The following is a 1,153,433-nucleotide window of genomic DNA, read 5'->3' on the forward strand; positions in this document are numbered from 1 at the left end:
CCCAAATGGAATAGATGATTTAATTTAAAGCCTCTGTTTTCCTTTTATAACTTTTAGTTTTTTCACAGACTTTCTATTTTAGAACAGTTTTAGGTTTAGAGAAAAATTGAGCAGATAGCACAGAGAGCTCCCATGTACTCTTCACCACACATGGTTTCCCCACTTATTAACGTCTGGCATCAGTGTGCCACATTTGATACAACTGATGAACCCATATTGACACGTTACTATTAACTCAAGTCCATAGCTCATATGAGAGCTCACGCTTTGTGCTGTACATGCTATGGGTTTTGACCAATGCCCAGTGTCATGTATCCACCATCACAGTGTCATACAGAACAGTTACACTGCCCTTCCATCCCCTGTGCCACCTCCTCATCCCTCCCTCTCACTGCCCCTGCAGCTCCTGGCAATCACTGATCATCTTTTTACTGTCTTTGTAGTTTTGCCTGTTCCAGAATGTCATATCCTTTCAGTTTTCAGTAAGTAACCCTCTCACACATTTCAAAAGGTAAAACAGTACAGAAAGGTACCGCTGAGAATTCTTTCTCCCACCCTGTCCCAGTCCCACTGTTCCCCATTAACCTACTACCCCAGGGAAACCACTTGATTAGTTTCTTAGCCTTTGTCTAGCTTTTATTTATGCAAATATGTCTTCTAATTTCCTTTCTTTTTTACACAATTAACAGCATACTATTAGTAGTATACTATATGCACTAATCTGTATCTTGTTTCTTTTCAAATTATAATTATTCTTTTAAAAAAATGCTTCACTGAGAGCAGGGAAGCCACCTTAGTTTTCCAAAAGTCACACAATACATGGTAGTATCAAAGAAATATCTGCTGAGAGGCCGGGCGCGGTGGCTCACGCCTGTAATCCCAGCACTTTGGGAGGCCGAGACGGGCGGATCACGAAGTCAGGAGATAGAGACCATCCTGGCTAACATGGTGAAACCCCGTCTCTACTAAAAAATACAAAAAACTAGCCCGGAGAGGTGGCGTGCGCTTGTAGTCCCAGCTACTCGGGAGGCTGAGGCAGGAGAATGGCGTAAACCCGGGAGGCGGAGCTTGCAGTGAGCTGAGATCCGGCCATTGCACTCCAGCCCAGGCGACAGAGCAAGACTCCGTCTCAAAAAAAAAAAAAAAAAACTAAAATTTGCTGGGTGTGATGGCACGCGCCTGTAATCCCAGCTACTCGGGAGGCTGAGGCACAAGAATCGTTTCAACCCAGGAGGCGGAGGTTGAGGTGAGCTGAGATCTCGCCGTTGTACTCCTGCCTGGGTGAGAGAGCAAGACTCTGTCTCAAAAAACAAAACAAAACAATTTTCACCCTTAAAGTGTAACTCAGAAAGATTTACAGTAAGAGCATATATTTAGCTCACAACATATATGTTAGGAAACAAAAGAATGCTGATTAAATATAACTTAGTGGTAGGTAAAGTTGTCTATTTTTTTCCCTATCATGTCTCATAAGGTAATAGATCACAAATATATTTTAGAATTTTTCTTAAGTTTCAAGAATCCAAAGATGGCCAGGCTCCATGGCTCACACCTGTAATCCCAGCACTTTGGAAGGCCAAGGCAGATGGGTCATCTGAGGTCAGGAGTTCAAGACCAGCCTCACCAATGTGGTGAAATCCGTCTACTAAGAATACAAAAATTAGCCAGGCATGATGGCATGTGCCTGTAATCCTAGCTACTCCGGAGGCTGAGGCAGGAGAATTGCTTGAATCCAAGAGAAGGAGATTGCAGTGAGCCAAGATCAAGCCACTGCACTCCAGACAGGGCAACAAGAGCAAAACTCTGTTTCTTTTTTTTTTTTTTTTTTGAGACAGGGTCTCACTCTGTCGCCCAGGCTGGAGTGCAGTGGCACGATCTCGGCTCACTGCAAGCTCTGCCTCCCAGGTTCACGCCATTCTCCTGCCTCACCCTCCCAAATAGCTGGAACTACAGGTGCCCGCCACCACGCCCAGCTAATTTTTTGTATTTTTAGTAGAGACGGGGGTTTCACCATGTTAGCCAGGATGGTCTCAATCTCCTGACCTCATGATCCGCCCGCCTTCCCAAAATGCTGGGATTACAGGTGTGAGCCACGGCACCCAGCCGAGCGAAACTCTGTTTCAAAAAAAAAACTACATCACCTGCAAAAGATTAAGAGAGAAAAGGAAGCTTTTTCTCTAAAAGCATCTCTTGACAAGTAGTGCAGATATCCTCTGAACCAATTTCTTTCTGTTTAATGTACCTGTATCTTGGGGTTTTTTTTTCCATTTAATTTATCCTGGAGCTCTTTCCATAACAACAACATCCTTTTACTGCTGAACAAAATTCCATTGTGTGGATGGAACATATTCTATTTCACCAGTCCCCTGTAGCCAGTCACTTGGTTTGTTTCCAATCTTTTGCTTTTTCAAAGTAATAACCTTGTATGCTGTCATTTTGTATGTACACAGGTTTATATGTAGGACACATTCCTAGGACTAGGATTGCTGGACCAATGGATAAAAGTATATTGTGGACGGATAATGCCAAATTACCTTTCAGAGACAGTGGCCCTGTGCACTCCATCAGGCATGTGTGACCACCAAAGCCCCTGTCAGCTGTTTTATTCTATCTCCTTTCCAGTCTCAGGCTCAGTGCAGAACTTTGAGGTAAGCTTTTCTCAAATGTGGGCTCCTAAACTGGCCACAGCCAGCTCTGCCACATGAAAGAGAGCTCAAATGAGACAGAAACAGCCTCTGGGCAGGATTTCTATCCTGCGCAGATATATTTTCCACATTCTAGGAAACCGTGAAGCTTCCAGAGCCACATTTCCCCAGAAACACATCCCCCTGCTGGTGTAGCCAAGCCCCACAAGCTGTGCTTGCCTGGCACCTCAAAGCCAAGCACCACGGATGCCACTTGCCATGGGTGCCTACAATTTCAAATAATGAGAAATAAGAAATTTCAGCTTCTCAGTCCCTCTAGCCAACATTTCAGGTGCATGACAGCCTCAGGTGGCAAGCGGCTGCTCTCCCGGACAGGGCAGAAGATGGAACGCCCCATCCCTGGGGAAGATCACGAGGTCAGGAGATCGAGACCATCCTGGCTAACACAGTGAAACCCCATCTCTACTAAAAATACAAAAAAATTAGCCGGGCGTGGTGGCGGGCACCTGTAGTCCCAGCTACTTGGGAGGCTGAGGCAGAAGAATGGCGTGAACCTGGGAGGCGGGGGTTGCAGTGAGCCAAGATCGCACCACTGCACTCCAGCCTGGCGACAGAGTGAGACTCTGTCTCAAAAGAAAAAAAAAAAGAAGAAGAAGAAAGTGTGCCAAGAACTCCAAGAGCTCCAAAGGACCATACCCGTGGGACGGGATTACCCACAAAACCTGAAACAGGCCCTTGGACCCATCCTCATGAAAAAGATCACTGTACAAACATTTGCCTGCTGGGCTCTGCATGACTGTGCATTACAGTAGAATCAGCTGGAGGTCCATTAACAGTGATTTTTTAAAAAGCCCTCAAATGATGGTCATCTTCTCTTCAGGTGGCTCCACACGCTGAGGTCCCATATGCCTGAAGGTCTGGCCTCCCCGGTTACATGGCTGTGCACCTCCTGGGGGCACTTGGGGCTGCGTTTGCTTTCTTCCTGATGTTTTCTGTTAAAAACAAGAATCTTATTTCCTCTGTTGCCTAAGCTCTGCCTCACAGGACTGGTTTTATGTTTTAATTGCCTGCCAGAGTTTGTGTTAAAAGAAGATGCAACAACTATATTTAAGAACATTTTGGGGAAAGAAAGGTAGCATCCCTAATCCCTCTACCCTGAAATGACTCTTAGCTTTTCCACCTGGCCTATAGCAGCTGTGGGGGGAGATCCTTTCCTTTTTTCCCTCAATAATATGCTAGAAATATTTCCCTCAGCAATATGCTAGAAATATGTCGGCATTGGTTTTCTTTGTTGCCTCATAACTAATGGAGCCTTCACAACTGTCAGTGACGGCCTAGTGCCCCATTCTGTGGTTGCCCCATCATGTACCACGTCAGTGGGTATCACAGCGTTTAAGGCTTTTCATCATGAGCTGATTTTGTTTTTAACGAGGGGTTAGTACTAGAACCTTCTATCCTGCTTGTCTGATGATTCCACAGAACACTCTGAATCCCAAATCAGGCTTTTGAAATTGGCATACTCAAATAAGTTGTGATGACCTCAGAAGGTTTATTTGACCTGATTTAACTGGTTCAACTCATATTAAGTCAGTTTTGGCTCCTATGTCTTAATGTTTGTGAAAAAGAAGTCTGAAGGTGGCTTATTCCAAAATGGAAAAAAAATATCAAGGTATAGAAGGCTGGTAAGCAAGAGATTCTGGACAGCATCACTGGCTCCGGGGCTGTGAAGGTCACAGTTTGGGCCAACACCAGGGCCAGGAGGCACTGTAGTTTGCCCAAGGGAAAAGGGGGCAGGGCTCGGGGTAGGAATCTGGAAGGCCCAAAGCCAGCATCACAGCATTCTTGTCTGAGCAGCCCTTGGAGGGCCCTGCTGCATTCCAGTGGGGGCCACCCAGCTCCTGAGAAGAAGGCCAGCAGAGTACGCTCTTACCAGCCAGGTCCCTCCTGCCAATGGCCACAAGGCCCTCGAACAGTGCTTTGCTGGGGTTCTCACCAGCCGTGGACACGCCATGCAGCCAAATGAGCAGCATTCGGTGGCCATGCTCCTGATAGCTTCTGGTGCCTGAGGACAGTGAGGGAGGAGAGAGGGAGAAGGAGCCAATGGGGCCACTTGACCAGAGCGCCTGTCTATGCCACCCTGCACCACCTCCTGAACATGCCCAGGTGGGAAGGAGGCCAAAAGCCTCCAAGGCCCTTCTCCCTGCTCCAGCCAAGCTCAGCCTGGAGATGGGTAAGGGGAGTGGAGGAGCAGCCTCTCAGAGAGGGGGGGAAAGGGTTTGTGTCTTGGTCTCTAGAACCTCCCCAGCCCCAGGCCTTCTCCTGAACACCCACTATACACTCTGTTGGTGTCACTCTGAATGGAGAAAGAATTGACATTCATTGTTGTGGTACCGTGATGCACAAACTGTACACTTCACCTCTCTGGCTGCTCAAAATAATCTGTGTCTTGCATGATAGTGGTCCTAATTTACAGATGAGAATACAGCTTAGTCAGAGACGGAGCTGGCCATGCTCTTTCCCCTGCACTGGTGGTTCTCGGACTCAGCTGCTCCTGGGAAACACCTAGGGCCCATGTCACCCCCAGAGAGTCTCATGTACCTGGGTCTGGGTGCAGCCTAGGCATTTAATGGTTTTAAAGTTTCCTAGGTGGTTCCAACATACAACCATGTTTGGAAAATAATTGCCCACACGGCATGGGGTTAACATGCTATTCGGCTGGCTGTGATTCAGCTGGCTCTCCTGTGTTGGGGAAACAGATAGATGCTGGGCCAGGTCCATCAGGTCCAGGTCACTCCATTTGCCCCTCTGACCTTCCATGTCCCTTTTGGGGCCCTCAGCAGGCATGTCCTCACGGTGCTGCCCTTGGTGTGGTGGCACTTCCGCTTGACCCAGTGGTCTCAACACCATTTGTTAAATATCTCTGCCCCCACCACTGTAATGTACAAGTGCTTCTTTATCATATATGAAAGTTCTTATCTGCAGCAGCGTTTACTTTTGAACTCTGCTCTATTCCACTGATCAATTTGCATATTTTTGTGTTAGGAATCTCTCTCTTTTTTTTTCTTTGGGAGACAGAGTCTCACTCTATCCCTCAGGCTGGAGTGTAGTGGTGTGATTTCGGCTTACTGCAAACTCTGCCTCCCGGGTTCAAGCGATTCTCACAGCCTCAGCCTCTCGAGTAGCTGGGATTACAGGAGCCCACTACCATGCCCGGCTAATTTCTGTATTTTTAGTAGAGACGGGACTTCACCATTTTGGCCAGGCTGGTCTCGAACTCCTAACTTTAGGTGATCCCCCACCTAGGCCTCCCAAAGTGCTGGGATTACAGGCGTGAGCCACCATGCTTGATCCAGGTATCTCTTTATGTAATTTTAATTTGGCTTTATAAAACGCTGAGTCTGCTTGGCTTAGATCCCCTTTATTGTTTTCCCCCAGAATGTTCACTTTTATATCCCTGTTTATTCTTTCAAATTGTAGAATACTTCAATCAAGTTTCAAAAATCTCCTATTTTGATTAAAATTAGATCAAATTTTTAATCGAATTGGGGAAAAACTGATATCTGTATGATACTTTTTCTTGCCACAAATACAGAATGTCATTCCATTTACACAAATCATCTTTTAGAGTTGAACCATTATTGTTTTATTCGTATGTGTCATCTGTATTTGTCTTTTAGGTTTTCCAGGTGAAACACACACACCATTGTAAATGGAGTCTCTTTTAAAAGATTCTCTATATATACTTTTTGCCCATTTAACAATGGTTCATAGGAGTTCTGTGGTGTTAGTATATTTTCTATATTTAGCCATCTCCTTGAATTATTTAATTCTAAGATTTTTTTTTAGTTGATTCCTCTGGATGTCCTATCTATATTAAATATGCCATCTGAAATTAATAAGTCTCTCTCTTCCTTTACAATATTTCCACTCCTTATTTCTATTTCCTTTTCATATCTTAGTGCCAGGGCCCAAATTTTCCATATAGATGTTGAATAATAGTGACAACAGCAGGCCCTCTTCTTTTTACCAAGAATGGTTTAGTTTAGGCGTAAACAGTGGGTATCAGTTTGGGCTGATTGGTGAAGAATGTGAAATTCACAATCAATGGAGAGGGAGAGGCAGAGTGTGCACCCTGGGCGGATGCCTGGAGGAGGGACAGAGCACCAGGTGTGTTGGGACCAGGCTGTGGGTTGCACAGGCTCTTTCCTAGAAGCACAGAAAACTGAACACATTTCAGGTGCCCCACCCCTCCGCCCACTGGTTGCTTGGAGGGAGGAGAGGCAAGGTGCTACCTGTCCACTGTTGTTCGATGGCGTAGACATGCGCCTCTGTGAAATCCCAGGAATATGCCAGCTTCTTCCACTCACGGGGCTGCAGATGCCTGGAGGCCAGCCGCCACAGCACAGAACGGAGCTGCTGTGTTTCCTGCCGATGGTCCTGCTTAAAGGACAAGCTCTTCCCAGAGGGGTCACTGAGGTCCCTGCATGAAAGGTGGTCCTGTGGGGCAGATCCCAAAAGTGCAGAAGCTCTCCCTCATGATCCCAGACAGGGGCAATGCCGAGCCAAGGGCCCTATGACCCTCCTACCACCACTGCTGGGGAGCCTGGGAGCTGGAGTCAGCAAGGGCCAGGGGCTTAACGTCCTCTCTTCTGGTTTCTCACTCCATGCCTTGCCTTGACCTCTGGAACCCAAGTTGCTCCCACTGTGCTTCCACCCGGAATTCCTCTGCTCACCTTCCTGCCCCTCAACCTCATTGTCAGAGTCAAAAGACCACCCATGTGCCACTTCCAGGGAGCCTTTCCAAATTCCTCCGGTCACCTGCCTCTTTCCTGTGTTCTTAGAGCATGGGTATCGACAGAAGTACTCCGAAGCTTTGGCCAAAACCAGGCAGGGCAGGTATCAGATTTGCTGAATCACAACAGGTAGTAAAGGGTAGGATTAAAAAATCCTTTCTAGCAAAGCAGGCAATGAAATTAGAGGTTACGAAAGAATTCTTTTTTTTTTTTTTTGAGACGGAGTCTCGCTCTGTCGCCCAGGCTGGAGTGCAGTGGCCGGATCTCAGCTCACTGCAAGCTCCGCCTCCCAGGTTCACGCCATTCTCCTGCCTCAGCCTCCCGAGTAGCTGGGACTACAGGCACCCGCCACCTCGCCCTGCTAATTTTTTTTGTATTTTTTAGTAGAGACGGGGTTTCACCATGTTAGCCAGGATGGTCTTGATCTTGTGACCTCGTGATCTGCCCGTCTCGGCCTCCCAAAGTGCTGGGATTACAGGCTTGAGCCACCGCGCCCGGCCGGTTACGAAAGAATTCTATCATAGCATACATGAAGCCCACAGAAGCCTAAGGCCCTCTAAAGGGAATGGATGCAGAGTTCTGGTTGTTAAGTTCAGGGTGAAAAAAATCACCCTGGTTTCTGCAATTCCAAAGCTTACATCATAGTCAACAGTCTCTGGCAATCACTGTGAGGTGAAGCTTGGTTCTCACCTGGGGTATTAAAAACTGGTCCCCTGGGGCAGTGTTTTCAGCCCCATCTGCACACTGAGACCATCTGGGAACTTTAAGAACCACTGATGTGTGGCCCCCACCTCAGAGATTCTACCTGAATTGGCCTGAGGGTCCAGGGGGGATTTGTGATTCTGACATGCAGCCACTGCCTTAGTGGTGAGGACCTGTAAAGCCTGAAGTGGCTTAGTACTCAGCACAGAGATGAATCAGTTAGTCTAACCCACAGTATTCACATTTTGGGATTATATTTAGGAATAATCTGTTGTATGTAAAGGGGTCATGTTTAAGGGAATCTAGCATATCAGTGGGAGAACATCTTATGATTCCTACTGAAATTTATCTACCAATTGATTTTGAAACAGTGATTTTTATTTAAAAGGGATAAGAGTTTACTAAGTTTGTAAACCACACTGGAATGTTTAAGATATTTGAGATTCTTTGTAGTTTTAGTTAATAGTCTTATTAGGATAATTTAAGAATTTAAGAAGCATTTGAAGTGCTTAAAAAGAAAATCTGGCTGGGCACGGTAGTTCAAGCCTGTAATCCCAGCACTTTGGGAGGCCGAGACGGGCGGATCATGAGGTCAGGAGATTGAGACCATCCTGGCTAATACGGTGAAACCCCGTCTCTACAAAAAAATACAAAAAACTAGCTAGGTGAGGTGGCGGGCGCCTGTAGTCCCAGCTACTCAGGAGGCTGAGGCAGGAGAATGGCATAAACCTGGGAGGCGGAGCTTGCAGTGAGCTGAGATAAAGCCACTGCACTCCAGCCTGAGCGACAGAGCGAGACTCCGTCTCAAAAAAAAAAATAAATAAATAAGAAAATCTGTTATATTAAGTTTATTTATTCAGTTTCAGTGTTTAAGGTAGTTTGACTAAGTTTAAACACAGGACCCAACATTACTCAAAAGATTTCCCTGAAACTGACTGGAAAAATTTACTAGTTGTATAGATAGAATAATAAGATTTATCAAATGAATTTTAAAGTTTAAGAAAAAACTAGGGGCCGGGCGCGGTGGCTCAAGCCTGTAATCCCAGCACACTGTGGGAGGCCAAGACGGGCGGATCACGAGGTCAGGAGATAGAGACCATCCTGGCTAATCCAGTGAAACCCCGTCTCTACTAAAAAATACAAAAAACTAGCTGGGCGAGGTGGCGGGCGCCTGTAGTCCCAGCTACTCAGGAGGCTGAGGCAGGAGAATGGCGTAAACCTGGGAGGCTGGAGCTTGCAGTGAGCTGAGATCCGGCCACTGCACTCCAGCCTGGGCGACAGAGCGAGACTCCGTCTCAACAAAAAAAAAAAAGAAAAAACTAGGTTTTTAAATGTATAAGTTAGCAGATTCAATACAGATGCCTCTCAACTTATGATGGCATTATGTCTTGATAAAAATATCATAAATTGGCCAGGCGCGGTGGCTCACGCCTGTAAACCCAGCACTTTGGGAGGCTGAGGTGGGTGGATCACAAGGTCAGGAGATCGAGACCATCCTGGCCAACATAGTGAAACCCTGTCTCTACCAAAAATACAAAAAAAATTAGCCGGGCATGGTGGCACGTGCCTGTAGTCCCAGCTACTTGGGAGGGTGAGGCAGGAGAGTCGCTTGAACCCGGGAGGTGGAGGTTACAGCGAGCAGAGATTGCACCACTGCACTCCAGCCTGGGTGACAGAGTGAGACTCTGTCTCGATAAATAAATAAAATATATATATATCATAAAAGTTGAAAATGCATTTAATCTACCTAACCTACAGACCATCATAGTTTAGCTTAGCCTACCTTACATGTGCTCAGTACACTTACATTAGCTTATAGTGGAGCAAATCATCTAACACAAAGCCAATTTTGTAATAAAGCACTGAATATCTCATGTCATTTATTGAATATTATATTGAAGTGAAAAACAGCATGGCTGTACGGGTACTGAAAGTACGGTTTCTACTTAATGTGTATCGCTTTTGTGCCATCATAAAGTAGAAAAGTCATAAGCTGAACCATTGTAATTGGGGACCGATTGTATTAACTTTGAAAGCTGAAGTAAATGCAAAATTATTTTCTGTATATAAAAACAACCCCCAAGGACACCAGAAAACTCCCTACCTCCATTTGCTAACTGGAATAGCAAACATTCTGCCACTCCTCTGTCCCAAGTCCACAGGAGACATTGCTAATCAATCCCAGCACACTTACTTCTGGCTCAGAAAGTTGCCTGAGCATGACATCCCAAGCAGCAGTTCAATCACCTGGAGATGGCATGAGATGGAACCACCTGCCATCTCTTTTTCACACATGTCCATATGCATTCATGCATGCATGCAATTCGTCAGCTGGAAGCTACAGCAGTGTCCAGCAGTATCTCCACGCTGGCATGGACCTCAGTCTGCCTTGTTTCAGCATGTTTGGACACTTGCCCATCACCAGATCCTCACAAACAACTGTGGTAGCATACAAGGTAGTGATTATCACCCACCTGGAGCCTGAGGGACCCAGAATTGGTCAGGGCTGGAATTCAAAGCCAGCTCCATCCGGAGCCAAAATCACTCCCTTTTCAATGAGGAAAAGATCAAGCGTGAGGCCTCCATACCTTCTTCCATCTGTAGAAACGATCAGCTTTTATGATCATGTCCACCAGGCTGACATGGTTGCTGCGGGCGGCCACTGCCAGGGCAGTTTTTCCCTGCTGCAATTAAGAGGCAAGAAGAGAAGCCACAGTTTCTACAGAAGGGGTACAAAAGGGCCTCTAGCACTGAGCACAAACCCTCCTGCCCACAAGAAGTGCTTTCCAGGCCGGGCGTGGTGGCTCAAGCCTGTAATCCCAGCACTTTGGGGGGCTGAGACAGGCGGATCACGAGGTCAGGAGATCGAGACCATTCTGGCTAACACGGTGAAACCCCAACTCTACTAAAAAATACAAAACAAAACTAGCCGGGCAAGGTGGCGGGCGCCCATTGTCCCAGCTACTCAGGAGGCTGAGGCAGGATAATGGCGTAAACCCGGGAGACGGAGCTTGCAGTGAGCTGAGATCCGGCCACGGCACTCCAGCTTGGGCGAGAGAGCGAGACTCCGTCTCAAAAAAAAAAAAAAAAAAAAAAAAAAAAAAAAAACGGAAGTGCTTTCCAGCAGTCTACACTGAGAGCAGAATGATCTTCTGGTTTTCTGGGCATGATGGGGATATGGAAAAGTCACAAATAGAATAAAGCAATAGCAATACATAATTCCAATGACCATCTCTTATGTTTCTTTAGAAATTAGGAAGCTTTAGAGCTTATGAAACTCAGCCCTCATTAACTCTTCAACATCCCCTGTGAAATAGGGGTTCCTACCCACTTTTCAGGTGAAGAAACCAGAGCCCAGAGATGGTGGCTTGGTGGGTTTTGTTTGTTTGTTTGTTTGTTTGTTTTTTGTTTTGTTTTTTTGATACAGAGTCTTGCTCTGTCGCCTGGGCTGGAGTGCAGTGGTGCAATCTTGGCTCACGGCAAGCTCCACCTCTCGGTTCACGCCATTCTCCTGCCTCAGCCTCCCGAGTAGCTGGAACTACAGGCGCCCCACCACACCCAGCTAATTTTTTTGTATTTTTAGTAGAGATGGGGTTTCACCGTGTTAGCCAGAATGGTCTCGATCTCCTGAAGTCGTGATCCACCCGCCTCCGCCTCCCAAAGTGCTGGGATTACAGGCATAAGCCACCGCGCCCGGCCTGAAGGCTTGGGTTTATTATGTCACTTTTGCCCACCTCCCATCGCGCCTCCTTTTCTCCAGGCCTCCCAGACAGTTACCTCCACAGACCTGCAGTGAGATGGGAAGCTCCCCTTCACATCTGGCCAGCTGCCCTGGTGCCTAGCTCAAAGCAGGGAGCCCCCTCCTAGGTCCAGCTTCAGGATCTGATCCTGGCCCCCAGCTCTACCCCACACCATCCCAGGCTGGCCTCGCTGAGTCACATGTGCAGGTGCCCCTCTCCCCATACACCTGTGACCTCCCAGCCTCATACCAAGTCTTCGGCTCTTCTGAGACCACTAGCACCTGTGGAAATAGCTGTCACAGTGAGCTAGGAAGCTTCCCCACACCCGGTCCCACATGTAGGGGTTGTTGGGCAGTACTGTGGGCAGTACTTCTACTCCCCAACCCTACCAGGTGACTCAGGAGGTCACAGTCTGATGGGGGCCATAAAGGAGAAAGCAATCATTTCACAGGCCTATACCAGAAAGGGGTGGGCCAAGGCTGAGGGACCTTAGTAGAGAGAGGGGAAGGTGGTCAGGAAGGCTTCCTGGAGGAGATTGCATTTGAGCTGGTATAGAAAGGATGGCAGTCCTTGAACACCCTGAGAGGGAGGAGGGAGGGGGCATTCAAAGCAGGGTCTCTGGCAAAGGGGGAGCCATGAAAGCCTGAAGCAAGGTAGGTTGTAAGCAGAGGTACCTTATCTCTCAGGTTTAAGTCAACCCCAGCAATGAGGAGCATCTCTGCTATGTCCTGCCAGGCGTGCTCTGCAGCCAGGTGAAGGGGTGTCTGCTGCCTCTAGGGGAGAAGCCAAGGGAACAGGTAAGTGAAAAGCACATGGGGTGGCCCGCCGCCCTAAGTCAAGCTCCACAATCATCCTAGTATATTTCTTCTAGTCTTTTCTTTAATACAGAATGTTTTTAGTTTGTTGGTTTTACATACATGAGATCATCCTATATGTACATTTTACATCTTTTTTTACCCCAACATGACACTTTTTGTGTACTATAAACTCTGATAAACACCATTTTTGATAACTCCATAATAGCCTATTTGTGTCTGTGCCATAATTTACCTAACCACTTCCCTATTATTAAATATTGAGGCCATTTTCAAAGTGAAGACTGATAAATAATACTGCAGTGAATATCTCTGTGCATGAGCTTTTAATATGTTTCTCAAGGCTCAGTTTCCAGCAGTGCTCATACGTATCATTTAAAGGTATATGATATATTCTGCCAAACTGCTTTCGACTCCCAGTGGCTCTGTAAGCCATGCCCTTGCTGGTACTGAGAATTATGTGGTTGGTGGGTAGATTGTGGGGACAGGATTTAAAAGGGCTCTTTACTGATCACAGCTTCAGGAATCAGAGGCCTCTTTTTTTTTTTTTTTGAGACGGAGTCTTGCCCTGTCACCCAGGCTGGAGTGCAGTGGCCAGATCTCAGCTCACTGCAAGCTCCGCCTTCCGGGTTCACGCCATTCTCCTGCCTCAGCCTCCCGAGTAGCTGGGACTACAAGCGCCCGCCACCGCGCCCGGCTAATTTTTCGTTTTTTTTTAGTAGAGACAGGGTTTCACCATGTTAGCCAGGATGGTCTCGATCTCCTGACCTCGTGATCCACCCGTCTCGGCCTCCCAAAGTGCTGGGATTACAGGCATGAGCCACCGCACCTGGCCCAGAGGCCTCTTTTTACACAAGACTGCCTCAGTCACCCCTGCCCTGGGAATTTTCCCTAAGGAAAAAAAGCAATGAAAGGAAAAGGTTGAATGTAAAAAGATATTCACTGCAATGTTATAGATCATGGCCAAAACTTGGGAACACCCAAAATGTTCAAAAGAGGAGAATGATGAACAAAACGATATTCCCTTCAACAACTATTTAAATTACCTTTTAAAAGCTAAAAAAAAAAAAAAAAAAAAAAAAAAGCAATTCCTCAACTCTGGGCCATGCTAGGAGACCACATGGAGACCTCCCAGCCTGGGAGGGTTTCCAGAAGCTCCCTGGGGCCCGGAAGGTCTCTGTAGCCACTTACATTGTCCATGGCATTCAAGTCACTGTGAGAGTTGATGAGGAGCTGGACCAAGGCAGGGAAGTTGTGCCTCACAGCGAGGTGCAGAGGAGAGGCACCCTGCTGTGGGAGGAGATACATGGATCAATCGATGAGTCCCTCCCAGGACTGCCCAGCTCCAGGCTGGTGCTGGGGACAGGAGGAGGGAAGGGTATAGTGCTTCTGGGTTTGGCCCTTTTAGCTTCTTGGCTGACATGGATGGCCTTAGGCAATTAAGGTCCCAAAGCTTGAATTCCTGGAGCTCCAAACTGATCCTCTAGATGGGTGAGAGTCTGAAGACCCAAGGGTGAGACCCTGCTATGTCAGGAACTCACCATGTGACCTCGGGCAAGTCATTTCCCTTCTCTGCTACTCTTCATCTGGCAAGTGAGGTTTGCCATGGTCCCTCCTAGCAACAATACCTGAAGATTCTCTGACATCTCATTTAATCCACACATCAACCTAGGAAGTATATAGGGATGGTGTTCTTATTAGTATCTTCATCTTACAAACAGAAACACTGAAGTTCAGAAAACTTAAGTGACCAAGGATACATAGCTAATAGGAACTATGTCTTATTGGACTTTCTACTCCCACTGCGTCCACACCCCCAATACCTAGGTACCTAGTACCTGATAACTGTTTGTGTAGAAAATGAATGAATGAGAGAGCCAGCTGGGACCAGAAAAGATACCTCACTCCAAGTTCAATTCTCCTTCAACAGTGGAAGACACCATCCTCAATAGTCTCCTGTGGCCCCCTGAGTAAATGACAAAGAGGGGATACTCCCTCCTCTCTAGGTGATAGAGTGACACACATACTGTGGAATAGTACAAGGCCAATAAAATTGATGTTAGAAACTAATACTTATTATGGAAAACATCCTCATGTATTGAGCTATAAAAGGGTTACAGAACAGAATACACACACACATAAAACAAAAATGCCCATTATTGCCATTACTAATTTAGGCCAGTGGGTATGGAGTCTTATCAATATTAGAAAAGAAGATTTGAACAAAAAATTATTTGAGACATGTAATTGTATATTTACAAAGAGCTCGCACAGTTGCTCTGTCTTACCATGTGATGCCTCCCATCATGTCACAACACAGCAGGAAGCCCCTTACAAGAGGCTAGTACCATGTTCTAGGACTTTCCAGCCTCTAGAACCATGAGCTAAATAAATCTCTATTCTTTATAAGTCACCCAGTCTACGGTATTCAGTTATAGCAACACAAAATGGACTAGGACACCTTTCCCTGCCAAAAATCCTAGTAGAATGAAGTCATATAGAAGACAAAAATACTCTTCAGTAGCATTCTTGTATTGAATGCTTATGAGAAATGACATATAATTTTAAAAAAGATATTCTAGTCACAATGACAGCCAAAAAATATAAACTAATTATGAAGGATATAATTAGAAATGAATAAGACAAAGGTAAACCAAAGCTATATAACATCACTTAGGGATATAAAAGAAGACATAAAGAAATGGCAAGGCCAGGTGTGGTAGCTCACACCCGTAATCCCAGTACTTTGGGAGACTAAGGTGGGAGGACCACTTGAGCCCAGGAGTTCGAGATCAGCCTGGATAACATAGTGGGACCCCGTCTCTACAAGAAATTTAAAACAAAATTAGCTGAGCATACTGGTGCACACCTGTAGTCCCAGCTACCTAGGAGGCTGAGGCAGGAGGATTGCTTGAGCCCAAGAGGACGAGGCTGCAGCGAGCCATGATCCTACCACTTCACTCCAACCTGGGCAACAGCATGAGACCTTGTCTCTAAAAAAATCTATCTATCTAGGCTGGGTGCAGTGGCTTACGCCTGTAATCCCAGCACTTTGGGAGGCGGAGGCGGGCGGATCACGAGGTCAGGAGATCGAGACCATCCTGGCTAACACGGTGAAACCCCATCTCTACTAAAAAAAAAATTACAAAAAATTAGCCGGGATTGGTGGCGGGCGCCTATAGTCCCAGCTAGTCAGGAGGCTGAGGCAGGAAAATGGCATGAACCCGGGAGGCGGAGCTTGCAGTAATCTGAGATCACGCCACTGCACTCCAGCCTGGGCGACAGAGCGAGATTATGTCTAAAAAAAAAAAAAATCTATCTATCTATCTATCTATCTATCTATCTATCTATCTATCTATCATATCAATCATTCTATCCCCACCATGCACTGTGGAGACAATCCTCTTACCTAAAGCTCTCTCCCATCTGTCAAATATTTTTGTCATAATTTGTTAATTTTAACCATTCTGAAAAGTAGTATATCATAATGTATTTCTCAAAATGCAGTATATCTCAAAAAGTAGTATATCATAGTATATCATATTACACTTCCCTAATAGCTAATGCTGTTAAACATCTTTTCATGTGCTTATTTGCCATCTGCATATCCTCTTCAGTGAAATGTCTATTCATGTCTTTTGCCCATTTTTTTTTTTTACCTTGAGTTTTGAGAGCTCTTTATATACTCTACACATTAGCCTTTATAAGACATGTGATTTGCAAATCTTCTCTCTTGGTCCGTAGCTTGTTTTTTCATCCTCTTAACAGATCCTTTGCGGAGCAAAATTTTTAAATTTTGATGAGGTCCAATTAATCAAATTTTTGCTCCTATGGATCATGTTTTTGGTGTCAAGTCTAAGAACTCTTTGGGCTAACCCTAGATCCAAAAATTTTCCTCCTTATATTTTTTCTTTTTTTTTTTTTTTTTTTTTTTTTTTTTTTTTTGAGACGGAGTCTTGCTCTGCCACCCAGGCTGGAGTGCAGTGGCCGGATCTCAGCTCACTGCAAGCTCCGCCTCCCGGGTTCACGCCATTCTCCTGTCTCAGCCTCCCGAGTAGCTGGGGACTACAGGCGCCCGCCTCGTCGCCCGGCTAGTTTTTTGTATTTTTTAGTAGAGACGGGGTTTCACCGTATTAGCCAGGATGGTCTCGATCTCCTGACCTCGTGATCCGCCCGTCTCGGCCTCCCAAAGTGCTGGGGATTACAGGCTTGAGCCACCGCGCCCGGCCTATTTTTATTTATTTTTTGAGACGGAGTCTTACTCTGTCACCCAGGCTGGAGTACAGTGGCACAATCTCGGCTCACTGCAACCTCTGCTTCCCGGGTTCAAGCAATTCTTCTGCCTCAGCCTCCTGAGTAGCTGGGACTACAGGTGTGCGCCACCACGCCCGGCTAATTTTTTGCATTTAGTAGAGATGGGGTTTCACCATGTTGGCCAGGCTGGTCTCGAACTCATGACCTCATGATCCTCCTGCCTCGGCCTCCCAAAGTGCTGGGATTACAGGCGTGAGCCACCTCGCTGCCCGGCAGTCCTCATACTTTTTTATAGTTACACAGTATTCCATTGCAGGGATGGGCCATAATTTATTACATTGTCTCCTAAACATGGGTTTCAATCTTTTGCTATTACAAATGATACTGCAGCAAAAACCTTGTACATAGTATCATTCCATACATGTGGAAGTATGTCTGTAGAATAAATTCCTAGATTTGTTGAGTCAAAGGGCACATGTGTTTGTATGTTTTATACATATTGATAAATTGCCCTCTGAACAGATTGTACCAATTTCTACCCCTTCCAGTAATATATGAAGGTGCCTATTTCCCTACAGCTTTGTCAACCCACTTGGCAAAACTTTTGGATTTTTGCCAACCTAATGAGTGAAGAATTGTATCTCCATGTAGTATTAATTTGCATTTCTCTTTTTTTTTTTTGAGACGAAGTCTCACTCTGTCGCCCAGGCTGGAGTGCGGTAGTGCGATCTCCACTCACCTGCAAGCTCTGCCTCCCAGGTTCACGCCATTCTCCTGCCTCAGCCTCCCGAGTAGCTGGGACTACAGGTACCCATCACCACACCCGGCTAATTTTTGATTTTTTTTTTTTTTTTTTTTTTTTTGAGATGGAGTCTCGCTCTGTCGCCCAGGCTGGAGTGCAGTGGCCGGATCTCGGCTCACTGCAAGCTCTGCCTCCCGGGTTTACGCCATTCTCCTGCCTCAGCCTCCCGAGTAGCTGGGACTACAGGCGCCCGCCACCTCGCCCGGCGAGTTTTTTTGTATTTTTTAGTAGAGACGGGGTTTCACCGTGTTAGCCAGGATGGTCTCGATCTCCTGACCTCGTAATCCGCCCGCCTCGGCCTCCCAAAGTGCTGGGATTACAGGCGTGAGCCACCGCGCCCGGCCTGCATTTCTCTTAGTAATCCTCTGTGTTTCCTTTTCTACCAAATTTCTCTTCATAACCTTTGGGCATTTTTCTCTTGTGTTGTTTTTTTTTTTTTTTTTTTTTTTGAGGCGGAGTCTCGCTCTGTCAGCCCGGACTGGAGTGCAGTGGCCGGATCTCAGCTCACTACAAGCTCCGCCTCCCGGGTTTGCGCCATTCTCCCGCCTCAGCCTCCCGAGTAGCTGGGACTACAGGCGCCCGCCACCTCACCCGGCTAGTTTTTGTATTTTTAGTAGAGACGGGGTTTCACTGTATTAGCCAGGATGGTCTCGATCTCCTGACCTCGTGATCCTCCCGTCTCGGCCTCCCAAAGTGCTGGGATTACAGGCTTGAGCCACCGCGCCCGGCTGTGTTGTTTGTTTTTTAACTTTGTAATGATTTGTGGGACTTTTTTTTTAATTTTAATTTTTTTTAGAGATAAGGTCTCACTCTGTTACCCAGGGTGGAGTGCAGTGGTGTGATCACAACTCACTGCAGCCTCAACCTCCTCGGCTCAAGTGATCCTTAAACTTCAGCCCCCAGAGGATCTGGGACTATAAGTAGGTATCCACCACCACACCCGGCTGATTTTTAAATGTTTTGTAGATATGGGGGTCTTACTATGCTGCCCAGGCTGGTCTCGAACTCCTGGACTCAAGCAATCCTCCCACCTCAGCCTTCCAAAGTGTTGGGATTACAGGTGTGAGCCACTACACCTGGCAACACCTTCACTTGTTATGAATGTGTCTTTTGACAGTGTTACTACCAGCAAGTTACTTTTGGTATTAAAAACAACGCAAATACAACAAATAAAAGTGACACAATTAAATAAATAAATAGGCAGCGAAAACTGCTGAAATGAAAAGGAAAACAACATACTCAATGTGGGTAACAGGAAAACTTCATAGTTTGACCACTGGGCTGGCATCAGGATTCTGGTGTCTTGATGGGCAGAAACAAGTAAGCATTTAGCCTGAATTCTTTCTAGCTGGAGGTGATACTCTTTACATGGGAAACACTGGGAGGGCATTAAAAAAAAGTGCTTGCTTTACTAGGGCTTTGGAGTCAAGGATGCCTTTCTTCTCTATATTCCAATGAATTGCGTAATACTGTTTCTGTAATAAGTTTAAATATAGTACTTGTTTTAGTTATAAGAAATGACCCCTTTCTGATATAAACCATAGATGTTTCTTTGTTTATATAATAGGAATAATAATAGTACTTATAGGTAAGGAAACGGGCCCAAAAAGGTCAAAGTAGCTTGCCCAAGGTTATTCAGTTTGGAGTGCCAGCATACAAAGCCAGGTCTAACACCAAAGCCTGTTTTATTTTATTTTTTATTTTTTATTTTTTTGAGACGGAGTCTCGCTCTGTCGCCCAGGCTGGAGTGCAGTGGCCGGATCTCAGCTCACTGCAAGCTCTGCCTCCCAGGTTTACGCCATTCTCCTGCCTCAGCCTCCTGAGTAGCTGGGACTACAGGCGCCCGCCACCTCGCCCGGCTAGCTTTTTTTTGTATTTTTTTTTTTTTAGTAGAGACGGGTTTTCACCATGTTAGCCAGGATGGTCTCGATCTCCTGACCTCGTGATCCGCCCGTCTCGGCCTCCCAAAGTGCTGGGATTACAGGCTTGAGCCACCGCGCCCGGCCAGCCTGTTGTTTTTAAATTTTAATTATTTAATTCAGCTTGATAGTTATTGTCAACTTGCCTTCTAGAAAGGTAGTTACCATTTGAAACTCCCACTACTTTTTTTTTTTTTTTTTTTTTTTGAGACAGTCTCACTCTGTTGCCCAGGCTGGAGTACAGTGGAGCGATCTCAGCTCACTGCAACTTCTGCCTCCCAGGTTCAAGTGATTCTCGTGCCTCAGCCTCCCAAGTAGCTGGGATTACAGGGATATATCACTATGCCTGACTAATTTTCTTTCTTTTCTTTCTTTTCTTTCCTTTCCTTTCTTCTTTCTTCTTTCTTTCTTGCTTTCTTTCTTGCTTTCTTTCTTTTCTTCTCTCTTTCTCTCTCTCTCTTTCTTTTTTTTTTTTTTTGAGGCAGAGTCGTGCTCTGTTGCCCAGGCTGGAGTACAGCAGCGCAATCTCGGCTCACTGCAAGCTCTGCTTCCTGGGTTTACGCCATTCTCCTGCCTTAGCCTCCCAAGTAGCTGGGACTACTGGCGCCCACCACCACACCCGGCTAATTTTTTTATATTTTTAGTAGAGACGGGGTTTCACTGTGTTAGCCAGGATGGTCTTGATCTACTTACCTCATGATCCGCCAGTCTTGGCCTCCAAAAGTGCTGGGATTACAGGTGTGAGCCACCACACCCAGACACACCTGGCTAATTTTCTATATTTTTTGTAGAGATGGGGTTTCGCCATGTTGTCCAGGCTGGTCTCGAACTCCCAGCCTCAAGCAATCTGCTCACCTTGGCCTCCCAAAGTGCTGGGATTACAGGCTCATGCCACCATGCCCAGCCAATTTTTTTTTTTTTTTTTTTGAGACGGCTCTGTCGCCGGGGCTGGAGTGCAGTGGCCGGATCTCAGCTCACTGCAAGCTCCGCCTCCCGGGATCAGGCCATTCTCCTGCCTCAGCCTCCCGAGTAGCTGGGACTGCAGGTGCCTGCCACCTCGCCCGGCTAGTTTTTTGTATTTTTTAGTAGAGATGGGGTTTCACAGTGTTAGCCAGGATGGTCTCGATCTCCGGACCTCGTGATCCGCCCATCTCGGCCTCCCAAAGTGCTGGGATTACAGGCTTGAGCCACTGCGCCTGGCCTTTTTTTTTTTTTTTTTTTTAAGACAGAATCTCACTCTGTTCCCCAGGCTGGAGTGGTGGTGTGATCATGGCCCACTGTGGCCTCAACCTCCTGGGCTCAAGCAGTCCTCTTGCCTCAGCCTCCCGAGTAGCTAGGACTACATGTGTACACCACCACGACCAGCCAGTTTTTCAAAAAAAATTTTGTAGAGATGGGATCTCCCTAGATTACCCAGGCTGGTCTTGAAGTCCTGAGCTCAAGCAATACTCTAGCCTCAGCCTCCCATAGTGCTGGGATTACAGGTGTGAAGCACTGCACTCCCAAAGTCTGTGTTTTAACCAACAGATTATATGGTTCCTGTGTGTGGACCAAATGTATAACAGGAAAAAGATTAACAAGTAAGTGGACAGATAGGCAACATAAAAGATTAATAGTAAAACCCAATGCCTAGGTTTGGCACAGTGACTCATGCCTGTAATCCCAGCACTTTGGGAGGCTGAGGCAGGCGAATCACTTGAGTCAGGAGTTCATGACCAGCCTGGCCAACATGGTGAAACCCCATGTATTTTTCTACCAAAAATACAAAAAAAATTAGCCAGGCATGGTGGTGTGTGCCTCTAGTTCCAGCTGCTATTCAGGAGGCTGAGGCAGGAGAATTGCTTGAACCTGGGAGGCAGAGGCTGCAATGAGCCGAGATTGCACCACTGCACTCCAGCCAGGGCAACAGAGCAAGACTCCGTTAAAAAAAAAAAAAAAAAAAAAAAAAAGCCCCAATGCATAAATGAGCAGAGAACAGGAGCTGATAGTTCAGTTCAGAGGAATTGCAAGCTTGGTTTCTAATCCTGTTACAGCTACAACAGTATTTCACTCTCCTAAGTGCTGCCGGCTCCCCTACTCCTGGTCTGCACCCCAACCCCAAGGGTCTGATGTTCCCGTTTCTCCTTGTGCTTCATCAGTGTGCTCATGGAAGGCTTTGCAATGGAGACCCCCTTCAACCCTCGCACCCACGCTTACATGATCAGCCACGTTGGTGCAGCCTCCTGCGTGGATGAGGACCCGAGACACATCCTCCGAGCCACTGAGAGCTGCATAGTGAAGGCAGCTCAGGTTTTTCTGGAAGGAAACAGGCATCAATGCAATATCACAAGGACCCCTCCTACTGAGGTCTGCAAAGCTCTTAGATTCATTTTTCCATCTGAGTGTCACAACACCACTGGGAGTATTATCCCCATTAAACTGAGGCTGGAAAAATCAATGACTTTCCCAGGCCTGGTGACCAGTAAAAGGAACTCACTATGGTCTCAGTCTTTTCCTCACCTTCTATCACAAATGCAAGAATGTAGACCAAAGCCTGCCCAAGTCTATGGCTGGTAAACACATGCAGTCGATTGACTCTAAGGAGGTGGTTTTCTTTTTTTTTCCTGAGACAGAGTCTCACTCTGTCACCCAGGCTGGAATACAGTGGCACAATCTCGGCTCACTGCAACCTCTGCTTCCCGGGTTCAAGCGATTCTTCTGCCTCAGCCTCCTGAGTAGCTGGGATTACAGGCACCCGCCACCATGCCCAGCTAATTTTTGTATTTTTAGTGAAGACGGGGTTTCACCATGTTAGCCAGGCTGGTCTTGAACTCCTGATCTTGTGATTCACCGGTCTCGGCCTCCCAAAGTGCTGGGATTATAGGCGTGAGCCACCATGCCTGGCCAGGAGGTGGTTTTTAAAGAGGAAGACAAGTAAGATTTGCCAACTCAGAGCAAATTCCACCCAGCATGCACTGCCCAACACAAGCTGGTCTTGGCGCATCCAAACAGGATCCTGGCAGGGCCAGAATGGAGGCTTGGTCTCGGTGGGCCTCAAAGTGCTCTCTTTCAGTCAGAGCCCAGCCCAGCCCAGCCCAATGATTACCTTGCACAAGGCACACACCAGACAGGCCCCACTAGGGTGACCCACTGTCTCAGTTTGCCCAGGATTGAGGAGTTCTTGAGATGTGGGACTTTCCACTTTAAAATCAGGACAGTATGGGGCAAACCAGGACTAGCTAGCCACCTTGCTAAAGTCCCAACTGAGTGAGTACCTGGGGTGTGTGGGATTCAGTCCATCTCCCAATGGGAAATGCAGTCACCATGGGCTTGGCACCTCCTCCGAGACCCTACAGCATGACATTCTGGGAGGGGTGGGAGTGTTGAAATGGAATGTGGCCTCTGCCAGAAACCACAAGCTGAGGCTGAAGCCCGAGTCCTGACATGATGAGCAGCTCCAGCCCCCCACCCAATGGCTACCCAGCTGGGTGCAACCTTCCCAGTCTCTCTCTCTCTTTTTTTTTTTTTTCTTGAGACAGGGTCTCACTCTGTCGCCCAGGTTGGAGTACAGTGGTGCAATCATAGCTCACTGCAGCCTCAAACTCCCAGGCTCAAGCAATCTTCCAGCTTTGGCCTCCCAGAGTGCTGCGTTACAAGCATCAGTCACCTTGCCCAGCCTTTTTTTTTTTCAAAGCCACTCAAATTAAGCAGTGGGGAAATAAATATTTTTTAGCATAACATTTTAATTATCTGTTTTTGAACTGCCTGTGTATTTTTGCTATTATTTATGTTGTATTATTTATTATTAATATTTTTGCTATACTATTGACATTTAGAACAAAGCAAGAATTCCAGAACCTGAAGCCATTCAACCAGACAAAAAGGTTATTTGTCACTGATACAAAAATAAAAAGCAAAGCAAAAACACCAACTCACTACCTAAAGAAAGGTCACAACCCCGCTTTCCAGGTCATAGAGGAGAATTTCTACTGGCAGAATTGATGAGTACAATGGGGAGAAAGAGAAGAGGTTCATCCAGGGCCACACCCCAAGCCCCAGCTCTGTCAGGGGAAAGCTTCGTCAGTGGGTGGGAGCTCTGGAGTCAGGGGAACAGGCTTTTGAGACTCAACTTTGCCTCGTACTAGCTTGTGACCCTGCAAAAGTGCCCTCAAAGCTCCAGTTTTCTCATCTGCAAAATGGGTGGAATTTTTCTGAGGTAACAGTTATGAAGGGGCTTTGTGAACTATCAAGAGCTCAACAAACAGAAGACACTAACAGGGCCAGGTACAATGGCTCCCGCCTATAATCCCAGCACTTTGGAAGGCTGAGGTGGGTGGATCACTTGAGGTCAGGAGTCTAAGACCAGCCTGGCCAACATGGTGAAACTCCGTCTCTACCAAAAAAATACAAAAATTAGCCGGGCGTGGTGGTACACACCTGTAGTCCCAGCTACTTGGGAGGCTGAGGCAGGAAAACTGCTTGAACCCAGGAGGCGGAGGTTGTAGTGAGCCACGATCGCACCATTGCACTCCAGCCTGGGTGACAGAGTAAGACCCATCTCAAAAGTAAAACCAAAAAACACTAACAGGTGTTGAGGTGTTGGGCGCTATTATGTCCTAGGCACTGTGTTAGATATTTAATCCTCACAATAATGTAAAAAAGTAAATGTCATCCCACTTTACAATTGGGAAACAAGGCTCAGAGAGGTTAAGTAACTTGCTCCGGGTCACAGGGCTCAGCAGTGGAGAACCCAAGATCAGAACCTGGCCTGCTGCCTCGAAGCCTCTATTCATTCAGGGTTCAGGAATCATTGTGGCCATTACTGCCGACACGGCTATGGCTCAGCAGACAAGAGCAGACCGCAGTCTTGGGAGGGCCTGGCTACCTGGGTGAGGGCATTCACGGTGCTCCCAGCCCTGAGGAGGAGCCGCACACAGTCAGGGTGGGTCCCTCCAGCAGCCGCATGCAGGGCAGTCAGACCTTCCTGCAACACACAAGGAGAGCAATGAGGATGGTGGGGAGGCCCACCCAAGTGACCCCCAATCCCACCGTGAGAGGACGCCCCATGTGCCTTGGCCCCAGGGACCCTTGAGCTCTGCACTGCCCTGCCCCTGGGAAAAATGAGCTTTCTTGTTTGTGATCCCATGAGCCCCACCCCTGAAGTCCTCACTTTGTGGAGCACACACATGGTATAGTCACTCCTGGCTCCGTATCTCTGCTCACGTTCTGCCCCTCCCCCTCTGTCTGTTTCCTCCTACTCCAGCAAGCCCTCCCTCACCATCCTGTCCATGGCGACGTCTCCCTTCTTTGAACACACACTCTGTGTCTCACTTATTTGGTGATCCATCATGCCAAGTGCTACCATTAAGCCTGGAGTTCAGTGCTGCTGCTTGTCTTTCCCTGGCGGGCTTTCAGTTTGAGATCATGCCCTCAGCCTCCTGGCTTTAGACTGCACCATGGATTGGTGGGGGTTCCTCGAAGGCAGACAGCAAGCGTCATGCATCTCACCATCCTCCAGGTGGTGACTCACCGCATTCTGCTCCTCCAGGTCCAGCCCAATGTCCACAAGTCGCTGCACCACAGCCATATGGCCCCGACCAGCAGCCAGATGAAGGGCTGTGTTCCCCTCCTACAGGAAAAAGGGCTCCTGAGATGCCAGCAGACCAGAGCCCCAGAATCACAGACCTGTGATGAGCTGCAGCCATGCACACTGGGTCAGTGCCACCCTGCTCCTGACAACTGTGCCAAAAACTACAACCAGGGGCAGATTGCAGGGCCAAGCCCTGGTCTTTCTTTCCTTATACTTCAAGGCAGGCACACTGCTTAAAAATTAAACAAAACCAATTCTACTTTCCACGTGCCCATCTGAAGCCAGTCCCTCCTCGGGTCCCCCAAATCCATCTCCTCTCACTGCTCAAGGCCCCAGCAACTCTCCCCTGAGCTCAGGCTGTTCCAGGCAGCTGCTTCGTTCAGTCACCTGCCTCCCTCAAGTCTCTGCGTGAGACGTTAGTTTCTCATTGAGTAGCGTGGCCTGCGCGGGCCACACTCTGAAACTGCAAACCCCACCTCTGTCGTCCTCAGCCTATTTTCCTGCCCTGCTTTTCCTCTCCCCACTGCACAGATTGCTTTGCCAACACACTCTGTCAGTGGCTGTGTGCTTAGTGTTTATCGTCTGACTCTTTTTTTCTTTATTATTTTACTTTAAGTTCTGGGATACATGTGCAGAATGTGCAGATTTGTTACATAGGTAAATGTGTGCCATGGTGGTTTGCTGCACCTGTCAACCCGTCACCTCGATATTAAGCCCCGCATGCATTAGCTATGTATCCTGATGCTCTTCCTCCCCTCGCCCCCACAAACCAGGCCCCGGTGTGCGTTGTCCCCCTCCCTGTGTCCATGTGGTTCTCATCGTTCAGCCCCCACTTATGGTAGCTACCACTAGTGGTAGAAGATTTGGGCCAGAGTCTAGGATGAATATTTGTTGAAAGTCTCATGAGTTGTAATGAAGGAGAAATCATGTTATGGCTAGAACGAAGCCGATATCACCAATACGGTTATACAAGATTGCTTGAGCGGCTGCTGTGTTGGCGTCTGTTCAAGCATGTCATCAGCTAATTAGTAGAAAGGATATAATTCCCACACCTTCTCATCCAATGAAAGTTGGAAGAGGTTGTTGGCGGTAATTAAAATTAATATAGTGATGAGGAAAATGAGGAGATACTTGAAGAATTGGTCGATGTTTGGGTCTGAGCTTATGTATCATAATGAAAATTCTGTAATGCACCAGGTAATAAATAGTGCAATTGGAATAAATATTATGGAAAAATAGTCTAGTTTGAAGCTCAGTGCTAGTTCTAGTGATTGAATAGTCATTCAATGTCAGTTTGAGATAATTGTGTCTTGGTCTAGGAGGATATATAGGGCTATAGGAAGGAGACTAATAATAAAGGTAAATATTATAGTCGTTTTTACATAATTAGGATATAAATGGTTTTTACTGGGTTTAATAAGGGTTATAATAACTGGGAAGATTAGGGAAGTTAGGGTTAATATGACAATGGAGGCGTGCATTGTTATTACTTTTATTTGGAGTTGCACCAATGTTTTTGGTTCCTAAGACCAATGGATAACTGTTATCCTTTAAAAGTTGAGATAGCCATTTTGTTAAGTACGGGGGCATGGGTTAGCAGTCCTTGCAAGCTTTCTCGGTAAATAAGAAGTGGTGGGCTTCTATGTTTAGATTCACAATCTAATGTTTTAGTTAAACTATATTTACAAGGGGTGAAGCCTATAATAATACTGGGGTTGAGGGATAGAATAATAATAGGGGAGATATGTATAAATATTAGTATGTTTTCCCATGTGAAGGAAGGTTTTATGTTAATGATGTGGGAGGTGAGTATTCCTCGTTGCGTTGTAATGAATATGAGTGAGAACATGCAGTGTTTGGTTTTCTGCTCCTGTGATAGTTTGCTGAGAATGATGGTTTCCAGCTTCATCCATGTCCCTGCAAAGGACATGATCTCATTCCTTTTTATGGCTGCATAGTATTCCATGGTGTACATGTGCCACATGTTCTTTATCCAGTCTATCACTGATGGGCATTTGGATTGGTTCCATGTGTCTGACCCTTGTTGCTGGAACATAAGCACCACAGGGGCATCTATTTTGTTTTCTGAAGTTTCCTTACGTGCTTAGAATAGGGCCTGGGGCACATGGCCAACACTCAGTAGATGTTTGTTCAATGAGTCAATGATATAAGAGGGTCTTCAGGGGATCATGTGGAGAGCCTGACATGTGTCCCTGGAACTTGAAGGCCAGAGGACTGGTAGTTGCTTTGCAGTTGGAAAGTCTAAAGGTGACAGTGACATAGCCAAGAGAAGCAGCTGCACTGGGCAGGGCAGAGGGTGCAACGTACTTTGTATTAGAAGTGGCCCCTGCTGAGGTCTGCCTGCTTGGGGTTGTCCTTTGAAGGGATCTCGCTGCCGGGCATGGTGCCTCACACCTGTAATCCCAGCACTTTGGGAGGCTGAGGTGGGCAGAGAGCTTGAGCCCAGGAATTCCAGTCTGGGCAATATAGTGAGACTCCATCTCTATAAAAAATACAAAAATTAGCCAGATGTGGTGGTGCGTGCCTGTAGTCCCAGATACTGGAGAGACTGAGGCAGGAGGATTGCTTGAGCCTGGGAAGTTGAGGCTGCAATGAGCTATGATTATGCCACTACACTCCAGCCTGGGCAACAGAGTAAGATATTGTCTCAAAAAAAAAAAAAAAAAAAAAAAAAAAAAAAAAAAAAAGAATTCAGCTAAAAATAATAAATTTTTAAAGTAATTTTAAAAAGCCCTCAACAAGCCGGGCGCGGTGGCTCAAGCCTGTAATCCCAGCACTTTGGGAGGCCGAGACGGGCGGATCACGAGGTCAGGAGATCGAGACCATCCTGGCTAACACGGTGAAACCCCGTCCCTACTAAAAATACAAAAAACTAGCCGGGCGAGGTGGCGGGCGCCTGTAGTCCCAGCTACTCGGGAGGCTGAGGCAGGAGAATGGCGTGAACCCGGGAGGCGGAGCTTGCAGTGAGCTGAGATCCAGCCACCGCACTCCAGCCTGGGTGACAGAGCAAGACTCCGTCTCAAAAAAAAAAAAAAAAAAAAAAGCCCTCAACAGCTTTGTTTTTCTCTCCTTGCCAGCTTCTCTACAGCCTGTAGCCTGTCGGCTGGCTGCTGCAAGCCAGGACAAGCAGTGGGAAATGCAGTCATAGTGTGAAATCTCTGTGTTCAGAGACATGCAGGAAGTAGGTGAACCATGAAAGGCCAACATATGCCCCCAGTTAACAGGGTGTAGAGGCAATGGTGGGGCTTTCTTCTTCCTTCTGGGTTATATCCATGTTCTGGCATTTGAAGCTGCAGGTGGCACACATGGATGACTGACAGGTGCTCACACTTCCCTGGGCAGGGCAGGGGCCCAGAGGCAGGAGAGCTGGGCAGAAGGCAGCCTTGGCGTGGGCCCGGGGTCCTCTCCCCTCCACGTGGGGACGTCCAGCATCTCCGCCTCTGTGAGGCCTTGACAGCAACACCTCACCCTTCCAAGTGGAGTCAGTCGCTCTCTCTGGGCTCTCAAAGCCTCCCTAGCATTCTAGAGCACATGTGGAGTGACCTGTGTTGTCATTGACTCTAAGAGGTCTATCCCCTTAGCAGGCATTGAAAAACTTACCATGGCCGGGCGCGGTGGCTCACGCCTGTAATCCCAGCACTTTGGGAGGCTGAGGCGGGCGGATCACAAGGTCAGGAGATCGAGACCACGGTGAAACCCCGTCTCTACTAAAAATACAAAAAATTAGCCGGGCGCGGTGGCGGGCACCTGTAGTCCCAGCTACACGGGAGGCGGAGGCAGGAGAATGGCCTGAACCCGGGAGGCGGAGCTTGCAGTGAGCCGAGATCGCGCCACTGCACTCCAGCCTGGGCGACAGAGCGAGACTCCCTCTCAAAAAAAAAAAAGAAAAAAAAGAAAAACTTACCATGCCCTCTCCCAAGATGAAACTGAAAATGAAAACACTCCTATTCTGAAAACACAAAACTTAACAGGGGTATGCAATTTTAAAAGCTTCTTTGCAGAATTTCTGATTGCAAGATTCTGGAGAAGTTCATCAAAGCTGTATTTTCTCTTTCTCTGTTCTTGATGCTCATGCTCTCCTGGGGCCCTGAGGTGTGATCATTTTGCCTCTTGGGTTAGCCAGTCCTGGCAGGTGCTGCCCTCCCCATTCTCTGTATGCCCAGTTCCTGGCCCAGTGTCTTGCTCAACCACCTGCTCAGCCCAAAAGGATGAGTGTGGATGGACTCAGTGCAGAACCCAAGGGGGTCCAACCCTGGAGGCAGCCTGGTAAGGGGAGGAGCACAGCTTTATGCATTAGGATGCTGCTTCCAAATCCAGCTCTACCTGTGTCTCGCTGTGTGACCTTGGCTAAGGCATCTCCCTCTCTGGGCGTCAGTTTCCACAGCTGTAAAACGAGAAGGCTGAATTCAGATGCCTTCCAGTTACAAGACCCGGCAGCAGATTTGTGTGTGAGCTCGCTATCACTTCGGTATACACAGAACTCCCTCTATCCTGGCCAAGCACATTAACCAGAAGATTAATAATGGAGTTCATCTCTTTGTTGGAGGCATCATTTAGAGTTTGCTGTAACAGGCCGGGCGTGGTGGCTCACGCCTGTAATCCCAGCACTTTGGGAGGCCAAGGTGGGCGGGTCATGAGGTCAGGAGATCAAGACCATCCTGGCCAACACGGTGAAACCCCATCTCTACTGAAAATACAAAAAAGTTAGCTGGACATGGTGGCGGACGCCTATAGTCCCAGCTACTAGGGAGGTTGAGGTAGGAGAATGGCGTGAACCCGGGAGGCGGAAGTTGCAGTGAGCCGAGATTCACCACTGCACTCTAGCCTGGGTGACAGAGTGAGACTCCGTCTCAAAAAAAAAAAAAAAAAAGAATTTGCTGTAACATGTTTTCCCTAATTATTCGCAAGGGTCCAATGATAAGAGTCATTTATAGGGTAGACCCTCCGGTCCCCATCACTTGCCCCTTCTCAGATTGGTGAAATCCTGCTCATAAGCCCTGAATGATATGCTCCCTCCTCTATGCTCCCATCCTATTCCTGCCATAACCATAGCAGAGCAGTTGTGTGGCTACCACCCCCTAACACTTTCCCACGTCTGCCAACAGCAGACAACCCCAGTAGATTACAGCCCTACTGAATGCACTCCAGGCAGCACTACCAACCACCCAGATCTGCCACCCTGGCCAGCCACGTCAGATCAGAAATCCTTACTATGACTGTGGCACTGAGTTCCTTGAGTAAGAAACGGTGTCTTGGGCATCTTTCTGCCACCAACCTGTAGCATAGGGCTGGCCCATAACGCATGCTAGTGAAGGGCCTGCTGGATGGACACTAAATACGCTCTCGTCTTTGGGCCACATGGCCCTCCAGCACAATGGGAGTCAGACGTGGACACAGGTGAGGAGCCAGAGCCTGGAAGCTGGCAAGTTTTGCACCCTGGTCAGGATCCCAGAGCCTCACGGACACAGTACCTTGTCTTTGACACTGTGGTCACAGCCAGAGCCCACGAGGAAATCCAGAGCATCCAGCTGCCCGTGCTCAGCTGCCCTGTGAAACGCCGTCCTCCCCAGCTGGCCAGGAGGAGAAGTGGTGTGAGCCTTCCTCACTCTGTCATTGGGCATACCTGCCTCTGCCCACCTGGCCTCTGTTCCCCAACCACTCTGGCTTTGCAGTGGCCTCTCCTGCCCCAGACACTGTCCTCTCCCCTTGCCTCCCCCCACCCTGCCTGGAAAGCCCAGACCCAACTTCCCAACAAGAGCCACTTGCTGGGGTCCCTCCCTGGCTGAAGTCCTTAGGTGGCTCCTTGCTGCCTAATGAATAAATAGATTCTTGAGGATGGGAGTTGAGATCTCCAGAGGGACTTCCAACCACCCATCGGAACTTCCCTCTTAAGATTCCAGTCCCTCAGAACTCACACTAGAGCCCTTTCCTGTCCCTAAAGCTCCCACAAGCCTCGCGCTTCCATTTGGTGCCCCTTCCAACCCCTGATTTCCAATCTTACCCACAAATCCAGTTTATTTACCAAATGCCACCTCCTCCAGGAAGCAGAAGCAATGGCTTGCTTTTCTAACCTACCTAGTCCTTGATCAGGGCCTCTCTGTGGCAACTGACTGTGTTCTGCTTGCATTTTGCTCGTTTGTGCCCCAACACCTCTTCCCAACCAGCGGCTCCCCAGGCCAGGTGTAATATGCCCACAGATCAAAGGATGCATCCAAGGAATGTGGTAAGCTCAGTGGGCAAGAGTGGCCCCAGGAGCCCCCCGCCCAATGGGAATGATGAGTAGCCCTGAGGCACTCTCACCTTGTCTACGTGGTCCAGGGCCACATCCTCCAGGTCCTCCATTATGAACGCCAGCACAGGCACGTGGCCTTTTTGGGCTGCGCAGTGCAGTAAGGTCAGGCCATCCTGGAAACAAGTGCAGGAAGGTCCCTGCAGTCTGCGAAGGGAGGCCCTTTTCACATGCTGCCAGTCTCCCAAACAGCAAGTGTTTGGGACCCAGAACACAGCCTCCCCATGGACACAACACTGTAAATGATGAATGGACCCCAGGGATAATCCACTCTGCTGCCCACTCAGCCTCAGAGGGGTTGGCAGGAGTAAGGATGCCAAAGTTCAAATCCCAGCTCCAGCACCCCTCAGCTCCAGAGTCTTGGGCCAGTTACCTCCACCTCTCTGAGCCTCCATTTTCACATAGGACAAACTAGCATCATAATCCCTGACCACCTCAGTGGGTGGTTGAGAGGACTGGACCTACAGGAAAAGTATTTTATCAACTAAAAATTAATTCAAACATGTATGATGAGGTCGTATAGCACTAGTAGCCTCCAGAATAATTAAGAAGGTTCTAGGCATCTGCCTTCCTTGATACAGCTGCTATTGAAGATGCAGGTGACCAAGTGACTAGTGTATGTCACTAGGAAGTGACCTCCTCACTTTCTAGGGCAGATTAAGAGCAGATGTGGTCTGCAGGGAGTAGAGGGAAGTGGCCTGGGTTGAGGGTGGACAGGAAGAAGGTCTCTGGGGCCTAGAAGCAAAAGGAGGGAGGCTTGCAAATACTATGTTTATGCCCCAGGGCTTCTACTTCTGCCTTGCATTAAGGTCAGATTATTTGAAGTCCTGTTTGCAACCATCAGTGAGTCATAAAAATCAGTAGAACAGTGTTTTACATCTTGACAGTGGTCAAATCTCAGTGAGTATAAACTTGCAATGTGTGTATTTCTTTTTTTTTTTTTTTTTTTTGAGTCAGAGTCTCGCCCTGTCTCCCAGGTTAGAGTGCAGTGGCACAATCTTGGCTCACTGCCTCCTGGGTTCAAGCAATTCTCCTGCCTCAGCCTCCTGAGGAGCTGGGATTACAGGCACCCTCCAGCACGTCCGGCTAATTTTTTGTATTTTTAGTAGATATGGGGTTTCGCCATGTTGCCTAGGCTGGTTTCGAACTCCTGAACTCAGGCAATCCGCCCACCTCGGCCTCCCAAAGTGCTGGGATTACAGGCGTGAGCCACCATGCCCGGCCCAGTGTGTGTATTTCATGTTGGTATCATGGACCCCTGGATATGAAGGGATGAGAAGGGCACTTCCCTCTTGTGTTCTTCCCAAATTCCATAGCCCTGGACTGATGATTTTCATAAGAAAAACGTGAGACAAACCCAAATTGAAGGGCATTCCACAAAATACTTGACTACTACTCTCCAAAAGGGTTAAGGTCATGGAAAACAAGGAAAAACTAAGAAATCATCACAAGATTCGAAGAGACTAAGAAGACAAAATGACTAAAGTATTGTAGAATATTAATGGAAAAACTGCTGAAATCTTATTATAGTCTATAGCTTAGTAAAACTGTAACTATTGGGCTGGGCGCGGTGGCTCAAGCCTGTAATCCCAGCACTTTGGGAGGCCGAGATGGGCGGATCACGAGGTCAGGAGATCGAGACCATCCTGGCTAACACGGTGAAACCCTGTCTCTACTAAAAAATACAAAAAAACTAGCCGGGCGAGGTGGCGGACGCCTGTAGTCCCCAGCTACTCAGGAGGCTGAGGCAGGAGAATGGCGTAAACCCGGGAGGCGGAGCTTGCAGTGAGCTGAGATCCGGCCACTGCACTCCAGCCCGGGCGACAGAGCGAGACTCCGTCTCAAAAAAAAAAAAAAAACTGTAACTATCACCAGCAGAGCTACGTAAACAGCAGGGAAAGGAGAAAGCTTCAGGGCAGAAGCAGGACTGGGCCTGTGGCATCTACAGGTGGGATGAATCCCTTTGGGGAAGACCTTGAACGAGAGATTGAAAGGAATAGTGGGGTCTATCATTTGCAAAGCTGGCTGCATCTATTCCCCCTGCCCTTGGAAGCACACCCCAGGATCGTGCCACTCTTCTCACCGAGAATCTACACTGGTCCTGTGACGGGCTTTTGAATGCAATGGAGGTGATACCACATGGCTTTCCAGCCTTAGCCTCTAGAGCCCTTGCCAATTCTGCTCTGGATCTTTTGCTGCCCTGAGGCAGACGCGTAAGGAAGTCTATGCTGGACTCCCCAAGGATCAGTGTCCACCTGGAGAAACTAGCCGCACCATCCCAGACGTTCCAACCCTTCCTGCAGAGGCTCCAGACATGTGAGTGAGACCCTCCAGGGCCAGCCAGCCCCCAGCCCACCCACCTGCTGACTGCAGCCTTGTAGGTGAGCCCAGGCAAAGCCACAGGAACTGCCTGCCAACCACAGAATTGTGGAAAATAATATATCATTACTTTCAGATTCATTACTTTTAAATTTTAGAGTGATTTGTTGCCAAAAACAGAAAATGAATATAGAGGGGATCTGCTTAACTAGAAGAGTCCATGACTCAGAACCTCACCCTCCATATACACCCAAGACCCTGCCTTCCTCATTCTAGAACATGGAGGTTCATTCACAACCCTGTTTACAGTATACTACATCAAGACAACACTGGATTCCCCAGGGCCACTGAGCCCTTCCAAGGCCAAGCCAGGCCAGGCCAGCAGGACCAGACAGCAGAACCCTGAGCTTGAACCTGGGTGTATTCACAGGGTACCCTCCTGCTGGCCCCTCCCTCCCACACTCCGGCTCAGATCTTGTGACCCACCACATAGCGACATGGTTCTCTGGGATGGATTTTCCAACCCAAATGCTTTCAGGCACTCCCACCACTGCCAAGAGGATCCTAACAATGGCATGACACAGACCTCTTACGTGCCATGACCCTTTTACATCTGGTGAAGCCTATAGACCCCTTCTCAGAATAACATTTACTTAAATGCAAAAAAATAAATTATACAGGAAAAAAATTTAATCAAATAAACAGGCTTACAATGGCGTATTCATTTTCTATTGCTGCTATAACAAATTACCATAGCTTCATGGCGTAAAACAGCACAAATTTATTATTTTACAGTACTGAAGGTCAGAAGTCTAAATTAGGTTGGCAATGCTGTGTTTCTTCTGGAAGCTCTAGGGGAAAACTCATTTCCTGTCCTTTTCCAGCTTCTAGAAGCTGACCAAATTCCTTGGCTAGTGGCTCGCATCGCTCCACCCCTGCCTCCTTCATCACACCTCACACACATCACATCACACCCAACAAATTCCTATTGGTGTGTTAGGTTCCGGGAGTTCAGAGGTTCTAGGAATTAGGGTATGGACATCTGTGAAGTGACATTATTCTGCCTACCATAAAAGGAAACCAATTATATTGAAATTAAGTTATCAAAATATTACAAACCAAGTTTTCAATCTAGTAACACATGTGCTTCCTTACTGACCTGTTAAACAACAAGATCTACTGAAGGGTCTAACCACTGCCATAATTTCAATGTAATGATAAATGTAAGGAGTATTTTAAGATAACTGCAAAAACTTTCATGTGATACGAAAACAGCTACATTTTCTATTAGTGACAAAGTCACAAGTACTAATATTACCTACATTCATCGTTGAAAAAAATGCTAATTAGTCGGGCGTGGTGGCACGTGCCTATAGTCCCAGCTACTCTGGAGGCTGAGGCAGGAGAATTGCTTGAACCCAGGAGACAGAGGTTGCAATGAGCTGAGATCGCACCACTGCACTCCAGCTTGGGTGACCCAGCAAGACTCCATCTCCAAAAAAAAAAAGAAAGAAAGAAAAAAATGCTAAATTTTCAAGAAGTTAGCCAAAATAAATACGCACTTTTTTCCAATCCAAGTTCATAGGTCCTCTGAATTTTCTCCAAGAACCCATGTGAGAACTCCTGGCTGAGGGATTTGGCCCAGAAATGTTTGCATTTTCCTATGGGCGACTGACACCCTAAAAGGTGAGCCACCAGCGGAGGGATTCCAGGCACTCTCACTTGCTGAGGCCCTGCTCCCTCAAACCACAGTGCAGGCTGATAGAGTAACTCACCCACCATACCACACTTGGTAAATGATGCTTTGCTCCTTTCACCCCACCACACTGAGCACAAGGGGTACGGGGCCTGGCAGGAGGGTGGAGGAGACCTCACCTCCTTCTCATTTAATTTTCCTAACTACCCTCTGAGGGAGTTACTTTGATTTCTCTCCTACAAACACGGAGGCCAGCCAGAGGGCTGGGGACTGTCCCAGCTCACCGAATAGGACAGAGAGGTGGGGGAGATCAGAAGAAAGAGGGACAGACAAAGGCAGGTGGGGGACTGGAGGGGCAAGCGGGGGTGGGGGGCAGAGGTTGGGGGAGACCTTTGCATACAGGGCCAGGGGAGCTGAGGGGACAGAGGGCTACCAGCTGAGGCCTTACCTTGCTCTTACAGTGGATCTTGGCCCCCGAGTTTACCAGGATCTGGAGGATTCGTAAGTGGCCGAACCAGGCGGACAGGAGAAGCGCGTTCATCCCAAACTGGGGGAGAGGACATAGAGGAGGTGAGAAGAATGTGGGAAGGCGTGGCCGTGCCAGTCAGGCCCTGTGCCTTATGATTAAACCAAACAACCAGAAGGAACTATAAGTGCCACTCAGTCCAGGGAGCTCCAAGCTTTAGGAATTTAAATACCAAGATTTTTTGGTTTTTAAATAGAGGCTGATGTACTGTTGCAAACTTTTTAAATTTATTTTTTGCTAAATGAAACTTAAAAATAAAACAGCTGCTGGCCAGGCTCGGTGGCTCATGCCTGTTATCCCGGCACTTTGGGAGGCTAAGACGGGAGGATCACATGAGGTCAGGAGTTCAAGACCAGCCTGGCCAACATGGTGGAACCCCGTCTCTAGCAAAAATACACAAATTAGCCGGGCGTGGTGGTGGGCACTTGTGATCTCAGCTACTTGGGAGGTTGAGGCAGGAGAATCACTTGAACCCAGGAGGTGGAGGTTGCAGTGAGCTGAGACCCGCCACTGCACTCCAGCCTGAGCGCCAGAGTGAGACTTCGTCTCAAAACAAACAAACAAACAAAAAGGCTGCCATTTACTCTCATCATCATTTCATAAAGAAAGACCATTTTAGAAGAAAAAAATTGTAAGGAACCAATCTTAGAATATATTCTTGGCAAATAAAGCTTCATAACTGGGCATGGTGGTTCACGCCTGTAATCCCAACACTGTGAGATGAGGATCACTTGAGCCCAGGAGTTTGAAACCAGACTGGGCAAAATAGGGGGACCCCCATCTCTACAGACATTTTTAAAAAATAAGCCAGGCGTGGAGGCACATTCCTGTGGTCCCAGCTACTTGGGAGGCTGAGGTGGGAGGATCACTTGAGCTCAGCAGATAGAGGCTGCAATGAGCTGTGATCACACCACTGCACTCCAGCCTTGGTGACAGAGCGAAACCCTGTCTCAAAAACCAACAAACAAAGACAAAAAACAAATGTAGCTTCATGAAAAATACATTGTCCCTGTTTTCTGATTTGCTATGACTGGTGAAGACCTTATCCTGGACCGGTGTTTAAGAATGGACTGTTTAAATCTCCCATAGAGGCTGGGCATGGTGGCTCATGCCTGTAACCTTAACATTTTGAGAGGGACCAAGGTGGGAGGATCACTTGAGCCAGGAGTTCAAGACCAGCCTGGGCAACATAGTGAGACCTGTCTCTACAAAAAAATTAATTAGCTGGACATGGTGGTGCGTGCCTGTAGTCCCAGCTACCTGAGAGACTGAGGTGAGAGGATCATTTGAACCCAGGAGGCAAAGGTTACGGTGAGCCAAAATTGCACTGCTGCTCTCCAGCCTGGGTGACGGAGTGAGAGCCTGTCTCAAAAATAAATAAAAAAAATAAATATCCCACAGAATATCTTCAAAGCAGATAGCTTCAGTCTGTAGCACCACACCACCTCACGAGACATCCTTGCACAGTCAAACACTGGCTTCTCTTAGAAATGTCGGCGGAGCTTGGAGGGTGACAGAGCAAGACTCCATCTCAAAAAAAAAAAAAAATGAAAAAAGAAAAGGAAGAAATGCCTCCTCGAGCTGTTGAAATCTGCACTCCTGCAATTTCCATCTCACCAACTCTCTGGAGCAACTGAAAATATGTCTGTGGCTCCACTCAGGGCAGCCCCGGACCTGTTTGCAGGGTGCTCTTCCTCCACATCTGCACCGTGCTCCAGGGTCCCCAGAGCCCCTTCAGTGATCTCCACTGCAGTAGGGTTCTGCACTTCCCCCACCTCCCTGGAGTCTTTTCTTCTCTGTGAAGAGCAACCCCAGGCCTCCAAACTCAGCTCTGGGGATACATCAAGAGCCAGCCAGATCCTGGGAATGGTTTTTTGCAGTGCTTTCTTGGGTGTGGCTCCACCAGGAGCCTTTGTGAGGGGTACCAAAAAAAGGGGTCTTAGCGGCTGGCGCCAGAATTCCTCTTAGGGAGGGAACTGTGTTTGAGTAAAAGCCTTGACAAAGGGTTGAGGCAAAAGATGAAACTCAGAGGGAACTCACTAATCAGTAGGCTCCCGAACATCCAAAGAGAGTTGCTCTGCTCTGCTTTAGAAACAGGCGGGAATTTGGAGGCAGGAAGGGGGCGGTGCAGACAAGGACAGCACTGGAGAGAGGGAGGGGAGCAGAGGCTGGGCCCAAGGCAAGGAAAGAACCAAGGGCCTTTAAAGAACAGAATGTCAAAGAGGGGGTTTTAGGATTTTTACATTGTTTTGTGTGTGATATAGGTCCCCTCTATATCCCAGTTTGGAAAGCCATCCCACACTACTAGCCTTCTGTGAATGGAGTCCCAGGGAGAGGCACCATGTTTGGGATGACGCCAGGGTGGAATCAAAGGACTATTTGCAAAATTTCAAGAGGATGCCAAAAGTTGACCAAAAGTAAGAGACAGCAGGGACCACAAGCATTTAAATTCTTCCTCCTGAAATCCTAGGGAAGGTGCTGGACCCAGCAAAGAGCCTCAAATGAGGGTCTATCATCCAAGATTGGGGCATATTTTTTAAAATTTAAAATACAAAAAAAAAAAAAAAAAAAAAAAACAAATGAGGGTTTACATCTGGCCTTAACTAGAGCTGAAGAGGCCAGGAGACCCGGCACTGGCTCAGAGCTCAGTGCCTGATAGAATATCAGCAACTGTGGGCTGGCTGCAGGAGGGAGGAAAAAGAACAAGCACCAGCAGAGTCCAGAGGAAGAAGTCCACAGGCGCTCAGGAATAAAAAGGGTAAAGGCTCAGGACTGGGGGAGCGAGAGCCATGGGAGCCAGAGCCTCCTGACAGTGGGGACCCCCGGGATATGTCACAGTCCTAAACCAGCTTTCCCCACATACATAGTTCCTAGGAACTATCCAGGCCAGAGTCCTGTGGCATATCACTAGAGATCTTCCTCCAGCAACAGGATTTCCTTTCTCCAGTATCTCCTGAACCCCATTACTACAGCAGGCAAGTCCACCATGCTGTCTTATTTTTCAAAATGTTATGTATTGCCATTTGCAAAAGAAACAGAGAGGTTTTTGTTTGTTTGTTTGTTTGTGACGGAGTCTCACTCTGTCACCCAGGTTGGAGTGCAGTGCTGTAATCTAGGTTTACGGCAACCTCCGTCTCCCAGGTTCAAGCGATTCTCCTGCCTCAGCCTCACCAGTAGCTGGGATCACAGGCGTGAACTACCATACCTGGCTAATTTTTGTACTTTTAGTAGAGACAGGGTTTCACCATGTTGGCCAGGCTGGTCTCGAACTTCTGATCTCAGGTGATCCTCCCGCCTTGGCCTCCCAAAGTGCTGGGATTACTGGTGTGAGCCACCGCGCCCAGCCAACAGGGAGGATTTCTAAAAGGGCCCCCTCTTACTGTTCTCCCTCATAGCTTCTTTTTTCACTGAACCTCCAAAGGAAGAAGTAACAGCATAGTGGTGACAGTGGGGGTCTTTGTGAGTAGAAAGAGTTGATGCAAGAGGCTCTAGTGTTTCACCAGGGAGCTCAGACTAAGGATCCTAGACGTTCTGCTCCTAAAGGCATCCCTAAATGAGGCCTAAGCAGGTACAGGGAAGAGACAGGATTGGGGAATGGGGAGGTAAGGGTTGCTGCCTCACTTCAACCCCAACTAGTAATCAACCCCCACACAGCGCGGCCTGGGAGCAGAGAGAAGCCGGAACAAAGAAAATTGTTTTCATGGACAACTAAGTCGCTGCAGGGAAGTTTATGGTTTTATTTTTTATTTTAAAATTTTTACCTATTTATTTATTTAGACACCAGTTTATAAGACTGGCTAATTTTTGTATTTTTTGGTAGAGATGGAGTTTCGCCATGTTGCCCAGGCTCGTCTCAAACTCCTGGGCTCAAGTGATCTACCCACTTGGCCTCCCAAAGTACCGAGATTACAGGCGTGAGCCATTGTGCCCAGGCACTTTTTAAAATTTAAATGTAGACAAAGCCATAAGTGTATCCCTTTCAAATGTCATTATTAGATTCAGCCTTTTCCCCAAACCTTGTAGAGATAATTTTACAGACCCCGTTACTCATCAGTGCTCTCTCTCAGCAACACACTGCCTGCCAATTGTTTAACTAAGACTGTTAGTCTTTATCCAAGACTTTGAAGTGTTAGCCAGGGCAGAGCCCTGTGGCATGTCATGAGAGACCTTCCTCCTGGTGCTTTTGCTAATCAGGCCTCTATCAATCCACCCAATTATCTGTTCTACAGCCCTCTCCCTGTTCACGTGCTTTCATGAGGGACTGAAAAGGCTCTCTGAGAACTGAAAGACCCTTGAAAGTGGAGAGCTCTTCATTACTGTATAGGAGGAACATGGAACCAGTGCAGTGTCCCTGGCACCTGAAGCCTTTGACTCCCTGCCACTCTGCACCTGAATGTCTGCATATTAGCAGCAATCTCAGCAACCGGCTCATAGACCCAGAGAGATCTCCAGTGCCCCCCACCACCCTGAGACAGACAGACAGACAGACACGCACACACAGACGTGCCTCTGTGAGGGCCCCTACCGCATCCTCCTCGTCCACAGCAGCCTCGTGCTCCAGAAGCAGACGCACAGCCTGCTCATGCCCTGCACCTGCAGCCCAGTGCAGGGCCACCCTGCCCACCTGCCCGGAGGGAGATGACACTTGTCAGGTGCTGCTGCCACCTGGCTGCCTGGACCACCTCCCACACCCTCCCCCAGGACAGCTGGTCTGCAGGCTGGAAGGGTGTTTGCTGGCTCTGGTCCCCAGCTGGCTGGGCACCCAGCCCCATTCTGCCGCATGCTCCTCTCCTGCATGGCAACCAAAGCCAACATAGTAAAATGACTGGACCCATCTGTCCCCATCTGTCCCCATCTAAAACTCTTCAGTTTCCCATGGCTCTCAGAATAAACTCCTAACCCTGGAGATGATGAGGCGCTGCATGGTCTGGCGTTGCCCACCCCTGCTTCTCAGAAATGCCAAGCAACTTCCCACCTCTAGGCCTTTTCCTGCTGTTGCCCCTGCTGGAAAGCCCATGTGGTCAAGGATTACCCTCCAAGTCCCTGAGAGGCACTGGAGTCCCTGGGTTCTGTCCCCTTCCTTCTCTCAGAATGGGGCTGAAGGGGCCTGATGTACCATCTCATTCTCAGACCACCCTGGCAGTTCAAAATGCCATCCAAGCAGGCCTGGGGGAAGTTGGCCTGTGGCCCCTGTGCCCACTTCTTCCCTCTGTAGTTTTCAGCTTATGAGGGGACAATGAAAGGAAGCACTGGTTTTCTGCGTGGTCTCAGGCAAGCCACATCCCCTCTCTGGAGCCCAGCTGCTCCTTCCTTCCTCAGAGTTTCTGCCCATACTGTTCTCTCTGCCTAGAATACTGTCCTTCACCTAGCTCCTCAAAAATGCCACTGCCGGGAGGGTGAGGCGGCCCACGCCTGTAATCCCAGCACTTTGGGAGGCTGAGGTGGGAGGATAGCTTGAGTCCAGGAGTTTGAGACCAGCCTGGGCAACATAGCAAGACCCCTATCTCTAGAAAAAATACAAAATCAGCCTGGCATGGTGGTGCGTGCCTGTAGTCTCAGCTACTCAGGAGGCTGATGTGGGAGGATCAACTGAGCCCAGGAAGGTCAAGGCTGCAGGGAGCTGTGATTGTTCCACTGCGCTCCAGCCTGGGTGATGTGAGGTCCTGTCTCAAAGAAAAAATTTAAAAAGCCACCTCCTTGGGAGGCTTTTCCCGACCCTCCTGCACATGCTGTTATGACAACTTATCACAGAGAGAATGAATTGTTTGTGGGATGCTTTGTGTAATGTCTGTCCTCTTTTGCCCATCTCCCAGCTTCTGGCTGCTGACCTTTGAGCCTAGCCCTCCTGGCTCTAACTTCTCAGATGGGTCCCAGAAGTTAAGTTTGACCTCTGGAATTGCCAAGCCTGGCTTGGAATCCTGACCCTGACCTTGGGTGGGGGTCCAACCACTCTAAGCCTTAGATTCCTTAGATTCCTGGAGACAATGCAGGCCATGAGGACAGAGCCTGAGCCTCCCTCCAAGTTAACACATGCAAATGTACCTGCCTCTAGCTCAGATGAACTGTTCCCCCTGTGTACTGGCATTATCATGATACTATCCCAGGTGCCCTGATTCAGAGAAGCCAATTACGCACGTGGTTTCTGGCCCTGGTGTTAACCCTCCTCCCAATCAGCTCCTGCATCCTGCTGACGTTGTTCTGGCGGGCGGCCTCGTGGAGCTGCCTCTCCAGAGGAAGCACTATGGGGACAAAATGGGGTGCAGGATGAGGGGGAGGATCCCCCACACTGCAGACAGCAGAGGTAAACAGCCTGTTCCCACTCCTGGACATTGCTGGGGCAGGGGTCTTTCAGCTAGGAATGGGGGCAGAGCGGCACAGCCCTCCTCCCTCTCAAGGTCCGGGTCCTCCCCAGACAGGCTGCTCTTCTTCATTAACTCATCCCACAGCCACGCAACCAGGACGTGGTGAAACCCCGAAGACGGAAGAGCAGGGCAAAGCCATTTGCAGCAGCCTAAATGTGTGCCCCATTATCCAAGTTTCACGTACCCTCCCAAGAGCTGCTCTTGGGGAAGGAAATGAAATTAACTCCCTCTGGAGTCAGTAACCACCTTTTCAGTCTAGTGTAGAAAACAGCCAGGATTTACTGAGCCACCTATTTCGTGCCAGTGCCGGGTGAGGCCAGAAGCACGTTTACCCTACTTCTGTACCTTCCATCTCCTTGCTCCTCCACCCCTTATTCCAACCCCTCTGTTGCCCAGACTGAAGTGCAGTGGCATGATCTTGTCTCACTGCAACCTCCGCCTCCCAGGTTCAAGCGATTCTCCCACCTCAGCCTCCTCAGTAGCTGAGATTACAAGTGTGTGCTACCACACCTGGTTAATTTTTGTATATTTGGTAGAGACAGGGTTTCAACAGGTTGGCCAGGCTGGTCCCCAACTCCTGACCTCAAGTGATCCGCCTGCCTCGGCCTCCCAAAGTGCTGGGATTACGGGTGTGAGCCACAGCACCCAGCCTCTTCCAACACCTCTTGCCCATATCCTTTTTTTTCTTTTTTTTTTTTTTTTTTTTTTTTTTTTTTTTTTTTTTTTTTTGAGACGGAGTCTCGCTCTGTCACCCAGGCTGGAGTGCAGTGGCCGGATCTCAGCTCACTGCAAGCTCTGCCTCCCGGGTTCACGCCATTCTCCTGCCTCAGCCTCCCGAGGAGCTGGGACCACAGGCGCCGCCACCTCGCCCGGCTAGTTTTTTGTATTTTTTTAGTAGAGACGGGGTTTCACCATGTTAGCCAGGATGGTCTCGATCTCCTGACCTCGTGATCCACCCGTCTCGGCCTCCCAAAGTGCTGGGATTACAGGCTTGAGCCACCGCGCCCGGCCTTGCCCATATCCTAACCAGCTTTCACCTGCCCATGCTGAGGCCACCTCAATTTTCCTTCTATGTGGTCTCTCTCTTCTCTCTGCTCCTCTCACCCTCATCGCTGCACCTTTAGCACAGAGTCTCAGATTAAAGGGAACCTCAGAGCTCCCCCTGCCCACCCCTGTCACACACAGCTGTGGGCTCAGGGTCAGACTGCAGGTTAGTGTCTGAGCCAGGAGGACTCAGGGCCAGATGATCCCTACCGGAGCCCCATGCTGCCGTCAACCTGACGGCTCTTGATTGTGAGGATGTCTAGTCTCCATGGCTAGACTCCAAGCATTTTGGAGGCTCTGGACACACTTGACCCTTCCTGATCCACCCACAGCTCACAGCAGGCCCAAAGGTGGGCACAGGAGGAACCCACAAAACTCTGCCTCTGAGCCAGGCATGGTGGCTCATGCATGCAATCCCAGCAGTTTGGGAGGTCAAGGCAGGAGGATGGCTTGAAGCCAGGAGTTCGAGACCAGCCTGGGCTACAAAGCAAAACCCCCATCTCTACAAAAAAGTTTTTTAAAAAATTAGCCAGGTGTGGCGGCACATGCCTATAGTCCCAGCTATTCAGGAGGCTAAGGCAAGAGGATTGCTTGAGCCCGGGAGTTTGAGGCTGCCAATGAACTATAATTGCACCTCTGCACTCTAGCCTGGGCAACAGAGTGAGACCCTGTCTCTAAAAAGAAAACAAAAACAGGCCGGGCGTGGTGGCTCACACCTGTAATCCCAGCTCTTTGGGAGGCTGAGGTGGATGGATCATGAGGTCAGCAGATCAAGACCATCCTGGCCAACATGGTGAAACCCAGTCTCTACTAAAAATACAAAAATTAGTTGGGCATGGTGGCACACACCTGTAGTCCCAGCTACTCGGGAGGCTGAGGCAGGAGAATTGCTTCAACCTGGGAGGTTGAGGTTGCAGTGAGCTGAGATCATGCCACTGCACTCCAGCCTGGTGACAGAGCAAGACTCCGTCTCAAAAAAAAAAAAAAAGAAAACAGAGGTCGGGTGCAGTGGCTCACGCCTGTAATCCCAGCACTTTAGGAGGCTGAGGGGGGCGGATCACGAGGTCAGGAGATGGAGACCATCCTGGCTAATACAGTGAAACCCCGTCTCTACTTAAAAACACAAAAAAATTAGCCAGGAGTGGTGGCGGGTGCCTGTAGTCCCAGCTACTCGGGAGGCTGAGGCAGGAGAATGGCGTGAACCCGGCAGGCGGAGCTTGCAGTAAGCAGCGATCACGCCACTGCACTCCAGCCTGGGCCACAGAGCGAGACTCTGTCTCAGAAAAAACAAAAAAGAAAAAAGAAAACAGAAACAAAAAAAAATATCTGCTTGTATGAGTGATACCAACAATCCCCATACGAATAGATGCCTGTCCCCTCTCCCAAAGTGCTCACACATACTAACACAGACAAATATTTGCTGGCCCTTTGCATAGTTACTGCAGGGCAAGTGACCCCACAGCCTTCATGTTTGGTCCAGTATGAATGTCTGAACCCAGCCCCTTTGTGTATCCAGGGACAGGTGATGAGTGTCTTGGTAGGGAAGGCTAAGATTCACTGAGGTGAGAGACAGGCCTGCCATGCAGTTTGCTTTTCTAGATAAATTCCACACAGACTTCTCCAGATGTGAGAGGATCTTGAGCTTTCTGGGGCCTCATGGATACAACCTGTGGACCTCAGAGTCGCTACCCCAGGAGGCAATCACACAGTCCTGGGTTCAACTCTGGGTGAACCACTTCCTAGCTGTGTTAGGCAGTTTCCTCATCTGCAAAATGGTAGTGTGAGCTTCCTTACAAGATTAATATAATGATTAGAATCGAGATATGAAAGCCCCTGGCACAGTATCTGGCATATAATGACCATACCACCGCCACCATCACTATCATCACTATTATTCCTCCAAGGTGAAGGGTCAAATTCTGGTAGCCAAAGAGAGCTGCCTCTTCAGGTGTGAGCTTACAGCGGCCTGGGTTCTAGTACCTGCCCTGCCACTTTCTAGCAGCAGGATCCTGGGCTAGCCATATCCCCCTTGTAGGTCTGTTTCTTCCATTGTAAAATTGGGGGAGGGTGAAGAAAGAGATCTGTATAGTTCCCTTCCTGTCTGGCACCCTGTGTCTTATCTGCAGCTTAGGGGGATTGGCCTGGTTTGTATTTGCAAACAGCCAGGATCCCAGTGGGAAGCCAGCAGACACTACCTAGAGCCAGGCCAGAGAACGTTAAGTTAGAATGAAATCAAGTTCAGTCTCATCTCTTCCATCCACCTCCCACATCCAATACCCACTGAGCTGTCTGAGCCTTTGCCCATGCTGGGTCCTCTGTCCAGAATTCTCTGCCACACACACCAATGCTCCATTGCTACACATTCTTCGCAGGCCCCCTCAAGTGATCCTCCACCCCAGACAGAATCATGTACCTACTCTGAAATAATTAGCATCTTGATTGAGCATTCCCACCCCCAACACATCCCTCAGCTGAATAGATGCAGTGTGCCAGCATTTTGGACACTATAGGTCTCAAAGGAATCCAGTGAGCTGCACTATGCGCATTTGAGGGAGAGCCCCGGGATTCAGCTGTCGGGGTTCGGCCAGGGCTGCAGGATCAAGGACTCACAGTGCAGACACCGACACAATCCTTCTCTCCCCTCTCCCAGACAGTGCAGCCAAAGCTGCCCCAGGCCAGCTGATGCCCACACAGACGCTGCTGCCCGGCCTAGAGGCCCTGGCACTGGGTGCACTCCCTGAGGGAGGCTTAGAGTTGCCCTTATCCCACCTGTGGCCAGTCAGGCTCCTCCCCTCTGAGTGCGTGCCCCATCCGATGCGGTCTCCACTCGCTATCCAGTCCCAGCATTCCGGGGGAGCTGGGGCTTTCAGCACTTCTACCACCCAATGGCTGCGTGACCTTGAACAACTCATTTGAACACCCTGTGCCTCAGGTTTCTCATCTGCCAAATGAAGATAACGTAATGTCCTACCCAAATGGCCGAAGCGAAGATCAAATGACGTGCCTCTCCTGGGTCAAGGCCTGGCACACAAAGTACAGCACGCAGTCAAGTATCGCTATTACCTTTATTATTTGTAGCTAACCTCTCAGCCGCTGCTCCCCGCTCACCTGGCGGGTGGCGCCCCCGAGTCCCAGACGCACCGGCAAGGTCCCCTTGGCCCGGTGCGCTGACCGGTAACCATTGCGCTCGGAGCCACACAGACACCCAAGTCAGAGGTGGCCGTTCGGAGGGCAACAACGTCACCCCTGACACTCCCCAAACGGATGCGGGGGTCCTCTCGGCCTCGGCCCCCGCCCCCCGTCCCCCAGCCAGGCAAACTCACGGCCGTCGGTCTCCCACGCCAGCTCCTCCTGCATCCCGCCGTTCCGCAGCCCCTGCGCGCGCCGGCGCCCGGGTGCGAGGTGTGCGTCCGCTGGGGCGGGGCCCGGAGAGCCGAGAGGAGGGGGCGGTCGCTCCTCCAGATCCCACGCCCCGCCTTCTAGGAGCGCAGATGCAGCGGCCACCCCAGTCCTGGACCAGGATGCAAGGTCCCTCCTCCTGCTCTCTTAACCTGCCCACCGCTCCGCGCCCGAAGCCGGCGGGTCGGGGCCACGCCGAGTTCCGCAGGTGCCCCTGACCCAGTCTCCTCCCCAGGAGTTCGCCCAGCCTCCCCGGCCCTGGAGATAGATGCGCACAAGGCATCTAGCAGGTTCACCTTCCTCGCGCCTCAGGGCGGAGGGATGAGCCTTGGGCCCGCCGCCTCAGGCGCAGAAAGTCAAACCCCAAGGATGTGAGCTGGCGTTTAAGGAACCACAACCTCAGCAGCTCTGCAAGCATATGAAGAGATGGTCGGATTTTTCAGTGTTCAGAAAGATGACAATGAGATACCACTTACATCCATTAAGACTGGCAAAAATTAGAAAGCTGAATAATGCCAAATGTCAGCGGAGAATATGGAGCTGTCGAGCTGGCGTGAGTAGCCTGTGGCTGTCAATCTGGAAAACAGTCTGGCAGTAATGAGGGAAATTATGGGAGAACCCTAAAATCCAGCTCCTTGATCTAGATCTCTGAAATTCTCTTGCAGGCCCATAAAGGGACATGTAGGAGGATGTTGGTTGCTGTGTTGCTGTGGTTGCTAAGAGTTGGAGACAATCTAAGCGCCCTTTCTTATGAGAGCGGGTGGATAAAATGTGACGCTGTGCAGCACTCAAAGCAAGGGACCCGGTGTATTCGTGGCAACATGGATTTAAACACCTAGTGCTAGGCAGAAAAAGTAAACCAAACCAAATAAAAACTAGAAGACAATATCAATAAAAATATTACAAATGCATTTACATCAAACAACACAGACTTGCAAAGACACATAGAAACAAAAAGATACCCATTAAATACACGAGAATGGGTTGCACTTCAGACCCTTGGGGGATGTCCATGTCCTTTTTGCCTTAAAGGCATTTACAGCTTCTTTGAATTTAGGGATAATGGGGTCTCAGGCATCTCTATCCCAAGGCAAGAAGCCAGAAAAGCCATGATAGGTGTAGTTGCTACTTTGGGGATCAAAGGAGGAAGAGCATCTTTCAGTCATTAGTCCTTAAGATATCGTTCAGGAAGCCTTCCTAAAGAAGGAAGTATTTGGAATGGCCTTTGAAAAATAACATGATGATAACAGCTAGCAATTAATGAGCCCTGAGCCAACCCCTCAAAACGGTCTCAAAATAACAATTCCAATATAATAATCAAAGATATGATTCCTTTTTTTTTTTTTCCTGAGACAGTCTCACTCTTTCTTCCAGGCTGGAGTGCAGTGGCATGATCTCGGCTCACTGCAACCTCCGCCTCCCAGGTTCAAGCAGTTCTTCTGCCTCAGCCTCCCCAGTAGCTGGGATTACAGGTGCTCGCCCCCACACCTGGCTAATTTTGTATTTTTAGTAGAGATGGGGTTTCACCATGTTGGTCAGGCTGGTATTGAACTCCTGACCTTGGGTCATCCACCCACCTCAGCCTCCCAAAGTGTTGGGGTTACAGGTGTGAGCCACTGCGCCACCCCCTCCCCCCCCCTTTTTTTTCTTTCTTTTTTTTTTTTAAGACAGAGTCTCACTGTGTTGCCCAAGCTGGAGTGCAGTAGCGTAATCTCGGCTCACTGCAAACGCTGCCTCCCAGGTTCAAGCGATTTTTATGCCTCAGCCTCCCAAGTAGCTGGGACTACAGGTGTGCACATGCGGCTAAGTTTTGTATTTTTAGTAGAGACGGGGTTTCACCGTGTTGGCCAGGCTGTCCTTGAACTCCTGACCTCAAGTGATCCATCCACCTAAGTCTCCCAAAGTGCTGGATTACAGCTGTGAGCCACCACGCCTAGCCAAAGATAATATTCCTGAAAACAGTTTAAATGTTTTTTGTAAAGCTTTTGTCATGTGTACATCCCTCTAGGGGCACAGTGTCACGTTACGGTTTTAGTCACTTGGAATAGTTCTCTATGTGGTTATGCCACCAACTCAACATGAATGGTTTATTTTGTTTTGCTTTTGTTTTTTAGGTATTTTTAAATGTTAATTTTACTTTACAATTATGTAAAATATTTACATGTTTCAAAGTTAAGTGTCTGAAGGTTGTCATAGTCAGCTGTGGTGATGGATGAAGAGGGGACCACTGGCTTCCAGCCTGCTCTCACTCTCCTTCACTCCATATCCAGTTTTTCTTCCCAGCTGCTGAGGCTGCTGACCAACAGTGGCCCCAGGCCATCACAGACTTGGCTGCAGACCCAGGGTGTTAGTATCACCCATAGACCTCCCCAGGAGCATATCCTTGTGGTTCCTTTTCAGCAGCTGGACACACTTGGTTTCTCAGATGACTGGCTAAGGACTCCTCTGATCCCCAGCTCCCCTTCTGGTCCTTCCACAACTGTGTAAGGCAAATTACTATCACAGATCCCCTATCCCAGGGGTCCCCAACCCCCAGGCTTCCGACCAGCACTGGTCCGTGGCCTGTTAGGAACTGGACCACACAGCAGGAGAGTGAGCATTACCACCTGAGCTCCGCATCCTGAAAGATCAGTGGTGACATTAGATTCTCACAGAAGGTCAAACCCTATTGTGAACTGTGCATGTGAAGGATCTAGGTTGCACACTTTTTTTTTTTTTTTGAGATGGAGTTTCGCTCTTGTTGCCCAGGCTGGAGTTCAATGGCACACTGCAATTTCTGCCTCCCAGGTTCAAGCAATTCTCCTGCCTCAGCCTCCCATGTAGCTAGGATTATAGGTGTGTGCCACCATACCTGGCTAATTTTGTATTTTTTTAGTAAAGATGGGGTTTCACCATGTTAGTCAGGCTGGTCTCAAACTCCTGACCTCAAGTGATCCTCCCGCCTCAGCCTCCCAAAGTCCTGGGATTACAGGCATGAGCCACCATGCCTGACCTAGGTTGCATGCTTCTTATGAGAATCTAACTAATGCCTGATCATCTGAGGGGGAACAGTTTTATCCCAAACCATCCCCCCACCTCCCAGTCCTGTAGAAAAATTGTCTGCCACAAAACTGGACCCTAGTGCCAAAATGTTGGGGACCAATGCCCTAAACCATAACTTCAACATGATTCTGCTTCCCTCACTGCATCCTGACTAACAAAATAACATTTGTGTTGTTGATGCTTACCCTTATATTGTTTAATTTAATCATATGTTCTCTCTTTACTGCAGTAGCATACTATATACCATCTTCTCACTTTGCCCTCTCCCTTAAAATTCACCTATTTAAGTGTATAATTCAATAGGTTTTAGTACAGTATTGTTCAGAGTTGTATAACTATCACCACTAAATTTTAATATTTTCTTTTTTTTTTTTTTTTTTTTTTTTGAGGCGGAGTCTCGCTCTGTCGCCCGGACTGGAGTGCAGTGGCCAGATCTCAGCTCACTGCAAGCTCCGCCTCCCGAGTTTACGCCATTCTCCTGCCTCAGCCTCCCGAGTAGCTGGGACTACAGGCGCCCGCCACTTCGCCCGGCTAGTTTTTTGTATTTTTAGTAGAGACGGGGTTTCACCGTGTTAGCCAGGATGGTCTCGATCTCCTGACCTCGTGATCCGCCCGTCTCGGCCTCCCAAAGTGCTGGGATTACAGGCTTGAGCCACCGCGCCCGGCCAATTTTAATATTTTCATCACCCCAGAAAAGAAAGCCCAACCCTTTAGCTATCACCCCCCATGCAGTTTCCCCTCCCCAACCCTCCACACACAGCCCTAGGCAACCACAAATCTACTTTCTTTCTCCATAGATTTGCCTGTTCTGAACATTCTTCTGGCTTTCATTCTGGGAACAATCTGCTACAGAGATCTCTCCGCAGTAGACTGTCAAGATCTTCCTGCATCCTTTGTACAGCCTCAGAGTCCTCCATTGGGTGGCTTATTCAACCACTCCCTGTTGATGGACATTGGCCCTGTTTCCAGACTTTTATTATTACAATAGAATTACAATGACCAACCTTATGCATGCATCAATTGGTATTTTTACCAGTGCATTTATGGGATCTATTCTTATAAATGGGATTGCTTGGTCAAAGGGTAAATGCACATGTAACTTTGCTAGCTGTTGCCAAATTCTCCTCCATAAGGTCCAGAAATATTTTGCATTTCCATTACCAATGTATGAGGGTGCCTGTTTCCAAGGAGAACATGCTGTAAAACTTGGATTTTTCCCAATCTGATAAGAAATAGTAATTCATTATAATCTTAGTTTGCATTTCTATCATTACAAGCAAAGTTAGTTATCTGTTTCTAGGTTTAAGAGTCATTTTATTTTATTTTTTTTTCCTGAGAACAATCTGTTCTTATCCCGCTCATTTTTAAAATGATTGTTGGCCTTTTGCTTAAGAGAAATTTTAAAACAGCTTTTTATTTCTTGTCTTATTAATGTTTGTTCATTACTAAAGAAATTTTAAAATATAAAGAAGGGGCCAGGCCCAGTGGTTCACGCCTGTAATCCCAGCACTTTGGGAGGCCAAGGCGGGTGGATCACGAGGTCAGGAGATCGAGACCATCCTGGCTAACATGGTGAAACCCCGTCTCTACTAAAAAATATATATATATAAAATTAGCCGGGTGTGGTGGAGGGAGCCTGTAGTCCCAGCTACTCAGTAGGCTGAGGCAGGAGAATGGCGTGAATCCGGGAGGCGGAGCTTGCAGTGAGCCAAGATGGGGCCATTGCATTCCAGCCTGGGTGACAGAGCGAGACTCCGGCTCAAAAATAAATAAATAAATAAACACAAAGAAGGAACAAAATACAATCAATCTACTGGAAGACGCCACCATGAATCACTTGTTATATACTGCGCTAGCCCTTTTCTAACAAAAGAAAAAAATATACACACACACACCACACACACACAAGAGTGGTAAATATTTGCTGGTCTTGCATCAGCACTTGGGAGCCAGAATGGCACTGGTTTCCTCTCTGCTTAGACCAATCAGCTGCTTGAGAGGAGGGAGGGGGTAGCAGAAGTCCCCAGCCAAGTGGGGTCAGGGGTAGCCAGTGGGCAGCTCCTGGAAAGGTGCTCCAAATGAGTGGGCAGTTTGATTGTGGATAGGAGTGGCAGCCCCCTGCAGAACTGCTTACCCAGTGGGGGAAGGAGCAGCAGGAGCACAGGACTAGGAGACCTGAGCTCCAATCCAGATCTGTGCTGCCCAGCTGTGGAAGTGGACAAGTCCCTTCCCTCTCTCCATAAGGAAATAGGCCTGGATGTTCTTTTAGGTCCCTGGCCCCTCAAGCATTGGATTGAGAGGTGATGAATAATCCATTAGAGGAAGAAAGCATTAACCAAAGGGAGACAGGGCCAGGTTATTTTTCAGGCCCCTGGGTACCCTCTAAACCAGCGGTTTCCAATCTTTTTAGCACCATGGACCGGTTTCCTGGAAGACAATTCTTCCATGGGTTGGAGTGGGGCCACTGGAATGGTTTCAGGATGAGACTGTTCCACCTCAGTTCATCAGGCATTAGATTCTCATAAGGAGTGCAGCAATCTATTGCATGTGGGGACAATAGGGTTCACGCTCCTATGAGAATCTAATGCCTCTGCTGATCTGACAAGAGGCAGAGCTCAGACGGTAATGCCTGCTGCTCACCTCCTGCTGTGCAGCCCCATTCCTAACAGGCCACAAACCCGCACTGGTCCCACAACTGGGTTGGGGACCCCTGCTGTAAACTCACAGACCTTAGATTCCACCCACATCTCCCAGCACTTGTGTATCCATGTCTTTCTGAGTCCAGTCCTAGCTCTGCTGTGTGACCCCATGCAATCACTAAATCTCTCTGACCTTCAATTTATTTATCTGTGGATGATCCTTTATTTATTTATTTATTTATTTATTTATTTATTTATTTATTTATTTTGAGACGGAGTCTCGCTCTGTGGCCCAGGCTGGAGTGCAGTGGTGCAATCTTGGCTCTCTGCAAGCTCTGCTGCCTCCCGGGTTCATGCCATTCTCCTGCCTCAGCCTCCCAAGAAGCTGGGACTACAGGTGCCCGCCACCACACCTGGCCAATTTTTTTGTATTTTTAGTAGAGACGGGGTTTTACCATGTTAGCCAGGGTGGTCTCAATCTCCTGACCTCGTGATCCGCCCGCCTCGGCCTCCCAAAGTGCTGGGATTACAGGCATGAGCCAACGCACCTGGCCGAATGATCCTTTTTTAATAGGCTTATTTCAAAATGCCTAGGCCTAGGCACACAGTGAGTGCCCTAGTGTGGTGGTGGTGATTATCCTCCAGCTCTCCACCGGCAACCTGTACTAGCCCATGTAATCATACTGACAACTCTATGAGGCAAATGCTAGAATATGGAAGCTCCACTTTACAGAGGAGGCACGTGAGGTTCAGAGAGGTTAATACTTCACTCAGGGACACACAGCAAGCTGTGGAGAGTTGAGAATGGCCTCTCCAAGTGTGACTGTCTCCAAAGGAGAAACGGGTGATTCCCATGGCATTGAACCACGTGCTGGGTCCCCAGCCAGGCGATGGCTGAAGGTGAGGTTGAAGGACATCCTTCAGTCCAACCACCCGGCCAGTCCGCTGGGACACCCCAATTCTAGAGGGTGACTTTCTCGCCAGGAAAGAAAGCAATTTGGCGGAAAGCCTCAGAAAACAGCGCAAACAGGCTGGGCGTGGTGGCTCACTCCTGTAGTCCCAGCACTTGGGAAGGCCAAGGCAGGTGGATCGCTTGAGCCCAGGAGTTCGAGACCAGCCTGGGCAAAATGGTGAGCCCCACCCTCCACCCCTCCCCCCCCACACACACACCCACTGTCTCTACAAAAAAAAATTAAAGAAACAAAAGAAAAACTAGCGCAAGCATGTAACCTGACGCAGAAGATCCAGGTGAGAGGGACTAGGAGCGTATGGGCGCCCGGTTTCCCTGAGCCTGGCTTGTCGCCCTTAGCGTTCTCCCGGAACTCCGAGGGGGGTGGGCAGAGGACTCTGGGCCTCGCTGCAGTTTCGCTTATCGACACGCGGGGGAGCAAGAGCCGGCGAAGAGCAGCCGTAAGTACCGTAATTCCCTCCCATCTGTCCCCACGACGGGCACGACAGTGATGGAGGCCAGAGGGGCGCGAGGAGTTAGAGGCTAGGGGTTACAGAATGTAGTCTAACCTGAGATGGGCTGGATCCGCCGATGACAGGGGAGGCTCCGCGCAGACAAGCAGAGTACCCACATGCTGAGTTTCCCAAGTGGCTCCTCCACGCTGGGCTTTCTGCTATACTATTTTCTGAGGCTTCCCCGAAGATTGCCAGTAAGGGTACGTGAATGCCAGGCTAAAGACTTGGGCCATGGGGACGGGGTGAGAGAGGAAGAGACGCGGTGGTAAAGATGTAAGTAAATGTGGGGTTAAGTGGCAGTTTAATTCCCAGACAGCCTCGGGCCTTTCTAAAGAGGGAAAAGATGCAACAACCTTCGCAAAGAAAGTAGGGAATTACTATGGATTCCCGTTAGAGGAATGCGCATTTTAAAAAGCTGCAGGAAGGGGGCAATATTTAACCCAAATGAACTTGAAAAGGTCTTTTTTTTTTTTTTTTTTTTTTTTTTAGACGGAGTCTTGCTGTGTCGCCCAGGCTGGAGTGCAGTGGCGCGATCTTGGCTCACTGCAAGCTCCGCCTCCCGGGTTCACGCCATTCTCCTGCCTCAGCCTCCCGAGTAGCTGGGACTACTACAGGATGTCTACAGGCGCCCGCCACCACGCCCGGCTAATTTCTTTTTGTATTTTTAGTAGAGATGGGGTTTCACCATGTTAGCCAGGATGGTCTCAATCTCCTGACCTCATGATCCGCCCACCTTGGCCTCCCAGCACTTATTTTTTTAACTTTTGTTTTAAGTTCAGGGCTATATGTGCAGGTTTGTTACACAGGTAAACTTGTGTCATGGGGGTTTGTTGTACAGATTATTTCGTCACCCAGGTACTAAGCCAAATACCCAGTACTGATATTTCCTGATTCTCTCCCTCCTCCCACCCTCCACCCTCTAGTAGGCCCCAGTGTCTATTGTTCCCTTCTTTGTGTCCGTAAGTTATCATCATTTAGCTTCCACTTATAAGTGAGAACATGCAGTATTTGGTTTTCTGGTCCCGTGATTTTTTTAGGTTAACAGGCAGAAGGGAGAGAGGTGTTTGCTTGGAGAAAGGATGAGATGACCTGGCGTTGTTGGGTTGAGGGGTGAGGCAGCTTCTGTGATCTGGGTCCCAGAGCAGGGACAGGGTCCAGCCTGTTGTGAAAGCCCAATGCACTGGATGTGTGTCCTCTGTAAGAAGGCAGCACAGCCATGTGCAGTGTCCTTGAGCATGCCCTCTGCCCAGGGCTCTGCCAGCCCAGCCAGTGAAGCTCAGGTTGGGGGACAGGAGGTTGGGGGTCAGGGAGAGATGCTTGGGAAGCAAGGAAGAGAGAAAAGGAAAAGGCACCTAAGAGCTGGGAGGCTGGAGTCGGGCAAGACCTTCATCCTCCAGACTTGTTTCTTCATCTGGAAGGTGGAGATAATAACACTACCTAAATGCAAAGGGTTATTGTGAGAATTCGATCAGTTGTTATTCCAGAAAGTGCTCTGTAACCATTACAAAGGCTAGGCATGAAACCTCCTCTGTAGAGGGCTCCCGGATTGCTCCAAACTCAAAATGCCCCTTTCTTGAGGGTTCCCAGAACCCATGGTCAAGTCTTCCATGGTATCCCTGGCCTGGATGCAAGTAACTGTTTTGCAGCTGTCACCCCCTCCTCCAGCTCCCACTAAAGCACCCTCCCGACCCCAATCCCTCCCAGACTGGGAACTTATTTATTTATTTATTTATTTATTTTTGAGACAAGGTCTCACTGTGTCACCCAGGCTGGAATGCAGTACAGTGGCAAGATCATGGCTTATCACAGCCTTGTCTCCAGGGCTCAAGCGATCCTCCCACCTCAGGCTCCCAGGTAGCTGGAACCACAGGCATGTGCCAACACACACAGCTAATTTTTTTTTTTTTTTTTTTCCAGAAATGAGGTTTCCCTATGTTGCCCAGGCTGGTCTTGAACTCCTGGGCTCAAACAATCCTCTCACCTCAGCCTCCCAAAGTGTTGGGGTTACAGGCGTGAGTCACAGCACCTGGCCAACTGTGAACTTTCCAAGGCAGATGTGGTAGCTAATTAATCCTTGTACTCATTCAAAACTACAACCTGATAAGACTTGGCAAAATGATACTAAAGTTTATCTTAAAACAACAACAGTAAAAATAGACAGCAATGTTATGAAAACAAAGAGCAGTGGAGGGAAAGATGGGACCAGATATTGAAACAATTTGACAATGGCTATCAGAATTTTTTAAATGTACATACCTTTCATGCCAACAACTCAATTTCTAAGAATCTACACCATAGAAATAATTGCAGTAATTATAAAGATGCAAGGATGTCTACTGCGATCTGTTTCATAACTATAGCAAACAACTGGAAACAACCCAAGGGCCCATCAATAGGGGATGACAAAATAAATTTTGATGCATGATTATAAAATCATACAATGCAATGTTGAGCAGCTGTTAAAAAGAAATGAGTGGGTCTGTATTTGCTGAGGTAGGAAGAATCTCTAAGAGACAGCAACAGTCAGAACAGGAAGTATAGTGTGAGTCCATTTCTTTAAAAACATTCTCCTGCCACTATTGTCACCTTTTTTTTTTTTTTTTTTTTTTTTTTTTGAGCTGGATTTTCGCTCTTGTTGCCCAGGCTGGAGTGGAATGGCATGATCTTGGCTCACCGCAACCTCCACCTCCCAGGTTCAAGCTATTCTCCTGCCTCAGTCTCCTAAGTACCTGGGATTATAGACATGTGCCAGCACACCCAGATAATTTTGTATTTTTAGTAGAGATGGGGTTTCTCCACTTTGGTTAGGCTAGTCTCAAACTCCCGACCTCAAGTGATCCGCCTGCCTTGGCCTCCCAAAGTGCTGGAATTACATGCGTGAGCCACTGCACATGGCCTTTCTTCACATCTTTATCAGTCAAATTTCCCTTCCTGTCCCCAGATGACAATCTGGCAGATACTGTGCTTTACAATCATTTTAGGATATTAAAAGTCTGGTCCAGCTCAATTTAAAATTCCAATCTACAAATTCAAATCTGCAAAATGCGGCCAGACGCGGTGGCTCACACCTGTAATCCCAGCATTTTGGGAGGCCAAGGTGGGTGGATCACGAGGTCAGGAGTTCGAGACCAGCCTGGCCAACATGGTGAAACCCCATCTCTACTAAAAACACAAAAATTAGCTGGGCGTGGTGGTGTGTGCTTGTAATCTCAGCTACTGGGGAGGCTGATGCAGGAGAATGGCTTGAACCCAGGAAGAGGAGGTTGCAGTGAGCCAAGATCGCACCACTGCTCTCCAGCCTGACAAAGCAAGACTCCATCACAGCCCTCTGAAGTAGGTACTATGATTATCCTCCACATCTTACAGATGAGGAGATTGTGGTATAGACAGGTGATTTTCCCAAAGTCACACAGATAGTAAATGGCAAAGCCAGGTTCTCTCCCTGTAACCACTGTGTTATATCACCCTAGGCTCACAGGACCTCAAACGAGACTTTTCCTTATCTCAGAATTTCAGCTGGCATACTGTGTATCATTAGCTAAATATGCGAGAATTCATTTAGCCATCACCCTAATGATAGACATAGAGATTATTTCCAGTCTTGTGCTATTATAAACAGTGCTGCAATGAACTTTGTGTGTGTGTTTTTGTGCACCCGTACAACTATTTCAGTAATTTAGATTCATAAGAGTGCAATTGCTGGATCAATGGGTAAATTTAAATTTGAATAGGTGCTCCAGATATCTATTGCTATATAACTAACTATCTCAAAATGTAGTGCTCAAAAACAACCATTTTGGCCATGTATGGTGGCTCAAGCCTGTAATCCCAGCACTTCAGGAGGCCAAGGCGGGCAGAACACGAGGTCAGGAGATCAAGACCATCCTGGCCAACATGGTGAAACCCCATATCTACTAAAAATACAAAAATTAGCTGGGTGTGGTGGTGTACACCTGTAATCCCAGCTACTCAGAAGGCTGAGGCAGGAGAATTGCTTGAACCAGGGAGCTGTAGGTTGCAGTGAGCAGAGACTGCACCACTGCACTCCAGCTTGGGCAACAGAGTGAGACTCGGTCTCAAAAAAAAAAACATTTTATATTGTTCATGATTTTGTGGGTCAGGGATTTGGGAAAGGCTCAGCCGATGGTTCATCTGTGATTCTCTTCCAAGGTGGCTTCATCGCTCACATCACTGGGGCCTCAGTGCTCCTTGACTGCTCTTTAAACATGTAGTGTTATATCCTGTAGGGATTCCTCACATGGTTTGGGCTTTTCACAGCATGTGAACATCAGATAATGCAGGTCAGGTAACCAGGCAGTTGGCTTCCGAGAGAGGATATGGAACCTGCTGGACAATCTAAGGGATACACTTGCAACTGGGACAGTATCACTTGCTGTATTTTATTGACCAGGGAATTCACAGTCCAACCGAAATTCAAGAAAAGGGGACACAGACCCCAACTCTCCATGGAAGGCACATCAGAGAACTTGTGACCACTTTCACTCTACCATAATAGTTATTTCCAAATTGCCCTCCAAAATATTGGTCAATTTACATTCCCACCAATGATGCACTAGATTGTCTTTCCCCACACCCTCACCAACACCATACATTGTAAAACACTTCAATTCATGCTGATCTAGCAGCTGAAAATGGTACTGTATTTCATTGCTATTTTTTCATGCATTTCTTTAATTATGAGTGAAGGTAAGTATCTTTTCATGTATTTGCTGTTCATTAAATTTTATTTTTTCTTGTGAATTATCTGTCTATATATTTTACCCATTTTGAAATTTGGTTGGACTTTTTATATTGATTTATAAAATGTACATATTAAAAAGAGTAGGCTGTTTTTTTTTTTTTTTTTTTTTGGTGACAGGGTCTTGCTCTGTTGCCAGGCTGGAGTGCAGTGGCGCGATCTCGGCTCACCGTAACCTCTGCCTCCCGGGTTCAAGCAATTCCCCTGCCTTAGCCTCCTGAGTAGCTTTTATCTGATATTATGTTACAAATAGTTTTCCACAGTGTGTGGCCTTTTGACTTTGTTTTTTGACAGTTTTCTCAGTTTAGGTTTTAAATTTTTACAGGTTCAAATTATCAACCTTTTACTTTAAGATTTCTGGATTTTGTCTGGGCACAGTGGCTCACGCCTGTAATCAAAGCACTTTGGGAGGCCAAGGCGGGTGGATCACGAGGTAAGGAGATCGAGACCATTCTGGCCAACATGGTGAAACCCCGTCTCTACTAAAAATACAAAATTTAGCTGGGTGTGGTGGCGCATGCCTGTAATCCCAGCTACTCAGGAGGCTGAGGCACGAGAATCGCTTAGACCCAGGAGGTGGATGTTGCAGTGAGTGGAGATCACACCACTGTACTCCAACCTGGCGACAGAGTGAGACTCCAGATTTTATGTAGTGTGTTCCCGTTGTTTTTCAGAATTTTCCTGCTAGTCTCGAATGTTTATTTTTCCAGATTAAAATTAATATTATTTTCCAAGGCACCCTCCTCAAATTCTATTGTTTTTATTTAAATCACTTTCAGTTTATAGATCCATTAAAGAAAATGCACAACCTTACAATTGGAGTACAAGGCTGGGCCTTGCATTGTTTTGAGTCTTCACTCCCATAGGACATCAAGTCTTAGTGAGGGGATGATGGTGCCATCTCAGGAAGTCCCCAGCATTCCTGGGCACCTTTGAGGGAAGGAGCCCAAGAGTAAACCAAGGGCAGCCCTGGGGCCAGACAAGCCCCACAATGCTCTGTACCTGGGAACCCAAGGCCTTGTCAGGGAGACTCAGAACACAGCCCCCAACACTACAACTCCTGGACTTTCCATTGCAGGGTGAGTCCAGGACTCCTTGAAGAAAACATTCCTTAGAGGCCCAGGAAAGGCACCAGATGTGCCTTCAAAGAGCTAATTCATGTGGTAGGAGATTTCACATAGTGGTGCCTTGTTGGAGAGACCGAGCAGAGTGATGCATTTGCCAAGGAAAATCCTACTGGTCTCAAAGTCACAGCCTTGGAGCAGGGATCTGCTGTGGGAGCCACAGGAATGGCAGGCTGCTGTGGGCACAGCTCTGCAGGCTCTCTTTCCTTCCCAGCTGGGGCTCTGCTGGCTTCTCTCCAATCCTGGAACCCCAGTCTACAGCATCAACCCACTCCTTCCCCAGGCAGGGGCCCAGTTGGGCACCAAAGGCTTTCCCCAAAGTGCCCAGAGAGATTGAGTAAGCATTTGTTTATTCAATAATTATTGATTGTTAACAATGTGCCAGTCAGTGTTCTAGAAACTTGGGGTACAACAAAAAATAAAAGAGACTGAAATTCTTACCCTCCTGGAGCTAACAGACAATAAAAATAATCATAATAATATGTAAATGTTAGAAGAAAAGTGCCATGGGGAAGAAAAATAGGGCAAGGTAAGAGGACTTGGGAGTTGGGTGTTGGGAGCAGTCACATTTCCCAAGAAAGCAACTGTGCTAGGGAACTTCCATTTGCCCTCCACATCCCCAGGAAAAGCTGACCTGAAGGACTGCATCCTGGCTCTGGCTGGATTCAGCCAATGAGCCTCGCAGGAGAGCTGAGACAGGCAGGGGAGGTGTTTATCCCACTGGCTCCCTCCTTGTGGGTCACAGCTCTGGTCAGGTGGCCCTCTCCCACAGTTTTGTCCTTCCTTCCACCAACCATGTCTTTCCCTCCCCCTCGCCCTTCTGCCAGGCCTGGGAGTAGCAAAGATGCCCCATGCTACTAGACCTGGGCACTGCACTCTCCCTTAGAGATTCCTTACAGCCTGTCCACACCTTTGAAAATAGTCCTGAAATAATGCTAATTTGAGTGCTGAGAAATACAGTGATATTTGAGCAGGCTGGAAGGCAGTAAGGTGGTATGCCATGCAAATGTCTAAGAGAAGAGTGTTCAGGGCAGAGGGAACTGCCAGTGCAAAGGCCTGGAGGTGGGAGGGTGTGCCTGAGCTATTTGAAGAAAAGCAAGAAAGCCAGAGTGGCTGATGCAGAGTGAGGAATGGGGAGAGGAGTAGGAAATAGTATCTAAGAGGTATGTTTTGGGAGGTGGGGGCTTGGCATTTGCTCTTGGTGAAGTTGGGATGGATGAGGGTGCACTGGAAGGCTTTGAACCCAGAAGATCTTTAACACTATCACTCTGGCTGCAGTGTTGAGCACAGACTATGGATCAAGGGTAGAAGCAGGAAGGCTGGTAAGGGGGAGGCTCAAAAGACAGTGGGAAAGGAACCAGAAGAGGCTAGTGCTGTGGAGCTGGAGCCAACAGGGTTGACTGAGGACTTTAGGTGTAGGGGAGAAGAGCAAGGGTGGCTTCAAGTCTTCCCTGCATCTGCCCAGCCTGGCCCTCACATCCTGTCCCTCTGGGTGCTATGTGTACACGTGTCCAGTCCCTGGGGCTGTGCACTCTAGGCCCATCTCCTCTGGCTGGCCTAGAAGTCTGCCAGCTTCTGCCAAGAGGAGTCTTTGACCAAATCAGTTTTCTCTACTTGGGCTCATCTGCCTGAGGTCACTGGTAGGGGTGGGGAAGTGGATTCACCCCCTGGGGTGTAGGGAAAGGAGGCTACGCCTACTCCCCAGAGGCAGTGCAGTAAATTAGGACTGTTCCCATATCAGTGAGATATTTTCTGGGGCACTCCCAGACCTATGTCCTTCAGCCTAGATCCCGTGAGTCAGACAGACCTGAATGTGACCAGCTTCCTCCTCCACCGCTCACTTGGCTGGCTTCCTCTCAGGCTCCAGCCTTCTGTAGGGGCAGCTAAGGCCACAAGTGAAGGGCCTGCTCGGGTGTAGCCCACGCCCCTTCCTCAAGGCCCTCGGCAGCCCTTGCCCCTCCTATTGGATGTGTTCTTTCAGAATCCCAGTTTGAAGGGCCGCCTCCCATGGCATCCTGTGTGGGGCTGGACTCTCACTGCTCCACAACCTGAATTCAGGCTTCTAGCTCCTTCCAGGACAGCTGGGCCTGGCCTCCACTGAGAAAACAGGACCACACCACACAGCAGTCTCCCCCAGCTGACTCCGTGCTGAGCTCTCCACTGGCCTGTCCTCTCGGGTCTGCTGGGGCCGTCCAATACAGAGGGCTCGTTATAAGAGTGGGCTCTGGGGTACAAGTTCTGCCACTCCTTCACTTGCATCTGACCTTGGCCAGTCACCTATCTTCTTCAAGCCTCTCCTTCTGACACTGCGGTGTTCCTTACACATTGGAGGCCCTCATAAATGTTTTCTGAATAAGTCTGCATGCAATATGCTTAACGCAGTGCCTGACCCAGAGAACGTGCTCAGTAAAAGTCAACTATTTAAATTATTCCCATTTACAGATGAAGAAACCGAGACTCAGAAATGTAACTTGTCCAAGGCCTCGGGGCTGGGAAATGGTGGAGCCAGGTTCCCCTGTGCCCTGATCCATCAGTCCACCTCCCCCTGCATACTCCCCATTCTTCTCTGCCTCTGTGAGGCCAGCACAGGTATGTCAGCCTCAGAGGGATGAATGGAGAAGCCAGAAACTTACACTCTGAGAACCCCTGAGGAGACAGGAGGCTCCTACCATCATGGGAGATACAAAGATGAATTAAACAGTTTCAGCCACTCAAAGGGCTGCCAGTCTGGAACTGGGAGCCACGGCGCTGGGAACAGAGTCTATCCCTACAAAGAGGACCCAGCAAGCCTCAAGGGAGGGGCAGCATCTGGATTCCCAGTACACAATTGGCTCGTTGAATCAAAAAGTTCACAAGAAATAGTGACCACACAATATGAATTTTAAAAGACAAGTCCAGGTTGCAAATATTTTGTCCCATTGTTATAAGAGTATGAAGTGCCCCCAAAGAATCCATTATTGTGGCACCTAAATGACCTCTCACAGCCAGGTGGATCACAAAAATCTATGTTATACCAAACATCCTAAGCTTGACTTGGGGAAAGAGGATCCCCATTATGCTAGACACACAGATGTCAGCTGCCCCCAGCCTCAGCCTCATGGACATGACACGTCCACACAGACTAATGTCAGCCAAGACAAAGGGTTACCCACTCTTGGGCTACTAGATTACTTGGTGACTTGAGTTAGTGCCCCCCTCCCCTTTACAGCAATGATCCTAACATCAGTGCTGGGCACTGTAAGGTCTGGAGGGGCCTCTGGTATCCCCGGAGAAAAGAGACTGTTTTTGCATGCTTCTTGTCAGCATGAGAGGCAAGGCCTGGTCTAAGTGACGCCGAGGTTGCAGCCAGGACGTCTCTGACAGGGCTGCTGTCCTCAGATGTGAAGGCTTTGCTTCTCAGCCTCTTGCTACAGACCTCCCTCTCACATTAACTCCTGCCAGGACTTTTGGTTTCGGTTTCTGAGAGCAGAAATAAGTTCTACCCTCCCCCTCCTCCTACCCTACTTCCTTCACCCTTCTTTCTCCCACCCTGGTAGGAAATCCACCCCCCTCGTCCCTACCCCCAGTCCCCACCCCCAGTCCCAGTCTGAGAGGGACAAAGAAGAAGAAGAGAGGGATAGAGAAGGGAGGGAGAAAGGGAGTTGCCAGAGACCTCACTCCATCTTTGGGGCTGGGTGATCACTCACAAATCTGCAAATTGTGCCCTGTGCAACTCTAGAGGACCCTCAAGTCACCAAAATTTGCATATTTATTAGCACACTTTTCAGACAGATGGCAGTAAAGTGTCTTCAGAAGGAGCAGTCTGAAGCTCTGGAGTGGGATTAAAGGGCTGAATGCCTTTCCGCTCTGATCTAGAAGCCCCAAAGCACCCCCAGTACTTGAGCTGTAACCCACTTATTCCTCTTTGCTCAACTTCCCAGCTGGGCTAGAACCCCAGCTCAAAAGAGGCTCACCAGTCACCTCTAGGTCCATTTGTGGGGCCCCAAGCAAGTCTCCTCCTTTCTAGGCCTCAGTTTCCCCATCTGTAATATGTAAAGAGAACAAAAGGATCTCTAAGGGGCCATCTATATTTAACAGCTGAGTCTGTGCAGAGGGTACTTGAAGGCAGATGATTACATTTGGGTTGCAGTCTCAGGGTCCTTCTGAAGGAAGGAGGTTGTTGGTTGTTCCCTTGACTGACAGCAGGGCTCAGAGAGGATTCTTTTGTTGAAGAATATCAAGAGGGGCTGTGTGACCTGGGGCGGCTCGTCTAACCTCTCTAAACCTGTTACCTCCCCCATGAAATGGAGGTGGTAATATTCACCTTGCAGGTGGCTGTGACGACTGAAGGGAGTACTGTATGCAAAAGTGCTGGCGTGAAGGAGGCGGCAGAGGAGAGTGGCGGCGGGGCACAGCAGCCACTGCCTGAGCTCAGGCTCCAGGGCAGGAAACCCACCTGGCAGGCCACTCCTTCCGCTTGCCTCCCGCAGTGGGCTTCCTCCCCTCTCTCTGCAGGGCCACACCTCTGGGAGGATGCCCAGGGCCTGCAAAGCGCTGAGGGAACCCCAAGGAGCCCACACCCCTTAGCCTGTCATGCCAGGCCCTCCCCTACCTACGCCCCCCGGCCACTCCCAACCCAGCCCCCCGACCTGCTCAACACCCCCAAACAAGCCATGCAGACTTCCCTGCCTTTGCCCAGGCTGCGTCCTTTCCGGGTCACATGCCCTTCCCTCTCCCGCTCCTCAAGACAGCTAAATCCTGCTCATTGTTTAGGGCCCAGCTCAGATGTCACCTTCTGAGGGAAACCTTTCCCTGCCCTTCCAGTAAAGAAAATACTCATTCTTCCTGTTCCCTCCTTCAGTCCCGCACTCACTCCCGTCAGGAGTGCAGCGAGACTCCAGTCCGCCACATCCCCTCGCGGAGCCCCCGGTGCCTTATCTAGAAAATAGAGGTAAATCGTCCCTATTTAGGGGGCAGGACGAGTTCAATGGGACACGTCGGGCATCTAAACACAGCGTGGGGCGCACAGTAGAGCCGGGCGAGTCCAGCCACTCAGCCCCACTGAGAGGGAAGCACGCGCCAGGCCCCTTTTCCAGCCTCCTCTAGTTCCTCCCGGAGGAGCAGCTCACAGGTCATTGGAAGATCAACCAGGATTGACAGGTTCCCAGCCCAGTGGCTGGCCGAGCCCGAGAATGGCTCGGGAGCAGGTGGTCGGCCCCTTCCCCTCTCTGGGGCCTCTACCTGCGGAAGGCAGGGCCGGGGCCCTGGTTTCCACACGCTCCCTGTGTCAGCCTGTGGGGCCGACCGCCCCACTGATGACTCAGGTCTCCTCCCCACCCTTCCCCTTCAGGAAGAGGCCCTGTCATAATCGCAGTTGTACTACATAAAAATAGCTTCGTTTCACAGCGACATGAGCACAGCCTTTTCCACTGAAGGAAGAGGAAGGCAGTTTCCCCCTACGCATCCCCTGGGACCCTCTTCAAAAGCGGATCCTCTGGGGTGGGGTCTTCACACTTCTCAGCAATAGCTTCATCAGCGGCTTCCTCCCCGGCTACGGCGCTGAAGGCTTTTTTTACTGCTTTGCGACCAGCTTCTCACCTTTTCTCATTTGGCCCTCGCCTCAGAGATGCCAGGCAGCTGAGGTTGCTGTACCCATTGTACAGGTGTGGAAACCCAGGCCAGGAGAGGGGAGGTGACAGGTCTGAGGTCACACAGCAAGCTCGCGAGAGCCGAGTTGACGGTTCCTGACTCCTTCACCGAGTTCCTTCCGCGCCAGCATCGGCCTCCTCCTAGGAAAGTACTGTGGCCACAGCCAGGGCAGCAAGAAAAAGGAGAGGCGAGGAAGGTTGAACGGAGCACAGATGTGAGGGCCAAGACGTTCATGCAACCAACATTTGTCTGGCCGGGTGAGGTGGCTCAGGGCTGTAATCCCAGCACTTTGGGAGACCAAGGCGGGCAGATCACCTGAGGTCAGGAGTTCGAGACCAGTCTGGCCAACATGGTGAAACCCCATCTCTACTAAAAATACAAAACAAATTAGCCGGGCGTGGTGGTGCACGCCTGTAATCCCAGCTACTCGGGATTGGAGCCCAATGACAAATGGTTTCCCTGTCAGGCCTGCTAGACCGAGAGCAGCCTCTCCAGGCCTGAGACTGATGAGTCTCAGCCATGAAGCCCAGCCTAGGGTGTGGGGGCCCTTGCTTCCCACTGAATCCCTGCAGTGAAGTCACTGAGGAGACACCTGCCTGGTCTTGTGGTCTCTGCTCTTCCCCCTCAAACCCACTCTCTGTCATCAAAATGTAAGGCAGGTCAGAGGGCACAAGCTGGAAGCCTCCAAATGGGTATCTCATGGCACTAGGAAGAAAGGCACACTGTGTTCCCAGCTGGGTGCCTGAATGCGTAGGAGTACGGGCAGGTGACTGTGTGTGTGCACATGGTTGTGTACAAATTTGGGGTGTGTGTATCTTAGTCTGCTTTCTGTTATTTGTAACAGAATACCTGAAACTGGGTAATTTATAAAGAAAAGGAATTCTTTCTTACAGTGGTGGAGGCTGAGAAGTCCAAGGCTGAAGGGCCGCACCCTGTGAGGTCCTTCTTGGTGATGGGGACTCTGCAGAGTCCTGAGGCCCTGCAGGGCATCACATGATGAGGGGGTTGAGCATCTTAGCTCAGATCTCTCTTCCTCTTATTATAAAGCCAACAGTCCCATTCCCGTGATAACCCATTAATCCATGAACCCATTAATCCATTAATCCATGAATGAATGAATCTGTTCATGAGGGCAGAGTCCTCTGGCCCAATCACCTCTTGAAGGTCCCGATTTTCACTACTGCCATATTGGGGATTAAGTTTCAACATGAGTTTCAGAGGGGACAGATATTTAAACCTTAACTGTATGTGTGTGTGTGTGTGTGTGTGTGTGTGTGTGTGTGTGTGTGTGTGTGTGTAGCTGCTGTGGTTGTCAATTCAGAGTGAAAAAGCCCTCACTTCCTGTTAAGAATCAATTAGAGCATTTTTTATAGAAGCTCTAGCTCTCCCTGTGAGGATCACAGGAGCCTGGGAGGAGAGGTGGGAAGGCAGAGCAGGAAGAATGTCTTTCCTGAGCAGTGTTGAGAGCAAGGTCAGGACTGCACATCCGAGACTCCAAGTTCATGTCCCACTGTGCTGTCAAATGAACTTCTAAAGGTCTTTTTTTTTTTTTTTTTTTTTTTTTGAGATGGAATCTTGCTCTGTCGCCCAGGCTGAAGTGCAGTGACGCGATCTCGGCTCACTGCAACTTCCGCCCCTGCAGGTTTTTAAGCAATTCTCTGCCTCAGCCTCCGGAGTAGCTGGGATTACAGGTGCGTGCCACCATGCCCGGCTAATTTTTTTGTATTTTTAAGTAGAGACGGGGTTTCACCATCTTGGCCAGGCTGTTCTTGAACTCCTGACCTCATGATCCACCCACCTCAGCCTCCCAAAGTGCTGGGATTACAGGCGTGAGCCACCGCGCCCGGCTGCAAAAGTATCTTAAAAATTAGCCAGGTGTGGTGGGGCATGCCTGTAGTTCCAGCTACTTGGGAGGCTGAGGTGAGAGGATTGCTTGAGCCCAGGAGTTCAAGGCTGTAGTGAGCTATGATTGCGCCACTGCACACCAGCCCAGGCAACAGAGAGATCCTGTCTCTAAAATAAATAAATACATAAAATTTAAAAAATAAAATTATTATCATTACTTCGACAATATATTGATCCAAATATAAGTCAGGACAAAATAAACTAACTCATCAAATTCATGATTTCACAGAAATTATGCCCTGTGACTAGGCTAAGTTTTTTGTTTGTTTTTTATTTATATTATTTTTATTTTTTGAGACAGAGACTTGCTTTGTCACCCAGGCTGAAGTGCAGTGGCATGATCTTGGCTCACGGCAACCTCTGGGTTCAAGCAATTCTCCTGCCTCAACCTCCTAACTAGCTGGAATTACAGGCGCCTGCCACCATGCCTGGCTAATTTTTGTATTTTTAGTAGAGCTGGGGTTTTGCCATGCTAGCCAGGCAGGTCTCGAACTCCTGACCTCAAGTGATCCACCCGCCTTGGCCTCCCAAAGTACTGAGATTATGGGCATGAGACACCACACCTGGCCTGGGTTTTTTTTTTCTTTTTTTTTTTTTTTTTTTGAGATGGAGTCTCGTTCTGTCGCCCAGGCTGGAGTGCAGTGGCTGGATCTCAGCTCACTGCAAGCTCCGCCTCCCAGGTTTATGCCATTCTCTTGCCTCAGCCTCCAGAGTAGCTGGGACTACAGGCGCCCGCCACCTCGCCCGGCTAGTTTTTTTTGTATTTTTTAGTAGAGACGGGGTTTCACCGTGTTAGCCAGGATGGTCTCGATCTCCTGACCTCGTGATTTGCCCGTCTCCACCTCCCAAAGTGCCGGGATTACAGGCTTGAGCCACCGCACCCGGCCCTGTTTGTTTTTTAATTTTTTAATTTTTTTTTTTTTTTTTTGAGACAGGGTCTTGTTCTGTTACTTAAGCTGGAGTGTAATGGTGCAGTCACAGCTCATGGCAGCCTCAACTTCCCAGGCTCCAGTGATCCTCCTACTTCAGCCTCCCAAGTAGCTAGGACCACAGGTATGCACCACCACACCCAGTTAGTTTTTGTATTTTTGGTAGAGACCAGGTTTTGCCATGTTGCCCAGGTTGGTCTCAAACTCCTGAACTCGAGCAATCCACCCACCTTGGCCTCCCAAAGTGCTGGGATTACAGATGTCAGCTACCATGTCTGGATGCGACTAGGCTAAGTTTTAAAAGGACTTGATTTAAAGGAAAATATTAAATGGATAATAGTTTAAATAGCAAAAATCTGGAAAGTGATGCATGAATGGCTGAAACTTTAGAAACAGTACTGGAAGACCCTTGATCAGCGGCAGTAAATAGTGGCCTCTGGCCACGTTGGTTTGCAAACACAAGGTGATTCCTGAGGTGGCCCCTTCTATCTGGTCCCCCTAGGGCAGAGGTTCCCAAACCCTAGGTCGCAGGGCAGGAGGTGAGAGTCCAGCTAGCGATCACTGTCGCCTGAGCTCCACCTCCTCTCAAATCAGCAACTGCCTTAGATAATCATAGGAGAGAGAACCCTATTGTGAACTCTGCTTGTGAGGGATCTAGGTTGTGCACTCCTTATGAGAATCGAACACCTGATGAAACTGTCCCCCACCCCCGATCCCCAGGTCCATGGAAAAGTGTTTTCCACAAACCTGGTCCCTGGTGCCAAAAAGGTTGGGGACCACTGGCTCTAGGGGTCTTGCAGCTCTGGGCCCTGGTGTGTGTGGTGTGTGTGTGTGTGTGTGTGTGTGTGTGTGTGTGTGTGAAGGAGGAAAGGCAGGCCTCAGAAGTGTGAGCTGCAGCCCCTGGAGTCAGCTCTGAGGAGGTCTTGAAGCTCCCCCACTTGACCTGTGTGGGTGCCCTTCCTCTCTCAGTTTTCACTCCTTGTTTTAGGTCCCGGCTCCTATTCTCCTCTCTCCGGCTCAGTTTCAGCCTTGCTCATTGTCTCAGGAGCCATTTGACAGGAGGGAGACTCTGGGGCTCTCTGAGGAGGCAGCTGTACTCTGGGGCCCTCCCTCCTGGGCCTCCAGGCCTGGCCAAGGGGGCCAGTTCCATGCAGCTGAGCATCAGGCCTGGCAGTCGGCGAGCTTCTTGGGCCCAAGGGACTGAAAGAGGTCACAAATCCCTGCCAAGGCTCTTGCCAGCTGACCCTGCGGTCTGGGGTCAGCTCCAGAAGAGGAGGCCATCATAGAGGTCGAGTACACACACTCTAAGGCCTGACTCAAAAGGGCCTGTGCGGCAGTGTCTTCCCTCTCAGGAGGAAGCCCTGTGGTGGGGGAAGGGTTTGGAAGGGGTTCCATCTACCTGCAGCCCCCTTACTACAGTAGCCCTTGGCGCAGCCCAGCCCACCTTAATTACTCATGGTCCATTCACTCACTCAGTAGGATTTGGATCCTGAATAATCATGATCATATATATAGATAAGCTTTTTTGCTGTTTTGAGACAGGGTCTTGCTCTGTCACCCAGGCTGGGGTGTAGTTGGTGCAATCACAGGTCACTGTGGCCTCAACCTCCTGGGCTCAAGCAATCCTCCTACCTCAACCTCCTGAGTAGCTGGGACTATAGGCATGCACCACCGCACCTGGCTAATTTTTTTACTTTTTGTAGAGATGGAGTTGCCTAGGCCAGTTTCAAACTCCCGGGCTCAAGCAATCCTCCCGCCTTGGCCTCTCAAACTGTTGGGATTACAGGTGTGAACCACCACATGTGGCCTAATAAACATTTTTGAGGTGTTTGTTCCCATACCTCTGTGCTGAGTGCTCTTCACAGAGGATTTTATCTAATCTTCACAATAGCACTGGGGGTGCGTCCTATTATTATCCCCACTTAACAGATGATAAAGTGAGTCTCAAAGAAGTGGAACCATCTTGCTTAAGGCCAGATGTAGGGCATGGGGGAGCCAGAATTTAATCCCAGCAGTGTTTGATTCTGAACCTGTGCTATTTCTCCCATCCACGTGAAGGGAAGGGGGAGTTCACCACTGGAAAAGAAAGTCGGTCATTTGACCTAGACTTGATCCCCAATTTACATAGAAATAGTTATTTCTGGCTGGGCGTGATGGCTCTTGCCTGTAATCCCAACACTTTGGGAGGCCAAGGCGGGCGGATCACGAGGTCAGGAGATTGAGACCATCCTGGCCAACATGGTGAAGCCAGGCATGGTGGCGCACACCTGTAGTCCCAGCTACTGGGGAGGCTGAGGCAGGGGAATTGCTTGAAACTGGGGGGTGGAGGTTGCAGTGAGCTGAGATCACACCACTGCACTCCAGCCTGGCAACAGAGCAAGACTCTGTCTCAAAAAAAAAAAAAGAAAAGAAAAAGAAAAAAAGAAATAGTTATTTATATTTACACGGCTTAGCCTACTCCGAAAAGCTATACTTGAAGGATTATCAGTCACCTATACCTGAGTGTGAGTGAGTTTTTGATCCTTGTGACCTTGTACCACAAATACTTTCCCATTTACCATCTCATTTAGTGCCTGCCAACTAAGAGCAACTATCATTGTCCCCATTTTACAGCTGGGGAGACTGAGACTCAGGCAGGTGTGGCGATGGGTCCTCAGCCACACCGGTGGGCAGTGCCCTGGCCAGCATCCTGACCAGCTCCACTTTGGGTCGGCCACTCTGTCCTTAACACCAGCTTCTTTCTCATGGCCTTTCTCCCAGAGCACATCTCCATAGGAGGGAGGGGAGCCAGCAGGAGGACCCAAGGTCCCGGGAGAAGTGGCTGAAAGAGAGAAGAGAGGCTATATGGACATACCGCCTGGAGTCCTGATTTCAAACCATGAGTCCTTGTCGGACTTCCAGATCTGCACACAGGAATGTAGGGTCCACCCTTCGTAAGAACAAGACAGCTGTCTTGTGTCCTCTCCCCCAGCCCTCTACCGCCAGCCTTTTTTCTGGCCAAAAGACCCTTGGCCAGAATAGTCCTTTAACCATTCCTCTTACGACATTGTCTAATTATGATGATTAGACATAAGTATGAAGAAAAACATGCAGTTTTTTTTTTTTTTTTTTGAGACGAAGTCTTGTTCTTGCCCCCAGGCTAGAGTGCAATGGCACAATCTCAGCTCACTGCAACCTCCGCCTCCTGGGTTCAAGCGATTCTCCTGCCTCAGCTTCCCGAGTAGCTGGGATTACAGGCGCCTGCCACCATGCCCAACTAATTTTTGTATTTTTAGTAGAGAAAGGGTTTCACCATGTTGGCCCAGCTGGTCTCAAACTCCTGACCTCGTGATCCACCCACCTCAGCCTCCCAAAGTGCTGGGATTACAGGAGTGAGGCACCGCGCCCAGCCAACATGCAGCTTTTAAGTTAAACAATGTATATGCCTTTTGTGGGGGAAGACTTTTCAACTGAGGAGCTGTGGATTGCTCACTGTCCAGGGATGTCACTGAGTTGAATTTTATGCAATTAAGTGAAATAATCAGATCGGCACTCAACTTTCTGATGTGACTGGAAAATGGTCTCTGAAAAATCAGAATCTTTTTTTTTATTATTTTTGAGACAGAGCCTTGCTCTGTCACACCCAGGCTGAAGTCCAGTGGCGCAATCTTGGCTCACTGCAACCTCCACCTCCCAGGTTCAAGAAATTCTTCTGCCTCAGCCTCCCGAGTAGTTGGGACTACAGGTACGTGCACCACAATGCTCGGCTAATTTTTGTATTTTTAGTAGAAACGGGGTTTCACCATGTTGGCCAGGTTGGTCTCGAACTCCGACCTCAGGTGATCCACCCACCTTAGCCTCCCAAAGTGCTGGGATTACAGGCGTGAGCCACTGTGCCCAGCCTTTTTCCTTTGAGGCAGGGTCTCACTCTGTCACCCAGCAGGCTGGAGTGCAGTGGCACAATCATGGCCCACTGCAGCCTCAACCTCTTGGGCTCAAGGCAATCCTCTAACCCCAGTCTCCTGAGTAGCTGGGACTACAAGTGCATACCACTATGCCTGGCTAATTTTTTATAATTTTTGGAGAGATGAGGTTTTGCTATGTTGCCCAGGCTGGTCTCAAACTCCTGGGCTAAAGTGATCCACCTGCCTTGGCATCCCAAAGTGCCGGGATTATAGGAGTGAGCCACAGGACCCAGCCAGAATCCATTTTTTAAACGTGGGTATGTCCCAAAATACTGCAGGGAAGACCTGGATCAGGGGTTCTTAACCTCTTTTGTGTGTGCCATGGCCTCCTTTGTCATTTGGTAAAAACTTGCAGACCCCCTTCTCAGAATAATGTTCTGAAATGCACAAAATAAGCTAGCATAGGCTTACAAAGAAAACCAGTTGTATTAAAATGTAGTCATCAAACAATTTTAAAAATATATTTTGACATAGTACTAGATAGTGCTTCCTAATTAATGCATGAAAGATCAAGAGCTAACAATAGGTCCAAGAACTGCTATAATTTTGAAATAGTGATGAGTGTAAACCATATTTTGAAATATCTTCAAAAACCATTATATGATTTGAAAATATCTGTAATTGCTAGTGACATCATCACGAGTCCTGCTAATATGGCTGTGGTTTGTTGCCTACATTCATCATTGAAGAGAATGCTAAAATTCAGGTAGAAATTAGTGAAAATAAAGATATATTTTTTTCTCTTCGAAATTTTTAGACTCCTTGAACTCTATCCTTTGATCTTTAGGGTTCCCTTAGATGCCAGATTAAGAACCCTTGGTCTAGTTCTATCTTTTATTTTATAGCATGTATATGTAACTATATCCAACAATTACAACAAATACAACAATCCAAATGTATCCAGATTTTGTGGTTTTCAAAATCTGATTAAATTTACCAACAAATAAAGTACCTGGCAGGTAGTAGGTCTCGATAAAGGGGTGTCTCTGTGCCCAGGGCCTGGGACTCCTGCTTGTAGTTATGTTGCTCATTCTTCTAGGGATGCCCACAGCCTGCTTGGCACTGGGCCAGGCCTTTCCCCACTGTTAACAGCTTTTATGCCCTGATGCCACACTGCTGCCACTTGGCAGGTGAGAAATAACATTAGGTTTGAGGATATTTTGACTGCCCTCAATCCTGGGAGGAAGGTGGCTTCACAGCCCAGCCTTGAAGAGCCTCAGGCTCTTTCCCCTAGGGCCCCAAGCTGCCTGCATCCTGGGAATCCCCTGGAAGCCCTTTGCGCCTGCTTCCCCTCTTGACTCATCTGAGGTCGCATGAGGAGCAGTCATGAGCCGCGTAACAAGGTCAGTGCTGACAGGCTCACAAGATAACCTGAGCGCCTCCCAGGAGAGCTGGCAGGTCCTCAGAGAGGAAAGAGCAGATAGATCCTAGAGGAGAAGTCCACTCCAGCCCCTCAGGCTTCAGGACAGGGCCCCAACAGAACTCAGGCCCTGGCTCCAGGAGTTCATCCTCCACCTCTCCCTGCTGCCAGGCTACCCTTTCCCCTGCCCAGATCCTCGATTCCCTGGGGACTCCTGCTCCCCTCTAGCCAAGCTCTGCCATCCACCTCCTTCTTTAGAACCTTTTCCCCTCATCCGTCTGCCTTCCTATCAAAGTCTGCCTGTTCTGTGTCCCATCAGCATCTGCTCCCAAGGCAACCCCCAGTTATCAGGGGTGCATGCAATGTGGAGCAGAAAGACCTGTATTCAAGTGTGGGCTCTGATTGGCTATGGAATTCCTCTGCCTCTCAGGGCCTCACTCAGTGTCCTCATCTATTCCATGGACACATTTAAATTGCTGCCCTAACTTTCACAGCTGTTATGAGGAGCAAACCCATTTCTCGCTGTGAAATCACTTTATAAACTGTAAAGCACTTTCATAGCTGTGATTTGGGACTCACGGCTGGCCAAGTTGTTTGGTGTTTCACAATTATCAAGATCCCTCTGGGGAAATGATACAAAGAAATGGTTTTAGTGGTGGGGTTTCCGGCAGATAGAGAGATCCGTATAGCCAGAGGGCCCTGCCACATATTCCTACCTCCTCCCCTGAACCACATCCCAAGATGTGGCCTTACAGGCAGAGTTTTGTCTTGAATATGCTGAGAGTTTGAAGTGACCCCTCTGAACCCAACACAGGAAATTGACTGGGGAAGTGTTGGGGTTCATGCAGACTTGCTTCTGCTTTAGATGTGATTCACCCAGTTTGTCTTCGCAACAATTGTGGAGCCAGTCAAGAGAACGGTAGGAGGATGAAACATCTGTTTCTGAGGAAGAAAGCCAGGAAGATACCCCACTGCAAGGCAGAGCCTGTGGCCCACAGGGGGGCATTTTCTTTTTTTTGTTGTTTTTTTTTTTTGAGACAGGGTCTCACTCTGTCACCCAGGCTGGAGTGCAGTGGCATGATCTCAGCTCACTGCAACCTCCGCCTCCTGGGTTCAAGCAACTCTCGTGCCTGAGCCTCCTGAGTAACTGGGATTACAGTCATGTGCCACCACGCCCAGCTCATATTTTTTGTATTTTTAGTAGAGATGGGGTTTCACCATGTTGGCCAGGCTGTTCTCAAATTCCTGACCTCAAGTAATCCACCCATCTCGGCCTCCCAAAGTGCTGGGATTACAGGCGTGAGCCACCGCGCCCGGACACGGGAAGGCATTTTTAAATGGTTGCTTGGCTTGGGAGCCTGGAGTGTGACCTGCTACAATCCTGCAGGGTTTAGCACCAGAAGGCTTGGAGTCCACACCCTGTTCTGCCCATGGGAGGTGTGCCCATGGGAGGTCACTGGCCGTCTGTGGGCCTAGGTTTTCTGTCTGTTACAGCTCTGCAGTAATTCCCAACTCAACAGGGTCTTATGAGGATTCACGGGCTTACAAGACACAGAAATGCCTACATTTATGTTGGGGAGTAAAGTGCCCAGCTGTGGCACTGCCACCCAGCCCAGCACGTATCTAGGTCTCCGGGGTGTCTGTCTCCCCACTGGGCTGACTCTTGCAGAAGAGAGTCACATGTTGAGACCTGTGGGTGTTCACTCTGCACAGTGGCTAAACGAAGGGAGGGAGGGCAGTGCACCCGCAATCATCATTCCAGAACTCACGCTGTGTCAGGGCCAGATGCCTGGTAAGTTCCCTTTCTTCCTGTGAGGCTATGATAGTGTGTCTACGTTTGTGATGTTTTCAGATATTTCACTTAGTTTTCCCCTGTGGGTGTCACAGAACATTCCGGCCCTGGCCAGCAGTTGCCCCAATGTCTGGGAGGGTTTCATCAGTGTCCTTTGTCCTTCTTTGGTGCCAATTTGGTTCAAATCCCAGCTCCGAAATGCACTAGCTATAAGCTTGGGCAAGTCACTCAACCACTCTAGTTAGATGTATGTTCAGCTTGACATGAACATGTCAAATTGTTTTTTAAAGTAGTTGTGCCAATTTTTACTCCCAACAACTGAGCAAAAGAGAGTTCATGGTCCATATCCTTTGTCCCCTTTGTACTGTCAAAGTGTTTAACTTTTTTTTTTTTTGAGACAGATTTTTGCTCTTCTCACCCAGGCTAGAGTGCAATAGCACGATGTCAACCCACTGCAACCTCTCCCTCCCGGCTTCAAGCAATTCTCCCACCTCAGCCTCCTGAGTAGCTGGGATTACAGGTGCACACCACCACACCCGGCTAATTTTTGTATTTTTAGTAGAGACGGGGTTTCACCATGTTGGCCAGGCTGGTCTCAAACTCCTGACCTGAGATGACCCACCTGCCTCGGCCTCCCCAAGTGCTGGGATTACAGGCATGAGCCACCGCACCCAGTCCAAAGTGTTTAACTTTTGCCAACCAAATGGATGTAAAATGATATTCACTATGGGGCTTATTTGTATTTCTCTTAATGTTAAGGAGGTTGAACATGTCTTCATGTTTATTAGCCAGACATGTTTTCTGTTCAGTGAAATGCCTATTCATATCTTTTGTTAATTTTCCTATTGTATTTTTTATCTTTTTGTTAATTGATTTGTAAAGAGTTTGCTCTGGGCCGGGCACGGTGGCTCAAGCCTGTAATCCCAGCACTTTGGGAGGCCGAGACGGGCGGATCACGAGGTCAGGAGATCGAGACCATCCTGGCTAATACGGTGAAACCCCGTCTCTACTAAAAACTACAAAAAAAAAACTAGCTGGGCGATGAAGCGGGCGCCTGTAGTCCAAGCTACTCGGGAGGCTGAGACAGGAGAATGGCGTGAACCCGGGAGGCGGAGCTTGCAGTGAGCTGAGAGCCGGCCACTGCACTCCAGCCCGGGCGGCAGAGCAAGACTCCGTCTCAAAAAAAAAAAAAAAAAAAAAAAAGAGTTTGCTCTGTCACATAGGCAGGAGTACAGTGGTGAGATCATAGCTCACTGTAGCCTCCAACTCTCAGACTCAAGTGATCCTCCTGCCTTAGCTTTTCAAGTAGCTAGGACTGCAAGCTCAAACCACCAGGCCTGGGTTTTGGGTTTTTTTTTTTTTGAGACAGGGACTCTTTGTGGAGTACAATGGTACAATCATGGTTCAGTGCAGCCTCGACTTCCTGGGCTCAAGTGATCCTCCCTCAGCCTCCTGAGTAGCTGGAACCATAAGCACATGCCATCACGCCCAGCTAATTTTTGTATTTATTGTAGAGATGAGGTTTTGCTGTGTTACCCAGGCTGGTCTTGAACTCCTGGCTTCAAATGATCCTCCTACTTCGGCCTCCCAAAGTTCTGGGATTACAGGCATAGGCCACTGTGCCTGACCTAAAGGTTTTAACCTTTAACTTTTTGAGTTATTGATCCAGCTGGAGTTGATTTTTTGTGTATAGTGGGAGGTAAATATTTCTTTTTCTTTTTCATATGGATAACCAAATTTCTAGCTCCATTTATTGAATAGTCTAGGGCCACTTTTTAAAAATTTTCTGGAGCCAATTTTTTTTTTTTTTTTTTTTTGAGACGGAGTCTTGCTCTGCCGCCCAGGCTGGAGTGCAGTGGCCGGCTCTCAGCTCACTGCAAGCTCCGCCTCCCGGGTTGACGCCATTCTCCTGCCTCAGCCTCCCGAGTAGCTGGGACTACAGGCACCCGCCTCGTCGCCCGGCTGGTTTTTTGTATTTTTTAGGAGAGACGGGGTTTCACCGTATTAGCCAGGATGGTCTCGATCTCCTGACCTCGTGATCCGCCCGTCTCGGCCTCCCAAAGTGCTGGGATTACAGGCTTGAGCCACCGCGCCCGGCCTTTTTTTTTTTTTTTTGAGGCAGAGTCTCGCTCTGTCACCCAGGCTGGAGTGCAGTGGTGCGATCTCGGCTCACTGCAAGCTCCGCCTCCCAGGTTCACGCCATTCTGCTGCCTCAGCCTCCCAAGTAGCTGGGACTACAGGCGCCCGCCACCACACCCGGCTAATTTTTTCGTATGTCTAGTAGAGACGGGGTTTCACCGTGTTAGCCAGAATGATCTTGATCTCCTGACCTCATGATCCACCCACCTCAGCCTCCCAAAGTGTTGAGATTACAGGCGTGAGCCACTGCGCCCAGCCCATGGAGCCAATCTTAACTGGGTCTTGAGGGGACAGGAGAAGGGTCTAGCTGAAATTTGACTGACACAGAATTCCCTATTAGTTTGACCGAGGACTACCTGGGAGGGTCACATTCAACAAGGCTAGAGACAAAAGTAGCCCCTGCCTGCCTCCAAGCTCAGCACTATTTTTATTTATTTGTTGATTTATTTATTTGAGACGGAGTTTCGGTCTTGTTGCCCAGGCTGGAGTGCAATGGCGCGATCTTGGCTCACCGCAACCTCCGCCTCCCGGGTTCAAGCAGTTCTCCTGCCTCAGCCTCCCAAGTAGCTTACAGGCGTAAGCCACCATGCCTGGCCTATTTTATTAATAGATGTAACATGTGTATGGCAAATAATAATAATTCAAATAGTACTGAAAAGTATCCAATTGTTGGTTGGGTGAAGTCACTCACACCTGTAATCTCTGCACTTTGGGAGGCCAAGGCAGGTAGATTGCTTGAGCTCAGGAGTTTAAGACCAGCCTGGGCAACATGGCGAGATTCTATCTATACAAAAAATACAATAAATTAGATGGATGTGGTGGCATTTGCCTATTGTCCCAGCTACTCAGGAGGTTGAGGTGGGAGGATCGATTGAGCCCGGGAAGTCAAGGCTGCAGTGAGCCGTGATGGTGCACTGTACTCCAGCCTGGGCAACAGAGACCTTGTCTCAAAGAAAAAAGAAAAAAAGAAAGAAAAGTATCCAATTAAAAAGTAAATTATCCTACCTCTAGAACCACTACCCAGAAGTAACTATGTTAATAGTGAATGATTTTTACATCCATGTAGTGTAGGAAACTAAAAAAAAAAAAAAAAAAGGAATAATTTCTCTCCCTGACTGCAAATAACACATTCATGCTCTATTTCTTTATTTATCATTTCCAGAGTAACTCTAGTCATTCTCTGCTGGAAAACTTCATTTCCTTACATCTACCCCATCTCTCCTCCTCCTCACCTTATTCCCAATACTAGATCTTTTAAAAAATAATGTTAGGCCAGGCGCGGTGGCTCACGCCTGTAATCCCAGCACTTTGGGAGGCGGAGGCAGGCGAATCACCTGAGGTCAGGAGTTCAAGACCAGCCTAGCCAACATGGCAAAATCCAGTCTCTATTAAAAACACAAAAATTAGCCAGGAGTGGTGGCACGCACCTGTAATCCCAGCTACTTGGGAGCCTGAGGCAGGAGACTCACTTGAACCTGGGAGGGGGAGGTTGCAGTGAGCCGAGATCGCACCACTGCACTCCAGCCTGGGCAACACAGTGAGACTCTGTCTCAAAAATAATAATAATAATGTTAAATGTTCTGCCAAATTCTGAAGCTGCTGCCACAGCTGTATTTCAGGAAGCCCAGTCCTGTGAGGATGCTGTCCCCCCCTCCGCAGGAAGACGTCAGACAGGACACTTTCCATCACCCTGCTTCCTGATTCCAGGCATCGATGCTGAGCTGGACAGAAGGAAAACAGCCTTTTGGTGTCTGAGACAACAGCACAAATGACAGGACTGGCCTTGTTTCCTGAATGGGAAGAGGGTGGGGAGAAGAATGCTGCAGTGATCCAGGCTTGTTGATGCCCTGCCATAGGCACCATGTGTGGCCTTGGGCAAGTCCCTTCTCTTGCCTCTCCACCTGTAAAGTGTAGGTTACTGGGGTTCCTCCATCTTAGACTTTCTTTGGTCAGAATTACAGAAAAAGGCTTTCCGAAAAAAGAGTAGAAACGCCTCTCCTTACTCGGGAGGCTGAGGCAGGAGAATTGCTTGAACCTGGGAGGCGGAGGTTGCAGTGAGCCAAGATCACACCATTGTGCTCCAGCCTGGGCAACAAGAGCAAAACTCTATAAAAAAAAAAAAAAAAAAAAAGAAAAAGAAAGAAAGAAAGAGAGAAAAGAAAAGGAAGGAAAGGGCTCTTCTGAGAGATAGAGTGATGATACAATGATAGTAACAGCGGCAGCTTCCTGAGGGCCTCCCGTGGGCACTGTGTGGGCGTCGTCCAGGTGCCACGCATGTGCGATCCTATTTAATCCTCCAAGCTCTCAGGTGGGCACAATTCTCCTCATTTAACTGATGAGGTAACTGAGGAGCAGAGGTTAGGCGACTTGTCAAAGCTCACAGAGCCGAAAGGTCTGTGCCACCAATCCAGTCCAATCTGCTGCCTAGTCTTGTTGAATATCGTGGATATTTCAAAATGCTAAAAAATTCCAGGGTCCCTCTGGCCCTCCAGAAACAGATTGGAAGACACTTCCTGAGTTCATGGAACCCTGCTTCCCAGACCCACTGTAGAGACTGAGCTTGGCCCAAGCCTGAGGGGTGATTTTGAGACAAATTCCTCTCCAGGGGAACCTTTTCACAGACAGAGAAAAGGGGGCTGTTTAGTCTGGGGAGACTTTTGCTCACCCATAGCAGGGACCCCAAATGTTCAGAATGGCTTGGCAGCTGTTCCTGTCGCCTAGCCTTCCCCAGAGACAGAGCTGTTTGCACCCTCCTCATCCCACAGACCAGCATACTCTCACCCACACCACACCCTGGGCACTCTGGGGACCCACAGGCCTCAGCCTCAGCATGGCGTGGCGCTGGCCACAGCTGGGGCAGGGCTGCTTCCCTTCAGACCCAAGGCCACAGGCTGGAAGGAAATGGAGGTGGGAGGGGCCCAGAAAAGCTGACTAGGCTGGAAGGCTGGTTGGTGGGGAGGAAGCACAGAAAGGCCAGCCCAGCAATTTGGGCAAAGCTGGCAAAGCTGCCTTGGCATCTCTGCGGATTCAAGGCCACAAGGGCCTCACCTTGGCCACCCAGCCCCAGCTTGTGGCCAGGCAGCTGAGGGGAAGTCCTGATTGGGTCACACTGTGAGAGACTGAATCAGAACTTGGCCCTGACTACGAAGACTACTGGACTCTTTCCCCTACCTGCAGCTCAGGGGTGTGGCTAGTGGGCAAAGAAATGCATATATATATATATATATATATATATATATATGTTTGTTTGTTTGTTTTGAGACACAGTCTCACTTTGTTGCCCACGTTGGAATGCATTGGCATGATCATAGCCCACTGTAACCTGGGACTCATGGGCTCAAAGGATACTCTCACTTCAGCGTCCTGAGCGGTTAGAACTACAAGCGCATGCCACTGCACCTGGCTAATTATTTTGTAATATTTTGTAGTGACAGGGTCTTGCCACATTGCCCAGGCTGCTCTCAAACTCCTGGCCTCAGGTGCTCCTCCTGCCTCGGCCTCCTGAAGTGCTGGGATTCGCCACTGAGCTCAGCCAGCCTATATCTTAAACCTCTTCCTTGAGGCTCCAACCTGGGTCTCTGCTTTAGAGTTCAACATCAAGAAATGAATAAAACAAGGGCCCAGCCTAGGCAAAATAGTGAGACCCCATTCCTACAAAAAATAAAAATAGGCCGGGCGCGGTGGCTCAAGCCTGTAATCCCAGCACTTTGGGAGGCCGAGACGGGCGGATCACGAGGTCAGGAGATCGAGACCATCCTGGCTAACATGGTGAAACCCCGTCTCTACTAAAAAAAAAATGCAAAAAACTAGCCAGGCAAGGTGGCGGGCGCCTGTAGTCCCAGCTACTTGGGAGGCTGAGGCAGGAGAATGGCGTAAACCCAGGAGGCGGAGCTTGCAGTGAGCTGAGATCCGGCCACTGCACTCCAGCCTGGGTGACAGAGCGAGACTCCGTCTCAACAAAAAAAAATAATAATAATAAAATAAAATAAAAATAATTTTTACAACAGAGATGAATCAAACAAAGAGACACGAACAAAACAAAGCCTCTTTGAGGGCAAGAGCCCCACCAAGCTGGGACAAATCTGATAAAACCAGAGCCTAGGTCTGGGCTGTTGCTGAACTCTCCTGACATTATGGTCTGCCAGGGACAGGTGTCTTTGCACATCTATGGTGACTAGTCCACTCACTCTATACCCCGTCCTGGTTGTGGCAAAGAGACTACACGTTGTCCACCCTAGGTCAGGGTTTCTCAACCTCAGCACTACTGATATTTTGGATGAGTAGCCCCCAAGATGTTGTGGGGGTGGGGGGCTGTCCTGTGCATTGCAGGGTGTTCAACAGCATCTCTGGCCTCCACCCACTAAATGCCAGTAGCAATGTCCCCATTTGTGACAAAGATATCTCCAGACATTGACAAATATCCTCTGAAGGCAACATCATCCCCAGTTGAAAAACACTGCTCTAGCTACATTCCCTCCCTTCTTTTTTAGTAACAAGACTTGATTTTCAGCTGGCACACAGTCAACAGGAAAAAAACACTAGGCAGCTAGCTGCAAGACCACCCTTGCAATGAGGCAGAAGTACAACTTCCAGAAAGTGTCTCTAAAGGGAAGGTGTGCATCCTAAACCCCCTCTTGCTTCCCAAGGATGAGAACACTTATGCGGGGGCTGCAGCTGTATCGCCTCATGGGTCCAGAAATCAAACTCAAAGGGTAAGATGGCAGAGCAGTATGAGGGAAGGAGCCTGGGTCCCAGATGACCATGGAGTGCCGTGATAGAAATGGCCTCTACCACCAGACTTAAGTCATGCAAGAGAAATGAATTTGTGTCACTGCTATCTTGGCCTAACTTCCCCGGAGCTGCGATTTAGCCTCTGATGAACTCTTCTGACACCATGGCCTCTTGTCAGTCATAGTTAAATCTAATCTTAAGTAACATATGAGATATAACTCAGCAGTGTTTGTGGCTTTAATTACCCACCGTCCGGATGCCCGTGACTGTCAATTTTTTGCCTCAGCTCAATTCTAGTAGATCACCAGACCCCTCCACATGGCCACCATCCTCTCTCCATCCCACCCTTCCCCTGGGGCTTCCTATCTCAAGAAAAGGTACTCCCACTTCCTTAGAACTCTGTGAGTCATCTCTGAATTCCCTCTCTCCCATTCCATCTCTCCCACATCTACAATGCCCCAAAGTCCCCAGTTCTCCTCCACTCTAACCCTAATGCCACCGTTGCAGCTCAGGCCCTCACCACTCCTCCCCTGGTTCACTGTCACTACCTCCTAACTACCCTCCCTGCCTCCAGTCTCCACCCCATGGCCCACATCTGCCACCCCCCACCTCCTGAAACGACCCCCTCCCCAGACTCCCTTGGTCTCTAGAGCAAAGTCCAACCTTTCTGGGTGACCAGCATGCCCCCTGCCCTCTCCCACCACATCTCCCAGTCCCCCACGTCTTATAGCCAACAGGAGACAATGCAAAGAGCTGACCACTGCTCCAGTAACCCAGCAACCCGCTGTGACTCTGTTCCCTCTGTCTCCAATGTCCTTCCCTGCTGCCTCTGTTCTGTAAACTATAACTCCTCCTTCCTTCAAGGCCCAGGCAAAAACACCTCCTCCTCAGGTTTCGATTGATTCCCTCAGCAAACACAGCCTGTTGATGTCTGCTGTCTGCTGCCACAGAATTTGCCTGTGGGTCTAACACAGAGCTTGTCCCATTGCATTTACTGGGTTGGAGTGTCTGTCTCCGACTGGCAGTGAGCAACCTAAGGAAAGATCCCATTTTATTGTACTTGGAATCCACGGCACTTAATGTAATGTTGGCATGGAGTAGGTGCCCAATACACAATATGATTACCCATTTACTAAGCCCTTGCTATGTAGCGGGCCCTGAGCAAATGCTTTATCTAAATTATCTTATTTCATCCTCAGAATCTCCTTGCCAGAAGTGATTGTTTCCCCTAAGAGATGAGACTACAATTCCAAGAGGCTGAGCAGCCACTCCAGGTGCCACCGCTTATGCACAGCAGTGTCAGAGACAGATTCTCCGTCTGCCACATCCATCTCTCCCTTGGGATCTTGCCTCCCCTGCTGCCAACTCCAGACATGGTCTTCAGGGAAACACTGACCCCCAGAACTAACCAGAACTGGGTGTAGAAAAAGCTCTTTATCCTGTTATTCAGTTAACTTGGGATTTCTTTTTTTTTTTTTTTTTTTTTTTTGAGAAGGAGTCTCGCTCTGTCACCCAGGCTGGAGTGCAGTGGCCAGATCTCAGCTCACTGCAAACTCCGCCTCCCGGGTTTACGTCATTCTCCTGCCTCAGCCTCCCAAGTAGCTGGGACTACAGGCACCCGCCACCTCGCCCGGCTAGTTTTTTGTATTTTTTTAGTAGAGACGGGGTTTCACTGTGTTAGCCAGGATGGTCTCGATCTCCTGACCTCGTGATCCGCCCGCCTCATCCTCCCAAAGTGCTGGGATTACAGGCTTGAGCCACCGCGCCCGGCCGGGATTTCTTAAAAAGGAATTTTTAGTGAGAAACCAAAAGAAAGCCAAACACACACACACACACACACACACATTTTAACAAAACAAATGGACAATACCAGGTTTTTTTTTCTTTTCTGAGACGGGAGTGGCATGATCTTAGCTGACTGCAACCTCCGCCTCCCAGGTTTAAGTGATCCTCCCACTTCAGCCTACACCATGCCCTGCTAATTTTTGTATTTTTTTGTAGAGACAGGATTTTGCCATGTTGCTCAGGCTACTCTCAAGCCTTGAAGATTGGCTTCAAGACATCCGCCCACCTCAGCCTCCCAAAGTGCTGGAATTACACATATGAGCCACCACCTCTCCTGGCTCCTCTGAGCTGTTATTTCCTCCTCTCTAAAACCAGCAGGTGAGACTAGACGTCTCAAAGATCCTTATCAGCCCTAATATCCTGTGATTCCATGGATGGAATAGTTTCTCAGACTGGATGGTGGGCTGATGAATTGCGTTGGGGAGGGCAGTCCCATAGGGACACAGGCTTCACAGGGAGGAAGGTCGGGTGGTGCTGAAAGCTGACCAGCCCCACCCACCCTGCTCTTTAGGACTCCACCTTAGAGGTCCAAAGGGAGAAAGGGGCCAGGCGTGGTGGCTTACGCCTGTAATCCTAGCACTTTGGGAGGCTGAAGCAGGTGGATCACCTGAGGTCAGGAGTTCGAAACCAACATGGCCAACATGGTGAAACCCCGTCTCTACTAAAAATACAAAATTACCTGGGCGTGGTGGTGGGCGCCTGTAGTCCCAGCTACTCGGGAGGCTGAGGCAGGAGAATCGCTTGAACCCAGGAGGCAGAGGTTGCAGTGAGCCAAGATCGCACCACTGCACTCCAGCCTGGCTCCAGCCTGTGCCACAGAGCAAGACTCAGTCTCCAATAAATAAATAAATACATAAATAAATAAATAAAGGAGGCCAGGCGTGGTGGCTCACGCCTGTAATCCCAGCACTTTGGGAGGCCGAGGCGGGCGGATCACGAGGTCAGGAGATCTAGACCATCCTGGGGCAGGCGCCCGTAGTCCCAGCTACTTGGGAGGCTGAGGCAGGAGAATGGCATGAACCCGGGAGGTGGAGCTTGCAATGAGCCAAGATTGTGCCACTGCACTCCAGCCTGGGCGACAGAGCGAGACTCCATCTCAAAAAAAAAAAAAAAAAACCAAAGAGAGAAAGGGATGGCTGGCCTAATAGCCTTCTGGACCCTCTGATAGTCCTCCCCAGGGTGAGTGTGAGTTTGAAACCAGATATGCCTACGGCTTGGAGTCCAGATCTGCAAGCTTCCTGCTGGATGTTGAAGGGTCCTGTCTCCTCCCTAGGCCTTAGTGTAGGCATCTTCCCTTCTGTGGACTACCCCCTCTGGTCCCAAGCCCTGCCTGGCCCCTCTTCCCATAAAATTATGACAACAGAGAGTGGAGGCTTGTGGGCAAGTTCCTGAGGAGGCTCAAACTCAGCTGTAGCCCTTGAAGCCACAGTCATTTCCCCTCCCCCACCTCCCCAGCTAGGAGGCTGAGAAGTTTCATCATAGCTGAGCTGTTGTCCTTATAAGGGAAAGTCCTCCGGAGCCTCTCCTTTGGGCTGTAGCCAGCTGGTGGAGAACCTGGCCAGGCCTTGGGGTATCCTCCCAGTGCCAGGAAAGGTGGGGGTGACCCAAGGACTCTGGGGTGAGCCTCCATCTGAAATCACAGACCCTCCAGACAAATAGCAGAAAACAGCCAGTGGCCCCAGGCCAAAACCCCAGGAGGGTCAAATCTCAGGTCCTGACACTAACTTTGGTCCCCTATGTAAGTTGCTTAAGCCTCAGTTTCTAAACCTGTAAAATGGAGTGAAATTACATCTTCCTTGTGAGGCCACTGTGGTGACTGTGAGAGGATAACAGGCCTGGCAAACAGGTGCTCTGTGAGGCCAGGCTGCTGGAGTTTATTAAGCATTTTATTTTTTATTTATTTGTTTATTTATTTTTTTGAGACTGAGTCTCACTCTGTTGCCCAGGCTGGAGTCCCGAGGCGCGATCTCAGCTCTCTGGAACCTCTGCTTCCCAAGTTCAAGCAATTCTCTTGCCTCAGTCTCCCAAGTAGCTGGGACTACAAGCGCCCGCCACCACGCCCACCATATATATATATATTTTCTTTTCTTCTTCTTTTTTTTTTTTGAGACGGAGTCTCGCTCTGCTGCCCAGGCTGGAGTGCAGTGGCCGGATCTCAGCTTACTGCAAGCTCCGCCTCCCGGGTTTAATGCCATTCTCCTGCCTCAGCCTCCCAAGTAGCTGGGACTGCAGGCACCCACCACCTCGCCCGGCTAGGTTTTTTTTTTTGTGTGTGTATTTTTTAGTAGAGACGGAGTTTCACCGGGTTAGCCAGAATGGTCTCGATCTCCTGACCTCGTGATCCGCCCGTCTCGGCCTCCCAAAGTGCTGGGATTACAGGCTTGAGCCACCACGCCCGGCCATATATATATTTTCTTTTTTTTTTTTTTTTTAATTTTTTTTAGCCGAGACAGGGTTTCACTGTGTTAGCCAGGATGGTCTTGATCTCCTGAGCTCGTGATCCGCCCACCTCAGCCTCCCAAAGTGCTGGGATTACAGGTGTGAGTCACCATGCCTGGCCTTTTTTTTTTTTTTGAGACTGCACTCCGACTCTGTCTCAAAAAAGAAAAAAAAAATCCTGCACTGTAACAACCCACAGGACTATGGGACTTCAGTTCACTGAGATATGGCAGCTTGTCTTCAAAAGGAGGGCTCCCCATCTCTGCACAGGCCTTCAGCCCCAAGACCAGAGGGAAAGGCCCTTCTTTTTTTTTTCTTGAGATGAAGTCTTGCTCTATAGCCAGGCTGGAGTGCAGTGGCGTAATAGCTCACTGCAACCTCCGCCTTCCAATTTCAAGCGATTCTCCTGCCTCAGCCTCCCCAGTAGCTGGGACTACAGGCACGCGCCACCATGCCCAACTAATTTTTGTATTTTTGGTAGAGATGGGGTTTCACCGTGCTGGCCAGGATGGTCTCGATCTCTTGACCTTGTGATCTGCCCAGCTCGGCCTCCCAAAGTGCTGGGATTACAGGCATGAGCCACCACGCCCAGCCAGAAAGGTGCTTCTTACCACATCCCTCCCCATGGCTGGCCAACACCATCCCAGCAGCCACTCTCTTCAAGGTGGCCTTACAGAGGGGGACTCTGCCATCAAAAAGACTCCTCTATGATGAAGGGGCCTGGGAAGATGGAGTGATTCACCTGAGGTCCCTCAGCTTCTGCAGGCCACTCACTCAGTATAGCTGTCACACACCAGGCCAGTGGCAGGGGAATTCAGGAGTGACATGAGGGTCATTGCCACAATTGATAGGCCCCGGTTCAGGTGTTTCCTGTTGTGTTGGCCCCGGGGTCTGTCCATGGTTCTCACAGAGGAGAAGGAAGGGAGCCAGCCTTTGGTGAGCACCGTGGTGCTTTCCCACATGGGGGATGGGGGGCGGGGGGAGGGTGTGGCTGTAATCCCCTTTTGTGGGTGAGGAAACTGAGGTCTCCTGAAACTGAGACACACCCAAGGTCCTTGGGTGAGATTTGGACCTTGGCAGCCTGGTTTGGAGCTGTCCACTGGTGTAAGGGTTTCCCAAGAGTGTTCAGGGAAGCCCTGGAATTCTGCTGAATTTTGTTTGTGTCGGGAGGTCAGGAGCCAAAGACAGGACCCAGGCTCACCCTTAACAAGGACCAGGCTATGAGGGTAAAATAATGGCTGGAATCATCATTTTGGAACCACTTTAGGAAACATCTGTTCAGCAAGAATCATCAATGGATACTAAATCTGGGGAAATTTGTGGTGAGGTGCAACATATTTAGATGATCTTAAGTTGTCTCCCAGATTATTAACTGCAAGAGGAAAAACGCAAAAACATTAACACTAGGAAAATCAGACACCTGGCCCCAGTAATCAAAATGAACATCACCCATGAGGGCCAGATGCAGGTAGTCCATCTCCAGAGTAATGCCCTGAGAAGGACCCAATTGCCTGTGCAGTTTCCAGCTGAGAATCCATAACCTCAATTAACTATCATAACTAAGCAGGCAGAAACCTCAGACAAACCGCAAAGGAGGAATCAGAAAGGGGAGGACTGTATTCTTCAAACATGTCAATGTTGTCAGGGACAAAGAAAGGCTGGGGAAATGTTTCAGATTGAAGGAGATGAAAGAGAGATGACAGTTGTATGCCTAACCTGACCCTAACCAGAGGAAAAATATAATAAAGGATATTGGGTCAAATGACAAAATGGGAATATGAACAATAAACTATTGTTATCAATGTTAAATGTACTGATAAATGTACTACAGTTACATAAGAGAATATACTTAATTTTAAGAAATACACAGTGAAGTATTAAATATTTAGGTATAAGAAGCCATGATAACCGGCTGGGCGCAGTGGCTCATGCCTGTAATCCCAGTACTTTGGGACACCAAGGCAGGTGGATCATAAGGTCAAGAGATTGAGACCATCCTGGCTAACACAGTGAAACCCCGTCTCTACTAAATATAGAAAAAATTAGCCGGGAGTGGTGGCGGGCGCCTGTAGTCCCAGCTAGCTACTCATGAGGCTGAGGCAGGGGAATGGCATGAACCCGGGAGGTGGAGCTCACAGTGAGCCGAGATCGCACCACTGCACTCCAGCCTGGGCGACAGAGCAAGACTCCGTCTCAAAGAAAAAAAAAAAAAGCAGCAGCAGCAGCCATGATAACCAACTATCCAATGATTCAGAAAAAAGTATGGGCCAGGTGTGGTGGCTCACGCCTGTGATCCCAGCACTTTGGGAGGCCAAGGCGGGTGGATCACAAGGTTAGGAGTTTGAGACCAACCTGGTCAACATAGTGAAACCCCGTCTCTACTAAAAATACAAAAATTATCGGGGAATGGTGGTATGCGCCTGTAGTCCCAGCTACTCAGGAGGCTGAGGTAGGAGAACCACTTGAACCTGGGAGGCAGAGGTTGTGGTGAGCTATTGGGCCACTGTACTCCAGCCTGGGCAACAGAGCAAGACTCCATGGCAAAGAAAAAAAAAACTATATGTATATGTGAAAAAGAGAAAGTGCTCAAAAGAGAAAACAGGTCAATCTTGCTAGAGTAAATGGGTGTTCTTTGCACTGTTCTTTTTTTTTTTTTTTTTTTTTGAGACAGTCTTGCTCTGTTGCCCAGGCTGGAGTACAGAAGCATGATCTCGGCTCACTGCAACCTTCACCTCCCAGGTTCAAGCGATTCTCATGCTTCAGCCTCCAGAGCAGCTGGGATTACAAGCACGCACCACCACGCCCGGCTAATTTTTGTATTTTTAGTAGAGATGGGGTTTCACCATGTTGGCCAGGCTAGTCTCGAACTCATGACCTCAGGTGATCTGCCCACCTTGGCCTCCCAAAGTGCTGGGATTACAGGTATGAGCTACCATGCCATGGCCTTTGTACTATTCTTATTCCTGCATTTTTTCTCTAGGTTTAAAAGTATTTCCAAATGAAAAGTTTAGTTTTTGAAAAGCATTGTTCCTTGTGACACTTAGCCCCCAGCCGTAGAAACACTGGAGGTGGCCGTATATATCAGAAGGGCCTGAGTTTAGCAAGAACAGAATGCTGGACAAGGTGGCTCATGCCTGTAATCCCCTTTAGGAGGCTGAGGTGGGAGGATGGCTTAAGGCCAGCAGTTTGAGACCAGCCTGAGCAACACAGCAGGACCACATCTCTAATAATAATAATAATAATAATAGGGGCCGGCAGTGGTGGCTCATGCCTGTAATCCTAGCACTTTGGGAGGCCGAGGTGGGTGGATCATGAGGTCAGCAGTTCGAGACCAGCCTCACCCACATGGTGAAACCCCATCTCTACTAAAAATATAAAAAATTAGCTGGGTGTGGTGGCAGGCGCCTATAATCCCAGCGACTTGGGAGGCCAAGGCAGGAGACTCGCTTGAAACCGGAAGGTGGAGATTGTAGTGAGCTAAGATTGCGCCACTGCACTCTAGCCTGGGCATTAAGAGCAAAACTCCATCTCAAAATAATAATAATAATAATAATAAGCAATAATGGAGCACCAGGAGCAGGCAGTGTCCTAGCCCAGCTTATGGAATGGGGGCCCTAGTACCGAGTTTGGGGGACTGGTGATGCCAATCACCAACTGCTGTCTTGGAGAAGGGCAGCCCTGGAGCTGGCACCCACAACAACAAACGGGCTTGAGGCAGTGAAGTTCCATAAAAATGGATTTATTGCCAAACTTTAAGAAAGGCGCTTCATAAGCAGAAGACACAGAATGCCACCCTCTTCAAGGAGGCAAGCACGGAATGCCACCTTCCTCAAGGAGGCAAGCTAGGCAGGCCCTGCATGTTCTCACTCCTCTCCCGGAAGCCAGCTTCCTGCCTAGGGCCCAGGCTGCTAAGGGATGGAAATTCATAGCATTTGGTCACTTGAGGCGGCCTCAGGGAGAGTGGCTGGGCCTGGGAGCTGGGCCTAAACCTGTGACCTACATGCAGGGTCTCTGCACCCACAGACTCTGCCCTCAGTCCAGCTGCTGCAGTTAGCTACTTGACAGAGGAGGGAACTGAGGCTCCAATTCCTGGCAGTAGTTGGCTTGGTTAAAGCCCCAGCCAGCCATGGTTGCTGGTGGGGGAAGGGAAGATGGCAGGGGCACCTGATGACTGGGCACCTGATGCCCTTCTTGCTCTTGTCCTGGAGCAGACGGAGGGAAAGGCAGACTGTGGCATGGGGGCCCAGTTTGTGCAAGGAGGCCGATGGGGGCTCCCAAGCCAGCGCACTGCTGCTCACCTCTGCTCCTGCCCCATGCAGCCACAGAGGACATCTGCCCCTCCTGATCCTTGACTACTACCTCAAAAACAAAGTGACAGTACAATAACGAAGGCATTGACCTGTGCAGCAAGCCTCAGTGGGCTCGGCAAAGGGGGCAGAAAGGCCAGGGCATGTTGCTGTGACCCTCCCTTTCTCTCTTTCAGTAAACAAAAGTGCACATGCAGAAATCTGGGCAGGTCCTATCAGAAGCTGCTCCCACCCCACAGGCCCCAGGGAGAGTGGCTGGACCTCGGGAGCCAGGGCATCTGCACCTACAGGCTCTGCCCTCAGTCCAGCTGCTGCAGCACGATGGAGACTGGATGTGCCCCTCGAGTCAGGGACAATGTGGGGGACAGGCTGGGAGAGGACCAGGGTGCAGGAATGGACCAGGAAAGGAAAAGAAGAAAATGTCTCTTCTAGAAAGTTACAGGAGAGCAGCCCATCTGGGGCTTGAAGGCAGGGAAGTGACTTCAGATTCCAACATACCCCTATCAGCATTTGAAGAAATGACTGGGATACTGGACCTGTTTCGGCTGAGAAGGACCTACAGAGACCCAGATAAATCCCCAGAAGTTGGTGCGGATTCTCTTCTGAAGGCTGACATGATCATTACAAGTAAGGTTTTCTAATGTGGACATCAGGGCCACTCTGGGATTCACCTCTTCAGAAATATACAAGGCTGGACACTATCTAGGGGCAGAGACTAGACTAGAGGACCCTTTAAGTTCCTCTTCTACTCTTGAATCCTCCAGACCTAAGCCCTCCAATCACAGCTCACCTGAGAGGAAGGGGCTGCAGAAAATGTCCTTGTTTTGCAAAAAAGGAAACAGGGCCAAAGAGAGAGAGGTCACACAGCTAATGTCCTCCTCACAAAGAGGCCTCTCCAGCTCCAGCTGGGTCCTACGTTCCCCGCAACTGAGGGATGAACCTAGAGCCTGGACCCAAGGCCTCTGCAGCTACTCAGAATAGGTGGGAGGGGGCCAGCTTTGAGGCTGCCTTAGCCATGAGGCTCTTTGCCTGGAAATAGTTGGAGATGGGAGCTGCAGGGGGCTCAGCTGCAGGGGGCTCAGCTGTGCTCTATTCAGAAGTTAGGAATGTAAACTACTGGGGATGGGGAACAGAGATGATGTCATTCCCAGAAACCCCAAGTGCCGCCCCCAAAGCCCTGGGGCAGTTTGGAACGACCACACAAACACATAGGTCCCAGCGTGTGTGCTCCCAGCCCCAGCCCAGAGGTCAGGCCAGCTAGCCAGGTGGTAGCCCTGGATGGCACCTGGCACCACTGGCCAGAGCAGAGTAGGAAGGACACCAGGAGTCTCTTCAGGTCATGGCCAAACCCTGACATGCCCAATGGCCCTCCTGCAGCCATTGCTGTAGAAGCAGAAGCACATTTCTCAGCAGGGTTGGGCCTTGATGGACTTGATGGATGGCCAGGAGGGATGGTGCCTCTGGCCCAGCAGGCCCTAGGGTGCGCTTCTCCTGTAGAGGGTCACCAGCTCCTTCCGCTTCTCCCTTAGCCCAGGTGCTTCCTGGCTCCGCTCTCCCGAATCTCTCATTTCCTGCAGGACCTGGGTGGCCTGCCTCAGCTGCTCCACAGCCTGGCTGAGCAATGTTTCGGCGCTAACAGGGACCGGCTCACTGCCCAGCACCTTGTTCAACAGTTTCTCTGTCTGTTCCGAGGCCACCTTCACCTCCAGCTGGGCCCGATATAGCCGTTCCCTGGGCTGCAAGGGACGCCGCGGGCCTTCCCCAAGCAAGTCCCCAAGGGAGGAACAGCGGGGATGGAACTGAGGTTGCAGGTCCCAGGGGGGCAGTGCTGTGGATGTTGTTGCATCCTTTGGGGGAGTTCCTGGGGTGCCCTCAGCCTGGGAGGGCTTGGCAGGTTCAGGACTGTCATCCATGCCATTCACTGAGACTTGTGCTGTGCCTGGAGCAGGTGGCCCAGAAGCCTGCATCTCACCCATGCAGGCTTTCAGTTTCTCCGATAAGATCTTGGGAGGGGGTGTAGGGGGCTTCCCACCCTCCCTGGGGGCAGCCTCAGAAGTCGCAGAACAGGGTGCCTGGGATGGTTCTGCACTCTCTGCAGCAGGGGGCTCCTGGGAGCTGGGGTTCTCCCAGCTCACCTTCAGTTTGTCAGGCAGGATGCTGTTGGGAGGCTGCTCAGAGCCACTGTCCTCCTCTGCTGGGGTCTCTGAGTCCTCTTGGCTCTCAGGGGAGACCTCAGAGCTTGCTGAGACAGGGGTTGGGGCTCTCTCCCCTACAGGGGTATCCACCCTGTCACCAGGGCTGGTGGTCTCAGGTGCTAGGAAAGGCTTGGTAGGAGGCATGAGGGGCCGGGGTGTCTCCCGAGGTTGGGCTTCACTGACATCATTGCTGGGGGCAAACACCTGTGGCCCACTGTCCGGAACATCAAGATCCAGGCGCAGAAGGCCATCAGAAGCTGCGCTGGCCACCTGGTGGGGGGATGGTATACGGGTGTCATCTTGGCTGATGAGCCATTGGGTCAGGTGTGCCCACTGACATGAGTTCTTACCCTCTCCCATCCAGGTTGTCCAGGCCCCCAGCCCCGCAACCTCCCTCTGTCCTGGCTTCTGTGGCTACTTGATTAGAAGCAAAAGTGATTTCTTGATGAATCTTCCTCTCCTTTCCCTCACCACCAAGAATTCCCTGTTTTGGAATCACAGGCCAGGAAAGTCACAGCCAGGGTCCTCTTGGAGCCCCAGGCTAGTTTCTGGGATACTGGACCTGGACTGGACTATACTAGCCTGGGTGTCAGGGGACAGAGTTCCAGCCCTGTATCTAACCCCTACCTAGCTGTATGGCCTTCAGAGGTTCCCTTCTCTGTAACCCACCTACCCATCATCATACCCAGGTTCCCCACAACCAGTTGGTCAGTCAGAGACAGGACCAGGACTCAAACATCTTCCAGTTCGTCTCAAGCTCACTGACTTCTGCTTGCCCTTCCTGGAGACCTCTGTTCCGTCTGCCAGCTTCTCTCCAGACTTTGCCTGTCCAGCTGCTCGGCAGCCTGTGCCCACTCTCCTCGTGTCATCAGATGGGGTCCCAGACCACAGCTAACCGCCAGAGAACAGCTGCACCAGAAAGCAGCTACCCACCCCCACCAGGCACCCGGGACCAATAGGGATATCCTGCTAGCCCCACAGTCATGAGACCCTCCCAGAGAGCCTCAGAGGTCCCAGCAGGGCTAGGCAGGAGGCCTTTCCCAAGGTCCCTCAGATGGTGGGGGTCCTGGCTGGGATCCTCACTCTCCCCCTGCCACCTTATTTTTCTTAAGAGATGGGGTCAGCTGGGTGCAATGGCTCACGCCTGTAATCCCAGCACTTTGGGAGGCTGAGGCGGGCTGATCACCTGAGGTCGGGAGTTTGAGACCAGTCTGACAAACATGGAGAAACCCTGTCTCTACTAAAAATACAAAATTAGCCGGGCATGGTGGCACCTGTTATCCCAGCTACTTGGGAGGCTGAGGCAGGAGAATCGCTTGAACCCGGGAGGCAGAGGTTGCGGTGAGCCAAGATCATGCCATTGCACTCCAGCCTGGGCAACAAGAGCGAAACTCCGTCTCAGAAAAAAAAAAAGGGGGGGGTCTCATTCTGTCACCCAAGCTGGAGTGCAGTAGCATTATCACAGCTTACTACAGCCTCAGCCTCCAGAGTAGCTGGGACCACAGGCATGTGCCACCATGCCCAGCTAATTTTTTGTTAGTAGAGATGGGGTCTCCCTTTGTTGCTGTCACTCCCTTTTACACATACACAGGATCTGGCTGACACATGCTATCAGGCACTGAGGACCACCAGAAAGTCACTTCACCACACACACACACACACACACACACACATACACACACACACACACACATACATACACACATACACACACATACACATACATACATACACACACACAGATACACACATACACACACATACACACACACACACATACATACACACATATACATACATACACACACACAGAGATACACACATACACACACATACATACACACACACACACATACATACACACACACATACATACATACACACAGCTGCTTCCCTGAACTCTTCTGTGCAGAGGGCCCCCTCCCTCCAAGGTTAGCCCTCCCCATACCCGTCCCCGGCCCCCCTCAGGCATTCCTTTTCTCTGTGGCCACCTCAGTGCTCCCTCTGCAGGATCCTATCCCTTAGCTGACAGACAGGCACAGGCTGCTGCAACTCAAAAACAAACCTCCCATGACCTTGGGTCCCTCCCTCCGGCAAACCCAGCCCTGCACCCCAGGACAGCCCTAAATCGACTCCTTTTAGAAAATATGCTGTAAGGTTGGGCACAGGGGCTCACGCCTGTAATCCCAGCACTTTGGGAGGCCGAGGCAGGCAGAACACGAGGTCAGGAGTTCAAGACCAGCCTGGCCAAGATGGTGAAACCTTGTCTCTACTAAAAATACAAAACTTAGCCGTGGGTGGTAGAGGGCGCCTGTAATCCCAGCTACTCGGGAGGCTGAGGCAGAGAAATTCTTGAACCCGGAAGGCGGAGGTTGCAATGAGCTGAGATTGCGCCACTGTACTCCAGCCTGAGCGACAGAGCGAGACTCAATCTCAAAAAAAAAAGAAAAAGAAAATATGTTGTAAATGGCACCGCCTTTCTTGTCCTTGGTCCTGCCCTTGTGACTTGCAGCTGCCAACCTAGCTGATGCCCACCAGGTTTTGTGCCCATCTGTCTCCAGATGTGCCACTTGTCTCTGGCTTCCTCTTTCTTGGCTCCCTGCTGGCTGACCTCCCTCCAATCCCTAAATGTAGCACTTGCTGAGGTTCTTTCCTGGCCTCCAAAATCCTCCCCTGCAGCATTAGCTCCACTGGTCTAAAAGAGGCTCCTCCCTTCCCCCCTCCCCCTTGCCCATACCCTCTCCAAATTCCCTGTGCCCAGGGCCTCCATACTCCCAGTCTCCAGGCTTGGGAAACCTCAGACAACCTTCCCTTGGTCCAATCCCTGGATTCAATCATAAGCCCAGGTGGCTCTTGCTTCCTAATGTCCTCCCATCAACCCCTCCCTCTTCATCCCCTCCAGGGGCCTGGAAAGTCACCTCTCCCACCTACTTCCTGGCCCCTGCCTTTCTCTCTCTCAACCCAACCCATCCTACCCAGAGCCTCAAACTGACCTCTGGAACGCACCCTCCCTTCCTGTCCCCAGCTTCTTCATCCAAGGCCTCCACAATTTCCTCCCTATAACCCCCTTCTCAGACCAATCTCCCAGGCAAATGGAGCTGCTCTGCATACCTCAGACCCTCCCGCTGTGCCTCAGCTCACAGCACTCCCTCCACAGAGAATCCCCTGACTCCAAGTCCACCAAGTGAACCCCTCCCATCCTTCAAGGGTCAGCTAAAATGCCAGTGGCTCCTTGTGGTCTCTCCTGCCCTGACCTCCTAGAGCCTTCCTCCACACAAAAATCAGACACAGCTCTGCTTGGAGCAGTCTGTGGGACAGGCCTATTTTTCAGCTGGAAGCTGAGCTCTGAGGGGCAGGGACTGGCTTCAAGGGCTTCAGTTTCCCCCTGGCACCAACTCTGGCTAAGGACAGATTCAACATTTGTGTGTGGATTGAACAAATGGAAAAGGCCACAAGCTCAGGGACGTCCACACCCTAAGCACATGTAACACAGGTGCCCCGTCACTTCCTGTCTACTCCTCAGGAAGCCCCAGCTCCAGGTGTCCTCAGGAAAAATGTGGCCCCAAGCCTGGCTGCCTCCCAGAGGAACTGAGGTCCTAGGCTGAACTAACCCCCCGATCCACACTGGGCAAGGCCCTACCTCCTTCAGGTGGACTCTCGTTGGTGGCCGGCGCCGCTGGCCCCCTCGCACCCGGTCCCGTGTCACATGCTCCAGGGCACAGCTCTTGTCCACCTTTACCTGGAGGGAGGGGGAACCAGATCAGCCCCTGCCAAGCCTTGGGAGTGCGGGAAGTACCCAGGCTGGACCTGGCTCAGTGGCAGGGTCAGTGCCCCACCGCTGTCTCTCTGGTCATCTCCCTACCCTGGCCTCTGCTTCTCTGACTCTGCAATGCCCCTGGGGTCTCTTGCAAAGTCTGAGGCTCTCCCTCTCTGCAGCTGCCATTTTCCTCAGTCTTCCTGCCCAAATATGAGCCATCGGCCCTTGCCCCTGAGTATATCACAAATATATAAGCAGCCCTGAGGTGGCTTTGGGGCTTAGGAAGGAGAGAAGGTAGAAATAGCCCATGCTCCCCTGGTACCTGGTTTCTGGAAAAGGTTGCCCTGGCCTCTGCCACTCTCCCAGGACCCCTGGGGAGCGCCCAGGAGAGAGCAGGGCCTCTGCCCCTTGAGCCTGGAAGCCTGGAGGGCAGCATCTTCTCGCTGAGGGTAACAGAAGGGGTCAGGATTGGGTGGGAAGCCTCAGAGTAAGAGTCACATGGGAGGTCCAGACTCAGAACCCTGGAGCAGCCTGACCCTATGATGGGGAGGGGGAGCTCAGGCCCACGTGTGACTCCACCTGTCTCTGTCCCTCAGTGGAGGAGCAGACTGTGGGTTGAGGCCCAGCCCATGGCTCCTTTGGCCTCCGCCAATATCTATGATATGTCCCATCATCTCTCTCCCACGGAATGGGGACAGTTTTCCCCCAGGCAGTGAAGGGCTGAGCATGACATGTAACACAGGACACGACATAGGAGTTACAGGCTGGGAGTCGGGGGACCTGGGTATTAAGAGGGGACTTGCTTGGAAAGATTTGCTCCTTAACATAATCCAAGGCATCACTGTAGGTGGCCCCCAGGTCCATTTTAGCCCAAATAACCAAAGATTTATGATGTCAAAGACAAATCTCCCTAGGAGATCCTGGCCCCATGGGATGCTCTGCCTGCCTCAAGCCAGATTGTGGCTACTGCTGCCACAGTCCCAGTACAGCACAGGGGGCTGAGGTCTGCAGGGCTCAATCGTCATTGTAGACAGAGAGGGAGGCCCAGAGCTGAGAGCCAGTCTGCCCTGGACCTCATGGGCAAACTGAAAAGGGAGCTTTCGGGTCACTCTGCAGCGCTGTCTGGCCTGGGCCCACCTGCTGCTTCCAGCTGAGGCCAGGCTTAGAAAGGATGCATGCTGGCCGGGCGCGGTGGCTCAAGCCTGTAATCCCAGCACTTTGGGAGGCCGAGACGGGCGGATCACGAGGTCAGGAGATCGAGACCATCCTGGCTAATACGGTGAAACCCCGTCTCTACTAAAAAAATACAAAAAACTAGCCGGGCGAGGTGGCGGGCGCCTGTAGTCCCAGCTACTCCAGAGGCTGAGGCAGGAGAATGGCGTGAACCCGGGAGGCAGAGCTTGCAGTGAGCTGAGATCTGGCCACTGCACTCCAGCCTGGGCGGCAGAGCGAGACTCCATCTCAAAAAAAAAAAGAAAGGATGCATGCTGCCACCAGTCCAGCCCACCACTTACATGCTTTCCAGTTTAAGACAAGTTACTTAATTTCCTTAAGCCTCCATTTCATCTGTAAAATAAGGACAGCACCACCTACTATGAGGGCCTATAGTGAGGACTACAGAAGGTAACAACAATGCCCTATAGCAGTGACATAATCAAGGGGTGGTCTGGGGTGAGGAGGGGCAGGGTCCTCTCCTAGATCACACACAGTGGGAAAGGAGACACACAGCTGTCCACAGACTGCATCGCACCTCATCGAAAGCCTTGTTTTTGCCTCGGTTAATCCCTTCATTGAGGGCTTTGATCCAGGATTCCTTCTCCTCCCCGGTGGGTGCCTGGAATTTGATGTCGCTGACCTGCGGGCAAGATAGATGGAGTAGATGGCAGATGTTTAACAAAGCTCACATTTGGCATGTTAAGGAGGCTTTCCAACCTAGATCCCAAAGTCAAACCAAAATAACCCCACAGTAAGTATGACACTGGGGCTTTGGGCAAGGAAAGGGAAAGATCTCACAGAGAAGCCCTCCCTACTGCCCACCAGCATGCAGCTGGGTCTGAATTCGAATCAGCCTGGCCTTGTGGAAACAGCCAGGATCTGGTCCAGCTCCATGGGACTCCCCCAGGCCAGCTGCCTGGGCTCTGAGCTTCTGTTTACTCTGTAAAGTAGGAATAGCCCCAGTCTACATTCAAACCCACCCCACACCACCCCTGAGTCCTTTCCTAATTCAGGTAGGAGCTCTGAGCTCTTGTTAGGATCAGAGGGTGGCTCAGAGAACCCTGACCCTGCCAGGCCCAATGACCAGACAGGAAGTGAGAGGAAGGAGTGACGCCATGGAAACTGAGGGGCTGCCTCATGCAGTGGATATGGCAGTAGGGCCTCTGAGCGAGACAGTCCACCACTTACAGGTGTCTGACCTCAGGCCTCAGTTTCTTCACCTGTGAAAGAGAATACCACCAGAACCTGCCTCACGGAGCCATGGAGATCATTTTTTAAATGATGTATCCGATTTGTACACCCATGCTCACAGCATTGTTCGCAACAGCCAACAGGTGGAAGCAACCTCAGTGTCCACTGACAGATGAATGGATAAGCAAAATGTGGTTCATATGTACAATGGATTATCAGCCAGCCTTAAAAAGGAAGAAAAATCTGACACATGCTACAACAGGGATGAACCTTGAAAATGTGGTGCTCAGTCAAATAAGCTGGACACAAAAAGACAAAAACTGCCCAATTCCACCTATATGAGGTACCTAAAGTTGTCAAAATCATAGAGACAGAAAAGAGAGTGGTGGTTGCCAGGGGCTGGGGAGAAGGGCAATGGAGCATTATTATTTTTTTTTTTTTTTTTTATTTTTTTTTTTTTTTTTTTTTTTGATGGCGAGTAGTTGCATGTGGGTTACTGTGCCGGTTCGCTACCAAGCTCCGCTCCCGGTTACGCCTTCTCTGCTCAGTTAGTGGAGGCCCCGCCAGGTTCGCACGGCTAGTTTTTGTTTTTTGGGCGGGTTTCACCATTAGCCAGGATGGTCTTGATCTGCTCGTGATGCCGCGTGCCTCCCAAAGTGCGGGATTACAGGCTGAACCCGCATCTGAGATATATTTAAGGGGCATAGAGTTTATTTTACGCTGAGAGTTATTGCATAGATGTGTGAGGCTTACAAAACATGATGTATGATGAAGATGTGCAATTTCAAACTGGTTAAGATGGTAATTTTTTTTTTGACCACAGTTTTTTTTTTTTTTAATTGGGGAAAAAAAGATATATCTAAAGTACTAAATCTGGAGCTGGGCAGAGTGAATACTCGGTAATAGGAATTAGCACCATTGCCTTCCCTCTGGACGAAACAGTTCCAGTTTCCTCATCTATAAGATGGGATAACACTGCCTACTACCAAGCAATGCTGAGGAAATTTTTTTTTTTTTTTTTTTTTTTTTTTTTTTGAGACGGAGTCTTGCTCTGTCGCCCAGGCTGGAGTGCAGTGGCCAGATCTCAGCTCACTGCAAGCTCTGCCTCCCGGGTTTACGCCATTCTCCTGCCTCAGCCTCCCGAGTAGCTGGGACTACAGGCACGCACCACCTCGCCTGGTTAGTTTTTTGTATTTTTTAGTAGAGACGCGGTTTCACCGTGTTAGCAGCCAGGATGGTCTCCATCTCCTGACCTCGTGATCCGCCCGCCTCGGCCTCCCAAAGTGCTGGGATTACAGGCTTGAGCCACCGCGCCCGGCCAATGCTGAGGAAATTAAACATAGTAGGTGCTCAGTAAATAGTTCTTGAATGAATGAGCCAACAAATTAATGAATTGGCCCAAGTTTCCTTCCCTCACCGTTTTTGGACCACTGCCTACTCTCTGACCGCAAGATGCCCTAGTCCTTTGTTGGCAGTCACCAGCTTGCCCATCCTCCGCCTTGGTGTTAGATAGTACCTCCCCTCCCTCCACTCTCCAGTTATGTAACACTGAGGTCGGCCTGGCCCCCTCAGCATCCTCATTATATAATTTCCTCCTGGCTGCCACTGCCACCTCCTCATACAGGGCCCTGGGTCCCACCCCCACCACGCCAGGCACAGCCAAATGCTCATTTGCATGACCAGGGTAAATTCGATCCTGAAAGCAGATCTTCAGTTAAGTCAGAAACCCCAGGGCACCTTGGCAACTGCCTCAGCTCAGCCATCAGGGCTGCTGGGGGCTCAGGGCTGCTGGGGGCTCAGGGGCAGACCACACTGCATCCGGGGTCGCAAAGGCTACCCAACTCTGTGATGGGACCTGCTATAAAGGAAGTCTGGGGCCAGCCCTTCTACCCAGCTGCTGCTCCTATTCACAGGCTGTGACCCCTGCATGGTGCAGGATTTAGCATCCAGGGAGCTTGAGAAGTCTACAATTGAACTCAGGAGCCAATGGAACAAGAGGAGGCCAGAGAAGAGCCTAGAAGTCCTAGAAGGCCTAGAAGTCTGATTACCAAGTTCTACTCGCTTCACTACTCTGGACCTCAAAGGGACAAGAATAGAACCACTGGACCCAGCCCAAACTGCAGCTCCTTCCCCAGTGGCCCAGCCCACCTGAGTCAGGCTGCCTCAGCTCTCTTCTGCTCCCTTGTGAGAAGCAGAAATGGCCTCAGAGAAGACCTATTGTGCAAGCCAAAAGGTTCCCACAGGAGAAGGAAAACAAGGTTAAACAGGACCCAGCTCCACCCTCCTAAGGAACCCTGTATCTGGCTGAACAAGCCAGGCATTCCACAAGGATGACCAGAATAGAGACAATTAGAATACCAAGAAGTTACCAGCCTGGGCAACATAGTGAGACCCCATCTCTACAAAAAATATGAAAATTAGCCGGGCATGATGGTATGTGCCTGTAGTTCTGGCTACTCAGAAGCTGAGTTGGGAGGATCACCCGAACCTAGGAGGCAGAGGTTGCAGCAAGCTGAGAAAAGGCCACTACACTCCAGCCTGGGTGACAAGAGTGAGATCCTGTCTCAAAAAATAAGAATATCAAGAAGCTGTGCCTCTCCCCCAAAGTCATCCTGAAGGGCCACAGGCTGTACAGGTCCCTGTCCTGAGAACTTTCAAGAAGCCCCAGGGACACAGGCACTTCTAGGAGCTTAGATGCTAACAGGACTAGCCACAGACTAGGCCCACAAGGCCTGGGAAAAGGGGAAGGATAAAATGGCAGAGAGGAAAAAAGTGGGAGGGGAAGAGAGGAGGCAGGAAAGAGGAAAGGGCCAAGCTGGCTGAGACCAGCAGGGCAGCAAGGCCCAGCAGTGGCCACCCTGCTTCCTGGCAGCGTCTGCCTGTGACCTCATGGGCCGGGGTGTGGGGCTGGAAAAGCGGGGGAGAGGGGCATGTAAGACATTGGAGTCTTTGTTTATTTGATTAGAGGGGAAAAAAGGCGGCCTCAGGACCAGACAGCCAGGGTCATGTGACCTCCTGGCCGGCTGGAGGCCTCACTGAGGATGGGGAACACCCAGGCCGCTGAGAAAGGAGGGTGAAAGGATGTGGGAATGCGGTGCCCTGGGCCAGGTCCACCAACTGACCTCTGGAGAGCCCCAATCTGTGTGAGCTCCTGGGGTGGGGAGGGTCAGGGGCCCTTGAGCTGGAACCAGGATGCACTGTTTCATCCACAGCACCCACCACTTGCTCCACAGCCCCATCTCCCAGTTGATTGTCCTGTTCTCAGAGCCAGCCTAAATTCTTGCAGGGTTGGGGGCTGGGAAGGAGGGTGTTAGCTGAAGCAGCTGAGAACACAGCTGTACAAACAGGCTTCTCTGAAGGTGATGTTCCACCCTGAGCTGAGCCCAGCCCACCTAGTCTACTACCAGCTGATTCTTGGAGCTGGGGAAAAGAGATGGCCCACAGAACAGCACAGGCAGAGGCCAGAGAGGCTAGGTCTCCCTCCACCCCACATCCACATAGCACACTAAGACACACACCCAGACAGACACACGGCCAGATGAGTACTCAACTACATAAAAAAAAGGTATATGCACAAGGGCCAGACACACCGGTGGCAGATCTTCACACGGAACATAGTTTGCATCTCATCTCTCTCAAACACACATCCACATATACAGCGCCCACTCAGGAAGGAAGTGGGTCTCCAGGACAGGGGAGGGGCTCCAGGGCTTGAAAAGATTAAAATGTGACTCCTTTTGTCCTCAAAGAGCCCTAAGCAGCAGATGGTCAAGTGAAATCTGGGCCCAGTCCCATGAGCCCTCAGAACACTATAATTACACCAGCCCCTACCCTTGGACACACTTCCAGCTCCCAGTATCACAGCTCCACAGCCCCCTCCACTGCTATCTTGGTTGCTTCTGTGCCCCCACCCCCTGCAGAGTAGGACAAAGGGTCAATGAGTAAAGCATCTTGGTATTCAGGGTCTGCAGAGGACTGGGCTCCCATTCCCTAAAGCTGAGGAAGAAACAGAATGGCCTCCAGCAGGCCCAGACCAGACTTGCTCCCCAACCCCCAACCTCTGTGACTCAGCCCTATTCTGCGAGGCTCCACATGACATGCAGAGGACAAGGCAAGGAATGGCCCAGCCGCAGATGGGTGCAAGCTGGCGAGAGGCACTGTGCACGCCAGCCTCAAATCTGAACTCTCTCCTGACATCTGTGAAGCTACACCATGTGTCAACACCCACCAGACTCCCTGCCAGAGAAATGTGGTGCAAACAGCAAACTTCATCTGCACACACAGCATGTCCCAAGGAAAGACTCTCTCAAACCAGGGATCTTTCCCAGCTACAGCCACGAAAGGAAAGTACAAGGGGAGGAAAGCTGGAGGGCTGCAGGCCTCCCAGTCCTGAGTCCAGGATGGGCCCACCCAGAAAGGCCTGGGATAAAGGGAGGCCCCACCCTCCCGCTCTGCCCCAGGCTACATCAAGGTGTTGAGGCCTGGCAGGGTGGAGGCCTCATCCACAGCTCTCCTGCCTCAGCCCTGGGCCTCCCCCAGGGTCTGGGGTAAAGTCAAGTGCCCCACCTCCCAAACGCTACTTTCCAACTACAGCCTGGGATGGAGGGCCTGGGCCTGCAAGGGGAAGACAGGAGCAGAGCTCTCTCAACAGAGCCCTAAGTGCATCTCTTATCAACTAGGGGCTTGGAAGACTCCGAGACAAAATGAGTAAAGGTCTGACCTATGGTGGCTGCTAGGGCTGAGCCTCAGCCACATGCAACAGAAAACAGGCTTTTTAAAGGGGCCAGGCCTGCTAAACCTGCTTAGGCCTCCCAAGGCGACTCTGGCCTAGAGGGAAATGGGGCAGCAGCAGGCATCTTCCTACCTTGTTCCCTGGGGATCGCAGCAGGATAAAGCGGTGTTTCCGCTTGAGGAGGGCACGAAGGTCCTGGCACTTCTCATAGCTGCCCAGCTCCACGGTCTCCACACACTTCTGATCATCCTGGGGAGGGAAACAGAAGGGACATGAGCTGGTGACAGTCAGATCCACCACCACCCTCAGCCACTCACGCCCCAGACCCTGATCCCACTCAGTGAGGACATCACTTGGTCAGAGTGAGGACCTCAGGCTGCTAGTCAGTCACCAAGATGTGGTGTCCAGACCCTGGCAAGTGCATGCTGGCTGGAGGGATGCCTGTGAGGCTCCCCATCCAGATGGGAGACGGGCACATAGCCCAGAGGCAGGTATGTGCCTAAGGCCAGAGGAGGAAACAGGGGAAGCTACAGAGGCTAAGAAAAGGCTGTCTGGGGTCCAGCCATGCCCAGAGGCCAAGCAGAGATCTGTGGAAGAGACAGCCAGAGGAAGAATGCAGGATGCCACAAAACGGCAGGCAGGGAGTGGGATGGGGACCAGGGACAACAAAGACTTTCCAGGAAGAGCCAGAGGGAAGTGTGAACAAGGCACATTTGGGGCTACGTGCCCTGTCTTCAGCACAGCCATCCTGAATTGTGTTCCTCACTCAGCATCACCCCCTGCTGAGCCTTGGCTTGGGAGAGCAGCACTTCGTCCAAGGCTGCAGGCTACATACAAGCAAGAGGCAAGGGCTCCTTCAAGCGCATCCCATCCCCATCCCACCACTTGGAGGCCTCATCATTAGGAGGGCCAGTGGCCAGGACAGTGTCCAGCCTCTTCCTGGCCATCTCTAGACACTAGCCAGGCTGTCTTCCTGCCCACCACCCCTGACATTTGAGTGCTTTCTCTACAGACTCCACCCATCAGGTGCCTGTCCAGCAAGCTCCCTCAATGGTGGTCAACAGGTCCTCTTCCAGGGAAGACCCAACTGGAACAACTTCCTGGGTGTGGCACTCTCATCCAGGAGAGTCTAGGGAAGTAGAAGCAGATCCTTTGGCGGGGGAGGGTACGCCACCCTGGGACTGGCCAAAAAGTTAAGGAAACCCTTGCTGATGTTTAACAGAAGGAACCTGACACTCATGAGCACTTCTGCATCCCTGAGTCTCTGAACCTCACAATAACCCTGAAAGCCTACAGCCCCGTATCTACCTCATTTTAGAGAAGGAAAGAATGAGGCCTGGAGGTGAAGGGATTTGCCCTAGGCACACAGACCCAAATATAAGGGGCAGGGCCCCAACTCAAACCATAGCCTCTGACTCCCAGGTCAGGGCCCTTTCCAGCACAGCACACTCCCTCCAGTCACAGGCAGTAGGTTGCTCTGCACAAGGGGTCCTCCAAGGGTGGGACCTAGGCCAGTAGCATCAGCACCACCTGAGAGCTTGTTAGAAATGCAAACTCCTGGCCAGGCACGGTGGCTCACACCTGTAATCCCAGCACTTTGGGAGGCCGAGGCGGGCGGATCACGAGATCAGGAGATCGAGGCCATCCTGGCCAATGTGGCAAAACCATGTCTCTACTAAAAAAAAAAAAAAATACAAAAAAAAAATACACACAAAAAAATTAGCCAGGCGTAGTCCCAGCTACTCGGGAGGCTGAGGCAGGAGAATGGCGTGAACCCGGAAGGCGAAGCTTGCAGTGAGCCAAGATCGTGCCACTGCACTCCAGCCTGGGCAATAGAGCAAGACTCTGTCTCAAAAAAAAAAAAAAAAAGGAAATGCAAACTCCTAGGCCTCATCCCCACTCAATCATAAACCTAGGGGAGTGGGCCTGGCAATCTGTCTTCTAACCAGCCTTCAGGGATTTTGATGGATGCAAATTTTGTTTGTTTTTTGCTTTTTTGAAACAGAATCTCGCTCTGTCGCTCAGGCTGCAGTGCAGTGGCATGATATCGGCTCACTGCAACCTCTGCCTCTTGGGTTCAAGCAATTCTCTGGCCTCAGCCTCCCGAGTAGCTGGGATTACAGGTGCCCACCACCACACCCAGCTAATTTTTATAGAGATGGGGTTTCACCATGTTGGCCAGGCTGGTCTCGAACTCTTGACCTCAAGTGATCCTCCTGCCTCAGCATCCCATAGAGTTGGGATTACAAGCTTGAGCCACTACTCCTGGCCTGGATGTGAATGGTTAAGAACCACTGCTACCAGCCTGGCCAACATAATGAAACCCTGTCTCTATTAAAAATACAAAAATTAGCTGGGCATGGTGGTGTGCGCCTGTGGTCCCAACTACTCAAAAGGCTGAGGCAGGAGAATCGCTTGAACCCAGGAGGCAGAGGCTGCAGTGAGCCAAGAGAGCACCACTGCACTCCAGCTTGGGTGACAGAGTGCAACTCCATCTCAAAGAGAAAGAACCACCGCTCTACATCAGAAGTTCTCAGTCTTGGTGGCACCTGGGAGTTTTTAAAAACCCCAATGCCCAGGCGACATCCCAGACCAATTATACCAGGATCTCTTGGGGGGCAAGGCCCCAAACCTCATGATTTTTTAAAGCAGATGACTGTACATCTAATGTGGATAACCACTAATCGACTCTCTCGTCAGCCCCTCGGAGAAAGGGGAAGAGATGGCCAAGGTGGCCTTACCTCTCCCACCCTGGTTCAATCAAGTATCTTTTCTTTTTTGCTTCCATCCATACATCCCTTTCCAATCTCTAGCCTCCAATACCTTCCAGATTCCTCAGCTAAACACATGGACCAGAAAAATCCTCCTGCTCTGAGAAGCTCCCCTGCCCCCAATCATGAACCCCTGAACTTAAGTGCTCTCCATCCCATCACTTACTGCTGGGGGGATGCAAACATCTACAAAGCACCTGTAAGGTGCAGACACCCTACAAGGTGCTAGAAGCAGAGTCCTGCCATGGGAAGACACAGTCCTGACTCCCCCCTTGGCCATCTTTCTCTACCCCATTCTCTGTTTATCTATCTGCTCATCCTTCTGTTCCCCCAGCTGCACCCTACAAGCAGCAGCCCTCAAGCAGAACATATAAAGGACAAGTTTTCTGAGTGCCTGGTTCAGATTGAGAACTCAGGAAGTCTCCTCCCCAGGAATCTGGAGCAGGGAAACTGCCCAGGGAAGAATCCTTGCTTGAGAGAGAGAGCAGCTTACTTGCCCCGTGTCCACAGGCCTCCACTAACTGGACCACCACGGGCCTGAATACACCCTCCTTTGCCTGGGAACAAAAGTCCATCCACCTCCACCACTGAGCTCCCAACAACTGCCCGTCCTGGGTCTCCTCTCCACCCCACCCAAGACGCTGAATCATCCCAGCTCTTCTGCAGCTCAGAAAAACGGATAAACCAGCAGGCAATGGGTGAAGGAAGCATCTTTGGAATGTCAGCCTCTCTGACAGCAAAGAAACAGCCAAGAGCCATTCGCGTTCGTTCCTTCGCCTAGTTCCTTACATCAGAAAGAGGAACTGAGCTAATAAGCATTTCTCAATTCCTACTCCCAGGCCAAGCTCCCCCACCCCCGAGTGCTAAGTTCTTGAAATTACATTTACATTTTTAATAGTAATCTTTTTCAAAAAAGGAAAAAAAGTGTGATTTAGATTTTTCATGTTTGGGAGATGTGAAATCCTTCCTGCTTCCCAGCTGTGGCCAGATGTACAGAGGCAGTTTAGGACAAGTGACAGTACCTGACAGGCTGACAGCTGAAAGCCTGTCACTTAACTCTCATGGCAGCTGGCACTGGAAGAAGCTGTGACAACCCCCTTTATTGGTAAAAATATCCCCCTGCTGCCTCATTCCCAACTGTGGCACATCCTATTTTGGTGGGAGCAGCAGTAGAGAACATCTGGGGGTGCTGTCTATGCACCCTCATTCCCTTGCCCTCTTCCCACCTCTTCTTTGACACCCTAACTCCATGAGCCAGCAACTCAGGCAGGTCAGACAGGGTGCTTCTCCGGGTTGCCTAACCTTTCTTGTCCTGGGACAATTGTGAATTTGCCAAGATAGCCTGAGGCAGGCTGGGAGAGGCCGATGAGGAAGAGGCAGGCTACCTCTTCTTCTGCCCCCAGGCCAATTCCCAGGTATTTCACCTGTCAAAGGCATATTGTGCTACCCTGTTTTCAGTGGATGGGCTCTCCGATAGCCTCAACCACAGCACACAAACAGCATCTACAAGGAAAAAACCACTTTTCTTTCTCAAGTCTTCACCTACATCTTAATTGACTCTTATTTAACACGCAAGCTTAGCATCCTTGGTTGTCCAAATCTCAAGCCTGCTGAAATCAGAAGGGGAACAAGCATCTGAAGTGTGAAGAAGTGAGGGCTATTAGAGGCACAAAGACAGCAGAAGTTGAAACCAGCAACTTGATGTTAAAGGAGAAAGAAAAGCTGAGAAGTACAGCCTCCTGCCAGTTCAAAACAGAGAGGCAATGTGCCTCTCTACCCCTATGCATCTAGGGAACCCACTCTGCAGGTGGGTCTGACAGGTGATGACACTGAGCCTCCAGGGAAAGATTTTATTTAGGCCAGCATCTTCTCTTGAAGAAAGCAGAGAATATTTAACATATTTTAGAGATTTTCTTGGAAAAATAAGTTTTGGGGTTTACTCGCTGGTGTCTCTTGGTAGAAAGCATGCTGGATTTGCTTCTAGCCCTAACTCCTCCACTCACTGGGAGATGCTGAACAGTCATCTTGTCACCCTGAGCCTCAGTATCCTCTTCTGTAAAATATAATATGATGACCACTCTCATGGGACTATTGAGATTTGTCACAGGGAGATATGTAAGACCATATCTCCAAACAAGTACAAGTGCTACTTATTATTTCTTTTTTGTTTTTTTGAGATGGAGTTTTGCTCTTGTTGCCCAGGCTGGAGTGCAATGGCATGATCTCAGCTCACCGCAACCTCCAACTCCCAGGTTCAAGTGATTCTCCTGCCTCAGCCTCCCGAGTAGCTGGCATTACGGACATGTGCCACCACACCCGGCTAATTTTGTATTTTTAGTAGAGAATGGGGTTTCTCGCCGGGCGCGGTGGCTCAAGCCTGTAATCCCAGCACTTTGGGAGGCCGAGACGGGCGGATCACGAGGTCAGGAGATCGAGACCATCCTGGCTAACACGGTGAAACCCCGTCTCTACTAAAAAATACAAAAAAAACTAGCCGGGCAAGGTGGCGGGTGCCTGTAGTCCCAGCTATTGGGAGGCTGAGGCAGGAGAATGGCGTAAACCCGGGAGGCGGAGCGTGCAGTGAGCTGAGATCCGGCCACTGCACTCCAGCCCGGGCAACAGAGCGAGACTCCATCTCAAAAAAAAAAGAGAATGGGGTTTCTCCATGTTGGTCAGGCTGGTCTCGAACTCCCGACCTCAGGTGATCCGCCTGCCTCGGCCTCCCAAAGTGCTGAGATTATAGGTGTAAGCCACCATGCCCAGCCTGCTAATTATTATTTCTACTACTACTGCTGAATGGAGCAGGCTTTAGCTTTCTACAACATTCACTCACATGGAACCTTGCTCAGGGACAGGAAAAGACTTGCACACTAGATGCACATACAGTTCAAAGAACTCTCGGCCGGGCGCGGTGGCTCACGCCTGTAATCCCAGCACTCTGGGAGGCGGAGGCAGGTGGATCACCTGAGGTCAGGAGTTCCAGACCAGCCTGGCCAACAGGGTGAAACCCTGTCTCTACTAAAAATACAAAATTAGCCGGGTGTGGTGCCTGATGCATTGATCCCAGCTACTTGGGAGGCTGAGGCAGGAGAACTGCTTGAACCTGGGAGGCGGCAGCAGCAGTGAGCTGAGACAGTGCCATTGCACTCCAGCCTGGGCAACAAGAGCAAAACTCCATCTCAAAAAATAATAATAATAAAAAAATAAGAGAAAATAAGAGGGCTAGGCATGGTGGCTCACACCTGTAATCCCAACACTTTAGGAGGCTGAGGTGGGTGGATTACGAGGTCAGGAGATTGAGACCCTCCTGGCCAACATGGTGAAACCCCGTCTCCCTGCAGCCAATTAAGCCGACTGAGTTCCTTTCCTCATGGGGGCCCAGTGTGCAATGGCTGCAAACAGCAGCTTCCCTGGTAGTGATGCAACCTGTTTGTTGTATGGGTTGCTCTAAGGGACCTTGGAGACAGTCCTTTCAGATGGATGTTCACGTTTCTGACCTTGCACTACCCCAGTGTAGGCTCCAAACAGGCATGCGAGGTGCCATTGGAAAGCCCCAGGGCACTGTGGCCAGGGTTCACATTGACCAAGTTATGTCCATCTGCACCAAGCTGCAGAACAAGGAGCATGTGATGGAGGACCTGTGCAGGGCCAAGTTCAAGCTCCCCAGCTGCCAGAAGATCCACATCTCAAAGAAGTGGGGCTTCACCAAGTTCAATGCCAATGAATTTGAAGACATGGTGGCTGAGAAGTGGCTTATCCCAGATGGGTCAAGTACGTTCCCAATCGTGGCGCTCTGGACAAGTGGCAGGCCCTGCATTCATGAGGGCTTCCACTGTGCTGCCCCCTCTTAATACTCACCAATAAATTCTACTTCCTGTCCACCTAAAAAAAAAAAATGCCTTCACTTCAATTACCCCTCTTTCTTACGTACTTTGTCTGTTATTTTAGTTTTATCCTGATTCCCTCAATAAACATTATTAGTATATTAAAAAAAAAAAAAAAAGAAAAAAAGAAACCCCGTCTCTACTAAAATACAAAAAATTAGCTGAGCATGGTGGCGTGTGCCTGTAATCCCGGCTACTCCGGAGGCTGAGGCAGGAGACTTGCTTGAACCAGGACCCAGGAGACGGAGGTTGTGGTGAGCCGAGATCGCGCCACTGCACTCTAGCCTGGGCTACAAAGCGAGACTCTGTCTCAAAAAAAAAAAAAGCTGGGCATGGTGGCGTGCATGCCTGTAGTCCCAGCTACTTGGGAAGCTGAGACGGGAATCACTTGAACCAGGAGGCAGAGGTTGCAGTGAACCGAGATCCCGCCACTGCACTCCAGCCTGGTGACAGAGCAAGACTCCATCTCCAGAAAAAAAAAAGTCTCATCTCATCTAGAAACCCTAGAATTGCCATCGGATGTATTGTCCCCATATACAGAGACCCAGAGAGGATTAGGTACTTGCTCAAGGTTGCACAGCATGGCAAAAGTGGAGCAGGTCTTCTGGCCCCAAACCCAGGGTCCTCCTACGAACTTGACTGCCCTCACTTTGCCCCGTCCCAGAACCTCCAACCTCAGCGCCAAGCAGGTCCTCACCTCATTCTCATAGACCAGCAGCTGGGCCTGGCAGAGGAGCAGATATCGGTCTTTCCAGAAACCCAGGAGGCCCCCACTGCTCTTCTTGATCCAGCCAGCCTTGTCCACCGTCTGTGCTCCCCGAGGCTTCTCACCGGCTTCCTTCACACCCTGTAACACAGCACCAGGACATACCATGAGGGCTGCTACCATGGGGTCACAGGTCGCAGGTTCACAGGTCACACAAGGGCACAAGGGATGTATCCCTATGCTAAGTACCTAGTGACATCACCCTATGTGAGCTTTCCCGCAACCCCCAAGGCAGATATTCCTAACCCAGGATCAGAGCTAATAACAGCAATAATAGCAGCAGCCACTTTACTCTGAGCCACTGTATAACATTTGATACACATAGTGTCATTTAACTCTTTTTTTTTTTTTGAGACTGAGTCTCGCTCTGTCACCCAGGCTGGAGTGCAGTGGCCAGATCTCGGCTCACTGCAAGCTCTGCCTCCCAGGTTCCCGCCATTCTCCTGACTCAGCCTCCCGAGTAGCTGGGACTACAGGCGCCCGCCACCTCGCCCAGCTAGTTTTTTGTATTTTTAGTAGAGACGGGGTTTCACCGTGTTAGCCAGGATGGTCTCGATCTCCTGACCTCGTGATCCGCCCGTCTCGGCCTCCCAAAGTGCTGGGATTACAGGCTTGAGCCACCGCGCCCGGCCGTGTCATTTAACTCTCACAACTCCCCTCCAAGATGGTAGCCTCATTATCCACATGTCATAGCAAACTAAAGCTCAGAACGTAGAGATGACTCAACAGAGGTGCAAACCACAACTAGAGGACAGAGCCAGAATTCTAAGCGGTCTCTCTGACCCCACGTTTTTCCCACTCCACCATTCTGCCTCCATGTGTTCATTCAGTCAACATATGTACTGAGTGCTTACAACATCACAGGAGAATAAAAGTAAGGCAGTCTCTGTCCTCAGAGCTCACAGTGCGGGAAAATAGGAGTTGAACAAATAAATACCCAGGCATACCCATTAACCTGTGTGAAATGCTATATAGGAAATACACAAGGGGCAGCGAGAGGACAGTGGGGGGGACCCAGTTCAGGTTGGGGTGGCCCAGGAAGGCCACCCAGAACAAAGATTGGAAGGACAGGCAGGCTGAGTGGAAATCTGCCTCTCTACTGCTATGCTTCTAGAGAACCCACTCTGCAGCCCCTCCCGCTTCCCACCCAAAGCAGGAGGCTCCTCTCCCCTCCTGCCTGCTCCAGGCAAGGACCTTAGGGTGGCCACCACATCTAGTGAGGGTTCCAAGTACTCTGTCTTTGACCAGAGGCTGGCATAGGAGTTAAATTCAAACCCTTCTCCTGGACTTGGGTAGACACCCTGGAGCCTTGGGGCCAGTGACATCTTGTGCCTCACCAATTGCCTGCTTGGGTGGCTGGGTGCCAGGTACATGCCTACCAGATGAGGTTGGGGTCAGATCCACTTCTGGGTCCCCAGCACCCAGCCCTGTTCTTTTACACATAATGGGTGCTCAAGAGGTACCTGTGAAATGAAAATAAAAATACACCCTCTTTGCTAACCACTTTGCTTCAATGATAGGTATCCAGAGTCTTGAGTGTGAAGCGGGGGGTGAAGGAGAGGGGATCAAGAATGTGTCAGAATCTAGAGCCTGCTAGAAGGAAATTAGCACTGACTAATTTTGACTACATTATCATTTACATAAAATTCAAAAAAGGGACCCCAGTTAAAAGAGGTGTGCCTCTCCCCAGGGATATCCTGTGGCCACAGCTGCCTTTGGAAGAACAAGTCCAAACAGATGTAAGCGTGGTGCACTGTCAGGAGCTGGGCAGACCTGGCTTCCCTGGTCTCTGTCATGACAGGGGAGCCCCAGCCTTGTTCTCACTGTGGGCCCCCGCCCCCTTTTGAATTGCACATTCTAGTAGTGGGGAATCTAGGCTTAGAAGCTGCAGTCATGCAGACTGAGGCAAACCACTTAACCTCTCTGAGCCTCAGTTTCTTCATGTGTGAAATGCAGCTACTAACAGCAGAAGTTGTAAGGAATCCAACTCCATGAGGGCAGGATTTTTGTTTTGTTCACTCCTGTACCCTCATTACCTAGACAGTGACTGGCACATAGTAAGTGCTCAATAAACATCTGTTGCTGAATAAAGACAAAGCATACGGCCGGGCGTGGTGGCTCAAGCCTGTAATCCCAGCACTTTGGGAGGCCGAGCCGGGCAGATCACAAGGTCAGGAGATCGAGACCATCCTGGCTAATACGGTGAAACCCTGTCTCTACTAAAGAATACAAAAAACTAGCCGGGCAACGAGGCAGGCGCCTGTAGTCCCAGCTACTTGGGAGGCGGAGGCAGGAGAATGGCGTGAACCTGGGAGGCGGAGCTTGCAGTGAGCTGAGATCCGGCCACCGCACTCCAGCCTGGGCGACAGAGCCAGACTCCGTCTCAAAAAAAAAAAAAAAAAAGACAAAGCATATAGAGCAGTTCCCAGGATGCCCTAAACCTAGTAAATGGCAGCTGTCATTATTGTTACTATTGTCACTGCCGTCCCCTCTGGCTTTCAGGGACCCTCTCCCTGGGCCCAGTTCCCAAGTCAGGACAAGCACTTTCTGGTCTATAGCTGCTGGCCTCAGATCTTCAGGAGCTCCAGGAATGTGGGGTTCCCCCTTGGGGTCTCCCTAACTTGTAGATGGCAAGAGAAATGGGGAAGTGAGGTGGTCCAAATGGTCTTCCCGGGGCCAGGCATGGTGGCTCATGCCTGTAATCCCAGCACTTTGGGCCGAGATGGGCAGATCATTTGAGGTCAGGAGTTAGAGATCAGCCTGGCCAACATGGTGAAACCCTGTCCCTACTAAAAATACAAAAAATAGCCGGGTGGTGATGGTGCACACCTGTAATCCCAGCTACTCAGGAGGCTGAGGCAGGAGAATCGCTTGAGCCAGGAAAACAGAGGTTGTTGTGAGCCAAGATTGCACCAATGGACTCCTGTATGGGTAACAGGATGAGACCCTGTCTCAAAAAAAAAAAAAAAAAAAGGTCTTCCTGGATATAAGAACAAGGAAGCAGGAGGCTGGCTGATTATGAGCCACCCTGTCCAGGAGAAGAGGGATTTCAACACCCTTTGACAAGGAGAAGGCTCTCCCATTCTATCATGCACTGGACTCCCATTCCCCACATCACCACTGACACCCCCAGGGCCCTAACACCTTCAGCAAGCCCTGCAGGCTGTCACAGGCCCAGGACTAGAAGGGAAGAACAGGGAAATGGGAAACCCCACCCCCACATTTCACACTAACATCCCTCTGACTGTAACAGCAACAGCAAGCACAGCACCACCAGCCCCTCCCAGGCCTTCCACCTGATGGGCAGACTCTTGGTTTCTCTTAAACAAGGCAGTGAGGTCTGTGGAGTGTGAAGCTGTTGCCCAGCCACCCATCTCTGAGCGCCAAGCCTCTTGCTTTCAGGGGACCCACCCACCACCCTATGGGATCTCACACCCCTGTCTAAACTCTCCCCACTTGTGACCTCTCCTGAAAACTTTCTACCCTCTGGAAGCTCCCTAGGGCCACAGCTGGTACCTGTGCCTAGATCACTGTCACTTCTGGGCTGGTGTAGCCCAGAGAATACCGTGACAGGATTACCTACAGAAGCAAGTCCAGGTCCTTAAAGGATGAATGGGACCAGGGCAGGACTAGGCAAAACAGCACTTTGGGATGGAGGAGGGAACAACTGACGGGCTGCAGATGGTATGACCCACAGCCCAGCCACAGAAACAGCCACCCAGGGGAGGCCTGGCTGGAGGCCAGAGTCCTACTTGCCTCCACCCAGCCCCCTTCCATGCCCCTCAGAACCCCTCCCTCCAGGGGGCCTGGCTATGCCCCAGTAAGTTTTAATAAGGGGCCCCTCCTCTTGGCAGGGCTCACAGGGGAGGTTTTGTCCTGCTCAGCCCAGTTTCTCGGCCTCCTCTCCTCACTGAGCAGCTGACCACTGTTCTTCCTGTTTTGCCCTCTCCCCTCCCATCCCTCCTCACCCAGGCCCTTTCCTGCCCACCATGAGCAGCTCCTGAGGCACCCCGAGGCACCAGCCTGCCTCCTTTGGGTCACTCATTAAAAAAAAAAAAAAAGCCAGGTCACCTCAACTCTACACAGAACGGGACAGATGGAACCACAACACAGGTTATGAGAGACAGAGACTAGAAGAAACCTGATTGGCACCTCACATCCCAGGAAGCTTATGACAACCTTTGCTCTTTGACTAAACCCAGTGATGTTCTGACCCAACTCTACTAAGAATCCACCATGTCATAGTCCCGTGCCGGGGCATTCAGAGAGAGGAAGCACAGGCTCTGCCCCAAGGCAACTTCCAGTCTGAGGTGGGTAACAGAGACCCTGCATAAGATAAGTCCCCTGTCTGGTGGGGAGCGGGCAATCTCCTGCTTGAGAGGCTCCAGCCTATTGGCAGAGACATAGCACTTACCCAGAGGGACGTACTGGTCCTAGTTCTCTGATGAGGTAAGGGCTTGGGGTTCATTTGGGAGACCCCTGCAGAAGGTAGGGTTTGGGGAGGGCTCTGAGGAGGGGAAGAGACACACGCCTTGGCCCAGAGAAGGCAAGGCACGAAAGGTTATTAAAGCCCCTGCACCCTCAACCCCTTTTCTTTTTCTTTTTTTTTGGGGGGGACGGAGTCTAGCTCTGTCGCCCAGGCTGGAGTGCAGTGGCGCGATCTCGGCTCACTGCAAGCTCCGCCTCCCGGGTTTACGCCATTCTCCTGCCTTAGCCTCCCGAGTCGCTGGGACTACAGGTGCCCGCCACCTCGCCCGGCTAGTTTTTTGTATTTTTTAGTAGAGACGGGGTTTCACTGTGTAGACCAGGATGGTCTCTATCTCCTGACCTCGTGATCCACCCGCCTCGGCCTCCCAAAGTGCTGGGATTACAGGCTTGAGCCACTGCGCCCGGCCCCTCAACCCCTTTTCTATAGAAAGAGAAAGTACAGCCCAGAAAGGGCAAGAGATTACTCCGTGGGACAGAAACAGTACTGGGACAGGACACTGCCCTGCTTGTCTCTAGATGGTGAGGGCAAGTGGACAGCCTAGAAGCCAGGAAAAGGCATGACTGCTGGCAGAGGACAGAGCCCCAGAGCAGAGAAGAGAAAGCCTAGGTCCATGATTTCTACCCTTACTCCAATGGCAGCAATAATACCCCCACAGATACTCGCAGTTTTCCCAGCTTTTGCATATACATCATCACATTGCTCAATCACCCACCCTTTTCCTTTTACAAACGAGGAACCGAGGCCAGGAGCATACAGGTGGGCAGATGTCCAGTGCCCAGACCAGCACCTCCTCCCCAAGCCTCAGCCTGACAAGAGCTACCAGCCCATTACATAGAGGACGTCACTGAGGCTGAGGGACCTTAGTCCAGGGTGGCTGGGCACAGGGAGGAAGCTGAAAGCTAGCAGGAGGGCTGAAAGCAGCCATGTGAAAGTGAGATGATGAAGATGGCCTGGGATCATGGGGCAGAGCATGTGGCTATGACCTAAGAGGTGTTTTAGAGAAACAAAGATGGGCACTGAGGCCTAGTGCAACAAGCAGAAGCTACTGGGAGAAGTGGGAGGAAAGCAGATTAGGGATGCCAAAGGGGAGTAGCGATAGGAAGCCCCTGCTGTGGGGGTGAGGCTTGCAGGGGCTTGGGTAAAGTGGACAAGACCTTAGACAGCCCAGATATTTAGATAGCTTTGAGCATCTGGGAGTCAGAAAGTGGCAACATAGGCTGGACGCAATGGCTCATTCCTGTAACCCCAGCACTTTGGGAGGCCGAGGTAGGTGTATCACCTGAGGTCAGGAGTTCGAGACCAGCCTGACCAACATGGAGAAACCTCGTGTCAACTAAAAATACAAAATTAGCCAGGCATGGTGGTGCATGCCTGTAATCCCAGCTACTTGGGAGGCTGAGGCAGGAGAATCACTTGAACCAGGGAGGCGGAGGTTGCGGTGGGAGGTTGCAGTGAGCCATTATCTCACCACTGCACTCCAGCCTGGGCAACAAGAGCGAAACGCCGTCTCAAAAAAAAAAAAAAAAAAAGATAAAAAAAGAAAAGAAACTGGCAATGTGAGAGATTCAGGACCAAGGGGAGTACAGAGCTGAGCTGGGCCCAGGAGGTGTCCGGAGAACTTCCCTTAATTAGGGGCCAGAGCAGATCAGGAGATGGAGTAATCCTGACCCACATCCTCTGGGAGCAGGGGAGGGGCCCTGGCCAGAGAGCCTAGCCCTTGCAACAGGGGCCTGGGGAGGGCAGATGGCAGCCCCACCCAACAGCAGGAAAAAAACCGCAGCAAATCACAGAGGCCTGACTTTGCCCCCTATCTTCACCTACTGAGAGAAGGGGCCACTGTCAGGCCAGGAGTAGGAGGAGGACTGGCACTATATTTTGCAGAAGAGGAAATGAAGGCCGAGAGGGGAAGTGACTTATCTACCACCCCACAGAAAGGCAGGGCCTGGCCTAGAGGGAGCCCTGACGGACCACTAGCTGCTCCTATCCATGGCCCCGGGAAAGTGAGAAGTGGGCACTGAAGGCACACGGGCAGCCTGGTCCACTCTGTGCTTCCCAGCTGGCCAGGGTTCCCCCAAGGCAGAGAGCTTCATCTTTCCTTCCCATCCAAGGAGGCAAAGACATGCCCCTTCCCTTGGGCTGGGAGGGGCTGAAGCTGGGACCCCCTCAGGGGATAAGAAACAAATTCACCTTCCTCTAGACCCAACAGGCCCCTCCTTTTAACTTAATCATTCCACAGGCACATATTAAGTGCTTGCTGCGTGCTGGACCCTCCGATAATGGGGCTGCTAGGAGAACTGAGTTTGCAAGTAAAGGGCAGGGGCGGGGCAAGACCCGATCCCAGGCCAAGAGTGTTCCGAGTGGTTAGAAGGAGGCTCCAGGGACACAGCTGGTCCAGCCCTCGGGTGGGGAAGGCAGGGACCAAGATCAGACCCTAGGTGGGCCTGACTCCCGATTCCTTTCCTACAGCTGCTCAGATGGATGTGGGGCGGGAAGAGAGTGGGGGGAAAGGAGATACAGAGACTTATACAAGGGAGAAAAAAACAACTTCTCCATTCCTCCTGTCACCAAGGCATGGTCACATACTTGAGACAGGAATCCCCCAACACACACACACACACACACACACACACACACAGAGTCAGGATCCGACCTAGCCGGTACAGGGAGTCAACGGTAATCGGGGTTCGAGCCCAGTCACCCAGGCCACTTTCAGCAAGTCATCAAACTCGCTGGAGCCTCAGTCTCCTGGTCAATCCAATGGGAACAGTAACAACCACGACGCCCCACAACTGGTGAGAAAGTCAGAGAGAATGAAGGAGGACGCAGACTGCGAAGTCCCGATATGGATCCCGCCCCCCGCCCCTGCCCCATTTGCCCAGGCTCTTCCTGAGGTGAGACTGGCGGGAGTGGGGCGGGCAGGAACGAGGGCCTGAGCCCAGGACCGCAATCCCCGTGAGGGGCTCGAGGACCCCAGCCCAACGCCCTGCCGGGCCCCGCCCTCACCTCCTCCTCCATGGCGAGTCCGCCGGGATCCCACCGCTCCGCCGCTCGCTCCCGGCGCCGCGCGGACTCTGCCACTGCGTCCACGCCCGGCCGGGAAGCGACTCTCCGCGTTCTGTCCCGCCGGCTGCCGGGGGCCCAAGAAACTTCGGGGGGGCGGGGCCGGGGGCGGGGAGAGGCTTCCGGGGGCCGGGGCGGGGCCGGGGAGGGGGCGGCTGGGTCGGGGACCAGGCCCAGGGCGGGAAATGGGTGGGGCGAGGGCGGGGCGGGGCGGGGGTTGGAGACTGGACGGAGGAGCCGGGCGGAGCTGGAACTGGAGGAAGAGGGCGGGACGGGGCGGAGAAGCTTTCCTGCACCCGCCGAGGGAGAAGGACTAGGAGGGGGCTGCGGCACGGGAGGGGAGGGGGCTTCCGGCCCAGAGACTGAGGCGAGGGTGGCGGGAGCGGCGCGCCTGCAGGGCTGGGGTGGGGCGCACAGAGTGAGCGCTGGGGGCGCTAGCGGTGGAGCCTTTGAGGTCTCCTGAACCAGTGGGCTGGGGTTGCGAGACCGAGCCGAGCTGCCCTGGACGGCCAGAGATGTGGGCACACAGAGGCTCCTCCTCTTTCCTCCCCGACGCCAGGCAGTGGGCGATGGCCTGGTCTTCTCTCTGGAACCTCTGAACGGGGACGGGCCTGTAGCTTGGGTCTCTGTTCGGAGGGTGGTGTTACAGGAAGAGCTGGAGCTGAGAGTAGGGACTCCGGGGTCCCTTTACGGGGCGGCCTGCCCCTGGCTCTCAGGGGTCTCCAAGCGCAGTGTTTTCCTGCCCTCCTTGGGCATCGCTCAATCCCTCCCGTATCTGAGGGTCGACCATCCCCCCGATCCCGCGGTGATCTTGCAGCCCTGACAGCCTTGCTGGAGAGTGGAAGTGTGGGGACCAGCAGAGAGTAATGATTTTAGTTATACCATGAGCCCTCATTTTACATTGGAGAAACTGAGGCCCAGAGAGAGAAAGTAACTGGCTGCATCGCAGCCTGCAGCACCGCTCCCCACCACACACACATACTCCCCCTTAGCTCTCCTGGTCAATCCTGTCCCATGCCAAAGAAGGGAAAATTAAGTGCATGTGAGATCAGTGGTGACCTTCTTCGGCTCAGGCTGCCATAGCAGCGGCTGTGCCAGCGACCAAGCTCTCCTTTCACGGCCTTCTGCCAGCCCTCAGGCTCCCAGGCCACTTTCAGCCCTGTATGGAAAACGGCAGCCTGGGGCTCCCAGGACAAGGGGGAAGGAGCTGCAGGTACACTTCTCCCTCATGCCTGGGCCTGGGTTCCTTTATCTAAAGGAATGAAGAAAATTGAGGCTGATATTATCACACTGGTCAAGAAAAAGAAAGAATAGAAAAGAAAGATGAAGGAAGGAGAAAGAGAGGAAGGAGGGAGGGAAGGAAGGAAGGAAAAAAGGAAAGAAAAAAAGAAAATGAAAAGGAAGGAAGGAGAGAGAAAGGAAGGAAGGAGGGAGGGAAGGAAGGAAAGGAAAGAGCTGGGCGCAGTGGCTCACCCCTGTAATCCCAGCACTTTGGGAGGCCGAGGCGGGCAGATCACCTGAGGTCAGGAGTTCGAGACCAACCTGACCAACGTGGAGAAACCCTGTCTCTACTAAAAATACAAAATTAGCCGGAGAGGTGGTGCATCCCTGTAATCCCAGCTACTCGGGAGGCTGAAGCAGGAGAATCTCCCGAAAGGCGGAGTTTGCAGTGAGCTGAGATCACACCATTGCACTCTAGCCTGGGCAATAAGAGCGAAACTCCGTCAAAAAAAAAAAAAAGAGAGAGAGAGAGAGAAGGAAGGAAGAAAGGAAGGGAGGGAGGGACAGAGGGAGGGAAAAGAAAGAAAGTGGGGGAGGGAGAGAGGAAGGAAGGAAGAAGGAAAATTGAGGCTGAGGATCTGAGATAGTCTCTGTATGTAGCAACCTCTTTCAGCCACCATATGGTTTTATTCCCTCAATCTGCAGAGCTGTGCTGCATTGTACTCCAATGCCCGAGGACTTGGAAGATCTTGTTTCTGGAAACTCATGCTCTACCTGCAACAGAGCGGAGACCCTGGGGAAATTCATGTTGTTATGCAGAAGCAGCCCTTTGTAGGGAGAGAGCGGTGAGGTCAGGTTGGTTTTGACATCCAAATAGTTCTGTCATTTTGGGGAATGAGCCATTGAGAACTACTCTGGCCTCAGTTTCCCCGTCTAGCTCATGCTAGCCCTCTGGGTTTGCCTCTATACGGTGTGCATTCATTCAACACAAGTATTTTATTTTCTTTGTCTGTCAGGCCCTATGATAGTGGCTAGAAGATAATGGCAGAGCTCAGGATCCCTGTCCTCTATTGGGGAGAAAGGCATGTAAGCAGATGAGAATGCCAAGTGTCAAATGAGAGGGTGAATGCACAGAGGAGGGGCACCAGAACCAGGACAAAGGGGTAGGACAGGCATTCTAGGGAGAGGGGACAGGGTGTAAGCAATGGCATGGAGGCATGAACAGCACAGCATGTGTGTATAGGGCGGCCAGTCTGGAAAAGCAGACAGCTTTGTGCAGAGAGGGCCTTGTAGGTTGCGTGGAGGAGACCACATTTTAACCTCAGGGCAATGGGAAGTCATTGAAGGTTTTGGGGTGTGGGGGTCTGTTTTGCATGTGTACCATTTAATCATTCTGCAGTGTACTGAGTGCCCCTTAAGTGGGGGTGCTTTCTAAGGCATCATCCTACAATTATGCACTCAAAAGAATGTAAGGACCCCCTGTTATCTACTCACTATTCTAAACTCTCCCTGTATATCATTTAATCCTCACAAAAGTATCCATGAAATAGATACAATTGTTATCCCTATTGAACAGATCAGGAACCTGAGGCTTGAAGAAGTTAGATGACCCAGTTAAGGCCCCTTGACTGGATTCAAACCCTGCTTGACTCCACAGTCCATGCTCCCTACTAAATGACTCCTTTGGGCAGCATCGTGTGACCACGCCATGCAAGATCTGGGTCCTGCCTTGGAGAGCTGATGAACCAAACCAGTAGGAAGGTAGACAAGTCCTGATAAGGGCACTTAAAAAAATAATAAGACGGGTCTTGCTCCGTCAGTCAGGCTGGAGCACAGTGGTGCAATCATGGCTCAGTGCAGTCTCAACCTCCCAGACTCAAGTAATCCTCCCACCTTGGCCTCCCAAAGTGCTGGGATTACAGGCCGCAGACATGGTACCCAGTCCTGATAAGGACTTTGATGAAAAAGTACATGGTGCATGGTGAGAGTGGCTCCCAGAGGAGGGGCTGAGTTGTATTCCAGCAGGGTTAGTTGAATGGGGGCAGAGGGAAAGTTCAGGACAAGAAAACATCTCACAAAAATGAGAACTTGTAGAATATCCTGACTTGTTGGGTGAATTGTAGGCAGTCTTTATGTGGTCATATGTGTGGGGGGCAGAATGGGGAAGGTGAATTCGGTCAGATGCCACTAAGGAGGCAGCAGGAGCCAGAGTGCTAAAGGCCTTGAGTGCTGACCTATGGTATTGAAATACCTCCTGCAAGTAGCAGGGGGCTACTGAAGCTTGAAGCGAGGTATGACACAATTTCATTTTCATCTTACAAGCTCATTTTCATGACTGCAATATGGGCAAGAAAGACAGGGTAGTCCATTGAATAGGAGATTATTCCAGAAATCCAAGTTGGAGGTAATGCAACTTGCTGAACCACTGAACCAGAGCAGTGGTTACGAAGATGTGGAAGATAGATTCAAGAGCTAGAAAAGAGATAGAGGGATTGGGACTTGGAGTGGTTTCTTTACTCATTGATTCATCCATTCAAAAAATACCTGTTGTGGCTGGGCGTGGTGGCTCATGCCTATAATCCCAACAATTTGGGAGGCCTTGGCAGGTGGATCACCTGAGGTCAGGAGGTCAAGACCAGCCTGGCCAACATGACAAAAACCCTGTCCCTACTAAAAATACAAAAATTAGCCAGGCATGATGGCGTGCACCTGTAATCTCAGCTACTCGGGAGGCTGAGGAAGGAGAATCGCTTGAACCCAGGAGGCAGAGGTTGCAGTGAACCTTCATCACGCCACTGCACTCCAGCCTGGGCGACAGAGGAAGAGTCTGTCTCTCAAAAAAAGTAACAAAAAAAAATACCCGTTGAGTTTCCCATGTATCAGGGACAAAGCCATAAACATGACAGGCATGATCCCTGTCCTCATGAGGCTGAAAGAGAGGGACCACAGGCAAGTAAACAAATAAACATGTTAACAACTCAATGTGTTAAGTTCTGTAAAGGACATAAATAGGGTAATAAAATAGAAACTGGGCAGCCAGGTGTGGTGGCTTACACCTGTAATCCCAGCACTTTGGGAGGCTGAGGCAAGCGGATCACGAGGTCAGGAGTTCAAGACCAGCCTGGCCAAGATGGTGAAACCCTGTCTCTACTAAAAATACAAAACTTAGCCAGGCATGTTGGTGGGCACCTATAATCCCAGCTACTCGGGAGGCTGAGGTGGAGAATTGCTTGAACCCGGGAGGTGGAGGCTGCAATGAGCCGAGATCACGCCACTGCACTCCAGCCTGGACAACAGAGTGAGACTCCCTCTAAAAAAAAAAAAAAAAATAGAAACTAGGGGAGCCCATTTTTAGATATGGTATGTGTGGTGGGGGAAGCCTTTCAGAAGAGCGGATATTTCAGCTGAGACCTAAACGATGACTAAAAAGACAGCCACACAAAGAGGTGGGGAGGAAGGGGGAGGGTGTTTCCTACAAAGGAAAGAGCAAGAGCAAAGACTCTGGCATAAGAAAGGGCTTTGGGTATTAAGAAACATCAAGGAGGCCAATGTGACAGAAGCTTAGTGAGCAAGGGAGAGCAGTAGGCTTGAGGTCACATTGCACGGAAGGGGGAATTGACTTCAGGCTACGGTAAGTACTGTGGGTTTTATTCTAAGATGAATAGTCTTAGGGAGGCATTGAGGGCTTTTAACTACACCAGCTGCAAAATCTGATTTATACGTCTTGAAAGACCCTACCCTCCAACTTGGGCAACATAGTGAGACTCTATCTCTACAAAAAAATTGTAAAAATAAATTAGCCAGGCATGGTGCTGCACACCTGTTAGTCCCAGCTATTTATGAGGCTGAGGCAGAAGGATTGCTGAAGGCCAGGAATTGGAGACTGCAGTGAGCTACAACAATTGCCAGCCTGGGTGACAGGGCAAGACCTTGTTAAAAAAAAAAAAAAAAAAAAAGTCGGGCCCAGTGACTCACACCTGTAATCCCAGCACTTTGGGAGGCCGAGGCGGACGGATCACCTGAGGTCGGGAGTTCAAGGCTAGCCTGACCAACATGGAGAAACCCCATCTCTACTAAAAATACAAAATTAGCCAGGCGTGGTGGCACATGCTTGTAATCCCAGCTACTCAGGAGGCTGAGGCAGGAGAATTGCTTGAACCCGGGAGGCGGAGGTTGCCGTAAGCTGAGATCGTGCCATTGCACTCCAGCCTAAGCAACAAGAGCAAAACTCGGTCTTAAAAAAAGAAAAGAAAGAAAGAAAAGAAAAAAGACAAGAAACATCAAGTTTCAATGGTTGGTTGGATGTGACAGTTGAAGAAACAAATCAGGGATATGGTGTGGGTTTTTTAATTGAGTCCAAAATGGTGGTGCCACTTACTGAAATGATAAAGACAGGAGGAAAACTGGGGAAGGAGATTAAAACCTCTGTTTTGGAGAAAGTGAGTCTGACATGCCTATTGGCATCCATGTGGAAATATCAGGAAGACAAATGAAGATATTGTTTGGTGTTTCGGGAAGAAGGGCAGGCTGGAGATAGAATGTTGGGAATCATCATGTAGTTGATAATTGAGTCACCGAAAAAGAAAGGAAAGAGGGAGGGAGGGAGAGATGGAGGGAGGGAGGGAAGGAAGGAAGGAAGGGAGGGAAGGAAGGAAGGAAGGAAGGGAGGGAGGGAGGGAGGGGAGGAGAGGAAAGGGGAGGGGAGGATCAGTGAGAGGTCTAATGAGGAAGAGGTGTTAGCAAAGGAGATTAACATGGAGCAGCCAGTAGATAGGAAGAAACGAGGCGAGCGTGAAGTCGTGGAAGTTAAGAGAGGATCAGCTGTATGAAAGGTTCAACAAAATGAGTGTCCGCTGCCCGGTGATGACAGTGCAAGGTGCCGTCCTGCTCTGGAAGCTGGAAGAAAGTAAAATAAATACCGTTTCCCGTTCAGCTCCTCTACAGGCTGTCTTTTTAAGCTTCGGGCTGCGAAAGCGGGAGGGCAAAAAGGTTGGAGAGAAAGGATCCTAAGGTGAAGGGGACGGGGCCTTTTGAGTATCACAAGAGATAATGCCAAAAATGCATTTTGTAACCCCCTCTGTGCTAATGTCACTGTAGCTGTTATTAATGAGCCAGGGACTGAACCGAGACTTCTCAATGAGAGCGAGCAGATACGACGTGTGGAAGCATATTCCGAGGAGTAAATTTCAAAATGAAGAAAACCCTTTCCTCTTGAGATCTTGCCTCCGAACCAGGCTTTGGGTTGGGCGAGGAGATCCGAGAGCAGCGTTGCACCGCAATCCAGACTGACCTTACGGCGGCACCAGTGAGCAGAGCGCCTGGCGGATGCCGAGAACTGCCCGAAGCCGAAGGGGAGGAAGTACAGCCCCAGGAATGAGGGCTCCCTCTGGCCCCGCCTCCCTTTGCCGCCAGCCAATCAGGATGCAGCTGGTAGGACCACGGCGCGGGCAGCGGGGAGGAGCGAAGACCCGAGGACCATTAGTCCACCACCAGGCGGTGTCTAGTTGCACGTTCGATACCTTTTTGTTCAGGGACTTTGTTGCTCAGACAAAAACCTGTGCGGGGAGTACAACCACTTTGGAGAAAGATCTCGCAGTTTCATATAAAACTAAATATACAACTATTCTATGACCCAGAATTTCTCACCTAGGTATTTATTCAAAATAAATTAAAACATAAATCCAGGCCAGGCGCAGTGGCTCACGACTGTAATTCCAGCACTTGGGAAGGCCGAGGTGGGTGGATCACTTGTAAGGAATTCGAGACCAGCCAGGGCAACATGGCGAAACCCAGTTTCTACTAAAAATACAAAAAGCCGGGCATGGTGGCAGGCGCCTGTAGTCCCAGCTACTCGGGAGGCTGAGGCACCAGAATGGCATGAACCCAGGAGGTGAAGGTTGCAGTGGGCCGAGGTCGCACTCCAGCCTGGGTGACAGAGCGAGACTCCGTCTCAAAAAAAAAAATAATAAAAATAAAAAATAAATAAAAAATAAAAGCATAAATCCAGCCGGGCGCGGTAGCTCACACCTGTAAACCCAGAACTTTGGGAGGCCGAGGCGGGCGGATCACCTGAGGTTGGGACTTCAAGGCCAGCCAGACCAACACGGTGGAATCCCGTCTCTACTAAAAATACAAAAAATTAGCCGGGTGTAGTGGCACGTGCCTGTAGTCCCAGCTACTCGGGAGGCTGAGGCAGGTGAATCGCTTGAACCCGGAAGGCGGAGGTTGCAGTGGGCCAAGATCACGTCACTGCACTCCAGCCTGGGCTACAGAGCGAGACTCTGTCTCAAAAAAAAAAAAAAAAAAAAAAAAAAAAAAAGGCCGGGCGCGGTGGCTCAAGCCTGTAATCCCAGCACTTTGGGAGGCCGAGACGGGCGAATCACGAGGTCAGGAGATCGAAACCATCCTGGCTAACACGGTGAAACTCCGTCTCTACTAAAAATACAAAAAAATTAGCTGGGCGAGGTGGCGGGCGCCTGTAGTCCCAGCTACTCGGGAGGCTGAGGCAGGAGAATGGCATGAACCCGGGAGGCGGAGCTTGCAGTGAGCTGAGATCCGGCCACTGCACTCCAGCCTGGGGACAGAGCGAGACTCTGTCTCAAAAAAAAAAAAAAAAAAGCTAGAACAAGCTAAACTAATCCATGGTTGAAAATAAAATCACAACAGAGGTTGTCTGAGGACTGAGGGTGGGGATTGTCTGAGAAGGGGCACAAAGGAAGTTTCTAGGTGATAATAATATTCTTACAATTTCATGCAGTGAAGGAAATTGTTCCCTATCTGTGCTATCCAAAAGTAATAGCCACTAACCACATGTAGCAATTGAGCACTGGATTTGAGTTTCACTTAATTTTAATTGATTTAAGTTTAAATTAAAATAGCCACATGTGGCTAGTGGCCACTGTATTGGACAGCACGTTTGTAGATCCTGATAGGGGTTTGGGCTACACAGGTATATTAATTTGCAAAGGTCCTCTAATGATACCCCTAAGATTTGTGTGTTTCACTGTATGTGAAGTTTACATTAAACATGTAAACATGGTCAGGCGGGCGTGGTGGCTCACGCCTATAATCCTAGCACTTTGGAAGGCCAAGGCGGGCAGATTGGTTGAACACAGGAGTTTGAGACCAGCCTGGGCAGCATAGTGAGACCTCGTCTCTACAAAAAATACAAAAGTTAGTTGGGCATAGTGATGTGTGCCTGTAACCCCAGCTACTTGGGAGGCTGAGGTGGGAGGTTGGCTTGAGCTCAGGAGGCAGAAGCTGCAGTGAGTGAAGATCTTGCACTCCAGCCTGTGCGACAGAGCCAGACCCTGTCTCAGAAAAAAGAAAAAGAAAAAAGTCCGGCACAGAGGCACACACCTGTAATCCCAGCACTTTGGGAAATTGAGGCAGGTGGATCACCTGAGGTCAGGAGTTGGAGACCAGCCTAGCCAATATGGCTAGCAAGCAGGTTTCTTACTAGAAACCCTGTCTCTAGTAAGAATACAAAAATTAGCCAGGTGTGGTGGTGCACACCTGTAGTCTCAGCTACTCAGGAGGCTAAGGCACGAAAATCACTTGAACTCAGGAGGTGGAGGTTGCTGTAGGCTGAGATCAGGCCGCTACACTCCAGCCTGGGCAACAGAGCGAGACTCTGTCTCAAAAAAAAAAAAAAAAATGTAAACATAAGGCTGTGTGCAGTGGCTCATGCCTATAATCCCAGTACTTTGGGAGGTCCAGGCTAGAGGGTTGCTTGAGCCCAGGAGTTCCAGACCAGCTTGGGCAACATAGTGAGACCCTGTCTCTGCCTGGGACATGGAGGTTGCAGTGATCTGTGATTACACCACTGCACTCCAGCCTGGGAGACAGAGTAAGACTCTGCCTCAAAAAAAAAAAAAAAAGGGGGGGCCGGGCGCGGTGGCTCAAGCCTGTAATCCCAGCACTTTGGGAGGCCAAGACGGGCGGATCACGAGGTCAGGAGATCGAGACCATCCTGGCTAACACGGTGAAACCCCGTCTCTACTAAAAAATACAAAAAAAACTAGCCTGGCGAGGTGGCGGGCGCCTGTAGTCCCAGCTACTCGGGAGGCTGAGGCAGAATGGCGTAAACCCGGGAGGCGCAGCTTGCAGTGAGCTGAGATCCGGCCACTGCACCCCAGCCCGGGCGACAGAGCGAGACTCTGTCTCAAAAAAAAAAAAAAAAGGGGCAGGGCTGGGCACAGCGGTTCACACCTGTAATCCCAGCACTTTGGGAGGGTGAGACAGGTGGATCACTTAAAGTCAGGAGTTCAAGACCAGCCTAGCCAACATAGTGAAACCCTGACTCTACTAAAAATACAAAAAATTAGCCAGGTATGGTGGCGCACGCCTATAATCCCAGCTACTTGAGAGGCTGAGGCACAAGAAAGGCTTAAAGAACCTGGGAGGCGGAGGCTGCAGTGAGCCAGTTGCAGTGAGCTACGATCGCAGCACTGCACTCCAGCTTGGGTGACAGAGCAAGATTCTGTTACACACACACAAAAGAAGTAGGCTGGCACAGTGGCTCACTCCTGTAATCCCAGTACTTTGGAAGGCTGAGGCGGGCAGATCACCTAAGGTCAGGAGTTCAAGACCAGCTTGTCAACATGGCAAACCCCATGTCTACTAAAAACACAAAAATTAGCTGGGCATGGGGGTGCACGCCTGTAGTCCTAGCTGCTCCGGAGGCTGAGGCAGGAGAATCAGTTGAACCTAGGAGGTGAACGTTGCAGTGAGCCAAGATCACCTACTGCACTCCAGCCTGGGTGAAAGAGCAAGACTCCATCTCAAAAAAAAAAAAAAAAAAAAAAAAAAAAATGGCCGTGAGCGGTGGCTCGTGCCTGTAATCCCAGCACTTTGAGAGGCCGAGGAGGGCGGATCATGAGGTCAGGAGTTCGAGACCAGCCTGGTCAACACGGTGAAACCCCATCTCTACTAAAAATACAAAAATTAGCTGGGTGTGGTGGTGGGCGCCTGTAATCCCAGCAACTTGGGAGCTTGAGGCAGGAGAATGGTTTGAACACGGGAGATGAAGGTTGTAGTGAGCCAAGATCGCGCCATTGCACTCCAGCCTGGGTGACAGGGCAAGACTCCGTCTCAAAAAAAAAAAGTAAACATAGCCAGGCATGCACCTGTTGTCCCAGCTACTAGACAGGCTGAGTCCAGAGGATCACTTGAGCCCAAGTATTTGAGTCCAGCCTGGCGAACAGAGTGAGACTGTCTCTAAAAAGATTTTTAAATGTAATTCATTAGTTTTTTTTATGAGACAGAGTCTTGCTCTGTTGCCCAGGCTGGAGTGCAATGGTGTGATCACAGCTCACTGTAGCATTGACCATCTCAGTTCAAGTCATCCTCTAGCCTCAGCCTCCCAAGTAGCTGGGACCATAGGCATGTGCCACCACGTCTAGCTATTTTTTTTTCTTTTTTTTTTTTTTTTTTTTTTTTTTTTTTTTTTTTTTTTTTTTTTTTTTTTTTTTGAGACGGAGTCTCGCTCTGCCACCCAGGCTGGAGTGCTGTGGCCAGATCTCAGCTCACTGCAAGCTCTGCCTCCCGGGTTAACGCCATTCTCCTGCCTCAGCCTCCCGAGTAGCTGGGACTACAGGCGCCCGCCACCTCACCCGGCTAATTTTTTTTGTATTTTTTAGTGGAGACGGGGTTTCACCGTGTTAGCCAGGATGGTCTCGATCTCCTGACCTCGTGATCCGCCCGTCTCGGCCTCCCAAAGTGCTGGGATTACAGGCTTGAGCCACCGCGCCCGGCCTAGCTATTTTTTTTAAATTATTTTTGTAGAGATGGGGGTTTCACCTGGATGCCCAGGCTGGTCAGGAACTCCTGGGCTCAAGTGCTCCTCCTGCCTTGACCTCCCAAAGTGATGGGATTATAGGCATGAGCTACAACACCTGGACTTTTTAATTTTAGAAAAAAAAAAAAGGCTGAGCACGGTGGCTCATGCCTGTAATCTCAGCCCTTTGGGAGGTCGAGGTGGCAAGATCACCTGAGGTCAGGAGTTCAAGACCAGCCTAGCCAACAGGGTGAAACCTGGTCTCTACCAAAAATACAAGGGCCAGGCGTGGTGGCTCACACCTGTAATCCCAGCACTTTGGGAGGCCAAGGCAGGTGGATCACGAGGTCAGGAGATCGAGACCATCTTGGCTGACACAGTGAAACTCCGTCTCTATTAAAAATACAAAAAATAAAAATACAAAAAATTAGCCGAGCATGGTGGCGGGCGCCTGTAGCCCTAGCTACTCAGGAGACTGAAGCAGGAGAATGGCATGAACCTGGGAGGCGGAGTTTGCAGTGAGCTGAGATTGTGCCACTGCACTCCAGCTTGGGCAACAGAGCAAGACTCCATCTCCAAAAAAAAAAAAAAAAAAAAAAAAAAGAGCAAAACTCTGTCTCAAACAAACAAAAAAACATTTTTTTTTTGAGATGAAGTCTGCTTTGGTTCTGTCACCCAAGCTGGAGTGTGGTGGCGAGATCTCGGCTCACTGCATCCTCCACCTCCCGAATTCAAGCGATTCTTCTGCCTCAGCCTCCCAACTACCTGGGATTACAGACGCATGCCACCATGCCCGGCTAATTTTTGTATTTATAGTACAGACAGGATTTCACCATATTGGCCAGGCTGGTCTTGAACTCCTGATCTCGTGATCTGTCCACCTCAGCCTCCCAAAGTGCTGGGATTACATGTGTGAGCCGCCACACAGGGCACAAACAAAAAATTTGTTTGAAAAGGTAAACATAAATTCTGGTTAATGCTATGCATGCTAAAGTGTTAGAAGTGAAATGTACTCATCTCTATAACTTTGAAGTACATAACAAAGAGATGGATAGATATATGGATGTGATAAAACAAATACCGCAAAATATTGTAGATTTGTGATGAATATATCAGTGTTCACTGTACAATTAGTTTGATCTTTCTGTATATGCTTGGTTTTTTTTTTTTTTTTTTTTTTTTTTGAGACAGAGTCTCGCTTTGTCACCAGGCTGGAGGGCAGTGTTGTGATCTCAACTCACTGCAACCTCCACTTCCCAGGTTCAAGCAATTCTCCTGCCTCAGCCTCTCGAGTAGCTGGGACTACAGGCGTGCACCACCACACCCAGTTAATTTTTGTATTTTTAGTAGAGACGGGGTTTCACCATGCTGGCCAGGATGGTCTCGATCTCTTCACCTCACAATCTGCCCGCCTTAGCCTCCCAAAGTGCTGGGATTACAGGCGTGAGCCACCGTGACTGGCCTGGATATTTTCGTGATAAAACAAGAGAACTAAGGTGTGAGAGGAGGTAGGAAATGATGAATTACTGCCTAATGGATGAAGTTTCATTTTTCTTTTCTTTGAGATGGAGTCTTGCTCTGTTGCCCAGGCTGGAGTGCAGTGGTGTGATCTCGGCTCACCGCAACCTCCACCTCCCGGGTTCAAGCGATTCACCTGTCTCAGACTCCCGAGTAGTTGGGATTATAGGCGCCTGCTACTATGCCCGGCTAATTTTTGTATTTTTAATAGAGATGGGGTTTCACTTTGTTGGTCAGGCTGGCCTTGAACTCCTGACCTCAGGTAATCCACCCACCTTGGCCTCCCCAAGTGCTGGGATTATAGGTGTGAGCCACCACCATGCCTGAACTGGATGAAGTTTCTATGTGAAATAATGAAAACATTGAAAAATAAATTGTGGGGGGAAGTGAAAAAATTAAATAAATTGTGGCCAGGTGCAGTGGCTCATGCCTATAATCCCAGTACTTTTGGAGGCTGAGGCGGGTGGATCGCCTGAGGTCAGGAGTTTGAGACTAGCCTGGCCAGTATAGTGAAACCCCGTCTCTACTAAAAATACAAAAATTAGCCGGGCATGGTGGCAGGTGCCTGTAGTCCCAGCTGCTCAGGAAGCTGAGGCAGGAAAATCACTTGAACCTGGGAGGCGGAGGTTGCAATGAGCCAAGATTGTGCCGTTGCACTCCAGCCTGGACAGCAGAGCGAGACTCTATCTCAAAATAAATAAATTAAATAAATAAATTAATAAATAAATTGTGGTGATGGTTATATATTTGGAAGGTACTTAATGTCATGAATTATACACTTAAAAATAATTAAAATGATAAATATCATGTATATTTTTCCACAATTTTTTAAAAAAAGTTTGAAAGCCAAAGCAAAAAAACATATTAAGAGAAAATCTGTTGGGACATTCTGTTGCCTTTCCTTGAAGCAGTCTGGGGTATTGCACACAGAAACAGGGCAAGGGATTTGGCTTCCCCTGTATGTAAGTGCACTAGGCCCATTGTAAGCAGAGGGCAGTGGAAAGAGAACACAGGCTTTGGAAACACACCCGGGTTCATAATCCCAGCTCTTTCATTTTCTCTCCATGTGACTGTATTTGTTTCTTATTGCTATGGCTGCTATAACAAATTATCATACATTTAGTGACTTAAAACAACACAAATTTATTATCCTGTCATTCTGGAAGCCAAGAGTCTGAAACGTGTCCTACTGTGCTGAAATCAAAAGCTGTTTTCCTTCTGGAGACTCCAGGAGAGAATCCATTTCCCTGCCCTTTCCAGCTTCTAGAGGCCTCCTGCCTTCCTTGTTTTAGTCTGTGGCCCTTGCCTCCATCCTCAAAGCCAGCAGTAACATCTTCTCTGCTGGCTTTGAGGATGTCTCTCTCTCTCAACTCTACTTCCTTTGTCATATCTTCTCTGATTCCTGTTTCCTTCTTTCCCCTGTGATTACATTGGCCCACTCACATAATCCAGAATAACGTCTTCATCTCAAAAAACTTAATCATGACCGGGCATGGTGGCTCATGCCTATAATCCCAGCACTTTGGGAGGCTGGGGCGGGAGGATCACCTGAGGTAGGGAGTTCAAGACCAGCCTGACCAAACATGGAGAAACCCCGTCTCTACAGAAAATACAAAATTAGCCGGGTGTGGTGGCACATGCCTGTAATCCCAGCTACTAGGGAGGCTGAGGCAGGAGAACCGCTTGAACCCGGGAGGTGGAGGTTGCGAGATCGTGCCATTGCAGTCCAGCGTGGGCAACAAGAGCGAAACTCCATCTCAAAAAAAAAAAGAAAAAAAAAAAAAACTTATTCATACCTGCAAAGTCCCTTTTGCCAACGTAAGATAATATTCACAAATTCTGGGGATTTGAACATGGACATTTTTGGGAAGGGGGTCATTATTCTGCCTTCTATAATGACCTTGAAAATTTTTCTCTCTTTTTTTTTTTTTTTTTGAGATGGAGTCTTGCTGTCGCCCAGGCTGGAGGGCAGTGGTGCGATCTCGGCTCACTGCAACCTCTCTCTCCTGGGTTCAAGTGATTCTCCTGCCTCAGACTCCCGAGTAGCTGGGATTACAGGCATCTGCCACCACACCCGGCTAATTTTTGTATTTTTAGTAAAGATGGGGTTTCACTATCTTGGCCAGGATGGTCCTGAACTCCTGACCTCGTGATCCACCTGCCTCAGCTTCCCAATGTGGTGGGATTACAGGCGTGAGCCACCACACCCAGCCAAAAATTTTTCTAAACCTGCTCATTTACTCATGTACAATGATGCATGCCACTGATAATCAATGTATGTCAAGACAATACGGAAGAAGAAAAATATCTCCCAAGATTTCTTTCCAGCCAGGTATGCTGGCACACGCCTGTAATCCCAGCACTCTGGGAGGCTGAGGCTGGCAGATCTCTTGAGCCCAGGAGTTTGAGACCAGCCTGGGCAATATGGCAAGACCCTAGTCTCTATAAAATATACAAAAATTTGCTAGGCATGGTGGCAGTCACCTGTAGTTCCAACTACTTGGGAGGCTGAGATGGGATCACTTGAGCAGGAAGGTCAAGGCTGCCATGAGCTGTGACTGTGCCACTGTACTCCAACCTAGGTGGCAGAGTGACAACCTGTCTCAAAAAAAAAAAAAAAAAAGATTTCTAAAAGATTTATGGAGATATAATTCACATACCATACAATCTAAGCATCCAAAGCATTTGATTCAATGGTTTTTAGTATAGTCACAGGGTTGTGCAACTATTACCAATCAATTTTAGAATATTTTTATGTTTCTCCCATTTTGAGAAAACAGAGGCTTGAGACATGGAAACTTCCTTAGGGTAGCATCCACTGGAAAGGCATTGCAGTGGCTGTTATTAGCTGACATTCCAGTCCAGGTTATAGCTTTCATGAAGCTAGGGCAGTCACCTTGAGGCAGAAGAATAGGGTCTGGAGGCAGGGAACCCAAGGCTGTTTCACGCTGACTTCCTAGAACTAAATTAAAAGGAAAACCCGGCTGGGCACAGTGGCTCACGCCTGTAATCCCATCACTTTGGGAGGCCTAGGCGGGCAGATCACGAGGTCAAGAGATCGAGACCATCCAGGCCAACATGGTGAAACCCCATCTCTATTAAATATACAAAAATTAGTTGGTTATGGTGGTATGCACCTGTAGTCCTAGCTACTTGGGAGGCTGAGGCAGGAGAATCACTTGAATGGGGGAGGCAGAGGTTGCAGTGAGCCAAGATAGTGACACTGCACTCCAGCCTGGTGACAGATGGAGACTGCATCTCAAAAAAAAAAAAAAAAAAAAAAAAAGGAAAGAAAAGAAAAAGAATATCCTGGCCAGACATGGTGGCTCATGCCTATAATTCTAGCACTTTGGGAGGCCAAGGCAGGCGGATCACGAGGTTAGGAGTTCGAGAGAACAGCCTGGCCAATATGGTGAAACCCCATATCTACTAAATATACAAAAATTAAATGGGCTGGTGGCACACACCTGTAGTCCCAGCTACTTGGAAAGTTAAGGCAGAAGAATTGCTTGAATCCAGGAGGCAGAGGTTGCAGTAAGCCAAGATCCCGCCACTGCACTCCGGCCTGGGTGACAGAGCACAGAGTGAGACTCCATCTCTCAAAAAAAAAAAAAAAAAAAAGGAAAACCCTAACTTTCTATGCCTAAGTAACAAAAGGACCAAAGGCTACTCCCTTTGACCTTTCCTGCATAGCAGATGGGAGATTGGCTGTCTGCAACAAATCATACTGAGTGTGGGTCCAGTCTTCATTTGCAACTTTGTGACTTCACTCTGGCCTCTGAATGGTTGCTGTCTGCAACCAATCAGACTGATTGTGGCTACCACTTCAGTTACATGAAGTAAGCATAAAGTTGCCAATGGGAAACTTCTAGCCCGTATTTGTTTTTTTTTTTTTTTTTTGTTTTGTTTTTTTTTTTTTTTTTTGAGATGGAGTCTCGCTCTGTCACCCAAGCTGGAGTGCACTGGCCAGATCTCAGCTCACTGCAAGCTCCGTCTCCTGGGTTCACGCCATTCTCCTGCCTCAGCCTGCCGAGTAGCTGGGACTATAGGCGCCCGCCACCTCGCCCGGCTAGTTTTTTGTATTTTTTAGTAGAGACGGGGTTTCACCATGTTAGCCACGATGGTCTCGATCTCCTGACCTCGTGATCCGCCCGCCTCGGCCTCCCAAAGTGCTGGGATTACAGGCTTGAGCCACCGCGCCCGGCCATCTAGCCGGTATTTGAACCCAAGAAAATTCTGTATCTCAGATCCCCTCCCACACTGTGGAGTGTAATTTCGTGTTTGATTTTTTGTTGTTGTTTGTTTGTTTTTTGTTTTTTTTTTTTTTTTGAGACGGAGTCTTGCTCTGTCGCCCAGGCTGGAGTGCAGTGGCCGGATCTCAGCTCACTGCAAGCTCCGCCTCCCGGGTTTACGCCATTCTCCTGCCTCAGCCTCCTGAGTAGCTGGGACTACAGGCGCCCGCCACCTCGCCCGGCTAGTTTTTTGTATTTTTAGTAGAGACGGGGTTTCACCGTGTTAGCCAGGATGGTCTCGATCTCCTGACCTCGTGATCCGCCCGTCTGGGCCTCCCAAAGTGCTGGGATTACAGGCTTGAGCCACCGCGCCCGGCCTGTTGTTGTTTGTTTTGAGACAAGTTCTCGCTCTGTCGCCCAGACCGGAATGCCGTGGCACGATCGAGGCTCACTGCAACTTCTGCCTCCTGGGTTCAAGTGATTCTCATGTCTCAGCCTTCCAAGCATCTGGGATTATAGGTGCCCACCACGACACCCAGCAATTTTTGTATTTTTAGTAGAGACAGGGTTTCACCATGTTGGTGAGGGTGGTCTGGAACTGCTGACCTCAAGTGATCCCCCCATCTCGGCCTCCCAAAGTGCTGGGATTACAGGCTTGAGCCACCGCGCCTGGTGGTACTTTGTTTTTCAAAAAATCCCTGCTTTTGTTATTTTGTTGCTTCATTCTCTCTTTGCTTTGATGGGCATTTTGTCCAATTCTTTGTTCAAAACGCCAAAAACCTAGACAACTTTCAGTCACCACCCTCTACCGCTAACAGCCTGGGAGCAGTGTAAGTGTTATAGTAGCTAAGCCCCATGGAGTGATTAAGCCAGCAAGTAATCTGGGTTCAATGTTTGGTTTTACTCTCTATATCAGCTATGTGACCTTCAGTAAAATCTCTGGGAGTCTTGCTTTTTCCTTATTTGAAAAATGAAGGCCTGGCGCGGTGGCTCAAGCCTGTAATCCCAGCACTTTGGGAGGCTGAGACGGGTGGATCACGAGGTCAGGAGATCGAGACCATCCTGGCTAACACGGTGAAACCCCGTCTCTAGTAAAAAATACAAAAAACAAAAAAACAAAAAAAAAAAAAACAAAAAACTAGCCTGGCGAGGTGGCGGGCGCCTGTAGTCCCAGCTACTCAGGAGGCTGAGGCAGGAGAATGGCGTGAACCCGGGAGGCGGAGCTTGCAGTGAGCTGAGATCCGGCCACTGCACTCCAGCCTGGGCGACAGAGTAAGACTCCGTCTCAAAAAAAAAAAAAAAAAAAAAAGAAAAAGAAAAATGAAGTCCGGGCGCGGTGGCTCATGCCTGTAATCCTAGGGCTTTGGGAGGCCAAGGTGGGTGGATCGTTTGACCTCCGGAGTTCGAGACCAGCCTGGGAAACATGGTGACATCCCATCTCTACCAAAAAAAAAAAAAAAAATATATATATATATATATATATATATATATATATATAAAGTAGCCGGGTGTGCGTCTGTAGTTCTAGCTACCCGGGGGGGCTGAGGCGGGAGGATCACCAGAGCCCAGGAGGCAGAGGGCAGTGAGTCACGACCGCGCCACGGCAGAGGTTGCAGTAAACCGAGATTGCGCCACTGTACTCCACTACAGCCTGGGTGACAGACTGAGCCCTAGGAAGGAAAAACGAAAGGAAAAAGGAAAGGAGAGAGCAATTTAATCCTTGGTAGCTGTCATTATCTGTAAAATGAGGTAGCCAGACTCACCTGTAAGATCCTTTCCAGCTATGTAATTCCAAGCTTCAATGACATAATAAAGATAATTAAAAGTAAATTCTTTCAACATCCTGTGCAAGAAGAGGGATAAAATTTCCCTGAAGACAGACTCTACTCGCTTCCGCTGTACCCTCTAGTACGTGGCACAGGTCTCAGAGTTTCTCACTCATGGGCTTCAGCTGGGTGGGAAAGCCAAAGCGTAAAATGCCCTTTAAAAAGGCAGAGAAGAATGTAGAGTTGGGGGCGGCGGAGGGACTGGGCAGGCCTTGGGGTGTTCTGCCCAGAACTGAACAATGGTACTGTGAGTGTAAACAGGGGTGTGAGGGACCACAGGCAGGTCCTCCCCAAGGCCAAGCCCAGCCTCTGTGTGCCGGCTAGAGGGGAAAGGCAGTGTGCTGGAAGGATGGTTCTGAAAATAATTCTTCGGAGTCGTGTAGGGTTTTCAGACCCGACACTACGCGCGGCCCAGTGGCTGCAGCCGCCGCGGCCTCCTCGCACCACGCCCAGCCGTCCACTGGATTTGGTACGCTGCCACAGCCATAAACCTCCTTCCTCTGGCAGGCGATTGGTACAGCCCAAGCTCCGGGAGTAGAAACGCAGACACACCCATTGTCACGCCCCTACCTCTGATTGGCTGGAGAATTTAAAGATCCAGTCGGTGATTGGGTGATTTTCTGCCTCTAGCATTTGAAAAATTTCTAGTTTCGGAGCTTCGCCATAGATCTGCTTGTTCATCTGAGTGTCGGCGCAAGTGAGTGTCTGCCCGAACCCAGAGGTGGGGAGCAAAGAGCCTGATTCATCTAGGGGTTCCCGCCGGGAGGGTGCAGACAAGTGGGTCAGGCGGAGGGAGCATGGATTCTACGGTCCCAGGGTCCCCTGCGATTTCCCTACCCGAATATTTTCCACCTCGTCTCCACTTTGCTGATGGGAAGCGTGAGGGCATGGGAATCACACTGACTTTGACTACCAGCCGCTGTGGCTTATGAAGGGCAAGTGAGTTTCCCTCTCCCAGCCTGTTTCCACGTCTGTATACGGGGAATAGTGAGACCTGCCCGCTACATATAAGCCAGTGAATGTTACCTGCAAGGCAGAAGGCGCTTATTACACGGCAGCCCTCTTTGCATCTCCCCACGGGCGATTCTGCTTCTTCCTGGGGAGAGGACTCTGAGGATTCCTGTGCTCGCCCTGGGTCTCAGGGAAGGAGGATTCTTTCTGCGCAGGGACCCCCTTCTAGTGAGGTCCTTGCAGGACACCTGAGGCTCCCTAATCCTGGGTGCCCATCCGCCGCTCTGGAAATTGTTGTGTAGCAGGGTGCGTGTGTGTGTGTATATATAAATTGTATATATTGTGTGTGTTTATATAGAAATTGTGTGTGTATATATATTGTATATATAGAAATAGAAATTGTGTAGCAGGGTGCGTGTATATATATACACACACATATGTATGCATATATATGTATTTATATGTATGTATGTTTTTTTTTTTTTTTTTTTTTGAGACGGAGTCTGGCTCTGTCGCCCACGCTGGAGTGCGGTGGCCGGATATCAGCTCACTGCAAGCTCCGCCTCCCAGGTTCACGCCATTCTCCTGCCTCTGCCTCCCAAGTAGCTGGGACTACAGGCGCCTGCCTCGTCGCCCGGCTAGTTTTTTGTATTCTTTAGTAGAGACGGGGTTTCACCGTATTAGCCAGGATGGTCTCGATCTCCTGACCTTGTGATCCGCCCGTCTCGGCCTCCCAAAGTGCTGGGATTACAGGCTTGAGCCACCGCGCCCGGCGTATGTATGTTTTTTAATTAGAGGGTATCACTCTTGCCCAGGATGGTCTCCAGCTCCTGGGCTCAAGCTATCTTCCTCAGCCTCCCAAAGTGCTGGAATTACAAGCGCCCGCCACCACGCCCGGCTAATTTTTGTATTTTTAGTAGAGACGAGGTTTCACCGTGTTGGCCAAGCTGGTCTCAGAGCTCCTAACCTCAAGTGATCCGCCCACTTTAGCCTCCCAAAGTGCTGGGATTACAAGCGTGAGCCACCACGCCCGGCCCAGCGTACATTCTAAGAGTGGATTTTCGGTTAGCCCAAAGCCCTTTCTCCGTCTCTGTGACCTCCTCGTGTTACCAGTGACAGTCCTCGTGATCCTGTACGGCCTTGACCTTGCTCCCTGTCGCGTCCTTTATAGCACCCATTACGTCCCCTATAGCATCCATTACGTCCCTGAATCCTCAGGACCACTGTGCTCCGGTGTCTTCGCAGACCTGCAGAGGCGGTGGCAATGCTGTCGGGCATGGAGACGGCGGCAGGGGAATACGAGGACTCGGAGCTGCGGTGCCGCGTGGCTGTGGAGGAGCTGAGCCCGGGCGGGCAGCCGCGAAGGCGCCAGGCGCTGCGCACCGCGAAGCTGAGCCTGGGTCGCAACGAGCGCCGCGAGTTGATGCTGCGGCTACAAGCGCCAGGGCCCGCGGGGCGGCCGCGCTGCTTCCCTCTGCGCGCCGCGCGCCTCTTCACGCGTTTCGCCGGGGCAGGGCGCAGCACCCTGCGGCTCCCCGCCCACGGCGTCCCCGGGGCCGGCGCAGTGCAGCTGCTGCTCTCGGACTGCCCCCCAGACCGCCTGCGCCGCTTCCTGCGCACATTGCGCCTCAAACTGGCTGCGGCCCCGGGTCCCGGGCCGGCCTCCGCCAGAGCACAGCTGCTGGGCCCAAGGCCCCGCGACTTCGTCACCATCAGCCCTGTGCAGCCCGAGGAGCGGCGGCTCGGGGCGGCCACCCGGGTTCCGGACACTACGCTGGTGAAGCGGCCTGCGGAGCCCCAGACTGGGACCGAGCCTAGCACAGTGAGGACGGGAAAGAGGGGACACCTTTAGGAGTGGATGTGCCATTCTTTTAAGATGGAAGAGACCTAGAGACCCAAGTTTGGGGGAAAACCTGTGTGGGTATTTGAGGGCGCTGCTGGTTATCTCAGATACGCATCTGACATCTGAGTATGACAGGGGTGTGGAAATTGTGCCTGTGGTCGTTATAGTGTAACCCCTGAGATGGTGTAAGTCAAAACAGGAAATGGGACCTGGCTACATTAGAAGAGAAAGCAGAGGCCAGGCATGGTGGCTCACGCCTGTAATCCCAGCACTTTGGGAGGCTAAAGTGGGCGGATCACCTAAGGTTAGGAGTTCTGCGGCCAGCCTGGCCAACATGGTGAAACCTCGTCTCTACTAAAAATACAAAAATTAGCCAGGCTTGGTGGCGGGCGCCTGTAATCCCAGCTACTTGGGAGGCTGAGGCAGGAGAATAGCTTGAACCCGGGAGGCAGAGCTTGCAATGAGCCTAGATCGCGCTACTGCACTCCAGCCTGGGCGACAGAGCAAGACTCTTCCTCAAAAAAAAAAAAAAAAAAAAAAAAAAAAAAGAAGAAGAAGCTGGGTGCAGTGGCTCAAGCCTGTAATCCCAGCACTTTGGGAGGCCAAGACGGGCGGATCACGAGGTCAGGAGATCGAGACCATCCTGGCTAACACGGTGAAACCCCGTCTCTACTAAAAAATACAAAAAACTAGCCGGGCGAGGTGGCAGGCGCCTGTAGTCCCAGCTACTCGGGAGGCTGAGGCAGGAGAATGGCGTAAACCCGGGAGGCGGAGCTTGCAGTGAGCTGAGATCCGGCCACTGCACTCCAGCCTGGGCAACAGAGCCAGACTCTATCTCAAAAAAAAAAAAAAAAAAAAAAAAAAAAAAAGAGCCGGGCGCGGTGGCTCACGCCTGTAATCCCAGCACTTTGGGAGGCTGAGGCGGGCGGATCACAAGGTCAGGAGATCGAGACCATGGTGAAACCCCGTCTCTACTAAAAATACAAAACAATTAGCCAGGCGCGGTGTCGGGCGCCTGTAGTCCCAGCTACTCAGCAGGCTGAGGCAGGAGAATGGCGTGAACCCGGGAGGCGGAGCTTGCAGTGAGCCGAGATCGCGCCACTGCACTCCAGCCTGGGCGGCAGAGGGAGACTCCGCCTCAAAAAAAAAAAAAAAAAAAAAAAAGAGAAAAAAAACAGAGAAGGCTTGGAAAGGAGACTCCAGAAGGAATGCTGGGAGAGGATAGTAGGCCCAGAGGAGAGGAGCTTATGGAGACAGTGAAGTGGTCATTCGTGTCCTGGGCAGCCAACAGTTGAAGCAGATGAGGGGAGCAGTCTGGTGGGTTTGACAATTTTTGTGGGCTGGGGCGGGTGAATCATAGACCACCAGGGTTTGACACTAAGCTGGTGAGAGGACAGAGATAGGACAAGAAGGGGCCCTGGCTAGGCAGGGTTTTGCTTGGGTGTTTTGATGTGAGAAACAGGTTTGTGGTAGGAAGAGAAACTTAGGTGACAGGACAAGAAGGATTAGGGAACCCAGGGGAAGGAGCTGAGGGAGGGTCTGGACCCCACTGGGATGTTCTGTCCAGGACTAGACAATGGGGGTCTTCAGGGCACAGGGAGAGATAGAGACTCCAATAGTTGCTGGCAAGCTCTCCAGGTGAACCCAAGAGCTCCAGGAATGAAGGCAGCAGAGGACAAAGGGTTACCAGGCCCAGCACTGAACGTGGGCCAAGAAGGGTGGGGGCAATGGCTAGCCGGTGGGAGGATGTTCTGAGATAGCTCTATTCCTCCCAGGAAGCCCCAAGGTGGCCCCTGCCTGTGAAGAGGCTGAGCTTGCCCTCCACCAAGCCACAGCTTTCTGAAGAACAAGCTGCTGTGCTGAGGGCCGTCCTGAAAGGCCAGAGCATCTTTTTCACTGGGAGTGCAGGTAGTGGGAGCAGAAAGGAGGTAGGGGGACAGTGGTGGGGTGGGATAGAGGAACAGGGAGACCTGTCTAACTTTGTCCCTGTCCAGGAACAGGGAAGTCATATCTCCTGAAGCGAATCCTGGGCTCACTGCCCCCCACAGGCACTGTGGCCACTGCCAGCACTGGGGTGGCAGCCTGCCACATCGGGGGCACCACCCTCCATGCCTTTGCAGGTAAGTGGAAACCACTAGGGCTTGAGCTAAGAGCAAGCCCAGCTTCTGGGAAGGGAGAGAGGGGACGTCTGCATTAAGAGGGGGTTTTGGGGGGCTGGGCGCGGTGGCTCATGCCTGTAATCCCAGAACTTCAGGAGGCCAAGGTGGGAGGATCGCTTGAGCCCAGGAGTTTGAGACCAGCCTGGCCAACACAGTGAGACCCCGTCTCCACAAAATTTAAAAATTAGCGGCCGGGCGCAGTGGCTCACACCTGTAATCCCAACACTTTGGGAGGCCGAGGCGGGTGGATCACAAGGTCAGGAGATCGAGACCATCCTGGCTAACATGGTGAAACCCCATCTCTACTAAAAATACAAAAAAATTAGCCAGGCATGGTGGCAAGTGTCTGTAGTCCCAGCTACTCCGGAGGCTGAGGCGAGAGAATAGCATGAACCCGGGAGGCAGAGCTTGCAGTGAGCCAAGATTGCGTCACTGCACTCGAGCCTGGGTGACAGAGCTACACTCTGTCTCAAAAAAAAAATTAGCTGAGCATGGTGGTGTGTGCCTGTAGCCCCAGCTACTATGGAGGTTGAGGTGGGAGGATTGCTTGAGCCCATGAGGCCAAGGTTATAGTGAGCCAAGATCATGCCACTGCACTTCAGCCTGGGCGACAGAGAGAGACCTTCTCTCAAAAAAAAAAAAAAAAAAAAAAAAAAAAAGAGGGAGAGAGCGAGAGGGTTTGGGTATTAGCTCAGGCTAAACAGTGTCACTCACAGGCATCGGCTCAGGCCAGGCTCCTCTAGCCCAGTGTGTGGCCCTGGCCCAAAGGCCAGGCGTGCGGCAGGGCTGGCTGAACTGCCAGCGGTTGGTCATTGACGAGATCTCAATGGTGGAGGCAGACCTGTTTGACAAACTGGAGGCCGTGGCCAGGTCAGTATGTTCAGAGGGCAGCAGGTGAAAACTGGGACCTGGTGGTCTTCCGTGTGCCCCTAAAGCACCCCACGCTCCTCTCCAGAGCTGTCCGGCAGCAGAACAAGCCATTTGGAGGGATCCAGCTCATCATCTGTGGGGACTTTCTACAGCTGCCACCTGTGACCAAGGGCCCCCAGCCCCCACGGTTCTGCTTCCAGGTACTACTCACCTCCTAGCTCTGCTCTCCTTAGGGGTCTGCTCTGCTCCTTGACCCACCCCCACCCTGCTCCCATCAGGCCAAGAGCTGGAAGAGGTGTGTGCCAGTGACCCTGGAGCTGACCAAGGTGTGGAGGCAGGCAGATCAGACCTTCATCTCTCTACTGCAGGCTGTGAGGCTGGGCAGGTGAGCTCTGTTGGATGGGGAAGGGGCTATGGGATGAGGATCCAAGCATGGGCCACAGTGGAACACAGGGAGGGACCCAGGGAAAGGGGAGAATGGTTACCCTGAGGAGCAAGCACTCCATGCAGGAAAAGGAGCCTTGGGCATGGCACTGAGCAACTCAGGATGGACTGTAGTCAGGACCTTCATGGCCCCATAGGAGATGGTCGCCCTGTGAGTGTCGGGACCCAGCCTCCCTCAGGGTTGGGTCTCCATCACCTAGCACAAGGCCTGGCATTAAGTAGGTGTCAGGGGGTGGGCGCAGTGGCTCACACCTGTAATCCTAGCACTTTGGGAGGCTGTGGCAGGTGGATCACGAGGTCAGGAGTTTGAGACCGGCCTGGCCAACCTGGTGAAACCCAGTATCTACTAAAAATACAAAAATTAGCTGGGTGTGGTGGCACGCGCCTGTAGTCCCAGCTACTTGGGAGGCTGAGGCAGGAGAATCACTTAAACCCAGGAAGCAGAGGTTGCAGTGAGCTGAGATCATGCCACTGCACTGCAGTCTGGTGACAGAGCGAGACTCGTCTCAAAAAAAAAAAAAAAAAGAAGAAAGAAACATAAGCTAGATTTTTCACCCAAGGTAGCAGGCAAGTAGACAGAAGATTGTACCCTGGAGGCCAATCTGGGTCCTGCAAATCTCCTGCCTGTGCTCATTCATCACAGCCAACTTCCTCCGGAGCATTTTGGGGTGGGAGGGTGGCCAGTTCTGACCTGGGGCAGCACAGGGAAGGGTGCCCACCTGTGATCAAAGCTCAGTACCCTGCCCCTCCTTATTCCCCATGTTTGGGGTCCAAGTTTGGAGGGGACAGGTTGGCCAGCTTGAGGGGGCAGAAACTATTCCCTGGTGCCCTCTTCCAGTCCCAAGGCCTGACCCATGGCCTGCTGCTTGAACCATCCTGCCCATGTTCCCACCTTCCCTGCTGCACAGGTGGGCTCTGCCCTGACAGTCCAGCCCCCACAGGTGTTCAGATGAGGTGACCCACCAGCTCCAGGCCACAGCTTCCCACAAGGTGGGAAGAGATGGGATTGTGGCCACGAGGCTCTGCACCCACCAGGATGACGTGGCCCTCACCAACGAGAGGCGGCTTCAGGAGCTGCCAGGTGAGCAGGGAGCCTGGGCTGGGCAAGACCAGCTAGGAAGGGTTATAAGCAGATGTGGCCCCCAGGCAACCTGGGCCTCTGGGTCCTAGGCCCCCAACCTCTGTAGTCATAAAGATCCTTATATTTGCAAATGCAACTGTGACTTTGAGAGGTATGATGAACTAAATTCCACAGCCCCTCAGGCCTGCGCTGCCTCTACTCCCTACCCCTATGCTCTGGTCTAACAGTTTTTTTTTGGAGGCTGGGCACAGTGGCTCACTGTAATCCCAGCACTTTGGGAAGCCAAGGCAGGCAGATGACCTGAAGTCAGGCATTCAAGACCAGCCTGCCCAACATGGAAAAACCCCGTCTCTACTAAAAATACAAAAACATTAGCTAGGTGTGTTAGTGGGCGCCTGTAATCCCAGCTACTCGGGAGGCTGAGGCAGGAGAATTGCTTGAACCCAAGAGGCAGAGGTTGCAGTGAGCCGAGATCGTGCGATTATACTCCAGCCTGGGTGACAGAGCGAAACTCCATCTCAAAAAATAAAAAATTAAAAAAATTTAAAAAAAAGTCTTTTTTGGGATACTGAGTTACAAGTCAGTGATTTGTGATCTGCTTGCTCAACTCTTTTTCTCCAGGTAAGGTACACAGATTTGAGGCTATGGACAGCAACCCTGAGCTGGCCAGTATCCTGGATGCCCAGTGTCCCGTTAGCCAGCTCCTTCAACTAAAGCTGGGGGCCCAGGTGAGTGGGACGCAGGGCCTAGCCCCTGGGAGCTTCGGCTGTCCCGCATGGGCCTTGCTAATCCCTATCCCTCTGCCTACGCCACTCTACAGCCAGTGGGTCCAGCTTTGACCACACTGAAAACCTCCCTGCCTCCTGTTCCTACCCACCTTCCCATCTTCAGCTTTCTACTGTTTTTCTCTACCTACACCAGGAGGTCCTCTAAACAGTGTTGTTTTGGGCAAGTTTCTTTCCCTTGCTGAAGCTCTGTCCCCTCATCCCTAAAAATGGGGAATGAAATACCTACCCCACACAAGCTGTCTTCTGTAGTATACTTTATAAATGGGAGAGTCCTGATTCCTCCCCCGATGTTAGGGGTGGGCAGAAGATTTTCCTTAGGTCACCCAAGGGGAAAATACATGCACAGTGTATCTGAGAGGGTGGCAGGACCTAGAGCCCATCCCTCAAGATTTGTGGTCCATACATGTACCTATAACAGAGCCGATATTTTCAAAGCCCTGTGATAGAGGTTGCCTTATTGATCCCTTACCACCTCCTTCTGGGGCAAATGGAGCAAATATTATTCCTCTTGGACATAAAGGAAAACTGGGACTGCGGAAGATAAGGCAACTTGCCACAGGGGTCACAGGCAGCCAGTGGCAGAGCTAAGGACTGGGATTCAGTGTCCCTGTGACAACTCCCTGCCCTCAGCCTCTGAGAACAGCGATGGCTAAGCTAAGACCAGGCATGGGTAGGGGGGCTGCTGTCCATTCCTCTCTCTTCCTTGCAGGTGATGCTGGTCAAAAACCTATCGGTGTCTCGGGGCCTGGTGAATGGCGCCCGAGGGGTGGTAGTCGGGTTCGAGGCAGAAGGGAGAGGTAAGTGTTGGGAGGAGATGGCAGTCCTACTACAGGGTTTGCAGCATGGCCCCCGGAATGGTGGGGGGAGAAAAACACTAGGAAGGAAAGCTCCGAAGGCTCCTTGCTCCTCACATCAGAGCCCTGAAGCAGAGCTAAAGTTGGACTGCTCCATGCCCTCCTTAGGGCTACCCCAGGTGCGGTTCCTGTGTGGAGTCACTGAGATCATCCGCGCTGACCGCTGGACGGTGCAGGCCACCAGGAACCAGCTCCTCAGCCGGCAGCAGCTGCCCCTCCAGCTGGCCTGGGCGATGTCTATCCACAAGAGCCAAGTGAGCACCGGTGTTGGGGGTGGGGACAGGGCAGGCAGAAGGAGGTCAGGCATGTTGGGGTCTATGTGTCTTTTTTTTTTTTTTTTTTTGAGACAGTCTTGCTCTGTTGCCCAGGTTGGAGTGCAGTGGCGTGATCTTGGCTCACTGCAACCTCCGCCTCCCGAGTTCAAGCTATTCTCCTGCCTCAGCCTCCTGAGTAGCTGGGACTACAGGCACATGCCACCATGCCTAATTTTTGTATTTTTAGTAAAGATGAGGTTTCACCTTGTTGGGCAGGATGGCCTCAATCTCCTGACCTTATGATTCACCCACCTCAGCCTCCCAAAGTGCTGGGATTACAGGTGTGAGCCACCATGCCCAGCCTATGTATCTTTTTTTTTTTTTTGAGACTTGCTCTGTCCCCCAGGCTGGAGTGCAGTGACGTGATCTCCGCTCACTGCAAGCTCTGCCTCCCGGGTTCATGCCATTCTCCTGCCTCAGCCTCCCGAGTACCTGGGACTACAGACGCCCACCACCACACCCGGCTAATTTTTTGTATTTTCAGCAGAGACGGGGTTTCACCGTGTTAGCCAGGATGGTCTCGATCTCCTGACCTCGTGATCCGCCCGCCTCGGCCTCCCAAAGTGCTGGGATTACAGGCGTAAGCCACTGTACCCGCCTGTAAAAAAACAAATGCACTTTTTTTTTCCCCACCATTTTCTAAGCCACTACTAGATACGTTAAATTGTATAAATTGTATACAACCATTGTATAAAGTGTAGATATAATGAATAATCAATACTGTTTTGCACAGAAAAAAACCAGAGCTCAGAGAGGTTAAGGAACATGTCCCATGTCACACAGTTAGTGAGTGGCAGCCTGGATTCAGCTCCACGCCTGTCTGACCCAGAGCCTGAGCTCTTCTTTCACTCCATCCCTCAACTCTTACCTGGATCTGTGTCCCCCAGTCCCCTTCCTACTCAGACAGCCACCTGCTGTCATGCTCTCCCTCTGTCTAGAGACTCTCTGGACTGGACAAGGAGATCCAGGGGCAGTAGCAGGGCTGGTAAAGGGTCAGGCCCTTCAGGGCAAGGGACTTCAGGCTGAGCTGGCTCCATCTCTGTCCCTGCATCCCCCAGGGCATGACCCTGGATTGTGTGGAGATTTCTCTGGGCCGTGTGTTTGCCAGTGGCCAGGCCTACGTGGCCCTTTCCCGGGCCCGCAGCCTGCAGGGCCTACGTGTGCTGGACTTTGACCCTATGGCAGTTCGCTGTGACCCCCGTGTGCTGCACTTCTATGCCACCCTGCAGAGGGGCAGGGGCCTCAGTCTGGTGAGAGGGAGTCATCTAATGGTGGGCTATGGCCATAGGTGGGGTGGGAGCTAGGACAGAGGGAGGGCCCAGTGGGACCTGAGGTGGGGGCAGGAGAGCCCTCTACTGGCTTCTTTGGGGGTGAGGGCAAGAGGAAAGAGATGCTGGCCCCCAGGTTAAGGCCCTGGGGAACAGCACAAGCCCATGACTGGGCTTCTCTGGCTCTGATCCAGGAGTCCCCAGATGATGATGAGGCAGCCTCAGACCAGGAGAACGTGGACCCAAACCTCTGAGCCTCACCTGCAAAGAGAAGACAAAGGGTGGCCTCCCTGTCCTCCTGCTCCCTAGTGGGCCAGGGCCCCAGGGAATAACTGGAGGAGGCGGGCAGTGTCCCCTTCTGTATTTTTTAGGGGCTCTCAGCCTCCTGGCAGGGTTAAAGGGAGAGTGCTTTAAACCCGTGTACCAGCTGTGCTTCACTTTGCCCTGGGTGAGTTGCTTCAGGGTCAGAAGTAACCCTTTCTATGCCAGTTAAGAAAGAGCCTGTGTGGTAGCTGGTGTCAGAGGACAAAGCTCTCTGCAAGGGCTGGACACAGAGCTGCAGAGTCCTGAACATCCCTCCTTTCGGGCTGCAGAAGGGAGAGGCAATGAAGACAGGTGCTCCGGAAGCAGCATCAGGGCTCTCGGGGGTGACCTGGGGGGGACTCAGGCTGGGTACAGCCTCCAAACAGAGAACGGAACTTAGGTATATCTCCACGGCTAGGCCCAGCCTAGCCCAGCCCAGAACAAACACCCTTCAGAGCCTAACTGAAGAACATAAGCTGCAAAATGTGCACCTATATTTTAAGCTGCTTTTTCAGGGAATAAATAGTGTTTGGGGACATTGAAATGGATGTTCTCAGGTTGTATTTATTTTGGACAAATAGAGAATTGTGTAAAAACTGTGCCTCTTGCCTCCTCTGTCTCCCTCTCACTTGTGCACGTGCACACAGGCATTTGCTTAGGCCACAGTGGCTGAAATCACAACCTTCTGTGGGGTGGTCTTAGTATCACTGGTCATTTGAAAAGCTGAGTTATCTTTTTTTTTTTTTTTTTTTTTTTGAGACGGAGTCTTGCTCTGCCACCCAGGTTGGAGTGCAGTGGCCGGATCTCAGCTCACTGCAAGCTCCACCTCCCGGGTTTACGCCATTCTCCTGCCTCAGCCTCCCGAGTAGCTGGGACTACAGGCGCCCACCACCTCGCCCAGCTAGGTTTAAAAGCTGAGTTATCTGATGTTGGTGCCTAGCAATAAAATGACATTGTCACCGGGCATGGTGGCTCACGCCTGTAATCCCAGCACTCTGGGAGGCTGAGGAGGGTGGATCACCTGAGATCGGGAGTTCGAGACCAGCCTAACATGGAGAAACCCCGTCTCTACTAAAAATACAAAATTAGCCAGGCATGGTGGTGCATGCCTGTAATCTCAGCTACTCAGGAGGCTGAGGCAGGAGACTCGCTTGAATCCAGGAGGCAGAGGTTGCGGTGAGCCGAGATTATGCCATTGCACTCCAGCCTGGGCAACAAGAGCGAAACTCTGTCTCAAAAATAAAAGAAATGACATTGTCATTTGGTGAAGGTGAGTTACCATCACCCAGTAGTCAGACAAGGACATACTAGAGAATTCACGTGGTGGGAAACAAACAGGCCTATGTGTTGCTGCATTTGCTAGGAGCCTCGGTTGAAATTTCTGTTTGAGCTTTGCTGATCTCCCCAGCTTGAACCTGATCATCAACAAACTAACTTCAGTTTTTCAAAAAGCCTGATGGAAATTGCCCAGGGATCCTCATAGGTTAGCTAAAACTAAGATTCTCTGCTTGTGAGCAAAAAGGTATCAGTTCTGGGTGGTAAACACGGGTTATGGTGGAGGCATGCATTGGCAGCTACAAGTGTCAAATTCATAAAAAAGATGGTCGGGGCTGGGCGCGGTGGCTCAAGCCTGTAATCCCAGCACTTTGGGAGGCTGAGACGGGCGGATCACGAGGTCAGGAGATCGAGACCATCCTGGCTAACATGGTGAAACCCCGTCTCTACTAAAAATACAAAAAACTAGCCGGGCGAGGTGGCGGGCGCCTGTAGTCCCAGCTACTCGGGAGGCTGAGGCAGGAGAATGGCGTGAACCCGGGAGGCGGAGCTTACAGTGAGCCGAGATTGCACCACTGCACTCCAGTCTGGGCGACAGAGCGAGACTCCTCAAAAAAAAAAAAAAAAAAAAAAGATGGTCGGGGCCGGGCGCAGTGGCTCACGCCTGTAATCCCAGCACTTTGGGAGGCTGAGGTGGGCAGATCACGAGGTCAGAGATCGAGACCATCCTGGATAACACATGAAACCCTGTCTCTACTAAAAATACAAAAAAATTAGCCAGGCATGGTGGCGGGCACGTGTAGTCCCTGCTACCCTGGAGGCTGAGGCAGGAGAGTGGTGTGAACCCGGGAGGTGGAGCTTGCAGTGAGCTGAGATGGCGCCACTGCACTCCAGCCTGGGCAACAGAGAGAGACTCCGTCTCAAAAAAAAAAAAAAAAAAAAAAAGATGGTCAGATACGGTGGCTCATGCCTATAAGCCCAGCATATTGGGAGGCCAAGGCAGGTGGATTGCTTGAGCCCAGGAGTTCAAGACCAGACTGGGCAACATCATGAAGCCCTCGTCTCTACCCCAAAAACAAAAATTTGCCAGGCACAGTGGTACACCTGTAGTCCCTGTCCAGGAGGGACTCCAGAGGCTTGAGGTCAGGAGTTCAAGACCAGCCTGGCCAACACGGTGAAACCCTGTCTCTACAAAAATTAGCCAGGCATGGTGGTGGTACCCTCCCTGACCTTGAGTCATTTCTTTTTTTTTTTTGAGATGGAGTCTCGCGGGGGGGAGAGGGGAGGGATTGCATTGGGAGTTATACCTGATATAAATGACGAATTGATGGGTGCTGACGAGTTGATGGGTGCAGCACACCAACATGGCACAAGTATACATATGTAACAAACCTGCATGTTATGCACATGTACCCTAGAACTTAATGTATAAAAAAAAAAAAAAAAAAAGAGATGGAGTCTCGCTCTGTTGCCAGGCTGGAGTGCTGGAGTGCAGTGGCGTGATCTCAGCTCACCACAACCTCTGCCTCCCTGGTTCAAGCGATTCTCCTGCCTCAGCCTCCCGAGTAGCTGGGATTACAGGCACATGCCACCACACCCAGCTAATTTTTGTATTTTTAGTAGAGACGGGGTTTCACCATGTTGGTCAGGATGGTCTCGATCTCTTGATCTTGTGATCCGCCCACCTCGGCCTCCCAACGCACCCGGCTGAGTCAATTGTTTTTCTGTGGCACAATCTCTTTTCTCTGTTCCAAATAGAAGACACTCTTAGGAGCAGAAAACAAGCACACCAGAGTGACACCTCCTTCCCCTACCCCACAACAAGTGGGCAACCATGGGGGTCTTTAAATGCCATTTATATTTCAGATGTTCCCAATTTCCCCATACAACACATCCCTTCTCCCAAGTCCATCTGTGAGCAGGTCACACTAAGGCCCTGCCCTCAGGGCAGTTATAATCTGGTTGCACTTTCTTCTTTCACTCTTTCCTTCACTGAACACGCGGTTTGGGGACCACCCAGTTCAGCCCGGATAGCACTATCTCATATTCTCTAACAGCTCTGCCTCTTCGGAGTTCTTGGACAGAAAGAGGAGAAACCGACTCAGGATAATTGAAGCAGGAAAGGAAGATAATGACTGGCTATCTCAAAGAACTGATACGAAGCCCAGAAAACTAGGCTTGGAAACAAACAGAAATCAGAAAGGCTAGAGCCACTGGCAGTAGAGCTGGGAGCAGTCAGCCCAGGAAGACCTTTGCAGCCACCACCAGACACCAAGCATAGCTGCCAGGGGCAGGAGCTCTGCATTCTGCTACCTCCTCCCCCGACTCAGTCCAGACCTAAAGGTGGGCATGGGGCTTGTTGACCTTGGTCTCCCACGCAAGTCCTGTGGCCACTGGCAAGACGCCGAATGTTTCATCAGGCTGCAAGAGGGCCTTGTGATTCTGCCCAGGATGACTCTCCCATCATCCCCCAAGGTGGGGTTGCTGGGGATGTCTGAGGGTCCGGTGATGCAGTTATCTTCTGCATCCTCACCTGGGACTCCTCTCTCTGACCCCACCCTCCACACATGACTGAGGCATCCCACTCACCCAGCCCCTTCCCCTTCCCCAGGAGCTGATCACAGCTTTTCCTGGTCTCATATGCATCTGTTCTGCTATATAAGATGTCTTTCTCATGAGACTACCTGGGTGCCAGGAAGTCCTCTCCTTAGTAATCCCTTCTAATTGTGAAGATGCTCTCTAGAAGGGCCCCAGAAGACAGGTGAGTTCCATATGGTAGGGGAGCTCCAGACATTCCTGACCTGCACACCAGCATCACAATAGTGGATTATTTCATGAGGTGTACAAGAAACCTGGTGGTTCTTTATTTTCTTGACACCTAATTTAACTTAACTTTGAGCCTGTACCCCAAGGGGTGTAGGGAAACCCTATCTCAGTCAGACAGGGGGCTCCTCAATCCCCGGGGTCCCATGAGAGTGAGGCTTATAGGAGCCACCCTCATCTTCAGGGCCTGCCCTGATCACCATCCGCAGGCAGTAACTCAGCCTGGGCCCTGGGATGGGGTGGGAGGCTTTCTGAGATTCTCCAGGTACCTCATGCCAGGCTCTGCGGGCCCCTGCCACCTCCCTGCGGTGCTCCCAGGGGACCCTTTGATCACTTGCCCCTCCCCAGTCTACGGAACCCTCCTTCTCTCTGCCTCTCCTTCCCCTCAGCATCAGCCTCTCAAGGAATTGGACCTGGCCGGGCGCGGTGGCTCAAGCCTGTAATCCCAGCACTTTGGGAGGCCGAGACGGGCGGATCACGAGGTCAGGAGATCGAGACCATCCTGGCTAACCCGGTGAAACCCCGTCTCTACAAAAAAATACAAAAAACTAGCCGGGCGAGGTGGCAGGTGCCTGTAGTCCCAGCTACTCGGGAGGCTGAGCCAGGAGAATGGCGGGAACCCAGGAGGCGGAGCTTGCAGTGAGCTGAGATCTGGCCACTGCACTCCAGCCTGGGTGACAGAGCGAGCCTCTGTCTCAAAAAAAAAAAAAAAGGAATTGGACCTGAAAAGCAAAGGCCAGGAAAGACTCTGTCCTTAGGTAGCTTCAGGATTTGAGGCAAAGAAGCACAGGGAGGGCCATATACGGTGGTTCGCACCTGTAATCCTGGCACTTTGGGAGGCTGAGGTGGGCAAATCACTTGAAATCAGGAGTTCGAAACCAGCCTGGGCAACAAGGTGAGACCCATTTCTACCAAAAATACAAAAAATTAACCAGGCATGGTGGTGCGTGTCTGTGGTCCCAGGTACTCGGGAGGCTGAAGTGGGAGGATTACTTGAGGCCGGGAGGCAGAGGTTGCAGTGCGCGGAGATAGTGAGCAGAGAGCGTGCAGTGAGCGGAGAGCGTGAGTTTCAATCATGCCGTTGAAACCCAGGCTGGGTAACAGGGTGAGACTCCAGCTCAAAACAAAACAAAACAGAAAAAACAACACACACACACACACACACACACAGAAAGAGAAAGAGAGAGAGAGAGAGAGAGAGAGAAACCTAGCACATGGAAAGGGGCAAGGGAATGAAGAAATGAGAAAAGTAGAGAGGTTACCCTTCGGCGACCAGGACTTGCTACCTGCCCAAGAAAGCTGCCCTCATGTAGCAGGGTGTGGGTGGAAAAACTCCAACTGCTTTTTTCTGTTCTCTAAACAGCAACAATTAACACAGAGAGAAGACTTCTGTGACCAAATGCAGGGATTTCTCCCCGTCAACAAACAAGCAATCAATTCTATAGCGGACACTAGCTGGGTGTCCTCTAATTTAATTCTGAAGCTATCTACCTGGAGGCAGCCTCAGATCCCACAGGTTGAGGGCTCAGTCCCAAAACTGACAACCCCTTCAGACAGTCACAAGTATCGGCCTCCGGAACTTCTGACCGACTGGCTTTAAGTTGGGGTTCCCAAGACCACCCTCTCTGGGTTTAATTTACTAAAGTGAGTTACAGAACTCAGGGAAACATGTTTATCACTTCATTAGAAAACGATACGTGGGGGAAGGGACGTGGAGCTTCCCTCTCCAGGCAAGCGTTCCTCCAGTAATCTCCACGTGCTCAGCTATCCGGAAGCTCTTAGAACCCTCTGCTTTTGGGCCTTTTATGGAGAATTCATTATGTAGGCATGATTGATTAACCATTGGCCATCAACTTAACTTTCAGCTCCCTCCCCTCCCCCGAGATCATAGGGTGGGGCTGAAAGTCCCAACCCTCTAATCCCGCCCTGGTCTTTCTGTTGACCAGCCCAATCCTGAAGCTGCCTAGGGGCAGACGGCCATCAGGCAATCATCAGCATACAAAAAGACACTTATCACTTTGGAGATTCCAAGGATTTTAGGAGTTGCATGCCAGGAAATGAGGATGAAGACCAAATGTATATTTCACATTCTCACAGGCTGTGCCACTGCTGATGGGGGCGGGGGGCACCCCTTGACTTCTGTTTCCTTCCTAGTTGTGGGGATTTCCCACTCTCCTCTCCACTCTCCCACAGGAAGGCTGGAGTTGAGTTTGCCAGGTGAACGAGTTGGAGAAAGGCGTTTGGACAGAGGAGCTATACAGTGCAAATGCACAGCGGTGTGAACTACCCCTGATGGACCTATGGTCCACTTTAAAGGCCTCAACGCAAGACAAGGTGGTAGTGTGGGGAGGCTGGCCTGGTCCTGAGGGGGCTGAGCCCGGAGTAGGGGGCTCAGCCCAGGGCAATCCAGCCCCCAGCTGGCAGGCAGGCAGGGGGCCAGGCAGGACGGGTCAGGCGATGGCCCTCAGAAAGATAATCCTATGACCTGACTTGTCACAGTTCCTGCCCCTTCTCAAAGACATTCACCCTTGGAGGGGGAGTCCCACTTCCTGCTGTCCCTCCACTTGCCTCCCATGCTTCATGCTCCCTCCTCAGTGTCCCCTGGGATCTGCATCTGAGGGTAGTGAGCAATTTACAGGTCAGCCTCCCTGCTAGGATGAAGCAGATCCCTTGATCCCGAGAGACCCAGCTGAGACGGCTTTGTGTCCTCACAACCCTCAGCAGGATGACTTTTGAAAGCAGATGCTTTGTTAAATGTTTCATAAGTGAACAAAGGCTTGGACTGTGACCTGAGAGGTAGGGAATGTTTTACTCCCATTCTGCAGAGGAGGTAGCTGAGGCCTGGAGAGGTTCTTAGTGGCAGAACTGGAACTAGAATAGAACCCTGTGCCCTGTGCACACCTTCACCCTGTCTTCAGTGGGGTGCCAGCTAGGCCTGACCTCATCCTTTCTGAGGTCCTAGTATATTTTTCCCAACCGCACTGGGCGGATGATCTTACTTGACCCCCAATCCCAGAGCAGCTGGGCCCGCCTGCTCCCCACACACCATAGACCACTAGGTGGCGCCAATTGGTCATTTAGTCCCTTCCCAGGGACCCGCAGAGCCTTTGTCTCCCAATCTCTGGGCTTAGATGGGGGGTGCATGGACACTTCAGGAGGTGGGGGCTGAGTTAGTGTAGAGCAGGGAAGTTTTAAATCGTCTTCCATCAGATTATCTGCTTTGTGCTCATTAACCCTCTTGGTTTGTTTTTGTTTTTGAGATAGGGTCTAGCTCTGTCACCCAGGTTGGAGTGCAGCAACGCAGTCAGAGCTTGCTGCAGCCTCGAACTCCTGAGCTCAAGCAATCCTCCTGCCTCAGCCTCCCAAAGCATTGGGATTATAGGGGCGAGCCGCCATGCCCGGCCTCATTAACCCTCTAGTTTGTTTTTCACAATAACCCTGGAAGGTTGGGACAATTGTCCCCATTTTATAAAGAGAGAAACCTAATTTATTTTTATTTTCTTTCTCTTTTTTTTTTTTTTTTTGAGACAGAGTCTTGCTCTGTCACTCAGGTTGCAGTGCAGTGGTGTGATCTCAGCTCACTGCAACCTCTGCCTCACGGGTTCAAGCGATTATCCTTCCTCAACCTCCCAAGTAGCTGGGATTACAGCCGGCCAATTTTTGTATTTTTAGTAGAGATGGGGTTTCACTATGTTGACCAGGCTGGTCTCGAACTCCCGGCCTCAAGTGATCTGCCCGCCTTGTTCTCCCAAAGTGCTGGGATTGCAGGCAGTGAACTACTGCGCCTGGCTGAGAAACCTAACTTCTGAGAGGTTAGGTGACTTGGCCATGGACACACTGCAAGCTGTATCTGGAACCCAAGCCCCAGATACAGGGTCCTGGAATTTTTGCAAAGTCAGCAGAGAGCCCTGAAGCCAGATTCCTGTGTTTAAACACTGGCTCCATCACTTCCCAACTGTGTGACCATGGTTATTCTGCTTAAATGTGAGCTCTGGTTTCATCGTTGGTGAAATGGGGATAAAGCCAATCAACTATGGATGGAGTTAGGAAGACAGAAGAGCTGGAGTCAGGCCAGGGATGCAGCAAACCCTCAAGGTTAGCTCTTATTTATTTGTCTTGATTATTGTCACCTGAAGGGGCCACCCCTTCAACCGCCCCGTCAACCCCCTCTTGAGCAGCCTCTGAGGAATAACAAAGAAAATTCACAGCAGCCCAGAGTAAATGAATGCCTTCTTTCACAAAGCCTTCCTTCCTGTCTGGCCTCCAGGATGACCTGGGCTGTGCCCACCCACCATGGGGAAGGGGAGGATGAAATCTCCCCTCTCTGCCTCCCACAACACACATGAGGTCCGGGTCCTAGTCAGTTAGTGCACTTGGGCATAATCACCCCTCTTCTCTCTTCTGCCCATCTTCTCATGAAATTGACTTCAACAACTCTACAGTGGAATTTTTTTTTTTTTTTTTTTTGAGACAGAGTTTCGCTCTTGTTGCCCAGGCTGGAGTGCAATGGTGCGATCTCGGCTCACTGCAACCTCCCCCTCCTGGGTTCAAGCAATTCTCCTGCCTCAGCCTCCTGAGTACCTGGGATTACAGGCATGCACCACCACGCCCGGCTAATTTTGTATTTTTAGTAGAGACGGGGTTTCTCCATGTTGGTCAGGCTGGTCTTGAATTCCCAGCCTCAGGTGATCTGCCTACCTCAGCCTCCCAAAGTGCTGGGATTACAGGTGTGGGCCACTGCACCAGGTCTACAGTGGAATCTTTAGACCTAGTTTACAGAGGAAGTCAAGGCTACAGAAGGTGGGTGGCTCTAGGTCATGTGGCTGTAAATGGCAGATCCAGGATGGGCATCCAGGTATCTGAGGCCTCACCCTGGTGTTCAGGGCCTTTGAAAAAAGGACCAAACATGGGATGCTTCCTTTCCCCCTAGCTCTGTCCCCAAAACGCCACAGGCCAGACTCCATTTCTTTAAGATTTCAAAAGCATCACCTGCCGGGACATAAACGGCAGGAAGGGGCCCCTGAGTCCTTGGCCCTGGCAGACCAAGATGGGAGGGGTGGGGCTTGAAGGCTTCGAAGATGACCCTGAATAGGGAATTGGAACCCCAAGTTCCTGAGGAGTCCTGGGGCGGGGGCTGTGAATGAGACAGCCAGCCCATCTCCCACTCTTCCCCCGCAGCTCCAGCTCCCGCCTTCAGCCTCAGCCTCCAGGCAGATGCCTGCCCCAGGGGTGCCCCCTCGATCCCCGCCCCCAGCGGGTGTTGGGTTCGGTAAGCAGAGCCCCAGCTCACCTGGGAAGGTGCAGAGTGAGGAGGGCGTCCAGTTACAAGCTGGGGCTGGGAGGACAGGCAGGGGCAGCCAGGGGGCAGGGGCCAAAGGTCTGGAAACTGATGGTGGGGGCAGGTGTCAGGAGAGGTCTCAAGACAGCCCCCCTCACTGCAGACCTTATTCCCTTGCCTCCCAGAAAACCGTCTCCCCACTCCTGGCATCTGAAGACCTGGGCATCTCCCCACAGACTGGGCCTGTGCTTGGTAAACTGTGAAGGGCTCTGCACACTTCTGGGAGGTTGATCTCTCTTTCATCTCCACTCCTTTCTCCCCTCCACCCAGATGGCCTCCTCTCCCGCCCCTCAACCGGGCCCTGGCACAGCACTCCATGCCTATTTAAGGCAAATCTCCTGATCTCCTTTTAAATAACATTCGCTCCTTGTTGCGGAGAAAGCAAGCAGGGCTTGAGCTCAAGGAAAGGGGAGGAGACTCAAATATCCCATGGGGTAGGTCATGGGGGAGCATGGGTGGGGGAAGCAGGTATGTACTCCCCCTCCCAAAGTGAGCCTTGAGAAGGTCCTTTCCCCCATCCCCCCAATCCTGCTGGTCCCTCATTGCATAGGCCCTGGATTGGCTCAAACCCCTTCAGAGGGGCTGGGGCACTCCCAGAAGGCTAGGACAGGGCAGCTTTTGTAGGAGTTGGGGGAGGGGCATGGGGGGATATATGCTTTGGCTAAAGGAGGGGCATACCCAGGAAGACCGGCAAGGGCCTTGGAGGGTCTGGGATTGGATGGACATCTGACCTCACAGCCCACCCAGTGTGAATGATGCACCAAAACTTCTCTTTGTTAGAACATGAGGCTCAGAGAGGCCAAAAAACCTGCCCAGGGTCACACAGCCCCAGTAGAAGGGTCTGAAATCCAAGTTGGCAGGCTCTAGATTTAACACTTTCTCCTCTTCTCTGCCAGGTCTCCTTGTGCCAGGGACTGTACGTGACACATGACTTCTAGGCCCTTTTCAGGCATCATTTAAAGCCCTGAGCACACACCCTTCCTCCGCCTGCCTCCCTCTCTTCTGCCTCCTCTCCAGACCCACCAGAGCTGCCTTTCCCAAGTCTTGGATCCCTGACTCAGGCCTGCCCCACTCTACTTCCTTCTCTCCCCCTTCCCCTCTTCCTAGTCTTTCCCCCAGGTGGCTGCCTCCCTGGCCTCCATTCTAAGCATCACTAATCCCCCTGTGGTCCTCACATGACTGAAATGCCCTCTCCAGGGTTCAAAAAGATGATCAGGGATCTTTTACAGATCATGTTGCCTGCTCGGGACCAGGCGCTCACTCCTCAGGCATGTGAGCCCCAGCAGGCTGGCCCCACCCCTGTCAGGCTGGACTGGGGGCTGGGGGACCAGAGAGAGGAAGAAGCCCTAGCCTGGCCTTCCACTGCTCACTGAGAGCTGAAAAAGCCATAGTGGTCAGTTGGTCCAGTGGCCTTACATCACAGATGAGCAAACTGTAGCCCAGGGAATGGGAAGGAAGGCCCCGGGGTCCCTACAGTGAAACAGAAGCTGAGCTGGGTCTGACTGGAGCCCCTAATAACTTAAGGTGGGGGCTTCATCCTGGGAAAAGAGAGTCTATTATAGGAGGAAATTCAGCCACTGTCACTGTCGCAGTGTTAGCGTGCTTGTTGGGTGGGGCGGGGGTGGGGGTGCCTGGAGGTGGGAGTATGTGGGGGTGAACTTTGGGTTTAATGGGGGTGTACTTGATCTTCTCAGGGTCTTACTAGCCTGGCTCTACCATTAACCTCTTATGTGCCATTGTGGCAAGCCCCTTTCCCTCTTTGGGTCCAGTTTCCTCCTGTAAAATGAGTTGGAGAGATCTTTGAGATCCCTTCCAGCCCAGACCTCATGCATCTCCCATCAGCCCAGCCTCATCTGCCCACCTGCTTCCAGGCTCCTGCCCTGGCTGAGGCTTGTCTCATAGCCTACTGAGGCTCCCATAACCTCTCTCAGAATTGTCTCTTTCAGCTGGGCGCAGCAGCTTACGCCTGTAATCCCAACAATTTTGGGAGTTCAAGTCCAGCCCGGACAACATGGTGAGACCTTGTCTCTACAAAAAAATAAAAAAAAAAAACATTAGTTGGGTGTGGTGATGCATACCTGTAGTCCCAACTACTCAGGAGGCTGAAGCAGGAGGATTGCTTGAGCGCAAGAGGTCAAGGCTGCAGTGAGCTGATCGTGCCACTGCACTCCAGCCTGAAGGACAGAGCAAGATCCTGTCTCAAAAAAAAAAAAAAAAAAAAAAAAGGAAAAGAAAGGACTGGGCAGTGGCTCACACCTGTAATCCCAGCATTTTGGTAGGCCGAGGCAGATGGATCACTTGAGGTCAGGAGTTCAAGACCAGCCTGGCCAACATGGTGAAACCCTGTCTCTACTAAAAATACAAAAATTAGCCAGGCGTGGTGGTGCAAGCCTGTAGAGGTTGCAGTGAGCCAAGATTGCACCACTGTACTCTAGTCTGGGTGACAGTGAGACTCCATCTCGAAAAAAAAAGAAAAGAAAAGAAAAGAAAAATTAGCCCAGTGTGGTAGCACACTGGTAGCACACACCTGTGGTCCCAGCTACTTGGGAGGCTGAGGTGGGAGGATTGCTTGAGCCTGGGAGGTCAAGCCTGCAGTGAGCCGACATTGCGCCACTGCACTCCAGTTTGGCGACAGAGCAAGACTCTGTCTCAAGGAAAAAATGTAAAAAAAACCCAGAGTTGGGCACCAGGGCATACATTCTGCTGGAGGTTTTAGACCCCATCTTACCCTGTTTCAGTGATTGACCAAATGAATGTTCAGGAACAAATGACCTTCCCCAAAGGCACAGGAAGGTATACCTGGCAGGAAATACAAGTTGTTAGAAGATACCACTAAGGGAAGAGAAGCCAGAACCTACAAACTTGGTAACTTCCTACTCTGGGGTCTGAACTCCATCAGCCACTTACTTCAAGCCTCAGTTTTCTCATCAGTAAAATGGGAATAATGATACCAATATCATCCTACATGACAATTAAATGACATATGCAAAGTGCTTTGCTTTGCATATATCAGATAGAGCCCCTGTTTCAATAAGAACTGTAGCTACTATTTTTTGTTCTTTTTATTTTTATTTTTATTTATTTTTTGAGACTGAGTCTTGCTCTGTCATCCAGGCTGGAGTGCAATGGCGTGATCCCGGCTCACTGCAACCTCCGCCTCCCGGGTTCACACCATTCTCCTGCCTCAGCCTCCAGAGTTGCTGGGACTACAGGCACCTGCCATCATGCCCCGGATAATTTTTTGTATTTTTAGTAGAGACGGGGGTTTCACCATGTTAGCCAGGATGGTCTCGATCTCCTGACCTCGTGATCTGCCTGCCTTGGCCTCCCAAAGTGCTGGGATTACAGGCATGAGTCACCGTGCCTGGCCTGTTCTTTTTTTTTTTTTTTTGAGACAGAGTCTTGCTCTGTCACCCAGGCAAGAGTATGGTTGGCACGATCTCAGCTCACTGCAACCTCCTTCCCCCGGGTTCAAGTGATTCTTCTGCCTCACTGCCTCAGCCTCCAAGTAGTTGGGACTACAGGCACATGCCACCATGCCTAATTTTTTTTTTTTGAGGCAGAGTTTCACTCTTGTCGTCCAGGCTGGAGTACAATGGCGCAATCTCAGCTCACCTCAACCTCTGCCTCCCGGGTTTAAGCGATTCTTCTGCCTCAGCCTCCCGAGTAGTTGGGATTACAGGCGCCTGCCACTGCACCCGGCTAATTTTTGTATTTTTAGTAGAGATGGGGTTACATCATATTGATCAGGCTGGTCTCGAACTCCTGACCTCAAGTGATCCACCTGCCTCAGCCTCCCAAAGTGCTGGGATTATAGGCGTCAGCTACCGTGCCCAGCCTTGGCCTAATTTTTTGTATTTTTAGTAGAGTCAGAGGTTTCACCATGTTGGCCAGGCTGGTCTCAAACTCCTGACCTCAGGTGATCCACCTGCCTCGGCCTCCCAAAATGCTGGGATTACAGATGTGAGCCACTGCACCCACCCTGCCCATTTTTCGTTCATTTATGAAATGCCAGGCCTTGAGCTAAGCACTTTGCATATATTATTATGAAATGACATAAATGAACAAAAAATTCATTGACAAGGTGGGAGGGGAGTGTGTCGAAGTAGAGAGGCACAAAGGCAGAGGTTGCTTAGCCAGAGGCGGGCAGGCAGTAAATAGCTAGAGTAAAATCACAACGTCCCAAGTATGGTGTTAAGCTGTCGACATACATTATTTCATTTATTTGTTTATTTTTATTTATTTGTTTATTTATTTATTTATTTTGAGACTGAGTCTTGCTCTCTTGCCCGGGCTGAAGTACAGTGGCATGATTTCGGCTCATTGCAACCTCTGCCTCCCAGGTTCAAGTGGTTCTTCTGCCTCAGCCTCCCCAGTAGCTGGGACTACAGGCATGTGGCACCACACCTGTCTCATTTTTGTATTTTTAGTAGAGACAGGTTTTGCCACGTTGCTCAGGCTAGTATCGAACTCATGAACTCTCAAGTGATCCGCCCACCTGGGCATCCCAAAGTGTTGGTATTACAGGCGTGAGCCACTGCACCCAGCCCATTATTTCATTTAAATCTCAGCTTCTTCCTCTGTCAAAAGTAGCGGTTTTGAACAGAAGCTTCCCAAGTCCTTTCTAGTTTAGTGAGTACTTACAGAATGTTTTAAATCTACAAAGTATTTTTCACTTTGTAGAGCCGACCACTATTTAGTTCTGTATTCTAATAGTTGTCAGTGGCCGCACAAATACATGTGGAACTGGAACAAGCAAGGATGGCTCGGTTTTTCCCCAGAGCCCAGTGGAAGGCGGCTCAGAGCCGGGTGGGCAAGAGTTGAAGGCCCACAGGGGCTAGAGAGGGCACGCCCCTTGAAGGCAACGACGTCATGGAAGCTTGGCTCTGGCTTCCAGCCAACATCCGGTTCTATCTGGTTGTGCTGGGGCCCAGAGGACTGGGCCTGGAACTCATCAGCCCCACCTGTCAGCCCTCCCCTGGCCGGCAACCAGGGGCCTTTGGTTATCACTAAGGAGAGTAAGGCTGAGGGTGAGCTGAACATAGCCGCAATCCAGAGGCCCAATATCCCATCCCTGCTGGGCACCTCAGGGGAGGGAGTTGTGTTCCTCAGCCAGGCACCCGCAATTTGACTGAGCTCTGTTATGTGACAGACACCATGAAATATGCAAAGACCTCATTCATTCATTCAGTAAATATTTATTGAACACTTAACAGTGTGCCTGGCCCGGAGCTACTTGCAGGGAATCACAAAAATTCCTGCCTGGCCAGGCATGGTGGCTCATGCCTGTAATCCCAACACTTTGGGAGGCCTAGATGGGAGGATCCCTTGAGCCTAAGACTTTGAGCCCAGCCTAGACAACAAAGTGAGATCCCATCTCTAAATTTTTTTTTTTTTTGTTTGAGACACAGTCTCGCTCTGTCTCCAGGTTGGAGTGCAGTGGTGCTTAGTAGAGACGGGGTTTCACCATGTTGGCCTGGATGGTCTCGATCTCTTGACCTCATGATCCACCCACCTCGGCCTCCCAAAGTGCGTGGGAAAAAAATTTTTTTTAAGGTTAAAAAAGTAAAAAAAAAAAAAAAAAAAAAAAAAAAAATCGGGCTCTATTCTAGTAGAAGACGCTATAAAGTAAAGCAGAAATGTGATGGAAAATTAAAAAGAGCGTGAGTCACTTCACATAGAGTAGTCAGAGAAGGTCCCTTTGAGCTGACGGAGGAAAGTAGAACTAGAAAGACCATTCTAGACAAAGGAAAAATTGTGCAAAGGCCCCAAGGCAGGAAAATTTGGAGTGTTTGGAGAGTTGCAAGACCAGCGGTGGGCACACACACACACTAAGCTCTTCCTCAATAACTGCCCGCTAAAGAAATTACGAATGATTGTAAGGATTTCTGCTTCTAGGCAAGATAATTTACATTCCCATCTAAAAACAATTAAAATACTCCCCAAAGTATGTGAAACATGGTTCTCAAAGCATTAAAGCCCAGAAGATGAAAAATAGTGATTACAGAGAGTCGGCAAACAAATGAGGAGAACCCTACAAATGCCCCACCTGGCTGCCTAAAGAAAATTTCCGGCTGGGCGCGGTGGCTCAAGCCTGTAATCACAGCACTTTGGGAGGCCCAGACGGGCGGATCACGAGGTCAGGAGATCGAGACCATCCTGGCTAACACGGTGAAACCCCGTCTCTACTAAAAAATACAAAAAACTAGCCGGGCAAGGTGGCGGGCACCTGTAGTCCCAGCTACTCCGGAGGCTGAGGCAGGAGAATGGCGTGAACCCGGGAGGCGGAGCTTGCAGTGAGCTGAGATCCGGCCACTGCACTCCAGCCCCGGCGACAGAGTGAGACTCCGTCTCAAAAAAAAAAAAAAAAAAAAAGAAAGAAAATTTCCAGGGCCTGGCACTGTGATTCATACCTGTAATCCCAGCACTTTCAGAGGCCAGGGTGAAAGGATCATATGAGACCAGCCTGGGCAGCATAGTGAGACCCTGTCTCTGCAAAAACAAACAGCCAGGCATGGTGGCAAGTGCCTGAAGTCCCAGCTATTTAGGAGGCTGAGGCAGAAGGATCACTTGAGCCCAGGAGGTCAAGGCTACAGTGAGCTATGATAATGCCACTGCACTCTAGCCTGGGTAACAGAGCAAGACCCTGTCTCCAAAACATGATGTTAATAATTAATTTGGCCAGGCATGGTGGCTCACACCTGTAATTCCAGCACTTTGGGAGGCCAAGGGAGGAAGATCACAAGGTCAGGAGTTTGAGACTAGCCTAGCCAATATGGTGAAACCCTGTCGCTGCTAAAAATTTTAAAAAAGTAGCTGGGTGTGTGGCGGTGCGCACCTGTAGTCCCAGCTACTGGGGAGGCTGAGGCAGGAGAATTGCTTGAACTCAAGAGGCGGAGGTTGGCCGGGCGCGGTGGCTCAAGCCTGTAATCCCAGCACTTTGGGAGGCCGAGACGGGCGGATCACGAGGTCAGGAGATCGAGACCATCCTGGCTAACACAGTGAAACCCCGTCTCTACTAAAATACAAAAACTAGCCGGGCGAGGTGGCGGGCGCCTGTAGTCCCAGCTACCTCGGAGGCTGAGCGGGAGAATGGTGCAAACCCGGGAGGCGGAGCTTGCAGTGAGCTGAGATCGGGCCACTGCACTCCGTCAGAGGCGGAGGTTGCAGTGAGTCAAGATCTTGCCACTGCACTCCAGCGTAGGTGACAGAGTGAGAACTTTGTCTAAAAAAAAAAAAAAAAAAAAGGCCCTGTGCAGTGGCTCACACCTGTAATCCCAGCACTTTGGGAGGACGACGTGGGCAAATTACGAGGTCAGGAGTTCAAGACTGGCCTGGCCAAGATGGTGAAACCCAATGTCTACTAAAACTACAAAAATTAGCCAGGCCCTATGGCAAGCACCTGTAATCACAGCTACCCAGGAGGCTGAGGCAGAAGAATCACTTGAACCCAGGCAGCGGAGTTTGCAGTGAGCTGAGATCGTGCCACTGTATTCCAGCCTGGATGACAGAGTGAGACTCCATCTCAAAATAAGAAAAGAAAAGAATGGCCGGGCATGGTGGCTTATGCCAGTCTTTCCAGCACTTTGGGAGTTCAAGGCGGGTGGATCACTTGAGGTTGGGAGTTCAAGAGAGCCTGACCAATGTGGAGAAACCATGTCTCTACCAAAAATACAAAAAAATTAGCCAGGCGTGGTGGCAGGCAGGCACCTATAATCCCAGCTACTCAGGAGGCTGAGGCAGGAAAATCGCTTGAACTCAGGAGGTGGAGCTTGCAGTGAACCGAGATAGCACCTGGGCGACAAAGCAAGACTCCGTCTAAAAAAGTTAAAAAGGGGCCGGGCGCGGTGGCTCAAGCCTGTAATTCCAGCACGTTGGGAGGCCGAGACGGGCGGATCACGAGGTCGGGAGATCGAGACCATCCTGGCTAACACGGTGAAACCCCGTCTCTACTAAAAAATACAAAAAACTAGCCAGGCGAGGTGGCGGCCGCCTGTAGTCCCAGCTACTCAGTAGGCTGAGGCAGGAGAATGGCGTGAACCCGGGAGGTGGAGCTTGCAGTGAGCCGAGATCGCGCCACTGCACTCCAGCCTGGGCGACAGAGCCAGACTCCGTCTCAAAAAAAAAAAAAAAAAAAGTTAAAAAGGGCCAGGCGCGGTGGCTCAAGTCTGTAATTCCAGCACTTTGGGAGGCCGAGACGGGCGGATCACGAGGTCAGGAGATCGAGACCATCTGGCTAACACGGTGAAACCCCATCTCTACTAAAAAATACAAAAAACTAGCCGGGCGAGGTGACTGGCGCCTGTAGTCCCAGCTACTCGGGAGGCTGAGGCAGGAGAATGGCGTAAACCCGGGAGGCGGAGCTTGCAGTGAGCTGAGATCCGGCCACTGCACTCCAGCCTGGGCGACAGAGCGAGACTCCGTCTCAAAAAAAAAAAAAAAAAAAAAAACAAAACCAAACAAACCAACCAAACAAACAAAGGCCGGGTGCGAGTGGCTCATGCTTGTAATCCCAGCACTTTGGGAGGCCGAAGTGGGCGGATCACCTGAGGTTGGGAGTTTGAGACCAGCCTGACCAACATGGAGAAACCCCGTCTCTACTAAAAATACAAAACTAGCCGGGCATGGTTGGCACATGCCTGTAATCCTAGCTACTAGGGAGGCTGAGGCGGGATAATCTCTTGAACCTGGGAGGTGGAGGTTGAGGTGAGCCGAGATCACGCCATTGCACTCCAGCCTGGGCAACAAGAGTGAAACTCTGTCTCAAAACAAAACAAAACAAAACAAAACAAAACAAAACAAAAAACAAAAAACAAAAAAACAGAAAAAATCACAATTCCATTTACAATAGCATCAAAAAGGATAAAATACTTAGGAATAAATTTAGCAGTAGAAGTATAAAACTTATACTCTGAAAACAACATTAAAATAAATTTTAGGCCGGGCGCAGTGGCTCAAGCCTGTAATCCCAGCACTTTGGGAGGCCAAGACGGGCGGATCACAAGGTCAGGAGATCGAGACCATCCTGGCTAACATGGTGAAACCCCGTCTCTACTGAAAAAAAATACAAAAAACTAGCCCTGCGAGGTGGCGGGCGCCTGTAGTCCCAGCTACTCGGGAGGCTGAGACAGGAGAATAGCATGAACCCAGGAGGCAGAGCTTGCAGTGAGCTGAGGTCTGGCCACTGCACTCCAGCCTGGGCAACAGAGCGAGAATCTGTCTCAAAATAAATAAATAAATAAATAAAATAAAATAAAATAAATTTTAAAAGACATAAATAAATAGAAAAAAATGCCATGTTAATGGATTCAGATACTTTTTTTCTTTTCTTTTTTTAATGAAATCTTGCTCTGTTGCCCAGGCTGGAGTGCACTGGTATAACCTTGGCTTGTTGCAACCTCCACTTCCCAGGTTCAAACGATTCTCCTGTCTCAGCCTCCTGAGTGGCTGGGAAGACAGGCTCACGCCACCATGCCTGGCTAATGTTTGTATTTTTAGTAGAGACAAGGTTTCACCATGTTCACCAGGTCAGGCTGGTCTCGAACTCCTGACCTTAGGTGATCCACCCACCTTGGCTTTCCAAAATGCTGGGATTACAGGCATGAGCCACCATGCCCGACCAGGATTCAGAGACTATTTGTTAGGATAGTAATAGTCCCCAGATTGATCTACAGATTCAATGCAATCTCTTATACAATCCTAGCTGACTTCCTTATAGAAATGGACAAGCTAATATTGAAATTTATATGGAATTGCAAAGGACTCAGGATAGCCAAAACAACATTGAAAGGGAAGAAAAAATTGGGCAACCTTCACTTCTGATTTCAAAACTTATTACAAAACAATAGTAATCAAGATTGTTTAATACTGGCATAAGGATAGACATATAACTCAATGGAATAGAGTTGAGGCAGGAGAATCTCTCAAACCCAGGAGGTGGAGGTTGCAATGAGCCAAGACTGTTCCACTGCACTCCAGCCTGGGCGACAGAGGCTAGAAACAAATTCATGTCAATTGATTTTCTTTTTAATATTTTAATATTATTTTTAATATTTATTAATTTAATTAAGATGGGATCTCGCTTATGTTGTCCAGGTTGGTCTCCACCTCCTGGCCTCAAGTGATCCTCCTCCCTTGGCCTCCCAAAGTGCTGAGATTACAAGTGTGAGCCATGTGCCAGCCAACTCAATTGATTTTCTTTTTTTTTTTTTTTTTTTTTTTTTTTTTTTTTTTTTTTTTTTTTTTTTTTTTGAGACGGAGTCTCGCTCTGTCGCCCAGGCTGGAGTGCAGTGGCCGGATCTCAGCTCACTGCGCTCGCCTCCCGGGTTTACGCCATTCTCCTGCCTCAGCCTCCCAAGTAGCTGGGACTACAGGCACCCGCCAACTCGCCCGGCTAGTTTTTTGTATTTTTTAGTAGAGACGGGGTTTCGCCGTGTTAGCCAGGATGGTCTCGATCTCCTGACCTCGCGATCCACCCATCTCGGCCTCCCAAAGTGCTGGGATTACAGGCTTGAGCCACCGCGCCCGGCCTCAATTGATTTCTTTTTTTTTTTTTTTTTTTTTTTTTTTGAGACGGAGTCTCGCTCTGTTGCCCGGGCTGGAGTGCAGTGGCCGGTTCTCAGCTCACTGCAAGCTCCGCCTCCCGGGTTTATGCCATTCTCCTGCCTCAGCCTCCGAGTAGCTGGGACTACAGGCGCCCACCACCTCGCCCGGCTAGTTTTTTGTGTTTTTTAGTAGAGACGGGGTTTCACCGTGTTAGCCAGGATGGTCTCGATCTCCTGACCTCGTGATCCGCCCGTCTCGGCCTCCCAAAGTGCTGGGATTACAGGCTTGAGCCACCGCGCCCGGCCAATTGATTTTCAATAATGGTGCTCAGGTCAGGCGCAGTGGCTCATGGCTATAATCCCAGCACTTTAGGAGGCAGAGGTGGACAGATCACTTGAAGTCAGGTGTTTGAGACCAGCCTGGCCAACATGGCATAACCTTATCTCTATTAAAATTGAAAATTTTTAGCTGGGCATGGTGGTGTATGTCTGTAATCCCAGCTACTCGGGAGTCTCAGGCAGGAGAATTGCTTGAACCGGGAGTCAGAGGTTGCAGGGAACCAAGGTCACGGCACTGCACTCCAGCCTGGGTGACAGAGTGAGACTCTGTCTCAAAAAATTAATTAATTAATTAATTAAAAGTGTAAGTGCCCTATATATGTGTACCATTTATTATCTTGTATAAGTGCCCTACATAGGTTTACCATTTATTATCTTGTATGCTGTTTGTATTTTTTTCTTCTTCTGTTTTTTGAGATGGAGTCTCGTTCTGTCACCTAGGCTGGAGTGCAGTGGCATAATCTCAGTTCAGTGCAACCTCCACCTCCTGGGTTTGAGAGATTCTCCTGCCTCAGCCTCCTGAGTAGCTGGGACTACAGGCATACAGGCATGTGCCACCATGCCCAGCTAAGTTTTGTATTTTTAGTAGAGACAGGGTTTCACCATGTTGTTCAGGTTGGTCTTGAACTCCTGACCTCAGGTGATCTGCCTGCCTCGGCCTCCCAAAATGCTGGGATTATAGGCATGAGCCACAGTGCCGAGCCTGTATGCTGTATTTTATTTTATTTTATTTTTTTGAGATGGAGTCTCACTCTGTCACCCAGGCTGGAGTGCAGTGGCACAGTCTCGGCTCACTGCAACTTCCACCTCCTGGGTTTGAGCAATTCTCCTGCCTCAGCCTCCTGAGTAGCTGGGACTACAGGCACACACCACCACACGTGGCTAATTTTTTGTATTTTTAGTAGAGATGGGGCTTCACCATGTTGTCCAGGCTGGTCTTGAACTCCTCACCTTAGGTGATCCGCCTGCCTCAGCCTCCCAAAATGCTGGGATTATAGGCCTGAGCCATAGTGCCGAGGCCTGTATGCTGTATTTTATTTTATTATTTATTTATTTATTTATTTTTTGAGCTGGAGTCTCGCTCTGTTGCCCAGGCTGGAGTGCAGTGGCATGATCTGAGCTCACTGCAACCTCCACCTCCCAAGTTCAAGCTATTCTTCTGCCTCAGCCTCCTGAGTAGCTGGGACTACAGGCATGCACCACAACACCCAGCTAATTTTTTGTATTTTTAGTACAGATGGGGTTTCACAATATTGGCCAGGCTGGTTTTGAACTCCTGACCTTGTGATCCGCCTGCCTCACCTCCTAAAGTGCTAGGATTACAGGCATGAGCCACCGTGCCTTGCCCTGTATGCTGTATTTTTACGGTATTTTTTTCTATGTTTAGATACACAAATACTTACTATTGTGTTACAATTGCCTACAGTATATGGTAACATTGTTTGTAGGCTATGGTTTGTAGCCTAGAAGCAACAGGCTATTTCATATAGCCTAGATGTGTAGTAGTCAGCTATACTAACTACACTGTGGTCAGGGAGTGGACCACATACTATGAACCTGGCTGGTCATGCATCCTACAGATGGAGGACAAGTGCTAGGAAAGTACTGAGTGGACAGGCCATAAGGTGACCACCACACAGCAGGATGTCAGGAGATACTACAAAGATGCTGGCTGGAATTCAGGTCACCTGTCCTGTGTGGTACTCAAACTTGTGCCTTTTTTTTTTTTTTTTTTTTTTTTTTTAGACACTCACTGTTTCCCAGGCTGGAGTGCAGTGGCACAATCATGGCTCACTGTAGCCTCAAACTCCTGGACTCAAGGGATCCTCCTGCCTCAGCCTCCTGAGGAGTTGGGACTAAAAGTGTGCACCACCACACCTAGCTAATTTTTTTTTTTTCCATTTTTTTGTAGAGACAGGGGTTTCACTGTACTGTCCAGGTTGTATTGAACCCTTGGGCTCAAGCGATCTGCCTCAGCCTCCCAAAGTGCTGGGATTACAGGCATGAGACACTACACCTAGCCTTCTTGTGCCTCTTGATTGGGGCAGCAGGTATATATAAGGTTCAGGTGAGCAGCAGTGGGAGATCAGTGGGAGAAGAAATCACCTCCGGTGGAGCAGTCTGGGAAGGCTTCATGGAAGAGATGCTTTTTGTATCCAGCCTGTGAGGAAAGTTATGTCCTGTATTTACATGGCCTGTAAAGTTTACTAAATGCTTTTCATCCTGTCAACTTCTCTGTAATTAGCATAAGGATACCCTCCTTTGCACTCGTGGGGAAACTGCAGAGTAGAGACACTGCATGACTTGACCACATTCATGTAGCTTGGCAAGGCAAGATGTGAACTCCAGTGTTTTGACTCTGGAGCCCTGACTTGTTTCCTATCCAAGTCTGACACCAAGAGGGGAAGCCTCATTGGTGAGTGCTGAGCAGGATTGAAAGGGAAGGGAAGGAGCTTAGGTGGCATCTCTGGGCCCCTCTGCATTCCATGTCCCCCAGAAGATGTCCACTCTCCAGCCTGATTCCAGATACCCAGAGATCACCTGTGAGCTGTGCCACAGACCTCTCTCCTGACCTCCAGTCCTGCAGATCCATCAGCGGGCAGGATCTCAGACTCAAACTGTGAATTTACCAGAGTCCTGCAGAATGTGGAAGAAACCTCAGGATCCACCTCAACAACCTAAAGATAACAACATTAACCATAAAAACCACGATCACATATATGGGCCGGCCGTGGTGGCTCATGTCTGTAATCCCAGCACTTTGGGAGGCCAAGGTGGGCAGATCACCTGAGGTCAGGAGTTTGAGACCAGCCTGGACAACATGGTGAAACCCCGTCTCTATAAAAATAGAAAAATTAGCTGGGCATGATGGTGGGTGCCTGTAGTTCCAGCTATTCGGGAGGCTGAAGGAGGAGAATCTCTTGAACCCAGGAGGCGGAGGTTGCAGTGAGCTGAGATTGCACCACTTCTCTCCAGCCTGACTTCTCTCCAGCCTGGGTGACAGAGCGAGACTTCGTCTCAAAAAAAAAAAAAAAAAAAAAATCACGTATATGGCTGCTATATCATACACAGTACTAAGGCCTCGAGTTTTGTGGAATACGTAGCACAGCATTTCCTCTTCACACACACTGTAAGGTGTAGATACTATTACATCCCTACTTTACAATTTGGGGAAACTGAGGCTCGGATGTTTACTTATTGTCCAAGTCACATAGCTGTTTTTTTGTTTTGTTTGTTTTTTTTTTTTTTTTTTTTTTTTTTTTTTTTTTTTTTTTTTTTTTTTTTTTGAGACGGAGTCTTGCTCTGCCGCCCAGGCTGGAGTGCAGTGGCCGGCTCTCAGCTCACTGCAAGCTCCGCCTCCCGGGTTCACGCCATTCTCCTGTCTCAGCCTCCCGAGTAGCTGGGACTACAGGCGCCTGCCTCGTCGCCCGGCTAGTTTTTTGTATTTTTTAGTAGAGACGGGGTTTCACCGTATTAGCCAGGATGGTCTCGATCTCCTGACCTCATGATCCGCCCGTCTCGGCCTCCCAAAGTGCTGGGATTACAGGCTTGAGCCACCGTGCCCGGCCTTGTTTGTTTGTTTTAAAGAGACAGAGTAGTTCTCTGTTGCCCAGGCTGGAGTGCAATGGCATGATCAAAGGTCACTGCAACCTCGAATTCCTGTGCTCAAGTGGTCCACCTGACTCAGCCTCCCAAGTAGCTGGAACTAGAAGGGCATGCCACTACACCCAGCTAACTTTTTATTTTATTCTTCTATAGAGACAGAATCTCACTATGTTGTCCAGGCTGGTCTTGAACTCCTAGCCTCAAGTGATCCTCTTGCCTCGGCCTCCCAAACCACTGGGGTTACAGGCATGAGCCACCATTCCCAGCTTCCACTTTGGGCAGTCTTCTCTGCCCTAATCTCTCTACTGCACTAGGTTCCTATTTCCATCTGCCTGAGAGAGATTTCCTACCACATCCGGACAACTAGCTGGTCCCAAGTGACTGCCTCCACATTCCTCTGGGTCCTGTCCCCAGGGCCCTCTGTCCAGGCCCCTCCCACTTCCCTCCTGCAAAGCTCTCCGAGACCCAGTGCTTCCTCCTCCTTCCACCTTTATGGCCCTGCAGTTGTTATGCCCTGATGACTCTTGGTCTAGCTCCCACCCAGGCCTCCATCCAATTCTTGCCTTGTTCATGAGAACGCCTCTCTGTTTACCTGACACTCCAACTACACCAGGCCCTGTGTACCCAGACTTTTCTTACTCATGTCCTTCCCTCTGTCCAGAATGCCCCCTACTACCCATCTTCAGGTTCCATCCCAAGCAGTGGTCTTCCAGGATCCTTCCCAGCTGGCTAGCTGAAAGCTGCAAGTGGGCCGGGCGCGGTGGCTCAAGCCTGTAATCCCAGCACTTTGGGAGGCCGAGACGGGCGGATCACGAGGTCAGGAGATCGAGACCATCCTGGCTAACACGGTGAAACCCTGTCTCTACTAAAAAAATAAAAATTAGCCGGGCGAGGTGGCGGGCGCCTGTAGTCCCAGCTACTCGGGAGGCTGAGGCAGGAGAATGGCGTGAACCCGGGAGGCGGAGCTTGCAGTGAGCTGAGCCAGGCTGCAGTGAGTGAGCCACTGCACTCCAGCCTGGGCGACAGAGCGAGACTCCGTCTCAATAAAAAAAAAAAAAAAAAAAGAAAAGAAAGCTGCAAATGGTCTCTCCTTCCCCTTGGGTGTAGTTCTTTGTGCTCAAGGCAGGTTCATCAGTGGCGGGGTCTGATGTAGTCCTTGGTGCACAGCAGATGTCCCTTAAATATGTGTAGTTGGAAAGAGTGAGTCTAATCCAACTCCCCCATCTTACAGTGGAGACACAGAGTGGAAGGCATGCGCTTGTTCTACTATCACCAGCAAGGAGACAGGGCCTAGGATGGGATTCCCCCATAGGGCTCCTCCCCAAGCTAGGCTTTTTCTGCCACTCACTTTGAGAAGGAATTCCTCCAGGGAGAAAAGAGGTCAGGTGGTGGCCTTCTGCCAGCCAGCCCTCAGTCACTATCCCAGACTGCACCCATCTACTCCAGGAAGTTGCTGGTTCCTGCCGTATCTCTCAGAGCCTTCCTACTGGCCATCCCACAGTTCCCAGCATCTCTAGCATCTGGTCACTGTCGAGGCAGAAAGGCCCTTGGGGATTATCCATCCATAGGGTTCACAAAGTCCTCAGGTTTTCAAACTCTGCCCTCTCTAGCTGTGCTCAAAACTCTTTTTTTTTTTTTTTTAATTTTTTAAGGCAGAGTTTCGCTCTTATTGCCCAGGCTGTGGTGCAATCTCAGCTCACTGCAACCTCCGCCTCCCAGGTTCAAGCAATTCTCCTGCCTCAGCATCCTGAGTGGCTGGGATTACAGGCGCCCGCTGCCACGTCCGGCTAGTTTTTTTGTATTTTTTTTTTTGTATTTTTTTTTTTTTTTTTTTTTTGCATCTCACAGATCCATTTATTCATGCCATGAAGTAAATGGTACTTATACAAGTGTACAGGGACGTTCCACGCTCCCCATCTAACACGGCTTGCTTAAATTTACAGGCGGACTGATGTTTTCTTTCACATGTACTCCAAGTAAATCTGGTTAGTGATGACCAGGAGCAGGCGCCGAAGCTTTCAAAGCCTTACTTCTTTTATCAGCGGCCCGGATTTTATAAACGATGAAGCCCATCAGCCCCATTCCTATCCAAATCTCCTGGTAAACTTGGATGTAGTAGGGCTTCATGGGGATCTACACATTTTTAATAATATTTTGAAGCATCTTGATGCAAGACAGACGCCTCAGAGATCACCACAAACCTGCAGCCAACTCAGAAAGGTCACCGAGCGAGCACACGCGCGCCGTTTTTTTGTATTTTTAGTAGAGACGGGGTTTTGCCATGTTGGCCAGGCTGGTCTCGAACTTCTGACCTCAGGTGATCGCCCATCTCAGCCTCCCAAAGTGCTGGGATTACAGGCGTGAGCCACCACGCTGGGCTGCTCACAACTTGTGTGTGTGTGTGTAGATTTTGGGAGCAGGCATGCAGATGATGCAGGGCAGATGAGTCCCAAATTGGGGCTTAGCATGGGAGGGTTCTAGACTTTGCCCAGAAAAGAATTCAAGGTGGGCCAGTAGTAGAAGAAAACAGCTTTATTGAGCAGCATGTTACAGCTCTGGCAGTGTTATAGCTCCGTGCCTGCTCCCGCAGAGCAGGGCTACCCCATAGGCAGTGTGCTGACAGTAGCAGCTCAGGGCAGTTTTGTGGTCATATTTATATCCACTTTTTTTTTTTTTTAAAGACGGAGTCTCTCATTGTCACTTGGGCTGGAGTGCAGTGGCACAATCTCGGTTCACTGCAACCTTTGCCTCCCAGGTTCAAGAGATTCTCCTGCCTCAGCCACCCAAGTAGCTGGGATTACAGGCGCCCACCACCATGCCAGGCTAGTTTTTTGTATTTTTAGTAGAGACGGGGTTTCACCATGTTAGCCAGGATGGTCTTGATCTCCTGACCTCGTGATCCGCCCGTCTCGGCCTCCCAAAGTGCTGGGATTACAGGCTTGAGCCACCGCGCCCGGCCACCCACTTCTTTTTGTATCATCTGAGTGCTTTCCTACAATACAGCTACGAGGGCAGTGTTGAAGACTTGCAACACAGCTCCAACTGTGGGGCTCGCAGAATTCTCTAACTGTTGGCTGCCATTAAAATGATGACCATTCACAGAATTCTGTTCACAGAATTTTTTTTTTTTTTTGAGACAAGAGTCTCGCTCTGTCGCCTAGGCTGGAATGCAGTGGCATGATCTTGGCTCACTGAAATTATGTGCCTTCTGGGTTCAAGCAAGCACATCTGGCTAATTTTTGTATTTTTAGTAGAGACTGGGGTTTCACAATGTTGGGCAGGCTGGTCTCAAACTCCTGACCTCAAGTGATCTGCCTTCCTCAGCCTCCCAAAGTGCTGGGATTACAGGTGTAAGCCACCATGCCCGGCCTGTTCAAGGATTTTGTAATGTCCCTCTGCCTCTCTTTTTTATTCCTTTTTTGAATCCTTTTATATTTTAAATTATTACTTTTCAGACAGAGCCTCAATTTGTTATCCACGCTGGAATGCAGTGGTGCAATCACAGCTCACTGCAGCCTCCATTTCCCTGGCTCAAGCAATCGCTCTGCCTCTGCCTCCCGGGTAGTTCAAAGTACATGTGTGCACCACCATCCCTGGCTAATTAAAAAAAAATTTTTTTTTAAATTTGAGACGGAGTTTCACTTTAATGCCCAGGCTGGAGTGCAATGGCACGATCTTCGCCCACTGCAACCTCTGCCTCCTGGGTTCACCCAATTCTCCTGCCTCAGCCTCCCAAGTAGCTGGGATTACAGGCATGCGACATCACACCCAGCTAATTTTGTATTTTTAGTAGAGATAGGGTTTCACTATGTTGGTCAGGCTGGTCTTGAACTCCTGACCGACCTCAGGTGATCCACCCACCTCGGCCTCCCAAAGTGCTAGGATTATACTGCGCCCGGGGAAAAAATGTTTTTTGAGACAGAGTCTCATTCTGTCACCCAGGCTGGAGTGCAGGGACACAATCTCAGCTCAGTGCAGTCTCTGCTTCCCAGGCTCAAGATTCTCCTGCCTCAGCCTCTCAAGTAGCTGGGATTACGGGCACCTGCCACAACGTCCAGCTAATTAATTAATTAATTAATTTTTTTTTTTTAGGAGAGCCGGGGTTTCACCATGTTAGCCAGACTGGTCTCGAATTCCAGACCTCAAGTGATCTGCCTATCTCGGCCTCCCAAAGTGCTGGGATTACAGGGGTTAGCCACTGCGCCGGGCCAAATTTTTTTTTTTTTTTGTAGAGATGAGGTCTCACTACGTTGCCCAGGCTGGTATGAAACTTCTGGGCTCAAGAGATTCTCCCACCTCAGTCTCCAAAAGTCCTGGGATTATAAGTGTGAGCCACTGTGCCTGGCTACTTTTTTTTTTTTTTTTTTTTTTGAGATGAAGTCTCGCTCTTGTCCCCCAGGCTGGAGTGCAATGGCACATTCTCAGCTCACTGCAACCTCTGCCTCCTGGGTTCAAGTGATTCTTCTGCCTCAGCCTCCCAAGTAGCTGGGATTACAGCTGCCTGCCCCCACGCCTGGCTTAATTTTTGTATTTTTAGTAAAGATGGGGTTTCACCATGTTGGCCAGGCTGAGTCTCGAACTCCTGACCTCAAGTGATCCGCACACCTTGGCCTCCCAAAGTGTTGGGATTACAGGCGTGAGCCACCGCGCCTGGCCTGTGACTGGCTATTTGTTTATATTTATTTTATCATTATTATTGAGACAGAGTCTTGCTCTGTTGCCCAGGCTGGAGCGCCTGCCACCAGGCCTGGCTAATTTTTTGTATTTTTAGTAGAGACAGGGTTTCACCCTGTTAGCCAGGATGGTCTCGATCTCCTGACCTCGTGATCTGCCCGTGTCGGCCTCCCAAAGTGCTGGGATTACAGGCGTGAGCCACCACGCCCAGCCTATTTTTTTTTTTTTTTCAAGAGACAGGGTCTTGCTCTGCTGCCCTCATTGGAGTGCAGTGGTCTAATCATAGTTCACTGGAGCCTCAAACTCCTGGGCTCAATTGATCCTCTGGTCTCAGCCTCCCAAGCAGCTGAAACTACAGGTGTGCACCACAGTGTAGAAATGTTAAAAAAGAACATAGCAGGCCGGGCGCGGTGGCTCAAGCCTGTAATCCCAGCACTTTGGGAGGCCGAGACGGGCGGATCACGAGGTCAGGAGATCGAGACCATCCTGGCTAATACGGTGAAACCCCGTCTCTACTAAAAAAATACAAAAACTAGCCTGGCGACGAGGCGGGCGCCTGTAGTCCCAGCTACTCGGGAGGCTGAGACAGGAGAATGGCGTGAACCCGGGAGGCGGAGCTTGCAGTGAGCTGAGAGCCGGCCACTGCACTCCAGCCTGGGCGGCAGAGCAAGACTCCGTCTCAAAAAAAAAAAAAAAAAAAAAAGAACATAGCAGACTGATCACGGGCTAATTTTTTTATTTTTGTAGAGAGAAGGTCTTGCTATGTTGCTCAGGCTGGTTTTGAATTCCTGCCCTTATGTAACCCTCTTGTCTTGGATTCTTAAAGCACTAGGATTACAGGCATGAGCCACTGCCGTGGCAGGCTGACTTTATGGCTTTGCAGCACAGTATCACCCTGCCTCCAGGGCCTTAAATGATCAGCTTTGTGTACCTTTGTTGCCGCATCTCCCTCATTTGCTCCAGTTCTTCTTTTGCCTGTCAAATAAAAATTTTCTTCCTACCTCAGGACCTTTGCATATGCTGGTTTAGCTGGTTCTTTCTAGTCATGCAAGTCCCAGCTCAGATATCCAACACCCATTAAGATTATTGGACCTGGCTAGGCACAGTGGCTCATGCCTGTAATCCCAGCACTTTGGGACGTCAGGGTGTGAGGACTGCTTGAGTCCAAGAGTTCAAGATCATCTTGGGCCACGAAGCAAGACCCTATCTCTCTTTTTTTTTTTTTTTTTTGAGACAGAGTCTCGCTCTGTCGCTCAGATTGGAGTGTAGTGGCACGATCTCAGCTCATTGCAAGCTCCGCCTCCCAGGTTCACACCATTCTCCTGCTTCAGCCTCCCGACTAGTTGGGACTACAGGCGCCCGCCACCGCGCCCAGCTAATTTCTTCTTTTTTTTTTTTTTTGAGACGGAGTCTCGTTGTGTCGCCCAGGCTGGAGTGCAGTGGTCGGATCTCGGCTCACTGCAAGCTCCGCCTCCCGGGTTCCCGCCATTCTCCCGCCTCAGCCTCCGAGTAGCTGGGACTACAGGCACCCGCCACCGCGCCCGGCTAGTTTTTTGTATTTTTAGTACAGACGGGGTTTCACCGTGTTAGCCAGGAGGGTCTCGATCTCCTGACCTCGTGATCCGCCCGCCTCGGCCTCCCAAAGTGCTGGGATTACAGGCTTGAGCCACCGCGCCCGGCCTACGCCCGGCTAATTTCTTGTATTTTTAGTGGAGATGGGGTTTCACTGTGTTAGCCAGGATGGTCTCGATCTCCCGACCTCATGATCCGCCCACCTCGGCCTCCTAAAATGCTGAGATTACAGACGCGAGCCACGACACCTGGCCGTAAGACTCTATCTCTTTAAAAAAATGAAAAAATTAGCCAGGCATGATGGTGGGCACTTGTAGTCACAGCTAATTGGGAGACTGAGGTGGGAGGATAGCTTGAGACTGGGAGGCAGAGGTTGCAGTGAGCTAAAATCACACTGCTGTGTGATTTTACAGCCTGGGAAACAGCGAGACCCTGTCTCAAAAGAAGAAAAAAAAAATAGGCCAGACGTAGCTAGCTCATGCCTGTAATCCCAGCATTCTGGGAGGCTGAGGCGGGTGGATTACCAGAGGTCAGGAATTCGAGACTAGCCTGACCAACATGAAGAAACCCCGTCTCTACTAAAAATACATTAGCTGGCTGTGATGGAGCATGCCTGTAATCCCAGCTACTCAGGAGGCTGAGGCAGAATTGCTTGAACCCAGGAGACAGAGGTTGTGGTGAGCCAAGATCGTGCCACTGGACTCCAGCCTGGGCTATGAGCAAAACTCCATCTCAAAAAAAAAAAAAAAAAGATTGCTGAGCCCAAGTTACTCCTGGGCCTAACCCCGCTTCACATAGTACTTACTATTAATATAATGTGAAATATTTTGTTTGCTTTCTTTTTTTTTTTTTTTTTTTTTTTTGAGACGGAGTCTTGCTCTGTCGCCTGGGCTGGAGTGCAGTGCAGTGGCCGGATCTCAGCTCACTGCAAGCTCCGCCTCCCGGGTTTACGCCATTCTCCTGCCTCAGCCTCCCGAGTAGCTGGGACTACAGGCGCCCGCCACCTCGCCCGGCTAGTTTTTTGTATTTTTAGTAGAGACGGGATTTCACCGTGTTAGCCAGGATGGTCTCGATCTCCTGACCTCGTGATCCGCCCGTCTCAGCCTCCCAAAGTGCTGGGATTACAGGCTTGAGCCACCGCGCCCGGCTTGCTTTCTTTTTTTTTTGAGACGGAGTCTTGCTCTGTTGCCCAGGCTGGAGTGCAGTGGCGTGATCTCAGCTCACTGCAACCCCCACCTCCCGGATTCAAGTGATTCTCCTACTTCAGCCTCCAGAGTAGCTGGGACTGCAGGCGCCTGCCACCATACCCAGCTAATTTTTTGCATTTTTAGTAGAGATGGGGTTTCACTGTATTGGCCAGGGTAGTCTCGATCTCCTGACCTTGTGGTCAGCCTGCCTCAGCTTCCCAAAGTGCTGGGATTACAGGCATGAGCCACTGCGCCCGGGCTGTGTTTGATTTTTTTTTTTTTTTTTTGAGACGGAGTCTCGCTCTGTCACCCAGGCTGGAGTGCAGTGGCCGGATCTCAGCTCACTGCAAGCTCCGCCTCCTGGGTTTACGCCATTCTCCTGCCTCAGCCTCCCGAGTAGCTGGGACTACAGGCACCAGCCACCTCGCCCGGCTAGCTTTTTGTATTTTTTAGTAGAGACGGGGTTTCACCGTGTTAGCCAGGATGGTCTCGAACTCCTGACCTCGTGATCTGCCCGTCTCGGCCTCCCAAAGTGCTGGGATTACAGGCTTGAGCCACCGCGCCCGGCCTGTGTTTGCTTTTTTGTTGTTGGTCTCTCTGAATATAATGTGGGCTCCAGGAAGACAAGCGTTTCTGTCTCATTCACTGCTGGAGCCCAGTGCCTATACCAGTGTCTGGTGTAGTAGGCAGTCATGGCACCCCACCCAATAACCTTTTTTTTTTTGAGACAAATTCTTGCTCCATTGCCCAGACTGGAGTGCAATGGTGTCATCAATGGTTCACTGCAGCCTCGAATTCCTGCGCTCAAGGGATACTCCTACCTCAGCCTCCCAAGTAGCTGGGACTACAAGTGCCTACCATCATTCCCGGCTAATTTTTCAATTTTTTGTAGCAATGGGGTCTCACTATGTTGCCCATGCTAATCTCAAACTCTGGGGCTCAAGGAATCCTCCTGCCTCAGCTTCCCCAAGTGCTGGGATTACAGGTGTGAGCCACTGCATGGCCCCAGTAACCATTTATTAAATGAATGAAATGATCCCTGATCAGGGTGTCGAGAGATGTGGCTTCTCTTTCTGGCTCTGTTAACCCACTCACTGAGCCACATTTCTCTTCTGTGGGCCTCAGTTGCCTTCTATGTAAATTGGAGCTTGAGAATTGGATGAGATGCCCCTAACCTTTTTGTTTGAACATTCTGTTTTGGAAGCACTTGCTGGGGATCTGCCATTGCTAGGTCTGGTGGTAATAGTTTATATTTGACTGTGGGCCTCAGGCCCAGTGCAGGCCCTGGGGATAGGCGAGAATGTTTCTACTGAGGGATGAGGGAAGAAATGGGTGGTGAAGTAGGACGAGAGACTCAGAATCAGGCTGCAGGGCCAGGCAGAGCTGGGCAGGTAGGAAAGGCTCCTGCAGATGTGAGAGCTGTAGGCCAGGGGCCAAGGAGGAAGAGAGGAAACTCTGCTGTTGAGGATAGGATTAGGGTGGTGGGGAGGGCTCTTTTACTTTTAGCCTATAAGCTTCAGAGTTGTTTGAAATTTGTGTAAAAAGCGTGTATTATATTTGCAAGTGGAAAAATAAAACAGCACTTTTTTTTTTTTTTTTTTTTTTTTTTGAGACAGAGTCTTGTTCTGTCACCCAGACTAGAGTGCAATGGTGCGATCTCGGCTCACCACAACCTCCACCTCCCTGCAACCTCCACCTCCCAGGTTCAAGCAATTCTCCTGCCTCAGCCTCCTGAGTATCTGGGATTACAGGCATGTACCACCATCCCCAGCTAATTTTGTATTTTTAGTAGAGACAGGGTTTCTCCGTGATGGTCAGGCTGGTCTCGAACTCCTCAGCTCAGGTGATCCTCCCGTCTCAGCCTCCCAAAGTACTGGGATTACAGGCATGAGCCACCTCACCCAGCCTTGCACATACTCTTTGACCCAGCAATTACACTTCTAGAAATTTCCTCATAGATAGAAGCATGAGTGAAGTGATCTGCATACAAAGCTATTCACAGCAGCCTTGTTTAAAATAGCAAAAGAGGTTGGGTGTGGTGATTCATGCCTGTAAACCCAGCACTTTGGGAGGCCAAGGCAGGTGGATCACTTGAGCTCAGGAGTTCGAGATCAGCCTTAGCAACATGTCGAAACCCCACCTCTACAAAAATAAATTTAAAACATGGCTGGGTGCAGTGGCTCACAACTGTAATCCCAGCACTTTGGGAGGCGGAGTCAGGTGGATCACCTGAGGTCAGGAGTTCAAGACCAGCCTGGCCAACATGGGGAATCCCTGTCTCTACTAAAAAAATACAAAAATTAGCCGGGCATGGTGGCACACGCCTGTAATCCCAGCTACTCGGGAGGCTGAGGCAGTAAAATCGCATGAACCCAGGAGGCGGAGGTTGCAGTAAGCCAAGATTGTGCCACTGCACTCCAGCTTGGGTAACAGAGCAAGACTCTGTCTCAAAATAATAATAATAAATAAAATTTAAAAATAAATTAGCCGGCCGGGCGCGGTGGCTCAAGCCTGTAATCCCAGCACTTTGGGAGGCCGAGACGGGCGGATCACGAGGTCAGGAGATCAAGACCATCCTGGCTAACACGGTGAAACCCCGTCTCTACTAAAAAATACAAAAAACTAGCCGGGTGAGGTGGCGGGCGCCTGTGGTCCCAGCTACTGGGAGGCTGAGGCAGGAGAATGGCGTGAACCCGGGAGGCGGAGCTTGCAGTGAGCTGAGAACCGGCCACTGCACTCCAGCCCGGGCCACAGAGCGAGACTCCGTCTCAAAAAAAAAAAAAAAAAAAAAAAAAAATAAATTAGCCAGGTGTGGTGGCACATGCCCGTAATTCCAGGTACCAGAGAAGCTGAGGTGGGAGGACTGCTTGAGCCCGGGATGTTGAGGCTGCAGTGAGCCAAGGTCGCACCACTGCACTCCAGCCTAAGAGACAGAATAAGACTTTGTCTCGCCGGGCGCGGTGGCTCACGCCTGTAATCCCAGCACTTTGGGAGGCCGAAGCGGGCGGATCACAAGGTCAGGAGATCGAGACCACAGTGAAACCCCGTCTCTACTAAAAATACAAAAAATTAGCCGGGCGCGGTGGCGGGCGCCTGTAGTCCCAGCTACTCAGGAGGCTGAGGCAAGAGAATGGCATGAACACGGGAGGCGGAGCTTGCAGTGAGCTGAGATCCGGCCACTGCACTCCAGCCTGGGCGACAGAGCGAGACTCTATCTCAAAAAAAAAAAAAAAAAGACTTTGTCTCAAAAATAAAAATAAAATATCAAAATAGTAGAAACAATCTAAATGTCCATCAGTAGGTGCAAGCTGGATAAACCAGACATCTTCACGAAATGGACCAATGTGGGGATGTTAAAGAGAACATAGGCCGGAGGCAGTGGCTCACACCTGTAATCCCGGCACTTTGGAAGGCCAAGGCAAGCAGATCACCTGAGGTCAGGAGTTCGAGACCAGCCTGACCGACAGGAAGAAACCTTGTCTCTACTAAAAATACAAAATTAGCTGCGCATGGTGGTGCATACCTGTAATCCCAGCTACTTGGGAAGCTGAGGCAGAAGAATCGCTTGAACCCGGGAGGCGGAGGTTGTGGTGAGCCGAGATTGCACCATTGCACTCTAGCCTGGGCAACAAGAGTGAAACTCCGTCTCAAAAAAAAAAAAAAAAAAAAGAGAGAGAGAGAGAGAGAACATAGCAGACTGGGTGCAGTGGCTCGTACTTGTAATCCCAGCACTTTTGGCGGCCAAGACAGGAGGATCCCTTAAACCCAGGAATTCAAGATCAGCCTGGGCAACGTAGTGAGATCTTGTCTCTAAAACAAAGAAAGAAGAAAGAACATAGCAAATCTATAAGCATAGATGTAGAAACATCTCCAAGATCTTTACTAAGTAAAAGAAACAATGTACGCAGGATGTTACCATTTATATGAAAAATGACACACACGGGTCAGGCATGGTGGCTCATACCTTTATGTAATCCCAGCACTTTGGGAGGCCTAGGCAGGAGAATCACTTGAGCCCAGGAGTTCAAGACTAGCCTGGGCAATATAGGGAGACCCCATCTCTACAAATAACAAAAACAATTAGCCAGGTATGGGGGCATACACCTGTAGTCCCAGCTACTCAGGAGACTGAAGTGGGAGGATTGTTCCAGTAGGGGAGATCAAGGCTGCAGTGAGCTGAGCTCATACTACTGCACTCCAGCCTGGGGAACAGAGTGAGACTCTGTCTCAATAAATAAATAAATGAATAAAAAAAAATGTTTATCTTGATGATTCTTGGAAGAAAGCTGCATTTTATTTTGTTTTTCATTTTTCTTAAAAAATAAAAAAATAGGCCGGGCGCGGTGGCTCAAGCCTGTAATCCCAGCACTTTGGGAGGCCGAGACGGGCGGATCACGAGGTCAGGAGATCGAGACCATCCTGGCTAACACGGTGAAACCCCGTCTCTACTAAAAAATACAAAAAACTAGCCGGGCGACGAGGCGGGCGCCTGTAGTCCCAACTACTCCGGAGGCTGAGACAGGAGAATGGCGTGAACCCGGGAGGCGGAGCTTGCAGTGAGCTGAGAGCCGGCCACTGCACTCCAGCCTTGGTGGCAGAGCAAGACTCCGTCTCAAAAAAAAATAAATAAAAAAATAAAAAAAAAATAATAAATAAATAAATAAATAGCCGGGCGCGGTGGCTCAAGCCTGTAATCCCAGCACTTTGGGAGGCCGAGACGGGCGGATCACGAGGTCAGGAGATCAAGACCATCCTGGCTAACACGGTGAAACCCCGTCTCTACTAAAAACTACAAAAAACTAGCCGGGCGACGTAGCGGCGCCTGTAGTCCCAGCTACCCGGGAGGCTGAGGCGGGAGAATGGCGTGAACCCGGGAGGCGGAGCTTGCAGTGAGCTGAGATCCGGCCACAGCACTCCAGCCTGGGTGACAGAGCGAGACTCCGTCTCAAAAATAAATAAATAAATAAATAAATAAATAAATAAATAAATAAATAAATAAAAAATAAAAAAATAGGCCGGGCGCAGTGGCTCCAGCCTGTAATCCCAGCACTTTGGGAGGCCGAGACGGGCGGATCACGAGGTCAGGAGATTGAGACCATCCTGGCTAACACAGTGAAACCCCATCTCTACAAAAAAAAATACAAAAAACTAGCCGGGGGCCGGGCGCGGTGGCTCAAGCCTGTAATCCCAGCACTTTGGGAGGCCGAGACGGGCGGATCACAAGGTCAGGAGATCGAGACCATCCTGGCTAACCCGGTGAAACCCCGTCTCTACTAAAAAAATATAAAAAATTAGCCGGGCGAGGTGGCGGGCGCTTGTAGTCCCAGCTACTCGGGAGGCTGAGGCAGGAGAATGGCATAAACCCGGCAGGCGGAGCTTGCAGTGAGCTGAGATCCGGCCACTGCACTCCAGCCTGGGCGACAGAGCCAGACTCCGTCTCAAAAAAAAAAAAAAAAAACTAGCCGGGCATGGTGACGGGCGCCTGTAGTCCCAGCTACTCGGGAGGCTGAGGCAGGAGAATAGCGGGAACCCGGGAGGTGGAGCTTGCAGTGAGCTGAGATCCGGCCACTGCACTCTAGCCTGGGCGACAGAGCGAGACTCTGTCTCAAAAAAAAAAAAAATACAAAAAATACAAAAAACTAGCCGGGGGCCGGGCGCGGTGGCTCAAGCCTGTAATCCCAGCACTTTGGGAGGCCGAGACGGGCGGATCACAAGGTCAGGAGATCGAGACCATCCTGGCTAATACGGTGAAACCCTGTCTCTACTTAAAAATACAAAAAACTAGCCGGGCGACGAGGCGGGCGCCTGTAGTCCCAGCTACTCGGGAGGCTGAGGCAGGAGAATGGCGTAAACCCAGGAGGCGGAGCTTGTAGTGAGCTGAGATCCGGCCACTGCACTCCAGCCTGGGTGGCAGAGCAAGACTCCGTCTCAAAAAAAAAAAAAAAAAAAAAAAAAAAAAAACTAGCCGGGCGAGGTGGCAGGCGCCTGTAGTCCCAGCTACTCGGGAGGCTGAGGCAGGAGAATGGCGTGAATCCGGGAGGTGGAGCTTGCAGTGAGCTGAGATCTGGCCACTGCACTCCAGCCTGGGCAACAGAGTGAGACTCCGTCTGAAAATAAATAAATAAATAAATAAATAAAATAAGAATAAAAAAAATAAGGCCAGGTGTGGTGGCTCATGCCTGTAATCCCAGTACTTCGGGAGGCCGAGGTGAGCGGATCACCTGAGGTTGGGAATTCAAGGCCAGCCTGACCAACATGGAGAAATCCTGTCTCTACTAAAAATACAAAATTAGCCGGGTGTGGTGGTGCATGCCTGTAATCCCAGCTACTTGGGAGGCTGAGGCAGGAGAATCACTTGAACTCTGGAGGCAGAGGTTGCGGTGAGCCGAGATCACGCCATTGCACTCCAGTCTGGGCAACAAGAGCAAAGAAAGACATAAAAATAAAAAACAAAATAAAATGCACATATAAAATATATGACATATAACATATATATTACGTATATATTAATAATAAATATACATTAATAATATATCTATTTTTAGCCATGGGGGTCTATGTTAGACCAGGCTGGTCTTGAACTCCAGGTTTCTAGCAATCCTCCTGCTTCGGGCTCCCAAAGTGCTGGAACTAAAGGTGTGAGCCACTATGCCTAGCCTAAAACTGCATTTTAGACTCTAGACCTCAATTCTAACTTAACTCCTTTGTTATGTTCTTGTACCAGAAGTTGGGAGAGTCCTGGCTTCCAATTCCAATTCTGTCAGTTATAGCTGTACATCACAGTCCAGGTTACTTAACCTCTGTGCACTGGAAATATAAAATAAGGAAAAATCACTTCATGGAGCAGCCAGGAGAGATAAATGAACTCAGGATGAGATACGCCTAACTTTGTGCCCAGCACATAGATGGCCTTAGCGGCCTAACATCATCAGGGTGCAGGGGCCATCATCCTCTTCTCTACTGAGATCACCAATCTCTACAGCCTTTCCATATAAGTTGTTGGTTTCCTACATCTTCAAGGTACTCCTAGAGGCCTGGCCTTCTGGGCAGAATTCCCTTCCCAAAATATTTCACCACCCTCATTGCCAAACAGTCTGGAAGAGGGCTCAACCAAGGTTTGAGGTGACAGGAATCAGAGTCTGGTGCTAGGAATGGGTTGGCTGTCTGCCAAGGCTGCTCTAGGACAGGGAACATGGGTTTGCTCTATGGGATTGTAGAACCCAGGGCTATTATATATAGAGGAGCTGGGTGGAGGCACAGGGAGAGAGATTTGGGTTTAACTAATTTTTTTTTTTTTGAGACACAGTCTTGCTCTGTCATCCAGGCTGGAGTGCAGTGGCACTATCTCGGCTCATTGCAACCTCTGCCTCCTGGGTTCAAGTGAGCACGCTCGACTAATTTTTGCTTTTTTTTGTTTTTTTTGAGATGGAGTTTCACTTGTTGCCCAAGCTGGAGTGCAACGGTGCAATCTTGGCTCACTCCAACATCCGCCTCCCAGGTTCAAGCGATTCTCCTGCCTCAGCCTCCCGAGTAGCTGGGATTACAAGCATGTTGGCACATGCCTGGCTAATTTTGTATTTTTAGTAGAGATGGGGTTTCTCCATGTTGGTCAGGCTGGTCTCAAACTCCCAAACTCAGGTGATCTGCCTTGGCTTCCCAAAGTGCTAGGATTACAGGCGTGAGCTACCGTGCCCAGCCTAACTTCTTTTATTTTTAGTAGAGATGGGGTTTCACCATGTTGGCCAGGCTGGTCTCAAACTCCTGACATTAAGTGATCTGTCACCTCGGCCTCCCAAAGTGCTGGGATTACAGGTGTGAGCCGCCACACCTGGCTGGTTTAACTGAATTGTGTGTATACACATATACACACATATATACAAACATACATATGTATACACATATATATACATACATATATATATATTTTTTATTTATTTTTTGAGATGGAGTTTTGCTCTTGTTGCCCAGGTTGGAGTGCAATGGCGCGATCTCGGCTCACCGCAACCTCCACCTCCCGGGTTCAAGCAATTCTTCTGCCTCAGCCTCCCAAGAAGCTGGGACTACAGGCATATGCCACCACACCCAGCTAATTTTTGTATTTTTTTTTTTTTTTTTTGAGAAGGAGTCTCGCTCTGTCACCCAGGCTGGAGTGCAGTGGCCAGATCTCAGCTCACTGCAAGCTCCGCCTCCCGGGTTTATGCCATTCTCCTGCCTCAGCCTCCCAAGTAGCTGGGACTACAGGCGCCCGCCACCTCGCCCTGTTAGTTTTTTGTATTTTTTTAGTAGAGACGGGGTTTCACCGTGTTAGCCAGGATGGTCTCGATCTCCTGACCTCGTGATCCGCCCGGCTCGGCCTCCCAAAGTGCTGGGATTACAGGCTTGAGCCACTGCGCCCGGCCAATTTTTGTATTTTTAGTAGAGATGGGGTTTCACCATTTGGCCAGGATGGTTTCAATCTCTTGACCTTGTGATTCGCCCACCCTGGCCTCCCAAAGTGCTGGGATTACAGGTGTGAGCCACCACACCAAGGCTTTTTTTTTTTTTTTTTCAGACAGAGTCTCGCTCTGTTGCCCAGGCTGGAGTGCAGTGGTGCAATCTCGGTTCCCTGCAACCTCTGCCTCCTGGGTTCAAGTGATTCTTCTGCCTCACCCTCCCAAGTAGCTGGGATTACAGGCGTGCACCACCACACCTGACCTGAATTATATATTTGAGAGGACATCATGCCAGGCACTATGCCAAGGACTTCCTATATGTCATCTCATTTGATTGCACACAAACCTTATGAGATAGGTACTATCCCCATTTTACAGATAAAGAAACCAAGGCTCAGAGTCCCTCATCACTTGTCCAAAGTTACAGAAACAAATATGAAATGTACCAAAGTTTGAATCCAGGCCTACCTTAGTGCAAAACTTGGAAGCTTAAACACTGTGTTAAGAAGTCAGGCCAGGCGCAGTGGCTCATGCCTGTAATCCCAGCACTTTGGGAGGCCAAGGCTGGCAGATTACGAGGTCAGGAGTTCAAGACCAGCCTGGCCAATATGGTGAAACCTTGTCTCTATTAAAAATACAAAAATTAGCCAGGAGTGGTGGTGCACGCCTGTAGTCCCAGCTGCTCGGGAGGCTGAGGCAGAATTGCTTAAACCCAGGAGGCAGAGGTTGCAGTGAGCCAAGATCACGCCACTGCACTCCAGCTTGGGTGACAGAGTGGGACTCTGTCTCAAAAAAAAAAGAAAGAAGTCAAAGGCTGGCCAGGCGCAGCGGCTCATACCTGTAATCCCAGCACTTTGGAAGGCTGAGGCGGGTGGATCTCCTGAGCTCAGGAGTTTGACACCAACCTGGGCAACATGGTGAAACCCCATCTCTACTAAAAATATAAAAAATTAGCTGAGCATGGTGGCATGTGCCTGTAGTCCCAGCTACTTGGGAGTCTGAGGCAGGAGAACTGCTTGAACCTGGGAGGTAGAGGTTATAGCGAGCCAAGATCACACCACTGCACTCCAGCCTGGGTAGCTGGGTGAGACTCCGTCTCAAAAAAAAAAAAAAAAAAAGTCACTGTGCGCCATGACTCACACCTGTAATCCTAGCATTTTGGAAGGTGGAGGCTGGGGGATTACCTGAGGTCAGGAGTTCAATACACACCTGGCCAACATGGTGAAACTCCGTCTCTACTAAAATACAAAAATTAGCCGGGCATGATGGTGGGTGCCTGTAATCCCAGCTATTTGGGAGGCTGAGACAGGAGAATCACTTGAACCCAGGAGACAAAGGTTGCAGTGAGCCAAGATCGCGCCACTGCACTCCAGCCTGGGCAGCTGGGCGAGACTCCGTCTCAAAAAAAAAAAAAAGAAGTCAAAGGCCAAGTATTGAACAAATGTTAATTATCACTAAATTGTTATCATTATCTGACAACAATTCTACTTTAATGAGAGCTAGAGGTTTGGCAGTGGAATGAGCAATTTGGGGTGGGGGATGGGAGTTGCTTCTCCTCCAGTTCAGGCAAAGGTTGGATTAGCTTCTGATAGAGATTCAAGTATTTAGCACAGACATTTGGATTGGGGCCCTAAGGTTCTAGTTGTGGGGGTACAAGATTTCCAAGGCCTGTTCCCAGCAATCTTTTTTCCAGGGGAAGGGTTTCACTCTGTCAGTCAGGCTGGAGGGTGATAGTGCCATTATAGCTCACTGTAGCCTGGAACTCCCAGGCTTGGGTGATCCTTCTACCTCAGCTTTCCGAGTAGCTAGGACTACAGGTGCAAGTTCCCAAGCCTGGCTAATTTTTTCGTATATTTTGTAGCGATGGGGTTTAGAGGTGGGGTTTCACCATGTTGCCCAGGCGGGTCTCAAACTCCTGAACTCATGCAATCTGCCTGCCTCAGCCTCACAAAGTGCTAGGATTATAGGCATGAGCCACCGCACCTGGCCCTGAAATCTGTCTTTTTCTTTTTTTTTTTTTTTTTTTTTTTGAGACGGAGTCTTGCTCTGTCGCCCGGGCTGGAGTGCAGTGGCCGGATCTCAGCTCACTGCAAGCTCCGCCTCCCGGGTTCACACCATTCTCCTGCCTCAGCCTCCGGAGTAGCTGGGACTACAGGCGCCCGCCACCTCGCCCGGCTAGTTTTTTGTATTTTTAGTAGAGACGGGGTTTCACTGTGTTAGCCAGGATGGTCTCGATCTCCTGACCTCGTGATCCGCCCGTCTCGGCCTCCCAAAGTGCTGGGATTACAGGCTTGAGCCACCGCGCCCGGCCAGTTCCTTTTTTTTCTTTTTGAGACGGAGTCTCGCTCTGTTGCCCAGGCTGGAGTGCAGTGGCACGATCTCGGCTCCCTGCAAGCTCTGCCTCCCGGGTTCATGCCATTCTCCTGCCTCAGCCTCCCGAGTAGCTGGACTACAGGCGCCCGCCACCACGCCCGGCTCATTTTTCATATTTTTAGTAGAGACGGGGTTTCACTGTGTTAGCCAGAATGATCTCGATCTCCTGACCTCGTGATCCACCCGTCTAGGCCTCCTAAAGTGCTGGGATTACAGGTGTGAGCCACCGCGCCCAGCCAAAATCTGTCTTTTTCAAAAGGCAAATCTGAGGCTCACGCCTGTAATCCCAGCACTTTGGGAGGCCGAGGTGGGCGGATCATGAGGTCAGGAGATCGAGACCGTCCTGGCTAACACGCCGGAACCCCGTCTCTACTAAAAATACAAAAAAAATTAGCTGGGTGTGGTTGTGGGTGCCTGTAGTCCCAGCTACTCGGGAGGCTGAGGCAGGAGGATAGCATGAACCCAGGAGGCAGAGCTTGCAGTGAGCCGAGATCACACCACTGCACTCCAGCCTGGGTGATAGAGCGAGACTCGGTCTCAAAAAAAAAAAAAAAAAAAAGGCAATTCTGGACTGCAGCCAAGTGTGGGTTCCACTGGCTTGGCTGACCTCCAGAGATCTTTTATGTTACACAGGCTGAAGTGCAGTGGTAGTATCACAGCTCTCTATAGCCTCTACCTTCAGGACTAAAGCAATTCTACCGCAGCCTCCTGAGTAGCTGGGACCACTGGCACACACCACCATGGCCGGCTAGTTTTTGTGTTTTTTTTTGAGACATTGTCTTGCCCTGTCGCCAGGCTGGATTGCAGTGGCTCCCTGCAAGATCTTGGCTCACTGGAAGCTCTGCCTCCTGGGTTCAAGCGATTCTCGTGCCTCAGCCTCCTGAGTAGCTGGGATTACAGGCACACACCACATACCCAGCTAATTTTGTATTTTTAGTAGAGACGGGATTTCACCATGTTGGCCAGGATAGTCTCGATCTCCTGACCTCATGAACCACGTGCCTCAGCCTCCCAAAGTACTGGGATTATAGGTGTGAGTCATGGTGCCCAGCCTAGTTGTTGTTGTTACTGTTTTTCTTTACAGAGATAGGGTTTTGCTATGTTGCCTAGGTTGGTCTCAATCATTTAGCCTCGAGGGATCCTCCAGCCTTAGCCTCCCAAAGTGCTGGGATTACAGGTGTGAGTCACCATGTCTGGCCCTAAACCCCTTCTGCATAGGTTCTATGACCTGTGGTGCCCTAACACACCATTGGGAAGTATTCCTTTGGGTTAGGCATTGCCCTCTCCTCCTACTGCCTCCTTAAATTTCTAAGGCCTTAGAGAGGATGAGTGCACCCTTCCCCTCATGGGCAATAGACTCTTCTGGATGGTAAAAAAGGCAGTAAAGGAGGGCATAGGCTCACACTGCCACCTTCAGTGGTGAGGGTAGAGACAGCTCATCTTCCCTCCTCACCCTATCCCACCTCATTCCATGTGGAGCCCCTGTCCCTGAGACTGTCAGTTGCCCCACCGGACTTTAGTCAAGTGTAACAATTCCTACTTTAAATCCCTTAGAAAAGTAGCCCGGTAGAGCCAGCCTCCCGAGAATGCTGGGCAATTCTGTAGTTGGTTTGGCCCAGAAGGCCCTCTCCCAGGCTCTGGGCGGCCAGGGACTCAGGCAGGGAAGCAGGCCAGAGAGGCTTTCAGTGACCTTTGGTTCCCTGGGAAGGACTCAAAACCAGTAAAAGTTTAGCAAGTGTCATTAAATTGTTGCCAGAACTTAAAACTCATTTTAGCCGGGCGCGGTGGCTCAAGCCTGTAATCCCAGCACTTTGGGAGGCTGAGGCGGGTGGATCACGAGGTCAGGAGATCGAGACCATCCTGGCTAACATGGTAAAAATACAAAAAACTAGCCGGGCGTGGTGGCGGGCGCCTGTAGTCCAGCTACTCGGAGGCTGAGGTGGGAGAATGGCGTGAACCCGGGAGGCGGAGCTTGCAGTGAGCCGAGATCGCGCCACTGCACTCCAGCCTGGGCGACACAGCCTGGGCGACACAGCCTGGGCGACACTGCACTCCCGCCTGGGCAACTCCGTCTCAAAACAAAAAACAAAAAACAAACAAACAAACAAACAAACAAAAAAACTCATTTTAAAAAATGCACACACACACACACACACTTTCTAGAGGATAAAAGATCATTTGGGGGGTATGAAAATATCTTTGATTAGGTTTGATTTTCTTTTTCTTAGAAAGAAAGCTTTTAAGCTACCTGCTTTTGAAATTAAACAAAGTATTAAATGAATTCAGTACTTTGCTGTGTAACTTCAAGCTAGTTGATTTTGGCCGCTGAACCTCAGTTTCCCCATCAGCAAAGGCTGTGGTTTCTTTTTTTTTTTTTTTGAGACGGAGTCTCGCTCTGTCGCCCAGGCTGGAGTGCAGTGGCCGGATCTCAGCTCACTGCAAGCTCCGCCTCCCGGGTTTATGCCATTCTCCTGCCTCAGCCTCCCGAGTAGCTGGGACTACAGGCGCCCGCCACCTCGCCCTGTTAGTTTTTTGTATTTTTTTAGTAGAGACGGGGTTTCACCATGTTAGCCAGGATGGTCTCGATCTCCTGACCTCGTGATCCGCCCGTCTCAGCCTCCCAAAGTGCTGGGATTACAGGCTTGAGCCACCGCGCCAGGCCAAGGCTGTGGTTTCATAGGAACTGGCAGTGAAGCAGGGCATGGGCCCTGTGGTTTCACAGGCCCTGGGTGCTGAGAAGGAGGTATGAGTAGGGAGCTCAGGGTTCAGACAGAAACCTTTGGCCTGCCCAGACATCCCTTTGGGGCTTCTCTTTGTTTTTCAATCCTGGGTCCTCTCCCCATTCAGGTTCCTGGCATCTCACTTTCCCTCCCATCTTGGAAGAGAGGAAAAGCAGCCATTGACATGTTAGTGTAAAAATACTGTAGGGTAGGGCGTGGTGGCTCACGCCTGTAATCCCAGCACTTTGGGAGCCCGAGGCAGGCGGATCACAAGGTCAGGAGTTTGAGACCAGCTTGATGAACATGGTGAAACCCCGTCTCTACTAAAAATACAAAAATTAGCCGGGCATGGTGGCGAATGCCTGTAATACCAGCTACTCTGGAGGATGAGACAAAGAAAATTGCTTGAACCCAGGAGGAGGAGGTTGCAGTGGGCCAAGCTTGCACCACTGCACTCCAGCCTGGGCAACAAAGCAAGACTCCGTCTCAAAACAAAACAAAAAACAAAAAAACTGCTGTCAGAGATATTTCCTTAGCAACCCTAGCCTTTCAATCATTCAATATTCATTACTGAAGCCCCTCTGCCAGGACCTGAGCTGGGCTTCCAGGATTTGATTCAAAGATGAAGAAATGCTATCCCTGTCCTCAGGTGGTCCCCCGCTAATTTTCAGCTATGTGGTGGGGACAGAAGAAATAATGTCTTTGGGAGAGGGTGTGCAGGGAGGAGACACCACCTCTCAGGAAGGCTGGATCTGAAGTGAAGTTTTTGTGTTGTTCCTTCGCTGACTTTACAATTGCCCCTCCTGTTGTCTGTCCTAGGGCTTTGAGGACTTCAAAGAACTTTCAGCATCAGGATCTCATTTAATTCTTACAGAAGCCTGGGGAACACTCATGAGAGCCTGAAAGGTGTCTCTAGTTCTACCTTGAGAAAACAAAGCCTTGGAGAGATTAAACTATCTGCCTATGGTCACATGGGTTGCCATGGTGACCTGGACGCAGATCCAGGTCTTCTGGCACAGCTACTTTGGAAATACTGTTTGTCTTAGATTGGAACCTGGGATCCAGGTTCACAATGTGGCCCAGAAGAAGGCAAGGAGAGAAAGGGAGAGCTCAGGGATTTGGGGCTGAAATTAACCAGCTGCCTGGGCTCGGTGGCTCATGCTTGTAATCCCAGTACTTTGGAAGGCCGAGGTTGGGCAGATCACCTGAGGTCAGGAGTTCGAGACCAGCCTGGCCAACATGGTGAAATCCTGTCTCTACAAAAATACAAAAATTAACCAGGCATGATGGTAGGTGCCTGTAATCCCAGCTACTGGGAAGTCTGAGGCGGGAGAATCACTTGAACCTGGGAGGCAGAGATTGCAGTGAGCCAAGATCGCACCATTGCACTCCAGCCTGGGGGACAGAGCGAGACTCCATCTCAAAGGAAAAAAAAAAAAGAAATTACTCAGTCTATGACCTTGACGTGTAAACTAGCAGTGGACCCAGGGCAATAATCACAACCTCCAAGAGCTTACCATGAGCTCTTACCTTACTTAACACATCCCTGCAATTGTGTGCTAGTATTCCCATTTTACAGATGAACTGACTGATACTAACTGGCGACTTGCCCAAGGTTATAGAATCAGAATCCTATCACAGGGCTATGTCATGCTTTTCCCACCAACCATTCCATCTACTAGTGGCTAGTGAAGGTCCCCTAATCCTATAACTAGGGATAGCAGGAACAATAGAAAGATTATATTAACTGCTTGGGGCAGCAGCCTGTCCCCTTTCCTTCCAGACACCAGTTACACTCACGTGGAGCTTAAACCTATAAACACTGGGCGGGTGTGGTGGCTCACACCTATAATTTCAGCGCTTTGAGAGGCTGAGGCAGGCGGATCACTTGAGGTCAGGAGTTCGTGACCAGCCTGGACCCATCTCTACTAAAAATACAAAAATTAGCTGGACATGGTGGTGCACACCTGTAATCTCAGCTACTCAGGAGGCTGAGGCAGGCAGAAGAATCGATTGAACCCGGGAGATAGAGGTTGTGGTGAGTTGAGATCGCACCACTGCATTCCAGCCTGGACAACAGAATGAGACTGTCTCAAAATGAATAAACAAAAATCTAGGAGCACCAAGAAAATATACCTCAGATGGCTGGGTGTGGTGGCTTACGCATATAATCTCAGCACTTTGGGGGGCCAAGGCAGGTGGATCACTTGAGGCCAGGAGTTTGAGACCAGCCTGGGCAATGTGGCAAAACCCATCTCTACCAAAATACAAAAATTATGGCCAGGCACGGTGGCTAACGCCTGTAATCTTAGCACTTTGGGAGGCTGAAGCAGGCGGATCACTTGAGGTCAGGAGTTCGAAACCAGCCTGGCCAACATGGTGAAACCCTGTCTGTACTAGGGAAAGTTAGCCGGACGTGGTGGTGGGATCCTGTATTTCCAGCTACTTGGGAGGCTGAGGTGGGAGAATCACTCGAACCAGAAGGTGAAGGTTTCAGTGAGCCAAGATCATGCTACTACATTCCAGCCTGGGTGACAGGGCAAGGCCCTGACCCCCACTCCCCCAAAAAACTGAAGATAAAGAAAATATAACTTAGACACATCTCAGCCTTTAAGCTTCAAGGTCATCCTTTCTACCTGCCTTTCTTCTTTTTCTTTTAAATAAAGAGGGGATCTTGCTATGTTGCTCCGTCTAGACTTGAGTCTGGCCTCAATTAATCCTCCCAGCTCAGCCTCCCAAGTGGCAGGGACTACAGGCACACACCACCACGCCCAGCTTCTACCTGCCTTCTTATTGCCTAGGCTTTCCTGGTGGTGGGAAAGTTGGGGTCAGAATGGGGGCCTGCCCTAAAGTAGTCAGGCACACTCTCAGGAGTTGAGTTCCAAGGCAGTGCTTCCCAGGAGTGAGGCCATCTCTTTTCCCTACCCTAAGGATGAAATATTGAAGGGTGATGTATGTACAGTACATCAAAGAGAAAGGGCCATTGGCTTCAGATAGCCCAGAAGCTCCAGGAATAGCCCAGTATTGGTTCAGCAAAGGTTTATTAAACACCTACTACTGAAAATGCCCATCATCATCTGCTCCTTGCTGGAGGCTAGGGGGCTGCAGAGGTTAAGGAGTTCTACTTACTTAGTAGCGTTTACAGCCACTCCTTGGAGTCAGAAAGCTTCCCATGTGGTAGGTGAGACTTCAAGACAAGGTATTCCCAGGCTCAACAGGACACAGAGAAGGAACTCTGAGAGCACAGGGGAAGGAGAATGGGTACTGGGAAAGGTCTGGAAGCTGGGGGTGGAGAGTGAGGATGGGAGGATTCCAGATAAAAGGAATAGAAATTCCAGAAGCTCAGAGGTGATATGGAGCACAGCAGTGGGGGAGGCCTGGAGCACTGAAGAGATTACTAGAGGCTGCACTACTAGGTCATAGCTGGGGACACAGAGATATAAGTTCCTACCCATCAGATGTCTGGAAGAGCTGTACACCCCAAACTCCTCTCTCCAGACTCCTTCTTCAGATCAGCTTCCGGGTCAGCACCGATGGGTACGCATGATTACTCACGCTTTGTGTTTATATAATCTCCAAATCCATGTGGGATTTGGATTTTGATTCTGCCATTTCAGGGTCTGTAGGGGTCCACAGAGGGAAAAGACAGTTGTTGCTTCCAAAGGGCTTAAGGGCTGGTCACATACAGGAAACTTTCTGAGGCATTAAGAATGCTCATATAAGAGGCCAGGCTCATGCCTGTAATCTCAGCACTTTGAGAGGCTGAGGTGGGCAGATCACTTGAGGCCAGGAGTTCAAGACCAGCCTGACCAACATGGTGAAATCTTGTCCCTACTAAAAATACAAAAATTAGGTGTGATAGTAGGTGTGGTGGCAGGCACCTATAATCCCAGCTACTCAGGAGGCTGAGGCATGAGAAATGCTTGAACCTGGGAGATGGCGGATGTACTGCACTCAAGCCTGGGTGACACAGCGAGACTTCGTCTCAAAGAAAAAGAAAAAAAAAATCCTCATATAAAGTTTGCCTATGAAGGCAAAAGAGAAAAAAAACTAGAAATAATACAAATATCTAACAAGACACAGGTTAAATAAGTAATAGCAATCTAATAAGGGTTAAGCAATTATTACAAATTATGAAGAACTTAAGAAATGCAGGCTGGGTGTGGTGGCTCACGCCTATAATACCAGTACTTTAGGAGGCCAAGGCGGGAGGATCACTTGAGCCTGGGAGTTCCAGACCAGCTTGGGACAACATAATGAGAGGCCAGTCTGGAAAAAAAAAAAAAAAAAATTAGCTGGGCGTGGTGTTGCACCTGTAATCACAGCTACTTGGGAGGCTGAGGTAGAAGGATCACTTGAGCCCAGGAGTTCAAGGCTAGAGTGAACTGTGATTGTGCCACTGCACTCCAGCTTGGGTGACAGAGCAAGGTCTTGTCTCTAAAACAAGAAAAGAAGGCTGGGCGCGGTGGCTCACACCTGTAATCTCAGCACTTTGGGAGGCCGAGGTGGGCGGATTACAAGGTCAAGAGATCAAGATCATCCTGGCCAACATGGTGAAACCGTCTCTACTAAAAATACAAAAGTTAGCTGGGCATGGTGGCGCGTTCCTGTAGTCCCAGCTACTCAGGAGGCTGAGGCAGGAGAATCGCTTGAAACCAGGAAATGGAGGTTGCAGTGAGCCGAGATCACGCCACTGCACTCTAGCCTGGAGACAGAGCAAGACTGCATCTCAAGAAAAGCCCCGGCCGGGCGCAGTGGCTCAAGCCTGTAATCCCAGCACTTTGGGAGGCCGAGACGGGCGGATCACGAGGTCAGGAGATCGAGACCATCCTGGCTAACACGGTGAAACCCCGTCTCTACTAAAAAATACAAAAAACTAGCCGGGCGAGGTGGCGGCGCCTGTAGTCCCAGCTACTTGGGAGGCTGAGGCAGGAGAATGGCGTGAACCCGGGAGGCGGAGCTTGCAGTGAGCTGAGATCTGGCCACTGCACTCCAGTCTGGGTGACAGAGCGAGACTCCGTATCAAAAAAAAAAAAAAAAAAAAAAAAAAGAAAAGCCCCAAAAGCCAAAAAAAAAAAGAAGAAAAGAAATGTAGTGATACGGGTCAGTTGTGGCCCCTGTGTCATTTGTCACCTTTTTGGGCCTTAGCTCTCCTATCTATGGAGAAAATGGAGACCAGAATGGAGAAGAATGGTGACCAGAATTACAAGATGAGATGTTCTTCTTTGAAAAATTCAAATTAACCATATAATGGCTGAGTTCAGAAATCTGGCCAGGCTCCTTCTCCTGGAAAAAGCATGGGAAAAGCAGGATCTTGAGGGAAGGGAAGATTTGGATTGATTAGGGGGAGCAGGGGAGGAAGGGGAGGAGGAAGAGTATTCCTGGGCCAAAGTTGGAGATAAACCTGATAGGAAGACCTATTCTGGGGGGAGGGGGGGTGATCAAGCCTACAGCCAGATTGGACTGAGGCCTGTGGAGGATGGTAGGGGTATCTGAGGATTCCCAAGGTTGGTTCTACCTGGAGATGCCAAAGGCTGGAAGCACCTTAAAAACTCTGGGTAAAGGTCTGGCTCCTGCAGGCAGCAGTTCCCCCTTCCCAGGGCCTGAGCCAAGTGTTGGCAACAGGGCTGATGGGAAACCAGGGTGTTCCTGGCCTTGCCACCAGCAGAAAGTGGTCCCAGGCCCACAGTAGGTGCTCAATAATTATTTACTAAAGAAATGAGTATGTCATTGGAAAGACATTGCCCATCTCTAGACCTCAATTTATCTGTGAGATGGCAGGTCAGGATGGAGATTATAATTTACTGGGGAGACTAAACCACAGCACAGTGATCCTGTGGTGCTAGCCCTAATTCAGGAGGTCTACACACAAGAGGTTCTGGGGGTTCAGGCACTTGTCCACGGTCTGGGATCCTAACCAGTCCGTGACTGCAAATCCAGCTTTTCTTTTTTTTCTTTCTTTCCTTTATTTTTTGGGACGGAGTTTTGCTCTTGTTGCCCTGGCTGGAGTGCAATGGCACAATCACGGGTCACCCCAACCTCCGCTTCCCGGGTTCAAGCAATTCTCCTGCCTCAACCTCCCGAGTAACTGGGATTACAGGCATGTGCCACCATGCCCGGCTAATTTTTTGTATTTTTAATAGAGATGGGGTTTCACCATGTTGGCCAGGACGGTCTCTGTCTCCCGACCTCAGGTAATCTCCCCACCTCAGCCTTACAAAGTGTTGGGATTACAGGAGTGAGCCACTCGCCCGGCCCAAATCCAGCTTTTCTGAGTACACAGACTTCCATACTAAAACCTAGCTGCTAAGACCTAGCTTGGCTGGTTAGGCCAGGACAGAAACTAGGCGTCGGGTGTAGATTACTCTAGGTGATGCCCGACCCGGGCCAGGGTTCCGCAGGACTCCCCTCACTTCTCGCCAGTGGCTTCTAAGGCCGGATGGCGCCCCTGGCAGGGACCCCTGGGATGGCAGCACGAGTCCAGGAGAAGGGGCACTGAGGCGGGACCCAGTTCTTCCGCGGCTCAGCCGGATTCGGGCTGCGGCGCTTCCAGCGCTCCCCGAGGTGGGTGCGGGTTTCTAGTGTGGCGGCAGGGCCGGCCCCTATCGGCTGGGTTTTTAAATACAAAAGAAAATCGACCCAGAGGCCGCGCCGTGACCTGCGCGGGGGTGGGGTGGCGAGTCACGATGACCCCGCCCGAGCCTCCAGGCTGTTACATCCGTCCTTAGCCTTTGGGCTCGCAATAGGAGGTAGGGAAAGGTGTGAGGGGCACTGAGGTCAGGGGACTAGCGAGAAGACCCGAAAGCCAGGCGTGTTCTTGGTCATTCAAGGCACCCCTATCTAATGACCATTAGGGTCCCAACACTCGACTCCCCACCTAAGTCCTATTCAGATAGTGACTGGGAGGGGAAGAGAGTTTGAGATACTAAGTCCCTGGGCTGGGAGCCTGAGGCCAGAGAGGGGAAGTGATTTCCTCAAGGTCACTCAGCAAAACAGCGCCCAGCCCGGGCCAAAGCCCAGGTGTCTCCCAACCCCCTCTCCCCGGCCATCATCCCCAGAACCCGGCTCCCCGGAGCTGAGGTCTCGGCGACTGGATTTGAGGGCAAAATGAGTGCGTCGGCCACCCCAAAACCGCAGGTCAAGATACAAGGGGAGTAGACGGCCCGGAAACCTCGCTGCGGGGGCCCCAAGCGCGAGGCAGCCAGGGCAGGGCCGTCCAGGGACGGGGGCGCTGTGTGCCGGGCACTGGGCTCCACCTCCTGCGGGCTGGGGCGCGCAGCGCGCGGCCCCTTTAAGAAAGTTCGCTGGGCGAGTTTATCAAAGTTTAAAAACTTGCCGTGGAGAAGGGAGCGGGGGAAGAAGAGAGAGGGAGAGCGCTGACCCAGGCAAGAGAGAGTGGAAAGGCCCGGCCGGAGGCCGGCGCGCCGCGGCCGGGACCGGGGCGAGCCCGCGGTGGGCGGTGGGGATTGGCTGCGCGTTCCCCCGGAGACCGTGCGGCAGGCGGGGGAGGGGGCTGGCCGGGCCCCAGCTGAGGCCGGTTCCGGCCCCCGCCCCCCGCCACCGCCCGGCGCCCGCCCCCTCCCCCGGCGCCCGCCCCCCGCCGCCGCCGCCGCCGCCGCCGCCGCGGGCGCACTCGCCGGTCGCAGTGAAAAGGCGGAGGCGGCGGCCGCTCCGGCTCCCACTGCCTCCCCCGCCGCACCCCCTCCTCACCTCTCGCACCCGCCAAACTTGATGTGACCCTGGCCCGACGCGGCTGCTGCCCCTCTCACCGCCCCGCGGGTCCCCCGCCACCCGCTCCGCCCCCGCGAGCGCACTGCTCCCCGCGCCCCTTCCCACTCCCCGCGGGGCCGGCGCCGCGCTCGCCCTCGCGTTCCTTCCCGCCGCCCCCTCCCCCGCACCATGAGCAACCTGAAGCCGGACGGCGAGCACGGCGGCAGCACCGGCACCGGCTCCAGCGCGGGCTCCGGCGGCGCCCTGGAGGAGGAGGTGGGTCTGTGGCCCCGGGACTTGCCGGGTGAAGCGCACGCGAGGCGGGCGCTGGAGAGGGCGAGCGGGGCCTGCCGCGCCGCGCGGGGCCGGGGTGGCCATCGTTCCCAACGCCTTCCCGCCGCTGCTTCTCGGCCGGAGAGGAGCGGCCCGTGTCCGCGGGTGGGGGCGTGCGGCCTGGACTGCCCCGCCGGACAGGCATTGTCTCCCCGCCCTCTCGGGCTCGAGGCGGGCCGCGCGCGCCTGCCGCCGTCCGGGCGTCCCGCAGTGGGCGAGAGGCGCCGCGTCCGTTCCACGCCTGCCCCCGCGCGCCCTTGGCTCCCCACACCGGACCTGCTTGCCGCCCTCCTCCGAGGGCGCACCTCCCGCGTGGCCAGGACCGCGCCTCGGCGGCACGGAGCTGAGCGGGATTAGCACGGCCCGAGGGCAGCACCCTCACTCCACTGCCTTTTCCACCCTGACCCCCTCCCCGTGACCTTGGAGGCCTGGGCCGGCCGACTGGCCGGCTTCTCGGTTCACGCGAGCTGTTGTCATGGGGGTGGGCGGGCTTTCTTCACAGCCCCAGAACCTGGGCTTTAGCAGAGGTGAGCCCACAATTTAATTAGTTTGGAAGGAGATGACTGAAGATACTCAGTTCTTCCCTCTCTTCTCTCTGGGTTTGTCCTGGCAGCCAAGCCAGGACCCCAAAGCTGGCCTGGGTGGGATCCTGCCAGGAGGGGCGAGATCATTTCGTCCACTGGCCATGTGCGAGAGGGAGGGAGTGTGAGGCGGCTCCGTGGAACTGCTAGCAGCTGGGTGGTTAATGGATGGTAGGGAGGATGTGTGTGCGGGGTGGGGCGCTGGATAAAAGCCTCAAAGCTATCAGTGAATAGGGACGAGGAGCTACGCTGGCGGAGACAAGAACTGGAGTGAAAGGGGACAGGCTTCGCAGGGCCTCTGGCCTCTGCTGCGTCATTCCAGGGTGAGAGACCCTTCCTGCCCCTGCCCTGGCATGTTCTCGCCCAGGAAACCAAGGGCTGGTTATCCACCTTGGGCGTCCTTCCCCTTGGCCTGGGGGAGAAACCGCAGAGCCCCTGGTGTGGACTGGTGTTGCCTCCTCCCCTTGTGCTGGGGGGTTGGTGCAGAATGGCGCCGGTGGCCCTCGGCTGGGCTGGGCTAAGCGCCGCCAGCTCCCACTCGGCAATTCAGAGACCTTCAGCTAGCCCCAGTCGATGAGAATCTAGGTCTGGATCCCCACTTTTTGGCGGAAGGGGAAGGGAAGAATATACAGCTGTGACATCTGTCCGCTAATGGTTTGAGTGTGGTGGGTTTGTTTGGGCTCCGCCTTGCCCTCCTTGTACCTTGATGCCAACAGGCCCTTGGCTTTGGGGATCTTGCCCCCATCCTGACTCTACCTGGCTGTTCAGAATCTCCCTTGACAGTTGAGGAGGGTGACAGGGTTGCCAGCATACTTGGAGTCTCTGCTTGGCCCCCTGCTGTGGGCTGAAACTGGGGGAGAGCATGTCTCCTATGAAGCTGGGTGGGGACCCAGAACCCCACTTCTGCTAAAGGGTCGACTTCAGTGGGGACTTCACACTGCCCAAGAGGCAGTGACTGGGCAAACTCTCAGACCCACTGCTGTTGGGTGAGAAGGGTGACCCATGTGGCCATTCTAAAGTCTTGAAAAAAGCATTTGAGGTTTTAGCCACTCCTTTCTAAGTACCTTTTCTGGAAAGAGGGCAGGATCTTCAAAAAGTGGAATCCCTACTATTCCTCCTTGGGGATTGAGATGGCCTGCGGCCCTATGGTGGTTTACAGTCAATGCACTTGCAAAAGGACATGGTGGGCTCGCATTTAGCAGAGGTCCAAAACTAAGGGTTCTGAGGGTCTCCTGGAGCCCGGTGTCTGTCTGGTCTGGTAAGGGAAAGGGTTGTCGCCCAAGCCCTGGTCTAGTCTTCTGAATAGTGGGCCCTGAGCTCCTCTGCTGGTGGCTCCATCTTGGATTGGTGGTGTAGGCTGGAACTGGAATCCTCCCTGTAGTTTAGATGCTCCCTAGGCAGTCAGTTCTGCAACCCCTAAGAGCCACCATCTGGAGAATCAGCGTTAGCAGTGGTGGTTTACTCCCATGGCTGACTCAGGCAGGCTCTTCCCAGTCAACTCTTGGAGACTAGTGAGAGCAAGCCCAGAAAACCAAGGAATGCTGCTGCACACCGTAAGACCTCAATTCCTAGAGGCACTGGGTCACTGCAGAAGGGAGTGTATTTTCATGGTTCTGGGAGTTATCAATGGGGCTGCTTGTCCTGAACTGCTTTGGATAGCCTTGACTCTGCCTGCTTGCCTGCCCTACCTATAGGCTTTATCCATGTCATACCCATTAAGTTCTCTTTCTGGACCCAGGGGTTAAGGATACAAGGAATAATTCTCAGCCTAGGAGGTGAGAAGGACTTGCCAGGAAGTGGTGGTATGTGAAATGCAATGGTAGATAAAATAAAGGCATATCAGCACATGGTACCATGGTGCTCCTGAGAGATTAGAGGTCAGCCTTCCCTGAGCTGTGAGTGAGTAGGAGGAGCCAGGTTAGATCTGTGGGGGTGGAAAAGGCATTCCAAGAGGAGGGAGTCGCATGTATAAGCAAGGGGGTGGGTTTGTGTAACCACATGGCTTGTTTGGGTAACTACCTGGAGTTTGCTATATTGCAGCAATATCAGGCAATGCAGCCATAATGAGAGTTTGGGTTTAGGGCAGTAATGACTGTGGGATTTTGGGAAAATTAGCATTTTTCTGCCACTTGGGAAGATGTGTTCAGAGCTTTGATACCCTTTGAAAGCTAAGGAGGGCAGTTGGGAATTAAGGGGAGGAGCTGAATGTCCCTCCCAATCCAGAGGCTCCGCTGTCCTGCAGGTAAATCTTGGCTGGAGCTACAGACCACGTGAGGTAATACAGTACATGAACCTGCCCAGGGCAGGCTGTGTCAGTGCTGCCAAACTTCCAACCTAAACATGTCCTGTCTTAGTGATTCTCAAGGGATAACTGGGTAGTTACTGTGTCTCTGAGGAGGGGTAATTGTGATTTTTATTTTGAAAATGGAGACCTTGCTTCCTGTTGGCCTTCCGTATCTATGAGTTTCCCATCCACGAATCCAGTTGTAGATAAAAAATACAACAATCAAAAATAATACAAATAAAAACAACTATTTACATAGCATTCACATTGTATTAGGTATTGTGAGTAATCTAGAGATGAGTTAAAGTATCCAGAAAATGTGCATAGATTTTTCTTTTTTTTAATTTTTTTGAAGGGGAGTTTCACTCTTGTCACCCACGCTGGAGTGCAATGGCGCGATCTCAGCTCACTGCAACCTCCGCCTCCCAGGTTCAAGAAATTCTCCTGCCTCGGCCTCCCTAGTAGCTGGGATTCCGGGCGCCCGCCACCATACCTGGCTAATTTTTGTTTTTTTAGTAGAGACGAAATTTCACCATGTTGGCCAGGCTGGTCTTGAACTCCTGACCTCAGGTGATCTGCCCACCTCAGTCTCCCAAAGTTCTGGGATTACAGGCCTGAGCCACCATGCCCATCCTTGTTTTGTTTTTGAGACAGAGACTCTGTTGCCCAGGATGGAGTGCAGTGGTATGATCTCGGCTCACTGCAACTTCCTCCTCCCCCCAGGTTCAAGTGATTCTCCTGCCTCAGCCTCTAGGATTGCAGGTGCACACCACCATGCCTGGCTAATTTTTGTATTTTTAGTAGAGATAGGGTTTTACCATGTTGGCCAGGCTGGTCTTCAACTCCTGACCTCAAGTGGTCTACCCAGCTTGGCCTCCCAAAGTGCTGAGATTACAGACATGAGCCACTGCGCCCGGCCTGTGCACAGGTTATATACACGTTTTATATAAGGGACTTGAACATTGGGAGATTTTGATATCCAAGGGGGAACCCTGGAACCAATCTCCCTCAGATATCAAGGGACAACTAACAGTACAAGGTGATATTAAGTATAGGAATTTTTTTTTTTTTTTTTTGAGACGGAGTCTCGCTCTGTTGCCCAGGCTAGAGTACAGTGGTGCGATCTCCGCACACTGCAAGCTCCGCCGCCTCCCAGGTTCACGCCATTCTCCTGCCTCAGCCTTCCGAGATGCTGGGACTATAGGTGCCCGTCACCATGCCCGGCTAATTTTTTTATATTTTTAGTAGAGACGGGGTTTCATCGTGTTCGCCAGGATGATCTCCATCTCCTGACCTCATGATCCGCCCGCCTCAGCCTCCCAAAGTGCTGGGGTTACAGGTGTGAGCCACCGCGCCCAGCCAAGTTATAGTAATTTTTAAAAACCACTTTTTTGAGGTATGATTGGCATATATAAGGCTGTATGTTTAGTGTATACAACTTGATGAGTTTGGAGATTGTTAGAGTAATTTTTAACTGGGAGGCACCCTGGAAGAGGGAGAGTGGTGTTGATACTATTGGGTTGAGGGAGGATATAAGTTTCTAAGAGTTAAAACAGTTTTTGCCAGCTTAACGGTAAGCTATAGAAAGGCAGGGGTTAATGGCAGCTAAGGGGACTACAGTTTGACCTGAGGGGCTTGGCCCTTCCCTCCACCTCATCCCAGTGTGTCTGGGACAGGCCTGCTTCTTACAGGCCTGGTACCCTAGAGCCCATCATGTGTCCTCAGAGGGGTGTCAGGCAGTAGCCAGGACCCTGGGACCACTGGGTGGCTTGAGGTCAGCCCTCCCTGAGATGTGGTTGAACAGGTGCTTAGACTTGTGTAGATGGAACAGGGAGGGGGGCGTGGGAGGTGGGGGATAAGGCACTCTAGATGATTGCGAGGTAATTCCTAGATCCAGTGTGCTATTTGGGCACCTCCCTTTTCTTTTTTTTTTTTTTTTTTTTTTTGAGACGGAGTCTCGCTCTGTCACCCAGGCTGGAGTGCTGTGGCCGGATCTCAGCTCACTGCAAGCTCCGCCTCCCGGGTTCACGCCATTCTCCCGCCTCAGCCTCCCGAGTAGCTGGGACTACAGGCGCCGCCACGTCGCCCGGCTAGTTTTTTGTAGTTTTTAGTAGAGATGGGGTTTCACCGTGTTAGCCAGGATGGTCTCGATCTCCTGACCTCGTGATCCGCCCGTCTCCGCCTCCCAAAGTGCTGGGATTACAGGCTTGAGCCACCGCGCCCCGGCCTCACCTCCCTTTTCTTTAACATCAATAGCATTTGAAAGCATCTGGGTCATCTTGGTCTGCGGCTTTTTTTGAGTATGAGGGAAGGGAGGCTTCTCTGTTTCTGGGCACTCACCTAGAAGAAGGGCCAGGCAGATAGCAGTAGGAGGTCAGATTCCCCTCCTTCCTGGGAGTTATCATGGATGTGTCCCCTCTACCTAAGTAATCTAAGGGAGAGGCTGTACTAATAATAGTGAACCTGTATATTGTATTTATGCCAGGCATTGTTATATGTACTGCACCATTTTAACTCTTTTTTTTTTTCCCCCTTTTTGTGGAGAACGGGGTCTCGCTATATTACCCAGGCAGGTCTCGAACTCCTGGGCTCAAGCTATCCTCCCGCCTCTGCCTCCCTGAGAGCTGGGATTACAGGCATGAGCCACCGTGCCGGTCTTTATTTATTTATTTTTTTGTCTTTTTTTTTTTCTTTTAACTCTTAATTTAATCTTTGTAAGAGCATTATGAAGTACTTACGTTATTACCACCATTTCATAAATGAGGAAAGTGAGGCACAGAGAGATTAAATAACTTTCTTGTAGCTATTAAGTGGGGAGGTTGGGATTTGAACCCAGAGTTTACTCTTAACCACCCAGTATACCTGCTATTGTGTTTTATATTAGGGATTTTGGTGAGACTTGAAGGCAGGGGAGAAAAGGTATCTGCAATTTTCTTTTTTTTTTGAGATGGAGTCTTGCCCTGTCACCCAGGCTGGAATGCAGTGGTGCGATCTGGGCTCACTGTAACCTCCGCCTCCCTGCTTCAAGCAATTCTTCTGCCCCAGCCTCCCAAGTAGCTGGGATTATAGGCATGCACCACTACGCCCAGCTAATTTTTGTATTTTTAGAGTAGAGACAGGGTTTCACTGTGTTGATCAGGCTGGTCTCGAACTCTTGACCTCGTGATCGGTCCACGTCGGCCTCACAAAGTGCTGGGATTACAGGTGTGAGCCACCACGCCCAGCCAGGTATCTGCAACTAAAATTTCTAACGGCTGAGTTTTGGGTGATGCCAACCAGAAACCCAGAGACTGACTCGGGACTAGTTTCCTTTGGGTTGGTGGCATCCCAAGACGGGTGATGGGGGCTGTCAGCCCCTGCTAGGAGGAGCCTTTTATCACAGGTACTCTTTAGAGTTGTCATTGCATGAAGATAATAAACCAAACCAGTTTTATTTTACTTTTTATTTTTATTGTTTATTTATTTATTTTTTGAGATGGAGTCTCGCTCTCTCTCCCAGGCTGGAGTGCAGTGGTGCGATCTCAGCTCACTGCAAGCTCCGCCTCCCAGGTTCATGCCATTCTCCTGCCTCAGCCTCCCTAGTAGCTGGGACTATAGGTGCCCGCTGCCATGCCCGGCTAATTTTTTGTATTTTTTAGTAGAGACGCGGTTTCACCGTGTTAGCCAGGATGGGTATTTTTTTTTTTGAGCAGAGGCAGGGTTTCACCACATTGGTCAGGCTGGTCTCAAACTCCTGACCTCGTGATCTACCGTCCTCAGTCTCCCAAAGTGCTGGAATTACAGACATGATCCACGGCGCCCAGCCTTAAATTTTTTTTTAATAATGGGGTCTCGGCCGGTCGCAGTGTCTCACGCCTGTAATCCCAGCACTTTGGGAGGCCAAGGCGGGTGGATCACGAAGTCAGGAGATAGAGACCATCCTGGCTAGCACGGTGAAACCCCGTCTCTACTAAAAATACAAAAAAAAGAAATTAGCCGGGCGTGGTGGGGGGTGCCTGTAGTCCCAGCTACTCTGGAGGCTGAGGCGGGAGAATGGCGTGAACCCGGAAAGCGGAGCTTGCAGTGAGCCGAGATTGTGCCACTGCACTCCATCCTGGGCGACACAGCGAGACTCCATCTCAAAAGAAAAAAAAAAATAATAATAAAATAAATGGGGTCTCATTGTCGCCCAGGCTGGAGTGCAGTGGCATGATCATAGCTCACTGCAGCCTCGATCTCCTGGGCTCAAATGATCTTCCCACCTCATCCTCCCTAGTAGGTGGGACTACAAGCACCACGCCCGGCTAATTTTTTTTTCCCCCCGAGACAGAGTCTTGCTTTGTTGCCCAGGCTGGAGTGCAGTGGCACGATCTTGACTCACTGCAATCTCCGCCTTTCAGGTTCAAGTGATTCTCCTGCCTCATCTTCCCGAGTAGCTGGGATTATAGACACCTGCCACCATACCCGGCTAAGTTTTGTATTTTTAGTAGAGATGAGGTTTCACCATGTTGGCAGGCTGGTCTCGAACTCCTGACTGTAGGTGGTCTGTCTGCCTTGGCCTTCTAAAGTGCTGTGTTACAGGTGTGAGTCACTACACCTGGCCCCATCTAATTTTTTATAGAGACAGTGTCTGCTTTTCTGCCCAGGCTGGTCTCGAACTTGTGGCCTCAAGCGATTGTCCTGCCTTGCCTCCCAAACTGCTGGAATTACGGATGTGAGTTGCCATGCTCAAGCAGTTTTATTTTAAATTCTCTACAAATGGCACGCTTCCTTATTTCCTGTACCTGGGGGTGACTACTTTCACATAGTCCTCCACTACCCTTTACTTTGGGCATTTTAACTAAAGAAATGATTCTTGCTCTAAAGAGCCATTTAGCTGATATTCTGGGGGCATTCTTTTGTGTCTCCTTGCTCCCTTCCTTTTCCACATATGGGCAGTCCTGTTTAGTCTGCCCCAGAAAGAACCAGCTTGTAAATCCCACTCACGGAGGCCAGCCAGGTACGTTGACTCATTCCTGTAATCCCCTGCATTTTAAGAGGCCAAGGCAGGAGGATCACTCGAGCCCAGGAGTTCAAGACCAGCCTGGGCAACGTGATTAAACTCCGTCCTTACAAAAACAAAAAATTAGCTGGGTGTGGTGGTGCATGCCTGTAGTCCCAGCTACTCAGGAGGCTGAGATGGGAGAATGGCTTGAACCTGGGAGGCAGGGGTTGCAGTGAGCTGAGATTATGCCACACTGCACTCCAGCCTGGGTGACAGAGTGAGACTTTGTCTCAAAAGAAAAAAAAAGTCCCACTCAAGGCTGGGACATGCTGACTTCCTCTCCTCCCCATGTCCAGGGTGGGACAGGCAAGTGCTGTAAGTAGAGGAAGCCATGGCTTGTGGATGCTGAGCCTTTGCTTGGCTCTCATGCTCTCAACCCTTTTATCCCACGGGTCCTCAGGACAATCCTGAGAACTGGAGGCAGAGTGAGTCCCACCTGCCCTGAGTGCTGAGCTCCTGGTCCAAGATTACCTAGAACCGAACTGCAGAGCTGGGTACTGGATCTACTCTGGCATTGGTTATGGGCAGCAGCATCTGGTGTCATGTCACTTCCTCTGTCGTCCGCCCATGGCTGCCCCAGAAGGATCCACATGCCTCTGGCAAAATAATGAGGCAGTGGGGCAGAACCTGTCCCCTACACTTCAAAAACGATGCTGGCTAGCTGGGCATGTTGGCACACGCCTGTAGTCTCAGCTTCTCAGGAGGCTGAGGTGGGAGGATTGCTTGAGCCCAGGAAGTCGAGGCTGCAATGAGCCACTATCCCACCACTGCACTTGAGCCTGAGCGATAGAGCTAGAGACCCTGTCTCAAACAAACAAACAAAAAAGTAAAAAACCAAAAAAACACGGTGTCTCACGCCTGTAATTCCAGCACTTTAGGAGACTGAGATGGGTGGATGATCACTTGAGCCCAGGAGTTTGAGACCAGCCTGGGCAACGTGGTGAAACCCTGTCTCTATTAAAAATACAAAAATTAACCGAGTGTGGCGGTGCACACCTGTAATCCCAGCTACTCAGGAGACCGAGGCAGGAGAATTGCTTAAACTTGGGAGGCGGAGGTTACAATGAGCTAAGAGGCGACAGAATGAGACTTGGTCTCAAAAAACAAAAACAGGCCAGGCGCAGTGGCTCACACCTGTAATCCCAGCACTTTGGGAGGCCGAGGTGGGTGGATCACGAGGTCAGGAGATCGAGATCATCTTGGCTACCATGGTGAAACTTCGTCTCTACTAAAAATACAAAAAAAAAGGAAAAAAAAAAAAAAAAGCTGGGCATGGTGACAGGCGCCTGTAGTCCCAGCTACTTGGGAGGCTGAGGCAGGAGAATGGAGGGAACCCAGGAGGCAGAGCTTGCAGTGAGCTGAGATTGTGCCACTGCACTCCAGCCTGGGCAACAGAGCGAGACTCCATCTCAAAAAAAAAAAAAAAGGCCACCATTAAGTGGGAACTGTGGGCAACCCATGAGGCTTCATATGCCAGAACCCGTCCACTGCCTGCCCAGGCACTGGCATGGCCTCCTTGTATTCTGCTTCTTCCCACATTCCACCCTTTGATGGAGAGAGTATGGTTACCTTTGATACGTGCCAACACTAGACAGGTGGCAGGATTGTTGGGCCTTCCCTTCCTGAAGAGTCCACTGGTGGCTGTATCAGCGTTGGAGGCCTCTGGAGTGCAGCAGAGCCTGGGCGTGGTGGGAGCGTTTGCCTAGGCCCATCTGCGTTGGCTGTCAGTCACTCACGGCCAACTGAGCAGAGGCTCTTGACTGTCACAAGCTATCAAGGCTGCCTCCAACCTCCAGGGAGGACGAGAAGGCCCTGACTTGGACCAGGCCATGGCAGAAGTCTGGAGTACTTAGCCCTTCTTTGTAGTTAACTAATCTCCCCCTCTCCAACTATCTTATGCTTTTAGTGCAGGTGGGGGCGGGGAGTTAGGAGAGGATACTGGCATAGGAGCTGAGACCATTTCTTTTTTTTTTTTTTTTTTTGAGACGGAGTCTTGCTCTGTTGCCAGGCTGGAGTGCAGTGGCTCAGTCTTAGCTCACTGCAACCTCTGCCTCCCAGGTTCAAGTGATTCTCCTGCCTCAGCCTCCTGAGTAGCTAGGATTACAGGCACCTACCACCACGCCCAGCTAATTTTTCACACTTGATCTTAGCCAAAAGGCAGAGAAGTGATCTGGCTAATTTTTTGTATTTTTAGTAGAGATAGGGTTTGGCCATGTTGGCTAGGCTGGTCTCGAACTCCTGACCTAGTAATCCGCCCACCTCGGCCTCCCAGAGCACTGGGATTACAAGCGTGAGCCCCTGCGCCTAGCCCATTTTTGAAGAACTGTTGATGAAAAGGCTCTGCACGTTCCAGCTTTTGCCCAGACTGGTTCTTTTTTTTCTTTTTCCTGATACAGGATCTTGCTTCATTGTCCAGGCTGGAGTGTAGTGGCATGATTATGACTCAATGTAGCCTCGAGCTCCTGGGCTCAAGCAGTCCCCTAGCTTCGGCATGTGCACCCCTAGCTTCGGCATCCTGAGTAGCTGAGATCACTGGTACACGCCACCATGCCTGGCTAATTTTTTTTTTTTTTTTGAGACGGTGTCTTTTTTTTTTTTTTTTTTTTTGAGACGGAGTCTCACTCTATCACCCAGGCTGGAGTGCAGTGGCTGGATCTCAGCTCACTGCAAACTCCGCCTCCCAGGTTTACGCCATTCTCCTGCCTCAGCCTCCCAAGTAGCTGGGACTACAGGCACCCGCCACCACGCCCGACTAATTTTTTGTATTTTTTAGTAGAGACGGGGTTTCACTGTGTTAGCCAGGATGGTCTCGATCTTCTGACCTTGTGATCCACCCGTCTCGGCCTCCCAAAGTGCTGGGATTACAGGCTTGAGCCACCGCGCCCGGCCTGAGATGGAGTCTTGCTCTGTCGCCAGGCTGGAGTGCAGTGGTGTGATCTCGTCTCACTACAACTTCCACCTCCTGGGTTCAAGGGATTTTAGAGTAGCTGGGACTACAGGTGCACACCAACACACCTGGCTAATTTTTGTATTTTTCTTTTTTTTTTTTTTTGAGATGGAATCTCACTCTGTTGCTTAGGTTGGAGTGCAGTGGCGCAATCTCGGCTCACTGCAACCTCCCCCTTTGTGGGTTCATGCCATTCTCCTGCCTCAGCCTCCCGAGTAGCTGGGACTACAGGCGCCCGCCACCACGCCCAGCTAATTTTTTTGTGTTTTTAATAGAGATGGGGTTTCACCATGTTAACCGGGATGATCTCGATTTCCTGACCTCGTGATCCTCACATCTTGGCCTCCCAAAGTGCTGGGATTACAGGCGTGAGCCACTGCCCCTGGCCAATTTTTGTATTTTTAGTAGAGATGAGGTTTCCCCATGTTGACCAGGATGGTTTTGATTTCCTGACCTCCTGATCTGCCCGCCTCGGCCTCCCGAAGTGCTGGGATTACAGGAGTGAGCCACCATGCCCGGCCTCTGGCTAATGTTTTGACTTTTTATAGAGACGAGGTCTCACTGTGTTGCCCATGCTGATCTTGAACTCCTAGGCTCAAGTGATCCTTCCCACCTCAGCCTCCCAAGGTGCTAGGCCTATATGCGTGAGCCACTGCTCCCAGCCTGGTTCTTGTTCTTTTTTTTTTTTTTTTTGAGATGAAGTCTCGCTCTGTCGCCCGATCTCGGCTCACTGCAACCTCCACCTCCCTGCTTCAAGCAGTTCTCCTGCCTCAGCCTCCCGAGTATCTGCGATTACAGGCGCACGCCACCATGCCTGGCTAATTTTTTTTTTATTTTTAGTAGAGACGGGGTTTCACCATGTTGGCCAGGCTGGTCTCGAACTCCTGTCCTCAGGCGATCACCCACATCGACCTCCCAAAGTGCCGGGATTACAGTCGTGAGCCACCGCACCTGGCCAGTTCTTGTTTGTTTTTGTTTTTGTTTTTGTTTTTTGAGATGGAGTCTCGCTTTGTCACCCAGGCTGGAGTGCAGTGGCACTGTCTTGGCTTACTGTCAGTTGCACCTCCCGGGTTCACAGCCATTCTCCTGCCTCAGCCTCCCAAGTAGCTGGGACTACAGGTGCCCGCCACCGCGCCCGGCTAATTTTTTATATTTTTTTAGTAGAGACGGGGTTTCACTGTGTTAGCCAGGATGGTCTCGAGCTCTTGACCTCGTGATCCGCCCGCCTCGGCCTCCCAAAGTGCTGGGATTACAGGCATGAGCCACTGCGCCCGGCCTCTTGTTCTTGATGTACAGTCATGGCCATATCCAGGCACAGCTTGCGATGGAGGGTCCTACTATGTTTGTGGCAGGGAGCTGCAAACCAGAATGCAGGTTGCAGAAGCAGCTTCTACCTCTGAACAGAAACATTCTCCTGACAGGAGCATCATGTTAGGAAACATCTCTCCTGTCAGGTTTCATTTGCCTTTGTCAAGTGATGGGCTAGGTGTGGTGGGCTCGGGGCCGTGTGTTCATGCCAGCATAGCATCATGTGGTTTAAGTGTTAGAGGTATTGATTTAGGAGCTGGCAATGAGGGGTGTAGGGGTCCTCTGGCCCAATGCCTTGAATCTAGTCCCTTCTGTGAGGTATTGTATGGCAGTGGTGGCAACTGCAACTCTTGCCAGGCACACAGGCAGGCAGTAGATCCGTGTTAGCTGGCCACACAACACCAAGAAGGCTGCAGGAGATGGGTGGGCCTGGGAGGCTTCCATGCCAGGGTGCCCAGTGAACTTTGCCTCCGAAAGCCAAGTCCTGGCCCTGGCTCTGTCTGGAGCCTGATGGAAAGCTTGCTTCAGCCAGCCTGCCCTGACACCAAGTTTGCAAGCACAGCTCATTCTCTGTTTGGTCTAGCTCCCTAAATGAGGTGTAGGTGAAGTGTACACGACAGGCTTTGACCAGGTGTGTTCCTGCGACATTAAGCCTTCTCTTCCTGGGGCTGGAAGTGGGTTGGAGAATGAGCTCTGAAGCCGCCTTGTAGATGCCCAGCCCTGTCCCTCCTTTTAGAGAACTTTTCACCCTGGCTCAGTTCCCCCTAGTCTGTTTCCCCAACCCCTACACACACACACAGTTGGAAGTCTAGGACACATCACACATTATGGGGAAGAGCCCCAAACTTTTCGGGCAACTTGGACTTGAGCCTCAGCTCTGCCACTGGCCAGCCAGGCACCTGATCCGTAAACTAATCTCTGCATCTGTAAAATGGGGACCCCATACCTGTTCTACCTGTTGCTCAAAGGACTGTGAGCTTTGCTTGCCAATGGTTTGTGTAAAGGAATGAAACTACACGGTGCAGCCCAGAATGGGGCCTTATAGGCAAGCCCTGATAACATGGGATTTGGGGCAAGAGTTAGGATAGCAGGGGCAGGCAGAACACCAGATCCCACCTGAACCTGGCACTTGTCCTTACTATACTAGGCCAGGCTGTGATGACACTGGTAAACTCCGGGGCCAAGTATCCTCTAGATGGGGGCTTCTTGGAAGGGGATCTGGGCATCGTCCTTGCCTGGGTAGCTGAGCAGCCCCAGAGCTCCTTACAGGAAGCATGGGAAACATGTTGTGAAGTGTGTGGATCTAGGTTCACATCCACTGTCTGGCTGTGTGCTGCTTGCTGTCTTCCCGTGTCGTTATTCAGAGCCTTATAAGTCCTGGGTCTGCGGGCCATGTCGCCACATTCCATCCACCTCACGTCAAGTGGCCATACTCAGAGGGCCTTCTTTCCTGTGGGAGGCGTAAGAGCAACCTGCTGGTGCCAAACCTAAGCGTGGGACCCAGGCAGGACCCAATTCCCCAAAACACTCCCACCCCCACCCCACACCCACCACGGCGACCAAGACCACACCAAGGGTGTGACTGCCCTGAGGTTTCTGTTCAGCAGCCCTAACATTGGCTCTGCAGAGACCCCCCTCAAGCTCCCAGGCCCAGCTTGGTCTAGGGCCCAGAGCTGGCTCCTGACTTCCAGCTCTGTCCCCTTCTGTTTTCTGTTCATACCACTTTTTTGCCTTCTTGTGGGCAGAAGGAGTCACTGAAGCTCTGAGCAGATGGAGGACAGTGACTGAGTCTTATCCCAGACTCAGTCACATTCTTCTACTGCCCTTTAAAATGCCTGGTGTCATGGAGTGTCTGTGTGACAGGACCTGAGGCAAGTCTACTCTCCTATAGCTGAGGCTGACTAGAGAAGGCCACAGAGCCACCTGCCATGGCCGGTGACAGGGCTGGGTCTTCAACCTGGGTTTCCTGATGCTGTTTTGAGGTTCTTTGTCTTTTGTTTGAACTCTCATCAGCGGGTATCTTCTGAGCTGGACCCTGAGTGCAGTGTCCTGGTTCTCAATGGGGTCTCTTTCCCTTGGGGGAGCCAGATCGCATCTGGGTGTGATGATGATGGCAGCAAATTCTAAAAACCTGTTCAGTGTCTTTATAACAGGAAAGCCGTAAACTTAGAAATGTAGGCTGCAGCTCATGTGCTCTGTGGTCTGGGCTGGTAGGGATGGCTGGGCCTGCTCCATCCACCCACCCCCAACCTCCCCGCAGCTAGTGGGACACGAGGCCACTCACACTCAGCTGTGGGAGTTGGCAGTCTGTCATTCAGTTTTGTCGTTGGCCTGTAACCATGAAGGACTCACCATGGCATCATCCAGTGGGACCACCCCCCACCCCCCTGCCACCGCCACCATCATACCTACCGCAACCTTTTGCAAGATACTGTGTGTGTCCTCTGTGCTCATGAGCCGAAGACCAGGCCAGGTGCAGTGACTCACGCCTGTAATCCCAGCACTTTGGGACTATAGGCGTGAATCACTTTGGGATTGCAGGAGGATCGCTTGAGCCCAGGAATTCGAGATCAGCTTGGGCAACATGGTGAGACCCCAACTCTACATGAACTTAAAAAATTAGCCGGGGGCTGGGCACAGAGGCTCATGCTTATAATCCCAGCACTTTTGGAGGCTGAGGCAGATGGATCACTTGAGGTCAGCAGTTTGAGACCAGCTTGGCCAACATGGTGGAACCCCATCTCTACTAAAACTACAAAAATTAGTTGGGCATGGTGGTGGGTGCCTGTAATCCGAGCTATTTGGGAGGCTGAGGCAGGAGAATCACTTGAACCCAGGAGGCGGAGGCGGAGGTTGCAGTGAGCCAAGATCATGCCATTGCACTGCAGCCTGGGCGACAGAGTGAGACTCTGTCTCAAAAAAAAAAAAATTAGCTGGGCTTTGTGGTATGTACCTGTGGTCCCAGTTACTCAGGAGATTGAGGCAAGAGGATCGCTTGAGTCCAGGAGATCAAGGCTGCAGTGAGCCATGTTTGTGCCATTGCACTCCAGCCTGAACAACAGAGCAAGACCCTGTTTCAAAAAAAAGCTGAAGGTCACTTGTTCCTGGGTAGCTTGGGCTGGCCCCACTGGGTCTGAGTGGGTTGGTGTGAGATCAAGGTCTGCAAAAGAGCATTGACTCGTGAGCTGGTTACTTGGGGACACAGGCTGTTTCTGACATGCTCGGTAACTGCAAGCAACTCGCTCGACCCCTAGGCCCTGGTTTCCTTGTCTAAAAATAAAGTTTCTTCCAGCTCAGATGTTCTGTATTTGGGTTGCTGCTGAGGGCTGGGAGTTGGGGAAGGATGTGGGAGGGGCTTATAAGAGGCTCATTTTTCCCTTTTTGGATTTCCCTCCTCTTCTGACCCCCTTCCCAAAGTAGTGTTTTCCATCCAGATGACACCAGGAGAGCTCACTCAAAGCAGTGGGTAGGGGACTTCTGAAGCACGCACATTCGTTACTTGAACATTGTGAGTGGGCAGTTGAAACAATTCTTCCTTTCCAGATTGAATTCTAACTTTTAGAGATGCTAAAGGGTTGCTGCAAAAGTCATTTTTTTTTTTTTTTGTAGGATATTTCTATTGCCTGCAGTGAGATTTTCCTGGGGTGTCTTCTATCCAAGTCCCAATACTGTGAGGCAGGAAATTACAGAAGGCCAGAGTTGGCCTCGAGGGGTGACAGTTCCTGGTGGGTTGGTGGGTTGTCTGTGGGTGGGGAAGAGTGGGGAGTGGTTCCAATGGTTTCTTTTTTTTTTTTTGAGACGGAGTCTCGCTCTGTCGCCCAGGCTGGAGTGCAGTGGCCGGACCTCAGCTCACTGCAAGCTCCGCCTCCCGGGTTCATGCCATTCTCCTGCCTCAGCCTCCCGAGCAGCTGGGACTACAGGCGCCCACCACCACGCCCGGCTAGTTTTTTTTTTTTTTTTGTATTTTTTTTTAGTAGAGACGGGGTTTCACCGTGTTAGCCAGGATGGTCTCGATCCCCTGACCTCGTGATCCGCCCGTCTCGGCCTCCCAAAGTGCTGGGATTACAGGCTTGAGCCACCGCGCCCGGCCTCCAATGGTTTCTTGCCTCAGTGTCCTTGGTGGAGAAGGGTCTGTTTTCTTTCTTTTGTTTTTGAGATGGAGTTTCACTCTTTTTGCCCAAGCTGGAGGGCAGTGGTGTGGTCTCGGCTCACTGCAACCTCCGTCTCCTGGGTTCAAGTGATTCTCCTGCCTCAACTTCCCGAGTAGCTGGGATTACAGGCATGCGTTACCATGCCCGGCTGATTTTTGTATTTTTAGTGGAAATGGGGTTTCACCATGTTAGCCATGCTCGTCTAGAACTCCTGACCTCAGGTGATCCGGAGAAGGATCTGTATTTTAGGTGGTGGTTCCTGGAGTTTATGGTCCTTTCGTGGCTATTCTAAGGCTAGGATTTGTCCCCTAGACTTAAAGCATAAGAGACTTTAATATCCCTGAGCCTACCACTGTTTTTGAAAGCAGTGTTTACCTTTTCCTTTTCCATTGCTTATAAAAGCCAGCACTTATGGAGCTTGTCCTCATGGTCACAGTATCTGAGAAGCTGGATCCCTCAGCATCGGGCTTGTCCTTCCCCTTGCAGAGGGAGACGTGCTTCTGGTGAGCGGCCAGGCCGCAGCCACTTCTGACCAAATGTGGGGTCCCCATGGTCGTGGCTCCTGGCCAACCCGGCGTCCCAGTCCTGCTCTTCATGGAGGCTTTACTCAGCTGCTTTGGCCCCTCCTTCTCCCCCACCAACCTGTTCCCTATTCCTGCAGGACCCCCGTGTGAGCTGGGCCCTGTGTGTGCCCTGGGAGGACGGACCCTAAGCATCTACTGTCTGGGTCACTGGCCTTTTGTGGCAGCAGCTTGAATGCCAGGTCTGCCTATGGCAGTGTCCAGGGCCAAGAGAGACGACTACCTGAGCTGATAGAAACAGGCCAAGTAGGCCAGGCGCGGTGGCTCACGCCTGTAATCCCAGCACTTTGGGAGGCCAAGGTGGGTGGATGGATCACTTGAGGTCAGGAGTTCAAGACCATCCTGGCCAACATGGCGAAAACCCATCTCTACTAAAAATGCAAAAATTGGCCAGGCGTGGTGGCACAATCCTGTAGTCATAGCTACTTGGGAGGCTGAGGCAGGAGAATCGCTTGAACACGGGAAGTAGAGGTTGCAGTGAGCTGAGATGGTGCCACTGCACTCCAGCCTGGGTGACAGCAAGACTCCATCTCAAAATAATTAAAAAATAATTAAAGGCCGGGTGCGGTGGCTCAAGCCTGTAATCCCAGCACTTTGGGAGGCCGAGACGGGCGGATCACGAGGTCAGGAGATCAAGACCATCCTGGCTAACACGGTGAAACCCTGTCTCTACTAAAAACTACAAAAAACTAACCGGGCGAGGTGGCAGGCGCCTGTAGTCCCAGCTACTCGGGAGGCTGAGGCAGGAGAATGGCGTGAGCCCGGGAAGCGGAGCTTGCAGTGAGCTGAGATCTGGCCACTGCACTCCAGCCTGGGTGACAGAGCGAGACTCCGTCTCAAAAAAAAAAAAAAAAAAAAAAAAATAATAATAATAATAATAATTAAAAAAAGAAAAAAGAAACAGGCTGAGTCCCTTTCCACACAAGCCTGGATTTGTGCTGGTGTCTTGGGTGCTTCTGATACTTTGCTCCTGAAGGGTTGTTTAATTTGTTTTTTTCTGAAGATACTGAAATAAATGTCAGTTTGTCTGAAGGAAAAACATCACTGACACGTAGATGGGAATGGGTTTGTTGGAGCCCCGTCTTCCTACTTCTCTTCTCTAAAAAATGACCCCTTAACCTCTCGGCTGGAGAGGGCTGTGGAGGAAGAACATTTGGATGTCAGTTTGCAGCTCACACCTTCCTGAAGGAGAGGGCTGGGTGACCTGCGCAGCCTGGGCAGGCTCCTCCATCGTGGTGGGATTAGACAGCATGGTCCAGAAGCTCCTTCTAGACCTATTTCTACTGGGAGGGGATTCCCCATTCCAGAGGCCTCCAGAAACAAGGCTGAGGATGGGGAGCTCTACTTCTTGTGCCACCCAGGTGCTGCTCTCCCCTTCCCCAGGACCCAGGACTGAGTTACGATGCTGGAGCTGGGAGTGAGACTGAGGGGCCTCCCAGGGAGGTGGGGAGAGGTCAAGAGGTGGCTCAGGATGGGTGAGGTGGCTCACACCTATAATTTCAGCGCTTTGGGAGGCTGGGGCGGGAGGATCACTTGAGCCCAGGAGTTCGAGACCAGCCCAGGCCACACAGTGATGCCCTATCTCAAAAAAAAAAAAAAAAAAAAATTAAAAATAAAAATAAACGTTTGATTTTTATTTAAAAATAAATATAGGTAGTCCCAGGCACCCTAGGTCTAGTACTGGCTGGAGAGAAAGAGCTCAAGAACACACAGGCCCTTCTTCCCAAAGGAGTCAGGCTTATAAACAATTGGCAACAAAGGGCTGGGCGCGGTGGCTCAAGCCTGTAATCCCAGCACTTTGGGAGGCCGAGACGGGCGGATCACGAGGTCAGGAGATCGAGACCATCCTGGCTAATACGGTGAAACCCTGTCTCTACTTAAAAATACAAAAAACGGCCGGGCGTGGTGGCTCAAGCCTGTAATCCCAGCACTTTGGGAGGCCGAGACGGGTGGATCATGAGGTCAGGAGATCGAGACCATCCTGGCTAACACCGTGAAACCCCGTCTCTACTAAAAAATACAAAAAACTAGCTGGGCGAGGTGGCGGGCGCCTGTAGTCCCAGCTACTCGGGAGGCTGAGGCAGGAGAATGGCGTAAACCCGAGAGGCGGAGCTTGCAGTGAGCTGAGATCCGGCCACTGCACTCCAGCCTGGGCGATAGAGCGAGACTCCGTCTCAAAAAAAAAACAAAAACAAAACAAAAAAAAACAAACAATTGGCAACAAAGACCTAGAGGACTCCAGGAAGTGCCCGTGAGTGATAGCCCATGGGGTCCATGGACCCCTCTCCCACCCACCCACTCCCTGTGACTCTAGAGGGAAGACAAGCAGCAAGACTTGCTTCAGAAAAGAGCAACTCTGGGTGCCCCCAAAGCTTTGCTGGGTAGATACACAGTTGTGCCAAAAGTTGGTCAGTTCCCCTAGGTAGGCCTGGCACTGACTGGGACCTCCAGCAGGGCTGGGTCTGCTCCTGTGGGTCATGAGAACCGCACAGCCATGTCTGTGGTATTCTGTATGGTTACTCAACCCTGGCCACGTTCCTTGCCTATATTGTTGCTTGCAGCAGGTTCCACCAGAAGGGTTGTTCCTCAACAAGTATCTTTGACTGAATTCTCAGGATCATCCTCCATCTGTTCCCCAGGTCTCCCCCATACCTGCTGCATCTGACTACAGGCGTACCTTCCAGCTGTGCTGAGGACCTGACTGTGCTCCCAGCATTTCTGCTCTTACTTCCCATAAGGGTGATTTTTTGGAAGGGCCATGGTTGCTCTTCACATTTTGGGTTGCTAGATGCTTCTGCAGAAGGGATGAGAGTATGGAAGGAGACGGGCCCACATGAATGTGTTTGGTCCCTTCCAGCAGCCTGAGATTGTGAGAACCACCCCATGCACTCTTCAAATGCTTTACAACATTTTGCGTATGTGCTGAATTCTTGTAATAAACCCATGAGTTTATTCTGAGTTAAACCCAATAGGCAGGACATGAGTTCTTTGGTTGAGCTTTCCTTCTTGTCATCAACTAGCTGTTGGTACCTGAATCCTTGGCTGCATCTACCCTTTATTTTATTTTTATTTTTATTTTTTAGAGGTAGGGTCTTGCTCTGTTGCCTAGGCTGGAATGCAAGTGTTGCGATCATGACTCACTGCAGCCGCGAATTCCTGGGCTCAAGCAATGCTCCCACCTCAGCCTCCCGAGTTGCTCAGACTTCAGATGCCTTCCAGCATGCCTGGCTGATTTTTTGCGGGGGGATAGGGCCTTACTATATTGCCCAGGTTGGAACATCCAGCCTGTTTCCTGAATGTCAGGCCCTGTTACCCTGACATAGGTACTATGGTGGTCCCCAGTACTGGCCTGAGACACAAGACTAGTTGGCTGGACCTTGGAGAAGTAACTGCATGTCTCTGTTCCTGCCATTGCTGAAGGATCCTGGCTGTGTCATCAGCTTGCCTTGTCACCTTGTTCTTGGCTTCAGTTTCCGCATCTATAAAATGAAGGGGTTGAACTAGCTGATCTCCGTGATGTGTCTTCTATTTCGGACATTACCTCCCCTGGGGAAGAGAAAAACTAGACTCTAGTGACCACCTTAGGACATCTCACCCACATTCCCAGCTTCAGTCTGACCTGGACCCAATCCAGCTTCAGTAGACAACCTTAATAAGTGGCTCATGGCACTTGATGAGGGAGGTCCTTGTGCGGGTAAATGCAGGAGCCCTAAATGAAGCCAGCATTTTATTGCTCTCACAAGTAATGGAGAGAGTAAGGTGAGCTCTCAGTCTTGGAGGTAGATGGTGTTTGTGTTGTAAAGATAAAGAAACTGAGGCCAGGCATGGTGGCTCATACCTGTAATCCCAACACTTTTGGTGAGGCTGGGGCAGAAGGATTCCCTGAGCCCAGGAGTTAAAAACCAGCCCAGGCAACATAGTGAGACCTCCTCTCTACAAAAATGGAAAAGCTAGCCAGGCATTATGGTGCACACCTATAGTCCCAGATACTCTGGAGGTGGAGGCAGGAAGATCTCTTAAGCCTAGGAGTTTGATGCTGCAATGAGCTATGGTAGCACCACTGCACTCTAAGCTGGGGGACAGACTGAGACTCTATTTCCAAAAAAAAAAAATGAGGCCAGACATGGTGCCTCACACCTATAATCCCAGTACTTTGGGAGGTCAAGGTCAGGAGTTCCTGACCTCAGGGAACTTCTTGAGATGAGGAGGTGAGGTGAGACCAGCCTGACCTTAAGGAACTCCTTGAGGTGAGGAGACCAGCCTGGCCAACATGGTGAAACCCTGTCTCTACTAAAAAAAAAACAGAAATAGCTGGGCATGGTGACAGGCGCCTGTAATCCCAGTTACTTGGGAGGCTGAGGCAGGAGAATCACTTGAACCCAGAGGGCGGAGGTTGCAGTGAGCAGAGTTTGTGCCACTGCACTCCAGCCTGGGCAACAGAGTGAGACTCCATCTCAAAAAAAAAAAAAAAGAAATAAAAATAAAAAACTGAGATTCGGAAAGATGAAGTGGCTTCCTCAGGCAAGCATGAAGCTAGGAAGCAAACTCCAGTGTAACTGAGGTCTGTCTTTGCCTTTTTTTTTTTTTTTTTTTTTTTTTGAGACAGGGTCTCGCTCTGCTGCCCAGGCTGGAGTACAATGGCATGATCTTGGCTTACTGCAACCTCCACCTCCCGGGTTCAAGGGATTCTCGTGCCTCAGCCTCCCAAGTAGCTGGGATTACAGGTGTGTGCCACCACACCCAGCTAACCATATTTTTAGTAGAGATGGGGTTTCATCATGTTGGCCAGGCTGGTCTCAAGCTCCTGACCACAAGTGATCTGCCCTCCTCGGCCTCCCAGAGAGCTGGGATTACAGGCGTGAGCCACCATGCCGGGCCCTCTCTGCCATTTATGGTATCGTTCTGCTATGCTGGATCACATCGGGTCTCTGGCTGTGAGTTTCTTCTCTGCAGGAACTGAGGTGTGTAGAGATGGGGGAGATCTCCAGTGCTTAGACCTGACTCTAGGGACATTGGGAGATGGAAATGTTTTGAGGCTTGGTTCCTGCCCTAGCTTTCTGTAGTCAAGGTGAGTGGTACCTCAGACTGCTGGGAACTGTAAGGCAAGGGGTCCTAACGGCCACTGTGGGACTTCAGAGGAAGGAAAGGGGAGCTGAAGACACCAGAAAGACCTGAAGGCTGGATACCTTTAGTTAAGGAGTGAGGAAGGGGTGAGCCAAGGGGCCAGTGCAGGCAGCTTTGTGGACGCTTGTCAGGAGTCCTGGAGTGGATGGGCTGGGTAGGCTTGATGGAAGCAGTTGTTGGGCGGCTTTGGAACGTCTTGTCCTCCCCACGTGTGGCTGGTCAGCCTGCAGAGCCCACGCTTCCCCTGCTCCTGGTTTGCCAGTTTCCCCTTTTTCTGCCCTCCTCACTCTGGTGTGGCCGTCATCCTAAACAAGTGTCATACAGAGTGGATGGATGGCAGCACTTACCCACCCATGAGGCTGATTGAGGCTGCCCTGTGCCGCTCCCCGTGTCCTCACAAACAGCAGAGTCAGGGTGCCTGGTCTCAGGAGCCCTGCTCCTCCGTGAACTCAGCTGTGTGCCATTGACAAATTACTGAGTCTTTCTGGGTCTCAGTAAGGGGGTGGGCTTTGAGATGTCATCTGCTGGGGTGGCTGGAATTGAGTAGGAACCAAGGCAGGTGTTTGGGCGTCACACTTGCTGTGACTTAGCCTCCCAGACTGCTCCCCACAGAGCATCTGTGCTCAGGCAGACAGGGGCCCACCAGCTCATCCGTGACTGCCTTGATCACCTGAGAGGTGACCAGGGACAGGATGGGAGCTGTGGGGTAGCCTTTTGGACTCCATAGAACCCGAAAGATGGAACCCCGAGGAAAAGGGTTATCGGGCCCAGAGGGAATCCTGGAAACGAGTCTTGAGCCGGGATGAGGAAACAGCCCCTGCACTCACCCCACCCCACCTCAAGCAGGAAACTCTGTGCTGAGAACTTGCTATTTAAGAGGCCTCTGGGGAGGTCTGGCCAGAAAGGAGGCATTTGAGGGAGGGTTTAAAATTAGCCCGGGTAAAATGTGTGACCCCTGGGGAGAGCTGAAGCACAGGTTTCTGTGGGTCTGCTCTGGTCTGGGTCTTTGACTCAAATCATGTCCTGCTTTCCTGGGGAGGAAGGGAAGGAGAGAAGGGAGTGGTACTGATCTAGGTCCCTCCGTCAGGGCACTGGCGACTGCACTCTTGGCCCATCCTCTGGGGGTGAGGTGTTGCGGGCCGACCCTGAGCCACCCAGAGGGCTTGGTGCTCAGGTCCTGTCGTCCTTTCCCCGCACCCATCACCTCTGCTAGGCTGGGCATGTAGTAGGAAGACTTGGGTTTTGGTTTTTTTTTTTTTTTTTTTTTTTTTTTTGAGACGGAATTTTGCTCTTGTTGCCCAGGCTGGAGAGCAGCCGTGCGATCTCGGCTCACTGTAACCTCGCCTTCTGGGTTCAAGGAATTCTCCTACCTCAGCCTCCCTTGTAGCTGGGATTATAGGCATGTGCCACCACATCCGGCTAATTTTGTAGTTTTAATAGGGATGGGGTTTCTCCATGTTGATCAGGCTGGTCTCGAACTCTCGATCTCAGGTGATCCGCCCTCCTCGGCCTCCCAAAGTGCTGGGATTACAGGTGTAAGCCACCGTGCCCGGCCTTTTATTTTTATTTTTATTTTTTTTGAGATGGAATCTCACTGTTTCCCAGGCTGGAGTGCAGTGGCGTGATCTTGGCTCACTGCAAACTCTGCCTCCTGGGTTCTAGTGATTCTCTTGCCTCAGCCTCCCAAGTAGCTGGGACTGCAGGGATGGGCCACCATACCTGGCTAATTTTTTGTATTTTTAGTAGAGATGGGATTTTACCATGTCAGCCAGGCTGGTCTCAAACTCTTCACCTCAAGTGATCCGCCCGCCCCAGCCTCCCAAAGTGCTAGGATTACAGGCATCAGCCACTGCACCTGGCCGAGGCCTGGGTTTTGAGTTCCAGGTCTGCTGCCTTTAAAGAATAAGCCATGTCACTTCCGCTTCAGGATTCACACACACAACTCAAGGCTCTTACGTCAAATGGCAGAGAGGCCTACTGGGCTCAGATCAGGAGCTCGGTTTGGCCCATCCTGGAGCCTCAGCTGTCTGGACCTCCAAATACTGCTAACAACAAGACAGGATAATAGTGGTGTCTCCGTGGAACATGAGCTGCCAGGGCTGTGAGGTGTGAGGTGCCGTCACCCCAAGCCTGGGCACAGAGGCTGGTATAGTGGCGCCTCTGCTGAGGGAAAGACGTGTCCCAAGGGAGAAGATGCATCCCAAGTGGCCCGAGATTCTGCTGGATGGGCTTGGCAAAAGCTCACATGAGGGAAGAAGTTTCTCTTCACCATGGCTGAGAGTCATTCTTGTGTGGGTGGGAGTGGTGACACCAGTAACCAGTAGCTATCCTGGCTGGTTTCCTTTGACATTCTTGGCTCTATTGAGTTCTCTGGGTGCATTGGGTGCAGTTTTGCCTAACACTGCTCCAGCTCTCTGATACAAGTCACTGATAAAAGCCATTGTCTCAGAAAGGCTGCTGTCTGGAGTCAGCGAGCCATCACTAGAGCGTGGAGCAAGTTCTTTGGTACCTCTCAAGAAGGAGATGTGACCCACTGTAGGGCAACTAAATGCTTTCAAGAATGGCTGCATGATGGGGTGAGACGTGAACTTCTAAAATCTGCAGTGGTCAATTCAGAAGACCTGTGCTTGGCTTCGCAGGAGGAGATGTGGCCCAGAGCAGAAGTCAAGCATGTAGGGATGCTCTGCTTGTTCACATTTTTCATTATTCAGGAAGCCACAGTTTCAAAAAATGTTTTTAATGGATCTAAGCTATGGAAAATCTCCCCTCCCCCATCACAATTTTTGGTTGATCAGGGCTTGCTAGTTTAGCATCCAGTGCAAGCAGCATTTAAATAGCAGCAGTGGCTACAGCTACAGGATGGACACCTGGTATTTAGACCTGGCTTGTAACTATGTTGGGGGCAGTGCTCAAAACTCACAGCATCTGCTGGGCGTGGTGGCTCACTCCTGTCATCTCAGCACTTTGGGAGGTCGAGGTGGGTGGATCACTTGAGGTCAGGAGTTCGAGACCAGCATGGCCAACGTGGTGAAACCCTGTCTCTACTAAAAATACAAAGAATTAGCTGGGCATGGTGGTTCATGCGTGTAGTCCCAGGTACATGGGAGGCTGAGGCAGGAGAATTGCTTGAACCCAGGAGGCAGAGGTTGCAGTGAGCCGTGATGGCGCCACTGCACTCCAGTCCGGGTGACAGAGTGAAACGCCATCTCAAAAAAAAAAAAAAAAAAAAAAACCTCACAGCATCAAATGCTCCACCTGAAGCTGGCAAGATCTTGGCATGTTCTTCAAAACTCAACGTAATGGTTTTGACTCTTTACCCATTACCCTGTTCGGTCAACATTTAGTACCATCACCATGCTAAGAGCAGGGAGAGAGACAGGAGTATAAAGTGTTTCTTGACATTGAAGGCCCCACATCTTGTGTAGGAGCAGGAGATGGATGAGAAAGTGCCAGGACCTCTGCCGAAATCACTACAGGGCATAGTGGGCATGGGACTCTGTTTCCTTTACATCTTCGCTCCTCCCCTTGACTAGACTGGAGCCTCTCTACCAGAAGGCCATGGGTATCATCTAGAAAATAGATACTTTTTTGTCTGAGGGGCCAGTGGTGCAATGGATTAAAAAAAATATAGATTTTTACATGTGCATTTTTTGGGGGTCAGGCACTGCAGCTTTCTTCAGATTCTTTTTTTTTTTTTTTGAGACGGAGTCTTGCTGTGTCGCCCAGGCTGGAGTGCAGTGGCGCGATCTCGGCTCACTGCAAGTTCCGCCTCCCGGGTTCACACCATTCTCCTGGCTCAGCCTCCTGAGTAGCTGGGACTACAGGCGCCCACCACCGCGCCCGGCTTATTTTTTTTTGTATTTTTAGTAGAGATAGGGTTTCACTGTGGTCTTGATCTCCTGACCTTGTGATCCGCCCGCCTCGGCCTCACAAAGTGCTGGGATTACAGGCTTGAGCCACCGCGCCCGGACTTTTTTTTTTTTTTTTGGAGACGGAGTCTGACTCTGTCGCCCAGGCTGGAGTGCAGTGGCCGGATCTCAGCTCACTGCAAGCTCCGCCTCCCAGGTTCACGCCATTCTCCTGCCTCAGCCTCCCGTGTAGCTGGGACTACAGGCGCCCGCCACCGTACCTGGCTAATTTTTTGTATTTTTAGTAGAGATGGGGTTTCACCGTGTTAGCCAGGATGGTATTGATCTCCTGACCCCGTGATCCACCCGTCTCGGCCTCCCAAAGTGCTGGGTCTTCAGATTCTTAGAGGAGGCTTTGGTTTGAAAAGGCATACTGATTAGCATGGTGTGGTGGTTACCCCTGTAATCCCAGCTACTCAGGAGACTGAGGCAGGAGAATCTCTTGAACCCAGGAGGTGGAGGTTGCAGTGGCTGAGATCGTGCCACTGCAGTTTAGCCTGGGTGACAGAGTAAGATTCCGTCTCAAAAAAGAAAAAAGGGCATGCTGGGCTGGATTTGTACCCTTGTCGAACAGGGCTTTCTTTTTGCCTCTGTTCACCAGCAGACTCAGTCTGTGTGCAGAGGCATTGGGCAGACTCTGCATGATGCCTCTGGGATGTACCCAGAGAAAGAAAAGGGCTTTGGGAAATTCAGTGCTGTGAAATAGTGTTAATTTACCTTGGGTGTCCAAAGAGGCCCAGGAAAGGCTGAATTCCTCTAAACTCTAGAAGGATTCCAGTGGCCTGCCTGAAGGAAGAGCTGTTGTCATCCCTGTCCGTCTTGGGCAGCCTGGCCCTGATCACTGGTCTCTGTCCCCAGGTCCGGACACTGTTTGTCAGCGGCCTCCCTGTGGACATTAAACCCAGAGAACTCTACTTGCTCTTCCGGCCGTTCAAGGTGAGTCAGGACCTGGCCACCCCCGGGTGGAGGCTGGGACCCTGGAGAAGCAGCCGGGTCGGGCCGGGCAGCAGGGTGATGCGGGAAGGTGTGGCAGAAGCTGTGGGGGCAGGTCCAGCCCTCTGTCCTGGTTGTGCGAATTCACATGCTGCCTTCTGAGCCTGTTTCCTCGCCAGTTAAATGGAGACAGTAAGAATCTTTTTTTTTCCCCTTGAGACAGAGTCTTGCTGTGTTGCCCAGGCTAGGGTGCAGTGGCGTGATCTTGGCTCACTGCAACCTCCGCCTCCTGGGTTCAAGCAATTCTCCTGCCTCAGCCTCCTGAGTAGCTGGGATTACAGGCACGCACCATTATGCCTGGCTAATATTTGTGTTTTTAGTAGAGATGGGGTTTCACCATGTTGGTCAGGCTGGTCTTGAACTCCTGACCTCGTGATCCACCCGCCTCAGCCTACCAAAGTGCTGGGATTACAGGCGTGAGCCACGGTGCTTGGCGCTTTTTTTTGGTTTGTTTTGTTTTGAGACAGAGTCTCGCTCTGTCGCCCAAGCTGGAGTGCAGTGACGTGATCTTGGCTCACTGCAACCTCCGCCTCCCGGGTTCAAGCGATTCTCCTGCCTCTGCCTCCTGAGTACCTGGGACTACAGGCACCCTCCACCATGCCTAGCTAGTTTTTGTATGTTTAGTAGAGATGAGGTTTCACCATGTTGGCCATGATGGTCTGGATCTCTTGACCTTGTGAGCTGCCCGCCTTGACCTCCCAAAGTGCTGGGATTACAGGCGTGAGCCATGGTGCTCAGCTAACAGTAAGAATCTTTAAATAGGCCGGGCGCGGTGGCTCAAGCCTGTAATCCCAGCACTTTGGGAGGCCGAGACGGGCGGATCATGAGGTCAGAAGATCGAGACCACCCTGGCTAACACGGTGAAACACCGTCTCTACTAAAAAAAATACAAAAAACTAGCCGGGCGAGGTGGCGGCGCCTGTAGTCCCAGCTACTACGGAGGCTGAGGCAGGAGAATGGCGTGAACCCGGGAGGCGGAGCTTGCAGTGAGCTGAGATCTGGCCACTGCACTCCAGCCTGGGTGACAGAGCGAGACTCCGTCTCAAAAAAAAAAAAAAAAAGAATCTTTAAATATATGTGGTTATATAAAGAATCTTTGGCCGGGCGCGGTGGCTCAAGCCTGTAATCCCAGCACTTTGGGAGGCCGAGATGGGTGGATCACGAGGTCAGGAGATCAAGACCATCCTGGCTAACACGGTGAAACCCCATCTCTACTAAAAATACAAAAAATTAGCCAGGCGAGGTGGCAGGCGCCTGTGGTCCCAGCTACTCGGGAGGCTGAGGCAGGAGAATGGCATGAACCCGGGAGGCGGAGCTTGCAGTGAGCTGAGATCTGGCCACTGCACTCCAGCCTGGGCGACAGAGCAAGACTCCGTCTCAAAAAAAAAAAAAAAAAAAAAAAGAATCTTTGAGATTCAATGTAGCCTTTTCAGTTTGCAGATGAGAAAACTTAAAAGGTAAGGTCTGTGCTCTCGGGTTACTAGTTAGTGGAGCAAATGGAAATTTCTGCCTGAAGTGATGAGTGCTGCCGCCTTATGCCCACCCCACGTGCCAGACCGTGTGATTCAGAACGCAAGGCGGTGAGCGCTTGGCAGTGGTGGAGGTCAGGGTGGGTTGATGTTGACAGGGAGAAGGCTGTGAGAATGATTCAGGGGAGCCCTGGGGAAAGCGGGGGCTGATGAGGTGGCAGCGCTGGGTTAGCACAACACATGCTTCTGACCTTCCGCGGTAACAGCCGCCTCTCTCCGCAGGGGTATGAAGGGTCCCTGATCAAGCTCACCGCGAGACAGGTAATTTCTCTCCTAGGGTTTTCTTCCTCCCAGCCCAGACTGATTGCTGAGCTTCGAACAGGGGCCTGTTAACCTTTCCCTAATCTAGAGGCATCTGGCGGTAGAGACTTGCTCCCTGTTGTCCCGTTTCTCACAGAGCAGCCTCTGTAGGTCCCACTGTCCCTTTACTGGCTGTCTGAGCCCAGCCAGCTCCTGGTCCTCCCTGTCTGTTTCTTGGGAATCTGGGAGCCTGGCTGGCTGAGGATAGTAGAGCAGTTAGCTGAGCTCTGGTTTTTTTTTTTGTTTTGAGATGGAGTTTTGCTCTTGTTGCCCAGGCTGGAGTGCAATGGCGTGATTGAGCTCTTGCTTTTGATACAAGGAGGCCAGGGCCTGCTTGCCGTCGGGGGTTGTTTGGGGTCTAGACTGATTCTTGGGAAAATGAAGTTGGAGCAGTTTTCAACCTATTGCTCCTCGATAGAACCGGAGTCTTCCCATGCCCTTGATACATTGGTGTCTCCTTTCTTGCTGGGGAAAACACTGGGACTGACTTTTAGTTATCTGCATGCATTAAAAACAATACTTTTACTAAAAGGGCAATGTTTAATTCGGTGGAATTAAGCTCCGTTGACATCATTTCCCACAGGGTATTCCTGGGGAAGGAGACTTGACTTTTGGTGCACATTAAGCTGCTGTTCCGGTGAACTATAGGGAGGACATGGGCTGGAGTTCTGGGGGGCTTTTTTTCCTTTTGTATTCTCATCAGCAGGGCAAATACTGTTTCCACATAGGTGATACTCTTTTTTGTTGTTATTTTGGAGGGAGAGGTGGAATGCTGGGAGAGATATAAGGGTGTTCTCTCTTTTTCCTACTAGCCTGTTGGTTTTGTGATCTTTGACAGCCGGGCAGGAGCAGAAGCAGCCAAGAATGCACTGAACGTGAGTAGGTGGAGAATGGGTCTTCTCTGACCCACAGCCCTCTTAGGCAGTGGGTGTGCAGATGTATCTTATTTCCCAGCCATTCCTGGGCAGAGTCCTTGGCGAAACTGTCTGTGCCAAAGGCCTGAGCTGCCTTTCCTCTGCCTCAGCCACTGTGTGGGCAAGTCTTCCAGGCGAGCTTGTTTACGGGGCTCTTCTCTACTCTCTGCCATTAACACTCTGGGTCCTCCAGAGTAAGCCTTTCTCTTCTTTTCTCTACCCATGTAGGGTATTCGTTTTGATCCCGAGAATCCACAGACCCTGAGGCTAGAGTTTGCCAAAGCCAACACCAAGATGGCCAAGAGCAAGCTAATGGCAACCCCAAATCCCAGCAACGTGCACCCCGCCCTAGGAGCACACTTCGTCGCACGGGACCCCTGTGAGTGGCACTCTGAGCTGACAGGCCCTCATGGAGTTGCATTCGGGGCAGACTTACAGACTCTTGCAGAGGGGAGCCCCTTTCCCAGGAGGCTTTTTGTGTCCATGGCCACCCATTTTTGAAACACCTGGTTTTCCTCCCTCCCCTGCAGCCTTCTTAGAGCTTCTGAGCTGCCAGGGCTTCCAGCTTCCCTGAAACCTTCTTTGATTTTTCATTTGAGACGGGCTGAGGCCTACCTGAAAGCAGGCAGGATGCACACCATGCCAGGCCAATTTAATGTGACTTCCTTGCCTGGTCTCGGGGTCCTTGGTGGTTGGGGGTGGTCTGGCCTCAGTGTGGGGCATATGGCTCAACCATAGTGCTAGGTCGCCTTCTCTCTTTGGAAGGGGAGGCGAGTGTTCTAATGGTGGAGGCCGTTGTCTCCTGTTGTAGATGACCTGATGGGGGCTGCTCTGATCCCTGCATCTCCAGAGGCCTGGGCCCCCTACCCTTTGTACACCACAGAGCTGGCCCCAGCCATCTCCCATGCTGCGTTCACCTATCCAGCTGCCACTGCCGCTGCCGCCGCCCTCCATGCTCAGGTAAGCCCCTTCAGGTTGGGGAGGGCGAAGAACGAGGGCTCTTAGCTGGCCAGACTTTGCATGTGCGCCTGGCCACTTGGCTGCTGCTGTCCCAGAGCTGCAGCAGAACTCTTGTCTTCCTTGATGGTTTGAAAGCCCAGACACCAGGGACCTATTTGTCCCTGCCCTTGGGTTTAGGATCTGACGGGGAGGGAGAAGATAACCCACGAGTTCCCGTGGAGGATGCCAGGCAGCCCAGCTGCGGTTCCCCAGCCCCGAGCACTCCTGCCCAGCCACCGACTGTGTTCTCCCATGGTGATGGGACTATGACTCCAGTCCTAACCTGGGTATGATCTCTGGAGCCAGACCATCTGCCTCTGCCCCTTCCTATCTCTTTCATCAAGCTCTTACAGATTGCTGTGCCTCAATTTTTTTTTTGTTTTCTTTTTTTTTAGTCATGTGAAAAATGGGAATGCTCGGATAATCTGCCTTCGGGTTGTTATGAAAGTTAGATGTCAAGACAAAGTGACTAGTGAGTGCTAGGATGTAACCTGGAGCACCCTGAGAGCTCACTGAGTGTTAGCTCTCGTTTCCATGAAGGCTGGACACTGTTCACTGTGAACCTGTGCTGGGCAGGAAACAGGGAGTGAATGCTTCTGGGGAGAGTCGGGGCTATTAGAACAGGGCCAGGAAAGCTCTGTGTGGGGTGCTGGGCTGGGTGCCCAATGGGCAGGCAGGGGGTCAGTCTCTCCCCTGGCCATGCAGGCACTTCCTCTCGTCTGATTCGGTCACAAGTGCAGGTCACTGGAGCACACTGCAGGGGAGGTCTCTTCCCACTGTGTGTGTCGGGGAGCAGGGGGGTGCCTCACAGTGGCAATGACAGGATGTGGCCAGGCAGCCACAGGAAGGGGCTGGGGGGCACTTTTGAGCCCACTTCAACCTCTGACCAGCCAGGTGATGAGCGCTGATCCCCAGGAAGAGCTGCTTGGCCAGGGTGTGCTGTGCTGCTGCGAAGGAGAGAATCCAGGTTGCTGGGACCTGGCTGGGGAGCAGGAGGGGATGGGGAAGGAAAGTAGGAGAAGCCAGAAAGGAGGGTTCACAGGAGCCAGAGCTGAGGCGGGAAGAGTTGGGTGCTCTGCCCGAGAGCTGTGTGCACATCCATTTTCAGGCTCTTCCAGGGGCTTAGTGACACCTGGGTTTGTCCAGTTCCAAAGCAGAAAGGGGCCACTACCCTAGCCAACTGTTTTCCCCAGCAGGGGAGTGCTCCCTGGCTCCACAACATTCAGTTGTACTGAGGGCAGAATTGTGGTTAACCTTGGCACTCTTCCCCAGCTGAGCACCACAAATAGCTCAAAAGTTGATCAGAGAATAAGGAAGGTGGTAAAGACCTTCCCCTGGAGGGAATTGTTGGGTATTTACTGCAAACTGGGTTCTGTGGCTGGAAGAGAGCGGCCAGCAGGGAAGCCCATCCTGTCTACCCTGACCTGGGCAGTGACTTGATGCTTCAGGTCAAGAGGATGTTTAACTGTAAGGCCCTGGGAGTCACTGAAAGGAATCACAGGCTCCCACCTCACTGGGCTCCTCACCTCTGATCCCAGCTTTGACACCAGTTAGCTACATGATCCTCACCTCTGGGCCTCTGTGTCCCCATCTGTAAAATGAGAGGGATAGACTAGATCAGGTGGAGAGGTTCTGCCCCATCCTCTGAGTTGCTAGGCTGTGACAGAGGTTGGGAGCCAGGGACAATGAGTTTGTCAAATGAATCAGAGAGGGCACCTCTTCCCAGCCAGCTGGGGGTGGCAGTGCTCTCTCGCCCTGAGCTCCACGCCATAGGGCTTCCTTCCTCCTGTTGGCTTCCCTCCCAGTTTTCTCCCACCCCGTCCACACTCTGCAGCTGTCCAACTCTGGCCTAAATCCTGGTTCTCAACAGCTGTGGGACTTTGGGCACGTTACCCACTGTCTCTGTTTCTGTAAAATGGTGATGATAATGCCTACTTGATAGGTGTGTTGTTCACATGATGGCGTGGAGTCACATGATGGCGTGGAGGGAGTGCTGTGCAAGTGCAGATGGTCGTGATTGTTACTTAATATCATTATTGTCTGGGTCCCCTTGGGTCCTCTCTGAGGCTGGAGGCCTCTTCGTGCCTGAGTTCCTGCCTTCTGGCCTTCCTTGGACGGGGACTGGGATACAGGCCACCCACCCCAAAGGATAGTGGCATTTTTGGGGAGGCGGGCTAATGGGAAGAGATTAGACCAGGGAGTCATTAGTTCTGTCCTTGCTACTCAGACTCTCTGGGCACCCATTTCCTCAATAGTAAAACGGGTTGTTTTACTGTTCGCCGACTAAGAACATTTTATTATTTTCCTTCCAATAGCCCCACTGCTTGCCCCCTGACAGTGCTGCCCCAGAGATGGGGGATAATAGTGTCTAAATAAAGGAAATATGGGCCGGGCGCGGTGGCTCAAGCCTGTAATCCCAGCGCTTTGGGAGGCCGAGGAGGGCAGATCACGAGGTCAGGAGATCGAGACCATCCTGGCTAACATGGTGATACCCTGTCTCTACTAAAAATACAAAAAATTAGATGGATGTGGTGGCAGGCACCTATAATCCCAGCTACTCGGGAGGCTGAGGCAGGAGAATGGCGTGAACCTGGGAGGTGGAGCTTGCAGTGAGCCGAGATCATGCCACTGCACTCCAGCCTGGGCGGCAGAGTGAGACTCCATCTCAAAAAAATGAATAAATAAAATAAAAATAAAAATAAATAAAGGAAGTATGGACACTGTTGAGCTTGAGTGGATTGTTCTGAACCCAAAGGACCAATAGGACTGAGTTTTTCTGTGCCTGGGGGCAAGGAGGTGACTTCAGGAGAAGGTAGCAGCTAAAAGACAAGGGGATGAGAACAAGTACCTCTACCCCAGCTGCATGCCCTTTGCCAGTAGCCCAGCCTGAGCCCACAGCTACGTGGCTACGGAGACCAGACCTGCAGGAGGGGTCCTGGAGGTTGTTCGGTCCTGCTCTGTCTTGGCAGGAGGCCACCTTGTCTGGCCTTCTGACCCTCTTGACGGAATCCTCCCTTTTAAGAGGGTGAGGCACAAAAGCAACTGTGGATGGCAGGCCCAATGGGGTTCAGCATAGAAAGATGGTGGCCTAAAAAAGCAGGGGTTCTCAGTGTCCTATTGCATCCCAGGGTCCTCCCAGACTGGATTTCATTTGCCATTCCAAACTGAGGATATGTGGGTCTTCTATGGCTTTTTCTCCCCCTTAAACTGGTTCAGCCATTTACCAGTGACCTTAAGGTTACATAAACTACCTTGCCTCTATTTTCTTATCTGTATAATGGAGATGATAATAGCATCTACTTCATAGGGTTTTTATGAGGATTAAATGAACTTAGTATATGTTATCTACCTAGAACAGCATTGGTCACAGTGGAAGTGCTTCATGAGCAGTAGCTATTATTGTATTAGCATATCTGCATTTATGGAAAAAAATAGGCAGTTTTGTTCTCTTCCCTTTGGCTTATCATCCAATCCCCAGAAAACCTGTACTTTTAATTCTTCAGTTTGGTAGGTAGTTTGGAGCAGGTGTGTAAGTAAATCTATAGGTATGAATCTTAGAAAAACTATAATACATAATCTTTTAAAAACTTAAATATTAGGGCCAGGCGCAGTGGCTCACACCTGTAATCCCAGTACTTTGGGAGGCTGAGGTGGGCAGATCATGTGAGGTCAGGAGGTCAAGACCAGCCCGGCCAACAAGGTGAAACCCCGTCTCTACAAAAATACAAAAATTAGCTGGGCGTGGTGGCGGGCACCTGTAATCCCAGCTACTCGGGAGGCTGAGGCAGAAGAATTGCTTGAACCCAGGAGGCAGCGGTTGCAGTGAGCCAAGATAGTGCCACTTGCACTACAGCCTGGGTGACAGAGCAAGACTCTATCTCAAAAAAAAAAACAAAACTTAAATATGAGGACTTAAAAAAATATTAGTAAGTGTAGCTCTGCATTTTGGGCGCCTGGCTAGTACACCATTGTAAGAATGTGTCCAGTTCCCTGTAGATGGTAAGTTGGTTTGTTTGTACAGTTTTTGCTTAGTGATAGCTATACAACAATGGATATCCTTGTGCGTACTTCTCTGGGCACCTCTTCTGTTTTGTTTTGTTTTTTTCCTTTTTCTTTTTTTTTTTTTTTGAGACAGAGTTTCACTCTTGTTGCCCAGGTTAGAGTGCAGTGGCACTATCTTGACTCACCGCAACCTTTGCCTCCCAGGTTCAAGCAATTCTCCTGCCTCAGCCTCCCTAGTAGCTGGGATTACAGGCATGTGCCACCACACCTGGCTAATTTTGTAGTTTTAGTAGGGACGGAGTTTCTCCATGTTGATCAGGCTGGTCTCAAACTCCCGATCTCAGGTGATCTGCCCTCCTCAGCCTCCCAAAGTGCTGGGATTACAGGCATGAGCCACCGTGCCCGGCCATTGTTTTGCTTTCTTTATGATAAATTCCTAGAACTATGACAAGGTCAAAGTGTAGACTTACCAATCTGGGTTAAATATTGTTTTAATTTCAGATGAGTGAGGCTTCCATAGTTTTGGTTGTTTGTATCTTTTTTTTGTTTTTCTTTTTTCAGTTACTTTTTTTTTTTGAGACAGTCTCACTCCATTGCCCAGGCTAGAGTGCAGTGGCATGATCTTCGCTCTTTGCAACCTCTGCCTCCTGGGCTCAAGCACAATCCTCCTGCCTCAGTCTCCTGAATTGCTGGGATTGCAGGTGTGTGCTACCAAGCCCAGCTAATTCTTGTATTTTTTGCAGAGACAGGGTTTCGTCATATTGGCCATGCTGGTCTCAAGGCTCAAGAGATCCGCCCACCTCTGCCTCCTAGAGTGCTGGGATTACAGGCGTGAGCTGGCGCACCTGGCCTTATATTTATTCTTATGTAGGTTCATCCCGTTTCTTGCTTTCTGGTGCATCTTTTCAACTGGTCGGTCCCAGGATCTGAGAGAGGGCTGAGTTTGCATCCTCCGCTCTTTGTTTTGAAGCAGCCCTCTCGGAGCCTGTAGGGTGGACTCTCAGGAGCCGCCTCTCCCCCTGGGCACAACTGGAGGCCCTGAAAGGACACTGTGGGTGCCCTGTCTTGCTGGCCTGGTCCCCTGGCAGTTCTCCTGTTCGGAGCTGGAGCAGAAAGAAGAGCTCTAGGAAGGGACTGTGTGGCTTCTAGAGGACCCAGGCCACTGGTCTATGCCAGGCAACCAAAGGAAGTAGAAAAGCAGCCCTTCTAAATGCATTCTGTCTGCTTCAGTGGCACAGCTGTCCCAGGCCCAAATATGGGAGCTTTCCTCTACTTTCTCCCCAAGGAGTCCCTCAAGCTGGAGGGAAAGTCGCTGCTTGAGAAGCAGGAGTCTGAGCACATTGTAGCAAGAGTGTAGGGCAGGATCCAGCAGATTTGCTGAGGGCGGCCTTAAGCAGTCATTCAAGGCCTCCGCTGCCCAGTGGTGAAAGCAGGTGGGTTGCAGGCCTCCTGAGCTCTTTTCACTCTGTCATCCATGTTGTCCCCTTGTCCAGCCCTGTGGGACACCCAGCCTGTCAGGGACTTCCCTTGCTGTGGGGTTGCGCCAGCTGGAGGCTACATGAAGGGCAGTGGTCAGGGCCCACTAAGGGGCTCCCTGAGCTGGTGCCAGCCGCCGGCTTCTCTGGTAGCAGCATTGCTGGTTTCCTTGTGTGTCCTTCTCTTGTGGAATAAGTGCTAGTGTCCAGCCAGGTGTCTAACTTCCTGCTGAGCTCCTGGGAGGATGTGGTGGCTGGAATTCTGCGGTGTACAAAACAGCACCTAGAATTTGGCGGGGATAGGAACAGGTTCTTAGGAAGCTTCCATCAGCCCCCAGATGGCCTGGCATGGCTTACCCAGGAAGCAGGAGTTTCCAGCAGCCAAGTGGGTAACTGGGTCTGCCTGCTTCAACCTCAAGGGAGCTGCCTGCAGACCCAGCTTCTACTCCTTTCCTACCACATGCTCATGTGCTGCCCCTTCCCTTCCTGAGGGGACTCCAGCTCCCCTCCCTGGATGCTCATCCCCCAACCCCAACTCAAGGTCCTGTGTTGTCCTGTCCCCCCACCCCCACCCCCTTCTCCCTGTCCTGGGTCAGGCTGGGACAGACATGCTTCACCGTGCATAACTGGGGCAGGCGGCCTTCCCTGCGGTCTTGGCAGTCAGCATACTTGCCTTCCAGATGACTGGCCCACGGGAGGAGGGAATGTGTCATTTTCTTGACCAGTCTCTGGGAACCCAGCTTTGGGGCTACTGCTCTGTGGGGCCTTCTGGCAAGTGCCAGGGTTTAGGCAGCTTCCAGGCACTGGTGAGGATGAGCTCAGATAGCTGCCACCCCCCTGACGTTATAGACTTCTAGCTTGTGATGGAGGGCATGGCACAGCGGGGAGGGAAGGTCAAAATAGGGGAGCCTCAGCTGGGTCTCATCCATGGCTTCTCAGAAGAATCAGGACAGATGGACAGATGTTAGAGAGTCCTTACCCCTTAGGGTCCACATGGACGTTGGTTTATTTATTTATTTATTTATTTATTTATTTATTTATTTATTTATTTTTTGAGACGGAGTCTCGCTCTGTCGCCCAGGCTGGAGTGCAGTGGCCAGATCTCAGCTCACTGCAAGCTCCGCCTCCCGGGTTTACGCCATTCTCTCGCCTCAGCCTCCCGAGTAGCTGGGACTACAGGCGCCCACCATCTCGCCCGGCTAATTTTTTTTTTTTTTTTTTTTTTGTTTTTTGTTTAATTGATAAAGGAAAAAGGTTTAATTGACTCACAGTTCTAAAGGGCTGGGGAGGTCTCAGAAAACTTACAATCATGATGGAAGGCAAAGGAGAAGCAGGCCCTTCAGGAAGGAGTGAGTGCCCCGGCTAATTTTTTGTATTTTTTTTAGTAGAGACGGGGTTTCACCGTGTTAGCCAGGATGGTCTCGATCTCCTGACCTCGCGATCTGCCCGTCTCGGCCTCCCAAAGTGCTGGGATTACAGGCTTGAGCCACCGTGCCCAGCCGTTTTTTTTTTTTTTTTTTTTTTTGAGACGGAGTTTTGCCCTTATTGCCCAGGCAGGAGTGCAATGGTGTGATCTTGGCTCGCCGCAACCTCTGCCTCCCGGGTTCAAGCGATTGTCCTGCCTCAGCCTCCCGAGTAGCTGGGATTACAGGCATGCACCACCATGCCCGGCCAATTTTGTATTGTTGTTGTTGTTGTTGTTTTCTTTTTGAGACGGAGTCTTACTCTGTCGCCCAGGCTGGAGTGCAGTGGTGCAATCTCAGCTTGTTACAACCTCCATGTCCCGGGTTCACGCCATTCTCCTGCCTCAGCCTCCCGAATAGCTGGGACTTCAGGCGCCTGCCACCTCGCCCGGCTAATTTTTTTGTATTTTTAGTAGAGACGGGGTTTCACTGTGTTATCCAGGATGGTCTCGATCTCCTGACCTTGTGATCCACCTGCCTCGGCCTCCCAAAGTGCTGGGATTACAGGCGTGAGCCACCGAGCCTGGCCTAATTTTGTATTTTTAGTAGAGACTGGGTTTCTCCATATTGGTCAGGCTGGTCTTGAACTCCTGACCTCAGGTGGTCCGCCTCCCTCGACCTCCCAATGTGCTGGGATTACAGGCATGAGCCACCATGCCTGGCCTTGTTTTAATAGAGACAGTGTCTCACTACGTTGCCCATGCTGGTCTTGAACTCTTGATCCCATGTGATTCTCCCACCTCAGCTTCCCAAAGTGTTGGGATTACAGGTGTGTGCCACTGCACCTGGCCTTACTGTATCTTTGCATCCTGTCTTACCTGATCCTCACAACCACTCATGTCTTCATCATTTCTGACCTATAGCTAGATGAGGACACTGAGACCCAAAGAAGTTAAACACAAATGTACGAGGCTCATTCTCTTCCTCCTCCTCTGTGGAATTAGTAATTCCATGCTGTGTCAGTAAAGGGGAAGGGCAGGTTGCTGACACCACTGCCCTCAGCTGCCAGGGCTCCTGCCAGTATAGTGGCCCATTTGGATTGGGCTTATTGGGGTATGAGATGCCTGTGTGACCTTCTTTCGCTAGAACCTGTGTCCTGCAGAGGAGGCACATCAGGCAATGCACTGCCACTTTCCGGATAGAGAAACTGATGCTTAAAGGTAAGTAACTGGCCCGATGTCTGCCAGCCAGTCAGTGACAGAACCAGGACTCCAATGGAGATACCGACAGCCATGGTTACTGAGCTTCTTGTTGAGGGAAGGGATGCACAGCTGGCTCCTGACACTGGCTTCTCTTGCAGGTGCGCTGGTACCCTTCCTCTGACACCACCCAGCAAGGATGGAAGTACCGTCAGTTCTGTTAGTTCTTCAGTAAGTGTTGGCCCCAGAGGCCCAGGACAAGTGTCCTGCTCCCTGCAGGGCCGTGGTTCCTCCCTCTGCCCGGGTCTCAAGAGCTTAGCCGAGCCCAGAGCAGGCCTGGCTTTAGCTCTAGTCCCACGCCTCTGCTCACGGCCGCCTCTCTCCCTCCCTCCAGGTCTGGTCACCAGGGAGGTGGTTCTGGGAATCTATGGTGGTGCCGGGACAGGCACCCTGAGTTCCCACTGCCCCCGGGCGGCCTGTACAGAGCTGCTGCTGCCCTCCAGAGACTGTGAATCCTAAGCCTGACTCAGTGGACTGCTTCCTCTTCCCCTCCCTCCTTTTTCTCATCTTGTTCTGCACCCTCAAGCCTTTCTCCAATGCCTCCCAGGAGGATTTGGGGACCTTCTCGCTGGGGCACCCAGATCCAGCTCGGAGACCTCACTGGGACCTGGCCAGGCCTGACCTCCCGCCCAAACTTGCTTCTGTAGCTCCCCCTTGAGGAAGCGAGGCATTTAATTTTGCATGTTTTCTGGCATGAATTAAGACACTTACACTTGTGTATATGTGAGTGTACAGTTTATTCTCACACTGTCACCATAGTGACAGGTCCTGGCTCCCAGTGGTTCATCCTGCCTGGCCCCTCTCCTCGCCCCACCCCTACACCCACCCTGCTTCAGGGAGGCCCAAGCCCCGTGGCCCCACACGCTTCCGGGCTTGGCTCCCACCTCCACCCAACAGATAGATGGGGTTTGCTTTTTCATTTCACACCGGACTCCTCCGCTCCTGTCTTCTTCTCGGATGGGCCAACAGTTGTAAGAAAGCCCTCTCTGCCCGTTCTGTTCACCTCTCCACAGCGCACCCCGCCTGCCACTGCTCCTCATTCTTTCTAAACCTCAAAACCAACCAAAACGTGAGAAGTATTTTTGTACCCTGTGTAACAAAATATTTATGCATCATAAAGGATTTTTCATGTGTGTACCATTAATTATTAAAGCGACCTCGTTCGCCCTGTCAGATAAGTTTAATGTTTAATGTTTAGTTTGAGGCATGAAGAAGAAAAGCGTTTCCATTCTTCAGCAGTACGCCTTTGCGTCAGGCATTTGTTTAAGAAAATGAAATGAAGGAAACACTGTGCAATGTTTTTTGTTTTGAGCATATCAGTGCTTTACCGTCAGCCGCAGCTGTGACTCTCTGGCCATTTCAGACTTGGGAGATGAGGCGGCTGTTGTCATTGCTGATCCTGTGAGAATGTGAAACTGGATAATATATGAAATGCAAAATAAAACAAAATCAAAATGACTGCTCTCTGGCCTTTGCTTCCCCCTTCCGTGGACGCAGACTGCCATTGGGAAGGCAGAGCCAGAGAGACGTGGAGTCGGGGGAAGGAAGTGAAGTGGGCCTGGCCTGCTGGCAGCTGGCTTGTGACTGTAAAGGTGGCAGGGGAGGACCTTGGAGCTCGCTTAGCCTCTCTGGCCTCCCTGTTTGTTTTTTTTTTTTTTTGGAGACGGAGTCTCGCTCTGTCGCCCGGGCTGGAGTGCAGTGGCCGGATCTCAGCTCATCGCAAGCTCCGCCTCCCGGGTTTATATGCCATTCTCCTGCCTCAGCCTCCCGAGTAGCTGGGACTACAGGCGCCTGCCACCACGCCCGGCTAGTTTTTTGTATTTTTTAGTAGAGACGGGGTTTCACCATGTTAGCCAGGATGGTCTCGATCTCCTGACCTCGTGATCCGCCCGTCTCGGCCTCCCAAAGTGCTGGGATTAAAGGCTTGAGCCACCGCGCCTGGCCTGGCCTCCCTGTTTGTAAGCTGGAGAAACAAAGTCCTAGGGAAAGTGACTTGCCTAAGGACCCGGCAGCTGTGGCTTCACTTCCTCAGTTTCCAGGCTGTCAGGGTAGGGAGAGACTCCCTGCACCCAGAGCAGGCTCCCAGGTGGGACCTTCCTTTTCTGGGGCGCAGTAATCTACTTGGCTTAACCATTTACGGCCTGTGGTCTTTTCGAGCCTTGCTCTAATAGAAGAGGACTGAGGTTTGGGCTGTTGGGCTCTGCCAGGTGGTATCTGCCCTTGGCTTGCCTCTTGTGAGGCTGTGCTGGAGGGAAGGCTAGGACCTGGAATCTTCGCCAGAAGGGATTAACCTTATCCACCCTGTAGTCTACGGGCTGCAACTCTGATTCCTGGAGCAGGAGCAAATGGGTGTGAGGCTCAGGGAAACTGTGCAGTGCTAAGAGCCCAGGCTGGCCTGGGCCAGGTGTCAGGAATGCCTGCCGTGGCCCTCAGGCTTCCCTTTTGTGACTTAGGGTCTTTGGTTCCTTGTCTGTGAAGAGGTGGCTTGAAATACTTTCCAGCTCTTACTGGAGGGCTGGTGCGCTGAACTCAGGGTTTAACTGTTTGTTTTTTCATCCACTCCTGGAAGAGCTGCCCTGCACCCCACCCCACCTCAGACCCAAAGCTGTGCCTGGAAAGGGAGGACAGCAGGGGCCCTGGAACGCCCCCTCCCAAAACAGGTGTTGCTCCAGCCTTGCTCTGAGCAAAACTAAAGTGGCTGTGGCTGGCTGTGGTCACTTCCTCACTTGCTGCTCAGGTGACCGCTCCCCGCCTTACCCCCATCTCCTGAATCCCAGTCCTGCACCACGGGTTGGCTTGGGTCTAAGCTGTCACTGCTGGCGACCCAGGTGCTGTGAGGGAGGAGGAGGAGGAGCCTGGCCAGGACCAGGCCCTGCAGGTAACCCTGGGTGGCTGTGGGTGAGTTACCTGGACCTCAGAGGGTGGCTGTGTTCATGCCTGGAGGAGTCTGGGGTTACTCGTCTGCCACACTGTGCCCCTTGCCTTGCTGCAGTATCGGACCAGCTGGCAAGGCCGCCCAGCCTTCAGCCCCTGCCTGTGCCAGTGGGGAAGCTGCTCTGAGCCCTGCGGCCCCCACCCAGGGCCACCCAGGGCTGACCTACTTCATCTGTGTCAAGAACCAGTGGGTCTTCCTGAGGTGGTGAATTATTTAGTGTAGGTGCCTGGGCCTTTCTGAGAGGGGCTAAGAAAGCTGCTCTATAATTTATAGGCCCCTGTGCCTGCGGCTTCCCTGGGGGGCCTCCTTCACGCTTTAGCCAGCAGGGCCCAGGCCTGGGTCTGAGAGGAGGAGGAGCCAGGGAAGGAGGAGCCCTGCAGCCATTCCAGAGGGCGCGCTCAGCCGGACTGGGGGCTTTTCTCAGCGTAGGGCCTCTGCAGAAAGGCCTAGTGGACAGTCACGTTTAGACTGAACTTGGGTTGGGGAGCCTTCAGTAGATCAGGGCTTCCTGGCTGAGGTCAGAAGCATCTGTGTCCTGATTCCCTGTCCTACTCTTTCCAGAAAGCAGCTCGTTCCCCCCAGAGTTGTTGAGTCCTGATGACAGTTGAAAGTGTTCCTTCCCTTCTGAAAGGCAGTTAGGCATCTGGGAACCACCAGGTTTCTTCCCCCCACCTCTCCCACCCATGGATGATGGAGTCTCACTGTCGCCCAGGCTGGAGTGCAGTGGGGCGATCTCGGCTCACCGCAACCTCTGCTTCCCGGGTTCAAGCCATGCTTCTGCCTCAGCCTCCTGAGTAGCTGGGATTACAGGCATGCACCACCACACTCAGCTAATTTTTGTATTTTTGGTAGAGATGGGGTTTCACCATGTTGGCCTGGCTGGTCTTGAACTCCTGACCTCATGATCTGCCTGCCTTGGCCTCCCAAAGTGCTAGGATTACAGGCGTGAGCCACTGTGCCCAGCCCCCACCAGGGTTCTTTTGGTGTGGGGTCCCTTCCCAGCAGTGATGAAATCCCCCCATCATTGGCAGGAGAGGCTGTCTTTCCATGTAACCCCCACCCCCTCCCTGTAAGCACACAAGTGAGGCCAGTACTAAACAGATGCTTGTGAGCCACTGGGAAGCCCCTGTTGCCCCCGTGCCCTGGCCAGAGCCAGCTCTCCTTGCAACAGAGATGGTGCTTGTCATCCTGACGACCATCCTTGGGTGCTGCTACCTAGCCAGCATTTTTCTTTTTTCTTTTTCTTTTTTTTTTTTTGGAGACAGGGTCTCTCTGTCACCCACGCTGGAGTGTGGTGGTGTGATCATGGTTCACTGCAACCTCTGCCTCCTGGGCTCAGTTAAACCTCCCACCTTAGCCTCCAGAGTAGTAGCTGGGACCACAGGCACACACCACCGTGCCTGGTTAATTTTTGTATTTTTTGTATTGACCCAGGGGTTTCACCATGTTGATCAGGCTGGTCTCAAACTTCTGGGCTCAAGTGATCCACCTGCCTCAGCCTCCCAAAGTGCTGGGATTACAGACATGAGCCACTATGCCCAGCCCTGGCCAGTGTTTTTAAGGGATGTGACTTATCTTGGAGCTTTCCCAGGCAGGTTCCTAGGTTCCAGGCTGTGTGGCCTGACATGATGTCCCTGGGGATCAGTGCAAGGTAAGAGTGCAGGCCGCGTGGGGTCCAGAGTTCTGGGTCAGGGGCGGGGGTGGGGGGTTGCCTCCCTCGTGCCCACCGTTCCGCCCCACCCTGCCCTACCCCCACATGCCCCGCAGAGCTCCATTTCCCGAGCTCTGGAATAAAGCCTTTGGATCTTGAGTTCTTTGTCAGAGGGCGGATATCCTTGAGAAACCGGGCTAAGTCCGTCAGAGGAGGGAAGTAGGGAAAGTGCCAGAAGGGACCAACCAAAGGGAAAGGTGGAAAATGGGAGGATAAAGACTCCTGCAAAGGTATCAGGAGGAGGGAGCAGAGCCGCCCCACTCAGCTGCAGGCCTGCCCTGCCTCACATCCTCTGCCAGCCTCCACCCAGGTGGAGCTGCAGGAGTGCAGGCCCCACCCCAACACCTGCTCTCAGGCAGAGGAGGGGCTCCAGGAGCAAGGGGAGCAAGGCTGGATGGGATCACTGCCCTGACAACTTTCCAGCACAGCCAGGAGAGGGACATGTGCTCCTGGTCCATTCTATACCCCCTCCCCCACCTCCTTGACCATCATCCCCCAGCTCCCTGGCCTCTGGTTGGGGTGAGGGAGTGAGAGCCTCTGCAAGAGTTTGGAGGGAGGTCAGGTGCCCTTGGCCATTGTCTTCATGACCTTCCAGCCATCCCCTTAATCTATTCTTCTGAGGGGCCCTTCAAGTGACCCCAGGAAACCAGGATCGGACATTAGCATTGAGGATTGAGTCCACCCAACTCTCCCATTCACGATGGAGAATGTGAAGCACAGAGGTGAGTGGTTTGCCCTAAAGCAAGCCCTTTGTTGTTATGGAGACAGTGGCCAATGCACGCTCCACTGGTGTCTCCTGTCTTCCAGCCAGTCTAGCACCCCACAGGGCAGGCAGGCAGCAGACACCTCACCCCACAGGCTTGGAAGCCTCTCCCTGCAGTGCTAGAGCCGTGGTTACAGCTCAGGGATGCTGGCTGCAGACCTCTTCTTGGCATGCCATACTTTCTTGTCTTCTGTCTTGATCTAAATATGACCCCATCTTTCCCTAGGGCACTGGGTCTTACTCCCTGAGTAAGGGACAAAGAGAAGCCCTCAGTGACCCATCTAGCCTCAGCCTAGCCTTGTGTAGTCTCTGGCCTTTAACCCAGTGATTAGGGTTGTTGGACATGCAGGATCCATTTGGCTATCAGCTTGTGTAAGAACCAAGACAGTGGTTCCAGAAATGGAACCATCTCCATTTCTGCCTGTAGTAGAGAAAATGCAGCGGTTTAGTAGGAGGAGCCTAAGAGATAGGAATGGCTGTCTCATCCCAGAAAAGCCTGTGCCTTCTCTTGGAGTGTGTGTTTCTCTGTGACTCTGTTTCCTTCCCTCACAAGGTTATGAGTTTTAATGATGACACAAGAATGTGCCTAACACATAGTAGGTACTCCCTAAATGTTTCCTATGCTTATCTTTCTTTTTTTTTTGAGATGGAGTCTTGCTTTGTCACCCAGGCTGGGGTACAGTGGTGCAATCTTGGCTCACTGCAACCTCCACCTCCCAGGTTCAAGCGATTCTCCCTGATTTTTAGTAGAGATGGGGTTCGCCATGTTGGCCAGGCTGGTCTCGAACTCCTGGACTCAAGTGATCCGCCTGCCTCGGCCTTCCAAAGTGCTGGGATTACAGGTGTGAACCACCACACCTGGCCTGCGGTTATGTTAAAAAGATAATATTTCTTTCATCCTTAACAAGTACTGAAATTGAATCGATTCCAATTGACGTACTCCTTGACTGTTTTTTCAGTGGATCAGTAGTCATTGAAAGATTTTTAACCCCATGTTCTACCTGGGAGGGAGGTTAAATAAGGACAGGGTGGGGCCCAGGAATCTAGAACACACATAAAACCCTGGAGCTAGTAGTTTTTGGCACTGACTCTAACTGTAGCTTTTTTTTTTTTTTTTTTTTTTGAGACAGTCTTACTCTGTTCCCCAGGCTGGAGTGCAGGGCATCATCTCAGCTCACTGCAAGCTCCACCTCAGCCGGGTATGGTGGTACATGTCTGTAGTCCCAGCTACTTGGGAGGCGGAGGCAGGAGAATCACTTGAAACTGGGAGGCAGAGGTTGCAGTGAGCCTGAGTAGCTACAATTATAGGTGTGTGCCACCATGCCTGGCTGATTTTTGTATTTTCAGTAGAGACAGGGTTTCGCCATCTTGGCTGGGCTGATCTTGAACTCCTAACCTCAAGTGACCAACCAGCCTCAGCCTCCCAAGTGCTGGAATTATAGGTGGACTTCTAGCCTTTTTATCAAGCCATTTAGGGCTTCAGAGTTCTGACAGTAGTTGTATTCATATACTGCTTCAGAGTTTATGATACATACATTCGCTATCTCCCATGATTGCCATAAAAAGCCTGCTGACATACATAAGAAAGGTGTTTACGGCCGGGCGCGGTGGCTCAAGCCTGTAATCCCAGCACTTTGGGAGGCCGAGACGGGCGGATCACGAGGTCAGGAGATCGAGACCATCCTGGCTAACACCGTGAAACCCCATCTCTACTAAAAAATACAAAAAACTAGCCGGGCGAGGTGGCGGGCGCCTGTAGTCCCAGCTACTCCGGAGGCTGAGGCAGGAGAATGGCGTAAACCCGGGAGGCGGAGCTTGCAGTGAGCTGAGATCCGGCCACTGCACTCCAGCCTGGGTGACAGAGCAAGACTCCGTCTCAAAAAAAAAAAAAAGGTGTTTACCAGGGCGGTGGCTCACGCCTGTAATACCAGCACTTTGGGAGGCCAAGGTGGGCGGATCACCTGAGGTCAGGAGTTCACAATCAGCCTGGCCAACATGGTGAAACCTCGTCTCTACTAAAAATACAAGAAGTAGCCAGGCGTGGTAGCATGTGCCTGTAATCCCAGATATTTAGGGAGGCTGAGGCAGGATAATCACTTGAACCTGGGAGGCGGAGGTTGCAGTGAGCCGAGACCATGCCACTGCACTCCAGCCTGGGCAACAGAGCAAGACTCAGTCTCAAAAAAAAGGAAAGTTTGGCCAGGCGCGGTGGCTCAAGCCTGTAATCCCAGCACTTTGGGAGGCCGAGACGGGCGGATCATGAGGTCAGGAGATCGAGACCATCCTGGCTAACACGGTGAAACCTCGTCTCTACTAAAAATACAAAAGACTAGCCGGGCGAGGTGGTGGCGGGCACCTGTAGTCCCAGCTACTCGGGAGGCTGAGGCAGGAGAATGGCGTAAATCTGGGAGGTGGAGCTTGCAGTGAGCTGAGATCCGGCCACTGCACTCCAGCCTGGGCGACAGAGCGAGACTCCGCCTCAAAAAAAAAAAAAAAAAGGAAAGTTTACTCCACCCTGCCGCCCAGGCTGGAGTGCAGTGACCCGATCTCAGCCCACTGTACCCTCAGCCTCCCAAGTAGCTGGGACTACAGGCGTGCACCACCACACCTGGCTAATTTTTGTATATTTTGTGGAGCTGGGGTTTCTCCATATTGCCCAAGCTGGTCTTGAACAAGCTCAAACAATCTGTCCTCCTTAACCTACCAAAATGCTGGGAATATAGGTGTGAGCCACCATGCCCATCAATCATCTACTTTTATAGCTGTGGAAACTAGAGTAAAAAAGGCTTCACCATGGCTGGGTACAGTGGCTTACCCCTGTAATCCCAGTACTTAGGGAGGCCGGGTGGAGGATCACCTGAGGTCAGAGTTCAAGACCAACCTGGCCAACATGATGAAACACCATCTCTACTAAAAATACAAAAATTAGCTGGGTGTGGTGGCACATGTCTGTAGTCCCAGCTACTTGGGAGGCAGGAGAATCGCTTGAAACTGGGAGGCAGAGGTTGCAGTGAGCCGAGATCATGCCACTGCACTCCAGCCTGAGTGAGAGAGACACTCCTTCTCAAACATAGATAGATAAATAAATAATAAAAACCATCAAATAGTAGCCTGGTTAAGAAATAGGCCAAAAACGGCCAGGCGTGGTGGCTCACGCCTGTAATCGCACCACTTTGGGAGGTCGAGGCAGGTGGATCATGAGGTCAGGAGACCAGCCTGGCCAAGATGGTGAAACCTCGTCTCTACTAAAAAATACAAAAATTAGCCAGGTGTGGTGGTGGGCACCTATAATTCCAGCTACTCAGGAGGCTGAGGCAGGAGAATCGCTTGAACCCAGGAGGCGGAGTTTGCAGTGAGCCGAGATCATGCCACGGCACTCCAGCCTGGGTGACAGAGCAAGACTCCGTCTCACAAGAAAAAAAAAGGAAAGAAAAGAAATAGGCTGAAAACAAAAATAAAAACCATTAAACAGAAAAACCCTCCAACCACTTGAATATGTGAGGGAAAAAAGCTTTTAATAACCCAGACAAGGGTGGGCAGAGCCTAGACATCTCTCAAGGTAAACTTGCTTCCTAATTTGGCCAAACTAGATTGTACATGTGTCAGTATCAGCTACCTATATCTGAATTTGTTTATCACTTCAGAGTTTGTGAGCAACTATGTCTTCACAATGCCGCCTGAATGAGTAGTTTTTATTCATCAAGGTGAACTGAGTTTGTTCTCCATCACTTAACATTACCAAGTGGGATAAGAGAGAAGGGAAGAGCTAAGTCCATAGGCTGCTACAAGGTAGTCCTGCCCTGATCCTCGAAGCTGTCCTGGGAAGGCTGTTTGGGAAGGATCACCTCCATCCCATGGACAGGAAGTTCAAGTTCAGAAAGGTGCCAAGGTCATGTTTGATCATGATGAGCTGAGCCAGAGCCCTGAGCTCTGGGCTCCTGCCCTCAAGGGGGAAGGACCACGCTGACTGACCTTTGCATCCTCCCTCGTCCAGTCATTCCTTCCAGCAAACATTTGTCGTGCACCTGCCCTTCGCTGAGCTTGTGTTTGGTGCTGAGGTGGAGGGTAAGGCACAGTTTCTGTTCTCAGGTGAGGCACAGCCTGCAGTGTGGGAGTCTGGGCTGTGGAGCTACTCAAGCAGGGAAAGCTGGGGGTTATTGGTTCTAAACCTCTGCTTCCCTCTTTCCCTGGAGGCTGGGCTGCTGCCCGCCTTACCCCACAGGTCCAGAGTACTGCTCTGGGCCCCATGGTATCATGGTTCTGTGCTTGGCCTCTCAGAACTGCATGGGTGGTGTAAGAGCTGTGCACAGAGGTACATACCCCATCTCCCACCTCAGGGTGACTGCAGCTTCCACAGTAGGATACCCTCAGACTCTGTCCCCTGCTGAAGGTGGTCTTAGATTAGAGGCTTCTCAGATGGGCCTGTGTCTCTCTCAGACCCAGGTTCTCATTCCTGAAAGCAGGAGTGTGTTTCCTAAAAGCTAGCTTGTGTCTCCAGAAAGACATGGAGGGAGAGGGGCCGGGGGGTGGGGGTGGGGGTGGGAGGAGCAAAAGTCACCCCCTTTTGGAACAGTGGCCTCTGCCAGGGTTCTCCCCAAAGGCCACACTCCTGAGTATCCATTCATGTGTGCTTCCCCAGGGCCTACGTTCTGAAATTTCTCCTGTCTGTGGCTGCCAGGTGAATCATGCCAAGACGCCACTTTCACAGGTTAGAAGAACTTCATTCCATGGTTCTCTACCGTATATGGGCTGATGGCCAGTGTTTGGACGTTCTTTCAGGGCATAGGTCATGCCATTGTCACTCACCAGCACAGTCCAGGGCCTTTGGTGATACCTAACACATGACTGAGAAAGGCTACTTCACTTTTTTTTTTTTGAGACAGGGTCTTGCTCTGTCACCCAGGCTGGAGTGCAGCAGCACAGTCAGCTCATTGCAGCCTCCATCCTGGGCTCAGGTGATCCTCTGGCCTCAGTCTCCCAAGTAGCTGGGACTACAGGTGTGCACCACCATGCCTGGCTAATTTTTTTTTTCTTTTTTCTTGAGACGGAGTTTTGCTTTTGTTGCTCAGGCTGGAGTTCAATGGTGCTATCTTGGCTCAACGCAACCTCCGCCTCTCGGGTTCAAGTGATTCTCCTGCCTCAGCCTCCCGAGTAGCTGGGATCACAGGCGCCTGCCATCACACCCGGCTGATTTTTGTATTTTTAGTAGAGATAGGGTTTCTCCATGTTGGTCAGGCTGGTCTCGAACTCCTGGTCTCAGATGATCCTCCCGCTTCGGCCTCCCAAAGTGCTGGGATTACAGGCTTGAACCACCATGCCTGGCCACACCTGTCTAATATTTTTTTTTTTTTTTTTTTTTTTTTTTTTTTTTTTTTTTTTTTTTTTTTTTTGAGACAGAGTCTCGCTCTGTCACCCAGGCTGGAGTGCAGTGGCCAGATCTCAGCTCACTGCAAGCTCTGCCTCCCGGGCTCACGCCATTCTCCTGCCTCAGCCTCCCGAGTAGCTGGGACTACAGGCGCCGCCACCTCGCCCGGCTAGTTTTTTGTATTTTTAGTAGAGACGGGGTTTCACCGTGTTAGCCAGGATGGTCTCGATCTCCTGACCTCGTGATCCGCCCGTCTCGGCCTCCCAAAGTGCTGGGATTACAGGCTTGAGCCACCGCGCCCGGCCTGTCTAATATTTTTAAACATTTTTTGTAGAGACAGGGTCTCACTATGGTGCCCAGGCTGGTCTCAAACTCCTGGGCTCAAGTGATCTGCCTCCCTCATCCTCCCACAGTGCTGGGATTACAGACAGGCAGTGACTTTCCTGTCCCTGCAGGTCTTTGAGTATATGCTGGCGATGCTTAGTGGTGGTACAAGTGCATGCCACCATGCCTGACAGATTTTTGTATCAGTAGAGACGGGGTTTCACCATGTTGGCCAGGCTGGTCTTGAACTCCTGACCTCAGGTGATCCGCCCAACTTGGCTTCCCAAAGTGCTGGGATTACAGGCATGAGCCACTGCGCTGGGTGCTGTCCTGGTATTTTTTGACCCTGCTGTCCATCATGAAGTGCTGGACTTAGTCAAGAGTTGGAAACTCGCACTCTGCAGGAAGTGAGGAGTCTGAGGGAAGCGTGCAGAAACTGGACATTCAGATTTTATTTTATTTTATTTATTTTATATTTTATTTTATTTATTGTTTTTGAGACAGAGTCTCGCTCTCTCGCCCAGGCTGGAGTGCAGTGGCCGGATCTCGGCTCACTGCAAGCTCCGCCTCCCGGGTTCACGCCATTCTCCTGCCTCAGCCTCCCGAGTAGCTGGGACTACAGGCGCCCGTCACCTCACCCGGCTAGTTTTTTGTATTTTTTTTTTTAGTAGAGACGGGGTTTCACCGTGTTAGCCAGGATGGTCTCGATCTCCTGACCTCGTGATCTGCCCGTCTCGGCCTCCCACCCAAAGTGCTGGGATTACAGGCTTGAGCCACCATGCCCGGCCTTTTTTTTTTTTTTTTTTTTTACGCCATCAAAGAGCTGGGCTACCTGAGCACCTTGCCCTTACCCACATCCATCCCATCTGCCCTGAGGAAGAACCAGCGCTGGGCTTCCTTAGAACGCTGTATCTGCAATGCTTCCAGAGGCCACCAGAGGGCAAGGTGGAATGCCGAAAACTATCGGTTTGGGCTAGTGGAGCTGGGGAGTTATGATCTCAATCTGGCATCCAGGTTTGAGGGTTCAGGAAGGCATCTAGGGTTGCTTCCTGAGGGTGCAGTGTGGCTTACCATTCCCAGACACACCTCCCAGTGGATGCCCAAAATCACCTCGTTTCTGGACCATAGGAGCAACTTTCTTTCTTAAAAAAAAAAAAAAGAAAAAAAAGCCACCCAGGCTGGAGTGCAATAGCACTAGCCACCACCACCAGCTAATTAAAATGAAATTTTGTAGAGATGGCGGTCTCACTGTGTTGCCCAGGCTGGTCCCAAACTCCTGGGTTCAAGCAATCCTCCTGCCCTCAGCCTTTGAAAGTACTGGATTAGAGGCATGAGCCACTGTGCCTGGCCCATAGGAGTAACTTTCTATCGGTACTTTCTGTCCTTAGCTGTTTTCCCCTAACACGCACTGTCTCTCATGCCCCCCAACCACCCAGCAGTCACTGATATCAGCTTGGTCTGCCCCAGACCCACTCGCTACAGACCTTGTCAAGAGCCTTTGCCGGGCGCGGTGGCTCAAGCCTGTAATCCCAGCACTTTGGGAGGCCGAGACGGGTGGATCACGAGGTCAGGAGATCGAGACCATCCTGGCTAACACCGTGAAACCCCGTCTCTACTAAAAAATACAAAAAACTAGCCGGGCATGGTGGCGGGCGCCTGTAGTCCCAGCTACTCGGGAGGCTGAGGCAGGAGAATGGCGTAAACCCGGGAGGCAGAGCTTGCAGTGAGCTGAGATCCCGCCACTGCACTCCAGCCTGGGCGATAGAGTGAGACTCCGTCTCAAAAAAAAAAAAAAAAAAAAAAAAAAAAAGCCTTCAATAGCTCCTTGTTACATAAAGCTGGACCATCCAGTTTCTCAGAAATGGAGCATCAAGATGCTGATCCCAGTTAGGTGAGTGAGAGTGAGCTGGAGAGGCTCTTATTTCCTTCATCTCAATGTAATTGTAAGGGCAGGCCTTGCTGTTCCAACTTCATACATGAGAAGATGAAGCACGTGGAGAAAAGTGTCTGTCATCAAACTGAACGCAAATATTTTCTGAGTATCCGTGCTTGATGGTATAGGGGATACAAAAAACCTGAAGATAGGGTTCCCATCCTCAAAGAGACTATACAACCTGTTAGGAAAACATGGTACTCATCTAAAAATATAACCAGCTCCCAGCAGCTTTCAAGTAGATGGTACAATAGCAACAGTGGGAACGTCAGAGAGAGGTCCCCGGATGTAAGGGTCAGGGAAGGCTTCACAAAGGAAGTAATCGTCTTCAAACAAAGGCATGTGCACCCCAAGAGGTACAAAAAGAATTTTCACTCTTTTTATTTTTATTTGTTTAATTTTTAAATTTTTATTTATTTACTTACTTTTTGAGATGGAGTCTTGCTTCGTAGCCCAGGCTAGAGTGCAGTGGTGCAATCTCGGCTCACTGCAACCTCTGCCTCCTAGGTTTAAGAGATTCTCCTCAGCCTCTCGAGTAGCTGGGATTACAGGCATACACCTCCATGTCCAGCTAATTTTTGTATTTTTATTTTTATTTTATTTATGTGTTTTTGAGGCGGAGTTTTTGCTCTGTCACCTGGGCTGGAGTGCATTGGCACAATCTTGGCTCACTGCAAACTCCACCTCCCGGGTTCAAGCAATTCTCCTGTCTCAGCCTCCTGAGTAGCTGGGATTACAGGTGCATACCACCATGCCTGGCTTTTTTTTTTTTTTTTTGAGACGGAGTTTCACTCTTGTTGGCCAGGCTGGAGTGCAGTGGTGCGATCTCAGCTCACTGCAGCCTTCACCTCCTGGGTTAAAGCAATTCTCTGCCTCAGCCTCCCAAGTAGCCGAGATTACAGACATGTGCCACCATGCCTGGCTAATTTTGTATTTTTAGTAGAGACAGGGCTTCACCATGTTGGTCAGGCTGGTCTCGAACTCCTGACCTCAGGTGATCCACCCTCGTTGGCCTCCCAAAGTGCTGGGATTACAGGCATGAGCCACCTCGCCCAGCCTTAATTTTTGTATTTTTAGTAGAGACGGGGTTTCACCATGTTGACCAGACTGGTCTTGAACTCTGGGTCTCAAGTGATCCTCTCTCCTTGGCCTGCCAAAGTGTTAGGATTACAGGTGTGAGCCACTGTGCCTGGCTACAAAAAGAATTTTCTAAGGGCAGGTAGGGTTATGTTTAAGGGAATCAATTTCCAAAAAGTCTTTTTTTTTTCTTTTCTTTCCTTTTTTTTTTTTTTTTTTTTTTGAGACGGAGTGTCGCTCTGTTGCCCAGGCTGGAGTGCAGTGGCCAGATCTCAGCTCACTGCAAGCTCCGCCTCCCGGGTTCACGGCATTCTCCTGCCTCAGCCTCCCGAGTAGCTGGGACTACAGGCGCCTGCCACCTCGCCCGGCTAGTTTTTTGTATTTTTTTAGTAGAGACGGGGTTTCACCGTGTTAGCCAGGATGGTCTCAATCTCCTGACCTCGTGATCCGCCCGTCTTGGCCTTCCGAAGTGCTGGGATTACAGGCTTGAGCCACCGCGCCCGGCCTTCTTTCCTTTTTGTTTTTTAGAGATGGAGTCTTGCTCTGTTGCCCAGGCTGGAGTGCAGTGGCACAATCTCAGCTCACTGCAAGCTCCGCCTTCCAGGTTCACGCCATTCTCCTGCCTCAACCTCCTGAGTAGCTGGGACTGCAGGCGCCCGCCACCACGTCAGGCTAATTTTTTAATATTTTTAGTAGAGACGGGGTTTCACCGTGTTAGCCAGAATGGTCTTGATCTCCTGACCTTGTGATCCGCCCGCCTTGGCCTCCCAAAGTACTGGGATTACAGGCATGAGCCACTGCACCCGGCTTTTTTTTTTTTTCTTTTTTTTTTGACAGAGTCTCACTCTGTCACCCAGGCTGAAGTACAGTGGCTCGATATTGGTTCACTGCGGCCTTGACTTCCCTGGCTCAGGCACTTCCACCTCAGCCTTCCAAGTAGCTGGGACCATAGGCACATGCCACCACACCTGGCTAATTTTGTTTATTTTTTGCAGAGGCAGGGTCTCACTATGTTGCCCAGGCTGGTCTCAAACCCCTGGACTCGTGATCCTCCCGCCTCAGCCTCCCAAGGCTGATGTGACTTGTTTTGGCCAGTGAACTATGAGCAAAAGTGTCTCTTCTGGGTAGAAGCATTTAAGAGCCAGGGTATGATTCTCCTTCTTACCTTCTCTCTGCCATTGGTGACTGATGACATTTTAGCTGATAGAGTCTGGATCCCTGAGTGATGATGGCATGTATCAGAACCCCAACCAGCTTGTGATGAACATAGAGTTTTGGTGGGGAAGATGGGGAGGAATCTTTGTTGGTTTAAGCAACATAGATTTTGATGTTGGTTGTTATTACAGCATAATTTAGTGGATACGCTACAGAGGACAAATATATCTCACTCTACGCTACAGAGGACAAATATATCTCACCCATCCTAAATGTTTTTTTATTTGAGACAGAGTCTTGCTCTGTCACCCAGGCTGGAGTGCAATGGCGCGATCTTGGCTCACTGTAACCTCTGCCTCCCAGGTTCAAGCGATTCTCCTGCCTCAGCCTCCTGAGTAGCTACAATTACAGGCGTGTGCCACCATGCCTGGCTAATTTTTGCATTTTTAGTAGAGATGGAGTTCCGACATGTTGGCCAGGCTGGTCTTGAACTCCTGACCTCAGGTGATCCACCCACCTTGGCCTCCCAAAGTGCTGGGATTACAGGCTTTGTTTTGTTTTGTTTTGTTTTTTGAGACAAGGTCTCACCCTGTTACCCAGACTGGAGTGCAGTGGTGAGATCACGGCTCACTGAAGCCTCAACCTTTCAGGCCCAAGTGATCCTCCCACCTCAACCACCTGAACAGCTGGGATTACAGGCATGTGCCATCACATTTGCCTCATTTTTGTGTTTGTATTTTTATTTATTTGTTTATTTTTTTGAGAGAGTCACACTCTGTCACCCAGGCTGAAGTGCAGTGGCATGATCTCGGCTCACTGCAACCCCTGCCTCCTGGGTTCCAGCGATTCTCCTGCTTCACTCTCCCGAGTAGCTGGGATTACAGGTTCACGCCACCACACCTGGCTAATACTTTCTTTTTTTTTTTGAGACGGAGTCTTGCTCTGTTGCCCAGGCTGGAGTGCAGTGGCTTGATTTTGGCTCACGGCAACCTCCGCCTCCTGGGTTCAAGTGATTCTCCTGCCTTGTCCTCCTGAGTAGCTGGGACTACAGGCCCATGCCACCATGCCCAGATAATTTTTGTATTTTCAGTAGAGATGGGGTTTCACCATGTTGGTCAGGCTGTTCTCGAACTCCTGACCTTGTGATCCACCCACCTTGGCCTCCCAAAGTGCTGGGATTACAGGCGTGAACCACTGCCCCCGGCCTAATTTTTTGTATTTTTATAGAGATGGGGTTTCGCTATGTTGGCCAGGCTGGTCTTGGACCCCTTGCCTCAAGTGATCCTCCTGCCTCAGCCTCCCAAAGTGCTGGGATTACAGGCGTGAGCCACTGCATCTGGCTAATTTTTGTATTTTTAGTAGAGATGGGGTTTTGCCATGTTGCCCAGTTAGTCTTAAACTCCTGGGCTTAAGTGATACACCTACCTCAGGCTCCCAAAGTGCTAGGATTATAGGCATGAGCCATCATGCCTGGACCTTCATCCTAGATCTTAGGAGATCTAGTAAGTTGTTGATCTGGTATTTGGTTGGGAGATCTGGTATTTGGTATGTTGGAGATCTGGTGTTTGGTATGTTGGTGATCTGGTTTTGGTATGTTGGTCTGCTATTTGGTATGTTGGGAGATCTGGTATGTGGTATGTTGGAGATCTGGTATTTGGCATGTTGTTGATCTGGCATTTGGTATGTTGGTGATCTGGTTTTGGCATGTTGGAGATCTGGTATTTGGTATGTTGGGAGATCTGATATTTGGTATGTTGGGAGATCTGATATTTGGTATATTGTCTTGATGTGTAAAAATCTCTGGGGCTTGAAACAAAGAAACAATTTGAAATATTGATTTCAATATTCAGAAAGTGAATGACTCAAATGACTGCATTATAGATCCCTTCTGCAAACTAAAGCTTTCCCAATGTTTTGCTTTCAAATGGAAGGAGCTGAAACAAATTTTGTTGTCATCTGCTTGATGATTTGGTGGTACTGAGTGACTCTGCTAGAACTTCTTCCTTTCCCAGGTACTTATGTGAATAAGATACCTCAGCATTACCATGTATAAGATTGAAACATTGAGCCGGGTGCGGTGGCTCAAGCCTGTAATCCCAGCACTTTGGGAGGCCGAGGCCGGCGGATCACTAAGTCAGGAGATCGAGACCATTGTGGCTAACATGGCAAAACCCCATCTCTACTAAAAATACAGAAAATTAGCCGGACGTGGTGGTGGGCGCCTGTAGTCCCAGCTACTCGGGAGGCTGAGGCAGGAGAATGGCGTGAACCTGGGAGGTGGAGCTTGCAGTGAGCCGAGATCACGCCACTGCACTCCAGCCTGGGTGACAGAGTGAGACTCTGTCTCAAAACAAAAACAAAAACAAAACAAAACGAAAAAAAAAACAGATTGAAACGTTGAAATAAAATTGAGGCTAGCCAGGTGCGGTGGTGTGCACTTGTAGTCCCAGCTACTCAGGAGACTGAGGCAGGAGGATCACTTGAGCCTAGAAGTTCAAGGCTGCAGTGAACTATGATCATGCCTGTGAACAGCTACTGTACTCCAGGCTGGGCAACATAGCCAGACTCTGTCTCTAAAAAAACAAAAAAAGACAACAGCAACAACAATGAAAAAACAGACTAAGCATGATGACTCACACCTGTAATCCCAGCACTTCAAGAGGCCAAGGCTTGAGCCTGGGAGACCAGCCTGGGCAACAAAGTGAGTCCCTTCGCTCTACAAAAAATTAGCTGAGCATGGTCATGCACACCTGTATTCCTATCTACATAGGAGGCTGAGGCAGGAGATTGCCTGAGCCCAAGAGGTTGAGGCTGCAGTGAACCATGTTTGTACCACTGCACTCCAGCGTAGGCAACAGAGCCAGACTCTGTCTCAGCAAAACAACCAATGAGCCAACAAAAACATTGACGCTTATCGTTGTCTCACTCTAGCATGAGAACATCTATCTCAATATAAGTTGTATTTCCTATACAATTTTATGTCTTATATTTAAGAATTCTTGGCCAGGCGCGGTTGCTCACGCCTGTAATCCTAGCTAGCACTTTGGGAGGCCAAGGCGGGCGGATCACCTGAGGTCAGGAGTTCGAGACTAGCTTGACCAACATGGAGAAACCCCATCTCTACTAAAGATACAAAAAGTGGCCGGGCGCGGTGGCTCACGCCTGTGATCCCAGCACTTTGGGAGGCCGAGGCGGGCGGATCACGAGGTCAGGAGATTGAGACCATCCTGGCTAACATGGTGAAACCCCATCTCTACTAAAAATACAAAAAAATTAGCTGGGCGTGGTGGCGGGCACCTGTAGTCCCAGCTACTTGGGAGGCTGAGGCAGGAGAATGGCGTGAACCCAGGAGGCAGAGCTTGCAGTGAGACGAAATTACACCACTGCACTCCAGCCTGGGAGACAGGGCGAGACTCCGTCTCAAAAATAAAAAATAAAAAAAATAAAAAATAGAAAAAGTAAGCCAGGTGTGGTGGTGCATGTCTGTAATCCCAACTACTCGGGAGCCTGAGGCAGGCAAATCGCTGCAACCTGGGAGGCGGAGGTTGCAGTGAGCTGATATCATTGCACTCCATCCTGGGCAACAAAAGCGAAACTCCATCTCGGGGCGGCGGGGGAGTGGGGAGGCGGGAGTGCTGGGCACAGTGACTCACACCTATAATCCCAGCACTTTGGGAGGCTGAGGTGGGTGGATCACCTGAGGTCAGGTGTTCGAGACCTGCCTGGCCAACATGGTGAAACCCTGTCTCTGCTCAAAATACAAAAATTAACTGGGCGCGGTGGCAGGTGCCTGTAATCGCAGCTACTCAGGAGGCTGAGGCAGGAGAATTATCTGAACCCAGGAGGGGAAATTGCTGTAAGCAATTTAAGTGCAGCGCCACTGCACTTAAGCCTGGTGACAGAGCGAGACTCTGTCTCAAAAAAAAAAAAAAAAAATTTTTTTTAAGACACAAAAAGTAACCTGGGCTTGGTGGTGCATGCCTGTAATCCCAGTTACTTGGGGAGGCTGAGGCAGGCAAATCGCTGGAACCTGGGAGGTGGAGCTTGCAGTGAACTGATATCTCGCCTTTACACTCCTGCCTTGGCGACAGGCGTGAAACTCCATCTCGCGGTGGGGGGTGGGGGGGAAGTGCTGGGCATGGTGGCTCATGCCTGAAATCCTAGCACTTTGGGAGGCTGAGGTGGGTGGGTCACCTGAGGTCAGGTGTTCAAGACACTCCCAGCCAACGTGGTGAAACCCTGTCTCTGCTCAAAATACAAAAATTAGCTGGGCATGGTGGCAGGCACCTGTAATCCCAGCTACTCGGGAGGCTGAGGCAGGAGAATCATCTGAATCCAGGAGGTGGGGATTGCTGTAAACCGAGATTGCACCACTGCACTCCAGCCTGGGCTGGGCAACAGAGCAAGACTCCATATCAAAAAAAAAAAAAAGAATAAAGTACATATTACATTAGGAAAGCATTATGTGAGAGACGTAAAAAGAAAATACAAGTTTAAGGAGAAAAAGGAGTGATGTAGAATTTCCTGTGCTAAAGAACAGCTTTCCTTTTCTTTTTCTTTATTTTTTTAAATTTTTTTTTTTTTGAAGCGGAGAACCAGAAGTTTCTCACGCTGTTCTCCCAGGCTGGACTAGAGTGGCAGTGTGGCGCGGGTCATCCACTCACTGCAAGCTCCGCCTCCCGGGTTCACGCCATTCTCCTGCCTCAGCCTCTCACAAGGTAGCTGGACTACAGGCGCCCACCACTGATCTCCTGGCCTTGATCCGCCCGCCTCGGCCTCCCAAAGTGCTGGGATTACAGGCTTGAGCCACCGCGCCCGGCTTTTTTTTTTTTTTTTTTTTTTTTTTTTTTTTTTTTTTTTTTTTTTTGAGACGGGGTCTCGCTCTGTCGCCCAGGCTGGAGTGCAGTGGCGCGATCTTGGCTCACTGCAAGCTCCGCCTCCCGGGTTCCCGCCATTCTCCCGCCTCAGCCTCCGAGTAGCTGGGACTACAGGCGCCCGCCACCGCGCCCGGCTAGTTTTTTGTATTTTTAGTAGAGACGGGGTTTCACAGTGTTAGCCAGGAGGGTCTCGATCTCCTGACCTCGTGATCCGCCCGCCTCGGCCTCCCAAAGTGCTGGGATTACAGGCTTGAGCCACCGCGCCCGGCTGCTAATTTTTTTATTTTTAGTAGAGACGGGGTTTCACCGTGTTGGCCAGGATGGCCTCGATCGCCTGACCTCATGATCCGCCCGTCTCAGCCTCCCAAAGTGCTGGGATTACAGGCGTGAGCCACCACGCCCAGCCTTCTTTCTTTCTTTTTTTTTTTTTTGAGAGAGAGTCTCACACTGTCGCCCACGCTAGAGTGCAGTGGCACGATCTTGGCTCACTGCAACCTCCGCCACCTGGGTTCAAGCAATTCTCCTACCTCAGCCTCCCGAGCAGCTGGGATTACATGCACGCACCACCATGCCCGGCTATTTTTTGTATTTTTAGTAGAGGCAGGGTTTCACCATGTTGGCCAGGCTGGTCTCAAACTCTTGACCTCAAGTGATCTGCCCGCCTCTGCCTCCCAAAGTGCTGGGATTACAGGCGTGAGCCACCGCACTTAGCCTCTTTTTCTTTTCTTTTTCTTTTTTGAGACAGAATCTCACTCTGTTACCCAGGCTGGAGTGCACTGGGGTGATCTCAACTCACTGCAACCTCTGCCTCCTGGGTTCAAGCACTTCTAATGCTTCAGCCCTCCCGAGTTGTTGGGATTACAGGTACACATCACCGTGCCCAGCTAATTTTTGTACTTTTAGTAGAGATGGGGTTTTGCTTTGTTGGCCAGGCTGGACTTGAACTACTGGCCTCAAGCAATCTGCCCGCCACCTCGGCCTCCCAAAGTGCTGGGATTACAGGCGTGAGCCACTGCGTCCAGTTTTAATATTTCTAATACAAAAAAATAGTTGCAAAGAAATCACATCCTTTGGAACTATTTTTATATTTTTGTGTGGAGACAGAGTCTCAGTCTACTCAGGCTGGAATGCAGTGGTATGATCATTACTGACTGTAATTTGAATACCTGGCCTCAAGCTATCCTCCTACCATAGCCTCCCAAAGTGCTGGGATTACAGATATGTCCCACTGTGCCCAGCCTTTTGCAACTATTTAAACATGGTTAAACTTTTTAAAAATCAAATTTAAAAATTTCTTTTTTTTTTTGAGACAGAGTTTTGCTCTTGTCTCCCAGGCTGGAGTGTAATGATGTGACCTCGGCTTACTGCAACCTCCACCCCCCAGGTTCAAGCGATTCTTCTGCCTCACCCTCCCGAGTAGCTGGGATTACAGGCACCCGCCACCATGCCCAGCTAATTTTTGGATTTTTAGTAGAGACAGGGTTTTGCCATGTTGTCCAGGCTCATCTTGAACTCCTGACCTCAGGTAATTCACCCACCTCGGCCTCCCAAAGTGTTGGGATTACAGGTGTGAGCCACCACGCCTGGCCTAAAAATTTCACTTTTAAAACAAGCTTTATTGAAGGGGTACATAATTTTTAAAAATGTTTAGGGCATGCATGAGCTAAATTATTGAAAGACTACAGTCTTGAGAGATGACCTACAGGTTGCTTGGCAAAGGAAGAGGAGAAAGAGATTCTTTGTAGGAGAAAGAGAGGGTTCTGCGAGTTGACTTCTTCACGGAAGGGAGTAATCTGAGATAAACTGGAAATGTATCCATCCTGGGCAACAGAGAGATACCCTATCTCTACAAAAAATACAAAAAGTAGCTGGGCATGGTGGCATGTACCTGTAGTCCCAGCTACTTGGGAGGCTAAGGCATGGGTTATCGCCTGAGCCCAGGAGGTGGAGGTTGCAGTGAGCTGAGATCACGCTATTGCACTCTAGCCTGGGCACTGTAGTGAGACCATGTCTTAAAAAAAAAAAAAAAAAAGCTGGAAATGTACGTTGGGGTCAGACTAACAGGAAGTAGGCTGAGGCATTTCTGTTTATTATTAATTTTAATTATGCAAGTTATGCATGATTACAATCTCCTTGTAAAAACCCGAAGCTTTATGAATAGCCTAGGACTGTCACTTCCATTTCTGGTCTCCAGAGGTGACCTTGGTTTTCAGTTGGTGTAAGTTCATCTGGCACATGCCGCAGGTCTGTACGTGGCAGAATGTCCAAGCCAAGGAGTTTTAGCTTCGTTACAGGGTCATTGGCAACTGGGGGCTGGGATGGAGCTGGGAATTTCTACAGGACTTATTACTCCTTTGTGTTTTGCAACTGGGGTTTGGTCGCTTAGATAATAAGAGTTGTGATTTGGGAGTGAGGGAAGGAGTTGGGGGTAATCTTGGCGCAAGGCCTGTGACACTGTATTGTCAGCAGCTGTCATTAAGCACTGTGCCACTGGAAGGTAGAAGGTAGGGTGCAGAAAAGCAGATGGGAGGACATGAAATCCCATCTTTATTTGCTTATGGATAGGCCTGACTGGGTAGAAATGTGCTCTCTACAAACAGGTGGCCCTGTTAGTTTCTTTTGTGTCCCCACTTTTTTTTTTTGAAACACGGTGTTACTCTGTTGCCCAGGCCTGGAGTGCAGCGCTGCAATCTTGGCTCACTACAACCTCCAACTCCTGGGCTCAAGCGATCCTCCCACCTCAGCCTCCCGAGTAGCTGAGACCACATGTGCACGCCACTGCACGCGGCTAATTTTTTGTATTTTTAGTAGAGAAGGGGTTTCTCCATGTTGCCCAGTTTGGTCTTGAACTCCTGGGCTCAAGTGATCCACCTGCCTCGGCCTCCTGAAGTGCTGGGATTATAGGCGTGAGCCACCACACCTGGCCATGTCTCCACTTTTGAATGAGGGTACAGAAAACTGTGGAATAACCATTCAAGTGTGATGAGCAACAGCAACTGATACTCGGCCTCAGTGCTGGAGACAATGCAGAGTGGTGTGGACAGTGGCAAAATGGACAGCCCAAGGTCTTTCTAAAGGGTGGTCATTATTCAGCCCCATCAACTGTGGTCCTGGGGCCGTATGCATCAATGTTAGCCGCATCATCTGATTTTTCAAGAGACTGTAGAAATTGGGATTTTTTTTTTTTTTTTTTTTGAGATGGATTCTCACTCTGTCACCCAGGCTGGAGTGCAGTGGTGCGATCTCAGCTCACAGTAAAAGCGATTCAAGCGATTCTCCTGCCCCAGGTTCATGCGATTCTCCTGCCTCAGCCTCCCAAGTAGCTGGGATTGCAGGCATGGGTCACCACACCCAGCTAATTCTTGTATTTTTAGTAGAGGCGGGGTTTTGTCATGTTGGCCAGGTTGGTCTCGAACTCCTGACCTCAGGTGATCCACCTGCCTTAGCCTACCAAAGTGCTAGGATTACAGGCGTAAGCCACCTCACCCAGCCTTGGCTCCAACATTTCTTAAATGCTATGTTGGCCAAATAAGCCATGTGCCTGCGGGCTGCATTTGGCTTCTGGGCTGTTAGTTTGTGTTCTCTGTTTCAGAGTTTCTTGTCTTTGTATATCGTCCCCAGCATGCCACTGGCTCTATGATCTACATGGCTGTGGAGGATCCTGGCCTTCTTAGGTAGATGCTGTGAGAATGGTTGGCTTCACTCTCCATGTCTAGTTTGCACCCATATTCTGATATGCAGCTAGTAATAGAGCTCTGCCAAGAAGCTGGGGGCCTAGCAGAAGGTTCCAGAAACATCCCAGGAAGTCAGGAATCTAGTCCGCCCGTCTAGATTCATTAGACGCCAAGACCCCTCCAGGGAGTTGGTCCTGAGGCCTTCAGAGTCTTTCTCTCAGGCATCAGGGCAGGTTCTTGTGCCTCTCCCAGGACAGAGCCCAGTGGGAACACAGGCTGGTGACTGTTTCTCAAAGGGCTTTGTCCTGTGACTGAAGCCAAGCCAGGGAGTCAGATACATGAAAACACACACACACACACACACACACACACACACACACCATCCCCCACACTTCCCAGACCTTTTCCCACACAGTCCCAGGACGGCCAGAAGGGCAGCTGGTCGTGGGAATGGACCGCAGCCTCCTCCCCCAGTGGCAGCTCCACCCTGCTCCATCTACTCCTGGCCATGCTGTCCCACCCCCAACCCCCTTATTACTTCCAGAGAAGGAAGTAACAGAACAATGTGGCACATCAGAGAATGGGCACAGAGCCCAGAGCCCCGTGCCCCGGATGGGTCCTCAGCAGGCCGTGGGCTCTGACCCCTGGCTGCCCTGCTCCCACTCAGGCAGCTTCCCCAAGGTGACTTCCTAGACCTTCTCTCCATCCCTGGAAGCTCGGCATGGCAGCCACTCTTCTGCCTTTCCAAGGTTGGCCTCTTCCCCGTTGTGCGGTGGCTAGCATGTGACCTAATTCCTTCCGTCCTTCCTCACCCGCACTCCCACACTCCATTTGGGTAGAGTTCCCAGTCTGAAGGGCTGAAGCCAGGCTTTGATGGAGATTTTGGCCAGTGGGAGCAGGTGGGAAGAAAGCGTGATTTTTTTCTTTTTCTTTCTTTTTTTTTTTTTTTTTTGAGACGGAGTCTTGCTCTGTCGCCCAGGCTGGAGTGCAGTGGCCGGATCTCAGCTCACTGCAAGCTCCGCCTCCCGGGTTTACGCCATTCTCCCGCCTCAGCCTCCCGAGTAGCTGGGACTACAGGCGCCCGCCACCACGCCCGGCTAGGTTTTTGTATTTTTTTAATAGAGACGGGGTTTCACCGTGTTGGCCAGGATGGTCTCGATCTCCTGACCTCGTGATCCGCCCGTCTCGGCCTCCCAAAGTGCTGGGATTACAGGCTTGAGCCACCGCGCCCTGCCAGCGTGATTTTTTTCTAAAGTTTTTCTCCAGAGGTCGGGCAAGGCAAGTTGTGAGAACAGAGAGGGGGTTGGCGCCAGGGCGCCAGGGCCCCGAGGTCTCATTCTCGCTTCTGGATGGGGCCGTCTCTGCCTTGGCAGACAAGTGGAAGTGCTCACAGGCCAGAGGAACAGAAAAAAAAATCACTAGTCATGCCCAGCTTCCTGGAGCTGGGAAGTTGGTGGGAACCACTACTTTTGTTTTTCCTGTTGGTCTAAAATAATGTTTTGCCTGGGACCGGAACCCTATACCCCAGGCAGGACTACCCCTTGCTCACTCCCAACTCTAGTGCTTTCAACTGCTTCACCTTCCGCCAGGCGCTTCCTGCCCTGTGAGCCAAGGGGCAGGGTTCCTCACAAGTATTTTGCTGCCTCTAGAAGCCAGTTCCTCCCCCCGCCCCCAACCACGATCCTGACTCAAGGGTTGGTAGCGGGATCCAAGCTAGACCCTATGAGGTGGCTCAAGTGACCACTTGGAAAAGTCTTTATTGTGGAAAAGAACCCTAAGAGTCTACTCCCAACCTCAAATTTTAGCTGAGAAACAGAGGTACAAAGAGCACGTGTGCCTTGCCAGGATCAGCAGCCAGGAAAAGGGGGAGAACCAGGACTCTCGGGTTTTCTGACTCTTTGGTGATGTCTTTCAGGAACACCGTGCAATGTTGAAAGGCAGCTTTGGGAGGGAGCAGAAGAAAAATGCCAGGCTCTTGACATCCTGATCTTGCTTGGGCCTCAGAGAACCTTTATTTTTAATCTCCTTTTTGACCTTGAAAAAGTGGCATTTGAATTGTCTTTGTTCTCCGCAGAGAGCTAACACCCATTCATCTCAGCGCCTCCTGCACTCGCGGGCTGAGCGGCCCACTTCTGCACTGATGCTGCCGTCTTCTCGTGCTTCTGCCTTGTTTCAGATATGTAAGTTACATCTCTCCAACTCTGCTGTAAGCTTTCATGCTTTAAATTTCTTCACTGAATTTTACCATACACAAAAGTATTCACTGAGCACCTAATGTGGCCCAGGCTTTTCACTTCTCACCCACATGGAGCTTTCAGTCCAACACGAGTGTCACACAGTGAACACAGAAGCAGCAGATGCAGCAGATGAATGCATTACAGATATGGCCATTGCCATGAGGGAATGCACAGGGAACAGGGATGCTGCCAAAGGCTGTCTGAGGATGGGGAGCCAGCCCTGCCTCAGGAGCATCTGGGGAAGGGTGGTCCAGGTCAGGGGATAGTAAGAGGCTGGTCCTGTTTGAGGTCCTGAGAAGAAGCCAGGGTTGCTCTACTAAAGAGAAGAGCACAGGATGAGGCTGGAGGGGCAGTTAGATCCTCTACAACTTTTTGTTTTGTTTTGTTTTTAGGGACAGGGTCTCCCTCTGCTGCCCAGAGGTCTCACTCTGCTAGAGTACAGTGGTGCAGTCATACATAGCTCAATTGCAGCCTCAAATTCCTGGGCTTATGTGATCCTCCCACTTCAGCCTCCTGAGACTGAGGACTACAGGTGTGTACCACCATGCCTGGCTAATTATTAACTTTTTTTGTAGAGACAGGCTTTCCCTATGTTGCCCAGGCTGGTCTCAAACTCCTGGGCTCAAATGATCCACCTCAGCCTCCGGAATAGCTAGGACTACATGTATGCACCACAACACTTGGCCAGCTTTTTTTTTTTCCTTGAGACTGAGCCTCAGTCCGTTGCCCAGGCTGGAGTACAGTGGCGCGATTGCAGCTCACTGCAACCTCCCGGGTTCAAGAGAGTCTCCTGCCTCAGTCTCCCAAGTAGCTGGGACCACAGATGCGCACCACCACACCTGGCTAATTTTTGTATTTTTAGGAGAGATGGAGGTCTCAAACTCCTGGCCTCAAGTGATCCGCCCACCTCAGCCTCCCAAAGTGCTGGGATTATAGGTGTGAGCCACTGTGGCTGGCCTAATTTTATTTTATTTTATTTATTTATTTATTTATTTATTTATTTTTTTTTGAGACGGAGTCTCGCTCTTTCTCCCGGGCTGGAGTGCAGTGGCCGGATCTCAGCTCACTGCAAGCTCCGCCTCCCGGGTTCACGCCATTCTCCTGCCTCAGCCTTCGGAGTAGCTGGGACTACAGGCGCCCGCCACCTCGCCCGGCTAGTTTTTTTTTTGTATTTTTAGTAGAGACAGGGTTTCACCGTGTTAGCCAAGATGGTCTCGATCTCCTGACCTTGTGATCCGCCCATCTCGGCCTCCCAAAGTGCTGGGATTACAGGCTTGAGCCACCGCGCCCGGCCGATTTTTTGTAGAAACAAAGTCTCACTATGTTGCCCAGGCTACTCTTGAACTCCTGGGCTGAAGTGATCCTCCTGCCTTGACCTCCCAAAGTGTTAGGATTACAGAAGTAAGCCTCTGGGCTCAGGTCACATTTTTGAATACATTTTATTACATTTACATGTATGGTTTTACCTACATGCAAACTTAGCACATTTTAGCACTATCTATATATATATATAATTTTTTTTTTTTTTGAGTCTTGCTCTGTCACCCAGGCTGGAGTACAGTGGTGTTGATCTCAGCTCACTGCAACCTCCATCTTCCAGGGTCAAGTGATTTTCCCACCTCAGTCTCTCAAGTAGCTGGGACTACAGGTGCATGCCACCATGCCTGGCTAATTTTTGGTGGACTCAGCGTTTCACCATGTTGGCCAGGCTGGTCTCAAACTCCTGGCCTCAAGTGATCTGCCCACCTTGGCCTCCCAAAGTGCTGAGATTACAGGTGTGAGCCACCATGCCCCACCAATAAAATGCTTAATTTAAAAAACTGAGAGTTCGGGCGCAGTGGCTCACGCCTGTAATCCTAGCACTTTGGGAGGCCAAGGCGGGCGGATCACAAGGTCAGGAGATCAAGACCATCCTGGCTAACACGGTGAAACCCCGTCTCTACTAAAAATACAAAAAATTAGCCGGGCATGGTGGCGGACGCCTGTAGTCCCAGCTACTCGGGAGGCTGAGGCAGGAGAATGGCGTAAACCCGGGAGGTAAAGCTTGCAGTGAGCCGAGATCGCGCCACTGCAGTCCAGCCTGGGTGACAGAGCGAGACTCTATCTCAAAAAAAACAAAAAACAAAAAACAAAAAAACCAAAAAACTGGCTGGGCGTGGTGGCTCACGCCTGTAATCCCAGCACTTTGGGAGGCTGAGGCGGGTGGATCATGAGGTCAGAAGATTGAGACCATCCTGGCTAACACAGTGAAACCCTGTGTATACTAAAAATACAAAAAATTAGCTGGGCATGGTGGCAGGCACCTGTAGTCCCAGCTACTCGGGAGGCTGAGACAGGAGAATGGCATGAACCTGGGAGGTGGAGCTTGTAGTGAGCCGAGACTGCACCACTGCACTCCAGCCTGGGCGACAGAGAGACACTCCATCTCAAAAAAACAAAAAAACCCCAAAACCTATATAGCCCGGCCATCGTGGCAAAACCCCATCTCTACTAAAAATACAAAAATTAGCAGGGCGCAGTGGCTCACGCCTGTAATCCCAGTATTTTGGGAGGCTGAGGTGGGCGAATCACCTGAAGTTCAGAGTTTGAGACCAGCCTGGCCAACGTGGTAAAACCCCGTCTCTACTATTAATGTAAAAATTAGCCGGGAGTGATGGTGCATGCCTGTAATCACAGCTACTTGGGAGGCTGAGGCAAGATAATCGCTTGAACCTGGGGGGCGGAGGTTGCAGTGAGCCGAGATTGCGCCATTGCACTCTAGCCTGGGCAGCAAGAGCAAAACTGTCTCAAAAAAAAAAAAAATAGTTGAGCGTAGTGGCACACACCTGTAATCCCAGCTACCCAGGAGGCTAAGGCACAAGAATTGCTTGAACCCGGGAGGCAGAGGTTGCAGTGAGCTGAGATGGTGCCACTGCACTCCAGCATGGGCAACACAGCAAGGCTCTGTCTGAAAAAAAAGAAAAAAAGGCTGGGCGCGGTGGTTCACGCCTATAATCTCAGCACTTTGGGAGGCTGAGGCGGGCAGATCACGAGGTCAGGAGATTGAGACCATCTCTACTAAAAATACAAAAAAATTAGCTGGGCGTGGTGGTGGACACCTGTAGTCCCAGCTACTTGGAAGGCTGAGGCAGGAGAATGGTGTGAACCTGGAAGGCGGAGCTCGCAGCGAGCCAAGATTGCGCCACTGCATTCCAGCCTGGGTGACAGAGTGAGACTCCATCTCAAAAAGAAAAAGAAAAAAGCTTTATTGAGGTAATTGTAGACTTACATGCAATAAGAAATAATAGTGAGAGATCCCTTACACACTTTTCCCAGTTACCCCAGTGGTAACATTATGCAAAACTATGGTACACTATCATAACCAGGATATTGACATTGATAAAATCCACCAAACTTATTCAGATGTCCCCAGTTTTATTTGTACTTGTGTGTGTGAGTGTGTGTGTATGTGCATGGGTGTGTAGTTCAGTACAGTTTCATCACACATGTAGGTTCGTATATCCTCCACTGCTGAACAGTTCCAATACCACAAAGATCCCTCAGGGTTGCCCTTTGATATCCACACCTATTTCCCTCCTGACTCCTCCCAGCCCCCATTCCAAACTCCTGGCAACCTTCATTTTGAAAATGTTGTCATCTTTTTTGGGGGGAGGACAGAATTTCGCTTTTGTTGCCCAGGCTGGAAGCAATGGAGCAATCTCAGTTCACTGCAACCTCCACCTCCCAGGTTCAAGAGATTCTCCTGCCTCAGCCTTCCAAGTAACTGGGATTACAGGTGCCCACCACCACAGTGACTAATTTTTTTTGTATTTTTAGTAGCAATGGGGTTTTGGCATATTGGCCAGGCTGGTCTCGAACTCCTGGCCTCAGGTGATCTGCCCATCTCGGCCTTCCACAGTGCTGGGATTATAGGCGTGAGCTACCGTGCCCGGCCGAAAATTTTGTCATTTCAAAAACTGTTATGTAAGGCCAGGTGCGGTGGCTCACACATGTAATCCCAGCACTTTGGGAGGCCGAGGCGGGCCAGTCACCTGAGGCCAGGAGTTTGAGACCAGCCTGGCCAACATGGTGAAACCCCATCTCTCCTAAAAATAAAAAAATTAGCCAGGCATGGTGCTGCACACCTGTAATCCCAGCTACTCAGGAGGCTGAGGCAGGAGAATTGCTTGAACCCACGAGGCGAAGGCTGCAGTGGATGAGATTGCACCACTGCACTCCAACCTGGGTGACAGAGTGAGACCCTGTCTCAAAAAACAAAAAAAACAGGCCATCGCGGTGACTCACGCTTGTAATCCCAGCACTTTGGGAGGCCGAGGCAGGCGGATCACAAGGTCAGGAGATCAAGACCATCCTGGCTAACATGGTAAAACCTGGTCTCTACTAAAAATACAAAAAATTAGCCGGGTGTGGTGGCGGGTGCCTGTAGTCCCAGCTACTCGGCAGGGAGGCTGAGGTAGGAGAATGGCATGAACCTGGAAGGCGGAGCTTACAGTGAGCCGAGATTGCGCTACTGCTCTCCAGCCTGGGCTACAGAGCGAGACTCTGTCTCAAAAAAACAAACCAAAAAAAAAAAAAAAAAAAAAAAACCCAACACCAAAACTATTGTATAAATAGAATCATACAGTATGTAACCTTTCTAAAATCAGGGCCAGGCTCATTGGCTCGTGTCTGTAATCCCAGCACTTTGGGAGGCTGAGGCAGGAGGATTGCTTGATTCTGGGAGTTTGAGACCAGCCTGGGCAACATAGTGAGATCCCATCTCTACAAAAAATTTAAAAATTAGCCTCATGTGGTGGTGCACACTTACAGTCCCAGCTACTTGGGAGGCTGAGGTGGGAGGATCACTTGAGATTGGAAGTTCAAGGCAAGGCTTCAGTGAACTGTGATCATGCCACTGCATGCCAGTCTGGGTGACAGAGTGAGACCCTGTCTCAAAACAACAACAACAAATAACCAGCATAATTCCTTGGAGAGTCATCCAAGTTGCTGTGTGTTGATAGTTCATTCCTGTTTGTTGCTGAGCAATATTCCATGGTGTGGATGTACCATGGTTTCTTTAACCATTCACCTACTGAAGGATACCTGAGCTAATTTTAAGTTTTTGCTATTATAATGAATAAAGCTGCTATGAACATATGTGTACCGGTTTTTGTGTGAACATAAGTCTTCATTTCTCTGGGATAAATGCCCAGGCATGCAATTTCTGGGTCATGTGGTAGCTGCACGTTTAGTTTTCGAAGAAAATGCCAAACTCTTTTTCCAGAGTGACTGTGTTACTATTTTTTTTTTTTTTTTTTTTTGAGATGGAGTCTCACTTTGTTGCCCAGGCTGGAGTGCAGTGGAGCGATCTTGGCTCACTGCAACCTCCACCTCCTGGGTTCAAGCGATTCTCTTGCCTCAGCCTCCTAAGTAGCTGGGACTACAGGTGTGTGCCACCACGCTGGCTAATTTTTGTATTTTTAGCAGAGACAGAGTTCACCATATTGGTCAGGCTGGTCTTGAACTCCTGACCTTGTGATCTGTCCGCCTTGGCCTCCCAAAGTGCTGGGATTACAGGCGTGAGCCACTGCACCCAGCCTGTGTTACTATTTTTTAAAGACTAGAGAGCATGTTTGTGTGCTGAAGGGGAAGATTTAGATTTTAGGAACCAGGTCCTTGAAGATGGGAGAGAGGAAATTTCTATAGGTTTTGCAGAGGGATTGGCTAGTTTTTTTTTTTTTTTTTTTTTTTTTGCTTTTGCTTTTTTTTTTTTTTTTGAGACGGAGTCTCGCTCTGTCGCCCAAGCTGGAGTGCAGTGGCGCGATCTCGGCTCACTGCAAGCTCCGCCTCCCGGGTTCACGCCATTCTCCTGCCTCAGCCTCCTGAGCAGCTGGGACTACAGGCGCCCGCCACCGCGCCCGGCTAATTTTTTGTATTTTTAGTAGAGACGGGGTTTCACCATGGTCTCGATCTCCTGACCTTGTGATCCGCCCGTCTCGGCCTCCCAAAGTGCTGGGATTACAGGCGTGAGCCACCACGCCCGGCCTGCTTTTGCTTTTTTAGACAGGGTCATTTGGGCTGGAGTGCAGTGGCATGATCACAGCTCACTGTAGCCTCGACCTCCTGGGCCCAAGCTATCCTCCTACCTCAGCCTCCCAAGTAACTGGGACTGCAGGGGTGTATCAGCATGGCTGGCTAATTTTTTATTACTAGCCAATGTAGAGATGGGGTCTCTCTACATTGCCCAGGCTGGTCTCAAACTCCTGGCCTCAAGCAATCTGTCTGCCTTGGCCTCCCAAACTGCTGGGATTATAGGTGTGAGCCACCATGCCTGGCCAGGATTGGCGAGTCTTTAGTAAAGGGACATCCATTGGGCGACAGAGTGACACTCCATCTCAAAATAAAAAACAAAAAACAACAAAAACATTAAGAATAGAACTACTGTATTATCCAGGAATCCTACTACTGGGTATATATCCAAAGGAACTGAAATCAGCATGTCAAAGAGATTTGTATTCCTGTGTTCATTGCAGCATTATTCACAACAGCCAACACATGGGAACAACCACAGTGCCCAACAACACACGAATGGATAAAGAAAAATGTGCATATGGACAATGGGGTACTATTCAGCCTTAAAAAAAGAAGAAAACTATCATTTGCGACAACATGGATGAACCTGGGAGATGTTATGTTATGTGATACAAACCAGGCACAAAACAAGAAATACTGCATGATTTCACTTATATGTATGTGAAAAAATCAAACTCAGACCAAGAATGGTGGCTCAGACCTGTAATCCCATCCATTGCTTTGGGAGGCTAAGACAGGAGGATCCCTTGAGACTAGGAGTTTGAGACCAACCTGGGCAACACAGGGAAACAAAAGAGTAAAAAACAATTAGCTAGGCATGGTGGCGTGTGCCTGTGGTCCTAGCTACTGGGGAGACTGAGGCAGGAGGATCCTTTTGGGCCAGGAATTTGAGGCTCCAGTGAGCTATACTGGTTCCACGGCACTCCAGCCTAGGCAAAAGAATGAAACCCTGTGTCAAAAAAAACAAAAACCCAAAAAGTCAAACTCATAGAAATAGAGAGTAAAATGATGGTCAGCAGAGGCCAGGGGCGGGTAGAGGAATTGGAAAAGTGTTGGTCAAAGGACACAAATTTTCAGTTAGACAAGAGGAGTAAGTTCAAGAGATCTATGTTACATTATGATAGCTAGAGTTAATAACAACATAGTGTATATTTGCAAAAAAATGATAAGGATGTAAGATAATAAATATGTTAAAAAGCTTGATTTGGCTGGGTGCAGTGACTTACGCCTGTAATCCCAGCACTTTGGGAGGCTGAGGCATGTGGATCACTTGAGGTTAGGAGTTAGAGACCAGCCTGGCCAACTTGGTAAAAGCCCGTCTCTACTAAAAATACGAAAATTAGCCTGGCATGGTGGTGCATGCCTGTAATCCCAGCTACTTAGGAGGCTGAGGCAGGAGTATCGCTTGAACCCGGGAGGTGGAGGTTGCAGTGAGCCGAGATTACGCCACTGCATTCCAGCCTGGGCAACAGAGCGAGACTCCATCTCAAAAAAAAACAAAAACAAAAACAAACAAACAAAAAAACGCTTTATTTAACCATTGATTAACTCTTCTACAATGTATACATATATGAAAACATGATGTATACCATAAATATATACAATCTTTGTTAAAATTTTAAAAATATGCATAAAGACATAATGATTTTTGTGGGAAATATTTTAACATAATTTTACACCTATGGTGCACGACTACTTTTATAAAAAACTATTATCTCTCTTTGCCAAGAGAAACTGAGAAAAAAAATATCATTAGCTGGCAGTGGACTCAAATAGGAGAGTTTCAGTTATTCCAAATTTTTATGGCTTACCATATAATTCAGTCCTATGTAAAAATCTGTAATTGGTAACAATGACTACTGAGTTTGGGCCCGAGTATTTGCACTAAAGCTTTGACACATTAGGCAGTAGTGCAATCACAGCTCACTGCAGCCTTGACCTCCCACGCTCAAGTGATCCTCCTGCCACAGCCTCCTGAGTAGCTGGAACCACAGGTGTGTGTCACCATGCTGGCTATTTTTTTTTTTTTTTTTTTTAATTTTTATAGGGTCTCCTCATTACCCACAGCTAGTCTTAAACTTCTGGGCTCAAGTGATCCTCCCACCTGGACCTCTCAAAGTGTTGACATTGTAGGAATGAGCTGCCACGCTCAGTCATAGATGGATTACTTTCTAATCTCTCTCTTTTTTTTTTTTTTTTTTTTTTTTGAGACGGAGTCTCGCTCTGTCACCCAGGCTGGAGTGCAGTGGCCGGATCTCAGCTCACTGCAAGCTCCGCCTCCTGGGTTTACGCCATTCTCCTGCCTCAGCCTCCCGAGTAGCTGGGACTACAGGCACCAGCCACCTCGCCCGGCTAGCTTTTTGTATTTTTTAGTAGAGATGGGGTTTCACCGTGTTAGCCAGGATGGTCTCGATCTCCTGACCTCGTGATCCGCCCGTCTCGGACTCCCAAAGTGCTGGGATTACAGGCTTGAGCCACCGCGCCCGGCCCTAATCTCTCTTAACAAGTTTCTTCCTCTTAAAAAACAAAAAAGCAAAGCAAAACAAAACAAAACAAAAAAAACTTAGGGCTAATGAATAGTGAGAAATTAGTGAGGTCAAGCGTTAAGCTCCTGATACAGGTCAAAGACTTATTGAGGGGTTTAATTAAGGCAAAGGTTATGGTTGGAGAGTCAACATTTTGGACGTGAAATGATTTTTGGTGAAAACAAAGTTGAGGGTGTGACTACAGGAGTGAGCAGCTGCTGTGGAGTGCTGAAAATCTCACTGGAGATGAGAAAGTCAAGGAAGTGAGAGGAGCATGGCTGAGAGGCCATCACGTGGACCTTGAGCTCACCGAATATGACAACATTTGGGGCGAAGAGAGAGGCAGAAAGCCATGAGCCAAATAAGGGGCATCAACCAGGAGGCTGGCTGATGACATTAACCAAGATAGTATATCTAGAGGGTGAAGCCCCAATGGAACAGGGATTTTGTGGGAGGGAGGGGAAGCTAAACACTGGTCTAGAAATGGCATTGGGGTGGCATTACCCCAATGCCAGAAATGGCATTACCCACTTCTGACGCTGAGACACATGAGAATGCGAAACAGAATTCACCTAATAGAGCTGCTGGAGAAGCAGCGGTTAGTGGATAGCCAAATTTCAGATAAAGCAAGGATGCTGAGAAAAGACTGAGGATGTGGAAGAGTCTGCTGATCACACGTTGCAGAAGGCACAGTGGGAGGTTATGGCTAGGGGCAGGAAGCAGAGTGTGATAGATTGCCAGTGTGAGGGCAAGGATGCAGATGACAATGGATGAGAAGGAACTTGAACCTGTGGTGGTGACAGGGGTAGACAGGGATAGAGGGGTAATGGGATATAGTGCTGTTGTAGAAGTTTCTGTGATGATAGACATGTTCCATATGTATACTCTGTAATACTGTGGCTGCCAGCCACATGTGGCTATTAAGCATATGAAATGTGACTAGTGGACTGGGCGAGGTGGCTCACGCCTGTAATCCCAGCACTTTGGGAAGCCGAGGCCGGTGGGTCACCTGAGGTCAGGAGTTCAAGACCAACCTGGCCAACATGATGAAACCCCGTCTCTACTAAAAATATAAAAATTAGGCCGGGCATGGTGGCTCACGCCTGTAATCCCAGCACTTTGGGAGGCTGAGGCGGGTGGATCACAAGGTCAAGAGATTGAGACCATCCTGGCTAACACCGTGAAACCCCGTCTCTACTAAAAATACAAAAAGTTAGCCAGGCGTGGTCGTGGGCGCCTATAGTCCCAGCTACTTGGGAGGCTGAGGCAGGAGAATGGCGTGAACCCAGGAGACGGAGCTTGCAGTGAACCGAGATCACGCCACTGTACTCCAACCTGGGAGACAGACTCCGTCTCAAAATAAATAAATAATAAATAAATAAAAATTAGCCAGGTGTTGGGGTGGGCGCCTGTAATCCCAGCTACTCGGGAGGCTGAGGCAGAAAAATTGCTTGAACCTGGGAGGCAGAGGTTGCAGTGAGCTGAGATCATCCCACTGCACTCCAGCTTAGGCGACAGAGTGAGACTTGGTTTCAAAAAAAGAAAAAGAAATGTGGCTAGTGGGACTGAGGAATTGAACTTTTAACTTTATTTCATTTTAATTAATTTAGATTTAAAGACCTTAGTTTTTGTGAATTTTTCACTTGCCAGGTGGCTATCAGGGTGGCCACTCCTTCAAACAGAAAGCTGTCCAGAGAGGTTCCGACTCTTCCACCATGCAGATCCAGACAAAGCACAGGATCAGGCAACTTGGGATCCAAATTCTAACTACACCACTTAATCACTTTGAATTAAAGCTAGCATGTTAACATGTCTGGTATAGACAGACCCTCATTAAATATTGGATGACAGAATAAATCTCCCTGAGGTTTAATTCTCTTCATCCTTAAAATGAGGGTGGAGAGCTGTTTTCAAATGTAGTACTTTACCCATGATGCTCAATAAATGGTCGCTATTATTGACATAGTGAGTTCTCAATATTTGTTGATTCATGGGTCAAAAACTGCCCTTCAGGTCAAAGGGTTACTTGTCCAGGAGCGGGCTGGCAGAAGTGAGACATTCCAGCTCCCTTTGAGGGCCAAGAGGATTGCGCAAGTCTCTGGGACTATGCGATGGGGTAGATCAGGGCTGGGTTTAAGTGTTCAATTTTGCTAAGTACTAATGAAAGAACGTACCTGACTTGAACCTGGAGGAGTAGGTAGGGATAGCTGAGGGACAAAGTGGAGGATCTTAAAATGAACCAGAGTATAAGACCAGCCTTGCCTGAATATCTCGTGATAATCTGGGCAGTTTGGGTATCATTTACCACTTTACTTTGTGCTGAAAAAGCCTTAGCTTGGCAGCTCCAACCTTTCTTCTGTACCTCCATCCCCATCATCCAAAACCCAAAAGCATGCTGTATGTGAAGTAGAGTAACCATATCCTGGGATGACTCTGATGTGAGACATTTGTGAACTGAAAGTCATAGTGACCACCGATCTGGAGTATCACCCTTTCTCCAAATTAGCACCCTTTCTGCAAAGCTGTCCTTAATTCCCTAAATTACTTTCTCTGTGGCATTCCTCAGATTGAGCACTTACTTACCTGGTATTGTGATGGCCTGTGTCTCTTCCCTTGACCAGATTGTGACATCCAAGGCAGGAACCTTGCCTGGTTGATTACGGAGTATTCTTGGACTTAGCACATGCCTGGAGCACACAGTAAGTAGCTATTCAATAATTATTTGTTGGCTGGGCACGGTGGGTCATGTCTATAATCCCAGTACTTTGGGAGGCCAAGGAGGGTGGATCACCTAAAGTCAGGACTTCAAGACCAGCTTGGCCAACATAGTGAAACCTTGTCTCTACTAAAAATACAAAAATTAGCCGGGCATGGTGGTACACATCTGTAATCCCAGCTACTCAGGAGGCTGAGGCAGGAGAATCGCTTGAACCCAGGAGGTGGAGGTTGCAGTGAGCTGAGATCGTGCCCCTGCACTCCAGCCTGGGCCACAGAGTGAGACTCCATCTCAAAAATAAATAAATAAAATAATTATTTGTTGAATAACTGAATGGATGTAATCTGAGGTGACAGTGACCCACCGTGATCTGAGATAATGTGACCTCTCTTGATTGCAATCTAGGTTGACTGTGAACGAAGTCGGGGCTTTTGATGATTATGTTGAAGTGCCTGTGATTGTAACCTGCAAGGACTGTGATCTGAGGGGTCTGCGCACCAGTGACTGTGGCCTTCAGGCACTAATCTGTGATAAGGACCAGTAGGGATAATGAATAGAGGTGACTGAACTAGTAACCTTGCATGATCGGTTGAAGTAACTTGCACTGATTGTGATCTTAAGTCACTGTGAACAAGTTAGTGACAACGCTTTCCACGACTATCTTGCTGTAACTGTGCTCATGATCTACAGAGTTCTGGCTTCAGATGACCGATCCTAAGCCAGTGCTTGGAGCAGCCTTGACGATTGACATGAGATGTGTGCCAGATGCTGAGATTGTTGATCTACGCTGACAGCTGAGGTTCTGCATTATGAGTTGAGATAACAGATCTGTGGGCCTGGACTCAGACTGGGAATGGTGCTAATATGTGTGTAGTTCTCTTAGATTTCTGATTTTGTTTTAATATCCTCCCAAATGGCACAGCCCTGTTCGGCCCCACGCAAAAGAGGAATAGGGATGAGGACCAGGTTGAGTCAATCCTCACAGAAAACTCTACAGGAAACACAACGCATCTTCCGGGCCGCGCTGCCGCAGCCGCGGGCAAAGCCACCGCCTTGGCCATGGCCTCCATCACAGCCTGCCCTTCATTCGGACCCCCTACCCCCACCCCCACCCCCACCCCCACGATTGGTCCCTGGTGCGCCTGCTCGGAGGCGGGGCGGAGCTTTGCCCTTTGTTGTGGGCCCCAGTTTCCCAGGACACCGCGCGGCGCTGGGGTGGGGCTATGCAGATGAGACACTCGGGGGCGGGGCGGCTGCGGCGGCGTCGGCGGCGGCCGGGGAGGGTCAGTTGGAGGCAGGCGCTCGCTGAGGCAGGAGGAGGCGCTCGGCCCGCGGCCTGACAGGGACTTAGCCCGCAGAGATCGACCCCGCGCGCGCGACCCCACACCCACCCACTCATCCACCTATCCACTCCCTGCGCCGCCTCCTCCCACCCTGAGCAGAGCCGCCGAGGATGATAAACACCCAGGACAGGTAACGGCCCGGCCCAGGCTCCCCGCCCCCATCCTCCCTCATCTGCTCCAGAGGGCCTCTCCCATACCCCCAGCCGGCCCCCGACCCCCGCAACGGGGCCATCCGCCCCCAGCCAGCTCCCTTCACCACTTTAGCCACCCTAGTCCGGTCCTCAGCCCTGCAGCTGGGCCTTCTTATGTCCTTTAGCCCCCTCTCTTCAGCCGGGCCCATCCCCCTCATCCGGGCCTCCTCCTCCCCTAAAGCCCCCAAAAGCCGGAACCCAACCTTCCAACCAGGTCCCCTTTTTTTCCTCAGCCCCACCGAACTGTTCCCCATTCCCCAAACTGGGCTTTCCCCCGCATCCAGATTCCCCAAATTGTTTCCTGTCTTCCTCAGATCTTTCTTACTCCCCTTAGAAGTCACTTAACCCTTCGCTTTGAATCCCCTCCCTGATGAGAACTGCACCCCCCACCCAGACTCTTCTCGTATCACTGCCCCCCGCCCAAAGTCAACCTCCATCCCTCAGTTCTCAGTTACCCTCACTCATCACCCTCCCCCCATTCTCTTCAGGCCTAGCAGTCCTTACACGTATGTCCAGCCTTCCTCCTGGTCCCATACTTCAGCTTTATCTTTCCCCCACTTTCCTCCCTCCACACCCCTCTCCCAGTTAGGCCCCATTTTCCCAGTCTCCTAACGCCATTCCTTTTATTGATCAAACACTGGGTTTGATTCTGTGCTCCATCCTATTGCCCCAATGGTATACCCCCAACACTCTTGGAAACATTCTTACCCTGTAAACATCTTCTCTCAGCTGGAACTCATCCTTCTCCCTCCCCTCTTACCTGAACCCCATCTTTGGATCATTAGATCACAGGACTCAGCCATCCCGCTTCCAGTGAACCTTCCCCCTGTACCTCCAGTGCCTTCAAACCAAGCTATATATTCTGGACGCTAGGCCTTTGCAATTTCCTCCCTCAAAACCCAACCCTAGTCTTCCCCCATTAATTAGAGAAGGTGCACGTCTTTCTCAGACCGAGCACCCTGGTTTTCCAAACTTGCATGGTATACCCTTCCCCCTGCAGATAGCTGCTCAATTTTCCTTTCTCTGCATGCCTCTCTTTCTCCAAGGCAATCCTTCTTACCTGTCTTCCCTCAAATTTTAATATATTCCATATTTCTGCCTCTGTTCTCTGAAACTGTTCCACAATTTCCTAATTCCCCAGAATTTTTAATTCCAGTTGCTCCTTATACATCAGAATGGCTTTCATTTACAATTTGGACCTAATTCTCTTCCTCATTTTTTTCCCAGACTTGTTGCTGTCCTGTCCAAACCGTGTCTGAAGCTCATTAGTTCCCCACACCAGACCTTTTGTCCCCAGATTTGGCCTTATGGCCTCTGCCTCTCACTTGGGCCTCATTATTTTGCAAGCAGATCCATTCCCTGTAAATGTTTCTTAAATTGGGCCATGTTCTATTCAGAATTAGACCAGTTCCTCTTGAAAGCATTGCCTTCTTTATTGCTTTTCTTTGCATAGAGCCCTCTAACTGCCACTCAGGGTTCCTCTCAAACTTGGGTACTCTTCTTACTGAAATAGTCTACCAACTTTCCTTTCCCACTTGTTAACAGCACCAGCCTTAAATATTCCAACTGGGTTTTCAGCTTTTCTTGTATTTCAGTGTTTCTTACCCTGGCTTCACATTTGAGAAAGCAGTCACTTGGGCCCCACCTTCAAAGATTGGTCTTACTGGCCTAGAGTGTCCTGATTATTAGCATACAGGTTTAAAGCTCCCCAGGTAATTATAATGGGAAGCCAGGGTTAAAAACCACTGCTTTCTTCCCGCAGCTTTTCCCATCCTATTCCTGTAGTGGGTGTCAGCTCTTTTTCTACTGACAAGGGCCTAAATTTCTTGGAGGATTTTTTTTTTTTTTTTTTAGACAGGGTCTCACTCTGTGGCAAAAGCTGGAGTGCAGTGGTGCGATCTGGGCTCACTGCAACCTCTGCCTCCTGGACTCCATTTCTTCAGGGATTTCTTAGTCTTTCTCTCTCAGGTACTGTCCAGAAGTACCCAAGATACAATACCTGCAACAGCCTCTGAAGTTCCTGTCTCTAGTTAACTTATTTCTCAGCTATTGGCCATTTTCTTCCCCCAAGTCTCAGACTCTTACCCAGTGCCCCCACCCCCATTTCTTCTTTACATGTAGAAAGAAAATTCATTCCCCATTTGATAATTTGTTATGGTCTTATTTGACCTGTTATCCCTGCCTCCCAAGTTCTCTTTACCCTATAGCCCATCAGCTGTTAGAGTTTCCTTTTCCAAGAGTCTCCATGTCCATTCCCTATGCATTCCCCTCTTTCACTCCATCTTCTGTAACCCAGCCCCTCTGGAGCTGAGGAGGTGGTGGCGGATGTAGACTCGGAGAGTGCTGGATGCAAAGGTGTTACTTGTGGCAAAGGCGCCGTGTGTGCTGAGGATAGATGGCAGGTATGAGAGAGGGCAGGATGAAGCACGGGTGGAGGGAAGCAGAGGGACCTACAACAAAACCCACTCAAGGGGGTATGTGAGATGGACTTTTTTTCTACTTCTTTTTGTGTGTCTGTAGTGGGGGTTGGAAGGTGGGGTGGTCTCAGCAGTCATTCTCTGGAGTCCTCTGGACTGAGCTGGTCGAAGTGCCGAGTCTTTTGCAGGCTGAGCCCTGAGAGTTGAGCAACTTGGAACCAACACGTAAGAGTCTTCACCAACTGTGAGGTTGAAAGACCTGAGTTCTGGCTGAGCCAGTGTGCTTACATGTGTAAAGAAGAGGGGGTTGGGTTAACTTGACTCAAAAATTCTTTCCAGCTTCCTAAGTGGCAAAACAGGCTTGCTTGTCTCCAGGGCCCTTGCTTAGCGTGTTGGTAATTTGAGGGGCCTGGCTGTATGAGAGGCAGGTGGAGAGAGGAGCCAACTGGCCTGCCAGGGCCTGGGTAGGAGCTAGGCCTTGGATCAGGCTTCTCCACTTGGCCTGGGGGTGGGGTGTTGTGTGCAGGGTGTCTGATTTCTTTGAGTGATGGCAATCCCGTTTCCATAGCATGTTTCCTAGCTTCCTCAGGCCTGCCCCTAACTTTCTAAAAGGAATCCTGGTAGAGTCCTAACTAGGGATTCCGATAAGAGCTGGATGTTCTTCCCAGTCAGTGTTCTCGGGTGTTTCATATCCATAGAGCGGGGAGCTGGCTGGGTTTAGTTCCCACTGGGTGGGGGATGGGATTTTCAGCTTCCCTGGCTCCAGTGAAAAACTCAGGAGGTGGAGGCTTGGTTTCCTGGAAGAAATAGTTGCAGAGGCGCTGGCACCATGTTTTGAAAACAAGGCTCTTCCTTTCCAGTGTTGTTCTGATTGGTACTTCCAAAATGTCAGAATTCCTGATGGTGGGGGAGGGAAGAAGATACAAGTACAAGCACCTTTATTACCCTTTTTGAACATGAGGTTTAAATCCAAGGACATCAAGCTTCCTGGCCTTTTTGTCCCTGGATTTGCGGGGGCAGGGAGACAGTATCTGTCTAGGGCTTGCTTTGTACCTGTGACAGTACAGTATGTAGAGAAGCACTAGCCCTGGCTTGATAGTGATATTATCAATCTGTGCTGATGGGCTTTGAAGAGACACATTTGGTTCTACAGGTGGTTTTTGTGGGGAAGGGGGCAGGGCACAAGAACATATCAGAACTATTGGCATCTTCACTGAGTGGTTTCCTGGGTAATGGAATTTCTGTCTCTTCCTAAAGAGTCTGGTTTCAGTTATTCCTTATTTGTTGGCACTATGGCTTGTTGGGTGTGGAGTGGTAGGGAGAGCCAGTTTTCCTATGATGTGCCTGCAAGGTCACCCTATAGGTAGGAGGGTTGGGGGAGAGGAGAGAGGGGAGAGAGAGAGGAGAGAGTGAAAGAGGAGAGAGAGAGAGAGAGAGGCACTCTCCTAGTATAGTCAGGAATCCCCCCAAATCAGAGCTAAGCTTCAGAAAGCAGTGTGGGCTAATAATAGCAATTCCTCACTCTGCCAAGAAATCCAAATTTAGTCTCAGAGCTGCTCAAAAATATAAAAAACGGGACTGAGGAGTGGGATAGAGAGATGTTACAAATGTGCATTTCTAGAAAAACAAAATGAGTAATTCTTCCCTTTTTGAAAGAATATACAGTGTTGATTCAAGTTGATGCCATGATTTAGAACGTTATGCAGCCAGCCTAACTGAAAGTTACAGACCAGGCCAGGCATGGTGGCTCACACCTGTAATCCCAGCACTTTGGAAGGCTGAGACGATTGCTTGAGCCCAGGAGTTTGAGACCAGCCTGGGCAACACAGTGAGAGCCCATCTCTTAAAAAAAAAAAAAAAAAAAAAAAAAAGTTATAGACCAGAAATGGAGAAGTAGGCAGGCAAGAATTTTGTCACTTAAAGTGAACAAAACGGGTAATGTCTGGTTAGCAGCAGTAGCGTAAATGCTTTGTATTAGATAAACCTTAAGAAAATTTCTTAGGCCTTTGATACTATATAAACAATGATGTAATTCTATCCTGGGAAGAGGCTGGCACTGTGTGATGACCTTACTCTACAAACTAGATTGAGGTACTAATATGTAAAAGTAAAGTCTTATTTTAAAGCTTGATTACCTAGCTATCCACTCACCTCTGGTAGCATATGTGATTGTGCCTACCTTTGGCATATGTACCAATATTAGCTGTGTGATAAGCAAACCTCAAAGGCACAGATATTCTAGCTACCACTGTAACTGTTTCTTGTGGAGAATCAACCAAAACCCAATTTTGCTTTCAGCCTGTGATTCAGAGTGGTGATGTCATTTTCTTTATAATTGTGCTTAGCAAGAAGACTCCCTGTGGAATGCAGAGCAGCCCTAGTGAAATGACTTACGCCTGGCATCTGCCAGGGGCCCTTTCTCAGATGGAAGGGGCATTGACAGCTGGAAATCAGCCTCTAGGGCCACACTAGACTGGAGGTGGTCATCACCTCCCACCTTTCTTACTTTCTGTTTTGCTAAGTGATGGCATGTCTTTTTGCGTAGGGATTAGTCATCAAAGACATTCCTAGTCTCAGAGTAAAAGCAACCTGTATGAGGGAAGTGAGGGCACCTTTGGGTGTTCTGTGAGACAGGGCCTGAGAAAGAATGGGTCAGAAGAGGTTGAGAGGGGGAAATGAATGTAGAACTGTGTTGGGAATGTGGTTTTCCTATCTTCATTTGATACCAAAAGGTAGCTAATATCAAGGCCATCTGACTTTCTCCGGCAGGTAATAGAAACCAGAGAGAAAGGGTGCAGAATTGAATGAGCGAAGGAGGCCACTGATTCAAGTGAAACATGATCAGAAGTATATTAAGGAGAATTTGAATTCAAATATATTTTAGATGTAGCTAAGTGGAAGTTACTCCCAGAATTACTTTTATATGGAATCTCTTCTCTTTGTACTCTGTACTCTTTCGGTAGCCATCTGTGGGGGATTGGTTTCAGGACCTCCCCCTTATTAGGATCCAAGGGTGGTCAATTCCATTATATAAAATGGTGTAGTATTTACATATAAGCTACATATATCTTCCCATATACTTTAAATTATCTCGATTACTTATAATACATACATAACACAATGTAAATGCTATGTAAATAGTTTTAGTGCTTTTTTATTTGTACTATTTTTTATCTGAGTATTTTTGACCCATGGTTGGTTGAATCCATGAATGTGGAACCTGTGGATATAGAGGACCAACTGTGTGTAAATCAAAACTGACTTAAAGACAGCCGGAAGTGATTTTTTTTTTTTTTGAGACGGAGTTTTGCTCTGTTGCCAGGCTGGAGTACTGTGGCGCGGTCTCGGCTCACTGCAACCTCTGCCTCCCGTGTTCAAGCGATTCTGCTGCCTCAGCCTCCCAAGTAGCTGGGACTACAGGTGTGCACCACCACGCCCAGCTAATTTTTGTATTTTTAGTAGAGATGGGGTTTCACTGTGTTGACCAGGATGGTCTTGATCTCCTGACTTTGTGATCTGCCCGCCTCTGCCTCCCAAAGTGCTGGAATTACAGGCGTGAGCTACTGCGCCCAGCTGGAAGTGATTCTTTAACAGATGATCCTTTACTTTTATCAAGAGACTTAAGGGTTAATTCTAAATGGTAAGTACCCTAGAGATTTAGAAATAGCATTTGAATTATAAAAATTGTATTTACCATTGTCATTGCCCAGCTATACATCTGCTGCATACACTGCCAATCTGTAGTCAGTGTGTGAAATTGTAACCTGCTAAGGGCATTTCATACAACAGTTTCACAGACACTTTAGAGACAGCAGGATGTGATATGTTAGTAGCACTCATATGTATTCTGAGGAGTGTTTTCAAGGGCATGTCCTATCACTGAGAAAATAAAAGGCACTAACAGATTGACTCTAATGTTCCATCTCTCTTCCGAATTGCCTTGTATGCTGGATACCTGACACGATAGTTTCCAGCATGGTGTATTTTTCTTTTATCTCCTGCAAAGCAGGACCAGCCCAGCTGGATGTTTGGGTTCAGTCTGATACATTTGATTCTCCTTAATCAGCCTGATCTTTTCAGCTTCTGAAAAGGACTTAGCTTTTTTTTTTTTTTTTTTTGAGACAGAGTCTCACTCTGTCACCCAGGCTGGAGTGCAGTGGTGCGATCTCAGCTCACTGCAGCCTCCGCCTCCCTGGTTCAAGCATTTCTCCTACCTCAGCCTCCCAAAGTGCTGGGATGACAGGCATGAGCCACCATGCCCAGCCTGTTTCTTAAATCATCCTTTCGGTGGCTGAGATTAAAGCATGCCTGTCCTCAAGTGGTGTGACCAGGAGATGAGGAAGGATTGGAAAAAGCTGGGGATAGGAGCCAGTTAGAAACAAGACTAGGCCGGGCGCGGTGGCTCAAGCCTGTAATCCCAGCACTTGGGAGGCCGAGACGGGCGAATCACGAGGTCAGGAGTTCGAGACCATCCTGGCTAACATGGTGAAACCCCGTCTCTACTAAAAAAAAATACAAAAAGCTAGCCGGGCGAGGTGGCTGGCGCCTGTAGTCCCAGCTACTCGGGAGGCTGAGGCAGGAGAATGGTGTAAACCCGGGAGGCGGAGCTTGCAGTGAGCTGAGATCCGGCCACTGCACTCCAGGCCGGGCGACAGAGCAAGACTCCGTCTCAAAAAAAAAAAAAAAAAAAGAAAGAAGACTAAACTGAATATGAAACCCAACCTGGTTTGGATCTTAGGATAGGAATACTTGTGTTTAGAAGTCACTGTCTGTTGTGCTTAAATTCTTCCAGGATTCACTATTCCTAATGAGCTTGGTGGCGGATCTTTAATACCATTTGAACACTAAAGCGATTATTAGAAGAGAAGGCCATTACTGGGTAATTTCATGCCCCTTAATGTCTTTAACTACCACATACGTACCCATCCGCCTTCCTTTCTCAATTCAGAAATGACAGTCAGGTTTTTTGGAAGAGAAGCAATTTGCCATTCACAGCAAGTAACTAATAACAGATGCTTTATGTGGACGATGAAGATAATTATTGTCATCTACTGTCTACTAAGCTTATCCCAAACCCCAGCTGTTTCTTTTGGGGAACTGGAACTAGTTCCCAGAGCGGGGGCTTGAAACACCCCTTCACCCCCACTCACACACACACTCGCTTTCCCGCACAGATTTATGGGGGAGGAGCAGAGCCTCCAGGATCCTTGTATGTGAGAGTGGGGAAGTAAATGACATGTTACCATGGCGTAGATATCTTGCATTTATTTGAAGAGGAGAGAGATCAGGAAACCAGAAATATCACAAGCCCCACTGCTAAATATGAGTAGCTTAAAAAAAGAAATATCACAAGCTCATAGATTAGTGCTGGACACAGGGCAGGCCGGCTCCAGGGATTATTTCTAGGAAGACAAAGGGGATTATAGTCTAAAAACAATATCCTCACTTTATTCTCATCGTTTCAGTGAGTTGGCCCCATTGCTTCTGCTGTTTGCAAGTAAAAATTAGCTAAGAATCAAGATGGTAGCTGGAATGCAGGGCAGAGGTTGAATGTAGCTTGCTCATCTAAAGACCATTTGAGGAATAATTCCTTTGGAAGTAGGAGCCTGGCACCAGAATTCTAGAATTGCAAGGGCCTTGGTGATTGATAGGGTTATTTTGTGAACCTAATTAATTCTCCTCGTATACAAGATGATAATCTGTCTATCTCAGAGGGGTTTGCCCCATCTTTGGCTAACTCCACTGACCAATAGAAGCAAATCAGCTTTCTCCAGTGGCCCAGCCCTCCTCATGCCCCTGCAGGAACCTCAGCACAGGCCAGAAGTAGTCATTGGAGAATGAGAAGGGAATCATATGATGTGGTGCATGTGTGTGCATTTGTTTGGGGAAACTCCCCCCCTGCCTCCAACCCTTGTCTTATTTTTTCTAGTCTGGACACTTAACACATTGGAAGGTGGAATCACAATAGCTCATTGTCCCCAGCAGAAAATAACTCCTGTCCTTGAAAACAGTAGCATAGTCCTCTGTTAAACCCTTTCTGTTTTTTTGTTTGTTTGTTTTTGTTTTTTTTGAGACAGAGTTTTGCTTTTGTTGCCCAGGCTGGAGTGCAGTGGTGTGATCTTTGCTCACTGCAACCTCCACCTCCCAGGTTCAAGGGATTCTCCTGCCTCAGCCTCCTTAGTAGCTTGGATTACAGGCACACACCACCACGCCCAGCTAATTTTTGTATTTTCAGTAGAGATGGGGTTTCACCATGTTGGCCAGGCTGGTCTCGAACTCCTGACCTCAGGTGATCCACCCACCTCAGCCTCCCAAACTGCTGAGATTACAGGTGTGAGCCACCACGCCTGGCCATTTTTGTTTTGAGCTGAAGTTTCACTCCATCACCCAGGCTGGAGTGCAGTGGCACAATCTTAGCTCACTGCAGCCTCCGCCTCCCAGGGTCAAGCGATTCTCCTGCGTCAGCCTCCTGAGTAGCTGGGTCTACAGGTGCACACCACCACACCCGGCTAAATTTTTTTTGTGTGTTTTTAGTAGAGATGGGGTTTCACCATATTGGCCAGGCTGCTCTCAAACTCCTGACCTCAAGTGATCCACCCGTCTCAGTCTCCCAAAGTGTTGGGATTACAGGCGTGAGCCACCGCGGCCAGTTCAGCCCTTTCTGTTAACAGCTGTTGGTGAGGCCAAGAGTGGAGGAGGTGAGGATGACCGGAGGTTTTCCAGAGGAGGGAAGAGGTGGATATGTGGTTACAGCCCTAGATTTTTTTTTTTTTTGGAGGAGTCTGGCTCTGTCACCCAGGCTAGAGTGCAGTGGCGCAATCTCGGCTAACTGCAGCCTCCACCTCCTGGGTTCAATAAATTCTTCTGCCTCAGCCTTTTGAATACCTGGGATTACAGGTGCCTGCCACCACACCCAGCTAATTTTTGTAATTTTAGTAGAGATGGGGTTTTGCCATGTTGGCCAGGCTGGTCTTGAACTCCTGAGCTCAAGTGATCCTCCCTCTTTGGCCTCCCAAAGTGCACCCCTAGATAATGACGCTGCTCCTCACCCATGGACACTTTTGTGGGAAATCCATTTCTCAAAGAAATTTCCAAGTATACTTGTAGGCCTCCATTTGAAATCTTTGAGAGAACAGATCCTAGGAGCTGAGCAGTGATGGATTTGGACTTCCATTTTCAGCTGGAGTGCGGATACAGTTCTGCTAATAGGACTGCCCCTTCGGTTACTGTACCATTGCCATGTTAGGTGTGAGTTCAGTTTTGTTGTTCTTCATTTAGGAGAGTCCAAAATTGGCATGCCATGCTATATAAAACAAAGGACAGTGTGAAGAATAGTTACCGCACACCATTTTACAATGGCTTTCAGGGGGAAAAAAGCCCTGATTTACAGCATTTGGAGACTTTTGCAGTGTAAATACTCCTCCTCTGGCCAATTCAAGCTACCAACATGACATCATTAAACACATATTTGGGAAGAGATGTGCACGATTGTGTGAGCTGGCCCCAGCACACCACTGCAGTACCCCCATACGTGTCCACTGCATTCCAGCTGCTCTGAGGCTGATGTGTGGTGGCTGGGGAACAGGCCTGTTGCTGAGTCGTGGTGTGTACACGCACACACAATTTACCTCTTTCTCTGCTTCACTTGGCCCTTGGCCTAGGGAATGAACTACATCTCAGCCTAAGGAACCACTAAATTGGATTCAAAGACCGTTGAGCCCTATTGGGTCCATCTGAAAATCAAGGTGGCCAGTAAGGTGACAGGGAGCTCCTTTAGGAGCCTTTTACCTGCTACAATCTGTCTGATTATTGGATTCTTTACTCAGGTCATAGCATGTATCCTCTCCCAGCACATACCCTGCACCCAGCACATCTGAGTGTCTGTTCTGACCATATCACTATTACCTGACCTCCCACGCTCAGGTCACAAAAGGATGAGCAAAGAAGGGCAAGAAGGCCCCGCATTTGGTGGCATACCAGGGGCAAATCAGATATCACAGTATTCTGTGTACTATTGTGTACCTCTGCTCTGGGAGCTAAATCCCTGGATTTAGTTTTATTCTTAACCGTTAAGGAATTTAGTTAAATGATTTCTCACTCTAGCCGGGTGTGGTGGCTCATGCTTGTAATCCCAGCACTTTGGGAGGTTGAGGCCGGCGGATGACTGGAGGTCAGCAGTTCGAGACCAGCCTGACCAACATGGTGAAACCCCGTCTCTACTAAAAAATACAAAATCAGCCAGGTGTGGTGGCCCATGCCTGTAATCCCAGCTACTTGGGAGGCTGAGGCAGGAGAATCACTTGAGCCTGGGAGGCGGAGGTCGCCGTGAGCCAGGTTTGCGCCAGCTTGGCCCTTTTGAGACTCCTTCCCCATGCCTCTGCAACACGGTGGGTTCCCCCTAAGACAGCAGCATAGTTCAGGAAGCTGAAGCCCACAGGACTGGGGCAGTTGGGGAGCCTTCATAAGCCTTCCCTTGTTTAGAGAGAGCCGGGATGGGTGGGGGTGGGATTTGAGTTATACCTTTACATCTTTGCCGGGCGCCGTGGTTTACTCCTATAGTCCTAGCACTTTGGGAGGCTGAGGTGGCTGGATCACGAGGTCAGGAGTTCGAGACCAGCCTGGCCAACATGGTGAAACCCCATCTCTACTAAAAATACAAAAATTAGCTGGGTGTGGTGGCATGCGCCTGTAGTCCCAGCTCCTCGGGAGGCTGAGGCAGAAGAATTGCTTGAGCTTGGGAGGTAGAGGTTGCAGTGAGCCGAGATCATGCCATTGCACTCCAGTCTGGGCGACAGAGTGAGACTCCGCCTCAAAAAAAAAAAAAAAAAAAAAATCTTCAAGTCTTGGTGTTTACTCTCTCACTCTCTCTGTCTCTTACAGTAGTATTTTGCCTTTGAGTAACTGTCCCCAGCTCCAGTGCTGCAGGCACATTGTTCCAGGGCCTCTGTGGTGCTCCTGATGCCCCTCACCCACTGTCGAAGATCCCCGGTGGGCGAGGGGGCGGCAGGGATCCTTCTCTCTCAGCTCTAATATATAAGGTAAGGAGGACCCTGGGATGGAAGGCTGGGGATGGAGCCTTCTCAGACTCCACTGAGCTGCTGCTCAAGGGCGGTAATCATTTTTTGTAGTCCTCTGGCTCTTAGCCTAGGCCAGTGGGGGTACTGTGAAGGACTCTTTCAGCTGAGGCTGTTGCATGGCTTATTGGGAATACTAGAGGAAAGATAACAGCACCATTTGTTGCCTTTTAATCTGCTGTAATTGAGGCCCAGAAGTTAGTTTAGCTTCTCACTAACACTGGGATGGAAGGTTAGCAGGGTAGCTGAATTCTGGGCTTTAGAGATTGTGCCCAAGGGAGGTAACACGGAAGATAACACGGACCCTACAGTCCACTTGGAATCAGACTTTGGCTGACTGGGGCTCTAGCCAAACCCTCACACATATCCTCATTTGTTTTTGATGTTTCCCTTTCTGACAGGCAAGGAAAAGAACATGGTGTTGGGGGAAAGTGTGGGCTTTCGAGTCAGGGAGACCTGGGTTTGAATCTCATCTCTGCCATTCACTGTCTTTGGAGCCTCGGGTCAGTTGCTTCATTATTCTCAGACTTAAAGTGGAGTTGTTAATTACCATCTGAAGTGCTTGTCATGGTGATAAAGGTAATATATGGGACAGCACTTTGTACTTGGCACCTAGTGGACAATTGGTAAATATTTCCCTTCCTACCTTGCTAGCTTTTACTACCATCAACTGGTCCTAGTGCCTGGTAAGTGACAGCTCCTTTTAGCCATCATGACACTCTGCATTTTCAGCATGGCCTCTATCCCACGCTACCCTGAGACTGGCCTAAGGGGACTCCCGGCATTGCCTAGATTAGGGAGTGGATGATATGGCCAGAAGCAGTAGTGACCTGGTCCTCTGCCCTGCTTTCCTTCCCAGGACGAGAAGCTCACTGTGACCCAGGACCTCCCTGTGAATGATGGAAAACCTCACATCGTCCACTTCCAGTATGAGGTCACCGAGGTGAAGGTCTCTTCTTGGGATGCAGTCCTGTCCAGCCAGAGCCTGTTTGTAGAAATCCCAGATGGATTATTAGCTGATGGGAGCAAAGAAGGGTAAAGAGCCAAATGCTGGGGAAGGGAAAGGAGTTCCCATTCCAGAGAAGAGTTTATGTTTACTGCGGGTAACAGAATTGTAGGGGAGTCTATGCCTTCTCCCTTAGCTCTAGACTCCCCAAGCAGATACCGTTTTGTAACAGGTTATTTTTAGCCAGTAAGACAGGCCTGCTCTAGGTTATAATTAAAGCAAATTGTTGGCCGGGCGCGGTGGCTCAAGCCTGTAATCCCAGCACTTTGGGAGGCCGAGACGGGCGGATCACGAGGTCAGGAGATCGAGACCATCCTGGCTAACATGGTGAAACCCCGTCTCTACTAAAAAAATACAAAAAAAAAAAAAAAAAACTAGCCGGGCGACGTGGTGGGCGCCTGTAGTCCCAGCTACTCGGGAGGCTGAGGCAGGAGAATGGCGTAAACCCGGGAGGCGGAGCTTGCAGTGAGCTGAGATCCGGCCACTGCACTCCAGCCCGGGTGACAGAGCGAGACTCCGTCTCAAAAAAAAAAAAAAAAAAGAAACAGATTGTTATCACATTAACCAAATGCCTGCCGGTTAATCGGTTAATCGCCCCATGGTTCACTCTTCCCAGCAGACACTAAATCCCCCTTTAGCTACACAGTGGTGTAGTTTAAAAGGCCAGGAAACAAAGAGGAGTACTTAGGCCCATTACCACCTTCCTAGACTTCCCCCCTCCCATTCACACCCCACCCAGGAAGCTCAGAGGTAAGTGGGATTTCATTGGATCGGGCAGACTCTCCAAGAGGCCAAGATGTGTAAGAAATGTCCTGGGGACAGAGTTCCTGAGTGGTCCCAGCCTCTTTAGAAAATCCTTTTAGGCTGTGTTAGAGCCCAGAGTGTCCCTGTCAGTGGCAGGTGATCATATCGAACTTGGCAATCTGGCGGACACCTGAAGAACTGGGTTTTCTTTCTAGGCCCCAAACTCTGTCTTGTGAACAACATTACTTAAGATGGGTAGTGTTACTTTCAGATGAAGACCTCCCATTACAGGAAAAGTCAATAACATTTTTCTCAGGTGCTGTGGCTTTTTTTCTGAATTCAAGGCTCTTGAGGTCTTGACATAGGAATCTTCCTCCTGGAGCTTCTGCATTTTTTTTTTTTTTTTTTTTGAGACAGTCTCGCTTTGTTGCCCAGGCTGGAGTGCAGTGGCACAATCTCTGCTCACTGCAAGCTCCGCGTCCTGGGTTCACGCCATTCTCCTGCCTCAGCCTCCAGAGTAGCTGGGACTACAGGCGCCCGCCACCACGCCCAGCTAATTTTTTGTATTTTTAGTCGAGGTGGGGTTTCACTGTGTTAGCCAGGATGGTCTTGATCTCCTGACCTTGTGAGCCGCTCACCTCGGCCTCCCAAAGTGCTGAGATTACAGGCGTGAGCCCCGCCCGGAGCTTCTGCATTTATACTGCTGGTTGTAGGCCTCAGAAAAGCCTTTGGGTTGGTGGGGGTGGGGTGTGAATGGGAGGGAGGTCTAGGAAGGTGGCGATGGGCCTCAGTACTTCTCTTTGCTTCCTGCAGATTGTTAGCACTGCTAGAGTTTGCTGAAGAGAAGATGAAAGTGAACTATGTCTTCATCTGCTTCAGGAAGGGCCGAGAAGACAGAGGTGAGGAGTCAGAGCAGCCTGAGCCTTATAGCCCAGACAGTGGGGCCTGGGGGAGAGAAGGGAGCACCTCCATGATGAGGTGGGACTCTTGAATTTGCCTTTCAAACCCTGGGAAATCATGGCGGGAGGGCAAGTGCCCGAAGGGTTAGTAAAAGCCTAGTGCTTATTTGTTCCATCTTTGGGGTTTTGATTTCAGCCTACCTTCAGCCTACCCTGTGTTTCTCATCAGACTTTTTAACACTCTGTCTTCTGCAGCTCCACTCCTGAAGACCTTCAGCTTCTTGGGCTTTGAGATTGTACGTCCAGGCCATCCCTGTGTCCCCTCTCGGCCAGATGTGATGTTCATGGTTTATCCCCTGGACCAGAACTTGTCCGATGAGGACTAATAGTCATAGAGGATGCTTTGCCCAAGACCAACAGTGGGGGAAGAGGGGAAGTTAGGCAGCCCTGGGACAGACGAGAGGGCTCCTCGCTGTCTAGGGAAGGACACTGAGGGGCTCAGGATGAGGGTTGCCTGTTGTGTTCTCGGAGTTGACTCGTTGAAATTGTTTTCCATAAAGAACAGTATAAACATATTATTCATATGTAATCACCAATAGTAAATGAAGATGTTTATGAACTGGCATTAGAAGCTTTTTAAACTGCGCTGTGTGATGTGTTCTATCTAGCCTAGGGGAGGACATTGCCTAGAGGGGGAGGGACTGTCTGGGTTCAGGGGCATGGCCTGGAGGGCTGGTGGGCAGCACTGTCAGGCTCAGGTTTCCCTGCTGTTGGCTTTCTGTTTTGGTTATTAAGACTGTGTATTTTCTTTCTTTGCTTCCTGTCACCCCAGGGGCTCCTGAGTATAGGCTTTTCAGTCCCTGGGCAGTGTCCTTGAGTTGTTTTTTGACACTCTTACCTGGGCTTCTCTGTGTGCATTTGTGTCTGGCCTGGAGTAAGCAGGTCAGACCCCTCCTTCTTTACAGCTTAGTGTTATTCTGGCATTTGGTTAAGCTGGCTTAATCTGTTTAATGTTATCAGTACATTTTAAGTAGGGGCATTGAAATTTATTCCCACCACCAGGGCTTTTTAGGGGGATGCCTGGGCCATAAAAACACTAGCCAAACTCTAATTCTCAAATCACTGCCAGGAGTTATTGCTCCTGGCTGCAGGCCCAGGCCCCAAGGTCTCCTTCCTGGGGTCACAAAGAGCAGAGAGGAAGAGGAATATATAGCAACTCAGGGCCTGGGAATTGTGGGGGAATCTGTTCTTAGGGACTGGATGCCTCTGGCTGGCTGAGTATAGCACTAGCTGCCTCCCCACCAGGTTCTGAGTAGTGCCTGAGACCCTGCTCTGCAGGGCCTAGGGTAGCGCTGGGAGTGTAGAAGTGGTCTGCCCTTAACTGTTTTCACTAAACAGATTTTTCTAAGGGGAGAGGAAGTGGGAAGAGATCTAGATTTGGTGAGGGGGACAGGGATGTCAGGGAGGCAAGTGTGTTGTGTTACTGTGTCAATAAACTGATTTAAAGTTGTGGTTGGTCTATTCTTTATTTCTGAACTAGGACCAACTCCCTACCAAACTGTTTTGAGTCCAGAGCCTAATAGAGGTGTGGTGCGTGCTCCTTGGGAAAAAAAGCTGCAGTGTAGGAGGACAGATAAACTGGCCCAGGTCTCTGGGGCCATATTACACTGTGAAATGCAGGGTTGCTAGGAGTCTGAGACTCACTGCCAGAGCCTCCTGGAGAGACAGATGTGTACACATCAGCTTCATCTAGGAGAGGCTATACCCAAGATCTAATCTGCTCTTAGCGCTTCCTTTTCTATAAAAGGGGGGGAGGTTGGGTCCTGAAACTGGGTTTTGGCGCATGGAGCTCCTGACATTCCCATTCCTGAGGTCTTTGAAGGGTGCAGCACACACCTTCCCTATTCTAGTTTTCTCCTTTTGGAGCTCAGTGTCCTAAGGTGTGGTTTCCAGTCCCCCACACAACAGCCTGATGAATAAGCTCTCAGTGGCACCTGGGGGGATGGAATCCTCCTCAGCACAGTTTTTTAAATTTCACAAGGATTTACTAGGACTTTTTTTCTGTTGCTTCTGTTTTGCCAAGTGAAGGGCATGTTCTTCCACCTCCTACATTTTTGCAACTGTCTACTGTTCAGCTGTGGCTCTCACATGGCTCTTTATGGAGCCTGCTTGTGTTTTCACTGTGGGCCAAGTAATTAATCTTGGACTCTTTAACTTGTATTCATTAAAAGTAATGAGCTCCACTCCCAAGTTTTTTTTTTTTTTTTTTTTTTTTGAGGCGGAGTCTCGCTCGGTCGCCCGGACTGGAGTGCAGTGGCCGGATCTCAGCTCACTGCAAGCTCCGCCTCCCGGGTTTGCGCCATTCTCCCGCCTCAGCCTCCCGAGTAGCTGGGACTACAGGCGCCCACCACGTCGCCCGGCTAGTTTTTGTATTTTTAGTAGAGACGGGGTTTCACTGTGTTCGCCAGGATGGTCTCGATCTCCTGACCTCGTGATCCGCCCGTCTCGGCCTCCCAAAGTGCTGGAATTACAGGCTTGAGCCACCGCGCCCGGCCTTTTTTTTTTTTAAAAGATGGAATCTCACTCTGTTGCCCAGGCTGGAGTACAGTGGTGTAATCTCGGCTCACTGCAACCTCTGCCTCCTGGGTTCAAGTGATTCTCCTGCCTCAGGCTCCTGACTAGCTGGGATTACAGGTGCCCACCACCACACCCAGCTAACTTTTTTGTATTTTCAGTAGAGATGGGGTTTTGCCATGTTGCCCAGGCTGGTCTCAAACTCCTGGCCTCAAGTGATTCACACGCCTCAGCCTCCCAGAGTGTTGGGATTATAGGCGTGAGCCACTGTGCCTGGCAGGTGTTACTAGAGCAAGTCTGGGACTACAGACATTCAGTGGAAATCAGATGTCCCCCACTGGGCAGGTAATTCCTAAAGGCAGCTGGCAGTTTAGGATGCAGATACTAAACTCAAAACACAAGGAATTTACAAGACAGATGAAAAAGAACCAATACAAAACTCAGTCCCTTACTTTTTCCCAAGAAACCTGCTTGAGATTCTGCTGCCACCTATTGGTGGTTCCTCTTCAATACAGCTAGAGTCAGAAAGGCTAAATTGGAAACCCAGGCACCCAGTGGAAGATTTTCGTTTTCAAAAAAAACTTTTGTTATTGAAGACCACTGACAGGAAAGAAATATGGTACCCAAAAGGCTGCACTACAGTTTAAAAAGCAACTTACAAGGTAGAATATTTTGGGGGTGGGGTGGGAGTGGAGTGTGAAAGGCAAACTAAGTCTAAATTTAAGAACAGGGACATTAAAAACTTTATTCAATAAATACAACAAATAATTTAAAAATATACTTCAATTTCAAAGCCAATTAAGAAGAGGAAGTAGAGAGGGGAAAAAGGGGGGAGGAGGAAGGTAGAGGAAAAGAGAGGCCAAACAATGGTTTGGTTGGGCTGTGTTTCAGAGTGTACCACCCTTTAAAATTCTGATCAAATACTTTTGACCCATAAACCCTTAGCCCTTGTTCTGATGGGGTAGCCACAGAGTCCACCAGCTGGGAATCATCCACTGAGCTCTGGATCAGAGCATTCTAGAGGCTGGAATGTAGGGAGAGTTTTAGGGGTAGTTTCCTGGTCATTCCTAAAACCATCCGTCCTAACTCCCAGGCAGGTTTAAATAGTGCAAACTCTTAGGCAGAGAGCTCCCAGCTGCATAGTTTCACAGGTGAGTTTCCCAAGCCAGGGCCTCCAGGAAACAGGTCCCAGAGTACCCAGGGGTCCAAAGTCACTTCGGTGAATGGAATCTAAAGGTGAAGAGAGGGGAGGCCAGGGCACAGAGTAAAGCTCCTGGGCTAAGCCACTGGCCAAGCCAGAAAACAATGCTGGGCAGAAAAGGGTTACAAGGCAGGTAGTCTGGACACTGGATTCAACAACTTGCCATCAGCCAGGGAAAGTGAAGCTGAGGATGCATATGGAGCAGGGCCAGGAAGATCAGGAAAGCTGAGGGAGAACAGGAAAGTTGGGAGGAAGGAAGAGGCAGCTCAGCAGCAAACTCCAGGAGAAATAACCAGCAGCCCTCACAGATTTGTGATTGTCTCTTAAAAAGATTTATTTTCTCTTCTTGCCTGAATGTACAAAGGCAAAAAGAGTACAGTTTGTATATATATATATTTATATATATATATAAAAAAACAAGGAACTTGGTAATGTACACTTTACAGAAGGGAAGAATCAGGAAGACTGAAATTAAATCCAACAGAGCAACGCCAATGGAACAAAATCTATGAACAGCAACACTGCCCCTCCAGCCCGGGCCTCCAGCTCGCCCCAACCTGCTCCCAGTGGGAGGGCTGAGCACCAAGGCAAGCGGGTGGGCTGGGGCAGGAGGGGCTGGGGACAGGGCCTGGGAGGGGCTTGATCCCAGGAGGGCCCCATGGTAGGAGATCACTGGAAAGCTTCCTGGGATTTCCAAATAATAAAACAAATAACAAAGGCCCAGAATTACGGGGCCAACTAGCTGCCCAGTTGCATCTTGGGGGCATCAGAGTAGACAAGGGGATGGTAGAGGGTATACGGGATAAGTGACATGGGTGGCCTCAAAACCTGTATACAATACTTTCCTAGCCCTCTGCAGTCTTCACTCGCAACTCTCTAAGTCCTCCCATGGCCCCTTGAAACCTGGAAAGAAGAGACTCAAGAAATCACCATTTCATTTCATAGGGTTCCCTCTTACCCTTCTAAGCGTGTGGTTCTTTGACCTTGTGATGTGTGGAGAGAGTTGGGTAAGAGAAGGAAATTTCATACATGTACATGTACAAGGCAGGAAAAGGGGATGAAGGGAACTGCCATACCTTAAAATGAGGAAGTAGTTGATGTGGATCCCAAACAGCAGCTCTTCAAGCCTTGCCTGATCTATCTGGGGATGAGACCCCCTCTCTCTTCAGCTTCTCCTCGATGGGAAGCCCAGTGAGCAATGTCTGTGAGGGCCTGGGCAGGGGTGGCTCAGAGACAGGCTTGGTCTGGTGGTCTTGGCCCTTGGTAGCAAGTTTTTCCAGCCTTTCTTTGTGGGGTGGGATAGGATGGGGATCCCTGCTGAGCATCTCATCCCTCTGACTAGATCATGGATGCCACAGGTAGCTCCCACCTGTGTTTCTCCTCCCCATGTAGAGGTGGACAGCAAATCTTTCACTTAGCACTTGTCAAGAATCTCCACAGCTGCTGCTTCATGTTATTTTGGAGGGAAGACTAGGCCTGGCAAGCATCAGGATCTGCCATTGTGGCTTTCACCTGCTCTTCTGAGCAGCTCCTACTCTTCAGGGGAGACTTGGATATGAGGATCAAAGAGCCAAATGTTTAAGAAGAAAATTTAAAAAGGAAAAGAAAAACCTGTTCTCTTCTGGAGAACCCAAGGCTGCCCAGCTAATACAGAAGTTCATCCTCTGTTACAGAACGAGTGGAAAGGGCAGGAATGCAGGGCCACACCTGCCCAATGCAAAAGAAAATTACTCCAAACGGTTTCTTTACAATATGTACAGAGTATGCTGCAGGCCAGTGCCACAGATACAAAACACACAACAATATTTTGAAACAAACAGGAACAGAGAGGGGCCCTTGGCTCCACCTCACAGGAGCTCCAGGAGGGCATAATCAGGCCGAAATTCAGTCACCCTCTTGGTTGAGGTGACTCAGGTGAGGTGGGGTGAAGGTGTCTGCACTAGCTACTTCCATGGAGGAAAGGGAGGTCACTGCTCAGAGCACTGCCCACGAGGGCAGCAGGAGGCAGAGGGAATATGATGGGTATGAGGGAGGTTGTTTTGGGGCCCTGCCAAGAGGTCTAAAACAATGGTTTTGGCGGAGGGCTCAGAACCCAACTTGAACAAAAACGAGGACGTAGACACCTAGGGGAAAGGCCTGTAGATCAGAGGGGATCCTCTTGAGCAGATGGTGACCCTAAGCCTCTCATGTGTAGGGTTCCAGGGTCCTTGGAAATCAAGTACTACTGGGCATTGTGCTTACTGTCCCGTTTCCCATTCTCCAAACTGAGTTGGAGCAGTTCCTGCTCCTAGTCATTTTTGGCACTCTGGTCACACACTCCCTTTTCCAGCCTACGCTGGTGTCTGTCAGTCTTTACCTCTCTCAATCCAGAGGGTCATGGAAAGATAGGAGGGGAGAATAGAGGGATGATACCTCAAAAGCCACGTAAGCTAAAGCTCCCCACACCTTGGGGAAGACATGACCCCAATAAAGCTACCAAATCATCCTCACTTTCCCAGTACAAAGAGCATAAAGCTTCCATTGGGAGACTGCAATTCTAAGGAGAGCAGAGAAATGTTGGCTACCTCAAAGCACAGCTCCACTGAGTACATTCTGAGACTCTAATAAGTAATGGCTTGGATGTGTTATCCCAGGGTCTAAGGAACAAATAACCTCCCACGGCCAGTGGCCCCTCAAACAAAATACGTGTTACCAAGAAACACAGCTTATATTGGCCCACATGGAAGTTATAGATTGAGCTATATAAAATCATGTACTTGTAGACAGAGGAATTGGGCTGTATACATTTGTGGCCCCAAATGAGGAAGATATCAGATGGCTAGATGACAGTACATCTCCAAGAACTGCTGGGTGCTCCCAGGGGCTGCCTTCTGGGCCTTGCCCTAAGGTGACCTGGCAGACTCCAAGGTTCCCCATGCTGGGGAGAATACTAGTTTATCTGCCTGAGGCTTAAGAGCCAAGCAGTGGAAAAGAAGAGGCAAGACCAGTGTGGGGATCCCCCTGGGAAAGGCACCAAGGGGTTAGGAGGGAAGGGAAAAGGGCAAGGAGTTGGGGAATAAGAAGCAGCAGGACTTAGTGGGGACGCAGGTTCTACTTCACAGATGCCATTCATGCTCCAGCACCAGCTTGCTCCCAGTGTCCCTGGGGAGCCCTGTGCTGGTGGTGGAACCCTTGCCCCCTGCCTCACAGGCAGCTCAAGGCCATATTGGGGCAGATGCCTTGGTCTTCCTTTCCAGGCTAGGTTGTGAGCGTTTACATGTGCTCATGTAAATGGGGAGAAGTCTCCACATTTGAAGACCTTGTTTTCACAATTACGTAGAAAACAACCCCCAATTTCTTTCCTGAGATTCTAGTTCCTCCACATGCTGCCAATTCCCAGGGTGCAAAGCACTAGGGAGATGCAGAATCTGGTGATGGTGGTAATGATGGTGAGGGGTATGGCTGCTGTGCTGTCTTCAGACCTTACCCAGTGCTTGGGGGTGGGGGTCCCTCCCTGGTGGGCAGGGGGGCTGGTACTGCTCTGGCAGCAGACCAAGGGCTTGGGGAACAGAGCGGTGGCTTCTCTGGGCTGAGGCCATGTTCCCCTGGTTGCTTTCCGTGCCTTCATCTCCACAGAGGCCACAACAGTCATGACTGTGGCTGAGAGAATAAATATTTTTGCTAAGTACCAGCTCTCCAGCTCCTGAGGAAGATGGAGGGTCAGGTAGTCCGGAGGTCTGGTGGAGGTGAGATAGCCAAGGGTCTGCCTTCAGTCATGGAGGAAACGGCAAACAGGGTGATCAACACCATTTAACTGATGTCTAAATGGCACCTTCAGCACCTCCTTGGGTGAGCCAGTCCGGGCCCATGAAGCTGATTTTATCCGGGCACTTGATGTCTGCAAGGGAAACATGGACAGATAACCAGGCACTCAGCCTGTTGGTAAAACAACCACAAGGTGGCACTCCAAGAAAATGAACTGCAGGAGTGGCCAGTACTGGTCCCTAGGGGACACTGTGTTCCACAGGTCCTCTCAGAGGCACATGGCTTCATGGGAGACTCTTGTACAAGAGGCTTGGCCAGTGTTCTATGGATTCCAGACCGCTGACCCCTCATAGCTATTCCTCACCTAGGGATTCTGTGATCCAGGTAGCAACTATCCCAGCTTTACGTGTTGCCCCAAATTAACAAAAGTTACTTACCATTCTCACCTCCTGGGGGGTGGGTAGAGTGAGGGAGTTGAGCCTTGTTGGCTGGCAACAATGGCTGTAGAAGAAAGCCCTGAGTGAGCAGGAGAACATGTTAGTGCAGCACTCATAGAAACCTTCCATTAACCATTTTCCCTGAGTTTTGGGGTGCTGACAGAAAAAAAAATCTGATACTCAGCCAGATATATTTGCTGAAGATAGATAATAAGGCTGTATTTCTCAGCTGATTGTTTCTCTTTGCCTTTGGGGAACACCTGTGCCATATTCTTCTGAATATCAAGGCTAGTATTCTGGAGGAATTTAAGAGTCCCCAAACTCCAAGGGAGGAATAAATATCATATGCTTTAATGACAGCAGGAGGTTAGGACTGTGCACAGATTAGAAGCTCAAAAAAAAAAAAAATTGAAAAAGGATTCTTATGAGGCAGGGAGGAGGGTCCTAGCTGTGGACATACTACTGGGATGAAGATGTAGACATACTACTGGGATGAAGATAAACAAAACAAGACAAAATAACAGGTGGTAGGGAAAAGAGGCTTACCTGCTGCATAGGGTAAGTTGTACTGTGCTGGGAGCAACGAGTACCCCAAGTGGTGGTGGTGGTGGTGTGTGGACATCAGGCGCTGGGAAGGAGAGGTGCGGGGCCGGTCAACACTCCGTTCACCCCCACCTGCTCCCCCAACGCTGCTACAGCTGCCACCACCCCCAACCACCCCACAGCCTCCTCGATCTCTCTCCTGAGAAGTTTTATCACTTATCTGGAAAGGAAACCAGAGACACAAAAGCACTATAGTGAGACACACATATATACAACCACACACACACACAAACACCCACACCTGAGTGAGATGCCCAGGGTGCCACCTTATGACCCCTAAAAGCGCAAGACATGTAAGAATCAAGAAGATGCCCTGGGGGCTGCCAATGTCAAGTCAGCCAAGCTGCACTGTGGTCAGGACCTGAACTTGCCCACCTTCTCCCAGACCCTGGATCTGGCCTTACTGGTTTTGGGTAACAGCCAGCATCACTGTACTTCTCTTACCGTGGGAGACTTGCTCTTGTAGTGACTGGCATGCTGCTGCAAGATGTCCAGGGCTTTGGACTCTGAGCTGGATTTACAACTGACACTGGGGCTCGCTCGTGCCTTGTCAGCATCTTCACCACCTGAGACCTTGCTGCCATATGGAGAAAAAGAGTAGCTGGAAGGCAGGTATGAACCTGTGGAAGGAGAAATCAAACATTCAAAGAGATGGGAGAGGTAGAGGAAGCTCTGCTTTAGTGAGCTTGATTAGGCGGGCATCAGCTTTCCAAGGCACAGGCTGAGGTATTTTCTAACATAGTGTCTTTGCTGAGACTGTTGGCTTGACCTTTCCTTACTGAGCTCTACAGGAAAAATTAGCTAAGGGATACTAGGAACACAGCCCTGTTTCCTGCAGCCAACTTCCATAGATCCGATACTGTTCTTTGAACTGGTCTCAGATTCATCTTGGAGAAGTGATATGATAAAGTGGAAAGATCACAGGATCTGGAGTCAGAGCCTTGGGCTCAAAACCTTATTCTGAGACTTACCAGCTTGGTAACCTTGAACAAATAAATAACTGTTTTGAGCTTCAATTTCTTCATCATCAAAAATGAAGATACCAATACTTACTACTTAAGGTGATGGGGAGGATTAAAAAAGATAATATGCATAAATCTCAGAGGACAGCGCCTGGCTCTGGGGGAGCACTCAACAAATGCAACTATGATTTTTATACTGACAGGTGTGAGTGACAGGGAGAAAGGAACGCCTCAAGGGTAAGAAATTTCCTATTTCTCTTTGAAACGCTTACTTCTATTTAGAGTGTGCTTTATAACAATGTCGGCCGGGCGCGGTGGCTCAAGCCTGTAATCCCAGCACTTTGGGAGGCCGAGACGGGCGGATCACGAGGTCAGAAGATCAAGACCATCCTGGCTAACATGGTGAAACCCCGTCTCTACTAAAAATACAAAAAACTAGCCGGGCGACCTGGCGGGCGCCTGTAGTCCCAGCTACTCGGGAGGCTGAGGCAGGAGAATGGCGCGAACCCGGGAGGTGGAGCTTGCAGTGAGCTGAGATCCGGCCACTGCACTCCAGCCTGGGCGACAGAGCGAGACTCCGTCTCAAAAAAAAAAAAAAAAAAAAAACAAAACAACAAAACAATGTCACCAGAATGTTCAGACTATTTAGGCTGCTGTAGGAAGCTGGAAGCTCTAAGGAGTGAGGCTAAAGAGGCTAAAGACTATCATTATGGGTCATTCAAGGAACTATGGGTTAGGGTGGCTACCTCATAGAACGACTCAGTGAAAAAAGGGCTGTCATCTAGGTGAGCCTCAATATGCCTTGGGGCTGAGCAAGAAAACTCTGGATGTGAAATCTGTGCTTCATTCCCCCTTCCAGTGAATGGAATAGCGGCTGGCACTTGGTGCTATACCTGGGTAGTTCTGCATCATCACAGCAGGCATGCTCCGGTAGCTGGGGTGGTTGGGGTCATAGGACTGACTGTAGGAATAGCCGTGCATGTAGGGGATGTAGGACTGGTGCTGGGTGAGTGGGGAGGACACAGGCACATGGACACTTGGTCGGGGCTCCTTGCTCCCAAGGCGAGACTCCTCCGACGTGGGCAGCTTGCAGTCACTACTTGTGCTTTCCTTCCCATCTTCCTTGGGGACAGAGTCCTTACTCCGACTCCTTTCCTCCTTCAATTTGCGGTCCCGCTCCTCCTTCCACCGCTCATCCTCCGACTTGATGTCTGAGTACTTGGCAGGATAAACGTATGTCCACATCCGGGGCTCTGCCTCCTACAAAAATCACAGAACAACGACTGGGTGTTGTACAGATAAGACAGATATATTTCAAGCCCAAGGTCCCAGTAGAACCACCAGAGCAGATAATTACTAGACACCTGGGGCAGAGTAGGATCTTGGCCTCTTACTGATCTTGTTTATAATCCCACTCTGCTCCCTTTTGGTTAAAAAGCCCCCACCCCCACCGCTGCACCCACCCACAGGGAACAAGATGGGGCAGGGGGAGAAAAGGAAAATCCGTCCGTGCATCAGTGGATGTTTTCTAGGTAAGAACAAACATTCTGGGGAAATGACTGAAATAGGAGAGGCTGCCCCTTCCAAGATGTTTAGGTTGTTTCACTATTTCAGAGCACGCTCAGGGGGGTGGAAAGCTTGTAAGTGACACTCAGATCAGAGGAGGGAGGGAGGCATAACTATTGTACTAAGAGGGAAGGGAAGACATTCTAAGTCTCATGAGCAGATCAAGATATGAGATTCCAAGTTCCTAGTTCTAACTCAACCTATAAAATCCTTGTTAAAGAAACTCAGTAAATGAGTATACTTTGTACCTACTCTAAAAAACAGAGAGACCATCAATAACTCATTTCACAGGAACCAAACAGTGGAAGAAACACAGACAAGGAATCGAGATACCTCAGTTCTAATCCTGGCTTGGCTAGTGAGGTCTTAAGAAACCCTAGACAAATCAAGCTAACTTGTCTGGGCCTTTCTTGTCAAATGGAAAAAACACCTGCTATGGATATAAAAGTGCTTTTTAAAAAACATTAATATGAATCCCAGTGCTTTGGGAGGCTGAGGCAGGAAGACTACTTGAGGCCAGGAGTTCAAGACCAGCCTGGGCAACATAGTGAGACCTCTCTCTACAAAAAATTAAAACATCTGGGTGTGGTGGCATGCATCTGTAGTCCTGGTTAATTGGGAGGCTGAGGCAGGAAGATTGCTTGGGCCTAGGAGTTGGAAATTGCTGTGAGCTATTACTATGTCATTGCATTCCAGCCTGGGCAATAGAGAGGGACTCTGGTCTCTATAAAAACATAAAAATAGGCCGGGCGCGGTGGCTCAAGCCTGTAATCCCAGCACTTTGGGAGGCCGAGACAGGCAGATCACAAGGTCAGGAGATCGAGACCATCCTGGCTAACACGGTGAAACCCCGTCTCTACTAAAAAATACAGAAAACTAGCCAGGCGAGGTGGCGGGCGCCTGTAGTTCCAGCTACTCGGGAGGCTGAGGCAGGAGAATGGCGTGAACCTGGGAGGCGGAGCTTGCAGTGAGCTGAGATCCGGCCACTGCACTCCAGCCTGGGTGACAGAGCGAGACTCCGTCTCAAAAAAAAACAAACAAACAACAACAACAACAACAACAACAACAAAAAAACATAAAAATAAAAAAATTGGCTGGGTGCAGTGGCTCATGTCTGTAATCCCAGCACTTTGGGAGGCTGAGGCAGGTGGATTACTTGAGGTCAGGAGTTTGAGACCAGCCTGACCAACATGGTGAAGCCCCATCTCTACTAAAAATACAAAAAAAATTAGCTGGGTGTGGTGAATGTTGCAGTGAGCCAAGATAGCACCACTGCACTCTAGCCTGGGCAACAGAGTGAGACTCCATCTCGAAAAAATAACATTAAAATAAAATAAAAAACATTAAAATGGTTTATAAAGGTAAAGAATCCTTAAAATTACACATCTCTCCTGCTAATCGCAATTCCGTTGAACCCCTATACAAGGACAGCCCTTATTTGTGAGGAAGACAGATGATTATCATACGGTATTTCCACTTCCTCCCAGAGCAACAGTTACCTGTCGGTACCAGAGTATTGGATCCACCTCTGCCTGTCGACCACACTCAGCGCCTGTCTTGGCCTCAGAGGCCTCCTTGCTTAGGTGGCTGGCATCACTCAGCTTCACTTTAAGGCCTTCAGGGGCCTGGCCCGGGAGTTTTGAAGAGTCATCTAACTTGGGAATGATGACTGATTTGGCTGAGTCAGCCCCTGGCTCCTTGGCCTTGCCAGGTCCTGACTTCACAAGGTCTGTCAGGCTGGGGGCCTTGGTGAGAGTTGGTGGAATTGACGGCTTTTGCTTCCACTCTTCCTTGAGTGCTGCCTCACGCTCCTTCAGGCCCATCTCTGCCTTCTTGTCCACTCCCCGCTGCTGCTGCTCTAAGCTCTGGCGTTTCTGCTGTTCTTCGTACTGCTGCCGGTAAGCCGTGTTAGTGCTCAGAAGGTGGGTGTGATAACTCTGGTCGCTGTAGCCATAGGGGGGCACATAGGCATACTGGTTATAGTACAGGGACTGCATATACATGTTGGGACGCTGCTGGATGACTGAGGGCTGCTGACTGGAACTGCTCAGCTCGGGCTTCTTTTCCTCACAGACATCGTTCTTCACTTTTCCTTCTATGCTCTCAGGTTCCTCATCCTTTTTTGTCTTCAGGGCCTGGCTCTCCACTCCTGCCTGGCTGCTGGGGTTGAGAGCCCCAGGGCTGGACTGTGCGTAACTTGGAGAATAGTAACTCTCAAAGCCTTGGTAATATGGTGAGTCTTTGCTCTGAGGCTGAGCGGGAAAAAGAGTTTTCTTAGCCCCTTCTTTAACCAACTGTTCAGCATCCTTTGATTTGACACTGTCTACTTTGCCCTCCCCATCCTCCCCAGCATCAGAGATGTCAGAGTATGCAGGGCTGTTGGTTTTGACTGAGCTGGCTTCAGCTCCATTCTGTGTCACTACATGTAAGGGAGTCAGGGGCTGAGTAGGGGTAGTGTTTTCAAGGCGGCTACTGCCTCCAATGGAAGGGCTGGGGGCATTATCTGTGAAACTGTAGATCTTGTCGGCTTCAGCCTTGATGCTAGCCAGTCGGCTTTGGTGGGGGTCTGATGAACCATTTAGGAGTCCCTCCATTTTCATCCCATCTCCTGAAGATTCCCTGAATGGGCTTTTGCCTTCCTCTACTCGACACACCTTCCCAGGGGTCAGAGGACTTTCAAGTTCCTTTGAAGATTCCTTCTTTTTTTTGTCTTTCTTTTTCTTGTCCTTGGCTGTAGTCAAGGCAGGGTTGACTGTGAAAGGTTCTCCCATAACAGTGGGCTTGGGCTGAATGGGCTTGAGCTGGGGACTGTTGGGCATGGCTTGTGCCACTGTGGCGGTCAAGCCTGAGGAAGAGCCTGGGCTCGCTGCTGTGAAGGTGGCTGTCTGGAAGGTGTAGATTTGCTGTGGGGGGATGGCAGGGGCAATGGGACGGGCTGACTTTAAGCTCTTGGAAGGAATCTTTTCAGGTTTTAAACTAGAGGGTTTTTTACATTTTTCTTTTTCCATACACTTCCTTTCTAAAGAATCAAAGGCATCATTGCTTGTTTCATCCATCACTGAGGGTCCATCATCAGAGCCATCATTGGATAAGGCCCCAAGGTCTGTGTCCCCTTCCCCACTCAACTTTTTCTTACAGAGGCCTTTTGTGCTGAATTTGCTTGAAGGAGAAGGGCTGTGGGGCTCTACAAGTCGAACTTTGGGGGTAGCTGAGCGGGCAGGGGACAAGGAACCTTTTTGTGAGACAGATGCACCATTGCAGCTCCCGAGATCTGCATGGAGAATAGGTTCCTCTCCGTACTCACTGTCCCCATCCGCTTCCGGCTTGCTGTCATCATCTGTATGGGCATGAGCTTGGTGGTACTTAAGTCCATTGATGTGCTTGTACTTCTTGTTGCAGTTTGGGTGGGGACAGTCAATCAGGACTGGGGAGGGACAGTTTCTGTCCAGAACAGTGGGTTCTACCTTGGTCCCAGGAAGGGGGCCAGTGGCTGAGCCCATGGAATTAGTACGGACACGCTTGCTCCCTTTGGAGTCCTCTGAGCTAGAGTTTAGCTCCATGTCTGAAAGGGGTTTGTTTTTCCGCTTATTAGCTGAGGAAGGGCTGGCCTTGACATCCTCAGAAGTGCTGGTGGCAGGTGGGCGATGCTCTGAAGAATTCTGGCTGCCCCGTCGGCCTTTGCTATTGGCTCCTGCCCGGGTTTTGCTGCTGCTACTGGTCCCTTTGCTGTCAGAGGCTGTGGCTGTCTCATTGACAGGAGTGTTACTGTTGGGACGCATGCGTTTGCCTCTACCCCGACCATTGCGCATTTCCAGGTCACTGGTCGGGGAGTCACAGAACCTTGGCAAAGGATAAACACAACAGGATATTATTAAGAAGAGAAAACATCTTCAAACCAGTTTAGCTGTAGGCTCCAGAACTGTCCAGATGGTGACTATCATTTTCAATGAATATGATTTGTTAAAAGAAATTCTGATTGGGAACTGCACTAAATGGTGAACTCCTGGGATGCACGTTAGCTGCAAATTATTCTCCAACATTTACCTCTAAAGCCATGCAGTCTGTTCCATAAGACAGTCACGTCTACATTTCCTATATACAGCCATAGTCATGGTTTCAGAAAAGATGTTAGAGATCATCCAGGAAATTGAGGCCACGCATGCTAAGTGACTTGTCCAAGGTAACATCATTGATTAATGGCAACATATGACAAGACTCTAGCTCTACCTGTAGCCCAATGCCTTTTTCTTACATACCTCACTATGAAGACATAGAAAGGTAGAACAAAGCACCTATCCATTTAAGAGTTCCCTAAACATCAGATATAGCCAAGAGTACATGAGTTCTTTGAATGTCCGGAGATCTGCACCTAGGGGTCATTCCTCATAGGCCCTAAAGTAGCTTTTCATGGAGCTTAAAACACTGACTAGAATTAAACCTTTAGCTAAGATTGGTTCCCTTGTAGATCTAAAGATGGTTTTGACTCTCTTGTCCCAGGGGGCAACGGGAGTAAGTGGTTTCTAAGACAGTAGGAACCAAAGCTATTGCAGAAAAAAGGCAAATTTTGTCAAATATCTCCTTTGGGTTCTCAGAACAGTCCTACTGTAAAGCTACTTATTGCTTCCCTGTTATCAACCTACTCACTCAGCTCCTATCTCTCTGGATTCTTGCATGCCCAAAGCAGAAATAAGTCCTTCCAATAGGTTTCTCAGAAATGCAAAGGGAGGGTATAAAGAACTTTACTAACTTGTTTTAGCTCATCTGCTTCTGATTCTTATCAGGGCAACTATTATGGTCTGAATATAGTCTTTTTTTTTTTTTTTTGAGACGGAGTGTTGCTCTGTTGCCCAGGCTGGAGTGCAGTGGAGCGATCTAGGCTCAATGCAACTTCCGCCTCCTGCGTTCAAGCAATTCTCCTGCCTCAGCCTCCCCAGTAGCTGGGATTATAGGCATCCGCCACCACGCCCGGCTAATTTTTGTATTTTTAGTAGAGACAGGGTTTCACCATGTTGACCGGGCTGGTTTCAACCTGCCTGACCTCAGGTGATCCACCTGCCTCAGCCTCCCAAAGTGCTGGGATTACAGGCGTGAGCCACCACGCCCAGCCTGAATATAGACTTATAAAAGTCTAAGCCTCTAGAAACCTGGCCCAGCATCTCTGAAAATTAGGAGGCATAAATAGCCCTCAGTAGAGCATAATCACATCTGAGAAAAGGAAAGTGGTTTGGAATCAAGAACTTTAAAATACTTTTCCTTGGGACATTTCTGCCCATCTCAGTTTCATTGGAACAATGGGCAGATGAAGGTTTTTTTTTTTTTTTTTTTTTTTTTTTGAGGCGGAGTCTCGCTCTGTTGCCGCCCGGACTAGAGTGCAGTGGCCGGATCTCAGCTCACTGCAAGCTCTGCCTCCTGGGTTTACGCCGTTCTCCTGTCTCAGCCTCCCGAGTAGCTGGGACTACAGGCGCCCGCCACCTCGCCCGGCTAGTTTTTGTATTTTTAGTAGAGACAGGGTTTCACCGTGTTAGCCAGGATGGTCTCGATCTCCTGACCTCGTGTTCCGCCCATCTCGGCCTCCCAAAGTGCTGGGATTACAGGCTTGAGCCACCGTGCCCGGCCCAGATGAAGGTTTAAGATACTTTTCCTAAAAGAACTGTCCAGATAGTAACTACCATTTTCAATGAATATGATTCAATAAAGGAACTTGTGACTGGATGGGAATGGCATTAATTGGTAAGCTCCTAGGATGTTACGTGTATGTTAGTTGTAAATTACCCCCAACGCCTGGGTTCCCCAAACCCTGACAAACTGGGTACTAGTATTAGGAACAAGCTATTAGGTGCCATTGATTGAAATATCCATCTAAAGGTCAAATTGCAACATGAAAAGGTCCTTGTGAAACCCGTATGTTCTAGCAGAGTTTATAAAACTAAGCATGTTCTTAAGTTCAAATTTGTGAGAAATAGCTACTATCAATGAATGTTTGCACCTTGAGATGGTCTCAAGGTGACTTTAATAATTCCAGTCAAAGGCTTAAATAGGATTTTCTCCCCATTCCCCCAATGCATCCCCTCAACACTTTTTTTTTGCTAATTTTAAAAATATGGAACACTTCACAATTTGCATGTCACCCTTGTGCAGGGGCCACGTTAATCTTTTCTGTATTGTTCCAATTTTAGTATATGTACCTCTGAAGTGAGCACCCCCTGCACACTTTCATACACAATTCATCTTCTTTTTTTTTTTTTTTTTGAGATGGGGTTTCACTTTTTGTTGCCCAGGCTGGAGTGCAATGGCGCGATCTTGGCTCACCGCAATCTCCGCCTCCTGGCTTCAAGTGATTCTCCTGCCTCAGCCTCTCGAGTAGCTGGGATTACAGGCATGCACCACCACACCTGGCTAATTTTGTATTTTTAGTAGAGATGGGGTTTCTCCATGTTGGTTAGGCTAGTCTTCAACTCCCGATCTCAGGTGATCCGCCCGCCTCAGCTTCCCAAAGTGCAGGGATTACAGGCGTGAGCCACTGCGCCCAGCCATTCAGTCTTCTTGAATGTCAGATAAATACAATGCTTTCCCTGGTATCTACACCATCGTGTCCCTTAAGATCTGGGTGTACAATTCTAGCAGGATAAAAGTATAAGAGATCACCAATTAGAGTGGTTCAGACTTAATATAAACTAAATAGCTGTAAGTGCTTACCTTGGGGGTGCCCAATCATGTCGTGTGCAGTCAAGGAGTGTACCTACATATGTCTTGTTCCTCCATGTTACATTTACCACCAACATCCCTGGAAAATAAGAGCACATAGATATAGACGAGACACACCCCATTTGCCACTGAGAAGAGTATACTTTCGATCAGCACTGTGACTTCTATAAGAGGGTTTAGGAGGTGCTCTGGGTACCAACGGGACAAATAGGAATGGGCCAGAATAGTTCCATAGGAATTGCCTACAATGCTACTGAGGCCCCTTAGGATGGTTAATGGTTGTAAAGACTTCATGGTTTTGTCAAGATACATTTTATTTTTATTTTTGGAGATGGGGTCTTGCTCTGCTGCCCAGGCTGGAGTGCAGCCTCAAGCAATTGTCCCACCTCAGTCTCCCAAGTAGCTGAGACCACAGGAGCATGTCACCACACCTCGATAATTTAAAAAAAATTTTTTGGCCAGGAGTGGTGGCTCATGCCTGTAATCTCAGTACTTTGGGAGGCTAAGGTAGACAGATCACTTGTGGCCAGGAGCTCAAGATCAGCCTGGCCAATATGGGGAAAACCTATCTCTACTAAAATTACAAAAATTAGCCAGGCATGCTGGCGCGTGCCTGTAATCCCAGCTACTCAGGAGGCTGAGGCAGGAGAATCGCTTGAACCCAGGAGGCGGAGTTTGCAGTGAGCCGAGATTGTGCCATTGCACCCCAGCCTGGGTGACAGAGTGAGACTCCGTTTCAAAAAAGAAAAAAAAAAAAAAAAAAAAAAAGCTTTTGATTAGGTAATGTAGCCTTACTCCAAAATTCAAAAGGTAGCCCCCACTCGCCCCTGCAAAAAAAAAAAAAAATCCCCAACAAACTCTAATATAAAATGAAGTGTCCAGTGGGCCGGGCGCGGTGGCGCAAGCCTATAATCCCAGCACTTTGGGAGGCCGAGATGGGCGGATCACGAGGTCAGGAGATCGAGACCATCCTGGCTAACACGGTGAAACCCCGTCTCTACTAAAAAAAGTCAAAAAACTAGCCGGGCGAGGTGGCGGGCGCCTGTAGTCCCAGCTACTCGGAAGGCTGAGGCAGGAGAATGGCGTAAACCCAGGAGGCGGAGCTTGCAGTGAGCTGAGATCCGGCCACTGCACCCCAGCCTGGGCGACAGAGCGAGACTCCATCTCAAAAAAAAAAAAAAAAGTGTCCTTTCCATAACTGTTCTTCAGTCTTCCAGCTCCCCTACTTGGAAACATCCAAAAGTATTCCACAGATATTTTATATGTATATATGCAAATATGTTCAAACATTCTTCCTTAAATGATAGCAATATACATACAATGTTCTGCACACTGCTTTTTTCATGTACTCAAATATTTTGGATCATTCCGTATGTGTAGACAGAGAGCTACTTCATTCTTTTCAATGGCAGCATTTGAATGGACATTTAGGTTGTTTCAATCTTCTGCTATTACAAATAAACTGCAATGAATAATCTTGTACAAATGCTTCATTTTACCTACATGAATACGTCTGTAAGATGAATTCCTGTAAGTAAAACTGTTAATCACAGTGCACTTGTATTTGGAGTTCTGATAAATATGGCCAAACCACCTCCAAACTGCCTCAAAGAAGATGTACTCATTCATATACCCATTTATAGAAGCCCATGAATACCTCTTGCCCTTTTCCTTTGGCAACATGGTGTTCTCATTTTGTTCTTTGTCAATCTTATAAAAGAAAAATTGTTTTATATGTTTTTTTTTGGCATTTTAATTCCTTTTTTTTTAAATGGAGTTTTGCTCTTGTTGCCCAAGCTGGAGTGCAATAGTGCGATCTCTGCTCACTGCAACTTCCGCCTCCTGGGTTCAAGCAATTCTCCGCTTCAGCCTCCCGAGTAGCTGGGATTATAGGCATGCACCACCACCCCCAGCTAATTTTGTATTTTTAGCAGAAACAGAGTTTCTCCATGTTGGTCAGGCTGGTCTCAATCTCCCAACCTCAGGTAATTCGCCTGCCTCGGCCTCCCAAAGTGCTGGGATTACAGGCATGAGCCACCTCGCCTGGCCGGCAATTTTAATTCTTTTAGAGACAATGTCTTGTTAATGTTGCCCAGATTCGGCTCAAACTCTTGGCCTCAAGCAATCCTCCTGTCAAGACCATTTTGCCCAGGCTGGTCTTGAACTCCTGAGCTCAAGCAATCCATCTGCCTTGGCCTTCCAGGGTGCTGGGATTATAGGCATGAGCCAGCACACTTGGCTCCATTCAGTCTTTTTTTTTTTGAGACGGAGTCTTGCTCTGTCGCCCAGGCTGCAGTGCAGTGGCGATCTCGGCTCACTGCAAGCTCCGCCTCCCGGGTTCACGCCATTCTCCTGTCTCAGCCTCCCGAGTAGCTGGGACTACAGGCGCCCACCACCACGCCCAGCTAATTTTTTGTATTTTTAGTAGAGACAGGGTTTCACCGTGGTCTTGATCTCCTCACCTGGTGATCCGCCCGCCTCATCCTCCCAAAGTGCTGGGATTACAGGCGTGAGCCACCGCGTCTGGCGGCTCCATTCAGTCTTTTACCATTAAATATAATATTCAGTTTTAGCAACATGTTTGGGATATTAGAGACAAAAAGAAGACCCAGGGAACTCATCACCATGTTGTTTCTAAGGTCTTGCGACCCTTAGAGCTGGTGTGCCTTCTTTCTTCCACCTTTCACAGTCCTGTTATATTTGTTTTATAAATAATTTCCAGAGCTTTTAGTTGTATTTAGTGGGAGTGGGAGATCTTGGCTCACTGCAGCCTCTGCCTCCCGGGTTCACACCATTCTCCTGCCTCAGCCTCCTGAGTAGCTGGGACTACAGGCGTCCGCCATCACGCCTGGCTAATTTTTTTTTGTATTTTGTATTTTTGGTAGAGACGGGGTTTCACTGTGTTAGCCAGGATGGTCTCGATCTCCTGACCTCATGATCCGCCCCCCTCGGCCTCCCAAAGTGTTGGGATTACACGCAAGAGCCACCACACCTGGCTTCAGCCTCCTTTCATAAGGCTGGTTGGGCGGATGCAGTCCCAGCTACTCGGAAGGTTGAGGCAGGAGAATGGCATAAATCCGGGAGGCGGAGCTTACAGTGAGCAGAGATCATGCCACTGCACTCCAGCCTGGGCTACAGAGCAAGACTCCATCTCAAAAAAAAAAAAAAAAGTAAAAAAATAAATCAGACAACTAACTCACAGTAGGTTTTCAATAAATAAATACAAAGGGAGTGCTTTATACAAAACTATGGAGTATCAGGACTTGAGTTGGTCATGGCTTTAAATAAGACCTTATTCAGACTTTTTTTTTTTTTTTTCTGAGATGGAGTCTTGCTCTGTTGCCTAGGCTGGAGTGCAGTGGCACGATCTTGGCTCACTGCAACCTCTGCCTCCCAGGTTCAAGCAATTCTCCTGCCTCAGCCTCCTGAGTAGCTGGGATTACAGGCATGCACTACACCCAGCTAATTTTTGTATTTTTAGTAGAGACGGGATTTCACCATGTTGGTCAGGCTGGTCTCGAACCCCTGACCTTGTGATCCACCCACCTTGGCCTCCCAAAGTGCTGGATTACAGGCATGAGCCACCGCGCCCGGCCCTTAGCCCTTGTTTTCTTTGAAATTGAAATTTCAGGTGCTTTATCACAAAACCAAATCAGACAAGGGAGAGGGAGAAAAAGAATTATCCTACCCAGGAAGTCTCATTCTAGTAAAATTAGGGCAGGAAAGAACTTTGGTTTAGTAAGTTGGATTCTTTTTCAGTCTTACCAAGTGAAGCAGAACAATCCATTGGATTGTGATTCAAACATTCATCAAACATATATTATGGGTGTGGCACAGTGGCTCATGCCTGGAACCCCAGAGCTCTGGGAGGCTGAGGCAGGAGGATCGTTCAAGGCCAGGTGTTCAAGACCAGCCTGGGCAACACAGTGAAACCTGTCTCTACAAAAAAATTTAAAAACTAGCCAGTTGTGGTGGTGCCCACCTGAAGTCCCAACTACCTGAGAGGCTAAGGTGGGAGGATCACTTGAGTCCAGTAGTTCAAGGCTGCAGTGAAGCTATGCCTGTGCCACTGTACTCCAGCCTGGGTGACAGGGTGAGACTACATCTCTAAAAAAAAAAAAAAATTGGCCAGACGCAGTGTCTCACGCCTGTAATCCCAGAACTTTGGGAGGCTGAGATGGGTGGACCACCTGAGGTCAGGAGTTCGAGACCAGCCTGACCAACATGGTGAAACACCATCACTACTAAAATACAAAAATTAGCTGGGCATAGTGGCGGGTGCCTGTAATCTCAGCTACTTGGGAGGCTGAGGCAGGAGAATCACTTGAACCCAGGAGTCGGAGGTTGTAGTGAGCTGAGATCGTGCCATTGCACTCCAGCTTGGGTAGCAAGGGCGAAACTGTCTCAAAAAAAAAAAAAAAAGAAAAAACTTTCGGCCAGGTGCAGTGGCTCATGCCTGTAATCCCAGCACTTTGGGAGGCGGGTGATCACTTAAGGTCAGGAGTCCAGGACCAGCGAGGCTGGCCAAGATGGTGAAACCCCATCTCTATTAAAAATAAAAGAATTAGCCAGGCATGGTGGCAGGTGCCTGTAGTCCCAGCTACTCAGGAGGCTGTGGCAAGAGAATTGCTTGAACCCAGGAGGTGGAGGTTGCAGTGAGCTGAGATTGTGCTACTGCACCCCAGCCTCGGTGACAGAGCAAGGTTTCATCTCAAAAAATAAATACAATAAAGTAAAAAAGAAAAAACTATTGTGTGCTAGATGTTTTCATATTATCTTATTGAATATTTACAGCCTTAAATCACTTTTATTTTTTTTTATTTATTTTTATTTCAGACAGAGTCTCGCTCTGTTGTCCAGGCTAGAGTGCAGTGGTGCAACTTTCGCTCACTGCAACCTCCGCTTCCCAGGTTCAAGCAATTTTTGTGCCTCAGCCTCCCAAGTAGCTGGGATTACAGACTGTGCACCACCACGCATGGCTGATTTTTGTATTTTTAGTAAAGACAGGGTTACACCATGTTGGCCAGGCTGGTTTTGAACTCCTGGCCTCAAGTGATCCACCCAACTTGGCCTCCCAAAGTGCCGAGATTACAGTAGTCACTGTACTTGGCCAATCACTTTTACTTGTATTTATTTGTGTGTGTGTGTGTGTGTTTGAGATGAAGTCTTGCTTTGTTGCCCAGGGTGGAGTGCAGTGGCACGATCTCTACTCACTGCAATCTCTGCATCCTGGGTTCAAGTGATTCTCCTGCCTCAGCCTCTTGAGTAGCTGGTATTTGTTAATTTTTTTTTTTTTTTTTGAGAGAGAGTCTCGCTCTGTTGCCCAGGCTGGAGTGTAGTGACCAGATGTCAGCTCACTGCAAGCTCCGCCTCCCGGGTTTACGCCATTCTCCTGCCTCAGCCTCCCGAGTAGCTGGCAATACAGGCGCCCGCCACCTCGCCCGGCTAGTTTTTATTTTTGTAGTTTTTAGTAGACACGGGGTTTCACCATGTTAGCCAGGATGGTCTCGATCTCCTGACCTCGTGATCCGCCCGCCTCGGCCTCCCAAAGTGCTGGGATTACAGGCTTGAGTGACCGCGCCCGGCCTTGTTAATTTTTAAAAATTTTTTGTTTGTTTAAAAAATAGAGACGGAGTCTCACTATGTTGCCCAGGCTGGTTTCGAACTCCTGGTCTCAAGTGATCCTCCTGCCTTGGTTTCCTAAAGAGCTGGGATTACCGGCATGAGCCATGACACCTGGTCTTAAATCACTTTTTGAGGAAGGCAGGCCGTAAATGGGTGCCAAAAATCCTGTCATATAAGGATTGTTAAGGCTACTTTGCAAGGGAGGAAATGAAACACCAGAAGGATAAATCATTTACTCAAGGGTTCACTATTAGCGGTCAGATCTTTCAGACTCTAAGGCCTGACACAGCTATCTCTAATGGATTCTGATTCTTTTCACACAATTTTCTTAGAATATTCTGTTACCTTCACCTTAGATAAAAGACATACACACATACAGGATTGTAGGGGGTCATCCAGAGGGGAAAAGGATAGGAATCCTACCCCTTTTCAGTGCCCTGGGATCTTAAGGGAAACGGCATATCTCCTAAAGAAGTAATTAGACTAAATTCTCTCTAGCTATTAGCAAAGTGATTTCAAGTGAATGTCTCCCCCAAAAGATGGCCTGCTCTGATTACTGCATAATCAATTTAATAGGAACAGAGTCCATTTATTTCTAGACAAGGTAAGACTTAGAGATAGGCATCTCATTTACAAGGGCAGATGAGCACAGCTGTACACAGAGAACAGGCACACAAGTAGAAGATGACTGTCATTACTATTCTTGAAACAGCTGGGTGGGAACACATGTTTATAAATCTGGCTTCTTCCTTTGGTATAATCTGCAAACTTTAGCAATAATGAATGAGCTGAAGAGAAGACAGGTCAAACAAGGCGCTGGAGATGGCAGAAGGGAAGAGAAAAAATTCTAATATGGAAAGACAAAATGGAGGCTTGTTTAAATGTCAAAGGAAACACACACTGATGAGGTGTGATACTCTTCCTACAAGGTTCCGAGTTGAGACAGCTGGGAGAATAGGATGATAGGAAAGAAAAGCAGCAAATAACACTTAACAGACCTAGTTTCCCTATTAGGGGCTAGCTTTAGGGAAGCAAGTAGGCTGAAGAGAAAGAAAAACTGGTCTTCATCTTGGAAAACTTACTATTTTTCATAAGTGTTCACAAAATAAGGCTCAGCATGTTTGAGGATAATACTGCTAAAAAATAGCAGTAATAAAGAGTGCTCCATGTTTCTCTAGAATCTTACTTTCAGATTTACCAAGAGTCTTATGGAAATAATCTAATTACCCATTATTAGGATTTAGAGTACTCACTATTCTCCCCCCCCTTTTTTTTTTTTTTTTGAGACGGAGTCTCGCACTGCTACCCAGGCTGGAGTGCTGTGGCCGGATCTCAGCTCACTGCAAGCTCCGCCTCCCGGGTTCATGCCATTCTCCTGCCTCAGCCTTCCGAGTAGCTGGGACTACAGGTGACCGCCACCTCGCCCGGCTAATTTTTTTGTACTTTTTAGTAGAGACGGGGTTTCACCGTGTTAGCCAGGATGGTCTCAATCTCCTGACCTCGTGATCCACCCGTCTCGGCCTCCCAAAGTGCTGGGATTACAGGCTTGAGCCACCGCGCCCGGCCTATTCTCCCTTCTTAAAGGTGATCAATATTGGAGCAGAGTAAAGGGGAAATGATGACATGTATGAGGCACTAGTCAGGTTCCCCTAGTTATTATTATTATTTTTGAGATGGAGACTCACTCTGTCACCTAGGCTGGGGTGCAGTGGTGCAATCTCAGCTCACTCCAGCCTCCACCTCCCAGGTTCAAGCGAAACTCCTGCCTCAGCCTCCTGAGCAGCTGGGACTACAGATGTGCACCACACCTTGCTAATTTTTGTAGTATTAGTCAAGATACGGTTTCACCATGTTGGCCAGGCTGGTCTCGAACTCCTGACCTCAGGTGATCCACCTGCCTCGGGCTCCCAAAGTGCTGGGATTATAGGCGTGAGCCACCACGCCTGGCCAGGTTCCCACAGTTCTTAGGAGTGAAATGCTGAGACAAACCCAATCCCAAAGCAGCACTGCTTTGTTTCAGATAAGAATTCAAAACCTCAAAACATTTATGTAGTCAAGGCTGATCCAAGTATAATAGTGGAAAGAGAGAGAGAGAGATTTTTTCTAGGTCCCTCATTTTTACTATTTCCATTAGTACACACTTTCTCTCAGGGATCTGGTACCCTCATGCTCAGCTCTTTCATGCTCAGATCAATTCCCTTCTTGAAACACTTCCTTCACTTGGCTTCCAGAACACCATACTCTCCTGGTCTTCCTCCTATCTCTCTGGCCATTCCTCAGCATCTTTTGCTGGTACTTCATGTGTAGCTGATGACTCAAACTTCTATCCCTAGCCCCACCCTCTCCCCTAAATTTCAGATTCATGTATCTAATCACAAACTTGACATTTCCATTGGATGTCTAAATGTAGATCGCAAACTTAACATGTTCCAAACTGAGCTCCTGATAGCCATCCTCTCCTTAACACCAAGAATAATAAAAATAACTTGATCTGAGTTCTCCCTATCTGAGGTAATGGCATGTATAATCCTTCTAGGTGTTCAGGTGAAAACCCTTAGAGTTTTACTTGATTCCTCTCCTACTATCACGTCCCCACATCTGACCATCAGCAAATCTTTTTGGCTCAACCTTCAAAATATATCCAGATTTTGATCATTTCTCATTAGCTTTGCTTCTACTGCTCCAAGCACTCCTTAAATTATTTCAATAGCTTCCTAACTTGCTTCCATCCTTATCACTTTCTGACCTGTTCTCAACACAGAGGCCAGAGAGATCCCGCTAAATAAAACCTCTCATATCCTATCATTTCTCTGTATAAAACCTTTTAGCTTTTGAACTGGTACATACAGGTATAGGTAATAACATACATCTGTATACAATAGGTAATACATCTGTATGTATTACCTATTCAAACAAATAAACATAAAAATAGTTATTAGTTGGCCAGGTGCGGTGGCTCATGCCTGTAATCTCAGCAATCTGGGAGGCCAAGGCAGGTGGACCATCTGAGGTCTGGAGTTTGAGACCAGCCTGGTCAACATGGTAAAACCCCATCTTTACTAAACATATAAAAATTAGCCGGGCGGTAGTGGCCTGTAACCCCAGCTCCTGAGGAGGCTGAGGAAAGAGAATCACTTGAGCCTGTAGAATCACTACAATCACTCGGTTGTAGTGAGCCGAGATCGTGTCACTGCACTCCTGTCTAGGCAACAGAATGAGACCCTGTCTCAAGAAAAAAAAAAAAAAAAAAAAAAAAAAATTAGTTTTAGTAGAAATATCTCAATGTTTTAAAAATACTTCATGGCCAAGCATGGTGGCTCATGCCTGTAATCTCAGCACTTTGGGAGGCCAAGGCAGGAAGATTGCTTGAGCACAGGAGTTCAAAATTAGCCTGGGCAATGCAGTGAGACCCTGTCTCTAAAAAAAATTTAAAAATTATCTGGGCTTGATGGCATGTGCCTGTAGTCCCAGCTACTACGGAGGCTGACGTGGGGGGATCACTTGAGCCCGGGAGATCTAGGCTGTAATGAGTCGAGATGTTGCCCCTGCACTCCAGTCTAAGTCACAGAGGAAAAAAAAAAAGGTGGGGCCTAATTGTCATCCCCTGGAGTGTGAGCTGCCTTTAGCAACTTGCAGAAATGATGGTGAATGACTTTTGAGACAAGGTGATTAAAGGTATTATTGTGGGTTCCTCCTTGCTTTCTCTCTGGGATTTCTTCCCTTAGGGATGACAGCAGCCATTTTGTGAGAAAACTTAAGCAGCCCTATGGAGAAGTCCATGAGGCCAGCAACTGAGGCTCCCTGCCAATAGTCACGTAGTAAAGCAACTTGGAAGAGGATCCTCCAGCCCCAGATATGCTTTCAGATGATGGCAGCCCCAGTCAACAACCTCATGAGAGACCCTGAGTCAGACCACCCAGTTAAGCTACTCCTGAATTCCTGAGCCACAGAAACTCTGTGAGATAATATTTATTGTTTTAGACAGCTATGCTTTAGGTTAATTTGTTACATAACAGATAACCTGGAATAATGTCTATCCTATGTAGACAAATAATTCATTCCTACCTGGAACAAATATTTACTGAGCATCTATTATTTGCCAAGCATTCTGTAAAGTACTGAAGTTACAAAACACAGTGAAGAAATGCTGAGGTCCACTCCTGGGTTGGGAGCAAATGTTTATTAAGAGCCAACTTTATGGAATGTGCTGGACTAGGTACTAGAGAACACGGATAAATAAGGCCAGATGCTTGCCCTCAACATAAGAGACTAAAAAAGAAAAAAGGGAAGAGATTAAGTGTACCTGAATATTCCAGTAGCATTGAGTTTCCAAATGGAAACATCAGCATTTGCCTATATGCTGTTTTTAATTCTTATTTTAATCCCAATTTTCAATCCTGGTTGATGTTGACAACTACACCCTAACTGGATACAGATACACCCTAACTAACTTGGGTAAAGTGCAGGTTAGCACACATACATGCTTTCATTCATTCTATTATTCAACAAACGAGCATCTACTCTTGGGCCAGACACTGTTCTAAAGTACCAGGACATGGCAACACACAAAACTGACCAAGTCTCTGCTCTCACATTCAGATAAGAGGAGAAAGACAATAAATAAAGGAACATGTAAGCATATGTCAGATAGTGATACGTGGCCAGGCACGGTGGCTCACACCTGTAATCCCAGCACTTTGGAAGGCTGAGGCAGGAGGACTGCTTGAGCCTAGGAGTTTGAGACCAGCCTGGCCAACATGGTGAAATCCTGTCTCTACAAAAAATACTAAAATTAGCCAGATATGGTGGCACACACCTGTAGTCCCAGCTACTTGGGAGACTGAGGCAGAATTGCTTGAGCCCAGGAGGTGGAGGTTGCAGTGAGTCCACATCACGCCACTGCACTCCAGCCCGGGTGATGTGGGTGAAACCCTGTCTCAACGAACAAACAAACAAACAACAACAAAACCCCAGATAGTGATAAGCTATGGAGAAAAACAAAGCAGAAGAGGAACAGAGAATGTGAAGGATGGTGATGCTGCTATTTTATAAAGGGCAATTTTTTTTTTATTTTTTTGAGGCAGAGTCTCACTCTGTCGCCAGGGCTGGAGTGCAGTGACCGGATCTCAGCTCACTGCAAGCTCCGCCTCCCGGGTTTATGCCATTCTCCTGCCTCAGCCTCCCGAGTAGCTGGGACTACAGGCGCCCGCCACTTCGCCCGGCTAGTTTTTGTATTTTTAGTAGAGACGGGGTTTCACCGTGTTAGCCAGGATGGTCTCGATCTCATGACCTCGTGATCCGCCCGTCTCGGCCTCCCAAAGTGCTGGGATTACAGGCTTGAGCCACCGCGCCCGGCCATAAAGGGCAATTTTAAAAAGCCTTCTCAAGAAGATGACATTCAAGCAGAGAAATCTGTAAGAGGTGAGACAGCGAGCCCTATGGAAATTAGAACATTTTAGGTAGAGGAAAAAGCAAGTACAAAGGCCCTGTGGTGGGAACGCGCATGGCACGTTTGGAAGAGCAAAGAGGATAGTGTGGCTGTAGTGGAATAAGTGAGAGGAAGAGTGAGAACACATGAGGTCGGAGAGACAGCATATTAGTGACAATGGTGGACCAAATCACGGAGACTGGGGATTGGCAGGCTTTTAAAGTAAGGGACAGACAGCACATATTTAAAGCTTTGCAGGCCACACAGTCTCTGTCATAAATTCTCAACTCTTACAGTAGAAAAAGAGCCCCAGACAATATGTAAACAAATAGGTATAGTTGTGTTCCAATAAAACTGTATTACAAAAACAGGAAGTGGGACTGGATTTGGTAACTGAGCCCTAACTTGCTAATCCATGATATAGACTGTCTGCACCTTGCGGAACAGATGATGAGGCCAGAGGGGAACTGTATTTATGTTCAGGCTCTGGCCTCAGAATGCACTCACACTGAAACAAAGCTATAAATGAGAGCCAGATATAAAAGAAATACTTTTATTAATATTAGGCATTCAAAGGTTGTTTATTGGACTGATAAAATGAAAAAGCAGCTTGTCTAAGGCCAAAATAATTATTTCATTATTTCTATAGAAAAATGTTTTGAGGCCAGTTGCGGCGGCTCATGCCTGTAATCCCAGCACTTTGGGAGGTCGAGGTGGGCGGATCACCTGAGGTCAGGAGTTCAAGACCAGCCTGGTCAACATGGTGAAACCCCATCTCTACTAAAAATACAAAAATTAGCCAGGCATGGTGGCGCGCACCTTAATCCCAGCTACTCAGGAGGCTGAGGCAGGAGAATCGCTTGAACCTGGGGGGCAGAGGTTGCAGTGAGCTGAGATCACGCCACTGCACTCCAGCCTGGGCAACAGAGCAAGATTCAGTCTCAAAAAATAAATAAATAAATAAATAAAATAAAATAAATAAAATAAAGAAAAGTGTTTTGAGTTCCAAAAAATATTTTGGAAATTAACTTTGGACCACAAACCATTCATAAGTTGGGGACTTCCCCTATACAGAGTGTGTTTTAAAATTTTCTTGATGACTCAGGGACATTATTCTAGATACGATTATTCTGTGGTGTGGTAAAGAGATGTCCCTTTAAAGGTTCCTGAGATATTAGGGGTTAATGGCCCTCTTTAACTGAGACCAAACTACACTGCTGAGTTTCTGTGTTTTGCTTCTCAGTCTCCTCTCTGGCTGTCAGCAGTTACTTTTTCTTGTCATTAATATGTCTGCCTTCTGCAGTATTCTCTCCCTTATCACCAACCTCTCTATTACATCCAACTTCCTTCTTCCAATCTACTCCAGGCTAGGAAATCAGGGAGTAAATACTAACGTAGCTCTATCATCCACTAATTACATGATTCTCTTAAGGGTCTGCTATTTGGAACTCTAAGTCCATGGGGAAAAACTCTATAGCTACTAACCAAAGGAATCAGTCTGAAAACGATTTTTGGTAACTCCCTACAACTATAGTTTGCCAGCAAGCTTTGAATGCAGTGTGTGAGTGTGTGTGGTAAATGTCCAACAAAAAACTTTTAAAAAATTAAAACCGTGTTTTATTCCTCTTTTGAACATGTTATTTTTAACAACAATGGGTAATGAGGATCTCAGTTCAGGTGCCAAGAATTCCTAGAAATGTCTATAAAGGAAACATAGATCCTTAAGGCTCTCCTAGACAGAGAAACAAAAAAGCACAACTTAGGGCAGTGGTTCTCAAAGTGTGGTTCAGGGACCCCCGGAAGTCCCAAAGGCACTTTCAAGGAGTCTGCAAAGTCAAAATTATTTTCACAATAATACTAAGACAAATTTGTCTTTTCACTCTCATTCTCTCATGTGTATATACAAGTTTTCCAGAGGCTATGTGACACGTGATATTTCTTTTTTTCTTTTGAGATGGAGTCTTGCTCTGTAGCCCAGGCTGGAGAGCAGTGGCGCAATCTCGACTCACTGCAAGCTCCGCTTCCTCCCGGGTTCATGCCATACTTCTGCCTCAGCCTCCGGAATAGCGGGGACTACAGGCACGCGCCACCACGCCCAGCTAATTTTTGTATTTTTAGTAGAGATGGGGTTTCACCATGTTGGCCAGGATGGTCTTGATCTCTTGACCTCGTAATCTGCCCATCTCGGCCTCCCAAAATGCTGGGATTACAGGCATGAGCCACCACGCTCGGCCTATATTTCTTCTTTTTGAGACAGAATCTCGCTCTGTTGTCCAGGCTGGAGTGAAATGGCATGATCTTGGCTCACTGCAACCTCCGTCTCCTGGGTTCAAGCGATTCTCCTGCCTCAGCCTTCTCAGTAGCTTGGATCATAGGCATGTGCCAACAGGCCCAGCTAATTTTCCTGGTTTAATTTTTATTTTTAGAAACATTGTCTTGCTCTGTTGCCCAGGCCGTAGCGCAGTGGTACAATCTAAGTTCACTGCAACCTCTGCGTTCCAGGTCCAAGTGATTCTTGTGCCTCAGCCTCCCAAGCAGCTGGGATTACAGGTATGTGTCACCATACCTAGCTAATTTTTTTTTTTTTTTTTTTTTTTGCGAGACAGGGTTTTACCATGTTGCCTAGGCTGGTCTCAAACTCCTGACCTCAAGTGATCTGCCCACCTCCCAAAGTTCTGGGATTATGGGCTAATTTTTGTTTTTTATTTTGAGATGGAGTTTTCACTCTTGTGCCCAGTCTGGAGTGCAATGGTGCAATCTTGGCTCACTGCAACCTCTGCCTCTCGGGTTCAAGTTATTCTCCTGCCTCAGCCTCCCAAGTAACTGAGATAACATGCGCGCACCACCACACCTGGTTAATTTTTTTCATTTAATAGAGACGGGGTTTCGCCATGTTGGTCGGGCTGGTCTTGAACTCCTGACCTCAAGTGATCCACCTGTCCTGGTCCCCCAAAGTACTGGGATTACACGCCTGAGCCATCGTGCCCTGCCATTTTAGTATTTTTTAGTAGAGATAGGGTTTCACCATGTGGCCAGGCTTGTCTTGTAATCCTGGCCTCATGTTGATATGGGAGAGGGGCAAGAGAGAGTTGGGTAGAGAAAGGTGGGGTCCCTAGCAAGGGCTCCACCCTTGGGCCTGTGCCTGCAGACCTAAGTGAGAACAGGCACTCCTGTTTTCACACCCGAATGTTGCATTTTCTAAGACCCCTCTGGCCTGCTACACCCTCCATCCTGTGCCCATGTAAACCTGAGGTCTTAGTGGGCACCCACACAAGTGGCTGAACGTCAAGACAAGCAGACAAGCAGACCAATGATGGCAGAATGACATGGCAGAGAAAGAGAGAAGAGGAGGGAAGTCTGGATGCCAAGGGGAATTCGGGCCGGGGGTGGCCAGAGAAGTGTCCGGCTGCTGGGCAGCCCGACTCCAAGGGCCTTGAAGACCACCTTCTCACTCCATCCCCACTTCCAGCTCTCCATACATCTCACTGACAGCCACCTCCACCACTCAATAAAACCTTGCCCTCATTCTTCGAGCCCGTGTGTGATCCGATTCTTTCGGGACACTGGACAAGAGCTCAGGATACAGAAGGCTGTTACACTGGCCCTCTGCCCTTGTAATAAGGCAGAGAGTCCATTAAGCTGATTAACACACAAGTCATCCACAAATGGCAAATCTGAAAGAGCCTTGTAACACATCCTCACTTGGGCTTCGGGAGTTGCAGACATCCACCACCAGATGCTGCCATGGCGCCAGAGCCCAAAAGCGCTTGCCCTGGCCTCTGCACCTGCTGGTCTGAATGTTCCCCCTAGGGGTGTGAGCAGGTGAGCCACACCCCTGTCACATGTCCTGCAAGGGGAATCAGGGAACTCTCCTATTTCAATGTGATCTGCCGGCCTCAGCCTCCCAACATGTTAGGTTTACAAGCGTGAGACACCGTGCCCAGCTGACACATGATATTTCAAAAAATTAATGTGGAAGCATAAATGAGAAACCAGCTTGTCATATATTAAGCCAGACATTAAGCAGATTTGTATAAATGTAAAACAAGCCAGGCACGGTGGCTCACACCTATAATATCAGCACTTTGGGAGGCAAGGTGGGTGGATCACTTGAGATTAGGAGTTTGAGACTAGCCTGGCCATCATGGTGAAACCCTGTATCTACTAAAAATACAAAAAATTAGCCAGGTGTGGTGGCATGCACTTGTAATCCCAGTTATTACAGTGACTAAGGCAGGATGATTGCTTGAACCCGGGAAGGGTAAGTTGCAGTGTGCCGAGATGGTTCCACTGCACTTCCAGCCTGGGTGACAGAGCAAGACCCTGTCTCAAAAACAAAACAAAACGAAACAAAAAAAACAAAAACAAAAAAACAAGCCACTTTTCTCATTAAGTATTTTTTTGTTTTATAAAATAGTTATTTACCAGTTGGGTGCAGTGGTTCACACCTGTAATCCCAGCACTTTGGGAGGCTGAGGTGAGCGGATCACTTGAGGCCAGTTGGACACTAGCCTGGCCAACATGGTGAAACCCCGTCTCTACTAAAAATATGAAAATAGTTATTTTCTATTAAAAATACTATTTATATTAAACATGTAACAGGTTCATTATGAATAATATACACTTTGAATTTCTAAATTTTAATTCCTAAATGGTAAATATCCATAGATATAATCTATAAAAACAAAAGTTCATTGAGGTCCTCAATACCTTTTTTTTTTTTTGAGACAGGATCTTTGTCATCCAGGCTGGAGTGTAGTGGTATGATTACGGCTCACCAAAGCCTCAACCTCCAAAGCTCAAGTGATCCTCCTCTCTCAGTTTTCTAAGTATCTAGGACCATAGGCGTGTACCACCACACCCAACATATATACATATATATTATATATATATATATATATATATAATATATATGTATATATATATCTTCCAAAGTGCTGGGATTATAGGTGTGAGCCATGGTACCTGGCCCTTCAGTAATTTTTATGGTAAATGAAAAGGGTCCTGAGACCAAAAAGTATAAGAACTGCTACACATAAGGCATAAAAGCCAAGCATTGTTTTCCTCCTGCCTCTTTATAGAGAAGTTAACTAAGCTGCTGCTATCTTCATGCCAGGAGACAGAAAGTTGGGGATCAGCCAGTTCTACCAGTGCTGTCAGTTTTGCCTTTCAGGGATTTGCTTGCCCAGCTGGAATTCTTGAAAGTTGTGAGAATTCTGGATCCTGAGGAGAGGCAACTGATGATCTGTAAAGGAAGCAGGAAACTTTGGGCATAACCAGGAGGGATCAAGGGTTAAAAAAAAGAAGTAAATAGAGTTGACTTTCTGGCATTTGGACAAGTCAGCCACCATGACCTGCCCATTCTGCCTTTGAAATCTCTGAATAATGTCTTCCTCTCCACATCCCCACAACCACTAGCGTCTAAGTCCTCATTAACTTACCTGTAGACTATCCCAACAGCCTTTGAATTGTGCTCCCTAACTCCACTCTTTAGCTCTGTCAATCCAGGTGGTAAACTATTGTCAGACAAATCTACCTCAGACGCTGCTTTGAGCCACCACACATGGCCTTACGCTGCTTTTATGCAAGTAGTCAGCAAATACATACTACCTATTATTATTATTTTTTATAATGTTTTATTTTTTTTTGAGACACAGTCTTGCTCTGTCACTGAGGCTGGAGCGCAGTGGCGCATCGTGGATCACTGCAACCCTCCGCCTCCTGGGTTCAAGCGATTCTCCTGCCTCAGCCTCCCAAGTACCTGGGACTACAGGCACGCATCACCACACCCGGCTAATTTTTTGTATTTTCAGTAGAGACAGGTTTTGCCGTTGTTGTCCAGGCAGGTCTTGAACTCCTGGCCTTAAGTGATCTGCCTGCCTTGGCCTCCCAAAGTGCTGGGATTACAGGCGTGAGCCACTGTGCCTGGCCCATACTACTTACCATACTCCGTCATTGCACCAAGTGCTACTGAAGATTCAAAACAGAATAGAGATATGGCTACTGAATGGAAAGTTGTGTTCTAATCTTGGAGGTGTGTGTGTAGGGGGGTGGTGTCGGAGAATGGATATATTCAAAACCATTAGTTGGGATGCTGGATCTAAAGAAAGAGGAAGGGAGGAAGGGAGGGGAGAGGAGGGGAAGGAGGGAGGGAGGAAACAGGGAGGGAGGGATAAAAGAGGGAGGGACGGAGGAAAGAGGGAGGGAGCGAGGGAGGAAAGAAAAAAGAAAACAGAAAGACAGAGAAAGAGAAATAAAAAAAAGAAAAAGGAGAAAACCCATTAGTTAAAAACCCAAAACCACATGCTGCACTACAAACTATGGTAAAGCCATGGAGTGTTAGGTCAGAGAAAGAATAGGGATAATTTTATAATCCTAAAGGGATTTGGGATAAGCATGACACACACGAAGAAGAGTGAGAGCAAACCACCAGTGAAGAACTGAGGCATGTGTCAGAGAGCAGGAAGGAGACATGGAAAAAGCTGACCTAATACTTGACACTAAATAAGTATTTGTCAATTGTTACTGATTGGTGGGCTAATATATTAAATTAAGTTATAGAAAATAAGATAGCTGAGCATGGTGGCCCATGCCTATAATCTCAGCACTTTGGGAGGCCGAGGCAGGCTGATCACTTGAGGTCAGGAGTTCGAGACTACCCTGGGCAACATGGTAAAACCCCGTATCTACTAAAAATACAAAAATTGGAGGCCTAGGCGTGGTGGCTCACGCCTGTAATCCCAGCACTTTGGGAGGCCGAGGCGGGTGGATCACGAGGTCAGGAGATCGAGACCATCCTGGCTAACACGGTGAAACCCTGTCTCTACTAAAAATACAAAAAATTAGCCGGGCGTGGTGGCGGGCGCCTGTAGTCCCAGCTACTCGGGAGGCTGAGGCAGGAGAATGGTGTGAACCCGGGAGGTGGAGCTTGCAGTGAGCCGAGATCGCGCCACTGCACTCCAGTCTGGGAGACACAGCGAGACTCCGTCTCAAAAAAAAAAAAAAAAAAAAAAAAATTGGCTGGGCGTGGTGGTGGGTGCCTGCAATCCCAGCTACTTGGGAGACTGAGGCAGGAGAATTGCCTGCACATGGGAGGCAGAGGTTGCAGTGGGCTGAGATTGGGCCATTGCACTCCAGCCCGGGTGACAGAGTGAGACTCAGTCTCCAAAAGGGAAAAAAAGAAAAGGGAAAAACTTTTGAGCACTGAGTTGCTTAATTCATCCTTTGCCAACAGCTGCTACTTATCCATGCTGTTTCCTAAATCTGGTAAAGTTGTTGTTTTCAGCTTCCCCTTGTTAGTTAATTATTCCATTTTACACAATTTCCATGCCCCTGCCCCCCACAGCCATTCTTTATGTTTAATGTACACATTTTTGTTTGTGTATGTTCTTTTTATTTTATTTATTTTTCTTGAGTTTCTCTCTTGTCGCCCAGGCTGGAATACAATGGTGTGATCTCGGCTCGCTGCAACCTCCACCCACCGGGTTCAAATAGTTCTCCTGCCTCAGCCTCCCATGTAGCTGGGATTACAGCCACCCGCCACCACGCCCGGCTAATTTATTTTTTGTATTTTTTTTTTTTTTTTTTTTTTGAGACGGAGTCTTGCTCTGCCACCCAGGCTGAAGTGCAGTGGCCGGCTCTCAGCTCACTGCAAGCTCCGCCTCCCGGGTTCACGCCATTCTCCTGTCTCAGCCTCCCGAGTATCTGGGATTACAGGCGCCCGCCTCGTCGCCCGGCTAGTTTTTTGTATTTTTTAGTAGAGACGGGGTTTCACTGTATTAGCCAGGATGGTCTCGATCTCCTGACCTCGTGATCCGCCCGTCTCGGCCTCCCAAAGTGCTGGGATTACAGGCTTGAGCCACCGTGCCCGGCCAATTTTTTGTATTTTTAGTAGAGATGAGGTTTCACCATGTTGGCCAGGCTGGTCTCCAACTCCTGACCTTAGGTGATCCACCTGCCTCGGCCTCCCAAAGTGTTGGGCTTATAGGCGTGAGCCACCACGCCCAGCTGGCATATGTTCTTATAAATGTATATTATATATATTATTGTTTTGTTTTCATATATTTTATTTTGCTTATTTAGTATTATGTTATAGATATCATTCTGGTGTTTTTGGGGGGAATGGAGTTTTGCTCTTGTTGTCCCAGCTGGAGTGCAATAGCACAATCTCGGCTTACCACAACCTCCGCTTCCCAGGTTCAAGCGATTCTCCTGCCTCCCAAGTAGCTGGGATTACAGGTATGTGCCACCACACTAGCTAATTTTGTATTTTTAGCAGAGACGGGGGTTTCTCCATGCTGGTCAGGCTGGTCTCGAACTCCTGACCTCAGGTGATCCAACAGGCATGAGCCACCATGCCTGGCCTATTCTGTTTTTTTCTCCTCAACATGGTGCTATACTTTTAAGAATCTTCCATATTGCTACATTATATCTAGCCTATAAGGCTGTAATACCTATACCTATCATTTAATAATCAATCTTTAATGACTTCCTATCAGCAGTAAGGGGCTATGGAGATACATATTATAGAAATAGAAGACATGATCTCAATCTATTCTCACACACTTTACAATCCAGTTGAGATAAACACACACAGAAATAACATGCTATCAGGCAGTAGATGAGAACAGAGTACTTTGGGAGGACGAGATGGGAGGATTGCTTGAGGTCAGGAGTTCAAGACCAGCCTGGTCAACATCACAAGGCTCTCATCTCTATAAAAAATAAAATATATATGTAAAATAAATAAAGAACAGAGTAAAGTTTGGTTGAATGGCCAAGTGAACTATATCTTACCATATCATGACATATGTAATAAAAAGGATAGGAAGGATGTGATACCTACATTTAACTGAACTGATGGCAGGGCGTGACCTAGTGATGAAGTGCCTGTAATCCCAGCACTTTGGGAGGCCGAGGCGGGTGGATCACCTGTCAGGAGTTTGAGACCAGCCTGGCCAACATGGAGAAACCCCATCTCCACAAAAAATACAAAAATTAGCCGGGCATGGTGGTGCACACCGCAATCCCAGCTACTTGGGAGGCTGAAGCAGGAGAATTGCTTGAACCCAGGAGGCAGAGGTTGCAGTGAGCCCAGGTCACACCACTGCACTCCAGCCTGGGCGGCAGAGTGAGACTCTGTCTCTAAAAAAATAAACAAACTGATATAGTGAAGTTGTAAAATACCATTTTAAATATTTCTAGACTGTCCTCTAGATGGTGCTGGAGTAACCATATTGTCTTTTATAACTCAAATTTCCTTCAGCCTTTAAGAGTAAGGGGTAATTTACTACTCTTAGCAAGTTGGTGGCTCTGCTACCAATTTTTTATAGCTCTTTGGCTCCCAGTCTAGGAGAGTGATATCTTGGACACTGCTAAGAAATTAAAATAACAAGATAGGTGCGGTGGCTCACGCCTGTAATCCCAGCACTTTGGGAGGCTGAGGTGGGTGGATCACAAGGTCAGGAGTTCAAGATCAGCCTGGCCAACATGGTGAAACCCCGTCTCTACTAAAAATACAAAAAAATTAGCCAGGCATGGTGGCGGGCGCCTGTAATCCCAGCTACTCAGAGGCTGAGGCAGAGAATTGCTTGAACCCGGGAGGTGGAGGTTGCAGTGAGCCGAGATCGTGCCACTGCACTCTAGCCTGGGCGACAGAGAGAGACTCTCTCTCAAAAAAAAAAAAAAAAAAAAAGAAAAAAAGAAACTAAAATAACAGATAATGCAACCTCTAGTAGTTTCTCATTCAATCTGCAAGGAGCTACTATTCAAAGCTATATTCTACTTGTGTGTTTGTTTAGGGGTTGGGGGAGTGGGGCTGAATAAATGTGTCTTTGCTTCTAGGAAGTTTATTTTTTATTTATTTAATTTTTTTGGAGACGGAGTCTCTCTCTGTCATCCAGGGTGGAGTGCAGTGGCACGATCTTGGCTCACTGCAACCTCCGCCTCCCCGGTTCAAGCAATTCTCCTGCCTCAGCCTCCTGAGTAGCTGGGACTACAGGTGCACGCCGCCACGCCTAGTTAATTTTTTGTATTTTTAGTAGAGAGGGGGTTTCACTGTGTTGCCCAGTGTGTTCTCAAACTCCTGAACTCAGGCAATCCACCCGCCTCGGCCTCCCAAAGTGCTAGGAGTACAGGTGTGAGCCACTGCGCCCGGTGCTTCCAGGAAGGTTATAATCCAGAATGAGGGGGACAAAACTCTAATGTAAAACAGAAGACATTATCACCGCAAGGCTTACCTCTAACAATCCAAAAGATCACAAAGTTGCATAGGGTAATGAATATCCTAATCTGCCTAAGGAAATAAGGGGTTCTTTAAAGACAAGTAACAAGTCTCCAGAGATGGTTTTAAAATAAAATTACTGTTGAACATATTTTATAGTAGCTATCTTCAGCTCTGTCCTATCAGGCATCCGGAGCCAGATGGAAGCAATGGTTTCCAAATAGGGCACAGAGCTGGATGCCCTGTCCAGGAAGAGCCACAGTGCACATTCTGTACACACTTGCAGTATCTTTTTATTTATTTTTAAAGGTTAGTCAAGTGAAGCAATGGGATTAGAGAAGGAACAAAGACATCTGTAACTGGTTGTGATCAATGAGTTGTAAACACCACTGCACTCAGACCAGCCCAGACTTGCAGTATCTTAGGTAATATGTCCTAATGATAGAAACATGTAAACTGAACTAGGTGTGGGAGCTCGCACCTGTAGTCCCAACTACTTAGGGAGGCTGAAGCAGGAGGACTGCTTGAGTCCAGGAGTTGAAGATGAGCCTGGGAAACGCAGTAAGGCTCCATCTCTAAAATTTTTTTTTTTTTTGAGACGGAGTCTCACTCTGTCGCCGGGGCTGGAGTGCAGTGGCCGATCTCAGCTCACTGCAAGCTCCGCCTCCCGGGTTCACGCCATTCTCCTGCCTCAGCCTCCCGAGTAGCTGGGACTACAGGCGCCCGCCACCTCGCCCGGCTAGTTTTTTGTATTTTTTAGTAGAGACGGGGTTTCACCGTGTTAGCCAGGATGGTCTCGATCTCCTGACCTCGTGATCCGCCCGTCTTGGCCTCCCAAAGTGCTGGGATTACAGGCTTGAGCCACCGCGCCCGACCTAAAATTTTTTAAACATTAGTCAGGTGTTGGCCAGGCACAGTGATTCACACCTGTAGTCTCAGCACTTTGAGAGGGCAAGGTGGGAGGATTGTTTGAGCCTAGGAGTTTGAGATCAGCCTAGGTAACATGGCGAAACCCCTGTATCTACAAAAAATACAAAAAGTAGCCAGGTGTGGTGGTACGTGCCTGTAGTCCCAGCTACTTGGAAGGCTGAAGTGAACTGCACTCCAGCCCGGGTGACACAGTGAGACCCAGAATGATATCTATAACATAATACTAAATAAGCAAAATAAAATATATGAAAACAAAACAATAATATATATAATATACATTTATAAGAACATATGCCAGCTGGGCGTGGTGGCTCACGCCTGTAAGCGCAACACTTTGGGAGGCCGAGGCAGGCGGATCACCTAAGGTCAGGAGTTGGAGACCAGCCTGGCCAACATGGTGAAACCTCGTCTCTACTAAAAATACAAAAAACAAAAAACAGTGAGACCCTGTTTGAAAAAAAAAAAATTAGCCAGGCATGGTGGTGTGTGCCTGTAGTCCCAGCTAAAAAAAATTACATAAAATAAAAATAAGGCTGGGCATGGTGGCTCATGACTGCAATTTGAGCACTTTTGGGAGGCCGAGGTGGGCGGATCACTTGAGGCCAGGAATTGGAGACCAGCCTGGGCAACATGGTGAAACCCCATCTCCACCAAAAATACAAAATTTAGTCAGGTGTGTTGGCTTGCCTGTAATTCCAGCTACTTAGGATGCCGAGGCATGAGAATAGGCGGAGGTTGCAGTGAGCTGCGATCACACCACTGCACTCCAGCGTGGGTGACAGAGAGAGACCTGGTCTCCAAGTAAATAAATAAATAAATAAAAGAAAAATGTAAACTGGGCTCTCCGATTTCATGTTTTAAATTTTTTTTAAATTTCTGAACAACAAAATTTAGTACACAGAGTTGGGGATGGTGGTGACAATATTGGTTAATGAGATAGTGAGAGAGATAATACATAACACGTGAATAGAAACAAAACCGTGCTTCCTTCCCAAGAGGGGAGCAATCTATATAAAACTGTGTTTGGGTCTGGAGAATACCTGTGAGAAATCTCTAACCAGACCTGCTCCCTCAGCTGTAGCTGCCAGAGTGGCTTACAAACCTCTAGGTCACCTCATGTCTTTGCTGTGTCAAGAATGCTTTCTCACGGGGGAGGGATAGCATTAGGAGATATACCTAATGTAAATGACGAGTTAATGGGTGCAGCACACCAACATGGCACATGTATACATATGTAACAAACCTGCACATTGTGCACATGTACCCTAGAACTTAAAGTATAATAATAATAATAAAAAAGAATGCTTTCTCTTTGTATAGTCCTCCTGACAGCTCCTGTCACAGTGTTTGCCCTCTGATACCCATGATTAACTGGCTGGGGAACCCCCACACTGAACAGGAGTTGAGCAATGGGCTCACTGCTCCTATCTAATCCCTCATAATAGCAGGCATCTACTACAGTTACCTGGTTTCCTAGTTTAAAATAACCAAGATGAACAAGAGCTGTTGTGGTCTGCTCAGCTGACTTTTACCTAGAGTCACCTTTTCAGGAAAAGCTGAAAATGAACTAAGCTTTATAATTTAGCCAGAAGTGATCTCTTTCAGTTCACAATTATATGGCATCTGCTGACTGTATCATTAGTAGGGCTCTTATGACATGCTATTTTGTGGTATTATTTGCATATATGTATTTGAAGATATTTCGGTTATACAACTTCCTGAAAATGAGCTCTCATATACAAAGCAAATATGAAGAAACCACCCCACAAATCTTAGGAAGCAAAGCTGCCTACTTGGGACTACATGACAAAAAATGCAACAAGGTATAATTTCTTTTCATACCAGTCCATTTGAAAGTAAATAGGACCGGGCTTACATAAAGTTAAGATGTTCATGTGTATATATGTATATACATGTTTACAGATAGTTTGAGATGGGTCTGTAAATCAACTTATTCCCTCCTTACGAGTTTCCTTAAAACTATTACTAAAAAAATCTTCCCATCTCCATTGGTGTGCTTATAAATCCAGACTTCTTCTGGACTGCCAAATCGGTTCTCCCGGGCCAGTACCAAACAGTATTTTTATAATTTTATATTACTTTTAAATAAATGACAAAGGATCCTGCCCCCCACCCAGCAACACAAAACTTATACACTAAATAAATATTCTATTTCACAATCACATTAGCTATTCTAGTCTTAGGTGAAGATGTACACTCGGCAAGGTTTTTCTCAAAGTTCTACAGACTCCTTTTTGAATATTCTGTGCAAAGGGATGGTCTGGTCTCTCCTCTAGCTACCTCTAACTCCTCAGCTTCTTACTTTCAGGAGGTTGAGATGCTAAAGACACAGTTATTGGATCTAAAGAGAGGACCTCTTTCCCTTTAACACATTTCTGATTCACTGGCTGCCCTGCTAAAGTATAGGTACTGTTTTGTCTACAGATTTTCCATACCTTCTTTTAATGTTAATCTAACTTTTTATTTTTATTTTTATTTTTTTTGAGACGGAGTCTTGCTCTGTCGCCTGGGCTGGAGTGCAGTGGCCGGATCTCAGCTCTCCGCCTCCCAGGTTTACGCCATTCTCCTGCCTCAGCCTCCCGTGTAGCTGGGACTACAGGCGTCCGCCACCTCGCCCAGCTATTTTTTTTTTTTGTATCTTTTAGTAGAGACGGGTTTCACAGTGTTAGCCAGGATGGTCTCGATCTCCTGACCTCGTGATCCGCCTGTCTTGGCCTCCCAAAATGCTGGGATTACAGGCTTGAGCCACCGCGCCCGGCCCTAACTTTTATCCTCTCTTAAGCCCCAAGACTTCCACATACAAATTTTATGTTGTCTGTCATGACTGAATTTATTTGATTTAGAAATTAATGACTTACTTTACCTATTTTCTTTTTTTTACATTTTTTTTTTTTTTTTTTTTGGAGTTGGAACGTCACTCTGTTGCCCAGGCTGCAGTGCAGCAGTGAGATCTTGGCTCACTGCAACCTCCACCTCCTGTCTCAGCCTCCCGAGTAGCTGGGACTACAGGTGCATGCCGCGGCGCCTGGCTAATTTTCTTTTTTTTTTTCCCTTTTGTATTTTAGTAGAGATGGGGTTTCACTGTGTTGCCCAGGCTGGTCCTGAACTACTGAGCTCAGGCAAACTGCCCACTTTTGGGCCTCCCAAAGTGCTAGGATTACACACGTGGGCTACACTTTTTTTTTTTTTTTTTTTTTTTGAGATGGGTTCTCACCATGTTGCCTAGGCTGGACTTGAACTTTTGGAATCAAGTGAGCCTCCTGCCTCAGTTTACCAAGTAGTTGGTACATGCCACAATATACCTGGCTCTTTACCTAATTTCTTATGTGATGTGTCAAAGTGTGTCCCTATGCCTGATATATTATTCTATTCCTAGATAAATGTTCTGATTTTTAAAATATTAAAATATTTAAAAAATATTAAAAATTATACTTTGAAATTATAACTGTAGTTGCCTCAAGGTAGAGGAACTAGGTGGGCTAGGGACAGGGAAAGAAGACTTACTTTTTACTGCCTATCCTTTTCATCTCTTTTGAATGTTGTGCCACTTCATGTATTCATGTACAAAATAAAAAGCAACCCCTCTCCCATAAAAATGATGCTTTATTAGAAGATGTAACATCTATCTATACATTTGTCTTTTCTCTATCTAAATACTTAGCAGGCACTCAGTAAGTACTGAACAGAATAAATAACCCTAATACTGGTTTAACCCAGGCAGGGTTTGGAGAGGCACCAGATCTCATCTCTGGCTGATGAGCTGACAGAAGAATAGGAACTCCTCAGCTGCTTACTTACCTTTCCTTCCAAAGATAAGAATCTCAGTTACTTTCTGATTCTCAACCCAGTGTGGTTCCCCAAATTTCCAGCAGTATGGGTGTGTGCATGTGTGTGTGTGAGAGAGTGTGAGTTTGTGTGAGACAGAGTTCTGATTTAAATCAGATATATGATTTGTGTGTGTTGGGGGGTGGAGAAGAAGCGTTAGTAAGCCTAACTGACAATATCCTACACAGTGATAATGAGTTTATGGCATTAAAATACAATGTAAAGATTTTGAACTTTTTAAAAACCACCAATATGACTAAATTGAGTCCTATCTTTCTGAAGCTTCATTTAATTTACAACAATTTTATTTTATTTTTCCTCAAAATTCATCTAGGGGATAAGTCACTATAAAGACCAAACTCACTATAGATATTTGACTTCAGGGGGCTTACATTTAAAAGTAATTGTCGGCCGGGCGCGGTGGCTCAAGCCTGTAATCCCAGCACTTTGGGAGGCCGAGACGGGCGGATCACGAGGTCAGGAGATCAAGACCATCCTGGCTAACATGGTGAAACCCCGTCTCTACTAAAAATACAAAAAACTAGCCGGGCGACCTGGCGGGCGCCTGTAGTCCCAGCTACTCGGGAGGCTGAGGCAGGAGAATGGCGTGAACCCGGGAGGCGGAGCTTGCAGTGAGCAGAGATCCGGCCACTGCACTCCAGCCTGGGCGACAGAGCGAGACTCCGTCTCAAAAAAAAAAAAAAAAAAAAAAAAAAAAGTAATTGTCAGAATTTGCCCAATGAAAGCTGTAGTCATTTCAAATTCTTTCTCTTATTTATGTCTTGCTGCCAGACAAAATTTGCTGTATACTTTGCAGTAAGTATCCATCTTCCTCCTCCACCTATGAAATGAACAATTAGAAGCATCCTAGACCTTAACTGTTACTACACACTGAATCTGGCCACTCAAGTAAGATTCAGACTCCAACATAATCCCACTAAAATTGTGGAAGAGGTTTCTCAAGTCCTAATGATACAAAAAGGATGCTTAGTCCCAGATACAATGGGTTAGATATTTGGTTGCTTTCCCTAATTTTTTTTTTTTTTTTTGGTATGTGGTGGTGGTCAGACAGTATTTCCAATAATGCATACAACTTATTGTGCTTTAGCATCTTCTATATATTATCTCCTATTTAATTCTCTCAGCAACCTCTAAAGTATAATTATGACCATTTTACAGACGAGGAACTGGAAACTCAGAGCAATCTGTTCCAATGTTATATAGCTAAATAAGATGCAAAAGCTAGAATCTAAATCCCAAACAATATGACTCTAAACTAAAGCCTGTATGGTTTGTTTTGTTTGAGGTTAAGTCTCATTCTGTTGCTCAGGCTGGAGTGCAGTGATCATAGCTCACTGCAACCTCAAACTTCTGGCCTCAAGCAGTCCTCCCATCTCAGCCTCCCAAATAGCTGGGACTACAGGTATATGACACCATGCCTGGCTAATTTTTATGTTTTAGTTTTCAGTAGGGACAAGGTTTTGCTATGTTGCCCAGTCTGGTCTTAAACTTATGGGCTCAAGCGATCCTCCTGTCTGGCCTCCCAAAGTGTTGAGATTACAGGTGTAAGCCATACTGTAAGCCTTACACATATTTTTAACTATGCTGCCTCACAAGATAAGATTACACTTTCTTGGTTCTCAGGAGCTAGTATTTTCTTTTTTTTTTTTTTTTTTTTTTTTGAGGCAGAGTCTCGCTCTGTAGCCCGGACTGGAGTGCAGTGGCCAGATCTCAGCTCACTGCAAGCTCCGCCTCCCGGGTTTTTACGCCATTCTCCTGCCTCAGCCTCCCGAGTAGCTGGGACTACAGGCGCCCGCCACCTCGCCCGGCTAGTTTTTGTATTTTTAGTAGAGACGGGGTTTCACCGTGTTAGCCAGGATGGTCTCGATCTCCTGACCTCGTGATCCGCCCGTCTCAGCCTCCCAAAGTGCTGGGATTACAGGCGTGAGCCACCGCGCCCGGCCAGGAGCTCGTATTTTCAGTATAAAACACTAAATGGTCTATGCACTGCACTTGAGAATAAAATTGTGGACTAAAGCAAAAGACATCAACACCTGTAGGTTTATTTTGGGCTGAGAAGCAGATTATTGATTTTACTTTTGACCTGTCTCTACCAGAAAAGAAACAGATGCAGCAATAAAGCTACATACTAGTGGTAAAGTGAAAGACACATAGAACAGGCGGAAGAAGCAAAGAGAAAATGTCCAAGTAGGCAAAATGCAACAAGAGGATAAAAAGAGAAAAGGGAGTTGGGACAAACACCGAAAAGTCCAAAGCTGCAAGGTTATTATGAAACACACAATGTGTCTCCTTTGTATGTGATGTACTTTATTGATGATGTAAAAAATAAAGCTCAGCTCTTGAAGAAGTATTTAAGGAAAATTTAAGAAGTATCTTTTTTTAAACCATAAAAAAGATATAGTGACTAAATCCATTATGATACATCCTTAACATGGAATACGACGTAGTTATTTAAAATATTACAGGAGGAGGCCGGGCGCGGTGGCTCAAGCCTGTAATCCCAGCACTTTGGGAGGCCGAGACGGGTAGATCACGAGGTCAGGAGATCAAGACCATCCTGGCTAACATGGTGAAACCCCGTCTCTACTAAAAATACAAAAAACTAGCCGGGCGACGTGGCGGGCGCCTGTGGTCCCAGCTACTCGGGAGGCTGAGGCAGGAGAATGGCGTAAACCCGGGAGGCGGAGCTTGCAGTGAGCTGAGATCAGGCCACTGCACTCCAGCCTGGGCGACTGAGCGAGACTCCGTCTCAAAAAAAAAAAAAAAAAAAAAAAATTACAGGAGGTTAATTATATGGGAATATGTTACAGGAATATATTTCTCTAAACAAAGAAGATTATGAAATATATAAAGGAGAGTCTCAATTTGTTAAAAATATAAAAATATAAAATATAAGCAACAAAAATATATGTATAATATAAAAATTCAAACAGTGATTATCTCTGGGTAATTTATTCTTTTCCTCTTGGTGAATTTTGACTTTGCTTTGTCTCCTAAATTTTCAACAATAAAAATTATTACTTTTTTCTTTTGAACCATCACAATATCTGAAACTTTTTCATCACCTGAAATAGAAACTCTGTAGCCATTAAGCAGTAATTTTCCATTCCCTATGCTCCCCACCACCCTTAATAGTCACCCTTAATATTCTTCGTCTATATAAATGTATCCATTCTAGGTACCTAAGTGGAAAAATACATCATTTGTCCTTTCGTGACTGGCTTATTTCATTTAACATGTATTTTCAAGGTTCATCCACATTGTAGCATATATCAGAACTTCACTCTTTGTGTTTTTAGAGACAGGGTCTCACTTTGTCCTCCAGGCTGGATGGCAGTGGTGTGATCATAGCTCAAGCAATCCACCTGCCTCAGCCTCCTGAGTAGCTGGGAGTACTGAGTAAACCTAACTGACAACATCCTATACAGTGATAATGAGTTTATCACTGCATGTGTCACCATACCTCATTGATTTTTTTTTTTTTTTTTGACAGAGTCTCCCTCTGTCATCCAGGCTGGAGCGCCATGGCACGCTCTCGACTCACTGCAACCTCCGCCTCCCAGGTTCAAGCGATTCTCCTGCCTCAGCCTCCCGAGTAGCTGGGACTACAGGCGTGTGTCAGCATGCCCAGCTAATTTTTTGTATTTTTAGTAGAGATGAGGTTTCATCATGTTGGCCAGGCTGGTCTTGAATTCCAGACCTCAAGTGATCCACCTGTCTCGGCCTCCCAAAGTGCTAGGATTACAGGCATGAGCCACTGTGCCCAGTTTTTTTTTTTTTTTTTGAGATGGAGTCTCGTTTCCATTGTGCAGACGTTTCCATTGTGCGTTGGCACGATCTTGGCTCACTGCAACCTCCACCCCTCTGAGGTTCAAGCGATTCTTCTTCCTCAGCCTCCCATGTAGCTGGGGTTACAGGCATGCACCACCACGCCTGGCTAATTTTTTTTGTATTTTTAGCAAAGATGGGGTCTCGCCATGTCGGCCAGGCTGCTCTCAAACTCCTGACCTCAGCTGAGCCATCCGCGTCAGCCTCCTGAAGTGCTATGATTACAGGCGTAAGCCACCATGCCTGGCCCATTTTTTCTATGTTTTTCTAGAGATGCAGTCTCACTATGTTGCCCAGGCTGGTCTTGAATTCCTGGGCTCAAGTGATCCTCCCATCTCAGCCACCCAAAGTGCTGGGATTAGAGGCATGAATCACTGTGCCAACTTTCATTACTTTTTTATTGCTGAATAATATTCAATTGTATGACTATACCACATTTTGTTTATCCATTCATCTGTTGATGGACACTTGGGTTATTTCCACCTCCTGAATATTGTGAATAATATTGCCATATATTCACATACAAGTTTTTGTGTGAACATCTGTTTTCCATTTTTTTAAGTATATACCTAGGAGTAAAATTGCTGGATCATATGTTAATTCTGTTTAGCTTTTTGGAGGATCCACCAAACTGTTTTCCACAATGGCTTGTACCCATTTTATGTTCCAACCAACAATTCACAAGGGTTCCAATTTCTCCAAATCCTCTTGAACACTTTTTATTTTCCATATTTTTGATAACAGCCATCCTAGTAGGTGTGAAGTGGTAACTCATCATGATTTTTGTGTTCATTTCCCTTATAACTAATGATTCTGAGCATCTTTTCATGACCTATTGGTCATTTAGATATCTTCTTTGGCAAAATGTCTATTCCAGTCTTATGCCCGTTTTTGAATTCGGTTGTTTGGGTTTTTATTGTCGATCTGTAGGAGTTCTTTATTCTAGATATTAATCACTTATCAGATATATGATTTGCAAATATTTTATCTCATTCTGTCTTTATTCTCTTGGTAGTATCTTTTGATAAACAAAAGTTATTAATTTTGATGAAATACAATTTATCTAATTTTTCTTTGTTGCCCTACGCTTTTGGTGTCATAGCTAAAAAATCAGGCATTACTTTTTAAATCATAAAATAATTTCAAAAATTGAAAAAAAAATCAGAGGAAAAAACAGTTGCTAGTTGTGGGGCAGAAGATGTAGGAGGCTGAGCGCAATGGCTCACGTCTGTAATCCCAGCACTTTGGGAGGCTGTGACAGGCAGATCACTTGAGCCCAGGAGTTCAGCACCAGCCTATGTAACATGGTGAGACCCCATCTCTACAAAAAATAGAAAAGTTAGCTGAGCATGGTGGCACATGCCTGTAGTCTCAGCTACTTAGAGGGCTGAGGTAGGAGGATATGTTGAGCTCAGGAGATGGAGGTTGCCATGGAGCCAAGACTGCACCACTGCACTCCAGCCTGGGTAACAGAGCAAGACCCTGACAAAAAAAAAAAAAAAAAAAAAAAAAAAAAAAAAAGAAGGAACGAAGGAAGGAAAGAAGGAAAGAAAGATAAAATTTAGGAGAAGATATAGCTCATTCTCTCTGAAATTATGCTTTGAATTCAAAGCACAGTAAGGGTAGCTAAAAAGTGTTTTAAGCATTCGTATTCCTCCTCTTATTATAATGTGACTTAGTAGATGATTGCCTGGTCCAAAGACATGTATAATAAAAACAAAGCTACCCACTGGATCAAGAGCTCATCCATCAATTTTGCCCACCATCTATGGATGGCACTGCAGGTCATTTGCATAGCATCCACTTTGGACTTACATACAAGACTCAGCAACGGTCCTTTGGTACCAAACCATTTTATGCATTTTCTGCAATTTACAGTTGAACCCTCAGACTCACATATCAAGGCAGAAGCTCTGGTAAAGGCATAACTAGGTATGTAGACACCAGATTCATCATCTGTTATATTTTAAAGACCCCTGATTCTTTTTATTATTTTTCTTTTATTTGTTTTTTATTGACACAGGGTCTCGCTCTGTCACCTAGACTGGAGTGCAGTGATGCGATCATAGCTCACTGTAACCTCACACTCCTTGGCTCAAGTGATCCTCCCTCCTCCTCAGCTTCCTGAGTAGCAAGCACTAGAGGCGCACACCACCATGCCCAGATACTTTTAAAAAAACTTTTTTGTAGAGATGAGGTCTTGCTATATGTTGCCCAGGCTGGTCTTGAATTTGGCTTAAAGCAGTCTTCCCACCTAGGCCTCCCAAAGTGCTGGGATTATAGGTGTGAGCCACTGGCCCTGTCCTTCTTTTTCTTTATACTTTTCCTCTTTTTAAAAAAATTTGTCTTAGATAAGATGTTGTTGTTTAAAACAAATAAATAATACAAATAAAAAGCTTGTCCCCACATGTATTTTGAGACAGGGTCTTGCTCTGTTGCCCAGGTTAGAGTATACTGGCAAGATCATGGCTCACTGTAGCCATGACCTCCTGGGCTCAGGTGATCCTCCCATCTAAGTTTCCTGAGTAGCTGGGATTACAGGTACATACTACCATGTCCATCTAATTAAAAAAATTTTTTTTTGATAGAGAAAGAGTCTTGCTATGTTGCCCAGTTTGGACTAAAACTCCTGGGTTCAAGTGATCCTCTTGCCTCAGCCTTTCAAAGTTCAGGGATTATAGGCATGAGCCACCACACCTGACCTACTTTGTTACCTTGTTCCCTCCCTTGAAAATTGTATTTCCTTAGCTTGGTCAGAAAAACAGTACGTGTTAAGCCTAATGTCCAGTGCTAGTAGAAATAGTTAACAATAAACATTAATAATTGTTGCTGACACACTGGTGCCAAATTATTGTTCAATTTGGTCCTATTCTCTAGAAGTTGAATATGCCTTCAGTTATGGTCTTCTCTTTGCTTTCCTAGTAAAGTCCTCTTTAATCTCTCTAGACCTCTTATAACAGCCAAAGGTCCTTTTAACCACCACTAAATGATCAAAAACCTGTTAATGGTGTCTATGTAGTTTCTATTTTTATTTCTAAAGGAGAATGACAGACATATTTGTTTACTGATGTTCGGCGTAAGGGCAAGGAGGAGGACGCAGCTACAACAAATACCTCACCTCCCAGTCAATACTAGTAGTTTTCTAAAGTTTTCCCACTCCAGTTTTCTAGTTCTCTTAGAGGTTGAGGTGGAGAAACAGATCATATGAAAGTAAATAAATTACAGTTTCTGGAAACCCATAAGCAGAGCTGCATCTTGCCTGCAGCAAGGAATGTTGCAGGAAATTGGTAGGACTGAGAGCTGAGGGACAGTTGCAAGAGGATGCCCGTGAGGAAGGCCGGTATGGAACTCTACATGCTACTACCTCTGCAGAAGCCTCAGCTGGGAGAATGTAGAAATTGTTTCCTTCCACAGCTGATCTCTGGTATGTTACTGTCTAATAATTAACTTTGACATGTGATTAGAGATTATGTGCATTTATGAGCACTATTTCCTCCAGGATGAAAGTTCAAACCAGAGATGTAGGGAAAGGGTAAATATATTCGGAAACTTCCAAGAGTGAGTTGCCTCCAGAAATGAAGAAACTAGAAAAAATTAGAACCATCTGTGGTTACGTACTAGCTAAGATTTTCTTCTTAGATTGGTGAACAGCTGTTATCTGAAAACCACTTAAAAAAATTTAGATTTACAGAAAATGAAAACCATTCTTAATAATAATAATTTTTTGAGACAGGGTCTTGTTCTGTCACCCAGGCTAGAGTGCAGTGGCACAATCAGAGCTCACTGCAGCCTCGATCTCCTGGACTCTAGAGAGCCTCCCGCTTCAGCCTCCTACGTAGCTGGGACTGTGGGACTGTGCCACTTGCCTGGCTAATTTTTTTGAGTTTTGGTAGAGAAGAGGTCTCATAATGTTGCACAGGCTGGTCTTGACCTCCTGGGCTCAAGTAATCCTCCCACCTTGGCCTCCCAAGGTGCTAGGATGACAAATGTGAGTCACTGTGTCTGGCCAAACTGTTTTTTTTTTTTTTTTTTTGAGATGGAGTCTTGCTCTGTCACCCAGGCTGGAGTGCAGTGGCGCAACCTGGGCTCACTGCAAGCTCCGCCTCCCGGGTTCACGCCATTCTCCTGCCTCAGCTTCCCGAGTAGCTGGGACTACAGGCGCCCGCCACCTCGCCTGGCTAGTTTTTTGTATTTTTTTTAGTAGAGACGGGGTTTCACCGTGTTAGCCAGGATGGTCTCTATCTCCTGACCTCGTGATCCGCCCGTCTCGGCCCTCCAAAGTGCTGGGATTATAGGCTTGAGCCACCGCACCCAGCCCTATTTTTTTTTTTTTAACTATCATACTGGCTGGGCGTGATGGCTCACGCCTGTAATCCCAGCACTTTGGGAGACTGAGGCAGGAAGATCACTTGAGGCCAGGAGTTCGAAACCAGTCTGGTCAACATAGCAAGACCCAGTCTCTACAAAAGAAAAAAAAAGTTAGCCAGACATGGTGGTACACGCCTGTGGTTCCAGCTACTTGAGAAGTTGAAGTGAGAGGGTTGCTTGAGCCCAGGAGTTGGAGGCTGCAGTGAACCATGACTGCACCACTACACTCCAACCTGGGTGACAGAATGAGACTCTGTTTCAAAAAAATAAAAACAAAAACCCAAAACCTGTATTTTAGCTCCAAATTTGTTGCTGCAATGCAAATTATTAGACAGAATGCTTTTGCCATGCTATAAATACTTATGCCCTACCAAATGTCATGTAGGCAGAACCTCCAATCAGATTAACAGCAACATCTCCAGGTTTTTATCCTACTTCTCCTGGCAAACTATTCATCCTCCATTCATGGATCTGACTATAAGGAAGGGTCAAATCATGTACGAGTCTTCCAAAACCAGAAACCTAAAGGCAGAAATTTGGTTACTGTTCCTTTAGAGAGGATACTTCCAAAGAGAATGTATACGTTATCCAGGAGTTCTTTTATTAGTAGTCTAAGTATAAATCTCTCAGGTGATCCAATAAGCAATTTGGGATAGTTTGTAAAAATGTTCAAAGCCTCTGGAGACCCTTAAAAAAATACTGACACCTAGCTGCCACCCACAGTTATTCTGATCCAATCTAATTGGGTGAGGTGTGGGGATTGGGATTTTAAAAAGTCCTACTCCCACACTCTAATGGGCAGCAAAATATGGAAACTCCTGCTAAAGAAAATGGTGTCTTCAAATTTGTCCACCTTCAAGTCTGGGATGGAGGGAAAACAAAAACCCTAAACCCTTAATTCTGAGATCTTCTGGGATTCGAGGACCCAAAGAAAGCACAAGTGCAGGCCGGGTGTAGTGGCTCACGCCTGTAATCCCAGCACTTTGGGAGGCCGAGGCGGGTGGATCACCTGAGGTCAGGAGTTCGAGACCAGCCTCAACATGGAGAAACCCCGTCTCTACTAAAAATATAAAACTAGCCAGGTGCGGTGGTGCATGCCTGTAATCCCAGCTACTCGGGAGGCTGAGGCAAGAGAATTGCTTGAACCAGCTAGGGCAACAGAGTGAGACCAGCCAGGGCAGCACAGTGAGATTCCAGCTCTACAAAAAGTAAAATAAATAAATAGATTAAAAAAAGACAGAGGAGGCCGGGTGCGGTGGCTCATGAGGTCAGGAGATCAACACCATCCTGGCCAACATGGTGAAACCCTGTTTCTATTAAAAAAAAAATGACAGCCGGGCGCGGTGGCTCAAGCCTGTAATCCCAGCACTTTGGGAGGCCAAGACGGGCGGATCACGAGGTCAGGAGATCAAGACCATCCTGGCTAACACGGTGAAACCCCGTCTCTACTAAAATATACAAAAAACTAGCCGGGCGAGGTGGTGGGCACCTGTAGTCCCAGCTACTCGGGAGGCTGAGGCAGGAGAATGGCGTAAACCCGGGAGGCGGAGCTTGCAGTGAGCAGAGATCCGGCCACTGCACTCCAGCCTGGGTGACAGAGCAAGACTCCATCTCAAAAAAAAAAAAACAAAACAAAAAAAAAAAACAAAAAAAAAACAAAAAAAAAAACCCACAAAAATTTGCTGGGTGTGGTGGTGGGCACCTGTAGTCGCAGCTACTCAGGAGGCTGAGACAAAAGAATCGCTTGAACCCAGGAGGCAGAGGTTACAGTGAGTGAAGATCGCGCCACTGCACTCCAGCCTGGGCGACAGAGCAAGACTCAAAAACAAAAAAAAAAAAAAAAAAAGAGGAACTCAACCCAGTAATAGTTGGGGTCAGAGGGTGGATGATCTACTCAGATTGAATTTGGGAAGCAATGTCTGTCATTATAATGCACATTTCTAGAAAATCTCTCTCCAACTTGTGACAATAATTATTCTGAAATTTGCATTTGCCCCTTTTATGAGTTGAACTGTGTCCTGTCCCACCCTTCCCCTGCCAAAAAAAGGTATATTGAAGTTCTAACCCCTAGTACCTCAGCAATGACCTTATTTGGAAATAGGGTCTTTTTTTTTTTTTTGAGATGGAGTCTCGCTCTGCTGCCCAGGCTGGAGTGCAGTGGCCGGGTCTCAGCTCACTGCAAGCTCCGCCTCCTGGGTTTACGCCATTCTCCTGCCTCAGCCTCCTGAGTAGCTGGGACTACAGGCGCCCGCCACGTTGCCCGGCTAGTTTTTTTGTATTTTTTAGTAGAGACGGGGTTTCACCGGGTTAGCCAGGATGGTCTTGATCTCCTGACCTCGTGATCCGCCCGTCTTGGCCTCCCAAAGTGCTGGGATTACAGGCTTGTGCCACTGCGCCTGGCCTTGGAAATAGGGTCTTTACAGAGGCAATCAAGATATCAAGATAAGGTCATCAGGGTCTGCCCTAATCCAGTGACTGGTGTCCTTATAAAATGGAGCAATTTGGACACAGATATGCACAGAGGGAAGACAGCCATGTGACTGGAATGATGCAGCTACAAGGCCAAGGAACACCACAGATTGCCAGCAAAGAGCAGACAGAAGAAAAGAAGGATTCTTCCCTAGAGCTTCAGGAGACAGATGGTCCTGCCAACACCTTGATCTCAGACGCCTAGCCTCAGGAACTGTGAAATAATAACTTTCTGTTGTTTTAAGGTACTCAGTTTTTGGTACATTGTTACAGCTGCCTAGGAAACTAATACAGCCCCAAAGGCAGATGTGGTGGTGATTAAATCAGTCAGATTTTACCTTAACTAGCCTTACTGAATTGCTGCTAGACTGCAGTCTAAGTGGTTCGCAGATAGGGTTGGTGGAGAACAGTGGTGATGGCAGCAAACCATAATTTCTTGGGGAGCATTTTTTACAATAAGCATGTCCAAGCTCCATCTTGTTTATTTAATTTTTAAATAAAGACAGGTCTCACTATGTTGGCCAAGCTGGTTACAAACTCCTGGGCTCAAATGATCCTTCCGCCTTGGCCTCCTAAAGTGCTGAGATTACAGGTGTGAGCCACTGCACCTGGTTCCAAGCTCCATCTTGAACTTGCTGATTCAGAATAGGAGCAGGAGACAGCTAATATTTTATTTTATGTTTTTTATTTTATTTTGAGACAGGGCCTCACTGTTGCCTAGGCTGGAATGCAGTGGTGCAATCACAGTTCACTGCAGCCTCAGCCTTCCTGGACTCAGGTGATCCTCCCACCTCGGTCTTCCTAGTAGCTGAGATAACAGGCGCTTGCAACCAAGGCTGGCTAATTTTCTACTTTTTGTAGAGATAGAGTTTCCCCATGTTGCCCAGGCTGGTCTTGAACTCCCGGGCTCAAGCAATCTGTCCACTTCAGCCTCCCAAAGTGCAGGGATTACAGGTGTGAGCCACGGTGCCCGGCCAGTTAACATACATTTTAAACAAGATCCCCAAATGATATCAGTGACTTGCTCTGATCCCCCCTCCCCTCAATTCTCCCACAGTAACTGCTGGGTTTACTAGCTTAAGTAAAAGGATAAAACTTTGGGTCTTCTCTAAATTCATCTGTAGATCCTAATCAAAATTTCAGCACTTTTTTTTTCTATAAAAATTCACAAAGATGATCCTAAAATTTACATGGAAATGCAAAAGGCCAAGTAAAGCCAAGGCAATCTTGAAGAAGTACAACAAAACTGAAAGACTTATACTACTAGGTAACAAGATTTACAAAGCTGTAGTTATCAAGATAATGTAGTATTGACACAAGAACAGGTAAATGTATAAATGGAACAGAAAATAACCCATAAATAAACCCACACATGTTAACTGGTTTATGACAAATGTGACACTGCTGTGCAACGGGGGAAAGGATGGTCTTTTTAGTAAGGTGCTGGGTCAATTAGATATCCATATAAAAAAATAAGAATCTTGACTCCCAACTTACACCCTAAACAAAAATAAATTCCAGATACATTGTGGATGTAAATATGTGTATATATATATATATATATACATACACACACAAGGTTCTCAGAAAAAACATAGAAGAATGTATTATCTTGGGATGGGCAAAACTTTGTTAAACAGGGCACAGAAAGCACTAACAATAAAAGGAAAAAACAAGAATTTTAAAAATATAAAATAGACTACATAAAAATGAAGACAAAGACACCATTAACAGAAAAGTCAAGACACAGAATATATTTATATCACGTAAATCTCATGAAGGACTCATAACCAGAATATTCCTATAAATCAATAAGAAAAAGACATACAACCTAATCCAAAAATGGGCAAAAGACTTGAACAGACACTTTGTAAAAGAGATTTCCAAATGGCCAATGAACACATGAAAAGATGCTCAATTTCATTACTCACCAGGGAAATGCAAATTAATACCACAATGAGATACCACTACACACCACCAGAATGGCTAAAATGAAAAAGACAAATAAGGTCAAGTGTTGGCTAGAACGTAGAGCAATCAGGATTCTAATACATTGGAAGTAGGAATGTAAATTGGTTTAGACATTTCCGGAAACTTGTGATATCTATTCAAGTTGATCATACACATACCTTGTGATTCAAGAATTCCATTTCTAAGTATAGATAGATAGGAATATGTATATATGTATATATAGTCCCAAAAAGACATGTACAAGAATTTTCACAGCAGTGCTTTTTATAACAGCCTCAAACTGCAAATAACCCAAATGCCCATCAACAACTGAATAACTAGCAGTATACTCACATAATGGAATACTATAATAAAAATAAACAAAGTTCAACAACATGCAACAATATGGATGAATCTCACTGGCATAATGTTGAACAGCTCAACATAAAAAAGCTCATACTGTAATGATTCTATTTACATGAAGTTCAAAATGGGTAATACTAATCTATGATATTAATGGTGAGATTGGTTACCTGGGGTGGGGAGAAGGGCTAGCTATTAGAAGGGAGGCATGAAAGAGGTTTTGGGGTTCTGGCAATACTGTGTTTCCTCATCTAGGTGCTGGTACCACATGGTGTGTTCACTTTGAAAATGCAAACTTGCACACTTAGGATTTGGGTACATGTTTATATTACTTTCAGTAAGACCTATTAATAAAAACAAAAACAAAACCTTTGGGTTTGTGACTCCTGTAGACAAGTGACTGGGAAGATAACAAAGGATAACAGATTAGGCTACGCCAGGATTAGCCAAGATGCAGGTCAGTTCTATACTTTAGGCAGCTTGCCCAATCTCTAGGGCAGCAGACTAGTCTAGTATCTAAGGCAACAGCACATGGCAGAAAAGGGGAGGGTTCCGCCTTCTTCATCTACTCTTTCTCCATACTTCACTCCAGGAGATTTTCTGCATAATTCTAAGGAATACACTGAAAGCTAAAAAGCAAAAGGGAGCTTCATAAATGAGAAGATGCACGGTATTTCAAGTATATTGAATGATCTAGAAAATTTTCAAAAGGTGGGGATAATCAGAGTCAAATAAGGAGAATGCAGGTTGTTCACCAAATTAGTTCAGGGTTAAAAGTTTCATTTGAATATGAGTTCAATGGGGGTAGAAAATTATTTGACAGCAGTCTTTTGGGCTGCTTTTAGATACCCTAAGGAGAAAACAGAGTACAATCTGGGGGAGGGGTGACTGCTCAATTTCTCACCATAGCCTTTTTGTCATATAGCTTGTTGCTATGGAGAAGGCCGTGAAGGCAGCAACTAAAGGAAATAAAGGATCTGGCAGGAGTAAGCACAGGGATAGTAGATTAAACAAAAATTTCTTGAGCAATTAGCGAGTAGCAGGGCCTATAAATGACATACTTTTCTTGTTTTTCCTAACCCTTACCCCTCTGAAAGTACACGGGCTTGGTTTACCACTATAATTTAACAGAAACACAGAGAAGCCTGAATGGGCCTAACAAAGCATAAGCCTGGCAGACAAAACACAAGGCCATTTAGCAATGCGGCCTAATGCCAGGAGGAATCAGCTACCTACCCACCCTATCCTGGGGAAATTATCTCCAGCTGCCTAAATTATAAAGTTGGTGCCCTGTGATTTCTTTGTTCTGTAAAGCCTGAGGGAGATGGAATAATGAGGTATCAGAAGAGGTGGAGAACAGCCCCTTGTTTCATAGAGTAGTCAGAGAGAGAGAGAGAGAGAGAGAGAGAGAGAGAGAGAGAGAGAGAGAGAGAGAGAGAGAGTTAAAGAGAGAAATCGAGTTAGTTCTCACCGGTATCATTAAGAGGCAGCAGCAGCCTCAGTAGCAATAGCTTGGGAGCAAAGCTCTGCTTGAACTAGTCTGAAACTACTGCCATGGGAGAAAAGGCTAGTTGCCAACTTTGTTAATAGCTTCTGCCTATCATTGTTACAGCAGCTTTATCAAATAGGGCAGGGCCAGGACCTGTTTTTAGCAGTGTAAGCACTAAGACCAGAGGGCTCAACATCTTCCAGCAGATCTCATCACAACCAATGACTAACAGACAATTCCCTCTTCTGTTCCACATAAATGATTACAGAATTGTAAATATCAGAGCTAGAAGGACCATATAGATCATGTAGTCCAACCTCCTCATTTTACAAATAAGAAAATTAAGGCCCAGACTAGTCAAACGACCTTATTAACAGAGAAAGAAAACACCAAGACTCTCAAATAGGACTTTTTCCCCTTTGAATCATAATTCAAAGTTAAGTTAGTTAGGGCTAGTGATAAATCCCAGGCAATACCAGTAAGAAATTTATTGCCTAGTTATCACTCACCTGAATTCATAAGTATCAGGATGATTTTGATAACAATAGGTCTGGGTTTTGTTACTGAACTATAAAAAGAATCTCATTTGCAAATGACCTTACCTATCTGGCAAGCTCACAGCCTAGTCACCTACATATACTGCCTGACTATGCTTTGTTTGGGGGGAGGGAGGAGATGGGTGAGCGTGCACAAAGGGGAGAATATCTCTCTCCCCTGGAGATTAGTCTATTTTGCCATTTGCAAAATGGAACTCAAAAAGCCCGTGACTGAAATTTTTCCCAAGGTCTTCCGGATTTAAATGTATGACAGTGGACATATAACACAATCCACAAAGGTATATAAACACACCACTGCTCTAAAGTATCCTCTGGGAGTAAGCTGCTTGGTGGGAATCTGTTGGCTGTTGTTTTTGGTGGGGGAGGGGTGGGAGAAAGTAGGTACTGATTTCCCTAATGAAAATTTCCTTTGTGTGGCTGCTGTTGCCATGTGATGGTCTGTTGCTATGAAGATTTGTGGTGCCAGACAATGGCTGCTAGGCTCTTTATGACTGTGCTATTGGTAGAGCTATTTCTTCCAGATTCAAGCTGGTATGCAATTGGCTAAACAGTGGAGAAAGCTTGGTTGTTATTGTGCCCCATCTCTCCTCTAGGTAAGTATTGCCTGGGGCAAGACTGAAGGTGAAGGGGCATTAATTATAGCATATGAGAAAGAAAAACCAATAGCTGAATGCCACCTTGCTTTTCCAGTGCAAATATCTAAAATTAGATATTTCACAGTTCACACACATACTTTTCTACATCAAAATTACACAGGAAAAACCAAGGGTAACTACGAAGGTTACCATTTCCATGAAAGAAGATTAATGGAGAGCCCCTTTCCTTTAGTGAAAAGGATAATGACCCACAGCTGGGATCTGCAATCAGATGAGGATCAAGAATAGCTGGGGCAGGTTCTCAGCGGAGCTACCACAGGCAGACTAACTTCCTGCTAAGCAAAACCATAGCCTATTACTCTGATAATGAGAAAACTGCAGCCCACAGACCAAAGTAAAGGGCTCAACCACAGAGTCTGAGGTAGGGCCGCATGTTCTCCTGGATAACAGGGGCCAGAGTACACAGAAGTCACCATGGGTCTGTTTAGATGTCAGATACTTACCCATCCTCTTCATACTCCCACACAATTACTCTTCTTTCCATCTCAGAGTATATACAGACACACACACACAATATATATATGCATGTCTGTGTATATATATTTTAAAGATCTAGCCCCTATGCTGTCAATACCATAAGCCAGTAGTTAACATATGGCTATTTAAATTTAAATTTCATAAAATTAAACATTCAGACTCTTGGCCAGGCGCGGTGGCTATATGAGGCATGAGATTGGTAAACTTTTTTTTTTTTTTTTTTTTTGAGACGGAGTCTCGCTCTGTCGCCCAGGCTGGAGTGCAGTGGCCGGATCTCAGCTCACTGCCAGCTCCGCCTCCCGGGTTTACGCCATTCTCCTGCCTCAGCCTCCCGAGTAGCTGGGACTACAGGCACCCGCCACCTCGCCCGGCTAGTTTTTTGTATTTTTTAGTAGAGATGGGGTTTCACCGTGTTAGCCAGGATGGTCTCGATCTCCTGACCTCGTGATCCGCCCATCTCGGCCTCCCAAAGTGCTGGGATTACAGGCTTGAGCCACCGCGCCCGGCCAAAACACGTCACTTCTAATAGAAGGTTACAGAAAAACAAAACAAAACAAAAACAAAAACCAATACTTTATTTATGGACCAGGTATGGTGGCTCACACTTGTAATCCCAGAACTTTGTGAGGCTGAGGCAGGACGATTGCTAGAGCCTAGGAGTTTGAAACCAGCCTGAAAAACAAAGTGAGACCCCATCTCTACAAAAAAAATTTAAAACAAAAAAAATTAGTTGGGCATGGTGGTGTGTGCCTGTAGTCCCAGCTACCTGGGAGGCTGAGGTGAGAGGATCACTTGAGCCTGCAGTGAACCATGATCACACCACTGCACTCCAGCCTGGGAAACAAAGCAAGATTCTATCTCAAAAAAAAAAAAAACAAAATAAAACAACAACAGCCAGGCATGGTGGCTCATGGCTGTAATTCCAGTACTTTGGGAGGCCAAGGCAGGTGGACCTGAGGTCAAGAGTTCCAGATTAGCCTGGCCAACACGGCGAAACCGCATCTCTACTAAAAATACAAAAAAAAAAAAAAAAAAAATCAGCCAGGCGTGTGATTCCAGCTACTCGGGAGGCTGAGGCAGGAGAATCATTTGAACCCAGGAGGCACAGGTTGCAGTGAGCCAAGATTGTACCACGGCACTCCAGCCTGGGTGACAGAGTAAGACTCTGTCTCAAAAAAAAAAAAATAAAATAAAATAAAAACAACAAACAAACAAAAAAACCCTTTATTTATAGACATTGAAATTTGAATTCCATGTAATTTTCATGCCTCACAAATATTGTTGGGTTTTGCGTTTTTTTCAACCATTAAAAAATATAGGCTGGGTGTGGTTGCTCATGCGTGTAATACCAGTACTTTGGGAGGTGAGGCGGGAGGATTGCTTGAGCCCAGGAATTCAAGATCAGCCTGTGCAACGTAGTAAGACACTGTCTCTACCAAAAAAAATTTTAACTACCCGGGCATAGTGGCATGCTCTGGTGGTCCTACTTACTTGGGAGGCTGAGGTGGGAGGATTACTTGAGCCTGGTAGGCTGAGGCCGCAGTGAGCCATGATTGTGCCACTGCACTCCCGTCTTGAAAGAGCAAGACTGTCTCAAAAAAATATATATATATACACACACACACACACTATTCTTAGCTCATAGGCCATACAAAAGCAGGCAATGTGCTACTGTAAGACAACTACTACATAAAGAATGGAGAGCTTTTCGATCGGAACCGCCATCTTCCAGTAATTCAACAAACACAAAGGTTAAGAAGAGAGGCACCCAATATATGTTCTCTAGGCCTTTTAGAAAATATGGAGTTGTGGCCGGGTGCAGTGGCTCATGCCTGTAATCCCAGCACTTTGAGAGGCTGAAGTGGGGTATCACCTGAGGTCGGGAATTGGAGACCAGCCTGACCAACATGGAGAAACCCCGTCTCTACTTAAAAAATTACAAAATTAGCCGGGCATGGTGGCATATGCCTGTAATCCCAGATACTCGGGAGGCTGAGGTAGGAAAATCGCTTGAACCTGGGAGGCAGAGGTTGCGGTGAGCTGAGATCGCGCCATTGCACTCCAGCCTGGGCAACAAGAGCAAAACTCTGTCTAAAGAAAAAAAAAAAAAAAAAAAAAAAAAAGAAAAGAAAAGAAAACATGAAGTTGTTTCTTTGGCCATACATATGCGAATCTATAAGAAAGGTGATATTGTAGACATCAAGGGAATGGGTACTGTTCAAAAAGGAATGCCCCACAAGTGTTACCATGGCAAAACTGAAGATCTACAGTGTCCCCCAGCATGCTGTTGGCATTGTTGTAAACAAACAAGTTAAGGGCAAGATTCTTGCCAAGAGAATTAACGTGTGTACTGAGCACATTAAGTACTCTAAGAGCCGAGATAGCTTCCTGAAACGTGAAGGAAAATGATCAGAAAAAGAAAGCCAAAGAGAAAGGCACCTGGGTTCACCTGAAGCAGCAGCCTGTACCCAGAGAAGCACACTTTGTGAGAACCAATAGGAAGGAGCCTGAGCTGTTGGAACCTCTTCCCTACAAATTCACAGAATAATGGGTGTTAAAAAAAAAATGACCTCAGGACTGTAAAAATGTTTCCCTTCATTGAGTAGAAGTGTTGTGTCCTCTCCCCTAAAAAAATATTTAAAGCAGGCCGGGCGCAGTGGCTTAAGCCTGTAATCCCAGCACTTTGGGAGGCCGAGATGGGCGGATCACGAGGTCAGGAGATCGAGACCATCCTGGCTAACACGGTGAAACCCCGTCTCTACTAAAAAAAAATACAAAAAAAAATAGCCGGGCGAGGTGGCGGGCGCCTGTAGTCCCAGCTACTTGGGAGGCTGAGGCAGGAGAATGGCGTAAGCCTGGGAGGCGGAGCTTGCAGTGAGCTGAGATCCGGCCACTGCACTCCAGCCCGGGCGACAGAGCAAGACTCCCTCTCAAAAAAAAAAAAAAAAAAAATTGTGTCCTAATTCATTATGTAATGTTTTTATTTTCAAATTTACTGTATTTCTTGCTGAAAGATGTGAGGTAGCTTATTGTGCAACAAATTACTCAACTGGTTAGAAAACAGCCAAATATTATTTATGAAATATTTGTATTGATTTGAAGACAGTGCCTCTAAATCATCATGGAAGAAATAAAATAATTTACAAAGCTAAAAAAAAAAAAAAAAAAAGAAAACAAAAGAATGGAGAGTAAGGCCTGGTGCAGTGGCTCTTGCCTGTAATCCTAGCACTTTGGAGGCTGAGGCAGGCAGATTATTTGAGGCTAGGAGTCTGAGATAAGCCTGGCTAACATGGTGAAACTCCATCTCTTCTTGGAGGTTTCAGTGAGTCAAGGTCACACCATTGCACTCCAGCCTGGGTGACACAGTGAAACTCCATCTCAAAAAAAAAAAAAAGCAACAAGAATGGAGAGTAACGGAACTTACTTATATGGTAGTAAGATTTCTACATTCCACTTGAGATATTAATTTTAATTACACTGTGAAAAGTTAAATCTATATATTGTAATTCCTAGAGAAACCACTAAACAATTATACAGAGATGAAGAGTGAAGAGTCAAGAGATGACTAGGGAGGTTTGAGCCTAGAAAATTAGGAGGATGGTGCTGGGCGCGGTGGCTCATGCCTGTAATCCCAGCATTTTGGGAGGCTGAGGCGGGTGGATCACCTGAGGTCAGGAGTTCGAGACCAGCCTGGCCAATATGGTGAAAACCCATCTCTACTCAAAATACAAAAATTAGCTGGGCGTGGTGGTGGGCACCTGTAATCCGAGCAACTTGGGAGGCTGAGGCAGACGAATTGCTTGAACCCCGTAGGTGGAGGTTGCGGTGAGCTGAGATCGCGCCATTGCACTCTAGGCAACAGAGCGAGACTTTGTCTCAAACAAAAAAAACGAAAAAGAAAAAGAAAAAAAAGAAAATTAGGAGGATGGTAATGTAGGTGTAATGAAGAGAAATAGAGAAGAGAAAGAAATTTTTGGTAAAAAATGGTGAATACTCCTTTTTAGACATTTGAATTTAATAAATCAGTTTCTGGTGATGTTCATCAGTGAAACTATTAGGCAAAAGGTCAAGTATAGAGATAAAGTTCTGGGTATTGTTCATACAAGGTAGACAGCTAAAGACATGGATATATAGGAGAGGACTTACAATAGAAAGCTGCTAAAGTAATAGCTTTTGGAAGTTATGATATATGAAGGCTATGCAGAGCAGAAGAGTGGCAGATTCTGCTAATTTCTTCCCCTTTCCCTTAGTAAGAGTCCCTATTTTGTGTGGGGAAGTAATGTATCCAGCTAAAAGGCTACATTTCTTTGCCTTCCTTGCACACAGGGTAGCCAACAAGATGTAAGCAGAAGTCTTATGGTGTGGCTTCTGGGAAACCTCTCCAAAGGTAACAGACTAAGATGGGAGGCAGGTGCTTTTTCTCTTCTACCTTCCTTTTCTTTCAAGACTGGAAAGTAAATGTGATGGCTGGAGCTACAGAAGCAATTTTGCAATAAAGAAGTAACTTTAAGGAGCCTGAAACAGTGATTCCATTGTGACATCATCATACCAGCCCTAGACTACTTGCCTACCTACCTCCAAATTCTCTTATATTAAATCATTATTATAGTTTCATTTCTTCTCCAAGCAGCTAAATGCCATTCCTAACTCAATGTTTCCTCAACTTTCCCCAGTATGGCACACACAATAAATGAAAAAATATATTGTGGATAAGTCTGTTTGCCTGTGGGAAAGACAGCAGGGCACCAGCTGCTACAGACCCTATCTAGAGGCTGATAGGACTGAATTGACCAATATTTCAGCATCCTGAATCTCAACAGGAATTTCTGATTAAATGAATACAAGGAGGATGAGAGACTGGCACAAAATAGAGAGAATAACCAGTTATAAAGATAAATGAGATTTATGACCAAGGCAAGAGAGGAGAGTTTCAAGAATAAAGAAATAAGAGAGCTAATAGAAGTCTAGGAAGGACTGAGAGAAGACCTCTGGAAAACTGGTATGAGAAATGTTTCAGTCAAATGGTGGTAGAAGAAATCTGATGACAGGATGTTATTACAATAGCAAGCAGGGGCTGGGCATGGTGGCTTACACCTATAATCCCAGCACTTTGGAAGGCTGAGGCGGGCGGATCACCTGAGATCAGGAGTTCGAGACCAGCCTGACCAACATGGAAAAACCCCATCACTACTAAAAATAAAAAATTAGCCGGGCGTGGTGGCGTATGCCTGTAATCCCAGCTACTCGGGAGGCTGAGGCAGGAGAATCACTTGAACCCAGAAGGTGGAGGTTGCAGTGAGCCCAGATCATGCCATTGTACTCCAGCCTGGGCAAGAAGAGAGTAACTCTGTCTCAAAAAAAGTCTCTGCTCCTCCTGTCTGACAGAGAGCCACATATTCTCTGACATCCTAGCTCACTGCAACCTCCGCCTCCTGGGTTCATGGGATTCTCCTGCCTCAGCCTCTGGAGTAGATGGGATTACAGGCATGTGTCACCACACCTGGCTAATTTTTGTGGTAGAGACAGGGTTTCACCATGTTGGCCAGGCTGGTCTCAAACTCCTGGCCTCAAGTGATCTACCTGCTTCAGCTTCCCAGTGTTGGGATTACAGGTGTGAGCCACCATGCCAGTCCACTTGTTCGTTTTCAAGTTGCCATAGTCAACCAGTGTTGGATCCATGCTGATTCCATGTTTCTTTTCTTTTTTGAGATGGGGTCTCACTCTGTCACCCAGCCTGGAATGCAGTGGCACAATTATAGTTCACTGTTGCCTCGAACTCCTGGACTAAGTGATCCTCCTGCCTTGGCCTCCTGAGTAGCTGGGACTACAGGCACAAGCCACTGTGCCTGGCCCTGATTCCATGGTTTAAGGCATAGATTAAAAAAAATGTTTTTTTGTAGAGATAGGGTCTTGCTATGTTACCCAGGCTGGTCTCAAACTCCTGAGCTCAAGTGATCCATCTGCATCAGCCTACCAAAGTGCTGGGATTACAGGCATGAGCCACCACACCTGCCCTGCATAGATTTTTATAACTTAAGAGCTGACACGTTGGGCATGGTGGTTCATGCCTGTAATCCCAGGACTTTGGGAGGCTGAGGCAGGATGGTCACTTGAGGCCAGGAGTTTGAGACCAGTCTGAACAATGTAGCAAGACTCTGTCTCTATAAAAAATTAGCTGAGTACGGAGGCACATGCCTGTAGTTTTAGCTACTCAGGAGGCCAAGGTAGGAGGATCACTTCAGCTCAAGAGTTTGAGGCTGCAGTGAGACATAATGTTGTTGCTACATTCCAGTCTGGGTGACACAGCTTGACCCTGTTTCAAAAAAAAAAAAAAGAAAAGAAAAAGAAAAAAGAACTGACAGGTCCTAATTGGTCACCTAGTTCAACTTAAGAGGTAACTAAGGCCCAGAAAATTAAGGGATTTTTCCAAGGTCATAATGATAGTGGCAGAGATATAGAAGTCTTCAGATTTTTACTCTAGTGCTCCTTCCACTATACCATAAATTCTTCCATAAAGCACATTTGCCAAAGTAAACTACATCACTGGTATTGGCCTTTGGGTTAGTGCTACTATCCAAAAAGGAGAACCTATAGCATCTCCTAGAACTCTAACCTAAAGTCAGCCTTGCCTTTCTTTAAAATACCGCACAAGCCAGTAAGCAATTTTGTGTCCCTAAAAGTACATAGTCTGCTTTAAGGCTTCTTATACATTTTTTCAGGATCCTAGATTAGAGTTAAGCCTTGCGAACCCAGAATAGACTTGGTAGTTTTTTTTTTTTCTTTTTTTGTGAGATGAAGTCTCACTCTGTTGCCCAGGCTGGAGTGCAGTGGCACAATCTCGGCTCAGTGCAACCTCCACCTCCTGGGTCCAAGAGACTCCCCTCCCTCAGCCTCCCAAGTAGCTGGGATTACAGGCTAATTTTTGCATTTTTAGTAGAGACGGGGTTTTGCCATGTTGGCCAGGCTGGTCTCAAACTCCTGATCTCAAGTGATCCACTTGCCTCGGAGGTATTCAGTATTTTGATTTGAAGTGAGGTGAGATAAAGCAAAATCCAGTGGAACCAGCCCTTATGTAGTGCTGAGAATGTCTCAAAAACAAACAAACAAAAAAATTCTACGTTACACTTGGGTCTTCTTAACAGTTCCATGGTTTAATCTAGTCAAGTAGGATCTTCGCAGTGCTTACTGAATTATGAACAGCCTAAAAAGATTCATGGAATCTGCAGGAATTTGAAAATGCATCCAAGGTTTAAAGTGAGTGACAGGGAGAGAAGAGGAAAGAAAGAAGTAACACTGTAGGACAAGTAGGCAAAGAAACTAGGAATAATTGAGGCCATGACTCCTACACCTGTTCTCAGCAAGGTGGCTCAGTTCTATAGGGACCTCAGTGTCCTCCATTCCCCTCAGAGGCCAAGCATTCACAGCTTCTCTCTGAGCTGTAAGGACTTTTCTGTTTGAAGACAGTGTAGTTTGCTGGACAAAGAGACAGACAGAAGTACAAAATGTTGAGAGGCAGACAAAAAACCTAGAAGTCTGGAAGAATTTTTTAAAAAGTATCTGTATATAGTTCTTAGGATTAACTTGAGAACTGACTCGGTATACTGGATCTTACAGATCTTCAGAGAATGATCTTTGCAGGAAATCTCTGTTACCTGAAGATGAAAAGGAATGTGAACCAACTGTGATCCCAATTCAGACCTTCGTCAACTGACAGTTCAGGTGAAGGCCCTCTGGGGTGACCAGAAAGCAAAGAAAAGATGAGTATATTATTGCAGACAGTTCTCTTTCCCTTGGGATGAAAGAAAAAATAAAGAAGAGAGCTAAGCCTTGAAATACAGTAAGTGGGAGAAAACCTGGTATTAAAAGTAGGATTAAAAATCTTACAGATTTAGACAACGAGACGGATCTCAAACCTGGTGAAAGCAGTATTTATTCTGAGTTTCAGAGAAGATTTAGATTTTTGGGAAGTATTTTGACACCATTCCTAAGTTCAAGCAATATTTTAATATCCTCTAGATATATATTAAGATAGATCCAGAAACGACAATAACATAGATGCAAGCATTCCTTCATTCAAACAAATATATTTTTCTTTCTTTTTTTTTTTTCTCTGTCGCCCAGGCCGGAGTGCAATGGTGCGATCTCGGCTCACTGCAACCTCCACCTCCAGGGTTCAAGCGATTCTCCTGCCTCAGCCTCCCAAGTAGCTGGGATTACAGGGGCATGCCACCACAGCCAGCTATTTTTTTGTATTTTTAGTAGAGATGGGGTTTCGCCATGTGGGCCAGGCTGGTCTTGAACTCCTGACATCAGGTGATAAACTGCACCTGGCCTTAAACAAGTATTTTCGACAGTCTACTACCATAGGTGTCAGTTGCCACCTATGTTAAGTACCTTGAATACAATGGTGAGCAAAACAGACTGCCTGATCTCAGAACTTCGAACACAGTAGAAGAGATTCACATTAAGAGAAAAATAATAAAATGATAAAGTTGCAAACTGTGATGTGTGCTATGAAATAAAGTACAGAGTACCTTAAGAGTACATACTGGACTGGGCGTGGTAGCTCACACCTGTAATCCCAGCACTTTGGGAGGCTGAGGCAGGTGGATTACAAGGTCAGGAGATCAAGACCAGCCTGGCCAGCATGGTGAAACCCCGTCTCTACCAAAATTACAAAAATGGGCTAGGCATGGTGGTGCACGCCTGTAGTCCCAGCTACTCAAGAAGCTGAGAGAGCAGAATCGCTTGAACCCGGGAGGCAGAGGTTGCAGTGAGCCAAGATCGCGCCACTGCACTACAGCCTGGGTGACAGAGTGAGACTCTGTCTCAAAAAAAAAAAAAAAAAGTACGTAACAGGGGAACTTGGTAATAATAGGCTGCCTGTGACAACCTGACAAACCTGAGAGCCTTTCAGAGCAAATGATTTACAAAAAAAAAAAAAAAAAAAAAAAAAAATTATGTGTTAATTTTGCCCTGGCAGGAAGGGATCCTCAGATAAAAAGGTATTCATTGTCCTTATGAGAGTGAAAGCACTAGCCTCACTCTCTCAAAGTTTTTGTTAGGTTCACATAAAAAAAAGCATCTTGTTCTTGGAAAAGAGTCACCATCATAAAGACAAGCAGAACAAATAGGAAGGAAATTGATTTATTCTATCTTCAATATACTGAAGCAAGAGGCCTTGAAGGTTGCTTGGTGGCACAGAGATATGGTCTGGATATGTCTGTCATTTCAACAGACTCTGACTATTCAGACATTTGTCCATAAGCAGACGACATTTTAAAAATCAGATAGCCACTTTGTGATTTTCAGATTGTATATTTTATACACATATCCAGAGTTAACCTCTAGAGTTAAACTATCTCTCTACCTTCTCTGCATCAGCATCTACCACTCAGGCACACAATAAAACCCATTAGCAATGTTATTCTGAAAGCTGAAGATGTATTATATCCCTAATGATGAGACAGACAAGAACACAGAGTTCTTAACCTGTAACATCAGCACCTATTGCATGGTAAACTTTAAATAAATACTGAATGACAACAAAATATTCAGGGGAACAGACTTTTGTTAGAATGAAATGCCTGAATTTCCAGGGGCAGACTGACAAAATAGCTCTGTGATAATCAGAGATGATTAGCTGTGCTCCTCTGGGTCTCTAAACTCCTCAGAGTGAGGATAGTTTGAAAGTCTGGTTACTGATGCAGAAACATGATGGGACTCTGAGGCCCAGGCTCTCTAACCACATATACTCTGACAAGGACTTGGATTCTTTATAAAAAGAATACGCAAAAATCAAAGTGCCACCAGATGTTACCAAAAGATCTGAAATACCCCATTAAGTCCCTTTACACTTCCTTCCATTTTTTCAGGTTCATGAATTTCCAAAACAGAAGACATTCCATTCTCAGGGGCAAATGGAACATGCAAGAAGTCTGGATGCCTTGGGCAGCAGCAACCTACAGTGAGTCAACTGCTTAGTGGATGCCTGAAAATAAGACCATCTAAACATCTCCCCGTTGCCTCAGCCTATAAAATCTGTACCAAGTGACAGATACATGAAGTGGTGTGGGTGGCTGGGCAATGAGGCAATCAGTGGGAAGAGTGAGCTGGCTGTACCTATCTATAGGTGTTAAAAAAGGCAAGAGCTGCATATGCAATGAGCCAACATTAAGTCAATTTAAGAGTGACTATTCTTCATCCCCTTGACTCCCTCAGCTGCCCTTTTGTTACTTTTTCTCTTCAGGCCTGACCTCAAATTTAATTTATAATTTAACTCTCCCATATAAAATAATAGAAAGGATATGGAGAATACAGATACAGTTTGAATTACCTCCCCAACACCTATCACATGACTGCTTAAGTACCAGGATCAACACTGTTCAATAGCTATGAAGGGAAGATAATTAATCTAAAAAACTGGTATTGGCAATCTCTAGAAGCTGGGAAATTTTCCTAAGTCTGCTAAAATCCTCTGTGTGGGTATATCCCACAGACTGTGGACACTTGAGACTCTAATAACCACTTGGCAATATTTACAACAATAAGCCCCTGGTGGCTCCCCTGCAGAAGCAGGTTGAGAAGGGATGGGAAAGTCACATATCACACTTACCATCTTCTGTTTCCTGCCACACGATGCCTTCAAGGTTGACGCTAGTTCCAGGTTCACAGGGGCCCAAGCACTCAGGCTCTGTGGCTAGAGCCACATCACATGTGTTGACCCCAACTGATCGGGTACGAACCATGATCTGCTCACAAGGAGATGAGATGTCATTATTGACCACTGGCACCAAAAGGTGTATTGGCAGCACTGCTGGTGTGGAAACAGGGGACTCCATCTGTGGGGGGGGAAGAAAAAGTAGTAGCTGAGTTGCAGGGAGAACATTTAGAGGAAATACCTTTTCTGTATTTAATCTAGTCCTATATCTATTCCTGTCAGAGTGCAGACGGCTATAAGTAAAACTTTGGTTCTTCCTTTCAAGTTCTGGCTTATGATACCACTACAAATCTAGTGGTTTAGATGAGAGCATCCTGTGCTAAAAGAAACTCTTATTAATGAGCATATAATGATCTTATTAATGATTCTTATTAATATGATCTTCCTCATAAACTACACTTGGCTAAAATTGTTTTTTAAAAAGTTCTATTTTTTCTCATCTCATTTAAAAGTCTGTAATGAAAGAGAATCAGGGCCAGATTTCAATAGTAACAGAGCACACAGACTGATGAGAAAGACAAGGCCCAGCATCTGAGCTAGGTTCTGCTACCACCACACTATGCTTCCTACCAATCTATCATTCAGCAAACAGTACATTAGTCTGGCATAAAATCCATGAATTTGGGTGGGGATAAAGAGAGGAAGAAATAGCTAAATCCTAGGCATGCCATGATTCCTAATGATTGTAGGTGCTTTAATACATCTTTGGCTAGAAGGAATCTACTTAAAAGTTATAGCAGGGCTGGGATTAACCTGGTGGGAATTTCTAACCCTTAGAGACTGTAACAGTGGTTGTTTAATGAGAATGGCATCTTGGAATATAATTCTAACATCAAATTTATCTATAAGAAACAGGAGGTGCGCTGGGTGCACCAGCTCACGCCTGTAATCCCAGCACTTTGGGAGGCTGAGATGGGCGGATCACGAGGTCAGGAGATTGAGACCATCCTGGCTAACACCGTGAAACCCTGTCTCTACTAAAAATACAAAAAATTAGCTGGGCGTGGTGGTGGGCGCCTGTAGTTCCAGCTACTTGGGAGGCTGAGGCAGGACAATGGCGTGAACCCGGGAGGCGGAGCTTGCAGTGAGCCGAAATTGCTCCACTGCACTCCAGCCTGGGCGATGAGCGAGATTCCGTCTTAAAAAAACAAAACAAAAAAACAGTAGGTGCTGTTGCCACCCAGAAGCCAATCAATAGCAATCTGAAGATGTAGTTGATTATGTACACAAAGATAGAAATAGTCAAACACGGCCGGGCGCGGTGGCTCACACTTATAATCCTAGCACTTTGGGAGGCCAAGGTGGGCAGATCACCTGAGGTCAAGAGTTCGAGACCAGCCTGACTAACATGGTGAAACCATGTCTCTACTAAAAATACAAAAATTAGCCAGGCGTAGTGGCGGGCGTCTGTAATCTGAGCTATTCAGGAGCCCGAGGCAGGAGAATCGCTTGAACCTGGGAGGCGGAGGTTGCAGTGAGCCGAGATCGCACCATTGCATTCCAGCCTGGGTGACAGAGCAAGACTCCTTCCCCCCCCAAAAAAACAGGAAATAAATAAATAAGCAATCTGCCTCCAAAACCAGAAACCAGAATCTCTCACAAGAATGTAATTAGTTGGGCCGGGTGCGGTGGCTCACGCCTGCAATCCCAGCACTTTGGGAGGCCGAGGCAGACGGATCACGAGGTCAGGAGGTCGAGACCATCCTGCCTAACAAGCTGAAACCCCATCTCTACTAAAAATAAAAAATTATCCGGGTGTGGTGGCAGGTGCCTGTAGTCCCAGCTACGTGGGAGGCTGAGGCAGGAGAATCGCTTGAACCCGGGAGGCGGAGGTTGCAGTGAACCGAGATCATGCCACTGCACTCCAGCCTGGTGACAGAGCAAGACTCCGTACTCAAAATAAAAAAAAAAAAATAAAAAAAAAAAAATAAAATAAAAAAAAAGAAAAGGAAAGAAAGGAAAAGAAAAGAAAAAAAAAACAATGTAATTAGTTAGGTTCCAACACATCTAGAGACAATATAAAAGTTGTGATGGGTCAGGTGCAGTGGTTCATGCCTGTAGTCCCAATGTTTTGGGAGGCCTAGGGAGGAAGATCATGTGTAGCCACGAGTTCAAGACTAGCCTGGGTAACATAGCAAGACCCCACCTCTATAAAAAATAAAAATAAAAAAAGTATCTGTGTGTGGTGGCACATGCCTGTATTCTCAGCTACTCCGGAGGCTGAGGTGGGAGGACCACTTAAGCCCAGGAGGCTGAGGCTACAATGACCTATGATTGTACCACTGTACTCCAGTCTGGGTGACAGAGTGAAACCCTATCTCAAAAAAAAAAAAAAAAAAAAAAAAAAAAAAAAAAAAAAAAGAATGAAGTGGGCAGTGATCCTTTAACTCTTTAAATTCCAGAATTTATGAGGCTGACAAAGTCTATTATGCTCCAGTGATTGATGCCCCAATCCTGAATAAGCATAATATCTTGCATATGCAAAGACACTTAATGCACACACCAGCTTATTTCCTCCGAAGATTAAGTATGATATTAATTAGCAGACCTAGAAAATGAGAGTCTAAGATTGGAACTTTCCCAATCCTTGGGACTCTTCCCTTTGTGAGGACTTCTTAGTCTAGGTTAAATGTAGTCCTTCAGTAGAGACATTCAGAGAAAATCATACATGAATCCATAATCCAAGCTTCTAAATAGTTCTGCAACAAAACTCTGATTCTGGAATAATTTACTACATGACTATCATTCTATCTATAATCCATTTCCCTCTCACAACACACACAGAGACAAACATCTTCCTGGCCTTGACAACTAGCCTACAAGCTGAGGTCTGGGTACCAGATCCATTCTCCACAGTTGGCTCTGACTTCTTGGCTTAGTAAGTCATCACTATTTGCAGATCATCACTGTGAGTCCACAGAATGTTCACACACTGATTCTGATTAATTCTGGTCCCTGAAGAGCTGCCAAGACATCCTTATCCTGCTTGTCTCACACACACACCCCTTGTACTTCCCTAACTCCACCTTTTTCATGAAATGAAATGGAAGTGGAAGCCTGTATAATGAATCATTGACATTTATGATAAATGCCAAAAGGCATATTTGCTCTCTTGAAAATGGACATTTATAATTTAATTTGCCAACCTTCTTGGGGTGTGGTAGATCCTGGAAAGATCCTTTAAAATTTCCATGCACAGAAGTGAAGGTAAAAACAACACAGAAAAAGTAAACTGGAGCCTCCCTACTCACTCCTCTGCAGTGCTGGAAGAAACTCTTGAGAGTCACTAGAGAGGGAAAGTTAGAGACAGAGTATACAGATTATCTTTATTCTTGGCCTCACCTCTGTTTATCTATTCTTTCTCTTGGGGAAGAACCGTGACAGAAGCAGTTTCACAGCCTATATGTGTACTTCGTTTGCTTAGGGTTTGTTCCCTTTTCTATACTTTCTTCTACTCGCAAGAGAAATTCCTGCAAGGTTCTACTGGACATAGACATTGGCCTAAACCTTCCAGGTCACTCCTGTGAACTTTCTGATTGCCTTGCTTGCACATGTCCTATTGCCAACCTGTTCCACAGCTCAGGCAGCAACCCTAGGCACCGAAGGAAGTTTACCCCATGGAGACACCTATACACCCTTTCTCTTAGCCACTGAGGACAGCTCTTTTCTGGAAGTAGTTTCATTTCCTGCTAGGTTATTCAGTGCTCCTGGCAGGCTAGGAGAAAGATATGCTAATACATTCTAGATAAAATGAAGTCCCCAGTTTTGCACCGAGAAATCCAGAAAACAACACCTAAAATGTAGATTGGAAACATCACTGTTGCATTCAAGCAGTTTGCCAAATTATACCCGCTATAGAATAACTGAGGAGAAGAAACTTTAGCCGAACTGATCACTAAGAATAACAGAACAGACTCATATACATGAGGAACTCATTAACAAGTATGCATCAAACTACCCTTACTGATTAGTTACTAGGCAGAGTTTGGCATCTCTGTTGTATGAAGATGACTTTATTTAATTACTTAGTTAATTAAAAGAGATGTTTGGGGATGGAGAGAAGTGACAAAATCCACCTATGGGTTTGAACTCTTCATTTTCCGTTTACTTTGCAACAGAAATCTAAGGAGAGATCACAGAGCAGCATAATAGTATTTAATTACAGCTCCAGCTCTGTTAATTACCATTTGGTCACATCTATAATCTAACATTAAGCCATAGTGCATAATAAGCTCTGTGATATTCATCTAATAACTTATGTGGCTTTACAGGATTTCATATTCTATTATTCACTGAAACAAACATAGCTTCATTTATCACTTTCCAGGAGAAGATAACAATCAGAAAAAGGGGGCTGGGTGCAATGGCTCAAGCCTGTAGTCCCAGCACTTTGGGACGCCAAGGTGGGCGGAGTGCTTGAGTCCAGGAGTTTGAGACCAGCCAGGGCAACACTGTGAGACAAAATTAAAACAAAAAATTTTTACAAAAAATTAAAACCAAAACCAAAAAAAAAAAAAAAAACTAGCTGGGTGTGTTGGCACACATCTACAGTCCTAGCTACTTGGGAGGCGGAGGTAGGAGTGATAGGGATGTGTTGGGTAGAGAAGAACATAGTCCCTTTAAATGATACAGAAGGGGTAAGGGAAGTGCTGGGTAGAGGAGGGCATGGTCCCTGGCTAAGGCTCCATCTGGGGCCTGTGTCCACGGACCTAGGTGAAGATTGGCATTTTTGTTTTCCCGCCCAAATGCTGGATTTCCCAAGACCACCCTGGTCTGCCGCGGCGCCTCCCTGTGCCTATAAAAACTCCCCAGACCCTAGCAGACAGACACACAGCGGTTGGACTTTTAGAGGAACACATTGGCAGAAGAAGACACAGCGGCTGGACCTCGAGAGGGCGTTGAGAGGAGCATGCCAGCAGGAAAGCACACGACGGTGGAAGAGCACACGACAGATGCTGGCAGGCCGTGGAACGAAGCAGAGTTTGGCTGGGGCAGTGGGAGAAGAGCCTGGGCCACTAAGTAGCCGAACTCCAGGGGAAAACCATCTCCCTTTTGGCTCCCCAATCTACTGAGCGTTACTTCCACTCAATAAAACTTTACACTCATTCTCCAAGCCCACATGTGATCTGATTCTTCCAGTACACCAAGACAAGAACCTTGGGATAGAGAAAGCCCTCTGTTCTTGGGATAAGGCAGGGGTCTAACTGAGCTAACACAAAACACCTAAGGACAGCTAAACTAAAAGAGCACCCTGTAACACACACCCACTGGGGCTTCAGCTGTAAGCATTCACCCCTAGACACTGCCAGGGTTGGAGCCCCACAGCCTGCTCGTCTCTATGCTACCCTAGAGGTTTGAGCAGGGAGGCAGTGAAGAAGTGAGCCACACTCCCATCGCACGCCCTGTGAGGGGGACAAGGGAACTTTTCCCATTTCAGGAGGAAATTTTAGCTCCGGGGGTGAAGGCTGCAGTGCACTGTGATCGCACCACTGTACTCTAGCCTGTGCAACAGAGCAAGACGCTGTCTCAAAAAAGGGGAAAAAAAAAAATCAGAAAAGGACTCATTTTGCCATCTTTCTCATATACCTAAAATATAAGCAGGGATTGTCAGGAGATTGGGGCCAAGAGGGAAAATAAGGAATAGGAATATTAAAAAGTTAAGGTAATTAGATGCCTTAATAACTACACCAACAAAAGTTAGGCTAATTCTCAGTCTTTGAAATGCGAAGAAGTGCCATCATGGCTCCTAGGGCTCAGCTTACTGGGGAGGTAAATAACAAAACAATCAAAAGCTTGAAAACAGACTTATAGAGAATTTAAAGAGGAGATCTCTGGAGTTTCCCAACACTTTATGTCCTTTATCTTTTAACGATAATTTTTGTTTGTTTGTTTTTTGAGATGGAGTTTCACTCCTGTTGTCCAGGCTGGAGTGCAATGGTGTGATCTCAGCTCGCTACAATCTCCGCCTCCCAGGTTCAGGCGATTCTCCTGCCTCAGTCTCCCAAGTAGCTGGGATTATGGGCTCCCACCACCATGCCTGGCTATTTTTTGTATTTTTAGTAGACACTAGGTTTCATCAAGTTGGCCAGGCTGGTCTCGAACTCCTGACCTCAGGTGATCCAACCGCCACAACCTCCCAAAATGCTGGGATTACAGATGTGCCTGGCGATAATTCTCTTTTCTTTGAGACAGGGTATCGCAATGTCGTCCAGGCTGGAGTGCAGTGCAGTGATCATGGCTCACTGTAGCTTCAACCTCTCTGGCTCAAGCAATCCTCCCACCGAAGCCTCCCAAGTAGCTGGGACTACATGTGCACCACCATGCTAGGCTATTTTTTTTTTTTTTTTGGCCAGGAATGGTAGCTCATGCCTGTAATCCTAGCACTTGGGGAAGCTGAAGTGGGAGGACTGTTTGAGTCCAGGAGTTTGAGACTAGCCTGGGCAATACAGTGAAATTTTGTCTCCAAAAAAATTAAAAAAAAAAAAAAATAATAAATAAATAAAATAAAAAAAATAAAAACAAAAAGTTTGTAGAGAAAGAGTCTCCCTATGTTGCCCATCCTAAAATGATACTTCTCAATTGACCTTTAGAGAGCAGTTTAAGGCCAGGCGCAGTGGCTCACGCCTGTAATCCCAGCACTTTGGGAGGCCGAGGCAGGTGGATCACCTGAGGCCAGGAGTTCAAGACCAGCCTGGCCAACATAGTGAAACCCCATCTCTACTAAAAATAAAAAATTAGCTGGGCATGGTGGCATGCACCTGTAATCCCAACTACTTCGAACACTGAGGCATGAGAATCGCTTGAACCTGGGAGGCGGAGGTTACAGTGAGCCGAGACTGCGCAATTGTACTCCATCCTGGGCGACAGAGTGCAAAAATTAAATAAATAAATAAATAAATAAATAAAAAAGAAGACCGGGCGCGGTGGCTTACACCTGTAATCCCAGCACTTTGGGAGGTCAAGCCGGGCGGATCACAAGGTCAGGAGATCGAGACAATCCTGGCTAACATGGTGAAACCCCGTCTCTACCAGAAACACAAAAAATTAGCTGGGCGTGGTGGCAAGCTCATGTAATCCCAGCTACTCGGGAGGCTAAAGCAGGAGAATGGAGTGAATCCGGGAGGCAGAGCTTGCAGTGAGCAGAGATTGCGCCACTCTATTCTAGCCTGGGTGACAGAGTGAGACTCCGTCTCAAAAAAAAAAAAAAAAAGAGATTAGTTTAGTAACATATAAGGATCTGAATGCTGATAGGCAGATGACACAGAAATGGGGACTTGAGAGAATAGGGAAAGGCCAGCGTCATTCATCTCCCCACAAGGAGTAATTATAATAATATACCTACTTCAACTGCCTCTCACAGATGAGAGGTACTGATGAAGAAAAATCTTCATGGCTGCAATATAACTTTACGGGTAGAAAATGCACTGAAGGCCAAATGTGATGGCTTATACCTGTAAACCCAGCATTCTGGGAGGCCAAGGCGGGAGGACTGCTTGAGCTCAGGAGCTCTAGACCAGCCTGGGCAACATGGCAGAAGCCTATCTTTTTTTTTTTTTTTTCTTTTTTGAGACAGAATCTCGCTCTGTCATCCAGGCTGGAGTGCAGTGGCTTGATCTCGGCTCACTGCAAGCTCCGCCTCCCGGGTTCATGCCATTCTCCTGCCTCAGCCTCCCAAGTAGCTGGGACTACAGGCACCCACCACCACGCCCAGCTAATTTTTTTGCATTTTTAGTAGAGACGGGGTTTCACTGTGTTAGCCAGGATGGTCTCGATCTCCTGACCTCGTGATCCGCCCGTCTCGGCCTCCCGAACTGCTGGGATTAGAGGTGTGAGCCACTGTGCCTGGCCAGCAAAAGCCTACCTTTACAAAAAATAAAAAATTAGCTGGGTATTGTGGCACATCTCTGTAGTCCCAGCTACTCGGGAGACTGAGAGGCAGGAGGACGAGGCAGCAGTTAGCTATGACTGCACCACTGTGCTCCAGCCTGAGCGACAAAATGGGAGACCTTATCTGAAAAAAAAAAGAAAGAAAATTCACTGAAGAGATATTTGAGATAGACCTTTCCTTCTCCCCTTCACAATGAGTCTTTATCTTCACCTTCACAGACAAAAACGCAGGAAGGAAGTTAGTTCTACTGATAACAGTAGTTCTAAGAAACTTTCTTTTATCCAAAAATAAAAAGGTAGTTGGGGATGATGGTTACATGAATGTTCAGATTTATTCAGAATTATCAGATAAGACTGTAGAAAGTAAGATGTCACTGGCTGGGCACAGTGGCTCACACCTGTAATCCCAGCACTTTAAGAGGCTGAGGCAGGTGGATCACCTGATGTCAGGAGTTCGAGACCAGCCTGACCAACATGGGAAAACCCCATCTCTACGATAAACACAAAAATTAGCCAGTCGTGGCGGTGCATGCCTGTAATCCCAGCTACTCGGGAGGCTGAGGCAGGAGAATCGTTTGAACCCAGGAGGCGGAGGTTGCAGTGAGCCGAGATTGTACTATTGCACTACAGCAAGGGCAACACGAGTGAACCTCCATCTCGGAAAAAAAAAAACCCCCCAAAAAAAACCAAAAAAAAAAAAAAAACAACAAAGTAGGATGTCATCAAATACACTAAACATTATGTTGATAAGACGTTATCAAGACAGAGGCAGTGGCTCACACCTGTAATCCCAGCACTTTGGGAGGCCAAGGACAGAGGATCACTTGAGCTCAGGAGTTTGAGACCAGCCTGGGCAACATACAGAGACCTTGTCTCTACAAAAAAATTCAAAAACTAGCTAGGCATGGTGGTGTGCACCTGTAGTCTTAGCTGCTGAGGAGGCTGAGATGAAAGAACTGCTTGAGAGGATGGGAGGATTGCAACCAGAAGGTTGAAGCTGCAGTGAGCTAAGGTAGTACCACTGTACTCTAGCCTGGGCAACAGAATGAGATACTGTCTTAAAACAAACAAAAACAAACAAAAAACAGGCCAGGCGTGGTGGCTCACGCCTGTAATCTCAGCACTTTGGGAGACCAAGGTGGGCAGATCATGAGGTCAGGAGTTTGAGACCAGCCTGGCCAACAAGGTGAAAACCCGTCACTACTAAAAATACAAAAATTAGCCAGGTGTGGTGATGGGTGCCTGCAATCCCAGCTACTCAGGAGGCTGAGGCAGGAGAATCCCTTGAACCCAGGAGACAGAGGTTGCAGAGAGTCGAGATTGTGCCACTACGCTCCAACCTGGCTGACAGAACAAGACTCTGTCTTAAAAAAAAAAAAAAAAAGCGAGATGTTATCTTTACCAATAATCCCAAAAGTGCTTTGAGATTTTACAGTGACTCAACATCAGCAATATTAACAGTAATAAAGGTGCACAGGGCAGAGGGATTAAAATGAATACTCACTGATTAATGGATAAACATATAAATAATCCACCAAGGTATTACATAAAACTTAATTTGCTCACCAAATTCTTATTGTGGGTTATTTAAAAGAATGGCAAATAAAACCCCATTTATGTACTTATTACCTATTTTTGTCTCTTGAAATACAGAAAAGGCCGGGTGCAGTGGCTCACATCTGTAATGCCAGCATTTTGGGAGGTCAAGGTGGGCGGATCACAAGGTCAGGATGTCAAGACCATCCTGGCTAACATGGTGAAACCCCGTCTCTACTAAAAATATGAGGAAAAAAAAAAAAACAACAACTAGCTGGGCGTGATGGCAGGTGCCTGTATTCCCAGCTACTCGGGAGGCTGAAGAAGGGGAATGGCATGAACCTAGGAGGCAGAGCTTGTAGTGAGCCAAGATCACGCCACTCCAGCCTGGGTGACAGAGAGAGATTCCATCTCAAAAAAAAAAAATTCTATGTATGTATGTATATATGTACGTATATATGTATGTATGTATGTATGTATGTATGTATGTATGTATGTATCTATCTATCTATCTATCTATCTATCTATCTATCTAGAAAAAAGACTGGGCATATGGCTCACGCCTGTAATCCCAGCACTTTGGGAGTCTGAGGTGGGCAGATCACTTGAGGACAGGAGTTCAAGACTAGCCTGGCCAACATGGTGAAACCCCGTCTCTACTAAAAATACAAAAAGAATTAGTCAGGCATGGTGGTGGGTGCCTGTAATGCCAGCTACTTCGGAGGCTGACGCACAAGAATCGCTTGAACCCAGGAGGCAGAAGTTGCAGTGAGCTGAGATCGCACTCTTGTATTTCAGCCCCCATGGGTGATGGAGCATGACTGTCTCAAAACAAAAATCAGGAGAAAAAAAAAAAACCTCAATTATGTGAGCCACCTTCTGTTGACTGGAATTCTGAGACAAAATTACATTCAATGAACAAGTTTAGGCTGGGCGCGGTAGCTCACGCCTGTAATCCCAGCACTTTGGGAGGCCGAGGCGGGCGGATCACGAGGTCAGGAGTTAGACCAGCCTGGCCAACATGATGAAACCTTGTCTCTACTACAAATACAAAAAATTAGCCTGGCATGGCAGCGCATCCCTGTAGTCCCAGCTACTCAGGAGGCTGAGGCAGGAGAATCACTTGAACCCTGCAGGCGGAGCTTGCAGTGAGCTGAGATCGCACCACTGCACTCCAGCCTGTGCGACAGTGCAAGATTCCGTCTCAAAAAATAAGTAAGTTTAAATAAGGATGATTTTTGCTTATTCTGAAAAATCAGCAATTCCTTGTAATGAGAGGCTGGCAGGTTGATATCATGGGATAATTAAGGATGGAAGGAGAAATTTGAATGCCTCCTTTCCACAAAGCTCTTGTCAGAATTCAACAGAATATCCTGAGTAAATGCCAAAACAATACAACATTTAACTATAAGTAGAGGAAATTCAAGTCCTTTTCTTTCTTCTTCTTCGTTTTTTCTGAGACAGGGTCTCACTCTGTCTTCCAGGCTCGTGTGATTATGGCTCACTGCAGCCTTGACCTCTCAGGCTCAAGCAATCCTCCCACTTCAGCCTCTCAAGTAGCTGGGACTATAGGTGCATGCCACCACGACCAGCTAACTTTTGTATTTTTTGTAGAGACAAGGTTTTGCCATGTTTCCGAGGCTGGTCTTTTTTTTTTTTTTCTTTCTTTTTTTTTTTGAGATGGAGTCTCGCTCTGTTACCCAGGCTGGAGTGAAGTGGCGCGATCTCGGCTCACTGCAAGCTCTGCCTCCTGGGTTCACACCATTCTCCTGCCTCAGCCTCCCAAGTAGCTGGGACGACAGGTGCCTGCTAACGCGCCCGGCTAATTTTTCGTATTTTTAGTAGAGACGGGGTTGCACCGTGGTCTTGATCTCCTGACCTTGTGATCCACCTGCCGTGGCCTCCCAAAGTGCTGGGATTACAGGTGTGAGCCACTGTGCCTGGCCTCAGGTCCTTTTCTTTTCTGTGTTTTAGACAGAGTCTGACTCTGTTGCCCAGGCTGGAGTGCAGTGGCGTGATCTCGGCTCACTGCAACCTCTGCTTCCACAGTTCAAGCCATTCTCCTGCCTCAGCCTCCCGAGTAGCTGGGATTACAGGTACATGCCACCACACCTGGCTAATTTCTGTAATTTTAGTAGAGATGGGGTTTCAGCATGTTGGCCAGGCTGGTCTTGAACTCCTGACCTCAAGCGATCCGCCCGCCTCAGCCTCCCAAAGTGCTGGGATTACAGGCATGAGCCACCATGCCTGGTGGGTCCTTTTCAAACAGTAAGTACACTTGGACCTTGCCTCTCCCGTGCCTTTGGAAAAAAAAAACAAAAAACAAAAGAAAGAGGCTCCTGGACTGCTGAGCTTCCAGATTTCACTTAGGCTGTCCTGAAAAACAATTTTGATTATAAATCTGGTTAATTTCCAAAATATCTTATAGCAGGAGGCAAGGAAGAAAAAGAGAAAAGGACAGAGTAGTTGGCAACATAACCAGTCTTCAAACAGTTCTTAGAAGCGATATATAGGCCGGGCACGGTGGCTCCCACCTGTAATCCCAGCACTTTGGGAGGCCGAGGTGGGTGGATCACAAGGTCAGGAGATCAAGAACATCCTGGCTAACTCAGTAAAACCACATCTCTACTAAAAATACAAAAAAAAAAAAAAAATAGCTGGGCGTGGTGGCGGGCACCTGTAGTCCCAGCTACTTGGAAGACTGAGGCAGAAGAATCTGTTGAACCTGGGAGGCAGAGGTTGCAGTTTGCAAAGAGCATGCCACTGCGCTCCAGCCTGGGCAACAGAGGGAGACTCCATCTCAAAAAAAAAAAAAAAAAAAAAGAAAAGAAAAAAAGCTGCCGGGCGCGGTGGCTCAAGCCTGTAATCCCAGCACTTTGGGAGGCCGAGACAGGCGGATCACAAGGTCAGGAGATCGAGACCATCCTGGCTAACACTGTGAAACCCCGTCTCTACTAAAAAAACACAAAAAACTAGCCGGGTGAGGTGGCAGGCGCCTGTAGTCCCAGGTACTCGGAAGGCTGAGGCAGGAGAATGGCGTAAACCCGGGAGGCAGAGCTTGCAGTGAGCTGGGATCTGGCCACTGCACTCCAGCCTGGGCGACAGAGCGAGACTCCGTCTCAAAAAAAAAAAGAAAAAAAAAAAGAAAAAAAGCTATATATTCTATTATTCACAGAAGACTTAATGTAGTACTTAATTTTAACCAATCAGTACCTAGTCAAGGTCAGCAGTGAAGGCTGTCCCATTGTGCACTAGAAAATGCAAGTATAGGCCCAGCGTGGTGGCTCACGCCTGTAATTCCAGCACTTTGGGAGGCTGAGGTGGGCGGATCATGAGGTCAGGAGTTCAAGACCAGCCTGGCCAACATGGTGAAACCCCATCTCTACAAAAAATACAAAAAAAAAAAAAAAAAAAGCCAGGCATGGTGACTGGTGCCTATAATCTCAGCTACTCAGGAGGCTGAGACAGAGGACTGCTTGAACCTGGGAGGCAGAGGTTGCAGTGAGCCAAGATCGTACCACTGCATTCCAGCCTCGACATCAGAGCAAGACTCTGCCTCAAAAAAAAAGAAAAAGAAAATGCAAGTACAGTGAACATTAAATTTTGTTTTTGTTTTTCTTTCTCTTGATTTTGGTTTGTTTTTGCTTTTGAACATATAATTTGAAGACTACAGACTTGTAGTCTATAGTCTGTTCTGCAGTGATCCCTATACATTCTTGGGCTCAGACCCTAAAGCCTTTTCTGCTAAAGAGGAGACAGCAGATCAAACAATCCTGATATTCAAGACTGTCTAGAAATTCCCAGTGTGTGGGAACAGAAAAATTATGCTTGAAATTTAACAAAGGAAAAAAATCTCATAAGCAAAATCAATGTGCAACACAAATCACATGGCCGTGTCCACTACTGTGGCAAAGGTTTTTGCTGAATGAAGCATCTCCATTTCTCTTCCCTAAGTCTTCTCACTCTACAATCTCCTGCCTGCTTGACATTCACATTTTCCTTCAGCAAAGCTTATTAACTTTGCAGCTGATGAATGATGATAGCGACCTAAGTCTTCCTCTGAAGCTGACTGTATGTTTACCATAGAAGGCTAATGATTCCTCCCATTCCTGTATGGTTACAAGGTAAGCATTAGGATTTGCTTCCTAAGAATAAAGAACTTCTGCAATTACTTCCTTTCCTCAACACACTTCTTTTTTTTTTGAGACGGAGTCTAGCTCTGTCGCCCAGGCTGGAGTGCAGTGGCCGGATCTCAGCTCACTGCAAGCTCCGCCTCCCGGGTTCACGCCATTCTCCTGTCTCAGCCTCCCGAGTAGCTGGGACTACAGGCGCCCGCCACCCTGCCCGGCTAGTTTTTTGTATTTTTTAGTAGAGACGGGGTTTCACCGTGTTAGCCCGGATGGTCTTGATCTCCTGACCTCGTGATCCGCCCGTCTCGGCCTCCCAAAGTGCTGGGATTACAGGCTTGAGCCACCGCGCCCGGCCTCTTTTACCTCCTTTCACATATGCATTTCCTAAAAAGTCAGGACTTAAGTGTGTCATCTTTACTCCACCTTTGAGAATATAAAAACAAATAAGCAAACAAAATGCAAAATTAAAAAACCCCACAAACCAAATAAACACAACAGAAAGTTGAAGCCATTTTCTGAAACATTAATAATCACAGATGTCAGATGTCTTAAGCAATGATTCCTAGGCCAGCCCACCCAAGCCTATGTAACCTATAACGTGGCTGGACCAAACTGTACTAAAGAACTAATGAATCATCATTCATATTGTCAATCCTGTGAGAAAACATGAGTTCTAAATTGAGACATCACAAATCACATTTTGCTCTGCTGTGGCTTAGGAAGGAGGAATAGGATGATTCTCCCTGCTATAAGTTAGCTATTCTAAAACTTTCTGGTCATGGAAATTCTTAAAAAAAAATTATTATTTTAGAGACAGGGTCTTGCTCTATCACCCAGGCCAGAGTACAGTGGCTCAATCATTGCCCACTATGGCCTGGAACTCCTGGACTCAATGATCCTCTGGCCTCAGCCTCCTGAGTAGCTTGGGACTACAGGCACACACCACTGTACTTGGCTATTTATTTTTTTTTTAACTTTTATTTTAAGTTCAGGGGTACATATGCAAGTTTGTTACACAGGTAAACTTCTGTCACGAGGGTTTGTTGTACAGATTATTTCATCACCCAGGTATTAGGCCTAGTAAATTTTTCCTAGTCCTCTCTCTCCTCCCACCCTCTACTTTTTGACTCCACTCTGAGTAGGCCCATGTCTATTTGTTCCCCTCTAAGTGTCCATGTGTTCTCATCATTTAGCTCTCACTTATAAGTGAGAACAAATGGTATTTGGTTTTCTGTTTCTGCATTGGTTCGCTCAATTTTTAATTTTTAAATTTGTAAAGATGTAGGTCTCCTTATGTTGCCTAAACTGCTCTTGAACTCCTGGGCTCAAGAGATCCTTGCGCCTTGGCCTCCCAGAGTGCTAGGATTACAGGTGTGTGCCACTGCACCTTGCAGGAAATTCTTAAAAACTGAAAACCTTATTATTACTATTTTTTGAGACAGCATCTCATGCTGTCACCCAGGCTGGAATGCAGTGGCTTGCTCCCTGCCTCCTGGGTTCAAGCAATTCTCGTGCCTCAGTCTCCTGAGCAGCTGGGATTACAGGTGCATGCCACCACACCGGGCTAATTTTTGTATTTTTAGTAGAGACAGGGTTTTACCATGTTAGCCAGATTGGTCTTGAACTCCTAACCTCAAGCGATCCACCTGCCTTGGCCTCCCAAAGTGCTAGGATTACAGGTGTGAGCCACCATGCCCGGCCTTATTTTTTTCATTTACTTAACATCTTTTCCCCCTCTCATACCTAGTCTCACAAAAAAACTGAGAACCTTAAAGAGCTTTGGTTTATGTAGGCTATATCCCTTGATATTTAATATATTAGAAATTAAAATGAGGCCAGGCACAGTGGCTTATGCCTGTAATCCCAGCACTTTGGGAGCCCGAGGCAGGTGGATCACCTGAGGTCAGGAGTTCAAGACCAGCCTGGCCAACATGCTGAAACCCCATCTCTACAAATAAATACAAAAATTAGCCTCCCAGATACTTCGGAGGCTGAGGCACAACAATTGCTTGAATCGGGAAGCAGAGGTTGCAGTGAGCTGAGACTGTGCCACTGCACACCAGCCTGGGCGACAAAGTGATACCCTGTCTCAAAAAAAAAAAAAAAAAAAGAAGAAGAAAAAGAAAATAAAACTAAAACATGCAACTAACAAGGCTGGGTGTGGTAGCTCACACCTATCATCTCAGCACTTTGGGAGGCTGAGGTGGGTAGAATGCTTTAGCTGAGGATTTCCAGACCTGCAGGGGCAACATAAAAAGACCCCATCTTTATTTATTTTTTTTATTTTTTAGTTTTTTGAGACGGACTCTCACTCTGTCGCCGGGGATGGAGTGCAGTGGCCGATCTCAGCTCACTGCAAGCTCCGCCTCCCGGGTTCACGCCATTCTCCTGTCTCAGCCTCCCGAGTAGCTGGGACTACAGGCGCCGGCCACCTCGCCCGGCTAGTTTTTTGTATTTTTTAGTAGAGACGGGGTTTCACAGTGTTAGCCAGGATGGTCTCGATCTCCTGACCTCGTGATCCACCCGTCTCAGCCTCCCAAAGTGCTGGGATTACAGGCTTGAGCCACCGCGCCCGGCGGACCCCATCTTTAAAAAATAAAAACAAATTAGCAGGGCATGGTGGCACACGCCTGTAGTCCCAGCTACTTAGAAGGCTGAGGTGGGAGGATCACTTGGGCCCAGGAGGCTGAGGCTGCAGTGAGCCCTGATCATGCCACTGCTTTCCAGCTTGGGGGACAAAGTGAGATGCTGTATCAAAAAGATAAACACACACACACACATGCACACACACACACACACACACACATAACAATTTTGAAATAAAATAAGAGACAAAGAGAACAGATTGGCAGCTGCCAGGAATTAGGGGTGGGCAGGGGAAGGTGGAAGAAAGGTAAATGTGGTTGTAAATAGTCAACACAAGAGATCCTTATGGTGATGTAACTGTTCTGTATCTTGACTGGGTGGTGGATACATGAACGTATACATGGGACTAAACTGTATGGAACTACACACACCCAGAAAAATACACAAATGAGTACAAGTAAAATGGGGGAAATCTGAACAAAATAGGTGAAAGAATCAATATTACCACCCCAGTTGCAATATTGTACTACAGTTCTGCAAGATATTATCATTGGGGAAACGTAGGAAAAGGGTACATGGTACCTGAGATTACTGTAGTATTTACTACAAATACAATTATATTAAAATAAAAAGATTTTTAAAAAAGTTAAGAACCCCAAAGAACTTTTATTTATGTGGGATAAGTTGACTGATGTTTACCAGACTAGAATTAAAATAAAAAATAATTTGCCCTGGTGTGGTGACTCAGGCTTGTAATCCTAGCACTTTGGGAGGCCAAGGCGGGCAGATCGCCTGAGGTCAGGAGTTTGAGACTACCCTGACCAACATGGTGAACCCGTCTCTTCTAAAAATACAAAAATTAGCTGGGCATGGCGGCGCATGCCTGTAATCCCTGCTACTTGGGAAGCTGGGGCAGGAGAATCACTTGAACCCAGAAGGAGGGGGTTGCAGTGAGCCGAGATCCCGCCACCTCACTGCAGTCTGGGTAACAGAATAAGACTCTGTCTCAAAAAAAAAAAAGAAAAAAAGAAAAAAGAAAACATTTAAGGCCAGGCGCAGTGGCTCATGCCTGTAATCCCAGCACTTTGGGGGGCCAAGGAGGGTTGATCACCTAAATTCAGGAGTTCAAGACCAGCCCGGCCAACATGTTGAAACCCTGTCAGTACTAAAAATACAAAAATTAGCCAGGCGTGTTGGCAGATGCCTGTAATTCCAGCTACTCGGGAGGCTGGGGCAAGAGAATCACTTGAACCTGGGAGGCAGAGGTTGCAGTGGACCGAGATCGTGCCACTGCACTCCAGCCTGGGCAACAGAGTGAGATTCTGTCACAAACAAACAAACAAACAAACAAACAAACAAGTACACATTAAGTTAGTTAAAATAACATAAAAAATCTGTTAAATATTAACATGTTATCTTCAAAGTCTGGTTTAATATAAGACAGCTGGATTCTCCATTCAATCTGTTGGTGAAATGTTTTGATTGAAGTATATAAAGAAAATCAGCCTTAAATAGAATATATATATGGTACAGATATATGTATATGTGCGTGTTGTTTTATCAATAATATATATAACGTTTGTATTTAATAGCCTTTTCAGATAATTGTGGATATTATTCCTTGATGTGACACCAAAATTCAGCAAATGATAGTTCTATTATATATTTATTTATTTTGACGGAGTTTCACTCTTATTTGCCCAGGCTGGAGTGCAATGGCGTGATCTCAGCTCACCGCAACCTCCACCTCCCGAGTTCAAGCGATTCTCCTGCCTCAGCCTCCCGAGTAGCTGGGATTATAGGCATGTGCCACCACGCCTGGCTAATTTTGTATTTTTTAATAGAGACGGGGTTTCTCCATGTTGATCAGGCTGGTCTCAAACTCCTAACCTCAGGTTATGTGCCAGCATGGGCCTCCCAAAGTGCTGGGATTACAGGTGTGAACCACCACGCCTAGTCCATGCCTGGCTGATTTTTATATTTTTAGTAGAGACAGGGTTTCACCATGTTGGCCAGACTGACCTCGAACTCCTGACCTCAGGTGACCCTACTGCCTCGGCCTCCCAAAGTGTTGGTATTACTGATGTGACCATTTTAAACTTTAAATGCTAATCTTGGCAGAAGTGGTAGCTCATGCCTATAATCCTAGCTCTTTGGTAGGCCAAGATGGGAGGGTTGCTTGAACTCAGGAATTTGAGACTAGCTTGGGGAACATAGTGAGATCCTGTCTCTATAAAAAGTTTTTTTTTTTTTTTTTTTTTTTCTGAGATGGAGTCTTGCCCTGTTGCCCAGGCTGGAGTGCAGTGGCGTGGTCTCAGCTCACTGCAACCTCTGCCTTCTGGTTCAAGCAATTCTCCTGCCTCAGCCTCCCAAGTAGCTGGGATTACAGGCGCCTGCTACTATGCCTGGCTAAATTTTTGTATTTTTAGTAGAGACAGGGTTTCACCATGTTGGCCAAGTTGATCTCGAACTCCTGCGCTTGCCTCAGCCTCCCAAAGTGCTGAGATTACAGGCGTGAGCCACCGCGCCCAGACTACAAAAAGTTTTAACATTAGCCAGGCATGGTGGCGGGTCCTTGTAGACCCATAAGGCTGAGGCAGGAGGATTGCTTGAGCCCAGGAGGTTGAGGCTGCAGTGAGCCATGACTGTGCCGCTGCACTGCAGCCTGGGTGACAGAGTGAGACTCTATCCCTAAAATAAATATATAAATAAATAAATTTTATATACAGTAAAAGTTCAAAAAATATTAGACAATAATAATGGTAATGGTAATGGTAGTATCTTGTTAACTTAACTCCACCTTTCTAGTGTCTTGCAACACTGTTAATCTCTATTCAGACTTCCAGGCTTGCGATATCCACCTGTAGTGGTTCATGGTGGTACAGTTGTGGCTTTTTATCATGCTTTCCCTCCCTTCTTCTAACAGGGGAATCTCTATTACCTTTGGGAAATACATTCCTTCACCTCACTGCACTATAGGAGTGGGCAGATCTACCAAAACTACATGAAATAGGTTCTATACAGGTTATACTGTTTCTTCCTTTGGTACGTTAAGCTAGAAGGACTAATAAAATCTGAAGCTGCCAGAGGCCATTTTGCCAGACTCACAAAGAAAACTTCCCTAAGAATAAAGCCAAATTAGGGGAAAGTAGAATGGAGGTAAGCAAAGACAGAATCCTGATGGGATTATTTGAGACTCTGCCTAAACTAATAAACTCAATTCCTGGGAATCTATAAATTCTTTGTTTGCTTAAACTAGCTTGAGCCAGATTTCTGTCACAACTGGAAAAGTCCTGACCACTACATTACCCACAAATTTATACACGTACATTTTATTTAGTTACTGGTGTTACAATACAAATGTTGAACAAGAATGGACCAAAGGCAATAGTCTTGTGGTATACCACCTCTATCCTAGCTGACAAACATCTAGTCACCTATAATCTTTAAATATAGCTCTTCAGTCAGCTATAAAATCACCCAACTGTATCACCAGCCAGTCCACATTTCATCAACATGTCATCAAGAATATCATAAAAGGCTTTTAAAAATACCTTGAAGAAATCAAGGCACTCTAATCTACCCACCTAACAACTCTATTGGGGGGAAAAGTGGAGAGAAAGAAAGTAGTTTAGCAAGCCTTGCTTTAGAACTTAATTTGGTTTCTAGTAAGCATTCTTTTTCTGGATTCTTTTCAATGACATTAAATACTTACTATGGTGTAACCATTATACTATACCAAGTGAAAAACATAGTATGATCCCTATCCCAAGGTTGGGTGAGTTAAACAAATGTGAACAAGTAATTAATGTCATAAAGAAGGTAATAGAGGTAAGTACAAAAGGAGCAGAATCATTTGTGTCTACCTGAGGGAGAGGCAGGTGACATTTTAGCCTTTTTTTTTTTTTTTTTTTTTTTGAGACAGAGTCTCACTCTGTTGCCCAGACTGGAGTGCAGTGGCGCAATCTCGGCTCACTGCAACCTCCATCTCCTGGGTTCAAGCAGTTCTCTTGCCTCAGCCTCCCGAGTAGCTGGGATTACAGGTGACCACCAGGACGCCTGGCTATTTTTTTTTAATGTTTAGTAAAGATGGGTTTCACCACCTTAGCCAGGCTGATCTCGAACTCCTGACCTCGTGATCCACCTGCCTTGGCCTCCCAAAGTGCTGGGATTACAGGCGTGAGCCACCACGCCCGGCCTCAGCTGAATCTTAAGGGATAAATTCAACAGAGGAAAAAGAAAAGAGTTGGTTATTTTAGTCAGGTACAACAGAGGCCACAATAGTTTGGCATAAAGGGGTTAGAGGGTGTTCGAGTTGCAGAAAAAAGTAGGGCCCAAAAGCTAAACTGTACTGGGTAAAGGAAAGCATGATGAGGTGAAGGGAAGATAATTAGAATTTATTGTATGCCTACTGTGTGCCAGGAGTTCTACATGTTATCTTATTAAATCTCATAACACTCCTTTTAAATAAATGATAGCTTTCTTGATAGAAAATAAATAGAGTTGCAGGAAGGTTAACTGACTTGCCTGCAATTACTCAGTTATTAAGTGACAGGGTCAGGATTTGAACCAATATATGTCTGACTTTGAAGGTTATGCTCTTTTCCACTATACTGTGCTACTGCAAAGAAGCTTAGAAGGCCAAGGAAGGACAGAACAAGTAGTTCACAAGTGATCTGTTTATATTCTGTTCTAAGATTTTGCTGAAGATCACTGTTAAGCACCATGTATGGTCTGCAATTTTGAAAATTTGAACATTTGCCTATCTAGTCTTCTGGTATGCTTTCATTTAGCAGAATATTCTACACAATAGGATCACTGTATGAAAATTCTTCTCAAATATTATTAATTTGGACTTAGATGTTTGAGCTCAATAAAACTCAAGGTGCTTTGTCAGACCCTCTTTTCTTTCCTTGTTTTTTTTGAGACGGAGTCTCGTTCTGTCGCCCAGGCTGGAGTGCAGTGGCCGATCTCAGCTCACTGCAAGCTCCGCCTCCCAGGTTTACGCGATTCTCCTGCCTCAGCCTCCCGAGTAGCTGGGACTACAGGCGCCCGCCACCTCACCCGGCTAGATTTTTGCATTTTTTTAGTAGAGACAGGGTTTCACCGTGTTAGCCAGGATGGTCTCAATCTCCTGACCTCGTGATCCGCCGGTCTTGGCCTCCCAAAGTGCTGGGATTACAGGCTTGAGCCACCGCACCCGGCCAGAGACCCTCTTTTCTAAGACGGTACTTGTTATTTAGTAGTCGTCTGCTTAAGCACATTCATCTTTTGTAAAAAGGACAGTGAAAGATTGTTCAATAATTTTATTTATTTTTAGATCTTCATTTGCACATTAATTTTGGTAAGTCCTTACGTATGAGTCTCAGTTCTATCCTCACTAGCTCTATTACCTTCCTCAAGTGATTTAAACTTTCCACACGAGTGTGTCATCATCTGTAAGATGGGGATTTAACTATCTCACATGGCCGTTGGGAATAGAAGAGATGAGGCCCCTAGACCATTTAGCACACTGTCCACTTCAGTTCATGTTCCATAAATGCGATAACGATTTATTTGTCTCCTTCCTCAGCCTCATCATCCATTACTGCTCTCCTCCCACTTTATGCTCTAGGTTTCATGGGAAGAAAGGGCTTTACTGTAAAATAATATTGTTTTACATAAAAAATTTACGGCAAGGTTCAACTAGAGTGGTGGCATCAGGAACAAGAGGGCCAAATCACAGGACCTGACAACCTGTTGGGTAAGGAAGAGGCACAACACAGAGGACACAGAGATTTGAAGTGTGGGGAACAAATGGGAGAAAGTGATGGCTGAACTGCATGGACTTACCAGACCAAGTGGGTGGTGGAAGAATGTGGAATGGGCAAGGGCACACAAAATATTGATATTTGCTTAATTTTGCATCATAAAATGGCTCTGATTTTTCAGTACAAATATACTCTGAAGTCGAACTGAAATAATAAAGCAGTCAAGCCTTGATAAACTAAATTTCACTCTACAACGACGCCTTAGAGCAAACCTCTTCTAAAACAGACCAACAAAACCCAAAATATCAAATAACAAAGACTATATAAATTTAGAATTTTGTAGAACATACTTAACATATAGGGTTTATAAAAATTAAGAGAGGCAATTAATTTTTCTTTTTTTTCTTTCCCTTCCTTTCTTCCTTCTTCCCTCCCTCTTCTCCCACCCCTACCCCCCATCCCTGCTTTCTTTCTTTCTTTCTTTCAGAGATGGGATCTTGCTCTGTTACCCAAGCTGGAGTACAGTGGCACAATCTTGGCTCACTGCAAACTCTGTCTCCCAGGTTTAAGTGATTCTTGTGCCTCAGCCTCCCGAGTAGCTGGGACTACAGGCATGCCGCCACCACACCTGGCTAATTTTTCTTTCTCTTTTTTTTTTTTTTTGAGACAGTCTTGCACTGTCGCCCAGGCTGGAGTGCAGTGGCGCAATCTCTGCTCAGGGCAACCTCCGCCTCCTGCCTCCGCCAACCTCATGCCATTCTCCTGCCTCAGCCTCCCAAGTAGCTGGGACTACAGGTGCCCGCCACCACGTCTGGCTAATTTTTTGTATTTTTAGTAGGGACGGGGTTTCACCATGTTAGCCAGCATGGTCTCAATCTCCTGACCTCAAGATCCGCCCGCCTCGGCCTCCCAAAGTGCTGGGATTACAGGCATGAGCCACCACATTTGGCTAATTTTTCTATTTTTAGAGACGGAGTTTCACTGTGTTGGCCCGGTTTGTCTGGAACTCCTGGCCTTATCTGCCCGCCTTGGTCTCCCAAAGTGTTGGGACCACAGGCGTGAGCCACCACGCCCGGCCACAAAGTTTCATTTTAGATGAGATTAATTGGCAAACAAATAATCATAACAGAAGTGACCAAAGGACTGCAAGTATCCTGCCCAGGGAATAACTGCCAGAGGGAATAGGGATGACTTCATGCTGGAGTAGACCTGAAGAACAAGTAGTAGTTTCCCAAGAAAAGAAGAGAGCATATTCCAGGCAGAAGGAACAGCCTCTTCAAAGGCACACAGGCATGAACAAACACAATGAATTTAAAGAACCACAACCTGTTTGGTTTGGTTAAAGAGTACAGAGAGAGTTAAATTGGGGCTTAACCTTGCAGGTATTAAGCAGCCACTGAAGAATGAAAGAAAGGAGATGATGTTATTGTATTTGTATATCCAAAGGTAAAATTAGTAGAAGGAGGGGAGTAAACTAGAGAGATTGAAAAGGAGGGCTCCTGGGAATAAAAACATAAGTAAGAATGATCAGAAGTAGGGGGATAAAGGGAAGAACTCAAGAAACATTCAGGACCTATAAGCAATTTGACTTTGCAAGGCGTCAGACATGTACGTAATCAGTAAAGGAGTTAGGTATGATTAGAATTTCTGATTAAGATGGCTGAGAGATGATTTATTCCACAAATATTTACTGAGCACCTAATACATGCCAGGCACTAGTCTAGGCATTGAGAATACAGCTATGAATACAGCTATGAACAAACAGACAAACATCGCAGTCTCTGGAGCTTAAATCTGAGTGAATGATAGTCCATCACTGAAAGAAAAAGAAAAAAACAGGTTTGGTTTTGGTTTGGGGGGAGGTTGCAGAGATAAATGTTATTAGGTGTTTTTAAATTTTTTTTTTTTTTTTTTTTTTTTGAGACGGAGTCTCGCTCTGTCACCCAGGCTGGAGTGCTGTGGCCGGATCTCAGCTCACTGCAAGCTCCTGCCTCCCTGGGTTCACGCCATTCTCCTGCCTCAGCCTCCCGAGTAGCTGGGACTACAGGCGCCGCCACCTCGCCCGGCTAGTTTTTTGTAGTTTTTGGTAGAGGCGGGGTTTCACTGTGTTAGCCAGGATGGTCTCGATCTCCTGACCTCGTGATCCGCCCGTCTCGGCCTCCCAAAGTGCTGGGATTACAGGCTTGAGCCACCGCGCCCGACCGTTTTTAATTTTTTTACTTTTTTTGATATCTTCTCAAAAACTAAGAAAAAAAAAACACCACAAAATAATTTTTTTTTTTACTTAGTTGCCAGCACTATAGGAAAGAGAACCCTGGAAGTACATTATGGGGAAAGAAGTAGATAGGTCTTCAGCGTAAAATCTGAAGGAGTCATGTGAGTATTTTTAAGGATTCAATAATATACATAAACACAAATAAAAACACAGTATAATTTCCCATCTATTTGGCAAAGATGAGAGAGTTGAACATATCCCAGTTGGTAAGAGTATATAAAAACAACAGGGACTCTTATGCAGTATTAGTTGGTGCCCTCTCTAAAGGGCAGTTTGGCAATATGTATCAAAATAAAAATGCACATGTTCTTTTGTCCCAAAATTCAATTTCTAGAATTTGTATCAGGAAGATAACAGGATATATATACAAAGATGTAAGATGGACGGTTTTCTTCAATGTTGTTTTTTAATAGCCAAACCAAAAAATAAAAACCACAAAACCAGAAACAATCTATATGTCCATCATAGCATAGATCTCTATCTACATCAATGACATACCTACAACATATATTTTAGTGAATAAAAGGAAAAAGGAGTACAATGCAGCATGTACTATATTGGCCCATTCATGTTAAATTTAACTCTACTTTGTTTTTGAGAAGTGTTAAAAAGTTAAAAAATTAAAGATAAATAAATAAAAATAAATTGATCTATACATAAGTATATACAACTCATAAAACGCGTAGATCAGCAGATAGAGGCTGGATGTGGTGGCTCATGCCTGTAGTCCCAGCACTTTGGGAGGTTGAAGCAGGGGATCACTTGAGGCCAGGAGTCTGAGACCAGCATGGACAACATGGCAAAACCCCATCTCTATTAAAAATACAAAAATTAGCCAGGCATGATGGTGCATACCTGTAATCCCAGGTACTTGGGTGGCTAAGGCACAAGAATCGCTTGAACCTGGAGGCAGAGTTTGCAGTGAGCTGAGACTGTGCCACTGCACTCCAGCCTGGGGGATGGAGCGAGACTGTTTCAAAACAAAACAAAGCAGATAGAATCAGAGGTTTAGATCTGGAAGGATGTTCTAGCCATCATGTCTATAGTAAGATTCTAGATGATTTTTAGTTTCTCTTATGTTTTTTGGCATTTACTTTTTCATTACACTGATAATTTATTTTTCTAGTTTAAAATGCTCTTTTTATTTTGAAAGAAAAGGAAGGAATATTTATATACATAGTGAAGGGTTACCGTAAGGATAGGGTAGGTAAAGGAAGAGACTGAGAATAGTGTGATATATAAGTAGATGGGGGAGGCAGAAGAGTAAGGACATTATGTCAGAAGATCCACTGCACAGGTCACTGGGTGGTCCTATGAGCTGAGGATGGGGGCAGTATCTCTGTGACCTTCCTAGGGCAGATATTCATAACCGAAAGATAGCCTGTATTCATTTGATTCTGGTTGTCTAGAACCAAGCAGCATCTTCCACATTTATGCAAATATGCAAGATCTTTGTTGAGAAATAAACAATATCAAACGCCTCTCTGTGGCAACCAGAATCCTATCTGGAACAGGGCCAGAAAAAGCCATGTTTTCAGCACTTCAGAGAAAACTGCCACTGCTGCTTATCAAATTAAAATGCAAAGCAGCTCACTTCAGTGTCATTGGGAACTGTCAGAAAGGGATTACGGTTCCCACCCCAAGGATGCAGGTCAGCTAAACAATACCCATCTTCCTGTGCTGAGAAGCAGGGAGAAGGAGGAGAAAGATTAGGCCTGTTTCCAAATAGCAGTCCCTCCTGCTTGTTACCGTGGTAACCTCCTTTCCCTGAGCTGCTCTCATTTGTCTCTCTCTGCCTGACCTTCATGTTGCTTTGACAGTAACTGAGGAGGAAAAGGTGCCCGCCTGCCAGCTAAGCACTCAAGCTGAGGGCACTGAGCAAGAAAAAGAGGCACTCAAAAAGTCCCTCTCATTCTAGACTCTAAACTGTGACCTTAGAGTGATTAGAGTCCTGAAAGAGGTTTCTGGTGGCCCTTGTCATTCCATCCTTCCTCCCCTGTGCTCAGGGCCATCGCATTTCTCTGATATACCCTTTAAGTGTCAGGAATCTGAGTCAGAGTCAAGTGGGTAGGTGAGAAGTCACAGAGAAGAGAAAAAACAAGGCACGACAAGCTGAAGAATAGAGATAATAAAATATTAATTCAAAACTGCCTGAGACAACTCTCAGCATAGTAGTTAAGCACAGCTTTTAGTTTCCCTTTCTCTTCAGGATTTGTGTTGTATTTTCAGTCAGTACAGGTATAAGAGCAATTAAGGTACTTGGGGGCAGGGTTGGTGAAAAGGTGCAAATAGTGTTTTTTAGTGTTTTTCAAGCCTAGGATACATAGAACCCAATCATTTAACAAATAATTATTGAGTACTTCTTATGTGTGGCTCCTACGCTATACACACTGAGTATAGGTGCTAAATGAAAGGGACTGGTAAGTAAATACAAATTAGATACAAATTAGAAACTGTTATTAGGAAACAAATAGGTCATGTGATAAAGAGAACAATGAGAAGGGAGCTACCTTGGGTAATCAGAGATGGCATCTCTAAGACTGGATTTTTTTTTTTTTGAGACAGAGTCTTGCTCTGTCGCCCAGGCTGGAGTGCAGAAGCCTGATGTCGGCTCACTGCAACCTCCGTCTCCCAGGTTCAAGCGATTCTCCTGCCTCAGTCTCCCAAGTAGCTGGGATTTCAGGCATGCACCACCATGCCTGGCTAATTTTTGTATTTTTAGTAGAGATGGGGTTTCATCATGTTGGTCAGGCTGGTCTTGAACTCCTGACCTTGTGATCTGCCCGCCTCAGCCTCCCAAAGTGCTGGGATTACAGGCGTGGGCCACCGCGCCTGGCCTAAGTCTGGGATTTAAACTGAGGCCCGAAAGATGAGAAGATGAGAAGGAGCCATCCATGTGAAGAGCCAAGGGATAAGCACTACAGGCCGAGGGAACAGCATATGCAAACTCCTAAGGCAAGAAAGAGTTTGGCATAGAGCACAGTGGCTCACGCCTGTAATCCCAGCCCTTTGGGAGGCTGAGGCGGCCGGATCACAAGGTCAGGAGTTCGAGACTAGCCTGGCCAATATGGTGAAACCCCGTCTCTACTAAAAATACAAAAAAATTAGCTGGGCATGGTGGTGCATGCCTGTAATCCCAGCCCAGCTACTCCGGAGGCTGAGTCAGGAGAATCGCTTGAACCTGGGAGGCAGAGGTTGCAGTGAGCTGAGATTGCGCCACGGCACTTTAGCCTGGGCAACAGAGTGAGACTCTGTCTCCAAAAAAAAACAAAAGAGCTTGGCATGTATTTATATATTTGAGATCCATATTTCATATATTTCATTTCATATTACTAGACATACCATGGAAAAACGAGTCTGTTGATTCTAAAAGCTCAGGAGGCCGAGGGAATGGGCAACATTAAAACAGCTAGCCAAATGTTATCCAGTGAGTTCACAAATTACTTATTAAGCTACCAATCATGAAGATACTATGATCTATGGACAGCCCACTTATCCAAAGTCTGAAAAAAATAAGAGCTATGATGGTGGGGTCGGTTTTCTGTCAAGAGCAGTCATTGTCATTCCAAATGACACTATGAGAGCAGGGCTGATTTCCATTACTTAAATGGCATCCTCAAACCCATCACAGACTTTACCCCAAGCCTCCTTAAAGTGATTTACACACTGGAGTAATTATCTTATTAAAGGAGGTGGGAAGGGGCCAGGTTTTAGTCCCAGTTTTTTGCCATTTATCTGTATAACCTTAAGTAAGTCACTTCACTTCTCCAAACTTCAAGACCTGTAGCTGGAGGTTATGACCCCTAAGGATATTGTATTAGGACTCGTTCAGCTAGAAGTGATATAAAATCACTGCCAACCTGATTCAAAAAGAGAATTTAGTGGCTCTCGTGTAACTGAAAAAGTCCAAATCAGGCATGGCCTGATATAGGGGCTCAAATGATGTCTTGGGGCCCAATTTTGAACCCTCTCTCGCGGTGTTTTCTCTGGCACAGCTGCATTGTCAGCCAGGATCTCCTCCTGGATGGCAAGGTGGCTGTAGCACTTCAAATTTTTTTTTTTTTTTTTTTTTTTTTCTGAGACAGACTCTTCCTCTGTTGCTCAGGCTGGAGTGCAGTAGTAAGATCTCAGCTCACTGCAACCTCTGCCTCCTGGGTTCAAGTGATTCTCCTGCCTCAGCCTCCAGAGTACCTGGCATTTCAGATGCCCACCACCACACCCGGCTAATTTTTTGTATTTTTAGTAGAGACGGGGTTTCACCATGTTGGCCAGGCTGGTCTCAAACTCCTGACCTCAGGTGATCCACCTGTCTCAGCCTCCCAAAGTGCTGAGATTACAGGCGTGAGCCACCATGCCCAGCCCAAATTTTATAAACTCATAGCTCCAAACCCAGTAGAAAGAGACACATTCTTTTCTAATCACACTAACAAAAATCCTTACATTCATTCTGATTGGATCAGCTTCTGGAGTTTAAGTCAATGGGCCTCAAAATCTTTACATTTTGTGACCAGGCGCACTGGCTCATGCCTCTAATCCCAGCACTTTGGGAGGCCGAGGCAGGCAGATTGCTTGAGCTCATGAGTTAGAGACCAGGCTGGGCAACATGCTGAAACCCTGTCTTTATCAAAAATACAAAAAAAAAAAAAAAAAATTAGCCAGATAAAAAAAATTAGTCGGATGTGGTATCAAGAGCCTGTAGTCCTAGCTACTCAGGTGGCTGAGGTAAGAGGATCACCTGAGTTCAGAAGGTGGCGGTTGCAGTGAGCTGAGATCATGCCACTGCACTCCAGCCTGGGTGACAGAGTGAGACACCGGCTAAAAAAAAAAAAAAAAAAATTGAGCATATGTTCTCCAAGTCTTTGCCTTTTCTAGTTTTAATTTAAAACAAACAAAAACAAAACAAAACATAGTGCACCTGTAGTTTCTGTCTGTCCAGAATCCCTCTTTTCTCCAGAAAACTGCCTTAGTTCCACTCCATGTGTTCCTAGTAAGATAACAATCACAATGCCCTTTCAGCTACCTGGCTCTGGGAGTGGGTTCAGTATCAACCTATTCTTACAGTTCTTCTAAAGTAAACTGCTGATGGAATATTTTAGTCTTTTAAGAGGGCAGGGTCATGCTTCATCCTTAATATGTGTGTTCATGATATAAAATCCTGCAAACCTCTCCTAATCTTAAAAGTATTAAATTTTTACATCTTCCTCAAACGTAATACTTGATTGACAGTCAAGGAGTTCCAACACAAAACTATTAACATGGTGAGAGAGCAAACATCAACCCTTCTTATCCACTCAATTATACTATGAAATGAGTTATGGTTGAATCATCAGAATGTTCTGGAATGTCTGGGTACAGTGGCTTACACCTGTAATCCCAGAACTGTTGGAGGCCAAGGTGGGTGGATCACTTGAGTCTAGGAGTTTGAGACCAGGCTGGGCAACATGGTGAAACCCTGTATCTACAAAAAAAAATACAAAACATTAGCCAGGTGTAGTGGCACACACCTGTAGTCCCAGCTACTGGGGAAGCTGAGGTGAGAGTATTAACGTCAGTCTGGGAGGCGGAGGTTGCAGTGAGCTGTGATTGCACCACTGCACTCCAGCCTGGGTGAGAGAACAAGACTCTGTCTCAAAAACAAACAAGAGAACATTCTGGATGACTCTTATTTCTCCTAGAACTCGATTTTTCAGACTATGAAAGGCCAGATTACCAGAATTTCACTGCATCATGAACATTTTTGTGTCAATTAGCTATAACTTAAAACATTATTTTTAGTTTATTTATGTGTTTTTTTGAGACAGAGTCTTGCTCTGTTGCCCAGGCTAGGGTGCAGTGGCATGATCCCAGCTCACTGCAACTTTCGCCTCCTGGGTTCAAGCGATTCTCCTGCCTCAGCCTCCCAAGCAGCTGGTATTTCAGATGCCCACCATCATGCCCGGCTAATTTTTTTTTTTTTTTTTTTAGTAGAGATGGGGTTTCACCATGTTGGCCAGTCTGGTCTTGAACTCCTGACCACAGGTGATCTGCCTGCTTTGGCTTCCCAGAATGCTGGGATTGTGGGCCTCGTGAGCCACCACGCCTGGCCAACTTAAAACATAATTTTAAATGCTTGAACAGAATTATTACCATTTTTTTTTTTTTGAGACAGAGTCTCACTTTGTCACGCAGGCTGGAGCGTAGTGACGCGATCCCAGCTCACTGCAGCCTCCACCTTTTGGGTTCAGGCAATTCTCATGCCTTAGCCTCTCAAGCTGGGATTACAGGCACCTGCCACCAGAGCTGGCTAAACTTTTTGTATTTTTAGTAGAGATGGGGTTTCACCATGTTGGCCAGACTGGTCTCGAATTCCTGGCCTCAAGTGATCCATCTGTCTTGGCCTCCCAAAGTGCCAGGATTATTGGTGTGAGCCACCATGCCCAGCTGAATAGAATTATTTTGAACAAACAAACCACTATTCATTTGACCAATTAACTATAAATGGATATTTAGGTTGTCCTAATTTTCACTTGTATAAACAAGGCTGAGAGAAATACTTTCTTTCTTTTTTTTTTTTTTTTTTTTTGAGGCACAGTCTTCCCTCGGTTGACAAGCTGAAGTGCAGTGGTGTGATCACAGCTCACTACAGCCTTGACCCCCAGAGCTCCAGTTATCTACCTCGTCTGCCAAGCAGCTGAGACCACAGGCACATTCCACCAGGTGATTTAAAAAAGGCCAGGTGTAGTGGCTAACGCCTGCAATCCCAGCAATTTGGGAGGCCAAGGCGGGCGGATCACCTGAAGTCAGTTCGAGACCAGCCTGGCCAACATGGTGAAACTCTGTCTCTACTGAAAATACAAAAATTAGCCAGGCGTGGTGGTGCGTGCCTGTAGTCCCAGCCTCTTGGGAGGCTGAGGCAAGAGAATCACTTGAACCTGGTGGGCGGAGGTTGTAGTAGGTTGAGATTGTGACACTGCACTCCAGCCTAGTGACAGAGCAACACTCTGTCTCAAAAAAAAAAAAAAATTTTTTTTTAGTACAGATAGGGTCTCACCATGTTGCCCAGGCTGTTCTCAATCTCATGGGCTCAAGTGATCTACCCACCTCGACCTCCCAAAGTGCTGGGATTACAGGCATGAGCCACCACGCCTGGCTGAGAGAAATATCTTTGCAACTGTTTCACTAGTTTCATAGGGTAAAGTCTTACATATAAGCAAGTAAAAGGGTATGCACATTTTAAGGCTTTTTTAAAAGCATTTGTTATAGAGGTAGGATCTCGCTTTGTTGAGGAGGCTGGGTTTTTTTTTTTTTTTTTTTTTTTTTGAGACAGAGTCTCGCTCTGTCACCCAGGCTGGAGTGCAGTGGTACAATGTTGGCTCACTGCAACCTCCACCTCCCAGGTTCAAGCAATTCTCCTGCCTCAGCCTCTTGAGTAGCTAGGACTACAGGCATGTGCCACCACACCCAGCTAATTTTTGTATTTTTAGTAGATACGAGGTTTCACCATGTTGGCCAGGATGGTCTCGATCTCTTGACCTCATGATCTGCCCGCCTTGGCCTCCCAAAGTGATGGGATTGCAGGCGCGAGCCATTGCACCCGGCCTCGGAGGCTGGTCTTGAACTCCTGGACTCAAGGAATCCTCCCACCTCAGCCTCCCAAAGTGCTGGGATTATATGCATGAACGAGCATGCCTGGTCTTTTAAGGCTTTTTGATACACACTACTCAACCAACTTCTAGGCTTTCTGAAACTTAAAGAAAACTTTATGGTATTGCTTACATTTCCAGGGTAGTTTATTTACTCTTCTCAGGACCTTTTTAAGGTATTATTCAGAAATGTACAAAGTTTTCTACTTTTGAACTTATTTGTCTTTATCTTCAAGGGATAACATTTTGTGTTTGTTTTCAATGCCAACAAACAACAAATGATTATGGTCAGCACAACCATTAGCTTGTAAACTGACATTGAAATCTACTGCTCTTATCTTAAGGAGGTCTATACTGACTTCTGGATTCCTTTCCTGGGTTACATGACTCCTGAAAACCCAGATAAGTTTTATATATATATATATATATATGCATGTATATGTGTGTGTGTTATGTGTATGTAAAATAAATACATATTTTCTCTATATAAAGGCCAGGTGGGTCACGTGTGCAGTTCCAACACTTTGGGAGGCCGAGGTGGATGGATCATCTGAGGCCAGGAGTTCAAGACCAGTCTGGCCAACATAGTGAACCCCATCTCTACTAATACAAAAATTAGCTGGGTGTGGTGGCGCATACCTTTAATCCCAGCTACTCAGGAAGCTGAGGCAGTAGAATTGCTTGAAACCAGGAAGCAGAAGTTGCAGTGAGCTGATATCGCGCCACTGCATTCTAGCCTGGGCAACAGAGCAAGACCCCCTCTCTAAAAATAAATAGAGAGCAAAAAGAGAAAGAGATCAATTTATCCCATACGCTGTCTCCCCTACTAGTATGTATGACCTTATATTTATCCACAGATAATATTAAAATAGTTCCGACCCATAAACTTCAATACTGAGCACAATCTAAATCCCTTTTAAACCAGGACAATAAAAGGCTAGATTTCCTAGCACACAGGTTGAGAGTTCAGATTTCTAATCAGCATGTAGTCAGCAGCCAGGAAAGATTTAAGTTCATAAACGAGGACCATGTGCAGTGTGTTTTTTCCTTACCTTCTCCATCCAGCCCAAAGTCAGCTCTTCAACTTTCTAGCAAACTTTAATGTTTTAGCTTTAATCACAACCAGTATGATCAGCTATACCACATCTAATTTTTTTACCAGTATCCATTAGTCTCAATTTTCACTATTGCTTATCTGTGAATACCATCAAGAGCTTTCCAAAAGCATTGAGTTTTTCCTGCCAAATCTCTATAATCTCTGTAAGTGTTTGGGTCTGTTTATAATATGTAAAAATCTTTAGCCATTTGATTTACAATTTTAATCTTATAGAAAGAAAAATCTCACAAAAAAAGTATATCCCTGAGAAGCTCCATAGATGTGGACTATTTTAGGAAGAAGTAGAGGAGGGCCTTGGTTAAGAACAGATGAGATAAGGAAAGAAAGACTATTCAAATAGAAGTAAAGGGGATGGAGATAATGATTATGACAAATGGACTTTGAAGAGAGCCATCTTGGCTTTAAACAGATCCTCCACTACTGACTGTACAACTTTAGGCAAGTTATTTAACTTCTTTAAGCCACAATTTGCTCATTAGTAAAATAAAAATTATGCTAGTATGTATTGCATAGAGCTATTGCAATAATTAAATGAAATATATAAGAAGCATTTGGTATTGTTGCCTGGAACATAGTCTGATAAATGCTGCTGCTGCTGCTGCTGCTGCAGTTTCTGTTGTTATTAAATGTGCCCTAGGGATCCTCCAAAAGGGCTTCATCCACTGACCTTTATCTCAGAACCACGATTAGCCTGATATCAGTAGCTCTTTTCATGCTAAGAACAGGTCAGAAGTGGACTACTAAACCATCAATTAAAAAAATCAATTGAGGCTGGGCACGGTGGCTCAAGCCTGTAATCCCAGCACTTTGGGAGGCCGAGACGGGTGCACGAGGTCAGGAGATCGAGACCATCCTGGCTAATATGGTGAAACCCCGTCTCTACTAAAAAAAAAAAAAAAAAATACAAAAATCTAGCCGGGCAACGAGGCAGGCGCCTGTAGTCCCAGCTACTCGGGAGGCTGAGGCAGGAGAATGGCGTAAACCCGGGAGGCGGAGCTTGCAGTGAGCTGAGATCCGGCCACTGCACTCCAGCCTGGGCAGCAGAGCAAGACTCTGTCTCAAAAAAAAAAAAAAAAAAAAAAAAAAATCAATTGAGTTCTTCTTTTTTAGCTTCTCAAGACCACCCTTATTTCAGGTTGGAACATGTGCACACAAGGCAGGGACATCCTCCACAATTCTTGTACCAGTTTACGCTGGGCTCCATCAGAAGAGCTAAAATGGAACTAGCTAGTGTTCATTTGAGCAACCCAGGACCAAATTCAGGAGATAAAGTCCCCAAATAACATTCTGATGTGTAAACCATCTCCCCTATTTAGGTAGCTGAGACATTTTCTTGGTTGCACTATTAAGACTGAGGGCCACAGCCAGGTGTGGTAGCTCATGCCTATAATCCCACCACTTTGGAAGGCTGACGTGGGTGGATAACCTGAGGTCAGAAGTTTGAGACCAGCCTGACCAATATGGTGAAACCCCATCTCTATTAAAAATGCAAAATTAGCCAGGTGTGGCGGCACATGCCTGTAATCCCAGCTACTTGGGAGGCTGAGGCAGGAGAATTGCTTGAACCCCAGAGGTGGAGGTTGCCATTGCACTCCAGCCTGGGCAACAAGAGTGAAACTCAATCTCAAAAAAAAAAAAAAAAAAAAAAGACTACGGGCCAAGCATGGTGGTTCATGCCTGTAATTCCAGCACTATGCGAGGCTGAAGCAGGAGGACCATCTGAGCCCAGGAGTTTGAGACCACCATGGGCAACAAAGCGAGATTCCATCTCCACAAATAACAAACAAAAAACAAGACTGAGAAAGAGGTTGCCATAATCTCCAGGAGTCTCTACAGCCTTCCTCTTCCCCTTCTTTTTAAGGTCTCACTCCACTGCCCAGGCTGGAGTGTAGTGGCTTGATCACAGCAGCTCACTGCAGTCTCAACTTCCCGGGCTTAAGAGATCCTCCTACTGGCTGGGCACAGTGGCTCATGCCTGTAATCCCAGCACTTTGGGAGGCTGAGAGTTCGAGACCAGCCTGACCAACATGGAAAAACCCTGTCTCTACTAAAAATACAAAATTAGCTAGGCGTGGTGGCACATGCCTGTAATCCCAGCTACTTGGGAGGCTGAGGCAGAAGAATCGCTTGAACCTGGGAGGCGGAGGTTGCGGTGAGCCCAGATAGTGCCATTGCACTCCAGCCTGGGCGACAAGAGTGAAACTCCATCTCAAAAAAAAAAAAAAAGAGAGATCCTCCTATCTCAGCCTCCCAAGTAGCTGGGACCACAGGTACCCACCACAATCCTTAGCTGATTTTTTCTATTTTTTCTTTTTCTTTCTTTCTTTTTTTTTTTTTTGAGGCGGAGTCTCGCTCTGTCGCCCGGGCTGGAGTGCAGTGGCCGGATCTCAGCTCACTGCAAGCTCCGCCTCCCGGGTTTATGCCATTCTCCTGCCTCAGCCTCCCGAGTAGCTGGGACTACAGGCGCCCGCCACCTCGCCCGGCTAGTTTTTGTATTTTTAGTAGAGACGGGGTTTCACCATGTTAGCCAGGATGGTCTCGATCTCCTGACCTCGTGATCCGCCCGTCTCGGCCTCCCAAAGTGCTGGGATTAGAGGCTTGAGCCACCGTGCCCGGCCCTTTTTTTTTTTTTTTTTTAAAGAGACAGGGTCTCACTATGTTGACCAGGCTGGTCTCAAATTTCTGGTGGGCTCAAGTGATCCTCACACCTCGAACTCCCAAAGTGTTGGGATTACAGACATGAGCTACCCCACCTGACCCCTCTTCCCCTTCTTATAGAATAAATGGCATAATCCAAGAGCACAAAGTTTCCCCAGTCAGATAAAACTGGTCAGCAGGGGAGAAATCGGTAATAATCCTGTAATTCTCTAAGGAAATGGAGAGAAAGCACTAAATCTCCACTTTAATGAGGCATTTGGTTAATCACTTATCTGAGAAGGAACCTATGGGGGAAAAATTGGGAGGGACAGCTTCTAATGGAGGGAAATACCTACAATGCAAATACTTTAGCTGTCTTTAAAAAGATTTGGGAGGTCTCTCCCAATCTGTTCCTACCATTCCCTCTATAACAAGTAGACCCTAATTGTGCAAAGGACGCTTTCCTGGCTTCTATTATGGTTTTCTAGCACCTTCAAGATATCTAGACATTAGTTGTGATCACTTAAGCTTTCTTGGCCTCAGAGATGCCTTAAAGATTAATAAAATGTCAGAATTGTATTCTCTCTTCTAAATTCTAATCCTTTTTTAATTATTTATTTATTTATTTTGAGATGGAGTCTTGCTCTGTTGCCAGGCTGGAGTGCAGTGGCACGATCTCGACTTACTGCAACCTCTGCCTCCTGGGTTTAAGCGATTCTCCTGCTTCAGCCTCCCAAGTAGCTGGGACTACAGGTGTGCGCCACAATGCCCAGCTAATTTTAGTATTCTTAGTAGAGAAGGGGTTTCACCATGTTGGCCAGGATGGTCTCGATCTCTTGACCCTGTGATTCACCTGCCTTGGCCTCCCAAAGTGCTGGGATTACAGGCTTGAGCCACCGCGCCCGGCCTCATTTTCGTATTTCTAACAAGTACATACAAAGGACATATATGTCTCACCCATCCTATATATGTGTATTTTTTTTTTCTGAGACAGAGTCTTGCTCTGTCACCCAGGCTGGAGTGCAATGGCGCAATCTTGGCTCACTGTAACCTCTGCCTCCTAGGTTCAAGCGATTCTCCTGCCTCAGCCTCACTGGTAGCTGGAATTACAGCTGTGTGCCACCACATCTGGCTAAGTTTTGTATTTTTAGTAGAGGTGGGGTTTTGCCCTGTTGGCCAGGCTCATTTCAAACTCCTGGCCTCAAGTGATCCACAGTGCCTGGCCTGATAACTTCTTTAGAGACTCTACTATCCACATTCATTTTCAGAAAAATTAACCTGGAGACACCACATCCATAGACAATCAGGAGTAATTTTCCTTTGTAACACTTATCTCAGGCAGAGGAGTTATTTTTATAGTGTTTCCTTACCAGAATAAACTGTTGGAAGTTTCATGAAGGAGAGTATTCCCTCTTTCATGACTCCTAAAGGTCTCCTTCAACACTCTATACCAGGGGTTAATGCTGTGCCTGATCACAGGAAGTACTCCATAAATATTTTTTGAGTATAATCAATGAATACTTTTGAAAATCTAATTAGGTTTACTTTTACTAGTCTCTGCACAAATGCAAGAAAATACACAAATACACCACAATTTTCCAGAAACTTGATGTTTCATCCCTTTTTATTATGGCCTTTGAACCACTGTCCCAGAACTTAATGGTTACTTCAGGATTTATGCAAAAAAAAAAAAAAAAAAAAAAAAATGTACTGAAGCCCTACTACTAGTAAGTACTGTGCTGCTAGGTACTACAGATATGATACTATCAGACAGATACAGTTTCATCTAAACAATAACCATTCCATATATAAAGGAAGATGTCAAGATAGGATTTTTTCCCTGACCTCTTTCCACACTGAGATGTACAAAGACAAGGCTGAGATTTCAACAACTGGTGGGTGGCAAGATCCACTTTAGAGAACAATGAGCAGATATTTTCTTCAGATACTCTAAACAGATAAACTAATTCTTTTAGTTTTTGCCATCCTTGTGAGTTAAATTATGTCACTCTCTGTTCTGTAGAGTAGCCTCTCCTAAAACATTGATTAAACAGCAAGGCATTTTCCTTTTGGATCCTCTTCTAGAAAGCAACAGACAGAGATAACAACTCACAGGAAGAAAAGCTACAAAGAAAAGAAATTATTATCTTAAAGAAAAACATCATTATTCTGGAAATAAAAGACAAGAGCCACAGGTTGCTACAATATAGCTGTCTCTCTGTATGAAATATATGGGAAAGGTTAAAACTAGAGACAACTAATTAAAAAGCTTATATGATGGGTCTAATAAATTTGAGAAGTATTTTGTTTCACTGAACTCAAGATTTTTGCTGTCTTTAACTGTGTTCCAATACTGTAATCAACATTCTACCCAGTATTCCTATAAAGCACTGGTCCCCAACCTTTTTGGCACCAGGGAGCAATTTCCTGGAAGACAATTTTTCCACAGACAGAGGGGGGTTGGCAGGAGGGGGGATGGTTCAGGGATATAACTGTTCTACCTCAGATCATCGGGCATTTCTTAGATTCACATAAGGAATGCATAACTTAGGTCCCTCTCATGTGCAGTTCACAATAGGGTTCCTGCTCCTATGAGAATCTAATGCTGCTGCTGATCTGACAGGAAGCAGAGCTCAGATGCTAATCCTTGCTCAGCCACTGCTCACCTCCTGTTGTGGGGCCAGGTTCCTAACAGGCCATGGACCAGTACCAGTCTGTAGCTACAAAGGCCACAGTAGAAAATGTTGCTGATACTCATTATCAGCTCAAGTTATTCTTTTTTTTTTTTGAGATGGAGTCTCACTCTGTTGCCAGGCTGGAGTGCAGTGGCATGATTTCGGCTCACTGCAACCTCTGCCTCCCGGGTTCAAGCAACTTTCCTGCCTCAGCCTCCGGAGTAGCTGGGATTATAGGCGCACGATGCCACGCCCAGCTAATTTTTTGTACTTTAGTAGAGACAGGGTTTCACCATGTTGCCCAGGCTGTTCTCGAACTCCTGAACTCAGGCAATCTGCCTGCCTCAGCCTCCCAAAGTGCTAGGATTACAGACGTGAGCCACTGTGCCCGACTTAATAGTTATTCTTTTTTTTTTTGAGATGGAGTCTGGCTCTGCCGCCCAGGCTGGAGTGCAGTGGCGCGATCTCGGCTCACTGCAAGCTCCGCCTCCCGGGTTTATGCCATTCTCCTGCCTCAACCTCCTGAGTAGCTGGGACTACAGACGCCCGCCACCATGCCCGGCTAATTTTTTTGTATTTTTACTAGAGACGGGGTTTCTACCATGTTAGCCAGGATGGTCTCGAACGCCTGACCTCATGATTCGCCTGCCTTGGCCTCCCAAAGTGCTGGGATTACAGGCGTGAGCCACCGCGCCCGGCCTCCAATAGTTATTCTTTATCTCCTTTCTCCTCCTTCCTCTCTCTTCTTTATGCCAAAGTTAAGAAATCAAAGATGGTGAGTAGTAGAATTAGGTAGGACATGAACAGGACAACAAACTCCCTTCAACATGAACTTTGCATCTATTGTCTTCTTTGAGAACTAACTTTTAACTTCTCCTTGAATACTGAACAAGGTCATCAGTTAACTAGCCTTCAGGAGGTGTATTTCCTTTTATACATTATTTCAATTTAAAAAATATATTTCAGGCCAAACGTGGTGGCTCACACCTGTAATCCCAGCACTTTAGGAGGCCGAGGTGGGAAGATCCCTTGAGCCCAGGAGTTCAAGACTAGCGTGGGCAACATGGCAAGACCCCATTTCTACAAAAATAACAATTAGCCAGGTATGGTGTCACATATCTGTGGTCCCTGCTACTCAGGAGGCTGAGGTAGGAAGATCAGTTAAGCCTGGAAAGTGGAGGTGGCAATGAGCCATGATCATGCCCCTGCACTCTAGTCTGAACAACAGAGGAAGACTCTGTCTCAAAAAACAAAACCAAACAAAAAAACAAAAAGTAAAAAAAGTAAAAACTATATTTCAGAATCCTTTAGAATCAGTCTCCTTCTGTGAGTCACTGTTTATGGGACAAGAATTTGTTACTCAGAATTTTGAAGTAATAAAGTCATGCTTGAATCTGAGTTTCGATGGCACGAGGGCAAAAGTAAATGCGCATTAACTAAGGTTACTGAGTGCCCAATTAGGTGTCAGCTAGCTAGCTACACTGGAAACTAGTCTAGAGATTGAGAGATAAAACTAATTTGTTACTATATTCACAGGAAATACATAGGGACATTTACCAAAAAAAAAAAAAAAAGGTATCTTCACCCAGGAAAAACCATCAACAATTTACTATAGAATTTTAAAGAAACAAAGCAGAAATATACCTCAGATTCAAGTTACTAGCTAAAGACAACAGCAACAAATACATATGTCCAAGGCTACCCTCAGCATAAGACCATTGTGAATTAGAGACGCTGCCTTCCTCGGGGCTAAACAAGTTCAAGGCACTGTGAATCAAGCTCAGGTTGGATTTTTTTTTTTTTCCCCAGAGTCTTGCTCTGTCACCCAGGCTGGAGTGCAGTGGCATGATCTTGGCTCACTGCAACCTCTGCCTCCCAGGTGCAAGTGATTCTTGTGCCTCAGCCTCCCGAGTAGCCGGAATTACAGGTGTGCATCACCACACCTGACTAATTTTTGTATTTTTAGTAGAGACAAGTTTTCACCATGTTGGCCAGACTGGTCTCAAATTCCTGACCTCAAGTGATCCTCCCACCTCGGCCTCTCAAAGTTCTGGGATTATAGGCATGAGCCACCACACCAGGTCCAGGATGGATTTTAACCCTTCATTTCAAATACCTTAAGCAGGGCCCCCTCTTTTTTTTGTTGTTGTTGTTTGTTTGCTTTCTTAGAGAGCCTAGTTCCTTATTTTTTTTTTATATTTTTGAAACTAGCAGCCAGGCGTGGTGGCTCACGCCTGTCATCTCAGCACTTTGGGAGGCTGAGGCCTGTGGATCACGAGGTCAAGAGATTGAGACCATCCTGGCCAACATGGTGAAACCCCATCTCTACTAAAAATACAAAAATTAGCTGGGCATGGTGGCATGCGCCCGTAGTCCCAGCTACTCAGGAGGCTGAGGCAGGAGAATCGCTTGAAGCGGGGAGGCGGAGGTTGCCATGAGCTGAGCTTGCACCATTGCACTCCAGCCTGGGCGACAAGAGCGAAACTCCATCTCAAAAAAAGAAATAAAAATAAAAATACTTCTTCTCCGAGAAAACACCAAATGGCGGATGACGCCGGTGCAGCGGCGGGGCCTGGTGGCCCTGGGATGGGGAACCGCGGTGGCTTCCATGGAGGTTTCAGCAGTGGCATCCGGGGCGGGGTCGCGGCAGTGGACGGGCCGGGCCAAGGCCACGGAGCTCGCGGAGGCACAGCCAAGGATAAGGAGTGGATGGCCCTCACCAAGCTGGGCCGCTTGGTCAAGGACATGAAGATCAAGTCCCTGGAGGAGATCTACCTCTTCTCCCTGCCCATTAAAGAATCTGAGATCACTGACTTTTTCTTGGGGGCCTCTCTCAAAGACGAGGTTTTGAAGATTATGCCGGTGCAGAAGCAGACCTGTGCTGGCCAGCGCACCAGGTTCAAGGCGTTTGTTGCTATCTGGGACTACAATGGCCACGTCGGCCTGGGTGCCTGGGTGTTAAGTGCTCCAAGGAGGTGGCCACTGCCATCCGTGGGGCCATCATCCTGGCCAAACTCTCCATTGTCCCCGTGCGCAGAGGCTTCTGGGGGAACAAGATCAGCAAGCCCCACACGGTCCCTTACAAGGTGACAAGCGGCTGCGGCTCTGTGCTGATGCGCCTCATCCCTGCACCCAGGGGCACTAGCATCGTCTCAGCGCCTGTGCCCAAGAAGCTGCTCATGATGGCTGGTATCGATGACTGCTACACCTCAGCCCAGGGCTGCACTGCCACCCTGGGCAAGGCCAACTTTGATGCCATCTCTAAGACCTACAGCTACCTGACCCCTGACCTCTGGAAGGAGACTGTATTTACCAAGTCTCCCTATCAGGAATTCACTGACTACCTTGTCAAGACCCACACCAGAGTCTCCGTGAAGCGGGCCCAGGCTCCAGCTGTGGCTACAACATAGGGTTTTTATACAAGAAAAATAAAGTGAATTAAGCCTGAAGAAAATAAAAATAAAAATAGAGACGGGGCTGGGTGCAGTGGCTGGCCAGGCATGGTGGCTCATTCCTGTAACCCCAGCACTTTGAGAGGCTGGGTGGGTGGATTACTTGAGGCCAGGAGTTTGAGACCAGCCTGGCCAACATGGCGAAACCCTGTCTCTACTAAAAATACAAAAATGAGCCAGGGATGGTGGCACATAACTGTAATCCCAGCTTCTTGGGAGGCTGAGGTGGCAGTGAGTAGAGATCAGGCCATTGGACTCCTGTCTGTCAGCCAGGTGATAGAGCAAGACTCTGTCTCAAAAAAATAAATAAATAAAAATAAATAGATAATAAATAAATTAAAATACAGACTGGGTTTCGCCATGTTGCCCAGGCTGGTCTCGAACTCCTAGACGCAAACAATCCACTTCCCTTGGCCTCCCAAAGTGCCAAGTCAGAGATCCTAGTTCTGATCAGCAGGGAACCCTCTTAAAAGGAACACCCTGTACAACTGAGGGTGAGTCGCTCTACTTATACATTCCCCTCTTTTCTCTTTTAAAACCTTGTTAAAATGAAACCAAATACACAAAAATAGGCATAAATCCTTGAGGACAAAGAGCAAGAGAGAAGAGAATAGCAGACAAGAGATGTGAAAACCATTTTGGGAACTCGAAAGCCGATGGATAGATGTTAACCTAGAGACCAAAAAAAGATGAAACCTAAGCCTATAAAATTGGTAGAGGTGGAAGTGAAGAAACTATGTTAGCAAACACTCAAAACCCAGGAAAAGATCAGCAATTTGTGGCATCAGGTACTCTGAAAAGAGTGTAGGGTTCAAAACAGGAAGATCGCTCAAAGTCCTAAAAGATACGATCAGAGCTCTAGATCATCTCCACTACCCAAGGCAGCCTCCTCCCGCCTCCCCTACCTTCACGATTCTAGCAAAAGTCTGAACATTTACTCAGAACATGTTGAACAGACAGACTGGGTACTCACCTGCACCATGCACAACTACGAACAGAGATGAAGTGCAACACTGACAGCAACAGTCAAACACAAACCCCTTTTTGCTCCCTGGGCTATGAGAAAGCAGGCAAAAGATGGGTTGATTCCTCTGAGGGAAAAATGACTTGCCTAAGACAAAAGACCTACAGATGCTGGAAGGTGGATGATCCCTCATCAATGGTCAATCAACTCCTATATAGTAAGGGCCACCAAATGACAAGCCCCACCAATGAAAACAGAGCTTCTAAAACAGGACTATCATATCTCACTATTTTATTTTATTTTACTTATTTTATTTTATTATTTTATTTTATTTCATTTTTTGAGATGGAGTCTCGCCTGTCGTCCAGGCTGGAGTGCAGTGGCACAAAGGAGATTTGTTATAGTCAAGTCCTTGAATAGACAAGAAAATGAGATCTTGTGCAGAAGAGGAGACATCAGCCCTAGACAGGGACACAGGCAGCTCACAGTCGAAGACACAGACAAATGTGTAGATATGAGTAAAAATAAATGGGAAGATGTGTGCATATGGGTAGAAAAACGTATTTCTATTTTTCATTGAAACAGTAAACAAGAGTGAAGATGAGGGATAACTGCAGGAAGTTTGAGGAGACAAGCAGTTACAAAAGAGTGAATGAGCTGGGCGCAGTAACTCATGCCTGTAATCCCAGCTCTTTGAGAGGCCGAGGAGGGTGGATCATGAGGTCAGGAGTTCAAGACCAGCCTGGCCAAGATGATGAAACCCCCATCTCTACTAAAAATACAAAAATTAGCCAGGTGTGGTGGCAGGCGCCTGTAATCCCAGCTACTCTGGAGGCTGACACTGAGTTATCTGAACCCGGGAGGTAGAGGTTGCAGTGAGCTGAGATTGTACCACTGCACTCCAGCCTGGGCAACAAAGCAAGACTCTGTCAAGACAGACAGACGGAAGGAAGGAAGGGAAGGAAGGGAAGGAAAGGAAGAAGGAAGAAAAAGAAGGAAGGAAAGAAAGAAAGAAAGAAGGAAGGAAGGAAAGAAGGAAGGAAAGAAGAAAGGTAAGAAGGAAAGAAGGAAGGAAAAAAAGGAAGGAGAGAGAAAGAGAGAAAGAAAAAGAAAGAAAGAAAAGAAAAAAGAAAGGAAAAGAAAGTGAATGGAAGGGAAATGTAGGATTGCGTAAGGCTAATAATTGTGAATTTAAAGTAAGAATAGGCAGAACAGTTTTTTCAGCCACATGTAGATACACAGGTACAGGCATGAAGTAAGCAAAAAGTTGGACTGAGGTTTTGTCGGTGAGAAATTTAAGAATGCAGCGAAGAAAGTATAATGAATATAAGTTCAGTAGGGAAGTACTTGAAAAAGAGTGTAATGCACAGAACAAAAAGTGGTGATTCACAGTGTCAAAGAATTGACGGAGCAGAGATTCCAGAGGAAGCGGGTTGTGAAAATAGAAGTGAGTGACGGAAGAATAGCATGCTTGATACTGAAATAACAGAGGAGATGTAGCTCTAATTGACTAGGTCTAGGGCAGGAGTCAGCAAACTCTGTAAAGATACCTTAGGCTTTGAGAGTCAGTGGTGTCTGTCGCAATTACTCAACTCGGCTGTTGTAGTATGAAAGAAGCTGTAGACGATACATAAATGAAGGAGCAAGGCTATATTTAAACAAACTTTATTTACAAACATAGACAGCTTGGTCCTGGTGCACTGGTCTAGAATACAACTATGGGAGTAGTAGCTGAGACAGGATAGAGGTCAAAAATCTTTGGGAGAGACATGGACAAGGAACTAAGAAACAAAGATATTGGAAAGATAATTAATATGGACATAGAATTTACCAATAATTAAGCCAGGAATAGAGTTGGAGAGGCTGACTCTGAGCCAGGAACTAAAAAAGCCTTTAGAGTGAGGGAGGACATCGGCAAAATTGGCAGAGTAAAGGATCTTTGAAAATGCCCTTCTCCATAAAACAAAAATTGTCAAAATCAAGTTTTTCAGAATTCTGGAAATGGACACCAAAGGCTTACAACAATCTAAGAGCATTTATTCAAGCAAAACGCCTGAATAACAGTAAGAACATTGAGCTTTATAGCACCTTAACTTGCCCTACTCCCATCTCCTGCTCTGAAAAATCAAAAGCCTGCAATCACAGTGAAAAAGCAGCTGCCTGACAATCACTAGAAGGGGCAGAACAGGGTTGGGGTACCGTTGAAGCTTCATTCCCAGGGAATGATCATTATTCGACCTTTCTGGTGGTACCCTGGAAGGCCCCACTTGCAAGGTTATCTATATCTGACCAGACTCAGAGCTTACCCAGCATAAAAAGCCTTTTTTTGGGAGGTAGGAGTATTTGTGAAAAATATAGGGAACTGCTTAATTTTGTGGCTACCTGACCAAAAAACTTAAAAGGAAAAGCTGGGGAAGGACACGTTTACAGGGTTTCCTGGAAATCTAGAAAGCCATGTTTTCTAGATTGTCTGAGAGTAGAAGAAAATCTTTAAAAAAAGCAAGCCACATGCATGCACAAGGCTGTATACATGCCCAGGCTGTATACATGCTCAGTATACAAGGCTGTATACAAGGCTGTATACATGCTCAGTAAAGTACTGAGAAGGCCCTAAACTCTTACTTCCGGTTGACCTTGAAGCTCTGCACAATCAGAAAGTGAAGGCTAGGCCAGGATGGTGGCGTGCATATAGTCCCAGCTACTCAGGAGGAGGAAGCAGGAAGACAGCTTGAGGCCAGGAGTTCAAGGTCACAGTGTTCTAGGAGCATACCTGTGAATAGCCACTGAACAAGCCTAGGCAATATGGAATTGTCTGGGCAACAGAGCGAGACTGTCTCAAAAAAAAAAAAAAAAAAAAATTGAAGGCTAAAAAACAGAGTTGTCAACTGCTGAGTATTTAATTCTATATCCAGCAAAACTATCCATCAAAAAAAAAAAAAAAAAAGGAAAAACTAAGATATTCCCAGATAACCAAGAACTGAGAGGGCGGGTGTGGTGGCTCATACCTGTAATCCTAGCACTTTGGGAGGCCACAGTGGGAGGATCTCTTGAGGTCAGGAGTTCGAGACCAGCCTGGCCAACAAGGTGAAAACCCATCTCAACAAAAATTAGCTAGGCATGGTGGCATATGCCTGTAGTCCCAGCTACTTGGGAGGCAGAGCCAGGAGAATCACTTCAACCCAAGAGGCAGAGGCTGCAGACTTCGCCACTATACTTCAGCCTAGCCAACAGAACGAGATTCTGTCTCAGAAAAGAAAAGAACTCAGAGAGTTCATTGCTAGTAGACCTGCCCTACAAGAAATACTAAAGGGAATATTTAAGCAAAATGATAGGGCACTAGGCAATAACTTGAATCCATACAAAGAAAGAATGTCAGTAAAGCTAACTCCCCCATAGCTGTATTAAGTTACAGCAGCAATAAGAAACTATTACTAAAAACTTAGTGGCTTAAAACAATGCAAATTTATTATCACATAGTTCCGGAGTTCAAAAGTCTACAATAGTTCTCTCTGAGCTAAAATTAAGATGTCAGCAGGGCTGCATTTCTTTGTGGAGGCTCTAGGAGAGAATCCATTTTTCTTGCGTTTTCTAGGCTTTAAGAGGCTGTCTGAATTCCTTGGCTCATCCCCTACCTCCATCTTCAAACCAAGTAGTATACCATCTTTAAATCTCTCTCTGACTCTGACTCTCTTACTCCCTTGTTTCCCTTACAAGAACTCTTGTGATTACATTGGAAAAACTGGATAATCCAGGCTGACTCCCCACCTCAAAATCCTTAATTTAATCACATCTATAAAATCTCTTTTGCCAAGTAAGGTAACATATTCACAGGTTCCAGGGAATAAGACATAGATTTTTTGGAGGAGGCAGTATTCTGCCTACCTACCATAGTAGGTAAATAGAAAAGACTGTATAAACTTATTTTTTATTTATAACTTTTTTCTCATATCTGACTTAAAAGACAACTGCATAAAGCAATATTTATAATCTGTGTTGATAGGTATGTCATTTGCATGACAATAGCACAAAGGACAAAGAAAGGAACAGAGCTATACGAAAACAAAAGCTTTTTTTTTTTTTTTTGAGACACACTTAAAAAAAAGTCTCACTCTGTCACCCAGGCTGGAGTGCAGTAGCAAGATCTCAGCTCACTGCAACCTCTGCCTCCTGGGGTTAAGTGATTCTCCTGCCTCACCCTCCCAAGTAACTGAGACTACAGGCACACGCCACCACACCTAATTTTTTTTTGTACTTTTAGTGGAGACAGGGTTTCACCATGTTGGCCAGGCTGGTATCGAACCCCTGACCTCAAATGATCCACCCACCTAGGCCTCCCAAAGTGCTGGGATTTCAGGTGTGAGCCAGTACGCCTGGTTTTTTTTTTTTTTTTTTTTTTTTTTTGAGACAGGGTCTTGCTCTATCACCCAGACTGTAGAGCAGTGCAACAATCACAACTGACTGCAGCTCGACCTCCTGGGCTCAACTGATCCTCCCACCTCAGCCTCCCAAGTAGCTGAGACTATAGGCATGCATGCACCATCACTCCTAGCTAATTCTTTTTTTTTTTTTTCTCTGTTCTAGCTAATTCTTAAACTTTTTGTAGAGATGGGTCTCCCTACACTATATACAATAGAACATATCTATTTAACACAAAAGAGGGCTGTGATGGAGGGAAAGAGGAACAAAAAAGACATAGAAAAACAAATAGCAAAATGCAGATGCAAATCTTTTTGTTTTATAATTTTTAACGAAAATTTTTAAAATTTTTAAAAAATCCAGATCCTGCACAATTTTGTTGTTTTTTCTGAGACAAGGTCTCTCTCTGTCACCCAGGTTGGAATACAGTGGCCCTATCAAAGCTTGCTGCAGCCTCAACCTCTTGGGCTCAAGCAATCCGCCCACCTCAGCCTCTAGAGTAGCCAGGACTACACGCACATGCCACTATACCCAGATAGTTTTGTATTTTTTTGTATAGATGGGATTTCGCCAAGTGCTCAGGCTGGTCTTAAACTCCTGAGCTCATGCAATCCATGCAACTTGGCCTCCCAAAGTGCTAGAATTACAGGCCTGTAGCCACCGTGTCTGGTCATAATTTTTTTTTTTTTTTTTTGAGACAGAGTGTTGTTCTGTCACCCAGGCTAGAATGTAATGGCACGATCTCGGCTACTGCAACCTCCACCTGGTGGGTTCAAGCTATTCTCCTGCCTCAGCCTCCTGACTTAAGTAGGACTACAGGTACATGCCACCACACACGGCTAATTTTTGTATTTTTAGTAGAGACAGGGTTTCACCATGTTGGTCAGGCTGGTCTCGAACTCCTGACCTTGTGATCCACCTGCCTCTGCCTCCCAAGGTGTTGTGATTACAGTTGTGAGCAACTGCGCCTGGCCCATAAATCTTATTAATTTTCCTGTAAATTAATCATTCCAAGTAAAGAATAAGAGGGAGCAACTCCAGAATCTATAAGATAACTAAAACAGACTAATGACAAGACTTAGGACTGCAGTGAAGCAAGATCATTCAGTAATGCTCGTAATCTTTTTTGATATAAAAAAAAATTGTGGCTGGGCGCAGTGAGCTGAGATCACGCCATTGCACTCCAGGCTGGGCGACAGTGCGAGACCCTCTCAAAAAAATAAAATAAAATAAAAAATAAATCTTAAACTTTTATTTAGTAAAAATCTATCAGTCTTTTCCTTTATGCTATTTTCCCTATGCAGTCACACTTACAAAGTCATTCATATCCTAACAAGCAGATAAAAAATATTTATCTATATTTTATTTTTATTTTTTCTGTTTACTTGCAGGCAAGAGGGGTGGGTTTCACTATGTTGCCCAGGCTAGTCTTGAACTCCTGGCCTCAAGCAGTCCTCTCACCTTGACCTCCCAAAGTGTTGGGTTTACAGGCATGAGCCACTGAACTAAGCCTGTTTTCTTTTTTTGAGACGGAGTTTCGCTCTTGTTGCCTAGGCTGGAGTGCAGTGGTACAATCTCTGCTTACTGCAACCTCTGACTCCTGGGTTCAAGCGATTCTCCTGCCTCAGCCTCCCAAGTAGCCGGGATTATAGCATGTGCCCCCATACCCAGCCTTGTTTTCTTTATATATATAAGATTCTTAAATTAGGCCCTCAGTTCATTCTTCTATTTTTTTGTTTGTTTGTTTGTTTGTTTTGAGATGGAGTCTCGCTCTGTCTCCCAGGCTAGAGTGCAGTGGCACCATCTTAGCTTACTGCAACAACCTCCACCTCCAAGGCTGGTCTCGAACTCCTGACCACCTCAAGCGTTCCATTTGCTTCAGTCTCCCAAAGTGCTGGGATTATAGGCTTCAGCCACCATGCCTGGCTCCATCCACTATTTTGAGGATTCCTTTAACCTTTATGGTTTATTGAATTTTGTCTTTCCTCTATCACATCTTCCTTTTTGTAGAAAATATCCAGTAGCTTTCTAGAATAGGGCATGGAAGTTAAATTTTTCAAGATATTGTAAGTTTATTTTAGCCCCCATTCTTGGATATAATCAATAGCAGTGACATGTGTTGACTTTTTTGTTTTTTATTTCTAGAACAAAAATCTGATGATAAATTCTGAATTGACATAGTAACTAAGAAGCACATGACTAGAGAAATCTGTATCAGAATTTATAATATATTTAAGCTAGCCTAAACTCAGTATTAATGTTTAAAGAAAGCCTCATGAAATTGGCAGTAAGTAGACACTGAATAAAAGATTATTATTAATAACCACATTTAAACCTGTAAGTTATAATATAAACTAAGTAGATAAATTTGACCTAAATGAAGCCAAACCAGGGGTTTTGGTTTCTCAAGGTTAGTTTCCTGATTAGTCCCCATTTTTATTAATTTCTCAAGTATATCAAGTAATTATTTATATTTTCTCAGATAAAACCAGCTTGCTTGGTTAGAATGTAGATTAAGTTCCAAATTTTGGCAAAATTCAAGTGGCTATCTTTAAGTTTACCTTGCTAAAGTTTCATAACCTTTTTGTAAATACACAAATACTACCTGGGATCCCATTAATTTATATAATTAATAGTACACAAAACCATGAATAAGAAAAGAGAATTCAGTATCAAGAGAAAATAAACACGTTGACCTCCTAAGAAAACAGAAGTTCCTCCATGGTTGTTATTCCCATCCTGTGTCCAAAAGATTATTATTGCCAGAAATTCTACATGTGCAAAAAAATGCTACTGATTATAGATAACCTCTGGTTTTCCCCCTCTTCCTTTTTTTTTTTTTTCTTTGAAATGGAGTTCTTGTTGCCCAGACTGGAGTGCAATGGTGCGATCTAGGCTCACTGCAACCTCTGCCTCCCAGGTTCAAGTGATTTTCCTGCCTCAGCCTCCTGAGTAGCTGGGAATACAGGCATGTGCCACCACTCCCGGCTAATTTTGTATTTGTTTTTTAGTAGAGATGGGTTTCTCCATGTTGGTTAGGCTGGTCTTGAACTCCAGACCTCAGGTGATCCACCCGCCTCAGCCTCCCAAAGTTTTGGGATTACAAGTGTGAGCCACCATGCCTGGCCTACCCCTCTTCTTTCTTCCACTCCCCACATCCAGTCTCTTAAGGTGTCCATGTTCAAAACACTGGTGTAAAAAAGGAAAATCTCTTTTTCTCTCTTAATAAGAAATGTTAAGTAGGAGACATTCTAGCCGTCCTTTCCGTTCCCTGAGGTCTTGTCACTTATGTCTACAATAAATCCAGCAATCTCATGTAGAATAGTTAGGATACTAGGAAAAGGAATTAAAGGGCAGATTTAAACTACGGCTGAGAAAAATTCCCACTAACTTCATGCAACTACACAGGATATCTAAAATATTAATTAGCATTTGAAGGATTAATATAGATTGTATACAATGTAGCCTCAACCTCTGTAAGAAGTGTATTTAAACTTAAGAATAACAACACATTTGTTTACTAATACAATTAAAACTATAAAGCAATGGAAATAATACATTTCTCTCTAAAATAGGCTGGGTGTGGTGCCTCATGCCTATACTCCCAGCACTTTGGGGGGCCGAGGCTGGATGATTACTTGAGGCCAGGAGTCTGAGAGTAGCCTGGGCAACATAGCAAGACTCCATCTCCACAAAAAATATAATAAAACAAGAAAAGAGGCCGGGCGCGGTGGCTCAAGCCTGTAATCCCAGCACTTTGGGAGGCCGAGACGGGCGGATCACGAGGTCAGGAGATCGAGACCATCCTGGCTAACACGGTGAAACCCCGTCTCTACTAAATGCAAAAAACTAGCCGGGCGAGGTGGCGGGCGCCTGTAGTCCCAGCTACTCCGGAGGCTGAGGCAGGAGAATGGCGTAAACCCGAGAGGCAGAGCTTGCAGTGAGCTGAGATCCGGCCACTTCACTCCAGCCCGGGCGACAGAGCAAGACTCCGTCTCAAAAAAAAAAAAAAAAAAAAAAAAAAGAAAAGAAAAGAAAAGAAAAGAAAAGGACACCTAAAAGCCAGGCACGGTGGCACACACTTGTAGTCCTAGCTACTCAGGAGGCTGAGGAGGGAGGATTACTGGAAGCCAGGAGTTCAAGGCTGCAGTGAGTTCTGATTGCATCACTGTACTCCAGCCTGGGCGACAGCGTGAAACCCTCTTTTTTTTTTTTTTTTTTTTTTTTTTTTTTTTGAGATGGAGGTTCACTGTTGTTGCCCAGGCTGCAGTGCAATGGCACGATCTTGGCTCACTGAAACATCTGCCTCCCGGGTTCAAGTGATTCTCCTGCCTTAGCCTCCCGAGTAGCTGGGGTTACAGGCATGTGTCACCACTCCCTGCTATTTTTGTTGTTGTTGTTGTATTTTTAGTAGAGACAAGGTTTTTCCATGTTGGTCAGGCTGTGGTCTCGAACTCCCAACCTTAGGTGATCTGCCCACCTCAGCCTCCCACAGTGCTGGGATTACAGGCGTGAGCCACCGTGCCCCGCCTGAAACCCTGTCTCTTAATAAAACAAACAAAATGGGCCAGGCGAAGTGGCTCACGCCTGTAATCCCAGCATTTTGGGAGGCCAAGGCAGGTGGATCACCTAAGGTCAGGAGTTCAAGACCAGCCCGACCAGTATGGTGAAACCCCGTCTCTACTAAAAATACAAAAATTAGCTGGATGTGGTGGTGTGCACCTGTAGTCCCAGCTACTCAGGAGGCTGAGACAGGAGGATCCCTTGAACCCAGGAGGTGGAGGCTGCAGTGAGCCAAGATCGCACCACTGCATTCCAGCCTGGGTAACAGAGTGAGACTCCTTCTCAAAAAAACAAACAAAACAAAAACACTTAAGTTGCAGAGTAACTACATCTTTGCATTTCAGAATCAAGCACCCTAAGAGACACACAGCTAGGAAGGAACATGAATAAGCTGACAAGGGAACTGTGAGAGAGGGTGGCTTAAAAGTACAAAGCTCAGGCAATGATTTTAATTGACCAGTTTTGCTTGAAAGTAAATGCTGATAAAAATCTTTGGAAAGGCCGGGCATGGTAGCTCATGCCTGTAATCCCAGAACTTTGGGAGGCCAAGGCAGGAGGACTGCTTGAGCCAAGGAGTTCCAAATCAGCCTGGGCCATATAGCGAGACCCTGTCTCAAAAAATGTTAAATAAAGTGTTTTTTTAAAAAAATCTTTGCAAACTATCACATCCTAAGAGAGACTATGAGAAAAACTGGTCAACAAATACTGAGTCTTAGCTATGTGTAAGGGATTATGCTTAGGCCAGAACTACTCAAAGTGTGGTCTCCAGACTGGCAGCATCAGCACTTCCTGGGGGATTGTTAAGTGTTCCAGCCCTTTAAACCTATCCAGATTCTTGTCTTTCACAGAAACCCCTGAATTTGGTTTTGACTCTTTCACACTTTGAGGCTGTTTCCTTCTTGTTCTTAAAAATGAAAAATACTTTCCACATCACCAACAAAAGCAATTCAGCAGGATTCATTTCTATATACTGTGCTGCCACATATAAGCCTTACTAATAAACAGCATGAGGGACTAGGGCGTGGCTTGGTAAAATGAAGAATGTCAGGAGAAGTTCAACTCTGTAAGCTGCTGCTTTTAGAAAAATGTATTTAACTACAGCCACAGGTCCCTCCCTCCTCTTGCTTCAAAATCAGATGTTCACCCATCCCTAGCAGTAAGATAAAGACCTTAGAAAGAGGGCTCTGACAGCAAACCACAGAGGCTGAAGACACATCTCGTTTTAATTGCATCAGCAACTGCTAAGCAATTAATGAAATAGAGAAGAGGGAGGGGACATCAGGGCAAAGAGAAAAGGGACTTGAGCAATCATGTGGAAATACTTCATCCTCATCCCAATGAGAGCAGGTTATCTGTGGCAGCTGCACAAAGCTTCAAATCCTCGCATTTGAACTCCCAGGCCACTTCCCAAGCAGCAATAAAGATACATAGTCAGGATTTTTTTCTTGCTTACAGTTTTATATCTCTCATATTTTTCCCTGCAGCCACCAACAAAGGGAAGAAAGAGTGAAAGACAACAGATCAAGTGAGTGATTCAGCTATTAAGTCCCTTCGGCAGATTCTATGCTTTGCATAATATGGACTACGAGGATCAGGAGATACTAAATACTAACAGCAGTGATTCATCAGAAGCATGTATGTACTAGGCCTAGGGCATGGTGGGACAGGAACTCCATCAATAAATCCCTGCAGGTTCCTTCTTTACTAAGCTGTATCCTTAACCTATCACAGAAAAGGCAATAAAACAAAAAACTGCCAACAAAAACTTCTCAAAGAGAAAGTAAATTCTCAAATGGAGAGTGGGTGCCAAAAAAAAAAAAAAAAAAAAACCCCAGCATGAAAGAGAAATAAAAGCTCAAAAAAGGCTAATATAGTGCCATAATTCCAGCTGTTATCCCTTCAGTAAACAGGGCAGGGCCCCTAAATCATAACATCAGAGAAAGCTGGTAGTTTTTGGCGGGGGCAATGGGGTGTGTGGTGAGAGTAGGAATTGATGAAAAATGTGATGGTCTATACAGCAGTTCCTAAACAGAATAATGTTCAAGTGGCCTCATTTTCCCCTTTACTCACCATTCAATCACAAGGACCTGAGGTTCTGGGTTTTCTGCAATAACCCTGATTAAAAACTCCATCCTACTGTGTCTGGATTTGGGGTTCCAAGAAAAAATGATCATTTTACATATAGTTCATCCCAAACTCCCTTGCACAGAGTTTGAAAGCACATGGTAAACCCACATTTGCAGGCAAAGTAAAATGCCAAATAGACAAGGATGAAATAGGCAGGAGATGGATCCCTGAAGTCAAGGCCCAAAAGCATTGAAAGTTGGACCACTGGCCGGGCATGGTGGCTCACGCCTGTAATCCCAGGACTTTGGGAGGCTGAGGCAGGCGGATCGCAAGGTCAGATCGAGACCACCCTGTCCAACAAGGTGAAACCTCATCTCTACTAAAAATACAAAAAAAAATTTTTTTAAATTAGCCAGGTGTGGTGGCATGCACCTGTAGTCCCAGCTACTCGAGAGGCTGAGGCAGAAGAATGGTGTGAACTTGCCTGGGAGGCGGAGCTTGCAGTGAGCCAAGATTGCACCACTGCACTCCAGCCTGGGTGACGGAGCAAGACTCCGTCTCAAAAAAAAAAAAAAAAAAAGGAAAGTTGGACCACTAACTTGACCACTAACTCTACTGCAGAATTACTTGCACTGCTTTTTGAAAATACAGATTATGATTTAATGAAAAGTATTCCATGGGACTTGTCAGTTGACTGCTATTTAGAAAAAAGAAAGAAAACATCAAACTCCTTAGAAGTCAGGCTGGTCTTGAACTCCCGACCTCAGGTGATCTGCCCGCCTCGACCTCCCAAAGTGCTGGGATTATAGGTGTGAGCCACCGCACCTGGCCTTCTTTTCTAATTTACTGGACAAAGTCCCATGGGCTAAGAGAGGCCCTGGCAATAACAATGAACAAATCAGTCAATCATCCCTGTCCTCATGAAGCTTATATCCCATTGTGGGAGAGACAACCAAAACAAATTATATAGTATATGGGCCAGTAATAAGTGTTATGGAGAAAATAAAACAGGGAAGAAGGTATAGAAAGTTTGTGTAGGCAGGTGATTTTATTTTATTCTTTTTTAATTTTTTTGAGATTGGGTTTCCCTCTGTCACCCAGGCTGGAGTGCAGTGGTATAATTATGGTGCACTGCAGCCTTGATCAATCTCCCTGGCTCAAGTGATCCTCCCATCTCAGTCTCCCAAGTAGCTGGGACTACAGGCACATGCCACCATGCCCAGCAAATTGATGTTTTGTAAAGAAGGAGGTCTCACAATGTGGCTCAGGCTGGTCTTGAACTTCCAGACTCAAATGATCTGCCTGCTTCCGCCTCTCAAGGTGTTGGAATTACAGGCATCAGTTACCACACCTGGCCAGTTTTAAATATAGTATTCAGGGAAGAACTCACTCAGAAGGTGACATTTTTATTTACAGAACCATGTCAAACCCATTTCCCCTCAGGCCTTTGCACTTGCTGTACTCTCTGCCTAAAACTCCTCTTTCCCTTTCTCAACTTTTGCATATGTAGCTTTTTATCTGTCAGTATCAACCTAAATGTCACTTCCTTAAGGGCAACTTCCCAGCAACACTAAGTAGAATAGCTACCTATATTCCTAGGCAGTCAGAACCAAACAAAGACTCAAGGCCAGGCATGGTGGCTCATACCTGTAATACCAGCACTTTGGAGGTCACTTGAGGTCAGGAGTTTGAGACCAGCCTGACCAACATGGTGAAACGTTGTCTCTACTAAAAAAAATACAAAAATTAGCCAGGTGTTGTGGTGGGCACCTATAACCCCAGCTACTCAGGAGGCTGAGACAAGAGAATTGCTTGAACCCAGGAGGCAGAGGTTGCAGTGAGTGAAGGTCTCACGACTGCCCTCCAGCCTGGGTGATAGGGTGAGACTGTCTGAAAAAAAAGGCTCAACTACATAAAACTAGAGATTTTGAATCCTGTTCTACCATTTCCTGGCTTAACCTCTGGCATCTAGTTTTCCCATCTGTAAAATGGATAATAATAGTACTTAACTTATATGGTTGCTGTGAAGAATAATTACAATCACTACCCAAAAGTATGACAATAACAATACAAATGTATATATTATATAAAAATATAAAAGTACAACAATAAAAATAGCAGCTACTGTTTATATAGCTTTTTACCATGCACCAGGCATTATTCTATGCATTCTACATTTAATAACCCATTTAATCTATTCACATAATACATTTAAAGTGCCAGCACTGTATTTAGCAAACAGTAAATACATGTTTGTTCTCTTTCTTATTATCACCATGATCAGTGGCAGTATTAGCTCTTCTTATGAGGTGCCTAAGCCCTCTGTGTCTCTGCTCTGCTGAGGGATCTATACCCCAAAGTTTCCTATTTTTCCCTCTAGGATTAACACCCTACAGAAGGAATTTTTATCAACCTTAGCACTTACTCTGTGCAAATCATCTCTTACGTCTAGCATCAGCATGGACTTTTAAAATGAAAAAGACATGACTGTCCATATAGATCATATGCTTTATTTATTTATTTATTTATTTTTATTTATTTTTTTTGAGACAGAGTCTCGCTCTGTAGCCCGGGCTGGAGTGTAGTGGCCGGATCTCAGCTCACTGCAAGCTCCACCTCCCAGGTTTACGCCATTCTCCTGCCTCAGCCTCCCGAATAACTGGGACTATAGGCGCCCGCCACATCACCCGGCTAGTTTTTTTTGTATTTTTTTAGTAGAGACGGGGTTTCACCGTTTTAGCCAGGATGGTCTCGATCTCCTGACCTCGTGATCCACCCGTCTCGGCCTCCCAAAGTGCTGGGATTACAGGCTTGAGCCACCGCGCCCGGCCATGCTTTATTTATTTATTTAGAGACAGAGTCACACTCTGTCACCCAGGCTGGAGTGCAGTGGCACGATCCCGGCTCACTGCAACTTCCGCCTCCTGGGTTCAAGCGATTCTCTTGCCTCAGCCTCCTAAGTAGCTGGGACGACAGGTGCGTGCCACCACACCTGGCTAATTTTTGTATTTTTAGTGGAGACAGGGTTTTGCTATGTTGGCCAGGCTCATCTCGAACTCCTGACCTCAGGTGATCCACCTGCCTCGGCCTCCCAAAGTGCTAGGATTACAGGCATGAGCCACTGCCTCTGGCCAAAACTAAGCTAATTTTACTAACATAACATGAAAATAATAGGAGTGAACTCATTTTGATATTATTAGTATCTCGAGTTTCTAGAATTAAACACAATGCTCCTTTTGAATCTCTCACTAAAGACAAACTAGAATCCATATACTTGACCATAAGCATCAAAAAATAATTAGAAGGCTTAAAGAAACACAGAAGTCCAGAACCCTGGTTCTACTTTCCAGACTCACCTACTAATATACATGAACAAATGATGATGCTACTCTTCCTTAAGAATCTTGATTGATTAGAACATGGCTTCTAAGCAAGGCCACCAGGAACTGTTTTCCTGGTATCTATTGCTTTGAGAAATATATTTATGCTTACCCATCTCAAATGCCTTTTATAAAAATATTTAAATGATAAAGATGAGAAGAGAAAAAGATATCATGAGAGGTAGTATGGCTATAACTGTGGAAGATAAAGTCAGATCACCTGGATTTTAATCCTGGCTCCACAAACTACCAACCAGGCCACGTTTCTTAACTTGCTAAAACTCACTATACTCATGTATAAAGTGGGAATAAGAGAGCTCCTGGCCAGTCAGGCACAGTGGCTCATGCCTGTAATCTCAACACTTTGGGAAGTCAAGGCAGGGGGATCACTTGAGCACAGGAGTTTGAGACAAGCCTGGGCGATATAGCGAGACCCTATCTCTATTTAAAAAAGTAAGAAAGAAAGAGTTTCTATCTCAAAGAGATGTTGTAAGATGTGATCTAGGCAATTCCATTCTTGGCACACAGTGCAAGAGCAATAAATTAAAGCTTAAAAAAATACACCAGAAAGAAAAAGAAAAGTCAAGAACATTCTGTGGGCACTTACTGTATTTGCTTTTTAGCTCAGAAAAGACACTACAGAAAAAAACTTAACTAGCTGGCTAACACTGCTTCCGTCTTAGCTCTCAATGATACACACAAAAGGATGGCTTATCAATATATTCTTTCTCCAGCATAAACCCAAAGGTTAAACAACACATTTCTGTTCAGAGGGAGAAGTGCTAAGACAAGATGACAAACCTATTGATTCTTTTTCACAAGGAGACTCACTGTGAGAGCAAAAGGGAACCCTCTAACCCCAATCTGGGGAGGGGGCTACTGAATTGGCACACTTTTTACATATTCAGAAGTATCTTCTACCTGCTTGGATTTTCTAAGCACAACAAAGGCTTTGGCTTTTAGCATTTAAGAGAAAAGATACTCCTTGGAGAAAGAGCATGAGGGAACTTATAGGAAACTGTCCCCAGGAGCTTTTCCTAAACTATCTCAAACAATGTAGAATTACTGTTACCACTTTATTAATTCAATTACTATTTATTAGGCATCCTTTATAGTTCCTGAGAATAAGGGAAACCAAACAGATGAGGTCCTAGCTCTCCTGGTACTCTTATACAATAGAAGAGAAAGTAAGCCCATAACAAACAAGAAACTATCTAAGAGGAATGAATGCCACAATGAAAATCAAACACCATGATATGATACGGACTATCCAGTAAGTTATTTTAGATTAGATGGTCAGGAGAAGCTTCAGTGAGAAGATGATATTTTAACTGAAACCTGAATGACTAGCAAGGGCCAGTTTGCATTCCAGAGGGGTATGAGAGGAAGTGGGAAAAGAAGGTAGTAGTAAGCCATATATTTAGAGAGAACAAGCTTCATATGTTTGAGAAACAGAAAGAAGGCCAGTGTGGCTGGAGTACAGAGGTAGTAAGAATGGTTGAGATAACATCTGCAAGGTAAACAAACCAGATAATGTTAAAGCCCCAGAGATGTTTAGGACTTAGTTAAAAATCACACAACTTGTTCTCAGCAAAGTTAGAATTTAACTCCATAGAAGTCTAACCCTAAGTCCATGGTCTTTCTAGAACACCACAGTTAACATATCTTCTTCATCATTATGAATGGAAACCTAGTTCAGTGTTTTACACATTGCAGATGTTCAGTAAATGTTTATCGAAAGAAAAGGAAAAAGCCTAAATACCTAGGCATACCACTTTTCATCTCTGTTCTGGTCAGAAAAATGTCAAGTACCTATCCAAACACTGAATACTCTTACTGAAGATTAACAGGACCTATAGTTGTGATTCTTAATCATGGATGCACACCAGAATCACCTGGGAAACTTTAAGAAATACTGATGCATGGAAATCATCAGAATATCAGAAATTCTGATATATGTGGTCTGGGATGTAGGGGGATTGGGATTTTCAAGAGTTCCTCAAGTTATTCTAATGTCCAGCCTATGTTGAGAACCATTGATCTAGAGGTTTCCAAATATAAAACCATATGAAAAAGTCATCTCACCAATTGCTGCTGGGCATGAGGTCCATGACAAAGTGACAAGGAACAATAAGGTTTTGGGGGGTGCAGGGTTACTGGAGTAAGGAGAAACAAATTTAAAAGTGGCTAAATATCTTGCTACACATGGATAAAAGATGACAGTAAGGAAGTACTATGTAGTATAATAATAGTATTACAGTTATATATGCAAATGTCCTCATGTTTTTGGAGTCATGATAAAGTATTTGGGAGAGAAATGTCATAATGTTTAAAACCTCCAAATTGTTCAGCAAAACAAACACAATCACATATATAGATAAAGCACATATGAGAAAACATTGACAATTATTGAATTCAATCTAGGTGGTGGTGATCATTTTACTTCTCTTAACTTTTCTGTATGTTTAAAATTATTCATAATAAAATGTTGGGAGAGGCAAAATATCGCAGTTGGGCACGGTGGTTAATGCCTATAATCCCAGCACTTTGGGAGGCCGAGGCGGGTGGATAACGAGGTCAGGACAATCCTGGCCAACACGCTGAAATCCTGTCTCTACTAAAAATACAAAAAATTGGCCGGGCATGGTGGCACATGTCTGTAGTCCCAGCTACTTGGGAGGCTGAGGCAGGAGAATTGCTTGAACCTGGGAGGCGGAGGTCACAGTGAGCCGAGATCACACCACTTAACTCCAGTCTGGGCGACAGAGTGAGAGCCTGTCTCAAAAAAAGCGTTGGGAGGGGGAAATATCTTGCCACAATATACAGATAATTAGTCCATCATGTTTGGAAAGCTGTCTTGGTAATTTATTTCTTTTTTTTTTTTAAACTTTATTCTTCCACAAGAAAACATCTGCAAGTAAATGGTAATTTTTTTAGATGGAAAGCAAGGCTTTTTCTTTTTCTTTTTTTTTTTTGAGACACAGTCTTGCTCTGTCACCAGGCTGGAGTGCAGTGGTGTGATCTCGGCTCAACTGTAACCTCCACCTCCAAGGTTCAAACGATTCTCCTGACTCAGCCTCCAGAGTAGCTGGGACTACAAGTGCGCACACCACCATGTCCAGCTAATTTTTGTATTTTTAGTAGAGACAGGGTTTCACCATGTTGGCCATATGGTCTCAATCTCCTCACCTCGTGATCCGCTCACCTCGGCCTCCCAAAGTGCTGGGATTACAGGCGTGAGTCACGGCGCCCAGTCGGAGTGCAAGGTGTTTTAAAGGAGGTGCCAGTTCACGCTATCCCACTGAAAGAATACAAAATAAAAGACTGCTTTTAAAGTATTTAAAGCCCGTTTATAAATATTGTCTCTCAACTCGTTAGCCAGTTCCTTTTTAGCCCTCTATTTCCTTATAACTGCCTAATATACGAAACTCATATACTCTACAGAGTTTCTGATGTTTCACTCTTTCTAGGAGTCAGATTTCCCAATGCTTATCACAAAGGTTTCTGTCCTGTCAGCAGTTTAAGGTTGCCTGCCATGAAATAGTCCTCACCTCTGAATGACACTAAGAGATACCACCCATGACCTGGAAGAGAATGGTGGCCTCCAGTAGAACTGAGTTCTATTCTTCTGCAACGTAATATAATCTCTCTCCACTAGCTCTCAAAAGCAGCTCAGAAGTAGTGATCTGTAACAAGGGTCATCCAAGGTAAAACTGGGAAGTAGGTAACACTGTCTCTACCACTCCCTCCACAAGCAGCTGAGGACCCTCCAGCTCTAAACCTGTCCCTATCTCTTCTATATCTGTTTCCTTTACTACACTTAAATTTAAACTGTGAATCAATTAAGTAAATGAATCCTAACTAGTTAACTGGCCTCTTAAGAAACAGCTAGAATTTCTAGCTCTTGGTAGTCTCATCAAATCACATCATGGTCACCTATTCTGACACAATTATACATATTTTGAAGTACCTACCTACACAGAGTCTCCTTTAAAGTTCATATAAAATGAAGTCAATTTTTCTTCCAGTTTAAATGTCAGTCACTGACTGGTCATGCTTTCTTCTTTCTCCATGGCTTCTCAGGAGGCTCATGCATACATTCATTCATTCATTCTTAGAGACAAGGTCTCAATCTGTGGCCCCAGCTGGAGTGTAGTCACATGATCATGGCTCACTACAGCCTTAAACTCCTGGGTTCAAGCAATGCTCCTGCCTCAGCCTCCCAAGATGCTGGGATTTCAGGTGTGAGCCACCTTGCCTGGCTAGGAGATGCATCTAAAATACCTCAATTGGGCCAGGCATGGTGGCTCAAGCCTGTAATCCCAACACTTTGGGAGGTTGAGGCTGGAGAATTGTTTGAGTCCAGGAGTTTGAGACCAGCCTGGCCCACATAGTGAGACCTTGTCTCTATAAAAAATAAACAAAATTAGCCGGGCATGGTGATGCACACCTTTAGTTCCAGCTACTCAAGAGGTTGAGGTGGAAGGGTTGCTTGAGCCTAGGAGGTTGAAGCTCCAGTGAGCCATTACTGTACCACTGCACTCCAGCCTGGGTGACAGAACAAGACCCTATCTTAAAAAAATAAAATAAAATAAAGTACGTCAATTAAAGAATGCTTTTAAATGAATGTACAGGTCAGTGTAAAGTAAGTACTCACCGTCCTCCTTACTTTAGCCAAAACTATGGTGAATTTTAAGGAACACAAAAATGAATCTTAGCTCAATATTAAAGATGCTTATTCTAGTAATCTTCCTAACTCATTTATCTTAAAGAGATGATCAGAATCACCATAACAATCACTTTGCATGCCTTTGCCAAATCTGATTGTCAGTGTTCCATTCTGCTCTCAATATTTCTAAAATTAAAGGCAATACATGCATTTATTAAAATGCTTACATAACTTGCTAGACATTCTAGCAAGCAGATGTAAACAGTAAAGATGGAGCACTTTTGTAAATTATCAATAGTACTTACTTTATCCTAGTAAATGGACAAGCACTTAAAGACAAGCAAAACAAAATTAAGAACTATTAATGGATAAAAGATGTTAGTGGCTGGGTGTGGTGGCTCATGCCTGTAATCCCAGCACTTTGGGAAGTCAAGGTGGGTGGATCACCTGAGGTTAGGAGTTCAAGACCAGACTGGCCAACATGGTGAAACTCCGTCTCTGCTAAAAAAAAAAAAAATTAAATAATAATAATAATACAAAAATTAGCCAGGCATGGTGGCACCTGCTTGTAGTCCCAGCTACTCGGGAGGCTGAGGCAGGAGAACTGCTTGAACACAGGAGGCGGAGGTTGCAGTGAACAGAGATCACGCCACTGCACTCCAGCCTGGGCAACAGACTGAGACTTGAGACTCCGTCTCAAAAAAAAAAAAAAAAAGTGAGCAATGTATCAGTAACATTACTGTCATTCACTGTAATCTAGTGGATGAAGGGAGGTGGCTAAATTTGACATGCTCTTATATGTATCTGGTTTAATTAAACCCAGACCATAGACTGAAGCCACACTGAAATAGGTTATACTTCTCTTCACCTGATCTTCCAAAGGAACATACAGATTCTGGTTTCCCTTGTGAATATGACTTAAAAAAAAAAAACTCCACAAAAACCAAAAACAACACAACAAACGCATGGATAGATACCTTTATGCCTGAAAACAAAACAAACTGCTTTTTACTTCAAGTGTTGTATAAAGTCAAAACAAACCTTACTCTTGGCTCTGAACTTCTAAATGTCACCCTAACACCCCTGCCATCTAAAGACCCAGCAGTGATCTAACACCCACTATACTTAGAGTTCATCTTATGATTATCTTGTACTAATGTGAGTTACATAAGAAGCAGCTTCTCTGGTCACAACAGCTCTTCCTTCTGAGCCACTTAAGCAATTACAGTAGTTCCCCCTGCCCTTAACCTTGGGGGATACATTCCAAGACCCCCAGTGGGTACCTGAAACTATGAATAGTACCTAACCTTACATAAACTTTTAGATCTGATAACCAACACAGCTATATGAAGTGCCCAACTTTGTAGCAGCCAGCGTATACAACATGAATATACCAGATAAAGGCTAATAGTTTACATCCTGGGTGGGACAGGGTGAGATGATGCGAGATTTCATCATGCTACTCAGAATGAGGCACAATTTAAAATTTAGGCCGGGTGTGGTGGCTCGTGTCTGGCAGAGTCCCAGCTACTCGGGAGGCTGAGGCAGGAGAATCGCTTGAACCCAGGAGGTGGAGGTTGCAGTGAGATCGTGTCACTACACTCCAGCCTGGGTGACAGAGCAAGACTCCATCTCAAAAAATAAATAGGCCAGGCGCAGTGGCTCATGCCTGTAATCCCAGCACTTGGGAGGCCGAGGTAGGTGGATCACCAGGTCAGGAGATTGAGACCATCCTGGCTAACACGGTGAAACCCCATCTCTACTAAAAATACAAAAAATTAGCCGGGGGTGGTGGTGGGCACCTGTAGTCCCAGCTACTCAGGAGGCTGAGGCAGGAGAATGGCGTGAACCTGGGAGGCAGAGCTGGTAGTGAGCCGAGATTGCACCACTGCACTCCAGCCTGGGCAACAGAGTGCGACTCTGTCTTAAACTAAACTAAAATAAAATTGATAAAATAAAATTGATGAATTATTTACTTCTAGAATTTTCCATTTAATATTTTTAGATCGTGGTTGACTTTAGGTAAGCGAAACTGTGGAAAGCAAAACCTGGAAAGCAAAACCATGGAAAGAGGGCCTACTGCATTGTCAGTATCACTCCTATAGCATTTTGCATAGTTATCTTCTTAATCTTTAATTTTTTTTTTTTTTGACAGAGTTTCGCTTTTGTTGCCCAGGCTGGAGTACAATGGCGCGATCTCGGCTCACTGCAACCTCTGCCTCCCTCGTTCAAGGTATTCTCTTGCCTCAGCCTTTTGAGTAGCTGGGATTACAGGCATGTGCCACCATGTACAGCTAAATTTTGTTTTTCATAGAGACAGGGTTTCTCCATGTTGGTCAGGCTGGCTTTGAATTCCCTACCTCAGATGATCCAACCACCTCAGCCTCCCAAAGTGCTGGGATTATAGGCGTGAGCCACTGTGCCCGGCCAATCTTTTAATTTTTCAATTATTATTATTATTTTTTGAGACAGGGTTTTGTTCTATCACCCAGGCTGGAGCGCAGTGGTGTGATCGTGGCTTACTGCAGCCTCGATTTCCTGGGTTCCATCAATCCTCCCACCTCAGCCTCCCGAGTAGCTGGGACTACAGGCATGTGCCACCATACCTGGCTAATTTCTGTATATTTTGTAGAGATGAGATTTTACCATGTTCCCCAGGCTTGTCTTGAACTCCTGGGCTCACGTGATCCTCCTACCTTGGCCTCCCAAAGTGCTGGGATTACAGGTGTGAGCCACCATGCCCAGACTAAAATTTTTTAGTTTTTATTTTTTGAGACAGGGTCTTGCTCCATTGCCCAGGCTGGAGTGCAGTGGCGTAATCAAGGCTCATTGCAGCCTTGACCCCCCAGGCTTAAGTGATCCTTCCACTGCAGCCTCCGGAGTAGCAGGAACTACAGGTGTGCACCACCAAGGCTGGAGGTTATCCTCCCTCCATACCTTAGACAATTGGATTTCAGAAGTGAACTCACCTCTTAGTTGACATAAGTGCTCTCCCTCTCTCCTGGACACACACACTCACACTCATTTTCTCTCTCTTAAGAAGCTGCTGCTAGAAAATAAAAAGAAGTTGCTGCTAATATTAAAATTTTTTGCTGAGATTTGATTGCTTTGGGATGAATGTATGAGTTAAATTTTTTTTTTTGACTAGCTTCTGCTTTCTGAACTTTAAACTCAGGCTATAGTTTAATTATGACAATCATGAAATTATTGCAAATAAACAAAGAACATAAAACTCCCTTCCTATTTGTTTAGCACTATTAAACTTGAGAAGTGTAATATAATTATGTAGACTGATCTCAACCAGGAACTCTAAGCATCTGTGTGGCTGTGATATAGAAGGATTACTAATAACATGAGCCCAGTGTGGGTGTCACATTAGTGCCTTCATCACATTAAATGATACAGGCAACCAGGCATAGTGGTAGGATGACCAGCTTTGAAGTCACATAGATTTAGGAGATAAATCAACTTCTGCTTCTTTCTAGTTGTGTGATCTTGGGGGCATAAATGTTTCTAGGCCAAAGTTTCTTCAAATGCCAAGGCTGTTGTGAGATTATCAAGATAAATTGTTGCCTAGCATAGTCTACTTTGAAGGCACCCAAAATAAATGATAGCTATTATTACTAATTGCAGTGAATTTAAGTGAACAGAATTTTGACAATTATTTTGGGGCCAACATTTATCAATGGTCTTGGCACTATGCCAAACTGAGAAATAGGCTTGTACTTAAGAGAATGAAAAGTGGACCCTGGAGAATGAAAAGATTGAACTGAAATTATTAGGTTTTATACTAGCATCTACTAGTTTTGAAGTTTGGAGATTTATAAAACTCAAAAAGATGATTTGGATGTCAGGCAGTACTTTATGATGTCAGGCGGTATATTATAGAACATATTATCAAAATTTTCACAGGCATTAGGAGGTCTACCCTTATCTCACTGAAACTTAAATACAAACTCCAGTTCTCAAGGTAGCTTAACAAAACATCACGTACTAAGCCCGCTTTGAAAAATAATTAAATGACTTCCATACTCACAAGACCCAAACACAACAGTTTTCAGTTCCTGGCATTCAGGAGTGGAAACATAGTATTAATACTTGCTAGGATAGGTTTTTGGCCATACTGTCTTGGTATGCACAAGTTTCTTTCTAGAGACTAGATCTGAAAAAGAGTCAGGAATGAAAATTATTATGAGACTGCCCAGGCGTGGTGGCTCACACCTGTAATCCCAGCATTTAGGAGGCTGAGGCAAGAGACTGCCTGTGCCCAGGAGTTCCTGGCCAGCCTGGGCCAACACAGGCAGACCCTGTCTAAATCATTAAAAAAAAAAAAAAAAAGAAAAGAAAGAAAAATATTATGAGAGAATAAATCATTTTGCATTATAAAAAGGGAGTTAGCATACAGAAACATTAGGTCTTAAGTAATCAAATCTTAAGTAGCATTACTATTTTTTAAAATTAAGATCCTATTTTGGTTTGCTATATTAAAATGGATACAACAAGAAGGTTGGGCAATGGAGACTCAAGTAATCAGTAGAGAGCCAAGAAACTGCCCTCACAAAGATTTCTCTAGAAGAGAAAAACTGACAAACAAAATGACAGTATCAGAAAGTAGTAGGTGCTGTTATAAAAACAAAACAAAACAAAGCAATAGGTTAGATAACAAGTCACTGAGGGTACCACGTTAGACAAAGGAGTATGGAAGAGCTGGTAACTGAATAAGCCAAGTACTGGGGAGGAACAACCAGGATGAGGGACCAGGAAGTATAAAAACTCTGAGGTAAGACGGGCGGATCATGAGGTCAGGAGATCGAGACCATCCTGGCTAACACGGTGAAACCCTGTCTCTACTAAAAAATACAAAAAAAAAAACTAGCCGGGCGAGGTGGTGGCGCCTGTAGTCCCAGCTACTTGGGAGGCTGAGGCAGGAGAATGGCAGGAACCCGGGAGGCGGAGCTTGCAGTAAGCTGAGATCCGGCCACTGCACTCCAGCCTGGGTGACAGCAAGACTCCGTCTCAAAAAAAAAAAAAAACAAACAACAAAAAAAAAAAAACAAAAAAAAAAACTCTGAGGTAAGAGCAGATATAAAGCCTGTGTGGATGGTATAATGAATGGGAATAATGGTAAGATCAGTTTAAGTAGGCAGTTGCAGTCAGATACGTAGAAATTTGGGGCCCTGGTAATAGAATTTAGATTTTATCCTAATTTGGTAAATCATTTGAGGATTTTTAAGCAGAAAAATTAGTGACATTGGGACTATACTCAAAATCTAAAGATGCTGTTTTTCTTGTTAAAGTTCACAGGTTCGTATAAAGCCAACAAATCTTTCAAAGTTCATGAAAAATGTATGGAGGAAATTTAGCACTTAAATTAAAATATACATTCTATGGACTTCAGCCAACTCTGACCTGTTTCTCTATTCCTTGTTCCCACAATCTAGTCAGTTGAGAAATCCTGCCAGTTTCTCCTTCATAATTATCATCTATTTACTCCTCTTGCCAAGCATCCCACTTCAAAATCTTTTCCATTTCTGTTCCTTTCCTCCTCTCTTCCACACACATGCTCTTGTGCGTGAATGCACACAGATGGGCACAAAATTTGAGACAATCTTGTTGGGAAGAGAGGCCCCCAAGTTTTCTCTTAGCATCTAAATAATGAGTATGAAAGAATATTTCGATTTCAGGAATAGAAAATAAGGAAATCCCTGGGTAAAAGATGACTATGAACAAGAAACAAACACTATCTAGTAGAAAACCAAAGGATCTTCTGTGGGGGGAAAAAACAAATTAAAAAACCAGAGAGACGCCGGGTGTGGTGGGTCATGCCTGTAGTCCCAGCACTTTGGGAGGCCGAGGCGGGTGGCTCACGAGGTCAAGAGATCGAGACCATCTTGGCCAACATGGTGAAACCCCATCTCTATTAAAAATACAAAAAAATTAGCTGGGTGTGGTGGCATGTGCCTGTAATCCTAGTTACTCCGGAGGCTGAGGCAAGAGAATCACCTGAACCCGGGAGGCGGAGGTTACAGTGAGCTGAGATTGTGCCACTGCACTCCAGCCTGGTGACAGAGCGAGACTCAAGTCTCAAAAACAAAACAAAACAAAACAAAAAACAACCAAAAAAAACAGAGAAACAAGAGGAAGGGTGGTAAGTATGTAATTACTCTAGATCCTGGACAGAGATATAACAAGTCATCTGATCAAGATGTAGCTACGGCCGGGCGCGGTGGCTCAAGCCTGTAATCCCAGCACTTTGGGAGGCCGAGACGGGCGGATCACGAGGTCAGGAGATCGAGACCATCCTGGCTATCCCGGTGAAACCCCGTCTCTACTAAAAAATACAAAAAAAAAACTAGCCGGGCGAGGTGGCGGGCGCCTGTAGTCCCAGCTACTCGGGAGACTGAGGCAGGAGAATGACGTGAACCCGGGAGGCAGAGCTTGCAGTGAGCTGAGATCCGGCCACTGCACTCCAGCCTGGGCGACAGAGCGAGACTCCGTCTCAAAAAAAAAAAGAAAAAAAAAGATGTAGCTACAAAAGCTCCTATTTTACTCTACTCTCCATTTATCATTTTAACTTCTGTTTAACTCAATTTATTATCTTATAATATCATTGCTATGGATACTATTATTTATCTTGCTTACATCACAAAGTGGGTGAATACAAAAGGAAAGCAGAATATTAAACAAGATATCTGTGAAGGCATACAGTAAACTAGAAAGGGCTAAACAAATTCATTTATTCAATAAATACTTACTGAGCAACCACTCAGTGCTAGACACAAAATAGACACGTTCTATGTTCTCATGAAGTTTATATTCTTGGAGGTGGTAGGGGATTTTATTAAAGTTATTAATATAATTATTCATTATATGCACATCTTTCCTACTGGATACTGAGGTTCTCTAGGAGGCTATGTCACTATTTTATTCCTTCTAACAATGATCACAGAACCTGGCACACAGAAGGTGATAAATAAATGTTAGAACTGGGAATACCTCATGCAAAGGCTTTTCTACTGTTCAGCTACAGGGCCGCTTCTCAGATTCTAACTTGGCTACCAATGGTCTCCTTGCTACACACTCCAGGGGCTCAGCCAATCTTCCTTTCCCCTTGGTTGCTGCCATCAGGCACTTTTTATCTTTGAGGATTTCCACCACCTCCATACGTGCCTGATTAACCAAGAAGGTGAGCTTTTGGCCCTTTCCGTTTTTATCTTCAGGACTTGAGTCTCGCTACTATCACCTTTTGATTCCATCTTACAGCCAAAAGATCCTTTCTTTCTAAACAGAAGTTGCAATTAAGGCAGAACAACAAGCACCTCCTTGGTCTAAAATTTTAAAAATTTACATTTATGAGACCACACATTAAAATAGTTCACAAGGTCACAGTTCAGCCTGGGAATTATGTATCCTCTTTGGAAATTCACTCACATTCCAGCCAAAGCCACAGAATAGCATTTAACTGCAAATGCATGATGTCTCTCAGACACTAAAAAATGCAATGCTCTATTTCAGACTGGGCGATAGAGTGAAACAGTGAGAAAAATCATAACTTCTTGGGTCAAGGTCCAGATGAAAGGCCTGCTGACTCAAAGGAAATGGCAACTGAAAAAAAAAAAAGGGAACTATTTTAGAGTTTCAAAGCTATATAAAAGAAGCTGCAAAATAAAATTCTTCGAAATAAACCTTAATAGTTAAGTTCCAATACGAAGATTTCCTCACACTTTAGTCTATTTCAGTTTTCTGTTTGAACTGTATGTGTGTGCTAGACAACAAATATTTATTGAGTAGTTAATATTTGCCAGTCAAGAAGGATTTGATGATGTGAAGGAAGCAGAAAAAGAACTTATGGCAATGAAACAATTAGGCTATGACAATACAACACGGCAAGGGAGGCACAGGAATCTGTGGCAACACAAAGAGGAATATGTAAGTCAGCTTTGGCCAGAAAAGACTTCCCAGAAGGAAGAAGTAAACTCTAAGCTAAGAGCAGAAAAATAAATATGAGCCAGACAACAGTAACAATACTTACATAGTACTTATTAAGTGCCAAGCATTAAGAGTATTCCATATATTTACCTAATAACTCTCCCAACCACCCTATGAAGCTGAAACTATGATTATTATTCACATTGTATAGATAAGGAAATTGAGGCTTTGAGAGATTAAGTAAACTGCCACGGTTACATGGTAAGCAGAACCAGGATTGGAACCCAGGTAGGAGGTGGCGGTAGGGGTGGCAAGAGATGGCAAGAGAAGGGGAAATCAAAGGGTGACAGGTAGAGAAATGTATGTATTACAATTTGGAGAACAAAAAAGCTACAGCAATAATGGAAAGTTAAGTATGGTGAGCTTCTGGGAGAGGTTAAGAATGAAAATTTATGAGAAACTAGATTAAGCTGGGGCTAATTACACCTTGAATTAGAGTAGTTAATAACAAACCAAAAAAGGAATAGTCTATGTATTATATACACCAATGGACTATAACATGATTTCCTGGTATCTCCTCCTTTAAGAAAATCTTTCTACATATTACTAAAAAATTCAGCTTCCTAAAAAATTCCTAAAATTCAATTTCATGACACTACCCTGATCAAAAAGTCTTTAATAGCTCTTCACTGATTATAAGATTCACGCCAAATTTATGAGCCTTCACAAAATGAGCTCCATCTCTCTTTCTACCAATCCCTACCACCAATTTCAGCCCTAGATAGAATTATTCATTGCTCTGGGAATTTTTATTCATTGCTGAATAAAAATTTGGAATAAATATTTCAGTTTCACACTCTGTATCATACTTCAACCTACACACAATATATTTATTACACCTGCACAGTTTCACAATTTTTAGTGGATGCAGAGGAAGGAGTAGAAGAGTAAATTTGTGCAAACTGAACGAGTTCCTGATTATTTTTCAACGTTATTTGAAATCACTGCACATATAAAAAATTTGATCATCTACTATTAGAGGTATGTAAAGAATTATGTATATTTTTGGTATCAGAAGTTGTCAAAAAAATAAGTAAAAAGAATTACATTTCAGGTTTGTTCAGTGGCAGATATTTTAGCATTCTGAATAATATCTGACATACCAAATCCCATAATTTCAAACTAATAGTCTGTGCTATCTCCAAAACCAAGAATCTCATTCTTACCAAAAATGTCAGAAAGAAGAACTAAATTTAATATTAACTTGTTATTACTAAATTATCTTACATTTTGGATATAATTATCCTGGCTCCTCTTTACAGTTGTTAATCTTCAATGTTTAACAGTTCATTGTATGACTTATTATAAATGGCATTAAATCCTTTTAAAAAGCAGATAGGATATAAATAATATTTTGAAATTCCCTCAAAAACTGATAACTAAGTATACACTAAATCTAGTAACTACAAAAAAAAATCAATAAACCTAGGTAACGTTATAACTGTATTACAGAGACTAAAAATTGGAAGGTAAACACTGTATATAACAACTAAGAACTGGTCAACATGGTGTTTATAGATTACAAACAGACTAAATACACTGGCATTATGTCAAAGACTAGTAAAGCAGTGCTAAGCATTTAGTGGCTAGGAGGGAAGGGCAATAATTTCTGTTAAATTTTTAGTTAGGCTCGGGAAACTGATCACTTACTTAACCTTTCATTTGGTTTCTTCATCTATAAAATGCAAATAGATAATATCTGATTGTCATGAGGGTTAAACAAACTAATATATATATGAAGCATTTAGAATAATGGCTGGCATTTAAAATAAGTGCTGGCTGGGAGCAGTGATTCATGCCTGTATTCCTAGCACTTGGGGAAGCTGAAGCGGGAAGATCACTAGAGACCAGGAGTTCGAGACCAGTCTGGGCAACATTGCCAGGCTCCAGTCTCTAAAAAAAATTTTTAAATTACCCAAGAGTGGTGGCTCATGCCTGTAATCCCAGCACTTTGGGCAGCCAAGACAAGAGGACTGTTTGAGCCCAGAAGTTTGAGACCAGGCTGAGCAACATAGCAAGACATTTTATCTACAAAAAAAAAAAAAAAAAAAAATTGGCCAGGTTTGGTGGTGCGTGCCTGTAGTCCCAGCTCCTTGGGAGGCTAAGGAAGGAGGATCACTTGAACCTGGGAAGCTGAAGCTGCAGTGAGCCATGATCATGCCACTCTACTCCAGCCTGAGCGATGGAGGGAGACCCTGTCTCCAACTAAAAAAAAAAAAAAAGTAGTTATTGCGTTATTGCTATATGTAGGATTATGGGTGATTTCTGTTTTCTATACTTCACTGAATCTTCAGGTTTTCTTTCCTTTTTTTTTCTCCGTGATGGAGTCTTGCTCTGTCACCCAGGCTGGAGTGTAGTGGCACAATCTCGGCTCACTGCAACCTCTACCTCCTGAGTTCAGGCGATTCTCCTGTCTCAGCCTCCCAAGTAGCTGGGATTACAGGCACACACCACCACGCCCGGCTAATTTTTGTATTCTTAGTAGAGACAGGGTTTCACCATGTTGGCCAGGCTGGTCTCAAACGCTTAACCTCATGATCTGCCTGCCTCGGCCTCCCAAAGTGCTGGGATTGCAGGCATGATGCACTGCATCCAGCTCTCTTTTTTTTGAGACAGTTTTGCTTTTGTTGCCCAGGCTGGAGTGCAATGGCGCAATCTTGGCTCACTGCAACCTCCCAGGTTCAAGCAATTCTCCTGCCTCAGCTTCCCAAGTAACTGGGATTACAGGCATGCAACACCATGCCTGGCTAATTTTTGTATTTTTAGTAGAGATGAGGTTTCACCATGCTGCCCAGCCTGGCCTCAAGTGATCCACACGTCTTGGCCTCTAAAGTGCTGGGATTACAGGCATGCACCACAGTGCCCAGCCCTATTTATTCATTTTTGAGACAGGGTGTCACTCTGTCACCAAGACTGGAGTGCAGTGGCGTGATCTCGGCTCACTACAGCCTCGACCTCCCAGGCTCAAGTGATCCTCCCATCTCAGCCTCTGGAGTAGCTGGGACTGCAGGCTTGTGTCACCACAGTTGGCTAATTTTGTTTATTTTTTGTAGAGATGAGGTATCACTAGATTGTGCCCAGGCTGGTCTTGAACTCCTGGGCTCAAGCGATCCTCCCACCTTGGTCTCCCCGAGTGGAAAATTCTTTTTTTTTTTTTTTTTTGAGATGGAGTCTTGGTCTGTTGCTGAAGTTGGAGTGCAATGGTGTGATCTTGGCTCACCGCAACCTCTGCCTCCTGGGTTCAAGTGATTCTCCTGCCTCAGCCTCCCAAGTAGCTAGAATTACAGGTGCACACCACTGCGTCCAGCTAATTTTTGTATTTTTAGTGGAGATGGGGTTTCAGCATGTTGGCCAGGCTGGTCTTGAACTCCTGACCTCAGGTGATCCACCTACCTCGGCCTCCCAAAGTGCTGGGATTACAGATGTGAGCCACCACACCTGGCTGGAAAATTCTTTAAAAATTAGCAGAGATCAAATCCAAGAATATATAAAAAGGTTAATAAATCATGATCAAGTGGTTTATACCAGGAATATAAATTTGTTTGAACACCTGAAATTTAATCAATGTAATTCACCATAGTGAGAGACTAGATTTTTTTTGAGGCAAGGTCTTGATCTGTTGCCCAGTCTGGAATGCAGTGGCACTATCATAGTTCCCTGTAGCCTTGACCTCCTGGGCTCAACTGATTTCTCCCCTCAGCCTCCAGAGTAGCTGGGACTACAAGTGCATGCCTGTAGTCTAATTGCCTGGCTAATTTTTGTGGTTTTGTTTTGTTTGTAGAGATGGGGTTTTGTCATGTTGTCCAGGCTGGTCTTGAACTCCTGGGCTCAAGCAATCTGCCCGCCTTGGCCTCCCAAGTACTGGGATTAGAGGTGTGAGCCACTGTGCCAGGCCAAGAGACTAAAATTTTAAAAAGTATATGTATTTATCTGGATAATCCAGAAAGAGCATTTGGCAAAATTTAATATCCATTCCTGATAAAACACTCAACACGCCAGGAATAGAAGAGGACTTTCCCAATCCGAAAAAGAAAATCTATGAAAAAACTACAGCTAACGTCATATTTAATGGTAAAAACTGAATGCTTTCCCCTCAAAATCAGAAACAAGGTAAGGATGTCTACTCTTAGCACTTCTATGGAGCATAGTAATAGAGGTTCTGTTTAGTTCAATAAAGGCAAGAAAAATAAGCAAAAGGCATCTAAATGGAAAGGAAGTAAAACTTTCCTAATCTGAACATGACATGATTGTCTAGCTAGCAAATGCTGTGGAATCTTAAAAAAAGCTACTAAGAACTGATATATCAGTTTAGCACGATTGCAGCATATAAGATCACTTTATGAAAATAAATTTTATAGGCTGGGCGCAGTGGCTCACGCCTGTAATCCCAGCACTTTGGGAGGCCGAGGCAGGAGGATCACGAGGTGAGGAGATCGAGACCATCCTGGCTAACACAATGAAACCCTGTCTCCACTAAAAATACAAAAAATTAGTTGGGGATGGTGGCAGGTGCCTGCAGTCCCAGCTACTCGGGAGGCTGAGGCAGGAGAATGGCGTGAACCCGGGAGGCGGAGCTTGCAGTGAGCCGAGATTGCGCCACTGCACTCCAGCCTGGGTGATAGAGCGAGACTCTGTCTCAAAAAAAAAAAAAAAAAAAAAAAAGAAATTTTATTATGTAAACATTCAGAAACTGGATTTTAAAAATACCATTTACAATAGCCTCAAAACATAAAATAGTAAAGTATGAAATACTTAAAAATGTATAAAATATACACACTGAAAACAAAATATTGTGAAGAGAAATTAAAGACCTAAAATGAAAGAGATAAACTGTGTTCATAGATTAGAGGGCAATATTGTTAAGATGGCAGTTCTCTCCATATTTGTTGACAGATTCAATGCAATTCCAATTAAAGTCCCACCAGGCTTTTTTTTTTTTTTTAAGGCATGGACAAGCTGAATCTAAAATGTTTATGACAATCAAATAATCTATAACAGCCAAATAACTTTGAAAGGGCAAAGTTGAAAGACTTAAATCATATGACTTCAACATTTATTATAAAGTTATAGTAATCAAGACTTAATAATGCCAACTAAGATCAACAAATTAAATCGGAGAGTCCAGAAATAGAACCACACATCTATGATAAATGGTCAACTGACTTTTGACAAGGTGAAAATGCAGCTCAGGAGAAAAAGAATAGCCTTTTAAACAGTTCTGGACCACTCGATACCCCCATAAACAAAACCAAAAATTTTAAAAACTCATTTTGGCTGGGTGCAATGGCTTATGCCTGTAATCCCAGCACTCTGGGGAGGCAGAGGTGGGAGGACTGCTTGAGGCCAGGAGTTTGAGACCTGCCTGGTCAACATAGTGAGACCCCATCTCTACAAAAGAAAAAAATTAGTCAGGCGCGGTTGCACGTGCCTGTAGTCCCAGCTACTTGGGAGTCTGAGGACAACAATCACTTATGCCCAGGAGTTTAGGGCTGCAGTGAGCTATGATCCCATCACTGCACTCCAGCCTGGGCCCTACAGCAGCAAGACCTTGTTTCTAAAAAAAAACAATGGCTGGGAGCAGTGGCTCAAGTCTGTAATTCCAGCACTTTGGGAGGCCGAAGCAGGCGGATCGCTTGAGGTCAGGAGTTCCAGACCACCCTGGTCAACATGGCGAAATCCCATCCCTACTAAAAACAGAAAAATTAGCCAGGTGTTGTGGTGTGTGCCTGTAGGAGGCTGAGGCAGCAGAACTGCTTGAACCTGAGAAGCGGAGGTTGCAGTGAGCCAAGATCGCACCACTGCACTCCAGTCTGGGCAACAGAGCAAGACTGTCTCAAAAACAAAAAACCAAAACAACAACAACAAAACCATTTTAATCCATACCTTGCAACATATATAAACACTAACTAAAGTTGGATGATAGATCTAAATATATAACCTACAACTACAAAACTTCAGGAATAGAATATGTTTGTAACCTTAGGTTAGACAAAGATTTTAGATATGAAAAGCATAGCATGACCCATTAACGAAAGCAATGATGAACTAAACTTTAAAATTAAGAACTTATGTTCTCTTATCACTGATAATGAAAAGACACGCCACAGACTGGAAGAAAATATTCGCTAATCACATCTGATAAAGGACTTACATGCACAACGTATCAAGAACTCTCAAAACACAATAATAAGAAAACAAACAACCCAATTTAAAGTAAGAAAAAACTTTTTTTTTTTTTTTTTTTTTGAGACAGAGTCTTACTCTGTCACCTAGGCTGGAGTGCAGTGGGTGACCTTGGCTCACTGCAACCTCTGCCTCCTGGTTCAAGCAATTCTCCCGCCTCAGCCTCCTAAGTAGCTGGAAATACAAGCACCTGCCACCACGCCTGGCTAATTTTTGTATTTTTAGTAGAGACGTTTAGTAGTTGCCACAAAATGTGCGATATAAGAGGGTAAGCTTAATCAATAAATGTGTAGTTTTCACTGCCCCATTGATCAGCTGTTCTCTTGTCTTTCTCCCTCTCCTTGGTCATCCCTTCCCTGAGACATCTACTTTTCTTTTCTTTTTTTGAGACAGTTTCGCTCTTGTTGCCCAGGCTGGAGTGCAGTGGCGCGATCTCAGCTCACTGCAAGCTCCGCCTCCCAGGTTCACGCCATTCTCCTGCCTCAGCCTCCCGAGTAGCTGGGACTACAGGCACCCGCCAGCACACCCAGCTAATTTTTTGTATTTTTTTTTTTTTTTTTTTTTTTTTTTTTAGTAGAGACGGGGTTTCACTGTGTTAGCCACAATGGTCTTGATCTCCTGACCTCGTGATCCGCCTGCCCTGGCCAGAAATGAAAAGAAGTCATAAAAGTTGGACCCTTACCTTACACCATAACAAAAATTAATTCAAAACGAGCCAGCTGGGCATAGTAGTGCATACCTGTAGTCCCAGATATTCAGGAGTTTGAGGTGGGAGGACTGTTTGAGCCTAGGAGTTGTGAGTCCAGCCTGGGCAACATAGTGAGACTTCATCTCAAAACAAACAAACAAAAAAAGGGACTATCCTAAATGTAGAAGCTAAAATTATAAAACTCTTAGAGAAAAACATAGAGGAAAAGCTTCTTGACACTGGATTGGCAGCGATTTCTTGACTAAGACACCAAAAGGTACAGGTAACAAATGTTAAAATAGATAAACTGGACTTCACCAAACTGAAAACTTATGCATAAGAAGAATAAAATGACTACCTATGGAATGGGAGAAAATATTTGCAAATCATGTATCTATTCTTTTTTTTTTTTTTTTTGAGACGGAGTCTCGCTCTGTCGCCCGGGCGGGAGTGCAGTGGCCGGATCTCAGCTCACTGCCAGCTCTGCCTCCTGGGTTCACGCCATTCTCCTGCCTCAGCCTCCTGAGTAGCTGGGACTACAGGCACCCGCCACCTCGCCCGGCTAGATTTTTGTATTTTTTAGTAGAGACGGGATTTCACCGTGTTAGCCAGGATGGTCTCGATCTCCTGACCTTGTGATCCACCTGTCTCGGCCTCCCAAAGTGCTGGGATTACAGGCTTGAGCCACCGCACCCGGCCTGTATCTATTCTTTTTATTTTTTATTTTATTTTATTGAGACAGAGTCTTGCTCTGCAGCCCAGGCTGGAGCGCAGTGGCATGATCATCGGCTCATTGCAACTTCCATTGCCTGGGTTCAAGCGGTTCTCCTGTCTCGGCCTCTCAAGTAGCTGGGATTACAGGCACGTGCCACCACACCCAGCTAATTTTTGTATTTTTAGTAGACGGGGTTTCGTCATGTTGGTCAGGCTGGTCTCAAACTCCTGACCTCAGGTGATCTGCCCACCTTGGTCTTCCAAAGTGCTGGGATTACAGGCATGAGCCACTGTGCCTGGTCATCTATTCTTTTCTTTAAAAAAAAATAAATTATTTATTTATTTTTAAAAACAGGATCTTGCTATGTTACCCAGGATGGTCTTAAACTCTTGGCATCAAGCAGTCTTCTTGCCTTGGCTTCCCAGAGTGCTGGGATTAGAGGCATGAGCCACCATACCCGGCCTGCAAATCATACATCTAATAAGAGATTAATATCGAAAATATATAAAGAACTCCCACAATTTAACAACAACAACAACAAAAAAACCCCCCAATTCAAACCTGGGCAAAATACTTGAACAGATATTTCTACAAAGAAGATATACAGCTGGGAATAGTAGCTCACGTCTATAATCCCAGCACTTTGGGAGGCTGAGGTGGGTGGATCACTTGAGCCAAGGATTTCAAGACCAACCTAGACAACACTGTGAGGCCCCATTTCTACAAAAAACAGAAAAAAATTAGCTGAGTGTGGTGGTGCATGCCTGTAGCCCCAGGTACTTGGGAGGCTGAGGTGAGAGGATCCACTGAGGAAATAGAGGCTGCAGTGAGCTGTGATGGCACTCCAGCCTGGGCAATATAGCAAGACCCTTGTCTCTTAAAAAAACATGAAGAAAAGAAAAAAAATAGTCTGGCGTGGTGACAGATACCTGTAGTTTCAACTACTTGGGTGACTAAGGTAGGGGGATTGCTTGGGCACAGGAGACTGAAGCTGCACTGCTCTCCAACCTGGATGTCAGAGCGAGACTCCATCTCAAAAATAAATTAAGCCAAAAAATAAAAAACATAGACCAAAAATAAATGGTTAAGATGGTAAATTTTATGTTATGTGTGTTTTCTTTCTCCCTCCCCCCCCTCCCCCCCCCCCCCCACACAAAGTACAGACTCTGAAGCCAGATTACCTGGCTTTGAATTTTGGCTCTGCCAATGTAACCTTGGGAAAATAACCTAACTGCTCTATGTCTCAGTTTCCTTAGCTGTAGATGGGGATGATATTAATAGTACCTACATCATTAACTGTGAGGATTAAATTAGTAAATACAAATAAACTTCTTACAACAGTCTTGGCACAGTGGCTCATGCCTGTAATCCCAGCACTTTGGGAGGCCTTGGTGGGGGGATCACCTGAGGTCAGGAGTTCGAGACCAGCCTGGCTAACATGGTGACACCCTGTTTCTAATAAAAATACAAAAAAAAAAAAAATTAGCTGGGCGTGGTGGTGCACACCTGTAATCCCAGCTACTTGGGAGGCTGAGGCAGGAGAATTACTTGAACCCGGGAGGTGGAGGTTGTGGTGAGCCAAGATCACGCCATTGCACTCCAGCTTGGGCTACGAAAGCTAAACTCCATCTCAAAAAAACCAAAACAAAACAAAACAAAAACAAACAAAAACAGTCTTGGCACACAGTGAGTACTATTTTATTTTTAAGTACTTATTATTATTAGATTCACCATTTTGAAAATATAATTTAATGTGCAATTCAGACCTACAGGCGAAACTGAATTTCTCCTATGCAAAACTGAATAAAAACAATTCATGTGCCTAAATTTCAGGGTTTTCAGGTGAATTCTTGACATGAAGCCTTTATATCTATACACCCATTTTTGCACCAGCATTACCACTACATGAACAGAAGATTTCTGTATCATCTTTTTTAAAAGATTTCATTTATAATTTTGAATATTTCATCTCAAGTAGGTTGTTTTGACATATATGCAGAACAAATAACTCTCTAAGAATTTCTCTTCAAGGGCTCTAAGCAGTTTATTTTTATTTCTTTTTTTAAAAGACAGGATCTCATTCTGTTGCCCAGGCTGGGGTGCAGTGACAAGATCACAGCTCACTGCAGCCTCAACCTCCTGAGTTCAAAGTCCTGCTTTAGCCTCCCAAGTAGCTTGGAATATAGGCACATACTACAACGCCCAGATAATTTTCGTTTTTGTTTGTTTGTTTTTTGTAGAGATGGGTTTTGCCATGTTGTCCAGGCTGGTCTTGAACTCCTAGGCTCCAGCAATCTGCCTGCCAGAGCCTCCCAAAGTGTTAGGATTATAGACATGAGCCACCTAGACCAGCCTAAGCAGTTCTATTAACTGAGCACATTCACTAAAGTCTATTGATTCATCAACCTGTAAAGAAAAGCATTTGATTTAATAGCCATCTGGTGTAGGGTTGTCTCTTTGGCATCTCATGTTTTGTTAGAGTGTACACAAGTAAAATGATTAAAAAGTGGCACCTTTTTTACTTCCTTTGCTTTATTGTTCTCAAACATAATATTGACCATTCCTAAGTGAGATGGTAAAATGAGAAATTCTGCAACCGGGTAAGGCTAGGACCTTTGTTTCCTACTTTGTGTTTGAACCTGTTGAAAATATTCAAATCTTTTTCTATGAAAATTAGATCTTTTGTGGTTGAGGGATCGCAGTGTAGCTTGCTTGGAACCATTTCTTCTAAAAACTTCCTTGCAAATTAGACAATTCGGTTGGAGAAAAAAATCACTGGGGAATACATATGTAAACTTGAGATAATCCTCATCAACGGGTCATCACCGAGTAATTAATTATGAATTAGCTTTTTTTCCTGCTATTTGTTTTATGATGACTTTTCAGTGTTAATCAAAAAGTAATCTACAAGGATATTAAAATCAGATATTTCTCTACACCCCCATCCTCCTGCTTTGCCTCATTTTTTTCCAGAGCCCTTCTCACCACTAACAAAAAATCAGTATTTTCATGCTTAATATTTATTATGTATTCCCCCCACTAGAATGTAATTTAAACAGGATTTTTTTTATTTGTTTATTTGTTTTACTGTTTTGTTCACTGGTGTATCCCAAGCACTAAAACAGTGCCTGGTACACTGGTGGGGACTCACTAATGAAATACTTGTCCAAAAAAATAAATTGGTAAATGGCTTTACAAATGGCTAGAGGTAATTCCATCATCCTTCTGAGTAACCTGGTTTTAGGAAGTACTTCTTATGAGCCAGAGCCAAATTTTATTGTTCTTCAGAGCACAGGGCCTACTTTCCAATTTTTCTAAAGCCCAGAGGGCAAAGCAGCCTTGTTTCCCATCTAGCATGTCAATTCTACATAGAATTATTATTGCAACTGTATTCATTCCACTTTATATTCATGGTTTACTTCAATTATGTCATCCCAACATGCATGCAGGCACCTATGAATATAAGGCTCTCAAATATCCAGAAAGCCAAAAAATCCAAACATCTAGATCATGTGGATCTTATTCTCACTGTCTAAACTTGAGTAAGTCCAATATTAACACCATGACAAGCTCCAAAATGCCTAGGAAATCTAAAATAAAACAAAACAACTGCTAGAAATAAGGGCTAATTGACATTGATACAAGGTCATACACAGAAATCAACTGTATTTCTATATGCTAGCAGCAAACAAATTAAAAATGAAATTTTAAAAATACTATTTGCATCAAGAAACATGAAAAACTGGGCCGAACGTGGTGGCTCACGCCTGTAATCCCACTACTTTGGGAGGCCGAAGTGGGTGGATCACAAGGTCAGGAGATCCAGACCATCCTGGCTAGCACAGTGAAACCCTGTCTCCACTAAAAATAAAAAAAATTAGCCGGGCGTGGTGGCGGGCGCCTGTGGTCCCAGCTACTCCAGAGGCTGAGGCAGGAGAATGGCGTGAACCCAGGAGGCGGAGCTTGCAGTGAGCCAGGATTGCGCCACTGCATTCCAGTCTGGGTGACAGAGCAAGACTCCATCTCAAAAAAAAAAAAAAAAAAAAGAAAAGAAAAGAAAAAAAAAGAAACATGAAAAACTGGCTGGGTTGTGGTGGCTCACGCCTGTAATCCCAGCACTTTGAGAGGCATAGGCAGGTGGACTGCCTGAGTCTAGGAGCTCAAGAAAAGCTTAAGCAATGTAGGAAGACCCCATCACTACAAAAATTTTTAAAATTAGCTGGGCATAGTGGCATGCACCTGTGGTCCCAGCTACTCAGGAGGCTAAGGTAGGAGGACTGCTTGAGCTTGGGAGGCTGGGGCTGCGGTGAGCCCTGATTGCACCACCACACTCCAACCTGGGTGACAGAACAAGGCACCATCTCCAAAAGAAAAAAGAAAGAAAGAAACATGAAACATTAAAATCTTAGCCAGACATGGTGGTGCATGCCTGTAGTCCTAGCTACTTGGGAGGCTGCAGTGGGAGGATCACTTGAGCTTGGGAGGTCAAGGCTGCAGTGAGCTGTGATCATGCCACTGCACTCCCATGTGGGCAACACAGTGAGACCTTGTCTCAAAGGAAAAAAGAAAAATTAAAATCACAATGAGATATGTACTCCTTCACAGTGACTGAGATGTATAGCCATTTGAAATGAAAACAACAGACAATATCAAGTATTGGCAAGGATTTGCCGCAACTAGAACTCTCATATATAGCTGGTAAGAGTACAAAATGGTGCAACCACTTAGGAAAACATTTTGCCACTTTCTCATAAAGGTAAATATACACTTACCATATGACCCAGTAATTTCATGTTTATGTATTTATCTAAGAAAAATAAAACCCTCTATCCACAAAAAACCTTGTATACATGAATGTTCACATCTTTATTTGTAACAGCCAGAAGTTGGAAATGATCCAACTGGTAAGCAGGTAAACAAATGCGGTATATCTATACAATGAAATAGTACTCAGCAATAAAAAGAAACAAACCGCTGATAAAGGCAACAACATAGACAACTTCCAAGGAGATCATATTTAGTGAAAGAAGCTGGACTCAAAAAAGTACTCAGTGTATGATTTCTCTTATACATATTCTAGAACAGGCAAAGCAAATACTGGAAGTAAGATTAGTGGTTGATTGCAATGGTGGCAGGGAGAGAAAACTAAAGGGACACAAAGGAACTTGGTGGGGAAATTAAAATGTTCTACATCTTGGTTTTGGGGGTGGTTAAACAGATGCATCCATTTCACGAAAGTCATCAATCTGTATACTCAAAATCAGTGATTTTTATTATACAGATATATGCTTCGATGATGATGAATGTATTATTAAAAATCCTAGCCAAGCGTGATGGCTAATGTCTGTCATCCCAGCACTTTGGGTGGCTGAGGCAGGTGAATTGCTTGAGCTCAGGAGTTCAAGACCAGCCTGGGCAACACGGTGAAACCCCATCTCTACAAAAAGTACAAACATTAGCTGGGCATGGTAGCGTGAGCCTATAGTTCCAGCTATTCGGGAGGGTGAGGTGGGAGGTTGGCTTGAGCCCAGGAGACGAAGGTTACAATGAGCCAAGATTGTGCCACTGTACTCCAGTTTGGGTTACAGAGCTAGACCCTGCCTCAAAGAAAAAAAAAAAAATCCTGTATACCGCATACTCTTCTCATCATGCCAACCCCATTCCCCACCTTTTAACAAGTAGATCTGGTTGCAAAAGAAAGGTCTAAATGTACAGACAGGAGAGACACAAAGGCTTCAAGAAAGAAGCAGGGTACTAGTCTCATTTAATATTGCTAAATAGCCCGTCTTAATCTCTTTTATCTGCTTAACAGAATGGCAGAAATGACAGGTACATAGTCTTCTCATAATAGGGAAACCACTGCTTTCTGGAATTGTCCAGCATCTATGGGGCCACCTTGAAACATGCAGCACAACACCTACCTACAACTTGATGGTCTGACAGCAGAGGAGAAGGCACTGACTTGGAATCCAGAGACTGAAAACCAAATGCCCTTTAACAATCAATATATCTGCCCTGTATTCCTGGCTCATGGCTTTCATGCTAGATTGGTAAGAAGCAGTTTGCTTGCTGACAGCTTAGAGGAGTTAAGAGAAGGGATTAGTCCTGGTTTTCCTGTTGAAAGAACTCTGGACAGTCTGACAGTGACTGCTGGCTTTGGAAAGGCATTTCAGATAAGGCTGTAGAAGAAACCAGGTCTGCCTCATGAGCTACAATGAATGCTGCCTGTTGTTTCAACATAAAGGAAGAAGAACCAGCCTAGCAACTAACCTCAGCATCATCTGTCTGGTTGACACTGTGAGCCAAAAAATTATTTTAATCACATTCTGCATAGATCTGCTTACCAAAAACTTTCAAACTTATAAAGCACATCAAACTATATTACAGCTCTGAAGTCCTTTCAAATTATTTGATTTTGCTGGGCTTTGGTTTTAATGATTATTACTTAAAATAAACGAGTCCAGTGCTCAAGTTGAAAACTTTTCTTAAGACAGAGTCTCACTATGTCACCCAGGCTCAGGGCAGTGGCATGATCTCAGCTCACTGCAACCTCCGCCTCCCAAGTTCACGCGATTCTCCTGCCTCAGCCTCCTGAGTAGCAGGGATTACAGGTGCACGCCACCACGCCCGGCTAATTTTTGTATTTTGAAATAGAGATGGGGTTTCACCATGTCGGCCAGGCTGGTCTCAAACTCCTGACCTCAGGTGATCTGTCCTCCTTGGCCTCCAAAGTGTTGGGATTATACCTGTGAGCTACCGTGCCTGGCCTCAAAGTTGAAAAATTTTCTGCTGTATGAATTTTTTTTTCTTTTTAACATAAATGAGAGTCAGTCAAAGCGCATTTATGGAACAGCTACTACTAGGGGTTGTGCTAAGTAACACTTAGCCCAAGGCAAAGACAACACAAGACCTGCCTTCAAAAAGATCTTCCGGTCTAGGTGGAAAAGAATTAGATCATATTGTATGGCGTGATAAATACTATGACACAAATATATATGAGGTTCTGGGAAACAAAAATTCATCAGCATAAAACTTTGATTAATTCTTAAAAAAGAACTAGTTTTTGATTTAAAAAGGCACAGAAGCTGAGCGTGGTGGCTTACGCCTGTAATCCTAGCACATTGGAAGGCTGAGGTGGGTGGATCACTTGAGGTCAGGAGTTCAAGACCAGCCTGGCCAACATAGTGAAACCCCATCTCTACTAAACATACAAATATTAGCCAGGCGTGGTGGCGGGCGCTGTAATCCCAGCTACTCAGGAGGTTGAAGCAGGAGAATCGTTTGAACCCAGAGGTGGAGGTTGCAGTGAGCCGAGATTGCGCCACTGCACTCCAGCCTGGGCAACAGAGGGAGGCTCCATCTCAAAAAAAAAAAGAAAAGAAAAGAAAAGTAAAAAACAAACGAAAAGGCAGGGAAAGGTGCTCTAAGCAGAGAAAAAAAGTATATATATGCAAAGGCACAATGATATGAAACAACAGAAAGTATAAACCCCCATGGCATGTCTAGGGAACTGCCATACTTTGGTATGGCTGAAATAAAGAATGAATGGTAGAAGATGAAATTAGAAAAAAAAAAAAAAAAAAAAAAACCAGACTGGGATGGAATTCCGAAGGGCTGTGCGTCTTAAAATTAAGAGACTGGAATTTTTACATTTATTTTTAAATTTTTAAAATTTTACTTTAAGTTCTGGGATACATGTGCAGAACGTGCAGGTTTGTTACATAGGTATACATGTGCCACGGTGATTTGCTGCACCTCTCAACCCATCATCTAGGTTTTAAGCCCCAGATGGATTAGATATTTGTCCTAATGCTCTCCCTCCCCTTGCCCCCAACCCCGACAGGCCCCAGTGTGTGATGTTCCCCTCCCTGTGTCCATGTGTTCTCACTGGAACTGGAATTTAATCTACAATATTATATGAATTTAATCCAGAATGTTTAGAAAGATAACCTGGCAGCAATGTAGAGAATGGACTGGAGAGATGCTAGACCAGAAGCCGGGAGATCAACCTGAATGATGTAGGTAAAAAGTGTTAAGGTCCAACTAAGGCAGAAAAAGTGGGGATGGAGAGAAGGAGAGTGGATATTGTTAAAAAGAAGAATCATCTGCAGGACATGTGACTTCTGAATAAGTGAAAAGGAAAGAGTCGGGCCGGGCGCGGTGGCTCAAGCCTGTAATCCCAGCACTCTGGGAGGCCGAGACGGGCGGATCACGAGGTCAGGAGATCGAGACCATCCTGACTAACACGGTGAAATCCTGTCTCTATTAAAAAAAATACAAAAAATTAGCCGGGCATGGTGGCGGGTGCCTGTAGTTCCAGCTACTTGGGAGGCTGAGGCAGGAGAATGGCGTGAACCCGGGAAGCGGAGCTTGCAGTTAGCTGAGATCCGGGCGCTGCACTCCAGCCTGGGCCACACAGCCAGACTCCGTCTCAAAAAAAAAAAAAAAAAAAAAAAAAAAAAAAAAAAAAAAAAAAAAGAAAAGGAGAGAGTCTAAGATGATCTCTGTTTCAGCCTCAGCATTTCAGTGGTTGGTGCATTAACCATCAGTAAGATACGGAATATCACTAGACAATCAGGTTTAGGTTGAACGATAAAAACTTTAGATGCACTGATTAAAATATAGTGAGTATTATACTGTAGTGCACAGAAATTTGAAAGGTGACAATATTTAAATCGTGTTTCAGTGTTACAGAGTTGAAGTTCCATTTGATGATGAGAGAAAATAACACAGAGAAATCTTAAGTCAGGAAGGAAGTTCTAGAAAAAAGTGGCCTTGGAAGAGGTTATCATTTCTGCCTTTCTCCCTCACATTAACTACTTGAAAAATAATCCAAATGGATTCAGGTAAAATTATGTCTATAGTTTTGCCCAAGAGGCCCATAAATATTGTATGCAAAGTTCAAAGTTTGAGAAAAAATGGTTTTAGGTCATTTTCTAAGCTTCCTTACTCTCACACAGCATAAAAATATCTACTGGTTTTAGGTTCAACTTTCCCAGAAATACCTACTCTGTGTGTGTGTCTCTGTGTGTGTATGTGTGTGTGTGTGTGTGAGAGAGAGATGGGGGTCTCCCTATGTTGCCCAGACTGGTCTCAAACTCCTGGCATCAGCCTCCTTGAATAGCTGGAATTACAGGTCTATACTACCACGCCCAACTCAACCTAATTTTTAAAGGGAAGAAATAGATCCACTGAAAACAAAGGGAAGGAAGAGAAAGGAAAAAATGGACCCATTAAGTTTCAGTTAAGTAAACTATAGAAGCCAAAAGGGAAGGGCAAGAGAAGGAATTCTACTTGAATAACAATTCCTTTTCTATAAAATCAGTTATAGTCTCACTGTCATTCACTAGCAAGCGTTCTACTCTGCCAATTATTCTCTTTTCAGAAAAATGCAATTCTTTTCTGCTTTTCCATATTTCCTATTTGATGGAGAAGATGAAGGAAACGAAGATGGATTCTGCTTTGCTGTTAGACACAAAAGTTTTTTTTTTTTTTTTTTTGAGACGAGTCTCACTCTGTGGTCAGGCTGGAGTGCAGTGGCACAATCTCGGCTCACTGCAACCTCCGCCTCTTGGGTTCAAGCGATTCTCCTGCCTCAGCCTCCCGAGTAGCTGGGACTACAGGTGCACGCCACCATGCCCAGCTAATATTTGTATTTTTAGTAGAGACAGGGTTTTACCATGTTGACCAGGATGGTCTCAATCTCTTGACCTTGTGATCTGCCCACCTCGGCCTCCCAAAGTGCTGGGATTACAGGCGTGAGCCACCGCGCCCGGCCAGACACAAAAGTTATTTTAATCTACATTTTAAGACACAAAAGTTATTTTAATCTACATTTTAAAAACCTATCTGTGGCCGGGCACGGTGGCTCATGCCTGTAATCCCAGCACTTTGGGAGGCCAAGGGGTGCAGATCACGAGGTAAGGGATTCAAGACCAGCCTGGTCAACATGGTGAAACTCCATCTCCACTAAAAATACAAAAATTAGCTGGGCACAGTGGCACGTGCCTGTAGTCCCAGCTACTTGGGAGGCTAAACCAGGAGACTCACTTGAACCCTGGAGGCGGAGGTTGCAGTGAGTCGAGATTGCACCACTACACTCCAACCTGGGTGACACAGTGAGACTCTGTATCAAACAAAAACAAAAACAAAAAAACAAAACACACAAAAAAACCTATCTGTATCAAAAGATTCATGACCTAATCTGGATTACTAAACACAAAGCCATCAGCAACTTAGAAAAAGAAAAGTAGTTACTGTTGGTGTTTCATTGCTTTAAACTTGAGTTTCCTCTTTTGACCAGCCTCCCCACATCTCTCTCCCGACTTGCCCTCAAATAGCAAACTCCTGCCTACTTCTTTCTCTCCAAGAATAAGCTGTGGGGAAGAAAAGATGAAGGTGGGGAAGATGGGAGAAAAGAATCCTAACATAAAGTATACAAGATACACAACAGGCTAATATCATAAACCAGCTAGTAATAAAACTCTTGGCCAGGTGAGCTAGTTCACACCTGTAATCCCACCACTTTGGGAGGTGTGGCAAGAGGATCACGTGAGCCCAAGAGTGTGAGACCGGCCTGGACAAGATGGTGGGACCCTAGCTCTACAAAAATAAAGAAAATAGGCTGGGCGTGGTGGCTCAGGTCTGTAATCCTAGCACTTTGGGAGGCCAGGGCGGGCTGATCATCTGGGGTCAGGAGTTTGAGACCAGCCTGGCCAACATGGCGAAACCCGTCACTACTAAAAATATAAAAATTAGGCAGGCAGGCTGGGCGTAGTGACTCAAGCTTGTAATCGCAGCACTTTGGAAGACTGAGGTGGATGGTCAGGAGTTTGAGACCAGCCTGGACAATATAGTGAAACACTGTCTCTACTAAAAATACAAAAATTAGCCGGGAATAGTGGCAGGCGCCTGTAATCCCACCTACTCCGAAGGCTGAGTCAGGAGAATTGCTTGAACCCGGGAGGCGGAGGTTGCAGTGAGCTGCGATTGTGCCACTGCACTCCAGCTTGGGTGACAGAGTAAGACTCTGTCTCAAAAAAAAAAAAAAAATTGGCCAGGTGTGGGGGCTCACGCCTGTAATCCCAGCACTTTGGGAGGCTGAGGCGGGTGGATCACAAGGTCAGGAGATCGAGACCAGCCTGGCTAACACTGAAACCCCGTCTCTACTAAAAATACAAACAATTAGCTGGGCGTGGAGGCACACGCCTGTAGTCCCAGCTACTCGGGAGGCTGACGCAGGAGAATGGCGTCAGCCGGGAGGCGGAGCTTGCAGTGAGTTGAGTAGTGCCACTGAATTCCAGCCTGGGGAACAGAGACTCCGTCTCATAAATAAATAAATAAATAAATAAATAAATAAATAAATAAATAAATAAAGGCATGGGGTGGGTGCCTGTAGTCTCAACTACTTGGGAGGCTGAGGCAGGAGAATCACTTGAACCTGGGAGGTGGAGGTTGCAGTGAGCCAAGATGACTATACTGCAGTGAGCCGAGATCGCGCCATTACACTCCAGCCTGGGTGACAGAGCAAGACTCCATCTCAAAAGAAAAATATACAAAAACCAGTCAGGCATGGTGGTGCATGCCTGTAGTCTCAGCTACTCAGAAGACTGAAGCGGGAGGATTGCCTGAGCCCAGGAATTCCAGGCTGCAGTGAACTATGATCACATCATTGCACTCTAGCCTGCGTGACAGATCTGTATAAAAAAATAAAACCAGCCTGGTGCAGTGGCTTATGCCTGTAATCTCAGCACTTTGGGAGGTCAAGGCGGTGAATCACTTGAGGTCGGGAGTTCAAGACCAGCCTGACTAACATGGAGAAAACCCGTCTCTACTAAAAATACAAAATTAGCCAGGCGTGATGGTGCATGCCTGTAATCCCAGCTACTCAGGAGGCTGAGGCAGGAGAATCGCTTGAACCCAGGAGGCAGAGGTTGCGGTGAGCCAAGATCGCCCCACTGAACCCCAGCCTGGGCAACAAGAGCAAAACTCCATCTCAAAAAATAAAAAATAAAAAATAAATAAAACCAAACAAAAATCCTCACTTTACAGATAATATTTTTAAAAACCAAACTCTCTGGCTTCTGCCTATAGACAAATTTACTAATACATTCTATGATGAGCCAAATTTACAAATAAACTGTATAATAAACCAGTCTATAAACTAAAGCAAACGCCTCAAACATTTTGGTGGAGAATAATTATTTTACACTTCTCAAAAGCTTAAAATGCCAGGATGGTAACAGTTTGTGACAATCAAGTCTCTTAGCAACTGACTTTTTGATTTAGCAGCAGACCCCAATATACTATTTGAAGATCTTATCACTAGAAATATTTTTGAGGGAAATCTAACCCATGTAAAAATTTTTTTCACCTCCTAATGCAACAAAGGAAAGAGATTAACCTAATTAGAACAATATCCTAGGATACACATTTTCAATGAAGACAGTGCTCCTAAGGGGGCAAAACAATCATATTACAGTTTGTGTTCTGCCAAAGGGCCACAGAATATAAACACTTCTTTTTTCTATGTAAATTTTTGCATCCAGTTTTTCTACAAACCTGTTCCACATGCTCCAGCTATTAATTTCCCCTTTATTTCTATCACTTATCTGTGTTAGAGAAGCTATCGTATTTCTGTGTAATACAGTTCTAGTATTTCTTTCTTTTTCTTTTTTTTAGATGGAGTCTCACTCTGTTTTTTTTTTTTTTTTTTTTTTTTTTTTTTTTTTTTTTTTTGAGAGAGAGTTTCGCTCTTGTTGTCCAGGCTGGAATGCAATGGCGCGACCTCCTGCTCACTGCAACCTCCGCCTCCCGGGTTCAAGCCATTCTCCTGCCTCAGCCTCTGGAGTAGCTGGGATTACAGGCATGTGCCACCACCCCAGCTATTTTTGTATTTTTAGTACAGGTGGGGTTTCTCCATGTTGGTCAGGGTGGTCTCAAACTCCCAACCTCAGGTGATCCACCCACCTCGGCCTCCCAAAGTGCTGGGATTACAGGCGTGAGCCACCACGCACAGCGAGTCTCACTCTGTTACCCAGGCTGGAATGCAGTGGCGCGATCTCAACTCACTGCAACCTCCGCCTCCCAGATTCAAGCGATTCTCCTGCCCCAGTCTCCTGAGTAGCTGGGATTACAAGTGCCCACCACCACACCTGGCTAATTTTTATATTTTCAGTAGAGATGGGGTTTTGCCATGTTGGCCAGGCTGGTCTCAAACTCCTGACCTCAGGTGATCCGCCCACTTTGGCCTCCCAAAGTGCTGGGATTACAGGCGTGAGCCACTGCGCCTGGCCCCTGCTTTTTTTTTTTTTTGTTTTTTTTTTTTTTTTGGAGACAGAGTCTCTCTCTGTCGCCCAGGCTGGAGTGCAGTGACACAATTCGGACTCACTGCAGCCTTAATCTTCCGGGTTCAAGCAATCCTTCCACCTCAGCCCCCAGAGTAGCTGGGACTATAGGCGCATGCCACTTTGCATGCCAGCTAATTTTTTTTTTTGGTGGGGGGTTAGAATTTTAGTAGAGACAAGGTCTTGCTAGGTTGCCCAGGCTGGTCTCGAACTCCTTAGCTCTAGTGATCCTCCTGCTTCGGCCTCCCAAAGTGCTGGAATTACAGACATGAGCCACTGAGCCCGGCCAGTTCTAGTATTTCATTAAGTCCTGTCTCCCTGGTAAGATGGTGCACTTCTTTAATATGTATTGAGGTTTTTACTCTAAAAATTCAGAAACTATATAACTCAAGGTCCCTAGCTGCATACAGAAACCAACCCCAGCTGATTCAAGTAAAAGATGAAAGGTTAGTAGTGGGTGACTCACTGAATCCCAGGAAGTCTGGAGAATCAGGCTCAGACAACAAGCAAGAACAGGAAGAGGCTATATAGTCATAAATCACTTCTAAAATCATGCCATAGGCTGGGCACAGGGTTTCATGCCTATAATCCCAACACTTTGGGAGGCTGAGATGAGAGGGTCACTGCAGGCCAGGAGTTCAACACCAGCCTGGGCAACATAGCAAGACCCCGTCTCAACAAACAAATTAAAAAATTAGCCAGGTGTAGTGGCATGTGCCTGTAATCCTAGCTACTCATGAGGCTGAGGCGGGAGGACAGCTTGAGCCCAGGAGTTCAAAGCTGCAATGAGCTATGATAGTGCCACTGCACTCCAGCCTGTGCCACAGAGTGAGACCCTGTCTCTAAAAAATATATATTTTTAAAAAATCACTGTTAGAAAATGGTGAGTCTTTATTCCAGTGGCAAAAGAAAAAAATTAATGAAAAAATAAAAATGAAAAAAAAAAAAAGAAAGTGGGCAAAAGACATCCAGAGACGATTCACTGAAGAGAATACACAGGTGATAAACAAGCACATGAAAATAACTTGAACACTGTTAATCATTAGAGAAATGCAAATTAAAACCACGATGAGGCACCATTACACACCTGCCAGGATAGCTAAAATAAAAAATAGAGATAAAATAAATATTGGCAAGGATGCAAAGAAACTAGATTTCTCACACATTGCTGGTGGTAATGTAAAATGGTACAGCCACTCTGAAAACCAGTTTCTTAAAAAACTAAACACAATCACCATATGACCCAGCAACTGCACTTTTGGGCATTTGTCCCAGAGAAATGGAAGCTTATATTCAAACACACACAAAAACCTGTACATAAATGTGCATAGCCATTTTTTTTTCATAATAGTCCCAAACTGGAAACAGCCCAGCTGACCTCCAACAGGTAAATGGTAAAACAAACTGTGGTACATCCATACCATGGAATACTACTGTTCAGCAACAAAAAGGAATGAACTATTGATACATGCAACAACCTGGATGAATCTCCAGAAAATTATGCTGATTGAAAAAGCCAATCCCAGAAGGTTACATATGGTATGATTCAATTTACACAATAACATTTTTGTCCAGGTTCATGACTGTAATCCCAGTGCTATGAGAGGTAGAGGCAGGATAATCATTTGAGGCCAGGAGTTCTAGACCAGCCTGGACAACACAGGGAGACCTCATATCTACCAAGAATTATAAAAATTAGTCGGGGTGGTGGTGTGCGCCTAGTTACTCGGGAGGTTGAGGCAGGAGGATAGTTTGAGCCTAGAAGTTCAAGATTATTGTAAACTATGATCACATCACTGCACTGAAGCCTGGGTGACAGACCCTGTTTCACTTTACGTATGTAAATATTTATACATGTATATATAAATAACAGGTTTTTTTTTTTTTTTTTGAGACGGAGTCTCGCTCTGTCGCCCAGGCTGGAGTGCAGTGGCCGGATCTCAGCTCACTGCAAGCTCCGCCTCCTGGGTTTACGCTGTTCTCCTGCCTCAGCCTCCCGAGTAGCTGGGACTACAGGCGCCTGCCACCTCGCCCTGCTAGATTTTTGTATTTTTTAGTAGAGACGGGGTTTCACCGTGTTAGTCAGGATGGTCTCGATCTCCTGACCTCGTGATCCGCCCGTCTCGGCCTCCCAAAGTGCTGGGATTACAGGCTTGAGCCACCGCGCCCGGACTTTTTTTTTTTTTTTGAGACAGCTCTGTCACCCAAGCTGAAGTGCAGAGTACAATGGCATGATCTCAGCTCACTGCAACCTCTGTCTCCCAGGTTCAAGCAATTCTCCTACCTTAGCTTCCCGAGTAGCTGGGGTTTACAGGCGCACGCCACCATGCCCGGCTAATTTTTGTATTTTTAGTGGAGATGGTGTTTCACCACGTTGGGAAGGCTGGTCTCAATCTTATGACTTCAAGTGATCCACCCACCTTGGCCTCCCAAAGTGCTGGGATTACAGGCATAAGCCACCGCACCCAGCCTAAATAACAGTTTTTATGCAACATTTTTGAAATGGAGAATAGGTTAGTGGTTATAAGAGATTAGGGATGGAGGTGGAAAAATACTGTATTCACATGTGCAGGGAAAGTGGGTATGGTATAAAAAAGTTAACACGGCCAGGCGCTGTGGCTCAAGCCTGTAATCCCAGCACTTTGGGAGGCCGAGGCGGGCAGATCACCTAAAGTCAGGAGTTCGAGGCCAGCCTGGCCAACATGGTGAAACCCCATCTTTACTAAAAATATAAAAATTAGCCAGGCGTGGTGACGAATACCTACAATCCCAGCTACTCAGGAGGCTGAGGTAGGAGAATCGCTTGAACCCGGGAGGCAGAGGTTGCGGTGAGCTGAGATTGTGCCATTGCACTCCAGCCTGGGCAACAACAGTGAAACTCCGTCTCAAAGGAAAAAAAAAAAAAGGTTAATAACAGTGATTGCTGTGTTGATGGAACTGTTCAGTCTTGACAGTGGTGTGGATACAGAAACCTACACGTGATATAAAATTGTATAGAAACAACCACACATACGCAGACATGAATAAGCAAAACAAGGCAAATCTGAGTAAGATTGGTGGACTGTATCAATACCAATATCCTGGTTGTTATACTAGTTTTGGAAAATGTTGCTATTGGAGGAAATTGGGTAAAATGTACAAGGGATCTCTCTGTATTGTTTTATAAACTACATGTGATTCTACAGTTATCTCATTGAAATTGTCAATTGAAAGCAAACAAGAAAAATGGCAGACAAGAAAATAGTTGCAACAAATAGAGTAGACAAAAACCACACTAACACAATAAAGAATTTTAAAAGACTTAAACCCACAAGTACGGGGATGAACTAAAGAGGAGACAACAATATTTTGGAACTTGGAAAGCAAACGAAGGAAGGATAACTGACTAAGCAAACCTAAGAATGCTATATTGAATTATAAGCATGCAATAGAAAGAAACTTTGAACTATACCAATCAACACTACAGAATCTTCCCCTAAAAGCTTAGAAACTGGCAGTACCAGATGACTCAAGATGTGAAACCGATGATTTAGGATGAATAACACTGATTGAAAACTATATAAGAAGCAATTATGGCTGGGCACAGTGGCTCATGCCTGTAATCCCAGTACTTTGTGGGGGCTGAGACGGGAAGGTGGCTTGAGCCCATGAGTTCGAGACCAGCCTGGACAACAAGATGAAAGCCCATCTCTACTAAAAATACAAACATTAGCCAGGTGTGGTGGCAAACATCTGTGGCCCCAGCTACTCAGGAGGCTGAGGCAGGAAGATCGCTTAAACGTGGGAGGTAGAGGTTGCAGTCAGCCAAGATGGCACCACTGCACTCCAGCCTTGGTGACAGAGTAAGACTGTCTTAAAAAAAAAAAAAAAAGCAATTTTTATTTAATTCCTTTTCTCACTCAGATACCACCCCTGACCCCAAAAACGAGAGATGCTAGTTTCTCAAATAGAGAAAGCTCAAATAGAGGATCTCTGGACCAGGGTGCTCCAGACATAGTGGAGGACATGAGTACCATACCTAAAATAAGGAGATTAAATGTAGATTTAAACATACTGAATGCTGAAGGCTGAAGCCCTAGTCCTCTTTTTCACCTAGCTCAAAGAAATCTTTACTCTCCAGGAGGATTGGAAGGGGCTTGTTATTTTTCTAAGAAATCTGGTAAGCCTATGAGGAAACACCTAAAGATCTTGACATCTGGGGTTTCCCAACTTAACAGTCATCTCACTGCAAAGCTCACCATAAATATGTCCTGCAAATGCACTCACAGCTTCAAATATAACTTTCAGCGCTCCATCTTAAAGATGTTTAAAACATGAGCAGACAACCAAGCACTACCAGACATTTGAGGAATGCCTCTAACAAAAAAGATGGAGAACAAACCAGCATTTCATAAATCAGTCAATTGAGGCTCACATCAGCTAAAAATGAGATTAGTATTACCATTTTGCACAGTTCATTCATATGTTTAATAAATATTTATTGGGTCAGGTACTATTATAGGTGCTTGGGAAACAAAGATTCACAAAGCAAAACAAAACAAAACAAAATTTCTGCCCTGGTAGAGCTTACATTCTAGCAGACAGATAATAAACAATAAGCATAATAAAGTATACAAATAGTAAACTAAGAAGATTAGTGCTTCGAGAAAAAATAATGGGACAGGATAAAAGGAGGGTACAGAGGTGGTTGCCAATTTCAAATAGGTTGACATTTGAATGAATACTTGAGAGAAATGAGGGAGTTGGCCATGCTACGTACCTAACTGTGAAAAAAGAATTCTAGTAGCCAGAACCTTTGATGTAAGAGACCCAAGGCAAGAGGAGCTGCATTTCAAGGAACAGCAGAATCAGTACGGCTGGAGGGGCATGAGAGTAGGGAGAAATAGGAGATAAGGCCACAGAGGTATGGCAGAGAGAAGCACAGATCATGTGGATCACTGACTTTTTCTCTGAATGAAATTAAGAGCCAATGGAGGGTTCTGAGCAAAGTTTCAAAGAATTATTTTGGCTGCTGTGCTAAGAAGAGACTATATGGAAGCAAGGGACATAAGTAAGAAAGAGAGAGGATGGAATTTCTCAAAATGTTAGAGTTGACAATGGTGTTGGAAGTAATTTTTTCCCAAGTCTTTCATTTTAGAGATAAGGAAACAGAGGCCCACAACATTGAGTTTTCCAAGGTCATGTGTTAAAGTCTGAAATAAGGCTGGGAACAATGGCTCACATTTGTAATCCCAGCACTTTGGGAGGCTGAGGTGGGAGGCTCTTGAGCTCAGGAGTTTAAGACCAGCCTGGGCAACACAGGGAGACCCCATCTCTACAAAAAAATAGAAAAAAGTAGCTGGGCATGGTGGCTCACATCTGTAGTCCCAGCTACTTGGGAGGCTGAGGTAGAAGGATCACTTGAACCCAGGGGGCAGAGGTTGCAGTGAGCCATGATTGTCGCCACTGAACTGCAGCCTGGGTGACAGAGCAAGATTGTCTCAAATAATAATAATAATAATAATAATAATAATAATAATAATGATGATGATGATGATGATGTCTGGAATAATCCACTTTGCATTTGTGTAGCCTTTTCAGTGTTTTTACGTTTATCACCTCATCTTGTATTCAGCATTCCTCTGGGCCGTTCATACGGCAGCTGATAACTGACATTCATTTGGCCAAAATAGCTGGCCAAAATTAGGGACCAGGTCTAGAATATCCTCTCTCAGTACTTAATATAAAGCTATTGACTACATAGAGAGTGAATCTGCCATCATGCCCATAATATCACAAAGTGCTAAATAACCTAAGTAATTCAAGTAATGGAAATAACTCATTTCTGCTGATCTACTTCCATGGTCCCACAGGAGAGCCATTGCTATTAAATGCAGTATATGTATGTTAAGTGGAATGATATACATTACAAATTAGGAAAAAGAGTAATTCTGAGGCAAATAGGAAAGAGTGATTTTGGGCCGGGCGTGGTGGCTCACGCCTGTAATCCCAGCACTTTGGGAGGCCGAGGTGGGCAGATCACGAGGTCAGGAGATCGAGACCGTCCTGGCTAACATGGTGAAACCCCGTCTCTACTAAAAATACAAAAAAAATTGGCCGGGCGTGGTGGCAGGCGCCTGTAGTCCCAGCTACTCGGGAGGCTGCGGCAGGAGAATGGCGTGAACCCAGGAGGCGGAGCTTGCAGTGAGCTGAGATCCGGACACTGCACTCCAGCCTGGGCGAAAGAGCGAGACTCCGTCTCAAAAAAAAAAAAAAAAAAAAAGAGTGATTTTGTTCCACATGATATTGTGAGCTCAGGTCTCTTTTCCCCTCTTCTTTCATTCCTAGCTAAGTCTCATCCTGCAAGATCTTTCTCGGATTTGAAAACAGCTGATAAACAACTGATTCCCATGAGATGACTGTTGATAATAGCTCAAAGTATTACTTCTCTCTAGAGGTATGTGTACTTTAGTAGAAAACTCAAAACCTTCAATTCCAAAGGAATTGCAGTCAAGTTAGCAGGGAATATTATACTAAAGAAGACCTCTTGGCAGTTACTCAAATTCCATTAAATAAATTCAAACTCAACAACTGTTTATTGTTATCTACCATACTGTCAGTCACAAAGATAAGACATGGTTCTTGCCCTTAAGATGCTAAGAATGGAAGAAGACCACACAGAAAATACTAGCTTTTGTTTACTGAATACCTACTAAATATTAGGCATTGACCTAACTACTTTACATGTAAGTATCAAGTATTATACTTAGCACAGTGATTAGCAAATAATGTATGTTCAATATATTGTAGCCATGATAGTGTAATTATAACCTTTGTAATTGCACTTAATCTTCACTTCTCTATAAAGTAGTTATCAGTGTTACTTTACAGATAAAAGGAAACTGAGGCCCAGAGGCTAGGTAATATGCTCAAGGCCATACAGCTATTAGGAGCCAGGATTCAGGCCCAGCACCATGGCTCATGCCTATAATCCCAGCACTTTGAGAGGCAAGCATATCACTTGAGGTCAGGAGCTTGAGACCAGCCTGGCCAACATGATGAAACACCATCTCTACCCAAAAATTCAAAAATTAGCCAGGCACGGCGGCATGCATCTGTAGTCCCAGCTACTCGGGAGGCTGAGGTGGGAGAACCACTTGAACCTGGGAGGCAGAGGTTGCAGTGAGCTGAGATCACACCACTGCAGTCCAGACAGGGTGACAGAGTGTAAAAAAAAAAACAAGGCCAGGTGGCTCACACCTGTAATCCTGGCACTTTGGGAGGCCGAGGAGGGCAGATCACCTGAGGTCAGGAGTTCAAGTCCAGCCTGACCAACATGGAAAAACCCTGTCTCTACCAAAAATACAAAATTATCCAGGGGTGGTGGCGCATGTATGTAATCCCAGCTACGCAGGAGGCTGAGGCAGGAGAATCACTCAAACCCAGGAGGCAAAGGTTGTGGTGAGCCGAGATCGTGCCATTGCACTCCAGCCTGGGTAACGAGCGAAACTCCATCTCAAAAAAGTCTCTGCTCCTCCTGTTCGGCAGACAGCCGCATATTCTCTTGCATTGGCAGTGCATCCCTGTGACACCATGGGGAAGGTGAAGGTCGGAGTCAACGGATTTGGTCGTACTGGGTGCCTGGTGCACCAGGACTGCTTTTAAGTCTGGTAAAGTGGATACTGTTGCCATCAATGACCCCTTCATTGACCTCAACTACATGGTCTACATGTTCCTGTATGATTGTACACATGGCAAATTCCATGGCACTGTCAAGGCTGAGAACGGGACTCTTGTCATCAATAGAAATCCCATCACCATCTTCCAGGAGTGAGATCCCTCCAAAATCACATGGGGCGATGCTGGTACTGAGTACATAGTGGAGTCCACTGGTGTCTTCACCAGCATGGAGAAGGCCGGGGCTCACTTGCAGGGGGGAGCCAAAAGGGTCAACATGTCTGTCCCCTCTCTTGACGCCCCCATGTTTGTGATGTGCGCGAACCATGAGAAGTATGACAACAGCCTCAAGATCGTCAGCAATGCCTCCTGCATCACCAACTGCTTAGCGCCCCTGGCCAAGGTCATCCACAACAACTTTGGTATCATAGAAGGATTCATGACCACAGTCCACGCCATCACTGCCACCCAGAAGACTGTAAATGGCCCCTCCAGGAAACTGTCGCGTGACAGCTGCAAGGCTCTCCAGGACATCATCCCTGTCTCTACTGGCACTGCCAAGGATGTAGGTAAGGTCATCCCTGAGGTGAACGAGAAGCTCACTGGCATGGCCTTCCATGTCCCCACTGCCAATGCGTCAGTGGTGGACCTGACTTGTTGTCTGGAAAAACCTGCCAATATGATGACATCAAGAAGGTGGTGAAGTAGGCATCGGAGGGCCCCCTCAAGGACATCCTGGGCTACACTGGGCACCAGGTGGTCTCCTCCAACTTCAACAGCGACACCTACTCTTCTACCTTTGATGCTGGGGCTGCCATTGCCCTCAACGACCACTTTGTCAAGCTAATTTCCTGGTATGACGATGAATTTGGCTATAGCAACAGGGTGGTGCACCTCATGGCCCACATTGCCTCCAAGGAGTAAGAACCCTGGACCACCAGCCCAGCGAGAGCATGAGAGGAAGAGAGAGGCACTCACTGCTGGGGAGTCCCTGCCACAATCAGTCCCCTACCAGACTGAATCTCCCCTCCTCACAGTCTCCATGCAGACCCCTTGGAGAGGGAGGGGCCTAGGGAGCCCTACCTTGTCATGTACCATCAATAAAGTCCCCTGTGCTCAGTGAAAAAAACAAAAAAACGAACAACAACAAAAAAAGAAACAATTAAAAAACCCATAAAAAATTAAAAATAGTAATAATAAAAATTGTTTAAAAAACCCCCACCAATAAAAAAGAGCCAGGATTCTGGATCACGAGGTCAGGAGTTCAAGACCAGCCTGGCTAATATGGTGAAACCCCGTCTCTACTAAAATTCAAAAATTAGCCGGGCATGGTGGTAAGCACCTGTAGTCCCGGCTACTCGGGAGGCTGAGGCAGCAGAATCGCTTGAACCCAGGAGGCGGAGTTGCAGTGAACCGAGATCACGCCATCGCACTCCAGCCTGGGCAACAGAGTGAGATAGGAGCCTCACCCTGTGGAGCCAGGATTCAAACTCAGGCCTGTATAATTCTATAATTTGTGCTATTAACCCCTATATAATATTCAATATTTCTATAAAATTAATAGGTGTTTAATTTCATTTGGAAGTCTGAGGAACTGGCTAACAAGAATATGCTGTAAAGAGAAAGTGATATTTAAGTTGGATCCTGAATGACAAGTGGGAAAGAAAGGGGGTAAGAGTAGAGTTTGGTCCACGTTAAAAATGATGAGGGTCTGAACAAAGGAAGTGGCAACAAGTATAAAGAGGGGAAGTTACAAGAGACAAGCAGGAGATAATCTCTTAAAGAACCTTTGTGATGTACCAGATGTGAGCAGTGAGGGAAAGGTATCAAGGATGACTCACAAGTTTCTAGTATGGGTGACTGGGTAGAAGTATTCCCACTACTAAAATTGAGAAAGTACTAGAGAAAGGGATGGAGAGAGGAGGACTTTAGGGACAAAGTATGACTTTTCTTTGAACTTTGTGAATTTGAAGTACATTTGGGACAAGTAAGCAAGGAAATCTGTCAGGCAACTGGAAATCATGGTCAAATTTAGGAAAGATGTCAGGGCAGGGAATGGATATTTGGGAGTCACTGCTATACCTACAGTAGTTTGAAATAATAATTGGGTAAGAGACTGACACATAGGTAGTACTCATGCTATCTTACGTGTACGGCTCGTCTTAACACTGAGAATATACTGAACTCTGAAAATAAGCAGGGCTGTAACATGTCCCCACAAATCAACATATGCCCAACACCTCCATCTTTACAGAAAAAAAAGAAAACTGTTGGGAATGGAGTGTAACTGATATCTGAGGACAACAACTCAGACAGCCGTTAGTCTTTTAACCCTGCATCCTCAAAATACCTGGTAAACTAGATGATCAATAAATATGTGATGAACAGAAAGCATGAATGAAGGAAGCACAAAGAATTAAACAGAATTTCCAATGTTACTCAGCTTAAGTAGGGGGATGGACACTAGAAACTAGGTGCTCTCAATCTTGTGTACTTTACATTCCAGAGGTTTCTCCAAGCCTCCTTCCTCACTTGTCCCTCAATAATTAACTTGTTCTGAAAAATATCAACATACTTTAAAATCTCAAACTACAGTATAAATGTTCCCTTCAAAATCTCATATTGGGCTGGGTATGGTGCCTTATGCCTGTAAGCCCAGCACTTTGGGATTGCCGAGGTGGGAAGATCATTTGAGCCCAAGAGTTTGAGACTAGACTGGCAACATAGTGAAACCCTGTGTCTACAAAAACAAAACAAAACAAAAATAGCCACATGTGGTGGCATGTGTCTGTAGTCCCAGCTACTTGCAAGGCTGAGGTAGGAGGATTGCTTGAGCCTGGGAGGTCAAGGCTGCAGTGGACTGTGATTATGCCACTGCAGTAGGCTGTGAATGACAGGGCAAGACCCCATCTCTAAGAAAAAAAAAAAAAATCCCATATTGATAAAAGTCATCTATAAAAAAGTCCACAGTTAATTAACATCATATTTAATAATTAAGACTGAAAGTTACTCCTTAAAATCAGTGAAGAAGTTAAGGATATCTGCTCTTGCCACTTCTATTCAACATTGTACTGGAGGTTATAGTTAGAAAAATTAGGCAAGAAATAAAGAAAAAAGACATCGAGATTGTAAGTAAGAAGTAAAATGATCTCAATTTGCAGATAACATGATCTCATATATAGAAAACCCTAAGGAATGCACAAAAATCATATCAGAGTCAACAAATGAATTACACAAGGTTGTAAGATACAAGATCAGTATAGACAAAACAATAGTATTTCTGTACTCTAGGAATGAATAATCCAAATATGAAATTGAGAAAACAATTCCATTTATAATAATAACTAAAAAAATAAAATCCTGAGGAATAAATTTAACAAAAGAAGTGCAAGATTTTGGTATACAACCCCTAAATGTGACTGGCTTAAAAAAAAAAAAAAAGAAAAGAAAAAACAGGGTTGAGCACGGTAGCTCATGCTTGTAATCCCTGCACTTTGGGAGGCCAAGGCAGGCGGATCACTTGAGGCCAGGAGTTCGAAACCAGCCTGGGCCAACATGGTGAAACCCGATCTCTACTAAAAATACAAAAAATTAGCTGGGCGTAGTGGTGCGCACCTGTAGTCCCAGTTATTCGGGAGGCTGAAACAGGAGAATTGCTTGAAACTGGTGGGTGAAGGTTGCAGTGAGCCAAGCCAAGATTGTGCCACTGTACCCCTGCCTGGGGGACAGAGTAAGACTCTGTCTCAAAAAAAAAAAAAAAAAGTGCAAGATTTATACACTAAAACTACAAAACATCATTGATGGAAATTAAAGAAGTTCTAAATAAATGGAAAGACATCTCATGTTCATGGATTGGAAGATTTTATATTGTTAAGTTGCAGAACTCTCCAAACTGACAGATTCAATACAATCTCCATCAAAATTCCAGCCTGCTTCTTGCAGAAATTGACAAGCTGATCCTAAAATTCATATGGAAATACAAAGGACTCAGAATAGCCAAAACAATCTCAAAAAGAAGAATAAAGTTGAAAGACTCACAATTCTCAACACTTACTACAAAGATAAGTAACCAAGATTATAATACTGCCATACGGATAGACATGTTGATCAATGAAACAAAACTAAGCGTCTAGACAAAAGCCTATACATTTATGGTCAATTAATTTTCAACAAGGATGTCAAGAAAATCCAATGCAGGGTAAGAATAGTCTTTTCAATAACTGGTGCTAGGAAAACTGCATATCTACATGTAAAAGAATGAAGCTGGATCTCTACTTCACACCATATAGAAAAAATAACTCAAAATGGATCAAAGACCTAAATGTGAGAGCTATAACCATAAAAATCTTAGAAGACACTAATATCCAGAATATATTCTTACAAAGACAACCTAATTAAAATATTGACAAAGAATCAGGTATCTTCAAAGGAGATATACAAGCACATAAGCACATGAAAAGATGCTCTGAATCATTAGTTATTAAAGAAATGCAAGTCAAAACCACAATGAGATACCACTTTACACCCACCAGGATGGCTATTAAACAAATGAACAATAACAAGTATTGTTGAAAGTATGGGGAAATTGGAATCCTTGTACATTGCTAGTGGGAATGTAAAATGGCACAGCCATTTACATTCTGGCAAACAGTTTGCCAGCTCCAAACAAAGTTAAACAAAGAGTTACTATATAACCCAGCAATTCTATCCCTAGGTATATAATGAAAAAAACTGAAGACATATGTCCACACAAAAACTTGTGTATGAATGTTCATAGCAGCACTATCCATAACAGTCAAAATAAGGGAAAAAACCAAATATCCATCACCTGATGAATGGATAAACAAATGTGGTATATCTACATAATGGAATATTATTCAACCATAAAGAGGAATGGAGTACTGCTGATACATGCTACAAAATGAATTATGCTAAGTGAAAGGAGTCAGACACAAAAGGCCACTTTTTTTTTTTTTTTTTTGAGATGGAGTCTCGCTCTGTCGCCCAGTCTGGAGTGCAATGACGCAATCTTGCCTCATTGCAACCTCCACCTCCCGGGTTCAAGCAATTCTCCTGCCTCAGCCTCCCAAGTAGCTGGGACTATAGGCAAGTGTCACCATGCCCGGCTAATTTTTGTATTTTTAGTAGAGACAGGGTTTCACCATGTTGGTCAGGCTGGTCTCGAACTCCTGACTTCATGATCTGCCCACCTCAGCCTCCCAAAGTGCTGGGATTACAGGCGTGACCCATTGTGCCCGGCCAAAGGCCACAGATTATATGACTCCACTTACATGAAATTTCTAGAGAGACAGAAGTAGACTGCCAGGGGCTGAGGAAAATGAAGAATGAGGGTGACTACTGATGGGTACAGAATTTCTTTTTGAGGAAATGAAAATATTCTGGAATTTGTGATGTGATGGTTACACAGTTTGTGAATACAGTACAAACCACTGAATTGTATACTGAAAAAAAAAAAAGAAAACACGATTTCTCAATTTTTAAAAAAAACTGTATGAGGGAAAAACAAAAACAAAAAAAAAACCATATAACCTGTCTAGCTAACCTCTCACAAAAAATTTTCCAGTTATCAGTTGTTAAATGGGTTCTGGAAACACTACTTTTTAAAATAATAACCAGGAAAAGGCAGGAACATTCAAGCCATCTGATAAACATGCAAAAAGCTGAAATTCTACCCACAGCTTAGGCCATCAGCCATCATTTCTCAATCTTCCATTCACATGAAATTTAAGTTTATAACATAGAAGATTTTCTTTTTTTTTTTTTTTTGAGATGGAGTCTCGCTCTGTTGTCCAGGCTAGAGTGCAATGGCGTGATCTCTGCTCACTTCAATCTCTGCCTCCCAGGTTCAAGCGATCCTCTCACCTCAGTCTCCCAAGTAGCTGGGATTACAAGTGTGCATCACCACACCTGGCTAATTTTATATTTTTAGAGACAGGGTTTCACCATGTTGGCCAGGCTGGTTTCAAACTCCTCACTTTAAGTGATCCTCCTGCCTCAGCCTCCCAAAGTGCTGGGATTACAGATTTGAGCTACTGTGCCCAGCCTATAATATAGAAGATTTTCAAAGATTTTCCCAGATTTCCTGAAATTCTTATGTCAGGCTCTTGGTAAAAGCCTACTATTAGGCAGTCAATTCTGATCTGATTTCTTCAAACCAAAGTGCTGACAACAGTTCCAAAGAGCAGTCTCAGAGCTGCTAGCATAATTACTTTAATTGGAAGCTCTTTCTCTCCAGTTATGCAAGGAGTGTTTAGCTTTTTATAACTTATCTCAAACCAATTTTTGAGGTAAGTTTTGAGCAGATCAACATTAAGTCTTTAAAAATTGCAAAACTACTCTCCCCCTTCATACTCACCACCATCAGTTTAAAAAAACCAAACACCCAGACTTCTGAAGACAATCACAAATGAAGATAAAAAATTGGTTTAAGTTATAAAAAGCTAAACACAGAAGAAAATAAAATCTATAATAATTTGTCATAGTATAGAATGTATACTTTTAGAGAATATAAATTAAAATATACCCTGCTAACATTTCTCCCCATTTCTGTCCTGTCAAAAGATCATTAAGGGTATGGTATGTTAAAGAAGATTTCTTTTGGAAATGCCTATACCTGATATTATAAATGTCAAAGAGTACTCTTAGACAACAGGCTGAAAGTACTGTATTCCTGCCTCATTTTAACATTTAAAAGGAACAAGAAATAAATCCAAAATACATTTCTCTATTGCACCAAAATTTCCTTTTTTTTTTTTTTAACCACAAATGTATTAAAAGTTAAATCTAAACATCTATGTAAACATCGAACAGACAAAAGGTCTAGGCTGTTCAACATAGAAATCCATATAGAAAATTACACAGAAAAAAGATGGGTTTGTTTTTGTGCAACTTCCTTAACTCAAATATTACTCCAGCAGAGGAAAAGAAAACATGAAAGACAGCCCTTTCCTTTTATACAACTAGAAATCTCATAAGCTTAGGTATTGAGCAAGCTTATCAACAAAAGTAAATTATGTTAACTGACATCACAGACACCTCTTTCCAAAGAGAAGAAAGCAGGTCAACATTAAGTCTTTAAAAATTGTAAAACTACTCTCCTCCTACATACTCACCACCATCAGTTTAAAAAAACAAACACCCAGACTTCTGAAGACAATCACAAATGAAGATAAAAAATTGGTTTGAGACAAGTTATAAAAAGCTAAACACAGAAGATAAGTTTCATAGTCCAGGGTGAGATCACATCAACTGTAAGAAAATCTAGCAAAGCAGGGCCAAACCAGGTCAGATCTCTAATGGAAAAATTAAGGATGCTTAAAGGGACAAGGTTGAGATACATGAGGTATAGATCATGCCCAAGCCAGTCCTGAACCAATAATCTCAGCCAGTTCCACAACATTAAAGAAATTCTTCTCTTAAGAATCTGGTAGAATGAAGTACAATTTTTATGTTCTTCCTTTTACTTTTCTGCATTTTCCAAATTCTTTACAATAAAGCACTTATAGATTTCAATGCCAGAATGCTGAAACCTCGGTAGTAGAAAATAATCTCAAAGAAACATAAAACCAAGTGGACAGGTTGCTGTAAACTCACAAGATGAAGGCATTCTCACTTGCCAAGTAGACAGTTTGCCCTGGGTGCATTAGAGATAACAATGCTTGCACTTTGCCCAATCTTCTCTCTGACAAAATAGGCTTTTGTCTCAAATCACCAGATGCCTCAGCATTAGTTAGCCAAGTGCCAGGGCCCTAGAGCCTAGATAACACAGCTGGAGCTTGGTACTCCTATACGGAGATCAAGAAACAATCTCCAGCCCACAACTCTATTAAGCAAACTTTGACAGCTGCCAGGGCCAGTAAAGAATAATGAAGGGACAGGGATCCAGTGGCACAGTTGCACCTCTTTCCCACACCAATACTCCTCTTCCCATTTTCCTCAGATGGCTCACTCTGCTGCCAACTCCAGGTCTTACTGGTCTCCTTAGCCATTAGGGCTGTCCATTTTAAAAAACCACACTGGCAATGATGGGCTTTTAGTAAAACTCAAACACTTCAAAATAAATTGAGAGTTCCCTGCTTAAGGTATTTTCATAAAGGTTATAAGCCTTGCTTCTACCTAAATTTCTCCTGGCTGTCGTCTTGGCAGCAGAATATTAATAGGCTGTCTTAAAAGAGTTGTAAAACACTCAGTATCCAATCATTTCCTGTACCTTGAAATGTTAACACTAAGGGAAGGACAGGGAGGAAAAAATAAGGAAAGGAAAAAAAAAATCCTCCTCTCAGGGAAATGCCTACACCCCAGAGATCAAGTCCAAGCTCTCTCCCTACTGCATTTTCAGCCACACAAAAGCCAAAGCCAAGAACAAGCCTCCATTTACAGAGGCTTCCACAAATTTCTCTCCTCTGCCAACTCTGGAGCCAGGATGAGAGACTTTGTTGGCACATGCCAGCTCTTGTTTATGAGCTGGTTACCATCTCAAAGGCTGCTTGGCCCAAGGTCTGCCTTCTCTTTACAGGATCTTTCAAACTTCAAAAAGGGATCTTTTCTTGGACTCCTCTCAAGACATGGACGTGGGTTACTTAACCTGTTGCTTCCAGCTTGAGTGCTATCCAAGGACTTCTCTGGGAGTAGCCAACATTATCTAATATGGAACGACTTTCTACCCACCTTTACAAAGTAAAGAAGAACGGAAAGATTTTACATTAAAAGTAAAAGCAAACCCTTTCAGAAATAACTTCAGTGGCCATCAGGTAAAGATAGCAGCTGAAGCGACCAAAATCAGGTGAGCCTCTCCTTTGCTGTCATAGTATAGCAGAGAAGGTGGGAAGAAAGATGATAAAAGAATCTCTTCGGCCGGGCGCGGTGGCTCAAGCCTGTAATCCCAGCACTTTGGGAGGCCGAGACAGGCGGATCACGAGGTCAGGAGATCGAGACCATCCTGGCTAACATGGTGAAACCCTGTCTCTACTATAAAAATACAAAAAAAAAATAGCCGGGCGAGGTGGCGGGCGCCTATAGTCCCAGCTACTCGGGAGGCTGAGGCAGGGGAATGGCGTGAACCCGGGAGGAGGAGCTTGCAGTGAGCTGAGATCGGCCACTGCACTCCAGCCTGGGCAACAGAGCGAGACTCTGTCTCAAGAAAAAAACAAACAAACAAAAAAGAATCTCTTCGGCTGATAATTTAATTCTGTCCTGTACCCAGAGCTTATTTCTGAAATCTTGTAATAGAAATTTCCCTTGGTTGAATTCCATATCCTAACAGCTAGGAAATGAAGAGACATTTGGAAGTCAGTCAGGCTACTTTTTGCTGTCTTCCCATTCTATCGTGAACTCTTTTCTCCCTTAATTTCACCTCACCTTTTAGAGATTTGGGGAGAATACCAGAACGCGTGGGGGAAAAATATTAGCCAAAAATTTAAGAAAATGTGAATAAAAAAATAAAAAGAAAAATAGAGATTTGGGGAGAATAAAAACTGAGACAGGTTAGGGAGCCTGGCTAATTGCCTTTGTTTTTCTAACTTCTATGGAAACAACATTCACAACAGAAAACTACCTATCTCATATATGTACAACTCTGCATTTTCATAAACTGAACACACAGTCATGTAAATAGCATCCACAACAATAATATTTTAGCAAATAGTGCTCAAAAACTTTGCCCTCCAGGGGATATGTGACAGTGTCTGGGGACATTTTTGGTTGTCTTACCTTGGAGCGAATACGGTAAAGATATGGATGCTGTGAAACATCCTACAATAAACTGGACAACCCCAACAACAAAGAATTACCCTAGCCCCAAATGTCAATAGTGTTGTTGTTGAAAAATCCTGGTTACAGCAACCCAGAAACCTTCCTGTACTGCTTCTCCAGAAAGGACTTTCACCACAAAAATGCAAGACTCCTTTTGCTCTGGCAGAAAAGCTGCTGTAACATACTGCCATGAGGAGGTGGTACACAGCATAAATGATCACAGATGAAACTACTCACCTGCCTGGAAAAACAAGAGAGGCTGCAAGGAGAAAGGAAAATAGAACAAACATTTGTTGCTGACCTATAACTATCATACTATAACCTCCATATACTGTGCATTTACAGTGTACTTTTAGATCTTTTAAATTAAAACCAGATAAAATCTAAGGAAAATGAGATACGGAGAGGTAATTTGCAGAAGATCCTATATATATTAAATGGCAGTCAGTGCTGGGATTCAAACATAGGCCTGATTACAATGTCTATGCTTTCATTTTAATACTATTAGAAGTTGAGAGTTTAAGTAACTGAAAATTAGGTCAAAAAAGAAAAAAGGAAAACTAAAAAAGTTGAGAGTAATGATGCCAGGCAGGGAAAATATGGCAAGTGGTTACAATAAAAAGCAATGCTTTCAATGTTCATAAGTGGCATGAGAAAGGAACTTTTCCTTAAAGTGTGCCTCAATCCAATGAAACCAATTCTAACTACAAAACCAAGCAAATGCTATAACCTCTTTCAGTGGATTTTAAAATGTCTGTATAGACATATGCTCGCAGTTGTGGGTTTTGTATTCTCTCTGGGACACAAGGAAGCAGTTCCTAATATGCCATCGAAGGTAGCTACCTTCTTAGCGTTCCTCAGCGACCCATACTGAGCCCCCTTCATTCAACACAGACACATTCTTCCTGGGTAAGTGCACTCACCTCTGTGGCATCAATTACCATTTATGTGTTCACATTAATAACTCTTAAATCTTTAGATTTCCAGTTCTCTCTCACATATCCAGTCCTCAAGAGACATTTCTACTTGGTTGTTCATTCATTCAACTCCCTCTTCCAAATTAACTACCATTCATTCTTCAGATATTTACTCAAACTTCTTAATGGATATTTTCCCTGACCCAGCTCCCCTCGCCCCCAAAGAATGGGTCAGTTCCTAATTATAGGCTCTCAGCACCCTGTAACTTTCACTTTTATAATTTTAATAGTGTATAATGATAGATGTGCATATGATTGTTTGATTCCATTTTATCTCCCCTACTAAACCATATGCCCTAGAAAGAGCAGGATCAAATCTATTTTGCTTACCATTATTATCCCCAGCACAGGCAGCGCAAGCACCTCAAAACATGTCCAAAGTTAAACTCATTATCATTCCCTGCAAACTTGTCCCTCTTCAGTGTTCCCTCCTATCAGTAAGTGGTTCCATGAACAACTTGGTTCATGTCCAAAATCTGGACATGACTCTTGACTTCCTTCAATCTCTTCCCAACATGGTATCAATTACCAAGATGCTATCAATTGAACTTCTATTCTCTCAAATCTACCCACTTTGCTCCTTTCCTATTAATACTATTCTGGTCCAGCTGTCTGCCAATCTTAATAGGTCTATGCTAACTATGCTAACAGGTTCTTAACTGCCTCCAATCTTGCTCTCCAATCCCCTCTGCAGATGACATAAAAAGTAATTCTTTAAAAACTCAAAAATCAATCACTGTAATCTACTAAAAAGTCTAACAACACTTTTCTGCAGCTGTTAGGATGAAATCCAAATCCTTTAACAAGGCTTTTAAGGCCTTCTACTATCTGACCCCATAGCACTCCAGCCTCATCTTACCATTGTATTCCTCCTCCTCTAGTCATAGTGAACTTCTTCCAGTTCTTCTCATGCCCCAAGATTAGTCTTACCACTGAACCTTTGACTATGCTATTCTCTCACCTGGCACAAGCCTTTTGCCCTCTGTCTATCACCTGTCTAATTCTAGCTTATCCCTTTGGGTCTCTATTTAACTATCAGAGAGGTTAGAGATCTCTGTCACCTCTTTTGATCAGAGATCTTCCTTGATCCTACACTATACTCTGGCCACCACTGCTATGTGTACCCACAATACCCTATGTTATCATTACTCATCAAAGTTTGTTATAATAACCAATTTATCTGTCTCCCCCATTAGAATATAAACTCCAGGAACCCGGCATGATGGCTCACACTTGTAATCCCAGCACTTTGGAAGGCCACGGTGGGTGGATCACTTGAGCCCAGGGGTTCAAAACCAGCCTGGGCAACATGGTGAAACCCTGTCTCTACAAAAAAATACAAAAACTGGCCAGGTGTGGTGGCATGCGCCTGTAGTCCTAAATACTTGGGAGGCTGAGTTGGGAGGATCATTTGAGCCCAGGAGGCAGAGGTTATAGTGGGCCAAGATTGTGCCACTGTACTCCAGCCTGGGTGACAGAGTGTCTAAAAAAAAAAAATATATATATATATGTATTTTTTTAAAATTTATGTATCATATACATACACACACTCCACGGAGCAGAGACCACATTCATTTCATTCAACTTCTGTTTTTTTTAAGATGGGGTCTTGCTATGTTGTCCAGGCTGGATTTGAACTCCTGGGCTCACAGGAACCTCCCAACTCAGCCTTCCAAGTAGCTGGAACTACAGGTGCGAGTCACCATGCCTGGCTTCAACTCTTTATCCTAAGTGCCAGCATACCGCATAGCACATGGTAGTTATTTAATAATTATTTGTTGGATGAACTAAATGAGAATCCATAAACTTGAACAGCTTGACTAGGACAGCCCTCCAACCTGTAAGTCCAGAAAAACATTAATTTTGTTATAAAGCATCCCATATAGGATCTGTTGAATCACAGGGAATTTTGTTTTGTTTTGTTTGAGACAGAATCTCCCTCCGTCGCCTAGGCTGGAATGCAGTGGCATGATCTCGGCTCACTGCAGCCTCCAATTCCCGGGTTCAAGTGATTCTCCTGCCTCAGACTCCTGAGAAGCTGGGACTACAGGCACGCACCACCACACCCACCCAATTTTTGTATTTTTAAGTAGAGATAGATTTTCACCATGTTGACCAGGCTGGTCTTGAACTCCTGACCTCAGGTGATCCACCTGCCTCGGCCTCCCAAAGTGCTGGGATTACAGGTGTGAGCCAGCGTGCCCAGCCGAGAGGTAATTTTAAAATCAGCTAATGCTGTATTATTAAAGCAAGAAGTTTAAAACTCCCAATTAAATAAGGAAGAGCCAGACAAACATTATCAAGTAAAAGGTTTCCAGAGTAAGGGTTAAAGAGAGAAGAAATTGATATAGTATAAGGGACTGCTGGAACCTGGTGAAAATTTTTAAAATCAGAATCATCCTGCGAGTTGATAAACTAAGATTGGACTTACTGTTCGGTAGCCTGATTAATTCTGGAAATGGTTCTGAAAGATACAGAAACACGTAAGCAGGATAAATGCAACTATAAGGAACCATCCCTAAGATAAGATCAATACAAGATTAACAAATATATATATATATCCTTTTTTTGTTTTTTTTTTTTTTTTTTTTTTTTTTTTTTTTTTTTGAGACGGAGTCTCGCTCTATCGCCCAGGCTGGAGTGCAGTGGCCGGATCTCAGCTCACTGCAAGCTCCGCCTCCCGGGTTTACGCCATTCTCCTGCCTCAGCCTCCCGAGTAGCTGGGACTACAAGCGCCCGCCACCTCGCCCGGCTGATTTTTTGTATTTTTTTAGTAGAGACGGGGTTTCACCGTGTTCACCAGGATGGTCTCGATCTCCTGACCTCGTGATCCGCCCGTCTCGGCCTCCCAAAGTGCTGGGAGCCACCGCGCCCGGCCAAATATATATATTCCTAATGAATGCCCAGTATATAGTGGCACCACAATAAAATCTAAGTTTTCTTTAAAAGTATTCTTTGGGTGGGCATGGTGGCTCACACCTGTAATCCAGCATTTTGGAGGACTGAGGCAGGAGGGTTACTTGAGTTCCGGAGTTTGAGACCAGCCTGGACGACATGGTGAAACCCCATCTCTACCAAAAATACAAAAATTAGCCGGGTGTAGGTGGTGGCGCATGCCTGTCATCCCAAATACTTGGGAGGCTGCGGCAGGAGAATCTCTTGAACTCAAGAGGCAGGATCGCACCACTGCACTTTAGCCTGGGCAACAGAGCGAGACTCTGTTTCAAAACAAAACAAAACACAAACAAACAAAAAAACCCCACCTCTATGAGGTTTCTGCTTAATTCAGCAAGACTGAATAAACAAAAAAAATACAAATAAATTTTTAAAACTAAGAAATATACTGCATGGGGGCAGGGGAATGGAAGAGATTAAAGTAGGACTGGGCTGGCCCTTTTCTGCTTCAGGTTATTAGACGTAAAACAGGAAGGAGGGTGAAATATGACTAAGGAATAAGAACAATGAGAGATCTGAAAATTTTAGTTAAATATGAAAATGTCATTGGGGTTTTATTTTCCAACTATCTTCCCAGAATTTTCTCTGGCCTGAATGCCACTTCAGGTTGGTAATTTACTACGAACTACAGATAGCCCTACCTAACTTGGTTTCTAAACAAGTCGATCTTTTCTTCTGTGACATGAGGACATTTACCTGCTTAGTTCTTTTTTTTTTTTTTTTTTGAGACAGAGTTTCGCTCTTATTGCCCATGCTGGAGTGCAATGGCGTGATCTCAGCTCACTGTAACCCTTGCCTCCCAGGTTCAAGCAATTCTCCTGCCTAGGCCTCCAGAGTAGCTGGGATTACATGTGTGTGCCACTACTACCAGTTAATTTGTTGTATTTTTAGTAGAAATGGGATTTCACCATGTTAGCTAGGCTGGTCTCGAACTCCTGACCTCAGGTTATTCGCCTGCCTCGGCCTCCCAAAGTGCTGGGATTACAGGCGTGAGCCACCGCGCCTGGCCTTACCTGCTTAGTTCTGAGGAGGTGATTCGATGGTTCAGAGGGGACATTATTTTAAGTCTTTAAGTCTCCTCTATCCTACCCCTCCCCCCTTTAAAAAGAAGATCCATTTCACAAAGGCTGAGGGGCAAATACTAAGAGTTTCCCAAATCAATAAGCTTAAATTTCCATTTCTGGGAGCTTTGCCCTGGCCAAACTGCTTCCCAGGGAGAGGCGCATTGTGCTTTTCTTTTTCCCGAGTGATACTATATTGGCCTACACCCAGAGTTATTTTTACTCAGCTTTTCAACATGAAAACTTCTCTTTGGCCAGTCCTCCAGGGCAACTGCAATGCCTTGTCCAAGAGATGCCACCAGTCCGTGCCTAAAAGCACCAAGCCTTCAAATGAGGTACACTATTCACAGCAGTGTCATCTCTAGGCAGTAACAGCAATTTTGAACTATGGGTGAAACGTCTCACTGTCAAAAAAAAAAACAAAAAACACTCACCGTCAAAGGCAGTATAGCAGTTTTTCAAGATACAGACAATGCTGTACCCAGACTATAATGAATATCCAAGGTAGAACATATGAAAATGACTGCTTTTTCCTGGTTATTTTTATTTGAGAACAAAGGAGGAGCCCTTCCTAAATCTGCATAACTAAATATAATCCCATTTGCTTAAGGCAAGACCAACAACAAATGTAAAATGTTATTTCAGAAATAAAAACAACAACAAAAAATTAAAGCAGGATAAAAAAAAAAAAGGCTGGGTGCAGTGGTTCACACCTGTAATCTCAGCACTTTGGGAGGCCGAGGTGGGAGGATCACTTGAACCCAGGAGTTCGAGGCCAGCCTGGCCAATACGGTGAAACCCATCACTACAAAAAATACAAAAATTAGCCAGGTGTGGTGGTACACGCTTGTAATCCTAGCTACTGGGGTGGCTACGGCAGGAGAATCACTTGAACCCGGGAGGTTGCAGTGAATCCAGATCGCACCACTGCACTCTAGCCTGGGACGACAGAGAGCGGCTCCGTCTCAAAAAAAGAGAAAAAACCAAGCATGGTTTAAGCTAGGTTCAGTAGTGCAGGCCTATAGTTCCAGTTACTCAGAAGGCAGAGGTGGGAGAATTGCTTCAGCCCAGGAGTTCAAGTCCAACCTGGGCAACGTAGTGAGACCCAGTCTCTTAAAAAAAAAAAGGGCATAGTTTAGATAGAATCTAAAGGTGAAAGTGAGAAAAGGCTAGAAGGTGAAAGGTATACCTCAAAGGACCTACCAAAAGGCAATGGGCCTAAGAAAGCGAAACTAGGCTTAGAAATATTTATGTTGGTAAGAGGAGAACAGCTCTGCCTACATGATAGTTCTGTTCAATTCAAGGGTAAGATCTGAGGTTACCATACAGAAATAAAGGGAAGGAATTTGTGGGCACTGTGAGGAACATGAAGGTTGGGACTGAAATGTAAATACTATAATAATCATTACGTTAAGCTATATTCATTCCATGGACTCAAAGCTTCCACTACATAGAGAATCTGGATCCTAAGATCTGCTCTATTGTCATAAAATACCTTTGTATACTAAATGGATAATATTTAACATTATAAAATCAACTATATGTAACTGGCAAAAAAAGAAAGGAAGGAACAAAAACCAATTTGAATGGTTTGGGCCTCATAGCTGTTCTGCATGAGTGTATGCACTGGAGGAAGCCAGAGATAGGAGATTTGAACTGGCTTTTTTTTTTTTTTTTGGGGGGGGGGGTGGGGGGGGGGTCTTGCTCTTGCCCAGGCTGGAGTGCAGTGGCGTGATCATGGTTCACTGCAGCCTCAACCTCCTAGGCTCAAGTGATCCTCCCGCCTCAGCCTCCCAAGTAGCTGGGACCACAGGCGCGTATCACCCCACCCAGTTAATTTTTTAGTTTTTTGTACAGACGGGGCCTCCCTATGTTTCTCAGGCTGGTTTTGAACTTCTGAGCTCAAGCGATCCTCCCACCTTGGCCTCTTGAAGTGCTGGGATTACAGGTGTAAACCACCATGCCCAGCCAATTGGCTAATTCCTTAAATCTGGTTTCCACTCCCATGTGCCTCTCATAACATAAGCATTTTACTAGGCTTAGGGTGATTCTAGTATTCACAAATACATATTTTTCATTAATATAGTCTAGCTCTCACACAAGTCAGCTCTTATGTGGGGACCTCAGCTGAAGAAATAATGGCTTGTCTCAATGCTAAAGAAAAAACTGATTGTGTTCAATTCATGGAGCCTGTATGTCAATCTTCAAGAAATCATCCTAAGAAATTCTGCAGGTAACTTCTGACTGAGTGCCTCACATCTTGACTTTAGAACCTAATCCTTGTAAGAGATGGGAAAGGACAGGAGAGATACTAGAAGCCAACAAAAATGAAAGAATTTCTCAGTCTCTTTCTGAAATTGTAATAAGCAATCAGCTTGTTTGATTTCAAATCCCTACATTCTCAATCCAAGCACATATGTACAAGCAAAATGAAAAATGCCTTATGGCATATTTTATTTAAAACAGACACTCTACCAGATGTTTAAGAATCTGCATAGTGATGAAATTAAGATCTAGTCTAATATGGTGTATATAAATGTGTAGTCACTTTGTATGATGAGTTTTTCCCCACATTTGCCAATTTTTTCTCCTCCTACTCACAGTGGTATATGAATTTGAGATACTAAAAAAAATCCATCTAAAGTACAGATTAATACAAATTCTGAGAACATAGGTAATGCATGTACCAGTACTAAAAACCATACTTAAACTTCTAAATTTTTATATTAAAGTATTTATTATTTAAATTTTATGAGAATTTAAGGTTATGTAATTATTATTTTGGCTAAAGTATGACATACCACAATGTTTTCTAGTATGAGTTTGCTATGCTTATTACCTGGATGAGGAAATAATCTGCACACCAAACCCATGTGACACACAATTTATCCATCTAATAAACCTGCAACATGTATCCCTAAACCTAAAGGTTTTTTTAAAAAACGTATGTGTTTGCTGCACAATTAGGTATGTGTTCATCTCTGATAACAATTAGCATTCTAATTACTCTTCTTCAGGCATAAGACTTAAAATCTCAGCAAGGAAATACTTTATACCCCAAAACATTAATGCTCTTTTTGATTTCAAAGAAATTGTATTTATTTAAAAAAAAAATCAACAACAAAGAACTAAGAAATAAGGGACTTGCTCTATTTCTGTGACGCAATATTTCCTCTTCCGAAAACAGCATGTTTACTTTGAATGCATCCAGAAGCAGACTCAGGAATAAAGTCTTTTTTGTATTGCTACATTATTTTATTTTCGAATGTCATGAATTTCCAGAAAATTAGGAACACCTATTACCCAATATAAGCACAGAAATACATTTACAAACCAATGAGAAAAGAGACTGGTTTTGGATTAGCTATAAATTTTAATTATCCAAATCTGTCTCCTGCCCCTTTCTAATCTACATAGAAAAAAAGCACAAATAGCCTATATGTGGCAAATACATCTACTCATAAGAATTTTCCTTAAATTTGCCTTAAAAATTCTGAAACAATAATTTAAAACTGAATTAGTAACATAGATATGGATATGTTAAAGGCTGTCAGAAATTCAATAATTAATTATCCTAATTAAGGTCATAATGAGAAATCAGGTTCATTATAGTTGAATTCCAAAATGCTTGACCCCAACATAAGCATCCTGTAGACTGAGCAATGAAAAAGAAGAGTCCTTTTCACATGACAGTGATTTTTAACTAAGAGGAACATTACACGTACCTGTTGAACTTAAAAAATAAAAATTAAAAAAATAAGCGGGGTGCAGTGGCTCACGCCTGTAATCCCAGCACTTTGGGAGGCTGAGGTGGGTGGATCACGAGGTCAGGAGATCAAAACCATCCTGGCCAACATGGTGAAATCCTGTCTCTACTAAAAATACAAAAATTAGCTGGGTGTAGTGGAGTGTGCCTGTAATCCCAGCTACTTGGGAGGCTGAGGCAGGAGAATCGCTTGAAACCAGGAGGCAGAAGTTGCAGTGAGCCAAGATTGCGCCACTGCACTCCAGCCTGGCATTAGAGCGAGACTCCGTCTCAAAAAAAAAAAAAAAAAAAAAAAAGTACAGGCTTGGAGTCTCCAGCCCCAAAGATTTTATCCAGTAGGACACTTACACTTTGCAAAAGCTCCAGAAGTGACTCTGATATGCACCCTAAGCTAAGATGTTTCACGACCAAGAAACTCTGCAACCTGAATGTTAATTTCTGTAACAGTGTGCTGATTTGGTTGATCTAAGTATGATGACTATGTATACCTCCTTTCTTTTTTTTTTTTTTTTGAGACGGAGTTTCACTCTTGTTGCCTAGGCTGGAATGCAATGGCCTGTTCTCAGCTCACTGCAACCTCCTCCTTCCAGGTTCAAGCAATTCTCCTGCCTCAGCCTCCCGAGTAGCTGGGATTACAGGCACACTCCACCACACCACCATGCCTGGCTAAGTTTTTGTATTTTTAGTAGAGATGGAGTTTCACTGTATTGGCCAGGCTGGTTTCAAACTCCTGACCTCAGATGATCCACCTTCCCCGGCCTCCCAAAGTGCTGGAATTACAGGCGTGAGCCACCATGCCCGGCCTCTATACCTCCTTTCTACAACACTCTGTTATCTTTCACTAAGGTTTGATTCAGTGCAGAGCTAAGTATGACTTCTGAAGAAACAAAAAAGAAAAAAAAAAGGGACACATAAGCCAGGAAATATCAACTCTGAGCTGGGTGAGTTAGGTACCAGTTTATAAAAACTTTTTACAGTTAAGGAACCAAAAAACAACAACAACAACAACAAAAAAAACAAAACAAAAAAATCAATCAATGCTGTGTGGAAACCTGTAAAATAAAATAATAAAAGATAAAAATAGGCCGGGCGCGGTGGCTCAAGCCTGTAATCCCAGCACTTTGGGAGGCCGAGACGGGTGGATCACGAGGTCAGGAGATCGAGACCATCCTGGCTAACCCGGTGAAACCCCGTCTCTACTAAAAAATAAAAAAAAATTAGCCGGGCGAGGTGGCGGGCGCCTGTAGTCCCAGCTACTCGGGAGGCTGAGGCAGGAGAATGGCCTGAACCCGGGAGGCGGAGCTTGCAGTGAGCTGAGGTCCGGCCACTGCACTCCAGCCTGGGTGACAGAGTGAGACTCCGTCTCAAAAAAAAAAAAAAAAAAAAGATAAAAATAAAAATAAAAAAGAACTCATTACCAAATGAAAACAGACCCCAAGAAAGGATTTAATGCCCAGGTCTGGCTCATCAAAACATAATCTAGTATTTGCCACCAGGGCTGTAACCCAGCAATCTTAAATTTAAAAAGCAATTAGAGTATTTCACAGGTGCACAAATTGTCATGTCCCAATGGACAACAAACATTTCAGGGTAAAAACTGACCACCTCAAAACATCTAAAAACTGTCTTTTTTATTTCCTCACAAAAAAGTAGTAGCCTCCTTTTAAGCACAGGACATACATTCAAAAACGCCCAGTAGATGTCTGAAATGGCAGGTATTATCGAACCCTACATACACTAGGTTTTTTTCTTTACATACGTACCTATAATAAAATTTAATTTATAAATTAGACACAGTAGTAAGAGCAGGTGTGAGCAGTAAGACACAGGTTGTGAGCATGCTCACACCGTAATCCCAGCACTTTGGGAGGCTGAGGCAGGGGAATCACTTGAGCCCAGGAGTTTCAGACCAGTCTGGACAACTAGCAAGATCCCAACTGTATAAAAAATTTAAAAATTAGCCCGACGTGGTGATATATGCCTGCAGCCTCTGCTACTTGGAAGGCTGAGGCAGGAAGATCACCTGAGCCCAGGAGTTTGAGGCTGCAGTGAGCTGTGATCGTACTACTGCACTCCAGCCTAGGCAACAGAGGGAGACCCTGTCTGTTAAAAACAAAAAAACAAAAAAACCCTAAAACTATAAAAACAAATTATAACAATGTGTTGTAATGAAAGTTGTGTCAATATGGTGTCTTTTTCTTTCTCTCTATCAAAACACTGTTCTGTACTCACCCTCTTTGTGATGATGTGAGATGATAAAATGCCTACGTGATGAGATGAAATGGGGTGAATAGTGTTTAAAACAGTGATTTATTTATCTCTGGAATTTTCCATTTAATATTTTCACATGTTGGTTGACTGAGGGTAACTGAAATCACAGAGAGCAAAAACAAGGATAAGTGGGGGACTACAGTACCTCAATCCTCATTCTTCTCTTGACTGTTCTGGCTACCTCAGCTAATCCCTTCAAAAGGCTAAAGTCTGTACCTTACAAGGATTAGCAGAGAGAGGAAAGAAACTTCCTATACGAAAACAATCATGTTATCTTCATTTCAATCCTTAGGAAAATAATTCAGAAGAAGCTGGTTATATCCAAAGAAACTGACCTTAATGGAGAATAAACAAAAGCCATGGTTCTCAACATGAGATCAGCCCTCTGCCAAAAGAAGTCCAACAAACACTTCCAAACTGACCAAACAACAAAACCCCAAACTTCAATACCTCTAAATGCTCTGAATCAATCTCTCCCTCAAGCCTTCTTGGAAATCAGTAGGAGTTGGAATATTAGCTATCATAAATTCATTATTTTCCAAAGCCTTCAGAGGATAATTCTTCAAAGTCTCTAAGGATATCCTTTCTCCTTAATTTCACAATGATCTCGCACCTCAAAGCTAAGAACAGTAACATTAGCAACAACTAACATTTATTGGTTACTTACTATAATGCTAGGCACTGTGCTGTGTGCTTAACATCTTTTTATCTCATTTAATCCTCACAATAACCCTATGAAGTCAGTACTATTATTTACTTCCTCCATTGAGATGAGAAAAGTGGGTCTTTTTAAAATATCTTTTCTGTTCTTCTGCTCTCAAAGTCCCAAACCCTTAGATATTCATTCCAATTTTAGGTTCCTGTCAGTTTCTCCACAAAGAGTTAAAGATATATACGGATATCACTCAAAGAAGAGAAAAAAACCATACCTACTGCCCAGTGTTACACTTTACCCTTTCAAGTTTTTGGAAATTTCAATTTCACTATTAAGAGGGACGGGTGCTCTACAATAGTAGATATCAAACTTTAGTGTGTATCACAATCAACAGGACCGCTAATGTTAAAATGCAAGTTGTTGGGTCTCAGCTGGGCACAGTGGCTCACGCCTGTAACCCCAACACTTTGGGAGGCCAAGGCAGGAGGATCGCTTGAGGTTAGGAGTTCAAGACCAGCCTGGACAACATAGTGAGACCCCGTCTCTAAAAAAATTTTAAAATTAGCTGGGTGTGATGGCACACACTTGTAGTCCCAGCTACTGGGAAGGTAGGAAGTGAGGCAGGAGAATCACTTGAGCATGGGAGGCTGAGGCTGCAGTGAGCCTTGATTGTGCCACTGTATTCCAGCCTTGACAACAAAGTAAGACCCTGTTTCAAAAGAAAAAAAAAAATTTGCTGGGTCTCAAGTCTAGAGCGTCTAACTTTAGAGCCTGGGAAGAGGTCTGAGATCCAAATTTTTATCAAATTCTCAGATGCTGCTGATACAGGGCCCACTAATTTATATGAAGGGAAAAGGAAGTAATCCCCTCTCACCTTAGCTATCACCTCATGTGAAGACACTTCTCTACAGAGTACTTTCAACAAGACAGACACTTAGGGTTTAAAACACCTCCAGGGTCTGAAAGCTTAAAGATTTCTTTCTTTTTCTTCCCCACTTCACACCAAGGCTTCAATGGCACCACTAACATGAAGGTACATGAAATCCAGAAAAAGGAAAATTAAGGACAGAATGTTTGTAAACTTTGCTAAGAACTTCTTACCGCTCACATTTTACTTCAGCCTGAAGTCTTTCCTTTAGGCCTCCTTGAGCAACAGATGCCAAAAGAAAAGTAGATTCCTTTGTAATACCAACCCCCAAAACAAGGATGGGCTCTTAAAATATAACAGAGCTTTGCCCTATGAACAGAAAATCTCAAAATGCTCCAAATTCCTCCTTAGTTCACCTTAGCTATCACAAAGGTCTCTCTTTTATCACACTATCCTTCATCTCAAAAGAGCCATTGCTCTTACCCACGACTGACTCAAAGTCTACACTTTCTTAGGCAGCTTAAATATTGATTATGTCAATGTCATCTAGGATGAATGACTTTAGGGAATAGGATTTGTTAAAAATGTCTCCTTGGTCAGCCAGGAAAGGTTCTTCTGTGGGTGCTCTGAACCATGACTAAACTGTACTGAGAGAAATATATTTTAAAATATTAATATGGTCTGGCACCTTCCTGATGCTAATGGTTCCAGGCCCACCCCAATGGCACAACTGGGAAATTAACTGAAGAGAAAAGCCATCTTCCCTCTGCTCTCTACTTTCAGATGCTCCTCCTCCACAGCTTTGCCATGCACAGACTCATTCTATACATATACACAGAGATAGGACATGTTCATACACACAAATAACTCTCCACAGGAACTGAAAATCAAAGCCTAACCCCATGGTTTTTAAGTGAGCAAGTCCAATTTCCTTCTTTGTAGCTCTTGACACATGCTGGCTGGGAGCCGTCTGGATTTTTTCTGCCTTGTTCCTGCACCAGAAGGCTCTGCACTGCAGGTCAGGGGATGATAAGGAAATGAACAGTGTAATTTCCAAGGCCTCTGAACACAGCCCTGTCAGCAGCTCTGGAGGCGGGTTACTCAAGCATGGCTTGAAGAGTGAAAACCACAGAGAGAGGGCTCAGACAGCCAGCAGTGGCAGGATCTCAGCTGTGTATGTTACTGCCACCTCCAGCCTGAAAGCCCAAGCCCTGCTGCCTCCCTGGATGAGCTCTGCTGGTAAAAGCTCTTATACCCAAATGGCAAAAATACAAGTTCACACTAGGGGAGGAAGATTAAGGGCTAAGACTTAGATTTTGTTCCACGCACTCTTGTGTAGAAACAAAAACACTTAGTGCTACTCCTGTGTCCGTGAGATTGCATATGCTGGCAAAACTACAGTAACATCCATCCAACATACCCAAACCCACACCAGGGATATGGCCAGAAAGGAAGCTCGATTCATATCGAAGTCTGAAATTCAACATATGAAGTCTGAAATTCAACAGGCCACTTCAATATGCCCTAAGCTAATTTTTGGTCTTCCCCCGACCTCCAACTATAAATATCAGGGGCTTTGGAACACATCACCACCATGAAAATTTCCCGGCCTAGATTTTGAACTTCTTCAGACCACAGTGCTAAAAATCTTAGCTAACATGTTTATCTGTTCATACGGGGATTCCTGTAAAGTGGAATGTTATGTATTTCAGTACCTTATTGCCTAAAACAGACTAAAACCACTTTCCACTCAAACTGTATTTTTCTTTGTTCTAATATTTATTGAATGCTTCCCAAGTGCCAGGCACTAAGTATCTTATATGAATTAGCTAACTTAATCTAAAGACGATTAAGGTCGGGTGTGGCCGACCTTAGTAAGGTCGGGTGTGGCGGCTCACGCCTGTAATCTCAGCACTTTGGGAGGCCAAGGTGGGTGGATCACTTGAGCCCAGGAGCTCGAGACCAGCCTGGCCAACACAGTGAAACCCTGTCTCTACTAAAAATACAAAAATTAGCCAGGCGTGGTGGTGCATGCCTGTAATCCCAGCTACTCTGGAGGCTAAGGCAGAGGTTGCAATGAGCAGAGATTGCACCACTGCACTCCAGCCTGGGCAGCAGAGTGAGACTCCTTCTCATAAATAGATAAATAAATACAAACTAATGTAGGTGCTGTTTCTCTCATTTTGCAGATAAGAAAACTGAGGAAGAACAATTAAGAAACTTGGTCAAGATCACTCAGTAAGTAAGTGCAAAGGTAGGATACAAAGCCAGGTAGTCTGGCTCTAGAGTTCACACTTTTTAAAAAATTTATTATTTTTTTGAGATGAAGTCTCACTCTGTTGCCCAGGCTGGAGTGCACTAGTGTGATCACAGCTCACTACTGCAAACTCAACCTCCCAGGCTCAAGCCAGGACGCCTGGCTAGAGTTTATGCTCTTAGTCACTAAATTATACATAAGAGTTGATGCAAAAATCAAGTTTAGAAGGCTGGTGTTTTAAATGAGAAGTGGCCCCCAATACCTATCTTGAAAGAAAAATTCACAAAAGGTTCTCAAACTTTGATGTATATAGCAATTATCTGGAGAGACTTCTGGAAGTACAGATTTCTGGGCCCTTACCCCAAAAACTTATTTAGCAGATCTGGGGTAGGGTCCAAGAATATGCGTTTTTGATACTCTGGTGATGTACATGGTTTTATGGGACGCCCTTTTAGGAACTCTGCTCTAGATGGTAAACTGTAAGCCCCTCAAAAAGCAGAGACTATTTCTGTTTTATTCACCAGTGTATACCCAATACCAAGTAGAAAATCTAGTACCTAAAATGCATCCAATTAATCTACTGACTGAACGAAAAGTGATAACAATTACCCAACCGTATATATTCTCTACAAATACTTAGTAATATTCACGATACATTTGAAGGTCTGCCTATTAGTGATGTGTCCAAGGAAGAAGCACTAGAACAGGGTTTTTTTCTTATCTGCAATTGCCAAGTAAAGAAAGAACTATTCCTCAATTATTACAATGAAAATTTGGCTGAATGAAATATTCCAGAACACACACACATATATCATAAGTAGTCAAGCTCAAAGTAGCAGTTTTAAAGTAACTTTTCTTCTTTATAAATAACAGGATAGGTTCAGTGCCAGCTGTAATGGTTATTCTTTGCAAACATCATTCATTACCTTACCCTAAAATCCTAAACTCAAAGATCCTTTGTTTATTGAGTGTCTACAGTGTTAAAGTCACTGTGAAAAACAAGTGGAAGCAGTTTTGGGGTAAAAGCAATTCTGGAGTATGTAAGCATTTTCATCTTATGTTTCAAGGTAATCTTTACATTGGAAAAATGGCTGGGTGTGGTGGCACACACTTGTAGTCCCAGCTACTCGCGAGGCCAAGGCAGAAGTGCATAAGCCCAGGAGTTCAAGATTAGCATAGGCAACATAGCGAGACCCTGCCTTAAAAATATGCAAATAGGCTGGGCGTGGTGGCTCATGCCTGTTATCTCTGCACTTTGGGAGGCCGAAGCAGGTGGATCACTTGAAGTCAGGAGTTTTAGACCAGCCTGGCCAACATGGTGAAACCCTATCCCTACTAAAAAAAAATTAGCCAGACATGGTGGTGCGCACTTGTAATCCCAGCTACTCGGGGAGCTAAGGCAGGAGAATCGCTGGAACTCAGAGGCAGAGGCTGCAATGAGCCGAGATTGTGCCACTGCACTCCAGCTTAGGTGACAGAGTGAGTCTCCATCTCAAAAATAATAATACTAAGAAAATAACAAATAAAGTGGGAAAATGGAGAATCACAACATGCCATAAGAATTTGGTGTCTGCAAACCTGGCTTTGCCAGTGACTACCTGTGAGATGCTGGGCAAGTCACAAGACCTCACTGGTCTTAGTTTCTTCTATAAAATGAGGAAATTGGACAAGATAATCTTTCTCTGGGACCACCTTGAATTACAACACCTAGAAGGAAAACAGAGTTTCTGAATGAAAAAATAAATTAAGCCTGTAGTTACAGAATGCAACTCTGTCCGACATAAATATCAACTTCTTTTTAATGTTTTCCATGAAGGAAAATGCTTGAGGGCATTTGGTTTCAGGAAGCAAAGTTGACTGCTATGCCATCAATAGCTGAGAAATAACAGCTAGTGGAAGAAGGCGTTAAGAAAGCCTTGGATCAGAAGGAATAAAAGAGACCTGACCTTGGTTGGGCAATGAGGGACTGCAATACAAGAGAACTGAGCTAGAAGGCACAAATTAGGGCAGGAATACAAAACCAACGGCAAAGGAAGATGCTCTTAAGAACACAGGATATGACAGCACGCATGATCAGAAGTTGAAAGAGCAAAGAGCACATTTTATGGTTTTCTTTGTATCCTAAACTAATGGGGGAAGTGGTAAATACATGCGGCATTCTGAAAGCAGCAGAAGCTGACATTCAAACACGGGAAAAGCTAAGTGCAGTGTTCCTACCTTGCAAGATCAAAAGCAGCAGCTAAAGACATGTGAGGGGGAGTTTCTGGTTGGAAACTTCTAGATCCTTTCTTTAACTACTAGAGCCTACTTGGCTATTTTATATGATTCGGGGGAAAAGAAGGAGTCTCACCTTAAACTCCTGACAAAGTCAGCACAGATAGATCGTTGCCATCTGTGGTTTGTAAATTCCTTTTTTCTTTCCTGTCAGAGTGGCGACATAAGCACTAAGCTCAGGACACTGAGACAGGCGCCTGCCCTCCTCCCTACCTCCCCTTCCATCCCTAACTTAACAACCCATCAATCAAACCAAAGGCAAGGGAACAGGCAGGAGCCAGAAGGCTCTGTCTTGTTTATTCCTCAACATTCCCTCCCCCATCTCTTCAGCTGGCAGGAAGTATGAGGCAAAAGTGTTCAATAACAATTCAGAGCAGCAGCAGTTGCTAAGAGCCATCTCTGGTCTCTCCTAGAACTCTGGGAAACAGCACAGAGAGAGCCCTGTCAGAGGAAGGTATGATGAGCAAAAGTGGGATCCCATGAAGGGAAATCCACATCCTCATCTGATAGAAAATTTCCTAGGCCATAGCCTGAGATATCTACTTTCACAAGAGAGAAGAGCATGAGATAGATAATTTTTCTCTCTCTCTTTCTCTCTGTCTTTTTTTCTTTTGAGACAAGGTCTGGCTCTATTGCCTAGGCTGGAGTCCAGTGGTGTCACCTCAGCTCAATGCATCCTCTACCTCCCAGGCTCAAGCTATCCTTCCACCTCAGCCTCCCCAGTAGCTGGGACTGCGGGTGCACACCACCCATGCCTGGCTAATTTTTGTAGTTTTTGTAGAGATGGGGTTTCACCATGTTGCCTAGGCTGGTCTCAAACTCCTGAGCTTAAGCAATCTGCCCACCTTGGCCTCCCAAAGTGCTGGGATTACAGGCATGAGTCACCAGGCCCAGCCAGTAATTTCAATATTCAAATCTTCCTCATTGGCTAGTAGTCAACATTGCTACTCTGCACCACAGACTTCAGTCAAGAAACTTCCCAAATTTTATGAGTTCTTCCTCTTCATGACAGCTCCCAGTTTAGAAAAATGCAATTCCTAGATTATATCAAAACATCTGTTTAGCTATTTTTGTTCTGTTGGTTGTCCCTACATAGAAACGTCCCAAACCACAGGCAAGCCCATTTCTCAGAGAGAAGATTTTAAAGAAGTTTTCAAAGACTTTGCTTATAAATTATAGTACTAATCATTGAATACTCACTGAGCACCTATTATGCCCCAAACCGAGAGATTCTTGCTTCTCAAAAGCTGCTCCTCTGCATGGTTCCTACTTTCTTTCCTTTAACTTGCCTCTTCTGCTGCTCCCAGTCCAGAAATGTTCTCTCCCTGCACAGCATGTTTTAATCTCCTAGCAACTTCCAAACATTTATTTCAATAATTATTTATTTCAATAGCCAAAGGTAATATGGAAAGGCACCCCCAGAACCAGACTGTCCAAAAGGGTTGAGGGAACAGGGGAAGGAATGGAGAAAGCAGGTTCTTGCTTATGGTTACATGAAACTGTATAGCAAATTTTCTGCTTCTAATAGTAATTGCCAGCAATTTTCTCTTTCAAAAACTGAAGTGCAGTCTCTTTCCCTTTTCTTTCTCATTCTGCTGTCCCATTCTCACAGTCTCCCTGGGAGGCAAAGCTTGTATGACAAAGCAGCATTATTAAGGAACAAAATTCCCTGGGCACCAAGATGTATTCTTAGCTGAATATACTGCATCTTTTAGCTCAATTATAATCTGAAGGGCAGCCACCCAATCAGTCCATGCACCTATATGTGAGAAAATGGGTTCCATTTGCTTCTCTGTTAGAGACAATCATGGACATTTATACTTAAATCAAATACAAAGCTAAGCAATATTAATCCTTTCATCCACAGACTACTACAGGGCTTAGAAAATTGCAACATGAGTCAAGTACTCTAAAATTTAGACAGGAGAATGAAGGTCATCCTCAGAAGTACTTTTTAGTACAGGAAGAATAATGATTATGAATATGGATATATGGCAAGAGTTTCTTGAAGCCAGATGTAGGGAACAGTCTAATGGGCCTGGAACAGAAGCAACAACTGCTAGTACTCCTAAGCCTCTTTAAAACAGTATTATCCATCTGTACCCGAGAGAAAATAGCAAATCACAGCCAGCACAGGATGAGCCAAGCTAGTAACCAGCTGGAACTTAACTCTGCTGAAGTGGACTATAGCATCTGCCACCTAAACACAGGCAGCCTCTCTGGCAGCTGCCACTGGTAAAAGGGAATGAGCCACTGTATTATTAGTGGAAGAAACTCACAGCCCTGTTACCAGAGAGGCCCAGATGTTGCTAAGAGCTACAGATGTGCCAGAGGCAAAGACCAAAATACCGATAGCAAAGAAAGCATGAGCTACCACTGGAATCCAGGCACCACCACCCAAACATACATATCCAGCCATTATTTATTAACACTTACATATGGAAATAGGTATTCCCTGCTGCAGCTGATGTAATTACAGAGAAATCAATTTATACTGCATCTGCTGGGATCAGCTGAAAGCACAGGGTGAGCAGAGCACAGAGCAGAAAATCAAGAGCCAATGAACAGCTCACCACAAGGCCACTGTTTTGCAGGAAATTACAAGCTGCTGAACTTTAAAGCTGCCTGAGCTGACCCGAGACTCACACCTATTCTCCTCCAGCCCTGCAAGTTCCATTTCCTGAAGCATGAACTAAGATCATCTTCCCAGAGGAGGGACCAGTTCTAACCCCTCCTGGGGCTGCAGGCACCTGTCCTTTCAAGTCAAGCAGAAGGCAAGGTATCATTACACTGTTTGGCAGCTATCAAACCACCAGGAGACTTTGATTCCTAATAGTTGTGGGAGATACCTGGCACAAAGCTACATCTTTAGTGGCCAAAGAATCTCTTTCTAGGCCAAACTGTCATAGCCGCAACAGTAACTCATAAGATCTAAGTACCTCAAAGTACAATGAGTACCTCTTGCCCCAAAAATGTGCCCCTTTGCTCTTTGGTAGCCAGCAATAGAACACTTGGTAGATATGCCATGAAATTTAACCCTTTGTTCTACCAGAGACCCAACAGCACCATTTATCCCATCAAGAACCGTACTCAATCTGTATTATGACCAAAGGCGTATTGTTTATCAACTATTATGAGTCTGATGATGAAATGCCAGTCAAGCTGGGAACCAAATAAAGGTTTGATGCCAATCTCTACCAACAAGCATCTGAATTGGGCAAAGACAAGGTGGGAAGGTCTCAACTCAGACTACAGAAAGTTCATTCTACAAAGTAGCTGCCCCCAACAACAAATATCCTATTCCAAAATGTCCAGGCCTGCTGTAAATGAGTCTGTAGGGGAATCCTCTAATTTGGAACAAAACCACATTATCATTACCAGCTGCTCTGACCTTGTAATTGGTCATTACCCACACTAATGAGCCTCCCACAGAGTACACATAGTGTTTGGCAGTTAGTCCAGGGCAGTTCTGACTGGCAGTCAGTGGGCAGCCATATCTGGCCACCTCTTACCTTTTCAGACTTGACTTTCTTTAGCGGGCGACACTCATTCTCCCCTTCCTCTGGCTCCGGTTTAGTTCCCAAAGGATTGAGCGCTGCCCCAGGCTCAATAGCTATACTCCCAAGTGGTTCCACAGCTCCTGTATCCACCCCTGCACTTCCATCATACTGACCACCCCGTCCTCCCAAGGGAACTGGCTGGAGGACCCCAGGATCCTTTTCTGAACAAGTCCCCACTCCTTCGCTTCTCTCCTTCTTGCTCTTAGATGAGCTGTTCTCCTTCTCCTTTTTGGAACCGGCTACACTGCGGGATGCCTTAGCCGCCTTCTCTGAGCCCTTGGGAGCAATAGCAGCAACCAGGCCTCCAGCATTGGCACCATCTCCTGAGCGCCCCTGCACCTCTTTCTTGCTAGCTGCCCCCTCACTTGGAGTGAACAGGGAAGTCCCTGGAGTGGGTTTGCTAGTGTCTTTGCCACTCTTATTCCTTTTGGATTTTGATTTGCCTTCCTTCCCTTGAGGACCTGGCACTGGGGTCACAAACTTGATGTTGTCTGGTAGTGTGGCCACAGCATTGGGAGCCGGTATCCCCACCTCCTTTGAGCCTGACATTTCCAGTTTCTGCTGGTCCTTTTCCAGATCGGCGTCCAGGTCAATGATGAGATTCCCTACTCCAATGTCCCATTCATCCCCACTGTCGTATGTCTCAACCGGGTTTGCATCCACTCCTTTCCCTCCGGAGGCTCCACTGCTCAAGGACATCTTAGAGTCAACGTCCCACCTCAAGATTCAAGGCTCTTCCTTGCCCCCAGCTTTCCTATTTTCAGCTTCAGCTATGTTCTCAGACCTGCCACATTGGTCAGTACATGCCCAGTGGACAACATCATTGCTGGAAAAAGAAAATTTAAAAAGCTGTTAAAGGAAACAATACAGGCAAGAGACGCCAGAAATAAACTCCCACACAAAAAAAGACCCTTCCTATGGGGCTATCATATCACAACAGACAGGACAAACAGGTTCAATTGTATTTCTAACCGAGTTACAATGGACCTAAGGAAAAATCAATTCCCACTCCATCTCCCTAGGGGAAAGTACAGTATTTCCAATTGCCCAGAGATTCCATGGTAAGTCTTAACTAGGAGTCCTTTAGAGTTAATTTCCCATTCCTAAGAGAACTGTTTCTACTACCCCTGTCAGCTGGCAATCCTTTCTCCATCAATATAGGTTCTGGCATATCATAGATTCAAGCTTCAGCACAACTTTACTCATGCCCCCATTTCTCCTTGCTTTTTCTTACATTATCAGAGACTCAGGACATGATCTAGCAAAAGCTTTAAAAACTCTCTAACAGGGTCTGTCTCTAGTACAAATAGTATAGATTCCTCCTATTACTGGGAAGGAAAAGTCTTATGGTTAAGAATAAAAGAGAAAAACAAGCAGAACTGGGGAAAATACAACTTCAGGACAGGGGGCTAAGACTTGAACTAGGGACAATCTCAGAGGGGACTCAACCAATCAGCTTAAGTTCAGAGAAGCTAAATCAGCCTTCTCAAACTCCAGGTTTCAAATTATATCTCAATAGCAGGCCTTTCCCACTAAAATAGGAAGACACGCAAAAAAAAAAAAAAGAAAAATGTGTACTCTATGAAAAACTGGACACTACTAAAAATCCTAACACCAGGATGTAGGATAACGCTTCACTTTCTCATGTAATATTGATGGCACTGTTTTGACAAACACCAGGCCTCACACCACAGGAAACAGAGATTGGCTACAAAAGGGGGTGGTGGTGACGGGGTATTAAAAAGGCAATTTACAGCCAGGCACTGTGGCTCATGCCTGTAATCCCAGCACTGTGGGAGGCAGAGGCAGGTGAATCAACTGAGGTCAGGAGTTCAAGATCAGCCTGGCCAATATGGCAAAACTCTGTCTCTACTAAAAATACAAAAATTAGCTGGATGCGGTGTCAGACACCTGTAATCCCAGCTACTCGGGAGGCTGAGGCAGGAGAATCACTTGAACCTGGGAGGCAGAGGTTGCAGTGAGCTGAGATCAGGCCACTGCACTCCAGCCTGGGTGACAGAGTAAGACTCTGTCTACACTATCTCCTGACTAACGAGACTTGAGGAGTGTGCCATCTAGAAAACCTGGCAGTCAACATATACCATCCAGTATTATTTTATGATAAAGTCAAAGAGTTCTGTTCTTGCTTATTCCTCTGTCCACCATCTTTCTGTATCCATTAATTTTTTTTTTTTGAGTCAGAGTCTTGTTCTATTGCCCAGGCTGGAGGGCAGTGGCCTGATCTTGGCTAACTGCAACCTCTGCCTCCCAGGTTCAAGCAATTCTCTTACCTCAGCCTCCCAAGAGGCTGGGATTACAGGCATGCACCACAATGACCGGCTAACTTTTGTATTTTTAGTAGAGACGGGGTTTCGCCACGTTGGCCAGGCTGGTCTCGACCTCCTGACCTCATGTGATCTGCCTGCCTCGACCTTCCAAAGTGTTGGGATTACAGGTGTGAGCCACTGTGTCCAGCCAAAAAGTAATTATTATAAGATAATTGAGTAGAAAGAACAAGCCAGTGGTGTCACAGTGAATTCTGCAAAGTGGATCTCTAACTTTGTAGAGATCTGTAAATGCTACAGATAGGAGAGAGACAAGACAAATTGTACTTTTTTACCTACTCCCTCAGAGTAATGTCAAAGAACTAGGGTGTAGGGGCAAGAAAAGATGTCACAGTAGGAGAACAAAGGAGAGGAGCCAGGTGAATGCCTTCTAGCAACTGGAATTTAAGAGGAAGAGGTGTGCACATTTATCTGCTGTTTAGCTGTAGATGTGGAAATAAAATATATCCATTACCCAAGTGGAGATCTTAGTGTTAACAGCAACCAACCACTATTTATTAGTAAATGCCAAGTCTACATAGATCCTACTTTATAAGAGAAGAGCAAAAAGTGGGGGTGGGGGATATGATGTAGAAACTATGAAAAAAGTTACCCACAAGGTAAAGGAAACATAATCTCTTACGAAATGATACCTCGAGGCCAGGCATGGTGGCTCATGCTTGTAATCCCAGCACTTCGGAAAGCAAAGGCGGGAGAATCACTTGAGCCCAGGAGTTCGAGACCAGTCTGGGCAACATGGCAAAACCCCGTCTCTATAAAAAATACAAAAATTAGCTGGGTGTGATGGTTAATGCCTGTAGCCCCAGCTACTCAGGGAGCTGAAAGGTGGGAGGATAGCTTGAGCCTGGGAGGTCAAGACTGCAGTGACCTGAGGTTGTGCCACTTCACTCCAGCCTGGGTGACAGAGCGAGACACTGTCTCCAAAAAAAAAAAAAAAAAAAAAAAGAAAGAAAAGATACTCTGAAAATGATGTAGGATTCTGAAGAAATCAGTAAGCTGTTTGGAATTCTCAACACTACACAAGAGACTTGGCCTCCATGAAATAGCATAGTAGATACCTGTTCATTTGTTAGAAAATCTTTTATTTATTGCCTACGATGTGCCAGGCACTAAATAGGTGCTGAAAATACAGCAGCAAATAAGACAGTGAGTAAGGCAATGGAACACGGTACTGAAAATAATTTTTTTATTATGAGGGGCAGAGGGCATCTCTAGGAAAGGAGATGCCAACTGAATTTCCATGATAGAGAATTATTAAAGCACAGTTCTTCCCTAAATCATAATTTTTTAGTTCTCTAATCTTTGCAATTGTGGCTAGACTTAGAGTATAACCTACATCAATCTAGGGGTTACTCACTATCCTCAGTATGTAATTTAACCATTAAAACAACCCCACCTTGTTTTATCCTTAGAAAAACAATAAAACTTTCCTTAGTTTCAAAAGACCTTCCTCTAGAAAATAGAATGGTAATGGAAGAGAGACTCTGGAGGAGTAAGGAAAGCATATAAAACAGAAAAATGTTAGTGCTCACTGAGAGCTTCTGACAGTTCTCAGTCTACTGTACTGCCTGCCCTGCTGCAGGATGCATGATAAACAAAGTATGCCAGTAAGGAAGAGAGCATTAAAAAGATAACAGAGGCCAGCCACAGTGGCTCACGTCTGTAATCCCAGCACTTTCGGAGGCTGAGGCAGGCAGATCACTTGAGGTCAGGAGTTCAAGACCAGCCTGGCCAACATGGCGAAACCTCATCTCTACTAATAATACAAAAATTAGCTGGGTGTGGTGGCATATGCCTGTAATCCCACTTACTTGGGAGGCTGAGGCACGAGAATCACTTGAATCTGGGAAGTAGAAGTTGCAGTGAGCCAAGATCACGCCACTGCACTCCAGTCTGAGCGAGAGAGTGAAATTGTGTCTCAAAAAAAAAAAAAAAGTTAAACAGGTTAAAATGAAAATGTGTAACTTAGTTGAAGGACAAAAGGATATAATATTTAAAAAATGCAAGGAAACAAACAATGCAGTATCAATTAAAATTCATAAAGAAAGCTGGACATAGTGGCTCAGGCCTGTAATTCCAGCACTTTGGGAGGCCCAGGTAGGTGGATCACTTGAGGTCAGGAGTTCGAGATCAGCCTAGCCAACATGGCAAAACCCTGTCTCTACTAAAAATACAAAAATTAACCAGGTGTGATAGTATATCCTATAATCTCAGCTACTTGGGAGGCTGAGGCAGGAGAATTGCTTGAACCCAGGAGGCAGAGGTTGCAGTGAGCCAAGATTGTGCCACTGCACTCTAGACTGAGTGACAGAGCAAGATGCCATCTCAAAAAACCAACCAGCAAACAAAAAACTACCTGAAATACTGAAATCAGTTTAATATAGCATAAATTTAAATAAGTCCTATAAATACAAATATCAACTGCATTTTGTAATCTGAAAACTCAATTCAGATATTAACAATTATCCCTGAATAACATGTGAGGCAAAACCAGTACTTTGATAATGTACCTCAAAAAGCCTTAACAATAAGGAAAGACAAACTGTAAGTTATAAAGCTTACACTCTTTCAAATTCTTCTTGTTCCAATTCCATATGCCATGGCAAATTGTTTTGTTTTTTGGGATTTTTTTCTAGTAAGCAAGTAATACTGCCATTATACTTTTTAAAAATTGTACTTTTTCTGCCGGGCGCGGTGGCTCAAGCCTGTAATCCCAGCACTTTGGGAGGCCGAGACGGGCGGATCACGAGGTCAGGAGATCGAGACCATCCTGGCTAACACGGTGAAACCCCGTCTCTACTAAAAATACAAAAAAACTAGCCGGGCGAGGTGGCGGGCGCCTGTAGTCCCAGCTACTCCGGAGGCTGAGGCAGGAGAATGGCATAAACCCGGGAGGTGGAGCTTGCAGTGAGCTGAGATCCGGCCACTGCACTCTAGCCCGGGCGACAGAGCGAGACTCCGCCTCAAAAAAAAAAAAAAAAAAATTGTACTTTTTCTGAAACGGTAGCTGGAGGCGAAAAACAACATCTGATGATCTGTGCTCATTTCCAGATTCCACATCTTAAGTGTGATATTAATAAACTGAAATGATGTACTACAGAGCACAGTATGGTACAAGACTGGGAAGCCATTTCATAAGAGGAAAGGCCTTAGAAACTGGGATTCTTTAGTCTGGAAAGGAGAACATTGAAGGAAGACAGGCTGTTAGCTTCAAATATATGATTGTGCCAGGCAAGGTGGCTCACGCCTGTTATCCCAGCACTTTGGGAGGCCGAGATGGGTGGATCACCTGAGGTCAGAGTTTAAGACCAGCCTGGCCAACATGGCGAAACCCCACCTCTACTAAAAATACAAAAAATTAGCCAGGCGTGGTGGCGGGCACCTGTAATGCCAGCTACTTGGGTGGCTCAGGTAGGAGAGTGGCTGGGAGGCAGTGAGCTGAGATCGCGCCATTGCACTCCAGTCTGGGTGACAGAGCAAGACTCTGTCTCAAAAAGAAAAAAAAATATGTATATGATGTCTGTAGTGTGGAAGAGAGAAAGTAACTCTGTGACTCTGAGGGTAGAAATAAGAGTCAGTGACTAGAAGTTACAGAAAGACAGATAATTAACTCAGGAAAAAGTTTAATATCCTGAGATTCCCAACAATGACCCACAATGTTTAATGTCTATTTTACTGAAAGTATTTAAGCAGAAAAAGCATAATCACCTGTGAGGCAAATACATAAAAGATTCCCCTGTGTGTGGTAGGGTTAGTCTAGACATGCCTAAGGCCTTTTTCAAATTTATAATTCTATTAATATACCTATCAAAAAGTGCTTTCCCTACTAGAAAACTACCCAAAATTTCTGAACGACCAGGATGCAAAGAAAACATATCCCAAGGACTGATCTTTGGTGGTCCTGATGTTCTTTTAGAAAGTCCCTATATTCCTATTTTTGAGAGTGAAGAGTTTTCATAAGTACTACTTTTCAACCAGGTGACTTTTCAGAAATCTAGGTTTCCAAACCCAGCAGGCTTCATAGTAACTTTGGTGGTACATTTCCAAAGATACACTGTAAAATTGCCAAAGATTCTTCAATCAGCCTGGCTGCAGCAGCCAAACCACTTCCCATCTGCTCCCTACAGCATCCCTGGCTTTATGCAGCTAATAATCAACTCTTTGACAGGTCATTGCAGAGATGTTTAACCCCAGGAGGTAGGGTAACCAAAATGCTAGTGGGAAACGAAAAGCACTGACCTCTTGCTTTCATGGCAGAGAAAGTGTGGAATCAGGAGAACCAATATCTTACAGAGACCACAAGGCATTTAACAACTTGCATAAGCTTCTGTGATAATTTTCCTCTCTTTTCTCTCCTTCTGCCTAATTGTACTCCACTTCTTTCTTTAGGACTGCAACTCAACAGCCTCTGGAATCGCTTGTCCACCATGAGTTGTCGGTACTATCTGTGTTTTGTTCCTACACCTGATCGTTAAGAAACTCCTCTCTACGTGGACATGTTTAAGGGACCAAGATAGGTCATGACAACCATTTTCCATACCCTGTATTTACCCAAAGCATTCCTGCTTAAAAAACGTATCATAACAACATCCATCTCTTTGACTCCCAGCCCACAGGCTTGTACATTTGTAAATTATACATTTCAGGTCATTAATTGCAATTTTAAGGACATATGTCAGAGACCATACCACTCTTCTACCTCAGGAATGAACAAGGCCTCTCCTTCCAGAAGGCTAAGAATGAAAAAGAGTTTTCATGTGATGGTTCTGTCCCAGCTCAGAGAGCAAAAACAGCAACTGGACCCTACTCATATCCAAACATAACAAGAAACACTACATTTCTTTCACCCCAGAGAGATCTCTGTATCCATCCAAGAGGGCTTCAAAGAGCCAATTCCTTTAATTGGTAACTACCCACAGATAATCCAGTATAAGCAGTAAACTGTCTAATACTGTTCTACTGTAAATTTATCTGTCCTCTCCTTTTCTTATGGATTTTGGATCAATCCTCTTATAGGCTTTGGCCTGAGCATGTGACAGTTATATATGAATTATAATCTGCTTGAGACCACACAGGTCACACACAAAATATGGATATTAGGGCTATCTGTCTAGCCAGGTATCCCCCTCCAAAAGCTGCATGCCAAAGTTAAAATGCTATACTCAATTCGAGGAGGGTAGCATGGTGTAGTAAAAAGAACACTGAACTCTGAGTCAGGAGATGTCATTTCTGGACTCAAATTTCCATTGACACTAGCTAAGCTGCTTCATTAAATATTTTCTCATTATAAGATGGAGGAAGAATCTATCACATTCTAAGCATATCATGAGGATATAAATCTGAAAAATGTAAGACAAGTCAAAACTGGGTACATCACCTCACGACTGTAATCCCAGCACTTTGGGAGGCTGAGGTGAGAGGATCACTTGAGCCCAGGAGTTCTAGACCAGCCTGGGCAACATAGCAAGACCCCATCTCTATTTATTTAAAAAATAAAAAGAAAGGCCGGGCGCGGTGGCTCAAGCCTGTAATCCCGGCACTTTGGGAGGCCGAGACGGGCGGATCACGAGGTCGGGAGATCGAGACCATCCTGGCTAACATGGTGAAACCCCGTCTCTACTAAAAAATACAAAAAACTAGCCGGGCGCGGTGGTGGGAGCCTGTAGTCTCAGCTACTCAGGAGGCTGAGGCGTAAACCCGGGAGGCGGAGCTTGCAGTGAGCTGAGATCCGGCCACTGCACTCCAGCCTGGGCGGCAGAGCGAGACTCCGTCTCAAAAAAACAAATAAATAAAATAAAAAAAAAGAAAAAGAAAAAGAAGACAACTTGAAAATGTATGACCCAACTACTCTTATAAGGTTCTAGTCTGAACTTAGGGGGAACTGTTTCATGGTTCTACCTTTTACAAGGCATCTAAAGTATTAAGAAAAATAACGGAAAATGTTAAAAAAATTTTTTTTTTTTTTTTTACAAATTAAATTACAGGTTGTACCAATACCCATTTGAGTTCTATGAAAGGAAATGGCAATCTTTTCTTCTTCCATGAACTCAGTGATTACAGTTTTCCTTTTAGGCTATGCCTACCTTCACATGTGGCTTTTTTTTTTTTTTTTTTTTGCTTTGGGACAGAGTCTTGCTCTGTCTCCCCAGGCTGGAGTGCAGTAATGTGATCTCGGCTCACGGCAACCTCCGCCTCCCGGCTTCAAGCAATTCTCCTGCCTCAGCTTCCCAAGTAGCTGGGACTACAGGCATATGCCACCACACCTGGCTAATTTTTTGTACTTTTAGTAGAGATGGGGTTTCGCTATGTTGGCCATGCTGGTCTCGAACTCCTGATCTCAGGTGATCCGCCTGCCTTGGCCTTCTAAAGTGCTACGATTACAGGCGCAAGCCACCCCGCCCGGCTAGATGTGGCTCCTAAAGCCATACACTGTAGTGACTGACAGACTTCATCTTGCTTCAGAAATCTCTCAGGGACAAGGTACCAATCTCAAGATTCATGGTTTTATTTATTTATTTTTGAGATGGAGACTTGCTCTTTCGCCCAGGCTGGAGTGCAATGGTGCGATCTCGGCTCACTGCAACCTCCACCTCCCAGGTTCAAGCGATTCTTCTGCCTCAGCTTCCTGAGTAGCTGGGATTGCAGGGGGCACCACCACTCTCAGCTAATTTTTTTATTTTTGATAGGGACAAGGTTTCACCATGTTGGCCAGGCTGGCCTCAAACTCCTGACCTAGTGATCTGCCCACCTCGGCCTCCCAAAGTGCTGGGATTACAGGCGTGAGCCACCGCACCCGGCAAGACTCATGGTTTTAACATCTGTACTACCTCTTTTGCCAAGTGTTCTAACCCACAAAGTTGTTGATTCCACTGACAGGATAGGCCTTCGAATATAAACTGTGTGAGGTTTACAGAATTTGATGTCTCAGGGAACTGTCAATAAACTAATGGGATACAACAAAGTTGCTGAGAAGGTAACCATATTATACCATCTTCCCTGAATTCTAGATGTTGCCCTGAAATCAATTCATACTTAGCCAGCTTCAGTATGGTTAGTACAATGTGTAAACCATCCTCAGTGACTCTCAGCTTACCCAACTATAAAAACAGGCATCTCCCTCTCCACCTGCCACACTTCATGGGAGCTTGCTAATCAAATGAATTTCCACCTAGGGCTCTAACGAGAAACAATCACCTTCCCTTTGGGCCTCTCCCTTAATTTATTACATTAATTACTGTAACAAAGGAACTGTGTCATCTCCTCAAGTACCATAGCTCTCAGCTTATATCTCCAATGGAGATTAGATAAAGAACAGACTAACAGAGCCCATTTGAGAAGACAGATCCAATTCAACAGGGCTTATCTGACCATGTGTCACGTAAGGACAGGAGAGCAAAACAGCAGCATCTCTTAGTCCCTGAGTCTTTATATGCTGCAACTCATCAATAGTTTTATAGTCCTCACAGGCTGCTATTCTCCAACAAAGATTACAAGGCTTGACCTGTTTCATTTCACATAAGCAACTGACTCTTCCACCAGCACATAGCAATTCAACTGGGTTCAGGTTTAGATCCTTGGTGTTTGTCACTACTGCTCTGTGCCAGCATACATCCCACAATAGGGTAAATGGTATACTGAATATGTAAATAATTCAGTCCTGAACCTATAGAGATTCATTTGGTGAAAGTGATCCACATAGAAAACCCTTACCAAAGCTTGTGTATAGGTAGGGCAAAAAGCAGAGGCAGATGATCTAAAGTAAACAATTTTTAAAAACTGCTGGCCAGCGGCTGGGCACAGTGGCTCATGCCTGTAACCCCAGCACTTTGGGAGGCCAAGGTGGATAGATCACCTGAGGTCAGGAGTTCAAGACCAGCCTGACCAACATGGAGAAACCCCGTCTCTACTAAAAATACAAAAACTAGCCGGGCGTGGTGACGCATGCCCGTAATCCCAGCTACTTGGGAGGCTGAGGCAGGAGAATCGCTTGAACCCAGGAGGCAGAGGTTGCATGCAGTAAGCCGAGATTGTGCCATGGTACTCCAGCCTGGGCAATAAGAGCAAAACTCCATCTCAAAAAAACAAAAAAAAAAACCCTACTGGCCAGGTACAGTGGCTCATGCCTTTGTACTCCCAGTACTTTGAAAGACTGAGGCGGGAGGATCACTCGAGCCCACAAGTTTGAGACCAGCCTGGGTAACATAATGGGACCCTATCTCTACAAAAATAAAAATAAAAAATTAGCCAGATATGGTGGTGAATGCCTGTAGTCTCAGCTATTTGGTAGGCTGAGACGGGATTATTGGTTGAGCCCAAGAGGTTGAGGCTGCAGTGAGCTGTGATCATGCCACTGCACTCCAGCCTGGGTGACAGAGTAAGATGCTGTCTCAAAATAAACAAGTAATTAAAAATTTAAAAATAAGCTCTGCCATGCCTCTTCCCCTCATAATTGGATGGCTATGTAGCCCTTTAGAAGTTCTTATCCCCAGAGCTAAACTTTTTGTGCTAAGAAGGTGACTTCAAATTGTTAGAAAAAAAGTAGCTGGGCGTGGTGGCTCATGCCTGTAATTCCAGCACTCTGGGAGGCTGAGGCGGGCAGATCACCTGAGGTCAGGAGTTCGAGACCAGCCTAGCCAACATGAGGAAACTCTGTCTCTATTCAAAATACAAAAATTAGCCATGCATGGTGGCAGGCACCTGTAATCCGAGCTACTTGGGAGGCTGAGGCAGGAGAATTGCTTGAATCCAGGAGGCAGAGGTTGCAGTGAGCTGAGATCATGCCACTGCACTCCAGCCTGGGTGACAGAGCGAGACTCCGTCTCAAAAAAAAAAAAAAAAAAAAAAGTGAATAGTGGAGATGGTAGCATTCAAAACATCTAAAAAACTAGGCTTGTGCCGGGCAAGGTGGCTCAAGCCTGTAATTCCAGCACTTTGGGAGGCCAAGGCGGGTGGATCACAAGGCCAGGAGTTCAAGAATAGCCTGGCCAAGATGGTGAAACCCCATCTCTACTAAAAAAAAAAAAAAAAAATTAGCCGGGCGCAGTGGCAGGCACCTGTAATCCCAGCGACTCAGGAGGCTGAGGCAGGAGAATTGCTTGAACTTGGAGGGTGGAGGTTGCAGTGAGCCAAGATTGCACCACTGTACCTGAGCAGATTGCACCACTACACCACTCCCCTGAGCGAGAGAGTGAGACTCCAACTTAAACAAAGCAAAACAAAAAAGCAACAACAAACTAGGTTTGCACACAGAACTGTTGTGTCGAAGCATTAATTTTCCTTTTTTTTTTTTGAGACGGAGTCTCGCTCTGTCGCCCAGGCTGGAGTGCAGTGGCCAGATCTCAGCTCACTGCAAGCTCCGCCTGCCGGGTTTACGCCATTCTCCTGCCTCAGCCTCCCAAGTAGCTGGGATTACAGGCGCCCGCCACCTCGCCCGGCTAGTTTTTTGTATTTTTTAGTAGAGACGGGGTTTTACCGTGTTCGCCAGGATGGTCTCGATCTCCTGACCTCGTGATCTGCCCGTCTCGGCCTCCCAAAGTGCTGGGATTACAGGCTTGAGCCACCACGCCTGGCCTTTTTTTTTTTTTTTTTTTTTTTTTTTTTGAGATAGGGCCTCACTCTGCCACCCAGGCAGAAATACAGTGGTGCAAACACAAGCTCACTACAGTCTTGACCTCCTGGGTTCAAGGGATCCTCCTCCCGCTTCAGCCTCCCATGTAGCTGGGACCACAGGCCTGCACCACCACTATACCCGGCTAACTTTTTCTTTCCTTTTTTTTTTTTTTTTTTTTTTTTTTGTAGAAACAAGGTCTCTGTCACCCAGACTGGTCTCAAACTCCTGCGTTCAAGAGATCCTCTCACCTTGGCCTCCCAAAGTGTTGGGATTACATCATGCCTAGTTCCTCATCTCTAAACATAGTCAAATTCATAGTCTCAGGGAAAGGAAAAAACATTTAGCATTTTTCAGAACAGACAAGGAATTGCCTTCATTTTTTATAATCTAGACCTTATCTCCCTTTCCAGATCTATTCTACAAGAAGCACTACAGTAAATCTGAAGGGACAAAGAAAACTTCCCTTATCAAAACATATAAATAAGGCTAGATTAGCCATAAAAAATGGTGGGATCCACATAAATATCCTTAAAGATACCTAATGTTACTTCTCCAGCCTTGAGGTATGGTCACAACTGCCACCATTTTGCTTCAAGGATGTCTCATTTGTTTCCTCCATTACACTGCAAGCACCCTGAGGGCAGAGGCTGTCTCTCTTTTGCTGACCATTGAAGAACCAGTGTTTGCTTTCCAGTCCACCTCCATAAAGTATTTTGGTCTCTACTAAATTTTGGTCAACAAATGAGTGAATGAACACTGTTTTCCTCAATGAACAGAATTATATCAATGCCCTGCTGGCATTTCTCCTCTCCATTCTTACTTCACCTTGATTTGTCACTAGTTGTAAACTCTCTCAATTAGCAGTCAGCCTTCAGTTCTACTAGATCAGAGTGTGGATTCCTTTCTCCAGGAAAAAGAATTCAGATTCATTAAGAATCTAAGGGAAATGTTAAGAAAACAAAGCAGCTTCCATATTTCTTAAAATTCCTAACCATTTGTGAGTATTATCACAGCCTTGCAACAGTCTCATTCATGCACAGTCGCTTCCCAAAAAAGGACTAGTCCACAAACTCCTGAATGCCCCCAGGTATATATTTAAATGTATAATAAATGTAAAATTTCTATCAGACTTAAACTATTCAAGTATCACACTTAAAACACCTATGAATCGGCCGGACGTGGTGGCTCATGCCTGTAATCCCAGCACTTTGGGAGGCCGAGGCAGGCAGATCACAAGGTCAGGAGTTCGAGACCAGCCTGACCAGTAGGGTGAAACCCCCGTTTCTGCTAAAAATACCAAAAAAAAAAAAAAAAAAAAAAAGCCAGGCGTGGTGGTGCTCGCTTGTAGTTCCAGCTACTTGGGAGGCTGAGGCAGAAGAATCGCTTAAACCCAGGAGGCAGAGGTTGCAGTGAGCCGCGATTGTGCCACCGCACTGTAGCCTGGGCGACAGAGTGAGACTCTGTCTCAAAAAAAAAAAAAAAAAAAAATTAAAGCAAAAAACAAACAACAACAAAAAAGAACACCTCTGAATCAAAGGTGAAAAAAGTAGTCATGAAAAGTGGTCATGCTTGGGGAGAGGGATACCAACTGGGAAGAAACACAAGGGAATCTTGCAGGGTACAGGAAATAAATGTTCTATATCTTGAACTGGATAGTGGTTACATGGCTGTATACATATGGAAAAATTGAGTTGTGCAAAAGATTCGTGCACTTACTGTACTTTGTTACATACATATTATACTTTTTTAAAAAGTAAAAGAATAAATACCTATGAACAAGAGAACTGTCTTGCTATAACACAGTCCTGATCCTAAAGTAGTAGTACATGTAAAGGGAATCATGCCATTAATTGTCACAGGTTAGGCTATTTAGAGGGATAACAGGAAGGGAGGGATGAAGGGAGACAGTAAGAAACTAACTTACAAATTACTTGATGTTTGACTATGAGATTTATAGATCTGTTGGAGAGTCTGAAAAAAAATTAATCAGAAATACGGATATAACAACAAACCAAAAAAAAAAAGTAATGATATTAAATCCTGGGGGGGAAAAGTTGCACCAAAAATGTAATAGTAGTGTATCAGATGGCTCAATAATAAACATTATTTACTCAGCACAATAATGAATATCGACCCAACCAAAAACTGTGACACAACTATATTGGGATGATTCGATAAGAACAGAAGAGCAGTAAGAGAACACATTATTATTTAGAAAAATGGGAGTAAAGTCAGGCATGGTGGCTCACACTTGTAATGCCAGCACTTCGGAAGGCCAAGGCAGACAGATTACTTCAGGTCATCTTGGCCAACATGGCAAAACCTGCCTCTACTAAAAATACAAAAAATTAACATCACATGGTGGCACATGCATATAGTCCCAGCTACTCAGGAGGCTGAGGCATGAGAATCACTTGAACCTGGGAGGTAGAGGCTACATTGACCTGAGATCATGCCACTGTACTCTGGGCTGGGTGACACAGTGAGACTGTGTCTCGAAAAAAAAAAAGCTGCCCCACTATTTGACTTTTAATACAAAGTTCATAGGAAAACAAAAATAATTTATCTTCTATTTGGATAGATAAAACTTTTTTTTTTTTTTTGAGACAGAGTCTCACTCTGTCACCCAGGCTGGAGTGCAGTGGTGTGATCTCAGCTCACTGAAACCTCCACCTCCTGGGTTCAAGTGATTCTCCTACCTCAGTCTCCTGAATAGCTGGGACTACAGGTGCATGCCACCACACCCGGCTAATTTTTGTATTTTTAGTAGAGACGGGGTTTCGCTACGTTGGGCAGGCTTGTCTAGAACTCCTAACCTCAGGTGATTTGCCCACCTCAGCCTTCCAAAGTGCTGGGATTACAGGTGTGAACCACTGCGCCTGGCCGATAAAATAAATTTTAAATAATTTTATGGCCGGGCGCGGTGGCTCAAGCCTGTAATCCCAGCACTTTGGGAGGCCGAGACGGGCGGATCACAAGGTCAGGAGATCGAGACCATCCTGGCTAACACGGTGAAACCCTGTCTCTACTCAAAATGCAAAAAAATTAGCCGGGCGTGGCGGCGAGCGCTTGTAGTCCCAGCTGCTTGGGAGGCTGAGGCAGGAGAATGGCGTAAACCCGGGAGGCGGAGCTTGCAGTGAGCTGAGATCCAGCCACTGCACTCCAGCCTGGGCGACAGAGCGAGACTCCGCCTCAAAAAAAAAAAAAATAATAATAATAATAATAATAATAATTTTATGAAAAGTCAAGGATATAATTCCTCAAATACTCCTGGATTCCCTTAACAAGTTATTATAAAATGTACCAATCCAATAATTTATCAAAAATCTTATTGTGGGAGATGGGAGAAGGGGACAGTAGAAAGGATGTGGGTGTGGCTATAAAAGGACAACATGAGGGACATTTGTGATGATGGAGCTGTTCTGTATCTTGACTGTGGTGGTGAAAACAGTACGACTCTACATGTGATTAAGTCTGCACAGAACTGAAAACACATATATACAAAATTGATTATGAGTAAAATGGGGAGGTCTGAACAAGATAGATGGCTTATATCAATGTCAAAATTACGATATTGTACTTTAGCAAGATGTTACCACTGGATGAAACTAGGTAAAGGGTACAAACGATCCCTCTGCGTCATGATTACTATTTTTTGAGACAGTCTTGCTCTTTTGCGGGGCTGGAGTAGAGTGGCGCTATCATGGCTCACTCCAGTTTCTACCTCCTGGGCTCAAGCAATCCTCTCAGCTTCCAGAATAGCTGGGACTACAGGGGTGCATGACCATGCCTAGTGAATTAAAAAAAAATTTTTTTTTGTAGAGACACCGTCTCACTATGTTACCCAGGCTTGTCTTGAACTTTTGGACTTAAGTGATCCTCTCACCTCAACCTCCCAAAGTGTTGGGGTTACAGGCATGAGCCACTGCACCCGGCCCCACTGTATTATTCTTACAACTGCATAAGACTCTATAATTATCTCAAAATAAAAAGTGTAATTAAAAAAACATGCAAACACTTTGTTAATCTTCCATTTTTAAATTTCTGCCACCGTTAAACATATTTTATTTATTTACTATTTGTAAGAGTAGCCCAATCATTAAGCTAAAATCACTTCTAACTTGAGTGTTCTATATCTAATACAGGATCCTGAGAACTATATGTTCTTTTCATCACTTGACAGGGTTTGATAATATTCTCTTTGTCTTTAAAAGCGGAAAAAAAATTTTTTTTCCACGTATTCATTAAAGGCTTCACCTTCTTTGGTCATCAGCTATGTATGGTAAATACTTCTTCAGGGTCAACAGAATACACGGTATCATAAATATAAACAAACCTTGGTTTTACACAGATGGAAGTGTATTTTTATCTTTATTTGGTACTGATTCTCTTCCTAATGATGCCTAGGATTTCCCTGGCAGTACACTGAGTTAATTTTTCGAGGAATACCTTACCAAGATTCCTAGTTTCCTTTTACTTTTTTTTTTTTTTTTGAGACAGAGTCTCACCCTGTTGCCCAGGCTGGAGTGCAACGGCGCAATCTTGGCTCACTGCAAACTCCACCTCCCGGGCTCAAACCATTCTCCTGCCTCAGCCTCCCAAATAGCTGGGATTACAGGCACCTGCCACCACGCCCAACTAATTTTTGTATTTTTAGTAGAGACAGGGTTTCCCCATGTTGGCCAGGCTGGTCTTGAATTCCTGACCTCGTGATCCATCCGTCTCCACCTCCCAAAGTGCTAGGATTACAGGCATGAGACACCATGCCCAGCCAAGATTCTTAGTTTATACTGGGGGCTGCAATTCATAGCTAAAAATTACACATCCTAACAAAGTAGTTTAGACTTTCTCCCTCTTTTTAAATGCAATTCTTAACCACACTGAAGCTTCACATCAGTCAAGATATTCCTGAAGCATAATCTCAACAATCTGGGGACCTAACTACCTGGAAGAGTTTAATGTCATAGGAAAATCTCAATATTTCACTTATGTGAAACATTTATTAAAATGTCAAATAAGATGAATGTCACTGAACTCTTCCACATCGAAGTTATCATCAAGATGGTCTTTGGAGGCAATGTCACCAGGACAAAAAAAAAAAAGAGAAACTGAAACAGCACCCTCTAATCAAACTTGTTAATATTTGATTAACAAGGAAGCAGCACAGTGCAATGGGGGAAAAAAACCCACAAAACCAAGTAAGCAAGCAGAAAAACTCAATTCTACTCTTTATTCTCCCTAGATGTTTAATAACATTGGGAAGTCACTATAGCTATTTGGGCCTAAGTTATTTCATCTGTAAGAAGTTGAAATAGCCAGGTGTGATGATGTGTGCTTATAGTCCTAGCTATTCTGGAGGCTGAGGCAAGAGGATGATTTTTGAGCCCAGGAGTTCAAGGCCAGCTCAGATAATACACCCTATATAGTAGAGTGAGTGTAATGCTGTCAGTAGACACTGAAACAGTGCTGGGCATGGTGGCTCACACCTGTAATCTCAGCACTTTGGGAGGCCAAGGTGGAAGGGTCATCTGAGCTCAGGAGTTCAAGACCAGCCTGGGCAACATAGCGAGACCTTGTCTCTACTAAAATAAGAAATGTAGCCAGGCGTGGTGGTGTGCATCTGTAGTCCCAGCTACTCAGAAGGCTGAGATGGGATGATAACTGGAGCCCAGGAAGCTGATGCAGCAGTGAGCCATGATTCTGCCACTGCACTCCAGGCTGGCCAACAGGTAAGAACTTGCCTCAAGAGAGGAAAAAAAAAAAGAGGCCGGGCATGGTGGCTCCCGCCTGTAATCCCAGCACTTTGGGAGGCTGAAGTGGGCGGATCACCTAAGGTTGGGAGTTCAAGACCAGCCTGACCAACATGGAGAAACCCTGTCTCCACTAAAAATACAAAACTAGCCGAGCGTAGTGGCACATGCCTGTTATCCCAGCAACTCAGGAGGCTGAGGCAGGAGAATCGCCTGAACCCAGGACCATTGCACTCCAGCCTGGGTGACAAGAGTGAAACTCCTTCTCAGGGAAAAAAAAGAAAGAAAAAACTGAAACAGAATCCTGTAATCAAACTCGTTAACATTCCTCCAGCAATATGAATATTTACTTTACATAAAAAAGACTATAAATAGCCTTTTATTAGTTGAAGTCAGATTTGTGCATATCTTTTCCAAAAATCTTTCAGTTTTCAGAGCTTTTGGAGGTTTTTAGAACTGAAGAAAAGGGACTGTAGACCTAGGGAAGTATTTATTATCAGAAAATCAGTTTGCTAATTCACAACAAAACAATTTTCTGCCACTCCATGACTAAAGTTTTTAAGCAGTCTTTGGTCTGACCTTCCTTACCGTAAGTCTTTTCAAACTAAACAATGTCCACTGATAACAACTGTGTTCACATAAAAGTATTAATGATTTGTCATATGTGACTTTTCCTTATGTAAACTAACCCATTGCCTTGACGCCAACAAATTATATGAATGGCACCAAGTCATCTCAATCTTTAATCTACATTTACTAACTTTCTAATATGGTATAGCTTTTAGTCCCTTCACTTTGAACCCTTCTTATGGACAGAACCACATCTGAAATCTACACCAGTTCCTTAGTATAGTGACCACGCCACTTACAACTTAAGGTGATATACTTTCACTAAGCATTCCACAGGTTATCTCTGAATTCTTCCTAAAATCTTGGGTAGATAAATTTGAGCTCATCAGGTTTCCTTATTTAATCTAGGCAGCTAGAAAAAAAAAGGGTAGCCGGGCGCGGTGGCTCAAGCCTGTAATCCCAGCACTTTGGGAGGCCGAGACGGGCGGATCACGAGGTCAGGAGATCGAGACCATCCTGGCTAACATGGTGAAACCCCGTCTCTACTAAAAAATACAAAAAACTAGCCGGGCGAGGTGGTGGGCGCCTGTAGTCCCAGCTACTCGGGAGGCTGAGGCAGGAGAATGGCGTAAACCTGGGAGGCGGAGCTTGCAGTGAGCTGAGACCCGGCCACTGCACTCCAACTCCGTCTCAAAAAAAAAAAAGTGAAGGAAATATTAAATAAATGTTAACATTTCTGGGACTTCTACATATTTTTCTGTACTTTCTAGAGGATTTATTCATGTTCTAATCAGAAAAAACTTTTTAAAAAAGTTAAGCATCTATCATCATTTGTACTAGAAACTGTAATCCGTTGGAAAGAAAGAATGGAAATTCTCTAATGTTTTCATCCTCAAATAATGGATCTTTCACACCATGATTAAGTAGTCTTACCAATTCTCTGGGTGCCCTTTTCATTATAACATATCTATTTTAAAAACAAAAACAAGGCTGGGCACGGTGGCTCACGCCTGTTATCCCAGCACTTTGGGAGGCCAAGACAGGCGGATCACAAAGTCAGGAGTTCGAGACCAGCCTGACCAACATGGTGAAACCCCATCTCTACTAAAAATATAAAAATTAGCCAGGTGTGGTGGCGTGCACCTATAATCCCAGCTACTCTGGAGGCTGAGGCAGGAGAATCGCTTGAACCCGGGAGGTGGCGGTTGAAGTGAGCCGAGGTCGCGCCACTGTACTCCAGCCTGGGCAACAGAGCGAGACTCCATCTCAAAAACAAACAAAAGGCCGGGCGCAGTGGCTCAAGCCTGTAATCCCAGCACTTTGGGAGGCCAAGACGGGCGGATCACGAGGTCAGGAGATCGAGACCATTCTGGCTAACAAGGTGAAACCCCGTCTCTACTAAAAAAAAAATACAAAAAACTAACCGGGTGAGGTGGCGGGCGCCTGTAGTCCCAGCTACTCGGGAGGCTGAGGCAGGAGAATGGCGTAAACCCGGGAGGCGGAGTTTGCAGTGAGCTGAGATCACGCCACTGCGCTCCAGCCTGGGCGACAGAGCGAGACTCCGTCTCAAAAAAAACCAAAAAAACAAAACAAACAAACAAACAAAAAAACAAATAAAATATCATACCTAATCACTTGTACAAAGAGGTTTATTGAATCTGTCTTTTATTCACCTAATTTCTAGGTTGTTCCTATTCACTCTGTGGGCTTCTCTGGCCTTGACTGAAAACATTTCTAATATTTTAGAGATGCCTTATTCTTAGAAAGATGCCTTTCTTCGCAGTGGCTCATGCCTGTAATTTCAGCACTTTGGGAGGCCGAGGCGGGCAGATCACCTGAGGTCGGGAGTTCAAGACCAGCCTGACCAATGTGGAGAAACCCCGTCTCTACCAAAAATACAAAATTAGCCAGGTATGGTGGCACATGCCTGTAATCCCAGCTACTAGGGAGGCTGAGGCAAGAGAATCACTTGAACCTGGGAGGCAGAGGTTGCGGTGAGCCAAGACTGCGCAATTGTACTCCAGCCTGGGCAACATGAGTGAAACTCTGTCTCAAAAAAAAAAAAGAAAAAGAAAGATGCCTTTCTTCTCTCCACAGCCTCTAAGCCTGTGCCAAATAACCATCTGTTTTGTATGGTCCTTTTGATCTCTTGCATTCTTTTAATGTGTATTTCAAATATGATGATTTTTAAGTTTTAAATTTCCAGTAGGTTTCTCTTTAAAATCTATCTTTCCACTCACTCTAATATATACGTGATCATAGTTCAATTTCCTAAAAATGAATCCTCGTATGATAGATTTTGTTCTCCTTTCTGAAGAATGCTGAACTTAATCATGGTATAATTATTATGAAATAATGCCTGACCTACAGAAACCTGAATCAATTCTTATTTGTTCCTCCAGGTAAAATTCAGGTTTTTTATTTCCTCTGTAGGTTCTAAAACTGCCAATTTTTGGGAGTAGCTTATCTTAGTCAAAACCACATTTGCTGTCAATGAAGAATTTAACCAACCTATGTATAAATAAACCTTGTATTACTATCTGACCTAATTTAGCAGCTTCTCCAACTCCTTTAACATTTCAAGTTCAGTCACATTATTCTGATCAGAACTGACATTTTTATTTAAGCAAGGATTTAAACTTTTCAAGCTTCCATGCTACTTCCCTGGTTATAGGGAAAAAATTAACATTACTATTGCTTGTTATTCCTTATAATAATCACTTGCTGCCTCTGTCATTCCTATGAAGTATATAGCCCAGCAGCTCTACACCTCAACAGTTAGTCTCCTTCCATCAAGCATATGAGAATTAAATTATTGGTAACACTTTTTTTTTTGAGACAAAATCTCACTCTTGTTGTCCAGGCTGGAGTGCAGTGGTACGATCTCGGCTCACTGCAACTTCCGCCTCCTGGGTTCAAGCTATTCTCCCACCTCAGCCTCCCAAGTAGCTGAGATTACAGGCATCTGCCACTACACCCAGCTAATTTTTGTTAAAATACAAAAATACTAAAATATAAAATACTAAAATGTAAAATACTAAAATGTAGAGACAGGGTTTCACCATGTTGGTCAGGCTGGTCTCGAACTCCTGACCTCAGGTGATCCACCCGCCTCGGCCTCCCAAGGTGCTGGGATTACTACAGGCGTGAGCCACCGCACCCAGCACACTTTTTTTTTTTGGAGATGGAGTCTTGCTCTGTTGCCCAGGCTGGAGTGCAGTGACACGATATCGGCTCATTGCAACCTCTGCTTCCCAGGTTCAAGCGATTCTCCTGCCTGAGAGCCCCTGAGGAGCTGGGATTACAGGCGCTTGCCACCATGCCAGGCTAATTTTTTTGTATTTTCAGTAGACATGGGGTTTTGCCATGTTGGCCAGGCTGGTTTCGAGCTTCTGACTTCACAGTGATCTGCCTGCCTCAGCCTCCCAAAGTGCTGGGATTACAGGAGTGAGCTACCGCTCCTGGCCAATAACACTTCTATTTATTTATTTATTTTTAATTTGAGACAGAGTCTCAGTCTGTTGCCCAGGCTGGAGTACAGTGGTGTGATCTCGGCTTACTACGACCTCTGCCTCCTGGGTTCAAACCATTCTCCTGCCTCAGCCTCCTGAGTAGCTGGGATTACAGGTGCGTGCCACCATGCCCAGCTAATGTTTGTATTTTTAGTAGAGACGTGGTTTCACCATGTTGGCTAGGCTGGTCTCAAACTCCTGACCTCAAGTGATTCACCCACCTCGGCTTCCCAAAGCGCTGGGATTACAGGTGTGAGCCACCACGCCTAGTCCCGGTAACACTTTTAAATATATCAAATGCTTAAGATCACACAGGTACAATATATAGGTTTTGTTATTGGCAAAAAATGTTACCTACCCAAATATGACCTTGTTATAACTGAATTTCTTTCTTATGGAAAGGCTCCATAAGAAAAATAATATTGCCAGATACTTCCTTGCACTTCCCACTATGTCAGATAGTGTTATGAAACTCATCTGAAATCCACACTGCCTAGATTTCTAGCTCTGCAACTGCAAGGGCCTACTAACACAAACCACAGAAACATTATTAAGTAAACAGCAGCAAACAAGCTATGTTCAAGTTCTCTTACTAATAAAAGCAATACAGTTTGGTCAGTTAAACTGATATTCTTTCAACCACTAAAGAAAACAACAACATACACTTGGATTAATAGCTACTGGCTTTAAAATTCACAGTATCAGTAATATGTTATAGTGCTACTTAAGCACAGGTAATGAGAATGTATGACTTCAAGTCTGATATACAGCAAACTCTCCCAGACAAAGGTAATATAAAATCTGCCCAGAAGACCACCCAATATTAGAACTCTATCTGCTTAAAAGTAACAAATTTTTCCTTAGTATGGATCTGAGTTCACTACAAAATTCATTTATTCTGGCCAGGTGGTGGCTCACACTTGTAATCTCAGCGCTTTGAGAGGCCAGGGAGAGGGGGATCACTTGAGGTCAGGAGTTTGAGTCCAGCCTGGCCAACATGGTGAAACCCTGTCTCTACTAAAAACTAAAAATACAAAAATTAGCTAGGCTTGGTGGCAGGCACCTGTAATCCCAGCTACTCGGGAGGCTGCGGCAGGAGACTCACTTGAACCCAGGAGGCAGAAGTTGCAGTGAGCCGAGATCGCAACAATTCACCACACCCTGGGCAACAGAGCAAGGCTCTGTCTCAAAATAAAAAAAAAAAAAAAGAAGTTCATTGATTCTGCCAGGTGCAGTGCCATGTGCCTGTAGTCCCAGCTACTCAGGAGGCTGACGTAGGAAGACAGCTCAAGCCTATGAGTTTGAGGCCATGGCACACTTATGATCACATCTGTGAATAGCCACTGTCCTCCAGCCCAGGCAACACAGCAAGATGCCACCTCTTTAAACAGACACACACAAACACACACCCTTATTCTAAAATTATATATGAAAAATACCACATTTTTACAAAATGGCAAATAGGCCTTCTTGTGTACTACAACTACACAAACTGGTGGTATAAATAACCAAAAACAGAGTAAACAGGTTCCAATATATCCTCAGCTACATCAAATGGCATACAGTGTAACAGGCTGAGAGCTTGATGTTCACAAGCTGAAACCAATGTAACATGTAGACAGAAATAAGACATTCAGCCAGGCGCAGTGGCTCATGCCTGTAATCCCAGCACTTTGGGAGGCCGAGGTGGGTAGATCACCTGAGGTCAGGAGTTCCGAGACCAGCCTGGCCAACAGAGTAAAATCCCATTTCTAGTAAAAATACAAAAATTAGCTGGGTATAGTGGCACATGCCTGTAATCCCAGCTACTCGGGAGGCTGAGGTGGGAGAATCGCTTGAATCTGGGAGTTAGAGGCTGCAGTGAGCCAAGATGGCACCACTGCACTCCAGCCTGGGTGACACAGCGAGACTCCGTCTCAAAAAAAAAACAAAGGAAATAAGACATTCCATTCCATTGCTTGCATATTAGGTATAAACTTTAGCTTTTAGCCAATTACCCAAATAGCTGTCTGGCCTAAGGGACTTCTGTTTCCTATCAGCTTCATGAAAGGAGAAAAGGGAAGGGGTAACAAGAAAAATAATGAAGTGGAAGGGTTAGAAAAGAGTAAGCAAAGCAGACGGGGCGCGGTGGCTCACACCTGTAATCCCAGCACTTTGGAAGTCCAAGGCGGGTGGATCACGAGGTCAGTAGATAGAGACCATCCTGGCTAACACAGTGAAACCCCGTCTCAACTAAAAATACAAAAAATTAGCCAGGCGTGGTGGCGGGCGCCTGTAGGTCCAGCTACTTGGGAGGGCAGGAGAATGGTGTGAATTGGGGAGGCAGAGCTTGCAGTGAGCCGAGATTTCACCACTGCACTCCAGCCTGGATGACAGAGCGAGACTCCGTCTCCAAAAAAAAAAAAAAAGAAAAAAGAAAAGGGTAAGCAAGGGAATAAATAAATAAATTTACAATGCACAATTCAAACAAGAGAGCATCTAAACATAAGAAAACTTCATCTTTAGCCGGGCGCGGTGGCTCAAGCCTGTAATCCCAGCACTTTGGGAGGCCGAGTCGGGCGGATCACAAGGTCAGGAGATCGAGACCATCCTGGCTAACACTGTGAAACCCCGTCTCTACTAAAAAATACAAAAAAAACTAGCCGGGCGAGGTGGCGGGCGCCTGTAGTCCCAGCTACTCCGGAGGCTGAGGAGAGAGAATGGCGTAAACCCAGGAGGCGGAGCTTGCAGTGAGCTTAGATCCGGCCACTGAACTCCACCCCGGGCAACAGAGCGAGACTCCGTCTCAAAAAAAAAAAAAAAAAAAAAAAGAAAACTTCATCTTTAGGCTGCTGAATTAGGTACTGAGACTTCCAAAACATAGCTAATGTGTTGAGAGGAAGTCAAAGCACCAAAAACCTGAAAATTCATGCTTTAAGTCAGGAGCATAGTACACACTCTTTGAAAGCTTATTTTTAAAGAGTTACCTGAAATAAAGTTGCTGAGGCCTCACTAAGAAGAGAGAAGGTTATGATACTGGGCTTCTCCCTTTGAGGAAGGAAAAAAGTCAGAGGCCTACCTCACACATCACTCCAGGCAACCGAGGCTCAGTCAGCAGAAGGGTAAATCCCACCCCTCTGGGAACTGGGTTAGAAGGCCTCTACTTTCACCCCTGCTGTCTTCCAGACATGACTGACTGTAATTTTCACCCCAGTTAACTTCCAGCGATGCCAGCCAGAGGAACAGCCAGGAGAAAAGAACATAAGGAGTAGCTGTTTCTCCTCAGTGTCAGCTGGACTCTGGAACAACTGTAGACATTGCCTCTTTCTCTCTGCTGGGCAGAAGAGAATCCACTATCCTCAGGGAAGTGCCTAACAACCCAGTAACACATTTCTCGAAGATCTCTACTTTGATCATCTTATTTAGGGTTGCAACCCCTCCCACCTCTCTTACCTAACCCTCTTCCACTCTCAATTCTCCTTATCCTGTTGTACTTTTCCCCATATCATTTATTACCTTCCTAATTTTATACATGATTGTGTTTATTTCAATCTCCTATTCAAAGATAAAATCCATGAGGTTTGATTTTTTTTTTTTTTTTGTCTATTTTGTTCATTGATAGATCTTAACTAGAACAGGGCATCCAGTAAATATTTATGGAACGAAGTGAAAAAGAAAAACTAAAAAGACTTCCTAGAGGTCAACCACACCCAGATGGCCCAATAATGCCTATATTGCCGTAAAAGAACCAATTTGATTCCTGTGACTAATTTACTTAACCTCCACCTGCCATGCACCACCACTAGACCCCTCCTCCAAGTTTTCTATCAGCTCGGATGTATGGAACCACGGTACAGTTATATGCAGTAAAGGCAACAAATGCTTGTCCTTGAATCTGAACAATTTCTTAAGGCTTTCACCGTCTGCCTTTTTCCTAGTTTGTTCAATTTGGGATAAAACGTGTTGAATGGAAGTTACGTTACTTTTGCATAAAAAGAAGTCTAAAAAAATCATAATTTCTTTTTTTGAGAATCAAGTTCTAATTCAATTAATTAAGCATTAATTAAGCATAAAGTTATACTCAAAGAAGCACTAAGAGTTTAGGGAACAGAGGAGACACAGGTGTCTCATGAGCTTAAAATGAGGGATGAAGAAAATATATTCACAAATAATTACAATTAAAGACAACATGTGTGCTGGGCGCAGTGGCTCACGCCTGTAATCCCAGCACTTTGGGAGGCTGAGGCAGCTGGATCACGAGGTCAGGAGTTTGAGACCAGCCTGGCCAAAATGGTGAAATCCAACCCCGCCTCTATTAAAATACAAAAATTAGCCAGCTGCGGTGGCGGGCACCTGTAATCTCAGTTACTTGGGAGGCTGAGGCAGGAGACTTGCTTGAACCTGGGAGGCAGAGGTTTCAGTGAGCTGAGATCGCTGTACTCTAGCCTGGATGACAGAGCAAGACTCCTTCTCAAAAGAGAGAAAAAAAAAAAAGACAACATGTGATAAAAGTACTACAACAGAGATCCCAGGAAAAAGTTAAAGAGATACAGAGGAAGATGAAATCAATTCTGGAGATAGGTGGACAGGAAGAAGTGGGATAAGAAAGGCTTCAGGAAGGAAATTTTTTGCTGGGTTGAAGGAATGGTTAGATTTCGGAGTTAAGTGTCCTGTAAGCAAGGTAGTGCATTCCAACAGAACAGAAGAGGAAAAAACCCTAAGATATGGAGACTGAAAAATGCAGGGTAACTTGAAGGCATAGCTGTAAAAAAAAAAAAAAAAAAAAAAAAAGGATAAACTTGGTATGCTAGCGCAGGTCTGTAAACTCAGCGACTTGAAAGGCTGAGGCAGGAGGTCACTTGAGCCCAGGAGTTTGAGGCCAGCCTGGGAACATAGCAAGAGCCTGCATCTTAAAAACAAACAAAAAAGATATGGATACAATGAAAAATATGAAATATGGTTGAGGAAGGCCAGGTTTGGTCAAATCATAAAGAACCTTGAATACTGACCTATATAGGCAATGGGAACCATCAAAGGTTTCATAAAAAGAAGCAAAATGATCGGAACTGTAATTTTAAAGGTCCATGCTGGCTTTCTTTGCTACGCACTCTTCTAGAACAAAATTCTTATCTTTCAGAGCACTTTAGTTCATAATCATAAATTCACTAATTATCTCTCCCACTAGACTACAAGTCCTAACAGGACAAGACCATGTGTGGCCTGGCATATAAATGCCCAATAAATATTACCTAAATGAGTAAATAAAAACTAAAATACAGCAGCTATATGTAGTATGCAATACAGAAAGAGGCATTAACCATGAGGTTATTGCAATAATATATAGAAGATGAAGACCTGAACTAGGTCAGATTAAAAAGTGACACCAGGCCGGGCACCGTGGTTCACGCCTATAATCCCAGCACTTTGGGAGACTGAGGCAGGAAGATCACCTGAGGTCGGGAGTTCGAGACAGTCTCTACTAAAAATACAAAATTAGCCAGGCATGGTGGTATATGCCTATAATCCCAGCTACTCCGGAGGCTGAGGCAGGAAAACTGCTTGAACCTGGGAGGCAGAGGTTGCAGTGAGCCAAGATCGTCCCATTGCACTCCAACCTGGGCAACAAGAGCAAAACTTAGTCTGAAAAAAAAAAAAAAAAGGCAAGGCTAGGCAGAGTGTGGTGGCTCACGCCTATAATCCCAGCACTTTGGGAAGCCAAGGCAGGAGGATCACCCAAGATCAGGAGTTTAAGATGAGCCTGACCAACATGGCAAAACCCCGTCTCTACTAAAAACACAAAAACAGGCCGGGCACCGTGGCTCACACCTGTAATCTCCACTCTTTGGGAGGCCAAGGCGGGTGGATCACAAGGTCAGGAGTTCAAGACCAGCCTGGCCAAGATGGTGAAACCCCGTCTCTACTAAAAATACAAAAATTAGACGGGTGCCTGTAATCCCAACTACTCGGGAGGCTGTGGCAAGAGAATTGCTTGAACCTGGGCGGCGGAAGTTGCATTGAGCTGAGATCACTCCACTGCACTCCAGCCTGGGTGACAGACTGAGAAATTAGTTGCGCGTGGTGGAACGCACCTGTAATCTCAGCTCCTTGGGAGGCTGAGACAGGAGAATCGCTTGAACCCAGGAGGTGGAGGTTGCAGTGAGCTGATACTGCACCACTGCACTCCAGCCTGGGTGACAGAGCAAGACTCTACGTAAAAAGAAAAAGAAAGAAAGAAAGAAAGAAAAAGTGAGGCTAAATGTCAGGCTATCCAATTAGTGAATCCTTAGATACTTAATTTGGTGAATGATTCAAATGAGGTGGTGAGGAAGAAAAAAAGAACCAAATATGAGGCCAGGCGCGGTGGCTCATGCCTGTAATCCCAGCACTTTGGGAGGCCGAGGCAGGCGGATCACGAGGTCAGCAGTTCGAGACCAGCCTGGCCAACATGGTGAAATCCTGTCTCTACTAAAAATACAAAAATTAGCCAGGTATGGTGATGGGCACCTGTAATCCCAGCTACTTGGGAGGCTGAGGTAGGAGAATCACTTCAACTTGGGAGGCAGAGGTTGCAGTGAGCCAAGACTATACCACTGGACTCCAGCCTGGGCGACAGAGCAAGACTCCATCTCAAAACAAAACAAAACAAAAGAACCAAATATGAGTCAAAAGTTTTAAGCCAAAGCAACTGGAAGAACAGCAGTACTTCAAAGAGAAAAGCATAGACAGGTTTCAAATTATGAACTGGAAGTACATCTGAAAGCATATGTCAAGTAGAAACAAATTTCTTCCCTTCCCTATATACCTTTCAGATATACATCTCATAAGCTTCACAATTCCATGTCTTTTCTTATAGTTTCATTTCTAATACCATTCTTTAGAACTCTGCTCTAGAAGCATCCGTTCCAAAACAAAGATAAATGCTGAGTTTTACACCGAATTTCAGAATTTGTAACTGAAATTTACAAGGTACATTCTTGGTCTTTATTTTTTTTTATTATTTTTGGAGACACGGTCTCACTATTGCCCAGGCTGGAGTAAAGTGGCATGATCACAGCTCACTGCAGCCTCAACCTCCTGAGCTCAAGCGATCCACTTCCCATGTAGCTGGAACTACAGGAGTGTGCCACCATGGCAAGTTTTCAAATTTTTTGTAGAGATGGGGTCTCACTATGTGTCCAGGTTGGCCTCGAACTCCTGGGCTCATGTGATCCTCCAATCTTGGCCTCCCAAAGTGCTGGGATTACAAGCAAGAGCCACCGCACCTGTCTTATATTCATGAACATTCACTTCTGTTTACATGAATGAAAATTCATCTCAACTGGACACAAAGTGCCCACCTAGGAATGTTGCTAGGTATGCTGCTGCTAATATCCCAAGACCCCACTAGCTGTACTTTGTACACAGGATAGAGCAGACACTGCTATCTTTCGCCACAAATACTTAACTACAGTCTAAGAAACTTTCTATAGATACCAGCATGAAATGTGGTACCAGCAATGTGGACTAACTGCCCAATCTGGATTTCATGTGGTCTGATAGCCAAAGGTTTCGTGGTACCCACTTTGGCTACTTTGCAATCCAACCCCTATGCTGCACTTCACACTTTTTGTTAAACCATCTATAAAAACTACTTATAGGCTGGGCGCGGTGGCTCCCAGCTGTAATCCCAGCACTTTGGTAGGCCGAGGAGGGTGGATTACCTGAGATCAGGAGTTTGAGACCAAGCCTGACCAACATGGAGAAACCCCATCTCTACTAAAAAATAGAAAAATTAGCCGGGCGTGGTGGCAGACACCTATAATCCCAGCTACTCAGGAGGTTGAGGCAGGGGAATCACTTGAACCCAGGTGGCTGAGGATGCAGTGAGCTGAGACTGCATCATTGCACTCCAGCCTGGGCGATGGAGCGACAATTCGTCACAAACAAACAAAACAAAAACAAAAAAACTACTTATATTGGTCAGGTGAGGTGGCTCATGCCTGTAATCCCAGAACTTTGAGAAGCTGAGGTTGGCTGAACACCTGAGGCTGGGAATTTGAGACCAGCATGACCAACATGGAGAAACCCCATGTCTACTAAAAATACAAAATTAGCCAGGCGTGGTGCCGCATGCCTTTGACGCTAGCTACTCAGGAGGCTGAGGCAGGAGAATCGCTTGAACCCGGGAGGCGGAAGTCGCGGTGAACCGAGATTGTGCCACTGCACTCCAGTCTGGGCAACGAAGCGAAACTCCACCTCGGGGGGGCGGGGGAAGAAAACTACTTATATTTCTAATATAAATCTTTTTTTTTTTTTTTTTTTTTTTTGAGACAGAGTTTCACTCTTGTTGCCCAGGCTGGAGTGCAATGGTGCGATCTCAGCTCACTGCAACCTCCGCCTCCCGGGTTCAAGCGATTCTCCTGCCTCAGCCTCCCGAGTAGCTGGGATTATAGGGATGCGCCACCACGCCCGGCTAATTTTTTTGTGTTTTAGTAGAGACAGGGTTTCTCCATGTTGGTCAGGCTGGTCTTGAACTTCTGACCTCAGGTGATCTGCCCGCCTTGGTCTCCCAAAGTGCTGGGATTACAGGTGCAAGCCACTGCATCCAGCCATCTTTCTAATATAAATCATTCTAAAATCTCACATTCAAGTGGAACACTTCCCCAAATAACTTTTAGATGACCTAAAAATTAGCAATGTGCTACAGATGGCTGGGAACAAAGCAAGGCACTCTCAAGTTTTTTTTTTTTTTTGAGACGGAGTTTCGCTCTTGTCACCCAGACTCGAGTGCAATGGCAGGATCTCGGGTCACGGCAACCTCCGCCTTCCGGGTTCAAGCGATTCTCCTGCCTCAGCCTCCCAAGTAGCTGGAATTACAGGCATGCATCACCATGCCTGGCTAATTTTGTATTTTTAGTAGAGATGGGGTTTCTCCACGTTGGTCAGATTGGTCTCAAACTCCTGACCTCGGGTGATCTGCCCACCTTGGCCTCCCAAAGTGCTGGGATTACAGGTGTGAGCCACCGTGCCCGGCCCACTCTCAGGACTTTTTAATGATCCAAAACAAACAATAGTTTTGTCTACCAAACTTTTCTACTCCAGACCAACAGATTTTTTTTTTTTTTTTTTTTTTTTAAGACACAATCTTGCTCTGTCACCCAGGCTGGAGTACAGTAGTGCAATCTCGGCTCACTGCAACCTCTGCCTCCCAGGTTCAAATGATTCTAATGCCTTAGCCTCCCCAGTAGCTGGGATTACAGGCATATGCCACTACGCCCAGCTTATTTTTTTGTATTTTTAGGAGAGATGGGATTTCAGCATGTTCACCAGGCTGGTCTCTTCCTGGCCTCAAGTGATCTGCCAGCCTTGGCCTCTCAAAGTGCTGGGATTACAGGTGTGAGCCATCGTGCCTGGACCAACAGATGTTTTAAGTACAAATCTGAAAACAGTGAACATTATTTCCAATGTTCAAAGGTAGATTAAACCTGTGATTCTGCTATGTTAACAACAACAACAGACTAAAAGACCAGCATCCTCTTACCATTCAAAAAGTATTAATAGCTGCTACTCAAAGTCCCATATCAAAGAATTAACTGGAAAACGCCAATAAAAATCCTAACACGGAGAATTAACAACTTGGTTGTGTAATTTCATTTCCTTAAAACTGCTTGAAAGCGGCCAGGCGCAGTGGCTCACGCCAATAATCCCAACACTTTGGGAGGCCAAGGCAGGCAGATCATGAGGTCAGGAGTTCGAGACCAGCCTGACCAACATAGTGAAACCTCGTCTCTACTAAAAATACAAAAATCGGCCAGGCGTGGTGGCACACGCCTGTAATCCCAGCTACTCAGGAGACTGAGGCAGGAGAATTGCTTGAACCCAGGAGGCAGAGGTTGCAGTGAACCAAGATCGTGCCAACGCACTCCAGCCTGGGCAACAGAGCGACTTCGTCTCAAAAAAAAAAAAAAAAAAAAAAAAAAACTGCTTGAAAGCAAATACTTCCTAACATTACTCTCAATCTGAAAGTTCCTGAAACACTTACCAACCAACCAGCTTTTAATTTCTCGTCTCTTTTAGAAGGGTATTTCAGAGTACCCCTTGTTCGTCATATGTCACCAAATGTCATCAATGCGCATTTTCAGCATTAAAAATAACGTCATTGGCTGGGTGCAGTGGCTCACACCTGTAATTCACTTTGGGAGGCTGAAGCAGGAGGATGGCTTGAGCCTAGGAGTTCAAGACTAGCCTGAGCAACATGGCAAACATCATCTCTACACAAAAAAAATACAAAAATTAGCCAGGAATGGTGGCACACTTTTGTAGTCCCAGCTACTTGGAAGGCTGAGGTGAACCCACTAGGTCAAGGTTGGGTAAGAGCCTGTCAAAAATATATAAATAACAACATAATTTTATTTTCTGAACAAAACACTGTGGGCAACTCAACTTGTACTCAGTCCCAAGAAGTTAATTCAGAGTGGAGTTTCTACTGACTAGTCAAAAGTGGAAAAATACCCAACTAACCTCCATAATCAGTCCAATTTAGCACCCAGATTTCAGATATAATAGATTATTAGATCCTTGACTCAACTTACAAAGTTACTTCTTATTGATAGATGGCAAATCCTTCCAGGTACAACTTTCTTCTCACAAGCTAAGGTTCCTATTCTGCAGCTTTCTCAAACTCCTGACCTCAAGCTGATCCACCCGCCTCGGCCTCCCAAAGTGCTGGGATTACAGGCGTGAGCCACCATGCCAGGCCAGCCTTTTTTGCAGCTTTCTGATTTCCACTACTATGTCTTAAGCACACTAGAAAAAGATATATGTGGCAAGTTGGTGAGCCTGCAGAATGCGGCTATAAAACCCTCCAAAAAAAGATGGCCTAATAAAAAGTACAGCTTTCCAAACAAATCAAAGAGTAGTGAGAGTCAAGCCCCAGGGAGCTGAAATTGAACTCATTAGCCCTTCTGAATACAATACTGGCTATATTTTTGACACAGCAATAGAAAAAAAAAAAGCTCACTTATGTCAAAAACTTTTGTCCTGTTCTTCCACCATAATCTTTTTTTTTTTTTTTTTTTTTTGGAAATAGGGTCTTGCTCTGTCACTAAGGCTGCAGTGCAGTGGTGAGATCACAGCTCACTGCAGCCTCAACCTCCTGGGCTCAAGCGATCCTCCCATCTCTGCTTCCTGAGGAGCTGGGACCACAGTGTACAACACCTGGCTAATTATTTACTTATTTATTGAAACAGTGTTTCTCTCCTGTTGCCCAGGCTGGAGTGCAATGGTTTGATATTGGCTCACTGCAACTTCTACCTCCCAAGTTCAAGTGATTCTCCTGCCTCAACCTCTCAAATAGCTGGGATTACAGGCATGCACCCACCATGCTTGGCTAATTTTGTATTTTTAGTAGAGACAAGGTTTCTCCATGTTGGCCAGGCTGAATTTTTTTTTTTTTTTTTTTTTTTAAAGATATGAGGCCTCTCTGTTGCCCAGGCTGGCCTCCAACTCCTGGGCTCAAGTGATCCTCCTGCCTCAGCCTCCCAAAGTGCTAGGACTATAGGTGTCAACCCAACTCTCAATCTTGGTATTGTGAAATTCTACAGCTAAATGGAACCGCAGTGATCATCCTGTCTAATGTGTTCATTTTACAGATGAGGCACATGAAAACAGGGGCATGACTTGCACAAGGTCAAAGAGCTAATTAGAGGCATAGTAATGATCAGAATCTCAGTTTTATGACTCTCAATTCTATGATTTATTTCCCGTCTATTCTTTGAAAAGCTATACTAGCCAGGCATGGTGGCTCATGCCTGTGGCTTGAGTCCAGGAGTTCAAGAGCAGTCTGGACAGCCAGACTGGAGCGTAGTGGCACACAACATAGTAAGACTCCATCTCTACAAAAACAATTTAAAAATTGGGCTGGTCATAGTGGCTCACACCTATAATCTCAGCACTTTGGGAGGCCAAGGTGGGAAGGTAGCTTGAGCCCAGGAGTTCGAGACAAGCCTGGGCAACACAGTGAAACAAAAAACACACAAAAAATGAGCCAGGTGTGGTGGCGTCGAGGCTGGAATGAGCTGTGATTGTGTCATTGCACTCTAGCCTAGGCAACAGAGTGAGACCCTGTCTCAAGGAAGGAGAAGGAGGAGGAGGAGAGAGGAGGGAAGGAAGGAAGGAAGAAGGGAAGGAGGGAAGGAGGGAAGGAGGGAAGGAAGGGAGGAGGAGGAGGAGGGAGGGAGGGAGAGGGAGGGAGGGAGGGAGGGAAGGAAGGAGGGAGGGGAGGGAGGGAGGGAAGGAAGGGAGGGAGGGAGGGAGGGAGGGAAGGAGGGAAGGAAGGGAGGGAGGGAGGGAGGGAGGGAGGGAGGAGAAAGAAAGGGAGAAAGAAAAAGAAAGAGAAAGAAAGGAAGGAAGGAAGGAAAAGAAAGAAAGCAAGAAAGAGAAAGAGAAAGGGAAAGAAAGGAAGGAAGGAAGGAGAGAGAAAGAGAGAAAGAAAGAAGGAAAGGAAAGGAAAGGAAAGGAAAGGAAAGGGAAAGGAAAGGAGGGACGAAGGGAGGAAGGGAGGGAGGAAAAAAAAATTAGCTGGCTGTGGTGGCGCCTGCCTGTACTGCCAAATGCTTGGGAGGCTGAGGTGGGAGAATTGCTTGAGTTCAGGAGGTTGAGCCTGCAGTGAGCTGTGATGGTGACTGTGCCACTATGCTCCAGCCTGGTGACACAGCAAGGCCCGGTTTCAAAAAAGAAAAAAAAAAAAAAAGGCATACTAGTAAAGAAAACATAATACTCTTATACAATATCTTAACTGTAACAAAGACACAGAAAAATAAAATTTCATCCACATAAAGAGAAGTGTTAGAACAAAAGAAGCAACATTTGTTCATATAGTACAGGGGTTACTTAAGGCATATATTTTCTTTTTTTTTTTTTTTTTTGACAGAGTCTTGCTCTGTTGCCAGGCTGGAGTGTAATGGCATGATCTCTGCTCACTGCAACCTCCATCTCTCAGATTCAAGCAATTCTCCTGCCTCAGCCTCCCGAGAAGATGGGACTAAAGGTGTGCGCCACCAAGCCCAGCTAATTTTTGTATTTTTAGTAGAGACGGGATTTCACCATGTTGGCCAGGATGGTCTCGATTCCTTGACCTCATGATCTGCCTTCCAAAGTGCTCAGATTACAGGCGTGAGCCACCGCACCTGGCTGAGGCACATATTTTCTAAAGTATTTTACTAATTACCACCTGCTAGAATTTATGTCCTGTGTTTCCATCAAATTACCTCCTTAAAAGCAGGCCACAGTGACACTTGTGGCAAAGATCAGAAAAGTGATACTTCTGGCATAGATAACTGATGGTACAAAAGGAATCCATAAAGGTGAATGCCAACAATCAAGAAGAAAGGACTGAAGAAGGGGTAGAGATACTGCTGGGAGCAAGTATTCCTGAAAATGGAATTAAAAAAAGAAAAAAAAGTAGTTGGCCAGACACTAATCACCAGAGAACACAATAAAAAGAAGGCAGTTTCAGAGCTTGCTTGGCATCAGACAGCTCTCACCTGCAAAAGAAAGAAGGAAAAAGTTCTCAGAGACAAGAGAAAAATCCTAGGTTTGTCCCTGAGTGATGGACTAGATATGACCTGATAGGTATTTGCCATCTCTTATTTCTGGGACTCTGATCCAAGAACAAACAGCAAGAGAACCATGAAAAATTAGCCCTGTTGGATCTGGAGTTCTGCCTTGACAAGATATAAAGCTCATTCATAGATCTGACTGTGCTCATGAGACTGCAGCTCAACTCCTGCTGCTAGAGCAAGGGGAGGGGGGAAGAAAGAAAGGGGTGAGAGAGAAGGAGGTGGAGGATCTGGGTTGTGACTATAATAGCTACAGTAATTAGTGTTTCCAAGCTGCTAGAGAAGAAGTCTTCAGGGTAGAGAAGTGGGATAAGAGATGGGGGTGGGGGAGAGGTAAAAGGAAGCAAACTACTGAGAGTGCTAGGAAAGGGTAAGTGGTTTGTGAACAGTTTTAATAAAACAAACACAAAAACTGCCATAGCTTCATATGAGGAAATCAAGAACTTGACATTCTTTCCTAGAAGTGAATACTAAACAACTAACTGCTGTCGCTAGGCTTCCATTTAAAGCTAGTTTATAAACCAGGTTTAGGTAGATTACTGCAAATGTCCCGTCTACACAGTGCTCCATAGGCCCTGACCTGAGTCATAGTTTGGCCTCACTTTCCCTCAAAGAGCCTTCACTCCACTTGTGCTGTGGGAAAGAGAGTTCTGAACTTTAAAACAGCTCATATGGCTCATTTCTCTTCAATCACCCGTTAATTAGTACCCTGTGAATTCCATTAGGTCCTGTGTGTATGTTTCAAGAGAAGGGGCACACAACCTGTTGGCCTAATATAGAAAATGAATGGAAGGCACTAAAAAGGTCAGAAAATAAACACAAAGTTACTTGCTTATAAGTTTTAGGCTCTATGGCATTGCCTATTGGTGGCACGAACATATGAAAGAGAAAATCATATTAACAGAAGGTGATAATCTATAAAAAAAAATCTGAATTTTCAGAAAACCTCAAATAGACTTTTCCCAAGTTATAGGAAATGCCATACTCCCCACCAACTTTTTTTTTTTTGAGACAGGGTTTCACTCTTGTTGACCAGGCTGGAGTGCGATGGCACAATCTCAGCTCACTGCAACCTCCACCTCCCGGTTCAAGCGATTCTCCTGCCTCGGCCTCCCGAGTAGCTGGAATTACTACAGGAGTGCACCACCACGCCTGGCTAATTTTTGTATTATTAGTAGAGACGGAATTTCACCATGTCAGCCAGGCTGGTCTCAAACTCCTGACCTCAGATGATCTGCCCGCCTCAGCCTCCCAAAGTGCTGGGATTACAGGCATGAGCCACTGCGCTCAGCCTATATCCATTTTTTTTTTTTTGAGATGGAGTCTCGCTCTATTGCCCAGGCTGGAGTGCAGTGGAGCAATCTCGGCTCACTGCAAGCTCCACCTCTTGGGTTCACACCATTCTCCTGCCTCAGCCTCCCAACTAGCTGGAACTACAGGCACCCGCCACCACGCCCGGCTAATTTTTTGTATTTTTAGTAGAGACGGCGTTTCACCACGTTAGCCAGGATGGTCTCAACCTCCTGACCTCGTGATCCGCCCACCTTGGCCTCCCAAAGTGCTGAGATTACAGGCGTGAGCCACCGAACTCGGCCCTATATCCATTTTTAAGATAAATATTTAGTGGTGACGTTTCTTAACATTATTTGTTCTGGTGACGACTTGGTTCTAACAAGTGATGTTAATGTCAATGTCAGGAAAGAGTTACAAAGGTGCTGGGAGAAACTAAAAATTGGAAAAAAAAAAACAAAACTGGCAGGGCGTGATAGCTCACACCTGTAATCTCAGCACTTTGGGAGGCCGAGGCAGGTGGATCACCTGAGTCAGAAGCTCGACAGCAGCCTGGCCAACATGATGAAACCCTGTCTCTACTAAAAATACAAAAATTAGCTGGGCTTGGTGGTGGGCGCCTGTAGTCCCAGCTATTCGGGAGGCTGACCCAAGGAATCGCTTGAACCTGGGAGGCAGAGGTTGCAGTGAGCCGAGATCGCACCATTATACACCAGCCTGGGCAACAGGAGCGAAACTCCGTCTAAAAAAAAAAAACACAAAAAACTGAAGAGATGCAAACTTCATGTGGGGAAATACATTCATAATATAAAAACACATGCAAATGTCTTGAGTAAGGCATGTCAGGAACACTTACAAAAAAAATCAATTACATCATTTGCATAAAACCTATTAGGTATCCACCCAGTAGGTGAAATCTTTTTCACCACACTGAAAGCAAGGAATGTTCTCCTTCCTATTTCCCTTTAATAAACAAGTACTAGAAACACTGAATTACCACTATTTCCTCCCCATTCCCTCCCAAGCCAGAACTCCCATAAATACAATAGAGCAGTGTAGGGCCATGTCTAGGGCATGCTACTCAGTGAGCTAAAAAACCACAGATACAGAAGAATCTCTTTCTCTATTCTATTACCATCTTACTAACAAATCAACAAGCATTAAGAAATGTGAAACAAAGTGCAATTTCACACATACAAACTGAACCTAAACCACGGAAGACCAAGTATTTCTTGTCACTGTGGCATGTGATTCTTCAACCACCTGCTCAGTAATCCCTCTTCAGCTGCACAGCTGCTGCCAATTCCACATGCCCAGCTAGGCAGGTGTTTTGGTGAATTACCTGTTCCCTCGTGAAAAGAGTCCTTCACTGACACTTAAGTGGACCCAGAACCTGCCAATCAACATCACCTATCTTCATTTTGTCTGTCACAGACTTTTATAAGGAAGGTATCATGAGGGCGTATTTAATACACTACGATATTTTGCATTTTGTGGGGTTTTTTTTTTTTTTTTTTTTTTAAAGGAAACTGATTTTTTTTTTTTTTTTGAGACAGAGTCTTGCTCTGCCCCCAGGCTGGAGTGCAGTGGCCGGATCTCAGCTCACTGCAAGCTCCGCCTCCCGGGTTCACGCCATTCTCCTGCCTCAGCCTCCCGAGTAGCTGGGACTACAGGCGCCCGCCACCTCGCCCAGCTAATTTTTTTGTATTTTTAGTAGAGACGGGGTTTCACCGTGTTAGCCAGGATGGTTTCGATCTCCTGACCTCGTGATTCGCCCGTCTCGGCCTCCCAAAGTGCTGGGATTACAGGCTTGAGCCACCGCGCCCAGCCAGGAAACTGATTTTGAAAAATCAAGTAGAAGAGAGAATTAACTGACTGAAAACTTCCCACACAATATAAGGCTACCTTATCTCAGGCTAGTTCCATCTGCCTGACAGTATTCCTATCCATGACCACTTTTCCATGAGGGAAGTAACAATTGCTTCGCAGTAGGAGAAAAGGGCAGTACAAGCACTAAGGTACCTGGCAAAGAAGTAAATACAAAGAGGAAGCAGAGTGGGAACTTCTGGAGAACACATATCATTGCTATACTTAGTCTCCGTGGCTAAGCTCAGGCAATAGTGTTCTGAGTCAAATAAATAAGGAGTGGCACTTCCACTTGACAGAGCAATCAGTAAACCCCTCAACAAATTATCGTGTTCCAGTCATTTAGTTGCTATATGCTAATTGCTACATAATTGCTACCAGGAGCCAAAATTATGCTTCCATATCCTCAAAAAATAAGCACTAATCTGTCCAACTTTCTAGACCTCTATCACAGGGAAATTTTTTTCTACCAAGAAGCTGGGAGGGGTGGTTGGGGGGGAATCCAAAGCACTCTTTGAATGATGGTTACAATCAGAAGACTCACATGAGATTCCTTGTGGCAAGGGCCCAACTCTGAAGCCACTAAATCTAATCAGGACAAATTTAATCTGAGGCTTCTGCCTTCACTGTCACCTGACAGCATTCAGAAATAAATGCTAAGAGCCCAAGAGCAAAAAGCTTTGGACTCAGTTTAGCTGAGGCTTCACTCAAATATGCCTAGAACACAGAGCTGGAAATAGTCTAAAGACAGACAACACCACCAGTAAGGCCTGAAGACAGTTCTGTTATCGAAAAATACATAAAGGTCAGAACAACCTGCTCCCTCCTATCAAAGGCCCAACACCTAAGTGCCAGGGCATCATTTAAAGAAACTCACTGAAATAAAGGGATAAGGGAGGCACCATAGTCAGACTCACTGCCTCAGAAAGACCTTTACCAAAACCAAAGGCTAAAGTTCTTATTCAACAATATCCTATGGGAAATGGTTGGCTATTGTGTACACAGTACATTATATACAATTCCCCACTCAAAATGATTTTTACTTCTAATCTCTTTTTAAAGAAAAGTTGTACTTAATGTTCTAAATGGAAACCCCTTTTCCAGGCCCAAATAAGTTTTTTTTGTTGTTTTTTGAGACAAGGTCCTGGTCTATCACCCAGGCTGGAGTACAGCAGTGCAATCACGGCTCACTGCAGCCTCAACCTCCTGGGCTCAATGAGATCTTTCTACCTCGGCCTCCCAAGTAGCTGCGACCACAGGCGTATGCCACTACACCCAGCTAATATTTTTTATATTTTTTGTTGAGATGGGGTTTTGCCATGTTGCCCAAGCTGGTCTCAAACTCCTGAACTCAAGTGATCTTCCCACCTCAGCCTCCTGAGTAGCTGGGACCACTGGCATGTACCACTATGCCCAGGTAGCTTTATTTTTTTAAATTTTTGTAGAGATGGGTTCTCACTATGTTGCCCAGGCCATTCTCAAACTCCTAGGCTCAAGTGATACTCCTGCCTCAGCCTCCCAAAGTGCTGGGATTACAGGTGTGTGCACCATGCCTGGTCCCAAATAATTTTTTATACAACTAATAGTACATCAACATTATTTGGGCACTTCTATCAGATATGTACAATAGAATTCCTTCTAGTTTGTTCTCATACTTCTCTAATTATCCCTAAGACCTATACATTTTTTCAAAAATGTTTATTTCTTTGGCAAATTTCTTAATAGAGAGGTAGACACAGACTTTTGCACAATGAGCAAGTCATGTCCTTTCATTAGAGTTAAAATATTGAAAGGTTTGTTCCCACAGCCCTTGCCCAGACAGGCAAATTCTGTGGCTTTTTTATTGTGCTATTATTATTGACCAGGAAGTCACCATTAAAAAGGTACTTGGTTCTTGACTTTTTTATTTTTTATTTTTAAAGAAACAGGGTCTTGCTTTGTTGCCCAAGGCTGGTCTTGAACTCCTGGGCTCCAGCCATCCTCTGGCTTCAGTCTCCCAAAGTGCCGAGATTACAAGCATGAGCCACCGCACCTGAGCTTGACTCCCCATCTTAACCCTGCACAGGTTTTTAGTGGTATTCTTAAACAAACAAAAATCACTGCATGAGTGTTCCATTTATATAAAAGAATTAAATATGATGATTCAACTAAGAGTAGAACCTTCCCTTGAAGTCTTCTTCCTTAAGGGTCTGAAACAAACATCATAGTTGAGTCTACCAGACACTATTCCTTCACAACTTAGTACAGGTTAGCCAAAGAGGCAGGCACAACATGGCTGGCATCCCCTATTCTTCTGAAAAATGTGTGCCAATGAGCTCTGCATTGTTCCTCACTCAAAAAGAAGAGCCTTTCTGTCTGGCCTCCTTCAATGGCAAGCCCCAGTCTGGAAAAGGAAGAAAATGGCACTGAGGAGCCTGGGAGATGGAGCATATCCAAAGCTCTCAGACAAGACTTGAACCTATGACCTTCACTGTGTACACAATAGGCGGGTGAGAGGGACCGGTTTATCTCTGCTGCAGCAGTTCTCAGCCCTGGGGTAGCACTCCCGATAAAATGACACGACTATTGTGTGTGGCAGCAGAATAGTCATCTCCTCACAACAGCCTAAACCAGCACTCCCTCCCCCAAGACAAAGCAGCAGGGGTGAAATTAACTCAAGGATGCAGAGCAAAGCCTAATACAGAAAAAGGAGGCCTGTAGGGGCTTGGGGACTCTCCTCAACCCCTGAGGCTCTGGACACATGGCTGGAAACAGACAGGCTTTTTTCCCCATCTTTCCCACTCTGATTTAGGTAGGGAGCTGTTTCTTAGAGAATTTAATCATCTGTGATTTGTTCAGAAATATTCCCCCTGAAGGGCTCTGATCTCTCCACCCTGTGTGAGCCTAATTCCTAGAAGCTGAAATGACTATTTGCTGCTGCCTGTTTCACAAACACACATTAATTGGTCAGATGTGTCTCCTCCTCCTCAACCCCAGAGGGAGGAAGGAGAATCTGAGCAAAGCACAGAGATGATCCAACCGTAATTACACATAAAGGGAAAAGAGGGCAGCATGGATTTTCCAAACAGGATAGGGTCACAAACCCTCCCGGGGGTACAAGGATAGCAGTTAAGGTCCAGGCCCAGGGATCCCTCCATCTTGAAGAAAAGGACAGGAGTAAATGTGACCTTAAGACTGTTAGGGACACACACCCACAACCTTCTTACTGCACAATCCCAGCCACCTTGCTCCCCACTCCTGGGTCACGCACACGTCCTGCTTCCGACCCTATGCTCTGAACAACCCCCGCCCTCCCCCCCACCCCGCCAACTCCCTGACTGGCCCCAGTCGCCCTGAGCGCCCTCAACGTACCCAGACTCGCCTCGGAAACTCTCTGGCCTGCTCCCATAACCTAGCCAGACCCTAATCCCCTCCCGTGCACCCCTACCCTCAGCCTGAACCGGCCCTGGCCACGCTTTGAACTTCACCCAGCGCCCCTCGACGCCCCCTCCCCCACCCACGCAACGACCCCCCCCTACACACCTTCCCCTCGCTCCGCCCCAGCCCCCCCAACCCCCACTTCCTCCGTCAGGCAGCGCCGCCGCCCCCGGCCCCCATCAGCTCCCCTCAGCCCCGCGCCCCATCGGTGCCGCCGTCTCTTTCCTCCCCCAGTCCCGGCTCCACACAAAGCTCCGGACTCACCGCGCGGCCGGTCCCGGGAGCCGCCACCTCCGCCCGCCCGGGGCCCCGGGCCGTAGAGCCGCCGCTGCTACGGGGCCCAGGCCGCCATCCGTTCCCGCGGCCCCTCCCCCCCACCCCACCCCGGCTCCGGCTCTCCGCCCCCTCCCCGCGCCGCTCCGCCCCGCCCGGCCGGTGCCGCTGTGTCCGGGGCCGCGGGTCCCTCAGCCGCCGCCACCGCCGCCACCGCCGCGATCCGGGACAACCAGAGTCACCCGGAAGACACGGACACTGGATTACCAGGCCCTCGGATCCGGATTCTGCGCGTGTGTGGAGTCAGGAGCGGGTGAGCGCAGTGGAAACCCGGAACCTGGATGAAGGAGCGAAATCCTGGGTCTTGGAATGCGCGCTCACCGGGAGCCCAGATTAGGGAGTCTTAGCTCAGGGAATGCTGGAAAACCCGGCGTGCCGGTTAGAACCAAGATAAACTCAAAGAAACATGGATTGGAGAGCTCGAACCTAACGCTGTCCCCTCTTGGGCAGTAGAACTCTCGCTGGATCAGACTTCCTCATAGAGAGGTCTCTGGGCGGAGTATTGCACCTTATAATACAGAAGACACCTCTTCTGTAGTTGTCCTTCAACCACAGAGAGGAAAGGGCCGTAGGGGGTCTGAACATGGGCATCCACAAAGAACAGAAGAACAATCACAGCTCCTGATGGTTTCATCCATTTTAGCCCTTAGTTCAGTGAAGTACCAACCTCCTAATTTTTTATCCTTTGTTCTCCAGCTTTTTCTTTTACGATTACCACTTACTTTTCTCCCCAAAGCACCCATTTCTAATCCCTCTATATATCCCTTTCCCCCTCACCATCCTATATCACTAAATCTTGTTGCCTTTTATTATCTAAAAGTCTTATTCTGTCCTTCTCCAACCCACCATTCTAAGGATTGTAGCTTTTATCTTTCCTTATCTGCCATTCATCTCTGATTGCCCAGCACACTATCTAGTGCACAGTAGGCATTCAGTCCATGTTTAAGTGAGCCCTCCCACCCAGCTCACTTGTGAAACATCTATTCATGACGACCTCTTAAGACTTCCACCTCATTCCATAGCAAACAAATTTACCTTAATTCTCAAGGCCTCCCACATCCTAGCCCCTATTATGTCCTTCCTGTGTCCTTGACCATTTTATTCTGCTTTGCATTTATCTTACCTTTTTTTCCCCTATCCTGAGGCATCCTTCAACAGTGCCACTCAAGATAGTATGTGACTTGGAGATAAAGTGAGGTCATAAAAAGAGGGGGGAGGGGTTGATAGCTAAAGATAAAAACTAAACCTGTCTGGTCTAGGAAAAATAATCTCTCTTTGGTCGACCAGTAGTCACGTTGTTAGACAGTACAGGGGCAGAACTGATCCCAGGTGACAGCGAACTTCCAATGTATACTAGACAAAGTTACAAGTGAGGATTCAGCTACTTAGCAGGTGGAGACAGAAAAGGATTTAGTGTTTTAGACTTAGGCGTGATTTAATTAAGGATTAAACATTCCAGTAGTCATCTCCCACTGAAGGAGCATGACTCTGCCACTGGAGAGAACTAGACTGCAAAAATAGGGAATAAAGGAAAGTAAACATTCCTGCAGTGAACTCCAAGTTTTAGCCAGAGAAAGTTCTCAAGCCTGGAAGAACCACTAAAAATTTTCAAGTGATCAGATGTCCTACATAGTAAACAAATCTTAAGTTTTTATTTACTGTTCCTCTAGACCAAGGGTTGGCAAACTGCATCTCACAGGTCAAATCAGGCTCACCACCTGTTTTAGTATGTCCCATGAGCTAGAATGATTTTTACATTTTTAAACAGTTAAATAATCAGAAAACTATTTCATAATGTGAAAATGATATGAAATTCAAATTTCAGGCCAGGTGCGGTGGCTCACACCTGTAATCTCAGCACTTTGGGAGGCTGAGGCGGGCTGATCACGTGAGGTCAGGAATTCGAGACCAGGCTGACCAGCATGGAGAAACCCCGTAAAAATACAAAAGTAGCCAGGCATGGTGGCGCATGCCCGTAATCCCAGCCACTCAGGAGGGTGAGACAGCAGAATCGCTTGAACCTGGAGGCGGAGGTCACAGTGAGCCAAGATCTCGCCATTGCACTCCAGCCTGGGCAACAAGAGCAAAACCCTGTTTCACAAAAAAAAAAAAAAAAGAAAGAAAGAAAAAGAAAAGAAATTCAAATTTGAGTGTCTGTAAATAGTTTTATTGGGCCAGTGGCTCACACCTGTAATCCCAGCACTTTGGAAGGCCAAGGCGGGTGGATCACCTGAGGTCAGGAATTCGAGACCAGCTTGACCAACATGGAGAAACCCTATCTCTACTAAAAATACAAAGTTAGCCGGGCCTAGTGGCGCATGCTTGTAATCCCAGATACTCAGGAGGCTGAGGCAGGAGAATTGCTTGAACCTGGGAGGTGGAGGTTGCAGGGAGGTGGAGGTTGTGGTGAGCCGAGATCACGCCATTGCACTCCAGCCTGGGCAACAAGAGTGAAACTGTCTCAAAAAACAAACAAACAAAAAATAGTTTTATTGGCTCTAGCCAAGCTCATTCATTTACATTATCATCTATAGATGCATTTTTACTACAACAGCAGAGTTGAACAGTTGAAACAAGGACTGCGTGGCCTGTGTAAAGCCTAAAATATTTGCTATCTGACCCCTTCCAGAAAAAAGTTTGCCAACCCCTGCTCCAGATAAGCACTATCCAACAGAACTTTTTGGAGCAATGGAAATGTTCTATATCTCTGCTGTCCAATGCAAAAGTCGCTAGCCACATGTAGCTATTTGGGCACTTGAAATATGGTCAACAGTGACTGAATAACTGAATCCTTAATTTCATATAATTAAAATTTTCATAACCACAAGTGGCTAGTGGCTACCATAATAGACAGTACGGCTCTAGACTCTTAAATATTTTGTACTGACGCTTTTTTCTCTCCTTATGCCACAATCTTACTCCCTTCCTGTGACATTCCTCTATGGATTCTCAGGAACTCCCCACCACCCCACTGTTCCACAGTCCCACTCACTATATACACATCCATTTTTCTGACCTCAAGCTAGGGTACACTTACTAGGTTGTCTCTCTGGACTCTCCATTGTCACAAATGAAGTCTGAAAATGGATCAGGTTATCAATTGTCACCCTATGAATTAAGCCACATTATGTACATACACATAAATGGACATTTACACAAGTTTCTTTGTGTCAGAGGATGGCACTGAGGCTGTATTCTTTCTTCTCTGCATGAGAGAAGTAGAAAAGTCCTCCACATGCTGGATCCCTTGTTGCTGCTGGTGCCTGTGGTATGGATCACCTCCCTCTGAACACATTCACAGAAGCTAAGAGCAGCAGATGTATACTTGCTATTTGAATCTCTAGGAAAAAAAATTCCTTCATCATTGGATTTTCTGTCCCTCACCAGGCCTAACAAACTGAAGTTAACTAATTTCTTTAAGAGATGCTTGCTTTTTACTGGTCTTTTTGAGCTGGCTTTTTGAGAATAACCCCATACTGTCTTGATCTTGGCTAGGTGCATTTTTCAAATTTACTAAATTAAATGGAATCCACAATAATGGGCTTTAGTAGAGACAATAAAGTGGAAAGAGATTACAGGTTATAATCCAAAGAAGCCATAACTTTGTAATTATTTGTAAAAATGGTTTTGAAGTCTAAATTTTTCACACTTACTTCCTAGGAAAAAATGAATTTATGTAAACTTCTGACTTAAAAGAGGGGATACCTAGTTTTCTTTTTCCAGATTAGCTATACCAAGAAACAAACAAAAACCCTTACTCTCTTCCAAACATCTAACTGCAAAGTCAAGGCTTCCTACATTTGACCTTAGCCAAAAGGCCAAGAAGCAATAAAGCCAAGGCTTCCTAAACCCTGTCAGAGAAAGTCTCCAGTTTCATATATCGCCTACTCTGACTTTATATAAATGAGACTGAGTCCTGCCTGGAAAAACAAAAACAAAAAACCCAAAAAGCTGAGAAGTCGACAGCAATTGAACCCAACTATTCAAAAGGGGGTACAGATATTTAGACTGCAACAAAAAACCAGCTCAGAAATGTGAAACTTCCTTTAGGCCACACTGTCCCAGAGTTACACAGTCAGAGCAAAGTGTTGTAAAGTACTAAAAGGCTATTCCTGGGCAAGTTTGCACTCAGGCTGCTAAGAATTTCCACGAGGCTTTAAATTGTGCTATTCATCACTGAGCAACTGAAGGCCATCTACCCCCAAGTTTCTCCCACACTTCCTCCCTGGTGTCTCCACAAATAAAAGAGAGACCTTATACTACCACCACCATATGAACTAAAGACAGACTTTCACAGTCTAACCATGAAAAGGAGAAGTTTCCATGTTATTCTGCCATTTACTAATGAGGTTCCAGTTGCATATTTTGGATGCTAAGGTGGGTTCTTGTAAACTTGTAAAGTTCTTGTAAACTGTCTTATCTCAGCACACAAAATGGTTGCATAACCTAATCTGTTGCAGCTCCTGTTTTTCTTTCGGCATGAACACAGTCTATCCAGATGAAAAAATCAATCCAGACACCTCTATGCTCAGGCTGTTGTTCAAATAAACATTTTTCCTCCCTCCCTAGGCTCTTCACCTCCTGCCTTCTAGTTTTATTTTGGTATTAAGAGAGCCAGACAACTCCAGCATAGAATTCAAGGTGCTACTGCTTGGTAAACTATTGGCTGCATAGTGAATCCAGGATGGCTTCATTAATAGTAGGGTCTGCAAGAAGCCAGAAAGAGACTCCCTGGACATGCTCCCCGCCAAAGAAGTGGACATTAGCAGTCCTTTCCTCTTTCTCCAGAGGTTGAACAGAAAAAGGGAATACTACATGTTTGCATCACCGGAACAAGAATCGGGTGGGTTTTCCCTGGGAATCCAGAGTGATCAGGCCCTGCAAAACCAATGCCTAGAGCTATGCAACAAGCAGGGTTCACAGTTGAGTGAACATCAATGCATAATGAGTGGAGGCATTTCAATGCAAATAAACGCTGAATATGAAGGATTAAAGAAAGGGGAAATTAATCTTTTTCATAACACAGGGCACATTTTTTTCTCTCCCTTGCTCTCTCTTTTTTAAGTCATGCACACAACTGCTGGAGGGAGTCCAACTTCCCCAGTGTGGTGGTGGTGTTTTATAAAAAGCAGAACATACACATTTAAGACCATGAATTTCCTCAGGATGCCAGCAACTGAGATTCTGACAGCTCTTCAGAACAGCCTCAGAAAGTGTTTCACTAAGGACGGCCAGACTGACAAGCAAAACCTCATTTCAAACTAACCTCTTCTTTTTCCAAAGCACATAGCTTTCTGGGATGGGTTTAAAAGATTTGATTTCAGCATTTGGGGGGTATTTGGATGCATTTACTAAGGCGATTTTATGTTTTAGTTTGTTTCTAATTGCCCCATCCAAGTGATGCTTTTGCAATACCAACAAAATAAATAGGGCAGCTTCATGCTGCTTTAGCAGGTGGCTCCATCTTCTCCCAGTCTGAACCATCCATATCCTGGCTTCTCAAACCCAAGAAGTGGAAGCACTTCTTCAGCTTATTCCTTCCAAAAAAAAAAAAATTGCCAATGAGGGTTACTCAGCTTTTCACATTTCACTCAGACTGTTCAAGAGACATTGGATTGGAGGAGAAAACTTGTTACAAACCTTTTTGTTCCATCACAGGTTTGTATTAAGCACAGGATTCCTCAAACATCCTATTACTCTACCAGATTATCCCTTTGATAAGAAACGTTAAAATCTGAGAGGATCCCTCAAAAAAAAATAATTAACCTAGGTTAAACACTTTTTCTTTTTTTTTTGAGACGGAGACTCACTCTGTCGCCCAGGCTGGGGTCCAGTGGCAGGATCTGGGCTCACTGCAAGCTCTGCCTCCCGGGTTCACGCCATTCTCCTGCCTCAGCCTTCCGAGTAGCTGGGACTACAGGCACCTGCCACCACGCCCGACTAACTTTTTTGCACTTTTAGTAGAGACAAGGTTTCACTGTGTTAGCCAGGATGGTCTCGATCTCCTGACCTCATGAGCCGCCTGCCTCGGCCTCCCAAAGTGCTGGGATTACAGGTGTGAGCCACCACGCCCAGCCATGTTAAACACTTTCTAACTACAAATACAAGTCTCGAAAAGGAAAGGAATTTCCAACTTGTTCCCATCTCTTTTGATACTATTCTGAGAAAAATGTCAAAAGACTTAGAATTTTTAAATAGGTTTTTATAAATAATGTATTCAAAGATTTTGACCCATTACATAAAGTAGGAATCCCACTCCTTAAGAAAAATATACAGGTTTTGGTAAGAGTTTAAGTTCTGAGATATTCAAGCCTGATGCCGAGCCTTTAGGTTTCTACTACTTCAATTCCAAAGGACCAGTAGATAGCAATTTTAGTACATAAAACTCCACTATGCTGTATAGTTCATTCTCTCCTAGGTCAGACAGCTTTATTCTGCTTCATTAACCCCTTCTTTGCTCCTTGATGGATCTTGGAATCCAGTTTCCCTGTAAGGGAGAAAAAGAAGTCTCATTATTTATTTTTGTATTTGCAATGCAAATCTTTTGTAGCCTCCCAGGTCTTCTGGTTACTGTGTTCCTGTCACATTCAATTATCTTATTTCAGGACTTAGACACTTCCAAACTTCAGAGTTTCATTCAGTAAGAATAAGGAAGCAATGGGAACACTGTACAGGGATACACAAATGCATACGAGTATTTGTCCTAAGAATCTAAGAAGTTAATTATTTCTAATTTTGTAGCTACTAGAAAAGAAATATCACATTTTTAAGGGTGTTCGATGCTAAGGCAAATTTTTAAGAATATACACATGCAATAAAGGAAGGCATTTCACACAGTGGGAAACCCATTCCTCTGACCTGTTAACTGGCTGAACATAATGCATGAACCTTCACAGTGAGAAAAGCAGTTCAACACTCCTTTGCTGCCTCAGACTTAATAGGGGGAGTGACCTGCAACAGTGGAATAGAATCCACATGAATGCTTTACTGACAAAGGGCCCCTATCACCAGCTAAGAAGGTTAAAGGTTATAGGCTATTATATGACTCTCTAAGTATTAAACTTAGAAAACAAGCAACGTTCCCATCCCAGGTGACCCTAATGAAAGGTATATTACTGATGTGGTCTCTGACCTCTTCTCAGATCTACCAGGATCGAGTTTGGCTCAGTGGTAGCAGCCTTAGGAACCATCCATCTCATTAGGAGAATCTTAAGAGAATACCTGTCTGTCTGGCCTGAGAACAGTTTGGCAGTTTGCTTTCTCCCACAAAAAGTCTCATCTAAGTCAATAGTGATGCTTATGCTGAAAATAGAAACATAATTCAGTTCAGTCTCAGCACTAAAAAAAAAACAAAAAACAAGGAGTCTTCCCCTTCAAAGGCAGCTGAGTATACCACAGGCCCATGCCCATAACCACTGCCTCTCAATATGTTGTCATTTTCATTTGTTGCAGCAATCAGGCATAACAGAAGGAGCACTGGACTAAAAGTCAGAAGACCCAGGTTCTAGTCCACCCTACTCTGGTATTAACTAGCTATATGACCTGGGCGAGTCATTCAATTTCTCTGGATTTCAGTATTTTCACTTGTCCAATTAAGTTAAGAATACATGTACTGACCATGGCACAGTAAGATTGTGAGAAAAATTAGCTTCAGCCTAACAAGTTTCCCTGTTTATTTAAATCTCCTCCTATCTAACATTAGTCTGTGTGTCTCTCTTTGTCTGTTTATCTCTCACTCTCTTTCAGGCTACACCTGCTTCTAGAAGAACATCATGTCCTTTTCTGGGCTTCCTCAGAAACCATCCACTAAGTGATACCCTGAATATCATTTAACAATAATCACAATGCTGTTGATTTTCATTTGGGCTTTAGAGCACAGGGCATTCCCAGGGATTTAGGAGTTCTTTTATCCCCTGTGCTTCCTGGCTGAAAACCAGAACATGCGCCAGCCATCTGGCAAAGAGCCCTGTTACAAGGCAAGTCAGCCTTTGTATCCCTAACACTACCATAGTGACTGCCAAATGGTAGATGCTCAATAAATGCTCTCACCAAATGAATTAAACAAAGGTAGACACTACACATTTCAAAACCTTTATATTATAGACAGTACTAAGTAACCACAAGTAGCAGATAACAGGTAAATGTAAGAGTACAGATTGTAAAGGTGGTAGTACCCAGAGGTGAATCTCATTCAGCTTTTTAGGACAAGCTAGGACAGAATTTAGAATTCCGTCTAGGACTCCAGACATCCAGTTGTCTGTATTGCATAAGTTGAAAGACTCTGTTTGTTTGTTTGTTTATTTATTGAGACAGAGTCTCTGTCGCCCAGGCTGGAGTACAATGGCGTGATCTCGGCTCACTGCAACCTCCACCACCCAGGTTCAAGCAATTATGCTGCCTTAGCCTCCCCTGTAGCTGGGACTACAGGTGTGTGCCATCATGCCCAGCTAATTTTTTTATTTTGTGGTAGAGATAGGGTTTCACCATGTTGGCCAGGTTGGTCTTGAATTCCTGACCTCAAGCGATCCCCCACCCCACCTCAGCCTCCCAAAGTGCTGGGATTACAGGCGTGAGCCACCACGCCTGGCTGAAAAATTCAGTTTTAATCCTGAGACTTCCTAGCTGTATAATCTTGAGTATGTTATCTAGTCACTCTTGTCCTCAATTTTATCAACTCTAAGAGGAAACTGGACTATAAAATACTGAAGGTTCCTTCCAACTCTATGATATTGTGCCCTAGAAATGAAATGTAAATTGGAATAATTTGTTCCTGAGGCAGTCTGATATAGTGAAAAGAACAGGAAATCTTGCGCCAGAAAAACTTGAGTAAAATAACTTCTATAAACCTGTAAAATGAAAGGAGGAAAAAGCCCTTACTAACACATAGTTATTGAGAAGATTCTAGGTAACACAAAGTGCTTTCTATAGACCAGTCACTGAGCTAGGTGTATTACACATACACTAAGTCCTTTAATCAAATAACTACAGGTTCAGTACTCCTTATCTAAAATGCTTGGGACCAGAAGTGTTTTAAATTTCAGATTTTTTTGGATTTTGGAATATTTGCATTATATATACTTACTGGTTAAGTATCCCAAATCCAGAAATCCAAAATCCCAAATGCTCCAATTAGCATATCCTTTGAGCATCATGTTGAAGCTCAAAAAGGTTTCGATTTTGCATTTCAGATTTTCAGATTTGGGGCAGGGTGTGGTGGCTCATGCCTGTAATCCCAGTACTTTGGGAGGCCAAGGCAGGCAGATTGCTTGAGCCCAGGAGTTCCAGAGCAGTCTGGCCAACAAGGCGAAACCCCGTCTGTACCAAAAAAAACCAAACCTCCCCCCACCTTCACCCCCCCCCCAAAAAATCTGCCGGGTATGGTGGTGCAAGCCTGGAGTCCCAGCTACTTGGGAGGGTGAGACAGGAGGATGGCTTGAGCCCAGGAGGCGGAGGTTGCAGTGAGCCAAGATCCCATGCCATTGCCCTCCAGCGTGAGCAACAGAGTGAGACCCTATCTAAAAAAAAGATTTTTTTTTTTTTTGGCCGGGCACAGTGGCTCACGTCTGTAATCACTGCACTTTGGGACGCAGGCAGATCACCTGAGGTCAGAAGTTCAAAACTAGACTGGTCAAAATGGTGAAACCCCGTCTCTACTAAAAATACAAAAATTAGTTGGGCATGGTGGAGGGCATCTATAATTCCAGCTACTCAGGAGGCTGAGGCAGGAGAATCGCTTGAACCTAGGAGGTGGAAGTTCCAGTGAGCTGAGATTGTACCATTGCACTCCAGCCTGGGCAACAAGAATAAAACTAAAAAATAAATAAATAAATAAATAAAAATAATAATAAAAATAAAAGCAATAAAAAATTAGCCGGGTATGATGGTACAGGCTTATAGTCCCAGCTACTTGGGAGGCTGAGGTGGGAGAATTGCTTCAGCCAGGGAAACAGAGGTTGCAGTGAGCTGAGTTCACCCCACTACACTCCAGCCTGGGTGACAGAGTGAGACTCAGTCTCAAAAAAAAAAAAAAAAAAAAAGAAACCCCCAAAAAAACAAAAAAAATTCAGATTTGGGATGCTTAGCCTATAACTAAAATAATATATATTAAAGTGCTTCAGGCTGGGTGTGGCTTATGTCTGTACTCCCAGCACTTTGGAAGGCCAAGGCAAGCAAATCACTTGAGGTCAGGAGTTCAAGACCAGCCTGACCAACATGGTGAAACCCCATCTCTACTAAAAATACAAACATTAGTTGGGTGTGGTGGCACTCGCCTGTAATCCCAGCTACTCAGGAGGCTGAGGCAAGAGAATTGCTTGAACCCAGGAGGCGGAGGTTGCAGTGGGCTGAGATCTTGCCAGTGCACTCCAGCCTGGGCAACAGAGCAAGACCCCATCTCAAAAAAAAAAAGGGGGGCTTCATAAATTCAAAGTCTCTGGAAGAAGTAAGGGTGGTTATATTATTTATGCTGAGGCTTGGGAGTTAGGTTTCTTAGTTATGGTTTCATTTTCACCTTTCATTTACCATATAACCCCAGGCAAGTCTTTTAATTATTTATTTCAGATTCCTCATAAGAAAAAAAGACATATCATTTTCTTAACTTTTTTTTTTTTTTTTTTTTTTTTTGAGACGGAGTCTCGCTCTGTCGCCCAGGCTGGAGTGCAGTGGCCGGATCTTGGCTCACTGCAAGCTCTGTCTCCCGGGTTAACGCCATTCTCCTGCCTCAGCCTCCCCAGTAGCTGGGACTACAGGCGCCGCCACCTCGACCGGGTAGTTTTTTTGTATTTTTTTTTTTTAGTAGAGACGGGGTTTCACCGGGTTAGCCAGGATGGTCTCGATCTCCTGACCTCGTGATCCGCCCGTCTCGGCCTCCCAAAGTGCTGGGATTACAGGCTTGAGCCACCGCGCCCGGCCTTTCTTCACATTCTTAAAGCTTCACTGAATAAGAACATTCCTATTTTACATTTCAGGAAACTCCAGTATGATTATGAAAGCCTTCAAGTGAGACCAGCTCAGGTAAGATCAACCCATCAGAATAAAACACCCAATGGTAGGCAGACTAATCTCTGGCCTCAATGATGATGTCTAAAATGGAAAGCTAATAGAAGAAACAAGATACAAGAAGAACAAGGATTTCCAGGATATTCCCAGGAATTCAGACGTTCTTTCATCCCATAGGCTGCCTAAAAAAAATCAGACTTTTGCCAACAATCTGTGAACTCCTTACAATCATGGACATTTTGTATCCCTAAAGTCTAACAGAGGGATTGCCAATAGAGGCAACTCTTGGGCCAGCTGTGGGCAATGATGGCAAGGGACCAGGGCTTCTTGTGGAAAGCAGCAGTCATCATGACTGTCCTTAGATTGCAGGAACTTTAAGCTCTGAATTCTAGTTCAGCCTGGGCTTCTAAGATCAGGATCTGGATAGTGAACCACAGTGACATACAATACATCCTCTTCAGGGTAGGGTGTAACACTTAGTTTCTGTATTTCCCCAGTATTTTTACATTTAGTACCTAAATCATTTCAGTGTTAAACCACATCCCCAATCATAGTGCCTAAAAGAAAATCAAATGCATGTGCAGCAGATGGGCAAGAAGTTAAAAGGGGAAAAAATATTTGTCATCAATTGATATAACTCTCACAGGAATTTTCACATGGTTTGCAAAAGATATAAGGTGCATTAGTTTATAGAGCATGTTGTTAAATTTAAAAATTTTCCTTTATCTGAGTATTCAACCTATATAAAGCAGACACAGAGCCAGGTGATACCCTACTGTATATTGCTTTTTTCTGAATTATTTCAATTTCAGGAGACACAATTAAGGTCAAGCAAACTCAAATTTACACTTCCAAAAACAAATCAAAGTACACACCTTTAATTTAAGGCATTTATATACATATATATGATACAACACATAATATATATATATGATACAACACATAAATGGGTCATATTCTAAAAGTTTATTTGCAAGTCTGAAGTTTGGAACCTGAAGCCAGGAGTAGTAGTGTATATCTGTAGTTCCAGCTACTTGGGAGGCTCAGGCAGGAGGATCTCTTGAACCCAGAGTTCAAGGCCAGCCTAGGCAACATAGTGAGACCCCTGTCTCAAAAATAAAAGTTTGGAATTTCAAATATATTTATCATAGAACTAATCTGTAAAGGGTGGCTACGTTCCTAAGCCATCCCACCAAAAAAAAAAAAAAAAAAAAAAAATTAAGCCATACTGTTATAAGTAAAGCAGACTATTAATTTTTTTTTAGAGACAGGATCTCGCTCTGTCATCCAAGCTGGAGTGCAGTATTGCAATCATAGCCCATTGCAGCCTTGAACTCCTGGGCTGAAGCAATATTTCTGCCTCAGCCTCCCAAGTAGCTGGCACTATAGGCACACGCCACCACACTGGAATAATTTTTTTTTTTTGTAGAGACAGGGTCTCGCTATGTTACTCAGGCTGGTCTCAAATTCCTGGCTTCAAGTGATCCTCCTGCCTCAGCTTCCTAAAATGCTGGGATTACAGACATAAGCCACTGTGCCTGACCAAGTATTAATATTATTAACGCTATTAAACTTAATCACTTCATGTAATAATATATCTAGGGGAAAATATGATAACCATTCCAAATTAAGAGGTGTGTATGTATTTTCCCCAGTGTAACTGGGATTAAAGACTTTTCCAGCTTAAACTACTGGAGGTATCCCCTAGGACCTAATGGAAGAGAGTTCTGGCAGTGTAGGAGGTTTTTAGAGAAGCCGAGGTGGATGGATCACCTGAGCTCAGGAATTCAAGATCAGCCTGGGCAACATGGCAAGACCCTGTTTCTAGCAAAAATACAAAAAATTAGCCAAGCATGGTGGCGTGCGCCTGTGGTCCCAGCTACCTAGGAGGCTGAGGTGGGAGGATCACTTGAGCCTGGGAGGTGGAGGTTGCAGTGAGTCGAGATTGTGCCATTGCACTCCAACCTGGATGACAGAGTGAGACCCCATCTCAAAATAAGATTTTCACTACCTATTGTTTCTGTGCAGTTTTTAACCTTGTCTAGTCTACCATTAACTAACAGAAACAATAGGAAAAAGATAGGAATTTTTTTTTTTTGAGACAGAGTCTCGCTCTGTCACCCAGGCTGGAGTGCAGTGGCGTGATCTCAGCTCGCTGCAAACTCCGCCTCCTGGGTTCACGCCATTCTCCTGCCTCAGCCTCCCGAGTAGCTGGGACTATAGGCGCCCGCCACCACGCCCGGCTAATTTTTTGTATTTTTAGTAGAGACAGGGTTTCACTGTGGTCCCAATCTCCTGACCTTGTGATCCACCCGCCTCAGCCTCCCAAAGTGCTAGGATTACAGGCGTGAGCCACTGTGCCTGGCCTAAAGATAGGAATTTATTAAAGCTTTCTCCTAAGAATGTCACTCCCCTCCCCATCATGAAACCTTATGGAGAAAAATGAAGGCCCTAAAGGTCCTGAAGGTGTAGAGAAAGTACTAAAGTAATATGTTTCAGAGAAATATCCAAACCCCACACAGAACATTTTCTCACAGGACTTTAGGCAGCAGATGAAAACCAAGCCAGGGGAAGAAGCTACGAAAAGGGAAGTAGGACTAAAGATCAAGTAACAGTGGGTGTGAGAGAGAGGATCTACCACCGTTTCCTCCTACCACCAGTGTTGCCACCAGTGCCTAGAGGAAGGTGAAAATGAAATGGAGGAGGAAGGGGTAGACTGCCAGAACCAAAACAGAGAGAGGGTAAAATGGAGATCTAAATTCTAAACAGGGCCAGGTGTGGTGGCTCACACCTGTAATCCTAACACTTTAGGAGGCCAAGGCAGGAGGATCACTTGAGACCAAACTGGGCAACATAGTGAAACCTCATCTCTACCAAAAATTTAAAAATCATCTGGGTGTGGTGGCACATACCTGTAGTCCCAGCTACTTTGGGGGCTGAGGTGGGAGGATTACTTTATCCCAGGAAGTGGAGGCTGCAATGAGTCATAATTGCACAACTGCACTCCAGGCTGGGTGACAGGCCGAGGCCCTATCTCAAAAATAAATAAATCCTTAATAGTGGAGAAAAGAAAGGATTTCCAGGGCTACTGGGCCACCAACTGGAGTACCGTCTGAAGTAAATAATTTGTGTCAGTTAAGGGAAACTTGGTTCAGATCTTCCAATGTGTAGGAATCTTAGGATCTTATCAATCAAAATGTTGCCTGAATGTTGCAGTAAATATACATTAATATAAATTCCTACTCCAAGCATTTCATTTTGTGATTCAAAGCAGTGTTACTTAAAGTGTAGCCAGCTGGCCAACAGCATCAGTATCCCCTGAGAGCAGGATTGAGGAACCTGTGTTTTAACAGTTTGCTAGGTGATTTTTAGTTACATTATAGTTTGAGAAGTACTTCTCTAGGTCATAGATTTATAAAATGGCTAGTTGGTCCCCAAAGTATTGGATGAGGGAGAGTTGTGCACCAGTGAGGACAATGCATGCCCTAGAATCACGCAATTCACACGATGGGAAAGCAGTGACAAAAAGGCACAAAATGGTAACTGACATGAGCAAATGGGAGAGTTGCTGATGTTGCTTTTCTAAGGATGTTAGGCAGGGAGGACACCACTACTATGTATGTGGTTTTTTATTTTTATTTTTATTTTTCTTGAGACAGAGTCTCGCTCTGTGGCCCAGGCTGGAGTGCAGTGGTGCAATCTTAACTCACTGTAAGCTCCACCTCCCGGGTTCACGCCATTCTCCTGCCTCAGCCTCCCGAGTAGCCAGGACTACAGGCACCTGCTACCATGCCTGGCTAATTTTTTGTATTTTTAGTACAGATAGGGTTTCACTGTGTTAGCCAGGATGGTCTCGATCTTCTGACCTTGTGATCCACCTGCCTCAGCCTCCCCAAGTGCTGGGATTACAGGCATAACCCACAGTGCCTGGCCCACTTTGAGACTGCTTTGAAATAGAAGAGGCTGCTCTGGGACAGAGGAAAACAAGATGGGTCCCAGCTACTCAGGAGGCTAATGTGGGAGGATTAGACCTGGGAGGTTGAGGCTCCAGTGGGCCATGATCATGCCACTGCACTCCAGCCTGGGTGACAGAGCAAGACCCTGTCTTAATCAATTAACTAATAAAAATTTTAAAAAGGAATGAAAAGCAAGAGAGCCAAGGCCGTACTCTGGGAACCAATAATGAAGAGAAATGTGGGAAGTGGTGTCTCTAAAACAGATGCTCAATAAATACTTAAAATGTTAAGTCTTTTTTTTTTTTGAGATGGAGTTTCACTCTTGTTGCCTAGGCTGGAGTGCAGTGGCACGATCTCGGCTCACTGCAACCTCCACCTCCCAAGTTCAAGCGACTCTCCTGTCTCAGCCTCCCGAGTAGCTGGGATTACAGGTGCCCACCACCATGCCCAGTTAATTTTTTGTATTTTTGGGAGAGACAGGGTTTCACCATGTTGGCCAGGCTGGTCTCGAACTCCTAACCTCAGATGATCCACCCATCTCAGCCTCCCAAAGTGCTGGGATTACAGGCATGAGCCACCACGCCCAGCCCTTATTCTTGAGTTGAATACTGAACAATGAATAAATGGATAAATGACAATGTTGCCACTGCACTGCCTTACTACTTCCTTTAATGAGCAGTACAGTGGGGCAAAACACTCTTTTGGCTGACAAATAGCATTTTAACGTAATAGGATCTGAAATAGAAGTTTCGAGTGATTTACTATGCCGATAATTGTGGATCAAGGTATAATTTGGAAAGGCTTTACTGTAGTTAACCTAACAAAGTTATTGATAAACATAATTATATTAAGCCTCCAACACAAGGGACACACAGAACACAGTAAAAAAAAATTTTTTTTTTTTTTTTTTTTTTTTGAGACGGAGCCTCACTGTGTTATCAGGCTGGAGTGCAATGGTACAATCTCAGCTCACTGTAACCTCTGCCTCCCAGGTTCAAGCGCTTCTCCTGCCTCAGCTTCCCAGTCCTCAGCTGGGACTACAGGCACTACAGGCGCATGCCATCACACCCAGCTATTTTTTTTTTTTAATCTTAGTAGAGATGTGATTTCACCATGTTGGCCAGGATGGTCTTGATGTCTTGACCTCGTGATCCGCCTGCCTCAGCCTCCCAAAGTGCTGGGATTACAGGCATGAGCCACTGTGCCCAGCCAAAAGGAAAGATTTTATAAAAATCTAGACAAGTGAGATGCAAGACAAAAAAATAAAAAAAGAAAAGAAAATTAGACCATCAAAGATTATGACTTACAGGCTGATCCAAAGGTAGTGGGTTACTTCAACTGATTGTTCAGTCAGTTACAGATTAAATTCCTTGTTCTACTTTTTTCCCCATTCCTCACTACTGCACTTGACTAGTCTTAAAGAAAAAAAAAATCATGACTTACAGATTTTTGGATTTCCTTTAATAGGAAACTTCACAACCATTTCCTGAGGATTTTTGCAGATGAAAACAAATGGAGAATCAGATTCTTGACTGATGTCTGGAAACTGTGAAATATAAAAATAAAAGATAACTGACACAAGTTCTTGTCCTCTACACTTGAGAGAACTAGCTCTTTAACTCATAAATATATTGGTAGTAACTACAAGTTAAATAACACTCATTCGGTGTCACTATATAACTTGCTGTCTTACTTGATTCTGTTTTTCAGACTTCATTCTAGTTTCTCTTTGTTGGAAGAGTCTGAGATAATGTGTGCTTTAATTTTAAACACTCATTACCAATATGATTTTTGCCCAAATGTTTGCTAATGTAAGTTAAAAAATTATATTTGGTTTGGATTCAAATATTTATAGATTTACACAGTACCCACTAAAAAAAAAAAAAAAAAAAAAAAAGTTCAGGCTAGTTGGGACAAGTTTTGAATTTAAGGAGATCAGAAGATGTCCCAGATTTCACTTCAACATTCTGATGATAGTACTCTCCATTTCACAGGTGAAGAGGATTATGCTCAACAAGCAAGAACAAACCTTCACCTTTCTACAATCCTTAGTACAGCATTATACAGTCTATTGCCTGCCATCTCTGATTTCCTATAGTGGGAACAACTTCATTTAAAAAAAAAAAAAAAAGGATACCTGAAATCCTCCCAGAAGAATCAGAACTGATTGCTCTTTTATCACAACCAAGAATCAGGAGATTCAGAGATCTCCTTGGGGAACATCAGGTACCCACAAGGTTCAACTCATGTGAAGCACTGGAAGACTTAAGAAAAATAAAACATCTGTGGAAATTCTGCCAGAAACAGTATACATAGCCCTTCTCTCACTAAACGGAAGGAAGATGATTCATTCTGAAAGGTATGAACATGCAAAAGCTGTTTTGCTGGATGCTTTCCAGATCTACTTCGGGTAAAAAGGTAACTGGTAGAGCAATTCTGAAAATTATTTAGAAACCTCCTTTGGATCTCTTATCATAAAACAAATCTGTGTGAATAGTTAGGACTTTTACTTTTTTTGTAAAAACAGACACAGAACCTAGAGTAAGACTATGCTGGCTACACAATCACAATTTAAGAACAATTGGGGGTTAGCAATGGTTAACTGATCTGGAATTTCATTATTTCCTATCTTATTATGTCTTATGTTTGGCATGTTCAACAAATATGACTCATAGGCTTCTGGGTCAGACTTCATTACCAGAGAAGCCTTTCTCCTAGTAACTACCATCAAAAGTATGAAATTACCTGTATTTTCCACCCTTATTTGACTGCTAAGATATGCCTCCTAAAGTCTAAGCCACTAAAAGTTTCATTTTAAAAAGTAAGGAAATTCAAATTTCTCTGTAACTAGAAGCATGAATAGTTAAACTTTTTTACTGACCACTCTTGTCCTACATGATAAATGATGCTGTGAGGAAAACGGAAGGGATTTTTAGCAGCATCTGGTCCTGCCCACACACCATGGCTTTCAGTGTGGAAGAGGTGGGACATGTACTTTGTTTTTGTTTTGTTTTGTTTTGTTTTAAGAGATGGGGGTCTCGCTATGTTGCCCAGGCTGATCTCAAACTCCTGGACCCAAATGATTCTCCTGCCTCAACCTCCCAAAGTTCTGGGATTATAGGAGAGAGCCACCACACCCAGCCAATAAAACAAACTTAATATTAACTATCGGCCACAATCATATTAATAGGCAGGGTCAAATGTTCATGGTAGAAAAGTAAGGCTAAAGACACAAGGGTAAACCCTCTTCTTTCTTACCCCTTTTATCTTCAGAAGCCAAAGAAAAGCAGGGCCCAGCTGTTATTGCTGGGTATTAGAAGGAAATAAGCTCTGCACAAGATCCATGCTGAGGTGCTTTGGCACAAATAAAACCAGAGGCTGCCATCAAGATCTCTAAACCTAATTCTACAGAGACCAGAGCAGCAGCAGTCATAATTACCATCTCTTTAATTTTCCTATTTTTCCTTCCCTGTGGCTTAGAGACCACTGAGGCAAAGGACAATCACAACTCTGCTTTTCCAACCCCACAAACCATTTCCGCCAATCTCTCCTCTTTCTTCCATATCAATAACTTTTGCCTCTCTACTGGATCAATCCTATTAACACACAAACATTCTGTAATGTCTGACATGAAACAAAGTCTCTTATCCAGATCCCACATCCTCCTCCAGCTACTACTCATTTCTCAGATTCCCATTACAACAAAATTCATCAAAAGATTATCTGTACTCCCTGCCTTTAATTTCTCTCCTACTTTTTTCTCCAATTCACTATAAATAGGCTTTCGCTCTCATCATTCCATCAAAATTATTCTTGTAAAGGTCACTGTTGACTTCCATGTTGTTAAATCAAATGGTCAATTCTCAGTTCTCACCTTTTTTTTTTTTTGAGACGGGGTCTTGCGCTCTCACCCAGGCTGGAGTGCAGTGGCACAATCTCGGCTCACTGCAACCTCTGCCTCCTGTGTTCAAGCAATTCTCCTGCCTCAGACTCCCAAGTAGCTGGGATTACAGGCACCCGCCACCATGCCCGGCTAATTTTTGTATTTTTAGTAGAGACGGGGTTTCACCATGTTGGCCAGGATGGTCTCGATCTCTTGACCTTATGATCCGCCTGCCTCGGCCTCCCAAAGTGCTGGGATTACAGGCGTAAGCCACTGCGCCTGGCCTTTTTTTTTTTTTTTTTTTTGAGATGGAATCTCACTCTGTCACCCAGGCTGGAGTGCAATGGCGTGATCTTGGCTCACTGCAACCTCTGCCTCCCGGGTTCAAGCGATTCTCCTGCCTCAGCCTCCCGAGTAGCTGGGATTACAGGCGTCTGCCACCATGCCCAGCTGATTTTGTATTTTTAGTAGAAATGGGGTTTCACCATGTTGGCCAGGCTGGTCTCAAACTCCTGACCTCAAGTAATCCACCCGTCTCAGCCTACCAAAGTGTTGAGATTACAGGTGTGAGCCACCACGCCTGTCTCAGTTCTCATCTTAATTGATCTATCTGTAGTAGAACTTGATAGCTTTTTTTTAAATCTTTACTCTTGCCATCCAGAGATAGAATTCTTTTCTCTGGTTAGGCAGGTGGCTCACACTTCTAATCCCAGAACTTTGGAAGGCCCAGGCAGGAGGACTGCTTGAGCCCAGGAGTTTGGGACCAGCCTGGGCAACATGGCAAGACTCCATCTCTACAAAAAATAAAACATTAAAAAATCAGCCAAGGATGGTGGCACACACTCTAGCCTGGGCAACAGAGTGAGACCCTGTCTCAAAACAAAAAAGCAAAAGTATATCCAATATCTCACCATTTCTTAAGACTTCAGTGGCTACTTCCCTGGTCCAAGCCATCATAATGTCTCCCTGGGTTTCTGTAATAACCTCCTAAGTGGTCTGTTTCTGCCCTTAACTTCCCTCTTGGTCTATTCTCAACAGAGCCACCAGAACTAATTTTTTTTTTTTTTTAATATCAGATCATGTCATTCTTCTGCTTAAAACTCTCCAATGGGTTTTCATCTCAATCAGAATAAAAGTCTAAGTCCTTGCTTACCACCTACAAGTCCCTGGACAATCTGGCCCCCCATTTCCTCTCTGATACTTTCTCTTACTTATCTCCCTCATTTTCACTCCACTCTTGCCACACTGGCTTCTTTGTTGTTCCTGCCTCAGGTTTTTTGGACTTGCCTTTTCCTTCTTCCTGGAATGCTTTTCACCCTAGATATTTCCATGGCTTCTTCCCTCTCTTCCTTCAGAACTTTGTTCAAATGTCAACATTTAGTGAATATTCTTGATAACCCTATTTAAAATCACAGCACCCAATTCCCCACAAACTTGGTACTCTTAACCTACCTCTCCAGTCTTATTTTTTATTTTTATTTTTTGAGACGGAGTCTCGCTCTGTCGCCCAGGCTGGAGTGCAGTGGTGCGATCTCGGTTCACTGCAACCTCTGCCTCCTGGGTTCACGCCGTTCTCTGGCCTCAGCCTCTCAAGTGGCTGGGACTACAAGTGCCCACCACTACTCCTGGCTAATTTTTTGTATTTTAGTAGAGACGGGGTTTCACCGTGTTAGCCAGGATGGCTTCAATCTATTGACCTCGTGATCCACCTGCCTCGGCCTCCCAAAGTGCTGGGATTACAGGCATGAGCCACCACACCCAGTCCTCTCCAGCCTTATTTTACCATCATCTGATACACTGTAATTTACTTATTTAAAACTTTTACTTGGTCTCATCTCACTAGGACAAAAGCTCCATGAGGACAGGGATTTTTGTTTTGTTTACTCATCAGCATCTAGGACAGTGCCTGGTTCACAGCAGGCAATCAATAAACACTTGTTGAATAAAAACGCCATGAATTGGCCGGGCACGGTGAGCCGAGATTGCGCCACTGCACTCCATCCAGGCTGGGTGACAGAGCGAGACTCCATATCAAAAAAAAAATGATTTTACCAACTTGTGCATTAACGTTATTTTATTCATGGTGAATACACACATGCTGGGAATTAGACACTCTTACAACTGTAACTCTAAGTAAAAGTAGATATTACTCTTAATGTGTTATCCTTAAACTTGTGTCTTGGCAAGTGGTCAATACGGCTCTATGTTTAAGAAAAACCACCCTGATGTGTATTAACAGAGTAAGCAAATGTTAAATAGTGGGAAAAACTGGAAAAATTAAATAACAATAGGTTCCTTGGACCCATCATGCCTCACAGTAAAGACAAACATAAAAATCAACTTTCCCAGGTGAATCTCTAAGTTCCAGGTGAATATCCCTTTTCCTACTACTAGCACTGAACTTCAGGGAACTTACAAGAAACAGAGGTGAAAAGCAAAGTGGCCTACAAGGAATAAAGTAAAGCCTATGCATTGGAAGAAGAGATTATTTTTCATTATCAAATGCATTAAAACAAAGGGAGCTTGGCAGAGCCTCAGTACCTCCAGAAAAAAGAAAAAAACATAATCCCCACAACCAGGGCCTGGACACTAAAGACCACATTACATACTAACAAGCCGCTATATGCTTACATTGTATCCTAACAAGTAAGAGATATTTGGTCTGAAAGTCAGAAAACTAAAATGCAGCTTACCCAGAGAAAGAGTAAGAGAAGGGAGGTGAAGAATGTGAATAAGCTCTGGATGTCACATTTTATTGTATATTTATTATATTTATTTCATATTTTTATTTATATATATTCATTTATATTTTATTATTAATTAATTATTATTTTGAGATAGGGTCTCACTCTGTTGCCCAGGCTAGAGTGCACTGGTGCGAGCACAGCTCAATGTAGCCTGGACATTCTGGGCTCAAGTGATCCTCCTGACTCAGCCTCCCAAGTAGCTGGAACTACAGATGTGCCAATTTTTTTTTTTAAAGACAAGGTTTCACTCTCACCCAGGCTGGAGTGCAGTGGTATGTTTGTAGCTCACTACAGCCTTGACCTGGAGGGCTCAAACCACCCTACCTCAGCCTCCTGAGTACTGGAGACTACAGGCGCACACCACCAGACCTGGCTAATTTTATTTTTTTCAAGAGATGGGGTCTCACTATGTTGCCCAGGCTGGTCTTGAACTCCTGGGCTCAAGGAATCCTCCTTCCTTGGCCTCCCAAAGTGCTAGGATTACAGGCGTGAGCCACCACCTTTGACTGCACATCCAGTTTAGAGACAACGCTAGATTAAGGGTCACTGACACAGCACAATAGACAGATCAGGGAATTTGGGTTCTAAAATCAAGCATCTAACCAAACTTGATAAAAGACTCCAGGAAGTTGCTGGTATTCTTGCCAATGAGGACTCTGATTCACCAGGTTTCCAGCCTGAGAAGTAGGGGAGGTGAGCCTACTCTGCTTTAATGCTTCACAAATTTCATATCTGTCTAACATAACATTTTCTTCTCCTATCCAGAGGAAAATTGTTCACCAGTCATCTAAAAAAAACATTTCTTTTAGGCCAGGTGCAATGGCTCAGGACTGTAATCCCAGCACTTTGGGAAGCCAAGGCAGGCAGATCGCTTGAACCAGGAGTTCAAGACCAGCCTGGGCAACATGATGAGACTTCATCTCTATTAAAAAATATATATATATATTTATATATATATTATATATATATAATCTCATTTCTTTTGCCATTTTCATAACAGAAAAAGTTCATTAGCAGTTTTTGTCAACCACCACTGATTCAGTGGCAAATGGGCATTTTCACCAAATCTTCAGGCCTCCCCTTCATTCTTACTCATTCTTGTACTGAAATGATCAATAACTCCTCAACTAGTCACTCTTCACAACTAATTCCCAGATGATCTGTAAATGGTATATCTGTCTCCAGATATAAGATTTATAAGTTGGCCAGGCGTGGTGGCTCATGCCTATAATCCTAGCACTTTGGGAGGCCGAGACAGGTGGATTGCTTGAGGCCAGGAGTTCAAAACCAGCCTGGCCAGTATGGTGAAACCCCGTTTCTACTAAAAATACAAAAAATTAGCTGGGCATGGTGGCAGGCACCTGTAATCCCAGCCACCCGGGAGGCTGAGGCGGGAAGATCGCCTGAACCTGGGAGATGGAGGTTGCAGTGAGCCAAGATCACGCCACTGCACTCCAGCCTGGGCAACAAGAGTGAAACTCCATCTCAAAAAAAAAAAAAAAAAGATTTATAAGTTGTTAGTTGAAGAACTAATAACTAAAGCAACAATAATAGGGAATTCATTAACAAAGAACATATATTTGCTGTAGGCTTTCTTGGTTTGAATTTTGAAGAACTAGATAGAACATGAAATCAGGGTCTGAAATCTCGTTAGCTGAAAACCAACTCCAAGAAGACTGAGGTGATAATATGCAGAAAGAGAGAAGGAAATGAGTCTGATAAGGAGGTGCAAGAACAAGAGATCCAAGGAAGCATACCCCGCAAGCAACAGTGCTCTGTGATAAACAGTTCTCATTTATATTTTCCTTCAAAGCAATTCAAGGTGTCACAGGAAAACTACCACCCAGGCCCCACCCTACTAGAAGATAAATGTTTTCCTACTTCAGGGTACTACTGATCATAGTACTTTGACCAGAGGACAATTCTATATTTGACTAGGGTTGAATAAAGATCATACCAGTTGGCCCAAAGTGGGATAGCTGAACTCCCATATACCAGTAACCCAATTCAAGTCACGTGCCTAATATCTAAGACAGAAGCTTCCAGCTCAATGCTACAGAGACAATTCATATATGCACCAGGTGAAAGGGATAAGTGATAAGACATACACAAATTTACGGATCTTATAGCCATTTGTGGAAGACAATCTGGTTGAAGCAGCTACAACCAGGTCTCATTCTATCCACAGTAACATTTCCACTGTGGTTTTCTGTGCCCTGTGGAATCATATGCTAGAACCTCTACATAAAAGAACTCAAGCAAATATATTTTCTCTAAAATTAACCTCATAGCTTTTCTGGCCTGATTCTTCAAGGCCTAACTGGGAATCACCCACTCATGACAATCATTTATTTTTGGTCTTGATTTTAATATAATAGGTTTTCACTCCAACTTAAAGCAGTGAAAACCAGAAGAAAACTGCTTTTAATTAAAGACAGTTTTGGGAGGCTGAGGCAGGTGGATCACCTGAGGTCGGGAGTTCGAGACCAGCCTGACCAACATAGAGAAACCATGTCTCTACTAAAAATACAAAATTAGCCAGATGTGGTGGTACGTGCCTGTAACCCCAGCTACTCGGGAGGCTAAGGCAGGAGAATCGCTTAAACCTGGGAGGCGGAGGTTGCGGTGAGCCAAGATCGTGCCATTGCACTCCAGCCTAGGCAACAAGAGCGAAACTCAAAATAAATGAATGAATGAATGAATGACAGTATGTGGTAAGCTCTTTAACCAACAAAGTCCATTCTGAGACTATTACCTCAGAATGCTGAAGACTCCTCTTGAATCAAGGGCTGTGCCAATTTTAGATTTTATTTTCCCAATGGCTAGTCTGACTCAACTGAAAACTATTCCGAGGCAGTGCTCTGAGAGATCTCCGACTTCACTTAACATATCAAGGTAAGGTCATTGTCAAGCAATCTGGTGTTATTAATGTCAACAATACTCCTTTATCAAATAACATATCTTTTAGAACAAAAAAGAAACAAGTTGATCTTAGACTTCTCTCACCCTTCATATCCAGTCAAATTACTAAGTCCTATAAACTTTACCTCCTAAACATTCCAATCATCAGTTCCTTTCTCTTCAACTCAACTGACACAGCATTGCTGCAGACCTTCATCATAACTCACCTGGACAACCATGGTAATTTCCTAAATCATCCCCATTTTCAGGCTTGTCCCATCCAGTACATCCTTCCTACGGCTGCCAGGACAATCCTTCTAAAACATGACTTTGGCTGGGTGTGGTGGCTCGGGCCTGTAATCCCAGCACTTAGGGAACCCCAGGTGGGCGAATCACCTGAGGTCAGTAGTTCAAGACCAGACTGGACAATATGGTGAAACCCATCTCTACTGAAAATACAAAAAATTAGCTGGGTGTGGTGGCACGCGCCTGTAATACCAGCTACTCAGGAGGCTGAAAGAGAAGAATTGCTTGAACCTGGGAGGCGGAGGTTGCAGTGAGCCGAGATAATACCACTGCACTCTAGCCTGCACGACAGAGTGAGACTCTGCCTCCAAAAAACAAAAACAAAAACAAAGTAACACAACTTTATATGGGTATCTTTAGAACACAGTTCAAATCCTTTCACATGGCATTTAAGATTTTTCTTTTTTGTTTTTTTGAGATGGAATCTCACCCTGTGACCCAGGCTGGAGTGCAATGGTGCGATCTCAGCTCACTGCAACCTCTGCCTCCCGGGTTCAAGAGATTCTCCAGCCTCAGCCTCCCCAGTAGCTCGGATTACAGGCATGCGCCACCACACCCCGCTAATTTTTGTTTTTATGTTTAGTACGGACAGAGTTTCACCATGTTGGCTGGGCTGCTCTTGAACTCCCAACCTCGTGATCCACCCACCTCGGCCTCCCAAAGTGCTGGGATTACAGGTGTGAGCCACTGTATCCAGCCAAGATTTTTCATATATCCACCATTGTCTGCCTCTCTATTTATTGTCGTGACCACTTATTGTACACCTACTATATGCCAGGCTGTATGTTAGGACACTGGAGATATAAAGGTGAATAAGACATAGATGGTCACCTAGGCCAGGCCTGGTGGCTCATGCCTGTAATCCCAGCACTCTGGGAGGCTGAGGCAGGCAGCTCACAAGGTCAGGAGATGGAGACCATCCTGGCCAACATGGTGCAACCCCATCTCTACTAAAAATATAAAAATTAGGCCGGGCGCGGTGGCTCAAGCCTGTAATCCCAGCACTTTGGGAGGCCGAGACGGGCGGATCACGAGGTCAGCAGATCGAGACCATCCTGGCTAACACGGTGAAACCCCGTCTCTACTAAAAAAATACAAAAAACTAGCCGGGCGAGGTGGCGGCGCCTGTAGTCCCAGCTACTCGGGAGGCTGAGGCAGGAGAATGGCGTGAACCCGGGAGGCGGAGCTTGCAGTGAGCTGAGATCCGGCCACAGCACTCCAGCCTGGGTGACAGAGCGAGGCTCCGTCTCAAAAAAAAAAAAAAAAAAAAAAAAATTTGCTGGGTGTGGTGGCACAAACCTGTAGCCAAGATCATGGCACTGCACTCCAGCCAGGCAACAGAGTGAGACTCCTTATTTAAAAAAAAACAAAAAAAAGGCATAGATCGTCACCTAAAGAACTACATGTCAACATATAAATTAAAAAACAAAAAAAAAGCAGTAATGAAAGTATGAACACAGTAGGAGCCCAAAGAAGGAAATTAATCCTGTTAGGGAGGAAATGGGCTGGGGTCAGGGAAGACTTCAGAGAGTAACATCTGAGATTTTTTTTGTAGTTGTTTAGATGGAGTCTTGCTCTGTCGCCCAGGCTACAGTGCAGTGGCGCGATCTCAGCTCATTGCAACCTCCGCCTCCCAGGTTCAAGCAATTCTCTGCCTCAGCCTCCCGAGTAGCTGGGATTACAGGCGCCTGCCACCATGCCCAGCTAATTTTGTATTCTTTGTTTTTTTTTTTTGTCTCTGTCGCCCAGGCTGGAGTGCAGTGGCTTGATCTCGGCTCACTGCAAGCTCCGCCTCCCGGGTTCACGCCATTCTCCTGCCTCAGCCTCCCGAGTAGCTGGGACTACAGGTGCCCGCCAACTCGCCCGGCTAATTTTTTTTGTACTTTAGTAGAGACGGGGTTTCACCCTGTTAGCCAGGATGGTCTCAATCTCCTGACCTCATGATCCGCCCGTCTCAGCCTCCCAAAGTGCTGGGATTACAGGCGTGAGCCACCGCGCCCGGCCTAATTTTGTATCCTTAGTAGAGACAAGGTTTCACCATGCTGCCCAGGCTGGTCTTGAACTCCTGACCTCGTGATCCGCCCACCTCGGCCTCCCAAAGTGCTGGGATTACAGGCGTGAGCCACCTGCTCAGCCTGAGATGTTTTAAAAGGATGAGCAGGAGATGTCCTAGTGGACAAGGGCATGGTGACATGATATAGAATGGTTTATTGAAGAAAATATAAATTTCACTTTCTTCAGGACTTGTCTTTTCTTAGAAGCTTCCTTTATACTCCCCCTCCCATCCCACTTAGAAGCTTCCTTTATACTCCCCCTCCCATCCCACTTCCAGCCATGCAAAGTTAACAGGTCCCTTCCTTCGTATATTCCACTATTCATATGATAATTATTATGGTTGCATTTTCTTGTCTCAGTTTCATTTAATATACTTAAAGATCTAGAGGGAATGGAATAATGTTGTTAAAACTCTGGATCCTTAGTATTTAACACAGTGCCTGGCACATGACAGATAGTTAATAATTAATGAATGTATGATTATATAATATTCTAAGCAATAATAAATATCTTTTTTTTTTTTTTTTTTTTTTGAGACAGAGTCTCACTCTGTCGCCCAGGCTGGAGTACAGTGGTGCAATCTGCTCACTGCAAGCCCCGCCTCCTGGGATCCAGCGATTCTCCTGCCTCAGCCTTCCAAGTAGCTGGGATTATAGGCACCCGCCACCACACCCGGCGGATTACTTTTTATTTTTTAGTAGAGATGGGGTTTCATCATATTGACCAGGTTGGTCTTGAACTCCTGACCTCGTGATCTGCCCGCCATGGCCTCCCAAAGTGCTGGGATTACAGGAGTGAGCCACTGCACCCAGCATCTTTTTTTTTTTTGAGATGGGGTCTCACTCTGTCACTCAGGCTGGAGTGCGGTGGTGCAATCTGCTCACTGCAACCTCTGCCTCCCTGGCTCAAGGGATCCTCCCACCTCAGTCTCCTTAGTAGTTGGGTTTACAGGTGCACACCACCATGCCCAGCTAATTTTTGTATTTTTTGTAGAGATGGGGTTTCACCATGTTGCCCAGGCTGGTCTTGAACTCCTGGGCTCAAGACCTGCCCACCCGAGCCTCCCAAAGTGCTAGGATTACAGGCATGAGCCACATGCCTGGCCAATAATATCTTAAATTGGAAGATAAGTTGCCATTTGGTTTACATGGTAGACTAGATGACAAACCAAGAAATCTTGAACAGATTCCTGCAAGACTACAGCATATTCCTTTTTTTTTTTTTGAGACGGAGTCTCGCTCTGTCGCCCAGGCTGGAGTGCAGTGGCTGGATCTCAGCTCACTGCAAACTCCGCCTCCCGGGCTTACGCCATTCTCCTGCCTCAGCCTCCCGAGTAGCTGGGACTACAGGTGCCCGCCACCTCACCCGGCTAGTTTTTTGTATTTTTAGTAGAGACGGGGTTTCACCGTGTTAGCCAGGATGGTCTCGATCTCCTGACCTCGTGATCCGCCCGTCTCAGCCTCCCAAAGTGCTGGGATTACAGGCGTGAGCCACCGCGCCCGGCCAGCATATTCTTTCTAGATCAAATAGACCACTTTCTCTAAGCCTTGGTTTACTTAAAGGCAAAATAAAGGCATCATATCAAGTAATTAATTCTACCTACATAAAGCCTCTTGCATCATTGTTCCTGTCTTGCCTAATTCCACTGGCCTTATCCTAGAACAGATTTTTCAAATATCTCTATCCTGGACTACAACTGTCTTCTCACTAGTCTTCCCATCTTCAGAATCTCTCCACTTCATCTTCCACATTTCTGCCAAATTAGTTTTCCCTCAAGCAAGCCTCAGATCATGTTAATGCCTCAAAAAAAACCCTTCAAACACTCTTTCCCATCCCACAACTGACATGCCTATCATTTGATAGATTTGAATGCCTATCATTCAAAACTATCTATCATCTGAACAAACCTACCTTTTCATTCTTTTTTTTTTTTCCTTGAGATGGAGTTTTGCTCTTGTTGCCCAGGCTGGAGTGCAATGGCACAGTCTTGACTCACCACAACCTCTGCCTCCCAGGTTCAAGTGATTCTCCTGCCTCAGCCTCCTGAGTAGCTGGGATTACAGGCATGCACCACCATGCCCGGCTAATTTTATACTTTTAGTAGAGATGGGGTTTTTCCATGTTGGTCTGGCTGGTCTTGAACTCTCCACCTCAAGTGATCTGCCTGCCTCGGCCTCCCAAAGTGCTGGGATTACAGGTGTGAGCCACTGTGCCCGGCCCTTTTTAATTTTTTTAAATTATTTTTTGTATTGGGTAGTCCCAGAAACAGATTAGGTTCAGAGGGACTGCCCATTTCATTTTTTGTTTGCTGCTTGTTCCTCTATACCAGGGGTGTTCAATCTTTTGGCTTCCCTGGGCCACACTGGAAGAATTGTCCTGGGCCACACATAAAATACACTAATGACGGCTGATGAGCTTAAAAAAAAACAAAAAAATCACATACAAAAAAATCTCATAATGTTTTAAGAAAGTTTACAAATTTGTGTTTGGTCTCATTCAAAGCCGTCCTGGACCACATGCATCCCACGAGCCACAGGTTGGAAGAGCTTGCTCTATACTCGCACTTTTCTTTTTTTTTTTTTTTTTTTTGAGACGGAGTCTTGCTCTGCCGCCCAGGCTGGAGTGCAGTGGCCGGCTCTCAGCTCACTGCAAGCTCCGCCTCCCGGGTTCACGCCATTCTCCTGTCTCAGCCTCCCGAGTAGCTGGGACTACAGGCGCCCGCCTCGTCGCCCGGCTAGTTTTTTGTATTTTTTAGTAGAGACGGGGTTTCACCGTATTAGCCAGGATGGTCTCGATCTCCTGACCTCATGATCCGCCCGTCTCGGCCTCCCAAAGTGCTGGGATTACAGGCTTGAGCCACCGCGCCCGGCCTATACTCGCACTTTTCTTTCAATGAAGTGGTTTGCCATTATTCTCCATCGAGGCCCATAACTTTTTACCTCTGTGCCTTTGCTCCCATTACTCCTCATCCTTGTAATATGCTTTTCTACCATCTCAGTAGGAACATTTGAACAGCAAAATCATGACTCTACCATTAACTGACATTACATAAGTTATTTTTTATTTATTTACTTTTTTTTGAGATGGAGTCTTGCACTGTTGCCTGGGCTGGAGTGCAATGGTGCGATCTCGGCTCACTGCAACCTTGCCTCCTGGGTTCACGCAATTCTCCTGCCTCAGCCTCCCAAGTGGCTGGGATTACAGGTGCACATCACCATGCCTGGTTAATTTTTGTATTTTTAGTAGAGATGAGGTTTCATTATGTTGACCAGGCTGGTCTCGAACTCCTCACCTTGGGAAATTACACAAGTTATTTAACTCTTTTGACACTTTAGGGATGATATTTCATCCCTAAAGGAGGGGAAATGACACCCTGCTTGGAATTGTTGTAAGGATTAAAAAATAGCATAATGAATGTGGCACATAATAACTGATCAAAAAGTGATAGATTTCATTACTATCCTTCAAAGCTAATTCAAAACCATCTTTTTAAATAAAGTCTTTTGGGATCCTTCCCAGCTAGAAGCAACCTTTCCCTCCTTTATATTTCTCAGAGACAATCTTTACTTAAGACAGTTAGCTTGACTTTTTATTTTATATTTGGTTTATATACATATCTACCTAGAAGTCTTTCAAACATCTGAGGACAGAATCCACAGCTGATTCATCCTTTTGTTTCCCTTAGTGTCTAGAACAGTGTCTGATTTATAATAGGCACTCAAGTATTTATTTATTTATTTATTTTTATTTATTTTTGAGATGGAGTCTTGCTCTGTCACCCAGGCTGGAGTGCAGTGGCGCCATCTCGGCTCACTACAACCTCTACCTTCCGGGTTCAAGTGATTCTCCTGCCTCAGCCTCCCGAGTAGCTGGGATTATAGACACGTGCCACCATGCCCAGCTAATTTTTTGTACTTTTAGTAGAGACAGGGTTTCACCGTGTTAGCCAGAATAGTCTTGATCTCCTGACCTTGTGATCCACCTGTCTTGGCCTCCCAAAGTGCTGGGATTAAAGGTGTGAGCCACCACGCCCGGCTGTATTTTATTTATTTATTTTTCAGACGGAGTCTTGCTCAGTCACCCAGACAGGAGTGCAGTAGCACAATCTCGGCTCACTGCAACCTCCACCTCCCGGGTTCAAACGATTCTCTTGCCTCAGCGACCCAAGTAGCTGCGATTACAGGCGTGTTCCACCATGCCTGGCTAATTTTTGTATTTTTAGTAGAGATGGGGTTTCACCAAGCTGGTCAAGCTGGTCTCAAAAGCCTGACCTTGAGTGATCCACCCACCTTTGTCTCCCAAAGTGGTGGGTTACAGACATAAGCCACTGCACCTGGCTCAAGTATTTATTAATGAATAAATATATATGAAAATCTTAAGAACTTCATGTTTATTTTCAGATGAAAAACAAAATACTAAATACATGGAAAAGTGTTAATATTCCCCATCTCTCTTCAGGATAACTATAACAGAAAACACAATGCTCAGCCGGGTACGGTAGTTTATGCCTCTAATCCCACCACTTTGGGGGGCCAAGGCAGGCGGATCACGAGGTCAGGAGTTCAAGACCAGCCTGGCCAACATGGTGAAACCCTGTCTCTACTAAAAATACAAAAATTAGCCGGGCATGGTGGTGTGTGCCTGCAATCCCAGCTACTCAGGAGGCTGGGGCAGGAGAATCGCTTGAACCAGGGAGGCAGAGGTTTGTTGCAGTGAGCCAAGATCATACCACTGCACTCTACTCAGGGCGACAGAGTGAGACTCTATCTCCAAAAAAAAAAAAAAAAAAAAAGAGGCCAGGCGCGGTGGCTCAAGCCTATAATCCCAGCACTTTGGGAGGCCGAGACGGGTGCATCACAAGGTCAGGAGATCAAGACCATCCTGGCTAACATGGTGAAACTCCGTCTCTACTAAAAAATACAAAAAACTAACCGGGCGAGGTGGTGGGCACCTGTAGTCCCAGCTACTTGGGAGGCTGAGGCAGGAGAATGGCGTGAACCTGGGAGGCAGCAGAGCTTGCAGTGAGTTGAGATCTGGCCACTGCACTCCAGCCCAGGCGACACAGCAAGACTCCATCTCAAAAGAAAAAAAAAAAAAAAAAAAAAAACACAATGCTCTTTGGATAAAATGTATATATGTACATGGTTGTTTCTGAAACCATTTAAGTGGGTACTTAGTACCCAGACTGCAAATAACTCTAAAGATAGTCTGTTTTGATCTAGAACCTCTAGTCAATGTTCCAGTCTTTTTTTTTTTTAATTTGAGACAGAGCCTCACACTGTTTCCCAGGCTGGAGTGCAGTGGTGCAATCTCTGCTCACTGCAATCTCCGTCTCCCGGTTCAAGCAATTCTCCTGCCTCAGTCTCCCGAGTAGCTGGGATTACAGGTGCCCACCACCACACCCAGCTAATTTTTTTTGTACTTTTAGTAGAGACAGGATTTCACCATGTTGGCCATGCTGGTCTTGAACTCCTGACCTCGTGATCCGCCAGCCTTGGCCTTCCAAAAGTGTTGGGATTACAGGCATGAGCCACTGCGCCCACCCTGTCAAAGTTCCAGTCTTCGAGATAATTCCAAAAATACATTCCCTATATCTCACTGAAGTGAGCTGTGATTTTAATGAATTGTCCAGGGTTAAGCTAGTTCTTAGTAACATAACAATTTTTCCTCTTGTTGAGTCTCAGATAACAGCCCTCACAATGAGGGCTGTTAATGGAATATTTTGAGGTCTATATATTGGCAGATTTTCTCAGTACAACAGACAGGACATTTTCACATATTTTAAAAGATAATTTGTGGACTGCATTTTGAATTCCAGTGCCTGGCTTGAATACTCACTATTAAATCCTTCATTTTCTAACTTCTCACCTCTCAGACTCACAGACAATCCACTGGTGATAGAAGCTGATGATTTCCACAAATGAAGTGATACTTGGAATCTTCCTGAAGGTCTATGTTGCTTGGATACTTTTTTTTTTTAATTTTTAAAAATTGTTTACTTTTCTTCTAGCAATTCTCCTAGATCCTGAGGATACTTTTTCTAGAAAAAGGAACAAGTAATATTCTCTTCACTACTGGAAGACTACAAGTCTACTGCTGTCAATTATTGGAAACAGGCACCCAGCAGTATAACTGCTTCAGCATATAATTCCTTGAAGATAGGGTCTTGGCTGTTATAAAAGCTGTAAGATCAAATAGACTAAAGGGTCAGTAAGCTGGCAGGAAAGGAATGGATTCAGTTCAGAAGAAATAGAATAATCAATGACCTTGGAGATTTCAAACAAATCAGATTTTCTATTGAAGGCAGGGATATAAATAGCACAAACACAACACAGACACGTAGAAACAAAAGCCACCAACTCAACTTTTTTTTTGAAAACTTGTTAGGTCTAGAGAACTGTTCAAACCACAGCTGCTAATGGTTATGGATTTGGCAATCAAAATGTCTTTGTTAAAAAAAAAAAAAGTTTTAACTGCCTTACTATTGAGGTTACAAACCACAGCCTTGATGCATTGTTGCAGTCAACATCCTCCCTGCTGTTTTTGAGAGCTTGCATCTGCTACCGGCAGATAAAATGCTGGCAAAAGGCATGGGCTCCTTCCAGGGGAATCACAGGAGAAGCTTTAACGACATGGCTCTCATCTACCTTCTTACCCTGAATTGAAACCATAGCCTTTTCTATATCACTTCTGCCTTCTCTAGGCGGATCCTCTGCCATTACTCGGAGGGTTGAGGGTCTAGTGGAATTGTTTCTGGCACAAATTAGTCATGCTGGCCATACTAGTCTTAGAAGATAAAAGGAAGACTAGTTCATGGCTCAGGGGAAAGCACATATATTTTAAAGCCACTTAACAGTGTAGTGACTTGATTTTATTTTTATTTATTTATTTATTTATTTATTTTTTTGAGACGGAGTCTCGCTCTGTCGCCCAGGCTGGAGTGCAGTGGCCGGATCTCAGCTCACTGCAACCTCCGCCTCCCGGATTTACGCCATTCTCCCGTCTCAGCCTCCCGAGTAGCTGGGACTACAAGCGCCCGCCACCACGCCCGGCTAGTTTGTTGTATTTTTTTTTAGTAGAGACGGGGTTTCACTGTGTTAGCCAGGATGGTCTCGATCTCCTGACCTCGTGATCCGCCCGTCTCGGCCTCCCAAAGTGCTGGGATTACAGGCTTGAGCCACCGCGCCTGGCCCGTGACTTGATTTTAAAACAACCACTTGGCCGGGCGCGGTGGCTCAAGCCTGTAATTCCAGCACTTTGGGAGGCCGAGACGGGCGGATCACGAGGTCAGGAGATCGAAACCATCCTGGCTAACACGGTGAAACCCCGTCTCTACTAAAAAATACAAAAAACTAGCCGGGCGAGGTGGCGGGCGCCTGTAGTCCCAGCTACTCGGGAGGCTGAGGCAGGAGAATGGCGTGAACCCAGGAGGCGGGGCTTGCAGTGAGCTGAGATCCGGCCATTGCACTCCAGCCTGGGCGGCAGAGCGAGACTCCGTCTCAAAAAATAAATAAATAAATAAATAAATAAATAAATAAATAAATAAATAATAAAAAAAAATAAAACAACCACTAACAAAACCTTTTCAATTTTCTTTTTTTAAGAGGACTAAATGATCACACTACGTCAAAAATAGTGAGAGTTTAGTGTATTTGAACTTATCAAAGAAAGGTCAAGAATGTGAAGTCAGAAGTAAATTACTGAATTTTTTGGGGAAAAGAAAAAGGAACAGCATGTAAAAGTAAAATGTGGTCCGAGTCACACAGGAAGTTAGTTTCAGTTGAAATAAAAATTACTAGATCCACATTAGTTTTCAAAGAAAATGCAATTCAATTGAGTGATAAATGAATATGGAAATACTGAAGAAAGACACAGGTCACAGGTTAGGAAACTATTTCCTAGATGTTACTCTCTCAGTGAGTTGACCTATGAGAATAAAGAAAAATCAAGCATACTTAGACTAGCACTTCCTATTTGTAAATACCATGATACCAGTTCTGTAGTATGTAAATAGGTAGCGCATGTGCGGGTGAGGGGATTAATTTATGCTCAAAGTTTTGAGCATAAATTAAACATTAAAGCATGTTATATCCACCTCTTACAGAGTCATAATCCACACTAGCATGTTATAGGCTGTCAGATGTTCTACAGTAAACAGATCTGTTTAATCCAAAGATATTTCCCAAATTTGTGTCTCAGAGATCACCTATGCCATGGAATAGTCTGGTGAATGCTAGTCAAGAGCCATTATTCCTAAACTCTCAACTCATTCATTCAGAAACAAGAATGCGGCTGGTATAACAGATTAGACAACTACATTTTTTTTTTTTTTTGAGACGGAGTCTCGCTCTGTCGCCCAGGTTGAGGTGTAGTGGCCGGATCTCAGCTCACTGCAAGCTCCGCCTCCCAGGTTTACGCCATTCTCCTGCCTCAGCCTCCTGAGTACCTGGGACTACAGGCACCCGCCACCTCGCCCGGCTAGTTTTTTTGTATTTTTTTAGTAGAGACGGGGTTTCACCGTGTTAGCCAGGATGGTCTCGATCTCCTGACCTCGTGATCCGCCCGTCTCGGCCTCCCAAAGTGCTGGGATTACAGGCTTGAGCCACCACGCCCGGAGACAACTATATTTTTTAAAAACTTTTATTTATTTATTTATTTATTTTTTGAGACAGAATTTTGCTCTTGTCACTCAGGCTGGAGTGCAGTGGCCCAATCTCGGCTCACTGCATCCTCCGCCTCCCAGGTTCAAGCAATTTTCCTGCCTCAGCCTCCTGAGAATATGTGATTACAGGCTCCTGCCACCACACCTGGCTAATTTTTGTAGTTTTTTAGTAAAAACAGGGTTTCACCATGTTGGCCAGGCTGGTCTCAAACTCCTGACCTTAAGTGATCCACCTGCATCAGCCTCCCAAAGTGCTGGGATTACAGGTATGAGCCACCGTGCCCGGCCTGACAACTACATTTCTTACACCACAGAACTCTAGCTCAAACAGAGACAAGTAAATTACAAAGGGTGGTCTTGATATTTTCTAACACCAAAGCTGCTTTTTTGCTTTTTTTTTTTTTCAGTCTCTCTAGTAGCTGGGATTACAGGTATGCGCTACCACACCCAGCTAATTTTTGTTTCTTTAGTAGAGATGGGGTTTTGCCATGTTGCCAGGTTGGTCTTGAACTCCTAGCCTCAAGTGACCCACCCGCCTCGGCCTCCCAAAGTGCTGGGATTCTAGGCGTGAGCCACCACACCCAACCCAAAAGCTACAACTTTTAAAATTGATAAACTCTTTACTAAACAAATAAGACAAAAATTGGGCTAACATCAATTCTGAATAAATTAATATGCTACTCTTAAACACAGAAAAGAAACAGTGGAGGCCAGGCACAGTGGATCACACCTGTAATCCCAGCACTTTGGGAGGTCAATGTGGGTGGATCACCTGAGGTCAGGAGTTTGAGACCAGCCTGATCAACATAGTGAAACCCTGCCTCTACTAAAAATACAAAAAAATTAGCCAGGTGTGCTGGTACGTGCCTGTAATCCCAGCTACTGAGGAGGGTGAGGCAGAGGAATCGCTTGATCCTGAGAGGCGGAGGTTGCAGTGAGCCAAAAAAAAAAAAAAAAAAACAGTGGAAAAAAGCTCCAGAAAAACCAACCATAGGGAAAATGTGTATGGGATTCCCATGTCTGATGAAGCCTAGTGGCTTCTAGCTTCTGTTATATTTTAATGTTACATATCAGAGACATTCATAAAGAGAGTTGCCAGCACCTCTAGCTGGAAACATATGGGAGGATTCCTGCACTTCTACATGCTGTTTGAAGCAACCTCAGGACATGAGACAGAATATAAGTTCAGGGAGAAGTACCATGAAAAAGAGGTATCCTTCGGAAATCAACAAGACTTGTTTTAGTTAGATTTCTAATCCCTATAACCTTCATAGTATTCCATAGTATAGTTTCCTACCCTTCTCTACACAAATTTGTGGCACAGAGAAGATTGGCTGTCTAGAGATTGAAATCATTTGACCTTGCATCAGGTGGTGGTTTGCTTGATCAACAGATGAGAAAATAAAGCAAGGCCCCTTGCCAAAAACCATCATCCACACTGCCAGATGCTCCTGGGTTCTCTTTTAGAATGCAAATACATATCCCAGGAAGAAAACATAATGCAGTATGTTATAGTAAGCTGTTAATGATTGTGAATCTCTAAAACTGTAAAGCCTACACCAGTGTAAGATATTTTTATAGTATTACTTCTAGACTGGGGGAAAAAAAGGGAGGGGGGAGGAAGAAAGTAGACATTGAAAAAAAATGGGCAAAAGGCTCAGAGGGATAGTGCAGGCACAAGAGCGTGGGGGATAGCCTCCATGTGTTTATGGTTTTGCCTAGGTCTGGATCAGATACTAAGGGAAGAACAAAAGGCTAGAACTCAAAATTCACACCAAAATGCATGCATTGTACTCGCACACATAATCAGAGGAGGCCGAGGAGGTAACTCACAAGGAAATGAAAGACATAAATCTAGAGGGATAACAAGTGTTAGTAAAAATCAGTGAGTAGGCCGGCCACAGTGGCTCACACCTATAATCAAAGCACTTTGGGAAGCTTAGGCAGGTGGTTCACTTGAGGCCAGGAGTTCAAGACCAGCTTGGCCAACATGGTGAAACCTTGTCTCTACTAAAAATACAAAAATTAGTGGTGTGTGCCTGTAGTCCAAGCTACTGGGAGGCTGAGGTGGGAGGATCACTGAAGCCCAGGAGGCAGAGGATGCAGTGAGCCAAGATTGGCACTCCAGCCTGGGCGACAGAGTGAGACTCAGTTTCCAAAAAAAAAAAAAAGAGTAAAGAATAGAGAGGATAAAATGGCTGGGAACAGTAAAGGAAAACAGTAGACAGTAATAATAGTAATTAAAGGTAAGTAAGTCTGAGAAAGAGAATTTGCTGAGAAAAAGGAAACCGAAGCTTTTTCTTCAACACACTGGTGGAAACCCTATTATCTAAAGCAACTGTTCAAAGAACAGGAAAACCATACTGTTTGTGCTTCAAGGATGGACTTTTATTATTTTGGATTTCGGCTAGTTCTGAGTCTAATCTTAAAGGTCCTACATTTCAGGAATTTTCTAATTAAGCTAAAGTCTTTCAGCTCCCTCTGCTGTTCAAAAATGTACTTTAGTTATGTCAGTTCAATATTTTTTTTTTTTTTTTTTTTTTGAGACAAGAGTCTCACTCTGTCCTCCAGGCCTGAGTGCAGTGTCGTGATCTCAGCTCACTGCAACCTCCACCTTCCGGGTTCAGGCGATTCTCCTGCCTCAGCCTCCCAAGTAGCTGGGACCACAAGAGCGTGCCATCACACGCAGCAAATTTTTTTGTATTTTTAGTAGAGATGGGGTTTGACCGTGTTAGCCAGGGTAGGCTTGATCTGACCTCATGATCTGCCCACCTTGGCCTCCCAAAGTGCTGGGATTACAGGCATGAGCCACTGTGCCTGTTCTTTTTCTTTTCTTTTTTTTTTTTTTTTGAGACAGAGTCTCACTCTGTCACCCAGGCTGGAGTGCAGGGGCACAATCTCAGCTCACTGCAACCTCCACCTCCTGGGTTCAAGCAATTCTCCTGCCTCAGCCTCCTGAGTAGCTGGGATTACAGGCACGCGCCACCCCACCAGGCTAATTTTTGTATTTTTAGTAGAAGCGGGGTTTCACCATGTTGGCCAGGTTGGTCTCAAACTCCTGACCTCAACTGATCCACTCGCCTCGGCCTACCAAAGTGCTGGGATTGCAGGTGTGAGCCACTGCGCCCGACCTATCAATTCAATCTTTAGTGATAAAAATAAAAATATATAAATGCATACATATGTACATTCATACATAAATACACATACCTCCTCCCAAATATGACACAGTCCTGGCAATCAGAGTCAAATACATTTGCCTATCATGAATTCAATAGCCTGGACCAAAAGCTCCAGAATTAGCGATAACAGATCCTAGTATTCCCACCCCCCAATCAAAATGATTCAAGGGATAATCAAGAGTTTCTTCAAAAGAAGCAAGGTTTTGGTAAGGGATGAAGACCCTATATACTTGTTAGCTGGATTGTGGCAATAGCTTTTTTTTCCCCCACCAGAAGGATTCTCACTCTGTCGCCCAGGCTGGAGTGCAGTGGCGGGACCTCGGCTCACTGCAACCTCCACCTCCTGGGTTCAAGCTATTCTCCTGCCTCAGCCTTTGGAGTAGCTAGGACTACAGGCGCCCACCAACATGCCCGGCTAAATTTTTGTATTTTTAGTAGAGATAGGGTTTCACCGTGTTACCAGGATGGTCTTGATCTCCTGACCTCGTGATCCACCCGCCTCGGCCTCCCAAAGTGCTGGAATTACAGGCCTGAGCCACCAGCGCCCAGCCTGGAAATAGCTTTTTATACAGATATTTATATGCACCAGGCTGGGTGTGGTGGCTCACGCCTATACTCCCAGCACTTTTAAGAGGCCAAGGCAGGAGGATCACTTGATGCCAGAAGTTCAACACCAGCCTGGCCAACATGGCAAAACCCTGTCTCTATTTCAAAAAAAAAAAAAGTATTCTTTACTCACCTGCTCCTTAAATTGCTTCTGGGACAAGCAGTCAATTAGGTCCACACAGCCCAGAAGACAACCTGACGGATAGTCATTAGGAAATTCCACATCTGAATCAGGAATAACAAAAGGAGTGAATAAATATCCTTCTTTGTGATCTTGGAACTCAGGAATCTGTTTTCAATTCTGAACAAACATTAATAACTTTTTCCATTATCTATTTGTAGACATAAGGTAAACAGTGAGATTTACTTGGCACAACTGTTTGCATTTTAGCAAAAAAATCTAGTGAGTAGCTCGCTTAGTGCACTATCCACATGTTAAGCTAGAAAATTTTTCCTTTGCCCTCATACCATCAGGTTCAAGGACCCCACATATTCATCCTAAAACAAATCGATTTACTCTACGCCATTGGATCAGATTGGAGTTTGGCAGTGATGAGTTTTGGAAGCAAAGTAAGGCAGTCACAGGTGACAAGAAAAACAAATAAACAAATAAACATCAAAATGTGGTTAAAACCGTAAGAATGAATGTCTTTAAAACAAGCCAGTCATATTAATCGAAATAGAAGTGTGCTTTCAGGCCGGGCGCAGTGGCTCACATCTGTAACCCCAGCACTTTGGGAGGCCAAGACAGGCAGATCACTTGAGGTCAGGAGCTCAAGACCGGCCTGGCCAACGTGGTGAAACCCTGTCTCTACTAAAAACACAAAAAATTAGCTGGGTGTGGTGGCGGGCGCGTGTGGTCCCAGCTACTCGGAAGGTTGAGGCAGGAGAATCACTTGAACCTGGAAGGCGGAGGTTGCAGTGAGGAGAGATCGCACCACTGCACTCCAGCCTGGATTACAGAACGAGACTCTGTCTCAAAAAAAAATAAAAAAGAAAAGTGCTTTTAAGGAAGCATGAACTTTTTATTCCTAGTGATTCTTTGGGCCTCATTTCTTAAAAACCTTTAAAGATGGTTGTGTAGTTGTCCTTTTATTCTACCCTCAAAACAACTGTATGAGCTGGATAAGAGGAAGGAAAAACAGGATGCCCAAAGGTCAGAAGTCTTTTTAAGGATCCAAAGTTAGTATTCTTGGGGTGATTCCCAAAATACGTTGCTTAAGTCAATCAAGTTTGATGTGTCCAAATCCAATAGTAGGTGTCTATTTAGGCCACTCTCAATGAAAATTCCTATATGTGGTTGTTCTTCCCAATGTAAGAATCTCAGAGTTTACAGCAGTCATTTTAACTTTAGAGTAAAGATGTTGATTTTCTCAGATAAAAAAATGAAAACTAGTTGATTTCTTGTGTTGGAAATTGGTATTTTTATTTGCACTGTTCTGACAGATTAATGCTTTGAACGCTGTCAATGATTTTACCGCTAAACAAACATATACAAAGATTAAAAGTCTCTTTTAACAAAGAAAAAGCCAAAGAAAGAAGGAAGTGAAAGAAGATGAACGTCAATGACTTCTCTCCACAAAGTAACAGTGAAAGAAGAACATACGGCTCTTACCTTTCCCACGAAGAAGACGATATGTAGCCTGGAGTTCTGAGACTTCTTGAGGGGAGGGTTTTTTAGCTGTGGCTGCTATCCAAAGTCGTCCTCTGTGGGGGGTGTACCAGGATCTGCCCTCCACCCTTAAACAAATAAAAATTTAGTGGAAAGGATCTAAATTCTAGTTTCCTGGAATATCCCATAATATATAACAAATCCTATAGCAGATTATCCAGTTGAACCAAGAGGTCTATAGATGATGTCTTACCAAGAGGAATATCTTTTGTCAAAAACACTTTCCTTTGACAATACCTTTCGCTTGAGGATGAACTCTGTCCACTAATTTCTCTTCCATCAGAATAGCAACAAGTCATCTCTCTCAACTCCTGACTGCTTTTCACCTGATCCCTACAACTCAGATTTGGAGCCCTCACCAGTCTTGGTGCTTCTACAATACAAATCGTATATATTCAAGGCATATAGTCATATCAGAGATATGGAAATCCTTGCCCTTGAGTCAAAGGCTAACCTTTCCCTAGAAGATTAGTTGATTTGTTCTCCAACCTGACGGAAAAATCCTCACCTACACGTAACTCCCAAGAATGTAACTTTTTATTTATTATTTAAAATAATTTAAGTAAATAAAAATGCTTATCTTTACTCTTTCAATTAGAACCACACCCATTTCTTTTTTTTTTTTTTTTTTTTTTTTGAGATGGAGTCTCGCTCTGTCGCCAGGCTGGAGAGCAGTGGCGCGACTTCGGCTCACTGCAACCTCTGCCTCCTGGGTTCAAGTGATTCTCCTGCCTCAGCCTCCTGACTAGCTGGGACTATAGGCACCCGCCACCACGCCCAGCTAATTTTTGTATTTTCAGTAGATACGGGATTTCACTATGTTGGTCAGGATGGTCTCGATCTCTTGACCTCATGATCTGCCTGTCTTAGCCTCCCAAAGTGCTGGGATTACAGGCGTGAGCCACCATGCCCAGGCCCCATTTGCATTTTTAAATTGTATTCAGGGTTTTCTTTGTGGATTATTAAACAACTTGTGAAATAGTTTGAAAGAACCTGTAAGGAGAATAACAGAATGCATTCAGGAGAACTTAATTGCTAATTGCTACTTTCCAAGGGTTACAAAAAGATGTTTCTCTTTCCCCTCCCACCAAATTAAATAAAGTACCTTGATAATATGTCCCTCTTATCCCATTCTTATAATGGAAAATGATGTTATGAATTTTTCATATCCTTGGTTTCCCAACATAGATAAATTGGAAGAGTGCCAGGCACATGGTAGGTGCACGATATTGGAAATGGACCAATGTATATCTTCCCTCTAGGCCAAATAACCTGAAGAATTACTGGGAAAATCGTCCCACAAATGTGGCAAATCCACCTCCTTTATTTCTATGGGAATAAAATAAAGTGACTGTGCACTAGATGCTGCTCATTCTGTTCACTTCTGTGAGAAAATTTAAATAACAGATCCAAATAGGATGAGAGAAATGTAAACACTCTGATTCCCTTAGCAGAAGGCAAGTTGTTTAGTTTTCTACTTTGGAAAAGCAAGACACCTAAATTGCAGAAAACTCTATGAGAAGAACAGACATCTAAGGGTTTGATCATCCTGGAGCAGAAGCGGATTCCCATGCACTTGTTCTAATGGCATTTACAGACATGAACTATGAAACAATTAGGAGCCAAAGCAAGAAAACCTGACCTTTGAGAGGGGAGATAAGGTGTAGTCCACCTTAACAAAATAGAGAAATGGCATCTAATAGTGAAACTACCAAAGTAGAAATTATTATGCCTAAATGCTGATTATCATTTGTCTTTAAGGAAAGTAGAGAAATGTCTGAAGCCTGAACAGTAGAGAGGAAAGAGCACTCTGAAAACCAGAACTCTAGTTCCATCTCTGTCATTAACTAGCTTCATATTTCAGGGCAATCTATTTTACCTTTGCCTGCTTCAGTATCCTCATTTGTCAAAGACTATAATAATACTGGCCTAATCTATAGTCATATCTTGCTTAACAATGGGGATATGTCCTAAGAAATGTGTCTTTAGGCAATTTCATTGGCTGAACTTACACAAACTAGATGGTATAACCTACTACACACCTAGGCTATGGTATAGCCTCTTGCTCTTTTTTTTTTTTTTTTTTTTGAGACTGAGTCTCACTCTGTCACCCAGACAATCTCGGCTCACTGCAGCCTCCACCTCCTGGGTTCAAGCAATTCTCCTGCCTCAGCCTCCCGAGTAGCTAGAATTACAGGCACACGCCACCACGCCCAGCTAATTTTTATATTTTTAGTAGAAATAGGGTTTCGCCATGTTGGCTAGGATGGTCTTGAACTCCTCAACTCACGTAATCTACCCACCTTGGCCTCCCAAAGTGCTGGGATTATAGGCGTGAGCCACCGTGCTGGCAGCCTCTTGTTCTTAAGTTACAAACTTGTACAGCATGTTACTGTACAGAATACTGTAGGGAACTGGAACACAGTGGTAACTATGTATATATGTAAATACATCTAGACATAGAAAAAGTACAGTAAAGGCTGAGCACGGTGGCTCACGCCTGTAATCCCAACACTTTAGGAGGTGGAGGCAGGTGGATCACTTGAGGTCAGGTGTTTGAGACTAGCCTGGCCAACAGGGCAAAACCCCATCTCTACTAAAAATACAAAAATTAGCCAGGCATGGTGGTGCACGTCTGTAATCCCAGCTACTCTAATCCCAGCTACTCGAGAGGATGAGGCAGGAGAATGCTTGAACCTGGAAGGTAGAAGTTGCAGCAAGCCGAGATCACGCCACTGCACTCCAGCCTGGGCAACAGAGCGATATCCTGTCTAAAAAAAGAAAAGAAAGAAAAGAAAATAAAAGAAAAAAAAAAAAGAAAATAAAAGAAAAAAGAAAAGAAAAGAAAAGGAGGTACCGTAAAAAAATAAGGGATTATAATTTTTTTTTTTTTCAGATGGAGTCTTGCTCTGTCGCCCAGGCTGGAGTGCAATGGTACAATCTTGGCTCACTGCAACCTCCACCTCCCGGGTTCAAGAAATTCTCCTGCCTCAGCCTCCCGAGTAGCTGGGATTACAGGCATGCACCACTATGCCTGGCTAATTTTTATATTTTTAGTAAATAAGGGGTTTCACCATGACCTTGTGATCCGCCTGCCTCGGCCTCCCAAAATGCTGGAATTACAGGAGTGAGCCACCATGACCAGCCAGTATTATAATCTTATGGGACCACTGTTGTACATGTGTTCCCTTACTGATTGAAAAATTGTTATGCAGGCCGGGCGCGGTGGCTCAAGCCTGTAATCCCAGCACTTTGGGAGGACGAGATGGGCGGATCACGAGGTCAGGAGATCGAGACCATCCTGGCTAACACGGTGAAACCCCGTCTCTACTAAAAAATACAAAAAATTAGCCGGGCGAGGTGGCCGGCGCCTGTAGTCCCGGCTACTCGGGAGGCTGAGGCAGGAGAATGGCGTGAACTCGGGAGGCGGAGCTTGCAGTGAGCTGAGATCCGGCCACAGCACTCCAGCCTGGGTGGCAGAGCGAGACTCCATCTCGAAAAAAAAAACAAAAGAAATAAGAAGGGAAAGAAGTATGTTGTAATGATAAGTGAAAGAAAAAAAACACAAACATATATATCATGCTCTCACCATTTAACAATTTACACAAGAAAAACAGAAACAGCCCGGTGCAGTGGCTCACGCCTGTAATCCCAGGCACTTTGGGAGGCTGAGGCAGTCAGATCACCTGAGTTTGGGAGTTTGAGACCAGCCTGACCAACATGGAGAAACCTCATCTCTACTAAAAATACAAAATCAGCCGGGCATGGTGGCACATGCGTGTAATCCCAGCTATTTAGGAGGCTGAGGCAGGAGAATGACTTGAACCCGGGAGGTGGAAGTTGCAGTGAGCTGATACCACACCATTGCACTACAGCCTGGGAAACAAGAGCGAAACTTGGTCTCAAAAAAAAAAAAAAAAGAAAGAAAGAAAGCAGGCACAGTGGCTCACACCTGTAATCCCAGCACTTTGGGAGGCCAAGGTGGGAGGATCACGGTATCAGGAGTTCGAGACCAGCCTGGCCAACATGGTGAAACCCCATCTCTACTAAAAATACAAAAATTAACCGGGCATGGTGGCAGGCGCCTGTAATCCCAGCTACTTGGGAGGCTGAGGCGGGGGAATTGCTTGAACCCAGGAGGCGGAGGTTGCAGTGAGCCGATATTGGGCCACTGCACTCCAGCCTGGGTGACAGAACAAGACTCTGTCTCAAAAAATATATAAATAAATAAAATAAAAATAGAAACACTCCAAAATGCTAATAACAGCATTTTCTTGGTGTGGGACTACAAGTAATCTTTCTTTTTCTAGCTACTTTTCTGTGCTTTACAGTTTTCCATTTATATGTATAATAAAAGCCAAGAAAAACACTTTTTAAAAACCGAATTAAGAAAAAAACATGCTGGGCACGGTGGCTCATGCCTGTAATCCCAGCACTTTGGAAGGCCAAGGCAGGTGGATCACAAGGTCAGGAGATCGAGACCATCCTGGCTAGCACAGTGAAACCCTGTCTCTACTAAAAATACAAAATATCATCCAGGTGTGGTGCTGGGTGCCTGTAGTTCCAGTTACCTGGGAGGCTGAGGCAGGAGAATGGCGTGAACCCGGGAGGCGGAGGTTGCAACGAGCTGAGACCACGCCACTGCACTCCAGCCTGGGCGACAGAGTGAGACTCCATCTCAAAAAAAAAAAAAAAAAAAAAGAAAAGGAAAAACACAAGACACCATGGAATAGTAAGCTATTAAATATTATCAACAGTAACAGGTATAACTCAGCTCTATAATACCTCTACTTATTTCAATTTCCCCTACTTTTGTAGAAAAGGTTTTGTGATAAAACAGTTTCTCAATATTATTAGCCAGATTAATAGTTAGATATATGGACAGGAAAATAAAATCAGTTATGCTGGTATCTTAATAAGTAAATAGGCATCAAAACTATGTTTCAAATAGGATCAAATTATTAAGGTTGCTGAGTAGTATATTACAAAGACAAAATCAAGAGAAGTTTTTTCAATAGATTTCCCTCCAAAGATGAAAAATTAGTCTTCTATCTTTGTTATGACTTGGTTTCTTAGCATTTTTAAGCTGTTTGTTTTTTAAGCTAATTGTACAAAAACTAACACTATATTTGTCAATTTAAATGTTTTAAAATTAATTTTAAAATATACTACTACCAAGTCAGTAACATGAATATGATGTTCAAAGTTCTATTTATTGAAGAGTGTTATAACTCATCACCAGATTGAGGAAAACTAATTTCAATCCATATTTCTAAATTAAACTTATGTCACTCTAAGATCTTCCACTGCGCAGATTCATTTTTATTCTTACCTTTTAATCCCTCTGACAAGCAGAGAAGCCCAGGGCTGATGTATAGAGAGGCACCAGCCACCATCAAAGCCTTCCTGAAATTCTTGATCCTGGATTCGCAACTGGTGCTGAAGCGAGTTGAACTCTAGTCCCAACCCTGAAGAACGGAAAGCCTTCTTCTGTGAGGCTGCACCTGTGTGGTCAACCCACTACACAGAAAAACAAACATACAGTTCTGTCTTATAAGGCAAGAATCTGGGGTAGGTAGACAAAATGAAGCGAATGCTAATAATGAGGAAATCATACGGGGAGCATTTTTCTTTTTTTTTTTTTCTTTGAGACGGAGTCTCGCTCTGTCACCCAGGCTAGAGTACAGTGGCGCCATCTTGGCTCACTGCAACCTCCACCTCCCGGGTTCACGGCATTCTCCTGCCTCCACCTCCCGAGTAGTTGGGACTACAGGCGCCCGCCACCACGCCCCACTAATTTTTTGCATTTTTAGTAGAGACGGGGTTTCACTGCGTTAGCCAGGATGGTCTCAATCTCCTGACCTCGTGATCCACCCACCGCGGCCTCCCAAAGTGCTGGGATTACAGGCGTGAACCACCGCGCCCGGCCATATTGGAAACATTTTTCTTAAAAAATATATCCCATGGAAAATTGTTCACGCCTGTAATTCCTCAAGGTGAGGCAGGAGGATCACTTGAGCTCATAAGTTCAAGGACAGCCTGGGCAACATGGTGAGATCCTGTGTCTTTAAAAATAACATGGGGCCGGGAGCGGTGGCTCACGCCTGTAATCCCAGCACTTCAGCACTTTGGGAGACTGAGGCGGGCAGATCATGAGGTCAGGAGATCGAGACCATCCTGGCTAACACAGTAAACCCTGTCTCTACTAAAAATACAAAAAAAGTTAGCCGGGCATGGTGGCGGGCGCCTGTACTCCCAGCCACTTGGGAGGTTGAAGCAGGAGAATGGCAGGAACCCAGGAGGTGGAGCTTGCAGTTAGCCGAGATCGTGCCACTGCACTCCAGCCTGGGTGACAGAGTGAGACTATGACTAAAAAAAAAATAATAATAAAATAAAAATAATAATAAGGGCCAGGCACGATGGCTGATGTCTGTAATCCCAGCACTTGAGGAGGCCAAGGCAGGAGGATTACTTGAGCCCAGAAGTTTAAGACCAATCTGGGCAACAAGGCGAAACTCCTTCTCTACAAAAAATATACAAATTAGTAAGGTATGATGGCACGTGGCTACTGTAGTCTGAGCCACTTGAGAAGCTGAGATGGGAGGATCTCTTGAGACTGGGAGGTCAAGGTTGCAGTGGGCTGTAATCATACCACTGCACTCTTGCCTGGATGACAGAACAATATCCTGTCTCAAAAATAAATACATACATATGAAAATATAATAACTTACAGGAAAAAACTTCAAGCAGTAGTCAAAACCCTAGGCAATCATTTAACCCCTAAAGATTTCAGTTTTTCCAACTAGAAAAGGATGAAGTTGGACTAAATGAATTTCTAAGGATCTTTCGGCCATACAATTTTATGATTCTTGTCAATTGTGGCATATCTTAAAAATACACATTTTTACAAATTAAATACACATTTATTGAGTACTTAACTGTGAAAAGCACATTAACTAGGGAGACATAAAATATGAAAAAGATACGGTTCTTGATGGCAAGGAACTTAAAGCCTAGTGGAAGACAGACACATAAATAACTATTCAAAACATAAGGCAGAATTGACTACATACTAAATAGGAGATAGAAGTTCTTACAGAGGACCAAAGAGGAAAAAGAATTGATCCACTATAGGGTAAATAATTTATTTTCAAAAATTTTTTTTCAGACACTGTCTTGCTCTGTTGCCCAGGCTGGTCTTGACCTCTTGACTTCAAGTGATCCTCCTGCCTCGGCCTCCCAAAATGCTAGGATTACAGATGTCAGTCACCACACGTAGATGGAAATAAATAATTTCATAAAATGTTAGTATGTGAACAGTCTTGAGGCTCAAATGATTTTTTCTATTTCTACTACGGCTGTTGCCTCTAATTACACAGCCACTTTCCTAAATTAATTCCTCATTATCTTTCAATAATACTATTAAAGAATCTGCCAGCAGGTATCTTCATCTACATTTTTAGTCTTTATTTTATGATGATAATTATTTTTTTTTTTAGAGATGGGATCTCACTTGTGTCATCCAGGCTGGAGTGTAGTGGCTTAATCATAGCTCACTGCAGCCTCCAACTCCTGGGCTCAAGTGATCCTCCCACCTCAGCTTCCCAAGTATCTAGGACTATAGATGTGTATCACTACGTCTCAGGCCCAGCTCCCACTTTTGGTCTTTAAATAACTCTCTATTGCCCCACTAGTGCTATAATACTAATTTGGGCTCGCATCATCTTTCCATGGTGCTATTGCAATGACTTCCTTGGCAATTTCTCAGCTTCTAATCTTACTTACTCTTCCTTCCAATTCATTCTCTACGTAGGCATGGAAGCCATGCCAATCATCTGCTAAAATTCTTCCAGAACCCTTCACTGCCTACTTTAGGACAAAACCTAAACTCATTAGCATAAGATAAAAAAATCTTTCATGATCAGATGTTGCTTACTGTACTGGGTTGAGTAGTATCCCCCAAAATCAATGTCCACCTAGATAGAATCTGTGAACACAACCTTACTTGGAAATAGTCTTTACAGATGTAATCAGTTTAAGGTGAGGTTATATTGGATTATAGTAGGCCCTAAATCCAATGACTTGTATCCTTGTAAGAGGAGAGGGCACACAGTGACAGAGACACACACAGGGAAGAAGTCTATGTGAAGACAGAGGCAGAGATTAGAGTGATGAGCTACAAGGCAAAAGACACCTAGAGCCACCAGAAGCTTAAAGAGGTACGGAAGCATTCTCCTGTAAAGCCTTCGGAGGGAATGTAGTCTTTTCAATACCTTGATTTCGGGCTTTTAGTCCCCAGGTGTGGGAGAATAAATTTCTGTTGTTTTAAGTCACCTAGTTTGTGGTACTTTGTTACAGCAGCCCTGGGAAACTAATACACTTACCAGTCCATAACAATAGTTAATTATATGTGATTCCCCAAACCCGCAATGCTCTCAAGCTGCTGAGCCTTTGTACGTGTTGTACCTTCTGCCTGGAATTCCCTCTCCAGATTTGTGTGCTTGGAAATTCCTATATCTATATCCCATGTTTTTATGTATACAAGCCCTTGTTCCTACAATTCATTCTGCCTGCAATTTTTTTCTCCACCATTCCCAAACATACATTTTTCTCAAATATTTACTTTTTTTTTTTTTTGAGACAGGGTCTCACTCTGTCGCCCAGGCTGGAGTGCAGTGGCATGATCATAGCTCACTGCAACCTCTGCCTCCTGGGCTCAGGTGATTCTCCCAACTCAGCCTCCTAAGTAGCTGGGACTACAGGCACCACGCCACCATGCCCAGCTAATTTTCGTATTTTTAGTAGAGACGGGGTTTCGCCATGTTGCTCAGGCTGGTCTAGAACTCCCAGGCTCAAGCAATCTGCCCGCCTCAGCCTCCCAAAGTGCGACCGGTGAATACTAACTTTTTTTTTTTTTTTTTTTTTTTTGAGACAGAGTCTCGCTCTGTCGCCCGGGCTGGAGTGCAGTGGCCAGATCTCAGCTCACTGCAAGCTCCGCCTCCCGGGCTCACGCCATTCTCCTGCCTCAGCCTCCCGAGTAGCTGGGACTACAGGCGCCTGCCACGATGCCCGGCTATTTTTTTGTATTTTTTTAGTAGAGACGGGGTTTCACCGTGTTAGCCAGGATGGTCTCGATCTCCTGACCTCGTGATCTGCCCGTCTTGGCCTCCCAAAGTGCTGGGATTACAGGCTTGAGCCACCGTGCCCGGCCGAATACTAACTTTTAACGAATGCCAGCTTCCCTATAAAACCCATTGACTGCCCTCAGCTAGCAGTAGTCTCCCGCTCCTCTGGATTTCCACAGCACTTAATACTTACACTCTATTAGCATTTATTAGAGCTGCTTACATAGATCTTTACCCCTACTAGTTTGTGAGTTATTTGAGGATAGAATCAGTGTCTGCTTGATCACTTATTATTGTGCTTATCCATAGTAGAGTTTCAATATACTGGATGGTAAAACAAAGGATAATGATAATGAGTGAATTGATAAATTAATTTAAAACACCACCCTATGGGACTACCCATATTCTATAAAAGATAAAGAGACCGGGCGCAGTGGCTCACGTCTGTAATCCCAGCACTTTGGGAGGCCGAGGTAGGTGGATCACGAGGTCAGGAGATCTAGACCATCCTGGCTAACACGGTGAAACCCAATCTCTACTAAAAAACACAAAAATTAGCTGGGCGTGGTGGTGGGCGCCTGTAGTCCCAGCTACTTGGGAGGCTGAGGCAGGAGAATGGCGTGAACCCGGGAGGCGGAGCTTGCAGTGAGCCGAGATCACGCCACTGCACTCCAGCCTGGGCGACAGAGTGAGACTCCATCTCAAAAAAAAGAAATAAATAAATAAAATAAAATAAAAACATTAACAAAACGACCATGGTATTTTTGTCTAAATTTCTATAGTACTTAACAAAACTCTTTCTCGGGAAACACTTGGAAGATAAAACAAGTCAATTTGTCAGAAGTACTACAATAAAAATGGAAAAAACGTGGGCCAGAGAAGAAGGTTGGCAGGTGTGTTGAGACAGCTGATTGGTATCTAAAGTCTATGAAATATACATACTTAAAAGAAGGCAAATTTAGGGCCAAACTTCTCTTATTAACAGTTAGAGCAAAGGTCCACTAACCTGGGGAGGGGACTGGTACATGTTGGGATTTACCAGAACTCCCAAAGGCTCTTCAGAAGATCTATCCAATTTGGTCAGTGGCTGGTTCAAGGTTCCATTGGCAATGGCCTGTATTGTCTCATCTAGTCTGTGACAATAAACCAAAAGGATGCAACAATTGGTAATGTTCTATGCTCAGAATGTCCTTACCACCAACATAAAATGCTTTAATAGTAATAAAATTTGGAATATAAAGAGGAGTCTATGGATGACCTTCCCTCCTCCTCACTCCAACCCCTTCTCATACCAAAAACCCTAAGGAATATGAGTTAATAAATGTTCCAGAATGTCTAGGCACAGTGGCTCACTCCTGTAATTCCAGCACTTTGGGAGGCCAAGGTGGGTGGATCACAAGGTCAAGAGATTGAGACCATCCTGGCCAATATGGTGAAACCCCGTCTCTACTAAAAATACAAAAATTAGTTTAGCATGGTGGCACACGCCTGTAGTCCCAGCTACTTGGGAGGCTGAGGCAGGAGAATCACTTGAAACTGCAAGGAGGAGGTTGCAGTGAGCCAAGATTGTGCCACTGCACTCCAACCTGGGCAATAGAGCGAGATTCTGTCTCAAAAAATAAAATAAAATAAAATAAAGTTCCAGAATACCAAGAAAATACACAGGGCACACTACAGTCATTCACCTGCTCAATAAGATCATTAAACAGGCCAAGACCAGAAAAGCTGCCTAGAAGTCAGGAGTGGTGGCTCATACCTATAATTCCAACACTATCATAGGCCAAAGAGGGAGGATCACTCGAGGCCTGGAGTTTGAGACCAGCTTGGGCAACATAGAGAGACCCTGGTTCTACAAAAAATAAATTAGCTGGGCGTGGTGGCTCACACCTGTAGTCCCAGCTACTTGGGAGGATGAGATGGGAGGTCTCTTGAGCCCAGGAGTTCGAGGTGCCACTGCCCTCCAGCTTGGGCAACAGTCAATAAGGCCCTGTCACAAAAAGAAAAAAAAAAAAAAGTTGCCTAGGAATACCCTGACCCACAAAGAGTATTCTATGGCAGCTCATCTTCTCAATACAACCTATACAGTTATTCCTCTGCCTACTCAGCAGTCCTTTCTCCACTCCTTCTCACTGGTCTGCATTCTATCTTTGCTTGAAGGCTCAGAAGTTATAAAGAGGTACCCTACTGGCCCAGCACAAAAATGCTTAATCCTTTCTCTAAGGTCCTATATTACCCACTATCTAAACAACCATTGGATATATCCCATGTTATCCCGTGCCTATGATGTTGGCACTGGATATCTGGCTCTAAACCTATAAGAGAATGTGATGATGATTTTCATTTAAAGATTGTGGAAACCTACTGGTTAGTTAGTAAGAGATCATAAGCCCTGAAGGAACCCTATCTTAATTCACTCTATAGCTCTACAGTACTTGCTACTCTATTCAATGCTCCTGTTGGATGCTTGACAAACGTTTGTGGATAACAATAATAATTCTGAGGCACAACATAATGAAAAGCTTCAACTAACAGGAAAGGCTAAACTTGACCTTCAGTTCAATTCAATATATGTTTGTTAGGAATATCTCATATGTAAGGCAGCTTAAAAGGTGGGGAAGACACTGTTCCTGCCTTCAAGAGGCTTTCTTTTTTGTTTTTTTTTTTAAGAGGCTTTCAATCCAAGTGGCAGATTTAAGACAGCCTTACAGACGATGAATCATACATGAGGGGATGTAATAATTACTATGAAACAGGCACAGTCCGTTTAGTGGTTATTATTCCTTCATCCAACATGTTGTATCATGTAGGTTCAAGGGAGAGGTAGGTATGTGAAACGCAAAGATTGGGGGAGAAATTTCCAAACCAAGGAAAAATCAGAAACAAAGGTCTGAAGCTTTTAAAAAGTATAAGAATTTGTATGATGAGGTGAGTCTAAAATAGGGTGGGGACAGTGAGGTCTGAAAGAGGGGAATAGATTTGACACAGTATAATGATAAGTATATCCAGAACTCTAGAATCTACAAAAGAAATAATAAAAAAGCAAATGAACAGTTTTAGAACTCTCAAACTTACTAGCATACAACTAAAGCAAAGGAATGTCAATAAAAATTAGAATGAAATATCATTTTTCATGTCTCAGAATGGCAAATATTTTTTAAACATCTTTGACAAGGGAAAAGGAAATTGTAGCCGGGCGCGGTGGCTCAAGCCTGTAATCCCAGCACTTTGGGAGGCCGAGACGGGCGGATCACGAGGTCAGGAGATCGAGACCATCCTGGCTAACACGGTGAAACCCCGTCTCTACTAAAAATACAAAAGCTAGCCGGGCGAGGTGGCGGGCGCCTGTAGTCCCAGCTACTCTGGAGGCTGAGGCAGGAGAATGGCGTAAACCCGGGAGGCGGAGCTTGCAGTGAGCTGAGATCCGGCCACTTCACTCCAGTCCGGGCGACAGAGCAAGACTCCGCCTCAAAAAAAAAAAAAAAAAAAAAAAAAAAAAAAAAAAAAAAAAAAAAGGAAAAGGAAATTGTTATATTGATATCTGGTGTGTAGCTGATAAGTCAAAGAATGCACAATCTAAATATTATCTTCTAAAAAGTTGTAACTTTTTTATGTATTTATGTTAATAGACTTTATTTTTTGTTGTTTTTTTTTTTTGAGACGGAGTCTTGCTCTGTCTCCCAGGCTGGAGTGCAGTGGCCTGACGTTGGCTCACTACCACCTCCACCTCCCGGGTTCAAGTGATTCTCCTGCCTCAGCCTCCCGAGTAGCTGGGACTACAGGCGTCCGCCACCACTCCCGGCTAATTTTTGTATTTTCAGTAGAGATGGGGTTTCACCATATTGGCCAGGCTGGTCTCGAATTCCTTGACCTTGTGATCCGCCTGCCTCGGCCTCCCAAAGTGCTGCGATCACAGGCTTGAGCCACCGCGCCCGGCCTAATAGACTTTATTTTTAAGGTGGGGTCTCAATATGTTGCCCAGGCTGGTCTTGAACTCCTGGCCTCAAGTGATCCTCCCACCTTGGCCTCCCAAAGTGCTGAAATTACAGGTGTGAGCCACTGCACCCAGCCTTAGGTTTTATTTTTTAGATCAGTTTTAGGTTCAGAGCAAAACTGAGAGGAATATACAGAGGTCATCCACATTCCCCAAGACCTCCCAAATACATAGGCTCCGCCATTATTAGCATCCCTCACCAGAGTGGTACATTTGTTACAAGTGATCAACCTACACTGACACATCATTATCACCCAAAAGCCATGGTTTACATTAGCGTTCACTCCTGGTGTTGTACAATTTATGGATTTGGACAAATTTATAATGACATGTATTTACCATTGTAATTACATACAGAGTAGTTTCACTGCCTTAAAAGTCTTCTCTGTGCTCCTTCTATTTATTCCTCCCTCTCTTCTAATCCCTGGAAACTACTGAATAATTAAAATCATACAGTATGTAGGCTACACTATTTTAATACTCCCATTCACAGTAACAGAATATCCCCATTTTCCTATAACCACACAATATGCAGTATTTTTTTAAAAAAATTTAAGCCAGGCCGGGCGCGGTGGCTCAAGCCTGTAATCCCAGCACTTTGGGAGGCCGAGGCGGGCGGATCACGAGGTCAGGAGATCGAGACCATCCTGGCTAACACGGTGAAACCCCGTCTCTACTTAAAAATACAAAAAACTAGCCGGGCGATGAGGCGGGCGCCCGTAGTCCCAGCTACTCGGGAGGCTGAGGCAGGAGAATGGCGTAAACCCGGGAGGCGGAGCTTGCAGTGAGCTGAGATCCGGCCACTGCACTCCAGCCTGGGTGGCAGAGCAAGACTCCGTCTCAAAAAAAAAAAAAAAAAAAAAAAAAAAAAATTTAAGCCAAATTTGATGCACCAAAAAAACCTGATATATTATGTTTTTAAATCCGTATTTCCTGATGGCTAGTTGAACATCTTTTCAAATGTTATTGGCTATTTGTACGTCCCCACTTGTAAATTGTTTGTTCTTAGTTTTTGTCCATTTTTCTGCTGGAGTTTTTGGTCATTTTCTTTTAATTTGCTAGAGTTCTTACTTATATAGTATGGATATTGCTCCTTTGACTGTTAAAACCACTTAAAATACTTTCTTCCAACTTCGTACTGTCTTTTTATTTAAAATATCTTATGTAGTCATGACTTCAGGATTTTGTATCTTGCTTCGGAAGAGCTTTATCACACCAAGACTATAATTATGTTCTCCTATGATTCTGTATTTCTTTCTGATCCCTTTGTATTATTTATATTTAACTCTTTAGTGAAACTTATTACAGCATCATAGAATGGTTTGAGGTAGAGACATTACCTAGATTTTTTTCCAAACAGGCAATTATTCCAAAATAACAATTTTAATTATTTCTTTAGTGATTAAAAATGTTAGCTTTATTGATTACTAAACTCACATATATATATACACACACCCGTGCACACATACACACACAATGTAAACATACCAATATCTTTCTGGATTCTGTTTCATTAATTTATTTCTGTGCCCAAACTATATCTCATTGTTTTAAAAATTTTTTTTTGCTGGGCACAGTGACTCATGCCTATAATCCCAGCAACTTGGGAGGCTGAGGCAGGTGGATCACTTGAGGTCAGGAGTTTGAGACCAGCCTGGCCAACATGGTGAAAACCTGTCTCTACTAAAAATACAAAAATTAGCTGGGCATGGTGGCGGGCACCTGTAATCCCAGCTACTCAAGGGGCTGAGGTAGGAGAATGGCTTGAACCCGGGAGCGGAGGTTGCAGTGAGCCAAGATCGGGTCACTGTGCTCCAGCCTGGGCAACAAAGCGAGACTCTATCTCAAAAAAAAACCGACAAAAATCAGTAATTATCTGGTAGGAGTGTTCATTTAAAAACTTTTTCTTAGCTATTCTTACACGCTTTCCATTCCAAATAAACACATTTTTTAAATCAACAAAAATAAAAGATCCACTAGAAAGGGAAAATCCTTTATGGTCAACCTATTCCTTCTTTGACACACTTCCTAGTGCTGCTCACTCACCTGCTATGATATTCTGCTAGTGAATTTTCTTCTTCCAGGATCTTCCTTCCTGCAAAGTCAATGGTGACCTTCTTAGAAAGTCGAGAGGCGTGTCGAAGTTCTCTCAGCTCCTCCTCTCGCTTCTGCAAGGTTTCCCGCTCAAGTTTGGACAACCATTGGTTAGAATCACTGGCAAAGTAATCTGACTCATCATCGATGACTTGGGTCCTTCGAATACTGAGAAAAAGGGAACACATGGTAATTAGGTCATCTGTTGACAAATAAGGACCGATTATTGGAAAACAGTTTCAAGGTAGCTTAATATCTCAAATATGTTCCAAAATCAAGTCAAGCTCTGCATATGTTTTATTTCCAGTGTAGGCTCAGCTCTTAGAACTTATCTCAACCTCAGGCAAGAAAAGACACAGCACCGTAATCCATTTTCCTTCTACCTTTCATATTAGTCCAGCCTCTACCTTCTGAAAGCTGGGCTTCAGCCTAGTTTTGCTGCATCTGAGTTCATGTCTGACAGCTTACTAAGTATCCTAGTCCCTCTGTAACTGGGATCCAGTCTATTCTTCCTAGGCTTATTTGCTTACTGGAGTTTGCTGAAGTCTCAGTTCTGTAGCTTAACTACTTTTTTCTTTTTTTTTTGAAACAAAGTCTTGCTCTGTCGCCCAGGCTGGAGTGCAGTGGCATGACTGCCTCCTCAGTTCAAGCAATTCTCTGCCTCAGCCTCCCAAGTGGCTGGGATTACAGGCGCGACACCATGCCTGGCTAATTTTTTGTATTTTTAGTAGGGATGAGGTTTCACCATCTTGGCCAGGCTGGTCTTGAACTCCTGGTCTCGTGATCCACCCACCTTGGCCTCCCAAAGTGCTAGGATTACAGGTGAGTCACTGCGCCTGGTCAACTTTTTACTCTTAAGACATTCTGGCCGGGCGCGGTGGCTCACGCCTGTAATCCCAGCACTTTGGGAGGCCGAGACGGGCGGATCACAAGGTCAGGAGATCGAAACCATCCTGGCTAATACGGTGAAACCCCGTCTCTACTAAAGAATACAAAAAACTAGCCGGGCGACGAGGCGGGCACCTGTAGTCCCAGCTACTTGGGAGGCTGAGGCAGGAGAATGGCGTAAACCTGGGAGGTGGAGCTTGCAGTGAGCTGAGATCCGGCCACCGCACTCCAGCCTGGGCGACAGAGCCAGACTCCCTCTCAAAAAAAAAAAAAAAAAAAAAGACATTCTATTACCCTATACTATATGGTATTACCTATAACCCACTTTGCAGGCTCTCACTAATGCACTGGGGCCAAGTTCCAAGATATAACAGTCAGGCCTATTTCTAAGATCGTACTGACAGAGAAACTAAAAACTGGAAGCAATCTTGATGGTCTAATTCTCTCATTCTACATATAATAAGCCTGGGGCTCACAGAAGTTGAGTGATTACTCCAATGTCATAAATCCAGTTAAGATTAAGTTTCCCCATAATTACAAATAGTGACATAAATAGACATAAGTGAAATACTGAAGTTAGATTCATATATTGACTTCAAATTTTCATACTCAGCTAGAATTGTAAAAAAACTGTCTTCTTAGGCCAGGCACGGTGGCTCACACCTGTAATTCCAGCACTTTGGGAGACTGAGGCTGGCGAATCATACACACACAAAAATAAAACAAAAATAAAGCAGACTTAGAATAGAAACATTTTTAACAGTACTCTGGAAGAAATTTTTTTTTTTTTTTTGAGACAATCTCGCTATGACACCCAGGCTGGAGTGCACTGGATTAATCTCGGCTCACTGTAACCTCCACCTCCCAGTCTAAATCGATCCTCCCACCTCAGCCTCCCAAGTAGCTGGGATTACAGGCATGTGACATTATGCCTAGGTAATTTCTGTATTTTTTGTACAGACGGGGTTTTGCTATGTTGTCCAGGCTACTCTCAAACTTTCAGGTTCAAACAATCCGTCTGCCTTGGCCTCCCAAAATGTTAGGCTTACAGGCGTGAGCCGAGCCACTGTGCCTGGTGGAAATTGGTCTTATACAAAAACCTAGATAATGAAACTGGTACCCATGAACACACCAGCAAAGCAGCAATAATAGGGAGAGACCCTTTTCCAGTTTCTGTTGATTGAGAAGTGCATTCCATTTCTCTCTCTTTTTTTTTTTTTTTTTTTTTTTGAGACAGAGTCTTGCTCTGTCGCCTAGGCTAGAGTGCAGTGGCGCGATCTCAGCTCACCGCAACCTCTGCCTCCTGGGTCCACACCATTCACCTGCCTCAGCCTCCTGAGTAGCTGGGACTACAGGTGCCCGCCACTACGCTCGGCTAATTTTTTGTATTTTTAGTAGAGACGGGGTTTCACCGTGTTAGCGGATCTCCGGACCTTGTGATCCATCCGCCTCGGCCTCCCAAAGTGCTGGGATTACAGGCATGAGCCACCACACCCGGCCTCCATTTCTATTTCTAAAACTACGTTTTACTGAGTATGGTGAAATGTGATACTGAAAGGATGAAGAGTGAATATGAGTTACACACCTTGTGATGGGTTTATTTAAGGAATAGTTTTCTAAATCTGATCTCATGTATTCATAGCAAATGGTTTGAAAGTAGCAGCCGGGCACGGTGGCTCAAGCCTGTAATCCCAGCACTTTGGGAGGCCGAGACGGGCGGATCACGAGGTCAGGAAATCGAGACCATCCTGGCTAACACCGTGAAACCCCGTCTCTACTAAAAAAATACAAAAAAACTAGCCGGGCGAGGTGGTGGGCGCCTGTAGTCCCAGCTACTCAGGAGGCTGAGGCAGGAGAATGGCGTAAACCCGGGAGGCGGAGCTTGCAGTGAGCTGAGATCCGGCCACTGCACTCCAGCCCGGGCGACTGAGCGAGACTCCGTCTCAAAAAAAAAAAAAAAAAAAAAAAATTAAAAAAAAAGAAAGTAGCAGGAATGTCTCATCAAAAGATTACAATGCCAGGAATAGACTCTCAGGTTACAAGAGATTCAGGGTCTCTCTGAGGACCCTCACAGAGTCATTTGAGAAGGGAACATATAAATCCTATCCAAACATTTTTTACCACCAACTGCTTTTCAACAAATATTTTGTTCAAAAGAAAAAAATAAGGAGGAAGTCAACAACAGAATTATCATAAATCTATCTCATAAAGAGAAGTCAATGGGCTAAACAATAATAATGCAGGAGTATAACGTTAATTTAGTTGTATTTTAATATACTGATTATTGAATCAAAAAACAAATTTAGTCAAAGGAAAGGAGAAGGGTAAATCATGCCTTCCTATGATAGGGCATAACCTATGTTCTCCCAAAGGCAATTCCTTATAGATTCTCCAGAGCCCAGCCTAACAGTTTGCACATAATAGGTACTCTAATACAGGTGACTGAATGAATGGCTACAAGTAAAACAAGTGGTGAATTATGTCAACTCACATCAACTGTCCAGGGAATAGACGAACATTTACCAGGAATCAAAAAATGCTACGGGACAGGATTCTTTTGGTGGGAGCCTATATTATTCAAACATGGATTAAAAAACAAGATGTAGGCCTCCTGTGTAGAGCATCCAGCTCTTCTTTTGCTATAAACTCTTTTACACTCCACTTTGAGAAGGTATCGAGTACCAAAATAATGGCCAGAATCTGTGGACTAGTTTATTTCTTAGCATTTGTTATTCTAACCCTTTCATACCTAGTTCTGTCAAACTCTAACAGTTTGTCTTTATGCTTGATAGCCTTCTCCAGACCAGACTTAATTCGCAATTCTTGATGAGGAAGAAGGTCCTTGGTAGAGATGTCCACCTTTCCAGAATTCTCCACCCCTGAAATTCAATAAGGAAGTCAAATGGTGTCAGCCTCTAAATACAAATTAGTTGTACCAGTGTGCAACAAAGAACAAAACATCAGAAGATCTGGTTCTGGCCTGATGGCCTGGAGCCTTCATTTCAACGGAAAACAAGTACACAGTCCAGGACTTACTTGTACAGCATTAAGCAGTGCTTGACACATGACAGGTTTTCAATAAATGGTAGGGATCTTTTCTTCCTTTAAAAAAATTTGGTTCACTAAGGGCACCAAAGTATTTAAGAATGTGACATAAAAATGCCTTCTTAGTGAAAAAATTTGCTGAATATTACCTTTAAATATATGTTTTTTCAAGATAGGATCTAATGCTGTTGCCCAGTCTGGAGTGCAGTGGTGTGATCATAGCTCACTGCAGTCTCAAACTTAGGCTCAAGTGATCCTCTCACCTCAGCCTCCTGAGAAGCTGAGACAACAGGCACATGCCATTGTGTCTGAATTTTTAAATTTCTGTAGAAAGGGGGTCTCACTATGTTGCCCACGCTGGTCTCAAAGTCCAGGCTTCAAGCAATCTTCCCAACTCAGCCTCTCAAAGTACTGGGATTCCAAACATGATCCACCACACCAGCCTAAATATACTTTTATATTATCAAAACTAAACAATAAATAATGGAAGAAAAAAGAAAATTTCACAAAAGGGGCAGAAATGAACAGTGTCAGTTTAATGAGAACCTGCTAAATGCTGAGGCACTTAGTATACATGTTATTTAATTTTCACAATAATCCTGTAAGACAGTTTGTATTATCTTTATTTTACAGATAAAGTAACTGAAGTTCAGAGATGACTATAAATTTACTGATTTCACACAGTTAGAAATTAGACAAGTGGGCCGGGCGCAGTGGCTCAAGCCTGTAATCCCAGCACTTTGGGAGGCCGAGACGGGCGGATCATGAGGTCAGGAGATCGAGACCATCCTGGCTAATACGGTGAAACCCCGTCTCTACTAAAAAATACAAAAAACTAGCCGGGCGACGAGGCGGGCGCCTGTAGTCCCAGCTACTCGGGAGGCTGAGACAGGAGAATGGCGTGAACCCGGGAGGCGGAGCTTGCAGTGAGCTGAGAGCCGGCCACTGCACTCCAGCCTGGGCGGCAGAGCAAGACTCCGTCTCAAAAAAAAAAAAAAAAAAAAAGAAATTAGACAAGTGGCCGGGCACGGTGGCTCACGCCTGTAATCCCAGCACTTTGGGGGGCTGAGGTTCGAGACCATCCTGGCTAACACGGTGAAACCCTGTTTCCACTAAAATAACAAAAAAATAGCCAGGCGTTGTGGCGGGCACCTGTAGTCCCAGCTACTCGGGAGGCTGAGGCAGGAGAATGGCGTGAACCCAGGGTGCGGCACTTGCAGTGAGCCGAGACCGTGCCACTGCACTCCAGCCTGGGCGACAGAGCAAGACTCCATCTCAAAAAAAAAAAGAAAGAAATTAGACCCTAGAAACAAAATCTGAGCTCGAGTATAACTCTAAAGCCAACACTGATTCCACGGTTGTGCTATCTTCTTTGACAGCATATTATAAATTTATATATCCCAGAAAAGAGAGCCATAGATTATGATACACCCAAGATCCAAAATGGGTTAGGTGGCTGGGTGCAGTGGCTCACTCCTGTAATTGCAACACTTCGGGAGACTGAGGTGGGAGGATCACTTGAGTCTAGGAGTTCAAGACTAGCCTGGGCAACATGATGAGAGCCCATCTGTACAAACAATTTAAAAATTAGCCAGACACGGTGGTACATGTCTGTAGACCCAGCTACTTGGGAGGCTGAGTCAGGAGAATTGCTGCAGTAAAATGTGTTCATACCAATGTACTCCAGCCTGAGACTGTCTAAAAACGAACAAACAAGGAGAGTACGTAGAATCAGAACCATTTTTTCTCAGAATGATTACCTTAACATCTAATTGAAAAAAATATAGAGGCATGTGCAACCTCTTTAATAATAAAATTAAAGGCCGGCACAGTGGCTCATGCCTGTAATCTCAGCACTTTGGGAGGCCGAGGTGGGTGGATTACCTGAGGTCAGGAGGCCTGGCCAACATGGCAAAACTCTGTCTCTACTAAAAATGCGAAAATTAGCTGGGTGTGGTGGCAGGCGCCTGTAATCCCAGCTACTCAGGAGGCTGAGGCAGAAGAATTGCTTGAACCTGGGAAGCAGAAGTTGCAGTGAGCCGAAAGCACATCACTGAACTCCAGCCTAGGTGACAGAGACTCCGTCTCAAACAAACAAACAAACAATAATAATAATTTAAAAAAAAATTACAGCCTTTTACAACTAAAACAAATTTGAAATGTCAAAACTCAAGAGTGAACAGGTTTCTGGGTACAACGCTAATACTGCTATAGATTAGTATGATTTTTTTTTTTTTTTTTTTGAGATGGAGTTTTGCTTTTGTTGCCAGGCTGGAGTGCAATGGTGCAATCTTGGCTCATCACAACCTCTGCCTCCCAGGTTCAAGCAATTCCCAGCCTCAGCCTCTCGAGTATCTGGGATTACAGGCATGTACCACCATGCCCGGCTAATTTTGTATTTTTGGTACAGACAGGGTTTATCCACATTGGTCAGGCTGGTTTCAAACTCCTGACCTCAGGTGATCCACCCGTCTCAGCCTCCCAAATTGCTGGGATTACAGGCATAAGCTACCATGCCCGGCGATTTATATGATATTTGGACAAAATAATCTGGCAAATACATCTCAAGAGTCAAAAAAAGATCACATTATTTGACGTAGTAACATTATTCTTAAAAATTTATCACAAGGAAATAAATCAAAAGCTATTTTAATAAAGGTGACGATTTGTGATATTATTCAAAATTTGGAAACAAATATCCAGTAATTAGGAAATAATCATATTATAATAAACCAAGTTAAAAGACTATTTTTAGCTACTAAAAACAATTATGAAGAATATATAGCAAGATAGCAGCTAATTATGAATTAGTTGGAAAAATGGAAAAACAAATGTTTTGACACAGATTACTACATTATAATCCCAACCAATCTGTCTATATAAAACAAAAAGTACTATGAACCAAGGCAGGAACAAAATGAAATATTTGCATTAAGTAGTGGGTAATGAGTATATTGTTTTTCCTTTTAATACTGTCCTTAACTGCCGGGCGCGGTGGCTCATGCCTGTAATTCCAGCACTTTGGGTGGCCGAGGCGGGCAGATCAAGAAGTCAAGAGATCAAGACCATCCTGGCCAACCAACCTGGTGAAACCCCATCTCTACTAAAAATACAAAATTTAGCTGGGCATAGTGGCGCACGCCTGTAGTCCCAGCTACTCGGGAGGCTGAGGCAGGAGAATCGCTTGAACCCGGGAGGCGGAGGTTGCAGCGAGCCAAGATCGCCCACTGCACTCCAGCCCAGGGGACAGAGCAAGACTCCCTCTAAAAAAATTAAAAATAGGGGGGGTGCGATGGCTCACGCCTGTAATCCCAGCACTTTGGGAGGGCGAGGCAGGCGGATCACAAGGTCAGGAGATCAAGACCATACTGGCTAACATGGTGAAACACCGTCTGTACAAAAAAATTAGCCAGGCGTGGTGGCGGGCGCCTCTAGTCCCAGCTACTTAGGAGGCTGAGGGAGGAGAATGGCGTGAACCCGGGAGGCGGAGCTTGCAGTGAGCCGAGAATGCGACACTGCACTCCAGCCTGGGAGACAGAGAGAAACTCCGTCTCAAAAATAAATAAATAAATAATAAAATAAATAAAAATAATGCCCTTAACTGACCGAGTGCTGTGGCTCACGCCTGTAATCCCAGCACTTCGGGAGGTTGACGTGGGTGGATCACCTGAGGTCAGGAGTTCCAGACTAGCCTGGCCAATATGGGGAAACCCCATCTCTACTCAAAATACAAAAAAATTGGCCGGGCATGGTGGCACACGCCTGTAATCCCAGCTACTCGAGAGGCTGAGGCAGGAGAATCGCTTGAACCCAGGTGGCGGAGGTTGCAGTGAGCCAAGATTGCGCCATTGCACTCCAGCCTGGGCAACAAGAGCAAAACTCTGTCTCAGAAAAAAAAAAAAAAATTGTTGCCCGGGCACGGTGGCTCACGCCTGTAATCCCAGCACTTTGGGAGGCTGAGGCTGGTGGATCACCTGAGGTTGGGAGTTCAAGACCAGCCTGACCAACATGGAGAAACCCTGTCTCTACTAAAAACAAAATTAGCCAGGGTGGTGGCACATGCCTGTAATCCCAGCTACTGGGGAGGCTGAAGCAGGAGAATTGCTTGAACCCGGGAGGCGGAGGTTGCGGTGAGCCGAGATTGCACCATTGCACTCCAGCCTGGGCAAAAAGAGCGAACTCCGTCTCAAAAATAAAAAAAATAAAGGAAGTCCTTAACTATTTTTGTCAGGTGTGTTTCAAGCATAAAAGGCATACAAAATACTTAGAAAATAAGTAGAGTTCCTATATAACCTTCACATAGCTTCCTTTAATGTTATTGTCTTATCTTACAAAACCATAGTATAATTATCAAAAATAAGAAATTAACATTGGTATAACACTATGAACAAACTATTTGGATTTTAACATTTTTTTTTCCATTAATGTCATTTTTCTGTTCTAGGATCCAATACTGGATCTATACTGCAATTAGTCGTCACATATATCCTTAGTTTACTCCAATCTGTGACATTTCTTCAATCTTGTCTTTCATGACATTGTAAATCTCTTGTTCTTAAACTTTCACACAATAATTTCAGTATCCATTGGTGGATCATGCTTGTGGCAGTTACTACTGCAGTGTTCTAATTGTGATTTTCTGGTATTTTCATTTCTTGCACTTTATTAACTGGAATTCTTTTATAAGAAGCACTGTCCTGGCCGGGCGCGGTGGCTCAAGCCTGTAATCCCAGCACTTTGGGAGGCCGAGACGGGCGGATCACGAGGTCAGGAGATCGAGACCATCCTGGCTAACACGGTGAAACCCCGTCTCTACTAAAATACAAAAACTAGCCGGGCGAGGTGGCGGGCGCCTGTAGTCCCAGCTACTCGGGAGGCTGAGGCAGGAGAATGGCGTAAACCCGGGAGGCGGAGCTTGCAGTGAGCTGAGATCTGGCCACTGCACTCCAGTCCTGGCGACAGAGCGAGACTCCGCCGCAAAAAAAAAAAAAAAAAAAAAAAAAAAAAGAAGCACTGTCCTTTCTCCATTTTATTAACTTATTCAGTTATTTATACAAGTATGGTCGCAAGAATATCAATTTTATTCTTTAGATTATAATGTAATACTAATATTTATTTTGCTGTTTAATGTTATGTAGTCTTAACAATTTTTCTAAAAAATAGATGCTTATAGAATGAGTGAATAGGCCATGCACAGTGGGTCATACCTGTAATCCCAATGCTTTGGGAGGCCGAGGCAGGTGGATCACTTGAGGTAATGAGTTCAAGACCAACCTGGCCAACATGGCAAAACCCCATCGCTACTAAAAAAATGTAAATATTGGCTGGGCGCAGTGGCTTACGCCTGTAATCTCAGCACTTTGGGAGGCCAAGGTGGGCAGATGACAAGGTCAGGACATCAAGACCATCCTGGCTGACATGGTGAAACCTCATCTCTACTAAAAATACAAAAAATTAGCCAGGTGTGGTGGCATGCGCCACCACAAGTAGTCCCAGCTACTTGGGAGGCTGAGGCTGGAGAATCAGTTGAACCCAAGAGGAAGAGGTTGCAGTGAGCTGAGATCAGCGCCACTGCACTGCAGCCTGGGTAACAGAGCAAGACTCCATCTCAAAAAAAAAAGTAAATATTAGCCACACGTGATGGCACACACCTGCAATCCCAGCTACTCAGAAGTTTGAGGCAAGAGAATCACTTGAGTCCAGGAGGAAGAGGTTGCAGAGAGCCGAGATCGCGCACTGCACTCCAACCTGGGTGATAAGAGTGAGACTCCATCTCAAAAAAACAAAAAAAACCAGAGAATGAGTGAATAAACTGCATCTTGCACTCCAGGATACAGAAAAGAGAAACAACCACAGACGCAACAAGACACCCATCATCTGAGTCATCCAATTAGAAGATTGCTGTCTACCTGACATGAGTTTCTTTAGCAGTTTCTGGCTCTTGTTTGAGTCACGCTGTAAAATATCTTGTTCCTCATGAGTACACACCTGTAAAATAATAAGAGTAAGACATGTGATCCAATAGTTAAATTATATTGTTTTCTTGATATATCTAAAAGTAACCTGAAATTACACATTAGGTGGGGTAAAATTATGAGACTACTGGTGTTTTTTTAATCCAAACACATCAAAATATAAAAATGTAAATGAGTTTTTCTCCAGATCTCTTTCCATTTCTTTTTTATGAACCAAACAAAAAACTTATATCACTGCACATCTCCCTGAATGACTTAATGGTTTAGAAAAAAAAAGGCTGGGCACAGTGGCTCATGACTATAATCCCAGCACCTTGGGAGGCTGAGGTGGGCAGATTGCTTGAGCGCAGGAATTCAAGACCAGCCTGGGCAACATGGCCAAATCCCATCTCAACAAAAAAATACAAAAATTAGCCTGGCATGGTGGTGTGTGCCTGTAGTCCCAGCTACTCAGGAGCTGGGACTTCTTGGTAGATACAGGGTTTTGCCATGTTGCCCAGGCTGGTCCTGAATTCCTGGGCTCAAACAGTCTTCCCTCCTCAGCCTCTGAAAGCAATGGGATTATAGGCATCAGCCACCATAACCGGCTTTTGGTTCTTTTCAATAAGACATCTTCTTATAATTAACTTCTCTTGTCAGATTTGGACTTCATGATTAGAACTGGGTTACTTTTAATGGTAAAATCTCATATGTTTTATCCAGTATTCGCAACAGTGGGAAATATTTATCCTTTGAAAGTACGTTATTTTTTCTTCTTTTTTTTTTTTTTGAGTCAGGGTGTGGCTTTGTCACCCAGACGGGAGTGCGGTGGCATCATCTCTGCTCACTGCAACCTCTACCTCCCGGGCTCAAGTCATCCTCCCAACTCAGCCTCCCAAACTGCTGGGATTACAGACATAAGCCATCATGCCTGGCCTGAGACTCTGTCTAAAAAACAAACAAGGGACAGGTGCAGTGGTTCACGCCTGTAATCCCAGCACTTTGGGAGGCCAAGGCAGGTGGATCACCTAAGGTCAGGAGTTCAAGATCAGCCTGGTCAATATGGAGAAACCCTGTCTCTACTAAAAATACAAAAATTAGCTGGGCGTGGTAGTGGGCACCTGTAATCCCAGCTACTCGAGAGGCTGAGGCAGGAGAATCGCTTGAAGCTGGCAGGTGGAAGTTGCAGTGAGCCACTGCACTCCAGGCTGGGCAAGAGAACGAGACTCCGTCCTCAAAAACAAACAAACAAACAAACAAACAAACAAAGACTTCAAGGCCAATCTGCTTTACATTACTTTGTTTCTTGAACTAAAAGATTCAAGGACCTAGGAGAAAACACTGTACAATACTTCCCAGTAGTTGCCTCAATGACATACAGAATTCCTGAGAGCAGCTATAGGAGCTTGCTCTAAAGAGAAAGCTCCACATGGGAGGAGATTTACTGCCATTTAATGGACATTTTTATTAGTAGACACTACATTTTTCAGGTCATCCATTGTCTATCAGCTTATTCTGAGCATATGAAAAAATTAAGGGTTTCCCTAGGCACAGTGGCTCACACCTGTAATCCCAGCACTTTGGGAGGCTGAGGAGGGTAGATCACCTGAGGTCAGGAGTTCCGAGACCAGCTTGACCAATATGGTGAAACCCTGTCTCTACTAAAAATACAAAAAATTGGCCGGGCGCGGTGGCTCAAGCCTGTAATCCCAGCACTTTGGGAGGCCGAGACGGGCGGATCACGAGGTCAGGAGATCAAGACCATCCTGGCTAACCTGGTGAAACCCCGTCTCTACTAAAAATACAAAAAACTAGCCGGGCGAGGTGGCGGGCGCCTGTAGTCCCAGCTACTCGGGAGGCTGAGGCAGGAGAATGGCGTGAACCCGGGAGGCGGAGCTTGCAGTGAGCTGAGATCCGGCCACTGCACTCCAGCCGGGGTGACAGAGCAAGACTCCGTCTCAAAAAAAAAAAAAAAAAAAAAATACAAAAAATTAGCTGGGCATGGTGGTGTGCACCTGTTGTCCCAGCTACTAGGGAGGCTGAGACAGGAGAACTGCTTGAACCCAGGAGGCGGAGGTTACAGTGAGCTGAGATTACACCACTGCACTCCAGCCTGGGCGACAGAGCAAGACTCCATCCCCCCCAAAAAAAAGAAAAAAAAGAAAAAAGAAAAAATTAAGGGCCCCATCAGAAAAGAGGAGAAAATGAAGTAATATAAAATGGATGCCTTTACCAACACCAAATGTCACTGCTTCTGCTAGCCAGCTCAACTTGGTAAAATTAGCTTTCTAGATAGCTCATTAAGGGTTTTTGCGAGTCATTATCACTACATTCTTGAGGTCATTCTCTCACACAAACCAGAGCTATGACAATGTGGTGTCCTGGAAATAGAAGCTATAATGACCTGAGGATTCTGTCACAGTGTCTCTGTTCTCCTAGGGCTAGGAGCCACATCAGAACTGAAGACTTAGACAAAAAATTTTGACATTTCAGGCCCTATAGTTTTCTTAAAGTTAATCTGACACAAGAAGACTTGGATCTCTCAACAATGTATGTTCTCAAAACCCTTCTCATTAATGGCCTCAATAGTAGGATATAACCTGGGGTTTCTTTCTTTCTTCTGAGACAAGGACTCGCTCTCTCACTGCAGCCTGGACGTCCTGGGATCATGTGACGCTCCCACTTCAGCTCCTCACGTAACTGCTACCACGGGTGCACACCACCACACCAGCCCGACTAATTAAAAAAATATATTTTTTTTAGCCGGGCGCGCTGGCTCAAGCCTGTAATCCCAGCACTTTGGAAGGCTGAGACGGGCGGATCACGAGGTCAGGAGATCGAGACCATCCTGGCTAACACGGTGAAACCCTGTCTCTACTAAAAATACAAAAAACTAGCTGGGCGAGGTGGCGGGCGCCTGTAGTCCCAGCTACTCGGGAGGCTGAGGCAGGAGAATGGCGTAAACCCGGGAGGCGGAGCTTGCAGTGAGCTGAGATCCGGCCACTGCACTCCAGCCTGGGCGACAGAGCAAGACTCCGTCTCAAAAAAAAAAAAATATATATATATATATATATATATATTTTTTTTTTTTTTTTGTAGAGACAGGGTCTTCCTACATTGCCCAGGCTGGTCTCAAACTCCTGGGCTCAAGGGATCCTCCCACCTCAGCCTCCCAAAACCCGCCTTGGCCTCCCAAAGTGTTGGGACTTTAGGCATGCGCCACCATGCCTGGCCTAACCTTGGGTTTCTAACTAATCATATCCCTGCTACTCGAGTTCACTGGATATTTTAGGGAAAAAATTTACTAACAAAAAGAGAAGGCCGGGCACCGTGGCTCACGCCTGTAATTCCAGAACTTTGGGAGGCCAAGGTGGGTGGATCACGAGGTCAGGAGGTCGAGACCATCCTGGCTAACACTGTAAAACCCCATCTCCACTAAAAGTACAAAAAATTAGCCAGGCATGGTGGCGGGCGCCTGTAGTCCCAGCTACTTGGAAGGCTGAGACAGGAGAATGGCGTAAACCCGGGAGACAGAGCATGCAGTGAGCCGAGATCGTGCCACTGCACTCCAGCCTGGGCAACAGAGTGAGACTCTGTCTCAACAAAACAAAACAAAAAAAAAAAAAAGAAAAAGAAATTATTTGATATCTGAATGGCCCTGCATATTAACACAAAGCACAGTAAAATAAAAAAGAAAAGAAATAATTTACCAGAGTGCCACAGAATAAGCAAGGGCCAGAGCCTTCTTGTTCACAGACAATGCGCCCACAGATCAGACAGTTATTGATGAGCTTGTGCTTCTGGCCCAGGCAATCACAAGGGTGGCGACCAGGGAGCAGGACTGCAAGCCTGTCCTGTCCCTCTCTTGTGTATAAATTGACAAACTTTGTTTTCTTCTTTACGGAGTTGCTGTTCTCTTGTGCCTAATTGTACAAAAACATCAGAATAACATCAAATAATTAATGACAATGTAAAAAGTCAAGGGAGAAAATGCTCAGTTCTGTTCAATAACAACTTATATACTATCCAAGAACAAAGAAAGAAGGCAGGGAAAGGAAGAAATACAAATTAGTTATAATCAAGATTCTGAGGAAAGGTTATACTCTAGAAAAACTAGCTGGTAATTACCTTGTCTTTTCTGCTAGTAGCTTTCAGCCCATTACTATGGCTAGTGGAAGGTAAATGTAGCAGTTAGATCTGTTTATATGGTATCTTTAAAAACAGCTAAATTGGAGATCATAAGAAACAAGAATGCCTCTAAAAGCAAATGATATTCACAGATTTGGAAATATGGGCAATCAATAAAATAAGAAAAATAAATATAAAGTTGACTCAATCAGAAACCAGTAAGAAAAGGACAGATAATACAATAGAAAAATGGGCAAACAGAAGGTAGAGGTTGCAGTTAGTTGAGTTCGCGCCACTGGGCAACAGAGTGAGATCCTATCTCAAAAAAAAAAAAGGGCAAAAAAAAAAACCTAAATAAGAACTTCGTGGGCCGGGCGCGGTGGCTCAAGCCTGTAATCCCAGCACTTTGGGAGGCCGAGACGGGCGGATCACGAGGTCAGGAGATCGAGACCATCCTGGCTAATATGGTGAAACCCCATCTCTACTAAAAAATACAAAAAACTAGCCAGACGAGGTGGCGGGCGCCTGTAGTCCCAGCTACTCGGGAGGCTGAGCCAGGAGAATGGCCTAAACCCGGAAGGCGGAGCTTGCAGTGAGCTGAGATCCGGCCACTGCACTCCAGCCTGGGTGACAGAGCAAGACTCCGTCTCGAAAAAAAAAAAAAAAAAGAACTTCGTAACAAAAGATATCCTAATGACTAACAGGCATATGAAAAAGTTCTCGATTTCATTAGTTGTAAAAATAATGCAAAAACGGAAACAAAATGCAGTACCACTAAATACCAACCAGAATGGCTAAACTGAAAAAGAGAAAATATGAAGTGTTAGCAAAGATACAAAAGAATTAGACCTCTCATAGACTGCTGGCAGGACTGCAAACTCATATCAATTAAAGTTGAACATATGCATGTTCTATGACACAGCAATTCAACTCCTAGATACATACTAAACAGAAATGTGTAAATATGTTCACCAAAAATACATACAAGAATGTTCACTGTTGCATTGGAATTGGTAACGATCCAAATATTAGAATGGATAAATTGTGATGTATTCACTTAATAAAATTCTGTGTAGCAATGAGAATGAGAAAGTATAGCTGTCCAGAATAGAGATGAATCTCATAAATTGAAAGAAGCTAGACACTGGCTAGGCACGGTGGCTCATGCCTGTAATCCCAGCACTTTGAGAGGCCAAGGCAGGCAAATTGCTTGAGCTCAGGAGTTCAAGACAGCCTGGCCAACATGGTGAAATCCCATCTCTACTAAAAATACAAAAATTAGCTGAGTGTGGTAGTGTGCGCGCCTGTAATCTCAGCTACTCGGGAGGCTGAGGCTGGCCAATCACTTGAACCCGAAGGCAGAGGTTGCAGTGGGTCAAGATTGCACCACTGCATTCCAGCCTGGGTGACAGAGCAAGACTCCATCTCCAAAAAAAAAAGCAGCTAGATACAAGAGTACACACTATTTAGCTCCATTTATTTAAAGTTCAAAAACAGGGCCAGGTGCGGTGGCTCATGCCTATAATCCTAGCACTTTGGGAAGCCAATGTGGGTGGATTGCCTGAGCTCAGGAGTTCGAGACCAGCCTGGGCAACTTGGTGAAACCCCGTCTCTACTAAAATACGAAAAATTAGCTGGGCGTGGCGGTGTGGGCATGTAGTCCCAGCTACTCCGGAGGCTGAAGCAGGAGAATCGCTTGAACCCAGGAGGCAGAGGTTGTGACGAGCTAAGATTGCGCCACTGCATTCCAGCCTGGGCACAGAGCGAGACTCTGTCTCAAAAAAAAAAAACTCACGAAGTGTTCCATACTAAAAAAAAAAAAAAGCACCAGCCGCATGGGACACACTTCATTAAATATTTTTCAACTTATATTTATCTGCCTGAATCTCATCTCAAAGCAAAGATGTCAATTAGCCAGGCATGGTGACGAGCACCCAGCTACTCGGGAGGCTGAGGCAGGAGAACTGCTTGAATTCAGGAAGCGGAAGCTGCAGTGAGCCAAGATGGTGCGACTGCATTCCAGTCTCGGCAATGGAGCAAGACTCCGTCTTGGGGAAAAAAAAAAAAAGCAAAGATGCCTTTATAATACTAATCAGGTTGCCAAAGAAAAAATCTACCATATAGAAAGGAGTACATATAATTTTTCTTCCAAAATTCATGCATTTGTTGAAAAAATGCCATTCTAGACCAATTTGTACACTTTGCTCTCTGAAATGTATTAGTCACTTCCTCTTCTCCAATAGCCAGAAAAAGCTTCAATCTATAAGCACTCACCTTGGCCAAATCAAAAGGTGTTTTAACTTCTGCAGTCGTGTCAGGTTCAGTAAACGCAGGAACTTCCTGTCTGTTTCTCCCTTTCTTCCTACCCCGCTTTAGATGGTCTCCTGATTTCTGCCCATCTAAAATTTCTTTAAAGATAGAAAAAAAAAAATACACACACACAGATTGATAAGAGGATTCCTGGTGAACTTCTACAGCTAATAAACTAAGGTGATGCTTAGTATTTAGAGTCAAGATATCATCAGGAAGATTTTTAATTATCTTTTCCTGCCAAACCAGAATAAAATTTAAATCATCATTTTTAAGAGTGCAGTCAATGAAAAAAAACTCAAACAAGTGGCTGGAATTAAGTTAAATTAAAATCTGATATTCTAAAATCAGGCTCAGTGGCTCACATGTATAATCCCAGTACTTTGAGAGGCCGAGGCAGGTGGATCGTTTGAACCAAGGAGTTTGAGAGTAGTCTGGACAACAGAGTGAGACCCTATCTCTAGAAAAAAATACAAAAATTAACCAGGTGTGGTAACACACGCCTGTAGTCCCAGCTACTCAGGAGGCTGAGGTGGGAGAATCATCTGAGCCCAGGAAGCAGAGGCTGCAGTGAGCTGTGATCAAGCCATACCATTCCAGCCTGGGCAATGAAAGTGAGACCATGTCTTAAAACAAACAAAATTCTGATATTGTAGATTACATAATAACTTATTTAGTTTGGTGCTCGTCTTTTGTACTGTTTAAGTAGTTATCTCTAAATGCTATTCATACTATAGTCAATCAACACTTTACTTAGATACAGGTATGCATATGACTGAAAAATGTTTCTTTATGTATAAATTTTTCAAATTATTCTGAAGCCACATTTGTGTCTGTAAACAGGCATTTTTTGGTGATATTTTCTAAGTTAAAAAAGAACTAGAGCAATATTCATTATGGATTGAGTAGAACCGAACTAAAAATATGTATACATATGATTCTGTTTAAGTTAGTTGTGAAGAAATACAAGATGGCAAAAAAAAAAAATTAAATTCTTTAAGCCTGCCCACTTACCAATATTTCAACATTTGCTTAATTACATTAACTTACCGTCTTTTTTGAAGCACTGCTGCAAAGGATCAGAAATCAACTCCTGATCATTCTTTTGCCATTTGGTTATAAGTTCTTCTATGAATTGACCTTTTTTGCCTTCATTTCCCTGGAGGAGATCAGTAACATATTCTCGTATCTCTTCAGCACTCTCAATTGACAAAACATACCTCAGGAGGCAAAGATATAAGTTGTTGAAACAAGACTAACTTACACTGTTTCTCAGTAATCTTAACAGAGATCTAGGTAGTAAAAACCATTCATTAATCTATTAGAGTGTTTACTTTGAGCCAAGTACTATGCTAGATGCTAGAAATACAATATGGTCCTAACTGGTATGAAGGTATACATACATACACTTATGTGTAGGAAAAAAACAACGTTATACACCAAAATGATTACTAGTGAGTGATGGGATTAAAGGTAGTTTTAATTTATTTTTATTTATTTTTTTTTTTTGAGATGGAGTCTCGCTCTGTCACCCAGGCTGGACTGCAGTGGCTGGATCTCGGCTCACTGCAAGCTCCGCCTCCTGGGTTCACGCCATTCTCCTGCCTCAGCCTCCCGAGTAGCTGGGACTACAGGCGCCCGCCACCTCGCCCGGCTAGTTTTTTGTATTTTTTAGTAGAGACGGGGTTTCACCGTGTTAGCCAGGATGGTCTCGATCTCCTGACCTTGTGATCCGCCCGTCTCAGCCTCCCAAAGTGCTGGGATTACAGGCTTGAGCCACCGCGCCTGGCCTATTTTCTTTTTTCTTACTTTTTTCTTTTTTATTTTGAGACAAAATCTCACTCTGTTGCCCAGGCTGGAGTGCAGTGGTGCCATGTCAGCTCACTGCAAGCTCCGCCTCTTGGGTTCATGCCATTCTCTTGCCTCAGCCTCCTGAGTAGCTGGGACTACAGGCGCCCACCACCACGCCCGGCTAATTTTTTGTATTTTTTAGCATAGACGGGGTTTCAACATGTTAGCCAGGATGGTCTCGATCTTCTGACCTCGTGATCCACCCGCCTCGGCCTCCCAAAGTACTAGGATTACAGGCCTGAGCCACCGCTCCCGGCCAATAAGTATGTTTTTAAAAGTATTACATTATTATATATACAGGAAAAAACAGAAAGAAACAGTGCTTATTTCTGGGTTGTAGTATTACGGTAATTTTGGTTTACTCTTTTATCCTTTTCTGATTTTTTTAGTTTTCTACAGTGAACATCTTATCATTACAGGAGAAAAAAGTGAAAAAAATTACTTACAAATTAACATATAAGACACTGAAAACAGTATAAAACCTGAAGAAACTGTAATTCAGACACAATGATATGGAACGCAAGAAAATTACCATCGTGCTATATCCTTTAAATTTTTAAAAATTATGAAATTGTCCCATGATTGGTAGCATTTGTACTGCATTCTTTTCATAGTGTAGTGGTGGAACTGCAGAATTATGCTCTAGAGGTAAACAAATCTGTGCCTTTGGGCCTCATTAAGAGAATCTTCTGACTGGGTGCGGGAGCCCATGCCTGTAATCCCAACAATTTGGGAGGCTGAGGCTGGAGGATCACTTGGGCACAGGAGTTTCAGACCAGCCTGGGCAACATAGGGAGACCTTGTCTCTAGAAGAAAAATTAAAATTAGCCAGGCATGGAGGCACCTGCCTGTAGTCCTAGCTACTTGAGAGGCTGAGGTGGAAGGATTCTTTGAGTCTCAGAGGTGAAGGCTGCAGAGCCATGATTGCATCACTACATTCCAGCCTGAGCAACAGAATGAGACTCTCTCTCAAACAAACAAAAATGGCGGGGCATGGTAGTTCCCAGCACTTTGGGAGGCTGAAGTGGGTGGATCACCTGAGGTCAGGAGTTAGAGACCAGCCTGGCCAACATGGTGAAACCCCATCTCTACTAAAAATACAAACATTAGCTGGGCATGGTGTCACGAGCCTGTACTCCTAGCTACTGGGAAGGCTGAGGCAGGAGAATTGTTTGAACTGGGAGGTAGAGGTTGCAGTGAGCCAAGATCCTGTCACTGCACTCCAGCCTGGGCGACAGAGTGAGATTCCATCTCAAAAAAGAAAAAAAAAAAAGTTAATAGCTCTGTGCTATTTTAAAAATTCAGGTCACTCATATAAAATTGTTCAAGTTAGTACATTACTGTAGTATGTACACCTGAGTAATTCTCAATTAAATGCCAGGCAAGGCACAGCAAATGCTTTCATCGTGGCGTAACAGCCTGTTGTGCAATACTAGTGAATACCTAATGATTCAAATAGCATCTTAGCATAATACATGGCGATGGGCACTGACCTTCTTCCCAGGGGGAAGACAATTTTTTTTTTTTTGAGATGGAGTCTTGCTGTGTCGCCCAGGCTGGAGTGCAGTAGTGAGATCTCGACTCACTGCAACCTTTCCCTCCTGGGTTCAAGTGATTCTCCTGCCTCAGTCTCCTGAGTAGTTGGGATTACAGGTGCCCACCACCACACCTGGCTAATTTTTTTTGTATTTTTAGTAGAGATGGGGTTTCACTATGTTGGCCAGGCTGGTCTCGAACTCCTGACCTCCTGATCTGCCTGCCTTGGCCTCCTAAAGTGCTAGGATTATAGGCATGAGCCACCACACCTGGCCTGAGAAACCATGTTCTTGATACTGTGTAATCCAAACAAAATACAACTGGATTCTAGACTGAGAAGACTACATCTATCATTCTTACCCTATTTCAAACTGTTAATTTATCAAAAATAGCCTCAATCGGCCGGGCGCGGTGGCTCAAGCCTGTAATCCCAGCACTTTGGGAGGCCGAGACGGGCGGATCACAAGGTCAGGACATCGAGACCATCCTGGCTAACATGGTGAAACCCCGTCTCTACTAAAAAATACAAAAAACTAGCCGGACGAGGTGGCGGGCACCTGTAGCCCAGCTACTCGGGAGGCTGAGGCAGGAGAATGGCGTGAACCCGGGAGGCGGAGCTTGCAGTGAGCCGGGATCTGGCCACTGCACTCCAGCCTGGGCCACAGAGTCAGACTTTGTCTTAAAAAAAAAAAAAAATAGCCTCAATCTTTCATTTTTCCTTTTTTTTTTTTGAGACGAGGTCTTACTCTGTCACCCAGGATGGAGTGCAGTGGTGCGGTATCAGCTCACTGCAACCTCTGCCCCCAGGTTCAAGGGATTCTCCTGCCTCAGCCTTCTGAGTAGCTGAGATGACCTGCACTCTCCAACACACCTAGCTAAGTTTTGTATTTTTAGTAGAGTGGGGGTTTCACCATGTTGGCCAGGCTAGTCTGAAATTCCTGACCTCAAGTGATCTGCCTGCCTTGGCTTCCCAAAGTGCTTAGATTACAGGCAGGAACCACTGCGCCTGGCCACCTCAATCTTTTTTTTTTTTTAATACTGGGTAACTTTATAATAAATATGTGAAAATTGGGCCAGGCGTGGCGGCTCACGCCTGTAACCCCAGCATTTTGGGCAGCCAAGGCAGGTGGATCTGAGGTCAGGAGTTCGAGACCACCCTGGTCAACATAGTGAAACCCCGTCTCTACTAAAAATACAAAAATTAGCCAGGCATGGCGGTGCACACCTGTAATCCCAGCTGCTCGGGAGGCCGAGGCAGGAGAATCGCTTGAACCCGGGAGGCGGAAGTTGCAGTGAGCTGAGACTGCACCACTGCACTCCAGCCTGGGCAACAGAGTGAGACTCCGTCTCAAAAAAAAAAAAAAAAAAATTGAAAATATTGAACTTATATTCGTAAAAAACACTTTTCTGTTTTATATATTGCAAAGTTGCATTATTTCATTTGATAGCATTGTACTGCTTTTAAAAATGTTTGAAAACTACTAAATACTTAATTTGACTGCCTTCAAGCAAGGGTAAAGCCAAACCATAAGATTTTGCTGTTGTTTTGTTTTGTTGTCTATTCGACCGTTCAAAAAAATCCCTTATCTTGTTGTTTACTTTTTTTATTTCTGTAGAGACAGAGTCTTGCTATGTTGCCCAGACTGCTCTCCAACTCCCGGTCTCAAGCGATCCTCCCACCTCCACCTCCCAAACTGCTAGGAATAAGGGCTTGAGCTCCCAGGGCCTCAAAAAAAAAATCCATTAAAATAGCCTACTTTAACTCTCTCCTTGCCAAAAGTCTATTTTCTCCCAAACTCAAAAACTCATCTTACTTCCTACAAAAGCCCTAAAGCTGCAATTTAGGTTTCAGTATTAGTGACCAAGGAATCAAATTAAGGAGCACTTTCAGTTCTTTGATCAAGTCCCATTTTTGTAGCTTTCTCCCCTGCCTGAACACTTTGGACCTCCACCTCTGTCTATTCCTTAGTTCTCAGGTGAAAGTCATCCTTTCCAGTAAACCTTCTGAGTTTTTCAGATCTTAATAAGGATCATTTATTTTGTGCTCCAACAAGCCCCTTCACTTCCCCAATCTCAGCACTCATCAACGAAGGGGAACCCAACTGTCTTGTCTTTGTTACCCCAATACCTGGCGTGTAACAGTGCAACAAATGTTCTTTAATCAGTTGAAAGCAGACATTAAATCATGTTCACCATCTCCATTTCGTAAGAGTCATAAAGCATGATAAGCTCTACTAATGATTCATCTTATAGATGAAGAAACCAAGGTACAGAGAGAAAAATTAAGTTGTCCTGGGTTCTAAAACAGGTAAACGACAACAGAATATAGAACCTGCGACTCCAGAGTCGGAAGCTATTTGTACTCTACCACGCTGCTTCCACTTAAATTCTAGGTCCTATTGACACACCTGACCCTGTTGGCTGTACTGACACAACTCAGACTGGGCAGACTAAAATGTTCAGAGTAGGCCGGGCGCGGTGGCTCAAGCCTGTAATCCCAGCACTTTGGGAGGCCGAGACGGGCGGATCACGAGGTCAGGAGATCGAGACCATCCTGGCGAACACGGTGAAACCCCGTCTCTACTAAAAAATACAAAAAAAACTAGCTGGGCGAGGTGGCGGGAGCCTGTAGTCCCAGCTACTCGGGAGGCTGAGACAGGAGAATGGTGTGAACCCGGGAGGCGGAGCTTGCAGTGAGCTGAGATCCGGCCACTGCACTCCAGCCTGGGCGACAGAGCGAGACTCCGTCTCAAAAAAAAAAAAAAAAAAAAAAAAAAAATGTTCAGAGTATGTCTGGGTGCGGTGGCTCACGCCTGTAATCCCAGCACTTTGGGAGGCCGAGACGGGCGGATCACGAGGTCAGGAGATCGAGACCATCCTGGCTAACGGAGTGAAACCCCGTCTCTACTAAAAAATACAAAAAACTAGCCGGGCGAGGTGGCGGGCGCCTGTAGTCCCAGCTACTCCGGAGGCTGAGGCACGAGAATGGCCGGAACCCGGGATGCGGAGCTTGCAGTGAGCTGAGATTGCGCCACCGCACTCCAGCCTGGGCGACAGGGCGAGACTCCGTCTCAGAAAAAAAAAAAAAAAAAAAAAAAAAAAAAAAAAAAAAAAATTAGCCGGGTGTGCTGGTGCGTGCCTGTAATCCCAGCTACTTGGGAGGCGGAGGCAGGTGAATCGCCTGAACCCGGGAGGCGGAGGTTGCAGTGAGCCAAGATCGCGCCACTGTACTCCAGCCTAGGCGACAGAGACTCGGTCTCAATAATAACAATAATAAATAAATAAATAAGGAGTTAAGAGTTAGGAAATACAATTTGACCTGCCCCTTCTCTCTAGAAAGGAAACTGCCTCCTGGGACAGTCCTGCAGTACTTATTACAGACTGGGCGTCTTCCCAGGAAAAAAGCCTGAACGGCAGATTGCGGAGCCGGACACCCTATTCCAGAAACTAAACTACAAAGGTGGAGGCCAAAATTCGACGCCTACAGACTGCAGCCCCTTTATCACATTTCTCTCTCAACTTTTCAGTCGTCCCTGCTTCCCTGTTCGCTCAGGCAGTGCACATCCCAGAGCTCCTTCCCCGCTTGGACCCGAAATGTTCTCACTGAATGATCTCCTCGCTGACATCCAGGCCGAAAGTTTTCCGCAACTGCTGGGTGCACCAGTGCACCAGCGGCTCCCCGGACACCGCCCCAGCCACCGCCATCTTCCCCAGCCGGAACCAGCTGGGCTGCAAAAGCCCCACGTCCTGCACCGGACTAGTTCCCTTCGCAACACCAACCTCACTCACGCGGGTTCCGCCAGCTTGCACCGCCCCGCAAGGTCGCACCGCCTCCAGTGCGGATCCCGCCCACCTGTGCGTCTCTTGCTTCTTCCTGCTTCCTTGTCTACTTCCTTGTACCCACCTGAGTCGAGCTCTGTCAGTGCGTGATTCTTGCCAGTCGCTAAACGTAGGACTCGAGGAAGGCCATTGGCACTTCTGCTGAGAAGACAGTGCAAGTGCCTATAAAAACGACAGTTTAGGGGGGAAACAAACCAATACCCGGAAAACTGAGAGACCAGCTTTTTAATCGTCATGGTTTTATGTAAAATAAAACAGCACGTGGAAGGTATTGTAAGCGCTGTAAGTTTTTGCTCTGGTGGTGGTTTAATTATTTTTATTTTTATTTATTTATTTTTAAGACGGAGTCTCGCACTGTCGCCCAGGCTTGAGTGCAGTGGCATGATCTTGGCTCACTGCAAGCTCCGCCTCCCGGGTTCACGCCATTCTCCTGCCTCAGCCTCCCAAGTAGCTGAGACTACAGGTACCCGCCACCACGCCCGGCTAATTTTTTTGTATTTTTAGTAGAGACAGGGTTTCACCGTGTTAGCCAGGATGGAGTGTTTATTTTTAATACCCCCTATAGTCGACTACTACTATAGTCACACCGCTAAAACTTTTTTTTTTTTTCTGAGACGGAGTCTCGCTCCGTCGCCGGGGCTGGAGTGCAGTGGCCGGATCTCAGCTCATTGCAAGCTCCGCCTCCTGGGTTCACTCCATTCTCCTGCCTCAGCCTCCCGTGTAGCTGGGACTACAGGCGCCCGCCACCTCGCCCGGCTAGTTTTTTGTATTTTTTAGTAGAGACGGGGTTTCACCATGTTAGCCAGGATGGTCTCGATCTCCTGACCTCGTGATCCGCCCGTCTCGGCCTCCCAAAGTGCTGGGATTACAGGCTTGAGCCACGGCGCCATTTTTTGAGCCATGTATTTTCCAGGAGAGCCAAGACAGCTCAGCATGCTTGAGGGGATAAAACAGTAAAACAGGAGTTGGAATTTGGCTTTGAGGACTTTCCACATGAGTTCTCAACCCAAAATTACCATATTTAAGTGCCGTCTGCAATTCCGTACCCTGTTAAGACAATGGACTGGGGAAAATTTAGCCACACTTTTCTGGACATGTCTTCCCATTCATTTCTGGCTTTTTGTTGCATTTACGGGTTAAAAGTTCTTCATTTCTACTAGCCTGTTTAGACTAAGTGGTCACATTAAATTGGCAGCTGTTTTACCTTTTTGCTAGTGTTTTCATTCGCGTAAATGTTATAATTAAAATCGTAAGTGTATTGGCCGGGCGCAGTGTCTCATGCCTGTAATCCCAGCGCTTTGGGAGGCCGAGGCAGGAGGATCACTCAAGCGCACGCGGAGACACACACACACACACTCACACTGGGCACAGTGGTTCACGCCTGTAATGTCAGCACTTGGGAATCAGAGGCAAGAGGATCACTTGAGCCCAGGAGTTCCAGACCATTCTGGGCAACATAAGGAGAATCCCCATCTCTATAAAAATGAAAAAAAAAATAGCCTGGTGTGGTGGCACATGCCTGTGGTCTCAGCTACTTGGAAGGCTGAGGTGGGAGGATCAGTTGGGCCCAGAAAGTCAAGCTTGGAGTGAGCCCTGATTGCACCACTGCACTCCAGGCTGGGCGACAGAGCAAGGCCTTGTTACAAAAACAAAACAAAACAAAACCTCGTAAGTGTATTGATTTACATTACATTTAGATTGTCATAGATATCATGAATTTGGAAAGCGTATGATTTTCCAGGGTTTTTTTTTTTTTTAAGAAAAAGACAAAATAGGGGGGAGGGGGGAGGGATGTCATTGGGAGTTATACCTGATGTAAATGACGAGTTGATGGGTGCAGCACACCAACATGGCACAAGTATACATATGTAACAAACGTGCACGTTGTGCACATGTACCCTAGAACTTAAAGTATAATTAAAAGAAAAGAAAAAGACAAAATACTCTGTGAATGTTTATTAATTGTGGGTAGAAGTTTTGTTTCTTTGTAAAACTTCTACATTTAATAATAATTATAAGGTATCAAAGTCATTTACCTGTCTATTTATTCAGTCCCTGTGTTAGGGTTCTCCAGAGAGACAGAACCAATAGGATAGATAACAGATAGTTATAGATACAGATCTATGAGGAGATTTATTAGGGAATTGGCTCAGAAAATTATGGAGACTGAAAAGTCCCATGACAGGCCATCTGCAAGCCGGAGACCCTGGAATGCTGGAAGCTGGCTCAGTCTAAATTGTGAAATCTTCAAGTCTCAAGGCGGAGGGCCTGGAGTTCTGATGTCTGAGAGCAGGAGAAGAGTGTCTCAGCTCCAGAAGGAAAGAAATACTTTTTCTCACCTTTTTTGTTCTGGGTCCTCGGTCAATTGGATAGTGCCCACTCACATTGAGAGCAGATCTGCCCCGCTCAGTCCACTGACTCACACCTGTAATCTCAGCATTTTGGGAGGCCGAGGTGGGAAGATTGATTGAGCTCAGAAGTTCAAGACCAGCCTGGGCAACATTGGGAGACCCTGTCTCTATAAAAAAAATCTAAAAATTAGCTAGGTGTGGTGGCAAGCGCCTGTGTTCCCAGCTACTTGGGAGTGGATCACCTGAGCTCAGGAGGCGAGGCTGCAGTAAACTATGATCACACCACTGCACTCTAGCCTGCGTGACAGAGTGAGACCTTGTCTCAAAAAACAAACAAAAACAAAAAAGCATTCTTTTCTCATAAGTCATATGTTTTAATGCAATTTACTATTACTATTGTTTGTTAAATTACATTTCTGCCTGAGCAATGCAAGCACACCCATTTAGCAAGACTTAAAGATTTCTTTTCTTTTCTTCCTTTTTTTCTTTTTGAGACAGAGTCTTGCTCAGTCACCCAGGCTGGAGTACAATGGCGTGATCTGGGATCACTGCAACCTCCACCTCCCAGGTTCAAGCGATTCTCCTGCCTCAGCCTCCTAAATAGCTGGGATTACAGGCACCTGCCATCATGCCTGACTAATTTTTGTATTTTTGTACAGTTGGGGTTTCACCATTTTGGCCAGGCTGGTCTTGAACTCTTGACCTCAGTTGATCCGCCTGCCTTGGCCTCCAAAAGTGCTGGGATTATAGGCATGAGCCACCGCGCCGGCCAAGATTTTCTTTGGTATAAATGTAGGCATGCCAGTTGCAGTGGCTCACACCTGTAATCCCAGCACTTCGGGAGGCCGAGGTGGGCAGATCACCTGAGGTCAGGAGTTCGAGACCAGCCTGGCCACCATGGTGAAACCCTGTCTCTACTAAAAATACAAAAATTAGCTGAATGTGGTGGCACATACCTGTAATCCCAGCTACGTGGGCGGCTGAGGCATAAGAATTGCTTGAACCGGGAGACAGAGGTTGCAGTGAGCTGAGATCATGCCACTGCATTCCAGCCTGTATGACAGAGTGAGACTCTATCTCAAAATAAATAAATAAATTTGGGCAGAAATTGTATTCATACATACTGTAACTTTTCTTAATGCCCTAGACCTTCGAAATTTTTAGGTTGACTCCACGCCACTCTCTGTTTTATTTCCTTATAAAAATTGTGTTTCATTGCTTCTGCAAAGCACACATTTCAATGAAGAGCTTTTACTAGGCATCAGTTCTTTTTTCTTTTTTCTCTAACATGCATTCTTCATTATCATCATTGGTATTAAAAAGACAAACATGCAAACAAAAACAAACACGCAACTATAGTAATATGTAGACTGCCCCTGGGTGGAAATGTATATTTGATACTCTTTCTGGCGACTTACTTGGCAGGTGGGCAAAGAGAAAAGACTATCCGATTCTTTCCGCAGGAATCTGGAATATGAGTTCAAATTAAGTAATTCAGACCTATGTAGAAGCCACTTAAACTGAAAAGGAAATAAAGGCATTTAAGAACCACTTTGCTGGCTGGGTGTGGTGGCTTATAGCTGTAATCCCAGCACTTTGGAAGGCCGAGGCAGGCGGATCACTTGAGGTCAGGAGTTCAAGACGAGCCTGGCCAACATGGTGAAACCCTGTCTCTACTGAAAATGCAAAAATTAGCCGAGTGTGCTGGGACGTGCCTGTAATCCCAACTACGTGGGAGGCTGAGGCAGGAGAACTGCTTGAACCCAGGAGGCGGAGATTGCAGTGAGCCCAGAATGCGCCACTGCACTCCAACTTGGGCAAAGCGAGACTCCATCTCAAAAAACAAAACAAAACAAAACAAAACCAAAACCCACTGTGCAATGAGATAGAACATGAGAACAAAAAACAAAGGAATGCCCTGGGTCTTGTGGATTTTTCCGGTTGATTTGGCTGTAACCTTAGACTCCAAGGTTAAGACAAAGCTACAGGTAATTGCCAATACATTTTCTATTATTGTGTTAATTTAACCTGTTGCCTAGATTCTTTAAATCTGTGTTATAGAATGCAGTTGTTGATTCTGTTAAAGTACTGAGTAGCCTAATTTTGTTTTAAATTCAAGCAATTCATTGGAAAGAATTAACGCTGTGATTACACTTCTAGGGTAGCCTTTTTTTTTTTTTTTTTTGAGACGGAGTCTCCCTCCGCTGGAGTGCAGTGGCCGGATCTCAGCTCACTGCAAGCTCCGCCTCTCAGGTTTACGCCAGTCTCCTGCCTCAGCCTCCCGAGTAGCTGGGACTACAGGCACATGCCGCCACTCCCGGCTAATTTTTTTTTTTTTTTTTTTTTTTTTCTAGTAGAGATAGGGTTTCACCATGTTGCCCAGGCTTGTCTCCAACTCCTGAGCTCAGGCAATCCGCCCTCCTTGGCCTCCCAAAGTGCTAGGATTACAGGCGTGAGCCACCACGCCTGATCAATTCTGTTTTATGTATAGTATTTAGAAAGTGAAAATCACTCCCCAGGGGTGTTGTGAGTAATTAGAAGGTAAGCATAAAGGTAGAAAAAAATTATGACCTCTTATCCTAGAGTTATGCTCACTGTGCCAGGAATGTGGTCTTACCACATTTGGCAGGGTTTTTCTTTTCTCTTCCCTTTTCTCTTTTCCTCTTCTCCTCTTCTCCTCTTCTCCTCTTCTCCTCCTCTCCTCCTCTCCTCCTCTCCTCCTCTCCTCCTCCCCTGCTTCCCTCCTCCCCTCTCCTCTCCGCTCCTCTCCTCTTCTCTTTTTTGAGACAGGATCTCACTCTGTCGCCCAGACTGGAGTGTAGTGGTGCGATTATGACTCCCTGCAACCTCTGCCTCCTAGGCGCAATCTCCCGTCTCCTGGACTCAAGCCATCCTCCCACTTCAACCTCCCGAGTAGCTGAGATTACAGGAACATGCCACGGCACCCGGCTAATTTTTGTATATTTTTTTGTAGAGACGAGTTTCACCATGTTGGCCAGGCTGGTCTCGAACTCCTGGGGTCAAGCGATCTGCCTGCCTCGGCCTCCCAAAGTGCTAGGATTACAGCCATGAGTACCCGCGCCCAGCAGATTTGGCAGATTATTTAGGAGCTCTGAGACCATTGAGTTCTCAGGAAGACGTTTTATTAGTTTCTTTTTATGTGTGTATGTATATACAGTCCCCCTAGTTTTTGTTTAGTCTCACATCATACTAAAGACATTTAAAAACACTCTTGTAAATAAGCTGTATTAGCTTCCTTTCCCCCATTCCATAGAATTGTTTTAGTGTGGATGCTGTACAAAGAGTTCGTGCCTGGGGTACTAAAGGAAAGTTCTCAAGTTCTTTTTATTTTGATTTACATCAAGAAGTCCGCTTAATTTCAGGTTTCACCTCCTGGAGTCAATCATTATGGACTTAAGGCTATAGTAACTTTTGAAGATAGTTTGTAATTCGCTGTCTTTGCCGGGTTTTCTTTTCTAAGCAGGCTCATTTCTCTAGTTCAGAAACTTAGCACCCACTTATCGGGTACCCCTGGAGAGTCCTGGTACCACCCACCTGGGGCGCCTACGAATCCTAGGCCTTTGCGTGTTGATGGACGGATCCGCGCAGCAAGAAGCCTCGCCGCTGTCACCATTGGGCATTGGCAATTGGTTCAGGGGGAACGGCGCGGAACCAATGGGAGCCGTGGCTCCGGAGAGTCCTTGGAGCGCGCGGGAAAGAGACCAATATAAACTGTGGCGGGAGATTAGTTTTCGGGTCCTTGTCCAGTGAAACACCGTTGGTCGCCTGGGAAGTCAGTTCGTTCTCTCCTCTTCTCTCGTCTTGTTTGACCATGGTGCGGACTAAAGCAGACAGTGTTCCAGGCACTTACAGAAAAGGTGAGGCAATCGAGTGTGGTACTGGAGGGCGGGGGTCCTCCCGGCAGCCCGGCCGCGGGCGACAGACGCCAGAGGTCCCCCTGGGCCCTGTGCGCCAAACTCATCTAGCTAGCCAGGGAGCAGCCGCCCGGCCCCTTTACCTTGAAGATGAAGTCTCAGGGCCAGGGTAAGGTTATCCTGCTGTTCTGGATCGCCAGGCTCTCCTCTCCAAGCCGCTGGGTCCAGGACTCGGTATCCAAACCCTCCTGCCCCTTCTGAATACCCTCTTTGCCTCTCTTCACAGTGGTGGCTGCTCGAGCCCCCAGGAAGGTGCTTGGTTCTTCCACCTCTGCCACTAATTCGACACCAGTTTCATCGAGGAAAGGTAAGAAGAGCCCTCCTAAAATTAGGGGATCAGGCCTGGCACCTGCAAGCCCCTGGCTTGCCATGAATTTCTTTTTCTTGAGGTACTCACGCCCGAATTTCTTCCTCGCCCTGTGATGTAATGAGAGAGGTTGGGCCTTTTGGCTGGCTAGGGTAGAGGTGAGGGGGGTCTCATGGAAGAGAATCTCGAGCCTTGGAGTTAAGGACCGGCACAGCTTATCTTCAAGCCTATTTTTCTTTTATTTTTTTAGACGGGATCTCACTTTGTCGCTCAGGTTGGAGTGCAGTGGTGCAATCACTACTCACTGCAGCTTCCACTTATGGGGCTTAAGCAATCCTCCCACCTCAGCCTCCCAAGTAGCTGGGACTACAGGTGCATGCCAACACGCCAGGCTTTTTTTTTCTATTTTTTGTAGAGACGGGGGTCTCACTATGTTGCCTAAGCTGGTCTTCTCAAACTCCTGGGCTCAAACAGTCCTCCCACTGGGATTACAGGCATGAGCCACCGTGGCCAGCCTATCAATTTTTCTTTTTTGGTTTAGTATTTTTCTTTTTCTTTTTTATTTTTTTGAGACAGTCTTGCACTGTCGCCCAGGCTTGAGTGCAATGGTGTGAACTTGGTTCACTGCAACCTCTGCCTCTCAGGTTCACACGATTCTCCTGCCTCAGCCTCCCGAGTGGCTGGGATTACAGGTGCACACCACCACACCTGGCTAATTTTTTTGTAGTTTTAGTAGATATGGGGTTTCACTGTGTTGGCCAGACTGATCTCAAACTCCTGACCTCATGATCCGCCTGCCTCAGCTTCCCAAAGTGCTGGGACCACAGACATGAGTCACCACTCCTGGCTATTATTTTTCTTAATATTGACAGAGGTTATTTAAATACTGTCAGAGGCTATTTAAAAGCCCCCTTATTAGAGTAAGGGTTTGGACAATCATTAACAGTGCTGAGTGCTCATTGCAATGTCTACTAAACTTTAATAAAAATATTTTTGTTTGCTTGTTTTTCCTTTCTTCCTTACTCTTCTTCTTCTTCTTCTTCTTCTTCTTCTTCTTCTTTTTTTTTTTTTGAATGTAATGTCTGTGGGTTTTCTCCAACGTTGCAGCTCCTAATATTGTCTTTGGGAGAGTAGGAGTGAAACCAGGCAAGGGAAATAGTTTCACGCTGGTCCTTCTGTGCATGGAAGATGAGAAAATGCCCTGCCATCTGGTGCCTCATTCCTTTCAGTAGGAAGTTTGGCAGACAGGGAGATTAACACTACAAGATTTAGTTAAGAACGTAAAGGGGAACACTGTTTGGGACTTCATGGGTTTTTAAGTCAATTCAAATTTCTCCCTATTCGAAACATCTCATTAGAAAACATTTACTACTTTGATCTCTTCAGATAAAAGGAAATAAAAGTTGATGAATTGTTTGAGAGTAACTTATACCCTGTACCACTAGACTAAGTTTCTTTTTCTTTTCTTTTTTTCTTTTTTTTTTTTGTTTTGAGACAGGGTCTCAGTCCGTTGCCCAGGCTTAGTGCAGTGGTGCAAGTCACACCGTACTGCAGCTTTGACCCCAGGGCTCAAATGAACCTACCACTTCAGGCTCCTCCCAAGTAGCTGGACTGCAGGCACATGCCACTACATGCCCGCCTAATTTTTGTGTTTTTTGTAAAGACGAGGTTTCATCATGTTGCCCAGGCTGGTCTCAAACTCCTGGGCTGAAGCAATCCTCCCGTCTCAGCCTACCAAAGTGCTGGGATCACAGGCATGAGCCACTATGCCTGGCCTGACGAAATTTCATTAGAGTCACATCCCATTGTCTGGTCCACTGTTGAATCACCAGAGCCGACTGAATAGGCCCTTACTGAATATATGTTGAATAAATGCATCCTTTAAGGCATTTTTTAAAAATCTCTATTTTTAATCCCAACAATTGAATGTATGAAATGGGTAATATCCTTATTTTAAAGATAAGGAAATTTAATCTCGGGTTATATAACTTGATAAAGGTCACACAACTAAATCAGTGGAGTTGGGTTTGAATCTGTTGCTGCTATACGGTTTTTTTTGTTTTTGTTTTTTGGGACAGAGTCTCGCTCTGTCACCAAGGCTGGAGTGCAGTGGCATGATCTCGGCTCACTGCAACCTCCGCCTCCCAGGTTCAAGCAATTCTTCTGCCTCAGCCTCCTGAGTAGCTGGGATTACAGGCATGCACCACCACACCTGGCTAATTTTTGTATCTTTAGTGGAGACAGGGTTTCACCTTGTTGACCAGGCTGCTCTCTAGTGCCTGACCTCATGATCCGACTCCCTCAGCCTCACAAAGTGCTGGGATTACAGGCGTGAGCCACCGCGCCCAGCTGCTGCTGTGTGTTTTCTAGTAGTAAAAGCATTCCTGTAAGGTTCCTTTGGGAAAATTGTGAACCAAAAGATCACTATCTTTTACATACCATTCCTTCTTTTGGAGGCCAAGGCAGGAGGGTTGCCTCAGCTAGGAGTTTCAGACCAACCTGGGCAACATGGCAAAATCCCATTGCTATTTTTATAAATGTAAATAAATAAATTAGTACAAACAATATAACTTCAGAGTCTATATGGAAACAACTTTTGTAAGCGTTCTTTAACAACTAGAGTTGTTAAAGCAAATGTTTTAGCTTAAAGCAAAAGATTTGTAGTAACTGAAAAATTTGTTCCTGGTCATCACTTTATAAAAAGGCAAAAATTTTCCCTCAATTTCTCCTTATATTACTGTTTAAAAATAACCAGGAATTGGCTGGGCGGGGTGGCTCATGCTTGTAATCCCAGCACTTTGGGAGGCCAAGGTGGGCGGATCACGAGGTCAGGAGATCAAGACCATCCTGGCTAGCACGGTGAAACCCTGTCTCTACTAAAAATAAAAAAATTATCCAGGCATGGTGGCATGCACCTGTAGTCCCAACTGCTAGGAAGGCTGAGGCAGGAGAATGTCGTGAAGCCAGGAGGCGGAGCTTGCAGTGAGCTGAGATCATGCCACTGCACTCCAGCCTGGGCAACAGAGCAAGACTCCGTCTCCCCCCTCCAAAAAAATTAGCTGGGTGTGGTGGCGGGTGCCTGTAATCCCAGCTACTTGGGACGCTGAGGCAGGAGAATCGCTTGAACCCGGGAGGCAGAGATTACAGTAAGCTGAGATTGTGCCACTGCACTCCAGCCTAGGCGACAGAGCTAGACTCCGTAAAAAAAAAAAAAAAAAAAGAAAACCACCAGGAATTGGATTTCTCTTATGAATTGATAAAGGAGCCAAGTGCTTTGAAAAATGGAATCTACTTTTGTGGAGACTTTCACATTGCCTCTTATATGTGCTCTAACTAAATGACCTTAGTAAGTAAAATGTTAGCACTTTATTTTTTTATTTTTTTTGAGATGGAGTCTCGCTCTGTCACCCAGGCTGGAGTGCTGTGGCCGGATCTCAGCTCACTGCAAGCTCCATCTCCCGGGTTCACGCCATTCTCCTGCCTCAGCCTCCCGGGTAGCTGGGACTACAGGCGCCGCCACGTCACCCGGCTAGTTTTTTGTAGTTTTTAGTAGAGACGGGGTTTCACCGTGTTAGCCAGGATGGTCTCGATCTCCTGACCTCGTGATCCGCCCGTCTCGGCCTCCCAAAGTGCTGGGATTACAGGCTTGAGCCACCGCGCCCGGCCGTAAAATGTTAGCACTTTATACTATATGGTCCTATCTTAGGAAAAAGTGTGTCAAACTTCAGTATGTCAGTACATATAAGAATATATATATATATATTTTTTGAGATAGAGTTTCGCTCTGTTGCCAGACTGGCGTGTGCAGTGGCGTGGTCTCGGCTCACTGTAATCTCCGACTCCCTGGTTCAAGTGACTCTCCTGCCTCAGCCTTCTGAGTAGCTGGGAATACAGGCACGTGCCACCACACCCAGCTAATTTTTGTATTTTTAGTAGAGATGGGGTTTCACCATGTTGACCAGGTTGGTCTCGAACTCCTGACCTTGTGATCCACCTTCCTCAGCCTCCCAAAGTGCTGGATTACAGGCATGAACCACTGTGCCTGGCAAGAGTATTTGAATAGCTCTGCTTGTGGACAAAATATAAAAATATTTTTCAGTTGTAAAAATTCTGTTACTACTGTTTTTGCTAAGATAACCATCACAGAGTTTATTGGTTGAATACAGCTTTATTGTGTCGTATTTTCTAATTCTTTAAGTTGTGTATCTTAAATAAGGATTATTTGATACCTTTGAGAATTTGATCTTAAAGAAGGAATTAAGTTGTTTAAGGAATGGCGATTGTATTCTTAGCACTTATCTAGTTCCATCTGTTTATATTTTACAGCTGAAAATAAATATGCAGGAGGGAATCCCGTTTGCGTGCGCCCAACTCCCAAGTGGCAAAAAGGAATTGGAGAATTCTTTAGGTTGTCCTCTAAAGATTCTGAAAAAGAGAATCAGATTCCTGAAGAGGCAGGAAGCAGTGGCTTAGGAAAAGCAAAGAGAAAGTAAGTTGTTTTATTCTGGAATATAAAGAAAATATTTATCTCACGCCTGTAATCCCAGCACTTTGGGAGGCTGAGGCGGGAGGATCACTTGAGGCCAGGAGTTTGAGACCAGCCTGGCCAACATGGCGAAACCCTGTCTCTACTAAAAATACAAAATTAGCTGGGCAGTGGTGGTGCACACCTCTGGTCCCAGCTACTCAGGAGGCTGAAACAGAAGAATTGCTTGGTGCAGCAAACTACCATGCACACATAAACCTATGTAACAAAACTGCATTGTCTGCACATGTATCTATCTCATTTTCGTGCCACTGCACTCCAGCCTGGGGTACAGAGTGAGACTGTCTCAAAAAAAAAAAATTAATTAATAAATAAAGAAAATATTTATCTTCTTGAAAGTAAAGGACATATAGGATATTGAGTCAATTTTCTCTTCAAGCTGATGAGAAAATGCAAAAAAAGTTTTTTAAAACTTCTACTAATTTCTTATTATAACTCACTCCCAAATTTCTTTTTTTTTTCTGAGACAGTCTTGCTCTGTTGCCAAGGCTGGAGGGCAGTGGTGCTATCTCAGCTCACTGCAACCTCCGTCTCCCAGGTTCAAGCAATTTTCCTGCCTCAGCCTCCCAAGTAGCTGGGATTACAGGCATGTGCCACCATGCCCAGCTAATTTTCAGTATTTTTATTTTTATTTTTATTTTTTTTTTGAGACGGAGTCTCGCTCTGTCGCCCAGGCTGGAGTGCAGTGGACGCGATCTCGGCTCACTGCAAGCTCCGCCTCTCGGGTTCACGCCATTCTCCTGCCTCAGCCTCCTGAGTAGCTGGGACTACAGGCGCCCGCCACCGCGCCCGGCTAATTTTTTTTTTGTATTTTTAGTAGAGACGGGGTTTCACCATGGTCTCGATCTCCTGACCTTGTGATCCGCCCGTCTCGGCCTCCCAAAGTGCTGGGATTACAGGCGTGAGCCACCGCGCCCGGCCCGTATTTTTAGTAGAGACGGGGTTTCACCTTGTTGGCCAGGCTGGTCTTGAACTCTTGACATCGTGATCTACCCACCTTAACCTCCCAAATTACGGGATTACAGGCGTGAACCACTGCACCCAGCCACCAAATTTCAAACATTAGTAAAAAGTATTCTTTTTACTCTTCCCAATCTCTCAAAGAGGATCATTTCCCATTCACATAAGTGCTATGTCATTAACCATACACTTAGTGTATTGAGTCTTTAATTTTTACTGTCTTTTTCCTTTAGGAAATTCTTACAAGGCAATTTCCATGTTGGCTTATCTAGCTTGAATTCCATTAATCCTGCCCTTTAAAAAACTACCAATTCAACTTCCACAAGAAATATATAACCAGGCGAAGTACGGTGGCCCATGCCTGTAATCCTAGCACTTTGGGAGGCTACAGTGGGCAGATCGCTTGAGCTCAGGAGTTCCAGACCAGCCTGGGCAACATGGTGAGACCCCTTCTCTACCAAGAGGGTGGTGGCGCCGCCTATAATCCCAGCCACTCGGGAGGCTGAGGTGGGAGAATCACTTGACCCCGGGAGACGAAGGTTGCAGTGAACTGAGATCCCGCCACTGTACTCCAGCATGGGTGACAAAGTGACACCCTGTCTCAAAAATAAAAATAGAAATAGGCCGAGCGTGGTGGCTCACCCCTGTAATCCCAGCACTTTGGGAGTCCGAGGCGGGCAGATCACGATATCAGGAGATCAAGACCATCTTGCAACATCGTGAAACCCCATCAAAAAAATGCAAAAAATTAGCTGGGCGTGCTTGTAATCTCAGCTACTCAGGAGCCTGAGGCAGGAGAATCGCTTGAACCTGAGAGGTGTTGGTTGCAGTGAGCTGAGATTGTGCCACTGTACTCCAGCCTGGGGAACAGAGTGAGACTCCATCTCAAAAAAAATCAAGTAAAATAAAAATAAAAAATATCACCAATATGGAAAAGTTGGAAAATACAGAAGTCCCCATCACCTGGAACCAACCAAGACTAATACCATGGTGTGTTGTCTTTACAACTTCTCTGTAAGTACATAAGAATAGTGAAAAACAAAAAGTAGGGATAAAACTATACACACCAAACTTGGTGTGCAACCTTTAAAAAAAAGTTTCCAAGTTTCATTCATCCATTGTATTTCATGAATATCTCATTCTTTCCTTTCTTTCTTTCTTCTTTTTTTTTTTTTTTTTCCTGATATGAGGGTCTTACTCTGTCACCCAGGCGGTAATGCAGTGGCCCAATCTTTGCTCACTTCAACCTCTGCCTCCTGGGTTCGATTGATTCTCCCACCTCAGCCTTCCAAGTAGCTGGAATTACAGGCATGTGCCATGGAGTTCAGCTCATTTTTTGTATTTTTGGTAGAGATGAGGTTTCACCACATTGCCTAGGCTGGTCTCGAACTCCTGAGCTCAGGTAATCCGCTTGCCTTGGCCTCCCACTGTGCTGGGATTACAGGCATAAACTGCCACACCTGGCCAGTGTGCAAACTTTTTTTATTTTTTATTTTTTTTGAGATGGAGTTTCGCCCTGTTGCCTAGGCTGGAGTGCAGTGTGCAATCTCGGCTCACTGCAACCTCTGCCTCCCAGGTTCACGCCAGTCTCCTCCCTCAGCCTCCTGAGTAGCTGGGACTACAGGTGCCCGCCACCACACCCAGCTAATTTTGTTGTATTTTTAGTAGAGACAGGGTTTCACTGTGTTAGCCAGGATTTTCTCAATCTCCTGACCTCATGATCTGCCCGCCTCAGCCTCCCAAAGTGCTGGGATTACAGGCATGAGCCACCGCGCCCGGCCACAGACTTTTTAAGAAGCTAATTAAACCATACCTTTTACATTTTTAATGACAGGAAAATGCTCACGATAATTGTTAACCCAAAATTCTGGATACAAAAGTACAATCTTTACTGTGTAAATAATGTATATGTACTATATGAAAATATACCACATATCAATAATGCTTATCTCTGGGTAAAAACCTCTTCTCATACTCTGTGCTAACAACTTTTAACAACAAATATGCATCACTTTTAAGAATCAAGAAAAATTTCTGAAGGTCGTATGGGACAGAAAAAAATACAAGGGAAAAATCATGCCACTTGGGAAAAAAAGATTCAAAACCTGCCTTTTTATAGATTTGTAATTAATAAGGTCCAGACTCTCTTTTTTTTGTTTTGTTTTTTGAGATGGAGTCTCGCTCTGTCACCCAGGCTGGAGTGCAGTGGCATGATCTTGACGCACTGCAAGCTCCACCTCCCAGGTTCATGCCATTCTCCTGCCTCAGCCTCCCGAGTAGCTGGGACTACAGGTACCTGCCACCACGCCTGGCTAATTTTTTGTATTTTCAGTAGAGATGGGGTTTTACCGTGTTAGCCAGGATGGTCTCGATCTCCTGACCTCATGATCTGCCCACCTTGGCCTCCCAAAGTGCTGAGATTACAGGCGTGAGCCACTGCGCCCGGCCAGGTCCAGGCTTTCTAAACAACTTAAATGTTTTGTTTCAAAACAAAGTATTTGCCTGGATAGTAGGAGGAAAGGGAGTGATGTCACTGCCATTATGATGCCCCTTGAATATAAAACCCTACTTGCTATCTCCCCTGCACCAGCCAGGAGCCACCCATCCTCTAGTACACTGAGCAGCAAGCTGGACACACGGCACGCTGATCCAAATGGGTAAGGGGATGGTGGCCATGCTTTGTCTGGGTCTGCTGCTTCTGGCGCTGCTCCTACCCCTTCTGGTTTTTTCATTTGTTCCTTTAACCAGCATGCCGGAAGCTACTGCAGCAGAGACCACAAAGCCCTCCAACAGCGCCCTACAGCCTACAGCCAGTCTCCTTGTGGTCTTGCTTGCCCTTCTACATCTCTACCATTAAGAGACAGGTCAAGAAACAGCTACAGTTCTCCAACTCGAACTCTAAAACCGAATCCAAATGGTGCCTAGAAGTTCAGTGTGGCAAGGAAAAAAAAACAGGTCTTCATCAAATCTACTAATTTCACTCCATATTTTATTAACAGAGAAACGCTTGAGAGTCTCAAACTGGACTGGTTTAAAGAGCATCTGAAGGATTGGACTAGATGATAAATGCCAACATTAAATCTGTTGGAGTTTCATGTATAAGACAGAGGAGAAAGACAACATCAAAAATTAGTTAAAGAGATTATTAAACGCGGCTTAAGAAATGTGGACACTTAAAACTCTATCTTGAAAAAAACCTCTTTTTTGCTAATAATAATTTCACTTCATCTAGAGAAAAAGGATGAGCTATGGAATGGAGATTCAGTTTTCATTTTAGTTTGTTAAATCTACAAGGCTGTAAAATGATTAGGTAATATAAAAAGCTTCCATGATTCTATTTATTATATATGTGCATTGGAAGAAACTACCAGATGTTACTATAAATATTCTCTGTATTGTTTCAGCCATCCTGATTTAATGCTGATATGCTCTAGATTTGCGTTGCTAAGTTTTCACTCCTCTTGGGCACTTAACTCTGTTTCTTTTGTTTGTTTTGAGATGGAGTCTCACTCTGTCGCCTAGGCTGGAGTACAGTGGTGCCATCTTGGCTCACTGCAACCTCTGCCTCCTGGGTTCAAGCGATTTTCGTGCCTTTCTTGAGTAACTGGGATTACAGGCATGTGCCACCACACCCAGCGAATTTTTGTATTTTTAGTGGAGAAGGGATTTCACCATGTTGGCCAGGATGGTCTCGATCTCCTGACCTCATGATCCGCCCACCTGGGCCTCCCAAAGTGCTGGGATTACAGGCGTGAGCCACCGCTCCCGGCCAAGGGCACTTAACTCTTTAGTCTAGGGCTTTGAATTTGCCATTGCATTTGACTTTCTATGTGGTAATTGAAATGTGCCAGAGCAATGATAGACTGGAATCTACTGCAAATCCAAGCATGACTAATTCTTGCATATACACTTAAAAGTGAAATAGTAGGCATTTCCTATCACCCATTCCAATTCAACGAGAATGCCAGATTTTTTAGTTACCATACTTAACTGGATTCCAAAAATTAGAAGTGCATTGACTTCAACTAATTTTAAAATAGTACCTTTTTATCTTTGTATATGTCAAATAATTTTCACAACTTAACTGATTTTTTTTGGTGCAGGAGATGGGTTAAAATTTGATCTCTTTTGAAGGCACATTTGATTAATCTTGAAATTAAGAGGTGACTTTGTACATGTTGAATAATTTTTACAACTTAAAAATTGATCATTTTTTGTGCAGAAGGTGGGTTAAAAAAGTTGATCTGGCCGGGTGCAGTGCCTCACGCCTGTAATCCCAGCACTTTGGGAGGCTGAGGCGGGCGGATCACGAGGTCAGGAGATCGAGACCATCCTGGCAAACACGGTGAAACCCCGTCTCTACTAAAAATACAAAAAAATTAGCCGGGCATGGTGGCGGGTGTCTGTAGTCTCAGCTAATCGGGAGGCTGAGGCAGGAGAATGGCGTGAACCCGGGAGGCGGAGCTTGCAGTAAGCCGAGATCACGCCACTGCACTCCAGCCTGGGTGACAGAGCGAGACTCCGTCTCAAAAAAATAAAAAAGTTCATCTGGGCCAGGCACGGTGGCTAATGCCTGTAATCCCAGCACTTTGGGAGGCCAAGGTGGGTGGATCACTTGAGACCAGGAATTCAAGACCATCCTGGCGAACATGGTGAAACTCGGTCTCTACTACAAATACAAAAATTAGTTGGATGTGGTGGCACACACCTGTAATCCCAGCTACTCAGGAGGCTGAGGCACAAGAATCACATGAACCCTGGAGGTGGAGTGAGCCAAGATTGTGCCACTGCACTCCAGCCTGGATGACATAGCAAGACTCTGTCTCAAAAAAAAATTGATCTGTTTTGAAGGCATATTTGATTAATCTTTAAATAAAGTTGTGGGCTGGGCGCGGTGGCTCACGCCTGTAATCCCAGTACTTTGGGAGGCCGAGGTGGGCGGATCACCTGAGGTCAGGAGTTTGAGACCAACCTGGCCGACGTGGTGAAATCCCATCTCTACTAAAAATACAAATATTAACTGGGCATGGTGGTGAGTGCCTGTAATCCCAGTTACTCAGGTGGCTGAAGCAGGAGAATCACTTGAACTCAGGAGGCAGAGGTTGCAGTAAGCCGAGATCGTGCTACTGCACTCCAGCCTAGCTTGGGCAACAGAGTGAGACTTCATCTCAAAAAAAAAAAGACTGGGCACGGTGGCTCACGCCTGTAATTCCAGCACTTTGGGAGGCCGAGGCAGACGGATCACAAAGTCAGGAGATCAAGACCATCCTGGCTAACATGGTGAAACCCCATCTCTACTAAAAATACGAAAATTAGCCAGGCATGGTGGCGGGCGCCTGTAGTCCCGCCTACTCGGGAGGCTGAGCCAGGAGAATGACGTGAACCCGGGAGGTGGAGCTTGCAGTGAGCCCAGATCATGCCACTGCACTCCATGAGTGAGACTCCCTCTCAAAAAAAAAAAAAAAAAAAACCATGAAATAAGCAAATAACAAATCTGGTTCTGTATTTACAAAGTGAAGACCAGAAATTTGTCTGCATTAAATTCACAATGCTTTTGTGCTTTCTGCAAATAGTTAAAAAAAAAAAATTATGAGTCTGATTAGCTACATTGGGGACACTTTCTATAATTAGTCAATATTTTTAGATAGAGCCTGGGCCTAAGCATAAGTGGACTTGATTCCTGTAAGTAAAACTTTTACAACTGTCTTGATGTATAGAAGCCTTTTTAGGAACAGACACTCCATTCTGGGCACGGTGGCTCATGCCTGTAATCCCAACATTTTGAGAGTCCAAGGCGGGTGCATCACCCGAGGTCAGGAGTTTGAGACCAGCCTGGCCAACGTGGCGAAACCCATCTCTACTAAAAATACAAAAATTAACTGGGCTTAGTAGCAGGTGCCCATAATCCTGGCTACTCCAGAGACTGAGGCAGGAGAATCACTTGAACTCGGGAGGTGGAGGTTGCAGTGAGCCGAGATCATGCCATTGCACTCCACCCTGGGCAACAGAGCGAGAATCTGTCTCAAGAAAAAAAAAAGAAATCTGTACTCCATGAGGCCAGGCATGCCCAGCACTTTGGGAGGCTGAAGGGAGAGGATTGCTTGAGCCCAGCAGTTCGAGACCAGCTTGGGCAACATAATGAGACCATGTCTCTACAGGAAAAAAAAAAAAAAAATTAGCCGGGTATGGTGGCGCACGCCTGTAGTCCTGACTACTCTGGAGGCTAAGGTGGGAGGATTGCTTGAGCCCAGGCATTCGAGGCTGCAGTGAGTTGTGATTGTGCCACTGAACTCCAGCCTGGGTGACAGAGCCAGACTGTGTTTCTACCAAAAAAAAAAAAAAAAAAAAAGGACACTCCATGAAATCTTTGGTTCACATGGTCACACACTGATGCTTAGTTGTTCCTGTATCCCATATGGCCATAGTAGCTTTAATAAGTCTTAAGGCAATGTTTGCCATCTTTAGAAACCTACAAGGGAACAAGCAGATCCAACAGATCTTGACCTATGGTATATGTGACTGAACAGTCCCTTTTACTTCTTATTTGTATGTTCTATATCTGTTACATCTGTTTTGGATTGTACATTGTGTTTGGAATGGATTTGCCTTGAACACAAACTAGATAAAAATAGATGGCTGAACGAGTAATTAAAACAAAGTATTTGACATATGAAAGCATATAAAATATTAAGAATTATTCATTACAAAAGTTAGCTGAGTATGGTGGCACATGCCTGTGATCTTAGCTACTGGGGAGGCTGAGATAGGAGAATCACTTGAACCTGGGAGGCAGAGGTTGCAGTGAGCCATCACTGCACTCCAGCCTGGGCAACAAAGTGAGACTCCATCTCAAAAAAAAGAAATTATTCAGTGCTGTTCATAAGCTCATTTGGTAAATGGTAATTGAGTGCCTATGATCCATGTTGTGAGTTATTTACAGTAACTAAATCTTAGGCTTTGTTGTTATATCACTATCATGATTTCTGGTTTCCATAAAAATCAACAACCAAAGGGATACCTTTTCTTTTGTTTTTTTAGAGACAGGATTTTGCTGTTACCCAGCCTGGAGTGCAGTCGTGAGATCATAGCTCGCTGCAGCCTTGACCTCTGGTACTCAAGCAGTCTTCCCACTTCAGCCTCCTGAGTAGCTGGGACTATAGATGCATGCCATTGCTCCTGGCTAATTTTAAATTTTTAGTGGAGACCAGGCCTTGCTATGTTGCCTATGCTGGACTTGAACTCCTGGGCTCAAGCAATCCTACCACCTCAGCCTCCCAAAGTGTTGGGATTATGCTGAGCCATGATGCCTGGCCCCAAAGGGATACATTTTAGATAAAGCTTTTTAATAGGCTTGCTTTCCTGATCCTATCAATTTCTTCTAGTTCTCTCTCAATGTCTGGTACCATTATTCCTCGTTCTTTTTTCCAATAGGAACAAGCTAATAATCAAGACTAGCTTTAGAATATATTTCAGACTTCTTGAATTACTTGAGACTTACATTAAGGAAATAAAATATTTAGCAATATAGCCAAATGTGACTATAACACTGGTCATCACAGGAATAAAACCTATATTGTAGCCTTTCCACCATATATTCTCATAAAGAACTTTAATCCATGGTATTATAAAATCTGTGACATAAACCTAGGCAATAGAGGTTTATATTATTTCTTCAGGTCCTGTTCTTAGATTTGCCATTGTTTAGGAGCATTGTAATTACCCCTTTATTGAAATAATAAATGAGTTTATTAGAAAGGATTTATGATATAAATCCATCTCTATGGAATATGGTTATTCCCATGGCCTTATTTTTTCCCCAAAGGCAGGGTAAACTCCCAGTAGTTGCATGGGGGAAGAGTCAGAATCAAGAAAGACTATCTACTTAAACCTTTAACAGAGTTATGATGCCTAAAGTAAATCAGAACCTTGCACAAAGGAAGTCTGGGTTATGATAATGTCCATTTGTTAATTTGATTTAATTTCCAGGAAAATACAATGAAGATATCTTTGTTATCTAATAATGAGTTAATGATAATCTTTTTTTGTTTTTGTTTTTGTTTTGAGACGGAGTTTTTGCTCTTGTTGCCCAGGCTGGAGTCTGCCTCCTGGGTTCAAGTGATTCTCCTGCCTCAGCCTCCTGAGTAGCTGGGATTACAGGCATGTGCCACCATGTCCAGCTAATTTTTTTGTATTTTTAGTAGAGACGGGGTTTCATTATGTTGGCCAGGCTGCTCTTGAACTCCTGACCTCAGGTGATCCACCTGCCTTGCTTGGCCTCCCAAAGTGCTAGGATTACAGGCGTGGAGTCACCGCGCCCGGCCGTTAACGATAATCTTTTTTCTTTTTTTTTTTTTTTTTGAGATGGAGTCTCGCTCTGTCACCCAGGCTAGTGTGCAATGGTGCAATCTTGGCTCACTGCAACCTCTGCCTTGCGCGTTCAAGCGATTCTCCTGCCTCAGCCTCCCGAGTAGCTGGGACTGCCGGCACCCACCACCATGCCCAGATAATTTTTCTATTTTTAGTAGAGACAGGGTTTATACTAAACCTAATAAGACCATATTGGCCAGGCTGGTCTCAAACTCCTGACCTTGTGATCTGCCTGCCTCAGCCTCCCAAAGTGCTGGGGATTACAGGCATGAGCCACCGCCCCCAGCCATTAACCATAATTTTTTTTTTTTTTTTTTTTTTTTTTTTTTTTTTTGAGATGGAGTCCCGCTCTGTCACCCAGGCTGGAGTGCAGTGGCGTGATCTGGGCTCACTGCAAGCTCCACCTCCCGGGTTCACACCATTCTGCCTCAGCCTCCCTAGTAGCTGGGACTACAGGCACCCGCCACCATGCTCGGCTAACTTTTTTGTATTTTTTTTAGTAGAAATGGGGTTTCACTGTGTTAGCCAGGATGGTCTTGATCTCCTGACCTCGTGATCTGCCCGCGTCGGCCTCCCAAAGTGCTGGGATTACAGGTGTGAGCCACTGTGCCCGGCTAATGATAATCTTATACCAAATCTGAGTGCCTTCATTTTTTTTTTTTTTTTTTTGAGACAGAGCCTCGCTCTGTCGCCCAGGCTGGAGTGCAGTGGCGCGATCTCGGCTCACTGCAAGCTCCTCCTCCCAGGTTCACGCCATTCTCCTGCCTCAGCCTCCCGAGTAGCTGGGACTACAGGCGCCCGCCACCTCGCCCGGCTAGTTTTTCATATTTTTTAGTAGAGACGGGGTTTCACCGAGTTAGCCAGGATGGTTTCGATCTCCTGATCTCATGATCTGCCCGTGTCGGCCTCCCAAAGTGCTGGGATTACAGGCTTGAGCCACCGCGCCCGGCGGAGTGCCTTCATTTTTACTTCCTTCTTTCACTACCTAGTTCTATGACTGTCAAGGATTGCTGGATCTAATTTGAAAACCAAGAATTTAGAGTAGATCTCACAAATCTTTGTCAAGTCTAATAAACCAAAAAAAAGTAGTTTTTGATTAAGTTTTGAATGGACTTTTCCTCCATAAAAAGTGTAATGAGGCCGGGCACGGTGGCTCATGCCTGTAATGCCAGCATTTGGGAGGCCAAGGCAGGCGGATCATGAAGTCAAGAGATCAAGACCATCCTTGCCAACATGGTGAAACCCCATCTCTACTAAAAATACAAAAAAATTAACTGGGCGTGGTGGTGCACGCCTGTAGTCCCAGCTACTCCGGAGGCTAATGCAGGAGAATCGCTTGAACCCAGGAGGCAGAGGTTGCAGTGAGCCGAGATTGCACCATTGCACACTAGCCTGGGTGACAGAGCGAGACTCCGTCTCAAAAAAACAAAACTGTAATCAGTACAAAATGACTTTGTTTTTTGTTTTTGTTTTTGTTTTTTTTTGAGATGGAGTTTCACTCTTGTTGCTCAGGCTGGAGTGCAATGGCTCAGTCTTGGCTCATGGCAACCTCCGCCTCCTAGGCTCAAGCGATTCTCCCGCCTGAGCCTCCCAAGTAGCTGGGATTACAGGCACCTGCTACCATGCCCAGCTAATTTTTGTATTTTTAGTAGAGATGGGTTTCACCATTTTGGCCAGGCTGGTCTCGAACTCCTGACCTCAGGTGATCTACCCGCCTCGGCCTCCCAAAGTGCTGAGATTAGAGGCATGAGCCATAGTGCCCTGCCTGACTTTGGGATAATGTAAATTATTTTTCAAATGCTGCAACTATTCTATTCTAACAATTTTGGGGTCTTTCTTCTTCTTCTTCTTCTTCTTCTTCTTCTTCTTCTTCTTCTTCTTCTTCTTCTTCTTCTTCTTCTTCTTCCTCCTCTCCTCCTCCTCCTCCTCCTCCTCCTCCTCCTCCTCCTCCTTCTTCTTCTTCTTTCTTCTTCTTCTTCTTCTTTTTTTTTTTTTTTTTGACACAGGATCCTGCTCTGTTTCCCAGGCTGGAGTGCAGTGGCACAATCAATCATGGCTCACTGCAGCCTTGAAGTAATCCTCCTGCCTCAGCCTCCTGAGTAGCTGGAACTATAGGCATGTGCCACCACGACCAGCTAATTTTTTTTGGACAGGGTTTCTGTCCCCCAGGCTGGAGTGCAATGGCACAGTCTCAGCTCACTTCAACCTCCACTCACCACGCTCAAGTGATTCTCCTGGCTTAGCCTCCCAAGTAGCTGGGATTACAGGCACACACCACCACTGCCCAGCTATTTTTGTATTTTTAGTAGAGATGGGGGTTTCACCATGTTGGCTAGGCTGGTCTCGAACTCCTGACTTCAAATGTTCCACCCACCTTGGCCTCCCAAAGTGCTGGGATTACAGGCGTGAGCCACCGACCCCGGCCTGATTTTTTATTTTTTGTAGAGATGGGGTGTCACTAAGTTTCCCAGGTTGGTCTCAAACTCTGGGGCTCAAGCAATCCTCCTCAGGTTGGTCTCAAACTCCCGGGCTCAAGCAATCCTCCTGCCTCATCCTCCCAAAGTGCTGGGATTACAGGTGTAGTCACTGTGCCTGGCCAATCTGGGGGTTTTCCTAATTAGTTAATGTAATCATATGGCTCAAAAGAGTATATGTAGTCAAATGACAGCTTGCTATATGTTTTCTCTGCTAAAGTGGATTGGTTAATTTTTTTACTTTTTGTTATCACAAAGTTCTTGTTGAAGGATTATATTGTTTATCAATCCATTTAATATGTTGAAATAATATTCTATATAAATAGATTCCCTTTTTTTTTTTTGAGACGGAGTCTCGCTCTGCCGCCCAGGCTGGAGTGCAGTGGCCGGATCTCAGCTCACTGCAAGCTCCGCCTCCTGGGTTTACGCCATTCTCCTGCCTCAGCCTCCCGAGTAGCTGGGACTACAGGCGCCCGCCACCTCGCCCGGCTAGTTTTTTGTATTTTTTAGTAGAGACGGGGTTTCACAGTGTTAGCCAGGATGGTCTCGATCTCCTGACCTCGTGATCCGCCCGTCTCGGCCTCCCAAAGTGCTGGGATTACAGGCTTGAGCCACCGCGCCCGGCCAGATTCCCTTTTTTAATAAAAACGACAACGTAGTTTAAAGGAGAAACACTGATTCTGAAAATTAACAGGCAAATAAATTGTTAAAAATTTTGTTGCATTAATACTTGAAATTTGTAGGTGTTTGTTAATTAATGAAGTTTAATTTTCTTTCACTTCTAGTCATTTGACCAGATCTACTGCACTATTAATTAGTGTTCCTGATTTGTATAGGTTTGTAACTATTTTTTTCAAACAGTTGATACTTGGATGGCTACTGATGTTCTCTCTTCTTTCCACAGAGCATGTCCTTTGCAACCTGATCACACAAATGATGAAAAAGAATAGAACTTTCTCATTCATCTTTAAATAACGTCTCCTTGTTTACCCTGGTATTCTAGAATGTAAATTTAAATAAATGTGTTTATTCCAATTAGCTTTGTTGAACAGGCATTTAATTAAGAAATTTAGGTTTAAATTTAGATGTTCAAAAGTAGTTGTGAAATTTGAGAATTTGTAAGACTAATTATAGTAACTTAGCTTAGTATTCAGTATAATGCATTGTTTGGTTTCTTTTACCAAATTAAGTGTCTTGTTCTTGCTAAAATCTAGTCATTGCATTGTGTTCTAATTACAAGTATGCTGTAATTTGAGATTTGCTTAAATTGTTGTACTGCTGCCATTTTTATTGGTGTTTGATTATTGGAATGGTGCCATATTGTCACTCCTTCTATTTGCTTTAAAAAGCAGAGTTAGACTTTTGCACATTAAAAAAATTCAGTATTAATTAAACCTTACTTACTCTACCCTTTTTTTTGTCAAGGAGGCCAAAGACGCAATGTCGAAAAACCTTGGGTGGATATCTTCTCTTTAAAAAAATTTAAAGATAATTTGGTCTTGAGGGTTTAAACGGTTGAAAATGCCTCTACACAACAATAACAAAAAAGATAAAATACTAGGATAGAATCATGGTGGGCACAGTGGCTTCTTAGGAGACCGAGGAGGGAGGTTTGCTTGAGTCCAGGAGTTGGAGACCAACCCAGGCAACATAGAGAAACCCTATCTCTAAAAAAATTTTTAAAAAGGCTGGGCGCAGTGGTTCACACCTGTAATCCCAGCACTTTGGGAGGCCAAGGTAGGTGGATCACCTGAGATAGGAGTTCAAGACCAGCCTAGCCAATGTGGTGAAACTCTGTCTCTACTAAAAATGAAAAAATGAGCCAGGCGTGGTGGCACATGCCTGTAATCCCAGCTACTCAGGAGGCTGAGGCAGGAGAATTGCTTGAACACGGGAGGCGGAGGTTGCAGTTAGCCAAGATAGTGCCACTGCACTCCAGCCTGAGCAACAGAGTGAGACAATGTCTTAAAAAAAAAAAAAAGAAAAAAGATGTAAACAATAATTAAAAAATTAGCCTGGCACGGTGGCATACACAGTGGAACCAGATCCCATCTCTTAAAAAAAAGAATTTTTCCTGGGATATGCATTTGATTCGCTATCATAAAATACAATTTTAAACTTGGAAGTCAATATAACATGAAAAGCAAATCATGCCATAAACCCATAGGCATGGCAAAACTCCTCAGAGCTACTATGACATTTTTCAACATAACCAGAGGTATAATTGAAGAAGTAGGTATAATATTACTCATCACACTTTTTGCAGCAGCCTGTAGTCAAAATTAATCATTTTAGTAGGCATGTTTTTCTGAAATATGTTTGTAATAAGTGTATACTTATTTTTACAATACACTATCCATTTGTGTGCTTCCTAAAATTATGTCCTATTTTATTCTTTCCAAATACAAATCAGAGCATTGACCTGATTTTAACACCTTCCAAACTGTTTGAGTCCTGATGATCGTAGATTATATTTTTTGCTTTGTCTTTTAGACCTGGATATTATTATTATTATTATTATTATTTTTTTTTTTTTTTTGAGACAGAGTCTCCCTTTATCGCCCAGGCTGGAGTGCAGGGGCCGGATCTCAGCTCACTGCAAGCTCCGCCTTCCGCGTTTACGCCATTCTCCCGCCTCAGCCTCGGAGTAGCTGGGACTACAGGCGCCCGCCACCACGCCGGGCTAGGTTTTTTTTTTTTTTTTAGTAGAGACGGGGTTTCACCGTGTTAGCCAGGATGGTCTCGATCTGCTGACCTCGTGATCCGCCCATCTCGGCCTCCCAAAGTGCTGGGATTACAGGCTTGAGCCACCGCGCCCGGCCAGAGCTGGATATTATTAAACAGAATGTTACTGAATTGGGAGCATGAGTTTCTAAAACCCCAAGTATTCGATAATTAGGTTTATTTTTAAGGAGTAGTTTTAAAAAATCTAGTAAAGTCAAGTTTTAATGGGTCTGACACTTGATTTGCCATTTTTCTTTTCTTCTTTTTTTTTTTCAGATGGAGTCTCGCTCTGTCACCCCCCAGGCCAGAGTGCAGTGGCATGATCTCAGCTCACAACAACTTCCGCCTCCCAGGTTCAAGCAATTCTCCTACCTCAGACTCCGGAGTAGCTGCGACTACAGGCGCTTGCCACCACGCCCTGCTAATTTTTGCATTTTTAGTAGAGGCGGGGTTTCACCATGTTGGCCAGGTTGGTCTCCAACTCCTAACTCCTGACCTCAGGTGATCCGCCTGACTGGGCCTCCCAAAGTGCTGGGATTTTTTTTTTTTTTGAGACAGAGTCTCGCTCTATTGCCCAGGCTGGAGTGCAGTGGTGCAATGTTGGCTCACTGCAAGCTCCACCTCCTGGGTTCACACTATTCTCCTGCCTCAGCCTCCTGAGTAGCTGGGATTAAAGGTGCCCGCCACCATGCCTGACTAATTTTTTTTTATATTTTTAGAAGAGACGGGGTTTCACCGTGTTAGCCAGGATGGTCTTGATCTTCTGATCTTGTGATCCATCCGCCTCGGCCTCCCAAAATGCTAGGATTACAGGTATGAGTCACTGCACCCGGCCAAGGTTCAAATTTTTTAGAAACAATTACACGCCTGAATTCAACTTCAATCTGGGAGCAGTGGCTCATGCCTATATTCCCAGCACTTTGGGAGGCCAAGGCAGGTGAATCACATGAGGTCAGGAGTTCGAGACCAGCCTGGCCAACATAGTGAAACTCCGACTCTACTAAAACTGCAAAAAAAGACTGGGCGTGGTGTCTCACGCCTATAATCCTAGCACTTTGGGAGGCCAAGGTGGGTAGATGACCTGAGGTCAGGGGTTCAAGATCAGCCTGGTCAACATGGTGAAACCCCATCTCTACTAAAAATACAAAAATTAGCCGGGTGTGATGGCGGGCACCTATAATCCCAGCTAACTGGGGAGGCTGAGGCAGGAGGATCACTTGAACCCGGGAGGCGGAGGTTGCAGTGAGCCCAGATTGCGCCACTGCACTCCAGGGTGGGTGACAGAGTGAGACTCTATCTTAAATACATACATACATACATACATACATACATACATACATATATACATACATAATAAAAATGCAAAAATTAGCTGGGCATGGTGGTTGGTGCCTGTAGTCCCAATTACTTGGGAGGCCGAGGCAGGAGAATCACTTGAACCTGGGAGGTAGAGGTTGTAGTGAGCTGAGATCATGTCACTGCACTCCAGCCTGGGCCACAGAGCGGGACTCCCTCTGAAAAAAAAAAAAAATGAATCTTTTCAAGTATATGTTTGATGATGTATCACTTTGATTAGGCAAATTTATACACAAGGATTCCTTTACAAAGCATTTTCTTTTCTTTTCTTTTCTTTTTTTTTTTTTTTTTTTTGAGACAGAGTATCGCTCTGCCCCCAGGCTGGAGTGCAGTGGCCAGATCTCAGCTCACTGCAAGCTCCGCCTGCCGGGTTCACGCCATTCTCCTGCCTCAGCCTCCCAGTAGCTGGGACTACAGGCGCCCGCCACCTCGCCCAGCTAATTTTTTTGTATTTTTAGTAGAGACGGGGGTTTCACCGTGTTAGCCAGGATGGTTTCGATCTCCTGACCTCGTGATCCGCCCGTCTCGGCCTCCCAAAGTGCTGGGATTACAGGCTTGAGCCACCGCGCCCGGCCTACAAAGCATTTTCAAAATGTACCATGGCAACCTAGCTTTTCTTAACAGAAGGGAAGTATAGACCTCTTCTTTTCATTGAAACTGAATTAAAAAGTAAAATCTGGCCAGGCGCAGTGGTTCACACCTGTAATCCCAGCACTTTGGGAGGCCAAGGCGGGCGGATCACGAGGTCAGGAGATCGAGACCATCCTGGTTAACATGGTGAAACCCCGTCTCTACTAAAAATACAAAAACTTAGCCGGTCGTGGTGGCGGGTGCCTATAGTCCCAGCTGCTCGGGAGGCTGAGGCAGGAGAATGGCATGAACCCGGGAAGCAGAGCTTGCAGTGAGTCGAGATCGTGCCACTGTACTCCAGCCTGGGCGACAGAGCGAGACTCCGTCTCAGGGGAAAAAAAAAAAGTAAAATCTACCCATTAAGAAGATAGTTAAACTAAGATAGATAGATTGATTTTGAGGCAGGGTCTTACTCTATTGCCTAGGCCAGAGTGCAGTGGTGTGATCTCAGCTCACTGCAGCCTCAACCTCCCTTGCTCAAATGATCCTCCTGCGTCAGCCTCCTGAGTAGCTGGGACTAAGGCATGCGCCACCATGCCCAGCTAATTTTTAATTTTTTTTAGATATGCGGTCTTGCTCTGTCACAAGCTGGTCTTAAACCCCTGAGCTCAAGCGATCCTTCTGCCTCAGCCTCTGAAACTGCTGGGGTTAAAGGTGTGAGCCACCACGCCCAGCCAAAACCAAGGTTTTAATTTTTTACCCTTCACGAAGTTAATCTATCTTTTTTTTTTTTTTTTTTTTTTTTTTTTTTTTTTTTTCTGAGATGGAGTTTCGTTCTTGTTGCCCAGGCTGGAGTGCAATGGCACAATCTCGACTCACTGCAACCTCTGCCTCCCGGGTTCAAGCGATCCTTCTGCCTCAGCCTCCCGAGTAGCTGGGATTACAGGCATGTGCCACCATGCCAGGCTAATTTTGTATTTTTAGTAGAGACACGGTTTGTCCATGTTAGTCAGGCTGGTCTCGAACTCCTGACCTCAGGTGATCCACAAGCCTCAGCCTCCCAAAGTGTTGGGATTATAGGCATGAGTCACCGCGCCCAGTTTGTTTTTTTTTCTTTTAATGCATTATTCAAATTTTACTGCTAGTGTTATTCCTGACCAGATAATGATTAAAACTACTCCTGAAGTTTTGAATGCTAGAGCATTGTGAGCATCATATGTATTTTGTGTTTCCATAGTTTTACAGAGGAAGAGCAAATATTCAAGAGAAAATTATAAAGAGAGCTCAAAGACTTATTTAAAAGATGTCGAATGCTTATTGTTTTTTCTCGCACATCTCTCCAATGAGATTCTAAAAAAAGTAGAGTTTTGCCTGTGTGCAGTGACTCACACCTGTACTTCCAGCACTTTTGGAGGCTGAGGTGGGAGGATCACTTGAGCTCAGGAGTTTGAGACCAGCCCGGGCATCATAAGCCTCATTTCTACAAAGAATAAAAAAATTAGCTGGGCATGGTGGTACACATCTCTGGTCCCAGCTACTTTGTAGGCTGAGGCAGGAGAATTGCTTGAGTCCAGGAGGTTGAGGCTGCAGTGAGTCATGATCATATCACTGCACTCTAACCTGCGTAATAGAGGGAGACCCTGTCTCAACAGACAAAAACGTATTTGGAATATAAAGCCTAAACTAAATGCACTTTTCTCATGTGTACACTACTTACAAATTCTACTGTACTTAGAATCTTCAAGCTAACTCACTTTCAGAAAAAAATGTTCAATTGAGCCTTGGTTCAACCATCATTGCTATGATGGTTTCTTTTACCTTTGAGAATAGCATATGGAAGTGGGAGAGAGATTACAGGTGTGAGCCTTTGTGCCTGGCCACGACCTTCAATTGTTAGGTAGTTGTTATATCTTTAGCCTTCCTAAGGATGTTATGTCTTCAAGCTTTCTAAGCCTTAACATTCAATGGTTTATGTCATATGTATCCTAAGTGACTTTTTCTAAGTCCCTTGTATAAGGGATTATGTCTTTTATATTGTATATTGCTTAGGCACATAAATGGTAAGTTTGGCTAAATTTCTTCTTATTGACTCCACACATTTATTAATTGTTAGACCCTAGTTTTGATATTTTATTTTATTTTTTATTGTTTGAGACAGAGTCTGGCTCTGTCACCCAGGCTGGAGTTCAGTGGTGTGATCTTGGCTCACTGCAACCTCCACCTCCCAGGTTCTCCTGCCTCAGCCTCCCAAGTAACTGGGATTACAGGCACCCAGGACCACAGCCGGCTAATTTTTTGTATTTTTTTTTTTTTTCTAGTAGAGACAGGCTGGTCTGAAACTCCTGACCTCAAGTGATCCACTCACCTTGGCCTCCCAAAGTGTTGGGATTACAGGCATGAGCCACCATGCCTGGCCTAGTTCTGGTATTTTATGTTTGAAGATGCCAATGTAACTCTAACAATACTTAAATATTAATAATTGAGTCACAGCATATTGGGTTTCCCCAATATACATTAGATATGTTAAGTTTTTAAATGATTACAAAGGGCAATAAAAAAATGAAGATCGCTCAAGAGAGTGGGAGAAAAGTTTGGAAGTCCCATATTGATCTGTAGGATGAAGGTACTGTACTGACTTAATGAGGGCTGTTTGAGATCTAGCCCAGATCTGAGAGCACTGTCTTATAGCTCATATTAAGAATATGGATTCATGGCCGGGTGTGGTAGTTCACACCTGTAATCCAAGCACTTGGAAAGACTGAGGCCTCAGGAGTTCAAGACCAGCCTGGGCAACAGAATGAGACCCCCATCTCTTTTTTTTTTTTTTTTTTTTTTGAGACGGAGTCTTGCTCTGCCACCCAGGCTGGAGTGCAGTGGCCGGCTCTCAGCTCACTGCAAGCTCCGCCTCCCGGGTTCACGCCATTCTCCTGTCTCAGCCTCCCGAGTAGCTGGGACTACAGGCGCCTGCCTCGTCGCCCGGCTAGTTTTTTGTATTTTTTAGTAGAGACGGGGTTTCACCGTATTAGCCAGGATGGTCTCGATCTCCTGACCTCGTGATCCGCCCGTCTCGGCCTCCCAAAGTGCTGGGATTACAGGCTTGAGCCACCGCGCCCGGCCTGAGACCCCCATCTCTACAAAAAATACAAAAATTAGCCAGGTGTGGTAGTTCACACCTATAATCACAGCACTTTGGGAGGCTGAGGCAAGCGGATTGCTTGAGATCAGGAGTTCAAGACCGGCCTGGGCAACACAGTGAGATCCCATCTCTACAAATACAAAAATTAGACGAGTGTGGTGGCGCTCTGCACACCTGTAGTCCCAGCTATTTGGAAGGCTGAGGTAGAAGGATCGCTTGAGCCAACGAGATGGAGGCTGCAGTGAGCCAAGATCGTGCCACTGCACTCCAGCCTGGGTGACAGAATGAGACCCTGTCTAAAAAGAAGAAGAAAAAAAAAAAAAAAAAAACAGAGAACATGGATTCCTCACAAAAATCACAAAAGTGTAGTTAAACTCACATACCTAATTTTAGGTGGGGTTTGTACTATCCATCTTTAGAGACTTCAAAGCAATGAGTATGTTGAAATAATAGAATAGAGGACATGTTATGAATTAGGAGTCAAGCCAGTTATTCATATACCTATACAAAAGTGTCAGTTTTTAAAAAGCTGTAGGTCATGAGGTCAGGAGATCGAGACGACAGTGAAACCCCATCTGTACTAAAAAAAACACAAAATATTAACCTGGTGCAGTGGCGGGTGCCTGTAGTCCCAGCTATCCGGGAGGCTGTGGCAGGAGAATGGCGTGAACCCGGGAGGTGGAGCTTGCAGTGAGCCGAGATCGTGCCACCGTACTCCAGCCTGGGCGACAGAGCCAGACTCCATCTCAAAAAAAAAAAAAAAAAAAAAAAAAAAAGCTGTAGGAAGAGAGGATGTAAACAAATGCTGCTTATAAATCATTTTTCTTCAGGCAGTGGGTAAAATGAGTGATGCATAGGAATTTGAATTTCTACACTGGCTTACACTATCACATTTAATCATAACTATTGATTTTCTCAATAAAACATTTCTTTCTATAGAACACATTTATTATTTACCATAATCATGTTTTAATTTTTTGAAACATCCTAGTCTATCATAGTTTTAGATATGTTATTATTCATTGAGCTCATTTTATTTACTATTTCAAGGTTTTTTGATATTTAAACCTGTTTGGCAATTGAAATACCAAGCTCTGTTTTGTCAGGGTAACATGTTTACCACTTGTCACTTTCAGCCAGATTTTTTTTTTTTTTTTTTTCTTGGAGACGGAGTCTTGCTGTGTCCCAGGCTGGAGTGCAATGGCGTGATCTCAGCTCATTGCAACCTCTGCCTCCTGGTTTCAGGCAATTCTCCTGCCTCAGCCTCCCAAGTAGATGGGATTATAGGCATCCACAACTACACGCGGCTAATTTTTATTTATTTATTTTTTAATTTTTGGTAGAGATGGGGTTTCTCCATGTTGGCCAGGCTGATCTCAAACTTCTGACCTCATTTGACCCACCCTCCTTGGCCTCCCAAAGTGCTGAGGTTACAGGCATGAGCCACTGCATCCCGCCCAGGTTTTTAAAGGAACAATTAGTAGATGAGCTCAAATTCCATTTGAATTGTGCATGTGTATATGCTCCCACATGTATTCATGTCAATGGCAGAAGTGGAAATGTATTAAACATCCTATAGACTCATTTGAGCTTGAAGTGATTTCTTAAAGGTTTTGCTGAAGTGATTACCTATGGTGAATCAATTTAACCGTCTCATGCATACAGGAAACCAATAGACGGTGTTTTGTTTAAGTGACCAAAGCTCATTTCCTGTCTGTCCCAGTTAAGGTGGACAACAGTTCAATTTTGGTGACTATAAAGAGGTTATCATGATCAATAAAATTAGAGCCTGTTGTGTCAAGTATATTCACTACCATGGAATAGAAAACAAATTTAGGAGCTACTGCTAAGCATTCTGCTTGTAAGCAGACTTATTTAAGATCAGAAAACCAAATGAAGATTTTTACTCATTTTTCTCTGAATGCCCAACTGCATTTCTCTGAATATTTACCTGCCATAACGATGTGGGTTCTTTTCCTTTCTTTTTTCTTTTTTCTTTTTTTTTTGAAACGGACTCTCGCTCTGTCGCCCAGGCTGGAGTGCAATGGTGCAATCTTGGCTCACTGCAACCTCCGCCTCCTGGGTTCAAGTTATTCTCCTGCCTCAGCTTTCCGAGTAGGTGGGATCACAGGCGCCCGCCACCACGCCCAGCTAATTTTTGTATTTTTAGTAGAGACGGGGTTTCACCAGGTTGGCCAGGCTGGTCTCAAACTCCTTACCTCAGGTGATCCGCAGGTCTTGGCCTCCCAAAGTGCTGAGATTACAGGCGTGAACCACCGCGCCAGGCCCCCAGATACCAGTTCTTGTTCTCCAGTATTATTTTGTTGACTTTTACCTCAACCAGTTCAAATGTTTTCAAACCCCAAATCACCCAGACACAATAAATGAGGTCTCTTTTCTTATCCATAGTGTCGATATGAAAGTTTATTTTGAGGAATTTTTTTTCTTTTTTTTTTTTGAGACGGAGTCTATCTCTGTCGCCAGGCGGGAGTGCAGTGGCGCGATCTTGGCTCACTGCAACCTCCGCCTCCCGGGTTCCAGCGATTCTCCTGCCTCAGCCTCCCGAGTAGCTGGGACTACAGGCACACGCCACCACGCCCGGTTAATTTTTGTATATTTATTTATTTATTTATTATTTTTGGGACGGAGTCTCGCCCTGTCGCCAGGCTGGAGTGCCATTGGAGTGCAATGGCACAATCTTGGCTCACTGCAATCTCCACCTCCCGAGTTCAAGCAATTCCCCTGCCTCATCCTCCCGTGTAACTGTGACTACAGGCCCGCGCCACCACCCCCAGGCAATCTTTTGTATTTTAGTAGAGACAGGGTTTCACCATGTTGGCCAGGATGGTCTCCATCTCCTAACCTCGTGATCCGCCCGCCGGGGCTTCCCAAAGTGTTGGGATTACAGGTGTTAGTCACTGCTCCCGGCCTATTTTGAGTTTTGAGTGGAGGATTAGACAGTCTTCTTCCTTCCCGAACTTGATTATGGGCTCCCTTTAGCCTTTTTCTTTGTTTTCTGTTTTGTTTTGTTTTTTCCTTTTCTTGAGTTTTGTTTTGTTTTGTTTTGTTTCCTTTTCCCGAGACGCAGTCTCAAGAGGTCCTGAGAACATGTGCCCTACTCTCTGTTTTAAGGATTAAAGTAAGTGTCGAGTTACATTGAATCTTTTTTGCCTCTTCCATTTGGCTAGGTTAATTCCAGACCTTACACAAACATGTGCAGCTCTTATAAAATATAGGTGAAGACATTTTTTTTTTATTATACTTTAAGTTCTAGGGTACATGTGCATAACGTGCAGGTTTGTTACATATGTATACTTATGCCATGAAGACAAACATTTTTCTAACCATTCGTCTTCATGGGCTGTCACAGGAGAACTAAGTGCATGAAAAAGCTTTCACAACATTGAAGGAAATTTTAAAAATCTGGTTGAAACACAATTAAAAATCCACAAGAGGGAGATGCTTGCTAAACCGTCAGAAAACAATTCCCTCGAGGCACCTGAGAGCGGAGCCTTAGGAACAGCCACTGGATCAGCCACGGGATTGAGGGTGGGAGGGAGCAGGAGTATGTAGAGATGGGGGGCTTGGTGGAGGAGTACAGTTGAAGGGAAAAGCGGGATGGGGTTCGTGCCTCTGGCAGCGAAGCGTGTACTCGGTCTAAGATCTTGGGCAGAAGGTAAGAGCGTGTTGCCAAAGGAGAGCTGAGTGCTCCCGATATATCTCCTAGTAGTCCCAGAAGAAATGGGGGTGGGTTGCTTTGAAGGCACTTCCGCTTAGCAACCCCACGCGGTTGCTAAGGAGGGGGAAGCCGCGGGGATAACCCGGAAGTGATGGTGTCAGTTTATCTTTGCTTGCACAAGGTTTGTCCTATTAGGTGCGCCAGGGTACTCTGCGACTCCGGGACGAGGGCGGGGCCACGCTAGTGGTTCCGGCTCGGCTCCAGCCGCCCCTCGGCTCCTAGCCTTCCCCCTCCCCTCCGCCTTCTCCCCTCCCTCCCGCTCCTGGGAAAGAGAGAAACCACAGCTGCGGGTGGGTAGAGAAGCACTCGGCGCCTCGGGGAGGGGACCGGGCCCGCCTCATTTGCGCCTTGCAGCACTGCTGGATCAGGTACCTGCGCCGGCTTCGACGGGGTTCTGTAGGCTGAAGTCTGAGCGTGTGTGTGTGTCTGAGGGGGTTGGTGGGGGGCCCTTTCCTGGGTGTGGGTGGGGGACGCCGGGATCCCGGGTGGGGCGCAGTCTGGCGTTTGTGTCTGTGGAGGGTTGCGGGGGCGGAATGGAGGGGCTGAGGGACACAGCGGGTGGAGAGTTTCGGTTAGCGGGGTAGAGGTAGGCGGAGGAGGCGCCCCTTCCGAGAAAGCCGACTTCGGCCGTTGTGGACCGGGAGTTTGCCACCTGGAGGGCTTACTCTGTAAGGGGGAGCATCCTCTGGGAGCCAAAAGGAGGGCACAGATCTTGTCAGGGTGGCTGGGGCAATCCCGTGGTTCCATTGCCCTCTTTCCTTACCCACCCCGCTGGGACAGAGCTGGACTTCCAGGGTTGTGGGGGTTCTGAGTCGGCTGGGCACCGCGGGGAGCCGCCCTTGCGGAGCTAGGACACAAGAGTGGGTAATGAGACCTCCCTCTACCCAACTTCCGTGCGCTTCCCCCACTTCTTCCTTTACTGTTCCCTCGCCCCCACGTCCTACAGGAGCAGTGTCCCCCAAGTGGGCAGGCACCACATTGTAAAAGAGAGTGAAACTGGGTTTGTTGCCCCTAAATTATACTTAAGATGTTTAGAAAGTGCCTGAATGACATATTCAACCAAGTCTCTCAGCTCGATATTAATTCCGGTGTAAATTACCTTAGAAAAGTTGAATTCTGAAAAGCATTTAACAATAGGCTAGTCCAGGTGTAACCTTGTGTAGTAGTTGTACTTGTTTATTTTTAAAAAATGGAATGAGGAAACCATATAGATGTATTAGAGGTGTAGGCAAGACATGTTGAGGCAAGGCTTTTCCAACCTCTTTCTTACCTGCCAGTAAACCTGCCCTAATTTAAATGAAGTGGAAAGATCCTCTTCATTTTTGTTTCAATCAGTGACTGAATGCTAGGTGCTGTGTAGTGATGTCTCGGAATAGATATGTGAATTTTCAGAGAGAAAATGAATATTCTGCTGTTGAGCCTGTGTCTTAATCTTTTAAGGAGATAATTGCGGTCAGGTGGAAGTATTGGCTTTCAGGCAGATAAATCTTGGGTTGAACCTAGTCTATGCCAGTTGCTAGTTACTGATCTTGGGCAAGTCATGGAACGTACCAGAGCTTTCGTTTCCTCCTAAGTAATATGAGTTAAAATTCTTACCTGTGTTATAAGTAACAGCCCATTTTAAACGGAACCACCTTTGAATTACAAGATAAATTATTATCATTAACTGTACACAGTCAAGGCAGCCCAGTTTTGTGAAACGAGGTTTGAGATAGGAAGGCAACTGGATAATACTTCAAAAAAAGGTATACAATAGGACTTTCAGTGTCTTCTTGAAATTGATCATAAGTAGCATGAAATTCAATTATCAGTAGTTTCTTAAAATTCAAAATAATAAAGTGGAATATAACCCATTTATTGAAACGAGCAAAATATATTTTATAGGTTTTTCTCAGCTACACCATATTGGTGTTTATAGTATAGATTAACACAGAATACATGAAAAAGTAATGTATGTAAATCTTAACATCACATGTCTCTTTAAAGAGAATTAAAATTGGGGTGTAAAATAGAAAGTACTTTTTTTGTTTGTTTGTTTGTTTGTTCGAGAAGCAGTCTTGCTCTGTCACCCAGGCTGGAGCGCAGTGGCGCGATCTCAGCTCACTGCAACCTCCGCCTCCAGGATTCAAGCGATTCTCCTGCCTCAGCTTCCTGAGTAGCTGAGATTACAGGCGCCTGCCACTATGCCGAGCTAATTTTTTATGTTTTTAGTAGAGACAGGGTTTCACCGTGTTGGTCAGGTTGGTCTTGAACTCCTGACCTTGTAATCCACCCGCCTCAGCCTCCTGAAGTGCTGGGATTACAGGTGTGAGCCGCCGTGCCCGGCCTACTTGTAATTTTAAGATAAAAATCATCATCATCATCTTAGGCAGCAGCCGCAGCAGCATCTCTCATCTCAATTAGATTTACACTACTAGAAAAACTTATATAATATTCAGAAAATAAATGAAAATTGAATAAATTTCTGCCTTTAAATCATTCCTTATTACAATATGGAAATAAATCCAAGAAACATGAAGTCTGATTTTTATTTATTTTTAGTGACAAGGTCTTTCTCTGTCACTTAGGCCAGAATGAGTACACTGGGACAGTTATACTCACTGCAACCTCAAACCCCTGGGCTCAAGTAATCCTCCTGTGTCGCCTTTCCGAAGTGTTAAGATTACAGGTGTGAACCACCTCACCCAGCCCATGAAGTCTTTTTCTTTTTTTTTTGGAACGGAGTCTCACTCTGTCACCCAGGCTAGAGTGCGGTGGCACGATTTCGGCTCTACCTCCTGGGTAGAGCGATTCTCCCGGGTTTAAGCGATTCTCCTGCCTCAGCCTCCCAAGTAGCTGGGATTACAGGCACATGCTACCACACCCGGCTAATTTTTTTGTATTTTTAGTAGAGACGGGGTGTTACCGTGTTAGCCAGGATGGTGTCGATCTCCCGACCTCATGATCCACCTGCCTCGGCCTCCCAAAGTGCTGGGATTACAGGCATGAGCCACTGTGCCTGGCTGAAGTCTTTATACTCATTTGTTTTGTGGATTTAAAATAATATAGTTATGTGTCATCTATTATATGTCAGATTTTCAGCTAACGTAGTTTGCTTTTTGAGGTAACTTATAGTTAGTAATTTTCAAATGTAATTTATACTCAGAGGACAAACATCAAATAACTTGCTGTAATAATAGATGTTTGTGAGAATACAAAGTTTGTAATTCACTATGACCTTTTTTGAGAAGTTCATAGGTTTTGTGTACATTTGTGAGAAATTTTCTTTTCTTTTGTTTTTTTTTTTTTGAGGCAGAGTCTCACTCTGTTGTCCAGGCTGGAGTGCAGTGGCACGATCTCTGCTCACTGCAGCCTCCGCCTGCTAGGTTCAAACATTTCTCCCACCTCAGCCTTCCAAGTAGCTGGGACTACAGGTGTGCGCCACCATGTCCAGCTAATTTTTGTGTTTTTAGTAGAGAAGGGGTTTCACCATGTTGGCCAGGCAGGTTTCGAACTCCTAACCTCAAGTGATCTGCCAGCTTTCGCTTCCCAAAGTGCTGGGATTACAGGCATGAACCAACACACACAGCCCTGAGGAATTTTCAAGTGCATTTCTTCCCCATATCTCTTTTATAAAGAGTTGAAATTAGGCCGGGCACGGTGGCTCATGCCTGTAATCCCAGCACCTTGGGAGGCCGAGGCGGGCGGATCACCTGAGGTCAGGAGTTTGAGACCAGCCTGAGCAACATGGAGAAATCCCATCTCTACTAAAAATACAAAATTAGTCAAGCGTGATGGCGCATGCCTGTAATCCCAGCTACTTGGGAGGCTGAGGCAAGAGAACCACTTGAACCCGGGAGGCGGAGGTTGCGGTGAGCCGAGATTGCGCCGTTCACTCCAACCTGGGCAAGAGCAAAACTCCATCTCAAAAAAAAAAAAAGAAGAGTTGAAATTATGTTTTGTGATAGTTACAGATTTTTGGTACGATTATTCAGCTTTCTAAATGGCTCTTCTGAGAGTGTAAGGTCTGTATATATCTAAGCTTTTTGCTGTGTTTTCTTTTTTATTTTTATTTTTATTTTTTTTGAGATGGAGTCTTGCTCTGTCACCCATGCTGGAGTGCAGTGGCACTATCTTGGCTCACTGCAACCTCCGCCTCCTGGGTTTAAGCAATTCTGCTGCCTCAGCCTCCTGAGTAAGCTGGAACTATAGGCAAGTGCCACCACGCTAGCTAATTTTTGTACTTTTAGTAGAGACAGTATTCACCATGTTGGCCTTGCTGCTCTTGAACTCGTGACCTCAGGTGATCCACCCACCTCGGCCTCCCAAGGTGCTGGGATTACAGGTGTGAACTACTGTGCCCGGCCTGCTGTGTTTTCTTGTATCGTTTTTTATCATCCTTTAAATCTTCAAGTTGAGATCATATGCTTTGGTAAAGCTCTCAGAAACTCCCACTTTTTCCCCTGTCTTCTTCTCAAACTTTAATACTGCATTAATATTTTTAAAAATCTTTTTTGGGTCGGGCGCGGTGGCTCAAGCCTGTAATCCCAGCACTTTGGGAGGCCGAGACGGGCGGATCACGAGGTCAGGAGATCGAGACCATCCTGGCTAACACCGTGAAACCCCGTCTCTACTAAAAAATACAAAAAAACTAGCCGGGTGAGGTGGCGGGCGTCTGTAGTCCCAGCTACTCGGGAGGCTGAGGCAGGAGAATGGTGTGAACCCGGGAGGCGGAGCTTGCAGTGAGCTGAGATCCGGCCACTGCACTCCAGCCTGGGTGACAGAGCAAGACTCCATCTCAAAAAAAAAAAAAAAATCTTTTTTTGTATTTGAGATGGAGTCTCTGTTGCCCAGGCTGGAGTGCAGTGGTGTGATCTTAGCTTAGTGCAGCCTCCGCCCCCTAGGTTCAAGTGCCGCTCCTGCCTCAGTCTCCTGATTTACTGGGATTACAGATGTGTGCCACCATACCCAGCTAGTTTTTGTATTTTTAGTGGAGATGGGGTTTTGCCATTTTGACTACACTGGTCTCGAACTCCTGGCCTCAAGTGATCGGCCTGCCTCGGCCTCCCAAAGTGCTGGGACTACAGGCATGAGCCACTGTGCCTGGCCCAATAATCTATTAATTTTGATATAAGAGATAGGATACTAGCTGCTAGAGTAAAAAATTCTATTTTAATTGTGTGCAATGAATAGAGACGGTTAGAGATTTCTCAATGACCACTTCCTCTCAAAGTCTGTGGCCATTCCAAGGATCTTTGCAGTTAGTTGTCAGTTAGGGAATTTGCTTGTCAGGAAATCTGAAAATGACTAAACCTTTGTTTAATATCTATCTCTTGGATGACCTCAGAAAGTTTTAGGAAAGATTAGAAAGGTTTATATATCTACCATATAGTAGAATTAGATAATGAACAAAATGCAGCTAAATTTATTGGTGCTATAAAATCAGGAGTGAGTTACTTTGAAAATGTTATTAAAAAGTCCAGGCAGTGCTTTCTTTTTACTCAAACCAAATGAGTATTCTTCCAGAGCTTATTTTTATTTTAAAGCATATTTCTTTTATGGAGCTGTGATTTAGTCTCTAATAAGGATAAATAATCATTGTAAGGAAAAAAAGGCTGGTGTCATAGATTTTAATGCTACATCTTGATAGAAACTGCTTCAGTGGTTTTAGATAAGTGTATTTTCCTGAAAGAACTTTTGAATTTGTGGAATGATAGTTTTTCTCTTTTTAACAGCTAACTTGTCTTTACTCATTTCTGCCCAATATAGAAGCTCTGAGAAGCTGGGAGGAAAAAAAAAAAAGAATGAATTTACTTCAGAATTACCATTTTAAGTTTTGGAGATTACTTATTTGGAGAGCAAAATTGGATTTTGACATTATTGGGATTGTGTTCAAGATGGACTCAGGAAAAAAAACTTAGATGCCATCTGTTTCAAATTCCTTCTCTCCCAACCCCTTTTATGTTTTATGGCTTTGTGTTCATCAGATTATTTTGTAAAAATAAAAATCCTCAGTAGATTTAGGTTATATAATATCAGCTCTATCAGTGAACATGTAACCAAAGATCTTGCATTTTTATATTGAGTTATACAGGATGATGACAGATATTGTTTAAAGTTAATTGTTATTTCAAACTATATGAATGGTACCTTCATGCATCTTTAATTCTCACTGTTCACTTGATAAACCATTTTTGTAAGTAGTGTTTAACATAGTCCACTTGTTGATGGAAGTTGCTTAAAAAAATTGATAAAAAGATATTTTAGATTAAAGCTTTATTCACTTGATGTCTTAAAACCAGAAGAGAGGCCGGGCGCGGTGGCTCAAGCCTGTAATCCCAGCACTTTGGGAGGCCGAGACGGGTGGATCACAAGGTCAGGAGATCGAGACCATCCTGGCTAACATGGTGAAACTCCGTCTCTACTAAAAAATACAAAAAAAAAAAACTAGCTGGGCGAGGTGGCGGGCGCCTGTAGTCCCAGCCACTTGGGAGGCTGAGGCGAGACAATGACGTGAACCCGAGAGGCAGCGGAGCTTGCAGTGAGCTGAGATCTGGCCATTGCACTCCAGCCCAGGCGTCACAGCGAGACTCTGTCTCAAAAAAAAAAAAAACAACAACAAAAAAAACCCAGAAGAGAAGCTTCTTCTGAGGATTTTTAACTTAAAATAAGCTTACTTAAATTTACTCTCTCAGTAGTGGATTTTATCTTACCTCTGTGCCAGTTGCTTATTTTTCATCTAAATGTGTGCACATAGTTGGCACTTTTCATTTGGGATTTTTTTAATTTTTAATTTTTTTTTTTTTTTTTTAAATTTTTAGGGACGAGGTTCTCAGTGTGTTGCTCAGGCTGGTCTTGAACTCCTGAGCTCAAGTGATCCTTCCACCTCAGCCTCCTGAGTAGCTGGGATTACAGATGCTAAGCACCATGCTAGGTTCATTTTGGATCTTAATTCTGAGGGCAGGCTTTTAGGTTACTAAGCTGTAAAAGACCAAACTTGCTGAAGTTATAACCTTAACATAGCAGACCAGAAAGACTCAATCATCTCTGAGAAACTATGAAATAGCACTAGTGTGGTATCCCAGAAATGGCCTAAAGAGAGAGCCATCTGGATAGAAGAGAAGCCATGCTTTGTCTGCAGCAGGAATGTTCTGATGAGGTAGAAAGACAGATGGACTGTCCCCACACTAATGTAGTCTGTCCCTCACCCGGAAGCTCCAAGTGGGGAGTGTAGTTATAGTGGGGGTTGGGGTACTAGGGGTGGGAATTATTCCTTAATAATCTCTCACCCATCACATTAGAGGTGTGGAGATACTGAGAAGAGGGATATTCTCTTAGTTTTTGCCTTTCCCAAAGATGTCAGATGAACAGGTAGCCATTGCCCTTGCCACCAAAGGGAGAAGCCTGGGTGCCGGGAAAGTCTGTCAGAGAGCTGCAGTTTGATGTCTCCATCAAAATGCTACATAAATTTGCCAGGGAACAGTAGCATTGGATCCCAGTGGATTTCTGCTCCTTATACATTCTAACTCCTTAGCCTAGAAAAGGGGGCATTTAGGACTTTCTGAATGAAAGTTATACATTTACTTCTCTCTTGATACTTTTTTTTTTTTGAGGTGGAGTTTCGCTTTTGTTGCCCACGCAGGAGTGCAGTGGTGTGATCTCGGCTCACTGCAACCTCCACATCCCGGGTTCAGGCAATCCTCCTGACTCAGCATCCTGAGTAGCTGGGATTACAGGTGCCTGCCACCACGCCCGGCTAATTTTTTGTATTTTTAGTAGAGACGGGGTTTCACCACGTTGGCCAGGCTGGTCTCAAACTCCTGACCTCAGGTGATCCACCTGCCTCGGCCTCCCAAAGTGCTGGGATTACAGGTGTGAGCCACTGTGCCTGGCCAATAAATTTTAAAATACACTTTAATTTCTCTGTTGGCCATGATGAATGATGTGAATTTTTTTTTTTTTTTTTTTTGGGTGTTTGAGTGTCCATGATAATCACCAGATCTCATTTTAGCTTTAGGATAAATTACTAACCACAACTGTGATCAAGCCACTTCTCTGCTGGAGTTCTTTTCCGTTTCCTAGAGGTCACTCTCTGATGTGGGTGCTGGTGAGCAGAGAGAAATGACCAATACCAGGAAAAGGCAAGGGGATTAAAATCTCTTAATTTTGTTTTCACTTTGCTAGAATTTTTGTAGTCTACAGTGGCAATATTTACTATTTGAGATCATGTATGCCTTATTGTGTTTTTATCATTAATTTTTTTTAGAATACTTTTAGATTTCTGGAATAATAGAGCGGATAGTACATAGAGTTCACTGTGCTTCTCTCCTCCATCCCCCAGTTTCCCCTATTATTAACATCTTGCATTAGTGTGGTACATTTGTTTCAACTAATGAAATAATGTTGATACATTATTGTTAACTATAACATCTGGTTTACACTAAGGTTCACTCTTTGCATTGTACATTTTGTGGGTTTTGACAAATGCGTAATGACATGTATCCACCATCACAGTTTCCTACACAGTTTCATCACCCTAAAAATCCTGTGTGCTTTACATCCCTCCTCTCCTCCCTGAATTACTGGCAGACACTGACCATTTTACTGTCTCTATAGTATTGCCTTTTCCAAAATGTCATATAGTTAGAATCATATAACAGAGCTTTTTAAGACTTCCCCCCCCGCCACTTAGCAATATACATTGGATGTTCTTCATGTCTTTTTTTTTTTTTTTTTTTTTCCTGACGTGGAGTCTTGCTCTGTCGCCAGGTTGGAGTGCAGTAGAACGATCTCAGCTCACTGCAACCTCTGCCTCCCAGGTTCAAGCGATTCCTCTGCCTCAGCTTCCCAAGTAGCTGGGATTACAGGCACACGCCACCACTCCTGACTAATTTTTTGTATTTTAGTAGAGACGGGGTTTCACAACGTTGGCCAAGATGGTCTCGATCTCCTGACCTCGTGATCTGCCCGCCTCGGCCTGCTAAAGTGCTGGGATTACGGGCATGAGCCCCTGTGCCCAGCCTCTTCATGTCTTTTTGTGGCGTCATAGCTCATTTCTTTTTATTGCAGGATAATTTTCCTTTTCTTTTCTTTTCTTTTTCTTTCTTTCTCTCTCTCTCTCTCTCTCTCTCTTTCTTTTTCTTTCTTTCTTTCTTTCTCTCTTTCTCCCTCTCTCTCTTTCTTCTCTTTCTCTCTATTTCTCTCTTTCTTCTTTCTTTCTTTCTTTTTTTTTTTTTGATGGGGTGTTGCTATTTTGACCAGGCTAGGCCTTGAATTCCTAGGCTTGAGTGATCCTCCTGCTTCAGCCTCCCGAGTACCTTGGACTACAGGTGCACGCCACCGTGCCCAGTTGGTATTGCTGAATAATTTTCTGGTATACAGATGTACCACAATTTGTTGATCCCTTCACCATTCGAAGGACATCTTGGTTACTTCTAGTTTTTGATAATGATGCATAAAGCTGGTATAGACATACATGTGTAGGTTTTTCTATCATTAAAATTTTCAGCTCTTTTGAGTAAATACCCAGGAGTGTGGTGGTTGGATCGTATAAGACTATTTAATTTGGTAAGAAATTGTCAAACTGTTTCCCAAAGTGGTATATACCATTTTGCATTCCCACCAGTAATAAATAATGAGAGTTCCTGTTGTTTCACATCCTCACTAGGATTTGGTATTGTCTTTTTTTTTTTTTTTTTTTTTGTATTTTACTCATTATCTTATAGATGTATAGTAGTATCTCGTTTTAATTTGCAGTTCTTTAAGATGTTGGGCATCTTTTCATATGTTTATTTGACATTTCTATATCTTTTTGGATGAGGTATCTGTTCAGGTCTTTTGCCCATTTTAAAATAAGGTTGTTTGCTTCTTGTTGAGTTTTAAGTGGTCATTGTATATTTTGGATACAAATCCCTTATCAGATATATTTTTTGCAAATAGTTTTTCCAGTCTATGGCTTGTCTTTTTGTTCTCTTAATAGTACCTTTCATAGTGCAAAAGTTTTTAATTTTAATAAGGTCCAAGTTAACATCTTCTCTTTCATTGATAGTGCTTTTAGTGTTACATCTAAAAACTCATTTCCAGCCAGGTGTGGTGGCTCACGCCTGTAATCTCAGCACTTTGGGGGTCCAAGGCAGGCAGATCACCTGAGGTCAGGGGTTCAAGACCAGCATGGCCAACATGGTGAATCCCAGTCTCTACTAAAAATACAAAAATTTGCGGGGCGTGGTGGTGTGCACCTGTACTTCCAGCTACTTAGGAGGCTGAGGCAGGAGAATCACTTGAACTTGGGAGGCGGAATTTGCAGTGAGCCGAGATGGCACCATTGTACTCCAGTTTGGGCAAAAAGAGCCAACCTATGTCTCAAAATAAACAAATAAATAAAATAAAAATCATTTCCAAACCCATTATCACTTAGGTTTTCTCCTATTTATCTTCAAGAATTTTTTTATAGTTTTGTATTTTACATTTAGTTTTAATATTTTAAGTTAGTTTTTTTTTTTTTTTTTTTTTTTTGAGGCGGAGTCTCGCTCTGTCGCCCGGACTGGAGTGCAGTGGCCGGATCTCAGCTCACTGCAAGCTCCGCCTCCCGGGTTTACGCCATTCTCCTGCCTCAGCCTCCCGAGTAGCTGGGACTACAGGCGCCCGCCACCTCGCCCGGCTAGTTTTTGTATTTTTAGTAGAGAGGGGGTTTCACCGTGTTAGCCAGGATGGTCTTGATCTCCTGACCTTGTGATCCGCCCGTCTCGGCCTCCCAAAGTGCTGGGATTACAGGCTTGAGCCACCGCGCCCGGCCCCAAGTTAGTTTTTTTTTTTTTGAAAGGCGTAAGGAATATGTGTATATGCATGCACATGGGTGACCAATTTTTTTTTACATTTATTTTTTAGTTAAAAAAAACAACAGAGATGAGGTCTCACTATATTGCCCAGGCTGGTCTTGCATTCCTGGGCTCAAGTGATCTGCCCACCTTGGCCTCCAAAAGTGCTGGGATTGTAAGTGTGAGCCACTGCATCCAGTCATGACCAATTGGTTTATACAGATATTTTTCTGCTGGGTGCCGTGGCTCACGCCTGTAATCCCAGCACTTTGGGAGGCTGAGACGGGCGGATCACGAAGTCAGGAGATCAAGACCATCCTGGCCAACAAGGTGAAACCCTGTCTCTACTAAAAATACAAAAATTAGCTGGGCGTGGTGGCGTGTGCCTGTAGTCCTAGCTACTTGGGAGGTTGAGGCAGGAGAATCGCTTAACCAGGGAGTAGGAGGTTGCCTTGAGCTGCGATTGCGCCACTGCACTCCAGCCTAGCAACAGAGCAAGACTCCATATCAAAAAAAAAAAGGGTATTTTTTTTCCTATTCTACAAGGGTTAATAAGGATGTTCTATTTATTTATTTATTTATTTAAGGCGGAATCTTGCTCTGTCACCCAGGCTGGAGTGCAGTGCCAGGATCTCGGCTCACTACAAGCTCCGCCTCCCAGGTTCACTCCATTCTCCTGCCTCAGCCTCCCGGCTAGCTGGGACTACAGGCGCCCGCCACCGCGCCTGGCTAATTTTTTCTGTTTTTTGGTAGAGACGGGGTTTCATCGTGTTAGTCAGGATGGTCTTAATCTCCTGACCTCGTGATCCGCCCGCCTCGGCCTCCCAAAGTGCTGTGATTACAGGCGTGAGCCACCGCACCCTACCAGGATGTTCTTAAAGAAACTAAACCAAATGAAATAATTTGTGGGAGTTGTTTTTAAATGAGAGTTTCCTAACGTTCTCGAATGTAATTAGAAGCATTGTTCAGAGTGTGGTTTTCCCTTTCAAGAAGATTGATTTTAGGTCATTAGGTCTTAATTGACAAGTGCTTAATTATTTCATACGTGTATTATAGTATTAGGAAGTATGAGCTAAATGTGGCACAGTCATGTGACAGTTCCAGGTTGTAAAGGGGCTTGATAGGAGATTTAAATGCAGAATTTTTCTTTTTCTTTTTCTTTTTTTTTTTTGAGACAGAGTCTTGCTCTGTCGCCTAGGCTGGAGTGCAGTGGCACGATCTTGGCTCACTGCAAGCTCCACCTCCCGGGATCACGCCATTCTCCTGCCTCAGCCTCCCGAGTAGCTGGGACTACAGGCGCCTGCCACCATGCCGGGCTAATTTTTTGTACTTTTTTAGTAGAGACGGGGTTTCACCGTGGTAGCCAGGATGGTCTTGATCTCCTGACCTCGTGATACGCCCGCCTCGGCCTCCCAAAGTGCTGGGATTACAGGCATGAGCCACTGCACCCGGCCTGAATGCAGAATTTTTCAGCTGTCACTAAGGATAAGAGCCTTTGCCACTTGGTTTTATTGTTGTGAAGGGTTTCAACTATACAGATTTTTGATCACTCTCTCTAGTGTTTGCTGCTGCTTATTACACTTGTTGAAGACTATCCAGAAGCTTGAGCTGGCAAAAACTGCGTAGGAAGCGCTTCCATGGGTACTGCTGTACTTTCCTGAATATTTTCAATTCTGACTCAGGCTGAGAATCTTGATTCTAAAAGCAATAGAATGCTGTCCTGAGACATTTTATTCTGATGTAGCCTAACTACTAATTGTTAGCTAGAATCCTCTTTCACTTGGCTTTATAACTGTCCTGTCCTGTACTTCTAGAACAGCTTGTATTTTCTAAAATATTTTAACCTTAATTGGTATCATGACATCTAAATATTCTGGTCATCTAGGGTATGATGCAAGAAATGTTTAATAACTCTTTGTTTGGTGAGTTTTGTTTGCTTTTTCACCTAGTTAAATAAGTCAACTCAAGGAACTGTCTGTGTGAAAGCGCTTAGATTCTCCAGAGATACATTATCTCCAAATCAATCAATATGAAAGCTCACTTTGTCTTTAATGGGATCCATCTGGTTAATGCTGTGTTTCTTGAGTTTCATAGATTATGAAATCATAAAGCTAAAAGAAAATATGGAGATGGTCTAGTTAGACCCTTTCATTTTACAGCTGAGACTACTTAAGTGCAGAGAGACTAAGTGACTTGCTCAAGATTGTACAGCTAATTAATGAGTCACACTGGAATTCAGGCCTCCTGACTCCCAGTGTAGTCTTATTTCTGATATAATTGTGCTAATTTTTTCATTGCAGTTAGTGAACAAATTATGGATTTATAAGAAGTAAATTTTCCAGGAGGTTTAAGTGGACTTAAATTAAGTATTTCTTATAATTTAAATGTGTGTATTTCTTTCAGGTACCAGGTGTCACTGGATTTTTATGAGTAAATTTGTTATGTTTCACATTGCAGATAGAAATCAGCCAATTTAAAAATAATGGTGAAGTTATTATAGCCTATATTTAATGAGCACACATTTGGCTGCATTAAAATGAATCTTAATGTATGCTTTGCACAGTGGAGATAATCTGTTAATATTTAATGCCATAAAGCAACAATAGAATTCTGCTTTCATGTGGTATATTTATAAAACTAGAGTAGAGTGTTACGTAAAAACTAAAAGTACAGATTAATTTAATATGCATCTGATGAATTCAGGGCTTGAAGGATGCACATCTGTTGAGAAAACAAATCATAGAACTATTCAGAGTTTCAGCATCTTTAAATATATGTGCTTTGATTCTGTTTTAACTGTTTTGAAACAGTCTTTATTTAGAAAAGGCCATTTGCTCTAAGGAAGCAACTGTGAAGCCACTTACAATACTATTATTCATTTTATTATTTTTTAAAGCATTTTTATACATTACTATTTTTCTTTCCAATTTATTTATTGGGGAAGGGGCTAAATGACTCACCATAACAAAATGAGTTTGTTGCAGAACCATATTTAAAAAGAAAAATATAATTTGCTGAATTCAATAGATTAGAAATATTTTCAGACTTTGTTAAAATAATACGCCAAAAAATATTTTAAGGCTCTGAATTCTAATTTGAACTCATAATCAGTGAAGAAATAATCAGTTTCTACTGTGTATTCATCACCGTACTAGAGCTGAAGTAATTTAGAAATTGAAGATATAGACTAATGTATAGAAGATATATAGTCGGTATCTTCAGTTTCAAGTTGAAAGAAACAAGACTTAAAATGAAAGGTAGATTGGGAGGCTGAGACGGGCGGATCACGAGGTCAGGAGATCGAGACCATCCTGGCTGACACGGTGAAACCCCCGTCTCTACTAAAAAATACAAAAAAAAAAAAACTAGCCGGGCGAGGTGGCGGGCGCCTGTAGTCCCAGCTACTGGAGAGGCTGAAGCAGGAGAATGGCGTGAACCCGGGAGGCAGAGCTTGCAGTGAGCCGAGATCGTGCCACTGCACTCCAGCCTAGGCGACAGAGCGAGACTCCGTCTCAAAAAAAAAAAAAAAAAAAAAAAAAAGAAAGGTAGAGAATAACACAGATATGTAATGAAGCAAAAACTTGATCTAATCTGTCAACATTACAGTAATTTAGAGGGGAGAAAATCCAGTGAGTATTCACAATTCTGAGAGGAAGGAGATTAAAGTTTAAGTAGTGGATCTCAACTCTGACTGCTCATTAGAATCACTTGGGAAAACTTAATCAAAAATCAGATGAATCAGAATCTTGGGTGAGGTGCACCTGCAGTTTTTAAAAGCTTTCCCAGATTTTTGTAATGTGCAGGCAGTGTTAAGAATTACAGGCTTAAAGGCTGGGTTTGATTTGGAAAAGCAAGAAAGTGTGCTAGGCCAGCGCAGGGTGGGAGAATTGGCCACAGTCTATGAAAAGATTGATCTAGTCAAAGCAGTGTGTGCTAGGTGGGGAGGAAGGAGAAATAAGCCTACAGAGGCAGAATGGGGTCTATTTTAGAAGAGTACTTTTCTTTCTGTCTTTTTTTTTGTAAGACGGAGTTTCGCTCTTGTTGCCCAGGCTGGAGTGCAATGGCACGATCTCAGCTCACCACAACCTCCGCCTCCCAGGTTCAAGCGATTCTCCTGCCTTGGCCTCCCAAGTAGCTGGGATTACAGGCATGCACCACTACACCCGGCTAATTTTGTATTTTTAGTAGGAATAGGGTTTCTTCATGTTGGTCAGGCTGGTCACGATAGAAGAGTACTTTTCAGAATGTGGTTTCTTGACCAGCAGCAGCAGCGACTGCATCTCCTGGAAATTTATTATAAATGCAGATTTTAAGGCCCTGCTCCCATACCTACTGAATTGGAAACTCTGTACTGGGGTCCAGCAATCTGTATTTTAACAAGCATGCCAGATGATTCTGATGTACACTGAAAGTTTGGAAACTGCTGTTAAGAGAGGATAATGAAAGTTAGGCAGAGTAAATTAGATTTGATGTGCTGGTAAGCAGGGATCCATAGAAGATTTTTAATTTTTATTTTTTAATCATTTACTTATTTTCCATGTATCCAAGGCACGAACCAGCCATGGGCACAGACCAAGAGCCACACTGGGATAAACAAGGGTTGCTTTGTCCCTGGATGACATGAGATGGTCATCACCACATTAAAGGTTCTTAAGCTACGGAATAACAGGAGGTATTTGTGTGTATTCAAGGTAGATCTGATGGTGATCTGCACAATACTTTGGATTACTAAAAGACATGAATGGAGTGGGCTGGTTGAGGAAATGCAGACATAATCTAGTGGACGTAATCGAGCAGCAGTAAAGGCCTGTTCTAGGGAAGTAGTAGTGAGAAAACATAATACTAATAATAGTGATGGCAATTTATTTAGAGTTTACATAACAAGTGGCATGTTAAATGCATTTTATTCTCACAGCAAGCCACTGAAGTGTGGCTATTCCAGTTTTTACAGATCAGCAAATGATGCAGAGAAAGGAAGGTTACTTCTGAAGTTCACACTGCTGGTATATGGTGGAGCCAGGATGTGAAGCTCAAGAATCTCTGCCTCTAAAGCCTCTTAAAGAAACAGCTAATAATATCTGGAGAGCCACGAGAAGAAGGAAGAGACTTGAGTCTGAAAAGTTTTAATCCTACTTGACAGAGAGCAAGGGGATGTCACTGTCGGAAGGGAAATAGTGCATACAGTGGGTAACAAGGGAAGTCATTTAGCCGGTTGGGAACAAACCATCTTGTAAAAGTGACCATGAGGAATAACCAATGGAAATTTTTGTATAGTACTTTTTCAGTATAAAGTTCAAAGTAACTTTCAATAGTTGAGTTTATAGGTTTTGTTCTTGCTCATGCTGACTAAATTAGAAGAGTCACCTCATCCGGCTTTTAAAAAGTGTCTCTTAGATTTTAGAGTAAATAGTCTGTGAGTAAATCATGCCCAAGAAGCTTACTGTAATACCACTTTTTCCTCTCTAAGCATCTTCGTCTTAAGGCAGTTTAAGCCGAGTGTGGTAGCTTATGGAGGATCACTTGAGGCCAGGAGTTCAAGACCAGCTTGGGCAACATAGCAAGACTCTGTCTCTATAAAAAATATTAGCTGGGTGTCATGGCACAAGCTGGTAGTCTCAGCTACTCAAGAGACTGAGGCAAGACGATTGCTTGAGCCCAGGACTTTGAGGCTGCAGTGAGATCTGATCACGCCATTGTACTCCATCCTGAGTGACAGGGCAAAACCCTGTCTCTGAAACCAACCAACCAACCAACCAACAAAATAAATAAATGACAGTTTAATAAATATTTCAGGCCAAGCACTGTGGCTCACGCCTGTAATCCCAGCACTTTGGGAGACCGAGGCTGGTGGATCACGAGGTTAGGAGATCGAGAGCATTCTGGCTAACATGGTGAAACCCTGACTCTACTAAAAATATAGAAATTAGCTGGACGTGGTGGTGTATGCCTATAATCCTAGCTACTTGGGAGGCTGAGGTGGGAGAATCACTTGAACTGGGGAGTCAGAGGTTGCAGTGAGCCGGGATTGCGCCACTGCACTCCAGCCTGGCGACAGAGAGAGACTCCGTCTCAAAAAGAAAAAAAAAAAAAATCAGTGTTATTTTGTTTTAATTGGGAGGTGATAAGTGGTAAAATTCTTCATGTTTGGGTAATTGCTTTTGTAAGATGCTATCAGAGCATCCTCTTATTTACTGAGGTAAAATTTGTGTAACAGAAAATTAACCATTGTAAAGTGCACAATTTAGTGACATTTGGTACATTTTCAATGTTGTACAACCATAAACTCTCTCCAAAATATTTTCATCATCCCAAAAGGAAACTTTATTTGTTTTCAGTGGCACGATCTCAGCTCACTGCATCCTCTGCTTCCCAGGTTCAAAAAATTTTCCTGCCTCAGCCTCCCAAGTTGCCGGGATTATAGGTGCCCGCCACCTAACCTGGCTAAGTTTTGTGTTTTTAGTAGAGACGAGGTTTCACTATGTTGGCCAGACTGGTCTTGAACTCCTGACCTCAGGTGATCTGCCCACCTTTGCCTCCCAAAGTGTTGGGATTACAAGTATGAGTCACTGCACTTGGCCAAAACTTCATACCTATTAAGCAGTTACTGTCTGCTCCTCCCTCCCTGAAACTCCTGCAAAATACTAATCTGATTTCTTTCTGTATGCGTTTACTCATTCTTTGTATTTCACAGAAGTGGAGTCATATAATATGTGACTTTTGGTGTATATTTCTTTAATTTAGCTTTATGTTTTCTGGGTTCATCCATGTTGTAGCATGTGTAAGTACTTCATTTTAAAAAATATCCTCTGGGATAAGTAATCTCAAAAGTACTTTTTTTTTTTTTTTTTTTTTTGAGACGGAGTCTTGCATTGTTGCTCTGGCTGGAGGGCAATGGCTCCATCTCGGCTCATTGCAACCTCTGCCTCCTGGTTTCAAGCGATTCTCCTGCCTCAGCCTCCTGAATAGCTGGGATTACAGGCGCCTGCCACAACGCCCGGCTAGTTTTTTGTATTTTTATTAGAGACGAGGTTTCACTATGCTGGCCAGGCTGGTCTCGAACTCCTGACCTTGTGGTCCACCCGCCTTGGCCTCTCAAAGTGCTGGGATTACAGGTGTGAGCCACCACGCCTAGCCAGTACTTCATTTTTTTAATGGCCGAATAATATTTCATTGTATGGCTATGCTATATTTATCTATTCTTGGGCATTTTGGTTTTTCCATCTTTTGGCATTGTGAATAGTGCTGCTATGAACACTGATGTACAAGTTTTTGTTTGAATACCTTTTTTCAGTTGTTTTGGATATGTACCTGGGTTGTGCAGTATTTCTTTTACCTTTTATTTTTAAAGGAACTGCCAAATTGTTTTCAACTCTGGGTGTACCATATTACACTCCCACCAGCAGTGTAGAGGGTTCTAATTTCATCCTTTTTTTTTTTTTTTCTGAGACAGAGTCATGCTCTGTTGCCCTGGAGTGCAGTGGTGTGATCTCAGCTCACTGTAACCTCCACCTTCCAGCTTCAAGTGATTCTTGTGCCTCAGCTTCCTGAGTAGCTGAGATAACAGGCGCATGCCACCATACCTGGCCTTTTTTTTTTTTTTTTTTTTTTTTGAGACGGAGTCTTGCTCTGTCGCCCAGGCTGGAGTGCAGTGGCCGGATCTCAGCTCACTGCAAGCTCCGCCTCCCGGGTTTACGCCATTCTCCTGCCTCAGCCTCCCGAATAGCTGGGACTACAGGCGCCAGTCACCTCGCCCGGCTAGTTTTTTGTATTTTTTAGTAGAGACGGGGTTTCACCGTGTTAGCCAGGATGGTCTTGGTCTCCTGACCTCGTGATCCGCCCTTCTCGGCCTCCCAAAGTGCTGGGATTACAGGTGTGAGCCACCGTGCCCGGCCCAAATTTTTTAACTATACTTTCTTCCTCTCTGAAGAACTTCCTTTGACATTTCTTGTGAGGCAGGTCTACTGGCAACAAATTCTCACAGTTCTTGTTTATCTGAGAAGGTCTTTATTTCTTCTTCACTTTTGTGGGTTTTTTTCTTTCTTTCAACATTTTATTTGTTTTATTTTTTTTGAGACAGAGTCTCACTCTGTCCCTGGAGGCATGAGTGCAGTGGCGTGATCTCAGCACACTGCAACTTCTACCTCCCGAGTTCAAGCGATTTTCCTGCCTCAGCCTCTCGAGTAGCTGGGATTACAGCCACCCACCACCATGCCTGGCTAATTTTTGTATTTTTAATAGAGATGGGGTTTCTCCATGTTGACCCGGCTGGTCTCGAACTCCTGGACTCAAGTGACCCACCCATCTAGGCCTCCCAAAGTGCTGAGATTACAAGCATGAGCCACCATGCCTGGCCATCTTTCATCAGTTTAAGTAGTTAATTCCACTGTCTTCTTGCTTGTAGGTTTTGTGAAAAAAAATAAGGTCTCTAGCAATAGGCTTTTGCCCCTGGGCTTTTTTTTTCTGGAAAGCTGTGATTCTTTGTATCTGCTTCTCTCTCCAGCTTATAGGGCAGTGGCTTGCCCTGTGACCTAAGTTCTCTGATGGATCTAAGAGGGTTCTTGTTTTTCAGGTTTTTCATTTTTGTTTATTTTCCTTGTGAGGATGGTATTGACAGCTTCCAAGCCCTTTACATCTTGGAGCAGAAGTCTCCATATGAATTTTAGGAATAGCTTTTCCATTTCTGCAGCAAAGACCATTGAGATTTTGAAAGGGATTGCGCTGAATCTGTGGACCAGTTTGTGTTATATTGCTGTCTTAACAATACTGATTCCCCCAATCCATGAACATAGGGCATCTTTTTATCATTTAATTTCTTTGACCAATGTTTGCTAGTTTTCAGTGTATAATTCTTTTCCCTCCTTGGATAAATTTATTCCTAAGTATGTGGGCAGGATGTGGTGCTTTATACCTGTAATGTTATTCTTTTTGATGCTATTGTAAATGGAATTGTTTTGGTTTCATTTTCAGATTGTACATTACTAGTATATATGAAGATACACACAGGCATAAAATTGATTCTGTACTGAATTTATATATTAGCTCTAATAGCTCGTGTATGCATATTTAGGTTTTCCATATATAGGATGAAGTCATCTGCAGATAGAGAATTTTAGTGTTTCCTTTCCAATATAGATGGCTGTTACATCTTTTTCTTCCCTAATTGCTCTGACTAGAACTTGCATTACAGTGTGGAATAGAAATGGCAAAAGAAGGCATCTTGTTTTGTTCCTGATCTTAAGAGGAAAGCTTTCAGTCTTTCAGGATTAAATATAATGTTAACAGTGTGTTTTTTATGAAATCTTTTTGTCACGTTGAAGAAGTTCCCTTCTATATATAGTTTGAGTGATTTTGTCAGGAAAGGGTATTGGATTTTGTCAAATGCTTTTTTCTTTTTGCATCAGTTGAGATGGCCACATGATGATGATTTTTCTCCTTCATTCAATTAGTACAGTGGGCCAGGTGCAGTGGCTCACACTTGTAAGGCCAAGGCAGGAGGATCACTTGAGCCCAGGAGTTTGAGACCAGCTTGGGCAGCAAGGGGAGACCCCATCTCATTAAAAAACAAAAACAAAAAAAACCAGTATTACTTGATTTTCATAAAGTGAGCCACCCTGGCATCCCTGGGATAATTCCCAGTTTGTTGTAATATATAATCCTCTTAATATACGGTTGGATTAGATTTGCTAGTAGTTTGTTTAGGATCTTTTGCATCTGTGTTTGTAAGGCATATTCTGTCTATAATTTTCTTGTGATGTTTTTGCCTGGTAGTAAGGTATCCTGCCTTCATAAAGTGAGTTAGTATTCTTGCCTCTTTTTTTTTTTTTTTTTAATACTTTAAGTTCTAGGGTACATGTGCACAATGTGCAGGTTTGATACATAGGTATACGTGTACCATGTTGTTTTGCTGCACCCATCAATTTGTCATTTACATTAGGTATTTCTCCTAATGCTATCCCTCCTCCAGCCCCCCTCCCCCGACAGACCCTGGTGTATGATGTTCCCCACCCTGTGTCCAAGTGATCTCATTGTTCAGTTCCCACCTATGAGTGAGAACATGTCTCACCTCTTGTTTTTTGAAAGAGTTTGAGGAGGATTGGTGTTAATTATTCTTTAAATGTTTGGTAGGACTGAGTGGGTGGCTCACTTCCATAATCCCAACACATAGGCAGAGGCAGGAGGATCATTTGGGGCCTTGAGTTTTGAGACTAGCCAGTGCAATATAGTGAGACCTTATCTCTACTAAGAAAATTAAATATAAAAAAAGTTAGCTGGGCCTGGCAGCAGCATCTGTAGTTCCAACTACTTGGGAGGCTGAGATGGGAGGATTGCTTGAGCCAGGGGTTCAAGGTTGCAGTGATCTGTAATGGTGCCACTGAACCCTAGCCTGGGTTACAGAGTGAAACCTTGTCTTAAAATAAAAAGAAAAATGTTTGGTAGAACCTGTAAAGCCTTGTGCTGTTGGGCTTTTCTATTTTTTTTTCTTTTAATTAAAAAAAATATGAAACGCTTCACAAGTTTACGTGTCATCCTTGCACAGAGGCCATGCTAATCTCTGTTCCAATTTTAATATATGTGTTGCCGAAGTGAGCATGGGCTTTTCTTTTTCAGGAGGTTTTTGACTATTTATTCAGTCTAAGATTTGTTTAGATTTTCTGTCTTCTTGAATCAGTTTTGCTACTTTGTGTATTTCTAGGACTCTGTCTATATCACCTAGATTATCGAATCTGTTGGTGTACAAATTATTAATAGTATTCTGATTCTTTTCATTTTTAAGGTATGCAGAATTGCCTCTACTTTCTGAAGTTAGTAATTTGAGTGCTTTTTAAAAATATTGGTCAGTCTAGCTAAATGTTTATCAGTTTTGTTGATCTTTTCAAAAAAACAGCTTTTGGTTTTACTTTTTTTCTATTTTTCTCTTCCATGTCTTGTTCGTCTCTGATCTGATGTTTATTACCTTCCTTCTGCTAGCTTTGAGTTTAGCTTGCTCTTCTTTTTCTGCTTGCCTAAGGTATTGATCTGGGTTCTTTCTTCTTTTTCATTCATTCATTCACTCATTCATTTATCTTTTTAGAGATGAGATCTTGCTATGTTGCCCAGGCTAAAATGCAGTGGCGTGACCATAGCTCACTACAGCCTCAAACTCTTAGGCTCAAGTGCACCTCCTGTCTCAGTCTCTAAGCGCACTTAAAAAAAGTCTATTCTGCTTTTGTGGGTTGGAGTGTTCGTATTTGTTTAGCTTTAGTTGGTTTATGGTATTATGTAAGTACTGTTTCTTTACTGATCTTATATCTGTTTTATTTTTCAAAGTGGGTTGTTAAAGTCTCTAACTGTTGTAGAACTGTCAGTTTCTCCAGTTCTGTCAGTTTTTAGCTTTATACATTTTGGTATGCTCTTATTAGATTTGTGTATATTATTGTCTTCTTGAAGAACTATTATAGCAATATTTAGTGACCTTCTTTGCCTCATAACTATTTTCTTATTGCATTTTTTTTTCTAGAAATGGGGTGTCTAGCTCTGTTGCTGAGACTGGAGTGTAGTGGTGTGATCACTGCTCACAGGAATCTTGAACTCTTGGGCTTCAGCAGTCCGCCTATCTCAGCCTCCTGTCATCACAATTTTTATCGTAAATTTCATTTTGTCTGCTACAGGCTGAGTATCCTTTATCTGAAATGGTTAGGACCAGAAGTGTTTCAGATTTTGGATTTTTTTGGAATTTTGAATATTGCTACTATATAATAGGGCATCTTATGAATGAAAAGAAATTCATTTCTGTTTTTGTATATACCGTATGCATATAACCTGAAGGTAATTTTATAGCATATTTTTAATAGTTTTGTGCATGAACCATCTGAAAGCAAAATCCCAAAAGTGCTCACAGGAAGAGAAAGTGACATTTTTGCTTTCAGATGGTTCAATACACACAAACACAAAGTGTTGGGATCACAGGCGTGAGCCACCATGACCGACTTTGTTCTTTTTTCTTATAATTGCTTTAGCTATCAGGTCTATTGTAGTTCCATATGAATTTTGGATTGTTTTTCTATTTCTGCGAAGAGTGTCATTGGTATTTTGATATGGATTGCATTGAATCTGTAGATTGCTTTGAGTAGTATAGATATTTAACAATATTAAGTCTTCTAATCGAGGATAATAATATCGTTCCATTTTTTGTGTCCTCTTCGGTTTCTTTCATCAGTGTTTTATAGTGTGTTTTTGTAGAGATCTTTCACTTCTTTGGTTAAATTTATTTCTAGGTATTTTATTTTTTGTTCTGTAGCTCTTTTAATTGAGATTGTTTTCTTGATTTCTTTTTCAGATTATTATGGTGTATAGAAATGCTACTTTTTTTTTTTTTTTCTGCTGTTGGGGAGACAGATTCTTGCTTTGTCACCCAGGCTGGAGTGCAGTGGCCTGATCTTGGCTCACTGCAACCTCTGCTTCCCAGGCTTAAGCAAGCCTCATGCCTCACCTCCCCAGTAGCTGGGATTACAGGTGTGTGCCACCATATCTGGCTAATTTTTGTATTTTTAGTAGAGACAGGGTTTTGCCATGTTGCCCAGGCTGATCTTTTTTTTTTGAGACGGAGTCCCGCTCTGTCACCCAGGCTGGAGTGCAGTGGCGTGATCTCTGCTCACAGCAACCTCCACCTCCCAGGTTCAAGCGGTTCTCCTGCCTTCGCCTCCCAAGTAGCTGGGATTATAGGCATGCACCACCATTCTCAGCTAATTCTTGTATTTTTGGCAGAGATGGAGTTTCACCATGTTGGCCAGGCTGATCTTGAACTCCTGACCTCAAATGATCTGCCCTCCTTGGCCTCCCAAAGTGCCGGCATTACAGGCATGAGCCACTGTGCCCGGCCGAAGTATTTCGTTTCTATACCGAATTTGTTGAGAGTTTTTATCGTGAAGAAATGTTCTGAATTTTATCGAACACATTTTCAGCATCTGTTAAAATGATTATATGGTTTCTGTCCTTTATTCTGCTCATGTAATGTGTCACATTTATTGATTTACATATGTTGAATCCTCCTTGAATTTTTAATTTAATTAATTAATTTATTTATTTTGAGACGGCGTCTCATTCTGTTGCCAGGCTGGAGCACAATGGCATGATCTCTGCTCACTACAACCTCTGCCTCCTGGGTTCAAGTGATTCCCCTGCCTCAGCCTCCTGAGTAGCTGGGACTATAAGCGTGCACCACCACGCCTGGCTAATTTTTTTTTAAGTATTTTAGTAGAGATGGGTTTTCACCATGTTGGCTGGGATGGTCTCGATCTCCTGACCTTGTGATCCACCCACCTCAGCCTCCCAAAGTCCTGGGATTACAGGCGTGAGCCACCTTTCCTGGCCTATTTATTTATTTTTTGAAGTAGGTTCTCACTCTGTTTCTCAAGCTGGAGTACAGTGGCATGATCTTGGCTCGCTATTGCCTCAACATCCAGGGCTCAAGCAGTCCTTCTACTTCAGCCTCTTGAGTAGCTGGCCAGGATATATATATATATATATACACACACACACACACACATGTATGTATGTATATTTTTTTGTAGACATGGGATTTCATCATGTTGCTGAGGCTGGTCTCAAACTCCTGAGCTCAAGCAGTCCATCTGCCTCAGCCTTCCAAAGTGTTGGGATTACAAGCGTGAGCTACCATGTCCAGGTTATGATGATCTTTGTAATGTGTTGTTGAATTAAGTTTTCTAGTATCTTATTTTTTATGTATTTTTAGAGACAGGATCTCACTGTGTTGCACAGGCTGGAATGCAGTGGTGCCATAGCTGACTGCATTTTCAAAGTCCTATGCTCAGGCTATCCTCCCACGTAAGCCTCCTGAGTAGCTATGACTACAGGCACATGCTACCATGCTCAGCTAATTTTTTAAGTTTTTTGTGGATATAGGGGTTGTGCTATGTTACCCAGGCTGGTCTCAAACTTCTGGCCTCAAGAAGCCCTCCCAGCTTGGCTTCTCAAATTGATAGGATTATAGGTTGAGCCACTGCTCCTGGCCTGCATCTTTTCAAAGCATTCAGCCTAATTTTTACAATATTTTTCAAGAACTACAGCATACAGATAAAGAGTTCCATGTAGTCTTAAGATCAAAAGTGAACACTGTGTACCCGTCTTTCAGAGAAGTGGAACATGACCAGTGTCTGAGAAGGCTCTATGTCTGCCTATCTTTTTTCTGGCCTACTGTACAGTAGCCTAAAGTACAGTAGCCTAAAGTACAGTAGCAGGCTCTACTGTACTTTATTTTGTGATAGCTAGATATACATACAAGTAGGAAAATTTCACCCAGAAAAATCTGGTTCGTTAGAAGAAAATCAGTCAACAGAAACAGCTGTAAAAATGTTGAGATTAGGCCTGGTGCAGTAGTTCATGCCAGTAATCTCTGCACTTTGGGATGCCGAGGTAGGCGGATCAGTTGAACTCATGAGTTTGAGACCAGCCTGGGCAACACGGTGAAACCCTGTCTCTAGAAAAAATACAAAAATTAGCCAGGTGTGGTAATATGCACCTGTACTCCCAGCTACTCAGGAGGCTGAGGTGGGAGGATGGCTTGAGCCTGGGAGGTGGAGATGGCAGTGAGCCGAGACTGTACCACTGCACTCCAGCCTGGGTGATAGAGTCAGACGTTGTCTCAAAAAAAAAAAATAAAGTTGAGATGATGGAATTAGTACACAAGGAGATGAAAACAAGAAAAGTAAGTTTAAGATTTTTTTTTTTTTTGAGATGAAGTCTTACTCTGTCGCAGAGGTTGGAGTGCAGTGGCGCAATCTCGGCTCATTACAACCTCTGCCTTCTGGGTTCAAGTAATTCTCTTGCCTCAGCCTCCCGGATAGCTGAGATTACAGGTGTGTGTCACCATGCCCGGCTAATTTTTGTTTTTTTTGTGGAGACGGGGTTTCACCATATTAGCCAGGCTGGTCTCAAACGCCTGACCTCAAGTGATCTGCCTGCCTTGGCCTCCCAGTGTGCTGGGATTACAGGCGTGAGCCACCGCAACGAGCAGTAAGTTTAAGAATTTAAAGCAAATATGAAAATACTGGAGAGACAAATGGAAGGTATAAGAACCAACTAAAACTTGTAGTGCTGAAAAATACCTGAATTGTTGCTTTTAATTAAGCAATTTTCAATTTTTGTTTGTTTGTTTGAGACAGACTCTTGCTGTGTTGCCCAGGCTGGAGTCCAGTGACATGATCTCAGCTCACTGCAACCTCTGCCTCCAGGGTTCAAGCAATTCTCCTGCCTCAGCCTCCCGAGTAGCTGGGACTACAAGCGCATGCCACCACGCTCGGCTCATTTTTGTATTTTTAGTAGAGATGGGATTTCACCATGCTCGCCAGGCAGGTCTCAAACTCCTGACCTTGTGATCTGCCCGCCTCCCCCTCCCAAAGTGCTGGGATTATAGGTGTGAATCACTACACCCAGCCGCAGATTTCAACTTTTAGTTGACAGTGTATTTTGGTAATTGGCCATATTTCCAGAAATGAAAGCATAGATGCATTGTTTTCCTCTAATTGTGTGGGGGTTTTTTGGTATAGTAAATCCCAAAGAGCCTTGCTCTTTTCCAGTTTCATTATTTTATTTTTCATGTTAGTAACTTTCACCCAATGTGGTAGTTTTTGGAAGTTGGAGATACAATTTCAATTTAGCTTTAAGTTGTCAAATGAAGATTGTCAGTAATATTGCTTTGGTCAGATAATAAAAGATGAAAATTCTATGATTCAGAAACAGGTAACCAAGGTGTGTAATGAGTGAATGAAATAAGGACTAATATCATTAAAGTAGGAGCTGAGTATTTACTATAGGAATGTTGGAGAATGATTAAACACAAATTGTGTTTCCTTGGCCTCACAATGTGCTGGCATTATAGCACATTACAGCACATTGAGAGAGTCCGTCTCAAACAAACAAACACAAATTGAAAATTGCTTAATTAAAAGCATTTTAAGTCGTCATGATGAACATCCACTTTTTAACTATATTTTTGTATAATTAATCATTATCTTTTGATCTTGAAGTATATACCTAATCATTTCATAGGCAAGACTGTGCTACATCCTTAAAATTTACCATCCTATTGTTAGGACAGTACTGAACCTCTTTATGCACTCAGCTGTGATTAAACTAAGGTTACATCCTTGGTATAAACATACCAACTCCCAGTTACTAAACATATTGAAAGCTTTTTAAGTTGCCGCACTTACCAGTACTGATTTCAGGGCCATTGGGATTTATCTATGCATGGAACAGGTTAGGATGATGGATTTTTTTTAAATTAAGATTTTTAAGTTTTAATTCATTTTTTTCAAACATTATAGCTTATATTTGAATATTCATACCAGTTTCTGGTTGAGAAAGTTAAGAGATACTGACATGGGTTACTGTCTTATCTATGTTTAGAATTCAGAATTTTTTTAGGCTTTTGTTTAGTTTTTACATTTAGTTCCTCTATTTGGGGCATTTTTTTCTGTTCACCTTTGGGTTTCTTGTGTTGGTTTTCTTTTGATACTAAGATATATTAAGATGTTTAGTTGTTTATTCAGAATCATCAAGTACTTCTTATTTGAAAGGAGCTAAACATTGATTCCACTTAATCATTAAAAGTAAAATTATTTTGATTCTCCAGGATGACCAGTTACTAAGGAGAATTTAATTTTGTCTTTGACAAGAGTGATAAGAGGAGAGTTTAAACCTCTGAGAATAGTTTGAGAATAGTCTCTGGCATGCTCAGTTAAGAAGTAACATGTACAGAAGTTTTGGTTTTAAAATAATAAAACACTTCTCCCAGAAGCATGCTACTATGAAACTTAATTTGTCTTTCTTTCTTTTTTTTTTGAGAAGGAGTCACGCTTTATCGCCCAGGCTGGAGTGCAGTGGCGTCATCTCGGCTCACTACAAGCTCCACCTCCCGGGTTCACGCCATTCTCCTGCCTCAGCCTCCCCAGTGGCTGGGACTACAGGCACCAGCCACCTCGCCCGGCTAGCTTTTTGTATTTTTTAGTAGAGACAGGGTTTCACCGTGTTAGCCAGGATGGTCTCGAACTCCTGACCTTGTGATCCGCCCGTCTCGGCCTCCCAAAGTGCTGGGATTACAGGCTTGAGCCACCGCGCCCGGCCCAAATTTATAATGTTACAGTAATTAAAACAGTGTTGAATTGGTCTAGACAAACTGATGATGGAACAAATAGAGAATACAGAAACAGGCCCATACATATATGAACACCCAAGTAGCTGAGATTACAGGCACCTGCCACCAGGCCTGGCTAATTTTTGTATTTTTAGTTGAGACAGGGTTTCACCATGTTGGCCAGACTGGTCTTGAACTCCTGACCTCAGGTGATCCACCCGCCTCAGCCTCCCAAAGTATTGGGATTACAGGCGTGAGTCACTACACCCGGCCTTTTTGTGTTCCGTCTTTGGTGTGTACTTCATATATTTTATTTTATTTTGTTTGATTGTTTGAGACAGAGTCTTGCTCTGTTGCCCAGACTGGAGTGCAGTGGTATGTTCTCAGCTCACTGCAACCTCTGCCTCCCAGGTTCAAATGATTCTCCTGCCTCAGCCTCTTGAGTAGCTGGGATTACAGGCTGGTGCCACCACACCTTGACCTCTTGGGCTCCAGTGATCCTCTTGCCTCAGCCTCCCAAGTAACTAGGACTACAGGTGTGCACCACCACACCTGACTAATTTTTTTTTTTTTCGAGACAGTGTCTCACTCTTGTGGCTCAGGCTGGAGTGCATTAACTCGGCCTCCTGAGTAGCTGGGACTACAGGTGCCCACTACCACGCCTGTATTTTTTTTTTTTTTTTTTTTTTTGTATTTTTTGTAGAGACGGGGTTTCACCGTGTTAGCCAGGATGATCTCAATCTCCTGACCTCGTTATCCACCTGCCTCGGCCTCCCAAGGTGCTGGGATTACAGGCGTGAGCCACTGCGCCCGGCCAAAACGACCTAAAATTCTTATCTCTTCCTTTCCAGTATTTGTTTATCTCATTTCTTTTTCTTATTTGATCGAATTGGCTTGGACTGTGGGTTAAATTATTTTCATGGTGGCTCTCATTAAGTATAAAGTGTACTATATCTTAAACTTAGTTTTAGGGTTTACAGACTTATGCAGTTGTAGTCACAACACTTCGGGAGGCTGAGGTGGACGAATCACTTGAGCTCAGCCACACAGGCTGCGCAACATGGCAAAACCCTGTCTCTACCCAAAATACAAAAATTAGCCAGGTGTGGTGGCACACACCTGTAGTCCCAGCTACTCAGGAGGCCGAGGTGGGTTGCTTGGGCTCAGGAAACGGAGGTTACAGTGGGCTGAGATCATGCCACTGTACTCCAGCCTGGGTGAAAGGTGAGACCCTGTCTCAAAAAACAAAACAAACAAACAAAAGCCAAAAAAAAAAAACAAACTTCAATCTTCTAGTACATTCATTGATTTAAGACATAATTTTGTAATGATTAGACTAATGAGGGATTGTTATACTTAAAGATATTTATGCACAGATAAAGTTTGGCATGCATGTCTACGTATATATGTGTACATATATGTGTGCTTACGTGTGTGTGTGTGTGTGTGTATATATATATATAATTTTTTTTTTTTTTTGAGGCAGAGTGTTACTCTGTCGCCCGGGCTGGAGTGCAATACCATGATCCCAGCTCACTACAACCTCTGCCTCCCAGGTTCAAGCAATTCTCCTGCCTCAGCTTCCCGAGTAGCTGGAATTACAGGCACCTGCCACCACGCCTGGCTACTTTTTGTATTTTTAGTAGAGACGGGGTTTCACCATGTTGGCCAGGCTGATCTCAAACTCCTGACCTCGAGTGATCCTCCCACTTCAGCCTCCCAAAGTACTAGTGTTACAGATGTGAGCCACTGTGCCTAACCTACATACATAGTTTTAGAAAGTGTTTCGTTATATGAATTGTGATTGGTAAAGGCATGAGCAGTTTAGAAGGTGGGACAAGATAAAAGCGAATTATAGCCTGGTGCATGTGTGTAATCCCAGCACTTTGGGAGGTTGAGGTGGGCAGATCAGTTGAGCCCAGGAGTTTGAGACCAGTGTGGGCAGCATGATGAAAGCCTCTACAAAAAATATAAAAATATAAAAATTAACGAGGCATTGTGGCATGCCACTGGAGTCCCAGCCAGTCGGGGCTGAGGTGGGAGGATCACTTGAGCCCAGGAGGCGGAGGTTGCAGTGAACTGGGTTCATGCCACTGCACTCCAGCCTGGGTGATGAGAATGAGACTCTGTCTCAAAAAGAAAGCTAATTATAGAAGAGTAGATGTTGGGGAAGAGAAAACAAGATTTGTCTGAAAATCAGTATGCTATCAATATGCTAATACTTTGAATCTTGGTAATAGTTGTTAAAAGGGAGCTTTGCATTTTCTATTTTGATTATGTCCCATGTATCCTAGCCATTTTAGATATGAGACATTATCCTTTCATCTTTAAAAGTGGAGATTTTATGTCGTTGGTGATTAAAATTATTTATTTATTTTATTATTATTTTTTGAGATAGAGTCTTACTTTGTCGCCCAGGCTAGAATGTGGTGGCACAATTTTGGCTCACTACAAACTGCAACCTCCATCTCCTGGTTTCAAATGATTCTTGTATCTCAGCCCCCTGAGTAGTTGAGATTACAGGTGCATACCACCATCCCTGGCTAATTTTTGTATTTTTAGTAGAAACAGAGTTTTGCCATGTTGACCACGCTAGTCTCAAACTCCTGACCTCAGGTGATCCGCCTGCCTCAGCCTTCTAGTGTGTTGGGATTACAGAAGTGAGCCACTGCGCCTGGCATAAAATTGTTTATTATTATTATCAAGGGTATAAAAGAAAAAGGGGTAAGTGAAATCCAGTTATCTCTTGAGTTAACAGCATTTTTCCTATTCTAGAATTATAAAGCATTGATTCAGACATGGACTTTTATGCAGCCAAATTACAAAATTATGTGAGTTTCACTACATTGTCTTTATCATTGAAATTGGCCCAGGCTCATGGGAATCCTGTGGGTGTCTTAGGAGTTTTTGTCTCTGTATTTTTGGCTTCTGAGCAGGCTACTAGAGGAGAGTTGGTTTTAATTAATGCTTCACAAAGCAATGCTGAAATATGAGTTTTGGGCTTTATTATTATTTTTTTTTTACAGTGGGCTTTGTTGTGGTGGACCAACCAGTTATTTCCTTTTTCATTGTGCCTTTTTTGGCTTTAAAGAAGAAACACGTTTTCACTCAGTGCTTTTAATATTTTAAAATGAAACTGATACTCAAGTCTCATTTTTGTCAACTGGTATTGAATACAGAGTTAGCGGTACTTTTCCCACGTTGAAGCCGTGGGGGAGGCTATAGCTTCCTACTTCTCTCAAACATGATCTTTTTACTTGTTCACTAGGTTTCAGTAGAGGGGCTATTTTCCAGTCAGAGTATTTTCATCTAGTGATCCTGGCAATCTGGTTCGGCAGCTAACAGCAGGTAATTTTTGTTTTTTTTACTTATTTGGAAAGTTTGCCAGTTTACCTTTCTTTACTGTCATCGTACATAGACCCATAAGACTTAATAAGTTCTTGTGAATTCAGTATGGAGTCACAGAAAGGAAAGGGGAAATTTCTGGGTCTGTTTGCAATGGTATACCTAAATAATGATAAACTGGCAAACAAGCCAGAGAAATTCGAGTTCACATTCAAACAAATTCTTTTCAGGATTCTCTTGGTTTGTGGAGGCACAAAAACAACAGTAGAAACTTTTTGGCCCTCTGTGTGAATATGAGGAGAGGTCCTTTTACAAAGGTTGTGGGTGGCTTGTCTAACTAGTTCACTTACCTACTTACCTCTAACTTCCTATATGCTGCTTTGAAGCTGTTTATAGGAAGAAGAGGGATGAAAGGAAGAGGCACTCTTTATGGATAGCTCCACATTTCTGATCAGATTTTTTCTTTATGTGTGGTGGTCATTCTTATTTTACCAATGAAGAAATTGAGGCATAGTCAAAGATTACTATTTCCTTGCATTCTCTGCCCATTGCTTTATTTTTTCAACCTTTCTATTAAATTAGTATATTTTCCCCACCCTTGACCTTGTGAAACCATTCTAACTTTCTTCTGTACAGAGAAGGTGAATTGAAATAGTCATTCACCTGTTAGTGATTTCAGCCCAATTCCCTTCATTGGCAGATTGCAATATTGGGACTGCATTGGTTCTGATCATAAAATAAACTTTTGGTGGATTTCTGACACCCACAAAAAGTAGGGTGTCTTTCTGTACCTCTGAAATAAAAAGGCAAGAGTAGATTAGAAGTCTGTAAACAGACTTTACAGTTACTGTTTCTTAAGTTTGGCTGCCCATAGAAATTTACCAACACCCTGAAACAGTTTCCTGAGAGAATCGCTGATAGGGGAATAGAGTTAGGCAGCATATTTGTGTGAATATTTTTTCAACCAAGGATAGAAAGGGAAAGGTAGTGTTTTCACAGTTTAAAGCAGTAGTGAGATTCAGTTTATTGCATAAGTAATATAATGAAAATAATTACGAATTAAAGGAAAAAATGAATTTCATCACCCTAACACGTGCATTATTTTTATTTTCCATTCTTACTTCACTTTTGTTTGTCTATAAGTATACCTAATGTTTGTTATTTGGTAATCATAAATACATTTTTATAATCTAAAGCTGTATTTTAAGAATTAGGGATATTGAGAAAGTTTAGGGATTTTAGAAATCAATGGCAAAGACTAGAAAATAATCGTTGCTTAAAGTTTTTTTGTAAAGGAAACTCTTTTTTTCCTTTTTTTTTTTTTTGAGATGGAGTTTCACTCTTGTTGCCCAAGCTGAAGTCTAATGGCGCAATCTTTTTTTTTTTTTTTGAGACGGAGTCTCGCTCTGTCGCCCAGGCTGGAGTGCAGCGGCCGGATCTTGTCTCACTGCAAGCTCCGTCTCCCGGGTTAACGCCATTCTCCTGCCTCAGCCTCCCCAGTAGCTGGGACTACAGGCACCCGCCACCTCGCCCGGCTAGTTTTTTTGTATTTTTTTTTTTTAGTAGAGACGGGGTTTCACCGGGTTAGCCAGGATGGTCTCGATCTCCTGAACTAGTGATCCACCCGTCTCGGCCTCCCAAAGTGCTGGGATTACAGGCTTGAGCCACCGCGCCCGGCCTAATGGCGCAATCTTGGCTCACTGCAACCTCCGTCTCCCGGGTTCAAGCGATTCTCCTGCCTCAGCCACCCAAGTAGTTGGGATTACAGGCATGTGCCATCAAACCCAGCTAATTTTTTGGTTTCACCATGTTAGCCAGACTGATCTTGAACTCCTGACTTCAGGTGATCTGCCCACTTTGGCCTCTCAAATTGCTGGGATTACAGGCGTGAGCCACTGCGCCCGGCCTAGTAGAGGAAACTCTTTAGGATAGTTGAAGGGATGAAGGAAGAGAAGAGTAAGGAAATGAAATGTGCAGGTAAAGTATAATTCAGAACCACTGGCATAACATAATGTTACATTTATTATCAGTTAAGGATAGGTACAATTTATTTCCTGTGTTATGGGAAGCTATTCTTAGAAGAATGTCTTCCTACTATTAAACACCTAAATTTTGTTGCAGCCACAATAGAAAGCTAATACAACATGTAATCAGAATCCCACATACAGACTAATGAGAGAAGGATAAGAGACATTGACTAACTTTAAACTTTAAGTTAAATGTACATTTTAAAATTTCTAGAGTAGCCCCTGAAAGAATAATAGTTGGAGTAGAAAGCAAACGGAATGGGAGAAGGAGACCTCAAATATTGGGGAAAAAAAAGGAGAGAAAAAAGGGTAGGACAAAGATATGGTAGAAATAATATGGTAGAAATAATATGGTAGAAATAAGGGCAAATATATCATTGGTCATAATGAATATAAACAGATTAAATGCTGTAGTTAAAAGATAAAATTGGCGGGGCGCAGTGGCTCACGCCTGTAATCCCAGCACTTTGGGAGGCTGAGGCAGGCAGATCACGAGGTCAAGAGATTGAGACCATGTGGCCAACATGGTGAAACCCCGTCTCTACTAAAAATAAAAATATTAGCTAGGCGTGGTGGCGCGTGCCTGTAGTCCCAGCTACTCTGGAAGCTGAGGCAGGAGAATAGCTTGAACCCGCGAGGTGGAGGTTGCAGTGAGCTGAGATCACCCCATTGCACTCCAGCCTGGCGACAGAGCAAGACTCTGTCTCAAAAAACAAAAACAAACAAAAGATAAAATCGTTGGCTGGGTGCGGTGGCTCACACCTGTTATCCTAGCACTTTGGGAGGCTGAGGCAGGCAGATCACCTGAGGTCAGGAGTTCGAGACCAGCCTGACCAACATGGAGAAACCCCGTCTCTACTAAAGATACAAAATTAGCCGGGCGTGGTGGCACATGCCTGTAATCCTGGGTATTTGGGAGGCTCAGGCAGGAGAATCGTTTGAACCCAGGAGGTGGAGGTTGTGGTGAGCCAAGATCATGCCACTGCACTCCAGCCTGGGCAACAAGAGCGAAACTCCGTCTCAAAAAAGAAAAGATAAAATTGTCAGACTGTATGTAAAAATGCAAGACAACTATGTGTGGTTTTTAGGAGATTAAAATATTACCACAGAGACAAGTTGAAAGTAAAAGAATAGAAAATGATATATCTGGCAAAATGTCAACCAAAAGAAATTAGTATCATTATGTAATAAAAAATAAATAGACTGTAGGGTATGGAGCATTACTAGTAACAGTATCAGTGTTTCAGATGGGAATTGCTTTTTGTTGCTGGGTAGAGACAGAAATAACAGTGGCTTAAAGACAGATATTTATTTTTCTCCCACATAAGGGATTCTAGAGTTTGGCAGTTCAGGGCTGATATGAAAATTTCATTTTCTTATCAAGGTTCTAGTATACCTCTTTGTTTCTGTGCCACCATCTTTAACATGTGGTTAATGTTGTGGTCTAGGATGTTTGGAATACCAGCTCTCACAGATTGCTTGCTAGGCAGGTGGAGCACATACAGGCTATCAGTTCATTTATTAAAGTTGTTTCTTTCTTTTTCTTTCTTTTGTGTGTGTGTGTGTGTGTGTGTGTGTGTGTGTGTTTTGTTTTTTGTTTGTTTGTTTGTTTTGAGACAGTGCCTCACTCTGTTGCCCAGGCTGGAGTGCCATGGTGTGATCATGGCTCACTGCAGCACCAACTACCCAGGCTTTAAGTGATCCTCCCACGTCAGCCTCCTGAGTAGCTGGGACCACAGGCACACACCACCATGCCTGACTAATTTTTATTTTTTATTTTATTTTTTTTATTATACTTTAAGTTCTAGGGTACATGTGCATAACGTGCAGGTTTGTTACATACGTATATTTGTGCCATGTTGGTGTGCTGCACCCATCAACTCGTCAGCACCCATCAATTCATCATTTATATCATGTATAACTCCCCAATGCAATCCCTCCCCCCTCCCAGACAGGATTTCGCCATATTACCCAGTCTGGTCTTGAGCTCCTGGGCTCAAGTGATCCTCTGACCTTGGCCCCCCAAAGTGCTGGGATTACAGGCATGAGCCAACATACATGGCCTTAAAGTGGTTTCACAGAAGTTCCACCTAGCAACTTCATTAGCCCTTTGCTGCAAGGTAGTTAGGCTGCCCAGAATAAAACAGCTTTATTGAGGGAGTGGTGATTCTGTGAAAGCCACCTGCAGTCTGTACCACATCATATAACAGTAAAAGGTTTAGTTTACCAGGAAGATACTGGAATTCTGTTATTTATACCAGATTATACAGGTTCAACATACATAAACCTACATAACAACTACAAGGAGAAATTTATAAATTCACCATTATATTAGAATAGATGTTTTTAACATTAAAACAACACTTCCTGCCAGCGGAGATGTGCTAAAGGAAAAAAAAAATCATTAAAACAACACAACAAGACAGAGCTATTGGGTGAATATAGAACATTGTACTCAAGTTTTTTTTTTTTTTTTTGAGACGGAGTCTCGCTCTGTTGCCCGGGCTGGAGTGCAGTGGCCGGATCTCAGCTCACTGCAAGCTCCGCCTCCCGGGTTTATGCCATTCTCCTGCCTCAGCCTCCCCAGTAGCTGGGACTACAGGCGCCCGCCACCTCGCCCGGCTAGTTTTTTTGTATTTTTTAGTAGAGACGGGGTTTCACTGTGTTAGCCAGGATGGTCTCGATCTCCTGACCTCGTGATCCACCCGTCTCGACCTCCCAAAGTGCTGGGATTACAGGCTTGAGCCACCGCGACAGGTGTACTCAAGTTTTAAAGAATTAGTTTCATACAGTTACTACTATTTGCAGATATAGTTACTTTGTGGAATCCAAAATTTCTGATAATGCAAGAGGTAACAACCTTAAAAGTAGACCTGAAAATCTCAACAAATTCAAAGAATATGTATTGTATAGACCAAACCTTCGATGACAGTGCAAGCTAAATTAAGACTCCGTTTTGTTTTTTGTTTTTTTTTTTGAGACAGAGTCTTGCTTTGTCGCCCAGGCTAGATTGCAGTGGCCGGATCTCAGCTCACTGCAAGCTCCGCCTCCCGGGTTTACGCCATTCTCTTGCCCCAGCCTCCCGAGTAGCTGGGACTACAGGTGCCTGCCACCTCGCCCGGCTAGTTTTTTTGTATTTTTTTAGTAGAGACGGGGTTTCACCGTGTTAGCCAGGATGGTCTCGATCTCCTGACCTCGTGATCCGCCCGTCTCGACCTCCCAAAGTGCTGGGATTATAGGCTTGAGCCACCGTGCCCGGCCAGGACTCAGTTTTTTTTAAAAGATCACCTTTAAAAATGTTTGGAAATTTAAAAGAACACATCTAAATAACTCTTGAGGTTACAAAAGAAATAATGATAGAGGTTTACCAACATGTAATATTGAATGTTAATTTAAAAAAAAGCATCAAAATTTATGGATGCAACTTAGTGGTTCTTGGGCATAGCATATAGTCAAGTTTCATAAATATTCTGTGAGAGTTTTAAAAGACCATTCTTTAGTTGAGGGCAGTGGTATTAATAATAGAGGAAAAGAGCTTCAGAAATTGAGAACTGTCAGTCACTCCTCCTGATTTAATATTAGCATTCAAGGCCTTGTGCAATTTGTCCTCTGACTGTCATCAGTGGGCACTACTGCTCCTCCTATTTCTTTTGTTTTAACCTTAATTACATAATTACAGTTCCCTCATTAGAGACTAGTGGTTCTAAAATGTTAGCATGTATTGGAATTTTCTGGAGGGTTTGTTAAAACACAAATTGCTAGCTGGGCGCTGTGGCTCATGTCTGTAATCCCAGCACTTTGGGAGGCCGAGGTGGGTGGATCACCTGATGTCAGGAGTTTGAGACCAGCCTGGCCAACATGGTGAATCCCTGTCTCTACTAAAAATACAGAAATTAGCTGGGCATGGTGGTGGGTGCCTATAATCCCAACTACTTGGGAGTTGTTGGGCAGGAGAATGGCTTGAACCTGGGAGGCGGAGGCTGCAGTGAGCTGAGATCGTGCCACTATCTATACTCCAGCCTGGGTGAGAGAGTGAGACTCCACCTCAAAACAACAACAATAATGAAAAACAAAAAAACACAGATTTCTGGGCCTCACCCCCTGAATTTCTGATTCAATTCATCTGGGGTAGGGCCCCCAAATTTCCGTTTTCAGCAAATTTGCAGATGTTGTTCATGCTGGTGACCTAGAGACAATGCTTTGAGAATCACTGTACTAGAGATTACATTCTCTTGACTGTACCCCTTGTAACGGCTAATTCTTTTCCTACAGCCCCTTTTCTCTCCTCCTTAACTTTTTCACCTCAGAATCCCACACTTTAACTCTCCCCTTTTCTTGGAAGTATTTTTTTTTGAGATGGAGTTTCTCTCTTGTTGCCCAGGCTGGAGTGCACTGGTGTGATCTTGGCTCACTGCTACCTCCACCTCCCGGGTTCAAGTCATTCTCCTGCCTCAGCCTCCCAAGTAGCTGTGATTACAGGCATACATCACCATGCCTGGCTAATTTTGTGTTTTTAGTAGAGATGGGGTTTTACCATGTTGGTCAGTCTGATCTTGAACTCCCGACCTCAGGTGATCCACCCGCCTCCACCTCCCAAAGTGCTGGGATTACAGGTGTAAGCCACCACACCTGGCTGGAAGTGTTTTTAACCATCAAGTTGTTAGATGTCCCATGCCTATGCTTACTTAGAAAATGGTTCTTGCACATCTGTAAAAGTCCTCATCTTGCTATCATACTAAATATCACTTCACATTCATTAAGATAGCTATTAAAATACACACACACACACACACACACACACACAGAAAGTAAAAAAGTGGTGAGGATGTGGAGAAATTGAAACTCTATTTATTGCTGGTGGGGATATAAAATGCTGCAGCCATTGTGGAAAACAGCTTGGCAGTTTGTCAAAAGGTTACACATAGGACTACCATATAGACCCAGCAGTCCTCTCTTAGGCATATATCTAAGAGAATCAAAAACAGGGTTTTAAACAGATACTTGTACAATACCTTTATAGCAGCATCCATGATAGCCAACCAAGTGCCTGTTGACAGATGAGTGGATAAACAATATGTACATACAAAGGAAGGAAATTCTGACACATGCTATGACATGGGTGGACTTTGGAAACATGCTTAGTGTAATAAGTCAGACACAGGGCAAATATTGCATGATTTCACTTATGAGCTACCTAGGATAGACAAATTCAAAGACAAAGTAGAACAGAGGTTATCAGGGGCTGATGGGGCAGAGAAAAGCGGAGCTTTTGTTTAATGGGTTCAGAATTAATGTTGAGGATAATAAAAATATTTTGGGTATAGATACTGGAGACTGTTACACAGTATTGTGAATGTGTTTAATGCCACAAATTGTACATTTACAAAAGGTTAAGTTATAAATATTATGTTATATATATTTTATCACAGTAAAACACAAAACCGGGTAGGTTCACATCTGTAATCCCAGAGCTTTGGGAAGCTGAGGTGGGAGGATCACTTGAGGTTAGGAGTTTGAGACCAGCCTAGGCAACATCATGAGACCCATTCTACAAAAAATAAAATAGGCATGGTGGTACCTGTAGTCCTAGCTGTTCGGGAGGCTGAAGTGGTAGAATAGCTTGAACCCAGGAGTTCGAGACTGCGATGAGCTCTCATGGTATGACTGCATTTCAGCCTGGGTGACAGAGCAAGATTTTGTCTCTTAAAACAGACAAACAAAAATGTTAGTATATTACTGGAAAAACTTATTAGAAGTCTTTTATGGTGATAAAGTTTCACTTTCGTTTTTTTGTCGTATGTTTCTATGAGTTCCGCTTGCTTTTTGTTTTGTATTGTTTTGTTTGAGACGGAGTCTTGTTCTGTCGTCCAGGCTGGTGTGCAGTGGCAAGATCTTGGCTCACTGTAACCTCCATCTCCCAGGTTCAAGCGATTCTTCTGCCTCAGCCTCATAAGTAGCTGGGATTACAGGTGCCCGCCACCACGCCCAGCTAATTTTTGTATTTTTAGTAGAGATGGGGTTTCACCATGTTGGCCAGGCTGGTCTTGAACTCCTGACCTCAGGTGATCTGCCCATCTTGGCCTCCCAAAGTGCTGGGATTACAGGTGTGAGCCACTGTGCCCGACCGAGTTCTGCTTTTTTCAAAATAACAAGCATGTGTTTCTGTAATCAGAAAAAAACAAATGTATGTTAAAAAGATATGTGAATATTTATTAAATATGTTTATGTGAAGGATTTTCTGTAATGTAAATCTCACTAGTTAAAATTTTTATATTACTTGAGTAGATGATTTTTCCAAAGGATTATGACTAAAACTGAGTTTTCCATAGAACTGTTACTAACCTGTAAATTTCCTCTCTAATATAAGTTATATTTTCCTTGGTTATAGATGTTTTCTAATTTGTTATATCTATGTCAGTTATTTTGAACCTCTTACGTTTCACATCAAAAATTATTATTATTGTTGTTTTTTTGTTTGAGATGGAGTCTTGCTAAGTTGCCCAGGCTGGTCATGAACTCCTGGACTCAGAGTGATCCTCCCACCTCAGTCTCTTGAGTAGCCAGGGTTATAGGCACATACCACAGGACCTGCCAAAATTATTTTTTAAATTTATCAATTAAGCAATTAATCATGTTCAGTGACAAAGGTAAGTATTGAGTGCAGGTAGCATTTATGCTGACTTCAGTAGAATTCCTGGGCTTTGAAACAAATGAGAAAGAAAAGAAGAAAGGAAGTATGTTGAGTGTGGCTTATACACTTTGAGGATATTGTGGTTTTGTTTGGTAATTTTCTTGTGAATAGAATAAGGAGTGAAATGAGAGAGATTTAATCTAGTTAATCAAGATAATTTGTCAAGTAAATGTCAGTTACTTGAAAACAGTCAATTCAATTTTACATTTGTTTACTCTGTTTTGGGCACAGTGCTTTGAACGGTTTAGGTACATAAGTCAGAGAGCAGTCCCTAGTCCCATAGAGTTCCACAGAATGGTTTGGTAGGCAGACAGGTATAAAATAGCCACATAAATGGATAGATGGATATATGAATTAAGATTAATATTATTCATTCATGCTCCATAAATTTATTGAGCAACTGTTAATGCTATGTGTTAGGACTGGTGTAGGTACTGGGGATATAGTGACAAACAGGAAATATTTGTGCTTACATTGAAAAAGATCATTGGCATGTTGCAGGTAAATTTTATTTTCTCATTCTTAGAATTTTGAAATGAAATAACTAGGACAAGACAGGAACAACAGCAAGAATTTGTTGAGTCAACCTTGGAGGAACTCAAGTGAAGATGTAGTTTGTATAACAGTCTAGTATTTTCTTTTTTTTTATTATTATACTTTAAGTTCTAGGGTACATGTGCACAACATGCAGGTTTGTTACATATGTATACATGTGCCATGTTGGTGTGCTGCACCCATCAACTCGTTAGCACCCATCAACTCGTCATTTACATCAGATATAACTCCCAATGCCGTCCCTCCTCCCTCCCCCCTCCCCACAATAGGCCCCGGTGTGTGATGTTCCCCTTCCCGTGTCCAAGTGATTTCATTGTTCAGTTCCCACCTATGAGTGAGAACATGCGGTATTTGGTTTTCTGTTCTTGCAATAGTTTGCTGAGAATGATGGTTTCCAGCTGCATCCATGTCCCTACAAAGAACACGAACTCATCATTTTTTATGGCTGCATAGTATTCCATGGTGTATATATGCCACATTTTCTTAATCCAGTGACAGTCTAGTATTTTCTTGATCAACAGAAAAGGTTGAAATTCTAATTGTTTCCATCAACATTAGAAGGATTCCACTAAGCTTTGTGATAGGGTTTTTTAAAAAAATAATAATTGTTAAAGTTGGTCATTAAAGCTTAAAATTCAAATCGTCAGTCACAAAGTAAATATTCATGAGAGAAACATACTGGTATATTCTTTTTTTTTTTTTTTTGAGACAGAGTTTCGCTCTTGTTGCCCAGGCAGGAGTGCAATGGCGTGATCTTGGCTCCTTGCAACCTCCACCTCTCGGGTTCAAGCGATTCTCCTGGCTCAGCCTCCCTAGTAGCTGGGATTGCAAGCACCCACCACCATGTCCAGCTAATTTTTTGTATTTTAGTAGAGACGGGGTTTCACTGTGTTGGCCAGGCTGGTCTCAAACTCCTGACCTCAGGTGATCCACCTGCCTCAGCCTCCCAAAGTGCTGGGATTGCAGGTGTGAGTCACCACTCCCAACTCAGAAACATACTGATTCTTTAGGAGGTAGATTGTGATGAGGCAGTTAATAGAAAAATCAAGTCAGTAATTTCTTGGGACAGTCATCAAGGCTGCCTTTTCGTGTTCTGTAGGCAGTCATGGTAACTGCCTGTGTTACCAAAGTGCAGTTATCAAAGCCCTTATTTTTTAAGGAAAAGTATAATAATTCAAAGAAACATGAGGATCAGGACCTTTGTGACACTTTATTTTTATGCCAGTAAGAAGTGTCTGGCTCCTCAATACTGGTTTAATCTTGATTGTTTTATTATTTATTTTCCTTGAGTAGGGAAGAAAAGCCATCTCTCAGATAAGGTTATTTTTTTATTGTTTTAGCCTAGCTTTGCTTAGAAAAATTTTTAGTGAGGTAGATAAAACTCTTTATCAGGTATTGAAATATGTTTTTCCTAAAAGCATGTATTAGGCTGCCCTTCTCACACAGGATGTGTTCTGAAATGACAGATTTGCAACAGATTCTCATTTTCTTTTTTTTTTTTTTTTTTTTTTTGAGGCGGAGTCTCGCTCTGTCGCCCAGGCTGGAGTGCAGTGGCCGGATCTCAGCTCACTGCAAGCTCCGCCTCCCGGGTTCACGCCATTCTCCTGCCTCAGCCTCCCGAGTAGCTGGGACTACAGGCACCCGCCATCTCGCCCGGCTAGTTTTTTGTATTTTTTAGTAGAGACGGGGTTTCACCGTGTTCACCAGGATGGTCTCGATCTCCTGACCTCGTGATCCGCCCGTCTCGGCCTCCCAAAGTGCTGGGATTACAGGCTTGAGCCACCGCGCCCGGCCCAGATTCTCGTTTTCTTTGTAGACTATGTTAACTGAGCAGTACTTGTAAAATAATTCAGTAATCTGAATCTTTGTAGTACCTCTTCTGGAGTTATTAGGGAAAGCAAAAATGGAAATAATATTGTGGTTTCTAGGCTTACCCTAAATTAAGTAGTTACAGAAGTATACTTTTTGGTGAAGGTAAGTTTAACTGCTGTCATCTATTAAATAAAACAGGGTCCTGAAGCTCTGGGCCACAGACCAGTAGTGGTCCATGGCCCATTAGGAACCGGGCTGCACAGCAGGAGGTGAGTGGCAGGTGAGCGAGTAAAGCTTCATCTGTGTTTAAAGCCACTCCCCATCACTTGCATTACTGCCTGAGCTCCACCTCCTGTCAGATCAGTGGCAACATTAGATTCTCGTAGGAACGTGAATCCTATTGTGAACTGCACATGAGAAGGATCTAGGTTGTGCGCTCCTTATGAGAATCTAATGCCTGATGATTGGCCAGAGTCTCCCATCACCTGCAGAAGGGACCATCCAGTTGCAGGAAAACAAGCTCAGGGCTCCCACTGATTCTATGTTATGGTGAGTTGTATAATTATTTCATTGTATATTACAATGTAATAATAATGGAAATTCAGTGCATAATAAATGTAGTGTGCTTGAATCATCCCTAAACCATTCCCCCCGCCCCTCCATCCCCAGTTTGTGGAAAAATTGTCTTCTGTAAAACTGGTCCATGTGCCAAAAAGGTTGGGGACTACTGAGATAAAAGACTTTAGGCTGGGCACAGTGGCTCACTCCTATAATCCCAGCACTTCGGCAGGCTGAGGCAGGCATAACACTTGAGGTCAGGAGTTCGAGGACCAGTCTGGCCAACATGGTGAAACACCATCTCTACTGAAATACAAAAAAATTAGCTGGGCGTGGTGGTCAGTGCATGCCTGTAATCCTAGCTACTGGGGAGGCTGAGGTGGGAGGATCGCTTGAACCTGGGAGGCAGAGGTTGCAGTGAGCCGAAATTGCACCACTGCACTCCAGCCTGGGTGACAGAGCGAGACTCCATCTCAAAAAAAAGAAAAGGTCTTAGTAGCTTTGCTGGCTTCATTGCAATAGTTTTCTTTTCTTTTTTTTTTTTGTCAGTTCTCCTAAATCTATTTTTTTTTTTATTATTATACTTTAAGTTCTAGGGTACATGTGCATAACGTGCAGGTTTGTTACATATATATACGTGTGCCATGTTGGTGTGCTGCACCCATCAACTCGTCAGCACCCATCAACTCATCATTTACATCAGGTATAACTCCCAATGCAATCCCTCCCCCCTCCCCCTTCCCCATGATAGGCCCCGGTGTGTGATGTTCCCCTTCCCGAGTCCAGGTGATCTCATTGTTCAGTTCCAACCTATGAGTGAGAACATGCAGGTGTTTGGTTTTCTGTTCTTGTGATAGTTTGCTAAGAATGATGGTTTCCAGCTGCATCCATGTCCCTACAAAGGACACAAACTCATCCTTTTTTATGGCTGCATAGTATTCCATGGTGTATATGTGCCACATTTTCTTAATCCAGTCTGTCACTGAAGGACATTTGGGTTGATTCCAAGTCTTTGCTATTGTGAATAGTGCCGCAGTAAACATACGTGTGCATGTGTCTTTATAGCAGCATGATTTATGATCCTTTGGGTATATACCCAGTAATGGGATGGCTGGGTCGTATGGTACATCTAGTTCTAGATCCTTGAGGAATCGCCGTACTGTTTTCCATAATGTAAAGACCATCGAGGCTAGGAAGAAACTGCATCAACTAACGAGCAAAATAACCAGTTAATATCATAATGGCAGGATCAAGTTCACACATAACAATATTAACCTTAAATGTAAATGGACTAAATGCTCCAATTAAAAGACACAGACTGGCAAACTGGATAGAGTCAAGACCCATCAGTCTGCTGTATTCAGGAGACCCATCTCACATGCAGAGACCTATATAGGCTCAAGATAGTTTTCAATTAAAAGCACCTCTTTCAAGCTCTCTGGATGAAATGCTCTTAGAAAATAGTATTCTTTTGTTTTACTCCTGAGACGTACATGTTAGGATTTCTTTATTCCTTCCCTCCCAAGTAATTTTAGCTCATGTTTAAAGCTGAGTACATAACTTATGAAAACAAAGATGAATTTTCTAGCCATATAATACTTTTTATACTAAAATTTTCAATGCCTGTAAATTAGTATAAATTGTATTTATCAGAACAATTGGTATTAATGTGTTTAAGTTGATGTGTTTATAAGTTGATAATTTTTATATGTTTATTTTTTAAAATTTCAATAGCTTTTGGGGTAAAAGTGATTTTTGGTTACATGGATGAATTGTATACTGGTGAACTCTGAGATTTTAGTGCACCTGTCACCTGAGTAGTGTACATTGTACTCAATATGTAGGGTTTTTTTAACCCTCACCACCCCTCCTACCTTCCCTTCTTCTGAGTCTCAAGTGTCTGTTATACCACTCTATATGCCTTTGCATACTCATAGGTTAGCTCCTTCTTGTAAGTGAGAACATTACAGGTATTTTAGAATAGTGGGCTCCAGCTTCATCCGAGCTGCTGAAAAAGACATTATTTTAGTTTTTAAAAAAAGGCTGAGTAGTAGTCTTTGGTGTATATATATCACATTTTCTTTATCCACTCATGGGTTGATGGGCACTTAGGTTGGTTCCATATTTTTGCAGTTGTGAGTTGTGCTGTGATAAACATATGTGTGCAGGTGTCTTTTTGATATAATGACTTCTTTTTTGGTGGGTAGATACCTACTAGTGAGACTGCTGAATCAAGTGGTAGATCTATTTTAGTTTTTTGTTGTGTGTGAGTGTGTGTGTGTTTTTTTTTTTTTTTTTTTTTTTGAGACAGGGTCTGGCTCTGGCTCTGTCGCCCAGGCTGGAGTGCAGTGACATGACCTTGGCTCACTGCAACCTCCACCTCCTGGGCTCAAGCCAGCCTCCCACCTCAGCCTCTTGAGTAGCTGGGATTACAGGCACACACCACCACACCCAGCTAATTTTTGTATTTTTTTGTAGAGATGGAGGCTTACTATGTTGCCGGGGCTGGTCTCGAAATCCAGAGCTCAAGTGATCCACCTGCCTTGGCTTCCCAAAGTGTTAGGATTATAGCCATGAGCCACGATGCCCTGCCTACTTTTTGTTCTTTGAGAAATCTTCATGGGATTTTCCATAGAGGTACTAATTTACATTCCCACCAGCAGTGTATAAGTTTTCCCTTTCACTGTATGTGTGCCAACGTCTTTTTTTTTTTTTTAATAGCCGTTCTGATTGGGATAAGGTGGTATCTCATGGTTGTAATTTGCATTTTTCTGATGACTAGTGATGTTGAGCATTTTTTCATATTTTGGTGGCCATTTGTGTATCTTCTTTTGAGAAGTATCTATTCATGTCATTTGCCCCCCCCTTTTTTTTGAGATGGAGTCTCGCTCTGTTGCCCAGGCTGGAGTGCAGTGGCGTCATCTTGGCTTACTGCAAGCTCTGCCTCCCGGGTTCATGCCATTCTCCTGCCTCAGCCTCCCGAGTAGCTGGGACTACAGGCGCCCACCACCATACCCGGCTAATTTTTTTTAGTAGAGACGGGGTTTCACCATGTTAGCCAGGATGGTCTTGATCACCTGACCTCATGATCTGCCCGCCTCGGCCTTCCAAAGTGCTGGGATTGCAGGTTTGCCCACTCTTTGATGGGATTTTTTTCCCCTTGCTGATATGTTTGAGTTCCTTGTAGATTCTGGGTATTAGTCCTTCGTTGGATGCAGTTTGCCACTATTTTCTTCCATTCTGTGGGTTGTCTGTTTACTCTGATGATTATTTCTTTCGCTCTGTAGAAGCTTTTTCATTTAGGTTTCATTTATTTTTGTTTTCGTTGCATTTGCTTTTGGGGTCTCAGTTATAAATTCCTTGTCTAGGCCAGTGTCCAAAATTCTTCTAGAATTTTTTTTTTTTTTTTGAAACGGAGTCTTGCTCTGTCACCAGGCTGGAGTGCAGTGGTGCAATCTCGACTCACTGCAACCTCTGCCTTCCAGGTTCAAGCGATTCTCCTCCCTCAGCCTCCCGAGTAGCTGGGACTACAAGCATGCATCACCACACCCAGCTAATTTTTGTATTTTTATGGAGACGGGGTTTCACCATGTTGGCCAGGATGGTCTCTATCCCTTGACCTCATGATCCACCCGCCTTGGCCTCCCAAAGTGCTCACAAGCGTGAGCCACCGCACCTGACCTCTTCTAGAATTGTCATGGTTTCAGGTGTTAGACTGAAGTCTTTAATCCATCTTGAGTTGATTTTTATATGTGGTGAGAGACAGGGATCCAGTTTCGTCTTTTACATGTGGCTCTGCAGTTTTCCCAGCACCATATATTGAATAGCATGTCCTTTTCCCATTTTGTTTTTTGTATGCCTTGCTGAGGATTGGTTGGTCCATTGGTCTGTTTATCTATTTTCATACCAGCACCATACTATTTGGGTTACTGTAGCCTTGTAATACAATTTGAAGTCAGGTAAGGTGATTGCCTCCAGCTTTGTTCTTTTTACTTAGGATTGCTTTGGCTATTTAGGCTCTTTTTTTGGTTGCATATGAATTTTAGGATTGTGTTTTCGAATTCTGTGAAAAACAATGTTGGTATTTTGGTAGTAATTGCACTGAATCTGTAGATTGCTTTGACAGTATGGTCATTTTCACAATATTGATTCTTCCAATCCATGAATATGGGATGTATTTCCATTTGTTTGTGTTATCTATGATTTGTTTCAGCAATGTTTGGTAGTTTTCCTTGTAGAGATCTTTCACCTCCTTGGTTATATATATTCCTAGGTATTTCATTAAAAAAAATTTTTTTGTACCTGTTGTAAAAGAGATTGAATTCTTGATTTGATTCTCAGCTTGATCATTATTAGTTGTATAGCAGTGCCACTTATTCATGTACATTAATTTTGTAACCTGAGACTTTACTGAATTTATCAAATCTAAGAGTCTTTTGGAAGAAGTCTTTAGAGTTTTCTGGGTATACAATGTCATTGGCAAACAGTTTGATTTCCTCTTTTTCAATTTTGATGCCTTTTATTTCTTCTTGTCTGATTGCTCTGTTTAGGACTTCCAATACTGTGTTGAATAAAAGTGGTGAAGCTGGGCAGTTTTTTCTTATTCCAGTTCTTAGGGGGAATGCTTTCACCTTTTCCCATTTAGTATGATGTTGGCTGTGGTTTGTCACATGGCTTTTATTATTTTAAGGTATGTTCCTTTTGTGCCTAGTTTGTTGAGGTTTTTATCTTAAAAGGATGCTGAATTTTATTGAATGCTTTTCCTGTGTCTGTTGAGATGATCATATATATATATATACGTATATATATATACACGTATATATATATATATTCGTATATATATACACATACATATATATATACGTATATATATACATACACACACACACACATATATATACGTATACATATATATATACATACATATATATATATACGTATACATATATATATATTTAAGTTCTGTTTATGTGGTGGATCATACTTACTGACTTGTGTAAGTAGAACCATTTCTTCATCCCTGGGATGAAACACACTTGATCATGGTGAATTATCTTTTTGATGTGCTGTTGGATTCAGTTTGCTGGTATTTTGTTGAGGTATTTTAATTTATGTTCATCAGGGATATTGGTCTCTAGTTTCTTTTTTTGTTATACTTTTTCAGTTAGGGAAGCTTTCCTCATTCTCAGTCTTTTGGAATACTTTCAGTAGGACTGGTACCCCAGTTCTTCTCAGAGTGTCTGGTAGAATTTGGCTGTGAACCTGTCTGGCCCTGGGCTTTTATTTGTTGGCATTTAAAAAATGACAGAGTCAATCTCATTGCTTATTATTGGTCTGCTCAGGATTTCTGTTTCTTCCTGATTCAAGTGAGGAGAGTTGTTTGTTTCCAGGAATGTATCCATTTCATCTAGATTTTCTAGTTTGTGTGCATAGAGGTGTACATAGTAGTCTCACATGATCTGCCATTTCTTAGCTGTGTAGTATTAGGCCAATTACTTATCCTCTCTAATCTTTTCTTTCATGTAAAGTGATAATCATACCTCTTTCATAGGATAGTTGTTAAGATAGTCCAGGTGAAGTGTCTTGTATAGTGCCTGGTATGCAGTAGGCACTTAAAAGATGCTTGTCTTATTACTGTAAAAATTTAGAGATGTGATTTAAGGCCTAAAGTTATAATAGTTAAAGGTAGTTATAATTATGGAACTTTTAAAACCTTTATTTAAAGTAGTTGTGAATCTACTACTCTGCTGTTTTAGTAAATTTGTTATAGAAATGATTATATACTCTTGTGATTCTGGGGCTCTAAGAGTTTCTCTTGGTATGGAGTAAGTAAGCCATTATAATATGAGAATAAGGCAGTACTAACTGTCAGGATATGTGCATTAGTTTTTAGGCAAGCTCACCACCTATACCTTCTCCAATTAATAGAATTTGGAGTTGTTTTTACTGAAAATAATAAAAGATGAATCTGAAAGCTGAGCATATACATTTATAGAATTCAATTGGATGCCTGCTATGCTGCTTATGAGTGAGATAATGTAATTGTAGCTATATCCCAGTGAAGGTAAAATAACGCTAACAACCACTTGAAATTATGTTGCTCGATTCTCCTTAAAATATACTTTTATTACTGTCGCTATAGGGGATGATTACAGGAAAAAGTGTCCATTGCCCAGATTATCACAAATACTGAAAACAACAAAAGAATTATTTATTAAATCCTATATTAATCGAGTTCTCATCATTCAGATGCTTTTTACATGTTCAATAGTTACCCTGCTAACACATTTCAGAGTACCGGACTGTATGGTAATAATTTCACTGTACAATACAAGCTAATTTAGTAGCATTCTATTGATGAAAACTTGAATGTATTTATACATGAAAATGTACTTATTCCCTAAAAGAATAAATTTTCTTGTGATAATATGTGCATTTGTTGCACAGTCAGCAGTGACTCTTAAGAAGCATTAAATAAATTTCATGACGTTCCTTTATAATTAGGCAACAAGAATATGTGGTCCTAGGGTGTATTAGGTTCTCTAGAAGGACAGAACTAATAGAATATATGTATATATGAAGGGGAGTTCATTAAGCTGAATTGACTCACACAGTCACAAGGTGAAGACTCACCATAGGCCATCTGCAACCTGAGGAACAGGGAAGCCAGTCCAAGTCCCAAAACCTCGAAAGTAGGGAAGCGGACAGTGCAGCCTCCAGTCTGTGGCCGAAGGCCTGAGAGCCTCTGGCAAACTACTGGTGTAAGTCCAAGAGACCAAAAGCTGAAGAACTTGGAGTCCGATGTTCTTCGAGGGTAGGAAGCTTCCAGCACGGGAGATAGATGAAGACTGGAAGACTCAGCAAGTCTGCTCTCTCTGTCTTCTTTTGCCTTCTTTATTCTAGTCATTTTGGCAGCTGATTAGATGGTGCCATCCAGATTAAGGGTGGGTCTGCCTTTCCCAGACCACTGACTCAAATGGTAATCTTCTTTGGCAGTAGCCTCACAGAAACACCCAGGAACATTACTTTGCATCCTTCAGTGCAATCAAGTTGACACTCAGTATTAACCATCACATAGGACAATCATGTGCTTCTGTATTTATAGGTTTGGGTAATCAGTGTAGTGTTTATAAACACATAGTAGAGTAAGTCAGGGGCTTTTGAGTCAGGCTGTCAAGTATCCACTTGACGAAAGTGTCAAAGCCTCTACTGCTTTCTAGTTTTGTTACGCACCTTACTTGGTTTCCTCATCTATGAAGTGAGAATTACAGTAACAGTATTACTATCCATAAGGTAGCTTCTGGAAGGATTTAATGAATTAATATATTTAAATCATTTAAAGTATACCTGGTGCATAAAGGCCCAATAAGATTTAGATGGTATAGTTGTTACTGCTTCTACAGTGTGACAGATGTCTTAAAGTGAACTATTTTTAGAGAACAGTAAAATCGGCTGTGAAAACAGAGGCTTCATGTTAAGAACACTAGTATTCCTTTTGCATTTCCACATAGCTATAGAGTGAGAAGATAAGGAGATAATGGCCTTTTGAAGGAAAGAGGGGAGAATATATAACTTTAAATATTTTAATTGGATGGGTGAAATTGTTTATATGTTTTAAGTATAGTCAGTAATTAAATATTTTTTTGAGACTGGACAAAAGTTAAATAAAAGAATAGTAATTATATTCAATGTCATAGCAGATTGTAAACCACAGCTTTTCAAGTTGCCTGTAAATACCACGCAAATGCAAGAGGAGGCTGGTTGTAGTAGCTTACGCTTGTAATCCTAGCACTTTGCGAGGCCAAGGCAGGAGGATCGCTTGAGGCCAGGAGTTCAAGACCAGCCCGGGCAACATACTGAGACTCCATTTTTCAAAAGTAAAAAGGAAAAATCAGCCCAGCATAGTGGCGTGAGCCTCTGGTCCTAGGTACTCAGGAAGCTGAGACAAGAGGATTGCTTGAGCCCAGGAATTTGAGGCTACAGTGAGATGATTGTGCCACTGTACTCCAGCAACAGAGCGAGGGAAAAAAAAAACAAAAAACAAGAGGAATGTAAAAGTGCAGTGCATTTTACAACGCTATGATTAAAGTGAACTCTATCTTAAATTATATAAAAACTGACTTTATTTTACTTATTTATTTTTTGAGGTAGGATCTCCTCTGTCACCCAGGCTGGAATGCAGTGGCGCAGTCTCCTGCTCACTCCAGCCTCTACCTCCTGGGCTTCAGTGATCCTCCCACTTCAGCCTCCTGAGTAGCTAGGACTATAATGCACACTACCATGTCTGGTTAATTTTTGTATTGTTTAATTAATTTATTTTATTTTATTTTATTTTATTTTTTTCTTTATTTCTTTTCTTTTTCTTATTTAATTAATTTATATTTTTGCTAGAGACAGTGTTTTACCATGTTGCCCTGGCTGGTCTTGAACTACTGGGCTCAAGGGATCCACCCATCTTGGCCTCCCAAAGTGCCGGGATTACAGGCATGAGCCTCTGTGCCTGGCCCGTACCAAATGAGATTAAAAACTTGCTTTGGGCCAGACATGGCAGCTCGCACTGGTAATACCAGCACTTTGGGAAGTCAAGGCAGGAGGATTGCTTGAGCCCAGGAGTTCGAGACCAGCCTGGGCAATGTAGTAAGACTTGTCTGTATTAAAAAAAAAGAGAGAGAGAGAGAGAAAGAAAACAAAACTTGTTTTGCATGTACCAATTGAGAGTATAGTATGTGCTTGAAGGGAAAAAGGTTTAGCTGTTGAACCGATTTGGGAGAAATAACCAACTTGCTTTGTGGGTATTTCATGCACAAAACTAGGAAAGAGAAATGAATATGCGAGGATTCAAGTTATAATAAGACTTTATGTTCCATGAGAGGAGGATATTACATATTACAGAATATTGATTTCAGAAGGCAAAAGATATTTAAGAAAAAAAATACAGTAAAATGTTAGATAAGATCCAATTAGAGCCTACCAGGCACTCTTGTGAGGTTTGTTACTGCCTTCTGTGGTTTATCAGTAGCTTAGTGGGAACTATAGAAAAATAATTCAGGCTTTATGTCCAAAATCATAACTCTAACTCCCTCCATTCTTCTCTGCTTTCATTAGGTGGAGGAAAGTCTTGCTCAAGGAAAATTTAACAATATGGCCATTTCATAATTAGAAAACTTTATTAATACTGGTGTTAGGTCTTTGACCAGACACTTTTAAACTTAGCGTGTTCATGGCCTTAATTTAGTACAATAACAGAAGCAGCTGTCTTCATATTAGCGAACAGCCCTTAGATTTTTATTAATTTTGTGCATGGTATATTATGGCCATTTCTCTTTATATTATAAAACTATCTGTCATAGAAATGCTTTAATTATGCTGGGTGCAATGGCTTGTGCCTATAATCCCAGCCCTTTGGGAGGCTGAGGCAGGAGGTTCGCTTGAGCCCAAGAGTTTGAAACCAGCCTGGGCAACATAGCACAACCTAGTCTCTTCCCCCACCAAAAAACAGAAAAATTAGCTGGGCATGGTGGTGTGTGACTGTGGTTCCAGCTGCGGGGAAAACTGAGGCGGGAGGATTGTTTGAGCCCAGGAGGTTGAAGCTCCATTGAGCCATGATTGCACTGCTGCATTCCAGCCTGGGCAACAGAGCAAGTCCCTGTCTCCAAAAAAAAAATGCTTTTATTATTTCAGTGGAGAATAAGCTGTTATTTTGTGTGATGCTCATTTCCTTAAATAATACATTAAATTGTTATTTTTTTGTATATGAAATTGAAAAATTGGAATTTTTCTCTTGAATAAGAAACAGAAATGAATCAAACTTATCTCATTACCAATACTAATCATACTATTCTGAATTTCTCTATAGAGAGCATTATAAATATCTCATACTCTTGCTTTTATATTACAAATTTGTATTGTAGGGTGAACAAGATACTTTTTATCATAAACAGGGTATTTTCCTTTGTGTTTTGTGAATTCCCACCCTTGTTTTTGGCAATGTAGATCACTTACACTGAAGATTTTAAAAGTCATATTTCACTTTAAGAACTTGAGACCAGAGGTTACAAACTGGTGGTGTGGACAGTGTTTAAAAATTTTAAAAAATTAATTGCCAATGTATAAAAACTGGGAGATTTTATTAAAATTTCAGTGTTAAGCAACTTCTGAAAACTCAGAGCTGGCAACATTGCATGGGACCCATGTTCTTTTTGTTTTTTTGAGAAAGAGCCTTGTTCTATAGCCCAGGCTGGAGTGCACTGATGCGATCTCAGCTCACTGCAACCTCCGTCTCCCAGGCTCAAGCGATTCTCCTGCCTCAGCCTCCCAAGTAGCTAGGATTATAGGCACTTGCCACCACGCCTGGCTAAGTTTTGTATTTTTAGCAGAGACAGGATTTCACCATGTTGGCCAGCCTGGTCTTGAACTCCTGACCTCAAGTGATCTGCCTGTCTCGGCCTCCCAAAGTGCTGGGATTACAGGCATGAGCCACTGTGCCCGGCCCCATATTTTTATATGGCAAAATTCAACAGGAGCAGAAATAGCTGTGCCTGTTAGGTAGAACACCCACTATTGACTTTGCTACTCTGCACCTTCCCAGTAAATAATCAATATCTGGTACTTCTGAGCATTGTAACCTCTTCATTAATGCATTTGGTTTTTTTTTTTTTTTTTTTGACGTGTGCCTGTTTTGGTGGAATTATCTAGAGAATAAGAAAAAGGGCTGGGTGCAGTGGCTCACTCTGTAATCCCAGCACTTAGGGAGGCCAAGCATGTGGATCGCTTGAGCCCAACCTGAGAAGCATAGTGAAACTCTGTCTCTCCAAAAACTAAACAAAAATTAGCCAGATGTCATGGTGCTCACTTGTTTTACCAGCTACTCAGGAGGCTGAAGTGGGAGGATTGCTTGAGCCCAGAAGGCTGAGGCATCACTGCACTCTAGCCTGTGTAGCAGAGTGAGACCCTGTCTCAAAAAAAAAAAAAAAAAAAAAAAAAAAAAAAAAAAAAAAAAAAAAGCCCTGGTCTACTTAGGCAGTCATTTATTTTATACAAGCAGTATTTTTTGTAACATGAATACAGGGGGTGAACCATGATAGCGGATTGCCTGAGCTCAGGAGTTTAAGACCAGCCTGGGCAACACAGTGAAACCTCATCTCTACTAAAATAAAAAAAAAAAATTAGCTGGGCATGGCGGCATGGGCCTGTAATCCCAACTACTCAGGAGGCTAAGGCAGGAGAATTGTTTGAACCTGGGAGGCGGAGGTTGCAGTGAACGAGATCGTGCCACTGCACTCCAGTCTGGGCAACAGAGGGAGACTCTGTCTCAAAACAAAACAAATTCAACGAACTGAAATAAGCTTATAGTAATTTAAAATTCAGGCAAGTATTGCTTCCATAAAGCAATCACCTCAAGAAACTACTTATTCTAAAAGTGCTACTCAAAGCATTTTTGGGGAAAAAAGAAAAGGTATATTTCCTATGAATATTCTCAGAATGTCTGTTATCCTTTGAGAGTAGATGCATTTTAATAATAGTAATACATGTAATTTGACAAAAAAATCAAATGGGACAAATTTTATTAAGTAGTGAGAAACCAGCTCAAAGTCTAACGTGTGAGACTCTGGATGATACCAGGTTTTATCCAGCATCACAGTAAATTTGAACCTCATTAGAAACATTTGTCCAAAGTAAATAGTTCTCTGGAAAAGATGATATTATAAATGTAAGTTTAGGTCAGGCGCCGTGGCTCACACCTGTAATTCCAACAGTTTGGGAGGCTGAGGCAGGTGGATCACTTTGAGCCCAGGAGTTCAAGACCAGCCTGGGCAACATGGCAAAACCTTGTCTCCTAAAACAAAGTACAAAATTTAGCCAGGGTGGTGGTGTGTGCCTGTAGTTCCAGCTACTCAGGAGGCTGAGCCAGAGATCACTTGAGCCCGGGAAGTAGAGGTTGCAGTGAGCCAAGATCATGTTGGCCAGGCACGGTGGCTTACGCCTGTAATCCCACCACTTTGGGAGGCCGAGATGGGCAGATCACCTGAGGTAAGGAGTTCAAGACCAGCCTGGCCAACATGGTGAAACCTCCTCTCTACTAAAAATACAAAAATTAGCCAGGCGCGGTAGCATGCGCCTATAATCCCAGCTACTTGGGAGGCTGAGGCAGGAGATTTGCTTGAACCTGGGAGGCGGAGGTTGCAGTGAGCTGAGATTGCGCCACTGCACTCCAGCCTGGGTGACAGGGCGAAATTCTGTCTCAAGAAAAAAATAAAAGAGCATACTACCGCACTCCGGTCTGGGCAACAGAGTGAGAGCCTGTCAAGAATGAATGAAAGAAAGAAAGAAAAAGAAAGGAAAGAAGGGAGGAAAAAGGAAGGAAAGGGACAAGTTTATACCCAGCAGCCCTTCAAACTTATGTCCCTCCCAAAATAATATGATATAATGAATTAACCAAAAAACAATAATACCAAAGCATCAGTAACAAAGAAAACTTCAGAGTGATGAAAACCAGGTGACTGCCCTAATCTCATGCCACAAATTTCTAGAAATGTCTTTCAGAAACAGTATTATTTATACCAGATGGAAAGAAAATCATTTGCAGCTTTTTTTTTTTTTTTTTTACCATACACTGTTGTTAGAACCACATAAAGTTTAGAAACTCCTACTGATACGTCACAGGAAGAAGAAAGTTAGTTAGATATGTAATTCAGTTGTGTCTTGAGGCCACAACAACAAAGCCATAAAAAAATGATTAATTTATTTGTAAAAATTTTTATATAAATATATATGTCCCTCTTCTTTAATAAAAGCTCTTAAAAGTAAGTCACAGTTGACTTAGTTTTACCTGGAAGAACTCCCCACCTAAGTTGGATAAGGTTTAGAAGTGAGGTCATTAGGTGAGAAAATTGGCAGCAGTCTCGAAATCCTTTCCCAGCTATATAGCAGTTGCTTAAGCCCCTGGCTGCCTGTCCATCTTTGTCAGTTGAAATGAATGAACCAACTAGAGAAACATATTATTTACCAGGTAAACTCAAGAAAAAACAATTGCACTAATTGTAGGTTAAAGATAGACCACGTTTGAAATCTCCCAGTTGAAAAATTATTTTGAAAACAGACATGAGGCTGAATGTGGTTTCTCATGCCTATAATCCCAGCACTTTGGGAGACTAAAGTGTGAGGATTGTTTGAAGCCAGGCGTTTGAGACCAGCCTGGGGGACATAGTGAGACCAAGTCCCTGCAAAAGAATTTAAAAATTAGGTGAGTGTGATGGTATGCCCCTGTATTCCCAGCTATACTTGGGAGGCCAAAGTGGGAGGATCACTTGAGCCCAAGAGTTCAAAGCTGCAGTGAATTTTGATCACACCACTGAACTCCATCCTGGCCAACACAATGAATCCCTGTTGCAAAACAAATCAACAAGTAAAAACAGATGAAATGTAATTTACCACTTTAACAAAAATAGAGAAACTTATCACTTTGATGGATACAAAAAAAGTCTTTGATAATATTCACTAATAGTTCATAATAGGAAAAGCTTCACAATAGGATTTAAAAGGAACTTAATCTGATAAAGACTATACAACAATTCTATGGAAAAGTTTAGGTCGGGCATAGTGGCTCATGCCTGTAATCCCAGCACTTTGGGAGGCTGAGGCTGGTGGATCACCTGAGGTCAGGAGTTTGAGACCAGCCTGGCCAACATGGTGAATGAAACACTGTCTCTACTAAAAATACAAAAATTAGCTGGGCGTGGTGGCGCACACCTGTAATCCCAGCTGCATAGGAGGCTGAGGCAGGAGAATTGCTTGAACCTGGGACGCGGAGGTTGCAGCGAGCCTAGATCCCGCCACTGCACTCCAGCATGGATGACAGAGTGAGACTCCGTCTCAAAAAAAAGTTCCATGTCCCTAAAGGCTGTGACATAATAATAACAATAATACGAATTATGATGTAGCAGTACGAGCTGCAGACAAAACCCCTCAGATACCAAAGGGCTTTATTCGGCCAGGAGCATCAGCAGACTTAGGTCTCAAAAAACCAAGCTCTCCGAGTGAGCAATTCCTGTCCCTTTTAAGGGCTTACAACTCTTAAGGGGGTCCGTATGAGAGGGTCATGATCGATTGAGCAAGCAGGGGGTATGTGACTGGGGGCTGCATGCATGGGTAATCAGAACAGAACAGGACAGGGATTTTCACGATGCTTTTCCTTACAACGTCTGGAATCTGTAGATAACACAAGCAGTTAAGTCAGGGGTTGATTTTTAACTATGAGGCCCAGGGCGCAGCGCTGGGCTGTCTGCCTGTGGATTTCATTTCTGCCTTTTAGTTTTTACTTCTTTTTTCTTTGGAGGCAGAAATTGGGCATAAGACAATATGAGGGATGGTCTCCTCCCTTTATGATAGACAAGCTATATTAACTTTTTTCTTTTCCTTTTTTTTTTCAGACAGAGTCTGGCTCTCTCATCCAGGCTGGAGTACAGTGGCATGATCTCAGCTCACTGCACCCTCTGCCTCTTGGGTTCAAGTGATTCTCCTGCCTTAGCCTTCCAAGTAGCTGGGACTACAGGCGTGTGCCACCATGCCTGGCTAATTTTTGTAGTTTTAATAGAGACAAGTTTTGCCCTGTTTTCCAGCTTGTCCTGAACTCCTGGCCTCAAATGATGAGCTCGTCTTGGCCTCCCAAAGTGTTGGGATTACATGCGTGAGCCACTGCGCCCAACCTGCATTAACTTTTTCTGTTTTTTTTTTTGTTTGTTTGTTTTAAAAAGCAAAGCTGAGTGCCAGTGGCTTATGTTTTTAATCCCAGTGCTTTGAGAGGCTGGGGTTGGAGAATTGCTAAAGGCCAGAAGTTCAAGGCTGCAGTGAGCTCTGATCATGCTCCTGCACTCGGGCGTAGCTGACAGAGCGAGACCCTGTATCTTAAAACAACCAAAAAAACCCAAACGTGTGCTTTAAATAGATAAATTTTATGGTAGGTGAATTATATCTTAATAAAGCCGTTTTTAAAAAACACAGATTTGACCCATGGAGAAATTTTGCCACAGAAAGGGAGCATAAATATAGTATTCAAGTGAGGAAGAGCATTCAGTGTGTTAGAAGAAATTTTAAGTCACTCAAGGGAAGGAGAATTAGCTCCTTTGAAAAAAATTTGTGGACATGTTAAAATCACTGCATAGATTTTAAAAAAGATTGTTTTAGGCCGGGCACGGTGGCTCAAGCCTGTAATCCCAGCACTTTGGGAGGCCGAGACGGGCGGATCACGAGGTCAGGAGATCGAGACCATCCTGGCTAACACTGTGAAACCCCGTCTCTACTAAAAAATACAAAAAACTAGCCGGGCGAGGTGGCGGGCGCCTGTAGTCCCAGCTACTCGGGAGGCTGAGGCAGGAGAATGGCGTAAACCCGGGAGGCGGAGCTTGCAGTGAGCTGAGATCCGGCCACTGCACTCCAGCCCGGGCGACAGAGCGAGACTCCGTCTCAAAAAAAAAAAAAAAAAAAAAAAAGAAGGAATTATGTCATTTGTGGCAACTTGGATGGAATTGGAGAATATTTTATTATGCTAAGTGAAATAAGCCAGGCACTGAAAGACAAACACCGTGTGCTCTCACTTATATGTGGAATCTAAAACAATTGAACTCGTAGAAGCATACAGAGGCTGGAGGGTTGAGGAAGTGGAGAGACCATGGTTAAAGGGTACAAAATCTCAGCTAAGGGATATATATAATATATATATTTTTAATTCTGTTGTACAGTGTGGTGAAGATAGTTTTTGTACATTTTTAATTGCTGAGAGAATAAATTTCAAATATTCTTACCACAAAAATGTTAAGTATTTAAGGTAATGGATATGTTTACTAGCTTGATTTAATTATACGTTATATTCATAAATTATTACTTTGTACTCCTTACATTTATATAATTATAAATTGTCAACATACAATTTAAAAAAATTTTTTAAATAAATGTGTCTTCTAATAAAAGGCTTCCCACCCCTCTGTCTAAAACTCTTCCATGCTGTGCATGGTGACACGTGCCTGTAATCCCAGTTTCTCAGGAGGCTGAGGTGGGAGAATCTCTTGAACCCATGAGTTCAAGGCTGCATTGCACTGTGATCGCACCATTGCACTGTGATCGCACCTGTGAAGAGCCACTGCACTCCAGCCTGTACTACATAGCAAGAACACATCTCTAAATATGAATAAAATAAAACTTTCCTCTTTGATTTCACTGTAATCCTTAGGTTAGCAGATCTTTGATATGTAGCATGGTCCTGATTTGTGGTTTTTTTATTCATGTGTTGGTGAGGCCCTCTCTACACTAGAAGTTCTGTGAGCAGAGGAGCTATATATGTCAAGTTCACTGTTACATCCTCGGTGGAATAACCCAGTTTTAGTAACATAGGAGGCACTCACTGAATAGTTATTTATTAAAAAAAATTTTTTTTTTGGCCATATACCTACAACCTTCTTACTTTTATTTTTAAGATTAAAACAAAAAATGTTCTTGGTTTTTGAATTTTTTCTTTTTCTTTTTTTTTTTTTTTTTTGGCTTCCAGCAGGAAACAACTACTTTGAGATTTTTTTCTTACGTTTTAAAAATTATTATTATTATTATTATACTTTAAGTTGTGGGGTACATGTGCAAAACATGCAGTTTTGTTACATAGGTATACACGTGCCATGGTAGTTTGCTGCACCCATCAACCCTTCACCTACATTAGGTATTTCTCCTAATGCTATCCCTCCCCTAGCCCCACCCCGCAGCAGACCCTAGTGTGTGATGTTCCCCTCCCTGTGTCTATGTGTTCTCATTGTTCAACTCCCACTTACGAGTGAGAACATGCGGTGTTTGATTTTCTGTTCTTGTGTTAGTTTGCTGAGAATGATGGTTTCCAGCTTCATCCATGTCCCTGCAAAGGTCATGAACACATCTTTTTTTTTATGGCCTCATAGTATTCCATGGTGTGTATGTGCCACATTTTCTTCATGCAGTCTATCATTGATGGACATTTGGGTTGGCTCCCAGTCTTTGCTATTGTGAATAGTGCCGCAGTAAACATACATGTGCATGTGTCTTTATAGTAGAATGATTTATAATCCTTTGGGTATTTACCCAGTAATGGGATTGCTGGGTCAAATGGTATTTCTAGTTCTAGATCCTTGAGGAATTGCCACATTGTCTTCCACAATGGTTGAACTAATTTACACTCCCACCAACAGTGTAAAAGCATTCCTAGTTCGCCACATCCTCTCCAGCATCTGTTTCCTGACTTTTTAATGATCGCCATTCTAACTGGCGTGAGATGGTATCTCATTGTGGTTTTGATTTGCATTTCTCTAATGACCGGTGATGATGAGCATTTTTTCCATATGTTTGTTGGCTGCATAAATGTCTTCTTTTGACAAGTGTCTGTTTATATCCTTTGCCCACTTTTTGATGGGGTTGTTTGTTTTTTTCCTTGTAAATTTGTTTAAGTTCTTTGTAGATTCTGGATATTAGCCCTTTGTCAGATGGATAGATTGCAAAATTTTTCTCCCATTGTGTAGGTTGTCTGTTCACTCTGATGATAGTTTCTTTAGATGTGCAGAAAGAAACTCTTTAGTTTAATTAGATCCCATTTGCCAATTTTGGCTTTTATTGCCATTGCTTTTGGTTTTTTGGACATGAAGTCTTTGCCCATACCTGTGTCCTGAATGGTATTGACTAGGTTTTTATCTAGGATTTTTATGGTTTTAGGTCTTACGTTTAAGTCTTTAATCCATCTTGAGTTAATTTTTGTATAAGGTGTAAGGAAGGGGTCCTGTTTCAGGTTTCTGCATATGGCTAGCCAGTTTTTCCCAACACCATTTATTAAATAGGGAATCCTTTCCCCATTGCTTGTTTGTGTCAGCTTTGTCAAAGATCGTATGTGTGGTGTTATTTCTGAGGCCACTGTTCTGTTCCATTGGTCTATATATATCTGTTTTGGTCCCAGTACCATGCTGTTTTGGTAACTGTAGCCTTGTAGTATAGTTTGAAGTCAGGTAGCTTGATGCCTCCACCTTTGTTCTTTTTGCTTAGGATTGTCTTGGCTATGCGGACTCTTTTTTGGTTCTATATGAAGTTTAAAGTAGTTTTTTCCAATTCTGTGAAGAAAATCAATGGTAGCTTGATGGGGATAGCATTGAATGTATAAATTACTTTGGGCAGTATGGTCATTTTCGCGATATTGATTCTTCCTATCCATGAGCATGGAATGTTTTTCCATTTGTTTCTGTGCTCTCTTATTTCGTTGAGCAGTGGTTTGTAGTTCTCCTTGAAGAGGTCCTTCACATCCCATATAAGTTGTATTCCTAGGTATTTTATTCTCTTAGTAGCAATTGTGAATGGGAGTTTACTCATGATTTGGCTCTCTTGTTTGTCTGTTACTGGTATATAGGAATGCTTGTGATTTTTGCACATTGACTTTGTATCCTTGGACTTTGCTGAAGTTGCTTATCAGCTTAAGGAGATTTTGAGGCATGGTCTCACTCTGTCGCCCAGACTGCAGTGCAGTGGTGCGATATTAGCTCATTGCAATCACCACCTCCCAGGTTTAAGCAATTCTCGTGCCACAGCCACCCGAGTAGCTGGGATTACATGCATGCACCACTACACCTGACTAATTTTTATAGGCGTGAGCTACCACACCCAGCGACTTTTTTTTTTTAAACTATTTTTTAAGAAGACTGGCTCTCACTATGTTGTCCAGGCTGGAATGTAGTGGCTGTTCACAGGCCTGATCATCGTGCACATCAGCCTCGAATTTGTGGGCTCAAGTGAGCCTCTCACCACAGCCTCCCAAGTATCTGGGAATATATGTGTGTGACACCACACCTGGCTTCACAAAATATTTGTTGATTGAACTAGGAACACTTTGAATAAATGTAGTGGTTTGTATTTTTCCTTTTTGACACCTGGAAATTATCCAAACTCCTTCAGTAATTGCTATTATTCTTTAAGGTTCATTTATGTAGAAATAGTATTTAAAAATGCATATGTAAGCTGGGCACGATGGCTCACGCCTGTAATCCCAGCACTTTGCAAGGCTGAGGCAGGCGGATCACCTGAGGTCAGGAGTTCGCAACTAACCTGGCCAACACAGTGAAACCCCATCTCTACTAAAAATACCAAAATTAGCTGGGCATGGTGGTGCATGCCTGTAATCCCAGCTGCTTGGGAGGCTGAGACAGGAGAATCCTGGGAGGTGGAGGTTGCAGAGAGCTGAGATCGTGCCACTGCACTCCAGCCTGGGTAACAGAGCCAGACTGTCTCAAAAAAAAAAAGTGAATAAAATAAAATGCACATGTATGTTTTTCTTTTTTCCTTTTTTTTTTTTTTTTGAGATGGAGTCTAGCTCTCTTGCCAGGCTGGAGTGCAGTGGCGCGATCTCGGCTCACTGCAACTTCCGCCTCCTGGGCTCAAGTGGTTCTCCTGCCTCAGCCTCCCGAGTAGCTGGGATTACAGGCACGTACCACCACACCCAGCTAATTTTTGTATTTTTAGTAGAGACGGGGTTTCACCATGTTGGCCAGGATGGTCTCAATCTTCTGACCTTGTGATCTGCCTGCCTCGGCCTCCCAAAGTGCTGGGGATTACAGGCGTGAGCCACCGTGCCCAGCCTCTTTTCCTTTTTTTTTTGAGATAGAGTCTTTCTCTGTCATCCAGGCAGTAACACAGTCATAGCTCACTGCAACCTCGAACTCCTAGGCTGAAGGGATCCTTTCACCTCAGCCTCCCAAGTAGCTGGGACTATAGGTACACACCACTGTGCCCAGTGAATTTTTTTTTTTTTTTTTTTTTTTAGAGACACACGGTCTCACCACATCACCCAGGTTGGTCTTGAACTGCTGGGCTCAAGCAGTCCTTCTGTCTTGACCTTCCAAAGTGCTGGGATTACAGGTATGAGCCACCACACCCGGCCTTTTTTTTTTTTAAACAGTTACTTAAATCTTCTTTTCTTGTACAAGATACAGTACATTTCACATATGCCTCTTTTCCTGTTGGAGAAGGTGAATCAAGTGGAGGGAAGTAAACGGATATTGAGGCTGAGAATAAAATTGCAGATTTCTAGCCTGATTTTTCTACCTCTCACCTACTTTGTGCCTATGTAAATAGGCTGTTTCTTCATCGCCGGGAAAAAATGAAATAGGAGCTGACTATTGACAATTCCAGAAAGCACCCAGATAAGAATACTTAGAATTGGATCTAAAACAAAACCTACCCACCTCTTTTTTGGGGAGAGACAGGGTCTGTTTGTCTCCCAGGCTGGAGGGTAGTGGTGTGATCACAGCTCACTACAGCCTTGACCTCCTGGGCTCAAGTGATCTTCCTGCTTCAGCCACCCAAGTAGTTGAGACTACAGGCATTGTGCCACCCTCCTAATTTAAAAAAATGTCTGTTTGTAGAGATGGGGTCTCAGTATGTTGACCAAGCTGATATTGAACTCTTGGGCTCAAGCGATTCTCTTATCTTGACCTCCCAGAGTTCTAGGATTATAGGCGTGAGCCACCACACCTGGCCAAAATCAGTTTCTTGGCTATAAGTTTTCATCTTCTGATGTTCTCTTATGCCATTTAAAATGGGTGAAAATTTGGGTTATAGTTTTCTAATGACTGTTGCCTTTTCACAGTGATCACAGTGATAACACATGGCACATAATTAGGGCAGGATATACCTTAAATGTCTGTTTCCCAAAACAAGCTATTACAGTGCCCTTCTTATGTACTCCTTTTAGCAACTCACCATAGCACTAATCACAATGCATTGTAATTGCTTGTTTACTTGTGTAGTAGCTCTAGTAGCTTGGTGAAGGTTGTCACATTCACCATTTTATTTGCAGGGTACTTGTGACAGGTACTGTAGTCATGGTACTTGTGATTATCTTTTTCTTTCTACTCAGAATGATGGCAAGAATTATGATATCTGGAGTTTGGATTTTTTTAGCCTTATGAGATCTGTTCATTGGTTGAAAACCAAGATTGAGAACTCATTTTTATGTGTGAGTGAGTGAGTGTGTGTGTGTGTTTTATTCACTAAGTCTTTGGGAACTTACCATGCTAGGCCCTGCAAATAAAATGGTGAATGTGACAACAGTTTTTACCTTCACACAGCTAATACAAGAGTAAACAAACAAGAGTAAACAAGCAAAACAAACAAACAGTGCAGTGTGATTACTGCTGTGGTGAGTTACTAAAAGGAGTACATAAGAGGGGCACTGTAATTGCTTGTTTTGGGAAACAGATATTTAAGGTGAAAACTAAATATGAGCATAAGTTAACATAATGAAGAGCAGAGATAAAGGGGGATCCAGGTCCAGGGCCCTTTGGAAGCCTTGAAGTAAGTGTGATGTTCATTAACATAAAATGTAAGGGAACAGTTTGACAGAAATTAAGCGGAAGAGGTAAGCAAGTGCCAGATCTGGAATGACCTCAAGCCATGTAAAGATTTTGTTTTATTCTAAAGAAAGTTAGAAGACTGGAAGAGGCTACTAGAGAGTTGAGGGTCCTCAGAGGTTGATGAAATCATAGAACAAGTACAATGAGAGTAAATGAGTGAGAGAGCTGGAAGGCAAATAAAATCAAAGTGCCACTGTATTTTGCTTTGGCTCCCTTACTTTAATAATGAACAGCTCTTCTAAAAATGTGTATATAACTAGTGGGGCTGGGCATTGTAAGTCATGCCTGTCATCCCAGCACTGTGGGAAGCCAAAGCTGGAGGATCTCTTGAACCCAGGAGTTTGAGACCAACCTGGGCAATATAGTGAGACCTCGTCTCTACAAAAAAAAAATGTGCAACAGGTAGAATAGACGAATTTATGACATTGAGATTAGTTGTTTTCACTGATAAAAGTAAGGGATCTGAAGATGTAAGCCCAAAGTCATAAATTTTATTTATAATTTACTTTTTAGTTATAGGATCCAGTCATTTCCAGAGATCAATGTTATAAAGAAATAAGATAAAAATAAGTATTACAGATTAAGTGGACAGTGTTTTCTGTGCCTTTTTGGCAAGTACAATACAAAGAACATTTTTTACCCTGACCACGTAAGTTGCTGACAGGCTGGGCGCGGTGGCTCACTCCTGTAATCCCAGCACTTTGGGAGGCTGAGGCGGGTGGATCATGAGGTCAGAAGATCAAAACCATCCTGGCTAACACGGTGAAACTCCATCTCTACTAAAAATACAAAAAATTAGACGGACGTGGTGGCGGACGTCTGTAGTCCCAGCTATTCGGGAGGCTGAGGCAGGAGAATGGCGTGAACCCGAGAGGTGGAGCTTGCAGTGAACCGAGATCGCACCACTGCACTCCAACCTGGACAACAGAGCGAGACTCCGTCTCAAAAAAAAAAAAAAAAAGTTGCTTACAAGATGTTTCATAAATCCCAGTACTTTAGTATGCTACTAAAATGTAGTCTGAAGATTAGATATACTGTGGTGTGTGTGTATATATGTATGTACATGAAATATAGTAGTATATACTAAATACAGACAAGGTTTCGCCACATTGCCCAGGCTGGTCTTGAACTCCTGGCCTCAAGTGATCCACCTGCCTCAGCCTCCCAAAGTGCTGGGACTACAGGCGTGAGCCACCGTGCCTGGCCAGTATTTTGTAGTTTTGAGCATAGATTTTTTTATACAGGTTTTGTAATATAGCTTCCTAAGTTTCTTGTTGCTTTTTTTAGATAGAATTATTATTTTAATTAACAGGCTTTATTTTTAGATTCTTTAGGTACAGTTTTAGGTTTACAGAGAAATGGAGTGGAAAGTACAGAGTTCCTATATATTCCCTAACACTCCTCCACCCCCGTTTTCCCCTATTATTAACGTCTTTCATTACTATGGTACGTTTGTAGTAGTTAATGAACCAATATTGACACATTATAAACTAAAGTCGGTAGTTTACATTAGATAGAATGTATTACACTATTTGTATTATACATTCTATGGATTTGGACAAATGTATAATGACATGCATCTACCATTACAGTATCATACAGAATAGTTTTCCTGCTCTAAAAATCCCCTGGGTTCCACCTGTTCACCCACTCCCCTCCTCACCCAGAATATCTGGCAACCATTGATCTTTTTACCATCTCCATAGTTAGAACTTTTCTAGAATGTCATGAATTTGGAATGTAGTATTTAGCTTTTTCAAATGGATTTCTTTCACTTAGCAATATGCATTTTAGGTTCTTCTATGTCTTTTTGTACCTTTGAATAATTCATTTCCTTTTATTACTGAACAATATTCCATTGCATAGCTATACCGCAAATTTGTTTATTCATTCACTTATTGAAGGAAATTTTAGTGTTTTCATTTTTTGACAATTACAAGTGAAGCTGCTGTAAACATTTAGGTGGTGGTTTTTGTGTGGACTTAAGTTTTCATTTCATTTTGGTGGATACCAAGAAATACGATTCCTGGGTCATAGGTAAGAGTATGTTTAGTTACATAAGAAACTGCCAAACTTTCTTCCAAAATAACCATACCATTTTGCATTCTCACCAGCAGTGAATGAGAGTTCCTATTGCTCCATATCTTCCTTAGCATTTGATGTTGTCAATGTTTTGGATTTTCACTATTCTAATAAGTGTATAGTGGTATCATTGTTTTAATTTGCAATTCCCTTGTGACCTATGGTATCGAGCATATTTTCATGTATGTATTTTCCATCTGTATATCTTCTTTGATGAGATGTCTGATGCAAATCTTTTGCTTATATTTTAACTGGGTTGTTTTCTGATTGTTGAGTTTTAAGAGTTTTGTATATTTTAAATAACAGGCCTCTATCAAGTAAGTGTTTTGTAAGTATTTTTTCCTAATCAGTGGCTTGTCTTTTCATTCTCTTAGCAGTGTCTTCCCCAGAGCAGAAGTTTTTAATTTTAGTGAAGTTAAACTTAACAATTTCTTCTTTCATTGATCATGCTTTTGTTGGTATATCTAAGAAGTCATTGTCAAACCCTAAGTCATTTAGATTTTTTCCTATGGTATATTGTAGGAGTTTTATTTTATGTTTTACATTTAGGTTGTGATCCATTTTGATTTTATTTTTGTGAAAGATGTAAGGTCTGTGTCTAGATTATTTTTGTTTGTTTTTAAGTATATGTCTAACTGTTGCAGTTAACCATTTGTTAAAAAGACTACCCTTTCTCCATTGAATTGCCTTTGGTTCTTTGTCAAAGATTGGTATATTTGTGTGAATCTATTTTTGTGTGAATAGACTGTATTTGTGTGAATCTATTTCTGGACTTTCCATTCTGTTCCATTGATTTGTGTATTTATTTATTTATTTATTTGTCAATATCACACTGTCTTGAGTACTGTAGCTTTATAGTAGTTGTTTATTTATCTATCTATCTATCTATATTTATTTATTTTGGTGACAGGGTCATACTGAAGTGGTGCAGTGGCACTATCATAGCTCACTGCAGCCTTGAACTCCTGGGCTCAAACAGTCCTCACAGTTCTGCCTCCTCAGTAGCTGGTTCCATAGGCGTGCACCACCTTGCCTGGCCAATTTTTATTTTTATTTTGTAGAGACAGGATCTCGTTTTGTTGCCCAAGCTGGTCTTGAACTCCTGAGCTCAAGTGATTCTCCCACTGTGGCCTCCCAACGCACTGGGATTACAGATATAAGTCACTGCACCTGGCCTTTTGTTTTGTTTTGTTTTAGCTTAAATGCATTTCAAGCCTTGTATTGGTAATTAAATTGTCCTACAGTGTCTTTTAATTTGTCCTATAGTTTTTGATAGTTTTATAAACACACATTCGTGTGCATATGAGCACACAGATATCATTTTTGCTTAATGTTTGCTAAATACTTACCCTGGGCGTGATACTGCTTTTGAAACTTACCCTGTGTTTTAAACATCAGGTTAGGCTTTGATCTCATTCTTTGAAAAGCTTACAATTGGAATGACAGATATTGGTACAAAAACCATTGGCAACCCAACATAAGGGGAAATTTGTTGGGGTGTTTCTTAGAATAATTTTTATCCTTGACCAAAAAAATTTAAAAGAAAAAAGACTTACAAGGAGAAAGACTTTTGTTTTTGTCATATTATTTCTGTTTTGGACAGTAGCATGGGAAGTGATGCCTGAAGCTGAAACTCATAACCAAGAAACAGCAAGCATGAGGACCAAAAGCAATATGTGGTGGATGAAGAAGTAGTAGATCAGAAAGAGCCTGGTTTGCTTTTGAGTTTCACATACACTTACCGTATGATCCAGCAGTCCTATACCTATAAATAATTTCATCATAAGTTGTGTAAGAAGAGAGATTTAGAAGCCTGGCAATCTCTCTTTTGATTGTTAACAAAAACCCAGGGTGTTTTGACTTTGAAATTTAAATATTTATATGCCTCACTTTTGATAAAGCCAATATATGAGAATCTGAAATACACAAACAGTAAATTAGTGAAACTTTTTTTGATGCTTTTATAATACGACTTAATTTTATTTTAGACTTCATGCAACCTCCCATATACTGTTTTACATGAATTTAAGTAGAGAGTTCAAATGATAAGCCAAAGAGTTCGTAATTGAGCAGAGGGTAGTGATAAAGAAATAGGATTCTAAAAAACTTAGTAACTTTAATTTCTTAAATGAGAGATACCACATAAAGTAGTATTGAATATTATTCATCTTTCTTTCTTTTTTTGAGGCGGAGTTTCGCTCTTGTTGCCCAGGCTGGAGTGCAATGGCGCAATCTCAGCCCACTGCCACCTCCGCCTCCCAGGTCAAGCGGTTCTCCTGCCTCAGCCACCCAAGTAGCTGGGATTATAGGCGCCCACCACCATGTCTGGCTAATATTTTTTTGTATTTTTAGTAGAGACAGGGCGTCACCATGTTGGCCAGGCTGGTTTTGAACTCCTGACCTCAGGTGATCTGGCCACCTCGGCCTTCCAAAGTACTGGGATTTTAGGCGTGAGCCACTGTGCCCGTCCTCATCTTTCATAATTATAGATTGAGCAATGCTTATGTCCCATGCATAGATTAGAAAATTGACACAGCACCTTTAGTGTCAGTTTTTGTCATGGTTGTGGGAAGTAAAGTGATTGTTCTGTTCTACAAGTAGGTGTTACGAACATTTTTCCCCAGCTGAGTGAGATTTTTGACTTTTTTCTTTTTTTTTTTGACAGAGTCTTGCTCTGTCACCCATACTGGAGTACAGTGGCACAATCATGGCTCACTGCATCCTTGAACCTCCCAGGCTCAAGCAATCCTTAAACTTCAGCCTCCCGAAGTCACTGGGACCACAGGTGTGCACCACCATGCCCAGCTAATTTTTTTTTTTCCTTAAGACGGGGTTTTGCTCATCGCCCAGGCTGAAGTGCAATGGCGCAATCTCAGCTCACTGCAACCTCCGTCTCCTGGGTCCAAGAAATTCTCCTGCCTCAGCCTCCCAAGTAGCTGGGATTACAGGCCAGCACAACCACGCCTGGCTAATTTTTTTGTTTTTAATAGAGACGGGGTTTCGCTATGTTGGCCAGGCTGGTCTTGAACTCCTGACCTCGGGTGATCCACCCGCCTTGGTCTCCCAAAGTGCCAGGATTATAGGCATGAGCCACCGTGCCTGGCCCTAATTTTTAAATTTTTTGTAGACATGGGGTCTCTCTATGTTGCCCAGGCTCATTTCAAACTTCTAGGCTCAAGTAATCCTTCTACCTTGGCCTCCCAAAGTGCTGAGATTACATGGACGAGCCACCACGCCCAGACAATTTTTGGCTTTCTATAGGGTTTTTTTTTTTTATTTAATTTTTAATATATATTTTTTAAATTTAATTTTTAATTTTTTTTAATTTTTTTATTTTATTTTATTTTATTTTTTTAGAGACAGGGTCTTTCTGTGTTGCCCAGGCTGGAGTTCAGTAGCTATTTACTGGCATGATAATAACACATTCCAGCTTTAAACTCCTAGGCTTGAGCAGTACTCCCATCTCAGCCTCCCAAGTAGCTGGGGATTGTAGGCACATACCATTGCACCTGGCTTCTACAGGTTTTTAGAATTCTAATTCTTCTAATACATACATGTAAGTAAACATGGATAATGAGGGCTATATGTGATTATTTCACCTAATGTTATACTAGTCTAAGTGCAATGGAAGAAATTAATGCAAAGTATTATAAAAATCCATTTGTTGGAAGAAACAGAGTGAGCAAAAATGAAAAATATGAAGAGAAATAGACAATGTAATACAGTTTCTAAATCTTATAAATGAGGCTATCGTAGTGATAATTTTTGAAAATTTGTGAGTTCATTGAATACTTAACAAATTGACTGAATTGGACTAAGACACATTCTGCCTCTGTCCTCATATTAACTTATAATGGAAGGAAATATAGTTGGCAGTCTCACACATAGACATACTCCCAATAATTATGATTTTTTTTCTCTTTCTAATATCATTTGAGGGATTTGGATTAAAGATGAGGATAATCAGGGGATAGTGGATATAGTTGGAAATAGGAGAAACAATAAGGAAATATGAATTCTTAATGTTGTTCATGTAGGAAGTTCAGTAGTTGCTGACCTCCTTACATTGCTTTGATTTTTTTTCCTTTACAGAATATACATTATAAATGTAAATCTATTGTAAAGCAAAGCAAACAAAAAATGAAAATAAGCAGTTTATTTAAACTATAATAAAGCAAACAGAAGCCAGGCACAGTGGCTGATGCCTGTAATCCCAGCACTTTGGGAGGCCAAAGTGGGTGGATCACCTGAGGTCAGGAGTTTGAGACCAGCCCAGCCAACATGGTGAAACCCCATCTTTACTAAAAATACAAAAAATTAGCTGGGTGTGGTGGCAGGCACCTATAATTCTAGCTACTTCGGAGGCTGAGGCAGGAGAATCGCGTGAACTTGGGAGGCGGAGGTTGCAGCGAGCCTAGATCGCGCCATTGCACTCAGCCTTGGCAACAAGAGTGAAACTCCATCTCAAAAGTAAATAAATAAAGCCAACAGATTGTATTATTGGATTATGTGCCCACTTGTACAGTCAACTGACAGCTTTTTGCTTGTTACTTTAGTAGGGAATTACAGGTGTCCTCAGGAAGTTTGGAGTATAGGCATCTTTGCTCTGTTGTGTAACTGGTGATGATAACCAAACATTTGTTCTAATTCTTGGCAAAATTAAAAGGAAGAGCTTAAAATTAAATTGTCCTCAGTTTCTTTAACTTGGTTTCAGCACTGCTATGTATTTCTGTTAGCCAGTGATGAAAAAAACAACAGTTGTCTTTCTTTTTGGTCATATGTGCATTACTAGAAGAAAGCATTTTATATTTAAGGCTTGTGTGTTTCCTTAGCTTCTATGGTTTGCAGCCTCCTGAGCTTATGATACCACTGTGAATAACTAATCTAGATGTTAAACTGTTGGAGGATAGAAAACCAAAACCCATTTCAGGAAGCTATGCATTTTGCTCACCTTTGGATAGGATTCATTCTAATTAGTAGAGACTTTCTGAATTTGTTTTAAAATTTAATTTTTAACTACGTGTTTTCTTGATTTTTACCTAGGTTACAAGATGTTCAACTAAGCTTGAGACCTAGTGACTACATTTCCTACGGGAACAAATCAATGGTTTTTCATCTCCCGGAGATACATTAGAAACAAATATGGTGCTAAAAGAACTCCTTACCTTTCTCTGACTACAATTTATTTGGACATACTTTTGTATTGAAGAGAGGTATACACACTGAAGCTACTTGCTGTACGGAGACGCTGTCCTGTAGGATCATGGACCATCCTAGTAGGGAAAAGGATGAAAGACAACGGACAACTAAACCCATGGCACAAAGGAGTGCACACTGCTCTCGACCATCTGGCTCCTCATCATCCTCTGGGGTTCTTATGGTGGGACCCAACTTCAGGGTTGGCAAGAAGATAGGGTGTGGGAACTTCGGAGAGCTCAGATTAGGTAAGAACTTGGTTATGTCAGTGACTTCTACTAACAACAATACCTGTAATAAGCTTTGGTGTGTTTCAAGACAAGCCGTTTATAGTTTTGCAAGAAATTTTTCTTAAGGAGAACCTGTTGTTATAGGAAATAATTTGTGAAGGAGCACTATGGTCATTATCAATTATTTGTTATCCAGGGCTCATCTGTCTTTATGTGTGTGCAATGGGCTTTTAAATTTTCTACCAGTTCTGAGATTTTCTGATGAACATAGAGTTGCATACAGGTATTAGTAAAGCGCAGACTCTGATTTAGGAGGTCTGAGGTGGAGCCCCAGATTCTGCATATTTTTGCAAACTCCAGGTGATGCAGATGCTGTTGGTCCTTTAAGAAGGGCATAAGGCCTTGGTTTAATTCAGACTCTGCCTCCTGGGTTCACTGCCATTCTCCTGCCTCAGCCTCCCAAGTAGCTGGGACTACAGGCGTCTGCCACCACGTCCGGCTAATTTTTTTGTGTGTTTTATTAGAGATGGGATTAGCCAGGATGGTTTTGATCTCCTGACCTCGTGATCTGCCCACCTCGGCCTCCGAAAGTGCTGGGATTACAGGAGTGAGCCACCGCGCCCAGCCATTTATATACTTTTTAATGGCTCTCCCTTGATGAGTGGGATAGAGAAAATAGAAGGCCGTATAAATATATGAAGCTGGAGATTAGCTTGGAGAATGTGGAAAGGTCATCTCTGAGGCTAAAGTATTTTCCTTTTCTTCATAGCTCTTGAGACTGTGGATTAATATGAAGACTCATTTTAAGAAACTTTGGCTCTTGTGGGGAATGGTGGGAGGGTGGGAACATAATGTAATTATGTTTTTACCTCTGCTACTTCCTTTTTTTTTTTTGAGATGGAGTGTCACTCTGTCACCCAGACTGGAGTGCAGTGGTGTGATCTCAGCTCACTGCAACCTCCACCTCCCAGGTTGAAGTGATTCTTTTGCCTCAACCTCCAGAGTAGCTGGGACTACAGGCATGTGCCACCATGCCCAGCTTATTATTATTATTATTTTTGTATTTTTATGGAGATGGGCTCTTGCCATGTTGGCCAGGCTGGTCTCGAACTCCTGGCCTCAAGTGATCCACCTGCCTCGGCCTCCCAAAGTGCTGGGATTGCAGGCATGAGCCGCTGCGCCTGACCACCTCTGCTATTTGTGATGGTCCTGCATAGAGAACATGGACAAAATCTTACCTCTGATCCCTCATAGAGAACCTTGGAGAAACATCACTGTACTCGTCAGAGACCATTTGAATTTAAGAATGATGAGAATGGATTTATTTTTACTGTTAGAAGGCTGGTAACCTGGAAATTCAGGATTTAATTAGGATAATGAAAGGATCTTTATATTCAGAATTGTGTTCAGGTTAGCAAAGCCAGCAGATGCTACTTAGAATAGGAGTAAGATGTGTAATTTCATACTGCTTTACTTTCTAGCAGTTACAGAGTTGCTTTAATGAATAGTTTTGTGAATATTTCTTTATGTCATAGATTGACTTTAACATCACAGTACTACTTGGATGGATTAAATAATTATGACATAGTGATATCCCTTTTATCATTTTTTATTGCATCTATTTGATTCTTCTCTCTTTTCTTCTTTATTAGTCTTGCTAGCGGTCTGTCGATTTTGTTGATTTTTTCAAAAAACCAACTCCTGGATTCATTGATTTTTTGTTTTTTTTTTTTTGTTTGTTTTTTTTTTTTTTGTTTTTTTGGTTTTTTTTTGAGACGGAGTCTTGCTCTGTCACCCAGGCTGGAGTGCAGTGGCCGGATCTCAGCTCACTGCAAGCTCCGCCTCCCGGGTTCCTGCCATTCTCCTGCCTCAGCCTCCCGAGTAGCTGGGACTACAGGCGCCACCACCTCGCCCGGTTAGTTTTTTGTATTTTTTAGTAGAGACGGGGTTTCACCGTCTTAGCCAGGATGGTCTCGATCTCCTGACCTCATGATCCGCCCGTCTCGGCCTCCCATAGTGCTGGGATTACAGGCTTGAGCCACCGCGCCCGGCCTCATTGATTTTTTGGAGGGTTTTTTGTGTCTCTATCTCCTTCAGTTCTGCTCTGATCTTCGTTATTTCTTGCCTTCTGCTAGCTTTTGAATGTGTTTGCTCTTGCTTCTCCAGTTCTTTTAATTGTGATGTTAGAGTGTCAATTTTAGATCTTTCCAGCTTTCTCTTGTGGGCATTTAGTGCTATAAATTTCCCTCTACACACTGCTTTAAATGTGTCCCAGAGATTCTGGTATGTTGTATCTTTGTTCTCATTGGTTTCAAAGAACATCTTTATTTCTGCCTTCATTTCGTTATGTACCCAGTAGTCATTCAGGAGCAGGTTGTTCAGTTTCCATGTAGTTGAGCGGTTTTGATTGAGTTTCTTAGTCCTGAGTTCTAGTTTGATTGCACTGTGGTCTGAGAGATAGTTTGTTATAATTTCTGTTCTTTTACATTTGCTAAGGAGTGCTTTACTTCCAATTATGTGGTCAATTTTGGAATAAGTGCGATGTGGTGCTGAGAAGAATGTATATTCTGTTGATTTGGGGTGGAGAGTTCTATAGATGTCTATTAGACATCTTGGTGTCTAATTAGATTAGACATCTCTTGTTGCAGAGATGAGTTCAATTCCTGGATATCCTTGTTAACTTTCTGCCTCGTTGATCTGTCTAATGTTGACAGTGGAGTGTTGAAGTCTCCCATTATTATTGTATGGGAGTCTAAGTCTCTTTGTAAGTCTCTAAGGACTTGCGTTATGAATTTGGGTGCTCCTGTATTGGGTGCATATATATTTAGGATAGTTAGCTCTTCCTGTTGAATTGATCCCTTTACCATTATGTAATGGCCTTCTTTGTCTCTTTTGATCTTTGATGGTTTAAAGTCTATTTTATCAGAGACTAGGATTGCAACCCCTGCTTTTTTTTTGTTCTCCATTTGCTTGGTAGATCTTCCTCCATCCCTTTATTTTGAGCCTATGTATGTCTCTGCATGTGAGATGGGTCTCCTGAATACAGCAGACTGATGGGTCTTGACTCTTTATCCAGTTTGCCAGTCTGTGTCTTGTAATTGGAGCATTTAGTCCATTTACATTTAAGGTTAATATTGTTATGTGTGAACTTGATCCTGCCATTATGATATTAACTGGTTATTTTGCTCGTTAGTTGATGCAGTTTCTTCCTAGCCTCGATGGTCTTTACATTTTGGCATGTTTTTGCCATGGCTGGTAGCGGTTGTTCCTTTCCATGTTTAGGGCTTCCTTCAGGGTCTTCTTGTAAGGCAGGCCTGGTGGTGACAAAATCTCTAAGCATTTGCTTATCTGTAAAGGATTTTATTTCTCCTTCACTTATGAAACTTAGTTTGGCTGGATATGAAATTCTGGGTTTAAAATTCTTTTCTTTAAGAATGTTGAATATTGGCTCTTCTGGCTTGTAGAGTTTCTGCCGAGAGGTCTGCTGTTAGTCTGATGGGCTTCCCTTTGTGGGTAACCCGACCTTTCTCTCTGGCTGCCCTTAAGATTTTTTCCTTCATTTCAACTTTGGTGAATCTGGCAATTATGTGTCTTGGAGTTGCTCTTCTGGAGGAGTATCTTTGTGGCGTTCTCTGTATTTCCTGAATTTGAATGTTGGCCTGCCCTACTAGGTTGGGGAAGTTCTCCTGGATGATATCCTGAAGAGTGTTTTCCAACTTGGTTCCTTCCATTTTCCCCCTCACTTTCAGGCACCCCAATCAGACGTAGATTTGGTCTTTTTACATAATCCCATACTTCTTGTGGGCTTTGTTCATTTCTTTTTCTTCTTTTTTCTTTTGGTTTCTCTTCTCGCTTCATTTCATTCATTTGATCCTCAATCGCTGATACTCTTTCTTCCAGTTGATCGAGTCGGTTACTGAAGCTTGTGCATTTGTCACGTATTTCTCGTGTCATGGTTTTCATCTCTGTCATTTCGTTTATGACCTTCTCTGCATTAATGATTCTAGCTATCAATTCTTCCACTCTTTTTTCAAGATTTTTAGTTTCTTTGCGCTGGGTACGTAATTTCTCCTTTAGCTCTGAGAAGTTTGATGGACTGAAGCCTTCTCTCATCTCGTCAAAGTCATTCTCTGACCAGCTTTGATCCGTTGCTGGCGATGAGCTGCGCTCCTTTGCAGACACATTTAAAGCAGTGTGTAGAGGGAAATTTATAGCACTAAATGCCCACAAGAGAAAGCTGGAAAGATCTAAAATTGACACTCTAACATCACAATTAAAAGAACTGGAGAAGCAAGAGCAAACACATTCAAAAGCTAGCAGAAGGCAAGAAATAACGAAGATCAGAGCAGAACTGAAGGAGATAGAGACACAAAAAACCCTCCAAAAAATCAATGAATCCAGGAGTTGGTTTTTTGAAAAAATCAACAAAATCGACAGACCGCTAGCAAGACTAATAAAGAAGAAAAGAGGGAAGAATCAAATAGACGCAATAAAAAATGATAAAGGGGATATCACCACTGACCCCACAGAAATACAAACTACCATCAGAGAATACTATAAACACCTCTACGCAAATCAACTAGAAAATCTAGAAGAAATGGATAATTTCCTGGACACTTACACTCTTCCAAGACTAAACCTGGAAGAAGTTGAATCCCTGAATAGACCAATAGCAGGCTCTGAAATTGAGGCAATAATTAATAGCCTACCAACCAAAAAAAGTCCAGGACCAGATGGATTCACAGCTGAATTCTACCAGAGGTACAAGGAGGAGCTGGTACCGTTCCTTCTGAAACTATTCCAATCAATAGAAAAAGAGGGAATCCTCCCTAACTCATTTTATGAGGCCAACATCATCCTGATACCAAAGCCTGGCAGAGACACAACAAAAAAAGAAAATTTTAGACCAATATCCCTGATGAACATCGATGCAAAAATCCTCAATAAAATACTGGCAAACCGGATTCAGCAGCACATCAAAAAGCTTATCCACCATGGTCAAGTGGGCTTCATCCCTGGGATGCGAGGCTGGTTCAACATTCGCAAATCAATAAACGTAATCCAGCATATAAACAGAACCAAAGAGAAGAACCACATGATTATCTCAATAGATGCAGAAAAGGCTTTTGACAAAATTCAACAGCCCTTCATGCTAAAAACGCTCAATAAATTCGGTATTGATGGAACGTACCTCAAAATAATAAGAGTTATTTATGACAAACCCACAGCCAATATCATACTGAATGGGCAAAAACTGGAAAAATTCCCTTTGAAAACTGGCACAAGACAGGGATGCCCTCTCTCACCACTCCTATTCAACATAGTGTTGGAAGTTCTGGCTAGGGCAATCAGGCAAGAGAAAGAAATCAAGGGTATCCAGTTAGGAAAAGAAGAAGTCAAATTGTCCCTGTTTGCAGATGACATGATTGTATATTTAGAAAACCCCATTGTCTCAGCCCAAAATCTCCTTAAGCTGATAAGCAACTTCAGCAAAGTCTCAGGATACAAAATTAATGTGCAAAAATCACAAGCATTCTTATACACCAGTAACAGACAAACAGAGAGCCAAATCATGAATGAACTTCCATTCACAATTGCTTCAAAGAGAATAAAATACCTAGGAATCCAACTTACAAGAGATGTAAAGGACCTCTTCAAGGAGAACTACAAACCACTGCTCAGTGAAATAAAAGAGGACACAAACAAATGGAAGAACATACCATGCTCATGGATAGGAAGAATCAATATCGTGAAAATGGCCATACTGCCCAAGGTTATTTATAGATTCAATGCCATCCCCATCAAGCTACCAATGAGTTTCTTCACAGAATTGGAAAAAACTGCTTTAAAGTTCATATGGAACCTAAAAAGAGCCCGCATTGCCAAGACAATCCTAAGTCAAAAGAACAAAGCTGAAGGCATCATGCTACCTGAATTCAAACTATACTACAAGGCTACAGTAACCAAAACAGCATGGTACTGGTACCAAAACAGAGATATAGACCAATGGAACAGAACAGAGTCCTCAGAAATAATACCACACATCTACAGCCATCTGATCTTTGACAAACCTGAGAGAAACAAGAAATGGGGAAAGGATTCCCTATTTAATAAATGGTGCTGGGAAAATTGGCTAGCCATAAGTAGAAAGCTGAAACTGGATCCTCTCCTTACTCCTTATACGAAAATTAATTCAAGATGGATTAGAGACTTAAATGTTAGACCTAATACCATAAAAACCCTAGAAGAAAACCTAGGTAGTACCATTCAGGACGTAGGCATGGGCAAGGACTTCATGTCTAAAACACCAAAAGCAAAGGCAACAAAAGCCAAAATTGACAAATGGGATCTAATTAAACTAAAGAGCTTCTGCACAGCAAAAGAAACTACCATCAGAGTGAACAGGCAACCTATAGAATGGGAGAAAATTTTTGCAATCTACTCATCTGACAAAGGGCTAATATCCAAAACCTACAAAGAAGTCAAACAAATTTACAAGAAAAAACAAACAACCCCATCAAAAAGGGGCCAAAGGATATGAACAGACATTTCTCAAAAGAAGACATTCATACAGCCAACAGACACATGAAAAAATGCTCATCATCACTCGTCATCAGAGAAATGCAAATCAAAGCCACAATGAGATACCATCTCACACCAGTTAGAATGGCAATCATTAAAAAGTCAGGAAACAACAGGTGCTGGAGAGGATGTGGAGAAATAGGAACACTTTTACACTGTTGGTGGGATTGTAAACTAGTTCAACCATTATGGAAAACAGGATGGCAATTCCTCAAGGATCTAGATGTACCATATGACCCAGCCATCCCACTACTGGGTATATACCCAAAGGATTATAAATCATGCTGCCATAAAGACACATGCACACGTATGTTTATTGCGGCACTATTCACAATAGCAAAGACTTGGAATCAACCCAAATGTCCTTCAGTGACAGACTGGATTAAGAAAATGTGGCACATATACACCATAGAATATTATGCAGCCATAAAAAAGGATGAGTTTGCGTCCTTTGTAGGGACATGGATGCAGCTGGAAACCATCATTCTTAGCAAACTATCACAAGAAGAGAAAACCAAACACCGCATGTTCTCACTCATAGGTGGGAACTGAACAATGAGATCACTTGGACTCGGGAAGGGGAACATCACACATCGGGGCCTGTCATGGGGAGGGGGGAGGGGGGAGGGATTGCATTGGGAGTTATACCTGATATAAATGACGAATTGATGGGAGCTGACGAGTTGATGGGTGCAGCACACCAACATGGCACAAATATACATATGTAACAAACCTGCACGTTATGCACATGTACCCTAGAACTTAAAGTATAAAAAAAAAAAAAAAAAAGAGTGATATCTCTGCTGGAATTGGCAAATGGCAGAAAACCTGCACAAATAAGACACTCTGAGTTGAACCTTTAAGGCTTGAGTTGGACAGTAAAGAGAAAGGGCTGGGATCACGGGGTGAGAATGTGAAAGAACATTCTCAAAAGAGGAAGCCGCACCATATAAAAGGCATGGAAGTGTGAAACACAAGAAAATATAAGGAACCTCAGCAGTACTGGAAAGCATGTGTGGCTAAGATCCACAGGGGGTTGTTCATTGGAATTGGTATTAGGAAGTGAGGCCAGAGATGTGAGCAAAGCCTGTTCTTGACCATGATAGAGATTTTGTACTTTATTGTGTAGGCCATGAAACAACTCAGGAGGAATTACAAGTCATCATTTGGTTTTTTCCCCTTCTTGGAGAAGATAAATTAGAGTGATTTCACTCCCTTTTCCTCCAAAATGTAGTTTTTCTGTACTTTTAGAAAACATGGAGCAATCTGTTTTTATCCGGAGGTGTTCATATCTAAAGAATAGTAAGATTTTTTTCCAGTTTATCAGGGCAAAAAGCTGAAACAGTAAATGCTTTGTGATTTAAATAATTTTGAGTGTTTTTTGATTAAAGGACTATTCCAGGTAGTTTGGGTTAATGTTTGTACTGTGAAACTAGAAGTTTAACATGTTAACAGTGTCTCAGCAGAGTGGGATCCTTTTTGAGGGTCGTAATGCTCCTTTTTATACTTGCCAGTCTTCTTTATTTTATAAAGTACTTCAGCGAATAGATTAACCTAAATGATAAACAATTTTTTTGAATTTGAACATCTAGACTACAGACAGGTTTAGGATAATTATAATTTATGAAGCTTTTTTGTTTTGTTGGTTTGGGCAGGTTTTTTTGGTAGGCAGTATTGCAATGTCGTCACAAAAATTAGAACAAAGACTTTGTTCAGGTATGTGTGTACTTTGATATAAATGAAGTTGGATATACTTTGGGATTCGGCTTTTTTATTAACTAAATTGCTATGTAGTTTTCATGATTGTAATTTTAATGGCTACATTCTATTTCTTCAAGTGGAGCAGTGGAACTGTTAACCATAAAATTGGGCTTCCAGTTAAATCTAGATTTTATTATAAATAACACAAACATTTTCATGAAAATAGAGGTTATTATCAGAAATATATCTTCCTCTGTATCTTCTGGATAAATTTTATTTTGTATAAATTGCACAGAAAATTTATAATTGGTAATACAACTATATTTTTCAATAGTTTTATTCTACTCTAAAATATTTGTATTGAGGAGTCAAGGCTCAATGTAGAATTTTTCACAAAATTTGCATACAGTATAAGTTAACAGTAATATGAATTAGAATTATAAATTATATTTGCTGAAATTTTTAGCTGTGTCTTAGTAAAACTTTCATATGGTATCACTTGTGTTAATAAGCTCCAGCTGTCTGGAACAAGGCTGAGGACTAGGAAACAAATCAAAATAATAATAAAAATTAACAGTATCTTAGCAGCCAAAATAGTTCCCTAGTAGACATTTAAGAGATAATAGTATTATTCTGATTAAAAGACATAATGTGTTTCTGGGGATAGATCATGAGAGAAGAGGTCTGAATCTAATTCAATATTACACAAAAGTATATATATTTAAATCAAAAATTTTTTTAAATTTAAAAATTTCACTTACATTAGCATCAAGAATAAAATACTTAGGAATAAATTTAATAATATGAGTAGAAAATTTATATTCTGAAAACTATAAAATATTGTCATAGGGAATTTAAGATCTAACTACATGGTAAGACATTCCACATTCATGGATCTCAATACTTAATATTGTTAAGATGGCAGCACTCCCCAAGTTGATGTACAGATTCAGTACAGTCCTTATCAGAATCTCAGCTGGCTTCTTTATGGAAACTGACAGTCTGATTCTAAAATTCATATGGAATTTCAAGAAACCCAGAAGAGCCAAAACAATCTTGAAAAAAGAAGAACAAAGTTGGATGACTCATACTTTTGATTTCAAAATTTACTACAAAGCAGACAGTGTGGTGTTCCCGTCAGGGTAGACATATAGATCAGTGAAATAGATTTGACATATACCCATGAATCTCTGGTCAATTGCTTTTGACAGGTGTGCCAAGAGCATTCAATGGGGAAATAATAATTATTTCGACAAGTGGTATTGGGACAACCGGATAGCCACGTTCAAAAGATTCAAGTTGAACCCTTACCTCATACCATAAATAAAAAATTAACCCAAAGTAGATCAAAGGACTAAATGTAAGAGTCAAAACTATAAAACTCTTTAAAAAAAAAAAACAACAAATATAAGGGTGAATCTTACTGCCTTCATATTTGCCAGTGGATTCTTAGTTATGACACCAAAAGCATAAACAGAAGAAAAAAAACAGATAAATTGAATTTCATCAAAATTTAAAACTTGTGTGTTACGAAGAACACCATCAAGTAAGTTAAAAGTTGACTAGGTGCAGTGGCTCATGACTGTAATCCCAGCACTTTGGGAAGCAGAGGGGGGTGGATCACTTGAGGTCAGGAGTTTGAGACCAGCCTGGCCAACATGGTGAAATCCCATCTCCACTGAAATACAAAAATTAGCTGGGTGTGGTGGTGTGCTCCTGTAATCCCAGCTACTCAGGAGGCTGAGGCAGGAGAATTGCATGAACCCAAGAGGCAGAGGTTGCAGGAAGCCAAGATCATACCACTGCAATCCAGCCTGGGTGACAGAGTGAGTCTCCGTCTCAAAAAATAAAATAAAATAAAAGTTAAAAGTCACCCCACGTAATGGGAGAAAAATATTTGGAAATTATGTATCTAATAGTGGACTAGTATTCAGAATATATAGAAGACTGTTACAACTCATTCATAAAAAGACAACCCAATTTAAGAATAGGCAAAGGATTTTTTTTATGGTCACTTTAGATACACTTTTTGTTTGTTTTTGCACAGGTTATTGGGGTACAGATGGTGTTTGGTTACATGAGTAAGTTCTTCAGTGGTGATTTGTGAGATTTTGGTGCACCCATCACCTAAGCAGTGTACACTGCACCCTATCTGTAGTTTTTTATCCCTTGTCCCCCTCCCACTCTTCTGCCCAAGTGCCCAAAGTCCATTGTATCATTCTTACGAGAATAGGCCAAAGATTCGAATAGACTTTTCTCCAGAAACAATGTAAGGATGACCAGTAAGCACGTGATTTGATGCTCAACATTATTAGTCATTGGGGAAATGCATATCAAAACCACAGTTACCATTTCATACCCTCTAGGGTGACTAGAATCAGATAATAACAATTGTTGGCTAGGGAGGAAGTGTAGAAATCTGAGTCTTTATACATTGCTGCTGGGAATGTAAAATGCTATAACCACTTTGGAAAACAGTCTGACAATTTCTTAAAAAGTGGAAACACCCCAAATGTTTATCACCTGATGAAAGAAACAAAATGTGGTATTATCAGCCCATAAAAATGAATAAAGGTACATGCTACAACATAGATGAATCTTGACATGTTAAATGAACTGATCCAGTAACAAAAAGATCATTTATTTTATGATTCCATTTCATATGAAAAATTCATGGGAGACTGAGGCGGGCGGATCGCTTGAGGTCAGGAGTTTGAGACCAGCCTGGTCAACATGGTGAAACCCTGTCTCTACAAAAATATACAAAAATTAGCCAGGTATGGTGGCACATGCCTGTAATCCCAGCTACTTGGGTGGCTGAGGCACGAATTGCTTGAACCCGGGTGGCTGAGGTTGCAGTGAGCTGAGATCATACCACTATACTCCAGCCTGGGCAACCAACTAAGACCCTGTCTCAAAAAAAAAAAAAAAAAAAAAAAAAAAGGCAAATTCTGTAGAGACAAAAAGTAGAGGCCGGGCATGATGGTTCTTGCCTGCAATCCCAGCACTTTGGGAGGCCAAGGCAGGAGGATCACTTGAAGCCAGACATTTGAGACCAGGCCTGGACAACATAGCAAGACCACATCTCCACAAAAAATGTTAAAAAAAAAAAAAAATTAGCCAGGCTTGATGATGTATGCCTGCCTGCAATCCCAATTACTTGGGAGGCTAAAGTGAGAGGATTACTTGAGCTCAGGAGATTGAGTCTGCGCTAAGCCTAGATTATGCCACTACACTCCAGGCTGGGCAACAGAATAGATACTGTGTTTAAAAAAACAAAAAACAAAAACTCCATGAAATTATAAAATTTGCTATCTCAATCATTTTTAAGTGTACAATTCAGTAGTGGTTAGTATATTCACATTATTGTGAAATAGGTCTCTAGAACTTTTCCTTTTCTTTGTTTTTTTTCTTGGCACAGTCTTGGCTTACTGCAACTTCTGCCTCCCAGGTTCAAGCAATTCTCCTGCCTCCGCCTCCCGAGTAGCTGGGATTACAGGTGCCTGCCACCACACCCAGCTACTTTTTGTATTTTTTTAATAGAGACGGGGTTTTGCCATGTAGGCCAGACTGGCCTTGAACTCCTGACCTCAGGTGGTCCACCCGCCTTGACTTCCCAAAGTCCTGGGATTGCAGGCGTGAGCCACTGTCCCCAGCCTAGAACTTTTTCATCTTGAGAATTGGAAACTCTATGCTCATTAAAAAACTCCTACTTTCCCCTCTTCCCAGGTAACTATGACTCTACTTTCTGTCTCTTTTTATTTTTTTTATTTTTGTAGAGGTGGAGTCTCACTATGTTGCTCAGACTGGTCTGGAACTCCTGGCCTTAAGTGATCTTCCTGCCTTGCCCTTCCAAAGTTTTGGGATTACAGGTGTGAGCTGCTGCACCCAGCCCCTACTTTCTGTATGAATTTGACTACTTCAGATATTTGATAAAAGTGGAATCATACAGTAGTTGTCTTTTTGTGGCAAGTTTATTTTACTTTGTATAACATCCTCAAGGTTCATCCCTGTTAATAGTGTGTATCAGAATTTCCTTCCTTTTGTCCAGGATGGTGGCTCACGCCTGTAATCCCAGCACTTTGGGAAGCCGAGGTGGGCGGATCACGAGGTCAGGAGATCAAGACCATCCTGGCTAACATGGTAAAACCACGTCTCTACTAAAAATACAAAAAATTAGCCGGGTGTGGTAGCGGGTGCCTGTAGTCCCAGCTACTTGGGAGGCTGAGGCAGGATAATGGTGTGAACCCAGAAGGCGGAACTTGCAGTGAGCCAAGATCGTGCCACTGCACTCCAGCCTGGGCGACAGAGCAAGACTCCGTCTCAAAGAAAAAAAAAATTTCCTTCCTTTTTCAAGTTGAATAATCCATTATATGTATATGTCATATTTTGTTTAGCCATTCATTCATCAGTGGACATTTGGGTTGCCTCTATCTTTGGGCTATTGTAAATGGAACTAAGTTGGCTATTTGTGAATGCTCAGCATAAGACACCAACAGAATAGTTTTGATTTGGAGGGAGAAGCAGCAGTTTTGAAGATAAAATATGAGAAAAGGGGCCAGGTGCGGTGGCTCACACCTGTAATCCTTAGCACTTTGGGAGGCTGAGCCAGGCAGATCACGAGGTCAGGAGATTGAGACCATCCTGGCTAACACAGTGAAATCCTGTCTCTACTAAAAATACAAAATATAAATTAGCCAGGCGTGGTGGCACGTGTCTGTAGTCGCAGCTACTTGGGAGGCTGAGGCAGGAGAATCGCTTGAACCTGGGAAGCAAAGGTTGCAGTGAGCTGAGATTGCGCCACTGCACTCCAGCCTGGGCAACAGAGTGAGACTCTGTCTCAAAAAAAAAGAAAAGAAAAGGTAGGTCTGAGTTGAATGACTACCTATATTTGCCCTGGTTGTCCTGGATGGTTAATGACGACTGTAATATCAGCTCAACTCACAGTTTCCAAAGACTTCTTGAGAAGGCCTGTCTTTTTTCAACATGCTGCTTGATGGAATGCAAAGTGAATTTGATAAGCTTATTATCCTTATTCAGAAAGAAAGGGCTTGAACAAGCTGAAACCTTTGTGTGTGTGTGTGTGCATGCGTATATATGTGTACTTCTTTTTAATTAACAGTATGGCCCTCTAATGTAGGAGGACTTATGCTTTCTTATTTATCATTTTAGTAAAACTAGGTCATGTCCTCATCCAGTGTATGGATATACCACATTTTGTTTATGCATTTATCAGTTGATGGGTATTTTATTTGTTTTTTGTTTGTTTGTTTTGTTTTGTTTTTTTTGAGATGGAGTCTCGCTCTGTTGCCCAGGCTGGAGTGCAGTGGCATGATCTTGGTGCATCACAACCTCATCCTCCTGGGTTCAAGGGATTCTCCTGCCTCAGCCTCCTGAGTAGCTGGGATTACAGGTGCATGCCACCATGTCTGCCTAATTTTTGTATTTTCAGTAGAGATGGAGTTTCACTATGTTGGCCAGGCTTGTCTCAAACTCCTGACCTCATGATCCACCCGCCTCAGCCTCCCAAAGTCCCAGGATTAAAGGCATGAGCCACTATGCCTGGCCTGTTTGTTTCTGTGTATGAATATTCTATGTTCCAGAAATTCCACTCTGGATATTCACTTAAGAAAATACATATATATGTGCACCAAGAAATATATTTAATAATATTCTGGCCGGGCGCGGTGGCTCATGCCTTTAATCCTGGGACTTTGGGAGGCTGAGACGGGCGGATCATGAGGTCAGGAGATCGAGACCATCCTGGCTAACACGGTGAAACCCCATCTCTACTAAAAACTACAAAAATCTAGCCGGGCGTGGTGGCGGGCGCCTGTAGTCCCAGCTACCCGGGAGGCTGAGGCGGGAGAATGGCGTGAACCCGGGAGGCGGAGCTTGCAGTGAGCTGAGATCCGGCCACAGCACTCCAGCCTGGGTGACAGAGCGAGACTCCATCTCAAAAAAAAAAAAAAAAAAAAAAAAAATATATATATATATATATATAATAATAATAATATTCATAGCAGCATTATTCCTAATGGCCCAAACTGAAAACAGCCCAAATGTCCATCAACAGTAGGACAGAAAAATAAATTGTGGTATATTCATACAATGTCATATCATATAGTAATGAAAAAGTATGAACTACTAATGCATGCAACAAAGTACATGAATCTCACGGACATAATCAAGGAAAAGAATGCAGATACATAAGAATGCTTATTAGATAATTCCATCCATTTGATGTCAAAAATAAGCAAATGTGATTTCCTACAATAGCAGTCAAAACAGATTACCTGGCTGGGCTCAGTGGCTCAAGCCTGTAATCCCAGCACTTTGGGAGGCCGAGGCGGGTGGATCATGAGGTCAGGAGATCGAGACCATCCTGGCTAACACGGTGAAACCCCGTCTCTACTAAAAATGCAAAAAATTAGCCGGGCGTGGTGGCGGGCGCCTGTAGCCCTAGCTACTTGGGAGGCTGAGGCAGGAGAATGGTGTGAACCCGGGAGGCGGAGCTTGCAGTGAGCTGAGATCGTGCCACTGCACTCCAGCCTGGGTGACTGAGCAAGACTCCGTCTCAAAAAAAAAAAAAAAAAAAAATCAAAAAACATTACCTTTGGTTGTGATAAGTAGGAGTTAGTCATTGAGAGGAGGTACCAAAAAGCCTACTGTTATGCTGAAAATGTTCTCTTTCCAAATGGTAGTTACATGGTTGTATGTATGGATATATAAAAATTCACTGAGCTCTACAGTTAATGTTTGTGTGCTTTACTGCATGTAAGTTATACCTCAGTAAAAAAGAAAAAGTAGGTGTAAACAAAATTACAAAAAAAGGTACATCATTTGTGCAAGAAGATTGAAATTTGTTTTTTGATGTTAACAGTATATGTCAGTGATCTTCACACCACTTAGGTGGAGCTGCTTCACAATCACTGGCTCTAAACAAAGCTGAAAATTATGTGCCAGACTCTTTAGGAAATTGTCCACATAATAAACAGTAAAGCAAGACTTAGAAGAAAATGAAACACGTAGGTTAACGTTTCTCCTTTTTACATAAATACTTTCATTAGGATTAAAAATGTTTAGATACAGGGTGTAGTTGCATCAGTGGGATCTATGAAGTTCTCATTATACTCTGGCTTCTCCTATATGTACATTAGTTGAGTGCCTAATTTTACATAAAAATCTACTTTTATGTCTGGGCACGATGGCTCATGCCTGTAATCCCAGCACTTCGGAGGCCAAGATGGGCAGATCATGAGGTCAGGAGTTCGAGACCAACTTGGCCAACATGGTGAAACCCCGTCGGTACTAAAAATACAAAAATTAGCCGGGCGTGGTGGTGTGTGTCTGTAGTACCAACTACTTGGAAGGCTAAGGCAGGAGAATCACTTGAACCCAGGAGGCAGAGGTTGCAGTGAGCTGAAATTGTGCCACTGCACTCCAACCTGGGTGGTAGAGTGAGACTCTGTGTCCAAAAAAAAAAAAAAAAAAAAAAAAAAAAAAAATATATATATATATATATATATATATATATATATATATATGTATATGTATACACACACACACACACACACACACACACACACACACACATATATACTTTTACCCCTGGACTGGGTGTGGTGGCTCACACCTGCAATCCCAGCACTTTGGGAGGCCAAGGCGAGTGGATTACCTGAGGTCAGGAGTTCGAGACCAGCCTGGCCAACATGGCAAAACCCCATCTCTACTGAAAATACAAAAATTAGCCAAGAGTGGTGGTGGGCACCTGCAATCCCAGCTACTCGGGAGGCCGAGGTGGAAGAATTGCTTGAAACTGGGTGGCAGAGGTTGCAGTGAGCTGAGATAGTGCCACTGCACTCCAGTCTGGGCGACAGAGTGAGACTCCATCTCAAAATGTATATATATATATTTTAGTATATAATAAAATAATATAGTATTATTAAAATATATTAAATATTAATATTAAATATTTTATTAAAATTTTAATATTAATGATAAACTATTAAAATATTTGTAGCAGGGGTAAAAGTGTGTGTATATATATTATTTTATGTATGTACTTATGAATGAGTGAATGACAGGGTCTCACTCTGTTGCCCAGGCTGGAGTGCAGTGGTGCAATCACAGCTCACTGTAACCTTGAACTCCAGGACTCAAAGAATCCTCCCATTTCAGCCTCCCAAGTAGCTAGCTAGGGATGAAGGGTGGTGCACCACCATGCCTGGCTAATTATTTAATTTTTTTGTGGAGACAGAGTCTCATTTTGTTGCCTAGGCTGATCTCAAACCCCTGGCCTCAAGTGATTCTCTTACCTTGACCTCCCGAAGTTTTGGGATTACAGGCTTGCGCCACAGCACCCAGCCTACAACTTTATTAATAACATCTATATTTCCTCTCGAAACCTGCGTCACTGTCTAGAATAGAGGTCTGTATTCTTATTGGCAGGAAAATATATTTGACTATTTTGTCTAATGATCAAGTTCACGTCACTGACATTGCATGGTTTTGAGTTCTTCCGGAATTGATTGCTTTTCCTTGAACTCTGTTCATGATTATTTTTTCACTTTCAACTCTTTTAGTTTTCAAAGGACTGTTGGACCTTTTTTTTTCTATCTGGGTGGCTGAAATGTCTCATTGGTACTTCACTCTTTTTCGTTTTCATGGGTTCCCATTTGATCTTTTAATTTTCCATATTGATATTGTAGAGGTCTTCAAATAATCAATGATCCATCTGTTCTGAAAAAGTACTTCAACTCTATTTCAGACCTATAATGAAATATTTACTGATAGAATGATATAACATCTGATGTTTGTTTCAAAATAATAAAGTTACTGAAATTGAGTAGGTTACATGGGGGAAAATCATATGCCTTTGAAATTATGCATAAAAAATTTAAAAATGCAAAAATACTTCAGTATTTTTCTGCTGCAGAAAATCATACTTTCTAGAATGATTCATTCCAGTTTTTCTGCCTACCACTGTAATGTAGAACATTTTATAAATTTGCGTTGTAAAGCATAGGCCCTTGAAAGTACATAGACACGTTCTCAGAAATGGAGTATGAGTCCTGCTTTGATGCTGTTTATAAATGACTTTCAACCTGTCCCTTTCTTTTGGCCCTTGCTGCCTTTTACCTTGCTCCACTGTAGCCTCACTTTAGACTTTCAGTTGTTAGAAGCACTCTCATTTTTCTTACTAACAGATTAATCAGAATATCATGTGTAATACCTTAGGAAAGTTATATAAAAGCTAGTCCAGCCAGTGACCTAAGCTTTTCATTGCAAAATGAAATAATTGAAACTACTTTTTAGAAGATTTTTATTGATGGCGCTTACTATTTTTTGATCATAACTCACACTAAAAAAAAAAATTGTGATTTAGTTTACACATAGTTAATATCTGTGTATATGAAAAGTTTCATGAAATAATATTTATCCTTACTAAGTATAATGTACTCTGATACTTTTATATATTTTTTCTTTAAAAATTTTGGTCAAGACATTATTTAATATAAATATTTGAATGTATTTATTTACTTTATATCCCACTAATGGATCATGTTCTACAGTTTAGAAAACATTTGAGCATTGTCTGTGTTGTTAATAATAAACATGCTGTATATACCATCCCAGTGATATTAAACTTTAATAATATTTTCTTTTATTATAATGTACTTACTGTTATTGATAGGTAAGCCCTTTAAAAAACTTGACACAAGAAAAAATTATTCTTGCTATTAACTGCTAATCATTTGGGAAATGTTTCTTCGTAGTATACAAATATTTTAATACTATTAAGTTAGTAAAAGTGAAAAAAAGTATCTGCTTTTTTTCTTTCGAGTTGTATGAGTTGTATTACTATCATTATCTTCTTACACCTAATCACACTGCTCAAAGAGATGCTCTTTCGGCCGGGCGCAGGTGGCTCATGCCTCCCAGCACTTTGGGAGATCCAGGCGGGAGGATCACCTGAGGTCAAGAGTTCGAGACCTGCCTAGCAACAAGATGAAACCCGTTTCTACTAAAATACAAAAGTTAGCTGGGTGTGGTGGTGTGCACCTGTAATCCCAGTTACTCAGGAGGCAGAGGCAGGAGAATTGCTTGAACCTGGGAGGCAGAGTTTCAGTGAGCCGAGTTCGTGCCACTGCACTTCAGCCTGGGCAACATAGCAAGACTGTCTCCACAGAAAAAAAAGCGATGCTCTTTGGGTGGTGGAGGCAATAGGCCAGCCTGTCCTCTTTGCCTAAATAGACATGGTAATCATCTGAGTTATGTAAAAGTACTTACTTGTTTTAACTACTAATTGCCTCAAGTTCATTTGGCTGGATTTTTTACGAGTTCTAGGTAGTAATTTATACGTGTACTGTTTTCACTGAAGGGCAAGAAAATGTGACAGCTGGAGCTCTAATTAAACAGACTGTATGTTCCTTTATCAGTATGGCTCTGAGAACTCCTGGTTCTTTGAAATAATGCAGTGTCTGATGAAGCTTACGGTAAATGTTGTCTCTGTAGGTGACTTACAGAAACAGGAAGTCTTCATGCAGAGGGTTTTATGGACAACATCACACCCAGGACTGCTGCTTTGAAAGGGCTGAGTTTAAATATGAAGCTCCAAAAACTACTGTGTAATGCAGTTTCTTTCCATTAACAATAAAAGAACCCTTAGCCAGGAAGTGAGCTTGGGAAGCATTGTGGATTTTGTGCAACGGATACTAAAAGCTTTCAGTGCTTGGAATTGTGCCAGTTCATCAATGGTACTTTTCTGTCCATTAAACGGCCTGCCTTTCTCGTAGTTATTGGTGTGCTTTGATTTTTATTTTTTTAGCTGAAGCAGTTATTTATTTTAAATGAGCAGGGTTTTAACACAATCTTTGTAATTAAATTCATCCGGAGCAAAATTTCTGAGTACTGTATATTATTTAGGATAGTGGCTGAGTGATTGTCTAAATTTCTGAAACATGGCTGCATTTTGTGTTGACCTATAAAATTTTAATGATGCATTTGTGCCCTTGCAAAGAAATTCATTTGAGGCAATGCTTAGCTCAGGAGAATTATCAAGTCACTTCCAGTGCCTCTTAAGAAAAAGGATAATAAGAGGGTAACATGTATTTGATTCTTTGGGTGCCTTTAGAGAAATTAAGTAAACGCAAGCTAGCATTTTGTGATGTATCAGCCACTATGTTGGCTGTTATATAGGCTTGTCTCATTTATCATACTTCTGTGATTATACTCTTTTATATACATGTGAAAGTAGAAGCTAAGAAGCATTTTATAATTTGTCTATCACTTTTAGGTTTCGTGAGAATTTGGTGGAGTATATCGTGGTAGCATGGAATGATATTGTTTACTCTCCTAACTCTGTTCTCCACTAATTAAGAACATCATTTAGACCAAGCATGTCCAACCTGTGACCTGTGGGCCACATGTGGCCCAGGACAGCTTTGAATGCAGCCCAGCACAAAATTGCAAACTTTCTTGAAACATTATGTGATTTTTTTTTTTTTTTTTTTTTTTTTTAGCTCATCAGCTTTTGTTGGTGTTCATGTATTTTATGTGTGGCCCAAGACAATTCTCCCAGTGTGGCCCAGTGAAGCCAAAAGATTGGACACCCGTCATTTAGACTCTTCCATTTTTCTTATCCCTCACATTACATGTAATCCAAACTTTGTTAGGTTTTCCTTCAAAATACCTTGCATGAAGATCCTGTTTTAGCCCTCTCAGGAATTATTACCTCTTCTCTGCTATAATAATAGAAGTAATAAAAATTAGACTTGTCTAGCACCTTGCACTTTACAAAATATTTGCACATTTTCTATCATCTTCATAACAGCTCTGTGAAGTAGTTATTCTTTAAATGTTCTGTTATAAAAACATCTTATTCATCTTCTAATTACTCATTCACTTCTGTTTTATACATTGGGGCCAGATTAATATTTTTTATTTTGTTTTTCATTGACACATAATAATTGTACATGCTTATGGGGTACAGTGTGATGTTTCAATACATGTGTACATTATATAATAAAATAAGGGTAGTTAGCATATTCATAGCCTCCAATCTTTATTATTCCTTTGTGATAATAACTTTGAAGATTCTCTTGTCTAACTATCTTGATATATACAGTACAGTAAGTCCTCACTTAACTTCATCAATAGGTTCTTGAACACTGATTTTAAGTGAAACTATGTATGAAGAAACTAGTTTTACAATAGGGTAATTGATAAAAACAAGAGATAAGGCCAGGCATAGTGGCTCATGCCTGTAATTTCAGCACTTTGGGAAGCTGAGGTGGGTGGATCTCTTGAGCCCAGGAGTTTGAGACCAGCCTGGGCAACATGGTGACACCCTGTCTCTACAAAAATTAGCTGGGTGTGGTGGTGCATTCCAAGATTTCTTGAGCCTAGGAGATTGAGACTGCAGTGAGCTGTGATTGCGCCGCTGCACTCCAGCCTGGGTGACAGAGCAAGGCCCCATCCCAAAACAACACCAGACCTGCCTTACAAGAGATCTTGAAAGGAGCAATAAATAAAGAAAGGAAAGACCACTACCAGCTAATACAAAACACACTTAAATATACAGACTAGTGACACTATAAAGCAACCACACAAACAAGCCAGCATAATAACCAGCTAACACACAATGTCAGGATCAAATCCATACCTATCAGTACTAGCCTTGAATGTAAACGGGCTAAATACCCCCATTTAAAAGGCACAGAGTGGCAAGCTGGATAAAAAGCAAGACCCGATAGTATGTTGTCTTCAAGAGATCCGTCTCACATGTAATGATACCTGTAGGCTCAAAATAAAAGGATGGAGGAAAATCTACCAAGCAAATGGAAAACAGAAAAAAGCAGGGATTACAGTTCTAATTTCAGGCAAAACAGACTTTAAGCCAACAAAGATCAAAAAAAAAGGAGGACATTACATAGTGGTAAAAGGTTCAATTCAACAAGAAGACCTAACTGTCCTAAGTATATATGCACCCAACACAGGAGCACCCAGATTCATAAAGCAAGTTTTTAGAGACCTACAGAGAGACGTAGACTCCCACACAATAATAGCAGCACTCCACTGACAGTATCGAACAGATCATTGAGGCAGAAAATTAACAAAGATACTCAGGGCCTGAACTCAACATTGCACCAAATGGATCTTACAGACCTCTACAGAGCTCTGCACTCCAAAACAGAATATACATTCTTCTCATCATCACATGGCACATACTCCAAAATCAACCACATATTTGGACATAAGACAATTCTCAGCAAATTCAGAAGAACCAAAATCATATCAAACACATTCTTTCTCCACAGTACAATTAAAATGGAAGTCAAGGCTGGGCACCACAGCTAACACCTGTAATCCCTAGCACTTTGGGAGGCCAAAGTGGGCTGATTGCCTGAGCTCGGGAATTTAAGACCATCTTGGGCAACATGGCGAGACCCTGTCTCTACTAAAAATACCAGAAAAAAACAGGTGTGATGATATGCACCTGTGGTCTCAGCTACTTGGGAGGCTGAGATAGAGGATTGCTTGAGCCTTGTGGAGGCAGAGGTTGCAGTGCACCGAGATGGGGCCATTGGTCTCCAGCCTGGGTGACAGAGTTAGACTCTGTCTCAAAATAAATAAATAAATTGGCCAAGTTCAGTGGCTCACACCTGTAATCACAGCAGTTTGGCAGACCGAGACAGATGGATCACTTGAATTCAGGAGTTCAAGACCAGCCTGACCAACATGGTGAAACCCTGTCTCTACTAAAAATACAAAAATTAGCCGGACGTGGTGTCGCATGTCTGTAGTCCCAGCTACTCAGGAGACTGAGGCAGGAGAATCACTTGAACCCAGGAGGCAGAGGTTGCAGTGGGCTGAGATCATGCTGCTACGCTCCAGCCTGGGAGACAAAGCAAGACTCCGTCTCAGAAATAATTAAATTTAAAAAGTACATACATACATATATACTAAAATAAAATAGAAGTCAAGACTAAGAAAATCACTCAAAACCATGCAATTATATGGAAATTAAACAACCTGCTCCTGAATGACTTTTGGGTAAATAATAAATAAAGACAGAAATCAAGAAGTTCTTTGAAGTTAATGAGAACAAAGATACAACATACCAGAATCTCTGGGACACAGCTTAGGTAGTGTTAACAGGGAAATTCATAGCACTAAATGTCTACATCAAAAAGTTAGAAAGATCTCAAATTAACAACCTAGTATCACAATGAAAAGAATTAGAGAAACAAGAACATCCCCAAAGCTAGCAGAGAAGACAAAAAATAACCAAAATCAGAGATGAACCGAAGGAAATTAAGACACAAAAAGCCATTCAAAAGATCAACAAATCTAGAAGTTGGTTTCTTGAAAAAAAAATTAATAGGCCACTAGCTAGACTAATAAAGAATAAAAGAGAGAAGATCCAAATAAACACAATTAAAAATGATGAAGGGGATGTTACCACTGACCACAGAAATAAAAACAGCCATCAGAGGCCAGGTGTGGTGGCTCATGCCTATAATCCCAGCACTTAGGGAGGCCAAGGTGGGTGGATCACTGGAGGTCAGGAGTTCAAGACCAGCCTAACCAATATGGCGAAACCCTGTCTCTACTAAAAATACAAAAAAATTAGCCAGGTCTGGTGGTGTGCACCTATAATTTCAGCTGCTGGGGAGGCTGAGGTGGCAGAATCACTTGAGCCTGGGAGGTGGAGGTTGCAGTGAGCTGAGATTGCACCCCTGCACTCAACGTGGGTGGCAGAGTGAGACTCCATGTCAAAAATAAAAATAGCCATCAGAGGCCAGGCACTGTGGCTCACGCCTGTAATCCCAGCATTTTGGGAGGCTGAGGCGGGCAGATCACCTGACGTCAGGAGTTCGAGACCAATCTGGCCAACATGGCGAAACTCTTATCTCTACTAAAAATACAAAAATTAGCTGGATGTAGTGATGTGCACCTGTAATCCCACCTACTTGAGAGGCTGAGGCAGGAGAATCACTTGAATCCGGGAGGCAGAGGTTGCCGTGAGCTGAGATCGCACCACTGCACTCCAGCCTGGGCCACAGAGCAAGACTCCATCACAAAAAAAAAAAAAAAAAGCCATCAGAAACTACTACAAACACCTCTGTGCACACAAGCTAGAACACCTAGAAGAGATGCATACATTTCTGGGCACACACACTTGCGCAAGACTGAAGGAAGAAATTGATTTCTTGAACACACCAAGAATGAGCTCCAAAATCAAATCAGTAGTAAGTAGGCTACCAACCAAAAACCCAGTACCAGATGGATTCATAGCCTAATTCTACCAGGTGTATAAAGAAGAACTGGTGCCATTTCTGCTGAAACTTGCAAAAAGTTGAGGAGGAGTGCTACCTATGGCATACTTCTGGTCACAAAAACATCACCAAGCTTCTAGATAAAGGCCCAAGACACTTATAAACACTGAAATAAATGTGGGCTATACATACATTTAAGGCAGATAATATAAAAACAAGATAATTACCCTTTTTTTTTTTTTTTTGGTGAATCAGTGAGTGATGGCAGCACAATGGTGGTGGGTAAAATCAAGGAATAAATGTTTGCAAAGCAAAAATGGTAAGGAGAATATCTTACTGCCATGCAGTGCAAAAACAAAGCAGGGTCCTTGAGCACTTTTGTACTGCATTGTTGATTGTCTTGCATATGTATGATTACCATAGACTAGAATTTTAATTTTACAATTATTTGTATTCATGCATTTTTCCAACCCACTTATGCCAGTTCAGGGTCTCAGGTGGCCAGACCCTATCCCAGCAGTTTAGGGCACAAGGTGGGAATCAACCCTGGAGGAATGTCATTCCATGGCAGGATGCTGACACACATACCCACATTCACTCATCCTGGGATGATTTAAACACCCCAGTTACCTCAAAAACAATTGAAATAAAAATAATAAAAAATGAAATCCTGTATTTTCCCTAAGAAAAACAAACAAAACACCCCAGTTAACCTCAGGTACACATCTTTGGGATGTGAGAAGAAACTGGAGTACCCAGAGGAAGCCCACACAGACATGAGGAGAACCTGCAAACTCTACGCAGATGGTGGTTCTGGCTGGGAATTGATTTTTTTCTCATCCATGTTACAACATGAAATGATGTTATTTGAGGTCCTGTTGTTAGCTATAGTCATTCTACTACTTAATAGAACACTAGAACTTATTCTTAAAATCTCACTGTAACTTTGTACCCATTGACAAACCTTTCCTTATTCCTTATTTCCTCCCTCCCCAGCCTCTGATAACCACCATTATGTTGTCTCCTATGAGATCAACTTTCCTAGTTTCCACGTATAAGTGAGATCATGCAGTATTTGTGTTTCTGTGCCTGGCTTATTTCACTTAACATGTTCTCCATGTTTATCCCTTTGCCCACAAATGACAACATTTCCTTTTTATAACTGAATAGTATTCTGTTGTATATGTGTACATTTTCTTTTCATCTATTGGTATACACTTCGGTTGATTCCATATCTTGACTGTTGTGAATATTGCTGCAATAAATATGGGAGTGCAGATATCTTTTCGGCATACTGGTTTCCTCCCCTCCTCTCCCCAGTTTTATTTAAAAAATAAAATTTATTTTATTTTATTTTATTTTAGAGATGGGTTTTGCCGTGTTGCTCAGGTTGGTCTTAAACTCCTGGGCTCAAGTAATCTTCTCACCTTGGCCTCCCAAAGTGTTGGACCTATAGGCATGTGCCACCATGTCTGGCTGACATACTGGTTTCCATTCCTTTGAATATATACCCAGTAGTGGAATTGTTGGGTCATATGGTAGTTTTGGTTTTAATTTTTTGAGAACTCTTCATATTGTTTTCCATAATGACTGTACTAATCTACATTCCTACCAACAGAGTATAAAAATTTCCCTCTCTTCATTTTTTTTTTTTTTTTTGATAATTGCCATTTTAACTGGGGTGTGGTGGTTTCTCTTTGTGGTTTTGACTTGCATTCCCTGATGATTTGTAATGTTGAGCATTTTGTCATGTATCTGCCGGCCATTTGAATGTCTTCTTTTGAGAAATGCCCATTTCGGTTTTTTTGCCCATTTTTAAATTGGATTATTTGGGTTTTTTTGTTAGTGAGTTGTTCAAGTTCCTTATATGGTCTGGATATTAACCCTTTGTCAGATGAATAATTTGCAAATATTTTTTCCCTCTAGGTTGTCTCTTCACTGTGTTGAGAAACTTTTTAATTTGATATAATCCTATTTGCCTGTTTTCACTTTTGTTGCCTGTGCTTTTTTCTTTTCTTTTCTTTTTCTGTTTCTTTTCTTTCTTTCTTTCTTTTTGAGACAAGATCTTACTTTGTCGCCCAGGTTGGAGTGCAGTGGCACAGTCTTGGCTCACTATAACCTCCTCTTCCTCCTGGGTTCAAGTGATTCTTCTGCCTCAGCCTCCCAAGTAACTGGGATTACAGGCATGCACCACCACACCCAGCTAAATTTTTGTGTTTTTAGTAGAGATGAGATTTTACCATGTTGGCCAGGCTGTTCTTGAACTCCTGTCCTCAAGTGATCCACCCGTCTTGACCTCCCACAGTGCTAGGATTAGAGGCGTGAGCCTGCCTTGCTTTTGAGATCCCATCCAAAACATCCTTGCCTAGAGAATGTCATGAAGCATTTCCCTTGTGTTTTATTCTAGTAGTTTTATAGTTTTGGGTCTTACATTTAAGTCTTTAATTCATTTTGAGTTGATTTTTGCATAAGGTGAGAGATAAGGGTCTACTTTCCTTCTGTGTGTGAATATCCAGTTTTCCTAGCACCATTTATTGAAAAGACTGTTTTCCCCAGTGTATATTCTTGGCACCTGTGTCGAAAATCAGTTACTTGTAAATGTGTAGATTTATTTCTGAGTTCTCTATTCTGTTTCACTTGTCTGTTTTTATTCCAGTACCATGCTGCTTTGGCTACTATAGTTTTCTAGATTTTTGCATTGGGTAGAGTGATTTTTTTGCTTTGTTCTTTTTGCTCAAGATTATTTTGGCTATTGGAGTCTTTTGTGGTTCCATATGAATTTTAGGATTTTTTTTTTCTATTTCTGTATTGAATGTCATTGGTATTTTGATAGAGATTGCATTGAATCTTGTAGATCACTTTGGGTAGAATGGACATTGTAACAATATTCTTCCAATTTTTTATTTTTATTTTTATTTTTTTTAAGAGACAAGGTCAGGCGCTGGGTGAGGTGGCTCACGCCTGTAATCCCAGCACTTTGGGAGGCTGAGGCAGGTGTATCACGAGGTCAGGAGATCTAGATCATCCTGGCCAACATAGTGAAACCCTGTCTCTACTAAAAATATAAAAATTAGCTGGGTGTGGTGGCACATGCGTGTAGTCCCAGCTACTTGGGAGGCTGAGGCAGGAGAATCACTTGAACCTGGGAACTTGCATTGAGCCGAGATCGTGCCACTGCACTCCAGCCTGGCGACAGAGCGAGACTCTGTCTCAGAAAAAAGAGACAAGGTCTTGTTTGTCACGTAGGCTGGAGTGTAGTGACATGATCATAGCTCACTGTAACCATGAACTCCTGTACTCAAACATTCTTCCCATCTCAGTCTACCTACTAGCTAGGATTATAGGCACTTACCCCTACACCTGACTAATTAAAAATTTTTTTTTTTTTTTGCAGATACAGTGTCTCACTATGTTGCCTAGCTGCTCTCAAACTCCTGGCCTGAAATGATCTTCCTGCCTTGGCCTCCTAAAGTGCTGGCAGTAATAGGCATAAGCCACTGTGACTGGCCAATTTTCTTCCAATGGATATATTTCATTTGTGTGTGTGTGTCTTCTTCAGTTTCTTTTGTTAGTAATTTATAGTTTCCCTCGTAGAGATCATTCACCTCTTTGGCTGAATTTATTCCTTTTTTTTTTTTTTAAGCTATTGTAAATGGGATTGCCTTCTGTATTAGTCTGTTCTCATACTGCTAATAAAGACATACCCAAGACTGGCTAATTTATGAAGGAAAGAGGTTTAACTGATTCACAGTTCCACATAGCTGGGAGGCCTCACAATCATGGCAGAAAGCAAAGGAGGAGCAAAGTCACATCTTACATGGCGGCAGGCAAAGAGAGCATGTGCGAGGGAACTCCCCTTTATAAAACCATCAGATCTCGTGAGACTTATTCACTATCATGAGAACAGCATGTGAAAAACCTACCCCATGATTCATTTACCTCCCTTTGGGTCTCTCCCACTATACATGGGACTTATGGGAGCTATGATTCAAGATGATATTTGGGTGAGGACACAGCCAAACCATATTTCCTCCCTCACACTGTGTGCTCTGATTATATTCTCAATTTCTTTTTCCACTGGTTTGTTTTTGGCATTAGAAATGCTACTAATTTTTGTATGTTAATTTTCTATCCTGTAACTTTACTGAATTCATTTATTAGTTCTAATAGTTTTTTGGAGGAGTCTTTGGGATTTTCTATATATATGATTATGTCATCTGCAAACAGGAACAGTTTGATTTCCTCCTTTCCTATTTGGACGCCCTGTCTTTTGCCTCATTGCTTTGGATAGTACTTTGAATACTATGTTGTATAAAATTGGTGAAAGTGAGCATCCTTGTCTTGTTCTAGTCTTTTGAGGAAAAGCTTTTAATTTTTCCCCATTCAGTCTGATATTAGCTGTGAGTTTGTCATATATGGCCTTTATTATTTTGAAATGTGTTCCTTTTATGCCTAAATTTATTGAGAGTTTTTATCATGAAGGGATGTTGAATTTTATCAAATTTCTTCTGTGTCTGTTGAGATGATCATATAGTTTTTGTCTTTCATTCTGTTCATGTGATGTATCATGTGTATTGATATGCATATGTTCAAGCATCCTTACGTCCCTGGGATATATCCCACTTGATCATGGTGAATCATCTTTTAGTGTGTGGTTGGATTTAGTTTGTTAGTATTTTGTTGAGGATTTGTACCTCTATTTTCATCAGGGATATTGGCCTGTAGTTTTATTTTGTTGTATCCTGGCCTGGTTTTGGTATCAGCATAATGCTGGACTCAGAATAAGTTCAGAAGTATTCCCCTCCTCTTCGGTTTTTTGGAATAGTTTGAAAAGAATTTATGTTTGTTCTTTCAATGTTGGATAGAATTCAGCAGTGAAGCCATCAGGTCCTGGGCTTTTTCTTTGTTGGGGGAGTCTTTATCATTACTTCAATCTTATTACTTGGTTATTATTCTGTTCAGGTTTTCTATTTCTTCTGACTCGATCTTGGTAGGTTGTATGTATGTTTCCAGGAACTTGTCCATTTCTTCGGATTAAACATTTGTTCCCATATAGTTGTCAGATTAATATTCTAAAAATACAACTTTCACCATTTGCTTTTTCACGTCATTCACAGCAAGCTGAAGAATGGAGTTAAAACTCCCATATTTGCATTTAGGATTATCCATAATCTCATTCTAAACTAGCCTTTCTTTTTTATCACCCAAGAACTTTCTCACAAGAACTTTCTACATATATCAAGTCAATTTGTTCACTTTAGCATGTCTTACCTACTGAATGTCAGATACTATGTTTGTTTCTAGGGATAAAAAGATGGATTAAACATTCTTGTCCTCTGGAAATTTATGGCCGAGTGGAAATAAAAAGATATATGCATAACTAATTATAGGTAGAAGTCTATGAAATTGGGTGTTGGCTTACTCTTAAGACTAGAAAGTGTATTTAGAAAAAGGCTTTTTTTTTTTTTTTTTAAACAAAAAGGCATAAAACCACAAGGAACCAAAAAAATGGAAGAGAAGGTGAAAACAGATTGAGAAATGTTAACAAAATTTTGGAAGCTGAAACACAGATGGTTAGGTGGTAACTCACTTAGCACTCCAGAGAAGGCTTGCCTGAAGGGGCAGGCCAGGTAATACTATAAAATATACCAGATAGACTTAGGAATTGGAGACACTAGGAACTTCACAAAGGTGGGATGCAGAAGGGGCTAAAAATGGAAAATTTAGCTGAAAGTCAGCTACACTGTGAAAAGCGGCTACCCAGCTAAATATAGGAAAAATAAGAAAAAGGTTGCACACTGAGGCCGGGCGCAGTGGCTCATGCCTGTAATCCCAACACTTTGGGAGGCTGAGGCGGGCGGGTCACAAAGTCAAGAGATCGAGCCCATCCTGGCCAGTATGGTGAAACCCTGTCTCTACTAAAGATACAAAAATTAGCTGGGCATGGTGATGCACACCTGTAATCCCAGCCAGTCTGGAGGCTGAGGCAGGAGAATCGCTTGAACCATGGAGGCAGAGGTTGCTCAGATCGCGCCACTGCACTCCAGCCTGGGCAGAAAAGTGAGACTCCGTCTCAAAAAAAAAAAAGAAAAAGGTTGCGCACTGAATGATGAGACTCCTCAGGACTTGTGAAGAAACAAATATGTAAGTGCCCAGGATTTCTTTGAAACCTTTTTTTTTTTTTTTTTTTTGAGATGGAGTTTTGCTCTTGTTGCCCAGGCTGGAGTGCAGTGGTACGATCTCGGCTGACTGCAACCTCCACCTCCCAGGTTCAAGCAATTCTCCTGTCTCAGCCTCCCGATTAGATGAGATTAGAGGCATGCACCACCATGCCTAGCTAATTTTGTATTTTTAGTAGAGATGAGGGTTTCTCCATGTTGGTCAGGCTGGTCTCGAACTCCTGACCTCAGGTAATCCGCCCACCTTGGTCTCCCAAAGTGCTGGGATTACAGGTGTGAGCCACCACACCCAGCTGCATTTTTTTCTTCAAAAGAAATTTATGCACAATTTCTATAATATAGTAGGTTTGTTTTTATATAAAAAAAGACTTTCTCCAAATCTTCAAATGAAAATGAGGATTCAAGAAAAGTGTGTATTATTTGTCCTATAGCTTAGTACACAAGTGCCTTGGCACACTCCAGGTACCCGCGGGCATACGTACCTTAGAGTGGGGGCCTGGCATTCAATATTATTCATAACCTGTGCTTAGCTTAGTGGATCTTTACGGCTTTTCTTCTATTTCTTCCCACACACTATGTGCTCTGATTATATGGGTCTACCCACAGCATATCAAATCCTGTGCATTTTCTATCATTTCTCCATATCATTGTTCAAATTAGTATTTTTTAAAAATAGGAAATGCCTTTTATTCTCTCCTCTGTTCATCCTTCAGGGCTCACTTCAAGTGCTGCTTCTGCCCAAATTCATTAACCTCCATATCCAAGCTCTTCTACTGACTTGTTTGTATTTCATTTTTAACACACACCATATCATGTGATTTATTTGACACACTTTTGAGCCACCACATACAAGACCTTGTGTGAGGAGCTAGAATACAGTCTATGAAGGGTGAGAACTGAGGTTGCTCATCTTAGATGTCTGGTATCTGTGTAGATGGGCATTAAATAGTCACGTTTTTCCCTACCTCTGTTCTCTTATTTTTCTAGTTAATCTTGTACTACCTCACAATGCTCATGCAAAATCCCAGATCTTATCAGGTCACAAAACCTTTCATTTTAAACTTTAAGATAGCATTGATGTTCTGCAATTATACAGGCAGTAGGAACAGGGAAAAATGGTATTAATGGCTTGCTTTTTTAATGGCTTGCTTTTGTTTTTTCTTTTTTTTTTTTTTTGAGACGCAGTCTTGCTCTGTTGCCCAGGCTGGAGTGCAATGGTGCGATCTCGGCTCACTGCAACCTCTGCCTCCCGGGTCAAGCGATTTTCCTGTCTCAGCCTCCCGAGTAGCTGGGATTATAGGCACATGCCACCACGCCCGCCTAATTTTTGTATTTTTAGTAGAGACGGGATTTCACCCTGTTGGTCAGGCTGGCTTCGTGATCCACCTGCCTCGCCCTCCCCAAGTGTTGGGATTACAGGCATGAGCTGTAATTAAGTTCTTAGGGTTAAGCTTGTGCCAAAATTAGTTTTTTTTTTTTTTTTTTTGAGACAGTTTTGCTCCTGTCTCCCATGCTGGAGTGCAATGGTGTGATCTCAGCTCACTGCAACCTCTGTGTCCCAGGTTCAAGTGATCCTCCTGCATCAGTCTGCCGAGTAGCTGGGATTACCACCCCCCCAACTAATTTTTGTATTTTTAGTAGAGACAGGGTTTCACCATGTTGGCCAGGCTGTTCTCGAACTCCTGACCTCAGGTGATCCACCCACCTTGGCCTCCCAAAGTGCTGGGATTACAGGCATGAGCCACTGCACCTGGCCCTAAAATTAGTTTTAAGTCAAAGTAACAATGCTCATTTCATTTCACGAAGAGCTATCCTGAAAAATCTTGGGCCAGGCACGGTGGCTCAAGCCTGTAATCCCAGCACTTTGGGAGGCCGAAACGGGCGGATCACGAGGTCAGGAGATCGAGACCATCCTGGCTAATACGGTGAAACCCCGTCTCTACTAAAAAATACAAAAAACTAGCTGGGCGAGGTGGCGGGTGCCTGTAGTCCCAGCTACTCGGGAGGCTGAGGCAGGAGAATGGCGTAAACCCGGGAGGTGGAGCTTGCAGTGAGCTGAGATCCGGCCACTGCACTCCAGCCTGGGCAACAGAGCGAGACTCTTTGTCTCAAAAAAAAAAAAAAAGAAAAAAAAAAATCTTTGCGCAGCATCACATCTGGTGTGCAAGAAGAAGTCGTGGGCCAAATTAAAGTTTTAATCTGCCCGGGAGTTGGCTATTTGTTACTGCCTCATCTGTTCCTCTCTTATTACTAGCCTTTTTTTTTTTTTTTTTTTTTTTTTTTGAGGCGGAGTCTCGCTCTGTCCCCCAGGCTGGAGTGCAGTGGCCGGATCTCAGCTCACTGCAAGCTCCGCCTCCCGGGTTCACGCCATTCTCCTACCTCAGCCTCCCAAGTAGCTGGGACTACAGACGCCCGCCACCTCGCCCGGCTAGTTTTTGTATTTTTAGTAGAGACGGGGTTTCACCGTGTTAGCCAGGGTGGTCTCGATCCCCTGACCTTGTGATCCGCCCGTCTCGGCCTCCCAAAGTGCTGGGATTACAGGCTTGAGCCACCGCACCCGGCCTAGGTGTTTCTTATGGTTTCTTAGGTCAAACACCTAAGAAACCAACCTGTTAGTCTTCTTTTTATCTTACTTGCAGACAAAAATTATTCCTAAATTAGTGTACTCTTTGACACAAAAGTACTCACAATCTGATGGCAGTATGAAAAGTTTAATGATGTAGTTATATTGCAGAGGGCCTTAGTTGTCTAGAGGTGTGTAAATGAAAACTTGTAAGCAGCTTTTTATCTTTCTTTGTTTATTTATTTATTTATGAGACGGCATCTCACTCTGTTGCCCAGGCTGGAGTACAATGGTGTAATCTTGGCTCACTGTAGCCTACACCTCCCAGGTTCAAGTGATTTTCTCGCCTCAGCCTCACGAGTATCTGAGATTACAAGTGTTCACCACCATGCCTAGCTAATTTTTGTATTTTTAGTAGAGACAGGGTTTCACCATGTTGGCCAGGCTGGTCTTGAACTCCTGACCTCAAGTGATCCACCTGCCTCAGCCTCCCAAAGTGTTGGGATTACACCACACCCAGCTTGTTTTTTTGTTTTTAAAAACAATGCACATTATATAAAAATTAGAAAATACTAAAAACTATTTTATATTCCTTTTATATTATTTTTCACACACATATTCAGCTGTGTATTATAGGAATATAACATTTATTGGTATATTATTTTAAAAATAGCCGTACTATAGGTACAGTACCAATAACTTTTAATCAGTCGAGATTTTGAGTGTCTTATATGTGCTGAACATGGTCTTAAGCACCATAGGGTATTGAGAAAACTTAAAATCCCTATCCTCAAGATATTTACACTCTAGCTGGATAAGAAGGCAAATGTGTAAGAAGAGATATGAAGTTTGGTGCAGTGGCTAAACTACATGGTATGTACTAAGCACTCAGGAGGAATTAAAGTTAAGGCTTCCAAGGATTAGTGACGGTGGGGAGGTGAGAGGAGCTGAGTACCCAGCATATATTACAGGTTCACTAATTGAAAGTTATTGCTCTGGTCCTCATCATCATTCCAAGTTCTTAATCTAAATGTCTGGGAATATTGATTACATTTGTAGAAATAGGAAAGTTTAAAGAAAAAAGCATTATTGCAGGAAGACCTTTGAGATGTGTAAGTGTTATCTAACTGCAGGTCTGTTTCCTATAAATAGTTAAAAGATATAAAGCTATTGTTCTGGTGAACAGTCAAAACAACTTTGAGAATCATCTGCTTACAAGCAGTAGATGAATTCTCCAAAAGTAGGTTTGGGCAATAATTGGTTTTATTCACACTATCCTTTATGCCATCTAAAGTTGACACGACATACCGTGACAAAATATATAGAATTCTATTTGCCAGTTAGTTCGAAGAATGAAGGTTTGTGTTTGTTGTGCCAATAGCTAAAATCTCTTTGAAATTCTGGAATTTCTTCTTGAATTGCCTTGTGACTTAACAGATGAGAAATATTAACACACGCGCGCATGCGTGTGTGTGTGTGTAAGAGAGATATGTTTTCGCTTTTAGGAAAATTCTCAGGTGTAGCTTAAATTTCTAAATTTTCAAGCTGTTCTAGCCTTGCTGGATCTGATTATCTCTGTAGCTTTTCACTTATGAATCAAGTTTCATTTATGTGAGCAACATTGGGAATATAACCTTTCTCATGACCCTGTAAGCTAATATTTTGCTTTGCTTTTCCCGGAATAAATGTCACTAAAACGTATACATTCTGCTTTCCCCTTAGGTAAAAATCTCTACACCAATGAATATGTAGCAATCAAACTGGTGAGTAGAATCTGTTTGTGGTGATTAATGTTTTGGTGCTCCCATTGCTTATATCTTCTTATAGGAAATAGTTTTAAGCATTCATTCACGAAAATGCTAATGGTTTTTTAAAATATATGATCCCATGTTTTTCTTCAATGATAGTGTTACAGTGATGAATCACTGTATACTATATAACACTATATAATTAAATGATACTAACTTTAGTGTTAGCAATGATGACTCAAAAATTAGTTGATTAAAAAAAGCTGGAAGAACTAGTAATTCTGTGAACTTAATCTTTCACAGAGGTATCTTAATTAAAAAGATAAAATCATTCAAAAATTTTACTGTTTTTTTCTCTAAACTGATTTATTTTTTGTACTTAGAAGAAAATCATAACTGATCATCTAATCATGGCCTTAAAAATCTGTCAAGCTTGAAAAACACCATATGGTCAAATTAGAAGCAAAGAAGTTAATTGGTATATTAATACTAACCTTGTGAATAATTAAACTAGTCATTGAAAATGATATCCTATTAAAAAAGAGAAGTAATAATTTTATTATTTGTGAGGACTAATAATTTTAAAAGACAGAATTCTTTGTCTTATATTTAAGGTGGATAACAAAACCATTTTTTCATGTGAAATGTTTCATATGACTAGTTTCACTGAAACTCTGTGTTTGTCCTCATAGTAGGTATGCCAGGATTTACAGGTAGCTTTGTTTTATTAGTTGGAAGCTAGAGGAGTTAATGATTGAAGGAAATCTATGTAATTCTTTTCTTTTCCTTCTTTTTATTTATTTTTTAGAAACAGGGTCTCACGCTGTTGCCCAGGCTGGAGTGCAGTGATGTGATCTTGGCTCACTGCAACCTCTGCCTCCTGGGCTCAAGCGATCCTTCCACCTCAGTCTGCCTCCTAAGTAGCTGGGACTACAGGTGTGTGCCACCACACCTGGCTAAGTTTTGTATTTTTTGTAGAGACAGTGTTTCATCATGTTGCTCAGTTGGTCTCGAACTCCTGAGCTCAGGTGATCCACCCAGCTCGGCCTCCCAAAGTGCTGGGATTACAGGTGTGAGCCACCACGCCTGGCATTGTTATTCTTTTCAAATTAATTGCACTTACCACATCCACACTTGTTCTGTGATTGGTCATTCTTCTCATCCAGCTTGCTTGTGGAGGAGGTAGGGTTGTCTTGTGAGGAACTGACAGTTACCAGATTTGTTTCCCTACAAAGGGGTGGGTGGACAGGGAGCAGGGCTTAGAGCAGCAGGTAACTTCTAGGAAACCCACTGTTTTCTTTTTGTATTTTGACTTGGAACTCTTGTTGGATAGATGGGAGCAGGAAGAGAGGTAATACATGTTAACAATGCAGGTCAAATATCCTCTTAGATTGAATATTAGAGGATTAACCGGCCAGACACAGTGGCTCATGCCTGTAATCCACTTTAGGAAGCCAAGACAGGCAGATCGCTTGAGCCCAGAAGTTCAGACCAGCCTGGGCAACAAGGCGAAACCCTGTCTCTACAAAAAATACAAAAAATGTGTCAGGTGTGCTGGCACACACCTGTAGTCCCCACTACTTTGGAGGCTAATGTGGGAGAATAACCTGAGCCCAGGAAGTTGAGTCTGCAGTGAGCCGAGATTGCTTGCACCTGTGCACTCAGCACCTGTGCACTTCAGCCTGGGAGACAGAGTGATACCCTGTCTCAAAAAAATAGGATTAACCACATTTTTTTAATTTATAGGAATTTGGTTATTCTATTAAAGTGTTCTCTAGTACACCAACTTTTTTTACTTTTTGTTTTATTATTCTGATAAGTTGGAATAATCTCTGATTTTTTGGGACTACTAAGAGAACGAAGCACTTCCTAAAACACTTAAAAAATTTGTCACATTACTACATATTTGTTGGGCTTTCTGTTAGGGACAGTTCTTTCATCTTGATTTCTTCTGCCAGGTTATACCAATTAACCTGTATAGATAAGCTTACATAACATATTGTTGACATGATTGATCATTACATTTCACTTTCCTTTTTAAAAACTTTTATTTTGCTTTGTATGGCCACTATTTAAAGCTAATAATGGAACTCTTGCAATCTAGTATGATGTGACTCAGTACTGCATTTCTCTTTCAAATAAGTCTGAAAGGCATTTTAGAGGATAACAATTTTTGTCTACAGGCTTTCTCTCTTCCTTTTGGGCTTCTGTTCTTCAAAGGGAGCTATGAAAGCAGTAATTGAGCTCTTTGGATTGTAATGGTAAATTTGCCTTAAGCACTATACTCCTATAAGGTAGCTGTCTGCTGTTTGTTTAGGATTTTAGGCAGGCATGTGTTTTCCAGAATAACTGTGGCAAATATTCTGGCAAATGCACAGCCTCTATGGAAATGTAATCAGCATCTGGCACAGAAATGCAAGGACTCTGCTGCTGCTGTTTCAGTTGTACTTTGTTTGGATCTTCATTGTGGACTCTTTTTTCTTAGAGTTCTACAAACCTTTAAAAAAACATACACAAAGTAAACAAAATAGTGTAATGAGCCCCTCCTTTATCCATCACCCACATTTCTAAGGGTTCTTTTTAACAGAGGTTTTCTAACAATTGGGTTTAAAAAAAATCTCTCTGTGCTGCTAATATTGCTGCCTTCTGCAGTCTGTAGACTGAGCTTTGCAGTGCCTTCTACTTATAGTGCTTCCAGAAAAGCACCTTGAAGCCCAATTGGCTGAGCAGGCTATGGCCATGTGCTAAGGAGTTGGCTGAAGTGTGTAATTCTCTCAGTCTTCATAATAAGACCCTCATGTCTGAATATATGATGTGTATGCCTTTCAATCCTTGAACTCTATGGAGTTTTGCATTTTTAATTTACTGGCTTAGCTACTCTATTATGCTTTCCAGCATGAAGATCGAGAGTATAATATTTGAGGAAGGATCTGTGGTTTTTAAAATTAATTGCCTCTGTGGTTTGTCAGAATCCAAAAGTGATTTCTCCAGAAGGAATAGTCCCTTTTCTAGTTTTTTGATCAACTTCTAGTTCCATGTTGATTTGTCGTCACTGTTTCTGTTTGGTTCCTTGTGAATTCTTAGTTACTTTGCTAATGGAAAAATTCTATACCTGGCTGCTTTGATAGTGATTCAGTGGAAGATCTGCAACCAAATGGAGACACAAGAGTGATATGATACCTCTCTATCTGAAGAGAGAAATAGGAAAGGGACTCTACAATATAATTAGTCTTATGTACTTTTCTTTTTCTTTTTCTTTTTTTTTTTTTTTGAGATGGAATCTTGCTCAGTCACCAGGCTGGAGTGCAGTGGCACGATCTCGGCTCACTGCAACCTCCAACTCCCCTGGTTCAAGCGATTCTCTTGCCTCAGCCTCCTGAGTAGCTGGGATTACAGGCATGCACCACCATGCCCAGCTAATTTTTGTATTTTTAATAGAGAAGGGGTTTCACCATGTTGGCCAGGATGGTCTCGATCTCCTGACCTCGTGATTCACCCACCCCAGCCTCCCAAAGTGCTGGGATTACAGGCGTGAGCCAACATGCCTGGCCATGTACTTTTCTTTTGACTAAAAGTCTTGAGACACTTGAAGTCCAACTCTAGTGATTGCTGATTTTATACTCAAAGAAGGGTATAAGTTCTTTCTTCCTAGCGCTTCCTACAGATATGAACATTCCAGTCTGGCCTGAACTGATTTCGATAAAATCTTCCTAGAAGCAGAGGGATAGACTAGACAACTTCAGAGAAACTTCTGAATTCTTTGGTTAATGAATTCTATATCTTAAGAAAAATGCAGAAAACTTCAAATGGATTCAGGAAAGAGCCTTCAAAGATGATCAAAGAATTAAAAACTAGGACCTATGAGGAAAGGTGAAAGGAATTTGAAATTACTTTGCCTGAGGAAAGACAGTCTAGGAAATCATTAGATTGTTTTGTTATTTGAAGAGAGCTACTTAATAGTATTTGAGGTTATTGAGGAGTTTTTTTATTTTTTTGCTGAGGACTTAAGAAAAATAGGCTTAAGTTTCAGTAGTGAGATGTGAGTATAATATAAAAGTGTTCCAAACCATGAAACTTGTTCAACATCAGCATGAATTATTGAGAGAAGTTATGGAATCTTCTTCCTTGGAGTCTGTCTTAAACATAAGACAAATAGGCTGGGCACGGGGGCTCACACCTGTAATCTCAGCACTTTGGGAGGCTGAAGTGGGTGGATCATGAGGTCGGGAGTTTGAGACCAGCCTGGCCACTATGGTAAAATCTCGTCTCTACTAAAAATACAAAATTAGCTGAGTGTGGTGGCGTGCGTCTGTAGTCCCAGCTACTTGGGAGGCTGAGGCAGAAGAATTGCTTGAACACGGGAGGTGGAGGTTGCAGTGAGCTGAGATTGTGCCATTGCACTCCAGCCTGGGTGACAGAGTAAGACTCCATCTCAAAAAAAAAAAAAAAAAAAAAGGACAAATAACCACTCAGTGGAGGAAAGGACAGTCCTTTCAACAAATGATGCTAGAAAATCTGGATACCCACGTAACAGTGAAGTTGGATTCTTACTTTACATTGTATTCAACAATTCAGAGTGGATCAAAGACCTAAATATAAGATTGAAACTATAATACTTTTAACCAGAATACACATGGGAAAAGCTTCATGACATTGAATTTGGCAGTGATTTCTTGGATATGACACCAAAATCACAGACAGCAAAAGAAAAAGCTAGCTAAGTTGGACTTCAGCAAAATTTAAAACTTTTGCATACTGTCAACAGAATTTTAAAAAGGGCAACCCATGGAAAGGAATAGGAGAAAATAATATTATCTAATAACAGATGATATCCAGAATTTACCATTATAACAATTTTTTAAAGTTCAGTGGCATTGACCAGGTGCAGTGGCTCATGCCTGTAATCCCAGCACTTTGGGAGGCTGAGGCGGGCGGATCACCTGAGGTCAGGGGTTTGATACCAGCCTGACCAACATGGAGAAACCCCATCTCCACTAAAAATACAAAAATTAGCCAGGAGTGGTGAGACATGCCTGTAATCCCAGCTACTTGGGAGGCTGAGGCAGGAAAATCGCTGAACCCGGGAGGCGGAGGTTGTGGTGAGCCAATATCATGCCATTACAGTCCAGCCTGGGCAACAAGAGTGAAACTCCGTCTCAAAAAAAAAAAAAAAAAAAAAAAAATTTCAATGGCATTAAGTACATTTACATTGGTGTATAACCATCACCACCATCCATCTCCAGAACTTTTTCATCTTCCCTAACTGAAATTTCCTATCTGTTAAACACTCCCCTCCCCCCAACTCCTTGGCAACCACCATTCTGTCTGTCTCTATGAATTTGACTACACTAGATACTTAATTTTTTGTTGTTGTTTGTTTTTTTGGAGACAGAGTCTTGCTTTGTCGCCCAGGCTGGAGTGCAGTGGTGCGATCTAGGCTAACTGCAACCTCCACCTCCCGGGTTCAAGCAATTCTCCTGCCTCAGCCTCCTGAGTAGCTGGGACTACAGGTGCACGCTGACACTCCTGGCTAATTTTTTGTATTTTAGTAGAGACAGAGTTTCACCATGTTGCCTAGGCTGCTCTTGAACTCCTGAGCTCAGGCAGTCCACCTGTCTCAGCCTCCCAAAGTGCTAGGATTACAGGCATGAGCCACTGCACCTGGCTACTATGTACTTAATATTAAGTGGACTCATGCAATATTTGTCCTTTATAACTGGCTTATTTCACTGAGCATAGGTTTGCCCTCAAGGTTTGCCCATGTTGTAGCATGTGTCGGAATTTCCTTTTTAAGGTTGAATAGTACTTAATCATATGTATATACCCAATTTTGTTTATCCATTCGTCCAATCATACGCACTTAGGTTGCTTCCACCTGTTAGTTATGGTGAATAATAATGCTATGAACATGCATGTACAAATAAATCTGAGTTCCTGCTTCCACTTCTTTGAAGCATCTATCCCGAAAGAGAATTGTGAATCATAATGATTCTGTGTTTAATTTTTTGAAAAATTGCCATACCATTTTCCCGAGCAGTCACTGCACCATTTTGCATTCCCATCAGCAGTGCACAAGGGTTCCAGTTTCTCCACATCCTCGTCAACACTTGTTATTTTCTGTTTTTGATAATAGCCATCCTAATGGGTGTGCAGATGTTGAACTTTATTTTATTGATTGATTGATTGAGACAAGGTCTCACTCTGTCGCCCAGGCTGGAGTACAGTGGCACAATCACAGCTCCCTGCAGTCTTGGTCTCTGGGACTCAAGCAGTCCTCCCACCTCATCTTTCTGAGTAGCTGGGACTACAGGAGCATGCCATCCTGCCAGGCTAATTTTTTAATTTTTGGTAGAGACAGGGTCTCCCTATGTTGCCCAGGCTGGTCTCGAACTCCTGGACTTAAGCAGTTGTCCCGCCTCAGCCTCCCAAAGTGCTGGGATTACAGGCATGAGCCACCATGCCCGTCCTATTTTATTTGTTTATTTGTAAAGATGAGGTTTTGCTGTGTTGCCCAGGCTGGTCTTAAACTCCTGGTATCGAGTGATCCTCCTGTCTCAGCCTCTGAAAGTGCTGGATTGCAGACATGAGCCACCATGTCAGCTACTGTTGAGCTTTTAAAGAGAGATTATAATGTGTTTAGGGTAATGTTTGGTTCTCTTGTTAGCCAGTTGCCCAGTACACTGTCAGTTTAGAATAATCAACTAGCCAGTTGCTCAACTGGTATAGAGCAAAGTGTGGTTGTTTGGCTGCTTTATCTCTGAGGTTTTTAGAAAACTCAATGTTTGGAAACTTGAACACCACATTGATTGAAGTTACATATTTTAATTGTATTTATAATCTTTAATTCTCAGTAGTTTAAAAAGAAATATACATAAGCATGTTCCTAAAAGCATTGTTCATAATATTGGAAAGTGAAAACAGTTCACATGTCCAAAAATTATGGGGAGGGTGTGTATACGTACATACGTAAATACAAAATACATATACACATACAAGGCAATACTTAAACCATTAAAAATAATATAAGCCAGGTGCAGTGGCTTATGCCTATAATCCCACAGCACTTTGGGTGGCTGAAGTGGGAGGGTTGCTTGAGCCCAGGAATTTGGGACCAGCCTGGGCAACATAGTAAGATCCTATCTCTACAAAAAAATAAAAATTAGCTGTGAGTGATGGCACACACTTGTGGTCCCAGCCGCTCGGGAGGCTAAGATAGGAGGATGACTTGAACCTGGGAGGTTTCGACTGCAGTGCAGCGAGACCCTGTCTTTAAAAAAAAAACAAGACATTATACACGTTTATTTACTGCCGTGGGAAAACGTTATTACATTGTTGAATTCAACAGCACATTAATGAACAGCAAATATATTATAATCTCATTTATATAAAATTAAGTTCATCAGTCTATATTATATATAAATACATATATAGATAAATACTTGGAAAGGCATTCACTAAAATGTTAATAGTGCCACTCTTTAAAGTGGCGGGATCACAGATGATTTTTGCTTTCTAATTTTTGTATATTGGAATTTTCTTCTGAGCATGCATTATTTTTCTAAAAATAATAAAATGGTGAACCTCCCAAAATTCAGAACAAAACAAGCAGGAAATACATTCTGGTATTTCTTTTTATTTAAAGGTTTGGCATCAAGTTTCCGGGGAAAATACATATCAGGAGAATATTTCTTTTTTTTTTTTTTTTTTTTTTTTGAGACGGAGTCTGCTCTGTCGCCCAGACTGGAGTGCAGTGGCCGGATCTCAGCTCACTGCAAGCTCCGCCTCCCGGGTTTACGCCATTCTCCTGCCTCAGCCTCCCGAGTAGCTGGGAGTATAGGCGCCCGCCACCTCGCCCGGCCAGTTTTTTGTATTTTTTAGTAGAGACGGGGTTTCACGGTGTTAGCCAGGATGGTCTCGATCTCCTGACCTCGTGATCCGCCCGTTTCGGCCTCCCAAAGTGTTGGGATTACAGGCTTGAGCCACCGCACCCGGCGAGAATATTTCATTGCAAGAAAGGTATCCTTGAATGGTAGCTCATGCAAAGTCTATTTTTATTTAACTATCCATGGAAGGAGTTGTATGTAATTCACCTTCATCTTCTCTTAGCTGTACTGTCTAAGACAAATTGTGGTTAGAAAAGACTCTCATATATGGATATCATCTCTAAAACATTAGGTGATCTTAACCGTTGTTTACTCCAAAAATTTAAGAATGGAAAAATCCCATTTGTTGAAATCTGATCAGTTTTTCTTTTTGGGTTTCAGGAACCAATAAAATCACGTGCTCCACAGCTTCATTTAGAGTACAGATTTTATAAACAGCTTGGCAGTGCAGGTAAGTCAAGTCTTTCTTCTCACTTACTTAGCATGTAGCTTAGCTGGAAGCCCTAAAATATACAGATGTTTTTGTCTGGTTTACCCTTTTTACCAAACCGTCTATCTCCCCTGCTTGCCAGATAGGTAAATAAACATAGTCAAACGCAAAGCTACTTGCTGTCTGGTTCCTGGAGTTGAGCTGACAGGGGAATTGTGTTGCTATGACTGTGCCCACAGACCAACCTGCAGATGCTTTCCACTTGTCAAATACACATAGTGTGAAGGATTTGCTTTTCAGTAGTTCATTCTCTTTTCATTTCTTTACTTATACCAAAAGAAAGGAGGAAATTTTGGTAATTTGCAAAATATACTTTACCACATTGAGGTGGTTTATCTGTTTTAAAGACATACTAAAATATACATTCTGAAATACTACAGCACTGTCATTTTATCCATTGTTCTCATTAATTTGCAAGAGCTATCCATATGACTGTAATAACCTATGACCTTTGGCAGTTTTTAAAAATTAAGTTAATCACTTTAAAAAATGTTTGTTTTTTACCTAAAAGCTCTGATTTCTCAAGTATCTTACTGGCTTCCAGAAAAATATTTTGCTAATGTTTACCTGCAGAGACAAATCTCTCAGAAGATGAAATCTTTCAGAGCTATTTTCACTATTTGACATTAGTAGAATTTCCTCTGCTTTATGCCCCCTTCACTGTGACAGGTTTTCTGTGAATGACTAAAGCTCGGTTTCCCTCCCTCCCTCCCTCCTTCCTCCTTCCTTCCTTCCTTCCTTCCTTCCTTCCTTCCTTCCTTCCTTCCTTCCTTCCTTCCTTCTTTCCTTCCTCCCTCCCTCCCTCCCTCCCTCCTTTCCCTCCCTCCCTGTCTTCTCTTCTCTTCTCTTCTCTTCTCTCCCTTTCTTTCTTTCCTTCCTTCCTTCTTTCTTTCTTTTCTTTTCTTTCTTTTCTTTTTCTTTTCTTTCTTTCTTTCTTTCTTTCTTTCTTTCTTTCTTTCTTTCTTTTCTTTCTTTCTTTCTTTTCTGACAGGGTCTTTCTTTCTTCTTTCTTTCTTTCTTTCTTTCTTCTTTCTTTCTTTCTTTTCTTGACAGGGTCTCCTCTTTCCTTTTCTTCCTTTTCTTTCTTTCTTTCTTTCTTTCTTTCTTTCTTTCTTCTTTCTTTCTTTCTTTCTTTGACTTCCTTTCCTTTTCTTCTTTCCTTTCCTTTTCCTTTCTTTTCCTGTTTTTTCCTTTTTCCTTTTCTTTTTCCTGTTTCCTTTTTCCTTTTTCCTTTCCTTTTCTTTTCTTTCTACAGGGTCTCACTCCCATCACCCAGGCTAGAGTGCAGTGGCAGGATCACAGCTCACTACAGCCTTGACCTCCTAGGCTCAAGCAGTTCTCCTGCCTCAGCCTCCTGAGTAGCTGGGACTGTAGGCATGCACCACCACACCAGGCTAATTTTCTGTATTTTTAGTAGAGATGGGGTTTTGCCGTGTTGCCCAGGCTGGTCTTGAACTCCTGGACTCAAGTGATCCTCCTGCCTTTAGCTTCCCAAAATGCTGGGATTACAGGCATGAGCCATCATACCATTGGTTTCTATTTCAGGTAACCCTATTGAAGGTACTACTGAAGGAATTTGAGTTCTACTTCCTAAAATATTTAGAATTATATGAGTCATTGTGTGTTATTCAAGTTTTATTATACCCTGACTATAGCAATAATCAGCTATAGTAATAACCCAGAGAGCCCACAATGGACTTGTCTTCCATTGAACTTAGTATGAGTTCTTGCTCACAGTCACCTCTCAGTATATATTTGTTAATTGACTGGAATGTTTTTGGCATAAGATTTAAGACTGGCAACTGAGTTCACAGGATGTATACATAACTTGAGGCTTATCTTCCCAGATGCCCCAGAACTACATTTTAATTGTTGTTCCTCTTATATTCCTGGTTTCATAATGTTGTTAAGTTATTCCAGGTTTCATAAATTTTAGGGAAAAGACTGTCACAGCCCACTTATGATAAGCATGTTTGTGTATGTCTCATAAATCTAAGGGTCAGGTAAAAACATGCTTAATCCAGTCCAACTTAGAAGTTTAAGTGGGGAAGTGAACAGGCCAGTTTTCAGGATTTCCTCTGTAAGCCCTTTCAAATAGATCCACCAAATCAGACCAATCTTCCCTTTTCAATATAGAGCCAAAAAATCTAATGAATTTGTTAGGTAGGAATAACATCTGTGCTGCCGGGTTGGTACTCTTCCCAAATACAGAAAATTGCAAGCCCTTGAAGTTTCAGCATTCTCTGTGCACTAAAAACAAGGAGTAAATAGGGAGGGCATTAGAGGAAAGGTGACTATACAAATTGCCTTTCACTTAAGCAGCAAGGAAAAACTGGAATCTCTGAGACTGGTACATCCATCATTGTCATGAGTGGGAATAGGAGGGCTCTGTTGTACTGTTTAGGCCAACTGTTGACTCATAGTCAGGTAGGCTGGCCATTGTTGGTCTGTCTCCCTGTACCTTTTCTAACAAACATGTAAAGATCACAAAGCCTTCTAGGTCTTATATGCAGTTCAGTGGTGATTACTGGCCTCTTTTCTGCTTCTTGAGATCACCCACTACTCTTAAAGGAGCTGTGGTGGGCATCATCTTAATACCCTTGCCTGCAGCTAACAAGGTAGCTATATACTTTTCCAAGATAGGAAGAGCTTTAGTTATCTGTTTCAAATCCCCTTGATACCCCTACCTCCTAGTGTAAGAATTGCTTTCAGGATTTTCTTAATAGTCATCTAAATCTGCTTGACTACTTTCTTCTAGTCATAGAGTTTACCACTCTTCAGGCTAATTTAATGTGGGAAAGTCCAATGTATTTGAAGTCCTTCATATTAGGCCCAAATTTGCCATTTATTTATTTATTTATTATTTTATTATTATTATTATTTTTAAATTTAGATGGAGTCTTGCTCTGTCACCAGGCTGGAGTGCAGTGGCACGATTTTGGCTCACTACAACTTCTGCCTCCCAGGTTCAAGTGATTCCCCTGCCTCAGCCTCCCGAGTAGCTGGGACTATAGGCATGTGCCACCATGCCCGGGTAATTTTTTCTTTTTTTCTTTTTCTTTTTTTTGAGACAGAGACTCTGTCGATCAGGCTGGAGTGCAGGCACGATCTTGGCTCACTGCAAGCTCTGCCTCCCGGGTTCATGCCATTCTCCTGCCTCAGCCTTCTGAGTAGCTGGGACTACAGGCGCCCGCCACCATGCCCAGCTAGTTTTTTTTTTTTTTGTATTTTTAGTAGATACAGGGTTTCACTGTGTTAGCCAGGATGCTCTCGATCTCCTGACCTCATTATCCGCCTGCCTTGGCCTCCCAAAGTGCTGGGATTACAGGTATGAGCCACCACTCCTGGCCAATTTTTTGTGTTTTTTTAGTAGAGATGGGTTTTCACCATGTTAGTCAGGATGGTCTTGATCTCCTGACCTCGTGATCCACCCATCTTGGCCTCTCAAATTGCTGGGATTATAGGTATGAGCCACCGCGCCTGGCCAAATTTGCCTTTGTTTTATTTCTATGAAACACCGTTGGGGCCTTTTTTATTTTTTTTAATTTTCTACCAGCTCAGAGACATTTGTCACAGTTGTTATACATTGTTCTCTCTACCATCCACCTCTAAGGCTTCTTTTAAGCCAGGTATCCACCTTTTTACATAACATGGTTTACACAGATACTTCAGTATCGGTGCTCCACTAGCAAGCATGGGCACATACATATTCAACATGGCTAGTTTTTCGATGCTTGTCTTGAGTGAGCCTCATAAAATAGCACAAGTAACTGTAGACATGGAGATAGTGGGATTACTATCCTCCTTGATCTGGACACATTTCTTTTAATTACATTTTCTTTTTCTTTTTTTTTTTTTTGAGACGGAGTCTCACTCTGTCGCCCGGGCTGGAGTGCAGTGGCCGGATCTCAGCTCACTGCAAGCTCCGCCTCCCGGGTTCACGCCATTCTCCTGCCTCAGTCTCCCAAGTAGCTGGGACTACAGGCGCCCGCCATCTCGCCCGGCTAGTTTTTTTTGTATTTTTTAGTAGAGACGGGGTTTCACTGTGTTAGCCAGGATGGTTTCGATCTCCTGACCTCGTGATCCGCCCGTCTCGGCCTCCCAAAGTGCTGGGATTGCAGGCTTGAGCCACGGCGCCCGGCTACATTTTCTTTTTCTTCCCTCAGCTTTATTCAGGTAGAATTGATAAATAAAAATTGTATATTTTAAGATGTACAGCATGATTTTTGATATACATTATGAAGTGATAACCACATACAGTAGTTTTGTAGCAGCCATTTCACATAGTTGACTTTTGTGCTTTTATGGAATTGTACTCAGCTAAAACCTATAAATCTTTTTTTAAAAACATAACTGCCATCAATCAAGGCTTTCTGAACTTTATAGTTATAGAATTGATTTTGAGCTCCTAAACCTCTGAAATGTCATTTTATTTTATCCCATTATTACCTCACTGGCATGGAGATAGATAGATGTCTATATCTATATACAAATATATATATATATGTGTGTATATGTATATATATATATATATTTTTTTTTTTTGAAACAGAATCTCACTCTGTCGCCAGGCTGAGAGTGCAGTGGCGCGATCTCGGCTCACTGCAATCTTTGCCTCCCGGGTTCAAGCGATTCTTCTGCCTCAGCCTCCCAAGTAGCTGGGATTACAGGCGCACACCACCACACCCAGCTAGTTTTTTTCGTATTTTTGGTAGAGACGGGGTTTCACCATGTTGGCCAGGATGGTCTTGATCTCCTGACCTTGTGATCCACCTGCCTCGGCCTCTCTAAGTGCTGGGATTACAGACATGAGCCACTGTGCCTGGCCATATTTTTTATTTTATTTTTTCCAGAGTCCAGATGAGGAAGGAGATTGGGATATTTTTAAAATCATGATTATATTATCCTATTGATGATTATACCTTGACTTTTTTTTAATTGTAATTGCATATTGGTTCCACTCTCTCCCACTCCCTGCCATAAGATTATAAGCTCCTTGAAAACAAGGCTTGTGTCTTCTTCACCCTTGTATCTCAAGTGTATCTTAAGGCTGAGTGTGATGTCATTCTGTCACATAGTAAGCAGTCAGTAAGTAGTTTAGTGGCAGAAAGAAGTTAGGAAGATTTAATAAGCTTGCCTTTTTAGATTTTTACCAATGTTATTAATAATAATATTCCTTGTGATGGTCAAAAAAAGGAAATTTATTTTGAAAGAAGATCAGTTTCAAAAGAAGTTCTTTTGAAAGAAAATAGACAAGATTTCACCATGTCTCATTGTAAATGTGAGCATGAACACCAGAGGTTGTTTCTCACTTACAGGCACAGCATTCTTCCCCCTATTTTTTTCAGAGTAAGTCTCAGCTGCAAGTATGACTCATTGGTAGTTAATATTTGAGCAGCCAGCACACATATGCCACTCTTTTCATTACCAAGGTGATGTTGCAGCGTTGTAAATAAACAACCTTTTGTGCCAAAGCCACACAAAGACCACAGTAACATAATTAGTATTTTTACTCACTAGTGTTTTGTCTGTAATTGTTCATTACTGTCCTATAAATTATAAAATATTTGGATTAGGAAGACTTAAACAGAAAGCCCTTTGTGCCCTTTGTGACTTAGGTTTGTTCGGTGAATTAATCATTGCTTATAAAATAAATGTAATGAAATTATTTGGGAGAAATGATTGATTATGAATTTAAACAATATCTGTTGCTGTGATATCCAGAGCTTGAGACATTAAATTCCAGAAATAGGAACTTTTTTGTTGTCCTGGGACTATGACCAGTTTCTTCAGTACCCAACTCTTTTTTTTTTGTTGAGACGGAGTCTCGCTCTGTCGCCCGGGCTGGAGTGCAGTGGCCGGATCTCAGCTCACTGCAAGCTCCGCCTTCTGGGTTTACGCCATTCTCCCGTCTCAGCCTCCCGAGTAGCTGGGACTACAGGCGCCCGCCACCTCGCCCGGCTGGTTTTTTTTGTATTTTTTTAGTAGAGACGGGGTTTCACTGTGTTAGCCAGGATGGTCTCGATCTTCTGACCTCGTGATCCGCCTGTTTCGGCTTCCCAAAGTGCTGGGATTACAGGCTTGAGCCACTGCGCCCGGCCCAGTACCCAACTCTTAATCATTATCTTGGCCTTTTGGACCCCAGTTTCACTTTGACCACCTGATCTAGAAATTCATACCAGTTCTCTAATTATGTAGAGATAGAACAAAAATGACAGCACTGGATAATTGTGAATGTGGTTCTGGTTGGAGGTCTTCTACATTGTCTCTGCTTTTCCTTGTGTGACCTCTAACTCTTTCCCTTCCATTCCACTTTGTTTTCTACTGACTGGTTGCACTTTTCAAGCTTCATTTGTTGGTTATCGTTTTACCACCAGTATTTTCAAGACTTAATGCTTAAGAGTTGATATCTCCAAGATAATCAAGAAAGAAAGTAAAGGGGACCGTGAAAACCTTGAGACAGAATAAACATTTTATCTTCCTGTTAGCTATCATTTTTTCATTTCTTACGGAAACCAAATTGTAAAGTCTTATAACTATTTTTCTTATTTTCTTCAATCGTTGTTATGTTAATTATATTATAGTCACCATAGGCAAGTTTTAATTTCATTTTCTTTTTATGGGAATTATTTTAGGTTTCAGTATTCCCTTAGGGTCTTTTACTTAGGAAGGTACATACATTATCAATTAAAAAATTTCCCAGTCCACAAATCTTTTGTCCAGCATAGCTCTCACTTTTGCTTGTATTCTAGCACACAGGAACAAGATTTGGTGGATGAGAGGTTTGGGACAGAGATATGAAAGAGCCTGTGGCTGAAACAGATCCATATTAGGAAGAGTGACAGTATGAGAATGACTCCATAGCTAGGTATGGGCTGACAACATGACAACAGCCTGGTGTATATTCAGTAATTGAATAGAAGATGAATAAGCCAGAACCAAGCATGCAGCTGAAGTGGGAGGAAAAAGAGAGGGAGGGGAATGAGTCAGGAAAGACAGGAGCAAATGAAGGAGGATTGAGGGTTTAGAGGGTAGGTAAATGGCAGGAAAATAGGATTCTCTGCAGTAAATGACAGGAAAATGGGGGTCTCTGACATAGCCTGAAATTTTTAAGTCTGGGCTGCCATATCCGGGCTTTCCAGCAGCTATTGTGATCTAGTGACTCTTCTGCTTTCACTCTCTTATAAAGGAGAAGCTAATCCTGAAATTAAAAAATGACAAGATTCCCGTCCCCCCCCCCCCTTTTTTTTTAAGGAAACAGATTCTTGCTCTGATTCTGAGGCTAGAGTGTGATGGTGCAATCTTAGCTCGCTGCAGCCTCAAATTCTTGGGCTCTAGTGATCCTCCCACCTCAGCCTCCCAAGTAGCTGGGACTACAGGCGCATGACACCATAACTGGCTAATATTTTTAGTTTTTTGTAGGGACGGAGTCTCATTATGTTGACCAGGCTGGTCTTGAACTCTTGGCCCCAGGTGATCCTCTCGCCTTGGCTGCCCAAAGTGCTGGGCATGAACCACTCTGTCTAGCCTTAACAAGACCATAATTGAAACTTCACCAATGCAGTAATCAAAACAAAATTTCATTGGGCAGAGAAAGCCGATGAACTTGTTAAATACCAGTTCATTTTTAAAATTGGTACATAATAACACCTATTTATGGGATATATGTGATATTTTGATACATGCATATCTATGTGTAATTATCAAGTCAGGGTGGTTAAGATATGCATTACCTCAAACATTTACCATTTCTTTGTGTTGGGAACATTTCAAATTTACTCATCTGGCTATTTTGAAATATACAATAAATTATTGTTAACTGTAGTCACTCTGCTGTGCTGTCAACACTAGAATTTATTGCTTCTAACTGTATGTTTGTACCCCTTAACCAAACTCTCTTCATCTTCCCCACAGCCAAACGTTCCCAGCCTCTGGTAACTATCATTCTATATGAGATCAACTTTTTAAGTTTTCACATGAGCGAGAACATGTGATATTTATCTTTCCCTGCCTAGCTTATTTCACTTATCATAAAGGCCGCCAGTTCCATCTGTGTTGCTGCAAATGACAGAATTTCCTTCTTTTTTTTTTTTTCCTTTTTGTGGAGCACAGGGTCTCGCTATACTGCCCAGTCAGGTCCCGAACTCCTGGGCTCAAACTATCCTCCCGCCTCTGCCTCCCTGAGAGCTGGGATTATTGGCATGAATTTCATTCTTTTTTATGGGTGAATAGTATTTCCTTATGTATATGTACCACATTTTCTTTATCCTTTCATCTGTTAATGGACACTTAGGTTAATTGCATTATCTTTGCTATTATGAATAGTGCTGTAATAAACATGGACGTACACATATGTTTTTGATAAACTGATTTGATAATGACTATGAAGATCATTTGCCCATTTTTAAATCAGATTATTATTGGTACTATTTTTTGCTATTGAGTTGTTTGAATTGCATATATATCCTGGCTGTTATATATTAGATACATGTTTGCATATATTATATTTTCTCTTATTCTACTGGTTGTCTCTTCACTCAGTTGTTTCCTTTGCTGTGCAGAAGCTTCTTAGCTTGATGAAATTCCATTTGTCTATTTTTACTTCTGTTGCCTGTGTTTTTGAGGTCTTACCTGAAAGATTTTTGCCCAGACCAATGTCATGAAGCATTTCCCCAGTGTTTTATTCTAGTAGTTTCATAGTTTCAGGTCTTACATCTAAGTCTTTAATCCACTTCGATTTGATTTTTTTTTTGTATAGTTAGAGATAGGGGTCTGGTTTCATTTTTCTAAACAGACCATCTTTTCCCTACTGAATATTCTTGGCACGTTTGTTGAAAATTAGCTGGTTCTAAATACATGGGTTTATTTCTGAGTTCTCTCCTCTCTTCCCTTGGTCTGTTTGTCTATTTATGCCAGTAACATGCTGTTTGGTTACTGTAGCTTTGTAGTATATTTTGACATCAAGTAGTGCGTGATTAGTGGGTGATGCCTCCAGCTGTGTTCTTTCTTTTTTTTCCCCCTTGAGACAGAGTCTTACTGTGTTACCCAAGTTGTAGTGCAGTGGTGTGATCACAGCTCACTATAGCTTCAGTCTCCCAGGCTGAGGTGATCCTCGCACCTCAGCCTCCCTCACCATGCCCAGCTAATTTTTTGTAGAGGCAGGGTTTCACCATATTACACAGGCAGGCATCAAACTCCTGGACTCCAGTGATCCACCTGCCTCAGCCTCCCAAAGTGCTGGGATTACAGGTGTGAGCCATTATGCCTGGCCTTGCTTTGTTCTATTTGCTTAGGATTGCTTTGGCTATTCAGATTCTTCTGTGATTTCCTAAGAGTTTTAGGATTGTTTTTTCTATTTCTGTGAAGGATATCATTGGTATTTTGATACAGATTGTGTTGAAGCTATATATTGCTTTTGGCATTATGAATATTTTTACAGTATTCTTCCAATCTATGAATAAGGGATGTCTCCCCCCGGCCCACACTCTTTTTTTTTTTTTTTTTTAATTTTTCAGTTTCCTTCACCAGTGTTTTATAGTTTCCCTTGTAGAGATCTTTCATATCATTGGTTGAATTTATTTCTAGGGTTTTTTTTTTTTTTGTAGCTATTGTAAATGGAATTTTTTCTTGATTTTTTTCCACTAGTTAGTTATTGGTATGTAGAGATGCTACTAATTTATTTATTTTTTATTTTATTTTTATTTTTTGGGACAGAGTCTCACTCTGTCAGCCCAGGCTGGAGTGCAGTGGCGCGATCTTGGCTCACTGCAACCTCTGCCTCCCAGGTTCAAGCAATTCTCCTGCCTCAGCCTCCCAAGTAGCTGACATTACAGGTGCCCACCATCACGCCTGTCTAATTTTTGTATTTTTAGTAGAGACAGCATTTCACCATGTTGGCCAGGCTGTTTTCGAACTCCTGACCTTAGGTGATCCACCCGCCTAGGCCTCCCAAAGTGCTGGGATTACAGGCATGAGCCACTATGCCCGGCCTATTTATTTATTTTTTTGAAACAGGGTCTCACTCAGTCACCCAGGCTGGAGTGCAGTGGTGTATGATCTCGGCTCACTGCAACCTCCACTTCTCAGGCTCAAGTGATCCTTCTGTCTCAGCCTCCTGAGTAGCTGGGACTACAGGCACATGGCTAATAATTTTTGTATGTCGCTTTTGTATCTTGTAACTTTACTAAATTTTTAAATTCATTTAAGGAATTTTTTGGTGGTGGTTTTAGGATTTTCCACATCTACAATCATGTCATTTTCATATAGGGACAATTTGACTTCCTCCTTTTCAATTTGGATACCCTTTATGTCTTTTTCTTGCCTGTTTGCTCTGGTTAGTACTTCTAGTATTGCGTTGAATTAGAGTGGTAAGAGTGGGCATCCTGTCTTGTTCCAATTTTTTTGGGAGAAATTCAGCTTTTCCATGTTTGGAATGATGTTACCTGTATTTGTCCTATATGACCTTTGTGGTATTGAGGTATGTTCCTTCTGTACCTAGTTTGTTGAGGGTTTTGTTTTGTTTTGTTTGAGACGGAGTCTTGGTCTGTCTCCCAGGCCAAAGTGCAGTGGCACAATCTCAGCTCACTGCAACCTCTGCCTCCCTGGTTCAAGCGATTCTCCTGCCTCAGCCTTCAGAGTAGCTGGGATTACAGGCACATGCCGCCACACCTAGCTAATTTTTGTATTTTTAGTAGAGATGAGGTTTCACCATGTTGGCCAGGATGGTCTCAGTCTCTTGACCTCGTGATCCTCCCTCCTTAGCCTCCCAAAGTGATGGGATTACAGGCGAGAGCCACCACTGCCCAGCCGAGGATTTTTTTTTTTAAATCATGAAAGGATGTTGAATTGTATCAAATGCCTTTTCTGTGTCTATTGAGATGATCATACGGTTTTGTCCATTATTCTATTCATGAGATATATCACATATATTAATTTATGTATGTTGAATCATTCTTGCATCCCTGGAATAAATCCCACTTGATCATGGTGAATTATCTTTTTTATACATTGTTGGATTTGATTTGCTAGTATTTTGTTAAGGATTTTTGCATCTGTGTTCATGAGGAATATTGCTGTGTAGTTTTATTGTTGTGTCCCGGTCTGGTTTTGGCATCAGGGTAATCCTGGACTCAGAATGAGTTTGAAAGAATTTTCTCCTTTTCACTTCTCTGGAAGTGTTTTAGAAGAATTTATATTAGTTCTTTATATAAATCTGGTAGAATTCAGTAGGGAAGCTGTATTAGGTCATTCTTGCATTGCTATGAGGAAACACCTGAGACTGTATAAATTATAAAGAAAAGAGGTTTAATTGGCTCATGGTTCTACAGGCTGTACAGGAAATGTGGCACCAGGCTTCTGCTTGGCTTCTGATGAGGCTTCAGAAAGCTTACAGTCATGGCAGAAGGCAGAGTGGGGACTGGTACATCACAATACAAAAGCAGGAACAAGAGCAACTGGGGTAGGGGGGAAGTGCCATACCCTTTTAAATGACCAGATCTCATGAGAAGTCACTTATCATGAAGACAGCACTGGCATGATTCAAACACTTCCCACCAGGCCCCACCTCCAGCACTGGAGATTACAATTCTACATGAAATTTGAACGGGGGCAAATATTTGAACTATATCAGAAGCCATCAGGTTCTGGCCTTTCCTTCGATGGAAGAAGTTTTATTGCTTCAGTCTTATTACTTATAATTAGTTCAGGTTTTCTGTTTCTTCATGGTTCAATTTTGGTTGGTGGTGTATGTCCAGGAATTTATCCATTTCCATTAGATTTTCCAGTTCGTTAGCATATAGTTGTTCATAATAGTCTCTAATGATTCTTTGTATTTCTGTGGTATCAGTTGTAATGTCTCCTTTTTCGTTTCTGATTTCATTTATTTGGGTCTTCTCATTTTTTTCTTGGTTAGTCTAGCTAATGTTTTGTTGGTTTTGTCTATCTTTTTTTTAAAAAAACAACTTTTTGTTTCATTGATCTTTTGCAACTTTTGGTCGTAATTTTTTTGATTTCTGCTCTTTGTTATTTCTTTCCTTCTACTGAATTTGGACTTGTTTTTTTTTTTCTTTTCTGGTTTCTTGATATGCATCATTAGGTTGTTTATTTGAAATCTCTACTTTTTTGTCTTTTTTTTTTTTTTTTTTTCCTTTTTGTGGAGAACGGGGTCTCGCTGTATCACCCAGGCAGGTCTCAAACTCCTGGGCTCAAGCTATCCTCCCGCCTCTGCCTCCCTGAGAGCTGGGATTACAGGCGTGAGCCACCGCGCCTGGCGAAATCTCTACTTTTTTGATGTGTTTATTGCTATACCCCTTAGGCTATAGTATGGTGTTTCTATTTTCAGTTGTTTTAAGAAATTTAAAATTTTTCTTCTTGATTTCTTCATTGACACCATATTCAGGAGCATGTTGTTGAATTTCCATGTGTTTAGACAGTTTCTAAAGTTCCTCTTGTTATTGATCTCTAGTTTTATTCCCTTATGGTCAGAAAAGATATTTGATATACCATTTATATTAAACTTGTTGAAACTTGTTTTGAGGCCTAACATGTTGCCTGTCCTGGAGAATATTCCATGTGCTGATGAAAAGAATGTACTCTGAATCTGTTGGATGAAACGTTTTGTAAATGTCTGTCAGGTATATTTGGTCTAAAGTGATGTTTAAATCCAGTGCTGCTTTGTTGATTTTCTGTCTAGGTGATCTATCCAGTGCTGAGAATGGGATGTTGAAGCCCCCAACAATTATCATATTGGAATCTAGCTTTCCCATTAGATCCAATAATATTTTATCTTTCTGAGTGCTCTGACGTTGAGCACACATATATTTATAATTAGTTATATCCTATTGCTGAATTGTTCCTTTATCATTATATAATTACCTTCTTTGTCCCTTTTTACAGCTTTGACTTAAGATCTTTTGATATATCTACTCCTTCTTGCTTTTGGTTTCCATTTGTGTAGAATATCTTTTTCCATCCCTTCATTTTTAGCCTGTATATAACTTTATAGGTGAAGTGAGTTTCTTGTAGGCAGGATATAGTTGGGTCATGGTTTTTTATCTGTTCATCCAGTCTGCATCTTGTAAATGGGGGAATATAATCGGTTTATATTCAAGGCTGTTTTTCACAGGTGAGGAATTACTCCTCTCATTTTGTTAATCTTTTTCTGGTTGCTTTATATATTCTTTGTTCCTCTCTTCTCTTACTGTTAACCATCACAACTTGGTGGTTTTCTGTAGTGATACGGTTTGATTCTTTTTCTCCTTTGTGTATCTGCTTTATCAGTGAGTTTTATAGATTTACCTGTTTTTATGATGGTAATTATCATCTTTTGACCTCCAGATGCAGGTTTCTCTTGAGCATTTCTTGTAAGGCCAGTCTAGTGGTGAAAAATTTCCTCAGTTTTTGGTTGTCTGGGAAAGACTTTATTGCTCTCTCATTTCTGAAGGATAGCTTTGCTATATATAGTATTTCTGGCTGATGGTTTTTTTTTTTCTTTCCATTGCTTTGCACATATCATTTCATTCTCTCCTGGCCTGTAAGGTTTCCACTGAGAAATATGTTGTTATTCCCTTATAATTTTCTTGACTCTTTTTTCTTGCTATTTTTAGAGTACTCTCTTTGTGTTTGACTTTTCATTATTTAGGACTATAATATAAAGTGGACCTTTCTGGGTTAAATATATTTGGGAACCTTTGAGCTCCCTGGACCTTGATGTTCATATCTCTCCTCATATATGAACAGTTTTCAGTTGTTATTTCATTAAATAGATTTTCTATGCCTTTTTTCATCTCTTCTTCTAGAAATCATATAATATGCATATTTGTTCACTTAGTGGTGTCCCATAAGTCTTGCAAGCTTTCTTCACTCTTTTTCATTATTTTTGTTTTGTTTTATTTTGTTTTTGGAGACAGAGTCTTGCTCTGTCGCCCAGGTTGGGGTGCAGTGGCACAATCTCAGCTCACTGCAGTCTCCGCCTCTGGGGTTCCAGCTATTCTCCTGCCTCAACCTCCCGGGTAGCTGGGATTACAGGCATGCGCCACCATGCCTGGCTAATTTTTGTATTTTTAGTAGAGACAAGGTTTTACCATGTTAACCAGGCTGGTCTCAAACTCCTGACCTCAAGTGATCCACCTGCCTCAGCCTCCCAGAGTGTTAGGATTACAGGCATGAACCACTGTGCCCAGCCTTATTTTGTTTTGTTCTGTTAACTGAGTAGTTTCAAATGGCCTGTCATCAAGTTCAGAGACTTTCTTCTGCTTAAGTCTGCTATTGAAACTTTCTGTTGTACTTTTTATTTAATTCATCGAATTCTTCAGCTCTGGGATATCTGTTTGGTTATTTTTTATATCTGTCTCTTTGTTGAATTTCTTGTTTATATAATGAATTATTTGTCTGGTTTTGTTGACTCACCTGTCTGTATTTTCTGGTATCTTATTAAGCTTCCTTAAGATTATTATTTTAGGCCAGGCATGGGTGACTTACACCTGTTATCCCGTCATTTTGGGAGGCCAAGGAAGGTGGATCACTTGAGCTCAGGAGTTTGAGATCAACCTAGGGAACATAGCAAGACCCCATCTCTATGAAAACGACAAAAAAATGAGCCAGGTGTGGTGGTACGCACCCAATAGTCCCAGCTACTTGCGGGGCTGAGGCAGGAGGATTGCTTGAGCCCAGGAAGTTGAGGTTGCAGTGAGCCATGTTTGCACCACTGCACTCCAGCCTGAGCAACAGAGTGAGAGCCTGTCTCAAAAAAAAAAAAAAAAAAAAAGCCATACAACAACAACAAAAAAGATCATTGAGTTCCTTTTCCAGCAGTTTTAAATTTTCTTTTTATTAGGGTCTATTACTAAAGAGTTGTTATGTTTCTTTGGTGGTGTCATATTTCTTCCTTTTTCATGTTTCTATACCACTGTGTTGATATTTGTGCATCTAACGAAACTGTTGACTCTCTTAAACTTTCTAAAGTGGCTTTGATAGACAAAGAGTTTCACCTGCAGTTGGGTCTTAGTGTGCCGGTTGGGAAGAGTGTGATGAATCTGTGTGCAGGTAGGTTTAGTGATATAGTCTCTGTGCAACTTCTTTGGCTACATTGAACATCAGGAATAAGTGTGGATGCCTTAGTGGGCTAGGGTATAGAATTTTTTGGTAGTGATGGCAGTAGGTTGTTAATATCCTTGTTGATAAAGACTTTTGGGTCCTCCTGTTCTCATTTTCCCAACAATGGGGAGACTCTTGGTATCTGACATAGCCTACAAGCAGCTGTGAGACTAGGATCCTAGGCTCAGGGTCTTGAGGTACCTTTAGCAGCCCAGATCCAGGGGGTTGGGTTCCAGCTGTGAATCTCTATCCCTGGGGGGCAGAGCACAGCCCTGGCCCAACTCTGGGGAAAAAAAGGGTACTCTGGAGGTTTGAATTCAGAATACAGGCCATAGCTGTAATTCAGGAGCCCAAGTCGGTAGGGCTCAGTCTAGTAGGCACTTTATGTGGTTATTTCTTTTTTTCCCATTTTTGAGCACAGGAACTTTAGTGACTTACCTAGGGTCACACAGTAAGCAAATCTGCACTAGGAATGTGTGTGTGTGTGTGTGTGTGTGTGTGTGTGTTTTTTTCATACATACATACATAGATTTTTTTTTTTTTTTTAAAGGATAGGGTCTTGCTCTGTCACCCAGGCTGGAGTGTAGTGGCACAATCATAGCTTACTGCAGCCTCAAACTCCTGGGCTCAAGGGATCCTCTCATTTCAGCCTCCCAAGTAGAGTAGCTGGGAATACAGGTGCACACTACCATGCCTTCCTAACTTTTTATTTTTTGTAGAGATGGGGTTTTGCTTTGTTACCCAGTCTCTATTTTTGTACAGATTTTTTTATGTGCATATATACCGATATACCCAGCAGATTCCTAGAGCCATCCACACATTATCCCTTACCTAATTTTAAAACAGTGGCAGAAGACAGTCATGAAAGCTTTTAACTGGGGCAAAGATTGGAAATTTCCCCCAGTGAAAGAGCAGAATTTCCTGTTTCACGTGACGCCCCCTAATTTTGTGATTCAGAAGGCTACCTTTGTTACTTCCAAAACCTTTTATGGCCTTGAGCTTTTTAGGTTTTGAAATTTTTTTCCCACAGTAAATCAATCATGTTGAATGCATGTGCCATGTATACAACTGAGAAGCTTAGAGCTTCTGTATTCAAACTGTTTCACCCACCAAAACCTTTGTGCTGTGAATAAAGTAAGTGTTAATAGAGCTTATCAGACTTTGCAATTTTGAAGTCGCTTGGAGGGAATGGTTTTGTACGCCTTCATAAAAGACAAGCAGTGCTGGTTAGTACCACAAAAGAGCTTTGAATCTAGGCAACTGTAAATTAAGAGGAGCATGGTTCTGTTTCAACAGAGCAATTAACTATAAATCTGAAGAAGTCATAAGAAAGTGTAATATTGATAAGACCCTTTTATAATGTTGTGAACATCCTTAGAAGTACATTATAAATAAGCTGAGCAACACAGGAAACAGAACACAAGAATTCAAGAGTACAAACTTCTGAAGATACACTAGAAAAAATGGGAATTTTACTTAGAGAGGACTCTTTTAACACAGGTAGTTGTGAACAAGGAACATACCTCAACTTAGTTGTCCCCCAGGAGTGCTTAAGGAACTTAGAAGAAACCTTTTGATCTTCATTTGGGTAAAAAGTTTACATAACCTAGGAAGAAAGGATGAAATAGTGAACTTGGCAAAAGAGAGTAAAATTTGGATCTTTTCTTGCCATGTATAAATTTTTCAGAGATCTCTCTGCCAGAGGTATTATATATACTCCTAAATTCAGGGAAAAGTTATTTTGTCTTCCTGTTATATTTGTACAAATTTTGAGGATACATGTGCAGTTTTGTTACATGCATAGATTGCACAGCGGTCAAGTCAGGGTTTTTAGGGTATTCATCACCCAAATAACATACATTATGTACCCACCGACCAATTTCTTATCTTCCTTCCCCCTCCCACACCCTCACCATTCCAAGTTTCCATTCTCTATAATTCCACTCTCAACATCCATGTAAACATATTTACATGGATTTTTTAGCACTCACTTATGAGTGAGATCATACAGTATTTGTCTTTCTGTGCCTGGTTTGTTTTAACTTAGGTTCCATCCTTGTTCCTACAAATGACAGGATCTCACACTTTTTGTGGCTGGATAGTACTCTATTGTGTATGTATACCACATTTTCTTTATCTATTCATCCACTGATGGACACTTAGGTTAATTCCGTATCTTTGCTGTTGTGCATAGTGCTGTGAAAAATACATGAGTACAGATATCTTTTTGATATATTGATTTATTTTCCTTTGAGTAGATACCCAGTACTGGGATTGCTAGATCCAATAGTAGTTCTATTTTTAGTTCTTTGGGAAATCTCCATATTGTCTTCCATAGAGACTGTACTAATTTACATTCCCACCAACAGTGTAAAAGAGTTCCCTTTCTCTGCATCCTTGCTAACATCTGTTATTTTCTTAATTTATTAGTAGCTGTTCTGACTGCAGTAAGATGATAATGTCATTGTGGTTTTAATTTGCATTTCTTTAATAAGTACTAATGTTGAACATTTTTTAATAACCTCTTGACCATGTGTGTCTTCTTTTGAAAAATGTCTATTAATGTTCTTTTCGCACTTTTAAATGGGATTATTTGTGGCAGCTTTTGTTATTTTAGTTCCTTGTATATTCTGGTTATTAATCCCCTGTCAGATGAATAGTTGCAGTTATTTTCTCCCATTCAACAGGGTATCTCCTCTACCTGTTGATTATTTCTTTTGCTGTGCAAAACTATGAATGGATAGCCTTGCAATTACATTTTGAGGACTGAAGATTTAGACATTGTCATCTCCAATTCTAGACAGTGTGAATAGGTGGAGAAAACCATGAATTGAAGTGAGAAAAAGTTTAGCTCAAGTTTTTCTCACTGTTTTCTTTTCCTGGTTTTTTTTTTTTTTTTTTTTTTTTTTGAGATGGAGTCTTGCTCCATTGCCCAGGCTGGAGTGTGGTGGCGCGATCTCAGCTCACTGCAATCTCTGCCTCCTGGGTTCAAGTGATTCTCCTGCCTCAGCCTCCCGAGTAGTTGGGATTACAGGCATGTGCCACAACACCCAGCTAATTTTGTTGACATAACATAGTTCCAGGACCATGTTAGCTGTTTACCTAATAGTTTTCTACCTGTTACTTTCCCTGTGGATAGAGTCTGTACCTTATTTATCTTTTTTCTCTTTCTTCCCTTAACTGTCTAGTGTAGCATCTTGTACATAGTATTTAAGAAATGTTTGATATATGGAAAATAAATATATATAATACAAATGAATTCAATGTTTGAATCTTTCTCAGTCACCTCTCTTGGAGTTGCACAATCATTGCCAAATATGTTCTCATTAACACAGTCCTTAAGTTACCATCCACTCAGGAGTTTAACTTCTACTTTGCAGGGAAGATAATCCAGAACCCCCTTTCCTTTACCCAAAAACTTTTTATGGCTTTTAAAAATTTTAAACTCTTTCTGCTTCTGCTATATTTCTACAGAAGAGATTTAATCTACATATATTTTGTTGATTTATAAAGCCCAGTGAGGCTTTTTTCCTTTTCAGTATCCTTGGAAATACTGAGGCATCACTCTGGTTTGCCATGATTTCTCAGACACCCACTTTGGGGCTGAAATTTCATTTTACTGATACATGTGTTAAATTGCCATCAAACATTTTATCTCACATTTGGATGCTTTTCCAGTTATCTATTGTGTGAAGCAAGCCAATAAAAAATGTTGGTTTAAGAGGAGGTAGAGGCCGGGCGCGGTGGCTCAAGCCTGTAATCCCAGCACTTTGGGAGGCCGAGACGGGCGGATCACGAGGTCAGGAGATCGAGACCATCCTGGCTAACACGGTGAAACCCCGTCTCTACTAAAAATACAAAAACTAGCCGGGCGAAGTGGCGGGCGCCTGTAGTCCCAGCTACTCGGGAGGCTGAGGCAGGAGAATGGCGTAAACTCGGGAGGCGGAGCTTGCAGTGAGCTGAGATCTGGCCACTGCACTCCAGTCCGGGCGACAGAGCGAGACTCCGCCTCAAAAAAAAAAAAAAAAAAAAAAGAGGAGGTAGAGCAGTTATATATGTTCTTAGTCAACACTGTTTTGATTGCAAATAACAGCATCTATTTAAATTAGCTTAAACTCAAAAAGAGGATTTACTGGAAGACCAGCAGGATATGTCATGAAACCAAGAAAGGAAATATACAGGCCTATCTAGGGATTAGAACAAAGCACTTGGAGAATCTCTAGGAACCAAGACAACTACTCTTGGTCCCTGGCTTTCTTTTCAACTCTTCCTGTCTCTGACACTTTTTTTTGACCCTCCTTCTGCTTAGGGCTGTAAAATCTCTTGCCTCAGCTTGCGTCTACCAGCATCATTTTCTCTACATTACCAGCCTTCTCTGCTTCTTATATTTTGTAGGAAAAGGCCTCCTCCACAGCCCTTCTCCTTAATTTAAGCCCTAGCAGAGATTGATTAGAGCCCATATGTCACAACTGCAAATTCCTGAGAAAAAGACTGACTGATCCATCTTGGGTCAGCTTTTCAATCCTGGTCCAGGTAGCTTACTTGTGGGTACAGAACCACTTGGGCCCCACCACTCAAGAGAGAGCAGATTCTCTAAGAATGAGGTTTAAGAGCTGGGAGAAAAATAATTGACAATATAACAAGGAAATGGAGAGCTTATAGACCATGCTTTTCTTTCTCTTCTTGTAACACTTGCTAAATAGCAAGCCATTTTGCCTTGAAACATTTTAACATCTTGAGATTGTCACAGTAGGGAGTAGAAACCGAGAGCTAGTGTGTGGTCCTGGCATAGGGCAGTGAGTACTCCCAGAAAGAGAACTACACCTTTCACGATGTATTGAACTCACCACCTCTTGTGGGAAAATAATCATTTTTGGAGAAGAACCTGCTCTAAGCCTCCATTAAGAGAGACAGGCCCTCTCATACTTTGAGGGGGTCTGGAATGATGAGTTGAGGTTTAAAACAACATCTGCCTAACTTTTACGCCCTGAGGACCTGCTCCTCTCTGTGTGAGTGGCCTATTTGAAATAAGTAAATATTAGGGCAACAGCAGCCTAATTTTATTTTATATTTTATTTTTTATAATATTTTATATTTATTTTAACAGCCTCATGTTAAAAACAAAAAGTTAACAATCCTATTCACTGGGTAAAGGGTGAGGTGGGTGTTTGAAAATATCTGAGCAGCACTAATGTCACAGTTGTTCCTCTTAGGGAGCAGAACTTAAATATAAAAGTGTGCCTGATTCGGTGAGTTAGTAGCAAGAACCTGATCAGTATATGAAAAGCAGCTCTATCTTATGGAACAAATGTCAGATGAGGAAAAGTGTGGTGTCGTTGTCTTTTCCTTTGAGAGAGGAAGCGGGAGGGAGAAAGAGATTTCAAATCTACCTACATTGTCAGGAAATATTTTAAAAGGATATTTAAACGCTTCCATTGATGTTGCATCTTAAGTCTAGTCTGTGGCAAATGCTTAATTTTGTGAAGAAAAAAATAGGAAGAGTTGTTTCATTTACTGGGCTTGGAAAGGTATAATTCACATACTCAGTACTAATAATTTCTAGTCTTAAATGGAGCTTAAATAGTGATACTATGAATTTCCATCTCTTCTTCCAAGGGTGAAATATCAGACCTTAGCCTTTAGCTACACTAGTTTGCAAAAAACAAGAACAAAACCCTGATATTTCTGAGGCCTGACTTCTGGACCAGGACAAATTCTCCAGTTGTGTGTCCTTTTTAATTTCCGTAAAGTTTTAGGACATTTCTGATACTATGGCTAACAATGTACCCTACTGTGTGATGAAATATAAGCAAGCGATATTCATATATAATGCTGTGAGAGACTTGCTTATCTGTTAGAGCCAGACCTCCTGTGGTCCTTCCCTGCCCCTTGAAATTCTCAAATAGCTCTAAATCACCTGAGCCACATAGAGTAATTGCCTTTAATTACATTTATAAAATTTTAGAGAATTTTGCATTGGGGAAGGGAAAATGTAAAAAAAAAGGGGGGTAGGGGAGAGGAGAGAGATTCTGTCCTTTTCCCTCGTGCAAAAGAAAAACACTTCTATTTTACACATTCTGGACCAATAATTTCCTTAATTCCAAATAGACTGTTGTGAGTTTATTATAGAAATTGTTTGGCTTCATACATCCCACAGTAACACAAAGTACTGACACCTTTTCAGCGCATCGTTTTGCAAAGTGCAGAACTGCTTGAGGTTATTTGCTCGGTGTGAAGGTAGAATTTGCTACTTAGATTTTGTTTTATTTTAAAGGGCTTCATGAAAGATAGAAGGTAAGGTTCTAGAAATACACCCATGTAACTTACATGTAAGTGAACTGGACTGAAGAGTTGTGATTAGTTACAGGAAATCGATATAGTGCTTATGCAGGCAGAGGTTTGAAAAAGGTAGATCACCAAAACCTGTCAGTGGGAGCTTGCTTGGTAATAGACACAGACCCTGAAGGTTCTGGTGCTATTTTCTCCCTTTAATTCTAGGTCATATTTTGACATGTTTTGGGCCTTTACTCATATCTCTCTTACTGTATATCTGTATGTTTCTCTTCCATCTGTATTCTCACAGCCATTTTTCTGGCATTGAGTAGGGCTTTTAGTGGCTGCCCTTAGAGAATGCTTGTTAAGGAGGTCAAAGACAAGGGAAGTCTAAGTCTAAAATAAGTACTAGAAGTAAGCTCGGTGACCCCCAAAGGACTGACCAGAGCCGTTAGTCACTCTTCCTCCTAGCTCATAGTATGTCAAGGTTAATCATTTAGAAGGGAGTTAACATTTAGCATTCCCAAAGCTGTTGAGTACTATGGAAAGAAGAAGGTGAGTCATTGAAGAGAATTATTCCTATGATTATGAGAAGGCAGAAGTATGTATCTACTGTCTTATATTAAAACTTAACTAGTTCCTTTCCAGTATCTGTCAGTGTCATTGGTAAGAAAACATTTCCTTAAGTTCCAGTAACAAAATATTTAAAGATAGATAACTCCCTGTGCCTACTATCATAATAGTAATCTAGTTGCTAGCTAAGCCCTTTTATATTTGTAGAATATAAGTTATTTGTAAGTGTGCTTGGAACAAAAGCCAACAGAAAGATCAATTTTTAACATTTGTGACCAATTATATTGTCATTTTCTTTCTACAAAAATAATTTATATTCCACCCACTCAAAGAAGAGTTTGTCAGCGCTGCACGATTCTGCATTCTTGTGCTTTCAGCAGTCTAACACACTTTTAACATTTTTCTGCATTGTCCTTTCTTTATACTTCATACTGCCTTAAGGCCAGCCTGTAGGTAATCTCTTCTACATTAGTGAGAATGCAAGGAGATGACATTTTCACTAACAAAACACTATACATCACTGTGTCTATAGCTAGCACTATGCTGGGTAATTTGAGGGCCAAAGAATTACGAATAAGATGATCTCTGTCCTTCAGGAGACTAGAGTGTCATTGGGTGGAAAATGTAATATTTACTGAGCTTACAGTATGTTCATGGTAGGACAGTAAGGTTAATGGTATTACAATAATGGTAAGTAACTGTAACACAAGCTAAAACAGTAGAATGTTATACATATATTTTAAGATACATATAAAATGAGGAAGTTCTGAAAGAAAAAAATGGTTTCTAATTTTGGGAAAGAGAAAAGGTTTTATAGCGAGAGTGGCATGTATGGGGCTGAGCTTTAAAAACGGATTATGATTTATTTGGACATATAAAAATGGAAGAGTAAGGAAAGCTTTCCAAGTACAAAAAATAAACCAAGGCCCAGAGGCTGCTATGTCTCTGTTCATGCATTTATTAAAGAGATATTCTTGAGCATCACACTTGGGTTAAGTACTATTCTAAGCTAAGTCTTAGGGATACAATAGTGAACAAGATAGGCACAGCTCCTTACATATATTATATATGTGTATATATATAAGATAGAGCAAGACCTCATCTCCAAATACACAACACACACACTGCACTTCAGCCTAGGTGATAGAGCAAGACCTCATCTCCAAATAGATATGTGTGTGTGTGTGTGTGTGTGTGTGTATGTGTGTGTGTGTGTATTTGGAGATGAGGTCTTGCTCTATCACCTAGGCTGAAGTGCAGTGGTGTCATCACAGCTCACTGCAGCCTCAACCTCCTGGGCTCAAGAGATTCTCCCACCCCAGCTTCCTCAGTAGCTGGGACCACAGGCATGCATCACATGCCCAACTGATTTTTTATTTTTTGTAAACATGGGGTCTCCCTATGTTGCCCAGGCTAGTCTCAAACTTTTGGCCTTGAGCAGTCCTCCCGCCTCAGCCTCCCAAAGTGCTGAGATTACAGGTGTGAGCCACTGTGCCCAGGCTTAATTAATATTCTAAAAGGAATATTATTTATTTTTTTTGAAATGGATTCTCGCTCTGTCACCCAGGCTGGAGTGCAGTGGCGCCATCTCGGCTCTCTGCAAGCTCCACCTCCTAGGTTCACGCCATTCTCCTGCCTCAGCCTCCCAAGTAGTTGGGACTACAGGCGCCCGCCACCATGCCCTGCTAATTTTTTTGTATCCTCCTGCCTCGGCCTCCCAAAGTGCTGGGATTACAGGTGTGAGCCACTGTGCCCAGCTGCCATTTTATTTTTAAATACCCCCACAGACCTGAGTACTCAAGTAATGGGGACTGCAGTGCTAAATGTTGAAAATAGGCCCAGGCCTAGAGTCAGAATAGGGACCAAAGAAGATTTAGAACTCTGGCAGTTTGGGGAGGGTGAGGTGGGGAGAACTGCTCGAGCCCAGGAGTTCAAGACCAACCTGGGCAACCTAGTGGGACCCTGTCTCAACAAAAAATTAAAAATTAGCCAGGGGTGGTGTCACATATCTGTAAGTCCCAGCCACTTGGGAGGCTGAGGTGGGAATATTGCTTGAGCCTGGGAAGTCAAGGCTGCTGTGAGCCATGATTCGTGCCACTGCACTCTAGCCTGGGTAATAGAGTGAGACCCTGATTTAAAAAAAACAAAAACAAAAACTGGCAGTTTGGCACATTATGCTAAAATGTTAACTATTCAAGCATTTGACTCAGCATTTCCTCTTTAAGAAATTAACATTCAAGATATGTTTATGGGGCCAGGCATGGTGGCTCACACCTATAATCCCAGCACTTTGGGAGGCCGAGGAGGGCAGATCACCTGAGGTGAAACATGGTGAAACCCTGTTTCTACTAAAAATACAAAAATTAGCCAGGCATGGTGACACATGCCTGTAATCCCAGCTACTCCAGAGGCTGAGACAGGAGAATCGCTTGAACCCAGGAGGCGGAAGTTGCAGTAAGCCAAGATCACACCACTGCACTCCAGCCTGGGTGAGAGAATGAGACTCTGTCTTAAAAAAAAAAAAAAAAAAAAAAAAAAAGATACATTTACAAACATGCCCGAAAACGTAGGCATAAGGTTTTTTTTTTTTTTTGTAGTATTGCATGCCTATTTGTCTAGATGCTTTTATTTACAAAGAGTAGAATCCCAGTTCAAGCTCACTCACTTGAGAGAGGGAGAGGAGGATTTCTTGGCTCACAGAACTGAGAAGTCAAAAGCATTCTCACCTCAAGCCATCCAGATACAGGACTAATGATGTCCTTGGTCCATAGGTATGTGATACATTTACCTCTCTTTTTTTCTCACCTCTTCTTTCTCTGCATTAGCTTCATTCTCAAATAGGCTTTCTCCATGTGCTGGTCCCTGGCAACTCCAGACTGAACTGCTTTCAGTTTAGCAATCAGGGAGAGAGACAGAAAGAGAAAGAGTACTCCTTCTTCTCTCTAGTTCCACAAAAGTCCTAGAGTTGACTTCTGTTACATGAGAGACATGGCACCCATTCCTGAGCCAGTTTTCCTAGGCAGGCAGATAGAGTATTCTGATTAACTGGGCTTGTTGCATCCTCGGGACGGCGATGGGAAATGGGTTGGCTCCACTTTAACCACATGAAGTAACACTGGGGAAATGGTGCTTCCCTACTGTAAGAGTAAGGTGGTGTTATCAGAAGGAACAAAAGGATGCAGACCAGGCAAAAGCAATAGCTGTTCCCTATAATATATATTTCTAATTAACACATGGAAATAGCATAAATGCCCATCAGTAGGGGGAGAGTTAAACAGATGTGATACATGGTGGAATACTATTATACTACTATTAATATGTAGCTATTAAAATGAATAAGTTAGGTCCATATGTTGATAAGAAAAAGTATCCACTCTGTAGCATTTTTCTTTTTCTTCTTCTTTTTTTTTTTGAGACAGAGTCTCACTGTCACCCAGGCTGGCGTACAGTGGTGTCCTCTCAGCTCACTGCAACCACTGCCTCTGAAGCTCAAGTGATCCTCTTGTCTTAGCCTCCCAAGTAACTGGGACCACAGATATGCACCACCATACCTGACTAATTTTTTGTAGTTGTGGTAGAGACAGGGGTTTCACCATGTTGTGTAGGCTGATGTTGAACTTCTGAGCACAAGCAATCCACCTGCCTTGGCCTCCCAGAGTGTTGGGATTATGGGCATGAGCCACCATGTGTGGCCCACACTATAGTATTAAATTAAAAATGAAGTTTCAGTACACTATTCTTAATCATGTGCCTTTGTGGTTATGAATACTTTTTCTTTTTCTTTTCTTTTTTTGAGACGGAGTCTTGCTCTGTTGCCAGGCTGGAGTGCAGTGGCACGATCTCAGCTCACTGCAACCTCTGCCTCCCGGGTTCAAGTGATTCCCCTGCCTCAGCCTCCCGAGTAGCTAGGAATACAGGCATGCGCCACCATGCCCAGCTAATTTTTTGTATTTTAGTAAAGACGAGGTTTCATAAGGATGGTGTCGATCTCCTGACCTTGTGATCCACCTTCCTCGCCCTCCCAAAGTACTGGGATTACAGACGTGAGCCACTGTGCCCGGCTGTGAATACCTTTTCTTTATATGCTTTTTACTGCTTTTGGTTTGCTGTTATGTTTGATTGTCTAAAAATGGGTAATATAGATATCCATGCTATATCTGTCTATTTATCACTTTTATAATTTAAAAAAGTAATGCCCCAGGTGGCTCCTGTTCCACACCAGGGACTGGAATTGACAAGTCTTGAGAACCGCAGACAGGTGGACAGGAAAGGTGAAAAGATAGTGTTTGTGGAGCTGATTTTAAAATAATGGGGGCGAGGGCAAGAACATTTCTTAAAAATAAGGGAAGCCAAAGGGATGGGTAGGACAAATCAAGCTGCCTGTGGAGCATAGTGGCGGGATTTATGTACTGGAAAGATGATAAAGAACTACTGGAAAAAAAATAAAATGTTAACCAAAAGGGCAGAACATGCGGTTTGGAAGAGTTGGGTTGGGGAGCATGGAGAATAATTTTGACAACAACATAGATGAAAAAGAACATTAGAGTAAGAGAATGCAGACATCTTAGTGTAGAGAAGAGAATAGTGAATCTGGAATTGAGAGATTTGGTTGTATTATTTGGGAACCTAGGAAAGTTCACACAATATTTCTTGGGGTTTTTATTTCATCTGTAAAATGGGGTCTTTAGTACTTGCCCTGTTTTTCCTCACAGGATGACCATGAGATTCAAGTGTGGTAGGAAAAGGCTACTTAGGTGAAGAAAAGACTGTGTATTTCCAAGTTAAATGGGACCAAAATAAAGAATTTGTTTACAAATTGAGAGGGAGAAAATAAGGATAAGAAGAAGTTACTGGACTTCCTTTCATATTAGATGATTTAGATGACTAATTTTTTTGGTCATTTAATCTGTTTGGATGGGCAGGTGCTGTTTTGAGAGAGGAGAAGACATTTGTTTGTGTGTAGTTTTCAGTGCTGTTAACTGAAATAAGTAATTCTGCATAGTTGCTTACCTACATATGGGAACAGCAAGATAAATTGTAGATACCATTTATAGTCATCATGGAAGATTTAAAATACACGGAAGTCAATGTAGAAATGTTGCAACTCTGAATTTACTTGAAGTATTCATACTTGTGGCTTGTGCAACAGAACTGTCTTTTAAAAGTATTCCCATGAAATGTAAGCAAGAACTCAGAAAAATCAATTGTGTTAGTATTCCCTGCACATTTTAAATCCAATGAATTTGCTTTGCTCTGTATGTATTGTGTGTATTTCAGCATTTTGAGGAAAGCATTAGGCATTCCAAATGGAAAACTCAAGTGCCATCGCATTGAGTTGTAGTTATTAATTTACTTAGTACTTATTTTAACCATATCTACCATATGCTTGGACCAGTGCTAGGTGCTGACATACAAAAATATTAACACACAGTAATTGCTGCTTTCAAATAGCCTACCGTTAGTAGGGAACACAGACACATGGATAAAGAAAGTGTAATGGGAGTGGGGCAGGATTGTCAGGAAGGGGATCACTGTACTTTGGGTAACCTCGTTTTTTCCTTTTAATTCCTTTTAGATGTTTGGTGGAACCTTCTTGACTTTTTAGTTGTTAATTGTTCAGGTGTGTTTTAAGAAGAATCAGGTGTCTTAGATTTTGAGGCAGAGTTTGAAATTCAATAGATATTCCATCTTTGTGTTTTAAATCGCAGGAACTATAGTACTAAGGAAGGTGGAAAAATGGCAAATACTGGGTTTGTTAATCTCATGAATTTACCATCTGAGTAAAGTTAGTGTGTTAGTAACTCAGCAGAGCTGAGTTCGTTCGTTCGTTCGTTCTTTCTTTTCTTTTCTTTTCTTTCTTTCTTTCTTTCTTTCTTTCTTTCTTTCTTTCTTTCTTTCTTTCTTTCTTTCTTTCTTTCTTTCTTTCTCTCTTTCTCTCTTTCTCTCTTTCTTTCTTTCTTTTTCTTTCTTTCTTTCTTTCTTTTTTCTTTTTTTTTTAACAGAGTCTTGTTCTGTTGCCAGGCTGGAGTGCAGTGGTACGATCTTGGCTCACTGCAGCCTCCACCTCCTGGATTCGAGCGATTCCCCTGCCTCAGCCTCCCTAGTCTGGGACTACAGGCATGCACCACCACACCCAGCTAATTTTTTGTATTTTAGTAGAGACGGGGTTTCTCCATGTTGGCCGAGATGGTCTTGATCTCCTGACCTCATGATCCACCTACTTTGGTCTCCCAAAGTGCTGGGATTACAGGCATGAGCCACTGCACCCAGCCAAGTTAGTCTTTTTGGAAAGAGAAAGGACTTTACTCCTTTGCTTCCACCCCACCTCCAATACACAACACACTTTTACCTGTTTTTATCTTGGGCCAGGCACAGTGACTCACGTGCCCAGCACTTTGGGTGGCCAAGGTGTTACCAGATGGAAAGTCTTGACTGTGAGCTGTCTAAGTTCTTGGTGCCTTGAGCAAAGAATTGAACAACGGAAGGCGAAGGCATAGATTTATTGAAGTGAAAGTACACTCCACAGAGTGGGAGTGGGCTTGAGCAGGTGGCTCAAGAGCCCTGATAGTAATGTTCCTTGGGATTTTATTGATTTAAAAGAGTATGGTAGGTCAGGCGCAGTGACTCATGCCTGTAATCCCAGCACTTCGGGATGCCGAGGCAGGTGGATCACCGGAGGTCAGGAGTTTGAGATCAGCCTGGGCAACATGGTGAAACCCCAACTCTACCAAAAATACAAAAATTAGCTAGGTGTGGTGTTAGGCACCTGTAATCCCAGCTACTTGGGAGGCTGAGGCAGGAGAATCACTTGAACCCAGGAGGCAGAGGTTGCAGTGAGCCGAGATCACACCATTGCACTCCAGCCTGGGTGACAAGAGCGAAACTCTATCTCAACAACAACAAAAGAGCATGGTAAGACGCCTAAGTACCTTTAGAGGCTTCTGATAGGTTATGCCCTATGGAAATGAAGGATTCTGCCCCAGACCAGTCAGAGGCAGGATTCTGCCCAGGACCAGTCAGAAGCAAGATTCTTCCCAGGACCAATCAGAGACATCTCACCTATGGCATATATGCAGATGAAGGTCCCAGAATGGACCAAAACCAGACATTCCCATTCCTGGCATAGGGGAGGGGAAGTTTGGAGAGGGATGGGCCTTTGGCCTCTTATGACTTGGTTGTGGACAGGTGGGGTTTTTGTCTTAGTCCATTCCAAGAAGGCAGGCATAGGTTGGCCTTAGGTTTACTGTTTTCAGACCCTATTCTCCTGCCTCAGAGGCATGCGGACCACTTGAGGCCAGGAGTTTGAGACCAGCCTGGCTAACGTGGTGAAACCCCAGGTCTACTAAAAATGCAAAAATTAGCCAGGCATGGTGGCACATGCCAGTAATCCCAGCCACTCGAGTGGCTGAGGCAAGAGAATCACTTGAACCCAGGAGGTAGAGGTTGCAGTGACCCAAAATTGCACCACTGTACTCTGGTCTGGGCTGCAGAGCAACATTCTGTCTCCAAAAAATAAAATAAAATAAAAATGTGTGTAGAGGAAATCTGTCCTGTCTTGGGCTTTCTTTTCTGACTCCTTTTGGGTAAATAAAATGTTAAGCCTGCTTTAAGGCTCAAGGCCTTCATAATTATGTGTATGTAATAGAGACACTGTTAAAGCTCAATGTCTGTGGCTCAGAAATGTGAAATTATTCCTCTTCTTTTGCCTTTCCTCACTGCCTCTTCCCCTGCCATACAAATTTGAGCTCGTGCTAGCAGCAGCCTATGTTTGGCAGTATTCCAGTTCCCAGGAAGCATTTAAACAAGATGATTGTAAAACATTTTTCATTACAGGACAAAGTAATCCTGTTTTCTTAATTCTGGGCCTCGCTGTTTTTGTTATTAAACCAGCATTTTGAGTAAATTCATATGTTTAACTGGTTCATGTTGCAAAGAGACATTTTTCAGAGCCAGAGACATGAGAGGGATTGTTCTTTTTTAAAAAAGAAATACTACATGTTATCTCCTATCTTTGTAATAATGCATTGTTTTTATGGATTTATTCTCTGAGTTTTAAAGACTGTGCTTCCATTTTTCCCTTTCACTGCTTACAATGGAATATCATCTCGTTTATCTACCTATTTCTGATTTCTTGCTAAGGGTACATGTTTAAGATTATTTTCTTTAATGATAATTGCCCATGTATTATAATAATAATTGCCTGATCCCTCAGAAACATTACAGAGCATTTAGTAGTTGTGCTAGAAACTATTACCATTGATGGGGCCGAGAAGATAATTTAATTTGGGAAAAAAATTATTCTATTTTCTTTAAACATTAAATAATACACTATATAAACAAAGCAAAAGAATGGGCTTGCCAAGGTCATTGTCCTTCAAAGTTAGGTAATTTAGTTTTTAAAAAAGAATGAAAGACTAATTATTAGGATAGACTAATAATAGGATCAAATTACCAAAACCTTTGAGGTGGTTCTATTTCAGTTCTCAACCTGATGTGCCTTTTATAATATCTCTACTTAGAGTAGTTACTGTTCATAATGTGTTATGGATTGTTTTCAGATAACAGCTTGGATTATAAAAGAAGCCATTATCCTTGATTTGGTGTATTTAACTCAAGTTAAACTTAGTATAGACTGAAAATTAGCTCTAGTGTTCTACATTCATTCCCTATTCTGTGCAGCTTGGTATATGTGTGAGCCGTATGTCCGGCAGGGTTTATAACATCATATTATTGATGATGGAAAGGCTGTTTCATAGTACTAAGGAAAATATACAAGATAACATATGTACTGTATATATAACCTTGCAGTTTTGGTTTATAAGAGATTTAACCTGTAGTTAAAGGAAATATAATGAAATCTATTGGAAAATTCAGTAGTCACTTCTTTAGTTTCCAGGTTTCTGTGCAGTTTACCAATTTAGGAGGGGGAGACCTCATTAGCACATTATTCCCAGAGCAGATGAGAGATTATAAAACTATTAATACCTTAGTTTCCAATATACCATTGATCAAAGAATCCAGCACATATCTTGACTGAGTCTCCCACTTCCTTTCCATTCCCTCATAATTATTTATAGAAAGTACCTTTTTACCACATGTGTACCTTATGTTGCACTTAAGGATCTGCCCTTCTCCCCAGTCTCATTAAAGGATTTCATAGCATAATGTTGATTAATTAAAAATTTCTTAAGCAGTGGATTAGATATGGCTCTGCAAAAGAAGAATGAAATATACAGGATTTTTTTTTTTCATTTAAATGCAGCCCAGCTGATAAACCATTACTGTGTGGTAATCTCTGACCAAAGAGACAGACTTTCCTAGTGTGCCTGTGTTTGTGTCTTTTACCACCAGCACAGACCACTTTATGGGCAGTCATGCGAAAAAACAGGCTCAGAGTAGAACTTGCATGGAGAGCTTTCTGTACAGATAGTTCTAATAAATTACAGCTACATCTCCCAAAGGAACTTTTATGCTCAAAGGTATATTTTCTGTAAGAAAATAACTCAGAAACTTTAAACAGAGAAATCTTTTTAACTTGCCTTAAAATTCTTTCCTTCGAAAGGATTGAGTCCAGTTGTTTTGATCTGAAATAACTTCTGAAAGAGGCCTGTCACTGTATTCTGAATCCTTATGATATATTAATCATAAAACAAAGCATACCCTTTATTTCTACTCTCTAGATATAGTGTTTTTCAGCTGAGGTTACACATCAGAATCACTTGTAGAGCAATGTTTGCTTCCACTCCTAGAAATTCTGACTCAGTAGGTAGGAGGTGAAGTCACTGCATCTCATTTTGGGTATTTTTTTTTTTTTTTAAGTTTTAAAGATATTTCTGATGGATACACTTCCAGTTGAGTTTCACTACCAGCTTATGTTTGAATTGGTGCCACACGTTATTTCATAAAATATGGAGGTGAGTTTCATTCATAGTAGTTCTGTGGCTTTACAGAGAGGAACACAGAAGGTAGCTAGAAGGAAATCCTGGCCATAATAAGAATTTGGGTTTTGAAAGGAACCAGTCTAAACCCCCTCTTCTTCTTTTTTTTTTTTTTTTTTTTTTTTGTTGTTGTTGTTGTTGTTGTTTTTCCTTATTTCTTCTAAAGAAAAAAAAACGGGATACATGTGCAGAACGTGCAGGTTTGTTACATAGGTACACTTGTGCCATGGTGGTTTGCTGCACCTATTGACCTGTCCTCTAAGTTCCCTCCCCCCACCCCCCATCCATCAACAGGCCCTGGTGTATGTTGTTCCCCTCTCTGTGTCCACGTGTTCTCAGTGTTCAACTCCCACTTATGAGTGAGAACATGTGGTGTTTGGTTTTCTGTTCCTGTGTTAGTTTGCTGAGGATGATGGCTTCCAGCTTCATCCATGTCCCTGTAAAGGACATGATCTCATTCCTTTTTATGGCTGCATAGTATTCCATGGTATATATGTACCACATTTTCTTTATCCAGTCTGTCATTGATGCACATTTGGGTTGGTTCCATGTCTTTGATATTGTAAATAGTGCTGCAATAAACATACATGTGCATGTCTCTTTATAGTAGAATGATTTATATTACTTTGGGTATATACTCAGTAATGCGATTGCTGGGTCAAATGGTATTTCTGGTTCTAGATCCTTAAGGAATCATCATACTGTCTTCCACAATGGTTGAACTAATTTACATGCCTACCAACAATGTAAAAGCATTCCTATTTCTCCACAGCCTCGCCAGCATGTGTTGTTTCCTGAGTTTCTAATAATCACCATTCTGACTGGCGTTGAGATGGTATCTCATTGTGTAAACCCCTTCCTCTTTACAGATGAGTTAGCTAACCCAGAGAGGCTACGGAATGTGCCAGAGTTGAAAGCAGAAGCAAATACTAGATCTAAGACTCTTGAGCTCTTTCTATACTAGTATCTCGGACCTTGATCCTAGACTTGAGCTCTTTCTACACTAGGATCTCAGACCTTGATCCTCCCCTAGAAATGCTTCAAAGCCACTCAGTGGTCTAGAAGTTGCTTTGAGCATCCCAAAGCCTGCCAGTGTGTTGTGAGGTCTCAGGGTACTTAATAAAAGCAATAATGCAGGAAGCAGGAACTCTTAATTCTTCAAAGTTCCTAGGTGGGAGTAATGGGTGACATTATAGTTAGAAATTACAGATATTACTCAGAATCCTTTTGTGACTTCGTTGTAAACATGGAAACTTCTGGCAAAAGATAATCTAGATTTGATACTAAAGATCATTGAGAACAGTATCAGTTGTCTCATTTAAACTGAACCTTAAGTATTGGCAACAAGTGTAGGAAATTATGCCAATATTATATTTCTAAGCAAGCCTGACTTTTAGCTTTTACTTTAAAAAGAGGATATTATGCCTAGATTTGTAGTTTAGCCAACGAATGGAGTAATATGTTTACTAATTAGGATTAAAGTTGGCTGCTTTTTAAAAATCCAAATACAAGTAGCTCAGTCAAGGTGGAGATTGATTTTTCTTTTTGATAAAAAACGTCCAGAGGGAAGAAAAGTCCAACATTGGCATGGTTACTCCACAGCCATCAGGGACTTAGGTTCTTCTCTTTTTTGCTCATCTATTCTTGGCACTGCTTTACATCCTCAAGATGTCTGGTGATTCTAGATGGCTTCTGGACCTTTAGAAGGTCACATCTTTCACCTTTCATTCTACCCATCTCTCTTGAAAGAATTTTTAGAATTATACACTCAGTGGCCAGGCACAGTAGCTCATGCCTGTAATCCCAGCACTTTGGGAGGCCAAGGCAGGCAGATCACTTGAGGCCAGGAGTTGGAAACCAGCCTGGCCAACATGGTGAAGTCTCATCTCTACCAAAAACTAAAAAAAAAAAAATTAGCCCTAGTCTGTAAGTCCCAGCTACTCAGAAGGCTGAGGCAAGCCTAAAACTAAAAAAAAAAAAAAAAAAAAAAAAAAAAAAAAAAAATTAGCCGAGTCGGTAGTCCCAGCTACTAAGGAGGCTGAGGCAAGAGAATGGCTTGAACCCAGGAGGCGGAGGTTGCAGTAAGCTGAGATCATGCAACTACACTCCAGCCTGGGCAGCAGAGCAAGACTCTGAATTAAAAAAAAAAAAAGAATCATACACTCATTTCTCCTTCCATCTCATTGGTCTTTCCTAATTGTCAAGGGAGGCTGGAGTTATAACTGGGCAAGTTGCTATTTGCAACAATTAGAAGTTCTGGGCCACGCGTGGTGGCTCATGCCTATAATAATAGCACTTTGGGAGCCCAAGTTGGGTGGGTCACTTGAGGTAAGGAGTTCAAGACCAGCCTGACCAGCAAGATGAAACTTCATCTTTACTAAAAATACAAAAATTATCCGGGCATGGTGGCAGGTGCCTGTAATCTCAGCTACTCGGGAGGCTGAGGCAGGAGAAGGGCTTGAACCCAGGAGGCGGAGGTTGCAGTAAGCTGAGATCACGCCACTGCGCCACTGCATTCCAGCCTCAGCAAAAGAGCAAGACTCTGTCTCAAAAAAAAAAAAAAAAAAAGTTATGTTATTTTAAAAGAAGGGGAGGCTGGGCGTGGTGGCTCACACCTGTAATCCCAGCACTTTGGGAGGCCAAGACAGGCAGATCATGAGGTCAGGAGATGGAGACCATGCTGGCTAACATGGTGAAATCCCATCTCTACTAAAAATTTAAAAATTAGCTGGATGTGGTGACACATGCCTGTCAATCCCAGCTACTTGGGAGACTGAGGCATGAGAATCACTTGAACTCAGGAGGTGAAGGTTGCATTGAGCCGAGATCGTGCCACTGCACTCCAGCCTGGCGACCGAGAGAGACTCTTATCTCAAAAAAAAAAAAAAAAAAAAGAAAAGAAAAGAAAAAAAGAAGGGGAGAGGCATCCCTGTAATCTCACTTTGGGAGGTCAAAGCAGGAGGATCAGTTGAGCCCAGAGATTCAAGACCAGCCTGGACAACATAGTGGGAGCTCATCTCTGGAAAAAATTTAAAAAAACTAGCCCAATGTGGTGGCATGTGCCTGTACTTCCAGCTGTTTGGGAGTCTGAGGCAGGAGGATTTCTTGTCCCAGGAGGTTGAGGCTGCAGTGAGCCATGGTCACACCACTGCCCTCCAGCCTGGGTGACACAGTGAGACCCTGTCTCAAAAGAAAAAGGAGAGGGAGAGTGGGTATGTGGGTATTGGGCATGCAAACAGGCGCTGCCACAACCTGCTTTGAAGAATATAATATTTATATTAGGAAAATAACATTTTAGTGTCATCAAATCCTTATATAGGACATAAATTTAAAAGATCCCCAAACTGCATTTACCATGTGTCTGATTAATAAAAGCAGTAAATCTCTAGGACAAAGTGTTCTGCTTTGGATGTCTCAGCAGGAGTCATTGGAAACAACTATTGAGTTTTGTATATTTTTAAAAAACTGAAAAATGACTTCTTCAAAACAACAGGGAAAAAAAGACTCTTTGGGGCCTGGCGTGGTGACTCACACCTGTAATACCAGTACTTTGGGAGGCCGAGGCGGGTAGATCACCTGAGGTCAGGAGTTTGAGACCAGCCTGGCCAACATGGGGAAACACTGTCTCTACTAAAAATAGAAAAATTAGCTGGGCGTGGCGGTGTGCACCTGTAATCCCAGCTGCTCAGGAGGCTGAGGCAGGAGAATGGCTTGAACTCGGGAGGCAGAGGTTGCAATGAGTCGAGATGACGCCAGTGCACTCCAGCCTGGGCTACAGAGTGAAACTCCATCTCAAAAAAAAAAAAAAAAAAAGACACTTCAAATTAAATCCTTTTCTCTTTTGGAGATAGGAAGAATCAAGACAACCACAAAAACAATTGAACAGATATTTGTTGAACTAGCAGGAGTAACGTATATTAGAGGATACAAGCTAGGAATAAACATATTTAAAGAAAATGTTCAAGTTGTTTAGGGCTTAGGCCATGCATGGTAGCTCACGCCTGTAATCCCAGCACTTTGGGAGGCTGAGGCGGACAGATCACTTGAGGTCTGGAATTCAAGACCAGCCTGGCCAACATGGCGAAACCCTGTCTCTCCAAAAGATACAAAAAAAATTGCTGGACACCACGCCTGTAATCTCAGCTACTTGGGAGACTGAGGCGCGAGAATTCCTTGAACCCAGGAGGCGGAGGTTACAGTGGGCCAAGGTTACGCCACTGTACTCCAGCCTGGGTGACAGAATGAGACTCTGTCTCCAAAAAAAAAAAAAAAAAAGTTGTTTAGGATTTGATGAATCAAGATAGACTAATACAATATATGAAATAGTTATTAATTCCAAATATGTGAGACCTATCCTTGAGAGAAGTATGTGTTAGATGTACATCTGCCTATATCCCACCCATAGAAATAAAAAGGGAATGGGGCCAGGCACAGTTGCTCATGCCTGTAATTCCAGCACTTTGGGAGGCAAAGGAGGGAGGATTGCTTGAGCTTGGGAGTTGTTCAGGACCAACCTGGGTAACATAGTGAGACCCCATCTCTACAAAAAATCAAAAACTTAGTCTGGTGTGGTAGAGCAAGCCTACAGTCCCAGCTGCTACTTGGGAGTCTGAGCTGGGAAGATTGCGTTAGTCTGGGAGGCAGAGATTGCAGCGAGCCAAGATCTCACCACTGCACTCCAGCCTGGGTGACAGTGAGACCTTGTCTCAAGTTAAAACACTTAGAGGAAGAAGCAAACAATAATCTACAACATATTCAACTGTAGACCACTATATACATAAATGTGTGAGATGGGAATGTTTCTGCTCTATGAAACCAGATAATTTTTTAAGTGTTCTGTAATCTTTTTTTTTTTTTTTTTGAGATGGAGTCTCGCTCTGTCACCCAGGCTGGAGTGCAGTGGCGCCATCTCAGCTCACTGCAACCTCCGCCTCCCGAGTTCAAACGATTCTCCTGCCTCAGCCTCCTGAGTAGCTGGGATTATAGGTGTGTACCACCACACCCAGCTAATTTTTGAATTTTCAATAGAGACAGGGTTTCACCATGTTGGCCAGGCTGGTCTCAAAACTCCTAAGCACCTCGGCCTCTCAAGCCACCGCACCTGGCCTCTGTAATCTTATTTAGTATCTACTATTCTCATGGTACCAGTTATATATTTAGTGAATGCCTCATATTTACGATGCACTTTATAAGGGAAATTTATTCACAATTTGCCACTTAGGTGAAAAAGTCTGGATTTTGGCTTCTTAATAGCTATGAATTTCAGATGTGGGGAAAACCCAGCCTTGTGTTTTTTCCCCCTTTTCCTTTCATCAGTACTTATCAGCAACCAAACACTAAGTGTCTGTTGACTTTTCTCCAACTGATAGAAAACAAAAAACTATAGAGACTCCCTGTGAAAAGAGGGCCAGTTGTGCTGGCCTGGGGCCAGGCCGCATTCTCTGTGACCTTGCCTTTTCAATCTGAGTTCTCCATAGGGCAACAGTTCCAAATAACCCATGTGGCTATGTCAGTAAGCATAGGGAGTGCTCATGAACCAGCTAACGTAACAAGTTCTGTTAGCTGGCCTTTGAGCTCAGTGAGCCATCCTTTGAGCCTTTTACGATACTGCACTTTCAGGCATCCTTTTGGGAAGATCTAATGGATCAGGGACCATTCTCTGTCTTATAGCAGTGGAAATGTTTTTGGCACTGTGGTATTAAATAACTACTCATTTGAACATATTATGCAATGACTTAGCCTTTCCCATCATTATTAGTTCCCATTGAAGCTGTTGTGCTCAGTTTAAGTTTCCAGTAGGGACTATGAAAGAAAATAGAAATCTCACAAATTATACTTTTAAAAATATTTTATTCAGTGCTAATACCGTTATCTCATATTTTGGCTTTTGTGTCTCCCACTATATACCCCCATTTCCCCTCTGCTTTCAGGTGAAGGTCTCCCACAGGTGTATTACTTTGGACCATGTGGGAAATATAATGCCATGGTGCTGGAGCTCCTTGGCCCTAGCTTGGAGGACTTGTTTGACCTCTGTGACCGAACATTTACTTTGAAGACGGTGTTAATGATAGCCATTCAGTTGGTAAGTTGGAATTGCTATTCTAGAAGAGAATAGGCTGGTTCCTCAGCCACATCCTTGTGGGCCTTTTGGTGATTTACTAACCATAGCAACACATCAAGAATTAGTACTTGGCTGGGCGCGGTGGCTCAAGCCTGTAATCCCAGCACTTTGGGAGGCCGAGACGGGCGGATCACGAGGTCAGGAGATCGAGACCATCCTGGCTAACATGGTGAAACCCCGTCTCTACTAAAAATACAAAAAACTAGCCGGGCGACGTGGCGGGCGCCTGTAGTCCCAGCTACTCGGGAGGCTGAGGCAGGAGAATGGCGTGAACCCGGGAGGCGGAGCTTGCAGTGAGCTGAGATCCGGCCACTGCACTCCAGCCTGGGCGGCAGAGCGAGACTCCGTCTCAAAAAAAAAAAAAAAAAAATTTTGGAAATGTTAGATAATTGACTTTGACTTTTGAGCCCCAAATTCAAATATCTGAGCTTCTCTTTCTCTACTAAAAGTTAGTAGAAAAGGGCTGGGCACGGTGGCTCATGCCTGTAATCCCAGCACTTTGGGAGGCCGAGGCGGACAAATCACGAGGTCAGGAGATTGAGACCATCCTGGCTAACACGATGAAACCCCATCTCTACTAAAATATAAAAAATTAGTCAGGCATGGTGGCGGGCGCCTGTGGGCCCAGCAACTCGTCGGGCTGAGGCAGAAGAATGTTGTGAACCTGGGAGGTGGAGCTTGCAGTGAGCCGAGATCGCGCCACTGCACTCCAGCCTGGGAGACAGAGCGAGACTCTGTCTCCAAAAGAAAAAAAAAACCAGTTACTAGAAAAGCTTAGTAGATAGAAATACTTAATAAAATTTGAAATACTCTTATGACTATTATTTTTATTATATTTAATTTAACATAAAAACTGTAGCCCTGGCCAGCATGGTGGCTCATATCTGTAATCCCAGCACTTTGGGAGGCTCAGGTGGGAGGATCACTTGAGGCCAAGAGTTTGAGACCATCCTAGGCAACATAGACCTCATCTCTACAAAAATAATCTTAAAATAAATTTAAAACAACAACAAGAATGAACTGTTTTGGTCAGGCACGGTGGCTCATGCCTGTAATCCTAGCACTTTGGGAGGCCGAGGAGGGCGGATCACCCAAGGTCAGGAGTTTGAGACCAGCATGGCCAACATGGTGAAACCTTGTCTCTACTAAAAATACAAAAATTAGCCAGGCATGGTGGCACGTGCCTGTAATCCCAGCTACCCGGGAAGCTGAGGCATGAGAATTGCTGGAACCCAGGAGGCTGAGGCTGCACTCCACCCTGGGTGAGAAAGCAAGACTCCATCTCAAAAAATAATAATTATTATAATAACAACAATAATAATAATGAACTGTTTCCCTGTCTCTGCTGTTAATTAGCTATGTGATGTCAGTCCAGTATTAACTTCTCTGAGCCTCACAACATCGAAAGTTGGGTTGGGTAGTCTTGTCCAACTAAGGATAGGAAGATGTGGGCAGAAGGTGAATGTGGCAGTGGCATTTGTCTCAAAGGTCACCAACAGTTTGATATCGTACCTGGGAATACTTCTTTTCTCTCAAATGCTTAATTTTCTGAAGTAGCATATAAACAACTAATTTCATTCATCATTTGCAAATTGTGACATTATGAGGTAAAATTTAGCTATCATTTTAGCAGACCTGTACTATCTCACTGTCTTTTCCTAGTCTTGATGTTTGTTATGTACATATTTATAACAAAATATTTTTTTGTTTACAAGTCAGTGAAGTGACTCTGGGTGATGAAAGGAGATGAATTTTACATTATTTCAGTAATTAAAACCTTGGTCTCGTTAAAGAAAATGTTTTGATGTATTTTCCTAATATACTTCTTTAGAGTATTTCCATCATTTGTTTCTCTTTTAGCTTTCTCGAATGGAATATGTACACTCAAAGAACCTCATTTACCGAGATGTCAAGCCAGAGAACTTCCTGATTGGTCGACAAGGCAATAAGAAAGAACATGTTATACACATTATAGACTTTGGACTGGCCAAGGAATACATTGACCCTGAAACCAAAAAACACATACCTTATAGGGAACACAAAAGTTTAACTGGAACTGCAAGATATATGTCTATCAACACGCATCTTGGCAAAGGTGTGTTTTTTTCTGTTCCATGAAAGGGGCGAGTCATTAGAACAGTTTATTATTCCTGTAACACTTATATCGTCATTGTGCATTACAACTTGTGGTTTTTATTGCTTCACAAGGTTAAGTGATTTTTATACATGAGAAGTTGAGATGGTAAGTTAATGACTTTTCAAAGACTCCTATAGACTATGCATATGTTCTTAATTCTTTACACTGTGCTTCCAAATGTTTAGTTTCTGAGCAGTGTGAGTACTTGAATTATTGTAAAAAGAGGATAGCATTTTAGTGAATTTAGTAATGAATTTGGTATTTACTTATGTATGACCCCATTTATGACAGTCCTGAAAAGGACATCAGGCTGGGTCAGCAGTGGGGAAGAGCGCCTCACTAAAAATGGAGTAGACTTCTGTTCACTGCACATAGTTCTGCACAGAAGTCTTTAAGGAAGAGCTTCTGTCTTATTCAGTGAAAATATGCTTGGTTTCCCATTAGTCTTGCATTTTACTCAGGATAAACAACTTGCACAAATGTTGTTAAATGCTGTAATCAAGGCAGAAGACCTTACCTGTGAGGAACTATTCCAAGGGGGAGAGTATTTGTCAGAGAAGCCTAAGGAACAGTGGGGAGTCCAAGCAGGCAGAGCCCTGGGCTTTTCTGCTTCAAAAAAGCCTCCCTTTTTTATGTTTCATATATTGGGCTTCCATGGAAGCCTCTATTTGGAGAAAAGACTCCTAGGTGATTGAAAAAAAGCACGTTTGAAAATCAACATTCTAGAGAGTACACAGGCAGAATATTCTCAGATTCCATACTCCTAGACAGAAATAATTATAAAATATTCTTAAATATTAATGAACTACTGCACACTAAGATGTATTTATTTCATTTATTTATTTATTTTTTTGAGATGGAGTCTCACTCTGTCACCCAGGCTGGAGTGCAGTCGTGCAGTCTCAGCCCACTGCAACCTCTGCCTCCCGGGTTCAAACAATTCTCCTCCCTTAGCCTCCCGAGTAGCTGGGATTACAGGCATGCACCACCACACCTAGCTAATTTTTGTATTTTTAGTAGAGACGGGATTTCACCATGTTAGCCAGGATGGTCTTGAACTCCTGACCTCAAGTGATCCACCTGCCTTGACCTCCCAAAGTGCTGGGATTACAGGTGTGAGCCACTGTGCCCAGCATATTTATTTTATTTTTAGAGACAGAATCTCACTGTCACTCAGGCTGGAGTGCAGCAGTGTGATCATAGCTCACTATAACCCCAATCACCTGAGCTGGAGAGATCTTTCTGAGCCTCCTCAGTAGCTAGGGCTATCGGCGCATGCCATCATGTCCAGCTAACTTTTAAATTTTTTTATAGAGACAGAATCTCACTGTGTTCCCCAGGCCGGTCTCAAACTCCTGGTTTCAAGAGATCCTGTTGCCTCAGCCTCTCAGCGCGCTGGGATTATAGATGTGAGCCACCGTGCCTGGCCTGCACTTTAATAAGTATTTTAAAGACTAATGTAATATCTACTAAGTAGCCTCATTGAGTAAACTACACAGGTTATTCACCTGAGGAATTCAAGTGATAGTGAAGAGTAAAAAATGGCATTACAAAGTAGTATGATACAATTTGATTTGAAATTTTGATATCAGGATTTTTTCAGTAACCACATGGAAATCCTCACTTAAATAAATGTAATACTTTAAAATTAGACTAGAAGTCGTCTGGCACTTATTATCAGTGTTACTGTGGACAAGTTACTTAATCTCACTGAAACTCCTCTGTAAAATGAGGGTAAAGCTTCACAGGGATATTTGAAGGGTTGAATGGATAATATATGTGAAAGCACCATGTCTGACTTAGGTCTCTTGCATAGTGCTTAGCATCCCCTTCTTCCTTCATAATGACAAGTAATTTTCCATTTTACAAGGAAACAAAAACTGTATCTTAAATAATAAACTTATGATTGTGTGGTTTAACTGACAAACTCTAGAAGTTGTTTTAATGCCCGCTTCCTGGGCTCAGCCATTCGTGTACTAATTTTATTGTTCTTAAGAGGAAAGACAAGAACAGACAAGGGATGGGTGTTCATGTTGTGTTTGTATAAGATAAAGAGTAATGGTTAAGAAAAAGTATGCACGGAGGCTGAGGCGGGAGAATGGCGGGAACCCGGGAGGTGGAGCTTGCAGTGAGCTGAGATCTGGCCACTACACTCCAGCCTGGGCGACACAGCGAGACTCCGTCTCAAAAAAAAAAAAAAAAAAAAAAAAAAGAAAAAGTATGCAAATCCTGGCGCCCTTACTTAATAGCTATGTAATTTTGATCCAATAACCTTCTTCACTTAGCCTTGGTTATCTCATGTATGAAATGGATATGATATTTATGCCTGTAATATATGGTTCTGTGAGATAATGTATGTAAAATGTTTAGCATAATGCCTTATAATAGTAAGATCACTCCATATTGTAATTATCCTGATTGTTATTTATTCAACAAAATCTGTTTTAAGCATCTACTGTGCATCAGACTGTTTCATCTCTTGGTGTACTGCCATTCCTGCCGGAACTTTTGAGTTTACCCCCAGACTTGGCTTACTGAGTACCAGAGTTTTCAGGTCAAATCTAACCTGTCATCATATTTTGTATTCTGCACATTATAGAGAATACATACAGAAAGTTGTCATTGCTTTTTAAACCCTTTCCCATGCCTCAAACGATAGAGGCCTTTGTAGGAACTCTAATGCTATTGGTTTTTAAATGTGTTGCATTTTTTGTGTTGCAATGAAGAAGAAGAGACTGGGATGTGTGTTTTCAAATGGCTTTGGGAAAATCACTTCTTAGTTTTATGGAGGAGAACAAGAGAAGAATCCTCCTAAACTTTACATTAGTTGCCACATCAGAGTAGCCACACTTAGTCCATTTTGTGTTGCTATAAAGGAATACCTCAGGCTGGGTCATTTTATAAAGAAAAGACATTTAAATTTGACTTAGAGTTCTGCAGGCTGTACAAGAAGCATGGCACTGGCATCTGCATCTGGTGAGGGCCTCAGGGACTTCATGCTGCTTCCACTCATGGTGTAAGGGGAAGCGGAGCAGCCAGCATGTGCAGATCACATGGGGAAGGGGGTGCTAGGCTCTTCTCACCAACCTGCTTTCTTGGGAACTCATCCCTAAAGGAGGTCATTAATCAATTAATGAGGGATCTACCCCCATGACCCAGACACCTTCCATTTGGCCCAACTTTGAACATTGGGATCAAATTTCAATGTGAGGTTTGTGTGTGTTGGGGGGTCCGGGGAAAGACAGAAATCCATTACCATAGCAGTCACGTTTCCACTGATTAAGCCGTGACTGAGACAGCCCAATTTATATTATTTAATGGTTGAAATTAGGGTGAGAACACTGGGTTGCCTTGCCCCCTGCCTTCAACAAATATATTTAACCTAAAATCAGGAATGTTATGCATGTAAACCAAGCACATCTTTCTGATTGGATGAAAGCACACCTTTCAACCAATCAGAACTAAAGAATTTTGTGTCCTGCTGGTCTCACTGGTATTGGAAACCTTTCTTCTTTGAAAATGAAAATATTCTGCATGAAGAAATGAGGGCATGTAGAAATAATGAATTGGACAAGTGTGGAGTGTTCAAAGTCGTATGAAAATAAAGCATGGCTGGTGATTTAGGTACCCTTATTTTAGGTACCTTATTTAGGTACCCTTATTTAAATACCCTTCCTGATTTAGGAACCCTTATTTTTCCTGTTGTCCCATATTCTACAGTTCTTTTTCATAGTTCTCAGGATTTGAAAAGTTACTTTATTACTTATTCCAGTGAGTTTAAAAAATTTTTTAATCTCATAATTTATTTTGCTGTGAAATCTTTTTTCTGTAGGCCTGATCAGTATTGAAAATGTGGAGAGTTTTGCCCTCTAGTGCTCATCTATCTAAAATTCAAACATTTGTCCAGTGGATTTTTAATAACCAAGGGGCCTCTTGTTACAGGAAGTGGATATAAAAATGGAGAGGCGATGAGTGGGTGTGATACAGTATGAGAAACTGCAGAGTCGTTTTTCTATCTGCCCTGCTTTGTGGGAGGCCTCCACTCATTCTCCTTGTTCTTTTCTCTTTTTCATTTGTGCATCTTTAGATTCTGTCAACAAACTGTTTTTGTATAACTGCTTTTTTGTTTTCAATTGTGAATATTTTATTACACACCAGACAAGTCATATAGACAAAGGATTCTGATGGTCGTGCTGTTTTATTTCATTGTTTTTAAGATTGTTTCAATTGATGTATACCAACTCGGTTTTATGTTATTTATCTCTGTCAGGGTACCCCTCCTTTCCATTAGTAACCATCTTTTTACAACCTCCATCAAATCGCTATTTTAAAAGTTGCCGTTTCTTTCTTCATCTACCCTGTAGACTACTATTCTTTTTCATGCAAATTTCCTATAATTTAAGGCAGTAGTTAAACATGTTGCACTTCTGTATTTTCAGTTAGCTGAGTGGCTTTCTCTGGCTCTCTTGGGTTTTACTTTCTGTACAAAGAAAGCACAATCAAGTTGAAGGTAGCCTCTTAGTCTTGCTTCTGTCGTTTATTCTGATAAAGCCCTAAACTTGATTCTGAAAAATAAACACATAAAATGTCTGAGATGGGCCAGGTGTAGTGGCTCACAACTGTAGTCCCAGCACTTTGGGAGGCCAAGGCTGGTTGATTGCTAGATTGGCCCAGGACTTTAAGACCAGCCTGGGCAACATGGCAAAACCCAGTCTGTATAAAAAATACAAAAAGTAGCCAGGGTGATAGTGGTGGTGCATGCCTGTAGTCCCAGCTAGTCAGGAAGCTGAGGTGGGAGGATCACTTGAGCCCACGAGGGCGAGGCTGCAGTGTCCAAGATCATGCTACTGCACTCTAGCCTAGGCAACAGAGTGAGACCTCGTCTCAAAAAAAAAAAAATGTCTGAGACCAAACCATAATTGGCACATTCAAAATGAATGCATGGGCTGGGTGCAGTGGCTCACATGAGTAATCCCACAGTGTGGGAGGCTGATATATTAGGTTTGCTTGAGGCCAGTAGTTTGAGACCAGCCATAGCAAGACCCCATCTTCACAAAAAATAAAAATAAATAAATTAGCCAAGTGTCCTTCCACACACTTAGATTCCTAGCTACTCAGCTAAGGTAGAAGGGTCCCTTGGGCTCAGGAATTTGAGGCTGCAGTGAGCCATGATCACAACACTGCACTCCAGCCTAGGCAACAGAGCAGGGACTCTGTCTTTAAGAAAGAAGAAAAAAGAAACGAAGGCGTGTACTACTTAGATTCTGTCTAACAAAGAATGTGTAGGATGTTTTCCGAGATGAAGCTGCAGTTTTGTGTTAACTGTTTTGCAGTTCTTTGTCATCTTCACCTTCCCAATTAAAAGGAGAGAAAAACCCAGCAACTTGTTTTAGATACGCTTCCAGAATGGCGGGACTTTGGTTTTTTGTTTTATTTTGTTTTGGGATGACATCTCATTATGTTGCCCAGGCTTATCTTGAACTCCTGGGCCGTAGCGATCCTCTCACTTCAGCCTCTTAAGTAGCTGGGACTACAGATGTGTGCAGCCTTACCCATCTAATTTTGAGGGGACCTTAGTAATAAATTTTAAAATGTTTTTGAGGTTATAGGACATGGTACAAATTGAATGGGAGCCAAGAGAGTATGTACTGATGTTCATTGATATGAAACTGAATTTTAAGTGTTAATTTTTATGATGAATAAAAAGCACTTGGCATGTTTGCTAGGCATTTTGCAGCTTGTATCTTTGCAGGCCTAGCCAGAATGGACTGTTTTAACAGTTTGGGTTGCTTAATCTGCTACTCACTCCGTGGTGGTAACTAAAGGGTAATTGTAGCCCATATACTGGAAATAACATTTCATTAAAATTTTGTCACTTTCAGAAAGGTGACAGCATTGAGTGAGGGGTGGTAATTCACTGTTTAGTGATTTGGGCTTGGTTTTAATTCAGGATTTGCTCTTTTCTCTTGATATTTACTTACCATCAACAGATCTAGGCAAAGGAAGTACACATTGGTTTGAGGTTTTGATCTAAAATACTATCCTTGGTTTAAATATACAAGTAATGAGTAAGCAGAGCCTTTCCAGAGCCGAAGGGTTTCTGAAGGGATTACTTGGTTTTGAACCTTTTTCTGCTGTAATAACTGCAAACATAATGTGTGATCTGTCTTCCCTTTTAGAGCAAAGCCGGAGAGATGATTTGGAAGCCCTAGGCCATATGTTCATGTATTTCCTTCGAGGCAGCCTCCCCTGGCAAGGACTCAAGGTATCCTTGAAAGTGTTCAGTGGAGGGCTTTGTTTCTATGCTCAGTTGTTAATGAAGAGGCCTCTGGCTTCATGTTTTTAAGAAATGCATAGAGAGCTGGCTGGATGTGGTGGCTCATGCCTATAATCCCAGCACTTTGGGAGGCTGGGGTGGGAGGATTGCTTGAGTCCAGGAGTTTGAGATCAGCAACATAGTGAGACCCCATCTCTATTTAAAGATAGATAAATAAATATTTTTTAAAACAACACACAAAAAGGATTATTGATTATGGAGATAAGAAACAAGGACTAGTTACATTAGTCTACATTATAAATGCTCTCCTGGGCTTTAGAAACTGTTTTGTTCACTGTTTGTCTTCCCTTTCTTAATTTTTCCTTGTTTTTGGATTTTCCATGATCTTTTCTCTCATTTCCTCCCAGCCTTGACAGTGCTGCTTTTCTCTCTGTGTTGCTATTCCTCCTCCACTGCCATTATGTAGCAGGAGGAGTGTTCCCAGTATGTAAGGGAATTTCTGGAACAAATTGTTGACAACAGCTGCTATACATTTTACCAGAAAGGCCAGCAGGGTGTGCTCCTTAGGAAAACTTAGAAAATATTTGTTTTTCCTGTGTAGGCTAAGAACTCACCTGAACTGAAATGAAAATCCAGGTTTAACATTGCTGTTCAAGTGTATTATTGAATAAATGCCTATTCAGACAATAGCTATTCATTGCAAAATGTGTAAAGTTTAAATAGCCTTCCTTAGGTACGTGTCAGTACAGTGGTTACATGTCAGTTTACTATGATAATTATGAGCATTATCATTACTCTGTGCATTTGGCTGTTTGACTAGGAAATGGTAAGCTTCTAACCCCTTGTAAGTCCCATTAGTATTTTGTGAGACTTTTTTTTTTAGACAGAGTTTTGCTCTGTTTCCCAGGCTGGAGTACAGTGGTGCAATCTTGGCTCACTGCAACCTCCACCTCCCAAGTTCCAGCAGCTCTCCCACCTCAGCCTCCTGAGTAATTGGGATTACAGGTGCATGCCACCACGTCCAGCTAATTTTTTGGGTTTTTCTTGAGACGGACTCTGGCTTTGTTGCCCAGGCTGGAGTGCAGTGGTGTGATCTCAGCTCACTGCAACCTCTGCCTCCTGGGTTCAAGCAATTCTCCTGTCTCAGCCTCCTGAGTAGCTGGGACTATAGGCACATGCCACCACGCCTGGCTAATTTTTGTATTTTTATTAGAGATGGGGTTTCACCATATTGGCCAAGCTGGTCTCAAGCTCCTAACCTCGTGATCCGCCTGCCTTGGCCTCTCAAAGTGCTAGGATTACAGGCGTGAGCCATCGCGCCTGGCCCAAGACATATTTTTTGGTTGTAATTTATTTCAACATATTAACATGGAAAGAAACTTAATCAGTAGTTTGGGGTACTCCTACATCCCGTCTTCCAGAAAGGCAGGATGGTTCATTTTGCTGTAGGCTTTCTAGAATACTGTCCTAAAACGTAAGACTTCTACCCATTGCCTTTTAGATTTTATTTCTTCACTCTTAAATTCCTCTCCTGTTATATGCATCTTCTCATTGATGTTTATAGCTTTCAAATAGAGTTTCATGTCAAACTTGGTCATCATACAGCCAAACAATGCATTAGTGTATTATTAATTGCTTGAAACTCTCTCGTCCATAAATCATTTTAGTGGTAGTTGTAGACCTAACATTTCTCCTACTCACTTCAGAACACTATTGCTTAAGTCTGAGTGCAGCAAGCTAGGTAAAGCCTGACAAGAATTCCCTAGGAGCCCACTGTTGGTCCAGGGTTCAGAAGGCCTCTGGCTATAGCTCTGAGCATACCAGCCTTGGGCTGCTTTTGAGATACTGACATACACCAACTGTTAGCCATGGCTGTACCATAGACAACTTTTTTCCCTCTGGAAGCATGTTGTTGAAAGACATTTTTCAGTTACTGTTTTTTTTTTGTTGTTGTTCAAAGTCTCTATATATATGTAGTAGAATTACTTATCTGTTTCCCCCACCTGGATTAGCAATACTTTTAGAGCTGATCTAAGAGAGAATGCTGAATCACATTGAATTATGGTGGCCATGGGAGATTACTAAGCTTCTGCAATTTTGAAAATATTGCCACATAATATTGTTATTTTCTTATCCTAGCCACTCATCCATTGTATCTGATGGTGTTTATCTGAGACAACTAAATATTTTCACAAGTAAAATTTTCCAGAACACAGCAGATGTTTGTATATATCTAAATATATAATTTCTACTACATTTCTTATTTGTGTTAGAAAAAAATTAAGACCAACAAATACTGTGAATTTGAGTGAAACAACCATTGTGTCCAAAAACATATTGAATCTCCTTTGCTTAGGACATCTTTTCAAGTAACTTTCTCTTTACTCTCTACAGGCTGACACGTTAAAAGAGAGATATCAAAAAATTGGTGACACCAAAAGGAATACTCCCATTGAAGCTCTCTGTGAAAACTTTCCAGGTGGGATGCTAAAAAGACATTCCAGTCAGTGTGACTGAGCTTTGAAAGTAGGTAGAGTCCATGACGGGGTATCTCTAGATAAGGGTGCTGTTTAGGTAATTAACATTTCTTTTTGTGATACAGACCAAAGTAGGTTTTATCGCTTTTATTTTGTCCGTAAAGAAAACATCAGTGTTAAATTGTCTGTATAAATAACCCCTTTGTGGCCCAGTACTTCCCCACAACCACTATGGAAAGCATTCAGCTAATGAGCAGGGCCTTTCATGTCTTTCCTGACAGAGGAGATGGCAACCTACCTTCGATATGTCAGGCGATTGGACTTCTTTGAAAAACCTGATTATGAGTATTTACGGACCCTCTTCACAGACCTCTTTGAAAAGAAAGGCTACACCTTTGACTATGCCTATGATTGGGTTGGGAGACCTATTGTAAGTATCCTTTTTTTTTTTTTTTAACCTCATTACCTCCTTTCTCCAACCAGCACTGCCTCATGCCTTTACTTGTCAGTCTTCCTGCTTGAATCTTTAGTAAAAATATTCCTTTGATTGTAGACTGTATATTTACCAGCCTTGTCTGGGTGTTGCCATAGGTTGCTCTTACTAGTTCAGAAGTAGGTAGGAGTTATGTATTTTTTCCTAGTGATATAGGAAGACAATAACTTGTATGTCCTAAGATAACAGAATTTAAGCCCGGTTTTTAGAAGAAGTTTCATTTGAATGATTCAGAGGTTGTTTTTTTGTTTTGTTTTGTTTTGTTTTTCAGAGAGTCTCGCTGTCGCCCAGGCTGGAGTGCAATGGCGCCAGTCTCGGCTCAATGCAACCTCTGCCTCCTGGGTTTAAGCAATTCTCCTGCCTCAGCCTCTCAAGTAGCTGGGATTGTAGGCATGTACCACCACACCTGGGTAATTTTTATATTTTTAGCAGAGACGGGGTTTTGCCATGTTGGCCAGGCTGATCTCAAACTCCTGACCTGAGGTGATCTGCCCGCCTCGGCCTCCAAAAGTGCTGGGATTACAGGCATGAGCCACCATGCCCGGCCCCATGATTCAGAAGTTGATGCCACATACGCTGTTAATGTACTGGACCTTTGTAGGAGTGGAACCCAGCATCATAGGAAGCTTTTGAATTTGTTGTTCTGGTCAGGGGTTCACAGGGCCAAACAGATACCACTGGAGGATTTTTTTTTTTTCGGAGTTTCACTCTTGTTGCCCAAGCTGGAGTGCAGTGGCGTGAACTCGGCTCACCACAACCTCCACCTCCCGGGTTCAAGTGATTCTCCTGCCTCAGCCTCCCGAGTAGCTGGGATTACAGGCATGTGCTGCCACACCTGACTAATTTTGTATTTTTAGTAGAGATGGGGTTTCTCCATGTTGGTCAGGCTGGTCTCGAACTTCTGACCTCTCAGGTGATCCACTCACCTTGGCCTCCCAAAGTGCTAGGATTACAGGCGTGAGCCACCGCACCCGACCCTGGTTTTTTATTTTCGAAGGTAAGCTACTCTCCAATGAACTATTGAGGACCAGGCTGCCTCCCTTTTGCAGATGAGCAAACTGAGAAGACAAGACAACTTGAAAGTGCTCTTGGTAGCTGAAAATAATTACTACTACGCTATTAGAATTAGAATGATTCTGTCCTTTGCATATGCATCAAGTTGGACCTCTTTCCCCCATTTGACTTTTTGTTTCATTTTTCCAGCCTACTCCAGTAGGGTCAGTTCACGTAGATTCTGGTGCATCTGCAATAACTCGAGAAAGCCACACACACAGGGATCGGCCATCACAACAGCAGCCTCTTCGAAATCAGGTATGTGTTAATCCTTCCTTCTTTCAGAGACTCCACTTCTTCATGGCGAATATGAAAACCCAAATTCTTCAGCTTCTCTGCTTTAGTGTATATGCTGAAAATAAAGATCAAATGCTTACTATTTCTTACAGGTGTGGTATGACTCTCAAGCAACCCTCAGGGCATGTATAGTTGCACTGAAATGTGGCCAGGTGCCTTATATGAAGTATCCAGTCTAAAGAGTCGGCCTGGCCAAGTGCGGTGGCTCATGCCTGTAATCCCAGCACTTTGGGAGGCCAAGGCAGGTAGATCACTTGAGCCAGGAGTTCAAGACCAGCCTGGGCAACATGGCGAAACCCTGTCTCTACATAAAATACAAAAGATTAGTTGGGCATGGTGGCACATGCCTGTAGTCCCAGCTACTTTGGAGGCTGAGGTGGAAGAATCACCTGAGCCTGGGAAGTTGAGGCAGCAGTGAGCCAAGATTGCTTGCGCCTTTGCACTCCAGCCTGGGTGGACCCTGTCTCAAAAAAAAAAAAAAAGAGTGTTGGCCTGTTAGAGTCTGTTGGCTGTAGGGGGAACTAGCTATATGTTAGGATCTGAGGCATCTACCATAGGACCAAAAGACCTGTTGGAGGCTACTCTGGGCACACAGTGCCTGTGGAGTAGCCCTGCTCACCAAGGAACAGTTTAAAAAAAAAAAAAAAAAAGACCTGTTGGACAGACAGGATGTACCAGGTAGCCCACTTTGGGTCTCATCTGTAGTCTAGTCTAGAGCTCTTGCCAGTTCTAGTTTTTCCTTGCTGGTTAAGAGGGGTAGATAAGGCCCAGCGCGGTGGCTCACGCCTGTAATCCCAGCACTTTGGGAGGCCGAGGCGGGCGGATCACAAAGTCAGGAGATCGAGACCATTCTGGCTAACACGGTGAAACCCCATCTCTACTAAAAAATACAAAAAAAAATTAGCTGGGCATGGTGGTGGGCGCCTGTAGTCCCAGCTACTCAGGAGGCTGAGGCAGGAAAACCTGTAGTCCCAGCTACGTGGGAAGCTGAGAGAGGAGAATGGTGTGAACCCAGGAGACGGAGCTTGCAGTGAGCCGAGATCGCACCACTGCACTGCAGCCTAGGCGACAGAGTGAGACTGTGTCTCAAAAAAAAAAAAAAGAGTGGTAGGTAATTTGGACTTCCAACTGACTTGAGCACGAAATGTCTACCTGGGAAAATTATAGAGCTGGTCAGCATTTGAGATGGACCTGCAGTGAAGACTCAGATTAGGTCATGTCATCTGTCCTTCGGTGTTCATTGTTTGGAAAACTAGTGGTCTAAATGAGGGACATCTCTCAGCCTAAAGACAGATAAGGCAAACACACCAAAAAATCAACAAATTTGACATTTTAAAAAAGGGCTTATGTATTTGGGAAGTAAATATGACATAGGATTTTATCTTTATATTAAATTTGTTACTAAGAGAAAAACAGAGACCACAGTAGGTAAATAAGCAAAACATAATAAACAGATTACATATTTTTAAAATAATTGTCACACATCAAATTAGCTTATTTCCTCTCCTTATGACCTCACTTTTTTGTATTAACAACATTTTTACAAGAAAATACAAAAACATTTGTTTCATAGATGCACATGTGCAAGTATATATGTTAAGAATAGTATATACAAACACACACACACATATGTCCAGTGGAGTACACCCAAAAATATATTTTCTCACCAGTAAGTATATACTCTTGGCAAAATATGTGGTTTGGTGGGTAAGAAAAAGGTATGTGAAAGAAGGAAAGCCATGTACTAGAGAGTAAATATAAAGGAGAAGATAGGTAGACAAAAAAGAAAGGGTTTAGCAAACTCTGGGCATAATTGGGTCCATAGTCACATCCTTTAATTAAAGTTGTTGTTGAAGACTTATAATTTGACTGACTTCTGGTTTGACAACAAAAGACAATGTTGACTTCTGCAGTTCTCTCCCATCCCTCCCTTTTTAAAAGCTAATAGCTAGTGCAGGTGAGGGCACAGTTAAACTGACATATTGCTGTTGATTTTACAAATTGATGCAAATTCTCTAGAAAGCAATTTCTTCTTTTTTTCTTTTTATTTTTCTTTCTTTCTTTCTTCTTCTTTTTTTTTTTTTTTTTGAGACAGCGTCTTACTCTGTCACCCAGGCTGGAGTGCAGTGGTGCGATCTCAGCTCACTTCACCCTCTGTCTCCCGGATTCAAGCGATTCTCCTGCCTCAGCCTCCTGAGTAGCTGGGATTACAGGCGCACACCACCATACCCGGCTAATTTTTGTATTTTTATTAGAGATGGTGTTTCGCCATGTTGGCCAGGCTGGTCTCGAACTCCTGACTTCAGTTGATCCACCTGCCTCGGCCTCCCAAAGTACTGGGATTACAGGCGTGAGCCACTGCGCCTGGCTAGAAAGCAATTTAATCAAGTTGTTTTCTTCTTTGATGAAATACCCTCTTGAAATCAATCAGTAAAACAACCCAAAGTGTAGGTTATGTGCATAAAACTGTTGCATTGTCATTCGTAGCAAAGATATAGAAATGATCTGCCTATCCACTTATAAAGGCGTGGTTATACATCCTGCTTCACATCCTTTATTGAATAAACTGGGTTATAGTAAAGTGAGCTGGAGGGGTGGGGAAATAAGCAGAATCAATGGGAGGAGATCAAAATTATTAACAGAAATAGTGTTGGAAGTGTAGTAATATATTCTAAAATATTTTAAATGAAGTTTTATTACTCTATAATGAAAAATGCAGCCAGGCGCAGTGGCTCACGCCTGTAATCCCAGCACTTTGGGAGGCCAAAGCAGGTGGATCACCTGAGGTCAGGAGTTCGAGACTGGCCTGGCCAACATGGTGAAACCCAGTCTCTACTAAAAATATAAAAATTAGCTGGGCGTGGTGGCACATGCCTCAAATCCCAGCTACTCAGGAGGCTGAGGCAGGAGAGTCACTTGAACCTGGGAGGCGGAGGTTGCAGTGAGCCGAGATGGTGCCATTACACTGTAGCCTGAGCACCATTGCACTCCAGCCTGGGCAACAAGAGAGAAACTCCATCTTAAAAAAAAAATGCATTTAAGTAGAAAATGTATGTAAAGAAAAAATAGAAAAGTAGTGTGATATCACAGTCAATATATATCCTTGTGTCTTTTTTTTGAGACAGTTTCGCTCTTATCACCTAAGCTGGAGTATGATCTTGGCTCACTGCAACCTCCGCCTCCTGAGTTCAAGTGATTCTTCTGCTCCAGCTTCCCGAGTAGCTGGGATTACAGGTGCCCGCCATCACACCTGGCTAATTTTTGTATTTTTAGTGGAGATGGGGTTTCACCATGTTGGCCAGGCTAGTCTGGAACTCCTGACCTCAGATGATCCACCTGCCTCAGTCTCACAAAGTGCTGCGATTACAAGCATGAACCACCATACCCGGCCCCTTGTACCTGTTTTTTAGAATATTTTTTATTTTTTAAAATTCTTTTTCACCTCCATTCTCTCAGAATGTGATAGAATTTTTTTTTTTTTTTGAGACGGAGTCTGGCTCTGCCGCCCAGGGTGGCGTGCAGTGGCGCGATCTCAGCTCACTGCAACTTCCACCTCCCAGGTTCAAGCAATTCTTCGCCTCAGCCTCCCAAGTAGCTGGGACTATAAGCACACGCCACCACACCTGGCTAATGTTTTGTATTTTAGTAGAGATGGGGTTTCATCACGTTGCCCAGGCTGGTCGCGAACTTCTGAGCTCAGGCAGTCCGCCCGCCTCGGCCTCCCAAAATGCTGGGATTACAGGCATGAGCCACTGCGCCCGTCCTAGAATATCTTTTTTTTTTTTTTGAGACGGAGTCTGGCTATCTATCTCCCAGGCTGGAGTGCAGTGGCTCAATCTCGGCTCACTGCAAGCTCTGCCTCCTGGGTTCACACCATTCTCCAGCCTCAGTCTCCCGAGTAGCTGGGATTACAGGCGCCTGCCACCATGCCTGGCTAATTTTTTGTGTTTTTAGTAGAGACGGGGTTTCACCATATTAGCCAGTAGTGTCTATCTCCTGACCTCGTGATCCGCCCACCTTGGCCTCCCAAAGTGCTGGGATTACAAGCGTGAGCCACCGCGCCTGGCCCAGAATATCTTAAAATATGTGTTTCCTTTACTTTCCTGCTTCAGTGAGTTTACAACCAATGCTTTGGTTTTGCATGGATTTTTAAAGTATAAGGAAAAGAGGTGATTGAAAACTTCGGTTGTCAGGGTAAAAACTGACTAGTGAATTTCAGTGTACTTTTAAATGAAAAGTCTCTGGCCACGGTATATAATTATTTAGGAAAATCTCATCTTTATTTAACTAATATGCTTATTTTTGAAAAGTTGAATCTTGAATATCACTCTTTGATATATATTTTTTTCTCTTTTTCTTTTCTTTTCTTTTTTTTGAGAAAGGATTTCACTCTGTTGCCCAGGCTGGAGTACAGTAGCGCAATCACAGCTCACTGCAGCCTCACCTTCCTGGGCTAAAGTGATCCTTCCACCTTAGCCTAGTGAGTAGCTGGGATTACAGGCATACGCCACCATGCCCAGCTTTTTTTTTTTTTTTTTTTTTCGTGTTTTCTGTACAGACAGTTTCACTGTGTTTCCCAGGCTGTTCTCAAATTCCTGAGTTCAAGCAATCTGCCCGCCTCTGCCTCCCAAAATGCTGGAAGCCACCATGCCTGGCCCTATTTTTTTAATTTTAGAGTTTTTAGTATCCTATGGCCGCTAAGAGATTGGAATTCCTCCACGTTCATGTAAATGTTATACCTCCTTCCCACCAGGATTCCGAATCCTTGTTGGGTAAAATTCTTTCTGCACTGTGGATAATGGATTTCTAGTGTCGCTTCAACCTTTACAGCATCTAGGTCTGTGTTAATATTACATTTCTTCCATCTTTAGGGTTGTTTTCTTATGCTCTTTTTTGTTTGTTTGTTTCTAAGAATGTTTGCAGCCAAATCTTTCTTTCTTTTTTTTTTTTTTTTTAAAGACAGAGTCTCGTTCTGTAGCCCAGGCTGGAGTGCAGTGTGTGATCTCGGCTCACTGCAACCTCCGCCTCCTGGGTTCACGCCATTCTCCTGCCTCAACCTCCGGAGCAGCTAGGATTACAGGCGCCTGCCACCACACCCGGCTAATGTTTTGTATTTTTAGTAGAGACAGGGTTTCACTGTGTTAACCAGGATGGTCTCAATCTCCTGACCTTGTGATCCACCCACCTCAGCCTCCCAAAGTGCTGGGATTATAGGCGTGAGCCACTGCGCCCAGCCTTCAGATCTGTCTCTTTTATTACTCTAAGAATTTAAGACAAGATAATTTTCTAGAATAATTCCTTTCAAGTTTTGAAATTAGCAAAAGAAAAATACAGTTTCTCCTTGAGCAAGATTGACAGGCATTGACTTCAGGAACAGCTAACCTTATATCAGCTACTTTGACTCAGTAAATCTGAGCTGAGGACCTGCTATGTGAAACTGTATCCTATGGGCCGGGCACGTGTGGCACCGTAGCTCACACCTATAATCCCAGCACTTTGGAAGGCTGAAGGGGGTGGATAACTTGAGGTCAGGAGTTCGAGACCAGCCTGGCTACTAAAAATACAAAAATTAGCCGGGTGTGGTGGCGGGTGCCTGTAATCTCAGCTACTTGGGAGGCTGAGGCAGGAGAATCGCTTGAACCTGGGAGGCGGAGGTTGCAGTGAGCTGAGACTGTGCCACTGCACTCCAGCCAGTGGGACAGAGACTTTGTTTGAAAAAAAAAAAAAAAAAAAAGTATATCCTGTGGATACCAAGGTAAGTAGGGAGTCCTTGTCCTCAAAGAGCTGACAAGTAGATAAGCCAAATGGACAGATAACTATAACACAAGGCAGAACAGATATGCATCCCAAGTTGCAAATTATTGTCATCTGGGTTTGGAAGAAGAAGAAATGTCATCTAGTCTGAGCAAGACAAATAATTTGATGAGAGAATCTGCATTTGACATGCTCTTAGCACAATTAAATGAGATGGAAGAGGCATTCCAAGCAGAAGAATATATGATCAGCCAGGCGCAGTGGCTCACGCCTGTAATCCCAGCGCTTTGGGAGGCCGAGGTGGGCAGATCACGAGGTCAGGAGATCGAGACCATCCTGGCTAACACGGTGAAACTCCGTCTCTACTAAAAAAAAAATACAAAAAATTAGCCAGGCATGGGGGTGGGCGCCTGTAGTCCCAGCTACTCGGGAGGCTGAGGCAGGAGAATGGTGTCAATCTGGGAGGTGGAGTTTGCAGTGAGCCGAGATCGCACCACTGCACTCCAGCCTGGACAACAGAGCAAGACTCTCAAAAAAAAAAAAAAAAAAAAAAAAGAATATATGATCAACAACAAAGTTGTATCTAGTTCAGTTTTCTAAAATATATAATGTGAATAAAGGAGTCCTAGGAGACAAGGCTAGGAAAGTAGGTTGAAACCATTTGGTAAAGTTCCTGGAATGTTGGGCTGGCGAGTTGGTGCTTATTTTAAGTAGGAATAGGGACTAAAGATTTTTAAACAAAGGAGTGATATGATTAAAACTCTGCTTTTGAAACATTTTGGCACAAAATGTGGTATTAGCCTGGCAGCAAACATGGAAATCAATAAGCAGGCAGTGAATTCCCTTAAGACGTAGAAGGAGCCTAGATGGGTTATAGTAGGGCAAATGAAACCAAATTGAACAATGCTACAGTGATATAATCTACCAGAGTTGGCAGCCCACATGAATGTCAGGATTAAGGGAGAAGGAAGAGTCAAAGCTGTTGCAGAGATCTTGAGCCTGGATAATTAGGAGGCATGTGGTACTGTTACTAGAGATAGGAAAATTGGGGGAGGAACTTGTTTGGAATTTGAATTTAGACATCTTGAGTATGAAATACTAGCAATGTATTCCACCTGAAGAGGTCTAGCAGGCAGAGGATGGTTTTCCAGAGACAACTAGAGAGATAGTTGGGTGTCAAGGCATAGAGATGATATTGGTGATAATGCTAAAGAGTCTCCTTATTCTGGGAAATCTGAGCCTAGGGCTCAACAAACTTGTTTAGTCTCATACTTACAGTAGAAGGAAGAAGAAGAGCTCAGACCTTGGTTTTATCTTATCCCAAAACTTTGGCCATAGGACATTTAACCTATTTAGGGTGTCAGCATTCTCAAATTGGAACGTTGTAAGAGCAGAGGTTTTTGTTGTTTTGTTCACTGCTTTAACCCTAACACCCAAACCAATGTTTAGAATAGTGGGCACTTGATACATACTTGTTTGAATGAATGAGTGAATGAATGAATCTGCCAAATGAAGGGTGCAGATGTAAACGGGTATTTGTTTATAGCATAGATTTTTATTTAACCTTTATTGAAAAACAAATTTTAAGCTTTTCTTCCTACTTGTTTTTGTTTCTACAAAGAACCATTTTGCCTCTGTTTGGCAGCTAGAGTAGGGCTGGATTGTCTGCTCAAGGGGAGGGGTGTTTAAAAAAACACACACACACACACAGCAGTCTTTTTGCTGCAAAGAAAGTTCAGTTGATTGCTGGGCTCGGTGGCTCCTGCCTGTAGTCTCAGCACTTTGGGAGGCCAAGGCGGGCAGATCACCTGAGGTCAAGAGTTCGAGACCAGCCTGACCAACATGGAGAAACCCCATCTCTACTAAAAAATACAAAATTAGCTGGGCATGGTGGTGCCCGTCTGTAATCCCAGCTACTTGGGAGGCTGAGGCAGAATCACTTGAACTCGGGAGGCAGAGTTTGTGGTGAGCCAAGATCGTGCTATTGCACTCCAGCCTGGGCAACAAGAGTAAAACTCCATCTCAAAAAAAAAAAAGTTCAGGTGATCTTATTAGTTGTTTTCTATCACAACAAGAATCCTATTTTGCTTGTATTCTGGGAAAATTTTGCTTTGCTCATTTAGATTTTAGGCATAGTCAATTGAGTACTGTTTGGGTTATCTATATACAATAATAGATCCCAAATATGGTTCCTAAAGGACTACATTTGAACTCACATACATTGGATCTACCTTTTAAAACTATCTTAATACCAGATACTTAAGCACTTTTTTCTTTTTAATAGAGATGGGATCCCACTCCATCTCTCAGGATAGAGTGCAGTGGCATGATGATAGCTCGCAGCAACCTTGACCTCCTGGGCCAAAGCAGTCCTCCCATCCCAGCCTCCCAAATAGCTGGGACTACAGGCGTGAGCCACGACACCTGACTAATGTTTATTTGCTTTTTGTAGAGACAGGGCCTCACTGGCCTCAAACTCCTGGGCTCAAGTGATCCTTCTGCCTCAGCCTTCCAAATAACTGGGATTACAAGTGTGAGCTACCATGCCTGGCCAAGCACAATTTTTTTGAACACAAATTTTACTTAACCAGAGAACTATAATTAAACTATGAATTTGGATAGAATAAATGTTCCTAAAAGCTAGATCCATTCAGAAAGATCCCAGTTGAGTTAGTCTTTACATCATTTTACACTTCGTGTTTGTCCTTTCCCAGTACAAAATGTTGTAAATCTTGCCATGGCTCTGATTCCTCTCTAAAGAACTCTGCATTACCATCCAGCAGAAAGGGGATGAAAACCTTAATAGTTCTGCCTGCTTCTACCTGGCAAATTCCTTTGCATTATCTGATCAATCAGGAAGCAAGTCCTGCCGGTATCCACAGATCTGATATTAGAGTACAACATATTGTACTGTCATAGGTTTTATTCAGTGTGCTTGTTCAACACACTAAATGTAGACTGTTGCGTTGACTACCATGTGCATGCAGCAGCACTCTTCCTGCCCTTTCAGTACTTTAAATCCAAGCTTATGACGATCTTTACTCATGTAAATGCTACATAAACATTACACCGCAATGGTTCAGGAGTTATGATAAGTGTTTCCTTTTTCTCTGGCTGACCTCTTTTATTATGGTGGGTTTTGTTGTGGGCATGTGAAAAAGAAGGGCTACTTAGCCTAGCAGGTTGGAGAGAACAGATCCTATTTTGACATTGGAGAGAGTCATATTGACTATTAAAAGCTTTTAAATGGTAAGAGACATGGTATCCTACCCCAAAATGTCACTTACTCTTTTTTGTGTTTTTGTACATGTAGCATAGGTGTTTTGTTTTGTTTTCATTTGCCGTGTGAAAAGAGATGCGTAGCATGTGTTTAAGGGAAAGAATTTATTCTTTGTAATTTTGTACCGGGTGAACTGTTCCCTTGCAAATTCTCCAGTTTGACTAGGAAAATATGAATCAAAGATCAGTAAAGTAATCTCTCATCCTTCCAAAAGAACTATATTTAAACTAACTCAATACCTTATAATACACAGAAAAATAAACACAGAATTTAAAAGAGTCAAATCATATGGGGTCTGAAGAAGATATGCCTCCTGTAAAAGAGTGGTTTGGATTTGTTTGTATCTAGACTGTAAGGGAATACATTTAAAGGACATGGAGCCTTAGAAAAATATATTGTGGCTGGCAGGGTCGGTGGCTCACGTCTGCACTTTGGGAAGCTGAGGTGGTGGATCACTTGAGGCCGGGAGTTCAAAACCAGCCTGACCAACATGGTGAAACCTTGTCTCTACTAAAAATACAGAATTAGCTGGGCATGGTGGCGCATGCCTGCAATCCCAGCTACTTGGGAGGCTGAGGTAGGAGAATCACTTGAACCCAGGAGTCGGAGGTTGCAATGACCCGAGATTGCACCATTGCACTCCAACCTGGGCAACAAGAGTGAAACTCTGTCTCAAAAAAAAAAAAAAGAAAAGAAAAATATATTGTGGTTTAGTGCTGTCATGCTTACTGAATAAAGCTTGTTATGAGCATAATTTTTCTAAAGGAAACATTAGGCCAGATTGCTAAATAGCCAAGGTAGTCAGAGATTTTCATAAAATGAATACCTGAAAAAAATTTTAAAAAGCTGATTAGTTATCCATTGCTGTCTTTTTACAGAGCACTGTTTAGTTCTGACTGAGGCTCAGGGTTTGCTAGTTGAAGGGGCTGATGTGTTTGCCCAGAGATAATCTGCCTCCTTCTGACATGTGTGCAGTTTCCTAACATGCTGCCTGCCATCTAGTAGGAGCACAGACAGAGATTGCACACTCTTCCTGGCCACAGGATGGCCACAGCTCCACATAGAGCTCAGTGCAGGATAGGACTGCCCCTCCTAATTTCTGGGACCTTTACTCTGAGAGGAGATTTGAAACAAGCAAGTGCAAAACTAATTAGCGTCTTCTGTTCTATCACCTAGTCACTGCTGCTCACCTTTTCTCTTAATTCTGTATTCCATAGTGAAAGTTTTTTTCTTTCTGTATGCATTCTTAAGTGTTTTGTATTTCAGCAGACACCCTGTGTTCTAACCCAGCTCCTTGTAGGAGGAAACTTGGTGATTCTGAAGTAATCCTACCTAGATAAACCAACATTGCCTAGGGAGGTATCTTACAACATTGTAAGGATAGGGCAGAGTTTGAATAGAGAGTTGCAGACTTCTAGGGTGGTTTCCATGATTTTTCTAAAAGCGTCACAGAATTAATAATCTCGTCTCTAGATAGTATTGAGCCTGGGAATAATCCCCTTTTCAGGTTGTTGTCAGTGATTTTTAAACTTCCCTCATATTTGATAAAGTTTATAGAATACAGGATATCTCTGCACACATGACAGATTACATGCCATAACCCCTGTCTGGCATGGGAACACTGGTTCTGTTTCATGATCTTAATAGAAGGAAGTTTTTAGTTTTGTTCAAGTATATACTTTTTTTTTTTTTTTTTTTCTTAAAGACAGAGTCTTACTCTGTTGCCCAGGCTGGAGTGCAGTGGCGCGATCTCGGCTCACTGCAACCCCTGCCTCCCCGGTTCAGGTGGTTCTCCTGCCTTAGCCTCCTGAGTAGCTGGGACTACAGGTGTGCATCACCATGCCCGGCTACTTTTTTTGTATTTTTAGTAGAGACGGGGTTTCACCATGTTGGCCAGGATGGTCTCAGTCTCCTGACCTCATGATCCATCCACCTCAGCCTCCCAAAGTGCTGGGATTACAGGCGTGAGCCACCGCGCCTAGCTCCTGTTCCATTCTTTTCTTCTTCCATCTTACCCCTACCATATCATAAAAGAAAAGAAAGAGAAATTTTAATATTGGAAATGTGATAAAATCAGAATGTAATCCAGTATATTCTCTTTGCTAATCTTTTGGTACTATTCAGTCTCTATTCTTGTTAATTTGTAGTTGAAGACAGTTAATGAGGCTGAGAAGACTTACATGAGAGGCCAAAATGTTTTTTATAAATGGCAGCTTTTAAGGTATTTTTTGAGCCATAAAGTGAAGTAGATAAAGTTGTTTTTATATATAATCAACAATAATTTTTTTAAATGAGCTTTTTATGAAGAATAGAATTTGGTGATTTTTTTTTTTTTTTTTTTTTTTTTTTTTTTTGAGGCAGATCTCACTCTGTCGTCCAGGGTGGACTGCAGCAGCACAATCTCAGCTCACTGCAACCTCTGCCTCCTAGCCTACTGTGCCTGGCCTGGTGATTTTTTTGCTACAAGAGAAAGGGTGTTTGCCTTCCTTTGCTTCAGAATAGTAGCTTTATCCCCACTAAGAATTTGAAATAATTTTTTTTTCCCCCGAGATGGAGTCTTGCTCTGTCGCCAGGCGGTTGTGCAGTGACACAATCTCGGTTCACTGCAACCTCCACCTCCCAGGTTCAAGCTATTCCCCTACCTCAGCCTCCCAAGTAGCTGGGACTACAGGCGCGCGCCACCACACTCAGCTAATTTTTTGTATTTTAGTAGAGAGGGAGTTTCACCGTATTGGCCAGGATGGTCTCGATCTCTTGACCTCGTGATCCGCCCACCTCGGCCTCCCAAAGTGCTAGGATTACAGGTGTGAGCCACCACACCCACAGAAGTTGAAATAATTTTCAAGCCATAGATGGGGATGATACTTGAGATGTCTTCAGATTGTGTTTTCCTCCCTCCTTGTTAGTGTCACTCTTACTGGCTGCTATCCATTAATCCCTGCCAAATGACTGCTGGGAGAGATTTGTTTCCCCTGCCGTAGGGCATAGGTGGGGGTTTTCACTTTTTCAACAGTCTTCTATGTTTTCTCAAGTATTTTTGTTACCTTTACCTTTCATGTATGCTATGCTGGTTGCTACTTTGTTGTTTCAAGATTTACCTATTGCGTAGTAAACCAGTCATTTCCACAAAGGTGATGCAATCACAACTGAAAATTTTAAAGCATTCCCCCACAGAGTTACCACTACTTGAGATTTCTGCTCCTGCTTTGGGGGACTTACACACTCCATGTGGACCTCTGCTTTTCAAGTAATGCAGAGAAATTGACTTTGCTGAATGACTTTTCTACTCATGCACCTCTTGAGTGACATTTAATTAGATGTGTATGTATGAGTGGTCTTTTAAGAATGAAGGATTTACATGCTGATCTCCTCTGCTGCTTTGCTTAATCTAACTAGCTACTGTGCTAGTGAGGCCTAATCATAACTCCTGTGTACACAGTATTGCCTAGAATACCTTTTTTGAAGAGTTACACTAGCAGACTGCTGTAGTTGTCACCTTTCTTTGGTTTCATCTATATCCTAGGCACTCTGTTGCTTTCTAAAACCGCAAATGGCCCTTTCTACTATGTTATCCTCTAGATACTGGTCCAAGCTCTTAAGTTCCAGAAAACAGTAGCCCTAGAGTTTAACGTCCTACTGAAAACTTATTTCCAAAGTAATAAACCAGCAACCCCTAGGTTCACATCTATACTTAGTTTTGATGCTTTCAACAGATACGGAAGGCATTGGTGGGCAGTAGTATGGTATAGTATGTTTTCTTTCATCATAGTGGAAGCATTTATGAGGCAATCTAGAGTGTTAACATTAGTTTTCTGTTTATCTTTAAAAGATAAATAGCATATTGCTTTGAGAATGGAGATGGAATGTGATTTTTAGGCCTTTGAAAAATGTCTTGTTATTTTCATTTAAACAAAAATCTTAAATCTTTTAACAAATTATTTATTGAACTAGAATGAATATAAAGAACCACATAGCCCTGTGAATCAGACAATAGCCTTAAAACCAAAGTTCTTATGTGTAGTCAGTAAAAATGGAAATAATTGTTGATCAGCTGTCCAGGGTTTTCTTAACTTTAAAAGCCCATGAGCATACATGAACATACATTTCCAGCCATTTTCTATTTTATCTGCCTTAAAAACAAATGCAGGCCGGGCACAGGGGCTCACGCCTGTAATCTTAGCACTTCGGGAGGCCGAGGCGGTCAGATCACAAGGTCAGGAGATCAAGACCATCCTGGCTAACAAGGTGAAACCCTGTCTCTACTAAAAATACAAAAAAATTAGCAACCTGGTGGCACGCGCCTGTAGTCCCAGCTACTGAGGAGGCTGAGGCAGGAGAATGGCATGAATCCGGGAGGCTGAGCTTACAGTGAGCCGAGATTGCACCCCTGCAGTTCAGCCTGGGCGACAGAGCAAGACTCTGTCTCAAAAACAAACAAACAAACAAACAAAAAAAAAAAAAAAAAAGCAAAAACAGAGCATTCATGAGATGTAATTGCATTTAGTATGTATTATAGAACTCAACACTAAATGGCTTATCAATGCCTGGATTTTTTTTAAGTACTTAAGTTTCTAGAAACCTGACAGCACAGCCAGGTGCAGTGGCTCACGCCTGCTAATCCTAGCACTTTGGGAGGCCAAGGCAGGCAGATCACGAGGTCAGGAGATCAAGACCATCCTGGCTAACACAGTGAAACCCCATCTCTACTAAAAATACAAAAAATTAGCTGGGCATGGTGGCAGCACCTGTAGTCCCGACTACTTGGGAGGCTGAGGCAAGAGAATGGCATGAACCCAGGAGGCAGAGCTTGCAATGAGCCGAGACCACGCCACTGCACTCCAGCCTGGGCGCAAAGCCAGACTCCGTCTCAAGAAAAAAAAAAAGGAAACCTGACAGTACTATATAATAGTTTAAGAGCTTAAATGTTATATTTAAATATTACAAAAAAAAATAAAAAGTTCTAGAGAACTGAAAAAGTCTATCACTAATAGGTTTATAGATATTACTTCTAATATTACAAGAATAGGTTTATTCTCAGATTTCCAGCAGTCAGAATAAATGAGACTAAGTGCTCTGAGGATATAGACAACGTCAATAAATTTATAAAATATGGCCGGCACGGTGGCTCACGCCTATAATTCCAGCACTTTGGGAGGCCGAGGCAGTTGGTGGATCACCTGAGGTCGGGAGTTCGAGATCAGTCTGACTAACATGGAGAAACCCCGTCTCTACTAAAAATACAAAATTAGCCAGGCATGGTGGCATATGCCTGTAATCCCAGCTACTTGGGAGGCTGAGGCAGGAGAATCGCTTGAACTTGGGAGGTGGAGGTTGTGGCAAGCCGAGATTGCGCCACTGCACTTCAGCCTGGACATCAAGAGCGAAACTCCATCTCAACCAAAAAAATAAAAATAAAAATAAGCTTATGATTATGTTACACACCAGTCTTATTTTGGAAAATGAAACATTTGAACCTCTTTTGGCAGAAATAATTTATTTTGGGTAGCTTTGATTCTCTCTAATATAACTAGCAGCATAAAATCAAACCCCTCATTTATAAGATTATAATGCAAGTTCATACAGCTGCCTTCTCATAGAATATGTTTATTCTCTGAGGAATAGCAGAGAAAATATGAACAGGATCCTCTTTAGTACTCTTGTCCATATGACTTCATATTCCATTAATAAAAAGGAGTAAATTGGCCGGGCATGGTGGCTCACACCTGTAATGCCAGCACTTTGGGAGGCCTAGGCGGGTGGATCATGAGGTCAGGAGATCAAGACCATCCTCGCCAACATGGCGAAACCCCGTCTCTACTAAAATACAAAAATTAGCTGGGCGTGGTGGCTCATGCCTGTAATCCCAGCACTCTGGGAGGCCATGGCGAGTGAATCATGAGGTCAGGAGATCGAGACCATCCTGGCTAACACGGTGAAACCCCGTCTCTACTAAAAATACCAAAAAATTAGCTGGGCATGGTGGCGCGCACCTGTAGTCCCAGCTACTCGGGAAGCTGAGGCAGGAGAATGGCGTAAACCTGGGAGGCAGAGCTTGCAGTGAGCCGAGATCATGTACTGCATTCCAGCCTGGGCTACAGAGCACGACTCTGTCTCAAAAAAAAAAAAAAAAGTAAATTGTAGCTGGTGTACAAAGCTCTGATTTTTATGAGAAATGCCTTTTTGGTGACTTACGGATGAGCCTTAAGCAACTCTTGTCAATGAGATATTGATGGGGAGTGAATATAGACCCTCAAACCATTACTTCCTTGCTCTTCCTTTTTTATAGAATACAACTTTTATAGCCGTGAACATTTGTAAGCTTTATCATCCTTTCTGGTTTTCATGCAGAGCAGCAATATCACATCCTAACCCCTGTAGCTGTTTATATCAGCAGCAATTAAAATTTGATATACTAATCCCTCATTGCTGACTCTCCAACTACTCATTTTTCATTTTTGTAGAGCCTTAGGACTGTTACAGCTGAGCATTATGATGTTAACAACTCAGCCATCTGGCACAGGGGAAGAGGCACCTAAACAGATTCTTCTGAACAAAAGTCACATATGAGCAAGATCAGAATAGTAGGAGATCTAAAAAGCAGGTAAAGAAGGAAGAGACTTGAATGATACTAAGGTGAAAGCAGAATCCAAAGAGGTTTTTAATTGAAGGTTGACCCTCCTTTTGCTTTCCAGAAGAAAAAAATTCATAGTTTCATATTAATAAGTAAACATTTTCTGATTCCAGTTTAGAAACTGTTAGAAGAACCAGGCAAACAATGTAGCTATTTTTTTTGTTATTATTATTATTATTATTATTTCTTCGAGATGGAGTCTTGCTCTGTCGAGCAGGCTGGAGTGCAGTGGCATGATCTCAGCTCACTGCAACCTCCGCCTCCCGGGTTTAAGCAATTCTCCTGCCTCAGTCTCCCGAGTAGCTGGGATTACAGGCATGCGCCACCATGCCCAGCTCATTTTTGTATTTTTAGTAGAGACAGGGTTTCACCATGTTGGTCAGGCTGGTCTCGAACTCCAGACCTCGTGATCCGCCCGCCTTGGCCTCCCAAAGTGCTGAGATTATAGGTGTGTGCCACTGCCCCCGCCTGTCCAACAATCTTAACATTCTAAGTTTGATCTGCAGTGGCTACCGAAATTTTACCTCTGTGGAAACTAAAAGATGATCCCAGCTTTGAGTGTGTGTTTTTTCCCCCTTCCTCCTCTTTTGGTTGTTATTGGTTTTCTGGGTGTGGATAAGAAGGGTGTGCTATAGATTCATGTATTGACTCCTTAGGCTAAAGTGAATGTAGACAAGCTTCCTTTTCCTCAGTGCTTTCCAGTGGTTGTTAGTTTAAAATTCAAAACCAAAAGAAAAACCTACAGGGACACGAATGTACTTGATTTTGTTATGGCTTGCTGTTGCTTCACCTTTCCTTCCATATCTTGCTCTCATGCTTTCTAATGCCTAAGCAGAATACATCATCAGAGCGCCGAGGAGAATGGGAAATTCAGCCCAGCCGGCAGACCAATACCTCATACCTTACGTCTCACTTGGCTGCAGACCGCCATGGGGGATCAGTGCAGGTATTTACTGCCTTTATTGCCTTTTCCTGGCCTTTCCAGCTTGGCTGGTAGAATGTTGGCTTGCTTCAGAAACTTTGGCGGCTTTAGAAAGGAAGCTTATAGGAAGGGCTAGTTGAGTATCTGTGCAGATTTTTTGTCTAGGTGGACTTGGGTAAGAGTCGCTTGTTAAGATGATTACTTCCTGTTGTCATTGACTGAGAAACACCTGAATGATTTCTGATGCTGATTTCTGGTTAACCTAGTCCTACCACCTTGATGCATTCATGATAAACCATAAAAATAACATCAAGGTGGAATTGTGTTAGTGTCAAGTCTGTGAATTTTAAAGACCTGAAACTTACAAATATTTTTTGAATACAGGACTAAAGGACTGCATATGTTGCTCATTCCATGATATGTGCCTTAATGCATAAGCTGAGAATGTTAATTTGTATAAGTCATCTTTTTCTGAGTGGGTACCCAAGAAGTTGGACTGTTTCCATTTTTCTCCCTGGAATCAATGTGACCTTAAGAAAATTATTTCTGATTTCATTTGGGCTATTCTGAAACTCTTGTTTTCTCTTTAGTACTAGAACATCTTGTATCTCTTAACTTGTCTTATATGTGGATTTTTTAATAATCTTAGCCTCAATATTGTTCTCATACTGGTGACACCGTAAGTTGGGACACACAGTGACCTCAGAGCTGTCAAACATAAATTCTTATAAAGGTGCAGACGGGTTTGTGCATATAGAAATGCATCTTGGTAGCCTTGATCATCTAGGATATGCTGTTAAAAGGAGTGATTAATGGAAAGATCCTAATCACAGCTTGAAAGACAGTTTTGGCCCTGTAAAAAACCACATAGAATCATATAGGTTAAAATTATGGATTGAGGCTGGGCATGGTAGCTCCTGTAATCCCAGCACTTTGGGAGGCCGAGGCAGGCGGATCACTTGAGGTCAGGAGTTCAAGACCAGCCTGGCCAACATGGTGAAACCCCATCTCTACTATAAATACAAAAAAAAAAATTAGCCAGGCCTGGTGGCGCATGCCTGTAATCCTAGCTACTCAGGAGGCTGAGGTGGGAGGATTGCCTGAATCTGGGAGGCAGAAGTTGCAGTGAGCCGAGATCGTGCCACTGTACACTCCAGCCTAGGTGACAGAATGAGACTCCATGTCAAAAAAAAAAAAAACCTTAATGGATTGGACAAGACTGAGCAACAAAGGGAGAGCTCGTCTCTATAGAAAGTTAAAAAATTAGGATGGCCGGGCGTTGTGGCTCACGCCTGTAATCCCAGCACTTTGGGAGGCCAAAGAGGGCGGATCACGAGGTCAAGTGATTAAAACCATCTTGGCCAACATGGTAAACCCTGTCTCTACTAAAAATACAAAAATTACCTGGGCATGGTGGCGCATGCCTATAGTTTCAGCTACTCAGGAGGCTGAGGCAGGAGAATCACTTGAACCCGGGAGGCAGAGGTTGCAGTGAGCCGAGATCCCGCCACTGCACTCCAGCCTGGGTGACGGAGTGAGACTCTGTCTCCAAAATAAAAAACAAACAAACAAAAAAAAACGTTGCTCTTAGGAGCCAGGCACAGTGGCTTACACTTAAAATTCCAGCATTTTGAGAGGCCTAGGCAGGAGGATCACTTGAGGCCAGGAGTTCTTGACCATCCTGGCAATATAGCAAGATCTTGTCTTTACACAAAACAGAAAAATTGGCTAGGTGTGGTGGTGTGTGCCTATAGTCCTAGCTGCTAGGAAGGCTTAGGCGAGAGGATTGCTTGAGTAGTTTGAGGCTGCAGTGAGCCATGATCATACCACAGCATTTCAGCCTGGGTGACAGAGCAAGACCCTGTCTCTTAAAAAACAAAACAAAACCAAAAAAAACCTCTCAATTTTATTTCTCAGGCACCCTTTCTTATGAAGCCACAAGAGGATGTGTGTTATCAAAATTAATAGAACAAGAGAGTAGCAGCCATGTGCAGTGGCTCACGCCTGTAATCCCAGCACTTTGGGAGGCTGAGGCGGGCAGATCACAAGGTCAGGAATTCAAGACCAGCCTGGCCAACATAGTGAAACCCCATCTCTACTAAAAAATACAAAAAAAAAAAATTATCTGGGCACTGGTGGCGGGTACCTGTAGTCCCAGCTACTTGGGAGGCTGAGGGGGAGAATCACTTGAACTCGGGAGGCAGAGGTTGCAGTGAGCTGAGATTGCGCCCCTGCATTCCAGCCTGGGTGACACAGCGAGACTCTGTCTCAAAAAAATAAATAAATAAATAAAGGAATATCTGGGATCCAGGAAACCGGAGATCCGGCATAGGAAAGAAACAAAGGGAATCCCTAGTATAATAATAAAGTTAGGAGATCCTGGGATCTGTACACCAATAGAAGAGAGCAGCTTGTTCAAAACAGAGCTGCAAGAGCAGCTCTTTGGTGTTTTCCTTTTTAACATTATGGTTTATCCTTGTTTTTTTATAATTACAAAATAAGCATATTTCTTTTTTTCAATTTTCTTTTTTTCTTTTTCTTTTTCTTTTTTTTTTATTTTTTGAGATGGAGTCTTGCTCTGTCATCCAGGCTAGAGTGCAGTGGTGCAATCTTGGCTCACTGCAACTGCTGTTTCCCGGGTTCAAGCGATTCTCCTGTCTCAGCCTCCGGAGCCGCTGGGATTACAGGCACCTGCCACTACACTCAGCTAATTTTTGGATATTTAGTAGAGATGGGTTTTTGCCACGTTGCCCAGGCTAGTCTCAAACTCCTGACCTCAAGTGATCCACCCGTGTAGGCCTCACAAAGTCCAGGGATTACAGGCATGAGCCATCGGCTCTTTTGAAATATGCAACTGCCTCTACTCCCTATAAACTAAGCTTTACCAGCTTCCTTGGCACTTAGATAGGGGACAGGCAGTTTCACCATTTACCTAATATTATGTTCAGCTCTGCTGCTCCTCATTACATTGGCCTCTTTGGGCTTACACTGTTTTTAGCATACCTTTTGCAAACCAAATTAACAATACTTTCCTAACACAACAGATGTCCACATATTTATGAGTTGTCTCACTTGCTAGAGGTAATGTAGTAAAAACATGTTTGGCCTAACCTGGGTGACTTGCAGACACCATGACCCAGGGAGGAGTGCAGAATGTTAAGAGATAAGAAAAGTTTGTTCTGATAAGGCACATGGAGACTCCTGTTCCAAGATATTTAATGGGCAGACCCCCATGGTTCTCATCCTTCCAGTATTTCCACAGATCTTATATGTGTAGAAGGTGTCAGTGCCAGAAGATAATATATTTTCTCTTTCAAGAAATTCCTCTAAAGTTGTCTAAATTAAAATGTTTAGGGAGTTTTTAGAAATGTTCAGGACCAAGTAAGGACTTAAGACTTAGAATGACACATGAGTTAAAGTACTGTTTCCTTTGGTACACAGCTCTGATTTCTCCTCACAGTGACATTTTGAGAAATGAAACTAATAACCCAAATTATTGAGACTCCTAAAAGGGATATTACCAGGTTTGAATGTCAAAACAGTCCTTCACCTTAGTCTTTCTTGTGAGTAATGCTGTAAGATATTAATTGGTCTTGTTTGATATAGCCAGAGTAATGAGCGATTAAGTGATTAAAGCAAAATAAATGTCTATTTGAAGTATGCAAATAAAGCTTTTTTTTTTTTTTTTTTTTTGAGACAGCGTTTCACAGTGTTGTCTAGGCTGGGGTTCAGTGGCATGATCTTGGCTCACTATAACCTCCGCCTCCTAGGTTCAAGCAATTCTCGTGCCTCAGCCTCCTGAGTAGCTGGGATTACGGGCGCCCGCCACCATGCCCAGCTGGTTTTTTGTATTTTAGTAGAGATGGGGTTTCACTGTCTTGTCCAGGCTGGTCTCGAACTCCTGAGCTCAGGCAATCCATCTGTCTTGACCTCCCAAAGTGCTAGGATTACAGGCGCAAGCCACCATGCCCAGCCACAAATAAAGCTTTTTATAATGAAGCTTATTTTTTATTATCTTTTATAATGAAGTTATATGAAAAATTTATTTATTTACTTACTTATTATTTATTTATTTATTTATTTAATTTATTTTTTGAGACGAAGTCTTGCTCTGTCATCTAGGCTGGAGTGCAGTGGCGTGATCTCTGCTCACTGCAAGCTCTGCCTCCGGGGTTCACACCATTCTCCTGCCTCAGCCTCCTGAGTGGCTGGGACTACAGGCGTGCACCACTACACCCGGCTAATTTTTTGTATTTGTAGTAGAGATGGGGTTTCACCGTGTTAGGATGGTCTCAATCTCCTGACCTCGTGATCTGCCCGCCTCGGCCTCCCAAAGTGCTGGGATTATAGGCGTGAGCCACCGCACCCAGCCTTGAAGTTATACTAAAAATTTAATAGAAAAAACAGCTAGATCACTTGGGGTCAGGAGTTCAAGACCAGCCTGGCCAATATGGTGAAACCCCGTCTCTATGAAAAAATACAAAAATTAGCCAGACGTGGTGGTGCATGCCTGTAGTCCCAGCTACTCGGGAGCCTGAGGCAGGAGAATCGCTTGAGCTCAGGAGGCAGAGGTTGCAGTGAGCCAAGATCACACCACTGCACTGCAGCCTGGGCAACAGAGTGAGATTCTGTCTCAAAAAAAGAAAAAAAACCCATAAAGATAATATTGTTCAAAATGTCAGTAATTTTTTACATACATAAGTTTCTTTATAATTATTTAAATTTGTTTTCTAAACATCATTGTATTTAATTCCCTTCATATTTATCAAGTTGATAGGATCATGGTCATTTGCCTTGTCTTATAGAATTAGAAAACAGGGCTCACAGAGGATGTTAATGGTAGAACAAGGCCTGGAATCCAACTCTTCTGTCATTTACATGGTATTTGTTCCACTGCCTGCAGTTCAGTAGTTTGACAAACCAGACCTCCAACCTAAAATAATTAAGCGGATGCTGTGAAGGCTCAGATGTGTAGCCTTTAAGTCTTAGGTATGTTTTTGGTACAATTAAGTTTAAAAGTAGAGAATGGAAGCTCTGTTTATGTCTCAGTCATTTGAGACCAGATGCTCATTGATACAGACAAGATGTCTAGTCTGTAAAATGGGGATAACCTCTTATTCCTTAGATTGCCCAAGGACAGTGCTTGTGGCCTAAATGGCAATTTGTAGCGAGGAGAAATTAGGAAGTATAAGCCATGAGAGACTCTGTGAGCAGGCCCCATGACCAAGAGTCACCAGGTAGTTCTCAGTGGTGATGCTTACTAATGTTTCCTTCGTGTGAGTAGAAGCCAAGACATTTTATTTAACATCCTGTCTAGTTCCTGAACTGTCCACTAGAAACTTAACTATATTTTCTCCTGTAACCCTTGTGCTCACAGAATGAGCTTACCAGCATTATCACTGGTGTGCAACCAGAATATATCCACAAGAAGCAAATGAAGCACTGAGGAAATTAACAGGATAGCATTAGAGTGAGGAGGTGTGGTTTTCCAATCCATATACCCTCTTTCCTCGACTTTTTGGTTTTGCTGGTTTTTCCCCAACTTTTTGTATTGAAAATATCAACTCTACAGAGAAATCGGGAAGGAAATGCAATCAACTCTTCTGTATCTTTAACCTCGCTGAACGAATTATTAAGATTTTGCCATATTTGCTTTAAATCTGTGAGTGAAAGTGTGTGTTTTGTGTTGGCTTGCTAAACCATACGAAAGTAAGTTGCAGACATCATTACATCTTTTCCCAAAATACTACAGCCTGTGTCTTCTAAGAACAAAGACATTCTAAGAAAGTTAATTTCATAATATCTAAGATACAGTTCATATCACATTCCACCTAATTCCAGTTGTCCCCAGAATTAATATTGTAGTGTCCAGGATTTAATCAAGGTTCATGCCTTGCATTAACCAATGCAATTTGCCTCATCAGTCTTTTACAATGTCTTAGTCTCTTTTAATACATTTTAATCTTTAAGTCTCCCTGTGTTTAAATAAATAAAAGTCTTTTATAAAGATTCAGCTGGAGGCTGGGCACAGTGCCTCATGCCTGTAATCCCAGCACTTCGGGAGGCCGAGGTGGGTGGATAACCTGAGGTCAGGAGTTCGAGACTAGCCTGGCCAACATCGTGAAACCCCATGTCTACTAAAAAAAAAATACAAACAATTAGCCAGGCATGGTGGCACATGCCTGTCATCTCAGCTACTTGGGAGACTGAGGCAGTAGAACTGTTTGAATCTGGGAGGCAGAGGTTGCAGTGAGCCAAGATCGTGCCACTGCACTCCAGCCTGGGCGGCACAGCAAGACTGTCTCTCAAAAAAAAAAAAAAAAAGTGTTATTAATGAGAACAATAATTATTTCTTGTTTAGAAATAATGGTAGATATAGATTGCTAGTAAGTAATTTTCACTCTACCTGTCCCAAAGGCTACATGTACTAAATATTTCCTCCCACCCTCCTCTTTATGACTATTCAGGAAATTTTTGTAGATTAACTGCTGGTGAGGACCCCTGAGCTAGAGGCAGATAAGAATAAACAGTTACGGAGAGAGAGGAACAGTAAGATGACCACTTATTGAGCTGTTACTATGTGTCATGGCACTGGGCTAAGCACTTTCTGTGGGTTGTCTGCACAGTAAACACCATTAGGTAAGCAGCATTATTCTCCCATTTTACAGATTAGGAAGCTTAGGCATAGACTGAGGATCTTGCCCAAGGACCCACAGCAAATAAGTGGTGGAGCTGGGGTTCAAACTTAGGGCTGATGAGGGCAATTTCTACACTATGCTGCTTCCCTTATTTCTACTAGGTATTATACTAGACAGTCTCATACATTTTCTTGTATAATTCTCTCATCAACCTATAAGAAACAATCTCAAATAGATGGAAGTACTTATCCAAGGGCGTATGATATCCAAATTGTTTATCCTATTTTGTGTTCTCTCCCATGTTTCAGCCAAGGTCTTTAACAAGCAGAGTGTTTTGTCCAGCAGTGAGGCCCCTTTTCCCACTTCCCAGCACCCACATAAACAGGAATCATGTGCTGGAAATGCAACCAGGTGGCAGAAGCAGCTACACATGCAAGAGAAGCCTGATCGGGTCCACATTAACCAGATGACAGGAGTGAGAGCCTTCACTTACATTTCGGGGACCATCAGTGAGAAGTGGGATGACAGTGAACCTGAAATAAAGATCGTTGAAATAAGACTGGCTTTCCAAGGGAGAATGTTTTTTTACCATCTTCCCTCTTGCCGGAGAGGATGTGACAGTCTTGTTATTTGTGTAACTTCGAACCAATGCTCAAAGCCATGAGGAAATTTCTGAAGGAAAGTGTGATTGTTTATAGTTTCTGGTACCCACTGTTGACTTCCTTTTTTGAACTTTTTCTTTCAACATCATCACTAAGTCTATATAATTATAGCATCATAAACTGAGAGAAGTAGACTTCACCCATCACATTCAAGGGAGCCAAGTGATTTTACCTTTAGAAGTCAGCCATGCAGTTATTTTTAACTTAATAAAGTAATGTGTGTGTTTTTGCAATATGAAAGAATCTGTGTGTTTAGAACAAATTTTCCTCACGGAAATTCACCGATATTAACTCTAAACCTTGGTTAAGTCATTTGTTAGTGTTTCCATCTGTCAAAAGACCTATTTCATAAGATTTTTGTAAGGATTTAAATTTACACACACAGTGTAGCAGAGTGCCAGACACAGAGTAGGCACTCAGTATGGAAGTTATTATCATCATTATATGATTACATCATGGATTTTAGTGTTCTCACATGATAAGGGCCTGGGAACCTTCCCTAAATTGATCCCTTAACCCAGGAAAACAAACATTCCAGACACTGCCTGTTTAGTGACCCTGTCTGGCGCTGGCAAGAGATTTCTGATGCCATGTTTCCTGTCACACACTCTTGTCTTTCTGTTTCAGGTGGTTAGCTCAACCAATGGAGAGCTGAATGTTGATGATCCCACGGGAGCCCACTCCAATGCACCAATCACAGCTCATGCCGAGGTGGAGGTAGTGGAGGAAGCTAAGTACGTACATCTTCCAAGGGGGCTCTTAAGTTATGGGTTGAAAAACGTTTTCTGTCTCTTCCTCTCTGTGTGCTGCTCATCTCAGACTGGATTTCTCATGCTTGTAACCACAGCTTTCTTCCTTAACTGTTTTAATTTTTGCATGGTACTTTAAGGCTGCTACTGCCCTTCTTTAGCTGTGATTTCGGGGAAGACAGTCACATTTTTCTAGTTCACATGAAAAAGACATAGTGAACCGAAAGAATCATGTCATCAGGGCTACAATAGATAGTAGCCATGAGCTTCCTGGGGCTGTGGAGCTTCTTGCTCTGTATGGGATATAGAGAAAAATCTGCTGTTAAACCATGGGCCATGCTGAATAGCATTTGATTTCTGATTGTGGGCTAACAACTGGATGTATAATCATGGAACAAGGAGTTCAGGGACATTTTGTTCACTCTCAAATGATTCTGGCTTCAGAGAGACTAATTCAGGCAAGAAAAATATTATAGTCTGCATCTGTGAATGAGAGTGTGGGAAAAGAATGAAGTCATACTCATCTCAGAAGGGTAAGGAGGTTGCCCCACGCCCTTTTCTGCTTCTCTTGCATGTGTATGTCTTGCCCCACCCATACCACCAGCCCCTTGGTGCGCTGCATGGTCTGTGTTTAAACTCTTAAAATCTGGGGTGGAAGGTGAGATAACTGCCAATTCTGCTGCAAAAGCAGTGTTTCTACCACTTTTTCCCCTTTTTTCCCCATCCCAAATTTAGATCCAGATTTAGACTTCAAGAAGATACCAGGTAGGGAGAGATAGAGACACCATGAGTCAGTAACTGCTGCTATCCCTGATATGGAGGACCTTTCTTGTGAGCCCTCTGAGAACCTTCAGGATATCCCAGTGTCTTGTTTTCTGAAGCAGACAATGTATTTATAGTGATATTGTACCTAAGTAGTCTCATGAGCCCCCAAGTAGCTTAATACAAGCCAGAACACTCTTATACCTCTAAATGTAAGTTAGTGAGATGCCACTGAGACCTGAATTCTCCCACCTTCCAGATGCACTGTGTATTGTTGTCTTTCCTGCCTATTCCCCTGGTCTCCTGCCCATCTTTTTTATTTATTTGTTTTTTGAGACAGGGTCTCTCTCTATTGCCAAAGCTGGAGTGTACTGGCATGATCATGGCTCACTGCAGCCTCTATTCCCCAAGCTCAAATGATCCTCCTGCCTTAGTCTCCCGAAGTCCTGAAATTACAGGTATGAACCACCATGCCCAGCCCTGACAATCTATTTGATGAACTCACTTTACCTTCAAGAAGTCCTTTCCAACCAGATGTGGTGATTCATGCCTGTAATCTTAGCACTTTGGGAGGCTGAGGCAGGAGGATCACTTGAGTCTAGGGGTTTGAGACCAGCCTGGGCAACATAATGAGACCCCATTTCTATAAAAAAATTAAAAATTAGCTGGGCATGGTGGTATGCACCTGTAGTTCCAGATACTTGGAAGGTTGAGGCTGCAGTGAGCTATGGTCATGTCACTGTACTCCAACCTGGGTGACAGGTGAGACCCTGTCACACACACACACACACACACGTTTTTGGCCAGGTGCGGTGTCTCACGTGTGTAATCCCAGCACTTTGGGAGGCTGAGGCAGGAGGATCACAAGGTCAAGAGATTGAGACCATGCTGGCCAACATGGTGAAACCCCATCTCTATTAAAAATACAAAAATTAGCTGGGTGTGGTGGCACGCACCTGTAGTCCCAGCTACTCGGGAGGCTGAGGCAGGAGAATCACTTGAACCCGGGAGGCAGAGGTTGTGGTGAGCTGAGATCACGCCACTGCACTCCAGCCTGGCGACAGAGTGAGACACCGTCTCAAAAAAAAAAAAAAAAAGTTTTTGCTTGGAAAACCAGGACTTAAGGATTCCTACCCAATATATCAAAAGTAAATGAGGATGATTTGACTGTCTCTTGTTGAGCCCCTGCTAACTGTAGGCAGCTTCAGAGCTCTTATCCCAGCTTGCATAAGGCACTGATATGTAAGGGGGTGAGGGTTATGCTGGTTATGCCAGGAAAAGACCGTTTTAGTAAGGAAACATGCTCTCTATTCTCAGGGACTTTGGAGATATTAATGTACTTACATTTTTTCGATTTCCATACAAAGCTACGTTCTCTTAAATAAACAATATGTTACTCCCAACCTCTCGGCTCTCAACTGGCTACACTTTGGAGTCATCTGGGGCATGTTAGAAAATACAAATGTCTGAGTCTGGCCTCAGGCATTCTGATTTAATTTATTGAAATGTGGCCTGAGCATCAATAATTTTAAAAGTTCAGGTCATTCTAACGTGTAGCCAATGTTGAGAACCACTGTACTAAGCATGGTCTGATCCAAACATTGTCAGAGCTTGAAGGATGGCCATACGTGTTCCCAGCTCCCACCCCATTCTCAATTCACCTTTGTGGCTGTTACTTTGAAGGCTAGAAGTTTAGCTTTGGATTTAATAGTATACTTTGAATGCAATAATCAAATGGGCTTTAGTTTTATATTATGCCCTATATAGGTTTATCTTTTGAACCCATTCATCTCATCTCATTTTGGTAAATGTGTATACTAATCGTGTATGTGAGTGTGGTATTTGTGTTCTGTGTGTAAGATATGGGCTCATTCACACAGAGATTTCAATCTGGTGTATTCTGTATTGGTATAATTTAACGTCTAGAATGTAAGGAGAGTTTAAAGTCTTGTCATTTAGCAAAAAGGACAAGGTGTGCCTCTTTGCCATCAGCTTCAGGTTTGGATCTTCTAAAAGATGTAGAAAGCATAGGGGAGCAATTATATTTGACCAGATGTCATCCCGAAGCTCATGGCTTAGGGCATTTAGTGATTTCATGGGCTACCAATCCATCTTGCCCAGAGAACTGTCAGGGCCCAGCCATGTGTTGTTTTTCTTGGCCTTTGTGTGTGGAGGCAAGGAAAGGATAGCCCTATGTCCACCTGGTTGATCATTTTCATGGGAAGAAGTCACAGCTAGAGAAGCACGAGGTGTTCCAAACAGCCCCTCATTGCACGCAGCTGTGATGCCATTTGTTCATGCAGCCTGCTTGTGGGGTAGAGGGGGCTGATGCTTATATTGAGACGCACCTCAGTACTGGGGAGACTGTGTGAAACCTTCACTTTCAGGCTTTTGATTTTGGGTTCCTCACCCAGCTTGTTTAGTGTAAAGGTTGAAAGAAATAACAGGGTCTTAGGTTTTGTTCTATGTACAAAATGAACATGTGAATTCCCTTTTTCTCTAGCTCCAGGACTTATGTCCTTGTTTATGGTTTAAAGGGTGGATGAGGACAGGCAGCTTTTTGGTTGATTTTTGTTACAGTAAGAATACAGGAATTTTTGGTTATCCGGACTTTAGCTATAATTTAACACATGTGAACCTCATTTCTCCTGAGCATTAACAAGAGTAGAATTTAGGTCCTTCTCTGGTAGTTATACCTTAATACAGAGCAGTGACCCTCCTCCCTCTGATTCATCTTCTAATAAGATAAAGTAAGTGTCACTTAAACCTTTTCTCCCTCTCTAGAGGAAGAGCTAACTGCTAGCTGCTTTGATCAGGCATGTTGGACTTGTACAAAGGCTAGGGACTTTCTTTTTCCCTCAGAATATTTGGGAGGCTAGCTTAATACTGCACAGTGAGACTTCATGTGGGAACCAAAATGGTCCACCCCTGGTGCTTGATTGAGTTCTTACCGGCAGGGTCATTTGCTCTTTCCCCTGCTGCCTTCCTAGAAGTTACCCAGGAAAGCCCACCCTGGAGCTCCCACCAACTCTTTCTGTTTTGCCTTACCCCTGAGATCCAAATCCCACCTTGATGCTTCTGTCAGGCTCCTGTCCGAACCTCCACTTTAACGTGGGGACCAAGCGGCCTGGGCCTACTCACCCTACCTTGACAGAAGAAGAAACTAAACACAGACACACACTGCATGTTTGCATGGCTCACAGGGAGTCGCTTCCATTTCACCTCTGTGGACTAATATCTCTCTCTTTCTCTCTCTTCCTTTCTGTGTTTTCTCTTTATATACTCTGTAGCTGCCTGAAAATGCTCAACCTGTGGTGAGTCCCTCTCTCCAGTCCATTGCAAGGGGAGTGGACCAGACTAGGCTGGGATTGGCAAAGCCAAACAAAATGTCTTAGGAACATTAAATAACTTCCATAGGACTCCTTGTGCCATAACCACCCTGACTGGGGATCTAGATCCATAAGGTGGGGATGGGGCAGGCCTGTACCCAGGAATTAATCTATTCCTTCTTTCAAACCCACCTTATAGCTGTCTCCTCCTGCCATAACAGTATCCCACATATCCAAAATTATCTGTTTTTAGCTGAGTGAATTTTCTCCCAATTAATACAACCAGATATGGAGAGGGACAGAGGTAAAAGGGCAAGATTACTGTATCAGTTTTTACTTAGCAGTTGTGTTTGCTCACAGCCACAAGGATAGTGAGTTGTTGCTGGATAATCTCACATTCTGCAGTGTGGTCTCTAACCTGGAAATTGGCTGCTTTGGGAAAATCTGACTTTTTTGGATTTGGCTGGCTCTTCCATCTGTAGAGTAGGAACCTCAAAAAAGGGGGAGCTCCTTCAGGGAGAGGTGGATGTTTTGTTGTTGTTTTGAGAGTTGTTTTTTTTTTTTGTTTATTGTCTTTTTCTTTATTCCTATGTGAGAGTTTAGTAGGCCAAGGGCTGACTCAGCTAATTGATATATTGGAGCCTGTCTGTTCCATTCCTGGAAAAGGTTCCTGGAATGTATTTTTAGGAATAACATGGAGTTTATGGAAGGAGAAGCCCTCAAGAATCCATGTGTGGTGAGGAACATTCTTGCTACAAGACATAGCCCCTTCCCCTGCTCTCTAGCCTGTGACCTTCCAGGTACTCCTGAACTTGTTGGTACGTTGCAGTCTGGAATTGTAACTCTCCCGCATTGTCCACATGCATAAAGTCATGTTCTACATGGAGGTAACAGCCTGCTAGTTTCATGACTGCCATGTTTGTGTGTCTTCAGTGACTGGGTTGGGCACTGGTTTCTGAACCCTAACTGTCTACGCCAGATAGCCTACAGGGGCTTCCTTAGAGACAGGAATATATTAAAGAAAACAACTGGGTTTTGTGGAGGTCAGATTTATAGTCTTAGGGGATCAAAGAATACCTTTGGCTATTTGTTTTGCAAATATGTGTCTGTGTAATCTGACATTGTGGTGGTCTATTTTTTCCTGTGAGGTGTCAGTCACATGATCCTTACTACAGATACTTGAGGGCCTCCTATATGCTTATCCAACCCTGTGCTTGGAACTCTAGTGGGGTGGCGGGGCGGGTTGCAAAATTTGCCCCAAAGAGCTTGGGTACCATCTAGCTGAAGAGATCAGAATTACACATGAAAGGACAAGGAGTTTTCCAGGACATTTAGAGTATTGCCCTTAAGAGACTGAGGGGCCAGGAGGTCACCATGGACAAGATAGTCAAATAAGTCCTTGTAAACACCGTAGGACTTAAGTCAAGTATTAGAAGAAAGGAAGAATATACATGTATGGCAGAGAAAAGGAACATAGCAAGGGAATAGCTGAAGAGAGAGGGCCATGACATAGTAAGAATGCTGTATGGAAAAGGTAGTGGGTCAGAGGCCTGGGGTAAGAGCACTAGATGGCTTGAGAGTAGAGAGATTTGGATCAATTTTGACTCCAGCATGTTGAGAACTTCTAGTCATCTAAACAGTCAATCAACTGGAAGAAAACCTAAGCCATGAGGGGTCCATCACCTGCCTTCATTCTCTTCTGAGAGGAACACATCTGAAAGTCAGTCAGTGGACTTGGTCTAGAGTCAGACCCAATTTAATAGATCCTGTTGCCAGTAGTCACCACAGACACCAAAGAGTTGAAGAGCAGATTGTGAGGCCTGCTTTTTTGTAGGTAGAATCATTAAAAGCCTTGGCCAGTGCTGAAGCTTTAACTACAATAACTAGCAAAGATAAATTCAGGGTTCTAAATTTGAAATATTCCAACTCCTTTGAACCATAGCTCACAGTCCCTTTTAGTCAGGTGGGTTCAGCATTACACATCCAGTTATGATATGCATGTAAGCAGACATTAATTCTTATGGCTTGCCTTGGAGGAGGTAAAAGAGAAGTCATTGTACAGTTTGAAGTGGACCTAAACAGTATTTTAAACTTTTTTTATTGCTTTCTTAAAAACACAAAATCATCATCTTTGCATCCTGCAAAAAGATTAAGAATAGAGGTTGACTTAAAAGTTAGTAATGCCTCTGAAAATCATGGTTCAGAAGAAAAGAGGTAAGTCTATTGAAATAGAGATTTAATTTGCCTCTTTTATTATTAATTTCAGGACATTCAACTTGGAAAATGTCCATTTCTAAAGCATACCTATAGAAAAACGCCATTTGGGCCAGGCATAGTGGCTTACACCTGTAATCCCAGCACTTTGGGAGGCCAAGGCAGGTGGATCATTTGAGGTCAGGAGTTCGAGACCAGCCCGGCCAACATGGTGAAACCCCATCTCTATTAAAAATACAAAAATTAGCCGGGCGTGCTGTGGGCACCTGTAATCCCAACAATTCGGGAGGCTGAGGCAGGAGAATCGCTTGAGTCCAATAGGTGGAGGTTGCAGTGAGCGCCACTGTATTCCAGCCTGGGCAACAGAGTGAAACGCAGTCTCAAAAAAAAAAAAAAAAAAAAAAAGAGGCCAGGCACGGTGGCTCAAGCCTGTAATCCCAGCACTTTGGGAGGCCGAGACGGGTGGATCATGAGGTCAGGAGATGGAGACCATCCTGGCTAACACGGTGAAACCCCGTCTCTACTAAAAATAAAAAAAAAATTAGCCGGGCATGGTGGCAACACCTGCAGTCCCAGCTACTCAGGAGGCTGAGGCAGGAGAATGGTGTAAACCTGGGAGGTGGAGCTTGCAGTGAGCTGAGATCTGGCCACTGCACTCCAGCCTGGACGACAGAGTGAGACTCTGTCTCAAAAAAAAAAAAAAAAAAAAAAAAAAAAAAATTTGTTCTTGAATTCTTACCCGGGGTTTTCATTGAGGATTATTTTTAACAATCAAAAATGTTGGTCACTTTTATTTAAAAGAATTTAGTTTCCAGGGCCGGGCGCGGTGGCTCAAGCCTGTAATCCCAGCACTTTGGGAGGCCGAGACGGGCGGATCACAAGGTCAGGAGATCGAGACCATCCTGGTGAACACAGTGAAACCCCGTCTCTACTAAAAATACAAAAAAAAACCTAGCCGGGCGAGGTGGCGGGCGCCTGTAGTCCCAGCTACTTGGGAGGCTGAGGCGGGAGAATGGCGGGAACCCGGGAGGCGGAGCTTGCAGTGAGCTGAGATCCGGCCACTGCACTCCAGCCTGGGCGACAGAGCAAGACTCCGCCTCAAAAAAAAAAAAAAAAAAAAAAAAAAAAAAAAAAAAAAAAGAATTTAGTTTCCAAATACATATTACACTTTGCTTAGTGATTATATTTGCACCCATTAATAGTACCTCACAAATGTCATTGATACTTTCAGAGAAAATCTTTCCAAAGACCCTCTTAAGAATCTCCTATTTCAGGCCGGGCGTGGTGGCTCATGCCTGTAATCCCAGCACTCTGGGAGGCCAGGGCGGGTGAATCATGAAGTCAGGAGATCGAGACCATCCTGGCTAACACGGTGAAACCCCGTCTTTACTAAAAGTACAAAAAATTAGCCGGGCATGGTGGTGGGTGCCTGTAGTCCCAGCTACTCGGGAGGCTGAGGCAGAAGAATGGCGTGAACCCAGGAGGCAGAGCTTGCAGTGAGCCGAGATCGTGCCACTGCACTCTAGCCTGGGCAACAGTGCAAGACTCTGTCTCAAAAAAAAAAAAAAGAATCTCCCATTTCTAAAATTTTCATGTTTGATTCATTTAGATATGATTAAAGCCCATCATGGTCTGTGTAAATGTTTGTTTCTGCATTCTTAGAAACTTTCTCCAGTTTTTGATAACATTGGATGTAGGAATACCAAGGAGTCTAACTAAAAAGAGGGAATCTTGGCTACAGTGGAATGCCTAGGGGTATGGGAAGTAAGTAACAGCCTTTATTTCCATATGAATATTGCTGGCATTACACCTGCAATGATTAGGCAAGAGACTCAAAGATAGTTTTCTCAGAAAAGCTTTTCTTTCAAGGGTCTAGCAAGTCTGAGCTATGCTTCCAACTTTACTGCCCTCCATCATCCTGCATCTTTGACTCATCCACCACCTTCTGTCCCTTTCATTCTCATTCCCCATGTGTCAGCTCCCTGGAAAGGACATATCTTGTGCACCTTGCCACAGTACTCATTACCCGCTTCTGGACTGCCTGAGCAAGAGTGATATTCCTGTTCTAAAGACAGGAGTGAGGAGGGGGGATACTCAGACTTAGGGATGTGCCAGAACTGTGGCTAGTCCCCAGGGAGCAGAACTTGGAGGACTCGTAAAGGAGCCAACCCCACCTCCATCCTAAACAGGGCCAGTTCATAAACCCCATCTGGCACAGCAGCAATCTCAGGAAGCTAAACTGGGGAGTGCCCTGTATCTCACTCCCTAAATTGGGGAGTGAGAGCTGACCATTGGGGCTGTGACAGTGGTCCCCTCCAAATGAAAAGGGGGAGCTGTACTGATGTCAGTCAGGAGATGTGGCTCACAGTCATTATTAGAGTCAGGGCCTCTCCTGCCTACTTCAGGTACTTGGGTGAGGGCAGAGAGGGGGATGGAGAGAATCCTTAATCCTTCATTGGTAACATCCTGAGATCCTCCTAGAGTTCCAGACATCATACTTACCACGGGATTTGTTTGCCTTAATTTAGCCTCCCTGCCCTCTGGCCAGTGAGTTGCATTAAATAATTGCGCCCTCATTATCAAGGAGTAGACAATGTAGACTATTTTTATGCAGCCCTGAGGATCCCCAGTCTTGGCTCTTGATAAGGTGAGGCATCTGGGTTGGGTGCTAAAGTATGAACCTTCTTCATCCTCCTTCCAGTAATGCCTATTTCAGCCCTGCCTAGCCTTCACCATCTTATAATTAGGTAGGATGACTGCAGATTGAAATCAAGCAGCTATTTCCTTTGGCTTTTCTGGCAGACACTGCCCACTGCCTCCAGTGCGTGCACTGTAGATGGTGGGCGGTCCCTATGGGTGGGTGCCAGGGGGAAAATTCCAACCCCTGCAGTAAGCAGAAGCAGGCAGAAGTCTGCTGGAAGCTGCAGGCCTCCCGCACTGACTTGCAATGTTCCTTGTGCTCCAGGTGCTGCTGTTTCTTTAAGAGGAAAAGGAAGAAGACTGCTCAGCGCCACAAGTGACCAGTGCCTCCCAGGAGTCCTCAGGCCCTGGGGACTCTGACTCAATTGTACCTGCAGCTCCTGCCATTTCTCACTGGAAGGGACTCCTCTTTGGGGGAGGGTGGATATCCAAACCAAAAAGAAGAAAACAGATGCCCCCAGAAGGAGCCAGTGTGGGCAGCCAGGGCCTAGTGGGTCATTGGCCATCCCCGCCTGCCTAAGGCTCTGAGCAGGTCCCAGAGCTGCTGTTCCTCCACTGCTTGCCCATACAGCTGCCTGGTTGACTCTCCTTCCCATTGTTTACAGTGAAGGTGTCATTCACAAAAACTCAAGGACTACTATTCTCCTTCCTCCCCTTGGTTTACTCCTGGTTTTTACCCCACCCTCAACCCTCTCCAGCATAAAACCTAGTGAGCTAAAGACTTTGTTTGCAGAAGGAGATCAAAAGGCTGGGGGTAAGGCCAAGAAGGTAGGAGGAAAATGGAGACCTGGGCTGGAGAAGAACCTTCTCCGTGTCGCAGGTGTGCCTGGCAGTATGGTTTCCTCTTCCTCTGTGCCTGTGCAGCATTCATCCCAGCTGGCCATGGGGTTCAGGTTCCTTCTTCCCTCCCTCCTGTGAAGTTACACTGTAGGACACAAGCTGTGAGCAATCTGCAGTCTACTGTCCCTGTGTGTTGGCGTTCTTAGCTTTTTTGACAAACTCTTTTTTCCAGGCGGTAGTAGGACAATGAAAATTGTTCTGAGCAAAGGAAAGAAAACTGACTTTGTTGCACTTTTAGTTTTTTTTTAAAAAAACAAAAACAAAAACATGGCAGATGCATATTGTGTCTGGTTATATTGGGGGTTTCACTTTTACCTGTTTTGAGGGGGATGGGGCCAGCCAAGCCATTCAGAGAGAACATGGGTCCAGAGGACATTCTCAGTGGAAAGAGTTTGATCTGCACCACCCAGAAGAGAAGCCAAACTTGGTGTCAATCTGAGTGAACACTCAGGTTGGCAAGAAAACATACTTGAATTTTCATTCATCTTCTCAGCAGCTGAAGAATGTCCCTACCAGAGCATCTTGACCTAATCAGCTTACAGTTTGAAAACCTAGCTCTCCAGCACATGAGATGAGCCAGCCGAACCAGACTGTGACCAGGAAACAGCTCATCCCAGAGAAGGAGATGCTTAACAACAAAAAAAAATAATAATGAAATTGTTTCCTCTGCTGCCAGGGACTTCCAACTAGATAGCCATGTGATTTCCTGGTGACTTGGGGGACAAATTAGTGATGAAACAGCCACCACCATATTGCCATTAGTGGAAAAAAAGAGGAGGACAGTGAACCTACCTTCCACCTGCCAGGGGGACCTCGGGGTGTGGCATTATAGGGCCAGGAAAAGAAAATCAGTGTATCCTATCTCCCCCAATAGCTGAGCTGTAGCATTTGGGCTGGCCTGCCTTATCAGAAACCAAGCTTATGAAGATCTTCTCCCAGCAGGTCCATAGCAGTAGGCTTAGGATGCAGTATATGGGGCTGCATTTAAAAGGAGGGAAAGATTGATTGGTGCTGGAATATTCCAGGGAAAAGGAAACTGGAGTGAAAGGTCTGAAATTATCTTCTCAGTTGGACATAGACTCCTTCCAGAAAGGTGGCCATGCCTCTAAGCATGTTTTCGCCAGTATGCCCTCGGCCTCCCCCCGTGGTGTTTTCATAGGAGGTACTACTGTGAAGGATCTTGGTTCCTCATTCACTGTTTGACAAGTCTTTCATGTGGGGAGTTACTCTTCTCATACCCAATTTTCATTTGAGTTTAGTAGCTTAACCAAACAATGACTCCCCATTCCAGAGGTGACAGAAGAGAAAGGGTCATTTACATCAGGAAAGAGGTCTTGTATCTGAGAGTAGAGAGCTAACCATGGAGCACAGTGGCTGGTCGGTGACTTAGTCTGATGGTTTGTGGAGCATAGAAGTCTTCGCCTGTAGCTTGAGGTGTAGGGCTATCTTTTGGACTGGAGGGTGTGGGGATATTTTCTGGTAGGTGCCATTTCTTGAAAAATTCCCATGATGTACCTTGCAGTAGAGCAGAAATAGCATTAACAGTATCAGAGGTACTGGGCTTCATCTGTTCCATTGGATCTTGGCTAGGGAATATCATTTCACTTGCATCAAACCTGCTTAGCTTATGGAAAGATGGTAATATGTCATTTCTTTTTTTTTTTGAGACAGAGTCTCGCTCTGTCTCCCAGGCTGGAGTGCAGTGGCCGGATCTCAGCTCACTACAAGCTCCGCCTCCCGGGTTTACGCCATTCTCCTGCCTCAGCCTCCCGAGCAGCTGGGACCACAGGCGCCCGCCACCTCGCCCGGCTAGTTTTTTGTATTTTTTAGTAGAGACGGGGTTTCACCATGTTAGCTAGGATGGTCTGGATCTCCTGACCTCGTGATCCACCCGTCTCGGCCTCCCAAAGTGCTGGGATTACAGGCTTGAGCCACCGCGCCCGGCCGGTAATATGTCATTTCTATAAATGTTTCTATATATGGAACATAGAGTGGCAGGGAGATGCAGTATCACACCCCTTCCCCACAAGGACTGTGAATATTGGGATTTATGTCCTTGCCATTACCTAGTGGTTACAGCCATGTCACTAAAATTTACATCATTTCTCAGTTGGGATTTCGGCAATGCTTACTGTATAGAAAGTTTAACTTTTCCTCACCCCTGTATAGGAAATGCCTTGCCTCTCAAAAGAGGGCAGAGGGGGGCCTGGTGCAGTGGCTCATGCCTGTAATCCCAGCGCTTTGGGAGGCCAAGGCGAGTGGATCACCTGAGGTCAGGAGTTCGAGACCAGCCTGGCCAACGTGGTGAAATCCCATCTCTACAAAAAACAGAAAAATCAGTCGGGTGTGGTGGCATGCACCCATAGTCCCAGCTACTCGGGAGGCTGAGGGAGGAGAATCACTTGAGCCTGGGAGGCAGAAGTTGCAGTGAGCCAAGATCGTGCCACTGTACTCCAGCCTGGGCACAGAGTGAGACTCTGTCTTTAAAGAAAAAAGGGCAGAGGGAAATGTTGGCAATGCCTGGAGCATCCTGGCACTCTGTACCCTACTGAGTGCCTCCCTTCAGCCTCTCACCCTGCTTCCACACACACAAAAGCAAAGGCAGTGATCAGCTTGGCTGCAGGGCAAGCTTCCTTGCAGCTGGATTTGCGACTTTTTTGTCTTAAAATTTTTACTGGATCAGTTGTAGGGGAGTGTCCTTCCTAATATACTGTTCTCACCTTACAGCCTCCACAAATCTCTTACTAGATACTTGGTTTTCATAGCAAAGGTAAAGAATCCCAGGTCCCTTTAGCATGCAGGGTAATGGTGATCCCTCCAGGGCCATTGGCATTTCAAAGTGGTCCCAGACCTGGGAGATTCTGATGTGATCTTCCTTAAAATTAAGCAAAAAACATGAGTACCCTAGACGCAATTGGCCATCGCTTCAGCCCTCAGCAAATCAGGGCTCCCTTCTCGGCCCTATTGCTACAGTTGCTTAGCTGTATGCCTCAGCGAGGTCCTTGGGGTTAGGGCATGTACTCGCTGACTGTCCCCACCCATCCACTCGCTCTGTAGTTTCTGAGCTTTCTCCATTTCACAACTATGGTGCCTAAGGATCTTTTTCTTTGGGATTGATGCAATTGTTTTTTCTGAAAACTAACTCAGCATCTGTTCATAAAAACCCTTAATATTATACATTAGGAGTTTTCCCAAGCTCTACAGTCCCTCAGACATTGCATCCTAAACAGATTGAGGCACACAGGCCAAGACTCCACAAAGGCATAAATGGTCCCCCCTACTCCCTTTTGATCAGGGTATCACTTGTGTCTTTGCAGTAAGAGCTGGTCAAGTTGCTCTGCGCACCTTGGCGCTTTCCCCAGATCTCACTCCAGACTGCCCCCAAGGGTGGAGAGAGCATCCTGACAGCCAGTTTGCACTCATGACTGCCTTAACATTCTTCTGCTATTATGGGGCCTGTCTGGCAATAAACAGGGTCTAGGAAGGTACAAGGTTAGCTTCCAGTTAAAATCGCATTTTACATTGGAATGCATGAACTACAGATGACAGCAGAGATCCTGAGGTTTCTAGAAGTGTTGATTGTCTCTTTTTTCTAAATGAACTCCAAGTACTTAGAAAACAGTCCCTGCCTATTAGCCAGTAAAGGTGACCATCACCTCTAAAGTAATTTCCAAACTTAGTTCAGTGGAAAGATACGCTGGTAGTGCATATTCAGTGTTGATTTTCAGTGCTAGTAACCACTTTCAGTGCCAGAAATACATAACAATGATAATGTAATGTCAAAGTGGTTACTAAAGATTATAGCCTTGGCCGGGCGCGGTGGCTCACGTCTGTAATCCCAGCACTTTGGGAGGCTGAGGCGGACGGATCATGAGGTCAGGAGATCGAGACCATCTTGGCTAACACATCGAAACCCCAAAACCCCATCTCTACTAAAAATACAAAAAAAAAAAAAAAAAAAAAAATTAGCCAGGCGTGGTGGCGGGCGCCTGTAGTCCCAACTACTCAGGAGGCTGAGGCAGGAGAATGTCGTGAACCCGGGAGGCAGAGCTTGCAGTGAGCCGAGATCTCGCCACTGCACTCTAGCCTGGGTGACAGAGCAAGACTCCGTCTCAAAAAAAAAAAAAGATTATAGCCTTAATTTTTTTATGTAAAAAATAAAATCCATAGCTCCTCCCAGTGAGCAAGCATGGCTTGCATTTCTCAAAAATGAGAACTTCCATGGCAGCCAAGAAAACGTCTTCTCAGAGGAACTTTTGTTTGATGCATCTCCCAAGCCCACATGCCTCCTGTGTCCCAGCCACCACTTCCATTTTCACATTTAAACCAGCTCTCCATTCCCATTGAGTTGCCCTAACAACATTGTCTCCAGTGTCAGAACTGTATTAGGGTTCGTTTCTCAGATTGGGAGCCTGCAACACCATACAGCCAACATTGCCTTTGCCACGCCACTGCCACCATCCCCACTATTGCCCTATGGTGGGCAGATGAATTCTCGAAACCCTCAGGGAGCCAGGACAATTAGGCACCCCATCTGAATTGGCCACGTGAGTGACAGGCACTTATCTCTCGGGTTCTTGCTCTTGCAGACTGCAGGGAAGTCCTATCTAGAGGTCGATGGCAGAGACTCCTAGTCTTTCCCATGAGGGGTTGATAGGAATCAAATAGGGATTCCTTTGGCTTGGGGTTTTGGTGTTTTTTGTTTTTTTCAGTTTGTTTTTTGGTGTATGGGGGGTGATTTTGTTTCTGAATAAGAAAAAGAAGAGGCAACCATGGCCCTTAACGTGGGTTTATAAAGTTTTGAGCAGTGTTTTAGCCACAAGTAAGGAATCTTAAAAGTCTTTTATCCAGCAAGCAGTCTTAAAAATGTTTTTCTAACTGCTTTTGCAGGTGACTAAGTACAAAAAAAAAAAAAAAATAGGTTTCTCATTGTATTCGAAATAGTGAGTAGGTTCCCTGGATAATACACAATGGTAGTTGACATTTTCTCAAAACACAACCAGAAAACCCACTTCCAGTATTTGTAAATCACCTTTCAAAGGAAGAAGTGAACATGTGTTCCATGTATTTCTAGTTTGATTACCAAACTTGATGTTACAAAGAAACCTCAGTTCTGTAGACAGAATTTCTTTTATTTTTCTTCTTTTACTCCTCACAATCACTTTCCCGGTGCCATCACCACCTATAAGGTCTCAGAGCAGAGGATTATTCACGGTAATAAGTGGGGGTGCGGTGCAGCCATTCCAGTAACACCACAAGAGGACAGCTGTTCTGAATGTCCCCACCCACCCTTCTTTCAGTACAGGTGAAACATTTTCAGTTCATGAGCTCCAGACCAAATCCCAGGCCGGCCCTTGCACCAAAAGCCTTTTTTAGAAGGCTTATCAGTCTATTAGGAATGTCTCAGGAAAGACGAGCCATTTCTTTGGGGAGAAATATATTTACAGATGGAAGTGTGTGATTGCGTGTCTGTGTGTGTGTGGTGTGTGTGCGCACGTTGAGTGCGTGCGTCCATCTATGTGCATTTCACTTCCATAAAGATCCAGCCCAAGCTGCTCGGAACCATGTGTTCCTGAGTATTCTGAGGTAAACAAGTGACAAGTGAGCTTCTGAAATTAGTGTCTCAGCAAGCTGGCTTTAGGAATGAGCCCTATTTATCAAGCAGAGAAAAAAAATAACAGCAGAAAAGATAAAGATAAACCAAAAATATATACCCCAATGGAAAATAATGTTGATTCAGCAATTCCCATCGGATGTATTACATGCTCTAATTTATTATATTATTATTTGTCTGTCTTTGATCTTTGCCCATTGTACTCTTAAAAAGATGTTGGGATGTTGATTGCGATTTTTAAACAACTTGATAATGTATAAATCAGCTGTGGAAATCAGTTTTAATGTGTGCATGTGTCTGATTATTGTTAAATGCCTCTTTTTTTACTTTTTTTTTAGATGTATAATGTTTCATAAACCCTGGCACTGGTCACAAAGCTCAGCTGTGAAAATGAAATTTGTAGTATTTTTAAACATGAATGTCAATTTCAACTGTATTTGAAATGGTTCCTGCAGGAGAGATACTTGTGCACCATTAGGAAAATCTTCTCTGCAGAGGAAGTAGCCTTTGGAGAAAATGGAAAATGGGTTCTGATATGTTATCTCAGAGTAGCCCATTTCCTAGGGCACCATGGAAAACACAAATGTGATATTTAAGTATACCTCTTCCCCAGTTTGGGGAGGAAAGGACTCAGTTTGCACCCTTTTTGTATGTAAAATAAAATGTCTTACCTTTCTTGGCTACTTCTGCTTGTTTGGTTGGTTGATTGGTTTGTCTGGTTTTTTTTTGTTTTTGTTTTTCGTTTTTTTTTGAGACAGAGTCTCGCTCAGTCGCCCAGGCTGGAGTGCAGTGGCGTGATCTCAGCTCACTGCAAGCTCCGTCTCCCGGGTTCATGCCATTCTCCTGCCTCAGCCTCCCGAGTAGCTGGGACTACAGGCGCCCGCCGCCATGCCCGGCTAATTTTTTGCATTTTTAGTAGAGACGGGGTTTCACCGTGTTAGCCAAGATGATCTCAATCTCCTGATCTCGTGATCCGCCCGCCTTGGCCTCCCAAAGTGCTGGGATTACAGGCGTGAGCCACCGCGCCCGGCCTGGTTTGTCTGTTTTTAATCTCCCTCGGCTCATTTGTAATTAACAATCTAGCTAGAACTCACTTTGATGCGATTAGAGTCTCCTGTGAACAAAAATAAATGCCTGATAATTTGGCATTCTTGTTTCATTCCTTGGACTAAACATTGTCTTCTCCCTTGAGTCACTTCAAAAATAAATATTGCTGTATCTCGTCAAGTGCTAAAGAATATAATTATTTTTTAATTAAAAAAAAAACATTGGCCGGGCACGGTGGCTCACGCCTGTAATCCCAGCACTCTGGGAGGCCAAGGCAGGTGGATCACTTGAGGTCAAGAGTTTGAGATCAGCCTGGCCAACATGGTGAAACCCTGTCTCTACTAAAAATGCAAAAATTAGTTGGGTATGGTGGTGCACACCTATAATCCCAGCTACTCAGGAGGCTGAGGCAGGCCAATTGCTTGAACCAGGGAGGTGGAGCAGTGGTGAGTCAATATCGCACCACTGCACTCCAGTATGGGCTTCAGAGCAAGACTCCGTCTCAAATAAATATTCCTGAAAGAATTTGGACATTATCACTCACATGTTAGTTCCTGTGTCCCTGTTGTTCTCAGGTGGTAGAACACAGGAAATCAGGATCTGTTCTGTGGAACAACTTTTAGTAGCTTTATAATTCTGCTCTACAAATGCGGAATATGTGACCAGACAGAAGATAGAACTGTGATGAGCAATGTAAAACCATACTGCATGTGTAGCCAACAGAACAACTGTCAATCTGGGCATGATTGACTCCTTCCAGTTTGTTACTACTCTTTAATTACTTTTTCACAGGCAAGTAGCCGAAGAATCATGAGAGAAAAGTTTCACGTTGAGAGCATTTTATCCATCAACCTGATTTCTTGTGAAAGCGGGAATGGGAGAAAGGCTGCTGTAATGCCATTTTAGCCTTAGCTCCTCGTGTGCAGGAGGCTACTTGGGTTTTTTGAGTGTTTCCTTGTTTTTGAGACAGGCTTGAGTGCAGTGGCACGATCACAGTACACTTGCAGCCTTGACCTCCTGGGCTCAGGTGATCCCCCAATCTCAGCCTCTGGATAGCTGCGACTACAGATGCGCACCACCACGCCCCGCTAATTTTTGTATTTTTTGTAGAGACAGGTTTCACCATGTTGCCCAGGCTCAAACTCCTGGACTCAAGCCCTGCCTGCCACAGCCTCTCAAAGTGCTGGGATTATAGATATGAGCTACTGTGCCCAGCCGGAGGCTACTTTGAAAACAGGATTTAGTAAACATTTTTCTCTGGCTATGGCAGCCTGAGACCAGCGAGTGAGGAAAGAGGCTTAACAAAATAGGACAAAAACAAAAAAAAAGGGATGAGAGATGGATCTGGAAGATCATCTGTGTCAATATAACAACGTTTAAAACTTCCACCTGATTGGTGTCTGAATTGAGGTGCGAGGACAGGAAATAAGAGAATTGTCTTGAAGCTCTACAACCTGTGCATGGCCGCTGTAATGAAGGACAAAGTTAATGCCAGTGGCCTTGCATAACGTCAGTCTCAGGTCAGCGCCTCATGAAGACTACATTGCATAGTTTATGGAAATGGAGCCCTGCCTATAATCTGTGCTGTGCCGACCTGAAATTTCTACGAAGTTAATCTTTGAAAATTAGTTTTAAAGACGTTTTAACGCCATAGGTCCAAATTTTGGAAGTTGGTGTTTTGGTTTGTTTTGGTGTGTAAGACTTCCAGTACCAAAGTATCCATGTTGTAGAGTGGGACAACACTAAGTGTGTGAAGACCGAAAATAGCCCTGTGGGGACATCTAGTAATATCCCTGACCTCTGGAAAAAAGGCATTGTATCCTCAGGCCGTGACATAAATTATTTCTCATGTCAGTGCGGATGTGAAGCTATCCCAACCAGGACTTGTTGGACACTCCGTACTGCAGCGATGTGAGGGAGCTGTGGACAGAGTAAATGCAACACAGTCCCTTGCGCAGAAAAAAAATGTAGTCTACTGGGGAAAACAAATAGGTAAAGGAAGAACAGCGTATACAATAAGATGTCCATTGATACATACATCAGTAAGCACAGCAAGATTACAGAAGGGAGAGAAAAATGGGTAGTAACTTGGCCTCAGTAAAAAGGGAAGTGGGTTGTGCAGCAAGTTTTGCAAAACAAGTGGAAGGAGCCGTACAAGGTCACGCTCGGTAAGAATAAATGTCCCTGGAGTGTTTGGAAGTCACAACGTTTAGAGCCAATCTGGCGGTGACAAACACTTGAAGGGCCCAAAACAGTGACAAACGTCCCGTGCCCCGGTCCAGGCCCACGTATTTGCTAACCTCAAGCGCCAGCAACCGCAGGCCAGTGGAACCGCGCTCCGGGCAGGGCGGACGGGCGGGCCGCGGAGCATGCCGGGGCTTGTGGTCTTCTCGGAGCCCGAGCCCGTGCTCGGCGGGGCCGCCTTCCGCCGGTGGCCTTCCTGTGGGTGGGAGAGGGCGGCCGGGAGCCCAATGAGGGAGCAATAACGTGGCAACCACCCACGAGCCCGCGTCGGTGCCCGCCCCGCAGGGGGACCTACTATCCGGCGCCGAGCCGGAGGGGGGAAACGGCGCCCGCCGCCCGCCCGGAGCAGGCGAGCAGCCCCAGTCCCCCCCACCCGCGCGTGGCGGCGCCGGCTCCCTAGCCGCCGCGGCCCCACCCTCTTCCGGCCTCGGCTGTCCGGGCCGCGCTCGCCACCGCCTGTGGATGCTGCGCCTCTCTGAACGCAACATGAAGGTGCTTCTTGCCGCCGCCCTCATCGCGGGGTCCGTCTTCTTCCTGCTGCTGCCGGGACCTTCTGCAGCCGATGAGAAGAAGAAGGGGCCCAAAGTCACCGTCAAGGTCCGGTGGAGTCCGCGGCATTTACGGTGCCGGAGCTCGGGCCCGGGCGGCCTTGGCTTGGCCTTGGCTCAGCCCCTCCTCCCTCGGCTTCTGTCTGTGGCCTCGTGGCGTCTGGGCCGTCCTGCCCATTCAGTCCAGAGAACGACCCGGACCCACCCCGAGACCCCCAGCCCCTGCCCTGACCCAGGGAGTTAGTTGGATCCGCGAATACCCATCTGGGGCTGGCACTAGCAGCCTCAGAGCAGCCTTTTTGCAAACACCCCTCAGTGCTGGGGAGGTGGTGAAAGATCACGCCTGCCAGATTCCGAATCCTTTCTCTCCTTAAGCCAAATTTTAGCCACTTCCAATTACAAAGCACAGTATGTAGAGTTCAAACTTAAGTGGTGAACTTAGACTCCCCTCCTTATGGGTTTTTAAATGTTAATTTTTAGAATCTGGGTCCATTAGCTTTTTAGAGCAAATATTGTTATCCTGTAGTTCAAGGAGGGTGTAGATAAGCATGTTTTCCAAGAAAAGGGTCTGGAGCTTTCATTAGATTCCCAGGATTTTTACCTTCACCAAAATCAGATTCAGAACCACGTCTCTAAAAACATGGCTCTATTCTCTCTCCCATCCTCAGGGTAGCTTCTTGTACCTTCCCTCCCCTACCAACGCCCCTTTAAAGAAGCTAAGTTGGCAATGGTCTCTTTCCTCAGGTGTATTTTGACCTGCGAATTGGAGATGAAGATGTAGGCCGGGTGATCTTTGGTCTCTTCGGAAAGACTGTTCCAAAAACAGTGGATAATTTTGTGGCCTTAGCTACAGGAGAGGTAAGTGGCTGGAGCAGGGGTAGTCAACTCAAATGAAGTGAAGCTGGCACTGGGGATGGCAGCAAACTGACCTGCAGAGTTCAGCCCATCTGTAGTGGACCTCACTGAGCACCGGCTGCCCGTTGCCCTGGGAACACAGTACTGTCCTTTCTTAAGAGTAAGGGGCCCCTGACCAGGCACAGTGGCTCACACTTATAATCCAAGCACTTTTGGAGGCCAAGGTAGAAGGATTGTTTGAGCCCAGGAATTCAAGACCAACCTGGGTAACATAGCAAGACCCTGTCTCTACCCCCCCAGAATTTTTTTTTTGAGACAGAGTTTCACTCTTGTTGCCCAGGCTGGAGTGCAATGGCGCGGCCTCAGCTCATTGCAACCTCCGCCTCCTGAGTTCAAGTGATTCTCCTGCCTCAGCCTCCCGAGTAGCTGGAATTACAGGCATGCGCCACCACGCCTAGCTAATTTTGTATTTTTAGTAGTGACAGGGTTTCACCATGTTGGCCAGGCTGGTCTCAAACTCCTGACCTCAGGTGATCCACCTGCCTCGGCCTCCCAAAGTGCTGGGATTAGAGGCCTGAGCCACTGTACCCGGCCAAAAAAAAAATTATTTTTAATGCGCGGGGTGTGACAGGGTGCACCTGTGGTCCCAGCTGCAGCTACTCAGGAGGCTGAAGTGAAATGGAGGCTGCAGTGAGCCATGATCACACCACTGCACTCCAGCCTGGGCAATACAGTGAGAACCTGTCTCAAAAAAATTTTTTTTAAATAAAAGGCTGGGTGTAGTAACTCACACCTGTAATCCCAGCACTTTGGGAGACTGAGGCGGGTAGATCACCTGAGGTCAGGAGTTAGAGACTAGCCTGGCCAACATGGCAAAACCCTCTCTCTACTAAGAATACAAAAAGTTAGCCAGGCATGGTAGTAGGCGCCTGTAATCCCAGCTACTCAGGAGGCTGAGGCAGGAGAATTGGTTGAACCCAGGAGGTGGAGGTTGCAGTGAGCCAAGATTGCCCACTGCACTCTAGCCTGGGCAACCCCAGGGAAACTCCATCTCAAAAATAAAAGTAAAAAATAAAAAAATAGGCCGGGTGTGGTGGCTCACGCCTGTAATCCCAGCACTTTGGGAGGCTGAGGAGGGTGGATCACCTGAGCTCAGGAGTTCAAGAGCAGCCTGGGCAACACGGTGAAACCTCGTCTCTACTGAAAATACAGAAATTAGCTGGGCATTGTGGTGGCACATGCCTGTAATCCCAGCTACTCAGGAGGCCGAGGCTGGAGAATTGCTTGAACCTGGGAGGCGGAGGTTGCAGTGAGCGGAGATTGTGCCATTGCACTCCAGCCTGGGCGACAAGAGAGAAACTCTGTCTCAAAAAAATAATAATAAAATTTTAAAATAAGATAAAAAAGAGTAGGGGGTCCACAGCTGCCTGGGAAGACTTCACCTAGGGTGAGGGCCATGGGTTTTAAGGAAACAACAGTGCCCTGTTTCAGTTTAGATTAACTTTCCATTGAACCAGCAGGTGACCTTTCTTCTCAGTTTTCTTGTATCTGTTCTTATGATTGGAAGAAATGAGGGGAAAGGCGTTATGTGATGTAGAATTGTATAAAGCCTGGGAATTGTATGCAGGCAGACGAACTTCCACATCTGTGTGCGCCATGCCTGTCCTATGGTGCCTGCCCGCTCACTCAGTAGCACATTGAACGGTGAAAGTGGTCAGCAGTGGTGTCTCTTCTGCGAGCAGGAGTTGTGGGCTTGTTCCTGCGGGGCCTATTAAATGTAATGTCTTCCTGCTGCCCCTTACCACCTCCTTACCTTCTCTTCCCTCTTTCTAGAAAGGATTTGGCTACAAAAACAGCAAATTCCATCGTGTAATCAAGGACTTCATGATCCAGGGCGGAGACTTCACCAGGGGAGATGGCACAGGAGGTAACCACAGGTCCTCTGGGCCAAGGAGTATGTCAGTGTAGCCTCCACGGTGGGAGAGCCAGGCTCTGCTGGGGAGACAAGGCCTCTTTCTTCCCCAGCTCTAGAGGCAGGCCTACTTATTACCTACCTACTTTGAGACCAGCGGCACCCTTCTTTGGAGAGGGAACCCAGTACAAAGGAGAGGAATAATGGGGTGGACCTGATGGTAAACCTAAGAGGATCTCTCCCAGGTGGCCGTCCTGTTGATCCAGGCCTATAACCTGGTGACCTTTCCTGATACCTCTTTAGAATGGGGACTGGGGAGAGAGGCATGTGGAAGCAAAGTGAAGACATGTGGGTACGTGATTCTAGGTCAGGTGCCCAAAGCCTGTCCAGGCTACCCTGGAAGCCCCAGCAAGAGTAGGAGGGCCAGGCGTGGTGACTCTGTAATCCCAGCACTTTGGGAGGCCAAGGCAGCTGGATCACTTGAGGCCAGGAGTTCAAGACCAGCCTGGCCAACATGTTGAAACCCCATCTCTACTAAAAATACAAAAGATTAGCCGGGTGTGGTGGCGCACACCTGTAATCCCAGTTACTCTGAAGGCTGAGGCAGGAGAATTGCTTGATCCCAGGAGGCGGAGGTTGCAGTGAGCCAAGATCGTGCCACTGCACTCCAGCCTGGGCAACAGAGCGAGACTCCATCTCCAAAAAAAAACAAAGAGTGGGAGCAGTTGCTTTCCTTGACAGTCTTTCACCAGAGACCACTCTGTGAGGGCCGACCCTTACCTCAGCATTAACTTGCACAAGGAGGACAGAAAGATCCCCGGACCCGTGCGTGAGTCTCACTGAGCTCAGGTACAGCCTGCTGCACCCTTAGAACACAGCTCACTCCTCGATGAGTGTCTGTGGGGCTCTGCGGTGGGGGTTGAGGATGTAAAGACCTATGGGGCAGTGGTTCCCTTTTACTTCCAACAACTGAAAATGTACAAGTGGGCCATGATGCAGCATTTAGGACTTGAGCTCACAAAGGAGACCGAAGAACCGTATTTGTGGGGTCAGACGCAGTTGGGCTGGATCCAGCGTCTGCCGCCTTCTTGTTTTGTGACCTCAGGCAAGTGAGTCGTTGGAGCTTCAGTCTCCTGTTCTGTACAGTGAAGGTGGAGAGAGTTGTGGGGCCATGAGGACTGGGCTAGGTCTGGAATGTGAAGTGCCTGGTGTGCAGTGAGTGCTTAGGAAGTCAGCCACTGTTGGAGTGCTGACAAGCAAAGGAATCCTCTCAGGCCAGGGAACAGGGAATGGCCTTGCCGATGTGAGGGAAGATTTCAGTGGGGTTCTGAATGAGGAGAATTTGAATGGGCAGGATTAGGGCATGAGCCCGGTTCTGTTCTGTGGCAGGAGCTTGGCCAAAGGTGCGGTGAGGGCATCTGTACCCGGAGTGCAGAGAGGTGGGTGATGGCCTGCAGCCTGGGCTTCGGCCTGCAGGGAGTCAGGGCCATGGAGCTGAGTAAGAGGATGACCCCTCGCTTGGGGTGCCAGGGGAGTCATGTGGTGGCAGATCCAGAATGTGGAGGCCAGGGCAGGCAGGCTGCTGGGGGCACTGGTGCAGCTGACCCTGGGCAGGGAGATTTGGGCCTGATCCTGAGGTGGCTGAGAGCAGAGATTTGAGAGCAGACCACCTTGGTCTGAACTCTAGCTCTGCTGCTGCTTTGCTGGGGCTCCTTTTATTCTCTGTGCCTCAGTTTCTTCATCTTTGAAGCGGAGTTAGCTCCTCCTCATACGGTGGATTGTTAAATATGTAAGATGCTTGGAACAGTCTGTGGCACACACTGTTAGCGCACTAAGCACTCGCCTACTGCAGCGGTGGTCGAGGGAATGGAAAGAAAGAGTAAGTACATGGGGAGTGGCTGGGGACAACCTGAGCCACGTGCAGAGGAAAAGGGATCAAAAGAATAACTGAGGTCTGGAGAGAAAGATGACAAGGTATGTTGAGTTTAAATAGAAATGTCCATTTGGGTTTGGAACCCCTGTATCTTGGGAGAGTGATTGGAGCTAAGGACGGAGATTTGGGGGTTTTCTGGATAACAACTATCATCAGAATCCCACAGTTGGCTCAGATGGGGGAGGCTTTTAGCCAGCACTCCAGCCAGGACTCACTGCACATGTGGCAGAGTTCAGTCTCCCCAGCGTGGGGGTGAGAGGTGGAGCACAGGCACAAGCACCCCTGTCCCACCAGCCAGAGTCTGGTCATTTTTGGTTTTCAGTTGTCCTACTTGCTGCCCAGTCAGAAATACCTTCCTGGTTGGCATCGCTCTAGGACAGTTTGCCAGCTCAGTTCCATTCTGTGGAACCACAGGATGAAGGTAGGTGCAGTGAGAAGGAAAACAGGGTTTTGCATGCAAATACGTTTGAAAAGTGTTAGATAAAACAAAATGAAAATGACCCCATTTTTGGCTGAGTTTCTTGGGGCCTAAGGCACAGTGTCAGTCTCCAAGGGGTGACAGGGAAAAAGAAGCGTTTCCGTGTTCCTTCTGGAAGCAGCTTTGGAACTAGGATCTCCGAAACGGCATAGAGATCACCCTGGATTGCCCTTGCCATATCCCCAAGCCCCACGTGGACAGATGCATCACACCCACTCACAGCTGTCTTTTATTCCTGTTCATTCCTTGTTAAGAGGCTTTGACTCTTCAGAACCCCAGGGGCAGCCCCTCTTTTCTGCCCTTCCCCACCCATCTCTGGCTGCTTTCTCCTCTGCAGCTATGCCTGTGTCTTTTGTGCTCATAGGAAAACAAGCTGGTCAGCCACAGCAGTCCTCCTTTTCTGGAGAGTTCCAACCCTGCAGACGCCCCTGCATCCTGCACAGCACCTCCCTCCACCAAAGTCCCTCCGCGGCAGGCCTGGGCCACATAGCCAAGGGAAGCTGATAACATGCACTTTATTTAAAAGCCACAAAACTATCCTCTTGAAGTAATCCTTCTGTGAGCTGTTCACCACATCAGCCTGGCCTGATGCCCCACTTGGCCTCAGTCAGCGTGGCTTGGCTCTGAGTCCAGAAGATAGGAAGGGTGCAGCTTTTATGTCCTTGTACTCCACTCAAGCCCAGCCTGGCACAGAGGACAGGTTAAGCCCCATCAGTCCTGGCCCCGAATGTCTGCTTGGTTTGGCCCAATCCAGTGCCCCCGACCTGCTCTTTTTTCCCAGGAAAGAGCATCTATGGTGAGCGCTTCCCCGATGAGAACTTCAAGCTGAAGCACTACGGGCCCGGCTGGGTGAGCATGGCCAACGCAGGCAAAGACACCAACGGCTCCCAGTTCTTCATCACAACGGTCAAGACGGCCTGGCTAGATGGCAAGCATGTGGTGTTTGGCAAAGTTCTAGAGGGCATGGTGAGTTCTGGAAGCAAGGGCTACTACTGGGCTGTCCTCACTGGGGATTCAACACAGACCCCAGGGCAGGAGCTCCATGTGTCCATCCCTTTCCCAAAAGGACCTAACCCACAGATGCGGCCCAGTGCTCCTGTCCAGAATAAACCCTGTACCTCCATGCCTCCAACGTTCTACATTCTTCCAGCCCCGTCAGAGCCCAGCCAGGAAGCCTTGTTAAGGCTGCACAACTGCCGGAGCCTCCCTCCCCTCATTCACTCAGGAATGTGCTGGTCCCACCCCTGAGGTGTACTGAGTGCAGCTGAACACAATGTCCCTGAGAAGCCACATTTCCTGGTCACCCTCTTCCTCCTCCTTGCCCTTGGCCAAACCTGGGTCTTCGAAGGAATACAATTCCTGCATCCCCTTGTCAAATCTGCATTCTCTCTGCTCTGGCCAGGAGTCTGTTAGAATTTTGGTGCCTCCAGTTTTGTGTGCTGTTGATGACTTGTGGGTCTCAGCCCTCCTGAGTCATACGCTGGGGCCTTTCTCCTGAGCGGTGGACCTCCTTACCCACTGTGCTCTCCTACTTCCATCCACCTTTCTTTTCCAGGAGGTGGTGCGGAAGGTGGAGAGCACCAAGACAGACAGCCGGGATAAACCCCTGAAGGATGTGATCATCGCAGACTGCGGCAAGATCGAGGTGGAGAAGCCCTTTGCCATCGCCAAGGAGTAGGACCCAGGGACCTCTTTCTTTGAGTGACCGTCTGTGCAGGCCCTGTAGTCTGCCACAGGGCCCTGAGCTGCACTGGCCCCAGTGCTGGCATCTGGTGGAGCGGACCCATTCCCCTCACATTCCACAGGCCCATGGACTCAGTTTTGTAACAGACTCCTACCAACACTGACGAATAAAAAAAAATGTGGGTTTTTTTATATATAACGTGTGGGCCTGGTTCTTGAGCCTGCAGCGCTTCCCCTAGGCCTACATCACAACATGCCTGTGACTCTGCTGTGCCTGCCCCTTCCCTGGGATCCTGCCTGAAACTTTGACCCAGGAGCTACCCAGGAAAAGGCAGGCAGGAGCTTTTGCCCCCTGCTTCTAAACTTTGCCAGCTACTGGGCCTCCCCATTTGCTCCCCTTGCCACCACTCTCCAGTCTATGTTAAGGAATATACCTGTACTTTTTCATAGCCTACCTCTAAATTGACTTTTTTTTTTTTTTTTTCGGTAGAGACAGATCTCATTATGTGGGCAGGCTGGTCTCAAACTTCCAGACTCAAGCATCCTCCTGCCTTGGCCTCCCAAAGTGTTGGGATTACAGGCGTGAGCCTGTGTACCCAGCTGACATCTTCCTTTATTATTTATTTATTTATTTTTTGAGACGGAGTTTTGCTCTTGTCCAGGCTGGAGTGCAGTGGCGCGATCTCGGCTCACCACGACTTCTGCCTCAGCCTCCTGAGTAGCTGGGATTATAGGCATGCACCACCACAACGCCTGGCTAATCTTGTATTTTTAGTAGAGACGGGGGGCGGGGGGGCGGTTTCTCTATGGTGGTCAGGCTGGTCTCGAACTCCTGACCTCAGGTGATCCACCCACCTTGGCCTCCCAAAGTGCTGGGATTACGGGCGTGAGCCACCGCGCCTGGCTGACTTCTTCCTTTATTACTTATCTTCTTGACCCTGCCTTGGTTCTTGGGCTCTAAGAGCATGCAGATTCTACTACCTCCAGCTACCAATGCAAGCTAAGTTCTGAGCCTTGAGTGGGAATGTGGCACAACTGGACACTGGGTAGTTAAGTCCTGAGTCCAGGCCCAGGGAGGACCTAGCCTTATATGGAGTTCATAGAACAGAGGCACATAACTTTCTTAGGAGGCAGCCAACGGCCTCTGGACTGATTAGGGCATCGGTGGCAGAGGAGCAGGGTGACAGGCCGCCTTTGGCTGGGCTTTATCTGGGCTGATGCTGAAGCTGTAGAGGCCCTGGAGCACACCATTCACCACCACGTTGGGCAGCGGCTCTGTGGGATAGAATTAAACAGGTCTGGCCTCAGGCCCGCAGCTCCTTGAGCTCCTGCACATGGGCTCAGTCCCCACTTGGGAGTAGGAGCCCTTGCCAAGGTAGCAGACAGCAGCTGTCCACCCCAAATGAAGCCTCAGCATTCCCAGGTCACATTCTGTTCACATCAGCTTGGTAAAGAAGTCAGGTTGCTGAGGAAATGGAGACCAGGGAAGCCAAACTTGTTTTCCTTGTGTCTACAAAGCAGGCTCCAGGGAACAGGAGCAGGAGTTAGTGGCTCCAGAGGTGGGCAGCAGGAAGGAGATGCTGCCTGACGGTCCCAGGAGCTGAGAAATGCCAAGCCCACACCCTACCCCTGTAGCCCCGTATCTAGGCACCTCCTCACCTGGGGAGGGGGTGCAAACATAGGGATCCATATGGAAGCTCAGGACAGGCCGCTGGTGCTGCTGGGAGCTGGGAGGAAAGAGGGTCATGAACTATGGGTGCGGGAGGCAGGGCAGAATCCCACAGAGGGGTGGAGACGGGGCTGAGATCACCAGGGACCCATGAAGAAAAAGATGAGTGGGAAATGGGCTCAGGAGGCACCAAAGGGAAAACAGACTTCAGGGCCCAGGCCAGACAGGCCCAGACAGCAGGCCCGCCTCCTAGCATATGGCCACTAGGGGGCGGCAGGGGCCAGGCGCGGGCTGGGGCTTTGACTTGCCTGCTCTCGCGAGGCAGGAACTCCCCCAGGGTGCTGAAGAGAAGAGAAACACACACTGTAAGCTGCCTGGGGATGCCCGGGGAGCGTGAGGAAGGGGTGGAGACACCAGAGCCCAGAACTGCGCCTCCCAGGGGACCACTGCTTCTATTTGTAACAAGCCTCAGTTCCGCAGGTGGCTGGGGTAACCAAGGCTGTCCAAAGAAAAGCCCCTCCACCCAGGTCAAGAAGGCTGGTGACGGCGGTCATGTCAGGCTGGATCCCGGCAGATGTGAGACGAAAGGGCTTACCCTCTAACACCTTTCCTCACCTGTCCACTGACGACAGCCCCTGGCCCCCGCCACCGGCCCCCCTTACCCCCAGTTGCTAGCCTTGAGATCTGTGGGGAAGTGCCGAAGTCTCAGGAATTCCAGTAACTCCTTGGGCACCTCCTGATTCAGGTACAGGATGCCCTGGAGAGGACAGAGGAGACTTGCAATCGGACCCAGCTACTAATTTGCATAGTGCGCATAGTGCAGTGCCAATGAAAATGCAGGGCTCTTTGTTCCAAAAAAAGAACTTCAAGACAATGACAGCAGAGCATTGAACTAGGCTCAGGGCCCTTCTGAGCGCCGGGCCCTGTGTGCACAGGTTGTACCCCATGATGTGGCATAACTTCGCTGTTGGGGGAAGGACCCTCACCCTACATCCCATCAGGAGGGCAGCACAGGACCTCACCCTGGAGGGGACAGGACCTGGCTTTCATGGAGCTGGGACTACCTGTGTCCATTACCTCATTCAGTCCTTTCACCAATCCAGAGGTGGGTGTTTGGACCTATATTACTCTTCAGAAAATTGATGCTTGAGGTGGTGAATAACCCCCAAGTTGTGGGTTCCCTCCCTGCCATGCCCCCACACCTCTCTGTCTGGGCCACACCCCTGGCACAGCAGGCTGGGGGGCAACCAAGTGTGCCCTCGCATACCTGGATGTAGGCCTCCAAGCCCTGCCGGCGCTGTTCCAACCCTCTGGTCCTCCAGTTGGGCAGGCGTTTCGAGGGGAAGTCGGGCACTTTGTACAGCTTCTTGATCTACTGGAGGTTTACCCGTGCGATCACAGCATCCCGACTGAGCCCTCAAGCCCTCTTCAGCCAAGCCAGAAACCCTCCCGCACCCCGCCTTCGGGCTGTACCCTGGGACAGACCCTGGTGAGTGGTGGACAGGCGGAGGGCGAGGAAGGCTCCAACCCACCCACAGACGCCCGGGGGCTGACCGGCCTCGCAGGGACTGAGGCAGAAATAGGGGTGGCGGAGGCTGGGGCTGGAGCTCGTCCGCCCACCTCACAGGGCCTCGGCAGGGGCCGGACGGAGGCTGGGCCGGGGCCGGTGGGAGGTCGGCGCCGCCTCACCCGCTTGTGCAGCGCGTGGAACTCGCTGTAGCGCCTCGGCACCGTGTGTCTGCGCCCGCTGCACAGCACCTCCACTTGGAACACCTGGCGGCGCGGGCGGGCAGCAGGGGTACGCTTGAGGCCCCGCGGGGAGGACACAGCAGAACCTGCGCCCGGCGACGCGCCCACCCTCCCGCGCTCAAAGGCACAAAGCGGCCTTGCGGCGCCGCGGCTCCTCGGGGACGCTTCGTTCCCGCACACCTGAAAGAACGGGCTGGCGGACCCTCCCCTCGGCGCCCTGGGATCCCTCAAGAGCTCGAACCACGGTCCGCGAGGCTGGCAAATCCAAGCGGCCCCCAAACCCTTGACAAGGTTTCCCCCGACGGTCCAGCCCGCAGCGCTCGTTCACCCGGGCCAGGGCTCCGGGTCCCCACTGAGTGCAGCGCGGGCAAATCCTGCGGGTACGGGCGCCCCTCCCCATCCAGGGGCCGCGCTCACCATGTGGCCTTTCTCCGGGCTCTGCCTGGGCCCCTCGGCCTCAGGCCCCACCGACGGGATGTGAACTTCCAGCATCCGCGCCCCGGCCCCGGCCGCTCCGCGCGCTCGGCTCGGAGCCCTAACTCTCCGGGAGCTGACGGAGGACCCCGGCGCGGCCGGCCCCGCCCCTTCGCCCCGCAGGCCCCACCCCAGGCCCCGCCCCCAGGCGACCCCGCCCCGGGCGTTCCCTTGAGCGGCGGGTCCTGAGCCTAGAAGATTAAGCGGGACCCGGACACCGCCCCCAAAGTCTAGTGCGCCCGCAGCGCAGGGCGGTGGAGTCACCCGTTTGTCAAACATTGACGGAGCACTCACTGATGCCAGGAACTGGGGAGCAAAAATGTCACCCATCCTGAGTTAAGCGCCTGCTATGAACTAAGGACCAGCCTGTGGCTCCCGGCGTGGCCGGAGGCGGGACCCGGGCCTCAGCGCCGGTCCTGGAGCCAACCAGGGACCTGTCTTGCGTTCCTCAGTCCCTTCCCAAGCCTTTCCCTCCTTTCAGCCTGTTCCCTGGGATTGTGATATGGAGTCCCCGGCTGAGGCCACACCGGAGCAAGGCTTGAACCCAATCCAGCTTTGATGCCCCCTTCTCCAGCATCCACAGCACCCCCCCACACACACATATACATACATTCATTCATTGTTTTCATCCATCCATTCACTCCTATCTTCCAACCCTAAGGGTCTCCAGGCTGTTTGTGGGGAAGAGGCAGTTTAGGGACCTAGGCTCCGATTTGGGGGTCAGACAGCCTGGATTTCAGGAGCTCTGTAGACCTTTGCTCATCTGCAAAATAGGGATAACGTGACTCCTTCAGGCGAGTGTATAAAGTGAGATGATTTGGCGGGGCACGGTGGCTCACGCCTGTAATCCCAGCACTTTGGGAGGCCAAGGCAGGCGGATCACCTGAGGTCAGGAGTTCAAGACCAGCCTGACCAACATGGTGAACCCCCATCTCTACTAAAAATACAAAAATCAGCCAGGTGTGGTGGTACATGCCTGTAATCCCAGCTACTCAGGAGGCTGAGGCGGGAGACTCGCTTGAACCTGAGAGGCAGAGGCTGCAGTGAGCCAAGATCAAGCCATTGCACTCCAGACCGGGCGACAGCAAGACTCTGTCTAAAAAAAAGTGAGATGATTCATGTTAGGCCCTTAACAGAAGCATTGAGTAGCAGCTTGACTGTGGGCTTGTCCTGGATGACTAGGATTAGTGGGCACAGGGCAGTGGATGGGAAGAGGGACTCTGGGGGTTGGCACCGGGTTGCTCTTGTCCACCTCTCTGGGCAGGTTCTTCCTGGATATGCGGCAGGATTTTGATCCAGAACTCTTTTCAGGCCATGTGCTGGAAAGGGCCTCTGTTCCCACGTCTCAGCCCTGCACCCTCCAGCTGTCGGGAGAGCTATCATCAGCAGCACCATGGCAGGTCCTCTACTCCACTGACTTCCCCTACAAAGGCCAGGTGACATGCGAAGAGGGGAGGCCCTGCCTTCCAAAGCTCATACGTAGTGGGAGGTCTTGCGGTGGGCAGGAGGAAGCAGAGTGCTTGTCTTCAGGGCTGGAGTTGAGGGGACTCACCCCTCCCCTGCTCCTGCAGAGATGCCTCTGAGCTGGAGCAAAAACCTCCATCCCCAGCCCTGTCCCCAGAAAAGGGCTGAGATGACGACCCCAAAATGGGGCAAACAGATCTCACCAATACCATGTCCCACACTCTCTTTTTCCAAATCGCATCACACAAGGACCACAGAATCAGGAAGCTGAAACTTCCCAGATGCTAGTGGGGTCCTCTAGAAGAAAAGCAGCCCAGAGTGAGGAGAAGTGCTGTGCTTTCATTTCCTCCCTAGGGCCTCATCATTCAGGGACCCAGCTTTCCCTGGCCTACAGGGCCTCCCCAACTGCCGCTGTCCAGGGAGGCCTCTCCTGGGATCCTCAGATTTCTTGGTCCCCATCCTAATGACTGCCCCTCTGTCTCTGGGTCTCCGTTTTTTCCTGCCTTCATCCCCAATAGAACGTCCATTCTCTACCCTGCAGCACAAACTGTTATCAAGGCATGTGCTTAAAACCTTCCAATGTTTCCCACTGCACTTAGAATAAAACCCACTCTCCCTATGCAATCCACAAAGCTGTAAACCACCCAGCCCCCAGCCCAGCCTCCATCTTCCACCTCATTCCTCTCCTCTCCCCATCATGCACCAGGCTCTTCCAACCTGACAAGCTCTTTCCTGCCTCAGGGCCTTTGCATTAGGCTGTTTGCTCCACCTGGGGACACTCTTCCTTGACTCTTCAAGGATTAGACTCATCCTCCAATTCTTAGCCTAAAACTCAACTCAAAAAGACTTTTTTTTTTTTTTTTTTTTCAGACAGGGCCTCACTTTAGTCGCCCAGGCTGGGGTGCAGTGATACAGTCAAGGGGCTCACTGCAGCTTAGGTGATTTTCCCACCTCAGCCTCCTGAGTAACTGGGGCTACAGGTGCGCACCACCACACCCAGCTAATTTTTGTAGAGACGGAGTTTGGCCATGTTGGCCAGGCTGGTCTCGAGCTCCTGGGCTAAAGCTATCTACCCACCTTGACCTCCCGAAGTGTTGGGATAACAGGCGTGAGCCACCGCACCTGACCAGGGCTTCCTTCTTGACTACCCTATCATATGACCCTTTCTATGCACTTATTACAGTCTGCAATTACTGTTTGGTTACTGTGTGTCTCAAAAACATTTGGGTTGAAAGACTATGTGAATATTTGTTACTGAAAGACTATATGAATGAATGGGCAGTAGGGGTGTGTTGAGAAAAAACTAGGGAGGGGAAGGAGCAGGGGCTGCTGAAGGGTTAAAGGCTGCCTGCAAGGTGGGACAACAAGAATCTTCTTCCCACCTCCAGAGTTAAACACACCTCTCCTGTTTTCTCTCTTGGCAGATCGTTGTCTACTTTATCCATTCACTTAATTTTCAGGTGTTCCAGGAAGCCTCAGATCAGTGGATTTTCATCAGCAGTTGTGGAAAGAGATTCCATGCAGCTGACTTGTCAAACATGCGACAGTGAACCTGCAGCTCCTAATTGCACAGGGTTCCACGGCACAAGAGTGCAGGTACAAATGAAGAGAAACAAGATCCTTGACATGGAGGCATTTAAGATGTCTTTGGGGAGATAAAACAAGGTCTGGAGAATGTTTTCCAATTTTTAAAAATCAATTATGTACTAATTTATTGAGACAGGGTCTCACTCTTTTTTTGAGGCTGGAGTGCTGTGGCACAATCGTGGCTCACTACAGCCTTGACATGCCAGGCTCAAGCGCTCAGCCTCCCGAGTAACTGGGAGTATAGGTATGCACTATTAAGCCTGGCTAATTTTTGTTTTGTTTTGTAGAGACAGGGTCTCACAATACTGCCCAAGCTAGTCTCCAAGTCCTGGGCTCAACTGATCCTCCTGCCTGGGCCTCCCAAAGTGCTGGGATTATAGGTGTGAGCCACCGTGCCCGGCCAAATATTTTCCTATAAAGAGGAACACATGACATGATGTAAATACCATAGCAGTTATTACAATCAAAGAAAGTTTGCTTTCTGTATATACACTTCCAGCTCTGGCCAGCTTAGCATATGAACAGCATATTCCAGACTCTATGTGACGGGTGTGCAGACCTCAAAGTAACTTCTCTTTTGAGAATGAGCTGTTTTACAATACAAGCTTTTGTCTTTTCTCCACCACGATCTAGCACATGGATTGTATTTCCATACTAGATTATAGTAGTTATCAGACTTTAGCAATCTTCACCACCTGTAGGGCTATGACATCTCAGATTTGAGTGCCCTGGCCCCGGATTTTCTAATTGCTGGGCTGGGGTGGAGCCTGAAGCGGTCATCTTCAACAAGCTCCCTGGTGGCGCTGAAGCTCCTGGTTGGAGATCACACTAAGCAAGCACCGGTCTCCTGATGGCTGCAGCAGCCCCGCCGGGGGCCGGGATCCACTCACTCCTCTCTGCAGACACAGACCTGGCAGTTTACCACTTGGAAATAGAACCAAGGCCTGAGCAGAGGGCAGGAAGGGCTGGGGAGTGAAGATGTCCCCCGACTCGCCCCATTCCTGCACACGGGTAGGCTGGCCCAGAGCCCTGCCTTAGCTCAGGCCCTGGCTTCCACTGCAGTCACACAAAGCCCCCTTTCACCGGCAAGGCTTCTGCTGCACCACAGAGGCTGCTCAGGAGGTTTGGTTAACCTCGTTAAGAAAACAAACAGCCCCTGGGCCACGAGCTTGTGGGCGCCATGGGGCACAGAGGCTGGATTCTTCTCTGGGCCTGGGCTAGGCGGGTGGCAGCAGAGGGGTGGACTGGCCAGGAGGGGCCCAGCCACTGGGGGCTGTCTGAGCCACGGTGGACCTTGCCTGCACCACCCCAGCCCAGCTCTGGTCACCAGTATCACCTTGGACAAACCCCCCTGAGGCTCAGGGTTCTTATCTGTCCTTATCCAGGGTCCTCACACAAGAGTGGTGTGTGGATTAAATGACAGCAGCTTTCACAGTGTTTGGCATGGGGCCCATCACACAGCAGAGAGATGTTAGCTATTATTGACTGAATTATGTGAATTTGCTGTTTTCGTAGGCAAAAAACGGCAGGGTCTTACCAATGACATGATTCATCCTGATGGATACTGACTCACTGACAACAAAAGCAGATTCTCCTATTTCTTCCGTACCCTGAGATGGCAAGGTCAGCATTAAAAAAAAAAATTAACAATTTCAACTACTGACACGCAATAAGGATTTTTCTGATTTCCTCCATATTGTGCAACCAAAAATAGTAAAGAAATAAACTTGGAAGCAGAGGTTGATATAAATCACCAACTATGCTGTTCATCAGAACAGCCTCAGAGTTCCTACTGATTACCTTGTTAATAAGTACATTTTATAAATTGAAATTGAGGAGACCACCCCTCATATTGTCTTATGCCCAATTTCTGCCTCCAAAGAAAGAAGAAGTAAAAACTAAAAGGCAGAAATGAAATCCACAAGCAGACAGCCCGGCACCACACCCTGGGCCTGGCAGTTAAAGATCAACCCCTGACCTAATCGGTTGTTATCTATAGATTACAGACACTGTACAGAAAAGCACTGTGAAAATCCCTGTCCTGTTCTGTTCCGATCTAATTACCGGTGCATGCAGCCCCCAGTCATGTACCCCCTGCTTGCTCAATCAATCACGACCCTCTCACGTGCACCCCCTTAGAGTTGTGAGCCCTTAAAAGGGACAGGAATCGCTCACTCGGGGAGCTCGGCTCTTGAGACAGGAGTCTTGCCGATGTCCCCGGCCGAACAAACCCCTTCCTTCTTTATTTCAGTGTCTGAGGAGTTTTGTCTGCGGCTCGTCCTGCTACAAAATAATAAAATAGAACATTGAAAAACATCATTATGTTTATTAGATTTTGGTGTAACGTGTCTTTTAAAAAGAGTGCTACTAAAAAGCATTGTTACTAAGTTGGTCCAAACTCTACATTTCTGTCAACAGGCAGAAGCGAGGCGTGAGGGAGAGGTGGGGTATTGGAAGCCGCTGTGTTAGAAGGCACCTCTGACAAGCATGTCCTGTCCAAGTCCTTAGAAGAAAGCTTGGCCCAGGACAGGCAGGCCCCAGACCCGGGACTCCAGCCAGCAATGTCACTTCTAGGAGTCTCCTATCCCCTGCCCAGATAGGACAGCAGCAGCTCAGCTGCTTCACACAACACGACTCAGGTCTGGCACAGGGAGAGCTGGCAGAGGCCACCCCAGCACTTTGACGGCACAGCTCTCTAGGCTGCATGTGGCGATACAGCAACTCCCAGTGCCTTTCAGAGCCCTGTCGGCCAATCAACCAAGCGGCCCCTCTGGTGTGCCAAGCACCGCGGTTCAAGAAACAAAGACATGCTCGGGTCCCTCAAGTAATAGGGGTTCATTGTGAAGACAGCTGAAGGACCAAGAACTGGGGACAACAGGCAGAAGCCAGAAGGGGCAGGAACTCCAGGCCTCAAGGTCTGGAAGGGAGGCGGCCCTGCCTCATATGCTAGCCGTCCCCAGGGTGCTGCCGGTGGCTTCTCAGCAAGTGGAGTTTTTCATGTCTGCCATTAAGCTCCGCAGCTACTCAGCAAAGCTGCTTCTGTCTTCCAGCCTCTGCTACTACTCCACTGGGCAACCCCTGCCCATCTGGGGAAAGAGTGTCTCACAGATGTCAGAAAAGCGCCAATGCTTACCAGGTCAGGTGTGTACACAAATGGGACTTGTCCTTAACAGGCCTACTGTGTGGATGCCTTCAGGTCTTTAAGAAAACAACCTAGGGCCGGGTATGGTGGCTCACGCCTGTAATCCCAGCACTTTGGGAGGCTGAGGCGGGCAGATCACCTGAAGTGGGGAGTTCGAGACCAGCCTGGCCAAAATAGAGAAACCCCCATCTCTATAAAAATACAAAATTTGCCAGGCATGGTGGCATGTGCCTGTAATCTCAGCTACTTGGGAGGCTGAGTCAGGAGAATCGCTTGAACCCAGGAGGCGGAGGTTGCGGTGAGCTGAGATTGTGCCATTGCACTCCAGCCTGGGCAACAAGAGCAAAACTCTGCCTCAAAACAAAAACAAAAACAAAAAACAACAACAACAAAAAAACTTAGCAGGTTGAGGGCCGGCACGGTGGCTCACGTCTGTAATCTCAGCACTTTGGGAGGCCAAGGCGGGTGAATCATGAGGTCAGGAGATCGAGACCATCCTGGCTAACACAGCGAAACCCTGTCTCTACTAAAAATATAAAAAATTCGCTGGGCGAGGTGGCGGGCGCCTGTAGTCCCAGCTACTCGGGAGGCTGAGGCAGGAGAATGGCGTAAACCTGGGAGGCAGAGCTTGCAGTGAGCTGAGATCACACCACTGCACTCCAGCCTGGGCGACAGAGTGAGGCTCCGTCTCAAAAAAAAAAAAAAAAACTTAGCGGGTTGATTTCCAGGTTCCTCTTGTCTGTCCCCATCTAGATACCTAGACTGTGTAGGATAGGGTGTGGCAGAGAGGCCATGAGAAGAGCTTGAGTTCGTCTTAGCTCTGGGGTGTGATCTGGGCCAGCTGCTTCAGCTCCCTGAACCTGTCCTTAGTGTGGGTCATGAGTACACCCTGCAGGGTGACAGCACTGGATTTGAGCTATCTCAGGACCCAGAGGCAGTTCTTACTATAGTTAATAATTAGGCCCGAGACTGGGAAGGGACGGTCATGGGCAGTCTGTCCCCTGCTCCGGAACATGCTCCTGGCCGCAGGAGCCTCGTCTATTTTTCTTGAGAGGCTGCCGGTGCTCCCCTCAGGGGAAACCTGCAGGTGGGGCCCTTGTGGCCATTGCCACTGCCGCTCATAATGGAAGAGGAAGCAGCAAGCTCTGAAGCCCCAAGGGGGCAGTCATTTGGAAACAGTCACATCTCTTTATGGAAACGTCCTGTCTCGGATTGAACAGGGTTTTTCTGTTTCTTTTCTGGACCCAGACAAAGAGCATCCTGTGGAGGGCGAGCAGCTGGCTTCCTCTGAGCAGCCTTGGGTGGGTGAAAACCCAAGGTCTGGTCATCAGAGCCAGAGGAGCATTTCCACAACAGACAAGGGCCAAAGGAGTGAAAGGCCTGTCTGGGGCAAGCCTTGTGGGGCCTGCAGGCTTCCCCAGGGCACTGAGCACCAACCAGTCTTACCAACCATGGTGAGGCCTATTAAACCTCAAATTAGGCCAGATTTCCAGATCTCTTGAAAAATTCCCAGATCTGGCCTCAGTGGCCCACAGGCTTCTACAGCAATGATCTTGAGCTGAGGAGCAGCCATTGCCCCGGAGGCTCCTCTGCAGGTGGAGGAGGACACCGGGATGGGCAGAGACAGTGCAGTCCAGGACCCCAGGGAGTCCCGGCTCAGGAGGCTACAGAGACCGCCTCAGAGCTGACACCACACAGGAGAGGAAAACCAGAGGCTGAAGAGGACGACAGACACGGGGCCCAACGCTAGCCAGGGCAGGGCGGAGGGGCGGGTCAGGGGAAGCTGCCCGAAGAGGAGGTATGTGACGCGGGCCTCAAAAGATGCACTGGATTGTTTTCCCATAATGAAAATAGCTTTATTTGATTTTTCGCATTTTAACGATAATACATAGAAATTTTAAGCAATACAAAATGGTATTAAAAATTAAAGGTAATGCAAACTTCCATCTCTAGAGGTGACCATATTTATTAACAATTCAATCAACATCCTTCCCATAAAGTTTTATATAAATGTGAATATCATGCAATTCTATAACCTGCTTTTTTCACTCAAAAATGAGTTTTCCTTGTCAATGAATAGAGCTATATATCATCTTCAATGGCTGTAAAATACTCAACGGTGTAACTGTACCATAATTCATTTAATCCCCTCCTGATGGACATTTTAATTGGCTTCAGTTTTTGCAACTGTGAACAGTGCTATCATGGGCGTTTCTGGTTAGTCATCTTCAAGGATTTGGTTTCTAGAAGCGCTTATGAGGATCCTCGGTGAATGTTCTGACACACAGGCAAATGCGCCCCATCTCCTTACACTTATACTCTCATCTAGGGCACTGGAAAATGCCTGCTTCATACAGGTGTAATTCTGAGACTGAAGATGGGGAAGGGAGAAAGGGTGCTTAAGGTACCGAGCCCAGCATTAACCCAGCCTCCTTGGGCCACACAGAAGTGAGAAGTAGCACATTTGCAATCAGTTTCCATGAGGTGTCGGCACTGTTGGGAAGGACTGGGAGATAAGGAGGGAAGGGTGAGCTGGGTCCTCTCACAGACAGTATGAATGTCAAGTGGCAGAGCCTGTGACTAGGGAACAATCATTTGACAGTTATCTATTTGATACCTGTTTTGAGCCTGAACCTTTGCCGGGGCCATGGAGTTATAAAGGCATAAGACCCCAGAGTTTACCATTTGGTGGAGACTGTACATCACCCAACTTTATCACAAGATGCCGTATCGGCAGGTGACGTGCACCAGAAGACAGGCTTCAGTTGTTCTTGTCCATTTATCTCAGATCAGGCATGACCCTGTCCAAACATGGAGCAGAGAATCTTAGCCAGTGTCTCCAAAGACAGAGTGTATATCCAGGCATGTGCACGCTGTAGCACAGATGTGTCCTTCTATGCTTGGAGCCGGGGATCCCCATCATCTTCTCCCGCCCTCCCCTTCCCCCTAGGCTGCCAAGTACTGGTGGGGAAAGTCCCACCACCTTGGGGCTTGATGTCCCTGAAGTCTATGGGCTTCCCGTGGGCCCTGAGTGTGCTCCGCAAAGGACACGCCCTCCAGCACCACGCGCCCTCCAGCACCACGCGCCCTCCAGCACCACGCACTCTCCAGCCACATCTTGGCCCCATCCTGAGATTTCCATGAGTTCCTCTCCTTTTTTAAAACTTGAGTTGCTTCAAAGACTTTTTTTTTTAGGGTTCCCAGTTCCAGGAGCATTCAGAATGAAAATCTTCTGGGAAGAGCTAACAGTTGCTAGCATTTTTGTGTAAGCGACAATTCTGTCTTATTCCCATTTCTCTCATTTATTCTGCCACTGAGTACTGACACCGAATACTGGGATCACACCAGCTCGAAGTCCAGTCCTCACCTTCAGCACTCTGGAGCCCAAATGCTGAACTAGCCAAGGGGAAAGCAGGGAAATGTCGACTTGTCCCCATACCTTTTATCTAAACCACCTGGCTTAAATAGGTAAATACGACATTCCTATCTCAGAAAATTTTAATTATCAAGCATGAAACTTCCCCTCTTCGGCCTCCCCTCCACCTACAGATTCTTTCCTGTGGCCTCAGCAGTGAGGCACCCTCTGAACACAGGTCCCCTTCCTGTGCTCTGGACTGCATTTTCTTCCAAACATGGCTCTGATAGTCATTCTCTTTCTCTTCTCTGATTTTTATTAACATGATTAAGTTTGCCCCACCTTTAAATAAATCAAAGCCTCCTTTTACTCTATCTCTCCTACTTAAAGCAACTGGCCTCCCTTCCAATCCAGAGCGGTTTTTTTTTTTTTTTTTTTTTTTTTTTTTGTGACAAGATCTTGCTCTGTCATCTAGGCTGGAGTGCAGTTGTGCAATCGTAGCTCACTGCAGCCTCAAACTCCTGGGCTCAGGCGATATTCCTGCATAGCTAGGGTTACAGGCATGCAACACCACACACCCAGCTAGTTGTTTTTATTTTTGTAGAGACAGGGTCTCACTATATTCCCCAGGCTGGTCTCAAATTCTTGGGCTCAAGTGATCCTCCCACCTTGGATTCCCAAAATGCTAGGAATACAGGCATAAGCCACTGTGCCTGGCCCAGGGCCGCTTCTTAAACACCTTCAGCACTCACTGCCCTGCTTCCCCTCCCATCTGCCCCAAACCTATTGCCTCATGTGTTACAAAGGGCTTCACTGTCTACCCAGTGTCTGAGCCAGAAAGCTGTGGGGCATGCTAGCTACCTCGCTCTCCCCTCAGGCCTCTTATCAAATCAGGGACCGGATCTCAGTGGTTCCGAAACTCTCCTGAGCTCTGGCCCCACCACACCTGCCCTTCTCAGCTCTCCTGAGGGTAGGGATGAGCCTGCCTGCTCTTCCTGCCTCCAGTCTCCCGCCTTCTGGTGTGTCCAGATCACGAAGCGACAATGGTAATGTGGAAAGTGCCTCCCTGGTCCTATCAGGCACCCTGTGATGTGGCTCCTGCTCATTTTTCTCCATGGGCCTCACTGACTTCACCCACACCAAACCACTTGACATTTCCCTAGAGGCGCCTACCTCACACTGCCAGACAGACAGGGAGGTAGAAGCAACAAACAGTTTTACACCTTTTAGACTCAGTTCAAGCATCAGGTTCTTCACAAAGTCCTCCCCGCGGGGTCCCCAGCTGGAATACCACCTTCTTCCTTTGTGCTCCTATTATTCCTTGAGAGGCTTCTGGCTCAGTACCCCTAACCCACTACTGGCCTACTTGATTTCCACACGTGCAAGCTCTTTACAAAAATGCACAAGCCCTAAAGACAACTGGCCCCGCCAGCCTCAGGATACAGGAAGCAGAGGAGGAAGTTCTGAAACCAGAGGAGACATCATTCCAAGGAAATAAGAAAAAAAGTAAGACTTAAGTCAGAATGATCATCAGATGGAACTTAACAAAGCAACCCGAAATCTTTGTCTCTCTAGGGGAAAGAGTTAACAACATGGAAAAGGGGGCAGACTGGAATAAACCTACAGGTCTGCACTCAAAGCATCAGTGTGAATTCCTGATTTGTAATATCTGTTTATGTCAGGTATCTCTACCCTATCTTGATAGTTTCTATAAATCTATCTATCTCTATATATCTTTGCACTGTATGGTGAGAGTGCAAAGAGGCAATGACATTCCAGTAACAAGAAGCACATTTGGCACCCAGATCTTGGTTTCTAAATAACATTCTCTGGCCAGGTACGGTGGCTCACACCTGTAATCCCAGCACTTTGGGAGGCTGAGATGGGCAGATCACCTGAGGTCAGGAGTTCAAGACCAGCCTCGCCAACATGGTAAAACCCCGTTTCTACCAAAAATGCAAAAATTAGCCGGGTGTGGGGGCAGGCACCTGTAATCCCAGCTACTTGGAAGGCTGAGGGAGGAGAACTGCTTGAACCCTGGTAGGTGGAGGTTGCAGTGAGCTGAGATTGTGCCATTGCAATCCAGCCTGGGTGACAAGAGTGAGACTCTGTCTCAAAAATAGTAATAATAATCAAATCAAATAAAAATAAATAAATACCATTCTCCATTACAAGGAACCAAGACTCCCTGGAGAAATGGCTGATTCCAGGGCTGGGGCAGGGAACATTCAAGATTAGCCTGGAACATCTTGTTATGCCAGAAGGTAAGAAAGTACTCAAAACATGATGGGGGCAAGCTAAAAACACACAAGAGGCTGCTATACATCTGGGACAATTTGAGAATCAAGATAAAATCAAAGCAATGGCTTGCAATTCTGAGTAAAATAGGAATCCCTGCATCCATATTGATAAACAAGTGAATAAACAAATGGTGAGAAAGGATGTTTTTCTTTATAGTAGAATGCCAACCAATAAATGTAGAAGGCATTATGGAGTTAGGAAATCACGTTGGTCAATCATGACAGTAATAACTCGGACAAGACTAATCAACTGATACTATATAACTCGTGAATGAGGAACAAAACACTTATATAGTCTCAAAGTATCTCCCCACAAATTACTTGTAAATTACAAAGGGGAAATCGTAAATTTAAAATGAAATCTGGCAGACACCAACCTAACCGCGGAACAGAGTTAACAACATCAATGGGACCAGCTGACATTATATGCTGATCACGATGCACTGAGGACACGCTGCTTCTGTGATGTTCCTGCCCAGAATGCAAAACCCTCACCTAGCCATGCAGAACCATCACACAAATCCAAACTGAGGCACATTCAACAAAATAGTCTGTATTCTTCAAAAATGTCATGGTAATGAAAGACAAAAGAAGGCTGAGGAATCTGCAGTATTAAGATACACGTTTACAAATGTAACACACGATCCTGCACGAATGGCTACAAAAGACATTATTGGGATAACTGACAAAATTTAAATATGAATCATGGGTTAGATAACAGTATTAAATCACTGTTAAACTTCCTGATTTTGACAATAATACTTAAAAAAAATACTGAATAATACTTAAAATAATTCTCTTCTTCTCTTAGAAGAGAATGTCCTGTTGTTACGGAAATGCATACTGTTTTGGGCATAATGGGGCATCTGTGCAAATTACTCTCAAATGATTAAGAAAATACAACATGAAGTAGATAAGGCAAATGGGATAAAATGTAAACACTCAGTAAATCTGGATAAAAGATACACTAGGAGTTCTTTGTGATATTCCTGCGACTTTTCTGTAAATCTGAAATTATATTAAAAATTTTAAGGTTACCAACAAAACAAACAACCCCCGACCAAGAATCCAACAAGGGATCAATCAAAATTATGGTACAGTCACCCTATGGAGGCCTTCAAATTACACAGCTTTACAAATCAACTTTGTGAAGATATATAACAATATAGAAAAATGCTTATAACATGTACAATGTTGAATGATAAAAGCAGGATACAAAATATTTTATGTGTATATTATTACAACTATGTAAAAGCAAGCATATAATAAAGACTGGAAGGATAAAACCAAAGTTGATGATAAGGATACTGAGGGGTAGGGAGAGTGAATTTTTCCAAAAAATTCACCTGTTTAAAAAAAATACTTGCAGCACTGGCTCTTCCCCTGCTGCCGCGTCAGTGTACAGGGAATCAGAATGTTTACTGCATTGTCTTGCCTCAGGTTGCCTCACCCCAAACCTTAGCCCCCCACCAAAGAGAACTGATAGAGCAGGACCTGGGGCCCCAGTGGCAGGAGTGTCTTTGGGTTGGAGGAGCTGGAGGTCGCAAGGCTCCCATAGTGGCAGTCAGCAGCTCGAGCTAACAAAGGAGCTTCAAAGCCCACTCTGACCAGTACAGCTTGAGCAGCTGTTGACACAGCTAAGGGGGAAGCCCAGCCTTGACTGACCTGAGACTCTGGCCTCCCCTGGCTAGACTGGCAGAGATCTGTGTGAACACCCTTTGGCGGTGCGTGCAACTCCTGGGGGCTCTTGCTGGCAGGCTACCTCCTGGGCACAGACAGTAGAGCTTCTTTGAACCTCCTAAGGTTCAGGAGCTCTTGGATCACCCTATCTAGAGGCAGAGGGCATGGCTTTCACGTCTATGTAGAGATAAAAAGCATCAAGTCCTTATCAGATCTTCACACAGTCTACTGAGGATGTGTTTTGATGGGTGACAAAAATAGGTTTAGTTATAAATAAGACTTGCCATCGGAGGGCAAGACTCAGAACCCTGAGCAGCTTAGGGAAACAGGAAGAATAAAAGAGAAAGGTTCTTGCTTAATGATGGGGATACCAAAAAAAAAAAAAAAAAAAAAAAAAAAAGAGAGTGAGAAAGTCTCTGCCTCCTTTGCAGGAGAATAGGTTTTAATAGATTTTGCTCCTCTTATTTTAAGAGATGTTTTTAAAACTCCTTCCCTAAAGAAGTGGGAATACGACACAGATTGAGACCCTCAGAACAGGTAGCTGAGGTAGGCAGAGAGAAAGAAACCCCATTTCCAGAGGGAAGCAGCAGCAAAAAACTCATGAACGGTAGAGAAAAACTTACTATACCTGGGCAACTTCTTCGTTAGGAGTATTCCAGACCTGATTCCCAACTGCTCCCCAGCCTAAGCAAAAACCACCAACATTCTGAGTCATGTGACCTGATTTTAAAATATTTTATTACATAACCTTTTCATGGCACCATCAGGAGTAACAGAAAACGTTATTCCCAGTTCCTACACCACATCCTGAAAAATATACATTTGTATTTATATATTTATATCAATACTCCACCCCATCCCATAATTCCACCACCTATTGTAGGTCTTTTGCTTAAAGCAGGAAACTATTCTCTTAGGTAAGAAAATATATATGGAAGCTAAATGAAATAACGGTTAGAGTAACTGGGGACAGTTGGTCGTGGGGACAGGGAGGAAGGGGTTAAGTCCAGCCTAGGCAGGATGCATCAACGGGGGTCCATCAAGGTGGAGGACAGTGTATAAAAAGGCAGCGTCACACAGGTAGGCTCTGGGGTCCTTGGTCCATTAGGAGATGGCCTTTGCCTCAGGAAGGAAGGCTTCCCAGTACTTTGCCAGCTGCAAAGAAGTGGGGACAGTAAGCAAGTGCCCCCACCTAGTGGCAGAGCCTAAGCCAGCCTGGGAGGAATCAAGCACAGTACCCTGGCACTCCCCAAGCGCCTCTGCCCCACAAAGGCAGGCTCTGAGCAGCTGCACAGGCCACACGACCCTCACACCTCCCTCTTGACAGGGAAGGCAGAAGTTCCTGAGCCCCAAGTGCAAGGCCAGTCTCTGAAGACAGTCTTGGCTCCACCCCAGAGGGAGCACCCCTGTGGTGGCCACAGCTTTGCCTGGCTCGGTTAGCTCCTCACAGTGGGGCCACTGTTTCACATACTGATGAGGCCTCAGTCTCAGGAAGGCCAGGTGGTACCATGGGGTGGCTCCTCGAAGGGTAAGCAGTTACAGGGAGATGGGGTTTGTCCTCAAAAACTAACTCACCTCAGAATGAGGGCAGCAGAGCCTGGCCCTCCTGCTTAGTAAAAGACCCTGTTGGATGCTCCATGTCAGAGCAACAGGGCCTATTTTCAATGATCGACTAGAGGAGGGCACAGCCCTCAGAAGCAGGGCCTGCACATCTTGTCGTAGAAGTCCCAAGGAGGCAGCTGGCCTTCGGAGCGGGCAGTAGAGGATGAAGGTCACACACAACTTACATACCTGCTGCTGTGAGTAAAGGAGTGTCTCAAGGTACTTGATCACGTGGTTCTTGAAGTCCTTGGATTTCTCTTTCTAGGAGACAAGATTCTACACTGACCATCCAGTTTTCGCTTTCCCTTTCGATGGGATGATGGTGTTTATTGCTGACCAAGGCCAAACACAATCTCAGAAAGTAGAGGCAGCAGGTGGAATAGCTGTAATTTCCAGCCAAAGAGGGTCTGCCAAGGCCTTGAAAGGTTTTGTGGGAGGGCAGGAGATGAAGGAGAGTGGAGAAGAAAGGACTGGGGGCCGAGGTTATGTGGCAGCTGCAAGCTTTGTGTTTAATTGCTCTGGTCCAGCCACAAGTGTAAGACTGCCACTGTGCCTAGGAACAAACACACACTCCCCAAAGAAGGCCAGGCCTGCTCACGAGAATTGCCAAGTCACTGGTACCTCTATCTCTTTACCCAATAGAGTTGGACAACACCAAGAGTATTCTAAACCATGCACTGCACGCTAAGTGAGAAGTAGGATCTTCTATCTCACCTCAAACCGCATCACTTCTTTTCGGACCACTGTTGAAATCCTCTCGAAGTCCCTTTCATATTGAGTCACCCGAGACTCCCACTGGGAAGAAAGAGGAAAGAAAGGATCACCTCACATTATGGCATCATTACTAAGCCTTCACATTTGGACATCAATTTTACATATGAGGCCTCAATTGATCATTATGTCTGTCTGTCCCTGTGGGTAAGATGAGGTGTCACAGAGGATTTCGCATGTAAGTCAGAGTCCAGCAGAGGGCCACTTTAGGGGCTGATTGGAAAAGAGATGCCTGTATTTCAGGCATTTGGGACGAAGTGTGGTCCTTCAAGAAGGCTCTGATACTGCAGCAGCCTCCAGTTTAGGTACTCACCAGCAGGGTTGGAAGGCCTGGAAAACTTAATTTAGTTCTCATAAGAAGGCATATCTGAACCAGCTACGTAGCTTTTCAAAGACCCAGCCAGGACCCCTCCTGCCGAGATTCTTTTTTTTTTTTTTTGAGATGGAGTCTTGCTCTGTCATCCAGGCTGGAGTGCAGTGGCGTAATCTCGGCTCACTGCAACCTCTGCCTCTCGGGTTCAAGTGATTCTCGTGCCTCAGCCTCCTGAGTAGCTAGGACTACAGACGTGTGCCATCACACCTGGCTAATTTTTTTTGAGACAGAGTCTTGCTCTGTCGCCAGACTGGAGTGCAGTGGCGTGATCTCAGCTCACTGCAACCTCTGCCTCCCAGGTTCAAGCGATTCTCCTGCCTCAGCCTCCCGAGTATCTGGGACTATAGGCGGGTGCTACCACGCCCAGCTAATTTTTGTATTTTTTTTTAGTAGAGACAGGGTTTTACCATGTTGGCCAAGATGGTCTCAATCTCTTGACCTCGTGATGCGCCCGCCTTGGCCTCCCAAAGTGCTGGGATTACAGGCGTGAGCCACCGCGCCTGGCCTCGGCTAATTTTTGTGTTTCTAGCAGAGACGGGGTTTTACCATGTTAGTCAGGCTGGTCTAGAACTCCTGACCTCAGCCGGGCGCAGTGGCTCACACCTATAATCCCAGCACTTTGGGAGCCTGAGGCAGGTGGATCACGAGGTCAGGAGATTGAGACCATCCTGGCTAACATGGTGAAACCCCATCTCTACTAAAAATACAAAAAATTAGCCAGGCATGGTGGCAGACGCCTGTAATCCCAGCTACTAGGAAGGCTGAGGGAGGAGAATGGTGTGAATCCGGGAGGCGGAGCTTGCAGTGAGCCGAGATTGCGCCACTGCACTCCAGCCCGGGCGACAGAGCGAGACTCCTTCTCAAAACAAAAAAAAACTCTGACCTCAAGTGATCTGCCCACCTTGGCCTCCCAAAATGCTAGGATTACAGGCGTGAGCCACCGTGCCAGGCCAGAGATTCTGATTTGACAAGTCTGGGTAGAGTAGGAAGAGAACAGGGGGACTAGGCCTCGGGAAGGCCTGGAGTCATTCTCAGAGGCTTCCTCAGCAGCCACGGCCCTTCAGACTCCATCAGCGCTCTTGCCTGCTGTGGGGTTCCAAGCCTCTGGGTGGGATGGGACCTGGGTTCATTTGGAACCAGCAGAACACCCCCGGCTGGGCTGCCTCAGGGGACTCACCTCAAGGATCTCGTCCTTGGCCAGCTGCAGCTTATCAGGCTTGTTGGCCCACAGCAGTCGAGCCTCGGCCTCCCGCTTCTTCTGCAGTGTGGCTTGGGCATCCTGCCAGCGCTGCCATGTCTTCATGCGCTGGTCGAAGGCAGCCTGTGGGGGTGGGGTTGAGGAGGACCACAACCAGCTCTTCAAGAGCTCTGCTGGCTCTTCCTCGGGGCAGGCTCTCCCAGCAGCTGCGCCATGGACAGACTGAGCAAGGGCAGGTTCTGCAGCCACATGTTAGTGCCCAGCTGGGAAGTTTAATGTCTAGGAGCAAAGCTTGGGTAATACTTCTCTCCAAGCTTCTAGGAGGCCAGTGCCATGCTGCTTCATGCTACTCCCAGGGCTGGATGGCAGGGAGCCAGTAGGTGGCCTCATGCCAGTGACCAATACTATGGCTTACAAAAGTACCTCCCTCAGATCAGTCAGTTCATAAGGCTACATACTTTCCCTGAGTGCCTGCCATGTGCCAGGAGCTAAGAATACAGTGGATGAAACTCATGGTCCCGTTTCCATGGAATTTGTCATCTAATGGAAAAGGCCAACATTACATTCACAATTACAAATAGATACTTACAAGTATGCAGACTACTGGGAATGTAGCAGTGTACTATAACATAAAACCAGGGGCCCAGCTTAGCCTGGGAAATATGTCAGGGAAGTCCACCCTGAGGACCCAACCTTTAAACTGACACCCAAATAAACTACAAGGTTAGCTTAACAAATCTTTAAATCAACACCTAAAACCACAATAGGACCACACTGCTTTTTCCCAACCACACACTCACCTGCTCTAGGCTACCAAGGCCTCCAAGAAGCTCCCTAAAATCTATTTGCTAGTTTTCCTTGTTTCCAGTTTCTTGACCACAATCAACATTTCCAGGGAAGGAAGCTGCTAGCCTGACTAACCCACACCCGCCCGGACTTGCTTAATAGGCCACAAGCAGCAGCCTGGATCAACGATCTGTGCCTGGGGCCAGCCACCCAGCCAGGTTCCATCGGCTCCCTCGCTGCCCTGCAAAAGTTCTCTGAATATTTTCTTTTTTTTAGCCGGAGTTTCACTCTTGTCACCCAGGCTGTAGTGCAATGGAGCGATCTCGGCTCACTGCAACCTCCACCTCTTGGGTTCAAGCGATTCTCCTGCCTCAGTCTCCTGAGTAGCTGGGACTACAGGCGCCCGCCACCATGCCCAGATAATTTTTGTATTTTTAGTAGAGATGGGGTTTCGCCACATTGGCCAGGCTGGTCTCAAACTCCTGACCTCAGGTGATCCACCTGCCTCAGCTTCCCAAAGTGCTAGGATTACAGGCGTGAGCCACCTGCGCCTGGCCTTCCCTGAATATTGTCTATGCCTCCTTAGCGCAGGTTTATGCCAAAACTTGAACCTCAGGGAATGCAATGCCACCAAATTCACCTGCCCCAGTATTGTCACTGCTGTTCCCCTGCAGCATCTTAACACCTCAATGTCAAAAGATTAGGTAAAGGGTGACCTCATATCCAAGTTAGACTCAAGCCCAACCCACTGGCCTAACAGTGGTCCGGCTCCACGCTCAGAGAAGAGCAGAAAAGAAAACTTTGTTGTTCTCTCCAATCCCACCACCAGGCTCATAAGCATGAGGCAGGCAGATGGAGGGTCTCTGAGAAAAGACCATTCGCAGTTCTGTACCGTGAGGCATCCTTCCCCAGTCCCAGCCCATGGAGCTCTAGGCAAGGCCCTCATCCCTGTGGTACAAGCTCACTCTGCCTGGGGGCCATATCCAAGAACTGTGCTCCCCAGAGATCCCAAACAACGCTCCTCATAGAAAGCTTCCCCCAGAGAGTGCCCTCCCTGCGGCTTGCTCTCCAGTCTAAGTAGCCTGACCAGTTCTAAGAATTACATAGCAGGTTATTTTTAAAACCTCTTATCACTCTGGAGTTAGCAGCAAACCAAATAGCAATGGGAGAGGACAATGAGTAACCTCCCAGGCTCTATGAGGCAACTCCACCACGGGGGAAGCGACAGCCGGGGAGCAGCTCAGCTCCTGACACAACGCACAAGCTCCCTAATGGGAGATATGTTGGGGACGGGGACCGAGGGGTGGCACTGTTCTAACTCTGAGGCGCAACCTGATCCCAAGCCGAATCAGGGACAGACTTAAGCCCTTAGAGTGTAGGCGCCAGGCTTCCTCTTGGTTCTTTCCTCTGCCTTAGGGAGGCCATGTGAGAGCTAATGCCACTGTCAAAATTCCTTAGGCTTAACCCCTGGGAGTGCTCATGGGGAAACCACACTGCTAGATCACCAGGAGAAAGTGAGGTGCTTGATGAGGGGCAGGCTGGAATGTTATCAGTGGGGGTGGCACAGCACGGGAAGGCTCTGGTGACGAGCTCTCTCAGTCCCTGGCCACACTCCTCCATGCAATGCCAAGCCAGTTCCATGTAGTTACCTGACTGCCCACACTGGAAGGACAAGTGGAAGCCACCAAAGCCACCAGTTACTGTTAAGGAGGCAAAGATCAAAGGACTGAGAAAGTCACTGCTCCAGAGGGCCAAGAGATCAGGACTGTAAGCAACGTTCCTTCAACAAAGGACCACAGGCCGGGCGCGGTGGCTCACGCCTGTAATCCCAGCACTTTGGGAGGCCAAGGCGGGCGGATCACGAGGTCAGGAGATCGAGACCATCCTGGCTAACACCATGAAACCCCATATCTACTAAAGATACAAAAAATTAGCCAGGCGTGGTGGTGGGCGCCTGTAGTCCCAGCTACTTGGGAGGCTGAGGCAGGAAAATGGTGTGAACCCGGGAGGCGGAGCTTGCAGTGAGCCGAGATCGCGCCACTGCACTCCAGTCTGGGAGACACAGCGAGACTCCATCTCAAAAAAAAAAAAAAAAAAAAAGAAAAGAAAGGACCACAGAGGACACCGTCCAGCCTCAACAATGAAGGGCAACCTATTTGGAGATTCAAGAGTGATCTGTTCTCCAAATGCCGTCTAGGAATCTTGGTTGTGGGGCTCAAAATGAGTCAGTGATAACTAGCTAACAGGTGAACAGATTGCTTGGTTTATAGGATACCTTTCCGCTTAAAAGTAGAAAAAGTGACACCTATTTACAAGCTATAATGGGATGAAACTGTCTTGGGAAGGGGACCAGCGAAAGAAAAACAAATCAAATCAAGGGAAGGAGGAGAAAAGGAAACAGAAGCTTACCCGGACTATGGCCAGGAGGCGAATGTAGTCACTCAGGAGCTCAGCAAGGAGGAAGAAGTCATTGTTCGCCTGTTCCTGGTGGAGCTGCTCAATTTTTTCTTCCACCTCAGCCAGCTGGGAGAGTGCCCGTGACAATGCCGTGTTGTCCTCAGAGCTCCCAAGCATGGCTAGACTCTTTGCAAACTGGGCTGTGTTCAGCGCTAGCTCTGGAAGGAGGAAAAGACAGCAGAGGCCTCTCTGATCTCACAAGGAAAAGGGACAAATCAGCAGACACTGCATGGCATGGCTTAGTAATGCCGCCCACTGCGTATCTGGGAAACGAGGGTTCCGCAACCCAGTCACTTACACCACAGTTAACTGTATTCAGAGAGTAAAGAGAATGTGGCCTGGTCACAGAAGCAGGAGGGAGAGGCACCAGCTTGTCCCAAGTTTCACTGGGTTAGGCCTACCTGAAGGAAGCAGCTCCAATATCCCTGAAGAACCAAAGCCCACTCATTAAATAACAAACAGGCCAAATAAACTATTCTTATATTTTTGTTAAAGCTCATGAGTGGTAGCCTCTCTGTACAAGAGAGAAGAGTGAATACATGTGCACACTGTATAGTCTTTTTTTTTTTTTTTTTTTTTTTGAGGCAGAGTCTCGCTCTGTCGCCCGGACTGGAGTGCAGTGGCCGGATCTAAGCTCACTGCAAGCTCCGCCTTCCGGGTTTACGCCATTCTCCTGCCTCAGCCTCCCGAGGAGCTGGGACTACAGGCGCCCGCCACCTTGCCCGGCTAGTTTTTGTATTTTTTTTTAGTAGAGACGGGGTTTCACCGTGTTAGCCAGGATGGTCTCGATCTCCTGACCTCGTGATCCGCCCGTCTCGGCCTCCCAAAGTGCTGGGATTACAGGCTTGAGCCACCGCGCCCGGCCAACTGTATAGTCTTAAATGTTCTAGAGTAGGGTAAACTCTTTGTGTAAAGGAGTGCAGTGGCACGATCTCAGCTCACTGCAACCTCTGCCTCCCGGGTTCAAGCAATTCTCTGCCTCAGCCTCCCAAGTAGATAGGATTACAGATGCCCACCACCACACCTGGCTAAGTTTTTGTATTTTTAGTAGAGACAGGGTTTCACCATCTTGGCCAGGCTGGTCTTGAACTCTTGACCTCGTGATCCACCCGCCTTGGCCTCCCAAAGTGCTGGGATTACAGGTCTGAGCCACCATGCCCAGCTGATAATAATTTTTTTAGGGTTTGCAGGCTACACATAGTCTGCTAGAGATTCTTTTCTCCTCCCATTCATTCCTTTAAAAATGTAAAAACCTAAATTTGTAGCTCATGGCAATAGGAACAAGGGTCAGATTTGGTCCATGGGCCAGATTATAGTTTGCCAACCCTTACTTACACTGGTCTTATGCTATGGATCTTCTATCTGTTTAGATTTCTAATTATCAGCATGTTTAAGGCAGAGAGGGAAAAGATTCAAACTGGGAAAATTTCACTAGCTCTTAAGCAAATTTCACTAAAGAAAGACGCAGAAGGATTAGGAGACAGGTGGTTTCCTTGCATTTACGCATTGCTGGTTTGACCATGTAGCTAAAGCATGTGTGACATCATTTTGGATATAAGCCATCAACTCAAAATCAACAGAAGCCGGCATCCCAGGTCATGCTGTATCTGAGACGGCTTCCCTGCACCCCTCCCAGGTAGAAAGTACAATGCCCACAGTGGTTGAATCATGTTTTCTGCCAGGAGATGCAGGGCATACCTTTTTTTATCAGAACATCAAGGACCTGGTGGGCTGAGAATTTCAACTTGGATGGCTGAGAGGATTGGAACAGCATGCCCTCCCATCTCCAGTTCACTAGAGACAACAATTTCCCCTAGCTCCAAGTGCATTTCAGAGCTTGTTACCTTTCCTATGGTTGACTAGAGTTTCTACAACAGCATGCAGTTTCCGTAAGCGCTGCTCCTCACACTCTACCTCCTGGAGCTTCTCCTCAAACCACTGAAACACAAAAGCCCAGAGCTTTAATGAGATTACTTCTATAGGTGCAGTGCAGCAGTCTTTCTTTAGCAGTTGTTTTTCAAAAAGGGACTAAATTATAAAAAAACTTCCTAATCTCAGAAATTTCAGGACTCCTTAGGGGTTGTGACCCATAAGCCTGAGGTGTAGCTGAAGGTAAGAGGCACCAGGCTACTCACAATGTCTGATTCATTCATCTTGATGGTCATTTTGCTGACGGCATCTGTGGCTTTGTTGAACATCTTGAGGAGACCAGCACCACTCAACGTCTGGGTACCCACGGCACGTGGCAGCTACAAGACCAAGAAGGCAGGGATGGCAAGTTATCTGCTGCCCCTACTTTAAGTTCAGAAGAATTAGTATCCATCAGATGGCATGCCCAAAACTTGCCAGAAAAATTATGTGAACTGTAAATTGTTTTTTCTAAGGCAGTCTGAGGAATCCACAACACATCCGTAAAGAAAAATCAAAGAACCACGTTAAAAAGAATCAGCCAACATTTTCAGCTTTTGATATTTTATACAGAAAAAAGTAGACTGGGGTGTTACACAGCCAGGTGACTTCAAATTGAGATTGTCTGCCTACCCAGGCATGAACTGCCTCAGTATCCAGCATACTCTTGTTAAAAGTCAAAAGTTCCCTTGGATTAGCATACTTTGTACACAACTGGACTTAAAAGTCTTAAGACATTGAAATCTTGCTGTGCTAGAATTTTCTTCGGTGAACAAATATCCAAGGACAAGAGAATTACTGATTCAGATCAAGGCTACTTTCAGGGATGACCTAGTAGCCAAGCATGCCAAATATTTAGAAACAATCTGATTGCTGTTCAGTCTCCCCAGTACTCTCCTAGGGCATGGAAAGGATGCTGAAAAATCTATAACATATATTGCATGCTAAAAAGTCAGATTTTAGTGTTCAGGACTCTATGGCAGTAGCTCTTTTTTTTTGAGATGGAGTCTTGCTCTTGTCGCCCAGGCTGGAGTGTAGTGGCACGATCTCAGCTCACTGCAGCCTCTGCCTCCAAGGTTCAAGTGATTCTCCTGCCTCAGCCTCCCAAGTAGCTGGGATTATAGGTACCCATCACCACACCCAGCTAATTTTTGTATTTTTAGTAGAGATGGGGTTTTGCCATGTTGGCCAGGCTGGTCTCGCACTCCTGGCTTCAGATGAACCTCCTGTCTCAGCCTCCCAAAGTGCTGGGATTACAGGCATGAGCCACCGTGCTCGGCCTGGCAGTAGTTCTAAACTTCGGGCCACTTTGCTTCCTAGGGGACATTTGGCAATGTCTGGAAAATGTGGTTGTTATAACTGGGGAGGGGGTGCTACCTGGATCTAGTGGGTAGGTACCAGGAATGCTGCTAAAACCCCCTGCAATGCACAGGACAATCCCTATGACAAAGAACTATCTTACCCAAAGGGTCCACAGTGCTGCTACAGACATACCCTGCTTAGGGGTATGGAGTAAAGATAAGAGGGTGAAAAGGAAGAAGGGATTTAAGAATATTCACAAGAGAAGACTAAAAGATCTGAAGCATTTGACAGGGAGTTTTTAATTAAAACATTTCATTTCAGAGAAAAAAACTCATTTATTTAGTATCATTTTCTTCACTGGAATAACACATATTATATACAAATGAAAGAAAAATTTAAAAATAAAAATTAAAGCAAAATGATAGCCCTATGCAGTCACTTACTTCCTTCTAGTTTGCTTTCCTGTAAGATAAAACATTTCACTCAAGTGTTTCTTTTGATCCTTAATGACTCACATGTTTCTACAGCTGTATTTACATGCTATTTCATTTTCACATTTTATAATTCTTTTTTTTTTTTTTTTGAGGCGGAGTCTCGCTCTATCGCCCGGACTGGAGTGCAGTGGCCAGATCTCAGCTCACTGCAAGCTCCGCCTCCCGGGTTTACGCCACTCTCCTGCCTCAGCCTCCCGAGTAGCTGGGACTACAGACGCCCGCCACCACACCCAGCTAGTTTTTGTATTTTTAGTAGAGACGGGGTTTCACCGTGTTAGCCAGGATGGTCTCGATCTCCTGACCTCGTGATCCGCCCGTCTCGGCCTCCCAAAGTGCTGGGATTACAGGCTTGAGCCACCGCGCCCGGCCTTATAATTCTTTTAACATACACGTCCATGTACTAACATTTCTGTATACTTTGTTTATGATGAGAATCAAATATTTGGTTATATATTTTACTTAATTCTTCCACTGTTAGCAATTGAGCTGTTTTCCATTTTTGACAATCATGACTAGCCTACACATGGCCTGTAAAAAAGACTGTCTACTTCAATCAACACTTTTCCTACATGGCAGTTCTGTGGTTTGTGGTAACTGGTTTTTAACCAATGCCCCGCCTGGCATAAAATATGCATTCAATCTGAGCCAAGAAGTAACCTACAACATGCCAAGGACCTGCCAAATAGACCACTGTGTTGATCCAGTAAGACAATACTAGGCTGCCATTTGACCCCTACAACCAACTATTTTTGACTTCAGGCAGAGCTTCTTTTATTTCAAAGGCTGAAAAATACTTGTCACTCTCAGGGGTTCACACAAAACTAGGATACAGTCTGGTACTAGTCATGTTAAGTGCTCACATATTTTTGGAATGAACTAGTTTCATTTCAGTAGGAGCAGACATAAATTATGAAATTCAGTTTGCACTGAATACTAACCTCTTCTTTCTCCAAGAACTCTCTGACATCAGGGTCCTGTAACATGGTAGGATGATTCACAATCCTCTGAAGGTACCTACAAGGTAAGCAGTTACCATCTGGTTAGTTGAGCTGGCCTCAGAAGGCTCTGGGCGTCACACAGTGCTGGCAGTGATACCACGTCTTCTGTTACTTAAAGTACCCTGAGATAAGGTACTTAAGTAGGACTCTCCTTGTAAGCATATTCAAGTTCACATTCCTGACATTTCCAAAAAGGGAGAGAAAAATAACTGGTCAGAAAGAAACCTCAGAGCCATTCATATTTGATTGTCTAAGAATATGACTGCCTGCTCACTCGGGATGGGGAAAAAACAGAAGATGGCCTATTCCCAAGGTGGGAAAATAGGCAACTCAGGAAAAGTTGAGAGATAATATGGAGGTGAGGAACTTCAATTCATTCACGTTTCATCTCTAACTCAATGGACTGTCTCATCATTTAGACTCACTTTTCAGCTTCTCATTTGTCCTCACGTTATTCAGGAAAATGGCTGTATGGAACTTACCTTTCTAAAGCAGCCCTCCGTTTTTCAAGAAATTCTGCAGAAGAAGAATCTTCCTTCCCAACTTTCACTTTTGTCATCCCTAGAATGGAATTTAAAAAGCAAAATAACCATAAATCATCATGAAGAGGATACATCTCTCTTCTTTTTTTAAGTGTCAACAGGAGGAAAGGCAATGCATACAACCTAAGGCCACTTCTATGTCATGTGCAGGGATGAACAAAAGGTTCTTTACCTGAGAACCATTTTTGAAAACTAGTCTCTAAGTGCTGAAGGTTCTAAACTCTAGGACTTGCAGATAATACATTTTCTTAAAAAGGCGGCCATGGAACCCTGAGTACAAACATCAACTGATGTTAATGAAGAGGCTCCTGGCCAGGTGCAGTGGTGCACACCTGTAATCCCAGCACTTTGGGAGGCCAAGGCAGGCGGATCATGAGGTCGAGAGATCAAGACCACCCTGGCCAATGTGGTGAAACCCCGTCTCTACTAAAAATACAAAACTTAGCTGGGCATGGTGGTGGGCACCTGTAGTCCCAGCTATGTGGGAGGCTGAGGCAGGAGAATCACTTGAACCTGGGAGGCAGAGCTTGCAGTGAGCTGGGATCACGCCACTGCACTCCAGCCTGGTGACAGAGCAAGACTTCACGTCAAAAACAAACACCAAAAAAACAAAAAAACAAACAAAAAAAATTGAAGAGGTTCCTTCCTCTGATCCCTAATCCAATGTAGTCTATTTCAATTTGGAGAGAACCACAATCATTTAAGACTCCTGAAGACCACCAGAAAACAAACGAACATAACAACTCTGGAGGCTAAACCCAGAGCTCCTACTGCACCCAAGGAGAGAAATGCCAAAATACTCTATTTTTCTCTAGACCTCCAGGGTCGGAAAACACTGGAAATGTCTCTTTTCTCACCACAAGACTGTTAATAGAAGTAGTCTCATATACTAAACAGTAAGTGAATTTTGGAGAGAATGCAAAGGAAAACAATCCGAGTGGAATGAAAGACCACAGGCTTACTTACCTATGAGGCTCTTCTCCGGTGGAGGCGGGACAATGAAGCCATTCTGAGAGTGCTTCTCGGAAAGCTTCTCATAAAGACCCAGAAAGTCACTAAATCTTCTTTTTACTGCAAACTGTTTGCTTCTGAACAATGGTAAGCTCGTCTTGGGGACGGGAAAAAACACAAGGCAATTTCATTCCAAACAGGAGATGGTATCTTGAAAGCCATCCAATTGACATTAAAGAAACCCATTTCCCAGATCCCTGCCCTTCAGTCACCTGGTAAATAACTTTCTCCAAGGCAGAGAGTCTTAAACTTTTTAAAACTATAGTTCCCCCTTTGGCAGTCTGGGAGCCTAAGGAGCTCTTCTCAGAATAATGATTTTAAATGCAAAAACTATATAGGATTATAAAGGCAATCAATTAAATTCAAATACATCTGAAGCCATGGTGACCTTTGAGGAAATAAAAATTCAAATACAGTTTCATTCCCAGGTTAAGAACTCTTGTTCTAAAGAAAGAAATGTTCAGTTCTAGTTTAAAGCTAGAATTCTACAGTAACCCATTCATCTTTTATTGACTTTTTTTTTTTTTTGATACAGGATCTCACTTTGTTGCCCAGGCTGGAGTGCAATGGTGCGATCACAGCTCACTGCAGCCTCAGACTCCCGGGCTTAAGCGATCCTCCTGCCTCAGCCTCCCAAGTAGCTAGGAATACAGGCACACGTTACCATGCCCGGCTGGAGTGCAGTGGCACAATCTTGGCTCACTGCAACCTCCTCCTCCCAGGGTCAAGCAATTCTCTTGTCTCAGCCTCCCGAGTGGCTGGGATTACAGGCTCCTGCCACCATGCCTGGCTAATTTTTGTAGTTTTTTAGTAGAGATGGGGTTTCACCATGTTGGCCAGGCTGGTCTTGAACTCCTGACCTCAGGTGATCCACCTGCCTCAGCCTCCCAAAGTGTTGGGATTACAGGTGTGAGCCACTGCGCCAGGCCTCATTGACTTATTTAAGGGTATTAGCTGCTGGAATTATAGCAGCCAAACTAAAGACAGACAAAAAGTACTTCTAAGAAGGGGAAGCAGGTGAGGAGCAGGGTGGGAATTGGATGAAATGTCTAAGCTGTAGACAGTAACCTCTAAAGTATCATAATCTAGAGTTCACAGGACACAGGCCAACAAGTAGTAGAGAGACAATATAAAGCAGATTTCTACCAAAAAAGGTTAGGCCTACATCACAATGAGAGTTCACTTTATACTCACCAGACAGGCCTAAATTTAAGGAGGTTGGCCTCACCAATTGCTGGCAAGGAAGTGAATCAATGGGAACTTTTATACACTGCTGATGGGGTATAAATTGGTACAAAGACTTTAAATAACAGTTTGTATTCCTTGTGTCCAATATTTGCAGTACCTATGACCCACGGGAATTACTCCTGGTTACATACTCTAGAGAAACCCTTCCACGTGTGCACTCGAGACATGCAAGAAAGTTCCCAGTTACAAAAACCAGAAACATGTTGACAGGAGAAAATGTCCACAACAGGAAAACACAAATATTTTGTGGTATATGAACTAACTACAGCTATGACCATCAAGGATGGGTGAAAGAAACAATGCTAAATAAAGCAAGCACAATTATCAGCATGATATTATTTTTATGAAACTCAAAGCAAAACAGTCTAATATATAAATATATATGTAAAGATTTCTTATAAAAGAAATGAGAGACAACTCAGGAGAAAGGGCGCCTCTAAGGTATGAGGCAGGGGATATGATGGAAAAACACCTAGGTGGATTCAATGGTACTCAAGACTAGTGGTAAGTTTAGAGCTTCATTTACTATGCTTCATAACTTGTATACCACATTGTGTATATTTTCTATGCATTAATATTATATACAAAAGAAGACCCGACCAGAGGGGCAAAAGGTTAAGTATTACGAGAAGTTCTCTGAAACCTCAGAAGCACTGAAGATTTTAAAAGACAGTTTAAGGCAATCTGTGAATCTAGCTCCACACCACATGGTTCTCTAAAAGGGATGGAGCTGTTATCAGATATACCACACGACTTCATAGAATCACACTGAAATGTTAGCTTTCTAGAAGAGTATTAAAAAGACTCAGTCTGGAGTACCCAGATGAGATTACCAAGTGGATGCAGGTTTGCTCCATCTTGAGTAAACATGAAGATGTTGGCAAAGAAACAAAGGAGATACCTAGAAATAATCTGAATGATGACCTCGGTATAAGCACCAAAGTCTATGAAGATGGTCTTTAGCAGGGTCACCTGGACTCACCTGTGTTGTAACTTTGTAGGCTACATATGCATTCATACCATCCCCTGTGGGAGAACAAGAAAGCAGAAGAAGATTATCTTATAAACCAAAGCAGTGCCAATCCAACTAACATTCAACCAGGAATCATAAGCCATAGGAACCCTGGATAAGAAGGGACACTTGTTTCATCTCCAAGCTTTATATGCAATCTTAGAATCCAGTTCCTACTTTGCCTCAGGGCCTCTGCGGCACATAGCAAGCCCCCATGGATGCTGGCTGGGTCCCAGTTTGAGTTACACAAGAGAGTCAGCCCTCTGTTTCAAAGCCAGGCTCCATTTATACCCTCCACAAAGCAGCACTGGATACTGACAATCCATCAGTTGTTACCATGCCAATATTTGGTCTGGTTACACACATCTGTCCGAAACCAAACAATTCTCTTGCTGTATAAAGCAGGAGAAGGAAGCAACTGATGTAAAAGGAAACAAGTAGTTCTACCCTAGGCTAGCTCTGGGCTTGATTTGCTCTTTCAGAAATATCGTCGCAACCCCCTCCACTGGTGCTGGGGGGGACACTGACCTCTCTGATCTAGCATGTTCACCAAGAGCAAAGGGTCTGGCAGGAAGACACTTTGGCTGCCTAATGTCACACAAATCTCCCTTTCCTGGAGCAATTATTTTTATGAAAAAGCCTTTGACTGTTAAATAATTTGGGATTCAAGCTATTGTTTTTCTCTGTGGCGATGTCCTGACCTAGACCACTTAAGGAGATAAAGATGCCATTGATACCCTGAGCACTGAAAAGACATATTCTAGAATCCAAACAGACACAGCTCCAGTGCTGGACTATGATGTTTGGTGTTGGTTTTGTTCCCTGCCTCCCCCACCCTTGCTTCCTTCCCACATCAAACAAGAAAACCTAGGTCAACAGTTACCAGCTGCTTAAGCCCCTGAACTGGTTCTGGGCGGACGGGTGAGGGGCCAAGGGAAGGAAGAGCAGGCAGTACTGGATCAGCAGGGTCACACATTACAACTTGGTTTCAGTAAGATGGCTGGAAATGCCTGCTTTTTGCAAAATGTACCAAGAATTTGAATATTACACAGGAACAGAGGGCTTGTCTGCTGTACTTCCCCAGCCCCTACCAAAAGGGTGTATATAAAACAGAACCCATAAGCTAAACTTTAAAAATTACTTTATACTGATTACCAACTTTAGTTCTCTTCTAAACCACCTTACTAACATTACCCAATACTACTAAGGATGTTTACTACTGATAAAAGAAAAAAAAAAAAGAAATTTAAGTTTACTTTATAGAAGTAATACTCAAAATTTCATTCACAGCAGAATAGTTATGGTCAAATGTCCAAGAAGTCAATCCCATAATTTAGTGCCTGCAATTAAGAAAGTCTAAATGCAAACACAGAGAAAATAGAAAAGCAGGATCTTCAGATATTTTGTTTCTCAGCTGCTTTTACTTAGGCAATGTACATGAAAAGAGACATACTGCATGCACATAGAGAGCACACAGATCTGCAAATGAGCTAGTAATACAAGGTTTTAAATTTACGTAAATTTCCAGAATAATTTGAGTTGAAGATAACACATGCAAATTACCAAGGCTCTAAAAAGCATATCCTGGTAAAAGTTAAATTCTAGATTTTTTTTTTTTTTTTTTTTTTGAGACGGAGTCTCGCTCTGTCGCCCAGGCTGGAGTGCAGTGGCCGGATCTCAGCTCACTGCAAGCTCCGCCTCCCGGGTTCATGCCATTCTCCTGCCTCAGCCTCCCGAGTAGCTGGGACTACAGGCGCCCGCCACCTCGCCCGGCTAGTTTTTTGTATTTTTTAGTAGAGACGGGGTTTCACCGTGTTAGCCAGGATGGTCTCGATCTCCTGACCTCGTGATCCACCCGTCTCGGCCTCCCAAAGTGCTGGGATTACAGGCTTGAGCCACCGCGCCCGGCCAATTCTAGATTATTTAGATGTGTGCAGGAACAAGAAGCACATGTTGAATAAACAGCCCACGCAAACAGAATGTGTTGTTACAAAGGTCAGGCCTTGAATATGAAAATATTTTAATTAGCTGGTTTCTTGGCATCAACATGACTAAGAATCTAGACTACAGTGCAAGGAGATGAAAACTTATCACCAAGAGTGATTTGTGTTTAAAGGCATCTGATCCAGGGACTGTTTAATTTCCTCTCTGTAATGGGATAAATTGTGTTCCCTTCAAAATAGGTGCATTTTAAGTTCTAACTCCCAGTTCCTCAGAATGTGATCTTATTTAGTAACAGGGTCTTTACAGATGTATCAAGTTAAAATGAAGACATTAGGGTAGGCCCTACTCCACTCAGGTTGGTGTCCTTATTTGCTAAAGAGGGAATGTGTGCACAGAGATAGACATGTATAGAGAGAAGGCAATGTGGAGACTCTTAGGAAGAATGCCACATGACAGCAAAGGCAGAGACTGAAGTGATGCATCAACAAGCGGAGGAAGGCCTGAGGCTGCCAGAAGCTGGGAGAGAGGCATGAACAGTCCTTCCCTAGCGTCTTCACAGGGAGAATGGCCTGCCAACACCAGGATTTGAGATTTCTGGCCTCCAAAACTGTGAGAAATGTCTGTTGTTTTAAAGTTTGTGGTACTTTGCTACAGCAGCCTCAGGAAACCAGTATGTTCCCTCTCCTGGTTCTGACATCATGACTTATCACATTTTAAGAGAATTAGTGCCATTCATTCATCTTATTCCATCAAGGATTTAAAGCAGTGAATAACTAGCTTAAAATTAATGTGTTTATAGAATATCCATAAATATTAGAGAAGCAAGAGAGAATCTAGACATATAATCCAAAATCCTGGCCCAGGCTCTACCACGGGCCACACTGTGCCCTAACAGGAAAGCTACTTCCTTTTTGGTCCTCAATTTCCTTTTCTGTTAAATGATAGAACTGTATAAGAAGCTCAAAAACATCCTACCAGTGCAACAGTCTGGGAAAAGTGAAACTCAACAGTTCAAATACAAAAAAAATTTTTTTTTTGAGACAGGATCTCACTCTGTCACCCAAGCTAGAGTGTAGTAGTGTTATCTTGTCTCACTGCAGCCTTGACCTTCCAGGCTCAAGTGATCCTCCGGCCTCAGCCTCCCAAGTACCTGGGACTACAGGCATGTACTGCCATGCCTCTATAATTTTTAATTTTTTTGTAGAGACAGGGCTAATTTTTTACTTTTTGTAGAGTCATGGTCTTGCCATGTTGGGCAGGCTGGTCCTGAACTCCTGGGTTCAAGTGATCCTCCTGCCTTGGCCTTCCCAAGTGCTGGGATTACATATGTAAGCCACTGCACCTGGCCTAAAATCAACAGTTTAATGACAATCATTTTGGCCGGAGACCAGGGTAGGCAACATAGTGAAACCCTGTCTCTACAAAAAATACAAAAAAATTAGCTAGGCATGGTGATGCATACCCGTAGTTCTAGCTACTCAGGAGGCTGAGGTGGAAGGATCGTCTGAGCTTGGGGAGGTGGAGTCTGCAGTAAGCTGTGATTGTACCACTGCACTCCAGTCTGGGTGACAGAGTGAGACCCTGTCTCAAAAAAAAAAAAAAAAAAAAACAACAACCATTTTGGCATAAAGTCTAACAAGTTCCTGTCCCTAGTTTCAAATAGACCAAGAGTTGAGAATTACATTTGTCCTGTTAACTGTATAAACACTCCTGTTTAGGAAGACAGGCTCTGTATAGCCTCTTCTGTAAGGGACTACAGCTAGAACAAGGAAAGACGAGGCCTATTGTTCTCCACTCAGGGATAACTCTTGCAAGCTTGGGAGAGGGAAAAGCCATCATAAAAATCCAAGTTCAGACAAAGTTAAGTGTTATGCTTTTTGAAGATCTAACTTCAATTTGAGTATAATTCAACCTGGACCCCACAGACGGACTTCTCCACCTCATAAGGTTATCAAAAGTATGTGTATAAATGAGAGTTTCAAACTTCTTGAGGGAAAAAATAAGTTCAGTGTCTCTCAATTTGAGAACATGTATTTTTTAGGGTGCGCACATGGAATTTACTATCTTAAAAAAAAAGGGGTCTTATCAACCCTGAAGGAGAAGATAATGTTTGGGTTTTTTTTTTTGTTTTTTTTTTTTTTTTGAGACACAGTCTTGCTCTGTTGCCCAGGATGGAGTGCAGTGGCATGATCTCAGCTCACTGCAGCCTCCACCTCCTGGGTTCAAGCAATTCTCTGGCCTCAGCCTCCTGAGTAGGTGCAATTATAGGTGCACACCACCACGACTGGCTAATTTTTACATTTTTAGTATAGACGGGGTCTCACCATGTTAGCCTGGCTGTTCTCGAACTCCTGACCTCAAGTGATCTGCCTGCCTTGGCCTCCAAAAGTGCTGGGATTACAGGTGTGAGCCACCACAGCCAGCCTGTTTGGGTTTTTAAAAAGAGAATCTAGCTGGGTGCAGTGGCACATGCCTGTAATCTTAGTGCTTTAAGAGGCTAAGGTGGGAGGATCACTTGAGGCCAGGAGTTTGAGACCAGCCTGGGCAATATAGCAAGATCTCATCTCTTAAAAAAAAAAAAATTAGTCGGCATGGTAGCACATGCCTGTAGTCCCAGCTACTTGGGTGGCTGAGGCAGGAGGATTGCTTGAGTCCAGAAGCTGGAGGTGATAGTGAGCTATGATAGTGTTACTGCACTCCATTCTGGGTGACAAAATGAGACCCTGTCTCTAAAAAACAAAAAGAATAAAAATAAAAACGGATTCTAGTAGTATTTGATGATTCTGATTTTTCTTTCTAAAGCCAAGAAGAGACTGACTAATGCATTGAGTAACTGCAGTTTCTGGCCTTAGAAGCACAGCAAGGGGTCTACTTTTACAGAAAAGATACTAATGAAGTACTTCACATTGGCTAGTTCAACTCTGAGGGTAGCCATCTTGAAACTAGCTACCTATGCTTTCCACAGCCACATCCTAACATCACAAGGAGTCCTAAGAACCTAAGAACCACTTACCTATCTTCTCAGGATCAGTTATACCGACTGTCAAATCAAATTGATCCTCCTGTTCTTCTTCCTCTAGCTTTTTCAAGAAAAGACAAATCATGAGAGTTGATACGAAAAAAAGCTATTAATTTTACCCTGTTAATAACCCTATATCAATCTAATAAAATCAAGATGTATCCTTCAGTGTTCAGCTTTTGTCCATTCCCAACAATCCCAATGAACCAACCCTCAAAATTTTAAATTAGGAGCCAGCTTACAAGTCTTTGTTACATCTATCCTCTTAAAATCTTATTTTGATGACAATGAATAACTGCCAGATTTAGAAAGACTTGCCTCTTGCAGGCTAGGAAGGGAGTGAGGAGAAACTATACTCCTGAATATGGAAGCCTCACACACTAAGTATCTTGAGTAACCATTGAAAGCCTTTGTGCTCTGGGCAATAGATACCCTGCCCAAGAAAGACTCCTGTATTGGATTCTGGCTGTCCATTAAGCATAAAGATCTCCTTCAAGAGTCATAACTATGTTCTCAGGGTTCATACTCAACCACACTTCAGACTGGCAGTACACAGTCCTAAATACCTAAAAGTGGTGAGACCAACAGCGCAGATTCTCACCTCCTCATAGGTTGGCTGGTGCTTCGAAGAATTTGGGGCTTCCTGTGGAGGAAGAGAAATGAGTGTTTTGGCTGGCACCTTCTTCTGATTATTTTGTGTGTTGTCCAAGGATAGCTCCACTGTGGCATCTAAAATGAAGTTGATATTTTAAAATGAAGGTCAGTAGTGGGTCTTTGAAGGCTAAACTTGTATAGGCTAAGAACTTACAAGAACAATAGCAAGCACTCTCAATACACAGAGGCTCTCAGACTAAGAGTCATAAAAATGTTTACAAGGAGAAAAGGGGAGGAAGGTAAGGGAAGTGTTCTTCTAGCACAGGCTTAGCAGAACAACCTCTCCTTCTCCTTTCCAAGTACAACCACTTGGCTACCCTCTCCTAGCTAGAATTTAGGCAAGAACCAAGGATAAGCAAAAAGACAACACAGCCAAAATAACTTTATTAATTTTATGTTTTAAATTGTATTTATTTTTTAGACAGAGTCTCACTCTGTTGCCCAGGTTGGAGTGCAGCAGGGCACGATCTGGGCTCACTGCAACCTCTACCTCGTGGGTTCAAGTGATTCTCCTGCCTCAGCCTCCTGAATAGCTGGTACTACAGGTGCATACCACTATGCCTGGCTAATTTATGTGTCAATTTTAATCTTAGGAGTATTCCTTTTAGAACATTATATGAGCCCTATTTATTATAATTACTTGTAAAGGGCCGGGTGTGGTGGCTCATACCTGTAATCCTAGCAGTTTGGGAGGCCAAGGTGGGCAGATTGCCTGAGCTCAGAAGTTTGAAACCAGCCTGGGCAACGTGGTGAAAACCCATCTCTACTAAAAATACAAAACAACAGTAGCCGGGTGTGGCGGCCTGAGCCTGTAGTCCTAGCTACTGGGAGGCTGAGGCAGGAGAGGCTGAGGCAGGAGAACTGCTTGAACCCGGGAGGCAGAGGTTGCAGTGAGCCAAGATCACACCACTGCACTCCAGTCTGGGCGACAGAGGGAGACCCCATCTCCCAAAAAAAAAAAAGAAAAAAATTGTTTGTAAAAGAAGTTCAGATATTCGCTTTACACACCAATATGATAGAAGAGGCAGGCGTACTGACAGGAAAAAAATGACATCAAAGGAAGAGTCAGGAAAACTATAAGCTAGAAAAACATGGAGCCACGACACAAACATAGTAACATTTGGGAAAGGGAAGTTTTCCACACCTGATGACAGCACTGTTATTCTAGCATGATTTAAGAATTTTTCCTAATGGTTTAGATCTCCTTGTAAAGGTTAAATTATACTTAATATATGCTATCCAATTTGCGAAAAAAGACATGTAATATCTGAAAATCTTTCTATTCAAAACAGTTTAAAAAACAGTGCTTAAGGGCTGCCTTTGTCTATCCGGAAAGAACTCAGTTGAACAGAACGACTCATTCCCTCAGTGTTCCAGAGAAGGGACTTTAAAAATAGCATTCTGTACCATTTTTAGGCATCAAAATTTTTTATGCAAATAAAAAGAATGCACTTTCAACTTGGAGCAATGGAACTAGATGCTCTAAGCCTAAACAGTACAAACTTTTTTTCTTTTTTAGTAACAGAAAACATAAATATCAATTTGGGTTTGGTCTGATCAGCAGGTATTCTATTTTAATCTTAGGAAATTCAAAGAATGCTGTTTCTTCTTCTTTTTTCATTTGGAGCTAAACAAAAGCAGAGATTATGGTTTACGCATATATGCCTATAGCATAATCAAGTCCCAGATCAGTATTCTAATCATTAAATGTGAATCAAGTATGCAAACAGGGTTGCCACACTGTTAGAAATGAAATCTGATCCCTATCAGGAAAGCTAGAGAGGTGGTAACATAATCTGACTCTGGGGTGGGAGTATAAAACAAACAAGCGCCGGGCGCGGTGGCTCAAGCCTGTAATCCCAGCACTTTGGGAGGCCGAGACGGGTGGATCACGAGGTCAGGAGTTCGAGACCATCCTGGCTAACATGGTGAAACCCCGTCTCTACTAAAAATACAAAAAACTAGCCAGGCGAGGTGGCGGGCGCCTGTAGTCCCAGCTACTCAGGAGGCTGAGGCAGGAGAATGGCGTAAACCCGGGAGGCGGAGCTTGCAGTGAGCTGAGATCCGGCCACTGCACTCCAGCCTGGGCGACAGAGCGAGACTTCGTCTCAAAAAAAAAAAAAAAAAAAAAAAAAAAAAAAAAAAAAAAAAAAAAAAAAACAAACAAGCAAAAAAGTACAGCTGACCCTTGAACAACACAGGTTTGAACTGCATGGGTCCGTTTATACATGAATTTTCCTCTGCCTCTGCCACCCTGAGGCAGCAAGACCAACCCCTCCTCCGCCTCAGCCTACTTACTCAATGTGAGGATGCAAGAATGAAAACCTTTATGATGAACCACTTCCATTTAATGAAAGGTACATACATTTCATTTCCTATGATTTTCTTAATAACATTTTCTTTTCTCTAGCTTACTTTATTGTAAGAATACAGTATATAATACATGTAACATACAGAAGATATGTTAACTGATTAGTTAATTGATTATCTTATCAGTAAGACTTCCAGTCAACAGTAAGCTATTAGTAGGCTATTAGAAAAGTTTTGGGGAAGTTATAAACAAATTTTTGACTGCGCCTGCATTGTTCGAGGATTAACCATACATATAATGAACATGTTAGGATATTAGGAGTCTCTGAAACAAGCAACCAGTTGAAATATGCGTTGGATATTCACATCATGCAGGTCCCACACAAATAATTCAGTTAACAAACATGTTTGGAAATGAAACAAGAAGTATTGCTCATCTAAAATATTTGACTTACTAGAATGCTACTAAAAACCTTTTGCCAGCTTGGGCAACATGACAAAAGCCTGTCTCTATAAAAAATAAAACAAAACAAATACACAAATACTAACCAGGCGTGGTGGTGCCTGCCTGTGGTCCTAGCTACTCAGGAGGTTGAGGTGGGGGGATCACTTGAGCCTGGGAGGTCAAGGCTGCAGTGAGCCATGACCACACACCACTGCACTCCAGCCTTGGGGAAAACAAAAACCAAAAACCAAAAACCAAAACAAAACAAAAAACAGCCTTTTGAAGAACTGTGTATCATCTACTGAAATTCACATGATAAAGATGCCAAAACTTATATTAAAACATGCTTTTTTCTTTGAACTCCTGTTAAGAGTAATGGAAAAGCATTCAGGCTCCATCAGAGACTCTGATCATCACTAGATTATTTAAAAATGAAATCAGAACATTTAAGTTTCCACAGTCAAATATCTAAAACAACTGGGAAGCTATTCAAGTCCTAAACTAAATGTCTCCTTGCAGACATTCCATTCTAGAGATATCTTATGTTCCTTTCTTAGAAGTGAAGCAGGTATTGGCTACTTATAAAACTAGTAGGGGAATGAAGTAAATCAGAATCCTCACTATGAACAAGTATGTCCCTAATAAAGATCAACAAGTTCATGTGTATAAAACCCAATCACTGGGTAACTATCACACTAAACTGTCAGGTCAGGTCTTCTTATAATGAAAGATCATATAAATGTTAAGGTCCCAGAGATAGAAAATTCACTTTCTTTTCAATCTTCCATGTAACCAAAGAAAATTCATTATTTGCCTTCACATCACTTCTCCTCCAGAAATTTACTTATATTTTTATTTTTTAATAGAGATGAGGTTTTGCTATGTTGCCCAGGCTGGTTCTTAAATCCTAGGCTCAAGGAATCCTTCCACCTTGGCCTCCCAAAGTGCTGGGATTACAGGCCTGAGCCACCGTGCCTGGCCTCCTCTGGAAATTTTATTCAAAAAATAATCAGTACCAGAATAAATACTGTATATTTAAATTTCAGGGATGAAGGGAAGTGGAAAATTCCAATTTTTATATTCCTTCTTCTAATCTCCTTTCCTTGTGTGTCTTTTCAATTTCCTACCAGAGTTCTAACGTAAAAGTTGTCCCAAGATCTTACCCTCCACCCTCATCTTTCTCCTCCTCATCATTCACTCTTTTGAGGATCTCGTTCACATGGAAGTTTCAGCTACCACCTCTAGAAAGATGATTCCCATATGTCCAGTTCTTGTCTTTCCTCAGGTAGGAAAGAAAAGTTCAAGTCACCTCCTGGGTATTTCCCTTTGCATTTCAAAGTTAAAGTATCTAAAACCAAAGCTAACTTTTTCCCCAAAGACAATTTTTTCTTTAGAATGGGGTTCTATAACGATGCCATTTTCTTCTCAATCCTTGGACTTGAAACCTCTGACTTGGTCTTCAATCCGCATTTTTTTTTGATACCCATTATATTCAATCACTAAAATCAGATTTTGTTGATTTCCCTTTTGAAAAGTTTTCGCCTTTCCTTTCCTGCTTTTATTACCTTATGTTCAGTCTTTGCCATTTCATTCTTGAACTAATTTGTGATTGCCTTCTAAAATATTATCTGGTCTCTGCCCACTGCAACTAATTTAATATAATTCCAATTCCACTAGGTCAGTCTTCCTAAAACATTACTTTGCCCATATCACATTCCTTACAAAAAGCTGCCAATGGCTTTTAATTGGCATTAAGATGAAAATCCAGACTCGAATTATTAATGTCTAAGGTCCTCCCAAATCTCTTTCCAAATTACATTTCCAGCCTTATCTTCCATGACTTCTCCAAGAATGTCCTGCTGTAGTCCACCAACTTTACTGACTGCTGCTCAAACATACCTTACACTTCCTGCCCAACCATGGGGCCCTTTTTTCCTTTTCTCCTACATAAATCCTGCTTCTTCCAAGATCACTTTATTTATTTTTTTATTTTTTTGAGATGGGGTCTTGCTCTGTCACCCAGGCTGGAGTACAGTGGCACGATCTCAGCTCACTGCAACCTCCACCTCCAGGATTCAAGCAATTCTCCTGCCTCAGCCTCCTGAGTAGCTGGGAGCACAGGTGCACGCCACAGCACCCAGCTAATTTTTTGTATTTTTAGTAGAGACAGGGTTTCACTATGTTGGCCAGGCTGGTCTCAAACTCCTGACCTCAAGTGATCCACCCACCTTGGCCACCCAAAGTGCTGGGATTACGGGTGTGAGCCACTGTGCCCGGCCCAAGATCACTTTAGACAGGGTTTTTTCAACAATTGCACTACTGACATTTTGGGCTAAATAATTCCTTGTTGTGAGGGCCTGTCCTGTGTATAGTGTTTAGCAGAATCCATGGCCTCTACCCCCTAGATAACATTAGCATTCCCAGCTGTGACAACCAAAAACGTCTCCAACCATTTCCAAATGTTTTCTGGGGGGTAAAAGCACCCCCTCTGTTGAGAACAGTGTAGCACCCCTGAACAAAGAATCATCCAGCCCAAAATGTTAATAGTGCCAAGGTTGAGAAACTGTCCTATACTAGTGTTTTTCAAACTGGAGGTTACAGCTTGTTGGTGGATTGTGAAATCAATTCAATGTGTTGCAAAGAGCACCGAAAAAGGAAACAACAGAAAAAGTTTCAGGCTGTATTAGAAGTAGTAAGGGCAAGTCATTTAATAAAACTTTTGTTTATTTTGTACCAGTATGCACATATTTTGGATTATGAAACCAAATGCATTTCTTACTCCTAGTCTTGGTCACACAAGGCTACAGGCACTGCTTTAGATACTGGTCTCACACTCCTCTGAGCTCCTGTGACTTAGTATTTCTATCATTCCTCCAGCTGCATTTCTGTTATTGTTTCAACAGTTTAACTCACCTTCTGAAACAGCTGTGTATTTATATCTTACTCCCTAAATCTGAAAGAATCTTGATGGCAGGGCCTGTATTTCATGTACTTTGGAATCCTCCACAAAAGTATTTTACATAAAGTTATGTTCCCAATATTTTTTTTTCCCCTTTGGTTTTGACTTTAACTCAGCAACTTAACAAAGCCATTTAGGAGGTTCCTAGAATAACTCTTGAGTCCAAACTTGCCTGCAAACAGATCCTGTGGCTCTTGGTCTTGTTCTTCATGGATCCCATTTTCTTTGGAGCCATTGTTGATGGGAAGAAGGGATGTAGTTCTCTTTGGAGACTGGTGCTTACTCTGAAAACAAAGAGATACTCTGAATAAAACATTACCATGAAAAACAAACCCAACTTGCCTAGAAAGCAACTTTTAATGCCTCCCTCAGTTGCCACCAGTCAGCCAGTTCAATAAGCAGCAAATCATTATTAGTAAAGTAAGTGCTGCCCAAGTAATGACAGAGCAAAAAGAAGTCCATACATTTTAGGGTTAATTTCTAACAACACGACCTTGCTAAAATGCCCTGCCCCAAAGCACATGATACCAACATGGGTATGTGTACACACAGATAATTTTCAAAAGAACCTGTCCAAATGTATTTCTCTTTCTCTGTTGATGACCTTTATTCTTTCAAATGCTGACTGTGCACATTCTAGTGACCAGGATACAGCACTGGAGTCCAAAATTGATGCTTTGACACTTTGTAGCCTCAGCTAAACTGTTAACTGAAGCCCAGTTGTGTGGATATTACTGACCCATCTAACAGGCAGAGGAAGGTATAACACTACGTTCTAATGCTGTTTAAAAGTATAATTTATCTTTTCATCCTTAACTCACAAAAATACAATTTTCAATAACACTCTGTTTCAAGCTAGGAGAATAAAAACTAATCATGCTTAGCCTAGTGGGCACATGGTGAAAATACAGTCAGTCCATGGCCTTTATTCAAAGCTCAGTGATCAGCCGCAAACAAGGGTGGAGTGGGTCCCCAAACCGGTACCGAGTGAACAAAGCTGGATTGTGCAGAATATGAACTGAAAGTTGAGAATCTGGCTTCAAAAGCCATGGCATGGTACTGCAGGGTTTTGAAGTCAGACCCTAAGGGCAAATCAGTTAAAAGACCTGGCTTAAGGAACCTTTTATGAAACATTTCCTTAACAAATCTGAGGGAATTTGTTCCTTGGAGACAGACCTTTTCTGACCCAACAGAACAAAGTGAAAAGACAGATCTATTTGGGTACTCTAAATTTGCAAATAGCTTCATCTAAATATTGGGGACACCTTTCAGAAAAGAAACTGTTAGCTGGTCTGAAGCTAGTGAATTATCTCAATTAACTGTTAACAGTTACAGATCGAAACCCTTGTTTGTTATTTCCCCACTTCTCACTACTGCACTTGACTAGTCTTAAAAAATCTTTTTTTGAGAAAAAAAAAAAGGAAAAAGAAAAGAAACATACCAATATTTAGACTTATATGAGCAAACAATCCTTCTACTGGAACTATTCCCTGCTAATGAAGTTTCATGAACACTTAGTTGTATAAGCTTAAATGTGAATTCCAAGTCTGTTAGAGACAGTGGTCCTGTCCTCTAGCTGCTTTAACAATCTTAAAAACAAAACTAAAAAATCACTGCAGAAAGACAGACAGGATAAATACAAAAGCAGCATTTCCCTTTTGCTTCCACATCACCAATCACCACCCACCTTCTTCCACAACTACTTCCTTCCTACACTCTTGTACAGTACATAGATCTCATATGAAGCCACCTGATTTCGTTCACTTCCCACTGACACCAGTCATCTCCAAATGGAGATCTATGAGAGATTAAAATCCAGTATACATTAAGGATACATGTATACAAATGTAATTTACTAGTAGCTCATGAGGAGACTAAAACAACAGAAAAGGCATAGGTTAGAATATAGCCATTTAAAAAATGCCTAGAAGGACCCATTCCTGTGATATGAATATGAATAAAGCCAACTTTCCATTTCTGATCCACCATTTAACCTGGAAGGTTAATGACTAAGAATATTTTCTGGAGCAGTGTTAGAACAGTACTCTATCTTTTCCTCAAGAGACAGACCCACAGGAATGGGATACTGCAGTGAAAACTAGAGTACTAATACTTCTCTACCTTCACCTAACCCTTTTCAAAAGCCCAAACTGTGGCCACATGTGGTGGCTCACACCTATAAACCTACCACTTTGGGAGGCCAAGGTGGGAGGATTGCTTGAGCCCAGGAGTTGGAGACCAGCCTCAGCAACACAGTGAGGCCCTGTCCCTAGAAAAAAATTTTTTAAAAAGTAGCCTAGCCTGACGGTGTACACCTGTAGTCCCAGCTACTCTGGAGGCTAAGGTGGGAGGATCACTTGAGCCCAGGAAGTCAAGGTTGCAGTGAGCCATGATCACACCACTGCACTCCAGTCTGGGTGACAGAGCAAGACCCTGTCTCAAAAACAAAACAAACCCAAACTGTAATTAAAACAGACTTATGTTCCCTTAGAAAGCTAGATAACAACTACCTGTGAGAACAGAAAACTGCTCTCAGATATCCTCTGGGACTCCACCCCAAAAATCACACATGGCTGAGTTCTAAGAGAGCTAAAGATAGACATGACCATACTTACTATCCTAATCTTTTGTCTGTAGTTCTCTTACAAAATTAATCTTCTACCTATGTAAAACTCTGTATCCTGTTTTTTCCCCTCTACTACCTGAGCATTTTCTCATGTCATTAAAAAGTGTACAAAAATCCCACTTTTAGTTATTTAACTCTCCATTATATGGATATACGACATAATCTTCCCCTAAGGCTGGACAGTTTCCAGGTTCCACCAAATACTACTGTAAGACCCATCCTATATATAAATCCACATCTGATTATTTTCTTGGGATAGAGTCTCAAGTAGAATTGTCAGACATAAAAGTTTCAAAGGTTCTGCTACGCTCCCTTTCAGAAAGACCAACAATTTACATTCCCCCAGAAGTGTGTATGAGTGTGGCATCCACAGCAACACTAAGCATTCTTTTAAAAAGTCTTTGCGCCGGGCACAGTGGCTCACACCTGTAATCCCAGCACTCTGGGAAACAAAGGTGAGCAAATAACCTTTGGGAGGCAGAGGTGCCCACATAACCTGAGGTCAAGAGTTTGAGACCAGCCTGGTCAACATGGTGAAACCCTGTCTCTACTAAAAATACAAAAATTAGCTGGGTGTGGTGGCAGGTGCCTATAATCCCAGCTACTTGGGAGGGTGAGGCAGGGAGAATTGCTTGAATCCAGGAGGCGGAGGTTGCAGTGAGCTATCGAGCCACTGCACTCCAGCCTGGATGACAGAGTGAGACTCTGTCTCAAAAAAAAAAAAAAAAAAATCTTCACTAGGTTGAGTAGTGAAAATTTCTTTCCACTAATTTTGCTGGTCATTTGAACCTGTGACTTGCCTTGATGTTCTTCACCTATTTTTCTATGCTAAGTTGGCATTACTTAGTTAGGTGTGCATTTTTCTTTTTCTTTTTTAAAATTGTGTAGTGGTGTGGTCTTGGCAGAGAGGTACTAGAAAGGTATGCCAGAAAGAGAGAGCACTTTTGTTAAGAGCAGGTATTTCTCCACAAGTACCAGCCTCAAGCCATTCTAGGCCACTAGCACCATTTTCTTAGCTCAGAGAAGGACAGATATGGGCTTGTTGCCCCTCAGAGCTGACAAAGCCATTCAGAATTTGAAGTACTGCTGTGATTCTGGGCAACTTCCCTTTAAGTTGTCCAGTTGGATTCTTCCTCATGTTGCTTAACTGCTCTCTGCTCACACAGAACCCTTACATTACAGTCAAAGGATCTCAAAAGGGGAGGTACTGTTAAAACTCAACTGTATTTAGAGGTCAAATCCAAATTAAATGGTAAGGTAACATGGCTCTTGGAGGATGAGGTAACTCATTTTTGGAGAGAAAATTAGTATACTTTATAGTAAGGCAAGATAGAGTGAAGGAGTTTGTGTGATCACACTAATGTAACAAGACAAGAACAATTAGGAGTAAGTCTATCCCAGGAGCTAAACCCAGATCATAAGGGAGCAGCCATGGAGTCTTTAAAAATTACCCTGGAAGAACTTACCATGAAATACTGTTGGTTTTGCCAACTTTACTTCTAGGAAGAAATGAGTGAGGCGGGACAGCCTATTAGTTTTTATTGCTGCTGCAACAAATTATCACAAATTTAACAGTTTAAAAAATGCAAATTATCTTACAGTTCTGAAAAAGTCCAGTGGGTTTTGATGAGTTAAAATCAAGGTGTCGCCGGGCGCGGTGGCTCAAGCCTGTAATCCCAGCACTTTGGAAGGCCGAGACGGGCGGATCACGAGGTCAGGAGATTGAGACCATCCTGGCTAACCCGGTGAAACCCCGTCTCTACTAAAAAAAATACAAAAAAGTAGCCGGGCGTGGTGGCAGGTGCCTGTAGTCCCAGCTACTGGGAGGGGCGGGGGGAAGGGGGCTGAGGCAGGAGAATGGCGTAAACCCGGGAGGCGGAGCTTGCAGTGAGCTGAGATCCGGCCACTGCACTCCAGCCTGGGCGACAGAGTGAGACTCGGTCTCAAAAAAAAAAAAAAAAAAAAAAAATCAAGGTGTCAGTAGGGCTGTGTTCCTATCTGGCGGTTCTAGGAAACAATCTTGTTTCCTTGCCCTTTCTGGCTTCTAGGGTTCTTTGGCTCACGGACCACTTCTTCCATCTTCAAAGCCAGCAACATTGCATCTCTTTGTATCTCTTCCATATCATCTTTCATAGCCTGTCTTACATTTTTAACGATCCTTGTGATTACTCGGTCCCGCCCAGATAATCCAGGGTAACTTCCATATCTTAAGGTCAGCTGATTAGCAATCGTAATTCCATCTTCAACCTTAACTCCCGCTTGCTACATAACCTAACATACTCACTGGTTCCAGGATTAAGATGTGGACTTCAGCCAGGTGCAGTGGCTCATGCCTGTAATCCCAGCACTTTGGGAGGCCGAGGCGGGTGGATCAGGAAGTTAGAAGTTCGAGACCAGCCTGACCAACATGGTGAAATCCCATCTCTACTAAAAATGCAAAAATTAGCTGAGCATGGTGGCGTGCACCTGTAATCCCAGCTACTCGGGAGGCTGGGGCAGGAGAATCGCTTGAACCCGGGAGGCGGAGGTTGCAGTGATCCAAGATCGCGCCACTGCACTCCTGCCTGGGCGACAGGGCAAGACTCCGTCTCGAAAAAAAAAAAAAAAGATGTGGACTTCTTTGGGAAAAGGACGGGGAGCATTATTCAGCCTACAGCAGACAGTGACTCCTCTCCCACCATGTTTCAAAACTGGCACAGATGCACTACAAGTATTTGTGCTTGGGAGAATGGACATTCAATATCCACTGGACTTCAGAATAGGGTGTATCTAACTCTACAAATTAGTTTAACTCCATAGCTTAAAGAGTTAAACCAGGGGTTATCTTGGGGTCCATTAGCCACATACTTCAGGGGGTAATCTATGAACTTGGATGGGAATAAAATTATTATAATTTCATTTTCATTAACCTTGAACTGAAATTTGGCATTTCCAATAATCATAGTCAACAAATCATAATAGTAATAGCAGTACCTGAGACTGTAACTGATGTTAGGTATTTTTATATGACAGTATGGTTTTTACAGATCTCAAAATCTCATTTATGCTCATCTCTATTTAAGTACATTATTAATGTAAAATTGTTTTAATGTATTAAAATTGTATTTCAATATAATTGGTTTCCTTCATAATTTAATATATTTTATTTTATACATTTAAAAACATTATTCTGGGGATGTGTCCACAGGCTTTACTAGCCTGCCAATTGGCCCACAGCACAAAAAAGGTAAAGAACTTCTGAGATACAGAGTAGAGGGACTAATGAAAATGGAAAAGGGACAGCTGGAAGGATGGGGAAAATAGCATGAAGCTGACCACTGAGCTAGTTAAGGAAAACCATAAGCAAGGCCATTAGAGACCTCATGAGCCCCCAAATTTAGCCTCACATTCTACTGAATTCTCTGGTTTAATTTCCCAACTAAACTTTTTGGGTCTCAACCTAACAAAACTTAGAAGGGCCCAGAAAACTGCAGAAGAGTCACAGCACTAATGGATGGATTACCTTCTAAATTGAAAAAGCAAACCCAGTTCAAATCTGCTCTGAAAGCAGAATGAAGCCCCAGCTGTCCATGTGACGAAGGACAAGAATAAGCCAGAAAAAGTTGAGCAACAGCTTTTCCTGGAGATGAGATACTTATGGCTACTTGCTCTAGTAACTATCAACTACTCATGATTTATTTATGTCAAAAGTTACTTAAGAGTGCTGAGAAGCTTGAGGACCAAGGAAGAGATATCAGATTACTTTTTTTTTTCTTTTCTCCAGTCCAACCTAATGAACTGCAAATGACTAAGTTGTCAGAGTGGCCTTACCACCTAAGTAAACGAAGGCTTGGCAACCCCTTACAGAAACTGGAAGTCTGACTGCAACCTTTACTGTTTCTCTCATAAGCCCCAAACCTTAATTTTTTTTTTTTTTTTTGAGACAAAGTCTCGCTGTATCCCCTAGGCTGGAGTGCAGTGGTGCAACCTCTGCTTCCTGGGTTCAAATGATTCTCCTGCCTCAGCCTCCTGAGTAGCTGGGATTACAGGCACACACAACCACGCCCGGCTAATTTTTGTATTTTTAGTAGAGACAGGATTTCACCATGTTGGCCAGGCTGGTCTCAAACTCCTGACCTCAGGTGATCCAGCCACCCTGGCCTCCCAAAGTGCTGGGATTACAGGCATAAGTCACCGCGCCTGGCACCAAACCCTAAGTTTAAATAAATTTTAAGTCAGGTTATTAGCCTTTTTTTTTTTTTAAGACCGAGTCTTGCTCTGTCGCCCAGGTTGGAGTACAGTGGCACAATCTCGGCTCACTACAACCTCTGCCTCCCGGGTTCAAGGGATTCTCCTGTCTCAGCCTTCCAAGTAGCTGGGATTACAGACGTGTGTCGTCACGCCTAGCTAATTTTTGTATTTTTAGTAGACACGGGGTTTCACTATGTTGGCCAGGCTGGTCTTGAACTCCTGACCTCAGGTGATCCACCTGCCTCGGCCTCCCAGAGTGCTGGGATCACAGACATGAGCCACAGCGCCTGGCTTATTAGCCATCTTTAAAAGTCTTCTCGGCCGGGCGCGGTGGCTCAAGCCTGTAATCCCAGCACTTTGGGAGGCCGAGACGGGCGGATCACGAGGTCAGGAGATCGAGACCATCCTGGCTAACACGGTGAAACCCCATCTCTACTAAAAAATACAAAAAACTAGCCGGGCGACGTGGCGGCGCCTGTAGTCCCAGCTACCCGGGAGGCTGAGACAGGAGAATGGGGTGAACCCGGGAGGCGGAGCTTGCAGTGAGCTGAGATCCGGCCATAGCACTCCAGCCTGGGTGACAGAGCGAGACTCCGTCTCAAAAAAAAAAAAAAAAAAAAAAAAAAAAAAAAGTCTTCTCCCTTTATTCCAAAAGTAGTGTTTTATAATTACTTTTATTAGCTTTTCCTCCATAATTCTGAAAGCTAAGTTAACTGCTAGTACAATAAAATGATCAAGAAATTAATGAGTTTATGTACTTCTGGAAAATCTAAACTTATGAAAAGTAAAACTTTACTATTTGAGCTGAGCACTAAAATGAGTCTTTGCATATACCTATTACTTTTTTCAAGAATATATTTACCATAAGGTAGAATTTCAACTTCTGATCATTTGACCAGATCTGACCACTTGATGTAATGTTAACTCCAAAAACAAGTGTTTGAGGCAATATCCCTGTAGAAAACACTACACACTAGACTTTTACTAATATTAGCTGTAAATGACTAAACTAGTAAGGAAACAAACTAAGTGATCCACCTTTGTTTAAAGACACTGTTATACAGATTCACTTTCAGAAGTCTGATTAAGACCAGAGAAGGGCTAATATCAAGAAACTTAGTGAGGATGTGTTACATATGTGGGAACAACCACCATGCATGTTTCACACAACAGAGAAAGCTGAACCATCAATTTCCTTATGGCTTTTAATAAAACTACCAAACTCTGTCCAGATCTAAAGAAGTCATCCTGTAAACACTCAAAAAGAAATAAACTGTTTATAGTTAACAATCTTTCCATAAAGCATAAAGAAAAATATCAAGCCCGAACAGTTTTACAGGTAAGTACCACCAATTTTTAAGAAACGGATCATTCCAATCATATCAACATTCTTGAAAGAATAGAAAAAGAAAGTACCATATAATCTTAATTCCTCAAACCATACAATTTTCATGTGAAAGAAACTATAGGTTTATCTTATGAGCATAGATGTAAAAGAATATATAACAGCAATCCAAACCCAGCAATGTATAAAAAAAGACAATATATTATTAAAAGTGCAAAAAACAACAAATGCTGGCAAGGAAATGGAGAAAGGGGAACACTCATACACTGTGGGTGGGAATGTGAAGTAGCACAGCCATTATGGAAAACAGTATGGAGATTACTAAAATAACTAAAGATAGAACCACCATAGCATCCAGCAACCCCACTACTAGGTATGTATCCAAAAGAAAGGAAATATATCAAAGTATATATATTTCTTCTGCATGTTCATGTTTATTGCAGCACACTATTCACAACAGTCAAGATATGGAATCAACCTAAGTGTCCATGAACGGATGAATGGATAAAGAATATGTGGTATAGGCTAGGCATGGTGGCTCACACCCGTAATCCCAACACTTTGGGAGGCCAAGGAGGGCGCATCACTTGAGCCCAGGAGTTTGAGACCAGCCTGGGCAATGTGGCAAAACCCCGTCTCTACAGAAAATACAAAAATTAGCTGGGCATGGTAACCCCAGCTACTTGGGAGGCTATGGTGGGAGGATCACTGGAGCACAGGAGGTCAAGGATGAAGTGGGCCATGATTGCGCCACTGCACTCCAGCCTAGGAGACAGAGTAAGAACCTGCGCCAAAAAAAAAAAAAAACAGAACATGTGGTATATATACAAAATGGATTATTATTCAGGCATAAAAAAGAATGAACTCCTCTTATTTACAGCAAAATGGATAGAACTGGAGGTCATTACATTAAGTGAAAGATGCCAGGCGCAAAAAGACAAATGTCAACTGTTCTCACTCATCTGTGGGAGCCAAAACCATGGACCTCATGGAGGTAGACGGTACAATGGTGAGTACCAGAAGCTGAGAAGGGAAGGCAGGGCAGGACGCGGAGAAGTTGGTTAATGGGTACAAAAATACAGTTAGACAGAAGGAATAAGTTCTAGTATTTGATAGCATAGCAGGAAGATTATAGTTAGCAATAATTTATCATATATTTCAAGAGCTAGAAGAGAAGAATTCTAATGTTCTCAACAAAAAGATAAATGCTTGAGGTGATGAATATCCCAAATACCTTGATTTGATCATTACACATTGTATACAGGTATCAAAATACCATGTGTATCCCAAAAAGATGTACAATAAAAAGATATCAATAAAAAATACAAAAAAGACAATATACCATAACCATGTTGAGTCCATTCCAGTAAAGCAGCTCATGATATAACAGATTGAAGACAGAAACCCCATGACCAAGGGATGTCAAAAAATAATAAAATTCGATATTTTATAATTCTTATCAAAACAGCAACAGAAGGAAACTCTTTTTTTTTTTTTTTTTTTTTTTTTTTTGAGACGGAGTCTCGCTCTGTCGCCCAGGCTGGAGTGCAGTGGCTGGATCTCAGCTCTGCCCACCACCTCGCCCGGCTAGTTTTTTGTATTTTTTTTAGTAGAGACGGGGTTTCACCGTGTTCGCCAGGATGGTCTCGATCTCCTGACCTCGTGATCTGCCCGTCTCAGCCTCCCAAAGTGCTGGGATTACAGGCTTGAGCCACCGCGCCCGGCCTAGAAGGAAACTTTTTTAAAAAACGTGATATCTACAAAAAATCTTTAACAAGCATCATTCTTAAAATTTTTTTTATTGTTATGTTTAGTTGACAATTGTACATGTTTATGGGATTCTGAGTGATATTTCAATATATGCGTACGATGTACAATGATCAAATCAGGATAATGAGTGTATCTAGCACCTCAAACATTTATCATTTCTTCGTGCTGTAAACATTCAAAATCCTCTCTTTCAGCTTTTTGAAAATATACCATAAATACAGTTAACCACATTCACTCTACAGTGCTGCAGAACAAGAGAGCTCATTCTTCTTATCTAGCTATAATTTGGTATCTGTTACCAGAGGTTGATTAGGATACAAAATTAAACAGGTTTTAAGAAGCTGAGGTGGGCCGGGCATGGTGGCTCACGCCTGTGATCCCAGCACTTTGGGAGGCCGAGGCGGGTGGATCACAAGGTCAGGAGATCGAGACCATCCTGGCTGACACGGTGAAACCCCGTCTCTACTAAAAAAATACAAAAAACTAGCCAGGCGAGGTGGCAGGCGCCTGTAGTCCCAGCTACTCAGGAGGCTGAGGCAGGAGAATGGCATGAACCCAGGAGGCGGAGCTTGCAGTGAGCTGAGATCCGGCCACTGCAATCTAGCCTGGGTGACAAAGCAAGACTCCGTCTCAAAAAAAAAAAAAAGAAAAAAAGCTGAGGTGGGACCATAAAATGGTGCAGCTACCATGCAAAGCAGTATGGAAGTTCTTCAAACAATTAAGAATAGAACTACCACAAGATCCAGGAATCCCACTTCTGGGTATATATCCAAAAGATTGAAAAGCAGGATTTTGAGATGTTTGCACGCTCATATTGACATCAGCACTATTTACAATCGCCAAGAGGAGGAAGCAAACTCAAATGTCCACTGGCAGAAAAATAAAATGTGCTATATACATTCAATGCAATATTATTCAGCCTTAAAAAGAGGAAAATCTTGTCACATGTTATAACACGGATGAACCTTGAGGACACTGTGCTAAGTAAAATAAGCCAGTCACAAAACAAATACTGTCTGACTCCAACTTATATGAGGTATTGAAAACATACAAATTGACAGAAACAAAGTCAGAATGGTGATTGATTACCAGGGAGTGTGGGAGCTGTTAATAAGTATAGAGTTTCAAATTTGCAAAATGAGGAAGTTCTGGATCTCTGTTTCACAATAATGTGAATATACTTAGCGCTACTAAACGATATACTTAAAAAGGATTAAGAGGGTAAATTTTGTTATGTGAATTTTACCTCAATTTTTTCAAAAAGATTTTTTTTGGGCCAAGCGTGGTGATTCACGCCTATGATTCGAGCACTTTGGGAGGCCAAGGTGGGAGGATCACTTGAGCCCAGTAGTTAAGAGACCAGTCTGGGCAACATAGGGAGACACCATCTCTACAAAAAAATAAATAAATGAAAAATTAGCTGGGCATGGTGGCACATGCTACTCAGGAGGCTGAGGTTAGAGGATCACTTAGCCCAAGAGGTAAAGGCTGCAGTGAGCCATGATTGCACCACTGCACTCTAGCCTGGGAGACAGACAGAAACCTTGTATTTATTTATCAACAAATAAAAAGCTTTCGCCTCCTCTCGCAAGATATTACAGTGATCACAGATTTAGGAGTAGTTTCTGAAAAGATCATATCCTTTCCTGCCTAAATGCTAATACATAACTTATATAACTCTCTAAACTATTTGTAGTTTTAAAGCAATGACTTCAAATTTATTTCAGTAATTTTTTTGAGTCTCTCTCTTTTTTTTTTTTTTTTTTTGAGCTGGAGTTTTGCTCTGTTGCCCAGGCTGGAGTGCCCTGGCATGATCTCGGCTCACTGCAAGCTCCAACTCCCAGGTTCAAGCCAAGAGATTCTCTTGCCTCAGCCTCCCCAGCAGCTAGGATTACAGGTACGTGCCACCACGCCAGGCTAATTTCTGTGTTTTTAGTAGAAACAGGGTTTCACCATGTTGGCCAGGCTGGTCTAGAACTCCTGACCTTGTGATCTGCCTGCCTCAGCCTGTCAAAATGCTGGGATTATAAGCATGAGCCACCGCGTCTGGTCAAGTCTCTCCCATTGAAGTAACTGGTTTATAGATTCTGAGATGCATGTCTAAGGCTGCTCTTTCAATTATAATGAAACCATATTTTAATTACTGAACTAACAAAGCCTCTTGGGCTGTAAAAAAGAGCAGATGGGATGATTAACAGCAGCAGTTGTTGTATCAATGCCCAGGAAATTACGGGCATACCATAAATTAGTTTTAACTTTACATGCCTCAACTTCAAAATTCTTCAATGCTCCTCTCTGTCTCCAACATGCAACAAAATAAAAGATGAAGATTAACTTAAATTAGTAAAATGCTATTGAAGTTGGCCGGGCATGGTGGCTCATGCCTGTAATCCCAGCACTTGGGATGCCAAGGCGGGCAGATCCCTTAATGTCAGGAGTTCCTGACCAGCCTGGCCAACATGGTAAAACCCCGTCTCTATTAAAAATACAAAAATTGGCCAGGCATGGTAGTGTGTGCCTGTAATCCCAGCTACTCAGGAGGCTGAGGCAGGAGAACTGCTTACACCCAGGAGGTAGAGGCTGCAGTGAGCTAACATTGCACCACTGCACTTCAGCCTGAACAAAAAGAATGAGACTCCGTCTCAGAAAAATGAAGTCATTAAGTGTCTATTTGATGGCTTTTAGCTAATCAAATAAATATTACTAGTTTTGTTGTTGTTTTGAGATGGGGCTTCACTTTTTCGCCCAAGCTAGAGTGCAGTGGTGCAATCCCGAATCACTAGAGCTTCAAGCTCCTGGGCTCAAGTGATCCTCCCACCTCAGCCTCACAAGTAGGTGGGACTACAGACTTACGCCACCATGCCAGGTTAATAATAGTTTTGACTTTGATCAACTGTGTTACCCATTTTTAAGGTTAACTTTTCTAATCCACTATTAGATGTTGTGGGGTTTTTTTGAGTAATTCCAGTTTACAAAATGCTCACCAACAAATACAGCTCATGCCCTCAAAAAGTAAGCACTCTTTAAACGTTTATTATAGAGGGAACTCTTCTAAGCACTTTACGGCATTTTAATTTAATCTTCACAATAGTGGTGGAGGTAAATACTAGTATTACTCACTTTTTACAGGTGAGGAAACTGCAGAGAGTAATTAAGTACCATGTCCAGGGATAAGCTAGCCTGCCGTAGAGCCTAAATTTAAAACAGACTTCAAAGCCCACACTCTTACTTTATTCTTCAATGTTGTTCTTTAAAATACCACAAGTGCTACAATCCTCTATCTTCTTTGGGTCACAACTAAAGTATTTATTGGATTATAATTTGTTCTTTATGGCTGTTTAAAAAGACAGTTAAACTAGTGAGTTATCTTGGGGTCTTGGCATCCTGAAGATTAACATCAGGATGGGCAGCTTGAAAAATGGTTACAGGTGGCATTTTAGTTTCTTTAGCTACTCAATTTTCCTAGGTCATACCTAAATAAAAATAATTATGCTTTCTGCAGTAGAACAAGGTCATTCTGACCTCCTTACCTCCCTTTTAGCTGGAAATTAGGCAAAGGATTTTTACAGTCTTACAAAAAAGAGATATTGATAACTCCATAAAGTATGGTAAGATGAATCAAACTGAAGCCTCTTATATTTATTTTTTAAATTTCTTTTTTTTGTTGTTTTTTTTGAGACAGAGTCTTGCTCTGTCACCTGGGCTAGAGCGCAGTGGCACAATCTCGGCCCACTGCAACCTCTGCCTCCCGGGTTCAAGTGATTCTTGTGCCTCAGCCTCCCTAGCTGGGATTACAGGCACGTGCCACCATGCTCGGATAATTTTTGTTTTTTTAGTAGAGATGAGGTTTTGCCATGTTGGCCAGGCTGGTCTCAAACTCCTGGCCTCAAGTGATCCTCCTGCTTCGGCCTCCCAAAGTGCTGGGATTACAGGTGTGAGCCACAGCACTTGGCCACTGCTTTAGGTAACTCTAGAAAGTAACTCCTCACCCTTCCAGGTTCCTTTTTGGAAAATAAATCAACATTTGCCTACATGACCAATCACTTTCAGTGTCAGAGTTTCTGTTTTCACATTCTCAGTCTGTACATCATTCCAGCAGTTGCCAACAGTAGCTGTCTTCCATGACTTATAGGAGAATTACTAAAGGAACAGACTAAATATTTATTTTAAATAACATACAGAAAGACTAAATTAGCAGCAAGAATTATGCAATCCCAGCTACTTAGGAGGAAGGGAGGATCCATTGAGCCCAGAAGTTCAAGATAAGCCTGGGCAATACAGGGGGACTATGTCTCTAAAAACAAACAAAAAGTTTCTCCTGTTTTATGACAGTCACAAAGATTTATTATTTCTCAGAATAACAGACTTCATTTGACAGTTTTAGTTGTTATATTGGAATTATCAAGCACCTTATGAGCTGAGATTATGGACTCAATTTCTGAATACAGGACAGGGAAAATCTGACATAAATGAGGAAAGCCTCAAACTTTTTCAGACCACATGTTGCATAACGAATTTGTATCTGTTTTATTTAGTTGGTTACACACTGAGTACTAGAAAAGAAGCATCCAAATAGATAAATTCACAGACCCAGCAATGACTTTTACAGCCTGGAACAACCTATACCAAGTGGTATCAGTAAATATTCTCATCAAACAGCCCAAAACATCTCCACTGGTTCCAATAACTGATTACTGATTTCCACATCACAAAGATTAGTTTTTTTCCAATATCTAACTCTGATTAGAGACCCGGATATTTATTATTGAGGCAGGAGAATAGGGTCAGCAGGCAGGGAACTTAAGGGCAATTCATGCTGAATCAAGGAAAAACACCAAGGTTTGGGGGCAGGGAATCTGAGGTCAATTTATGTTAACTTTCTAAAAGAGAAAACAGCAAGGTCTGGGGGCAAAGAATCTAAGGCCAATTCGTGCTGACTTCCCAAAGCTGAATTCCCAAAAGGAACCCCCTGGGTCTGGGGGCAGGGAACCTAAGGCCAATTAAGGCCAACTTCCTAAAGCTAAACCAAAAGGAAAAACCCCATCTCCCCATGCCCGAGTGGCAAAGGATTAAAGGCTACTATCCCTGCAACCCTCCCCTTCCACATCTCAGATGGAAAGGGAGAGTGCCTTAGACTGGCCACAGGCCAAGCAGAGACCATCGTTCATCTGTGCAGGACGCCAATTCACCTCGGCCTTTAATTAGCCACAGACCAAATCCTCCATCCAGATAAGGGGTAACCCATAGGAACCACAAAAGGAGCACTTAAAACCCAGAAAACTTTGTAAGTGGGCTCTTGAGCCCCTTGCTCCGGGCCACTCCCACCCTGTGGGGTGCTTTCTCACTTTAATAAATTCCTGCTTTCGCTGCTTCGTTTGTGTTTCATTCCTTTGTTATTTTGTGCGTTTTGTCCAATTATTTGTTCAAAATGCCAAGAACCTCGACAACTTACACTCAAGGGCCTCCTACTGGTAACATTACGGGAAACACCATTTCCTCCTCACATTTCAGATTTGCTCCCAGTGAGGTACTTGGGCACTTGAACGCATTCATTTAAAAAGGAGAAAGCTTTCTGATCTATGTAGTGATTTATCTGGCAGTGCCTTCTCTCCACCAGCCTCTGGCCTTATTTTCCTGAAGATCAGATGAATCAACATAACTTTTGTAAACTAAGATCCAGAAAGGGACTTTGGTTATTATCAGTAAATGCTGGGCTAAAGAAAGAATTGGTGGGCGGGTCACCATCCCAGGCTACTCCACATAACGCTATTCATCTTCGAAGCAGTAAGACGGGGGAAAGGTTTGCATCCCATTCGCTTATTCGGTCCTACGAAATCAGCCTTGGTAGGACACGACCTGCAAAATAACCCCGTGGATCCGTGGAGTCACCATACTGCAGGGTCAAAGGACGGCGTCAGCGGCTCTCCGCTGTTAGGGACCTAGCCGAGGAAGGCACCACAACCCTCATTCTTTACTCTTCCCGCCTGGGGGCCGGGAAGCCAAGCCTACCGTTCTGAGCACATCCAGAGTCCCCGGGCCCGGAGTGCTGACACCGAGGCAAGGTCTCACCAGGCCCACTCTGCCCAACCTCCCCGATTCTCGCCTAGCGTCTCTTCCCTTTCGGGGTGCCCTCCCGCCTGCTACCCCGAGGGGTGCTAACTCACGACCACCGCGGCGCCGGTGAAAATGTCCTCCCCCTCGGTGTCGCTGTCCCCAGCCTCGGGTTCTGACCCCCCGGCCGCCCCCTCGGACTCCGGCTCCAGGCCGGGGAAAGGCGGAGGGAGTCTCTCCGAAGCGCTACAGCCACCACCACCCGACGCCATCTTCCTCCACCCGCGGCGGAAGCCGCAACAACAACTTTATCGAGAGATAGCGCCGTGAGCAAAGCGATCCAACGGTGCGAGGAGTGGGAGGGCCGCAAGGGACCCGTGGGATCCAAGGGGCGGAGGCGCAGGGGCGGGGCCCAGGCGCCGGGGGCTGGGCGGCACCCGGCCAGCTGAGGCTGCCCGGCAAATCCGAGGCCGGGATCGCGATGCTGAGATATTAATGAGTGGGGCCAAAGGGGCAGAAAAGTAGGAGTTAGGGACTGCTCTGGTTCCTAGGGCCCTTTGTGCTCTGGATAGCTTTATCCAACAGGCTTCTAAGAGTTCGTCTGAATGAAGGAGTGTGACTAAAATGTTTGAAAACCTCTATATGCCATCTACCCATGCCAAGCACAATGCCCTCACAGAAGTCAGCACAAATTGGCCTTAGATTCCTCGCCCCCAAAAATAGATATTTCGATTGAGGTATCTGAACAAGACTGGAAGAAAGCTTCACCACTTATTCCTTGAGCAACATTCAGTTAATTCATTAAGAAATACAGATATTGAGCACCTACTGTATGCCTGGCACCTTGCTATGAGTTTCAGATACAGAAATAAGGAAGGTATTTAATCGACAGTTCAACATGTTCAATGCTATGGTGTGCTGTGGGAGCACAGGGAAAGAGATGATCAAGTCTGCTTGGAGAAGTCGGGAGGCCTCACAGAGGAAGTGAGACTTCAGTGTCCTAGATTTGGCTGGAAAAATGTTAGGATTATCCTCTCAATTGCTGCGGAGTAAGTGGAGTGGCATAGACGGCAGGGAAATTATTAAATCCTGATCAAAATTTCCCTGGGACCTAAGCAATTCATTGTCTGGTGATCCTAAAGCCTACATTAACTAGACAAACAGGACTGGAGTTTAAAGATAAATGGGCATGTTAGCATGGGACAATTCTTCAAGATAATCCTGTCTTCTCAATAGAGATGACATTTGTCACCAACTTTGACAAGAAGTTTAGTTAGTTTGGTTGTTAACTGCAAATTCAGGGATGGACTCCCTCACAGGTCATGTGAGCTGTTTGAAGGCAGGGGCAGCGTTTTATCTTTGTATCTTCCATGCCTATGGATCACCTATGGCAAATTAGTACCTATAAATTTGATCGGAGGGATGGATAAAATAAAATCGATTTTGTTACTGGCATCCATTACACCCACGAACACCAGAGGGCTTAAGATACACTTTTTTTTTTCCTTCGAGAGAAGTCTCGCCCTTCTCCCCCAGGCTTGAGTGCAATGGCTCGATCTCGGCTCACTGCAACCTCCGTCTCCCGAGTTCAAACGATTCTCCTGCCTCTGCCTTCCAAGTAGCTGGGATTAAGGTCCCTGCCACCACGCCTGGCTAATTTTTGTATTTTTTAGTAGAGACGGGGGTTGCCCATGTTGGCCAGGCTGGTCTCGAACTCCTGGCCTCACGTGATCCGCCCGCCTCGGCCTCCCAAAGTGCTGGGATTACAGGCGTGAGCCACCGGCCCCGGCCAAGATACACTTTTAAGGATGACGATCTCCATTATGTCACCACTGTACACATTAGACAGAGGAAAAGTTTTCCTGTTCTAAGTTGTCTTTGGAGGCCATTAGAAGAAATATTCGTTCAAAGTGGGAAGCTGTGCTGGACTGAATTCCCTAGGAGACGAGAAAGCCAAAAAGCCTTTCCCATGCCATGCCTGACGACCTTACTGGCTTCCCCTGACGTTACTTTTCACAGCAACTGAAACCCACTTCCTGTCCGATCAGGAAGTAAGAAAGATTTTGGCTGTTAGCGGCTCCCGCGGAGATATAACTGTAAAGAGTTTCCGTGCTGGAAACCTCCTCCAACACTAGAACTCAAGATCTCCTTTCCCCTACCTCTTTGGGATTCATCTTTAACTTATCACGGATACTGAGTGAGACAGTCGCGGTTAACAGACCGTTACGTCCACTTCTACCCGGCAGACACTACAAGACCCAGAATACAGTTCGCTGCCTTCCGAAGAAAATAGCTCACGCATCCCAGCATGCAATGGCTAACGAGGCCGCGAAGATTGTTTTTGTCCCGCCGAAACCGAGCAAAGCACGCTGGAACTTGTAGTCCTTGAGGCCCCTTCCTTAGGTCCTTCAAGCTACTCCGTCCGGCCCCGCCTATTCTCTGCTCTCCTGAACCTTTAGGCTCTTCTCGGCCCATTTGAAGACCAGGAAGTTGATCAATCCCGAGGCTGCTGAGAGACGGTGGCGCGAGTGGGACAGTCGCCAGGGATGGCTGAGCGTGAGGATGCAGCGGGTGTCCGGGCTGCTCTCCTGGACGCTGAGCAGAGTCTTGTGGCTCTCGGGCCTCTCTGAGCCGGGAGCTGCCCGGCAGCCCCGGATCATGGAAGAGAAAGCGCTAGAGGTTTATGGTAATTAATTTTACCCGGCAAAGCATTTGGCGTTATAGGTGAAGGCCAGAGCTGAGGGGTGCGGGGATGATGGCCTCACCTGAGGGCTGGGAGGGAAGACCGGTTTTTTTTTTTTTGTCCAGATCTTGTCCCGGGCGTAGCAGGCGCTTTCTTCGGGGTCCTAAGTCACGTGGGAGTGTGGGTCTTTCTGGGAACTGGACTCTGAAAGTAAACCTGGGGCAAGCCGACTCCGGAGGTCCCAAGAGCTTCATTCTCCACGTGTGGCCTACGTCTTAGTGACCATTCCAAGACTTGTGGGAAGAGCACAAGTCTAGGGTGCTTGGTTAGGAAGCAAAACTGGCCTGATTGCACTACTAGAGCCTCGTTCTTTGTCTCCTGGACACGCACTTTTGCTACCGCTGAGGGCACTTATGGGTGACAGTCGAGTTGGGGACTGGCCCAAGGTCACAGCCTCTCTCTCCGGCAAAGTCAGTAAGCAGAGGTCCCCGAAGGAAGAGAACGAGATGGGCTTCTTGTAGCGAGGCCTTGTATACACACACATCACACATACACACATACACACTCTTACATATTGTATATTAAATATTTTCTGTTTAACCCTTGGGGCCATCTTTATTGTACAAACAAGGAAACAAAGGTTTAAAGAACTACCTGGAGGTCACACTGCCAGTAAGGAACAGAGCAAAAAAGCGAAGACTGTGCCTTCTGGCTCTAAACTTAATGCACTTTCCACCATTTCACAATTGACTTACAACTGTTTTTTGTTTTTTAAATTATGTTGTATTGTTTTTGAAAACCGAAAAGACTGGATATAATATTGAGAGATCTAAACATAGAATACAAATATAATTCAAGTAAGGATTATAGGCCAGTAGAAGGACGCCAGGGTTAGGAAATACTTTGGGAGCTAATCTGGTTGACCTCTCTTAATGGAGGCAGGACTTACCTAATCAACCCCAGGCAGATGATAATTATGAGTGAAATGATCTCCACAAAGCAGACAGACCACATCCCTGTCGTGCCAGATCTCTGTTCACATAATCTAGGGATGGTAGAGCAGTGGAGATATAACTTTGGAAGAGAGTGACTCTAGTCTTCAAACTGATACTGAAGGAAACCTATTTATGCAAAAATAGAGTATGTAATAGAAGGCTGTAGACTGAAAAAGAGATACAGAAATTTAGAGAAGGGGAGATACTAGTCTCTGACTGAGGGAATCTGGAAAGACTTTGAAATAAAGAGGAGTCACTTGAGTTGGGCCTCAAAGAATAATTAGGATCTAGATATGTAGAGGGTCAGAGGGCATACTAAGAGGAAACTTAAAAGTATGGAGATAAGAAGATAGGAAATGACAGATAGATGGGGCTATAGGATAGGGTTTGGGGTTAAAGGTGGAGATGTGGTTGAATGTTGTTTTAGGTAGTGGGATACAATTGGATACTAAAGGTTTTAAATATAAATGAAGAATTTTAATATCAGTGCAGGGCTGTGGAAGAATGTTAGTCTTGGGAGTATGAGGAGAGCTTTCTTTTAATTATTATTTTTTTTTTTGAGATAGGGTCTCACTCTGGTGCCCAGGCTGGAGTGCAGTGGTGCAATCACGGTTCACTGCAGCCTTGACCTCCGAGGCTCAAGCCATCGTCCCACTTCAGCCTCCTGACTCACTGGGACTATAGGCATGCACCACCATGCCCAGCTGATTTTCGTATTTTTTTGTAGAGATGAGGTTTTGCTATGTTACCCAGGCTGGTCTTGGACTCCTGAGCCCAAGTGATCTGCCTGTCTCGGCCTCCCAAAGGCTGGGATTACAGGCGTGAGCCACCACACCCGACCCTTCTTTCTTTTTAAAGAAATAAAGCCAAACCTCTCAAATCTAGAAACTAGAAAACTAGAGAAATTTAATAAGGATGAGATTTAATTTCAGGGTTTAGTGGCATATAAAGAATATAATACAGTTAAATGAGCCTTATGGGGAGAAAGCCTAGTATGAGAGGCAGAAAATTCCTTTTCAGAAAACTCTGTTTCCCTAAGTCCCATGATAACACAGCTCTGTGAAAGAGAAACTTTATCCACTTTCTTTCCTGTATTTTCCAATTCTGTTTCTTTTTCTTTTTCTTTTTTTATCCTGTCACCCAGGCTGGAGTGCAGTGACACAATTTTGGCTCACTGCAACCTCAGCCTCCTGGGTTCAAGTGATTCTCCTACCTCATCCTCCTGAGTAGCTGTGATTACAGGCACATGCCACCACACCCGGCTAATTTTTATATTTTTAGTAGAGACGGGTTTTTGCCGTGTTGACCAGGCTGGTCTTGAACTCCTGACCAATTTTGTTTTTGTTTTTGTATTTTTAGTAGGGACGGGGTTTCACTGTGTTAGCCAGGATAGTCTTGATCTCCTGACCTTGTGATCCACCCAAAGTGCTGGGATTACATGCATGAGCCACCACACCCAGCTTTTTTTTTTTTTTTTTTGAGACAGGATCTCGCTCTGTTGCCTAGGCTAGAGGCAAGTGGTGGTCCACTTGCCTCAGCCTCCCAAAGTGCTGGGATTACAGGCATGAGCCATCATGCTTGGCAAAATTCTGTTTCTAATCAAGTGACAAGCCCAGGAGCAACTTAAAGAGAAAATAGAGTTTGTTCTTGTTTTTCCCAGTTGCATTTCTGATTACATATAATTTTGTGTGATAAATAATAGAACAAAACTTCAGATTTGAGAACCTCAAGCACATTCTATGTAAAGTTCTGCTTCTTTCCTTTCTACCTCACCATTTCTCCTTATTGTTCTCCTTTCCTTCATCTTTTTCTCCAGCCTCAAGAGTAAGAAAGAAATCTTGTCTTTTCCAAGGCCAACCCAGACTCCTGAATATTTGATCCCACTCCCTTCTGCTTATTTTACCAGTCTCCCCTCCTCCCCACTTATATTTTCAATTTCTCTTCTCAAAGTTGCCCTTATACTTGTCATTGTTCTAGCTTCCTTATAAAGTCATTGTCCTTTTCCTGTCCCTCCTTTCCCAGCTAAGGCCCTGGGAAGACATTTTCAGTTCCTGCTTGCTTCCCCTTTTGCAATCCAGCTTCAGCCCACCCCTTCTCTACTGAAACTGCTTTCTTACAGCTGACCGGGGTGACGAATGAAAGACCTGTTTTAGCTCTCATCAGCCTGAATTTTTCTGCAGCATTTAATATTATTAACCATCCCTGCCTTCCTTTCTCTAGTTCTTTTTGCTTTTATTTCTCATTCTGATCCCTAAATTAGGTGCTTCGCATGGATCTTTTGGGTCTCTTTTTTCTTTATACCACTGATTCTCAGACTGGGTTGTACCTAAGAACAACCTGAGGAATTTTTAAAACTCAAAGACCAGCAAACCAATTAAATCAGAGTCTCTGGAATTGGGGCCCAGCGTCAGTTTTTTGTTTGTTTGTTTGTTTGTTTTTGTTTTTTAGACGGAGTTTTTGCTCTGTTGCCCAGGTTGCAGTGCAATGGCGGGATCTCGGCTCACTGCAACCTCTGCCTTCTGGGTTCAAGTGATTCTCCTACCTCAGTCTCCCAAGTAGTTGGGATTACAGGTGCCCAGCACCACGCCTGGGTAATTTTTGTATTTTTAGTAGAGGTGAGGTTTCATCATGTTCACCAGGCTGGTCTCGAAGTTTTGACCTAAGGTGATCCACCAGCCTCAGCCTCCAAAGTGCTAGGATTACAGGCCTAAGCCACTGCACCGGGCCTTGTTGTTTGTTTTGAAACATTCTTGGCAATTCCAATGTTCAGCCAAGGTTCTACTTATTCTTTGTGAATCCTGTGGGTTTAACAACCACTCTAGCTTTGGTGCTGTTTTAAACCCTATGCTACAGTTCGCCCCTTGCTAGAAAACTCCACTGGATAACCCCTTAAGCACCTCAAAATCATTCTGTATGAAATTGAACTCATTTGCCCTATGCCCCACCCAGATGTCTCCCTTATTCTGTTTCTTTTAATTCTGCCAGTGTTCTCCTAGGTACTATTTTAGGCCTGGTGTTTTTAGCTGGTATCATTGGTTCTGCTTTTTAGTCTGAGTCTAGCAGCTGATGATGAGTTACCAGCTGACAGCACAGTGTTGTCCATGTCACTTGTCTCAAACGTCTTGAGGACTCCCTATTGCCAGTAGCTGGCTGTAAAAGACACTGGATGGTCAGACCCAAATCTCATACTCTAATACTCCTTTCACTTATGCCTGCTTCCAGGGAAACTAGGGTGGTTCTTTACTTTCCTTCACTTCTTTTTTTTTTTTGAGATGGAGTCTCACTCTGTCGCCCAGGCTGGAGAGCAGTGGCTGGATCTCGGCTTACTGCAAACTCTGCCTCCTGGGTTCACACCATGCTCCTGCCTCAGCCTCCCGAGTAGCTGGGACTACAGGCGCCTGCCACCATGCCTGGCTAATTTTGTTTTTGTATTTTTAGTAGGGACGGGGTTTCACTGTGTTAGCCAGGATAGTCTTGATCTCCTGACCTTGTGATCCACCCAAAGTGCTGGGATTACATGCATGAGCCACCACACCCAGCTTTTTTTTTTTTTTTGAGACAGGATCTCGCTCTGTTGCCTAGGCTAGAGTGCAGTGACATGATCTCCGCTCTCACTGCAACCTCTGCCTCCTAGGCTCAAGCGATCCTCCTGAGTAGCTGGGACCACAGGCCTGTACCACCACACCCGGGTAATTTTTGTGTGTATTTTTTGTAGAGACGGCGGGGCGGGGGGGTCTCACTATGTTGCCAAGGCTGGTCTTGAACTTCTGAGTTCAAGTGATCTTCCTGCCTTTGCCTCTCAAAGTGTTTGGTTTACAGGTGTGAGCCACCATGCCCAGCTACTTTCTTTCACTTTAAATGTCAAATATTATGTTACCTATTTTTCAAGGTTTTATTCAGATTCCACTCCCATGAAGCCTGATACCACATTATTTCAAGCTGAAAGTTATTTCTTCCTCTTGAGCTTCCATGAGACTGTTTCCATTCTTATTATGTTTTCTCTGCAATGTCTGATTAGAGAAACTGGATATGGTCTTATAGTAATCCAAGAAAACAGTTCTCTCAAGAGGAAACCAGTAGTGAAAATTTCTGTCAGAAACCTGGGAGTTGCTGTAGTATTTACTTAAATGTAAGAGAAGTCAGTGCTTAAATTAGGCCTGGCAAAATCATCTTTATTAGAATAGTCATTTTTAATAGAATATCTTATCTCTGATGATTCTTTAGATTTGATTAGAACTATCCGGGACCCAGAAAAGCCCAATACTTTAGAAGAACTGGAAGTGGTCTCGGAAAGTTGTGTGGAAGTTCAGGAGATAAATGAAGAAGAATATCTGGTTATTATCAGGTTCACGCCAACAGTACCTCATTGCTCTTTGGCGACTCTTATTGGTAAGTTTTTATGTGCATACATGTATATTTATATAAATTCTAAATTATTCTTGCTGATATTGACCCATAATAACAATTTGCATCATTGTTGACAAACCATACAGTGTATGTATTACATTTATGGTTTGCAGAGTATTTTTGGGTATTCATCTTCTGAATTAGTCTTCACAATTAGCTCGTTGAGTTAAAATATTATTACCTTCATTTTGCATATGAAGAACCTGAAGCTCAGAGAGTTTAAGTGACTTGCACAGAATCAGGTAGCCAGGAAATGGTGAAACTAAGGCTCATACCCAGGTTTCCTGACTCCAAATCTGCTTCTCCTTTAGTTATGTCAGGTTGCCCCTCCCAGGTATACATGCCCACAATTAATGGAGAGTGCATGTGGGCCAGTGCTTTTCCTCAGTTGTAGAGGTTGGAGTCGGTGGTGTCAGACTAGCATTGCTGCCATCACTATCTCCTTTCAGTGACTCTTCTGCTTTCTACGTAGTATGGGCAGGAGTCCTGTTAGGAGGCTGGATTCCCAGTATTTTGGACTTGTTAGCAGGTACAGTAAGTGTCTTTGAACATATGCTTTGTTATAAAGGGATTTTATTTCAAACCAAATGTTCATGAGTAAGGGATTGATTAAATAATCAGGGATGGTGAATGTAAACAGTGGAATACTATGCAGCTGTAAAGTATGAGGAAGCTCTGCATGTACTGATATGGAGAGATCTCTGTGACACACTGTTAAGAAATAAAAGCAAGTATCATTTTGCTATCATTTGTGTAAAAGCAAAAATATACATTTGTATTTGATTGCATATGCCTGAATAATATTAATGCATAAATGAATAGCTATAAGGGTGTTAGCGGGTAATAGTAGTGGTGGGAGCTGGGCAGATGGGGGAAAGGGTGGGAGGGAGACTTTATACCTTTTTATGTTTTTGCATTTTTGAACCATGGGACTAGCTCACCTATTAAAAATCAACAAGTTTATAAAAAATATTGAAAAGGTCACTATTTCATTATTATTTCCACTATTGTGATTTCTGTCTTTTCTCACTGGTTGACCTGGGTTCCCTCTATTAGTGGTTTCCACCATATAGGCCACATCTTGAGGGACTGGAGGTCTGTGAATCCATAGGTATTATTATCGTTATTAAAATCCCATTGCTTACCGGGCGTAGTGGCTCACACCTGTAATCCCAGCACTTTGGGAGGCCAAGGTGGGTAGATCACTTGAGGTCAGGAGTTCGAGACCAGCCTGACCAACATGGTGAAACCCTGTCTCTACTAAAAAAAAATACAAAATTAGGCCAGGCGCGGTGGCTCACACCTGTAATCCCAGCACTTTGGGAGGCCAAGGCGGACAGATCATGAGGTCAGGAGATGGGTAACACGGTGAAACCCTGTCTCTACTAAAACTACAAAAAATTAGCTGGGCATGGTGGTGGTTACCTGTAGTCCCAGCTACTCGGGAGGCTGAGGCAGGAGAATGGCGTGAACCCGGGAAGCGGAGTTTGCAGTGAGCTGAGATTGCGCCACTGCACTCCAGCCTGGGCGTCAGAGTGAGACTCCATCTCAAAAAAGAAAAAATTAGCTGGGCGTGGTGGCTCACACCTGTAATCCCAGCTACTTGAGAGGCTGAGGCAGGAAAATCACTTGAACTTGGGAGGCTGAGGTTTCACTGAGCTGAGATCATGCCATTGCACATCAGCCTGGGCAACAAGAGCAAAAGCTTCATCTCAAAAAAAAAAATTTCCCATTGGCATGGCAGCTCACGCCTGTAATCCCAGCACTTTGGAAGGCTGAGGCAGCGGATCACTTGAGATCCAAAGTTCAAGACCAGCCTGGCTAACATGGTGAAACCCCATCTCTACTAAAAATACAAAAATTAGGTGGGCATGGTGGCATGCACCTGTAATCCCAGCTACTCAGGAGGGTGAGGCAGGAGAATCACTTGAACATGGGAAGTGGAGGTTGCAGTGAGCTGCGATTGCGCCACTGCACTCCAGCCTAAGTAACAGAGCAAGACTCTGTCTCAAAAAAAAAAAAAAAAAATCCCATTGCTAGAAAAAAAATTACTGAATGTTGAATGCATGGTTATTTTTGGTCATTGGACAATTTGTGAACGAACAGATACTGAAAGTACTGCTGTGGGTGTTGTAGAGGGGATGTCTTAAAGTATTTTGACATATGAGCAAGAGTTCTTAAATAGAGAGTTCAATAACCTATAGCAAATTTATTTATTTATTCATTTTTTGAGATGGAGTTTAACGCTTGTCGCCCAGGCTGGAGTGCAGTCGTGTAATCTTGGCTCACTGCAACCTCCACCTACAGGGTTCAAGCGATTCTTCTGCCTCAGCCTCCCAAGTAGCTGGAATTACAGGCGCCTGCCACCACACCTGGCTAATTTTTTTTGTAGTTTTAGTAGAGATGGGGTTTCACTATTTTGGCCAGGCTGGTCTCGAACTTACGATATCAGGTGATCCGCCCGCCTCAGCCTCCCAAAGTGCTGGGATTACAGGCGCGAACCACCATGCCCAGCCAGCAAATTCATTTTTTAAATTAACGTTTATTTCAATTATACAAGTAACATGTTTATTGGCAGTAATTTTGATACCCCACAAAAACATAAAGAAAAAAATTAGCTATTATGAAAGAATGTGGCTGGACTCCTAGGTATGTGGGAGGCTGAGGCAGGAGAATCGCTTGAACCTGGGAGGTGGAGGCTGCAGGAAGCCGAGATCACTGCACTTCAGCCCAGGCAACAGTGTGAGACTCTGTCTCAAAAAAAAAAAAAAAAAAAGAATATATGCTCTGGGCTAAAATTCCAGATCTATTGGCTGTCCTGTATTGTGGGCTTGGGCAAGTTTCTTGACCTTTCTACGACCCAGTTTCCTTATCTGTAAAATAGGAATAATAAGGATATCTATAGAGTTGTAAGAGTTAAGTAATAACATGAAATATCTGAATTATTTTTCTCATTAAATATTTCTTTTTTTAAACTTTTGTTGTTGTTGAGACAGGATCTCACTCTCGCCCAGGCTGGAATGCACTGACACAATCTCGGCTCACTGCAGGCAGCCTCCACCTCCCGGGCTCAAGTGATCCTCCCTCCTCAGTCTCCTGAAAAGTTAGAACTTCAGGCAGGCGCCACCATGTCTGGCTAGTTTTGCCATGTTGCCCGGGCTGGTCTCAAATTCCTGGGCTCAAGAAATACACATGCCGTCAGCCTCCCCAAGTGCTGGGATTACAGACATGAGCCACCATACCCGGCCATCATTAAATATTATTTAATTATATAGTTATAGGTTACATGCTAATCATATTGATACATCGTAAGTTTTGTAACCATTTGGACCTACTTCTAGCCTTTTGCAATTATAAATAATACTGTGATGAGCAACTTTATTTTATTTTATTTTTTGAGACGGAGTCTCACTTTATTGCCCAGGCTGGAGTGTAGTGGTGCAATCTTGGCTCACTGGAGCTTCCACCTCCCAGGTTCAAGTGATTCTCCTGCCTCAGCCTCCCAAGTAGCTAGGATTACAGGTGTCTTCCACCATGCCTGGCTAATTTTGTATTTTTAGTAGATACGGGGTTTCACCATGTTGGCCAGCCTGGTCTCGAACTCCTGGCCTCAAGTGATCTGCCCACTTCGGCCTACCAAAGTGCTGGGATTACAGGAGTGAGCCATCGCACCTGACTGGACAACTTTATGTATAAATATTTTTATTTATTTATTTTTTTGAGATGGAGTTTCGTTCTTGTTGCCCAGACTGGAGTGCAATGGCACTATCTTGGCTCACCACAGCCTCCACTTCCCAGGTTCAAGCGATTCTCCTGCCTCAGCCTCCCGAGCAGCTGGGATTACAGACATGCGTCACCACACCCAGCTAATCTTGTATTTTATTAATTTTGTATTAATAGAGATGTGGTTTCTTGGGCCGAGCGCGGTGGCTCACACCTGTAATCCCAGCACTTTGGGAGGCCAAGACGGGCAGATCACGAGGTCAGGAGATCGAGACCATCCTGGCTAACACGGGGAAACCCCATCTCTACTAAAAATACAAAAAATTAGCCGGGCGTGGTGGTGGACGCCTGTAGTCCCAGCTACTCAGGAGGCTGAGGCAGGAGAATGGCGTGAACCCAGGAGGCAGAGCTTGCAGTGACCCGAGATCGTGCCACCGCACTCCAGCCTGGGCAACAGAGTGAGACTCCGTCTCAAAAAAAAAAAAAAAAAATGTGATTTCTCCATGTTGGTCAGGCTGGTCTCGAACTCCCAACCTCAGGTGATCCTCCCACCTTGGCCTCCCAAAGTGCTGGAATTATAGGGGTGAGCCACCGTGCCTGGCCTTATATAAATATTTTTATATATCTCATTATTGCCTCAGGATAAATTCCTATACATGGAATAATTGGGTTAGATTATGTAAGTATTTTGAAGCCTCATGGTATAAATTGGTAAATACCTATTTGGAAGTTCATACTCTTTGACGCAGGAGTTAAGGAAATAATTTTATAGAAGAAAATATTCACCAGATGTGGTGGCCCACACCTGTAATTATAACACTTTGGGAGGCAGAGGTCAGAGGATCACTGGAGCCTAGGAGTTTGAAACCAGCAATCTCTAAAAAAGAAAAAAAAAAAAACATGAAAAAAACTTGAATAAGTTCAAATTGCATCTTGATTGCAGTTATAGAAATATCAGGAGAGTGCATGAAATAAAAATAACTGTTCTGTAAGGGTGCTAACATTAGATTATGGTTGGTATTTCAGATATGTACACTTCCTGAAGAAAGTTTTGTCTTAGCCCTTTTGTTATGGATTTCGGCGAAGACCATTGGCTTTTTATTTTTATTTATTTATTTATTTTTTTGAGACAGAGTCTTTCTCTGTTGCCCAGGTTGGAATGCAGTGGTGCTATCTTGGCTCACTGCAACCTCCGCCTCCTGGGTTCGAGCGATTCTCGTGCCTCTGCCTCCAAGTAGCTGGGATTACAGGCACGTGCTACCATGCCCAACTAATTTTTTGTTTTCAATAGAGATGGGGTTTCTCCATGCAAACTCCTGGCCTCAAGTAATCTGCCCGCCTTGACCTCCCAAAGTGCTGGGATTACAGGTGTGAGCTACCACGCCCAGCCTATTGGCTTTTTAGAGAATTGTATAATAGTGTGTCATAGTAGTTATGTTCAGTCAACACAGCTGGAAAACTTGAGAGAGCCCTTTGTCTCTGATGTGTTAAGACATATTCCTCCCGAGCTCGGAAAGGTGCCTGAGTAGGAGTATCACCTATTCAGTGTTACCTTGGTAAGTGATGACAAGGAAGACTCCAAGGGAACAAGAGGGTAAGGCAGGGAAACAAGTTGATAATCATTTGTGGTGACTTATTCCAGATAAGAATGGCTGAAGGCAGCTGTGGTCCAATAGGAAGAGTCATAGGGTTTGGAGGTCAGAAGGTGTAGGTTTGGGTTCTCCCTCTGCCACTTGTTAACTAATTAATGTTAAACAAATCACTTACCTTGGTTTCTTGGCTGTAAAATGAAAATTATAAAATAGTATAAAATAGTATTAGCTATTTTTATACTATTATTGTACACTTGTGTGTCAGGTACTGTTTTAAACACATTGCATAACAAGTTATTCCTCATAGCAACCCTATATATTGTGATATTATTATATTTTTTAATTTATTATTCTTATTATTATTATTACTTTTAGAGATGGGGTCTTTCTGCATTGCCCAGGCTGGTCTTGAACTCCTGGGCTCAAGCAATCCTCATGCCTTGGTTTCCCAAAAGTGCTGGGATTACAAGCATGAGCCACCTTGCCCAGCTGATACTATAATACCTGTTTTACAGATAAGGAAACTGAAGCTCAGAGAGGTTAAGTAACTTATGCAGGATCATAGTGAGTCTGTAGTGAAGCTACTTTTGAAACCTAAAGTATCTCAGTTATGCTGTACTACCTCTCTTGAGGATAATGATGCTCAAAAAAGTGCTTTGTGAATTGTAAAACACCTACCAACAGTGACTAAAATACATGAGGATATTCAGACAGTACACAGATAACAAATTAAGGAGACAATGGTGGGGCTGGGGGAAGAGGAACTCTCCCAAATATGCTTTAAGGCAGATCCTCTGAAGAGAGACCCTCTTAAGGAAATGATATATTTTCTTTAGAATTCTCTAATATTTATTATAGAACTACTGTGTTCAAGACTGTATGAGGGCAGGTGCAGTGGCTCACGCCTGTAATACCAGCACTTTGGGAGTGTGAGGCAGGTAGATCACTTGAGGTCAGGGGTTCGAGACCAGCCTGGCCAACATGATGAAACCTCGTCTCTACTAAAAATACAAAAATTAGTGGGTGTGGTGGTTTGCTTCTGTAGTCCCAGCTACTCGGGAGACTGAGACAGGAGAATCTCTTGAACCCGGGAGGTGAAGGTTGCAGTGAGCTAAGATCTCGCCACTGCACTCCAGCCTGGGCGACAGAGCAAGACTCTGTCTCAAAAAAATAAATAAATAAGTAAATAAAGACCCTGTGGCAAGCACCACCTCATTATATCTCATCTAATCCTTTTCCCTGTTTTGGGATTTTTCAAAAAATTCTCTTAGAAAACCAAATGGTACTTAGAAAACCAAAACCAAGTTATTACCTCCCTAAAAGATACGTAGTCTAACAATTATATCTTGCTGTATTGCTGTATGGTTTGAGGTTTTGTTGATGTGTCTTAGCATGGGATGATAAACTGAACTTCAGTGGAACTTTTTTTAAAGAAGTTACTGTGTTTGTACCTTGCAGGCATAAAGGATTACAAATCTGAGAGGTTTTATATGGCCCTTTTAAAATGGCTTTGACTGGGTTTTATTTTTTTGTGTGGCCTGGCCTGTTGTGGGGCATTTTAAAAAGTTAATTGAATCGGCCGGGTGGGGTGGCTCATGCCTGTAATCCGAGCACTTTGGGAGGCTGAGGCAGTCGGATCACTTGGAGTAAGGAGTTTGAGACCAGCCTGGCCAACAAGGCAAAACCCCATGTCTACCAAAAATATAAAAAATTAGCTGGATGTGGTGGCATGCACCTGTAATCCCAGCTACTCAGGAGGCTGAGGCAGGAGAATTGCTTGAACCGAGAGGCAGAGGTTGCAGTGAGCCGAGATCGCACCCCTGCACTCCAGCCTGGGTGACAGTGCGAGACTCCATCTCAAAAAAAAAAAAAAGGCTTAATGAGTTAATTGACTTTTGCTGGAAGGCCAACTAATGTAGTAGAAATGGCCTGGGCTTTCCAGTGGTCATAGGTTCCAATCCAAATTCTGCCACTGTTGTAACTCAGTGACCTTGAGGAAGTTACATTGTGACCCTGGTTTAATAATTTGTAGAAGGGGGTTAGTAATAGCTTATTGGATTATCCTAGGGAATATGTAAGATTATATAGTAAATGTCCTTGTGTGGTGCCAGACTCAAAGGAGCCCTGCTCTGGATTGAGCCAAAGCTGTTTTCAGCGACTATGTTGTATGGGGGCACATAAACGAAGCTGTATGCTTTTTCAAGAACCAATAAGAAACAATAAAGAGATGATTGGAGGTGTTTTTTTCCCTCCACAGGGCTGTGCTTAAGAGTAAAACTTCAGCGATGTTTACCATTTAAACATAAGGTAAGAAAGATGTGTTTTTGTTGTTGTTGTAAAACAGCTTTGTTGAGATATAATTCACATACCACATAATTCACGTATTTATAGCGTACTAATTCAGTGGTTTTTGCTTGTCTGTTACTCATTTGCTTATCTGTTATTCAGTTGATGGACATTTAGGTTGTTTCTACTTTTTGTCTATTATAAGTAATGCTGCTATGAACATTCATGTATAAGTTTTTGTGTAGGCATGTGTTTTCATTTCTTTTCCACCTGTGAGTAGAATTGCCCAGTCCTATGGTAACTCTGTGGTTAACATTGTGAGGAATTGTTTGTTTTCCACAGTGGCTGCACCATTCTACATTCCCACCAACACTGTATAAGGGTTCCCACTTCTTTACATCCTTGCTAACGTTTATTATTATCTTTGATTATAGCCATTCTAGTGGGTATGAAGTGATGGTTTTTTGTTTTTGTTTTTTTTTTTTTGAGTCGGAGTCTCACTCTGTCACCCAGGCTGGAGTGCAGTGGCACCATCTCAGCTCACTGCAGTCTCTTCCTTCTGGGTTCAAGTGATTCTCCTGCCTCAGCCTCCTGAGTGGCTGGGACTACAGGCACCTGCCACCACGCCTGGCTAATTTTTTGTATTTTTAGTAGAGACTGGGTTTCACCATATTGGCCAGGCTGGTCTCCAACTCCTGACCTCGTGATCCGCCTGCCTCGGCCTCCCAAAGTGCTGGGGTTACAGGGGTGAGCCACCACACCCAGCCTTGATTTTGGTTTTGAGACAGTCTCGCTCTGTCGCCAGGCTAGAGTGCAGTGGCACAATCTCGACTCACTGTAACCTCTTCCTCCAGGGTTCAAGTGATTCTCATGCTTCAGCCTGCCAGACAGCTGGGATTATAAGCATGTACCACCATTCCCGGCTAATTTTTTTTAATTTTTAGTAGAGACAGGGTTTCACCACGTTGGCCAGGCTGGTCTTGAACTCTTGGCCTCAAGTAATCCACTGCCTCGGCCTCCCAAAGTGCTGGGATTACAGGCGTGAGCCACCACACCCTGCTGTCATGGTGGTTGTGATTTTTATTTCTCTGGTGGCTAATAATGTTGAGAACCTTTTCATGTGCTTTTTGGCCATTTGTGTATCTTTGGAGAGCTGTCTATTCAGATCCCTTGCCCATTTTAAAATAAGGATGTCTTTTTATTATTGAATTATAAGAGTTCTTTATATATTCTTTTTTTTTTTTTTTTTTTTTTTTTTTTTTGAGGCGGAGTCTTGCTCTGTCACCCAGGCTGGAGTGCAGTGGCCAGATCTCAGCTCACTGCAAGCTCCGCCTCCCGGGTTCCCGCCATTCTCCTGCCTCAGCCTCCCAAGTAGCTGGGACTACAGGCACCCGCCTCGTCGCCCGGCTAGTTTTTTGTATTTTTAGTAGAGACGGGGTTTCACTGTGTTCGGCAGGATGGTCTCGATCTCCTGACCTTGTGATCCACCCGTCTCGGCCTCCCAAAGTGCTGGGATTACAGGCTTGAGCCACCACGCCCGGCTGAGTTCTTTATATATTCTAAATACAAATCCCTTATCAGATATGATTGGCAAATATGTTCTCCCATTCTGTGTGTTACCTTTTCAGTTTCTTGAAGGTGTCCTTTACAGTACAAAAACTTTAAATTTTGATGAAGTCTCATTTGTTTTTAATTTTTTTACTTGTGCTTTTGGTGTGATATCTGAGGAAAATGTTTTTAACCCTACTATTGAGCAAGAATATGAATATCACAGTTAATTCATAGTAATTGGTTATAGCTCATGAATGATTCAGGCTTGTCTCTTATTGCCTCTTGTAATTGCTGGGCAAGTTATGCCTTCTCTATCTTGCTGCTGCCTAGCCTTTACACAGAGTACCCTGTCTACTTGGAGTTCCTTTCCACCCATCTCATATGTTCAAATCCTACACATCCTTTTTGTTTGCTCTTGAGACAGCGTCTTGCTCTGTCTCCCAGGCTGGAGTGCAGTGGTGTGATCACTGCTTAATGCAGCCTCTATCTCCCAGGCTCAAGTGATCCTCCCACCTCAGCCTCCCAAGTAGCTGGGACTATAGGCACGTACCGCCATGCCTGGCTAATTTTTTCTTAATTTTTGGTAGAGATGAGGTCTCTCTTTGTTGCCCAAGCTAGTCTCAAACTCCAGGGCTCAAGTGATCATCTTGCCTTGGCCTCCCAAAGTGTTGGGATTATAGGCATGAACCACTGGCCTGGCCAAATCCTACCCACGTTTTAAGGCCCAGTGAAATACTTTTTTTATTTTCCATGATATCAGTCCTGATTTCTTTCTCTTTTTTAAAATGAATTTTTATTTATCTTTTTAAATTTCTTTCTTAAAAATTTTTATCTTTAATTTTTTTTAATTTTTTTGTATTCACCTTTCAATACTACTAGTCCTGATTTCCATAACTAAAGCTATTTCTTTTTTTGAATTGCCATAGCTCTTTCTTTTTTCTTTCTTTTTTTTTTTTTTTTTTTTTTTGAGACGGAGTCTTGCTCTGCCGCCCAGGCTGGAGTGCAGTGGCCAGATCTCAGCTCACTGCAAGCTCCGCCTCCCGGGTTCCCGCCATTCTCCTGCCTCAGCCTCCTGAGTAGCTGGGACTACAGGCGCCCGCCTCGTCGCCTGGCTAGTTTTTTTTTTTTGTATTTTTTAGTAGAGACGGGGTTTCACCATATTAGCCAGGATGGTCTCGATCTCCTGACCTCATGATCCGCCCGTCTCGGCCTCCCAAAGTGCTGGGATTACAGGCTTGAGCCACCGCGCCCGGCCCTTTTTTCTTTCTTTTTTTTTTTTTTTTTTTTTTTTTTTTTTTTTTTTTGACACGGAGTCTCGCTCTGTCGCCCAGGCTGGAGTGCAGTGGCCGGATCTTGGCTCACTGCAAGCTCCGCCTCCCGGGTTCACGCCATTCTCCTGCCTCAGCCTCCCCAGTAGCTGGGACTACAGGCGCCCGCCACCTCGCCCGGCTAGGTTTTTTGTATTTTTTAGTAGAGACGGGGTTTCACCTTGTTAGCCAGGATGGTCTCGATCTCCTGACCTCGTGATCCGCCCGTCTCGGCCTCCCAAAGTGCTGGGATTACAGGCTTGAGCCACCGCGCCCGGCCTTTTCTTTCTTTTTAAAGACAGGATCTCACCCTGTTGCCCAAGCTGGAGTACAGTGGTATGATCACAACTCACCGAAACTCTGATCTCCCGGGCTCAAGTGAGCCTCCCTCCTTACCCTCCCAAGTAGCTGGAACCACAGGCATATGCCACCATGCCCAGCTAATTTTATAGTGACAGAGTCTCACTATGTTGCCCAAGCTGGTCTCGAACTCCTGGGCTCAGGCAGTCCTCCCACCTCAGTCTCCCAAAGTGTTTGGGATTACAGGCATGAGGCACTGCACCTGGCCCCATGGCTCTTTCTTTGTCTTCTGATGTAGAGAGTGTCATTTTCTAACTTGTGTTCTAACTATTTAATTTTCATCTTCCCTCCTGGACTGTCAGCTGCTGCTGCTGCTTTTTTTTTTTTCTTTGTGATGGAATCTCGCTCTGTTGCCCAGGCTGGAATGCAGTGGTGCGATCTAGGCTCAGTGCAGCCTCTGTCTCCTGGGTTCAAGCGATTTTCCTGCCTCAACCTCCCAAATAGCTGGGATTACAGGCGCACGCCACCACACCCAGCCAAATTTTTGTGTTTTTAGTAGAGACAGGGTTTCGCCATGTTGGCCAGTTTGGTCTCGAACTCCTGACTTCAGGTGATACACCTGCCTCAACCTCCCAAAGTGCTGGGATCACAGTCATGAGCCACCACACCTGACCAGCTGTCAGCTTCTTGAAGTCAAGATTCATATATGATACATCTCTGTGTTTGTGCTATGATCTTATACATACTAGCAGCTTAATAAATGTGTTTTAAATTGAGTAAATTAATAAACTACAATACTAGTGGTTTATGATGCCCTGTGAATTTTATTTTACTTCACATTTTTAACTGTTTTAATTACAGTGTTTAACTTTTTATTTGAAATTAAAATAATAAAAGAAAATAAATAAAATAGTGAAGAATAGTACAAAGAAATTCCATATATCCTTCACCCAGATTCAGATTCACTAATTGTTAACATTTTGCCACATTTGGTTTATCATTAATTTCTCTATATATATGTACACACACACACACACACACACACACACATTTTTTGGAAATGTTTGAGTGCAGATGTAATGCCCCGTTACTCTAAATACCATAGGATGTATTTCCTGAAAACAAGGACATTCTCTTACATTACCACAGTATAAATTTCAAAACCAGCACATTGATACAGTACTGTCATCTAATCTACAGCATATATTCAAATTTCCCCTGTTGTCTGGTAACATCCTTCATGGCAGTTCCTCCTCCTGGCTCTGGTCCTCTCCCCATCACACATTGCATTAGTTGTCACGTCTTTTAGTCTCATTTTATTTGGAGTAGTTCCTTAGCCTTTGTTTCATGATCTTGATAGTTTTGAAGAATGTAAACCAGATATTTTATAGATTGTCCCTCAAATTGAGTTTTCAATTTATGCATTGAAATGCATAAATTGCATTTTATGGTTAGATTCAGTTTATGCATTTTTGGCAAGAATACTGAATAAGTGTGTTCTCATTGCATCACATCAGAGGCCTATAAATTCAGTTTGTCCCATTATTGGTGACAGCTCCCCTCATCAATTGTTTAGTTACTCCGAAGTATAGTTCATATAGGAATAGCTGCATAAATGCTGCCTCTTCCCCTTTATCATTTTTAGAATAATGAGTCTTGCATAAATTTATACTGAAGTAAATCGGTATAGAGTGATTCTATACCTGTTGCTTTGCGGTCTAGAATAAGAGTAGGAGAAAGGTGTTTTGTTTTGTTTCGCTTTGTTTTTTTTTTGAGACAAAGTCTTGCTCTCTCACCCAGGCTGAAGTGCAGTGGCACAATCTCAGCTTACTGCAACCTCTGCCTCCCAGGTTCAAGGGATTCTCCTGCCTCAGCCTCCCGAGTAGCTGGGACTACAGGCGCATGCCACCAGGCCTAGCTAATTTTTTGTGTTTTTAGTAAAGATGGGGTTTTACTATGTTAGCCAGGATGGTTTCGATCTTCTGACCTCACGATTCACCTGCCTCGGCCTCCCAAAGTGCTGGGATTACAGGCGTGAGCCATCGCACCCGGCCTGTTTTGTTTTTTTAAGGAGATTGGGGCCAGGTGCAGTGGCTCACGCCTATAGTCTCCGTACTTTGGGAGACCTAGGTGAGCAGATCACTTAAGCTCAGGAATTCAAGACCAGCTTGGGCAATATGGCGAAACCCTATTTCTACAAAAAAAAAAATAGAGACGAGGGAGGAGAGGGATGGGAGTGTGGGAGCTGAGGTGGGAGGATCACCTGAGCCCAGGAAGTCAAGGCTGTAGTGAGACATGATCGTGCCACTGCACTCCAGCCTGGGTGACAGAGTAAGACCTGTCTCAAAAAAAAACAAAAAAACAACAAAAAAAATTGACCTAGATGACCTTTAAGGTCCCTTTTAACTATAATAAGTTATGATTTTTCTCATGAGAAATATTTATCTCAGTGGTAAATAAGTAGATAAAAATTAGTTCATATGTTCCAATGTTCTCTGGAAAGTAGATGTCTTCATTCCAGCATACTGTCTTTACCACAGGATTTGCAATAATTTTGTAGGTTGTCTTAGAAGCTCTGGGTCTTGGAGGGTAGCTCATGTCTAGGATACTGAAAACTGCATATTGTGATCCCATTTTTGTACAACAAGCAATGTGAAGAAACATCCAACCCTGGTGTGTGTATGTGTGTGTGTGTGTGTATGTAAAATCCGTGTAAGATTATGTGGGTATAGAGAAGAATATGGAAGAAACCACACTAGATCATTATTGTAGATTTCCTGGGTCAGTGGCAGGACAGCAGGAAGTTTAGATACCGAGTTGGGAAAAAGTAGAGTGCAGAAGAGAGATATTCTTAAGTAAAACAACACATATGAGATCTCATTTGTGTAAAATGGTATTTTTGTGTATTCATGAAAAAATTAATGGAAGTACCACTGGCAGCCCTTTCCCAGGTGACCAAAATAAAAAATCCTACTTATTTCGGTCCTTTTTCTTTAGAGAAGGATGTGGGAGGCTTGTCCCTAAGTCTCTGATGTTAGAAACAAGATTTGGGGCTGCTGGGCACAGTGGCTCATGCCTGTAATCCCAACACTTTGGGAAGCCGAGGCAGGTGGATCACCTGAGGTCAGGAGTTTGAGACCAGTCTGGTCAACATGGCAAAACCCCATCTCTACTAAAAAAAAAAAAAAAAAAAATTAGCTGGGTGTGGTGGCGTGCGCCTGTGATCCCAGCTACTCAGGAGGCTAAGGCAGGAGAATCAGTTGAACCTGGGAGGTGAAGGTTGCAGTGAGCCGAGATCACGCCACTGCACTACAGCCTGGGCAACAGAGTGAGACTCCATCTCAAAAAGAAAAAAAAACCAAACAAACAGGATTTGGGCCCTCATCCCTAGATGTTTGAATTTACTGTACATTCCACTTCACTCTCTTATCTTAGAATATGCTAATGTTTTTTCTTTTACTTTTTTTTCCCTTTCCAGTTGGAAATCTACATTTCTGAAGGAACCCATTCAACAGAAGAAGACAGTAAGTGAATGTTAAAACATAATTGAAAAATAATTGAAAAACAATTTCAGATAGTATTTGGATCCAATATCTTGGATATTGGATTCTTCTGCCAGCCAAGTATCTACTGGGTTACTTTTAAAAAGGTACACAATTAGTTATTAGCTCTTCCTTCCTAGGTGAAGAAACCTAGGCATTTCAAAGAACTAATTTTTGCAGTGGACTCTTGAGTGTGCTGGAGCCCATGAATGTTGATTGGTTTGGGCCAGTGGCTACACATCTGTAAAGAATATCCAGCGCTAGGGACCTTGACTTACGAGCTCTAAGTAGGCTTCTTTTCTTTGGTGGCAGGATAGAGAGCTGTGTACTTGAAATTGAAAGTCTAGCAAGTAGAACTTTAGTGAATCTTGGGGTAGGTGCTGTCTCTCTGGGTTAGTATATTAGAATGGGAGTGGGTTTTATATAGAGGACCTCTGGCCTACAGAGAGAAATCAATCAGTAGCTACTTAAAAATAGCAGAAGTGGGGTTTGGGAAAAACAAAAGACAAAATGTTCTGTATGAGCCATGTGTTACATTAAAAACAGAATTTTAATGTTTTTAATCTACTGATACAGTGCAAATAATGAGAAATACATTTAAAAGGCATTTTATACTTAAGTTTCATCACTAAGTAAATTGAGAAGGTGGGAAGAAATAGCAGAGGAATGGAAGAAAGAGATAATAGAGGAAGGGCAACAGTGAGATAGATACCCAGAAGACTCAGAAAGGCATACACAGGGCTGGAGAGAGACACAAAATCTCCTACATAAAAGAGAGCTATAGAGAGGGAAGCCTGCTGCTTCCAGAGGAACAGCCCATCCAGGAAACTTTTTAGGTACTGTCATGAAAACTACTAAAAACCATGTCCTATCCATAGTTGTAGACATGTAGATTATTATACTCTTTGTGATTCGAATTTCTTTAAACCCCATGAGCTGAGGGCTTCTACCTCTAATTTAGAAAATAAGAATTTGGCGCAAGTATACATATGTAACAAACCTGCACGTTATGCACATGTACCCTCGAACTTAAAGTATAATAAAAAATAAAATAAAAATAGAAAAATTAAAAAAATAAAAAATAAAAAATAATTTAAAAAAAAAAAAAAGAAAATAAGAATTTAGGTACCATAAATCCGCTCAGGTTATCCTTTTGAAATTCCTTGAATGATGGGATTTTACAACAGCAATAGTATTAAGTCTTATGATTCTTGTTTTTCATTTAGTAAATATTTACTAAGTGCCTTCTATGTGTGGGTACAGTTCAGCCTTTGAGATGCATTCCTGCTTTTGTGGAGCCTACATTGTAGTAGGAAGAAACTAAATTGAAAATATTTTCACAGGAATATGTGTATGTTTGTGTGTATTCTACATGAGACATTTTAGCAGCATCCCAGAAAACTCAATCCACATTAAGAATATAGTCATCTCTCTTTTGAACTCTTCTATTAAGAGTGCTGTTAGCTAATTACAGAAAACATAATAGGCCAATACCTTTATTATATGAAGGTCCATTCAAACTAATTTTAAAAAAAGATCTAGTAGATTAATAGAAAGAGACATGAACAGGAAATTCATGCAAGAAGAATTAATATATGCACATGGAAAATGTTCTATTTTCCTATTAGTTAAGGAAATGCAAATTATAACAATAACATTGAGCCATTTTCCACCTCCTGTTTTATGTATGTATATGTGTGTATTTGTTTTTATTAAATAATACCAGCTATTGCCTGGGCATGGTGGTTCACACCTGTAACCCTAGCACTTTGGGAGGCCAAGGTGAGAGAATGCCTTGAGGCCAGAATTTGAGGCCAGGATTTCAAGAGTAGCCTGGGCAACATAGTGAGACCCTGTCTCTACAAAAAAATTTGAAAATTAGCTAGGTGTGGTGGCTCATGCCTGTGGGAGGCTGAGGCAGGAGGATCTCTTGAGCCCAGGAGTTGGAGGTTACAGTGAGCTATGATTCCTCCACTGCACTTAAGCCTGGATGACAGAGCAGGACCCTGTCTCAAAGGATAATAATAATAATGATAATACCACCAGGTATTGCTGCCAAAGTGATAGCTCATGTATTGGTGTTGACAATATAAATTGGTGAGTAATTTTGGGAAGTAAATCATTGATATGAATCACACCATAAAAATATTCATACTCTTAAAAAAATCCCATTTTTGAGAATATTTCCAAAAAGAAGGCTATATGTTTAAAGGTATTCATTGTAGCATTGTGTTCATAATTACTTTAGAACACTTAAAACTTTTACCATGTTAAATAACCCTGTAGTTTAAAATACAGGCTTGGCTGGGCGCGGTGGCTCAAGCCTGTAATCCCAGCACTTTGGGAGGCCGAGACTGGGTGGATCACGAGGTCAGGAGATCGAGACCATCCTGGCTAACATGGTGAAACCCCGTCTCTACTAAAAATACAAAAAACTAGCCGGGCGAGGTGGCGGGCGCCTGTAGTCCCAGCTACTTCGGAGGCTGAGGCAGGAGAATGGCGTAAACCCAGGAGGCGGAGCTTGCAGTGAGCTGAGGTCCGGCCACTGCACTCCAGCCTGGGTGACAGAGCGAGACTCCGTCTCAAAAAAAAAAATAAATAAATAAAATAAAATAAAATAAAATAAAATACAGGCTTAAGGGAGGAAAAATAGCAATTTTCAAAATTGTATTTACTCTGAATATAACTGTATAAAAATATGTATATGGACAAAGACTAGAAAGAAAAAAATAGATGTGGTAAGTAGTAGAATTCTAGTAGATATTTTTCTCTTAAGTCTGCCTTCTAGATGGGAAATTACATTATGAGTAATTAGCCAAAAACAGCTTTAAGTTCTCAAGGAGTTCAAGTTTTTGTTTCAGCAGACTAATAAAAATACTGTCTGGTGCTGTATATTGACAGAGTTCTTCTGCTAACTTTTGTCTGTGTATTTTTCAGTCAATAAGCAGATAAATGACAAAGAGCGAGTGGCAGCTGCAATGGAAAACCCCAACTTACGGGAAATTGTGGAACAGTGTGTCCTTGAACCTGACTGATAGCTGTTTTAAGAGCCATTGGCCTGTAATTGTTTGATATATTTGTTTAAACTCTTTGTATAATGTCAAAGACTCATGTTTAATACATAGGTGATTTGGTACCTCAGAGCATTTTTTTAAAGGATTCTTTCCAAGCCAGATTTAATTGTAAGGTAGTACCTAATTTGTTCAATGTATAACATTCTCAGGATTTGTAACACTTAAATGATCAGACAGAATAATATTTTCTAGTTATTATGTGTAAGATGAGTTGCTATTTTTCTGATGCTCATTCTGATACAACTACTTTTCATGTCAAATATCTACTGTGCGCAAATGTACTCAATTTAAATCATTACTCTGTAAAATAAACAGATGATTCTTGTAATGACTCACTGTTTTTATTGGATTGTAAATTCCAGTGTAAATGTCAACTCCTAAAAGATATCTTCAAAGCTTTATTTTTGCTGATTATTTTGTAGAATCAGAGATGTGAGAACCAAAAGGAACCCTTAAGATCGGGCCTACCTTCCTTCCAAGGAGAGTCCTGGACCCCTTCATAGATAAGGAACAAATGTGGAGAAGGCTAGATGGCATACACAGCTTTGAAGATCAAGAAGTCCACCAAAGAAGTTTTGATTAAACCAACCTAAATGTATGGTCTGCACTTTATTTGTACTTCATTTGGTTTGTTTTAGGGGTTAATGGTTATGTGACGTACAGTAGCCTCCAACATGGCGCCCATGATCCTCACTTCCTGGTATTCGTGCCCTTGTATGGTTTCCTTCCATATTGAATTAGAGCTGATGGGTGTGACTGATAAAGAATAACAGAAGTGACAGTGGGTGACTTCTGAGGCTAGATCATAAAAGGTATTGCTGTTTTCACCTTAGTCTCTTGGATTGCTCATTCTGTGGGAATCCAGCTACTATGTCACGAGAACTCAAGCCACCCTGTGGAGAATTCCACATGGAGTGCAACTGAGGCCTCCCAGCAACAACCAGCGCCAGTTTGCAAACCATGTGAGTGAACTCCTGAGCCAGAACTGCCTAGCTCCCAAAGTCTGGACCCAGGCACTGTCTTGGGTGCCAAGGACACAAAGATAAATCAGCCATTGTCTGTCCTGGAGTTCATACTTATCAACCTGTACCTTCAGCTTCTCTCTGCTCTAGGCAGTGAGTGATTCAGGCTCAGTCTTATCTAGTGCCTGAGCTAGCCCTGGCCAAGTAGAAACAGAAGCCAGGCAGCAGGTCCAAAGACAAAACCATGCCTTAGGGGACTGGTGAGGACGCTACTGACATGCAACTCCAAGTGGATCATTGCTACAGGAGTCACCTGATGCTGCTGGCCCTGCTGCTCCTGGAAGCTAGATGTGACTTCTGTTGTCTCTGCTACTGCCAGAATGATTTCTCATTTTTGTGTGACTCACTCCAGCTTCCTAGTCCTAGTTGAGATCTCTAGTCGGTTGATCTCAAGTCACATGTCCGTGTCCTGGCTGCCAAGGAGGTAGGAGAAAAGAAAATCTGACCTTTGGTGTGGAGAGGTGGACTCTGTCCCCCCAGAAAGACTCACATGGTGGGAATTCTATAGTAGAGTGACAGGGATCAAAAAACTAACGTCTATTGCATTAATAGTCCATCTTTGGCAAGGGTTAGGAAATGTTTTTGGAAAAGGACCACATAGGCAATATTTTAGACTTTTTAAGCCATATGCTCTGTTGTAACTATTCAACTCTGCCCTTGTAGCACAAAAGCAGCCGATAGTCTGTGAACAAATAAGCGTGAATGCACTCCAAGAAAACTTATGGACACAAATTTGAATTTCATATAATTCTCATGTGCCATGAATTACTATTTTCCTTTTGATTTTTTCAACTGTTTAAAAATATAAAAACCATATTAGCTTGTGAGTTGTACAAAATTCCAACATTGGGCTGGATTTGGCCTGTGTGCCATTAGCAAACTCCTGATTTACAAGAATGATTATCCTTTCTGGAAAGTCAGACCAATTTGAAAATCACATAAAAGATGTGGAATGGGCCCTCTCCATAGGGGGAAAAAGGCACTCACATGAAACTCTGCATGTGACTCCAGGACATTCACAGACTGCTAAGGAGCCAGTGGATCCGGGTTAATAACTCTGCTTTACAAGTAATGCTAGCTGGTCACTGGACTTCCCCCTCCTTTAATAACCGCTCAGAGCCCTGGGAGTTCACAGCTTTGGCTGGGAGTGTAGGAGCAGAAAGGTGTGATACCTTTCCTCACCCATCATAAAGGTCATGACCAACACCCCCATGACAAAAGACAGGATAACAAGAGAAAAGCACAACAAATGTAGTCAATCCAAGTTTTATGTGACACAGCAGGCTTCAGATAGGAAGAATCTAAAGACCCGGGGAAAACTGTCTTGTTTTTCTGCTTACGTTTGATGAAGAGTGGACAATTGTGTAGAAATGTGATTGGACAAAAAGAGTGCGATCTAATGGTAATAGACTAATTCCTGCTGGGGAAACCCAGCAAGGCCTGTCTTCAGAGACAATTGTGTAGAAATGTGATTGGACAAAAAGAGTGCGATCTAATGGTAATGGACTAAGTGGGGAAACCCAGCAAGGCCTGTCTTCAGATTCTTCTTGGCCTTTCTGTGTAGCATTCCTCCCTCCTGGGTATAGAGCAGTCTTGTGACCGACGCATTGTTAGATAAGGTAGGTCAGAGAATTTCTTTATGGCCAGCTCATGCACAGAAAGGCGGGGGAAATTTAGAGTAATATTTCTAGGTTTTATGATTTGCTTTTTGTTGTTGTTGTCATTGTTTTTGTTTTTGAGACGGTCTTGCTCTGTTGCCCAGGCTGGAGTGCAGTGGCACAATCACGGCTCACTGCAGCCCCAACCTCTCAGGCTCAAGTGATCCTCCCACCCCAACTTCCCAAGTAGCTGGGATCACAGGTGCACGCCACCATGCCCAGCCAATTTTTTTTTTTTTGTATTTTTTTGTAGAGATGGGATTTTCCCATGTTTCCCAGACTGGTATGGCTTGCTTTGGAAAGAGGTTCTGGTTTCTGTTACCTCCCTTGAGGAAGAGAGATTCTGTTTTCTGTGACTCCCTTTGGAGGAGGAAGGGGCAGGAGACAGGAGGACAGGATATCGTGAGAGAGAGTCTTTGCTTTTGATGCTGCTTCTGAGGCTTTCTATTCTCCTTTAATTCACAGCATGCCAAGGAGCCATATTTTGGATTGTTGCTTTCTGAGCCCCAGTAGGAGCCACCTTCTTGTTTTTGTTTTTGAGACAGAGTCTCTCTCTGTCGCCCTTGCTGGAGTGCAAAGGCACCATCAGGGCTCACTGCAGCCTCAAACTACTGGGCTCAAGCAATTGTCCCACCTCAGCCTCCCAAGAAGCTGGGACTACAGATGAGAGCTATCAGGCTCAGCTAATTATTTATCAACTACTTTCTTAGACCATTACAAATAAGAAGCTTATGGCTGGGCCTGGTGGCTTAGGCTGGGTACGGCGGCTCACGCCTGTAATCCAAGCAGTTTGGGAGGCCGAGGTGGGTGGGTCACGAGGTCAGGAGTTCAAGACCAGCCTGGCCAAGATGGTGAAACCCCATCTCTACTAAAAATACAAAAATTAGCTGGGCATGGTGGCACATGCCTGTAATCCCAGCTACTCCGGAGGCTGAGGCAGAGAATTGCTTAAACCTGGGGGGTGGCAGTTGCAGTGAGCCAAGATTGTGTCACTGCACTCCAGTCTTGGCGACAGAGTGAGACGCCATCTCAAAAAAAAAAAAAAAAAAAAGCAGCTTTCCCCGCCCCACCGTGAAGCAACTGCTACCAAAACTGTAGATGGGTCCAGCAGGACACAACTAACTATAGTTAGTGGGGGACAGTTTACTAGGAAGGGACAGGATTGCTATAAAAGTCTCATTGCACTTATATCCCAGGTGGTTTTCCACATATGTGTTAATACCATGGTAGAAAACAAGCCAGTGAACTATCGGGGTTCAAACTCATTACTGATGCACCACTACTGTTAATATTTTTTTTTTTTGGAGACACAGTCTCACTCTGTCACTGGGGCTGGAGTGCAGTGACACGATCATGGCTGTATCTCCCAGTCTCAAGCTATCCACCCACCCTAGCCTCCCGGGTAGCTGGGACTACAGATGCACACCACTAAAGCTAGCTAATTTTTAAATTTCTTGTAGAGATGAGGTCTCACTATATTGCCTAGGGGGTCTCAAATTCCTGGGTTCAAGTGATCCTCCCACTTCGGTCTCCCAAAGTACTGGGATTAAAGGCATGAGTCACTGTGCTCAGCCACATTATTTCTGATATCTTTTTGTATATATGAAATACAAATAAAGATTTTTCCAAAAAACTCCATTGGATTTAGCCTGAACTGGTGGTTGTCCATGACTCAGGTTAGACTGCCTATAGGGCATGGGCGAACCCAGTTCTGGTGTGGACTTATTTGGGGCAGATGTACTGGATGTGGAGAGGATGCTGCTGGATGGGCGGTGAGATTCTCTCCAAGTGCTGTTAGCACCACACAGACTCTGGATCCTCTTCACAAAGGATGCGGTCAAGAGCACAGAAACTGGTGCCAAAATGCCATCTTGTTCTAATCCAATACTCAGTCACTTAGTAGCTGTGTGACTTTGGGCAAGTTACCTAGCCTCTCTGTATTTTAGTTCCCTCATTTGTAAAATGAGGATGATAAAATTAACCTATTTCATGGGGACCCTTATGATAACTAAAAAGGAATGCTTGTAAAGTGCTGAGCACAATGCCTGGAACCTAGTAAATGCTTTATTAGGGTTTGTTAAAAATAGAGAAGGCCAGATGCAGTGACTCACACCTGTAATCCCAACGTTTGGGCGGCCAAGGTGGGCGGATGGCTTGAGCTCAAGAGTTTGAGACCAGCCTAGGCAACATAGCAGGACCCTGTCTCTACAAAAAATCAAAAAATTAGCACCGCGTGGTGGTGCACGCCTGTAGTTCCAACTGCTTGAGGGGCTGAGATGGGAGCATCGCTTGAAGCCAGGATATTGAGGCGCAGTGAACCCTGATGGTGCCACTGCACTCCCCCTCCTGGGTGACAGAACGAGGCCCCCGACTTCCGGGGTAGGAAAGAATAGAGGAAAGGGCTGCTTGGTCCTAAGTTAACTTGGAGAGTTTTTCCTCTGGGGTGGATGCGATGGCCTGGGAGAACACCAGATGGCAGCAAAGCATTATTTCTTGGTGATAGAGCATTTCCCGCCGCCCCTCCCCCCCCCGCCCCCCACTTTGCATCAGCTGCCCTGGGTTTTCCCAAAGACCCTGAGGGCACACTCACTCCCGCTCTAACCAGGCTGTGCTAAATGGCACCAGACTACCATGGACTCATTGCAGCCTGCGCCTTTGTTCTGACCGGGATGATTATCACTGAAGACTTTTTTTTTTTTTTTTTGAGAGGAGTCTTGCTCTGTTACCCAGGCTGGAGTGCAGTGGCATGATCTCAGCTCACTGCAACCTTCACCTCCCAGGTTCAACCGATTCTCCTGCCTTAGCCTCCTGAGTAGCTGGGATCACAGGTGCACGCCATCATGCTCGGCTAATTTTTGTATTTTTAACAGAGAGGGGGTTTCACCGTGTTAGCCAGGATGGTCTTGATCTCCTGACCCGCCTTGATCTCTTGATCCGCCTGCCTCGGCCTCCCAAAGTGCTGGGATTACAGGCGTGAGCCTCCACGTGTGGCCAATCATTGATGACTTTCTTAGATGTGGAACTACTTTGCCAAAGATTGTGAATGATTTTGAGGCTTTGATACATATTGTTGAATTGGCCTCTGGAGAAATTTTACCGATTGATACCCAACCAAGAGTTGGGTAGGTGTTCCTGCCCGTACGCTAATATTGGGTATTATTATTTAAACAAAATTGCCCAAGGTGGAGGATTTTAAAAAGGTTTTTCATTAGCATCTATTTGTAAGGTTCAACATGTAGAAACTTTTTTGAGATAAGAGTCTTGCTCTGTCATCCAGGCTGGAGTGCAGTGGTGCTTTCATACTCACTGCAGCAGCAGAGTCCTAGGCTCAAGCAATCCTCCAGCCTCAGCCTCCCAAAGCACTGAAATAACATGTGTGAGCCACTGTGCCTGGCCTCTACTGGAATGTTCATGTTTTAAAAAGCTAATTATACAATACAAATAGCATTTTCTGTCACATATACTGCAAATATATTTCCTATTTTCTTGTGTAAACATGTTTAACCCTATTCAGGTTTTTTGTTTGTTTAAGATACCAGGATCTCGCTCTGTTGCCCAGGCTAGGTGCAGCAGCAAGATAATAGCTCACTGCAGCCTCTAACTCTTGGGCTCAAGCAATCCTCCTATCTCAGCTTCCTGAATAGCTGGGACTACAGGTGCAAGCCACCACACCCAGCTAATTTTTGTGTGTTTGTTTTTTGTAGAGATCAGGTCTTGCTATGTTGCCCAGGCTGGTCTTGAACTCCTGGGCTCAAGTGGTTCTCCCATTTCAGCCTCCCAAGTAGCTGAGATTTTTATATTTTTATTCAATTTTTTCTTTTTTTTTTTTTTTTTTGAGACAGAGTCTTGCTCTGTCGCTCAGGCTGGAGTGCAGTGGTGCAGTCTCCGTTAACTGCAACCTACGCCTCCTGGGTTCAAGCAATTCTCCTGCTTCAGCCTCCCAAGTAGCTGGGATGACAGCTGCGTGCCACCATGCCTGGCTTTTATTCAGTTTTTGAATGAGTAATACCACAGGTGGTTCAACATCAAAAAGCATTCAAAGGTATACAGTGAAGACTCCTTCCCGATTTAGTTCACATCCTTTTCCAGTAGGTTTCATGATTAATCACTCTGCACTTGTAGCTTCAAAGTTTTTTATGCCTGTAAAAGCCAATACAAACTGTAAAAGCCAATACAAACACATATACCCCTTTTTTGCTTACGTTTTAGCATATGTTGTGCTAGAGTGCAGTGGCACAATCACCAGGCTCAAGCAATCCCCCCCATTTCAGCCTCCCAAGTAGCTGGGACTACAGGCATGGGCCACCACGCTTGGCTAATTTTTAAATTTTTTGTAGAGGCAGGGTTTTGCTGTGTTGTCCAGACTCTTGAACTTCTGGCCTCAAGCAATCCTCCTGCCTCAGCCTCCCAAAGTGTTGGGATTACAGGTATGAGCCACCATGCGTGTCCAGTTTGTCCTTTTTTACTTTTTTAATTGCCATTAATATACTTTTATGGGATTTAAGTTGTCATTCCTTTATTCTATGTATCCTGGATTTTTTTGGTCCCCTCTCCTAGGGGAATATTTTTCCTATCGTTCCCTTTAATACTTTTATGGTTTTATTTTTAAACATTTTAATCTTTGATCCATTTGGAATTTACACTGGCATAAATACTATTTTCTGAGAATACTCAGTATAAATACTCAGTATAATTTACTAAATACTCAGTATAAATTCTCAGTACAAACTACTGAGAATTTATACTTGTATAAATACTGAGCCAACTCAGTTTTGTATCCAGATGACTAGTTATTGTCTTGATATCACTTGTTGAATAGTTTATCTTATCCATGACCACTATTTTCAAACCGTATGTTATGAATCATATGATCACAGCATTATTTTTTGTAATGAAAATTGTGCAACTTAATGACTAACAATATGTAAAGCGTTAAATAATTGATACTACACTTATTTAATGGAATCTTGGTGTTTTCAAAGACTCTTTAATTACATGGGAGATTCTCAAGACAAAATTAAGACAGAAAGGCAAGATACAAAATAATATATGCCAAGTGATCCCAATTAAAAACAAGGGTACATTTATGTATAAAAATAGCTAGAAGAAATATCAACATTTTAAGAGTATTTATTTCTGTCTTTTAAAATTTTATCTGCAAGGAATGTTTCCTTTTGATAAGTTGATAACCCCTAATAAATATTATTTAAAACACCAAAAAAGACTCGTGTGGTAGGCCAGGGCACAGTGGCTCACGTCTGTAATCCCAGCACTTTGGGAGGGCAAGGCGGGAGGATCAATTAAGGCTAGGAGTTTGAGACCAGCCTGGGCAACATAGCAAGACCCTGTCTCTACAAAAATAAATCAAAAACAAACTTAGTTGCGCATAGTGGCATGTGCCTGCCATCCTAGCTACTAGGGAAGCTAAGGCAGAGGATCACTTGAACTCAGGAGCGAGGCTGCAGTGTGCAGTGGTGCACTCCCACCTAGGTGACGGAGCAAGACCTTGTCTTTAAAACAAAACCAAAACACCTCTTGTGGTATATGTGTCTTTTATAAAACCACTTTTTAAAATATATTTTTAAGGTGGGAAATACAATGTATTTTTCCTCTTGGGAAAGTTTCCCTTGATTTTATCCAAACTCCTGGGGGCTGGTGCTGCAGCCCACTGCTCACATTCTTGGCTATCTCAAATGTGTTTTCTCTTTCATGTCTCCTCAGGTGTCTCCTACAGCTACTTGTGTAGTGTTTGAATATTGGCCTTCCGACATTTCTTGTTGAATTATTTCAGGCTCACCTTGGTCATAATGAGTGGACCTGGCTTTACCCAGGGCTTCAGCCTTTGGCATTTCACATGAGGAATACCCACTGAGGTGGGGGTCAAGAGGCCTGACTTTTAATCTTGGCTCTGCCCCAGACAAGTGTGAACTTGGGTAAGTCACTCTTGCTCTGGTGGGCCTCCTTCTGTCTTCTATAAAGTGAATGTGTTAGGTGATCTCTAAAGTTCCTTCTGGTTTTGAATGTCTAACTATAGAAGCCACAGTAAATCTTGGCTTTCCAGGGGTTCCGAGGATCCTTTAGCATCATTAACAACAAACGGGCGGTTCGAGCAATTCTTCTGCCTCAGCCTTCTGAGGAGCTGGGATTACGGGTGCCCGCCACCATGCCCAGCTAATTTTTTGTATTTTTAGTAGAGATGGGGTTTCACCATGTTGGCTAGCCTGGTCTCAAACTGCTGACCTCGTGATTCGCCTGCCTCGGCCTCCCAAAGTGCTGGAATTATAGGTGCGAGCCAATGCTACCAGCCTGCTTTTTGTTTTTTAAGGAGTGTCATGGTTCCTAGGTTTTTTCTGTTGTTCTGATTAAGCAAATTTAGCTAAACTGGGTCCTATCAACTGAGTTTCCTTGTAGCTGGATTCCTCAGGCTGTCACAACTGTGGGATTTGATTGGTTGGTTGGTTGGTTGGTTGGTTGGTTGGTTGGTTGGTTTTGGCTACATTAAGCTGAGTCTATTCAGATGAGACAGAATGTATTGTGAATATGTGTGCAAGATTGCCTTGCAGGGTGAAACTTACCAAGTTGCAAGGCCTTGTGAGACCTGCATTTCTCCCGCTGAAAAATGTGGCTACCATCAGGGACAACGAGGGCTAATTTTGTGTTAATCTAAACCTACAACTTCATTTTCCAGGAAAGAACTCTGAGGGCCAGGAAATGTTGAGTGACCTGTCCATACTCACATAGCATGGAAGAATCCGAGCCCATGGGGTCAGGACCTATGGGCTTAGGATATACCGGAGGAGGCCTGATTTCCAGTTGAACATTTGCCAAAAATCAGCAGTGTGATTTGGGCAAGTCATTTTCCCTACTGATTAAAGTGAATTAACAGAATACAATGCAAAATTTTCTAGGTTCCTTATCTATTTTATGGATTGAAAATAGGGTCTAGGTAGATTGACAGACATAGAACTTCCTGGTGAAATAAATGGGACTGAGCTGGACACAAAAATCAAGATATGATTTTACTTATTTGCCATTTTCATCATTTTCTGAAGGATATTTACAGCTTAATGTGTCTTCACGTTAGCAATGTTTGATGCTCTTGGCAATTATTTTCCTCTTAGCAAGATTTCGCAGAAGAATACATTACCCTTTACTAAGTACCGTTGTTGAACAGAAATGAAGCCAAGGAAACCTGCATGATCTCTAAGGACCTCAGCACTCACTAGTAGGTCTAAAAATTTAGTGAGCATTAATGGGCATTAAATGCAATGCTTATTCTTTTTTTTCTGGAATGAACAGATCCCCATGGATATAAGCTTACCATCCTCAGAACAGCTTCTATTATAGATATTTTGTTTTATTAATTAACCTAGTTTTCTTTAATCATAGAAGTAATATAGAAATATAGTGAAACCAAAAAAGTTCAAAAAATATAAGATGAAAACCAGAAGTACCCCTTTTGGCCCAATCCAGTGATACTCACTACTGTGGTCTGAATGTTTATGTACCCTCTAAATTCATATGTTGAAATCCTAACCCCCAAAGTGATGGTATTAGGAGATGGGAATTTATTAGAATATTAGGAGGCAGGTGTTGATTAGGTCATGAGAGCAGAGCACACCCCCTCTTCCCACCCCTTGCTTTCTTTTTTCTTTTTGAGACAGGGTATCACTCTGCCTTCTAGGCCAGAGTGCAGTAGCACAATCATAGCTTACTGAAATCACACACTCCTGGGCTCAAGCAATTCTCCAGCCTCAGCCTCTCAAGTAGCCAGGACTATGGGTGCACACCACTATGCTCAGCTAATTTTAATTTTTTGGTAGAGAGGGTCTCGCTATGTTGCCCAGGCTGGTCTCAAACTTCTGCCTCAAGCAATCCTCCCACCTCAGACTCCCAAAGCTCTGGGATTACAGACATGAGCCACTATGCCTGTCCCAGAGCCCTTTTAAAGATTAGTGCCCTTATAAAAGAGGCCTGGGACAGCTGCATTGCCCCTACCATCATGTGAAGACACAATGAGAAGGCTCCATCTATGAGCTAGAGAGTTGGTCCTCACCAGACCAATTTGCCAGTGCCTTGACCTTGGACTTCCTAGCCTCCAGAACTGTAAGAAATACATTTCTGTTGTTTTAAACTACTCAGTTTATGATATTTTGTTATACCAGTCCAAATAGACTAAGATATCCCTAGAGAAAACCACTTTCAAAAATTTTTAGTTTTGCTCTTTCTGCTAATTACCATTAGTATTTTTTTTTTTTTTTTTTTTTTTTTTGAGATGCAGTCTTGCTCTGTTGCCCAGGCTGGAGTACAATGGTGTGATCTTGGCTCACTGCAGCCTCTGCCTCCCGGGTTCCAGCGATTCTCCTGCCTCATCCTCCTGGGTAGCTGGGATTACAGGTGCATGCCACTACTCCTAGCTAATTTTTGTAGAAATGGGGTTTCACCCATGTTGGCCAGGTTGGTCTTGAACTCCTGACCTCAGGTGATCCGCCTGCCTTCACCTCCCAAAGTGCTGGGATTACAGGTGTGAGCCACCATGCCCAGCCTACTGTAGTAAATTTTATGTTTTATTTTCCCCTAACTTTTTTTTTTTTTTTTTAATTTTTAGTAGCAATGAGGTCTCACTCTGTTGCCCGGGCTGATCTCAGACTCCTGGCGTCAAGTAATCCTCCTCCCTCAGCCTCCCAAAGTGCTGGGATTACAGACATGAGCCACCACCCCTGGCCTTTTCCTTCGTTTCGAGAAAAAACATACACATTTTATTAACGTGTACATGGGGGTGATCACAGAGTGATCACTGCTATGTTCCCCAACTTTTGATTTAAAGAAATTTCAAACTGGCCGGGCATGGTGGCTCACGGCTGTAATCCCAGCACTTTGGGAGGCTGAGGAGGGTGGATCATGAGGTCAAGAGTTCAAGAAAAGCCTGGCCAAGATGGTGAAACCCCATCTCTACTAAAAATAAAACTATTAGCCAGGCATGGTGGCAGGTGCCTGTAATCCCAGTCACTAGGAAGGCTGAGGCACGAGAATCGCTTGAACCTGGGAGATGGAGGTTGTAGTGAGCCAAGATCATGCCACTGTACTCTAGCCTGGGTGACAGAGTGAGACTCTCAAAAAAAAAAAAAAAAAAAAAGAATTAAGGACGTTCTCCCCTATAACCACAATATACTTCTCCCACTTAGGAAAATGTTATCACTGACATGATTATCTAATAAAATGTCCATTTTCAGATTTCCATAATTGTTCAATGTCTCTTTCAACATTATTGAAATAATTTATTTCAATCCAGGATCCAATCACTCATCACACATGACACTGAATTTGTTATGTCTCTTCAGCTATATTTTTCTTTCATGACACTGATATTTTTGAAGGGTACAGGTCAGTTGTTTTTTAGAATATCCCTCAATCTGGACTTGTCTGATTGTGTCCTCATGATTAGATTCAGAGTCTACATTTTTGACAGGAGAACTCCAGCGATGATGTGATATCTTAGTGTTGCACACCAGTAGACACATGGTGTCAGTTTGTCTTGTTATAATTGATGCTAAGCTAGTTTGGTCATTTCCTTAAGGAGGTATCTGTCAGATTCCTCCCAGATTACTCACAAATGAGTAATTTGTGAGGTGATACCTAGAGACCAGATGAGTACCCTGTTCTCCAACAATCGTTCACTGTGTTGTGGTTTTTTGTTTTTTGTTTTTGAGACAGAGTCTCACTCTGTCACCCAGACTGGAGTGCAATGGCGTGCTCTTGGCTCACTGCAACCTCTGCCTCTTGGGTTCAAGCAGTTCTCCTGCCTCAGCCTCCCAAGTAGCTGGGATTACAGGCACCTGCCACCACACCCAGCTAAATTTTTGTATTTTTAGTAGAGACAGGGTTTCACCATGTTGACCAGGCTGGTCTCGAACTCCTGACCTCAGGTAATCCACCCACCTCGGCTTCACAAAGTGCTGGGATTACAGGCATGAGCCACCGTGCCTGGCCTCAGTGGTTTTATTATCCAGTGATGCTCCTTGCCTGAATCACTTACTACTATGTGCTGCTAAAGTGGTGATTTTAAAAATTCCATTACTTCTTCTGTACTTATTAGTTGACATGTTTCTTGAAAATATCATTTTCCTTTCTTTCCTTCTCCTTTAAAAAATTAATTTTTTTAAATTTTAGTATTTATTTTTATTTTTTATAGAGACAGGGTCTTGCTCTGTCACCCAGGTTGGCATGCAGTGGTGTGATCATAGCTCACTGCAACCTTGAAATCCTGGGCTCAAGTGATCCTCTTGACTCAACCTCCCACGTAGCTGAGACTACAAGCATGCACTATTATTCCCAATTAAGTTTTTCTGTTTTTTAGAGACAGAATCTTGCTATGTTGCCCAGGCTAGGCTCAAACTCCTGGCCTCAAGCAATTCTCCTGCCTTGGCCTCCCAAAGTGCTGGCATTACAGATGTAAGCCACTGCACTTGGCCAAACATTTTTATTTTAAAATAGATTGTAACACATAGATTCTTTTAAAAGTATCTGATGTGTGGCCAGGCATGGTGGCTCATGCCTGTAATCCCAGCACTTTGGGAGGCCAAGGCAGGTGGATCACCTGATGTCAGGAGTTCGAGACCAGCCTAGCCAACATGGTAAAACACCGTCTCTACTAAAAATACAAAAATTAGCCAGGCATGGTGGCAGGCACCTGTAATCCCAGCTACTTGTGAGGCTGAGGCAGGAGAATCGCTGGAACCTGGGAGACGGAGGTTGCAGTGAGCCGAGATCTCGCCATTGCACTCCGGCCTGGGGGACAAGAGCGAGACTTCGACTCAAAAAAAAAAAAAAAAAAAAAAAAAAATTATCTGATGTGTTCTAATCTGGTCCTGTCATTATTTCAATACTGAAATAATTCCCAATCTGGCCAGTGAGAGCCCTTTCAAGTTGGCTTCCTTGTCCTCTTGGCATGTGACTGTCATTTTTGAGCACTTTCTTACTTTGTGGCACAAGATGCTCTAGGTTACTTTGTACTCTTCCTGTTCCAGCCCTGGTATCAGCCATTTCCGTTAGGAATCTTCCGTTATAATTTAGATTTATGTATTTATTTTTGAGAGGGAGTCTCACTGTCACCCAGGCTGGAGCGCAGTGGCATGATCTCGGCTCACTGCGACCTCCGCCTCCTGAGCTGAAGTGATCCTCTCACCTCAGCCTTCCAAGTAGCTGGGGCTACAGGCACGCCACCACACCTGGCTACCATTAATAACTTAAAATAACATAAGCTGGAGCAAATTCCCTTCCTTCTATTGCCTTTTTCCTTTCCACTTCCCAAATTTGCTATACATTTTTTTCATTGTCAAGATGAATAAGATGACATTTTGATGTGTGCCTATAAACTAGTCAATCCCTTGTGCTCATAGGCTGATTCTAAAAAATTAAAAGCCAATAAATGACTCATTTTATGATTTTATATATATAATATATTTTCTCTAGAACCAGTTACACATTCGGTCGCAAATTTTTGTAGATATGCATCTCCTTCAGGGCCTATTGAAGATTCACATTTCTTAGCCCCAGAAGTTCTGAATCAATTTTAAGGGGCCCAGTGATTCTAGTACATTCTGAAGAGATGTTATTGGGTATACAAAGAAAGAAGGCAATGTAATTTCATGCTATTAAACTTTGGCAACTTGTCTAAGAGTCCTCCAAATGTCAGCCCCTGTTTTCTTTCTAGCTGTGTTTTCTTGAGTCTTATTTGGCCCAAACTATTTCTTATATACCATATTTCCCTCTTTCTTTGATTCTTCTTTTTTTCTGAATATACATTCCTTCTTTCTTGGATTCTTTAAACTATTTTTTTTACACTTTCTAGAGTCATTTTTTCATATCTCTTTTGTATGTTAAAATTTCTGAGCCATTTTACAAAAATTAGCTTCATTTTGGTGTCATACTTCGAAGACAGTTTGGCTTGACTAAAGTCCGTTGTTGTTCTGATATGCATTCTTGAGGCAAGATGCCTCTTTTTCATTTTTATTTTTATTTGTTTTCACTAGAGATGAGGTCTTACTATGTTGCCAAGGCTGGTTTTGAACTCCTGGAATCAAGTAACTTTTCCCCTCTTAATTCTTGTTTTTTTCTACATTCTTGGAATTCTAAAACTTCAACATGATGTGCCTTGGTCTAGGCATTGTTTAACCCTTTTTAACCATACTTGGCAATTGGTGGGGTCCTTTAATCTGAAGATTTTTATCTTTTTTCTTTAGCTAAAGACAATTTACTCTTGGTATGTTTTTTGCTATATCTTTCTTTCAATTTTCTCTCTTCTCTCCTAGTATTCATTTTAAACAAATACTAGACTTCCTAGATATATTCTCCTTGCTTGAAAAATTTTGTCAGTATTTTTCATCTTTTTGTTATGTTCGGGTAGACTTCTTTTCTTTATTTTTTGATGTTTTAAAATTAATTATTTAATTATTTTGAGACAGTGTCTTGCTCTATGGCCCAGGCCGGAGTGCAGTAGCGCAGTCACGCCTCACTGCAGTCTGCAGTCTTGACCTCCTAGGCTCAAGCAATCCACCTGCCTCAACTTCCTGAGTAGCTGGGACTACAGGCATATGCTGCCATGCCCAACTAATTTGTTTTTTAAATCTTTACTAAAGACAGGGTCTCACTATGTTTCCCAGGGTGGTCTTGCACTCTTAGGCTCAAGCAATGCTCTCACCTTAGATTCCCAAAGTGTTGGGATTACAGGCATGAGCCATTGCACCTGGCTTGAGATTTCTTTATTTTCCAGTTTACAAACTGCGTAAGTGGGTTGGGAGTGGATTGGGCATGTTAGACTAGCTTTCTTGTTGGGGACTGGGTGGGAAGCACACAGGTTGGGGACAAACTGCCAAAAAAGTAGAGCTTTACTCTGAGTAAAGTGCCCTGTGGTGTATCTCCCTTCTAGATGAAGCTGTCTTTGTCTTTTTCCCCCTCTGTCCCTCATGGAGGACCGGAGTTACCTCTGTTCTGCTTTTCCCTGTGGCTCTTACGGCCGTCCTATTTGTTTCCCTAGTCAAGTTGTTCTCCCCTTCATGGAGTTATTCTCATTCAGCTTTTCCCCAAATCCAAAGCTGTATCCTCTAGCCACTGTTAGGTGGAAACAAGGGAGAGGAGCCTACTGACCCTGCTGTGCAATTCATGTAAGTCATGCATTATTCTGATGGTCACCACCCAGTCCTGGTCTTCTGCTCTTCCTAGTGTTTAATGCAGAATTTGGAGCCTCAGCGTATTCTGTCACTGGGGCTCTAAGTCAGACTGCCTGGGTTTAAATCCCGTCTCTTTTTGTGTTAACTACCTGAGTCTCACTAGATATCATCTGTGAAGTGGGGATTACAATAATGCAGTGTTTTGTGTACAGTAAATGCTCAATTATTATTAGTGACTACGAAGATTATTAACTCTGATATTTTTTTTTTTTTTTTTTTTTTTTTTTGTGAGATGGAGTCTTGCTCTGTTGCCTAGGCTGGAGTGCAGTGGTGCAATTTTGGCTCACTGCAACCTCCGCCTCCCAGGTTCAAGTGATTCTCCTGCCTCGGCCTCTGGAGTAGCTGGGATTACAGGTACGCACCTCCATGCCTGGATAATTTTTTTTGTATTTTTAGTAGAGACTGGGTTTCACCATGTTGGCCAGGCTGGTCTCGAACTCCTGACCCCAGGTGATCTGCCTGCCTCGACCTCCCAAGGGGCTGGGATTATAGGCGTGAGCCACTGTGCCTGGCTCAACTCTGATATCTTGAGTTGTGATTTTTATTTTCTTTTAAAAAAAATCAATCTGATCCTACCCATTTTTTATCTTTTTTTATCCAAGTAACATATTCATACTGTTTTAAAGAGCAAAAACTTTATAAGTCTTATAACTAAGAATCATTATCCCCTGCCTATCTTGTTCCACACTTGAGCCCCAAGACCACCAGTTTCAACGCTGAAAACTCTTTTATTTCCAAGAAACATTATAATACTGCTTCATGAGTTTTCAATTTCATGTATCTATTGACTTCCTATTATGAAAGACGAGGACTTAATCATTTTTTTTTGAGACAGACTCTCACTCTGTCGCCCAAGCTGGAGTGCAGTGGTGTGATCTCAGCTCACTGCATCCTTTGCCTCCTGGGTTCAAACGATTCTTCTGCCTCAGCCTTCTGAGTAGCTGGGACTACAGGCGCACCATGCGCAGCTAATTTTTGTATTTTTAGTAGAGACGGGGTTTCACTCTATTGGCCAGGCTGGTCTCGAACTCCTGACCTCGTGATCCACCTGCCTCAGCCTCCCAAAGTGCTGGGATGACAGGTGTGAGCCACCACGCCTAGCCACTTAATTCTTTTTTTTTTTTTTTTTTTTTTTTGAGACGGAGTCTTGCTCTGTCGCCCGGGCTGGAGTGCAGTGGCCGGATCTCGGCTCACTGCAAGCTCCGCCTCCCGGGTTCACGCCATTCTCCTGCCTCAGCCTCCCGAGTAGCTGGGACTACAGGCGCCAGCCACCTCGCCCGGCTAGCTTTTTGTATTTTTTAGTAGAGACGGGGTTTCACCGTGTTAGCCAGGATGGTCTCGAACTCCTGACCTCGTGATCCGCCCGTCTCGGCCTCCCAAAGTGCTGGGATTACAGGCTTGAGCCACCGCGCCCGGCCTGGCCGCCACTTAATTCTTATACTTTTCCCCAACCCCATCCTTCTCTCTATTGAGACAAGACAAAAATCTATTGTTCACATTATGATGACATGTAAACATTATTCACCACTCAAAGCTGAGCCATAGTGTAAAATGATGACATTTCCTTATACACCTTTTTGTTTTTTTCTAGAAGTAATAATCACTTTGTTATTTATTCATTTAATTTTTCTATGTACTTAAAATAAATTCATCCCCAACTTTCCTCTCAAAGAGCGCCACTCAGTAGGTGAAAACAGATTACCTGATGTACGAGGTTCACTTTTTTCTTGGAGACATTGCCCCTGGAGCCTGCTGTGCCCCTGGGCTGTCAGGTCTGATTGCTCTCTAGCCCTGCTCTATGCCAGGCTTCCCTTCCCCAGGAGCCTGGGAATTCTCTCCAGCTTTCTCCTGTGTTGGAAGCTCTGTGATGAGGTGGATTACTCTGGGTGTGAAAGAAGATGTATGGTTCCTGGCCCTTCAGCATTGAGCACATTCTTGGGTCTCCCAGTGTCATTAAGGTTCTTGCCAACTCAGCACAAAAGATGTGCTGGAGGGCGAGAGGGACACAGCATCAATGAAGCCGGAGCAGCAGGAACCAAAGGGGCTCGAGGCTGGAACAATCATCTGTCCAGGAGGCCTCAACTGCTGCTGACCCCACTGTGAACATCTTGGCATTACTTATTTGGGATTCAAAGTGCTGGGCAGAAGTATCTGATTGGCCATGCCTAAGTCTCATGGACATGAGGAAGGAAGATTTCCTTCCTTCAACTTTTTTTTTTTAGAGACAGGGTGTTGCCGCTCCATCACCCAGGCTGAAGTGCAGTGAAGCAATCTTAGCTCACTGCAGCCTCGACCTCCCAGGCTTAAGCGATCCCACTGCCTCAGCATGCCACCAGGCCTGGAAAATTTTTGTATTTTCTTTTATAGAGACGGGGTTTTGCTGCGTTGCCCAGTCTGGTCTTGACATCCTATGTGCAAGCAATCTGCCTGTCTTGGCCTCCCAAAGTGCCACCATGCCTGGCCTTCCTTCCAATTTGGTGGTGAGGGATGGTGCATTATATCCACTTACACAGCCACCATAGTCGTTTCCTCCCAGATAGGAAGCGGGATTGGAAATTGGGCAGCAAAACTCAATGTAAATACCCACCGTGCTCTTTGATTGAATCTGTTTCCCCATCTATATAACTTAAAACAATTCATATTGGTCTCAAAAATGCATTCAGCTTGAGGATTAAGTGAGATAATTAGAAAACAGCACAGTGCCTTGGCTCATGATAAATTCTCTACAAATTTTGATTTGATCTGGGTGGAAGGATGAAAATATTTTATGTAGTTGGAGTGATGGAAACTAAGGCTGAGAGCCCAAAAAAATCTCATGAAAGAGAAGGGCTGGCCGGGCGCAGTGGCTCAAGCCTGTAATCCCAGCACTTTGGGAGGCCGAGACGGGCGGATCACGAGGTCAGGAGATCGAGACCATCCTGGCTAACACAGTGAAACCCCGTCTCTACTAAAAAAATACAAAAAGCTAGCCGGGCGAGGTGGAGGGCGCCTGTAGTCCCAGCTACTCCGGAGGCTGAGGCAGGAGAATGGCGTAAACCCAGGAGGCGGAGCTTGCAGTGAGCTGAGATCTGGCCACTGCACTCCAGCCCGGGTGACAGAGCGAGACTCCGTCTCAAAAAAAAAAAAAAAAAAAAAAAAGAAAGAGAAGGGCTGAGGGAGCCTGGAGTCCTTTATCTTGGAGAGCAGATCTGGAGGGGGCAGAACAGGGCCTAGTCCTGTTTAGGGCAGAGGCCACTGTAGATGGTTGAACTTGGCCTCCTGTGTCTTCGTTTTCCTGGATGCAGTTGTTCATAACTGGGTCAGGACCTGGGCTCAGCTGAGATGGAGTCACCATGCAGGTCAGGGAGGGCAGAGCAGGGCCCCAGGCAGAGTAGGGCCCAGGTGGGAGGACCAGCCCACACAGAGGTCAGGGCTCAGGCACAGGTGTGGAAGGAGTCACTGTCCTACCCATCCTTCCTGCATGGATCCACCAAAGGCCCCAGAGGACTCCAACTACATCCCTGGCACAGTGGAGAGGGTGAGAGGGGTCACTCAGGGGACACATTAGCAAACACAGAAAGGTGAAATCTTATCTTCAGCTCAGCAGATATGGCTGTGAACTCTTAACTAATGAGATCTAGGAAGAGGTCCTTTCCTCTGAGGAGTCTCCCTGCCCCCCCGCCCACCTTCCAGGCACTCAGGGTCCACCCCTCCCATGTCTGGGCTCCCTCTGGGATCTGCCCAGTCCCTGATCTGGTCTCAGAACACAGGATTCCAGGCATTTTGTTCCCAGGGTATTTCCTCTGCTTGGCTCTGAGTTCCTGCAGGGCAGAGCCAGTGTCTCATTTCTCTCAGGGCCCAGCCCAGAGTCTGGCCCAAAGGGCACCGAGAAAGGTTTGAAGAATGAATGAAGCTGGAATTGAGCTGAACCTTGGATAGATAAAGGAGAAAAGAAGAAAGCATTTCAGAGACAGAGGCAGGAACAACATGGCTGGAAAGATAGGGCACACGTGACCGACTTGTCTTCAGGGACAGAAGGATCTGGTTTGGGAGGGAGGTTGGTATTTGTGCCAGTTCTCTCTCTCTCTCTCTCAAACCTTTCCTATGGTGCTAAGCCAGTGCGCTCTCAAACATCTGCCACAGTGTTTGTGAGTTTGGTCCTCACATCAGCCCTGAGAAAAAGACGTAATTATTCCCATTTTATTGATGAGATGACGGAGGCTCAGAAAGCGGATGAGCAGGAATACAAATAGGCCTGTCTGATTTCTGAGCCTAAAGAAGTAGGTGGTTGGACTTTGTAGCCCTGAAGGTGGGCATAGTTTGAGGGGTCCTGGCCACACAATATGTTACCAGCCTCCGTCCCGAATAGAAGGCAATGGCATATGCATGGGTCATGATCCCATAGTGTGGCCCCTGTGCTGGCTTAGGTGGAAATAGGGGCGGTAAATGACAAGTGGTTTCATACCCACAGCCCTTTACCTGCACAGCTGCTCATACCCCATGTGCCCTGCCTCCCTTGCCCCACTATGGACTTTTCTGGTCCTCCAGGTGATTCCTACTCTTCTTTCAAGCTTGACTCAAGCCTCCCTTTTCTCTGGAGGCTCCTTCTGGAGTAGATCTGACCTTTCATGGCATTGGGTCTTTATTTGACCCTGCTCCAGCACGTAACCCCAGGAGGTCCTATTGAATGTTTGCAGAGTGAATGAGTGTGTACACATGTCCAGGAAATCCCCATCCCCCAGATTCTCTAGAGAGAGGCAAAGCCTCCCATCCCCCACCTCCTTCCTCTCTTCTCTCCTCCCCTTCCCTGCCCCATCCCTGTGGTGCTGAGTCCAGCAAGGCTGGAGGTTGAAGCAGCTGCCTCTGGCTGCAAGAACCAGTGGGCCCAGGGGTCGGGGGGAAGCAGGAAGGGTTGCCAAGCCAAGCCTGCTCCACACCTCCCATCTAGGGCAGGGAGGGCACGGCTGGGAAGGGCTGAGAAGCCAGGCCACCAGGTCAGTTTGGGAGGAAGAAGCTTCCTGCCGGCCTTCCACCCAGTAGGCAAGTCTGCTGGGGAGGAATCACCTGTGCACTCCCTTGGCGGAGAGCCTGAGAGTCAGGGCTGGACCCGTTGTCAAGAAGACTGCATTTCAGACTGCATTTGGCAATTCTCTGGGCCCGGCTAGAGGTGGGATGGGATGCAGAGATGAATAAGATCCATTTCCTCCCCAGGGGAGCTTACTGCCAGACATTTAGGGAATAATAACAATCATTGAGCACTTTACCAAGTGCCAGACACTGATCTAATTGAAAAGTAACTGCACGCTCACAACAGCCCAAGAGATAAATGCTACCAGAAGCTCCATTTGACCTGTGGGGATAATGAGGCACAGAGAGATCAAGTAGCCTGCCCCAGACCACATGGTACGTAAGCTACATACTGGGATGCCTGAGTGTGGACCCAGGCAGTCTGGCGTCAGAGTCTCTGCATTTAGCCCTCACATTACACATGCTGTAAGCCAGCCCAGGTGCCATCTGCCATGGCCAACACATGCAGCATCTTAATCCCCACTTTGCCCCCTTGTCAGGAGGTTTTTAGGCACTGTAAACGTGCCAGTCACCAAAGTATGCTTTAGGATATCACCATGACTAGTGCCCTTTGCTGCCTGCCATGGTTACATCTTTATCTATGGGCTTGTATTCTCATTCCTGGGAAGCACAGTTCCTGTGACTCTACCATCTCACAGTCCCTTGGAATGTCTTGTACAAAGCAGGTACTCAGATGCGTTTGCCATTGAGGGGTTGAGAATTTCCCCAGGTCTCTGTGACATGAACTAGACTGGATCTGGGTCTCAACCTGTGCACTGGGAATCACGTGGGGAGTTTAACAAAAACTGATACCCAGAACCCATCCTCAGAGGTTCTGATGTAATTGATGTAGGGTGCAGTCTGAGCATGGGGGATTTTAAACACCCCATGTTATTCACAGTTATTCTGATGTACTGCCTGGGCTGAAAAGTCCCATATTAACACTGTTTTAGAAATCTTGGAAGTTTCACTTGAGGGAAGGCAGCAGAGGGAACAGCTTTGGAGACCAGTAGGCAAGATTCACATCACAGCTCAGTCACTTACAAATTGGATGAGTTTGGGCAAATCAACTTTCCCAAGCCTCAGTTACATCATCTGTAAAAGAGGATAATGCCATCCCCCTAGAAGGAAGTGCTTGAAGTAAGATTATTGAGCATCTACTAAGTGCCAGGTGCTTGGGTGCTCTTAGGGGACAATAGAAAACAAGACAGCTGTGGCTCCTTATCTTGTGATATTTACCTTCCTTAATTCTGTTTAAGAAACTTTTACTGGGTTTGGGATATCAAGCATTGTATGGGTTCAAAGATGGACAAGAAATTGTACTTGCCCTTGAGAAAAAGAGTAGTAGACACTAATTAAAATAGAGGAAGGAAGATGACAAGAAGGTTACCAACCAAGAGTGGTGGGGTTCAAAGGAGAGAGGTATTTAGAGGGCAGACCAGGGAAGTTTCTGTGGAAGACATGATACTTTAGAAGGCCCTTAGAGGATAGATAAGATTTTGTAGAATGGGATGAGTGGTAGTGGAAATAAACAAAAGCATGGAGGCAGGAACAGCCAATAATCCAACCTGGCAAAAGAGCTGGATATACATGCAGAGGAGGGAAGAGAGTGTGCATACACGGCAGGAAAATCAGGGTTGGAGCCTTAAATGCCAGGGTAAGGCATTTACACTCGATTTGGTCAGCCGTGGGAACCATGCAGGGACTGGAGCTGGGTTGGATAATTCTTAGTTCTTAATACCTGGACTGCCTCTGGCTTCATTCTGGAGTTTGTGTCTTCATTGCCACTGTCCTTGGGGCCTCCCCTTTTCTGCTGATGTCCACCTTGGTCCTATGTTCAGTGCCCTGTCGCTGTCCTCAGGTAAGGGTCTGATAAACTCACCCAACCTCAAGCATAAGATTCATCTCCAGATGGTACCTTCCTAGGTAATTGCATTTTGGCAGGTACAGTGGAAGGGGCACCACACAGAATCTGGAGGAGGCCTGGTTCTAATCCTAGCTCTGTCTCTCATCAGCTGTGTGATGTTGGGCAAGTCACTTCCCTTCTCCGAGCTTCAGTTTCCTCATCTGAAAAGTGGCCAGGCTGGATGGGTCAATTGACAATGACCCTTCCAGCTGCAATGGGTCAACTGACAATGACCCTTCCAGCTGCAATGGGTCAATTGACAATGACCCTTCCAGCTGCAATGGACTCTGACTAACTTTGTCAATTGCTAAATCCAAGAATGTTTCTTTTGACTCATGCAAGGGGCTGCTGCTGCTGAAAATGAGGTATTAAGCATGAGGCTCAAGGGAAAGAGATGAAGAGGCCACATGTAGGTGATCAGCAGGGTCAGCTGGGCCCAGGCTTGGATTCATCACAGCTCAGGTGGGTATGGGAATGGAGACGCCTCCAGATGATTTCAGCCCCCAGCTATTCAGGTGTTCCCAGTTGAAATCCCAGACACTGCACGGCAGAAATAAAGCCATACACACTGTGCTGTCTGAACTTCTGTCCCTCAGAATGCATGAACATAGTGAAATTGTTGTCCTGTGCCACCAAGGCTGGTAATGGTTTGTCATCAGTGACAGATAAATGGAAATGGAGGAAGAGGTGTTTAGGGATAGTTTGGTAGGGGACTCCCCATGTTGGTGAAACTTCACCAGTGGGTGTCCTTCCCCTAGGTCCACTGACGTCAGAAGCCACCTCTGGTCTTGGATATTACTCTATATATCATGGTGCTCTTAGGAGAGGAGGCTTGCTCACGGCACTGTTCTGGATTATTGTGAAGTTTGTAAACAAGGAACTCTTTCTCAAGGATGTCCTGGACGCGGAGGCACTGCTCAGCTGGAGGGCGGGGTCCATCTGTATTTGTCCCAATGTCCAAAAGGCTGAACGGTGTGTGTGTGCTCACACTGGTAGAGGTCCTCTAAGTGCATCTTACACACTCCATCTCATCTCAACCCCACCATAGCTTCATTAGGAGCTACCGGAAGGAGCATTTCTCCCACTTTAGTGATGAAGAAAGAGCCATGCCCAAGAACATACATACGGAGTGGCAGGGCAGGGCTTTGAACCTGGTGGTAGGACTGAATCTAAGGCCCTTTTGAGGAGCCCCGTGGGTGACTTAGGGATGGAAATTCCAGGGGTTGGGGGGTCCTCATTTGCTTCCTCTAAACAGCCTCTTGTTTTGAAATAAGACTAACGAACTTGGCTTAAGTTCTGTTTTCCCTTCCTTCCTCCCTTCACCCACTCCACTCTCATTCCTTTTTTTCTTCAGGATTTTTTTGGCAGAGGGCAGAAGGAGGAACCCCTCCCAAGTCCTCTATTAGGAAGGCGTGATGGCGAGATGGGGGCTTCACTTACCAACCATGCTAGGACAAAGGGCAAACTAGGGCAGGCTGCTCCCAGATTGGGTCGGGGGCAGTGAGGAGCAGAGCGGCCCTTCTCATTGCAGCCCCCACCTTGCCATGCGCTGTGGGCGTGAGGTTTCCAGGAGAGTCTGCGGTGTAGGGAGCAGAGCTGGCTGGGAGGGAGGAGGCGGCCTATTCCTCAGTGGGGCTTCCTCGCTCACGGTGTGTATGGTGGGGAGAGGAGCACGCAATTGCCATTTTCTGAGGATTGTGCCAGACCATATCACACATACAAGCTCATTCAAATCGATTTCCAGATAAGGCCGGGGGAGGGTAGCCGACTTGCCCAAGATCACGTAGCATGTGCGCGGCAGAGCCGGTAGGGACGCGCAGAGGGTCTTGCTACCGACTCTCCCCGCTCTCCCGGGAGCCTGGGAGCCCTGGGGCGTCCCCTACCTGGCCGGGAAGCTGGGCTCTTGCCCCGGGGCTGTCCGGAGGGGGCTCCAGCAGGGGGCGCCCAGAGCCCCGTCCCGGGCAGTCGGGCGCGCCTCCAGCCGGCGCCTGGGACTGGGCTGGCCGCTCCGCCCCCTCGGCTCCTCGGCTGCTCTGCGGGCGGGCGCCGGGCGCTCTGGGAGGAGAGGACTGCAGGGCCGAGCCCAGCTCACCCTGCCGTGTCCCCAGTGCCCGCCGTGCCCGCCGTGGTCGCCGCAGCGCAGCCTCCCGCCGTGAGTAGCACCTGTCTGCGGGCTCGACGGGCAGGACGGGGCGCGCGGCCTGACAGTAGCAGCGCCCGGGGCTGGGGCTGGGGCTGGCGGGGCCAAGAGATCCAGGCACTCGCTCGCAGATCCCGGGCCCGCCGCCCCAGTGCCTGACGCCATGGCCTGGGGCATTGTGGCCGGCACCCGAGCGCTGGAGCTGCCCGCTGCTGCCCTGGGGCGCCCTCCGGAGCCTGGCACTTTGACCTGGGAGACAGGATGGGGGCTGTGGGCAGAGCCAAGCACTCAGCAGGGAGATGGGACACAGACGTCCATCAGGTTAGGCCCCCTGGAACGAGCAGAGCACGCCCAGCTCCCGGCCAAGTCTTCTCAGCTTGGGCCGACTCTCTCACCTCCTGCTCCCGCCTGGCACAAGGAGGTGATGCGAGGAGGGTGCTCAGATGTCTGAGCCTCCTGTGGGGCCGAATGAAGCTGTGGTCCCCGCCGTCAGGCGCCCCTGCCTGGGGCAGAGCTAGGGTGGGCAAGGGGCAGCCAGTACGCGTGCTGCAGGTTGGGGTGGAAGGGCTTGGAAGCGCGTTGCTAACAGTTGACTAGGACTCTGGGCCAGGCGTTGTGGAGGTCCCAAGGCCTGCATAGGTCTGGCTAACCCTCACTATAACTCTGCACGGTGGAAACTGGTATTCTTACTTTACAAAAGAGAAAACGAGGCCCAGAGAGGTGAGCTTCGTTGAAGCCGTGCAGGTAATGGTAAGGTAGGGGTGCACACCGGAGGAGAGGGCACCATAGCTGGCTGCCTCGGGGGCAGATGCAGGGACAGTGCCTGACATCTTGTACACTGGAATCCATTGGAGGGCAGCTGCTCTGGTTTCTGACACTGCGTTTCTCAACTGCCTCTGTGGAAGGTATTCCTGGGAGAGTCCTGTTGACCTAAGAGGCCCTGGTGCCTTGGCCTCTTCACAGCTAACTTCAGAGCCCTGTCCTTCCCCAAACCACTCATCTCCCAAGATGTTTTTTGAGCACCTCAAGTGGCACCACTGATGATTCAGCAGCTTCTGAGGAGACTTGGGCAGAGGAGTTAGGGGTGTGTGGATGTGGCTGGAGGTCTGCTCCTCTGGGGTAAGTTCCTGGCTGGCAGGAATGAGACCCGCACCCAGCCTGCCCACCTCCCTGAGGCCTCCTGATTTGTTAGCTGTGGGGTGAACAAGCAGGCTTCCCAAGGGAAGCTGGATCTTTGCCAGAGGGACCAAGTTTGTCTTGGGTCAACTCAGGCAGGTGGCTGACCTTCTGTGGGCCCCAGCTTCCTCATCAGAGACCACGATGGGTCAAAGCCTGGAATGTAGAGAGGAGCTCTGTAATGCCAGCGCCCCATCCCTTCTGTTGGTAGCCTCTCCAGAGCCTGAGTATGCTGATTCCTAATGGAGGTGTGTGTAATGAGACAGTCGTGTGTGTTTGGCCCAACCATTGCCTGCCCTCTTGCTGTGGTCCCGTTTCACTCACTTGCACTTGGTGAGGTGGGGTGAGGAACTGAGAGAGTTCACTTTGCAGAGTGAGCTGGGCCAGTGTGGGAGAGGGCTTCGTGAGTGTTGCGAGTTTCCTGTGAGGTGATCTTCCAGCCCTAGACACATCCTCCTAGCTTGTCCCTCAGGAAGCCATTGACTTTGCCAACCCTGGTGCCATCTTGGAGGAGTTGGGGTGGCAATCAACAGAAGAAACCCTGGGAAGAGGAGTAGGGTGGGTCACACATGTGATGTTCAGCGAGTCTCTTCCCTGTCTGGACCTCAGCTTCCTCTTGTAAAAACAAGTGGGTTAGACCAGACAGCAGTGGTTTTCAAACTTCTATTTCACAGTGAATTCTTACCCAGAACCCCAACATGTAGTATGGATAACATGGAACTGCTCTGGCTTCCCCTTCTCACCCTGGTGATCCTGAAGCAGGTCTAAAAATCCCTAAATAGATGATCTGTGGGATCCCTTTCTGTGGAGTTCTAGGAAATCTGTGGTAGCCCCCTCAAGTGTTGCCTACTATTAGAGTTGTAGGCAGGAATTTGAGTTCCAAGGACTCCTTCAGGAGAAATGTGGGCATTAAGGTGGGTATCATCCTGGGAGCATCTGGAGCTGATGGCCTGTGCCTCTGGCCAAAAGTTGTAACTGTGTCCCTCCCCTCTGCCATGTGATTTCAGCTTTTGAGGCTGGAGAGGTCCTTGTGCCTCTGGGTCCTTATCTGGGTCATAGCTGGTGACAATAATTCCACCTCAGTTTCACCCCTTTAGTTTGTTTCTAAACTAGTACAATGCAAATTCTCCTTAGGAGCGGTGTTAGGAAAGTGCTTGAAGTGGTTATCAGTTGTTTTATCTGATGAGCATCTGAGCAGCGGCCTTGAGAAAGGAGGCTGGGGAGCTAAGTTAAAATCAGCCAACACTTATATAGTGCCTGCTGTATACTAGCCTACTACAAGGGGTGAGAATGTCACAATTCTTGCCCTTATGGGGCAAGAGGAGGGAAGGAATTCACGTTATCCAGGGACCATTTAAAAAATTACACATGGGTTATCTCATTTGTTTCATATTAGTTTCATTTTTTAAAATTATGTAAAATTTTGACCACATACAAAATAAACCTACATCCCATATATCCGTCTAACTACCACCCAGATCAGGAAACAACGTTGCCGGCACCCTGAAGCCTCAGAAGCTCCTCTTCCAACTATCCCGAGTAAGGGGATAACCACTCTTCTGACGTCTAGCACCATGCATTAATTTTCCCTAAATGGGATCACACAGCATGCAGTCTTTTATGTCTGGCTACTTCCATTTAACATTATGTTTCTGAGATTCGTCCATGTTGTTGCAGGTAACAGTAGTTTGTTAATCTCATTGCCGGATAATGATCCCATTGTATGGGTATATAGTACTGCAATTTGTTTATCCAGACTTCTATTGATAACTGTTTGGTTGTTTCCAATTTTTAGTTATTACTAATTGTATTGCGGTGACCATTCTAACGTGGATCGTTTGGGAAAACATCTGCATGCATTTCTCTTAGGTATGTCCAAAGAAATTGCCGAACAGTTTTCCAAAGGTGGTCCCAGTGTATACCCCTCCCAGCAGTGTTGGAGAGCTCTAGTTGCCGCACATACTCACCAACACTAGACATTGTCTTACGTTCACTTTCCATGGAAAGAATGTGAAACTCAGAAAAGGTATCTGTGCTCAGCTAAGCACAATGTGCCAGTAAGTGAAGGAGCTGGGATTTGAACCCTGGTCTATGTGATGACTATGGAATCTATTCCCACCCTCTGGGTTAGACATAAACGTAGCCAGAATGTGATCAACTCAAGCCCTAAAAATGTATGAAGAGCCCTCTTGGGGAACTTGAAGAGGTGGAGAATTGTCATCTGTTTTTGGGAGGGCAAGGATCATGGAGCCACACAGAGATGGTAGCATTTGGCTGGGTCTTTTGGGAAGTGGGCAGTTTTGCCCACTCTCCAGGGCTTTCCAGCTGGGCCTGCCCTGGCAAGGGCCCCACTTCAGCCAAGACGTAGCAGGGATGAAAGTTTTAAGGGCATGGGAAAGGTCAACTTTGACAGGAATATAGGATATGTAAGGGAGGAGGCAAAGGCTGGAAAGATGACCTAAGCCTAATTGGTGGACCTAGTTTGTCCCTAGGGGGCTCACCTGCCCCCCCCCCCCCCCCCCCCCCCCCCCCGCCACCCAGGATGTAGAACCCCAGGCAGAGGCTCACCGTTTTGCTGGGAACTGGGGCTTCTTTGAATCCTACTCTCAGCAAATGGAGCTGGCCTCTCACCAAATGGGAGATCTTAGCTGTTCCTGGGACCACTCTCAGGGTTTCTGCCAACAGAATTTTTTTGGAGTTTCCTGCTTCCATCTAGCTGTGTGAAATTGGTAACCCCACCCCACAGGACCTGACCCAAATTGTTTATTTGGAAGGAAAAATTGTTTTTTCAGCAAAAATAAGATGGTAGATAGTACTCCCTTTACTCCCTGGGCCAATCTCAGGAGATTTGCCAGGATGTTGGGGGTGAGGGGGCGCCAAACTTCTGATTATGGTCAAGCCAAACTTGCTAGAGGGCTCCCTGGCGTGGGTTAAATCACAGCAATAATCATCTTTCTTAGTTGTACAGTAGTTTATATCCTTATCCCCACATGGATGTGTGAAGTATGTGATATAAATAGTATCACTCTGTTTACAGGTGAGGGGATGAGTCCCAGAGAGGGTGCCCATCTGCTGTGGGTCACAAGGCTAACATACACTCACGCTAGTCTGGAACTGGGGCTCCTGGAGCCTGCTCTTTTCATGCTTACCCCGGCCCTGGCCAAGCATGGAGGATGCATGAGGGAGCCTGGGCACCCACAGGCAGGTGACCCTGAGAGTAAGCCCTGTGAGCCAGGCCAGCTCATCCTGAGGGTCTTCAGGTTCTGTGTGCCTCGGTGGAAGGGAGAGAGGTAGATGGCATCTTGGTAATGAAGCTCTGGTTTGCAGGGGGCTCAAGTGGTGGAAAGAGGGTGAAATCTATATACCCCCTGAGAGTTAGGACAGCTCCAGCCACTTGGCGTTGATGAGATGTGCCCTTATGGAATGGTTCCTCCACCTAGCCTGGTGAAAATAGTCTTTTGGGGTTCATGGAGCCCACATGTGGTTGGGATCTGATTGGCGGTCAGCAGAAAAGCTGCCAGTGCTAACCAAAATGAGCTCTGAGAGGCCTTTGCTAAAGACCCTTGGAAGACAGATCCACTGGCAGCTGGTTTTATTCTTGCGATTTGCAGACTGTGCCCTGGGCCCTGCTCTTGGGGTGTTGTCCAGAGTGGCACGTGGCCGTCCCAGGAATGGGTAAGCCCCTTGGGGCAGAGGGATCCCAGGAGAGGATGCAGACAGTCTTTTCTGGTGGAGTGGTAAGTGCTCCCCATGGCTCAGAGTTGGCCTATGGCTTTCAATGAGATGCCTGGGGCAGGCAGAGTTGGCTCGATTTTACAGATGAGGACACTGAGGCCCTTCTGACAAGAGAGGAGATCACAGGGCTAGTTGCAGGCAAAGCTGGAACTAGCACCTCAGCCTCCTGACTCCTGGCACCTTTTGGAATTTGCCTCGCTCCTCCTGCCCATCTTTCTTTCGGGGGTGATGAGTGAGAGAGTTTACAGATTAGTTCAGACACGCAGTTGGGTGGTACAACCCCTGAGGGAGCTGAGATCATGATAATGATCTCACCTTTTAACAGCATTTTCTAGTTTACAAAATAATTTCATGACTTGAAGTTGATTTGACAGTATTAGCCCCATTTTACAGATGAAGAAGCTAAGTCTCTGGCAGCTTAGGTGGCTTACCCAAGCAAGACTGGGACTTGTACCTAGGACTTCTGACTTTAAAACTAGTGCTTTTTTTTTTTCTTTTTCTTTTCTTTTTTTTTTTTCTATTGCCCAGGCTGCAGTGCAGTGGCGTGATCTCGGCTCACTACACCTCTGCCTCCCGGGTTCAAGTGATTCTCATGCCTCAGCCTCCTCCCGAGTAGCTGGGATTGCAGGTGCGTGCCACCATACCCGATTAATTTTTGTATTTTTGGTAGAGATGGAGTGTCACCATGTTGGCCAGGCTGGTCTCGAACTCCTGACCTCAAATGCTCCACCTACCTCGGCCTCCCAAAGTGCTGGGATTACAGGTGTGAGCATCGTGCCTGGCCTTTTTTTTTTTTTTTATAAAACTGTACAATAGCTGCCTCTTTTTGCAGTAGTTTTGAATTTAATGAAAACAAATAGCTGAAGTTCACCATGGATGTTTTTCTGAACTTTTTCAAACAGATCTGAAGACCTGAGGAGCTCTCCTTTCCTGTCTCCTTAACAAATTTGAATTCATGTAAATTAAATAAGAACCACACATCATCAGCTGCAAGTGAGAAAAGGCTTGAGCAGGGCAGTTCTTGAGGAGCCAAGGCTGTGGATTATTACTAAATTATTAGCTCCCTTGCAGCCAATTATGTTTAGGCCTTAGACTCTTAGGCTTGTGCTAATCTGGATGACTGTCCTAACCACAGGTTTCTTCTCATTTCAGGGTTGTATGTTCGAGGCCTCAATGAGGAGCCCAAACATGGAGCCATTCAAGCAGCAGAAGGTGGAGGACTTTTATGACATCGGAGAGGAGCTGGGGAGGTAGGAGACTGTGTAAGAGGTGGGGGGATGCCGAGGGAGCCAAAGTCATGCTTCTTCTAGCACAATTGTCAGTTGGTGTTGGAAGGCAGGGCCACAGGACCAGTGGGAAGCTTTGAAAATGAACCTGAGGATTATTCACCTGCCTGGGTGACTTTGCACATAGTCATTGCTCTGAAAATAATGACTTGCCAGTAAAAGGGATGAGAATTGTTGAGTTCTGTGTTTTCAGCATAATCTAGCTGGCAGGGAAAACCTTCATGATTTTTGTTTGATCTGTTACTTTCTTCATGAAGTTCCCCCAGGCTCTGGATAGAGACCTGACTTGTTGGTTTTCTTCTGAGTCTCACTTGGGATTCTCCATGGTTCCCAGGGTTTTGTTTTAAGCTTAGAACCTGGATGGGAGGTGAGGTAATCCTCCTGAGAATGGATTTATGTTGAGTAACCAGCCACACGAGCCCTGTCATGAAGTTTTCCTGGGATCTTTGTTACTTGGTGTATTTTCAGGTTTGCTGAGCCCAGAATACAGCCAGGGTGAAAATCAGATCTGATAGTACTATAGTTACTATTTGGATAGAAATTAAGGTTTTCTGAAGCTCTTTTCTTGCCTTCCATTTCTACCAGCTGCTAAGATTTAGGTGGTAGTGTAGTGATTACAAAACAGCAGTCCTGAAGTTTGAGTCTCACAACAGTGCATGAAATAGGCATTATTTTTACTCTCATTTTCCAGATGAGGAAACTGTGGTCCAGCATTTGGGCAAGTTGCCCAAAGTTGCTGAGCCAGTGAGTGACATAGCCAAGGTTCTGGCCAGTCCATTTTGCACCTGCACACCTGTTATGCCCTCTCCCATAAGCTTGGCATTTGTACACTCACACATGCTCATCAGAGCACCTAACCTCACCCCTTCACACACAGTGCAGCATGAAAACATGGGAATTTAGAGTGTGTAGACCTGGAAAATCTGAGACGGGTCTCAGTTAATTTAGAAAGTTTATTTTGTCAAAGTTGAGGAAGCATGCCCATGACAGCCTCAGGAGGTCCTGACGACCTGTGCCCAAGGTTGTCACAGCACAGTTTGGTTTTATACCTTCTAGGGAGACATGAGACATCAATCAAATATGCAAGATGAACATTGGTTTGGTCTGGAAGGGCAGGACAACTCCAACTCTAAAGGGAAGACTCTAATGGGGAGGGGGCTTCCAGGTCATAGGTAGATAAGAGACAGATGGTTTGCATTCGTTTCTGGTCAGCCTTTCTAAAGAAGGCAATCAGATATGCATTTATCTCAGTTAGCAGAGGGGTGACTTTGAATAGAACGGGAGGCAGGTTTGCCCTAAGCGGTTCCCAGCTTGACTTTTCCCTTTAGCTTAGGGACGTGGAGGCCCCAAGATTTAGTTTCCTTTCGCAAGTGTCTACTGTATCCAACAGGCAAAACAGGAGTTCTTTTCGCTTTATAGAACTCCTAGGTCAGGACTAATTGTCTTGCTTTTTTTTTTTAACTTTCAAAGATAAAACAGGGCTTCAAAGCCAGAAGAGCTTCACTCCAAAGAGAATGAGACAGCAGGTGCTTCAAGATCAGGGAGCTCATCCTGGCTGGCAGGATGGTGCGTGGGGGAGCAAATAACTGCAGAGAACCCAGAGGGGGATGACTTCTCCCAGGCTCGGGCCTGGTGAAGGGATAGGAAAAGAACATAGGACCAGAGGCTGGGGTTGGTCACTGGAGCCTGCCTTATGGGAAGCCAGGTTCTCTTTGCCTCAGGTTCTTCTCCTGCCCTTGGTGGCACCAGCAGAAAGGTGACATTCTCAGCAACAAACCACGGCCAGCCCTGCCAATGGTGCTCGATTCAGTGCCCTCACTTGGCCATGCCCTGCGTGTGAGTACTGTGGGTACCAAGATGAGCAAGATCAGACAGTCTCTGCCCTCCTGGAGCTCCACCCTGGCAGCGAGACAGCTACACACATGCTAACAAGGGCACTCTTGGATTGGACTAGAGTCTGGGTGGGCAGAGAAACTGAGAAGTTGTGGGGAGTGGGACTCTGAAGAAGGAAGTAGAACCAGCTTCCTGGGGATTGCATTTATGATTCCTTCTTAGTCTTGTCTGTCCCTGACTCCATATATCAAGGACATGTGCTATTAGACCCAGAAGAGACCTCATGTTTTCTGGTCCTCTACCTGCAACAGGGTGTGGAGATCCCATGCATCTCATAGTCTGGGATGTCTTGGGGTGATTCTCACCTCCCCTATTCTTCTAAAGTGCTAATGGGGCAAAAGGTGAGTAAGCAGCAGATGAGGCCCAGGGACTAGGGGCCAGGGGCCTTTGGAGTGGCCAGATGTCCTAGGATTTGTGGTCTAGAGGTCAGATGACCTAGAAGGCCTTTAGAGGTCCTGTCTTTCAGGCCTCTCACTTGACAGTCGAAGAAATGGAGGCTCAGAGAGGGGAAGGGTCTTGCCTGGGGCCACAGAACAGGCTAGAACTAGAGCTGCCTTTGGATGACCACTCAGCTTCTGAAGGGACAGTCCTATTCTTCTCTCTTGCCCTCCTGGTCTTCACTTAACATATTCTTGGGGACCTACTGTGTGCCATGCACCATCCGAGCAGTGGAAAACAAAACAGACATAGTCCTGTCCTCTGGCAGTTTATGCTCCCCAGGCTGGTGGAGAAAGGCACTAGATAAGTGGACGCTAAGGGATAAATCACCATAAGGTGTGTCAAGGGCTAAGAAAAGAGAGAAAAGGATGCCCTGCAAGGGAATGATGGGGGATGTAGTTCCAACTGGGTGGTTAGAGAAGATTGCTCTGAGGAAGTGACTGCTCATTTGAGAACTGAGGGGTAAATGCATAAGCCAAGTCAGCAGCATGGATGAGCCCTGAAGCGGGGAAGTGCCTGGGACCTGGGGAGCCGGCAGGAGGCTGGTATGGCCTTGGAAAGTGGGCCAGGGGCAAGCAGTGTTACATGAGGCTGATGGAATGGGGACTAGATCCAGTTGGTGAATTCCCTGCCAACACAGAGTGGTGGAGAGGTTTAGCCTTTGGGGTCACATGGGTTGGGGTTTGGGTCCCTGTCCTAGTTGTGCAACATTAGGACAGTCTGCCCTCTCTGAGCCTCAGCTTTTTTACCTGTGAGACAGAAGGAGTACCATTACCTAGCTCATGGTCATGGGGATGAAATGAGATGCCAAGTCGGGAATCCCTCTCAGAGCTGGGCATGGGGTAAGTGTTCATGAACAAGAGCTTCTGGCTTTCAGCAGTGACCAGATCAAGCCTTTGAAGTAGGTTTGTAGTGTCAAGGCCCCATCTTCTGCCTCTGCAGCCTTCTAGGAGGAAGGCGTGGGACTCTGCAGGAAGAAGAGCAGGGGGATCATCCTGATGTCTGGGGAGCTCAATGTAAACCTCCTTACTTGGCTGTCAGTGAGTATCCTAGTGTAGACTCAGGGCCCTCTCACTGATTTTAGCTCTTCATTAAGTCCTAACTATGCAAAAATGAAAATGTACAACAGTTTGTTACATGTAACAGTGAATAAAGCTCAGACACGTAATGTTGAGCAAAGGAAGGCAGACTCAGAAGGGTCTGTACTGCTTTATTCCATTTGTGAAAGTTCAAAATGGGCAAAAGGAATCAATGGTGCCAGAAGTCTGAATGGTGGTTATCCTTCGGGGACTAGTGACTGGAAGGGGGCACAAAAGGGATTTCTGGGGTGCTGTATTCTGTTTCTTGATCTGGGTGTCTGTTTCACAGATGTGTTCATTTTATGAGTATTTATATGAAGACATACATGCATATGGGCATTTTCCTGTTTATTAGTCCTTAACTAAAACTGTATAAATATATATATATATGTATTTTTGTTTTGTTTTGTTTTGAGATGAAGTTTCACTCTGTTGCCAGGTTGCAGTGCGGTGGTGAGATCTCAGGGGGTGGGTGCTAGTAGGTAGGCCCAGTGATGGTTTTGTGAACTTCAGCATAGAAAACTACTGCATGCACGATGATATAAAGTAATTTAACATCAGCAGCAGATAATGAAGAGTGATTCCTTGTTTCCTATCCTCCTGCAACCTCCGCCTCCCGGGTTCAAGCTATTCTCCTGCCTCAGCCTCCTGAGTAGCTGAGACTACAGATGCGTGCCACCACGCCCAGATAATTTTTGTATTTTTAGTAGAGATGGGGTTTCACCATACTGGCCAGGAGGGTCTTGATCTCTTGACCTTGTGATCCGCCTGCCTCGGCATCCCCCAAAAAATAAATAACCTTTAATTCTACTTCCTGCCCTGGCCTGGTTCACATGTTTCTGATTCCTTTAGAGGCTTTGTCTATCCTTATCCTATGAGTAAGAGCGTCTCTGTAGGAAAAGCTTTGGATGGAAACGGGATACCCTGGCAGGAGCATCCTGCACTCTGCTGGGACCCTCCCTGGCTCTGCGTATTTGCCTGATTTCTAGCTTCCAGCGCTGAGTGCAGGCAGTTGGCTGTGCTCACACTTTTGGCACCAGCCCGCTTGGGATGCTGGAGGTTGTCTGCTGTTTCTGGGAGTGTTTGGAGAAACGTTGGCTTGCAGACGTTGGCATCTCCCAGCCTTGGTAGCAATCAGTAGAGCAGAGCTCATAAAGAGAAACTCATCCAACTCCTCATTTTATAGATGAGACTAAGGCCAGAGAGGAGAAGTGGTGAACTGGTGATAGAACCAGGGTGGGGTCTGGTGGTCTGACTCCTAGCCCAGGACTCTGGCCACCACATCTTAAGGACCCACAAGACACAAAGTAATTTCTTCCTTTAATTGGAATGCTTCTGAGCAGTGGGAGAGAATATAAGGGAAGGAAGTCTTTTCTGTTTGTACTTGAGGGTAGTGTAGCACGGTCAAAGTTAGGAGAACGAGGCTTTGGGAAGGAGTGATGTTTCTCAGGGGGAGGGTGCTAGTAGGTAGGCCCAGTGATGGTTTCGTGAACTTCTGCATAGACAACTACTGCATGCACGATGATATAAAGTAATTTAATGTTAGCAGCATATAATGAAGAGTGATTCCTTGTTTCCTATCCTTTGATTACTTTCCTTTACTTAGATGGATTTTTTTGTTTTTTTTTTTTTTGGTTTGTTTGTTTGTTTTTGTGAGATGGAGCCTCACTCTGTCACCCAGGCTGGAGTGCAGTCGCATGATCTCACTTCACTGCAACCTCCGCCTCCCGAGTTCAAGCGATTCTCCTGCCTCAGCCTCCTGAGTAGCTGGGATTACAGGCACCCACCACCATGCCTGGCTAATTTTTGTACTTTTAGTAGAGACGGGGTTTCACCATGTTGGCCAGGTTCATCTCAAACTCCTGACCTTAGGTGATCTGCCTGCCTCGGCCTCCCAAAGTGCTGGGATTACAGGAGTGAGCCATCGCACTGGGCCAGATTTTCTTTACTTACATTATATTAACATAAAATCATAAGACGTTTCTGTTGAGCTGGATTTCAACAAAAATTTAATCCAAATCTACCATTTTATAGATGAGGAAAGTGAGGCCCATAGAGGGGAGGTTATTTGTCTAAGGTTGTAAACAAGAATTGGAGGAAGTAGAACTCAAAGGCAGAACCTTCTTGACTTCTGTGCTGGTTTAAAAAAATAAACAAACAGGCCGGGTGCGGTGGCTCAAGCCTGTAATCCCAACACTTTGGGAGGCCGAGACGGGCGGATCACAAGGTCAGGAGATCGAGACCATCCTGGCTAATATGGTGAAACCCCGTCTCTACTAAAGAATACAAAAAACTAGCCGGGCGCCTGTAGTCCCAGCTACTTGGGAGGCGGAGGCAGGAGAATGGCGTGAACCTGGGAGGCGGAGCTTGCAGTGAGCTGAGATCCGGCCACCGCACTCCAGCCTGGGCGACAGAGCCAGACTCCGTCTCAAAAACAAACAAACAAACAAACAAAGAGATAAGAACTTCTTAAATCTACATCCAACCTTTATCCATAGCCCCCACTTCTCTTAAGGATCTTACCATTACCCCACATGTCACCTCTGCCCTGAAGAAGACAGCAACCATATAATTGCTACCACTTAGAAGAGGCTCATGTATGCAAGACACCCTGCCAGACACCCAACCTGCAGTCTCCTTGGGTGGGGATGAGAGACTTGGGTGGGGGAAGGAGCCTCTGCACTAAAGCCTCAGCCTTCCTGAACGTGGACAAAGGATTCCCTGAGGCAGTCATATTGATGGGGGCAGGGGGTAGCCAGACTGGAGTCTCCCAGTGGGATCATCTGTGGTTAAGATCAGCCACCACACATTCAGCTTTGTCAGGACAACCTCTTTGGGGAAAGAAACAACATCCTCTAGGAAATGTGTGAAGTTCAAATTTTCCCAGGCTGGATTCAGTAGCCCAGTCTAGCCACACTGGGCACTATAGAAAACAACAAACGTAGGTGTTAGATTTACTCATCTCAGCCCTTGGCAAAAGAGCTTCTAAGACTAACCCTGAAGCAAGGGGGCTTTTATGATCCCTTTTAAATTAAAAAGATGTTTGTTTATTATAGAAGTTATTCAAGGTGAGACGGGGGCTGTGGCTCACACCTGTAATCCCAGCACTTTGGGAGGCTGAGGCGGGCGGATCGCCTGAGCTCAGGAGTTCGAGACCAGCCTGGACAACATGGTGAAACCCTGTCTCTACTAAAAATACAAAAATTAGCCAGGCGTGGTGGCATGCGCCTGTAATCCCAGCTACTTGGGAGGCTGAGGCAGGAGAATCGTGTGAACCCGGGAGGCGGATGTTGCAGTGAGCGGAGATAGTGCCACTGCACTCCAGCCTGGGCAACAGAGTCAGACTCCGTCTCAAAAAAAAAAAGTTATTCAAGGTGAATGTCATAAAATTATGAAGAGTATAAAGTAAAAAGTAGACTCCCTCTGCCTTCTTGCCGAGTCTCATACCTCACAGGTAGACTTTGATGGTAATTTTCTTCTATTGCCATTCAGAACCTTTCTAAGTGAAGCAAGTGTATGTGTGGACAGAGGGGACCACATGACCATAATGATCAACAACTTGCTTTTCTCACTTAATGAAATCTGTTGAATATCTTTTTATAGCAGTGCAGGTAGATCTGTGAGACTTATTTTGGATGAATGGTTTTTTTAAATTAATAAATTTAAGGCTGGGTGCTGTGGCTCACACCTGTAATCCCAGCACTTTGGGATGCCAAAGCGGGTGGATCATCAGGTGGGGAGTTAACCCAGCAGCTATTTTCCTTCCTTCCCTTCCCCTCCCCCTCCCCCTGCCCGGAGTCTCTCTGTTACTCAGGCTGGAGTGCAGTGGTTCAATCATGGCTCATTGCAGCCTCGACCTCCGGGGCTCAAGCAGTCCTCCCACCTCAGCCTTCCAAGTAACTGGGACTACAGGCATGTGCCACCATGACTAGCTAATTTAAATTTTTTTTTTTTTTGAGACAGAGTCTCCCTCTGTTTCTAGACTGGAGTGCAGTGGTGCCATCTTGGCTCACTGCAACCTCCACCTCCTGGGTTCAAGCAATTCTCATGCCTCAGCCTCCCAACTAGCTGGGATTGCAGGTGTGCACAACCATGCCTGTCTAATTTTTTTTATTTTTAGTAGAGATGGGGTTTCACCATGTTGGCCAGATTGGTCTCAAACTTCTGACCTCAGGTGATCTGCCCACCTCAGAGTCCCGAAGTGCTGGGATTACAGGCATGAGCCACCACACCCACCTAATTTTAAAATTTTTTGTAGGGACAGGGTTTTACCATGTTACCCAGGCTGGTCTTGAACTCCTGGGCTCAAGCAGTCCTCCTATTTTGGCCTCTCAAAGTGCTGGGATTATAGGCATGAGCTATCACACCTGGCTATTTTTATTTCTGAATCTTGCCTACTGATCTTTGCAGGGGTATTTCTCATACCCACAGACCTCCTGCCCTTTGCAGCTACTGTGTCACATGCATTTGCATGTAGTTCACATTCCCCCAAGTGATAAGCGGGGGCAGGTTGGAGAGGCTGGGCCGAGTAGCACTAATGGCCCTATAAGAGCCAGTTATGAGATGAGACTTATCTGGCAGTTGTTTATCAACTCTTTGAAAGCAGGTTCAGAGCTGTTCTCCTATTTGGAATATCACTGCAGCACTCAAGACAGAGGCCAGAGGCCCCCAGAATGTATGTGACTTATCTTTGCTCTTGCTGTTTCCTCACTTTTAGAAAAATTATACTTTTTCTTCAAGGTCCAGATCAAACACAGTCACTCTGACAAAAGCGGCCATGCCCCGTCCCATCCATCCCACTCCCTTCTGTCAGATTTAATTACCTCTTATTCTGGACCACGTCTGTGATCATACCTCATGTTACACATAGGGTTTTCCTGGTCATCCTCCCTGTTGGACTGAAGGTTTCCAGGCTGGGTTCCTGTGTACATCAGCTTTTATCCATCCATCTCCTCTGCTGTGGTGTCCAGCCCAGGCCTTTTATACTTGATAAGTGCTTAACACCCACAGACACCCATAAGTTAACTGTAGAACATCTGGAATCTGCCTTGAGTTAAATTTAAATCTAAGGCAGAAAACCTCAGCCAAGCAAGCTCACAGCCCCCGTAAACCCTGGAATTCGTGAATGTCCAGGATTCCCCAAACACAACGTGGGAAACAAAACACAGAAATTACTTCTATTTACTGGACATACATTATTATGTTTAATTCTTATAACACCTTGTGAAGTAGTTATTATTCCCATTTTATAGATGAAAAAACTCAGTCTCCAAAATTTTAGGTAACTGGTTCAAGAAAGACAAACCTACCTCATCAAGGAGATGCCAAGTGGACATGTTTGTGATCGGAGAGGCACAAAAATCCCAGGCCAGGGTAGTGAACAGGGCTTTGCCCAGAGGAAGTTTCTGGCTTTTATTTCCAACAGTCTTTGAGATTTTCTGTGTCACATAGAGGTGAATTTTTGTTAAATTATAGAATTAGGCTGAGGCGAGAAGATCGCTTGAGGTGGGGCAATCCTCCCATCTCAGTTTCCTGAGTAGCTAGGGCTATAGGCACGTGCCCTAGACTTTGATAATTTTAAAATTTTTTGTAGAGATGGGTGTCTTACTGTATTGCCCAGGCTGATCTTGACCTCCTGGCCTCAAGCGATCTTCTCACCTCAGCCTAATTCTATAATTTAATAAAAATCAATCCAGGAGATTCTTCAGAGGTCATCTATTACAGTAAAGGCCCAGGGCTCAGGGTGGTTGACGGTGAGTAGGGTTGGGGGGGTCAAAGAGTTTGTCAGTAAAAGGGGCTGGAAGGCAAGGAAGGGAGGCAGGGAAGATATATCCATTCTCTGCATAGGGCAGCAGTGAGGACCACACCAGGCCACCAAATTCACTTGGTGGGATTCCATCCTGCAGCCTTGATGAGGTTCTTAAACCCGTGAGACTTGCAGCCACAGGACTATGGCCCAGTTCAGGGTTGGGGAGTGGCCACAAACAGGAGAGGCAGGTAAGGGGAGCAACAGCCCCGTCAACATCTAGGTGCAAAGGTATCATATTTACATCATCTTTGGTCCTGTCAACACCACAACAGACTTTGGTTTTTGGTTTTGGTTTTTGTTTTTGGAGACAGAGTTTTGCTCTGTCGCCCAGGCTAGAGTGCAGTGGCATCATCTCAGCTCACTGCAACCTCTGCCTCCTGGGTTCAAGCGATTCTCCTGCCTCAGCCTCCCCAGTAGCTGGGGCTATAGGCACCTGCCAAGTACAGCTAATATTTGTATTTTTAATAGAGACCTAGTTCCACCATGTTGGCCAGGCTGGTTTCCAACTCCTGACCTCAAGTGATCTGCCCGCCTCGGCCTCCCAAAGTGCTGGGATTACAGGTGTGAGCCATTGCGCCCAGCCATACAGCAGACTTTAGACAGAGGGGTGTCAGAGAGGGGCTCCCTACGCTGGTCCTCCTGAGGGGTATAGGGAACTGTGAGCTGGCCAAATGTAAAACGGTACAAGTGACCTCTTGTTACTCAGGTTGTAGACTGAGAGCTAGATGAACTTGGTTAATAGCAAGGAAACCTCCTCCACCACAGCAGCACCCTAGACCAGCTGGTGGTTTCCAAAAGGTTAGGGGTGTGTGTGGATGTGTGTGTGTGAAGGAGCTCATGAGTACGTGCACGTCTGTACTGTATGTAGGTCACTATCACAGTCAACAATAAATATTCTTGGGCACCCACTGTGTGTCGGGGAGGAGACTTAGGGCTCAGGCCTTGCCCCAGAAGAGCTAAGGCTCAGTTGGGGCACAGGAATACTCCCCTCCTAAGCAAATGAAATGAGATGTACTAGACCATGTGCTAATAGTGGAACCCAAAAACACGTTCCAGGAGATCAGAGGAGGAAGCTATCACCCTGGGTGGGGCAGGGTCTAATCCAGGAGAGAGGCCGGTAACTACCTCAAGGGTGAGGGCTCTGCCACAACCAAGGAACAGAGGCCCAGGCTTGGGCAAGAGGGCATGTGGAGAGGATGAAGGGATGGGGCTGCCAGGAGGACTGACGACTACAAGGGGCCCTGGGTGACAGAGGCTGTGGATGAGAGAGGGAGGCGCTTTCATCACCCATTGTTAGGAAAACAAAGCACAAAGCCACTCAAACAAAGTGGCTGCATTGCACAGCTTGAGTTAGAAGCTCAGCACACAGTGCAAATCGCTTGCCCTAAGGGTAGGTCTCATTGAGCTCTGTCTGCATTATGGAAACGTAAGAGCTGGGGGCGGGGGGCAGTGCTTCTGTGGGGGAAATGGAAACCACCAGTGTGCCTGTATCTTCTGGATAGCCTTGCTTTTCTACTTATTTATTGCCAGCGTGTACATTTTGTGTTGGATTGTTGTTTTTTGACTCCATGTTGTTTTTAAATATGTACCTTTCCACAAATCCAGAGTTCATCTACTTAAAAATATTTTTGTTTGGAAATAATTTGGAATGTGATAAAAAAAGTTATAAGAATAACAAAACTCCCGTATACCCTTGACCTATATGTACCAGTTTTTAACGTTTTGTCATTTCTCTCTCTCTCTCTCCCCTTCTCTACCTGCCTCCTTTCCTCCTTCCTTCTTTTCATCTGTGGGTTATCTGTCTGTCTGTCTCTCTGTCTGTCTGTCTGTCTATCTACCTGCCTACCTACATATCCATCCATCCTAGTTTCTAAACCATTTGAGGATAGGTTGCAGACATTATGCCTCTTCACCCCTTAATACTTCACTATGGATTTCCTAGTGAAGTGTTAAGTACATGGACATTCTCTTTCATAACCACTATACAGTTACAAATTCAGGCATTTAATACCGATAAAATATTTTTACCTAAGCTATCACTCTTGCTCTAATTTTGTCAGTTTTCTTATTAGTGTTCTTTATAGCTGTTTTTCTCCATACAGTGAAAGATCCAGGGCAGGATCATGCGTTGCATCTTGTTGTTATATGTCTCCAGTCTCCTTTAACTGGGAACAGCCTTTTTTTGACTTTCATGACACTAACATTTTTAAAGACTACTACACTATTAAAAAATAAATAGGGTCGGGTGCAGTGGTTCATGCCTGTAATCCCAGCACTTTGGGAGGCTAAGGTGGGCAGATCACTTGAGGTCAGGAGTTCGAGACAAGTATGGCCAACATGGTGAAACCCCATCTCTACTAAAAATACAAAAATTAGCCAGGTGTGGTGGCGCATGCCTGTAGTCCCAGCTACCCAGGAGGCTGAGGCCAGAGAATCACTTGAACTCCAGAAGTGGAGGTTGCAGTGAGCTGAGATAGCACCTCTGTACTCCAGCCTGGGCAACACAGTGAGATCCCATCTCAAAAAATATAAACAAATAGATAGATAGATAACAGTTTATGTACTTCTGTTAACTTCATAATATTCTATCCAGGTATGCCCAATTTAGGTAACTTTTCCCTATTGTTTCTCACTGCTAAAAATATTGGTGTTTTGATGAATATATTTGTTTAATTTCCTCTCTGCATTATTTTGGTTGGGTGTATTCCCAGAGGTTGCATGCCAGGTCAAAGGTTATGACTTATTTCCTTAATGGTTTAAACTGGAAATAGTGAATCACTTTACAGTGTCATCAGCATGTACTTATTTCCTTGTGGCTTTGCCAATACTCTTTTATTGTTTTTATGTATTTTTGGTAGCTTATAAATATTGTAAAGATACATTAACATTTTCACTGTGGGGAAATTTAAAGTAGTTCAAGTTTTCTGTACTTTCTCCTTAATTTTAAACCATATTCTCTCCTGCACTTTACTTTTCTTCATGGTGTTTGCATTTCATTTTTATCTTTTCTTTTCTTTTCTTTTTTTTTTTTTTTTTTTGAGACAGGATCTTGCTCTGTCACCCAGGCTGGAGGGCAGTGGCGTGATCACAGCTCAGTGCAGCCTCCGACCTCCTTGGGTTCAGGCGATCCTCCCACCTCAACCTCTTGAGTAGCTGGGACTGTAGGCATGTGCCACCAAACCTGGCTAATTTTTGGAGTTTTTGTTTTGTTTTGTTTTGTTTTGTTTTGAGACAGAGTCTTACTCTGTTGCCCAGGCTGGAGTGCAGTGGCACAATCTCAGCTCACTGCAACCTCCACCTCCCAGGTTCAAGTGATTCTCCTGTCTCAGCCTCCCAAGCAGGTAAGATTACAGGCACGCACCACCACGCCCGGTTAGTTTTTTTGTATTTTTAGTAGAGACAGGGTTTCACCATATTGGCCAGGCTGGTCTCGAACTCCTGACCTCAGATGACCCACCTGCCTTGGCCTCCCAGAGTGCTGGGATTACAGGCATGAGCCACCGCACCTGGCCTCATGTTTTGTATTTTTTATAGAGACAGGGTTTTGTCATGTTGCCCAGGCTGGTCTTGAACTCCTGGGCTCAAGTGATCTGCTTGCCTTGGCCTCCCAAAGTGCTGGGATTACAGGCAGTGAGCCACTATGTAAGTCACCATTATATTTTAATGGATATTTTGAAGTTCCAGTAGCAACACAAGATAGGTAAGGCAAACATAATAGTTTTCCCATTTTGTAAGTGATAAAAAGGAGGCTCAGAGGCTCTACCCAACCCAGGCCAGTCAGGACTAAAGGCAGAGCTCTTCCCTATAGACTGATGGTGCCACCTTCCTTCTCTGAGAAGTAGAGTATACATGTCTTTAAGGGGCCTAGAACTCCTGCCAAGGGGTCTGCTCCTTTGTCTCTGCTTTTAGAAGCTGGCTCACAGGATTTTCTTAGGAAGTTTTCTGAGAGAATACCATTGGGAGAAGCGGGTGCTTGGGATGGGGAGTGCTTTTGAGAGGGCAAAAGGGAGAGCTTCTGTCCTCCACCTTGCTAGGGAAACCAAAGTGAGGCTTAAGAGGTACCCTATCAGGCCGGGTGTGGTGGCTCACTCCTGTAATCCCAGCACTTTGGAAGGTGGAGGTGGGCAGATAGCTTGAGCCCAGGAGTTTGAGATGAGCCTGGCCAAACATGGCGAAACCCTGACTCTACGAAAAATACAAAAATTAGCCTGGTGTGGTGGCGTGCTCCTGTAGTCCCAGCTACCTGGGGGGCTGAGGTGGGAGGATCACTTGAGCCCGGAAGGCAGATGTTGTAGTGAATGGAGTTCATGCCACTGCACTCCAGCCTGGGCAATAGAGTGAGAGACTCTCTCAAAAAAAGAAATGAATTAAAAAAAAAGAGGTACCCTATCACCTCAGCTGTAGCAAAGCACCTCAGGGCTCTGGTAGGGAAGGTGGGAGGTTGTGTGAGACCCCGCAGCTTCCAGAGCCTTCCACAGAGTGGATGGCTCAGCCCCCAGCCTCTCTTCTCGAGATTGCCCCTCACCCCCAGTCAGCCATCCACAGGGTCTAGAACCAGGAACTTTCACCTGCAAGGGCTCCTACATTTTTGAGTGTGGGACACAGAAAACTATAGCCCCACAGCCAAAATCAGGCCAGCACCCTGTGTGTGAGTGGTCTTGGAGCTAAGATTGGCTTTTACAGAGGAACGTTTCCAATAGATTTGATGATAGAGAATGCTAACTTTAGACCCCAATTAAGCAAAATGTTATCCATCCCCCACAATGTCCATATTTCCATTCTTCTCATTGGAATACCTGTATTATAAAAACAAAATAAAACTCAATTATTATATTTTGAATTTCATTAATTAATGAATTAAAAACTTAAAAACTTGTGGAAATTCCATTTTCTCCTTTGTTATGCAGATGCCTACATAATATCCTACATTTTGCTTCTTGGCTTGCAATACCTCAAATATTTACCATCTGGTCCTTTGCAGAAAAGGTGGGCTACTCCTGATCTACTCCAGTAGGGTCTACCATTGAAGCAGCAAAACTGTAAAAGTAATTTATGATGGAATGGGGTGCAGATAAAATTGAAGGTGCAGTGTTGGGAAAGGAGGATGCAGCGGTGAGCAGAGGCCACCTGCCCCTCGCCCTGACATCCCTCCAGGGACTCAGGGCCCTGGGAAGCCCAGAAGCACTGTCCACCTAGGTCAATCCTGCCCTCTTCAGAGTGTGGCTGGGGTAGGAAGAAGAAAGGGAGCTCTGGATATTGGGGATCGAGTGTCTCCTCTACACCTGGCCCTGCCCTGCACTAAGCTCTGAGGTATGTTACCTGGCTTCATCCTCTTACAGTCCTATGGGATTATAGGTATTTTTCCCTTTTTACAGATGAGGAAGCTGAATCTTAGAGATTGAACTAACTTACCTTGGTAAGTGTCTGAGCTGGGATTTAAACCTATGACTTCTGACTCCTGGTCCAGTGTTCTCTTTGAAGTACCAAGTTGCCTAGAATTTTCTTTCTGTCTGTGACCCTGGGATCCCCTCCAGAGAACAGGGATGGTGTCTGGGGGTCTTGGTGGTTTACTGGGGAGCCTGCTGAGGGTCCAGTTGTCCTGTGTCTAATCCATTTCCAGGGCTGGCACTGCCTCCCTGCTCACCTCCACCTCCTTGCTGGTAGCTTCTAACCCTGAGGCCTTAGGACCCTGATCTTGAATCCTGAAACGCCCCTGGTGGCCTGGCCACAGGGCCTGAAGGGTGACGAAATATCCTCCCCTCCTTGGGGTGAGTTTTATTTAGCACGCTGGGGGCAGGCCCCACTAGTTGAACTTGACTGCTCAGGGCTGTGGTGTGTCTCTAGTTGGTGAAGCATTCCTCCCTGTCTATGGTTTGCAGGCTAAGAGACAAGATGGACTGGGCAGAGGGGAGAAGGGCAGTGGAGAGACCTAGGCAGAAGGACAGGCTCAGGGCAGGACAGCCTGGCAGTGACTGTTTTGGGCATTGGAATCACCAGGTCCAAGTCTGATCCTGGCTCTGCCACTCTGAGCTCCTTGACGCTTTGCACTTGTAGGCTCTGTTTCTTCATCGTAAGATGGTTGCTATCTCACGGGGTTGTTGAAATACCACATGTGGAATCTGAGTCTCTTCTTTTCCAGCTTTCTGGGGTCTCCATCCTTTAATGTCCAAATAAGAACAAGCATTCCATTCCAGGCAACAGGAAGTCCTGTTCCCCAACCCAGGCTTTCCGAGCCTCCCCAGGGCATGCTCACATCTTCCTCCATGCCCTAGGCCCTTGCAACTTGAGGATCACTTTCCTCCTTCGAGACAAGTCTGCACCTCCTCTGTGACCCTGGAGTCTCAGGCAAGGACCCTGGCCCATTTCTGAGTCCCTCCCTTGCCACTGAGACTGGTTGCAGGATGAACTGATTTTCATCTAAGGCTTGGGGTTGATGAGAGGAATTGCTGCACAGAGAAGGAAATGGCTTAAAGTTGGGTAACAAAACCTCTGCTTCTTTGACTTCTGACCTCTGCTGTGATACTAGGGCCTTCCAGGACCCCAGCCTAGGCCCCAGATCTGCTACCATCCTTTATACTTACCACACAAGGGAGACTCCCCTTTTCTTTCACATAGGCAGTTAAACTCCTTGTTGTTGCGGCACCTCCCTGAGTGGACCCCAGGCCTCTCTTTTGCAGAACCAAAGGTCCTTTAAAGTTTTTCTTAAATAAAAAGCCATCTCTGACACCCACGCAATGCAGTCTTCTGCCTCCTGTAGCAGATGGTAATGGTTTTGAGCAGCCTTTCAAAATAGCACCTTTTCCATTCCCGCCACAGATGTAAGGGACATAGCGTGGCACGTGAGAAGTGCCCAGCAAATGGTTGCAGATATCAACATCATTTCCTTAAAGGCCCAGTGGTCATCAGTTGTTTTGAAGAGTTCACAGGGAGGAGTTGCAGTGAGGCCCTGGCCTCGGTATTTTTTATATGCCTCAGTTTGGGCAGAATGTACAACTGGATCCACCATTAGTTCTTCAAAATGGTACTTGAGACACATCAGAGGCTCTCAGAGATGTTAGTTTATTCCTTTCCTCCCTTGATTGAGTGAGTCGGTTTATTATCCTCTGTCCCCACTCTGTTAATTCTCTCTCTTTGCCTTTGCTCACATTAGACATCTGCTGGGATCTGCCCTTCCCCCACCATATATGTGTCTACCACACCCAACAGTGACTCCACAAGCCAATTCCTTTATGGCTTCTAGGTTTACTTCCCACTCCTAGGTGTAGCCTTTCAGTGGCCACCTTTTCCTTAGAGTCCTATGTTCATCTAGGTCTCACCCATGCATTGAGCCCTACTCAAGTTCTGCTTCCTCTGGGAAGCCTGCCCTGACTACTGCAGGCAGGGTTGGGCAAGCCTGTTCTGTGTTCCCACAGCATGTTGTGAATATTCCTGTTGTCATTCTTTGCCTGAGAGTCAGCTTTCACCCTCCTCCACATCGCCCCTTGACAAAGAGAAGAGACTCTCTAAACTCTTGCTGAATGAAGGATGAATAAGTTAAGATGGCAGCAACTAAAAGGGAAGGTAATGAGATGGTGAGGATTGTATACTGGTACCTACAGTGAGTCTCCCAGCACTTTTGCCAGAAAATTTGTGGCAGAGATACCCTAAGAGGGTTTGGAAAGAGCCATTGCTCATCATGCTATCTTAGAATTTAGACTAGAAGGGCCCCAAGATATCATCTGTCTAACCCCCTTTGATGAACTGTGAACTCTTTTAGGGCTTGAGCTAGAATACACACAAGTAGTCTTCACTTGGTCTCGCTCTGTCACCCAGACTGGAGTGCAGTGATGCGATCTCGGCTCACTGCAACCTCTGCCTCCTGGGCTCAAGAGATCCTCCCACTTCAGCCTCCTGAGTAGCTGGGACTGTAGATGCACATGACCACACTCAGCTAATTTGTGTTATGTTTTTGTAGAGACGGCATCTCGCCATATTGCCTAGGCTGGTCTTGACCTTCTGGGCTCAAGTGTTCACCCGCCTCAGCCTCCCAAAGTGCTGAGATTACAGGTTTGAGCCACCATGCCCATTGGGCTGTGAACTCTTTAGGATCATTTAAAAATTTTAAGTAGTCAGTTCTTTACAGAAGTAGTCACCATGCACAAGGGAACTCGTCTGTTGGGTGAAGTGAAGAATACTTGTATGTATTCTAGCTCAAGCCCTAATTCCAGCTAATGCTGTCTTTAGGAAGCTCTTCTCAGAAATAAGTCTAGGAAACCTTTGCCTAATGCTTTGAAGAAAATGACTGTTAACAGAAAAAAATAACTTAAACTATTTAAATGTTAATAATTGCAGATGCTCTTTTAGTAATAACGGTGTTATACATTTCTTTTTGCCTCTGTGAGATCACCCAATAGCCACTACCTATAGCATTGCCAAGATTAGTTCCCTTGTTGATATTCATCAGCATTTGGATGATTACCCTTGGAAAATTGTACTCTGTGCCTGTGGTTTGTGTTTCTAATATGTTTCCCTTCCCTTTTTGTTACCTTTCCTCTTCCTGGGTAAGCGCTTCCAGACCAACGTCCAGGCCATCTCTACCCTATCCAGCGTCTGATACAGAGTCAGGAAAGTGGCTGGCAGATTAAACTGAATGATGTGACCAACTTAGTCTCCTTGCTTTGCCCACTCTGCTGCCAAACTTACCTCCCAGTGCTTCCAAGCTTTCTCCTCTCTAGCTGCTTAGTCTAAGCCTTTTTATGAGATGTTCTTTTTCTCCTTTCTGTCTCTTCTTGTCTTCCACTTACCTAATTCTACTTAGTTCTCAAGTCCAGTGAAAATACTTCCTGTCCCTCTGAGGTCTTCCCACGGGTTCTTCCTTCCAGCCCCATCTATCCCTCCAGCTTTGAGCATCCATAGCCCTTAGTGTCTGTGCCTCATACACAGTTATTCCAAAGTAGAAGGTTTTCTGGGGATTCATTCTGTATTTCAAGCCAGATTGTGAGCCCATTGAGGATGGGGCCACGTTTTATCCTTCTTTGTGTCCCTTCCACCTTTGGCATATGGCTGGATCCACAGTAGGCACTCAACGAGCACAGGGACTGGTACAGCCGTCAGCCGTGCTTAGCCAGCTTTGAGGCCCCAGGGGCGCTCAGCTTGTGTCCGCAAGCCCAGGAGAAGGTAGAAATTCAGCAGCAGCATTTTCATCAAGGCCCTGCTCACATGAGCTTCTTTATTTTCTTGCCTGGAGGGGATGGGGCAGGGGAACAGACCAAGTGTGCAGAGCTGCTTGACATCCCAGCAACTGTATGGAATGCTCACTCACGCTCCCTTTCATGTGCCAGAGTCACCCCACATTGCAGTATCATCCTGTGCTGATGTGAGCCTGGGGGCCCCTGTCCTGTTCCTCCAGAAAGTGACTGAAACTGAACCCTACTGAAGTGCCTCCTCCCAGGAGAAGATGACAGGGCTTCCCCTTGTGGGCAGGGTCTGATCTCAACTGAGGGGAAAGATGAAGAGAAATTTTGTTGCCATGGATGTTCTAGATCGGGGTTGTGACTTTCTTTAAGGCTAATGATAAGAGGAGTAGAAAGACTTATCTGTGGCATCTGGCATGGACTTGGAGTAAAGTCCATCTGGCATGGACTTGGAGTAAAGAACTTGCTTCATATCCTGCTTTGGCTACTAATACGTTAATGCACTTGGGCAAGGCACTTTCTATCTCTGGGCCACGAGGCATTTTGGTGGCAGAAGTGAGACCTGAATGTGGGTCTTTGCACTCCAGGTCCGTTGCCCTTTCCATTACTCCATAGAAACACTATAGGCATTTGGTATCATACCAAGTTACCTATCCTTTCCCTTTTGATTTATTCCTTCTAGTACCTGAGGTGCTTTTGAGAACAGGGACTTTCTTTAGAGGCCTGCTGTCAAGGGGCTACCCTGACATCATTCCATGATTCTCCGACATTTCCTTTCTATAAATATTTTTCTTTAAGCCTAGATTTCTTTGTGCTATCAAATGGGTGTATCTCTTTTGTCAACTATAAATCCTTCCCAGAAGAGATGGCCAAAGTAGTGCTGCTTTGGTGAAGCAAGCGATACCTTTCCATAGTTGGTGCTTAATAAAAATCTGTGATGTGAATGAATAAATGACAGCAAGATGCAAGAGAATTGATGATGTCATGGTATCACCTTAATCATTACTTCGAGAGAACATGCCACTCTTGGGGAAGACACCCTGTGAAATTGACCATCTCAGAGCAAGTGCCCAGTTTCCAGTCCTGATGAAGTGGGTTCTGTCCCCCACTGCCTTCTCAGCTGTTTCTTCATGTTGATGCATTCAACAAGGCAGTGCAATAAGAGTGTGCTGGCGTAGGAGAGAAAGGGGTCCTGGCTTTGACTCTGGAGCTGCATGTGCTTAGGCAAGTCCTAAGTTTCCTTTCCCCATCTCTAACATGTAAGTGCCTTCTGGCACTTAGCGTCCTGCAACTTCATGATTATGTGAAGTGTTCTTGCTGGGCCATGGGCTGTCTACTCAGCTGGGGCAGGAATCACTCATCTAGAGCCATGGCTTATGGCACAGTAAAGCCTGCGGGTGCCACTGAGACTGCTTCTGCTGAGATTAGACACAGCGGTTTGGCACCAAGTCTATGACCAGTGGCTGTTTTTAGCAACATGGCTAGTAAATATTGACTCTGTGGCATGAAAATGGAAAGCAGAGATGACTATGTCAACTCACTCAGAGGATAGAAGTTCACCTACCTCTGGTAAGATGTAGTTATGCAGCGCGTAGGTGTGTCACTAATAAATAAGTTGTTTGGGGGCAGGGAGAATGGAAAACAAGACAAGGAAGCATTCCATGGGCAATTAACAGATGCTTTCCTGTCTGCACTGTCTGGCTGGCTTATTCATTTCTTTACTTTAAAATGAATGGATACTTACATACACACAGGCATATACAAAAAAAAGGCTAGAAAGAAATACACCAAAGCATTCACTGTGGCATTCTCTAGAGACAGTGAAATTGCCACAGATTTGTACTTTCAAATACTTTTTCTCTTTTCCTCATGGTCTACAATGAGCACATATTACTTTTGTAATCTGAAAAGGACAATGTATTAGACATAAGATAATTCTTTCTGAAGAGTCTGAAGGAGCTTTCAGAATCATGCAAGTACCTCAGACCTTTGTGTTTTGCCTACTGGACACTGGGTAGTACCATAGTTATCAAAAGAGAAAAGTCCATGTAAGAGAAGCTACTCTTTTGAATAAATCCTGATCTAAGTGTGTTTACTGATATATCCATAAAAGCAGATGTGGTGGGAAAATATTGCAGTCATATAAGATTTGAGAATCTTTTTCTGTGTAAACAGACACTTAACTGCTTTGGGTGCATTCTGTACTTCACAGCAGCTAGCTCCGCTTGGCCCAGAAGTGGGCAGGTCTGAGACAAGGTACTCTGGTAAATGGTTGCATGTGACCTGAAGGTGGAAGGAACCGGTTCTGGAGGGTTGACTAGACCTCAGGGTTTGGAGTGTTGGGGTGGGAATAGGGGTGAGAATGGGATTATAGTAGTAATTATCACTGGTTAAGCACCAACCGAACACCAGGCACCATCCACATATTGTTATAACCTTACAAAGCCTTATTGGATAGACATTAGCCACCTTTTAAGGAGGAGGAAACCAAGGCCAGGAGAAGTCACTTCTCTAAATGCTCAGAGGCAGTGAGCAGCAGGCCCTGGACTCAAACCTGGCCTCAAAGCATTTGCTCTTTCTACCATGCTAGGGTGTCTCTCAAAGGGTTCAGAGTTTTGCAACAGAGAACAGAAACTGCTAAAGGGATCCTGAGCTAACAAATAAGGTGCATGCATCTCCATCCAGGACTGAGGACCTTTGAAGTAATTGGTAGCCCCAGGTGTAAAAGGTGGGCTGCTGGTAAGATCCTGGCCTTGTTAGCCCTGAACCCAGGACTGGGTGTGTCTGCCTTCCTCAGCCTGGTGCAACCTAGAGGGGCCAGGTGGCCTGGGTTGTGGGACCCAGAGAACTGTGGGATAGGTGGCCATTTCCAGTCTGGGAGGGACTTTCATCTGCTGGCTGCCTGTGTGATGGGGGAGGCCATTTGTTTAGAGGCAGGGAGTTGGAGTGTGCGGTTGTGGCATCCAGGCCTGTGGGTGAGGAGGAGTTGGTCTCTCATTTTCTTCGTACCTGGTTGATTAAAACAACCAGTAAAAGAGTCTTAAGGCTGTTTAGCTTTCTTGCTGGGTTAGTAGAGCTAATTTCTGAGTCTGAGGCAGCAGTTGCTTCCTTGGACTCACAGGTCCTGTCCTCACAGCCCTTGGGACTGGCCAGGTGCTGATTTCTTCCACCTCCACTGGAGATCTCTCTACGTGTAAACTGTCATTTGGAAATGCTTGTCTGCCCGCCTCACCAGGGAACGAGGGGCCTGCTCTCCGAGAATGAATGCCTCAGAGTTGGGTTTCACTTAATTTCTTAGGAGAAAGGATGTATGTTTTGGGGGAGAGGCCAAATTGTGGTATGTGGTGTTTTTAAAAAATAACTTTTTTGACCCAGGCAACTGAGTTGATTGAAGCCCAGCAGTGCCCATTATGGAAATGGCTCATCTTGTGGTTCTCTAGAGTCGTGGCTAGAATATTTTTGATCTCCTGGCAAAGGCATATAGGATTTTGCAATTTTATGGAGCAGGTTTCAAAGTTACAGGAATTGCAAGGAGCAGTGGCATTTGTCGTCTCTTCCTTCTCCAGGAGTCTGTATTCCTCTGAGACTCAGGCCAGTGTGGCTGCTTTTCAACACAATGGGAATCATTGTAATAATCACCTGAATTTGTACAGAACTGTATAGTTTACAAAGCACATTGACATGCATTGTCTGTTTCAATGCTCATGGTTACATTTCTAGTTAGGCAAGGGATAATTGACCATTTTTTACAAAAGAGAAAACTGAGGCTTGGAGACGTTAAGTGGCCTGGACACACAGCTAGGAAGAGGCAGCATCAGAGTTGAGTCAAGTCTTTCCGACTCCAGACCAGGGAAAGCAGGGAGGTTTGCAGCTCTTAAGGTGCAGACCTGTCCGTGTCCTGGAATGTGGCTCTCTAGGCACGAAGAGATGCAAGCACCTTGAGACCTGACTGTGACTGTCCTAGGCCCAGTAGGGCCACCTCAGTGGAGGGTGGGACAGCCTTTGAGGTGCAGGTGGGGCTTTGTGTGGTGCTTTGCTCTCTTCCTATGCCTTCCTTGGCTGTTGTCTGTATTTGGTCTTTACAACTGCCCTGTGAGGCAGCAGGGTAGGTAGACACTATTAACTGCATTTTATAGATGAGGGAACTATGTTTCAAAAGGTTAGGTGACTCACTCAACATCATGTATTTATTAGTCACAAAACAAACATGTATTAGGTGCCTACTGAAGGTACCTAGGGGACTGAGGTCACAGCCAGTGTCTGGGGAAGAAGAGACTTGAAGGCAAGTAAGAAAACGGAACACAGTAGGTCCCTAGAACTCCCTGCTGAGTGAGAGCCCCTGAGGACAGCCTCCACGTTGTGGATCTCTTTGTATCCACAACAGCAATCAGAACAAGTAGGGCTCAGGCCAGTGTTCTAGAAAAACTTTGTTATGATGTAAATAATGGTGATGAAAATTCCTGCCATTTATTGTGCTCCTGTTGTATAGCAGAACATATGCTGGGCATTTTACATGCCCGTCCTTCCTTCCTTCCTTCCTTCCTTCCTTCCTTCCTTCCTTCCTTCCTTCCTTCCTTCCTTCCTTCCTCCTCCCTCCCTCCCTCCCTTCCTCCTTTCTCCCCTTCCCTCCTTCCCCCCTTCCTCCTTTCCTCCCTTCCCCTTCCCTTCTTTCCTCCTTTCTTTCTTCTCTGCCACCCAGACTAGAACTCAATGGCATGGTCATGGCTCACTGTGGCCTTGACCTCCTGGGCTCAAGCGATCTTCCCGCCTCAGCCTCTGAAGCGGCTAGGACTACAAGCATGAGCAAACATGCCCAGCTAATTTTTAAATTTTTTGTAGAGACAGGGTCTTGCTACTTGCCTAGGCTGGTCTTGAACTCCTGGCCTGAATCAATCCTCCTACCTCAGCCTTCCAAAGTATTCGGATTAGAGGCTTGAGCCATTGCACCCAGCCTAGGCTATTTCTAACTGTCACAATAACCTTCTAAGGCAGCGATTATTTACCCCACTTTACAGATGAGAACACTGAGGCTCACTGAAGTCAAATCACTTATATCCCAAGTCAGCCTAAGATTAAAATCCAGGTCTCTGGCTCCAGAGCCAGAACAATTTCCACTGAACTACACTGCCTCTGTGTGATAATGGACTGTAAGAGCTGGAGAAGGATAGTGCCAGTTACTTTGGGAAAGTCACGGATAAGGGGGGTCAGGTGTGGAAGGTGCTGGAGAGGTGGACAGGACCATGGCTCTGGGCAGAGAATCTGTAAGAGGTCATGTGTCCTGCTGGTGGCGGCAGTACCGGAGAGAGAGGAGGGCTCTCCTGCTCATGGTCCTGCTGACCTGCAGTCCCCAGGAGCCAGCCCTCCCTGTGCTGTGTGGGCCCTGAAGAGCAGAGGCTGCTTTGTCCTCTCAGATGCTTTCCTGAAGAACCCACACCTTCCTCCCTATGCCCCCTTTCCCTGCTGTGTTAGTTTGTTGGGGCTCCCATAACAAATGACCACAAACTGGGTTAAACAACATAAATTTATTCTCTCCCAGTTGTAGAGGTCGGAAGTCCAAAATCAAGGTGTCAGCAGGGTTGATTCCTTGGGGAGTTTCCAAGACAGAATCGGTTCCATACCTGTCTCCTAGCGTCTGGTGGCTGCTGGTGATCCTTGATGTTCCTGCTTGTAGACGTGTCACTCCAGTCTCTGCCTCCATCTTCATGTTGCTTTCTCCCCGTGTGTCTCTGTGAGTTCTCCTCTGTCTAATCTCTGCCTGCCTCACTCTTATGGCATCTGTCATTGGATTTGGGGCCCACTCAGGTAATCCAAAATGATCTCATTATAAGATCCTTAAATTAATTACATCTGCAAAGGCCCTTTTCCCAAATGAGGTCACGGTCACATGTGCCAGGGGTTAGGATATGGACATATATTTTGGGGAGCCACTATTCAACCTACTATGACTGCCCACCCCTGTTTCTTCTTGGAGTTGCATGAGAACTTTGGGGGTCAATCCACTCACTGCAGGCTGGGCCCTGAGCTGACAGCAGCTGCCTCTGCTCTGCCAATACCAGTGCCCTGAATGTTGTGGTCAAGTGGTCTCGACCCTTGTAGACCAGCAATGGGAAGACCTTATATGAAGAGCTCACAGAGCTCCGGGATTAGCTACTTTTGAACATCAGAGTGGTAATTCCCACCTTGAACATGCTGTTGTTGTCCTGTGTGGCATAAGTGAGAGAGAGGATGTCCTTGGCATGGCAGGGCCCTGTGGGTCAGCCAGGCTGTTTGTTCTCCTGCCAGACTGCAGCTGGCACAGATCCCTGACCACACAGTACCCTTTCCTGCTGCCTTATCCTTACTTACCACTCTGCAAAAGTCTGCTCTTCTCTCTTCTTCTGTCCAGATCTCCCTATCATTCCCTGCGCACTTCCTCTTAGCATTCTTCCTTACTGCAAGCCTCTTGGCTCTCCATGCATCTGGTAATTTATCTGTCCTCCTTCAACAATGTCAGTTTTGTTTGTTTGTTTGTTTGTTTGTTTGTTTTTGAGATGGAGTCTCGCTCTTTCACCCAGGCTGGAGTGAAGTGGCACGATTTCAGCTCACTGCAACCTCCACCTCCCAGGTTCAAGTGATTCTCTAGCCTCAGCCTCCCAAGTAGCTGGGATTACAGGTGCCCACCACCATGCCTAGTGAATTTTTGTATTTTTAGTAGAGATGGGGTTTCACCATGTTGACCAGGCTGGTCTCGAACTCCTGACCTCAGATGATTCACCTGCCTTGGCCTCCCAAAGTGCTGGGATTATAGGCGTGAGCCACCATGCCCGGCCAGGTCTTATTTTTATGTAATAATATTAACTTTTCTGAGGGATCAGTCCTTGTTTTTCCAATTAGATATAAGCCCCCCTGCAGTACCATGCAGTCTTTGGTAAACACCTGTCAGTGCCTCCTTGGCTGCTCAACTGGCATAGGAAAGTGTTTGGTCTCGTCTCCTCTCTGTTCCTAAATTGTTGGGTGATTTTGAACAAGTGACCTACTCCCAGGGTTTTCATTTCTTCCTGTGGGAAGCCGGAATGTTGGACTATTGGATACTATCAAAGGTCCTTTTCAGGCTGAATGCTGTGTGATTGTCCCAACAGCTCTCAGGTCTCTGAAGGCTCATGTCTGATAAGGCCAGGGCCTAGACCAACATGAATGTTCTCCCTGTGGCCAAGGTAGGGTCAGAGATCCCATTCCCCGATCCTGGCCCCAGCAGTGCTGCCTCCACAGGTAGTATTCCTAAAAACCCAAACTGCAGGATGGACCATGCTTTTCCCTGTAAAGCGTTCTCTGTGATAACCCCATTTCCCAAGGATCAGATTCTCCGTGGGTAGGTGAAGTCCATCTGGGAGCCTAGTTAGAGGAAAACCAAGTAAACGAACACTTGACCTGTATTGGTGCAACCTCAGCAAGGCCTCTGGCAGCCTAACCTCCTGGCCAGAACCCTGGCTAGAAGGTGTTTCTTTCTGGCACAGCCACACCCAGGGAAGGTTGAGGCCTCTCCCATTTGCTAAGTGAAATGACTAATTAGTCCTGAAGCAGGAGATTTCTATCTGCTCATAATGGCATCATGATTTATTCATGTGAGCCTGGACTGCTTACAAGGACTGGGCCCGTGTTTCCTGTGACTTTGATGTGATATGCAGCCAACTGTAGTTTTCCAGAATGAATAATTTCTCAAATCCAGCGTGCTTTCTCAGTCACCGCTGCCAGGAAACCTATAACTCTGGTCACTTAATAGCACCATGTTTCCCGGGTCTGCAATCGTTTTAGAAGGAATGCATTCTTATCTGGGGCTCAGTTACTTCTCTGGCAGTGTGGGGGTTAGGCTAGATGGTATCTCAGGGCCTTTCTAGCCCTTAAGTTTTTTTACTTTTAAAATTCTTGCCCCTTCTCCTCATGTTTTCTTAAGGTATTTGCTTCCATAGGACTGAATGCAAGGTGATCAGACATAGCTGTTGAAAGCTTCTCTCCTGGTTTCACTTTTCTGCCCGATTACTAAGTCTTAAAGTTACGTAGTATAGTTTAAGCTGTTAGTTCCTGGTCTCTTAAGACTGCCCTGATTCACTTAATGTCTTCTGACTTGCAGCCTCCCAGCTTAAAATCTCAGTAATGGAGAACAAGGTCTTAACCCTTGTATAAAGGTAATGGCAGGTTACCCCATTTCCATAATCCCGTGCAGAACAAGGGAGTTCGACTGGTCTCATTTTACAGAACAACTGAAATGTTATTGTGACTGCTTTGTGCATGTGCACCGTGGAATGAGTCGGCTCTTTAATGATTTGGTTGCCACCTTGTGGATTGTCTGGGGGTCTGGGGAGGCAGAGATCTCAGGCCTCCTTTCAGGGACTAGGCTGGTAGGGACTGTCATAGTTTTGCTTCTGTGAATTGTTTCTTGTCTGTTTGACATGATCATATCAAAGATACAATTTATATCCCATTTCCCTATTTATGTTGTAGTGTAAACATTTTACTGTCATTCCCTATATAAATATATTCATTGGCTGTGCCATGCCCCATATAGAATGTTTAACGTGATTGTGTTTAACTTATATAGTTAAGAAGGAAAATCAGTTAATAAAAAAATCAAATAGTGCATTTAAAAGTTCCCTCCCACCATTCTCCTCAACCTCTCTAGTCCTGTTCCTCAGAAGTGATCATTAAGTTTCTTGTATATCCTTCCAGAAATTGTCAATGCATGCGTGAACATACATATGCACAGTCTATATTTTCCAAAAGGTAGATCAGACCATATACTCAGATGGGATCAGAATGTTTTTCTGTAACTTTGTATTTTAATCTTGTGTATTTTCCCAGATCAGGGTATGTGTATCTTTTTAAAAGCTGCATAGACCACCTATTATGAATGGACCATAATTAATTTAACCACCTCTCGATAGACATTTAGGTTGTTGCTGAAATGCGCATCTTTCTACATACATCTGCCTACCTCATTTGCTCATCTGCTGTCTGCCAAGTATGGTTCTAGGCACTAAGGGTTTAACTGCAAACAAGACAAACTCTTGTGTCATCCGTGTGCTGGTAAAATTGTCAGAGAAATTCTGGAAAATGGAATTGTTAGCACATCGATTTATCACATTTCTTGAATTTATGTGGCGTGTAAGCCACGTAGACTATTTCACTGAATGTTTGATAAATCAGTGGATGTTCTCCCATCCCACAGTATGGTCACCTCTTTCCAGCCTCTCAGTGGTTAATGGGTCTTGTATTGAGGCTTCAGGAAGGCTGCAGCAGTGAGGGGTAGTGATAGTCAGTAATGTATGTTTGCCAGGACTTTTAAGGTTGCTTATGGTAGAGCTTTGCAGTGTGTTCTCGCAACTATGTGAGGAAATCAGAGTGGCTGGTCTGCACTTTACAGAAGAAATTGACACACAGAGAGATCAAGGCTCGGGGGGCTGGAAGAGACTCATCACTTTCCATGAAGGTGGCTGGTGGCCAAGCTGGTCTGAGGGCCCAAGAAGAGGGACTTTGCTTCCTGCGACTTCTTTAAGGGGTCACTGGAATTTCTCCTACTTAGAGTAAAGCATATGCAAATTGGAGGAGCAGTTTTGTTTTTTCACTTACTATATGGAGACAAAGTTCTCAAGGACTAGAATTTCATGAATTCAGTTAGAGCTGCACTGTCCAATGTGGTAGTCACCAACAACATCTGACTACTTAAATTTAAATGTAATTAAACATGAGTAAAATTGCAAATTAGTTTCTCAGTTGTACTATCCACATTTCGAGTGTTCAGTAGCCACATGTGGCTAGCAGCTACCACATTAGACAGCACAGATATAGAACATTTTCATTATCCAAGCATCAACTTAGAGTGTCTATAAGGCTGTAGCATTGTTTTTCTCCTAAACACTTCCACAAACACTTGAGTCTTCCTTCCTTCCTTCCTTCCCTCCCTCCCTCCCTCCTTCCTTCCTTCCTTCTTTCTTCCTTTCCTTTCCTTTCCTTTCCTTCCCTTCCCTTCCCTTTCCTTTCCTTTCCTTTCCTTTTTCCTTTCCTTTTTCCTTTCCTTTCCTTTCCTTTCCTTTTTCCTTTCCTTTCCTTTTTCCTTTCCTTTCCTTTCCTTTTTCCTTTCCTTCCCTTTTCCCTTCCCTTTTTCCTTCCCCTTTCCCTTCCCTTTTCCCTTCCCTTTTCCCTTCCCTTTTCCCTTCCCTTTTCCCTTCCCTTTTCCCTTCCCTTTTTCCTTTCCTTTCCTTTCCTTTCCTTTCCTTTCCTTTCCTTTCCTTTCCTTTCCTTTCCTTTCCTTTCCTTTCCTTTCCTTTCCTTTCCTTTCCTTTGTCTCGCTCTGTTGTCCAGGCTGGAGTGCAGTGATGCGATCTTGGCTCACTGCAACTTCCGCCTCCTGGTTTAAGCAATTCTCCTGCCTCAGCCTCCTGAGTAGGCTGGATTATAGGTGCCTACCACCATGCCCGGCTACTTTTTCTATTTTCAGTTAGAGATGGAGTTTCATCATGTTGGCCAGGCTGGTCTTGAACTCCTGACCTCAAGTGATCCACCCGCCTCAGCCTCCCAAAATGCTGAGATTACAGGCATGAGCCATCGCACCCAGCCTGAGATCATCTTTACTCTCTAACTTTTGGGGAATGGAGGCTCACAGGCAAGAGCTGACTTGGTGCCAGAAGTCACGTAGTTGGGAGTGCAAAGCCACAAGCACAGCTGATCCTCCACCTGTATTTTTTCCACTCCAACCTGCCCTGCTGATCCTGAGGACCCTTTTGCATATGGCTTTATCTGTTCTCTTGTCCTGCCTTTATGCTAATCTGGAAGGTTCAGATTGGGTGCCTGCCATGAGCGGGGCCCTCTGCCAAGTAGCTCTGGGTCTGTTGTTGCTGTGTCCCCAGACAGGAGACCACAGAGTGAGTCAGCCACCTCCACATGGGGATGCTGGTGCCCTGCAGATTCTGCCCCAAGACTGAAGGCCTCCCTGTGAACCCTCCTCTGATGTGGTCAGGACATGCATCAACAGTTTATAAACAAGATTACAGGAAGCTTGGCTGCTATTCTGCTCACAAACCCACCCCACCCAGTCACCTGCGGAGCTGGGACAGGTGCTGAAGAATGAGGCCATGAGAAGCTTGTCTTCATGGATGGGATAAAACCCAAGCTGGTAGCAGACTGACCCAGTGTTGTCCAAAGTGGGGATGGGTAGACAAATGAGAGACCAAAACTGCAGTAGGGGCTCAGAACAATTATAGTGCAAACTCTGAAAATCAAGACAATAAGGCAGGTGGGTGGGGCCTTTGCCTGAAGTGGTCAGCTGGGGTTTGGGAGTGATGAGAAATAACTGGTTTGAGGCTGAAAGACAAATGTGGGGATCATCATCACATTGAAAAAGCCAAGAATGCGGATCCCCATGCCTATATCTATGCTGATAACCTCTTGCTCCTGAAAACGGTAGTTGGGAAAGTTGGCAGAGGACGCTAAGCAGTCAATACTGTTGTTATATTATTACTATTATTATTGGGAGTAGTAGTAAACAGAAAGACATAAGTTAAAAATGATATTTATAGGCTGTCTTTAGAGATAGAAGAAACTGAACCTTCTGGCATACCAGAATATTCCTGTTGTGGGAGAACTCGTGGTTCTCAGACTTTGGTGGGTATTAGAATCCTCAGAGGGCTCATCAAACCACAGATGCTGGGTCCCACCCCCAGAGTGCCTGACTCTGTAGGTCTGAGCTTAGGGCCTGATAATTTGCATTTCTGACAGGTTCCCAGATGATCCTGATCTTACTGGTCGGGGGGTCACACTTTGAGAACCACTGGTTTATACTATCAGGCGCTAGGGAGAACTCAGTTTGTTTCAGTGGCATAGGTTTACAATTCTAAGGCCCTTTGACAAACTGTCTTACCCATGGCCCAACTGTGCTGGCTGCCTAGAACAAGCCTTTGTGCCACTGGAAACTGCTTTTGTCATTACTCATCATGACTGTGTTTCAGATTTTTAGGGCTAACCACCTCGAAGTCTTGAGCTGCTGTAAGGTGCCTCTCTTACAGTGGGTGTGGTGGGTCACACAGATGAAGTGTAAGACATTGCCCTGCCCTTAAGCAGATTAACCTAGTTTGGGGGCGGGGGAAAGGCAAACACAGTAAAGAAAAGGGCACAAAGAGACAATTAAGTGTACTGAACTTTAGGAGCTGACACATTCCAAGGTGAGGATTCCTGGGGGGTGGCATGGTCAGGGAAGATTTCCAGGAGGAGTTGGAACTTGAACTTAAAACAGGAGTAGCATTTGGGTAGACAGATGACCTCCGAGTGTAAGCAAATAGGGCTAGCAGAAGCCCAGAGGTGGGAATGAGTGTGTTGGGGTGTGTCTGCTGGGAAGCAGAGTATATTTGGGCAAGTAGAATGGGCCTAAGTGGTGAAAGGCCCCTGGGGCCCGACCAAGGAGCTCAGGCTTGATGGGAAGGAGAAAATAATATTGAGAAGAGAACATGGTGATGTCTGCATTTTAGGAAAATATACTGGGGGATGTGGGGTGTGGATTGGGAGTGTGGGTGGAGGGCTGAAGACAGGAACACTGATCAGGAGGCTGTACTAAGTGTTGGTCTGTAAAAGTCTAGCTCAAGAGGGTGGCAGGTAATGAAGAGACACTAGCCCAAGTCCACTCAGAAAACATGCACTGCAGATCTACTGTGTATCCACTGTAGTTGGTGCCTGGGGGTACAAGGCTGGACAATTACTGTCTAGTGAGGAAGAATAATATATAGAGAATTTCAGTAAAATGGGCTGAATCCCATGATGGAGGTGTGCACAGGAGGTGAAATTAGAGGAAGGCCTCATGTCCAGGATACACAGAACATCTTGAGGGAAGGATCAGTTGTGATAATAAATTCTGGCCAAGTTTCCTATGCCTCCTTTTAACAAAGAGGTCTTCTGTTTGCAGACTGAAAAGGGGATCCTACCCTTTCCTCTCCTGTCTTCTGTAAGGCCCTTGGTTATGCTGCAGCTCTGTGGCCTGTCCCTTGATTGGATGACAGCAGTGCACTGCTGTGTTGGTTAGGAATGTCCATGCAGTTGTTTCTTCTCATTTTCTTACTTTTAAAACACAGGAAATTTTAAAAGGAAAAGTTTCACTCAACTATTTGTTATCCTCATGCACTTTTGCATCTGTGTTCTCTAATACAAGTGTATTTAAAACCAAAAATTGAATCAAACCATACATATCGTTTATGCATGTTCACTTATTATTTTATAAACATGTCCCTCATGATGTTCCTACTTGCTATTTTAATGTTTATATAATTGTCTGTTGCATCCAGCACATCTGATTGCCACAGCTGTTCCTTAGTGGAGAATGCTTAGCCTGTTTCCAGCTTTTTCTTGTCTATGAAACTATGTTCTTTCATCTGAAGTCTCTCTAGAGGCCAAATTCCCAGAATACAATGCGCTTGGACTCAGGTAATCTGATTTTAAGTTCTAGATCTGTGGCAAATTGGCTCTGTGACCGTAACTCTCTGAGTCTCAACTTCCTGATCTCTGTAATGGGGATAGCACTGACAGTGCAGGGTGTTGAGATACGGTCTGAGGCCAATATATGAGAAGTGCTTCATAAAGAACCTGCATATAAGGTAGAGTTGATATCACCTGGTGAAAGTATGTGAGTATTTTTATGGTTCTTATTTAAGAAAAAACAGATATAATTGATATACAATTCACCCATTTATAGTATACTAAAGCCATTAGTACTTTAGCATATAGTGTATTAAAGCCATTAAATGGCGTTGATACATTCAGAGTTGTATGACCATCATCATCAATTTTAGAACATTTCATTACCACTCAGAAAACCCCCTTACCCATTAGCAGTCACTCCCCACTTCTCCCAAACCCACTAGCCCTAGGCAATCACTAATCTTCCTTCTGTCTGTGGATTTGCCTATTCTAGACATTTGGTAAAAGTGCAATCATACAACATGCGGTCCTTTGTGACTGGCTTCTTTTACTTAGCATAGTATTTTCAAGGTTCATCCATGATATAGCATGGATCAGTACTTTTTTTCCTTTTAATTGCCAAATAATATCCATTTGTATGGCTATACCACCTTTTGTTCATCTGTTCACTAGATGATGAACATTTGGACTGTATGGTCTTGACATTTAGTGCTAAATGGCACACAGCAAACATAGTCGTATGCTCCAAGCTATTTGATCTGCCAAAAAAGTAAGACTCTTGGTCCCTTATGCAGAATTTTATAGTTAAACAAACTGCAGACATAAGGTAACTGTTAGGAGAAGCATCATAGAGCTATCCAAGGGGGTTTTGGGAAACTCCCATGCAGAGTAAGCCTGTCCCCTCCGGGAGGGGACCTGTGCCTGCCTTCCCAGCATTGACTTTCTCTGAGGCTGGTAGATCAGGAGGCAGAAGAGGCTTCCTACTGGCCCTTGGAGGATGGAGAGCTCTGGCTGGAGCTAAGACGAAATGTGAGCAGGGGACAGGTTGCCATGATAGGGAAGAGGAAGGAAGACTGGGGGTAACTGGAAACTGAGTGGGGGCCAGAAAACAGGCTGAGGGGACCCTGTACCTTCTGGTAATTTTGGGGAGAGTGAGAAAGGGTTGTGTGATCATGAGCACAGTAAAGTGAGGGTGGGCCCACCACTGCCTTTAGCTCCCCTCCCCTGCAGCCTGTGCAGGTTTTTCCGAGTTAAGGTTTGAGCCTCCCTGCATTTCAGTGGCTTCCTGGAGTTGGGCTCCCTATGTGTGGGAGGAAAGAATAATGTCTACTTCCTTCTTGGCTACCTGCTAGATTGATGTAATCTGTGCTTGGCCTCACCTCCTCCAGCTGCCTTCCCCTGGCAGGCACCAAGGCTGAGTTGTCTGAAACATGAGGCAGGGTGAGAAGGGAAGAGAATGGGGCCACCTGACAGGAGACCTGTCTAGTCCTGCATCTGTCACTGCCCGGGAGAATAGGTGATGTGGGCAAGTTCCTTTCCTTTGCTGTTTCCCCATCTATAAAGTGAGGTGATGGTGAGAAATTCCTTTTATTTCCATGGTTCCAGGAAGTTTGCCAAGTTTTATTGTATACTGGGGGATCTCTGATGTCTTTCTTGGTTGGTTCTGCCCTCCTTTAGTGAAGTGGAAATGGAGTTGGGGGAGTTTCTCCTTCTCTTGAGCGTCCTAATATAGGTGACGATGTTGTATGTCCTTAGCTGGTGGTTGCCAAGGGCTGACATATACTGTATAGACCAGGACATGATATAATGAGAAAAAAGTCATTTCTGCTCCCTGACTGGTCAGTCTGGGGGCCTATGGCCTCTGATGGTAAGGGCTGACACTCTGCCTCCTGACTGTTTTTTAGTAAATTGGCAAAAGCTACATGTGTCAGAAATTAGGTGGGTACACATCTTGGTGGCAGGTGCTGCTTTGGTGGCAGAGGGGTCAGGTTGGCCTGGGAAAGCTGAATGGACCAGTGTGGTGAGTGGAGACCACTGAGTGTGGGTTGGTCCTGACACCCTCTCAGGAGTGATAGGATGCCAGGAGATGCCGTAGGGAGAACCATGCTGAGCTGGCTGGGTTTGTACGTGTTGCAGAGGGTTTTCTGTGTGTTTTTGTTTTGTTTTGTTTTTGTTTTTTTGAGACAGGGTCTGGCTCTGTCACCCAGGCTGGATTGCAATAGTGCAATCATAGCTCACTCTAGCCTTAAACTTCTGGGCTCAAGTGATCTTTCCACCTCAGCCTCCCAAGTAGCTAGGACTACAAATGTGTGCCAACACACCTAGCTAATTAAAAAAAAATTTTTTTTTAGAGACGGAGTTTCACTATGTTGCCCTGGCTGGTCCTGAACTCCTGGTCTCCAGTGATCATCCCACCTCAGCCTCTCGAGTAGCTGGGATTACAGGCATGCACCACCATGCCCAGCCATGTTGCAGAGTTTTACGTGGGTTGAATCTGGTTCTTCTCCCAGATCTAGTCTTTGTTCACTTCTTCTCATTTGTGGGCAAGACAGTTTTTTGTTTTCCTCCTCTGCCCACCCCTACCTTGGCTATCTGTCTCCCAGTATTTGCTGTTGGCCTTAGGCATGAGGGACTCTGGGCAGATTGGTACAAGCGCATTCCCGTGTTGGGAGGGCACATGGCTGTCTTCCCACCCTCTGTGTTGTTTCAGATATTCCCTTTCCACATCTTCTCCAGCACCTGCACATCTTTCTTGAACTGCGCAGGATATTCCTGCATTGGCATCTATGACTTAGGTCAAGGGAAGATAAGTTTCTGCTCTCGTATCTACTATCTGTGGTGGCTGAACTGACCAAACCCTTGATCAAACACACACCCTCACACACAGAGCCTGGAAGTGAATCAAAGGGTTTGAAATTACTGCTCTTTGGGAGAATCTAGGTAGGATGACTTGCCCTGAGCTAACTGGATACCCCTCCTGAGAAGAGCCTCCTGGCTTCCTCGAGACCACAGGACAGAGCACCACTCAAGGATGGGTATCGGATTCACTCAGAAGACATGTCTTTGTCTTGTCAAGCCCACAATCTTGCACCCTGAAGTGCAGGCCTGAGGACAGAGCACAACAGCAGGTGGATCAGTTAAGCTTTGGGCTCAGTTTCCCTGTTTGGGAAGTGGGGTCTCTCTGCTAGTCACCTTTCATCCTTACTTAAGTGCTAGGAGGCTTAGGTGAGAGTGTTTTGAAAGCTCATGAAAACCCTCATCTCAAAGGAACTCTGGGAGTAGAAGGAGTTAACTTTTCAAAGGAAAGAGAAGTCATCACTGATTTTGGCACTGAAGCCAAGAGTGTGAGGTCAGAGAACAACCTGTGGCTGCTGAAAGGGAGGGTGTGGCTCTCAGAGTTATAGGATCATTGGGTTGTGTCCTTGGATGACTCAGGAGCGGTGCTGCACGTGCTTGGATGACTCAGGAGTGGTGCTGCACGTGCTTAATGCTTTTGTATGTGTGCCCTGGAGCCTGTGCGAAAGCCCACTGCCACACCAAGGGGCCCACTGTGGGATTATTGTTATGCAAGCTGAGGGGAAAGACCCCACCAAACCAGCCAGCAGTTTCCATTGAGGCCTAGCAGAGACCCCTACTTCCACCCCTGAAGAGGGGCGGTAATGTCTTTGAAAGTCTCCATCCCACTAAGGTGCTCAAAGTCCTCAGAACACTCGTCTAAACCAAGCTGCCTCATCCAGGCAAAGGTATCAGTATGAGGCAAGCCATAGATTATGATGAGGATTTTTTTTAAAAGTGAGGGTCCCCATGTTGAATTAATGGATCTAGGCAGTGATCATCAGAAGCTGATAATATCACAAAGGGAGAGATAGCCAACGTTAGGCGTCTCCTGATGGGAACGCACAGCACCACCAATGAAGGAGTCTTGCAAGAAACTCAAACCTAAAATGATCAAGCCTCTAGATCCAGCTACTCATTTACAGGAAATACAGGGGACAGAGGAACATGTAAACAATACTATGAGGAAGTGGCCCATAAAATCCAGACTGTGAGAAATGGTATAGGTCAAAAGACCTGGTATTTTTGACAAATGAAGTATAAGAAAAAGAGAAAAACGGAGAGATGGAGGGGAGCTGTGGGAAGGGAGAGAGCGAGTAAGAGAGAGAAGAACCTAAAGATTAAAAGAGGCTTAAGAGACATATCATTTGCAATATGTGACCTTCCTTGGGTTTTGATTTGATGGAACAAACTGTAAAAAAAAAGAAAAGTTTAAGGCACATGGGGGAAATATGAACACCAAATGGATATTGATGACATTAAAGAATGATTGTTAATTTTAAAAGGTGTGATAGGCCGGGCGCAGTGGCTCAAGCCTGTAATCCCAGCACTTTGGGAGGCCGAGATGGGCGGATCACGAGGTCAGGAGATCAAGACCATCCTGGCTAACATGGTGAAACCCCGTCTCTACTAAAAAAAAAATACAAAAAAAAAACTAGCCAGGCGAGGTGGCGGGCGCCTGTAGTCCCAGCTACTCGGGAGGCTGAGGCAGGAGAATGGCGTAAACCCGGGAGGCGGAGCCTGCAGTGAGCTGAGATCCGGCCACTGCTCTCCAGCCTGGGTGACAGAGCGAGACTCCATCTCAAAAAAAAAAAAAAAAAAAAAAAAAAAAAAGGTGTGATAGCCTGGATGCCATGGCCCATGCCTGTAATCCAAGCACTTTGGGAGGCCGAGGCGGGCAGACACTTGAAGTCAGGAGTTTGAGACCAGCCTGACCAACACGGTGAAACCCTGTCTCTACTAAAAATATAAAAATTAGCCAGGTGTGGTGGTGGGCACCTGTAGTCCCAGCTACTTGGGAGGCTAAAGAAAGAGAATTTCTTGAACCTGGGAGGCAGAGGTTGCAGTGAGCTGAGATTGTGCCACTGCACTCCAGCCTGGGTGACACAGCAAGACTGTCAGAAAGAAAAGAAAAGAAGGAAGGGAAAGAAAAGAAACTTAAGACCCAAGAGAGGATAGCTGATTTGCTCTTGATCACTCAGCTGGTTAAACCCAGGTAATGCCACCATGGGTCAGCAAAGAAGTAGGTGAATCCTGGTGATGCTGGAAGCATTGGATGCCCTGTAAGGACATTATTTTGCAGTCTGCAAAGTGTGTCTAGGTCTCTGCCAGAGCAATGCAGTGCCTATGATAGAGTGCTATTGGCAAACCTTCCCACTAATGCAGATCAATTTCACACCCTTTGGAAGTGTTGCTATTCCAAGCTTTTCCTCACTCAGCCACTGAAGAGGGACAAAATCTAGAGATGTGCTCTGGACTGAAGCCAGCCTTCAGAGCTAGAAGAGAAGAGCCAGTAGGGGGTTGTCTCTCCATTCTATCCTCAAGGGGTCTCCCCTGAGATCACTTCCTCCCCACCTTACCTCATTGCCTCATTGCATCCACCCACCCTCCTCAGCCTGCAAGCCTGGGTCCCATTCCTGCTAATTCCTGCTTTGGGTAAATTAATAAAAGAGTCAGTCTTAACACTACCCCACCACCTCTGCTCCCACGACACACACGTGCAAGCATGCGTGCACGTGCACACACACACGCACACACACAGAGTCTTAGTCTCTCCCCCTACCTCTGCTGCTGGTTTCATTAATTAGGCAATTTTCTGTTTAAAAGACCCAAGACTCTAAGAAATGATACTTTACAGATGAGATGTCAGTGAGTTTACTGGGTGGGTGGGGGCACAAAGGCCCCCTGAACTCTTACCAAATAGCAGCCTACTGTATCTGTGTGTGAGATTGATGGGAGTTTATACTATCATCCCTTGCCTGTGTGTGGCCTTTTGCAGTTTACAAAGCATGTTCACTTGCATTGCTATGTGAGCCTCATAGAAGCCTGACATAGGTAGATATTAGCCTCATTTTACAGAAGAGGAAATTGGAGCTGGTAGAGTTTAGTATGTGTTCTGCCAAGTCCTCCAGTTGGTCATCTATCCATCCATCCATTAATTTTGAAATATTTTTTATTATTATGTACAAATTATACTGATAGATGCTATGGAAGACACAGGGACAATAGAAGAAACTGTTAAAACCTTTCAAAATGTGTTCATCTTCAAAACGTATTTTATTGAAGGACATATATTGTTTATTGCTAGAGCATGTAAAACTCATCTGTGTTTCCAATAAGAAGACTTACATAAAAAAAGGAATTTCTGATGAACTCTGTTAATAAAAATGTTTTAAAGTAGTCCATCCTTTCCTCTCAACACTATGGTTGATCTGCGTTGAGCTGGGACATTTCCACCAGATGTGGATCAGAGATGCCACCTTGGAGGTTGACTATGCCACTCTCCCCAGGGCCCTGAGCTTGGCTCTTCTGTAGTAGGAGTTGGCAATACCTGTCCCCATGGGCCTCCCGAGAATTTGAGAATGTAAAAATGAGAGGAATCATGTGAAACCACTTTGCAAATCATGAAGTTGCTCTTCAAGGGCTACTTTTATTCACAGAAGGAGTCACTCAGCAGATATTTATTAATTTGTGTTTGCTCATAATACTGCCTTTGCCAAGGTAGGAAAGCAAATTTTCAGCAAAGAGGGTCAGAACCAAAGGAAATGTGGCATGAATATTGGGGTGTCTAGGATTCTGTTAAGCAGTGGATTGGGGCCTTGCTGTAATATTTTCTAAAACAGCACTTCTCAAACTTTAATGTGTACATGGATCACCTGGGAGTTGTATTAACACACAGATTCTGATTCAGTAGAGCTGAGATGAGCTCTAAGATTCTACTTTTCTGAAAAGCTCCCAGGTGGAGTCAATGCCGCCTGTCCAACATTTGAGGAGCAATGCTCTTAAGCGTGTAATTGAGAGGAGAGGAGGGGAAGTACAGCCCAGGGCCCCTAGAATGTGGAGGGGGGCACGCTGCTGACCTATTTGTGCTGTAGGGGGAGATTTCCAGAAAGGTCTTCTTGGGAGCTCTGATCGCTGCTTAGTAGCCCCACTTCCTTCCCATCCTCATCAAGTGGGAAGAGGTGGTTGTCTTCTTAGGCTGTGTATTTGCTATTAATTTTGGAGAGAAAATGTATATTGTGAGTGCTTGAGCCCCATCTGGGGGTAGGAGGAGGAAGGAAGGAGATTACACCATCACATACAGTAACTGTTCTTTGTCAGGCCAAGCTGCTTGGGGAAGCATGGCTGGACTGTGATCTAGAGATAGCAGATTGAGCCAGTGCCTGCCTTCAGCATCTGATGGTGCAGCACAGCAGAATCCAGCGCAGACCAGAGTTTGTTTTTTGTTTTTTTTTTGGCAGGTAGTGGAGGTGGTTAAAGAGTGTTGAATCTGGCCGGGTGCGGTGGCTCATGCCTGCAGTTGCAGCACTTTGGGAGGCTGAGGCGGGTGGATCACCTGAGGTCAAGAGTTCTAGACCAGCCTGGCCAACATGGTGAAACCCCGTCTCTACGAAAAATACAAAAATTAGCTGCGTGTGGTGGCACGCACCTGTAATCCCACCTACTTGGGAGGCTGAGGCAGGAGAATCACTTGAACCTGGGAAGCAGAAGTTGTAGTGAGCCGAGATCACGCCATTGCACTCCAGCCTGGGCGACAAGAGCAAAACTCTGTCTCAAAAAAAAAAAAAAAAAAAAGAGGTTGACTCAAGTGTTTTGAAGAAGGGAAGGATTGGGGAGTAAGCAATCAGAGGGTGCCCTCACCACGTTCGTTTTACATTCATCAGACACTTTGTTATCACCTATTCCCAGCTTGCCAGGCTCTGGGCGCCCTCATGTGGCTCTCCAGTACCCCAAAGACCTCCACTGTGCAGCCATCTTGATCTGCCTTCCCACTGATTACCACGGTTCTCCCCACCCCCAGCATCATGCCTTCTCCCATTACGTTGAAATGTCATTTTTTAACCCTGCATACCTGAATTCTGCCAACTGGTAGGAAAGCAGTCGCATTCAGTCATATTAAGGAATACATGGCTACTGATCCAACCAGCTATTAGTTGCATTTTTGTGAGTTGTGACACACAGGGGTTCCTCCCCAGTTCTCTCCTCCCATTCAGAGCCTACGCTTTAGGGAAAACCAGAGGCTTTGTAGAGGTCTCTTTTGCTGTAGATGGTGACACCTCAGGAGTCTGGGTGTGGGGACAAAGTTCAGGTATGCGTGGTGCAGGCGTTTGTTCAGGGAGAAAGGTTTCTTCTACACCATAGCAAGCAGGCCCCAGTAAAAGTGGGAGGCTGTGATGTAAGGGGGAGTTTGCTGTAGCGGTGCGGTTTTTACACAAAGTCCTGTGGAGCAGACCTAGGGGCTATGTGCGTGTGTGTGTGTGTGTATGTAGTAGTAGTAGTAGTCGTAGTAGTCAAGCAAGTGCTTTGTATCATCCCCCTTTCAACCAAAGCCAAGATGCTTTGATCTATTTTGTACATTAAACATCTATGTAAGGTTTATTTGAAAATGTTCTTGACCGGACGTGGTGGCTCATGCCTGTAATGCTAGTACTTTGGGAGGCCGAGGCAGGTGGATAGTTTGAGCCCAGGAGTTTGACTAGCCTGGGCAATGTGGCAAAACCCCATCTCTACAGAAAATATAAAAATTAGGCATGGTGGTTGTGTGACTGTGGTTTTACCTACTCAGGAGGCTGAGGTGGGAGGATAGCTTCAGCCTAGGAGTTTGAGGCTGCAGTGAACTGTAATTGCACCTCTGCACTCCAGCTGGGGCAACAGAGCAAGACCTTGTCTCAAAAAAAAAAAAAAAAAAAAAAAAAAAAAAGCAGGAAAAAAGCAATCTTAAGTACAAGAAGACTTAAAAATGGTTGCCTCTGGCAAGCAGAGCTAGGGCAGAAGAGGAATGGGGCAGGGGACTCTTGTTTCCATTATAAGGCTTTCTGTGCCATCTCATTTTTACTTAACCATGTTTGTGTATATTATTCTGCTAAAAAAATTTTAAATAATGAAAAGAAAAAGACCCCTGCTGATGGAGTAAGTTTGGAAAGCCTAGCTGTTGTAGAAAGACACAGGAATAGGAGTAAGAGACCTGGGGTCCTGGACTGTGTGACTGTGAACTGCTTTGTGACCTTGGGCAAGCTGCTGTGAGTGTTTCCTCAATTATGAGATAGGAGGGGAGATGATCCTTCCTCTCCCCTGTGGTTTGGCCCTGCAGTTCCACGAGAAGCAGCTGTTGGCAGCTGTGGGGGCAGAACTGTCCTCCTAGTCCCCACATGTTCTGGAAAGGCTCGGGTCTGATGCCTGGCCCACGGATAGTCCTGACCCCCAGCCCTAGCTTGGTCAGATCATTCCTGGGCTGGAGAGGAAGAGAGATTTTGGCCAAATTAGTTTGCTTCTTACTGGCCTCTGGGATCCTTTGGAAAATTCCTCCCAGAACAGAGAGTGACTGCCCGAGAGTGACTGCCCAAGGGTGAATGGGCGGGTTTTCAGAAAGCACAGTGTCCGTGCCAGCTCCCGAGCTAAGTTTACTTTGTGTCAAAGCGCCTAGTGTGTACTTTGTGGGGGATTGGGAGGTAGAAAATTTCACAAAACAGCTCTGCCCTCCAAGCGCACAGGAGAGTCAATACATAGAATATTTCCCTTAGGAAAGAGAAGATTTGCGAGGAAGCTGCCTTCTTCCAATATTTGGTGGTTCTTCCGTGGATGGGGACTGCATCTTGTTCATCTTCCTGTTCCCGGTGCTTACGCTCAAAACTCATTATTCAACTAATCCTCATCAAGCACAAATGCACAACAGTGAACAAGCAGCACTGTCCCTTCCTTTCAGGAGACCACAGCCCACGGTGGGATTTGGGGAAAGAGAACAGTGCTGGGCAGGACGAGCTGCAAGGGGGAGGATGCCGAGCTGTGCACACGGAAAGCACCTGCTATTGTGGCCATGGCAACCTCAGCTGCTCCTGCCTGGGCTTCCTGGCGATTCCCCTGGGTCCCCTCTGAGCATGGGTCCACCCTGCAGGGACCCAGGGAGCCAGAGAGCCTGGCGTATGTGGGGACCCTTCTCTGTGCATAGAGGAGGCTTGCCAGCCAGGCCTAGCCTCTGGCAGGAGAGACCCCGCAGAGTCCCCAGCCTGGAGGAACAGTGTGGTGGCAGGCAGCCTGAGGGAGACAGTCCATCCTTTGGCTGTCCTGGGACCTGACATGTTGAGACACAAGCTGGCTTCTCTCTCTCTGTCCCAGAGGGAGAGCTTGGACCTGCCCTCTCTCAAGATAAGGCAGGAATGTGCTTGTCTGGTCAGCCCACATCCGTGTGGGAGCCCATGACTGCTCTGTGGGCCTGCTTCCCTGAGGATGGAGGTAATTTTCTGGGGTATTGAGGGGCAGGAAAGGGCAGCCTGCACCCATGGGTAAGAATGTCTGCTCAGACCCATGACATTCACTGTCTGACTGCTTCATCCTTCATCAATCAGAAACCATTTTCTCAGCACCAAGGATATGTCAGGCTCTGTGCTGTGTTCTCCAATTCTCAAATTCAGTTTTCTTAACTGACTATGAGATAAGTGTATTACTTTCATTTCAAAGGCAAGGAAACTGAGCCCAGAGTGCTAAGGATAAAATCCTATTTGTTGGTGTTTACCACGTGCTGGATGCTATTGTGGGCACTTGTGTGGATCAGTGCCTGAAATCGTCATAGCTTATGAAGCGGTTTTCATCCCTGTCTCACTGATGATGAAACTCGCCCAGGGTCTCACAGCCAGCTCGTGACAGAACTGGGCTGGAGTTATCCTGGAGTCCTTTCCAGAGACCCCCGCGCCCTCAGAGCACTGTTAGTTAACCTCTGCCCCTCTGTGACTCCAGTGTGGGCCATGTGGGTGAGGACAAGGGCAATTGGAGGCAGTTAGTGTGGGAAACTTGATGGGGGGGGTGGTGTTTCTAGAAGAAAGAGACCATTTTAGAGGCTAGGGTCCATTTTAAATTGCAGCTAAGGCTGGGCATGGTGGCTCACGTCTGTCATCCTAGCACTTTGGAAAGTCAAGGCAGGCAGATCACCTGAAGTCAGGAGTTTGAGACCAGCCTGGCCAACACTGTGAAAACCCATGGCTACTAAAAGTACAAAAATTAGTTAGGTGTGGTGGCAGGCGCCTGTAGTCCCAGCTACTTGGGAGGCTGAGGCAGCAGAAGAATTGCTTGAACCTGGGAGGTGGAGGTTGCAGTGAGCCAAGATTGTGCCACTGCACTCCAGCCTGGGTGACAGAATGAGAATCTGTCTCAAAAATAAAATAAAATAAATTGCAGCTGGGGTAGACAGAGGACAAATAAATCACGTTGGACGTGACACATACCTTTCCTGCGCCCTGACAATTAGGCTTGAAGGAAACCTGTCAGGCAGTGCCAAAGCCTGTAATGGCTTAGAGCACAGTTGGAGGAGTGGGGCAGGAGTGGCAACCCTGAAGGCACCTGGGAGTTGCTAATTGGGGGTGGTGATGACAGGGGAGATGGCACAGCTGCACTCTGAGATGCTTGCCTGACAGAGGCTCTGGCGTCTGCTGGGGAGTAGGGCTGGGTGAGAGAGGTGTAGAGGAAGATGTGCTTCTAAGAGGACTTGGACCTGTTCCTTCTGTCCCCACCCATCCCTCCATGCTTGTGGGCATAGAGAGGCTGGGTGTGGACCGAAAGCCAAATCCTTTGAGGGTGGGGATGAGGGAATAGGCCACCTGCAAGCATGGGGACAGAAGGGGATGGGATGGCACCATTTTATTCCTATGGGAAATGCTTTTTGCTCTGCAATCAACTTGGCCATTAGGATTGGCTGTAAATGATTGAGTGGTCCTCCCTTGAGCAAAGGGTTTCACACTTTGGGACTCTCTTTAGCTGGCTGTGAAACGGGCTAAGTTCTGTCTTGGAAGGCATGCTCTGCAGCTCACTATATTTCTCCATGCTTCTGTCCTGGAGTGAACGCTGCAGTGATGGCAGCACAGAACCATTATGATTCCTCTTGCTCATGCATGGTAAGAATTTGAGGCACCCTATGATGAGAGGCACATGGATAGAAAGCGAACATAAAAGTGGAAGCTCAAAAGCCAGATGTCCTCCAGAAGAGTATGATTTAGCAAATGTGTGATAAGGCCCGGATGTCTCATTTATTTTTATTTATTTTTAATATTTTTGTGTTTAGAGCTAGGGTCTTGCTCTATTGTCAGGCTGGAGTGCTGTGGCACCATCATAGCTCACTGCAGTCTCATGTTCCTAAGCTGAAACGATCCTCCCACCTCAGCCTGCTGAGTAGCTGGGACTACAGGCACATGCCACCATGCCTAGCTAATTAAAACAATTTTGAGGGGATAGAGGTGGGATCTCACTATGTTGCCCTGGCTGGTCTTCAACTCCTGGCCTCAAGTGATCCTCCTGTCTCAGCCTTGCAAAGTGCTGGCATTATAGGTGTGAGCCACTGCATCTGGCTGTGCCTGAATATTTAACCAGCTCCCCAAATGATTCTGATATGCCCCCAAGTTTGAGAATCCATGGTGCAAAGGAAGAAGGAGGAAATACACCCAACATCTAGGTCATCATAGTTGTTGTCATTTGGTACCAAGATAACAAAAAGGAAATAAGATAGATGATGTCACTTTCATTATCTGAAATGAGGAAGGGTATCACTTTTCCACAGTAGACAAACATCTTTATGGTAATTTCTGAAAAAAAAAAGCCAACATGTGAGTCCTACTATAAAGGACACTACACACATGCTGGATAATTTGGGGTCAGGAGAGATGCTTTGCCTCTCTAAAGGGGTCTTGTGCTGGTTGCCTCACAGCTGTGGCCCACCCTGGGGCTACACTCCTGCAGCAGGGCCTGCTCACCTTCCAATGCCATGCCTTACTTTAGTCAGCTAACAGGAGGGACATTGCCCAGAGCAAGAGCGCAGTGACTTTGAGGAAAGGACCAGGGCGGGGGGTGGGGGACAAGGGATGGCAGTGGGTCCCCTGGGCCATGCAGTAAGTTTGAAGGTACACCCTGCATGGAGTGACCAGCAATGTGACCAACAATGGCAAGAGTCTTACTGAGGCACAGAATTGCTCCCTTCAGAGTAGCCCTAAGACACAGCGGTTGTGCGATTGAGTTAACAGGCAGGAGGAGAAGTGAAGGGAAAAAACTTGTTAATACCATCTGATGCTAAGAAAGACCTATAGCTCCTTTAGACAATAAACCCATAACCACTCTGGCCTATAAGAAAATCAGTTGGGGAAGATCTTTTCAACATAGTTGACAAAAGGTTAAATATCGCGAATACATAAAGAGCTTTTATGAGTAATAAGAAAAAGGAATAGCTGGGCATGGTGGCGGGCGCCTGTAGTCCTAGCTACTCGGGAGGCTGAGGCCACACAGTGAGCTATGATTGTGCCACTGTAGTCCAGCCTGGGTTACAGAGTGAGACCCTGTCTCAAAAAGAAAACAACAACAACAACAACCAGGGATGTATGCAGAGATGTATACACTTGAGTATTTATAACAGTATCATAATGGTATTAAAAATTGGAAATGATATAAATGTCCAAAATTGAGAATTTGCTTTAAAAACCATGGTTTACCTGTATAATATGATGTTATACAGTCATTTAAAATTAGATATTCAAATAATTTTTAATTATATGAGGAAATGTTAATGATCTATTGTTAAGGGGAGAATTTTTAAAAAGCAGGCTTCAAAATAGTATCTACAGTACCATCCCACTTACATTAAAAAATGAAAAAACAGGCCAGGCAATACCGTGGCTTACACCTGTGATCCTAGCACTTCGGGAGGCTGAGGTGGACGGATCACCTGACATCAGGAATTTGAGACCAGCCTGGCCAACATGGTGAAACCCCATCTCTACTAAAAATACAAAAATTAGCCAGGCATGATGGTGGGTGCCTGAGGCAGGAGAATTGCTTCAACCCGGGAGGCAGAGGTTGCAGTGAGCCGAGATGGAGCCACTGCACTCCAGCCTGGGCAACAGAGGGAGACTCCATCTCAAAAAAAAAAAAAAAGTAAAAAAGATTTTAGTATGTATTGGAAAACATCTGAGGGGGCAGACACCAAGATGATAACAATGGTTATCTCAGGAAGGTGGAGCTAAGGAACATTTTTAGCTTCTTTTTGTGCTTTTCTCCTTCCTTCCTTCCTTTTTTTAAAAAACAGTCTTCTTTTTCTAATTAAAAACAATCAAGAATGTTTTATTTTTAAGTGAGTCTGCCAATGAAGGGCTCCTGCTGCACTGGGGGCCGGCCAAGAGTGACAAGGCCCTTTATCACACTTCCCAGTTCTTCAGCTCAGATCATCATTTCTACAAACACTGGCTGAATACCTGTTTTGTGCCAGGTGCTGAGCTGGGACCTGTGAGAGTTATAAAGATAACAGCTCTTACTCTCCAGGCTCTTATAGGCTGGCTGATAGTTGAGCACTAAGATGAATGCCCAGGTCATTTGTTACAGAAATACTTTTGTGGTGTTTGGAGAGTTCAGCATATTCCTGGCCATGAATATAGTGCCTGAGATCTGCTCTCCTTGCCTGAAGCCCTGGTCCTCCTTTGTCTTTGAAAATTTAGTTGGCTGACACATGACAGATCAATGTCAGTAGCCTGGACCAATGGCTGGGCCCTGTGTGGTAGGAAATCCAGAAATCACCCTGTGTGTCTGTAGAATGTTTCATATGTATTGATATGTCATATGTCACCCACTGACCTGCATCAGAGACTCTAACAGAGATTGGGTTGAGGACCTGAAAGAGATAACTTGCTCCAATCCTTCATTTTTAGATGAGGCCCCAAGGGAAAAGGAAGCTTGGAAGTTGGTGGTAGAGCCAGGACTCCTAAACCTGTACTTTGCCCATGATACGTAGTCTTCCCCATTCACAGCCCTGCATATCTGGGAGAGGCAAGCAATCTTGGGCATTTTCAAGTCATGGTGAATAAATAAACTTGGGATGAAAAATTCACAAACATTTTGAGAAACAGAGACCATCCATTCTAGATGGCTAAGAGCTGACTATATCAATGAAGAATGAGATTCTTGCATCAAGAATCTTTCAGGCCTTAAGATCCAGGTGGACATAAGAAAATGGGCAAGAAATAACTGGTTATGATTCACACACCATCCACATTCACATACACAGATACACATAGCCCTCTGCAGAGCCACCTATTTAGTGTGAATCTTGGGAAAGTAAAAAGACCTTTCTATCTCCAAGTCGTCCTACCACTTGCCCCATTTGTGCCTAAACTTGCCACTATTAAAGCCCCTTCTTGGTCACAAATGGTGTTAAACTGTGAAGGTGTTACTTTGGAGGGTGGCCAGGATAACCCTTAGGAATCCTTTGTCACCTTACATGAATTATGGGAAGGATCACCGGGATGTGGGCCAGGAAGAGGCGGAAAGTTCACAGGAGATGGGCTGGATGCAGGAGAGGGGAGGGAAAGTGGGGAAGGAGGTATTCTAGAACATGAACGGTTTACTTTACCATTTTATGAGGGGTAATCCTGTACCCCCACAGTAATAGGAGAGCCTCAAACCATCCTGGATATTCCCATCTTCTTTCTGCAGTCTTTTTCCTGCGTGGCAGCACAAGCTTGTATTTAAGGTATTACCCTTTGATTCTGTCTCCTGGGCTTTGCCCAGGCTATAGGCTTGGCTGGCATTTCTAGGAGGGAGCAAACTGACCTGTTCTGTTGAAGTTCTTTTGTTACTCAAACATACATCTGACTCTCAGGAACTCAGGTGGTGGGAAGGACGTCTGACCCAACTGAGCATGACTGGCCCCTTGACTGCTTGTTCTCTCCTTTCCTGTGCTCCCATGAGGAGGAAAGGAAAGGGCAGGTTCATCTTGCTGATGTATTTCCTTGAGAAAGCGGCCACAACCTGATAGGGAGGGAGTGAAGGTGAGAGGTTAGTCGGGGCCTCCACAGAATGAAGCGTTTGTGTATCACTCCCTGCCTCTCCAGCTGTTGCAGATATTTTGTTCATGCCCAGGCTATATTTCCTTTTCATCTGTGTTTGTCTAATCCTGCAATAGACTATATAAGCCTTTTGAGTTGTGGGGTGTGTCTTGTTTACAGCACTTAGGACGATGATCAGTAAATGAGAGACAGATGGATAGGTGAGTGGACAGTTAGGAGGATGCATGGGTGGATGGTTGGGTGAGTACATGGGCAGGTGGGTGGGTGGTACCTTCCAAGCCCAGCATTTCCTCAGTAACCTACATCATGTTTAGTGTCTAGAAACTAGACTCTAGACTAAGGGAAATATCAGAGGATACTGAACTATATTTTCAGTGAAACTCTTTCTTTACATAGCCAAGTCAAACTTTAATTGAGCCTAACTTATTTCACGTCCTAGACTTGCAGGCTTGAGCTCATTTGACAACAGCATCAAAATGTACTTAAGTTAAAAAATAGTTGTCATCCTTTAACCCGACTTGGCCCTGCTAAATGATTCCTTCCTTTTTGTGCCTTAGTTTTTCTGAACCCCTGTCCCCTGCAAAAAAAAAAAAAAAAAAAAAAAAAAAAATGTCTAGAGGAAGGAAGTTAGTCTGTAGGACCTGGGAACGAAACAAGCAGCCCATAAAAGCAGCTGCTGCAGGCCCATACAGAGCAGCCACCTGTGACTTTGTGGACAGGGGCCATTTACAGGTCAGGAGTCAGTTGCCTGGAGACTCTGGCTCCTGGTACTTAGCCTACGTGTGCTCCTCACCGCTGACCCTGAGTTCGGCTTGGTTGGAGTGACTTCCTAAAAGACTAGATAATAATACTGAGAAGCATCTGCATTTCTGTTTTTCATTTTCATTGATGGTTTGAAACTTCTTTGGGATCATCTAGAGCATGCTGTGCTTCCATGCTGTAGAGCAGTACTTCTCAAACTGTGTTCCCTGGAGCTTTTGGGGTTCCATGAAGCCCCTTTAGGCCTCATGGGTGGGGGCGGTCAGTGGGTGGGCTCTGGGTGCCTCTCTAAAAGAAGCACAGCTTTTAATCTGTTTTACAATTGGACTTCGGTGAAAGATTTGAGAGAGGGTTCCACACCTCAAATTTCAAAGCCATCGTCAAGGGACTGGAAAGACAGTAGCAACAAGGTCAGGGAGGGGAAACAGGCTCATGAAATGGGGGGCCTGGGTCATTAGCTGGGAGAAGAGTCCTAGTGGGCAGCCCTGTGCCCTCTTCTGTTTGCACGTTCTTGGCTGGCGTTTCTGTTGTTCCAGACTCTCCACCTGCTGCTAACTTTGCTGCTGCTCCCTGAGTGTTTCTCACTCCTGTCTTGCCTGTCTAGTTCCCAGCGCACTGCCCACCTGGCTTTGGTAAACTTTTCCTCCTTACCCTTGACTCTCTGGCCTAAAACCCTGACCTGTTTCCTGCTCTGACCTCGGATAACATTATGTTTCTTCACTCTGTTTTGGTTTCCTGAATATCTGGTCCCTTGCTTGCTGTGACCTTGGGGAATGTGTCCCCAAGTGTTTTCTGCCTGTTGTTCATAGGATTTGGAGTGGCCTGGCTGGAAGATGGATGTGCTGGGAAAGGGTGGGAGATAAGGGACAGGGTCAGTCACAGAGGCTCACAGTGGAGCCTGGCCAGGCAGAGGAGTAGGGAGGGGGCTCAGTGACACCATCCCCAAGCAGGCTGTGGCTGTGGGATGTGGGTGTGGGTCCTCCGGGATCAGGCTGACCTGGTTCTTGTGGACTACAGCTTTGAGCTGCTCCTGCCTTTGAGACACATTGGCTGAAGGTCCTTGGCTGGAAGTTCCTAAGCATTATCCCTGTCCTATGGCCCTGAAACCTCACAGGGTAATTCCAGAGGAATCGGAGCTCATTGTTCTCCAGAGAGGAAAGAGGAACTGTGGTGACTGCGGTGGGGAAGCAGGAGGAGGAAGCCAGTCTCCACGACCCTCTGCTTTGGAACACTTCCCCTTTGGTATTCTCACCTCTGATGGCATCTTGTCCCTCAGCTGGGACCCTGTGTTCTCTGCAGCTCTGCCTCATTTCCACCTTGAGAGACTGGCGACTTAGGGGCACATCACTCAATTTGTGGACACTTTAGAGTCGACTAAGAGAGGGAATGAGGTTGACCCACTCAATCCATAGACTTTTTTCTTTTCTTTTCTTTTTTTGAGATGGAGTCTTGCTCTGTCACCCAGGCTGGAATGCAGTGGTATGATCTCAGCTCACTGCAACCTCCACCTCCCAGGTTCAAACAATTCTTGTGCTTCAGCCTCTCGAGTAGCTGGGACCACAGGTGTGTACCATCACACCTAGCTAATTTTTGTATTTTTAGGAGAGATGGGGTTTTGCCTGTTGGCCCAGGCTGGTCTCAAACTCCTGACCTCAGGTGATCCTCCCGCCTCCCAAAGTGCTGGGATTACAACAACCACACCCAGTCCATAGACCTTTCAAAGACTTTAGCAGCTTGGCCCTGGTAATTGACAGAACAAGTCTGGTTAGCTGTGGCTTACCACAGAGGGTGAGGGTGGGTGGACAGTGGGAGTGGTCTACCTTGATGCAGGCTGTGAGGGGTGCATTTCTTTTTAAGAATTTAAAACCAATAGTAGGCCCGGCGCAGTGGCTCATGCCTGTAATCCCAGCACTTTGGGAGGCTGAGGCAGGCAGATCACTGGAGACCAGGAGTTCAAGATCAGCCTGGTCAACACAGTGAAACCTCATCTCTACTAAAAATACAAAAATTAGACAGGCATAGTGCTGCGCACCTGTAATCCCAGCTACTTGGGAAGATGAGGCAGGAGAATTGCTTGAACTTGGGAGGTGGATGTTGCAGTGAGCCGAGATTGTACCACTGCACTCCAGCCTGGGCAACAGAGCGAGACTATGTATGTATGTATGTATGTATGTATGTATGTATGTATGCATGCATGTATAAATAAACAAACTGATAATAAAATCAAATAAAAATCAGTCTGCTTTTACTATCACCACATGCCAGCAATTAAAAACAATGTCAAATACTGTTCTCTTTTGGGATGGGCCCCTCTCCTCACTACTTGGTACACACTACTGGTCAGTTACCTCAAGAACCTCGCTGTAGCCGGAGTCAGTGACATGGATCTGTGTCCTAGCCCTGTTCCCTGGCCCAACTACCAAGTCACTTTACTTCTCTAAACCCAGGTTTTTTTCTCTCTTTTTTTTTTAATTGACTTTTTTTAGAGACAGAGTCTTGCTTGTCGCCCAGGCTGAAGTGTAGTGGTATGATCATAGCTCACTGTAGCCTCCAACTGCTGGGCTGAAAGTCATCCTCACACCTCAGCACCCTGAGTAGCTGGGACTGCAGGTTGTGCCACCTTGCCTGGCTTTTTTTTTTTTTTTTGGAAGACAAAGTCTCACCCTGTCACCCAGGCTGCAGTGCAGTGGCATGATCTCAGCTCACTGGCACCTCTGCCTCCTGGGTTCAAGTGATTCTCGTGCCTCAGCCTCCCAAGTACTTGGAATCATAGGCTTGCACCACCATGCCTGGGTAATTTTTGTATTTTTAGTAGAGACAGGGTTTCACCACATTGACCAGGCTGGTCTCATACTCCTGGCCTCAAGCGATTCCCCTGCCTCAGCCTCCCAAAGCACTGGGATGACAGGTATAAGCCACCATACCTCTCCAGTTTTCTTATCTGTGAAATGGAACTAAAAATGATACTTGCAAATATTAAAAAAGAGAATGAATATGAAGTTAGCTCATTAAGAGAAAAGCTGACCAGGTGTGGTGGCTCACGCCTGTAATCCCAGCACTTTGGGAGGCTGAGGCAGGCAGATCACTTGAGGTCAGGAGTTCAAGACCAGCCTGGCCAACATGGTGAAATCTCATCTCTACTAAAAATACAAAAAAATGGCCGGGCGCGGTGTCTCAAGCCTGTAATCCCAGCACTTTGGGAGGCTGAGACGGGCGGATCACAAGGTCAGGAGATCGAGACCATCCTGGCTAACACGGTGAAACCCCGTCTCTACTGAAAAATACAAAACAAAAAAAACCAACCAGGCGAGGTGGTGGGCGCCTGTAGTCCCAGCTACTCAGGAGGCTGAGGCAGGAGAATGGTGTAAACCCGGGAGGCGGAGCTTGCAGTGAGCTGAGATCTGGCCACTGTACTCCAGCCTGGGCGACAGAGCGAGACTCCGTCTCAAAAAAAAAAAAAAAAAAAAAAAAAATTAGCCAGCCATGGTGGTGGGTGCCTGTAATCCAAGCTACTCAGGAGACTGAGGCAGGAGAGTCACTTAAACCCAGGAGGTGGAGCTTGCAGTGAGCTGAGATTGTGCCACTGCACTCCATCCTGGGCAACAGAGGAGACTCCGTCTCAGAAAAGCTGGATGTAAATGTTGTAATGTTCACATTGCTATACAAGATCTATCCCATGGTATGATATTTGAGTCATGCCCTGGTTATTCACCCTTGACAGTGAAGACTTTGAGGGGTGGGGATTAAGCCAGGCTCCTCCATGAACTTTAAGAGCTAAGGTTGGGGACATTTCTGAGCACTGAGAAGCTATTCTAGCTGTACCCATTTTCATTTGAGTCCTGGGCAGACAACTAGAGAGCCCTTATGAGGTGCCACCTGGGGGCCTGACAAGTTTGGGAATGAGGCCCATCTGCCAGTAACATTGATGTCGACACAGCCCACTCGTCCTCCCGGGTGCTGAGTGAGTGCGGAGCTGAGTCCTCTGCCTGGGAAGAGGAGTGTGTTCCTGACAGAATTGCAGGAGAGTGTGCTGGCAGAAGCGGGATGTTTTCTGTATCTTGCAGGATTTACTGTCCCTCACGTAACCATCCTACGTGACTTTTGCAAGCCAGCCTCAAGCACAGAGTTCCCACCCACCCACGCCTCATGCTCTTCTCAGACATTACCCCGTGATTTCCCAAACAACCCTGGGAAGTGGGCAGGGCAGGTGTTATTGTCCCCACTTGACGAAGAAGGAAACTGAGGCCTGGGGAGTTGAACAGGCTGCCCAGGGTCCTGGCTCGTTAGTGGTAGGGCTCTGACTAGACTCCCAGTCTCCTGACACCAGCCCAGAGGAATTTGGAGAGTGAAGGGAAAGGGCTTCATTCCTGTTTAGAGTTGTCCAGGCTCTTTGGAGCTTTCTGACAGGAAGCTTTCTAAGGTGAGACCTGAGGTGGCAGGTGGAGAAACATGAACTGAAAAGGCAGCTCCTTGTCAAGCCCATGAAACTTTGACAGCAGGTTAGGACCAGGAATTGGGCCTCCTACGAGCCCCGTGCTGCAGTAGACCATGCATAGGTATTGATTGTTGCTATGGTGGGGCAGAGATACTAGAATATGTGTGCTTTGCATGTGTATACCAGATTCCAGTATTCCCATCGTTTTTGATTTAGTGTTAGCAACGACCTTCATTAGAGGTTGAATTGCTCCCCTCTGCTCCCTTCCTGGATGACATTCTGGGTGGCTCTGTCCTAAAGTGGACAGGCCCTTGCCTCCCACCCGTCATCCCTGTAGCCTAGCTGGTGACTTCTGCACTATGGGTCCTCAACTTCTGGCTGCAGAACCTTCTGTATGCAGACAAGGGCCCGTTGCTGTCACGGTCTTCACCTGCCCTTGGGTTGGCTGGGCCCTCTGATGGGCATACTAGAGCCACCTCAGGTTCTGCTTTTGTGCAACTGCTGACTGAGTACAGTGGCCAGGGAGTACCTGACTACAAATTTTCACTCCTGTTATCCTCCAAAAGCTAGAGTAATCTTCTGTCTTGATTTGCAGATTCATAACACAGCAGTTAGACTGGTGAAGCCCTCAAGGAAAAATCATGCTGATGGGAGAGATAACCCCTCCCCTCTGATTCACTTTCTTTACTCCTTTCCTGAGGTGATCAGATCAGAGAACTATGGGGAAGTGTAATACTGAAAAGGAGGAACTAGTATGAGTAACAGTGGTATAGTTTCTTCATTTGTGAAATGGAGATAATCAGAAAGCTGTCGTAAGTCAAAGGTTCTCAGCCCTGGCTGCATGTCAGTTACCTAGCGGGCTTTTAAATAACCCACATCTTCAGGCCCAAACCCAGGTCAGAATCTCTCAGGGTGAGACTTAAACACTAGGAATTTTAAAATTCCCCAGGCAATATCAATGTGTGGCCTGGGTTGAGAACTACTGCTCTAGGATTAAAGGAGTTGGCCAATTGCTTGGAATAGAGATATTTTCACATCTGGCTGTGCGTGGGAATCATTGGGGGCGGGGAGTGGTGGAGGGATAGGGTGGTGCTTTTAAAATTAAACTGAAGCTGGGTGGTGTGGCATGTGCCTGTGGTCCCAGCTACTAGGGAGTCTGAGGTTGGGAGGATTGCTTGAGCCCAGGAATTTGAGGCTGCAGTGAGTTATGATCACACCACTGCACTCCAGCCTGGGCAGCAGAGCCAGACCCCATCTCTAAAAATAAATAAAATTAAACCAATTCCCTGGTTTCGCATTCCAGACCATTTGAATCAGTGACTTATGTCTCTGGGTGTCTCTTGCCTAGCATTCGCGTGAACCACTTATGAATACCATGGGCCAACATTACAAATATTTCCAGTCTTCACAACTTTCTAGCGGGGAATCCTGATTCCTATTTGACAGATGAGCAAATCTATGTTCAGAGCGGGTGAAAGCATAAGTCCCTGAGGCCAGGCCTGTCTGACCTTGAAGCCTGGGGGCTGGGTCTGGTGGAGGGTGTTCTCCACTCTTCTGGAAACAGCCCAAGGAGTGGGGGACACCAGCCAGTGGCCTTGGCTCCCTCTGAGGCTCCCCTTCACAGGTTGAGCAGAAGGCTGTGCCTGAGTGAAGACAGGTGAGATGAGTAGTGGTGTGTGGTATTCGGCGCCATCTTAGTCACCCACTCTTAAAATACCTCCGTTTGGGGAGGGGAAGATGCCTGTGCAGTGGGCCTGCCCTGGTCACCACTTGTTGCCACAGCTGTCTTGCAGAGAGAAAACTCAGGCAGGAAAGCAAACACTCATTTGCTTTTTGAGAGTTTGGGGAATTTTTCAGGCATGCGATATGGAAAAAAATGCCTCTGTTTCCCTCATAAGACAAAGGGGAAACAATGTCAAGGTGGCCTGAAATGTTTAGCTCTAGTTTGCAAAAGCTTTTCTGCCCCTTCACAAGTCCTAAGGCTGTCAACACAGTGTGGAGCTGGGAGCTGGGGGATTTGGATGCCAAGCCAAGCCCTGCGCCACTACCTGTGTGCTCTGTAAACCTAAGTGTATCCCTTACCACTGTTAAGCTTTGCTTTCCCCACCGGTCAAGTAGGAGCTCAGGAATTCTGTGACAAGGTCACAGGGACTCTCAAACGCCAGGCCCTGTCAGCGGCCACTTGAGGTGTCAGAGGGAGAGGAGAGGCATGTGGCTGTCTTGACACTGAGACCCAGAGCCACCTGGGCCTGGAAGTTTGGTCAAGTGTTTGTTGGCACCTACCAAGGCACCCGCTGTCCTCGAGGCCCAGAGTGGCTCCAAGAGACCATATGTGTTAGAGATCACACTGAATGTGTTCACTCTGGCTCTGGGAGGCCTGGCTCCACTCCATCTGCGTCAGCCCCTAGTGTGTGGACATTTCAGAGCCAATATTTGGAACCGAAATAGCTGAAACTTTAGAGTCAGTGGACGATGTAAGATAAATTTGGCTCCACAAAGCATTCTCTGCCCAGTCCAGCCCCCAGGGTCTTCTCTCCCCCCAGAGCTCCATCTGTACCTGTTGTCTGTGCCTTTGGTCCCTGCCCGGTAGTGCCCAGCACAGATCCTGGCACAGAGTGGATGCCCAGACAGTGTTGAGTGAATGGAGGTTGAGGGGATGAGATATGCATGAGTTTGTGTTTGGGAACGTCTCTGAAGTGGCTGCCATAGAATGCTATATAAGTGTTGGTCTATCTATCTGTTGCTTGCTCATCTTGACTTTGTTGTTGTTATTGCCACTCTGGGTATTTTGAAGACTGTCTCACTGAGGATGATGCTAATGATGGAGTGGTCCAGATGCAGTGCTATTTTGCTATTTTCTGCAGTTGGAGCAAATATCCCAAGCATTTCCTTGTATTTAGCTTTTACCCCAGAGCCACTAAGAGCGTACCTCATAAGTCTGGAGTCTGCTGGCCACTTATTAAGCCATTAAGCTGAACCAGAAAACTTTCTCAGTTACCTAAGCAGTGGGTATTTTGAGTGGCAAGAAAACGTGGGACAATGATGGCAAATGGCAGTGAGGGGATGGGAGGACCCCTGAGAAAATGGCCACTGGGAAGTCTCTGGGTTCTTAGATCAGCTCCTGCTGGTTACTGAACTGAGGTGCAGAAGCAGGTGGTTGGTGCCCTTCTCTGTGGGGAGAACCCCTGGAGCACTCAGGGAAGCTGGCTCAGGGCTGCCTGCTGCTCTGCCATGGACTCCATTTCATGGTTGCTGTCTCTGTCCCTGGAGTGAGGGGTTTCTGAGCCCAGCCCTGGGTGCTAGTGCCTGAAGGGGACTAATAGTGGTCTAGACTGCTCTAAACTATCTCAGAGGCTTTGTGGACAGCTGGTTGGGTATCTGACTTTGAGGCTTGGCTTTGCCATTAACTCTGCAATGACCTCAGGTGAGTCACATGACCTATCCTTATGCCTCAGTTTCCTGATTGTATAACTCTCTGTTTATACCAAGTCCTCTGACTGTGATGCTCCCCCACTATAATGATTAACCTTGTTAGGTTGCCTCCTCTCCAAACTCTACCCAAACCTGGATCCCCATCAGCCCAGTCTGCTTATGGACATTGTGATTTCATCTGGTGGATCCTAGACTTGGGTGCTAGCTGAGACTTTGCAATGACAAGACTGTGTCACCTGATCAATAACCTTTCTGGGCCTCAGTGTTCACCTCTGTACACTGGGACTGACAATACTAACATTCATTCCTCATAGAAGGAATGGACAGAAGGGAAGCCCAGTCCCTGCCGCATCTCAGCCACAGGTTGTCATCCAGGTGGGGATGCAGACTGGTGGCGTGATTTGTCCTGTCCTGGCAGAATCACTCTGAATTTGTGTGACCTGGTAGCTGACAGTGGGGTCACTTCCCCAGTGACCACAGTGACAACCTCATCTTGTGGGTCTGTGTCCCCACAGTGGCCAATTTGCCATCGTGAAGAAGTGCCGGGAGAAGAGCACGGGGCTTGAGTATGCAGCCAAGTTCATCAAGAAGCGGCAGAGCCGGGCGAGCCGGCGTGGTGTGAGCCGGGAGGAGATTGAGCGGGAGGTGAGCATCCTGCGGCAGGTGCTGCACCGCAACGTCATCACGCTGCACGACGTCTACGAGAACCGCACCGACGTGGTGCTCATCCTTGAGCTGTGAGTGGGGTCCCCAGGACCCACAGGGTTAGGGGGCAGCAGGGGCAGGCAGGGCGGTGGAAGCTCTAGTCACAGGCCCCAGGTGGCAGCAGCAACCAGGCCTAAGCTCAGCCCAGAGGAGGTGAAGTCAGTGGTGGGCAGATCCCCTCTGCCTCAGTTACCCCCATCCTCCTCCTGAAACTGAGCCAAAGGAGGGGCAGGTTTGCTGAGTAGCAGGGGCAGAGGGCTATGGCCTAAGTCTGGCTTTCACTGGATCCTGGAGATCAAAGGAAAGAAATGACTGCACTGGGGTCTTTTCCTGGCTGGAGAAGCATGTGGGAGGGTGAGGGTGACGGAGGGTGGGGTGGGGCCAGGGGAGGCTGTCAGGGAGGGATGTGTACTATGAAGAGGGGAAGTACAAACATCTCCGGGCTCTGTGAAGCCCTTCTCCAGCCCTTTCCGGGGGAAAGTCCACTGCATTTGTGCTGTGATTGACACCTTTATTGTTATAATAATAGCTATTATTTAGAGAGTCCTACTGTAAGCCAAGAATTTGCTAGGCGCTTTGTATCTGTCGTCTTGTTCAATCTTTAAAGACTATGATGAGGGAAATGTCTTACTAATGCAGACAGGTTATTTTGTATTCATTGTGCAAGCCAAGTACTTCCGTACCTTGTTTAATCCTCATAACGATGCTGTCACACAGACACTCTTATTATCCCCATTTTATAGACAAGAACACTGGCAGGCTGGATCACTTACAAGATCCTATAGCCGGAAAGTGGCAGAACCCGGACTTTAGTCCACACGGCTTGTTCAGACAGCTATGAGTGTGAGGCGGGTTGGCCTTATGCTGGCTTAGCAGAGGAAGACCTCACAGTGTATGATGGAATTTGGATAGATGAGCCCAAGACTCTAGGGGTTAGTTGGCCACGCTGGTATCCTCCTGGGCAGGTGGGAGTCTGACACACAATAGAGTTTGAGTTGGGTTGTGGCACAAGTTACAGTGGCTGTGTCCAGACAAGCAGCAAGGCCTATGTAAAGAATGTTCTGGCCTGGTGCCGTGGCTCACACCTGTAATCCTAGCACTTTGGGAGGCAAGGCAGGCAGATCATGAGGTCAGAGTTTGAGACCAACCTGGCTAACAGGGTGAAACCCCATCTCTACTGAAAATACAAAAATTAGCCAGGCATGGTGGCAGGTGTCTGTAATCTCAGCTACTCGGGAGGCTGAGGCAGGAGAATTGCTTGAACCCGGGAGGCGGAGGTTGCAGTGAGCTGAGATTGCATCACTGCACTCCAGCCTGGGTGACACAGCAAGACTCCGTCTTGGAAAAAAAAAAAAAAAAAAAGAATGTTCTGAGGCTTATAAGCACGTATGCACCTTCCTGGTAGTGGGAGTGATAGAATCTCTCAGGAATCCCTGATTTTGTGCCCTTGGGCAAGTCACCTCAATTCCCTGAGCTTTAGATCTCATCTGTAAAGCAGGCGAGGGTGAGGGGCAGAGCGGGATATCTCAGTTCTCTCTTCTTCTTCTTATATAGCTACCAGTTCCATCCATGATAACCCATGAATCCATTAACCTATTAATCCACTAATGCATGAATGGATTAATCCATTCATAAGGACAGAGTCCTCATAACCCAATCACTTCTCTTTTTTTGAGATAGAGTCTCACTCTGTCTTCCAGGCTAGAGTGCAATGGCACAATCCTGGCTCACTACAGCCTTCGCCTCCTGGGTTCAAGCTGTTCTCCTGCCTCAGCCTCCCAAGTAGCTGGGATTACAGGCAGCCATCCTTAACCTGCCTACAGACTGGGTGGACCACCTGACATTTGAGATCATTCTAATTTGAGAACTATGCTCTGGTATGGGCAGGATATAGATTTAAGTAGCAGATGGGCATTTGCATACTCTCGCATTTGATTCTTAAATTATCCATCTCAGTGTTTAAATGTATAGAATTGCCTGTGCTTTTCCCTTCGCTAGCTCCCAGTGTCCTCCATGTTTCTCCCATGGACCTCCCAGCTGGTTGGATTACTGGATCCCTGCTCTGCCTGACCCAGAGAGAAGCTGAGGGTCAGCAGTCAGCATCCTGATTCCCAGCAGAGAGTGACAAGCGCACCTTGCTGGAAAGGCCAAGCCACTTCTTAAAAGTCTATTTTGGGGGGGAAAAAAATCTAAGCCGGAATGGAAAAGAGATTACATTTATAATCCTACAACCCAAACGCAGCTATTTATGTTTTTCTGTGGTTCCTCTCAATCTTTATCTATTTGTATACAATCATTGTACTTGTATAATTTCCTGCTCTACTTTTTCCCTCAGTTAACATAATTCTAAAAATTGGCTTTTCTCTTTTGACTAACAATAATGTTTCACTGAATTGCACACCAGTATTTCCCTGTCTTAGTCCATTTTCTGTGGCTTGTAATAGAATATCTGAAACTGGTTAATTTATAAGGAAAAGGTATTTATTTCTTACAGTTATGGAGGCTGAGGAGTCTGAGATTGAGGGGACACATTTGATTAGGACCTTCTTGCTAATGGGGACTCTCTGCAGAGTCCCCCAAGGCAGCCCAGTGTATCACATGGTGAGGGGCAGAGCGGGATATCTCAGTTCTCTTCTTCTTCTTATATAGCTACCAGTTCCATCCATGATAACCCATGAATCCATTAACCTATTAATCCACTAATGCATGAATGGATTAATCCATTCATAAGGACAGAGTCCTCATAACCCAATCACTTCTCTTTTTTTGAGATAGAGTCTCACTCTGTCTTCCAGGCTAGAGTGCAATGGCACAATCCTGGCTCACTACAGCCTTCGCCTCCTGGGTTCAAGCTATTCTCCTGCCTCAGCCTCCCAAGTAGCTGGGATTACAGGCACCCACCACCACACCCAGCTCAATTTTTGTATTTTTAGTGGAGATGGGATTTTGCCGTATTGCCCTAGCTGGTCTTGAACTCCTGACCTTAGATGATCCGCCCACCTTGGCCTCCCAAAGTGCTGGGATTACAGGCGTGAGCCACCACACCCGACCCAATCATGTCTCAAAGGTCCCACTGCCTAATACAGCCACATTGGGGATTAAATTTCAATGCGAGTTTGTAGGGCACAAATAGTCAAACCATAGCATCCTTATTGTTGGACACATGGTTTTTATTTGCTAGCTTTTAACCATTACAAATTTTACTGATAAAACAACTTTCTTCTCAAGATCTTCCCCTTTTCTTTTTAATTAATCCTTTCAGCAGAGTCCCCAGGATTTAGCTAAAATCACCAGGAATGGGATGACTAGGCCAAAGGCTGACATTTTTGGGACTCAATATCCTCGCTTTTCAAAGATGGTCCTGGTTAACCATTACCACCACAGCGTAGGAGTGTTGCTGTGTGCCTGCAGCCCTGCCAGCCCTGGGTCATTTGTTTTGAAACGCGCTTCATTATTTATTGATCTTTATAGCTATAAATTAATACTTTCTTATTGTAACTGGCGTGTCTTTAATTGCTGGGGAAATTGCCTGCTTCTTGTTTGTAGAGGCCTAGGAGTCGGTGGCAGGGGTGTGGCAGGTAGATGCTCTTGAGGTGTCCATGTTTTTCCCAACAGGGCTCATGGTCAGCCAGTTATGTGCCAGCTTCTTGTGAGCTCAGGTGCACCATCCGTAACATCAGTTGTCACACTGGTGCTCCCATGACTTGCTTGGGCCTCTGTGCTTGTTAAGTTCTGTCCCGTTTCAGTCTCCCCCTTCACTTCCAAGCTGTCTCATTGTTCTCAGGGTGCTGTCTATGGATTGCTAAGAATTTATGAGATTGGAGAAGACCCAAGCGTTCTAAGACTTGCCTAAGCCATGTATGGCAAGGGTCTGAGAGGGAGGACCTCCCAGGAGAGGAGTTCCTGGGCTTTTGTTTTGTTTGTTTGTTTTTGTTTTTTGAGATGGAGTCTTGCTCTGTTACCCAGGCTGGAGTGCAGTGGCGTGATCTCGGCTCACTACAATCTCACCTCCCAGGTTCCAGTGATCCTGATGCCTTAGCCTCCCATGTAGCTGGGACCACCGGCATATGCCCCCTGCCTGGCTAATTTTTTTTGTATTTTTAGTAGAGGTGGGGTTTCACTCTGTTGGCCAGACTGGTCTCGAACCCCTGGCCTCCAGTGATCTACTCGCTTTGGCCTCCCAAATTGCTGGGATTACAGGCATGAGCCACCACACCCGGCCTCATGGGCTTTTGTGCTTAGACTTAGTGACACCTGTTAGGCTGGTCAGAAGTCTTCGGCCTCCTAATAGGTTAGTAGGTTTGCCCAGTGAGTGTTAGTATCCACCTACTCAGTTGAAAGCTGCCCAGTTGCAGGTTTTATGAATGAGTCTACCCTGATCCCACTCCCCCTCTCAGCAACTGTTGTCTGGTGCAGGGCTTCCTCCTGCTCTCTGCTAAAGTGGCCAGCACTAGGAGGACATGCCTGGCCCTGATCCCTTTCAGCTGTTATTATCCCATCTGTGACCTCCCTAGAAGCAGCTACCTCTGGTTATGACTACTGAAGGCAGGACTGGGAAGGATTTTATTGTCCGTGTGAGTTGACTTCTCTATGTGGTATAGAATATATTAAAAATCTCAGTAGCTTAACTCATGTCACATGTGGAACTAGACCTGAAAAATGTAAGTCTCCCTGTGAAGGTTGGGCTGGCCTCCCATCATAAGCCCCTGACTGCTCTGGGACCTCCTTGATTCCAAGCCTGTGGAAAGCAATACTGCAGTGGTTGCATACCAGAGAACTGCCTGGCAGAGTGCTCCACAGTGGCAGTGATGCTTCCCAGGTTCCCGAATTGAGCCCAGCTTCCTGGGCCCAGCAGCTCTGGCAGCATTTCCCCCCCGTCGCTGCCTGTGCAGGTCATTCATGTATACATTCCCAGAAGAGTCTGAAAAGCATTTTCAGCAGGCACGCCACCCTGCAGGGAGGAAGGAGGCAAAGGTCAGATTTGCAGGAAGGGGATGATCCTGGGAACACAAGGAGAAGAGATGAGGCCAAGTCATTAGGCTTTGTTTTTCATCTTAAAGAGATGTGGGATGTAAGAGGAAAGAAACTTGGAAGGAGATGGGGGGTGGCTCCAGGGCAGAGGTCTTAGAGGCTAAAGAAATGACACCCAGGCTCCTTGATTAGGCTTCGAAAAGAGGTGACTGAGCATTAATGTGAATATCCCAGCCTGGGTATCCAGGGCCTAGACGGTGGCAGGTCATCAGCCTCCCACCTTTCTGAGTTTCTGGGGGAGATTCTAGGGAGCACAGTGGCTGTTTCCTTCTTCATCCCAAGGAGATCATGTCTCACCAGGTCTCCTGCCCAGATCCCACCTTCAAACAGATGACTGATTACCGCCCCCCCAAAGTCCTCACTCAACCCAAGCCTTCATGTCAGTGGCTTTTGGGAATGCTACGCTAAGATGCTTTTACATTGATGCAACATTTTATTTAAAGTAGGAGTTGCAGGGTTATTATTTATTTAGATATTCGCCCGAGGTCACAGGCCCACACAACCTGGCAGGGGCTGGCAGACTAAGCGTGGAGCTGGGTTCTATGTGTTTCAGAGGGGCACTGCAGATGTGAAAATTTTCAGAGGGCTCTGGACAGGTCTTTTGCAAATACCAAGGCTTCACTGTCTATATGATACAGAATATTCTACATCATGTTATTTCTAACGTTTTATTTCTTTCCTTGTTCTTTTATTCACCAAACTTCTATTGAATGTCTTTCTTGCTGTGGAAGCAAAAATAATCTAGCTGGGGAGAGAGAAAGATGGATAGTGAAGCCCACTGTGATGAGAGCATGGATAGTGAAGCCCACTGTGATGAGAGCATGGATAGTGAAGCCCGCTGTGATGAGAGCATGGATAGTGAAGCCCACTGTGATGAGAGCATGGATGCAGCAGAACAGGGATGTCAGAGGACTGCCCAGTACCTGGGGCTGCTTCAAGGCTTTCCGTTTTGCATCAGCACCTCAGCCGTTGTAATGTGGAAGGATTGTGGTGAGAGGGACATGTGGTGAACTGGGGCTGGGAAAATCTGGGTCTAAATCCTGGTCCTGCCACTTACTCGCTATGTGATCTTGGGCAAGTCCCTTGCTCTGCTGAGACTTCCGTTTTCTCATCTGAGAATGAGGATGCCCTCCGGGTGCATATCAAGTTCAAGTGAGGGAATGTTTGGGAAAGCACATTGCACTGGTGGCAAACTTCAGATAAACTCTAAATCAAGCCCCCTTCCACCACTGCCACCCCGATGATGACACTATTCATGTCAAGGACTTTATCAAGGATCTCATAGAGATTCCTCTCACTCTCACCCTCACCTCCAAAGCTGGTAATGAAAGCATTTTTTTTTTTCACTCCTGTTTCACAAGAAGAAAAGCTGATCCCTAGAACTCTCACATGTCCCACCCCAAGGCGAAGATTGTGTCTTTGCTGCTGAAGATTGGAGCCATCATCTTGGCTCTTTGACCCCAGCCTGCAGAGCAGACCCAGGGTTACTCTAGCAGCTGGGAGGGTGCTCCAGCTTCCAGCACCTGCCCAAGGTGGGGGCAAGGGTCAGAGTGGGGCACAGGATGGCCTCACCCATAAGACACTGAGAAAATAGTGCACCAGCCGGGTCCCCAACACCAACGCAGCCACCTTAGGCCATACCCTGCTCACCCTGAGCAGAGGGGCGCTGCAGCTATGGCAGACAGTACATATGTTCAACTGTGCCATCTTATCTCAGTCTCTCTTCACCCTTTCACCTTCCCCCTTCCCCCTTCTATTTTTTTGCCTCTTTTTTGATGCCATTGAGATGTTGGAAAACTAGGCCACTTGTCCTGTCTCACAGTCTGGATTAGACTTTTTCCTTCCTCATGGTGTTCTTTACCTCATTCCTCTGTCCCCTGTATTTCCTGTAACTAGTAGTTAGATCTAGAGGAGATACCCTGCCTATTGGCGCTGTCCAATAGAAATGTAATGTGAACCACATACGTAATGTTAAATTTCCTAGTTGCCACACTGACTAAACAAAAAGAAATAGGTGAATTGATTTTAATAATATTTTTATTTAAAATTATTAATGAGATATTTTACATTCTGTTTTTCAAACTAAGTCTTCAAAAGCCAGTGTGAATTTTATACTTAGAGCACATCTCAACCTCTTTTTTTTTTTTGAGACCGGATCTCACTCTGTTGCCCAGTGTGGAGTGCTATGGCACAATCACAGCTCACTGCAACCTCGACCTCAGGTAATCCTCTCACCTCAACCTCCTAAGTAGCTGGAACTAGAGGTGCACATCACCATGCCTGGCTAATTTTTGTATTTTTTGTAGAGACAGTGTCTCACTATGTTGCCCAGGCTGGTCTTGAACTCCTAGGCTCAAGTGATCTGCCTGCCTCAGCCTCCCAAAGTGCTGAGATTACAGGTGTGAGCCACTGTGCCCAGCCCACATTTCAATTCTTATGCAAAGCAATGCAACGGTTAAAGTGAAATGCAGTTCTACTGAAACAATAAAGTTGTATTTAATGGAAAATATTTTATACCACTTCAGTTTTTAAATTAGAACAATTAAAATTAAATCAAAATTAAAATTCAGTTTCTCTATTACACTAGCCACATTTCAAGTGCTCAGTAACCACATGTGACTAGTGGCTACTCTATTGGACAGCACATATCTAGAACATTTTCATCATTGTAGAAAGTTCTATTGATAGTGCTGAACAAGAGGCTTAAGCAGATTTAGGCTCCATTTTTTAAGTCACAACATCTCATAGGTGTTGCTGTGTCCTTCCTACTGCACTATTTTATGTCCGGTTGTTCTATTTTTCATGATGCTAAGATTACTGAGTGGGTCCAAGTGTGCTTCTGGAAATGTTTAAAGAAAGGAGAAAAGAAGATTTTGATGCTCTTTATTTAGGATGGACTAGGGGGCAGAGAATGATCCCCAAAGTTGGGTCAGAGCCATTTTAGCCATATAAGAATCATCTGGAGCCGGGCGCAATGGCTCACACCTGTAATCCCAACACTTTGGGGGTTAAGGTGGATGGATTGCTTGAGGTCAGGAGTTCCAGCTTGGCCAACATGGTGAAACCTCATTTCTACTAAAAATACAAAAATTAGCTGGGCGTGGTGGCGCATGCATGCACCTGTAACCCCAGCTACTTGGGAGACTGAGGCATGAGAATCAGTTGAACCTGGGAGGCAGAGGTTGCAGTGAGCTGAGATCACTGCACTCCAGCCTGGGCAACAGAATGAGACTGTCTCAAAAAAAAAAAAAAAAAAAAGAAAGAAAAAGAAAAGAAAAGAATAATCTGCAATACTCAGTATGCTGTAGTGCTTGAGAGCTGTTCTGCCTGGGTTTGAATCCTGACTCTATTTACTAGCTATGGGACTGTGGGCAAGTTGCTTAACCTCTCTGAGCCTTTGTTTATTTAAGTGTGAAATAGAAAAATGATAGTCCTTAGATCATAGGGTATTGTGATGATGAAATGAGATAATAATGTACATAAGGCATGTAACATAGAGTACGTGTTCAATGAATATTAATTACTATTATTATGTTGTCATAGTAAAAATACAGGTTTTAAGGCCTCACTGCTGGAGAATCTAATTTGTTAAAGTCTATGGTGGGATCTGGAAATCTGCATTTTAAAACAAGTTCTCCAAGTGATCCAAAGGTCCTGGATCCCTTGGCCTAGAACCCTTCCTGAGATCTTTCCCTTTGGGCCCTTGGCTTTATTTCAGCCCCAGCGGAGCTCACGCTGGCAGCATACCCCAGCTCCTGTCAGAGGATTGTAAACCAAAATTAAAATTCTAAGCCCCCCAACTGAATAGACCCCTCTCTCAGCCAACGGGATTCCAAAGTAAACCTGAAAAACTTTCAGGCTATGATGGGAAGAGGGGTTGGACATTATACTCTCCACCCATTGAAATTCGGGCACAAGTGACCAACATTAATATAAAAACAGTGAACTTAAGACTAACAAAACAGACTCTTTGCAGCAATAAGATAACAAATTCCAGCCTGACTCTACTATAACATCACATGACAAATAGCAGGCCCTGAAATAAATAGAAGTATTTTACCCTAATAAATCTTTTGACATATTTTGAAGTGACCCTGCAAAGCTGACTCTTGTGGGAAAAATCTATATTCTCTGGAGAATCTCTGTTCCTTTCCATGTCTTTTTCTGATCCTGAAGAGATTAGCTGAGAGTCTAGCACCTTTTAAGAATGTGAATGGTAGGCCGGGCGCGGTGGCTCAAGCCTGTAATCCCAGCACTTTGGGAGGCCGAGACGGGCGGATCACGAGGTCAGGAGATCGAGACCATCCTGGCTAACACGGTGAAACCCCGTCTCTACTAAAAAAAAATACAAAAAACTAGCCAGGCGAGGTGGTGGGCGCCTGTAGTCCCAGCTACTCGGGAGGCTGAGGCAGGAGAATGGCGTAAACCCAGGAGGCGGAGCTTGCAGTGAGCTGAGATCCGGTCACTGCACTCCAGCCTGGGCGACAGAGTGAGACTCCGCCTCAAAAAAAAAAAAAAAAAAGAATGTGAATGGTAAACATTTGCCATCTATTGCCTCCAAGGGCAGCCATCTGTGAGACTTTGTCTACATAATAAAAACCTTGGTCTCCATAACCCTTGTCTTAACTCAGACACTCTTTTCTATTGATTCTTTTGATAATAACCAATTGCCAATCATAAAATCCACCTGTGACCTAGAAGCCCTCCCAACTCCCTATCCTCACCTTCAAGTTTTTCCACTTTTCCAGACGGAACCAATGTGCACCTTACATTTATTGATTGATTCAGCCTGTAACTTCTGTCCCCCTAAAATGTATAAAATCAAGCTGTTACCCAACTACCTTGGGCACATGTTCTGAGGACCTTCTGGGACTGTGTCACGGGTCTTGGGCACTCGTATTTGGCTCAGAATAAACATCTTTAAATATTGTACAGAGTTTGACTCTTTTTGTTGACAGAATAAACAAGCCCAAGTAGGGTTGCCAGATTTAGCAAGTAAAAACCTATTTTATCTGGCAATCCTAAATCTCAGGGGCGAATTTTTTTGCTCTGTCACATCAACTATAGGATGCAAGAATGTAGAGTGTGAAAAAGTAGTATCAAGCATCAAAAGTAGTATTCTAGAGTCTTTAGAGATTAATATAATTAATGGGGTCTTCTGCTTAAGTTAGGGGCCATACTTAAATTCTCTTGAACCCCATAAAGGGGGGCCATCTTTTATAAAATTAAAGAAAGGGGGCTTTGGGGGCTGTCTTGCCCAATCTGCTTTTTTTGTATATAATGAAACCAGGTCCTGCCTGGAGAAGGGAAATGAGTTGTCTAAGGTCAGTGGCAAGGCTGGAATGGAACCTAGGTCTTTAGTTTCTGGCACAGCATTTTTCCTCTTTGTCATCTGTCTTAGTTCATTCAGACTCTGGCATTCTGTCTCTGCCCCCCACCCCAATTAATGTCCTTCTCAAATGTAAAATACATTCCTTTCATTCCAATAGTTGCAAAAGTCTTAATTCCAGCATCAACTCCAAAGTTTAAAGTTCAAAGTCTCATCTAAATATCTAAATCAGATGTGAGTGAGACTCAAGGTATGATTCATTCTGAGGCAAGTTGCTCTCCAGCTGTGAACCAATGACATCAAACATGTCGTGTACAAAATATGATGGTGGGACAGGCAGATGATACACATTCCCATTCTAGAAGAAGGAATGGGAAAGAATAAAGGAGTGACAGGTTCTGAGCCAGTATAAAATATTGAGAATAATCTTTGGCTCAATGCTCTGCCCTCCAGGCCCACAGGAGTAGATTGGAGGTCTTGCTCCTGCAACTTTGGGCAACCATACCCATAAGGCTTTGCTCTCCAAACATTGACCCCCACCCGAAAGGCAGTCCTCTGCCCAGGGGCCCACTAGCTCCCTTAAGGCATCTTTTGAAATCCAGGTGAAGGCAGCCACACATCCACCAGCTTTGCTTGGCACAGACCATGCCACACTGTTGCCCTCCAGGAGCCACACCTGGTATGTCTGAGGAGTGTGGCAACAGAGTTTGGAGAGCAAAGCCCACAATGTGAGGCAGCACTGGGCAGTAGAGGCCCCTCCTTTGATATCATTCTGCCTCTAGGCTCTGGCACTATGAACCTGTGATGGGAGGGACACCCCTCTTTTCACCCCCATGAACTCTGAAATGACTTCAGGTCATTCTTCCATTGTCTTGAACAATAGGTCCTGGCTTCTATTTAGATGGCTGACTAATCCCCCTATTGTCTTGATGAATAGCACCTGGCTTCCCTGAGAATCATATTAATCTTTTTATCAAATGGTTGCTTGGTCACACCTTTGTTCTTTCCCAAACAGGTTTTCTTAGTTTTTCCAATATGAGGAGGCTGAGAATTTTTCATACTTTTAAGCTTTCTTCCCTTTGAGTAACAATTTTGTCTTTAAATCATTTCTTTTCACATTTTACTATAAGTAGTCAAGAGGAACCAGGACACTCTTTCAATACTTTGCTTAGAAATTTCCTCAGCCAAATATTCCATTTTTATTGCTTACAAGTTCTACCTTCTACAAAACAGTAGGGCACACACACAATTCAGCCACGTTCTCGGCTACTTTATAAGAAGGACGCCCTTTCCCCCATTGACCAGACCAGTAACAAGTTCCTCGTATCCATCTGAGACATTATCAGAATGGCCTTTCCATCTGTATTCTACAAATATTTTGTTGATGACCACTTAGGTATTCTCTAAGAAGATTGAGAATCTCCTCTCTTTGTGATCCCTCACCAGAACCACCCTTACAGTCCATTCCTTCGTGGCAATGTAGGCTTTTTCTAGTTGGCACCCCAAACCTCTTCCAGCCTCTACTTGTTAGCTGATACCAAAGCAACTTCCACATTTTTAGGTATTTGTTACAGTAGCACTCCATACTTGGTACCAATTTCCTCTCTCAGTTCATTCAGGCTGCTGTATAACACAATAACCATAAACTGGGTGGCTGACAAACAACATAAATTTATTTCTCACAGTCCTGGAGTCTGGGAAGTCTAAGATCAAGATGAAGGTTCACTTCCTCATTAGATGGCTGTCTTTTGACTGTAACTTCACATAGTGCAAGGGGAAAGTGAGCCCTCTGGGGTCTCTTTTATAAGGGCACTAATCTCATTTGTGAGGGCTCTGACTTCATGACTTAATTACTTCCCAAAGGCTGTATCTCCTAATACCATCACCTTGGGGGTTGGAATTTCAAAATATGAATTTGGAGGAACACAAACATTCTGGCTAAAGAATCTGCTTGTAGGGCCCGGCGCGATGGCTCAAGCCTGTAATCCCAGCACTTTGGGAGGCCGAGACGGGCAGATCACGAGGTCAGGAGATGGAGACCATCCTGGCTAACACGGTGAAACCTCGTCTCTACTTAAAATACAAAAAAAAACTAGCCGGGCGAGGTGGCGGGCGCCTGTAGTCCCAGCTACTCGGGAGGCTGAGGCAGGAGAATGGCGTAAATCCGGGAGGCGGAGCTTGCAGTTGCAGTGAGCTGAGATCTGGCCACTGCACTCCAGCCTGGGCGACAGAGCGAGACTCCGTCTCAAAAAAAAAAAAAAAAAAAGAATCTGCTTGTTTTTGTCCCCTGCCATCTCAGGCATATTGGGGGGAGAGGGCAACCTCCAGGGTGACTGGGACCAGGGCCTAGAGTGGGAGCAGAGGCCTTTCTGACAACATCTCCAGAGTGATTCCTGCCCTTGTGATCCAAAAGAAAACAAAGCAAATAGAAGCAAAGTCAGTCTCTGGCACTGGTCAGACAGAAAAAGCCCCAGACATAAGCAAGGGGGATTCTGCCATACGAGGTCCCTGGGGGATCAGGATCAGGGCTTGCACCCATCAGCCCGGCCTCATGACATGCAGAGCTGACTGGGCCTGGGCCTCCCCTCCCCCCGCTGGTGTTTTACAGAGTGTCTGGAGGAGAGCTCTTCGATTTCCTGGCCCAGAAGGAGTCACTGAGTGAGGAGGAGGCCACCAGCTTCATTAAGCAGATCCTGGATGGGGTGAACTACCTTCACACAAAGAAAATTGCTCACTTTGATCTCAAGGTCAGTAAGGGGAGAAAGAGAAAAGAATCAAGTTTAGGAAGAAGAGGCTTAGTCCCTCCTGGTGTCTTTCCCAGGATGGGCCCAGTGCCCACCAGCCCTCCTTTCTCATCTTACAATGAAAAACCCTGAGCTCCTGGGAAAGAGATGATGCTACAGAAATGTCCACCTTCTCAGTTTTATTTCTCATAACAGGTTTTCTGCACACAGGAGCTGACTGCAAGAAGCTCCTTAAATCAGACTTCAGGCACCTTATTTATTTCAGGTAGCGGGGATAACGCTTTCTAAATAAGTAGACCAGTGACAGAAAACTTGAAACCAAACACCTTTCACAAGACTGAACTTTTCGATAACAAAGAACTAGAAGTGTTTGGAGGATTGCTGAAGTTGGCTGACTCACCAGACCCTTTCACAGTGCAGCCTCCATCATCCCTTGACCAGAGCTTGTAAATCCTGGAGCCCAGGGACCACTGGCTGCTCTCCCCCACTCACCACCCCCACTCTGCTCCAAATTGTGGCCATAAAACTGCTTCCAGGGGCCACTGATCATTTGTGGTAACTGGTATTCAGGACTGAGAAGGTTCACTGTGACCGCATAGGACTTTATAAAGCAAGAATGTGGTCAAATTAGAAGGACAGTTCCCTTAGTAACTGAGCTCAGTTGCATAGACTGATGAGCCTATATAGATACTTAATGTGTAAATGTTCTCTAACTTGTGATCAATTCTATGACCTGTTTGCTGGGGAGATCCCTTCATTTTTCTATCCAGAAATCCCTGTGGTCTTTCAAGCATGGTGATGGGTGCCTGGGTATTGCTGCAGATACAAAATTCACTGAGGTCCTGTCTGAGATTACTTCCTCTTTTCCAGGGACCTTGGTATAAGAGATAGAAAAACCAGCAACTCTAAGTACTATGCTAGAAGGAAGCCCAGGGTGGGTGGGGAGGCTAAAGGAGGGGACATCTAAGTCCAACCGGGGTATCAGAGAGGGCTCCCTGGAAGAAGTGCTATTTAGTTGAGTTCTGAAGGATTGGCAGGAATTAGAAGAAGGGAAGGGCCTTCTAAGGAAGAAAGGCCAACAGAATACATGGTCACAAAACAGCGCAGTGCATTCAGGGAAGTACAGGCACAGGAAGTGTGTGCTGAGTGGCTGGGAAAGAAGCTGGGAAGAGTGCAGGAGGCAGACACAAGGATCTGGGAGCTAAGCCAAGGAGCTTGCACTTTACCCTGAGAGATAAAGGTTCCAGTGAACAGAGAAGTGAGGTGGGCATGTACATGTTTCAGAATGATCCCTCTGGCTGGGAGAATGGACAGGCTGAAGACAGCCTGGAGGCTGGGGCTCAGCTAGGAGGCTAATGCAATAATCTAGGTAAGATGTGAGGACGGGACAGGGTCAAGATCTTTTGCAGAGGTCAATTTGAGGATTGATTAGGTGCCTAATTAGAGGTAGAGATGAAGGAGGGGACAGAGTTCTGGATGACACCCAAGTTCTGGCTTGTGCCCCTGGCCCGGAGAGGGTCTGGCATGTCCATTGTCTCACAGTGGCTATGCCAGGGCATGGGCTTAGTTCCTATATGAGTCCCTACCCCTCTCTTACTCTACTCTGCCTGATAGGGTGACCTTCTATGAGTCCCCTTAGCATGGTCCCCCTTCCTTATGCTGATTGTCACCTTTTTTTTTTTTTTTTTTAAATACAGACAGTCTTGCTCTGTCACCCAGCTGGAGCACAGTGGAGTGATCACAGCTCACTGCAGCCTCAACTTCCTGGGCTCAATCTATCCGCCTGTCTTAGCCTCCTGAATAGCTGGGACTAAAGGCATGTGCCACCATACCTGGCTAATTTTTGTATTTTTTGTAGAGGCGGGGTCTTGCCATGTTGCCCAGGCTGGTCCTGAGCTCCTGGGCTCAAGTGGTCCACCCACCTCAGCCTCTCAGAAGTGTTGGGATTACAGGCATGAGCCACTGCATCTGGCCATGATTGTCACAGTTTTTTTTTTTTTTTTTTTTTTGGTGGCGGGGAGACAGGATCTCACTCTGTCACTCCAGGCTGGAGTGCAGTGGTGCGATCTCAGCTCACTGCAGACTTGACCTCCCAGGCTCAGGTGATCCTCCCACCTCAGCCTCCCAAGTAGCTGGGACTACAGGAACACGCCACCATGGCCGGCTAAATTTTGCATTTTTCATAGAAATGGGTTTTCGCCATTTTGCCCAGGCTGGTCTGGAACTCCTAGGCTCAAGCAATCTGCCCACCTCAGTCTCCCAAAGTGTTGGGACTACAGGCATGAGCCACTGCTCCTGCCTGTCACAGTATTTTTTAATACCTCCAACAGAAGTCTTCCAGAGTTTTACTGAGGCGTCACGGGTAAAAATTGGGGTCACCGAGGATGGTGAGGCCTGGGCAGGCCTTTGGACCTCAGGGTGGTAATAGCAAGAAATGGTTTTCCTCGATTGCACCTGTGTTGCCTTCCTGGTACTGCTGTGGACAATGGACTTGTTGTTTTCTTGTGTCTTTGCTGGCTCCAGGAGACCAGCTTCAAAATGGGCTTCTTTGTCTTTTCTCGAATGGGTCTGGTAGGAGGAGTGGCTGGAGCCCAGCAGGCACCAGTGACCACAGCAGGTTCGTGATGTTTGGCTTGCCTTTATGGCAGCTCGCTGTGGTGGGGAGAGTTAGCTAGGTTTGGAGTTAGCAGGCTGGGTTATCATATACCATGATACACCTGAACCTCAGCTTTTCAGCTTCAGTGCAAATAATAATATCTACCTGGCAAAGTTGTAAGTGTTAGAGAGAAGAAGCATTAAGTGCCAAATATGGAATAGGTGCTCTGTAATAGTAGCTGTTATTGTTATTCCCCTTCTCAGAATAGAGGAAAAAGGAAATAGAACTTTTGTTACAGTGTTTTGGGCCCCATAGACTAGGAAAACAAACCTGCGAGTACAGTTCTGTTAATAAATTGCCCAGCAGAGAGCTGAGTTGGTTGCTAGGTAGAACTGCTGGCGAGGGCCGGTAAGACTCTGGGCCTAACCTGGACATTTTCCATGATCTGGAAACGGTCTGGGTTTTCCCTGGATGCATGTGAGGTGAGAATGCTGCTAGTCCCCACCATAGCCAGGTATCCTTAGAGTTGTGAGGACTTGAGGTTTCTGATTCTTCCACCTATGGGTCCCTTGGCCTAGGTCCACCTGGGCAACTTCAGGAAGTGATGAGTAGCTGAAACTCAGAAGGATTACCTCATGATTGGGTAGATGTTTCCTGGAGCCAGAATGTGGGTATGCATGCCTCCTGGCTGGAACATTCTGTCAACTGGGGGGGATCATGCAATTAAGATCCAGCTGGTAGCTTAGGGGAGGCCTCTTGGCTCTGTGTTGTTTCCCACCATATAGAATCCACATTTTTCTTCCTGATTTTCATTCTCCATGATGGACTTTCACTTTCCTCTCCTGCTTATATTCTGTTACTCCTCGCCAAGCTCAGGGTCCTTACTACCCAAGGAACACAGCCAGCATGTTGTCTCCACACCCTTACCCATAACTGTTCTCCATGCACACCTTCCAGCTTGAAGGGGCAGGTAATGGAAGAGGGTTCGCTCTCTTGCCTGCCTTTGGAATGTGAACAACCTCTCTTCAACTGGTATTTGATCAGCTCCTCCTATGTTCGGCCATTGTGCAATGGACAGTCAGGCTCTATCCCTGCTCACCACATGCCCCTAGCCTGGTTGCAGGGAGCAGACAAGTAGACAATTTTGTTTTTTTCTTTTTGAGATAGGGTCTTGCTCTGTCCCCCAGGCTGGAGTGCAGTGGCACAATCTCGTCTCCCTGCATCCTCCACCTCCTGGGTTCAAGTGATTCTCCTGCCTTAGCCTCCTGAGTAGCTGGGATGACAGGCCCCCGCCACCATGCCCAGCTAATTTTTGTATATTTAGTAGAGACAGGGTTTCACCACATTGGCCAGGCTGGTCATGAACTGCTGACCTCAGGTGATCCCCACCGACCCCACCTTGGTCTCCCAAAATGCTGAGATTATAGGCACGAGCCACCATGGCCAGCCCAAATGGACAAATTAATATGAGATAAGCAGTATTGGTAAAAACAGGAGACAGAGCAAGATGACCAAATAGAAACCTTCACTGATCATCCTCCCTATAAGAACACCAAATTGACAGCTATCCACACACAAAAAAGCACCTTTATGAGAACCAAAAATCAGGTGAGCAGTCACAGTACCTGGTTTTATTCATTATTTTATTTTATTTTATTATTATTATTTTTTTGAGACCGAGTCTGGCACTGTCGCCCAGGCTGGAGTGCAGTGGCACGATCTCGGTTCCCTGCAAAGTCCGCCTCCTGGGTTCACACCATTCTCCTGCCTCAGCCTCCATAACAGCTGGGACTACAGGCACCTGCCACCATGCCTGACTAATTTTTTTGTATTTTTAGTAGAGATGGGGTTTCACTGTGTTAGCCAGGATGGTCTTGATCTCCTGACCTCATGATCCACCCGCCTTGGCCTCCCAAAGTGGTGGGATTACAGGCATGAGCCACCGTGCCCAGCCTACAGTACCTGGTTTTAATTTCATATCACAGAAAGAGGCACTGAAGAGGATAGGAAAGACAGTCTTGAATCATCTGCACCACTCTTTCCCCATCCTTTGGCAGCAGCCGTGTTGCATGGAGAAAGAACCTGTGCACTTGGGGGAGGGAGAGTGCAGCAATTGTGGGACTTTGCATTGAAAGTCAGTGCTACCCTGTCACAGCAGAAAGCAATACCAGGCAGAACCCAGCTGGAACCCATGGAAGGAGCATTTAAACTAGCCCTAGACAGAAGAGAATCACTCATCCCAGTGGTCAGAAGCTGAGTTCCAGCAAGCCTCACCACTGCAGACTAAAGTGCTCTGGGTTTCTAAGTAAACTCGAAAGGAGGTTTAGGCCACAAGGACTGCAATTCCTGGACAAGTCCTGGTCCTGTGCTGTGCTTGGAGCCAGTGGACTTGGAGGGTACACCTAGTGAGACATCAGCTGGGGTGGCCAAGGAAGTGCTTGTACCACACCTCCTCTACCCCCAGGCAGCACAGCTTGCAACTCCAGGAGAGAATCCTTCCCTTCACTAGAGGAGAAAAGAGGGAAGAGTGAAGAGGACTTTGTCTTGCAATTTGGATACCAGCTCAGCCACAGTCAGATGGGGCACAAGGCAGAGTCTTAAGGACTCCATTCCAGGCACTAGATCTCAGACATTTCTAGACACTCCCTGGGCCAGAAGGGAATCCACTGTCTTGAAGGGAAGGACCCAATCCTGGCAGGATTCATCACCGGCTGACTAAAGAGGCCCTGGGCCCCGAATAGTCAGCAGTGATATCCAGTGTATCACTCAGATACATGCACTCAGAGACATGCTGGCTTCAGGCATGACCCAGCACATTCCCAGCTGTGGTGGTTATGGGAAGAGGCTCCTTCTGCTTGATAAAAGGAAAGTTAATGATAAAGCGTACTTTGTCTTGCAGCTTAGGTACTAGCTTGGCCACAGTGGGGTACAGAACCAAGTGGGCTCTTTGGGTTTCCAGTTTCAGGCCTTGGCTCTTGGACAGTATTTCTGGACCTACCCTGGGCCAAAGGGGAGCCCACTGCCCTGAAGGGAGAGTCGTAGGCCTGACAGCATTTGCCATAAGCTGACTGAAGAGCCCTGAGGTCTTGAATATACACTAGAAGTAGTCACAGAGTACTTGCCATAGGCCTGGGGCAGTGGTGGCCATGGGGAGAGTTGCCTCTGCTTATGGAAAGGGGATGGAAGAGTGGGAAGGGCTTTGTCTTGTGGCTTAGATACCGGCTGGGCCACATTAGAATAGAGCACCAGGTAGATTCCCAAGGTTTCCAACTCCAAGCCCTGACTCCTAGATGGCTTCCCTGGTACACCCAAGGCAGTGGGGAAGCTCATCACCCTGAGGGAAGGACACAAGCCTGGCTGGCTTTGCCACCTGCCTATTGTAGAGCCCTAGGGCCTTCAGCAGACACAACTAGTAGCCAGGCAGCTGTTATAAGCCTTGGGCAAGACCCAGTGCCATGCTGGCTTCAGGTCTGACCCAGCACAATCCCAGTGGTGATGGCCACAGGGGTGCTTATGTTACCCCTCCCCCAGTCGCAGGCAGCTCAGTACAGAGAGAGACTTCATTTGTGTGGAAGAAAGTAAGGGAAGAGAACAAGAGTCTCTGCCTCATAAACCAGATAATTTTTCTAAATCTTCAAGGCAGTACCTTTACAAGCCTGCAAGAACCACAGCATTACTGGGCTTGGGGTGTCCTCCAATGCAGATATGGCTAGAGTGACCAAAAACTTAGATTACAACATTTACGTCTCTTCAAATATCTGGAAAGCCTTCCCAAAAAGATGGGTACAAACAAACCAAGACTGTGAAGACTAGAATAAATACCTAACTCTTCAGTGCCCAGACATCAATAAACATCCACAAGCATCAAAACCATCCAGGAAAACATGACTTCACCAAATAAACTAAATAAGGCACCAGGGACCCATCCTGGAGAGACAGAGATATGTTACCTTTCAGACAGAGAATTCAAAATAGCTGTTTTGAGGAAACTCAACGAAAATCAAGATAACACAGAGAAGGAATTCAGAATTATATCAGATAAATTTAACAAAGAGATTGAAATAATTAAAAGAATCAAATTCTGGAAGTGAAAAATGCAGTTGACGTACTGAAGAATGTGTCAGAGTCTCTTAGCAGCATAATTGATCAAGCAGAAGGAAGAATTAGTGAGCTTAAAGACAGACTATTTGAAAATACACAGTCAGAGGAGACAAAAGAAAAAAAAAAGAATGAAGCATTCCTATAAGATCTAGAAAATAGTCTCAAAAAGGCAAATTTAAGAGTTATTGGCCCTAATGAGGAGGTAGAGAGATAGAGGTAGAAAGCTTATTCAAAGGGATAATAACAGAGAACTTCCCAAAGCTAGAGAAAGATATCAATATTCAAGTACAGGAAGGTTATAGAACACAAAGCAGGTTAAACCCAAATAATAATCAAACTCCCATAAATTAAAACAAAGACATTTAATAATCAAACTCCCAAAAGTCAAGAGTAAAGAAAGGATCCTGGCCGGGCGCGGTGGCTCAAGCCTGTAATCCCAGCACTTTGGGAGGCCGAGACGGGCGGATCACGAGGTCAGGAGATCGAGACCATCCTGGCTAACATGGTGAAACCCCGTCTCTACTAAAAAAAAAAAAAATACAAAAAACTAGCCAGGCATGGTGGCGGGCGCCTGTAGTCCCAGCTACTCGGGAGGCTGAAGCAGGAGAATGGCATGAATCCGGGAAGCGGAGCTTGCAGCGAGCCAAGATCTGGCCACTGTACTCCAGCCTGGGTGACAGAGTGAGACTCTGTCTCAAAAAAAAAAAAAAAAAAAAAAAGATCCTAAAAGCAAGAGAAAAGAAACAAATAGCATACGATGAAACTCCAATATGTCTGGCAGTGGACTTTGTAGTGGAAATCTTACAGGCCAGGAGAGGGTGTCATGACATATTTAAAGTGCTGAGGAAGAAACCTTTATTCTAGAATAGTATATCCAGCAAAAATATCCTTCAAACATGAAGGAGAAATAAAGACTTTCCCAAACAAAGAAAATCTGAGGATGTCATCAATACCAGACCTGTCCTACAAGAAATGCTAAAGGGAATTCTTCAATCTAAAGGAGAAGGACATTAATGAGCAATAAGAAACCATCTGAAGGTGCAAAACTTGTAATACTAAGTACACAGCAAAACACAGAATATCATAACAATATAATTGTGTATCAACTACTTGTATCTTGAGTAGAAAGATTAAATGATGAACTGATCAAAAATAACTACAACATTTCAAGACAGTACAATAAGATGTAAAATGTAGTGAGGAGAGAAAGTTAAAGTGTAGAGTTTTTATTAGTTTTCTCTTTGCATGTTAGCTTGTTTATGTAATCAGCATTAAGTTGTCATCAGTTTAAAATAACGGATTATATGATAGTATTTGCAAGCCTTATGGTAACCTCACATCAAAAAACCTACAGCAGAGACACAAAAAAATAAAAAGCAAGAAATTAACACTTAACACCAGAAAAAAATTACCTTCACTAAAAGGAAGACAGGAAGGAAGGAAAGAAGGAAAAGAAGACCACAAAACAACCAGAAATGAAAAAGCAAAGTGGCAGGAGTAAGTCCTTACTTATCAGTAATAACATTGAATGTAAATGGACTAAATTCTCCAATTAAAAGACATAGATTGGCTGAATGGATTAAAAAACAAAAAACAGTTAAGAGGTTCCAATATGGCCGAATAGGAACAGCTCCAGTCTGCAGCTCCCAGCATGAGTGATGCAGAAGACAGGTGATTTCTGCATTTCCAACTGAGGTACCGGGTTCATCTCACTGGGGCTTGTCAGACAGTGGGTGCAGCCCATGGAGCAGGGTGGGGCATTGCCTCACCCGGGAAGCACAAGGGGTCAGGGAATTCCCTTTCCTGGCAAAGGGAAGCTGTAACAGACAGTACCTGGAAAATCCAGACACTCCTACCCTGATACTGCACTTTTCCAATGGCCTTAGCAAACAGCACACCAGGAGATTATATCCCACACCTGGCTCGGATGGTCCCATACCCACGGAGCCTCGCTCACTGCTAGCACAGCAGTCTGAGATTGAACTGCAAGGTGGCAGTGAGGCTTGGGGAGGGGCGTCTGCCATTGCCGAGGCTTGAGTAGGTAAACAAAGTGGCTGGGAAGCTGGAACTGGGTGGAGCCCAGCACAGCTCAAAGAGGCCTGCCTGCCTCTGTAGACTCCACCTCCGGGGGCAGGGCATAGCTGAACAAAAGGCAGCAGAAACTTCTGCAGACTTAAACGTCCCTGTCTGACAGCTTTGAAGAGAGTAGTGGTTCTTCCAGCACAGAGTTTGAGATCTGAGAACGGACAGACTGCTTCCTCAAGTGGGTCCCTGGCCCCCAAGTAGCCTAACTGGGAGAAACCTCCCAGTAGGGGCTGACTGACACCTCATACAGCAGGGTGCACCTCTGAGAGGAAGCTTCCAGAGGAAGGATCAGGCAGCAACATCAACCGTTCTGCAATATTTGCTGTTCTGCAGCCTCTGCTGGTGATACCCAGGCAAACAGGGTCTGGAGTGGACCTCCAGCAAACTCCATCAGACCTGCAGCTGAGGGTCCTGACTATTAGAAGGAAAACTAACAAACAGAAAGGACATCCACACCAGAACCCCATCTGTATGTCACCATCATCAAAGACCAAAGGTAGATAAAATCACAAAGATGGGGAGAAACCAGAGAATAAAAGCTGAAAATTCTAAAATTCAGAGCTCCTCTTCTCCTCCAAAGGAACACAGCACCTTGCCAGCAATGGAGCAAAGCTAGACGGAGAATGACTTTGACTAGTTGAGAGAAGGAGGCTTCAGACAATCGGTAATAACAAACTTCTCCAAGCTAAAGGAGGATATTCGAACCCATCTCAAAGAAGCTAAAAACTTTGAAAAAAGATTAGACGAATGGCTAACTAAAATATACAGTGTAGAGAAGTCCTTAAATGACGCGATGGAGCTGAAAACCATGGCACAAGAACTCTGTGACACATGCACAAGCTTCAGTAGCCGATTTGATCAAGTGGAAGAAAGGGTATCAGTGATTGAAGATCAAATGAATGAAATGAAGCAAGAAGAGAAGTTTAGACAAAACAGAGTAAAAAGAAACGAACAAAGCCTCCAAGAAATATGAGACTGTGTGAAAAGACCAAATCTATGTCTGATTGGTGTACCTGAAAGTGATGGGGAGAATGGAACCAAGTTGGAAAACACTCTTCAGGATATTATCCAGGAGAACTTCCCTAACTTAGCAAGGCAGGCCAACATTCAAATTCAGGAAATACAGGGAATGCCACAAAGATACTCCTCAAGAAGAGCAACCCCAAGACACATAATTGTTAGATTCACCAAAGTTGAAATGAAGGAAAAAATGTTAAGCACAGCCAGAGAGAAAGGTCGGGTTACCCACAAAGGGAAGCCCATCAGACTAACAGTAGATCTCTCAGCAGAAATTCTACAATTCTCCAGAAGATAGTGGGGGCCAATATTCAACATTCTTAAAGAAAAGAATTTTCAACCCAGAATCTCATATCCAGCCAAACTAAGCTTCATAAGTGAAGGAGAAATAAAATCCTTTACAGACAAACAAATGCTGAGAGATTTTGTAACCACCAGGCCTGCCTTACAAGAGCTCCTGAAGAAAGCACTAAACATGGAAAGGAACAACCAGTACCAGCCATTGTAAAAACATGCCAAATTGTAAAGACCATCAATGCTAGGAAGAAACTGCATCAACTAACGAGCAAAATAACCACCTGACATCATAATGACAGGATCAAGTTCACACATAACAATATTAACCTTAAATCTAAATGGGCTAAATGCTCCAATTAAAAGACCCAGACTGGCAAATTGGATAAAGAGTCAAGACCCATCAGTGTGCTGTATTCAGGAGACCCATCTCATGTGCAGAGACACACATAGGCTCAAAATAAAAGGGATGGAGGAAGATCTACCAAGCAAATGGAAAACAAAAAAAAGCAGGGGTTGCAATCCCAGTCTCTGATAAAACAGACTTTAAACCAACAAAGATCAGAAGAGACAAAGAAGGCTATTACATAATGGTCAAGGGATCAATTCAACAAGAAGAGTTAACTCTCCTAAATATATATGCACCCAATACAGGAGCACCCAGATTCATAAAGCAAGTCCTTAGAGACCTACAAAGAGACTTAGAACTCCCACACAATAATAATGGGAGATGTTAACACCCCACTGTCAGCATTAGACAGATCAATGAGACAGTAAGTTAACAAGGATATCCAGGAATTGAACTCAGCTCTGCACCAAGTGGACCTAATAGACATCTACAGAACTCTTCACCCCAAATCAACAGAATATACATTCTTCTCAGCACCACATCACACTTATTCCAAAATTCACCATATAGTTGGAAGTAAAGCACTCCTCAGCAAATGTAAAAGAACAGAAATTATAACAAACTGTCTCTCAGACCACAGTGCAATCAAACTAGAACTCAGGACTAAGAAACTCACTCAAAACCGCTCAACTACATGGAAACTGAACAACCTGCTCCTGAATAACTACTGGGTACATATGAAGGCAGAAATAAAGATGTTCTTTGAAACCAATGAGAACAAATATACAACATATCAGAATCTCTGGGACACATTTAAAGCAGTGTGTGAGGGAAATTTATGGCACTAAATGCCCACAAGAGAAAGCAGGAAAGATCTAAAATCAACGCCCTAACATCACAATTAAAAGAACTGGAGAAGCAAGAGCAAACACATTCAAAAGCTAGCAGAAGGCAAGAAATAACTAAGATCAGAGCAGAACTGAAGGAGATAGAGACACAAAAAACCCTTCAAAAAATCAGTGAATCCAGTAGCTGGTTTTTTGAAAAGATCAACCAAATTGATAGACTACTAGTAAGACTAATAAGAAAAGAGAGAAGAATCAAATAGATGCAATAAAAAATGATAAAGGGGATATCACCATCAATCCCACAGAAATACAAACTACCATCAGAGAATACTATAAACACATCTATGCAAATAAACTAGAAAATCTAGAAGAAATGGATAAATTCCTGGACACATCCACCCTCCCAAGACTAAACCAGGAAGAATTTGAATCCTTGAATAGACCAATAACAGGCTCTGAAATTGAGGCAATAATTAATAGCCTACCAACCAAAAAAAGTCCAGGACCAGACAGATTCACAGCTGTATTCTACCAGAGGTGCAAAGAGGAGCTGATACCATTCCTTCTGAAACTATTCCAATCAATAGAAAAACATGGAATCCTCCCTAATTCATTTTATGAGTCCAGCATCATCCTGATACCAAAGCCTGGCAGAGACATGACAAAAAAAGAGAATTTTAGACCAATATTCCTGATGAACATCAGTGCAAAACTCCTCAGTAAAATACTGGCAAACCAAATTCAGCAGCACATCAAAAAGCTTATCCACCACGATCAAGGTGGCTTCATCCCTGGGATGTAAGGCTGGGTCAACATATGCAAATCAATAAACATAATCCATCATATAAGCAGAACCAAAGACAAAAACCACATGACTATCTCAATAGATGCAAAAAAGGCCTTCGACAAAATTCAACAGCCTTTTATGCTAAAAACTCTCAATAAACCAGGTATTGATGGGATGTATCTCAAAATAATAAGAGCTATTTATGACAAACCCACAGCCAATATCATACTGAATGGGCAAAACCTGGAAGCATTCCCTTTGAAAACTGGCACAAGACAGTGATGCCCTCTCTCACCACTCCTATTCAACATAATGTTGGAAGTTCTGGCCAGGGCAATCAGACAAGAAAAACAAATAAAGGGTATTCAATTAGGAAAAGAGGAAGTCAGATTGTCCCTGTTTGCAGATGACATGATTGTATATTTAGGAAACCCCATCGTCTCCGCCCCAAATCTCCTTAAGCTGATAAGCAACTTCAGCAAAGTCTCAGGACACAAAATCAATGTGTAAAAATCACAATCATTCCTATACACCAATAACAGACAAAGGGAGAGCCAAATCATTAGTGAACTGCCATTCACAATTGCTTCAAAGAGAATAAAATACCTAGGAATCCAACTTACAAGGGCTGTGAAGGACCTCTTCAAGGAGAACTACAAACCACTGCCCAATGGAATGAAAGAGGACACAAACAAGTGGAAGAACATTCCATGCTCATGGATAGGAAGAATCAATATTGTGAAAATGGCCATAATGCCTAAGGTAATTTATAGATTCAATGCCATCCCCATCAAGCTACCAATGACTTTCTTCACACAATTGGAAAAACTACTTAAAAGTTCATATAGAACCAAAAAAGAGCCCGCATTGCCAAGACAATCCTAAGCCAAAAGAACAAAGCTGGAGGCATCACGCTACCTGACTTCAAACTATACTACAAGGCTACAGTAATCAAAACAGCATGGTATTGGTACCAAAACAGAGATTTAGACCAATAGAACAGAATAGAACCCTCGGAAATAATACTACACATCTACAACCATCTGATCTTTGACAAACCTGACAAAAACAAGAAATGGGGAAGGGGATTCCATATTTAATAAATGGTGCTGGGAAATCTGGCTAGCCATATGTAGAAAGCTGAAACTGGATCTCTTCCTTACACCTTATACAAAAATTAATTCAAGATGGATTAAAGACTTAAATGTTAGACCTAAAACCATAAAAACCCTAGAAGAAAACCTAGGCAATACCATTCAGGCCATTGGCATGGGCAAGGACTTCGTGACTAAAACACCAAAAGCAATGACAACAAAAGCCAAAATTGACAAATGGGATCTAATTAAACTAAAGAGCTTCTGCACAGCAAAAGAAATTACCATCAGAGTGAACAGGCAACCTACAGAATGGGAGAAAATTTTTACAATCTACCCATCTGACAAAGGGCTAATATCCAGAATCTACAAAGAACTTACACAAATTTACAAGAAAAAATCAACCCTATCAAAAAGTGGGCAAAGGATATGAACAGACACTTCTCAAAGGAAGACATTTATGCAGCCAACAGACACATGAAAAAATGCTCATCATCACTGGCCATCAGAGAAATGCAAATCAAAACCACAATGAGATACTATCTCACACCAGTTAGAATGGCAGTCATTAAAAAGTCAGGAAACAACAGGTGCTGGAGAAGATATGGAGAAATAGGAATGCTTTTACACTGTTGGTTGGACTGTAAACTAGTTCAACCATTGTGGAAGACAGTGTGGTGACTCCTCAAGGATCTGGAACTAGAAATACCATTTAACCCAGCCATCCCATTACCGGGCATATACCCAAAGGATTATAAATCATGCTGCTATAAAGACACATGCACACATATGTTTATTGTGGCACTATTCACAATAGCAAAGACTTGGAACCAACCCAAATGTCCATCAATGATAGATTGGATTAAGAAAATGTGGCACATATACACTGTGGAATACTATGCAGCCATAAAAAAGGATGAGTTCATGTCTTTGGTAGGGACATGGATGAAGCTAGAAACTATCATTCTGAGCAAACTATCGCAAGGACAGAAAGCCAAACACCACTTGTCCTCTCTCATAGGTGGGAATTGAACAATGAGAACACTTGGACACAGGGTGGGGAACATTATACACTGGGGCCTGTCGGGTAGGGAGAGGGGGGTGGGATAGCATTAGGAGATATACCTAATGTAAATGACGAGTTAACGGGTGCAGCACACCAACATGGCACATGTATACATATGTAACAAACGTGCACATTGTGCACATGTACCCTAGAACTTAAAGTATAATAATAAAACAAACAAACAACAGACCCAGTGATATGTTGCCTACAAGAAATGCATTGTACCTACAAAGGCACACATAGACTAAAAATAAAGAGATGTAAAAAGATGTTCCAGGTCAATGGAAACCAAAAAAGAGCAGGACTGGCTATATTTATATCATACAAAATAGATTTCAGGATAAAAACTTTAGAGAGACAAAGCTATTATATAATGATAAAAGGGTCAGTTCAGCAAGAAGATATAACAATTGTAAATATATACACATCCAACACTGGAGGACCCTGCTTGCAGCATTGGACAGACCATCCAGACAGAAAATCAACAAAGAAACATTGGACTTAATACGTATTATAGACCAAATGGACCTAATAGATACTTACAGAACGTTTCATCTAATAGTTGCAGAATACACATTCTGCTCAGCACATGGATCATTCTCAAGGATGGACCATGTTAGACCACAATACAAGTCTTTAAAAAAATTTTTGGCTGGGCGCGGTGGCTTATGTCTCTAATCCCAGCACTTTGGGAGGCTGAGGCAGGTGGATCATGAGGTCAGGAGATTGAGACCATCCTAGTTAACATGGTGAAACCCCATCTCTACTAAAAATACAAACAAATTAGCCGGGCATTGTGATGGGTGCTTGTAGCCCCAGCTACTTGGGAGGCTGAGGCAGGAGAATGGAGTGAACCCAGGAGGCCAAGCTTGCAGTGAGCCGAGATTGCACCACTGCACTCCAGCCTGGGTGACAGAGTGAGACTCCGTCTAAAAAAAAAACTTTTAATTGAAATCATATCAAGTATCTTCTCTGACCACAATGGAATAAAACTAAAAAACAATAACAGAGGAATTTTGGAAACTATACAAACACATGGAAATTAAGTAATATGCCTCGAATGACCAGTGGGCTATTGAAGAAATTAAGAAGGAAATTGAAAAATTTCTTGAAACAAATGATAATGGGAATACAACATACCAAAACCTATGGGATATATTGAAAGCAGGCTTAAGAGGTTTGCAAAAGCAAACTAAACCCAAAATTAGTAGAAGAAAAGAAATAATAAAGATCAGAAGAGAAATAAATAAAAGTGAAATGAAGAAAGCAATACAAAAGATCAATAAAACAAAAAGTTGGTTTTTTGAAAAGATAAAATCAACAAACTTTTAACCAGACCTAGTTAGAGGAAAAAAGACCCAAATAAATAAAATCAGAGACGAAAAAGGAGACATTACAACTGATACTGCAGAAACTCAAAGGATCATTAGTGGCTACTGTGAACAACTATATGATTTCCAATAGGCTGGAAAACCTAGAGGAAATGGATACATTCCTAGACATGTACAACCTACCAGGATTGAACCATGAAGAAATCCAAAACCCGCACACACCAATAACAAGTAAGAAGATCAAAGCTGTAATAAGAAGTTTCCTGGCAAAGAAAAGCCTGAGACCCTGTGGCTTTAATGCTAAATTCTATCAAACATTTAAATAAGAACTAATACCAGGCCAGGTGGTGTGGCTCATGCCTATAATCCCAGCACTTTGGGAGGCTGAGGTGCGGAGAGCACTTGAGCTCAGGAGTTCAAGACCAGCCTGGGCAACATGGAGAAGCTCCGTCTCTACTGAAAATACAAAAATTAGCTGGGTGTGGTGGTGCATGCCTGTAGTCCCAGTTAGTTGGGAGGCTGAGATAGGAGGATCACCTGAACCCTGGAGGCAGAGGCCATGTGAACCATGATCACCCCATTTCACTCCAGCCTAGGTGACAGAGCAAGACCCTGTCTCAAATGACAACAACAAGAAAGAACTAATACCAATCCTACTCAAACTATCCTGAAAAATTGAGGGGGGAATACTTCCAAAAATTCTAAGAGGCCAGTATTATTATTATACCAAAACCAGACAAAAACACATCAAAGAAAACTATGGACCATATCCTTGATGAACATTGTTGCATTATATCGACAGAATTAAGGAAAAAACATATAATAGTTTCAATTGATGCTGAAAAAGCATTTGATGGAATTCAACATCTGTGCATGATAAACATCTCAACACAATAAAAGCCTTATATAACAGACCCACTGCTAGTATCGTACTGAGTGGGTAAAACCTGAAAGCCTTTCCTCCAAAATCTGGAACACAACAAGGATGCCCACTTTCACCACTGTTATTCAACATAGTACTGGAAGTCCTAGCTAGAGCAATCAGACAAGAGAAAGAAATAAAGGGCATCCAAATTGGAAAGGAAGAAATAAAATTATCCTTGTTTGCAGATATAGTCTCATATTTGGAAAAACCTGAAGACTCCACCAAAAAAATTGTTAGAACTGATAAGCAAATTCAATAAAGTTGCAGCATACAAAATCACCATATAAAAATCAGTAGTATTTCTATATTCTAACAGCGAACTATCTGAAAAAGAAATCAAGAAAGTAATCTCACTTACAATAGCTAAAAATAAACCTAGGATTAACTTAACCAAAGAAGTGAAAGATCTCTATAATGAAAACTATAAAACATTGATGAAAGAAATTGAAGAGGACACACAAAAAAATGGAAAGATATTCCATGTTCATGGATTGGGAGAATTAATATTGTTAAAATGTCCATACTACCTAAAGCAGCCTATAGATTCAATGCAATCCCTATCAAAATACCAGTGACATTCTTAACAGAAATAGAAAAAACAAAACCTAAAATTTATATGGAACCACAAAAGATGCAGAATAGCCAAAGCTACCCTGAGAAAAAAACAAAACTGGAGGAATCACATTATCTGACTTCAAATTTTACTACAAAGCTATATAGTAACCAAAACAGCATCGTACTGGCATAAAAACAGACACATAGACCAATGAAACAGAGTAGAGAACTCAGAAGCAAATACATACATCTACAGTGAACTCATTTTCAACAAAGATGCCAACAATATAACTGGGGAAAGGACAATCTCTTCAACAAATGGCGCTGGGAAAACTACATACCCATATGCAGAAGACTGAAACTAGACCCCTGTCTCTTACCATATAGAAAAATTCAATATGGATTAAAGACTTAAACCTAAGACTTCCAACTATGAAACTACTGAAAGAAAACATTGGAGAAACTTGCCAAGACATTGGATTAGGCAAAGATTTCTTGAGTAATATAATACCCCACAAGCACAGGTAACCAAGAAACATAGACAAATGGGATCACATTAAGTTAAAAAGCTTCTGCACAGCAAAGAAAACAATCAACAGAGAGACAACCCACCGAATAGGAGAAAATATTTGCAAACAACCCATGTGACAAGGGATTAATAACCAGAATGTATAAGAAGCTCAAACAAGTCTGTAGGAAAAAATCTAATAATCTGATTCAAATGGGCAAACTCAGCACCAGAGGAAAGGTTAAAAAATGGGCAAAAGATCTGAATAGACATTTCTAAAAAGAAGACATACAAATGGTAAACAGATATGTGAAAAGGTACTCAACACCATTGATCATCAGAGAAATGCAAATCGAAACTACAGTGAGACATCGTCTCACCCCATTTAAAATGGCTTTTATCCAAAAGATAGTCAATAACATGCTGGTAACAACGCTGAGAAAGGGGAACCCTCGTACACTGTTGGTGGGAAGGTAAATTAATATAACCACTATGGAGAACATTTGCAGGTTCCTCAAAAAACTAAAAATAGAGCTAACATATGATCCAGCAATCCCACTGCTAGATATATACCCAAAAGAAAGGGAATCAGTATATTGGAGAAATATCTGCACTTGTGTGTTTATTGCAGTACTGTTCACAATTGCCAAGAATTGGAAGCCACCAAAGTGTCCATCAGCAGACAAATGGATAAAGAAAATGTAGTAAATATACACAAATAAGTACTATTCAGCCATAAAGAGAATGAGATCCTGTCATTTGAAACAACTTGGATGGAACTGAAGGTCATTATGTTACGTGAAATAAGCCAGGTACAGAAAGACAAACTTTGTACGTTCTCATTTATGGAAGCTAAAAATTAAAACAGTTGAACTCATGAGAGATTGAGAGTAGAAAAATGGTTGCCAGAACTTGGATGGAGCTGGAGACTATTATCCTGAGTGAAATAACTCAGGAATGGAAAACCAAACATTGTATGTTCTCACTCATAAGTGGGAGCTAAGTTATGAGGATGCAAAGGCACGAGAATGATACAATGGACTTTGGGGACTTGGGAGAAGGGTGGGTGGGGGGTGAGGGATAAAAGACTGCAAATTGGGTTCAGTGTATACTACTCAGGTGATGGGAGCACCAAAATCTCACAAATGACCACTAACGAACTTATGTAACCAAATACCACCTGTACCCCCAAATCCCATGGAAATAAAAAAATTTCTGGTTGTCAGAGCCTAGGAAGGATAGAGGGGCCAGGCCAGGGGTGGGGGGAAGGGAGACTGGTTAATGGGTACAAATATATAGTTAGATAAATGAAGACGATCTAGTATTTGATAGCACAATAGAGTATAGCCAACAATAAGTTATTGTACATTTTAAAATTACTAAAAGAGCATAATTGCATTGTTTGTAACACAAAGGGTAAATGCTTAAGATGATGGATACCCCATTTATCCTGATATGATTATTATGCATTATATGCCTGTATCAAAATATCTCACATACCCCATAAATATATACACCTACCATGTACCCACAAAAATTAAAAAATAAAAAAAAGCAGATCATGGCTTGCTCTTGCCCAAAAATCTGTAATGCGTCCTTGTTAGCCATAGGATGAATGAACCCACTCTTAGCATGGCGTTCTTGGGCCTTTCTTGTACTGTCTTAGCCCTGTTTCTGGCCTCACCCACTGTTCCTCTCTCCGAAACCTAGCCCTGGGCAACAAGATACAGATACATATCCTGGCCTCTCTTCTCCTCTGTTTGTGCTATTCTCATCCCGGATGCTGCTGCTCTTCCTTTTTTCTGCTCATGGACTTCCTGCTAATCACTCAAGGCCCAACAGAAGTGCCATTTCCTCTGAAACATCTTCACCATCTTTGCCACCTCTGAAAAGCATAACTAAGAACTAATCTGCCTTTCTGCTTCCATTGTTCTTTGTAAAACTTTTTTTTTTTTTTTTTTTTTTTTTTTTTTTGAGACGGAGTCTCGCTCTGTCGCCCAAGCTGGAGTGCAGTGGCCGGGTTTTTTTTTTTTTTTTTGAGATGGAATCTTGCTCTGTTTCCCAGGCTGGAGTGCAGTGGCAGGATCTCGGCTCACTGCAACCTCCGCCTCCCAGGTTGAAACAATTCTCCTGTCTCAGCCTCCCGAGTAGCTGGGATTGCAGGCACCAGTCACCAATCCCAGCTAATGTTTGTATTTTTAGTAGAGATGGGTTTTCACCATGTTGGCCAGGCTGGTCTCGAACTCCTGACCTCAGGTGATCCACCCACCTCAGCCTCCCAAAGTGCTGAGATTACCAGCACACCTGGCCCTTTGTACAAACTTCTGCTGAGCATTGATTACAGTGAGTCACTTTCTGCTACCTAGTGCCCAACACATGCTGAGTTACTGTTGAACAAATGAGTGAACAGGTGAATGAAAGAATGAATGAGTGAATGCGTTAGTGAAAACCAGGCACACACGGATGGCCAAGGCCTTTTCATGTCTTACCTGGAAAATACAGAAGAGATTGCAGGTGGATTTCAATGTATTGATATGAACATTTGTTGAAGGTCTACTGTATGCCAGGGGGTAGAGTGACAAACATCAGTGTGCTATGGTACCTGCCTTCCAAGAGCCCATCATCTACTAGAAGCTGGCCACAGTGAGACTCGGTGGGGATGCCATCGGAAATAAAAGGTAACCAATTCTCACCAACAAACGCTCACTGCCAAGGAGTGCGCTCTCTGTCTCTGCAGAGTGGAGATCATGCTGGTGTGTGTTGTACATTCACCACAGAAAGCCCTCTGATGTGGGTAGGTGGAGGTGATGTGCATAGATGGTGTCACCTATCTTGATATAGATGGAAGGGACACTGGGGCTGATTGCCCTTCAGAATCTGGTAGCACCAGATGTACCTTCCACGGGATGGATCACCAGGAAACCGGGCTCAGTATCACCCAGGAACCTCACCCCCGTGCGTGATTCCAACACAAAGGGACCTTGTAGAGGGCATTTTTGTGTGGTTTTGTGTTTGTTTCGGATTTGGGAGCTTCCCCTCTGAGTATGGGTGTGTCCTTCCCCCACTCCCAATCTGCACCCAAGCCTGATCCAACTTGAGAACTCAGAAATGGAAGGTGAAGTTTTCAGGCCTGATGGCATTTTATGCCAAAATAACACATCATGAGAACTGATGAAAATTCTGTGCGGGCCAGGAATCCGGAACCCCAGGGAGGGGGAAATTGCTTTATATAAATAGTGTTAAGAGGGGTGAATCCTTGAGTCAGATATTCCAAAAAATCCGAATTCCTCTATGCCCTGAGTCATTCTGTGAGCTGTCCTTTAATAATGTGCGATGAAGTCTGCTGGCCAAGCTGTCATGAGGATGATAATACTTCAAATGTGTGTGGAACTTTCTAGAACATGGTGTGTTTACATGTCTGTTTTCTCATTTGATCCTCACTGAAGTATAGGATCTTGTCACTTTTTTACATACAGGCAATGGAGATTCAGAGAGGTTAAGTAACTTGCCCAAGATTACACAGTATTTTTTTTTTTTTTTTTTTTGAGACGGAGTCTTGCTCTGTCGCCCAGGCTGGAGTGCAGTGGCCGGCTCTCAGCTCACTGCAAGCTCCGCCTCCCGGGTTCACGCCATTCTCCTGTCTCAGCCTCCCGAGTAGCTGGGACTACAGGCACCCGCCTCGTCGCCCGGCTAGTTTTTTGTATTTTTTAGTAGAGATGGGGTTTCACCGTATTAGCCAGGATGGTCTCGATCTCCTGACCTCGTGATCCGCCCGTCTTGGCCTCCCAAAGTGCTGGGATTACAGGCTTGAGCCACAGCGCCCAGCGATTACACAGTATTAAGTGACAGGGCTGAGACTTGAACTTAGCCAGTGAGGAAACACTAAACAAAGCTGGAGGTCACCAAATTTTATTTTACCAGATTCTAACATTATAGATTTCTTACTTCCTTAGGTCATGCCTTTTATACACAGTCAATCCAAAGCCCTATCCTGTGCCATAAATTTATCCTTTACACAGTTAATTTCTCATCTGGTTACACTGTATTTTTTTCTTTCTAATAGTTGTTTTTCTGGCTGGGCACTGTGGCTCATGGCTGTAATCCCAGCACTTTGGGAGGCTGAGGCAGGAGGATTGCTTGAGTCCAGGAGTTTGAGACTCTGGGCAACAGAGTGAGTCTCTACAAAAAAAAAAAAAAAATGTTTTTTAATTAGCCAGGTATGGTGGTACATACCTGTAGTCCCAACTATTCAAGAGGCTGAGATGGGAGGATCACTTGAGCCCAGGAAGTTGAGGCTGCAGTGAGCTGTGATTGCACCACTGCACTCCAGCTTGGGTGATAGAGTGAGACTATGTCTCAAAAAAAAAAAAAAAAAAAAATGCTTTCTCTTTCTAATAAGTTATCCCTCATACTTAAAAAATTAATTTGTATTGTATTAATTAATTATTAATTAACCATTAATTTATTAATTGTGCCTACATTTGAAAGTAGAACTTATGCCTGGAGCTATTTCCATACTAAAACCTGACGGCATAGAGTGTAGGTGAGACTTGGTAGAAATCTAACTGGCAAGATCTGTTAGGATGAGACTGTAAAGGTTCAGGGCCAGACCAAAGAGTTTCTATCAGCAGTCACAGCATGGAAGTCTTTTTCCTTCAAAACTTTTTATTGGGAAAAAAATTTCAGAACACTTGAAGAAATTGAGAGAATACGATAGACATCATTAAACCCTCTCCCTACATTCAACATTCAGCCATATTTACTTTACCATCTTAACATTCCCATTTTGCAAGTGAGGGACCCAAGGCTCAAAGAGATGAGTGACTTGCCAAGGTCACAGAGCTGGGATGGATAGAAGTGGAATCGAACCCCTATCTACCTAAGGATGGGGCCCTCTTTAGCACTGGTTTTCTAAACACTGGACCCCGACTGATTTTGACTTCCTTGCAGGCTTGCTTCAAAGTCATGACTCTTGGAGCCCAGCTCCTGGTGAGTTGGATTTAGTTGGTTTGGGAATACCAATAGGCAATTAGCACAGATAGGGGACTACCTAAATCACAGCTGGGTGCCCAGAATGCCTGAATCCAGGCCCAGGCTCCTCGCTGGTTAGATGGGGGCAACATCCATCCCAGCCTCACCCATTGGCTTTGAGTGTCTGATAACGGGAAGGGCAGGGAGAGCCCGCGGCAAATGCTGGTGTTGTGTGGCACAGACCGTAAAGCAAGTGTGCTGCTTAGCCCAGGGCTGAAAGCCAGTGGTCCTGGAATGGCCTTGAAATTGAATTTTTATTTCTCTCCCTTTATCCCATGAGAGTATAGAGACGGGGCAGGTAGTGGTTTTCTTTCCTGCTTTACCCAGTAGGGCAACAGGAGGTCAGAACCACAAAGTGGCCTACCCCAGAGGAGGAGGCAGCCATGGGTGATAGCCAGAGGCTGTGGTTTAACAAATCCAAGTGCAACTGAGTTCAGGCCCTTTCCTAAGCCACAACTGTGGGTTTTCTGGGAAAAACATGGAGCTGGGCAGCAAACTGATGAGGCACCAGAGCTAGGTTGCAAATGGCAAACCAGCAGGCAAGGGTGATCTCAGAAGGCACGCTGTCATCAGCTAGAGGAAGGGAGGCTGTGTGGGAGCGTGGAAAGCTCACAGGATTTGGGGTCAGGCTGCGCTTGAATCCCAGCTCCACTACCTATTAGCTGAGGCAATGTAGGCAAATGATCTCTTGTGCCTTGGTTTCTTCATCTGTAAAACTGGGGTCATGGCAGCACTTGCTTCACAGGGTGAGGACCAAATGTGAAGTGCTACAAGTTTTGTTCTACACGGACCTCTAGGCTGGGTGTCTGGAGGGACGCAGGAGGAGTGTAAGAAGCAGGCCCTGCCTTCAGCAAGTGTGCAGTCTGGCAGTGATATGGTTTGGATCTGTGTCCCCACCCAAATCTCATGTTAAATTGTGATCCTCAGTGTTGGAGATGGGGCCTGTTGGGAGGTGACTGGATCATGGGGGCGGATTTCCCCCTTAGTGCCTTGGTGCTGTTCTCATGATAGTGAGTTCTCACAAAATCAGGTTGTTTAAAAGTGTGAGGCACCTCCCCTCTCTCTCTCTCTTGCTCCTTCTCTGGCCAGGTAAGATGTGCCTGCTTTCCCTTCGTCTTCTGCCATGATTGTAAGTTTCTTGAGGCCTCTCCAGAAGCAAAAGCTGCTATACTTCCTGTACAGCCTATGGAACCATGAGACAGTTAATTCTTTTTTTTTTTTTTTGAGATGGAGTCTCACTCCATCATGCAGGCTGGAGTGCAGTGGTGCGATCTCCGCTCACTGCAACCTCCTCCTCCCAGGTTCAAGTGATTCTCCTACCTCAGCCTCAGAAGTAGCTGGGATTACAGGTGTGTGCCATCACACCCAGCTAATATTTTTGCATTTTTTCTTAGAGATGGGGTTTTGCTATGTTGGCCAGGCTAGTCTTGAACTCCTGACCTCAGGTGATTTGCCCACCTCTGCCTCCCAAAGTGCTGGGATTACAGGCATGAGCCACCGCGCCCATCAGGTATTTCATTACAGCAATTCGAGAATGAACAAATACAAGTGGGGAAGGCAAGACTAACTCACAGAACTCTTGGCATTGGTTGGTGCTATGGGTCAAACTTGTTGCATGAATGGAGATGGGAGAAGGAAGAAGAGCTGGGCTGCATATCCAGATGATGCTTCTGGAGGACAGAAGATTTGGGCAGGGCCTGGAAATGTGGTTAGGAGTTCAAAAGGCAGATGATAAAGATTCTCATTCTGGGAGGGAGAGACATCATCAAGGAAATAGTCACAGAAATTAAGATAACACCTATAGGCCTCTTTATATGCCTTGTTTGATCCTCCTAGTAACCTTCTTGAGGTAGGTTTTATGATTGTTATTCCTAATTTATAGGTGAGAAACCTATGCTGAGAGAGGTTCAATAACTTGCCCAGTGTCAGGCTGCTGGTAAATAACTTGTCAGGCTGCTGGTAAATGGCAGAGCTGGGATCCGAACCCAGATTCCAAGGCATGCACACTTAGCCATTATCTATATTCTCCAAAAGCAGGATGTGCAAGAGATGCATATGTGACTGCATTGGCCCATTTCTTTATTTGTCCAGTAAACAATAACTGGGCCCTGCTGTAATGCCAGCCACCCTGGGGTGCTGGGGATGGAAATGAAGGGCAAGGCTCTTGTCCTCTCTCATGGGGCTTTAATACAGTGGGGACAGGACATGTAAGGAAGGAATTGTAGTGCAGCTGGCTCTCTGCTAGAAGCGATTGCAAGGGGAACAACTAGCTCTGTGTTGGAGGGGAGGGAGGTCATAGAAGAAGTTCCAGTGTGTGTGGGAACTGGGTGGGGAGGGGGAGAAAGAGCTTGTCAGGAAGGCTGTTCCAGCGGAGTGAACTGCAGGGTGGGATGGGGTAATGAAGAGGTGGTAGGGATGTAGCAGAGGGAAAGTGGCAGGCAGTAGGAGGTGGGGCAGCAGGGTCTCGAATGCCACACAGAGGCAGGCATTGGACATGGGCCACACTGGAGACTTGTGGGGAGGGGCTGCCTGTGGTCCCATCGACAGTGTGTGAGGAGAGGGAGCTGAGCACCCTGGAAACCTGTCCACAGAGGCCTGACATGGAGCGGCCTTCCTTTCTCAGGTTGCCCAGCACTGCCTGAATAATCTGGGGCTGTGCTTGACATGGCCGGTGAAGACTGGTAGGTAGCTTCCTTGTCCCCACAGCACAGCCCTGGCTGGGCCTCTGCTTTGCTGAGCAGAGCAGCCTCACTCAGCAGCAAGCAGGCCACACGGGCATCTGGAGAGGGCGCCCGGCTGGGGGTTCTTGCTCAGTGACCTTGGTAGTTTCTTGATGTCTCTGGGCTGCTGTGACATGAAGGAACTAAATGATCTCTGAGGTCCCTTGCAGCCCCAAAAATGCGAGTCTGGGGGTGAAATGGGGTGGGAGGAGGGAAACAAGCTGAGTGGGGAGGAGGAGGTGGGTGTGTGAAAGGGTATGGCTCTTCAGCTGAGTGCAGGTAATTCACCATTCAACGGTGATTTGGTCTGAGCTCCCAGTTCATGCTGCATCCCAGAAAAGAATGGGCAAACATAGCCGCTGTTCTCTGAAATCTCACTGGGTGCGGCTCCTTACATAAACCATCTCTCTCAATCCCAGAGCAACCCCATGGCTTAGTAGGTATTGCCCCCATTTTGTAGATGGGAAACTGAGCCTCTAAGAGCTCCAGTGTCTTTGTCCAGTTTTCATATTGTGAATAGCAGAGCTGGGATTTGAACCCAGACTTGCCTTTGTCTTTTGTACTTTACTACATAGCCCCCCAAGGGTGTCTTCATCCTGCTCAGACTTCAGGACATGTTGTGCTGGGCCCACAGGCCATGGGTGCCCCACCGGATGACCACCTTCTCGTCAGCACCACAGCAGGCACCTCTGGCCAGATCCCCCAGGGCACAAAGGAGCACATTGGCCTCTCCCATGGGTGCCTCCCTGGTGGGAGGAACTGGGTGGGTTTGTTTTGACAAGGGTATTTCTGCCTCCTGGTGGCAGGCAGGCCCTGGGCTGGGCAGTGGTGGCATCTGTGGGAATGTGACCCCTCCTTCCAGCCGTGCTTTGGAGGTGATGTCAGGTGTGTGGGTGAAGTATTTGGTTGAAGTACATAAAGCTGGAGGAGAATGACAGGAGTGAGGAGTATGGATAGGATCAGACTGCCCCAGAGGGCACTCTGGCTTGGACCCAGCAGTGTGTGGTTGCCGCAGCCTGTTCTTCCTTCCTGACCTGGGGCCAGGAGACCTGGGCCTTTACAAGTCCTGCCTTAGAACCCAAAGCAGTAGGAATTTTCCCAGCCAGCTTGGGAGGTTGTGCCACCTCGAAAATGCAGAGCCTAGAGCTTGAAGGGGCTTTGGATACCATCCACTGCCTGACTCAGAGTTGGGGCGCTGAGGCCCAGAGAAAGGACGTGGCCTGCTTAAGCTCACATGGCCTTGGGTGGTGGAGCTGGATCTGCAGTTTTCCAATCCTCAGGCCTGGCCTCTTTTTCACCACGCTGCTCTGTTTGGGGAGGGAGGAAGCAGAGAAGCTTAGACCAAATCCCTGGGGAACTGCCACTATGCTGACCCTCAGCTTCCTTTTGGACCCTCCCTTAGTCCCGTTCCCTCCTGCTCAATTCCCAATCACAGTCCTATGGGAGGAGTGCACTCTGGAGCCCCTAGTGGTGGTGCGGGGCCTCCATGGGGCAGAAAAAGAGGAGCCTCTGACCCTGGATTCTTTCAATTCATTTCCCCAGATATTAATGGAACATGCAGGATGCAAGACGCCGCAGGGGATGCCAGGAACCCTAAAACCAATTTGAACTTTCCCAGAGAAAAGGCTGCCACCTAGGAAAGTGGCATCACCTGTGAGACACAGCCTACAGCTTAGGACTGCCAGCAGGCCAGGGTCATCAACACTGAGGGGTTAGAGCACAGGGTCGGGGGAAGCTCAGTGAGAAGTAAGGGAGTTAGCTGGGTGTTAGGGTGGCTCATGTCTGTAATCCCAACTACTCAGGAGGCTGAGCGGGGAGGATCACTTGAGCTCATGAGTTTAAATCCAGTCTGGGCAACATCTCATCTCTTTTTTTAAAAAAAAGATTCTTTCTCTTTTAAGTAAGGGAGTAAGAGGAGGCAGGGTTGAGGGGGAGGAGGCTCTGAAAATGAAGAGGAGTAGGACAGCCATTCCAAGCCAGAGCAAGGATGGAGCTGAGATGTCGTTCTGGAGTGGTAGTGCCCACCCTGCGGGGATATAGAGCAGGTACGGGCAAGGGATGGGTGGTGAGGCTGGAAAGAGAGCATGGGGCAGTCAGTGCCTTGACTACCTCAAATATCAGGCAGGGTGTTTGGACTTTCTCCGGTGGCCAGTGGGAACACTGAAGATATTTAGCCAGACTCAGTGATGTGTTGGGGAGAAAGGGATTGGACTGCCAGGGAAGCCCCCACCCCACTGCTCCCCACTGACTGTGACATTACAAACTGTCGCACCTTGGGCAAATCATTTAGCCCTGTGTGAGCCCCGTTTGCTTATCTGTGAAATGGAGTTGATAACAGTACCTGTCACTCAGGATGGCTGCAAGGATCACACAGAGCACTAGCATCAAATCTGGCTTAGTAAACATGCTGTAAATGTTAGTCCCTGCCCTCTGTCCTGGCTGTCATCAGGCCAGTAGTAGAGCTTGGGACAGCAAGAAGGAAGCCTGTCTGAAAGCAGGTGGAGCTTCAGGTTTGGGGGCCCAAATCCCCTGGCTAGCCTATAGGCACCGTGGTGGCCTCGGACGGAAGCAGAAACATCGCTGGATGGCAGGGAGCCATGGCCTCTCTTTACTCCCAATCAGGGTAGGTCTGAGTCTGTGGGTATGTCTGGTCCAAATGGCCCAATGAGTGGTGAAGGTGGGGACAAGAACCCGGGTCCTGACCACCCAACAGAGCATTCCTGCTGCCCCATGGCCACCTTCCAGCCTGAAACCCCCAGGCTACATCCTTTATCCAGACCCAGCTTGGGTGTTCCCCCTGCCAGGACCTCCATTTTCTCATCTGACTTGAGGACCTCCTGCTCAGGAGCTCCTGAGGCCAGGGATGGGGTCTGGGACTACTCACTTGCATGGAAGCATCACCAGAAGAAAAGGCAACCTGGGGTAGGACACAGGTGCCAGAGGAGGAAAACAGTTGTGTCTGAGCCAGGCACGAGGTTGCCCCAGGTTGCCAGGCCAGAGTGGCATTGCTGCTTCTGTCTGGGATAGTTTTTTTTTTTTTTTTTTTTTTTTTTTTTTTTTTTTTTTTTGAGACAGAGTCCCTCTCTGTTGCCCAGACTGGATTACAGTGGTATGATCTCAGCTCACTGCAGCCTCTGCTTCCTGGGTTCAAGCAATTCTCTGGCCTCAGCTTCCGGAGTAGTGGTGACTACAGGTGTGTGCCACCACGCCCAACCAATTTTTGTATTTTTTTTAGTAGAGTCGGGGTTTCACCATGTTGGGCTAGTCTTGAACTCCTGACCTCAAGTGATCCACCTACTTCAGCCTCCCAAAGTGTTGGGATTATAGGCATGAGCCACTGCACCCAGCCCCCCTGGGCTAGATTAATAAGACCCCTGAGAAGCAAGGAAGGGGAATCATTTAGTTTAGTGGTTAGGAGCACAGGCTTTGGGGCCGGAGAGATAAAGGTTAAAATTCCTAATGAGGGATAATACAAGCTAATGTTATAGTCTTGGTTTCTTTGCTTTTCTTTTCTTTTTTTCTTTTTGACAGGGTCTCACTCTGTTGCCAGGTCTGGAGTATAGTGGCACAATCATAGCTTATTGCAGCCTCAACCTCCTGGGCTCAGGTGATCCTCCCACTTCAGCATCCTGAGTAGCTGGGACTAAAAGTGTGTGCCACCATGCTGGGCTAATTTTTAAATTTTTTTTTTTTGTAGAGACAGGGTTTTGCCATGTTGCCTTGGCTGGTCTTGAACTCCTGGGCTTAAGCAATCCTCCTGTCTCTGCCTCCCAAAGTTCTGGGATTACAGGCATGAGCCACCACACCTGGCCAGTCTTGGTTTCTTTCTTTTTTTTTCAAAAGAGGAATGATAACACCCACCATGTGAGGTAGTTGAGAGTTCATTGAAGTATAAAGTATGTCCAATGTTTGCTTAGCACTGGGTCCTGTATATTGCAGGGGCTTAATCAGCGGCACCTGTCTTCACTTAGGGCACATATATTGAGCGCCTGCTGGATATCAGGCTCTATCCCAACCTCTGGGGAGATGACAGGAACAAAACCCTTGGGCAACCCAGTAGACGGAGACAAGCAGACAAGCTCATCAGAGTAAGAAGCACTGCATTCGGGTATTACAGGGTACTTTGGGAACTGAGGCAGGGAGAGATCAGGGAAGGCCTTCTGCAGGAGGTACCACCTTTGCTGAAATGTGAACAGGAACTAACCAGGTTTGGGGTTGGGGTAGTGCAGGGAGAGCGTTCCAAGCAGGAGAGAAGTCACCTGCTGTGTGTTAGGTTCTTAGGGTGGGGCTGAGGACAGATGGGACTGGGGGGGAGACATGGTCTTGCCCTGAAGTTCTTTTTTTGTTGTTGTTGTTGTTTTGAAATGGACTCTCACTTTGTTGCCCAGGCTGGAGAGTAGTGGTGTGTTCTCGGCTCACTGCAGCCTCCACTTTCTGGGTTCAAGTGATTCTTCTATCTCAGCCACCCAAGTAGCTGGAATTACAGGCGCATGCCACCACACCCAGCTAATTTTTATATTTTTAGTAGAGATGGGGTTTCACCATATTGGCCAGGTTGGTCTCAAACTCCTGACCTCAGGTGATCCCCCCAGCCTCGGCCTCCCAAAGTGCTAGGATTACACGCGTGAGCCACTGTGCCCGGCCTGCCCTGAGGTTCTTATAGGCCAGTGGGGAAACCATCTCTCCTGGACTGTGTGCCACAGAGGTGAGTGGATGTGAAGAAGGAGACTTCCCATCTCTTAGGCAGCGTTGCCTTGGAGATTTCAGCCTCGATTCTTCCCCTCCACCACCTCATCCCTGCTGCTCCATAGTCCTGGGGATCACCACGTGTAGTGTTTCCACCTCTGCCCACCGTGGCTCCCACCCCCAGTCAGCGTGTGGTGTGTGGCAGGGTCCTAGGCCCTCAGCTATGGTGGTTGGGAGGGGTGGGGTCATGGCCTTTCAGACCGGAGAGATGTCTCAGGGTCTTTTCCCTGGAGGAGAGGAGAAGTTCCTAAGAGGGTGAAACTGTCTACCTAGGAGATAGTTGACAGTCGGGAGGTTGCAGCTGACTGCATGAGGTGCCAGGACACTTGGGGTCCATGGGCAGCCCCCAGTGGGATGGTCAGGGGTGCTGGAGTGGGACCACTTTCCTGGATCCTCTCCAGGTCATAAGCTGCCCTCGCCTACCCTCATGCTCCTTTCTGTACGGCCTTGGGGAAATTTGCAGTGCCTTGGGGAAAGACTTGGACACATTTTCAAAACCGTGTTGAGAGTAATCTCCAGAGGGGAAGAAGAATAAAAAAGCAAAAACTGCAAAAGGAAATGTGTTATTTATTTTTTTAAAAAAGGAAAAAAAGTTGGGAAAGGCCTCGGCCAGCTCCCTTGAGTGGAAGTTTCCAGCTGGAAGGTCACAGAGACCATAGGCAGCCAGGGGCACATGGGGGAAGGCATCCGTCCAGATTCAGTGTCAGTCCAGCTAACAGTTAGAGTCACCCTCAGCACGCCAGCTGCTATGCTGTGCACTGCAGGGGCAAAGATGCAAAGATATGAATCCTCCTTCCAGCTGAAGACAGCTCTGGTAGGGGAGCTATGATAAAAACAGCAAAGGACCGCTAGACAAGAGAAAGCATGCCAAATATTCATCACAGAAAGGTTCAAATAAGCTTGGTGGGGCCTAGAGGAGGGTGGGGCTCACTCCTGGGGGTGGTGGAGGGTGCTTAGGGTTGCTGAGGAAAGTCTGCAAGAACACGGTGGATTGAGTTAGACTTTGAAGCCCAGCTAGGATTTCAATGGGCAGAGACTGAACAGAAGGCTTTCCAGGCAGAGCAGATGGCATGCCAAAGGTGCAAGGTATGGAAGCCCTTCGGTGCTTTAAGAAACAGGGATGTTCAATTTTCTTAAACTTTTTTTTTATTTAATAGCTTTGTGGTGATATAATTCACATACTATATAATTTATTCACTTAATGTGTACTGTTTACGAAGTTAAATAACCAACACCACCATCATTTATAGAAAATAGAAAAGAAACCTTGTACTCCCCATCTCTCCATTCCCCCAATCCTAGGCGACTACTAATCTATTTTCTGTCTCTGTGAATTTGCCTATTCTGGGTATTTTGTATCAATGGAATATTTTTTGTCTTTCGTGACTGGTTGTTTCCCTTAGCATAATGTTTTCAAGGTTCATTGCTGCTGTAGCAGGTATCAATACTTCATTCCTCTTCATATTTTAATTAATTAATTAATCAATTTATTTATTTATTTATTGAGATGGAGACTCACTCTGTTGCCCAGGCTGGAGTGCAGTGGCATGATCTTGGCTCACTGCAACCTCCACCTCCTGGGTTAAGTGATTCTCCTGCCTCAGCCTCCTGAGTAGCTGGGACTACAGGAGTGCATCACCACACCCAGCTTTTGTATTTTTTGAAGAGACAGGGGTTTTGCCATGTTGGCCAGGCTGGTCTCGAACTCCTGACCTCAAGTAATCCACCCGCCTCGACCTCCCAAAGTTCTAGGATTACGAGCGTGAGCCACCGTGCCCAGCAGTATTTCATTCCTTTTTATTTTTTTGACTTCATTCCTTTTTATGGCCAAATAACATTCACATGTGGATACTAGATGTGCTATGGGTGTTCACATCTTGTTTATCCATTCATTCACTGTTTCCCCTTCAGGGCTATTGGGAATATGCTGCTGTGAACATTTGTATACAGATTTTGGTTGGATGTGTGTTTTCGGGACATTTCCTTTAGAGTGGAGTGAAGGAAAGTTGTGTGGTGGGAGAAAGTGGGTGAAGCAGAGGGGACCGTAGTCTGAGTGGTTGGGTGGGAGTGAGAAGGGAGAGCTCAGGATTCCATTGCAGCCTCACTGGGAGTTTGGGATGTGCGAGCGCCAGGCCCATGGGTGTGTGAGGGGCTGTCCCCTACCCCGCACCCACCTGCATTGTTGTGTCAGACCTGGCAGCTGCTTGCTGGGCTGGAAATAGCCTGAGCGGCTGGTATTTTCCCTGGAAATGGGGTGCATTTTTTCCTGTGTCCTGCTGAGGACCAAAATTAGTTAAACACAGAGAGAAATGTGGGCTACACAGTTAGTCTAGAGGAGGGGAATGTTGTCAACAGGAAGCTGGCTGGCCAGGGGAAAGAGGCGGTCAGGAAGACCAAGTCAGTAAGCCAAGTATAAACAGAGGCTAAGCTGGGATGTCCCCCTCCCTTTCACACTCACACAGCAGTGCTGGGTTTGTTTACAGGAAACGCTGCAAGTATCTCAGACCCCATTTGACAGATGGGAAAACAGAGGCACTGCATTAAAGGGATCTGCCACTCAGAGACAGAACGGAGATGAAGGCTGGAGTCTTCAGTTCTGCTGTGAGCAGAAGGTTTAGTAAAACCCAGGCCTTGCCCTCAATGCTTTGCCTGTCTTTGAGTTCACAGAGAAGACTGAGGACACAAAAACAAGGAAGAGTTTATGCTGTTTCAGTTTCCCACCCCAAACCCCAAAGCCAAAACACAAACCAACCAGCCTTTAATTATCGTCTTTTTTTTCTTTTCTTCCTTCTTTCCTTTTTTTTTTCTCCTTTTTGCTGTCCAGCCAGAAAACATTATGTTGTTAGACAAGAATATTCCTATTCCACACATCAAGCTGATTGACTTTGGTCTGGCTCACGAAATAGAAGATGGAGTTGAATTTAAGAACATTTTTGGGACGCCAGAATTTGTCGGTGAGTTTTAGGCCTGTTTCTCTCTCAGCTAAGAATCTGGCATCAAAGGTAGAGATCCTGGGAAGAAACCTGTGTTTGGGGCTATGGCCTCTGGGCAAAGAGATGATGCGTTGGGACATCCCTAGAAACCTAATGGGTGGAAAAGGAAATGTCTTGTTGGGCCTGGGGGTGAGGGCCCAGGTGTAGCCTTTGAGTGCTCAGTGGGGCAAGGGCTGAATGGGGCCCAGTGGCTCTCAGTGGGGCTACAGCCTATACGGTTAAACCCTCGCAGCCCTGGCCCCACTTCCTGCTCTTAGATGAGTTTATTCTTGTGAAGATTTAAAATTACCTCGCCCTCTTGAATTCCCATAAACTCAACCTTCTCTGAACTAGCTTTTGATTTCCTGAAAAGGAAAAGGGAAATCATCTGCCAAATTCCACATCCACCCACTCGCCTCTCCTCTATGCCTGGCTTTATTCATGCATGGGGGTGCCCAGCTCCAGTGGGGCCCTGGCTGCTTTCTCTTCCCTCTGTTTCTCTCACCCTTGGCCCAGGCCCCTGCCCGTTCTGTACCCCAGAAGCCTCCTTACAGGGCTTGGGGAGGAAGTTGGGGTCATGAAGAAACAGCCTGTACAGGGGGAAGGAATGAGCCCTGAGAACCACCATCTGTGTATCTGCTTTGGGAGTTGGAGTGGTCTTGGAGATAGGGAGGGCATGCATGATGTCCTCAAAATCTGGGTGCTAAAACTTCTGACCACGGTCAAGTCAAAAAGAAAGAACGTGTCAGACCAACCTGATGGATTTGCAGGCTCTGCAGCCACTGTAGAATGCTGTTCAGAGACCCCACAGATCCCAGGGCAGGAAGCCCTTGCTGTATACCAGGCACTATGTCTCATGCTCTACAAACATTCTCTTAATTATCTTCAAATGGCTTCATGAAGCAGAGTTAATTATTTTCTCCAACAAGTGACTTGTTCAAGGCAACACAACCAGTAGGCAGTGGAGCTGAGATTCAAATACAGATACAGCCAACAGCAAAGCCTGTGCTCTTCCCATTATGCCAGGTTGTCTAAGGAAACCCTGCCCTCAAAGAGCTTACAATTCAGTTGTAGAGACAAGACATCAAACCACCAAATAAGAGTGCCAGAAGGATCTTTTTGGATTCTCTGGTCCAGTTTAACAAATGTGGAGATGGCAGGCTGGGGGATTTTAGTTAAGGTCAACTCAAGTTATTTGTCACCTACTGTATGACAGATATTAGGTGATGTATGGGGGACACAGTGATGTTAAGGAGCCATACTCAGAATGACACACCCAAGGTCACAAGTTGGTGGCCAAGCCAACTTAAACCCGGGGCACAGACATCTAGACTCAAGCTTTGTCTGAAAGAGCGGTTGCTACCCACCATTCTCATATGTGATAAAAACCCATGTCTATTAGTTACATTTATTCTAATTGTTAACAATAAACAACTAGAAACTCAGAGCAATAATGGAAGAGGTGTCACAAGACAGGATGTGATTAAGTGTAAAGCAAGTGAAATAGATGTTCTGAAAAGACTGTTCATATGAGATATCCACTCTGGCAAAGTCAATGGGATCAGTCATGGCCTTAAGTGAGTGAGGGAAAAAGGTCTGGTGTTGGGGTGGGAGAGGTATCTGAAGAGGGGTGGGGAGGGAGCCAGAGGAGAGGAGGAACACCTCCCAGGTTCACTGATACCCTATCAGGGGAGTAAGGCCAGAGTAAGCCATTTATCAGGGACAAGTCACTGTCCACTGCAAATGGAGCTGAGAGTTCACACTAGACTGTTAGTGTGAGTGGGTTATTGATGGATGAGGCTGTACTATGGAGAGTTTTGCCCAGTGGTATGCTGATAAATAACAACCAGGTCTCAAAAACAAATTCCCTAATTTATAGCATTGGCCAATTTCAAGATACTGGCATGTTGTCACTCAATACAGAGTTGGAAAGATATACACATCATTGGCTTTTGTGAGCCAGTATGGTTTTGTTTGCACTAGTTTTGTCTTACCTTAAAATATATAAGATGACTTCTCCCAACCCTTGGCTAAATTATGATGACTTTCTTTCCCAAGACCCCTGAGAAACAGGTTATAACCATTTTCCCCTGCTCCTACCATTCCTTTGATACTGTAACCTGAGACCCAGGGTCAAAAAATTAGTGTCAGCTTTTAGTACTAGGGTGGATTAGGTGTTCTAAAAAGCCCTCCAGCTACTACAAAACTGGAATTTTTTTTTTTTTCCTTTTTTTTTGAGACAGGGTCTCACTCTGTCACCCAGGCTGGAGTGCAGTGGTGCCATCATACCTCACCACAGATTCAATGTCCTGGGCTCAAGTAAACCTCCCACCTCAGCCTCCTGAGTAGCTTGGTCTACAGGCATGCATCATTATGCCTGGCAAATTTTTAAAATGTTTTGTAGAGGTGGGGTCTCACTATATTGCCCAGGCTGATCTCAAATTCCCGGACCCAAGTGATCCTCCCACCTCAGCCTGCCAAAGTGCTGGGTGACAGGTATGAGCCGCCATGCCCGGCTTCCAAAACTGGATTCCTGAGAAAAATTGTCTTTTTCATGAAATTCTGGTCTCATGGGAAGTAAGAGAAATCTTTATTTTTATTTATTTATTGAGACAGAGTCTCACTCTGTCACCCACGCTGGAGTGCACTGGTGTGATCTCAGCTCACTGCAACCTCCACCTCCTGGGTTCAAGTGATTCTCGTGCCTCAGCCTCCCTAGTAGCTGGGATTACAGGCACCCACCACCATGCCTGGCTAATTTTTGTATTTTTAGTAGAGATAGGGTTTCACCCTGTTGGCCAGGCAGGTCTCGAACTCCTGACCTCAAGTGATCCCCCTGCCTTGGCCTCCCAAAGTACTGGGATTACAGACGTGAGCCAGTGAGCCACTGCTCCTGGCCAGAGAAATCTTTAAACATAGTAACTCCTTCAGCACCACCTGTCCCACCCCCAAAAGCTGATGAGTTGGAGGTAGAGCTAGAGCAGTGAGCAGCAAGAAAATTCAACAGAAGGACCTCCCCTAGAGGCAAGTTCGCTTGTCACCACTTCAGTTAGAGACCAGCAAAATTTAGACGTTCAAGGACATAAGATATTGAAATTATCAGATGTTGACTATAACATCTGGTGGATGGAATATATACACTAGTGGAATACACACATTAAAGTACATTTTATATACATAGAAATAAAAGGTAGGCTCACAAGAATGAGCAAGCAATAAGAGGTGTCAAAAATGACCAGATGAATTTTAAAAAGAACTGGATAATAGAACTTGAAGGAATTTAATTGCTGAAATTTAAAACTCTGTGAATGGGTTAAACATCAGATTATATACAGCGAAGGAGAGAGTCGAAGAATTGAAAGAGCTGAAAAAAGTTAGCTAGAGGCCGGGCGCGGTGGCTCACGCCTGTAATCCCAGCACTTTGGGAGGCCAAGGTGGGCGGATCACAAGGTCGGGAGATTGAGACTATCCTGGCTAACACGGTGAAACCCCATCTCTACTGAAAATACAAAAAATTAGCCGGGCGAGGTGGCGGGCGCCTGTAGTCCCAGCTACTCCGGAGGCTGAGGCAGGAGAATGGCGTCAACCCGGGAGGCGGAGCTTGCAGTGAGCTGAGATCCGGCCACTGCACTCCAGCCTGGGCGACAGAGCGAGACTCCGTTTCAAAAAAAAAAAAAAAAAGTTAGCTAGAGCACCACAGAGTGACAAAGATGTAGAAAATGAAAGAGAGGAAAAGCAAGAGGGTAAAAAGAGAAAACCCATCACAGGTCTCTTTGGAATTCTAAAGGGAGGAAATAGAGACAAAAAAAGGAGAAGCACTATTTGAAGAGAATGGCTGAGAATTTTCTGAACTGCAGCCATGCATCCACAGACACAGAAAAGACAATATATACCATGCAGAAAAAACAAAAATCTTACCTAGACACATTATAGTGAAACTGAAGGGTACCAAGACAAAGCAGTCAGAGAAGACAAATACCTACAAAAGAACAATAATTAGATCAACAGCATATTTCTCCAAACAACAGTGGAAGCCAGTATCCAGTGGAATATTATCTCCAAAGAGCTGAGGAAAAATAAAAGTAAACCCATAATTGTGTGCCCAGAAATATATCTCAAGAATGAGGGCAGGCATGGTGGCTTATGTCTGTAATCCCAGCACTTTGGGAGGCCAAGGCGGGTGGATCACTTGAGGTCAGGAGCTCGAGACCAGCCTAACCAACATGGTGAAACCCTGTCTCTAGTAAAAATACAAAAATTAGCCAGATGTGGTGGCGCACGCTTGTAATCCCAGCTACTTGGGAGGCTAAGGCAGGAGGATCACTTGAACCCAGGAGGCAGAGGTTGTCGTGAGCTGAGATTGCGCCATTGCACTCTAGCCTGAACGACAGAGTGAGACCATGTATCAGGAAAAAAAAAAAAAAAAAAAAGAATGAGGGCAAAGATGTAAGAAAAACAAAAAAGAACAATTAAAAAACCCCCAAAACATTGATACAGAGTTTACCACCAATAGACCATCATTAGCAGATGTTCTAAAAGATGTATTTCTGAATTAAAGAAATGAACTCTGAAGGGAGGCCTCAAAGCAAGAAGTAAGAGAAGCAAAGAAATCGGTAAATACTAAGCAAATATAAACATTTTTCCGCCTAAAATTGTGATGATGGCTGGGCGCAGTGGCTCATGCCTATAATCCAAGCATTTTTGGGAGGCCAAGACGGGCAGATCACTTGAGGTCAGGAGTTCGAGACCAGCCTGGGCAACATGGTGAAACCCCACCTCTACTAAAAATACAAAAAATTAGCCAGGCATTGTGGCTCATGCCTGTAGTCCCAGCTACTCTGGAGGCTGAAGTAGGATAATTGCTTGAACCTGGGAGGTGGAGGTTGCAGAGAGCCGAGATAGCACCACTGTACTCCAGCCTGGACGACAGTGAGAGTCTGTTTCAAAAAACAAAACAATAGGCCGGGCACTATGGCTCACACCTGTAATCTCAGCGCTTTGGGAGGCTGAGACGGGCAGATCACCTGAGGTCAGGAGTTCGAGCTCAGCCAGCCTGGCCAACATGGTGAAACCCCATCTCTACTAAAAATACAAAAATTAGCTGGGAGTGGTGGTGGGTGCCTGTAATCTCAGCTACTCGGAAGGCTGAAGCAGGAGAATTGCTTGAACCCAGGAGGTGCAGGTTGCAGTGAGCCAAGTTGGCACCATTGCACTCCATCCTGGGTGATAAGAGCAAGACTCCATCTCAAAAAAAAAACAGGATAAAACTAAAACATGAAGAAAATGTTAGATGGAGCAGTGTTTAAAATTAATGTTCTGAGGTTTTTAGATTGTAAGAGGAGCATCAAAATGTTGATTTATATTAGAATTTGTTAGATATCCACAGTTATGTCTCAAAGATAGTTGTTAAAAAAAAGAAGTTGGGGAAAAACAATAAAACCGAAAGTCTTCATTTTTTAAAGAAGGCAAGAAAGGAAAAGAAAGGCACAGAAAAAAAACAGACAAAAGCATGTTGATGACAGAAATAAAAGTGTATATATCTCAGATCAATGGCATGAGAAAGTGAGTTCTGCTTCTCAATCTATGATGAAAGCTTTTAAAAAAAAAAAAAATCGGCTGGACATGGTGGCTCATGCCTGTAATCCCAGCGCTTTGGGAGGCTGAGGCCAGAGGCTTGAGCCTAGAAATTTGAGACCAGCCTGGGCAATGTAGTGAGACCTCATCTCTACAAAAACAATTAAAAAAATAGCTGGTATGAGGCACATGCCTGTGGTCTCAGCTACTTGGGAGGCTGAGATGGGAGGATTGCTTAACCCCAGGGGGTTGAGTCAGCAGTGAGCTGTGATTGTGCCACTGCACTCCAGCCTGGGTAAATAAGCAAGACCCTGTCTCAAAAAAAAAAAAAAAAAAAAAAAAATCAGTCTGTCCTGAACTGCTACTTCAGTAAGATACAATAAAAAATAAATTATTAGGCCAGGCGCTGTGGCTCATGCCTGTAATCCCAGCACTTTGGGAGGCCGAGGGAGGTAGATCACCTGAGGTCAGGAGTTTGAGACCAGCCTGGCCAACATAGCGAAACCCTGTCTCTACTAAAAATATAAAATTAGCTTGTCTTGGTGGCACGTGCCTATAATCCCAGCTACTTGGGAGGCTGAGGCAGGAGAATCACTTGAACCCAGGAGGTGGAGGTTGCGGTGAGCCGAGATCGCATCATTGCACTCCAGCCAGGGCAAAAAGAGTGAAACTCTGTCTCAAAAAAATAAAAATAAAAACAAATAAATTATTAGAAAAATGACCACAGTTTGGATGTCACAGAAGTGTCACATTGCTATAAGAGTCTCTAAATGCATAGTCCAAATTTCTGTGCCTTTCTTGTTGGACCAAGTGACAGTCTATGGACTGTTTGTCTCTGCAGACCACACTTTTGAGTTATCACTGACCTAAAGAAAGTCTTTCATGTGCACATTAGGAACCACATGCAAAAAAAAAAGTTAATAGCAATGTTGTTTCAATAATTTTTTTAAATGGAAGCCATTTAAACGAACTCTGAGAGAATGACTAAAAAATGATACACATTCACATGATGGATTACTGTGTAGCAGTGAAAATGTAAAAAGCATGGATGAACAGTCCTTCTCAAGCTACTGTCCTCTCTTTTGTCTCCATAATCTCCAAGCTTTTAAAAAGTGGCATCTATACTCTTACCTCCACTTCTTTGTACCTTTTTTTTTTTTTTCGGAGATGGAGTTTCATTCTTGTCGCCCAGGCTGGAGTGCAATGGCGTGATCTCGGCTCACTGCAACCTCCATCTCCTGGGTTCAAGCGATTCTCCTGTCTCAGCCTCCCAAGTAGCTGGGATTACAGGCATGCGCCACCACGCGCAGCTAATTTTGTATTTTTAGTAGAGACAGGGTTTCGCCATGTTGGTCAGTCTGGTCTCAAACTCCCAACCTCATGTAATCTGCCCACCTGGGCCTCCCAAAGTGCTGGGATTACCGCCATGAGCCACCACACCCAGCCTTTTTTTTTTTTTTTTTTTCCAGACAGGGTCTCACTCTGTCACCCAGGCTGAAGTACAGTGGCATGATCTCAGCTCACTGCAACCTCCACCTCCCAGGTTCAAGCAATTCTCATGCCTCAGCCTCCCAAGTAGCTGGGATTACAAGCACCCGCCACCATACCCAGCTATTTTTTTTGTATTTTTAGTAGAGATGAGGTTTTGCCATGTTGGCCAGGCTGGTCTTGCATCTTGACCTCAAGTGATCCACCCACCTCAGCCTCCCAAAGTGCTAGGATTATAGGTGTGAGCCACCATGCCCAGCCTGTACCTTCTTGACACTCTGGGCGCTGCGGGGCTGTGAAATTCAACACTCACTTCCGAGGGATTATCTGCTTGATCTCTGGGGAGCATTTGGTCTTCTTCTCTCCTTGGCAGAGCCATCTCTCCTAGACTCTGCACCCTCTCCTGGTCATCACATCGTTGGCTCAGCTCCTGCTTCTTCCTGTACATGGATGGCTCCAAACATGATGGCTCTGACCCACTCCCCTGAAGCCTGCCCCTGGACATCTTCCCCTGGCTGCCCCTCAGGCACCTCAAGCTCATTGTCTCAGGGGCCCCCAAGAATGTCCTCCTGCTCATCAGGTGGGAGGTACCCTCTTTCAGACCAGACTCAGAGGAAAATGCCGCCTTCTTCATCGCTTTCCAGCACTGACACGACTGGTCTTTACCAGAGAGTTCTAAAGCAGGCCGCATAGCCAAGGCCCCATTTCTCCTTCCTGTACCTTCCTCTCCCTGCTCTCCTCTTCCTTTTTCAGGTGTTCTGTGTACTTTTCCTCTTCCTATCAAGGCCTGTTTGTAAAAGGTTTCTACCAGGATAACAGACAACTCTTTTCTTAGTCCTTTTGGGCTGCTTTAATGAAATACCTTAAAGTGGGTCATTTATAAACAACAGAAATTTATTGCTTACAGTTTTGGAGGATGGGAAGGCCAAGGTCAAGGTGCCAGTGAGGCACCTTTGGAATCTGGTGAGAGCTCACCCTGTTTCATAGATGGCACCTTCTTGCTAAGCTGTCAAATGACCAAAGGGGCAAACAAGCTCTCTCAGGCCTCGTTTTCTTTTTCTTTCTCTTTTTTTTTTTTTTAAGATTGGGTCTCACTCTGTCACCCAGGCTGGAGTAGGAGTGCAATTATGGCTCACTGCAGCCTCAACCTTCCCAGGCTCAAGCAATCCTCCCACCTCAGCCCCTTCCCAAGTACCTGGGACTACAGGCATGTGCCACCACACCCAGGTAATTTTTAAAAATTTTTTGTGGAGATGGGGTCTCACTGTGTTGCCTAGGCTGGTCTCCAGCTCCTGGGCTCCAGCAGTCTTCCTGCCTCACCCTCCCAAAGTGCTGGGATTACAGGTGTGAGCCACCACACCCAGCCCTCAGGCCTCTTTATAGGGGTACTAGTCCCACTTGAGAGGTTTCCATTCTCATGACCTAGTTACCTCCTAAAGACTCTACCTCTTAATATTATTGCATTGGGGATTTGCTTTCAACATATGAATTTTGGGGACACACAAACATTTGGGCCATGGCAACTCCTTTCCTCAGAAATCTTAGATGCAGATCACTTTTATTTGCTGCTCTAATTTTCCTGGAGATTCAGGATGGAGACATTTGGCACCAAATTCCCTAAAATTCCCTACAACCATCTCTCCTCTCATTTTCACACTCATGTTGACTATTTAATATGACTTCTTTCAGCTCCAGAAATTGTGAACTACGAACCCCTGGGTCTGGAGGCTGACATGTGGTAAGTTGGACAGGCCACCCAGGTGACCTAGCGATCTTTCCAAGGGCAGAAGGCCTCAGATCCTGCTCCAGGTGACATCCCCTTAACCATGAAAGCCCCTTACTCCACACTGACTGTTCAGAGCCTCTGGCTGCTCCCCCAGTATGTTAGACCTGTGGCCAGGGCAGCTGGAGGCCTCTAGGCCTGGACCTGAGGCCAGTTAGCTCCTGGCCAGGTCAGAGCTTTGTCAGGAATGGAGGAGCAAGAAGAGAGGCAAGGTGGAGGGTGCAGGCTCACCCCTGGGTCTGCCCCAGCCAGGTTAAATATAATAGTAATAGTAGCTCACTCAGTCGGCCAACCAAGTGGTCACTGAAAGTCCATGCATTCTGGGCACTGTGCTGGACCTGCGGATACTGCAGGAATTAGTTCTCTGCACAGATGGGACTCGTTTCATTTGGACCCTGCTTTACAGTTGGCCAAGCACCTTTGTTACCTAGTTTTCTAAAATCCTGCCAACAGTCCTGTGAGGTAGTTATCATTATCCTCATTTTATAAGGGGAAAAGGGCTCCCAGGTGGTAAGGGACTTACCTAAATCACACAGCCTGCAAGTGCAAGAGTCTGATCTTGAACTTGGGTCTTCAGACTCAGGATTCGGAGCTCGATGACTCCACTCACATCCTGGGCTGCTGCTGAAGAGAGGGATGGAGAGGGGTGTGGAGCATGAGACGGCATCCAGGGTCTGCTGTGGAGGAGGCAAGTGACCTCTTCCCCTTAGATCCATAAGGGTGTCCTTGCTCGTCGGGGATTGGACCCAGGCGGCCCTGACTTGACTGTTCTTTATTTTGCAGGAGCATAGGCGTCATCACCTACATCCTGTGAGTATCCCTGATCTAGGGGCTCTGGCTCAGCTTAGATCTGGGAGAACCAGAAGGAATGAGAGAGGGGCAGGCTGACAGACTGACATTTACTAAGCACCCACCATAATCCAGATGCGTTAAGTCCACACAGCAAGCCTGAGGCTAAGTGCTGTAGGTTCATTGTATCCATCTGACCCTGGCATTGAAGTTGAATAGGCATCCACGGGAGCAGCCTCAGGCTCTCCACTCTGTACAGCCTGTGTCTGCATTTTTCCTGTAGAATGCCAGGGCTCCCGTGTTTAACCTCCCCCAGACTGAGGTGTACTGGAGAATGTTACTTTTCACTCAGAACTCTTTTTTTTTTTTTTTTTTTTTTTTTTTTGAGACAGAGTCTTGCTCTGTCACCCAGACTGGAGTGCAGTGGCACGATCTTGGCTCCCTGCAACCTCCGCCTCCCGGGTTCAAGCAATTTTCCTGCTTCACCCTCCCAAGTAGCTGGGATTATAGGCACCTATCACCATGCCTGGCTAATTTTGTATTTTTAGTGGAGACAGGGTTTCACCATCTTGGCCAGACTGGTCTTGAATTCCTGACCTCGTGGTCCACCTGCCTCAGCCTCCCAAAGTGCTGAGATTACAGGAGTGAGTCACTGCGCCCGGCCCTTCACTCAGAACTCTTTTGACAGCCCTGTGAAGCTACTTATGCCCTCCCCAATCTTGCCTCTTCTTTCTTTCCTCATTTCCCCAGATCCCCTTTTCTTCCTCTCACTGTTTCTCTCCTCCTTTCTCCTTCCTCTTTGCCTGTCCCTGAAGTATTCAGTTGCTTAGACAGAGATTTCCTGCATGGCTCCAGTGTGTAGTGAGTTACCTCTGGGGCTGGAGTCCCATGATACTATCACTTTCCATCTCTGTGACCTTGGGTAGGGACTTAACCTCTGGGCTTGTTTTTCTCATGAGAAAAACGGGAATCACAAACTTCCTGCCATGGGCGTGTTGTGAAAGCTAAATAAGTCAACATGTGCAAGTTTCCTAGCCCTGGCTCTGGCACATGCACAGTGGGCTAGTGAGTATTCATTCCATCAGCCCTTCCCAACCATTTTCCCTTCACGGCACATGTGGAAAATGCTATTTTTATAGCACACTGGAGTAAGAGTCAACCGGTTGGGGCAGGGGCACTAGTGCTCAGCAGCTGAGGGGATCATTCTCTCAATGATCCCTATGAGCCAAGTCTCTGACTCTCCCAGCATCACTTGGAGTAGGAACCCTGTGTGACATGGTGGATCCTCCTGAGCTGCAGCAGCAGATCTCAACCCTGGCTGCACAGCAGAGCTTTTAATACCCACCATGGCCCAGGCCCCACCCCAGATCTATTATATCACAATTGCTGGGGGCAGAGTCTTAGTATCTGCATCTTTTAAAACTCCAGCTGAATTTGATGCAAAGAGAAGGCTGAGAACCATCGACCTATAGTTTCAGATCAGAGCCAGAATAGTCTGACGCTGGCTCTTGAAACTTTGATTTCTTCAGGACTCTGATTTGAACTATGAAGGAATCCCATGTAATCCCAGCATTTTGGAAGGCTGAGGTGGGCAGATGCTTAAGTCCAGGAGTTCAAGACCAGCCTGGGCAATATGACAAAACCCCGTCTCTACAAAAAAAAAAAAAAAAAAAAAAAAAAAAAAACTAGCTGGGTGTGCTGGCACACATCTACAGTCCCAAGCTACTTGGGAGGCTGAGACAGGAGGATCACTTGAGCCCAGAAGTTACAGTGAGTTGTAGTCACACAACTGCACTCCATCCTAGGCAACAGAGCAAGACCCCATCTCAAAAAAGAAGGAATCCCAGTGTCTACTGAGGACATAGTCTTCTTGTGGCTCGTTTGAATTTAACAGCTTTGTTGAGATCTGCTCCATGGCAGGCACCGTACCAGGCCCCAGGATGCGACATGAAGGAGGGTCTTCCCTGCTAGCTAGGGCTCCCTGTCTGTGGGAAACACACCATACACCTAACTCACACCCAGTGGAACCAAGGTTAGGCTGGAGGCATGAACACGCCTCTTTGAGACACAGATGGGAGCCACTGGTTTGCTGAAGGTTTATTGAGAGAGAAATACAGTACATGATTGATGGATCAATTTGAACTGGGATGTAGGGAATGAATGGAATGTGGGTGGAGAAGGAGGGAAGGGCTGTGCTGGCTGAGGAAACAGCATGAGAAAATGAATGGTACTGGCCGGGCGCGGTGGCTCAAGCCTGTAATCCCAGCACTTTGGGAGGCCGAGACGGGCGGATCACGAGGTCAGGAGATCGAGACCATCCTGGCTAACACCGTGAAACCCCGTCTCTACTAAAAATACAAAAACTAGCCGGGCGAGGTGGCGGGCGCCTGTAGTCCCAGCTACTCGGGAGGCTGAGGCAGGAGAATGGCGTGAACCCGGGAGGCGGAGCTTGCAGTGAGCTGAGATCCGGCCACTGCACTCCAGTCCGGGCGACAGAGCGAGACTCCGCCTCAAAAAAAAAAAAAAAGAAAATGAATGGTAAACCTTAAATTCCGCTGAAATGTACCAAGCATGGGGTAAGGACCAACTCTTGATGCCTTGCTCAGGAGTTTAGATGTGATCCTATAGAAGATGGAAGGCCATAGAGGGCTTTTGTGTTCTCACAATAGCAATAATAATAGCCATTAATTCCAGAGCCCTTAATGCAGGCCAGGATTACATAAGGCTTTTGTGTGCATTTTTTCTTTACAACAATCATGTGAGGTGGGAATTTTATTTTCTTTATTTTATGGATGAGGAAACTACAGCTCAGAGGGGTTCTAGCTTCACACAGCTAATGAGTGGCTTAGCTGGGATTCAAACCCAGGATTGCAATATCAAAATGTTTCCAGTGCATCTTGTTGCCGCCATGCTAAGAAAGTGGCTGTGGAAATGGGGATGACTTTCAAGAGATATTTAGTAAATGGAACCAACAAGGAAGCTTTTGGCCAGTCAGATGTGTCAAGGGAATAGAAAAAAGGGTCCAAGGTGACTCCTGTACTTCTAGCTTGGGTACATTCATGAAGTAATGTCATTCATCAAGGGAATGCTTGGAATGGGTTTGGACACAATGAGTTTGGGACAATGGCACTTCTGATCCAGACACCCCTGGATCATGCCTCTACCAAGGCATCCCATGAGCAACTGAAATCTGAATCAGGAGATAGTAGATTTAGGAGTCTTTATTTGTATGACATCTTTGACAGTCCCTGTTGGGGAACCACACAGATCCTTCTTATCCCTAATGGCCCATCTATTTCCAAACTTCTTGGGCTCTGCTTAAGTTGCCCCTGTAACCCAGAAGGCCTTTCTGTCTCCTTCTCTGACTGCTGACAACCTCTTTATTCTTCAAGACACAAACGATGCAAATATCCATGCCACCGTGAAGCCGCACTGGGCCTCCCTCTTTCCTGTCCTCCCGTGTCCTTTGGCTGGCCTTCCATTATATTCTGCTTTGTCCTGCTGGGGATCACAAAGAGACATATCTCTGTGTTTCTCTCCCCTCCGCTTTCACATCCCTTGAAGACACAGTTTCTCTCTGTCGGGTGCTTAGGAGGAGCTCCGTGAACATGTATTGAATTAGATTCAGCTGAACAGGTTGCTGGTTGGCTGCCCAGAGCGGGCAGGCTGTGTTGCTGGAAGCCTTCCAGCTCCATGCAGCAGTCATGGGGCAGGGTTCCCCGAGTCCATCATCGCCATTTCTACCTACTTTCCCTTAGTTATGTGATTCCCTCTCTGTTGTACTCAGCCTAAGTGGAGCATCCCCTTTCCTGGGAGACACGAAGCAGGAAACACTGGCAAATATCACAGCAGTGAGTTACGACTTTGATGAGGAATTCTTCAGCCAGACGAGTGAGCTGGCCAAGGACTTCATTCGGAAGCTTCTGGTTAAAGAGACCCGGTAAGAGGACAGAGAAGCCACTGGTTTCTCAGGTACTGATCCCTTCCTGTCACCTCTGGCAAAGACCTGTCAGTGTGTCCCTGCTTTGACATAGCTGTCATCTGCACCATTGTGGTCTAATCCGGGCAGGTGCTGGGAAGTGTGGCCTAGCCAAGACGTGGCATTCATCTTGTTTGCTTAAGTCTTTCTGCTTTCTTCTCCTGTTGAAATGTAAATAGTGTGTGTGTGTGTGTGTGTGTGTGTGTGTGTGTGTGTGTGTGTGCTGGAAGTCAGCCTGGGTTTCTTTAGGGCTCATTACCTTGTGCAGTCTGTCCCAAAGGCACCTGGAATTCAGATTTGAAAAGGTTAAGTGGCAGGGTTTTTAAGCCAGTTCAGGCTGGGAGTAGGAGCTAGTAGGCTCAGAGAGGTCAGTACAGTGGGATGGTGGAAGACATGCTAACCCTATCCCTTCTCCAGGGGCCAGGGTGAGCCCCGTGGCTGTGGGGTCAAAGAATGAAATAGGCAGGGAATTGCAGGGTGCTGGGTACCCGGAGCATGCCCTGGATGGGGCAGGAAGAAAGGTCCACAGACTAGAACACTATGTCCTCTCTATCCCACAGACTTCAGAGAGGGCCAGAGTGGGGTTGTCTGGAGTGCAAGGGCCCTGATGTTCCTGTCTAAGAGCAGTGCTAGGGAGAGTCGCTTACCTGGGTACAGAGCAGCAAAAGGCAGAGAACGGATCTAGGAGGCAAAGAAAAAAACAGAGACCAGGGATTTAGCAATGGAGGGTTGGCTTCTGGAAGATTATGGAAGCTCATTAAAGCATTTATGACTCTTCTTAGGCCATTCAGCTTTGGGACTAACAGTATGGGTTTAAGGTAACAAGGCCACTCTATTGAGGGGTGGGTTTAAGGTAACAAGGCCACTCTATTGAGGGGTCTGCCTGGACTGCTTCCTTCCCCTGGAGTGTAGAATTTGCAGCCAGTTCCCATCCATCTCTGCATCCTTCATTCCACTGGTTTGACAGCAGTGGCCAAATAATGCCAAAATATAGGTCTAAAAAGAGTGAGAATGGAGATGGTTGCTCCCAACTTCTGTCCTCATGGATCATCACTGTTTCCCAATCCTCATTGCAGGAAACGGCTCACAATCCAAGAGGCTCTCAGACACCCCTGGATCACGGTAAGGGCACAGCCATGAGTTCCAATGGGCAAAGGGTCCCTGCTCTGTCGCCAGGGTTGGCCTAGGTAGCCAGATGCAGAGGGCCTGTAGAGAGGCCTTTGCTTGAAACGCTGACCCTGGGCACAGATGAAAGCTAGCCAGGGGCCCCAAAGGGCCTGGGCTTGTTCGAATAGGTTTGTTTGCTTGCCATTTTAAGTTTGTGTGTCTCAAATTCAGGTAACTTATGAAATGAAACTCTCACAAACCTCAGTTGAAACCCTTTTTCTTTGGGGCCAACTTACACAGTGTTCTTTGTTGGAGGGTGTGTCACTGCCACTTCTCCAAGTGGAAATCAGGACTCCCCAGGTGTAGAGAGATCAATGACAATTGAAAACCCCAACTTTGTGACCAGGCCTCCTTCCTTCTGATTTTTGGGGCTCTAAGTCAAGGATGACACTTAAATCAGCCACCAACCTCCTCAGGCCCTGAGGAATGGGGCCTGAGACAGAGGCCTGGTGGGGAAGAGAGACAGCCCCTGTTAGGGCAATTCTGTTCCCTGTGGGGAGAGTTGGGGCGAAAAGATGAATCCCTGCCTAACTCGCTTTGCAGTTGGGCTTCCGGCTGCTGGCTTTCCAGAGGCTCTTGCGGTCTGGTGTAGTGAAGAGCACTTTGAGAGGGTGAGACTCAGCAGGATTCAGGCCCTAATTCTGCTGACTGGCCAACTACGCACACCCAGGGACATCACCAGACTTCCCATTCACCTTAACTGTTACATGAGAAGGCCAGCAAGGATGAAATGACCGTAAGAAAGGTGGAGATAAGAGAGGGTGAGGCAGGCCAGGCGCAGTGGCTCATGCCTGTAATCCCAGCACTTTGGGAGGCCGAGGCAGCAGAAGGATGGCTTGAGCCCCGGGGTTCAAGACCAACTTGAGCAACATGCCAAGACCCCATCTCTCTAAAAAATAATAATCAATCAATCAATACAAAGAGAAGGTGAGGCCTGTGGAAGACAGAACAGGAAGGGCTGGAGTAGTCTGAGAGGAGGTCGGCTTCATCTGCTCAGCTTCGTCTGCTCATTGGAGGATGGGGAAGGCCCAAGGAGCCCTGAAGGAGAGATGCCCCTCAGCCCCGCTGCGTGAGCCCTGGCCTCACGCACTGCAGCCCTGCGCAGATGCCTGTGGAGTCCTGGCTGCAACCTGCTTGTCTGCGTGAGCACCCCTTGAATGCTATGCGTGTGGAGCTCTCTCTAATGACTGTGGGCGCCTCTGCCCTGAATGAGCATGCAGGCAGCAGCCCCACACTCCTTGACCTCACTTACGATCTGTGGGGCTGCTCATCCCGCCCTGGTTCTCCCCACCCTGATGCATGCAATGAATGCCAGAGACCGCTTGTGTGTGCCTTCTGCCTGCCCCTCGGACTGCCCTCTGGGGTGGGTGGCAAATTAACACTCTGGTTCTTCTGTCTGAACACCCACCAGTCAAAAGGAGAAGTCAGAGCCCCCGAAGAGCGAAAGACAGAGCCCACCCAGCTGAAAACCAAGCGCCTGAGAGAGTACACTCTTAAATGCCACTCAAGCATGCCTCCCAACAACTCCTACGTCAACTTTGAACGTTTTGCCTGTGTGGTGGAAGACGTGGCTCGGGTGGACCTGGGATTCCGTGCCCTGGTGGAGGCCAACGATACCATCCAGGACGATGTGGAGGCCCTGGTCTCCATCTTCAATGAGAAGGAAGCTTGGTACCGAGAGGAGAATGAGAGCACCCGGCACGACCTGTCCCAGCTCAGGTATGAGTTCCGCAAGGTAGAGTCACTGAAGAAGCTGCTGCGAGAAGACATCCAGGCCACGGGATCTAGCCTTGGAAGCGTGGCCAGGAAACTGGACCATCTGCAAACCCAGTTTGAGATTCTGAGGCAGGAGTTCTCCGCAGACCTGCAGTGGATCCAGGAGCTGGTGGGCAGCTTCCAGCTGGAGAGTGGGAGCTCCGAGGGCCTGGGCTCCGTATTCCGCCAGGACACCAGTGAATCCCTGTCAGAGCTGCTCAGCAGATCATGCGCTGAGGAAGTTCTGGCCGGCTGGAAGCTCTGATCACCAGAATCTAGTCAGTGATGCATTCCAAGAGGTTTGCAGACGCATGTTCTCATCCGTCCTGCTGCGGCATCCAGCTAGAATTATCCTGCAGGGGTGTGTGTCTGTAGTATAGCCTTCCACCCTCTCCACAGAATCCAGAATCGCTGAGGTGCTAGTTAATTCTTCATTCAGCACCTCCCCTCACCAATCTGGTTTTCTGGGAGGGTGCTGGCAGGGCAGCCAAGCTGTTAAAACAATTAGAGAGTGATTACCCCTCAGGGTCCCCTTCTCCAGAGGGAGGATGGCTGGCCCTGGAGAGATGCTTGAGAATTGATTTGTGATGAAGGATTTGTTCACATCTCACTCTCTGCCTACATACCTTATGGACTGTAGATCTTGGGTAGTATTTGAGTTAATTAGGAATAACTAAGTCAGCATGGTGCTTTCCTGCTACAGAAGCAGGGATTTAAAATGCATAGAGAAAATAATATTGCCTTTCGTTTGCATTGATTTTTCACTTACCGTGCACGTACGTCTGACAAATGACCTCACTTGATCCTTAAAAGAACTCAGTGAGATAGGAAGATGGGTGGCATTATTATTATTATTTCCATGCAACTGATGAGAAAATTGACTCAGTGAGGGAAAATGATATAGTCAATCAATACGGATGAAACAGAAACCCAGGATTCCCATCTCTAAGATGAGGTATATGGGAGAAAGTAGTAAGGCTTTGCTGTAAATAGCTACCTTAATATTAAAGTCCAGGTCCCAGAGGCAAAGTAAGCAACTTCATGCATTCTGCCAGGTGTAGGTGCAATGCATACACCTGCGGATGATTGTCCCAGGAGCTCTGTCCCAGAAGGTACAGTCATTGTCCCTACTCAGCTGTGTCTCTGTCTGAAGACCAGCCTGCAAGCAGGAGAGAAGGAAAGAAGGAGTCTTCCCATTCCCCACCCTTTCCCCTCTTCTGGCTAACGGCCCCAACTTTGTGTCAAGAATAGAGACCAGAAGGTCCTCAACAGGAGGTTCCTTTTCTTATATACCTAGGCCATTAGGCCTTGAAGACCTAAGAAATTCCATGAGGGTTTTTGAAAAGGGCGAATGTAAAGATGGGGAGGCGCAAGGCCACATGGTCCTTTCATGACCCAAAGCTTTGAGCACCCCTCCCCAAGGATGATAAGATCTCATCTCCCTTTCTCTGGGGGAGGGGACAGTCAACCAACTCCTATCAACAGAGCTTGGCATAGGAGCCCATTGCTGAGCTAGAAGCTTGTAGGTGGGGCATAACTGGTATAGTTCAAAGTGTCTTCACGGCCTCACAAAACATCCCTATCTTACAGGCAGACTAAATGATATTCCCAATTTAGAGATGAGGAAACAGACAGAGGATGGGATTTCCCCAAGGTCACATCATTGTGGCAAAAGTAGAGGCCTTCTGATGACAAGTCTGTTGCTCTTTCTGCTTCTCCTGGCTGCGCCAGGCTCCAGAGATTTATTCCCTGCTTGCGGGGGCAGCTCACACCTGGATTCATCCATCCATTTACAAATTATACTTAGGTATCAACCAACTTCCAGTTGCCTGGCTTGACTCTGGGGATACAATGTTGAGTGAAAACAGGCCTGATTCCTGCCTCACAGAGTGCTCAGTCCAGCGAAGGATTTGAACATTGATCAAGAATCACAGAAAGGTAGAGCTGCAGCTTGTGTTTATGCTGGGAGAGAAGCACGTAGTGCTGCAGGGGCCTGCCATCAGGGTCTGACAGCGTCGGGGGAAGCATCCTGAAGAGTGACACTGGAACGGAGCTCAGCTGAGCCAACCAGGGAGAGAGAAGTTTCCCAACAGAGCCACCATGCCAGGGCTCTGTGATGAGAGACGGTGTGGAAGGTTGAGAATACGAGGATTGAAAGCTGGAGGGGAGAGAATAGAATATAGTGTGGAAATGACCAGAGAACAGGCAGGACCAGCAGGGCTTTGGCCATGTAGAAGAACTCTGCCTTTATCCCGAAAGTCAAGGGAAACCAGCGGGTTCCCGGTGCTGGGCCCTAGGGAATGCCTCATGAACAGCTCAGATAGGAAGTGGTTTAGGACAAGACAGGAAAGTTTCATCTCATGAAACCATTTCTTCAAAATCCTATCTCCTTTTCTATTCACATGAAGGATCATTTCAAATATCATATACAATATTTGTAACAGAAACTTTCTTCATCACTTACGAGAAACCATGGTGATAAGATGCATCATCATTTTATGGACCACTAAGAAAAAAAGCCCAAGATGGGGAGTCTAATAGGAACCTCCCTCTACCCCCACCGAATAAAGCTGTGATGCCCTCAGTGAGAGGGTAAATGAGAAAGGGGGAGCAAGGAAACCCGTGTGTCTCAACCTTGACACTAAGTGGGGGTGAAAAATCCTCCCCTGAGAACAGGAGTCCCAAGCCGGTGGTACTCATGCAGGTTTGCTTTCTGAATTTGTACAATCAGTGTGATCCAAAAGAACATCAAGCAGAGAATGTAATATCCAACAGTCTGAGGCTGGGTGGCCCTGGATGGCTAGCAGAAACAGTACTGTCCTCTTCCAGAGCGCCTGCCTTCTCTCCAGGCCAACAGTAAGAATATGATACCATCATCTGGGAGATGCCTCCTGACTTCAGAGATCCAAAAATGTACATCTTGGAACCAATGAAAGATGACAAAAGCTCCGTTTCCTACATCCCACCCAAGAGCATTGGTTCAAATGACCTGTCTACAGTCTCTGCAAGGTCTTACCTGCCCTGTCACAGGAAGTTGTATACATATTTGGTGCTGAGACACTGCAAATATTAAATGTCCCTTTGGTCGTGTTAACAGAACTTTACCTTCACACACCCAGGTTTCTAAGGAGAGGAAGCCACTGATGGGGCAACACAGGGCAAGCTCTTTAGTGAAGGTCAAAATAGAATGCAGGCCCAGTGTGGTGGCTCACGCCTGTAATCCCAGCACCTTGGGAGGCCGAGGTGGGTGGATCAAATGAAGTCAGAAGTGCGAGACTAGCCTGGCCAACATGGAGAAACCCTGTCTCTACTAAAGATATAAAAATTAGCTGGGCGTGGTGGTGGGTGCCTGTAGTGCCAGCTACTCAGGATACTCGGGAGGCTGAGGCAGGAGAATCTCTCGAACCTGGAAGGTGGAGGTTGCAGTGAGCCAAGATTGCACCACCGCACTCCAGGCTGGGTGATAGAGTGAGACTCTGTCTCAAAAAATAAAAATAAAAATAGAATACAGTAAAAGAGTAAAATGTCGGCAATGATTTGAATGGGGGAAATTGGGAAAAGGGAGGGAGAAGTGGTTATTTTAGAATCGTGATCAGCTACACACAGTGCTGAGAGTCACCCGTTTAGTCGGCCCCACGCTGGACTCCGAACTCTAAGTGGTTTTCCTTACAGCAGTGAGATCATCCTCTCTGTGCTCACGTCCAGTTATTGTAACTGCTTCTCACTTAGACGTGTCATAAACAGGCCTTTCTCTGTACAAAGAGCTTCTAAAGACAAAGAGAGTTGAGAAATGCCCCCAAGTCTTTTGGGGAAAGCAGAGGAGACCATGACCTTCTTCTGTGTCCTGGCCAGCCGAAGTCCCGTCCTCCCATAGCATCGGAACCTGATGCTGGGGGGACCAGGGGGCCTGTGGGATGCAGCCACAGGACCTGCTTATCTCTGCTCCCCACATGCCCTCAGCTGACTTTTTACAACACTGTTGAGGGCTAACAATGGCGGGAAGGGCTATGGGAGTGGACTGTTTCGCTGGTGCCTAGAGGAGGGAAGGCTTGTGGGTGCTGCTCTGTGGGCAGCCCCTCTGCCATTGAGGATTTTTAATTCAATAAACTGCAAATTTTTTTTTTTTTTTTGGGTGGGGGGACAGTCTCACTGTGTTGTCCAGGCTGGAGTGCAGTGGCATGATCTCGGCTCACGCCAACCTCTGCCTCCCAGGTTCAAGCAATTGTCCTGCCTCGGTCTCCTGAGTAGCTGAGACTATAGGTGTGTACCACCACACCCGGCTAATTTCTGTATTTTTAGTAGAGATGGGGTTTCACCATATTGATCAGGCTAGTCTTGAACTCCTGACCTCAGGTGATCCACCCACCTCAGCCTCCCAAAGTGCTGGAATTACAGGCATGAGCCACTGAGTCCAGCCCAGCCTGCAAATGAAAGGTTGGCTTCTGTGCTCTGTTCAAACACCATCCTGGGCTGTTTGGGAGGGGAAAGTGAGTGTATGACATTGCCCTGAATAACGATTCTCAAGGAAGCTGGTGAACTGGCCCTTGGGGAAGGCAGCTGCCTGTCCCTGCTGTGAGGCAGGTGCTCACAGCCTAGCATTGCCTGACTGTGTCTCAGAAGGTGGGGTGATGGTTTGGTAATTGATGATTCTGCAGCTGCGGGAGCCTGGCAGTGAAGGGAATGAGCAGAGGAATAATGGCAGAAAGAGTCGGAGTCTCCCCCATGGGCCCCCTCCCCACCCCTGCAGGTGATCATGAAGATGGTAGCTTCCTACCTCACTCCATCATGCAGCCCAGGTGGCCCGGCCCATGCTGGAGGTGGCTGTGTGCCCAGCTGTCACCCCTACTGTCAACTTTCTGTAAATGTCTGTGGAACTGGATGCTGTTTTCCCTTGGTCTGTGAAATTCTTGACCCCACAGTGGGCATGTTCACATTGCAGAAGGGTGCAGTGCCATTGAACAAATACTGATTGTGCTCTGGCTCAGGGGGAGGTTACAGACAACGACAAGACAACCTCAAATAAAAGACTCAGTGTCTGGGGCAGATGGGGACCCAGCCAACTAGATGGGAAAAGCTGTGGTGAGTGATAAAATAGAGCTTCCTCATCTCCTAGAAATCAAAGGAGAGAGGAATTCTGATTGAGAAAGGGTAAGCGGGTGGCAGAGAAAAGAGGCCTTCCCAGGGACTCTGTCCCCACCAGTGACCACCAGTGACCACCCCCTTCCACCCCCAAACTGTGTCCCTTGAGGAAGGCATGAGTGAAATCTGGAAGGGCGGGGGGATGAGCCCAGACTGGGGTTGGGAACTTGGAACAGTTGAATGGAGATTAAAGAGAGGGAGATGACAGAGATTTAAAAGAGACTTTTAAACTTTTTGTTATGGTCCCCTCAGCAGGAAAATTGTCAAAACTTGCACAGAAGTATAAGGAATGGGATAGTGGATTCCAGGACCTATGACCCCGCTCCAGCAGGAATCAAGTCATGTGGGTCCTCTTTCATTCATCTCTCCCATTACTTTTCTTCTGGGGTATTTTAAAGCAAACTTCAGACTTATGTAACTCATAAATTCTCCAGCATAAATCTCTGCTAAGGATTTTCTTCTTCTTCTTCTTCTTTTTTTTTTTTTTGAGACAGAGTTTCACTCTTGTCGCCTAGGCTGGAGTGCAATGGCGCAATCTTGGCTCACTGCAACCTCCACCTCCCAGGTTCAAGCGATTCTTCTCCTGCCTCAGCCTACCAAGTAGCTTAGATTACAGGCACCCACCACCACACCTGGCTAGTTTTTGTATTTTTACTAGAGATGGGGTTTCACCATGTTGGCCAGGCTAGTCTTGAACTCCTGACCTCAGGTGATCTGCCTGCCTCGGCCTCCCGAAGTACTGGGATTACAAGCATGAGCCACCGCACCCAGCCAGGACTTCCTTTTTAATATAACCCCGTGCCATTATCACACCTGACAAAATCAGCAATAGTTCCTTTATCTCATCTGAATTCCCACTCCATACTCACATGTCCCCACCACTCCCAACAGTGTCCCATTACAGCTGGTTTGTTCAAATCAGGATCCAAACAGTCCACATGTGGCATTTGGTTGCTACGTCTCTCAAGTCTCTTGGGTTTTATAACAGTACAAAAGGAAGAATGTTTGGAGCTTTTCCTGGGGAAAAAAATTGCTCAGAAAACTGATGGTCCCGTAGAAGAAGAATAAAAAAGAGAGCGTATCCATGTCGAGACCTAACTCAGAAAAGTGAGACCAGGCCAAGCAAGGAAAGGGATATTTCTGCCTCCTTCCACTGGCTTGTTCACTGTAGGGGACAGCCTGCAGGCTCACAGCCTTTCTGCAGTTCCCCCTCCCACTTAGGAGGAGGCAGAGACTCAAGCCTCCCACAAGCCCCATGTGCTCCTTTCCTGGGAAAACAGGTGGGTGAAGGCAGAAGAGCCCAGGCTTCAGTCATCAAAACAGCCAGTGAAGGGAAGGGGTGGAGGGGTGCCACCTGTAAAACTCCACTGAGGGAAGGGCAGCAGGGAGGGGTCCTGGGCACGAGAGAAGTGGGTGTGAGAGTGCCCTGGCTTTCACTGGAGTAAGGGGCTGGAGAGATGGCACAGATGGGGGTTGGAGGTGCAATCTGCTTGCAGTTCCTAAAGGAGGCCTAGTATCTAGAGAAAATCGTTGTGTGTGGGGTGGAGTTGGGGGAGTCGCCTCTTCTGTAAAGCCAGGATTCCTTTTTCATGCCTTAGCAGCAGCTGCTGCTTCCTGCCCCTGCCTGTGGGTGTTGGTACTGACCTGGCACACCCCACTGGACTTTGTCAAAGGCATTTGCAGCTGCATAAACAAAACTTGACTATCCCACAGTTTTCTGTCTTCTTGCTTCCCTTTTGGACATTTTTTCCAAGACACCAAACACACACCTAGGAGCCTGGTCAGAATCACCGGGACTCCCTGGTATCACAGATGGACCACAGGGCCAGAAGGCGGGCACTTTCTGTTTGCAGGGAGGGGCGGGTCAGGAGAAGGCAGGACACAGTTCCATCTTCCCCTCACACCCCCACTTGAATCAAAAGTATTTGTGCCACATTCCCTCTGGGAACAATTTTGCTGCAGAATTTTCACCTCTGCTGCAGAATTTACATGTTTCCAGGCTGAGATGTCAGCATCAGCGTTTAGTGAGGCTCTTAACAACCAGGAAGGCCCATTGATTAGAAAAGGCCAGCCTGACAGATTGATAGCCCTGTGGCCGCCTCCTCAGGGTTGGTGCTGTTGTGTGTAGCTATAAACAGGGCCCTCAAAAGAATTGCATCACCTCCCATTAATAGCCTCTGGGAAGATGATCTCACCTGACATTTTAGCTGGGCCCCTCTGCTCAGTGGCTGGCACTGCTGGACCAGGAGGCGGGTGGGATTCTCATTAACGAGATCCCCCACACCTGCATGTTGACCTTCCAGCCGTGGGCTTAGCTCTTCCTCCCCTGGGTGAGGGTGCCAATCAGTAAGTGGACAAAAAGAAATCTCTTCTCCTCCAGAGTCTACTAATCCCATCTCAGCAAACTGTCCTTGAGAGGTGCAAGTGCCCCTGTGAGGGTTAGGCTCAAAGATCATTCATGCCCAAGGGAATTGCAGATGTCAGTGAAGTTACAGTTAGAAACGACTGATGGGTTGGGGAGGGTGCTAAGCACCTTGGAAAGGAAATTCTAGGAGCTTGGAGGTGTGAGGGAGAGAGGACTAACAAAAAACAAGCAGTCAACCCTCCCTACCTGCAAGTTCCACATCCTCAGATTCAATCAACCACAGATCAAAAATATGCAAAAAGTAAAAAAGATAACATTACAATAATAAATGCAAATAATACAGTATGATAACTATTTACATAGCACTTACATCATATTTGCTATTATAAGTAATTTAGAGAAGATTTAAAGCATTAGGGGAGGGTATGTGTAGGTTACATGCAAATACCACACCATTTTATAATAAGGGACTTGAGCATCCATGGATTTTGGTATCTGTGGCAGTCCTAGAACCAACCCTCCAAGGATACTGAGGAGTGAATGTGAATAAATACAGAACAGAGGCCGGGCGCGGTGGCTCAAGCCTGTAATCCCAGCACTTTGGGAGGCCGAGACGGGTGGATCACGAGGTCAGGAGATCGAGACCATCCTGGCTAACACGGTGAAACCCCGTCTCTACTAAAAAAATACAAAAAACTAGCCGGGCGAGGTGGCAGGCGCCTGTAGTCCCAGCCACTCGGGAGGCTGAGGCAGGAGAATGGCGTAAACCTGGGAGGCGGAGCTTGCAGTGAGCTGAGGTCCGGCCACTGCACTCCAGCCTGGGCGACAGAGCGAGACTCCGTCTCAAAAAAAAAAAAAAAAAAAAAAAAAACAGAACAGAATATCAGGTAGCACCACGTGTAATGAAGATTTAGTACTCCGGCATAGTGAGTCATGGGGGCAGCTGGATTGCTACTTTATGTAGGGTGGTCAAGGAAGGCTTCCCTGAGGAGATAACATTTGAGCAAAGACTTGAACAACGTGACAAAGTGAATATAGGAGAGAGCAAGGGCAAAGACCCAGAGACTTTGGATTCACAGACCAGCAAGTGGACCTGTGCGATGGGAGCCAAATGGACAGGAAGGAGAGAGGTAGAAAATCAGGGTGGAGGCCGGGTGCGGTGGCTCAAGCCTGTAATCCCAGCACTTTGGGAGGCCGAGATGGGCGGATCACGAGGTCAGGAGATCGAGACCATCCTGGCTAACACTGTGAAACCCCATCTCTACTAAAAAAATACAAAAAACTAGCCGGGCGAGGTGGTGAGCGCCTGTAGTCCCAGCTACTCGGGAGGCGGAGGCAGGAGAATGGCGTAAACCTGGGAGGCGGAGCTTGCAGTGAGCTGAGATCCGGCCACTGCACTCCAGCCTGGGCGACAGAGTGAGATTCCGTCTAAAAAAAAAAAAAAGAAAAGAAAAGAAAATCAGGGTGGAGGGTGCAGGCCTTGAGGGTCTCCATGAGCTCATGGGGATGTATAGAGAGCACGGGGAAGCCACTGGAAGGCTTGGAGAAGGAAAAAGGCAAGGTCTTCAGCACAGATTTGTCACCCTCCACCTACTTTTGTGCCTCCCTTCCAAGGGGGACTAGACCCAGGGCTGGGCTCGCAGGTGCACAGAGTGGGTGACAGTTAAAGACAGGATCTAGAGGACTGGACATGGCCTGGCGGTTCCTCTGGCAGCCTCGTCCTTCCCATTCCTTGTCTTTCTCCTTCCCCTCCTGTCTTTCCTTCTGCACTCTTTGGCCCAAGGCACTGTGCTTCAGTTTCAAGGGTGAATAGCCCCTGGTTTCTCATCTCCCATCCACTTCCAGGTGGCATGCACTCCCCGTCCAGCTCCGGGTCACCCCAACCCCCGCCCGTGGAGCTCTACATTCTGCTGACTCCTGGGCAGGGCCATGGGGAGCCTTTGTGCCCTGACACCCTTTCAAGGTGGTGTGACTGGGCTGACCAGGTGACCTGGGCCCCTCATCAGTGGGAGTGAGTAGGTCCCAGGTCCTGGGATTTCATTCCAATTTGTCTCTCCAACAGCTCAGGGAAACGACTTAGTTGTACAACTATTAATCACTCACTGTTGTAGGTTCTGGGTTGGGAGGAGAGTGGGGGGCGGGGCACTGACATAGACAGGAAGAAAGTCTGTGCCCTCCAGTCATTTTCCAGGAGTGGGATGAATCCTCTGCAAGGCTGACTGACAGGTGCTGGACTTAATAAAGGAGCACATGCTTTGTTCATGTCAGGGAGGGAGATTTTCTCATGATTTTCTGAAATTTGTCTTGGAGGAGATCATGTCTGAAATTGGCCTTTGAAATACTTGAAGGCCTTCCAGGGGGATGGGCGGCAGGGCCTGCCATGGGATGAACCTCCTGCCAGAGGGTGCCAGCTCCAGAGCAGTGTGGCCGGCAGTGTGCACTGGCTTTCTTCTGGTGCCTGATGCCATGATGAAAAATGAAGCGTGGAGGCATGCTCGGAGCATGGTTAGGAGACAAGACCCACACTTGGGAATCAACGGGCAAGCTCGCTTAGCATTCACCAGATGCCCAATGGGGCATTGCGGCAGGAAGGCTATCAGAGCACAGAGAAACCCAGAGCTGCCCAGGACCTTTGGGATCATTCTGGGCAGTTCATTTTCTTGAGGTCATGGGGGCCTTTGAGAATCAATAAAAGCTATCAACAATCCTCCAAAGAAATGCGTGTCTGTACATACACACTAACTTTTAAAAATTGAGTTATGATGTACATACTATAAAATTCACCATTTTAAAATGTACAATTCAGTGGTTTTTAGTATACTCACAGGGTTGTGTAACCATTATCACTATCTAATTCCAGAATGTTTACATTACCCCAGGAAGAAATGTCATACCCTTCAGTAGCCATTCCCCATTCTCCCCTTTCCCTGGCCCCTGGCAGCTACCCATCTGCTTTGTTTCTAAGGATATGTCTGTTCTGGACATTTTATTTCAATTGAATCATACAGCAGGTAGCCTTTTGTGTCTGGCTTTTTTCATTTAACATAATGTTTTTAAGGTTCATCCGTGTTGTAAAATGTATTGGACTCAATTTTTTATGAATAGTATTTCTGACTAATATTCCTTTGTATGGATATAGCACATTTTGTTCACAGAACCCCTGAAACCTCTCTTGATTTCAGAAAACCTTATTTTACAAAAGCAGGGAGTTGAAGAGGGAATGGAGAAGGCAGGAAAGCTCACTATAACTTATTACTATGTATTGAGTGGTGCTGGGCTAAGCACTTTATATATGCGTGATCATATAATTCTTTTTCTTTTTTTTTTTTTTTTGAGACGGAGTCTTCACTCTGTCGCCCAGGCTGGAGTGCAGTGGCCGGATCTCAGCTCACTGCAAGCTCCGCCTCCTGGGTTTACGCCATTCTCCCACCTCAGCCTCCCGAGTAGCTGGGACTACAGGCGCCCGCCACCTCGCCCGGCTAGTTTTTTGTATTTTTTAGTAGAGACGAGGTTTCACCATGTTCGCCAGGATGGTCTCGATCTCCTGACCTCGTGATCCGCCCGTCTCGGCCTCCCAAAGTGCTGGGATTACAGGCTTGAGCCACCGCGCCCGGCCGTGATCATATAATTCTTAACCCTGTGACATATTATTATCCCCATATTACAGATGGGGAAACTGAGACTCAGAGACACCATCCCAAGCTTCTTGGAGAAGTCAAGATTTAAGCTGAGCTTTGATTGCCAGCCTGTGAAAAGCAACTGCACATCCTGTCACCTCTTGACTTTCATCAGAGCCCTTATTTCCTTCCATTTATTTTTTAATGGAGTATGAATTCTCTATCTACCAACAAGGCATTTGTTTTGCTAAGCCCAGAATCGCCCCAGTGCCCAGAAGGCATCCCAGACTGCTGTAAAATGACCCTCTCCCCAAAGTGATGTGTGACTGAAGCCCCTGCCTCCTGCCGTTCCCCTTCAGGAGCTGCTGAGCCTCCAGCCAAGGCTGCCTGTGTGTCAGGCTGTGGTAATAATAGCTGAGAGGCATCTCCTGAACAGCTGAGACATGTGTAGCTGTTGCCCTGACTGTGATGCTCCCACAGTGTGCCCCGCCTGGTGGGGAGATGCCAGGGTCAAGCCAAGGGCGGTGGGCATGCGGTGGGTGGGGGGTTCTGTGGCAAGGAGGGTGGCTGCTGTCTGAAGCCCAGCAGCAGCTGCCATGCTCTGCTTTGTCTTTCAGCCGGTGGACAACCAGCAAGCCATGGTGCGCAGGGAGTCTGTGGTCAATCTGGAGAACTTCAAGAAGCAGTATGTCCGCCGGCGGTGGAAGGTGTGTCCAGGCCTGGGGTGGCCTGGGGGACCTGGGCGGGGTTTCTGGCTCTCCTGGGTCTCCGTGCACATTCTCACCTGGGCGTTCCTTTCCTCTGCCTCCCTCAGCTCTCCTTCAGCATTGTGTCCCTGTGCAACCACCTCACCCGCTCGCTGATGAAGAAGGTGCACTTGAGGCCAGATGAGGACCTGGTGGGTAAATGCGTGCCCTCTTCTTGGGCAGAATTCTGGGGTAGCCTGGAGCTCAGGGATGAGTGAGTTCCCTTCCCCCTCGCAAGGCAGGTGGGTGTTCACTGTTTCCAGCCAGTTCTGCTGGCCCAGTCCTCTTCCCTGAAGGCTGAAGTGTGATCCTCAGAGGAATGTGGGGACCTCTGGGTGGTGCTGGGAGGGGAGGGCGGATGCGGCAGCGTGAACTCCTGGAGGATCTCCCATCCTTTCCCGGTGGGCCTTCAGAGGGGCTGCTGCTGCCAGCTGACCACAGACAGCCTCAGACGTGTTTCTGACACAACCCAAAAGCTGCTTTAGAATGGGAGCTTTACGTTCTCTTTTCCATATTTCCATGTCTGCTTTGCTTCAGATTACCATCATCATAATATTTAGACAAGATCTTATATTTGATTGCTTTATTGCCATTTTGTATATATTTAAAAGGAGTAGCTCGTAACAGAATACACTGGTGAAGAGGGTGGCCTCTGGAGTCAGAGTGCCAGGATTCAAATCTGCCACTTACTGTGTGACCTTGAGGAAATTACTTAACCTCTCTGTGCTGAGATTTCATCATTTGTAAAATAGGGTTAATAATAGTTCCTAAAGGTTAAATAATGATATATTCTTTTTTTTTTTTAAAGACTGATTTTCGCTCTTCTTGCCCAGGCTGGAGTACAATGGTGTGATCTCGGCTTACCACAACCTCCACTTCCCAGGTTCAAGCGATTCTTCTGCCTCAGCCTCCCGAGTAGCTGGGATTACAGGCATGCGCCACCACAGCCAGCTAATTTTATATTTTTAGTAGAGTTGGGGTTTCTCCGTGTTGGTCAGGCTGGTCCTGAACTCCCAACTTCAGGTGATCTGCCCACCTTGGCCTCCCAAAGTGCTGGGATTACAGGCATGAGCCACCGTGCCCGCCCAATAATGACACATTCTTACAGCCTGGTATGTAAGTGGTCAGTAAGTGTTAGCAATTACTGTTGTTGCTTAAAACCCTCCTGTAGGCTAGCAGTAGTGGTTCGTGCCTATAATCCCAGCACTTTGGGTGGCTGAGGCGGGAGGTTCACTTGAGGCCAGGAGTTAAAGACCAGCCTGGGCAACATAGTGAGACCCTGACTCTACAAAACAAAACAAACAAAATGAGCCAGGTATGGTGACGCGCACCTATAGTCCTAGCTACTCAGGGAGCTGAGGTGGGAGGATCATGTGAGCCCAGGAGTTAAAGGTTACAGTGAATTATGATCACGCCACTGCATTGCAGCCTGGGCAACAGAGCATGACCCTACCTCTAAAGAAAATTAAATTTAAAAATTAAAAAAATAAAATCCTCCTGTAGACTTTAAAATGCAGTTAGTAGGGGTTCCCCGCACAGCCCCTCTCCCCACTTACGGAGTGTGGTATAGGGTGCTCAGGAGTGTCTGGGATGCCACAGGTTAGGACAGAAGGGGATGCCCTGCTCAGGGAGGGACTGGGAGGTGGGTGCCTAAGAGGGCTGAACAGCCTCATGGTGCACGGCTAGACCCAGGACAGCCCTGCTGTGCCCACTCCCTCCACACAGCCTGGGGTCTTCTCTCTTCAGCGTGATCTCTTGCCAGCACTTGAGGATTTATGGTCCAGAGGCCCCAAACAACTGTGTGGCTTTGGCCAAGCCTTGTGCCTGCTCTGGCTGCTTTCCTCATCTCCTATGAAGGGGATTGGACCGCTGTCCCTCTGAGAATCCCTGATAATGACAAGCAGACTTCACCCAGCTTATTTTTTTACTGTCTGGCTCTGACTCATGCTAAAAAGTTGCTATTCAGCAGAGCTTGAGTTATTTTTATTGTTATAGCCGGGCTTGGTCTAGGATGTATTTGGCTAAAGTTGATCTTGACCTTGGATTTCCAGCTGGCTCAGGCTGGAGGAAGGGGAAAAGGCCTCGGAGGATGAGTGGCAGATGGTGGGCATGCCTCACAGGCTGAGCCACTGGCCCTGCTTCCCTGACAGATGCAATCTGTGGGGAGAGAGGACCAGAGTAATTGAGAAGAATGCCAATTTTTTTTTTTTTTTTTTTTTTTTGAGACAGTCTTACTCTGTCTCCCAGGCTGCAGTGCAGTGGCGCCATCTCAGCTCACTGAGACCTCCGCCTCCCGGGTTCAAGAGATTCTCCTGCCTTAGCCTCCTGATTAACTGGGGTTACAGGCCTGCACCACCATGCCCGGCTAATTTTTGTATTTTTAGTGGAGATGGGGTTTTGCCATGTTGGCTGGGCTGGTCTCGAACCCCTGACCTCAGGTGATCCGCCCGCCTTGGCCTCCCTAAATGGTGGGATTACAGGCGTGAGCCACCGTGCCCAGCCAAAAAGAATGTCAATTTCTTTCCAAACTTTTGTTCTTGTACAAATATTCTTTTTTTTTTTTTTTTTTTTTTGAGACGGAGTCTCGCTCTGTCGCCCAGGCTGGAGTGCAGTGGCCAGATCTCAGCTCACTGCAAGCTCCGCCTCCTGGGTTTACGCCATTCTCCTGCCTCAGCCTCCCGAGTAGCTGGGACTACAGGCACCCGCTACCTCGCCCGGCTAGTTTTTTGTATTTTTTAGTAGAGACGGGGTTTCACAGTGTTAGCCAGGATGGTCTCGATCTCCTGACCTCGTGATCCGCCCGTCTCGGCCTCCCAAAGTGCTGGGATTACAGGCTTGAGCCACCGCGCCTGGCCAAATATTCTTAAATAGTACTCTTTTTACTCAAACAGCAAGCATCATCAGCTCAAAGTTTCATCCTAGAAGTGGAAAAGGGTTGGGTCCCAGATATCTGTTATACAGTTTTCCCAAAGGGACTTTCCTTAAAAAAAAAAAAAAAAAAAAAAAGCTGAGCGCAGTGGCTCACTCCTGTAATCCCAGCACTTTGGGAGGCTGAGGTGGGTGGATCACAAGGTCAGGATTTCGAGACCAGCCTGGCCAACATGGTGAAACCCCGTCTTTACTAAAAATACAAAAATTAGCTGTGTGTGGTGGCACGTGCCTGTAATCCCAGCTACTCAGGAGGCTGAGGCACGAGAACTGCTTGAACCAGGACCCGGGAGGCGGAGGTTGCAGTGAGCCGAGATCACGCCATTGCACTCCAGCCTGAGCAACAAGAGTATAACTGTCTCAATAAAAAAAAAAAAGCACTGAAATTGGACATTGGACAACAGATATTTTAGGACCGAAGTCATTGTGGATTAGTACTTCTTTTAATAATTTTAATAATTATATTAGATTATCAAGACTTGGATGAAAAGACATTTTGGCCTCAGGGTGGCTGCCTCAGCTCTGGTTTGCCATGTAGGAGCTAACAGACAGTACTTTAGACTCATTTCCTCTTTTATAAAAATGGAGCTCAGAAGTCATTTCCCTGGAAAAACTGGGCAAGGTGGCTAAAGGTGCAGCCCATCAAAGAAGAAGGGGCATGGGATGGTGGCTGTCAGAGCATGGGGAGGACCCTGTGGCTCATGGCCATCCTCCAGTCTCTCTAGGCCGAGCTCAGGAGACCCAGCAGCCACAGACCACTCAGCCAAGTGGCCTTGATTATGTGGCAGCCTCAAGGGGAACTAGATGTAATTTTCTTTATTATAATTTGGCCTCTCCTGATGTCTGGTTTCCCTTAGATGCCCTGCTGCTTTCCTTCCTCCTGGGAGTGTCCTTCCTCAAAGTAGCTGGTCTAGCCTCATTTCAGATCCCTCCCCTCCCCCAACCCCTGGATGGCGCAACAGGCTTGCTTTCACCACCCGCCTCCCTGGCTTGCAGTCCCCTGGCCCAGGTGAATCAACCCAGGTTGCCCGGCACAGCCCCATTCCTGGCATCTTATGATCCTCCTGCCCTGGACCTCTTTCTCTTTGTTTTCTCCAGAGGAACTGTGAGAGTGACACTGAGGAGGATATCGCCAGGAGGAAAGCCCTCCACCCGCGGAGGAGGAGCAGCACCTCCTAACTGGCCTGGCCTGCAGTGGCTGCCAGGGAAGTCTGGGCCCAGCGGCGCTCCCTTCTGTGCAGACTCTTGGACCTAGCTCAGCACCAGCACCCGGACATCCTGAGCACTTCGCAAGAGAGGTGGGCCCACAGAATTCAGAAGAGCTTGCAGGCGAGCCAGGAGACCCTGGGAGCCGTGGCTGTCTCCTGTGGAGGAGGCTCCGACTTTCCCAAAGCTCTTAATTCTCCATAAAATGGGCTTTCCTCTGTCTGTCATCCTCAGAGCCTGGGATAGGGGTGTGGACTTAGGAAAACAATATAAAGGACATCCTCATCATCACACGGTGAAGGTCAGACTCAGGCAGCCTTCCTCACAGGCTGAGGGGGTTCAGAACCAGCCTGGCCAAAAATTACACCAGGAAGACACAGTCCTCCCCATTGGGAACAGGGTGATTGAGGAAAGTGAACCTTGGGTGTGAGGGACCAATCCTGTGACCTCCCAGAACCACGGAAGCCAGGATGTCAGGATGACCAACACCTCAGACCTTCTGAAGCAGCCCATTGCTGGCCCGCCATGTTGTCATTTTGCTCATTTTTATTAAACTTCTGGTTTACCTGATGCTCGGCTTCTTTTAGGGCTACTCCCATCTGATTTCCTTTAGCCCGTGTGCCTGTGACTCTGGGGGGGCACGCAGTGGGGTGCTGAGTGGACAGAATCTCAGAAGGTCCTCCTGCACTGTCCCCGCAGGCCTGCAGTGGGCGTGCCTCCTCCTTACTTCCCTAACAGGAAGGTGTCCAGTTCAAGAGAATCCACCCAGAGACTGGGAGTGGTGGCTCATGCCTGTAATCCCTGCGCTTTGGCAGTCCGAGGCAGGGGAACTGCTTGAGCTCAGGAGTTGGAGACCACCCTGGGCAACATGGCAAAACCCAGTCTTTGCAAAAAATTAGCCAGGTGTAGTGGTGGGCACCTGGCATCCCAGCTACTCCAGGGGCTGAGGCAAGAGCATTGCTTAAGCCCAGAAGGTCGAGGCTGCAGTGAGCTGAGATCACACCCCTGCACTCCAGCCTGGGTGACAGAGAGAGACCGTATCCAAAGAAAAAAAGGTTGCCAGACACGAACATGCCCGTGCTCCCTCTACCTCACTGCCACCACTCCTGCTGTTAGGGGCTGAGTGTGTCTCCCTAAAATTCCTGTGTTGAAGTCTTAACCCTCGGTACCACAGAATATCACTGTATTTGGAGATGGGGTCTTTAGAAAGGCACTTAAATTAAAATGAGCTCACGGGTGTGGGCCCTGATGCAATATAATTATAAGAAGGGGAGGGTAGGACACGCAAGAAAGACCACGTGAAGGCCCAGGAGTGGGAGGGGGAATAGCCATCAACAGACTAAGGAGGGGGGCCTCAGAGGAAACCAACCCTGCTGACACCTCAATCTTAGACTCTGGCCTCAAAATTTGTAAGAAAATAAACTTCGGTCTTTTAAGCTACTCAGTCTGTGGTACTTTGTTATGGCAGCCCTAGCAAAATGTACACCTGCCAAGATGGGGGCAGGAGAATTCCTAACGATGTAGGTGGAGAAGGGCAAAGAAGGATCCACGGGGAGAAGGGAGAGGAGAAAGAGACGGATGACCTGGCCCCTTGGAAATGGCAAGGGAAGTTCACTCAATGGCATCGAAATGTGGGCCCTGTTTTTCAGGCCACAAGAACAGTGTTGCTGAGCAGACTCAAGAGACGACCCATGGAAGTCAGAAATAAAGTCAGGGCGAGGCCAGGAGGTTGGGAAAGTATGTGGGAAGAGGCTGAAAGAGAAGTTTTAGAAGGTGAGGAAACTGAGCTGAGGAAGTGAGCCAGGAAGGACAGAGGGGCAAACTATTATTAAAAGGAAAGGGTCCTGGGGAAAGAGGTCCCAGTTCCCTTTGTCAGCAGACAGTGGATGGGTCCAGAGCAAAATGGCCCCACAGGAACAGCAAGGCAACCTAGTTTCAGAGAAGTGTCCAGCCAGAAATGGAGTGAGCCCACAAGCTGGTTGCAGAAAGCTTAGCAGCTGACCTGGACTTCTTGAGCTTCCCCAGATCTCAGGTAGAAACAGTCCTGTGCCTCCCTCCACCCTGGAAGGAGAGCAGAGGCCAAGAACTGCCAACTGTGGGTGAGGGCCCTGGGCCTGCAAGGGGCTCTTGGCTGTGGTTGGTTACAAAAATCAGCAGGGCGTGTTCTGGAACAGGGCTCACTGGGAGCTCCTAGGAAGTCACTTATGGTAATGGGGTGGGGGACTGCCCTCCTGCTAGGAAGGAGAGCAGGGAAGACCTTTGACGAACCCAGTCTTGATCAGAAAGTTAGCCTTTTACAACTAGTCTAGCCCAACCACTACGTTTCACTGAAGAGGAAACCGATGCCTAGAGAGAGGAAGTGACTAGTGCTTCACGCAACAAATTTGTGAAAATGTCTGATGAAAGCCCAGACTTTCTGGCCCCTAGTAATAGTGCTCACTTCTTCAGCTGATAAACTGCGGTGTACGTTGCAGGAAAGGATGAACCATTCGCTTTGCCTCATTGTTAACGAGTCTCATCTATTCTTGACTGTTGCTTGCCGCATCCTTCATTCTTGGAAAAGGAATAAATTGACACACTTGCTTCTACCCATCTTTCACAGGAAAGGACACTGCCCCTGGATGGGGGCATCTCAGCAGCCTACCCCCACAGGCTGCAAGGCAGTCAGGGAACTAGTATTTACTGGGCTCCTGCTGTATGCTTGGCACCGTTCTAGATGCTGGGTTGGAACAGAGCAGGACAGACACAGACCCTGTCCTAAAGGGGTCCACGTTCTCTAAGCCCTGGGAAACCAGGACTCCATCATGCCCATATCTCCTCCTGGCCCTCTTCTCATCCAGGTTATATAAAGCCCTGCTGACAGAGTCCTCTTAGCCCAGCTTTCTCATGTTGGATGGCACTGCTGTGTTTCCCAGAAGCCCTTGGGAAGCACAGGGCCAGGCAGTGGGCCGAGGGGGGCCTTTGAGGATGTACAATCCTTTGAGGATGACTTTGAGGACCAGCAGACAGAAGCCAGGCACCCATGCGCCTCCCAGACAGGGGCCCAGTCCCTGTGGCCTCTCAGCTAGCGGACGGCTGCGGCCCCCAGGTGTGAGGATGAGCACCGCGGAGTGCCCAGAACACCACGTGTGTTCTGTTGACTCTGAAGAAGGATGTGTTGACCAGCTGACACTTTCAGGGCTGAAAGAGACCACAGCATCCTCAGAGGCAAATGGAACATTCCAGTGACGAAAGCCATACCAAATGCAATTCTTTCAAGAGGTCTGGAGGGGTCCTGCCCCAGAGTGTGTGCTTACGTGAGTGTTGGATGCTGCATTAATATTTCACAAATATCCATATAAATATTTTAGTGTGTTGCATTTAGATGTCAATCTCACTAGCTTTCCTGACTCCAAATCTTAGATTGCCTTTGCCTTTTCCCTTCGTATATTTATTTGCTGAAAACCTTATTTTGGAAGCAAATGAAAGCTGTCAGGCGTCTGAGCCCAAGTCAAGCCATCGCATCCCGTGACTTGCACCTATACGCCCAGATGGCCTGAAGTAACTGAAGAATCACACAAGAAGTGCAAATGCCCTGCCTCACCTTAACTGATGACATTCCACCACAAAAGAAGTGAAAATGGCCGGTCCTTGCCTTAAGCAATGATATTATCTTGTGAAATTCCTTTTCCTAGATCATCCTGGCTCAAAAAGCTCCCCCACTGAGCACCTTGTGACCCCCACTCCTGCCCGCCAGAGAACAACCCCCCTTTGACTGTAATTTTCCTTTACCTACCCAAATCCTATAAAACGGCCCCACCCTTATCTCCCTTCGCTGACTCTCTTTTTGGATTCAGCCCATCTGCACCCAGGTGAAATAAACAGCCATGTTGCTCACACAAAGCCTGTTTGGTGGTCTCTTCACACGGATGCGCATGACAAAAGCCATACGGTAAGGTGAGCTACAACATCTCTATGAAGGAAAAGTCAGGCCCTGGACTCCACAGACAATCAAAGTAAGTACATGTGAAAGAACTAACTTGAGGACTCGTATCTCACAGGGAATTTTATCTGGCATAGGATTGGAGAACTTTCCTTCCATCGAGTCCCCAACTTGATTTCATCCTAACATTGTTCGATTCACTGTAGCTGCACCCCCAAGGACAATATCTTCCTTGGTGGTCTGCTGAGACGATCCCATTCTAAGCAAATATTAATAGGCTTAAGGATTGAGCAGCTGAAGATCTGTGAACGATGGTTAATTGACATTTCAAAAAGCAGACACACCATTGGTGAGCTCCCCTTAACAGTTTCTCTCCTCCCGTTTTTCCCTCTCCCACTGGTTCTTTTTCTCTCCCTCTTCCTCTATTAGCAATTTATAATATATAGCTGAAGTATATATTTTAGTAATTTATTTACTTATTGAATAAAATTCATGTTCCCAGTTCTTAATCTAAAAAGCAGCTGATTATATTATCTAGGGAGAAATTTTTTTAAGTATTTTTTTCCTCTATGGATCAGTGATCCTCCATCCCTAAGCTAGAGGAAGAGTGAAAGAAAAAAAATGAAGCTCATAATAATTGTTTAAACTCTGCTCTGCAACAGGAACATTTTGCATACATTTCCTTTAGTCCTCGTCCTAGTCTTGTAAGGGAAATGAGAGCCCCATTTATATGATGCAGCTGAGATTCCGCGGAGTGAGGAAATTTGCATATGCAGTCACACAGCTGGAGTACTTAGAATCGGGATTCTAGCCCAGCTTTGCCTACCCTCAAATCCACATTCTTCTCTACTTTTCCTGGAGAAGTAGTGTTCAATGAAAAAGTAATCCCAGAGAACCATGTACACTATTATACTCTTTTTTAAAAGCTCACAAACTATGCCATAAGTTGTTTAGGGACACATGTGAATGTGATAAAATTAATTAATTTTTGAGACACAGTTTCTAGTTGCCCAGGCTGGAGTGTAAGGGCGTGATCTCAGCTCACTGCAACCTCCGCCTTCCGGGTTCAAGTGATTCTCCTGTCTTCTAGATGGGATTACAGGTGCCCGCCACCACGCCCAGCTGATTTTGTATTTTTAGTAGAGACGGGGTTTCAGCATGTTAGCCAGGCTGGGCTTGAACTTCTGACCCCAGGTCATCCATCTGCCTCAGCTTCCCAAAGTGTTGGGATTACAGGTGTGAGCCACCACACCTGGCCTAAAATTGAATTTTAAAAGCAAGGGAATACTCTCAAAATTCAGGATGAAACTTACATCTGGGTGGCTGAGATGGAGAGGAGGACAAGGGTGGGCGCTGGGCTGTTGGCAGTGTTCCAGTCAACACTGAGTTCATGGTGGGCTCCTGCAAGTTCTATTTATTAGAATGCTTTCTAACTTACATATTAGCTGTCAGGCCTGAGCCCAAGCCAAGCCATCGTATCCCCTGTGACTTGCACGTATAAGCCCAGATGGCCTGAAGTAACTGAAGAATCACGAAAGAAGTGAAAATGCCCTGCCTCGCCTTAACTGATGACATTCCACCACAAAAGAAGTGAAAATGGGCCGGGCGCAGTGGCTCAAGCCTGTAATCCCAGCACTTTGGGAGGCCGAGACGGGCAGATCACGAGGTCAGGAGATTGAGACCATCCTGGCTAACACGGTGAAACCCCGTCTCTACTAAAAATACAAAAAACTAGCCGGGCGAGGTGGCGGGCGCCTGTAGTCCCAGCTGCTCGGAAGTCTGAGGCAGGAGAATGGCGTGAACCCGGTCCTTGCCTTAAGCAATTACATTATCTTGTGCCTGACTCCTCCTGGCTCAAAAAGCTCCCCCACTGAGCACCTTGTGACCCCCCACTCCTGCCCGCCAGAGAACAACCCCCCTTTGACTGTAATTTTCCTTTTCCTACCCAAATCCTATAAAACAGCCCCACCCTTATCTCCCTTCGCTGACTCTCTTTTCGGACTCAGCCCGTCTGCACCCAGGTGATTAAGAAGCTTTATTGCTCACACAAAGCCTGTTTGGTGGTCTCTTCACAGGGACGTGCATGACATTAGTTGTCTATACTTTTGCATGTATCAAACATTATGTTAAAGGGAGAAAATGAGGTGGAAAAAGTCCATCCTAATGGTCACCAGTTGCTGCAGTGGCCTCTGTTAGGGACAGGACATAGTGCCCCTCCCTGCTGTGTTTTCCCCACGTGACTCGATGGCGGGCTTTTCTTTGTGTTCTTCTACTGGCACCTAGATCAGAGGTCATCACATCACTCAGTGTGAGAATCTGTGGGCTGGAATTTTTATTTCCCTTCTATTTATTTATTTATTTTTATTATTATATATATATATATATATATATATATTTTTTTTTTTTTTTTTTTTTTTTGAGATGGAGTCTCGCTCTGTTGCCCAGGCTGGAGTGCAGTGGGGCAATCTCGGCTCACTGCAACTTCCGCCTCTCAGGTTCAAGCGATTCTCCTGCCTCAGCCTCCCTAGTAGCTGGGACTACAGGTGCCCGCCACCATGCCCAGCTAATCTTTGTATTTTTAGTAGAGACAGGGTTTCACCATGTTGGCCAGGATGGTCTCGATCTCTTGACCTGGTGGTCTGCCCGCCTCGGTCTCCCAAGGTGCTGGGACCACAGGTGTGAGCCACAGCGCCTGGCCTTTATTTCCTTTTTAAAGAGACTGGGTAGGAAACACCCTCTGCCCCTTGCAGCCCTGCCTTCTCAAACATTGCCTCCCCTGGGAGTTTGCGTAAGGACGTGGGTCTGAGGACAACTTCCAAGGCCGACAAGGCTGAGTTTGCCAGCTCATGCTCCGGGTGCCTTCATGTCTCTTTGGATTTAAACCCAGAGGCCAGAACAGCATTTGAAAAGTCAGCTGGGCCATTATCCTGCTCCTAGATGGGATTGCACTTGGGTTTCTTTGTCTCATTTTGAAATTGAGCCAGGGAGATCCTATATCATCCCTCAATTCCCTTCTCCAGTTCTTAACAGTCTTTATTATATTTTACCATTCAGATCCAAAAGGCCTGGGCTACGTCCTGCCACTTTGCAGCTGTTGGAACTTAGCCTTGTCATTCAACCTTTCTGGGCCTCAGTCTTCTAATCTGTGAAATGGTGATATCAGTGCTACTTGTCATGAATGGCTTGTTGAAACCAATTTTGTAAACGAGCTTTGTCAACTTTGAAGGACTTGGCAAGCATAAAGAATTTGTTTTTACACAATTTAGTTACACTCTGGGACCACAGGCATAAAGAGTGTAAGGAAGCTCCAACTTCCTCTGAAGATTCCACAACAGTTGCTTCTGAAATAAATTGACAATAGATTTACAGGAGAAAAACCATTTTAATTTTGTGCCTGTACACAGGAGCCTCATAGAAGAATGAGGCTCCAGAGAGGGACCCAGTGGTTGAAGTTTTTACGGCTTAAAGGAATAGAGCCTTGAGGCTTTTTGGGGAGGTGGTGGTAAGTTATGGGAAGGAAAGGGGAAGAACTGCACAGAGATTGAAGGTGTCTTATGCAAATACAAATCCCTCAGGCAATCAAGTTGTTTTGGAACTTCCTCCAGAATAGGCAACAGCCTGTCTAGGGATGGTGATGACTTTTCATCTCCTTGTGGTTATTAACATTTCCTGGTTGTTTGATCAGATTCCTAGGGAAGGGGTTCGAGACAATTCCATTTCTTTTGGAAGACCATCCCTCAGTCCACAGGTAGGAACTTCAGAGGGAGCTCCTCCCTGCCCTAGGGAAGAAAAAGAGGGTGGGAAGGAGAAGGTCAGAGAGAGACCTTAGTTTTCCTCTGGGGCTTTTTGGTCTCCTTTGTTCAGAGCACTCAGCATACCACCCCAATAAGAGCAACTCTGAGAAATGTAGAAGTTAGTCCACCATGGCTAATAGACTCAACACTGCTTACCTAGACTCTGGGCAGAGGGCTCCCGGAGATCGGTGCACCTCTTACCTCTCAGACTCTCAGCAGTGGTTTAAACACGGGAGAAAGCATCACGTTGATGCTGGAGGCTCTCAGTGAGGGGCCTCTCAGCTGGCTGTCTTCCTCCCACTCCTCCGAGAGGGGCTGCTGAGAGTCAGGGCGCTGAGAGGACAGTATACTGTTCCTTTGTCTTTTCATGCAGGACCCTAACACAGGTCTGAATGAAAAGACAAAGCGTGTAACAACTCTTTTTTTTTTTTTTTGAGACGGAGTCTTGCTGTGTCACCCAGGCTGGAGTGCAGTGGCGCGATCTCGGCTCTCTGCAAGCTCCGCCTCCCGGGTTCACGCCATTCTCCTGCCTCAGCCTCTGAGTAGCTGGGACTACAGGCGCCCGCCACCACGCCCGGCTAGTTTTTTGTATTTTTAATAGAGACGGGGTTTCACCATGTTAGCCAGGATGGTCTTGATCTCCTGACCTCGTGATCCGCCCACCTCGGCCTCCCAAAGTGCTGGGATTACAGGCGTGAGCCACCGCGCCCGGCCCTCTTTTTTTTTTGATTCGGGAGTCTCACGCCCAGCCTGGAGTGCAGTGGCGCGATCTCGGCTCACTGCAAGCTCCGCCTCCCGAGTTCACGCCATTCTCCTGCCTCAGCCTCCCAAGTAGCTGGGACTACAGGCGCCCGCCACCGCGCCTGGCTAATTTTTTGTATTTTTAGTAGAGACGGGGGTTTCACCCTGTTAGCCAGGATGGTCTCAATCTCCTGACCTCGTGATCCACCGGCCTCGGCCCCCGAAAGTGCTGGGATTACAGGCTTGAGCCACCGCGCCCGGCCCGCTCCTTTGTCTTTTCATTCAGCGCCCAACACAGGTTCTGAATGAGAAGACAAAGCGTGTAATAACTCTTTCAAGAACTAAGTGCGGGACTTGACTATTTGCCCCTACCCTGTTTTCTTATTTTGAGTGTTGTATTTGTTTGTTAAGGATGCCATAACCAAATATCATAGACTGGACAGCTTAAACAACAGAAGTTAATTTTCTCACAGTTATGGAGACTAGAAGTCCAAGACCAAGGTGTCAGCAAGATCGGTTTCTCCTGAGGCCTCTCTCCTTGGCTGGCAGACAGCCGCCTCCTTGCTGCCTCTTCACACAGTGATCCCTCAGTGGATGTGCGTCCCTGGTGCCCCCGTGTGTCCACATTTCCTTGTCAGATTGGATTAGGGCCCTTACAGCCTCATTTTAACTTAATCACCTCTTTGAAGGCTCTCTCTGTAAATACAGTCACATTCAGAGGTACTGAGGGTTAGGGCTTCCACATGTGAATTTGGTGGGGACCTAATTCAGCCCATACACTGATGTGAATCTATCTAATTCTTCATTAAAAGTAAGTAAGTACTTTGCCTTCCTGTTTTACATCCAGCTTCTGAATACCCCTGGGAGATGGAGCTATGGGCCCAGCCTGGCACAGACCATCCTTGGTGTATGAGGTCAGCTGTGCCAAACCACAGCAGGGCAGAGACAAGCATCTTTGTAGGCTTTGTGTTCCAGGCACCCTTGGGCATTGGACACCCTGCCTCTTTTCTTACTCAGGAGTTGGTGCTGATGCTTAATAAAGAACATTTGCTGGCCGGGTGCAGTGGCTCACGCCTGTAATCCCAGCACTTTGGGAGGCCACGGTGGGTGGATCACAAGGTCAGGAGTTCGAGACCAGCCTCAACAACATGGTGAAACCCTGTCTCTACTAAAAAAAAAAAAAATACAAAAATTAGCCAGGCGTGGTGGTGTGTGCCTGTGATCCCAGCTACTCAGGAGGCTGAGGCAGGAGAATTGCTTGAACCCACGAGACGGGGATTGTAGTGAGCCAAGATTGCGCCACTGCACTCCAGCCTGGGTGACAGAGCGAGACTCCGTCAAAAAAAAAAAAAAAAAAAAAAAAAAATTGTCACACTGTAACTCTGCTGTGGCTCGTGTATTTCTGCCTTTTTCACTCCAGTTTTTATAGATGAAATACTATTTTATGATGCATCCCAACAAATATTCATTGATTTCAAGACAGTAGTGGATGAATGTGAGGTGCATAGGGGGTTAAGGTAAGAAAAAAGCTGGGAAGGCCAGGCACAGTGGCTCATGCCTGTAATCCCAGCACTTTGGGAGGCTGAGGTGAGCAGATCACTTGAGGTCAGAAGTTCGAGACCAGCCTGGCCAACATGGTGAAACCCTGTCTCTACTAAAAATACAAAAACTAGCCAGGCATGGTGGCAGGCGCCTGTAATCCCAGCTACTCAGGAGGCTGAAGCAGAAGAATCACTTGAACACGGGAGGTGTAGATTGCAGGGAGCCGAGATGGTACCACTGCACTCCAGCCTGGGCAAGAAGAGCAAAACTCTGTCTCAAAGAGAGAAAAAAAAAAAGAAGAAGCTGGGAAGAATTATGTTGCCGTTGAAACTTAGAAATATAATTCAAATAGCCAAAGAGTTTCATTGTTTTGGCTGCTTCACTTACTTACACACTTTGCCCCTGTGAGCAGGAACTGGGTGTTTGTCTCTGGGCTGGCTGGCAAGAGAGAGGGTTGTGGAGGTGCTTGGAAGATCTGTCTGCAAGGGCTGGGCAGCCTGACGGCAGGACGTGCAAGCTTCCTGTCTGTGGATGAGAGAGGAAACTCTGGATGGGAGCTCTTGGAAGGGAAGGACTGTGTCAGTTCATTTATGGGGCCCCGCAGTGTGCTCGGTGCCTGGCAGATGGTATGAAGATCTGAGGAGGAAAGGCGGGGTGGGAGAGAATGAAGGAAGGAACGAGGGGAAGGAGGGAAGGAGATAAGAAGTGTGGCAGCCCCAGAAGTGCCTTCAAGAGAGAACCCACAGCAAGAAGTGCTGTTCATGGCTGGCCCCCAGCTGCCACCCCTTCAGGGTACTGTATTAGTTTGCTAAGTGCCAGCTGACTTTTCAAATGCTGTTCTAGCCTCTGGGTTTAAGTCCAAAGAGACATGAAGGTACCTGGAGCATGAACTGACAAACTCAGCCTTGCTGATCTTGAAAGTTGTCCTCAGACCCACATCTTTACGCAAACTCCAAGGGGAGGTGATGTTTGAGGACACAGGGCTGGGGGTGGCAGGGGTATGTTCTACCCCTTCTCCTTAAAAGGGGTATATAAAAATCCCAGCCCAGGTGTTCTTAGAGCATTCTCAGAGTAGTCACAGGGCCTTTGCTCTCCGTAGGCTGCTTTTGGCCAGTGATTGAGCATGGTGGGATGGGAGACAGGCGGCGGGTTTGAGCGTGGTGGGATGGGAGACAGGCGGCGGGTTTGAGCGTGGTGGGATGGGAGACAGGCGGCGGGTTTGAGCGTGGTGGGATGGGAGACAGGCGGCGGGTTTGAGCGTGGTGCGATGGGAGACAGGCGGCGGGTTTGAGCGTGGTGGGATGGGAGACAGGCGGCGGGTTTGAGCGTGGTGGGATGGGAGACAGGCGGCGGGTTTGAGCGTGGTGGGATGGGAGACAGGCGGCGGGTTTGAGCGTGGTGGGATGGGAGACAGGCGGCGGGTTTGAGCGTGGTGGGATGGGAGACAGGCGGCGGGTTTGAGCGTGGTGGGATGGGAGACAGGCGGCGGGTTTGAGCGTGGTGGGATGGGAGACAGGCGGCGGGTTTGAGCGTGGTGGGATGGGAGACAGGCGGCGGGTTTGAGCGTGGTGGGATGGGAGACAGGCGGCGGGTTTGAGCGTGGTGGGATGGGAGACAGGCGGCGGGTTTGAGTGTGGTGGGATGGGAGACAGGCGGCGGGTACTCGAACTAGCCATTCCTGCCCAGCGTGGGACCCTTCTAATCTTTGCTCTTGGACAGCTCATCACCTGACTGAGCCCTTCTCTGGGTTGCTCTGCCATCAGAGGCACTTCCTAGCCAGCCCTCCTTCCTTCCCACCCTCCTTCCTTAGGTGTCACACCTACATCATGGCCTGAAAGCTCTCCCTTGCCTACTCCTGCTTCCTTTCCCCTTTATCCTTCATAGGCGTTCCTCATCCCCCACCCCAGGTCTCCAGCACTTCTCATTCCATCTTGGCATCTGCTTCCTGAAGGATCTGAACCCACACAGGAGAGAGGGCAAAAGGAGGAAAGTTTGAATTTGCTCCTTCTTTTTATCTCCATTGATTCCTTTGGCAGGCATGGACTGACAGAGCCACTGCACTCACCTTAAAGCTGTCAGCTGGGGACAGTGGTGCACCTGTAGTCCCAGCCACTTGGGAGTCTGAGGCAAGAGGATTGCTTGGGTCCAGGAGTTGGAGGCTACACTGCACTATGATTGCATCTGTGAATAGTCACCGCAGTGAGACCTGTCTCTTAAAGAAAGAAAAAAAAAAAAGAAAGGAAAGGAAAGGAAAGGAAAGGAAAGCTGTGAACAGAGCAGTTGGTACTCAATTAGTCTTAAAAAAAAAAAAAAAATCAATGGTGGGCTGGGCATGGTGGCTCACACCTGTAATCCCATCACTTTGGGAGGCTGAGGTGGGCAGATCACCTGAGGTCAGGAGTTTGAGACCGGCCTGGCCAATGTGGTGAAACCCCGCCCCTACTAAAAATACAAAAATTAGCTGGGCATGGTGGTGGGTGCCTGTAATCCCAGCTACTTGGGAAGCTGAGGCAGGTGAATCGCTTGAACCCAGGAGGCAGAGGTTGCAGTGAGCCAAGATGGCACCATTGCACTCCAGCCTGGGCAACAATAGTGAAACTCCGTCTCAAAAAAAAGAGAGAGAGAGATCAAGAAGCATGATCTGAGGGGTGCATGGGAGAAGCTGCAGTTTCTAACTGTGGGAATTTGGAGGACTATATGAACAAGGTGAACTTTAATTTGGCCTTAAATTTTGGGTAAGCTTCTGCTAAGAGAAGGGACAGGAAGTTATGGGTTAGTATTCTGATGGCTTGTCCTTCTTGTGGCTGAACTTTGGAAAGCTACCAATTAAATGAAAGAATGCGGGTTTACTTTTCTGGGGGTTAACTGGACGGTGGTGAATTCGTAGTTCTACCATTTTCCTCTTCTCTGTCCATTGTGACCCTGGTTCTTGGTCAGAGACCAGAGGGCCCTGTCAGAGAGCCAGTGGCCATCTGTTGGGGTTGGCAGAGGCATTCAAGGTCAGGCATACAGGACAGATCTGATTCTTTCTGAGTCCTTTGGAGGAGTTTGTGTGTGCGTGTGTGTGTGTGTGTGTGTGTATGTGTGGCTGTAGTTGGGTATCTGTGTGTTTCTGGGCATACTTAGGCACCTGTTGTGGGCGTGTCTCTGTGGGATGCGTGGACATGTGTGTGGATGTGTCTGGGTGTTGTGTGTGTGGATGTCTTTATGTGTGTATCTGACTGTGTCTGGATGTCTGTGTAGCTATGTCTGGATGTCTGTGTGTGCATGTGTGTTGGGTGTCTGGGCGTCTCTGTGTATGTGGGTGTCTGTGTGTGCATGTCTGTGTGTTTGCGTTTGGGGTATGTCTGGGTATAAGTGTGTGCACATCTGTCTCTGTAGTAGAGGTAGGGGTGTGTGTGCGTGTCTGTGTGTCTGTGTCTGTGTGTGTATGTGTGTCTGTGTGTCTGTGTGTGCATGTGTCTGTGTCTGTGTTTGTGTCTGTGTGCGTGTGTGTGCGTGTCTGTGTCTGTGTGCATGTGTGTCTGTGTGTGTGTGCGTGTCTGTGTGTGTGTGTGCGTGTCTTTGTGTGTCTGTGTGCGTGTGTCTGTGTGCGTGTGTCTTTGTGTGTGTGTGTGTGTGTCTGTGTGTCTGTGTGTGCGTGTGTCTTTGTGTGTGTGTGTCTGGGTGAACGTGTGTTGTCCAAAAGGACTCATGGAGAAAGTGCCCTCTGGGCCCAGGCTTTGCAGAATCTATTCTGCTGTCAGACCTCTGAGGCAGGTCAATGTGACATTCCGGGCGATGTGGTTGAGGACAGCCGCATCTGCTGAGTCATAAGGATGTGGGCCCTGTGTGTTCACAGTTGGACGTATCGCCTTTCACACCCACGGAGGGGAAATTTCAGCCGGGCTGGCTGACCCTGCATTCTTTCAGAAGGTCATGACCTCAGGCAGCCCAGGGAAGGAGCGGAAACAGGAATGCTCGGGAGACCTGGAGGTTGGCAGAAGGTGAACTGAGACCCAGGTGTTCCCCAGCTGGGTCTGCTGGGTCGTGGCTTTCTCAGGCTTTTCCAATAACTAAACTGTGGGCTTTGGAACTGATGGGACACTTCCTGGTGGGGGAGGAAGCATGGGCAGGTTTTCTTAAATAATACAAATTGCCAAGCTCACCAAACTCTCACAATCAGTGCTGACTCTGGAAAGCCCCACAAAGCCATAAGAGTCCAGACTCTGGAAAATCCTTCTCTTCCTGCTCCAAACCAACCAACCAACAAATAAACACCACCCACCACTACACATAGTATGCTTAGCTGCCATGCAATCAGGCGAGGCTTTCATGCCTATCGGATTGAAACAGTAATGTTTCCCCAGGGATGACAGAGGCAGAAAGCCTCAGTCCCAGGCTTTTTGGTTGGAATGAGTTTCACAGGTTCTTTCCTAAGATAAGATGGGGAGGGGCGAGGAGGGCATTTGCCCGCTGGAGCACACCTGGGAGAGCACCAAGTGTGAGGGAAGGGTTCCAGCCGGACCTCGAAGGGAAACACACATCTTCTGAGCATTTACACGCATGGTACCGGGCACTGGAGAATATTCTACAGGAGGATATTCCTGTTCCTAAGGAGCCCGAGCTGGGAGCGCACCTGTAGATATTCAGCTTGCCCGTAGATGAGCGGCTTCCTCTGGCCACGTGAGGTATGGATGAGGTAAGGAAAGGCAGTGTGAGTGCATTGAGGGAGGTCCTTCTGGGGAGGCAGTGATCAGAGGGAGGCAGGGAGGCTGGCCTGGAGTCGGAGGGCTTCACCACAGGTCACTCCTTGTATTCAGTGAAGGCCACTGACAAAATGTCACGCTTGCTGTGATCCCTGGTCTCCATTAAGGTCCAGCCAGCCTGTGGGGCCTTGTGAGTCTGGCATGCGGGGCATTGGGTTTGGTGGAGGGTCAGGTTCTCCTGCGGAGAAAGGGGCCCAAGAGGGACATTGAGGTAGTCAGTACTTGGCCTAAGCAGGGGTTTCAGAGACTTTGTAGATGCTCGTCCAACACCACTGAAGATGCCCAGGGGTGACAAGGAGCTCAGGATCTCTTGGCAGGACCCTTAAGGGCTGGTGTCAAACTGTTCATGTTGTTACAAGTTCTTTCTCGGGTTGAGCTCAAGTCTGCCTCCCCGCAGATCCTTCCATTGTCCTGGTTCTGTCTTTTGGGGTCATATCTATTTAGCAAATATATAGACAAAGATGGGAAAAGATAGTTCATGTCCTCAAGGAATCCACGGTGCAGTGTCAAGGATGAAACAGGCGCTAAGCTGGGAGCTGAGGAAGGAGTCCTTTGTTCCAAGGGATGGGGGCCCAGGCAGGCATCCAGAGGAAGTAGCATTTGAGTGGGCTTCAGAGAAGAGGATTCACGTGGGCAGAGGGGGCTGCAGAGTCCGGGCCAGGAACAGCTTGAGCAAAGTCACAGAGGTGGGAGAGAGCAAGGTATCCCCTGGGGACGTGGGGCACCCTGTTGGGGTGGGGCCTGCTGCGGTGGGGATGAGGGTTAAAGAGGAGCTTCAACCCAGGCTTAGGCCTTTATTCAGCAAGTTATGGGAAGGGTTTAGAGGTTTTGTGAGACTTTATCAGAGCTGTGGCTGAGATCAGTGGTTCTCAAAGTGTGGTCCCTGGCCAGCAGGATTGGGGTCATCTGGGAACTTAGAAATGCAAATTCTCCAGCTGCCTCCCAGACCTCCTGGATTAGAAACTCTGAGGCCGCTTTAATAGGCCCTCCAGGTGATTCTGATTTGCTGCTTGAGAAGAACCCTGAGAGCTGAGGGACAGAGAGGGGAGGTGGGGGAGCCGGGAAGAGGCCCCAGGTGCTGCTGCATTCTCCAAAAGGAATCACAGCTGGAGGATGGACCCGAGCATGGGAGGAGATATCACTAACGACGCTCCCAACTACAGTAACCAACTGTCCCAGCTTGCCTGGGACCTGAGAGGTTTCATGGGACATGGGACTTGCAGTGCTAAAACCAGGAGAGTCCAGGGCACACTGGGATGGTCAGCCACCCTGCCTTAACACTGCCCAGGAAGAAGTGCTGCTCAGGATGCTTATGAGGGGAATGGGTGAAGGGTGGAGTTCCCAGCATCTCTGAAGTCCGTCCTCGAGGACTTTGTAGTAGCTAAAGTTGCCTGTCCCTCTTGTCACCCGTTTCTGGTGCCCGCTGTGCCTGGTAGGAGGCCTTCCCACATGCCTCTGCTGTGGCCAGGCTCTGGACACCAGAGCAGAAAGGGAGGTGGAGCCCAGGCCAGTGACAAGAATACAAGGCTGGCTCTCCATGGCCATGTTGCTGGCTAGGCACCTTGGTCACATGAAATACAATATGGCTGATGCCTTCCTGATCCTGCTGATGCTGCTGGAAGCTGAAAATACCCAGGGTCCTGGCCTGGGTGCCCGGGTGGCTCCTCTGGGCCAGGAATCGGAGGAGAGGCTGTGGTGGCTCAGCCAGGCTCTGGCCTCTGTGGGGTGATTTCAGGACACTGCAGCCTCCCACCTTTCCTACAGGTGGAGGTTTTTAAAACAGGAGCCTTTTTATTTATCACCCCAGCTGCCTTCAACACATACAGGGGATGGTGGGGAGAATGACTTTACCATGTTCACTGAGCTGTTAAACACCAGACAGCAAGCCTGCCCATGGAAGCTTGCTCAGAGAAGTGGGGCAGCTGCTTTCTGAAGACCCTAGCGAGCCCCTCCCCATATCTTGTGGAGGCACACGCCCTATTTATGGACTAGTCACAGAGGCCAAGCGATGGAGGAGGGTGAGACCTGGGGCCTTAGAGCCTGAGGTAGAGTTAACTCCCCCAAAACTGGAAGGAGGAACACTGCTCATTGCTAAGAGAAGGGGAACAGCTGCTGGGAGATGAACCTCATGTCTCCTTCAGTTTTCTTCCTCTGCTGCTGCCTCTGCTGGTGCCTTCTACTTGTTCAGGACTGCCTCGTGAGCAAACTTTCTGGGGTTCAAAGGAGGCCCCCTACTCCCAACACACCTGCCCAGGAGTTGGTCCTGCTACAGCCTTCAAAACCTGCAGGCAGGAGGATTGCTTGAGGGCAGGAGTTTGAGGCTGCAGTGAGCTATGATCATGCCACTGCACGTCAGCCTGGGCAACACAGCAAGACCCCCATCTTTAAAATAATAATAATAATAATGATAACCTGTAGGCCCTGCCTCTATCAACCTCCCTTCCCTGGAAAGAAGCATCATATGTGGGCAGGAGGTGCTGGCATGGAAACCCTGGCTTTGGAGTTAGCTTGGACCTCAGCGTCTGAATCCCAGTTCTGGCACCTTCTCGGCTGGGTAACTGTTAGCAAGGAACTGAGCCTCAGTTCTCCCTCTTGTAAAATGGGAACGACAGTAAGCTCCTGCAGGGCTTCTATGAGGGTGAAATGCAATGAGCTGATGCAGGTGAAGTTCCCGTTCCGTTGCACTCGGAATGTGGTTGCTGCTGTAACAGCCATGCTTCTTATTGACAGCATACAGTACAGCATAAAAATAGACATGTAAGTGAGGAGCCTGGAGCAAAAGGGGAAGGAAGATCCCCTGTAGTGGTTCTGGCCCTGGCAACCACTCTGGCGACTGCAAAGCATGTGATTGGTAGGGCCCTTCATACGGATAAGGGGTCATGCCTCTTGCTGCTGCATGCCATGGGCTGGGTGTGTGGCTCCCACGGCCTGCATACTCTGCAACTCTAGGGTTAGTGAAGGAGCCTCACTACCCAGCCACAAGGCACATTCTGCTTTCCACACATCTGACTCCTTCAACCAGAACCCCATGCCCCTACCATGACCACCACCAAGTGCAAAGCTACTGTGCCAGACAGCTGCAGCAGCCAGCCCTCTTCCTGCCTGTCTGTGGCTGGTGTGGTTTGTGTAGGAGAAGCAATAATCGTAGCATCCCCACTTACCATGTGCCGGGTGGCTTGCATATATTATCTTGAGTCCTGATGACACTCCTGAGCAAGAGCTCTGGTCTGTTTTACAAAGGCAGGAAACCAAGGCTCAGAGAGGTAGATGACTTTTCTAAAACCAAACAGCTAGCAAAGTAGCAGGGGAGATTGGGTTCAAATTCAGTTCTACCTGGCTCCAAAGACTCAGTGCTTTGCACCATACAGTGAGGCTCAGGAGACTTGAAGTCCAGGTCAGGGTCATCCATTAACTCACATGGGACTGAGGCAAGCACCTCCCCTCGCTGGTCCTCAGTTTCCTCACCTAGGAATCGGGTAATGCCTAAGGTTAGGACTCTGTTCTCTCAGCATCTGACTTCTTGGAGGTCCTCTGCTGTCATGGGTACAAAGGGCAGAATTGTGACCCAGGCGATCTCAGTATCTCCCAGTTTCCCTTTGGGAGGCTCTCCTCTGGCCAGGCTGGTGTCTTCCCACTGCCAGGGGGTCTGGAACCCTGCAGTCACCCCTTCTAGGAGTGCTCTGCTCTGTCCTCTGAACATTCCTTTCTACAGCTTCGAACAAAAATGTTTCAATGTCTTGTCTACGTTTTCATAATGTCTCATCTCTCTTGGGTTCTGCCATCTTCCAGAAGACCTAGGAAGGAAGCGGAGATGCTAATCTGAACTAAAGGGTGAGGGATTCATGGGCTCCTAGTTGCATTTTTATCAGGAGCTTCTAGAAATAGTGTCGCAACCTAAAGGAGCAGATGGTCAATTTAGTAACTTCATCAGTGCCTCTGAGTCCACTTAGTCCCCTGCATATTCACTGTGATTTGTGCTCTATTCGTCTCTCCCTGAGTATAATGTGCTCCCCGAGGGAGGGCAGGGACTGGGCCTTGCTCCCAGGCCAAAAGACTCGATTGATGGAGCACCCAGGCCTATAGCACAGGACTGGAACCCCATCTGACTCTACTTGTGGGAACTGCAGCCACTTCCTGAACTCCCTCCCCACCTCAGCCAGGCCTGAAATGTATTCCTTGCTAGCTAAAGAAGGGGCAAGGAGGAAGGCGAGGTTTAGAAAGACAAGAAGCATATGGATTTCTTCTTCCTCAGTCTCTCCAATGCTTGCACCCTCCCAGGCCACAGGAAGCTCCCAGGAGCCCAGCTAAGCTCTTTGGGGCCAGAGAGTAAGGCTATCTGGAAGGAACAAAAGGGAAGACAATGAGCATTAATCAAGTTCCTGTTAAGCACAGGCGTTATTCTAGATGTGTCTACAGACTTATACTTGTCTCCGTTTTGCAGATGAGAAAACAGAGGACCTGAGAAGTTGTGCTGCATGAGATAACGAGGCTAGTAGCTGGTGGAGCCGGGGTTTGAACTCAGGTCTAACTTTAAAGTCCACAGGTGTGTGCTCTTGCAGGCTGCCTCTGGGTGGCTCCTTGGGACAGAGGCTGTAGAACTTGAGGACCTGTGCCTCATTTCCCTCAGGACCCACACAGGTAGTCCTGGATGTCCACCTTGTGTCCGCTGGGGCCAGCCCCACTCAGCCGGACACCGTGCAATGTTACCTTCTGCCCTAGTCTGCATCAGTGGCCATCCACACACATTTTTCTGAGGGATGCTTGGTAACTAAGGCCACCAGGTGGCGCTGCAAAGGCTGGGACCTTGACTGCTGGATCTAAGGCTGAGTAGGTTCTTAGGGATCTTTCATGACAGGCCAGGATTCCCCTAAGAGATTCCTAGGAAACTTTTAAAAAAATATATGGGCCCAGAGTGTCTGGTTTGATATTTTGGATTGGATTCTGGGAACCTGTTATTATTTTAAAATGGTGTTAATTTTCTGCATTGGTAAAATATCATTCACATGGCTCAAAACATTTAAAGTATAAAAAGGTATATAAGGCCAGGTGCCATGGCTCATACCTATAATCCCAGCAGTTTGGGAGGCTGAGGCAGGCAGATCACATGAGGTCAGGAGTTCGAGACCAGCCTGGCCAACACAGTGAAACTCTGTCCTACTAAAAATGCAAAAATTAGCTAGCATGGTGGTGCACACCTGTAGTCCCAGTGACTTGGGAGGCGGAAGCATGAGAAGAACTTGAACCCAGGAGGCTGGGAAGGGGAGGGGGAGGTTGCAGTGAGCTGAGATCACGCCATTGCACTACAGCCTGGGCAAAAAAGCAAGACCCTGTCTTTAAAAAAAACAAACAAAAATACGAAAATAAAAACCTTGCTGTTCAAGGGTCAATTGTATATTCAACAAAAGTAGCAAACCAATTTTAACCAAAGTAACAAAATATGAACAATATATTCATTTGCTTTCCATCAAAACATAGATAAAACAAAAAAATATTAACAAGCAATAGCTATTGATTTGGTAGGAATATGAATATCCTAGCCGTAACCCTTACTTGACAAATTCACTTGATTTTTGATTAGGTAATCTCCAGTTGTGGTTTTAGTGATGTTTCATAGCCTAAGGCGCCAGGTTTGTGTGCCCCATGTGTTTCATCCTTCGGTGTTACTGACAAATGCTTGTATGGCATTCTTAATTCCTGATTACACAAGACTGTCTCAATACCTTTGGTCATTAGGCTGATCCCATTCAGCTTTCAAGTAATCCTGCTTATCTGACTATATAGAAGTCAAAATAACACGATGCTTCTGAAGGCTGTGGCAGATTCTCCAGGTGTTGCTCTGCACCTTGACCTTTGGGAGCCTTGGCTCTAATGATCGCCTATCTGGGAGGGGGGGCCCTTAACCTCCTGCTGTAGGTTACCAACCTGCTGGCTGCTCAAGTCTCCTTGAGATGGGGGCAGCAGCTGCCACTGTCCCCCAGCCATGGTGACCTGCAGGACCTGATTCCACGACCCAGAGGTCTGGTTGCCACAGTGCGCCTCACAGGGTGACACAATTGCCTATTTTACATACTGTTCTGCACTTTCCTTTTTTCGCTTAAGGATATAGAGATATTTTTTCCATATCAGTTCAGAAAAGCTTCCTTATTCTTTGATACAAATGTACAGTGGTTCATTGTATGGATGAAACATATTTTTACCAGTTCCCTAATGATGGTTGTTTCCTTTGCTGTTATAAACAATGCTATAATGAATAACCTTGCACAGATGTCATTTCATACATCTGTAATATCTGAGGATACATTCCTAGATGTGGACTTGCTAGATTAAGTGGTATGTATGTTTTTAATTTTTACAAGTATAGCCAAATTGCTCTTGATCAGAGTTCTACAAATGTATACATCTACCAGCAAAGTATGAGAGTGCCTGTTCCTCATCAGTTTCACCAACACAGTGTTAGCAAACTTTAAAACTTCTGTTAATCTGATAATGTGAAATGGCATCTTAGTATTTCTCTTATTATGTGAGTTTTTAAAAAGATTTTCAAGATCTTTTTCTATTTTCTTTTCTGTGATTTGTCTGGGGAATTTGTCCTTTTTTTTTAATGTTCCTCACTTATAACCTTTGGCAAGACACAAAAACAAAAAACTGGCCGGGCGCGGTGGCTCACGCCTGTAATCCCAGCACTTTGGGAGGCCGACGCGGGTGAATCACGAGGTCAGGAGATCGAGACCATCCTGGCTAGCACGGTAAAACCCTGTCTCTACTAAAAACACAAAAAATTAGCCAGGTGTGGTGGTGGGCACCTGTAGTCCCAGCTACTCGGGAAGCTCAGGCAGGAGAATGGCGTGAACCTGGGAGGCGGAGCTTGCAGTGAGCTGAGAACCTGCCACTACACTCCAGCCTGGGTGACAGAGCAAGACTCCGTCTCAAAAAAAAAAAAAAAAAAAAAAAAAACCTTAAAGGAAAAGATGAATAAATGTAACAACATTCAAATCACAAACTTCTATATGATAAACAATACCATGAAATGTTAAAAGATATAACAGGAAAAAAAAAATCTGTGCAACCTGTGTCCCAATACAACTTGCAGCTGAACTTCCAAAAGAAGGGAAAAGGCCGGAATTCTGACTGTCCACTGGCTCTCACCATCTTTATAGCTTGTAAGGAGGTGCTTGTACCACATGACTCCCTGGATCCTCACGGAAGCCCTCTGAAGTGGGTGTTATCATCTCACAGATGCAGACTCTAGGCTCAGAGAGGGTAAGTGACCTGCCCTAGGTCACACAGCTGGGGAGAAGAGATTAGGTGGTATGCTTCCACCACACCACAGCTGCCTGAGCTCCCACTCTGGCTCTGCCTACACCTATGCAACCTCGGGCAGGTCTCTTGTCCCTCCACTTCAGGCATCTTATCTGTATAGCGGGTGTGTTTTTCTCCATTGTTGTCAGCTCTAGAGCACTGCTGTGGAGATGGTGGCAGAGGGCGGATTAAAGTGTGGGGCGGGATTCAAAGGGGCACACTGTGGAGGTGTGTCTACAGTAGAGGTGGTGAGTATAAGTGCACGTGTCATGTGTGTACAGAAAGAATATTTCTGCAAGCTGGGGAGCTCATGGGCTCTCCCAACGAGTCACTTCCCTCCAAGAGCCCTCTTGTGGCGCCTTCATCCCCGTGAGGCCCTGTGGGGTGAGGACAATGCTTAGCCCTAAAGGAGGGTGGCCATTTGCAGCAGCTCTCAATGAGGCTGATATTCTGGGGCAAGTAGGGACTCATATCTCATGGAGACTAACCCCAGAGTCCTGCCCTGTCAGGAGTCACCTTTCCATTCAGTCAGTTCTGGGGACAATCTGAGCAACTGACCTCATCATGGACTGGAGGGCAGTGAACTGTAGTGGGACCCATGTGTTCCAGCCACATAGGCCTGCTGGGCAGATGTCCCCAGGGCCAGGCTGAGGCCGGGCAGGAATAGGGAAAATGCCAGCTCCACACTCATTCTCCCCACACAGCATGACAAAGGAGCCTAGTTTGCCCAGCATGGGCACAGTACTTGACTGATGGTCAACTAACATTGGCCATCTCTGAGAAAGAGAGACAAAAAAAGCCCTGGATAAACCAATGTTGGAAGTTAAAATCTAAAACAAAACATAATCAAATAAAGATAATATTCTATAAATACAGTATAAGATTCCACAGTTTTAAGCAGACTGAGAAGGGTCTCCACTGTTGGCCTTAGTCCTGGGTTCTGTGCATGTACGTGTGGGTGTGTACATGTTGATGAGGGCTCCCCAGAACATCTGCAACCATTGAGGCATCATGTGGTCAGGGGTAGGGTCAGGAGGAAGGACTTCAGGGACCTGCCCTAGGCCTTGTGGCTTTCTGAATGACAAGGGCTGAGCTCAGAGCAGGACCAGAGGCCCTATCCACCCACTTCCCCATGTTGAAACCAACTCCAAAGCAGAATTCCCCAGGCCTAGCCCCAGCACTGGAAGAGGAGCTGGGGGCGGCTTTCCCAGGCCTCCAGCCCAGGGCCTGGCCATCAGAGGAAGTGTTGGCAGAAGGGTCAACAGAAGCCTGGCCGGAAGAGGAGGAAGTCCTCCCAAGGACGGAAGTGGAGAGCAGGAGTCAAAAAGAGAGAAGAAAGGGGGACACGTCCTTGTTTCCATGGCCCAGGCAGAGAAGGAAGACACATGCACAAGCATAGATTCCCACAGCACAGATGGACCTTGAAAATAGAATGCTTCGTGAAAAAGGCCAGACACAAAAGACCACGTATATGATTCCATGTATATGAAATGTCCAGGATGGGGGAATCTATAGAGACAGAAAGTAGATCAGTGTTGACTTTGGGACTAGGGGAACTGGGGATGGGGGAGTGATAGCTAAAGGGTGTGGGGTTTCTCTTTATGGCTACAAAAATGTTCTAAAATTGACTACGATGATGGTTACACATATCGTTGAATATACTAAAACCTATTCAATCATTCACTGTAAATGGGTGAATTGTATGGTGTGTGAATTACATTTCAATGACACTGTTAAAAAGAGGGAGCAGGGGCTGGGCGTGGTGGTTCACTCCTGTAATCCTAGAACTTTGGGAGGCCAAGGTGGGTGTGGATCACGAGGTCAGGAGATCAAGACCATCCTGGCTAACACAGTGAAACCCCGTCTCTACTAAAAATACAAAAACTTAGCCGGGTGTGGTGGTGGGCGCCTGTAGTCCCAGCTACTCGGGAGGCTGAGGCAGGAGAATAGTGTGAACCTGGGAGGTGGAGCTTGCAGTGAGCTGAGATCACACCACTGCACTCCAGCCTGGGCAACAGAGCGAGACTCTGCCTCAAAAAAGAAAAAAAGGGAACAATTCCCATGGAGAGTGTTCCCATTGGGAGCAGTTGGAACAGGTCCTATTGGGGAGTGGGCAGAAGGGTACAGAAAGCCTAGTGGGGCAGGGAAGACCGAAGAAAAGAACAACTTCCATTGGTCCCTGAGGATGGGCAGTGTTTCTGTTGCCTTTCCAAGAAGAAATGGAGATCTCCTTCTCCCCCTTGCTCCTTCTTAACCCATGGGCATCATGTTAGGAGAACTGTAAATTCAGACCATAGAGAAAAATCCAGAAACCCAACTCGGGCTGGAGAAGTCCTAAGACCTGACACTGGTGAGAATGGAGACGCAGCACTTCCCATGGCCACAGAGAGGAGACCTGTGGTTGGCACCTCACCAGCCGGTGGCCTCATAGATCCCTGAGTGTCCCAGTGGTTGCCAACAGATTCTCATCAAATGTTTACTAAACATCGCCCATCCTCTGCTTTCAAACATAAGGCACAGGAAGATACAGGCCATGGCCCCAAGGAACTCCCAAGCCAGGCCTGGCACAAGGTCTGAATTTACCATAAAACACTTTTTTTTGGTAGAAGGGAGGGGTGTTGTGAAGCCTGCTGATTGAATCGTAGAATCTTAGATATTGAGAACAGCCTCTATTTTATGGGAGAATTAAGTTCAAGTTCTACCAGGTGTATGGCGTTGGGCCTTGCAGATCTGTCTGAACCTCAACAAAATGGGATAAGGAATCTACTCTGCCTTCATCAAGTCATCTAAGGCAAATAAATAAGTAATGCTAATTGGTAAATGCTATGCACACATTGGTTACACAATTAATAAACCATGCAGCATTATTTCGTAATAGCCAAAGGTGGAACCAACCCAAATGTTCCTCAGTGAATGAATGGATAAACAAAATGTGGTATATGCATACAACAGAATATTATTCAGCCATAAAAAGAAATCAGGTTGGGCGTGGTGGCTCACACCTGTAGTGTCAGCTACTCGGGAGGCTGAGGTGGGAGGATCGCTTGAGCCCAGGAGATTGAAGCTGCAGCAAGCCAAGATCGTGCCACTGCACTCCAGCCTGCAGCCTGGGTGACAGAGGGAGACCTCAAAAAAAGAGAAATGAAATTCTGCTACAATATAGATGAAGCTTGAAAACATATATTAAGTGAAAGAAGCCAGTCACAAAAGGACAAATGTATGATGCCACTTATCTGAGGCACCTAAAGTTCATAGCGCCTGAAAGTAGAATCATAGTAATGAGGGGCTCAGGGGAGGGGAAATGGGAGTTATTGTTTGGTGGCTACAGAATTTCAGTTTGGGATGATGAAAAAGTTTTGAAAATGGGTGGTGGTGATGTTTGCATAATAGTGTGAGTGTACTTAATGCTTCTGAATGCTTTTTTTTGTGGTAAAATATAGATAACATAAAATTTACCATTTTAACCATTAAAATGTGTACCATTTTAACCATTTTTATTTTAGCATATTCTGAATTCATTGAACATACTAAAACCTATTTAATCATTCACTTTAAGTGGGTGAATTTATGGTGTGTGAACTATATTTCAATAACACTGTTAAAAAGAGGGAGCAGGCCGGGCGCGGTGGCTTGAGCCTGTAATCCCAGCACTTTGGGAGGCCGAGGCGGGCGGATCACGAGGTCAGGAGATCGAGACCATCCTGGCTAACACGGTGAAACCCCGTCTCTACTAAAAAAATACAAAAAACTAGCCAGGCAAGGTGGCGGGCACCTGTAGTCCCAGCTACTCGGGAGGCTGAGGCAGGAGAATGGCGTAAACCCGGGAGGCGGAGCTTGCAGTGAGCTGAGATCTGGCCACTGCACTCCAGCCTGGGTGGCAGAGCGAGACTCCATCTCAAAAAAAAAAAAAAAAAAAACGGGAGTAATTCCCATGGAAAGTGAGGGACATTGGGAGCAGCTGGAACAGCTGGAACACTACTGGGGAGTGGGCAGAAGGGTACAGAAAGTCTAGTGGGGCAGGGAAGACCGAAGAAAAGAACAACTTCCATTGGTCCCTGAGGATGGGCAGTGTTTCTGTTGCCTTTCCAAGAAGAAATGGAGACCTCCTTCTGTAAATTCAGACCATAGAGAAAAATCCAGAAACCCAACTCAGGGGCTGAAGAGGTCCTAAGACCTGACACTGGTGAGAGAGAGGCAGCGCTTCCCACTGCCATAAAAATGGTTAAAATGGTAAATTTTATGTTATCTATATTTTACCACAATAAAAAAATTAATGAACTCAGACTTCAAGGAGATTAGGATGATATATCCTCGCTTGTGGCCTGGCTGGGATTAGAAGAAGAATAGTAAATGTTTATTAAATCCATACTGTGTTCGAAGCCTTTTGCCTCACGTTATCTCAGTTAATCCCCCAACAAGACTACAAAGTGGGCTTCCTTATCACTGCCACTCTACGAACCATTAAGCTGAGGCTCAGCAAATTTAGGTGCCGGTATCCTTCAGCCCTTGCTTTAGTCACCAAGCAAGGGAAGACTCAATTCAGTATATCTGAAACAATTAAAGGATTTATCTGCCTTGACAAAAAGTTAAAATGGAGCAGTTTGGGGGAGGTGATCTATTCTGCATCTCTCAATGAGATGCAATGAGGTTATTCCTTATTTCTTTCTAAAAGCAAAGAGTCTTTGGCTGGTGCAGTGGCTCACCCCTATAATCCCAACACTTTGGGTAAACCAAAGCAGGAGGATTTCTTAAGGCCAGGAGTTCAAGACCAGCCTGAGCAACAAAGCAAGACCCCCATCTCTACAAAAAATAGAAAAATTAGCCGAGTGGAGGCTGAGGCAGGAGGATCACTTGAGCCCAGGAGGTCAAGGCTGCAGTGAGCCATGAGCCATGATCACAGCACTGCACTCTGGCCTGGGTAAATGGAGCAAGAGCTTGTCTCCAAAAAAAAAAGTCTTTTTGAAAATAAAGAAAAGTGGCAGTCCAGAGACAATCGATATATTTCCTGTGGTCCTGGGGCAACCTGTTCTGAGTGGGAATGTGGTCAGGAAGAGGAGGGCACAACAGGAGCCACGCAGGGCCTTTGTTGCCTACAACCTGACCACTTTGAGATAATAGACCCCCAACTCCTGGAGTGGAAATTGCAACCTGTTGGGAGCGGAGACACCTGTGTTTAAGTCCTGGTTCAGCAAGTCAAGGCAGTCCTTTCACCTGTGGGCCTCAGTTTCTCCAGCTCTACAATGATAAGCTCAAGGCTTCTTCTACGTTTCAAACTTAGGCATTTTGGCCTATACCTGGCATGGGGAATTGTTTGTTCAGAGCCAATTATTCTGTCTTGTTTTCTTGAGTAAAAAGTGAAGGGAAGCAAAATCAAACCCCATCCCTCTCAGACAACAGTCATATTCTCCCCACACTGCCATCTCCACCGGCTCTGGGGCAGTCCTGGGCAGTGGGAAGATGGTGTAGCTGTCTCCCACAATCCTGGTCCTGATGACTTGGAAACTGGAGGCATATCTGCTTCTGAGGACTCACAACAAATGCTGGGAAAGTGCTGAGCGAACCTGGCGCGCAACCCGTGCTCAGTAGTGGGTAGCAGTTGTTGTGATGGCCCTGCCAACCCCCCTGGTCCTGGTGGGAATTCTCTGCATGCCGGGCTGCCTTCTGGAGGCCTAGGAGCTCTGGCCCTGTCTGCCCTTTCCTCACTCCCAGGGATTTCCCCAGAAGGACATGTGGTAGCCTCAGGGGAGAGTAACTATCAGAGGGGGCCAACCCAGGGCAAAAAAACCCAGGATACCGGATCCCTGGCTGTCCATGGATGGTGTGAGGCCGGCCCTGCCAGCCACCCTGCCCTGGCCTTTCCTGGCCTCAGGCAGAGCACAGGCCACTCCTCACAGGCTCAGGTCTCACACCTCCTGATTCACTCCTCTGCTCAGGGCATCTTGCCCTGACCCCTCAGGCCTGATCAACACGAGGAGGTCTGTGACTATGACTTCAGGGTACAACTGTCCTCTTCACAGCCCTGCCCTGCTTCCTGACTCCTGCAATCCCAAAACTAGAAATTTTTCTCTTTGATGCTTCCCTGAACATAAAAATATTTTAAGCCTTCTCCGTCACAGGGAGTAGGATGGGAATGATTCAGGAAGGCTCCTTCCCAAGAGCAAGCTTCTGTGGGGCAAGCAAAGAAGGACACGTATCCAGGAAGTGCCCGGAGGTGGGCGGGAAGAAATACAAGTCACAGAAAGGGTTCCTGAGACCCGTCTGCCTCACAGTTGTGCCCAGGGCTAGATCTGAGTCTGCTCTTCTGACTTCCAGAGTGAAAAAATAGAATGCTCTTCAATGCTTCTCTTTTGTCAACTAAAAATCAGCAAAGTGCCAAAGAAGGTGCCTCAGACATTGGGGAGAGCGTGAACTTTGTGATGAGACAATCCTGATTCTCTTAGGACCTGGTTCTGTCACCAACTCCATATGCAATAGACAAGTGACTTCACGCTGTTAAGCCTCAGTTTCCTCCTCTGTTAGACTGGGCCTAATGAAACCTACCTTGAAATGCTGTTATCAGAATAAGTTGAGAGCATGAATGGGAGGTACCTAGCCCAATGCCTGTACATAGCAGGCCTGCACTAAAAGCTGGCTTCCTTTCTTCCTTCATCTCTCTTGTTCTCCAATCTGTCTGAATGGTGAATCACATGGTTCTTTAGTTGAAAGCAGCAGAAACTGACCAGGGCTAACTTAAAGAAGAAAAAAAACAAGTGTTAGGAATTTACCAGGTAATTCACCAAAGCCAAAGAAATGAACCAGCCTTGAGAAGGACAGTAACTAGGAGATCACAGGGAGGACAGGCTGGTGATTTGGAGACCAGCTCCTCACCTGCTGGTGGGCTCTGGCCATGGGCCTGGGTCCTTTATAAGGTGCACCCGGGGGCGGATGCTTGCTCTCAGGGAAAGCTTATCCTCTTTAACTCTCCAAGGTCTTCTCACTCCCAGGAGCCTGGGCTCTGAAGACTGTCAGGGTAAGGAGAGCCTTCACTAGTCTTGGACTGACCACAAACAAAACCCAAACCCTGCTTTCCAGGCCTGGACTCTGACCACTCAGCACATACTAATTCAGCCTGAAGCTTATGGGTGCCAGAGACCGAGGAGAAGGTTTGTTCTTAAAATATGTTATTTATTTTTTGTGGAGAATTTTTTCTCATTATAAAAGACAAGATACTCAAAGAAAATTTGGAGAACAGAGAAACACACAAAATCCTCCAAATTTCCACAATTAACACTACTCAGACCTAACCACTAGTAATATTTTAGAATATATTCTTTATTTTTTCAACCCAGACACACAGACACACACACACACACTTCCTAGCAACATGAGCTCATACTATCATAACATTGCAGTACATTTTTATTTTTTAATTTTATTTTATTATAATTTTTTTGGAGACGGAGTCTCGTTCTGTCACCCAGGCTGGAGTGCAATGGCGTGATCTTGGCTCACTGTAACCTCCGCCTCCCAGGTTCAAGTGATTCTCCCACCTCAGCCTCCCGAGTAGCTGGGACTACAGCACGCCACCACGCCCGGCTAATTTTTGTGTTGTGAGTAGAGACGGGGTTTCACCACGTTGGCCAGGCTGTGTAAATCGAACTCCTGTGTGGTCAGATTTATTGATGTGTAAGGTGGAGGGACCGTTCTGCCCACTTTCCCTTGCTGCCTGACAAGCTTTCATTTATATGATCTGAACCTCTCATATTTGTTTCCCAAAACCAACTGGGATGTCTCTGCCTCCTCTGGGTAAAGGATGTTTCTTGAGCTATAGGGCAGGGCCCAGAGTATAGTCCTAGCTGTCCATCCATGGGGCACAGCCAGGTGAAGAACCCTCTCCCCACACTGCCTGGGGTCACTGACCTCAAGTTCAAACCCTGCTTGGTGAAGATGATTCTGCTGATGATACCAACATTCAGGTCAGCCTCAGCTGTTCAAAGCATGTCTACCCACAGGCCATGCTGTAGCCAATGTGGTCAAGGCCCGTCCCAGATAACCTGCTGGGAACCCCGCTCTGGACTCCAGCTTTGGTATTAGCCAGGGTGCTCAGAGCTCGGCCCAAGGCTCTCGGCGCAGTGGCTACTCTCTAGGCCTTGCTGTGGAGTAGCTATGACGGGGCAGCCCCCCTCAACCTGCCAGGCCTGAGATCCTGGGGAAGGGAGGAAGGAAGTGAGGAAGCAAGAAAGGAAGGAAGGGAGGGACAAAAAAACTCAAGCAAATATTGGGGCTCAGAACACAATATTCCATAATATGGCGCTCTAGCACTCTGAATTATTTGAACTGGAAGGGATGGGAAGGGTCTCAGAAACCAAGTCTTCCTGACCCTCTCCTGCCTTCCTTTTTCTTTCCCTCCTTTCTCCTTACGCCATATTGCCTCTGAAGGAGGTCATAGAAACTAGAACTCCTCTCCCCAGTGCAAGCCATGGAACTTAGAGAGGCCACTCTAACCTTTTCCCATCTCCCTGGAAGACCCTCATATGACAGGAATCCTGCCTCTTAGGAAGGAAAGAACGCTACGCAGAGAGGCCATGGAGAATCTGAACAAGAGGCCTTGCTGGGTTCCACCTTCAGGTCTATCACCATTAGAGCACACCCTCTTTCCAATCGCAATTCTACATGACTGGCTGTTCTTTATTGGACCTAAGCTTAAAAATACACATTTTCCCTTTGTCTCTGGGTCTTCATTTCTGAAGGCTCTTGCATCACGTAAAACTTAGGTTAAATAAATGTGTTATGCTTTTCTCTTGTTAATCTGTTTTTTGTCACGGGGGTATTGGCCGTGGACCTTGGAATGGGTGAGGAAAAGGTACTACACCTCTTTGCCCTACAAAAGCAGGCTGGCAAGTAGGATGGCCCAGCGCCTATTGCATGCCCAGCGTCTTCACTCAGGCAGCTCCATGCGTGGTCTAAACAACCTCGCACTTTTCACTTCCCCACTTCGGGGATGAGGAAGCTGAGGCTCAAAGGGGCAGGTTATTCACCTTAAATCGCTCAGCTGGCAAGTGGAAGAAATGGTGTTTGAAACCACAATCTGTTGCAGCCTCCCAGATGGGTCCCTGCCCACCAGAAGGTCTTCTGCCTAGTGTTCCATTATTGGAATGCTAAGCAGGTGGAAGTTATTTATATCCTATGGCTCAAGGTCATCACTAAGGCCTGATTTTTCACACATGTCTGCAATTCAAATTGTAACCTCTGGGCCGGGCATGGTGGCTCATGTCTGTAATCCCAGCACTTTGGAAGGCTGAGGCAGGTGGATCATTTGAGGTCAGGAGTTTGAGACCAGCCTGGTCAACATAGTGAAACCCTGTCTCTGCTAAAAATACAAAAATTAGCCGGGCATGGTAGCCTGTAATCCCAGCTACTTGGGAGGCTGAGGCAGGAGAATCGCTTGAGCCTGGGAGGTGGAGGTTGCAGTGTGCTGAGACCACTCCACTACACTCCTGTCTGGACAGCAGAGTGAGACCCTGTCAAAAAAAAAAAAAAAAGTAACCTCTTAAGCTCTCTCCTTAGTTTCTGGGAAAAATGAGTTGGGGAACTCATTCACATTGGAATTCAAATATAGGTTAATAATATCCTCTTTCCCAGGGTGCTCCAAGATGTGGACCCAAGTCTCACCTTCTGTATCTCCCTCACAGCCAGTCATGACCATGTGATGGCCTCGGACCGTAGAAAGTAGTTTAACTGAACTGTTTCTTTTGGGAATTTCCCCTAAAGCTGAGGCATTTCTCTGTAAGTCTTACTGGAAAGTTCCCAAGAGCCTCCTTCCCTACCTCTTCTACCTGGTTGGCTCCAGGTCAGACCAGAGGTCAAGGCAGGGATGCAGCACTAGTCTGCCTTAGTATTCTGCCCCTCCCATCTCCAACTTGTCTCTGTGGCATCTGCACGGGTTCTGTGATCCTTGAGGGCAGGAGATGGGGGAAATGGTTGGTGTGAGGTGGGGACGGTGAGACTCTTTGCCAGCCTTGTTCTAAGGAGCAGGAGTTAAAGGTACCTTATCACCCAGCCAGGCCCTGTTGTTGATTCTAGTGGTAGGAATGGGAATGGAAATAAGAGATCCTTCCAAAAGCCCTGTGGATCTCCCCGGGACCGCTGCCATGGAACTCATCCCAGGTCTCCAGGCTTGAGCAGGGAGGGGGAATTCAGGCTTTGGATTCTGGCAGACTGGATTTGAATCCTGGCACTGCCACTTGCCACCGAGTGCTTTAGGGGAGGTGACCTAATCTCTCTGAGCCTCAGCTTCCTCATCATAAAAGGAGAACACTATCCCAAATAGGCAAGAAACTGAGAGATTCCAGCAACTCTGTGGCAACTTCAGGAACTGGTGCTGTCTGCCCAGAGTGGTGTCAACCAGCTCTCTCTACTGGGTGAGAGTGGTGAGTGGACCCTTAGGTGTGACCAGTTAGACTTGGCACATAGTAGGTGTTCAATAACTAGGAATTCCTTTTTCCCCCTGCTTCTGTGAGGTCACCTTCTCCATTTGTCACTCCCTTTCCCATGTGTTCCTGGATGCCCCCTGTTCTCTGCCCTCAGCCACAAACTCATCTGGCTGCTAAGGGTCTGAGGCTTGCACCCCAAGGGAGCCTGGATTCCTAATTGCAGAAACCCTTCCTTCTGTGTTTGCCTCAGGAGGCATGCCACTGAGAGCCTCAGGATGGCTGAGAGATAACTCACTTCCGATCAAGGAACATGTCTAAATGTACATTTAAAAAACCATACTTGGTGGGCGGGGTGGCTCACGCCTGTAATCCCAGCACTTGGGAGGCTGAGGTGAGCGGATTGCCTGAGGTCAGAAGTTCGAGCCCAGACTGGCCAACATGGTGAAACCCATCTCTACTAAAAATACAAAAGATTAGCTAGGCATAGTGGCGGGCACCTATAATCCCAGCTACTTGGGAGGGTGAGGCAGGAGAATCACTTGAACCCAGGAGGTGGAGGTTGCCGTGAGCTGAGATCACGCCACTGTACTCCAGACAGGGCGACAGAGTGAGACTCCGTCTCAAAAAAACAAAAACAAAGCAAAAACAAAAACAAAAGCATACTTATGCCAGGCACAGTGGCTCACACCTGTAATCCTAGTACTTTGAGAGGTTGAAGCAGGAGGGTTGCTTGAGCTCAGGAGTTTGAGACCAGCCTGGGCAAACTGGCAAAACCTCGTCTCTACAAAAAACACAAAAGTTAGCCAGGCCGGGTGGCACACACCTGTAGTACCAACTACTCAGGAGGCTGAGGTAGGAGAATCACTTGAGCCCAGGAAGTTGAGGCTACAGTGAGCTGAGATCACGCCATTGCACTCCAGCCTGTGTGATGGAAGTGAGACCCTGTCTCAAAAAAGTAAATAAATAAATAAAAATAAATTAAAAACCATACTTAGCAAATAACTGCAAGTCTACATACTGAAATAGTAACAGTGGCATTGTATGTATGCTGTGGGTCCATAAAAATATATGCTGTATATACATACATCTGCAGGACTTTATTGTCTTTATGTACATTAATGTATTTTTCAATGAACATGTATTATATTTATAATAAAAAAGAAAATAGCCAGGTGCAGTGGCTCATGCTTGTAATCCCAGCACTTTGGGAGTCAGAGGCAGGCAGATCACTTGAGGTCAGGAGTTCAAGACCAGCCTGGCCAACATGGTGAAACCCCATCTCTACTAAAAACACAAAAATTAGCCAGGCGTGGTGTCACGTGCCTGTAGTCCCAGCTACACAGGAGGCTGAGACGGGAGGATCACTTGAGCCCAGGAGGTCAAGGCTGCAGTGAGTGATATTTGCACCACAGCACTCCAGCTTGGGTGACAGAACAAGACCCTGTCTCAATAAATAGATTAATAAATAAATAAAATAAATAAAGTACTGAAATCTGTATTGGCAGGTGCATCAAGATGTAGAAACTCTCCTTGCTCATTTTGGTTCTGTGAACTTCCAAGTACCTTTGAGAACCCCCAAAGAATCTGACTGGGTTTCTTTCCTTTCAACTTAACCCATTTTCTAAATACTGTGCATCTCGGCTCTGGGCTAAGGCACTTGGATTGTGCTGAAGAAGTCATCATCGCCATCCTTGAGTGACTGGACAGATGAAGTAAGGAAATCAAAGCCTTTTAGTGGATGGTATTTCGAGATGAAGGAATTCCATACAGGAAGGAAAAATGTAGAGCGAGGCTTCCCAGCTGGGCAAAGGACCCTCACAGACTGTAACTTGGGTCCCCCAGTGTCCTCTCAAGTTTTGCCTAGGATTGGGGTTCCCAGGTGTTCTGTGGGGGGACTCAGGCCCCATAAGGGCAGCTCTCTGAAGAGGTCCACTTGTCCCTACTGACTCTGAGGGCACAGCTGCTGAGATCTGCGGTGGGCATTTTGGGAGCTGCCTCTAGGCTACCCATCTCTTGGTGTACTCCCTAAGCATTCCTGGAGTCTGGCTGGGGGCTGGCCCTAAGGAGCCCACCCCTGCCTGTGCAGAGCTGCTCCTGGCCCAGGGGAGAGTGAACGTATTGTGCTCAGGCCTCAGTAAGAGGCAGCCGTGGCAACCAGAATCCTGAGGGAGGGTGTGCCTGGAAGGTCCCCTGTGGACTCAACCAGCTGCTGTCCTTATCACCAAGGGTTAGTTTGGATACTAGCTGCTCCCTGCTACCAACAAGAGATCAAAGAATCATGTCTAGGACATAGAGTCCAGAGACCTGGGCTCTAGTCCTGGCCCTGCCACTAATTCTCGGGGCAAACTTGGTCATATTTGTTACCTCATGTGTGCCAGACATTGTGCAAGATACTTTACACACTTCAGGCCGGGCATGGTGGCTCACACCTGTAACCCCAGCACTTTGGGAGGCTGAAGCAAGTGGATCACCTGAAGTCAGGAGTTCAAGATCAGCCTGACCAACATAGTGAAACCCTGTTTGTACTAAAAATACAAAAATTAGCTGGGCATAGTGGCACACACCTGTAAACCCAGCTACTCGGGAGACTGAGGCAGGAGAATTGTTTGAACTCAGGATGTGGAGGTTGCGCCACTGTACTCCAGCCTGGACAACAGAGGGAGACTCCATCTCAAAAAAAAAAAAAAGATACTTTACACACTTTTTTTTTTTTTTTTTGAGACGAAGTCTCGCTCTGTCGCCCGGGCTGGAGTGCAGTGGCCGGATCTCAGCTCACTACAAGCTCCGGCTCCCAGGTTCACGCCATTCTCCTGGCTCAGCCTCCCGAGTAGCTGGGACTACAGGTGCCCGCCACCTCGCCCGGCTAGATTTTTGTATTGTAGTAGAGACGGGGTTTCACCGTGTTAGCCAGGATGGTCTCGAACTCCTGACCTCGTGATCCGCCCGTCTCGGACTCCCAAAGTGCTGGGATTACAGGGTTGAGCCACCGCACCCGGCCTTTATACACTTTTTTAAAAAAGCATTTTCTCTCTTATCTCCTCTGTCTCTGGCCCTCCCATCTCTTCATCCTGCAAAGAGGCTGGGCTTGGTGAAAGGAGGAGGCAGGAAGGAAGCCCTTTGGCTAAACAAGCCTACGCCGTGCCCCACCCCTACCCTAGGGGCATATAATCATTGCCAGCAGAGCCACCAGGCCCAGGGGTTCCCCACTCTTTATGGTTGGGTTTGCATCGAGGTTTCTGGTTCCTGGGGGGT

The 1,153,433-nt window shown here is 45.6% G+C and overlaps 14 protein-coding genes, 3 non-coding genes and 3 pseudogenes across 46 annotated transcripts; 10 read left to right on the top strand and 10 right to left on the bottom strand.

The window, feature by feature from the left end:
- Positions 1-1,191: 1,191 nt before the first annotated feature.
- Positions 1,192-46,853, bottom strand: ANKDD1A (ankyrin repeat and death domain containing 1A). Its single transcript, XM_030929752.1, has 15 exons — positions 46,820-46,853; positions 42,226-42,329; positions 40,586-40,714; positions 36,013-36,111; positions 31,561-31,665; positions 30,732-30,830; positions 25,180-25,278; positions 24,535-24,633; positions 21,867-21,965; positions 13,887-13,985; positions 12,555-12,653; positions 10,729-10,824; positions 6,938-7,142; positions 4,576-4,707; positions 1,192-1,277 (listed from the first exon to the last, which is right to left on the bottom strand). The coding sequence occupies exons 1-15, from the start codon at positions 46,851-46,853 to the stop codon at positions 1,192-1,194; spliced, it is 1,584 nt and encodes a 527-aa protein (XP_030785612.1).
- Positions 46,854-90,949: 44,096 nt separating this feature from the next.
- Positions 90,950-119,085, bottom strand: PLEKHO2 (pleckstrin homology domain containing O2). Its single transcript, XM_010355488.2, has 6 exons — positions 118,946-119,085; positions 111,385-111,534; positions 104,165-104,281; positions 98,645-98,749; positions 96,778-96,876; positions 90,950-93,407 (listed from the first exon to the last, which is right to left on the bottom strand). Exons 1-6 carry the CDS (start codon positions 118,955-118,957, stop codon positions 92,418-92,420), a joined length of 1,473 nt encoding a protein of 490 aa, XP_010353790.1. The 5' UTR covers positions 118,958-119,085; the 3' UTR covers positions 90,950-92,417.
- On the top strand, positions 110,139-110,272 carry LOC115897951. The gene has a single exon (XR_004057724.1). It is a non-coding gene; the product is annotated as a small nucleolar RNA SNORA70 (small nucleolar RNA).
- Positions 119,086-139,776: 20,691 nt separating the features above from the next.
- PIF1 (PIF1 5'-to-3' DNA helicase) lies at positions 139,777-149,048 on the top strand. Its single transcript, XM_030930512.1, has 12 exons — positions 139,777-140,350; positions 142,147-142,279; positions 142,366-142,491; positions 143,247-143,400; positions 143,486-143,600; positions 143,679-143,785; positions 144,786-144,925; positions 145,547-145,653; positions 146,423-146,510; positions 146,676-146,821; positions 147,940-148,131; positions 148,344-149,048. The coding sequence occupies exons 1-12, from the start codon at positions 139,793-139,795 to the stop codon at positions 148,401-148,403; spliced, it is 1,926 nt and encodes a 641-aa protein (XP_030786372.1). The 5' UTR covers positions 139,777-139,792; the 3' UTR covers positions 148,404-149,048.
- A 25,144-nt stretch (positions 149,049-174,192) lies between these two features.
- LOC104655929 lies at positions 174,193-174,540 on the bottom strand (annotated as a pseudogene). Its single transcript, XR_747044.2, has one exon. The product of XR_747044.2 is annotated as an ATP synthase subunit ATP5MPL, mitochondrial pseudogene (transcript).
- Positions 174,541-200,685: 26,145 nt separating this feature from the next.
- RBPMS2 (RNA binding protein, mRNA processing factor 2) lies at positions 200,686-294,708 on the top strand. 4 transcript variants are annotated; one of them, XR_004057204.1, is made up of 12 exons: positions 200,692-201,321; positions 228,144-228,221; positions 230,030-230,068; positions 230,920-230,982; positions 231,250-231,400; positions 231,833-231,981; positions 240,261-240,330; positions 277,429-277,506; positions 290,355-290,512; positions 291,408-291,583; positions 293,112-293,197; positions 293,453-294,708. XR_004057204.1 is itself a non-coding variant. In XM_030929872.1 (8 exons), exons 1-7 carry the CDS (start codon positions 201,235-201,237, stop codon positions 240,321-240,323), a joined length of 630 nt encoding a protein of 209 aa, XP_030785732.1. In that variant the 5' UTR covers positions 200,693-201,234; the 3' UTR covers positions 240,324-240,330; positions 240,494-241,617. The 4 variants fall into 4 exon arrangements, 3 of the variants coding, with proteins under 3 accessions (XP_030785731.1, XP_030785730.1, XP_030785732.1); XM_030929872.1 differs by lacking the exons at positions 277,429-277,506; positions 290,355-290,512; positions 291,408-291,583; positions 293,112-293,197; positions 293,453-294,708 and adding an exon at positions 240,494-241,617 and having other exon boundaries at positions 200,693-201,321; XM_030929870.1 differs by lacking the exons at positions 240,261-240,330; positions 277,429-277,506; positions 290,355-290,512; ... (1 more) ...; positions 293,112-293,197; positions 293,453-294,708 and adding an exon at positions 232,159-232,305 and having other exon boundaries at positions 200,689-201,321.
- Positions 278,787-294,708, top strand: OAZ2 (ornithine decarboxylase antizyme 2). Its single transcript, XM_010355485.2, is given in 6 exon segments — positions 278,787-278,996; positions 290,355-290,430; positions 290,432-290,512; positions 291,408-291,583; positions 293,112-293,197; positions 293,453-294,708. Coding segments are annotated over 6 exon segments (570 nt in total). The 5' UTR covers positions 278,787-278,976; the 3' UTR covers positions 293,584-294,708.
- A 1,782-nt stretch (positions 294,709-296,490) lies between these two features.
- ZNF609 (zinc finger protein 609) lies at positions 296,491-535,100 on the bottom strand. 3 transcript variants are annotated; one of them, XM_030929873.1, is made up of 10 exons: positions 534,858-535,100; positions 492,609-493,482; positions 363,834-364,059; positions 310,981-311,068; positions 305,784-308,124; positions 303,612-303,978; positions 302,201-302,376; positions 301,700-301,916; positions 301,154-301,232; positions 296,491-300,849 (listed from the first exon to the last, which is right to left on the bottom strand). In XM_030929873.1, the coding sequence occupies exons 2-9, from the start codon at positions 493,353-493,355 to the stop codon at positions 301,159-301,161; spliced, it is 4,236 nt and encodes a 1,411-aa protein (XP_030785733.1). In that variant the 5' UTR covers positions 493,356-493,482; positions 534,858-535,100; the 3' UTR covers positions 296,491-300,849; positions 301,154-301,158. The 3 variants fall into 3 exon arrangements, with proteins under 3 accessions (XP_030785733.1, XP_030785734.1, XP_030785735.1); XM_030929874.1 differs by having other exon boundaries at positions 301,700-301,781; positions 534,858-534,965; XM_030929875.1 differs by lacking the exons at positions 492,609-493,482; positions 534,858-535,100 and adding an exon at positions 491,533-491,627.
- On the bottom strand, positions 310,379-310,484 carry LOC115897782. The gene has a single exon (XR_004057578.1). It is a non-coding gene; the product is annotated as a U6 spliceosomal RNA (small nuclear RNA).
- Positions 462,158-463,165, top strand: LOC104655926 (annotated as a pseudogene).
- A 6,007-nt stretch (positions 535,101-541,107) lies between the features above and the next one.
- Positions 541,108-614,575, bottom strand: TRIP4 (thyroid hormone receptor interactor 4). Of its 3 annotated transcripts, XM_030929876.1 has the most exons (14): positions 614,421-614,573; positions 608,480-608,649; positions 607,394-607,527; positions 604,814-604,914; positions 604,702-604,726; positions 600,947-601,025; positions 594,742-594,871; positions 591,057-591,272; positions 586,026-586,152; positions 581,227-581,414; positions 575,838-575,962; positions 574,356-574,447; positions 551,324-551,426; positions 541,108-541,413 (listed from the first exon to the last, which is right to left on the bottom strand). In XM_030929876.1, exons 1-14 carry the CDS (start codon positions 614,519-614,521, stop codon positions 541,346-541,348), a joined length of 1,659 nt encoding a protein of 552 aa, XP_030785736.1. In that variant the 5' UTR covers positions 614,522-614,573; the 3' UTR covers positions 541,108-541,345. The 3 variants fall into 3 exon arrangements, with proteins under 3 accessions (XP_030785736.1, XP_010353784.1, XP_030785737.1); XM_010355482.1 differs by having other exon boundaries at positions 604,702-604,914; positions 614,421-614,575; XM_030929877.1 differs by having other exon boundaries at positions 604,702-604,914; positions 608,480-608,588; positions 614,421-614,526.
- Positions 614,576-620,699: 6,124 nt separating this feature from the next.
- Positions 620,700-638,995, top strand: PCLAF (PCNA clamp associated factor). 2 transcript variants are annotated; one of them, XM_010355480.2, is made up of 4 exons: positions 620,700-620,885; positions 621,169-621,249; positions 625,576-625,738; positions 638,501-638,995. In XM_010355480.2, the coding sequence occupies exons 1-4, from the start codon at positions 620,840-620,842 to the stop codon at positions 638,544-638,546; spliced, it is 336 nt and encodes a 111-aa protein (XP_010353782.1). In that variant the 5' UTR covers positions 620,700-620,839; the 3' UTR covers positions 638,547-638,995. The 2 variants fall into 2 exon arrangements, with proteins under 2 accessions (XP_010353782.1, XP_010353783.1); XM_010355481.2 differs by lacking the exon at positions 625,576-625,738 and having other exon boundaries at positions 620,730-620,885.
- A 10,222-nt stretch (positions 638,996-649,217) lies between these two features.
- On the top strand, positions 649,218-854,888 carry CSNK1G1 (casein kinase 1 gamma 1). Of its 6 annotated transcripts, none has more exons than XM_030929878.1 (13): positions 649,218-649,489; positions 720,566-720,966; positions 754,980-755,020; positions 763,270-763,339; positions 801,186-801,337; positions 803,237-803,471; positions 809,693-809,778; positions 812,185-812,269; positions 812,549-812,697; positions 813,964-814,071; positions 830,611-830,721; positions 838,625-838,731; positions 854,544-854,888. In XM_030929878.1, the coding sequence occupies exons 2-13, from the start codon at positions 720,786-720,788 to the stop codon at positions 854,644-854,646; spliced, it is 1,428 nt and encodes a 475-aa protein (XP_030785738.1). In that variant the 5' UTR covers positions 649,218-649,489; positions 720,566-720,785; the 3' UTR covers positions 854,647-854,888. The 6 variants fall into 6 exon arrangements, with proteins under 6 accessions (XP_030785738.1, XP_010353780.1, XP_030785740.1 ...); XM_010355478.2 differs by lacking the exon at positions 854,544-854,888 and adding an exon at positions 848,017-850,143; XM_030929880.1 differs by lacking the exon at positions 830,611-830,721.
- LOC115898022 lies at positions 664,453-664,585 on the bottom strand. Its single transcript, XR_004057785.1, has one exon. It is a non-coding gene; the product is annotated as a small nucleolar RNA SNORA48 (small nucleolar RNA).
- Positions 670,410-670,508, bottom strand: LOC115897806 (annotated as a pseudogene).
- A 2,856-nt stretch (positions 854,889-857,744) lies between the features above and the next one.
- Positions 857,745-865,104, top strand: PPIB (peptidylprolyl isomerase B). The gene is made up of 5 exons (XM_010355477.2): positions 857,745-858,093; positions 858,789-858,902; positions 860,733-860,826; positions 864,004-864,188; positions 864,778-865,104. The coding sequence occupies exons 1-5, from the start codon at positions 857,959-857,961 to the stop codon at positions 864,898-864,900; spliced, it is 651 nt and encodes a 216-aa protein (XP_010353779.1). The 5' UTR covers positions 857,745-857,958; the 3' UTR covers positions 864,901-865,104.
- Positions 865,105-865,809: 705 nt separating this feature from the next.
- SNX22 (sorting nexin 22) lies at positions 865,810-868,875 on the bottom strand. 5 transcript variants are annotated; one of them, XM_010355476.2, is made up of 7 exons: positions 868,741-868,875; positions 868,264-868,347; positions 867,842-867,946; positions 867,237-867,331; positions 866,883-866,915; positions 866,565-866,632; positions 865,810-866,180 (listed from the first exon to the last, which is right to left on the bottom strand). In XM_010355476.2, the coding sequence occupies exons 1-7, from the start codon at positions 868,813-868,815 to the stop codon at positions 866,059-866,061; spliced, it is 582 nt and encodes a 193-aa protein (XP_010353778.1). In that variant the 5' UTR covers positions 868,816-868,875; the 3' UTR covers positions 865,810-866,058. The 5 variants fall into 5 exon arrangements, with proteins under 5 accessions (XP_010353778.1, XP_030786652.1, XP_030786653.1 ...); XM_030930792.1 differs by having other exon boundaries at positions 868,195-868,347; XM_030930793.1 differs by having other exon boundaries at positions 865,942-866,180; positions 867,251-867,331; positions 868,195-868,347.
- Positions 868,876-882,749: 13,874 nt separating this feature from the next.
- SNX1 (sorting nexin 1) lies at positions 882,750-925,777 on the bottom strand. Of its 2 annotated transcripts, none has more exons than XM_010355475.2 (15): positions 925,494-925,777; positions 909,531-909,642; positions 903,592-903,719; positions 902,985-903,051; positions 897,998-898,041; positions 895,723-895,864; positions 894,697-894,775; positions 894,155-894,230; positions 891,648-891,761; positions 891,357-891,450; positions 889,465-889,670; positions 886,249-886,392; positions 884,642-884,722; positions 884,117-884,188; positions 882,750-883,009 (listed from the first exon to the last, which is right to left on the bottom strand). In XM_010355475.2, the coding sequence occupies exons 1-15, from the start codon at positions 925,650-925,652 to the stop codon at positions 882,854-882,856; spliced, it is 1,674 nt and encodes a 557-aa protein (XP_010353777.1). In that variant the 5' UTR covers positions 925,653-925,777; the 3' UTR covers positions 882,750-882,853. The 2 variants fall into 2 exon arrangements, with proteins under 2 accessions (XP_010353777.1, XP_010353776.1); XM_010355474.2 differs by lacking the exon at positions 882,750-883,009 and adding an exon at positions 883,042-883,480.
- Positions 925,778-927,710: 1,933 nt separating this feature from the next.
- Positions 927,711-951,438, top strand: CIAO2A (cytosolic iron-sulfur assembly component 2A). Of its 5 annotated transcripts, XM_010355469.2 has the most exons (6): positions 927,711-928,066; positions 933,283-933,447; positions 941,038-941,087; positions 947,703-947,748; positions 950,704-950,826; positions 951,263-951,438. In XM_010355469.2, the coding sequence occupies exons 1-5, from the start codon at positions 927,943-927,945 to the stop codon at positions 950,799-950,801; spliced, it is 483 nt and encodes a 160-aa protein (XP_010353771.1). In that variant the 5' UTR covers positions 927,711-927,942; the 3' UTR covers positions 950,802-950,826; positions 951,263-951,438. The 5 variants fall into 5 exon arrangements, with proteins under 5 accessions (XP_010353771.1, XP_010353772.1, XP_010353770.1 ...); XM_010355470.2 differs by lacking the exon at positions 950,704-950,826 and having other exon boundaries at positions 951,263-951,435; XM_010355468.2 differs by lacking the exon at positions 951,263-951,438 and having other exon boundaries at positions 950,704-951,167.
- A 24,295-nt stretch (positions 951,439-975,733) lies between these two features.
- Positions 975,734-1,119,162, top strand: DAPK2 (death associated protein kinase 2). 7 transcript variants are annotated; one of them, XM_010355466.2, is made up of 12 exons: positions 975,734-975,853; positions 981,905-982,002; positions 1,038,869-1,039,090; positions 1,052,027-1,052,165; positions 1,085,040-1,085,169; positions 1,093,939-1,093,987; positions 1,094,816-1,094,842; positions 1,098,609-1,098,761; positions 1,099,877-1,099,922; positions 1,113,461-1,113,550; positions 1,113,658-1,113,741; positions 1,117,616-1,118,293. In XM_010355466.2, the coding sequence occupies exons 2-12, from the start codon at positions 981,911-981,913 to the stop codon at positions 1,117,694-1,117,696; spliced, it is 1,113 nt and encodes a 370-aa protein (XP_010353768.1). In that variant the 5' UTR covers positions 975,734-975,853; positions 981,905-981,910; the 3' UTR covers positions 1,117,697-1,118,293. The 7 variants fall into 7 exon arrangements, with proteins under 7 accessions (XP_010353768.1, XP_010353765.2, XP_010353764.2 ...); XM_010355465.2 differs by lacking the exons at positions 975,734-975,853; positions 1,117,616-1,118,293 and adding exons at positions 975,901-976,162; positions 1,117,375-1,117,606; XM_010355464.2 differs by lacking the exon at positions 975,734-975,853 and adding an exon at positions 975,904-976,162 and having other exon boundaries at positions 1,117,616-1,119,162.
- The last annotated feature ends 34,271 nt before the right edge of the window (positions 1,119,163-1,153,433 follow it).

Source organism: Rhinopithecus roxellana, chromosome 5, assembly GCF_007565055.1.
Source record: "Rhinopithecus roxellana isolate Shanxi Qingling chromosome 5, ASM756505v1, whole genome shotgun sequence".
Lineage (NCBI taxonomy): Eukaryota > Metazoa > Chordata > Mammalia > Primates > Cercopithecidae > Rhinopithecus > Rhinopithecus roxellana.

What these genes read in the sequence shown, in the direction of transcription:
- PLEKHO2 (XM_010355488.2), bottom strand. An exon ending in TGCTGGTCTATGAGAATGAG is followed by an intron (nt 104,282 to 111,384) that starts GTGAGGACCTGC and finishes TTCCCTCCCCAG; the next exon opens with GATGATCAGAAGTGTGTGGA. An exon ending in TGCGATCCCCAGGGAACAAG is followed by an intron (nt 98,750 to 104,164) that starts GTAGGAAGATGC and finishes TCTTGCCCGCAG; the next exon opens with GTCAGCGACATCAAATTCCA.
- SNX1 (XM_010355475.2), bottom strand. Translation starts at nt 925,652, where the DNA reads ATGGCGTCGGGTGGTGGTGGCTGTAGCGCTTCGGAGAGACTCCCTCCG. An exon ending in TCACCGGCGCCGCGGTGGTC is followed by an intron (nt 909,643 to 925,493) that starts GTGAGTTAGCAC and finishes CTTTGTTTTCAG; the next exon opens with AGTAAGCACCAGTCTCCAAA. An exon ending in AAGAAGTGATGCGGTTTGAG is followed by an intron (nt 884,189 to 884,641) that starts GTGAGATAGAAG and finishes CTTGTCTCCTAG; the next exon opens with AAAGAGAAATCCAAGGACTT.
- PPIB (XM_010355477.2), top strand. Translation starts at nt 857,959, where the DNA reads ATGCTGCGCCTCTCTGAACGCAACATGAAGGTGCTTCTTGCCGCCGCC. An exon ending in GGCCCAAAGTCACCGTCAAG is followed by an intron (nt 858,094 to 858,788) that starts GTCCGGTGGAGT and finishes CTCTTTCCTCAG; the next exon opens with GTGTATTTTGACCTGCGAAT. An exon ending in TGGCCTTAGCTACAGGAGAG is followed by an intron (nt 858,903 to 860,732) that starts GTAAGTGGCTGG and finishes CCCTCTTTCTAG; the next exon opens with AAAGGATTTGGCTACAAAAA.
- CIAO2A (XM_010355469.2), top strand. Translation starts at nt 927,943, where the DNA reads ATGCAGCGGGTGTCCGGGCTGCTCTCCTGGACGCTGAGCAGAGTCTTG. An exon ending in GAAAGCGCTAGAGGTTTATG is followed by an intron (nt 928,067 to 933,282) that starts GTAATTAATTTT and finishes ATGATTCTTTAG; the next exon opens with ATTTGATTAGAACTATCCGG. An exon ending in CTCTTTGGCGACTCTTATTG is followed by an intron (nt 933,448 to 941,037) that starts GTAAGTTTTTAT and finishes TTCCCTCCACAG; the next exon opens with GGCTGTGCTTAAGAGTAAAA.
- PIF1 (XM_030930512.1), top strand. Translation starts at nt 139,793, where the DNA reads ATGCTGTCGGGCATGGAGACGGCGGCAGGGGAATACGAGGACTCGGAG. An exon ending in AAACTGGAGGCCGTGGCCAG is followed by an intron (nt 143,401 to 143,485) that starts GTCAGTATGTTC and finishes GCTCCTCTCCAG; the next exon opens with AGCTGTCCGGCAGCAGAACA. An exon ending in GCGGCTTCAGGAGCTGCCAG is followed by an intron (nt 144,926 to 145,546) that starts GTGAGCAGGGAG and finishes CTTTTTCTCCAG; the next exon opens with GTAAGGTACACAGATTTGAG.
- CSNK1G1 (XM_030929878.1), top strand. Translation starts at nt 720,786, where the DNA reads ATGGACCATCCTAGTAGGGAAAAGGATGAAAGACAACGGACAACTAAA. An exon ending in CAACACGCATCTTGGCAAAG is followed by an intron (nt 803,472 to 809,692) that starts GTGTGTTTTTTT and finishes CTTCCCTTTTAG; the next exon opens with AGCAAAGCCGGAGAGATGAT. An exon ending in ATTGGGTTGGGAGACCTATT is followed by an intron (nt 812,698 to 813,963) that starts GTAAGTATCCTT and finishes TCATTTTTCCAG; the next exon opens with CCTACTCCAGTAGGGTCAGT.
- PCLAF (XM_010355480.2), top strand. Translation starts at nt 620,840, where the DNA reads ATGGTGCGGACTAAAGCAGACAGTGTTCCAGGCACTTACAGAAAAG. An exon ending in ACCAGTTTCATCGAGGAAAG is followed by an intron (nt 621,250 to 625,575) that starts GTAAGAAGAGCC and finishes TATATTTTACAG; the next exon opens with CTGAAAATAAATATGCAGGA. An exon ending in TTAGGAAAAGCAAAGAGAAA is followed by an intron (nt 625,739 to 638,500) that starts GTAAGTTGTTTT and finishes TTCTTTCCACAG; the next exon opens with AGCATGTCCTTTGCAACCTG.
- ANKDD1A (XM_030929752.1), bottom strand. Translation starts at nt 46,853, where the DNA reads ATGCAGGAGGAGCTGGCGTGGGAGACCGACGGCC. An exon ending in ACTTGAATGCCATGGACAAT is followed by an intron (nt 12,654 to 13,886) that starts GTAAGTGGCTAC and finishes CTTCTCCCCTAG; the next exon opens with AGGCAGCAGACACCCCTTCA. An exon ending in ACTTAAACCTGAGAGATAAG is followed by an intron (nt 10,825 to 12,554) that starts GTACCTCTGCTT and finishes TCTTAATTGCAG; the next exon opens with CAGGGAAAAACTGCCCTGGC.
- RBPMS2 (XM_030929870.1), top strand. Translation starts at nt 201,235, where the DNA reads ATGAGCAACCTGAAGCCGGACGGCGAGCACGGCGGCAGCACCGGCACC. An exon ending in TCAAGCTCACCGCGAGACAG is followed by an intron (nt 230,069 to 230,919) that starts GTAATTTCTCTC and finishes TTTTCCTACTAG; the next exon opens with CCTGTTGGTTTTGTGATCTT. An exon ending in CAGCCAAGAATGCACTGAAC is followed by an intron (nt 230,983 to 231,249) that starts GTGAGTAGGTGG and finishes CTACCCATGTAG; the next exon opens with GGTATTCGTTTTGATCCCGA.
- DAPK2 (XM_010355462.2), top strand. Translation starts at nt 976,103, where the DNA reads ATGGGGGCTGTGGGCAGAGCCAAGCACTCAGCAGGGAGATGGGACACA. An exon ending in TGGGACGCCAGAATTTGTCG is followed by an intron (nt 1,085,170 to 1,093,938) that starts GTGAGTTTTAGG and finishes GACTTCTTTCAG; the next exon opens with CTCCAGAAATTGTGAACTAC. An exon ending in GGTCTGGAGGCTGACATGTG is followed by an intron (nt 1,093,988 to 1,094,815) that starts GTAAGTTGGACA and finishes TTTATTTTGCAG; the next exon opens with GAGCATAGGCGTCATCACCT.
- SNX22 (XM_030930792.1), bottom strand. Translation starts at nt 868,815, where the DNA reads ATGCTGGAAGTTCACATCCCGTCGGTGGGGCCTGAGGCCGAGGGGCCC. An exon ending in CTCAAGGCTAGCAACTGGGG is followed by an intron (nt 866,916 to 867,236) that starts GTAAGGGGGGCC and finishes TCTTCTCTTCAG; the next exon opens with CACCCTGGGGGAGTTCCTGC. An exon ending in TGTTTGCACCCCCTCCCCAG is followed by an intron (nt 866,181 to 866,564) that starts GTGAGGAGGTGC and finishes TCTATCCCACAG; the next exon opens with AGCCGCTGCCCAACGTGGTG.
- TRIP4 (XM_010355482.1), bottom strand. Translation starts at nt 614,521, where the DNA reads ATGGCGGTGGCTGGGGCGGTGTCCGGGGAGCCGCTGGTGCACTGGTGC. An exon ending in GCTTATTCTGTGGCACTCTG is followed by an intron (nt 601,026 to 604,701) that starts GTAAATTATTTC and finishes ATTATTTTACAG; the next exon opens with GTGTGTACTCATGAGGAACA. An exon ending in AGAAGCAATTTAAGGAGCAG is followed by an intron (nt 551,427 to 574,355) that starts GTGAGTAAAGAA and finishes TATATTTCACAG; the next exon opens with TTTCCAGACATCAGTCAAGA.
- ZNF609 (XM_030929873.1), bottom strand. Translation starts at nt 493,355, where the DNA reads ATGTCCTTGAGCAGTGGAGCCTCCGGAGGGAAAGGAGTGGATGCAAAC. An exon ending in CATGATTGGGCACCCCCAAG is followed by an intron (nt 308,125 to 310,980) that starts GTAAGCACTTAC and finishes TCCTTTGCCAAG; the next exon opens with GTTCTGTGACTCCCCGACCA. An exon ending in CAACTTACCCTATGCAGCAG is followed by an intron (nt 301,233 to 301,699) that starts GTAAGCCTCTTT and finishes CTGCTCACTCAG; the next exon opens with GGCTTTCTTCTACAGCCATT.